Source organism: Rhinolophus sinicus, chromosome 7 (assembly GCF_057876585.1).
Source record: "Rhinolophus sinicus isolate RSI-liver-muscle chromosome 7, RSI-T2T, whole genome shotgun sequence".
In the NCBI taxonomy this organism is placed as follows: domain Eukaryota; kingdom Metazoa; phylum Chordata; class Mammalia; order Chiroptera; family Rhinolophidae; genus Rhinolophus; species Rhinolophus sinicus.
Window position 1 is genome coordinate 28,306,192 of NC_142507.1, and position 1,153,433 is coordinate 29,459,624.

Consider the following 1,153,433-nt stretch of genomic DNA (forward strand, 5'->3'; position numbering starts at 1 on the left):
TGTCCTTCCACAGATGATTGGGTAAAGATGTGGTATATATACAACTGAGTATTACATGGCATTAAGATGAAATACTGTCATTTGCGACATGGATGGATCTTGAGATTATCATGCATAAGTAATTCAGAAAGAAAATTACAGAACCGTATGATTTCACTCATATGTGGGATATAAAACTGAAAGCAACAAATCAATAAGACAAACAAAAACTCATAGATACAGACAACAGTATAGTGGTTACCAGAAGGAAAAGGGTGGCGTGGAAGGTAGAATATGCTGATCGAAGATTTGACTTTGGGTGGTGAACAACAATGCAATATAGAGATGATTTAATACAGAACAGTACACTTGAAACCTATGTAATTTTATTAACCAGTGTCACCCTAATAAATTTAATAAAATAAAATTTTAATGCTATTTAAACATTCAATTAAATCTATCATTTTCTATGAATGTTACCAGTGAATGTTGACTCTAAGTTATAAAAAAGGTTTAACTCATACGACTTAAATGTTTCAGGGATTATTTATTATAGTAGTATTTCCATATAAGATTTCAGCTTATAGTTTTATAAGAATGACTACTAGGATTGAAATAATTTTTGAATAAAATAGAATTCATCATATACTTTCTTTGATGATTTACCAAGTATTTACAATCATGAACTTCCATGAATATAGTATTTATTAAACCTTTTTACTTAATTAAAAATAATGCCTGATAAACAAGTATTTATTACTTAGTCTGTCATTTATTTATGAAAAAGTTTAACACATTAGGATAAAGTAGTAAAAGTTAACCTAGAATGTAATCCTTTCCAACCATCCATTTTTGATCTTATAGTAGCCATGAGAACTAGCCTCTAGAGGTAATTACACTTGAGAGGTGTAACAGGGAGAAAGGCTCTGTCTGGTCTTTCATTACCTCACTCTGAATGATATGCCCTGGCTAAGTCTTATTTCATATTATAATAACCTAAAGCATATGATTGCCATTAGAAAGTCTAGCACAAAATGTATGGCTCAGACTTCATCTTCAAAAAAGACTGACATCCTACTATCTGCATATAAATACACATTAAAATTCTGGTGAAGAAATGGCAAGAAAATAATCTCTACTGTATGTTTGTAAATTGGCATGGTATTTTTACTTAAAATGTTTTAGAAAACGACTATACACACTTCACTACAAAAATTGTACCCAGGTTAGAAAATTTTTATGGAGCAAAATAATGACTTCAAGAATCTATTTCCAGTAATGGCAGCAGTGGAAGCTGATTGGCTCATATGCCACACATGTACGCAAGGAAGTGCAGACGAGCAAAACACACAGCACTGCTCACAACAGCTTCAGAGCAAGCGAACAGTTTTCCCAGTTACTGTCAAGAAGTCATCATCAGCCAAGGCACGCAATGCTTCTTCAAACATATCTTTGGTTATTGCCTTTGGGGAAGAGGAGGAAAACAAATATTTTACACACCAAGTACTCCCTCATCTGATATACATACAATGATTTCAGTTTAAAGAACCTGAAATCATCACAGTTATATATATATTTCTTATATTCTAACTCAGGAGTGGCAAACATTTCCTGTAAAGGGCCTGATGATAAATTCCACAGGCTTGGCAAATACTCAACTCTGCCCCTACTGTGCCAACACAGCTGCAGACAATACGTAAGTGAAGGAGCATTGTGATAGCAGGCAAAGGGCTGGTTTTGGCCACTGGAGTTCTTTTCACTGAACAACTCAATTTTACTTATTCACAAAAGGGCACCTGAGTATTTTATCCCCCAAATTTATATAATAAATTTGATAGTTATTAAGATGTGTGATCGCAACACTATAATAGCAAAAAACTGCAAACATCCTAAATATCCAAAACCCGGTTAAGTAAATGATGGAACATGCATACAACAGACTGTTACCCAACCATTATGAATGTTATGAAACAGTATTAATTGTTAATTTAAGAAACAGCAAGTTACAACACGGTATAAACGTAATTGATTTATGTCCATTTTTCAAAGAAAAGACTACACGTGTACATTTACACATAGAAAAATTACGAAAGGAGTATTAACAAAATTTTAATTGTGATTATTTCTTGATGATGGTTTTATGGGTGATCTTACTTTTCTTCTTTATATTTATGTACATTTATTACTTAATAAATGAAAGAAAAAATAAGAAAAACCTTGAAAGCAGTATTAAAGGAAAAAACTCTATTACACAAAAAATACATATAAACACTTACTATGTCAGATTGTCCTCGAATATCTTCAAAAAGTTGCTGGTATTTTAGAGCTGGTGTTTTGCCTTTAGATAAAATAAGTTTTTTCAATGCTTCCACTAACTCTTCTTTCCGTTTACGAGAGGTGGCACTCATTCCTGATTTAAAAGATATTAATGAAAATATTTCTGCTACAAGGAAGTGAAATGTTTCAAATTTATATAAACGTTACGGGACAGTGGCTGAATGCCAAAACACATTCAAAATCATGAGTTCTGAATTGTTTCCAATTTTCTATTAGCCAATAGCTGCTACTTTCCACTGAAACATAGTCCACATAGTCTGAATAGCAGTCAGTACTCATTAAGAAACGAATCACTTCTTAAAAATGGGATAACACGGGTGCTTAGAGACAGAATACCTTTGAAATTAGATACAACACTGTACATGCACTAGCGTATATTTTTCTCATAAGTTAGTATGTGTTTTTCTCACAACTTTTATCAGATTCTCAAAGATGATTTGATCCAAAAAAGGTTAAGAACCTCTGCTTCAAATGACTGAATTGTTAGCTTAAATGTGAAATATCAATTATTTACATATTAAATAATTTCCGTATGTTTTTGTTTAATGCAAATAACAAACCTGTAGTAAGAATAGATATGTCCACAATGCCAGTCCGGGGGTCAGTGGCAGATTGCTTTAGAGCCTCCCGATGCAGGCGTTTTGCCTCTTCGACATCAATTGCTTCAACTTTGCTTGAAAATCGGACTTTAGCATGGGCTTCTGCTAAGCGAATCAATGATTCCAGCTGTCGCGGGTATGCGGAAACCATTCCTCGGCTACTACCAATCTTTCTCATGTCTACATAAGCCTAGTGTAGATAGGAAAAAAAACAAAATTCTTTGGTAATAACCTTAGTTTCATGGTTGAACTTTTAACATTTAGGATTAACAGACTCCTGCGTGGCTGCCATGTGTAGATACAGAGCAGAATTAGTAAGATCAAGCTTTGTGCCTTGAAACTCATCAAGGCAATATCTGACGTAGCTTTGAAGAATGAAGAATGGGAATGGGCAGTGAAGTGCATGAGGCCTGGCCCTCAAGAGGATATGGTGTGTTGGAAACAGTGCAGGCTACAATTAGAGCAGAGGACTAATCAGGGTGCCCTTCTGAAAAAGGTCCTCAGGTACTGACTCTGGTTTTTATCTCTGCTGGGGATCCATTTAACAAGGTACCATACACAAAAAGGATTACTGGGACGTTACAAAAGTAAGTTTTATTAAACATATATAGGTAATATAATTTTATTTTGAGCAATCCTCAAAAATCATACAATGGAAAATCAAAACCAAAAATTAAAAATGTTATCATCTAACTTTCATCTGAGCAATTTTTGGGAGCTTCATTATGTATGATGCAAAGCCCATCAAAACACCAGGAAACCTTCCTATCACAAGGTTTGAATAACCTAATTATGAGTCATCATGCACTGCTGCCCATGTAAAAGGATGCCGAAAAGTGAACATAAAATACTTTAATTCATTTTATTATTTAGAAACAAGCAAATGGAAGCTCAAGAGAGATTGGATGACTTTATCTAGAGTTAGAGTTACTAAGTAATATCACCAATATTTCAACTCCTAATTCTGATCTTAAATTCACTATGCTTGTAAGGATTTAATATAAAATGTGTACAACCTATAGAAATGAATCCTTTACCCATTTTTACATTCAGAAAAGTTAATTTTGCAATAGAGGAGGAAAAGTAGTTATACAAAATAGTATTAACAAAATAATTATTGTTTTAAGAGGATGACTGGCTAGTTACATTAAGACTTTTGGCTCTAGGCTCAGCAAAACATTTTCTCAGGCTTTAAACATGGATGTGTGTTACCTCAATGAGAGCTTGGCTGGCTTCCTGGCTCAACCGAGGCATGACCATGCTATGAGCATAAGCAATGTAGTCCTTCAGTACGGCCATGTCCATGAACTCCTCCTCCATTTGCTCCTCGCTCTGGTAGTACAGAGCGACAAGGTGGTGTGCAAGACGCCTGTCGTAGGCTTCGTCCTGAGGGTCCAGCATGAGGAAGATCAAATCAAACCTGAGAAAATATTGTAAAAACACTGTTTTCCTAGTTGGGACACCAACGTACCGACAAACATAATTTATGTCTCTTGGACCTAGGCATGTACAGTGAACATGTGTTCAGTCAGGGCTGCTGAGGAAGAATAAGTGTCTTCTGTCAGGTTGCCTACAGATCAATGCAATTCACCCTGCTCTGTCCCTAGCAGGCAACCGCTCTCCTGGCCCTTAGGTCTGCCCAGAAAACAGCTGGTCATTGAACAGCTGAGTCAAAGAATTAAAATTCCCCTGTAGGAAATGTTAATATAATTTTGAAGCCTAGATGATACAAATGAAAATATGTTCAACTGTTTGGGGAAAAAAACTACCAGGGGTGCCAAAAAAATGTATACAAGTGGACACTTTGGTCAACGTTGCTCAAGCAGTTTGCCGTAATCAGAAGTGTATGGACACTGATAGTAACCACTTTGAGCACCACTTGTCATTGCAGAAGTCAAACGTGACTTGTATTCATTTTTTTGCTATCAGTATATATTGAATATTACAATTTTAATAGTTTTTCTTTCTTAAAATGTGTACACATTTTTTTTAGCACCTCTGTATTTGGTTAAAAAGAAGTAATTAAAATCTAAAATAATTTTATGAAATACATCAGTATTTGGGCAGTGGGGTGAGAAACTGTGGATAACATGATTCCACATGAACAAATTTAATTTTTTAAAACCTTATCTACCGTGTGAAGCTATTCTCTGTAGAACAGAGTACAGTGGCTGGTTCTCAATAGTGGCTTTAAGACTGAGATAGAGTAAGTAGTGAGTGACAGGCTTCTGAAAAGAATGTTAAGGTGACTGTCCTAATTGCTTCAAAAAACAAATGAATGTTAAGGTGCTACCCATAGCTGAGAAGAGAAACACACTGTCCCTGCCATGAAAACATTTGACCAACCAAATTTGAAAACTTTTGTATTAAAGTGTATATACTATCAATTGCAAAATATTAGTATTTCCTTTGCTTAATCTCACCCTGAAAACTCTACAAATGAGCAAAGCAAGAACATCTGTTTTATAAAAACGTTTTCATACCTTGATAATAATGTATGCGGTAGCTGGATATTCTCAATAGTAGTTTTTTTAGGATTCCATTGAGACTCGATCGGATTTGCTGCTGCCAGGATAGAGGTGCGAGCATTGAGCTGACAAATAATCCCAGCCTATCAGAGAAAACACTGCAGTTAGAAGCCTCACCTGGATGCTGGCAGGAACTGTGCGAGTCTTCTTTGCCTGGCATGGCCTCTGCCATGTCTCTAGTCACCAAGTTGTACCATGATATTTAGGACAAACTCAAGTTCTATGAAAACCTCACATTAGTGGGTTAGGTCAGCAAAAAAGATAAAAGAGGATCCTGTAGAAAATACTCAGGTTTAGCTGAAATCTAATAGAAAGTATTTGCCAGTTTCCCACAGTTTAGAATTAAGATAACACTGCACAGTTCCACAAATGCTTTATTTCAAGTGTCCACACATTTTAAATGTGTCCATGTTTATGGATGGAGAATGTGACTTACCTTTGCAATGGAAAGAGTCTGCTGTTCCATGACTTCATGCAATACTGATCTTGTACTTTCATTCATCTTGTCAAACTCATCAATACAGCAGATACCATTGTCACTGAGGACAAGGGCACCAGTTTGCAGGACAAGCTGCCTCGTCTCAGGGTCTTTCATTACATATGCAGTGAGGCCGACCGCACTGGAGCCCTTCCCAGATGTGTACTGGCCCCTGGGGACCAGGTTGTACACATACTGAAGCAGCTGGGACTTGCTGGTCCCAGGGTCACCACACAGCAGAATGTTGATCTCAGCACGAAATTTGCCCCTTCCTGTGTGACTAAAATCCTTTCTTGTTCCGCCAAAGAGTTGAAGCAAGATTCCCTAAACAAATAAATATGTTTAAACAGACATTGTTAAAACTCTATTTCTACAGACTGAAATATAATTTAAATATAAAAATCCATTGTTACCTTCTTTATATCTTCATGTTCATAAATGCTTGGAGCCAAGGCTGAAGCAAGTCTCTCATAAATGTCTGGTTTTCTGGAAAGTTCCTTAAGCAATTCCACATGCTTCTCTGAAAAAAGTTTCTGTTCTGCTTCTTCATCAAGGCCATACAGACGTTTTGCATCAGTTTTTCGATAATGAATAACATCAATGTGGGTTTTGTAGACAGACTTCACATTACTCACTCTTGGATTGACTCGAATAGGCACAGCTCTATAGATGCCTGAGGGCACAACCAAGAAACATACTTTTACCTTCCACTAACAGGCTCAGCAAACTAGCACAGAAAACAGGCAGCTTTGCGAGCTGACAGCTGGCATTGGAGGAGGTGAGCTCCACGCATGTTGTCTTCATGGAACTCCTAGAGTGAAGGACTTAGGCTTATACTGTAAGGTTCTCTGCTAAAGGGGGCAGGATCAAGTTGGAAAGAACACAGGTTTCTGAAAAAGACAGCTAAAAATGTGTTCATCTGTGACCAGTTGTTAGCTCTGTGACCTTGCTCACCTATATTAGCATAAATAATCACATTGCACTTAATCATTTTGAGGTTTAAATCAAATTATTTTGCTTCTAGAACAATGCTTGGCTCATGGCTGTGTAGCGTGAATAGTATTTTGAAATAGTATTTTCATTTCCCTTAAGCAGAGTGTACAGAATCTACTTAACAATTATTTGACTGGAACAAAATGCTGTTAAAATACTACCCCAAAAACTATTAAAAAATCACTCACAAATTATTTCACACACAATAAGACAATCTACTGAGTCAAAGGTAAAGAAATGGTAATGGAAAAATGACTATATTTTGTTCATAATAGGAGGTATTCCTAGGTGAATGCTCATGCCCCACTTTGCTTTCCAAATAATGTAAATTAACATTATAAGAAATAGATGAACAATCAACTCTTCAACCAAAACAACTCATCCATTTTCCAAGAACAAAAATTTCCAAAACTGATATGTCTGATGTTTACCTTTTTTGGATTTCAAATTAGAACGCTTGAACTCCAGGACAATTCAGTTTCCTACTGAATTTTGAGGAGAAAATATCCAATCTTTCCCTAACAGCTTTCACAACATGCCACCAGATGTCATTTGTCCTTTGGTTTAACAGGTCAATGTAATTCTTTTTGAAAACATATGTAACAGTCTTAGAATACACACTATTCTTCAAGCCAAGACAGACTGAAGATGGACGACTATGTTTATTATGTTTAAAGCAGCTACCTTTATTGGTGCCTACAAGGATTTATCTTCACAGAACTGCACTAATACTTATTTTACATGTAGACAGCATTTTTCATAGCCCCTTTCCCACAAACACTTTTACATGTATCATCACATTAATTCCACTTTGCAGTTGAGAAGATTAAAATATTGGGTTAAATACTTCATTGAGGCTTTCAGAGCAGTAGGGTGGCAGAATAAGGATTGCATATCTCTTTCTCTAAAGATGACAAATCTTTCAAATTTTCTAGTGACAATTGCTGGATTTCATACTGGGGAAGACACAGGATAAGAAGTCCTGACTCACTGAATGGAACAGATGGACTGTCCCAGAAGCCTTAGCCACTCTGTGGATTCAATTCTCACACTGCCCTCTAACCAATAACTACAATCCTCATAAACTACTCCCACTCCCACGAAACCAAATGCCCACACTGCTACGAAGCATTGAAAGAAACACTGGATATTCATGTGGTGCAGTGGGAAAGATGAGGATGACTACTAGTGCCGCAAACCACCAGAACCTTAGCTACGCCAATAGACACTTCTATGAATCTCAGCTTCCTCATCTCTAAAAGTATCGTCATGTAAACTCCTAGCATGGAAGCAAGGTGCTAGGATACATGCTTTCCTATAATAAAATTTAACCTTTAGCTATGCATTTAGGAAATAAGTAGAAAATTATTTAAAATTCTAGAGTTGTGATACTTCCTGGAGCTGGTGGCATAGCTCAAATGCTGCCAATACCAGCCTTGTCTGAAGCTGTTTTCTCAAGATACCAACACTATCCACTCAAGATACACACATATCTTTGGAATACCGAGATAGCAAGAGACTGCAAAGACAATGCACCGAAACATTGTCTTGATGTTAAAAAGGTGATTAAAGCACTACACCCTATCTTCTCAAGCCCTGAATGATGCTGGAGGCAGGACATTGCCCCATGCCAATGAATTCATGACCAAGTCAAAGAACTGACTAAAAGTTGTCATCAAAAGCAAGATTATGGCATCAATACAACCTACATTCTTACCAGTAACATTCACTCTGTCCCCAGGTTGAACCTTGTCAACAAGATCATTGTGAGCAAAAAGAACGACAGTGTGAGGTGTCTGTCCTGCAGGCATATCTTCAGGAGACTCTTGGAGCTTGATCTGAAAGAAGAGCAGTGAAAAATAGGAACTCAGAAAATGAAGAAAGCGTAACGGATACAAAAGCTGCAAGTTTTTGTACCAATGAGAAATAACTTTTTGATGCTTAGCATCTTTACTTTTCAAAACATTGTTTGTTTTAATCTTGATAGTTTTTTAAAAAGCTTTTAATGTGACATGAACATGCTTTTTATGAGGATGTTATTTAAACATATCCCTATTTGGGGGAGGGGAGGCACACTTTAAGTGACTTTTTAAAAATACCATTTTTAAGGTTGTAGTGGGTTATCTTTGCATAAATGTTTATTTACTTTATAATTATTTTAGAAGTTACTTCTAGTAGATTTCCTAGGTGGGAAGCACACTTTTCAGGTTCATGGTTAAGCATTTCTGTGCATCTCTGCTAGTCACTGCAAGCACCTCACAAATACTTGCCTATTTACCTAATTATATCCACTCATCTGACAGCCTCTTTTGAGTACTGTTCTAGGTGTTGGGGACTCTGCAATGAACAAAGTTTCTTCCGTCAGAGTGGAGGGACAGATAACACACAAGTGAGCATGTAACAGATCTGACAGTAACAAATGCAATACAGAAGAGTAAGCAGTACAGGGAATGGAAGTGCAGGAGATGCTTTTCATAAAGCAAGGTTAGGGAAGGCCTTTCTTAAATCAGGTGACCTCTGGGCACAGGTCTAAGGATGTTGGGAAAGAAGGAAATGTTCCCAATGGAAAGAACGTAAGTACAAAGGTCCTGAGTCAGGCTTGAGCTTGGCTGATGATCCATGAATAAAGAAATAGCTGAGAGAATGCCAGCAAGATCGGTGGGTACAAAGGTGTGCCGTGGGTAATGACGGTCCATGTGGGCTTGGAGACTACTCTAAGACACAGGTTTTATTCTAAGTCAGTATGGGAGTCTTTGGAGCATTCAAAGAATACACACTACAAGCTCCTCGGGAACCTTTTTATGTCCAGCCCGTAGCACCATGCTGGCGTGAATTGAGATACATTTGTTCCAACAATTTGTACCAATATTAAACATTTACATGTTAATTTTATTTGCAATTATTTGGTTAGTATTAACACTGAACATGTGTAGGAATATGTTGAGGAAAATTTGCCTTCATTGGCTGATGTGAGCTTTTGTCTGTTAGTTTTTGTGTTTCCCCACAAGAGAGATTGCACGTAACGTATTGGTTAGCTTTTGTTCCTTTTCCCACATGAGAGATTGCATATGGGGTTCCCACCCGTGACAGACTGCATGTGAGGAATTGGTTAGCTTAGGGCTAAGGAAATTTCTCCCGTGTTTCATTCCCAGCAGGAGAGATATGGGAGGATGCTGCTTTCTGTCTGTTTTGCCCACATCAGCAAATGAGGTGGAGAACTAACTAAGTTATATCAGAATGATGTGACAGGTATGTTGCCAGACTGCAAGGCCTTGGGCCGATGGTCCCAGGCGAGAACAGCAGGTGTTGTTTGTCTGAATGAACTGGCCCTTCAGCCGAATAAGCAATATTCTTATCACAGGAACTGGCCATTCCTGGAGGGGGAGGCAGGAAAAAGGGGCTTGGCTCTAGGGCACATCTGAAAAAATATATAAGACAGATCTCAGGTGGCAGTGTAATTTCGTAATTTCATCATTTGTGATTGGTCAGTCTTCATCATTCTAACATTTTGAAGACTCGTATACAACATGCAGCTTACATCACTCGGAGTCGCCCTGACTTCCAGCTGCGGACCTGGTGAGGTCTGGCTGGTTCCAAACCTCTCCAGTGTTGTTCCCCATGGTTAGCCTTAAGAACTTGTTAGCATTTTGGAAACTTGTATGCAGCTTGCAGCTTGTAGCATCAAGAGATGCCCTAACTTCCAGCAACAACAGCAACATTCTGCGGAACTAGTAAGCAGCAGAGATGCCTGAGTTTCTCTCTGCTGCAGACCTGGCAAGGTTTTGATTCCTGACTGTTTCAGTATTGTTTTTCCTATGGTTTGGTGAGCTTTTGGCATCTACTGTAATAGCTGCTATCCTAAAAAGTTTATTATTGCTTTTGGATATTCTTTATTGATGTTATTTGTGTATTTAGCCAAGTGATTTTTGATCAATAGTAAACATAGTTGAGATCTCTTAAACTTATATGTATACTTCTTTGACATGACATTATCAATATATAGTTCAGTCTTAACCACTTTTACATTCTGTCATTAGCACATTCTCCTAAGTACCTAAGTCTTTTGCTATTGCATATTGCTAAATAAATTGATTAGATACAGCTAAATAAATTCATTAGTCTCATTCTAGCATGTCCCTCCCCTTTTTTTTCCCCACTTGTCATTACAACAGGTTTTCACGTTTGCTAATAATTTTCTTATTAGCCCCCAATAAGGAAAATTACCTTTCGCAGTATTTTGACCACATTCTTGCTACTTAACGTTAAAAAAATTTTTTTAAACATTGCAACAAAAAAAGTGTTCATACTTATGGATACTTTTACACCATTACAATCACAGTAAATAAATGATTTGTCTGCCTTTCCCCACTTGTTATTTTAATAACTTCATCTTAAAAATTTCATGATTAAAGAGGTAAGAGGTCAAAGTTCCTATACAAATAAAATTTGTGAGAAAAATTTCTCAACCCATTCTTTACCAGTGGAACAGTTGCAAAACGACAGAACTTAACTAAATAATTTTTACAGTTCTTAAATGTTTATGTACTCTTAATCTGACATGTTAAAATTTTATAGTCTTACATATTTCCTATAGAAGCATCTCATGTTAAATTTGATTTAATAAATCAGAGGCTAATTTGATCTGTCAACCTATAAACATTAAACTTAAGATGTTTACAGTGGAAGAATGCATTCTGTTTGAGTATATAATGAACTGGTGCTCACTGGCAATAAAACAGGGACACTGCCACTCCAAAGCCGAAGTCTTAGGAGTGATCCAAGTATCCAGCCCACAACCCTCTAACAAAATGTACACTGCCAGAGAAGGAATGAAGTAATTGAATGCCACTTAGGAAGCAAGGTTTTAGGGCCTCAAGAGTGGACAAGTTATATTTAGCTTTTTGAGAGTCCAGGGAGAGGCAGAAAAAGGGCAAAACATACCACAGAGGCAGTCAGTCAGCACACACAGGAAGGTCACATACCATCTGCTTGTCGGAAAACACAGAGCGATTGTGTATCAGTGCCATGCTGTGGGTGGTGTGGCAGCGCTCGCACACACAGGGCTCGGCGATGCGGCCGCGGTCCATCTCTACCCGGGCTGTGTGGGCACACACCTGGCACTGGAAGAAAGCCTCCTGCATCTCTGGAATCAGCTGGGACGTCCTGATTACCATGCCACTGATGGCGATGAGTTGGTCGATGTCTGCGGGGGGAGAGAGGTCGGTTTATCCATTAGCCACTGTCCACAGCCCAGGTAGACACGGTATCGCCCAGAGCTGGATTTGTCAGGGCAGGTCTGGGTCTGCTGTCAAGCCCAGAAAAACCTTATCTGGAGGTACAGAGGTACCTGGGACTGGGTGGGGTCACAGGTAGGTGTTGTGGCCAAGGCATGGACATTTCATTGGGTCTGGACTAGAATGCCCTTCTCGTGTCCAGGTCTGCCTTCCTCTCAAACCCACTGGGCCCCTGACCCACAGGCATCCCACCATCTTCTTTCTCATCTGCTCTTATCTGGCTTCACTTTCTGATTTTGGATTAGAATCTATGCTTTTGCCTATTTTGTCCCATGGCCTTTCGCACCTGACTTATTGTGCCTCATGTAAGTCCTGCTATCTCAGTCTATGTGAAAAGCATGGGCTCTAGAGCCACATAGACTAGACTAAGAACCTCTGTGACCTTGGGGACACTCTTAACTTCTTTGTACCTCATCTATAGAATGGGAGTAACGATAGTACATACCTCATAAATTGTTGAGGATTGAGTCAGCATACGTCAAGCCTAATAACAGTACCTGACAGAGAATGAGCACTATATAGCATAGCCAATCATCACTATCTATGTAAGAAAAGCCCTATATGGACTATTTTGCACTCTTGCTTATGGTTCCTCTATAATTTGGAACTTTCCTGACAACTTTTTCCCCAACTAATTCCCACTGCTGGTTCTAAAGAAGTTACACTGCTATTTATAGTCAACATGCCATGTAGTTAGCTATTGCTGGCCTTGTAGATCATCCCATTTCTTAAGCACTGGTGATTCCCAAGGCCTTTCCTTTGATCTTGTCCTCCCATGAATCTTCTTTGTTCCTCTTTCCACTAATCCTTTAACTTTAAAATGTAACTTTTGTAACAGATTACAAAATAAATGTAAAAGCTAAAAAATTTTGCAATTAGTTGAGTACGTGGCAATTAGTAATTTCTCATCTTACTCTGGAATTCTCTGTGTAACAAAGCTGTCTCTGAAAACTTAGATGCAACACTCTTACCCAAACAGCTCTACCTCTTCCAGTGTCCCCACCAGAAATCCCTGTCAGAGATAATGTCTGGAGCCAGTTTCACAAGAGAAAAACAAAAATTACACTTCTTTAATAAATACTTTAATACGACTTGCTCGTTTATTGCCTATCTTATTTTTACTGAAATTTGTGTCTTTTACACACTTACCTAGAGCAATATTCACTCTATAGCTTTTATACCTCAATCTTCATATAAGGCAAACATCATGTTTGTTCTATACTTTTACTCATATGGCTGCTATCAAGCTTAGGACTCTGCTGCCCCATATTTGAGCTGTTCAAGTCTCCTAGCTGAACCTCAACATAGTTTGCACACTAGACCCACCATGAACTTCTCAAGAGTGGCAAATCTTTTTCCAGTGTGGCTCCCTACTGACTTTGAAAAAAAAAAAATCTAGATTAAGTTGGAATTTAAAGCTCTTTAGATTCCTTCAGTCTGCTGTCTGGAGATAATTCCTTCATGTTTCTAAATCCTTACTGTAACCCCAATTTCTATTTCACCATGAACTCTTCCCATTTGGGCCCAGTGCTTTCTTTCCCTCCCTGGGCTGAGATATCTCCTGCAGTGGTCTTCAGTTATTTTACCTCTTCTTTTTTTTACACTCCCAACTAGATTTCTTTCTTGATTAAGCTCTAGAGCAAGGATCATATTTGTATTTGTCTCCTACAGTGGTTCTGAGAAAGCACCTACTTAATAACTGTAAAATTATATTTGAATAAATTCACCTTAAGATAGAGAATTGTCAATAATTACATATTTATGCAAGTATATATAAGGTCTGACAATTAAGTTCATAAACTGGTTGCAATGATATCGCTAACCTTTTTTGATATGAGAAGGATTATTCATTATGAATTTTTACCAACTGGACAGTTAACCAAGTTTACTATTTGAAAGTGCTGAAAAGGTTGCGTGAAAGTTACCTGAAAATGACCTAAACTTTGCACCAACAATTCCTGGTTCTTGCATCACAACAATGCACTAGCTCACATGGCACTCTGTGAGGGAGTTTTTAGCCAGTAAACAAATAACTGTATTGGAATACCTTCCCTACTTGCCTGATCTGGCCCCCAATACCTGAAGATAAAGGAAATAGTGAAAGGAAGACATTTTGATGACATTCAGGACATCAAGGGTAATAAGACCACAGCTCTGATGGCCACTCCAGAAAAAGTTGCTTTTAAGGGTGGACTAGGCGCTGGCGTTAGTGCCTAGCTTCCCAAGGGGAGTACTTCAAAGGTGACCATAGTGATATTCAACAATGAGGTATGTAGCACATTTTCTAGGGTAAGTTCGAGAACTTAACTGTCTGACTTTATAGTTACATAGTAATAATTTCAGTTAAGTTAAAAAAAAGTATGGTGGGTTCATAATCATATAGTGTAACTGAATCTGCTATTATTGTCAATTTCTAATCCATCACCACTAATTCTTTCAAGTTTCTTAATGAAATAAAGTCTTGTTTGTTTTTATGTAAGGTATTTTCCTGTTATTAAGAATATTACCTTCTGGATTCAGGTTTCTCATATTCTTAGTCTTCAATGCATTGAATGGTCTTACTTGAATCTGATGTTCCAAGATTGAGTCAGGGTAACGGTCAAAGAAGATCTCATTGACAGCCATATCAAAAGTTGGGATAACCTCCTATAGAAATGAATGAGGATTCCAACCTGTGTTTGTATTCCCCTCTTAGGGTTAAATACAAATAAAGCATTTCATACTAGCAAAGTGTAAAAGCTAAAACACATGGTATAATCCAAAAGCATTACCCTATACAATTGCACACATGCCATTTACAAACCTTGGGCACAGTGAACTATCTTATCTTACCTCTGTATGCTCTCACTGGGGTTAAATGTGATTATATATATGAAAGTGCCTTTACTATGTACTGGCATATTTTAGGTTTTTATTAATAATTTGTAACAAACGATTTTGAGTACATACTTTCATGTCTTACTTTTTCTCCACAATGAAATACCAAAATAGATTAAATCGTAATTATTTTATTCAAATTTGTTAACACTTGTTCCCCATTTTTGCAGGTGAGGAAACAGTCTCTGGAAGGGCTAAGCAACTTGACCCAGGTTCCATAGCTATTAAACAGAAAAGTCAAGATTTAAAACCAAATTAGCTTGCCTCCAAAGCCTATAGCTAGAATTAACATAGCTGATACATCATCAATAAAACTTCAAGCCATTCCCCACCCCCCAAAAAAAGACCATAGTATGGTTATGGTCTAACAGCATTCTGTTAGAGATGGCACAAGTACGTGATGCAGTTACAAAATATTTCCACTTACGATGCATTTCATCATCAAACCCAAAAAGCTGTCAATGGAAAGATTCACCATTACTTTTTATACTATTAAGAAACACTGCCAATTAAACTAGGATGTATTACTGACAGTAGCACACATCTCAATTTCAGAAATTTTAAAGTGTGAAAAAATGCTTACCTTAAAGGAGAATACACGTGATTTTCTAAAGAAGTTCTTTTGCTTTGGAGGCAAATTCCGTTACCACCAAGGAATTTTGCTATCCAAAAACTCTTCAGATGTTCTAGAGGTTTACTCTAACTCATCAAAGCCAAATTCTTACCTGTGGGTAGCAGATGAGCTGTCTGTACAGATTTTTGTTAAATGATTTTATGTGTTCACAGTTTACATTTAAAAATGGTTCCCCAATAACATTAATCTGTAAGATAAAATGAACAAGTTATATTCTAATTGTTTTGAAATGCATAATTTGAATTTATAAGAATATACGATTACCTCCCCAAGTCGCTGCATGTACAGAGGTTCAGTAATATCTATGCCAACATTTTCTTCTTTAGCCAGAGGGTCAGTAAAACACTGAAGAAATCTCTTGATGAGAGAAAAATATTAAGTTTAATGCATTTAGGAATAAGCAACTATTCAAAATATATTATGAATATGTCACTATTTGAAGACAGTATGTCACTATTAAAAACTAGAAAAACATCAACAATTCTAAGCCACCTAAAAACCTACTCTTAAGTATTATGGCTACTTAAACATAGATTATAAACACTTTCTCCCAGTATTTTCAGCCAGAAGCATATGAATTTAAACATATATAGCTCACCTGAAAATTTTCTTTGCATGTTGCCACATTTACATCTGTTCCCCAAATCACAAGTTTTTGGCCCAGAGACTGTTCACTCGCCACTATATCTTCTGCTGCTGGCTATACAGAAAAAATATGACAGAACCATGTTAATGGGGAATTACCAATTTTATGTTCCCAAAATAATGCTATCAGAAGACTGTACTGTATACTCACTCACCCCTTCGGACTGCAAATCCACCTGCAGGCCCTTCCGTGCAGATCCCAGATCAGGCCTCTGCCTCACAGGTGTGCCCCTGACCCCACTTCTTGGGGTTCCCTCTACTCGAGAGCTGGGAGTGCCATATGTCAGTGGTGAACTAGCATCAAAGTCAAGAGGAATAGCTATAAAAACAAAAATTTAAAGTTTACAATGAAATTCTGGTAGCACATCAATCTTGAAACTATAGCATGTTCTCTGATGATTTACATCAACTAAACACAATAGCAAATTGAATGTTTATTGTAACTTCTGGAGGTTAAGATTCTGAGGACTATTAAACATTGTTTAAAAAAAAGGCACCAAGTTTCTTTCTCTGCTCACTAAGTCCTAACATGTACTATCACTGTTCTACTGGTGAACATACTAGCTCATGTAGTTACATCAACTACCCATTAACAAACCAGCAATCTGACCAGCTGAAGCATCATCTGTTATTAGGAACAGTATATTAGGAACAGTATACTGATGTTCAGAAACACACTTGAAGAATGTATCTGAGGAGGGCTGGAAAACAATGTGTCCTGTGCGACAGGTGTCTGCAAGTCAGCTCCAGGCGAGGTAGGCATGGGCTGTAGCTCTCCTGTGGAGGTAGAATCCTCGCCTCTACGTCTCAGAGTTGGAGATGACCTGGCATCCGCACTTCGAGCTTGTGACACACAAAACAGAAAAAGATGGTCATCAATTCCCATTGTTCATCATCCTGGATTTGTCTTTCTCTTTGGACGGTTTGATTCAGTACTGAACAAATACAAATCAAACAAAACCGATGCAAATGAGGACAGACATGTTTAATCAATCAAAATTTACGAAGTGCCTGGCAAGGGTGGAAATGGGCGTCCAGCGACGTCTGCCTCACAAGAAAGTCTCTGCACACTAGAACGGGCAGGGCATGGGCAGGGCATGGGCAGGGCACGAACAAATGCTCGCAGTCCGCAAGAGGGCGGGACCTAGAGAGTGGGTCTGGAGACCTTGCGCATTGGACGAGGTCTCTCAGCGATGGCGGGAAATGACCAGAGGAGAAGACGGAAACTTGAGGGAGGGGGGCTGAGTGGCGGGGCGGACATGCCAGATAAGACTTACGTGTTTGCGCTGGCGTGGCCCTACCGCGCCGACTGCCACCGCGGCTCGGGGTCGACGCTGGGGACGACATGGTGCTCTGGGTACCTGCACGACAAAGAGTACAGGCTCGTGCCGCGTCGGCTTCCGGCTTCCTCCTCTCCGCAGCACAGACATTCTTGCAAGGCACGGCGCTGCGCCCTCCCCACCCGCGCGCAGTTACCCGAGAAAGGCCGCAGCTTCCGACGCACGTGGAGCTCCGGGATGCACTCGATAGGTCCCACTCCTAGACTGCACCAGTGAAGCCCAAGGTTTCGCGCCGGCGGCACCTTCTTCACCGCCCTCGGCGGTGCTCCACCAATCACAGCGACGTTCTCGCATGGCTCCGCCTTCGGAAGGTGCCACAGCCCACCGACCGGGGGGGGGACGGAACAGCAGGGGCTTTAGGCGTCCAGTAGAAAGAAGACTCCTACGTTGCTGGTTGCCCACCTCCGTTCAGTTGGTTTGATCCCCTACTGGACCGCAGTTTCGCGGGAAATCTGGGGAGTCTACCGAGACCATTTTCACGGAGGCGTTGTTTTTAACTGTAGTGTTGGCCAAGGAAAATATAGTTGTTTACGCCTTAAGTATTATTTCTAAAGACATTCCAAGTGCATTTTTCACTCTTTATTAAGGAAGAAACTGTAGATCTCGACCCAAGACCCTAACTTGTCTTTTTCTGCCTTTAGTAAAGCAACTCCAACTCCTTTCCATCTATTTCCGGTGATCAAACCGTCGGATTGCTTTCACTAAGCTTCACTTTATGCATGCTAAGTGTATATGTACAACATATTCATAAACCTGCTAGTAATTCACTTCTAAGCTGCTGTTCGTACCGGGAGGACACTCCCCCCCCACCGTGATGGTGTCATGGAGGGTTCCCGCCCCCGCAAGCCCGGCCCGGCCCCGCCCCCGGAAACCTGTCCCTGTTCCCGCGAGCCCTACCTCCGCTATTTCCGGGCCAAAGCCGAGTTTGCGCTCGCTTAGTGCCGCGCGTCATGGCTGGATTAAGGTCAGGCGTGCAGGGCTCCCTGCTGCAGCTACTGGAGTCCTTGTCTGCCGCCGACCGTGGCAGCGCTGCAATGGCCAGTTGTCGGCTGATCCGAGATGTGGGGCAGGAGTGTGTGCTGAACACCGACCCCGCGGTACTGGGTGGGTATCGGGCCGGGCCGGGCCGCGCCGAGGAGGATCCGGAGGCGTGTGGCGATTGGGCCGCGCCAAGGAGTGTCCCGAGGCGTGTGCGCCTTTCGGGGTTTCTGAGTTTGCTGGAGCTTAACAGGCCAGTGTTTCTCTAACAGTGGATATATTTAACAACATTTTGAAGTCCAATCATTTGATTCTGGGTCATCATAATTTCTGTGGCTGTGTATAAAAAGTGGTTTGTTATACTGCCTTTTTTAACAGCACAGGAAAGATTTTAAAACAAAAGTTGGTGAAAATACCCTAAATTCGTCAACCATTGCTATCCCAAGCGGGGAGACAGAACAAGAGGAAAGTATTCTTTCACCTTAATCTTGTCTAAACCCACCAGTACCTTTTCCAAACCCTTATTTTTGCTGTTCCTACTTTTGAGAAGCATTGCAGAAATGTAACTGGCAAGACATGCTGTTCTTTTAACTTTTTAGCAATGCCTAGAAGAGAAGTATTTTCCCTCTCTAGTAAAAGTGCCTGTTTTCAGCACTTTTAACTCCGATATTCCTTTTTAAAAGCACAAATATGCAAACCTCCTCCATGGTATGTCTTGTCCTCATAAAGATGAGAGAGGTTGTCTTGGTAAGAGGTCTTTGCTGAATATGTGGAGATATAATGTAAACAACACCTCCAACAATATGCTATATATGGTACATATCTATTGTCAAGGACATATTAATGGGGAAAAAATTTAAAAACTAACATCGAAATGCTTTCTAGCCTCAAGGTTTCTAAGTTGGCATTCCTTATTGTTTTAGTAACTTGTTTGTAAAGCTGTTCCAAGTTTACTCTGAATATTCAATATGTCCTTTCACTTGAGAGATTATAGAGGAAGGGATTAGATTTCTAATGCTGCTGCAACAAATACCATAAATTTAGTGGTTTAAAACATCACAGCTTTGTTAATCTTAAAATTCTATAGTCAGAAGCCAACACTGGTCTCACCAAACTAAAACGAAGATATCAGGCAGGGCCACTTTGCTTTCTGAAGACTTTGAGGGAGAGTTCATTTTCTTTTTCCTTCAGGTTTTTAGTAGAATTCATGTCCTTGCTTTTGTAGGACTGAGGGTCCCTTTTTCCTTGCTGATGTTCCTTCTAGAAGCCACCCACATTTCTTGTATCACAGCCCCCTTCCTCCATCTTCAAGCCAGCAGTAGGGAGTCATGGAAACTTCTGCTTGGAATCTCTCCTCTCTTTTCTTCCCATATCTCTTCCTCCCTCCAGTGGTAAGGGCCCCCTGTGATTATATTGGGCCCACCTGATAATATCCCCATTTTAAGGTTAGCTGATTTAACAATCTTAATTCCATTTACAACTTTAATTTCCTTTGCCATGTAAAGTTAGCAAATTTACAGTTGTGATATACCCATGCATCTCTGTGGACCATCTAGAATTTCCCCCTTTTCCTTGTGCAATTGAGAAACATGCAATCCCTTTAGGGTGGGTTTATGGAGTGCTTTTTGGCAGCTCTCTTACCTTTTTTTTTTTTTTTTTTTTTTGTCTAGCATTACAGACTTCCTTAGTTTTTTCCAAAGATTTTGGTTTGCTTGAATTTGTTCGGAAATCACTAGGCATTGATGAAGTAAGTTGAACAGTTTCATTTTGCTTTTCTTGTATATTCCTTTTTGTTGGAGTGACTTATTCTTACCCATATTTACTACAATGTATATTTCTTTTATTATAGTTTCGTGATTGTAGAGAAGAAGTCTTAAAATTTTTATGTATTTTCTTAGAAAAAATTGGCCAGAGGATTATACCTTATTCTCTCGATATTAAGGTAAGAAAAAACACCTCATTATATACCAATATCCACTTTAACTTATGGTGTAAGTTAAACTTAGATTTTTATTTTATTTCTGCCTTTCTCACTGGGGAGTTTATTTCTGCTTGATGGTGTTAGAAATGAAGTGGGCTTTTTTTTTGGCCCTTGTCAAACTATTTTGATAACTTTTATATAACTGTTTTGATAACTTTTTGCACATGGGATAAATAAGACCTTTTATTAAAAGTCATAATAAATTGGAATTTTGAATTGTGGGGAGATTTCAGAACACTTTAAAAAAGTTTTATTTTTTAATTTTATTGTGATAATTTTTAAATTTTTAAATTATAGTTGACATTCAATATTTTATTAATTTCAGGTGTATATTGTATTAATTAGATATTTATATAATTTATGAAGTGATTCCCACCATAAGTCTAGTACCGACCTGGTATTATACCTAGTTATTACAATATTATTGATTATGTTTCTTGTGTTATACTTTACATCCCTGTGACTATTTTGTAACTATCAATTTTTACTTTGTAATCCCTTCAACTTTTTCACCCTACCCCCCGCCCCATCTGGTAATTAAAAAACAATCTTAAAGAATTCCCGTCTGGGTAAGATTCAGATTTCCTGTAGTTCATGTGTTCTCTTTGATAACAGTCTGAAAAGTTTGCCTCTCCTGTACCTCCCATTTTCTTTCAACCTCCCCGCCACTGGTTTCCTCATAACTTACTATAGAACTAGTAATCATAAATTAAGTTGTTCTTTCTCAGACTTATTTTTACTTTCAACAAGTGCCATATCTCAAGGTAAGTTGTGTTTATTGGTCCTAAATTTGCTTCCAGTTCTTGGATGCTAAGAGTTGAAGAAGAATACATATGTATTCAATTTGAGGTAATTTAATAGGAAGTTATTTTATAAATTAGCTCTAACATATTGGTTAAGTAGCTCTAACATATAAAGTATTTTAATTATTATCAGTGTTTTTAAATAGGTTTGATTTTATTCTCTTTTGACTTCTGATCTTTTTTTATTGGAATTTTAATATTTGATAACATTATCTTACTGGTAGAGTCACATTTGTAGAGTATTTCATAGTTTACAAAGTTCTTTAATGTACCATTTGTCATTTAATTTTTACCAAGTCTCTGTTAAGTGTTTTTAATCTCTCTAGTTTACAAATGAGACTTAGAAGTTAAGAAACGCACCTCAGTCTTGGAGCCAGGTTGCCTCCTTCCAAAGCTCCTGCTTTTGATTACACTGTTTTCTTATAAAGTCCCAGACATTCTTCTCCGAATTGCTTTAGTACCTTTTTTATTCTTCATTCTTTCTTTCTTGGTATATGGCAAAAAATGCTATGGGAAGTATATAAGGAGGAGTAACTTTTACTTTTTTTTTATCCTGCTGAAGTGTCCGTCTATGTTTGTGTGATTATTGTTGATATTATTATCATTGCATATTGCATCAATGTTTTCAGTAATTTTTAATCTGTATGTTTATATACTCGAAAGTTATACTTTTAACAGCTAGATATTTTGTCGTGTCATATATTGGTATTGCTCCTCTCAGAGATGTAGTTTTAGCTATTGTTAAGTCTTAGTTATAAGAACTAAAATCTCATTGATGATTTTGGTATGTTTTCTTTTAAAATCTAGAATACTTGTACCAGTGTTTACACAAAAGATAAAACTGCTAAATGTAAAATTCCGGCCCTAGACCTTCTTATTAAGGTAATTTAATATTTCTAAGTACATATATTAAACATAACTTAAAAAAACAAAATGGGAATTTTGGGTTGAGAGATATTGGATGATAGGCTCTAATCACATGAATGTGTGGATAAGACGCACATTTTCCAATCATCACCTAACAATACTTTGGTATTTTGCTTTCAGAGTCTTCTGGGTAGCAAATGAAGAATTTTGGGTTGTAAAGGGAATGAAGGGGAAAAATAACTAAGAAATTTACTGCTCCTCCTTAGTCTCATTACCCTTACTCTTAAAATTACTGAGAATTGCCAAAATTCACCTCATTATGTCTCTGAGATTTTTTTTTAAAACCTTACTACGGGCATGGCTCTGTATGTTTTATTTAAGTGGTCACTGGGATTCACTCTTACCTGTATCTCTCTCTTAGCTGCATCTCTGTTTTAGAATTCCTTTGGGTCTTGTTGGTCCTTATCTTAAGCGCATCCAAGAGAATTGTTCTACTCATGTTATTGGTTTCTTGGGAAAGTAAAATTAAGTTTACAACCTCTTCCCCTTCATAACCCCTGTTTTCTCCCACCACCCACCTTACCGTCTACCTCCCAAATAATTGGGCTAGATAAGAGTCCTGAAACACCAAGCATAAATCCCCTAGAGACACATGATTCTGGAATATTGCTATATACAGAATCACTTAGGTAGATAATGCCTTTTCATTATTTTTCTCTTTAGACAATGATAATTTGTATTCTTTTAGTTACTTCAACTTTTGAGAAGTTCTAGACTCATGGATGAATTTAGAGTTGGAGAATTATTTAGCAAATTCTATGAAGAGCTTGCATTGAAAACAAGAATACCAGATACAGGTGAGATGCATTTAAATGTTATTTTAAAATATTTTAACAAATTAACGTTAAACAAATTACCAATGTGAAACATGTTTTTCTTTACCAAGGTATTTATGTTTTACAGATGAATCCTTTTTGCTGAAAATAAGCCAAAATGAAACCAAACAAAAACAATGTGTGATGACTTCTGCTTCCAAAAATTTTAATGTTTACAAAATAATTTCTTTAAATATAAATCTCATACCACATGTCAAGTATAATTTAGTTTATAATACTAGATTTTCATAAAAGTTATCAAGAAAGGTTACAGTGTATAAAACTAGATATTTTGTATGTTTTATTGTGAAATTACTTTTGAACTAAACATCCTCTCCTTTTCTTTGTTTTTAATTTTAATTTTATTTTTATATTAGTTTCATGTGTTCATTTTCCTATTTATGCATTTTTTTGTTTATTTAATTTATTTAAATGTAATTTTAGGCCTTTATTTATTTAACACTTATTTTTCAGTTTTAGAAAAAATATATGAGCTCCTAGGAGTATTAGGGGAAGTTCATCCTACTGAGATGATAGATAATTCGGAAAAACTGTTCCGGGCTTTTCTGGGTGAACTTAAGACCCAGGTATGATATACTTTATGATACTATGTTTCCATAGATTTGGTTGTATTTTTCTTTTTTAATGGTAACTTCATAAAACTTACCTTTTAGATGACATCAACAGTAAGAGAGCCCAAACTACCTGTTGTGGCAGGATGTCTAAAGGGATTGTCATCACTTATGTGTAACTTTACTAAATCCATGGAAGAAGGTATTGCTTGATTCCACTTGATTTTCTTTTTTTATTCAAAAACTATAGCTCTAAATGAATTGCATGTTTATTGTTCGAACTATTAAGCCAATTTTGGACTCATATACAGTTGTGAGACATAATATAGAGAGATTACATATGTCCTTTATCCATTTTCTGCTGGTGATATAGCACAACCAGGATATTGACATTGATAAAATCTACCGATCTGATTCAGATTTTGCTAGGTTTTTATGCATACATTTATGTGTGTGTATTTAGTTCTGTGCAGTTTTATCATGTGTAGATCTCTGTATGCACCACCACAGTCAAGATAGTGAATAGTCCATCACCACAAGGATCCTTCCTGCTAACCTTTTATAGCCACATTCACCTCTCTTTCTCCCGCTCCTCCTGCAGTTACTACCAATCTATTTCTATCTCGAATTTTGTCATTTCAAGGTTATAAAAACAGACTCATAACATGTAATTTTCTATGTAATTTCACTTAGCATAATGTTTTAAGGTTCATCTATGTTGTAATGTGTGTCAGAATTTCTTTCCGTTTTTAGGCTGAATAATATTCCATTGTATGACCATACTACATTTTGTTTATCCATTCATACATCAGTGGACACTTGGGTTGCTTCTTTTTGACTGTTGTGAATAATGCTGCTGGAAATTGGGCGTGCAGATATCTGTTGCAGTCCCTACTTTCTTTTTGGGGGGAGTATATATGCAGAAGTTGGATTGCTTAATCATTTGGTAATTCTATATTGAATTTTTTGAGGAGTTGCCTGTTTTCCACAGGAGCTATACTGTTTTGCATTCCCACCAGCAATGCACGAGGGTTCTAATTTCTCCACATCCTCACCAGTACAGGTTATTTTCTGTTTTTTTATTTTTTTATTTTTTATTTAGTTAGTTTCAGTTATAGTTATACAAAACAACATAAGTGATTAGATATTTACACACCCCACAGGGTGATAACACCAACTAGTCTACTACCCATTTGACACCTTAAGTAATTAAAGTACTAGTTACTATACTCCCTATGCTGGACTTTACATCCCGTGACTGTATGGGTATATGTGTGTATGTATGTGTGTGTGAGTATATATATGTATGTATGTATGTGTGTGTGAGTATATATATGTGTATATATATATATATATATATATATATATATATATATATATATTTTTTTTTTTTTTTAAGTTAACATTCAATATTCTTTTATAGGTTTCAGGTATACGGCACAGTAGTTGTATAAATTATATAAATTACAAATTTATATAATTTTTAAGTGATTCCTGCGATAAGTCTAGTACACATCTGACACCATACATAGTTTTTACAACATTGTTGACTATGTTTCCCATACTGGATTTCACATCCCTGTGACTATTTTGTGAATACACATTTATACTGTCTAATCCCTTCAACTTTCTCACCCATCCCTGAAATCCCTCCTATTTAGCAACCATCAGTTGTCTGTATCTATGAGTCTATGTCTGTTTTTTCATTTGTTTATAATGTTCTTTATATTACACATATAAGTGACATGGTATTTGTCTTTCTCAGTCTGACTTATTTCACTTAGCATAAAATTCTCTTTGTCCATCCCAGTTGTTGCAAATGGTAAGATTTCATTCTGTTTTATAGCAGAGTAATACTCCATTTTGTAAATGTACCAGTATTTCTTTATCCAGTCATCTATTGGTGGGAATTTTGGTTGTTTCTATATATTGGCTATTGTGAACAGCGCTGCAGTAAACATAGGGGTGCATATATTTTTTTCAATTACTATTTTGGATTTCTTTGCATAAAGAAGTGGAATTGCTGGGTCATTAGGTAGCTGTATTTTCAATTTTTTGAGGCCCTCTATATTGTTTTCCATAGTGGCTGCACCAATTTGCATTCCCACCAAAGGTGCACAGGGGTTCCCTTTTTCCCACATCCTCACCAACACTTGTTTATTGATTTATTGATGGTAGGCATCCTGACAGGTGGGAGGTAATATCTCATTATGGTTTTTATTTGTATTTCTCTAATGATTAGTGACATTGAGCATCTTTTCAGGTGTCCATTGACCATCTGTGTGTCAGGAGAAAAATGTCTAGTTAGGTCATCTGCCGATTTTTTAATTGGATAGTTTGTGATTTTTGTTATGTTTTTGTTTTTTTTAACATTGATTTTGGATATTAAACCCTTATCAGATGTATCATTGGCAAATATGTTCTCCCATTCAGTAGGATGTCTTTTTGTTTTGTTGATGGTTTCCTTTCCTGTGAAAAAGGTTTGTAGTCCGATTTATTTATTTTTTATTTTACTTCCCTTGCCCAAGGAGATATATTGGTAAAAACACTACTCAGAGAAATGTCTGAGAGTTTATTTTCTATGTTTTCTTCTAGGAGTTTTATGTTTTCAGCGCTTAAGTTTAAGTTTTTAATCCATTTTGAGTTTATTCTCGTATATGACGTAAGAATGTTGTCTAGTTTCATTTATATTTTTATGTGTCTGTCCAGTTTTCCCAGCACCATTTATTGAATAGACTGTTGTCTTTACCCCAGTGTAAACTTTTGCTTCCTTTGTCATAGATTAGGTGACCATATATACATGGATTTATTTCTGGGCTTTGTTTTCTGTACCGTTGATCTATGTGTCTGTTTTTATGACAATACTATCCTGTTTTGATTACTATGGCCTTGTAGTGTAATTTCATATCAGGTAGCGTGATAACTCCAACTTCTTCTTTTGCAGAATTGCCATGGCTGTTTGGGGTCTTTCACAGTTTCATATAAATTTTAGGATTATTTGTTCTAGTTCTGTGAAAAATGTCATTGGCATTTTGTAGGGATAGCATTGAGTCTATAGATTGCATTGGGAAGTATGGATATTTTAACTATATTGTCTTCCTATCCATGATCATAGTATATATTTCCATTTATTTCTGTCTTTAATTTCTTATTCAGTGTCTTATAATTTTCTAAGTATGGTTCTTTTACTTCCTTGATTAAATTTATTATTTTTTTGATGCAATTGTAAATGGGATTTTTTTAAAATTTCTTTTTCTGTTTTTGTTATTGGTGTATAAAACTGCAACAAATTTCTGGATATTAATTTTGTATCTTGCTACTTTATTAAATTCATTTATCAGTTCTAATAGTGTTTTGGTGGAATCTTTGGTGTTCTCTCTATATAGTATGTCATCTGCAAATAATGACAATTTTACTTCTTTTTTTCCCCCATTTGGATGCCTTTCATTTATTTATGTTTTTCTTGTCTGATTTTGTGGCTGGGACTTCCAGTACTATATTGAATAAAAGTGGTGAAAGTGGGCATCTTTGTCTTGTTACTGATCTAAAGGAAAATGCTTTTAGCTTTTCCCCATTGAGTATGATATTAACTGTGGGTTTGTCATATATGGCCTTTATTATGTTGAGATATGTCCCCTCTATTCCCTCTTTGGTAAGAGTTTTTAATATATTATTTCTTCAAATAGGTTCTTGATCCCTTGCTCTCTCTCTTCTCCTTCTGGTACTCCTACAATATAAATGTTGTCACTCTTACAATATAAATCGTGTTGTCCTAAAGATCCTTTAAACTATTTTCGTTTTGTTTTTGTTTTTTTTGTTTATTCTTTTTTGTTGTTCCAATTGGGTGTTTTCTGCTGTGTTGTCTTCTAATTCACTGATTTGATCCTCTGCTTAATCAAATCAGCTATTGGTTCCTTCTAGTGTAGTCTTCATTTCAGATATTCTTTTTCCCCCCCTGCTTACTTTGGGTTTCATTTGCTCTGTTTTTAGTTTTTTTTTCTAAATGGAATCTTAGATTACTGATTTTGAAAATTTCCTTTTTTTTTTTTTTAGATTAAATTTATCAGGGTGACAATGGTTAGTAAAATTACATAGATTTCAAGTGTACAATTCTATAATACATCGTCTATATATCACATTGTGTGCTCACCACCCAGAGTAAGTTCTTCTTTCATAACCATATATTTGACCCCCTTTACCCTCTTTTACCATCCCTCTTCCCCTTGCCCTCTGGTAACCACTAAACAGTTGTCTGTGTCTATGAATTTTTGTTTCTTTGTCTTGTTCCTTTGTTGCTTTCAGTTTTATATCCCACATATGAGTGAAGTCATATGGTTCTCAATTTTTTCTATCTGACTTATTTTGCTTAGCATAGTAATCTCAAGATCCATCTATGTTGTTGCAAATGGCAGTATTTCATCTTAGAGCAGAGTAATATTCCATTGTGTATATATACCACATCTTTATCCAATCTTCTATCAAAGGACACTTTGGTTGTTTCCATGTCTTGGCCTCTGTCAATAATGCTGCAATGAACATCAGAGTACATTCATCTTTATGGATCAGTGTTTTCAGATTTTTTGGGTAGACACCAAGGAAGGATTGCTGAGTCATATGGTAATTCTATTCTTAATTTTTTGTCGAACCTACATACTGTGTTCCATAGCGGCCGTACCAGTTTACATTCCCACCAATAGTATATGAGGGTTCTTTTTTTCCTTAGTCTCTACAACACTTGCCATTATTTGTCTTGTTGATGATAGCCATTCTAACAGGTGTGAGGTGATAGCTCATTGTGGTTTTGATTTGCATTTACATAATAGCTAGTGAAGTTAAGCATTTTTCATATATCTGTTGGTCATTTGTATGTCTTCTTGGGAGAAGTGTGTGTTCGGACCTCTACCCATTTTTTAATTGGATTATTTGTCTTTGCTGTTGAGTCAGGTATTGTTTGTTTCTGACCTTTTTTAAATGGTTTCTCTGTCCTTCTTTATGCTTGATCTTTGTTGAATTCTCTCTAAATTCCTTAAGCATTCTTATAACCAGTGTTTTAAAGTGTCTTTGGTAGGTAGGTTGCCTCCATTTTATTAAGATCTATACCTCGAGTTTTTTCCTGTTCTTTTATTTGGGACATGATGATTCTTTGTTCCCTCATTCTGGCTGCCTCTTTGTGTTTGCTTCTGTATATTAGGTTGATCTCCTATGTCTCTCAGTCTTTGCTGTGTTGTCTTACGTAGTATGTGTTCTGTGTGGTCTGATGGTGCAATCTTCCTGTCTATTGTGCGTGTGTTCCAGGAGTGTCTCTTGAGTGTGCTATGTGTGTTCTCTTGTTGTAGTGGAGCATTGATTGCTTTAGGCGTGTCAGTGGGTGGGATTGACTCCCATATTGACTGATTGTGATGATTGGCTACTCCCACAATATATGAGCTGCTGTGTGTGGGCTGATCCATCAGAAGTGGATTCTCCCCTGCAGGCTCTTTTGCCTGTTGAGACCACCTTTTGGATGTGCCGCTTGTTGGGCTCACCAGGTAGTGCTCTGATGTGGTCTGAAGCTGGCCTATGGATGTGTTGTTCTGGTGTCTCAGGAGGGACTCCCGTGCAGGCCAATTTCAGCCTTGCCTGTTACTGACCTGCAGCTACCTGGTAGAAGTCACAAAGCAATATGTGGTTGGCTGCGGCCTGTGCTGGGCCTGGAGGTCTTTGGGGTGGACCCGCTGTGAGCCGAGGCCAGCTGCCACCAGTGTTGGGCCTGGGGCAGCTTAGCAAAAGGCCCATGGCCTTCTAGGCTTACTGCTATCTGGGGGCTGCCTGTAAGAAGCAGCCATTGAAAGAGCTTCCTTAGGTGTGCAGGCCAGATTGGTTGATCTGGTGTTGAGAGTGCCTTTGGTGATACATCACTAACTGGGCTGGGTCTCAGGGAGTCACGATGTGTGGCCTGTGCTTTTTACAAGTTTAATGCAGATTCACTTGCCACTGCTTATTTTGGGGCAGTGCCTGACCTGTGACTACTCAAAACATTCTGAGGACACCTCAGCGAGCCACTGCTTGCCTCGGGCTCACAGGTCTCTGAGAGTTTCCCAGGAGAGGCTGTGAAGCAGGTTGTTGCTCACTCTCCACCACCAAAAGTTCCCTGGTCTGGTGTGGGCTGTCCACTGCTGTAAAAGGCTTCCACAGCTTGTGGCATGGGGCCATTCACTCTAGCTGAGTGCACTGGGTGATGCAGTACTGGTTCTGTGGGTTGGGTACCTGGGGTATAACCAAGGTGATGTGCATGCATGGATTTTACCAGACCAGTGTGGTCTCCTATTTTGCCCTTTGGGGAAGTGTTCAACATAGGAAAGATGGCGCCTTTCTGTAGGCTACACGTGTGTCTGGCTCCACACAAAGATAATGGCTGCTGTCTCTCCAGCTTTCCCTCTGAATCCACACAACTCAGCCTTTCCCCATATGTCTCTGGTGCCTCTCGAGGTGCCACCCCTTTACCGGAGACCAGGTAAATGTTTGTAAGCAAATGAATCTGTGTGCAGACCCTTCAAGAAGGTGTCCTTCTCACTGGCATGTGCAGACAGAATCCTCGCTGATTTTCATTGCCAGATGTTATGGGAACTCCTCTTCTTGGCACAGGTACCCTGGGCTGGGGATTGCGGTGTGGGGATGGGACCCCTCTGCCTTACAGGGGGATCTCTGCCACTGAGGTGTCCCTCCAGTGTTCAACCACTGTCTGTCTATTTGGGTCAACCCATTTCATGTTTCTGCCCCTTCTACCAGTCTCAGTGTGGCCTCTTTATATCCTTAGTTATAGGTGTTCTGTTCAGCTAGTCTTCAGATGATTTTTGAAGTTGATTCTTTAACTTATTTGTAATTTTGGTGTGAACCTGGGATGCAGTAGGCATAGCGTTTACCTAATCCGCCATTTTGGACCCTCTTTGTCCTATTTTCTGTTTTTTGATAATAACCATAGTAGTGGGAATGAAGTGGAATCTAAACTTTTGTTTTGATTTGCTTTTCCTTTATGACTAGTAATTTTGAGTGTCATTTCATGGATTATTGGTTATTTATATATTTTTGTTGGAGAAATATCTTTTCAATCCCTTTGCCTATGTTTTAATCGGAATGTTTGACTTTTTGTTGTAGGAGTTTTTTGTATATTCTGATATAAATTCCTTATTAGATGCATCATTTGCAATTAGTTTCTCCCATTGCATGGGTTGCCTTTTCACTCTGTTTATTGTGTCCTTTGATATGCAAAAGTTGTTCATTTTGATGAAGTCTAGTATATATATTTTTTTCTCTTGTTGCTTGTGCTTTTGGTGTCATATCTATGAAATTATTGCCAAGTCACTGCTGAATTGTTTTTGTGCCTTTGCGTGGACCTGTTTCTGAGTTCTCTGTTCTATTCCTTTGGTGTATGTAGCTATGCCCCTGCCAACACCATTGTCTTTGTGCTGTTAACTATGTAGTAAGCATTAATGCTGAATAAAGTCCTCCCATTGTTGTCTTGTTTTTAGAATCATTTTAGTATTATAAGACCTGTGCTTATCTGTATAAATTTTAGAATAAATTTGCATCTACGAAAAATCACTTTTTTTTTTTAACATTTCTTTTATTAGTTTCAGGTGCACAAATGGACAAAGCAATGTGATAGAGATTTATCGTTTATATCCCTTATATGGTGACAACCCCCTGCCCCCATCCACTACCCCTCTGATCGCACGCAACCATTACATTTCCACTGTTTCTATTCCTAATGCTGTAATCCGCTTCTTGTAACTGTATGTATGTATATATATATATATATATATATACACACACACACACACACACACACACACACACACACAGACGTGCACACACGCACACATAAATATATATATATATATATATATATATACATGTACATATACATATGTATAAATTGTAGTTGACATTCATTATTATTCAGCTTCAGCTTCAGGTGTACAGTGCAGTGATCAGGCATCTACATCATCCCTGAGGTGGTCTCCCTAATGAGACAAGTGTCCATCGGATACCCTACAAAATCTATACAACATTATTGATTTCATTCCCCAAATTGACTTTTGTATCCCCATAGCAATCTTGTGGTTAACGACTGTGCTTTCTAATACCCTCACCTTCCCCTGTATCCCCACCCCTCCTCCCATCTAGCAACCCTCAGTTTTTCCTCTATGTCTCTGAGACTGTTTCTGATTAGTTCATTCATTTATTCTTTTCTTTACATTCCACCTATATGTGAAATCATATGGTGTTTGTTTTTCTCTGTCTGACTTATTTTACGTAACATAGTGTTTTCTAGATCCATCCATATTGTTGCAAATGGTAAGATTTCTTTTTTCTCTATGGCTGCTTAATACTCCATTGTATAAATGTACCACAGTTTCTTAATCTATTCATCTACCTATGGGCATTTCAGTTGTTTCCATGTCTTGGCTATTGTGTATAGTGCTGCAGAAACATAGGGGTGCATACATTTTTTTGAATTAGAGTTTTGGATTTCTCCAGATAGAACCTAGGAATGGAATTGCTGGGTCATAACGTAGTTTCATTTTCAGGTTTTTGAGATACCTCCATACTGTTTTCCATAGTGGCTGCATGAATCTGCAATCCCACCAACAGTGCACAAGGGTTCTCTTTTCTCCGCATCCTTGCCAGCACTTGTAGTTTGTTGATTTATTGTTGATTTATTCACTGGGGTGAGGTAGTATCTCACTGTGGTTTTTATTTACATTTCTCTAATGATTAGTGAGGTTGCGCATTTTTTCATGTCTGCCATCTGTATGTCCTTTTTAGAAAAATGTCTCTTCATGTCCTCTGCCCATTTTTTAATTGCGTTATTTGTTTTTTTGTAGTTGAGTTGCGTGAATTTTTTATAAATTTGGGATATTAACCCCTTGTTGGATATATCCTTGGCAAATATCTTCTCCCATTAGGTAGGATCCCTTTTTGTTTTATTGATGGTTTCCTTCACTGTGAAAAAGGTTTGTAGTCCCTTTTATTTATGTATATGGTGTAAGGAGGTGGTCCATTTCATTTTTTTGCATGTGTCTATTCAGGTTTTCCAGCACCATTTATTGAATAGACTGTCATTACCCCACCGTAAATTCTTGCTTCCATTGTCGTAGATTAAATGACAATATAGGCAAGGATTTATTTCTGGACTCTCTATTCTGCTCCATTAATCTATGTGTCTGTTTTTATGGCGGTACCATGCTGTTTTGATTACTGTAGCCTTGTAGTACAATTTGATGTCAGGTATCGTTATAACTGCCACTTTGTTCTTATTTCTCTTGATTGCCGAGGCTACCCAGGGTCTTTTATGGTTCCATATGAATTTTAGGATTATATGTTCTATTTCTGTGAAAAATGTCCGTGATAGTTTGATAGGAATTGTGTTAAATCTGTATATTACTTTAGGCAGTATGGACAGTTTAGCTATATTAATTGTTCCTATCCATGAGCCTAGTATGTGTTTCCATCTATTTGTATCTTCTTTCGTTTCTCTCTTCAGTGTCTTATAATTTTCTGAGTACAGATCTTTTACTTCTTTGGTTAAATTTATTCCCAGATATTTTATAGTCTTTGAAGCAATTGTAAATGGGATTGTTTTCTTAATTTCTCCTTCTGATATTTTATTGTTATATACAAATGCAAGTGATTTTTTAATATTACTTCTGTATCCTGCTACTTTACTAAATTCATTTATCAGTTCTAATAGTTTTTTGGTGGAGTCTTCAGGGTTCTCTATATATAGTATGTCATCTGCATATAATGACAATTTTACTTCTTCCTTACCAATTTGGATGCCTTTTATTTCTTTTTCTTGTCTGATTGCTATGGCTAGAACTTCCAGCACTATGTTGAATAGAAGTGGAGAAAGTAGGCAAGCTTGCCTTGTTCCTGATCTTAAGGGGAATGGTTTTAGCTTTTCCCCATTGAGTATGATGTTAGCTGTGGGCTTATCATATATGGCCTTTATTATGTTGAGATATGGTCCCTATATTCCCACTTTCTTAAGAGTTTTTATCATAAATGGCTGCTGGATTGTATCAAATGCTTTTTCTCCATCTATTGATATGCTCATATGATTTTTATTTTTCATGTTGTAAATGTGGTATATCACATTAATTGATTTGCGGATGTTGAACCACCCTTGCATACCAGGAATGAATCCCACTTGATCATGGTGTATGATCTTTTTAATGTATTGCTGAATTCTGTTCACTAATATTTTGTTGAGGACTTTTGCATCTATGTTCATTAGAGATATCAGCCTGTAGTTTTCTTTTATTGTAGTGTCTTTGTCTGATATTGGGATCAGGGTTATAGTGGCCTCCTAAAAAGTGTTTGGGAGCCTTCCCTCCTTCTGAATTTTTTGGAGGAGCTTGAAGAGAATAGGTGATAATTCTTCTTTGAATGTTTTGTAAAATCCACCTGGAAAGCCATCTGGTCCAGGGCTTTTTTTGTTGGGAGCTTGTTGATTACTGATTCAGTTTCCCTGGTGGTAATCAGTCTATTCAGGTTTTCCGTTTCTTCTTGAGTTAGCCTTGGAAGGTTGTGTGCTTCTAGAATATTGTCCATTTCTTCCAGATTGTCTAATTCGTTGGCATAAAGTTGTTCGTAGTAATTTCTTACATTTTTTTGTATTTCTGTGGTGTCTGTTGTCACTTTTCCTCTTTCATTTCTGATTTTATTAATTTGGTTCTCTTTCTCTTTTTTTTAATGAGTCTGGCTTAAGGTTTGTCTATTTTGTTTATCTTCTCTAAAAACCAACTCTTGGATTCATTGATCTTTTGTATTGTTTTTTGGTTTCTATTTCATTTATTTCTGCTCTGATCTTTATTATCTCCTTCCTTGTACTCCCTTTGGGCTTATTTTGCTGTTCTTTTTCCAGATCCTTTAAGTGTGAAGATAAACTGTTGATTAGTGATTTTTCTTCTGTCTTCAGGTAGGCCTGCAATGCTATGAATTTCTGTCTTTAGACTGCTTTCTGCATCCTATAGATTTTGGGTCATCGTGTTTTCATTTTCGTTTGTCTCGAGATATCTTTTGATTTCTTCCTTGATCTCCTGCTTGACCCATTCATTATTTAGTAACATGTTATTCAGCCTCCATGAATTTGTCTATATTACAGTTTTTTTCCTGTAGTTGATTTCTAATTTCATAGCACTGTGGTCAGAGAAGACAATTGGTATGATTTCAATTTTCTTAAATGTATCAAGGCTTGTTTTGTGGCCTAACATGTGGTCTGTCTTGGAACATGTCCCATGTGCACTTGAGAAGAACATGTATTCTGCAGCTTTGGGGTGAAATGCTCTGAAAATATCGATTAAATCCAAGTGGTCCAATGTATCATTTAAGGCCATTGTTTCCATATTGATTTTCTGTCTAGAAGACCTGTCCCTGGTTGTTAGAGGTGTGTTGAGGTCCCTACTATGATAGTATTACTGTTGATCTCTGTCTTTATGTCAGTCAATATCTGTTTTATATATTTAGGTGCTCCTATGTTGGGTGCATAGATGTGTTTACTAAGGTTATGTCTTCTTGTTGGATCGATCCCTTTATTATTATATAGTGCCCGTCTTTGTCTTTTAATGTATTCTTCATTTTAAAATCTATTTTGTCAGATATAAGTATTGCAACTCCAGCTTTTTTCTCATTTCTATTTGTATGAAATATCTTACTCCAACCCTTCACTTTCAGCCTGTGTGTGTCTTTTGATCTGAGGCGAGTCTCTTGTATACAAGGGTCTTGCTTTCTTATCCACTCAGCCACCCTGTGTCTTTAGATTGGAGCACTTAATCTGTTTACATTTAAAGTGAGTATTGATAGGTACATAGTTATTCCAATTTTTTAAAGTTTGTTGTTCGATTGTTTTCATCTTCTGTTTCCAGAAGCCCTTTTAATATTTCCTGCAATGCTGGCTTGGTAGTAATAAATATCTTTAGCTTATTCTTTTATGGGAAGCTCTGTATCTCTCCTTCAATTTTAAAAGATAGACCTGATGGATAAAGCAACCTGGGTTGTAGGGCCTTTGTTTTCCATCATTTTAAGTACCTCCTGCCACTCCCTTCTGGCCTGCAAAGTTTCTGTAGAAAAGTCATTTGATAGTCTTATAAGAGTTCCCTTTTATGTAAACCACTGTCTTTCTCTTCCTGCTTTTAGGATTCTCTCTGTGTCTTTAACTGTTGCCATTTTAACACTTTGTAAGTGGGCATTTTCCCGCCAAATCGCGTCGTAACACAGGGCTTTTTTGACATTTTCTCGCCAAAATTAGACTTTCCGTAAAATATTCATATCTTTCGATCTATTTGATATTTTTCTATGAAACTTTCAGTGTTTTAGTTTAAAAAGAGGTCTCTATTTATTTACTTTGCAAAATTTTTGCCGGTTCCAACTAGAGGCGATGTGATGAGTTTACTCGTTTCCCACAAACAATGTAACTGTTATGTGTCTTGCTGTGGACCTGTTTGGGTTTATCCTGCTTGGAACTCTCTGCACTTCCTGGGCTTGTATGTCGGTTTTATTCACCAGGCTAGGGAAGTTTTCAGACATTATCACTTCAAATATGTTCTCAATCCCTTGCTTCCTCTCTTCCCCTTCTGGTATTCCTATGATGCACATGTTGTTGCGCTTGATGTTATCCCACAGGTCTCTTAAACCATCTTCATTGTTTTTTATTCTTTTTTCTTTCTGTTGTTCTGTTTGGGTGATCTCTGCTAACTTGTCTTCTAAGTCGCTGATTCGATCCTCTGCTTCATCTAACCTGCTGTTAATTCCTTCAAGTGAGTTCTTTATTTCTGTAACTGTGTTCTTTAGTTCTAACAGGTTATTCATTATGATTTCTCTATCCTACTTTATGTCGTCACTAAGTTCCATAAACATTCTTATCATCAGTGTTTGGAACTCTGTCTCTGACAGTTCGTTTATCTCTGTTTTATTTGGGTCCAGTTCTGGAGGTTTCTTTTGTTGTTTTATTTGGGACATGTTTCTTTGTTTCCCCATTCTGGTTGACTCTCTGTGTTTGCTTCGATGTATTAGGTAGATCCCTAGGGTTCATGGTTTTTGCTGGGTTATCTTATGTAGTATGTGTCTTTTATATTTGACTTGCACCAGTTCCTTCTTCTCCTGTGAATGTGCTCTGCTCCAAAGGTGACTTTTGTGTTGTGTATTTTGTCCTGTTAAAGTTGATCTTTAGTTGCTTTTGGCTTGTCAGTAGCTGGGATTGACTCCTAGGCTGACTAGTGGTGAGACTTGGCTTTGCCCACAGTGGATGATCTGCTATGTGAGGGTTGACTGCTCAAATGAGGCTTGGCCCCTGTTAGCTCTTGTGCCTGTAGAGAATTCCCTCTGGGTGTGTCACATGTAGGTCAAATCCAGTAATACTCTGGTTTGTTCTGGAGTTGGCCTCTTGGTGTGTTGAATCTTGTGCCTCTTGAACTGGGCCCTGGTGTAGGGCAATTTCAGAACAAAGCAACTCACCATGCACAACAACAAGAACAACAAAGAATAAACCAAATATACTCACATGTAAAACAACCGATAACCGACACTCCACACAGGCAAAAATATGAGAAATGCAAAAACAAAATAAAAGAAGCAGCGCTAGTCTTGGCTTAAGCCCACCAAGTAATCTCCAGGTTGTTCTCTGCTGTACCAAAGAGTCCTCTGCGTGTTGTGCAGGCAGAGCCGGTCACCTGGTGCCCAGAGTGACCCTGGGACTGCAGTTCTAGATGAGTGGGGCTGTGGGGTCTGGATGGTAGTTTTTACAAAGTCAGTGCAGTTTCTGCTCTTGCATGTACAGAATGTTCTCTGAGAGTAACACAGCCAGCCCTGTGCCCAGGTGTCCTGAATCTTATGGCACTTTTTCCATGTGTGTGTGTGTGTTTTGAGGGCAGGAGATTTCTGAGCTGCTGAAAGCCCCTGTGTGTGTGTGTGTGTGTGTGTGTGTGTGTGTGTGTGTGTGTTTTGAGGGCAGGAGATTTCTGAGCTGCTGAAAGCCCCAGGGTGTGTGTGTGTTTGTGTGTGTGTGTGTGTGTGTGTGTGTTTTGAGGGTAGGCGATTTCTGAGCTGCTGAAAGCCCAAATCTAAGTCTGCTGCGTACTGCTGACCCCTAGGAGTGTCGCTGCAGTTGTAATTGCCCTGCCTTAGGCCAGAAAAGGTGGGGGCTGGGGATGGAGGGGTCTTCTCTCTCTCAATCCAGCAGTGTCATACTTTTCCCAGCCTCTTCTTTGGGAGCTGCAAGCCGGGTCTTCCCAGATCCTGAGCCCTACTGCTGCTCTGTAATCTGACACTTCTCCTCAGTTCAGAGACCAACTTGAGTCTCTAGAAGGATGGGGGTAGGATTGGGAGAGTGGGGGGAGGGGCCCAGGTATGGTGTTTAGGTCCTTTGTCTGATCTAGTGCTCAGCTGGAGGTCTCAGCTGAGGTTACTGCCTCAAATGCTGGATATGCTTCTCTCTTGGCAGGAGAGATCAGCTGTAGGCAGGAGAGATCAGCTGTGGGACGCAGGGAAAGAGCCCCCACCTCCTGGCTCTTGTGGTCTCTGTGTGTCCTGGGATCCCCTGCGTTTCTGCAGCTGCCCATGCGGGCAGCGTCTCCACTCTGCTCCCTTCCCTCTTCCCCTGCTAGCCCAATTTGCCCACCTTCAAGTAATCCTCATAGGAGTCTCTTAGCTGTTCTGTGTGATGAGCAGAGAGTTCTTTGATGGGTTATAGATGTTCAATTTGTGGTAAGTTCCGGAGGAGATCTCAAGAAGACCACCTGGCTGTCGCCATTCCTATGACGTCACTCTACGCAAAATCTTGCTTTGATTTTGATGATAATTGCATTAAACTTGTATTTCAGTTTGGGGACAATTGACATCTTTACTATGTTGAGTTTTCCAATCTGTGAACAGAGTATATCTATTTGTTTAGGTGTTTTTTTTCATCAGTGTTTTGTAATTCTTAGGATGCAGATTCTTGCCTGTCAATTTACAATTCTGTTTAATATACTTTTCTTCATAGCTATCAATAATGTTTTACTGAAGTATCTCAAAATTTAAGGTTTTTAGGATAATTTAACTATGATAGCATTATAAGTATTATGAATTCATTTCTTTTTAAAAGCCAAATGAAGCTTGTAATCCTAAAACATTCTTTTTAAAAAAAAGCATTATCTGTAGTTGCTCTTCCTTACCAATTTTGTTCAAACAGTTGCCAAATTTTTCTTCCTCCAGTGTGCTTGCTTTCATAAGGTTCAAACTTATGAAACTGCCTATATCCAGTGACTTTTGACCTGCAAAAACAGCAATTTCATGTTTTAACTTAATATTTCTACTCACCCTTCTTTATTGCTGCCTACCAAGAATATTGACTTGTTCCTATGTGATTTCCTTTCCTTTGTCCTCTCTCTTATTTCTCCCATATCCTGTTGCCAGCGTCCCACTCCATCAGGTTATTGCTCAAAGATCATCCATTTTATAACGCCTTTATGTTTCCCCTGAGTTGACTCACTTCCTATGGTTTCTGTATTCTCTGTTACAGCACTTACTATGACATATTTTTAATTTACCTGGCAGGTAATGTTGCTTATTTGTCTGTATTTGCTTGGCGTATTAATTGACATTTGGTGAACATAGACAGCTTAAGGAAAATAATAGCATTTATTGCTCAATAACCATGTGCTAATGATTATTCAAGACATTTTGCAAGAAACCTTTAAGACAGGTAATAATATTTCTGTTTTATATATTAAAAACTAGACTTAAAGCAAGTTAACTAACGTGCCCAAAGTAACACAGTTAGTGTTGTAGGCAGAATAATGGCTCCCAAAGATGTCCTCATTCTAATCCCCAGAACCTGTGAATATGTTAGGCTACATGGCAAATGGAAATCAAGGTTGCAGATGGAATTAAGGTTGCTAATCAGCTGACTCTGAGATGCGGAAATTATCCAAGTGGGCCCAATATGATCACAAGGGTCCTTAAATATGGAAGAGGGAGGCAGAAGAAGCAATGTTAAGGGTGATGCAATATGAGAAAGAGTCACCCAGCCATTGCCGGCTTTGAAGATGGACGGGGTCCATGAGCCAAGGAATGTGAGCAGCCTCCAGAAGCAGGAAAATAGAGCCCTAAAGCCTCTAGAAAGGAATACAGCTCTGTTGACAGCTTGATTTTAGCTCAGTGACACCCATTTCAGATTTCTCACCTCCAGAACTGTATGGTAATAAATTTATGTTGTTCTAAGCCACTACGTTTCTGATAGTTTGTTACAGCCGCAATAGGAAACTAATATAACCAATAAATGGCACGAGTGAGATTTAAGCCTTGGTCTGAAGCTAAAATTTATAGTTTTTCTGTTATTTCATGATAATGTGGCTTCAAGCATTAAATACTAATACACTCACATAATAAGTGTTTCCTGGGTGCCTTCTATCTAAAGAGGGATGGATTAGGTATTGGATTCAGTGATCAGACTCACCAAGTTTCTACCATCATGAACTCAGTCTAATAGAGGAGACATACAATAAACAAATGAACAAGCTATTACAGATACAGGGTTCAATTATGCAAACAAGTTTGGTACAGTGAATAGGAATATTGGGGTATGGAGAGATGGAGAATGCACACAGCCCGGAGCCAGCTGGAAAGAGCATCCCAGGCAGAGGTACTAGCAAGTACCCAGGCCTCAAGCCTGGCCAGCATGCAGTGGTTGGGGGGTTTCAAGAGAACTGGTGTATCTGGAGCTTAGCAGAGCACAGAGAGGGCCTGGTGACATTGGATAGGATGTGGAGTCGGTGTGTGAGTAGCTTCTGAACTGGGATTTCATTCCAAATGGAATGGAGAATGATGTTTTTTTCTGTAAGGAATAGGTGTGGGCCAATTGATATTTTATAAAAGTCTACTCAACTGCTAATGGATGTGAAAGATTAGTGTAGGATTGAGAGAGTTTGGTCTTGAGTGGGGGAGTGAGCAACTGAAGTCCGTGCACTGATTATTAAGCTGGGGGGATGGGAGAGGACCAGGTTTCAGGGAGAAACCTGAAACCTGTGGAACATCCAAGCTTAGATGGTAAGTGTGCAGTTGCATATGTAAAGACTGGTTCTCGCAGTAGAAATCAGACTTCAAGATACAAATTTGGAAGTCTTCAGCATAGAAATAGTATGTAAAGCTGTGAGTGTGAGCAAGATGAACTAGAGAGCAAGTGCAGAGAGACTAGGGCAAGGATATAAGGAGAGAGACTGGAAGAGGGAGTGTGATACTTCCTTGCTCTGGGAGGGGTCTGAATGAGAAGAGACCAGAGTGGCAGAGTGGGTCCAGTTCATCAAGGGCAACTTCAAGTTGAGTGTCATGGGACAAGCCAGAGCAGTTTAACGTTAGTAGGATGAAGACAAGGTGAATGGAAGGTAGGAAGTAGAGGCCCTCTGCAGAAAACCCTTTAGAGAAATCTTAAAATAGTAAAGCAAAGAAATGTGGTATAACCAATAGGAGATGTTGTAGGCATAAGAAAGGGGTTTAAAAAATAGAAGAAGGTTAGCTCTTTTCTTTGGCCACGTTTTGTTGGAATTGGGGTTTACTTGCTATTTCTGTGCTGTACGATTCTTTCCAGGTTACTTTATAGCAATTTGAGAGTTTTGAGTATCACTTTCTGCTTGAACCCTTTGGGGGATCTTAGAGAAGCTTCAAACTGTGACTAGACTTCCAATGGACTCACCAAAAAAGCTTAATCCAACATTGACTCTGGAGTCTTCTCAGATGACCTATGAAGAAGATTCATCTGACTCTTAAGCTGTCTCAGAAATACTAACAAAGATCCTTAGTAATTTGATTCTGAACACTAGTACCAAATTCCCTTCTCGTTTACCACAATAGCGGGACAAAGAAAGGAACTTACAGGAGCTTGGACTGGGGCTGGGTCAAAGCATACTCTACAGGAGGAGATGTGGAGTAAGAACATTGGCAATTGCTTGGAAAGAAAGGATGCAAAGGATGTTACACGCTATTAGATACTGCACCCTGTCTCTGCTTTGAAAATATCCATAGGAGGGGAAAATTGAGATTGAATCAAGATTCAGAAGATTTAGATGTAGCTGTCATTTGCCTGTGTTATAGAGATCCTTCTGATAACATTAGCATGGAGAATAATGACATGGAGTTGATTTAGTCATAAACCTTATTTTTGTACTTTTTTTCTTGCTACTAATTTTAGAGTCATTATGCAGCAGCTGGGGAAAGCTATTTATGCTAGGACATACTATATGCCAATATTTTGATAACCTATGGTAGAAGTTCTGTGATGTCTTTTTTCTTGCATCTCTTTTTTTATCTACCTTGAAGCCAGTAACTTACAAGGAATCTATGTGGTTCACATTTGAATGACTTCAACATACTTCAGTTCCATTTTCATTTTGACCCAAAAGAGTACTTATAATAGGTCTTGAGTATTGCCAGTGTGTCTTGGAAGCCTGTAAGATGAAACCCAACATCAAGAATTAGAAGCAAATAACTTGTGTGAAAGGAATGTAAAAAAGAAAATATTGGGTGGTTTGGCTAGAGCATAATTTAAGGCAGGGTGCATTAACTACTAGATTCTCTGGTTTTTAAAAAATTTAAATTGTAACAAACTTTTTGATGTGCTATTTCAGTTTTTAGTAGCAAATAAATGTGTGTATAGGGGATTGTATTAAAATTTGAAGTGTATTGAGTTCGTTTAAAAAAATAGAAACAAGAACTTGTGTTCCTAACTTGCACTATCCACAATAGTGAGGACAGAAAAGGGGCCACAGGTTAAACCTGACAAGGTCGAGACCGAAAATAACCACATAAGATAGCGTGAACATAAAAAAATTCATAACTAAGGTGGGCCATGGTGGAAAGTCATATCTTTAGCCTGAAGCTTCTATCATAAGGTCAATCTTTACCGTTAGTGGGCCTATTGTCTTTTTGCTCCTAAGATGACATCCTTGGAATGTCAGTAATCCCTTTTTCTGGACCAGAGCAGGAACGTACAGAATCCTTCATTATTATTCTTGTCCCTTGGTTAACATCTCTATGTGAACTATTAACTGTCCTGTACCCACCTATGTGAAAGAAGTACCAATCTCTCCAATTTACTTTTATCCAATCCCAGAGATTTCCTCACTTTGCTTTCTCTCACCCCCTTAATCTACCACCAATGGATTTCATGTAACCCTCCTCCTTTGATTCTATGTATAAAATAAGCTGCAAACTGCCATTTTTGTGGAACGTTTTCTCAGTCCATAGAGATTTTGCTTCCCGGCAATTGTCATCAGTTTGGCTCAAATTCTTATAAGCTTTCTCTTAGGCTGGATGTTTTTCAACGACAATAACTAAGAGGTAGAAATAACCCAAGTATCCATCAACAGATGAATGGGTAAACAATGTGGTATATACATACCTGTGGTATAATGGCATATTATTCAGCCTTAAAGAAGGAAATACTGTTACATGCTACAACGTGGATGAACCTTGAGGCCATTATGCTAAGTGAGATTTTTTAAAAAGTCTGAAGTACAATATGATTCCACTTACGATGAGGTAGCAAGAATAGGCAAACTCATAGAGACAGAAAGTAGAATAGAGGTTACCAAGGGCTGGGGGAAAGTGTGGAGGCGAGTTAGTGTTTAATGGGGACAGCCTTTCTGTTGAAGATAATGAAAATGTTTTGGGTATAGGTAGTGGCGCACAATAATGTGACTATGTTTAATGGTACTGAATTATGCACATAGTTAAAATTATAAATGTTGTTACATGTATTTTACCACAGTGAAAAAATAGATACAAGAGCATGCGTGTCGGGGAGCTCTCCATTGGAAAGGAGAGGTGGACACAGGAGAGTGGACTGTGGGTGGCCAGAGCCTGGGAAAAGGCATGAAGCTGGGATGTTGTACATTCCCTCTACTGAGAGCTCAGGCCTTTGAATCACTGGGCTTCACTGGGTCCACCAAGTCCACTCATTTCAGGCCAACTATGCACTGACAAGTGCCTGGTATCTTTGTGTCTGCACACCTATATTTACATTGTCACTTTATATTAGAATGACCTTTTCCCCAATTAATACTTATCCTTTTAGGCCCAGCTCAGGTGTTACCTTGTCTGTAAAGCCTGTCTGGAACACTGACAGCCAGAAGAAATCTTTCTGTGTACTGAATGCCAGAGTAGCTTTCTTGTATCTCTTTTGTGGCACTAACCTCCAAACATGCTGTTTCTCTAATCTTAAACTCTCTCTGACCCCTTCTGCCTCTGTGTCCTGTTTTTTCAAATATATTGATCCTTGCAATCAAGCAAATAATTCTTTAACCTCTGCTGTTTGCAAGTCACTGTTACAAGGAAGGGCAGAGAACTCAGTGATGAATAAAGCATAATTTCTGGACAGCTGCAGTAAATACTGATGGGAGACATTTGTGTAAGTAATTGTGATGTCATTCAGGCCAGGATAAGAGCCTCAGATTATAGTTGGTTTCCTGTTTTATCTTCCTTTTTAGGTAGTAAGTTTACTAAGGTCAAAGATCATATTTTATTCATATTTGTAATTCCCATAATGTGGCATATACTATGTGTTGAAAAAATGCTTCGGAGTATTGAAAGATTAATAATGTGTTTGGCCTTGTTTAATCCTCCAAACAACTCTAAAAGAAAGTATATATGCCTCTTTTTTACAGATAAGAAAACTGAGACTGAGAGAATCTAACAGAGCTTTTAAGTGATGAGTTGAATATAAATTTGTATCTTTATTATTCCAGACTTTCTTCCTATTTTACTGCAGCAATAATTGTGTGGCAGTAATACCTTAGAGCTCTCTAGCTGAACTGAATGATAGACGACGTTACTCCTGAATTCACAAGAGACTGTTGGGGTTAAATATAGATGTTGAGCTGTCTGAAATAAAGCTATTGTAAGTCACGTGATATTGTTATGATTTGTAACAGGCTTCTTTTTGGGTTTTTTTCTTTCTCAGATCCCCAGACTTCAAGGGAGATTTTTGGTTTTGCATTAAAGGCCATTCGTCCTCAGGTGGGATTAGTATTATTCTAATTCTTTTGCAGCTGAGACTTGTGATTGTCAAACATTAATGGTATGTTTTCTTTTTAAACAGATTGATCTGAAGAGATATGCAGTGCCCTTAGGTAAGATTCTCTATTTATTGAGGTAGAATATTTCAGATTAAATCAATGTCGTCAGTAAATTTGCTTAAACTACAAATGAAAGTTACATAAGTGTGGCTCACATGCCCTGAGCCAGAGGCGAAGAGGCAATAAAGCTGTTTGTCTAACTAAAAAACAAAAAAAAGTAAGTGATAACATCTGTGATGTGTCACACGCAGCTATTTTTAGGGAGGCTTTTGGAGACTTTGTAGCACAAAAATTTTGGTCGAGATGCTCACACTTAGATTACATGATTTAAAAAAAAATTGCTTTAGAGCATCTTTAGGGGATCCGGAAGATTTGATTCCGACTTTATCTAAACAAACTCTGGTCCTGTTTCTGAACTTTGCGGATTCATTCGCCAAATCACGGGTCTGTTGATTTAAATGGGGGATGGTGGCATTAGAGCTCTAATTAGGATCCCTAGGTCATTACAGTGTAATGATACTGGATCTTCATGAACAGTTTTATTTTTGACATATGCCTGAAGCTTTCTTAGTTCTTTGTTGTGCCTTTTGTGTTCCTAGTTTAAATATAATGGTTTTTGCAATTGCAGCTGGCTTGTGCTTATTTACCCTGCATGCAGCTCAGTTTAGCACCTGCCTTTTGGAAAACTACGTTTCTCTATTTGAAGTACTGTCAAAATGGTGTAACCATACAAACATAGAATTGAAAAGAGGTGCAAATTCAGCTCTGGAATCTTTTCTGAAACAGGTACTAAAATTTCACTTACATTTAAAAATATTTTTTCCATGCGAAATATTAAATTCTAATCTTGTGCTTGCACATTTGAAAAATAAATAAAAGTTGACCCATTAGCTTCTGTAGTATTTAAAGAAAAAAGCTTGGTTATTGATCAACTGCATGGTAACAGCAGGACTGAAAGAAAGCTATGAAGATACTACTAGATCTGATTAGGGCCTCAGATCCAAGATTCGACAGACGTGACACTGAGGAGATGGAAGGAAGGAAGGCCTGGGAGATCAGGGTTTCTTTGGGCCAGTGGCAGCCAGGTGGGGGTAAGAAAACATATCTCTGAGAGGTGAGGGTCGGCTGTCATGTTAAGATAAGATGCTTGTGTTTCATATTACTTCAAGAACAAGGAGAGTCCATTTGCTTTTGTGTATTTTCCATCTAGATAGGATGTGGTTGCAGATTTTGAGCCTGCAAATGTGGAAACGTTTCACAGTTGGCTAATGAGAATGTGTTCGTGATTATGATTCTGAGCATCCAAAGGTATCTGGAAATACCTGCTGTTCAGGATAGGTGTTATGGAATTAAACTGCTTGGGTTGTCTGAAGGAAAACATTGAAGATTCACAATATAAATTATGTTTGGAGCAATGTTATAAATGGTAGTTAAATTCACAAGCTAGTCCATGAAAACCAATTTGAGGTGTGGCACAGATAGTGTTCCATTCTAGGGACATGTCATTGTTTGTTTTTGGATGTTTGGTGGTTTCCAGTTTTGGGCTATTTTAAATTAAGAACATTAATGACCAAGTATTTTTGTGGACATATGTTTTCATTTCTCTTGAGTAAAAACCTAGAAGTGGAATTGCTGTGTCACATCTTAGGTATATATTACACTTTATAAGAAACCGCTAAACTCTTTTCCAAGTTGGTTGCATATTTTAATTTCCACCAGTAATGCATGAGAGTTCCATTCACCCCAAATCCTTATCAACCCGTGGTATTGTTTGTCTTTTTTAGACCTTTTAATGGGTGTATGATGTTATCCTACTGTGGTTTTAATTTGAATTTTCATGCTGACAGTTGATGATTATCTTTTTCCCCTGTGATGACTAGCCATACTTATATCTTATTTTGTGAAGTATTCATTCATATATTTTGCTCATCTTAAAATTATTTGTATTTCTTTTTTATTAATGAGTTGTAAGAGTTCTCTACGTAATTTGGATACAAGTCCTGTTCTAAAAATACTGCAAATAGTTTTTCTTCTGTGGGTTGCCTTTTCATTTTGTTTTTTTTCCATTGGGGTAACATTGGTTAAGAGCATTATATTAATTTCACCTAATACAACATTATAATTTGATACATGTGTGCTCTTTTGCGAGCTTACCACCAAAAGTCTACTTTCCATCTGTTAGCATATATTTCACCCCCTTTACCCATTTCACTGTCCCACTTATGGTAATCCTCATTGTGTTGTCAGTATCTCTGACTTTTTGTTTTGTTTGTTACTTTTTGTTTTTTATTCCACATGAGTTGTAATTACCTTATTTTTGTCCTTTTACATTTGACTTATTTCATTTAGCATAATACCATCAAGATCCATCCATGTTGTCACAAATGGCAATATTTTATCTTTTTGATGGTAGAATAGTATTCCATTTTGTGTATATATAGCACATTTTTATCTATTCATCCGTCAGTGGACACTTAGGTTGTTTCCATAACTTGGCTGTTGTGAATAATGCTATAATGAACATATAGAGGTGCATATATCTTTTCAAATTAGTGTTTTCATAGTCTTTAGATAAATACCCAGAAGAGAAATTGATAGATCATTTGGTAGTTCTATTCTTAATATTTGAGGAACCTCCATGCTGTTTTCCATAGCGGCTGTACCAATTTACATTCCCACCAGCAGTATACAAGAGTTCCTTTTTCTCCACATCCTCTCCAACACTTGTTATTTCTTGTCTTTTTTATAATAGCCATCTAACAGGTGTAAGATGGTATCTCATTGTGGTTTTGATTTGCAGTTCCCTGGTAACTGCTGATGTTGAGCATTTTTTCATATGTCTGTATGTGGCTTCCTTAAAAAAATGTGTATTCCAATTCTCTGCCCATTTTTTATTTGGGTTGCTTGGGGTGTTTTTTCATTGTTGAGTTGTATGAGTTCCTTGTATACTTGTATTTTGGATATTAACTCCTTATCAGAAATACCATATGCAAAATCTTCTATTCAGTTGGTTGCATTTTTCTTTTGTTGATGGTTTCTTTTGCTGGGCAAAAGCTTTTTAGTTTGATGTAGTCCTATTTGTTTACTTTTTGTTTCCCTTGCCTTTGGAGTCAAATTTACAAAAAGCCCACTGAGACTGATGTCCAGAAGCTTAGTGCCAATGTTTCCTTCTATGTATTTTGTTGTTTCAGGCATTACATGCAAGCCTTTAATTCATTTGAGTTAAGTTTTGTGTACGGTGAAGAGACTATCCTTTGTTGTAGAGTAGTTGCCCATATATGTGTGGGTTTTTTTCTGGGCTCTCAATTCTGTTCCATTGGTCTATTTGTCTGTTTTTGTGCTGCTTTGTAGTATTATTTGAAATCATGGAGTGTCGTACACCCAGCTTTGTTCTTTTTTCTCTGGATTTCTTTGGCTATTTGGCGTCCTTTGTGGTTTTATACAGATTTTAGTATTTTTTGTTCTACATCTTTGAAAAATACTGTTGGGATTTTGATAGGGATTGTATTGAATCTGTAGATTGCTTTGGGTAATGTAGCCATTTTAAACAATGTTAATTTTTCTAGTCTGTGAACACGACATATCTTTATATTTATGTGTGTCTTTTTCCATTTTTTTCAACAGTATTTTGTAGTTTTCAGTGTACAGGTCTTTCACCTTCGTTTATTCCTAAGTATTCTTTTGTTGAGATTATAAATGGAATGTGTTCTTCATTTCTTCTTCTGGTAGTTCATTGTTAGATAGTTCATTGTCTGTCATATAGAAATGACAATTTTTGTATATTGGTATTGTATTCTGCAAATTTACTGTATTGGTTTATTGTTTCTAATATTTTTTTGGTGGAGTCTTTAGGGTTTTCTATGTGTAAAATTTTGTCATCTGCAAATAGTGACAGTTTTATTTCTTCCTTTCAAATTTGGATCCTTTTTATTTATTTTTCTTGCCTAATTGCTCTGGCTAAAACTTCAGGTACTATGTTGAATAAAAGTGCCAAAGATTGGTATCCTTGTCTTTTTCCTCATTTTAGAGGAAAAACTTTCAAATTTTCACTGTTGAGTATGATTAGGTGTGGGTTTGTTAATATGGCCTTTGTTATGTTGAGGTACTTTTCTTCCATACCCATTAATTGAGAGCTCTTTTTAAAAAAAAATCACAAATGGATGTTGTATCTTGTCAAATGTTTTTTTTGCATGTATTGAGATGATGATATGCTTTTTTTATTCTTCATTCTGTTAATGTGGTTTATTACAATTGATTTGTAGATGATGAACCATCCTTGCATCCCTGGAATAAATCCCTCTTCATTGTGGCATATGATTATTTTAATGTATTGTTGTATTTGATTTACTAGTATTTTATCGAGGATTTTTGCATCTATGTTCATCAGAGATGTTGGCCTGTAATTTGATTTTTGTGTTGTCCTTGTCTGGTTTTGTTATCAGGGTAATGTTGGCCTTGCAGAAAGAATTAAAAAGCATTCCCTTCTCTTCAGTTTCTTGGAAGGGTTTAAGAAAGATAGGTATTAAATCTTCTTTGAATGTTTAGTAGAATTCACCACGGAAGCAGTCTGGTTCTGGACTTATGCTTTTTTGGGAAGTTTTTAATTACTATTTCAATTTCCTTACTAGTGATCAGTATCCTCAAGATATTTATTTCTTCATAATTCAGTCTAGGAAGATTGTATTATTCTAATAACTTGTATATTTCTCCTAGGTTGTTTAATTTGGTAACAGCCTTTCATACTATTCTTTTATGGTCCTTTATATTTTTGTGGTATCTTGTAACTTCTCATTTCTGATTTAATTTATTTGTGTCTTGTCTCTTTGTTCCTTTGTGAGTCTTTGTTCCTTTGTGAGTCTAGCTAAGGATTTGTCAATTTTGTTTCTCAAAGAACCAGCTCTTCATTTTATTAATCTTTTCTATTTTTATTCTCTCATTTATTTCCACTCTGAATTTTATTATTTCTTTTATCGACATTTTTCCAGTTTTTTAAGGTGCAGTGTTACATTGTTTGAGATTTTTCTTGTTTCTCGAGGTAGCCTATATTGCTGTAAATTTTCCTCTTTGCATTTTTGCTTCATCCCAAAGATTTTGGTATATCCTGTTTTCGTTTTCATTTATCTCTTGATTTCTTTTATTTCTTCATTGACCCAATAGTTTAGTAGGATGTTGTTTAATCACATATTTGTGATTTTTTCCCCATCTTTCTTCTTGTAATTGATTTCTAATTTCATACCATTATGGTCAGAAAACATGCTTGATATGATTTCATTCTTAAATTTATTGAGACTTGTTTTGAGTCTCAACATATGGTCTATACTTGAATGTTCCATGTGAACTTGTGAAGAATATGTATTCTTTTGCTTTGGGATAGAAAGTTCTGTAAATATATATTAAGTCCATCTTAAGTGTCACTTAAGGCTGGTGTTTCCTTGTGGACTGTTTGGATGATGTATCCATTGGCGTAAGTGGGATCTTAAAGTCTTCTACTCATATTGTGTTGCTGTTTTTTCTCCCTTTAGGTCTGTTAGTAATTACTTATATATTTTGGTGCTCCTATGTTGGGTGCATGTATTTTAATAAACGTTATGTCTTGGTGGATTGTCTCCTTTATCATTTTAAAATGTCCATTTTTTTCTCTTTTTACCATTTTAGTCTTGAAATCGATTTTGTCTGATATAAGAACGGTATACCCACTTTTCTCTGGATGCCATTTGCTTGGAGTATCATCTTTCACCCCTTTACTCTGAGCCTGTGTTTGTCTTTGGTGCTGCCATGGGTCTCTTGAAGGCAGAATATAGTTGGGTCTTGTTTTTCAGTCCATCTAGCTATTTTTTATCTTTTGATTGGTGAGTTCAGCCCATTTACATTTAGGGTGATTACTCATATATGAGGACTTACTACTGCCATTTTATATTTTGTTTTCTGATTGCTTTGTATCTCCACTGTTTCTTTCCTGTTGTGTGGGAGACCCATTATCCTTATGTTGCCCTTTCTAATGGAGTCAATTCTCGTAGAGGACTTTCATTTAAAAAAACACAAAACAAACTTAGTTCTCTCTTCTCTTCCACCTTCTTTCTGTCTTCAAGCTCACAGATTCTCTCTTCCATATAGTCTGCTGTATTTCCAGTGCTTTCTAATACATTCTTCATATATTGAGTTCTTCAGCTCTAGAATTTTTGTTTGGTTCTATTTTAGTTTCAAGCTCTTTGGTAAAGTACCACTTCTGTTCATTTATTTTCTTTCTGAGCTCATTGAACTGCCTTTCTGAGTGTTCTTGTATGTCATTGAGTTTCTTCATGACTCTTATTTTGAATTCTATCAAAAGAATAGTTCACAGTCTTCCATGACTTTGAGTTTGGTTTCTGGAGAATTTCATTTCCTTTCTGTGTTACCTTGTTACCTTGGTTGTTCATGGTACTTGATTGTTTGTTCCTCTGCCGGCACATTAGAAGTAGTAAACACTTATTTAGGTACCATTTTGATTTTAACAATTTAATATGTCTATAATTAGAGGGGTTTTTTTTCTCCAGTATATGGTGCAATAGTGCACATTTTTGTTGTATCTAACCTGTGCTTGTGCCTTCGGGATCATGGTGAGAGGGGCATCGCTGTGGTCCTGGGAGTTGCTGCCTGGCGACCACTGTGGTGGGTGCCTTTGTTGTGTTTGGGTCGCCTGGGTCTTGGGGTACCACCATTTTGGTGGGGGGATGTAGCAGGTGAGGGGGGAGCCCAGTTCACAAGCTAATCATGCTGCTACCTGGTTCCTTATGGCCATTGGAACTGCACTGTGTGTCTCCACTGCTGCTACCAATCTTTCTGGTGATGTGAGCACTGCCATGATTGGGTTGGGAGCCAGATTGACAGGTGCCAACAAAGTTGCTGCCCCCTTAATGTCCTCCATAGTTCATGTTGTGGGGACCACACCCTTTCTCCTCCACCACTGCTCTGTTCACTGGGGCCACGGGCTCAGCCATGGTGGCCAGAGGAGCACATATACAGGCACTGTCCCTGTCCTTCCCTCATCCTGACTCCCCTATGTGTTCCAATATTCCCCTCTTTCAATGTACCAATGTGTGGGTCTCCTAGGTGTCCTAGTATGTTGAGCAGAGTGATGTTTCTTGGATTCTAGATGTTTGACTAGTTACAGCTTTAACGGAAATTGAAAGCAGTGGTCTCACTCTCATGATGCTCATTTTTTCATTTTCTTAACAGCATCTTTCAAAGAGTGAAGTTTTAGAGTTTGCTTAAGTCCAGATTACCAATTTTCCAACTAATTCCTCCTTTCTATGCCCTAAGAAATATTTGTCTATCCCATGGGTGCAGAAATTTAAAAAATTTTTTTCTTCTAGACGTTTTGTAGTTCATAGTTTTCAGCATTTACACTTAGGTCTGGAATCTATTTTGAATTTTTTTGTGTGTATGGTGTAAAGTAAGGTTTGAAGTTGAGTTTTCCCCCGTTTTGTTGGTTTGAGTACCACATGTTCGAAAGCTTCTTCTTTTCCCATCGACTTATCTTGGTACCTTTGTTAAAAGTCAATAGACCACATATGTGGGGGTTTATTTATGCACTCTTATTTTTGTCCTATTTATCTTTTTGTCTATCTTTAACTCATACCTCATTATAGTGATTATTCTACCTTTATATTAAATCCTGAAATTAGGTAGTGGATGTTCTCCAACCATTTTTTCTTTTCCATTATTGTTTTGACTATGTACATGTGCTGCATTTTAAAATTGAAACCTTATTCCTATGGGAAAGACATTTTTACTTTTTCATTCAATAGCTTTATATAAAATTCTTATGAAGAACATCATAGCTTAGTTGCATACTGTGTTTCCCGAAAATACATAAGGGCTAGGTCTTATTTTCGGAGAAACACTATATAATTCAAACATAGAAGAGTACAAAGAAGACTATTAAAATCTTCTGAAATCCTACCACCAAGACAAAAATCATCATTTTTTGTGGTCATGCTTTTAGGCCCACCTCCCTTTCTCTGTCCCTCCCTCTTGTCTCCCTTTTGCTTTCTCCTTACTCGGAAGGAATGAAGAGGTAGGAAGAGTGATATCTTGACATAAAGGAGTATTATTTATAATTTTTGTAGCCTTAAGATTTTCCACTGTGTTGAATATGTTTTCCTGATGTCACATGGAGATCTACAAGATTAATTTTCAATAGCAACATAGTTGATATATATCATGTTCATGAGCCAGAGTGTTTTAACTTATTCTCTACTGTTGGTAATTATATTTCTAAGTTTTTGCTGTTATAAGCAAAAAAAACATTTAGATAAAAATACATAAAAAGGATGCTTGTTGAAAGTACAATGATGAAAAATTAGAAACAGTTTAAATTCATAAATATAGTGTATTCATAAAGTGAAAAACTGTTCTTTGATTAAATAAGATCGTTACTTTTTGAGTAACATTGTTTATGATATGTTTGTGGAAAAAAGAAATTATGGGGAAATGATCAAAGATGGTGGCGTAGATAAACACTGTGCTTTGCTCATCTTGTGAACACATCAAAATTACAACTAAATTATAGAACAATTAACCAGGTGAATTATCTGAAATCTAGCTGAACAGAAGTTTTAAAACTAAGGATATAAAGACGAAGCCATGTTAAGACTGGTATGAGAGGTGGAGGTACAAAACAGGTTGGCCCGAAATCTTATGTGGCAAGTAAAAATTGGAAGAGATATCTTGGCCACAGAGGTTCCCTACGGAGGAGCAAGGGGACCCCAGCCCTGCTCGAGGTTCTGCAGCCTGAAGTACTTGTGCCGGGAAGAGGAGCCGCTACAACATCTGGCTATGAAAAACGCTAGCGATTCTTACTATCAAGGTGGAATGGAAGGCCGTGGGAAACCCAGATATCCATGTAAAGGGTGTGCACTGACTCACTCACAGGCACTCACCCTGGGCTCCAGCGGAGGGACAGTGACTGGGAGGGATGGTGCGTCGGAGACATATGGGCGGCAGACTGAAGTGTGTGGCTTCCAGCAAAGGCTGGAAGATAGTTGCCACTTTCCCTGCGTGGGGATCTACTGCTGTGCAGCTGGGAGGGCTCTGTGTTTAGCCCTCCCCCACACAGATGGCCAAATCTGAAACTGAATTGGTCTGTTGTGTTCTACTTGCTCCACCCTGGTGACTCACTGAGACCTTGCCACTCTCAACTGTATATCAGAGTCTGAATCTTACGGGAGCCAGCAACCTGCAGGAGGCCTCGGTGTGTCCTGGCTTTTTGCAGAGCTACTCCAGACCCAGTACCGGTGGCAGCAATCCTCGGTTCACATCGTGGCCTCTCCCACGCGCCTCCAGGTCCAGCACAGGCAGCAGCCAACTGTGGATCTCTTTGTAACTTTTATCAGGTAGTCCCCTGCCGGTCACAGGTAGTGGCTGACCTGGGCATACACCACAGTCCTTCCTAAGAAACCCCAGAACCAACATACTTTGAGGTTGGCTTCATCCACTGATAGTCCACCCAGTTAGCCCAAAAAGTGGCACACCCAAAGGGCGGTCTCAACAGGCACCAGAGCCCACTGGGGCGAATCCTGCTCCATGTGGTTAAGCACCCCCTCCCAGCAGCTGGTAAGCTCTAGACATGGCCAAACCCTACACCAGTCAGCCTGAGGGTCAGTCCCACCCACTGACATGCCACTAGCAATCAAGGCTCAGATATAACAGGAAAGCACACATAACCCACACAAGAAATAAAATCTGAAAACTTCCCTAACCTGGCGAAGGAAATAGACATATAGGCCCAGGAGGTCCAGCGAGTCCCAAACAAGATGAACCCAAGCAGGCCCACACCAAGACACATCATAATTAGCATGGCAAAGGTTAAAGACAAAGACAGAGTCCTAAAAGTAGCAAGAGAAAGGCAACTAGTAACTTATAAGGGAGCTTCCATAAAATTGTCAGATGATTTCGCAAAGAAACTGCAGGCCAGAAAGGATTGGCAGGAAATAGTCAATGTGATGAAAAGCAAGGACTTACAACCAAGAATCCTCTACCCGGCAAGGCTATTATTTAAAATCAAAGGGCAGATAAAAAGCTTCCCAGAGAAGAAAAAGCTAAAAGAGTTCACCACCAGCAAACCAGTACTACAAGGATTGTTAGAGGGAATTTTTTAAAATGGGGAAAAAAAAATTATATATGAATAATAAAATGGCAATAACTACATATCTATCAACAATTACTTTAAATGTAAATGGATTAAATGCTCCATTCAAAAACAGGGTTGCTGAATTGATAAGAAAACAAAACCCTCACATATGTATGCTGCCTACAAGAAACTCACTTTAGATTGAAAGACATACACGGACTAAAACGGAAATGGAAATGGAAAATAAAAAGCTGGGGTAATGATATTTATACCTGACCAAATAGACTTTAAAACAAACACTATAAGAAGAGACAAAGAAGGATCTAGTAATTCTACTGGTTATTTATCCAAAGAAACCCAAAATGCTACTTTGAAGGGATGTGTGTGTCTATATGTTCATTGCAGCATTGTTTACAATAGTCAAGATATGGAAGCAGCCTGGGTGTCCATTCTTGGATGAATGATAAAGAGGTGGTGGTACATACCGGAGGTGCCAAAAAAATGTATTTAAGTGGACCCTTTAGTCTTCGTTGCTCAAGCAGCAGTTTGCCGTAATCAGAAGTGTCTGGACGCTGATGGTAACCACTTTGTGCAACAATTGTAATTGCAGAAGTCAAACGTGACTTGTATTCATCTTTTGTTATCAGTATATATTGTGTATTACAATTTTAATACAGTTTTCCTTTCTTACAATGTGTATACATTTTTTTGGCACCCTTTGTACATAACAATGGAATGTTGCTTGGCTATGGAAGGAAATGGGTTCTTGCCATCTAGCGGTGGTAAGGATGGACCTGGAGGGTTTTGTGCTTAGTGGAGTATGTCAGACACAGAAAGACAGATGAAATGTGATTTCACTTATATGTGGAATCTAAAGAACAAACTAACTCACAAACAAGAGAAACACACTCAAATAAAGAGAAAACTTTGACGTTTGGCCGATGGGAGAAGGTTTGAGGTGGTCGGTGAAAAATGGGAAGGTATTAAGAAGTCCAAATTGGTTGTTACAAAGTAGTCATGGGGATGTAGGGTATAGTACAAGGAATATAGTTAATAATATTGTAATACCCATGTATAGTGTCAGATGGGTACTACATTCACCGGGGTAATAGATGGGATGGGGGTTGGGGGACAGGGTGAAAAAAGTGAAGGGATTAAGAAATACAAATTGGTATTTACAAAATAGTGATGTAAAGTAAACCATAAGGAATATAGTTAATAATACGGTAATAACTGTATAGAGCCAGGTGGGTACTAGACTAGTCAGTGGGATGACTTCTTAAATCGTACAAATATCTAACCACTATGTTGTACACCTAACATTAATACAAAATAATATTGAATGTTAACTCTAATTGAAAAATTTTAAAAGTGGGTAAAAAGGTAAAGGGGGAATAAGAGGTTCCGGTTTCCAGGTATAAAACAATAAGTCATGGAGATGTGATGTACAGCATAGGGAATATAGTCGTAGTCAATAATATTATGATAGCATGGTATGGTGTCAGATTGCAGGACTTATGGTGATCACTTCTTTAGCTATATAAATGTTGAACAACTATGGTGTACACCTGAAATTGATAGAATTTGTATGTTAGCTATATTTTTTAGTAAAAATCGTTTTAAAAAACTATGAAGGAGTATGTATCCTATCCTTCTAAAATAAATGGGAGTAATATATTCTAAGACATGTGGGGCTTTGTGTGGGATTAGGGTATGTATTGCTAGGTTGGTAATGAAAGGTAGATACCTTTTTTCTGCCTTTGATAGTTATCTGGATCCTTTTCATTCTTATCTTGGAAGTCTTTGTGCTGAAATTAGGGATGCTTTTTTGAATACTTGTGTTCTCGCATTTAGGCTCTTATCAGTTTGGTAAATAGTGATCTACTTGCTTGTCAAAGTACTTTTTCCCTTGCTTCACCTAATTTAAGCCTTACCGTTTATGGCCTATTTTTTTGAAAAATGAGATGATTTGTCTTCCTGATTATTAGTTCTGAACTGTATTTTGTGTCGCCTTAATGAGGCTCTCAGTCTGTTAATGACTTCTGAACTTGCTGGCCTCTGGGCCTGCACAACTCTATATCACCTTATGAGTCACTGGATGAGCTCTAAAGAGGAAGGCTTAATTCAAAATCTGTTTGTCTTTCTGCATTTCTCTGGTCATTTTCAGTCCCTTTTCTCTAAGAAAAATATGTCACATATATTATAAAGCCTTATTTAAGAGAATGTGTTTTTTGAACTTGATAGAGACTAAGCAATTGAATCAGTGGTTCTTTAGGAAAGAAAGAGATTGTAATGAACTATAAAACACAATAATATCTAATTAAATAATTCTAGCCTTTTTGCATTTGTATAGACCACTTGGTTTTGTCATTAAAATACTTTTAAAAAGTATATGTACAATTGCAGGTTTCTGTTTTGGTGGCAAAAGATGCAGAAACGCATAAGAGTAAGCTGCAGTACTTTATGGAGCAATTCTATGGAATCATCAGGAACATGGATTCAAACAGCAAGGATTTATCCATTGCAATTCGTGGATATGGACTTTTTGCGGGAGTATGGCTCATTAATTTTCTCTTTTTAGTTTTATTTGAATGTTTAAAGGAATATAATTTATTGCATTTTTAAGCATCTCACACTTGTGTCAGTATTTTGTTATTTGCATATTGTTAACTTTTTTTTTTCAGTGTCTACTGTGTACCATGTTTCCCCGAAAATGAGACCTAGCCAGACAATCAGCTCTACTGCGTCTTTTGGAGCAAACATTAATATAAGACCCAGTCGTATAGTATAGTATAGTATAGTATAGTATAGTATAGTATAGTATAGTATAGTATAGTATAGTATAGTACCCGGTCTTATAGTAAAATAAGACCTGGTCTTATATTAATTTTGCTCCAAAAGACGCAGTAGAGCTGATTGTCCGGCTAGGTCTTATTTTCGGGGAAACACGGTACTAGGATTCTGTATATGTATTATCTCAAATCCTCATAACTCTCATACAAGCTTTTAGGAATAGTATTCCACTTTACAGATGAGAAAACTGAGACCCAGAAAAATTGAGTAACTTGTTAAAGGACACACAGTTAATAATTGACAGAACCAAGACATAAATTCAAGTGTGAAGAATGAAAACACTATTTTTTTCCCCACTGTGCTTTACTGCCTCTTATTTATGAAGTAAAATTCTAGTTGATATCACTCAACATTTTAGAAAAAGAAATTCTAATGACAGAAAGGTATGTTTAAGAGTAATGAGAATAACTATAGTTATTTCCCTCTTAGTGGATCTCTGTGACTTCCCCTTTACAGAGAAAATCATTTGCTACCTCTGTTTCCACAAATGTATCCATCAATGCTGCTCTCTTGTTTCAGAGAAGAGTTCCTCTTTCCAGCTTTTCAGTATCATCCCATCCCTGATATTTCCTCCTTTACTTCCAAATGATCCCTTCCCCCTTTCTTTTTAAAAAAATCTTCATCTCCATTTGTCTCTGTTGGCTCCTTTAAAAATACTTAGGGCAGAAGAAACAGTATGTAAGAAGGCTCACAGGTAAATGAGAGCAAGGAATTTTTAACTTCATACACTATGATCTGACTAACTTCAATTTGTTCACTATGGTTGTTCACAGTGTGGCTAGAGCATGATAGACAAGGAAAAGGGGAGAGGACTCTAAAAAGAGAAACTAGTCAGATCCTCAAGGAGGCTAGACTAGACCTAAAGTCTAAAGGAGCCTTTGGAAAACCTGAAGCTGGTTACTAGCATTATTAGGTTGTGAGTTATAAATGTGGCTCTGGGCATAGTGTTCAGTGTGGTATAGTAGTGTATTCCAACTTTGAATTTAGTTCTCAGTCTTTTAATGAATAGCCTCATGGAGTCAGGGATTGCATCTTATTTGTCTTTGATACCTACCATCTAAACAGAGCCTAGAATGTAGTTGAAAAATCTGTAGATGTTTTGTGTATGAATAAATATTTAGAATGTGTTTACAGATTGTTTTAAAAAGCATCTTACAAGATATACTGTATGTCTGTATTTCTTCATTAAAAAGCTTGTTAATATTCAGTTTGTAATCACATGGCTTGACAATAAGATTGATAAAGATTTACATTTTACCTTTCTAAAGCCTTGCAAGGTTATAAATGCAAAAGATGTTGACTTCATGTATGTAGAGCTCATTCAGCGCTGCAAGCAGCTGTTCCTCAGCCAGATGGACACTGCTGATGACCATATTTACCAGATGCCAAGTTTTCTTCAGTCTATTGCAAGTGTCTTGCTTTACCTTGATTCAGTAAGTGGAATAATTAACTAAACTAAGCACAATTTTATTTAGTCTCAGTTCTTCAAATAACTTGATGGAGTTGTGTGCACTCAGTATAGGCCCCATTATGATCAAGGTGACATTTTTAATTAGTATTTTGTGTGAATAAAATTAGAGCCGTGAAACTTGACTTTTTATTACCCAAAGCAGGAAAAATTATTTGTTATTTTTTTCTGTCTTTCTAAAAGGTTAAGACTCCTACTTGGAATAGAATTGCACCTTAAGTATCATTCGGATAGTTTTACTCTAATATTTTTTTTTATGCAATCATAATAGTAATATATGTTAAGTTTTTAGATTGAGGTAACAAACCAGGTTTTTCATTTATCTAATATGTGTCTAATTGAGTTGTATTTACTTTGAATATTTGTATTTCCAATTTATTTATTTGCTTCCCCTAACTTTTAATTTGCTCTCCATTTCTGGTAGGTTCCTGAGGTGTATACTTCAGTTCTGGAACATCTCATGGTGGTACAGATAGACAGTTTCCCACAGTATAGTCCAAAAATGCAGTTGGTATGCTGTAGATCCATAGTGAAAGTTTTCCTAGCCTTAGCAGAAAAAGGACCAGTTCTCTGGAATTGCATTAGTGCTGTGGGTAAGTTTGGAATTCACTCTTGTTTTTATGATAAAGAATAATGAATGCTTAACATGTTATATGATACAGACAAAGAACATCTGGTTGCCAAATTCTTTTGTAGTTTTTGATGCCTCTTGGAGAACTCCTAATATTTTGGTGGACCAAAACCTCCTTTTTCTATCCTTTTTATGAATCTTGTTTTTCTTTTCCTTGTGCTTCTGAATCTTAATAGTCCAAAATTTAAAACTAAAGATTTTAACAAACTTAGGGAAAGAAAATGAGAGGTTATGTTAAATAAAAAATAATGGCTATCATTTTTGTTGAGTTATGGTAATTTTTAGTGTTTCCTTCCTTTTTTCATTTTCTTTTTTCAGTGCATCAGAGTTTAATCAGAATATGTTCTAAACCAGTGATACTTCAAAAGGTAAATTCTGAAGCTAATGTTCTGAAAATAAGTCCTTCGTCACTGAAAGTTAGAATTGTTGCTGAGGTTTGTAGTCTGTAAATATATAAAGGTGGCCTTTTTAGTTATTAGCCCTGACTTACATTTTGAAAAATGTAGGATGTAATACCTCTATATTTTTTTCCGGTGAATAGACTTCTAAGTTATGAAATATCCTTAAACATACATTTAATATTATATATACCTGTTTATAAAAAGGGAATGTTTTCTCTTGAAACTCTAGGACAAAATAGGTGTATTATGGGAGGCATATCTTAGTTACTTAAAATTACAGGAAATGGGATGAGATGAGAGAGTTGATCTGTGTAAGAAAGTGAGATAAATACTTTACAACACAGTCCATGGATATTGTTTTTGAAATAATTTTTAGCATATCACTGTTTTAGTTCTAGTTAGAAGAATCATGACTTTTTCAGCTTTTTTTGTTATACTTTCATAATATACTGTCTTCCTCAATCAAATTGTAGTCTCCTACTAGTAGTTTTTTTAGCTTAGAAAATTCTGAAAATCAGAAAGTTATGACAGCAGTACATATTTTGTGATGAATCCATCAGTAAGTTTTGGCATGTTGTTTTCCTGCCCAGGTAACTCTGTCTGAATCTGAAGACTATCATGCATCAGGAGAAGTTAGAACTGGCAAATGGAAAATTCCCACATACAAAGACTATTTGGATCTTTTTAGAAATCTTCTGAACTGTGACCAAATGATGGTAAAGATGACAATTTTAAAGCCATAAAATACTCTGGTTTTTCTTTATTAGTCTGCATAATTTTACACTTTAGGCTTATTTCAGAACTATATTTTACTGACTTTCAATAGTTTCTTTAAAAAGTACTTCAACTAATAAAAAAATCAAAAGTGTAAATTAATATAGTTAAAGTGAAACTAGAAAAAGGTCAATTAAAAGGAGCAGAATCCTAGAACTCATTTAAAATTAATTACTGCAGTTGAGTCCACATTTTAGCTTCAAGTAGCAGTATAGTATAGTTGAAGCTAAGTTGTTCTTTCTAACAGATCCAACCTCTTCGGTAACAAAAATATAACAGTATTATCACCATGAAAGAGCTATTCTCTTCTTATTTGTTAAAGATGAAGATAAATCCAATTGATTTAATAGGTATGAAGGAGATTGATGCATAGCTATTATTTACATTATTTATGATTAGAATAATGTCTTCTGCCTAATATGTTTCTAGCGGATGTTTCTTTCTTTAAAAAAAAAAAAAACAACTTACTTTTTAAGTGTCTTTTTCCAGGACCAATCAGCTACAAGTCAAATAGTTGTTTCAAACTCGTTGTAGAGGGTGCAGCTCACAGTGGCCCATGTGGAGCTTGAACCGGCAACCTTGTTAAGAGCACGGTGGTCTAACCAACTGAGCTAACCGGCCACCCCTCTAGCAGATATTTTTTTAATGTCTGCTTTTTAAGCCAGGTTCTGGCCACCATTTTTTTTTTTTTTTTTTTTTTAGTAAGTTCAATCCAAATTCCAGGAGTTCCTATCATCGTTTTTTGTTTTTGTTTTCTTTTTTTATTTTATTGGGGAATATCAGGAATAGTTTATTTCTCCAGGCCGCATCAGCTCCAAGTTGTTGTCCGTCAGTCTAATTGTGGAGGGCGCAGCTCAGCTCCAAGTCCAGTTGCTGTTTTCAATCTTTAGTTACAGGGGGTGCAGCTCACCATCTCATGAGGGAATTGAACCAGCCACCTTGTTGTTGAGAGCTCGCGCTCTAACCAACTGAGCCATCCAGCCGCTCCTCCGGAAGCTCAGCAGCAATCCGTTGTCTTCAATCTAGTTGTGGAGGGTGCAGCTCACTGGCCCATGTGGGAATCAAACTGGCAACTCTGTTGTTCAGAGCTCGCACTCTAACCAACTGAGCCATTCAACCCCCCGGGGCCACCATTTTAACATAGACTTTGACAAAGCATTAATTGCCTAGGAAAAGCAATTTTTATCAATAGATGATTCCTATCCTGTGAAAAATCTTAGAAGCTTTTAGTTTTCTTGTTGAGTCAAATAGCAATGTTAATAATTTTACCTAAAATATTTGTTCCTTAGGTATGTGATGTTAGATATCCCTATATTTTCGGGCTAAATCCTGTAGAATATTTAACTGAGTAAAGGCAATATAATTGGCCTATATTTTTGAAATGGTAGAATAGTTTCACTTTTAAAGAAATGATAGATTATACTTTTAAATAGATATACATTTATCCAGATGTATGTATATGTGTATGTATAATGTGCATGTGTATATGTACATGTATATGTACATGTATGTGTGTTTGCACATATGTAGTAGACGTATATAGAATGTGTATATAGTCTGCAACACAGACACACAAATTAATTGGGTAAATGTTTTGACAGGGATTGGCCTAAATATTATTCAATACTATTTATTTAGTGTTTGCTACATGGCTAGATAAGTCATACCATCAGACTGAAATGATAATTTAGGATGGTGTCTACAATTTTATCTTGACATCTTCCAGGTAAACTTACTATAGATTACACAGCAGCTTTCATAATTCCTAAATATTCATGTACACTTATGTACATTTTAATACTTATTTAATACTCATTCTGGTACTTATTTGTACAAATTTTTAAGTTTATGATTTTTCTTTATTTAAAGGATTCTCTTTTAGCGGATGAAGCATTCTTTGTGAATTCCACCCTTCAAACTCTGAATCGTTTGCTATATGATGAATTTGTAAAATCTATTTTGAAGATTGTTGAGAAATTGGATCTTACACTGGAAAAACAGAACGTTGGGGAACAAGAGGTTATAATTTTCATTATTATTTTGCATCATTTTTATACCATTCTCTTTGTAGGTGAATATTCAGGGGAAAATAGCACATTTGTAGAGAATTGCAGGAAATTGGTTTCTTCAGCATTAATATGTGTTGTTGATACTTTTCTATTGGAAGAGCCTAATGTGCATAAAATGTTATCACTAGATTTTTCAAAAAATAATTTATATGCTTAATATGTTAAGACCATTTTTTGTGTAAAACTTGTTTCCTAGGCTTGTTTTGTTATTTATTACTTAGCAATAGTAAAGAGTCAAATCTTATATTGTGCAGAGGTGACTTTGTATTAGGGTAGGGGAAGCTGGGATTCCTATTGTTTATAGCTAAGGAATTCCAAATTCTGGGTGCAAAATATTAAATGTGTTCTTCAGATAGTAGAATATAGACAATAGGCAGAAAAGGAGGAATGCACCCTCCATTTTTCCCATACCCAGTTTTTATGGCTTTAGGCTGCCCGCTGGGAGTTGCTCTCTTCTCATCTGAGGAGTGTTAGTAAAACACTGTAGTAATGAGACTAGTCCGTGTTAAAGGGCTCGAATCCCAGTGGAGAACATCTCGTTTTCCAGAGGTTAAAAACAGGACAAAATAGCAAAGGCCGTTTGTCACATTGACGTTATTGCTTTGGGAACACCAATGTGTATTTTAATGCCTTTTATGCTTTGTGTATGTCTAAAATAATTTCATTTAAAAACTTGCCAAAAGGGACTTAACTGGAACTGTGTCAGCCAAAAAACTTGTTTTTTAGAACACATGTCTATCGTTGTTGTCTTCAGTGGCTTTCGTGGCGCTTTCTCTTGTTTTCTGCTCTCTCCTGTTTCCTGCCCTTTCTTGCTTCATTCCAGCTAGTCCTTTGTCACCTCTGTTAGCACTTCCCAAATAAAGCTAGTCTCCAACCTTATCCTCCTTCACAGCTTCCAGCTCTGCATTTCTACTTGTTTAAACTGTCCCCCTGAATTTGATAACACAAACTTAATATGTTAATGTTAAGTTAATGTTAATATTACTTAATACTATTCATTATTCCTCTGTTTCTTAGTTTGAAACCTCCGAGTCTTTGTTCTTTCTATAAACTTTAAGTTTTGAAATTCTACCTCTGTCAAGTCATCGTTGCTACCTCTTTTAGGAAATGATCCCCCTCCCTTTGTATTTTTGTATTTGTATTTTTGTATCACTTTATCACTTCCCATGTATCCTTATATTTAATGTTTTCTGCAAATCCCATCATTTTTATCTAACTGTAAGCTCTTCAGGACCCACTTGTACTTTTTCCACTTTTGCATTCCTTCCTCATAGCATCGGGCCTCGGCTATGAAGACATTTGGTCACTTGTTTCTTAAATAAATGTGTGATTGAATGGTACAATGTTTGTTATGATGCGATTAATTTTTAAGGATGAAAATGGAGCTACTGGTGTTTGGGTGATCCCGACTTCAGATCCAGCTGCTAATTTACATCCTGTTAAACCCAAAGATTTTTCAGCCTTCATTAACCTGGTGGAATTTTGCAGGTATTTTTTTAAAAATTTTAATTATTTAAGAGTGAAAATGGTCAGTTAGTTGCTATAATACAGGAAAAACACTTATAAAGATGTAAGAAATGAAATAGCGATAGACTTATAATCTAAAATCTCTTACATGAAACTTTAAAATATATCTGAATGTACCGGTTTAGAGTTATTATTTTTTCATATTACAGATCATCAGATAGGGAATAAAAAGAATATACATATATGCCGCGTCCCGCACGATGCGAGTTGTGGGGAGCGAGGAGGGCTGCGCAGGGTTAAGAAAAGACAGTAGCCATGAATAGAATTTAAATGTGGAGGTCAAGGGATGGCAGGCAGCCTCAAGGTCTAGGCTGTGGCACCTGGGTGGACCTGCGCAATAACTTTTATTAGTTAGGTGGGGAAGCAAAGGAAATAAAGCTTGTCAATCTCAAGATCTGTGAATTCTGTATATCATATTAGAAAACCGATTCAAGTCAATCACCCTTGCCTGCAGACAGCTGGACCTCAAGTCTCAACTTCCCCAAGGGACAAAACCTATATGCATATGAATAGATGGAGAGCACCTCATTGAATTAAGTCCCTTGCAGGTTTCCTGAAGGAATGCAGCCACAGAGGCTGACACTTTCCTTAGCCTGAGGAAGGTGGGGCGCTGTGCCCACCTCTGTGAACCCCATGGGTTCTCCTCTTGGTCCCCATGACTGCTTCTGGCTTGAGTTGTTCCTTCTGTGAGGAATCTTACTCGTCATTGACTGTCCAGTCATCTTTCTGGGACCAAACAGGGAGGCATAAGGTTCAAACACAAAGGTTTAGCAAAGTCCCGGAAAGGATCCCTCTTGTAGACTCCTTTCTTTTATGGGCAGGTAGAAGGAAACAAAAGGTTAAGCTGTTACGTGGCGACACATATATTTTAAAATGTTATATAATGGAATCATGGACCTTTAAATTATGTCCCTTAAAATTTCAAAGCTGAGTAAAAATAGTATGATAAAAATTTCTACATTGAGCTTTTAATTTGTTTTTACAGAGAAATTCTTCCTGAGAAACATGTAGAATTTTTTGAGCCCTGGGTGTACTCATTTGCATATGAATTAATTTTGCAGTGTACAAGGTTGCCACTCATTAGTGGTTTCTACAAATTGCTTTCTATAGTTGTGAGTAATGCCAAGAAAATAAAATATTTTGAGGTAAGTGTTTTTTGGAAGATGTTGAATATTCCTTTGTTTTTTAGATTGCATGAATATGTATAAATGCATTTTAAAGTATGAGATTATAGCATGTTGCAGTTCTGAAAATCTAATTTTATTGTCTGTATTTTTAAAAACTGACAATGTGAGTGGCAATTGGGTGATACTCTTAACAAAGTTAATAGTATTTCCTGTTCTGATTTACAGGCACCTGGCTAATTATGTTAGATTAACAGAGGTTCTCAAAGTGTGGTACTAGAACCATCAGCACCAGCATTACTTGGGAAATCTCAGGCCCACTCTAGACTTATTAGAAACACTTGGGGCAGGGCTCAGCCATCTGGTGGCTGGTGAAGTTTGAAAATAACTCGATTAGTGTACCTAAGACTCCAGTCAGTCATAAGCAGTCTGACTGGTTAATTACAGGGTGAGCAGTTCTCAGTGCTCCTAAGTGGATATATTGGAAGACGAGGAAGGGGGAATGGACTTAGCCAGGCCTATGGCTCTTGATCAGCCATCTGTTTTCCACCTCACGCTCTGTTTCTCAGTGGTCTCCGCCTGAAATCTTATCAGAGCCAAGTTTTACCCTGCACAGGACCTTCGCAAAGTGAAAATGGATTTATCCCTCAGAAGAAAAGTTGGGAACTGCTGGTTTAGGATACAGAATTACCTGATTATTGTTCATTGTCCTAATTAACTATTTTATTTGACAGGGAGTTTGTTCGAAGAGTCAGAAACAGTCTCCTGAGGACCCAGAAAAGTATACTTGCTTTGCTTTATTTGCAAAATTTGGTAAAGAGGTAATTTTAACATGATGTATTCAGTGTTATCACAGGCTATTTAAAAATGAACATATGTTGGGAAAAAATCCTAGCGATAGTAAATGGCCTAATTACTTAAAAATTGGTTTGCTTAATTCTGTTCAGGATTAAAGGAGTGAAAAATACTAACAGGAAACCATTATGTTATAAAAGTCCCTTGAATTTTCCTAAAGTAATTTGTGTGATGAAAACTCAAAACTAGTAGATTCTTTGGCTTTTCCATATAATGGGAATTAAGTACTTCAACAAATGAACTTTTCCCAGAGGTTAGTGTTTAATTTAAAAATAAACATGGTCATGTCAAATAAAGGGTACATGATCATTTTTTTGTATTTAAGAATTGGGTATTTTTTTAGTTGATTTTCAATGAATAGGCTCTATTCAGATACACAGCACTGTCTTTTTCTTCTTTCCTGTTATAAGGTATCAGTTAAAATGAAGCAGTACAAGGATGAACTTTTGGCCTCCTGTTTGACCTTTATTCTGTCCCTGCCACATGACATCATTGAACTTGATGTTAGAGCTTATGTTCCGGCATTGCAGGTAGATGAGCAAATCCATTTCTTCATACAATCTTTTGTTTACTAGAAAATATGGTAATATCAGGGTCTTGCCATGGCAGTCACAGTAGGTGCTTGGGACACTTGGTTTGGCCTCTCTGAACTTCCCTTACTGGTGGATGTGAGGGTTAAACCTTTGATATGTTGAAAGTCTACAGTGTATCACCAACCATATTGAGTAGTGGTGCTTGTTTTTCTAATAATGACCTGGGATATACCCATTTCTCTATAGCAATGTCTGGCATTCTGGCAGTAGAAAGGCTTATTCATGAGAAACCATGATTAATTGGTGGTTTTTTTTTCTTAACTCTTTAATTCCATGTATTTCAATTAACCTTGTTTGTATTAACATATAGATGGCCTTTCAACTGGGCCTGAGCTATACTCCTTTGGCGGAAATAGGCCTGAATGCCCTAGAGGAATGGTCAGCTTACATAAGCAAACAAGTAATTCAGCCCTATTATAAGGACATTCTACCCAGACTTGATGGATATCTGAAAACTCCAGCCTTATCCGGTAAGGTTTAAAAGAATTGTGATGTATATCTTAAATACAATGGCAATGTAGTAACTATAATAGGACTACTGTTTGTATGTTTGTAACTTTTGAAGTTTTATGTTTGTTTGTTTGTTTGGATTTTTTTCCTTGAATCAAGACAATTTTATTATCTTACTATTTTACTTTAATACCTTATATTATTATGATTTTTTATCTGCATTCTAGAAGTTTGATATAGGTTTGTTTTTTAATTAAAGTTTATTGGGGAGAGAATTGTTACCAAAGTTACATAGATTTCAGGTGTACAACACTGTAATACATCATCTGTATATCACATTGTGTGTTCACCACCCAGAGTTAGTTCTCTTTCCATCACCATATTTTATCCCCTTTACCCTCAACTACCATCTCCCTCTTCCTTTACCCTCTGGTAACCACTAAACTGTTGTCTGTCTATGTTTCAGTTTTTTCATTTGTTTTTCTTGTTCTTTTGTTGTTTTCAGCTTTATATACCACATATCAGTGAAATCATGGTTCACTTCTTTTTCAGTCTGACTTATTTCCCTTAGCATTATAATCTCAACATCTGTTCATGTTGTCGCAAATGGCAATATTTCATCTTTTCTTAGGGAAGAATAGTGTTCCATTGTGTATATATACCACAACTTCTTTATCCAATCATCTACTGAATGACATTTTGGTTTCCATGTCTTGGCTACCGTAAATGAAGCTGCAGTGAACATTGGAGCACATATATATTTATGGATAAATGTTTTCAGGTTTTTTGGGTAGATACCGAAGAGAACTATTGCTGGGTCATATGGTAATTCAAGTTTTAATTTTTCGAGGAATATCCACACTGCCTTCCATACTGGCTGCACCGCTCTGCATTCCCACCAACAGTGTATGAGGGTTCCTTTTTCTCCACAGCCTCTCCAATACTTGCTATTATTTGTCTTGATGATAGCCATTCTGACTGGGGTGAGGTGATATCTCATTGTGGTTTTTATTTGCATTTCTCTGATGATTAGTGATGTTGAGCATTTTCTCATATGTCTATAGGCCATTTGTATATCCTCTTCGGAGAAATGTCTCTTCAGGTCCTCTGCCCATTTTTTAATTGGATTGTTTGGGGTTTTTTTTGTTGAGTTGTATGAGTTCCTTACATATTTTGGATATTAGCCCCTTATCAGAGGCGTTGTTTGCAAAAATTGTTTCCCATTGGGTTGGTTGCCTTTTTGTTTTGCGATGGTATCTTTTGCTGTGGAGAAGCTTTTTAGTTTTATATAGTGCATTCATTTATTTTAGCTTTTACTTCCCTTGTCTTTGGAGTCAAATTCATAAAATGCTCTTTGAATCCAAGGTCCATAAGTTTATTACCTATGTTTTCTTCTATGCATTTTATTGTTTCAGGTCTTATGTTTAGGTCTTTGATCCATTTTGAGTTTATTTTGGTAGATGGTGACAGAAAGCAGACTCGTTTCATTCTTTTGCACGTGGCTTTCCAATTCTCCCAGCACCACTTATTGAAGAGGCTGTGTTTTCTCCATTGTATGTTTTTGGATTCTTTGTTGAAAATTATCTGTCTATATTTATATTTCTTTCTGTGTTCTTGATTCTGTTCCATTGGTCTGTGTTTTTCTGCCAGTACCATACTGTTTTGATTATTGTTGTCCTGTAGTACAGGCTGAAGTCAGGGAGTGTGATACCTCCAGCATTGCTCTTTTTCCTTACTATTGTTTTGGCTATTTGGGGTCTTTTCTGGTTTCATACAAATCTGATGATTTTTTGTTCCATTTCTTTAAAAAATGCCATTGGGATTTGGTGGGGATTGCATTAAATCTGGATATTGCTTTGGGTAATATGGACATTTTAACTATGCTGATTCTTCCAATCCATGAAAATAGAATGTCTTTCCATTTCTTTGTGTCTTCTTCAGTTTCTTTTAAAAATGTCTTACAGTTTTCAGTGTACATTTCTTTCACATTCTTGGTTAAGTTTATTTCTATGTATTTTATTCTTTTTGCTGCAATTGCAAAAGGAATTGTTTTTTTATATTGTTTTTCCGAGGATTCATTCTTAGTATGTAGGAATGCAATGGACATTTGCTTGTTGATTTTGTAGCCAGAAACTTTACTGTATTCGTTTGTTGTTTCTAATAGCTCTGTGGTGGAGTCTTTAGAAATGTTTTCTACATATAGCATCATGTCCTCTGCAAAAAGTGACAATTTAACATCTTCATTTCCAATTTGGATGCCTTTTATTTCTTTCTCTCGCCTGATTGCTCTGTCTAGGACTTCCAATACTACTATGTTGAAAAGCAGAGATGATAGGGGACAGCCCTGTATTTTTACTGATTGTAGAGTATATGGCTTCATTTTTTGTCCATTAATTATGGTATTAGTTGAGGGTTTGTCGTATATGGCCTTTATTTTGTTAAGGTATTTTATTAAGTGTTTTAATCATAAATAGATGTTGTGTCTTCTCAAACGCTTTTTTTGCATCTATTGATATAATCATATGATTTTTTTCCTTTATTTTGTTTATGTGATGTAACATTGGATAGATTTGTGTATGTTGAACCATCCTTGTGCCCCTGGGATGAAACCCACTTGGTAGTGTTGAATAATCTTTTTAATGCATTGTTGTATTCGATTTGCTAGAATTTTGTTTAGGATTTTAGCATAGGTATTCATCAGAGATATTGGTCTGTAGTTTTCTTTTTTTTTTTTTTGTCCTTACTAGGTTTTGGTGTCGGGGTAATGTTGACCTCATAAAATGAGTTAGGGACCATTGTCTCTTCTTCAATTTTTTTGGAAGAGTCAGAGTAGCACAGTTATTAGATCCTCTTTGAATGTTTGGTAGAATTCACTAGTGAAGACATCTGGTCCCGGAATTTTGCTTTTGGGAAGGTTTCAGATGACTGATTCAATTTCCTTACTGTTTATCGGTCTAATTAGATTTTCCAATTTTTCGTGACTCAGCCTAGTAAGGCTATATGTTTCTAAGACCTTGTCCATTTCTTCTAGGTTATTCAATTTGGTGGCATATAGCCCTTCATAGTATTGTTGGATAGTCCTTTGTATTTCTGTAACATCCATGGTAACTTCCCCTCTTTCATTTCTGATTTAGTTTTTTAGTGTCTTTTCTCTTTTTATCTTAGTGACTCTAGCCAATGGTTTGTCAATTTTATTATTGTTTTCAAAGAACTAGCTCGTTCTTGCATTCATTTTTTTCTATTGTCGTCTTGTTCTCGTTTCATTTAGTTCTGCTCTGATTTTTATAATTTCCTTCCTTTACCTGACTTTCGGTTTCCTTTGTTCTTTTGCTAGTTCTTTAAGGTGTAACGTGAGGTTTTTTTATGTGGGATTTTTCTTCTTTCTTGACGTAGGCCTGTAATGATATAAATTTCCCTCTTAGAACTGCTTTTGCTGCATCCTGAAAGTTTTGGTAGGACATATTTTCATTCTTACTTGTTTCTATGTATCTTTTGACATCTTTTTTAAAAAGTATATTGTTTAATCTCCACATATTTGTGTTGTTTTCCTGCTTTCTTTTTGCTGTTGAGATCCAATTTCATAGTGTTGTGATTAGAGAATATACTTAGTATGATTTCAATCTTCATTAATTTGCTGAGGCTAGGTTTATGTCCCTATATAGGGTCTATTCTTAGAATGTTCCATGTACAGTAGAAAACATTGTATAGTGTGATGTTCTAGAATGAAGTTTTCTATAATGTCAATTGTGTCCATTTCATCTAATGTGTCATTTAGGGCTGGTATGTCTTTATTTATTTTCTGTTTGGATAATCTGTCCTTAGCTGTCAATGATGTATTTAGGTACCCCACTATAATTGTGTTTTGGTTAATTTCTCCCTTTAGTTCTGTTAGTAGTTGCTTGGTATATTTCGGTGCTCCCTGATTGGGGGTATAAATATTGATGACTGTTATGTCTTCTTTTTGTATATAGTCCCCTTTATCATTATGAAATATCTATCTTTGTCTGTTGTTACTATTTTTATCCTGAAGTCTGTTTTATCTGGTATCGATATGAGTACACCTGCTTTTCTGTGTATACCATTTGCTTAGAGTATCAATTTCTACTCTTACGCTTTGAGTCTATATTTGTCCTTATAGCTGAGAGGTGGAGTCAGCATATGGTTGGGTTTAGTTTTTTTGATCCAATCTGCTACTCTGTGCATTTATATTGGTGAGTTCAGTCCATTTACATTTAGGGCGATTATCCATATATGAGGATTTCCTGTCATTCTATATTGGTTTTCTGGTAAGTCTGTTTCTCCATTGTTTCTTTGCCTTTTTGTTACTGTCTATTATTTCAGTGTGGCGGTATTCTATGATTTTTCCCTCTGTTTCTTTTTTTATGTTATATATTTCAGTTACGGATTTTTTTTTTGAGTGGTTACCATTAAGTTTATGTAAAGGAAAGTTTCATATTTACAGTATTCCTTTTTCTTCAGCATGCGTCCTTTCTCCATTTCTTTGTGCCAGTTCAGACCGTTCCTTTCTCCCCTTTTATGTTTTTGTAGCTTAAAATTATCCTTATTCATGCTGTGAATTGACTTCTGCACTGCAGTACCTAGTTGTTGTTTTCCCCCGTTTTCTTTAAGAGGTTTTTTTTTCTTCTTCTTCTTTTCTCTGCATGTTAAATGTATAGTGTCTTATTTGGTGTAGGCTTGCCATTTCCTGGGTCTATCTGTTTATTTGTAATACTACTCGTAGTTTTGTATTATTTTGCCTTTTTGTTTCAAGTTGAATAGCCTCCTTCAGTTTTTCTTGTAGTTCATGTAGTGTGTTCGACAATTCCTCAACTTCTTTATGTCTGGAATGGTCTTTATTCTTCCTTCATAACTAAAGGCTATTTTTGCTGGATGTATTATTTTTGGCTCATAATTTCTCTCTTTCAGTAGTTTGAATATTTGAGTCCACTCCCTCGTGGCTTGTAGAATTTCTGTTGAAAAATCTGATGATAATCTAATTGGCCTTCCTTTATAGGTACCGTCTTCTTTTCCCTGGCTGCCTTGAGGATTCTTTCTTTGCCATTAATTATTGACAACTTCAATACAATGTGCCTTGGAGAAGGACTGTTGGGATTGAGATAATTAGGTGTTCTATTTGCTTCCTGGATTCGACGATCTAGTTCTTTCCACACATTGGGGAAATTCTCATAGACTATATTTTTGGATATACTCTCTGTTCCCTTCTGCCTTTCTTTTCCTTCTGATATGCCCATTATTCTTAAGTTGCTCTTTGTGATGGAGTTAGAAAGTTCTTATAGAGTTCTTTCATTTCTTGTAACTTTCAAGTCTCTCCCTTCTTTCATCCATGTCATTTCTGGATTTCTGTCTCTGGCGTCACTGATTCTTTCCTCCATCTGGCCAACTCTACTACCTAAGCTGGCTATTTCATTCTAAATTTCTTTTGTTGAGTTCTTAACTCCAGAAATTCTGTTTGGTTCTTTTTTCAAATTTCAATCTCTTTGGTAAAATGTTCATTTTGTTCATTGATTGTGTTTCTGAGTTCATTAAACTGACTGTCTATGTTTCCTTGCATCTCGTTGAGTTTTTTCAGAACTGCAATCTTGAATTCCCTGTCATATAAGTCCCAGTTCCATGTCTTTAAGTTAAGTTCATTTTCTGGAGACTTTTCATTTTCTTTCTGAGCTGCCTTTTATCTTGGTTATTCATGACAATTAATGAATTACTATTTCTTTTCCTAGGCATCTATAACAGTGGGTTCTGCAACAGGTTAGTAGGAAGAGGTCTTTCTTTTTCTTTTCAGGAGGTGTTGGTAGAATGCTTTATTTTCTCTCTGATTACAGTCTTGTATTCTCTCTTATGCTGTAGTGTTGTATTTTTCTCTGCACTGTTTTAGCTTCTCACACAGTGGGGGGGCTTCCTGGAAGGTGGGCCTCTCCTCTGTGTGCACGTGGCCTTGGTCTCAGGGCACCGTTTCCGAGGGGGATGTGGATAGCTTCTGAAGTTCCGAATCTCTTCCTGCACCAGATTCAAGGCTTGTGTGTTTCAGTGGCTCTGTTTACCCTGCAGGTATTTTCCCAGATAGGTGGTGACAGGGGCGGGTTGGGTTGTGAGAGGTGGCTCTGAGCAATGGCAGTGACGACTGGCACAGCCAGTCCTGCACCCAAGATTCGCCCCTTTGCCAGAACAAGGTGGACTAGGAGTCGGTGGCCGCAGGCCACTGTTCTCAGAACTATGAATAAGCTGTTCTTTTGATCTGACACTGCTACTGGGCTGGTTTGGATTGGGTGAGCTCTGAAAGGGTGACGGGGGCATGGGTGGGCTCCGTGCTTATGCCTTCCATCCTCTGCTTTGCAGTGAGGGCTTACACTGCTGTTTTAACCCTTCTTCCCTCAGTCTTTGCGCTGAGGTCTCAGCCATGAGGGGGCTGTCAGCCGTGTTATATACTGTTCCCTCAGGCAGGACTGTAGGCCATAAGAGGAATCCTAACAGTCCGAATTCTTTTCTCTCCTGTGACTGCGGTAGCACTGGAATGCAGGAAGCTCATAGCTTCGGTCTATGTCCTGGGCTTGCGCCTTCCTTGTCTCTGCACTTCCCCCTTCCCTTCTCCGATTGCCCTATTTGCCCACCTTTAGATGATTCCAGTTGTGTGTCTCATAGTCTTGCCTGTCTGCTGCACAGTGAGTCCTTTGTGGAATTATAGTTGTGCTATTTGTTGTAAATTCTAGGGAAGATTTCAACGGGGTCACCTCAGGCTGCCATCTTATGACGTCATCACTTCTGAAATTTGAATCCAACGTATTCAAAATATGTTTGATTGATTTTTTTTGTAATCTTTCCAATTCAATTCAGTATAATTGGTACATAAGAAACATGAGACATTAAACCTGTTTTTTCATTTTACTCATTTTCATTCTACCAAGCTTTATGAAATCTTTAAGGGTAAGAACTTAACACGTTGCGTACGGATCACGAGAATCTTCACGAGGGATTTAAACCCCGCCGTACGCAACGTGTTAACTATCTGGAACTCCTTATATTTCCTAATATTTATAGCCTACTTAGGCTTTTAAAGTTCACAAATAAAAAAATAATAATTTGGAAAAAAAATTCACTTTCTGTAAGGAATGGTGCTTATTGAGTAGTTCATTAAAATTACATGGACTTAGTTTTAGAAAAATAATGTATCTAGTAGCAAATATCTTTGTTATACTTTTAGTTGCTGTTTAGAAGTTAGTTTGGTCAGTTAGCTCATTGAGGTGATTTTTTTAAATTAATAAGGGAAAGTACTGTGAGTCTTATAAGGAAAAGATTCATTTGTTGATAAATATGTGTAACTATAGATGATTAGAAGATAGGGAAAAGCAGAGAGTAAGTAAAATTAAGTAAAAGAGTCCATAATTATAAAGACAATCACTTTTTTTAGTTAGTATTTTATTTGCCATATCCGATTTCCAGAACAGTGCATTCGTAGTAAAAATAATTCCTGTATACTCTTACCCAGATTCAGTGGTTAAGATTTTGTCCATGTGCTATATCATTGCATGTACTTTCTCTATATATATATTGTGTGAGAGTGTGTATGATTGTGTTTGTGTCAGTATGTGTACACACACATGATGTTTTTATCCAAGCCATTTGTAAGGTGCAGGCATCATGGATATTTATGCCTAAATACTACAGTGTGTATTTCTTAAGAGCAAGGATATTTTACATAACCATAGTATCATTATCAAAATCAGGAGAAATAACATGGATACATTAATCTAGAGTCCATATGCAAATTTTTCAGTTGTGTAGTTAATTTGGTTTACATCTATATTTTTTCTTGTCTAGAATTCAATCTAGGACCATGCATTACATCCAATTGTCATAACTCTTCAGCCTCTTATAATGTGGGATAATTCTTCAACCTTTCTTAGTTCTCACAACATTCACATTTTTAAAGATTACAGGTCAGTTATTTTATAGAAAGTCTTTCAGTGTGGACTCATCTGATGTTTTCTCATGATGAAATTCACATTAAGTCTTTTGGCAGAAGCACCAGCACTCATGTTTTGTCCTCCTCACAGCATTGTGATGGCAGTTGGTGCCATTACCAGTCATATTCATTTTGACCATTTCGTTAGGGAATGTCTACTCCATCTTTTTGTAGTTGTAAAATGACTTTCTCTTTGTGTGAATTAGTCATTTGAGATCCTTTCTTTGTCTTCTTCTTGAAGTGTTTAGTCCTAAGGCCTTTAGGTGGTGCATAGGAAGGTGGGTGTTGGGGTAGCTGTGGTGCTCCCTAGGAGCACGAGGAGGGCAACTCTGAGGGGTGGCCTGGTTTTGGGGTCAGAGCTGGAGCAAAGTGGGAGTCACCAACATGGGGCAGCCTTGTGGGATATGCGGGTCCAGGCAGGGTGACAATGGTAAAAGTTTTATACACACACACACATATGGATAAATAAATGTAGAAATAGAGATGAAAGCATGGGTGTATATGTATATGTAACACATATATATATTCTAGTTCTGTCCATTTAAAGGGCCTGCTTTGGAGTAGTGATAGCTTAATAGTAGTGATCAAACATAGCACCCAGACCGTGGCTTCTAAATGGCAGTTTTCCATTAAAAGGAACCAGAAATCCTTGGAGAAATGACTAATTGTAACCTGGGACAGGGGAAAGAGAAGATGAACCTAAAGTATTATATTATCTGAATCATCCAGAAAGCAAAGAAGTGTTCAGAGAATAATGGGAAAATGTCAGGCAAACTTGGGATTATTTCAGCATCAAAATAAATCATTCTAGAAAGAGATTTTAATCCAGTGAATGAAATTGGAAAAATTGACTGTGTACAGATATAAATAAAATGAGTAAATGAAAAGTTTCATAGTGTTTTTTCTGTTGCCGTGAAACAAATTACCCCAGATTTAGCAGTTTAAAACAATAGCTATCTATTAATGCATGCTTCTGTAGGTCAGAAGTACAGGTGGGGCTCAGCTGGTTTTGTATTCAGTCTCACAATTTCTTTGTGGTCTTGGCCGGGCTGGGCTCTGACCTAGAAACTCTTGGTAAGTCTTTTCTTTGAGGCTCATTCACGTTGTTGAGCTCCAAAAAAATAATTAACAAAAACCCTAAAAACCAGATCCTCTTTTCATCTCCGGCCCATCAGAGAATAGATCTCTAACCATCTACCCACAGAAGGTCACCAAATGGTCAGGAGACCATAAATCCAAATTATCAGTCATTGCTCCCATCCACGGGACCAGCTTATTGGGTATAAGCAAACAAAAACGTGAAATTAAATAAAGGACAGGAACTAGAGTAACAGAAAGCTAGGTAAGGTTCTGTTGTCAATTGGGATTCATTACTGGGAGCTAAGAAAGGAAGGACTGGGATTAAACCACCTGTAATGTGTTCTCCAGCATTGCACCTTACCTGGCTCTGTCAGCAGAACCACTGGGCACCTCCAGAACTAGTGAAAAATGACTGTTAGCTGTATTATGACTCTATTCTGCTATATGAACATGTGTTAAAGATTTTATTCAACTCAATAGTTAATAAAGGAACTAGTAGAATGTTACAACTGGTTCGTGTAACCTAAATCTAATCATGAAAAAACAGACAAGTTCAAATAGGGGGTCAGTGTACAGAATTACTGGCGTATAATTTTTAAAATGTTCAAATCATAAAATTCAAGGAAAGATTGAAGAACTTTCAGTTTAAAGGAGACTAAAAAGACAGAGACCTAATGTAATGTGAATCTGAACAAAACAAAGTACATTGCTGGGATCAATGCTGGAACCTGAATGGGGCTGAGGATTAAACGTGGGTAAATGTCTCCAGGTCAGTGTCCTGACTTGGATAGTTGTGTAGCTCTTAAATAGGAGAAAATTTATTTTTTGAATAATCATAAACTAATAGACTATTTGGAAATAGAGTACAAAACTTTTCTCTCCTGTTGCCTTACCACCTCTGATTATTACTTTTAGTAATGTGTTGCCTGCCCAGTCTCTGTAATTAGCTACTTCTCCAAGGAAACATATTTCTATTTATCGACAATGATATTTAAAACCAAGACAACTACTATTAATACATTTTTGTTCTAAAAAGTTAATTTTTAATCACAATTAAAATTACGATTTTACTGTCTTTATTTGGTAATATAGTGTGTTCACCCTAGTAGTCATCAAGTAAATGAATGAATGCTATTTAAAATTAATTTTTGTTTCCTGTTCACAGATGAGAACAAGAATAACTGGGAAGTGTCAGCACTTTCTCGGGCTGCCCAAAAAGGATTTAGTAAAGTTGTGTTAAAGCATTTGAAAAAGACAAAGACAATTTCATCAGTAAGAAATCCTTTGTATGTTCTTTACCTTAAATAATGCAAAGATCAGATTCTAATGTTTGTGAAAAGTAAAAGTCTTCATTAAATATGTTAGTCTTAAAATATAAATTAAGAGTACAATGTAGAATATATTTTTAGCAATATATTTGTAGCTAAATTAACTATTTAGTTTATTGTCTTGATCTTATTTTCCTGTTTATCTCTACCTTCAAATATATTTAGTGGATAATTAAAAATAAGCTGGTTCATATTTAATAAGCAGTAGGAATACTGACATTATGGATATGTAAGATTGAGTCATTTACTGATTGGATTTTAAGTATTATCATTTTCTCAAGTTCAATTCAGGCCAGCTTTTGTGGTTTTTTTTTTTTTTTAGATGTTAACTGCTTGAGACAATTTTTTTCAGATATGGCATCTAATTTATGTAAATAGAGAAAACTGAATTGGTATAGGGAAAATAACTTTTAGGTATAAAGTGAAAATTAAAATTTGAAAAACTTGTGATGTCTAGAACTGATAATATGAACTTTAGATAAATTCTTCCCACTTCATTATTTTTGACAGCATTTGATTGAGAGACTTGAATGAAACTAGAAATGGTTGTCTATAAAACTTTAAAAATTTTATCACATGTAAATAATGCAAGATAAAATTACTTGAGTGTATCTCCAGTTTTACAAATAAAATTGCTTTACAGATGTAACACCCTATTCCCTAGCACAGTGGTTCTCAAAGTGTGGACCCCTGGAGCGTCACTGTACAAGGCCAAAACTATTTTTAATTGTTGACATTTGCACTGTGGTGTAATGATGGGTAACACTGTTCGTTCCTTAGCACTTTATTAAGTCTTGACCCTTTCGCACACATATTTTTAATATTCTGTGATGCAGTCTGCTGCATAGTGAAGGACGACAGTTGTCCTCAGGAAAAGCACATATGTCATGCTTTGAGCTATGAACTAATGTATCTGTTTTTTTCTTGAACACCGTATTTACTTGAAAAATAAATGGCAGACAAATTAGCTATTCAATATTTGGCAAACATTTTCTGTAAAATAAACAGTGAGCCTGTCACTTCTAATAAAACATCTGAGAGTATTTGTTGCCCATGACAAAACTCAAACATTTAAGTGAAAATTAAAATTTTGAAAAGCTTGTTAACCATCACCATGAACTTGACAGCTCCTCAATACTTAGATTTTTTTTCTGATGACATTTAGTATTAACAAATGTTTTTTTGCATGTATAATGAAATGAGTCAATATTTGGTAGGTCTGTATAACACAGTGAGCCAATACTTTCAGATGAGCAATATATTACCAAATCATGCATGGGTTAAAAAAGTTAACATTCAGGATAAACCAATGGATTTTAATGTAACAGAGTATATAAAATTAATTAAAACTTCAGATTGCACATAACTAATCTTTAAGAAACTATCACTTGTTCAGTTTTGGTGTAGTATCAAAGAATAATCACAATTATCTAAAAAAAGACTATCAAAATACTCCTCCCGCCTTCTACGGATTCCAACTACAGCCCAAACAAGATCACAAGAGCTGTCTTCTAGTGATCCAGACAATAAAGAAATTGCACAGATATGAAACAATGCTACTTTTTGAGGCTTTTCATTTATTTGGAAAATATAGTTACTTTTCCTAAAAATATCTCACTTGTTAACGTGTAATGGGTTTAGTATTTTTAAATAAAGTAACTATTTAAATAATTTCTAAGTTTTAACTTCTAATATGGTAAATATTGATAAATACAACCCACACAAAATCTTTAGGGATCTTTAGTATCTTTTAAGGACCTTAAGTGTCCTAGTAAAATTTTGGAATTGTTGGCCTAGGAAATGGACATCTAATTGAAATTGGAAGAGATGTGACTTCTTTTCATGAATTTGCAATAAAATTTACAGCAGCATTGTGTGGGATATAATGAACCATTGGGAGACATCAACATTAGAGAGGGTTGTAAAATAGTTTTTCTTTCCTTTCATAATTCTTTTTAATTTTTAACTTAGTTATTTATCATCATATATAATACAGTTGTTCTCATTTGCAGAATGAAGCACTGTCCTTAGAAGAAATAAGGATTAGAGTGGTACAAATGCTTGGTACTCTAGGAGGACAAGTAAACAAAAATCTTGTAACAGGTAAATAAACTTTCCTTTAAAATAAATTAACCTCTATACATAATATTTATACTTTAATTTGGATGTATACAAATCATGACATAGTTAGATATTCGCTCTTATATGTGATTTATATATTTTCAAATAAGATTACAAAGAATAATTGCCTAGTGAAGTGCTTTGACTATACCCATTCAATCTGAATAATTCAGTACACTAGCAGGCAAAATGTTCTGGTTTGGTTTCTTAAGCATGTTTTCCATCTTGAAACAGAATCCAGTTTGACTTTCTTTTCTATATTAAATGTGTCAAGAATTCAAAGTCAATCTTTTTTGAACCTTATATTGTTAATATGTGGATATTTTTACATTGTTTTTGTTGATAATTAACATTATTGAAATTCATCTTTATTTTTACTTTTGAAATTTCATATTAAATAACTTAAGTAACTTTGGGTTATTTAGGAAGTTACAGACTATATTGGGAAAATAATTGTTATAAAGAGATTTTTTTTATTTAATTTTATTAGTTTCAGGTGCACAAGACAAAGCAAAACTTAGATGTTTATCATTTATATCCCTCACCCTGTGTGAGCCCCCCTCCCCCTATCCACTATCCCTCTGACCTCGTACAGAGCCAATACATTTCCACTGTCTCTATTCCTAATGCTGTACTCCGCTTCCTGTAACAATATACATACAAATATATAAATATACATACATATATATATTTATATAAAATTATAGTTGGCATTCAGTATTGTTCAGCTTCAGGTGTATTGTGCAGCGATCAGGCATCTACATCATCCCTGAGGTGGTCTCCCAAATGGGACACATGCCCATCAGATACCCTACAACATCTTTACATTATTGATTACGTTCCCCAAATTAATTTTCAAAACCCCGTGGCCATCTTGTGGTTACTGACTATTTTCTAAACCTCTCACCTTCCCCTTATCCCCACCCCGCCCCGCCCCTCTAGCAACCCTCAGTTTTTCCTCTATGTCGCCAAAACTGTTTCTGATTAGTTCATTCACTTATTCTTTTCTTTAGATTCCGCATATAAGTGAGATCATATGGTATTTGTCTTTCTCTGTCTGACTTATTTCACTTAACATAATGTTCTAAAGAGATTTTTTAATAAAAGTGTTTATCATTTTTCCACAGAATACCTTAGTAAATAACTCTTTGGTGAAATTGGAAATTATCCCAGACTGTTAGACTTGTTTAAAAATAATTTTACTTTAAATTAAATTAAGAAATAGTGTCAGTGGTTTCTAATGTTGTAGTTATATGTCTGAAATAAAACAAAAAAGGAAAGATGAATAAAGTGCTTAACTTAAAAGTATAATAAAGTACCCTGGTTTCACTAAGTGAATTGTAAAGCAATTAGATTTGAATGGGAAAAAAAAGACATTCTTCTTAATCTTTTTAACAGCTGCATCCTTGGATGAAATGATGAAGAAATGTGTAGCATGGGACACAGAAAAAAGACTCAGTTTTGCAGTACCATTTATAGATATGAAGCCTGTTGTTTACCTGGATATCTTCTTACCTCGGGTCACAGAATTAGCTGTTTCAGCTAGTGACAGACAAACTAAAGTATTTTATTTTTCATTTCACTCATTATTTAGAGTCTGCTTTTTTAAGACATAATATTTATTAGGAAATAGATAATGTATTTCAGCCATTTGAGTATCAGTAATTTTTTATTTTCTGTAATATAGTAATTAGAGAACTAATTAGCCAAAGTAGATGTCATTGATAAATAAAAGTTAAACATAAATCATCTTAACAGATAATAACCTAGCAAAACATTAATATACCAAAAGCTCTTCATAAAAGAAAATGCTGTAAAAGGGCATTTAAAAATGATTTTCAATCTGTGCTTGACTAACTCCTCAATCTGGGAGATTAGAAACAGATAACCTCAAGTTTTTATATTAATTTGTAAATTTTCAGAGTGCTTCAAATGTTCACTAAAGTAGAGATAGTTGAAAATGTACTAACAAATCAAGCAAAGTTCTATAATATGGCAGCATTCAAATATATTTCTTATGAATGTGTTAGTCCAATGTCTAAAGCTTTTAAGTTTCAGTTCTTAACTTGGTTAAAGATCAAAGTGAACAGAAGCACTAATTTTATAGAAGAAGTGCCACTTCCAGTTAATTTACATTTGCGTACGATTGTTTTTAAAGGACTAAATTAAATATGATTTCAAAATATTCTTCTCTTGTAAACATGAAAAATGTAAACTTTGTTGAACTTTTGGCCTATTTCAGGTCGCAGCTTGTGAACTTTTACATAGCATGGTTATGTTTATGTTGGGAAAAGCCACTCAAATGCCTGAAAGTGGTCAGGGTTCCCCACCCATGTACCAACTCTATAAGCGAACTTTTCCTGTGCTACTTCGACTTGCATGTGATGTAGATCAGGTAAGTGAATGATTTTGAATCTGAAACAATTGCAAAAATTTTTTTTTTGAAGTTTTGTCTAGTTCAGTGATCATCAAAGCCTGCTTCATATTGGAATCACCTGGGGAGGCTTTAAAAAAATACTGCTGCCTGGCTACTGTCCCCAGACTTGGATTTAATCCCACAGACATATGATCTGGGGATGGTGACTTTTAAAAGCTGTCCTAGTGATTTTTAATTTGCCACAAAATTTGGGAATCACTGTTCTAGTTAAGGGTTACTGGGAGTCTAGGCTAGTCATCTAAAGCTGAGTTAGCTAACGCCCCACACATGTAGGGACTCAGTCTTTCATGGGGTGAAGAAGAGATGTAAGCATGGCCAGTAGTCATGGAAGAGATTGGAAATGTTGGCAAGTGGCCTATTACTGATGACTTTATGGACAAATTCTTATGGCTGTCATGAAGCAGAAAAAAATAGAATTCTCAGTTGATTTTATGAAGGTAGCATAACCCTTATATCAGGTTGCATGCACAAAAACGAAAAAGAAATGAAAAACATAAGTATAGATGAAAAATTCTTCAATATATACGAATGAATACAATTCAGCAGTCTATTGAGATACATCATTATTAGATAGGATTTTTTTATAAAACTGGAAATTGACCACAGAAATGGATTTCAGAAGCAGTGAGCCTAAAGGGCATTTGTTAGCTCCTGGTAAACTAGGATTAGTTTAATATTATCTGAATATGATAAAGAATGTCTATCTGAATGTCAGAGCCAAGTCATCCCTAGTCATGAAGTACTAATTCTGCCTTGTGCTTTAGACAGGACAGAAGCCTTTGATGAGAAGCAGTTAGACCTGTTCATAGTGGCTCCAGTACCTACCAGGAGTAGTGCCTGTGGCTTGGAGTAGTTGGTTGCTCAGTATAGCTGCACCTGTATTTAGTTAGTTATTTACAGTGATTAGTATCTGAGCTCACCAAGCTGTCAGTTTTATGAGGGCAGGGACACTAGAAAGGAAGGTGAAAGGATTATTATTTTGACTATAGTTTTTTTTTAAATCTGGAAAGCCAAAGAGTATCAACTGATAAACCATAGCATTCATAAAGGGAGAAGCTGGTGAATTGTCGTGTTTCCGTATTCTCATGTATGTCATGTATTAGTATTGACCACTTGGAAAATGTGTGCTAACATCCCATTCATGATAGCATCAAATATGTATATATAATGCCTAGAATAAACTTCAATATGCCAGGCAAACGTATTTTATGAATATAAAATGAATATGTTGTATAACTGAGTTAGAAGAATCAATATTGAAAAAATGCCAGCTCTTCCCAAATCAGTCAGCGTTTGGTAGCATCCCAGCAAAAAGCCCAGAATTAATTACATTTTAAACCTAAAAAGTAATCTGAAAGAATAATTGCTTGAGCTTAACCATGAAAAATTTTGAAAGGGTAGAGTGCTAAAGGGAGTCTTGCCATAACATGTTAAAAAGAAGCCATGTTAATTATAATTGTTATACAAGGTTGAACTAGTGCACAGATATATCAGTGGGGAGTGTCTAGTAGTTAGGAAGTGGACCCCTGTGTACGTAAAAATTGTATATTTGGTAGAAAGGACATTAAGTTAGTAAGAAATGGATCATTTAATAAATCATATCAGGTAATAGACTAACATGAAAAATTGATTTCAAATTTAAAAGATTTAGAAGGAAAAACAAACTATAAATACACTACAGAAAAATGTGATGAATTTTAGCATTTGTGTCTCTGGATTGGAGTGGTCTTTTTCATTGATAAAGTACATAAATTAATATAGAAGCCTGAAGCTTAAAGTGAACATCCATATCATCACCTCTTTCCCACGCTTATTCCCTAGGAAAAGCCACTTTATCCTCTGCAAATAATATACCCTCAGATCTTTGCAAAACACATTTTTACAAACATGCATATTTATTTTGTTTTATTTGTGTAAAGTAGGATCATAGCATTCAAAAATGCTTTCTTTTGTATACAACATTCAAGTTCTGCTACTTGGATGGATTTTGTTACTGTTACATTAAAGGCATCCATAAAATTGTTTTTCTGTAAAGTTAGCATAGGAAGGGACATTTTCCTACAAGATATTGAAGACAGACATATAGAATATGCTAATATAGTAATAGGTTTAACCTTACAAATATTTAAAACTACCGAATGATACAAGACAGAATTTTAAAATTCATAATGTGGGAAAATTACTTTTGCAACATTCTGAAGATATAAAATCTAAAAATGGGCAAATGGATAAAGAACAAAAATAGGCAGCTCGTAAAGAAGTGTATATGGTCAATTAACTTAAAATATTCATCCTTTTTGGTAAAAAAAAGAAATTAAAATTAAAATATTGTTTGCAGCTTTTGTCAAATATTTAGAAAACTGATAGTATTGGTATTGTCAAGCATGTGGAGACGGGCCCTATATGTCCTGGCTCGTGGGAGTGTGGATTCGCACAGGCTCTCTGCGTGCAGAGCAAAACGCTTGGTGACCTGTGCCATTGTCTCGCAGTTTTATTATTAGTGATGTACTCGGAGTAATGTATATTACTTTTTCACTGTGATTTCACACTTTTCACTGTGATTTCTTTAAATTAGTTATATATTAGAAATACCGGCAATTCTAACAACAGGATTTGAGTTACTGGATCATGGTATATGCATATACTTGTATGTCCCTGAAAATAAGACCTAGCTGGACAATCAGCTCTACAGCGTCTTTTGGAGCAAAAATTAATATAAGACCCGGTATATTTTATATTATAGTATAGTATAGTATACTATACTATACTATTATATAATATTATACCTGGTCTTATAGTAAAATAAGACCTGGTCTTATATTAATTTTTGCTCCAAAAGACGCATTAGAGCTGATTTTCCAGCTGGGTCTTTTTTGGGGGGGACACACGGCATGAGATACCAGGCAGCTCATAAAAATATTGATACAGCTTATGTATTTATGTGGAAAATATTTAAAATTAAGAGGAAAATGGTTTAAAAAAGTCTGTTTATTTTTACACATGTATATATACTTAAATGTGTATAAAAATATTTTGAAAGTTAGCACTTTTGAAATACAGGATTATAGATGGATGGTTTTCTACATTTTACACAATTCTTGTAAGGTGTGTGTGTATATACACACATAACTTATGTACTAAGATTAAAACAGTATAATTCCTTTGAAGAAAAAAATTATGCTTTAAGACCAGTTTAAATTTTTAGACTGAAAGGTAAGACTCTTATTTTGTTTAATCCTGAAAATCACTTCAAAGGTTAGAAAGATACTTTTTTTTATCGAAAAATACCTAGGTGCAAGAGGACTCTGTGTTGTTTGGTCGGAGTCCTGAGACATTTTACATGATTTTTGAGGTGGTGGAATTCATATCAAGGTGCTTTATTCTTGAGCTCGGTATCATTTGGGAAATAAAACTCTCCTGTATTTCTCAGTGCTCCAGTAGGAGCCCTAGCCTTGTGAGACACAGAAATGTATAAGATGTAAAGATAGGGTATGTTTCCCATCACTTTCACTTCAAAGATTTCACTCTTCATATATAATGATTACATCTGTAAACATTTGCCTGGGTAATTGCTCTGATCCAAAAGGATAATAAAACTTCCCTTATTTCTTCAAGATGATCACATGGCCACACCAGGCTAGGGCCCTAGGTTAAGCTCCCGAGGTTCCAGAACGGTGAGCTCTGTTTCCCTGCGTATTTCCTTTCAGAAGGAAGGAGCCCTGGCCTGGAAGATACCCTGGTTTGTAAACGTCAGAGATCCACAGTACTATCTGGCCCCTGAAGAGACTTTATTTACATTCTGGAAGGTTAGATTGAGAACTCAGGATCCTTTCCATCCCATCTCCAAGTTGTAAAGTTTGTCCTTTTGGCAGGGGTGGGAGAAGCAGTTGCCTCTTTGTCCTGAATGTCTTCTTTTTTATTACACAGGCTTTGAAGTTCATGTGCGTAGGACATTGGTCTGGCTTTCTTTTTGTCAGTGCAAGGGTGTAAATCAGTGTGTAGGGAACCATGAAGTTATTATTTACTTTTTAGTTGAGTAATAGTAATGTCTCTATCCAGAACACCTCGTGCACATTCAGGAACAAATTAAAGAGGGATACTAGAAAACCAAACAGTATCCTAATTGCCCTCCTAATTAGAGGAATAATGAGTTTTAGTATGTGTATTTTCCTTTTCTGGACTTTTAGGAAGGAGAAAATAGAAAGAACATGTTCATCATAGAATTTAATTAGGAAAGGAAACTGATATAACCGTGGTAGTATTGTCCTTAATTTTGCCCCTGCCATTTAAATGGAACTCTTTTCCAGTATAAACTTGCTTTAATATGAGGAAAAACGCTAGATGTATTTTTTTCCTCAGGTGACAAGGCAACTATACGCGCCACTAGTTATGCAACTGATTCACTGGTTCACTAACAATAAGAAATTTGAAAGTCAGGATACTGTTGCTTTACTCGAAACGATATTGGTGAGTAATGGTTGAATCTTTTCCTGCTATTCCCATTGACTAGTTACATTTGATTTATATTTAGTTCTTTAAGAAAAGTTACCTGTCAAAATAATCAAAATGTAATATTTAGCTAGATCGTACTGTGTTTTTTCTTTTGTTTTAAGAGAATTGGTGAAATGGTATTTTAATGGTCAGAATGCCATATTTATTTACGTAAGAGATACTTTTAAGTATCTGTAAGCAAATATTCATATTTTTGTTTCTTTTCTGTTTTTTGGGAGAATGATTATAAATTTGACAGACTTTGTCTGTATTAAGGGTGTGTGTGTGTATGTGTGTGTGTGTGTGTGTGTGTGTGTTGAGGGTGGAAGAAGTGAATAAGAATGTTCTTGGACTTTTATCAAAGTTGTAGTATCCTTCTTTTTAAAATATCTATAGTATAATAAGAGTAGAAGAAATTTTTTGAGCTTATCCAGGTTTCTCCTGCAATTAGATTGAACTAAAGGACCCTAGAAACAGTAGCTCACCATTTATGTAGAAGTATCCTAGACTGTAGAGGTAGAATTGTTAGGATTTGGTCACAGGTTCACTAAGGGCAGAAAAAAATGAGGTCAGCTAAAGCCTTAGTGTCTTTTGACATTTATTTTATTGTAATTTTCTGAATCTGTGCAAGTAACTTTAAATTTGATCCCTTTAAATAACATTTGACTTTACCTATTATTTCATCCTATAATTTTGTTTTGCTGCATATTGACTTTGGAATCAAAAGCCCCAGTTAAACACTTATCAGGTTTGTCCAAAGTCCTTGTATGGATTTGCAAATTGATTCCAATTCAAATCTGTGTGTCACTTTCTGTTAAGTTTGAGATGAGCCAGAGGAAATAGGGAATTTGACAGGGACATCCACATAGAGGAAATAAAGGCATTAAGTGCTTGGTGTGTTTGTGAGGAATAGGTCTGTTTTGAGTTTTGCTTGCATTGGAACACTGTGCGAGGCTGGGAAAGGTGTATTGGGACAGAATAGCAGAACATTGTATACAGGGTAACCATACATTCCAATTTGACCAGGAGAGTCCAGATTATGCCTGGTGTGTATGTAATTATTAACAGTACTCCTTTCACTCTTAGATTGACCCTAATTGGATATCATGTTGTGGGGCAGTGAGGAGTTACTAAACATTTTTAATTAGAATGGTGACATAATTATATCTGTGGTTTAATTCTCTGCAGTGTCTACACATGAATCCTACCTATAATACACACATTTAAGTTGTGGCTTATTTGAATTCAGATTGACTTATTCAATCTGAATAAATCAAGAAAACAAACATTATATAATGTTTGTATTCTGAAGTTTCTGTCTTCACTATTTCTTTTCCCCTTTTAAACCTTGAAAGTAGCTTAAGTGACAGCTTAAGAAAGAAATCAGATAAGATAATGGTATCATAAAATGAGATAGTTGAGACAAGAAAAGGTGAAGAAGAAAATTTGAAATTGGTAGTACAGCACTCTGAAGTGAAAGAGCATCTGTCAATCTCCTAATAAGAATTGCTAATTCCCTAATGTCAACACATACATTATATACCTCTGCTCTGAGAAGCAGTAAGGTAAGCATTAAGCACTATTTTTTTGAATAGTGTTCTATTCAAAACCTCTTTGCATTTCCATGATTTTTAACCTTTTTGAATTCTAATTAACACTGTAATGAAAGATTTTGCATTACAGAAATAACAAATAACTAGGGATGTTAGGCAGAGAGAACCCCTAGTTCAGTATTCAGTGCACTTTTCATGTTACTTTTCCATTATAGCTCTGAGAGGAAATAATGCCTAGAGGGAAACAAACACGTTCAGATGTCCTTAGCTGTTTGTTTTTTCCCCAGGAATTTAGAGATTGTACCTTTGTGCAGACTGCTCTTATAGAAAGTTATATTTTCAAAACCACATCTCTATATGATTTGTCTTTATGTAGCAGTACAATTTCTTTGGAACTTGCAAGGATCTTATTCTCTTTAACATCAGTTAAGTAAAGCATCTCAGATACTGTTATGAGGTCAAATAAACGACAAAAATTCTTATGATTTAGCCATTGTGTTTCTTCAGAGAAAGGCAAGACTACTTTGTTACATAATTATTCTCTTTTTTAAATAGATTTCTCTATTTCTTGATTTCTTTAAAAGAGTGTTTTTAATATGTCAAAAAGAATTTATTAGTCTAGATTCTAGGTGATCCGATTAGTATTACTAGTGTTTATTTTTTTGAATAGTGTTCTAAATAAATTTTTATAACATATTCTAGTTATGCTCCGAGACAGGCCAGCATATTCAGTTGTCATTTAATGTTTTGTTTTAGGATGGAATTGTGGACCCCGATGACAGTACTTTGAGAGATTTTTGTGGTCGATGCATTCGAGAATTCCTCAAATGGTCCATTAAGCAGACAACACCGCAACAGCAGGAAAGAAGTTCTGTAAACACCAAATCGCTTTTCAAGCGACTATACAGCTTTGCACTTCATCCTAATGCTTTCAAGAGGCTAGGAGCATCACTTGCTTTTAATAGTATCTACAGGGAATTCAGGTAAGTAAACCACAAAGCAGGAGAGTGTAAAACAAGTTCTTTAAATTAGTAGTGATTTGGAAAAGTGGTTTGGTGTTTATATGTCCATATGTTTATATATCAAGCATTTAGTAAGTATGTGCTGGATGCTGTGCTATTTTGGGGGGGTGAAAAATGAGTTAAAATTCAGTTTTCAGTCAAGAACCTCAGAAACTGCTGAGAAATACATAAAAGCATCACAGAAGAGAAGTATGTAACTGTCATGCGGGGTGGCCTGCGGGGTCTCTGCTCCCGCTCCCCATACAAGAACGCAGGATATGGTGAGGCCAAAAAGGAACACCCACGGAGCCATAGGTAGGGGAGTCATACCACTATATTCTCTCCGGCGGCACTACACTTTCAATGGAGGCTGGATTCACACTGTCCGCAAACCACCATCCACACCCGCCAGCCCAGCCACCATCCTCTTGCCAGCCCCCATCCTCTCTTCTCTCTTCCTCTCTCTCCTCCGTAGCCGCAGCAGTTATATTAGCGGCTAATTGGCTAACTGGCTACAGCTGATGGCCAATCAGCCACAGCTGACGGCCATCTACTACCCGAGCCAGCACTCCTCCACGTGAGGCCGAGAGCCTGTAAACTACTTACTGGGGCTCTGCCCCCTCACTCCACCCCTACAGGCTCTCGCCTAACAATCCACGCGACAAGCATCCTCCGCGAGGGCCCCCGCGCGAGGAGCCTGGGGGTGAATGCAACATCCTGGACACAGCCAGGCTCTCTGGGCACAGCTAGGGCTTCTCAGGGCACCACCAGCACTTCTGGGCACAGCCAGACTTCCTGGACCTCCCAGGGCACCACCTGTCCTCCCGGACACAGCCAGGGCCTCTCAGGGCACCACCAGTGCTTCTGGGCACAGCCAGACCTCCTGGACTTCTTAGGGTACCACCTGTCTTCCCGGACACAGCCAGGGTTTCTCAGGGCACCACCAGTGCTTCTGGGCACGGCCAGACTTCCTGGACCTCCTAGGGTACCACCTGTCCTCCCGGACACAGCCAGGGCTTCTCAGGGCACTGCCACTCTCTGTGGGCACAGCCACACTTCCTGGACACAGCCATGGCTCTCAGGGCACTGCCACTCTCTCTGGGAACAGCCCAACTTCCTGGGCACAGCCAGGGTATCTTCAGGGCTCAGCCAGACCTCCTGGACTCAGCCAGGGCTCCCAGGGCACTGCCACTCTCTCTGGGAACAGCCCGACCTCCTGGGCACAGCCAGGGCATCTTCAGCGCTCAGCCAGACTTCCTGGACTCAGCCAGGGCTCTCAGGGCACTGCCACTCTCCCTGTGCCTCTCAGGGCACCCTGCTGGAACAACAGCAACTCACAATCAAGGCGCTTACACATTCTCAATGGCGGCCAGTCAAGACACAAAAGCAAATATCCCCCAGTTCCACTAACGACAGTTCCCAAACAAACAGTCAAGCGGTCCATTAAATTAGGGATGGAAGGCAATTCCCCATAGTCCATAGTCATTCGCCAGGGCTGTCCTGGGGGTGAGGGACGACCTGGACCTCACCCTCATCTCCCACGGAGGACTCAGCCAGTGTTACCTCCTGGGACTATAAGTCCTGCATCCGGGCTGCCTGAGCAGGAACTTCCCCGGCCCACAGGGCTGCAATAACCTTCGCTTCCTCCGGCCTGTGCTGGTTGGGGAACCATCCACATCTTTCCACCTCTCCACGGGGCTCCATCTCTCCAGCAGCTGCACGGCTTTTCCTGTGCTGGTGGGAGAACCGTCCACATCCTCCCACCCCTCCATGGGGGTCCAGCTCTCCGGCAGCTGCTCCTCCTGGTCTTCCTCAGACTGGGTGTTCATACACACAAACTGCTCCACCGCCCTTCGGGGAGCTTTGGCCGGCACCATACCCTGCTCGCTGCGCCATTTGTCATGCCGGAGACCATGCTCGCTGCGCCACTTGTCATGCGGGGGACCCTGCTCACTGCGCCATTTGTCGTGCTGGGCGACCTGCGGGGTCTCTGCTCCCGCTCCCCATATAAGAATGCAGGATATGGTGAGGCCAAAAAGGAACACCCACGGAGCCATAGGTAGGGGAGTCATACCACTATATTCTGTCCGGCGGCACTACACCCTCAATGGAGGCTGGATTCACACTGTCCGCAAACCGCCATCCACACCCGCCAGCCCAGCCACCATCCTCTTGCCAGCCCCCGTCCTCTCTTCTCTCTTCCTCTCTCTCCTCCGTAGCCGCAGCAGTTATATTAGCTGCTAATTGGCTAACTGGCTACAGCTGATGGCCAATCAGCCACAGCTGACGGCCATCTACTACCCGAGCCAGCACTCCTCCACGTGAGGCCGAGAGCCTGTAAACTACTTTCTGGGGCTCTGCCCCCACAGTAACCAAGTGTGAGTAGGTTAGGGAAGGCTTCCAATAGTATGTATACTTGAGATGAGATTTCAGTGACTAATGGAAATCAGCCAAAGCTTTTCAGATGAGAGGGATGGGGTAGAGATAAGAAATAGGATGGTACATAAGGAGATAAAGACGTTTTATATTTGTATAGATCTTGGAGTTTGATGCTTGGAAGGGAACATAGTGAGGCCAGCCAGGAGCCTTTGTCAACTTAAGAAACATAGATCACCTCTACTGATGAAAAGTCCCTGGAGTAGTAGGAGCAGGGAGCGGCATGGTTAGATTTCCTCCTCAAATTCAACAGCTGATGGCTATATAGAGTGTGTATTTGAGTGGAATAAGACTTATAGCTAGGACAACAATGAAAGAACTCTCAAAATTTCAAGAAAAGAGGGGCGGCCAATTAGTTCAATTGGTTAGAGTGCCATGCTCTTAACAACAAGGTTACTGGTTCTATCCCCACATGAGCTACTGTGAGCTGCGTCCTCCACAACTAGATTGAAACAACTATTTGACTTGTAGCTGATGGGTCATGAAAAAACACACTTAAATAAATAAAAGTTAAAAAAAAAAAAGTTCAAGAAAAGATAATTAGTCTTTGACCTAAGGTGATAGTGGTGTTTGTTCAACCGTTTTTTCATACACTTAGCATTACTTATTAAAAATGTTATATGCCATATAATACCATGCTCAGTTGGCAAAGACTGAAAATGTTTTGTCTAAGGTCAAGCACAAAACAAGGATGACCATTCTCACCACTGTTATTCAGCATAGTGTTGGAAGTCCTTGCCAGAACAATCAGGCAAGAGAAAGAAGTATAAGGCATCCAAATTGGAAATGAAGAAGTCAAATTATCATTTTTTCAGATGACATGATTCTTTATATAGAAAACCCTAAAGATTCACCAAAAAACTATTAGAAACAATAAATAAGTACAGTCAAGTTGCAGAATAAATAGTCAGTGTACAAAAATCTGATGCATTCCTGTATACTAACAAGGAAATTTCAGAAAAGGAAATGAAAAAAACATTTCCATTTGCAATGGCAACAAAAAGAATAAAATACCTAGGGAGAAACTTAGCAAGGATGCGAAGAACCTATACACAAAAAACTATAAGATATTATTAAAAGGAATTAAAGAAGATACGAAGAAATGGAAAGATATTCCGTGTTCGTGGATTGGAAGAATCAACAGTTAAAATGGCCATATTACCAAGAGCAATATACAGATTTAATGCAATCCACATTAAACCCCAAAGATGTACCATACAAGTACAATGGAATACTACTCAGCCATGAAAAAGGTGTGATAATGTCATTTTCCACAACCTGCATAGATCTTGAGACTGTCATGCTAAACGAAATAAGTCAGACGAAAAAGGACAAGAACCATATTGTTTCACTTATGTGTGGGATATAAAACAGAAAGCAGCAAGCAAAACAAACAAATTCATAGACACAGACAACATTATGGTCGTTACCGTACAGGGGGTCAAATATATGGTGACGGAAGGAGACTAGACTTTGGGTAGTGAGCACACAATGCAGTATACATATGATATAGTATAGAATTGTACACTTCAGACATGTTATTAACCAATGTCACCCCAATAAATTTAATTTAAAAAAATTTTAAGAAAAAGATTATGTGCCAGACATTGTGCCAAATGCTGGAGATAGAAATATACAGCCATTCTTTAGGGTTCCATTTAAGAATGAGAGAGATAATAATCACAGAGGTAAATGTAAAATTTATACCTGAAATTAGGGCTTTTAAGTAGTGGTACATGATTACTAAGTAATTTTATAATGACGAACCTGACTTTGGTCACTATTGCTTCTCTCACGAAGTGGAAGTTGTGATAGAGATGATGGGAGTAATTATAAAATAAGATATAGATAGATAGATAGATAGATAGATAGATAGATAGATAGATAGATAGATAGATAGATAGATAGACTCTATTTCGCTTTGAGTATGTACGTGCACATTTGTATTAAGTGATGAATTTGAAGTCACTTCGTTATTTTTTAAATCTTTTGAAATTGTGACACCTATATGTACAGAAGATGATTTAAAACATAGTAAAGCTGTCACTATTTGCAGATGACATGATGTTATACAGAGAGTGCCAAAAAAATGTATGCACATCTTAAAGGAAAAACCTTTATTAAAATTATGTTGATGGTAACCACTTTGCGCACCTCTTGTAGTTGCAGAAGTCAAATGTGACTTGTATTCATCTTTTGTTATTGGTATATACTGAGTATTACAATTTTAATACAGTTTTTTCCTTTCTTAAAATGTGTATACAAGTTTTTGGCATCCTCTGTGTATAGAAAACCGTAAAGATTCCACCAAAAAACTGTTGGAACTAATAACCAGACTCAGTAAAGTTGCAGGATACAACATCAATGTACAAAAATCTATTGCGTTTCTATACACTAATAATTATCTATCAGAAAAAGAAGTTAAGAAAACAATCTTATTTACAATTGCATCAAAAACAAACTACCTAGGAATAAATTTAACCAAGGAGGTGAAAGATATATATGTGAAAACTACAAGACGTTAATAAAAAGACATTGAAGAAGACACAAATGATTGGAAAAATACTCCATGATCATGGATTCAAAGATTTGATATTCTTAAAATGGTCATACTTCACAAAGCAATCTACAGATTAAATTCAGTTCCTATCAAAATTCTAATAGCATTTTTCTTTTTTTTAATTTATTTTAAAATTATAGTTGACATACAATGTTATATTAATTTTAGATGTACAATATAGTGTTTAGACATTTATAGAACTTATGACAGAATCACCTAGTTATTATAATGTTATTGACTGTATATTCCCTATGCTCTACTTTACATTCCCATGCCTATTTTAATAACTGGCCATTTGTGCCTGTTAATCCTGTTCACCTTTTTCACACACCCCACAAGCACCCCTGCCATCTGACGACTAGCAGTTGGTTCTGTGTCTACAAATTTGTTTCTGTTTTCTTTGCTCATTTATTTTCTTTTTTAGGTTCCACGTATCAGTGAAATTATATGGTATTTCTCTTTTTCTGTCTGACTTATTTCACTAAGCATAATACCCTCTGGGTCCATGCATGTTGTCACAAATGGTAAGATTTCATGATTATTTTATGACTATGTAATATTCCATTGTATATATGTACCACATTTTTTTATCCATTCGTCTATCAATGGACTTTTAGGTTGCTTCCATTTCTTGGCTATTGTAAATAATGCTACAGTGAATATAGTGTTAAGTTTTCGGATTTCTTTGGATAAATACCCAGAAGTGGAATTGCTGGGTCTTGTGGTAGTTCTATTATTAGTTTTTGAGGAACCTCTGTACTATTTTCCATAGTGGCTATACCAGTTTGCAATCCCACCAACAGTGTACAAAGGTTCCCTGTTCTCCACATTCTTGCCAAATTTGTTGCTTTATTGATGGTGCGAGGTGATATTTCATGGTGGTTTTTATTTGCATTTCCCTGATGGTTAGTGATATTGAGCATCTTTTTATATATCTATTCAGCCAACTGTATTTCCTCGTTGGAGAAATGTCTATTCACGTCCTCTGCCCATTTATAAATCAGATTGTTAGAATTTTTAGTGTTATATTATATGAGTTTCTTATGCTTTTTGTATATTAACCCCTTATCAGACATATAAGTGGCAAGTATCTTCTTTCATTCAGTAGGTAGTGTTTTCATTTTGTTGATGGTTTCCCTAACTGTTGAAAAAATTTTTTTGTTTGGTTTAGTCCCTTGCCTGGGAAGACATAGTCAAAAAAACACGGTTTATAGCAATGACAAAGAGTTTGCTGCCTTTTTTTTTTTTCTTAAATATTTTTTGAGTTTGTTTTTCATACAGTGTAAGAAACTAATCTAGTTTCACTTTTTTGCATGTATCTGTCTGATAAGTCTAGTATGAATATGACATCATAGGTATTACAATGTTATTGACTATAGCCTATAACAATACTTTACATCTTCATGACACTTTTAGTTACAATTTGTATTTCTCATCTCCATAACACTTTTAGTTACAATTTGTATTTCTAAAAACCTTTAAACTTTCTTACCTGTCCCCTCAAATGCCTTCCCATCAAACGACCACCAAGTGGTTCTAGTATCTATGAGTTTCTTCGTTTGTTTTTTCATGTAGTTTTTTCAGATTCCACATATAAGTGAAATAACATAGCATTTATCTTTCTCTGTCTGACTTATTTCATTATGCCTAATACCTTCTAAGTCCATCCATGTTGTAACAGATGGTAACATTTCTCTATTTTATGGGTGAGTAATATTCCATTGTTGTATATATGTATCACATCTTTATTCCTTTATCTACCGATGAATACTCAGGTTACTTCTTTGTTTCCAATTCACATGCTTTGTATTACTTGATTTTGTCTAATTGCTCTGGCTAGGACTTCTTATACTACGTTCTATAAAAGTGGTGAATGTGGAAGTTCTTGTCTTGTTCCTTAGGTCAAAGAAAAAATTTTCAGCTTTTCACAATTGAGTATGTCCTTAATTATGGATTTGTCATATGTGGCTTTTATTATGCTGAGGTATGATTCCTCTAAGCCTACTTTGCTGACAGTTTTTATCATAAATGGATGTTGGATTTTGTCAAATGATTTTTCTGCACCTATTGATAGGATCATATGATTTTTGTCTTCCCTTTTTTTTATGTGGTGAGTCCTATTGTTTTTACAGATAGTGAACCAACCTTGCATCCCTGGAATAAGTCCCACTTGATCATGGTGTATGATCTTTTTCAAAATATTGCTGAATTCTGTGTACTAATATTTTGTTGATGATATTTGCATCTGTGTTCCTCAGGGATACTGGCATATATACCGGGGGTATCAAAAAAATGTATACACGTGTCTTGTATTCATCCTTTCTTATTGGTGTATATTGAGCATTACAATTTAAATACAGTTGTTTCCCTTCGTAAAATGTGCATACATTTTTTTGGCACCCTCTACACACACACACACACACACACACACACACACACACACACACACACGATGTATGACAATTAAGTTCGAGAACTTCTGGCAACAATGTTGGTAACCTTTTTTGATATCAGAAGGATTATTCATTATGAATTTGTACCAACGGGAAAAAAGTTAACCAAGTTTAATATTTGCAACTGCTGAAAAGGCTTCGTGAAAACGTTAGATGAAAAAGACCTCAAATATTTGCCAGCAATACATAGCTCTTGCATCACAATGCACCAGCTCACACGGCACTGTCTAAGGGAGTTTTTAGCCAGTAAACAAATAACTGTTTTAGAACACTCTCCCTACTACCTGATCTGGCCCCCGAGTGACTTTTTTCTTTACCCGAAAATAAAGGAAATATTGAAAGTAAGACATTTTGATGACATTCAGGACAAGGGCAATACAATGACAGCTCTGATGGCCATTCCAGAAAGAGTTCCAAAATTGCTTTGAAGGGTGGACTAAGCACTGGCATCAGTGCATAGCTTCCCAAGGGGAGTACTTCGAAGGTGGCCATAGTGATATGCAGCAATGAGGTATGTAGTACTTTCTGTAGGATGACTTCACGAACTTAATTGACGGACTTTTGTATTATATTTTTTATATTAATATGTATATATTAAATGTCTTGGTATTGTTTGATATCAGGGTAATGCTAGCCTTGTAAAATGAGTTTGGGAGTCTCTGTCCTCATCAACCTTTTTGGAGTAGTTAGAGAAAAACAGGTATTATTTCTTTTTTGAGTGTTTGGTAAAATTCACCGTTGGAGCCCTCTCTGGTCTAGGAGTTTTGTACTTTGGGTGTTTTAGATTACTGATTTGATTTCACTAGTAGTTAGCTGTCTGTTCAGATTTTGTTTCTTCCTGATTCAGTCTTGGAAGGTTGTATGTTTCTATCGATTTCTTCCAGGTTGTCCAGTTTGTTGGCATTTAACTGTTTGTAGTATTTTCCTGTAGGCCTTTTGTATTTCTGTGGTGTCAGTTGTCAGTTCTTTCTTGTCTGATTTTATTTCTTTGGGCCCTCTGTTTGTTCCTCAATGAAACTGGATGAAGGAGTATCAATTTTGTTTATCTTTTCAAAGACCCAGCTCTTGGTTTCATTGAGCTTTTGTATTTTTATTTTTTTGACTCTATTTCATTTCTTTCTGCTCTGATCTTTATTATTTCCTTCCTCCTACTCACTTTAGGCTTGCTTTGTTCTTTTTCTATTTCCTTTAGGTGTCAGGTTAGACTTCTTATTTGAGATTTTTCCTGTTTCTTGAGGTAGACCTGAATTGCTATGAATTTTCTTAATAGAACTGGTGTGGCTCTGTCCCATAGTTTTGGAGTTGTTACGTTTTCATTTACATTTGTCTCAATGTATCTGTTGATGTCCTCCATGATCTCATTGTTAGCACACTCATTGTTTAGTCACTTGTTACCTAGCCTCCACGGGTTTGTATGTTTTTCATTTTCGACTTGTAATTTATTTCCAGTTTCACACCATTGTGATCAGAGAAGTTGCTTGACGTGATTTCGTTCTTAAATTCATTGATACCTTTTTCTGTGGCCTCACATATACCCTATGGAAAATATTTCATGTGCCCACGAAAAGAATGTATATTCTGCTGCTTTTGGGTGAAATATCAATTAAGTCCATTTGGTCTAATGTGTCATTTAAGGCCACTGTTTCCTTGCTGATTTTCTGTCTGGATGATCTATCCACTGATGTCAGTGGGGTGTTAAATAAAGCCCCCTACCATTATTGCCTTACCGTCAATCTCTCCCTGTATGTCCATCAATATTTGCTCTATATGTTTAGGTGTTCCTTAGCTGGGTCCATAGATGTTTACAAGAGTTATATCCTCTTGCTGGATCATTATGCAAGGCCCTTTGTCTCCTGTTACAGCCTTTGTCTAAGTATTGCTACCCCAGCTTATTTTTCGTTTCCATTTGCATAAAATGTCTTTTTCCATTACTTTAATTTCAGTCTGTGTATTCTGACCTGACGCGGGTCTCTTGTAGGCAGGATATGTACGGATTTTGATTTTTTGATCCATTTAGCCACCCTACATCTTTTGACTGGCCCTTTAGTCCATTTATATTTAAAATAACTGTTGATAGGTATGTAGTTCTTGCCATTTTATTGTTTTCTGATTATTTTTGTAGTTCATCTCTGTTCCTTTCTTATTCTCTTGCTCTTTCCTCTTGTGTGTTGATGACTTCCTATCGTGTTATGTTTGAATACCTTTCTCTTAATTCTTCTGTATTTCTTACAGATTTTTCATTTGTGGTTACCATGTGCTTCATACATACCAAGGTATGTTTATAGCAGTCTATTTTAAGTTCATGGTTGCTTAAGTTTGAACACATTGTAAGATCACTATAATTTTTACTCACCCCCTCCCAGTTTGTTTTTTTCATTTGGATTTACCTTTTTTGTGTGTGTTTGTGTGTATCCCTAAGTTCACTGATATAATTACACATGGTCTTCCTAATTTGGTCTTTTAACCTTTGTGCTGGCTTTATAGTTGGATGCGCTACTGCTTTTACTACGTTTTTGCCTTTGTCAGTGAGAATGTTTTTCTTTCCTAGATTTCTTATTCACGTTTTTTATCTTTCCTTTTCCTCTTAAAGAAGTCCCTTTAACGTTTCTTGTAATACTGGTTTAGTATACTGATGAACTTCTTTGACTTTTTCTTGTCTGGGAAACTATCTCTCCTTCGATTCCGAATGATAGCCTTGCTGGGTAGACCCATCTTGGTTGTAGTTCCTGGCTTTTCGTCATTTTGACTATTTCGTGCCAATCTCTTCTGACCTGCAAAGTTTCTGTTGAGAAATCGTCTGATAGTCTTATGGCAGCTCCCTTGTAGGTAAATAACTGCTTTTCTCTTGCTGCTTTTAAGGTGATCTCTTTGTCTTTAACTTTCGGCGTTTTAATTATGGTGTGTCCTGGAGTGGGTTATGGTATGCCTCTTTGGGTTCGTCTTGTTTGGGACTCTTTGCACTTCTTGGACTTGTATGTCTATTTCCTTTGCCAGGTTAGGGAAGTTTTCAGTCATTAATTCTTCAAGTAGGTTTTCAATCCCTTACTCTCTCTCGTCTCCTTCTGGTACCCCTATGATGCGAATGTTGGTATGATTGATGTTGTCCCAGAGATTCCTTAAACTATCCTCATTTTCTGGGATTCTTTTTCCTTTTTGCTGTTCCAATTGGGTGTTTTCTGCTACTCTGTCTTCCAGATTGCTGATTCGATCTTTTGCTTCATCTAAACTACTGCTGAATCCCTCTAACGTATTCTGCATTTCAGTTACTGTATTCTTCATTTCTGACTTTGAAAAAATGTTTCAATCTCCATTTTTATGTTTCCTATCTCTATGTTGAAGTTCTCACTGAGTTCACTTATTCTTCTAAGTTCATTACGCGTTCTTAAACCATATTTTGAACTCTACATCTGGTGATTGTTCTCCCTTTCATTTAGTTCTTTTTGGAGTTTTGTCCTGCTCTTTCATTTGGGACAATTTGCTTGTCTCCTCATTTTCAATGACTCCCTGTATCTGTTTCTATTTATTTGGTAGATCTGCTACGTCTCCCAATGTTGACAAAGGGGCCTTATGTAGAAGGTGTCCTGTGGAGCCCAGTGGTGCCGTCTCCCTGGTCATCTGAGCCTGGTGCTCCAGGGGTGTCCACCTTGTAGGTTTGTGTTCCCTCCTGTTGCAGTTGAGTCTTAATTACCGTTGGCATGTCAGTCGGTCGCGTTGACCCTCAGGCTGTCTGGCTGGGGACTGGTTGTGACTACAGCGGACAAGCTCTTATGCGAGGACTGACCCCAGAGAGGGAGTCCCTTTAGCCATCGAGTCCCTGGTCCCATCGAGTCCACCTTTTGGGTGTGTCGTTTGTGAAGCTGCCTAGGTGGTGCTCTGGTGTGAGCTGAAGCCTGCCACTGTGTGTGTTGGTTCTGGAGCCTCTTGGGAATTGCTCTGGTGCAGGTCAAGGTCAGCCACTGCTTGTGCCAGAGTTGGAGCCTGTTGGTAGAAGCTACAAAATGATCTGCGGTTGGTTGCCGCTTGTGCTGTTCTTGGAGGTGCCTGGCAGAGGCTATTCCGCAAACCAAAGCCGGCTGTCACTTATGCTGGGCATGGGCCCCTTTGGTAGGCACTGCGATGTGAGCTGAGGGCAGCTGCTACTTGTGCCAGGCTTGTGGCTGCTTCATTGAAGCTATGTTCCAGACCTAGACTGCCCGATGCTTATGCTTGGGGCCTCCTGCTGGGAATTACAGTGTAAGTTTAGAGTGGTGGCCACTTGTGCTGGGCTTGGGTCACTTAGTAAGAGCTACAGGCATGCCAAAGCCAGCCACTGCCCGTTTGGCGTTTTGGACCTTGAGAGATTTCGGGAAAGTCTGCAGCCCAAATTGAGGCAGGCCACTTATGTGGAGGAGCCCCTAGAAGAGGCTCCGGCTGGGTGAGCTAGTTTAGTGGGGTGGGGTCTCAGGGAACCACCAGGGCAGGGCAAATGATGTTAACCAGGTTGTTGGAGAGCTCCGATTTGATGTCCGCCTGGGTGGGAGGAGAACTCCACCGAGGAGCAATGGTGCCTGATAGTGCTTCTGTCCTCAGAAAGAGCTGCTCCTATCCCTGCCCCTCCAGCACTGACCCTGAAGTTAGTGAATTTAGTTCTTCCTCGTATATCCCTGGCACTTTCGGAGCTGCTGTCCCTGCGCTGGAGCTTAGAGTGTGTGAGTTCGTGATGGTGTGAGTCTGTGTGCAGTCCCTTTAAGGTCTGTGCCTCAGTCTCCCGCCGTCCTTAGTTTTCTCGGATGAAATCCCGTCTGGTTTTCAAAGCCTCATGTTATGGGCAGTGCCTCTGGTTGTGGAGCTCAGTGTGGGGCTGGAACCCCTCACTCCTAAGGTGGTACTTCTGCACCTGAGAAATTACTTCTGTTTCCTAATACCACACCACGAGTGTGAGTCCTATCTGTTCAGCGTGTCTGACCTTCCTCCAAGTGTCAGTGTGGCTTCTTGTTTATGCCTTCAGCTATAGGAATTGTGTTTATCTAGTCTTCAGGTAGTTCTCAGTGATAGTTGTTCCATAATTTACTTGTAATTCTGATTGGGTCTTTTGAGGAGGCTAGCACCTAGTTGACCTACTCTGCCATTTTGACTGCAAGTGATTTCTGCAGTACAATTTTCAATTAATAGAAAAAAGAGTCCTAATATATGTATGGAACTGCAAAATATCTCGAATAGTCGGATCATTTTGAGAACAAAGAATAAATCTGGAGGTATCACTTTCCTAATTTCAAACTACAGTGGTACCTCTGTTTTCGAACGTTATCCATTCCGGAATACTGTTCGATTTCTGAAACATTCATAAACAGCCAACAGCTAGGCCTCAGGATCTTGCACTTAGCAGAAGCCCTGTGACATGTTCGACTTGTCTTTTGAAAACCAAAGCATTTATTTCCAGGTTTACGGCGTTCATAAACTGAAATGTTCATCAACGGAGTCGTTAGAAAACTGAGGTACTACTATATAGTACAAAGGTATATTAATTTAAAATGTATGATATTGTCATAAAAACTGATACATAGATCCATGGAAGAGTACAGAGAGCCCAAAAAGAAATCCATCCATATATGGTCAATTAAATTAGGACAAAGTAGCCAAGAATATACAATAGAGAATGGACAATGTCTTCAATAAATGGTATTGTGAGAACTGGACTGCCACATGCAAAAGAATGAAACAGGATCACTCTCATACAATTACACAAAAGTTGTATCAAAATTAAAGAGTTGAATGCAAAATATGAAGTAAAAGTCTTTGAGGAAAATACACTAGGTGGTAAGCTGGGTGACATCAGTCGTGGCAATGATTTTTTTATTTGGCTTCAAAATTAAAACTGAACATGGGGGGCCGGCCCGGTGGCTCAGGCGGTTAGAGCTCCGTGCTCCTAACTCCGAAGGCTGCCGGTTCGATTCCCACATGGGCCAGTGGGCTCTCAACCACAAGGTTGCCGGTTCAATTCCTCGAGTCCCGCAAGGGATGGTGGGCTCTGCCCCCTGCAACTAAGATTGAACACGGCACCTTGAGCTGAGCTGCCTCCCGGATGGCTCAGTTGTTGGTTGGAGCGCGGGGCTCTCAACCACAAGGTTGCCAGTTCAATTCCTCGAGTCCCGCAAGGGATGGTGGGCTCTGCCCCCTGCAACTAAAATTGAACATGGCACCTTGAGCTGAGCTGCCGCTGAGCTCCCGGATGGCTCAGTTGGTTGGAGCGCGTCCTCTCAACCACAAGGTTGCCGGTTCGACTCCCGCAAGGGATGGTGGGCTGTGCCCCCTGCAACTAGCAACGGCAACTGGACCTGGAGCTGAGCTGCGCCCTCCACAACTAAGACTGAAAGAACAACAACTTGAAGCCGAACAGAACCCTCCACAACTAAGATTGAAAGGACAACAATTTGACCATTGTTCCCCAATAAAAGTCCTGTTCCCCTTCCCCAATAAAATCTTTAAAAAAAAAAAACTGAACATGGGGTATTACATCAAACCATAAGCTGTATAGGAAAGGAACCATTCAACAAAATGCAAAAACAACCTAAAGAAAATATTTGGAATTTATATATCTAATGAGCGGTTAATATCCAAAATATGTAGAACTCATACAATTAAATAGTAATTACAGAAGGAACCCAATTTTAAAAGGTCAGAATATCTGTATAGACATGTTTCCAAAGAAGATAGATGACCAGTAGGTACATGGAAAGATGTTCAACATCATTAGTCATCAGGGAAATGCAAATCAAAACCGCACTGAGATATCACTTTATGTATGTTAAAGTGACTGCTATCAAAAAAGACTAGAAATAATAAGTGATAGCAAGATTGTTGAGAAATGGAACCCTTGTGCACTTTTGGTGGTGTTGTAAATCTGTGCATCCACTATGGAAAACAGTATTGTGGTTCCTCAAAGAATGAAAAATAGATGTACCATAGGATTCAGCAATCCCACTTCTGGGTGTTTAGCGAACGGAATCAAAAGCACTAGCTCAAAAAGATATTTGCACCCCCATGTTTACTGCAGCATTATTTTCAGTAGCCAAGACTTAGAAGCCACGTCTATTGATGGATGAATGGATAAAGATGTGTTTTATACATACACACACACACACACACACACACATATCAGAATATTACTCAGCTATAAAGAAGGAAATCTTTCCATTTGTGACAACATGGACGGATCTTGAGGGCATTATGCTAAGTAAAATATGTCAGACAGAAAGATAAGTAATGTATGATATCATTTGTATGTGGAATCTAAAAAAAAAGAAAGTGGCGGTCATAGATACAGAGATCAGATACAGAGAACACCAACGTTGCCACAGGTAGGGAGTGGGGGTGTGTGTTAAACGAATAAAGGAGGTCAAAAGGTACAAACTTCTATTTATAAAACAAATTTACGACAGTGGTAATAAGCAACATGGTGACTATAGTTAATACTGTATTGCATATTTGAAAGTTGCTAAGAGAGTAGATCTTAAAAGTTCTCATCAGAAGGAACAGAATTTTTGTAACTATGGTGATGGATGTTAACTAGACTTATTGTGGTGATCATTTTGTTATTTTATACATAACCGAATTAGTGTGTAGGACACCTGAAACGAATATAATGTCATATGTCAATTATACCTCTATTTAAAACGTGTTAATTTTATAGAAAACGGTAAAAGAAGTGTTTGCATACTTACCACTTAGGTTAAGAAATAGAATATTTTCTATATTTTAGAACCTACCCTGCCCTGAGTTAATCATTCTCCTGAGTTTTAAATTACTTGTTCCCTTCCCCTTCTTTTTTATTTTATTATTTTAAAATGTACCCTATATGGAATAATTCTGAGTTTGGAAAGTAGAGAGTAAGCATAGAGGAGACTGAAAAGGATGTGGCCGTGTTTTCACTGTTCGTTGAAAGAACCTGGGAGACTCTCTGCTGAATGGAGACTGGCTTCAGCTTTCCTGAAGGATTACAGGAGCCCGTTCCAAGGAATTACAGTACTTTGACCAGGTCTATCATTAGTCCCAGGAAGCAGAGCTGTCCAGAAATGGTGTGAAGTAGACCAGCAGCTAATAGTGGAGAAATATCAGAGGGTGTGGACTGCTCTTTAATTTCTGCTTCTCAGTTCTCAGTGGCCTTCCCTTGCCTATTAGGAACAGGTCAGAGCACTGTTTCTTGTGGGATAAATGAGCACTGTCAGCTGACCCAGGCTTAACATGAACAGTAGAAAAACTTCAAGCACATGATCATGGTAAGCCTGGTACATAGGCTAAATTCCTAAACAGAGGAATTTGGGTCAGGCTTACCTGGATCTTCTGTCTAGGTTGAAAACCTATATTGTGTATCCTGGTGGAGACAGCTGTCAATAAGTCTCTTTCTTGGGTCCTTGCTTGCCTTCCATAATTGAATCTCCTTGACATTCTTCTTGGGTGTCCTGTTTACTTCTTTCCTTTTTTGGGCTTCGATTTCTCTTTCTCCTGTTGTTTCTTTCTTGGGTACTCTCATTTGTTGGACCACTTTCTAAGTGGCTCTTCGACAAAAATTTCATGAGAGATAAATCTTTTGAGATCTTACATGTTGGATAATATAAAAACAAGTTCTTATGTTTCCTTTCTGCATGCTAAAGAACTGTTTTTGCACACCTTTCTTTGGAGAGCACAGTTTAAGAGTATCATTTTGTCATGTCATTTCTCTACCTGCCTACATTAACTGGTTTTGGTATCTAAGATAAAAACACTTGTACTTTGACCTTTGAAGACCTCTACATTTCAACTCTAACATTTGTAGTCTTATTGTAAATTGCTCTTCCAAACAAACCTTCCAGCTTTGCTGGTTTGCTTGCTGTGTTTTTCATCTTGCTTCCATCTTTATTGGTAATAGCCTTTATTATCAGTGTCAGATTTGGGTATGCAACATTGTGGTAGATGTGGACTTTGTGGAACTCTGAGAGGCCTTGCTCCTCCTGGAATTCAAATTAAAAAACAAATTGGGATAATATTCCTGCCAAACCCAATACCAGTTTGCAATTCCTGTTCTAAGTCCTCCAACACCATGCTCTAGTTTTATTTTTTACAGAGAAGTGCTCCTTCCCAGTGGGTGATACAGTGACCTAGCCCTTCAAAACACAAATAGAACATTTAACTCTTAGTTTTCTCTGAACTCCTGTGAGACTTAGTGCCTACACCTGTTATTTTGTCATTTTGTACTTAATCGTTTACTGTCTTATGTTATTAAGGAACACATTTTTCAGTGAGAGATCTTAACCTCTCTCCTTGGCCTACCCATGAGTTTACACATCCACTCTGTATAAGTGGGTGGTCCACAGACGTTGTTAATTGAATTATTTACATGTACTGGATATGCTTGTAAAAGCCTTCAAGTTTACTGTTGGTGTTGACTTATTTTTGGATAGGTTGAGAGCTTTTAAAATTCCTTTTATTTTAAAAGAATATGGATGCAGTATCAGATCTTCTTTTCTATACATTTAATTTGAATGAATTGTGTGAAGTATGGTCAGAATAGCAGTTCTAAGGTTATGTGCTATGAGCAATTGCACAGATGTAGGAGGAAGAGGGAGGGATACTTATGTACAGAAAAAAAGCCAGTGCTGCCTCTTTTGATTTACATTGTCTGGTCTACTCTTAAGTTTTCTTTGAGAAAACTTATTTTTGGTTGTTTTGTGTTTTAAAGCATTTGAACCATTTTACAAAACAAAATTAATTAATGTATTTAATAACGTTACTTTTTTTTCTTGTTATTTCTGCTTTATTGTTTTCTTATGTGAGGATCAGTATTCTTTATTTTACAGGGAAGAAGAGTCTCTGGTAGAACAGTTTGTATTTGAAGCCTTGGTTACATATATGGAAAGTCTGGCCTTAGCACATACAGATGAGAAATCCTTAGGTAGGTTTTATGTGATCTTCGGTGTGCATGCCAATTTTGTTTGCCTCACAAGTCTTTTTCACTCAGGGTTTAAGCCTGTTGTCTTCCAAGATGGTGTACTCAGGTCTCGCACTCAGGATGATACATTCCTCAGGTCTTCCATTCAGGGTGATACATGTAAAGGGGAGATATGCCCCTGTAGTGCCTCAAATCCAGTTTGCAAAAGAGTCTGCCGTGCTCTCCTCTTCTAAGACCATATATCCCTGATGGCCACTGAGGTTGGACCCCTGCTTAGTCAGTGATCCCACCCAGGGCAGGTGGGACAATTTTATTGTCAGTTCCAATGAAGCCAGCCAGTTGCTGTATTAACACATGTGAAAATGTACACATATTGTACAACATAAATATATAATTTCCTAATTATGGTCAAAATAGCTATATCATAATCTTGTAATGAATATATATATACATATATATATATATATATATATATATATATATATACACACATATATATATATATATATGTGTATATATATATATATATAGTCAGAAATAGGCTAAAATAACCAAGAAAATAATAAATGATGATCTTTACAATTAAATTTTGTCCAGAAGCTCTTAGGAACATCATGGAGTTTTTGAGCTGGAAGGCTTCTTAGAGCTCTTCCCATTCAGTCTCCACACTAGTCAAGGCTCGGAGGCCCACACCATGTAAGCAACTGGTCTAGGTCACATAGCTGTGTGCTGGCAGAACTTCTCTTTCACTTACCAGATTTTGGTTTCTGTTTATTTTTTTTAAATACAAGTTGAGCTCCATTGTCTTTCTTGTTGATAGCCTACTATGGGTAAAAATGCTTAAAATTTAGTTCATCAAATAAATTAATATTGCTTTGTTTATCTAGATATCTTATATAGGTGAATTTTCTCAACAAGTGAAAATTTACTCTTTTAAAAATCACTGCCATACTTAAAAAACATAGAAAGGAAACTTCTGTTAACAGAGGTTAAAATAAGTTGTGTGAGGCTCTTTTCCTAAATAACCCTAGACATCTGTAGATGGTTTTACTATTTTATTTCTGTTCTCTTTCTATAGTAGCTTTGTTATTAAGCTGTAGAGTTTAACCTACATGAGAAGAAGGGGAGGTCCTTTCCTATTATTTACACCCCTTAAATAATAGCCTTAAATTCAAGTACACAGGCTCTTGCCTGGTATGTGGGTTTTGTAATACCTGCAAAGTCTCTTCCATTGCAAATCTATTACATGAGGCTGTGCTTTGGTGGGCTGGGGGCGCTGGTGGAGCAGGTTTTCATTAGTTGTGGTATTTGCTGTATGTGTGAGTGTTCCCTATGCTATCCTGTAGTCTTAAATGTGTGCTTTGTTTGGGTTTGGACATGCAATGTAAATCATTTATTTAAATTTTATATTCTGAGGGATGAAAAGGTATTAACTCATTGTAAAATTACCTGTAATTAAAAAAACTAGATCAAAAACCTATGATACTAATTTAGTAATAATCTGTTATATATCTTCTTTGGAAATAATATTTTTGCACTTGATAACAGGTACAATTCAACAGTGTTGTGATACCATTGATCACCTAAGGCGTATCATTGAGAAAAAGCACGTTTCTTTAAATGAAGCGAAAAAACGACGTTGCCCACGGTAGGTGATATTGCTTCAGTTCTCTTTTATTTTCCCCCAATGTAAAACTAGTTCTCAGTTAATAAAGGAGAATCTGGGAGGAATGTGTAAGAATTAATTTTCTGAACAAGGAATGTGTGGAAGTATGAAGAGTAAGTTTTCTAAAGATGTTAAAAAAAAGCTTTATTTTTGAAAAATCTTGACATAAGATATGAATTTGTTTCAGTTGGGATAGTAGATACAATTTGAAAATTAGTTTTGTATCTGAGAATTTATTTTACCTGAAGTAATTCGAATACAAATTTGACATGGAATTATTTAACTACAATATGCATGAACTATTATGGAGTAAATTTGAAATATAAGAACTGAAATATTGAAATAGTAGGATTTTGACAGACATGGAATTATAGAATTATGAAATGAAGCTGCTCAAAACCAAGGCTATGTTATTGACCAGTGGTTTCCAGTCTTTGCTCTCATTTCCATCCCAGCAAGTTCTCATTCTCAGACATGATGGAAGTGTGCCATGCATCAGCCCCTCCAGATCTGAGCGGGGAACTCTGGTGTCTGTTGGTGGCAGCCACTCTGCAAAAGTATTATCCCATGTGGACTGGATATTAATATGACCTCTTTTAAAATTGCTTCTTCCAGATTCTAACGTTAATTTATGACATCTCTTTAAATCATTGGTTTTCAGACTTCAGCATGCATCAGAATTACCTGGAGGTCTAGTTAAAACACAGGTTGCTGGGCCCTGCCCTCAGAATCTGTTTCATTAGGTCTGAGGTGGAGCTGAATTTGCATTTCTGCCAAGTTTACAGATAATACTGATGCAGGTGGTCTAGAGACCACAATTTGAGAAGCACTGCTTTAGATCTTAAACCTCCTTTTGTTTGAAGTACAATGAAAAGTAAACATGAAAATACTTGGTGCTGTTCTTTTAAGAAATGCTTGTAAATTTTTCCCTCCAAAAAAAATAAAAATAAAGGTAAGCAGCATTTAGAACCTATTTAACCTGTGACATTTTGGTTGTATTCTAATGATAATACATTTAAAAAGATATTAAATGCTTTTTAATAGGGTTTCCACGTATATCAGTGTGACAATATTGAATTTATGTTTTATAGACTCTTGGGTCACTTAAATATGAAATGTTGGGGGGCACATTATATACTGTGTGTTATCTCCATACAGAGGATTTCCACCTGCGGCATCATTGTGTTTACTGGATGTGGTCCAGTGGCTTTTAGCCCATTGTGGGAGGCCCCAGACAGAATGTCGACACAAATCCATAGAACTCTTTTATAAATTTGTTCCTTTATTGCCAGGTATGGTGATCTTTATGTCCTATAAATAATGGGTTTTGCTTTACCAGTAGTTTAGAGATGCATAATTAATTTAAAATGTGATCTTTCCATCTTTTAGATGAATGTAACAAATAATATGTTTTTAATAAATGCAAAAAATACGTTCATTAACCATTACAGATCGTTTGTATGACAGTGATAAGTTATGGCTATAAATTTTTGAAAGATTTACAGAAGGAAAGAAAAAAATGCTATTTTGATATTAGTCAAATGGTATAGAAGAAGTAAATGTGGAATTTCCCAGCATCTTTTTTTATTTCACTATATTTTTATTTTTCTAGACCATTTAAAAGAAATAAAGAAGAGTTGTATGACCACTGTTGTTGTTAACATGATATTCAATTAGGAGTTAGAAATCTTAATAATATTTAATGAAATAATGCAGTTGTTTTATTTCAGTATATAACTAATAAGAAATTGCTGGTCTCCTAAGTCTGAATGATCTCAGATCATTGTGATATTAAAGGAAAGAAGTGAACCTAGGCTTTTCAATAATCTGTATCTGTAGGCTAGAGATAATTACTAAATTTCTTAGGAATAAGTGTATTGTTTTGTTTTTTCCAGCAAGTTCAACCCCAGGTTCTGTAGCGTAGGCATGGGAAGCTGTGCTTCAGGACAGACCCATGAACTGGCTTGCCCTCTTCAAGTGCACTGTGCTCTAGTCCAGAACCAGTGCACACTCTGGCATATGTGTCTGGGTGAGAAAGGTGATAGTGCACTCCCTACAAATCATGACAGAGAACTAGTGCTCTTTGGAAAATGGGGTGGAGTACTATTTTGGGGCTTTTTCTTCATGGAAAAAGAGTAAAACTTATTTCATGTAATTCTAAACTTAGAATGAATTCTATATTTTGTTATACTATGGAATTTATTATAATGTTATGTACTATATATTTTATATACTACAGAGGGTGCCAAAAAAATGTATACACATTTTAAGAAAGGAAAAAAACTGTATTAAAATTGTAATAATATATACAGATAACAAAAGATGAATACAAGTCATGTGTATACATTTTTTTGGCACCCCCGGTACATTATATTCATAGTATGTATCATATATGGTGTGTAAATATATGAAATACATTTATCTACTATTCTATAATTGTATTTATATAGTGGAAATATATAGCTGTATTTTTAACTTTGAGAATTGCTTAAAAAGCATGATTAGTATTTTATATTTGGTTAACAACTTTTAAAGTTTGTTTTTTGTGTTAAATCATGCTTCCACCAGTCCTGTAAAGTCAGTGTGGGGTGGAGGGGTGGGACATGTTTTCATTATTTTAAAAGGAAAATAAGGCCCATTTATTTTACATAGGTAGAACTACTTGTTGGCAAACTCTACCTCACATTTGGGTCTTTGGCTGTCTCTTGCCCACATAATATCTAGTGATGTCAACTTGACTGACCCAAGACATTTCTATTGCCCTTCCTCTCAATTGCCTCTAATTGAGACCTCATATATTTTCAATGAAGTAAATGAGCTCTACTTCTCAGAATTGTTTTTGTTTTACTAAGGATGCTAAGTAGTAGATGAACTTGCCCTGCTACCAACGTAAAATTTTTATAAAATTAATGAGCATTCCTTGACTTACCTTTTCAGTGTCCTCCAGTGGTGCATCTACATTTCCTGTCTCTTTTCCTCTAATGGTTTTTAATGGTTTTTAAGAGATATGATAGGCATCTCTTTAGATCAGAAGTCCTATGTCCTGAGGTCCTGCACCATAAGTGGGGGTGCTGGGCACATCAACACCCAAGTGCAGGTATGTCCTTATGACATGTTTCAAGATCTTCTGAGATCAGTGAATGGGAACATGTTGCACAAAAAGCCAGAGTGACAGATAACCACACTCGTGAGGAGGAGAGTGAGAAAGACCTAGAAAGCTGGGAAGATTCCAAGCTCTCCAAATGTACTTTCCTATTTCTCTTAGGCTTAGGTTCTTACTCATGTTCCCTTGTCGTGTTCTTTGTCTAGATCTGTCTTTTTTTTTTTTTTAAATAATGCTGCAATGAACATGGAGATGCACATCTTTTTTTTTTTTTTTTTTTTTTTTTATTGTATTGGGGAATATTGGGGAACAATCCATTTCTCCAGGGCGCAGCTCAGCTCCAAGTCCAGTCACCATTTTCAGTCTTTAGTTGCAGGGGGCACACAGCTCACCATCCCATGTGGGAATTGAACCTGCAACCTTGTTGTTGAGAGCTCATGCTCTAATCAACTAAGCCATCGGCCGCCCCTCCAGAAGCTCAGTGGCAGCTCATTGTCTTCAGTCTAGTTGTGGAGGGTACAGCTCACTGGCCCATGCAGGAATCGAACCGGCAACCCTGTTGTCCAGAGCTCGTGCTCTAACCAGCTGAGCCATCCAGCCACCTCTAGATCTGTCTTTTTGTGTCCTTTATTTCCTTACTTTCTATTCTGTCACTCTTAGCTAGTACTTGATATAGAATTTAAATATGTTATTATTTTCACTCATTGTTAGAGTTTTATTTTCTTTGTTTATTCTTAGTGAAAATAATGGAATATTTAATATTTCTTTCTAAAGCAAACCCTAAAAACATGATGTTAATCTTTCACTTATAGAGCTTCTCATAAGTATTTTTGACACAATAGAAAAACTGTTTCTTCTTAAGACGTCAAAGTTACATTACTATTTTGGATTATTCACTAACTTCATTAGACTCAAAATGATTTGGCATTTTCAGAGCCTCTCATTTCAGAGAATGCGAAATAAAATTTTGTGATTTTTTTTTTTCTTTAATTTAGAAAATGATGACTACCTAAAAGAAAAGTACCTTTTAACAAGCAGATCATTTGACTCTTTTATTTAATAAACACTACACTTACTGTGTGGTAGATGCTATTCTAAGCACTTTCATATATAAACTAATTAATTTTTGTAATAACCTCAGAGGTAGATACTGTTATGATTCTCATTTACGGATGAGGAAACTGGGATATGAGAGGCCAGGTCACCACAGCTGGGAGGTAGCACAGCCAGGATAGGAACTTAAGATTCACAGTGCTCTTTTTGTGTTTATCTCTTCAATTATTCCTTTAAAAAAAGAATAATAGTATTTAAGATAAAAGGCAGAAAAAAGGGCAGGAAGTTTACAGTTATTTAACTGATACCCAACTATTTTTATAATGTTTAAAGAAACTGAAGAGAATGGCTTTTGATAGAAATACCTTCTTGGCAGTAATTATAGTGAAACAAGTTGTGAGTACTATGGTTAAAAAAAAGATTGTCCTGTATCATTTTGAAATTTTACTACTCTAGTAGATAGTTTATGTGGGACTTTTATTGAAAACTATATTTGAAATATTGTGTAGTGCCAGTCTTGTTCTGGCCTGGTTACATTTTTTAACTTACCAGACTTTTAATTTTTATCATTTTATTATTGGGGGATGCTGTTTTTAATTAGGCACAGTGATTCGATGAAATAATTTTAATTACGTGTAAGTTATTTATATGTATGTTTTAATCTTGTTTCTTTTTTAAGGCAACAAATGCCCTTCTTTATGGCTGAAGGATATTATCAAGAAAGAAGATACTTCCTTTCTCATAAACACATTTGAAGGTGGGGGAGGATATTGTGATCCACCATCAGGCATCCTTGCTCAGCCAACCCTCTGCCATATGCAAGGGCCGTTCAGTCTAAGAGCTGCTCTGCAGTGGATGGACTTGCTTCTGGCAGCTCTGGAGTGTTACAACACATTCATTGAAGAGAAAACCTTTGAAGCACCTGAGGTCTTGGGTAAGTAACACTTACCCGTAAGTTAGTGGTGTTCAGTTCTGCCTGTAGTCATTGTGGGGAAAATATCAGTGGGGTTTTGATGAGATGGTTTGCTGCTGTCCCAAAATAACAATAACAATGGTGACAACATCATTTAGTATTGTGCAAGTGCTTTACCTGCATTCTTACTTAATCTCAAAATGAGGATGTTAGTATGATTTAGATGATACAATTAAGGCTTCAAAAACAAAGTCTATACTTCCTTTTTGCCCTGTCCACAGGTTCTTGACCCTTTTATGAAAATAACCTTTTAAAGTTTTCATTTGTACGTAGTAAATTAAAGAGAGTCTTTCTTGACCTAAAGCTTTATGATCTTATTCCGTGTTTCTGTGTAGCATGTCTTTGTTTTTCTCACATTTTTCTATTAAGCATTTTTATTATAATATGGTAATAACAGTGTTGTTTGCAGAGAGGCAGAACATAAGGTAGAATGTTTGTTTGTTCTTTGGCCCATGCTGGGAAGAAGAAGGTAGGCAGTCTCCATCCTTTTTGTGACCTAAATGGGACTGTGAGGATAGGAGATGGCTTTTGGGAGGTGCATCTCTCCAAGGGTAGAGCATCTGAAGCTGACAGATGTGCTCTCTGCTTTGCAATTCTCTGAGCAGGCATATGTTAATTTTCTGGAGTTCCACTTAAATCTTCTCTCATGAGCTGAACCTCAGACTTGCCACTCAGAACATGTTCTCTTATTTGAATGTTTTTTTAATACAGATGGGAAATCCATACTAGTGGTGGTGGTGGCTGACTAAAGGAACTACCATGCTCTCTCTTTAATTCCATCAGAGATAAGGTCCATGTTATGGAAATTTTGGAGAAAGGAACAAGGCTATTTTCCTTTTAGCTTAAGGATGGTAAAGCCAGGCATAGTGTATAATGTGTGCGCGTGTACACAAGCTAAAGTTCAGGAAAACAAATTTTATACTGTTCTGAGAAAATCTGACTCCATTGTGATTCTAGCATGAGATTATCAGAAGGCTAGGTCAAAAAGTTGTGAAACCTTAAAAACAGCAATAGTAGCTCTTCAGTTTCAAATAGTACCTTAAATTTATTGTTTTAAGAAGCTCTCATATCCTCATTTTGAAAATCTAAACAAGGAAAAAAGCATAGAAAATATGCAAAACCTCTCCCCTAATCACATTCCCTAGTGATAAACACTATAATAATTTAGTGTTTACTTTTCTAAACTTTGTTATACATATTGTATATTTTTTCTGATTTTCATTTTTTAGTTAATGGGATCATTATGTGTGCTTTACTGTAATTTACTTTTTAAAAAGAAACAACATATTAGACATCTTTTTATGTTGGTATATATAGCTTGATCTAGTTTAAATATACATATATTACTAAATCATGTGTCTGTATTACATTAAGTAGTTTTAAACCAGTTTTATTTATTTACCCTGTGAGGGGAGGGAGACATTAAAAACAGTGTACCTTCATTCAAACTTTAAAGTTGACCCCCAAAATTTGTTTTCCGTATAGCTTTCTGGTGTGTTATAAATGTTGGCATTTTAATATAAAACTGTTAACATTACTTGAAAAAAAAGTATTCATTGGAACCTAAATACTATAGTAGTTTTATATTTAACATCATCAGCTTTAAAATACACTTTCTTTTATGGAGAATTTTGCACAGTCCCTCATTATTACCATTCCATCACCCGTACATTTTTTTAACCTAAGGTGTCATGCTTTTATGCTTATGTTTTTACTTATAACTCTACCTATGTCTTTGTAATAAAGGGTCTGTGTTTAAAGGTTTCTTCTGTGTTATTGCATTCATTATTAGGGCACATTATATTCATTACTACTACAAAATAGTATAATAAACATTTTTATAATTGTTACATATTAAAGGAAAATCATATGGTTAGAATTTTATTGTTTGTTTGTTTAGATGTTAGTACTAAAAAAAACTTGTTCATATATACAAGTGCTATGTTTGAATAATTCTAAAAGGCACAGTTTTTTTTTTCACGCAGTTAACATTTTTCGCACAGTTAACATATTTGTGGTTAGAATGAGTCATGCAGCCCATGGTCTGTTGTATTCAAGGATATTTGGTGTTTGAGGATTAATTTTTAATGTATTTTCTCTCAGTTCTTTGAATACATGGTGACTTGTCATCAAAATTATTTTTAGTGATCCATCAGTTGACAGTTTAACTTTCCTTAAATTTTATGAAAACAAAGACTTGGAAACCATCAGACTTGTGAAAGGATTTCTTAGTCATTACGTTTATTCATTCTTTCAACATCTATGTCACTATTTTAAATTGTTGCTTTGGGGCTCCAAAGGTCTTTAACTTTAATTATACCCTGAGATAATAAACTGCAGTAAGATTGAGCAGAAGAGAAAGGTGTATCTGTCTTTCTTTTGTTAAACAGGAGAAAGGTAATCATGAAAGAGGTGGAGATGGGAAAGGAGCACCAGCACAATCATGTTTTCAGATTGATGACTTTTATGAAAAAGTCCATGAGAGTTGATCTGAAATTGATTCTATAAAATGACCAGTGCCCATACACACCTGTTTGAAAACAACTGCCATAATTGGTTTCTCTGTTGCCCCTTTAAAGGACATTTAAGTTGTTTCTACTTTTTTATTGTTAAGAACAATGTTAAAATGAACATCCTTACAAACACATCTTTGCAGTTCTGCCATTTCACTAGGATAAAATTTCAGTGCTAGGTCAAAGCATAAGACCTTTTTAACATTTTATATAAATTAGCATACGTTTTAAAGCTTTTGGTATGATTTGCCAAATTGCCCTTCAAAAAGATCATATTAATTTATATTCCCACAAGTAGTGTTTGAGAAGCAAGACCTAACTGTCCATAGATGTGTTCTTATTACATGAGTTTAAAGGTGAATTCTATTTGAGTGGTATTAATTCTGAAATTTTGAAATGAGAAGAAATTACTGCCATTTTATTCCGTTTTTATTGAACTTCTTTTTTTGAAAAATTTTGAACTTTTGACTAAAAGTATATCATGCCTATATTTAAAGAAGAAATTTTACATTAACCTTGGTGAAGTTAGAAGGAAGCATATGTTAATATTTTAATGTAATTTTTTTCTAGGTACTGACACACAGTCTTTACTTTGGAAAGCGGTGGCTTTCTTTTTAGAACGCATTGCGATGCATGATATTATAGCAGCAGCAAAGTGCTTTGGCACTGGGGCAACAAGTAACAAACCCAGCCCACAAGAGGAAGAAAGATATAATTATAGCAAATGCACAATTGTTGTTCGGATAATGGAGTTTACCACAACACTGCTCAGCATCTATCCAGAAGGCTGGAAGGTACGGTCACTCCTGCTGCTTTATTAATTTGAGGTCAGTATTTGGCACTGGAAAAACACATATAAAGTACTTATTAGAAGTGGTTTTAGCTGTCTTAGAACTTCCCATTGCTGTAGGAATTATCTGTTCTTGAAAATAATAAAACTGTTCATTGTGTGAAGAAAATGCAAAATAGTTTTTCTAAATTTTCGTTTGATATTGCATTTTATACTATGATCCACTTTAGGAAACATGCATTAGTAAATATTTATAAATGTATCTGTGAGGCTTATTATATAAACAACCTCCAGTCAATACATCCAGTTAATATATACTAAGCACCTACTACATGCCCTGTCCTGCGGGCAGATACAGCATTGCTCTAATAAACCAGGGGCTGGAAAACTGGTCCACAGGCCAAATCCCACCTGCTGCCTGCTTTTGTAAAGGTTTTCTTGGAATATATCCAGGTTCATTTGTTCATATATTGTCCATGGCCACTTACCCGCTATAATGGCAGTTAAGTAGTTGCAGCAGAGACTTTATGGCCCACAAAGCCAAAAACATTTATTGTCTGATCCTTTACAGAGAAAGTTTGCCAATCCTCACCCGAGCCAAGCAAAAATTTCCAGCTTCATGGACCTTATACTCTAGTGAAAATCCAAATCTTCACTAATAGATGTGTTTTTATTCCAATCCATCTTTTACAGCATCTTGAGAAGTATTTATGTAACACAAACCTTATGATACTCTTGGTGAAAACCCTTTGTGAGCCCTCGAGCATAGGTTTCAATATTGGTGATGTCCCCGTTATGGATCATCTTCCCGATGTTTGTGTGAACCTGATGAGAGCACTGAAGAAGTCCCCATACAAAGACATCCTAGAGGTGCACCTCAAGGAAAAAATAACAGCACAGAGGTGGGCATTCGGATCATGCTCAGGGTCACTGTTGTAGTGGAATTAAGGTTGCAACATGCTCTGGCAGCCGTGTGTGTTGCTTCTGTAGTCCCATTTGTTCAAGTAAATGATCTCATCAGTGGGAGTTTGCTGCAGAGGATTTCATCAGTTGTTTGAAAATTATATATTTAGCAACTGCCTTCACTGCACCTTAAGAGTACACAAGCCTTGGATGGGCTTAGCCTCATGTTGATTTCCACAGCTGGATTAGTGCATGGGCCCCTTGTTTGGTGGTGTTAGCCTGTGTTTGCTTTCTAGGCTATGTCATGAATTTGAGTGCCAGGTAGTTAGTAAATACATTTATAATAGAACACACGTATTTTCAGTGTGTCCTGATAATTTGATAAGATCAGCACTTATCTAAGTTTTCCTTTTGCTTTTTTCACATGGCCAGCATTGAGGAGCTCTGTGCTGTTAACCTGTGTGTCCCTGATGCTTACGTGGACAGGGCCGAGCTGGCTTCTCTCGTGTCTGCTTGTAAACAACTTCATAAAGCTGGTCTTCTTCATGTTGTATTACCATCTCAGGTAACCGCAGCCAGTTTGTTTTTACATTTCTTTTAGCTTCATTACGCTAATTATTTATGTTAGTCTATTTATAGTCTTTTTAAAACATCCTTTATGTACAGAGTATGCTGAAATGGGAATTACAGAAATCCTTGCTCCAGACATGTAGGTATTACCAGGAATATAAATATGAAAGTAAATATAAAACATTTATAAATAAATGAAAATAAAATAAAGGACATTTGAGTATTTCCAGCAGCCTTCTGAAGAACTTTAGGGACTAACTGCTATTGTGTCTTTGTGGCTAGGTGACATGAATTAAAAATAGAGCACAGAAAGCAAAGTTCAATGAAAAATTTCCTAGCAATTGAAAGGCAGTTGTCAGTGTTAGCTCACATGGATTTTTAATTAATGAAGGGTGTGAAATTGTTTTTCTATAAAATATCTTATTGCTGGATATTTCAGTGTTGACTTTATTTTAGTCTGTAGATCAGCGTGATTCTATTGGCACAAAACTTCTTTCCCTGGTTTATAAAAGCATTGCACCTGGACATGAACGACAGTGCCTTCCTTCACTAGACCCCAGTTGTAAGCGATTGGCCAGTGGACTTCTGGAGTTGGCCTTTGCTTTTGGAGGACTGGTAGGAAAAACAGCTACATGCTATGCTATCTTAATGATGTAAATATACAACTCACTTGCATTGTGTCTTTAAAAACGTGAATTTAGTTGGGTAAGTTCTCAGATGCACGAGTACTTTAATTAATTTACGTAAGCTGACTTTCTAAGAGGTTGTTTTTTTTACTGTTGTTGTCTTTTTAATAGAATAAAACAGCATTCCTTTAAGTTGGGGTTTTGTCAATCCCTTTTTTTATTTCAAAAGTACTTTAGGCAGAGAACAGCTGAACTGTGTTGACACAGTGGTCTCTTCTTCCCCTATCCTTAGTGATTCTTCAGATGGTTGATTAGGGAGAGCGAGAGCCCCTGCAGGATAATTCCAGAGGCACCACAAAAAAATGTCTTCATTGTTTGAACTCTGCAGAGCTGGCCTCAAACAGTCTGCTATAGCAGAGACCTGCCAGCCAGTACTGTGTGTTCACTCCATTTTACCCATCTTTTCTCTTGTTGCAGAAACCTCTTTGCCCCCATGTCCACTTAAGGTAAACAAGTTACATACTTAAATTTCTAAAAAGACACCCTTACTAGACTCTCCCTTCAAAACAACAAGATGTCTGGAAATTTGGGAGAAACGTGTGTCAGAGAACATTTCTTTCCCAAAATGCAACGTAGAAAATGGAGGCTCATTGAAATGTATACAGCTCAAACGTGAACCCAGGCCTTTAAATATCAGGCTCTGTATGATTTTCCACTTTCAAAATTAATAGCAACCCAAAGAGTCTTTCTGTAACCCTTAAGATATATACTTCTTTTATCACACTTTTCTTTCTTCTTAGTGTGAGTGCCTTGTGAGTCTTCTTCTGGACACAGCAGTGTTGTTCATGCCATCCACAGGAGGCTCCCAGAGAAACATTGTCAGCTTCTGTCATGGAGAGTATTTTTATAGCTTGTTCTCAGAAACAATCAACACTGAATTGTTGAAAGATTTAGATCTTGCTGTGTTGGAGCTCATGAAATCATCTGTGGATAATCCCAAAATGGTAATGAAATTTTACTTTAAGTAAAGTATATTTTTTTATATAATGCTTATATTCCTGAAATATATCATTAAAACAAATCAAGATCGCTTCCTGGAAGGTTTAAAGCTCTTGCCAGTGTTTAAAAATAAGATCAAAGGAAACAAAACAAAGCCTTTGTGAATATTTAATAATGGATGTTGAAACTTTGTTTTTTCTAATCTCTCAGATGCCCCCGACACCCCCCACCTCGCAAAAAAAAAAAATCTCTAAGCCTAGTATTACAAGACACAGCTGTGTAGGATATTGAAGCTCATAAACCTGTCCTGGGGCCCAAGCCTGCCTTTGCTTTTCCACCAGCCATGAGTTGGTCCTGTACATTCCGGTATCACTTCGTGCATGTTCCTGCTATAGCCTACTTTTCCCCCTTACATTGAACCTTTGGAGATCAATATTTAATTTACAGTTGATTTTATGAAAACTTACAGATTTAACCTGGTCTATGTAGACAATCAGAAACTTTACTGTTAGAATGACCATTTTAAGTGAAGATTGTGTAATTTCCTATTGAGTTAAGGTTTTATTCCAAACAGTGCTTGTCATTGTATGGGAATATTTTGTGTTAGCTTCACTAGGAATTTGTATTTTTTAAAGTTACAAATAAAATTGTATTAGACCCATTAACATTCAGGAAATGTAACAATTTGAACTTCAAAACTGTTCAGACTTCTAGTGAAGATGATGCATAAAAGCCATGTGCATTTACCTCTACCTCCTCAAATCCCTCTACAATGACAGAAACAGTTTTTTTTAAAAAAAGCACATCTTAAAGGACACAGGAGAAAAGACAAGAGTGACAACACTTTGAAAGCTGGAAAGCAAAAGGACAAATGGTAACAGACTTCAGAGTCCAAGAAAGCTGCAGTGTGACCTTAGCAGTGGGAAGATGGGCATCTAATTTGTGCTGCAGAACTCAGGAGTCAGGCCATGGAGACCCTGGGCTTCTGGAGTACAAAGAGAGTAGGGTGTGGAGGATTAGTTGAACATTAGCCATCCTCTGTGGTTAGGGGAACTCATCCTTCCCCACTTGAGACTGGAGGTGGCTGATTCCCTGGACAGGAGAAACATCTCTGGACTGAGGGACCCTAGGCGTAGTTGAGTGCAAGGATACTCTTTTTCCTTTAGTGAAGATTAGAATCCCATTTATTACACAATACAAGTATCTCTTTTTAAGCAATGTAGTAAAGTTTGTAATACTTTGCACCATAACAAAAAATTGTGTTATTATACTAGTGACAGTTTTATTTTGTACTTTTATCTCTCAAGTTTCATATTCTCCAACTTTACTGATTGCAGTCTCCCACTAATTTTTTTTTAAAAACCAAAGTATTTCTGGTGTATGCTATATTTTTTTATTTAATCCATTTTTCTGTTGGGATGTACATTCTTATTAATTTGTTAGAGATTTATGTATATAAGGATAGTAGATCTCTCTCTATTATGTGTAAAGAAAGTACTTTTTCCTATTGACATTTATCTTTTAGTCTCACTTGGGGTGTTTCTTTTATAATACAGAAGTAATTAAACTTTTATAGTTAAACTTATCTTCTTTTTCATTGTTTCCATCTTTTATGACATACTTACAAAAGTGTTCCCTACCCCAATATTGTCTTTTAAATCTGCTCATATTTTCTTTTGTTACTTTTACAATTTCTTTTAGTAACAAATATAAATCATGCAAAGAACACTATAGAAAAGACATTTTTTCCCCAAATGGTTAATATTGGACAAACATTTATTTTCTAATGCATATTTTCCTCACCAATTCAAGATTCTAACTTTTTCAAATGCTAATTCTCTAAGATTGGGCATTTTAATTTGTTACATAATCATCTACTTCTCAGCCAGTAACCACATTGTTTTAATTTCAGCAATTCTAAGATACATTTTAACATCTAGTAAGACAGTGTTCCTTCTTCATATTTTTGTTTATCAGAATTCTTCCAGGTATACTTGCAAGTTTATTCTTCAAAGTGAAACTTAGAATCATTTTCTCAATTCTCTCACCACCCTTCCCACAACATACAGGGATTTTGATTGATAATATACTACGTAACGAGTAAATTTAAACTAAATTGACCTCTTAAAAAAATTAAGCCCACTTTTTCTATGATACGTCTTTCCATTTATTCAAATCATACACATTCTAAAATGCTTTTGTCATACTATTATGTAGAATGTTATAATTTTATTCACCTCTTGCCTGTACATTGTTAAGACTATTTTAGATATTAGATACTATTTAGTTATACGTAAATGTAAGTAATATTTTCCCTTAATATTTTCTTTATAAGATGAGGTATATCAGAAAGCTATTGATTTTATTTATTTTGTAACCATTCATATTAATGAATAATACCCCTTCCTTTTTCCAGTTTTATTGAGACACAATTGACAAGTAACATAATTTTCAGTGTACAACATGCTGATTTAATATATATAGTGAATTAATTACCACAATAAGTTTAACATCTATTACTTCACATAGTTACATTTTTTTCTTTTCTTGGCTATTGTAAATAATGCTGCAGTGAACAATGGGGTACAAATACCTTTTCTAGATAATGATCTTGGTTTCTTGAGGTATACGAGTATACCCAAAAGTGGAATTGCTGGATCATATGATCATTCCGTTTTTAATTTTTTGAGGAACCACCACAATGTATTCTATAGCAGTTGCACCAATTTACATTCCCACCAACAGTACACAATGGTTCCCTTTACTTCACATTCCTCACCAACATTTGTTATTTGTTGTCTCTGATAATAACCATTCTCACAGGTGTGAGGTGGTATCTCATTGTGGTTTTGATTTGCATTTCTGTGATGATTAGTGATGTTCAGCACTTTTTCGTGAACTTGTTGGTCAACTATATGTCTTCTTTAGGAAAAGATTTATTCATTTCTTCTGCCTATTTTTTAATTGGTTTGTTTGGTATTTTGCTGTTCAGTTTGAGTTCTTCATATAATTTTGGTATTACCTCATCAGATATATATTTGCAAGTATTTCCTCTCATTCTGTAACTTACCTTTTCATTTTGTTGCTGATTTTCTTTGCTGTGCAGAAGCTTTTTTAGTTTGATGTAGGCCCACTTGTTTATTTTTGTTTTTATTGCCTTTGCTTTTGATGTGAAACCCAAAAACTCAATGTTAAAGAGCCTACCCCCTAAGTTTTCTTTTAGGAGTTTTGTAGCTTCAGGTCTTACGTTCAAGTCTTCAATACATTTTGAGTTGATTTTTGTTTAAGATAGGGGTTGAGTTTTATTCTTTTATATGTGGCTGTCCATTTTTCCGAACATTTATTGAAGAGATTATCCTTTCACCATTGTATATTCTTTAATACATTGTCCATTTTTGTGTGGGTATATTTTTGGACTCTGTTCTGTTTTTTTGATCTATGTATCTGTTTTTATGCCAATACCATACTGTCTTGATTATTTCAGCATTGTAACAGTGTGAAGTTAGAAAGTGTGATGCCTCCAGCTTTGTTCTTCTTCCTCAAGATTCCTTTGGTGTCTGTTCTGGTTCCATGCAAATTTTAGGATTTTATTTTTTCTGTGAAAAATGACATTGGAATTGTGATAAGGATTGCATTGAGTCTGTAGATTTGTTTGGGTAATATGTACATTTTAGCAATATTAATTCTTCTATTCCATGAGTATGGAATGTGTGTCTTCTTCAATTTTGTTTTGTCAGTGTCTTCCGGTTTTGGGGGTACAGGTCATTCACCTCCTTGATTACATTTATTCCTGAGTATTTTCCTTTTGATGCAATTGTAAATGGGATTGTTTTCTTACTTTCTTTTTTAGATAGTTTGTTCTTGGTGTATAGAAACACAATGTATTTTTGAATATTGATTTTGTATCCTGTACTGAATTCATAGATTAATTTTAATATGTTTTGGTTCAGTCTTTATATAATATATAATATGTCAACTGCCAATAGATACAGTTTTATTTCTTCCTTTCTGATTTGATACCTTTTATTTTTCTTGTCTGATTGCTCTGGCAAGACTTGAGTACCATGTTGAATAAAAGTGGTGAGAGTGAGTATCCTTATATTGTTCCTGTTTTATAGGAAAACTTTGAGCTTTTCGCCATTGAACATGATGTTAATTGTGGACTTGAGATATATGATTTTTGTTATGTTGTGGTTTGTTCCCTCTGTACCCAATTTGTTGAGACTTTTTATCATGAATGGATGTTAATTTTTATCAAATGCTTTTTCTGCATCTATTGAGATGATCATGTGATTTTTATTTTATTAATGTGTGTCTCATTTTATACTTTAATTTCTAGAACCTTCCTTGGGTCCCTGAAATAAATCACACTTCGTAATGGTGTGTGACTCTTTTAATGTATTGCTGAATTTACTTTGCTAATATTTTGTTGAAGATTTTTGCATCTGTGTTTATTAGGGATATTTCCCTGTAATTCTCTTTTTTTTTGTTTTTTTTTAATCTCGTTTTAGTATCAGGGTAATGCTGACCTCATGAAATGAGTTAGAAAGCATTTCCTTCTCTTCTGAGTTTTGGAAGAGTTTGAGAAGATATTGGTATTCTTTGTTTTTTAAGATTTTTTATTAAAATATAGCTAACATACAATATTATATTACATTTATATACCTAAAGAAGTGAGTCCAGCAATCATCGGACACCATACCGCACTATCACATAGTTATTCACATATTCTTTATGGTGTACATTACATCCCCATGGCTTATTATTTTATACCTGCAGATATGGGCCTCTTATTCACCTTTCCTCCCCTTTTTAACTTTTCAATTACGATTGACATTCAATATTATTTTATATTAATTTCAGGTGTACAACATAGGGATTAGACATTCATATAATTTTGTAACAGGTTGATAGGAAGCGGTCTTTTTGTTTTCCAGTACTTGTTGGTAGAATGTTTTATTTTTTCTCCAACTGCAGCTTATTTTTCTTCTCCCACACGGTAGTGCTATATTTTCTCTGGACTATTCCAGCTTCTCACACAATGGGGGGATTCGCTGGGAAACGGGCTTCTCCTCTGTTCATAGTTCGTCTAGGTCACAGGGCGCAGTGTCCCAGTGGGTATGCGGAGAGCTTTTGATGTTCCAAAGCTCTTCCAGCTCCTGATTCAGAGCCCGTATATTTCAGCAGTTCTGTTTACTCCTGCAGTGATCCGCCCTGATAGGTGGGGTCAGGGGCGGGGTGAGTTGTGAGAGGTGGCCCAGAGCAATGGCGGCGACCACCACCACAGCCGGTCCTGCTTCCACAGGTATCTCCCCTTTGCTGGAACTAGTTGGGCTGTGAATTTGTGTCTGTGGCCCACAGTTCTCAGAACAGCAAATATTCTGTTCTTTTGCTCTGACACTGCTACTGTTCCGTTTCTAGCACCGGGCATGTGGGGGTGGGGCGATCTCTGGGAGGGGAGGGAGGGGGCGGCTAGTCTCAGTGCCTAAGGCTCCGTTCTCTGCTCGGCAGTGAGGGCTTAAACCACTGTTTTCAGCCTTTTTCCCTCAGTCTTTTCTCCGAGGTCTCTGCCGTGAGCGTTGGGTACAGCCGTGTTATATGCTGTCCCCTCAGCTCTGTGGAGCCCTGGCGGAGCCCTAGCAGTCCGATCTCCCGCAGCTGCGGTAGTTTCGGGAAGCAGCGAGCTCAGAGCACTGAGCTAGGTCTGCGTCCTGCGCCCGCACGGCTCCGTCTCCACACTTCTCCCTTCCCTCCTCCCCCCACTCGCGCGAATCTCCCACCTTTAGGTGATTTTAGTTGGTAGTGGGCCTCTTCGTCTTGCCTGTCTGCTGTGCAGGGAGTCCTTTGTGGAGTGTTTGTTGTTCGATTCGTTGTAAATTTCAGGGGAGCTTTACAGAGGCTCACCTCACGCCGCCATCTTTCCGGAAACCTCTGACATTCATATAATTTAAGAAGTGATCCTCCTGACTGGTCTAGTATTCATTCACTTGGCACCATACATAGTTACTACCATATTATTGACTATTCCCAATGCTTTACTTTACATTCCCATGACTATTTTATAAGTACCAGTTTGCACTTTTAAATCACTTCACCTTTTTCACCCTAGCCCCTCAACCCACCTCCCATCTATCACCCTGATAAATCTAGTACCCGTATGATACCATATATAGTTATTACAGTATTTTTGATTATGTTCCTTATGTTAGACCCTATATTCCCATGAGTACTTTGTAACAACCAGTACTTTTTCATACCTTCACCTTTTTCACCACCCCCTAACCACCCTCCCATCTGGCAACCATCTAATTGCTCTCTGTATCTATGAGTTTGTTTCTGTTTTGTTGTTTTATTTTGTTCTTTATATTCCACATATAAGCAAAATCACATTGTATCGGTCTTTCTCTGTCTGACATACTCCACTCAGCACAGCATCCTCCACGTCTACCTCCTCTCTATCCATTCATCTATCGACGGACACCCAGCTTGCCTCCACATCTTGGCCATTGTAAACAGTGCTGCAGTGAACATATGGTTGCACATGTCCCCTTGCTGCAGCATTTTTGGGTTTCTTCTAATAAATAGAAGTGGGATTACTGGCTCCTTCTTTGTGTCTTCTTATAGCTTTTGTTTTAAAGTCTATTTTATCGGGTATAAGTGTTGCTACCCCGGCTTTCTTTGTTTATTTTGATTTTCATGAACTATCTTCCATACCTTTACTTTCGCTCTGTGTGTGTCCCTCAGTCTGAAGTGAGTTTTAGGCAGCATGCTCATATAAGGGTTTTGTTTTCTTATCAGTTCAGCCACCATATATCTTTTCACTGGACAATTTATGAGTAGTTCATATACATGTAAAGTAATTGTTGATCGATAGGTAGTTACTGCCATTTTATTTATGTTTTTGATCTTTTTTTTTCCATCTTAAAGACGTCTGTCTATTGGTGATGAACTCCTTTAGTTTTTTTCTTGTTGAGGAAGTTCTTTATCTTTCAATTTAAAAAGACAGTGTTGCTGTGTGCAGTACTCTTGTTTGTAGGTCATTGCTTTTCATCACTTTGAATATTTCATGCCAATCCCTTCTGGCCTACAAGGTTTCTGTTCAGAAATCAGCTGATCTTACGGGAGCTCCCTTATGAGTAACTAGTTGCCTCTCTCTTGCCGCTTTTAGGATTCTCTCTTTATCTTTAACCTTTGCCATTTTAATTATAATGTGTCTTGGTGTGGGCCTGTTTGGGTTCATCTTGTTTGGAATTCTGTGCACTTCCTGGGCTTGTATGTCTATTTCCTTCACCAAGTTAAGAAAGTTTTCAGTCGTTATTTCTTCAAATACGTTCTCAATCCCTCGCCTTTTCTCTTCTCCTGGTACCCCTATGATGTGAATGTTGTAATGCTTGATGTCCCAGAGGTCTCTTAAACTATCCTCATTATTTTTTCTTGATCCTTTTTTTCCCCCTATTCCAATTGGGCGTTTTCTGCTACCTTGTCTTCCACTTCGCTGATTTGATCCTCTTCTACATCAAGTCTGCTGTGATTCCTTCTAGTACATTCTTTATTTCAGTTATCATAGTCTCTACTTCTGAGTGGTTCTTTTTACGGTTTCTATGTCCTTTTTTTTTAATGATTGCTATCTCTTCGTTGAAATTTTCACTGAATTCCTTGAGCATCCTTGTATCTGTTGTTTTGAACTGTATATCTGGTAGATTTCTTGCCTCTGTTTTGGTTAGTTCTTTTTCTGGAGTTTTCTCCTATTCTTTCATTTGGGATGTATTTCTTTGTTTCCTCATTTTGACTGTTTCTTGAGTTTGTTTCTATTTATTAGGTAGATCTGCTATCTCTCCCAGTCTCGATGGGGTAGCCTTATATAGTAGGTGCCCTATGGGGCCCCCGCTGTACAGTCTCCCTGGTCTCCTGTGCTGGGTGCTTCAGGAGTGGCTCCTTGTGTGGGTTGTGTATACCCTCCTGCTATAGTTGAGCCTTTATTCCTATTGGCACATCAGTTGGTGGAATTGATGCTCAGGCTGACTTGCTGTGGTTTTTCACCACGTCCACAGCTTATGGGCTGCTGTACATGGTGCTTACCCCATGGAGCAGGATTTACCCCAGTGGGCTGTGGTGCCTATTGTGATTGCCCTTTAGATGTGCTGCTTGTGGGCTAATTGTGTGGTGCTATGTCGTGATCTGAGGGTATGTTGGTTCTTGGGCCTCCTGAGAGGGGCTCTGATGTAGGCCCAGGGCAGCCACTGCCTACGATCAGCTGGGGCCTACCTGGTAGGAGCTACAAAGCTATCTGCGGTTAGTCCTACATGTGATGGACGTGGAGGTGCATGGGAGAAGCTACACTGCGAACTGAGGCTGACTGCCACCAGTCCTGCGCTTGTGGTAGCTCCACGAAAGCCAGGACACCCCAAGGCCTGCTGTCACCTGCTAGCTTCCTTAAGGTTCAGCTGCTGATAAACCCTTGCGCGTTAGGTGAGTTCTCTGAGGCAGAATCTCACGTTACCGGGGTGGATGAGTTTTGTTCACCACGTTAATGTAAATTTTGGTTTGGTGCCAGTACTGATCCTAGAGCTACTCAACCAAAGTCTCAGAGCACACTGAAGCCAGTCGCCATTTACTATGGGCTCACGGACCCCTGAGAGTTGTCTAAGAAAGAGTGCAGTACCAATAGGGCTGGCTGCTCCTTAATAAAGTGCCTGCAGCATTGAACAAGTATGGTTGGGCCTCATCCCAAGGAGCTCACCAGACCAATGCAGATTCAGATTTGGCCTTGGGCTTGGGAGTTGGGAGGTTTAACACAGGAAGATGGCTCCTGCTTGCAGGCTGCATGGCAGGAAGATTCTCCACAGGGAAAATGGTGACTGTCACTCTAACTCTTGCCCTATAGCTACACAAGTCAGTCTCTCCCTGTATGTCTGTGACTCCCCCTGAGTCACCGCCCCTCCACTGGAGCTTAGGGTGAGTGCCTGGGAGCGAGTCTTGAATGGGCCTTTAAGAGGATGTCTGGATTTCCCATAGCTTTGTGTCTCACCTAGATGGTCGGAATCCCTACGGTTTTTCACAGCCAAATGTAGGGGCTCCTCTTTCTGGCACTACTAGTACTACAGGATGGGGATCCTAACTCTCCCAAGCGGAACCTTCACAGGTGAAATACTCAATTATCATCTGCCACTGAGAGGTTTGGGGCCGGCCCGTTCCAAATCTCTGCTCCTCCTACCAGTCTCAGTGTGGTTTCTTTGTATCCTTAGTTATGAAACTTCTGTTCAGATAGACTTCAGATGGTTCTCCAGGTTGATTGTTCTATAATTTAGTTGTAATTTTAATGTGTTCATGGGAGGAGGCAAGCACAGCATTTTTCTACTCCGCCATCTTGGATCTCCCTGTTACCATCATCAGTTCCTCTTTAAATTGTTGGTGGAATTTACCTGTGAAGCCATCTTGTCCTGGACTTTTGTGTATAGGGAGGTTTTTGATGACTGATTCAATCTCCTTAGTGGTAATTGGTCTATTTAGATATCTGCTGCTTTCTGATTCAATCTTGGTAGGTTGTATGTTTCTAAGTATTTATACATTTCTTTTAAGTTGTCATATTTGTTGGTGTATAATTGTTCACAATAGTCTCTTATGATCCTTTGTGTTTCTGTGCTGTAAGGATAACTTCTTGAATACAGGGAACTTAAATGAAAGCCTGCCTAAATTCTGATCTTTAAGGCTTAGTTCTTTTCCCCCAATTTTGCTTCCAGAAGATTATTATAGGTATATACTCTCAGGCAGGATATTGGAATATGTTAACAAGCCTATGAGGACATAAAAATATTGTCATCACTGCCCAATCAGATCAGTTTACAATGATCATTGCAGCCCGTGTGCCCTGCCCATTGCACAGTGATTCTAGTCAGTTCCTTAATATGTACCAACAGCCAAGGAGTACCAAGAACTTGAGGAAAGAAGTTTAAAAATGGACAGGCAGGGAAAAAGCCACTTGAAGCAGAGACTAATTCAGTGAAATGGAAATGTAGAAAGAAAAACGTCAGAAAGATGAGAGAAGATACTGTATCCATGAAGCAAGAATTGCTACTGAAAAATAACATCAGAAAACGAAAAAGAATTCCTGGGATTTGATTATAGGCATCAGAAATTTTAAATGAAATGGGTTTAGAAGAAAAATTCAGGAACTCTCACAGAAATAGAAGAAAAAGATAAAACAGGAAAGAAAGATGAGGAATCTTGGAATCAATCTACAAGGTCCAGCACCAGGGCCACTGCCCCAGAGGTAAGGCAGGCCTTTCTGAGTAACACAGCTGAAGACAGTTTCAAAGAAATGAAGGCCTTGAGTTTCCAGATGGAAGAGGGCTTTTGAGTGTCCAGCATAGTGTTTGAAAACAGCTCCACATGGAGCATATTTCTTGAAAATTGAAAACCCTGGGGGTTTGGGTTTTACATTAGAAAAGGTTTTGAAAAGTTTCTATAGGAGAAAACCTGATTACATTAAAAAGATCAAAAAATTGGATTGCTTTTGTCTTTGTGGTAGCAAAGTGGATACTGGAGGAATGTGAGCCAAATTTTCTTCATAATTCAGGAAAGACTTCCAACCTGGAGTTCTGAATCTGGCCAAATTATCACTTATGTGTTAATGTTGAATGCAAATGTTTCAGTTGTGGCAGATCTCAAAGGAATGTATTTCCTGCTTCTTACCAGGAAGCTACTGGAGGAAATACTTCACTGAAATAAGGCAGTGAGCCAAGAAAGGGAATGATGTTGGATCTGGGAAGTTGGCCTGAACACAAAGAAATGGATGAATCTCCTGGAGGATGTTAAATAGAGAACCAGAGGGTAGAGGTCACCAACATTCCAGAGTAGGAGATATGTTGCTACCGAGATGGAGCTGATAGATTTCTTGATACATTTAGATGTCTTGAGGAGATCAATTTGGGAGAATCTGATGACGAATAATGATGGACACATTGAAAACAGCGAAGGAAGCAAACAAGTATTAACCTCAGGGAGATCAAAATGCAAGAAAATAAAAGTATGGGTAGTAAAACTTGGATGATCTGTGAAAAATGTTTACATTGTCGTAATGATAGGAATATTGAATATTAATCCAACCAAATAGAAAGCACTATTGAAAAGGTGATGGGACAGGAAATGTGTGTATGTACATGTGCACAGGCACATGTACCGGTGATGAGGACAAAAGAGAGCCAATTCCTCTTCCCATCGAGAATGCCCCCAACTAAGAAAGCAAGAAATAACAATATGCACATGATTTCATAAATGAGACCACGGTATGCTTTTATGGGAAAATTTACATGTTCTCACATTTGAGGAGTTGTGAAGTTATCTTATAGAAATAATATCTTCATTTTTTCGAGAATAGCCTTGAAATGAAAGTAAATTATATATGTCATTCGATATTAAGACTTTTTCCTCAGTCACCACACAATTGTTTCAGGTGAGCACCGTTTTGAATGGTATGCTAGATCAGAGCTTCAGAGATCGGGCCAATCAGAAACACCAAGGACTGAAACTTGCGACTACAATTCTGCAAAACTGGAGGAAGTGTGATGGGTGGTGGGCCAGAGATTCTGCTCCTGAAAGTAAAATGGCAGTGCTGACCTTACTAGGAAAAGTTTTGCAGGTATTTTGAGAGACCTTAAAAAAAAAATTGTGTTTGTTGGTTTGTACTCTGTAACTTGTATCTGTCAAATTCGATGGAGGTTTTATAAATAAAAAATATTTTTACTGAACAATTGCTGATTATCTTACACTTGATACTTTTTCTATTATTTTACTTCATTATTTATACTCATCATTTCTTATACTTTATTTTTTTAGTGTACCTTTGCATGCATTGTCTTCCCCAGATAGGTTTAAAATATTTTAGAAAAATATTTGTTGAAACATTGTTGAAGCCCAAGAACAAATTTGTAGATAATTTCGTAATTTAAAAATTTGAAAACTGTTAAAGGAAATTAGATGCGTAATATAGAAATGTATCATGTTTTTATTTCCCCTCCAGATTGAGTCATCTGTGTCTTTTAATATAAATCACAGTGCATTCCCTGAAGTCTTTACAACATATGCTACTCTACTTGCTGATTCAAAATTGGGTCTACATTTCAAGGTAAGTATTAAACACATGCATTTTCAGATCACATTCTTCATTATTTTCGCATTTTATAGTTTTGCATATTTATGTTTTCTATTTTTTATAATGAAAAATTTGAAACATTCAAAAGCAGAGAGACTAGCACAGTAAACTCTCATGTACTTACTATCCAACCTCAGTAGCTATCTGTAGTGGGCATATTTGTTTGAACTATACAGTCACTCCCACCCATCACATTGAAGGAAACCCCCGGTGTCATGTTATCTGATCTGCACATACTTTAGTATGTCTCTCCAAAAGTTAAGTATAACCACAATGAGATTACCATACTTTAATATAAAATATCTTGGTAATTTTTAGGGTCAGGAACATAATTAAAAAAATACTTTAATTTTAAAGTCCTTTAATAAGTAGATTGTACATTGTAATAAAATGTGACCTTACTGAAAACTGTCTTTTACTGGATTTTCATGAGGATTTTCTTTGCAATGTTCCACTCTATGTTATTTATCAAGTTTCTTATATATCAGTATGAGGGAATCTGGGAACTTACCTGCCACTCAGGGGAGATAGGAAACAACACCTAGTTTCTGTTAAGCTCTGTATGAAGTTCTGAGTTAGTTCTGCAAGGAATATTTGTGAATTACCGCATAGGTTATTCAGTATGTTTTTTCCACTCAAAACTTATCTACTATATTTCTACTAGAGTATTTGTTTAGGAAAATAACGTACAGAACCATCATACAATGTCCTTTTTATTTACATGTATATAGCCCTAACTGGGCCCCCTTACCTCTAGAGTAAAAGCCATGATACACCTTTGCGTTTAGGTTGTTTTTTGATGTAATTTAGAAAATATTCTAAAGTCTTTCATTGAATCTACACAGTTCTTTGTTTGCAAAGTCTTTAGAAACAATTTTATTTATTCTGTAGGATCTGTAAGTCATGACTAGTGCAATTTCATACATGTGCATTGCTCCACAGGGTCAAGCTGTAATTCTTCTTCCATTCTTCACCAATCTTACTGGAGGCAGTCTTGAGAACCTTAAGCAGGTTCTTGATAAGCTCATCGTTTCTAATTTCCCTATGAAGTCTGAAGAATTTCCCCCAGGAACTCTGCGGTATAATAATTACGTGGACTGCATGAAAAAAGTTAGTTTTTAGTAGTACCAAGTAAAATTAAAGCTTTGGTGTTGTTTTTATGTTACATTTCTTAATGAAGAGAACTAAGTGAAATATTCAAAATCAGAATTGTTCTAAATTTAAGAATTCAGTTTAATTCATTTTGAAAGCTGAATGTCTGTGAAGGTAAATGCATACCTAAATCCTTTGGATTTCATTTTTCCCCAATTTTAAATTGTTAAATATTTCATGTATAATATATAAGTCTTACAGAATAATATCAAAAAGAGCTAAGAAATAGAATATTACCAATATGTTTCAGTTTCTAAAATTTGAGTACTGGTTGTTTGAGATACATTCAGTGTATATCACCCATTTTATTTAATACACAGTTGAAGTTTCCTGAAATACCAGTGGCTTAAATAAAGTGGTAGATTATTTCTCTCTTCTATATAGTTCTAGATTGGCAACTTAAGGTAGCTCCACAGTAAACAGAACTTAGTCTGCTTTTACCTTTTTCTCTATCATTTTTCATACATAGCTTCTGTCTTGTACAGAATGGCTGCTGTAGCTCCTACTATCTTGTTTTCCCTTCCAACCAACAAGAGTTAGGGAAGTGTAGTAGGCAGTACATTCCTTCCTTTTAAGGGCTTAATCCAGAATTTACACATATCAATCCTACTAATTTGATATGTGAATTTATCAAATGGGAATTTGCCACATACATCTGTAAGCATGGCTGTAAATGTTGTCATTTAGGACAACTGTATGCTCAGCTAAAATTCAGGGATTCACCCAGCAAAGAAAAACTAAGACAGTGACCATTGTAGGGGAAATAGTGGCCTATCATTCAGCCCTCGGCCAATGTCTGAATACATAAAAATAATGAAGATATTATCTTTGTTTTCAAAGAGATTATAGTAAAGCAAGGAAGAAACAGAAAAAAACTGATGATTAAAACACACTTTACTAAATGCTACAATAGAGATAAACATATGGTATGGGTGTGGCAGTTTGTGTTTTCCAAAGATGGCTATACCAATATATCTCATCTCACATGTTTTTCATACACTGTAACTTTTCCTTTGAGAAACAAAGTCCGATTTTCCTCCTGTTCTGTGTGGATTGGACGTCAACAAAAAGGATGCAGTAGAAGTCATGTTATATGTCTTCCAAGACTAGTTTTAAAAGCCTTACAGCTTCTTTCTGACTTGCTTTCCCAGGTCTCTTGTTTGTAAGACCCACTGAGGAAGCCAAGCAGCCACATGGAAAGACCAGTTTACAAACACCACCCTCCACACAGATTTCCTCTGTATTCTTTTCATATAATTTGCAAACATGCAGAAAAATTGAAAGAATAGTACAACAAGCATCCATGTTACCAACTCCTACAGACAACAGTTAACATCTTGTTATATTTGTTTTGGGGTGCATGTGTGTGTGTTTTGCCTGAAACATTTGCAAGTTAGTTTCAGACATCGTGATACTTCACCCCTAAATATTTCAGCATGCATGTCCTAAGAATAAGCTACAATACTATTATCATATCTGAGTAAATTAATGCTCCTCTAATATCTTATGTAGTCCATGTTCACATTTCTCCATTTGCCACCATGTTCAGCTATTCTTTTTTTCAAACCAGGGTCTAATTAACGATTGCATTGGATTGTCATGTCTCTAGTATCTTTTAATCTAGAACTACTTAACGCTTTCCCCTTTATTTTCCATGACATTGAATTTTGGAAGAAACCAGAGTACTACTCTTGGCTGTTGTCCCCTATTTGTCTGATTATTTCCTTGGGATGTTTTTTAACTTGTCCCTAAACCTCTGCATTTCCTCTAAACTGGAAGTGAAGCTTAAGGCTTAGTCATGAGTTTCAGGAAAATCTTTTTGACAACAATAGCACATCAGGAGGCACTCAGTGTCACTGTCCTATTGTTAGTGACATCAAAGTGGTTAAGATGGTCATTACCCCATCTCTGTTGAATGGTGTGTTCTTTCTGCAATTACCAAGTAATGGATGGGGTGAAACCATCATGTTGGTACCATCTAAGTATCATGTTCCCCAATAATCGGTCACTTAATGGTTGAAGCATCCACAAAGTTTCTAAATCTTTAGTACTTTTTCTTAATATAAATGCCTTTATATCTGTGTACGTACAGTCACCGAACATTTGCAAAAAGTTTCCAGCCTAAGAAAGATACAAAAAACAGGAAAAGGAAGTGAGTAAACAAAGGACGATTAGAACACATCAAAGAAACTATACAGAGTAACTTCAAAGATGAGAGAAGGTATTATGTTCAAGAACTAGAACAAATAAGTGCTCTTTGGAATTAAATATATAAAAGCAAAATTTAAAAAGCAAATTCAAAGAAGATAAAATTGCGTGTATCTCCTAGAAAGTGGAACAAACAGACATTGAAATGAAAAATGGGAGAGTAGTGATGAGAATGTTAGATGAGCAGCCTAGATATTTGTTGAGCAGTGAAGATCATGTAGAAAAGACAGAAATATCCAGAAGAAAAGAACCAGAAATGGTGAATGAAAATGACCTCACTGAAGGCACATAAAAATGACAGAAGAATTAACATTAGTTAATTATTGGAGAAATTTGTTATAATTTTCTATTTTTTATTCAAACTATTAAAAACAAAACGAAAATGGAAATCCAACAAAATTATAATTATTATTATTATTTTTCTTTTATATATAGTTTCTAGATGCATTGGAATTATCTCAAAGTCCCGTATTGTTGCAGTTGATGACAGAAATTCTTTGTCGGGAACAGCAACATATTATGGAAGAATTATTTCAATCCACTTTCAAAAAGATTGCCAGAAAGTAAGTAATTCTGTTCTAATTTGGGATGCCAGGAACAATACTCTTTTTACTTATGTGGGAAATTGTCTTCTCTGTATCAAAAAAGGTTGAGTGGCAATTATACTCGACTCTTACATCTCTGTCTTCTTTTTGTAAGAAAAAAAGACTTTCATATTGAAAGTTTCAAACATTTTCAAATCTAAGACTATAAATGAAACTCCAGAATAAATAAGCATTAGCACTTTCCAATTCATCATCCCTTTTGCATTTGGCTGCTGCTTCACCATGTTTTTGAGGTTCACCCATGATGTAGCACAACTTTAGTAGTTTCTTCCTTTTTTGCCATTTTCAAAAAATGTCACAACCAACTATAGAGCATTCCATATAACTACAGGAAATACACATTCTTTCTGAGTACATATGGAACATACTTCAGGACAGACCATATCATAGGTAATTGAACATGTATTAATAAATTTAAAAGTGAAATCTGACTAAGCATTTTCTCTCATCATAGTAAAGTTAAATTAGCAATCAACAACAGAAGGAAGATTAGGAATCCGAAATATTTCTAAATCAGCAACTAACTTAACATTTCTGAGTAACCCTTGTGTCAAATAAGAAATAAAGGAAATCAGTAGTACTTTAATCTGAATAATATAAGAATAAAGCATATCCAAATCTGTGATGTGCAGCTAAAGCAATGCTAAGGAGAATTTGTATCTTTTAATGCCTATATTAAAAAATAAGAAAGATTCTGTATCAGTAGTCTATACCTTCACCTTAAGATCTAGAAAAGACTAAACCAAAAGCAAGCAGAAGGAAGGAAAGAATAGAGTGAACATTTGTAAAATAAAAATTAGAAAAATGGCGGACAGAAATCAATAAAATGAACAATTGGTTCTTTGGAAAAGTGAAATGAAACTAAGAAACTGTTAGCTAGATAATCACAAATAAAAGGAGATAGCATAGTTCATAAGAGAGTACCAATCAAGAACTGCGGGATAAGTAAATTCTGTGCTAGTAACCTCCTACCACACCAGAATTATAACTAAATTAGGGAACAACAAGTAACTGAGGCTAGAACAAAGAAGGCACCTCTACACTTGGAGGAGGGCCAGACACGCTGAACAGATAGGACTCACACTCGTGGTGTGGTATTAGGAAACAGAAGTAATTTCTCAGGTGCAGAAGTACCACCTTAGGAGTGAGGGGTTCCAGCCCCACACTGAGCTCCACAACCAGAGGCACTGCCCATAACATGAGGCTTTGAAAACCAGACGGGATTTCATCCGAGAAAACTAAGGACGGCGGGAGACTGAGGCACAGACCTTAAAGGGACTGCACACAGACTCACACCATCACGAACTCACACACTCTAAGCTCCAGCGCAGGGACAGCAGCTCCGAAAGTGCCAGGGATATACGAGGAAGAACTAAATTCACTAACTTCAGGGTCAGTGCTGGAGGGGCAGGGATAGGAGCAGCTCTTTCTGAGGACAGAAGCACTATCAGGCACCATTGCTCCTCGGTGGAGTTCTCCTCCCACCCAGGCGGACATCAAATCGGAGCTCTCCAACAACCTGGTTAACATCATTTGCCCTGCCCTGGTGGTTCCCTGAGACCCCACCCCACTAAACTAGCTCACCCAGCCGGAGCCTCTTCTAGGGGCTCCTCCACATAAGTGGCCTGCCTCAATTTGGGCTGCAGACTTTCCCGAAATCTCTCAAGGTCCAAAACGCCAAACGGGCAGTGGCTGGCTTTGGCATGCCTGTAGCTCTTACTAAGTGACCCAAGCCCAGCACAAGTGGCCACCACTCTAAACTTACACTGTAATTCCCAGCAGGAGGCCCCAAGCATAAGCATCGGGCAGTCTAGGTCTGGAACATAGCTTCAATGAAGCAGCCACAAGCCTGGCACAAGTAGCAGCTGCCCTCAGCTCACATCGCAGTGCCTACCAAAGGGGCCCATGCCCAGCATAAGTGACAGCCGGCTTTGGTTTGCGGAATAGCCTCTGCCAGGCACCTCCAAGAACAGCACAAGCGGCAACCAACCGCAGATCATTTTGTAGCTTCTACCAACAGGCTCCAACTCTGGCACAAGCAGTGGCTGACCTTGACCTGCACCAGAGCAATTCCCAAGAGGCTCCAGAACCAACACACACAGTGGCAGGCTTCAGCTCACACCAGAGCACCACCTAGGCAGCTTCACAAACGACACACCCAAAAGGTGGACTCGATGGGACCAGGGACTCGATGGCTAAAGGGACTCCCTCTCTGGGGTCAGTCCTCGCATAAGAGCTTGTCCGCTGTAGTCACAACCAGTCCCCAGCCAGACAGCCTGAGGGTCAACGCGACCGACTGACATGCCAACGGTAATTAAGACTCAACTGCAACAGGAGGGAACACAAACCTACAAGGTGGACACCCCTGGAGCACCAGGCTCAGATGACCAGGGAGACGGCACCACTGGGCTCCACAGGACACCTTCTACATAAGGCCCCTTTGTCAACATTGGGAGACGTAGCAGATCTACCAAATAAATAGAAACAGATACAGGGAGTCATTGAAAATGAGGAGACAAGCAAATTGTCCCAAATGAAAGAGCAGGACAAAACTCCAAAAAGAACTAAATGAAAGGGAGAACAATCACCAGATGTAGAGTTCAAAATATGGTTTAAGAACGCGTAATGAACTTAGAAGAATAAGTGAACTCAGTGAGAACTTCAACATAGAGATAGGAAACATAAAAATGGAGATTGAAACATTTTTTCAAAGTCAGAAATGAAGAATACAGTAACTGAAATGCAGAATACGTTAGAGGGATTCAGCAGTAGTTTAGATGAAGCAAAAGATCGAATCAGCAATCTGGAAGACAGAGTAGCAGAAAACACCCAATTGGAACAGCAAAAAGGAAAAAGAATCCCAGAAAATGAGGATAGTTTAAGGAATCTCTGGGACAACATCAATCATACCAACATTCGCATCATAGGGGTACCAGAAGGAGACGAGAGAGAGTAAGGGATTGAAAACCTACTTGAAGAATTAATGACTGAAAACTTCCCTAACCTGGCAAAGGAAATAGACATACAAGTCCAAGAAGTGCAAAGAGTCCCAAACAAGACGAACCCAAAGAGGCATACCATAACCCACTCCAGGACACACCATAATTAAAACACCGAAAGTTAAAGACAAAGAGATCACCTTAAAAGCAGCAAGAGAAAAGCAGTTATTTACCTACAAGGGAGCTGCCATAAGACTATCAGACGATTTCTCAACAGAAACTTTGCAGGTCAGAAGAGATTGGCACGAAATAGTCAAAATGACGAAAAGCCAGGAACTACAACCAAGATGGGTCTACCCAGCAAGGCTATCATTCGGAATCGAAGGAGAGATAGTTTCCCAGACAAGAAAAAGTCAAAGAAGTTCATCAGTATACTAAACCAGTATTACAAGAAACGTTAAAGGGACTTCTTTAAGAGGAAAAGGAAAGATAAAAAACGTGAATAAGAAATCTAGGAAAGAAAAACATTCTCACTGACAAAGGCAAAAACGTAGTAAAAGCAGTAGCGCATCCAACTATAAAGCCAGCACAAAGGTTAAAAGACCAAATTAGGAAGACCATGTGTAATTATATCAGTGAACTTAGGGATACACACAAACACACACAAAAAAGGTAAATCCAAATGAAAAAAACAAACTGGGAGGGGGTGAGTAAAAATTATAGTGATCTTACAATGTGTTCAAACTTAAGCAACCATGAACTTAAAATAGACTGCTATAAACATACCTTGGTATGTATGAAGCACATGGTAACCACAAATGAAAAATCTGTAAGAAATACAGAAGAATTAAGAGAAAGGTATTCAAACATAACACGATAGGAAGTCATCAACACACAAGAGGAAAGAGCAAGAGAATAAGAAAGGAACAGAGATGAACTACAAAAATAATCAGAAAACAATAAAATGGCAAGAACTACATACCTATCAACAGTTATTTTAAATATAAATGGACTAAAGGGCCAGTCAAAAGATGTAGGGTGGCTAAATGGATCAAAAAATCAAAATCCGTACATATCCTGCCTACAAGAGACCCGCGTCAGGTCAGAATACACAGACTGAAATTAAAGTAATGGAAAAAGACATTTTATGCAAATGGAAACGAAAAATAAGCTGGGGTAGCAATACTTAGACAAAGGCTGTAACAGGAGACAAAGGGCCTTGCATAATGATCCAGCAAGAGGATATAACTCTTGTAAACATCTATGGACCCAGCTAAGGAACACCTAAACATATAGAGCAAATATTGATGGACATACAGGGAGAGATTGACGGTAAGGCAATAATGGTAGGGGGCTTTATTTAACACCCCACTGACATCAGTGGATAGATCATCCAGACAGAAAATCAGCAAGGAAACAGTGGCCTTAAATGACACATTAGACCAAATGGACTTAATTGATATTTCACCCAAAAGCAGCAGAATATACATTCTTTTCGTGGGCACATGAAATATTTTCCATAGGGTATATGTGAGGCCACAGAAAAAGGTATCAATGAATTTAAGAACGAAATCACGTCAAGCAACTTCTCTGATCACAATGGTGTGAAACTGGAAATAAATTACAAGTCGAAAATGAAAAACATACAAACCCGTGGAGGCTAGGTAACAAGTGACTAAACAATGAGTGTGCTAACAATGAGATCATGGAGGACATCAACAGATACATTGAGACAAATGTAAATGAAAACGTAACAACTCCAAAACTATGGGACAGAGCCACACCAGTTCTATTAAGAAAATTCATAGCAATTCAGGTCTACCTCAAGAAACAGGAAAAATCTCAAATAAGAAGTCTAACCTGACACCTAAAGGAAATAGAAAAAGAACAAAGCAAGCCTAAAGTGAGTAGGAGGAAGGAAATAATAAAGATCAGAGCAGAAAGAAATGAAATAGAGTCAAAAAAATAAAAATACAAAAGCTCAATGAAACCAAGAGCTGGGTCTTTGAAAAGATAAACAAAATTGATACTCCTTCATCCAGTTTCATTGAGGAACAAACAGAGGGCCCAAAGAAATAAAATCAGACAAGAAAGAACTGACAACTGACACCACAGAAATACAAAAGGCCTACAGGAAAATACTACAAACAGTTAAATGCCAACAAACTGGACAACCTGGAAGAAATCGATAGAAACATACAACCTTCCAAGACTGAATCAGGAAGAAACAAAATCTGAACAGACAGCTAACTACTAGTGAAATCAAATCAGTAATCTAAAACACCCAAAGTACAAAACTCCTAGACCAGAGAGGGCTCCAACGGTGAATTTTACCAAACACTCAAAAAAGAAATAATACCTGTTTTTCTCTAACTACTCCAAAAAGGTTGATGAGGACAGAGACTCCCAAACTCATTTTACAAGGCTAGCATTACCCTGATATCAAACAATACCAAGACATTTAATATATACATATTAATATAAAAAATATAATACAAAAGTCCGTCAATTAAGTTCGTGAAGTCATCCTACAGAAAGTACTACATACCTCATTGCTGCATATCACTATGGCCACCTTCGAAGTACTCCCCTTGGGAAGCTATGCACTGATGCCAGTGCTTAGTCCACCCTTCAAAGCAATTTTGGAACTCTTTCTGGAATGGCCATCAGAGCTGTCATTGTATTGCCCTTGTCCTGAATGTCATCAAAATGTCTTACTTTCAATATTTCCTTTATCTTCGGATAAAGAAAGAAGTCACTCGGGGGCCAGATCAGGTGAGTAGGGAGGGTGTTCCAATACAGTTATTTGTTTACTGGCTAAAAACTCCCTCACAGACAGTGCTGTGTGAGCTGGTGCATTGTCATGATGCAAGTGTCATGAATTGGTGGAGAAAAGTTCAGGTGTTTAATTTTTTCACGCATCCTTTTCAGCAGTTCCAAATAGTAAACTTGGTTAACTGTCCAGTTGGTACAAATTCATAATGAAGAATCCCTCTGATATCAGTAAAGGTAGCTGCATTTTTGCAACAAGTTCCCAAACCTAATTGCCCTACATTATATGTATGTGCACAGGCGCACCAGTATCCTGATGAACATGGATGCAGAAATCATCAGCAAAACGTTAGCAAATCGAATTCAGCAATATATTGACAATATCATATACCATGGTCAACTGGGATTTATTCCAGGGATGCAAGGTTGGTTCACTATCTATAAAATGAACAAGATTCACACACAGACACAAAAAAAATTAAATGTAAAAATCATATGATCATATCAATAGGTGCAGAAAAATCATTTGACAAATTCAACATCCACTTATGGTAAAAATTCTCAACAAAGTGGATTTAGAGGGAACATATTTCAACATAATAAAAGCTACATATGATACACCCATAGCTAACACACTGAATTGTGAAAAGCGGAAAGGTTTTTCTTTGACATAAGGAACAAGACAAGAACATCCACATTAACCACTTGTATAGAACATATTATAAGAAGTCCTAGCCAGAGCATTCTGACAAAATGAAGTAATAAGAGGCATTTGAATTGGAAACGAAGAAGTAACCTCAGTGTTCTTTGTAGATGAATGAAGTAAGAATATGTGGTACATATATACAACGGAATATTACTCAGCGATAAAATAGTTAAATGTTACCATCTGTGACAGCATGGATGGACCTAGAAGATAAGTTGAATGAAATAAGTCAGACAGAGAAAGATAAATACAGTGTGATTACACTTACAGGAGCGTATGTGGATTCTAAAACACATGAACGAATAAACAAAACTAACTCATAGATACTAAGAAACACCTGGTGGTCACCTGATGGGAGGGCGTTTGTAGGGATGGGGGAGAAAGTTTAAAGGTTTTTAGAAATAAAAATTGCCAGTTACTAAACGTATCATGGGGATGTAAAGTACAGCATAGTGTATATAGTCAATAACATTGTAATGCCTATGGTTTGTCATGCCTATTCGTACTGAACTTAACTGTTTGTCAACTCTAATTTTTAAAAAAAGGAAAGTACAAGTCATGAAAATTAGGAACAAAAGAGAACATTACTACTGACCTTTCAGAAATTAAAAAAGTGTAATGAAATGTTAGGACCTGCATTTTGCCAACAAATTTAGCAATTTAAAGTGGAGAAATTCGTGAAAAGTCACATTACCAAAACTGATTCAAGAAATAATAAAATATGTGAATTTACTTTTAACAAGCTAATAAGTTGAATGAATAATTTAAAATCTTCACACAGTGGAAGACTGAGATAAGCTTTATTTGTGAATTTTTATCAAATATTTAAAAAAGAAATAACATCTTATGAAGTCTTAAGAAAATAGAGGAAGAAGGAACTCTTCCCAACTATCTTTGAAGCCAGTACCTCCCTGATAACAAAAGCTAGATAAAAACGTGAGAAGAAAAGTATAGATGGATATCTTTTATGAATATGGACACAAAAGTTTTCAGAAACCCACCTACATACAAGTATTACACACTGTATTCAATTGGGATTTGTCCTATGTCATACTAGTTTAACATCCTGAAATCAATTGCTATATGCCATATTAATAGAATAATGGACCAAAACCACATTTTCATACCCGTGTATGAAGATAAACTTATCATGCAGATAAATTTATTTCTAAATCCAACACCCATTTATAATAAAACTGACACAAAGTCATGTGTACAAACCAATGACCTACTAAATATTTAATTGTGAAATACTGAATGCTTTTATCCTGTGTTTGTGAGCAAGGCAAGGAGTTCTATTGTTTTTTATTCACCATAGCATTGGAGGTTCTTGCCAGTCCAGTCAGGCTAAATAAAGAAATAAAAGGCAACCAACTGGGTAAGAAAGATGTCTGTTCACAGATAGCATGATGTAGAAAGTCTTAAAGATCAACAGAAAACTATTAGAACGAATTAACAGTTAAGAATACAATTTCCATTCACAATAGCAACAAAAAAGAATAAAATACTTAGGAATAGATTTAACGAGAAGTGCAAGATTTGCACACTAAAAATTACAACCCATTGCTGAAGGAAACTAAACAAGTAAAGATTAAATAAATGGAGAGCCATTCCATACTAATGAATTGTTTGATTAAATACTGTTAAATTTGTTGTATATATTTAATGCAATCTCTATCAAAATTCCAGCAACACTTTGTGTTTGACAAGCAGTTGCTAATATTTATATGGAAATGTAAAACACGCTTGAAAGCTGAAACAATTTTGAAAAAGGGAAGAAAAGTATGCGTAGGATATTTTACACCCTAATTTGAAAACTTAACTGAAAAGCTGCTTTTGTCTCTGAAAATGGGTTCAATTTTTTTTCTATTTTTTTTAATTTTCAGAACTTTTAAAAATAAAAATATAATAAGTTTCAATCAGTTGCCGTTATTATTTTTGATGTTCAAATTATTTCATCTTTGGCCAGTGGGTGTTCCTGCATACTGGCTCCCATGTTCTTTGACATTAATCCATTAATTTTTGGTATCTTCTCTTTGCTTTTTGGCTCAACAGATTACCTCAGGCTCACCTTGACCTAGAATCATCCATTTTTGCAAAGAGCCTTGGTTCTTTTTTAATGGGTATTTAGAGGCCACAGTCTGGGTCCTAGGTGAACTTAATGCTGCTGGGTCGTACTGCTCTTACAACCAGTTTACACAACTGAAGAGTAGGGGTTTTTTGTTTGTTTGTTTGGTTGGTTGGTTTTAAGGAAGAAAAACATACTGATACTTCCCTTTCAATCTTAACATTATGGGGATTTATTATTTAACTTATTCTTTTTTAAAAACTGTAGTTCTCGTTTTCTTTTCCTTTATAGTGTTTCCAGTAACATTCCTTCAAACTTGATTGCTTTATCCTATGATATATATAAAATAGTTTCAAAAATAATACTAGTTTTACTACCAACAATAATGACAGCTGGATGAAGTTTAAATTTTCATTTTAGTTATAATTTACTTAGAAAACACATACCATGAAATTTTGTGTTCCTAATTTACTTGATATAGTCTTCTCAATGTGTGATTATTAAACCAATTAGATACGCTCATTTTAATTAATTTTCGAATTTTAGAAATTGTTTCTTTCGACTTAATTTTTTTGAATATGTACAATAGTTATGACTCAAAGTTGTTAAGTATATAATGTAATAATTAAGCTCTATTCAAGATTCTTGCTTCTCTCTCTGTCCCCTCTCCTATTCTTTTTCTGCCTCTTCACCTTCCTTATGTTCCACTTCATATCGTCATAGATCACTCCATATCAGTTCATAGAGATCCTCCTCATTCCTATTTTTTAAACAGCTGTATCATTATTGCATGGAAGTATCATAGTGTTTTGAAGTAGTCCCCTACTGATGAACTTTTGGGTTCAATCTTTTGCTTTGAGTCATAACTATTGTACATATTCAAAAAAATTAAGTCGAAAGAAACAATTTATAAAATAATGACATAGTGAATATCCCTGTGTATATGTGATTTTGTATTTTGTCAGTATATCTTTGGAGTGGATTTCTAAATGTAAGTCAGCAGTTAAATGAATTTGTAATTTTGGTCACAATCTTGACAGTATATTGTCAAATATTTGGAGTTTTTCCAATTTTGTAGGTAAGGAAGGATTTCTCAACGTTGCTTTAATTTGTGTTTCTTTTGTTATGAGTTAAACAGAGCATATATTCATATATTTAATGCTTATTTACATTTACGTTTCAGTAAACCATTTCTTGGCCCATATTAAAAATCAGATTTTTTAAATCTTTTTTTCTCCTCCTTTTAGCTTTCTGTATTAGTTGGATGTTTCAGGGCTGTGCATCTCTACTGTGCTCAGTAGCAGGAAGCTGCTCAAGAAAACTTAAATCTAAGTACCCAAATGAATATTATAAAAGCCCATGTAGCATCTAATAGTGTCCTGCAATCTTAAAATTTTATGATTAAATTGCCTTCTGAATCTAATATGTTTGCCCTAATTCATATCTAACTTCTGGGCATCAGGATTTCAGAACTGGGAAGGATTTTAATGATCATTTAGTCTTAACCTCTTAATTTTTATAGGTGGGAAAACTAATTCTGTGGTCTTGATTTATAGATTTGTAGATAAATTCTTATATGTCCTCATTCAAATATCTTATTTCCCAGATGAGAAAATAAAAGGCCAAATGAATATATCTCTGTATAGGAAATAGGAGTGGTAATTCACTACTAGGAAGCGACTAGAATTTTTAAGTCATATTTCATGAGTTTCAGATTCTGTGAATGTGACAGTCTTTAGGCCTGAGACTCTTCTAAAACCTTCCAGATGTTCTCTAAATAAGATCAGATTTGGAAGTAATGAAAAAAAATTCTTCCTAATGCCTAAATTTGTCATGAAGATTTCTGGGCATGACTAAAGTAATATGGTTTGTGTACAAATGTCTCTTATATTTCATGATTTATTTATTTATATACATATATATGCATATATATATATATATATATATATGTGCATATGTGTGTGTGTGTGTGTGTGTGTAGATAGATACATAGAAACCTGTCAAGTTTTTTTGAATTCATAATCATTGGTGTTTACTTTGCTTGTTATGGAGTAGGCACTCAAAGTATTTGTTCAGAGCATGAATGAATCATATACTTTTCTTTTTTTCTCAGGAGCTCTTGTGCCACACAATTCAGTCTTCTGGAAAGTGTATACAGAATGTTCAGGAGGGATGACCTACTTTCAAATATCACTCGCCAAGCATTTGTAGACCGTTCCCTCCTCACTCTGCTGTGGCACTGTAGCCTAGATGCCTTAAGAGAATTTTTTAGTAAAATTGTGGTTGATGCCATTGATGTATTGAAGTCCAGATTTATAAAGGTATTAGGCAACTATTCTAAGTTAAATACTAATAAGAATTGACAGATCTCCTTGATCAGTGCTATTAGAAACTGCCATGTGTTTAGTCAAAGGGTTTCTATTACGTGAGAAGCATTACCTCTACATTTAGATAACAACCTGTAGTTAAATCTCATAAATATGTGATTGCAGTTAGGACCCACATGGATAATCTCCCCATCTCAGGATCCTTTACTTCATTTCATCTGTCTATTCCTTTTTGTCATATAAAGTAACATTGACAGGTTCCAGCGGTTAGAACATGTTCCAGCCTAACACAATTCACCTGCCCAAATGTTTCTGCTTGCAAACTAGAATTATCCCATCACAATATCCTTCAAAGTCTAAACTCACTACAACATCAACTTTTAAGTTCACAATCTCATTTAAATATCATCAGCTCAAAGACCCAAATCTCATCATCCAGATCTTATAAATCAGGTGTGGGTGGGATTCTGGGTATGATCCATCTTGGGACAAAATTCTCTCCATTTGTGGACATGTGAAACTAGAAAATGAATTATTTGCTTTCATTATATAATGGTGGGACTGGCATAGGATGACAATTATACACATTCCTGTTCCAAAAAGGAGAAAATGGAAGTAAGAAAAGAGTTAGTGTTCCCAAACAATCTCAAAATTCAGCCAGGCAAATTCTGTTAGGTTTCAAGACCAGGGAAAAATGCTCTGTGGACTGATGCTCTGCTCTCTGGACCAACGGTTTCATCCTTGGAGTCATCCTTTTTTTTTTCTATAAGGGTAGCATATGTTTACAGTTGAATAGTTTTATCAATGTGTTTCTTGCCTTTAGAATTTGGGGAGTACAGCAGCCTTTTTTCATTTCATCTGGCAGTGTTTCCTCTGGTATAACATTCTCAAAAACCTTATGGCTCCCTTAGATATGTCTGGAGATTTATTCCATTGGACAAGAGAGTCATCCACGGGTATATGGTGGATAATTTCATCTCTAGTCCTGGCTTCTGCTGAAACAGTTGAGGGCATCCATGAGTCACATGCTTAATTTTTTCAGCACAAGCTAAAGATTGTTCAGCCATACCCTGGGTCTTCTCTCTAGAGCACTCTTTCCTAACGGTGAATCTCCTATTGTTAGCATCTTTTACAGCTGGATAGGCTGAGAATTTCCCAAATTGTCAAGTTCTGGTTCTTTTTGCTTAACAGTTTTTACCTCAGTTTATCTCTGGCACCTCACATTCTTTTATAAGCAGCACAGAAGGAACCAGGCAGCACCTCCGACAAATTTGTTTGTAAATCTTCTCAGCTAAATATTGAATTGTATAGTTTATAAGTTCTGCTTTCTGCACAACTATAGGACACTCTTCAGATAAGTTTTCTACCACTATATAACAAGCATCCCTTTTCCTTCAGTTTGCAAAACTACGTTTATTTCCTGAGAACTCACCAACTACTTTAATGTCCGTATTGCTACCAGAAAGATATTTTTGATGATTGAGCTATTCTGTAAGGCACTATTTGCTTTTTTTCCTGTGCTCTTCACGTCTTCTGAGCCCTTACTACCAGTGCCTTTTATGTTGATATTTCTATAGTCTCTACAAGGCAATCAATGCTTTCCTGTCATGTATCCAAAATTCTTTTGTCCTCTACCCATCATCCAATTCCAAAGCCCCTTCATATTTTTGGCATTTGTTACAGCAGCCTCCAACTTTTGGTACCAAAATGTGTATTACTTTCCTGAATCTGCTGTAACAAATTACTGTATACTTTGTTGCTTAGAACAATGGAATTTATTGTCTAACAGTTTTGGAAACCAGAAGTCCAAAATCAGTTATATTGAGCCAAAATCAAGGTCTTGCAAGGGCCTCATTGCCCCACTAGCTCTGAGTATCCATTCCTTGCCTCTTCAGGCTTCTGGTGGCTGCTGGCATTTCTTGACTTGTGGCTGTATCATCACTCCAGACTCTGCCTCCATTATTATTTTGCCTGTTTCTATTTATCTGATCTCCCTCTTTATTCCTCTTACAAGGTTATATTTAATTAGGGTCCAGATAGATCTCCCCATTAATCACATTTACAAAGTCCCTTTTTGCCTTATGAACTTATATTCATAGATTCCAGGTATTGAGACATGGGTATCTTTTGTGGGTGGGGGCATCATTCAACCTTCTAGAGAATGTCGTTGGGAATATTGTAAATACTGAAATGGCACATTATTAATATGGATTTATTAATATACTTGAAAATTTTTGTTTTTTAAACATTGAATTTTCACCTGCTGTTATCATACCCTCATTCTTTGAACGTTGTGCATTATTTCCTGCCACACTCAGTATAACACATCAATGCTTATTTCCATGTTTTAAACCCTGGTTTGTCTCTTATTGAAGTGATTTAACGTCTTTGCTAAAATTACTTCCTATGTGAAGGGCATTGAGTATTAAATTTGATATATTCAATAAAATATTTTTTATGTTTGATAAGAGCAAAGATAATCATTTGTTACATCTTTTCTTAGCTAAATGAATGTACCTTTGATACTCAAATCACCAAGAAGATGGGCTATTATAAGATGATAGATGTGATGTATTCTCGTCTTCCAAAAGATGATGTTCACTCTAAGGAATCCAAAATTAATCAAGTTTTCCATGGCTCATGTATTACAGAAGGAAGTGAACTTACAAAAACACTTATTAAGTAAGGTTTTGGTTAATTTTGGAGGGTATTTGATTTAAAATTTTTGATACATACATTCTTATGCTTGTATATAATGTGAATAAATGTTTAAATGTAATGTAATTTTCTTGTTTTTTCTTATGTGCAAACTATTTAAATAAGCTTTAATTTAGCATGTTATTGGGTAACACTTTATCTTGTACACATCTTTCATAAAGAATGAAAATCCTTTTTTTCTTTCACCGTTTCCCACCATTTTTCCCTCTCTATAGTTTTATATGTTTTTAGTATGATTTACAGTAAGAAGGGATTGAGTGTATTTTATTTTTCTATCATTTGAGAGTAAAGGAGTTTTAAAATATTTTTAAGCAGACATTCTATAAAACACAAAGTAATCAAATATATTTTCTCTAAAACCAGCCTTCTAATGAAGTTCCTTCTTAGTAAATAAATACTGAACACAGACATTGCTATGTATCATTTTGGATATCCAGAACAAATGTATCATTACTTTCCTCCTACCCTAATCATTACTTTATCTCCTCAATGAATGACATCACTATCTGCTCATTTGCATAAATAAGAGACTTGGGCATTATATTTTATTCTTCCTTCATCTTCACCTCTCCAACCTCCATACACATCCTATTAGTCACCAGATCAGGTGTACTTTATCTCCTCAGTATTCCTGAAACCAATGCCATTATTTCATTCCCCTTCATCAGCTTTGTAGCATCTGGTGCTCTTTGGTGAACCACTGCAGTACTCTCCTTCATAATTATTCTCCCTGCTGCTAGGCTTGTCGCTCTCAGTTGTCATACTGCTGCCAGAATGATTATACATCTGTAATACCTGATTGTTTAACTTCCCTCATGTACAGTACCAGAATGGGCAAATTTTTTCTGCAAAGGGCCTGATAGTAACTATTTTTGGCTTTGCGGGCCATCTGGTCTCAGTGGCAACTACCACACTATACTGAGAAATCAGCCATAAACAGTATGTAAACTTATGGTCATGGCTGTGTTCCAAGAAAACTATTTTAAAAAATAGTTGTTCACCAAAGGCATGGTTTGGTGACCTTGTCCTACATAATGAAGTCCAAGCTCCTAGTATGGCAGGCGAACTCTTTCAGGAATGCATCTCTCTGCACCATTCACTCACTGCTAACCACTGCTTCTTCCCACTTCATCCTCTGGACACACCATGTGGCTTATCCTTTTTTATAAATGACATTCTTCTCTCTGCTTATAACACCTGTGTACGTTTTCCCTTTGGCTAACTTATAATTCGAAACTCAGTATTTTCTCTTAAAACCTTTCTTGGCTCCTTAGGCTGGACTATTTTGTGTCTTCTTGCTTCCATCTCTTACCTTACTGTGATTGTTGCAATCACTATGCTTACTGCACTATGGTGAAATCCATGGACATGGCCTTTGTCTTGATATGTGCATGGATATAGTGACTTGCTAGTCTTTTATTCCCAGTGCCTAGTACTATGTTGGGCACCAACCTGGCACTCAAAAACTGAATTGAATTGAGGTCCTGTTGTCTGGCATTGTTGAACTTGAGCAATGATTTTACTGTTACATGAATTAATTTTTAACCTGGATCTACACTGCAGATTGTGCTATGATGCGTTTACAGAGAACATGGCTGGTGAGAATCAGTTGCTGGAGAGGAGAAGACTTTACCACTGTGCTGCATACAATTGTGCCATTTCTGTTATCTGCTGTGTTTTCAACGAATTAAAATTTTACCAAGGTTTTCTGTTTAGTGAAAAACCAGAAAAGGTAGGCCTTTCCTAAGGTGTTCACTGTTGCTACCATAGGACTTCAAAAGTTAGATTACATCAATTAAAGTTATGTCATACTGTGTATCTTCTTATAATATTGTAGTTCTTTTAGTTCCTCATTTATACCTAAAGCTGAAATGCTTCTCCATGAGTTATTAAGTACCGTTATTTTTGTAGTAGCGTCAGTAATGATCTTCACCATTCAGATATTTATGTGATTCTTTGGATTCACAGAACTTGCTTATCTTTGAAAATCTGATAGACCTGAAGCGCTGCTATACGTTTCCTGTAGAAGTTGAGGTGAGTGAAATTTTTCAATGATGTTTCTAAGTTATAATAAAAAAGAAAAAACATACCAAGTTCTTAATAGAGAAAAATATGTATATATTATGCTGACCATACTAAATTTCCAGTATTCAAGTCTGCTTTGAACTACAAAAACCGGTAGTTTCAAGTAGTTTAACCTGGGATATAATCTCAGGCAACTACAACAAAATTCATCAAACTTGATTTTTCCCTTGACTAGTAGAGGAAAGAAAATACCAATAAAAGAAGCTCTTAGGACATATCCCAGAAGTTGTTTTCTGAGTAAATTCTTCTGGTCAATGAAATTGAGATCCATCTGGACACAGAATTATGACCTTGTGGCTCTGGTTGGGTTGTTTGGCAGGATAATGGGGGTGCCATCCACAAAAGTCATGGGGATAATTACAAAACTTGCTCTGGCAAATGTGACGAGCTGGATTTTAGCCAAACTAAGTTTGATCTGCCAACCTAAGCTATTGGTAGAAAGATTGTGGCTGTAGTCTTTCACAGCCCATTGGAAATGTGAAGTTGGGCAGCGTGCCAGAGCTCATATGCCATGGCTTGCAGAGCAGGGCTGGACCAGGAGCTGTCATTCACGTACCTCTGTACACCTGCTGACCTTGACATGCCTTAGTGGTTCATGAGTTCACATAAATGGTTGCTTCCTGCCTTATGCCCTTTTGGCACAAGATTGGAGACTTTTTTCTAGGTGTATGTGCAAAGAACTAACAAAAAATAATATCACTAGTTTCTTAAGCATTCAGACACTTGCTGTATGTTACTTCTAAGCTTTATAATAGCACTGTAAGGTGCTATGATACATCATAACCATATAGTTGGGGAAACAGGCTCACAGGTTAAACACAAACTATTGATAACTGAGGCATGTGGCTGCAAGATCTTAGCATACACACACTCTGTGTCCCAGAGCCCAGACGGGGAGATATGTGCCTCTCTGGAGTTCTGTGGGAATCTATAGGAAAAGCTTTCCTGAAGGGGGACTCACCTGTCTTTCATTGTGGATATTGTTGAATACTTTTAAATTCGATAAAATTTTGTTTAAAAATTAATAATTAATTGGTGTGTGTGTGTTTTTTTGGCCAGATAGCTACTAAAATAAAAAACGTGTGACATAATTCTAAAAAGTTTTAAATTATGTATTGTTTTACTTAATAGGTTCCTATGGAAAGAAAGAAAAAATATATTGAAATTAGGAAAGAAGCCAGGGAAGCAGCAAATGGAGATTCAGGTAGGATGTTTTCAACATTGTAAGTAAGATTCTAATGGTGGTATTTGTTACATAATAGACAATACTTTAAGTACCCCAAAACATTGAAATAGAGTTTAAAAAATATTTAAATGGTGAATGGAATTGTATCTTGAAAGAAATGCAATTAGCTAAACTTTAATTGCATGGGAAGATCTGTTAAGTGGCCAAGGGGAGGCTCAGATATGGTACACTTTTGTTTTTTAAGTGCAAGATTGGCTTGATATTTATTTGTTTGCATATGGATTATGTTTGTATGTTATTTAGATATATTTAGCAATCTGTATTAAAATATAGTTCCCATCCTGCCACTTCCTCTGCTACAAACCTCCCATCAGCTCCCACCTCCCTCAGGACAGAGCTGCCCAAGGCCCCTAAACTCTTCCCTGCCACTACTTCCTGCTCACTCCTCTCTAGCAGCCAGGCCCCCTGGCAGTTCCTGTGGGCACCACCCAGGCTAACTTTTGCCACAGGGCATTTGCATGGGATATTCCCTCAGCTTGGAATAATCTTGGCCCTGGATATCAGCGTGACTCATGACATTTTGTCTTATGCCATTCCTAAAGGAATTTCTCCTTGGCCTTCCTATTTAAATCTAACCATCTTTTTCTTCACATACACTTTGTTTCAATTTTCTGCTTAATTTTTCTGGATAACTTTGTTTTCTTGATTTGAGGATAAAATTTGGACCAGTTTTCTCAATTTCTTACATTGTAGGTTTATTTATTTTTCAGTTATATCTTCCCACATTTATGGTCAAAATGTACATCATCAAAATTTTAAATGCAAAGAAGTTCTGTTAATATATCCAAAAATTGGATCTAGTTAAACTTAATTTCTTTGTCCATGACAATAAATTGACAATAAATAACTGCTCAATAATGAGAAAAGTAAAAGGAGGTTAACAGTATCCTTTAATTTTATTATCATTTGAGCTTAGAGAAATACATTTCTTACTATACTTAAATAAAGGTATTTTCTTTTTATTTGTATTTCAGGTGGTCCTCATTATATATCTTCCTTGTCATATTTGGCAGATAGTAGCCTGAGCGAGGAAATGAGTCAATTTGATTTCTCAACTGGAGTTCAGAGCTATTCGTACCAAGACCCTAAATCTGCCACTGGTCGACTTCGAAGACAGGTTATCATACTTTATGTATTAAAGAATATTGTTAGCATTTATACAGGCGGAGGGGCTTCCTTGTTACAGAGGAAGCCAGTTCTCTGTTTGTCAGTAGTCCTCAGCAAATAGTGTTAGTTTGGAGAATATTCCAAGATCTAAGCCCTAGCCTTTTTTATAGTAGAATCAGCAATCTGATTTCATCAATACAGGAAGGAAGGATCTCTCCAAGGGCTGACTCACATTAGCCAGTCTCCCTGAGATTAGTGTTTTAAATTTGAGCCACATTTAAATATTTCCAATGAGAAAGATAACAGATGTTCATGCTGATGTGACTATTGTAGTCTCTGGAGAGAATGAAGGAGCTATTCAGATATTTGATGTTACCAAACAAAGACAACTGAATGCATCAACGTTCACAAATGATAGCTTAATTCTTTTTTTTTTTTTTCCTTAATTGTTAAAGAGTAAATTCTTGGTGACCAAGGGTGTAGAGTATGGAATGGTTTTGATTATTATTTTTAGAAGTAAAATTCAGTCTTTTTCTTTTTGGGTCCCAGCAGCTTATAATAGTCTCCTTCACTTCCTCATTTACTAAGTTTTACCTGCACCTCACACTATTTTTTTTTTTTAAGCTGGGATTTATCTCACTCTTGTCCATTCATTCAAAGAGAAGGCCCACCATGTGTTTGCATTCCCTCCCCTCCCCCTACCCATTTCTTTCTCTCTCCGTCTCTGTAGTCTCATCTTTTTATTCTTTCTTTACCAGATTTCCAGAGTCTGTGTATGTTCTAAAGTTGTTTTTTATCATCTAAGGCCTATCAGCATCCCAATAGGAACTCGTTCTCCAACATTTCTTTATGACTTTTCTAGCTTTCTTTGAAATGACCTGTTTTGATATTGCAGGTAGGTAGAACTATTTCACCTATGTGTGCCCTTTGTCCATCTTTCTTATTATTCTTTATTTTGTAAAGTGTGTGTGTGTGATACCGTGCTAATGTTACCAGTAAAAACTGCAAGGGAGTTTCAAATTGAATTCCTGTGCCTAAGGATTAAAAAATTGTTCTTTTCAGGTTAGGATTCTGTTGATTAAATAGATTAACAAGGGTAGCCTTGAGAAAGGGAACGAAACAGTTCTTCAGTTAATCAGTGAGGGGAGAAACAAAGAGGAAACAGCTGAGTATCAGGATCGATCTTACTGCAAACTAAGTCTAACTACAAGTGGCTAGATAGCGAGCAACATAGTGAGTCAAACTGTAAACTAGCTATGTCTAATTACATTATTGATTCCCTAATTCCACTCTTACATTCCCCCCATCATATGTTCATTTTATTTCTATAAAATTAGTAAGGATAGAAAGGAAACAAAACAACTATATTACTTAAGACAATTTTTAAATCCAGGTATACAGGCGGCAACTGATCTCACTACTTCCTGCTGATAGTAGGCACAGTCCCTGCCTGTGGGCACCAGAGTTCTTTCCTATTCCGTTACAGCGGGGAGAGGGCTATGGGAGAACTTCAAGTCCGTTTTAAAGTTTGATTTAAACTTGGTCAAATGGCTGCTGGTATTGCTTGTTATCAGTCCTCAGGAGGGACAAGTTGAAACCCTGGTGGATAACCATCTGTAGATGAGAATTGCTGTGTTCCAGATGACATAAACTTCTTTGTTTGAAGAGGAGCTTAAGGTCTTCATTTGGCTCATGGGAACAGGGGTGAGAGTCTTTGCCGTGTCCACGTCCAGCACAGGCAGGAGGGGGAAAGGTGGGAGATTAAGAAAAACAGAGACAGGAAAGTTGGGATCAGGAGGTCCACTGTCCACGGATGGCAGAGCAGTGGCGCAGTTTTTATTTCTCACACGGTTTTTATACTGTCTTAGAACAATTGCCTGTACAAGCTAGTAATAGTAGAACAAGCAAGTGTTAGAAGAACATACTGTTCTGTGAATATGCGAGTTTGTATATCTGTGGCTATAATTGTGTCATCTTGTTCTTTCTGGGAGAAGATGTTGAGGCAAGCCCTCACTTGAATGACATTGCAGGCTGTAAGGTCCTTGTCAGCGCAAATCCTGCTCTCCACAAGTCTTCCTTTGTGGGGAGTCTTGTGGAGATTCAAATGAAACAGGTTTGATTCGAGGGAGGGAGACCTAGCCACAGGCTCTCTGAAGCCTGGCAACCATTGGGGTGCTCGGAAAAACTGTAAAGGGTCCCTTCCATTTAGGAGTTAACTGGTCTGTTAGAGACCCCTCCCCCTCTAGACCTTGAAATGTACTTGGTCCCCTGACTCTCCGGGACTACATATATAGAGGGGTTGGCCTGGGGGAGGTGCCGGTTCTCTATATTTTCTTAGTGCCTGCTGAACCTCTTCCAAGTTAATAACAGGAAATAACAGAATTGAGGTCATAATCCAAAGCACTGGGCAGCAATGAGAGCCAGGGCTTAGAGGTCTCCTGACAAAACTTTTCCAGAGTCCTTTTTAAAGTTTGATTTGCTCGTTCTACATTTCCTCTAAGGTATAGAACAATGGTAAGGAACAGGCTGAGTAAAATGAGCCCAAATCTACTGGCTCTATTTATCTTTACAACCGAGCAGGTTTTAGAGGAAACAGGTCCAGAGTGAGTGGTCAAAACAGAATGAATGGCTCCCATATCAAGCAGGAAGTTTAACAGGCTAAACGCCATGGCAAGGGGCACCGCAGTTCCTCCCCTGTGATGAGATTGGTCTCTTTCTCCTGGGGGGCTGCTGGGACACTCAGGCCTGTCTCGGTCACAGCCATTTACAGGGAAGGAGTTGGTCCCTGCTCCCTTCAGAAAAAGAGACAATCCATCTTCCGATGCCCTTTTAGTTTGCATGGGTGTTACGACTGTTTTGGAGGACCTCTTCTGGGGCGCCCGGCGTAGCCCTGAGGTGGCCCTAGCCTTGGCCTTACTATTAACTGCAGCCAAAAATCTGGCCTGTCTCTGACCTTGTCTCTAGTTTCACTGTACCTTTCTTTTTTCACTTTCCCTGTCTCGGTTGTTAAAGACATTTAAACAAATTCCCTGGCCTTCTCTAGGATCTGACCTTCTCTATCAAGGGTATAACAGTGGGCCAGAACCATTATAATACCCTGTGAGGTAAGGGAAAACATTAGACTAACCTTCCTTACACTGGTCTATTCTCTGATGCCAGGAGGGCACATGAACTCTAACAGTCCTGAAGTACAGAAGTTTATATAACTATTAGCAAAACTTAGTTCTTAAATTTAGGGGTTTTTTTTTGTTGTTTTTTTAGTAACCAAGGACTTAACTAAGACAATATAAAACAGAAATTTATTTTGATGATACATATAATCTTTGCTTTTCAGGAAGAAAACTTTTTCATAATATCAGTAACGGACCAATAGTCTAACAACCTTGTCTTATTTAGCAGAGAGGGAAAACTAATTTTGTACCAGCTTATTTTTGATATTTAAACCTAATTAATCACATTTAGCTTAGACATACATAAAATTCTTTCAAGATTTTCCTTTACAAACCTTCTCTAACTTCCCAGTCCTTCTTTGTCTCCTCTCACTCATTGACAAATAACCATCCTTAGGACAAACTTCTTTCAATTCCTTCAAAAATATATTTCCATACCTTACATCTTCATTGAAAACATACCTCATTTTCTTTCATATCAATTAGACTCCATAACCTTCAGAACCTTAATTTTTACTGACAACTGAAAGCAAGCAATTAGCATTTCCTTTGGCACATCCAAGAACATATTTTGTAACCTTAGAAACAAGGCTTTTGTAATAAAATACAAGGTATACTTATTAATGGATCTTAATCTATCTTTTAGGTTTCCTGTGACAAAGCCAAAAATAGATGAACTCAGACCTATCTTATAATTAATATTTCAGCATTTCATTATATTCAAATACCTAGATATTCAATAATTTTTGACATTTAACACAACTTAGTAAAACTGAAATCTTAAGTTACCAACAGATGCTGAGAAACCACATCTAAGCATCTATATCATATAATTATTGCTGAATAGTTTTTTTTTTGTTTTTTTTTGTTTTTTTTTGTTTTTTTTTTAAAGATTGTTTTTTTAAGGGGAACAGGACTTTATTGGGGAACAGTGTGCACTTCCAGGCCTTTTTTTTTTTCCACGTCAAGTTGTTGTCCTTTCAATCTTAGTTGTGGAGGGTGCCGTTTAGCTTCAAGTTGTTTCTTAGTTGTGGAGGGCGCAGCTCAGCTCCAGGTCCAGTTGCCGTTTTCTAGTTGCAGGGGGTGCAGCCCACCATCCCTTGGGGGAGTCGAGGAATTGAACTGGCAACCTTGTGGTTGAGAGGACGCATTCCAACCAACTGAGACATCCGAGAGCTCAGCAGCAGCTCAGCTCAAGGTGCCGTGTTCAATCTTAGTTGCAGGGGGCGGAGCCCACCATCCCTTACGGGACTCAAGGAGTTGAACTGGCAACCTTGTGGTTGAGAGCCCACTGGCCCATGTGGGAATCGAACCGGCAGCCTTCGGAGTTAGCAGCATGGAGCTCCAACCGCCTGAGCCACCGGGCCGGCCCTTGCTGAATAGTTTTATCTAAACCTCATTTCAGTTAACATTTTATTAGTTCTTAACTCTATGAGATTTTAAAGTTAATTATTACCCAAACTATTATCTTGGCAAATTCTGTAACAAAGATAACAAATTTATTTTGGTAAACTCAGGTGAAACAAAAGATACCATATTTAATGTTAATAACCTTAAAAGACATGTCTATTTAACCAAAATTAAACCAAATATTTTCTTAGTGTCAAATATTTTCTTAATTCAAAGACCTATTGAGAGGCTACCTTACCTCGTAATCCAGAACATACATGGGCCAACCAGTGTTATAGTAAAACACTATGCTTTGTCATTGGCTTATAACCATAGGTTGACCAGTTTGGCGATATACGACCCAGGGGACTTGCAGAAGGTTCAGATACAGAGCTTCCCATCAGCTTGGTGTTTAAAACACAAATAGAAAACGAAAAGAAAAAAGGGAAAACACAAGCTAAAAGAAAACAAACAAGTCATAAATAAACCAGAACCAGAACCAGATGAGTACTCACAGGACCGAATCGTCCTGAAAGGAGGAGCTGGGGGTCAAAACCCAGTCTCTAACCAACCTGGCACCACAGATTGGCCTCAGAGAGAGAGACCCAGTTTGGCACGAAGCCCAGACGGCATATAAGCCCAGAACTGGTGCTGGTAATAAGCCTTAGAGAGACTCCGATGGGAGAGACAGAGGTAAAACCCGTCTCTAACCAACCCAGCACCGCGGATTTGTCTCAGAGAGGCCCAGGTTGGCACGAAGCCCAACCTGGGCCTCTCTGAGACAAATCCCAGAACCAATATGGGTGATTAGCCTCAGAGAGGCTCTGACAGTAGAGACCAGGGAGTTCCATTGTGCTCTCCGATTTGACAATTCCCAGAATTACTGACCCGCAGTTTCCAGAACCAGACAACCATTTTCTGTCCACCAGCTTAAACGTTTATAGGCAGCCAATATCAGGAAGGGAGTCGGGAAAATCCCGAAGACCAGCGAAGTCTTGGCAGCTACTAGGAGGTCCCAGTATTCCCCTCCCCAGAGCCAGCCTGCCACAAGCTGCTGTGGATCAGACTGGCTGCAGTGCTCCATCCCCGCACCTTCCCTGGGGAGAGAGGGACTGAACTCACCAGTTCTGGGTCCAGTCCGATCCCATCCCTTTGTAGTTAACCTGCTTTTCTTTCCACCAAACTTGTCTCTAGATTTTTTAACTTTTCAAGCGGCAGTCAGCTGGACCTTAGTACCATATCATGTGGATAGAAAAGAGGCCACATTTTAAACCTGACAATCTCAGGAGACTGAAAATAACCACATAGGAAGGCGTGAACATAAAAATTCCTAACTAAGGGGGGCCATGGTGGGAAGTCACATCTTTGGCCTGTAGCTTCCTTGACAAAGGTAAATTTAAGTGAGCCTGTCTATTCTCATTCGGCACCTAAGACGATATCCTTGGAATGTTAGTAATCCCTTTTTCAGGACCAGAGTAGGAAACTACAGCTACCCACATTGATATTTTTGTCCCCTGACTAGCATCTCTATGTGCTATAAAAAGCAAACTATTAACTATCCTCCACCTACCTATGTAAAATAAGTACCCTGTTTCCCCAAAAATAAGATCTAGCCAGACAGTCAGTTCTAATGTGTCTTTTGGAGCAAAAATAAGACCCAGTATTATATTGTATTGTATTATATTTTATATTATATTATATTATTATTATTATTATTATTATTATTATTATTATATTATATTATACCCCATCTTATAGTAAAATAAGACCTGGTCTTATATTAATTTTTGCTCCAAAAGATGCATTAGAGCTGATTTTCCGGCTAGGTCTTATTTTCGGGGAAACACGTACCTGTCTCTCCAATTTACTTTTATCCAATCCCAGAGACTTCCCAGCTTTGGTTTCTCCCATCCCCTTAATCAACCACCAGTGGATTTCCACCTCCTTTGATTACGTATAAAGTAAGCTGCAAACCACCATTTTGCAGAGCATTTTCTCAATCTGTTGAGATTTTGCTTCCCTGCAATTGTCAGTTTGGCGCAAATAAACTCTCATAAGCTTTCTCTTAGACTGGGTGATTTTTCATCGCCATTACTTGGAGTAGTGGGCAGCATTCCAAAGAAGCCCACCCACGACCACACTGTGGACCTGGATTCAGTGCTAGGTACCAGCAGGGGCCCATTGTGCCCCAGTGGCTCCCTGCTTTGCATCAGGTGAACTTGGGTGAGTTTTTCTTGGAATTCCAGACCTCCCTTTTTTAAGGTAGGAGGCCCTGACTTTATTTTTGTTTGTTTCTTTTGTTTTTTTTAATCCTAGAGGTGGCATTAAAGTTTAAGGGTTGAGATAACCCAGATTAAAGGCAAGATTGAGATAACTCAGCAACAGGAGAAAGAATGGGTGGCTGGTTTTTAATTTTGGCTTTTCAAATGAAATTGCTTACTGCAAGTCTGAACAAAACCTTTTGGTGGATAAATGAGAGTCTGAACTTTTTCAACTCCGAAGATAAGGGGCATTTACTACTCCCTCTAGCCTGAATGTGGGATATTCTTAGATGACTAAGAATCTATGTGGAGGTGTTTGAGGGTACTCCTCAAAACGTGCGGTGGCCCCATAGGGAATTCTAACACAACTGTAATTAAATATTTGACTTGTCTGGGGACACGTACATAAAGACTGGTTATCTAGCGCTCTAAGCCCTCAGGGTTGTACTAGATAGCCTGGGAGAGAAACCAAGGCATGTCAGGGTTGAAGCAACGAGGGAGGTGACAGCACCTTGGACCTCAGCCCAAAAGCAGCACACTTCAACCCACTTCACAATATCAGTAGATATTTATTGAGACTGCTGGTCTCAAAAGAAAATTGAAAATTAACATGTGAAAGCCAAGCTTCCAGACTCTGGCCACATTAATAGTCCTGCATGTATACAGTTCCTAGGCAGTCTTTACTTGCAAGTACTTACAGAAATGGAAAGATTTAACTGTAAGTGTTATCAACTTAGGATAGCCAAACTGGAACTCTTTTGACATCTAAATTAATATTTGTGTGCACAATTAGGAAAAAATGACGTAAAAATAAAATTGAACAAAATGGGAGTATTACCTCAGTTGGCAAATAGAAGCCTCTGAAATGGTACAGAGAAAGACGTTCTTCTCTCCAGGAACTTACTAAGAAAATTTAGAGGCTGTCTCTGAACTAAAGGTTTTCAAAGCTGCTCAATGCCTACACTCTACTTTTCCCTCTTCTCCAGCTATCCAACTATATACTTTACTTTGTTGTCCGGACTTAGTCTCCCTCCCACGTCCTCTTCTACACCTCCATTGCAGCTCCCTTTAGAGAAAAGCCGCTCTCAGACAGAGAGGAATAAGCAGTTGTATACAAACAGAACTAAGCAATCTACTAAAGATTCCCCAGCGCTCTCTATGACCCTGAGGAGTTTGCAAAGGAATTTGAATTAACTGTTAGACCATATGATCCTGGCTTTCTTAATTTATTCCAATTAACGCACCTTTTGGTTTCTGAGAGCAAAGCCACAGAATTATTAAATAAGGTTTCCTAGGGAAACTCCTGTAGATGAGTCTGCTTTTATTGTAAAAAGTCAGGTCACCTTAAGGATTGTACAAAACTGAAATGGGATTTATAAAAAGAAAAGAAACAGAAGCAAGTATAGGGCTGCTCCAAGACTATGAGGGCATTTCCCCTTTCTTACTAATACTTTAGGAGAAATTGAAATCACCATAAAAGGACCTTGTAGATACTGGGGCTATACTTTATCTGTTTTTAACACTACCCAACTAAATTACACTCTGCCTTGGAATAAAGCTTCTGTACAAATGGTAGGGATATCTAATCAACCAATGTCTGTTTAAATCAGAACCTGTTCCCCTCCAGCTAGGAGTGTTAAGGGGCGACATATATTTTTACTAGTTAAATCTGCCCAACTTACCTGATAGTGTGAGACTTTCTAACCAATGATGCTCATGTATCCTCCCAAAAGGGTGAAATGTATTTAGAATTAAATGAATCAGATTAGGAAAATAATGACTTTAAAAGGAACAACATGAGAGAAAACCAGTCTTGAGACTGACTGAATGTTTGTTGCAGGATGTTCCAGTACAGATATTGGCAAGATTAGTCAGCCATTCCTATTAAAATAACTATTGATAATACTTTTCCTCTACCTAATAATTGCTAGTATCCTTTAAGGCCTGATGCACTAGCTGGAATTAGCCCATTATACAAGATTGCTTTTTAAAACAGGGGTTTATTATTCCATGTATCAATGCATGTAGTTTTCCTATTCTTCCAGTAAAGAAACACATTGGAAAAAGATGGAGATTTGCACAGGATCTCAAAGCTATAAAGATATCCTGTAGTTCCAAATCCACATACCCTATTATCAGCTATTCCTGTGTATATTGCCAATACTTTTCAGTAATGTATTTATCTAGTGACCGGTCACGTCCAGCGCAACACGGGCAGTGAGGGTGCGAGAAGGGGCAGCTTTGAGTTAAGTTTTTAAGAAAGAAACATACAGAGACTTAATGCAGTTTAAATTTCAGAAGGACATTGGTCTCACAGTCATGAAAGACTGGAGCCCAGATTTGAGCCGACTGGAGGTTTTTATTGATAAGTATACAAGGGAGTAGCAGTGTTTTTGGCACGGTCTGTGGGACTCATTTATCACGTTATAGAAACAACCCAAACCAATTATGTTGATCTTCAAACAGCGGAAGCAGAAAGTCCTTGAGGTGAGGTATGCAACTCTTTTAAGGGACATATATCACATGTTGAAATTGTTTTACAGAGCTGAGCAGAGAGAGATAAGATAAGCTTGATCTTGTCACTCTCAAGACTTTTCTCCCAATTAGGTGAGAGGGGAAAGCCAGAGCCAGCAGCAGCTTTTCCCAGGCAGGGGGAAGGGGAGACAAAGCCCCTTCCCAAATCTTTCTAAGGCAGCTCATGGGGGTCTCCATGGGGTTCCTCCTGGCTTGAGTTGTCTGCCCTCCCCCACCCCCCGCCCCGTGGGGAGTCTTACTTGTCATTGGCTGCAAACCCTCTTTTGGAGACTAAATAGAGAGAAATATACAGTCCCAGAGATGCACAGTCACAGACTCTTCTTTCCTTAAGGAAAGACATGGGGGACAATCGGCTAGGCTGTTGTGTGACAACAATGACCTTTTTTAGCATTGCTGTAAAGAAAAAAGAAACAGGAAATAACCTCTTTGCTTTTCCACCTGGGAAGATCAAAGTTCACTTGGATAGTATATAGAGAGTCCCACCTATTTCTCTCAGATACTACAACCTAATTTGAATGATCTTGAATTTCCAAGAAATTCTATTCTAATATTTGGATGATTTACTCTTATGTTCTAGGATATATTAGATTCCCAAGAGGACACAACTTACCTGCTACAATAGCTAGTCATAAAAGACATAGGGTCTCAACGGACAAGCTTTGATTCTGTTTACACCAAGTAAAATATCTTGGCTATCTAATATCTACTACAGATAGGCTACTAATTAACCTGAAAGACTTAGAGGAATAACATCCTTCAGTCTTCCAAGAACTAAAACATAAATAGCTTAGAGGATACCTGGGTCTGACTAAATGCTGTCTCAATTAGCTTCCAAATTTTTCGTTAATGGCCCTCTATAATGGCTCCGAAGGCACAGAAAATTTATTTATGAAACTATTACTGTCCTTCTGGCCTTTAAAAATTTTTAGGTAGTAATTGTAATTTACACCATTGTATTCGTACAGCCTAGTAAGGTACACTTCCCAGTTACACAACTAGCAGAAATCAGATTAATAAATGGTGCTTGAGTGCTTCCACTGTAAAGTAGATAGGCCATATTAAATCGAAAAGGTGAATGCTTATGTCTCCAATCTATACGGAATTCTGAATTCACCCAATCCTGGCCTGTCGTATCCACCCCAACAATAACAATATATTATATGGGAAGGAGACATTTTTGTTGGGAAGGGTTAAAAAATTCTTCTGTCATACTGATTTCTATTATAATAACACCAGATTTACAGTAAATGCAATGGGAATATGATGTAATACTGAAATCATAGGGAAATTAACTTTGAGTTTAATATTATATACTGAAATATATATTAATATTAATAATATATTAATATTAATACTGAAAATGCAATGTATTAGTAAATTGAACTAATCCTCCCCATGAATCATTTCTATGGTAATTAATTGGCCCGAAGAAAAATTAGAACTTCTAGATCATGAAATAATAGAACCTTCTTTTATCTGTTCCAACTTATCATAAGGTACAAATAGCAGTAGATGAGGGAAGGAGACATTATTAGCTTAACAGAAAATTATGGTAATGCATGTAAAGGGTTCTTTAGTTGGCTAGGATGTTTGCTCCCTTCAGACTCTTACGTATCTAATATTGGGCGTTTTCTGCTCCTAATATGTGTTACTGCTTTAATGTTACTTCTCTTGGTCCTAATTTGTAAGTGTTTATACTAGATGCAAAAAAACAAAAGACAGACAGAAAAACTCGGATCATGATAGGTCAAAGATTAGAAATGATCCAGGATATATTTAATAAAGACATAGAGGAGCTGACTGCCTCTCATTTGCTTACCTTTTCTTATAAATTAATTAATCATTTGGCCTCGGCTGCCATCTAAGGTTATGGTCTTACCCATCCGCAGTGGTTCCAACATTCAGCAAGACAAATGCTGACACTAAGACTTCCTAGGGGGGCGGCTGGTTAGCTCAGTTGGTTAAAGTGTGGTGCTCTTAACAATAAGGTTGCTGGTTTGATCCCCTCATAAGCCACTGTGAGTTATGCCTTCTAGAACTCGATTGAAACAACTACTTGACTTGGATCCGGTGGGTCCTGGAAAAACACACTTAAAAAATAAAATAAATAAAAAAATAAAAAGACTTCCTACACATGAGACTTCCTAGCACCTTGAGACCACACTACCCAAACAAGATTGGTCATCAATGCATTCTTCAACTTGATTTATGACCAAAAGGAGAACCTGTGGACAGAAAAGGGCCACAGGTTAAATCTGACAAGTTCAGGATATTGAAAAATAACCACATAGGGTGGCGTGAACATAAAAATTCCTAACTAAGGTGGGCCACGACAGAAAGCGACATCTTTAGCCTAAGGCTTTCTTTCTTTTTTTTAAATTAAAGTTTATTGGGGTGACAATTGTTAGTAAAGTTACACAGATTTCAGATATACAATTCTGTAATACATCATCTATATATCACATTATGTATTTTCACCCCCCAGAGTGACTTTTCCTTATATCACCATGCAGTTACCCTCTTCTAGACACCCCTTCTCCCCTTACCCACTGGTCACCACTAAACTATTGTCTGTGTCTATGAGTTTTTGTTTCTTCATTTCTTTATCTCGTTCTTTTGTTGTTTTCAGTTTTATATACCACATATCACTGAAATCCTATGGTTCTCTGTCTGACTTACTTCACTTAACATTATAAACTCAAGATCCATCCATGTTGTCCCAATGGTACTATTTCATCTTTTCTTATGGCCAAATAGTATTCCATTGTGTATATATACGACGACTTCTTTACCCATTCATTTATGGAAGGACACTTTGGTTGTTTCCATGTCTTGCCCACTGTAAATAAAGCTACAGTGACATTGGAGCACATATGTCTTTATGCATAAATGTTTTCAGATTTTTTGGGTACATACCAAGGAGAGGGATTGCTGGGTCATACGGTAATTCTGTTACTTTTTTGAGGAACCTCCACACTGCCTTCCATAACGGCTGCACCAGTCTGTATTCCCACCAACAGTGTATGAGGGTTCCTTTTTCTCTACAGCCTCTCCAACACTTGTTACTATTTGTCTTGTTGATGATAGCCATTCTGACTGGGGTGAGGTGATATCTCATTGTGGTTTTTATTTGCATTTCTCTGATGATTAGTGATGTTGAGCATTTTTTCATATGTCTATTTGTCATTTGTATGTCCTCTTTGGAGAAATGTCTCTTCAGGTCCTCTGCCCATTTTTTAATTGGATTGTTTGTTTTCTTGTTGTTGAGTTGTATGAGTTCCTTATACATTTTGGATATTACCCTTTATCAGAGGCGTTTGCAAAAATCCTCTACCATTTGGTTGGTTGCCTCTTTATTTTGTCGATGGTTTCTTTTGCAGTTCAGAAGCTTTTTAGTTTGATATACTCCCATTCATTTATTTTAATTTTACTTACCTTTGGAGTCACATTCATAAAATGCTGTTTGAACCCCAAGTCCATAAATTTACTACCTATGTTTTCTTCTATGCAGTTTATTTTTTGAGATCTTGTGTTTAGGTCTTCGATGCATTTTGAATTAATTTTGGTACGTGGTGACAGATAGCAGTCTAGTTACATTCTTTTGCGTGTGGCTTTCCAGCTCTCCCAGCACCATTTATTAAAGAGGTTGTCTTTTCTCCATTATATGTTTTTGGCTTCTTTGTCAAAAATTATCTGTCCATATTTATGTGGGTTCATTTCTGGGTTCTCAGTTCTATTCTATTGGTCTGTGTGTCTGTTTTTCTGCCAACACCACACTATTTTGATTATTATTGCCCTCTACTACAAGCTGAAGTCAGAGAGTGTGATACCTCCAGCATTGTTCTTTTTGTTAGGATTGTTTAGCTATTTGGGGTCTTTTGTGATTCCATACAAATCTGATGATGTTTTCTTCTTTCTTTAAAAAATGCCATTGTGATTTTCATGGGGATTGCATTAAATCTGTTTTGGGTAATGTGACCATTTGAACTATGTTGATTCTTTCAATCCATGAACACGGAATGTCTTATTATTTCTTTTTTCCTTCTTCAATTTCTTTTAAAAATGTCTTGTAGTTTTCAATATATACCTCTTTCACATCCTTGGTTAAGTTTATTCCTAGGTATTTATTCTTTTTGTTGTAATTACAAAAGGAATTGTTTTTTGTTTTTTGTTTTCTGTGATTTCATTGTTAGTATGTAGGAATGCAATGGACTTTTGTACATTGATTTTGTAGCTGGCAACTTGACTGTATTCGTATATTGTTTCTAATAGTTTTTTTGGTTTTTCTATATATAGCATCATGTAATCTGCAAAGAGTGACAATTTAACTTCTTCATTCCCAATTTGGATGCCTTTTATAACTTTCTCTTGCCTGATTGCTCTGGCTAGGACTTCCAATCACATGTTGAAAAGCAGAGGTGATATGTGACATCTCTGTCGTATTGAACGTTGAGCAACGGGCTTCAGTTTTTCACTGTTAATTATGATATTAGCTGAAGGTTTGTCATATATGGCCTTTATTATGTTAAGGTATTTTCCTTCTATACCTATTTTATTAAGTGTTTTAACCATAAATGGATGTTGTATGTTGTAAAACGCTTTTTCTGCATCTATTGATATGATCATATGATTTTCGTCGTTTATGTTGTTTATGTGGTGTATCACATTGATGGGTTTGCATATGTTGAATTGTCCTTGTGCCTGTGGGTTGAACCCGACTTGGTCGTGATGAATAATCTTTTGAATGCATTGCTATATTCAATTTTTTTAGAATTTTGTTTAGGGTTTTCGCATCTCTATTCATCAGAGATATCGGTGTGTAATTTTCTCTTTTTGTGTTAACCTTACCTTAGGTTTTGGTGTGAGGGTAGTTGGCCTCATAAAATGAATTAGGGAGTATTGTTTCTTCTTCAATTTTTGGGAAGAATTTGAGTAGAACAGGTATTATATCCTCTTTGAATCTTTGGTAGAATTCACTAGTGAAGCCATCTGGTCCCGGACTTTTGCTTTTGGGAAGGTTTTGGATGACTGATTCAATTTCCTTACTGGTGATTGTTCTATTTAGATTTTCCAGTTCTTCATGGTTCAGCCTAGGGAGGCTATATGTTTCTAAGAATTTGTCTGTATCTTCTAGGTTATTCAATTTGGTGGCATATAGTCCTTCATAGTATTCTTGGATGACCCTTTGTATTTCTGTGGTGTCCCTGATAACTTCCCCTCTTTCATTTCTGATTTTGTTTATTTGTGTCTTCGCTTTTTATGTTAGTGAGTCTAACCAAGGGTTTAGTGAGTCTAACCAACTCTTTGTCGCATCAGTTTTTTCTTTTGTCTTTTTGTGCTCTATTTCATTTAGCTCTGCTCTGATTTTTATTATTTCTTTCCTTTTGCTGACTTTGGGTTTTACTTGTTCTTCCTTTTCTAATTCTTTAAGGTGTAACATGAGGTTATTTATCTGGGATTTTTCTTCTTTCTTGACATAGGCCTGTAATGATATAAATTTCCCTCTTAAAACTGCTTTCGCTGCATCCCAAAAAATTTGGTAGGATGTATTTTCATTGTCATTTGTTTCTATGTGTCTGTTGATCTCTCCTCTTATTTCTTCTTGACCCAGTCCTTCTTTAAAAGTATGTTGTTTAATCTCCATGTATTTGTGTTTTTTCCCGCTTTCTTTTTACGGTTAATATCCACTTTCAAAGCCTTGTGATCAGAGAATATGCATGGTATGATTTCAATCTTCTTAAATTCGTTGAGACTGATTTTATGTCCCAATATATGGTCTATCCCTGAGAATGTTCCGTGTACACTAGAAAAAAATGTATAGTCTGATGTTTTAGGATGAAGTGCTCTATAAATGTCAATTATGTCCATTTAATCTAATGTGTCATTTAGGGCTAATATTTCTTTATTTATTTTTTGTTTGGATGATCTACCTATAGCTGTCAGTGATGTATTTAGGTCTCCTACTATAATTGTATTTTCGTCAATTTCTCCCTTTAGTTCTGTTAGTAATTGCTTGGAATATATATGTGCTTTCTGACTGGGGCATAAGTATTGTATGACTATTATGTCTTCTTGTTGTATAGTCCCTTTTATCATTATGAAATGTCTATCTTTGTCTCTTATTAACTTTTTCATCCTGAAGTCTGTTTCATCTTGTATCAGTATGGATACACTTGATTTTCTCTGGATACCATTTGCACGGGGTGTCAATTTCCACCCTTTCACTTTGAGTGTGTGCTTGTCCTTGTAGCTGAGATGTGTCTCTTGGAGACAGCATATGGTTGGGTTGAGTTTTTTGATCCAATCTCCTACTCTGTGCCTTTTTATTGGTGGGTTCAGTCCATTTACATTTAGAGTGATTATTGATACGTGAGGATTTCATATCATTCGGTCTTTTGTTTTTTGGTACGGTTGTGTCTCCATTGTTCCTTTGCCTTTTTGTTGCTGTCTGTTGTTTCAATGTGGTGGTATTCTATGATTTTTTTCCTCTGTTTCTTCTTTTATTGTTATATATTTCGGTTCTGGATTTTTTTTTGAGTCGTTACCATTAGGTTTATGTAGAAGAAAGTTTGACATTTACAGTATTCCATTTTCGTCAACATGCTTACTTTCTCCATTCCTGTATTCCGGTTCAGACCTTTACTGTTTCCGCCTTTTCTGTTTTGGTTGTCACAAATTATCCCTATTTATGCTGGTGGAGTAGGCACCTTCAGTATTTCTTGTAGTGCAGGTCATGTGTTAGAAAATTCCCTCAGCTTCTGTATGTCTGGAAAGGTCTTTATTCCTCCTTCATATCTAAAGGGTATCTTTGCTGGTTATATTATTCTTGGCTCTTACTTTCTCTCTTTCAATAGTTTTACTATTTGATTCCACTCCCTCCTGGCTTGTAGAGTTTCTGCTGAAAAATCTGATGATAATCTAATGGTCTTTCCATTGTACGTTACTGTCTTCTTTTCCCTGAATGCCTTGAGAGTTTTATCCTTGGTTGTTAGTTTTTGACAGCTTCAATACAATGTGCCTTGGAGAAGGCCTGTTGGGGTTGAGGTAATTAGGTGTTCTATTTGCTTCTTGGATTCATGGATCCAGTTCTTTCCACCTGTTTGGGAAGTTCTGGTCAACTGTTTTGAATATACTCTCTTTTCCCTCTTTCCTTTCTTCTCTGTCTGGTATTTCCATTATTCTTATATTGCTCTTTCTGATGGAGTGAGAAAGTTCTTGTGGAGTTCTTTCATTTCTTTGTTAAGTCACAAGTCTCTCTCTTCTTACATCTGTGTCATTCCAGATTTCTATCTTTGATTCCACTGATTCTTTCCTCCATTGTCAACTCTACTACCTAAGCTGGTTTTTTCATTCTTCATTTCTTTTATTGAGTTCTTAATCTCCAGAAATTCAATGTCGTGTTTTTTTTCCGGATTTTCAATCTCTTGGGCAAAATGTTCATTTTGTTCTTTTCTTGTGTTTCTGAGTTCATTAAACTGCCTTTCTGTGTTTTCTTGCATCTCGTTGAGTTTTTTAAGAACTGCAGTCCTGAATTCTCTGTCATTTAAGTCACATATTTCCACGTGTTTAAGTTCATTATCTGGAGACTTCTCATTTTCTTTCTGAGCTGTCTTGTTACCTTGGCAATTACTGAATTATTATTTCTCTTCCTAGGCATCTACTGGAGTGGGTTCTACAACAGGTTGAAAGAAAGTGGTCTTTCTTTTGTTTTTCTGTAGGTGTTGGTGGAGTGTTTTATTTTCTCTCCGGCTGCAACCTTTTATTCTCTTTCATGCTGTATTGTTTTATTTTCTCTGCACTGTTCCGGCTTTTCACACAATGGCAGGATTCCCTGGAAGCTGGGCTTCGATCTCTTCTGTGAACAGTTTGCCTGGGTCACAGGACACCGCCTCCATGGGGGGATGTGGAGAACTTCTGAAGTTCCAAAGTTCTTACTGCACCAGACTCAGAGCCTGTGTGTTTCAGTGGCTGTTTACTCCTGCAGGGATCCACTCAGATAGATTGGGGGCAGGGGTGTGTTGGGTTGTGAGAGGTGGACCAGAGCAATCTGTGCAACCACAACCACAGCCAGTCCTACACCCAAGGCTCCCTCCCCTTTGCTGGAAGTAGTTGGGCTGGGAGTTTGTGGCTCTAGCACCTATTCTCAGAACTGCGAATTTTCTGTTCTTTTGATCTGACACTGCTACCATTATGTTTCTAGCACTGGGAGGGTGAGGAGGGGGCGGCTAGGCTCAGTGCCTAAGCCTTCCATTTTCTGCTTAGCAGTGGGGGCTTAAACTGCCAGTTTCACACTTCTTCCACCAGTCTTTTCCCTAAGGTCTCTGCCGTGAGCCACCGTGAGCGTCGGTTTCAGTCGTGTATGCTGATCCCTCAGTCGGGACTTGGAGCCATAAGTGGAGCACTAGCAGTCCCAGTTCTTCCTTCTCCCGCGGCTGTGGTAGTTCCAGAATGCAGTGAGCTCAGAGCCCCAAGCTAGGTCTGTGTTCTTTGTCCGTGTGACCTGCTTCTCAGTACTTCCCCTTTCCCAACTCCCACGTTCGCCCAATTTTCCCACCTTTTGGTAATTTCAGTTGCGTGTCTCTTAGTCTTGCCTGTCTGCTGTGCAGTGAGTCTTTTGTGGAATTACAGTTGTTCAATTTTTTGTAAATTCCAGGGGAGATTTCAAGAGCTCACCTCATGCAGCCGTTTTTATGTGGTAATGTGATGCTTTCTTGATAAAGTCTATCCTTACCTTAAGTTAGCCTGTCTATTGTCTTTTTGCACCTAAGATAACATCTTTGGAATTTCAGTAATCCCTTTTAAGGACCAGAGCAGGAAACTACAGAATCCCTCATGATTATTCTTGTCCTCTGATTACCATCTCTATTTGCTGTAAAAAATGAACCTTTGTCCTGTACTCACCTATATAAAATAAGTACCTGTCTCTCCAATTTACTTTTATTCAATCCCAGAGATTTCCACGTTTTGCTTTCTTCCACCCCCTTAAGCTACCAGGTATGAATTTCTTGTAACCCTGTTCCTTTGATTCTACATGTAATACAAGCTGCGAACTGCCATTTTGTGGAGTATTTTCTCAATCCATTGAGATTTTGCTTCCCAGCAACTATTGTCAGTTTGGCACAAATAAACTCTTAGGAGCTTTTGGTTAGGCTGAATGTTTTTTCATTGACAAGTGACATGCTGTTTTTGAATTTTGGGACAATTTCCAATAGAAACGATTTACAGGAGTAGTACAAAGAATTCTTGTGCGTCCTTCACCCAGAGATGTCACTCAGGGTTTGCCTGTTATCTGATAAGGTCTTCTCTAGTGGGAAGATTCCACAACATGCACCCAGTTGCCATCGCCTTGTAGTACAATGGTGATTATCCAACGCTTCCTTAGTAATAGTAGACTAGGAATTTGAGCAGGAGTATGACAAAGCGATGCTGTGTTCTTGTGAGAGAGATGTTGACCTCCTTTTGGTGGGAGATGTCATTCTTCATCCCACTGTCACCCCCTAGTTTTTAACGTTCATTGGTGTCTTTTCTCTAAATTAGTTATTACTATGCTAGTTGTAAAATGGTTAACTTTTAATTCCATCTCTACTTCTTTATTTATTAGGTGGCCTTCTACCATACTGAAGAGCTTTCTCTTCTTCCCATTTATTTTGTTTTAATTTTTATCAGTGTGATCTGGATTCTTATTTTATTCAGTGAGTTATCATTTATTTTGATGCTCAGATTGTGCCAGGTTTGGCCTGTGAGATTCCCTTCATGCTTGCTTCTTTGTTCTTTTGACATATTCTTGTCATTCTTTGTGCAATTCCTAATTGCTGACACAAGGTAATGTTCATAGGTCGTCTAATTCTTCCCTGCCCCAGCCTTGGAATGGGCTGACTCTCTAAGGGGCCTTGGTTCCTGTGGGTAGAGAATAGCAGAAAGCTGCTTGCAAGCCTTCTCATGGACATAGATAGGAATTATATTACACACCTGTGCACTCATGTAGTCCCTACATGCACATCACAAGGTCTCAGAGATACATTTGATTCCCATCCAGGGTTCTTTCAAACTTGAGCCCTTTCCAGTTTCTCTGATATATACTGACTCACTCCCTGTTCGCCTTGACCCTTTTGCCCGCCTCCATATACTAATGCATTCCTGGAGTGAGCCCTCAAATACATGGTGGGTACCCCACTCTGTTCCTCCTCTGCTCCCAGACATTGCCAGATATCTTTCTCCCCACTGCAGTCTGCCCAGTGGTTTTTTGCCTGAGAAGGATGGAGGGAGGAGTCATGTGTTTTTAAAGTTGAGTTTGATGTGCTTTATGTTGCTCCTAAGGTTGGTTTCTCATTTTTAATGAATGCTTCGAAGGGAGCCCATTCATTAGTTTCACCAAAATTATGTCATGCATCTGTGCTGGTTAATAAAAATGTGTGACGTTGTTCTATTATGGTTGCATTGTCCAGTGAGACTTCAGTAATAGGCCATTTACATCACCACATCTTGGGTTCACTCCTCATGCCTTCTATCTGATTGCATGACCTGAGTCTCCAGTTTAAAATTTATCCGGTTGTGAGCAGCAACTTGAGATACAATGATTCTGAGTAAAAATGTTGAGTACATCTAAATACAGTTAAATATCATGATTAACTTCTTTGACACTTTACCAGTTGTAAGGAAAAAGGGACATTAAAGTTGCTGTGATTGATTTTATGTCTCACTGAGTATGTTGTAACCCTGATTGTATATAAAATTTGCTATTTCAATGTTACTTAGTTTTTCTTTTATTAAAATATGACACCATTTCCTATCATTTCTAAAGTCCCTGATTTATAGAAAGTATCCATTATATTTCAGAGGATAGACCATGGCCATAATGGTTGTGAGAGGAGTTTACATTTTCAAATACTGTTTATCTTGGGAAGTGACGTTCTGGAATAGTTCCTACTACCACAGCAGATAGAATTACAAAATTTATCTAGGGCTATTTTTATTCCTTTTTCTATTAAATCTCTGCAATCTCTTAGTAGCTCCAAGCTAACTTTTAACTTAACAAAAATTTCCTCTTAGGATTTCTCAAGTCGTTTTTTTCCTGGGAGTGATCTGTGCTAGAAAATACCAGACAGATTTCATTCAACCCTAGGGTGTGTGTGTGTGTGTGTTAATATACTGTATATGTATGGCAAACCTCAGTTCATCATTACCTTTATAAAATGATTATCACTGCTGTATTTTCTGAGAATTTGAGGATCAAGAATGATTTAAGAGATTTGTTCTATTAATTAAAATTTTGAGGCAAACTAAGGACTTTACAAAGATTTTCAGAGAAAACTTTTTTTCAGTTTGCTGAGGAAAAAATAAAAGATAAACATTTATAATTATACTTCAGTAGCTCTACTTTCTCTATAAAGTGTCAACTCAGAATCGTGAGACTATTGCTTTCAAGGTATTAAGGGTTCTGGGAACTCCAAGACACGCACATTTGAAAAGATCTTGGTGTTTATACAAAGCAGCACATGTGTGCATGGATGCTATGACTTCAGTATAACCCCAAGGGAGTGACCACATGGACAAGGTCAGGTGGGAAATATGTTCCTAGAATATAAAGAAGATATGAGGTCCTGTTTGTTTTCAGTTGTTCAGTAAGAAAACATTCCAAGTGTATTTGATAGTATTACCAAATTATCATTGTTACCTAAGTGTGTGTTTAATGATATTGCCCCAAAAATCAGAATGTCATGTACACTGAAATTTTAACAATGTACTCTGCATAATCGGATTCTTCCCTTTTCCTAGGAGCATAAAGACCCTGTGATTCAAGATGATATCCTGGAGTTAGAGATGGATGAACTCAATCAACACGAATGTATGGCAACCATGACAGCCCTTATTAAGCACATGCAGAGAAATCAGATTCTACCTAAAGGAGAAGAGGTCTTTCTTCTGCTAATCTTTTATGGTCTCAAAACTATTCATTGGTATCATATTAAGAATGAATATTTAATATCAAAGACTAAATCAAATTCCATGTCAAATAAGCATGATTTTGTTGTTCTTGTTTTACTTTGTCATTATTGTCTCATCAAAATATGGAGTTATTTTATGAGTCTTTTAAAGGTAATTTTGAGTGTATCATTTCAGGGTTCAGTGCCAAGAAATCTTCCTCCATGGATGAAATTTCTTCATGACAAACTAGGAAATTCATCGGTATCATTAAATATTCGTCTCTTCTTAGCAAAACTTGTCATTAATACAGAAGAAGTAAGTAATTTATTATTTCTTTAAATATTCTTTGCAATTATATGTATCTACTTAACTCCACAACAAAGAAAGACGTAAAGGAACAGAGCATGGCATTTTTTTTCTCTAAGTAAATTAGCCAACCATATTTATTTATTTGTTCAGCATCATTCTTTTATCATTTTCTTTTAAAATATGTGAATTAACGTCTATTGTGTTAGAAGTGATCTTTTTCTAAGTGCATGTGTTAGCAACTTCATTATGGCTGCCAAGTCTCTTGGTTCATAGTAACAAAGAAGGTGGTAAAATTATTCCTGTTGACTCTATATGAAAAATAGCTGAATATCTTAGATAGTTGCTGAATTTATATGTTGGCCTACATGTAGCACTGTGATGGGAAGGAGCCTCTTCCACTGGTGGGAGTTAGGATAGACTTTCTAGAAAGCCCATGAGCCAAGTGTTGTAAAGTAGCAGTGTGAGTTTACGTTCTACATGGAAGCAGCAGTGTGAACAGAGACTGCCCCTGACACAGCCAAACACATCTGCACTGACTGCACAGACCATGGACACAGGTCCAAAGGAAAAGTGTGAGTGTCATGGCTACATGTATGAGGGGCAGGTAAGCTGAACCAGGCCTTCAGGGTCCAGCTCATTCATTGAGTGTTAGGGAACCACTGAAGGGTGCTAGGAAGAGTGACGTGATCCACTTGGCTCCACAGAGAGTCCTTCTAGGCAGCACTGCAGACATGAAGTGAAGGCCACAAGCTATTGAGAAGTGGTTGAGAGTGCTGACCTGAAGCCGCAGTAGAGCCTCTGTTCCTCAGGGTCATGCTTGATTTCTAACTTCTGGGGCTGCCATAACAGGTACCACAAAAACAGATGGCTTAAACAACAGAAACTGAAAGCCAGAAGTTTGAAATCAAGGTGTTGGTAGGGTTGGTTCTTTCTGAAAGCTGTAAGGGAGAATCTGTTTCAGGCTTCTCTCCCAGCTTATAGTGGCCTTGGGTATTTCTCAGCATGTAGAACGTGTTCTCCATGAGTCTTCACATTGTCTTCCCTCTCTGCATCTGTCTTCATATGTACAAATTTACCCTTTTGATAAAGACACTCATTGAATTAAGGCCCTCACTGACTATTCTTGATAACCTTCAAAGATCCCATTTCTAAATAAGGTCACACTTACAGGTACTGGGAGTTAGGACTTCAGCATTTTTTGGGGGGACTCAGTTCAACCCATCACTCTCAGCGTCACATGTGATTTCTAGCTCACATTCTTTTAAGTGCTTACTTGATGGCTAGCAAAAAAGGAATTGGTGTCTTTGTTTTTTGGATGATTTCTTGGTAGCTGGGTTTGACAAGTAAGCCTGCTGAATGTATTCATACATGTGGATACGAGGTGCGTCTCAGACATCACACAGTTGTCCCTGGAGTTTCGTGTATATCTGGAGCTTGGAAATGATCAGGGCAGTGGTTTCCAGAAGGGAATGTTCAAAACATTCTGTTGTCTTGTGAAGAAAGATTAGAACTTGGGTTTACATTTATTTTTGAAATTTCAACCTTTAAATTTATCTATTTGTTATTTTTTAATAAAATAGTAAAGAGGTTTGTATTTATAATTTATAGATAAATCAATACACACACATTGGAAGTGTTCAAACGTTTTTACTTATGGGGTGATAAACAAAAGACTTGAGACAACACCGATTTAAGCTGTGAAAGTAGATGAGCAATCCCTGAGAAAACATATTTTTAAAAAACAAAGGTGGCAAAGGTTAAGAAAGTAAATAGCTTGATTTATACTTTAGTCTGTTCTTTTGCATCAGAATAGCAATTTCTAAAATAAATTAAATGGAATCTAGTATATAGATGCATTTCATTTAGATTTTAGAGTCTTGGGTATAAGAAGTCTATAAGAGAATGATTTCCATAATACAGGAAGAAATGAAAAAATAGCCACATGTATCTACCGAATTTGCATATTCTCATTTTTCATATATTTGATGCATTGACATAAAATAAAATTAGAATTCTCTAGAGCTGCATGTTATTCAGATAGGACAAAGTTGATATAGGATACTTTGATTTTGATTTCTATGAGCATAGTTATATCAGAAAGGTTTTAAGAAAAGAAAACAGCAATAATGAATTAATTTCCATTGAATTGTGGTTTCCAGAGACCATGAGAAGAGAATTCAACAGAACATCTGATCTGATTAAGCAGGGTAGTTGTTGAAATTTACATCTGTTTTGGATTTAGGTCAAGTCATAATATAAAATTTTAGCTGATGGAGGATATGTTTCTGGATTAATATTTTGGTTATTCAAAACAGTTCTTTTATATTTGCCTTTTAAATTCTCTTCTAGGTCTTTCGTCCTTATGCGAAGTACTGGCTTAGCCCCTTGCTACAGCTGATTGTTTCTGAAAACAATGGAGGAGAAGGAATTCACTATATGGTGGTTGAGATAGTGGTTACTGTTCTTTCATGGACAGGATTAGCTACTCCTATAGTAAGAATGGATACATCTTTTATGTAGTAATCTATCAGTTCTTTGCTGATATCCTAAGTAGAGCATATAATAAATAATTCAAGCTCCTCTTAATGACTTAGAGTCATCATTTTTAGCATTAATTGTTATGTTGCTTGTTGCTTTGGTACTGCTGTACTAAATGGCCTCATACTGCTTTAGTTCTCTTTTGTCTGCTTTTAATAATTCCTCTGAGCTTTTTTTTAAACTATTGAGTATTTGTTTTGTTTGTTGCTCTTACCTGCTAGGAGCTTGAATCCTAGATAATTGGTTTATTAAAAGTGTGTCGAATAAATGTCAGTAGACCCTGAATGTGAGGTTCTGAAAACTGCTGTGAGCAAAGTCCCTGGATTTTTTGGAATTTGTTTTGCCAGCCTATCTACTTACACAGTATTGACTGATCTATAATGGTTGAGATTGCTGTGATACTTGTTTAGATGAATGACACTGTTCTACTTAAGTAAGCTTGTGACATTCACCAGTATAGGTTTGTGTGTGTTGAAATTTTGCCTATTCATTTGAAAACATTAACATTAATGTGTAAAAGTTTTCATGTAAGGATATGCTGGGATCGGTCCTTATTAAACATAATGTATGTACACAGAGCTTTTATATGTGTTTGTGTCAGGGTGTGCCTCTCATTTCACAGTAAACTAAATTTAGATTTAGCTTTAATGTGATAAAATAATTTGTAGGCTGCTTAATAACCTGAAAAATTAAGGACTGTTTAGTTTAACTTAGGAACCATTGGAAAAGATTCATTTAGATGTCAGGAGCGCAGTTAAGCTTGAGAAAGCTGAACTAGTTAGGTGTCAGAATAGCTGATTAAAGCCAAAATGAAAGTCACAGTGAAGACTTTAATCAAAAAACTCATTGTAATAGTGTAAGCAAGAGGCTAAAACCAGAGGAAGTACTGACTCCAGTGTTCCATTTCCCCCCATGAAATAGCATACTGATCGAGGGTCAAGTGAATCAGCACAGATCTGGGGGTCATCTTCCTGTTGAGGGAACCACACACTAAAGGCTCCAGCAGTTTTATAGGACCCTGCTGTTAGAAGGAGTGTGAGGGACAAGGGCTAGGAGTCAAAAAGCACTGAGTACTGAGTCAGAGTGGGGAAGAGTGTTTTCAAGGTTGCCCTTACCCCCATTAAGGGGTTTTCAGCAGAGGTACCCAGGAGTGAAGGTGCCTGGGCTAGGAATGCACATATGTGCAAGAGCATGACCAAATAGGGGGCCTGAGTGTCTGATTGCAACTACCCTTTGAGACTGCAGTATCCTGGCTGTGTTCCAAGTCTGGTGTAAGGAGACCAGCTTTCCCCTATGAGACCTATCAGGTAACACCTTTGTAATTGCCTATGGTTAAACCTGAAAAATCACACATAGGTTTTTAACCAGGAGGCAGCCTCCTCAGTAGAATGCCACATTTTTTTTATAATGAACTTTTGGATTAAACAATGCTTTTTCAGAATGAAATGCTACGTATTAATGTAGAATTTCTGTACCATTTCAGGGGATTCCTAAAGATGAAGTGTTAGCAAATCGATTGCTTCATTTCCTAATGAAGCATGTTTTTCATCAAAGAAGAGCTGTGTTTAGTCACAACCTTGAAATTATAAAAACCCTTGTTGAATGCTGGAAGGATTGTTTATCCATCCCTTACAGGTATAAATTTACTAGATTTTACAGTATTATTTAGAAAACTTTAAAATGTAAAATGTTGTAAATAACGATTACAATGAAATTTAATTACTTGAAATGACAAAAGGAATAATATAATTTGAAATAGGATTCATTTATAAGGGTATAATATTGCTACTCATAAAATCATAACCTCCAGAGTTTGACACTAGAAGCATTTCTGAGCAGGTCATTGTCTCCAGGTAGCCCCTGCCCTGTCTCTAGGTTCACCTCTGACTTTTCCCCAACTGGGCATGTGGGACACACTCCGCTCTTCACTGTACTAGCCCAGGAGTGGACTGTAGAACTTTTCTCTGATCCCTTTTAGTACTGCCTGAGGCAAACTAAAACTTTCAAAAGATTTTACTACCAACTAGGGGAATTTGGTCAAATAATTATAGGAAGATAGAAAACTGCCTATGTTCCAAAGCTACAATAACCTGAATGTGAACAGAGAATATTAGCAAGAAGAGTGTTAGGTTTGGGAAAACAAAAAGTATTTCTTACCCTGATAATTAGCTGTAGAAATTTTTATATTTGTGTTCCTGCTTCTTATTTTATTATACGATAATCTATACATTTATTCTTATGTTTCAGATTAATATTCGAAAAGTTTTCCAGTAAAGATCCTAATTCTAAAGACAATTCAGTAGGAATTCAATTATTAGGCATTGTAATGGCCAATAACTTGCCTCCCTATGACCCGAAATGTGGCATAGAGAGTATAAAGTAAGTATCAGTTTTTGCTTTGATTTCTTTTTAGGTTAAAGTATTCCTGAATTGGAAACAGACTGGAGTATGGTTTAATTCTGTACATTTAAGGGCCAGAACCCATGTTAAAAATATTTTTACCTAATTTAATAGGTAGTGGAGTGAATGAGGTAGGTAAGTTTTTTTTAATTAGTGTAATTTTTTCATGTACATTTTGGCAAATAAGAGGTGTTAAATATTTTCTTATTTTCTAAACTGACATATTCAACATTTATCTCTTAAAAACAACATGAGCTCTTTGAGACCATTCATTATAGGATCATGACCATGAACAGGATGCCCTTGGGATTCGTCCTGTCTGCCCCTGTTACTGTGCTCTTTGGCATAGCTGCAGTCACCTTGCTCCCCTCCATCAGGACCCTTCAGAGGCAGGAGTGGATACAGACATGACGTGTGAAAGGGAGGAGATTTAGTGAGATAATTTTGTAACATCACTAAAAGGTGTCCTACTATTCATTTTCCTACTGTTTTAGGATTTTTGAAAAGTCTGTGTTCACATCATGGTTACTTACAGATTTTAGCATGTCCCCTCCATGCTTTTCCCATTTCTTTGAAAGCGTCCCACGCTGTCTGGTTGGTCCTCCCCACTAGTCACCTAGTATCATAGACAAATGTGTTGCTCAACCCGAATTCACTGAGAAATAACTTACTTTTACACAAGTTATGTTTTTGAGCTTTGGTTTTCTCCAGGGTAAACATTATAGAGCCACTGTGGGGCTGAAAGTTAGAAATCTCTCTGTCTGTAAAGTCTGTGAGTACTGCACTCATGTTCCTCTCTTTCTCTTTATTTTATCGTCTTCTGTTATAGTAGATGGCTTTGAGAGGGAGTCAGTAAGTCATAATCTTAGATAATAGCTCCTTTTTCACGATAGTTTTAATAGTATTCAGCATGTGTTTTTCTTTGACTACAGCAGGTCCTGTATGATTCAACCATCATGTGCCTTTCTGATCATGACATCAGAGCCTTAAATACATCTTCATGTATACATTCACACAAATAATTCAAACACGTTTTAAGTTTCATATTTTCTCAGTTTGTGCTATTAATATGTCACAAGGAGTAAAATTTTTATAATTTGATGTCAAACAACAGAGTGGATTTTCTGCATATTTTCTATATTTGTTATAGATACTTTCAAGCTTTGGTCAATAATATGTCCTTTGTAAAGTATAAAGAGGTATATGCAGCAGCGGCAGAAGTTCTGGGACTTATTCTTCGATACATTACTGAGAAAAAAAATGTGAGTATGTTGTGCAATTTTAAATAAATGCTTTTTCAATTTTGATTTGTCATGACACTTGACACTTATATCTTCTATACTGTAAGAAACTAAAGTGGGCATTCTGCATTAGTATTTTATTCTCTTTTCTACTGTACAGTGTTCAGTTGTTTTAGAGAATATATGATTTTTTTAAACACTTCGAAATTTTGTAAACATTTAAAGTTTGGTAACTTATTGTTTATGTACAAGTCAGGATATGAGTATTTAACCAGCTTTTATTCCTCTCAACTTGTCTCTGCATTTCCTTTCTGGAGAAAATTATCCAGGTAGATACCTGCTACTGTTAGGGCTATGTTAAACTAGTGAAATTTTCTACTTCCAGTTTTTGACCTAATACAGCTATTAAACAGGAGAGTGTGCTTCAAAGAGAACCGTTCTCCTTCTTCTGTTCCCTGTCCATTTTATAGGATTGTGAGAAGAACCTAATTGAATTATTAAGCATAGTACACATTCAGAATACTATAGTTTTCAATAAAATATAATTATTAAAGATGTATATATAACTGCATGGAAATAACATGTTATGCCACTTGAAAATAGTGTGACAGAATGATGCTTACTGCTACATTGCTCTCCTCTCACATGTTAATAGAATGCTATATATTTTGGAGCCTCCAAAAACAATGTCACTCATTGTAGAAGATGCTTATGCTAGGTCTCTCTGTTGCAGTTCAGTTACAATAACTCAGTTGATAACTCCTCCTTGATTCCCTTTTGTCACATTTATAAGGACACTCTCAGCTTTCTTCCTACTTCCATGACAGTTTCTTCTCCCTTAGCTCTGTGTTTCCCAGGCCACCTCCAAAGCTCTGATTTTGGTGGTCTATTTCACTGTTCCCCTGATGATCATACAGCATCATGGCCTTAAAAACTGCTGTAGGAGGTCTAGAATGGAATAGGTAAATGCTACCCCTGCAACCTCCCAGGATCACATTAAAATTACACCTAAATTAGGACAATCAACTTCAAGAAACATATGAAGACTAGCTGAACAGAACACCTATAACTAGGAGATATAAAGAAGAGGCCACATCGAGACTGGAGGGGGGTGGGGGGCGGAGACATGAAACCGGCTGACCTCAAACCCACAGGTAGTGGTTGAGCACTGGGAGGGACAGCTTGGTGGCAGTGGTCCACCCTGAAGAGGGCAGTGTCACAGCCCCACACCGGGCTCCCCAGCCAAGACATCCTGTGCCAGGAAGAGGAGTCCCTATAGTATCTGGCAGTGAAAATTAGCGAGGACTCTTGTCTGTGTGTCCAGGTGAGACAGAAGGTGGCTGAAAACCCAGACATCCTCTTTAAGGACCCATATACACACTCGTTTGCAAACAGTCACCTGGGCTCTGGTGGAGGGGTAGCAACTCAAGAGGCGTCAGATACTTACGGGGAAAGTGTGTTTGAAGTGAGGGGGAGTATTTTGAGGGGGATTAATGGCAATGTGTCTTTTGCTGTAATAAATGTTTTTAAATTTAAACATTCACTGTATTTTTTTTTATCATCTCATGCATTCTTTTCCAAGTGCATATGGAACATTTCCAAAATAGACCACATGTTATGCCACAAAACAAGTCTCAGTAAATTTAAGAAGATTGCAATCATATCAAGCATCTTCTCTGACCACAGTGGTATGAAACTAGAAATCAATTACAAGAAAAAAACTGAAAAACACACAAACCCATGGAAGCTAAATAACCTGCTGTTAAGTAATGAATGGATCAACAGTGATATCAAGGAAGAAATGAAAAGATGCCTTGAGACAAACAAAAATAAAAACACAATGACCAAAAATCTATGGGACATAGCAAAAGCAGTCCTAAGAAGGAAATTCATAACAATGCAGACCTACCTCAAAGAAACGAAAAAAATCTCAAGTAAACAGCCTAACTTTACATGGAAGGAAAGTAGAAAAGGAACTGCAAACAGCACAAAGTGAATACAAGAAGGACATAATAAAGATAATAGGAGAAATAAAACAATACAAAAAATCAGAGAAACGAAAAACTGGTTCTTTGAAAAGATAAAGAAAATTGACAAATCTTTAACCAGATTCATCAAAATTAAGAGAGGATCCAAATAAATAAAATCAGAAATGAGAAAGAAGTGATAATGCACACCATAGAACTACAAAAACTTTTAAGAAAATGCTTTGAGCAGCTATATACGCCAACAGATTGGACATGCTGGACAAAATGGATTAATTCCTAGAACTAAATATATTCCAAGGCTGAATCAGGAAAAAACGGAAAATCAGACTGAACAATTACTACTAATGAAATAAAATCAGTAATCAACAAGCTCCCAACATAAAAAAGTACTGAACCAGACAGTTTTTGGGTGTATTTTACCAAACATACAAAAGAAGGAATTTATACCTATTCTCAAACTGTTCCAAAATATTAAAGAAGAGGGAGCACTCCCAAGTTCATTTTACGAGGCCACTGTTACCCTGATTCCAAACCAGACAAAGACATTACAAAAAAAATAAAGGCTGATATCCCTAATAAACATAGATGAACATAGGTGCAAAAATCCTCAACAAAATATTAGCAATGTGAATTCAGCAATACATTAAAAAGATGATACACCACTATTAAGTGAGATTCATTCCTGGTATGCAGGGTTCGTTTAGTAACCACAAATCAATTAATGTGATACACCAAATTAACAAAATGAAAAAGATCATATGGATGGGGGCCGGCCCGGTGGCTCAGGAACTGAGAGCTCCATTCTCTTAATTCCGAAGGCTGCTGGTTCGATTCCCACATAGGCCAGTGGGCTCTCAACCACAAGGTTACCAGTTCGACTCCTCGACTCCTACAAGGGATGGTGGACTGCGCCCCTTACAACTAAGATTGAACACGGCACCGTGAGCTGAGCTACCACTGAGCTCCCACTTGGCTCAGTTGGTTTGAGCGTATCCTCTCAACCACAGGATTGTCGGTTCAATTCCTGCAAAGGATGGTGGGCTGTGTGCCCTGCAACTAACAACAGCAACTGGACCTGGAGCTGAGCTGCGCCCTCCTCAACTAAGATTGAAAGGACAACAACTTGACTTGGAAAAGACCTGAAAATACACACAGTTCCCCAGTAAAGTCCTGTTCCCCTTCCCCAGTAAAATCTTTTAAAAAAAATCTTATGATCATATCAATAGATGCAGAAAAAGCATTTGAGAAAGCCCAACATCCATTTATGATAAAAACTCTTAGCAAAGTGGGACTCAAGGGATCAAATCTCAACGTAATAAATGTCATGTACAATAAACCCACAGCTAACATCATACTCAATGGGGAAAAGCCAAAAGCATTCCCCTTAAGATCAGGAACAAGACAAGTATGCCCACTTTCACCACTTTTAGTCAACATAGTACTGGAAGTTCTACCCATAGCAGTCAGACAAGAAAAAGAAATAAAAGGTATCCAGATGGGTCAGGAGAAAGTAAAATTGCCATTATTTGCAGACAACATGATAATAGATGGAAACGCTTAGATTCCACCAAAAAACTATTAGAACTGATAAATGAATTTAGTTAAGGAGCAGGGTACAAAACTTATATTTAGAAATTAGTCATTTTTATGCATTAAAAAGAAGTTACCAGAAGGAGAAATTAAGAAAACAATCCCATTCACAATTGCTTCAAAACCAGTAAAATACTTAGGAATAAATTTAACCAAGGAAGTAAGAGTCCCATACTCAGAAAATTATGACATTGAAGAGAGATATTAAAGAACATACAAATAAATGGAAACATGTACCGTGCTCATGGATAGGAAGAATGAATATAACTAAAATGTCCGTAATACCTAACGCATATATACATTCAATGCAATTCCTATCAAATTATCAATGACATTTTTTACAGACATTTTCACAACAATGCACCAGCTCACATGGCACTGTCTGTGAGGGAGTTTTTAGCCAGTAAACAAATAACTGTATTGGAATACCTTCCCTACTCACCCGATCTGGCCCCCACTGAATTCTTTCTTTACCCGAAGATAAAGGAAATACTGAAAGGAAGACATTTTGATGACATTCAGGACATCAAGGGTAATATGACAACAGCTCTGATGGCCATTCCAGAAAAAGAGTTCCAAAATTGCTTTGAAGGGTGGACTAGGTTCTGGCATCAGTGCACAGCTTCCCAAGGGGTGTACTTCGAAGGTGACCGTAGTGATATTCAGCAAGGAGATACAGAGCACTTTTTCTAGGATGAGTTTGCGAACTTAATTGTCCGATCTCATAAGCGTATAGTCACAGGATGTGAAGTACAGCATAAGGAATATAGTCAATCGTATTATAACAGCTATATTCGATGTTAGAAGCCTGGTAGGTTGGGGGTGTAATACTTTGTGAGGGGTGTAAATGTCTCATGTTGCTTTATGTATCTAAAACTAATAACAAAAAAACATAAAAAAGGAAAAGTCGAGGCTGATATCCTTAGTTAACATAGATGCAAAAATCCTCAACAAAATATTAGCAAACCAAATTCAGCCATCTATTAACAAAGATCACATACCATGATAAGTGGCATTCCTGGGATGTAAGGTTGCTTTAATACTCACAAATCAGTGAATGTGGTACACCACATAAACAGTATGAAAGATAAAAAACATATGATCATATCAATAGATGCCGAAAAAGTTTTTGACAAAATCCAGCATCCATTTATGATTAAAAACAAAAAAATACTCAGTAAAGTGGGAATAAAGGGAACATATCTAACATAATAAATGTTGTATACGACAAACCCACAGCTAACATCAAACTCAATAGGGAAGAACTAAAATGTTCTTTTTAAGATCAGGATCATGAGAAAGATGCCCAGTTTCACCACCTTTATTCAACATAGTAGCATACTTTTGTCAGTCTTAGCCACAGCAATCAGACAAGAAAAAGAAGCAGGCATTTAAATTAGAAAGGAGGAAGTAGAACTTACTATTTGCAGATGACGGGATACTACCATGTTTCCCCGAAAATATGACCTAGCCAGACAATCAGCTCTAATGTGTCTTTAGAGCAAAAATTAATATAAGACCTGGTCTTGTTTTACTATAAGACCGGGTATAATATAATATAATACAATACAATATAATTAATGTAATATAATTAATATATAATATAATATCGGTCTTATATTAATTTTTGCTCCAAAAGACACATTAGAGCTGATTGTCCGGCTAGGTCTAATTTTCGGGGTAACAGTTTATGAGAACCCCAAAATTCCACCAGAAAACTGTTAGAACTGATAAATGAATTTACTAAAGTAGCAGGATACAAAATTAAAATTCAGAAATTGGTTGAATCTTCATGCATTATTAAGAAACTATCAGAAAGCAAAATTAAGAAAACTATCCTATTTACAATGGCATAAAAAAACAACAACCTGGGAACACATTTAACCAAGGAAGTAAAAGACCTGTACTCCGAAAATTATGAGATGTTGAAGAGAGAAATTAGAAAAGATACAAACAACTGGAAACATATACCATACTCATGGATAGGAAGAATTAATATAGTTAAAATGTCCATATTACTCAAAGCAATACATAGATTCAGTGCATCCCTGTCAAAATACCAATGGCATTTTTCACAGACCTAGAACACTCCTAAAATTTATATGGAACCATAAAATACCTCGAATAGCTACAGCAACCTGGAGAAATAAGAACAAAGTGGGAGGTATCACGATACCTGACAATAAATCATACTACAAAGCTATAGTAATCAAAACAGCGTGGTATTAGCATAAAAACAGTCACATAATAGTGTAAAGATAGTATATTCAATAAATGGTGCTGAGGAAACTACAGATACGTGCAATAAAATGAAACTGGACAACCTTATTTCATATACAAGAATAAACTCAAAATACATTGAAGACTTAAATGTAAGACCTGTAACCATAAAACTCCTCAAAGAAAATACAGGAAGTAAACTCTCAGACATTTCTCTTAGTAAGATTTTTACTGATACATCCCCTCAGTCAAGCGAAAGAAAAGAAAAAATAATAAGACTACATCAAACTGTAAAGTTTTTGACAGCAAAGGAAACCATCAAAACAAAAAGACACCCTACTGAATGGAAGAAGATATTTGCCAATGATACATCTGATAAGGGATTAATATTCAACATTTAGTGAAAACTCATACAGTTCAACACCAAAAAAACAGATTAAAAAATTGCGGAGGACATGAATAGACATTTCTCCAAAGGACATAAAGATCGCCAATAGACATAAGAAAAGGTATCATCACTAGTCATCAGAAATATGCAAATTAAAACCACAATGAGGTATTACCTCACTCCTGTCAGAATGGCCATCATCAATAAGTCAACAAACAACAAGTGTTGGTGAGGATGTGCAGAAAAGAGCATTTGTTCACTCTTGGTGGGATTGTGAGTTGATGGAGTCACTATGGACAACAGTATGGAGGTTCCACAAAAAATTAAAAACAGAACTACCTTGTGACCCAGCAATTCCACTTGTGGGTATTTATCCAAAGAAATCCAAAACACTAATTTGGAAGATATATGCACCCCTTTATGTTCACTGCAGCACTATTTACAATAGCCAAGAAATCAAAGTAACATACATGCCCATCAACAGACGATTGGATAAAGAAGAGTTGGTACATATATACAATGGAATATTACTTGGCCATAAAAAGAAATGAAATCTTACCATTTGTAATAACATGGATAGACCTAAGGAGTATTATGCTAAGTGAAATAAGTCAGACTGAAAATCAAGTCAAATACCATATGATCTCACTTATTTGTGGAAACTAAAGAACAGAATAAATGAACAAACAAAACAAATAGACTTGTACATACAGAGAACAAACAGATAGTTATTAGATTGGAGGGGGGTTGTGTTGCTGGGTAAGAAAGTTGAAATGTACATAAGTAAAAATTGGTACCGTGTTTCCCTGAAAATAATACCTAGCCATACAGTCAGCTCTAATGTGTCTTTTGGAGCAAAAATTAAGATAAGACCAGGTCTTATTTTACTATAAGACCGGTCTTATAGTATAATATAATGTAATGTAATATAATATATTATAATACAGGGTGTTATATTAAATTTTGCTCCAAAAGACACATTAAAGCTGATTGTCTGGCTAGGTCTTATTTTCGAAAACAGGGTAGTTACAAAATTGTCGTAGGAATGTAAAGAACAGTATGGGGAATATAGTCAATAATATTGTAAAAACTGTGTATAGTGTCAGGTGGGTACTAGACTTACTGGGCTCACTTCATAAATAAATAATACAAATGTATAACCACTGTACTGTTCACCTAAAACTAATGTAAAATAACATTGAATGTCAACACTAATTTGAAAAGTCATGGGATGTAAAGTACAGCATAGGGAATATAGTCAGTAATATTGTAATTACTATGTACAGTGTCAGATGGGTAATAGTCTTATTGGGGATTAACCCTTTGTGAGGTATATGAATGTCTAATCACTGTGTTATTTTGTACACCTGAACCTAATAAAAAAACACACACAACTGCCTATAGGTTCATTATCCCCAAGTTTTGTATCTCCAGTCTACTTCCTCGTCTGAAAGAAAAGAAAGTGAAGTTTGGGCTACATTCACTATCAGGCTGGATGAGGAGAACTTAGGGGAAGTCAGGAGGTCCTGAGGGTACTGCAACACAGCGTATTGGACTGCCACTCATTTCACCAGTTAGGCATTTATTTGGATTTGAAGGAAAATAAAGCTAAAAGGAAACAGACCCTTTTGAGAAGATCAAGCTTTGCTTGTTTGTTTTAGAGATTACCAGCTATTTTTGTAAAATAAACCATTGTAAAAATTCACAATAACCTTGTTATGACATAATTCTAATCTCCATAAATGTTGGGTATCAGTTTATATAATATGCTGAATTTCCACCACAGATGGAGCAAATTACAACAGATCACAGGTTTAACCTCTCTTCACTTAAATTCCAGTGTAATAGGAATGAGAAACACTTTTGCTTTACATAATTCTTTTCTGAATATCTAATGGTGTTGATTTTGTGTAGAAATTTGGGAAACAATAAAAAATAGGAAGAAATAACAGTCACTTATATTCTAACCACTGATCTCCTTTTGGCAGCTGAGACGGACTCCAGTAATCAGTTTGTGTGTGCATACATTTGTCTTTATTCTTTTATCCATATTGTTAGTTTTACTTTGTTTTACGCGTATAACTTTGACACTTAAGTATGTTGGTCACTTATGTATGCTGGGTACTCACTGGTTGGCTCTTTGCTCTCATACAGCTGGGAACAGGGAGCTGGCTTTTGGTGAGGGGAGACAAACAAATCTATCACAATAGGTAGTAATACGTGATCAAGAGAAAGTAGGGTATAGGGCGATTGACAGTGATAGGGACTGCTAACATAAAATTGCTTGAAAATTCTGGTTTGTGTGAATATTTGACCAGAGACGTGAACACTGGCATCATAAAATGTGTCTTGAACACTATTTAATCACTAATTTTGGTTCAAATTCTCAAATGACCTGTTGGCAGTGTTTCAGTGTCAGAAGGAAGCACTAATCTTCTTTTTTGATCTGATATCTGATGTGAGCCAGATACTTCCAGTGCTAGCAGCACAATGCATACACGGCCATGGCCTGACTCATAGGAACTCACAGTTCCAGAACTTCTGGTGGTGCTCAGTGGCTAATGCAAATCCATGGCTCCTGGCGCTTCACCTTGTGAACATTGTTGTGGATGATAGCACTGAACACTTCTCTGAATTTACTTAAATATTCAAGATAAACCAATTCCCAAAAACTTAACGTAAGTTTCTACCTTTGTGTATTTTAAAAGAAACTTAATTTTTCAGGTACTGGAGGAATCTGTATGTGAACTGATTGTAAAACAGCTAAAGCAACATCAGAATACAATGGAGGACAAATTTATCGTGTGCTTGAATAAAGTTGTGAAGAACTTCCCTCCTCTTGCCGATAGGTAAGGTGTTGATTCTGGTGAACATCATATGGTGGGAGATGGTCGAGACTGCCCTCCTACTCACTGGCCGTGTCCACTGGTTAGGTTTATGAACACTGTGTTCTTCCTGCTGCCAAAATTTCATGGTGTGATGAAGACACTCTGTCTGGAAGTGGTGCTGTGTCGTTCAGAGGAAATAACAGATCTGTATTTACAGTTAAAGAGTAAGGATTTCATTCAAATCATGAAACACAGGTGAGTAGGAAACCAGCCTCATCTTCTCAGATGAAGCAGGCTCATAAAACATTGATTTGTTCAGCTGTCTCCTTCAACTCAGAAAGAACTTAACAAGTTTTCATGAAATATGTATTTGTTAAATTTGAACCTGAGAGGAAAGAGTGGTGGGGTAGAGCCTGGTCATCCTGCCTCCTCTAACCTGGTACCTTGAAAGACTACATCTGAGGGATTATCTAAGGATCAAATGTAAAATGCATGGTTTTGAGTCTTGTACCTATTTTGCCAGGTAAGAGGCTTCATTACTTTGTTGTTATTAAAATTGTTCATTTATTTTCAAAATTACAATCTTTTAGTAAATGTTAAAAGAGAATGCTGTTGATCACTTACAATATTTTTATTTTTCTGTACTCTTTTCCAGTTTTGTCTACATACGTATTTTTTACATAGTGATAATTTACTGATAAATGTGTGATGTGACAGTAAGAAAGAATATGTGTCATTGTGTTCTGATAACCTTCTTTAAACATTAACTGAGTACCTACTTTGTGTAAAGTGCTTTAAGGAAGAAAAGATATAAAATAAGAAAATAGGTTGTGTGTCTTACCTGGGACCCAGACTACATTTAGTCCCCCTATATGACATGCCAGATGGCCTAAAACTTGAAATCATTTTTTTAATCATGAAATTTTTTATATTTAGCTATTTTGTTTAACATTTTCAGGGTTTTTTTAAAAGTGAACTTTTAATTTTGGAATGATCTTATATTTATAGAAAAGTTAAAAGATACTACACATAGTTTCTGCATACTTTTTACCCAACTCCCCCTCTCACATAATCAGGATACATTTGTCAAAACTAAGAAATTAACATTAGTACGTTACTATTAACTAAATTAGACTTTATTTGGATTTCCAGTTTTCCAGCTAATGTTCTTTTCCTATGCTAGGATCCAATCCAGGATACCACGTTGAATTTGTTTATTTTTAATAATGTAACCCATGATAATTACTTTCAAGAATATAATTTTTATGTAAGTGTAGTATTAACTATTACAACAAATTATGAATTACAGAATAGCACAAATACGAAAAAGTTAACCTGTTCATATCTGAAAGTATAATGATAAAAATTGTTAAATTTGTATGTTTTTTCAAAATCTCCCTTATTATAGAGATGATGAAAGACAGAAAGTGTGTTTGGACATAATTTATAAGATGGTGGCAAAATTGAAACCAGTAGAACTCCTAGAACTTCTGAATCCTGTTATAGAATTCATTTCTCATCCTTCTCCAGTGTGTAGGGAACAAATGTATAATATTCTTATGTGGATTCATGATAATTACCGGTAAGCTCTACAATGACATTTTGTATTACATTTTTTAAGGGAGAATTTGGGTGCCTTTAACAATCTGGAACAGATTATAATAAATAATAAAATATTTGTAACATGTGATTAACAGTTAAAACAAGTGTATTTTACTATGTTGAAATGTTTCCTTATTTTAACTCATATGTGGGGGAAATATTCAGAGCATGAAATTATTGGTTCAGTTAAAAGTGTAATTTGTTTTCATAGTTATCCCTTTAAGATCTGACAAGTTTAAGGAAATGAACTCTGTTGAGATATAGTCATACTTCAGGACCACCGTTAAACCACTTCTCATGGTGCCTGGGCCCATCCTAGGACCTCTTGGCATTCCCAGGGAGCCATCTGAAGCCCTGCTCTCACCACCTACTCCTCCTGTCCCACACTTGAGCCCCTTCATAGTGTCGGTGAGGAAGGGGTGGTGATGGGCTCACAGAGGCACTAAAGGAGGGTTTCAGAGGGTATATACTATGAGAGTGGGTTCTGCTGTGATTTTGGAAGTTAAAGGTCCGTGGGTAAAGCCAGACTTTTTTACTTTAAGTCTGGACAGTGTCCCTGGGTTTGAAAAAAAGTAATACAAGAGAGTATTAATGTTTTGTTCTTTTGTTACTTTTTCCAGAGATCCTGAAAGTCAAGCAGATCATGACTCCCAGGAAATATTTAAGTTGGCGAAAGATGTGTTGATTCAAGGACTGATTGATGAGAACCTTGGGCTTCAGTATGTACTCCTCCTTTTATAATTAGGCCAAGACAAATAAATTTAGGGGTACTTTTTTTTCTAGACTAGCATAGTGTAGTTTTCAGCAGTTTTAGAAATTCATTTGTGGCATTAGCATTTTCTCTGCCTATTGCATTCATAATGTTTAACAAAATATGTTTTAAATCACATGAGCCTTACAAATCCTGACAAGTTACATTAACATAAAAGTCTTGAAAAGTGATATGGCTAAAACTGTCACAGCTAATGCAGTGAATTAAAGCATTTCAAAATAAAAAGAAAATCTGTAATGATAATTATTATGTTTCCCATTTAACTCAAATAATTGAGATATCACACAATACATATTAATATTGGATGAAATGTTGAAACCTTAGAAATAGAAGGAAACAATATTAATTATACATGGAAATATGAAGGATAATTGTTCTCCTCTAAAATGCCTACCCTAAGTCAGTTATATGAGTGTTTTACCAAGTACTATTTACTTAAGGACCATAAACTTTTTGTATGATAATCTATAACAATTTTCCATGCTGATGAATTTTAAATTCATTGAGCCTTTAAAAATTGTATTTGGATTTTATAAGCATGTATAAATTATAAAGCATAAACTGATTCTTAACTGGTGTAAATTTTGAATAATTCATGGCACTCATTTCTAGAGTCAGTTGTTTCAGCAATGCAGTAAAGAATCATACATAATTTCTTAAGATGTTTTCTCAGTTTCAGAATATTTAATATTACATAATCATCATTGAAAACTTCCCAGGTAATAGAGATGAGAGTAAAATCACCCAGTTCCCACCTCCTGTTAAATATGCTAACGTTTTAAAGTATTTCCTTCATTTAATACATATTGTTATTCATAACTCAGATTATACTGCTTATAAAATTTTGAATGTGGGTTCCGTCTATGTTAAGCTTTACATAAATGGAAAACTGTGCCTTCTCCACATAACACTATGTGTAGGTTTGTCGTTTGCCAATATTTAAACAATATGTTTCTTTCTTTGCTTTTCAGATTAATTATTCGGAATTTCTGGAGCCATGAAACTAGGTTACCTTCAAATACTTTGGACCGATTGTTGGCACTAAATTCCTTATATTCTCCTAAGATAGAAATGCACTTTTTAAGTCTAGCAACAGATTTTCTACTTGAAATGACCAGCATGAGTCCAGATTATCTAAACCCTGTGTTTGAGCATCCTCTGTCAGAATGTGAATTTCAGGTAAAGTACTTGTCTCTATAATAATAAATATTCTAAGCTTTCCCTGTCTGTTAGTCTACAGACATTTTCTAATAGTATTAAAATGGCTTTTTTTAAGTTGAGATGTAATTGATGTGACATATTCAGGGGTACAAAATAACGATTTGATATTTGTATATATTGTGAAATGATCAATGCAATAAGTCTAGTGAACATCCATCATAATTACAAATTATTTTCCTTGCAATGAGAATTTTTAAGATCTACTCTCAGCAGCTTTCAAATATATATTATTACCGTGTTTCCCCGAAAATAGGACCTAGCCGGACAATCAGTTCTAATGCATCTTTTGGAGCAAAAATTAAGACCCAATCATATATCATATCATATATCATATATCATATCATATCATATCATATCATATCATCATCATATCATATCCAGTCTTCTATTATAGTAAAATAAAACCGGGTCTTATATAATATAAGACTGGGTCTTACATTAATTTTTTTCGGGGTCTTATTTTCAGGGCAAACATGGTAATAATGTATATTTGAAAACTGCTGAGAGTAGATCTTAAAAGTTCTCATTGCAAGGAAAAAAATTATGTTCTTGTATTATGGTAAAATAAGATCAGGTCTTATATTAATTTTTGCTCCAAAAGACGCATTAGAGCTGATTGTCCGGCTAGGTCTTATTTTAGGGGAAACACAGTATTAACTATAGTCAACCATGTTATACATTACATCCCTATGTCTTATTTCTTATATAACTGGAGGTTCATGTCTTTTGTTCCTTGATCCATTTTGCCCATTCCCCACTCCCACCCCTGGCAACCACCAATCTGTTCTCTGTATCTATGACGTTGAATTTTTGTTTTGTCTGGATTTTTTTGGGTTTTTTTTGTCAGACTCCACGTGTGAGATATGGTGGTATGTGTCTTTCTGTGTCTGATTTACTTCACTTTCCTAATGCCTTCCAAGATCCATACATGTTGTCGCAAATGGAAAGATTTCTCTTTTATGGCTGAATAATATTCCTTTGTATACATAAATGCCACATTTTCTTTATCAGTGGACAGTTAGATTGCTTCCATGTCTTGCCTATTGTAGATAATACTGCATTGAAAATGGTGTACAGGTATCTTTTCGACTTAGTATTTTTGTTTCCTTCAGAAAAATACCTAGAAGTGGGATTGCTAGATACTATGGTGGTTCTATTTTTAATTTTCTGAGGATCTTTTATAGGGTTTTCCATAGTGGGGCTGCACCAATTTACATTCCCACCAACAGCGCACAAGTATTCCCTTTTCTCCACAACCTCACCAACACTTATAATTTCTTGTCTTCCTGATAATAGCCATTCTGACTATTGTGAGGTGACATCTCATTGTGGTTTTTTGATTTGCATTTCACTGATGATTAGTGAGGTTGGCTTTTTTATTTTACTTGGAATACTCACATGTTCCTTTCTGAAACATTCACATTTGCTATACCCTCCTCTGCTCACACTCCCTTCACATGGCTCACACTTCTCATTTTCTCACCCTCCATTTAAATTTCCCTTCTCCATAATGTCTTTTCCCCCTTCTGTCACTCCTTCTACCCACTCAGTACATGCCCAGTTTGTGCCTTCTCCTGGTAGCCTTAATAACTGATTTACAAATGAGTTCACTTTATCTCGGTCCAAGTTGCTGGGCAGCACAGCCTGACTCTGTTCTGCTTGCACTTGTTTTCCTAGTATCTTTCACACAGCTGGGCACATGGTGAGTACTTAGGAAAGAGTTGAGTCATTTAACTGGTTGCAGTTGTATTGTGGTGCTATTATTGAGAATGTCATTAAGCCATTTGTAATGCACAATGTTAAGGAGTAAAAAAGTGATTTTTCGCCCCTAGTACCAGTTAGTTTTCTAGTTGGCAAATAATTATTTAGTTAAAACTTTTAAATTCGAAAAGGTTCTTCAGCTGCCTCCCACAAAGATATATGAAATTATGGTACATACTTGCTGATAGTACCATTGGATTTTAAGTTACAATATTTCCATGTTGCTAAAGAAGGACCATTATTTCATTTGAAACTCTTACATGCAGGAATATACTATTGATTCTGACTGGCGTTTGCGAAGCACTGTTCTCACGCCAATGTTTATTGAGACTCAGGCTTCCCAAGGTGCTCTCCAGACCTGGACCCAGGAAGGATTCTTCTCAGCTCGAGGGACAATGGTGAAGCAAATACGGGCCACCCAACAGCAATATGATTTCACACCTACACAAAACACAGGTAACAGTTCATCCAAATGTGGAAGCACCGGGTGTGGAAGCAGCCTCTACTGTAAGATCATTGACTGTTTGAATGAGAAGTGAAATGCTAATAGGAAAAAGTGATAAGAACCACAAAAACGATATGTCAGTCAAAGGAGAAAAGGATTTTGGTCCCTAGAGTAGTCGAAATTCTTTTTCTTTTTTTTAATTTTTATTGGGGAATATTGGGGAACAGTGTGCCTTTCTAGGACCCATCAGCTCCATGTCAAGTCGTTGTTTTGAATCCAGTTGTGGGGTGCAGCTCAGCTCCAAGTCAAGTTGTCGATTTTCAATCTAGTTGTGGAGGGCGCAGCTCACTGGCCCATGTGGTAATCGAACCGGTGACCTTGGTGTTATGAGCACTGTGCTCTAACCACTGAGCCAACCAGCCACCCAAGTAGTCAGATTCTTAGAGACAGAAAGTAGAAGGGTGGTTTCCAGGGTCTGGGGAAGGGGGCAATGGGGAATTTATGTTTAATGGGTATGTAGTCAGTTGTGAGAAGATGAAAACATTATGGAGGTGAATAGTAGTGATGGTTGCACCACTATGTAAATGTACTTGATGCCACAGAACTATACACTTAAAAATGGTTAAAATACTCGATTTGATGTTACGTATATTTTACCACAATTTTAAAAACAGTAGAAAAGGGTTATTTCTGACTCGGAAAAACAGGAAAATTTCAGTACATGTATATTCTGTTTTGGTTTTGTTCAGAAAAATCCGTTTAGTGCATCAAATTTAAAACCCCATGTCTCAGAAGCCAAGTAGAGCTAAACCAAAAATATTACTATGTTTATAGTTTATTAAACTTCTCTTTCTGAAATGGTTCAACTGTTTCCTTTGATCATCAAAGTACCAAATTGTAGAGTAAAATATCTAAATCATTTTATAGAAGCACTTCAGCGTGTTTCCTTTATATTATGTTGGTGCAAAAGTAATTGTGGTTTTAAAGGTTAAAAATAATTGCAAAAACCGCAATTACTTTTGTACCTGCCTAATATAAAATTTTTCACATTCTATTGGTTCTAGAAGTAGGACTAATTTGAACAATTACAATGGAAATTTTAAGACACTAATATTAGAAATCATGGATCTTAGTACTTTATAGTAGGTATAAAACTGTCCTGTAATGATCACAGCTGCTTAAAGGAGCAGGTGATGTGTTTTCTACTTTATAAATGAGGACACTAAGGCTTGGACGCCTGAGCTGCCTCAGGTCGCCCACTGGTAACCTCATGGAGCCTCCACCCAGTATCTTTCTGCTGTGACATGACTGTGTCCTTGGAGGAACTGTCCCCAGTCACTTATTGCAGGTGAACATGTGGACACCCCAGGTGCTGCCAGGATGATGAGCCCCCTTCTCTCTCACTGTGTGTTCATTTGGTACTGCCCCAGTGTGGGGTGGACTTGGCAGGGCTGTGCAGTGCTGAGTATGCTCTGACATGCCGTGCTCATGCCTGTTTTCAGATGGAAGAAACTCCTTTAATTGGCTCACTGGGAGCAGTATTGACCCACTGGTGGATTATATGGTCTCCTCATCATCTGATTCCTTATCTTCCTCCTTACTGTTTGCCCACAAGAGGAGTGAAACATCACAGAGAGCACCCTTGAAGTCAGTGGGACCTGATTTTGGGAGAAAAAGCCTGGGCCTACCAGGGGACAAGGTGGATAACACAGCAAAAGGTAAAGTAAGGTTGCTGAAACATGTTTAAAATGACCTACTGCCTAAATTAGTGCAGAGGCTTAGGTAAAGAAAGCACATTTCTGACTGTATTCACATTTCCTTATAACCTAAAATTAAACCCATTAAAATTTAGTTCAGTAGATATTGTTTTTGTGCTTACCATGTTGAAATCATAGTTTTATGTGTTCCAGAAAAGTCGTTGAATAAATTGCTCTTAGTCCATTTATTTTAGTGACTTTCCGGAATAATAAGGGTGAGTAAGACAATAAGTAGGTGATCACGTGATGAGGCAGAATGTGTAAGCTAAATCTCAGAGAGTTGAAATCCTGGAATGAAGAGAGAGCCTCAGGAAAAACCTGGTAAGAGGAGTGGCCTTGAGACTAGCCTTGGAGGTTTGGCATGTGGGAAGGGAGAAGATTAACAAGGACAGAGATAGAGAAGTATGGAATGTATTGGGAGGGGTAAGGGACTCAGAGCAGCTCAGTGAACATTTATTGAGAGCTAACTCTAGTGGTGCCTTGTAGCAGTCCAATTAAACAGATGCTGAGGACATACTGGTAGGAAAGATTAAGAACGCTGAGAATACAGACTTGAGGTTGTGGGGTATAGCTTTAGGAATGAACCATAGCTTTAGGTAATTAACCGAGCAGAGACAAGCACAAGGTCTCTGAATGATCTTCTGTTGGGGAGGTTTGTGTGGAACAGCATGTGAAGTGCCTGAGGAGGACTGCTGGTGGAGGTCAAAGGCAACTACACCTTGACCTGGGATCAAGGCAGGAAGAAGATGGGATGGGAAAGGTGAGGGGAGATGCCAAGAGGACTGAGTGAGAAGTGCTGGCAGAGCTCGAAGATCCAGTGCAGAGAGGGCTGGGGTATAGGTCAGTTTGAAAGTTACCTCCTTATGAGAATTGCAGCTCTGGGAGTGAGTGAAAGCCCAGAGGAAGGAAATGCGAAATTAGGAAAGGTCCCAAGACAGAATCTTGGGTAAATGCCAACATGAATTTAGATAGAAGTAAAATTAGGAACAGGGTATATTCCTTTTTATTTAATTGTAGGAACTAAAAAAACACACACAAAATAGTTTTCTTACTCCCAGCCACTTTTTTCATACTTTTATGTTGCAAACCTGTGGCCATGCACAATTTTCTGAATTTAATATAGAGAGGTAAATGTATCTAGCCTTCTTTTTTGCTCATAACTCTTGAGTTTGACGGAGGACTAATGAATCCTCTCCTTCTCTGTCTTTTCCTCCACATTTGATTGCTTCTCACCAGTCTTCTTATTTACGTTCTTTACTATTTTTCATCAAACTGATGTATGATCCACCAAGAGTGCATGGTTGTGTCCTTCATGTAACTTTGATTATGGAAGTCCCAAAGTTAAAATGAAGTCCCAAAGTGACTGTCACCTTCCCATTGCTTATAAATTGTCTCTCTGACCTTTACACCTGCTCATCTGAAACCCATGGGCATGTGCAGCTTTCTGTAGAATGTTAAAAACTGGTGTGCATTTGGGGCAGTCTACAGTCAACTAACTTAATGGTGATTGCTAGTGACTGACTCTGGGCTAGTCTATTTTTTATTGAATGAGATGAGACTCAGAAACAAATTATATTGCTGAGGATGACAGCAGTTATTGTCCACAGCACAAATTGTTGCACAGTTTTACCCTGTCTACATTTTTATAATTAAAAAAAAAAGTCACAGATGATGTAGGTAGAATTGGGGGACCATGTATAGAAATTAAGAGGTGAAACCTAATTTTCAAATCATTTTCCTTGAAAGTTCTAATAAGGATTTGAAAAATCTCAGTCATCAAACTGAGTAGGGAAAATAAGTGGTAATAGCAATTCAATTAATATGTTTAAATCTCCCTGTGTACCTTTGTAGATTTAAAATATTTCACATCCTGTCTTCTTTGAAGTTTGTGTATTTATTTTCTTGCCTAAAGAAGAACATTTGGAGGTTCATAAAATATGGTGAATTAATACTTACTATGATAACTATTTATTATCATTGAAAGGGAATACAGTTTTAAAACTTGAAGTTATAACCTAATTAAAATACCACTTTTCAACCATTATTTTACTTAATTCTTTATTTCAATTCTTTATTTCAGTTTCCTTTAGTTATTTCAATCAGAGTGATACATGAATACAGTTTAAAGAGTCAAATACTTTTCCAAAGCTTGCTAGAAGAAATAGCAACCCTCTGTACCTGTTTCCCAAATCCTAGGGACAACCACTTACACCCTTTTAGCCAGTGTTTGATATTTACTTCCGTCTCTCCAAAGAGTCTTTATATTATGACCTTTTTTTTCTTTCAGTCATTCTGTTTTGGCTTCGCATTACGGACATTGAAGATTTGGCTCCCTCTCTTGTTCTTTACTCCCATCTATCATACACACACTCACAATGAATTCTTCCTGTGCCTCATCCTCTGATAAAATTATGTCTTAGTCTTCATTTTATCAGTTCTCAGTTTCCTTTTATTTTTAATACATAATTACTATTTGTGGTTGAACCATGAATGATTCTATCATTATTTTTCCTTTTTGTATAATTTTTCCAGGGCATTAATTATTTTGGTTAGATGCTTACATTTCTACACGTTTATCACCAAATTTCCTGTGAGTTGTACAGTTGTGTTTTATTGTATCCCAACATATAAATGTTTCAGGTTCTTAAAGAAATCTCTCCTGGAGCCTCTGAGCTGCCTCATTCTAGGCTACTTAGTCTTGAGATGTCTGTTTAGCTATCATCTAGAGACCACCTCCACATCCTGAGGGTCTGTTTACCTTTCCTGGGTCTTATTCTTCTTCCTTGATTTAGTTCATTTTTGGTAGAACACCTCCTCAAATAGCTTCCTAAGAAAAGGGGTCAAAAGCAGTAAGCTTTTTTTGATACTTTGATACCAAACCTTGCTTTTTGGTGGCACTCACACCTAATAGGTAGTTTAGCTGTAGAATTCTGAGTGTGAACTCATCAAAGTTTCCTACTCCACAGGGTTGCAGTTGAGAAACCTGATGTCATTCTCTTTGTTGATCCTTTGTAAGAATTGGATCTTTTCTCTGTGGACACTCTTAGGATCTTCTCTTTAAACCAGTTTTAGGAAATTTCACAAAAGTGTTCTTTGGTTCAGGTCTATTTTAGTCCGTTTTTCTAGGGCCATTTCAAACTGCTAACTCATATTTTCCAGTCCTGGAATATGTTTTCTTGGGTGATTTTGTTGATGATTTCCTCATTTCAGTTTTCTCTTTTTGGAATCTTATTGCTTGGAGGTCAGTTCTTCTGGATTATCCTCCTAATTTTCTATTTGTTTTCTGGATTATCCTCCTAATTTTCTATTTGTTTTCCTTTTTGCTCTGTATTCTGAGAAATAACTTCAACCTTATATTCTAACCCTTGCTTTTATGTTATGATATTATATTTTTACATTTCATGCACTTTTTTTGTTCTCTGAACATCCTTTCAGTACTTGATCCACAGTTGCAATGTCTACTCTTATCTTCCTGATAAATGATAACTTAAAAAACAATTTTCCCTACATGGCCTGATTTCAACAGTTGCTCTTGTCCTATTTATTTTGGTTTGTGTTTTTTAATTTGGAAGCTTTCTTCAAACTATGTGGTTATTTTTGGCTTTTTGCATGTGTTCCCAGGTGGCGCACTAAGAAGGTATTAGGAATAGCTACAAATTGGGAGTTTGTACTGACTGTGGTCTTCACCGAGCTGAACCGAGACATTGAAACTCCTGATATGTCTATATCTCTGTCTGCTCTTTTGTGCTGGTTGATTATCCAGCAGCAAAATCTCCAGTCTCCTGCCTGCAGGCTAATGGCCTGGGTACCAGCACTCAGGAGGCCAAGTGGGAGGAGGCAGCTCCAGATTCCAAATGTTTTCATGGTCCCTGTAGTTCCTCTGCCTCCAGCCATGCTAGCCTTTTCCTCTCACATGCCCTGTGTCCACTCCCCAGACTCTGTACTGGCAGTATCAGGGCCTGTTCTTTCAAACCACCCCACCTATGTTCGCCTCACTTTCCTCCCCTTCTCTGGAGGTGCCTACTGCTTCCAGGCTCTGAGCACTTCAAGTCTCCGCTGTCACTGTTCTGGCCCCATTGTCTCCATCACAGCACTGGGATTGGATTGAGTTAGTTATAACTTTCTGTTCTCTAGCTTCCAAAAGTAGTTATCATCTCTGCTGTTCTCAGTTCTTTATAGGCTTGTGTTATTTAAAACGAAAAAAGAAAAACTTAAGAAGTAAAAAATGATGATACGCAAACAATCTCACTTGTTTTAGGGGATTCTGGGAAAGAGGCAAAGTCAACTGCAATTGTCAAGCTGGCCAACTGTAACAAACCTGCTTTGTATTCTTCAGGTACAGACAATCGGACGGACATATTAAGATTACGTAGACGATTTTTAAAGGACCAAGAAAAGCTCAGTTTGATTTATGCGAAAAAAAGTGTTGTTGAACAAAAACGAGAGAAGGTTTGTATCTTTTTAAAAAATTTGGTCAGAAATATCTATTATATACTAAGGAAATAAGCTTCCTGCCAGATACTGGTTCCAATATTAGTCTACAAACCAAAATCACAGAAGCAGCACTAACACTATGTAAGTTAAAGTTATTAATGAACCAAAGTCTCCTCCAACTAACATAGATGTAAGGGGCATTCGTGACTCGCTGATGAGGTCGTGGGATCTTGGAGTAAAACGTGTGGGGCATCCTCTGAATCTGTGGTGTGTCCTGGCTCACAGGTACTCGCAGGACCCCATCTCGGCCCCTTCTTTTAGCCTCTCACAGCAGCTTGGCTTTGTTCTTCTTTCTGAACAGACTACCTTTATCCAGGTGGTGGAACCATGACCACCAATTATTCTTGAATTTTACATCTTACAACTTTAGCTGCTGGGAAGGGATTGCCCCACTCTCTACCTCAAGGCCAGAGCCTTGACCCTCCTCAGGTCAGGGGCCACTGTGAGACCAATAAGCTATGGTCGAAGCAGTGAGGACACATTATAACCAGCCACTCTATTGGAGGTACCTGGATGGGAAGGGAATGTTCGTCCCAGAAGAAAAGGTGGGCAGAGTAGGCAAATAGTCCAGAACTAACTGCTAAAAGCAGTGATTTGAGGCACAAGCGTGCTATGAATTAATAGGCACATTTCTCAAAATGTGGCAACAGTGAAATACTTTGTTTAGACACAGCTTCAATCTTAGTTACAAATCAGTAGTTAACAACAAAATTTTCAAGGAAGAAAGACTAGATTGTGAGTAAAAAACCCTATCTTTGTTCTAATTCAGTTTAAATCCTTAACCACTTAATTAACTTCCAACTCTGAGTATGAAGTTATTGAATGGTTTCACTTTATCTTCTGCGGAAGGAAAATGTACTTTTCATCTTCCTGTTGTCTCTGTAACTACAACTATTCTTTTGAGGACTAGGGTCCAAAATCAGTGTCCCAAGATTATCTCACACTCCTTCTCACTGGCCCCACCACACCTGGAGGACCTTCTGTTTTGCCCATTCACAAAAGTAGCTCCTAATTAAACCCTAAAAACTAAATAGGCATACCTGAAGGAAATAACAATAACTAAGCAGCAGAAGGAAGAGATAAAACCAGTATTGTTGGATAGAAATTGCAGGGAGATATTTTGGCCTGATATGAAGGTTTTTTAGTCATTAGGAAATGTAGAATGGCTTACTGCGTGAGTCTGTGCATTCCCTCTGACATAGATGTTCTAATCTGAAGTGGCTGACCACTCATTAAGAATGGCATGGAAATGATCGGGCATCCAAAGGCCATGTACTTGTGGTCATTTATTTGTTAAGAGCATTGTGCTCAATGTCTGGCACTAAATGCTACTGGTATAGAGGTGAGTGTAATAGAAGCACTGATGAGGCTACAGTAGAGTGTGTACAACAGACAAAAAAAGAGGTGAGTTAAGATAGTAACATGTAGTGTCGGAAATTCACCAAGTGATGAGCACATCTGGAGAGAACTGTTAAAAGAGGTAGTGAGGGAAACCTTTTTGAAGAGATGATATCTGAGATGGGAACCAAATGATAAGTGTAAAGCTGTAGGAAGACATTCTAGGCAAAGAGATGAGCAGGTACCCATGGCCTTGCATGGGGGAGAGTCATGGGTTGGGTGCTGATTAAGGAGCAGGTAGAATGCCCAGACTGGCCTGAGTAGATGAGCAAAGGCCTGGAGGACCGGGACGTTGAAGGGCTGTAGTGATCACGCTGGGCCTTATAGCCAAAGTTTATTCTAAGGGTAATTACAAGGAAATGTAGCTCTCAGATTTATGGCTTTAAAAAGTTTTAATCAAGTTCTCTTAATTTTACAGATACACAGATTACTTTGTAATAAATGTTTAAATAATCTTTTCAGTGCTCATCTGCCATAGTGATTATTCTTTTGGATTTATCATTTACCATAGACTGGTGAAGCATAGTGACTAAACCATTTTGGATAAAAATTGTCATTGATTCATCTTTATGTTAAAAATGGGTACTGACAGTTTCATAACTCATGTACTGCTGATTTTCTTAAGTAAGAATTTAAATCTTCCTTCTTTGGTTCTAATAATTATAGGAGATCAAGAGTGAGTTAAAAATGAAGCACGATGCCCAAGTCATTTTGTACAGAAGTTACCGTCAAGGAGACCTTCCCGACATTCAGATTAAATACAGCAATCTGATCACCCCCTTGCAAGCTGTGGCCCAGGTAGGTCCTTGAACACTGCATTTTCTATTGACAATGATAAAAACTGTTTTAACGGGTTTTAAATGTTTTAACAGGGGTCTACTATGTGCAAGGAAAAGTGCACATAGTTGAGGCTATACTATATCATAAATGAGGTGTTGTTTTGTCCTGAAACAATGGACTTGGTTAAAAGATCTAATACTCAGAGCCACAGTGTTTTCATCTATAAAGTCAGAGAGTGAAATCTGTTTTTCTTACCAATGTTAGAATAAAAGAATGTGTAAAACAATCATTGTAAACTTGAAGGTACTAAGCCAGTTAAATCATTGCTTATATAAAATCCTTTTGGGAAAGCATGGAATCAGATTATCAGTTTATCAGCGGGATCACTATACTTCTCTATTAATTCTCTTAATAGCAGAAGATTGGAAATATCTTTCTGTCATTAGTATGTAAAAGTATTGAGAGTGAATGAAGTTTTCTAGCTGAATTCTTTGTCAAACACAGGATACTTATCCCCCAAAAGCCTGATTGAGATTCCTTTGACTTTATTGAAATAGTTTTTTAAATTAAAGAGTATTGTAATATGTAGTACATAGCATTATGCTAGGTACTGAAATACAATGCCTTATATTTTATTGTACTTAAGTTTTCAATACTTACATTGATTGTGATGATAGGTTATATCTTCATAGCCCTTTCTGTTTTTTAACCTTTTTGTTGAATATAAATAATTATAGATTGACAGGAATAAAGAATTATAGAAAAATAGTACAGTGTCCCATGTACCCTTCATCTAGCTTTCCCCAATAGTGATATCTTTAACAATTGTAGTACATTATTAAGGCCTATAATAATTGGTACAACAGTATTAACTAGACTGCAGATGTTGATTTTCTGCTGCATTTGTGTGTGTGTGCGTGTGTGTGTATGTGTGTGTGTGTGTGTGATTTTCATGCAGTTTTATTCAATGTATAGTTTCACGGAACTACCATCACAGTACAGCCCTTGGTTATTATGGAGTGCTTTCACATTCTCTTATTGGAATCTCCCAATAATTTTGTGACATTAATGCAGTTATGAGACACATTTACAGATGAAGAATTGAAAGATAGCAAAGAATGGATAATATGGCCACAGCCATATGTCTCACCGGTTGTGGAGCAAGGATAATGCCCTCTGTGTTTTGATGCCTGGTCCAGTGCTTTTTCTGTTTCCACTATTTCCCAGTTTTTATGATGCTTTGCATACATGTGCTCACACCACTGCCTCATAAATAATAAATCTCCTAAGCGTGATTTACTTCTGTCCACACTAGAGAGAGATATGGTACATAATGATAGTAGTAGGTTAGCAAGCCTGAGACTGTTGAGAAACCCATGTCCAAGTCAGTTGATCTCATTTGTACTTGGAAAAAATAAGATGGTGAATATTGTTTTGAAAAAACATGACTACATTTTTTTCTATTCTTTAAGGAGGAATGTGTTTATTTAAATTTTTGTTAATTCTTCAAATTCCAATGCTTTATTTACTCAACAAATGTTAATATCTGGAGTAACTCCTCCTGTATGCCAGGGATTATTTTAAGCAGTGGGATGCAATTGTAAATACAACGGATGAGGCCTCCTCTGCTCTCCTGGGACTGCCATTAAGAATTAAAGAAGGGCCGGCCCGGTGGCTCAGGTGGTTAGAGCTCCGTGCTCCTAACTCCGAAGGCTTCCGGTTCGATTCCCACATGGGCCAGTGGGCTGTCACACAAGGTTGCCAGTTCAATTCCTCGAGTCCCGCAAGGGATGGTGGGCAGTGCCCCCTGCAACTAAAATTGAATACGGCACCTTGAGCTGAGCTGCCACTGAGCTCCCAGATGGCTCAGTTGGTTGGAGCGCGTCCTCTCAACCACAAGGTTGCCGGTTTCGACTCCCGCAAGTGATGGTGGGCTGTGCCCTCTGCAACTAGCAACTGGCAACTGGACCTGGAGTTGAGCTGCACCCTCCACAACTAAGACTGAAAGGACAACAACTTGAAGCTGAATGGCACCCTCCACAACTAAGATTGACAGGACAACAACTTAACTTGGAAAAAAGTCCTGGAAGTACACACTGTTCCCCAATAAAGTCCTGTTCCCGTTCCCCAATAAAAAAAAAATCTTTAAAAAAAAAAAAGAATTAAAGAAGAGCGTGTAAACTAGCCGTTACAGGATATGTCCAACAGCAGCATCTTATTGCTCTGAAGACATTATTTATCTTGATTACTGCAGTTATTGTAACAGAATGAGCATTTGGAGCTCCTTCGAAAATGAAGGAATTTGTACATAAGTCTAAAAAAATCAGGGGGTTGTAGACATGAAGACCTGTCTGCCCCATGTTAAGTGAAAAAAACAGGTTACCAAACACTAGACACCATATAACAAAGTGTGAATGTCAGTAAGAGACCAACCATGACAGTGACTATCATCATGTAGTATAATTATGGGTGATATTTAGTTTTGCTTTTTCTAATCCGTATTTTCTAAAATTTTATGTAGCAACTAGTATAACTTTTTATAAGCCAAATCCATTACTTATTAAACAAAGAACAAGTCAGATTCCACTTTTTATTCAGTTATATCTTTTTTTCAAAGTAATTTTTAAATTTTACTTATTCATGTACTCATGCCTTCATTAAAAAAATATCGATATTATATTCCAGAAATTGTTCTTAATACCGGTGTTACAGACACAAATAAAGGGCAATGTTCCTGTGGTCATGGAATGTGAGGGTTAAATCATAAAAGATCAGGTAGTGTGCTGTTAGAGATGAATACCCCAAACATGAAAAACACAAAAATGGCTACTGATGGTTTTAACAGTTTAAATTGTCATAATAATGGGACTTTGAAAATTACAACTGGTGTTTTATTGAAACTCATCACTTTTCTTTTTTCTTTTTTGTTTTTTATTTTTATTGGGGAACAGTGTGTTTTTCCAGGACCCATCAGCTCCATGTCAAGTTGTTGTTTTCAATCTAGTTATGGCGGGCACAGGTCACTGGCCCATGTGGGAATTGAAGTAGTGACCTTGTGTTATGAGCACTGTGCTTCAACCACTGAGCAAACCGGCCACCCTCATCAGTTATTAAGCTTTACAATGATGCTATTGTAAGGGTAATACCTAAAAATCTAATCTTTCTCCAAGATTTTTTCAGTTACTTCACTGAACACTTGGCATTCATTATCTTGGCTAATCCTTACCACAACCCTATGAGATGTGTTCTGTTTTTCCCATTTTAAAGATGAAGAATCTGAAGGCCCAGCCTCATTCAGGAGTTAAGATACGTGGTCACATATGTGATTAAGCCAGCTTTTGAGTTCATATCTCTGGATCCCAAATCCATGCTATCAAGCCTTTTTAACAAGACATGTCAAGCAGATGTATTTGGTTAAATTCCAAATACTCTCCTTGTTAATACTCTAACCTGTTAAAACTTTCTAAATAAGATTGAAATGTTTAGTAGATATGTTTGCAACAGTTTGGCTTTTCAATTAAAGCTCTGGTAGTTGGTATATTACAGCATTTTTACTTCAGATCCTGATTTGTCTTTGTTTTGATTGTTTTACAGAGAGACCCAATAATTGCAAAGCAGCTTTTTGGCAGCTTATTTTCTGGAATTATAAAAGAGATGGATAAATATAAGACTATGTCTGAAAAAAACAACATTGTTCAAAAGTTGCTCCAGGACTTCAATCATTTTCTTAACACCACTGTCTCTTTCTTTCCACCTTTTATCTCTTGTATCCAGGTAAAAGTCTACACATACTTCATAATATATGCATTGTTGACTTTGCCTTCCTGTGACTATATCAAAACAACTTCATTTGTTTCACAAGTTCAAACACAAGGTATTTAACAGAGTAGACACACTCTGTTTTGATCACCTTTTCCCAATGGGTAGATGTAATTTATTTATACTTTAAAAAAATCTTATATATGACAGAATAATCAGAAATCAAACTTGGTATTAAAGTGTTCTGAGTTTTAATAACCAATCCCTTCAGTGTTTTGGTTAAACCCTGCAGGTTGTTTAGTTGTATTTCCTTATGTAGTATTTCACCAAATTCTTTCCTTCCTCCTAACTGCCTTCAATAGATGTTGATTGAGCACATGCCTGACTTTGTTCTAAGTGGTGGGGACACAGTGATGAAGAGGCACAGATCTCTGCCCTCCCAAAAACATTCTAGATGACTGACAGATAATAAATACAGAATATAACATGAGGTAGTAGTAGTAGATGTCATAGAGCTTGAGTGACATAGAAGTACTAACGTAATGTAGGGTAGTAATGAAGCAGGTAAGACAGCCTTTTGGTCAGGGTGAGGTATGTGGACCATTATAGATACTGCTTAGATGGAGTGTCAGAAAAGACCTTTCTAAGACTATGGCTTGAGCAGAGCACTTAATGTAGGCATACTTTCAGTTACTACTGAAACATACTTACCGGAAGACTACCTTTTCACGTAAGAAATGTTTATTTTCTTTGCCACTCAAAATGTGGATCATTACTAAGTTCTCAGTCAAAATCTTTTCGGTTCATTTTAGTATTTTTGTAACTAGTAATCTCCCTGAAGTAATTGAAAAATTATTTTTTAAATGTTATTAGTAGCTTTAGTTTACAAACTAATTGGTTAATGATTCCCTGAGATGAAGTACTTGGCTTTTCTGTTTTATTGTTTTTGATGTAGCATGAAACTATAAATATAGTAATTTTTTTAATAGTTCTGTTTTTATTGGTTTATAATTTACAAGTAGAATTCCCTTATTGTTTTTCTCCTGGCCACACTAAAGGTAAGGTTTGAGTGACTGTATTGAATCAGCCAGTATTAAAAAGTTTCTCTCTACATTGTATTCTGAAGTGATTTTTAAAATCTCAATTCCTAGTTTTGTTTCTATATTTGTTTAAAAAAACAAGTTTTTCCATTGTTGTTTAGGAGACTCATTATCTGTCACCAACTAAATAAATAACGTCTTGTACTCACCATAGAGCTTGCTTTTGACATTGACCATGGAAAAAGCAACATGAATGCAAGTCAGTGCCTGCAATTTGCAGCATTTGCTGTTATGACTTTCTGTTTGTGGTTCATATCTGAAACAATGATTTGTTTTCTCTCTCCATGGAATCATAGTACATTTGGCATAACATTCACGTTAGTTATTTTTCTAGCAAGGATGGCTATCTCTTTGAGATGCCAACGCTGTACCAGAACTTGCCACAGTGCATTTCTTTTGTGTGACATATCCTGTATTTGACAGACTATCTTAACTACATCCTTCAAACTGGAAGAAAAATTCATTCAGCCATTTTCCCATGACACAGTCAGTGACTGGCAAACAGACGTGAATTTGATGCCCTACATTTATGCTATTCATTGCTTGTTTGAACTTTATAGAAAATTTTGAATTGTTTTACAAAAACACTTGTAGAGCGTATTCTATCTGCAAATCTCTATTTAAGAACTATGGAATATTTGAAACAAAGAGATGGCCCCTACGTTCACCTAATACAATAAGATAAAGGTTAAAATAAGAAGTATTGTTATTAATTCCAGTAGACAGTCAACATTTTCAAAATTAGGCTTCATTACTTTGTTTTGGAATTTATAAGAAGTGAAATTGGTTGGTTGGTTCAAGTTTTTTGCTTAGTAAATCATTCTTTGTAAAGTGAAATGATTACCTCAACAATGTCATACAGAATAGTCAATCTTGAAAATGGATTTACCAGATTCATTTAAATTAGGAGTACACATTTAAATACAAAGGAATGATAATCCCAATAATAGTTGTTTATTCATTAAAGCCACTTCATGAAAAAGTTCTCATGGGCAAATAGGAATAGATCTTAAGATACATGCAGTCAGAAACAACATTGTTCACCATAGTGTCTGGAATGTAGAAGGCACTCAATAAATATTTGCAGAATGAGGGGATTGATTGAAAATTAAAAATATATTAATTTTAGAGTCCATCTGGTGGGAGAATGAGGAGGCGGCAGTGAATCCCTATAAATGGCGCTGAAGCAGACCTGAAGCCCAAATTCCAGGAGGGTGAGCGAGTGCTGTGCTTTCATGGGCCTCTTCTTTATGAAGTAAAGTGTGTAAAGGTTGCCATAAGGGGCAAACAACTGAAATACTGTATACATTACAGTGGTTGGAATAAAAATTGGGATGAATGGTTTCCAAAAGCAAAGGACTCAAATATGTAGACACCAATCTGCAGAAACAGCGAGAACTTCAAAAGGCTAATCAGGAGCAATATGCAGAGGGGAAGATGAGAGGGGCTGCTCCAGGAAAGGACATCTGGTCTGCAACAGAAAAATGGTAAAGTGAAAGCGAAAAAGAACAAACACAACACACCTGGAAGTGGAGATGGTGACCGTACCAGTGAGAAACCTCAGCCACCTAGCAAGAAGAGCCTGTTGAAAATGAGGAAACATTCATGAACAGAGTTGAAGTTAAAGAAGACTGGGACTTGATTACCCAACACAAACAGCTCTTTTATCTTCCTGCCAAGAAAAATGTGGATTCCATTCTATAGGATTATGCAAATTAACAAGAAATCTCCAGGACACAGACAAGGAGTATGCTATTAATGAATTTTGGCAGGGATAAAGGAATACTTCAGTGTGACGATGAGCACCCAGCTGATCTACCAACGAGATGCCGCAGTGTGCTGGAATTCTTACAGATCACCCCAGTGCACCCATATCCCAGGTGTAGGGAGCACTACAACTGCTAAGGTTATGTGTGTGCATTGGAGCGATGTTGGCCTATGTACCTCTGGATTGGAAGAGCCTTGCTTTGTTACTGAATTATCTTCATGATTTCCTAAAATACCTGCTAAAGAATTTTGTTACTTTGTTTAGAGCCAGCGATTATGAAGTGGCCCCTCCTGAGTAAAGCTTTGTGAGGCACTTAACTTACCCTTGTTCTTGGATCTCTATAAACATGCTGTTCTTAGTCCTTCTCTTGTACAAATGCTATACTTTGAAAATGTTTTGTGTATAACAGAATTGCTGTTTGTTTTCTGTTTGATTTTAAACAGAGTAAATAAAAGTGGTCACAGCTCAAAATACATTCTATGTATATATAGACACACACAGTCTGACAATTAAGTTCACGAACTTGTTGCAACACTATTGCTAACCTCTTTCGATATCAGAGGGATTATTCATTATGATTTCGTACCAACTGGACAGTTAACCAAGTTTATTATTTGAAAGTGCTGAAAAGGCTTCGTGAAAAAATTAGACGACCTGAACTTTTTGCCAACAATTCATGACTCTTGCATCACAGCAGTGCACCAGCTCACACAGCACTGTCTGTGAGGGAGTTTTTAGCCAGTAAACAAATAACTGTATTGGAACACCCTCCCTACTCACCTGATCTGGCCCCCAATGACTTCTTTCTTTACCTGAAGATAAAGGAAATAGTGAAAGGAAGACATTTTGATGATATTCAAGACCTTTGATGATATTTAAGGGTAATATGACAACAGCACTGATGGCCATTCAAGAAAAAGAGTTCCAGAATTGCTTTGAAGGGTGGACTAGGCACTGGCGTCAGTGCATAGCTTCCCAAGGGAGCACTTCGAAGGTGACTGTAGTTATAATTCAGCATTGAGGTATGGAGCACATTTTCTAGGATGAGTTCGCGAACTTAATTGTGTGACCTCCTATGTATATTTTTAAATAGTACTTATTCTGGGCTTCCCTGTCCAAATTAGAATGGTGTTATCTCAAAATCTGACACTTAGGATCATTTGCTATGTTATTAATTAAAATAGAATTTTATTTGGATTTCTTTCCTGTACCACTGGTTCCTTCTAAGTGTCAAATGTTTTTGTTTGCTTGCTTGCTTTGGACAATATGTATTCTTCCAAGACCCCTCATGTAGAACTGAAGTTGCTTTGGTGATAACTTGGTCAGGCTTAGTATGTGGCCCATGCATGGCACAGCTGTGAGGGGGTTGGCAAGAGGCTGATGTGGATGTGGGTTGCTTGAGGAGGAATTATTCATATTCTCTATATTGATTTGGGGTTTATTCCTCATTATTTTGGTGTATGTAGGACTCTCAAACTGAGAGTTACAAAGTAAAGGTCTATGTAATAATTCCTGAAATCCTCTACTCAGTATTATCGAATAAGTTAGCCAATGGGTGGAAAGAGATGGAAAAAAAGGTGTTGAATAGAGTAACGGAAATGAGTGTACATACTTTATGGTAATGGAACATGAAATCTTTGTGTTTCAGCTGCTTTTCTCATCTGTTAAAGATCAGTATTCCTGGAAACTGCAATTGTTGTTTGAATATATAGCGTATAGATAAAGATCTTCTTATTTTGCTAATGGTTTTTGTTTGTTTTAAATTAATCCCTGAATTGGAAGTGTGAAAATAAAAGGTCATTTCCTCCTCTGAGCCAATTGAATGTTGAGGAACATTTAATAGAATTACACAGAGAAACTTTTGGTTATATCACTACTTACATTTAAACTTTCTTTTATGTGTAGTGAAATTAATTATTCACTTGTAAAGATATGGTCAGAGTACCAGAGGCTAAATAGCTACATGTGTTTATGCTTTCACAGGAAATCAGTTGCCAGCACACAGATTTGCTTAGCCTTGAGCCAGCCTCTGTCAGTGCTGGCTGCCTGGCCAGTCTGCAGCAGCCCATAGGTATCCACCTTCTTGAGGAGGCCCTGCTCCACCTGGTGCCTCAAGAACCATCTGCCAAACGAGTTCGGGGGAGACCCTGCCTCCCTCCTGATGTCCTCAGATGGATGGAACTTGCTAAGTAAGCTCTGTCATCACATACTGTTGGGAGAAAGCAGAATTTCACCAAAGTAACAGCATAATCTTGGCTTCATTTTAGCAGAAAATGAACAAATAAAGTTAATAATAACACTTACAAAATTTTTTGAAAAACCGTTCAGGTTGTGTACCACTCCATGAGTCAAGAATAGTTGCCATGATACGGAATGTCTTGTCAAGGAAAGAGATTTCTTAACACCCCTTAATTTTTTTCAATATACAGTCTTTTTGGGTTAAGGGTATTAGCCACTAAGTTTAGTTTCCTGTTAAGTGTAGCTGTAACTTACAGTTCCTACTGTTTTGTATGTTTTTGCTGGTTTGCTAAACTGAATAGAGGAGATTTATTTTCAACAGGATTCAAACTTTTAGGAACAGTTTGTCCAATTACTGTATTTATTTGGGAAAAACAAATTCTGTTTTATAGTTATGCCATTTTGCATTATATCTGCTTCTTCCCTTACCTGAGGTTTTATCATAAGAAAGCCAGTACCTGGTTCTAAGAAGCCTATTGGATTCAGTTGGATAAAGCCAGTAGCCAGTCTGAAATTTAATTCGGTTGAAATTTCATTTAACCTACTTTATAGTGCTGATTTTTAGATCATCAGATTCTAGGGGATAGAAGTAAAAGGGTCGGAAAACATTGCACTTTTCTCTGTTTTATAGTAATTTGTATCTTTCTTTCTTAATTGAGCAATATGAGTGAGTAAGGCATTGTGATAGGTGCTGAGAAGAATTAAAATATGAATTAGACATTTCTCACAGACTCACAAAACTTAGCCAACCAGAAGGAAATGTATTTACTTATATGCATGACTAACCATCATATGAAGTAGGAGCAAGATAAATTTTAGGGCAGTTCAGAGAGTGCCTCTTGGCTTTTATATCTTATTGTTTCAGATGTATGTGAACACTAAGTAACACTTTGTATACAGTATTTATTATTTTCAGGGAGTGAGAACTCTTGTGTATTTATTGGGTAAATGAAGCACACACTTTTAAGCACCTAAAATTTAAACATTGTTTTCAAACGTTAATACTTCCTCATACTTTTGTGTATATTATTTTTGCAAAATTTCAAACAGTTTTGAGAACATAATTTACCCTTTTCTTGATGTCACAGTCATTGTTTTGCCCACGTTATAAGATACATAGTCCAGGGAATTTGGGCCAGTATAGGGTGGGTGTGAGGCTGGTTTCTATTCTGAGTTCCTAAAAAATGTTTGTAGCTATCTTCTCTTGGGCTCTCAGCTGTGAGCTGTTATCCTACAACCTACTTCCCCACCTCTGCCTCTAATTTGTTTCCTCTATCTCTCAATGTATTGGGGCAATAAAAGAGCCATATGTGTTAGATTTTTATCCAAATTTGGAACAGTAGTCTCTGAGAGAGAGCTGATGTAGTTCTTTTGATATAAATACATGAGATTTCATATCTGGGAAGGGACCAAACTGCAGAAAAACCAAAGAAGCAGCAATTCTCGTCTGGCTGGTCAGGTGACTACAGGTTCAGGAAGAGATGACATTTGTGTTGAGACTTAAAAGGTATAAAAAATTTTACAACGAATAGGAACCAAATTTATTAAACACTTACTTTAGAATATTCTAAAGAGGAAAGCTGGATTGATGGGGTCAAGCAGATTTGTGTTAATGTGAAAGGATGAAAGAATGCTCTAGCAAATACTAAGGCTGTAAGAAAATTACTTGTCAATAGAATTGGGATTGTCCATAGAACAAGGATTAAAACATGGCATCAGTTAAGTACTGGATTAATTTTTACTCACTTCTGGGTTCTTGACTACCTTCCAAATTTTAGAGCTAGACAAAGATTCCAAATAGGTCACCCACAGGTATGTGCAGTGTTACTCTAATGGTACCATTAACAGGGAAGAATTTTATTTAATGACAAAATTTATACATTGTGAACCTGTCATTTCAGATTACACTTTAAATGCACCTTAGAATAATTTCTGCCTTGCTGTATGACTAAAGTAGTAAAACCTAATGGTAATTTCAAAATTGTTAAGATTCTGTATTTTTATTTAAAAAAACCATTATATCTTTTAAATAATGTGAGATATCTTGATTAAGTATTATTTCATTATAATAAATACTTTAAAAATATTGGGTGTTCGTTAATTTGGACTTTTTTTCCCTTTGGTTTGTTTTATAGACTATATAGATCAATTGGAGAATATGATGTCCTCCGCGGCATTTTTAGCAGTGAGATAGGAACAAAGCAATTCACCCAGAATGCATTATTAGAAGAAGCCAGAGGTGATTATTCTGAAGCTGCTAAGCAGTATAATGAGGTAAAATTGATCTCTAGCAAATGTCAGTTGCTTAAACACTTTTGTTCTCTGGATGGAAATACTTAGCTTTAAAATTTAGAGCTTCATAATGTTTCAGCTCTATTCCTTAGATTTTACACAAATAGCAGAGGATGGTTTCTGGTTTCATAATAACCAAAATTTGAAATAAATAATTATTGTTGTATCTCTTACTCTTTTTAAGAAAACATCATTTAATAAAAGGAAGCATTTCATAAATTACCAAGTACTGTAAAACTAAGATAATATCAGTATCTGCTTGTATTGTATAATTTCTATTTGAGTAGATTGTTTTCCTTTAACAAGTTAAAAATTTATAAAGAGGTATGCAAAAATTTGTTTGGAGAAGTTAACTATAAATTCAATTTTGTACATTTTGTGTTTTGAGTTGTCAGTAGCTATCCAAGTGTAAATGTATAGCAAGTAGTTGCAGTTCAGGTTGTAAAATTCTCTGCAATTTTCTGTAAATGTCCTATTTTCTCATTTTCATTCTAAGAACTTTTTAAGTAGTAAATAACTCATAGTATTGATTTAAATCAAATTGTGTGTCATTTAAAGTCTTCATTTTGTTAACTGGCTTTCATCGGTAAGTTTCTCAGTAGGAGAACGGGGAGGAAACTTGGTTAGGGTTTTTATATTTATTTGTTACTATAATATTCCTTTCATTTTTTCTTTTCCATTCAGTGTTAATTCTATTTTCCTTTCTCTCTCCTCTTGTCATAAACCTAAAAATGTTTGTCCTTAGTATGAATACTATACTACCTACATTATTTCAAATGTATTTCATTTGTATTCTTTCTAACTTTGTAAAATAATCTTAGGAACTTTTCTTTGCCAGGCTCTCAATAAACAAGTGTGGGTGGATGGTGCGCCTACAGAAGCCGAGAAGGGTTTTTGGGGGCTTGCATCCCTTGACTGTTACAACCAACTTGCTGAGTGGAAATCCCTGGCATACTGTTCTACAGTCAATGTTGATAGTAATAACCCTCCAGACCTAAATAAAATGTGGAGTGAACCATTTTATCAGGTGGGTAGAATTATTTTTGAGGACCCTGACATAAATATTTTAGATAGTCAGGTGTTTTCTAATTAACGAAGTTGTTTAATAAAACTTTTCAAAAATGAGGTAGTAGTTCTGAATTATTCGGATGCTTATGCAACCTGACTCCTCACAAACTCCATAGTTTTGTTAAATCTCTTACCACTTTTATCTAACCCTTTCAAAATAAATGGCATGCAGGACAGCTTCCCCACTCACAGGGTCACCCAAATTTCTGAACAAGGCTGCTCTCCTTGTCCCTCTAATATTGCTGTGCTTAAAGATTCCTTACTTTGTAACATCCAGTTGTCTTTCAGCTAAAAGTACATAGTTCCTATTTTCTGTATAACATGTTTCTATATGTTTTGTGGTTACAAAATGAGCAATTTCAGGTGAACATGTTTAAAAATCATAGTTTTAAGTTTGGAGTATCAAACATAATCACTTTGTCTCTAAGTCCTTATCTATAAAATTATACCAAAGAGTATTACACCGTGTTTCCCCGAAAATAAGACCCAGCTGGACCATCAGCTCTAATGTGTCTTTTGGAGCAAAAATTAATATAAGACCTGGTCTTATTTTAATATAAAACCGGGTATTGTATAATATGATACGATATGATATAATATGGTATAATATATTACCGGATCTTATATTAATTTTTGCTCCAAAAGACGCATTAGAGCTTATGGTCCAGCTACATCTTATTTTCGGGAAACACGGTAGTAATAAAGTAATTAGGCATAGTAAAACTGGCTTTCTGAAGTTACAAGTCGATTCTCATGTTCCTTAGGAGACCTATCTACCTTACATGATCCGCAGCAAGCTGAAGTTACTGCTTCAAGGAGAGGATGACCAGTCCCTTCTGACATTTATTGATGAGGCGGTGAACAAGGAGCTCCAGAAGGCTATTATAGAGCTTCATTACAGTCAGGAATTGAGCCTTCTTTACATCTTACAAAATGATGTTGAGAGAGCCAAATATTATATCGAAAATTGCATTCAGATTTTTATACAGGTAATACAGATATAGCAATCTGAAATGTACCATTTCTGTGATATTTTTAGAGTCAGTAAACTCTTGAGTAAAAAAGTCAACAGGAAAAAGTTTTATTTCTTATTTGATACCACCCATTTCCTTCATTCTGTTTTCCAGTGTCTTCTGATATCTCTCTTTACTGTTTTTTATCTTAATGCTTTTTTTTTTCACGTCAATGTGTTGTTGTACAGAATATATTAACATTTATTATTGGCATATGTTGATCATAGATGCATACTCATTTATTGTCCTTCATTATTTTTAAACTTTTCGGAAGTTGGTTAGTACACTCAAAAGAATGTTTATAGAGCAAAGAATTGACTTCTATACTTTGCAATTTACATTGTAAGATGTTGTGATTTTTTTTAAAGTGTTGGCAAATAGAGGCAATGATAGCCCATTTGTATTGATTTTATTGATTTTGATGAACTAAAATGCACTTGAAAACCTAAATTAGTTAAAAAATATAAACCATTTATTAATTGTTTCTATGACCTACTTATTAACCACTCTGAGCCACATTGTGTAACTGATGTGTTTGTATGGTGGTGGTTGTATTTCACCTTTTAGAAAACTGTATTAAAATTTAAAGTAGTAAGTTGATTTATAAACAATGCTAAATACCTTTTTTCTAGAACTATTCTAGTATTGATGTGCTTTTACACAGAAGTAGACTCACCAAATTGCAGTCTGTACAAACTTTAATAGAAATTCAGGAGTTCATCAGCTTTATAAGTAAACAAGGTAACTTTTTTAATCTACCATTTTTTATATATATTTATAGAAGAGTTTTAGCATCTTTTTTTGCTTAGTGAAAGTATATGTTTCTTAATGTATGGGTTAGAAACTGCCTTTAGTTCTGCCTTGAGTATTCTACAAATACATCTTTTGAGATTATTGGAATAAATGTAAATGGTCGAGTACTATTCTAGGCATTGGGGTTGGAAAGCCAAATAAGACATATTGCCCAGCTTGAAGAAGCTTTAAAAATAGTGGACTAATTCCAACACAATATGATACTTGCTTAAATAGAAGCATGCACAGGATCCCACGTGAAACACATGATAGAACCTGCCCTGGACAGAGGGGTACACAAGGCTCCTGGAGGAGGGGCCTGAGTTGATTGTGTACTAGGGAAAGGGGCTTGCAGAGTGCCTGCCTGACAGAAAGCTGCAGCATCCCCTGAGGTGTCAAAAGTTCTATGACTGGCTGCCAGGTGTCCTGGCCTGAGGGGTGGTGAGGCTGCAGGCGGTAGTGCTTAGATTATGAAAGTCTTTCTGCAACCAAGGAGTGGATTTTATCCTGTGCTTATAAGGAGCCACCCAAAGTCAGAGGGAGAACACATCTTTGTAACAGTAACAAATCGTAGTTGTAAATCTGAATTTTAATTTTTGTCCCAAATAATTAACACACAATATGAAAGACACTTTTCAGAGTGCTAATGAAAGTTGGTTTTCATATCTAATTGTTCTCCATTTTAAATTTGGTGAATTATTTTTCAAGTACACATTATGTTAATGACCTATCATTCATTAAATGCTTTCTACCTTCCAGGAGCTCTTTTTTCTATACTACCTAGTTTTTATAACAGCCTTATGAGATGTAGATTCTTTCTCCTCATTTTATAGAGGCTTGGAGAATAAATAATTTTCCCACACTACTAAGTGAAAGATCCAGATTTTGCACCTAGAACTGTGATTTAAGCTTCTGTTCTTAACCACTGCTTTCCACCAGCAGAAAGAGAAAACTATAGCTTTAAACATTAGCAATGTGAAATTTAAATTTCATGAGAATTATTATTATAAAATCCTTGTGGTCAGATAGTTTTGGATATTATGATGATAATAATGGTGATGTAACCTAGTGCATACACCAGGGCCTGGGGCAGTATTCCATAATTAAATACAATGAATGTATCTCTAGCTTAAGTGGTGAATATTCATATGAATTGCACAAACTGAGACTTTGCCCTGGGCCGACTCAGGTCAGATTTTGCCAAGAAAATTGGCTGCAATCCCATGAAACCCTTTTCAGTTTTCAGTGCTTTTTTGATTTTGGAATTGTACATACATAAAGTGAATATTTACTAAACGTAAAAATTATATGTTTATTTTCCCATATTTATATCCTTAAGAAACTGAGTTTTAATGTCAGAATGTATGTATTACATTTAATATGGTAGCTTTGTGTGCCTGTTGTGAAAGAACAGAGGAAGTTTTTTAATTTTACAAGAAATTTGAATTAAATTTCTGTTTACTAATGACAGCCCTACTAAGTTGGGCTTGTCATTGAGTTGTGCATATAGTCAGCCTCTAATATTATTTTTAGGTAATTTATCTTCTGAAGTTCTCCTTAAGCGACTTCTGAAAACCTGGACAAACAGATATCCGGATGCTAAAATGGACCCAATGAACATCTGGGATGACATCATCACAAATCGGTAAGATGTGATCCTTTTGAGTTGAATATGGATTAATTTCTGAAATTGCCAGAATGATTTTTCTCTCAAACTGTGGTTTAGAAAAATGTGGCGTTTAAGTCTGGTTTAGCTCTCTCTCATCTTGCCAATTTCTGAGTTAAGTTGTTCTAACAATACTCTCCATGTTAACAGTGTGTCCTTTGTCCCCACTTGGCCCCCCCTTGTCTCCTGTGTAGCTTTTACCCAGATTCACTGTTTTAACATATTGCCACATTAGCTTTTTGATTCTCTCTCCACATATACATATTTATTTTCTGAATTATTTGAGGATACATTGCATACATATGTCATCTCCTCACCTCTTAATTTATCAATGTACAGTACAGTAATAACTTCACTGTTTTCATTTTTAATCTACAGTCCCAATTTCAGTTTTGTCAGTTGTCCCGTTAATGTCCTTTAAAGTGTTTTCTCCCCTTCTAAGACAGGATCCAGTCCAGAATTATACACTGCATTTAGTTGATACGTCTTTTTAGTCTCCTTTAATTTGGAACAGTTCCTCATCCATCTTGCATGATGTTGACACTTCTGAGGATGGTTCCTCAGTTTGGATTTGTCTATGTATCCTCACTATTAGATTCAGATAATACATCCCTAGCCAGAATACTACTTAAGTGAAATATTCTTCTCAGGATATCACATCCTGAAGCACAATGTCCATCTTCCTTTTACTGGTGACAGTAATTTTGATTGCCTAGGTAAAATACTGTCTGGTCTCTCCAGTGGAAATTCCTGTTTTTTTCCTTTGCAACTAATAAACAGTGTGGGAGATGCTTTGAGACATGCATGTATATCTTGCTTGTCATAAGACTTAGCTCTCTGTATTTTCATATCTGTGGATGAGTCTTTGCTCAAACCAGTGTTGACAATGATGGTTGCAAGATGATGAATTTCCCACTTGTTCCATGTTTATCAGTCTAATAAGGAAGAGCCCTTCCTACTCCCCCATCTATTTATTTATTCACTTATTTCAATTTTAATTAATAATATAGAATCATGGATTCCAATGTTATTTAATGGAATGTAATCCATTACTGTCCTAATTTATTTCATGTTCAAATTGTCTCAGATTTGGTTAACAGGGTCCCCTTCGAACTGATAATTCCAGACTCATCTTGTAAAATTATTCGCATATGTTTTCTTCTAGAAATGTTTTAGTTCTTAACATTTAGGTCTATGATCCAGTGGAAGATAATTTTTGTAGATGGTGTAAGGTAGATAGATACTAGTTGTTTAGTTCCATTTATTCAAAAGCCTTTTCATAATGAAATTGCCTTGGCACCTTTTTTGAAAATCAATGACAGTTTGTGTGTAGGGTCTGTTTTTGAATAGTCTGGTCTGTTCCTTCATTTATACCGTGCTTCCCTGAACATAAGACCTAACCGGACCACCAACTCTAATGCGTCTTTTGGAGCAAAAATTAATATAAGACCTGGTCTTATTTTACTATAATATAAGAACCAATCTTATATAATATAATATAATATAATACCCCGTCTTATGTAATACAAGATGGGTATTATATTAATTTTTGCTCCAAAAGACGCATTACAGCTGATGGTCTGGCTAGGTCTTATTTTCGGGGAAACACGGTATGTATATCTTTTCACAATAACGAACTGTCTTCATTACTATTGCTTTATAGTAAAACTTGAATGAGATAGGGTGAATTCTCCAACTTCGTTTTTCTTATGAAAATTACTTTATTTTTAGGTTATTTACATTTATATATACATTGTAGATTCTGCTTGTCAATTTTTACCAACAAAAACTGAGAATTTGCTTGGGATTTTATTGACTGTAGATCAACTTCAGGAATTGCCACTTTAACAATATAGAGTTCTCCAAATCATGAATGTAATTATGTCTTTATTTATTTAAGTCCTTTTTAATTTCAATGATTTGTACTTTTTCGATATGGATATCTTGGATTTCTTTGGTTAGATTTGTTCCTAAATATTTTATCATTTTCGGCACTGTTGTGTATGGAGGGTTTTTTTTCAATTGTATTTTTTCTAATTATTTGCTGCATGTATACTGGTTTTCTGCGAATGTTTTTTGTTTTGTCATGAATGGGTGTTGAATTTTGTCAAATGCTTTTTTTGTATCTATTTAATTGATCATATTGTTTTCCTCCTTTATTGTGTATATGTGTGTTAGGTCCATTTGGTCTACAGTGTCATTCAAATCTTCTGTTTCCTTACTGATTCTCTGTCTGGATGATCTATCCACTGTTGAGAGTTGGGATATTAAAGTCCTCAATTATTATTGTATTGTTGTTCATTTTTTTTCTTTCTCTTTTTTTTTTTTTTTTTTTGTAATTCTGTTAGTGTTTGCTTTATATAGGTGCTCTGATGTTGGGTACATAAATGTTTATAAATGTTATATCTTCTTGATAGATTGACCCCTTTATTAGTATATAGTACCGTTCTTTATGTCCACTGACTAGTCTCTCTGCTTTAGGGCTGCTGGGCTAAGCAGCTCCCAAGGTGCTCCAGGTTTGTGGGTCAGTTGGGGGCCAGGAGCTACAATCAGCAATAGGTGGAACTATAAATTAGCTTCCCTGCCTGGACAGAGCGGTAAAACACACTCCAAGGCTAGCAAGTCTCATTGTTTGGGGTCTCAAATCAGGCAGATCTACACCCTGCCAAGTTCCCTGGTCAGAATAGGCCACCATCCTGGCTATGCAGATGAATAGAGCTATTGCTTAGGATTTCTACTTGGGCAATCCGTCTGCCAAGATCCAAGCCCTAGATCCAAGTGGGCCTACCAGATAGTGACCCACACCACTGAGGTATAGCTGGATGTTTACCTTTGGCTCTCTTTTTTTCACTTAAGAAACTGTAGGCTTGGAGTGGGTTGAGGGGCTCTGAGTGCAGTTCTTTGCCTGCCTGGGGCATAGGCCATCTCAATCTCTGTGGTACAGCAGTGTGCTTAAGCCTTACCCCCTGTGTTCTAGGACTTTTGACAATGGTGTCTTGTTCATGAGTAGTTAGTTGTTAGTTGGTTTTCTTGTGGGGGGAATTGAATGCGAGAACAGTCCGTGTCTCTCCATTTTGATGTCATTTCTTTATTGTGTTTATGGTGGATTACATTAATTGCTTTTTGAATATGAAACAAATGTCTCATTCTTGGGGTGAACTATGGGTGGTGATAATGATCCCTTATATGCATTCTTGGATTTGCTAACATTTGTTAAGAATTTTAAAATCTGTGTTCAAGTGGGATGTTGGTCTGTAATTTCCTTTTCTGTAGTGTCTTTGTCGGGTTTTGGTATGTATTAGGATTATGCCATTCTCATAAAATGAGTTCAGTCATATTCCCTTCTGTCTTTTTTTAAAAAAGTTTATGTAAGATCCTTCTTATTTCTTACTTGAATATTTGAAAGAATTCACCAGTGGAACTATATGGGCTTGGAGTTTTTCCTTTGGGGAATATTTTTGGTAATACATGTAATTTCTTCAATAAATATAGAGCTATTAAATTTTCTATATTTTGTTTGTCAGTTTTGTAAAATTGTATTTTTCATTACATTTTTCCATTTCGTCTAAGTTGTCAAATTGTTGGCATAATGTTGCTCATATCTTATTATTTGTAATATCTATGGTGGGAACCCCTTTTTCATTCCTGCTAGTGTTGATTTCTGGGTTTTTTTCTCGATCAGTCTAGCTATAGAGGTTTGTCGATTTTATTGATCTTCTCAAAGGACCATCTTTTGCCTTTGCTCGTTTTCTTTATTATCTATCTGTTTTCTATTTCATCCATTTCCATTTTCTTCCTTCTACTTTGTTTAGACTTATGTTGCTCTTATTTTTTAATTTCTTAAGGTGGAAACTTTAATCATTTATTTTATACTGTTTCCCCTAGTATAAACATTAAAGTCATATATATCTCTCTGAGCACCACTTTAGCTACATACTGTAAATTTGGATATGTTTTGTTTTCACTCATTTAGTTCAAAATACTTTCTAATTTTCATGTGATTTCTTTTTGATCCATGTAAACATTAGAACTGTTTTAATTTCCAAGTAGGGGAATTTTCTGTCCCTCTTATTGTTATTGATTTCCAAATTAATTACATTGTGGTCACAAACCACATTCTGTATGGTTTCAATCTTTTTAAGTTTATTGAGACTTGTTTTATGGCCCAGTGTATGGTCTGTTTTAGTAAATGTAGAATGTGCACTTGAATATACTGTATATTCTGCAGTTCTTAGAAGTAATGTCTATAAGTTTAATTAGATTGAATTGGTCTGGTGTTTTTCAGATCTTCTATATTTTTACTGATTTTTTTTGCCTACTTCCATCAACTGCTGAGATAGGGATTTCAAAAGCTCCTACGATTATGCATTTTGTTTTTCTCTAATTCTGTCTATTTTTTCCTTACTGTATTTTGAACTCTATTATTAAGCAGATATACATTGATAATTGCTGTATCTTCATGATGAAATGTTCTTTTTATCATTTGGTCAAAGTAATGATATAGTGATATACAGGCAAACCTCAGAGATACTGCAATTCAGTTCCAGAACACTGCAGTAAAGCGAATATTGCAATAAAGTAAGTCACATGAATGCTTTGGTTACTTAGTTCATATAAAAGTTACATTAACACTATACTATAGTTTATTAAGTGTACAATAGCATTATGTCTAAACAAACAATGTATGTTCCTTAATTTAAAAACACTTCATTGCTAAAAATGCTAGCCATCATCTGAGCCTTTCTCAGGTTGTAATTTTTTTGCTGATGGAGGGTCTTCCCTCAATGCTGAGGCCCGCTAACTGATAAAGGTGCTGGTTGTTGCAGGTTGGGCAGGCTGTGGCAATTCCTTAAAATAAGACAACAATGAAGTTTGCCACATCAATTGACTCTTCCTTTCATGAACGATTTCTCTGTAACATGTCATGCTGTTTGATAGCATTTTACCCATAGTAGAACTTTTTTCAAAATTGGAGTTAAATCTCTGAAACCCTGCCACTGCTTTCTCAACTAAGTTTATGTAATATTCTAAGTCATTTTTGTCACTTCAACAGTCTTCACAGCATCTTCACTAGAAGTAGATTCCATCTCATGAAACCACTTTCTTTACTCATCCATAAGAAGCACCTCCTCATCCATTAAAATTTTATGATGAGATTTGAGCAACTTAATCACATCTTCAGGCTCCACTTCTAATTCTAGTTCTCTTGCTATTTCCACCACATCTGCAGTTACTTCCTCCACTGAAGTCTGGAATCCCTCAAAGTGACTCATCGGGGTTGGAATCAGTCTCTTTCAAAGTCTTCTTAATGTTGATATTTTAACCTCTTTCCGTGAATGTTCTTAATGGCATCTAGAGTGATGAGTCCTTTCCGGAAGGTTTCAGTTTGGTTTGCCCAGATCCGTCAGAGAAATCAGTATATCAATTATAGCTTATGAAATATAGTTCTTCAATAATAAGTATTGAAAATCGACATTACTCCTTGAAACATCAACTGCAGAATGGATGTTGTGTTAGCCGGCATGAAAACAACATTAATCTCATGGCACAACTCCATCAGAGCTCTTGGGTGACCAGGTACACAGTCAATAAGTAGTAATATTTTGAAAGGCATCTCTTTTCCTCAGCAGTAGGTTTCAATAGTGGGCTTAAAATAGTCAGTAAATCATGTTATAAACAGATGTGCTGTCATCTAGACTTTGTTCCATTTATAAGCAGAACAGATTTAGCATAATTCCTAAGGGCCCTAGGAATGGAAAATGAGCATTGGCTTCAACTTAAAGTCACCAGTTCCATTAGCCCCTAAGAAGAGAGTCAGCCTTGTCCTTTGAAGCTTTGAAGCCAAGCACTGACTTTTCCTCTGTAGCTATAAAAGTCCTAGATGGCACCTTCTTCCAATATAAGGCTGTTCTGTCTACCTTGAAAGTATACTGTACCCACCTACGTTAATTATCTAAGCTAGATCTTCTGGATAACTTGCTGCAGCTTCTACATCAGCACTTGGTGCTTCACCTTGCACTTTTATGTTAAGGAGGTCGCTTCTTTCCTTAAACCTCACAAACCAGCCTCTGTTAGCTTCAAACTTTTCATGTGCACCTTCCTTACCTCTTTCAGCCTTCATAGAATTGAACAGAAGTTTGTGCCTTGTTCTGGATCAGACTTTGGTTTAAGGGTATGTTGAAGCCAGTTTGATCTTCCCAGACTACTGAAACTTTCTCCCTATCAGCAATAAGGTTGTTTTGCTTTGTCATCATTCTCGTGTTCATGGAGTAGCATTTTAATTTCCTTCAAGAATTTTTCCTTTCTGTTCACAATTTGGCTAACTGGCGCAAAAGGCCTAGCTTTTGACCTGTCTTGGATTTTTTACATGCCTTCTTTACTAAGCTTAATTATTTCCAGCTTTTGATTTCAAGTGAGAGATGTACAACTCTTTTTTCCACTTTAACACTTAGAAGCCATTGCAGGGTTATAAATTGGTCTAATTTCAATATGGTTGTGTCTCAGTGAATAGGGAGGCCTGAGGAGAGGAAGAAAGATGGGGGAAAGCAGTCAGAACACATATTTATTAAGTTGCCACTTATTATATAGGCATGGTTCATGGCTCCCCAAAACAATTAAAATAGTAATATCAGAGATCAGTGATCACAGATCCCATAACAAATATGATAATAATGAAAAGGTTTGAAATATTAGGAGAATTACCAAAATGTGACACGGAGACACGAAGTGAGCAAGTGCTGTTGGAAAAATGGCACTGATAGATAGACTTGCTTGAGGCACGATTGCCACAAACCTTCAATATGTAAAAGAACAAACTGATGTTTGCCAGAGGGGAGGTGGGTGCAGAGATGAGCTGAAATAGGGCAAGGGCTTAAGAAGTACCAACTTGCAGTGATAAAATAAGTCGCAGGGATGTAATTTACAGCGTAGGGAATATAGTCAATAAATATGATAACTGTGTACAATGACAGATGTGTACTAGACTTCTTGTGGTCATCACTTAGTGAGGCATATAAATGTTGTATCATTGTTGTACCATTGAAATTAATAAAATATTGTAATCTTCAATTTGTACAAAGCACAGTAAAGCAAAGCACAATAAAATGACGTATGCCTATGTGTGAGTGTGGAATACGTGTGTGTATAAGAAGTAACATGTATATAACATATATATAACGTGTGTGTGTGTGTGTGTGTGTGTGAAGTAACATAGTGAAAATACTAATAGATAATATTACATTTTTGCTTTAAATAGTTTTTTACATATGGGGGTGCCCAAAAAATGTATACACATTTTAAGAAAGAAAAACTATTAAAATTGTAATATTTAATATATACCAATAAAAAAAGATGAATACAAGTCACTTTTGACTACTGCAATTACAAGAGATGCTCAAAGTGGTTACCATTAGCGTCCAGACATTTCTGATTATGGGGAACTACTCTTGTGCAACGTTGACCAAAGTGTCCACTTGAATCGCTGCGCATGCCATTTCAGTAAGGTCCCCCATACGTAGAAGTCAAGGGAGGTTAAGTCAGGAGAATGTGGGGAAAACTCAGCTGCACCTCCTTGTCCTGCGCATTGTCCTGGCAAAACCTCATCGAGGCAAGCTATTCGTGGAAGTGCGAAAGACAGCTGTGCTTCCATCATTTTCTTTGACTGTCTTGCCTGTCGCATGGTGATGCTAGCATTCAATTAATTAATGCCATCTTTTGAACGAACGTCATACTGCACATTGCTACCGTAATTCAATTCAACTTCAAATAGTAATACATAGATAACATCTGTTAAAATTTGTATACATTTTTTTGGTACCTGCGGTATTTGAAAGAATTTGTGAAGAAAAAAGTCTTATTTTTTTAATTTCATTTTTTATTTTTGTATTAGTTTCAGGTGTACAAACCAACGTAATAGTTAGACATTTAAACCCCTCATAAAGTGATAACCCACCCCCAAGCTGGAAGACATCTTATATAGCTGTTACAATACCATCAACTATCTTCCCTATGTTGTACTCCACATCCGGTGACTATATATACCTATATATTTAGTTATAGTTGACATTCGATATTATTCTACTTCAACTCTTCAGGTGTATAGCACGTTGGTCAAGCATCTACGCAGTCTATGGCATGACCCCCCTGATAAGTCCAGTGCCCATCTGGCACCTTACATGATCTTTACAACATTGTTGATTATATTCCTCATACTGTATTAACTATCAATTTATATTTCTTAATGCCTTCACCTTTTTCACCCTGACCCCAACCCCGTTCCCATCTATCACCCTGATAGATCTAGTACCTATCTGGCACCATCCCTAGTTATTACAATATTGTTGACTATATTCCTTATGCTGTAACCTACATCCCCATGACTACTGCATAACACCCAATTTTTTCTTCTTAATCCCTTTACCTTTCACCCATCCTTAACCCCTCCCATCTTAAAGAAGTCCCTCTAAGAGTCTTCGTAACACAGGTTTGGTGATGATGAACTCCAGCTTTTCCTTGTCTGGGAAGCTCCTTATCTGTCCTTCAATTCTAAATGACAGCCTTGCTGGGTAGAGCAGTCTTGGTTGTATGTCATTGCTTTTCATCACTTGGAATATTTCCTGTAACTCCCTTCCTGCCTGCAAAGTTTCCGTTGAGAAATCAGCTGACAGTCTTACGGGGGCTCCCTTGTAGGTAACTAACTACTTTTCTCTTGCTGCTTTTAATATTCTCTCCTTGTATTTAACCTTTGGCATTTTAATTATGATGTGTCTTGGTGTTGGCCTCTTTGGGTTTATCTTGTTTGGGACTCTCAGTGCTTCCTGGGCTTGTATATCCAGTTCTTTTACCAGGTTAGGGAAGTTTTCTGTCATTATTTCTTCAAATAGGTTTTCAATTCCTTGCTCTCTCTCTTCTCCTTCTGGTACCCATATAATGTGAATGTAGGTACGCTTGATATTGTCCTGGAGGCCCCTGAAACTCTCCTCAATTTTCTGGATTCTTTTTTCTTTTTGCTGTTCTGGTTGGGTGTTTTCTGCTACATTATCTTCTACATCGCTGGTTAGATCCTCTGCTTCATCTAATCTACTGTTGATTCCTTGTAATATATTCTTCGTTTTCATTATTGTATACTTTATTTCTGACTGGTTCTTTTTTATGTTTTCAATCTCCATTGTTATATGATCATTGAGCATTCTTATAACCAGTGTTTGGAACTCTACGTCTGATAGATTGCTTATCTCCGTTTCACTTAGTTCTTTTTCTCGAGCTTTGTTCTATTCTTTCATTTGGGACATGTTTCTTTGTCTCCCCATTTTGGCTGTATTGTTTCTATGTATAAGTAGGGCTGCTATGTCTTCCAGTCTTAGTAGAGTGGCCCTATGTACTAGTTGTGCTGTGGGGTTCAGTGGCACAGTCTTTCTGGTCACCTGGGCCATGCTCTCCAGGTGCGTCCCTTGTGTGGGTTGTGTGTGCCCTCCTCTTGTAGTTGGGCCTTGGTTGATAACTGTACATCAGTGGGAGGGACTGACCTTTGGACTCACTGGTTGTGAGGACTGGCCTTGACTACAGTGGAACAGTTGTTGTGCAGGGTCTGATCCTACAGAGCAGGATCTGCGTCAGCAGGGCTCTATGCCTGCCCAATCCTCCCCTTGGGTGTGTTAGAATTGGAGATGGCTAGGTGATGCTCCAGCTCGTTTTGAAGCTGGCCACTGGGGGCACCAACCCCAGGACCACCTTGGACGGGATCTGCTGTCGGTCTACTTCAGCCACAGCCTGTGCCCTACCCGGGGCCACCTAGCAGGAGCCAGAAAGAAATCTGCAGATGTCTGCTGCCCATGTTGTGCCTGGAAACGCCTTGAGAAGCCAAGTCACTAACCAAGGCCAGATGCCACTAGTGCCAGCTTAGAGCTGCTCAGCCAGAGATATAGGACACGCTCAAGCCAGGTGCTGCTTGTCTGGGTTCCGCAAACCTTTGAGAGACCCTAGGAAACAGCTTGAGCCAAGGCAAACGGTCTGCATGAAAAAGCCACTGAACGCAATCTGAGTGTGCCCAAAAGTTGGGCAGAGACGGGTCTCAAATTGCCAGGACAGGACAAATGAATGGCGGAGACTCAGAAATGGCGGCCACCTGTGTTCGCATGCTGGGAAGGGGGAGGGCGCAACAAAGAAACAATCGCCTTCGCCAGCTGCTCTGTCCAGGAGAAAGCTGCCTCTCCAGGCCCCATCCCCAGCCAGACAACTCAGTTCCCCACCATATGTACCTGCTGCCTTTCTAGCTGCCCCAGCGCTGGAGCTCAGAGTGAGTGATTCCGTTGGTGGGTAAGTCTGTGTGCAGTCCCTTTAAGAGGAGTGCCTGTGAGTGCAGCCACACTGTCTCACTCAGTCACAATCTGCTGTTTTTCACAACCAAAAACTATGGGGACTTCTCTCCCCGGCACTGGAACCCTGGGCTGGGGTAGGGCTGGGATCTCTCACGCCTTTAGGGGATGGGGGGGACCCCCACAGCCGAAATAGCCCTCCCGATCTTTAATGGTCACACGTGGGTGTGAGACCAGCCTGTGCCACGTCTCTGACCTTTCCACCAGTCTGGAGGTGGCTTTTACTGCAAGTCCTTAGTTGAAAGCCTTCAGTTCAGCTTGATTTTAAGAAATTCTCAATAATGGTTGTTTTGTAGATTAGTTGTAATATTTTCTTTTTTAAGATTTTTATTGGGGAGGGGGAATAGGACTTTATTGGGGAACAGTGTGTATTTCTAGGACTTTTTTGGGGAACAGTGTGTTTTTTCCCAGGACCCATCAGCTCCAAGTCAAGTTGTGCTTTCAGTCTTAGTTGTGGTGGGCGCAGCTCAGCTCCAATCCAGTTGCCATGTTCAATCCTAGTTGCAGGGTCACAGCCCACCATCCCCTGCGGGAGTTGAACCATCATCCTTGTTGAGAGCACGCTCTCCAACCAACTGAGTCATTCAGCCACCCCTCAGCAGCTCAGCTCAAGGTGCCATCTTCTATCTTAATGCAGGGGGGAGCAGCCCACCATCCGTTGCAGAAATCGAACCATTAATCTTGTTGAGAGCACGGCGCTCTAACCAACTGAGCCACCTGGCTGCCCCTCGGCAGCTCAGCAGCAACTCAGCTCAAGGTGCCTTGTTCAATCTTAGTTGCTGGGGGGGAATCACTCTGGGAGTCAAACCATCAGCCTTATTGCCGAGCACGCACTCCAACCAACTGAGCTATCTGGCACCCCTCAGAGTAATTTTGATGTGGTTGTGAGAGAAGGTAAACAGCATTTACTTACTGCACAATCTTGGTTGTCCTTGAAAAAATTCTTCTTATACGTATCATTTCTGATGCTCATGTTTCTAAATATCCAGGATTTCCTCTGATAGTTCCCTTAAGCTGAAAATTTTCCTGTAGCTATTGTTGTAGTGCAGGTCTGTGTGTGATGAATTCTCTTAGTTTTCCTTTGTCTGACAATATCTTTATTTTACTGTCATTCCTGGATATAGAATGTTTTCTCTGGATATAGAATTCTGGGTGGATCCCCTTTCCTCCTCAGCAGTATATTTGGCCTTCAAGTCTCTGAAGAGAAAGTCATGATTATTCAAATTGTATGTGATGTATTATATTTTTTATCTGGTTTCAAGATGTTTTTTTCTTTATCATTGGTTATCAGTGTTTAGATTATGATATGTCTAGGTATGGTTTTCTTTGGATTTGTCCTGTCTGAGATTCACTGAGCTTCTTGAATCTGTACATTTATGTCACCAGATTTGGGACAAATCTGTCATTGTTTCTTCAAAAAACTTTTTTGCCACAATTTTTCTCTTTTTCTGTGTGGGATGCCAATTACATGTATGTTAGACCTTTTGACTTTGTCCCCTGGATCCCTTAAGCTCTGTTCATTTCTTTTTTTAAGATTTTTTTTAACTTTATTTTTTTAAGTGTGTTTTTCCAGGACCTATCAGCTCCAAGGCAAGTAGTTGTTTCAATCTAGTTGTGGAGGGCACAGCTCACAGTGGCCCATGTGGGGATTGAAGTGGCAACCTTGTTGTTAAAAGCACCATGCTCTAACCAGCTGAGCTAACCAGCCACCCCAAGCTCTGTTCATTTCTATTCAGTCTTTTTTCTCTTTATTTGTCAGGTTAATTTGTTCCTATTGATCTGTATTCAAATTCACTGTCATTTTTCTCTGTTGTCTTCATTCCTCTTTAAATTTACCTAGTGAATTTTTTATTTCAGGTATTGTGTTTTTTAGTTGTAAAATTTCCATCTTGCTCTTTTTATACTTTTTACTGAGATACCTACCTTTTCATTTATCATGTGTATTTGTCTTGACCTCTTGTAGTATAGTTAAAATAACCGCTTTAAGGTCCTTATATGATCATTTCATTTCAACATCTGGGTTATTTTCGAGTCGGCATGCGTTGACTGTCTTCCATTGACAATGGATACGATTTCCTCATTCTTTGTATATCAGTTAATTTTGGGTTGTGTCTTTAAAATTGTGAATATTATCTCGTGTAGACTCTGAGTTCTTTTCTAATTCTCAGGAGAATGTAGATTATTTTACTTTAGTAAGCAATGATCCCACTTAGATTTGCATAGTAGACTCTGTCTTGCTTTTGTTGGTTCAAATTTCAGTTCCATTTTCAACCCTTTCCTTTAACTGTTTTGATCAGTCCTGCATATGCATACTTCCAGGTAAACTGAAAACTGTGGCTTCATATACAGAATAAAAGGATCCCTTCTATGGCTTTTTCCCCCTCCAGGATTCCCATTATAATCTTTGGTCTGCCTAAGCTTTCCAGGTTTCTCTAGACACAATGCAATAGGGTTTCTATCCAGAATCTTAGTTACTCAGGTTGCCACACCACTCTCCAAGTGTTGTTACTCTCATGGAAAAACTGGAAAAAGAAAGAAAATATAGGAAACTCATCCCAATAGCAATACTTTCTCCCAGTTTTGACTTCCCTGCACATAAAGTCTGCTTTTTTATTTACTCTCAGAGTTCTTCGGTGGTTGTATTTTGTGTTTTATCCAGAGTTTCTAATTTTTATCAGCAGAAAGGTGGGCTGTAGGGGACTCACACTAGAACCAGAACTCTGTTATTTTTTTAGAAAGATGATTCTTTTCCTGACTCCATTCTCCCCAATCTGATACAAGAACATGTTATGTACTATAAGACTTCTCTACCTTTGTTTAATTTGTTCCTTCTATCTGAAACTTTCTTAACCTCCTCTACCACTGGAAATTGAATACATTCTTCAAAGCCCAGGAAAAAGTCCACCTCGTTTTGTGAAAGCTTATCCACATCCCCTTGTTGTCCCACCTCCCCTTTCTTTGAGCGTAGGCACTTAATTCATACTGGTGGTATAACGTGTTTCATTCATTAATTATTTCTTCAAATATTTATTAAGTACTGATTTTATACCACTTTTGCTTGTTTATTCTTACAATTAAAAACAGAAAGGTTAAAAAATAGTAGCAGCTATTGGGAGGGAGGGGGCCCTTGTGTGTTGCATAGGGGTGAGGATCACAGAACCAGATAGATCATTAGTGAGGCTTGTATCTTTGGAATGACCTAAGAAACAAAAGAAAAAGATATATGAGACATGCTAGCTTGAAATTAGTTCCTGGATGAACAGAAAGTAAGTTGATTTTTGATCAAGGGTGAATTTTGTGTGTTAAGGTCCTTTGCTCATGTTACTGACAATGGAACTAATTAAAATAAAAGCACTACAACAAAGTCATATGTAAATTATTATATAAATAAAAATAATTTCGTAGCAATGTAGTCTTATCTTTTAATATTTTCAGTGACTATAACCTATTTGCTGCTTTATATTTTTCACCTTTGAGAATAGGTCTTTAGATTGGGAGATATAAGGAGGAAAATGGTTTTTGACCCAACACAGAGTGTATTACCCATTCATGACGAGAGAAAATTGTGAGTTTAAAGGCTTTATTTTGTGGAGGTGAAGGCAATAAATGATATCTGGAAAATTCCATTGAAATATCCTTGGTGATATTTAAAGAATTAGTTAATTAAAATGGAGATTAAATCCAGTGCCTACAGTGTACATTTACAGTCCAAAAAATGAGCAAAACTCTAAGTCTGTGAATGCTATTCCGTAGTTTCCTGTATGTCAGAGATTTCTTTCATGAGGTGTTAATTCTCATTCTTCTTTGTTTTGTGTAGATGTTTCTTTCTTAGTAAAATAGAGGAGAAACTTACTCTTCTTCCAGATGATTATAGTATGAACATGGATGGAGATGGAGATTCCAACGACAGGATGGAGGTACAGGAGCAGGAAGAAAATATTTGTTCTCTGGTTAAGAGCTGTAAATTTTCCATGAAAATGAAGATGGTAGAGAGTGCAAGAAAGCAGGTAGGTACTCATATTTATGTTTCTCTATTGTATCACAGACGTTTCTTAAATTAGCTTTTTTTAAATTTAGCTTTTCTTTAAAATCTGAATCTTTAGGATAATTGAGTTGTTAGTATTTTTCCTCTGTATCAGAAAGTAAACTAAGGAAACACTTACTTAAAATTATCCAGATAGCCTTTAAAGTTTTTATATACTTGTTAATCATTTCAAAATGGTTATTTTTCTCTTATTGAAAAAGAAAATAAACCTAATATGTTTGATATTCTTTAACAAAAATGAATGCTTGCCAGCTGATTACAAATTATATTGAGGTTTAGTTTGTGGAAAAGTATCATTTGATAATAAGATTCTTTATTAATATAATTATTCTTTGCTTAAAAGCTGCATATAACTATTTAAATTTATCAAATCATATTTGAATATTTTAGGGGAGCTTGCTCTTTTAATGACCCTATATTGATTGCTGTTATAAAGCAAAGAATGTTATTCTAGTAGAAATAATTAATATTTCGTCCTTGTAAGTTTAAATGCTCATTTATAAATCTGTCTTTGAGATGGGTGTTGTATCAGTTATGAATCTTTATATTACAAATAATAGAAAATCCAACCCAAAGCAACCTAAATGAATAAAGGCTATTTATCAGTACCCATAAATGTGAAGTCTAAAGCAGCCAGCTTTCAAGGACCTTCTTTCTCTCCTTTGGTTCTCTCTTCCACCGTATTGGTTCAAGTCCTCAGATTCTACATAGCGGCATTCTCTGGCAGCTCCATGCTCAGCCTCCATTGTTGGAAATGGATGTGGATGTTTTATATCTTCTTCCACACCACATCTTCCAGGAATTATATATAGTTTCTCTCTGACTAATTCCTAATAAAAAAATTTTTTTTCTTTTCCCCCAGAAGGCACCAGCCATTGTCTCCCACTGTCTCATAAGTTCTGATTGCAGCAGGAGAGGCCATCTAAGGCACACAGCTAAGGAGGGGTACATGTGACTTTTCAGCAGGAAGTCAGGGTGTTCATTTTACTAGGTGGACTTATGTAGTGTGTGTCCTTTATATCTGAATTGCACAGCCTCCCTATTTTCCTGTGCATGTGTTCTAGAGGTGTCCCTTGTGCTGTGTGTATTTTCCTGTTGAAGTTGAACTTTAATTGCTTTTGGCTTGTCAGTGGGTGGGATTGACTCCCAGGCTGACTAACTGTGAGAATTGGCTATGCCCACAGTTTATGAGCTGCTGCGTGAGGGTGGGCCCCTCATATGAGGTTTGGCCCCTATGGGCTCTTGTGCCTGTAGAGAAATCCCTTTGGGTCTGTCACTTGTAGGTCAAACCTAGCAATGCTGTGGAGTTGGCCTCTGGGTGTGTTGATTCTCTTGACGCTTGGGCTGGGCCCTCATGCAGGGCAATTTCAGAACAAAACAAACCAACAAGCACAACAATACCAACAACAACAAAAATACACTCACATATGAAAACAACCAACACTTAACACACTCAAAAATACGAAAAACAACCCCCCCAAAAAAAAAAAATCAATACAGAAAAATAGAAAGAAGGAGGAAAAGTAGAGCAAGGAAAAGAAAAAAGAAAAGAGAGATAAAGGGGGGAATATATATATATATATACATATATATATATATATATATATATATATACATATATATATATATATATACACACACGCACACACACACACACACACACACACACACACACATACATATGACTAAAAAGAAATTATACTAATTAAAAAATTTAAAAAACAGCACCAGTCTTGGCTTAAGTCCACCAAGCTATCTCCAGGTTATCCTCTGCTGTACAAAAACTCCTCTGCATCTTGTAGAGGCAGAGCTGGCTGCCTGGTACCCAGAGTGACACTGGCAATGCAGTTCTTGATGGGTATGGTTGGTAGTTTTTACAAAGTCAGTGCAGTTTCTGCTTTCGCCTGCACAAAACGCGTGCTGAAAGCACCACAGCCAGCCACCGGGAGGTGCACTTCTTCCCTGTGTGCAGGTCTCCTAGGGCACCTTTTCCCTCAGGGGTTGTGAAGGGCGAGAGATTTTTAAGCTTCTGAAAGCCCAGGGCTGCCTCTGCCAGATGCTGCTGACATCTGCATGTGTCTCAGCCGCCAGCTCTAATTGTCCTGCCGGGGAGCCGCCCAGAGAAGGTGTGGGCTGGGTAGGCAGTCAGTGGCTTTTGTCTCTCTGGCTAGCCCACCACCAGTGTCACATTCATCCCAGCCTCTTCCCTAGGTCACAGCTGCAAACCAGCTCCTTTCAGTTCTTGAGGGCTGCAGCTCCTCTGTAATCTGACTCTACTCCTTCCAGATCTGGGACCAGCTTAAAGCTCTGGAAGGGTGAGGGTAGGAGAGCTGTGGGAGAGTGCGGGGAGGGGGTCTAGGTATGTTGTTTTCTTTGCTTTCTGTCTGACTGAGAGAGCACCGCTGCAGTTCTCAGCTGAGGTTTCTACCTTGAACCCTGGGCACCGCTGTCCTATATGCTGACCTCTCGGCAGGACTGTGGAGTGCAGGGAGGGAGCGCACACCTGGCTGCTGCGATCTGCTGTCTGTGTCCTGGGGCCCCGCCTCTCCACAGCCAGGGATGGGGGCCAGTCTCCACACTTCTCCCTTCTCTCTTCTCCCAATAGCCCTGTTTGCCCACCTTCAGGTAATCCTCATAGGAGTCTCTTAGCTGTTCTGTGTGATGAGCAGAGAGTCCTGTGATGGGTTATAGGTGTTCAATTTGTGGTAAGTTCCAGAGGAGAACTCAAGAAGACCACCTCACTGGTGCCGTTTCTATGAGGGTATTCATTTTCAATGGAGAGACAAAGGTTGCTCCCTACTGCTGCTCAAAGTTCTCCAAACTGGGGTTCAGGGGGAGCATGATGAGAGAGGAGAAGGGTAGAAATGGATTACGAGTACATTACTTAGAAATATGTGAAAATCATCAGGATAGCCAAAAGTCTTCCGTATAGCACATTGGCTTTTCAGAAATTTTCAACAATATATTCACATATAAATATGGGCTAAATGGCTATCAATACCAGTAGTATTGGAGGTGGAGAGAAGAAGAATAATTCAAGTCTGAAAATGACATAAAACTTAGTTTATTTTAATTTACTGCCCATACTCTTCAAAACTTCAAAAGTAGCAGAACTGAAATTTGAGTTTTGCCTCTTTTTGTTACCAAGCACTTCATTAGGTGCTGGAGATACCATATTGAACAAAATAGAGACAAATAGACAATTATAATACATAATGTTAAAAGACAATCACATGGGATGGACACCTGACCCAGCCTTATGGGAAGAGAGAAAGTTTCTTGCAGTAGGAGGTAATGTGTAAGTTGGGAACTGAAAGGTGAATTAGGGTAGAGGGAATAACATACAAAACCCAGCAATGACCTAGAGTACTTAATTTCCTAAGTGGAGTGAAGGTTGAATTTTAGCCCCTACTAAAGGGCTGTGCACCTTTGTGCAAGAAAACCCTGCGATCAAGGTGATCAGATGGCAATTTTAAAACGTATTCTGGTTGTAATAAGAAGAAAGGATCTGAGAAAGAGCAAAGGATTAGCAAGCTTTTATATAATCCTTGTGAGACATGACGGTGGCCATATCTAGGTTAAAGGTCAAGGAAATGGAGATAAGTGGACAGATTTAAGGAAAAGGAGGAGGATTGCTCAGATGAGACATGGTGACTAGTTCTGTTTGGGAGGAAAAAGTGTGATACACAGCACAGGTTTTGACCTGAGTATCTGGGTGGACGAGAATGCAGGAGGAAGAGTAGTTTGTGGGGGAGGTGATACATTCAGTTCAGGACATGTTGATTTTGCAAGGCCTTTAAGACACGCAAGTTGTGATTTCCATCAGATAATTTGTACAGAAAAAATTTGAAGCTCTGAATAAAAAGAGTTATGCTAGTAGTAGAGATCTCAATGTGATCAGCATGTAGATAGTCATTGAAACCACGGGAGTGGATAAGGTAACCAGGGACGGTTCCCAAAACAGACCAACAGTTATGGGGTGAGCACAGGAGGAGGGACTGCAAAGGAACTGACACTGAATGACAAGATTAGAGGATGATCAAGGGACTGTGAGACCACAAGGGAGGGGCCAGAAATCATCAGTGTCAGTTACCAAAGAGAGTGAAGGTGTGAAAAGATTGAAAAGTGTTTTTACATTTAAAAGGAGGTTGGTATTGACTTTTGGTAAAAACCATTTCAATGGAGTAAAAGAAGTCAGATTATAGTGGATGGAGGAATGGATGAAAGTAAGGATATGGGGACAGTGAGCACAGGGCACTCCTAAAAAAGCCATGACAAGGAGGAGCAAGTGGGGTTCAGGGAAGAATTTTATTGTTTTAGAATAGAAGAGACAGGAGATGTTTAAATCCTAGTGGAAGGAACTAATAGATGAGAAGAGATTGGACATACAGAGGAGGAATCATTGGTGAAATGAGATTCCTTGTGGAGGATGGCAGGGACAGGACTCGGGGCAAAGGTGAATCTTCTATCATAATAGAGGTCAGGAAGGAAAAATGGGCTTCAATGTGAGGAAGAGTAGGAAATCTCATCTGTTTTCTCTGAGAAGTGGGAAGTGAAGTCAACTGCAGAGACTGAGCAGGAAGGAGAATTGAGGAACGTGAGAAGGCTAGAGATTATTCTGGACTGTGGTGGGAAAAGCTGACCAACACACTAAAATTGGATTGTCAGACAGCACTGAACCTGGTTGGTGTTGTCTCCAGTGAATCTCTAAGTGTAGGAGCAGAGAAGGCATGCACTATGATTAACCCAGAGTGTCATTTTTCCAGGTAAATGTGACACCTGACAAATGATACCTAAAGGCTAATGATTTAAGAATATTGCTAAGAGAATGGTGGGAATGATTGGCTTGCTTGTTTGGACATGGAAGGAAGCGAAAGCACAAAGAAGGCAGCTAAAGTTACCAGAGATCTTAAATAGGTTATAAAGCAAGCATAGCAGGAATTTGGTGAGTAAAAGAGCAAGTTTGTGGTCAGAATGGGATGATTTGAGTTTAAGAATTTGGTGGTGAGGGAATTCTGGATAATGATGAGGATCGTGGTGTAGCTAAGAAACTGCACCCACCATTCTAAGGGTGAAAGATATTGTGCCTGCCCTCATAATCACTGTCCAGTGACAGAGCAAGAACTACACTTGTAACCAAAAACAGCATGAGATGGGTGAAGAAGAGATGTTAACAATTCTAGGAAAGCACAAGGGAAAGAGAAATTCTGCCTGCAATAGAAAGGCTTCATGGAGAAGGAGGCGTCTGGACTGGACTTGCTGGGAATGGTAGGATTTGGACTTAGAGAGGGTTACAAGGGTATTAGAGGTGTAAGATATATTCAAACAAAATCATAAAAGTGACAAACTGGGCATTGCAGAGTCTGCTCTCAGTAGAGAGATTGTGGGGATCTCATGATAGCTGGTTGGACATAGATCATAAAGCATTTCAATGTTGAAGTAATAACTGAAGACTTTATCCTGTAGGACTTGGAAAATCATTGAAGGTTTTTCAAGCATGCTAGTGAAGTTTAAAGCTATGTGGAACATTAACTGCTAAGGAAAAAAGACAGACAGACTATGAAGTCTCAAATTAGAAAAGTGGTGAGAATGAAACCAATAAGAGATGTTCTGTAAAAGTAGATACAAGAAGACCTGTGATGATAGGAAATGATGGAGAGGGTGCAGTGCAGTTGAAGATTACTCAGATTTTTAGCCTGGATGGCTGAAAGGGTAATAATGAGGAAGGCACAGGTCTAATGAAAATGTCTTTTGAAGCTTGGGAGAGAATTAGAGGTGTAGATTTAAAAGGTATTCACATAACAAGCAACCAAATTAAAAAGATAAATTGTACATCAAAATTAAAAACTTCTGTACCTCAAATGACACTCAAGAAAGTATGGGAAAAAAATAGGAGAAAATATTTGGAAGTCATATATCTGATTAGGATCTACTGTACAGAATACATAAAGAACTCCTTACAAATGAACAACAGGAAGTCAAACAACCCAAATGAAAAATGGGCAAAGGATCTGAATAGACATTTCTCCAAAGAAGACATACAAATGAACAAAAAACACATGAAAAGATGATCAACACTATTAGTTACTGGGAAAATACAAGTCAAAACCACAGTGAGCTACCACTTCACACCCAATAGGATGGCTGTAATCAAAGAAACAATAGCTAGTGTTGGTGACAAGATGGAAAAATTTGAAACTTCATACATTGCTGGTGGGAATGTAAAATGGTAAAATCAATGTGGAAAAAAGTCTGACAGTTCCTCAAAAAGTTAAACATAGAATTACCATTTGACCTAGCAATTCCACTCCTAGATATAAACCCAAGAGTAATGAAAGCATCCGTGCATGAAGAAATTTGTACACAAATATTCATGTAGTAGCATTATTCAAAATTACCAAACAGTAGAAACAATCTGAAAGTCTATCAGTAGATGAATGGATAAATGAAATGTGGTATTTCCATGTAATCATTATTCAGCCATAAAAAAGGAATGAAGTGCTGATACATACTATATATGGATGAATCTAGAAAATACTATGCTAAGTGAAAGAATCCAGACAAAATCACCACATAGTTTCTGACTCCATTGATATGAAATGTCCAGAATAGGCAAATCCATGGAAACAGAAAGTGGTTTCCAATGGCTAGGGGGAATGGAGAATTAATGCTAATGAACAGAGTTTCTTTTTGGATTGATGACAATGTCCTCAAATTAGACAGTGGTGATGGTTGCCCAACTTTTGAATATACTGAAAGACACTGAGTTGTACACTTTATGTGAATTATAGCCCCATGATAAATAAAAAGACATCCACATAATTTAAACTAGGGACATGGATTAGCTGCTTTAAGGTGAATTGTGTCATGCACAAAGGGAAGCAGACCAATTTAAAAAAAACACTTCTTTTGTAAAATAATTATATTTTTAGAATTATCTCTTTTATGTCATCGTGCATTTTCTCTCTCCTATTATACAGAATAGTTTCTCACTTGCCATGAAACTACTGAAGGAGCTGCATAAAGAGTCAAAAACAAGAGATGATTGGCAGGTAAAATGGATGCAGAGCTACTGTCGACTCAGCCACAGCCGGTGCCAGACCCAGAATCGTCCTGAGCAGATTCTTACTGTGTTGAAAACAGTCTCTTTATTGGGTATTAGACTGTTCTTGTCTATATAAAGTTTAAGAATGCTATTTAATATTGTATCTGTCTGTCTTCTAAAGCTATGCTTTGTGCTTCTTTAACATTTGGGAATTAAATCTTTACATTATTATAATTACATTAAATATTTGGAGCCAAGTTACTTTGTATCCTAGTATTGCTATTGAATATGACATTTGGAGCTTTTATTTCTTTATAAAATTGAAAAAAATTTAATACTTAGCCAAATTATGAATCTAATAGTTTAATTATTTTGAAAACTTTGTTTACGTACAGAACTACCTTGTAAAAAATTAAACATGAAGAACCTCTTTCCTTCTCAGTTCTTTTCTTTTTATAATGATGCAGCCTTTACCACTGAGGGGAGAAAAACATTTTTTGTGTGGGTTTTGGAGCTGGTACACCTGCTCTGTTGCCGTGTCCACGGGTACATAGTAGAACCATTATTGAACATGCTCCCATCCATATCCCCAAATTTGATTCCTCAGCAGGACAAGACATCATATCAGAGTATTAGCCTCAGCAAAGAAGCAGTCTTTCCATATTCAACCTAGAATCAGAAAATCACTGTTACAACTCCTTAAATTATTTTACAGGAGTATGCTGATATTAACATAACAAAACTCATAAAAACAATTCTACTGTTACAGTAGTTATAACAGTTATAGTATGTTTGTTGTTCGTAACAGCCTGTGAAATAAGCAGAGCCAGTAGTTATGGTCATGTATCTCAGAGAAATCTGGCAGAGAATTGTTATCCTATGGATGAGCAGGGTGGTGTGGTTGATGGGACTTGCTAGGAGACTGCTCTTTCTTTTTTATAACCCCTTCTCGCACCTCTGCAAGCTAAGATTCAGACTTGACCAGAGCTGGGCGATCTCTGTCCCCAGAGCCACACAGTAAGATGTAAAACCAGACACTTTTTTAAATTTTATTTTTTCCATTACAGTTGATACTCAATATTATATTAGTTTCAGGTGTACAGCATAGTGGTTAGACATTTCTATAACTTATGAAGTAATCGCCCCCCATAAGTCTTGTACCCACCTGACACCATATACAATTACAATATTATTGACTATATTCCCTAAACTGTACTTAACATCCTCATGACTATCTTGTAACTGCCAATTTGTACTTCTTATCTCTTCACCTTTTTCACCCAGCCTCCCAACCCTGCTCCCATCTGGCAACCACCAGTTTATTTCCTATCTGTGAGTTTGTTTCTGTTTTGTTTTTTGTTTGTTTTGGTTTTTAGATTCCACATATAAGAGAAATCTTACAGTATTTGTATTTCTCTATCACTTATTTCACTTAGCATAATACCATCCATCCATGTTGTTACAAATGGTAAGATTTCATTTTTTATACCTAGTAATAGTCCATTGTGTATACATACCACATCTTTATCCATTCATCTTTTGATGGGAGCATTTAATCATTGACATTTAAAGTAGTTAGTGATAGGTATGTACTTCTAGCCATTTTATTGTTTTCTGATTGTTTTTGTAGTCCTCTGTTCTTTTCTTCTCTTGCTTTCCTCTATGTTGATGATTTTCTGTAGTGTTGTGTTTGGATTCCTTCTCTTTATTTCTTGTGTATCTTACAGATTTTTGGTTTGTAGTTACCATGTGCTATATATCTATATCTATATACATATATAGATATAGATGTCTATAGTGTGTGTGTATATATATATATATATATATATATATATATATATATATACCAAGCTATGTTTATAACAGTCTATTTTAAGTTAATGGTCACTGAAGTTCAACTGCATTCTAAAAAGCACTTCCATTTTTACTCATCCCTTGTTTATGTTTTTTTCATTACTTTCTACTTCGTATGTGTGTGTGTGTGTATCCCTTAATTTACTGTTGTAATTACTTTGTGATTCTCCTATGTTTGCCTTTTAACCTTTATACTAGCTTTAGTGTTTGTCAGTGCCCTGCTTTTATTACATGTTTGCCTTTGTCAGGGAGAGTTTTTTTTCTTTGTGATATTTTCTTTTTCATATTTTTAGGGTTTTCTTTTTCTTCTACTTCTTAAAGAAATCCCTTTAAAATTTCTCATAATACTGGTTCAGTAATTATGAACTCCTTCAGCTTTTTTTGTCTGGGAAGAACCAAACCTTTAAAGGGACAAGTCTCTGTTGCTTTATCAGTAACAGGTAACAGTATCAATTTAAAAATCGTCTCTGGGTTATTAATGTGTTAAAAATGCATTAAAAAGAGCCATTTTCAATTCTTAGTAACAGTTAGAATTAGGTGGTTTGACAAAATGCAGAATGATGATCGAATAAAAATTAATCAGTGTTTTAATTGCTTAGCCTCTGTGGATTTTGATATGGTCACTGCTAACAAAGAACATTTTTCATTAATGTGAGTTCAAGAAATTCCCTAACCAATGTTTGAAGTCAGTTTCTTCTACCTTCAAGATTTACTTTAGTTAATTTCTTAATAGAAAACAACTTTCGAATACTAAGGATTTCTTTTTTTTCATTTACGATATTACTTTATTTCTGAAAAAATCTTGTGTGTGTGTGTTTTTTAATCCAGCAGGTGAGAACACATCAAGCTACTTAAGCAAAAATATTCTGTCTTTCCGTGACCAGAACATTCTTTTGGGTACAACTTACAAGATCATAGCTAATGCTCTCAACAGTCAGCCAACCTGCCTTGCTGAAATCGAGGAAAGCAAAGCTAGAAGAATCTTGGAGCTTTCTGGAGCCACTTCAGAGAATACAGAAAAAGTATGTATACCAGAAGAATGAGCTTTTTATGTTTGTATTTTATATGTCTTTAATGTGCAAACTTCTGGCCACATGAGAGAAATAATGGATAGAAGGTGGAGTAAAGTTAATGGAGTAGGTAAAATGAGCTTGCCTCCTCCCTTGATCACATCAAAATTATAACGGAATTACAGAGCAATTATCACTGAGGACCACCGGAAGACTAGCTGAACAGAATTTCTATAACTAAGGATATAAAGAAAAAGCCACATCAAGACAGGTAGGAGGGACGGAAAGGAGGCAGGTCCTATACTTAATGGTATGGCCATTAATAAATGGGAGGGAGGGATAGATTGGCTTCAGAGGTCTCCCCTGAGGAGCAAGGAGTCCCAGTCCCACACCAGGCTCCCCAACCTGGGGCAACTGTGCCAGAAAGAGGAGTACCCATAACAATTAGCTTTGAAAACCAGAGGGGATTATATTGAGAGAGACAAATGGCTATGGGAGACTAAGATGCTGCTTTTTTTTTAAGGGCTCATGCACAAACTTGCTGTAAGCTCCAGCGCAGGGGCAGCAGCTCAAAAAGTGCCAGAATTACATGGGGAGGGACTACACTGATTAACTTCAGAGCGAGAACTGGAAGGGTGGGGAATGGGGAACTCTCTCAGGGGACAGAAGCACTGGTAGGCATGCCATCGTTCTTTTGTTGAACTCTCCTCCCATCTAATTGGCCCAGTACAGGCGGATGCCAAATCTGTACTGTCCATTCACACGGCTAAGAACATTCTCCCTATCCTAGTGTTTCCCTGAGACCCCAGGACCCACCCAACTCGTTTACCAGACCAAGATTCTTCCAACAGCTCCTCTACACCAACAGCCGGCCTAGTTCACACTGCAGTCTCCCAAAATTCTGCAAATCTCACAAGAGTGTTGGCAGCCTCAGCTCATGCAGAAGACTCTCAAAAGTCCACATGCTGCTGCACACTGGCAGCGGCCAGCCTCCAAGTGTATTGTAGCTCCTGCCAAGCAGCCCCAAGCCCAGCACAAGTGGCGACCAGCTTCAGCTTACATTGTATCTCCCAGGTGGCCCCGAGCTTGACATAAGCAGTGGCAAGTCTTTGGCTGCAGCATAGCTTCAACTAGGCCACAAGCCTAACACAAGCAGCAGCCATCTCAGCTTGCTTCATAGTGCCCAACAAAAGTTCCCAAGTCCAGCACAAGAAACAGCGGGCTCAGCTCTCCAAAGCACCTCCAAGCCTAGCACAATCAGTAGCCAACTGCAGACCAATTCTTAGCTCCTACCAAGCAGCCCAAGACCAGCACAAGCTGTGGTTGACCTTTTCCCACACCAGAGGCTTTCCCAAAAGGCTCCAAACCTGACACACCCAGTGACCAGCCTCAGACTTCGCCAGAGCCCAGCCAACTTGCTCAGCAACCAACATACATTATGGGCACTCTCAGCTGGCACTAGTCACTACAGTGACTCCTGCTTCATGGGCTCAGCCCCTGCACAATAGCTTGTCCACTGGAGTCACTGATGACCCTCACAGCCAGTCAGCCTGAGGGTCAGTCCACTCATTAACATGCCAGCAGCAATTGAGGCACACCTGCAACAGGAGGGCACACCCAACCTACACAGTGGACACCCCTGGAGTCAGGGAGACTGCACTGGGCCTCACAGGACACCTTCTACATAAGACCACTCTTTTTAGAATGGGAGATGTAGCAGACCTACCTAATACATAGAAACAAACAGAGTCAGCCAAAATGAGACAAGTATGTCCCAAATTAAAGAACAGGACAAAACTCCAGAAAAAGAACTAAAATGGAGACAGTATACTAGGTAAAGAGTTCAAAACACTGGTTATAAAGATGCTCAGTGAACTTGGAGGAAGAATAGATGAATTCAGTGAGAACTTCAACAAAGATATAGAAGAGAAAACAGAACCAATGAGAACTCAGAACTGAAGACTACAATAACTAAAATGAAGAATACACTAGAGGGAATCAACAGCAGATTAGATGAAGCAGAGAATCATATCAGTTATATGGAAGAGAAAGTAGCAGAAAATACCCATTTGGAACAGTGAAAAAGAAAAAAGAATTTTAAAAAATGAGGATAGTTTAAGTGACCTCTGGGACAACGTTAAGGGAACCAACATTCATATCATAGGGGTCTTAGAAGGACGAGAGAGAGAAAGAATGAAAACCTATTTGAAGAAATAGTGACTGAAAACTTCCCTAACCTGGCAAAGGAAATAGACATATAAGTTGAGGAAGTGCAGATAGTTCCAAACAAGATGAACCCATAGAGCTCCACACCAAGACACATCATAATTAAAATGCAAAAAATAAAGACGGAGAGAATCATAAAGTAGCAAGAGAAAAGCAGCTATTTATATACAAGGGAGTACCCATAAAAACCATCAGGTGATTTTTTTGACAAACTTTGCAGCCCAAAAGGGAATTACCAGATTTTGCTGTGTATAATCCTCACCCATGTTTTTGGCTAAAACTTTCAGGGAAAAAAGCTTTCATTTTAATTTTTTAATTCAAACTTTTATTTATTTACATTTGGGTACTTGTTTTTTGTATTATAAAGGAATTTTAGCATTTATTTTTTAACATATTGTGGTGCGAGAAATTTTATGTAACAAATAATTACAAAACATAAGACCAGATACAAGGTACAAGAAATTTTATGTACGGGTAACAGATTTACAATACTTACACATCATAGAAGGCCAAGAATTCTTCGTCATTGCAAGTTCATCGTAAGTTCAACAAAACCGATTATCATATCCCAGGGTATTATTTTGCATACAGATATCACTATTGATTTCTAGAGTTACACTTTTAACTCATAAACATAAACAAAAGAATTAAAAACATTTATATAGATACAGATTAGTACTACCCATGTATAATGCACATCCTTATTTTTCCCTCACAAATTTGGGCAAAAAAAAGCGCATTATACATGGCAAAATACAGTACACGAAGTATTCAAAGTGATGAAAAGTCAAAACCTAAACCAAGATTGTTCTACTCAGCTCTTTCCCAACCGGTTTGCCTCCAGAACACAGGTACAATGAAAACCACCACTAAATCTAACCAAAATGGGAAAAGTAAACACACACTTCAATATCGTCATCATTAGACATGTAGATTCTGGCAAGGCTACCACTACTGGTCATCTGAACTACACGTGGTGGGATTGACAAAAGAACCGTTGAAAAATTTGAGAAGGAGGCTGCTGAGATAGGAAAAGCCTCCTTCCGGTATGTCTGGGTCTGGGATAAATTGAAAGCTGGACGTAAGTGTGGTATCACCATTGGTACCACACTGATTTCTGTGGAAATTCAAGACCAGCAAGTGTTATGTGACCATCACTGATGTCCCAGGATACAGAGACTTTATCAAAAACATGATTACTGGCACATCTCAGGCTGTGCTGTCCTGATTGTTGCTGCTGGTGTTGGTAAATTTGAAGCAGGTATCTCTAAGAATGGGCAGACCTGTGAGCATGCCCTTCTGGTTTACATACTGGGTGTGAAACAACTAATTGTTGGTGTTAACAAAATGGATTCCACTAAGCCGCCTTATAGCCAGAAGAGATACGAGGAAATCGTTAAGGAAGTCAGCATCTACTTTAAGAAAATTGGCTATAACCATGACGTAGTAGCATTTGTGCCAATTTCTGGTTGGAATAGTGACAACATGCTGGAACCAAGTGCTAACATGTTCAAGGGACAGAAAGTCACCTGTAAAGATGGCAATGCCAGTGGAACCATGTTGCTTGAAGCTCTGGATTGCATCCTGCTACCAACTCATCCAACTGTCTGCCCCTTCAGGATATCCACAAAATTGGTGGTATTCGTATTGTCCCTGTGGGCCGAGTGGAGAATGGTGTTCTCAAAGCTAGCATGGTGGTCACCTTTGCCACAGTCAACATTACAACTGAAGTAAAGTCTGTTGGAGTACACCATGAAGCTTTGAGTGAAGTTCTTCTTGGGGACAGTGTGGGCTTGAATGTCAAGAATGTGTCTGTCAAAGATGTTCATCATGGCGAATTTGTCAAGAATGTATCTGTCAAAGATGTTCGTGGCTGGTGACAGCAAAAATCACTCACCAATAGAAGCAGCTAGCTTCATGGCTCAGGTGATCATCCTGAACCATCTAGGCAAAATCAGTGTCAGATATGCACTGGTGCTCAATTGGCATACACCTCACATTGCTTGTAAATTTGCTGAGCTGAAGAAGGTTGATCATTAGCCTGGAAAAAAAAACTGGAATGTGACCCAAATTTTTTGAAATCTGGTGATGCTGCCGTCATTGATATGGTTCCTGGCAAGCCCATGTGTGTTGAGAGCTTCTCTGACTACCCTCCTCTGGATCATTTTGTTGTCCATGACATGAAACGGACAGTTGCTATGGGTGTCATCAAAATAGTGGACAAGAAGGCAACTGGATCTGGTAAGGTCACAAAGTCTGCCCAGAAAGCTCAGAAGGCTAAATGAGTATTATCCCCAATACCTGCCATGCCAGTCTTAGTGGTGGAAAAACAGTTTCAGAACTGTTTATTTCAATTGGCCATTTAAGTTTGATAGTAAAAGACTGGTTAATGATTACAGTGCATCGTAAAACCTTCGAAGGAAAGGAGAATGTTTTGTGGGCCATTTGTTTTTTGTGTGTGACTGTTTTGAAATTATTAGTTTTTAAAATTAGTACTTTTTAATGGAAACGTGACCAAAATTCTGTCACAGAATTTTGAGACCCATTAAAACAAAGTTTAATGAGCAAACAAAACAAAATTACCCAGCAAGGTTATCTTTTAGAATAGAAGGAGAGATAATTTTCCAGGTAAGCAAAAGCTAAATAAATTCATCACTACTAAGCCAGCATTCCTAGAAATGATAAAGGGACTTCTTTAAGTAGAAAAGATAAAAAATAAATATAAAATATAGGACAGAAAAAATCTCACTGACAAAGGCAAGCGCTTAGTAAAAACTCCGGATCAACCAATTATAAAGCTAGTACAAAGGTAGGAAGACTGTGTAAATATAACAATAAATTATTGTTAAGGATACACACACACACACACACACACACACACACAAAGGTAAAATATAATGACAAAAACGTAGGGGTTGAGTAAAAACGTAGTGATTTTAGAATGTGTTCGAACTTGAGTAACTATCAACTTAAAGTAGACTGTTATAAGCATAGTTTGTTATATATGAAGTATATGGTAACCACAAACCAATAATCTATAACAGATATACAAGGAATGAAAAGAAAGGTATCCAAAAATAACACTATAAAAAGTAATCAACACACAAGAGAAAAGAGTGAAAGAACAAGAAAGACAGAAATATAATAATAATCAGAATAATTACTAAAATGACAGTAACTACATACCTATCACTAATTAAAGGTAAGTGGACTAAATGTGCCAATCAAAATACATAGGATGGCTGAATGGATACAAAAATAAGATCCATATACATGCTGTGTAAAAGAGACTCAATACAAATCAAAAGACATACACTGACTACAAGTAAAGGTGATGGGAAAAGATTTCATGCAAATGAAAACAAACAAAAAAGCTAATGTTCCAATACTTATGTCCAACAATATAGATTTAAAGGCTATGCCAAGAGACAAAGAAGGGCATTACATAATGTTAAAGGTGTCAATCCAACAAGAGGCTATAACATCTATGCACCCAATGTAGGGGCAAATATTGACAGATGTAATGGGAGAGATTGACAGTAATACAGTAACTCCCTACTGACTCCAATGGATAGATTACCCAGACAGAAAATGAACACCAAAAGAGTGGTCTTAAGTGACACATTGCACCAGATGGATTAATAACAAAACATTTCACCCTAAAACAGCAGAATGTACACTTTCTTTTCAAGTGTACATAGAACATTTTCCAGGATAGACTATATGTTAAGCCACAAAACAAGTCTCAATAAATTTAAGAAGATGAAATATCAAGCATCTTCTATGATCACAATAGTATGAAACAGGAAATCAGATACAAGAAGAAAACTGAAAAACACACAATGTGTAGTCTAAACAACGTGCTGCCAAATAATGGGTTAACAACAGGGAGGAAATCAAGATACCTTGAGACAAAAGAAAATGAAAACACAGTGACCCAAACTAGGGGACACAACAAAAAAGAGTTCTAAGGGAAAAATTGATAGCAATACAACCCTGTATTGCTAGTAATATTTCATGAGTATAGCTCATGAAACAAGTAAAACCTTAAATGAACAAGCTAAACTTACACCTAAAGGAAGTAGTAAAAGAACAAATAAAGCCAAAGTGAGTAGAAGGAAGGAAATAATAAAGATCAGAGCAGAAGTAAACAGAATCAAAAACAATAGAAAAGGCCAATGAAACCAAAAGCTAGTTCTTTGAAAACATGAACAAAATTGATAAATCTTTAGCCAGACTCATCAAGAATAAAGAGAGGACCCAAATAAATAAAATAAGAAATGAAAGAGGAGTGACAACTAACACCACAGAAATGCATAAGTTTATAAGAAAATTCTGCAAGCAATTATGTGCCAACAAATTGGACAACGTGGGAGAAATGGATAAATTTTAAAAGCATACACCTTCTGAGACTGAATCAGGAAGAGACAATCTGAGCAGATTGATAACTAGTAATGAAATTGAATCAGTAATGAAAAGACTTCCAACCAACAAAAGTCCTAGACCATGGGCCGGCCCGATGGCTCAGGCGGTTAGAGCTCCATGCTCCTAACTCCGAAGGCTACTGGTTCGATTCCCACATGGGCCAGTGGGCTCTCAACCACAAGGTTGCCAGTTCGATTCCTTGAATCCCTCAAGGGATGGTGGGCAGTGCCCCCTGCAACTAAGATTGAACACGGCACCTTGAGCTGAGATGCCACTGAGCTCCTGGATGGCTCAGTTGGTTGGAGTGCGTCCTTTCAACCACAAGGGATGGTGAGCTGCGCCCTATGCAACTAAGACTGAAACGACAACAACTTGACTTGGAAAAAAGTCCTGGAAGTACACACTGTTCCCCAATAAAGTCCTTTTCCCTTTCCCCAATAAAATCTTTAAAAAAAAAGAAAAGGAAAAGTCCTAGACCAAATTGCTTCATGTTGGTGAATTCTACCAACATCCAGAAAATTAAAACCTATTCTTCTCTAACTATTCCAAAAAAAATTTAAGAAAAAGGAAAGCTTCCAAACTCATTTTACAAAGCCAGTATTACCCTAATACCAACATCAAAGATACTACAAAAAAAGAAAATTACAGGTCAATATCCCGGATTAACATAGATGCAGAAATTGGCAACAAAATATTAGCAAATACATTAATGTATTCAGCAATACATGAAAAAGATCATACACCATGATCAAGTGGGATTTTCTTCCCCAGAAATGCAACATTTGTTGACTATTTGTAAATTAAGGTGGTACACCACATAAACAGAATAAAAATCATATTGTATTGATAGATACAGAAAAAGCATTTGACAAAATCCAACATTTCTTTATGATAAAAACTCTCAGCAAAGTGGGGCTAGAGGAAACATACCTCAACATAATAAAGGCCATATATAACAAACCCACAAGTAACATACTCAACAGTGAAAAGCTGAAAGATTTTTCCTTAAGATCAGGAATAAGACAAGGATGTCCACTCTCACCAGTGTTTTTTTTTTTTAAACGGGGACTTTTTTTTAAAAATTATATTAGTTTCAGGTGCACAAGCAAAGCAATACTTAGACGTTTGTCATTTATATCACTCACACTGTGTGAGCCCCCCTCCCCCCATCCACCATCCTTCTGACATCACACACAGCCATTACATTTCCACTGTCTCTATTCCTAATGATGTACTCCGCTTCCTGTAACCATATACATACATATATATACATATTTATATATATAAAAAATTATAGTTGGCATTCATTATTGTTCAGCTTCAGGTGTACAGTGCAGAGATCAGGGATCTACATCACCCCTGAGGTGGTCTCCCAAATGGGACACGTGTCCATCGGACACCCTACAAAATCTTTACATTGTTGATTACATTCCCCAAATGGAACACGTGTCCATCGAATACCCTACAAAATCTTTACATTGTTGATTACGTTCCCCAAATTAATTTTCAAAACCCCGTGGCCATCTTGTGGTTACCGACTATTTTCTAGACCTCTCCCCTTCCCCCTTATCCCCACACCCCTGCCCATCTAGCAACACTCAGCTTTTCCTCCACGTCTCCAAAACTGTTTCTGATTAGTTCATTCACTTATTCTTTTCTTTAGATTCCGCATATAAGTGAGATCATAGGGTATTTGTCTTTCTCTGTCTGACTTATTTCACTTAACATAATGTTCTCTAGGTCCACCCATGTTGTTGCAAATGGTAAGATTTCTTTCTTTAGGGCTGCGTAATACTCCATTGTATAAATGTACCACAGCTTCTTAATCCAGTCATCTACCGATGGGCATTTCGGTTGCTTCCATGTCTTGGCTATTGTGTATAGTGCTGCAATAAACATAGGAGTGCATAAAGATTTTTGAATTGGAGTTTTGGATTTCTCCGGATAGATACCTAGGAGTGGGATTGCTGGACCATAAGGTAGTTCCATTTTCAGATTTTTGAGATACCTCCATACTGTTTTCCATAGTGGCTGCACCAATCTGCATTCCCACCAACAGTGCACAAGCGTTCCCTTTTCTCCACATCCACGCCAGCACTTGTTGTTTGTTGATTTATTGATGACAGCCATTTTGACTGGGGTGAGGTTGTATCTCATTGTGGTTTTTATTTGCATTTCTCTGATGGTTAGTGAGGTTGAGCATTCCTTCATATGTCTGTTTGCCATCTGTATGTCCTTTTTAGAAAAATGTCTCTTCATGTCCTCTGCCCATTTTTTAATTGGGTTGTTTGTTTTTTGGAGTTGAGTTGAGTGAGTTTTTTATAAATATGTGATATTAACCCCTTATCAAATATATCATTGGCAAATATCTTTTCCCATTCAGTGGGACCCCTTTTTGTTTTATTGATGGTTTCCTTTGCCGTGAAAAAACTTTTTAGTTTGATGTAATCCCACATGTTGATTTTTTCTCTTCCCTCGCGCGAGGGGATATATCAGTAAAAATCTTACTCCGGGTAATGTCTGTGCAGTTTCTTCCTGTATTTTCTTCTAGGAATTTTATGGTTTCAGATCTTACATTTAAGTCTTTAAGCCATTTTGAATTTATTTTTGTATATGGTGTAAGGAAGTGGTCCAGCTTCAGTTTTTTGCATGTGTCTGTCCAGGTTTCCCAGCACCATTTATTGAATAGACTGTCTTTACCCCACCGTTCATTCTTGCTTCCATTGTTGTAGATTAAATGGCCACATAGACATGGATTTATTTCTGGACTCTCTATTCTGTTCCATTGATCTATGTGTCTGTTTATGCCAATACCATGCTGTTTTGATTACTGTAGCCTTGTAGTATAATTTGATGTCAGGTATCGTTATACCTCCCACTTTGTTCTTATTTCTCAAGATTGCTGAGGCTATCCCGGGTCTTTTATGGTCCCATATAAATTTTAGGATTATATGTTCTATTTCTGTGAAAAACGTTGTTGGTAGTTTGATAGGAATTGCGTTGAATATGTATATTGCCTTAGGCAATATGGACATTTTAAATATATTAATTCTTTCTATCCATGAACATGGTATGTGTTTCCATGTATTTGTATCTTCTTTCATTTCTCTCTTCAGTGTCTTATAATTTTCTGAGTACAGATCTTTTACTTCTTTGGTTAAATTTATTCCCAGGTATTTTATAGTCTTTGGAGCAATTGTAAATGGAATTGCTTTTTTAATTTCTCCTTCTGATGTTTTATTATTGGTATATACAAATGCAACTGATTTCTGAATATTAATTTTGTATCCTGCTACTTTACTAAATTCATCTATCAGCTCTAATAGTTTCTTGGTGGAGTCTTTAGGGTTCTCTAAATATAGTATCATATCATCTGCATATAATGACAGTTTTACTTCCTCCTTACCGATTTGGATGCCTTTTATTTCTTTTTCTTGTCTGATTGCTGTGGCTAGAACTTCCAGCACTATGTTGAATAGAAGTGGAGAAAGTAGGCAACCTTGTCTTGTTCCTGATCTTAAGGGGAATGGTTTTACCTTTTCCTTATTGAGTATGATGTTAGCAGTGGGTTTATCATATATGGCCTTATTTAATTGATTATTATGTTGCGATATGATCCCTTTATTTCCACATTCTGAAGGGTTTTTATCATAAATGGCTGCTGGATTTTATCAAATGCTTTTTCTACATCTATTGATATGATCATGTGATTTTTATTTTTCATTTTATTAATGTGGTGAATCACATTAATTGATTTGCGGATGTTGAACCACTCTTGCATACCAGGGATGAATCCCACTTGATCATGGTGTATGATCTTTTTAATGATTGCTGAATTCTGTTCGCTAATATTTTGTTGAGGATTTTTGCATCTGTGTTCATTAGAAATATCAGCCTGTAGTTTCCTTTTTTTGTGGTGTCGTCGTCTGGGATCAGGGTGATAGTGGCTTCGTAAAAATTGTTTGGGAGTCTTCCATACTTCTGGATTTTTTGGAAGAGCTTGAGGAGAATAGGTGATAATTCTTTTTTGAACGTTTTGTAAAATTCACCTGTAAAGCCATCTGGTCCAGGGCTGTTGTTTGTTGGGAGATTGGTGATTACTGATTCAATTTCCCTTGATTGCTGATTCTATTTCCCTGGTGGTAATCAGTGTATTCAGGTTTTCTGTTTCTTCTTGAGTTAGCCTTGGAAGGTTGTATGCCTCTAGAAAATTCTCCATTTCTTCCAGATTGTCAAATTTGTTGGCATGTAGTTGCTCTTAGTAATTTCTTAAAATTTTTGTATTTCTGCGGTGTCTGTTGTCATGTCTCCTCTTTAATATCTGATTTTATTAATTTGTGTCCTCTCTTTTTTTTAATGAGTCTGGCTAAAGGTTTGTCAATTTTGTTTATCTTCTCTAAGAACCAACTCTTGGATTCATTGATCTTTTGTATTGTTTTTCTGGTTTCTATTTCATGTATTTCCGCTCTGATCTTTATTATCTCCTTCCTTGTACTCCCTTTGGGTTTATTTTGCTGTTCTTTCTCCAGATCACTTAAGTGTGACGATAAACTGTTGATTAGTGATATTTCTTGTTTCTTTAGGTAGGCCTGCAATGTTGTGAACTTCCCTCTTAGGACTCCTTTCGTGGCATCCCATAGATTTTGGGTCGTCGTGTTTTCATTTTCGTTTTTCTCGAGATATCTTTTGATTTTCCTTGATCTCCTGCTTGACCCATTCATTATTTAGTAACATGTTATTCAGCCTCCATGAATTTGTGTGTCTTCCAGTTTTTTTCCTGTAGTTCATTTCTAATTTCATAGCACTGTGGTCAGAGAAGACAATGGTATGATTTCAATTTTCTTAAATTTATCAAGACTTGCTTTGTGGCCTAACATATAGTCTATCTTGGAAAATGTTCCATGTGCGCTTCAGAAGAACGTGTATTCTGCAGCATTGGGGTGAAATGTTCTGAAAATATCGATTAAATCCAAGTGGTCCAATGTATCATTTAAGGCCGTTGTTTCCATATTGATTTTCTGTCTAGAAGACCTGTCCCTGGTTGTTAGAGGTGTGTTGAGGTCCCCTACTATGATAGTATTACTGTTGATCTCTGTCTTTATGTCAGTCAATATCTGTTTTATATATTTAGGTGCTCCTATGTTGGGTGCATAGATGTTTACTAAGGTTATGTCCTCTTGTCGGATCGATCACTTTATTATTATATAGTGCCCATCATTTTCTTTTAATATGTTCTTCATTTTAAAGTCTATTTTGTCAGATGTAAGTATTGCAACTCCAGCTTTTTTCTCATTTCCGTTTGCATGAAATATCTTACTCCAACCCTTCACTTTCAGCCTGTGTGTGTCTTTTGATCTGAGGTGAGTCTCTTGTATACAGCATATACAAGGGTCTTGCTTTCTTATCCACTCAGCCACCCTATGTCTCTTGATTGGAGCATTTAATCCATTTACATTTAAAGTGATTATTGATAGGAACATAGTGATTACCATTTTTAAATTTGTAGTTAGATTGTTTTCATCTTCTATTTACAGAAGTCCTTTTAGTATTTCTTGCAATGCTGGCTTGGTGGTAATAAATTCCTTTAGCTTTTTCTTTACTGGGAAGCTCTTTATCTCTCCATCAACTTTAAACGATAGCCTTGCTGGATAAAGCAACCTAGGTTGTAGACTTTTGTTATCCATCACCTTGAGTATCTCCTGCCACTCCCTCCTGGCCTTCAATGTTTCTGCAGAAGAGTCATTTGATAGTCTTATGGGAGTTCCCTTGTATGTAACCCTCTGTCTTTCTCTTGCTGCTCTTAGGATTCTATTTGTCTTTAACCTTTGCCATTTTAACTATAATATGTCTTGGTGTGGACCTGTTTGAGTTTATCCTGGTTGGAACTCTCTGCACTTCCTGGGCTTGTATGTTGGTTTCCTTCATCAGGTTAGGGAAGTTTTTGGACTTTATTACTTCAAATATGTTCTCAATCCCTTGCTTCCTCTCTTCACCTTCTGGTATTCCTATGATGCGCATGTTGTTGTGCTTGATGTTATCCCAGAGGTCTCTTAAACCCTCTTCATTGTTTTTTATTCTTTTTTCTTTCCGTTGTTCTGTTTGGGTGATCTCTGCTAACTTGTCTTCTAAGTCGCTGATTCAATCCTCTGCTTCATCTAGCCTGCTGTTAATTCCTGTAAGTGAGTTCTTTATTTCGGTAATTGTGTTCTTTAGTTCTAACTGGTTGTTCGTTATGATTTCTACATCCTTCTTGATGTCTCTAAGCTCCTTAAACATTCTTATCATCAGTGTTCGGAACTCTGTCTGATAGGTTGGTTACCTCTGTTTCATTTGGTTCCATTTCTGGAGGTTTCTTCTGCTCTTTTATTTGGGATATGTTTCTTTGTTTCCCCATTCTGGCTGACTCTCTGTGTTTGCTTCGATGTATTAGGTAGATCCCCTAGAGTTCTTAGTTCTTGCTGGGTTGTCTTATGTAGTATGTGTCCTTTATATTTGACTTGCACTACTTCGTTCTTCTCCTCTGCGTGTGCTCCAAAGGTGACTCTTGTGTTGTGTATGTTGTCCTGTTAAAGAAGATCTTTAATTGCTTTTCTCTTGTGAGTAGGTGGGGTTAACTCCTAGGCTGACTAGTTGTTGACACTTGGCTCTGCCCAATGCAGGGTGTTCTGCTGTGTAAGGGCCACTCTCACCACGTTTATTCAACATAGTATTGGAAGTCCTAGCCACAGAAAACACAAGGAAAAGAAATAAAAGGCATCTGAGTTGGAGAGGAAGAAGTAAAACTGTCATTATTTGCAAATGACATGATACTATATAGAGAGAGAATGCTAAAGATTTCACACACAAAAAGTATTACAGCACATAAATGAATTCAGTAAAGTAGTAGGATACATAATATTTAGTCACAAATCAATTGCATTTTTATACACCAGTAAACTATCAGAGAAATTAAGAAAACAACCCCATTTATAACTGTATTGAAAAGAATGAAATACCTAGGGATAAATTGAACCAAGGCAGTAAAAGACCTGTACTCAGAAAAGTCTAAGACATTGAAGAAAGAAACTGAAGATACAAATAAATGGAAGGCTATCCCATGCTCATAGATAGGAAGAATACCATTGTTAAATATCCGTACTACTCAAAGCAATCTATAGATTCAATGAAATCCCTATCAAAATAATACCAATGGCACTTTTCCCAAACTAGAACAAGTAATCCTAAAATTTATATGGAGCTACAAAAGACCCTGATTAGCCAAAACAATCTTGAGAAAGAACAAAGTTGGAGGTATCATGTTACCTGATGCCAGACTATAGTACAAGGCTGTAGTAATCACAAGAACGTGGTACTGGCATAAAAACAGACACATTGATCAGTGAAACAGAATAGAGTCCAGAAATCCGCACCTGTATGTTCAGTTAATGTACGACAAGGGAGACAAGAATATACAGTGGAGTAACAATAGTCTTCAATAAATGTTGTTGGGACATTGGTCTTAGCAATATTTTTTTGCATATGTCTCCTAGGGCAAATACAACAAAAGCAAAAATGGGACTATATCAAGCTAAAAAGCTTTGCACTGCAAAGGAAACCATCAACAAAATGAAAGAGTCTACTGAATGGGAGAAGGTATTTTTGCCAATGATACATCCAATAAGGGCTTAATATCCAAAATATATAAGGAACTCACTCATACAACTTGACACTAATATACAAACAATTTGATTTAAAAATGGGCAGAGGATATGAATAGCCATTTCTCCAAAGAGGACATACAGATGGCCAATTTACTTAATGAAAAGGTGCCCAACATCATTAATCATCAGGGAAGTGTAAATTAAAACCACAATGAGATATCACCTCACACTTGTCAGAAGGCTCAAACAAGTGTCGGTGAGGATGTGGAGAAAAGGGAACCCTTGTGCACTGTTGGTTAGATTGTACATTGGTCAGCCACTGTGGAAAACTATTTAAAAGGCACATGCACCCTTATGTTCGTTGCACCATTATTTACAATAGCCAAGACACGGAAACAACCTAAGTGTCCATTGATAGATGATTGGATAAAGAAGATGTAGTACATATACAGAATGGAACATTACTCAGCCATAAGTAAGAATGAAATCTTTCCATTTGTACACGTGGATGGAGCTAGTGGGCATTATGCTAAGTGAAGTAAGTCAGAGAAAGACAAAAACCCTATGATTTCACTTATATGAGAAATCCAAAAAAAAATAAAAATGAGCAAACAAAATAGAAACAAACTCAGATACAGAGAACAACCTGGTACTGGCCAGATTTGACGGGTTGAGAGGCTGGACATAAAAGGTGAAAGGGGTTAAGAGGTACAAATTGCCAGTTACAAAAGAGTCATGGGGATGTAAAGTACAGTATAGAGAATCTAGTTGATAACATTGTAATAACTGTGCATGGTGTCAGATGGGCAGTAGACATATCAGGGCAATCCCTTTGAAAGGTATATAAATGTCTAATCACTGTGTTATACACCTGAAACTCATAATACTGTATGTCAATTGTAATTGAAAATAAATTTTAGGGGGCAGCTGGTTAGCTCAGTTGGTTAGAGCACAGTGCTCTTAACAAGGTTGCCCGTTCAATCCCCGCATGGGCCACTGTGAGCTGCTCCCTCCACAACTAGATTGAAACAGCTACTTGACTTGGAGCTGATGGGTCCTGGAAAAACACACTTGGAAAAAAAAAAGATAGGACCGGCCCAGTGGCTCAGGCGGTTGGAGCTCCGTTCTCCTAACTCCAAAGGCTGCCGGTTAGATTTCCGCATGGGCCAGTGGGCTCTCAACCACAAGGTTGCCTGTTCAACTCCTTGACTCCCGCAGGGGATGGTGGGCTCCACCACCTGCAATTAACAACGGCAACTGGACTGGGAGCTGAGCTATGCCCTCCACAACTGAGATTTAAAGGACAACTTGATTTGGAAAAAGTCCTGGAAATACACACTGTTCCCCAATAAAGTCCTGTTCCCCTTCCCCAATAAAACTTTTTTTTAAAAAGTAGGAAAATAAAATTTTAAAAATCAGAGTACAGAAAAATCATTGAATCAACTGCAGAAAAATATTTGCAAAGGGAAAGGCTTACATTCTTTAAGATGAACATTTGCATATATTCATCTTAACCTAAATCTTTAAGGTTTTGTGATACACTCCAGTTTGTTGGAATTCTCAATAATTGTCCCTTTTGCTTGATTACAAATGAGAATCTCTGATTGCCAATGGGTATTCTCAAGCTGTTAAGTGAAGCACCAAACAAGAAAGATAGTAACAGTTTTGGGGGAAAGTATAGAGCTCTGAAATTCCTTTATTCTACTTTGTTCCACTGTATCACTTTTCAACTATTACTTAAAATGAAGATTTAGTCAACGGTTTATAATACAGTATGTTATATGAATAAACAGTTTACAAAAGAATACATTGTGGAAATTTACTCCCAATCTGAAAATAGTTGTTGATGACTTCACTCACTACATGTAAGGAATTAGGCTAAATACTCGAGGACAGCGAAGATGAGAGAGCCATCATTTTGGATCCTAGGCAGGGTCAATTTTAACCTGGACCTTGAAGACTAAAAAAGGATAATTAAAGAAAATAATGGGCATTACTTTGTGTTTTTAAAATATGTTTGACAAGTATGCACAGTCAAGTTTATTCTTTGGAAAACACATCCTCTATGTGTTTCCTGTTTATTTGAATGATACAAATGTTTTTAGTATCAAAAATGAGAAATTTTTATTGGAATGATGTGGACAGTTCTTCAATGAATTTTATTAATGGAATTTCACCAGCGGTCACCATTCAGACATCCCACTAGTTTGTGAGACAAATCAGCCTTTTTCACTTTTCTGTTTAGCGCCTGCTTTGCCTACCTTTTAAAAATGATTTTGTAGTTTTCATAGTTACCAGCTTCTCATCTGACTATGGCCCGCCTCACTTTAGTTATGTAGCCTTGCCTTCTTCCTCCACAATGTTACCAACATCTCTGCAGGATGTTGTGCATAAGGTGCCAACTTCAACTCTAAATTCCTTACAGGGCTGCATGATCTTCAGTGACTATTGGTGCCAGCTCTGTGTGACTAAGTGGACTGTTTGCTCCACAGTTGGTTTGTTCTTTTTTGTTTGGTTGTATTTTACGTGCTCAGGATCCTACTGGAATTGCTTACTATTTCACAATCAGGGCAGACTCCCTTTTCCAATTAGCCAGCTTTCTGTGTTATTTTATGGCTAACAAATCACAAGTATTCTTCCTTTATCATCACAAGTAGAAAATAGAGTTCTTACAGAAAGCTTCAGTCATACTGACAGGTTTTCTGAGATCTCTGTGAATTCCAGGTTATCACTGGGCTGAACCAGAGAGCATTCCATTACTTTACTGAAGCCGTGCGGACAGCTGAGGAGGAGGTTTGGCCTTCCACCGGGGGCCAGCAGTCTGCAACTGGAGTAATAAATGCTTATATGACTCTGGTGGATTTCTGTGACCAACAGCTCCGCAAGGAAGAAGAGACTTCATCAGGTGAATCACAAAAGAAAAAAATTAGTTTGTCACACTATGTTAGCATAAAGTGTTATGAATTTTGTACACATTTTGGTTTCCTACTTGTGTGTTTGTTTTAAATGACAAATTCTGGGAAACGTCTTTTTAAGAAGGGGATGACTTCTACAAGCAACATGACTTGCTGTCTCTTCTATCCAAGAGTCAAGCTATCTTCAGTCTTTCCATTTGCTTAATTTATACTTTCATGTTTTGCTTGTAGCTTTGGTATTATTAACTTACGTGTTGTGCCTCCTGCCTTGGAATAAATTCAATAACCAGCATTTGCCCCTTTTGTTACCAGCCCAGGGAACAAACTACTTCATGCAGAATGGATAATCTAATAGAAAAGTTCAGCTTCAAGATAGAAACCTTTACGTATAGTCCAAGATTGTGTCTGATGTTGATCTAAAGAAAACAATGATATACTCAGGATACAAGCAAAAATATAATCATTTGTTAAATTTATAATTTATGTCTTAGTGTATATATTGACCATTTTCATTTTTCCTGTCCTTGTTAGTTATCGAGTCCTTAGAACTACAGACATACGCAGTCCTTGTGGTGGACAAAATGTTGAAAGCTTTAAAATTACATTCCAATGAAGCCAGGATGAAGTTTCCCAGACTACTGCAGATTATAGAGCAGTATCCAGAGGAGACCCTGAGCCTAATGACAAAAGAGGTTAGTATTTTTATTGTAGTGAAAGGGAACTTTACAGAACTTAAAGACATATTACTATTTATATCCACATTAATGTGTGTAATGCATATATTATAGCTTTTCCTAACCAGCAATGAATTTTGCTATATTCCGAGAACATATGTAATTTAAAACATGTATAAAGGAGTTTTCATATTTACCCATTTTCCTCAATGAGTGTTGATAATGCTATGTCTGAATAAGGACCCCAAGAAATAGAAGAGGAGATATATTTGGGAATTTCCTGTAGCAGTTTGCTGCCACCCATAAAGACTAAGCTGTATTCTGTAGCATGTGTTAGTACCTGTGTATGCTCAGTGTATTATTTAACCCAGGGAGAAAGGGGTATGTTTCAGCTGGTATCCTATCCCCAGTGACTCTAATGCCTGCAAGCAGCACCATGTCCACAGGGAACCTGAGGCCTCCAAATTCACCGTGAGCAGCTAGTGTGTGGGGGCACTCAGGAGCAGCCCGCAGTCTCCCACATGTTCTGCCCACCCCGTGTATATCCCTGCTGTCCTCACCCCACACAGGACTGCCTCCCCCTGCTGCCTTCCTTTCACTTAGGCCACGTCTATAAAAGTGGCCTTCCTGTCATAAATGCCATCTGAAAGGCTCCTTAATGACTCTTACAGATGTTTAACTGGAAAATAGGGCCAAGCTTTGACTTAGTAATGTAATATTTCAAAAAGGGTGACATAGTACTCTATTAGCCTTATAGAATACGTTTTTAAACAATGCTGATCTCCGTGCTGTGGAGATTCAGTGCCTGTCAGGCCTTTACCACAACTCTGACCCTCTTGTGGATTTGGAATGGTGGGAATTTTTTCAGTAGCTCTTAGAAGATTAAAGTAAATTCAGAAATGCAATATATATATATGTGTTTTTCTTAAAGATAAGTAAAGAAATAAGTTACATTTGTTTTTTCTGAATATTTTATGTATACATAAAAAGATAGCATTTTAAACTTGTGAAAAAAATTAGAGTATTCGGTCAATGTTATTATGACACTGGGTGAGACACTTGCAATGGGGCAGCTAACGTTTATTGAGGCCCCTGATTAGCTATGTGGAATGATGCATTTTATCCTCACATACCCTGCTCTTTCCTCATTTTACAGATGAAGTTAGGAAGCTTGCTCAAGTTCACTCCTTATACCAATATTCCAAGTAAATCAGATTTTATCTTAAAATTAACACTTTAAAAAGCATTAGAGGAGAATATGAACAAATATTGAAGTTGTTCTAGGAGAAAGAGACAAAAACCAGAGCCATAAAGGAAAATAATTTGACACTTCTGTTCAGAAAAAAATATATACCATATACAAAGCTAAAAAAAAAAACACTAGCAGAAAAATATTTTCAATACATATTAGAGACAGAGTTGATACTTCTACTCTACAAAATAAATAGACCAGTAGAAATGGTCAAAGAAATTCATACATGATTAACATATGTAAGGCAAATACACAGACTGTTGAGCCTCACTAATAATGAAATATGAAAATTTAAAATTAGATATTTTTCACTCCTCAGATTGACAATGAATTTTTTTAAAAATTGATGGTGTTCAGTGTTGGAAAGGATTTTGGAAAGTAGTTAGTCCGATTCACTTTTAGAAGTGAAAATTTAAAGAAGGGGATCAAAATAGCACGTGAGGTGAACCTCTGTAAAGCTCCCCTGGAATTTACAACGAATCGAACAACAATAACTCCACAAAGGATTCCCTGCACAGCAGAGAGGCAAGACGAAGAGGCCCACTACTGAACTCATCTACAGGTGGGCGAATCGCGTGAGCGGGGGAGGAGGGAAGGGAGAGTGCGGAGACGGAGCCGGTGCAGGACGCAGACCTAGCTCAGTGCTCCCAGCTCGCTGCATCCTGGAACTACCGCAGCTGCGGACTGCTAGGGCTCCGGTTATGGCCCACAAGGCTGAGGGGGCAGCATATAACACCGCTGAACTCAACGCTCATGGCAGGGACCTCGGAGCAAAGACTGAGGGAAGAAGGCTGAAAACGGTGGTTTAAGCCCTCACTGCCAAGCAGAGAACGAAGCCTCAGGCACTGAGGCTAGCCGCCCCCTCCCTACCCTCCCAAAACTCGCCCCGCCCCCACCTGCCCGGTGCTAGAAACGGAACAGTAGCAGTGTCAGATCAAAAGAACAGAATATTTGCTGTTCTGAGAACTGTAGACCTCAGACACAGATTCGCAGCCCAACTAGTTCTGGCAAAGGGGAGGGAGCTGTGGAAGCAGGACTGGCTGTGGTGGTGGACGCCACAATTGCTCTGGGCCACCTCTGACGACTCACCCTGCACCTGGCCCCACCTATCTGGGCAGATCCCTGCAGAAGTAAACAGAACTGCTGAAACATACGGGCTCTGAATCTGGGGCAGGAAGAGCTTTGGAACTTCAAAAGCACTCCGCATACCCACCGGGACCCTGCATCCTGTGACCCAGGCGAATTATTAACAGAGGAGAAGCCCGTCTCCCACGGAATCCCCCCATTGTGTGAGAAGCTGGAATAGTGCAGAGAAAACATAGCACTACCGTGTGAGAGAGAGAAAAAGACTGCAGTCGGAGAAAAAATAAAATATTCTACCAACAAGTACTGCAAAACAAAAGAAAGACCTCTTCCTATCAACCTGTTGTAGAAGCCACTCCTGTAGATGTCTAGGAAGAGAAATAATAAATCAGTAATTGCCATGAATAACCAAGGCAAGAAAACAGCTCAGAAAGAAAGTGAAAAGTCTCCAGAAAAGGAACTTAAAGATATGGAAATATGTGACTTAAATGACAAGGATTCAAGATTGCAGTTCTGAAAAACTCAACGAGATGCAAGAAAACACAGAAAGACAGTTTAATGAACTCAGAAACACAGTCAAAGAACAACATGAGCATTTTAGGAAAGAGATTGAAACTTTAAAAAAGAACCAAATAGAATTTCTGGAGATTAAGAACTCATTAGAAGAAATTAAGAATGAAATAACCAGCTTAGGTAGTAGAGTTGACCAGATGGAGGAAAGAATCAGTGACATCGAAGATAGAAACCTGGAAATTATACAGATGGAAGAAGAAAGAGACTTGAGACTTTAAAGAAATGAAAGAACTCTACAAGAACTTTCTGACTCCATCAGAAAGAGCAATATAAGAATAATGGGCATACCAGAAGGAGAAGAAAGAGAGAAGGGAACAGAAAATATACTCAAAGAAATTGTTGATGAGAACTTTGCAAACTTGTGGACAGAACTGGATCCTCGAATCCAAGAAGCAAATAGAGCACCTAATTACCTCAATTCCAACAGGCCTTCTCCAAGGAACGTTGTATTGAACCTGTCTAAAATCAACGACAAAGAAAGAATCCTCAAAGCAACTAGGGAAAACAAGACGGTAGCCTACAAAGGAAAGCCCATTAGATTATCAGCAGATTTTTTCAGCAGAAACTCTCCAAGTCAGGAGGGAGTGGAACTAAATATTCAAACTATACAAACAGAGAAATTATGAGCCAAGAATAATATATCCAGCAAAGATATCCTTTAGATATGAAGGTGGAATAAAAACCTTTCCAGACATACAAAAGCTGAGCGAATTTTCTAATACACGACCTGCACTACAAGAAATACTAAAGGAGGCTACTCGACCACCATCAACAGGGACAATTTGTGGCAACCAAAACATAAAAAGGGGGAGAGTAAAGGCCTGAACTGGAATATGGGAATGGAGAAAGTAAGTGTGCTGAAGAAAATAGAATACTCTAAATATCAAACTTTCTTTTACATAAACTTAAGGGTAACAACTCAAAAAAAATCAAGAACTGAAATATATACTGTAATAACAGAAGAAACAGAGGGAAACATCCTAGAATACCACCACACAGAAATAATAGACAACAACAAAAAGGCAAAGAAACAATGGAGACACAGCCTTACCAGAAAACTAAAGATAGAATGACAGGAAATCCTCACATATCAATAATCACCCTAAATGTAAATGGACTAAACTCACCATTAAAAAGGCACAGAGTAGCAGATTGGATCAAAAAAGTAAACCCAACCATATGCTGTCTCCAAAACACACATCTCAGCTACAAGGACTAGCATAGACTCAAAGTGAAAGGGTGAAAATTGACACTCCAAGCAAATGGTACCAGAGAAAATCAGGTGTAGCCATAATGATATCAGATGAAACAGACTTCAGGGTGAAAAAGACAACAAGAGACAAAGAAGGACATTTCATAATGGTGAAGGGGACTATACAACAAGAAGACATAACAGTCATCAATATTTATGCCCCCAATCAGGGAGCACCGAAATACACCAAGCAACTACTAACAGAACTAAAGGGAGAAATTGACCAAAACACAATTATACTAGGATACTTAAATACATCATTGACAACTATGGATAGATCATCCAAACAGAAAATAACGAAATAGCAGCCCTAAGTGACACATTAGACGAAATGGACATAATTGACATATATAGAGCATTTCATCCTAAAACATCAGACTGTACATTCTTTTCTAGTGTACCTGGAACATTCTCAAGGATAGACCATATACTGGGACATAAAATCAGCCTCAGCAAATTTAAGAAGATTGAAATCATACCAAGCATATTCTCTGATCACAAGGGCTTGAAATTGGATATCAACTGCAGAAAGAAAGCAGGAAAAAACACAAAAACATGGGTATTAAACAACATACTTTTAAAGAACGACTGGGTCAAAGAAGAAGTTAGAGGAGAGATCAAAAGATACATAGAAACAAATGACAATGAAAATACATCCTACCAAAATTTTTGGGATGCAGCAAAAGCAGTTTTAAGAGGGAAATTTATCTCATTACAGGCCTATCTCAAGAAACAAGAAAACTCCCAAATAAATAACCTCATGTTACACCTTAAAGAACTAGAAAAAGAAGAACAAGTAAAACCCAAGGTCAGCAGAAGAAAGGAAATAACAAAAATTAGAGCAGAACTAAATGAAATAGAGAACAAAAAGACAATAGAAAAAATTAATGTGACAAAGAGCTGGTTCTTTGAAAAGATTAACAAAATTGACAAACCCTTGGCTAGACTTACTAAGATAAAAAGAGAGAAGACACTAATTAACAAAATCAGAAACGTAAAAGGGGAAGGTATCACGGACACCACAGAAATACAAAGGATCATCCAAGAATACTATGAAGGACTATATGCCACCAAATTCAACAACCTAGAAGAAATGGACAAGTTCTTAGAAACATATAGCCTTCCAAGGCTGAACCATGAAGAACTGGAAAATCTAAACAGACCGATCACCAGTAACGAAATTGAATCAGTCATCCAAAACATTCCCAAAAGCAAAAGTCCAGGACCAGAGTGCTTCACTAGTGAATTCTACCAAACCTTCAAAGAGGATCTAATACCAATCCTGCTCAAACTCTTCCAAAAAATTGAAGAAGAGGCAGTACTCCCTAACTCATTTTATGAGTCCATCATTACCCTGATACCAAAACCTGGTAAGGACAGCACAAAAAAAGAAAACTACAGAACAATATCTCTGATGAATACTGATGCAAAACTCCTAAATAAAATTCTAGCAAATCGAAGACAACAATGCATTAAAAAGATTATTCATCATGACCAAGTGGGTTCATCCCCGGGGCACAAGGATGGTCCAACATCTGCAAATCCATCAATGTGATACATCACATAAACAAAATAAAGGACAAAAATCATATGATTATATCAATTGATGCAGAAAAAGCATTTGACAAGATACAACATCCATTTATGATTAAAAACTTAATAAAATAGGTATGAAGGAAAATACTTTTACATAATAAAGGCCATATATGACAAGCCCTCTGCTAATCTCATAATTAATGGAGAAAAACTGAAGCCCTTTGCTCTACGTTCAGGAACACGACAGGGCTGTCCCCTATCACCTCTGCTTTTCAACATAGTGTTGGAAGTCCTTGCCAGAGCAGTCAGGCAAGAGAAAGAAATAAAAGGCATCCAAATTGGAAATGAAGAAGTTAAATTATCACTCTTTGCAGATGACATGATGCTATATATAGAAAACCCTAAAGACTCCGCTAAAAAGGTCTTAGACACAATGAACGAATACAGTAAAGTTGCTGGCTACAAAATCAACATACAAAAGTCCATTGCATTCCTATATACTAACAATGAAATCTCAGAAAAAGAAATACAAAAAACAATTCCTGTTGCAATTGCAGCAAAAAGAATAAAATACCTAGGAATAAACTTAACCACGGATGTGAGGGACCTAATGCTGAAAACTATAAGACATTTTTGAAAGAAATTGAAGAAGACACAAAGAAATGGAATGACATTCCGTGCTCATGGATTGAAAGAATCAGCATAGTTAAAATGGCCATATTACCCTAAGCAATATACAGATTTAATGCAATCCCCATCAAAATCCCAATGACATTTTTTAAAGAAATAGAACAAAGAATCATCAGATTTGTTTGAAACCACAAAAGACCCCGAATAGCCAAAGCAATCTTAAGAAAAAAGAACAATGCTGGAGGTATCGCACTCCCTCACTTTAGCTTGTACTGCAGGACTACAACCATCAGAACAGCATGGTATTGGCAGAAAAAACAGACACATAGACCAATGGAATGGAATGGAGAACCCAGAAATAAAACCACATAAATATGGACAGATAATTTTTGACAAAGAAGCTAAAAAACATACGATGGAGGAAAGACACCTCTTCAATAAATGGTGCTGGGAGAATTGGATAGCCACATGCAAAAGAATGAAACTGGACTGCTGTCTGTCACCATGTACCAAAATTAATTCAAAATGGATGAAAGACTTAAGCATAAGACGTGACACAATAAACTGCATAGAAGAAAACATAGGTACTAACTTATGAACCTTGGGTTCAAAGACCATTTTATGAATTTGACTCCCAAGGCAATGGAAGTAAAAGCTGAAATAAACAAATGGGACTATATGAAACTTAACAGCTTCTGCACAGCAAAAAAAACCACCGACAAAATAAAGAGGCAACCAACTGAATGGGAGAAGGCGTTTGCTAACAGTGCCTCGAATAAGGGGCTAATATCCAAAATATACAAGGAACTCATGAAACTCAACAACGAAAAAACAAACAACCCAATTGAAAAATGGGCAGAAGACCTGAAGAGACATTTCTCCAAAGAGTACATACAAATGGCAAATAGACATATGAAAAAATGCTCAACATCACTAATCATCAGAGAAATGCAAATAAAAACCGCAATGAGATATCACCTCACCCCAGTCAGAATGGCTATCATCAACAAGACAAATAGTAACAAGTGTTGGAGAGGCTGTGGAGAAAAAGGAACCCTCATACACTGTTGGTGGGAATGCAGACTGGTGCAGCCGTTATGGAAGGCAGTGTGGAGGTTCCTCAAAAAATTACACATAGAATTACCATATGACCCAGCAATCCCTCTCCTGGGTATCTACCCAAAAAATCTGAAAACATTTATACATAAAGACAACGTGTGCTCCAATGTTCATTGCAGCTTTGTTTACGGTGGCCAAGACATGGAAACAACCAAAATGTCCTTCTTTAATGAATGGGTAAAGAAGTTGTGGTATATATACACCATGGAATACTATTCAGCAGTAAGAAAAGATGAAATAGTACCATTTGTGACAACATGTATGAATCTTGAGAGTATGATGCTAAGCGAAATAAGTCAGAAAAAGCAGAGAACCATATGATTTCACTGATATGTGGTATATAAACCAAAAACAACAAAAGAACAAGACAAATAAATGAGAAACAGAAACTCATAGACACAGACAATAGTTTAGTGGTTACCAGAGGGTAAGGGGCGGGAGATGAGGGTAAGGGGGATCAAATATATGGTGATGGAAGGAGAACTGACTCTGGGTGGTGAACACACGATGGGATTTATAGATGATGTAATACAGAATTGTACACCTGAAAACTATGTAATTTTACTAACAATTGTGACCCCAATAAATTAAAAATAGTAATAATGGAAAAGAAAAAAAAGAAGTGAAAATTTGAGAAATCTTTTTGGAGGGAAACCTAGCAATGTTTTTTATAGTTGTTAATGTTGAAACAGTAATTTTACTTCTAAGAATTTACCCTATGTGTATATAGCACAAGTACAAAGAGATAAACATATAGGGATGTCCACTGTAGCATTAGCTGAAATAGCAAAAATTGGAAAATACCCTAAAATTTTCATTGTGAAGCAGTAGTTAAATAAAATGGAATACTAAACAGCTGTTAAAAGGAATGAGGTAAATCTAAGAAAAACCAGCAATAGTATGTCTATTCTGATTCCATTCTTATAAAGAAAGGATATGTGTGCACATGCATAGAAAACATCTGGAAGAGTTGAATGGTTCTCAGTGGAATAGGAACTGAGGAAGCTGAGGGAGAAAAGACTATTTTATACCTCTGTCTGTTTTCATACTTCTGATTTTATATATATATATATATATATATATATATATATATATATATATATATATACATACACACACACACACTTTTATATTGGACACATTACTTTTATAATAAAACAATGTTAAATGTTTTGCTCGTTATTAAGTTACAGCTCTCTGTGTTTTAGATGTTTTCCATTCCTTGCTGGCAGTTCATTGGCTGGATCAGCCACCTGGTGGCCTTACTGGACAAAGATGAAGCTGTTGCCATCCAGCACACTGTGGAAGAGATTGCTGATAACTATCCACAGGCGATTGTCTACCCATTCATAATAAGCAGTGAAAGCTATTCCTTCAAAGATACTTCTGCTGGTCATAAGAATAAGGAGTTTGTGGCAAGGTGATATTAGAAAGAAATTAGGTTGATAAAATACTACAGGTTATAAAAAATGTGTATGGTAAAAGCAAACTCATGGAAGCTTATATGTGTCTGCAAATTAATTAGAGTTGTCACTGTAGGATAAAAAATTGTAGACATCTGTCTGCTGAATCTGTCGAGCCTGGGTATGTTATTGTAGAATTTCTTTTTTAAATATATTTCATCAGAGAATATTCATGAAACCTTCTACCCTCATGCTAGTAGTAATTTGTTGGTTGAAACAGACTAGATGAGATGCTTTTCAAAATGAGTTCCTGATATTTTTCTTTAATTGAAAATATATGGGAAGCACCTCTTTTTAATTAGAATTCAGTAGACTGCCTGAAGTGTCATCCTTTTCACTTCTTCAATTGATTTAGAAACAGAGATAGTTGACACACCTAGCGATGGTGTATTACTTTTACAAGAATACTTTGTAAACGCACGGTATTTTAGTTGACATTCTCTGACAAGAGCTTTTTTTGTCATGAGCTGATTAGCCTTATTATTTAGTGTTTTGTTTCTGAGAAGATAACAGAGTAAGGCATAGCTTTTGTCACAGTTTTATCGATGGGTTGGCTGGGCACACACCATCTGCCAATGCTGGTGTCCTGCCTACCCCATGGTCTCTCAAAAGAGTCAACTGCAACGTGTTTGATTTTTTTTTTTTTTTTAAAGAAAAACATTTGAAAGTGTGTCAAGAAAGTGGCCTTTTCTTTCAGAATGTAACTTCAGGAACTGTATGTATCAAATTATGTACGTCAAAATGTTGACATTATTTGTAAGGTTTATTTTTTATCTTTATAGAATATATAGTAGTCCCTCTTTATCAATGAGGGAAATATTCCAAGACCATCAGTGGATGCCTGAAACTGCACATAGTACCCAACCCTATAGATACTACAGGTAACCCCTGTATAACAGTTACTAGGTTCCTAAAAATTGCCGTGTTATGTGAATCCGCGTTATACGAAACAAAGAACTAGTACAAAAAAGGGGGCTAGGTTCCAAAAATTTAAAAAACATACTATCATGTTTTTATAATTAAGAGAAATTACTAAAGCAATTTTCACCAAAAGTATAACAGTATTTATTAATGTTTTCTTCATCATCACTACTAAGCACCATTAACTGAGGGTGTTTTCTTTTTGACAAGATATCTTCATCCTCTGAATTTAATACTCCACGAACAAAATGGGTTTAAAATTCTAATGAATTTTGGGGCCTGCCCGGTGGCTCAGGCATTTGGAGCTCTATGCTCCTAACGCCAAAGGCTGCCGGTTCAATTCCCACATGGGCCAGTGCCAGATGGCTCAGTTGGTTGGAGCGCAGGCTGTCAACCATCAGGTTGCTGGTTCGACTCCCGCAAGGGATCATGGGCTGTGCCGCCTGCTGCTAACAGTGGCAAATGGACCTGGAACTGAGCTGCTCCCCCCACAGCTAAGATTGAAAGGACAACAACTTGACTTGGAAAAAGTCCTGGAAGTACACACTGTTACCCAATAAAGTCCTGTTCCCCTTCCCAAAATAAAGAAATAAAAAAATTAAAGAAAATAAAATTCTAATAATTTAAAAATTCTGCACTCAAATCTGATACGACATCGACCCTCGAATGAAAAATTTCAAATGAGATATCTTTTGCTCTTAAAAGCTTTTATTACATTCCGTGTTATTAGAGGATTTCCCTAATTTCAAATGAGATATTTTTTGCTCTTAAAAGCTCTTATTATAGTCCATGTTGTTCGGGAATTTCTCTTAATTCTCAAGCCATGTTAGAGTGAAACCGTGTTGTAGGATGCTGTGTTGTACGAGGGTTTTCCCCAATTCTTGAATCGTATTAGAGTAAAACCATGTTGTAGAAGTGCTGTGTTATACGGGGGTTACCTGTATTTTTTTTACCCTGTACAGAAATATCTGTGATAAAGTTTAATTTATAAATTAGGCACAGTAAGCGGTTGACAACAATAACAAAATAATAGTTACAGCATTATACTGTAATAAAGGTTATGTGAATATGGTCTCAAAATATTTTATTGTACTATACTCACCCTTCTTCTAGTGATAATGTGAGATGATGCTCATATAATGCCTAAGTGATGAGATGTAGTGGGGAGGATATGCTGGAGACAAATGATTCATGTCCCGGCAGGACGGCACGAGATTTCATCACACTATACTAGAATGGCACACAATTTGAAACTTACAAATTGTTTATTTCTGGAATTTTGCATTTAATATTTTCAGACTGCAGTTAACCATGGGTAATTGATGCCACAGAAACTGCAGATAAGAGGGAATACTACTGTACATACTTTGTCCTTATAATTACAAATTATAGGCTTTGATCTATGGAAGATACTTGATGACCTAAACTTGGTAATTTTTTATAGGATTAAAATTAAGTTGGATCAAGGAGGAGTGATTCAAGATTTTATTAATGCCCTAGAACAACTCTCAAATCCTGAAATGCTCTTTAAGGTAATATTATACCTTCTAGCAAATAAAACATAGAACTTGGATAAAACCTTCTTACAGTGTAGCTTGATTTCTTTTTTTTTCTTTTTTTTTTTGTCATAGGACTGGACTGATGACATCAAGATTGAATTAGGAAAAAAACCTGTAAATAAAAAAAACATTGAAAAGATGTATGAAAGAATGTATGCAGCCTTGGGAGACCCAAAGGCTCCAGGCCTTGGGACTTTTAGAAGGAAGTTTATTCAGGTATGGGTGAATAGCAGCCTGCCATTATGATAACAGAATCATTGTGAAGATCAGTATGTATATTTGCTGGTTTGTTAACAATTCTGCTTTTAAAATGTTGGATTTGTAAACTTCCTTTAGATCTGATGATTTCTATGAGATACTAATGGCATATTTTTAGGTCAAATAGTGGTAAGTGGGGCAATAGGTAAAACTTTGGGGGTTTTATTACATTCCTTCATGCTCAGATTCTTAGATATGAAGGTTACATATAATTCAATGTTTTTAATTCTCAGTGATTTGAATATTGGATCAAGAAAATATGTGTATTTTATATAAGTTAACTATTTATACTATGAGCACTTCTCTGTTCAAGACACACTCCTGGTTGCTACAGGAAATACAAAGAGAAGACAGACCCAGTTCCTGAGTTCAAAGGGATTTCTGACAAATACTATATAAAGAACTGTGGCCTAAGGAAAAATGTAATAAATGTGAGATCTATTTTTAAAGTTGCTCTCGAGTGGGAAGAAAGAGAATACACCTCAGTTTGGAAGGAATCAGGAAAAGCCTCTTGGAGCAAGTGGAGATCTAAATGAGCCTGCAAATGTCCAGGCTTTACCCCGCCATTCCTTATCCCTGTTGCTCCCTCTGTACGAGTTTATCTTCTCTCCCTTGTCCATCTGGAGAACTGAACCTTAGAGATGTGGCTTATGCGTCATTTCTCCTTTACATCCTTCTCTGAACCTCCTCCTTAACTGTCGCCAAGAAGAATTAGGAGCTCCTTCCTCTCTGTTGCCTAAGCACCGATGCACCTCTCTTAGCATCCATCACACTGATTGCTTTTTTCCAGTTTTGGTCAAACGACCTGTGTTCATTAAAGCTCAGGAAGTTTAAGAGCATAAAGAAATCCTGGCACTCATGTTGCTAGAGTTCTCAAGTTCCACAGTCTCTAGTGCAAAGGAGGATCTTTGTCCCTTCTGTTGTTTTTTTTTTTTTTTTTAATAACTGTTTTATTAGGATATAATTCACATACCCTACATGTAAAATGTACACTGCTGTGCTTTTTATTATATTCACAGAGTTGTGCAAACAGCTCAACACATCAATTTTTGAACATTTTCATCACTCCTAAAAAGAAAGCCCACACCTGTTAGCAGTTACTCCTCATTCCCCTCTCCTGCCATCCCCAGGCAACCGCTAAACTACTTCTGTCTCTATAGATTTGCCTGTTCTGGACATTTCCTTTAAATGAAATCATACAATATGTGACCTGGCTTTTTTCACTCAGCATAATGTTTTCAGAGTTCATCTGTTGTAACGTGTCAGTACTTCATCCTGTTTATTGCTGAATATTATTCCACTGTGTGGATATGCCACATTTTGTTTATCCTTTCATCAACTGATGGACATTTCAGGTGTTTCTACTTCTTAGCTCTTATAATTAGTGCTGCTGTGAATATCAGTGTACAAGTGTTTGTGGGGGAATCCTCAGGAGTGGAAAACCATGTTTATAACTTTCCCTTTAAGTTATGCCTTTCAAATCAGACTTGTGAACAGGGATTTTGTCTTCCTCATCTTTTCTTTCCACCTAGCATACTGCCTAGTGTGAAACAGGCATCTTTAATTAGATGAATGAATGGTATAGTTTTGATAAGTACAGGTAGATTTTGTTGGATCATACCTACTTATGGTAGTTTTAGAGGTATGAATGAATGTAGGAATGTATAGGACTATCGTTACCTAAATGTGACCAACAATGTATCCTAAAAGAGAAAGTAAAACCATAAGCCTCTGTATTTCATTTTATGACATGTGTTAGGCTTCACATCATATCAAATCTGTTTCATAGTACTACTACACATTAGGTATGCAAGAGTCTCAGAACAGGAAATACACATACTTTAAATGTACTAGCATTAATAAAATTTATAAAATTTTAGAATACTATATTTGGAAAGGTGTTTATGGTTTTTTTCCCTAAACCAGTGGTTTAAGAAACTTTTAGGCACACTTTTTCTGTAAAGGCCCAGATTTTCAGCTTTGCAGGCCATATCAGTCTCTTGTCACAAGTCTCTTGTCACAGTCACATCTGCCATTATAGTGAAAAAGCAACCCTAGAGAGTATTAAGTGAAAGTCATGGTTGGCAGCATTCCAATAAAATTTTATTTATAAAAATGGGCGGTAGGCTGTATTTTACTTCTGGGCTATAGTTTGCCAAACCTTGTTCTAAACAAAGAAGCTAGAGATGAAAAACAAGTGAGTTGCCCAGTGTCAAACAGAGAGTGGCAGATTGGAAACTAGAACCAAGTCTCCCAGTTTAGTAGGACCAATCCATCATCTGTGAAAAGATTTTATTTCAGTAGTACCTCTTTGCTGCAGCCTTCCCTAATCTACCCTGCTCTCCAGTGGGATCTGGACCCTACCCCAGAGTGAGGGTGTTTCACTATGCCATGTTTCCCTGAAAATAAGAACTAGCCAGACCATCAGCTCTAATGCGTGTTTTGGAGCACAAATTAATATAAGACCCGGCATTATATTACATTACATTACAGTACATTACATTAATCTTATTGTAAGACCCAGTCTTATAATAAAATAAGGCTGGGTCTCATATTAATTTTTGCTCCAAAACACACATTAGAGCTGATGGTCCGGCTAGGTCTTATTTTCGGGGAAACAGGGTAGTTTGCTACCTGTCTGTCTTCTCAACCAATGTGAGAATGTCTGCAGCAATCCTTTTCATTGTCTCATGTTGAACAATTATGCATAGCCCCCAGAAAAGACTGCATGTTGTCCCTTTGAATTCATGGCCACTTCCTTTCCCTGCATGCTGATACCATAAGGCTCTGGGCTGAAAATCTATTATAGACCACTATTCTTCCCAGCTGTTGCTGAGCACAGCTGCATCCAACCCTAATCAAGGGACAGTGTCCGAGAGGTGGAAACCTACCTCCATTATTCCTACCAGGCATGATACTTATCTTTAGGTTACTTTCTAGTACCTTGGAAAATCAATCCAGGACTTTCTGCTTTGTACCAAATCAACGCATAATTTGCATTAATTAAAATAATCTACCAAAACAGAATTGCCCCAAATTTCACTTTCGAGAATCTTTAAGGGCATTATGCCATTCAGATATGTTGTTTGTGCTGGTTATGTTTGGGAAATAGCCAATCTTTCCACGTATTCTAAAAATTTCAGATTGTTTTTGTACTTTCAATTCATTTATAGACTAAAGAAGAAATTTGTTTTATATATGTCAGTTTTCCTGTAGTAGATTGTCTTAACATAGAGCATATGTTTCATTTATACCAGATTTATGTTGTGGGGTTAGTTCTAAATTTGGTAAACATTTCTAATTAAAGATGATTGGATAATTATTGATAACTATTTAAGTCACTGTTAATACTCTTGAGTTTTATTTTTTGTTTATTATTTTTATATCAGGATTATAATTTAAATATTTGAGTAGAGACTAATACAAAGAAATATTTGCTATGTTCCAAGATAAAGTACTTCTAATAATTGCTTTTAGAAATATAAATTATCTAATGTTTGTACTGGATTATGATCCAAATAATGGCTTGCTAAGGAAAGTAGCATTCTAATATTTTTCTCTTCAGCTGTGATAAATAATTATGGACTCTTCTTATTAATTGAATTACTCCATTTTTGTGTGTGCTTTGTTCCTGATTACTCCTGTTATCACAGTGATGTAGATCAGTAACTAGACAGTGGACACAAAAAGGTTAAATGACTTTTCCAGGTTTTTACAGCCCTTATTAGAATTTATGGCTAGAAGTCACTACCAACTATATGCTTTCTATCTTTTAAAAGAAACACAAACAAACAGAAGACAGGCTTCAGGTGTTTTATAGAGTACTGAAACATTCAAGGAAAGCAAAACTATAAATCGTGAAAGCACAAGAAAAAACTTACATAATTGGATACTTATTTATTATAAACATTCATAAGCCTAGAAACTTTTCCAAAGTTCAAATTTCCCTTAAACACTATTACTAAGGTAAATTATTATTAATTTCAGGCTTTTGGAAAAGAATTCGATAAACACTTTGGGAGAGGGGGTTCTAAGCTACCTGGAATGAAGCTCTGTGACTTCAACGACATTGCCAACTCACTACTTTTAAAAATGTGCAAAGACTCAAAGCCACCTGGGAATCTGAAAGAATGCTCACCCTGGATGAGTGACTTCAGAATAGAATTCTTGAGAAATGAGCTGGAGATTCCTGGTAAGTGAACCTTTAGGAGTGACAAAACTAAGGAGAATACTGCGAGACTTTTGATTTCTAAAATAATTTCAGGATCTTGACAGTTACTGGTTTTTTTAAAAAAGATTAAAAGTTTCACTATATTTTTTATCATTACTGTGAATTAGTATACTTTACTCAATGTCTAATTAGATTATAGTTTTCTTAATTATTCCTGATTCCATATTTCTGATTATGACAACAAGTATTCAGATTTCTAATAATAATGGTAACTTGTAATTTCCTCTAAACATACTCATGCTTTGCTCCTGAATAACTTTTCCTCGGAAATATAATATAGGTATAGATGCAAATCATTTCCTGGGATGTACATGTTGGTCCCATTTAAAGTGACAAGGTAATGATAAATGACTTATCTTCATGAAAAAGAATTGTGACATTAAGAATGGAGACACACAGCAAGTTGTCAGATGTGAACACAGCATGACTTTTCAAAGGCATTCTTTCTGTATTCCATGTTCATCGCCCTGGAATTTGCCAGACAGAAAAAATGTTTCAATGTCATTACTCATATTCTCATTCCAGTGGATATAAAGAAACATATTTGGAAAAACACTTTCCTTTGTTATTATTAACAGCTGTGCATTGCATACACAGGTCATTTCAATAAAAACATTGAAAACGTAAGGAGCATTTTCTCAGTCTGTTGAGACTTTGCTTCCCGGCAATTGTGAATTTGGCTCAAATAAACTCTTATTAAAAAAAAAATTGAAAATGTAAGCCTCCCAATATGTAGCTTGATTCTCTGAAATAATACAGTGTTCTAGCTCAATGCATTATTTTTCCTGTTTGGAATTTGTCTGCTCCATTAGAATAAGAAGATAACTTCCATTAGTCAAATTGAGAAATAATAGCACTTTTTTTAAAGTCCATTTTCTTTAAATGAAAACTTTTAGGGAAAAACATTTTATCATGTTAGGTTAGCTTTTTTTAATTAGGTCAGCACATATGTTTTAAAATACAGGGTTCTGTAACAAACTATACCTAAGTAAGGCTTCTTTGTTTTGTCTTAGGTCAGTATGATGGCAAAGGAAAGCCAGTGCCAGAATACCATGCACGAATCGCTGGATTTGATGAGCGGGTAGGTGCTGGTGTTTGTGACCCCAGTCACCATAGTTAGGATTCTTAGTATGTGGCATTTATTTCTTATGAGAATATTTGTCTTTACTAAAGAAAAGGCAGTTAACTTCCCCTGTTGGTCTCAAATCTACGAGGTGTGAGAATTATGTTTGCAAACTTTCCACCATGCACTCATTGGCAGCACTGTACAAACAGCTCGGTAAGGTTTCATGACCTTGGTATTTCAGTGTCTCACAGCTGTGTTCATGTTGACATGTGGCGGTGTCTTCCTGAGTGGCATTTATAATTGTTGTTGCGTGGTTTTCTGTGCCATGATGAGAACATCTGAGATTGAATAGAGCAACAAACAAACATCATATTTCTTGCTAAACTTGACAAGAGTGGAAATGAAATCAGGGACATGTTAGTCCAAGTTCATGGGGATAATGCTATGAAGAAAACAGCGGTGTACAAATGGATTAAATGTTTTTCTGAGGGGAGAGAACGTGTCACTGATGAAGAGAGGTCAGGGCAGCCAGTAACAAGCAGAACTGATGAAAACATTGCAAAAATTCATCGCATTGTGTGTCAAAATCATGAGCTGACTGAGAAGCATAGTAGACCAAGTAAACATCAACAGAGAAACAGGAAAATCATAACTGAAACTCTTGGCAAGAGAAAGGTGTGTGCAAAAATGGTCCTGCAGGAGCTCAGTGATGAACAAAAGCAAAGGCGAGTCGAAGTTTGCCAAGACCTTTTGGAGAGGCAAGACAATGTTTTGGGCCATGTTATCACTGGTGATGAAACATGGGTGTACCAATACAACCCTGAAACAGCGTCAAAGTGCACAGTGGAAGTTAGCCAATTCTCCACGACCAAAATCAAGAGTCAAAACAATGTTGCTAACCATTTTTGATACCAGAGGGATTATTCATTATGAATTTGGACAAACTGGACAAACCGTTCATCAAGTTTACTATTTGCAAGTGCTGAAAAGGCTGCATGAAAAAGTTAGATGAAAACGACCTGAACTTTTCACCAACAATTCATGGCTCTTGTATCACAACAATGTACCATCTCACACGGCACTGTCTGTGAGGGAGTTTTTAGCCAGTAAACAAATAACTGTAATGGAACACCCTCCCTGCTCACCTGATCTGGCCACCAATGATTTCTTTCTTTACCGGAAAATAAAGGAAATATTGAAAGGAAGACATTTTGGTGACATTCAGGACATCAATGGTAATACGACGACAGCTCTGATGGCCATTCCAGAAAAAGAGTTCCAAAATTGCTTTGAAGGGTGGACTAGGCACTAGCATTGGTGCATAGTTTCTCAAGGGGAGTACTTTGAAGGTGACCGTAGTGATATTCAGCAATGAGGTATGCAGCACTTTTTTTAGAATGTGTTCGTGAACCTAATTGTCAAACCTCATGTGTAGTTTTCTGATCCTGTTGTTTATTGAATTTCTTAGTATGTTTCCAGTATTTTAACATCAATCATTTTTAAGGATATAATAAACTCGAAGAGTAGACTATATGTGTGTGTATCTATTATAAGATTTGTGTAAAATTAAGTAGAAAGTTAATGTTGTATGTTGCTTGTTGCTAAGGATATCTACATTTATAAGGAATTATTTGTAACCAGGGGTGTGAAATTCTGTGGGCACAACATTACAGGCATGAACAGGTAACAGAAATATTTCACTGACTAGGTTCTCTATTTTTTTCTGTCACCTGACAGTCTTCAAAGAGAGGTCTCTTTGAGGAATGTGTGCCAACCAGCCTTACTTTTTTGATGATGATATGATGGGCTATTCTCTTAATTTCTCAGGCTGCACCTAAAAAAATTTTATTTTTAATTTTTAAAGATAAAAATAATGGCTTCTATCCGAAAACCAAAGCGTATCATCATCCGAGGCCATGATGAGAGAGAATATCCTTTCCTTGTGAAGGGAGGTGAAGATTTGCGGCAGGACCAACGCATTGAGCAGCTCTTCGAGGTCATGAATGTCCTTCTTTCCCGAGATGCCGCCTGTAGTCAGAGAAACATGCAGTTAAAGACATACCACGTAATACCCATGACCTCCAGGTATGACCACATGGGCATTGTCATTTTAGAGTAGATTTATATGAATGGGAATTTTACGCTGGGCCAAATCCTTTGTTTCATTTTGCCAAGATGAGGTTGGAGGTTACTTGACAATTCAGTGGTTTAGATTTCACAATAACAGAGACTAAAAAGAACTAATAAACACTTCTAAACTTACAGTTTTTATCTTAAAGAAAGCAGTTTAAGTTTGTATTCATATACCTTTTATTCTCCTTTTCAGATTAGGATTAATTGAATGGATTGAAAATACTCTTACCTTAAAGGAACTTCTTTTGAGTAACATGTCACAAGAGGAGAAAGCAGCTTACCTAAGGTAATGTGGAGTCCAAATATTTTCTCTAGCTCTGCCCAAGTCCATTCCAGCCAGCCTGCTGCTGCCTAGTTTTAACATTCTGAGAAGAGTTGTTGGAAATTCAATTTCCTCCACCTCATGTTTCCGGTGACATCTTAGAACCCCTTTTAATTGGTGCTCTCAGCCAAATCCTGGCCTAGTCTTTAATGTGCCTCTGGTTAGGTGAATAGACTAAATGGAGTAGAAGGTTCTAAACAGCAGTTGCATATATTTTACCACAATGTTAAAAAAAAGTATTAACTTTGGTGGGAAAAAAAAAACCTTGAAGAAAATAAAACAAATATGAATAAATAATAAGATAATAAGATTAACAGCTAACATTTCATTAAACATTTTCTGTGTGCTAGACACTAGTCTCAGTTCTTAATATGTATGAAGTCATTTATTTCTTAGAAAAATCTACAAGGTAAGATCACCTTTGTACAGATGAGAAAGCTGAGGCCCAGAAAAGTTAAGTAACTTGCTTTAAGTCACCCAGCATCTAAGTGGTATAACTAGGATTATTAGTGATTAACTTAAGTCACAATATAGGTGCTTTTTATTTTTCTTTATCCTTTTATATTTTCAAACTTTTCTTCAGTGAACATGTATTTTTTAATCAGAAGGGGTTTTTGTTTCTGTAAAGAAAAAAGTACAAGATTGAAAGACATTTTGAAGGACGAGTTGACATGTTTTGATGACAAGCTATAGAAGGAGTCGACAAGTTTTAATGACAAGCTGTAGAATAAAGGAAGGGGAAATATTAACAAATAGCTTTAAGGCCTATTTCTTTTCATTGTACTCATTCTTTCCTGAAAGTATTTACACGATATTGTCATCAGTCAGGAATGATGTCTGTAAAATTAATCGTATTCTTTTCAAACTCTTATTTGTAGAGTTTGCTCAATAGGACAGTGTTTACCAACTTTTAATTCCAGTCATTTGAGTCCTTTGCCTAGAATTGTTTCTGCCTTCTCTGGAAGACAGGGAAACTGATAAACAGTACTTCCCGGAGTCAGAAAATCCAGAGCTTGGTCTGGTGCTAACTCACAGTGTTCGTAATTCACAAGGGGAATCTTGGACAAGTGACTTGCCTTTCCCTTGTTCTCATGCCTCTGTTTGCAACATGGGATAGTAATGTAAAATGCATAAGATAAACAGTATCAATAGAGTTTTAGGTGCTTTTCAAATACAAAATTGTATAAATTACTTCCCCACTACCTTTTTAAAACAAAGCACTTCTAACCTCCATTACTAAAAAACATTGCTATTTTTTTCTTAATTTACATGTAGTTCTCCAAACTAAAGATTTTCATCCCAGTTGAAAGTAGAGAGTTTAGGTGAAAATCAAGTGGCCTATTTATGAAATTAACATAGTAGGACCTCAGAAAAGGTTCACCTTAAGTGATTGAACTCCTAAGTAATATGTTGTGAAATTGTTCTATCTTTAGATTTTAAGAAAAATTTGTTAAAGCTTTTTATATAAACTCAAAAGTGGCTAAACAAATATCACATTGTTTCTAACTGCCCAGTTACTGCCTTTTGCCTATGAATCATTATTAAGAACAGCTTTTTAAATTCAGTTCAAATCCATTGTAATCTAAGAAAATATTCTTAATATAGATTTTATAGGTATCTGCATACTGGAAATGGTTAAAAAGAGTATGGCAATGTTTTAAGTAATGACAAGAGCAGACTTAATCTGTCTGCTATATAATTTGTGGTCTTTTTGTTTGTAATAGTAATATGGCTTAACATTTCTTGCCTACTTTAAAGAAGTTGCATGTAGTATTGTCATCCTGTTATGGTTCTTTTCTAGGATCAAATTTTTAGAACCATATGCCTAAGTCTCAACACTTACGTTCAGGTCATCTTGTTCCTCTCTGTATGAAGTGGGAAAATTATTGTATCTAATTGTTTTGTACCTGGATTTTTACATAGGAAATAGCTTTGGTTTCTTTAGTAATTAAGAATGCATAATGATATATTGATATTCTAGATCCAGAGTAACATGGGTTCAGCATTAATACTAAATACAATTAAAAGTCATATTTATTTTTCCCTGCCTCTTAACTATTTTTCTTGGTTCTCTATGCTTCTGAAATCATCATGCTAAATATCTTCCTAATGCTTATTCCGTTTTTCCTATTGGTTAGTGATCCCAAAGCACCACCGTTTGAATATAGAGACTGGCTGACAAAGATGTCTGGAAAGTATGGTGTTGGTGCTTACATGCTAATGTATAAGTAAGTTTGTTTTGATTTTTTTCTTTTTACTGATTAGTTCATGCTCCTCAAAGTTGCGTATATCCTTTTGTTTCTTAGAAAGTTTTGCCTCAGAGAGATCATCAAAATCTAGTTATTTTTTATTTGAGTTTCAGTGTAAACAAAGAATTTTAAATTTCCAGTCATGAGAAGTTTGTTCTAATCAGATGTTTCCTGTAATTAAATCATAGGGGAGCTAGTCGTACTGAAACAGTCACATCTTTCAGAAAAAGAGAAAGTAAAGTGCCTGCTGGTCTCTTAAAGTAAGTATACTTCTGACTTTATCAGCCAGCTGGTGGCGTAGCAGAGACCCCAGAGTTTTGTCTTCCTCTCCCAGGCGGGCCTTTCTGAAGATGAGCATGGGCCCTGAAGCCTTTCTGGCACTCCGCACCCACTTTGCTAGCTCTCATGCTCTGATGTGCATTAGCCACTGGATTCTGGGTATCGGAGACAGACATCTGAACAACTTCATGATAAGCATGGAGACAGGCGCAATGATTGGAATTGACTTTGGACATGCATTTGGATCAGCTACTCAGGTATGCTCTTCTTGCTCTCATTGTTCTTGGCTAGTTTGGAATTGTCCTAGGACTTTGTAACACCCTCTGGAAATGGATAGTTTTAAAGAAGAAATGACATGTCAGTTAGGTCAGTTTTGTCATGGTCATTAAATTTGAAATCCTCTCAGAAAGGGATATTCTCAACTTCAACTTCATTTTTTCAGTCGGCTTATGGAAGGTGTGATAAGTTATTTAATCAAAGCTAAGAATAAAATGTGTTCCTGTTCCTATAAGGAGAACTATGTGGAAGTTTTTATGAAACCCCGTAAGCAAATTGTTTTGTACAAGATATAATACAAATGTTTTCTCTGACATTAAACTCTGAGTGTTTTAAATTGTACTTCTAAATCTCTGCAGGCTGTGTGGTCCTGTGCACATTTTTTGCATTGAAAGGTTTTTGCATTGCAAGGATGATTGTGTGATTACTCTTGCACATAGTAAATTTATATCTGTATAGCTGATTTCAAGAAAAGAGGAGTTCATATTCTCACTAAACGTGAATTATAACTATGGGAGGATGTTTTGTTTGTGCCTGTTACTTTGAGATTTTTACTTCACATATTCTATTTCTTGCATGAATTTTTTTCTGTTTAGTTTCTGCCAGTCCCTGAGTTGATGCCTTTTCGTCTAACTCGCCAATTTATCAGTCTGATGTTACCAATGAAAGAAACAGGTGTTATTTACAGTGTCATGGTGCATGCACTGAGAGCCTTCCGCTCATACCCTGACCTGCTTACTACTACCATGGACGTCTTTGTAAAGGACCCTTCCTTCGACTGGAAAGTAGGGTGATTTATATGTACTTCTTTACTTTCATTACAGTGTACCAGGAATTGATCTGGCATCTACTTTTATATGATGGAAATGCATCAAATTGTGTTTCCTAAAATATTTACTTTTTTTTTAAAGCATTTATTGAAATTAACATTTGGGGGTCATTTGGCCTAAAAACCAGATAAGGAATATACTTTTATTTGGAGAAAACTTGTTTCAATTGAATGTGTTTCTAACTAGGAGAGGAAATATGGACCCATTGGTGATGGTGGGTTCCATTTCTCATGGAGACAACTTTTATTTTTAAATCTGTTCTGCATGAGGTTTTCCTTGATCATAAAGACAGTGTTGTCTTAAATCTCAAAGAGTTTTTCATAATACAGCCCAAAAGAATGAAGCCTAGCAGTGGTGTCCTTTACATAGGGAGTGATATTTTAAGCTTAACTGCAGTCCCTCGAGATCATGGTCACTGTTGTATGTATTATCTTTAGAATTTGTATAAAAAGCTATTGAGTTCTCCGTAGTTATAGAGATAGTTGTTTAAGATCATTACTTGTTTAATCTGTTTGAATGTGATCATATATACTGTTACAGTAAGCAGAAATAATCATGTTCTTTTCCTTTAGAATTTTGAACAGAAAATGCTGAAAAAAGGGGGATCATGGATTCAAGAAATAAATGTAACTGAAAAAAATTGGTATCCTCGGCAGAAAATATGTTATGCTAAGAGAAAGTTAGCAGGTGCCAATCCAGCAGTTATTACTTGGTAAGATTATTATTTGTGGAAAAAACAATCAGAACACTAGATGGTACCATTTACTGAAGAATTACTAAATGCTGTATAAAGTGCTGAGAACTTCACATTTAGTCTATGATGTTAGCACTATTATTCTCATTTTACAAATGAATGCTTAACATCATTAATCATCAGAGAAATGCAAATGAGGTACCACTTCACACCCATTAATAAAAAAATATAACAAGTGTTGGTGAGGATGTGGAGTAGTTGGAGCCCTTATATGTTCCTGGTAGGAATGTAAAATCATGCAGCTGCTGTGAAAAAACAGTGACAGTTCCTCAAAAAGTTAAACATAGAATTATCATTTGACCTAGCAGTTGGCCTCCTCAGTATACATCTAAGAGAAATGAAAACATATGCCTGCACAAAAACTTGTAGATAAACATTAATAGCAGCATTATTCATGTTCTGTTTTTCTATAAATTGAATCTCTTGACTTCAAGGTTATGTGCAGCAGAAAATATTCTATAAGTGATGAGAGGGAATGTTTGATAACTAGAAATGCAGGAAGGAAGGAAAAATAATGCATGATTTATGTTTTTGTTCTTGTTTAATTTTTTTTCCAGTGATGAGTTATTTCTGGGCCATGAGAAGGTACTTGCCTTTGAAGATTATATGGCTGTAGCACGAGGAAACAAAGATCACAACATTCGTGCCCAAGAACCAGAGAGTGGACTTTCAGAAGAGGCTCAAGTAAAGTGCTTGATTGACCAGGCAACAGACCCTAATATCCTTGGCAGGACTTGGGAAGGATGGGAGCCCTGGATGTGAGATCCGTGGAAGTCAGAAGATAAAAAACGTGAAAGTGTTCAAAGAATCTGTTAAATTTTCAATGAGTTGATTTTCCTGAAGCTTTAAAGAGAGTCTATTTAGTGATACAGTCTTCTAGCAGAAGTTTAATCAACATCGTGATAAATAAGTGTATATTGATATGAATGAATGATTAGGTTATAATCAAAGATTAGGTTAGGGTTATAATAGAATTTTAATAGAAAAATATATATCCAGGCTTATACAGCTATAAAGATTAGGTAAACCAGCTATCTTAATTTATGTTATAAATGTGAACATTCCACTCAGTGTCCTCATTGGTAATCATGGCACATTGGAAATAACACCCAGACTTCATCACTAAGACTTTGTGAGAATAAAGCCAATAGCCTAACTGATATGTTGTTACATTATATTAGTACAGGAATAATAACAGGTAAAGCTATGATTATGGATTATTATATTTAGAAATGATTGCATTTGATATTTGAGGATATTTTTGTAGGTTTTTTTCTTTCATTTTATTCTCTTCTAGTATTAACATTTTATGATAGAATTGTTCTCCAGAAGAAAAACTATTTAGAAGAGATTTAAAAAAAACTTGGTCTTAGCACTCACTTTTGCCACTCTGATCCACAACAAGAAGATAGATAGAGTCAGGATAACTTCACAAATTCCAGGTATAATATAGGGATAATACTAAGCATTTCAATTCTAGGAAAATCAAATAAATCCCTGTTTTGAAATGAATCCCTCATTTGAAGAAAAAAGATGCATTCTAAAACAGCAAGATCAAATTACAAAGTGTAAATACGCCCTTCTTTTAATTCTCCACACACCTGGAACGTTTTTCAGGTTGGCTTTGAACTTTATGTTATTGTTTTCTTCAAACATTTATATTTGGAAACTTGTGTGATTTTTGAGAAATAATAATCTTAAGAATATGGAACATTAAAGTTTTTTTTCACAAAATAGTGTATAGCTCTTACGCAGTTTCAAAAGCAAAATGTTCATCTTATATTTTGTTATATTACTTGGCAAATTTATTCTGATAATTATAGGTTGAATGCATTATGACATTAAAAATAAACCTTGATGTTCTCAACAAATGGTATCTATTCAACCAAAGTAATTTCATCTTTACGGAAAAATAAGTGATCATGTATGTGAAAACCAATATACACAAGTTTTGTGTTTTTTTTCTACAGCATAAAAACAGCCAAACAAGTCTACTTTGCAGTTGACTTCATTGTAATATATCATTTTCTGTAACAACTGATTAACCATAATTTTCACTTGAATCCTGATAATGTGGGAGATATTCATTAATTAGATTCCCATATTATGGGAAACCCTGTTTTTTAACAACTACTTTTCATGTCAGTAAAAGTTCATTATTACCATATGACTGTGTATGAGTCCAATTTCAAAGCTGTTGGCTTGAAAAGTCCATCAGAACCTATGAGAGTGCAATAAAAAGAAAGTTACAGTATACAGCATTCATAAGATATTTGCACAATTAATCAGGATGGTAAATGTCCTTATTACACGCTTAGGGACTGCATGTCTGAATCATACCTGTAGTCCAAACTTCAATCCTGTGATTCTTGCTGAAAAAAGATATTTGATTTGGCTCATAGAGGACAGAAGGATGGTTACCAGAGGGGAAGGGTTGAGGTGAGGATGAAGAGGGCAAGGGGGGTCAAATATATGGTGACAGATTAGAGTTTGGGTGGTAAGCACACAATGCAGTATACAGATGATGTATAATAGAATTGCACATTTGAAGCTTATTTTATTAACCAGTGTCACCCCAAATAAATTTAATTGTTAAAAAAAATATTTGGTTTGAAAACCAAAAAATAAAAGAAGACATCTCTACTGATTATAAGTAAATATGAATAATATTAATATTTTATTAGGTATTTTATTAAATTATTAAGCATTTTTTAAAGGTAGGAGCCACATACTTTATCAGAAATGTAAGAGTTCAAAGGCAAGCAGCGAGTTTTTTCCCAGAGGTGGACAGATTGATTGATTTTCTTCACCTCACACCACATCTTACAGAAATAGAGTAATGTGGCTCAAGAACATTATTAGTGCTATATCCCAAGGAGTCAAGACAGGCCTGAAAGAGAGAGCAGAGTTTTATTAAAACATAACAAGTAAATTTAAAATGCACTGTGTAATATTGGACTTATATGTGTGCTTATATTCAGTACAGCTATTAAGTTTTGCAAATATATTGAATGGTAATATTTACACTGTAAACATATTTTGACATATTCAGGTTGCATATAAAACAAACATTTCTTTTTCAAACCCAAAATAATCCAGGAAGGTTCATATTTAAACTCAATGAAGAAGACTTGAATAAATCCATGCTTACAAATATTAATTTGAATACTTTTTCAAACTAAAAGCAACTCTGTCATGATTTCCTTTAGGACAGGGCAATGTCATAATCACTGTGTCTGACTATCTAATAGTGCCTGCACACAGCACACAACACAATAAAATCATGGGGAAAGAATAAAGACTTAAAACTTTAAAAACTATTCCTAAGAGATGTAAAAATTATTTAATCAAGCTACAAGAATTTTTGAAATACTGTTTTTTAACAACTTGTAACTTCTGCTAAAATGTATATTTTTCAACATCTGAATATTGCCTATATTGAAATAAAAGCAAAGCTATGGAAGATGTACTTTTCTCTGAACATTATGAAATTGAAGTATTTAAGGATTGGCTTTTTGAAAAGCAAAAGCCATTGGAATTTTGACAGGGATTGCATTGAATCTGTAGAATCTGTGAAATTTGATAGGGATTGTTTTGGGTAGTATTGACATTTTAACAATATTAAGTCTTCCTATCTGTGAACACAGTGTCTTTCCTTTTATTTATGTCTTTGAATTCTTTCAGCAATGTTTGGTCATTTTTCCTGGTTTTTGATGTTTATACTTTTCGGTTTTCTTGATTAAATTTACTACAATGTATTTTATTCTTTTGGATTTTACTGTAAGTAGAATTGTTTTACATAATTTTCTTTTTGTATTCATTGCTGGAATACAGTAGACTTTGTGTGTTGATCTTTTCTCCCGAGATTTTGCTAAATTAATGTATTTGTTCTAGTTCTTTTGTGTACTCTAGGATCTTTTACATATAGTATTGTGTCTTCTGTGAATAGATAGTATTCTTCCCAATTTGAAGGCCTTTTTTTTCCTTGCCTAATTGCTTTGGCTACAACATCCAGAACAATATTGAATAGCAACAGCAGTGGAAGGAAGCACACTTGTTCTGTTCCTGATCTTAAGTGGAACGTTTTCATCTTTCATCATTGAGTATGATGTTAGTTGTGGAGTTTCATAAATGCATGTTATCATGTTGAAGAACTTCTTAGTTTGCAGAGTATTTTTATCACGAAATGGTATTGAATTTTGTCAATATTTTTTTTTGCATCAATTGAGATGAACCTGTTGTTTTTCTCCTTTGTTAATGTTATGATGACACTGATTGATATTTAGATTTTGAATCATCCCTGCATTGCTAGGATAAATCCCACTTGGCCATGGTGAATAATCCTTAAAATATGCTGTTGAATTATGTTTTCTAGTATTTTGTTGAGAATTTTTGAATCAGTATTATAAGGGATATTGGTCTCTATGGGTTTTTTTGTTTTGCTTTTTTTTTTTTGGCCAGGGTATTGCTGGTCTCATAGAATGAATCAGGAAGTTTTCCGTTCTCTGATTTTTTTTTTTCTTTTTTTTCTTTTTTTCTTTTTTTTTTTTTTTTGATGGGGGAGGGAGAAGTTGGGGCAGAAAGAAGATTGTTAATTCTTTAAATATTTGGTAGAATTCACCAGTGAAGCCATCTGGTGCTGGCTTTTTCTTTGTTGGGAGTTTTTTCATTACTGATTAAGTCTCTTTACTTACTTTATATCTGTTCAGATTTATTTCTTCCTGAGTCAGTTTTGGTAACATGTTTCTAAGAATTTTGCCATTTCAATTAGATTATCTAATGTGTTGGCATTTTTATTTCTGAAAGGTTGATAAGGTCCCCACCTTTGTTTCTGATAGTTATTTGAGTTTTTTGTTTGTTTTGTTTTGTTTTGTTTTGTTTTTTCTTAATCTGTCTCGAAGGTATGTCAATTTTGTTGACCTCTTCAAAGAACCAACTTTTGGTTTCATCAATTCTATCATTTTTCTATATTTTGTCCATGCTCTGATCTTTATTAGCTCCTTAGTTTGCTAGCTTTGTAAACTAAGTTTAGTTTGTTCTTTTTCTAGCCCTTAAGGTATAGAGTTAGGTTATTCATTTGCAATTTTGTTTTTTTCATTTTTAATGTAGGTGTTAATGTATGATCATTGCTTTTGCTACATTCCTTAAGTTTTGGTAGTGTTTTTGTTTTCATTTGTTTCAAAGTATTTTCTAATTTCCCTTGTGATTTCATTTTTAACTTGGTTCTAAGAGTGTTTAATTTCCACATTTTCACTTTTTTTTAATTGATTTCTAGCTTTATTACAGTTTGGTCAGAGAAGATACTTTGTAAGATTTCAGTCTTTTTCAATTTATTGAGACTTGTTTGGTGGCCTAATATATGGTCAATCCTGGAGAATGTTCCATGCATACTTAGAAGAATGTTAGTTCTACTTTTGTTGGATGAAATGTTCTGTATATGAGGTATGATTTAAGAAATTGGTGAATGTTTAAAATGTATTACCGTAAAAGACACATTGCCAGTAATCTCCCTCAAAATATGCCCCCCTCGCTTCTAACACACTTATCCCATCGTTCTTGCCACTTTCTGAAGCAGTTCTGGAAGTCCTCTTTTGTCTTTAGTTGTGCTGTTGTGGCTGCCTGGATGTCCTGAATCAATTCAAAACTGTTTCCTTTCATGGTCACTTTGACTTTGCAAAAGAGCTAGAAGTGGCTTGGTGCCAGATCCAGTGAATAAGGTGGATGAGGACACACCGTAATTTTTCATTTGACAGAAATTGCCATACCGGAAGCTATGTGTGACATAGAGCCTTTCCGTTGTGATCAAAAAATCCGGTGAATGCTGTTGCCCAGTACCATCCAACAGAAAGGCAGGAGTCTTCAATACAGAAAGTGGCATGTCAAACCTTAGTATGCGACAAGTTTCAACTTCTTCAGTGCAGTGGGTATGAGTTACAGTTGAGAGAAGGTGTGCTTTAAAGTATACCTTAAATTATCCTCCATCCTCCATCATGACAACGCTCTTGTCACACATCACTTCTGGTATATGGCAATTTCTGTCACATAAAAACATTGCGGTGTGTCCTCATCCACCTTATTCACCAGATCTGGCACAGTGAGATTTCTGGCTCTTCCCCAAAGTCAAATAGATTCAGGACATCGAGGCAGCTACCATAACGCAACTAAAGACACTCACGGAAGAGGACTTCCAGAACTGCTTCAGAAAGGAGCAAGAACAATGGGATAAGTGTGTTCAAAGTGAGGGGGAGTATTTTATGGGCAATTAATGGCATTGTGTCTTACTGTAATAATTTTTTTTATTTAAACATTCACCATATTATTTGACAACACCTCGTATGTTTGTTAGATCTAGTTCATTTGTAGTGTTCAAGTCCTCTATTTCCTTATTCTTCATTGTAGATGTTCCGTCTATCCATTATTAGAAGTGGGGTTTTGAGGTCTGCAACTCATTGCGGTTCAATTCTATCAATGTTTGCTTCATACATTTAGAAGCTTTGCTGTTTGGTGTATGTTTATAAGTGTTACATCTTTTTGATGGGTTGACCTTTTTATCTATATGTAATGTCTTTTTGTTTTAAAGTCTGTTCTTATGTTAGCTTTTTGTTGGTTATTAACACATGAAATATATTTTCCCTTTCACTTTTAATCTGTTTTTACTTTGGCTCTAAAATGAGTCACTTGCAGATCGTGTATCATTGGATCATGTTTTTATGATCTATTCTGCCAGTACCTTTCTTTAATTGGTGAGTTTAATCCATTTAGATTTAAAATGATTTCTGATTAGGAGAGAATTCTATCATTTTTCTATAAGTTTTATCTTTTTTCCTTAAATGCTTCCAACACCATTTTCTTTTTTCTTAGTCGTTATCCTGGCAGTTATAATTAACATCCTAAATTTATAACAGTATAGTTTGAGTTGATACCGTGTTACTCCGAAAATAAGACCTAGCCGAACCATCAGCTCTAATGCGTCTTTTGGAGCAAAAATTAATATAAGACCTAGTCTTATTTTACTATAATATAAGACTGGGTGTAACGTAATGTAATGTAATATAATACCCGGTCTTACTTTACTATAATATAAGAGTGGGTCTTATATTAATTTTTGCTCCAAAAACCGCATTAGACGTGTTAGAGCTGATGGTCTGGCTAGGACTTATTTTCAGGGAAACATGGTACTATATTAGTTTCAATAGCATGCAAAAACTGCTCCTGTAAACTTCCATCCTCTCTCCCACTTTATGTAATTGTCACAAGTTACATCTTTGTTTATTATATCCCCATTAACACATATATAATTACTGTTTTATGCATTTGTCTTTCAAATCATATAAACAAAAACAGGTGCAAACCAATATTTATATATTTACCTTTACTGGTGTTTCTTGGTAAGCATTGTAATCTTTTGTTGAAAACTGGACATTTAGAATATTATAATGCAGTAACTCTGGAAATCACTTTTTCCTCTCTCCCTACAGTTTACTGTTGTTTTTTGAGGGCTGCAATTGTCCATTTTTAATTGGCTTTTCCAAACTTTTTTTTTTTTAAAGACTGTTCCTTATCATATGTAATCACCAAAATCCCTGTTCCACTTTTTTCAGTGGTGAACCAATGACATTTCCTTAAACCCCTGACATTCAAAAAAGAATAACAAAAAACCTCTTCTGCACTTTGCAGGTGGGTTTTGAGCTGGGCACTCTGAATGCTTTGCCAAGCTGTCTGCAACTCCACATTAGCCTTCGCCTCCTGCTTGTGTGGAGCCCAAGGACTGGCTAGAGGTGTAGTCTTAGGGTCCTGTCAGGTCTTTTCTGAGTGTGTGTCAGGGCTTGGCATGTACATTGCACATGAGAAGCCTCAAAGCCCTTATTCTAAGCTCAAGGATCCTCCTCAGCCTCCTATCCAGACTTGGCTCCATCTGCTCCTTCCCCACTATGCTCATGGGTCGTATAGGTCTTTAAATGCTGCTGCCACTTGGATCTTGGAAAGCTGCTTTGAGCTGAGCGGCAAAACAAAAGGAAGCCTCTGTGCTAGTCCCTCAGGTCACTGCCAGACAGGTAAAATGCACAACCACAGGGTTTTTTTAGAACAAGGTCCATATTGGCATCCCTCGCCACCCCTCTCCACTGGCACCAGTGAGCCACACCAAGAACATGGTCTCCTGTCCCTATGGTCACTGCGGAAAGCTGGGAAGTGAAGGATGGTAGGTGGGTAAACAAGAACACTACAACATTTGTCAAAATTTCACAGCCTCTGTTCAGCGCTACCCTGGTTTCTGTAAGTATTAGATGAGAATCCAGAGTTCCAAAAACGCTGATTATGCCTTTTTTTTTTTTCTGCCAGCTTATTGGTTGGTTCTCCATTCTTGGAGAGTCCTACTAAGCCATTTTCCATGACATCATTCAGATTAACTTTTTATTCATGGTTGCCAAGAACTTGATACAGTTGAGTTCCTGTATGCGTCTACTATTTGCAGATCACTGGACAAGGTACAAAGATGCACTGTATGAGAGGCCAACTGCCAAAGAGTTTACAACTAAGGGAGGTAGTACTTGTTCAGTGAGAAGGTCACTGGTACTAGGAGAGAGTGCCTGTAATCAGGCCTTCAGGATCAGGAGTTATTCTCTAGATTAACTCTTTAAAACAATACTTTATGAGTGACATCAGAATCAGCAGAATGAGGTGCTCCCTTTTTCCTTTTCAAAGAGTGGGACATCTACAACTCGACAAAGATTGCTCTGCTCATCACAATAGGGTGCCTGAGCTACCCACACATCTGTGCATCTGAAGGTGGGTGGATTGGAATGCATACAGGAGGCGAAATTGGGGAAATGGTAGGGATGGTGTCTGTAAACCCAGTGCCTTGGTGGCTGTGGCAGATGAGCCTGAAGCCCTAGTGAGTGCCGTAGCAGTGTTGGAGATGGGGCTTCAGTCCCCACACCATGGACCCAGTGAAGGCAAAGGACAGCAGTGGCATTGGCTCCTGTACCTGGGTCCCTACCTCTGCTGCAGCAGTGCCACACCACAAGAGAGCTTGGTAACTACAGTAGAGGTCTTCCATGTGACTCCAGCCTCCTGGCCACAGCAGTGCCAGCAGCCACAGGGAACCAGGCAGCAACAGTGTTAGGGCTCAGGACATCAGCTTCCCCCCACCCACCCACCCCATCCTCCTGCCACAAGAGTTTCCTAAGTCTCACACCCATCCCTGTAACCCTGACAGAATGCAACGATACCTGCAATGCCAGCAATATGCATCAGCAAGGCACCAGCAACCCCAGAGGCAAAAATAGCAATGAAGAGGGCACCTGCAAAACCTCTGGCAGAGATAGTGGAAAGTGGTGGATGACTCTCAAACATAACTAGAGTTAGCTCCAGTAAGAGAAACTAAAAATTTCTGCCAGAAACCAAACTCAAAGTCACAAGATTTTCATCTAAATGATAGAGAATTCAAAATCCCTATCATGAAGAAACCCAGTGAGATACAAGGAAACTCATAAAGACAGTTTAATCTCAGGAACAAAATTAATGAACAGGAGTACTATACCAAAGAGGTTAAAACCAAAAAAAAAAAAAAAAATCTGGAGCTGAAGAACTCAATGAATGAGATGAAGAGTGCATCAGAAAGCACTGGAAATAGAGCAGATTATATGGAAGAGAGAATTAGCAAATGTAAAGATAGAAATCCAGACATGGTTTAAGTAGAAGAGGAGAGAGAACTAAGATTCAAAGAAAAAAAAAAAACACTCTACTAAAACTATCCAGCTCATTAGATAGGACATTATAAAGATAATATGTATCCCAGAGGAGAAGAGAAGAAGGGAAAAGAGAGCCTATTTAAAGAACTAATAGATGAGAAATTCCCAAATCAGGGGAAGAAGGTGGACATACAAGTACAAGATGCTAATAGAACACCTAGTTACCTCAATGCAAAAAGACCTTCTCCAAGACAAACTATTTTAAAAGTGTCAAAAGTCAATAATAAAGAATTCTAGAAGGCGCTGGAGTTGGGATGGGGATTAGCAACCTGTAAAGCAACTGCCCCATCAGGCTATCATCAGATTTCTCATCAGAAACTCTACAGGCCGGAAGAGAATGAAATGACATATTCAAAATATTAAAAGACACATTTTCCAGCCAAGAATAATCTATCCAGAGAAGTTGTCCTTTAGATATGAGGGAATAATAAAGACTTTTCTAGACAAAAGCTGAAGGAGATCACTACCAGAAGACCTACCTTGCATGTAATGTTGAAATGAACTCTTCTACCAGAAATGAAAAGGCAAAAAGTACACAAAACTCTTAGTAAGGTGATAGAATCAGACAGCTGCAACTCTTTTACAAAATAGACTGTTAAACAATTATAGCATAAAGGGTAAAGGGGAAAAAATCATTAAAAATAACTATAGCTACTTCAATTTGTTAACAAATACAGTAAAAGGGATAATTTATGACAATGAAAACATAAAAGGGAAGGAGGAAAAAAATCCACAGCTTGTAGGCAAGTGAAGATAGGATGCTATCAGAAGAAAAGATTATCTGTGAGACATTTTATATAAACTTTATGGTAACCACAAAACAAAAATCTACATCAGACAAGAAACAAAAAAGGAGGAAACAGGAAAACATCAGAAAACTACCAAACTAAAATAGTACAGGAAACACAAGGGAAAAGAAACAATGGCGATATAGAGCAAATAAAACAAAAGACAAAATGGCAGTAGTCAATTCACATATATCAATAATCTAAATGTAAGTGGACTGAACTCACCAATCAAAAGGCACACAATAGCTGAATGGATTAAAAAACAAAGCCCAAATATATGCTGTCTTCAGGAGACCCATTTCAGTTCCAAAGACAAATATAGGTTCATAGTGAAGGGGTGGAAGATGATACTCCAAGCACATGATATCCGAAAGAAAGTGGGTATATCCGTACTTATAGCAGACAAAATAGACATAAAGCCAGAGACAAAGATGGACATACAATGATAAAAGTCATAATCCATCAAGAAGACCATATGTGACCATATGGTCACAAATTAAGTTCCTGAACTCATCCTAGAAAAAGTGCTACATACCTCATTGCCTTATTGAATAACATCATGGTCACCTTCGAAGTACTCCCCTTGGGAAGCTATGCACCGATGCCTGTGCCTAGTCCACCCTTTAAAGCAATTTTGGAACTCTTTTTCTGGAATGGCCATCAGAGCTGTCATCGTATTACCATTGAAGTCCTGAATGTCAACAAAATGTCTTCCTTTCAATATTTCCTTTATCTTTGGGTAAAGAAAGAAGTCATTGGGGGCCAGATCAAGTGAGTAGGAAGGGTGTTCCAATACAGTTATTTGTTTACTGGCTAAAAGCTCCCTCACAGACAATGCTGTGTGAGCTGGTGCATTGTCTGGATGCAAGGGCCATGAATTGTTAGCGAAAGGTTCAGGTCACTTTCATCTTTTTCATGCAGACTTTTCAGGACTTGCAAATAGTAAACTTGGTTAACTGCTTGTGCAATTGGTACAAATTCATAGGGAATAATCTCTCTGAGGTAAAAAAAACATTAGCAGCATCGTTTTGACTCTTGATTTGGACTGACGGAACTTTTTGGGTCATGGAGAATCAGCTGACTTCCATTGTGCATTTTGATGCTTTGTTTCAGGATCGTATTGGTACACCCATGCTTCATCACCAGTGATAAAATGGCCCAAAACATCGTCTTGCCTCTCCCAAAGTTCTTGGCAAACTTCAACTCTCCTTTGCTTTTGTTCATCGCTGAGCTCCTTCGGGACCATTTTTGCACACACCTTTCTCATGCCAAGAGTTTCAGTTAAGATTTTCCTACCTGTTTCTCTATCAATGTTTCCTTGGTCTGCTATGCTTGTCACCATCAGCCCATGATTTTGACGCGCAATTTGACGAATTTTTGCAATGTTTTTGTCAGTTCTGCTCGTGACTGTCCACCCTGACCTCTCTTCATCAGTGATGCATTCTCTCCCCTCAGAAAAACATTTAATCCATTTGTACACTGCCATTTTCTTCATGGCATTATCCCCATGAACTTGGACTAACATGTCCCTGATTTCACTTCCACTCTTTCCAAGTTTAACAAGAAATTTAATGTTTGTTCATTGCTCTAATTCAAGCTCAGACATTCTTGTGACAGCACACAAAAACACACAACAACAATAATGAATGCCACTCATCAAGACACTGCCACACATCAACATGAACACAGCTGTGAGACACTGATATACCAAGTTTATGAAATCTTACCAAGCTGTTTGTACAGTACTGCGAATATAAGTGCACGGTGGAAAGTTCGTAAACAATTGTCATATCTCATACATTGGGGGTGCCAAAAAAATGTATACAAGTGGGCACTTTGTTCAACGTTGCTCAAGCAGTAGTTCGCCATAATCAGAAGTGTCTGGACGTTCATGGTAACCACTTTGAGCACCTCTTGTAATTGCAGAAGTCAAACATGACTTATCATCTTTTGTTATTGGTATATATTGAGTATTACAATAGTAATAGTTTTTTGTGTCTTAAATATGTATGCATTTTTGGCACCCTTTGTGTGTGTGTGTGTGTGTGTGTGTATTTATATATTTACAGACCTAAGGGAGAAATAAACAGCAACACAATGATCACAGTGATAGTGTGAAATTATAACACCTCACACCAATTGATAATCATCCAGATAGAAAGGAAACATTGGCCTTAAATGACACATTAGACCAGATGGACTTAATAAACCTTTACAGAAAATTCCTTACCAGTAACTGGCCTATTCAGGTTTTCTATTTCTTCCTGATTCAGTCTTGGTAAGTTATATGTTTGTAGGAATTTATTCATTTCTTTTAGGTAGTCCAATTTGTTGGCATATAATTGTTTATAGTGGTCTATTATCCTTTATATTTCTGTGGTATCAGTTATAACCTCTCCTTTTCATATCTGATTTTATTTATTTGAGGCATCTTTTTTCTTGATGAGTCTTCCTAAAGGGTTGTCAATTTTGTTTATCTTCTCAAATAGCCAGCCTGCTCTGATAAAAAAAAAATATATATATATACATATATATATTTATATATATATGTGTACATATATATACATATATATATATATATATATATATATATATATATATATATGTATACACACACACACACACACACACACACCTGGGGTACCAAAAAAATGTATACAAGTGGACACTTTGGTCAACGTTGCACAAGAGTAGTTCACTATAATCAGAAGCGTCTGGATGTTGATGGTAACCACTTTGAGCACCTCTTGTCATTGCAGAAGTCAAATGTGACTTGTATTCATCTGTTGTTATTGGTATATATTGAGTATTACAATTTTAGTAAAGTTTTCTTTTCTTAAAATGTGTGTACATTTTTTGGCACCATTATATATATACTATATATATATATATATATATATATATATATATATATATATATATATATATAAAATGTGTATAATATATGTATAAAATGTGTATAATATATAAATATATTAAATATGTATTTATATATATACAATATTTACCTAGAACTCATGGCCAAAAACATTGTTACTGTGCTTAAACAGAACTTATCTAACACATGCATTTTCTTCTTCCTGTGCTTAGGAACACTAGAGAGCATTTCAGCACTATGCTTGGGGGCCATTTTAAACAGTGAAATCACCAACAAAAGTGCTAACAGGCTGCAAAAAAAGACACTTTTTCACAGTATAAGAGCTGAAAAAATAAGGCAGAGCTTCGCCTTGTTCGACCTCTACTGGGAACATGTGCATATCAAATTTTTTGCTGCTCTGTGTATGTCAATGAATGACCACAAAAGCACTGTATTAATTTGTGGGTTATAAATACATTTTAGTAAGTGAATTTTTGAATTTTTACAAAATCTTCAAATAATGAGGATCAACTATAGTTAATTTTACTATTCACATGAGGCTAGTGGTTACCATACTAGACAGCAGAGCTCAAACAAATTCTCTACAATAACTCCTTTAACAGCTTTCTCACCTCCTTGTACTTGTATCCATTTTGACTGCAATTCTGAAAAAATTTGTCTTTGGTCACAGGTAGATAATAATATGATGGACACTTAATGGTTGACTGGTTCTCTAAGGTTGAAAACGATGTAGGTCAACAAGGCTCTCACCTCATTGATTTACTGAACCAAGGCATGAGTTTAACTTTGCCTTTGAGACCTTTTCTATGGTACAGTCACAATACACGATTGTTAACCCTCTGGGACCACACAGGTGTTTGCTATTACAGTTTGTCAAGCATTTGAGAATCACAAGGAAAAGGGAGAGTTAGGTGCAAAATATGATGTTCTCTCTGCTTCCTTGTTTTCACCAATTTGGGTTTCTTTTCTGTATTTTGGGGGTTACTTACTCAATTGCATTTAGTTTTCTTATATTGTGTTATATTATAATCTGTTGACAGATTAACAGAATTTAATATGTCTGTTTCATTTAGGGTTCTTGGGAATGAACGTATTTTATTTATTAAGAAAATGATGTAGAATAACCTTTGAAATTCTGATAGTAAAACTAAGATTTATACTAGTTTCATGGTACTCCAACCTCTTACTGTGACATAAAAAAGTTATTAGATGTAAAATTCATCTCTGACTATGACTTAAAAGAACTTATTGGATTAATTCTGTTCTACACCCCCAATTTTTAATCTGTTACTGTTGTCCCCCTGCTACTCAGTTAAAGGAAATTGAGAGTTCTGCTTCAAGTGCTAACACATTTCTCTTTCTAGTGGGTAAAATGGCTCACAAAATGCTTTAGGAAATGATGTAGATAGAAACTTCTAAAAGCACAATGCTGACAGTTTGGGGGAATCTTGATTTTCATTCCTCCATATTCTTCTAATAAACTCCTTTGACTCCATGACAACAGCTGTGTAAATGAATCACTTTTATTTGTGTCAAAGTCGCATTGTCAGAAATCCACATTAATATGAGCCTACTGTTTCTCAGGCTACAGGCAGCTACCTCCATATTTGCATTAAAAAAACAAAACAAAACAAAACAAAAAAACAAGAAGGCTTTTTTAAAAGACCAGACATAGTAAAGTATCTTAACACGGTTATTTAGTTTTTCTTTTTCTTTTTTTTTTTTTTTTGGATGCCAGGTTGAAAGTTTCCTGAAAAGAGGTACTATACTATAGAGGTTTTCAGCATCAGTACAAGGAGTGGTGAACTAGTTTCTGGTCATTAGTATAAACAAAGCCAGTGGTGGGGAAGAGCAAAGAGTAAGGCAAGGATGGATGGTGTGTTTTAGGATAAAGGTAACACCCAGTCGAAATTAAATGACTTTTTTTTAACTGCCTTTTAGGATACTAAAAGCCTATAATTTGCTTTTTTTTTTTTTTAAAGATTTTTTTATGTATAGTCCTTTTAATATATTGTTGAATATGGTTTGCTAATATTTTGTTGAAGTTTTTGCATCTATGTTCATCAGGGGTATTAGCTTGTAACTTTCTTTTCTTGTGGTGTCCTTGTCTGGTCTGGTTTTGGTTATCAGGGTAATTCTAGCTTTGTAAAACGAGTTTGGACGTATCCTCTCTTCTATTTTTTGGAATAGTTTGAGAATGATTGGCATTAATTCTCATTTAAATGTTTTGTAGAATTCACTAGTGAATCATCTGGTCCTGGACTTTATTTGTTGGGAGATTTTTTATTAATACAGGTAACCCCATATAACACGGCATTTCTATAACACCATTTGAGAATTGTGGAAAACCCTAGAACAACACGGCATCCTAGGACACGGTTTCACTCTAACACGGTTTGAGAATTAGAGAAATCCCTGAACAACACTGAGCATAATAAGAGCTTTTCTTTTCTTTCTTTCTTTTTTTTTTTTTTAAAGATTTTATTGGGGAAGGGGAACAGCATTTTATTGGGGAACAGTGTGTACTTCCAGGACTTTTTTCAAAGTCAAGTTGTTGTCCTTTCAATCTTAGTTGTGGAGGGCGCAGCTCAGCTCCAGACCCAGTTGCCGTTTTCTAGTTGCAGGGGACACAGCCCACCATCCCTTGCGGGAGTCCAACTGGCAACCTTGTGGTTGAGAGCGCACTGGCTGGTGTGGGAATCGACCCGGTAGCCTTTGGAGTTAGGAGCATGGAGCTCTAACCGCCTGAGCCACTGGGCCAGCCCCTAATAAGAGCTTTTAAGAGCAAAAAATATCTCATTTGAAATTAGGGAAATCCCCGAATAACACGGAACATAATAAAAGCTTTTAAGAGCAAAAGATATCTCATTTGAAATTTTTCATTCAAGCGTGGATGTTGTATCAGATTCGACTGCAGAATTTTAAAATGTATTAGAATTTTAAATCCATTTTGTTCATGGAGTATTAAGATCAGAGGATGAAGATATCTTGTCAAAAAGAAAGTAACCTCGAGTAATGGTGCTTAGTAGTTGATGATGAAGAAAACATTATTTAATACATATTAACATTATACTTTTGATGAAAATTGCTTTAATAAAGATATTTATTTTAATTATAAAAATATAATAGTATGTTTTTAAAAATTCTGGAACCTAATCCCCTTTTTTGTACTAGTTCTTTGTTTTGTATAACACGAATCCGATAACACAGCATTTTAGGAAACTAACAGCCGTGTTATATGGGGGTTACCTGTAATTCAGTCTCCTTGCTGGTCTATTCAAATTTTCTATTTCTTCCTGATTCAGTCTTGGTAGGTTGTATGTTTCCGGAATTTATTAATTTCTTCCAGTTTATCCAATTTGTTGGTGTACAATTGTTCATAATGGTCTCTTATGATCCTTTGTATATCTGTGATATCAGGTGTAATGTCTCTTCTTTCTTTTTTGATTTAATGTTTTTGAGTCCTCTTTTTTTCTTGGTGAGTCTAGCTCACAATATGTCAATTTTATCTTTTTAAAAAAAACCTTCAGCTTATTGATCTTTTCTATTGACGTTTTAGTCTCTTTTTCATTTTTTTGGACTCTGATCTGTACTTCCTTCCTTCTGCTAAATTTAGACTTACTTTGTTCTTTTTCTAGTATTTTGAGATGTAAAGTTTGGTTACTTGTGAACCTATAGGCTTTTGACTTGTAATTAATATGAGGCTTACATAAATATAGTAGTCTATTTTAAGCTCATAATAACTTAACTTCAAAGACATACAAGAGCTCCCTTTCCCCAAAATTTTGTTTTTGATGTCACCACTTGCATCTCTTTACGTTGTTATCCATTAACAAATTATTATATTTACAGCTATTTTTTAATACTTTTGTTTTTTAACCTTTATACTAGAGTTATAAATCCCTATTACATTAGAGAATTCTGAATTTAACTATATATTTACTTTTACCAATGAGTTTTATACTTTATATGTTTTCCTGTTACTAATTAGTGTCCTTTTGTTTCAGTTTGAAGAACACCCTTTAACAAGGCTTGTCTAGAGGTGATAAATTCATTCAGCTTTTGTTTGAGTGGAAAATTCTTTATCTCTCCTTCAATTCTGAAGGATAACTTTGCTGCACTTAATATTCTTGATTGGCAGTATTTTTATTGCAGCACTTTGCATATACTGAACTACTCCCTTCAGATTTCAGCTGAAAAATCTGCAGATAATATTATTGGGATTCTCTTTTATGTAACAAGTTGCTTTTCATTTGTTGCTTTTAAGATTCTCTCCTTGTCTTTAACTTTTGACATTTTAATTATAACGTATCTTGGTGTGGGTCTCTTTGGGTTCACACTATTTGGAAACAGCTGGGCTTTCTGGATTGCGGGTCTGTTTCTTTCCTCAGTTTAGTGAAGTTTTCAATCATTATTTCTTTCAATAATCTTTCTGCCCTTTTCTCTTTTCTCCTTCTGGAACCCCTATAATACATATATTACTTTGTGTGATGGTGTCCCATAGGTCCCTTATTGACTCTTTTTCATTTTGTTCTTTTTGCTCTTCTGTTTGCATAACTTCTACTGTCCTATGTTCAAGTTAGTTGATCACTGTTTCTGCTTGATCTAGTTTTTTGAACACCTCTATTGAACTTTTTAAGTTTAGTTCTTACATTCTAATTTGTGATTTTCATTTCATACTTTAATTTTTTTCTGTTGAAATTCTCACTTTGTTCATACATTGCTCTCCTGACCTCAGTGAGCCTCTTTATAATTGTTCCTAAGAATTCTCTATCAGGTAAGGGACTTATTTCCATTTCATTAATATCTACGGATATTTATCTTGTTCTTTTGTTTGGAATATACTCCTTTGTTTCTTCATTTTTCTCGACTTTGTGTTGGTTTCTGTGCATTAGACAAAACAGCCACCTCTCATTGTTTTTACAGAATGGTTTCATGAAGGAGATGAACCTCAGTAGTCAGCTCAGCCCAAGCTTATAGTTGTCTCTCAAAGTTTTGTTACTGTCCATGCCTCCTTTTTTTCTTAGTGACTCCTAATATTTGAGAGTATACCAAGACCAGTCAGTGTCCCAAACAGAAGGATGCAGTCAGCACCTAGATGCAGGCACATTAGAAACTAGACACCCAGGCTAGGCTGGAAAAGTATGCAGCTTAGCACCTTCCAGGAAGAACTGGGATACAGGCATTATTGCATACTCCTTCTGTGGAATCTGTGGTATTTTTCTACTCCCTCTGTACTGAGCTGGGAGAGGTAGTGTCTATAGTGTTTACAAGCCCAAGCTCCTACCTCCATTCTGCCCTAGTTGGGTAGACTTTGTCAGATGCTTCAGAGCTTCAAGACTGGGGAGACAAATGCTATTTCTTTAGGATGCATCAGAGAATTTGGGGTACTGGATGCTTTCCCTCCCCAAGAGGTGAGCTGAGAGCTAGAAATTTTTATTTGCTCACTCTGTGCTTAGCGTGGGGAGGATCAATGGTGTCTATCAACCCAAATCACCACCACTTTTCTACTCCTAGACTGTTCCTGACTCTTCAGTATTTCAAGATAGGCACTACAGAAGCCAATCTTCTTAAGAGTCTATTCAGAAAAGTTGGGGCATTGAATACATGAATCAAATTTTCCCTTAACTGGATAAATCTGGGAGCCAGAGATCTCTTTCTAAGCATACGGTGCTGTGCCAAGGGCAGGATCTCCAGCAAAGGATTGTCTTCAATCTCCATACCGAGTTTGTTTTTTTATTCTCCTGGGGTACAGGGGTCTTTCTTCACATAGGGAATTTGTCCATGGATTATTGCTGAATCGGTATATTTATGGAGGGAAAGAAGATCCAAGTTTTCATACTCTGACATCTTGGTAATGTCCAAAACCTTCCCACTTTCTTACTGATTTTAGTAATTTGAGTCTTTTATTTTTTCCTGGTCAGTCTAACTAAATGTTTGTCATTTTTGGTTAATCTTTTTAAGCAAACAAATTTTGGCCTTGTTGATTTTCTCTGTTTTATTTTTTCCTGTATTTTTTATTTTATTTTGGCTCTAATTTTACTATTCCCTTTCTTTCCCTACTTTTGGGTTTACCTTGCTCTTCTTTTCTTTTTTCATTAATTTTTACACCTTATGAAAAAAGATCCAATTCTGGATCTTTCTTCTTCATTTTTTTAATGTACACATTTACAACTATAAATTTCCCTCTGAACACCACTTTCACTGTAACCCATAAGCTTGGACAAATTGTGCTTTGTGTTGATTCATCAAAAGTGTTTTTTAAATTTCAACTACAATTTCTTTTATCCATTGTTTCTCTAACAAAAGTTGTTTAATTTCCACATCTTTGTGTTTTCTTGATGTTATGATTTCTAGCTTCAATCCACTATGCTCACAGAAGATACTTTGTATGATTTCAATGTTTTAAAGTTATTTAGACTTTTTTATGGCTTTATATATTGTTCTGGAGAATGTTTCATTTGCACTTAAGAAGAATGTGTATTCTGCTGTTGTTGGGTGGAGTGTTCTGTAAATGTCCATTAGCGTATTATATGTGTAGTGTTCTTTAAGTATTGTTATTGAACTTCATTCTACATTTCTATTTATTATTAAAAATTAGGTATTTAATGTCCAATTATTATTGTGGCACTATTTCTCCCCTCATTTCCGTCAATTTTTTGCTTGATATATTTTTGTGGCCCTGTTGCTTAGTGCATATATCTTTAAAAATCGTTATATCTTCCTGATGGATTGACCTTTTTATCAACGCATGTCTTTTGTGTCTCATAACAAGTTTGAGAGTCCGTTTTGTTTGATATTAGTATAACCACCTCATATTTGGTTACTATTTGCATGATTACTGATTAGAAAGCACTTCTGCTATTTTGCCATTCTTTTGTAAGTTTCATATCTTTTTTTCTTTTTGTTATGGAATTCTTACAGTTCTACCTTCATTTGATTGATTGATCTTTTTCTAGTGGACCATTTCTCCACATTTTTATTCGTTACATAAAAAGTATAAGGTACAAAAGGTGAAATGACTTGCCAAAGGTCACACAAAATTCTCTTCTTTTTGAAAATCTTGAGTTCAAAATCTGTACCTCGAAGAGTTAGAGATACTGGAGGGAAAATAGTGTCACAGCCCTTAACCTTACAATGTTTACATTATATTATGGAGCTCATGTTTTCTTTTCTATTTACATCTCCTGCCTACTCACGCATACACAGCCTCTCCACCAACAGTCTGCACCAGTGTGGTATATATTTTACAACGTACAAACCAATATTGACATATCATTATCAACCAAAGACTATACTTTACATTAGGGTTTGCTCTTCGTGTTCTACCTTCTATGGATTTAGACAAATGTATAATGACATGTATCCACCATTATAGTATCTTACAGAATAGTTTTACTGCCCCCTAAATTGCCTACGCTCCTTCTATTCATCATTCTCTCCTTTCCACTGTTCCCTGGCAACCGCTGAGCTCTTTATTGTCTCCACAGTTTTACCTTTTCCAGAATGTCATAGTGTTAGAATCATACAATATGTAGCCTTTTCAGATTGGTTTCTTTAGCTTAGTAATGTGCACTTAAGGTATCTCCATATCTTTTCATAGCTTGATAGCTTATTTCTTTTTAGTGCTGAATGATATTCTGTTGTAGGTATGTACCAGTTTATTCATTATCTACTAAAGGACATCTTCTAGTATACCATTTTGATTCCCTTCTTATTTCTATTTCTGTATATTTTTCGGTTTTTCTTAGTGGTAATCCTGGGGATTATTATTAATATATTAACTTTAAAACAATCAGTTTGAATTAATACCAATTGAGTTTCAGTAGTATACAAAACTCTACTGTCATAATTCTGTTGCCCCCCTTTATGTTGTATCACAAATTGCATCTTTATGCATTTTGTGTTCATTAACACAGATTTATATTTATTGTTTTATGCATTTGCCTCTTATTTACTTAGACAATTTTTGTAATATATAAACATTTTAAATTGAGGTATAAGTGACATAACATGTAAATTTAAGGTTTACAGCATATCGATTTGGTACATTTATATTGCAATATGATTTGCTTTGTAGTGTTGGCTAACACATCTATCACATCATATAATTATAATTTCTTCTAGTGCTGAAAACAATTAAGATCTAGTATCTTAGCAAATTTAAAATACAGTTTTGTTGTTTGTAATCCCTGTACTGTGTATTTGACCTCCAGGACCTATTTATCTACTAGTTGCAAGTATGTTCCCTTAAACAACCTCTCTCCTATTTCCCCACCACAGCCCATGATAACCACCATTCCACTCTCTTTTTTGTGTGTGTTCAATTTTTGTTTATATTCCACATACAAGAGATATCATACAATATTTATCTTTCTCTGTCTGACTTATCACATTCAGCATAATGTCCTCAAGATCGTTGTTGTAAATAGTAAGATTTCCTTTCTCTTATGGCTGAATAGTGTTCCATTGTATATATAGTCAATATCTTTATCCATTTATCCACTGATGGACATTTAGGTTGCTTTCATGTGCATTAGACAAAATAGCCACCTGCAATAAACATGGGAGTGCATATATGAGGTGTGATCAAACAATATGGTGAGTGTTTAAATAAAAATATATTACAGTAAAAGACACATTGCCATTAATCCCCCTCACTTCAAACACACTAATCCCATCTTCTTGCCACTTTCTGAAACAGTTCTGGAAATCCTCTTTTGTGAGTGTCTTTAATTGCACTGTTGTGGCTGCCTCACTGTCCTGAATCATTTTAACTTTGGGGGAAGTCGCACAGTGCCAGATTCAGTGAATAAGGTGGATGAGGACAAACTGTAATGTCTTTGTTTGACAGAAATGGCAGTATACCAGAAGCGATGTGTGACATGGAGCATTGTCACAATGGAGGATGATTTACGGCATGCTTTAAAACACACTTTCTCTCAACTGTAGCTCACACCCGACTGACTGCACTGAACAAGTTGAAACTTGTCACACATTGTTATGAAGTTTCGACACGCTGCTTCCCATATTGAAGATCCCTACCTTTCCATTAGACGGCACTTAGCAGCAGCATTCACCGGATTTTGTGATCACAATAGAAAGGCTCCATGTTACACATCACTTCTGGTACAGCAATTTCTGTCAAATAAAAACATTATGGGGTGACTGGATGGCTCAGTTGATTAAAGCATGAGCTCTGAACAACAAGGTTGCCAGTTTGATTCCCACATTGGCCAGTGAGCTGCACCCTCCACAACTAAATTGAAGACAATGAGCTGCCGCTGAGCTTCCGGAGGGGTGGCCGGATGGCTCAGTTGGTTAGAGCGCGAGCTCTCAACAACAAGGTTGTTGGTTCAATTTCAGCGTGGATTGGTGGGCTGCACCCCCTACAACTAAAGATTGAAAATGGCGACTTGACTTGGAGCTGAGCTGCACCCTCCACAACTAGATTGAAGAACAACTACTTGGAGCTGATGGGCCCTGGAGAAACACACTGTCCCCCAATATTCCCCAATAAAATTTATTTAAAAAACAAACAAAACTAAAATCCACTATGGTGTGTCCTCCTCCACCTTATTTACTGTATCTGGCATGGTGTGACTTCTGGCTCTTCCTCAAAGTCAAAATGACCATGAAAGGAAAACGTTTTGAATAGATTTAGGACACAGAGGCAGTCACGGCAGTCACAACAAAGACACAAAAGAGGACTTCCAGAACTGCTTCAGAAAGTGGCTAGAACAATGGGATAAGTGTGTTAGAAGCAAGGAAGAGTTTTTTGAGGGGGATCAATGACAATGTGTCTTTTACTGTAACATTTTTTTATTTAAACATTTACCATAGTTTTTGATCAATATGGAGGTTCCTCAAAAAATTAAAACTAGGGAGCCGCCTGGTGGCTCAGGTGGTTGGAGCGCTGGGTTCCTAAATGCTGAGGTCGCGGGTTCAATTCCCACATGGGCCAGTGAGCTGTGTCCTCTACAGCTAAGATTGTGAACAACAGCTCTCTCTGGAGCTGGGCTGCCGTGAGAAGCTGGAAGTTGGCGTGAGCTGCCACGGGCTGTTGTGTGCTGCCATGGGCTACTGTGTGCCACCAGTGCTGCCATGAGTGGCCAGTGGCCAGCGCGTGAGTGGCCGGCAGCCATCATGAGCTGCTGTGGGCTGCTGTGGATACTGTGTGCTGCCATGAAAGGCTGGCAGTCATCGTGAGCAGCTGGCAGCCGGTGAGAGCTGCCGTGAGCTGCTGTTCATGGCCAACTGATGACTGGCGACCGACTGCCTCAGGTGGGGGAGTGCAAGTCTCATAATACCAGCATGGGCCAGGGAACTGTGTCCCACACAACTAGACTGAGAAACAATGGCTTGAACCAGAGTGGCAGGGAGAGGCGGAAGAAAGGGGAAAAAATAAAACTAGAACTACCACATGATCCAGCACTCTCAGACATATAAGGTGTGATCAAAACCCATAGGTTTTGGTATGTTGTACATGGTTCTTTTTTTATAATTTCAATCTTTTTGGAAAAGAACTGATTTTGTTCATATATTTTATTCCTGATTTCATTGAGTTACTTCTGAATTTTCTTGTAACTTGTTGAGTTTGTTCATACCACTATTCTGAATCCTTCATCAGTTAGATCATAATATTCTATGCCTTTGAACTCAGTTGCTGGACAACTGTCATTTTTTTATGCTGTATTCCCTTGATTTTTCATATTCCTGTGGTTATGCATCAGAGCTTTCACATTTGAAGTAGCAGACACCTCCTACACTCTGTGCTTACTGACTTCAGCAGATGGCGTGTTATGATCTATGGTATTGTTATTTTATGAGTTTTTCATCTGTGTTTGTAAAGGTGAATCTGTTCCACACTACTTGCTCTCTTATAGCTGAATTATTATGTTTTCTCTGGTTTTTTACCATTCACCAAGCTGGCTACTGGGAACCTCTCTTTTGTTCTCCAGAAGGTGGCACTTTAGCTCAAATTTGTAGTTTCTTTCTAGCAAACTGTGACCTATTTTCTGCCTATGCTCCCTGTCTACCAGACTCCATCTTGCAATCACACTCAGGAGTGTGCACAAAGAGCCAACGTAGTGGGGCAAGGTATGGGTTTAGCATTCGACATATCGAGGTGTCCTCGGAAATGGTAGGACATCCCCAAGAGTGTTACTCTTAGAGGCTTGTGGGTGGACTTCCCTATGAGTACAATCCCATTAATGCCTTTTGAAATTCTTATGTGCCTGTTTCCCACTAGCCTCCCTCCACCCAGTGGTAGAGCTCCAACTTTATTTATTTTTTTATTTACTGTTGACATTCAGTATATTTTGTAATAGTTTTAGGTGTATAGCATAATGGTTAGACGTTTATAAACTTTATGAAGTGATCTCCCAATAAGTCTAGTACCCACAGTGAGGACAGAGTCCCAGAGAGCAGTTTCCAGGCTCTTGGCCTTGCATGGGGAGGTGCTGGCTCGGGTAGTGAAAGACCATCGACTGTGATTGGTTGGCCGTCAGCTGTGACCAGTTGGCCAATTGGCTACTGATGTAACTGCGGGGCTGCGTTGATTGGTTGGTTGGTTCGCAGGCAGAGAAGTGAATGGCAGACTACGGATCGTGTGTATACTACTGTGTGTGTCTTGCCGGGCTGCCAGAGAGAATGTGACTCCCCTATCTATGGCTCTGTGGGTGTTCCTTTTTGGCCTAGCCATATCCTGCATTCTTATGTGGGGAGCGGGACCAGAGGACCCGCAGGCCACCCTGCAGGACACCCACCTAGCACCATAGATAGTACCAAAAAATTAACTTTACTTATTTCACCCACTGCCACCTCCCACCCCCTATGGAAACAACGAATCTGTTCTCTGTATCTCTGAGCTTAGTTTTGTTGTTGTGGTTGTATTAGATTCCATGTATCTTTACCCCAATGTATATTCTTCTTTCCTTTGTCATAGATTAAATGACCATATAAACATGGATTTATTTCTGGGCTCTCTATTCTGTTCCATTGATCTACTTGTGTGTGTGTCTGTTTTTATTCCAGTGCCATGCTCTTTTGATTACTATACGCTTGTAGTATAGTTTGATATCAGGTAGTGTAATACCTCCAACTTTGTTTTTCTTTCTCAAGATTGCTGTAGCTATTCAAAGTCTTTTGTGGTTCCATATAAATTTTATGATTATTTGTTCTAGGTCTGTGAAAAATGTCACTGGTATTTTGATAGGGGTTTTATTGAATCTATAGGTTGCTTTGGATAATATGGACATTTTGACAATGTTAATTCTTCCTATCCATGAGCACAGTATATGCTTCCAGTGATTTGTACCTTCTTCAGTTTCTTTCTTCAGTGTCTTATAATTTTCTGAGTACTGGTATTTTACCACCTTGGTTAAATTTATTCCTAGTGTTGTTGTTTTTTAATTCAACTGTAAATGGGATTGTTTTCTTAATTTCTCTTTCTGATAGTTTGTTATTGGTGTATAAAAATGCAACCAATTTCTGAATTTTAAAGTTGTATCCTGATACTTTACTGAATTCATTTACAAGTTCTAATAGTATTTTGGTGGAATATTTAGGATTCACTATATGTAGTATCATGACATCTACAAACAATGACAGTTTTGCTTCTTCCGTTCCAATATGGATGCCTTTTATTTCTTTTTCTTGTCTCACTGCTGTGGCTAGCATCTGTATTAATATGTTCAATAAAAGTTGTGAAAGTGGACATCATTGTCTTGTTCCTGATCTTAAAGAAAACACTTTTAGCTTTTCTCCATTGAGTATGATGTTAGCTGTCGGTTTGTTTTATATGACCTTTATTATTTTGAGTTCTGTTCTGTCTATTCCCACTTTGCTGAGAGTTTTTATCATACTCGTAAGTTGATGCTGGATTTTGTCAAATGCTTTTTCTTGAAATTATCTTATGATTTTTATCCTTTATTTTGTTTATATGAGGTATCACATTAATTGATTTGCAGATAGTGAACCAACTTTACATGCCACGTGTCATGGTGTATAATCTTTTTACTATATTGCTGAATTTGGTTTGCTTATTTTTTTTATTTTTTTTATTTTTAGTTTTTAATTTTATTTTATTAAATTTATTGGGGTGACAATTGTAAAATTACATAGATTTCAGGTGTACAATTCTGTATTACATCATCTATAAATCCCATTGTGTGTTCATCACCCAGAGTCAGTTCTCCTTCCATCACCATATATTTGATCCCCCTTACCCTCATCTCCCACCCCCCAACCCCCGCCCCCTTACCCTCTGGCAACCACTAAACTATTGTCTGTGTCTATGAGTTTCTGTTTCTCATTTGTTTGTCTTGTTCTTTTGTTGTTTTTGGTTTATAAACTACATATCAGTGAAATCACATGGTTCTCTGCTTTTTCTGTCTGACTTGTTTCGCTCAGCATTACTCTCTCAAGATCCATCCATGTTGTCACAAATGTTCCTATATCATCTTTTCTTACCGCCGAATAGTATTCCATTGCGTATATATACCACAACTTCTTTATCCATTCATCTATCGAAGGACATTTTGGTTGTTTCCATGTCTTGGCCACCGTAAACAAAGCTGCAATGAACATTGGAGCACACGTGTCTTTATCTCTAAATGTTTTCAGATTTTTTTGGTAGATACCCAGGAGAGGGATTGCTGGGTCATATGGCAATTCTATTCGTAATTCTTTGAGGAACCTCCACACTGCCTTCCATAACGGCTGTACCAGTCTGCATTCCCACCAACAGTGTATGAGGGTTCCTTTTTCTCCACAGCCTCTCCAACATTTGTTACTATTTGTCTTGTTGATGATAGCCATTCTGACTGGGGTGAGGTGATATCTCATTGTGGTTTTGATTTGCATTTCTCTGATGATTAGTGATGTTGAGCATTTTTTCATATGTCTATTTGCCATTTGTATGTCCTCTTTGGAGAAATGTCTCTTCAAGTTCTCTGCCCATTTTTCAATTGGGTTGTTTGTTTTTTTGTTGTTGAGTTGCACGAGTTCCTTGTATATTCTGGATACTAGCCCCTTATCGCAGGTACTGTTTGCAAAAATCTTCTCCCATTCAGTTGGTGTCCTCTTTATTTTGTCAATGGTTTCTTTTGCTGTGCAGAAGCTTTTAAGTTTCATATAGTCCCATTCGTTTATTTTAGCTTTTACTTCCATTGCCTTTGGAGTCAAGTTCATAAAATGCTCTTTGAACCCAAGGTACATAAGTTTAGTACCTATGTTTTCTTCTATGCAGTTTATTGTGTCAGGTCTTATGCTTAAGTCTTTGATCCATTTTGAATTAACTTTGGTACATGGTGACAATAGCAGTCCAGTTTCATTCTTTTGCACTTGGCTATCCAATTCTCCCAGCACCATTTATTGAAGAGGCTGTCTTTGCTCCACTGTATATTTTTAGCTTCTTTGTCAAAAATTATCTGTCCATATTTATGTGGTTTTATTTCTGGGTTCTCAATTCTATTCCATTGGTCTATGTGTCTCTTTTTCTGCCAATACCATGCTGTTTTGATTATTGTAGCCCTGTAATACAAGCCAAAGTCAGGAAGTGTGATACCTCCATTATTGTTCTTTTTTCTTAAGATTGCTTTGGCTATTCGGGGTCTTTTGTGGTTCCAAACAAATCTGATGATTTTTTGTTCTATTTCTTTAAAATATGCCATTGGGATTTTGATGGGGATTGCATTGAATCTGTATATTGCTTTGGGTAATATGGCCATTTTAACTATGTTGATTCTTCCAATCCATGAGCACGGAATGTCTTTCCATTTCTTTGTGTCTTCTTCAATTTCTTTCAAAAATGTCTTATAGTTTTCAGCATATAGGTCTTTCACATCCTTGGTTAAGTTTATTCCTAGGTATTTTATTCTTTTTGCTGCAATTGCAAAAGGAATTGCTTTTGTATTTCTTTTTCTGAGATTTCATTGTTAGTATATAGGAAGGCAATGGACTTTTGTGCGTTGATTTTGTAGCCAGCAACTTTACTGTATTCGTTGATTGTTTCTAATAGCTTTTTGGTGGAGTCTTTAGGGTTTTCTATATATAGCATCATGTCATCTGCAAAGAGTGATAATTTAACTTCTTCATTCCCAATTTGGATGCCTTTTATTTCTTTCTCTTGCCTGATTGCTCTGGCAAGGACTTCCAACACTATGTTGAAAAGCAGAGGTGATAGGGGACAGCCCTGTCGTGTTCCTGAACGTAGAGCAAAGGGCTTCAGTTTTTCTCCATTAATTATGAGATTTGCAGAGGGCTTGTCATATATGGCCTTTATTATGTTAAGGTATTTTCCTTCTATACCCATTTTATTAAGTGTTTTAATCATAAATGGATGTTGTATCTTGTCAAATGCTTTTTCTGCATCAATTGATATAATCGTATGATTTTTGTCCTTTATTTTGTTTATGTGATGTATCACATTGATGGATTTGCGTATGTTGAACCATCCTTGTGCCCCGGGGATGAACCCCACTTGGTCGTGATGAATAATCTTTTTAATGCATTGTTGTATTCGATTTGCTAGAATTTTATTTAGGATTTTTGCATCGGTATTCATTAGACATATTGGTCTGTAGTTTTCTTTTTTTGTGCTGTCCTTACCAGATTTTGGTATCAGGGTGATGTTGGCCTCATAGAATGAGTTAGGGAGTACATTCTCTTCTTCAATTTTTTGGAAGAGTTTGTGCAGGATTGGTATTAGATCCTCTTTGAAGGTTTGGTAGAATTCACTAGTGAAGCCATTGGGGGCATAAATATTGATGACTGTTATGTCTTCTTGTTGTACAGTCCCCTTCACCATTATGAAATGTCCATCATTGTCTCTTGTTATCTTTTTCACCTTGAAGTCTGTTTCATCTGATATCATTATGGCTACACCTGATTTTCTCTGGGCACCATTTGCTTGGAGTGTCAATTTCCACCCTTTCACTTTGAGTCTATGCTTGTCCTTGTAGCTGAGATGTGTCTCTTGGAGACAGCATATGGTTGGGTTTAGTTTTTTGATCGAATCTGCTACTCCGTGCCTTTTTATTGGTGAGTTCAGTCCATTTACATTTAGGGTGATTATTGATATGTGAGGATTTCCTGTCATTCTATCTTTAGTTTTCTGGTAAGGCTGTGTCTCCATTGTTTCTTTGCCTTTTTGTTGTTGTCTATTATTTCTGTGTGGTGGTATTCTATGATGTTTCCCTCTGTTTCTTCTTTTATTTCAGTATGTATTTCAATTCTGGATTTTTTTTGAGTGGTTACCCTTAAGTTTATGTAAAAGAAAGTTTGATATTTAGAGTATTCCATTATCTTCAGCACGCTTACTTTCTCCATTCCCATATTCCGGTTCAGGCCTTTACTCTCCCCCTTTTTGAGTTTTGGTTGCCACAAATTGTCCCTGTTGATGGTGGTCGAACAGCCTCCTTTAGTATTTCTCGTAGTGCAGGTCGTGTATTAGAAAATTCCCTCAGCTTCTGTATGTCTGGAAAGGTCTTGATTCCTCCTTCATATCTAAAGGATATCTTTGCTGGATATATTATTCTTGGCTCATGGTTTCTCTCTTTCAATAGTTTGAATATTTGGTTCCACTCCCTCCTGGCTTGTAGAGTTTCTGCTGAAAAATCTGATGATAATCTAATGGGCTTTCCTTTGTAAGTTACCGTCTTCTTTTCCCTGGCTGCCTTGAGGATTCTTTCTTTGTCGTTGATTTTAGACAGCTTCAATACAATGTGCCTTGGAGAAGGCCTGTTGGGATTGAGGTAACTAGGTGTTCTATTTGCTTCTTGGATTCGAGGGTCCAGTTCTGTCCACAAATTTGGGAAGTTCTCATCGACAATTTGTTTGAATATATTCTCTGTTCCCTTCTCTCTTTCTTCTCCTTCTGGTATGCCCATTATTCTTATATTGCTCTTTCTGATGGAGTCAGAAAGTTCTTGTAGAGTTCTTTCATTTCTTTTAAGTCTCAAGTCTCTTTCTTCTTCTATTTGTGTCATTTCCAGGTTTCTATCTTCGATGTCACTGATTCTTTGCTCCATCTGGTCAACTCTACTACCTAAGCTGGTTATTCATTCTTAATTTCTTCTATTGAGTTCTTAATCTCCAGAAATTCTATTTGGTTCTTTTTTAAGATTTCAATCTCTTTCGTAAAATGCTCATCATGTTCTTTGATTGAGTTTCTGAGTTCCTTTAACTGCCTATCTGTGTGTTCTTGTATCTCGTTGAGTTTTTTCAGAACTGCAATCTTGAATTCTCTGTCATTTAAGTCACATATTTCTGTATCTTTAAGTGCCTTCTCTGGAGATTTTTCACTTTCTTTCTGAGCTATCTTGTTGCCTTGGTTATTCATGGCGATTACCGGTTTACTATTTCTCTTCCTAGACATCTACAGGAGTGGCTTCTGCAACAGGTTGATAGAAAGCGGTCTTTCTTTTGTTTGCCAGTACTTGTTGGTAGAATGTTTTATTATTTCTCCAACTGCAGCTTATTTTTCTTCTCCCACACAATAGTGCTATGTTTTCTCTGCACTATTCCAACTTCTCACACAATGGGGGGATTCCCTGGGAGACGAGCTCCTCCTCTGTTAATAGTTCGTCTAGGTCACAGGGCGCAGTGTCCCAGTGAGTATGTGGAGAGCTTTTGATGTTCCAAAGCTCTTCCAGCTCCTGATTCAGAGCCCGTATATTTCAGCAGTTCTGTTTACTCCTGCAGTGATCCGCCCTGATAGGTGGGGTCAGGGGCGCGGTGAGTTGTGAGAGGTGGCCCAGAGCAATGGCAGCGACCACCACCACAACCGGTCCTGCTTCCACAGCTCTCTCCCCTTTGCTGGAACTAGTTGGGCTGTGAATTTGTGTCTGCGGTCCACAGTTCTCAAAACAGCAAATTTTCTGTTGTTTTGATCTGACACTGCTACTGTTTCGCTTCTAGCACCGGGCAGGTGGGGGCGGGGCGAGCTCTGGGAGGGGAGGGAGGGGGCGGCCAGTGTCAGTGCCCAAGGCTCCGTTCTCTGCTCGGCACTGCGGGCTTAAACCACCGTTTTCAGCCTGTTTCCCTCAGTCTTTTCTCCGAGGTCTCTGCCGTGAGCGTTGGGTTCAGCCGTGTTATATGCTGTCCCCTCAGCCCTGTGGACCATAAGCGGAGCCCTAGCAGTCCGAGTTCTTCCCTCTCCCGCAGCTGCGGTAGTTCCGGGAAGCAGCGAGCTCGGCGCACTGAGCTAGGTCTGCATCCTGCGCCCGCGGGGCTCCGTCTCCGCGCGCCTCTCCCTTTCCTCCTCCCTCCACTCGCGCGAATCTCCCACCTGTAGGTGATTCAGTCGGTAGTGGGCCTCTTCGTGTCGCCTGTCTGCTGTGCAGGGAGTCCTTTGTGGAGTTTTTGTTGTTCGATTCTTTGTAAATTCCAGGGGAGCTTTACAGAGGCTCACCTCACACCGCCATTTTTCCGGAACAGTCCTGCTTATTTTTTGTTGAGGACTTTTGCATCTATATTCATCAAGGATATTCGTCTGTAATATTTTTGTAATGTCTTTGTCTGGTTTGGAATCAGGATAATGCTGGCCTCGTAAAATGTGCTTCCCTCCTTTTGAAATTTTTGGAATAGTTTGATAAGGATAGTGTTAATTCTTCTTTGAATGGTGAAATTCACCTGTGAAGCTCTCTGGTATAGGACTTTTGTTTGTTGGGAGTTTTTTTTGTGTGTGTGTTTTTTTTTTTACTGCCTCCATTTCATTAGTAGTAATTGGTTGGTTCAGATTTTCTGTTTCTTCTTAACTCAGTCTTGGAAGATTGTATGTTTCTTAGAATATATCCATTTCTTCCAGTTTGTCCAATTCATTGGCATATAATAATTCACAGTATTTTCTTATATTCATTTGTATTTTTGGTGTCAGTTGTCATTCTTCCTCTTTCATTTCTGATTTTATATTTGGGTCCTCTCTCTCTCTCTCTCTCTCTTTCTCTTTCTCTTTGATAAGTCTGGTTAAGAGTTTATCAATTTTGTTTATCTTTGCAAAAAACCAGCTCTTGATATCATTTATCTTTTTTTTAAGACTGTTTTTTTCATTTCCATTCTGATCTTTATTATTTCTTTCCTCTGCTCCCTTTGGGCTTTGTTGTTCTTTTTCTAGTTCCTTTAGGTGTAGGGTTAGATTGTTTATTTAAGATTTTTCTTATTTCTTGAGGTAGACACGTATTACTGTGAATTTCCCTTTTAGAATTACTTTTACTGTGTTCCATAGATTTGGGGTTATTTTGTTTTCATTATCATTTGTCTCAAGGTATCTTTTGATATCTTCCTTGATCCTGTTTACCTATTAATTGTTTAGTAGCATGTTATTTAGCCTCTGTGTTTTTGTGTTTTTCAGTTTTCTTGCAATGGATTTCTAGTTTCATACCATTGTGGTCGGAGAAGATCATTGGTATGATTTCAATCTCTTAAATTTATTGAGACTTTTGTTGTGGCCTAATATGTGGTCTATCCTGGAAAATGTTTCATGTGTGCTTGAAAAGAATGTACTCATATATCCTGCTGCTCTGAGGTAAAATGCTCTAAAAATATCAATTAATTTCAGCTGGTGTATTATGTCATTTAAGGCTGCTGTTTCCTCCCTGATTTTCTGTCTGTGTGATTTATCCATCAATGTCAATGGATGCTAAAGTCCCCTACAATTACTGTATTACAGTCAACCTCTCCCATTGTGTATGTCAATATTTGCTTGTGAATTTAGGTGCTCGTGCATAAGTGTTTACAGGTTTATGTCCTCTTGTTAGATTGATTCCTTTATTATTATGCAGACATCCTTCTTTGTCTCTTGCTATATATCCTTTTTTTTTTTTTTTTAATTATTGGGGAAGGGGAATAGGACTTCATTGGGGAACAGTGTGTACTTCCAGGACTTTTTTCAAAGTCAAGTTGTTGTCCTTTCAGTTTTAGTTGTGGAGGGCGCAGCTCAGCTCCAGGTCCAGTTGCCATTTTCTAGTTGCAGGGGGCACAGCCCACATCCCTTGCGGGAGTCGAACCGGCAACCTTGTGGTTGAGAGGACACATTCCAACCAACTGAGCCATTCGGGAGGCAGCTCAGATCAAGGTGCCGTGTTCAATCTTAGTTGCAGGGGGTGGAGCCCACCATCCCTTGCGGGATTCGAGGAGTTGAATCGGTAACCTTGTGGTTGAGAGCCCACTGGCCCATGTGGGAATCAAACTGGCAGCCTTCGGAGTTAGGAGCATGGAGCTCTAACCGCCTGAGCCACCGGGCCAGCCCTATAGCCTTTGTTTGAAAGTCTATGTTATCTGATATAAGTATTACTGCCCCAGCTTTTTGTTATTGTTTCCATTTGCATGAAATACTTTTTTCCATCCCTTACTTTTAGTCTCTGAGTATCTTTTGATCTGAAATGAGACTTTTTTAGACAGCATATATATAGGTCTTCTTTTTCTTTATCCATTCAGCCATCCTATGTCTTTTGATTAGAGCATTTAATCCATTTACATTTAAAGTGATTATGGATAGGTATGTAGTTATTGCTAGTTTTTTATTCATATTTATGATCTTTCCCCACCCCTCTTTCTTCTTCTTAAAGAAGTCCCTTTAAATTTTTTTCATACTGGTTTGGTGGTGATGACTTCCTTTAGCTTTTTCTTCTCTGGGAAGCTCTTTATCTCTCCTTTGTTTCTAAATGATAGTCTTACTTGGCAGAGTATTTAGTCTTGATTGTAGGTCCTTGCTTTTCATCACTTTGAATATTTTGTTCCAATTTCTTCTGGACTGCAAAGTGTATGAAGAAATCGACTGACAGTCTTATGGGAGCTTCTTGTAGGTAACTAACTGCTTTTCTCATGCTGCTTTTCAGATTCTTTGTCTTTAACCTTTGGCATTTTCATTATGATGTGTCTTGGTGTGGGTTTGTTTGGGTTTATCTTGTTTGGGACTCTCTGTGCTTCCTGGACTTGTATGTCTAGTTCCTTCACCAGTTTTCCATTATTATTTCTTCAAAAAGGTTTCAATCCCTTTTTCTCTCACTTCTCCTGGTACTTTTATGATGAAATGTTGGTATGCTTGATGTTTTCCGAGAGGTCTCTTATTCTTATTTTTTAAATTCTTTTTTCTTTTTGCTGTTCTGATTGGGTGTTTTCTGTTACCATGTCATCCAAATCCCTGTTTTGATCCTCTGCTTCATTTTATCTGCTGTTAATTCTTGTTATTGTGTTCTTCATTTCCAACTGGTTCTTTTTTTTCCTGTCTCCTTTTTTTATGCGTACTATCTCTTTGTTAAAGTGCTCACTTAGTTGATCTATTCTTCCCCTAAGTTCATTGAGCATCCTTATAACTAGAGTTTCAAACTCTGTATCTGGTAGATTGCTTGCCTCCATTTCATTTAGTACTTTTTCTGGAGTTTTGTCCTGTACTTTCATTTGGGACATCTTTCTTTGTCTCCTGATTTTGGCTGACTCCCTATGTTTATTTCTATGTATTATGTAGATCTGCTACATCTCCTAATCTTGGCAGGGTGGCCTTATGTAGTAGCTGTTTTATGGGGCCCAGTGGCACAGTCTCTCTGGTCACCTGTGTCAGGTTCTCCAGAAGTGTTCCTTATGTGGATTGTTTATGCTATCCTGTTGCAGTGGAACCATAATTGCTGTTGGCTCATCAGTAGATTGTGTTGACATTCAGGCTGACTGGCCATGAGGACTGGTCATGACCACAGTGGAAGCTGTCCTCAGAGCAGGATTTGCCCCAGTGGGGCTCTGGTGCTGGCTACTTTTTGGGTGTGCCATTTGTGGAGCTAATTGGGTGATCCTCTGTTGTGTTCTGAAGCTGGCCACCAGGTGTGTTGTGTTTAGGTCCTTTTGGGAGGGGCTCAGATGCAGGCTGCTATTTCCAGGCTTAGGTCACTTGGTAGGAATTAGAAAACTATTACGTGTGGTTGGTAGCTGCATGTGCTGTTCTTGGAGGCATGTAGAAGAAACGAACCTTCAACCTGAGGGCAGCTGCCACCTGTGCTGGGCTTGGGGCTACTCAGTAAAAGGCACAGGGAACATTTAGGCAGCCACTTGCCTGGGACTTTTATACCATAGAGAATTTTTAAGAAAGCTTGCAGCCACTGAAAGAGCCAAGGGCAGTCCATGAGTTGGGTGGAATGGGGTCTCAGGGAATCATGTGTGGTGGAAACAATGTTCACCAAGTTAATGCAGATTCAGATTTGACTCCTGCCAGCCCCTCCAGACTGTGTGGGGAGGGTTCAACTCAAGGACAATGGTGGCCCTCACCTTGGAGCCACACAATTCAGTTTCTCCCCATATGTATCTGGAGCCTTTTAAGCTACTGTGACTTTGCTGGAGCTTATGGTGAGTGCTTATGAGTGAGTGAACTGTGTGCAACCCTTTAAAAGGATGCCTAAGTTTCTAGCAGCCCCTGTCTCACCAGGATGGGATGGGATCCCCATTTATTTTCTTACCCAGCTGTTGTAGGGACTCTTCTTTCTGGCATTGGCGTCCTGGGCTGGGTACCCAGTGTGGGGGTGGGACCCCTCGCTCCTCAGCAGACAGCTCTTCAGCTGAAATGGCCCTACAGATTCTCAAACACCACACATGGATGTAGAACCAGCCTGTTTCACTTTTCCGCCCCTTGTACCAGTCTCAACATGGCTTCCTTTTTATATCCTTTGTTATAGGAGTTTTGTTCAGCTTGTCTTCAGATAGTTCTCCAGGTTGATTGTTCTATAATTTAGTTGTAATTTTGATGCGGTCATAGGAGGAGGTGAGCATAGCATTTACCTACTCCACCTAGATCTCCCACTTATTACTCTTGGTGTTGGTAGAGACATGGGTTTTTCCAGCTGTTTCCTGCATGATTGGGGTATCCAGGCATTCACTCACTGCTTTCTTTTTCTCTGCAAGAGAGGTTTTTTTCTGCCAGGCAAATCACCTACTTCAATGTTTCTTTGGTGGTGATGGAGGGAGGCAATACTGGGAAAGTTTCTTTTAGTGCCTCCACTGCAACCAAATTTTTATCTTTATTTCCTTTTTTCCTCCAGTGGTGTCTCCCTGTGGGATGGCTGTCTTCTGCAAGTTCACTTTCATGCATGACTGCCTAGGTCAGCACTCACCCAATTTTTGCCTGACAGTATTGAAAGGGGTTTAGGTTGTTTCCCTGGCTTTGCTTCTTCTGTAGCCTGTTTGAGAGATTTGTCTGTCTCATACCAGCTGCACTGGTGGGTGAGACTCTTCCTTAGTCCCGCGGATTAAGGTGCTAGGTCCTAAAAGACCCACCAATGGGTTTTTGTTGGTGTGATTGATTAAAAAGGGAGATAAAAAGGAAAAATGTCTTATGTCATCATTTTGCTGATGTTACTCCTATGCATTTTATCTTTTAAAACCAAAACTAAAGAAAGGTTTACAAACCAAAAATACAACACTGTCTTTTATATTTACCTCTGTAGTTACTTTTACCTGTCTTTATTTCTTCATATGTCTTTGAGTTACTGTAGTGTCCTTTCATTTTTTTTTTTTTTTAATTAAATTTATTGGGGTGACAATTGTTAGTAAAATTACATAGATTTCAGGTGTACAATTCTGTATTACATCATCTATAAATCCCATTGTATGTTCATCACCCAGAGTCAGTTCTTCCATCACCATATATTCGATCCCCCTTACCCTCACCTCCCCCCCCACCCCCCTTACCCTCTGGCAACCACTAAACTATTGTCCGTGTCTATGAGTTTCTGTTTCTCATTTGTTTGTCTTGTTCTTTTGTTGTTTTTGGTTTATATACCACATATCAGTGAAATCACATGGTTCTCTGCTTTTTCTGTCTGACTTGTTTCGCTCAGCATTACACTCTCAAGATCCATCCATGTTGTCACAAATGTTCCTATATCATCTTTTCTCACTGCCGAATAGTATTCCATTGTGTATATATACCACAACTTCTTTATCCATTCATCTATCGAAGGACATTTTGGTTGTTTCCATGTCTTGGCCACCGTAAACAAAGCTGCAATGAACATTGGAGCACACGTGTCTTTATCTCTAAATGTTTTCAGATTTTTTGGGTAGATACCCAGGAGAGGGATTGCTGGGTCATACGGCAATTCTATTCGTAATTCTTTGAGGAACCTCCACACTGCCTTCCATAACGGCTGCACCAGTCTGCATTCCCACCAACAGTGTATGAGGGTTCCTTTTTCTCCACAACCTCTCCAACATTTGTTACTATTTGTCTTGTTGATGATAGCCATTCTGACTGGGGTGAGGTGATATCTCATTGTGGTTTTGATTTGCATTTCTCTGATGATTAGTGATGTTGAGCATTTTTTCATATGTCTATTTGCCATTTGTATGTCCTCTTTGGAGAAATGTCTCTTCAAGTCCTCTGCCCATTTTTCAATTGGGTTGTTTGTTTTTTTGTTGTTGAGTTGCATGAGTTCCTTGTATATTCTGGATACTAGCCCCTTATCGGAGGCACTGTTTGCAAAAATCTTCTCCCATTCAGTTGGTGGCCTCTTTATTTTGTCAATGGTTTCTTTTGCTGTGCAGAAGCTTTTAAGTTTCATATAGTCCCATTCGTTTATTTTAGCTTTTACTTCCATTGCCTTTGGAGTCAAGTTCATAAAATGCTCTTTGAACCCAAGTTCCATAAGTTTAGTACCTATGTTTTCTTCTATGCAGTTTATTGTGTCAGGTCTTATGCTTAAGTCTTTGATCCATTTTGAATTAACTTTGGTACATGGTGACAAATAGCAGTCCAGTTTCATTCTTTTGCACGTGGCTATCCAATTCTCCCAGCACCATTTATTGAAGAGGCTGTCTTTGCTCCATTGTATGTTTTTAGCTTCTTTGTCAAAAGTTATCTGTCCATATTTGTGTGGTTTTATTTCTGGGTTCTCAGTTCTATTCCATTGGTCTATGTGTCTGTTTTTCTGCCAATACCATGCTGTTTTGATTATTGTGGCCCTGTAGTACAGGCCAAAGTCAGGAAGTGTGATACCTCCATTATAGTTCTTTTTTCTTAAGATTGCTTTAGCTATTCGGGGTCTTTTGTGGTTCCAAACAAATCTGATGATTTTTTGTTCTATTTCTTTAAAATATGCCATTGGGATTTTGATGGGGATTGCATTGAATCTGTATATTGCTTTGGGTAATATGGCCATTTTAACTATGTTGATTCTTCCAATCCATGAGCACGGAATGTCTTTCCATTTCTTTGTGTCTTCTTCAATTTCTTTCAAAAATGTCTTATAGTTTTCAGCATATAGGTCTTTCACATCCTTGGTTAAGTTTATTCCTAGGTATTTTATTCTTTTTGCTGCAATTGCAAAAGGAATTGTTTTTTGTATTTCTTTTTCTGAGATTTCATTGTTAGTATATAGGAAGGCAATGGACTTTTGTGCGTTGATTTTGTAGCCAGCAACTTTACTGTATTCGTTGATTGTTTCTAATAGCTTTTTGGTGGAGTCTTTAGGGTTTTCTATATATAGCATCATGTCATCTGCAAAGAGTGATAATTTAACTTCTTCATTCCCAATTTGGATGCCTTTTATTTCTTTCTCTTGCCTGATTGCTCTGGCAAGGACTTCCAACACTATGTTGAAAAGCAGAGGTGATAGGGGACAGCCCTGTCGTGTTCCTGAACGTAGAGCAAAGGGCTTCAGCTTTTCTCCATTAATTATGAGATTAGCAGAGGGCTTGTCATATATGGCCTTTATTATGTTAAGGTATTTTCCTTCTATACCCATTTTATTAAGTGTTTTAATCATAAATGGATGTTGTATCTTGTCAAATGCTTTTTCTGCATCAATTGATATAATCCTATGATTTTTGTCCTTTATTTTGTTTATGTGATGTATCACATTGATGGATTTGCGTATGTTGAAACATCCTTGTGCCCCGGGGATGAACCCCACTTGGTCGTGATGAATAATCTTTTTAATGCATTGTTGTATTCGATTTGCTAGAATTTTATTTAGGATTTTTGCATCGGTATTCATTAGAGATATTGGTCTGTAGTGTTCTTTTTTTGTGCTGTCCTTACCCGGTTTTGGTATCAGGGTAATGTTGGCCTCATAAAATGAGTTAGGGAGTACTGTCTCTTCTTCAATTTTTTGGAAGAGTTTGTGCAGAATTGGTATTAGATCCTCTTTGAAGGTTTGGTAGAATTCACTAGTGAAGCCATCTGGTCCCGGACTTTTGCTTTTGGGAAGGTTTTGGATGACTGATTCAATTTCGTTACTGGTGATCGGTCTGTTTAGATTGTCCAGTTCTTCATGGTTCAGCCTTGGAAGGCTATATGTTTCTAAGAACTTGTCCATTTCTTCTAGGTTGTTGAATTTGGTGGCATATAGTCCTTCATAGTATTCTTGGATGATCCTTTGTATTTCTGTGGTGTCCGTGATAACTTCCCCTTTTACGTTTCTGATTTTGTTAATCAGTGTCTTCTCTCTTTTTATCTTAGTAAGTCTAGCCAAGGGTTTGTCAATTTTGTTAATCTTTTCAAAGAACCAGCTCTTTGTCACATTAATTTTTTCTATTGTCTTTTTGTTCTCTATTTCATTTATTTCTGCTTTAATTTTTATTATTTCCTTTCTTCTGCTGACCTTGGGTTTTGCTTGTTCTTCTTTTTCTAGTTCTTTAAGGTGTAACATGAGGTTATTTATTTGGGAGTTTTCTTGTTTCTTGAGATAGGCCTGTAATGAGATAAATTTCCCTCTTAAAACTGCTTTTGCTGCATCCCAGAAATTTTGGTAGGATGTATTTTCATTGTCATTTGTTTCTATGTATCTTTTGATCTCTCCTCTAATTTCTTCTTTGACCCAGTCCTTCTTTAAAAGTATGTTGTTTAATCTCCATGTATTTGTGTTTTTTCCCGCTTTCTTTTTACAGTTGATATCCAATTTCAAAGCCTTGTGATCAGAGAATATGTATGGTATGATTTCAATCTTCTTAAATTTGTTGAGACTGATTTTATGTCCCAATATATGGTCTATCCTTGAGAATGTTCCGTGTACACCAGAAAAGAATGTATAGTCTGATGTTTTAGGATGAAGTGCTCTATAAATGTCAATTATGTCCATTTCATCTAATGTGTCATTTAGGGCTACTATTTCGTTATTTATTTTCTGTTTGGATGATCTATCCATAGCTGTCAATGATGTATTTAAGTCCCCTAGTATAATTGTGTTTTGGTCAATTTCTCCCTTTAGTTCTGTTAGTAGTTGCTTGGTGTATTTCGGTGCTCCCTGATTGGGGGCATAAATATTGATGACTGTTATATCTTCTTGTTGTACAGTCCCTTTCACCATTATGAAATGTCCATCTTTGTCTCTTGTTATCTTTTTCACCTTGAAGTCTGTTTCATCTGATATCATTATGGCTACACCTGATTTTCTCTGGGTACCATTTGCTTGGAGTGTCAATTTCCACCCTTTCACTTTGAGTCTATGCTTGTCCTTGTAGCTGAGATGTGTCTCTTGGAGACAGCATATGGTTGGGTTTAGTTTTTTGATCCAATCTGCTACTCTGTGCCTTTTTATTGGTGAGTTCAGTCCATTTACATTTAGGGAGATTATTGATATGTGAGGATTTCCTGTCATTCTATCTTTAGTTTTCTGGTAAGGCTGTGTCTCCATTGTTTCTTTGCCTTTTTGTTGTTGTCTATTATTTCTGTGTGGTGGTATTCTATGATGTTTCCCTCTGTTTCTTCTTTTATTTCAGTATATATTTCAATTCTGGATTTATTTTGAGTGGTTACCCTTAAGTTTATGTAAAAGAAAGTTTGATATTTAGAGTATTCCATTTTCTTCAGCACGCTTACTTTCTCCATTCCCATATTCCGGTTCAGGCCTTTACTCTCCCCCTTTTTGAGTTTTGGTTGCCACAAATTGTCCCTGTTGATGGTGGTCGAATAGCCTCCTTTAGTATTTCTCGTAGTGCAGGTCGTGTATTAGAAAATTCCCTCAGCTTCTGTATGTCTGGAAAGGTCTTTATTCCTCCTTCATATCTAAAGGATATCTTTGCTGGATATATTATTCTTGGCTCATGATTTCTCTCTTTCAATAGTTTGAATATTTGGTTCCACTCCCTCCTGGCTTGTAGAGTTTCTGCTGAAAAATCTGATGATAATCTAATGGGCTTTCCTTTGTATGTTACCGTCTTCTTTTCCCTGGCTGCCTTGAGGATTCTTTCTTTGTCGTTGATTTTAGCTTCAATACAATGTGCCTTGGAGAAGGCCTGTTGGGATTGAGGTAACTAGGTGTTCTATTTGCTTCTTGGATTCGAGGGTCCAGTTCTGTCCACAAATTTGGGAAGTTCTCATCGACAATTTGTTTGAATATATTCTCTGTTCCCTTCTGTTTTTCTTCTCCTTCTGGTATGCCCATTATTCTTATATTGCTCTTTCTGATGGAGTCAGAAAGTTCTTGTAGAGTTCTTTCATTTCTTTTAAGTCTCAAGTCTCTTTCTTCTTCTCTCTGTGTCATTTCCAGGTTTCTATCTTCGATGTCACTCTCTCTTTCCTCCATCTGGTCAACTCTACTACCTAAGCTGGTTATTTCATTCTTAATTTCTTCTATTGAGTTCTTAATCTCCAGAAATTCTATTTGGTTCTTTTTTAAGATTTCAATCTCTTTCGTAAAATGCTCATGCTGTTCTTTGATTGAGTTTCTGAGTTCCTTTAACTGCCTATCTGTGTTTTCTTTTATCTCGTTGAGTTTTTTCAGAACTGCAATCTTGAATTCTCTGTCATTTAAGTCACATATTTCTGTATCTTTAAGTGCCTTCTCTGGAGATTTTTCACTTTCTTTCTGAGCTATCTTGTTGCCTTGGTTATTCATGGCGATTACTGGTTTACTATTTCTCTTCCTAGACATCTACAGGAGTGACTTCTGCAACAGGTTGATAGAAAGCAGTCTTTCTTTTGTTTGCCAGTACTTGTTGGTAGAATGTTTTATTATTTCTCCAACTGCAACTTATTTTTCTTCTCCCACACGGTAGTGCTATGTTTTCTCTGCACTATTCCAACTTCTCACACAATGGGGGGATTCCCTGGGAGACGGGCTTCTCCTCTATTAATAGTTTGTCTAGGTCACAGGGCGCAGTGTCCCGGTGGGTATGCGGAGAGCTTTTGATGTTCGAAAGCTCTTCCAGCTGCTGATTGAGAGCCCGTATATTTCAGCAGTTCTGTTTACTCCTGCAGGGATCCGCCCAGATAGGTGGGGTCAGGGGCGGGGTGAGTTGTGAGAGGTGGCCCAGAGCAATGGCGGCGACCACCACCACAGCCGATCCTGCTTCCACAGCTCTCTCCCCTTTGCTGGAACTAGTTGGGCTGTGAATTTGTGTCTGCGGTACACAGTTCTCAAAATAGCAAATTTTCTGTTGTTTTGATCTGACACTGCTACTGTTTCACTTCTAGCACCGGGCAGGTGGGGGCGGGGCGAGCTCTGGGAGGGGTGGGAGGGGGCGGCTAGTCTCAGTGCCTAAGGCTCCGTTCTCTGCTCGGCAGTGTGGGCTTAAACCACCGTTTTCAGCCTTTTTCCCTCAGTCTTTTCTCCGAGGTCTCTGCCGTGAGCGTTGGGTTCAGCCGTGTTATATGCTGTCCCCTCAGCCCTGTGGGCCACAAGCGGAGCCCTAGCAGTCCGATCTCCCGCAGCTGCAGTAGTTCCGGGGAGCAGCGAGCTCAGCGCACTGAGCTAGGTCTGCGTCCTCCGTCCGCGCGGCTCCGTCTCCGCGCACTTCTCCCTTTCCTCCTCCCTCCACTCGCGCGAATCTCCCACCTGTAGGTGATTTCAGTCGGTAGTGGGCCTCTTCGTGTTGCCTGTGTGCTGTGCAGGGAGTCCTTTGTGGAGTTTTTGTTGTTTGATTCGTTGTAAATTTCAGGGGAGCTTTACAGAGGCTCACCTCACGCCGCCATTTTTTCCTCCTGTCCTTTCATTTTAGCCTGAAGGACTCCCTTTGAGGATTCTTGTAGAGTGGACCTACAAAATACTTCTTCAGTTTTTGTTTATCTGGGAATCTCTTAATTTCCCCTTCATCTTTGTAGGATATAAATTCTTTGTTGACATATTTTTCTTTAATCACACTACTCCTGGCTTCCATAGTGTCTGAGGTGAAATTGGCTGTTGATCTTATTGAAGATCTCTTGCTTGTGATGAGCTTCTTCACTCTTGATGCTTTCAAGATTCTCTCTTGGTGTTTGGCTTTTCACAATTTGACTATGATCTTTCTTGGGGACCTCTTTGACTTTATTCTTCTTGGTAATTGTTGGGCTTCTTGGCTGTGTAGATTCATGTCTGTCATAAAATTTGGGGAAGTTTTGGTCATTATTTCTTCAGATATTCTTTTGCCAATTTCTCTCTCTCCCTCCCCCTCCCTTTCTGGGACTCTCATTATGCTATGCATATGTTAGTATGTTTGGTGGTGTGTCACAAGTCCCTTAGATTCTGTTCACTTTTCTTTATTCTTTTCTTTTTATGCTTCTCTGATTGGATAATTTGAATTGTCCTATAGTCAAGTTTGCTGAGTCTTTCTTCTGCTGTTCAGTTCTGCTGTTGTAAGCCTTTAGTGAAGGTTTAATTTAATTTCAGCTTTAGAATTTGGTTCCTACTGATAATATCTAAACCTGTATTGCCATTCTCTATTTGACGATACATCATTTTCCTGGTTTCCTTTAATTCTTTGTCCATAGTTTGAGCACATTTAAAACAGGTGATTTAGTTTTTGCCTAGTTAAGTGCAATATCTGGACTTCCTCAGGGACACTATTTTCTTTCTTTCCTGTGAATGAGTCATACTTTCTTATTGTTTGCTTGCCTCATAAATTTTTTTTGTTGCATTTTGAATATTATAATGTGGCAATTCTGGAAATCAGATTTTCTCCTCTCCTCATGGTTTTATATTGATGTTTGCTTTGGACTGTTATTGTTTGTTTAGTGACTTTTCAAAACCGTTTTTAAAATGTATGTATTCTTTGTTGTGTGTAGCCATTAAAATCTGTGTCTCATTAGCTTGGTGGTCAGCTAGTGTCATAATAGAGTTACCTTAAAAGCCTGAAGCAAAAATATATATACACAGAGGGTACCAAAAAAATGTATGCACATTTTAAGAAAGGAAAAAACTATTAAAATTACACTGATGGTAACCACTTTGAGCACCTCTTGTAATTGCAGAAGTCGAATATGACTTGTAGTCATCTTCTGTTATAGATATATATCGAGCATTACAATTTTAATCATTTTTTACTTTCCTAAAATGCATATACATTTGCTTAGCCATATAGATATGTGGAGAAAAAAAAGACTACTCTTCCAGTTTTTGCAGACTGGTTTTCCTTTAAAGCCAAGCTGTTTATAATTCTGCATTAGCTTTCATTTGATGAGTGGAGGCTTAAGGTCAGCCAGAAGTGAAAGATCAAGGTCTCTTGGTCCTTTTCTAAGCATGCAATCCAACTTGGGCATGCATGTGGACTTCATGACTCCTCAGTATATGCAGTAGCTTTTCAAAGCCCTCATTCTCCACATACTACCTTTTCCAAACACTTCCTTCCCAGGTTTTTTGGTCTTTCTATTGCTTGCCCTAGGTTTCTACAGCCAGTAGTTTTTCCCATTAGTGCTTTCAGCAAATGCTCAAATGCCACCCCTTGCTCTGGTCCTTCAGGGAGCCACCGGACAGGTCCAAACATGTAACCTGTTTGCTGAGACTAGAGTCTGCATTGCTCCCTCTGGCACTAGTAACCTGCACCATGATTTCACTGCTATATTCATGACTGTCAGTAATCTAGAAAATGGGGAACAGCAAGCAGGCAAATTAAAATGCCACAGAACTTTTATTACAATACAGCAGCTTCTTTCTTCATTATGCTTTCTTCTGGTTGTTGTAAGTTTTTGGCCAGTTTCCAGAGTACTATGAAAGTTGATTCTGACAGTTTTTGTCAGTTGTTATTGAGAAGGGACAGAGCCCTCCTCCACCATTTTGGTGACTTTGCTCCTTTCATTTTCTTAAAATCACTCTTTTGTAATCACGTAAAGAAAAAATCCTTTAGACATTGATTTTAATATATCATTCTTATGCATATGTAAACAAGAAAATATAAGCCAGGTATATTGCTTAAGATATTCCTAGACTTCTTCATGTTCACTTCTCTGAATTACTTTTAAACTCAGAATTGTTCATGTTTGGGTTTTATACGCAATGCTGCTCTCTGTTGTCAGAGAGTTGGTGGTAATGTAGAATTTCTTAAGAGAGTTCTCCACTATCATCCCCAGACAATGACATCTATATACAGGCAATGCCAAACATCATAACTTAGCCAAAGCGATTATCATATGTATCCTAATTTTAACAAAATATGAAAAAAAAATGTGCATTTAAAAATTGGTACTATATGGGATGTATTTTTTTCTGCGAAACCAGATGAGGAAATGATTCATTTGGCTAAAGTAAGTAATGGAAAGCAACAGAGAGGTGCCATTCGATCAGTGCTTTAGCAGATGGAAGGTTACTGCCAGCCAAGTAGCAGAGGGGAGGAAGAGTGCTCTAAGCAGGACCATCACCGTCACACACAAGGGCCAAGTAGGGCTGTTAGTGGGGGTATTCAGAGTTAAGTTGGGCATCAGTTGTTTGTGGTAGGAAATGGATTTAAAGAAGTGGGCTGTGGAGGGCTCATACTTAAAAACTGAAACTCCATTCTCTTGGCAAAGAATCGTTCAAATATTTTACACAACAGAGTAATGTGATGGCGCCTTCCTCTTCAGAGCTCTCTTGGCAACCACCTGAGGAAAGGATTGGATGGAGAGAACAGACTGTGACAGTGCAAACCTGCTGTTCCCTTCCTGGATGAGCAAGCATAATTGAAGTGCCACCTAGGAGGTGCCTGGGCTGTGGCAGGGAGGCAGTAAGCAGGGATGATAGGTGTGGGCTAAGGGAAGAATTAATCCACTTGACAAAAATATAGGCTGGAAAGACAAATTGCTTCTCCTTTGTATTTTTATTACTGGGAAGGTTAGCAAGTATTTGGACACCTGACCCACAAAATCACCTGTTCTCAGCTCTGGCTGCTTTGTAATCTGGGGGCTTGGCCTCTTAAATTCCAGAGGCTGAAGCTAATGCAGAAATGTTTACCCATTTGGTAGGTTTTTAATAAAATATACAGGCTTTAACAGTACGAGGGATGGGTGACTCCCGACACCCATTGGGTTTCTTTTGGCCCTTGTCCTCCCTTTTTCAAACTCATACATTGGGAAAAAGGTGTATCCAAAAATCTGTATTTGTAACCTTATTATTCTCTGACAAAGAACACATGAAAAGACACCATAGTTAAAACTAGCCCTAAGGCAGACAGTTAACAAAAGTATTAATCTGATAATTGAGAATAATAATCTGAAAAGAGCGTTAAAGTCAACAAAGTTTTCCTCCTCTTAAAACTCCATTTTTAAATTTTAGGAAGCACTGCTCAAAAAACATTTTCATTATTTTAGATTTTAATTTGGAGATCTGTTCTCGCACCACATGAAGATCCAAAAATGACCCCACATTAGAACTGAGTTATGAATGAGTAGGAAAAAACCAAAATTGACTTTCTAATCCTGATAGCACTGAACAATACTAGAACACATTTTAAGCATTTTGAACCTCCTTAATTTTTAAAGACTGATGTGTTTAGAAAGTCCCCATGTACAACTCACCTGTCCTCAACATTGGAATGTCCATGTAAACATGGAGGAATCACAAGGTTCCAACTGGAATGCTGAAGAAGTCTCAAACTGAAACAGATCTCTAACAATGAGAAATGTTTAAGAACAACTTTGTATTTACCTTGAATAAATTATTAGTAGAGTTAGGAAAGGATAGTAAGGGGTGACATTCAAGAAATGCCTATGAACAACTACTGTCACACAAATGAAACTTTGAATCATTTTATTATTTTTTAAAAAAGACTTTAATTTGCCCTCACAGCAAACCCACTTTTACGGATCTATGACGGCTCCTCTCCCTCTTTCTGGAAAAAGGAAGAAAATTCTTAAATCTAAAAGTGATTTTCAGGGCTGGCCCGGTGGCTCAGGCGGTTGGAGCTCCATTCTCCTAACACCGAAGGCTGCTGGTTAGTTTCCCACATGGGCCAGTGGGCTCTCAACCACAAGGTTGCCAGTTCAACTCAAGGTTGCCAGTTTGACTCCTGCAAGGGATGGTGGGCTGCGCCCCCTGCAACTAACAACGGAAACTAGACCTGGAGCTGAGCTGCGCCCTCCACAACTAAGATTGAAAGGACAACAACTTGACTTGGAAAAAAAGTCCTGGAAGTACACACTGTTCCCCAATAAAGTCCTGTTCCTTTTCCCCAACAAAATCTTAAAAAAAAGAAAAGTGATGTTTAATTACTGGCTAACATATTATAAAAATGTAGGCCTAGCATCTTTTCAAGCTCAATCCCAAAATATCAAAGGACATTCTCATGTTTTTCTTCAATAGCATTACCTTGTAACCTCAACTTCGTCTTAGTAAATATGTTTACTCTGATTATTCTGAATGTACTAATCATCTCACTGAATTATTTTTGAGAATATGGTTCTTCCGCATAAATATGTATATTTCCTTTTCTAATTAATTGGGAAAGGCTTTAATAGTGTTTTTATGGTTTCCTAAATAAACAATAACTACGAAATTTGTCCTAGGCCTTTTCTCTAAGTGTGTACAGACCCACACTATATGTTCCTGAGTTTTATCTTTAATAGATAATTAATAGTATAACATCAACATCGTGTATCCTGAGTAATTCTAAAGCAATATGATTGTCCTAGAAAACCTATTAAATATCCCATAGAGCATCATTAGAAATTACCTCTGGAATTGACTGCAGAAACTCCAGCAGCAGTTTGTGAGCATTTGGTGTTTGGATCCAGTCTGGTGAATGAAAGGCCTAAGCCAAGAACAGATGTGAGATGGAGGCCAGGTCTGAATAGCGACAGTGATTTAATAAATGAGTTGACCAGAAATGCCTGTCCCAAATTTCAGGGAACTTAAGGAACAAAACCAATCCATACTGTCTTTTCATGCATTTTTACAACGTGAAGAGCTTAACACCCCGTCTGATCTACTAGTATAAATCTTATCTTTCTCCTAACGAGGACCTGACTGCTTTAAAGCATTTCTTTTTGGAATGTTGAACAAAAAAAAAAAGAGCCTGGAACTAAAAATAGGAATGAAGCAAGGTACCGCCACAAGATGGCAGGACGCTGGGAGCTGCTGAGGGTTCCTCTGGCCCTTGGGGCTTGCGGGGTTCGGAAACAGCCGCCGAACCTGACCCATCATCCGCGCACTGGAACCGAGTGCATTTCGGGTGGCCGGCGGCTTGGACACTGCGACGCGACACCTCTTCCCCCTTCGCTCTGTCCTGCCATCCCCTCTATCAGGAAGCACCAGCCGCGAGGCCGAGTCTCGACCCCCAGGGCCGGGTGGACCACAGAAACTCCGAGGAGGATGTCTAAATAAGCCCCCGAATTCCCTGAAATGTGCGAGGCTCGCGAGCGAGTGGGTGGAGGCAGATCCCATTGCGCCCTCCCAGCCGAACGGACCGGGTTCCCTACGACGACATCTGCCACATTCTCCCGTGCGCTGTTCTCCCCCTCAATCGCCCTCCCCCGGCCTCCTTCCTATCCTCTGATTATGGGAACCGGCCCGGGACACGCGCGCCGCGGCCAAGTTCTGGTTTTGATTTCACTCCCCACTCCGAAAGGCGAAGAGGTTCCAAATCCCACCAATAGGACGGAGAAAAGGACCCGCAGTGCGGGTAGAGGGAGGGTCATTCCCAGCAGATCTTCTCCAGCCGAGGGCGGGGAAGGAAGCACGCGCCCCTTCTCTCACGCCCCGGCTTGGGGGGAGCTCCGGGGTGTACCAAGGAGGGCGGTGGGGGAAGATTCTAGGGGCGGCTCCAAGACCGGGTGGAGGTAGGGCGCCGCGCCCGCCGCTACCCCTCCCGGCGGCCCCGGCGCGCCCCCGCAGCTCTGGTGCCGGGGCGGGGCCTGCACGTCGGCCTGGGCTAGAAAAAGCGGCGGGCCAGGCCTCGCGCTGTGACAGCCGCGTTGGAACACGGAGCGCGGGCGCACGCCGCCATGAGTGCCGCCCTCTTCAGTTTGGACTGCTCGGCGCGCGTCGCGCCCTGGCCTGCGGAGCCCGTGCCCTTCTACGAGCCGGGCCGGGCGGCCAAGCCGGGCCGCGTGACCGAGCCGGGGGGCCTGGCCGAGCTGGGCGCCTCTGCCCCGGCGATGTACGACGACGAGAGCGCCATCGACTTCAGCGCCTACATCGATTCCATGGCCGCCGTGCCCACCTTGGAGCTGTGCCACGACGAGCTCTTCGCCGACCTCTTCAACAGCAATCACAAGGCGGGTGCGGCGGGCACCGGCTCGGGCGCCCTGGAGCTGCTGCCTGGCGGCCTCGCGCGACCCCCAGGTTCCGGCCCCGCCGCTACGCGACCGCTCAAACGCGAGCCCGACTGGGGAGACAGCGACGCGCCCGGCTCGCTGCTGCCCGCGCAGGTGGCCGCCTGCGCGCAGACAGTGGTGAGCCTGGCGGCTGCCGCGCAACCCACACCACCCACGTCGCCGGAGCCGCCGCGCTGCAGCCCGGGGACGAGCCCCGCGCCGGGCCTGGCCCGGGAGAAGGGCGCCGGCAAGAGGGGCCCAGACCGCGGCAGTACGGAGTACCGGCAGCGGCGCGAGCGCAACAACATTGCCGTGCGCAAGAGCCGCGACAAGGCCAAACGGCGCAACCAGGAGATGCAGCAGAAGCTGGTGGAGCTGTCGGCGGAGAACGAGAAGCTGCACCAGCGCGTGGAGCAGCTTACGCGAGACCTGGCCGGCCTCCGGCAGTTCTTCAAGCAGCTTCCCAGCCCGCCTTTCCTGCCGGCCTCCGGGACAGCAGACTGCCGGTAACGCGCGGCCGAAGGGGGGGACGGAGGGGAGACTCACCAACCACCTATACCTCAGACCCGACGGGCCCAGACCGAAGCCCTGCCCGGATGCCACGAAAGCCGCAGGGCGCCGGCTGCAGTTTCTTAGGGACGTGAGTGAAAGGAAGCTACAGCATGGACTTAACTGCCACTGAACTTCGACAGAAGCTATACGTGTTTATTTTCCCTTAAATTATTTTTATAATGGTAGCCTTTTCTACATTTTACTCCTATCGATGAAGCTAAGGTACATTTGTGTGTTTTTTTAAAAAGACTTTTCATACAACTCTTTGTATTGTAGATAAGAGGAAAACACTGAGCATGCTCACTTTTTTATAATAATTTTTACAGTATTTGTAAGAATAAAGAAGCATTTAAAACCTCCCGATTCCGGTATTTACAGTGATTCCTGCACACTGGGGGCTCCAGGACCCCGCTGGGGAAAGGGCGCATTCCAATACCAGGAGTTTAACTTGGCACCTGGGGGTCCGCGCGGGACACAGGTGTGGTTCTCCCCTCCCCAGGGAAAACCAAGCATCTTAGAAGAGAGGGTCTGCTTTGCTTTTGAAGCATGTCAAAGTCTATCTCCAAAGGTTTTATTTAACTTGCCTAAGATCAGCGAAGCACGGCTACGTTCACGTTAAGCTGGCAGCCTTCCGGTGGAAGGTGCTCCCAAATAAGTACTTACACTTAGGGAGGGGACTGGGCCTGTAGCTGATCTGAGGGGCCTTATGGAGAACAGCTGTAATGCACCTAACTTTTGTTGGCTGCTACCAGGGTGAGGGGGTAGAGGAGGGTTCACGTTATCTTAAAAGTCTGAATCATCTTTGGCTTTCGCGGGACTTTGCTTTCACTTTCCTCGGTCTCATGGACAACTTCGAGTAGATTTTCAAAGTGCGTATGAATGCAAAATAGTCATGTAGTAGATGAAAAGGACAGTCACAAAGCTACTTAAAACCGAATATCTCCCCAGTAATTTAAATTTAATGTTTCAAAGCTTAATCTGGACAAATAAAGTCCTTTGTCTTCCCCAGTGAAAGTGGGTACGAGGCACCCTTTCTTGATCTCAGCCAGTACTTTATATTATGTAATTAATTAACAAGAGCCTGTCATTAAATCATTATATGGGAGGAGACAAAATCTTTAGTGTCCAAAGATCATTAATTCATGGTTTTACGTTTAAATCCCTGCCAACAACGCGAATGTTAACAATCCACTCCTTTTCAGTCTGTAATCTTGGCTCTTCCTGCACAGTGTGATTAAACAGGCTTATCTAGAGTGAGCTAACTGTATCTCTGTTCAGTATAGCGATAATCACACTGGTTAACTTATCCACACTATATGAATAACTAAATTTTACCTCTGACATATTCCCTAGAATATTTTCCCAAAAATATTGAACTGCAGAATGCTTAGGTTGGACATTTATTGTAGGAGAACAGTAATATCACAATATAGGACAAAGGTTTAAGCTTTGCAGAGTATTCAAACACTTTAAAATTACAACTGAAATTTTTTTTTCTGCTACATTAATATTATTGCCTAAGATAAATACAAAATGAAGACCTCAATGTAAGCTTTATTAACAGTTATGTTCCTAAGTTTGTTAAAAGGTAATAAAAATATATGTAACCATAGAAAAAAATATTTTGATTTATAATTTACAAAACCATTTATTAACATTTGCCCCAGAAAAATCTTAAATTCCATTTCAAGATCATAAAATACATTCACTTTGCCCATAGTTAAAAAATAACTACCCAAAACCACCACCACCACCCTTGCAGCCACAATGCAAAGTTCACAGATTCCTATGGCAACTGATGGTGATCTGAAGAGGCTCTTCCTGCACTCAGAAGCTCAATTTCCTCCAATCCAATGCAGCTAGTCGGGTAGGTGGTTATAGACTGGACAAAACAAGTCAACAACCCCACCTCATTTCCGAGGACACTCTTCACTTCATAACTCTGCAGTGATAAAAGGCATGCTGGTTAAAGCAAACACAGCCCTGCACATTCTGTTCCCAACACCACCAAAAAGCAGAGTAGAAAGCCCTTTCCCCAGTCGGTGACCTTTCATTCTTCAAATGGTTGAGAACATGGTAAGGAGGAAAAAAAAGGGGAGGGCCTCTTTATTATGGCCCTCTTTATTATGGCAAATGAAAGAACTTTTTTTCTGATAACAGAATCCGGTTTTTACACAAAAACATTTAAAATATGTCTTATTGATGTTAGTCAGTGGATGCAATGATAAGCATCTCCCAGCTGGCTGTCCTAGGAGAGGAACTGAGGGAAGAGGGAAGACCTACAGGGGGATATGCCCAGTTTATTAGCTGAGATCCTGGGGGCTGCATTATGCTTGCTGCTGTCTCCTACTTCCTTTGGGACACTTCCCCAATCTAGCAACACTTGATCAAAGGATTTCCTGGTACTTGGCTCTGAACTTCCTTAATATGATACTATTTCTTCTAGAGCTACACTGAGCTAAACACCCCTTTCTATCCTGTTTCCCCGAAAATAAGACCTAGCCAGACAATCAGCCCTAAAGAGTCTTTTGGAGCAAAAATTAATATAAGACCCAGGATTATTAAATTATATTACATTATATTTTATATTGTGTATATTATATTTTACATTATATTGTAATGTATTATACCCAGTCTTACAGTATAGTAGAATAAGACCGGGTCTTATATTAATTTTTGCTCCAAAAGACGCATTAGAGCTGATTGTCTGGCTGGGTCTTATTTTCGGGGAAACAAGGTACGTTGTAGAAAACTTTTTCTTCACATTCTGTTTGATGAATATCTTATGGTGATTAATCTCAGGGAAGTTTCATCTTTAGATGAGAACACAGGGCACTGGGCAGCTGGGTACTAGGCTGGGAAAGTGTGACTAGGCTGGCAAGGTGTGGTGTGCCCTCCTGAGTCTATAGATCAAATCTCCGAACATTTTCTTCCTGGGGTGAGGGTGGGGCTGAAAATAAAGAGAGGCTAAAACTCATTGGGGTAAATTATATCTCTGGCCTTACTGGAGACTGAAGTCCTAAAAGGTAATGTGTTCTTTTAGAAACTCCTTTGCTGCCACCTGCAAAGTAATATCAGTGGTATCTCACATCCCTCCTCTGTGCAAGACCATTGACAAATCTACAATAGTTCTGTTCAGTATGTATTAATTCACCCCTTCCATCTTTAATATATCATGGCAAAGGAGATTGAGGCTGGAGGAGTCAGACAACATGGCCAAAGCAGGCACATGTCTGTAACTCCTTGGTATCTCCCATTAAAGGTGGGCACTTCACTGCCCTCATCCTGGGGCAGGACTGGGCTCAGTAACTGGCTTCTCATGAACAGAGTGCAATGGACAGGACACTAAGTTACATCCCAAGCACGATCAGGAAAGGTGCCCAGCTTCTTCTGCCTGCCTCTCTTGGGACCCAGACAGGTGCTGTGAGGGAGTCCAGGCTATGTGGGTGTCTGGCCAGAGCCTGGGAAGGTCCCAGTCAATAGGACATAATTGCAGGTTGGGGACCAAGGGGCCTTCTGTGACTCCAGCCCAGCTTTTGGGGCACCAGCTGATGCCTATTGGAGCAGAGAGGAGCTGTCCTGGTAGAGCCCTGTCCAAACTGCAGGTCTGTGTACAGACAGAGTAAGTGTGGAAGCCACTGAGCTTTGAGATGGTTTGTTTTGAAGCAATAAGTACCGTGTTTTTCTGAAAATAAGAACCTAGCTGGACAATCAGCTCTAATGTGTCTTTTGGGGCAAAAATTAATATAAGACCCGGTCTTTAATGTAATACAAATACCGGGTCTTATTAATTTTTGCTCCAAAAGATGCATTAGAGCTGATTGTCCAGCTAGGTCTTATTTTTGGGGAAACAGGGTATCAGGATCAATCTGGGATGTGAATACCACTCTAATGTCAATTCACTGTGATACTCTAATTTTCCAGTCTATAAAACAGGCATCGTGCGGAATACCTAGCCTATTGTGATTTGTAAAATGTGATTTGTAAAAAATTAGTAAAAAGTTAGTGTAAGGTCAACAGAATGGTTTAATGGAGTGAAGAGGGAGTAAGAGAAGAGTTGCTGGTCAAGACAGATAGAGATGAGCTAAAAGTATCTGACATGACAATAGTGGCTAAAGCCTTCTTACGGCTTGGGTTCATATGTGACATAGACGTCGATTTTATGGCTCACTCATTCATTGACTCATCATTCACTGATGGTTTATTATGAGCCCACGAAGGGCCTGACACTGAAAAGATGGCAGTGAACAAGACAGCTGCAAGGTTGCCAGTCTGAAGGGAGAGCACAGGGTGGTACAGAGTGACAGGTCACCATACAGGGCTGGGAAGATTGGGGTAGGACAGCTAGATACCTCTTTGTTTTCTCTTACCATTTTAGTTAGCCTTGAGTGTGCACGTGTGTGTGTGTGTGTGTGTGTGTGTGTGTGTGTGCAATAGATGGCCCAGGTATTCCTTCAATACTTGGGGTAAAAGCACAGAATTCTGACTTGAAAAAAACATTAAAGAAAAATCAAAGTCAGGTTTGGATGCTATAGTCTTGAATAATAACTATAATTTATAAATTGAGATTAAATTATAAATTTTATATTTGGCAGAAATTAACAGATATTAAACAATTACATTCACTAGCAAACTCATATGCACTGTTCATATGAATATATATGTGCAGAGGTGTAAAATGTGTCTCTATTTTTTAAAGGCACAATATATTTTCCTTTAACTTTTCCTTTTCTGAAAGCTGAGGAAACAAACTCCAAATTTCACCTAACTATAAAGTTACCTTTGAGAACTGACATACATAACAGCCAATTCCATTGTTTTACATCTGTAGCTTGACCACATTAACGTGAAGGCATAAAATTTAACACTCATGTATCCTAACCAGAAGCAGTACCTTTGTTCTAGGGAACGGAGTTATGGTTCTCATAGAGAGTCTTAATGTGATTTTTTTTTGGATTTTGGCAAATGGGCATTCTTACCTAGAAAACTGATAAAATCCAGACTGGAAAACTCATGGCTGATATCTACACACAGGTCCTTTATATACCCCTCTTCCATTAACTCCTTTCCAGGTCAGATGTAAAGTTCTGATTATCCACTGTGAGTAAAGCTGGGGCTAGGGGTAAGGAGCTTACTAAAATGGACCTCAGGCTTGGAATTTACCCTAATTTTACTAGTGTAAGCTCTGATAACAGAGCATTCACAAAGTTGGCACCTGAAGCTATCAAATAATGCACATGTGCACACAAGCCCATGCTTAAGTACACACATGTTCACACACATGCCCTTTTGAGCTCTTTATAAGTAGGGTTTTACCTACGGTAGCATCGTAGTTGAGAAGTTTAATGTGTGAGAGGTACAAGCCAGCCTCAGCCAGAAGGAAATCAGATGAATGAGGGAGAATTTCTGCCAGGGCTTCCTCCTGGTCTCTGGTTTCCTAAGGTAGGGTGACCAAAGGCTGTCTATCACTGGAGGCTTCTTAGAGGAAGCACCAGGCTACTCTCCTGGGGAGCCTGTAGGAACTCAGTGGGAGGTAGGGCCCTGCCAAGGCCACCTGGTGAACTTCAGGGAAGGCACTGTTCCTTCATGCTGCATGGAGTAACAGGTAAGTTGAGCATCATCCTCAAAAGTTGCTGGTTTTAGTTTGGTTAGTTGGGGCTGGGGGAGGGGTTTGCTTCATTTTTATATGTGTTCTTCTTAAGCAGGAGTTTTACCAACATTTACTCCCAACATTTTCCACAGAAATGTTTCCTGATAACCCAGATCTGTTATCTTAAGCATCTGTTGAAAGTCCCGTCTTGGAAATCTCCAATCCACCAGACTTACCCAGCACTATGCCCTTCTTTCCTCCTCCCTTCTTCCCCCAAGGACCAAGAGATGAGGCAACAAGGAATCGGTCTACAGGTACGATTAACTTGTCACCCATTAAACATATAAACTTCAATAAGAACAGAAACACACACACAAGGGTCCCTGTCACCCACACCACCACCCTGCAATCTGGGCTGGCTCTACTCTGCTAGGTGGTCACTTGTGGGGATGACAATGACTTTCCCTCTGTGGGGTGTCTCTGTATCCAACAAAAACAGTGGCCATAAGTCCTGCACTCTGTTTTCTCAGCAGTAAGATGTGGATTCTGCCCCACTGGGATGTTAGGGAGATTAAATGAGGCAACATGTGAGAAAAGTAGTGAGCACAGTTCTTGTTAATTATTTACTTACATTTTACTTTTAAACAATCAGGGAATACTTGTTTATAAACCCTCCTGCAGTTTGGTCTAAACATCAATCCCTGTTGGCAGCAGCAGCACTTGTTCAGCACTGGGGTGAGGGGAAGGGAGATGGTGTCATTAAGTTACTTTAAAGAGACATGCTCAGGCTTTATCTCAGGGAGGGAACCAGAAACTCTTTTTAGAGCTCCACAGGTGGTTCTACCCTGAAATCAGAGCTGGGAACTGCACTCAGACCAGTGATCCTTAAAGATTCTGTTCAATGGATTTATTCACATTCCAATTTAAACCAAACTTTGATAGCCATGGTTTAGAGTGTAAATAGCTGCTCCATATCCTGGTGCTGCCAGCCCCTCCTGAGATGCAGGAGGGGCTGGAAAAGGAGATGCCAAGGGGCTGGAGAGAGTAGCCTCCATAGGATGGATCAAATCAGCCTCAAATTCTGGCTGGAATCAGATCTGGAATTTGGCCGTGGGAACCCACCAGAAAGTTTTGCAGATGACCAGCCTACCCTTTCACAACCTCATGAGCTGGCCCAAGTCTGTTAACTGAATGTGGACCCCAACAGTGGTCACAGACACCTTCTGTGACTTGAGGTGGCTATGTCCTGGCAACCACTCAGTGGTCAGTCCCTAGTGCTCTTCTTGGGTTTAGCAATTTGTGGTGCTTATAAATGGTTTTGAGAAGACAGAGGTGGCATCTCAAGGACAGGCCACTCTCGTTTATGAGGGCCAAATTTCACGAACAAGAAAACTATCTTTGGCCTATAAGTTATATATATGTAGGTAGCAGTTTTCTTGGAGGAGCACACCATTTTACTAAGCCTCACTGTAGTAACTCTCAGAGCAGATAAACCAGATCTAAGAAATAATCAGAAAGTTTCCAGATACTCAGACTCTGAAATACCTAGAATTAAAAAAAAAAAAAAGTGTGTCTCTCAGATAATTCTGTTCTACTAATGTGAAGCTGTGAAACCATGGAAGTAGAATTTGAAATCTCAAGACTATCTTACCATAATTCAAAACTAGGGGGACAGATTCACGTATCTACCATAAAACTGATCAGGAAATAACCTCAATTGCAAAAAGGAAAGATCCTACTAGCAGACACAGGCATTTGTCAGTGAATGAATCGGTAAGTCTTATCCATGTCTCAGTGTAGTCTAAACATTCAGCATGTACACAATTATATTGTGGGGTTTTGTTTGTAATTGAAAGTACATGGGACACGGGTCTTCATCTGGGGGATGACCCGCTACCTTCGGGCTTAAGAGTATAAGGACACACACCTGGGCTGGGCATCCCTAAACTTACCGCGTCCTCACAGGCAGCAAACCTCAGGAGTGAAGAGATACTGTTCTGCAGCAGCTGCAATAACAGTGAAATGGGCTGGGTTAAAGTAAGTGCTCCTGCTAAAAGCACATGTCCTGAAAATTAATGCTAAATCTAAACAACCTCTTCTCTTTAGTAGCTTCAATCTCAAAATCCTAAGTCAAATGTGACTTTTTAAGTCACAGACATGGAAAGACTGTGTTCCTGAGAGTGAGTCCTTCCCCCTTTTTCCAGGGAAAGAGCAATACATGCAACTCTCTCCCAGCCAGTGAGTCAAAGGGGCTCCACGAGGTAAAATGGGATGCACATGGGCTCCTGTACCAGTTCCTACCTTGACCCTCACTGTGCACTGGGGTCGAGAGGGGCAGTCTAAGAAGACCTGCAGGTGCCTTCTGAGACGAGGAGAGGTGACCACACGGGAGCAGTCTCCACAGGAAAAAACGCCTCTGTTGTTTGGAAAGGGAAGACAAGACTTGAAAAGGCACAAATCAAAAGAGTTTAACAGTAGAAAGACATTTTTCTAAACATGAATGATTGCTGGGATAGAAAAGGGGGATTTTCTTTTAGAAACCAAGTTCCTGAAATGGGCCAGAAGAAGCCATGGGCTCAGCCTGTCCTGAGGGATAAATGTCAGCTTCCTCAGCTTCCAGCTAATGGCTTTATAATGGAAGGGACACTTCGGCAGGCAGGGAAGCCTCCTTCAAGCTGGGCATCGAGGATGACAGCAAAGCCCCAGGAAGCACAGTGAAGGCCTTCTGCCCGACGAGGGGAAGTCGGGGCTTCTCATCTGCCTGAACAGCAAAACTTGCTTTTAATCCTCAGTATCTATGTTCCTTATAGCTACCAGGTAAACCTGTGATTCACACTCTTCTTGACTCTTAAATATGATCCAGTGGTGACTTGTTTAATACATAAGGCCACCAACACAGGAGGCATCAAGGAGGCATCTGCCCTTTGCTTTTTAAGAAGCAGAAAATTAATAAGCCCCTTTCTATCTGTCATGTGACAAAGTCAATTTGGGACGCCAGAGAACTCAGTCAGAGAACTGCATCTATACCCAGCCTCAGACCCTGGGCCCTCGGGAGTGGGTGCAGTAACCCCGGCAGGGGAAGGAATGTCTATTTACGTAGTTATTCATTGGTCTCTGGAAAAAATTTGAGCCCCTCAAAGGACAAGCTATACAGTTACCAACTGTGTCTTATTTATTCACGTTTACCCTGAGTTTTTCTCTTTTCTCCTGACTAATAATAAATGAGGTGAGGACAAAACCCGGCTCTTTTCTCTTTTAAAATAGGAGGAGATGCAAAGAACACCTAAAATCCCTGTCATGAAGAAAAAAAGACACCGTGCACCAAGGCCTCTTCCCTGCAGCTCAGCAGACTCGGTTTCCCACTTGGAGCACATGCCTGGCTCCTGGTGCAGGGGATGCTGGCCTGAGACAATAAGGCAGTGGGGATCCTGGGACTGGGTTGCTGATGCTTTTTCAGGCCAGTCACTGCCCCTTACCTGTCTTCTGGGCTCTGTTCCAATCTCTCATTGCCACACAGGTCACACGTAGGCCACGAGAAAGCAGTGCTCTCATCCACGCCTATCACAGTGCCTAGGCCCAAGCAAAAGAAAAACCAAGGTCTCAGAGGCAGTGTCTGCACTCCCAACTTTTCTTTGCTCCTGAGGACCCAGATGATAACATGAAGTACCTTAGATTTTTTTTCTCACTTGTGAGTTTATATACATGTTCCTAAGATTTTTATAATTTCCATTTATTGAAAAAAAAATTACAACAAAAAGTTTTAAAACTTGCCCACATTATTAACAAGTGTATTCATTTTTCCTGATCTTTTCTAGTCTTTTTCCAGATGCACACATGTTAAAGTCACTACAAGCAAACCATCAGTGCAATGTCTCATTCTACCTTTTAGGTTGCTGTATCGTTACTGTAAAGATTGTTTTGTCTATCTTATTCATATTCCATTTAGGTGATATGTCACAGTTCCCTCAGCCATTCTCCATATTGGACATTTAGATCTCCAAATTCCTTTAGCGGTTAGGCAGCAGATATCTTTCTATATGAGACCTTTTCTGTACTGAGACCCTTTCCTTAAGATAGATTCCTGGAGGTAGAATTACTGTGTCAAAGAGTATGAGTATTACAGACATAGAAACCCTTTCAGAAGGTGTTTCCCACAAGGTCTTTCTGATTCACACTGTCACCATCCATTCAGAGTGCCAGTTTCACTGCACTGCCTGCTGACATCACTTTAAGAACCGTATTTTGCCGTGTATAATGCATACTTATTTGCCCAAGTTTGTGAGGGAAAAATAAGGATGCGAATTATACGTGGGTAGTACTAATTCGTATCTATATAAATGTTTTTAATTATCTTATTTATGCTTATGATTTAAAAGTGTAACTCTAGAAATTAATAACAATATCGGTATGCAAAATAATACACGGGAATATGATAATCAGTTTTGTTGAAGTTACAACGAACTTGCAAAGACAAAAACTTCTTGGCCTTCTATGATGCGGAAATATCGTAAATTTGTTACTGGTACATAAAATTTCTTGTACCATGTATCTGTTTTTGTGTTTTGTAATTATTTGTTATATAAAATTTCTTGTACCATAATATGTTAAAAAAAAAAAAAAAGCTAAAATTCCTTTATAATACAAAAAACAAGTACTTAAATGTAAACAAATAAAAATTTGAATTAAAAAATTGAAACGAAAGATTTCTTCTTGAAAGTTTGGGCCGAAAATATAGGTGTGCATTATACATGGGAGCACATTATACACGGCAAAATAAGGTATTTGTCTCCTTAATAGGCATAATGGGATTCCTTATCTTTATTTCTATTGTTTTGATAAGGAGAGAGAAAAAAATACAAGGTCTGACAATTAAGTTTGCAAACTCATCCTAGAAAAAGTGCTATATACTTCATTGCTAAATATCATTATGGTCACCTTCAAAGTACTCCCCTTGGGAAGCTATGCACCGAAGCCAGCGCCTAGTTACCCTTCAAAGCAATTTTGGAACTCTTTTTCTGGAATGGCCATTAGAACTGTCATTGTATTACCCTTAATGTCCTGAATGTCATCCAAATGTCTTCCTTTTAATATTTCTTTTATTTTCATTCAGGTAAAGAAAGAAGTCATTGGGGGCCAGATCAGGTGATTAGGGAGGGTGTTCCAATACAGTTATTTGTTTACTGGCTAAACACTCCCTCACAGACAGCGCCATGTGAGCTGGTGCATTGTCATGATGCAAGAGCCATGAATTGTTGGTGAAAAGTTCAGGTCATTTTCGTCTAACCTTTTCACGCAGACTTTTCAGCACTTGCAAATAGTAAACTTGGTTAACTGTATGTCCAGTTGGTACAAATTCATAATGAATAATTCCTCTGATATCAAAAAAGGTTAGCAACATTGTTATGACTCTTGATTTGGACTGATGGAACTTTTTTGGTTGCGGAGAATCGGCTGACTTCCATTGTGCACTTTGACGCTTTGCTTCAGGGTCGTATTGGTACACCCATGTTTCATCACCAGTGATAACACGGCCCAAAACATCGTCTTGCCTCTCCAAAAGGACTTGGCAAACGTCGACTCTCCTTTGCTTTTGTTCATCAGTGAGCTCCTTTGGGACCATTTTTGCATACACCTTTCACATGCCAAGATTTTCAGTTAAGATTTTCCTGTTTCTCTATCGATGTTCACTTGGTCTGCTATGCTTCTCACAGTCAGCCAATGATTTTAATGCACAATTCGACGAATTTTTGCAATGTTTTTATCAGTTCTGCTTGTTACTGGCCGCCCTGACCTCTGTTTATCAGTGACGCATTCTTTCCCCTCAGAAAAACGTTTAATCCATTTGTACACTGCTGTTTTCTTCATGGCCATTATCCCCATAATCTTGGACTAACATGTCCCTGCTTTCACTTCCACTCTTGTCGAGTTTAACAAGAAATTTAATGTTTGTTCATTGCTCTAATTCAAGCTCAGACATTCTCGCAATGGCATACAAAAACACGCAACAACAATAATGAATCACTCAGCAAGACACCGCCACATGTTGACATGAACACAGCTGTGAGACACTGATATATCAAGATTCTGAAACCTTATCGAGCTGTTTGTACAGTGCTGCTAATATAAGCACACGGTGGTGAGTTCGCAAACTTAATTGTCAGACCTCGTATTCTTTTTTTTTTTTTTTAAAAGATTTTATTGGGGAAGGGGAACAGGACTTTATTGGGGTACAGTGTGTGCTTCCAGGACTTTTTTCAAAAAACCAAGTTGTTGTCCTTTCAATCTTAGTTGTGGAGGGCGCAGCGCAGCTCCAGGTCCAGTTGCCGTTGTTAGTTGCAGGGGGCGCAGCCCACCATTTCTTGTGGGAGTCTAACCGGCAACCTTGTGGTAGAGAGGACACACTCCAACCAACTGAGCCAACCAGCAGCTCAGCGGCAGCTCAGCCAAAGGTGCCGTGTTCAATCTTAGTTGCAGGGAGCAGAGCCCACCATCCCTTGCGGGACTCGAGGAATTGAACTGGCAACCTTGTGGTTGAGAGCCCACTGGCCCATGTGGGAATCAAACCGGCAGCCTTTGGAGTTAGGAGCACGGAGCTCCAACTGCCTGAGCCACCAGGCCAGTACTGTGTAGCAGTAAAAACATAAAGATAAATGCTACAATCCCTACTGTCATGGACATTACCACCTGATTGGAAAAGCAGATAAACAAATAATGAGTAAAAATATCATGAAATAGGGGAGAAAATATTTGCAAAATACATGTCTGATAGAGGACATATCTGTTATCCAAAATATACCAAGAATTCTTAAAATCCAACAATAAGAATACAAACAACCTGGGGCGGCCAGATGGCTCAGTTTGTTAGCGCGCGTGGTCTCAACAACAAGGTTGCCAGCTCAATTCCCGCATGGGATGGTGGGCTGTGACCCCTGCAACTAAAGATTGAAAATGACAACTGGACTTGGAACTGAGGTGCACCTTCTGCAACTAGATTGAAGGACAATGACTTGGAGCTGATGGGCCCTGGAGAAACAAACTGTTCCCCAATATTCCCCAATAAAATAAAATAAAAAGAATATAAACAACCTGATTAAGATATGAGCCAAAGACCTTAACAGACACCTCACCAAACATGATATAATGATGCCAAATAAACAAATGAAAACATGTCTAACATCATGTATCATCAAGGAAATGCAAATTAAAACAACAATGGCCACTACACATCTGTTAGAATCGCCAAAATATAGAACACTGACAACACCAAGTGCTAGTGAGGATGTGAAGCAATAGGACCTCTCATTCAATACTAGTGGGAATGCAGAAATGGGACAGATTTTTGGAAGGTAGATTGGTGGTTTCTTATAAAACTAAACATAGTCTGAATATATGGTCCAGCAATCACACTCCTTGTTGTTTACCCAAATGAGTTGAAAATTTAGGTCCACACAAACACTTGTATACAGATGTTTACAGGAGCTTTATTCATAATTGGCAAAATATGAAAGTAACCAAGATGTCTTTCAGTAGGTGGATGGATAAACTGCAGTGCATCCAGACAATGGAATATTATTCAGCACTAGAAATGAGCTATCAAGCGATGAAAAGTCATGGCCGAAACTTAAATGCATATTGCTTAGTTAAAGAAGCCAGTTTGAAAAAAGCTATGATTCCAACTATATCACATTCTGGAAAAAGCAAAACTATACAAACAGTAAAAAGATGAGTTGTTGTCAGGTGTTAAAGGAGAGGGAGGGATGAATAAGTGGAGCACAGAGGATTTTTTAGGTCAGTAAAATTATTCTGTATGATACTATAATGATGGATACATGTCATACATTTGTCTAAACTCAAAGAAAGTAGAATACCAACAGTGAATCTTAATGTACATTACAGACTTTGGGCGATTATGATGTGTAAAAATAGGTTCATCTGTTGTAACAAATGCACCCCTCTGGTGGGGATGTTGATAATGGGGGAGGCTGTGCATGTGAGGTGGCAGGAGGCATATAGGAAATCTCCGCACTTTCTGCTCAATTTTGCTGTGAACCTAAAACTATGCTGAAAACAGTCTGTTAAAAATTACCACGAAATAAATGCTAAATTGAGAAATGGAAAAGAACCCTCAGAGGTGCAGAACAGAGGCCCTCTAGGCTGGCTTGAGGGTCAGGGAAGGCTTCCTAAAAGAAGGGACCTGACAATTGTTAGTAAAAAAAGAAAATGCCTTCTTTGGAAAGGCAGTGAAAAAAAAAAAAGAAAAAAAAAAGAAGGGACCTGAGGTGAGGCAGGGAAGGGAGCACAGGCCAATTCTGTACCCTGCGGTGGGGGTGGAGACCAAACGCATAAAGGAAAGGCAGGTGAAATGTCTGTGAAGTTGACAGACTAGGATTATCCAGGATATTGCTAGGGATTTTAGGCTTGATCTTGGAAGGGATGAGAAGCTAGTGATGAATTTTTAACAGGTGACTGAGATGGTCTAATTTCCTTGCAATGTGAAACATAGGTATCATCTAGATATCATTTAGATATACTGTCAAATCAGACCATCTTTGTTGAAAAGTGATGAAATTAGACATTTTTTTAAAAGTAAGATATGACCTAAATTTCCAGAAAAATAGAAGAGTCATCTTTCTCACTCTTGGCAGTGAGGAAGAATTTAATTGCCCACTAGAATAAGCATTAGAAAAAAATTTATTTGTAGAGGATAAAACAAAATTATGAGAACTAAGTTGGTTTGATTTATTAAAATGCATTCATGTAATGCACACTTGAATGATTTTCTAAAAATGAAAATAATAGATCTTGATTTTGAAAAGGCTGCCCCAGCTAATTTAATTATCCTTGCAAATCTAATCAAGATCGAGTCAAAGTGATGAAAAGTCAATAAGTGCTTCTAATACAGCCAGAAAGGAGTGTTGACTAATTCAAAATAGGCAGAGGCATAAATAAGGCCAAGGGGGAGAAATGAGTGGCTCCCATCCCATGGGCATCCATGCCTAGCACAGAGCCCGGCTCATAGCAGTACTTGGTAAGTGCCTGCTAATTGAATTAATAAAAAGAAGACTGCCATCAAGCAAAGTTCCCTTTTACCCTAAAGTACCTGAGTGTTAATAGCATTTACATTTATATGGGATTAAGCAATTTCCTTCCAATTAGTGTACGTGTTGAGGAAATATATTTCATCTGGGATCTACACATCATTGGAAATCCCTCCTGGTAATCCAAATGAATTCCAAGGGATGATTGGCTAGTGTACTATTAAACTGTTAGTAACTAGAAGATTCACTTAAATGAGCATCAGAAGGAAAAAAACAAAAACAATTTTTGTTAAAAGTTTGATGAGTGTGACGCCATCGCTTGACTTGATTTGCTATTAAAACCCTTTACTTTCCTTGTCTTATTTATAGAAATCTCTTAAAATTAGGTTTGGGAAAGGTATAGCACATATTAACACACGTTCTAAGAAGTTTCTTTCAAAGGTGCTATGGGAAGTGCTTCAGCCTTTCCGTCCTTTCCGGCAGGGGCACTCAGCGGCTACGTGCTCTGATCAGTCTGGGGTTTCTTGGCCCTGTAAGCCTGGTTTAAAACTTTCTGCAGTGACTGTGAGCTCTGCCACACCCTTCCCCCTACCCTTTTTGCTAACTGAAAGAAATTTTTCCTTTTAGCTAGAGGCTGAAACCTGGTTTGAAGACAGGACTTTGCCACTGCTTCCCAAGGAGTGTATTTGCGGGACCACCATCCACTAGCAAGCGACATATAAAAAAGTGGTGAACAATGCAAAGAAGATAAAATCAATGCTGCAAAACTTTTTCACCCCAGAAAATAAACTGGAAATAATCCCTACATACTCTGGAAGCTGGTGTTGGGGAGTGAGGAGCAGGCCTGTTAACTCAGATGAAGGGAAGAGAAGGGAAGGGAAATGAAGTGGAGGGAGTGCCATCCTTCATCGAGGATCCATTTCCTAGGATCGCTTAAAGCATTCCACTAGGGCAGATAGACAGATGTTAGTCTCAGTGAGTGAGTTATGCTATGAATTTGTTCAAGCGCTGCTCAGGGAAAATGATCAATATTCTGCAAAGTCCAGGCCACTACTAGAGACCCTGATGCCCAGCTAATTTAGCTGCTGCTGAGTGCTACACAATTCCCAGTGCTGATTTACTGCAGATGGTGAAAAGCACCTGCTTGGGCTATACTTTGGACAAGCTATTACTGGGCTTTCTGGGACAGGGACAGGCAAAGCAGGGAAAGGCTGATGGGCTGAGAAGGGGGTGTCTGTCATTGTTACTTCACAAGGTAGAGAAGACACTAGTCTCACTAGCCCACAGGTGGCAGGAGAGCAGAAAAGGGAATCTCTGTCCCTCTCCATCAATGGGAACTGGTCACCACCGAGCCTCTGTCATAGCTGGGGTGGTCCTGCATGGGAGGCTGGGCCAAACTTTGATATTTTGCATCTGGGGCTTTGTTTTCTCTTAATCCCTAGTTAAATGGCTCTGTGATAACAGTCTATTTACCTGATTCACCCATGGGACAGCTTTAGAGAGAGACCCATAGGGAACTCTACTTTAAAATGATTATGTGAAGGAAAATGATTCAGGTCAGAAAGTGGATCTACATAAAGTAAAGGAAGAGTATTAGAGAATAAATAAATGAAGGTAATACAAAATGTTTTACATTTGTTACTCTAAATTGAACTAAAAGACAATTGCTTAAATAATAATAACAACAAAGTATTCGTATTTAGTGATTATACCTATGGGTAAGTGAAATGAATGACAGCAATGTTATAACAGATGGTAGAGAGGAATTGAGAATACTGTTATAAGGTACCTGCACTAACATTGAGGCAGGATAGTGTTATTTGAAAGCGGACTTGATTGGTTGTACATGCATACTACAAATTCTTGGGCAACCACTAAAATTTTTAAAAAATAAGTATAACTGATATACTGAAAAAGAGGGGGAATTGGAATGATATAAAATGCTCAATTAAAATGAGAAAAGACAGAGAGTGAAAGACAAAAAAGAAATGAGCAGTGAATAGAAAACAATTGCAAATATGATAGATATTAGTCCAATTATATAAATATTTACTTTAAATGTAAATGGTCTAAATACACAAGTTAAAAGAGACTATCAGAGTGGGTAAATAAAAATAAAAAAAGACAGCCAACTCTATGTTGTCTACAAGAAACCCACTTCAAATATAAAGACACACAGAAATTTAAAGTATAAAGAATGAGGTAGACTTTTTGGGGTAATCACTTTGTGAGTTGAGTAAATGTCTAATCATTATGTTGTTTTGTACACCTGAGACTAAAAACAAAAACAATTTTTTTTTTAAAGTATAGGGAATGAAAAAGATATACTCTGCTAACACTAATGAGAGAAAGCAGGAGAAACTATATTAGTTTCAGATAAAGCAGACTTCAGAGCAAGGAAAATCATCAGGGATAGAGAAGGGCATTAAATAATGTTAAAGGGGTCAACTCACTAAGAAGATGTACAATCCTTAATGTGTATGATGAGCCTAACAACAGACTGTTAAAATATATGAAGCAAAATGATAGAACAGCAACGAGGGATTAAAAAACAAAACAAAACATAACAAACAAAAACCTACTATTACAGTAAGATGGCAGAATAGGTAAACACCATGCTTGTTTCCTCCCTTCACCACATCAAAATTATTACTAAATTATAGAACCACCCTTGAGAACCATCTGAATGCTAGCTGAACAGAACTCCTATAACTAAGGATATAATGAAGAAGCCACATGGAGACTGGTAGGAAGGGTGGAGATGAGGAACAGGCTAGCCCCACATCCACATGTGATGATTAAGAATTGGGAGGGATGGATTATGTCACAGAAATTGCAGTGTGAGGAGTGCTTCTTGAAATCTCCCCTGGAAACTACAACAAATTGAACAGCTATAATTCAACAATGGATAACTTAAGCAAAACACAAGCACGTCTGAGAGATCCAGGCATCAAATCACCTGAAAGTGAGCAAATTGGGTGAGAAGGGGAGGATGGAAGGGAGAAGTGTAGAAATTTGGGTTGCGGGCTGCAAGACACAGTCCAGAGCTCATTGCAGTCTTGGGAGAGGGAAGAATTCAGGCTGCAGGCACACTCCCAGTGGCTCATAGTCCTGCCTGAGGGATTAGCATATAATATGGCTGAACCCACTGTTCAGGCAGAGACCTTGGATGAGAATTGTGGTTTATGCCCTTACTGCTAGGCAGAAAACAGAAAACAAAGAAACAGAGCCTGGCTGACTCACCCCCTACCCTCCCAGGTATCACCCCACCCTCACCCTCTCGGTGTTAGAAGTGGGCTCCAGAAGAAACTGGAGCAGTGTCAGATTAAAGAACAGAATATCTACAGCCTGACTAATTCCAGCGAGAGGGAAAGAGCTTTCAAGGTGAGACAGCTGTGGGCTGGTAGTCGCCATTGCTTGGAGCCAAAAATGCACCAACCATCTCTCACAGCCTACCCTGCCCCCACCTTTCTGGGTGGATCGCTATAGGCACAACCAGCGCCCCTGAGCCACACAGGTATTACGCTGCAGGGGCAGCAAGAGGATTCCAGAAGCTCGGAAATCTATCACACTCCACACTCTCCCATGGACGCAGTGCTCTGAGACCCAGGTGATCTGCACACAGGAGAGAAGCCCACCTTCCATAGCTTGAGAAGCGGAAACAGCATAAGAGAAAACAAAATGCTACAGCGTGAGAGAAGATAAAAAGCAGCAGCAGGAGAGAAAATAAAACATTCCAGCAACATCTACTGGAAAGCAAAAGAAAGACCTCGTCATATTGACCCGTTACAGAACCCTCTTCTGTAGATGCCCAGGAAGACAAATAAGAATTCATTAGAAAGAAAATGAAAACTCTCCAGAAAGTGAACTTAAAAATATAGAAATATATGATTTAAATGACAGAGAATTCAAGATTGCAGTTCTGAAAAAACTCAACAAGATGCAAGAAAACACAGGTAGATTAATGAACTCAGAAACACAATCAAAGAACAAAATGAATATTTCACCAAAGAGGGTGAAATTAAAGAAAAGATCCAAATAGAAATTCTGGAGATGAGGAACTCAATAAAAGAAATGAAGAATGAAAATAGCCAGCTTAGGTAATAGAGCTGACCAGAGGGAGGAAAAAATGAGTGATATCAAAGCTAGAAATCTGGAAATGACACAAATGGAAGAAGAGAGAGATTTGAGAATTACAAGAAATGAAAGAACTCTACAAGAACTTTCTGACTCCATCACAAAGAGCAATATAAGAATAATGGGCATACCAGAAGAAGAGAACAGAGAGTCTATTCAAACAAATAGTCGATGAGAACTTCCCAGACCTTTGGAAAGAGCTGGATCCTCAAACCCAAGAAGCAAATAGAACTCCTAATTACCTCAATCCCAACAGGCCTTCTCCAAGGCACATTGTATTGAAGCTGTCAAAAATTAATGACAAAGAAAGAATTCTTAAGGCAGTCAGGGAAATAAATAGCAGTAACCTATAAGGGAAAGCCCATTAGATTGTCATTAGACTTTTCCAGCAGAAACTCCACAAGCCAGGAGGGAGTGAAATCAAATATTCAAACTATTGAAAGAGAGAAATTATGAGCCAAGAATAATATATTCAGCAAAGATATCCTTTAGATAAGAAGGAGGCACAAATACCTTTCCAGACATACAGAAGCTGAGGGAATTTTCTAACACATGACCTGCATTACATAAAATACTGTAGGCTATTTGACCTGAAACAAAAAATCAAAAGAATACAAAACCATGAGCAATATTATTAATGGACAGACAGAAGCAGGAAATGGCAACCCATACACAAAATAGGGCTCTATATACACATAAACATAACATAAAAGGTAAAGAAGATAAAAACATTTTAAAAAGGGGAAAGAAAAGAAGACAACTTGCTACTACAACACAGAAATCAATTCACAGTATAAGTAGGGATAAAGTGACAACAAAAACATAAAAATGGAGAGAGCAAACGTGTGAACATGCAAGGGGGAATGAAGATAAGAAGTATGCTGAAGAAAAAGAACTACTGTATATATGAAACTTTCTTTTACATAAACTTAATGGTTACCACTCAAAAAAATCCAGAACTGAGATATATAACATACAAAAAGAAAACAGAAGGAAAAATCATAGAATATCATCACACTAAAATAACAGCAAAAAAAGGGGCAAAGAAACAATGGAGACACCAAGATATCAGAAAATAAAAGACAAAATGGATATAGGAAATCCTTATATATTAATAATCACTCTACATGTAAATGGACTGATCTCACCAATAAAAAGGCACAGAGTAGCAGATTGGATCAAAAAACAAAACCCAACCATATGCTGCCTCTAAAAGATGCATCTCAGCTACATGGACAAACATAGACTCAAAGTGAAATGGTGGAAATTGATACTCCAAGAAAATGGTATCCAGAGAAAAGTGGGTGTTTCCATAATTATAGCAGATGAAACAAACTACAGGATAAAAAAGTTAACAAGAGACAAAGATGGACATTTCATAATGATAAAGGGGACAGTACAACAACAAGACATAACATTATCTATCTATCTATCTATCTATCTATCTATCTATCTATCTATCTATCTATCTATCTATCTAATTATCAATATATATGCCACCAAAATATACAAACCAACTACTAACATAACTATAGGGAGAAATTGACCAAAACACAATTATAGTAGGGGACCTAAATACATCATTGATAGCTATGGATAGATCATCCAAACAGAAAATAAGTAAGGAACTATCAGCCCTGACTCACACATTAGATCAAATGGACATAATTGACATTTATAGAGCATTTCACCCTAGAATACCAGACTACACAATCTTTTCTAGTGTACACGGAATATTCTCAAGGATAGACTATATGTTGGGACATAAAACTTGCCTCAGCAAATTTAAGAAGATTGAAATACCCAGCATATTCTTTGATCACAAGACTTTGACATTGGATATCAATTGCAAAAGGAAAACACGAAAAAACCCACAAATACGTGGAGATTAAACAACATACTTTTAAAGAACAACTGGGTCAAAGAAGAAATAAGAGGAGCGATCAAAAGATACATAGAAACAAATGACAATGAAAATACATCCTATCAAAGTGATTGGGATGCAGTGAAAGCAGTAATAAGAGGGAAATTTATATTTACAGGACTATCTCAACAAACAAGAAAAATCCCAGGTAAATAACCTAACATTACACCTTAAAGAACTAGAAAAAGAACAAATGGAACTCAAAGTCAGCAGAAGGAATGAAATAATAAAAATCAGAACAGAACTAAATGAAATAGCGAAAAAAAGACAATACAAAAAATTAATGCAACAAAGAGCTGGTTCTTTGAAAAGATTAATAAAATTGACAAACCCTTGGCTAGACTCACTAAGACAAAAAGAGAAGAGACAGAAATAAATGAAATAAGAAATAAAAGACAAGAAATTACCACACGTACCATAGAAATACAAAGGATCATACAATACTGTGAAGGACTATATGCCACCAAATTCAATAACCTAGAAGAAATGGACAAGTTCTTAGAAACATACAGCTTTCTTAGACTGAATCACAAAGAATTGGAAAATCTAAATAGGACCGATCAACAGTAAGGAAATTGAATCAGTCATCCAAAACCTACCCAAAAGTAAAACTCCGGGACCAGATGGCTCCGCTAGTGAATTCTACCAAACATTCAAAGAGTATCTAACACCTGTCCCCCTCAAACTCTTTCAAAAAACTGAAGAAGAGGTAATACTCCCTAACTCATTTTTTTGAGGCCAACCTTACCCTGATACCAAAACCTGGTAAGAATAACACAATCAAAAGAAAATGACAGACCGATATCTCTGATGAATACAGATGCAAAAATCCTAAACAAAATTCTAGGAAATCGAATGCAACAATGCATTAAAAAGATTATACATCATGATCAAGTGGGGTCCATGCCAGAGGCATAAGGATACTTGAACATATGCAAATCAATCAATGTGATACACCACATAACAAAATGAAAGATAAAAATCATATGATTATATCAATAGATGCAGAAATAGCATTTGACAAGACACAACATCCATTTATGAATAAAACAATTAATAAAATGGGTATAGAAGGAAAATACCTTAATATTATGAAGACCATATATCACAATCCCTCAGCTAATATCATAATTAATGGTGAAAAACTGAAACCTTTGCTCTATGTTCAGGAAGACAGGGTTGTCCTCTATAACTACTGTCATTCAATGTAGTATTGGAAGTCCTCGCCAGAGCAATCAGGCAGAGGAAAGAAATTAAAGACATCCGAATTGGGAATGAAGTGAAATTGTCACTTTTTGCAGATGCCATGATTTTTTTTAAAAAATTTATTGGGGTGACAATTATTAGTAAAATTACATAGATTTCAGGTGTACAGACATGATTCTTTCTATAGGAAACCCTGAAGACACCACCAAAAAGTTATTAGAAACAATAAACAAATACAGTAAAGTTGCTGGCTATAAAACAAACATACAAAAACCCATTGCATTCCTATATACTAACAATAAATTTTAGAAAAAGAAATGAAAAATAAAAAACAGATAACAATTCCTCTTGCAATTGCAACTAAAAGAACGAAATACCTAGGAATAAACTTAACAGAGAATGTGAAGGACCTATACACTGAAAACTATAAGACATTTTTAGAAGAAACTAAAGAAGACACAAAGACATTCCGTGTTCATGGATTGGAAGAATCAACACAGTTAACATGGCCATATTACCCAAAGAAATATACAGATTTAATGCAATCTCCATCAAAGTCCCAATGGCATTTTTTTTTTCTGATTAGTTCATTCATTTATTCTATTCTCTAGAGTCCACATATAAATGAGATCATATGGTATTTGTCTGTCTCTGTCTGACTTATTTCACTTAGCATAATGTTCTCTAGGTCCATCCATATCGTTGCAAATGGTATGATTTCATTCTTCTTTATGGCTAAGTAATACTCCACTGTATAAATGTTCTTTGTTGATTTATTGATGATAGCCCCCAATGGCATTTATTAAAGAAATAGAACAAAAATAATCTTCAGATTTGTATGGAATCACAAAAAACCCCGAACAGCCAAAGCAATCCTAAGAAAAAAGAATAAGGCTGGAGGTAGCACACTCCCTGACTTCAGCTTTTGCTACAGAGCAACAATAATCAAAACATCATGGTACTAGCAGAAAAACAGGCACACAGATCAATGGAATAGAATTGAAAACTCAAAATAAACCCACATACATATGGACAGATAATTTTTGACTAAGGATCCAAAACATACAATGGAGAAAAGAAAGCCTCATCAATAAATGGTGCTGGAAAAATTGGCAAGCCATGTGCAAAAGAATGAAACTAGACTTCTGTTACCGTATACCAAAATTAACTCAAAATGTATCAAAGACCTAAACATAAGACCTGAAACGATAAACTGTACAGAAGAAAGCATAGCTACTAAACTTATGGACCTTGGGTCAAAGAGAATTTTATGAATTTGACCTCAAAAGCAAGCGAAGTAAAAGTTAGAATAAATAAATGGGACTATATCAAATTAAAAAGCTTCTGCACAGCAAAAGAAACCATAAACAAAACAAAGAGACAACCAACCAAATGGGAGAAGATATTTGCAAACAGCACCTCCGATAAGGGACTAATATCCAAAATATTTAAGGAATTTATACAACTCAACAACACAAAGACAAACAGTCCAGTTAAAAAATGGGCAGAGGACATGAACAGACACTTCTCCCAAGAAAACATACAAATAGCCAACAGATATATGAAAAAAAATGTTCAACTTTACTAGCTATTAGAGAAGTAGAAATCAAAACCACAATGAGATATCACCATGAGGAGATATCACTGTCAGAATGGCTATCATCAACAAGACAAATAATAACAAATGTTTGAGAGACTGTGGAGAAAAAAGAACCCTCAAACACTGTTGGTGGGAATGTAGAGTGGTGCAGCAGCTATGGAAAGCAGTGTGGAGGTTCCTAAAAAAACTCAGAATAGAATTACCATATGACCCAGCAATCCCTCTCTGGATATCCACCCATAAATCTGAAAATATTTATTCTTAAGGATGTATGTACTTGATGTTCATTGTAGTATATTTACGGTGACCAAGACATAGAAACAACCAAAGTGTCCTTCAAAAGATGATTGAATCAAGAACATGTGGAAAATATATATATATATACTTAATTATTGTGTAAAATAATATATATATATATATACTTAATTATTGTGTATATAAAATACACAATGGAATATTACTCTACCATAAGAAAAGGTGAAATATTGCCGTCTGAGACAACATGGATGGATCTTGAGATTATTATGCAAAGCGAAATAAGTCAGAAAAAGTCAAGAACCATATGACTCCACTCATATGTGGGATATAAAACTGAAAGCAAGAAAGGAACAAGACAAGGAAATAAAGAAACAAAAACTCATAGACACAGACACTTAAACAAAATACTCCTAAATAACATTTGGATCAAAAAAGAAACCTCAAGAGAAATTAAAAAAATATTGTAATCTAAATGAAAATAAAAACACACAAAAAAGCAAAAGTAGTGCTTAGAGAGAAATTGATATCAGTGACTGCATGTATTAGAAAATATCTAAAATCAGTAATCTATAATGTTCCCTCTTAGGAAACAAGAAAAAGAGAAGCAAATTAAAACCAAAAGAATATAAACAATCACAAAAATTAGAAGGCTGCAGGAGGGAAATCACAAAGGAAAAAGATAAATCCAGTGATCTGTCACCACTTTTAAGGATGTGGGAAAAAAAATTATGGTACAGTGCAGGCAATGCCAAGAAAATAAAGATCAACATGAAACTCCATGAAAAAATCATACAAGAAAGCAAATCAACGTGTGGTATACTATTTTCCTGTTGTCCATGTAAGAACATCCAAGCCTATAGACAATTTTATAAGACTTTATTTGAGCCAAACTGAGGACATGCCCAGAAGCCAGCTCTCAATGAATTGAGAAAATGCTCTAGAGAATGGCTATTTTGCAGTTCTTTTTATGTATTTAGAATCAAATGAAGGATCAAGGAAGATTACACGAAATCCATAGGTGGTAGATTAAGGCATTTCAAAGCTGTGTTACTCTAGATGTACAAGAACAATGGACAGGGCTGGCTAAGGCAAAGATAAACCTTTTACTAAGGAAGTTATAAACCTGGGTGTGACTACCTACCATAACCTACTTAGTTAGGAATTTATGATCAGATCACCCTATGTGGTTACTTTCCTTCACTGACCTTGTCAGATTTATTACACAATCCCTTTTTTATTCACACCATTCAGTGAAAAATATTTATGTGATCATCATAATAAAAATATTCTTTATTGATTTGCATCTTTGAGAATCAACCTGTAGACAAAGTGTGCAAGGCTTAATTATGTTTATTGAATAGAATATTATTACTAACCAATATAGAGTACAGAAATAACTGTACGGTGGTGGAAAGAAAGAATGCAGTAAAAGAAGGGCAGGAGAGCTAATATTCTTTTCTTTCAAAGTGTAGAATAGAGAGACACTATCTTTAGCAGATAAAACAACAAACAAACAAATGAACAAAACCCCTAAAGCTAACACCGTACTTAATGGTAAGAAAGTAGATGTTTTCCCCTTAAGATCAGGAACAGAGGAAGGAAGTCCCTTATCACTACTTCTATTCAACATGGTACTGGAAGTCCCAGCTAATGCAGGATGGTTAAGAAAATAAAATAAAAGGTATACAGATTGGGAAGGAAAAAAAGTTGTCCTTGTTCACAGATGGCATAGTTTTCTATGTTGAATATTCCAAAGAATCAACAAAAAAACTAAAACTATGAAATAACTGTAGCAAGGCTGTAGGATACAAAGTAAAATACCAAAGTCAATTGCTTTTCTGTACACTAACAATGAACAAATGGACTTTGAAATTCAAAACACAACACCATTTACATTAGCAGTAAAATAAATTAAATACTTAGGTATAAATGTAACAAAATACCTACAAGATCTATACTACAAAAAGTACAAAAGTCTGCTAAAAGAAATCAAGAATTTAAATTAATAGATAGATATTCTATGTTCAGCGATAGAAAGACTCAACAGTATTAACCTCTAAATTTTTCTTAAGTTGATCTACACATTCAAGACCATCCCAATCAAAATCCCAGCAAGTTATTTTGTGGATATAAACAAACTGATTTTAAAGTTTATATGGAAAGCAAAAAGATCTAGAATAGCAAAGACAATACTGAAGAAAAATAACAAAGTTGGAAGACTGACAATACTGAACTTCAAGACATACAATAGAGCCACCGTAATCAAGACAGTGTGGTACTGTTCAAAGAAATAAATCAGTGGAACATAACAGAGAGCCTAGAAATAGACTCACATAAATATAGTCTTTGACAAGAAACAAAGACATTTCAATGGAGAAAGGACAGTCTTTACAATAGTATTGGAAGAACTGGATATACATGCACACAAAATGAATCTTGAAAAAGACCTTACATCAAATATAACTCAAAATGAACCACAGACTTAAATGTAAAATGCAAAACCAAAAATCTCCTAGAAGAAATAAGCAGAAAGTCTGGATGGTCTTGGTTTGACAATGAGTTTTCAGATACAAAACCAGAAGCACAACTCATGAAAAAATAAATTGATGTGTGACTTCACTAAAGTGAAAACTTCTGATGTGCAAAAGATACTGGTAAAAGAATGAAAAGACAAGTCACAGATTAGGAGAAAATATTTGCAAAAGACATCTGATAAAGGACCAAAACATACAAAGAACTCTTAAAACTCAACAATAAGAAAATAAACAACCTGATTAAAAATGGGCCAAAGAGACTTCCGGAAAAATGGCGGCGTGAGGTGAGCCTCTGTAAAGCTCCCCTGGAATTTACAACGAATCGAACAACAAAAACTCCACAAAGGACTCCCTGCACAGGACACAGGCAACACGAAGAGGCCCACTACCGAAGTCACCTACAGGTGGGAGATTCGCGCGAGTGGAGGGAGGAGGGAAGGAAGAAGGGAGCGGTGACGGAGACGCGCGGGCGGAGGACGCAGACCTAGCTCAGTGCGCCGAGCTCGCTACTTCCCGGAACTACCGCAGCTGCGGGAGAGGGAAGAACTCGGACTGCTAGGGCTCCGCCAGGGCTCCACAGGGCTGAGGGGACAGCATATAACACGGCTGAACCCAACACTCACGGCAGAGACCTCGGAGAAAAGACTGAGGGAAAAAGGCTGAAAACGGTGGTTTAAGCCCGCACTGCCGAGCAGAGAACGGAGCCTTAGGCACTGAGACTAGCCGCCCCCTCCCTCCCCTTCCAGAGCTCGCCCCGCCCCCACCTGCCCGGTGCTAAAAGCGAAACAGTAGCAGTGTCAGATCAAAACAACAGAAAATTTGCTGTTTTGAGAACTGTGGACTGCAAACACAATTTCACAGCCCAACTAGTTCCAGCAAAGGGGAGAGAGCTGTGGAAGCAGGACCGGCTGTGGTGGTGGTTGCCGCCATTGCTCTGGGCCACCTCTCACAACTCACCCCGCCTCTGACCCCACCTATCTGGGCGGATCCCTGCAGGAGTAAACAGAACTGCTGAAACCTACGGGCTCTGAATCAGGAGCTGGAAGAGCTTTGGAACATCAAAAGCTCTCCGCATACCCACCGGGACACTGCGCCCTGTGACCTAGACGAACTATTAACAGAGGAGAAGCCCGTCTCCCAGGGAATCCCCCCATTGTGTGAGAAGTTGGAATAGTGCAGAGAAAACATAGCACTACTGTGTGGGAGAAGGAAAATAAGTTGCAGTTGGAGAAATAATAAAACATTCTACCAACAAGTACTGGCAAACAAAAGAAAGACCGCTTTCTATCAACCTGTTGCAGAAGCCACTCCTGTAGATGTCTAGGAAGAGAAATAGTAAACCAGTAATCGCCATGAATAACCAAGGCAACAAGATAACTCAGAAAGAAAGTGAAAAATCTCCAGAGAAGGCACTTAAAGATACAGAAATATGTGACTTAAATGACAGAGAATTCAAGATTGCAGTTCTGAAAAAACTCAACGAGATACAAGAAAACACAGATAGGCAGTTAAAGGAACTCAGAAACTCAATCAAAGAACAGCATGAGCATTTTACGAAAGAGATTGAAATCTTAAAAAAGAACCAAATAGAATTTCTGGAGATTAAGAACTCAATAGAAGAAATTAAGAATGAAATAACCAGCTTAGGTAGTAGAGTTGACCAGATGGAGGAAAGAGTCAGTGACGTCGAAGATAGAAACCTGGAAATGACACAGAGAGAAGAAGAAAGAGACTTGAGACTTAAAAGAAATGAAAGAACTCTACAAGAACTTTCTGACTCCATCAGAAAGAGCAATATAAGAATAATGGGCATACCAGAAGGAGAAGAAAGAGAGAAGGGAACAGAGAATATATTCAAACAAATTGTTGATGAGAACTTCCCAAATTTGTGGACAGAACTGGACCCTCGAATCCAAGAAGCAAATAGAACACCTAGTTACCTCAATCCCAACAGGCCTTCTTCAAGGCACATTGTATTGAAGCTCTCTAAAATCAACGACAAAGAAAGAATCCTCAAGGCAGCCAGGGAAAAGAAGATGGTAACTTACAAAGGAAAGCCCATTAGATTATCATCAGATTTTTCAGCAGAAACTCTACAAGCCAGGAGGGAGTGGAACCAAATATTCAAACTATTGAAAGAGAGAAATCATGAGCCAAGAATAATATATCCAGCAAAGATATCCTTTAGATATGAAGGAGGAATAAAGACCTTTCCAGACATACAGAAGCTGAGGGAATTTTCTAATACACGACCTGCACTACAAGAAATACTAAAGGAGGCTATTCGACCACCATCAACAGGGACAATTTGTGGCAACCAAAACTCAAAAAGGGGGAGAGTAAAGGCCTGAACCGGAATATGGGAATGGAGAAAGTAAGCGTGCTGAAGATAATGGAATACTCTAAATATCAAACTTTCTTTTACATAAACTTAAGGGTAACCACTCAAAAAAAATCCAGAACTGAAATATATACTGAAATAAGAGAAGAAACAGAGGGAAACATCATAGAATACCACCACACAGAAATAATAGACAACAACAAAAAGGCAAAGAAACAATGGAGACACAGCCTTACCAGAAAACTAAAGATAGAATGACAGGAAATCCTCACATATCAATAATCACCCTAAATGTAAATGGACTGAACTCACCAATAAAAAGGCACGGAGTAGCAGATTGGATCAAAAAACTAAACCCAACCATATGCTGTCTCCAAGAGACACATCTCAGCTATAAGGACAAGCATAGACTCAAAGTGAAAGGGTGGAAATTGACACTCCAAGCAAATGGTACCCAGAGAAAATCAGGTGTAGCCATAATGATATCAGATAAAACAGACTTCAAGGTGAAAAAGATAACAAGAGATAAAGATGGACATTTCATAATGGTGAAGGGGACTGTACAACAAGAAGACATAACAGTCATCAATATTTATGCCCCCAATCAGGGAGCACCGAAATACACCAAGCAACTACTAACAGAACTAAAGGGAGAAATTGACCAAAACACAATTATACTAGGGGACTTAAATACATCATTGACAGCTATGAATAGATCATCCAAACAGAAAATAAATAACGAAATAGTAGCCCTAAATGACACATTAGATGAAATGGACATAATTGACATTTATAGAGCACTTCATCCTAAAACATCAGACTATACATTCTTTTCTGGTGTACACGGAACATTCTCAAGGATAGACCATATATTGGGACATAAAATCAGTCTCAACAAATTTAAGAAGATTGAAATCATACCATGCATATTCTCTGATCACAAGGCTTTGAAATTGGATATCAACTGTAAAAAGAAAGCGGGAAAAAACACAAATACATGGAGATTAAACAACATACTTTTAAAGAAGGACTGGGTCAAAGAAGAAATTAGAGGAGAGATCAAAAGATACATAGAAACAAATGACAATGAAAATACATCCTACCAAAATTTCTGGGATGCAGCGAAAGCAGTTTTAAGAGGGAAATTTATCTCATTACAGGCCTATCTCAAGAAACAAGAAAACTCCCAAATAAATAACCTCATGTTACACCTTAAAGAACTAGAAAAAGAAGAACAAGTAAAACCCAAGGTCAGCAGAAGAAAGGAAATAATAAAAATTAAAGCAGAAATAAATGAAATAGAGAACAAAAAGACATAGAAAAAATTAATGTGACAAAGAGCTGGTTCTTTGAAAAGATTAACAAAATTGACAAACCCTTGGCTAGACTTACTAAGATAAAAAGAGAGAAGACACTGATTAACAAAATCAGAAACGTAAAAGGGGAAGTTATCACGGACACCACAGAAATACAAAGGATCATCCAAGAATACTATGAAGGACTATATGCCACCAAATTCAACAACCTAGAAGAAATGGACAAGTTCTTAGAAACATATAGCCTTCCAAGGCTGAACCATGAAGAACTGGACAATCTAAACAGACCGATCACCAGTAACGAAATTGAATCAGTCATCCAAAACCTTCCCAAAAGCAAAAGTCCGGGACCAGATGGCTTCACTAGTGAATTCTACCAAACCTTCAAAGAGGATCTAATACCAATCCTGCACAAACTCTTCCAAAAAATTGAAGAAGAGAATGTACTCCCTAACTCATTTTATGAGGCCAACATTACCCTGATACCAAAACCTGGTAAGGACAGCACAAAAAAAGAAAACTACAGACCAATATGTCTAATGAATACCGATGCAAAAATCCTAAATAAAATTCTAGCAAATCGAATACAACAATGCATTAAAAAGATTATTCATCACGACCAAGTGGGGTTCATCCCCGGGGAACAAGGATGGTTCAACATACGCAAATCCATCAATGTGATACATCACATAAACAAAATAAAGGACAAAAATCATAGGATTATATCAATTGATGCAGAAAAAGCATTTGACAAGATACAACATCCATTTATGATTAAAACACTTAATAAAATGGGTATAGAAGGAAAATACCTTAACATAATAAAGGCCATATATGACAAGCCCTCTGCTAATCTCATAATTAATGGAGAAAAGCTGAAGCCCTTTGCTCTACGTTCAGGAACACGACAGGGATGTCCCCTATCACCTCTGCTTTTCAACATAGTGTTGGAAGTCCTTGCCAGAGCAATCAGGCAAGAGAAAGAAATAAAAGGCATCCAAATTGGGAATGAAGAAGTTAAATTATCACTCTTTGCAGATGACATGATGCTATATATAGAAAACCCTAAAGACTCCACCAAAAAGCTATTAGAAACAATCAACGAATACAGTAAAGTTGCCGGCTACAAAATCAACGCACAAAAGTCCATTGCCTTCCTATATACTAACAATGAAATCTCAGAAAAAGAAATACAAAAAACAATTCCTTTTGCAATTGCAGCAAAAAGAATAAAATATCTAGGAATAAACTTAACCAAGGATGTGAAAGACCTATATGCTGAAAACTATAAGACATTTTTGAAATAATTGAAGAAGACACAAAGAAATGGAAAGACATTCCATGCTCATGAATTGGAAGAATCAACATAGTTAAAATGGCCATATTACCCAAAGCAATATACAGATTCAATGCAATCCCCATCAAAATCCCAATGGCATATTTTAAAGAAATAGAACAAAAAATCATCAGATTTGTTTGGAACCACAAAAGACCCCGAATAGCCAAAGCAATCTTAAGAAAAAAGAACTATAATGGAGGTATCACACTTCCTGACTTTGGCCTGTACTACAGGGCCACAATAATCAAAACAGCATGGTATTGGCAGAAAAACAGACACATAGACCAATGGAATAGAACTGAGAACCCAGAAATAAAACCACATAAATATGGACAGATAACTTTTGACAAAGAAGCTAAAAACATACAATGGAGCAAAGACAGCCTCTTCAATAAATGGTGCTGGGAGAATTGGATAGCCACGTGCAAAAGAATGAAACTGGACTGCTATTTGTCACCATGTACCAAAGTTAATTCAAAATGGATCAAAGACTTAAGCATAAGACCTGACACAATAAACTGCATAGAAGAAAACATAGGTACTAAACTTATGGACCTTGGGTTCAAAGAGCATTTTATGAACTTGACTCCAAAGGCAATGGAAGTAAAAGCTAAAATAAACGAATGGGACTATATGAAACTTAAAAGCTTCTGCACAGCAAAAGAAACCATTGACAAAATAAAGAGGCCACCAACTGAATGGGAGAAGATTTTTGCTAACAGTGCCTCCGATAAGGGGCTAGTATCCAGAATATACAAGGAACTCATGCAACTCAACAACAAAAAAACAACCCAATTGAAAAATGGGCAGAGGACTTGAAGAGACATTTCTCCAAAGAGGACATACAAATGGCAAATAAACATATGAAAAAATGCTCAACATCACTAATCATCAGAGAAATGCAAATCAAAACCACAATGAGATATCACCTCACCCCAGTCAGAATGGCTATCATCAACAAGACAAATAGTAACAAATGTTGGAGAGGTTGTGGAGAAAAAGGAACCCTCATACACTGTTGGTGGGAATGCAGACTGGTGCAGCCGTTATGGAAGGCAGTGTGGAGGTTCCTCAAAGAATTACGAATAGAATTGCCGTATGACCCAGCAATCCCTCTCCTGGGTATCTACCCAAAAAATCTGAAAACATTTAGAGATAAAGACACGTGTGCTCCAATGTTCATTGCAGCTTTGTTTACAGTGGCCAAGACATGGAAACAACCAAAATGTCCTTCGATAGATGAATGGATAAAGAAGTTGTGGTACATATACACAATGGAATACTATTCGGCAGTGAGAAAAGATGATATAGGAACATTTGTGACAACATGGATGGATCTTGAGAGAGTAATGCTGAGCGAAACAAGTCAGACAGAAAAAGCAGAGAACCATGTGATTTCACTGATATGTGGTATATAAACCAAAAACAACAAAAGAACAAGACAAACAAATGAGAAACGGAAACTCATAGACACGGACAATAGTTTAGTGGTTGCCAGAGGGTAAGGGGGGTGGGGGGGGGAGGTGAGGGTAAGGGGGATCGAATATATGGTGATGGAAGAACTGACTCTGGGTGATGAACATACAATGGGATTTATAGATGATGTAATACAGAATTGTACACCTGAAATCTATGTAATTTTACTAACAATTGTCACCCCAATAAATTTAATTTAAAAAAAAAAAAAAAAAAATGGGCCAAAGACACCAAATGCTGGTGAGGATGTGGAGCAATAGGAACTCTCATTCATTGCTGGTAGGAATGCAAAATGGAATACTTACCTTACCTTGGAAGATAAGGCTGGCAACTTTTTTCAAAGCTAAACATAGTCTTACCATATGATCCAGCAATTGCATTCATTGATATTTACCTAAATGAGTTGAAAATATGTCCACAAAAACACATACACACAAATGTTTATAATAGCTTTATTCATAATTGCTAAAGCATGGAAGCTACCAAGATATCCTTCAGTAGGTGAATGGAGAAATAAACTGTGGTACATCTAAACAATGGAATATTATTATTCAGCACTGAAAAGAAATGCACTATCAAGCTAAGAAAAAACATGGAGGAACCAGTCTTAAATGCATATTACTAATGAAAGATAGCCAATCTGAAAAGGCTTGTGTGATTCCAACTATATCACATTCTGGAAAAGGTAAAACTATGGAGACAGTAAAAAGATTGTAGTTGCCAGAGGTTTGAGGTGGGGGAATAGGGAAGGAAGCATTATAGGTGGTGCACAGTGGATTTTTAAGGCACTGAAACTATCTTGTATGATAGTTGTGGTTACATGATAGTATACAACTGTCAAAACCAACAGAACTATAAAACATAAGGCGTGAACCCTGGCTTCACTGGGTTTAAGGGCCCTGGCTCCCTTGGGTAAGGGGGCCGTAACCCTGGTCATTCTAGCTTGTTCCCAGAGCAATTCCCCCTGGTCAACCCAGTGCCCTGGCTGGCTGTGGCTGCTTAGAGAAGACGATTTCTCTGATACTGGCCTTGATGGCCATGGTTGGACTAGCTGGACACAACTGACACTTAAAGCCCTTCCACAATACTTAGGCCACTGGAGCAACCTGTGTTTCCTAGAACATTTATTAACTGAGTTGTTGCAAGCGGCTGAGAACTTCCGATTGACAAACCAGTGGTGCAGTGTTCAGTACCATGTGCTCTGCAGGCTGCCTCCCCTCCTGGAACTCACCTCCTCCCTGCTCACCACCCTCAATCTTCACACAGAACTTTCATAGCAAGGAGCTATGAGGTACTCCAACGATTCTCTATTTAAAAATATCTAAAGCTAAATAAAATGCTCTAAATATATTTATTAAGTGATTGAGAAAGGAAAAAGTACCTAACAGAACTGGCTTAATTAGAAATGGTGATCCCACCAATTTATAAGAAAATAACTTTTCATCTTAATACAAGGGAAATACATAAGCCTACCGGAAACTGTTTGCTCTACTGTTTAGAAATGCCATTCTCTTTCTCCACTAATAACACCTTAGGAAATTCTAGCCACAGGAAAAGAACATTCTATTTACTGAATTCTTGGCTTTAAGTTGGGATGAGAGCAGAATGAGCAATGGACAGATGGGGAAGGTCATTTATAATTGATATGCCCTTTTTACTGCATAATGGAAGCAAGAACCATGGTATCAGTAATGCACACACACTGATAAAGCCCTAGAATAATAAAAGCACAGACCCAGAGAGCAACACTTTGGTGTTTGTGATGTAGCCAGGTGGAATGGGCATGGGGAGCTGCAGCTGCTCTGCTTCTTCAGTGTGTCAGGCATGCGGGCACCACACCAGTACCCATGCGGATGTTTTCCATTAAGGCTGATGACAGCAGCCCCTGTCCCCAGGGCATCCCTCACTTTATGGAAGTGATACATTTAGTCAAGTCCACAAAGAATTGGAGATAGGATATAATTTCCATTATACAGCCTATGTACAGGATCCTAGGCAGCTCTCCTTCATATGCTTAGGTGCTTACGGGGCTGAAAAACTGTTATCCCTGGGCCATTTAAGTTTGTCTCATGCTACCAGAAATAGAGCGTTGTGATGGATCAAATTGCCTATTGTTTACTTAACAAATATTTAGTCCTCGTCCTCTACATGAAGGTTCTGTTTGGAGTGAAGTGAACCCTGAGCCTCATCAGTGTTCCAGCAGCTGCCACCAGGCATGGTCCACTGTGCAATGACATGCAAACTGTGACTGTCCACCTAGAATAAAGCTCCTTCAGTATTCCAATAGCTAAGCCCAGGCACACCTTCGTGAGAGAGGGTAAAGGGAATGATGTGTGAAATGCAAACAATGGGTCTCAGTAGCACTGTTTAAGTGCAAAACAGCAGCCTCTCTTGATGGTGCTTTCTACCTGATGACCAAGATGCTTGAGACTAAGGAGTCAGCTGTGCCATCTGGAGAGTGAGAGAATAGGGGAGGATAGGAAATTTTTGAATGTGCCATGTTGTGAAACCAGAAAGCTGAGGGCTTTCTGTCTCCCCAACTCAGAGTACTTGGCAGTTGGAGAAGCCCAGGTGTTCCCTCAAAGGCACTGCTGGCAAAATAGCCAAACTCTTGTTTGTGAGTTCCCCTTTTCGAGGTTCCATGAAGATCCTCTACTAATGGTGGCCCTCTCCAGAGAGCTTACAATGGACAATGGATTTCTCTACCGTGGTTATATTTTCCTGAAATTGCCCTTTGGTCATCTTGTTTGGACTCAGAATGCCTAAACCTCTTTAGTTTCAGTTCTGTTTGGATGTGTTTTCTTTCTGTAGATGCCTTTCCTCAAGCATGGAGGTGTTACATATTCTTCCTAATTTTACTTTTATACCATTTTCTATGTATGATGATGGTCAATATGAAAACTATATAAAAACAATAGAAATATACCCCAAAGAATAGAAAATATATGTCCAATCAGAAGCCTTACATAAATATTCACCGTTAATAACATATCAAAAAAATGGATATTGACTGATGAATGGATAAACAAAATGTGGTATGTCCATATGATGGAATATTCAACCATAAAAAGAATGGTGTACTGATTGAAAAATGCTACAATGTGGATGAATCTTGAAAATGTTCTGCTCAGTGAAAGCAGCCAGAAACAGAAGAACTCATATTACATGATTCCATTCACACGAAATGTCCAGAATAGGCAAATCCATAGAGACAGAACATAGATTTAGTAGTTGCCATAGACTAGGCAGAGTGGGGAGTGACTGCTAATGGACACAGGGTTTCCTTTTGGGGTGATGAAAATATTCTGGAACTAGTAAGTTGGGATAGTTGCACAACTGTGTAAATACACTACAAATCACTGAGTTACATATTTTAAAAGAATGAATTTCATGATACGTGAATTATATCTCAATTAAGCTGTTATTAAAAACTAGAATGCCACTTTGTTTTCAAAGCCATTAAGATGTCAAAGACAGAATATAAAATAGGAAATGGTTGCACAACATTGTGAACGGACTAAATGCCACCTAATTGCTCACTTTAAAATGGTTAATTTTATGTTTTGTAAATCCCACCTCTAAATTATTTTTTTAAAATATGAAGTTCTGCAGAAACTAGAAAAATCAGGTCTTCTCTCCCCACAAATATCTACACATTTTCTTCTTTTGGCATCTCTGCAGTACTCACTGGGTATAATTAAGAACAGGTTAGGTACCAAACTCTCCTTTGAAAGCTAGCTCTTCAGGTACATACCGTTTCCCTGAAAATAAGACCCAGCTGTACCATCAGTTCTAATGCATCTTTTGGAGCAAAAATTAATATAAGACCCGGTATTATTTTAATATAAGAACGGGTTTTTCATAATATGATATGATATGATACATGATATAATATAATATAGTACCGGATCTTATATTAATTTTTGCTCCAAAAGATGCATTAGAGCTGATAGTCCGGGTAGGTCTTATTTTCAGGGAAACATGGTATTTTCTCATAAAACGGTCCTATAGCTGGTGGTGATTCTCACAATTAGCAGGCTCCCATACAGCCTAAGTGGTGAGGCACATGGCAGTGACTTTCATATGTGGATCACAGAACACCACTGGGGTGCTGTTTCCTCATCGTTTTCTCTCCTCTGAGCCCTTGAACAAACCTGGGCTGAGAAAGGTGAGGGGGATGGGAGGAGAACAGGTAGCAACCAACTAGGAGAATGAAGGTGGAAGGGAAGTCTCTATGGTAGCAGGCTGTGGGCAAGCTCTTGAGGACCATGCACAGTGCATCAACTCTGGGGCACGGGGCAACTGGGCTCAGAGAAGTGGCCACATACAGTCTGGATGTTCAGCCTCCATAGACTCTTGGTCTGAGCACTTCATCTTCCTGCCAACAACCAAACCCTGCTTTGCACCATAGCCTATCTATGGTACTGAAAGAATTGCTTCATTTAAGACAAAAATCTGATCATATAGCCTCCTTAGCATGGATGGGGAAAGCAGAACAAGACAGAACCAGCCCTGTCCCATGATGGCTCTACGTTTCCTCCAGCACATGAAGCTTTTACAACTGCTCTGGGCACCTTTATGGTTTTCTCATAGGCCCTCCCACCTGTTCTGAAGGCTTTTACCAACTCTGCCTGAAAAGCCTGATTGTCCCAAGGCCACACACCCACTGTCACTGGCTGTAGCCTTCACCCAGCTATCCCTATCTGTGGCACTGGAAGCATTGAGATGTTTATCTTCTCCACTAACACTAGTGGAGTGCTTCAAACCCCAAAAAAGTCATCTACATTATCTTATTTAATCCTCAACAATGCTTGATACTATTATTCCTGTTTTACAGATGAAAAGATGGAGGCCCAGATGACAGGTGACTTGTTGAGTCTGCTTTCTTCATGACCTCCAGGCTATACTGCTCTCACTTCTTCGCATCAAATCACAACCTTATGGTTTGGTACTAACCTTAAAAGGAGATGCACAGAAGGAAAAAATCCAAATGACCTCAACACAATAAACAAATGCTAAATCTCACAAGTACACAGTGAAATGTGAATTAAAGCAACAATAGGGTCACAGTTTTTGCTGTTCATAAAAATCACAAAAGATTCAGAAATGTCGTGGTGGGCAAGGGTGGAGGAAACAAGTCCTCTTAGACGTTACTTTTGGAAGTGTAAATTTTTACACGTTTTGGAAATTAATTTAATAATATCTTTTAATATTAAGGATACAAAAACCAATAGCATTTCATCAAAAAGGTTGAACATAGCAATTCCATTCCTGGATACATACCCAAAATTTGAAAACAGGTGTTCAAACAACTGGTCCACAAATATTCCTAGCCGCATTGTTTAGCAAAAAAGTAGAAACAACCCAATATCCATCAACTGATGAATGAATAAACAAATTATGGTACACCATAAAATGAAACACTCAGCCATAAAAAAAATATGAAGTGCTGATACATGCTACATCATGGATGACTTTGAAAGCATTATGCCAAGTGAAAGAAGCCAATCATGAAAGACCATATAATGTATGATTTCATGTATGTGAAATATCCATAAAAGGCAAATCTATAGAGACAGAAAGTAGATCTGCGCTTTCGTAAGACCATGGTGTAGAGGGGTAAAGAAGGGGAGAGCATAGTGGGGGGTGACTGACAATGGTCATGGGATTGAGTTTTGGAATGATGACAATGTTGTAAAATTAGATTGTAGTGATGGTTGCACAACTCTGTGACTATACCAAAACATTTCAAATGAGTGAACTGTAGCATAAATTATATCTCAATAAAGTTGGTTAAAAAAATACATGAGCCCTATGACCCTGAAATCCTCCTGCACAGAAATCAATAAGGACTGATATAAGGAAAGATGTTTTTTCAACCTTGCTTATAATTGCAAAACAGAGGAACACCTTGGATGTCCATTACCGGAGGGACAGTTTATTCATATGAGGGAATATTATGTGACTATTAATATCTTGAGTTAGATCTCTCTTTACTACCTGGATGGTCATCCCTGCTAAGAGTATTGAGGAAAGCAAGTGACAGAATAACCATCCCGTTTTGCAAAGTCATAGAAGTTCCCATTGAAGGGGGCAGACCTGTGTCCTCCTGTGCTTAGGGTGTAACATGGTAGGTGCGTGGTGGTAGATTGTTACCTTCTTTTTTATTCATATTTCACTAGTTCGAATGGACGTGTATTATTTTTATTACTAAAAGATTTATAAAGTTAAAAAATAAAGTATTAATGCTATTTTCAGCTTCAGACTCTATATCCAACCAGCTATTGAAACATCTCCCTCTCAAACTCTCCTCGACAGAACTAAGGTTGTCCCCTCAAAGCTGGTCTCTTCCACCATGTCCCACTTCACTGAACAGCACTACCATTACCTGTTCATCTAAGCCAGAATCTTAGAGGTCGTCATGTACATTCTCACCCTATGTGTATGCCTTGTTCCCTCTTACCAAATTCATTACCCAACCTGTCAAACGCCCTCTTACCTAAGTCTACTCTTGGATTTACTTGTCAACCTCCCTTTTCTCACTCCTTAGACTGGTGCTCTCCCTCCCATTGGCTACTACCCAAGGCCCCAGCCCCTCCACTCTGCTCTGCAGAGACTTAAATTAGACTATGCTGTCTCCCTGTCAAGATGACAGAGCACACTCCTGACAATGCTGCCCACTCCACTGCATGAGCTGGCCCCTCCAGCCTCTTCTCAGGTCACTCTCTCCATCCAGATGACTTTCTTGCCTCTTTCCAAACTCTAGTGCTTACCTACTCTATCCTGTTAGCAGCCTTTATGAGTCCTTTTTTTTTCCCCACCAGACATTCTTTCTGCCCCCACCCATTCACCTAATTAGCTGCCTCTTACCCTTCAGATCAGGCCCAAGGCTCCTGTCATTAGGGAGACTTCAGTGACCTCCCAGACAAATTGAGGTGCTGTTAATCAGCATCTGGAGTACTTTTTTTATTTATTTTATTTTATTGAAGAGCATAGTTTTATTTTATTTTATTTTAAATTAGAGCATTTTTTTTTTATTAGTTTCAGGTGCACAAGACAAAGCAAAACTTAGACGTTTATCATTTATATCCCTCACACTGTGTGGACGCCCCTACCCCCATCCACTATCCCTCTGTACGTTCCCCAAATTAATTTTCAAAACCCTGTGGCCATCTTGTGGTTACCGACTATTTTTCAAAACCTCTCACCTTCCCCTTATCCACACCCCCCCGCCCCTCTAGCAACCCTCAGTTTTTCCTCCATGTTTCCAAAACTGTCTCTGATTAGTTCATTCACTTATTCTTTTCTTTAGATTCCGCATATAAGTAAGATCATATGGTATTTGTCTTTCTCTGTCTGACTTATTTCACTTAACATAATGTTCTCTAGGTCCATCCATGTTGTTGCAAATGGTAAGATTTCTTTCTTCTTTATGGCTGGAGTACTTTGAATGCTATAGTTCTATATGTGGCCTTGTGCGTAACTGACTGATGAATATAGACTATAAATCCCAGAGGCCAGAACCTCTTCTGATTTTGTTCCTTATATATCCAATGTCTGGAACATGTCAGGCATTCAACAAATACTTGTTGAATAAATGAGTAAATTAATATAAAATAAGTGTGCTATTTAAAAATATATAAATACCATTTCCAAGAAGATTAACTACCCACCTTGAACGTTGCAAATGGAGTTGACCTGAGTGACAGAATCCAGTTCATCAAGCGTCACAGGGCCAGGTAGCTCACAGGAGTGAGCACCAGAGGTCACATCCAGAATGGGCTTTGGAAGCAGGACAGTTCGTTCAACACAAACAATCTGACCTGCCAACAGAGATACTTCAGATTATTGAAGCACTGAAGACAAAAGCAAGTTCTCCTGCCAGTAAACAGTATCCTTTGCCAGCCTCCTATGAGTCATGTGGGCAAAGGGGCATAGCTGTAGGGTCCATCTGTTGTGTGCAGAGACACACCCACTGTGTAGAAAGGAAGCCCCAAAGCCGCCAATGTGCTGAGCTGAAAAAAACTCATACATGCAAGATAAAAATTCAATTCAGAAAGGTGACTCTTGTGGTATACAAATTATGCCTCAATAAAATAAAACACATAAACACACACACACACACACACACACACACACACACACACACAGAGTTGAGGCAGGATCCTAGTTTGATTCCTGGAAAAAAAGGACTGACTTATCTAAGTGTATATGTTTACAATTTGTAGCTTTTTTTTTCTTTTAAAAAGTGATGTTTCAGGCAATGGCTTTAAGTTGTTTCTGTACCTTTGTGTTACCAAAAGACAGCCCTTGAGTAACTAATGAAATCTCTCACAGGGTGTGTCAACACTTTAAGGGGTTCTAGTTCTGTCCAGGTGGCCATGACAAGTTAGTGAAAGCCTGAGGCTGGTACCATGGGCTATTCCACTCCATATGCCAGTCTGCAGTGGGCTTAGAGAAGGGGCCAGCAGTTTCAGAGCAAGACAGAGCTATCTAGAAGCCACAATGCCATTTTTATGGCATCTATCAGCTGCCACTGGATCAAAGCTGTCAAGAAGAAAGTATACCACTGTGTCGGAGAGCATCTCTGAAGAAGAAGCTGTGAACGGCAGCCTCGGCTAGTACATCCAACACTTCTTGGCCCAGCACACATGAGGAGGTCACACAGACCGGCACAGTTTTCGGGAGGCCAGAGTTATTTTCATCTTGCATTTGTAGGGTGACGTCAGTCACTGTCAGCCAAATCTGCCTTCGCTCCAGAAGAAGCAAACTGTTTAGCTACACAACACAGTCAAGACTATTAACTTAATAGTTATTCCTATAGCCAAAATTATTTTTTAAAAGCAATAATCTTATATGACTATTATTAATAGTAACATTATTAGATACCATTTCAACAAATATTTTAAAACATACAATAGACTTTGCACGTCTTGGTCACTAGGTCCCACTTACGTGGCTGTGCCCTGTGAGCTCCAACCTTGCATCTGTTTAAAGGGCTCTTTTGCTGCGATACAATCTGACCTCCCCTGGCACTACTGTACATGTCCTCTAACCTACTCAAGACGAATTCATTGTTCTTTGCCTCCTGGTCCCATGTTTGTAAACCTACAATACTAATTACCAAATTGTTTTATACAAGGCCAATTAAGTTCACGAACTTGTTGCAACAATGTTGCTAACCTTCTTTTGGTATCAGAGGGATTATTCATTATGAATTTGTACCAACTGGACAAACAGTTAACCAAGTTTACTATATGCAAGTGCTGAAAAGGCTGCGTGAAAAAGTTAGATGACTTGAAATTTTCGCCAACAATTCATGGCTCTTGCATCATGACAATGCACCAGCTCACACGGCACTGTCTGTGAGGGAGTTTTTAGCCAGTAAACAAATAACTGTATTGGAACACGCTCCCTACTCACCTCATCTGACCCCCAATGACTTCTTTCTTTACCTGAAGATAAAGGAAATATTGAAAGGAAGATATTTTTTCGACATTCAGGACATCAAGGGTAATACGACAACAGCTCTCATGGCCATTACAGAAAAAGAGTTCCAAAACTGCTCTGAAGGGTGGACTAGGCGCTGGCATTGGTGCAGAGCTTGCCAAGGAAAGTACTTCGAAGGTGACCATAGAGATATTCAGCAATGAGGTATGGAGCACTTTTTACTACAATAAGTTTGAGAACTTAATTGTCTGACTTCGTATTTAGTACATACACATTTTTTTTCTCTCCTGCTAGATGTAAATTTCCTAAGGGCTAGGAATTGTTATAAACTGAATGTTTATAAGTGTTCCCTCCCCCAAATTCATATGTTGAAGTCCTAACCTGCAATGTAATGGTAATGGGAGGTGGGACCTTTGGAAGATAATTAACCAACTTGAATCTGGGAAAATTTGAGCATCAAAATAAACAGTAACAAATTATAACTCACTGAATAAAAACTGAATCCACTCGTCCATATTGATATAAATAAGTGAATACATAGATAAATCAGGGAAAGGAAAAGATCCTAGTTATAAAAGATCCAAATGCCAACTACTTAATGTAAAAGGAATTAGGAAGTTACCATTTGGCCACTATCAGAGTAATAATTCAGGCAAGAATCATATGAATGTTAAAAACGAGTACGTAAAAGTTTGATAATAGGATATTTATATAGTCTCAATGAACCTTCCAAAAAATATTTGTTAGTTATTAATTAATAATTATGAAATACTATTAGTTAACTTTAGAGCAGAGAAACCTGAAAAATACCATCTTCATCAATTGATAAAATATCACAGCACTGGGATAAATCAACTCTGTGCCTCCTGATATGAACATAGTATTTTTATGTGTTGTTCCTGTTGAAAACACATAACCTGAACCTATTCATGATATAACATCAGGCAAATCTAAATGGAGGGACACTCAATTAGATAACTCATCTGTCCTTCAAAAATGTCAAGGTCATAAAAGATAAGTAAAGATGAAGAAATGTTCCATTTGAAGGAGATGAAAGAGACATGACAACTAAGTGTAATATATGATCCTGCATTGGACTGTAGAGTTATAAAGGATTTTTTGGGAACAAGTGGCAAAATCACATTTTAAAAAATGGTAGATAGAAAGGGCAAAGTTTTACGAGTATTTCCACAAGATTATCTGAAGTAGAGAGTTCTTCTGAAGTCTAAAGGTTTTAGATATTCTTTATAAATACCCTGGAATTAACTACTGTCCCTTTTTTAATCTCTTTATGAAACCAAAATGGTCTAATTTCCTTTGAAATTAACTATCAAATTATCTTTACCATTGGGTTATGAACAAAGTCAGTGACAATAATATCCCCTGTAAAAAGACACAAATAACCAATTAATTCAAAGCAGTACTATCAATCTTACTGTTAAAATTTTATTAAAAGCAGATGTCTTCTACAGAAAAATACCCAATTAATTTCTGACAAAGTTGCAAAAACAATTCAATGGAGGAAGAATAGCCTATCAACAAATAGTGCTGGAACAAGTGGACATGCACTGGAAAAAAAAATGGACCTTGACCTAAACCACACGCCTTACACAAAAATCAACTTGAAATGCATCATGGGTTCAACATAAAATTCTAAATCTTGTAGAAAAGAACATAAAAGATAAACTTTGAACCTAGAACTGACTTGACTTGGCTCCGTAAGAGGAAAAGTTGATAAATTTGACCACACAAAAATTAAAAACGTTTGCTCTGTAAAAACCTGTTGAAAGGATAAAAAGACAAATTACAGACCCTGATATATATTTATAAATTATGTATCTGACAAAGGCTTTTTATATAGAATATATAAAGAACTTTAAAAATTCAACAGTAAACAAACGATCCAGTCAGAAAATGGGTAAGACACACACAGACATTTCACTAAAGAGGATATACAGATGGCTAACAAACACCTGAAAAGATGTTCAACATTATTCATTCTCTAGATGAATCTGTAGAGAATTATGTTAAACGAAAAAAGCTAATCTCAGAAGAAGCTGTTATGTGTTGAACTGTGACCTTCCAAAAAGATCTATTGAAGCATTAACTCCCGTACCTCAGAATATTACCTTATTTGGAAATAGGATCTTTACAAATTTAACCAGTTAAGACATCATTACAGTGGGCCCTAATCTAATATGACTGATGTCCTTATAAAAAGGGGAAATTTGAACATGGAGGGAAGACCATATCATATGATCACACATAGGGTGAAGATGGCTATGTGGTTGGAGTGATGTATCTAAAAGCCAAGGAAGGCCAAGATTGCCAGTAAACACCACAAGGTGGAAGAGGAAAGAAAGAGAAATCCCCTAGAGCTGTCAGAGGAAGTATGGTCTTGCTGACACCTTGATTTCAGACTTCTAGTCTCCAGAAGAGTGAGACAATAAATGTTGTGTTTTTTTTAAATTTATTGGGTGACATTGTTTAGTAAAATTATATAAGTTTCAAGTGTACATTTCGATAATACATCACCTATATATTGCATTGTGTGGTCACCACCCAGAGTCAGTTCTCTTCCATCACCACATATTTGACCCCGTTTACCCTCTTCTACCACCACCCTCCCCTCTTACCCTCTGGTAACCACTAAACTGTTGTCTGTGTCTATGAGTTTTTGTTTGTTTGTCTTGCTCGTTTGTTGTTTTCAGTTTTATATCTCACATATGAGTGAAGTCATAAGCCATCTCATTTTTGGTGCTTTGCACAGCAGGCCTAATAAACTAATACTGCATAGTTCTATTTATGTAACCATCGGAAATAAACATAATTATAATGAGAACAGATTAGTAATTGCTAGGGGTCAGGAATGGGGAAAGGGATGGGTGTGGCGATAAGGGGAACATGAGGGAATCTGTGGTATGGTCAAGTATACTGATTGTGGTGGAGGTTATACAAGGCTACACATGTGACAAAATTGCATAAAGGTACATATACCTGTAGACACCCACACACGTGCATGTATGTATGACTGCTGAGATCTGACACAGCTCCATAGATTGTGCTGTTTCTTGGTTTTGATATTGCACTATGGTTACGGTGGGTATGGGATATTGGGTGCATATTACCAGGGGTGCCAATAAAAAAATGTATACAAGTGGACACTTTGGTCAACATTGATGAAGCAGTAGTTCACTGTAATCAGAAGTGTCTGGATGCTGATGGTAACCACTTTGAGCACCTCTTATAATTGCAGAAGTCAAATGTGACTTGTATATTCATCTTTTGTTTTTGGTATATATTGAGTATTATAATTTTAATACAGTTTTCCTTTCTTAAAATGTGTATACAGTTTTTTGGCACCCTCTGTGTATTTCTTTCCAATTTGCTGTGAATCTATAATTACTGTGAATCTAAGAATTTTGAATAATCAAAATAAAAGTTAAATACAAAAACATATCTTTTACTTTCATGACTTAGTCATTAGTATAAAGGAAAGACAACTGAATCTTTTTTGGTAACTCAGGTTCTTTCAGTTACTCTTCAGTAAATAGGGTTCAGTTACTATTCTAAAAGTCAACTGTCAGTATAGAATGTGTAGGCTTAACCATATAGTGAAACCAGGACTTAGCCTATTTCAATTCCCTCCCTGAGGAAGTTGGTTTTTGGTGATTCTCTTTCCCACAAAAGCAGAATACAGGAGGTATAAAGAATTTTAGTGAATCGAGGAATCTGTTTGGTTGGGTTCTGAGTCCTTGACTGTTTCTAAGTGTCACTAATCCCTTGGCACACACACGCACTGACAGCTATGTTTGCAGGCAGGCTGTACCTGAGCTGATGGGAGCCTATTTTTTGGCAGAAAACTTGGGACAGGAGAGACCCATGTTCTCAGCCCCAAGGCAGCGCTCCTTCACCAAGTACGGCTGATGGCCTGCAGTTTGTCTCTTCTGCCTTAGGGTTCCCCTCCATTGGTGTGGGAAGCTGAAATCTGGCTATGGTATGAGCATTTGACACCCACTTTCTTTACTCTCCGCCTCTGGTCTCAACTGCAAAGCTGTGGGCATATTAGGCTCTGTGGGCAGGAGCATATGGCATAGTAGCCATGAGATTGCTGTTCATGACCCTGAGGACAGCATTTTATCTGTAGGGTAAATGGCACCTGCACAGTGAACCACTACTTGATGTCACATCCCCACAACCTGGAATGCACTTCAGAATAACAGTTATGTACCAGGTGCTAGGTGTGTCTTAACACACTGAGCGCCCTGCAGATGATGGGCAGCCTTCAGTTTGCCTCAGACTTGGGAAGTAAGAGACACATCAGGTGCCTAGATCTTGTCCTTACTGGGGGCCTGTCCCCTACCTGTTGAGCCAGATGCTGGGATGGCTCACAAGGACCACTGTTGAGTGAGTAATGTTAACCACTTTGTTATTCCTTAGGAGAGGCATGAATTTGCTGTTAAATGACCAAAAGGTGAACAGAGGAAAGGAAAACAAGGACTGAACAAATGGGATGTTCTATATACCTCTCAGGTGACTGAGACATGGATGTTACTCTCTAAGATAATGTCCAGCAGAGGCTTCTTGCAGAGCTTACATCATATGTTGAACTTGCCAATAACATCTCTTGCCCTTGTCCACTTTTAGCTGATCTATTGAGAGGCAAGGAAGCAAACAACAAGCTCCTCTAGCCCATGGCCTCACAGGAACCACAGGGTTTCCTTCAACTGTTGAAGGATCCCAGAACTGTTGAAGAGTTAGTTCTGAGAAGTGGCTGAGCTCAATCCTGAGGTTCCTACATTTACCCCACAAATGAGGCTTCAGCTTCTCTTTCCTTTCTACATAACCTGCATATGTGTCAGACAGGAACTAGCATTACTGAACTGAGAATCTTTTGGGACAAAGTTACGCTTGGGTTGTTCTATACCCTAGTAGTTAACACAGTGGCTGGCAGTCCACACTTGCTCAAGGAATGGATTTATTACCTCTTTAGCACAAAGCAGGCATAACTGGATATTAAAAATGCTTTTCTAATGTGGTACTCCATTAATTTCTAAGAGGGATGATCCTTTAATAAATTTTATAACATCTTATTTATTATGACATCTTTAACGAGTGAGCAAGAGAGAGAGAGACAGAGACAGAGAGAGACAGAGAGAGAGACAGAGAGAGAGAGAGAGAGAGAGAGAGAGAGAGAGAGAGAGAGATTACCTGTGGTCTTTGATAAATCACTCTGGCATAGAAACTGCAACGGATACCAATATCATCAGTCTGGAAAGGTATTGAAAAAGATTGATAACATCACACAAAGTATACAAATACAGAAAAATGGAAGGCCTTGTTAGAAACAAAGATGTTACCTGGAGAATTTCTCTTAAGAAGCGGGGAATTGGAGGCTGATAAAGCTTAGAAATGGGGTCTTCTTCAATTATGTTAATTTGTCCCAGATTTGGATGAGCAGTAAGGATGTAACAGAATCCAGGAGGAGGCAGTTGAGTTTTTACCTATTTGAAATGAAAGAAAAGGTAGAAAGTGAATGTAGTGTTAAAAAACTCAAATATAAAATATATTCTTTAATATATGTGTAGGTGTGTACTATCTGTGGAAATCTTATAAGAAATATTGGTGTAAGAAATAGATTATGTTGTTTATCTCTGGGACCAAGTATAAAAGCTTGTATTTTTAAGTTTATTACCAATTCAAGATTTCATTCTAGAAATTTATTCTTCAGAGCACACTGAAAGTACCATTTAGAAACTTCCTCTTACATAATCTTGAAATAGGCATTTTTGACAACAATTTTGCTGATCTAGCCTAGCAGTCCTAGTCTTATTCAGCATTCTGCTAAGAAGTCAGCTACTACACAAACAAGACAACTCCCAGTTTTCAGCTTTGGGAACTATGGCCCAAAGCAGCACTGGCCAGCCTAGTGGACAAGGCTCCAGATGGAGAATAGGGGACGTATTTTAACCAGTTAATTTTGCTACTTGTGAGCAACTACCATAAATAAGTTGATGAGGTAGGAAAATGAAAATTTCTGGCTGCACTGGTAGCTGTACAAATATCCATGGATTTTATGTATTAGGTTATGTGAGTTTCTGCTCTAACTGGTAACTGAGTGTTGATTCTACTAGTGACTGAAAGGTGGTGGGGAAAACATCTTGATCAATATGAGACTAAGACACTAACTAGTGACCCTGGAGATTGTAGTTTAAAAACACCATCATAAATTAACCTCAAGAAGAACACACTGTAGCACATCAGGTAAAGCAACCAGAGCTTAGGCTCTGGAATGAGATGAGCGGGTCTGTGTCATGCAGGCCGGCCTGCGGGGTCTCTGGTCCTGCTCCCCAGATAGGAACGCAGGACATGGTGAGGCCAAAAATGAACACCCACGGAGCCATAGATAAGGGGTTCATACCACTACATTCTTGCTAGCAGCTGGGTTGGAGACATAGGAAGCAGAAGCCACATGATCCGCAACCTGCCGTCCGCTTCTCTGCCAACCAACCAACCCCTTGCTAACTGCACTCTGCCATCCTAACAGCAATACGTGCTCGCTAGCTCAGCCACCATCTTCTTGCCAGCCCCCATTTCCTGCTAGCATAGCCACAGCAAATATATTCATGGCCAATGGCTCACTGGTTACAGCTGACGGCCAACTAGCCACAGCTGATGGCCATCCAATCACAGTTGATGGCCCTTTACTACCTGAGCCAGCACCTTTCCATGTGAGGCTGAGAGCCTGGAAACTGCACTCCTGGCTCTGTCCCCACAGTCTGAATCCCTGTCTTGGCTCATATTTACTGCACCTGGGTTTCTTGGGGATGTGGATTGTGTAGGTGGTGTTTGTCTTGGCGCCTGGCACAGACCAGGTGTCAACCAGGGGGGAGCTCTTCAGATGCTGGGCTTACCTCTTCACAGGCCTCGCTGCAGCCAGGTGCTTTCAGAGGCATCACTGGAGGCCACATGGTATCAATCAAACTGAAAAGCCCTGCCTCCCTGGAGAAAGAAAAGATGCTATCAAGAGTATTCAGCATCAAACATCACTTATTAAGCACCTGTCAATGAGCTGGTCATATATAGATCTACTTAACAGACAACATCCCTAATGCCAAGGAGTCACCATTCAGGATAAGTGGCAATTCAGATGGAAAAGACAGAGGCACACACACAGACAAACAGACCTTTGAACCTAACTCTACAAGAACAGGAAGGAGATTGTTCATTCAATTATAATACATATGTACAATGAAATATTATACAGCCATTAAAATGGTTATATAGAAAATATTTCAGGATGGAAAGATGCTTACTCATGAAAGAGGACTTCCAGAACTACTTCAGAAAGTGGCAAGAATGATGGGATAAGTGTTGAAACGAGGGGGAGTATTCTGAGGGGGATTAATGGCAATGTGTCTTTTACTGTAATACATTTTTAAAAAATTTAAATATTTACTGTATTATTTGATCACACCTTGTACATGTGTGTTCAAAATCACCCTAGAAAAGCAAGAAATCCTCTTTTCTAGGAAGGTATTAACTCTTGAAAATCCAGGTATAAGCATAATAATACTTGCTAATGATTAGTTCATACTTTTTTATGGGTCAAAGACTGTTTTACGCATTTTACATGTATTAAATTTTATGATAACCTTATTTGTATAGATAAAAATCACAGCAAGTTAAATGACTTGCTCAAGGTTATACTTTCTAGCAACACAGAGTAGTTTAGACTCAGAGAGATACAAAGGATTTCTTCAGAGGCCTTATATAGGCACCATACACCCTCCACTGCCCACAGACAGCTAGCTCCATTTACTGCAGTGTCACTGCCTTCCTTACAAAACATCCATGCCATGCACACACTGTCATGCGGGGCGGCCTGCGGGGTCTCTGGTCCCGCCCCCCACACAAGAATGCAGGACATGGTGAGGCCAAAGGTAGGGGAGTCATAGGTAGGGGAGTTATACCACTATACTCTCGCTGGAGGCTGGATCCACACTGTCCGCAACCCACCATCCTAACCGCCATCCGCGCTTGCCAGCCACCATCTTCTTGCCAGCCCCCCATTTGTTGCTAGCGTAGCCACAGCAGTTATATTAGTGGCCAATGGCTCACTGGTTACAGCTGACCGCCAACTAGCCACAGCTGATGGCCATCCAATCACAGTTGATGGCCCTTTACTACCTGAGCCAGCACCTGTCTATGTGAGGCCGAGAGCCTGGAAACTGCTCTCTGGGGCTCTGCCCCCACACACACCACACCGTGGGAGAGCACAGATGTTCCAGGGGCTACTACCAGGAACGAAAGGCTGAAGCCAACTCCAGATCAAACCACCCCACCAGAACCTGGTGATATTTTAAAACTTTCTCACAACAGGTATCACCTGGGTCTAAGTTACTTTTTATTTGCTATAGCATGGGGCATCACAGCATTCTTGGAGATCCTGAAAGAATAGTAATAAGAGTCACCCGGGAGAGCTGTGCTGGAGAGCATCTGGGCACATCCTCACTGACAGAGCTCCTTGGTCTGTCCTGGGAAGGTGATGCTGAAAAGGCTGGTGTGTGGTGGGGGAGGGGGTGGCACGGGTGTGTGCAGACATGCTGCAGGACACTAGGCTCATCCCCAAGGTGCTTGTCATCTAGGCATAGGGGAGGCTACAGTTGAATGGGGGTCTGGAAATTAAAAAAAAAAAAAGTGAAACTAGAGAATCAAAGAAGTCATAGAAAGAAAAATGTGAAAGTAACTGAACAAGAGAGAACAGTCAGCAGCAATAGGATTGGTTATTAATGTTACAGGTGATAGGTCACAGAAAACTGGAACAGTATATCCCCTCTCTTTAGAGAAAGGCAAGAGTGTAAGTCACGTTGCACAGTTCACTTTCTAAGCATGACTACTTTTATTTGGTACAGGTGAGAATGCTCAAAAAGAAGAATGAAATGTTAAACCATCACTACACATGTCCTAGACCCAAAATGAATGTATAAAAAAAAGATTCACAACCTCCCTTTCCCAGGCTTTTCTCTTCTGTGGGATTGTCAAGTATCTTTGGGGTTAGATATGTGTTTTCATCATTTAATAGGCTGTTTACTCATGAGGATTCCCTGTTGTTGGGGTAAGACTTGTGGAGGCTCACATTACTGACCTGGGTGTCCAAGCAGGGCCCAACAACCTATCGTGTGTCAGTATCCACTTGGAACCATGAGTCTTGCATGTGTGGTATCACATCCCTGCAGGGCCACAGGCTACGTACGGGGGTGGAAGGATCTTTACTGTCAGTCTGAGGTGGTTCCTGCCTACCTAGAAACCCATCTCATCCTCTCTTCCCAGGGCCTGTTGCCGTCTGAAATCAGGTTGCTTGGTTACTGTTGCTTGTATTCTCACAAGAATGCCAGCCTCTTGAGAGCAAGCTATGTGTGGCTGTTCTCTGTGGAATCCTTAGCATCCAGGTGAAGGTCTGCCACAAAAGAGGTGCTTAACCCTTGGATAAATGAGTGAAGGTACGTGGGTCTGGGTAGGTTGTGCTAAAAGGGCCACCTACTCCTCTCCCAGTTCTCACTTTGCACTGCACAGTATGCAGTGAAGTCGTACACAACACTGGCACCTGTCACACAGTAAGTTAACTCCCAATGCTTCCATTTGAGAATTTTTCATAAGGCTTTATTTTTCTTTGAAGGAACCCATGGCTTCTAACAAGTTTTCTTTTGCCTAATCTCACTTGTTCATTTAATTAATTTAGAATCAGATTCTATGCTAGTTGGAAAAACAGTTTAGATATAATTTAAGAGGAAACATAAGTGTCTTCCAGAAGGTAGTTTATATCACCTTGTATCCTTTATGTCACCTCATACAAGCAAAATACAGCTTTGAATTAATCAAACTCTTGCCTTGATACCGAAATGCATTTCTTTCAAAGAGGTTTGGTCTACTAGAGTAAACATTACCAAATGGCCCAGGAGATGATTAACAAATTGGTAGGAGGCATGGAAACCTTGAGAACCTAACAATATTAGATAATCAATGATTAAAATGTATCATTATGCTGGTGAGATGGTAAATGCGGCAGTCACTTTGGAAAAGTTTGGCAGTGATACAGCAATCCCACTCAAGGGAACTGAAAACTTATGTTCATGCAAAAATTGCATATGAGATCTGACAATTAAATTCGTGGACCCATCCCAGAAAAAGTGCTCCATACCTCATTGCTGAGTATCACTATGGTCACCTTCAAAGAACTCCCCTTGGGAAGCTCTGCACTGACGCCAGCGCCTAGTCCACCCTTCAAAGCAGTTTTGGAACTCTTTTTCTAGAATGGTCATCAGAACTGTCGTCGTATGACCCTTGATGTCCTGAATGTCATCTGAATGTCTTCCTTTCAATATTTCCTTTATCTTCAGGTAAAGAAAGAAGTCATTGGAGGCCAGATCAAGTGAGTAGGGAGGGTTTTGCAATACAGTTATTTGTTTACTGGCTAAAGACTCCCTCATAGACAGTGCCATGTGAGCTGGTACATTGTCGTGATACAAGAGCCATGAATTGTTGGTGAAAAGTTCAGGTTGTTTTCATCTAACTTTTTCATGCATCCTTTTCAGCACTTGCAAATAGTAAACTTGGTTAATGGTTTGTCCAGTTGGTACAAATTCATTACAAATAATCTCTCTGATACCAAAAAAGGTTAGCAACATAGTTTTGACTCTTTTCTTTCTTTTTTTTTAAATTTTATTGGGGAAGGGGAACAGGACTTTATTGGGGAACAGTGTGTACTTCCAGGCCTTTTTTCCAAGTCAAGTTGTTGTCCTTTCAATCTTAGTTGTGGAGGGCGCAGCTCAGCTCCAGGTCCAGTTGCCATTTCTAGTTGCAGGGGGCACAGCCCACCATCCCTTGTGGGACTCGAGTAATTGAACTGGCAACCTTGTGGTTGAGAGCCCACTGGTCCATGTGGGAATTGAACCGGCAGCCTTTGGAGTTAGGAGCACGGAGCTCTAACCACCTGAGCCACCGGGCCGGCCCAGTTTTGGCTTTTGATTTGGACTGATGGAACTTTTTTGGTCGTGGAGAATCAGCTGACTTCCACTGTGCACTTTTGCTTCCACTGTGCACGTCTTGTTTCAGGGTCGTATTAGTACACCCATACATCATCACCAGTGATAACACGGCCCAAAACATCATCTCACCTCTCCAAAAGGTCTTGGCAAACTTTGACTCTCCTTTACTTTTGTTCATTGCTGAGCTCCTTTGGGACCATTTTTTCAGACACCTTTCTCATACCAAGAGTTTCAGTTAAGATTTTCCTAACTGTTTCTCTATCGATGTTTACTTAGTCTGCTATGCTTCTCACAATCAGCCGACGTTTTGATGCACAATTTGACAAATTTTTGCAATGTTTTCATCAGTTCTGCTCATTACTGGTTTACCTGACCTCTCTTCATCACTGACACGTTCTCTCCCCTCAGAAAAACATTTAATCCATTTGAACACTGCTGTTTTCTTCATGGCACTATCCCCATAAACTTGGACTAACATGTCCCTGATTTCGCTTCTACTCTTGCCAAGTTTAACAAGAAATTTAATGTTTGTTTGTTGCTCTAATTCAAGCTCAGACATTCTCGCGACGGCACACAAAAACACTCAACAACAATAATGAACACCACTCAGCAAGACACTGCCACACGTCCACATGAACACAGCTATGAGACACTGATATATGAAGGTTATGAAACCTTACCGAGCTTTGTAAAGTGCTGCCAATGTAAGCGCAGGATGGAAAGTTCATGAAGTTAATTGTCAGACCTTGTATATTCATAGCAGTACTACAGAAAGTGGAAACAATGCAAATGTCCATCAAGTGATGAATGGATAAACAAATCTGGTATAATGGATTATCAGGCAGCCATAGAAAGGAATGAAGTACTGAAACATGGATGAACCTTGAAAATATTATGCTAATTGAAAGAAGTCAAGCACAAAAGGCCCCAGGTTGTATGTTGCCATTTATTATGAAGTGCTCAGCATATGCAAATGCATAGAGACAGACAGCATATTAGTGTCTGTCAGGGACTAATGGATACGGAGTTTCACTATGGGGTTATAAATGTGTTCTGGAATTAGATGGTGATGATGGTTGCACAACTTTGTGAATATGAAAAGCAATGAATAGTATACTTTTAAAAGGGTAAATTTTATGATATATAAATTACATCTCAGTAAAGCTGTTATTTTAAAAAGTATAATTAAGACAGTGGTCTCTAGCAAGGAGAACTCTAACCCTGACTTGAAATACCTCCAGTGTTATACCTTCCTCAGCTCTGCTTAATGATTTTGCTACAACAAACATTATCTTTATGCCCTTTCCTAGCAGGTCTTACTCAGTTGAATCTCCAAGCTGCCAGGAAACAAGACTGGGGACTTCTGCAATCAAATAGTAATGCTATCATCTTTACTGGAAAGCTTACACAGGACCCAATAAGCAGTATGAAGGCTGGAAGAAAGGAGGAAAGAGACGCCAGGGGAAAGCTAGACAATGCTCAGTACTCTTCTTTTGGTATGCCTGCTCTTCCTTTTCCTGAGTCATGATAGGCAGGATGTGGGACACTAGTTCCAGGTTTCCTCCATGCCTGGTTGAGTCACGCATGCTGCTGCTTGGACAAACTCTGCTGACCCACTGGAGTAGGTGTATGGCCCTGGGTAGACCGTCCCTACATAGGAGCTCTTCAGAGACAAAGAGTGTGTGCCGACACCCCATGTTTATGGAAGCTAAAGAGAACATAGTTTAGAAACCCAAGAAAAATACGTCACTTTTACCTGAGTTTGGATAAACATCTGTATGAAGATGTGGACAGCTTTCAGAACAGGCTGTCCTTATTGATGGCTGAATTTTGAGAAACAATTTCAGATTTAAACCTTTTATTGTGATGATGCAAGACATTACAAAACAACAGCACACATATGGTAAAACAGCTTTTCAATAATACTGCTGGGATGATTATATTCACTGAGAATGTACCACTTGCTGGCTCCACATCTCAGCACTTGTAAGCATGTCCCCAAGAAGCTTTCTAATAACCTTTGTGGAGACGTACCTTGCCCAAGGTCATGTAGCCAAAGTGGGCATAAAAGCAGTCATTCTAATCCCAGAGACCATTCTCTGCTAAGACTCCACACTACCTTATAGGTGTGGAAAACTACTAAACATTTCCCAAGGTTAGTTCACTGAATTTCAGGAAAACACTTTTCAAATTGTAGATAGTTGGAAAAACTAAAAAAAGGAAATAAACACACATCTGAAATAAAGCCTTTTGCACTACTCCTTTGAATTACTGTTTAAATTTACATAATTGTGTAAGATAAATTTGTAACTCTGGAATGCCTCACATTTTATAGGATACCTCCTACGTATATATATATTTTAAAAGTCTTTCCTAATCTCAACTCTGTTCTCAAGATTTGGAATATAAAAATATTTCCTAGCACAACTTTCTATAAATTACTTCTTTGCACATTTCTGTGCTGCCTTATCAGGAAATTACACATACACACGCAGTTGCATTGGAAATAAGGAACTTCTGCAACATGTTGCTATCTGGAACTTTGCAAACAGTTCTTGGTCTTTTCTCACGTCCCAGGTAATATCTATTATTTCAAAAGTATCACATGATCTACTCACTCACCAGTGTAGAGGTAGGAACACTCACATTTCCACACAAAATCTGTCACCCCATATATATATATAGTTTTTTAAACTGTGTTCTTCCAGGACCCATCAGCTCCAAGTCAAGTATATGTTTCAATCTAGTTGTGGAGGGCGCAGCTCACAGTGGCCCCTGCGGGGATCGAACCAGCAACCTTGTTGTTAAGAGCACTGAGCTCTAACCAACTGAGCTAACCAGCCACCCCATCCCATATTTCTTGATATATACAATTTTGTTTTAACCAAACATTATTACAAGTGTGCTCTGATACTTGAAAAAAAAAAGCTTGCCTCCTTACAATCTATTCTATTATCACAACTTCATATATCAAGTAGCCTCCCTTTATACATATTTTTTCAAAGACTGAACCTGTTAGTTATATCAAAATAATTTACATTGGCATGTCAAATAATAAAGAAGAAAACACAAACTACCCTTTACCAAGTGACTAGGCTCCAACTTAATTAATAAACCAACCTGTACCTGCTGCATTAATGGCTTCAGGAAGAAAACAATGATGATAGAAAGACAGCAGCACAGGACTTTTTCCACCTACTACTTGGGCAGGAAGCAAGGCTAGCACCCAGTTCTAAAACTCATTTCTTAGTATACGAGGTCTTTCTGAGCATACGCGAACTTGCCACCATGTGTTTACATTGGCAGCACTACTAACAGCTCGGTAAGGTTTCATGACCTTGGTATACCAGTGTCTCACAGCTGTGTTCATGTGGACATGTGGCGGTGTCTTGCTGAATGGCGTTCATTATTGTTGTGTGTTTTTGAGTGCCATAGCAAGAATGTCTGAGCTTGAATTAGAGCAACAAACAAACATTAAATTTCTCGTTAAACTTGGCAAAAGTGGAAACGAAATCAGGGACATGTTAGTCAAGTTTATGGGGATAATGCCATGAAGAGTAACAGCAGTGTTTAAGTGGATTAAATGTTTTTCTGAGGGGAGAGAACGTGTCACTGATGAACAGAGGTCAGGGAGGCCAGTAATGTGCAGAACTGACGAAAACATTGCAAAACTTGTCAAATTGCGCATCAAAATCGTTGGCTTATTGTGAGAAGCATAGCAGACTAACTAAACATCAATAGCGAAAGTTAGGAAAATCTTAACTGAAGCTCTTGGCATGAGAACAGTATGTGCAAAAATGGTCCCGAAGGAGCTCAGCGATGAAAAAAAAGCAGAGTCAAAGTTTGCCAAGTCCTTTTGGAGAGGCAAGATGATGTTTTGTGCTGTGTTATCACTGGTGATGAAGCATGGGAGTACGAATATGACCCTGAAACAAGACGTCAAAGTGCAAAATGGAAGTCAGCTGATTCTCCACAACCAAAAAAGTTCCGTCAGTCCAAATCAATAGTCAAAACTATGTTGCTAACCTTTTCTGATATCAGAAAGATGATTCATAATGAATTTGTACCAACTGGACAAACTGTTAACCAAGTTTACGATTTGCAAGTGCTGAAAAGGCTGCATGAAAAAGTTAGATGAAAACGACCTGAACTTTTCGCCAACAATTCATGACTCTTGCATCATGACAATGTACCAGCTCACATAACACTGTTTGTGTGGGAGTTTTCAGCCAGTAAACAAATAACTGTATTGCAACACCCTCCCTGCTCACTTGATCTGACCCCCCAGTGACTTCTTTCTTTACCTGAAGATAAAGGTGTCGCATCCAGCACAACACAGGCAGTGAGAGAACGAGAAAGGGTGGCGAAGGGTTAAGAAAGAAACAGAAATCAAGAAAGTTATGAAACAGGGGCCAAGGGTCTCCCAGCCTCAAAGGACTGAGAGCCCCGAATCAAGCCACCTTGTGGCTTTTATCAATGTTCACACAAGGAAGTAGCATTGTTTTCTCCACAGTCTGTGAGTCTCATACATCATACCAGAAAACTGATTCAAACCAATCACCCTTGACTGCAAACAGCTGGAATTGAAAGTCCCGTGATGTCTTAACAATTATGGTATGTGCCTCCCCAGGGTCAAATCCTTTATGCTGAAACTTATTGATAAGAATGGAAGGAAAACTGATGTTATCACATCATTGACTCCCCAAGCAGGTTGCGGGAAGGAATATAGCCACAGAGGCAGAAGCTCTCCTTAGCCGGGGGAAGGTGGTGGGGGCTGTGCCCCCTTTTATTGACCTTGTGAATTCTTATGGTGGTCCCCACATGGTTCTGCCTGGCTTAGGTTGTTCCTTCCATAAGGAATCTTACCTGTCATTGGTTGATCTTTTGGGGGCCAAACAGAGAGACATGAGGTGTAAGCACAAAGGTGAAGCAAAGTCCCTGAAAAGCATCAGTCTCACAGACTCTCCTTTCTTTAGGGGTAGGTACGAGGGGACAGATGGTTAGGCTGCTGCGTGACAACATAAAGGAAATATTGAAAGGAAGACATTCGGATGACATTCTGGATATAAAGGGTAACACGATGACAGCTCTGATGGCCATTCCAGAAAGAATTCCAAAACTGCTCTGAAAGTTGGACCAGGCGCTGGCTTTGGTGCATAGCTTCCCAAGGGGAGTTCTTTGAAGGTGACCATAGTGATATTCAACAATGAGGTATGGAACACTTTTTCTAGGGTGAGTTCACAAATTTAATTGTCACACCTCATATGTCTCATCGGAGCAGCGACCTGCAGTGGGGAGGTTCTCATGCCTTCCCCCAACCTCCATCCCACCTCAGTCAAAGAGAGTAACAGAAGGGAAGGGATAATGGTTTATTTCTCAATCAAGCACTGGGCACCACATCCCATAACCCCCAACCACACCCTATATACCATCAAGGTAGACTATGTATGCTTCAAGATGTTGTAATACAAGCAGAATTTGCTGTAGAGCCATTTCAAAGTGGGTACAGAGTAAAATATTTACTGTTCATGAGCTTTATTTCCTCCTCTAATTTAAATGGATAAAATATTTGCTCTGAGAAGTTATTTTGAGGATTACACATATACACAGCATGGTGTATGGCATATGAAAAATGGTAGCTCCACCCAAGTGACTCCTTTTACATTTTCCTGTTTCCCTTGGTGCCCCAGTGAATGTCATTTACCATCAAGCAGATTTGAAGCAAAGCAACTAAATATATAAGGAAATGAATAAGTAGTTGAAGTCTTAGAGTATAAATCCTGGTCATAATTTGTATGCTTGGGACTAAGATCTCAAATTTCAGAAAATACTTCCTCTAAAATAAAAATAAAGGTCATGATCTCTATCTTCAATTAGAATCACTAATAAAATTAGTTGACAGTTCACAGTAACAAAGACACTCTGGAACAAAGTGATTAAGGAAACAATAATTAGGAAAATAGATTTTATCTTCTTAAAATGTAACTATTCCAAAGTTTTTTTTTTTTACAGTTTATTTTACCTTACAAAATACTCTGTTAAAAAGATCACAATCTAGATTATTAGAACCCATGTTATTAGAAGAACTTACAAGGAGATACTTCAATTGTGGTGTGGATGAAAAAACGGGGTTCTATGGAAAGAAATCTCACAGGTGATGAGATCATAAATTCCTCACTGGGCAGGGTATGGTGGGTACTCACACCGCAGGCATATAACTTCTTTAGTGAAAGGCTTATCTTTGCCTTAAGCAACTCTGTCCATTGTTTCTGTGGTCTAGGTTAACACACCTTTGAATAAGCCATAACTACCCTCAAGAGAGAATACAATCTTGTTAACTATCCTGTAATCCAATCCCTGCCTTGCCTACTCCCACCTCCATGTAACCTCCCTTACATTCCCTCTTTAATTTCAAATGTATAAAAGAAGCTGCAAAACTGCTTCTCCAGAGCATTTGAGATCTTGCTCCCCAGCACTGTCATTAGTTTTGCTCAAATAAACTCGTATAAAAATTATCAGGGTGGCTGGTTAGCTCAGTTGGTTAGAGAGTGGTGAACTTGGGTTGTTAGAAAAGAAAAAGCGTTATATTAAATAGCTACATTGTAAACATTTACCAATTCCTTCTTTTTTAAACTTTTATTTGTTTTAAGTGTGTTTTTCCAGGACCCATCAGCTCCAAGGCAAGTAGTTGTTTCAATCTAGTTGTGGAGGGCGCAGCTCACAGTGGCCCATGTTGGGATGGAATTGGCCACCTTGTTGTTAAGAGCACCACGCTCTAACCAACTGAGCTACCTGGCCGCCTCTACCAATTCCTACTTGATGAAATAAGGTTGAAAGGTTCCTCTCCATTTCCAATGCTACTACCAAAAATCTGTGCATTTATCTCTACTGGAATTTAGGAAAGAACTGTGAACTTGATCTCTGCTTTGAGATTTTTCTTTCCAATGTATTCTATGCACTGTACTAAATTAATCTTCCACTGTGGAAGACTGATAGAATAGGGTTGGAGCTCCTTCAGAGCCTCATTCCAAGGTAACTGCCATCACGTGACCTATCTGGCAGTTCCCTGGAAAATGCTATTCACGAGGATTTTCTTTATCTGACCTCAGAACTCACCCACTGGGTACTGCCTGTGCTCCACCATAACAGCCACCCCCATCCCTGGCATTTATATCAGTGTCAACTATTTAAACATCTCTGCTGCCTAGGGAGGCAATAACAGGATAAAGTTCTAAAACATATAGACCTGTGAATCTAGGAGACCACACATGTACAGGGCTATGCACAGGCTCATGAAAGACCTGAGAAGCCCATAAACTCTCACCTATGGGTGACCTTGAGCAACATACAAAAAAGATCATGCACCATAACCAAATGGGATTTATCACAGAAATGCAAGGTTGGTTGAATATTTTAAGTCAATCAATGTAATACACCATATTAATAAAATACAGAACAAAAACCATGATTATCTCAACAGACACAATCCAACTACCTTTCATAATAAAAACACTCAAACTAGGAACAGGAGGGAACTGATGCAACCTAATAAAGGGCATCTATAAAAAATATGGATCTTTGCCAAGCTCATGTCAAAAAAAGTAATTGCGACTTCCGGAAAAATGGCGGTGTGAGGTGAGCCTCTGTAAAGCTCCCCTGGAATTTACAAAGAATCGAACAACAAAAACTCCACAAAGGACTCCCTGCACAGCAGACAGGCGACACGAAGAGGCCCACTACCGACTGAAATCACCTACAGGTGGGAGATTCGCGCGAGTGAAGGGAGGAGGAAAGGGAGAGGCACGCGGAGACGGAGCCGCGCGAGCGCAGGATGCAGACCTAGCTTAGTGCGCCGAGCTCGCTGCTTCCCGGAACTACCGCAGCTGCGGGAGAGGGAAGAACTCGGATTGCTAGGGCTCCGCTTATGGCCCACAGGGCTGAGGGGACAGCATATAACACGGCTGAACCCAACGCTCACGGCAGAGACCTCGGAGAAAAGACTGAGGGAAAAAGGCTGAAAACGGTGGTTTAAGCCCGCACTGCCGAGCAGAGAACAGAGCCTTGGGCACTGACACTGGCCGCCCCCTCCCTCCCCTCCCAGAGGTCGCCCCGCCCCCACCTGCCCGGTGCTAGAAGCGAAACAGTAGCAGTGTCAGATCAAAACAACAGAAAATTTGCTGTTTTGAGAACTGTGGACCGCAGACACAAATTCACAGCCCAACTAGTTCCAGCAAAGGGGAGAGAGCTGTGGAAGCAGGACCGGTTGTGGTGGTGGTCGCCGCCATTGCTCTGGGCCACCTCTCACAACTCACCGCGCCCCTGACCCCACCTATCAGGGCGGATCACTGCAGGAGTAAACAGAACTGCTGAAATATACGGGCTCTGAATCAGGAGCTGGAAGAGCTTTGGAACATCAAAAGCTCTCCACATACCCACCGGGACACTGCGCCCTGTGACCCAGATGAACTATTAACAGAGGAGAAGCTCGTCTCCAAGGGAATCCCCCCATTGTGTGAGAAGTTGGAATAGTGCAGAGAAAACATAGCACTATTGTGTGGGGGAAGAAAAATAAGCTGCAGTTGGAGAAATAATAAAACATTCTACCAACAAGTACTGGCAAACAAAAGAAAGACCGCTTTCTATCAACCTGTTGCAGAAGTCACTCCTGTAGATGTCTAGGAAGAGAAATAGTAAACCGGTAATCGCCATGAATAACCAAGGCAACAAGATAGCTCAGAAAGAAAGTGAAAAATCTCCAGAGAAGGCACTTAAAGATACAGAAATATGTGACTTAAATGACAGAGAATTCAAGATTGCAGTTCTGAAAAAACTCAACGAGATACAAGAACACACAGATAGGCAGTTAAATGAACTCAGAAACTCAATCAAAGAACAGCATGAGCATTTTACGAAAGAGATTGAAATCTTAAAAAAGAACCAAATAGAATTTCTGGAGATTAAGAACTCAATAGAAGAAATTAAGAATGAAATAACCAGCTTAGGTAGTAGAGTTGACCAGATGGAGCAAAGAATCAGTGACATCGAAGATAGAAACCTGGAAATGACACAAATAGAAGAAGAAAGAGACTTGAGACTTAAAAGAAATGAAAGAACTCTACAAGAACTTTCTGACTCCATCAGAAAGAGCAATATAAGAATGATGGGCATACCAGAAGGAGAAGAAAGAGAGAAGGGAACAGAGAATATATTCAAACAAATTGTCGATGAGAACTTCCCAAATTTGTGGACAGAACTGGACCCTCGAATCCAAGAAGCAAATAGAACACCTAGTTACCTCAATCCCAACAGACCTTCTCCAAGGCACATTGTATTGAAGCTGTCAACGACAAAGAAACAATCCTCAAGGCAGCCAGGTAAAAGAAGACGGTAAATTACAAAGCAAAGCCCATTAGATTATCATCAGATTTTTCAGCAGAAACTCTACAAGTCAGGAGGGAGTGGAACCAAATATTCAAACTATTGAAAGAGAGAAACCATGAGCCAAGAATAATATATCCAGCAAAGATATCCTTTAGATATGAAGGAGGAATAAAGACCTTTCCAGACATACAGAAGCTGAGGGAATTTTCTAATACACGACCTGCACTACAAGAAATACTAAAGGAGGCTATTCGACCACCATCAACAGGGACAATTTGTGGCAACCAAAACTCAAAAAGGGGGAGAGTAAAGGCCTGAACCGGAATATGGGAATGGAGAAAGTAAGCGTGCTGAAGAAAATGGAATACTCTAAATATCAAACTTTCTTTTACATAAACTTAAGGGTAACCACTCAAAATAAATCCAGAATTGAAATATATACTGAAATAAAAGAAGAAACAGAGGGAAACATCATAGAATACCACCACACAGAAATAATAGACAACAACAAAAAGGCAAAGAAACAATGGAGACACAACCTTACCAGGAAACTAAGGATAGAATGACAGGAAATCCTCACATATCAATAATCACCCTAAATGTAAATGGACTGAACTCACCAATAAAAAGGCACGGAGTAGCAGATTGGATCAAAAAACTAAACCCAACCATATGCTGTCTCCAAGAGACACATCTCAGCTATAAGGACAAGCATAGACTCAAAGTGAAAGGGTGGAAATTGACACTCCAAGCAAATGGTACCCAGAGAAAATCAGGTGTAGCCATAATGATATCAGATGAAACAGACTTCAAGGTGAAAAAGATAACAAGAGACAAAGATGGACATTTCATAATGGTGAAGGGGACTGTACAACAAGAAGACATAACAGTCATCAATATTTATGCCCCCAATCAGGGAGCACCGAAATACACCAAGCAACTACTAACAGAACTAAAGGGAGAAATTGACCAAAACACAATTATACTAGGGGACTTAAATACATCATTGACAGCTATGGATAGATCATCCAAACAGAAAATAAATAACGAAATAGTAGCCCTAAATGACACATTAGATGAAATGGACATAATTGACATTTATAGAGCACTTCATCCTAAAACATCAGACTATACATTCTTTTCTAGTGTACATGGAACATTCTCAAGGATAGACCATATATTGGGACATAAAGTCAGTCTCAACAAATTTAAGAAGATTGAAATCATACCATGCATATTCTCTGATCACAAGGCTTTGAAATTGGATATTAACTGTAAAAAGAAAGCGGGAAAACACACAAATACATGGAGAGTAAACAACATACTTTTAAAGAAGGACTGGGTCAAAGAAGAAATTAGAGGAGAGATCAAAAGATACATAGAAACAAATGACAATGAAAATACATCCTACCAAAATTTTTGGGATGCAGCGAAAGCAGTTTTAAGAGGGAAATTTATCTCATTACAGGCCTATCTCAAGAAACAAGAAAACTCCCAAATAAATAACCTCATGTTACACCTTAAAGAACTAGAAAAAGAAGAACAATTAAAACCCAAGGTCAGCAGAAGAAAGGAAATAACAAAAATTAGAGCAGAACTAAATGAAATAGAGAACAAAAAGACAATAGAAAAAATTAATATGACAAAGAGCTGGTTCTTTGAAAAGATTAACAAAATTGACAAACCCTTGGCTAGACTTACTAAGATAAAAAGAGAGAAGACACTGATTAACAAAATCAGAAACCTAAAAGGGGAAGTTATTACGGACACCACAGAAATACAAAGGATCATCCAAGAATACTATGAAGGACTATATGCCACCAAATTCAACAACCTAGAAGAAATGGACAAGTTCTTAGAAACATACAGCCTTCCAAGGCTGAACCATGAAGAACTGGAAAATCTAAACAGACCGATCACCAGTAACGAAATTGAATCAGTCATCCAAAACCTTCCCAAAAGCAAAAGTCCGGGACCAGATGGCTTCACTAGTGAATTCTACCAAACCTTCAAAGAGGATCTAATACCAATTCTGCACAAACTCTTCCAAAAAATTGAAGAAGAGACAGTACTCCCTAACTCATTTTATGAGGCCAACATTACCCTGATACCAAAACCTGGTAAGGACAGCACAAAAAAAGAAAACTACAGACCAATATGTCTAATGAATACCGATGCAAAAATCCTAAATAAAATTCTAGCAAATCGAATACAACAATGCATTAAAAAGATTATTCATCACGACCAAGTGGGGTTCATCCCCGGGGAACAAGGATGGTTCAACATACGCAAATCCATCAATGTGATACATCACATAAACAAAATAAAGGACAAAAATCATACGATTATATCAATTGATGCAGAAAAAGCATTTGACAAGATACAACATCCATTTATGATTAAAACACTTAATAAAATGGGTATAGAAGGAAAATACCTGAACATAATAAAGGCCATATATGACAAACCCTCTGCTAATCTCATAATTAATGGAGAAAAACTGAAACCCTTTGCTCTACGTTCAGGAACACGACAGGGCTGTCCCCTATCACCTCTGCTTTTCAACATAGTGTTGGAAGTCCTTGCCAGAGCAATCAGGCAAGAGAAAGAAATAAAAGGCATCCAAATTGGGAATGAAGAAGTTAAATTATCACTCTTTGCAGATGACATGATGCTATATATAGAAAACCCTAAAGACTCCACCAAAAAGCTATTAGAAATAATCAACGAATACAGTAAAGTTGCCGGCTACAAAATGAACGCACAAAAGTCCATTGCCTTCCTATATACTAACAATGAAATCTCAGAAAAAGAAATACAAAAAAACAATTCCTTTTGCAATTGCAGCAAAAAGAATAAAATACCTAGGAATAAACTTAACCAAGGATGTAAAAGACCTATATGCTGAAAACTATAAGACATTTTTGAAAGAAATTGAAGAAGACACAAAGAAATGGAAAGACATTCCGTGCTCATGGATTGGAAGAATCAACATAGTTAAAATGGCCATATTACCTAAAGCAATATACAGATTCAATGCAATCCCCATCAAAATCCCAATGGCATATTTTAAAGAAATAGAACAAAAAATCATCAGATTTGTTTGGAACCACAAAAGACCCCGAATAGCCAAAGCAATCTTAAGAAAAAAGAACAATAATGGAGGTATCAGACTTCCTGACTTTGGCTTCTACTACAGAGCTACAATAATCAAAACAGCATGGTATTGGCAGAAAAACAGACACATAGACCAATGGAATAGAATTGAGAACCCAGAAATAAAACCACATAAATATGGACAGATAATTTTTGACAAAGAAGCTAAAAATATACAATGGAGCAAAGACAGCCTCTTCAATAAATGGTGCTGGGAGAATTGGATAGCCACGTGCAAAAGAATGAAACTGGACTGCTATTGTCACCATGTACCAAAGTTAATTCAAAATGGATCAAAGACTTAAGCATAAGACCTGACACAATAAACTGCATAGAAGAAAACATAGGTACTAAACTTATGGACCTTGGGTTCAAAGAGCATTTTATGAACTTGACTCCAAAGGCAATGGAAGTAAAAGCTAAAATAAACGAATGGGACTATATGAAACTTAAAAGCTTCTGCACAGCAAAAGAAACCATTGACAAAGTAAAGAGGCCACCAACTGAATGGGAGAAGATTTTTGCAAACAGTGCCTCTGATAAGGGGCTAGTATCCAGAATATACAAGAAACTCATGCAACTCAACAACAAAAAAACAAACAACCCAATTGAAAAATGGGCAGAGGACTTGAAGAGACATTTCTCCAAAGAGGACATACAAATGGCAAATAGACATATGAAAAAATGCTCAACATCACTAATCATCAGAGAAATGCAAATCAAAACCACAATGAGATATCACCTCACCCCAGTCAGAATGGCTATCATCAACAAGACAAATAATAACAAATGTTGGAGAGGCTGTGGAGAAAAAGGAACCCTCATACACTGTTGGTGGGAATGCAGAGTGGTACAGCCGTTATGGAAGGAAGTGTGGACGTTTCTCAAAGAATTACGAATAGAATTGCCATATGACCCAGCAATCCCTCTTCTGGGTATCTACCCAAAAAATCTGAAAACATTTAGAAATAAAGACACGTGTGCTCCAATGTTCATTGCAGCTTTGTTTACGGTGGCCAAGACATGGAAACAACCAAAATGTCCTTCGATAGATGAATGAATAAAGAAGTTGTGGTATATATACACAATGGAATACTATTCGGCGGTAAGAAAAGATGATATAGGAACATTTGTGACAACATGGATGGATCTTGAGAGAGTAATGCTGAGCAAAACAAGTCAGACAGAAAAAGCAGAGAACCATGTGATTTCACTGATATGTGGTATATAAACCAAAAACAACAAAAGAACAAGACAAACAAATGAGAAACAGAAACTCATAGACACAGACAATAGTTTAGTGGTTGCCAGAGGGTAACGGGGGCGGGGGGTGGGGGGTGGGAGATGAGGGTAAGGGGGATAGAATATATGGTGATGGAAGGAGAACTGACTCTGGGTGATGAACACACAATGGGATTTATAGATGATGTAATACAGAATTGTACACCTGAAATCTATGTAATTTTACTAACAATTGTCACCCCAATAAATTTAATAAAATAAAATTAAAAAAAAAATGTAGCTAACATCATACTTAATGGTGAAAGACTAAATACTTTCTTTCTTATCAGGAACAAGGCAAGTATTTCTACTCTCTTCGCTGCTATTCAAGATTGTACTAGAGGTTCTAAACAGGCAATAAGGCAAGAAAACGAAATAAAGACCACCCAGATTAAAAAAAAAAAAAAAAAAGAAGTAAAACTATTGTTATTTGCAGTTGACATGGGCTTGTATACTGAAAATCCTATGGTATCCACTCAAGAAACTATTGGAGCTAATAAACAAGTACAGCAAGGCTGCAGGATATAGGATCAACATACAAAAACCAATTGTTGTCTGTACATTTGCAAAGAACAATCTGAAAATAAAAGTAAAACAATGCTAGTTACAATAGGATAAAAGAATAAACTACATAAGTATAAATTTAACAAAACTGTAGGACTTGTACAGTGAAAATTATAAAAAATTGTTGACAGAAATTAAAGACCTAAATAAATGGAAAGATCCCATGTACATAGATTAGATGTCTTAATATTGATTGTTAGAATGACAGTATTCCTCAAATTGATCTACAAATTCAATACCACCCCTTTCAAAATTTTAATGCCTTATTTTTTTGAAGAAATGGACAAGCTGATCCTAAAATTCATACGAAAATGCAAGGAACCCAGAATAGCCAGAACAATACGAAAAAGAAGAACCAAATTCTTTTAATTTCAAAACTTACAGCAACGCTACAGTAATCAAGGTTTTGCTTACATAAGGATGGACATACCTATCAATGGAATACAATTGAGAGCCCCAAAATAAATCCATGCATCACGCATACACAGTGAACTGATGTTTGACAAGAACACACAATAAGGATAGTATCTTCAATAATAGAGTAGGGACAACCAGATATCCATATGCAAAGGAATGAAGTTGGACCCTTAACTCTCACCATACACAAAATTAACTCAAAATGGATCACAGACCTAAATTAAGAGTGAAAGCTATAGGGCGACCAGTTAGCTCAGTTGGTTAGAGCGCTGTGCTCTTAACAACAAGGTTGCCGGTTTGATCCACACATGGGCCACTGTGAGCTGCGCCCTCCACAATTAGACTGAAACAACTACTTGGAGCTGATGGGTCCTGGAAAAATACAGTTAAATAAATAAAAGTTAAAAAAAAATTCTGTACAGGTTTGGGCGTTCTTATGTTCCCAATGTTTATTATGCTTACATACTGAGTATGTAGATCGCAAGTTTGCAAGTTTATCTGTAAGAAAATTATTTAATTAACAGGTTCAATATTCCTTTAAAGGAAAAATGTTCAGATGGAAAAAATACATATGTGTACAAAGCTAAAAATAAAAGCCTACCATCCTAACTCTGAAAGGGAAAGGAATAACCTCAAACCTGAAGCGTCTTAAAGGTTATTTAGTCTAGTCCTTTCATTTTCAGACAAATCAGGGCAACTGGTATTGGCAGCATAGCCAGTAGTATAATCCAGGTCTATTGATTACAAGTTAAGACTACTTCCACTATATACAGAGTGTTCATTTGGGTGCCCTCAAATTAAATTAGAGAACACCATAGCAGCAAAATAAGGGTGTGTGTGTGTATGTGGGAAGTATAAATACATAAAAAATTCTGTAAAAAGTAATGTCAAAAGAAAGATACATCAGAACACAAAAACAACACATACGCAATATTAACAGCCAAGAAAAATTGATGTTCAAGTACTGATTACCAGATGAGGGGATACAATCTTGAAAAAAGAGTTGCTTATTTAAACTTCATTTACTGTTTTACATGCTTCCCTGTACAATTGTTGAAAAGACAATAAAGAACCCTCCTGTTAAAAGACAATAGAAAGATTTAATTTTAAATTAAAATACTAATGGTAAGAAACGCTGGCAGAAAGAAAATAAAACCCATAGGGAAACATAAAATGTACTTCTAAACTGATTAAGGGCTTGAATTAATAACATGCGCTTCTTTAGGAGCAGCTTCCTTTTGCTTCTTTGAGCATCCTTGGTTTAAAGAGTTAGTACATTCTCTTTCAGTGACATTTTATTCTCCTTGCAGAAACTTTGGTGAACCCACCAGGAACAATTTTTTTCAAAATCATGGAGTGATCCTTAAGAATGTCCCCTGTAAAAGAAGGTTTTCAACCACAGCAATTAGCAAAGAGATTCTGGACATATGAAATGGTGACCTTTTAAATTTTTTCCTAAATAGATTAATTTAGTTTGCATATATCCATATAGAACTTTTAAATCACAAATATATGGCATGAATACATGCACATTGAAAAAGAAATCAAACTGATATGGGAGAGCTCCGTCTCTACAAAAGTTTTAAACCTCCCTCACTATAACTAAAGATTGCTCCTTAGCCTGAATCACAGAATGTCTCTCAGGTAACTACTTAAAAGCCTGTGACTTCCCAACATCGCCCAAGCCATTCCGGACCCTCCAGGCCAGTATAGTTGTTAATTGTAATAATTGAAGCCTAATGTTCCTTCCAACCCATTCTGGGCCCACTCCTGGACAACTGATACCACTTAAATGACTAGTTGAATGGCCACACGCTCTATAGAGCTAACAATTTTATTAATTAAAATATATTTTTCCTCATTCAGGGGCTTTGGGGATGCAGAGGATACCCCAGCAAAATTGCCAGTCTCAGCCAAGGAAGCCAATGCGGTCCTCCAGGCAGATCTCAGGACCCCTTCCTCTTATCTGAGGTCAGATAGGGTGAGAGTTCAATGAATCCCCCAATAGGTAGGGACAGCTCTATGTCCCTGCCCAGCAGGAAGCAGATACAGAAGAACAGACCTCCTGTCCTCAACTTCCCATAGAAATTTCATGGGGATCACGTCTCTCAAGGGGAAAACAAGACAGGCAGAGATAGACATCAGGTCTCTGCACTGCTGCCCAAAAGACCTCCCTTCACTGTCCAAAACTTCCCCTTTTCATTTTAAACAAATGGGTACAAGACACCCAACTAGATCAAATGGGCTACTCACACCTGCACAGTTTAAAAAAGATGAGGTAATGATACAGGAGAGTTAGCATGTCCCTAGATAGACAGGGAGGTCCCTGGTGGAATAAACAAAAGACCGCCATATCCTAAAACTTCAGGTTTTGAAATCATTCCTTTGCTTCAAGATATAATGTAACAAGCCCCTGAGATTAATCATAAAATTCCTTTTGGCCTGACAAACGGAGCTGATCTGATAGATAAGAGTGGGTTACTTTGCTAATTCCTTTAGGATGGACAAGCAGAACAAACCTGGTAAATGAATTTCATTAGAAGGTGTCAGTTCCCTTCTTCAAACAAGTCCCTTCTTCAAACAGCTCCTCTTCCCCAAGCAGGCAAGGGAAGGTATAAAAGTAAGAGTTTTTGCCTCAATCATGGGGCACCCCCCATTCGGGACCCCCTCCCGCTCGGGAGCTGCAACCTCTTGTCAATAACCTATCCTCTTTTTAAAAACTTTTTGCCTCTCCCTGGTCCATGTTTCCATTCTTCAGCTTCACGAGACATGATCCTGGCCCACACTCATAAACTGCCAGCAGATCCAACATCACCTACATCAGTAATAGCTTCTTGTCAATCACAGGTATCAATCAGGTGGTCCCACACCCAGAAAGGAACCACCCATTCTAGAGAAAAAGGGACAAATCTACAAGTCTTCACCAGTCAGCCCTGTTTTGAGCCCGGGCTTTTGACCCTTTAGGCCTTTTTGTCTTTTGAGCCTCTTCTTTTGCTCGGCCTGCTCCAACTCTAAACTCTTTGGAGTGTACTTTTTCTCCTAACAAAGCCACCCTGGGCCCCTGAGCCATTCTCTATTGCTCGGGACTGCTTCTATTTCTTTGAAGTGTACTATCTCTCCTAATAAACAAGTCTTTCGGCTCTTTATTTCTGTATCTCATTTAATTCTTTGCTCCAGACGCCAAGAACCTGGACATCGCGCTGAGAAGGCCTCACTCTCTGGTAACAAACAATATAGGGGCCTATAGGATAATACATAATGATCTCTCCTTCCTACCTCTTTTTATCCCAGCATCACTGTAACCATGCTTAACAGTTTGGTGTGTGTCCTCCCATACGCCTCCGCCCCCTTTTTTTTTTTTTATTAGTTTCAGGTGTACAAAACAATGTTAGACATTTACACCCCTCACAAAGTGATAACTACCTCCCCCATCTATTACCCCTCTGGTATCGTATACAGCTGTTACAATTCCATTCACTCTATTCCCTGTGCTGTACTCCACATCCTGTGAATATCTATCTATCTATCTATCTATCTATCTATCTATCTATCTATCTATCTATCTATCTATATAATTATAGTTGGATATTCCATATTATTCAGCTTCAGCTTCAGGTGTACAGCACAATAGCAGACATCTACACAGTCTATGAAGTGGTCTCCCTAATAAGATAAGTGTCCATCTGACCCCATACAAAATCTTTACAACATTATTGATTATATTCCCCCAAATGGTGACTTTTTTGAAAAGGGAAAATCAAAGGAAGGAAATTACCTACTGAAATTTCTTACCCAAGGAGAGCTCTTACCACCATATATTTCCTGTTAAAGGAGTATCTGAAATGACTCCTCAGTGATAACCCTAATACAGCCCAGTCAACATGTGTTGAACAATTCCTAATGATTCCCTCTACTGCACTTCTGTACACTCTGGGTCATACTCAGCTGGAAGGAATGCAAGGGTCTCCATGGGCGACTGAACACCCTGGTGCCCACTGCCCAGTCACACTGGACGGTGAACCTGGGCCAATACCTTCACCTCTGTTTCAGCCCTCCTCCATAAGATGGGGGTGAGAGCAGAGTCTATACACAAGAAATACGATGGTGAGCAAGACACAGCTCCTGCCTTCCAGAGCCTAATGATCACAAGCTAGTCTGAAATCCTGGCCACTAGTCTTCCCATCGACGTCAACCTTTACTGATTGTCCATACCATGCAAAGGGGTGCAACAATGACCAAAACAAGGTCTGTATGTCTATTAGTGTGACTCAGAGCTAGGCAATGGGGCATATGGTGCAGGCCAGTGTGGGGGACCCATCCCAAGGCTCCTCATGCAAGTGCTGATGTTTGCATAATTACAAAAATAACTGGATCTATTCAAATTTAAGCCTGTGGTGTCACTCTTATTTACAATAAAATATACCTCTTTGGTGGCAATCCCACACAGCCTTGGGCACAGGCACTGAAGTGAGCAGCACTATGATCACTGGGCACACTGGTGGAGAAGGGGAGGACAAACCAGCAGTGACTGCTGCAGGAGACAAAGGAGACAGTGCCAATTGAAGGTAGAAGCCCTAATGAAGGAGTACTGAAGACTGGTCTGTGATGGAAAGGTGGGGCTTAAATACGGCCCAAGAGAAAATAAAAGTGTTCTAGGCCTAGGGAATGGTGCATACTCCAGTGGTGGGTCCAAAGGCCACAAGTACAGTGGCTAGGGATTGGGCTGAGGTCTTCTAAGGGACTTTCTTTTCTTGACCATTAGGTTAGTTTTTGAGCCCGTTGACCAAGCTTGGCTTATAGTATAAAATTTATCAGTATTTTCTGTTACCATGGAAACAAAAGCTGATATTTAAACAATAACTATTTATTGGATCATTCTTTGAAATGGGCACCTCCCTCCCCAAGTGCCCAACCACTTATTCTATCCTTAAAGCTGGCCAGACAGCAGTGCTCTCCTCATCTTCATACCTTCTCCCAAGGGAGGATTTTAGACAATGGAGCCTGTCCTCTGTCCCTTCCTCATTGTAGTCTTTAGCCCCAGGCCTTTCCTGTTCTCTCCAGGGTTCCTAAATGTTAATCCACTCTCTGAGGCTCTCTCAAAGATGGCTGCTATCAGCCCATAGCACTTGCCCACTGGTGCCTTTTTGGGTCTCCTCCTGGGCTCTCCTGCTGGTCTATGAACTCTTGGAGGAAGTGGTCTATTTTACACTCTTGGCATCTGCCACGGCTCTCACTAGAGCTGTCTGTAGGTATCAGAAATTCAAAATCAATTGGTTCTTCCCTCAGTGCTGCGAAAGTTTCCAAACTTGTAGCCCTGTTCCAATCTCTCTCTTTTCTTTATGTCAAATCTATTACAAGTTCAACAGTAGGATAATCTTAACTTCACTTTCATTTTTATTACCTCTTCTCTCAAAAACTCATAGTGGCCCTAATTTTCTCTTGGAGAAATATAGAATCCCTAATAATAGGATTTCAGGCTTTATCTAGCTGACTTTATATCTCAATATACTTTGGTCTAGGTTAAATCCCCAAAATCCAGCACATAGTTCAATTCTCCAGCAACTAGCCAGGGGCATAGCACAAAGAGGTACAAAATATTTATAGATTAAATAAGTGAATTATCTTTTCTTTCTTTATTTTTTATAAACTTAAGCTATTTATTTATTTATTTATTTATTTATTTATTTATTTATTTATTTTATTTTATTTTATTGGGGAAGAGGAACAGGACTTTATTGGGGAACAGTGTGTACTTCCAGGACTTTTTTTTCCAAGTAAAGTTGTTGAACTTTCAATCTTAGTTGTGGAGGGCGCAGCTCAGCTCCAGGTCCAGTTGCTAGTTGCTAGTTGCAGGGGGTGCAGCCCACCATCCTTTGTGGGAGTCGAACTGGTAACCTTGTGGTTGAAAGGACACGCTCCAACCAACTGAGCCATCCGGGAGCTCAGCGGCAGCTCAGCTCAAGGTGCCGTGTTCAATCTTAGTTGCAGGGGGCGCTGCCCACCATCCCTTGTGGGACTCGAGGAATTGAACTGGCAACCTTGTGGTTGAGAGCCCACTGGCCCATGTGGGAATCGAACCGGCAGCCTTCGGAGTTAGGAGCAAGGAGCTCTAACTGCCTGAGCCACCAGGCCGGCCCCTCTTTTTTTTTAAAAAGATTTTATCGGGGAAGGGGAACAGGACTTTATTGGGGAACAGTGTGTACTTCCAGGACTTTTTCCAAGTCAAGTTGTTGTCCTTTCAATCTTAGTTGTGGAGGGTGCAGCTTGGCTCCAGGTCCAGTTGCCATTGTTAGTTGCAGGGCAACTAACAGCCCACCATCCCTTGCATGAGTCGAGGAATCGAACCGGCAACCTTGTGGTTGAGAGCCCATTGGCCCATGTGGGAATCGAACCAGCAGCCTTCGGCGTTAGGAGCATGGAGCTCCAACCGCCTCAGCCACAGGGCCGGCCCCTTGAATTATCTTTTCAATAAACCCTCTTTCTTCCTCTTTTGCATACATCTTTCCTAATCCTACTTTTATGTCTTCACAGATAACGTTTTACCAATTTGAGGAGAACTTTTCATTCTGCCAGATCAAGATATTTAAAGCATTTGTTTTCACTCACTTCTTTCATGAAACCTTCTGAGATCAGTCAGTTAAGATCTAGTCACTTAAAGCATCAACTGCTCTAGTACTTGTGCCTACCTAGAGCTAACGGATTTATTAATTAAAATCTATTTTTCCTCATTCAGAGGCATTGGGGATGCGGAAGATGCCCCAGCAAGGTTGCCAGTTGCAACCAAAGAAGCCAACGCACTCTTCCAGGTGGATCTCGAGACCTCTTCCTCTATCTGAGATAATAATTTGTTTTGAAGGAATATAGCTTCCAAAAGAACAAAAATTTTAAATATTTATTTGGATGATTACATGCCAAATAAAGTTAAATATATAAGATAAAGAAATTAATCCAAATCTCAAAAAAAAAAGCATCAGATATTAAGTCACAACTTAAAAAAGGAGTGGCTTCCAAAAGTTTGTAAATGAATGAATTTGAATACTCAGTACATTTCCCATGGGAAAAAAAATGTCCTATTCAGTGTAACCCACAAAAACTAGATTAAATATTAGGTACACATATAGATGTAAAGCACAGTGATAAAAGAAGATGAACTTTATAGAGCAAAAGATTCCTGGATTCCAGATCTGGCTCAGTCATTCACCAGTAGTATTTCCATAATAAATTATGTCCCACAATCTCCAGCAAGAAATGTCTTCCAGAGTGGAGCAGTATCCCTTTGGCTTGAGGCACACCAGGAAACCTGACAGTCCAAGCAATACTGTCGCCACATGGCAAGGCTCTCCTGAGACGGGGAGCCTACTTGTATCCTGGTGTGCTCAGGTGGGAGGATCATGTGTAGAGTTCATGTGAAGGAAGACAAATGCTGTCAGGTCAAGGCCAGGGTAGTGATATCTGTAACATAACTATACTTCGTCTTTTCAGATGTTCGTGATTCTGAGGACTAAAATGAGATGCAGCCTAGTAAGGATAAGGTTCATTAGACCCAGTGAAGCTTTTCGCCTGGGTAGGTATGCTTTCCAAATATCTGGGTGATACCCCCATCCAGCCCCAGTCTATAAAGCAATTACAACATAGCCACCTTTTTATGAACAACATAGCCACCTTTTTATAAAAGCATTTGTTACAAGACAAATCTATATGGGTTAATAATATATTCTTGTATCTACCCAGTGCTGACACGGGATCGGTCTATGAGATATACATCTTATAGACAAGCAAGCTTTTGGGCAGAGTCATAACTCATCTCAGAGACATATGAAAGAAACATGAAACACAGAGTTGAGGCCCATGGAAAAGCTGACAGTCTATAGAAGTCAGTCAGGAGGAATGCTCAGTAAATGTTCACAATTTAGAATAATGACTAGAACGGTCATTATTGAAAGATGCTATCAATAACAGATTCAAAATCAGAATACCATATAGTCATAATGGGTTTTTTCTCCCTTGAATACTGTTATAAACTCACATATTACTATAATTAAACAAAACATTAACATAAAGAGAGTGAAAACAACACACTATTTGAGGAAAGAGGTTATAATAAGATTCAGAAAATCCCAAATTCACGGTTTACATTAATTGTCTATATGACTGGATAGTTCCATTAAAAATGTTTCTTCTTTCCTTAATTCATGGATGATTATTGTAACAGCCACAGTTTGGGCCAGATTTATGCACTATTCTATCTCTGTCTATCCAAAACATTTTAGGGTGAGTGCCGTGAAACTTGACAGAGAACAAATCTTTCTTACTATGGAAAGCAAAATTATGTCAACGTAACAGAGTTTTGCTTACACTTATAAGATGCCTTTTCACTAAAGTATATTTTCAGTTACATAAGCTAACTCATACAAGCTGTCTTATTGTTAGAGTTAAGAAAACATACAGAAAACACATTTTTTAGAATTAAAGCACACGTAACATTTTAAAGTATTAATTTTAATACAATTATGAATCAGTAAACATGTATAATTGTTTTTCTTGTCAATTATCATTTTTCCTCCAGAGGTACCTTATGGGTTCCACTTAACGCCTGACCTTGTTTTGCAGGCAAACTCTAAGATCCTAGTTTATCATCTTTAAAAATAAAATTAGAGATAAAAGACTAATAAAAGAACTAGCCATTGTAACAAACTGGATGCTATTGCAGTGTGTCCTCACCTTCCTCTGGTGGCCTTGCATAGAATCTTCATTCCCGTCAGGCTGCAGGACTTCCCTTCCAACTCTCTGTCCTTCAAGATGGTGCCCTCTGAGTGCACTTCACTGAACATTCCATAGGCATCTTGCACAAGAAAAGAGACTCTACAAAAAAATATTCACATTTCTTCTTTTAGGAAGCAGTTTTTGATTTAATACAGAGATCAGGATTTCTTTCTCCTTCACTAGAAATCCATTGAAATCACCTTTCTAAGTGAATGAATCAGGGTAAATGAAGTTGAATTCAAACATGCACTTTTTAGATTTGTTCATGCAGGTGTTTGATCACTATTCAGAAAATACAGGAGACAGAATTCTCTTTTGGCGTAAAACTAAACCCTAAGCCAAATGAGGTTTAAAATCACACGAAGAAGACCATCCTTTCAAGTTAAATATATTACCATTGCCCAGAAACATTCTCTTATCCTGTCTGGCATAATAGGTAACATATTTTGTATGAATGCTCAACACTGAGGAAAGCTTCGGTGTAACATTACGGTGAGAATAACAATCAGAGGCTTTATCTGAGAAGGTACATATTTACAGACATGCATATCCCAGCAGGATGAAAACCAGTGTCCCAGCTAGCAGCAACCTAGAGACTTATGGATATCCAGTGTCACGATGGGATGCCTCCCAATTTTTAAGTTCAAAGGGTAGTACTTATAAAAACCTATTTATGTTTGAATTCCCAATCTTCTCACTTCAGAATTCAGGTAAATGTCTTATTTATCACAAAATGACACATTCTCAGAAAACATTTCCTGGAGCCTAAAAAATATTTAGTAAATACCACCAAATAGACTATGAAGAACAAAACTATTTTAAAGATGGGGATATAAAAGAAAGTGCATGTTGGAAAAGAACACATAACAAACAAATAAACAATGAACAAAGGAAAGGTATATCTGAAGGTATGAACCTTATACACTGCCTTGGCAAAAGGGAGTAGATTACTAGTCTAGATTTCCTGATTAAGTCTCCCAGATCCACATGTCCCCCCCGGTTTGCAAGAGAATCATAAGAAGTGAAAAAAGTCAGACGGAAAAGGACAAGAATCATACGATTTCACTCATATGTGGGATATAAAACAAAGTAACAAACAGACAAAACAAACAAACAAACAAACAAACTCACAGACACAGACAACAATATGGTGGTTACTAGAGAGGAAAGGGTTGGGGGGAGGATGAAGTGGGTGAAAGGGGTTAAAGATACAATGACCGAAGGAGACTAGATTTTGGGTGGTGAGTATACAGTGCAATATACAGATGATGTGTTATAGAATTATACACTTGAAACTTATATAATGTTATTAACCAATGTTACTCCAATATATTACATTAAAAAAATAAAAGTGAAGGTAAATCTTGTTTGAAGAAAAGCACCTTTAATTAGATCATTAATTTGCCATGGAGTAAGATCTAATAAGATATACTCAAATAAAAATCACCAAGTACAAAAGAAACAAACCATTATGTGGGAAGGGTCAGAAAAAATAACAATAGACCTGCTGAGGACTTGAGATATTAGAATTAAAACATATGAAATATAGAATAACTGTTTTAAAAAGGTAAAAATCACAAAAATATAGACAAAAAGCGATACAAAATGACTTGGCAGATATGAAAAAGAATGAAATAGAACTTTCAAAAAGGAAAGCTACACTTATTGAAATAAAAAAATTATTAACATTATTGATTATATTCCCCAAACTGTCTTTCGTATCCCCCTGGGTATCCGATGGACACTTGTCTTATTAGGGAGACCACTTCATGGACAGTGTAGATGCCTGACCACTATAGTGTACACCTGAAGCTGAATAATAATGAATGTCAACTATAATTTAATATATATAGTCACAGGACGTGGAGTACAGCACAGGGAAGAGTCAGTGGAATTGTAATAGCTATATACGATGTCAGAGGGGTAGATTGGGGGAAGGAGATATTACTTTGTGAGGGGTGTAAATGTCTAACTATTACATTGTTTTGTACACGTGAAACTATTAAAAAATAAAAATTCAAAAAAATTATTAAAAAGGGTGACAAATGGTTATATGTATCTGGACAGTGTGTATATGCAAACTGGGTTATAAATTTGAATAAATTACCGAATGCATCCTGAGAGCTGAAATTAAAAAACATGAGAGAAGAGAGAAACACACAGGACAAAATAAGAAAATCTAACATATGTCTAATAGGAATCCCAGAGGAATAAAATAGAAGAAGTAGAAGCAGTAATTTGTAGATCTAGTAACTGAGAATTTCTCTTAATTGATATAAGAAATGAATCCATAGATATACGAAAGCAAATACCAAGCAGGGCAACTAAAAAGAAATCACCCTAATATTCACACTGTAATGAAACTAGAGAACATCAAAGACAAATAAAAAGCTTAATTTACCACAAAGACATGCAATTCTAAACCTTTATGCTGTTAGCTTCAAAATACATAAAGCATAAACTGATAAAACTTCAGAGAGAAATAAACAAATCCAACATCACTGTGGGAGATTTTAACATACCTCTGACAATTATTAAGTTGACAAGAGGAAAAAAATAGTAAGATTTAGAAAAGTTGCATACACCAAAAAGTTTAATTTGTTGGATATGCAATTAGAAAAACTGCCCACAACTAAATGAAGTGTATTCTCAAGCACACATGGGACATTTATAAAAAGTGTCCAGATACTTGTCCATAAGGCAGGTCTGAATGAATTTCAAAGAACCAGTATTGCATAGGGTACTTTCTTTGCCTACAATATAATTAAATGAGAAATCAAGCAAAAAAAAATGTACTTAAAAGAACCTTCCTCTATTTGCAAATTACATTCTTTTCAACTCTTAGGTCAAATATGAAATGATAGTGGAAAAGACAGTATATTGAACTCGATGAAGAAATGTCATAGATTAAAATTTACTAACAACAATGATACTATAGGAAATTTATGACCTTTAATAAAACATGATTATTTTTCCTTTCCTATATACATCTTAAAATTATTTACCTACTTACCATGAATTCTATTCCAAATCTGTCAATTATTAAAATCTTTCTGTAGGATGCAGAACCTCACAGGTATTCTACCTGAAGAGGCTCCTGGAGCCTTCTGCTCTGCTCAAGTCTGAACTGATTAGCATATACCTGTGGCATAGTAGTCATTGTGAGATCTCATCAGAAAACCTGGGGTAGTCCCTTTGCTGCTCTATTATGTTGGAGCTCCTATTTCCCATATCCTGTATCTTTCTTAATTGACTTTTTCAAGTTAGTAGCTCACGTCTTCTAGCTTACCAAAAAGGAGTGAGTGGAAAATAAAATTTTGAAACAATTCATGAAATTGTCAATAACTTACCCTCAAACTTTATGGGCAGTTTGGCTGGCTATGGATTTTTAGATTGGAAATAATTTTTCCATTCTCAGTCCAATTCTCATTTTTCCCCCTCCCTTCTCTCCAGGAGCTGAGGTTTGTTGTAATTCCCGGGACACTGACATTGCATGGTGATGTACATAGGTACTGATCTGTTTCCATGCACTAAGTGAGTGAAAGGGTAGGCCCTTTCACAGTGGAATCATGTATACTTCTGAGTCATTTGTTTGATATTCCTTTCCCTTCATTTTTTCTTCTTCTTTCATTGTTGTTATTGGACATCCTGGACTAGTCCTCTAACTTTCTTAACTTATCTTTCCTCTTTTCCATTTATTTCTGGGAGTTTCCTCAGCTTTGTTTTCCAATACTTCTAATTAGGTATTTAATAATTTCTAGTTTTCATATTTTTAACTTCTAAGACTTCTCTTTTAAGCTTTGAAAGATGCTTTTCTGCCCCTTGATAGTGTCTTCATTTGTTTCATGGTTGTAATATCTGTACCTTTATTTAAGAAGTTTTCTTCAGGCCCCAGTGATCCTACTGTATGTTCCTACTTAAATATAAGGCTCTAATAAGCTTCCTGGAATCTCTGAAAGAGCAGGAGGACGTTGTTAGCCATGAACAACACATGGGTGATCAGGTTCTCAGATGTATCTAGATATCTTTCCTCTTGATGAGAAAATTCCTCAGAAAAGACCTGTTTTTACCACAGTGTGCAAGGGTAACAGAGGGGCGACCACAAACAATGTACAGTGAAAAACAGGACAAGATCACTTCCAGGACAGATGCCCAACCAATTGTTTTTCTTATTTTAGCCTGTTTAATTTGCTACCAGAGGTAGTGAAAAAAATGGATATCAATATACAAAAAAACAAAACAAAACCTTAACTATTTTCTCAAATTTTACACAAAAATTAAGTCAAAATGTATCATAGACCGAAACATAAACACTAAAACTTTTAGAAGTAAACAAAGGAGAAAAATCTTTGTTAACTTTTGGGTAGGTGATTGTAATTGCGGGGTCTCTGGTCCCGCTCCCTGCAAAAGATCGCAAGATATGGCGAGGCCAAAAAGGAACACCAAAGGAGCAATAGATAGGGGAGCCATACCACTATACTCTCGCTGGCGGCTGGGTTGGAGACACAGGAAGCAGGCTCCACACGATGCACAATCTGCCGTCCGCTTCTCTGCCAACCAACCAAACCCCTTTCCAGCATAGTCATGGCAGTTATATTAGTGGCTAATAGCTAACCAGTAACAGCTGATGGCCACCCAGCCACAGCGGATGGCCATCTGATTACAGCTGATGGCCAATCTAATAACCGAGCCAGCACCTTTCCATGTGAGGCCGAGAGTTTGGAAACTGCTCTCTGGGACTCTGTCCCCACACTTCACCCCTCCAGAGTCTCGCCTCACAATCAACGTGACAAGCGTCATCCACAAGGGGCCCTGTGTCAGAAACCCAGCTCATAAGAAAAAGTTTCAGTCCAGTTCAAGTAATGTCTCAGGGGGTGACCTTCCATGTACACCTACTATCTGGGCACAGCCAAGGTTTTTTAGGGTACCGCCAGTCTTTCTGGGCATAGCCAGACTTTCTGGGCACAGCCAGGGTTTCTCAGGGTACACTGCTGGAACAATAATGGCTCACAGCCATGGTGCTTACATATTCTCGATGGCGGCAGGTCGAGACACAGGAAGTAAACATCCGCCTGTACCCCAACAAGTCTCGCTGCACCACAGTCTCGCTGGTGGCCTGATGAGACACAGGAAGCAAATACCAGCCGGTTCCACTACATGGTGGTAAGGTCCCAAGCAAACAGTGAAGCGGTCCATCAAATCAGGCTGGAAGGCACTGCAGCATGCACAGGCGGCGTCATCTTATTCAGCTCCCCACAGTCCACAGTCATTTGCCAGGGTTGTGCAATGGCCTCAAAATGTGTGCCCGCTCCACTGGGTGAGGGCTCCAAGGCCTTTCCAAACTGGGGGTGAGGGACGACCTCGACCTCACCTGCATCTTCCACCAAGGACTCAGCAAGCTTGTAGTCCTCCTGGGACTACAAGTCCCGCATCTGGGCCACCCCAGCAAGCACTTCCCAGCCTGCATGGCTGCAACAACCTTCGCTTTCTCCGGCCTATGCTGGTTGGGGACCAGCCACGTTTTCCCACCTCTCCACGGGGTTCCAGCTCTCCGGCAGCTGCACAGCTTTTTCTATGCTGGTCAGAGTCATCCATGTCCCCCCACCCATCCACAAGGGTTCAGCTCATGAGAACAGCAGCCACTGGGCACCACAGTCTGTGTGGGGGCCACATGTCCTGCCCAGAGTCAGACACCATTCCCACTTGGCCAGAATCCCGCTTACCGAGCCAGGTATCCAAGTGGGTAGTGGCCCCGGTGGAAGACATCCACAACTCCAGAAGCCTACGGCAGCAGCAGCCTACCAAAAGGCAGACGACGCTTGCTTTGGCCAATAGTGCAGCGGGCCATCCGGAGGCTTGAGAGGACCACCAGTTCACCGAGGGGTCACGCCTCTCCCAAGCAGATCGCGTTTCCTGTTCCCAGGTGTGCACTCCTCACAGGCTTCCTGAGACTAAGTGTTCATATGCACAAACTATTCTACCATCCTTCGGGGAGTTCTGGCCGGCACCATACCCTGCTTGTGAAACTGAACTTTCATATGTTTAAACTGCTCCATTACCCCTTTGGGGATTTGGGCCAGCACCATAGCCTTCTCGCTGCACCATGTGTAATGCGGGGTTTCGGGTCCCGCTCCCCACATAAGAACGCAGGACATGGTGAGGCCAAAAAGGAACACCCACAGAGCCATAGATAGGGGAGTCATACCACTATATTCTCGGTGGTGGCAGGGTTGGAGATACAGGAAGCAGGCTCCACACGATGCGCAATCCACCATCTGCTTCTCTGCCAACCAACCAAACCCCTTTCCAGCATAGTCATGGCAGTTATATTAGTGGCTAATGGCTAACCAGTAACAGCTGATGGCCACCCACCACAGAGGATGCCATCTGATTAGAGCTGATGGCCATCTGATAACCTAGCCAGCACCTTTCCATGTGAGGCCGAGAGCCTGGAAACTGTTCTTTGGGACTCTGTCCCCACAGTGATATTTCTTAATTAAGACACAAAAAACACAAACTATTTTTAAAAAATTGATTATCTTGACATTATCAAAATTAAAACTTCTCTTCAGAAGACACCATTAAGAAAACAAACGGGGCATCAGCCTGGTGGCCCAGGTGGTTGGAGTGCCATGCTCCTAACACTGAAGTCGCCAGTTCGATTTCCACATGGGCCAGTGAGCTGCACGCTCTATAGCAAAGATTGTGAACAACAGCTCTCCCTGGAGCTGGGCTGCTGTGAGCAGTCGGATGTCGGTGTGAACTGCCGTGGGCTGCTGTGTGCTGCTGTGGGCTACCATGTGCTGCTGTGAGCGGCTGGCGGCCAGCATGAGTGGCTGGCAGCCCGCGTGAGTGGCCGGCAGCTGGTGAGAGCTGCCGTGAACTGCTGTGAGCGGCCAACCGACTGCCTCAGCTGGCGAGAGTGCAAGGCTCATAACACCAGCATGGACCAGGGAGCTGCGTCCTACACAACTAGGCTGAGAAATAATGGCTTGAACTGGAGTTTCGAGGGGGCAGAGGCAGAAGAAAGGGGTAAAAACAAAACAAAAATGGACAAACCACAAGCGAGTAGAACATATTTGCTAAACAAATATCTGACAAAGGAACTTGTATCCAGAATACAAAAAGAACTCTTAGGATTCAATAATAAGAAGACAAATAATCCAGCAAAACATGGGTTAAACAAGAAAAATCTCAAATCAACCGTCTATGCTTACATCTAAGGGAACTGGAAAAAGAACAGCAAAATAAGCCCAAAGGGAGTACAAGGAAGGAAATAATAAAGATCAGAGCAGATATAAATGAAATAGAGACCAAAACAAACAAACAAACAAACAAACAAACAAGCAAGCAAACAAGAGATCAATGAAACCAAGAGCTGGTTTTTGGAAAAGACAAACAAACAAAATCAACAAACCTTTAGCTAGACTTACTAAGAAAAAGAGAGAGATGACCCAAATTAATAAAATTAGAAATCAAAGAGAAGTGACAACAGACACCACAGAAATACAAAAAATGTTAAGAAAATACTATGAGCCAGCTATACATCAACAAATTAGACAATCTGGAAGAAATAGACAACCTTCTAGAAATATACAAACTTCCCAGGGTGAATAAAGAAGAAACAGAAAATCTAAATAAACTGATTACTACCAGTGAAATTTAATCAGTAATCAACAAGCTCCCAACAAACAAAAGCCCTGGACCAGGTGGCTTTACAGGTGATTTTACCAAACACTCAAAAAAGAATTATCACCTATTCTCCTCAAATTATTCCAAAAAATCCAGAAGGAGGGAAGCCTCCCAAACATTTTTTATGAGGCCTGATCCTAAAACCAGACAAAGACGTTACAAAAAAAGAAAACTATAGGCTGATATCCCTAATGAACATAGATGCAAAAATCCGCAACAAAATATTAGCAAACCAAATTGAGCAATACGTTAAAAAGATCAGACACCACGATCAAATGGGATTCATTCCTGGTCTGCAAGTTTGGTTCAATATCCACAAGTCAATAACGTGATACAGCACATTAATAAAATGAAAAATAAAAATCATATGGTCCTATCAATAGATACAGAAATAGCATTTGACAAAATTCAGCAGTCATTCATGATAAAAACTCTTAGCAAAGTGGGAATAGAGGGATTATATCTCAACATGATAAAGGCCATGTATAATAAACGCACGGTTAACATCATACTCAATGGGAAAAGCTAACACATTCCCATTATGATCAGGAACAAGGCAAGGATGCCCACTTTCACCACTTTTTTTTTTTTCCAAAGAAGGGCACAGCTCACAGTGGCCCATGCGGGGATTGAACCAGCAACCTTGGTGTTATCAGCACCATACTCTAACCAGCTGAGCTAACTGGCCACCTCCCCTTCCACCACTTTTATTCAACAAGAAAGCTCTGGAAATTCTAGCCACAGCAATCAGACAAGAAAAAAGAAATAAAAGGCATCCAAATTGGAAAGGAGGAGGTAAAATTGTTATTATATGCAGATGACATGATACTATATATAGAGAACCCCAAAGACTCCACTAAAAAACTACTAGAACTGATAAATGAATTTAGTAAATTAGCAGGATACACAATTAATATTCAGAAATCAGTTGCATTTGTATACACCAATAATAAACTATCAGAAGGAGAAATTAAGAAATCAATCCCATTTACAATTGTTTAAAAAACAATAAAATACTTAGGAATAAATTTAACCAAGGAAGTAAAAAACCTGTACTCAGAAAATTATAAGACACTGAAGAAAGAAATTAAAGAAGATACAAATGAATGGAAACACATACCATGCTCACGGATAGGAATAATTAATATAGTTAAAATGTCCATACTACCTAAGGCAATACACGTATTCAACGCAATTCCTATCAAACTACCAATGACATTTTTCACAGAAATAAAACATATAACCTAAAATTTATATGGAACTATAAAAGACCCCGGATGGCCACAGCAATCTTGACAAATAAGAACAAAGTGAGAGATATCATGCTACCTGACATCAAATCATACTACAAGACTATAGTAATCAAAACAGCAAGGTACTGAAATAAAAACAAACACTTAGATCCACGGAACAGTCTAAAGAGCCCAGAAATAAATCCATACCTATATGGTCATTTAATCTATGACAACAGAAGCAAGAATTTATATTGGGGTAAGGACAGTCTATCTAATAAATGGTGCTTGGAAAACTGGACAAATACATGCAAAAAAATGAAGCTGGACCACCTCCTTGTGCCATATACAAGAATAAATTCAAAATGGACTAAAGATTTAAATGTAAGATCTGAAACCACAAAACTCCTAGAAGAAAAGAAAGGAAATAAATTTGCAGACATTACCATTAGTAATATTTTTTACTGATATATCCCCTCAAGTGAGGGAAGTAACAGAAAAAAATAAACATATGGGATTACATCAAACTAAAAAACTTTTTAACAGCACAGGAAATCAATAAAACAAAAAGGCATCTTACTGCATGGGCGAAGATATTTGCCAATGATACATCTGATAAGGGGTTAATATCCAAAACCTATAACAAACTCATTCAACTCAATACCAAAAAACAAAACAACTCAATTAAAAAATAGGCAGAGGACATGAAGGGACATTTCTCTAAAAAGGACATGTGTAGCGGGCCAACAGATATATGAAAAAATGCTCTACCTCACTAATCATTAGAGAAATGCAAATAAAAACCACAATGAGATACCACCTCATTCCGGTCAGAATGGCTATCATCAATAAATCAACAAACAACAAGTGCTGGTGAGGATGTGGAAAAAGGGAACCCTTGTGCACTGTTGGTGGGATTGCAGATTGGTGCAGCCACTAAGGAAATTAGTATGGAGGTATCTCAAAAAATTGAAAATGGAACTACCTTATGACCCAGCAATTCCACTCTTAGGCATCTATCCAGAGAAATCCAAAATGCTAATTTGAAAAGCTATATGCACCCTATGTTTATTGCAGCACTATTCACAATAGCCAAGACATGGAAACAACCGAAATGCCCATTGATGGATACTGTAAGTAACTGTGGTACATTTATACAATGGAGTATTACTCGGCCATAAAGAAGAATGAAATCTTATCATTTGCAGGAATAAGGATGGACCGAGAGAACATTATGCTAAGTGAAATAAGTCAGACAGAGAAAGACAAATACCATATGATCTCACTTATATGTGGAATCTAAAGAACAGAAGAAATGAGCAAACTAAACAGAAACTGTCTCTGGATATAGAGGAAAAATAGATGGTTGCTAGATGGGAGGGCGGTGGGGATGGAAAAGAAGGTAAAGGGATTAGAAAGTACATATTAGTAGCCACAATATTGCCATGGGGATATGAAAGACAGTTTGTAGGGTGTCAGATGGGCACTTGTCTTATTAGGGAGACCACTTCAGGGACTGTGTATATGCCTGAGCACTACAGTGTACCCCTGAAGCTGAAACTGAATAATATTGAATGTCAACTATAATTTAATATATATATATAGTCACGGGATGTGGAGCACAAAATAGGGAATAGAGTCCATGGAATTTTAATAGCTATATGCAATGTCAGAAGGGTAGCAGATTGGGCGAAGGGGTTATCACTTTGTGAGGCGTGTAAATTACATTGTTTTGTATACCTGAAACTAATAAAAAACAAAAAAAAAACAAATCCAGCAACTATGTGACAACTTAAAAAAAATGTGTTAAAGACACAAAACGTCACATACTGCATGATTCCACTTCTATGAAACATACAGAATAAATCCGGAGACAGAACACAGAATGGTGGTTGCCAGGTGTTTGGTGGAGGGAGAAATAGGTCATACAGGCCTAGCTAGTTTTACTGCACTTCACTTTGCTATGCAGATATTCCATTTTTTATAAATTGAAGGTTTGTGGCAACCCTGTCATGAGCCAGTCTACTGGCACTATATTTCCAACAGCACTTGCTCATTTTGTTTGTCTCTGCATGAAATTTGGTAATTCTCTCAATATATCAAACTTCTTCATTATTAGTATATTTGTTATGGTGTTCTGTGATCAGTGATCTTTGATGTCACTATTGTAATTGTTTTGGGGAGCTACGCACTGTGCCCATAGAAGACAGAAAATTTAAACCATAAATGTGTATGTTCTGACTACTCCACTGACCAGCTGTTCCCACATCTCTCTCCCTCTCCTCAGGCCTTCCTATTCCCTGACACACAAGAATATTGAAATCAGGACAATTAATAACCCTACAGTGGCCTGTAAGTATTCAAGGGAAGGAAGAATGGCATATCTCTCACTTTAAATCAAAAGCTATAAATAATTAACCTTAGTGAGAAAAGCATGTCAAAAGCCAAAACAGGCTGAAAGCTAGGCCTCTTGCACCAAACAGTTACCCAAGTTGTGAATGCAAAGGAACAATCCCTCTTCTGGGTATCTACCAGGAAAAATTTAAAAAACATTTAATTGTAAAGATATATATACCCCTATGTTCACTGCAGCATTATTCATGGTGGCCAAGATAAGGAAACAACTTAAGCGTCCTTCGCTAGATGATTGCATACAGATGTGGTACAATGCACAATGGAATATTACTCAGCCAAAAGAAAGTATGAAACATTGTCATTTGCAATAACATGGGTGGATCTTGAGAGTATAATGCTACGCAAAATAAGTCAGACAGAAAAGCACAAAAACCATATGACTTCACTCACATGTGGAATATAAAACAGAAAGCAACAGCAGCCCCAGACATGGGCTTCTTGAAGTAGCACCGGCAGCCCCCATAGGCAGCGGCCTTCCCTGCCCCCACTGGAGCAGGGGCAAGGAAGGGGCAGCGTGGAAGGAACATTGCTCCTCTTCCATTACATAGAGAAGTGAGACTGCCCAATCCTCCCATTGGCCCTCCTTTTCTCTCACAAGGGTCCACGCACCACTCTGCCAGAGAGACAGTCAGCCCAACATACCACGGCCTCTGACCACTAGATCTGCATCTCCACAGAGCAACCAAGGCATTTCTCCCCCAGCAGAACACACAAAATCTAGTGTGCCAGTCCACACTGATGTGGGAAGCCACATGCTACATGACCAGCAGCCGGGTCACCCTCACGCAACACCCTGAATCAAGAATTGGAAGACTTTTTGATGGTACATTGTTTTGGACAGTCTCCAACAGCACTATTTCACTGACAGAGATGGACAGATGTCAGATATATCATGAATTTTCTACAGAACATCAAAACTCCTCATTCCCAATGATTTTAAGGACAACCCTTTGCTCTATGAAGATGCAAAATATTTGCAGCTTCAGCCCACGTTGTTGGAAATGGCAAGATGGAAGCCCGATAGAGAAACTGTTTGCTTTCCAAGGCCCTGTTAGTGCCTAGTGGTGTGCATGGCCCCAGATCTTGGAGAAAGGATCACTTTCAGAGATGACAAATACTTGACAGAATTGTTTCCGGAGATTGGGGATGTGATGTGTAACTCTCAGCGCAGGCTGGAATCACGACTTGATGAACGTAATTAGGTTTCCACTGAATGGTTGCTGTCACTTCAACTCAGTCTAGGTCCTCAAGGGGTTGCAACAAAGAGGATTTAAAATCATGGATCTTGTAGGGGAGAAATGGACTCATCTCAGTTCAGCAAATATGTCCTGCAGCGGGAACTGAGGTGGATGCCATGGGACTGGACCCTCCATCATCCGGATAAAACAAGAGCCTCGGACTCCACAGACATATTTGTCATGCAAAAATAAAAACACGTATACAACAAATAACACAAACAAAAATGGGACATTTATGTGCAGTCAAGTCCTGCACCTAAAATTGAATAAAAGATACATTTATCCAATAGAGACCACACCTCTTGTATTAATATGGGAACAAATGGGATAGTGATATCTTCGAGTTGTAAAACACACACACACACACACACACACACACACACACACACACACACACAGACACACACATCTGTATCAAAAGGTAGGAAATGCAAAAAAAAATAAAAAAAAATGTGGTAGCTACAGTTGGTGCTGTCATGGCTGTGAAGTGTCCTGGACCTCCCAAGGGCTTTGACCAGCAAACAAGCCATGAGCAGGGAGGATACAGCTCCTTACAGTCTCCATTGCCAACAGCCATCCGTTGTTTATTTTTCTTTTAAAAAAAAACAAACATTGTGGTTTTTATTTGCATTTCTCTGATGATTAGTGATGTTGAACATTTTTTCATATGTCTATTTGCCATTTGTATGTCCTCTTTGGAGAAATGTCTCTTCAGGTCCTCTGCCCACAATGAGATATCACCTCACCCCAGTCAGAATGGCTATCATCAACAAGACAAATAGTGACAAGTGTTGGAGAGGCTGTGGAGAAAAAGGAACCCTCATACACTGTTGGTGGGAATGCAGACTGGTGTAGCTGCTATGGAAGGCAGAGTGGAGGTTCCTCAAAAAATTACGAATAGAATTACCATGTGACCCAGCAATCCCTCTCCTGGGTATCTACCCAAAAAATCTGAAAACATTTATACATAAAGACACGTGTGCTCCAATATTCATTGCAGCTTTGTTTACGGTGGCCAAGACATGGAAACAACCAAAATGTCCTTCGATAGATGAATGAATAAAGAAGTTGTGGTATATATACACAATGGAATACTATTCGGCAGTAAGAAAAGATGATATAGGAACATTTGTGACAACATGGATGGATCTTGAGAGTGTAATGCTGAGCGAAGTAAGTCAGACAGAAAAAGCAGAGAACCATGTGATTTCACTGATATGTGGTATATAAACCCAAAACAACAAAAGAACAAGACAAACAAATGAGAAACAGAAACTCATAGACACAGACAATAGTTTAGTGGTTACCAGAGGGTAAGGGGGGTGGGGGGTGGGAGATGAGGGTAAGGGGGATCAGATATATGGTGATGGAAGGAGAACTGACTCTGGGTGGTGAACACACAATGGGATTTATAGATGACGTAATACAGAATTGTACACCTGAAATCTATGTAATTTTACTAACAATTGTCACCCCAATAAATTAAAAAAACAAAACAAAACAAAACAAAACACAAACAAACAACCCACCTTGAAACGACTTTCTTTGCATATGGAGGTTTCATGTCTCTCTTTAGGCTGCACTGGGCAGGACTTCAGAAAAACTCTTATGAGCACACTGCATTCCAAGGACGTTAACCATGAAATTTTAAATATAGTTTGTACAGAAGTCACACTTTTTTGTCTGCCTCATAGATGTGAACATTACTTTCTTTTTGAACTGATTGGTTTTGCAAAGGGGTCAGAATTATTATCTGTTAGGGTTGCTGCAGTTTGAGTCTGCTGCTTTCCTACAATTTTTTTCAAAGTTTACAATGTATTTAATATAATAAACTCTTGTTTTAAAAAAAACAAAACAGAAAGCAACAAACAAACAAACTCATAGACACAAACAGAATGGTGGTTATCAGCGGGGAATGGGGTGGAGGGAGATAAAGAGGGTAAAGGGGGTCAAATATATGGTGACAGAAGACTAGACTTTGGGTGGTGAGCACACAATGCAATATACAGATGATGTATTACAGAATTGTACACTTGAAACGTATATATTATTAACCAATGTCACCCCAATAAATACAATAAAAAAGTGCTACTCCTGTGAACAAATGAACGATAAGGAAGCAAAACAGCCTCAGTGCTGATAATGGAGAAAGTTTTAGTGGTCTGGATAGATTAAACCAGCCACAGTATTCCCTTAGGACAAAGCCTAATCCAGAGCAAGGTCCTAACTCTCCTCAATTTTGTGAAGGCTGAGAGAGGTGAGGAAACTGCAGAAGAAAAGTTTGAACCAAAGTGTCCTTCCATAGATGACTGGATAAAGAAGATGTGGTTCATATGAGTACACACAATGGAATACTACTCTGCCATAAGAAAAGATGAAATACCGCCATTTGTGACAACATGGATGGATCTTGAGATTATTATGTTAAGTGAGCAACAAAGGGACAAGACAAACAAATAAAGAAATAAAAACTCTTGTAGCCACAGACAACAGTTTAGTGGTTACCAGAAGGAAAGGGAGAGGATGGTAGAAGAGAGTAAAGGGGGTCAAACATATGATGATAAAAGGGGAATTGACTCTGGGTGGTGAGCACACAACGTGATATATAGATATGTATTACAGAATTGTACACTTGAAACCTATGTAATTTTACTAACCATTGTCACCCCAATAAATTTAATTAAAAAAAGTTTGAAGCTAGCAGAGACTGGTTCATGAGGATTAAGGAAAGAAGCTGTTTCCATAACATTTTAAAAGTGCAAGGTGAAGCAGCAACTGTTGATGTAGAAACTACAGCAAGTTATTCAGATCTAGTTAAGATAATTAATGAAGGTGGCTACATTAAACAACAGATTTTTTTAAAGAAATAAGTTTATTAAATTTATTGGGGTGACATTGGTTAATAAAACTATATACTTTTCAAATGTACCATTCTATAATACATCATCTGGATATTGCATTGTGTGTTCACCACCCAAAGTCTAGTCTCCTGTCACCATACATTTGACTCCATTTATCCTCTTCTACCTCCCCGCTTTCCCTCTGGTAATCACCGTACTGTTGCCTGCATCTGAGTTTCTGTTTATTTATCTTGTGTGTTCATTATTTTCAGTTTTATATCCCACATGAGTGAAATCATGTGATTCTTGACTTTTTCCATCTGACTTATTTCGCTTATAATGATATTCTTAAGATCCATTCATGTTGTTGCAAATAGCAGTAATCTTTTCTTATTGCTGAGTAGTATTCTGTTGTATATATGTACATCTTCTTTATCCAATCATCTATTGAGAACATTTCAGCTGTTTCCATGTCTTGGCCACAGTGAATAGTGAATAAACCTTTACGAACCAATGTTTTCAAACTTTTCAGGCAGATTCACAGAAAGGGGATTCCTGGGTCTAATGGTAACTTTATTCTTCATGTTTTGAGGAACCTACATAATGTTTTCCATAGTGGCTGTACCAGTTTACATCCACACCAGCAGTGTATGAGGGTTCCTTTTTCTCCACAACCTCTCTAAAACCGGTTATTTCTTGCCTTGTTGATTATAGCCAATCTAACAGGTGTGAGGTGGTATCTCATTGTGGTTTTAATTTGCATTTCCCTAATAACTAGTGAAGTTGAGCATCTTTTCATATATCTGTTTTTATCTTCTTGGGAGATTTTCAATGTAGACAGAACAGCCTTACATTGGAAGCAGATACCATCTAGGACTTTTATAGCTACAGAAAGAAGTCAGTGCTTGGCTTCAAAGCTTCAAAGGACAGGTTGACTCTCTTATACGGGGCTAATGCAGCTGGTGACTTGAAGTTGAAGCCAATGCTCATTTACCATAAAGAGGGCCTTTAAGAATTATGCTAAATCTTGCTGTGCTCATAAATGGAACAAGAAAGCCTGGATGACAGCACATCTGTTTACAACATGGTTTAATAAATGTTTTAAGCCCACTGTTGAAATATACTACTCAGAAAAAAAAATTCCTTTCAAAATATTACTACTCATTGACAGGGCACTTGGTCACCAAGAGCTCTGATGGAGCTGTGCCATGAGATTAACGTTGTTTTCACACCTGCTAACACAATGTCTATTCTGCAGCCAATGTTTCAAGGAGTAATTTTGACTTTCAATACTTATTATTGAAGAAATACACTTCATAAGTCTTTAGCTGCCATAGAAAGTGATTCCTCTGTTGGATCTGGGCAAACAAAATTGAAAACCTTGTGGAAAGGACTCACCATTCCAGATGCCATTAACGACATGAATTACACTTATGATTCATGGGAAGAGGTAAAAATATCAACGTTAAGAGGAGTTTGGAAGAAGTTGATTCCATCCCTCATGGGATGACTTTGAGAGGCTCAAGACTTCAGTGGAGGAAGTAACTGCAGATGTAGTGCAAAAAGCAAAAGAACTAGAATTAGAAGTGGAGCCTAAAGATGTGACTGAATTGCTCAAATCTCATGATAAAACTTTAACGGATGAGGAGGTACTTCTTACGGATGAGTAAAGAAAGTGGTTTCATGAGATGGAATCTACTCCTTGTGAAGATGAGAAGATTGTCGAAATGACAAAAAAGGACTTAGAATATTACATAAACTTAGTTGATAAAGCAGCAGCAAGGTTTCAAAGATTTTATTCCAATTTTGGAAGAACTTCTTCTGCGGGTGAAATACTATCAAACAGCAACACATGCTACAGAGAAGTCGTCCGTAAAAGAGTCAATTGATATGGCAAACTTTACTGTTGTCTTATTTTAAGAAGTTGCCACAGGCACCCCAACATTCAGCAAACACCACCCGGATCAGTCAGCAGGCATGAACATCGAGGCAAGAACCTCCACCAGCAAAAAGGTTATGATTTTAGCTAAAGGATCAGATGATGGTTAGCATATTTTTAGCAATAAAGTATTTTCAAATTAAGGTTGTACACTTTTAGATATAATGCTATTGCACACTTAGTAGACTACAGAATAGTATAAACATAACTTTTCTATATACTGGGAAACCAAAAAATTCGAGTGATTCACTTTATTGTGATATTTGCTATTGCAATATTTGCTTTGCTGTAGTGGTCTGGAACCAAACTGGCAATATGTCAGAGGTATGCCTATAACTTTTTTATGGGTATTTGGAGTGACTAAAATGTTTTGGAACTAGATGGTAGTGGTGGTTGCATAACACTGTGAATGTACTAAATGCACTGAATTGTTGACATTAAAAAGGATAGTATCAAAAAAAAAAAAAAGGATAGTATCATATCACTTCAATATAAATGAAATGTCCAAAAATTTGAGTAAATACTTCATCAAAGAAGACGCACATATACCCAATAAACACACAAAATGATGCATAATACTATTAGGCATCAGGAAAACACAAGTTGAAACTACAATGAGATACCACTACACACTCACTGGAAAGTCTAAAATGAAACAGATTTATGAGTACAGTATCAAGTTTTATGAGTACAGTATCAAGTTTGTTGAGGATATGGAACTATCATGCATTTTAGGTGAGAATATATGTTATAGCCACTTTAGAATACACTTCGGAAGTTTCTTTAAATTTATTTTTAAATTTAAATACAGTTGGCATATAATCTTATGTTGGTTATATTAGTTTCAGGTATACAATATAGTGATTTGACATTTTTATGCCTTACAATGTGATCACCCCACTAATTCTAATACTCATCTGTCACAATGTAAACTTATCATGATATTATTGACTATATGCCTCCTTTCTGCTTTTCACCCCTCCCCCACCTTCTCCCTTCTGGTAACCATGCCTTTGGTCTCTGTTTTTACGAGTCTGTTTAAAAATATGGAATGCTCCATGAAAGTTACCTGTCATCCTTGTGCAGGGGCCATGCTAATCTTCTTTGTATTGTTCTAATTTTAGTATATATGTTGCAGAAGCAAGCAGCACTTTGGCAGTTTCTTATAAAGTTAAACATACACTTACCACATAGCTAGTTGTTTCCCTCTGTATTTTCTCAAAATAAATAAAATCATATGTACACACAAATATTAACAGACAGATATTCATAGCAAGTTTATAAATAATTAGTCCCAAAGTGGAAGCAGGATGAATATTAAAAAATATTTGAATGGATAAACTGTGGTATACCCTTACAATGGACTCAGCAACAAAAAGGAACAAAGCACTGACAATGCAACAACAGGAATATATTTTGAAAAAAATTTTGCTGAGTGGGAACAAAACCCATCAAAAGCAGTTTACATTTATATCAAATTACAGAAAAAGCTAAATGAATACATAGTGACAGCAAGCAGATCTGTAGTTGCCTAGGACTGGGGCTAGGAGGGATTTACAGCAGAGGATATAAGGGAACTTTTTGTAGTAACGGAAATAGTCTATGTCTTCATTGTGGTGGGTACTATATGGTAGAAACATTTGTCAAAACCCACTAAAATCTATGCTTAAATGGTACATTTATTTTATGTATGTAAACTGTATTGTGTATGTATATATAATACCTTTGAAAAGTTGCTTAAAGGAAAAAAGAACAATATAGGATACAACTTGAAAGAGATCCCACTAAATAAATGGAGGACAATTGTGGAGAAAAGATGGGAAAGCTTATTGGTACTTTTGAAAGTTGGTAGGGTTTCAAACATTGTGCTAAAAATTGGCAAACAATGGGAAAGAATCAAACCCTTAAAAATCTATTAGAAAAATAGGCTTTGCAAAAGGACATTTCAACTTGTCATTATACATGAACTTTCAAAGAAAAATTGTGATATAATGTTAAGTGCATAATTTTTTGTGCATCTTTAACAATTGCTGAAAACCACTTACTTTTAGAGTTATCTCTGAGAGTTTGAAATATAGAGAGATTGATTTTTCTAAAAAAGGAAACAAATATATTATTGATGTTCAATATAATGAAATTTAGAATCTTACCCTATCCTTACAATCTTCTCCATTATAAGGAAACCTTAAGCAATAGTATTCACATGCAAACTAACTATGAATTCCACTCTGAAAACATGAGGGTTGAAATTGCTCCCATATTTTCTATCTGAGCTATGGGAGGCTCTCAATAAATACTCCTACCATGCATGAGGGACTGCATGAGTTTCTGTGGGGAACACATATACAGCAAACTCACATAGTACCTACTTGCATACAGACAGTGCTCACTCACAGAAATATTCATTCACATACTCACTCGCTAATGCATTCATCTGAGGCTTATTGGGGCTTATAATTTGTAGGACATATAAGAGGAGTGGATCAAATAAAAATAATACAAATTGAGAATCAAATAAAAGATAGCAGGGCAACATTAACACCTAAAACCAATATAATGTATTATGGCCAATTAGAATATTCTCATATATTATCTATTTAATCCTTCAACTGAGGAACGTAGGCATTATTACCTCCATTTGATAGATGAGGAAAGTGAGGCTCAGAGTGTTATAAAAACTAGCCAAGATAGGAAAGAGGTAGCAAAATCAGGTCTTAAACCCAAGGCCCTTGATTTTGATATTTTTGTCCCATACCATCATATTACTGTAACAAGTGATAAGAATGTAGAAGAAGAGTGATCAATTTTGCATAGTGAAACTGGAAAGAGCATCTCAGTGTATGGAGCATTCTAATATGCAGGGGAAGCACAAAGAAGGCAACAAGGAATGAATTCATAGCAAACTGCATGATGACCGTAAAATCTGGAATATCTAAATCTAATCTTTATAGAGAGGCAATAATTTGTTCTACTACATTAAACTATTTAAAATATAGTTACATATAAATTGTAACTAGTCAATAATGAGGCTACTTATCCAGAAGAACTTTCCAACTCAATAACTTTCTTATTTTAAGTTTTTTATTAAATCCATCACCATATATTTGATCCCCTTTACCCTCTTCCCTATCTCCCTTCCCCCATTATGCTCTGGTAACCACTAAACTGTTGTCTGTGTCTATGAGTTTTTGACTGTCTTGTTTATTGCTTTCAGTTTTATATCCCACATGAGTGAAATCATATGGTTCTTGACTTTTTCTACTCACTTAGCATGATAATCTCAAGTTCCATCCATGTTGTCACAAATAGCAATATTTCATCTTTTAAATTTTTATTTTTTTAAGATTTTACTGGGGGAAAGGGAACAGGACTTTATTGGGGAACAGTGTGTACACTTTCAGGATTTTTTCCAAGGCAAGTTGTTGTCCTTTCAATCGTAGTTGTGAAGGGTGTAGTTCAGCTCCAGGTCCAGTTGCCATTGTTAGTTGCAGGGGGCAGAGCCCCCCATCTCTTGCATGAGTCGAACCAGCAACCTTGTGGTTGAGAGCCCATGCTCCAACCAATTGAGCCATCCAGGAGCTCAGCGGCAGCTCAGTTCAAGGTGCCCTGTTCAATCTTAGTTGTAGAGGCAGAGCCCACCATCCCTTGTGGGAGTCAAGGAGTCAAACTGGCAACCTTGTGGTTGAGAGCCCACTGGCCCATGTGGGAATCGAACCAGCAGCCTTCGGTGTTAGGCGCAGGGAGCTCCAACCGCCTGAGCCACTGTGCCGGCCCCCAATATTTCATCTTTTATGACTAATATCCCATTGTATATATGTACCACATCTTTCTAATCTAATCATCCATCAAAGAACATTTCAGTGGTTTCCATGTCTTGGCCACCGTGACTAATACTGCAATGAACACAGGGGTACATATATCTTTACATATAAGTGTTTTCAGATTTTTGGGTGGATACCTAGAAGAAGGACTGCTGGGTTGTATGGTAATTCTAAAGTTTTTTTGAGTAACCTCTGTACGGTTTTCCATAGTGGCTGTACCAATTTACATTTCCATCAGAAGTGCATGAGGGTTCCTTTTTCTCCATAATCTCTCCAACACTTGTTATTACTTGCCTTGTTGATAATAGCCATTTTAACAGGTGTGAGGTGATATCTTATTGTGGTTTTGATTTGCATTTCCCTAATAGCTAGTGACGTTGAGCATTTTTTCATATATGTATTGGCCGTTTGTATGTCTTCTTGGGAGAAGTTCAGGTCATCTGCCCATTTTTAATTGGATTATTTGTTTCTTTGTTGTTGAGTTGTATGCGTATGAATTCTTTATATATTTTGGAGATTAGCCCGTTATTGGAGGCGGTGTTTACCAATATCTTCTCCCATTTGGTTGGATCGTTCTTTGTTTTGTTGATGGCTTCTTTTGCTCAGCGGAAGCTTTTTACTTTGATATAGTCCCATTCATCTATTTTTGCTTTTACTTCCCTTGCCTTTGAGATCAAATTCATAAAATCCCCTCAGAAACTAAGGTCCACATGAGTTTAGTGTCTATGTTTTCTTCTATGCAATGTATTTTTTCAGGTCTTATGTTTAGGTCTTTGATTCACTTTGAGTTATTTTTGATTTATGGTGACAGATAGCAGGCTAGTTTCATTCTTTGGCAGGTAGCTTTCTAATTTTCCCAGTACCATATATTGAAGAGGTTTTCTTTTCTCCATTGTATGTTTTTGGCTCCTTTGTTGAAAATTATCTGCTTATATGTGGATTTCTGGGTTCTCAATTCTGTTCCATTGGTCTTTGTGTCTGTTTTTCTGCCAATACCACAATGTTTTTATTAGTTACCTTGTAGTATAATTTGAAGTCAGGGAGTGCAATACCTCCGGCCTTGTTCTTTTTTCTCAGGATTGCTTTGGCTATTTGGGGTCTTTTGTAATTCCATACAAATCTGATGAGTTTTTGGTTCTATTTCTTTAAAAAATGCCATTGGGATTTTGATGGGGACTGCATTAAGTCTGCATATTCCTTTAGGTAATATGACCATTTTTAATTCTTCCAACCCATGAACACGGAATGTATTTCCATTTCTTTGTGTCTTTCTTAATTTCTTTCAATAGGTCCTTCACATTCTTTGTTAAGTTTATTCCTAGGTATTTTATTCTTTTTGTTGCAATTGCAAAAGACATTTTTTTTTTTTTAAATTCTTATTGGGGAATATTAGGGAACAGCTTGTTTTTCCAGGACCCATCAGCTCCAAGTCAAGTCATTGTCTTTCAATGTAATTGTGGAGGGCACAGCTAAACTCCAAGTCCAGTCACCATTTTGGATCTATAGTTGCAGGGGTTGCAGCCCGCCATTCCATGCGGGAATTGAACTGGCAACCTTGTTGTTAAAGAGCTCAAGCTCTAACCAACTGAGCCACCCAGCTGCCCACTGGCAGCTCAGCGGCAGCTTGTTGTCTTCAATCTAGTTTTGGAGGGTGCAGCTCACTGGCCCATGTGAGAATCGAACCGGCAACCTTGTTAAGAGCTCACGCTGTAACCAACTGAGACAGCTGGCCGCTCCAAGAAATTGTTTTTTGTTTTTCATTTCTTTTTCTGAAATTTCATTGTTAGTATACAGCAATGCAATGGATTTTTCTACATTGATTTTCATATCCTGCAACTTTATTTGTTTATTGTTTCTATTTGTCTATTGTTTTTTGATGGAGTCATTAGTGTTTCTATATAGAGAAAACTGACAATTTGACTTCTTCAATCCCAAACTGAATGCCTTTTATTTCTTTCTCTTGCCTGATTGTTCTGGTTAGCACTTCTAAAACTATGTTGAGTAACAGTGGGGAGAGGGGGCATGCTTGTCTTGATCCTGATCATAGAGGAAAAGCTTTTAGTTTTTCACTGGTAAATATATTAGCTGGGTGTTGTATATGGCCTTTATCATGTTGAGGTATTTTCCATCTAAAACCGTTTTTTTGTTTTAATCATAGATGGATGTTGTATCTTGTCAGATGCTTTTCTGCATCTACTGATATGATCATATGATTTTTATCCTTTATTTTGTTTATGTGGTGCATCATATCGATTGATTTGCATATGATGAACTATTCTTGTGCCCCTGGAATGAACCCCACTTGATCATGGTGTATAATATTTTTAATGTATTGTTGTATTCGATTTGCTAGTATTGTGTTCAGAATTTTTACATTTGTATTCATGAGAGATATTGATCTATAGTTTTCTTTTCTTGTTATCCTTTCTAGGTTTTGGTACCAGGGTAATGTTGGCCTCATAAAATGAGTTAGGAAGTATTGCCTCTTTTTCAATTTTTTGGAAGAGTTTAAGAAGGACAGGTATTAAATCATTTTTGAATGTTTGGTGGAATTCACTAGTGGAGCCATCTGGTCCTGGAGTTTTACTTTTGGGTAGGTTTTGGATGATTGTTTCTATTTCCTTACTGTTGATCGGTCTACTTAGATTTTCCAGTTCTTCATGATTCAGTGTAGGGAGCTTTTATATTTCTAAGAACTTGTCATTTATTCTAGTTTATTAAAATTGGGGGCATATAGTGTTTCACAGTATTTTTGTATGATCCTTTGTATTTCTGTGGTATCCATCATAACTTCTTTCAGTTCTAATTTTGCTATTTCTGTCTTTTCTCTTTATTCCTTAGTTGTCAATGTTATTAGTCTTTTCAAGAATCAGCTCTTTGTTGCATTATTTTTTTCTATTGTCTTTTGTTCTCGATTTCATTTAATTCTGCTCTGATTTTTATTATTTCCTTCCTTCTGCTGATTTTGGGTTTCATTTGTTCTTCTTTTTCTGGTTGATTGAGATGTAATGTTAGGTTGTTTATTTGGGATTTCTTGTTTGTTGAGATAGGCCTGTAATTATATAAATTTCCCCTCTTATTACTGCTTTTGCTGTACCCCAATAATTTTGACAGGATGTATTTTCATTCTCATTTGTTTCTATGTATTTTTGATCTCTCCTATTTCTTTTTTGATCCAGTTGTTCTTTCAAAGCATGTTGTTTAATTTCCACATATTTGTGGTTTTTCCTGCTTTGTTTTTGCAGTTGATATCCAATTTCAAAGCCTTGTGATCAGAGAATATGCTTGGTATGATTTCAATCTTCTTAATTTTGTTGAAACTAGTTTTGGATCTCAGTGTATGGTCTATCCTTGAGAATGTTCCATGTGCAGTAGAAAAGAATGTATTAAGTTGGTGCAAAAGTAATTGCGGTTTTTGCTATTATTTTTAACGTTTTAAACCGCAATTACTTTTGGACCAACCTAATATAATCTGGTGTTCTGGGATGAAAAGCTCTGTAAATGTCTATTATGTCCATTTAGCTAATGTGTCATTTAAGGCTGGTATTTCCTTATTGAGTTTATGTTTGTATGATGTATCCACAGTTGTCAATTGGTTATTTGGGTCCCCTACTATAATTGTATTTTTGTCAATTTCTCCCTTTAGTTCTGTTAGTAGTTGCTTTATATATTTTGGTGCTCCCTGATTGGGAGCATATATGAAGTGTGACAAAAGATATGGTGAATGTTTAAATAAATTTATTACAGTAAAAGACACATTGCGATTAATCCTCCTCAAAATACTCCCCCTCACTTCGAACACACTTATCCCATCGTTCTTGCCACTTTCTGAAGCAGTTCTGGAAGTCCTCTTTCGTGAGTGTCTTTACTTCATCCTCCATCATGACAACACTCCATGTCATACATAGCTTTTGGTACAGCAATTTCTGTCAAAAATATTAGGGTATGTCCTCAGCCACCTTATTCACCGGATCTGGCACCATGTGGCTTCTGGTTCTTCTCTAAAGTCAAAATGACCATGAAAAGTAAACGTTTTGAATCGATTCAGGACACTGAGGCAGCCATGATAGTGTAAGTAAAGACACTCATGAAAGAGGACTTCCAGAAGTGGACAGAATGATGGGATAAGTGTGTTCGAAGTGAGGGAGAGTATTTTGAGGGGGATTAATGGCAATGTGTCTTTCACTGTAATAATTTTTTTTACTTAATACATGTATTTAATACATTTTTATTTAATACACTCACTGTATTTTTGGATAACACCTCGTATATTGATTAATGTTATGTCTTCTTGATGTATTGTCCCATTTATAATTTTTGAAAGATAATTTTGAATGTTTGACAAGAATCATATCAGAATAGTAAAGTAAAAATGCAAGTAATTTATGCTAGATTATCCAAAAAAGAAAAAATAGGCTAATATAATATAATGAAGGAAAAATGCTCTTAAACTAAGTCCCTTGGAAACAATTTATTAACTGGCTAATATAACTTAACCTTTCATTCAAAATAAGCACTGTATGATTTAATCGGAGACTCAAGTGGGAAAGAACAAAAGGTTACTCTTTCATAATATTGCCATGTTAGAACAATATGCTATGTCAAAGCAGGGATGAAAGTATAAGTTTTTATGCTGAATTCATAAAGTATTTTTTTGCCCATAGACCATTCCATATCGTATCTTTCTGCAGGAAAGAGCTTTAATGTTTATTTTTCCCCAAAGACCTACTCACCCCCTAGCTACCCTCTCACATGACTTGCCTCTCTGTTCCATGTGTAGTTAGGCTGAGGCAGAACCTTGGGGACTAGGTTCCATTTCCTAACAAGGAAGCTTCAAGCTTTCTTGTAATAGGGCAGAACCAGGTCCTCTTCCCACTCCCACCCAATTAATTCAATGCCTGATTGACTATACTACTGCATCCCACATTGTTTTGTAAGCATTATTTGGGAATATATACAAAAGTCAAGGTAAATACAAAATCTCTGTGAACGTGCTTTATAAAACCGGGGAGAATTTTTGATTGCTTGTGTTGAGAAGAGAGAGGTGGGGAATTGGCTAATACCTTTGCTTTATATTTGCTCTGACATTCGCTTCTATCTCAAATGACCAAACTAGGGTGCTCTTATTTATTATTTTGACCTAGAGATGAGTTATTACAATTTTCCTTCTGCTTTTGTTCATGCTCAGTCATACATGCTTGCCCACCTTGTTCTGCTCACATAGCTGAGGTTCAGGAGTACACTGGATCAGGCCTGAGGTGGAGTCACTGTCCCCACTGGTTCAACTGGATTGGAACTGTTGCATTCAACAGTCCAAACCAGAGTTTGGACTGTTATCAGCAGCACTCACAGAATTCCATCCACTTGTCACTGCTTCCTGCTTGGTGAAATACTATCTCCTAAAATAAGTGCTAGTGTGACAGGTCTGAGCAGAAAAGGGCCACATGATCAACTTATTTTTCCCGAATCACCAGAGATGTTTCCCATAAATTATATCACATTCAAGGCAACATAAATGGCTTCCCAGGGAGGAAACACCATGTTAGGAACTCTGGGACTTTAAAAAAGTTGCTAACTACAGTTAGCTTGAATTTACTCATCGTAACACAGGAATAAGGGAACCTAACTTAGAGGGCTATTATGAGTACTAAAGTGATATAGGGCTCTGCACAGTGACTGGCACAAGTAGATTAATCTTTCCTTCCTTTTCAGGGTACTTAGACCAATTATAATAACGTTTTCCGTTGGTGCTACTTAAGTCAACTTTTATAATATAATTTTCTCCATACAGTTCTTGAATATTTTTGTTAGATCTATGCCTAGATTGTTTATGGTTCTATTCCCTATTTTAAATGGTATTTTTCTGTGTTGCTGTGTGTTGCTGGTGTAGAGAAGTACAAATGACTTTTGTATATTGTACTTTTGTAATCCATCAGTCTTAATAAAATTTATTATTTGTAATACTTTTTATGAAGTTTTATTATTTTATGCATGCATATTAACAATTTTGCTTCTGCTTTCCTAATCCTTATGCTTTATATTAACTTATCTTTTCTGACTGCCTTTTAGAACCTTCAGCACAATCCTGAAGAGAAGCCAGTGATATTTGTCATCCTTATCTTGTTCTTGATTTTGAAAAAAATGTCTTCAATGTTTTACAATTAAGAGTGATGCTTGTATAGTTTTCTTTTCTTTTTTTTTTGGTAGACATCATTCATCAGGTTAAGGATTCCTAGTTTGCTGAGAACTTTTTTGTTTTTTTAATCATGAATGGGTACTGGATTTTATCAAATGCATTTTCTGTATTAATTGAAGTGATTATATGTTTTTATCTCCTTTGCTAATGTGGTAAATGAGAATTATAGCCTTTCAAATTTTTTTTTAAAGATCTGAGTCTTTTGTTTCTTTTTCTTTTTTCTTTTTTTTTAAGATTTTTTTAATTGGGGAAGGGGAACAGGACTTTATTGGGGAAAAGTGTGTACTTTCAGGACTTTTTTCCAAGTCAAGTTGTTGTCCTTTCAGTCTTAGTTGTGGAGGGCGCAGCTCAGCTCCAGGTCGAGTTGCCATTGCTAGTTGCAGGGGGCACAGCCCACCATCCCTTGCGGGAGTCAAACCAGCAACCTTGTGGATGAGAGGACGCGCTCCAACCATCTGAGCCATCTGGGAGCTCAGCGGCAGCTCAGCTCAAGGTGCCGTGTTCAATCTTAGTTGCAGGGGGCAGAGCCCACCATCCCTTGCGGGACTCGAGGGATTGAAATGGCAACCTTGTGGTTGAGAGCCCACTGGACCATGTGGGAATCGAATCAGCAGCCTTCGGAGTTAGGAGCATGGAGCTTTAACCACCTGAGCCACCGGGCGGGCCCTAGCTTTTCAATTTTTAAAGCAATATTGTACTCCTGAGATAAAGCCAAGATCCTATTTGCTATGTTTTATTTACAATTTTTGTATCTATGTCCATGAGTGATATTGACCTTTATTTTCCATGTTATATTTAGTATCAAGGTTATTTATATCAGCTTCACATAATGACTTGACAGGCATTCATTTTTTGTTTTCAATTTGAAAAATTTGTAAAAGGTTTGAATGATCTGTTTTTTGATAGTTTGAAAGAATTTGGTAATAAGATCATTTGGCTTTAGTGCTTTTTTATTCCCCTGGGAAGATTTTTAGCTATCAACTCAACTTCTCTAATGATAATTGAATTATTTGGGCTTTCTAATTTTCTCTTGAGATATTTTGGTAAGTTATATTTTTCTAGGTATTTTCCCATTTTGTCAATGTTTTCAAATTTATTAGCATAAAGATGGAATAATATCCTCTATGTTTCTAATCCCTGATGAAGTTGATGCCCCTATTTTTCCTTTTTACTATTATTTATTTCTTCTAAATATCAAATTAATGACATTACAATTTTTGATATCCCATAAATTTTGATATTTAGTATTTTTATCAATTCTAGTTACTGATTATTATTTCTTCTTTGATCCATGAATTATTTGGAAATATTTAACATTATTTTCTATTAGCATTTGAAATACATTTTTGTTATTAACTCTAATTTGATTGCATTAAGGCGAGATAATGTATTCTCTGATTCTTCTAAATGTATAGAGACTTGTTTTATGGTCTAGTACATAATCAATTTTTAAGAAAGTTTCAGATGAGAAGAAAGTATACTCTGGTTGTTAAGTAGAGGGTTTTGTACATGATCTAAAGTCAAGGTACTCAAGTGTGTTTTTCAGATCTTCTATATCTTTACTAACTTTTTGTATGCTTCACTGATCATTTATTGCATTGATTATCTATTGCTGCATACTGATATGTGAATTTTTTTTCACAGTGTATATGGATTACAAATTCATTTTCTTGATAGCAGTTGGTCAGTGCCAGGCCCTGTTCTATTTTCATTGTTTTATCCTCAAAATGCCTTTAAGAGCTAGGCTATTATTATTCTTACTTAGCACATAGAAGAGAGAAGATCAAAAAGGTTTAGTATCTTGTCTAAGACCATACAATATTAAATAAGAAAACTCTAAAAATAAAATTAAATAAATATATGAACATATTTGACATAAATATGATTTTAAATGTATAAAAGTGGGGAATTAGCAGACTAATTTCTGGAGCATTATTTCTCCAGCATATTTCAAGCGCAGGTATGACTAATCTACACACTGTTGTAGTAAGCAATAAGGAATAGACCTTCAGTCTAAAGCAGTGTGTGGCTAAGAGAACTCTCTGTGCTGATGAAATGTTCTAAACGTGTAGTCTAATGTGGTAGCCACTAGCCATATGGGGCAATCGAGTGCTTCCAATGTAGCTAATGTGAGTGAGGAACTGAACTTTAAATTTATTTAATTTTAATTATTTTAAATTTAAATTGTCTCGTGGCTAGTGGCTATCCTATTGGACAGCACAGTCTGAAGGCATAAGAATTAGAGGAATAAAAAAACTATAAATACTTAATAATCAGTTAACCTTTCAAAAAGCAGTAAATAAAAAATGATAGCATAAGTGAACAAGAGGCAACCTTATATTTAAAACATTTCCAAATTATGTTTTATCAAACATTAATACTCAAAGATGTTAACAGGTATTCCTTGAAAATCATCACTATTACCAAAAAATTGCTAGCAATATATGTTTCTGAAATGTAGTTTATTAGATCTATGGAGAAAAATGTAATGAAATCACATATAATTATTACTGTGTTCAATTCTCCTTGCAAGTACGATATTTTACACCCATGAACACCAGGAAATCCATGACTGGTCATCTGATGAACATGTAATTTTAGGTTTGTGCATTGTGCATAAGCAATATTTAGCAGGTGATACCCATAAGAATGTACCATTTATCTTAAGATAAGCAATTTTTAACATTTTCACACATGAGGCATGATAAAAAAATACGGTGAATGTTTAAATTAAAAGAAATTTATCATAGTAAAAGACACATTGCCTCTAATCTCCTTCAAAGTATTCCCCCTCACTTGGAACACACTTCCCCATTGTTTTTGCCCCTTTCTGAAGCAGTTCTGGAAGTCCTCTTTTGTGAGTGTCTTTAGTTGCACTGTCGTGGCTGCTTCAATGTCCTGAATCATTTTGACTTTGGGGAACAGCCAGAAGTCGCACGGTGCCAGATCCGGTGAATAAGGTGGATGAGGACATACTGTAATGTTTTTATTTGACAGAAATTGCTGTATACCAGAAGTGATGTGTGACACAGATTCTTTCCATTGTGATCAAGAAATACAGTGAATGTTGCTGCCAAGTGCTATCCAACGGAAAGGCAGGGATCTTCAAAACAGGAAGCAGCATGTCGAACCTTAGTAACAGTGTGTGACAAATTTCAACTTGTTTGGTGCAGTCAGTCAGGTGTGAGCTACAGCTGAGAAAAGGTGTGTTTTAAAGTGTGCCGTAAGTCATCCTCCTTCATGACAATGCTTCGTGTTACGCAACTTTTTATTAATATTCTCCATTTGATTAGACACTGTCATCATACCACCCTTTAATTCTTTAGACATGGTTTCCTTTAGTTCTTTGAAATATTTATAATTATTGTTTTGAAATTTTTGTCTAAGTCCAACATCTGGGTCCCTTCAAAATCAGTTTCTATTGTCTGCTTTTTTCCCTGTGTATGGGTCACACTGTCCTGTTTATTTGCACATCTTGTAATTTTTTTGTTGACAACTGGGCATTTTGGATAATATATTGTGGCAGCTCTGGATACTGCCAAATTCCTCCCTTCGCCCCAGGGGTTGATGATGTTATTTGCATTGTAGTTTATTCACTTGTTTAGTGACTTGTCTGAACTACTTTCCCCTGCAGGCAGCAGTTTCTCATGTTCCTGCTCAGATTTTGTTGGTCTTTTTATCTTTTCACGTGGCCACCTAGGGGTTGCCCCTATGTCAAAATAAGTCACTTATTGGTGAGAAGATGTGCTTTAGCCATCTTAGTCAGTTAGACTTTTGCTCTTTACCATTGGATGCGTGTGTCTTGAAGGAGTACAGTTCAAGGAGTACAGGTTTTTGTCCTCACCCTCTCCTTCTGCCAGGGCTTTTATTTCTCCTCTCTAATCACTCCTGTGAGGGTGTGGCCTTGTGCGTGCCAGACTGCTAGGATGAATGTGATTTAATTTTAAAGCTTGGCTTCCTAGGTGTTGCCCTGGGTTAGAGCAACTTGTTGTTCTTCCACTGTGGTTGGAGGTGGTGCTGCCACCCAAATCTTCCCTGTGGGCTGCTCTGATTGTTACTGAGTGGGTGTAGCCAAGCACATGTCCATACTCTGAAGTTTGTCTGTGGTTCTAGAGAGCTCTTCTTAGCTGTCTCTTTTTCCTGATTTGCTCGTTGATCAGCGAGGTACAAGTACTCTCTGAATTGCTCTTTACCAAGATCCCCATTATTTTCAACAATGTCCTAGGGCATGGAATTCTCTGGCGCTGTTCCAAATAAACTTAGCCCTCTCAGGCAGCACTACAGAGCTTTTCTTCCTTATAACCTGTCTCCCTCTGGGCAGAATCTCTGTGCCACTTCATAGAACTGGGGGTAGGGACAATGCCCCTTCTCCTGGAGTGACACTTCTGCTCTAGAGTGGGTGTCGGTGTTGCTGCTGCCGGTGGTTTTCTGTACTTGCCTTTCTGGTGCTTTTTCTGGGCTCACCCTGTGGTGAGCTGGAACACAATTATGCCAGTATTCTTGGCCTGCCACACTTGGCCTGCCAACATGGGCTAGGAAAGAAGAGATCCTGTTGGATCTCTCAGAGTGAAACTGTACCCTGGACTGGGAGCTGAAGGGAGAGGGCAATCCTTAGTGTAGAGCCCAGAGCAGCCTCCAAAAGATGAATTTGGTTGACGGGGGAGTGAGTCATGGCTCAAAGCCCACAAACTTGTTGTTTTTACTGATATTTAGTAGATTTTCTTGATTCCATTGATGGAATGTTTCTCCATTTGCTGTATGCCCTTAGGACAATTTCCAGAGACTTTTTAAAAAAGATTTTTATTAAAAAATATGGCTAACATACATTATATCAGTTTCAGGTGTCCACCATAGTTGTTCAACATTTATATACGTAAAGAAGTGATCACCATAAATCCAGCAACCATCTGACACCCTACTATGCTATCACAATATTATTGTCTATATTACCTATGCTGTACGTTACATCCCCATGATTTATTTGTTTTATATCTGGAAATTTGAACCTCTTATGCCCCTTTACCTTCCCCCCTTTTTCAATTACAGTTAACAGTCAATAATATTTTGTATTAATTTCACGTGTACAGTATAGTGGTTAGACATTTTTATAATTTAAGAAGTGATCCCCCTGACTAGTCTAGTACCCACCTGGCACTACACATAGTTATTACCTATATATAGTTACTGACTATATTACCTATGCTTTACTTTACATCCCCATGACTATTTTGTAACTACCAATTTGTTCTTCTTAATCCCTTCATCTTTTCACCCTGTCCCCCAAATCCCCTCCCATCTATCACCCCGATAAATCTAGCACCCATCTGACACCATACATAGTTATTTAAATATTACTGACTGCATTCCTTGGGCTATATCCTACAACTCCATGACTACTTTGTAATAACCAATTTGGACTTCCTAATCCCATCTCATTTTTCATCCATCCCCAAACCCCCTCCCGTCTGGCAGCCATCAAATTGTTCTGTTTATCTATGAGTGTGTTTCTGTTTTATTTTGTTTTTTAGATTCCACATGTAAGTGAAATTACATTACATCTGTCTTCTCTGTCTGGCATACTCCACCCAACCGACTCAGCACAATACCCTCCAGGTCCATCCATACCACCAAAGGTGGCAAGAACCCATTCCCTTCCATGGCTGAGCAATATTCTATTGTATATATGTACCACCTCTTTATCCATTCATCTATCGATGGACATCCAGGTTGCCTCCACATCTTGGTCATTGTAAACAATGCTGCAATGAACATATGGATGCACACAGTCCCTCATTTTGGGTTTCTTTAGATAAATACCCATAAGTGGGATTACTAGGTTCTTCTTCTTCTCCTTTTCCTTCTTCTTCTTTTTTAAACTTTTATTTATTTTAAGTGTGTTTTTTCCAGGACCCATCAGCTCCAAGGCAAGTAGCTGTTTCAATCTAGTTGTGGAGGGTGCAGCTCACAGTGGCCCATGTGGGGACTGAACCAGCAACCTTGTTGTTAAGAGCACAGCGCTCTAACCAACTGAGTTACCTGTCTGCCCCACTGGATTCTTCTTTGTCTCTTTGCTTTGAAGTGTATTTTGTCTGGTATTTTGCTACTCCAACTTTTTTTTTTCCATTCCTGTTATCATGAATCAACTTTTTCTATCCCTTTACTTTCAGTCTGTGTGCATCTTTCAATCTGAAGTGAGTCTCTTGTAGCCAGCATATGTAAGGGTTTTGTTTTCTTATCCATTCAGCCATCCTGTTTTTTCTATCAGAGCATTTAATCCATCTACATTGAAAGTAATTGTTGATAGATATGTAATTATTGTCATTTTACTCACATATTTGATCTTTTCTTTTTGTCTGAAGAAGTTCCTCTAACATTCCCTGTAATAGTGGTTTGATGGTGATGAACTCCTTTAGCTTTTTCTTGTCTGAGCATCTCTTTATCTGTCCTTTGATTTTAAATGATAGCCTTGCTGTGTAATGTTGTAATCTTGGTTGTAGGTCCTTGCTTTTCATCACTTTGAATATTTCCTGACAATCTCTTCTGGCCTGAAAAGTTTCTGTTGAGAAATCAGCTGACTATCTTATGGGAGCTCACCTATAATTTACTAGATGCCTTTCTCTTGCTGCTTTTAGGACTCTCTCTTTGTCTTTAACCTTTGTCATTTTAATTATAATGTGTGTTAGTGTGGGTCTGTGTGGGTTCATCTTGTTTGGGACTCTCTGCAATTCCTGGACTTGTATATCTATTTACTTCACCAGGTTAAGGAAGTTTTCTGTTACCATTTCTTCAAATAGGTTATCAATTCCTTGCTTTTTCTCTTCTCATTCTGGTACCCCTATGATGTGAATGTCGTTATACTTGATGTTGTCCTAGAGGTCTCTTAAACTTCCTCATTTTTTAAAATTCTTTTTTTCTTTTTGCATTCTGATTGGGTTTTTCTACTACCTTGTCTTCCAAATAATTGACTTGATCCTCTGCTTCTTCTAGTCAGCTGGTGATTCCTTCTAGTGCATTCTTCATTTCGGTTATTGTATACTTCACTTCTGACTGATTCTTTTTTAATGGTTTCTATGTCTTTTTTATGCTTCCTATCTTTGTTGAAGTTTTCTCACTAAGTTTCTTGAACATCCTTATAACCAATGTTTTGAACTCTGTCTCCGGTGTGTGGCTTGCCTCCATTTCATTAGTTCTTTTTCTGGAGTTTTCTCCTGTTCTTTTATTTGGGATGTATTTCTTTGTTTTGTCATTTTGGTTGATGGCCTCTTTGTTTCTATGTATCAGGTGGAACTGCTACATCTTCCAGTCTTGCCGGGTGGCCTTATATAGTAGATGTTCTTTGTGGCCCAGTAGCAAAGTCTCCCTCGTCACCTGCGCGTGGTGCTCCAGGAGTGTCCCATGAGTGTGCCCTACTGTTATAGTTGAGCCTTGATTGCTATTGGCTCGTTAGTGGGTGGGACTGACCCTCAGGCTGACTGGCTGTGGGGTTTGGCCACGTCCACATCTTATGGAGTCCTGTGCAAGGGGGGCTTACCACACGGAGGGGGATTCATCCCAGCAGGCTCGGTGCCTGTTGAGATTACCCTTTGGGTGTGCCTCTTGTTGGAGTAGGTGGTGCTCTGCTGTGGTCTGAAGCCAACCTCCAAGTATATTGATTCTGGGGCCCATTAGGAGGGACCTCGATGCAGGCTCAGGTCAGCCACTGCCTGTAACCAGCCCAGGACTACCTGATAGGAGCTACAAAGTGATCCATGGTTGGTTGCTCCCTGTGCTGGACCAGGTGTGTGGGAGAGGCCACACTGTAAACTGAGGATGGCTGCCACCAATACCAGGTCTGGGGTGTTCACATGCTTCTGGGTGCTGGCTCCCATAAGGTTCAGCAGGCAATAAAGCCTCATGCAGTATGCAATTGGGTGTGGTGGGGTCTCAGTGAGTTACCAGGGTGCTCACTCACCAGACCAATTCAGATTCAATTTGGCCATGGGTATAGGGGAGGGCTCAACACAGGAAAGATGGCACCTGCCTCCTGGCTGCATGGGAGAAGGATCCCATACAGGGAAAGTGGCGACTATCTTCCCGTTCTTGCCGAAAGGCACACACCTCAGTCTACCCAACCCCTCACCCCATATGTCTCCAACACCTCCCGAGTGACTGTCCCTCCGCCAGAGCCCAGAGTGAGTGCCACAAGACAGTCTGTGCAGCCCCTTTAAGAGGACATCTGGGTTTTCCGCTGCCTTCCATCCCATCTGGACAGTTAGAATCCCCACTGTTTGTCACACCCAGATGTTGTGGGGGCTCTTCTTCCCAAAACTGATATTCTGGGTTGGGGAATCGATACTCTGGGTGTATGGCTGGGGTCCCTTGCTCCTCCGTGGGAAACCTCTGTGGCTGATATATCCCTCCCAATTTTCATCTGCCACCTGGAGATTTGGGGCCAGCTCGTTTCACTTCTCCACCCCTCCTATCAGTCTGGACATGTCTTCTTTATATCCTTAGTTATAAAACTTCTGTTCAGCTACACTTCAGATGGTTCTCCAGGTTGGTTGTTGTACAAGTTAGTTGTAATTTTGATGTGTTCACAGGATGAGGCAAGAACAGCATTTATCTATTCTGCCATCTTGGATTGTTCTCCTAATTTCCAGAGTCTTTAAATGATTGTTTTTCATAGTTTTCTCCAGTTAAAATGTTTTGCTTTTAGGGAGATAATCCACTGTGTCCTCACTCTGGTATTCCAGAAGTAAATCTTTATATTTGTTTCTTCAATTTACTTCCATTAGAAATAAAGATCCTCTGGATATTTAGCATGTGTTGTGTAAGAAAACATAACGGTTCTTTAGCCATTATTTGTAAATCTTGATACTATTTGGAAACTACATTCTGAATTTGTAGACTTAAGTGTGAGTTGTTCTTTTTTCCTAAAAGACATCTTAATTTGCTTGAACACAATAAATGAGACAAGTATAAAATTACCAAGTCAGACAATAAAAAGTGCAATAGATGTAGTAAGGCACAGAGGGCTACATAGCCATGAAATAAGTTTCACAAGTTCTTAATAACAATGGCACTTATGAGTTTGTCATGGTGCTCTAAAACAGTGCCTTGGCCTTTTGGAGGTGTCTAATGAATCTATGATCCATCTATTTATATGCAAAATACAGCAGAACTGCCATTTACCAAAGCCCTCTGTGAGGTGCTAGGTATGTGGTAATGAGCAATTCTGCTTCTATACTTTCTTAGGGAAAGACAGAACACACAGATAAACATAAAATCACAATTACTGGTAGTGCTAGGAAGGAAATAAGCAGAATGTCTTGAGAAACAACACTGGGGTGGGATGGTCTAGCCAAGGTGGTCAGGTTTCTTAAAAGAGGTGATCTTTAAGCTGAGTCCTGAAGATTTCAATGCATTAATCCCAATTTAAAATCAAAGTTATATTTCTGAAAAAAAGGAAAAGTTTAACAAGCATTGTAAATGGGGAAAAGGAAGATGAGCAGGGAAAGGACTGGGTGGGGAGAGCAATAGAGCAAGAGGGTGTCATCTTGGTGGAGCAAGTCTCATGGCTGGGTGTGGCTGGTACCTAGTGATGCTCAACTGTGGAGAGGCAGGCAGGTAAAAGCCATGTGGTAAAGGGCCTGTGTAAGGAGGATGACCTGACTAGGTGACTGAGAATGGTGAATAACTGGTATATGTGACAGCTCGCACAGTTACCTTCTGTTGTCAATGAATCAACAATGGGGTGACACAAAAAGTGTTAGATAAACTTTTTCTTTCAGAAATATAACTCTTAGGATAAGGTGGAGGATGACTTGAACAGAGAACTTTTAGAGAGCATCTCCTTAGACCCAGTATGAGTTTATTGCTCTAATGTAGGGGTGTCCAAACTTTTTTCAACGTTTTTTACCAAGGGCCATATGCAGTAAAATACAGAAACAGCCGGGCCACTTACTCGAGGTAAAGTATGTATTGCCTCACCTGGTTTATTTAAGTAAACTGTATATATTTTTGGAATTTGCTGTGGGCCAATTAATAATGGATTGTGGCCGCAATTGGCCCGTGGGCCGCAGTTTGGACACCCCTGCTCTAATCAATGACAATGTCTTTTAGGAAATAGTGAAGCTAAAAAGTGGTGTTCACAGGCCAAGTTCGGCTGGCTGATATGTTTTCTTTGGTTTATACAGTGTTAATTTTTTTTAATTAGTAACAAACATGAAAAATTGGGATATTGAATATAAAATTCTAATTTCCCATTGTGTTGAGAAACTTGTGGCTCTGGCAGCACTAGGTCCACAGCCGTGGATGAAGCACCAGCTTGTCAGTTTATCCCACGGGCCTCGGCCCCACCTCTTGATCCCAACCCTCACACAACTGCAGTTGTGTGGCCTCACACTCTTGGCCTCTTTGGCCTCTGTCAGCATGTAGGCATGTGTTAGAGAAACATTTCTGTAGAGACAGAACATGGTCATGGATGATGGATGAGGGACAGGGAAGAATTTACACTGGCCTAAGATTTCCAAGGAGATAAGTGGTAGTGAAGAATAAAGAATAGCTTCAGAGTCAGGCAGCTCAGATGTAGGTCTCATTTGAGAGAACAGAGAAGCTGTGGAATCCAAAGGCTGGTCAAGCAACTTGAGCCAGGAAGCAGGCAAAGACAGAACTGATTGACACAGAACACGGAAGTCCAAACTGATCAGTGGAGGAACAGAACTCAAAGCAGGGGGAAGAAACAACACAGGTGTGGAGTGGCTGGGGTCCTGGCCCTGCTGCGACCACTAACAAACTGTGGCAGCTCTCTGGCTTACATTCCTTTCTCTTGCAAGACAGGGGGTTACTCTCTAGCGGCCTTTTCAATTACTTTAGTCTGAGGAAGATTAGATAATTATATATCTATATAGGATGCTGTAGCTCAGGCACCTGAGTTCCCTAAACAGACACTGTAATAGCATGTAGACATGCTCAGCAGACAACCAGTTGAAACAAGTACTGTCCTTAAAAAGCTCTGAAATACTGTGAACTTAGCTGCTAGCTAAGCTACGTGGAGATTAGAATTGGCATTTTAAAGTTATGTGATGGGTCAGTGTTCATAAAATTGAGTTCTCACTTTGGGCAGCAGGTTGAGTACACCCTTTTGCTCTCCTGCCACAGAATATCCATTGGACAAGACAAACATGCATATTCAGTTAATATCAAACTCTCTGCTATCAGTGATGGGCAAGCTGGGGCTTAGGTTGCAGGTCGACTTTCCACATTCTACTCAGCACTGAGCACTGTTGGTTGTACCCTATTCCTCAAGTGAGAGGGGCACTGCTGTTTTTAGAAGTGATTACCTTACATAAATACTAGAACAGCAATGAGAAAATGTCTCACAGGGAGGAAGTAGGATATTAGTGGTTAGAATAAGAGCTTCAGAACTGCATTTATTCCATGAGACAGTGTTTGCTATTTGAAATTCTTGGAATAACAGTCTGGCCAGTGAATTCCACTTATTTTAAGATCGATGTTCCACCCATACCTAAAACATACACCCTCATCCAAATAAAATACCTTCACCCATTTTCATGATTTTAAGCATATCTGGGGAAGGGACGCTCCGTTCTGGTCTTTGCTGCTTGCTGATGGATATGGGACCCTGGGCTAAGTGCCTGTACCTAACCTGTGCTCCATATCTTAGCTTCCTTTACCCACCAGCAAAATTCACTTTGTTACAAATGCAGTTAATTGACCAGACGATTTTTCTCTTATCGTGTTCCAGCTCTCATAAGTCTGTAAGCAGGTGTGTACACCTTTATGAAAAGGGTGATCTTGTGTGAAGGGACTTACAGAAAGGTGTTTAATAGCAGCATAAGATGCACCATCCCACACAGAAATGATACTGTCACACACGAGACCAATTTGTGAATGGCCTTGAATGTTGCCCTCATAATCCAGCTACTGCAGTTTTATTTGTAAGGTAAATTTCCAATCTAAGTGAAGCAATAATCATTAAAATATCCAGTGTCTTCAGCTTGCCCCTGCCCCCAGCCAGGCATGCTCTACCCATCGCAGATGGGAAAATAAGAGAGCAGTGAAAAAGTAGTTCAAGGGTACAGTGTTGTAGCAGAACCTGCTTTGTTTTAGCCATTAGGAGCCATTCAGTAGGACTTTGATTCTATGTATTTCTGAGGTATGAGGGTGAGGCTTAGACCACGTTGGAAGAACCAACTAAAATTGGTGCCAAATGAAACTATATTCCACAACACATTCCCAGCAACATAAAAATAATACAGATAAGAGGTTCACTGTTCAGTCACAGTCATCATGTTGGAAGTATAAAAGTCCATTAAGGAGTTAATATTTGTCTTTAAGAATGTCTTTTTCCTTCCCTTACCAGCTTAATATCACATCATGCTAATCAGAGAATCCTTTGAAAATTCTAAAAATACATGTATTGTTAATCTATAAAAGCAGCAGGACAAAGCACAGGAATACAGAAAGCAATACTGTTAATTTGTAGAGGGAGTTTTAGTGAGACTGTAATTTAACTCCTTTGAAGTTTTAAATGCTCCTCCCCAATAGTTAGAAAATATTCGTTTTACCCTTTTAATCACTGACTCAATTTCATAGATACACAAGTGAAGAAAAGAAACAGCTAATGTGTGTGTGTGTGTGTGTGTGTCTGTATGCGTGTGTACTGAAAAAGAAGGTGATTAAATGAATACGTGGGATGTTTACATAAGTTATGAGAGCAGTTCTTAGCAGTCCACCAAGAATTCCCAGAATCAGTCAGTCCTATTTTATTCTAGGTCAGTATCAACTTAAGCAGCCTCTAAAGATCAACAAGGATCTTTCTTTCCATGTTATAATCTCTTACTAAGCCTCAATTTAAGGAAGAAATAGAAGAAATTAGATGAAGTGAGAAAGCAAAGCAAGAGAGAGAAAGAGAAAGGGAGAATGGGGAGAAGAGAAGAGAGTTTGAACATGGACACAAGAGAGGAAAGATTCACTGAAAAGAGGGAGGGAAGAGACAGAAAGGGAGGAGAGAGGGAGACAGCAGAGTTGAGTGGGTGGAGGGCCTTTCCTCAGCTCCACCAACCCACACGCAGACAGGAAACCGATACAGCAGGACATTATGTTCTTCTCCTGAAAAACAACCCGACTGGCTCCTAAAGTAAACAGTTAATCCTGCTGTTTATCTTTTTAACATGGTGAGATATTGACAGGACAGTTTCTATTGCACAGAAATGTGGTTTTTATTCATTTAAAAAATCCTATTTTCCCTTTGCTAAAATAAAAGTGTGACACATAAACTCTGTAATATCAGATAACAGGAAGGAATAAAAATCTTTCTTTGCTTAAACTGACTTAACTAAAGGATGCCCAAAAGCCTGAGACTGGCCTTTTCTACACTCACACATCCTCTCTATTTTTGGAAAATACTACATTGATGAAAGAAACCAAACCGAACCAAACCGAACAGAACCGAACCAAACCACCTGCTGCAAGCTTGATCTTGAAGGAAGACACAAATAAAAGTGCTGACATAACTGTTGTCATCCTGGACTTTGATTCTGATTACTGCACATGAAAATAAGACCATGGCTCAGCCAAGACGAGAGTAGGAAGGGTACATTTTATATTACTAGAAGTTTGCCTACAGAACAAGTTTTCAAAGATATATAGCTATTCTTATACATTTTTATTAATTGAAATCTTTTGAGATAATAGATAACTGAAATATCTATTGAGATTCACATGCAACTGTAAGATATAGTACAGAGAGAACCATGTACACTTTGCCCATTTCCCCCAATTCTGTACTACATGCTAGCAAACAACAGTACAGTATCACAAGGATACTGATATTCATACAATCCACTACTCTTGTTCAGATTTTACCCGTTTTACTTGTTGTACGTGTGTGTATATGTGTGTATTTAATGCTATAAAGTTTTATCACCTATGTACAATCCTGTATGTACCATGTGAGGACAGAGTCCCGGAGAGCAGTTTCCAGGCTCTCGGCCTGGCGTGGGGAGGTGCTAGCTCAGGTGGTGAATGGCTGTCGACTGTGATTGGTTGGCCATCAGCTGTAACCGTTAGCCAATTGGCTACTGTTTAACTGTGGGGCTGCATCGATTGGTTGGTTGGTTGGCAGGCAGAGAAGTGAACGGAGGACTGTGGATGGTGTGGCTACTACTGCGTGTGTCTCGCCCTGCCACCAGTGAGAATATAATGGTATGACTCCCCTATCTATGGCTCCGTGGGTGTTCCTTTTTGGCCTCACCATAGCCTGCATTCTTATGTGGGGAGCGGGACCAGAGGCCCCGCAGGCCGCTCCGCACAACATACCACCGCAGTCAAGATACTGAACAGTTCCATCAACCACAAGGATCCCTCCTGTTGCTTTTTTATAACCCACTTCCCTCCATCTCCGCACCCCGCCACCCTGGACATTTAGAATCCACTAATCTGTCCTCCATTTCTAAATGTTGTAAAAATGGGTTTAGCCAGTACGTAATCTTTGGAATTGGATTTTTTCCCTCAGAGCAGTCCACTGGTAATTAACCCATGCTATTATGGCTTTTATTTTTATAAAAGCTTTATTGAGACATAATTTACATACCATAAAATTGATCATTTTTTATTGTGGCAAAATACACGACATAAAATTTACCATTTAAATCATTTTTTTAAAAAGATTTTATTGGGTAAAGGGAACAGGACTTTAGTGGGGAACTGTGTACTTCCAGGACTTTTTTCCAAGTCAAGTTGTTGTCCTTTCAATCTTAGTTGTGGAGGGTGCTGTTCAGCTTCAAGTTGTTGTCCTTTTGGTATTAGTTGTGGAGAGCGCAGCTTAGCTCCAGGTCCAGTTGCCGTTGCTAGTAGCAGGGGGCGCAGCCCACCATCCCTTGCGGGACTCGAGTTGAACCGGCAACCTTGTGGTTGAGAGCCCACTGGCCCATGTGGGAATCTAACCGGCAGCCTTCGGAGTTAGGAGCATGGAGCTCTAACCGCCTGAGCCACCGGGCCGGCCCCCCATTTAAATCATTTTAAGGTATATAGTTCAGTGGCATTAAATGCATTCACAATGTTGTGCAACCTCCAGCACTATCTAGTTCCAGAATATTTTCATCACCTCAAAAGAAAACCTCAATCTATTAAGCAGCCTCCTCAATCTCCCCTCCCCCCAGTACCTGGCAACAACTAATCTACTTTCTGTCTCTATGGATTTGCCTATTCTGGATATTTCACATAAATGGAATCTACAATGTGTGGCCTTTTGTGTACAGCTTCTTTCACTTAGCATAGTGTTTTCAAGAGTCATCCATGTTGTAGCATGTGTCTGTACTTCATTCCTTTTTGTTGCTGAATAATATTCCATTACATGAATATATCACATTTTGGTTATCCATCCATTAGCTGAAGAACATTTGGGTTGTTTCCACTTTTTTTTTTTTTGCATTTACAAGGAATAATGCTGCTATGAGCATCTGTGTAGATGTTATGTGGACATATGTTTTCAATTATCATGAGTATATTTCTAGGACAGCAAATGTTAGGTTATATGGTAATTCTATGTTTAATGTTTTGAGAGACTGCCAAACTGTTTTCCAAAGTGGCTGCACCATTTTACATTCCCACCAGCTGAGTATGAGGATTCATTTCTCCACATCCGTGCCAACACTTATTATTTTCTGCCTTTTTTATAATAGCTATCCAATTGGGTGTGAAGTGGTATACCATTGTTGTTTTGTTCACATTTCCCCAATGACTAATATTGACCATCATGTGCTTCATGGTCATTTGTATATCTTCTTCGGAGAAATGTCTATTCAAATACATTTTTTATTTATGTTATCTTTTTTATGTTGAGTTGTATGAATTCTTTATATATTCTGGATACAAGTCTCCCATCAGATATGTGATTTGTAAATAAATTTTCCCCCTTCTTGGGGTTGTCTTTTTACTTTTTTTGATGATGTCCTTTGAAGCACAAAAGTTTTTAATTTTGATGAAGTCCCATTTATGTATTTTTCTTTTGTTGTGTATGCTTTTGTTGTTATATATATGGAACCATGCCCAATATATAAGATTACGAAGATATATTCCTAGATTTTCTTCTGAGAGTTTTACAGTTTTAGTTCTTATGTTTAAGGTCTATAATCTGTTTTAATTCTTGTATATGGTGTGAGGCAGGGGTCAACTTAATTCTTTTGCATGTGGATATCCAGTTGTCTCAGTGCAATTTGCTGGGATTACTATTCTTTTCCTATTGAATTGCTTGTCATCCTTGTAAAAAATCAGTTGACCATAAATGTAAGGTATGATACCTTTTAAAGAACATGTACATCATGCCAAGAATATCTTTTTAAAAATGTGTTATGTGAGTGCAGGTCTTTAAGAAAAAAAGAGCCTGAACACTCTAGAGGAAAGGATTTGGTCAGAGTTTTAGTCTATCACTGGCAAAGAGTGGTATGAATGCATCTATACTCCCTAGGATACACTGCCGAAAATAGCTGCTGTGATTGTTTAGGTCCAGTGACTACAAAGCAAATGTAATTGGTCAATCTTTCATTTCACCTAGTTCTATTACTTGCCCATCATTATGCAAGACTCTCAAAGCTCTATGTCTTCTACCATGTTTCCTTGAAAATAAGACCTAGCCGGACAATGAGCTCTAATGAGTCTTTTGGAGCAAAATTAATATAAGACCCGGTATTATATTATATTATTATATTTAAAGACCCAGTCTTATGTTATAGTAAAATAAGACCAGGTCTTATATTAATTTTTGCTCCAAAAGATGCATTAGAGATGACTGTAAAAAATTTTCGGGGAAACACAGTATGGACAAAGCTCTATGTCCAAACCTGTTCCTCCTCCTGGACGTTTCCTCTTTGTGTAATGTGGACACATCAATCTCTCAGCCACCCTTTCAAAACTTGAGAGTATTCATTATTTCCTGTTTTCATATCCAGTTGCACAGCTTATCCATTTTACCTCCATATTCTAATATCATTCTTCTTCTCATTCCTGTTATCACTGTCTTGTTCTGCTTGTGATCTTTGTTGCCTACTAGATGGTTTAGGCAAATGCTTCCCAACTGGTCTCCTAACTTCATTCTTCCTTTTCTTTTACCCCCTCCTACAGGTTGCTGCTAAAGTAAACTTTCTTCTTTTTTTTAAATTAAATTAAAGTTTATTGGGGTGACAACTGTTAGTAAAGTTACATAGATTTCAGGTATACAATTCTGTAATACATTATCTCACATTGTGTGTTCAACACCCAGAGTCAGTTCTCTTTCCATCACCATATATTAGACCCCTTTACCCTCTTCTAGAGCCTCACTCCCCCCTCCACCCTTACCCTCTGGTAACCCCTAAACCATTATCTATGTCTATGAGTTTTTGTTCTTTTCAGTTGTTTGTCTTGTTCTTTTGTTGTTTTCGGTTTATATATCACATATCAGTGAAATCATATGGTTCTCTACTTTTTCTGTCTGACTTATTTCACTTAGCATTATAATCTCAAGATCCATCCATGTTGTCACAATGGTCCTATTTCATCTTTTCTTAATGCTGAATAGTATTCCATTGTGTATATATACCACAACTTCTTTATTCATTCATCTATCGAAGGACATTTTGGTTGTTTCCTAAAGTAAGCTTTCTTAAAAGACAGTTAATCATGTTACTCAACTAGTCATGGACCTTCAAAGGTATTCCAATGACTACCACTTGTCTCTTGATGTATGTGTGAGTCTAAGAAGATCAAACTCCTGCAATCACTTCCCCATCTGAGTTGTGGCTCCCATTAGTTCCTCTAAACTAATATGGTATTCCCTGCCACCTCTACCTATCTAAGAACACTCACTTTCCAAAGTCAGACTCAAATTCCATGTCTTTCATGAAGACTTCTCGCATTCTAATAGTGCAAACAATTCTTCCTTTTCCTTTGTACTCAAAGTGATTTATTTTTTGCCTTTTAGCTCTTGTCACATTCTACTGTGTATCGCAAAAACTTAAGTAGATCTTTTCTCTCTTCTTTTTGCCTGGAAGTTTCTTAAGGGTGAGGATCATATTTCTTTTTTTTTTTCTCTCTCCCCTTTCTTTCCTTCCTTCATTCCTTTTTTTAATTAGTTTCATGTGTACAAAGCAACATGGGATTATATTTCTTATTCCCTATGTACCCATTACAGCCCTTAGCTCCAAGTCCTATGTATTATAGATGATCAATATATACTTGGTGCACCAAGTTGAAATAATTGATAAGTATTTATTCAGGCCTTGTAGGGATAGAAGGTATATGATGTAGTTCATGTCCTCAGGGACAATAACAGGTATTAAAATGCTTTATATAGGGAATTCATAAAGTGAGATCTTTACATTGCTACAAAGTGTAGGAGTAGGAATGGAAATATTAGTGTCCTAGTGAAGTTCCAAATTAGAACAAGATAAAAGAAGTAAAGGAGGAGAGCGGGAGGGAAGGAAGGATCTTAGTTAAGAAAGTTTATTACTCAAAATGTGCCAAATCAACTCAGCAGCCCTGGGTAGAATGTGGTCTTATTTTCTCTCATTTGTTCCCCACCTCACTCTCAAATGAGGTGTTACTTGGTATTCCCACTTTTCCATGCCTATTCATCAACAAAACCTGAAGAGACAAGGGTCTAGAATGGAGTGCAGAGTAACACAGCACCAACCATGGGGCACATGTTTTGGTAGTGCCATAAGTAAGTTGTAATGTACTATAGCTTCCTCTAAATAGTATGTCGGCCAAACAGCCTTTCTCAACCAGGGCTTCCAGAGGGAATTAAGCCCTAAAATTCTAAGGCTGCACCACTGTAATGAATGGATAACGACCCTCCTATGCATTTAGAATGGCACTAGTTATGTGCAGTCTTGGGAGAAATGAGAAGACAGTCACTCAAACAATCTTCAAGGTTCTGTAGTTAGGGGCAATCTTCAAGGTTCTTTACCTAGGGGTAAAGGCACTAGTGTATTTGGCATACTGACACAATAAGAAAGAGTGTTTAGTCATTCTTCGATGATTTGCTTCTGAATCAGGGTTTCACACTCTAAGCTGACTAACTGGCCTAGAAACCAGTCCTGTCTGATGCAATGGCTTATAAATCATCTGTGTTTGTTAAGTACAGGTGCATGTTCTACCTGCTCTGACCCTACCAAATAAAACACAAATTACCTAAGCAAAGGCTTTTTTCTTTTTCAAGTTATTGATGGTAATTTTGTAAATTCTTCTGCAATCATAATAATACCTGTTCTAGGAACAGTATCACTAATAAATATTAAATTGTTTTACGGTATTTTACAATGTAGTAATTTCACTTTTAAAGATTAAACCATGCTCAGTTTATTATACTCAAGAGAACAGACAAGAGATCACTTTTGAAGACAACTCTATTTCTCAGAGAAAAGGTTCTCAGGTATGAATTTGCTGTTTCTAGCCCACCTAACTTAGTTGATAGGACTGCATGCCACACCAGCTGACAATCCTCCCAGCTTCTTACCCAGCCTTATTTTCCCACCTGGTCTGGGCACCCAGGATACCCACTGCCTACAGATCTTTGTCTTGCAATTATTACCATCTATCAAACATCTGTTCACTCTCCACACACCAGCTGTTGCATACATACTAATGGACACACAAACTGAAAGTTCAAAGCAGTCTCCTCTCCTCTGGCAGCCTGCATAGCCCTCCGTCCAGCCAACCTTCTAGAAAGTATGGGCCTCACTTACTTCCTTTTACTCACCTATTCACTTTTGTGATAATTTAGAAATTTGGGGGGGGGGGGAATCTCAAAGTTACTAAAAGTTCTAAATACAGTACAAAGCATGTTTTTCCCCTGAATCATTGAAAGAAAGTTCATAATAAACAAGGACTTTCTCCTACATAACTGCTTTACAACCATCAAATGAACATTGATATATCCTTCCACCTAATTCTCAGACCCTATTCATACTTCATCCATTGTTCCAGCCATGTCCTTTGTATCAAAATGAGATAATTCAGAATCACATGTTGCATTTAGCTGTCATATCTCTCAAATGCTCTGCAATATGGAAGGGTTCCTCAGTCTTTCCTTAACTTTCATGACCTTGACAGTTTCGAAGCATACAGGCCAGTAATTTTGTAGTATACAAACACTCAATTTGGGTTTGTCTGTTGTTTTCTAATGGTGAGATCCAGCTTATATATCATTGGTAAGAATAACACAGAAGTGATGCTATGTTCTTCTAAATAGTTGGCACAATATTTCAATTTGTCCCATTACTGACGATGTTCACTTTAACTACTTGATTAAGGTGATGTGTGCCAGGCTTCTCAACTATAAGTTACTTTTCCTTCTGAAATTAAAAGAATATTTTGTGTGGGAGATACTTTCAAATTATGTATTAAATTTTCAATTCATTCTTTTTTTTAATATCAGTGTGGACTCATGGATTCTTATACAATGGGTTGTAATCCGTAACTATCATTTATTCTGATGTTCAGATTGTTCCAGATTTGGCTAATGGCAGTCCCTTTTAAACTAGCTCCTGTGTCCTTTTGTTATATCCCCATCATTCTTTGAAAATATTCTTACTTTCTGACATATCAAAATGTTCAAGGCTCATTTTGTATTTTCTCTCATCCAAACCGGAAATCAGCCATTTTACCAAAAAGCCCTGGTTTCTTTTAGATATTTAAAAGGTACTATCTGGGTGCTGAATGTGCTCATTGTTACCGGAGTACCGCTACTTCAGGACCTCTTAGTAGACAGAGCTAGGGATTGTATACACACACACCCTCTAAAACACATTAGTACACATATGCTTCTGTTTATTCATCCATTCATCCATCTTGAAAACCATAACTTTACACCACCACAGGGTTCATTTTAGTTTTCTCCCTTTCTATGGTTGTAACTCACAGGTACCTCAAACTTAACATGTTTAAAACTGAACCCATCATTTTCCTTGCTCTCTCCAAATCTGTTTGCCTTCTTGAATGTCCTAATTTAATGGTACCACCACCATTTATCTTATTGCCCAGCTTTAGAATCCTTCTATATTCCTTCTTTTCTTTCATCCTTCACATCCAATCATTCATGGAATACTGTCTTCCCTTTCTACCTCTTGACTATCTCCTTGTATGCACCATCTCTTTATTCACTAGCTTGCCTTAGCAAAAGATGTAGACCTCTTGCTTATCACATAGGCATTTACAGTTACTTCCTCTTCCATTCAAAAACCTCCAATGGCTTTGTACCCCATGTAGAATAGAATGCAAAGGTCTTGCCATAGCTTTCCAGACCTTCTCATGACTAGAACCCTTACCCTAACCTTTCTACTTCTCTGACCTTCATTTACAGTGTGATGAAAAGCCAAACTAGCCTCCTTTCTGTTTTGCAAACATGCCAAAGCACATCCCTGCTTCATAACCTTTTGTATACACCCTGTCCACTTGGGATACTCTTCCCCCAAACACAAGTATAGTTTGTTATCTCATCTCCTTTGGGATTTTTATGCAAATATTATCTTCTCAGTGAGGCTTCTTTGATTCTTATGTAAACATAGCAACCCCTCAATCTTCACTATCTCCTTATCCAACTTTATTTGTAGTCATAACCATCATTACTTTCTTATAATGTATGTCTGCTGCTAATCTTTTCCAATATAATGTTAAGTTTCATTAGTGTACAGATTTTATCTTTTTTGGGTCCTATTTATTGCTGTATCCCTAACAACCAGAACAATGAATGTCACACAGTAGGCACACAATAAATATTTTTTAAATGAATGGATGCTTCCACATGGTCCTCTTAGTATAATGTTACGCAGTGGTTTAATATTGTATCAGTAGCATGTCATAATTAAACAATCCTCCTCATACTGAATATTTAGGTTGCCTCTATTCACTTTCATTATTATAGGCTTTACTACCACAAAGAATAGTTTGTCTGTATATTTTTTGTTTCTCATGAATTACATTTCTAGGAATCATTGGGTCAAAGAGTATATCTCTATTGCTGTATGTTAGGTACTACTTTGTTATGTACTACTTTCTAAAATACTTGTAATGTTTAAAAATTCCAAGAGCAATACCTTTGTATAAAAAACTCCTACAATTTTTCTAAATAAGTAATATATATAATTCAAAATTTAAAAGTTTGCAGAGGCATATGATGAAGTTTCCCTACCATTCTTGCCCTTTATTCTCCTAGTTCCCATATGCCCTTCACAGATAACCACTGTTACTTGTTTTTTACTTATCCTTCCAGAGTTCCTTTATATACATCTGAGGAATATAGAACATTTGAAACACCGCTCTGCTCCCTGCTTTTGGTATTTAACCAATGTCATGAATTTTTCTACATCAATTCATGGAGTGCTTCCTCATTTTTTTTTTTTTATAGCTGCATAGATGGCTGCACAGTAGTCCATTATATGGATATACTATAATTTAATTTTAATCTTCTAATGCTGACCATTTAGGCTATTTCCACTCATTATCACAAACAATGGGGCAAAGAATAATCTTATACTTCATACATATATAGGTATATCTGTGGAAAAAATTTACAGTGGAAGTGCTAGGTCATAGAGTTAACGTGTTTAAAATTTACACATACACACAGGCATGTGCGCGCGCGCACACACACACACACACACACACATTTATATATACATACTACCAGAGCCCTCTCTAAGGGGTAGTAACAATTTATTCTCCTTCTATCAATGTAAGAGTGCTTATTTCCTCTCAGCCTTGCCAAACAAATTTTACTAAACTTTGGATTTCTGAAAATTTGATGACAGTGTTATTTTAATTTGCATTTCTTTATTATGAGACACTGAACATCTTTTCATGTGTTTCTTTTTTTCTATAAATTGTGTTCATATTCTTTGCTCATTTTGGTTCTTTGTAATATACATTGCAAACATATATTCCCAGTTTGCCATTTAACTTTTGACTTTATCATGGAGGTTTAATAGAATTTATTAATTTTTTTTCCAATTGTTGGATGTTTAGTCACAGTTAGAAAAAAAAATTAAACTTCAAGATCATTTTCCCATGGCTTCTTCTAAATCTTATAGTTTCTATATTTTAATCTTTGATCCATTTGGAATTTATCCTGGTATAGGATGAGAGCTACAGATCCAATTTTATGTTTTTTTCCCAGATGGGTCACCTGTTGTCCTTAAACTATTTACTGATTAGTTATTATTTCCCCACTGCTTTGAAATATGTTCACTATTTACTAAGTTCCTGTATATATTTGGGACTTTCTCTTCTGCTCCACTGGTTTATCTATTACAATAAGGGGGAAAAACCCTTTAATTTTAAAAAGTGGTTTTCATTAATTTCTGCTTCTAATAGCTAGATGTTGCTTATCTTATTGTGTTTTTCTGTAGAATAAACAATATAACTCCTATCTGGGCATAATGCCTGGCTTTTATGTTCTGATCTTTTTCCCCCACTGTAAGTTCATATCCAATCTGATTTCTCCAGCTGTTTAATGGGCACCTATACCGTAACAAGGACATACTGGAATTCTAAACTTCTATTGCCAAGTTACCGACACCTCATAACTGACACTGCATCAAACCAAGTACCACATAGTTATCCTTGATTCCCTACATTCTGTCAATCCACATCCAATCATCAGCAAGTACTGTGAACTCTAAGAGATCCTGAATCTTCCTACTTTTCACCACCTCCTCACTAGCACTCTAATCCAGGTCACCAGTCTTACCTGTCTGGATTTCTGGAATAGCCTCCTAACTCATTTTCGTTCCTACTTTTGTGCCTCCACATTCAATTTGATCTACAGCAGCCTGAGTGATCTTTTCAAAGTACAGATCAGATCACATCCATCCATACTTAAAACCTAGAAGTTTTCTCATCATACTTGGAACGAAGCTGCCTGCCTCCTCTGTGTTCTCATCTTCTATCATGGCCCCTAGGTTCACTAAATCCCAGCCACACTTGCCTCCTTATTACTCCTGAAAAACACCAAGTTCATCCTTTTCTTTGCAACAGTTGATCTCTTTGCCTGGAAAGTGTGTCTCCAAGAGCTTTTTATGGCTGGCACCATCTCTTCATTCAGGTCCTACCTCAAAGGACTTCATTCAGGTCCTTCCTAGGCTTTCCCTTACTGGTCAGTCCAAGGTAACCTTGATACTCCCACCCAGGTTATACCATATCACAGAATATTATTTGCTACGATAGCAAATGTTTTTGAGCACTTAACTAAGAGGCAAGACAACTTCAGCCTCTATTTGGATTTATGATGTACTTGGCTGTCCTACTTACTTCTCCTTACCAGGTGTGAAAGTTAGGGGGTGGCTAGGGTGCTCAACAAAGGAGGCTGTAATCCGCAGGGTCCTTTCTCATTGGTAATCCCCACAGTACTCGCTTGGTCATGTGGCTCAGTTTTTGTGTGAGCGGGAGTCATTGCTAAGGACCAGCTATGGCATTCTGCCTTCAGTGCAGCCAGGACAGACTGAGGGTGGAGTACACAGGTTCTGGAATGTGAACATTGTATCTTCAGCCTCTTAAATAGTACAATTATTTAAGTTGTTTGTACTTAAATAGTGCAATTAACAAGCATCTACATGTCACTATGATGACTGACCTCAAAAAGTTTATATAGTTGAATAAAACATACCATGGAAAAACCCCAACTTTTAATAAATTGAAAGGATGTGTTAGATATTGCTATACAAGGTCATAATAGCATAGAGCTGTATTACTATTTCACTTGGGGCAGGAAGGAAAGTCTTTCCATTTTGAATAACACTTTTCATATTAATGCTTTTGAATATACAGTTCAAAGTTTTTCATGGCAAATGCTTCATTTTGTATATGAGTATAACACGTAGGAAATATTTCATTAATTACTGAATTGCAGCTGTCTCTAAAATAGAGGACCACAGTTATAGAAGTATGGGGAAGAGCCCTACCTAATGCAGAACAGAAAATAAGTATTGTATCTATTAACCAATGTAATATTAGTATTTCCTATCACAAATAAGTAGATGTGCTGAGTTTGCCTTAAAATACACTGAATTTAAGAGAAGTATCCCACAGTTTGTGTATGTAGTATTCAAGAAATTTTAAAATTAAATTTATTGGGGTGACAGTGGTTAGTAAAATTACATAGGTTTCAAGTGAACAATTATATAATATACCATCTATGTACCACACTGTGTGCTCACGACCCAGAGTCAGTTCTCCTTCCATCACCATATATTTCACCACCCTTACCCTCTGGTAAACACTAAACTATTGGCTGTGTCTATGAGTTTCTGTTTGTTTGTCTTGTTCATTTGCTGCTTTCAGTTTTACATCCCACATATGAGTGAAGTCATACACGGTTCTTGAGTCTTTCTGTCTTACTCATTTTGCTTAGCATGATAATCTCAAGATCTATCCATGTTGTCAAATGGCAGTATTTAATCTTTTCTTATGGCTGAGTAATATTTCATTGTATATATGCACCACATCTTCTTTATCTAATCATCTATTGGAGGACATTTTGGTTGTTTCCATGTCTTGGGCACGGTAAATGATACTGCAATGAACACCGGACTACGTATCTTTATGGATAAAAGTTTTCAGATACTTTGGGGTAGATACCCAGGAGAAGGATTGCTGGGTCATATGGTAATTCTATTTTAATTTTTTGAGGAACCTCCACACTGCCTTCCATAAGGGCTGCACTAGTCTGCATTCCCACCAACAGTGTATGAGGGTTCCTTTTTCTCCACAGCCTCTCCAACACTTGTCACTATTTGTCTTGTTGATGATAGCCATTCTGACTGGGGTGAGGTGATATCTCATTGTGGTTTTCATTTGCATTTCCCTAACAGCTAGTGAAGATGAGTATTTTGTCATATAGCTGTTGGCCATTTGTATGTCTTATTGGGAGAAGTTTCTGATCATGTCCTCTGCCCATTTTTTAATTGGACTGTTTGTCTTTTTGTTGTTGAGTTGTACAAGTTCTTTATATATTTTTGATATTAGCCCCTTATCAGAGGTGTTGTTTGCAAATATCTTCTTCCATTTGGTTGGTTGCCTCTATTTTGTCAAAGGTTTCTTTTGCTGTGCAGAAGCTTTTTAGTTTGATATAGTCCCATTCAATTATTTTAGCTTTTACTTCCCTTGCCTTTGAGGTCAAATTCATAAAATCCTTTTTTAACCCAAGATGCATAGGTTTAGTACCTATGCTTTCTTTTATGCAGTTTATTGTTTCAGGTGTTTTTTTTTAAACAATTTTTTTAAAAAAAGTTTTATTGGGGAATATTGGGGAACAGTGTGTTTCTCCAGGGCTCATCAGCTCCAAGGCGTTGTCTTCAATCTAACTGTGGAGGGCGCAGCTCACTGGCCCATGTGGGAATTGAACCGGCAACCCTGTTGTTCAGAGCTAGTGCTCTAACCAACTGAGCCATTTGGCCACCCTGTTTCAGGTCTTATGTTTAGGTCTTTGATACATTTTGAGTTAACTTTGGTTTATGATGACAGATAGCAGTCTAGTTTCATTCTTTTGCATGTGGCTTCAAATTTTAAGGACTTTATAAACCTCGACATGCACAAGATGTTGGCTGAGAAGGGCAATACACTAGCAATGGTTTTCATTGCAATAGAACAAAGTAGAATAAATGAGAGTGTTCTATATTTAATATGCAAGATTCAATATGCCAGAATCCTCATGTATGAATAAGATCCATTCTAAGACCTTTATACTTTCCAAAATTTACAAAGATTGGTAATATTTGTACATGTCCTTGCCTTCCACCAAATTACATTTCTGTTGAGAGTTTTCCATGAACAGACTCACATAATTCAAAGCTGCTTTTTCAATCTTCACTGAAATTTCCTCTATTAATGACCTTTTAAAAATATAATATAAACATTGACATTGTTGAGAGTTACTGTTTATGGGAGGTCTCAGAGAAAATGATGAAGCTGCCTTGACGTGGTGAGCAGTGGTGGTGTGGGGTCACTCGCTCAGCTGCATACAGAGAGCACAAGACAACATCTTAGTCCCTCTGAGTCACCGTTTACCATACACTGTATAAGGCCTTCAGGGCCATTCTCAGCCAAGGTTATGAATGCTAATTCTTGCACACCAGGGACCACTCTGGCACATGCACAGGTACCAGTTAGGCCAGAACACCACACCAAGGACTGTCACTGCCATACAAATCTGCCATTGCTCTTAGGCTCCAGCAGTTTGTGGCTACGTCAGACGGGATCTTCCCAAAAGTGCTGGTTTCTTGCTCTGCCCATCCTGCAAGTATTCCATTTCAGTTCACCACTGAGCAAGAAGCCATTTTGAAAATTGGTTAACTTCTAATCCTGCTCTTAAATGTGCTGGGTTGGGTAAAGCTGAGACAGTAGCAGGGCTTTTGTGCTGGGTGGTTGTCAAGTTCCCAGACTTCATTTGGTCCATCCTGTTTTGAGAGTTTGTCCTTATCCTCTTAGAGGCTAAACTGTGAACAGCAGCTCTTAACCACATGTAGCATCCATTTGTGCTTGCTTTAGAACCACCACTTTTATTTAAAAGTTTCAGGAACTATTAAGCCTTTAGTACTATTACTCTTAAACACTTACTATTTAACAATCCCACTATCATTGAGCACTTATTTGTACTCTTTAAAAATGTCCACTCAAGTAAATTTGTTGAATTGAATCTTGCTTCACATATAAAGCAGACATGAATCTATGACAAACTTTGTAACATCACAGAAATAAAAAACACTTCAGAAATTACACAAGTTTATGCACTGAAGTGGCAACTAGCACAAAAAAAGCCAAAATTGGTTACTTTCATTTATCTAATTACTTAATGTATGGAATGCCTATTTGCACTAACATTTGCTTATTTCAAAAAAATTTTATAGTGAATCTCAACGATACATAACCACTTTTTCAGCATTTACTAATTAAATTCCAGTTTAAATCGCAGCTCAATAGTTGTAGTCTATGGCATAAAATTTTAGTTTTAATACTTATTATCAAGTAATGTATCCAGAAATTTTGGGATTTTGAATTCTTTTAAAAAGATAGAACATTAAGTTAAAAGACAAACATATATTTTTCCACATCCTGCATTCCATAGCTATGGCATTTTAAAATTAAATTTTAGGACTGTGGGGCTTTACTGTTATCCTCTACTTCTTTCATACATTTTTTACTTCTCTCTTCCCATTGAGTTTTTTCTGACTCTTTCAGTGGATATTAAGCACTCCAATTGGTTTCTATGGTCCTTCCTAAATTCTAGAAGCTGGGAAGTAAACTCATCTCGGGTTTCCTTGCAGCTAGAATCCCTGATGTGACGTAGGATCTGTCAATCAAACGCAGAAGTGATGCCAATGCAGAGGGCCTGATTTTGCTACTTCTAGTAAGCGTAACAGCAACAAAGATCTCAGGGTCTGACCAGTTGCTTTCAAGGGTCAAAAGGCAGAGATGAGGCATCTAGTTTGTTGATTCAGCTTGTAATCCACACAGAGTGGTTCTAGAGCTGGAAATAGTAGCAAAAGCTACCTGATTACACAGTTCCCTACTGTTAGCTGTGGCTCTGGAGTTGGTGAAGAGCTGAAGTGCTAGACATCTGGTTGTAGACGGGGGAGCAGCTCCCATGGTGACCTGCCTCTTCAGTGTTGCTTTGAGAGTCTTCCTTAAAAGTTTAACACAGAGGCTGTTTCTTCAGTTTTCCCAATGATTTTAAAAGCATTTCAAATCCTTTAATAAATCTCTTCCTGCTTACATTGGGTGGTTTAGATTTCTTTTTCACCGAACTTTCGATATACAGATTTTAAAGAGAAGTGGAATTGTAGGGTAAGGGAACTCTATATATTCGTCTCTGGATAGCTCAACAACTAAAATGGCAAAAACAAAATCATGAACAAAACAAACTTTGTGTTCAATTTTGTAGAAATGTTATACCTCTTTGAGAGACAGGTGAAATCAGAAATTTTGCTTATCTAGCCTAAAAGTCCCTTGAGATCAGAGACCTAATACTTTTCTTGAACAGGGCCTTTTACTCTGTAATTGTTGTGCTGACTAAAAAACTCTTCAGCTAAGGATCCCAAATTTTCATAAAGACAGAATTTGTGATGCTAAAAACACTCTTACTATTTGACAACCAGTAGTTAAAATACTTAGTTCCTATCTGGCCAAACAATATTTTAAGAAATATTTGAGAATGCACATTCTTTCAATACCATAGTCATAGATCATAGAAACCATAACATCTATGTACCAGAGACTCATAAAACGAATGGTAAACCATTCAGAAGACTTATTCTGAATAGGAACCTTTCATTCAGATGATATCCTGAAATGATTTAGAGTAGACAATAATGCTGGCATGTAGTTAAGAACCCCAGTAGAGGAGATGAAGGAGGACAGAGGCCCACCCTGAGGATCTGGAATGGCACAGAGAGTCACTGAGGCTGACAGACAGAAGAAATTTACTTACACTAGCTCCTCCACAAATGCTTCATGATAGTAAATGATAAAAGTGTCATCCGAGGAAAGAGAGTTAGGTCATGGGTTATACTGAAAATTGTCTGAATGACAGGAAAGAAATACTAAATGAGTACAGTAGCTAAAAAAGCTCTACCTTTGGAACAATTTCGGGAGAAGGATCTTTTCCTTGGGCTGTAGATAATCACTCCCAGTGGTCAGGGCTGCATATCAAACATTCCGAAACAGAGCATTCTTACTTCTAAAGTCTCTATCTGGCCATGATTACTGAAGTTGGTATCTATCTATATGCTTTAAAATGAACTCATATTTTCTTAATCTTCTTTTATTTCTTGGTATCCAAAACCATTCTCCAACAAAAAGAACTTGAGCTCCTTGCAGAAATGGTTGATTCTAGGAATGGGGCAGTAAATATACAAAATGAGCCTCGTATATCTTCTACTGTCAGAAAGTAAGAAGGTACTCAAAACAAAACAAAACCCAAAATGACGGGACTATGTCAAAGAGCTTCAGTGGCAAAAGCTGGAAGAGTTTGAGCAACAAAATAAATAAAATAGCATTGGATTATAACCCAAAGTATAAAATAAAAACTCATGAATTCATAGTGATACAGATTGAATAAATAAGTTGGGGAGAAGATACAATCTCCCATGCAATAGAATTCCAAATAATTACTTCACTGTTATGGAGGGGAATCAGAACTCATTCCTTAGGTGTGGGCTATAAACATAGTGACTTCCTTCCAAAGAGTTCAGGATGGAAAGAGGGAAAAAAAACATAACTTCACAGTGGAAAAACCTGACAAAAACTACCTCAGCCAGATGATCAAGGTCAATATCAACACTGATAAGTCATGTTGACACGATGTGACAAAAACTGCACTTTACCTCTGTGATCTTCCTCCCAAGAACCCATAACCCCAGTCTAATCATGAGTAATCAGATCAATTCAAAAGAAAGATTCTACAAAACACCTGACCAGTGCTTGTCAAAACTGTCAAGGTTATCAAAAACACGGGAAATCTCAGAAACTGTCATAGCCAAGAGGAGCCTAAGACTACAAAATGTAATGTGGTATCCTGGATGGGATCCTGGAACAGAATAATTACATTAGGTAAAAATCTAAGGAAATGTGAATAAAGTAAGAACTTTAGTTAATTTTTAAAAAATCACATCTACATACTTTCAGAAAGTAGTACATATCTGTTTCAGACATTATTTCAGGTGATGTAGAAAATGATGAATGTATGTATATTCCAGGACTCCTCACTCTAAACCTGAGGCCCCCAGTAGAGATTTGGCAATCAGTACACTGGGAAGGAATAATACTTTTCTATTTTATTTATTTTACTTTATTGTTTTCAGTTTTACTGAAATATGACTGACATACAGCACTGTATAAAGTGTACAGCATATGAGATAATACTTTTCTTGACTAGCATGATGATTTTACTATTTTGTCTCTAGTACATTTCAAAATTCCAACAATTTTAGATTTAATCTCATTTCTTAGTATTGCATTCACCAGTTGCTTAGAAAGCTTTTCTGACTAAATTTCTCTACCCATAGGGAAATAGCTCCCTTTGTGAGTGGGATTTCTTGCCCAAGACTGCACAGAAAGGCAACACGTATGTCTGCCCAATTTTCACCCACTGGGAAGTGGGTGAGCATATTGGCTTCCTATTCCCTCTCAAAGATCAGAGGTACCTTCACCCAAACAACTTCTTCTTAGGGTAATCTGATTTTTTAGTATTTGATGGTTAATTATAGTTCTTCCACACTTCTTTTAACTGGTAACAGAGAAAACTTTAGGTTCCCATTCTCAGGTAAAGGGTTACCTGATGATATATATGCTTTCCTGGGGCAAAGTGTTTAATGTTTATAGACAGAAATATAAAAGACTCACTAGAAAGTTTAGTTAGTTATCCACATGGATGGTGAAAATTTTCCTCCAGCTATTTAATTTTCCATTATTTCATTTCTCTGGGGCTAAGAAACTGGGAAGTAAAAAACAGAGGCAATGATCTTATTGTCAAATGTTTCTGAAAGGTAAGTCAGCAAATGTTTCATGGACTAAGAGGCAGATGGTGGTGCCAACACAGGTCTGAAGCTTGGCAGTTAAGCTATCCTTTGGCTCAGGCAGCGGCATGAAGCTCAAAGAGAAATAGTGACTATAATGAACATCTGTGCTGATTTCAGAGTATATAATGAACGGAGGTTTTCTTTGGGAGGGATACAGTGAGTCAGAATATGAAGAGTTTTCTCTCTCCCTTTCGTATTTGGAAAAGTTCTTTTGTTAGTTTCTAAAGCTGCATCTAGGATGTACCTGAGAATCTAGACTAGACTTGAGATTATTTTTAACTTAAGTTCACCATGGTTTTTTTCAAGTCATAATATTGCCATGTACCTCGAATATGTCTAATAAATATCAACTGATGGTGATGATAAATGTATTTAGTAAAAAGCACTCTCTCTGTCCCCTCCCTTCTCTCTTCAACCATATTTAGAGAGTATCTGCCCTGTGCAAGCCAGGGCCTGCTTTTTATGCTAGAGATGCAAACTGGAATAAAACAAATTTTTTATATTGATGACGTTTATAGTCCAGTGAGATCTAGAAGAAAGATAAACTCAGATTTTTTTTAAAAACTAGCTTGTGGATGAAAAAGGGGTGCTGCAGTAAATCATAAATTCAAAATGGATTAAAGACTTAAATGTAAAACCTGATACCATAAGACTCCTAGAACAAAATATAGGCAGTAAACTCTTTGACATCAGTCTTAGCAATATTTTATTTGGATATGTCTCCTTGTGCAAAGGAAAGAAAAAAACTTTACCAAACTAAAAATCTTTGATACAGTGAAGGAAACCATCAACAAGACAAAAAGCCAACCTACTGAATGGGAAAAGATATTTGTGAGTGATATACATGATTTGGGGTTAATATCCAAAATATTTTTAAACTCATACAACTCAACATTAACCCACTCCCGCGCCAAACATCCAATTAAAAAATGAGCAGAGGACATAAATAGATACTTCTCCAAGGAAGCCATAGAGATGGTCAACATGTACACAAAAAGGACCCTAACATCACTAATCATCAGACAAATGCAAATCAAAACCACAATGAGATGTCACTTCACATTTGTCAGAATGGCTATTATTAAAATGACAACGAATACCAAGTGTTGGCAAGGATGTGGAGAAAAGGGAACCTTTGTGCACTGTTTAGTGCAGGCAGTATGGAAAACAGTATGAAGATTTCTCATACTGAATGACCTAGAAATTCCACATCTGGGTATTTGTCCCAAGAAAATAAAAACACTAACTCAGAGATATATGCACCCCTATATTCATTGCAGAATTGTTTACAATAGCAAAGATATGCAACCTAGGTATCCATTTACAGATGAATGGATAAAGAATAAGTGGTACATACAGAGGATGCCAAAAAAAGCACACACATTTTAAGAAAGAAAAAAACTATTAAAATTGTAATAATATATGCCAATAACAAAAGATGAATACAAGTCATGTTTGACTTCTGCAATTAGAAGAGGTGCTCAAAGGGGTTACCATCAGTCTCCAGACTCTTCTTATTATGGCAAACTACTGCTTGAGCAACGTTGACCAAAGTATCCACTTGTATACATTATTTTTGGAATCCCCAGTATATACAATAGAATATTACTCAGCCATAAAAATAAAATTTTGTTGTTTGCGACAACATGGATGGACCTAGAGGGTATTATGCTAAATAAAATGTCAGACATAGAAAGTCAAATGCTATATAATTTCACTTAAATGTGGAATCTAAAGAACAAAATAAATCAACAAATAAAACAGAAACTGTGGCCATGCAGCAGCCTACCTGTCTGTCTCCTTGTACCTGCCCCCAAAGAAAGGAGAGTCTGTGAGACAGATCCTTTCAGGGACTTTGCTTCACTTTTGTGTTTGCACCTTATGTCTCCCTGTTTGGTTCCAGATGGCTGGTCAGCCAACAACGAGTAAGATTTCCCACGGGGGCGGGGGGACAACTCAAGCCAGGCACAGTCGAGTGGGGACCAACAGGAGAACCCATGGGGTTTGTATAGGTGAGCACAGCCCCCCACCTTCCCCAGGCTAAGGAAAGTGTCTGCCTCTGTGCCTGTATTCCTTCCCAAAACCTGCAAGGGAAGAGAGTCAATGATGTGCTCTCCATCTATTCATATGCATGTAGGTTTTGTCCCTTGGGGAAGTACAAACATCCTGAGATTTACGGTTCTGCTGCCTGCAGGCAAAGGTGATTGGCTTGAATCAGTTTCCTATTATAGTGTATGGAATTCACAGATCTTGAGATTGACAAGCTTTATCTCCTTTACTTCCCTACCTAACTATAAAAGCTAATGCATAGGCCTGATTCAGGGCATCTAGTCCTTGAGACTGGGGGTCCCTTGGCCCTGTTTATAATCTATTATTGACTACTGTCTTTTCTTAACCCTGCGCCACCCTCCTCGCTCCCCACAACTCTCGTCACGTGGGACGTGACAAGAAACAAAGTCATAAATACAGAGAACAAAGAGGTTGTTGCTAACGGGGAAGGGATTGGGGATTGTGATCAAGAAATATGATGAATGCTGTTGGTAAGTGCAATCCAACGAAATGCAGGGATCTTCAAAATGGGAAGTGGCACTGCGAACCTTAGTAACAGTGTGTGACAAGTTTCAACTTGTTTGGTGCAGTCAGTTGGGTGTGAGCTACGGTTGAGAGATGGTGTGTTTTAAAGTGTGCTGCAAATCATCATCCATAATGACAACACTCCGTGTCAAACATCGCTTCTGGTATATGGCCATTTCGGTCAGATCAAAACATTACAGTGTGTCCTCATCCAACTTATTCACTGGATTTGGCACAGTGTGACTTCTGGCTCTTCCCCAAAGTCAAAATGATTCAGGACATGGAGGCAGCCACGACAGTGCAACTAAAGACACTCATGAAAGAAGACTTTCAGAACTGCTTCAGAAAGTGGCAAGAGTGATGGGAAAAGTGTGTTTGAAGCAAGGGGGAGTATTTTGAGGGGGATTAATGGCAATGTGTCTTTTACTGTAATAATTTTTTTTTATTTGAAGATTCACTGTAATGTTTGATCACATCTCGTAGGTTAACACACCTTTGAAATACCAGGAGTAATACCCCTTGAAGGTGTAACCACCCTCAAGAAAGCACATAATCTTGTCATCCAGTACCCACCTTGCTTACTCCCACCCTCCTGTAACCTTCCTTACATTCCATCTTTAATTACAAATCACAAAAGAGGCTGCAAAGTGATATTTTCTGGAGCATTTTAGATCTTGCTCCCCAGCAACTGTCGTCAGTTGGCTCAAATAACCTTCTAAGTTTGGACATTTCTTACATTGACAAGCTCATAAGATATGTTCCAAAGTGGGAAAAAGTAAAAAATATTAAGAATCCAAAACTGTTAGTTTAAAACTCAACATTTAGACACCAAACAATGGCTAAATAAAAAATACTGAAGACACCAAATACTGTTGAGGAAGTAGAGAAACTGGGTCACTCATACATTGGTAGTGGGAGTGTAAAATGGTATAGCTACTGTGGAAACAGGCACTTTCTTATTTAACTGAACATTTTTCCTAGAGACATGAAAACGTGTTCACGCAAAAATCTGTACACAAATGTTAATAGCTTTACTCATAATAGCAAAAAACTGGAGTCAGCACAGATATTTCCCAATAGTGAAATGTTAAGTGAAACTGTGGTATACCTGTACCATGGAATATGGTATTTACTGACTCGGCAGTAAAAAGGAACAGATTATGTATTATATATTTATACATTTCACATAATATTCTTGAAAAGGAGAAAATTAGAAAAATGGAAAACAGACTAATGGTTGCTAGGGCTAGGACAGAAAGTGGGCAGGGGTAAATACTTTGGAAAGGAGGTGAGGAGGGAGGAAGCGGGTGTGGTTATAAAAGGGAAACAGGACAGATCATTGTGGTGTTGCAACTGTTCAGTATTTTGCCTGCGGTGGTCCGCACATATACCTATACATGTAATAAAACTGTATAAAACTAAAGATACACACACACAAGTAAAACTGTGGAGATCTGAACAAGACAGATCAATTATATTGGTGTAATATAGTGATTGTAATATTGTACTATAGTTTTACAAAATGTTACCACTGGGGAAAACTAGGTGAAAGATACATGGGGGTCTGTCTGTGTTATTTCTTACAATTACATGTGACTCTACAATGGTATCAATACAATTTTTAATTAACAAAAGACAAAAAAAAAAAGCACCACCAAAAATAATACATCATCTAAAACTTTACTAAATACAATTATAGCATTCACTACCAAATATGCCTGTGGGCTTCTGTGCTGGACAGTAATTAAAATTACTTCTATTTCCACCATAAATATACCTACTAACAAGGCACAAGAAATAGTGAGATTCAAAGTGAGCATCTGTCTAATTAGCACCTTTTGATCACAATTTGATTTGGTAATAAAGTAAGTATAAACATCTATAACACTAATGGAGACTTAGAACCAAAAGACGCTTGTTCACAAAGGACAGAGATGGGACCTTCCCAGTCATCCCTCCTTAGCACTATGTGAACTGCTTTCACTCACTGCTGAGGAAGGTCAAGGTGGTGTGTTCACATGTCTGAGGTAGAAATGGACACTCATGGACGCAATCCAAGGACTACACTTTCTCTGTTCTGGGTTTGAAGTAAGTGGCAACACCTAACTATTAAAATATATGAATAATAGTTCCACACAGTGATGTCTGACTATATGAGATCTTTTGTCCCTCTCATTTTTACTTTCCTTCCTTCATGTTTGAGATCTACTTGTCTACATGTTTATACCTATTTTTCAAAAATTATCTTTATGTCTAGTCTTAAAAAGGAACAGAAAATTCTTTCTACATCATCTTATACACATCAGGTAGTATGGCATGGAGGTGTAGCACAGATAAAAACATTCTTCTCATTTACATGGCCCTGTTGGTTGTGTTATTATCCCTTTCATTAAAAAACAAAATAGAACAAAACAAAACATTGTAATCCTTTCATGGCTACCCATACTGCCAGGAAAAGCAAGAGGTGACACTGAAATGCTCAGTAATGTTTATTCTCTTCATCAAAGAATCTAAGCAATTTTTTCATTATTGGATAGATGACTTTTAGGTTAAAAATATGTTTCAGACAGCAAGAAGTAATATGTTATTAATGTTAACTTTCCAAACACCTGATTATAGACACCTGTTTCCATAGCTGGGTTCCTTATAGGTGAAACTGACAATAATTGCTCATACTTCAAATGAAAATAATGCTTGTATCTTTTCTACTATATATACCAGTGTAGGTTTCCATTAGAGTGAATGGGAATAACCATTGTTATAATACTATGTCGTGCGGAGAGGCCTGCGTTCTTATCTGGGCCCCACATAAGAACGCAGGATATGGCTAGGCCAAAAAGGAACACCCACAGGGCCATAGATAGGGGAGTCATACCACTATATTCTCTCTGGTGGCTGAGTGAGACACATGCAGTAGTAGCCACACGATCCACAGTCTGCCATTCATTTCTCTGCCTGCCAACCAACCAACCAACCAATCAACGCAGCCCCGCAGTTACATCAGTAGCCAATTGGCTAATGGTTACAGCTGATGGCCAACCAATCACAGTCCTCCACGGTCATTCACCACCTGAGCCAGCACCTCCCCCACGCAAGGCTGAGAACCTGCAAACTTCTCTCTGGGACTCTGTCCCCATACTCCACCCCTCCAGGGTCTCGCCTCATAATCTACGAGACAAGCAGCTTCTGCGAGGGTCCCTGTGCCATATTAGCCTACAGGCACCTACGGACAGAAAGAAACAGTAGTTTTAGGAACCAACAATGGCAAATCCCTTCCATCTGGGAGGATACATGCTAGCTTTTTGTCCTGGGAACGGAGGGCTGTTGCCACTGGCACCTTTCCCGGTTTGTGGTACCAGACCTTTATGGCAGTGCTTGGGGTCCCTTGCATAGTTTCAACATGTAACAGAACAGGGGACCCCATAACAGGCCATAGTGAAAGCACATAGGTTCCTCGCAAAATCATCCCGGTATCGGGACCTCCGTATACCACAGTCACCTGCGGTGGCCACTCAGCCACCACCCCTGATCAAGCTGAAAGGAGTCGGCCTCAAGCAGCTGCATGAAGTTCTGGAGGGACACGGATTGCACTTTCCCAGACTTCTCCTATAGGCTTCTTCGGAATTGCTGTTCCGGACGCAACTGTTTCCAAAGTTTCAAACAGGAGTGCATTGGGTTGTTGGTCTATTTTTCCCCGATCGACCCCTGCTGCCACGAGATCACGCCACATCTGTGTGCTTGTTACTCTCTGAGGCCCGCGACCTCGTCCCTTTACTTTTGATTTGGGCTTCCAGGTCTCAACTGTTTGGACCTCCTGTCTTAACTTCCTTCGCCTCCAGCTTTCACCATCCCCTAGGGCGGCCAGGGCAGTTGTAATTTCATGGATCCGCCGCCCCACATAGGGCGTAAGAATGGTCATAGAATAAGCTATAGAATGTGAAATAACTTGGCTGCTACATTTATAAAAGCAATGCCTTGTGCCCTTGTTGGCTTTAAATGTTCAGAGTCAGACAAAACTGGTTTTGAGTTCTAGCTCAGCCTGAGATGAGTCTTTAGCCTCCTGCCCTTTCAGCAGCAGACTGTTCTGAGCAATGGGAAAACTCACACCACCATTTAGAGGTGCTGGCCATTTCTGTTAATACTCTGCAGCGTGCCACCAGCAGGTACTACATGGATACTTTATGTACTTTAATTCATTAATTCCTCAAAAAAACCAATGAACAAACAAAAACACAAGCACTTGGCATATCGTAGGTTCCCAACCAAGGTCCCTTCTTCCACAGAGCACACAGTCAAATTGAAACGTTGCACAGAGGGAGTAAAGAGTATTATAGTTTGCTGACATTTCTAAGAACAAAATGTTTTGTGATTTCAACTTTAAAGAATGATTATAAAAAAGACTGGAAGATAATATATAAAGTGATTATACATGGAGTGTAATTAGAATATTTTTTCTACTTGTGCAAATTTTGAAACTTTCTATAGATGTCACTATATTGCTTTTATCATTTAAAATTATACTAAAAATATTAACGGATCAGGCTGTCACTTAAATAGCTACATTATTTCATGCACAAGCTGGGCTGTGAGCACAAACAGTGAAAGAGTGCAATGTTGAGCAATGTTGCTTGTATTTTGAGTTTTGCCAAGCCTAGCCCATGTGTGGGTACCATCTGTTAACTCTCAAATTTCAGAGTAAGCAAAACTTGGCTGTTTGTTTGAAAAAGATGGGATGGTTGGTTGTTCAACTTGGTATTTCACTATCAGTAGAGTCAATCATAGTACAGGACATGTCACAACTGAATTAAAATGTAAAGATTTTTATGGTATGTAATGAAAAAAGTCGCAAAAAAAGTTTCCCACCCCCCTGTTATTTTAAAAAAATAGTCCATTCCAAAGGGTTTAACTCAAAATATGTTCCATTTGGGTGTTGTGGAGGAGATGTGTGTGCAGAATTCTCTTTTACATCTGTGACTCCTGCAAAAATATCTGGCAGTACATTCAGTTCTGTGTCTTAAAACCTCACAGGGCCAATTTAAAAATAATATTGTAAATGCTCGTGGTTATCATCACTTAACTAATCTAAAACAACAAAACAGCTGGCCCTTCAATTTTTTCAGATCATCCTGAGGTAATGGTTGAATTTTGGACTCTGTAATTAGAGAGACTTGGTTTGTCATGGTGTAAATTTGAGGAGGTGTATTTCGCTGGCCTTCCAGAACATAAACTACAATTATAAATGAAAACTGTATGTTGATTCTCTGAATATTTGGCGAACTATGAACTCTGAAAAGTCAAATAAGGATTCTTTATCAACTCTTTACTCCTTTTTTTAATATGTTCTGAAAAAATAAATTCTAAATCTGTTTTGAGATAAAAATTTGCTCTTTCACCATTTGTCTTGATATAGTTATTGTGATGATTCATGAATCCAGTACTTTTATTTTTGGTTTAAAAATATGCAGTAATTTCTGTGTGGTTTTTAAAATTAATTAATACATTAATTATTGTATTACATAATTAATGTATTTTATGTATGTAATACATAAAATTCATTAATTAATACACCAGGAAGTAAGACCCATGTGATGGTAAACAAAAGCTTAAATTTTTATTTTCAAGAACTGTTTGTAAATTGACCCTAATACAGATTTTTCTTAAAATACATTGTTATAACTAAGTTCAAAGCCTTAAGCCATTGTTATAAGGCTTTAGGACATTCAAGGACTAGATCCAGGGAGCCCTGATCCAGCCAGAGTAAGAGGGCTGCCCCAGAGAAGGGCAGAGACTTGGAAGAATAGGGCTCACATTCCCTCTCTACCATCCAGTGCCTACATGACCTTCAGCAGTTTGTGAGTTATTGGAAATTTGGGCTTCCTCCTTGGGGTGCGCCTTGCTCTCTTTACTGTTCTCTCCCTTCCTATTGAGTCCCTCATTCCTTCTCTACTGTCCCCTTGCATTAGATTGCCCGGGAATTGATTACATCCTTGCTCTAACAGTCTGTATGTCTCCCTTTAAGAAAGCCTCTGATTCAGTATGACTGGCACTGTGACTTGCTTTCAGTGGTTGTAGCTTTTTTACATTTTTTGAGCATAAAAAATGGATTTGAGGGCCGGCCTGGTGGCTCAGGTGGTTAGAGCTCCGTGCTCCTAACTCCGAAGGCTGCCGGTTCGATTCCCACATGGGCCAGTGGGCTCTCAACCACAAGGTTGCCAGTTCAATTCCTCGAGTCCCACAAGGGATGATGGGCTCTGCCCCCTGCAACTAAGATTGAACACGGCACCTTGAGCTGAGCTGCCGCTGAGCTCCCGGATCGCTCAGTTGGTTGGAGTGTGTTCTCTCAACCACAAGGTTGTCGGTTTGACTCCCGCAAGGGATGGTGGGCTGTGCCCACTGCAACTAGCAACGGCAACTGGACCTGGAGCTGAGCTGCGCCCTCCACAACTAAGACTGAAAGAACAACAACTTGAAGCTTAATGGCACCCTCCACAACTAAGATTGAAAGGACAACAACTTGACTTGGAGAAAAGTCCTGAAAGTGCACACTGTTCCCCAATAAAGTCCTGTTCCCCTTCCCCAATAAAATCTTTAAAAAAAAAAAAAGGATTTGATCTACATATCATGTGAATAAGGACCAGTCATGTCCGATCAGCCACACAGGAGTTCACCCAAAGTAGAGGGAGTTACAGATTACGTGACATTTGCTGAATAAGTAGTTAGTAATTTCTTTTCTAAAATATTTAGCCTATATGCACCTCTAAAGGCTGAATATGTAAGCCAAGATGAATGTGTAGGTAACTAAGAGAAGCTTCACGTCCTCTTAAGTTCTACTGTCTTAGAAAAGGTCAGCTCATCAGAAGGCAGGGAACTCCAAATTGCCCTTGGATCAATGTAAATATGTCTGTCATATGTACAATCAATAATAGTATTTCATAGCAACCTAAAACTCTCAAAGCATTTTACACGTCTCTTTAACAGTATAAAACAATGTGCAGAGTATATTATTCTCTCTACATATACTGAGGAAACTAAAGCTCAGAGCAGTTAATTAAGTTGCCCAAGGTCTTAAGACTATGTGGAGTACCAGGCTGGCACTAGAATTTAGAGACTTTAATTACAAACTCTTGATTATTTCCCATACCCTTCTAATGCTTTTCTCAGAATTTACAATAAACATTGCTTTCATCCATATTTTTATGCTATTTATATGTTTTCATCATGTGCTTTCTATTTTCCCCAGTGTTCATTGTCTCACTTGTGAACCATAAATCCTAGCATAAAAGTTTTCATTTGAACCTTACTTTGGTTCATAAATTTGTTATGCTACCTGTATCATTTTGTAATTCAATGTATTTGAGAGACAAAGTATGTAGAGATATCCCAATACTTCTAAATGTCACATCACTTTACCACGTGACAGAAGCTCTTTTATCTGAAAATTAAAATATTAAACATTAAGCTCTATAATTTTACACATTCTTTTCTGCATATAGTTTAAAAATGTGTAAGATATACCTTCAGTGTTATTTTGATGTGCAATACGGGAAGTTGGAACTGTAGCAAACAGTAGTTGAAATTCTCTTCTATCGTTCAAAGGAAATAAAAGACATAAAGTAACTTACCTATTTGTATAGATCCTAGGTTGGCAAACTGGCCCTTGTGCCAAATTTTGCCTGCTACCTGCCTTTGTAAACAAAGTTTTATTGGAACAGAGCCACACTCATCTACGAATATTTATGTGCTATTGTCTATGGCTACTTTCATATTACAATAGCTGAGTTGAATAACTGTGACAGAAATTGTGGTATGGCCTATTAAGTCTAAAATACCGTGTTTGCCTACTCCTGGTCTATAAAAATGAAAAAAAAAAATTAAGACATACTGTGTGCCAAGAATCTCATCTTTGTTACCTTACTTAATTCCCCAAACAATCCTGTGAGATGGATGACAGTTGAGGCCCTATTGCCATCCTAATACATGTAATTACTAAATCTCTAATATTATCACATCTTATTCTGGGGAAAAAGAAAATGTCAGTAAGAATCAAGGACAATTTTTCCTCAAGGGACTTACCAAGGCTGGGATAATCTAAGAGGTAGCTGTTAAAGGAAGAAGCTTAGCCCTTGTATTTTCATGACTTGATCATTTAGCATGTTTTAAAGGCTTATTGAAAATAAATTAAGTTTAAAAGGATACATTCTCTAATTTCTGATAAGACTAATCCATGAAATAGCTAAACCCTACAGATTCTTGGTTACTTCAGAATACTAGATAAATTGGCTTATTCCTTAAGCTCCAAACAAGCCACACCAGAATCCAATCAACATTCTCCACTCAAAGTGTTTTTCACTTCTTACTTTCATTTCTCTAATATATACATTCACTTCTATCTAGCTATTAATGATTCTAAAAAAGTTAAATTTTGCATTTAGTCAGAGTTCAAACCCATAAAATACTACAGCAATATGAATAGTTCTGTTTAACTTATTCAGAAATGGTTGGGTGAATTATTTTCTATGCCCTATAAGATGATTCCTTGCTGTGACTATAAGAAAAAAATCTTTCTCCACCCAATTTTTAAAACACAGATGGGAAAATATCATAGCTCTCTTTAAAGAAGTCATCCAAGGAAGCACGATCTGTGAAAGATGGCTAGTTTAAGGATGGCTAGGGAAAGCTATCTGTATTTTTGAGTCCCTTGTTTATTTTCAAGGACTGATCTGAATAGCACCCAGGGACTTCCTCTGTTTTAACAGAACCATTCTAAATCACATCCCATGACAGACTGAGTTCATGTAAACATAGTGGTATCATGAGTAACAAAATCTGTTTCCATCAGAAGCCCTTTATCCTGCATAAGTGACCTGTACACTAATAGGCGGCCCAGGCTAATGTTAACCAGCTACAGCTGGTTCAATGCTATAAAAAGAACTAAGGAAAACACAAACACTAATTCTCCATTCTACTTCAGCCAGTAAGTCAAAGCTACACAAAAACAGCCCTTTCCAAATACTCTGTGAATGAAACAGCAGGCCTGGTTCTCTGAAGTTGTTTACTGAACAGTGTGTGCAGGGACTCCCTGAGCACTGAGGTGGAGGAAGGGCAGGAATCACATGACCTATTAGTGCACAAAGCCAATTTTCCAGATGATCTTGGATTTAGTTCTCTAACAAATAGGGGGCGGAGAAAAATTTCAAAAGCAGAGCTAGAGTACTTTCAGCAATTTCTTAAGCAAATACACACTTTGAGTACTTAGATTTTTATTATGAAAATGGATCATTAAATCTAAAATAAATTAATGCCTTATCAGATGTTCTAAATTCTTAAGTAAATGTAAATAATTTTTTATTAAGTGACTTACTTTTCAAGAGGAAGCAATCTTCTGATAAAGAAATGATCACTACTTCAATTCTTTACATAGCTAAAAAAAAAAAAAATCCAGACTTTTAGTTAGTGCTAGAAGGAACTGTGGTGATTTTCCCCTAGGTTTTCATCTCACAGATGAATCGTTTGAAGCTCAGAGGATTCTTAGCCTGCCTCAGACCACACTTTTTGGTGGCATCAAGAACCTGTGTTTCCTGGTGCTCACAACTCTGTACTCCATCTTGTGCTAGACATGGCTAAATAAACATGGCCAAGAATAAAATGAACAGTCTGCCTGGATTATTTCATAATATCATGGGTTTTGACCTAACTCAATGTATGAGGTTACTTGCAACAACAACCAAAAATTTAGGGACTTACCCTGGTATTTTTTCATGTTCTTGCATAGATTGAAAGTGTTATTCCACAAGCTATTCTGCTAGATGCAAGTTTTTTGCTTTGGACATGCAGGGCTAGCACTCAGTGCCTGCAGCATTTGATTTGCAGTGCAGATACTTATTAGTACGTCATTACCACCCTTCCCCGGACTCTAGTCTTGTACTTCGATCTGCCTGTGCAACAATCCACCAGGGTCTCCTGTAATCACCTCCATCTCCACATTCAGCCGAGGCACTCAACATTCAAATTAATGTCAAACACCAAACCACAGATCCAGGAAGTTCAGAGAACACTAAGCAGGATAGATGCCAAAAGAACTACAATTAGCCAAACATTTTCAAATTACAAAAAATGAAAGATAAAGAAAAAATACTGAAAGAAGCCAGAGGAAAATAAACACCTTACCTGTAAAGGAACACAGCTATGAATTACATCTGACTTCTCCTCAGAAACCATGTAAACAAGAAGAGAATGGAGTGAAATGTTTAAAGTGTTGAGAGAAAAAACCCACCAACCTACTATACTGTACTCAGTGAAATTATCCTTTAAAAGTGAAGGAGAAATAAGACTTTCTCAAACAAACAAACAAACAAACATTAGGGGAATGTGCTGCCAGTAGAACTGCGTTGCAAGAAATGGTAAAAGAAGTTCTTTAGAGAGAAGTAAAATAATATGGGTCAGAAACTCAGATCAATGTAAAGAAAGGGAGACTAAAGAAAGAATAAGTAAAGGTAAAATGAAAACTTTTATTTTAATTCTTAATTGATCTAACATAACAATTTGTTCAAAATAATAATAGCAACAATGCATTAGATTATGTATGCTTATGTATATATCTTACATATGTGTATATGTGTTTATATACCGTGTTTCCCCGAAAATAAGTCAATTTTTGGAGCAAAAATTAATATAAGACTGGGTTTTATTTTACTATAAGACTGGGTATAATATAATATATTACAATATAATAATATAATATAATACAATACAATATAATATAATAAAGTAGTACCTCGGTTTTAGAACGTCTCCATTGACGAACATTTCGGTTTACGAATGCCGTAAACCCAGAAGTAAATGCTTTTGTTTTCGAACACGCCTCGGAAGTTGAACATGTCACATGGCTTTCGCTGAGTGCAAGATCCTGAGGCCTAGCTGTCGGCTGTTTTCAAACATTTCAGAACTCGAGTGGTCTTCTGGAACGGATTACGTTAGAAAACCAAGGTACCACGGTATGGTATGGTATGGAATGGAATATAATATAAAACCAGGTCTTATATTAATATTTGTTCCAAAAGACAGATTAGAGCTGATTGTCCAGCTAGGTCGTATTATCGGGGAAACACGGTATATACAGAGGGCGCCAAAAAAATGTATACACATTTTAAGAAAGGAAGAAACTGTATTAAAATTGTAATACTCAATATATACCAATAACAAAAGATGAATACAAGTCATGTGTAAACATTTTTTGGCACCCCTGGTGTATGTGTATGATATATATATATACACATATACATATATATATACATACATACACACACATATATATATATATAAACATATATATATATATATATATATATATATATATATATATATAAACATATACATATACTTAGATATAAGTGAAGTGAATGACCGTAGTGATACAAGGGATGGAAAAAGAATTAGAATTATTATAAGGTACTCACACTACCTGTGAAATCAGTGTTAACTGAAAGTGGACTTGGATTAGTTATAACTCTATATTGCAAACTCTCACTAGAAAAAGATTAAAAAGTACAACTGATATGTTAAGAGAGAAAATTGAATTATACAAAATGCTCAATTAAAACCACAGAAGGCAGAAAAGGAGTGGAGGACAACAAAGAAACAAAAAACAAAGGCAACAACAGAAAACAGTAATGAATGTGGTCAATATTAATCTAACTATTGCTAATCACTTTGAATGCCAATGGTCTAAATGCACCATTTAAAAGACAGATTGTTTGAGTGGATCAAAAAAGATGACCCAACTATATGTTGTCTACTTTAAATATAAAGACACATATAGATTAAAAGTAAAAGCATAGAGAAAAACATACAATAGTCTCCCCTTAACCACAATTTCACTTTCCATGGTTTCAGTTACCTATGGTCAACTTGGTCCAAAAATATTAAATGGATAATTCCAGAAATAAATAATGCATAAGTATCAAATTGTGCATCATTCTGAGCAGACTGATAATCTTGTGCTACCTTGCTCCATTCCTGCCTAGGACATGAATCATCCCTTTGTCCAGCACATCCACCCTGCGAGTATACGCTACATACCCATTAATCACTTAGTAGCCATCTTGGCTATCAGATTGACTGTCACAGTATCACCATGCTTGTGTTCAAGTAACCCTTATTTTACTCAGTAATAGCTCCAAAGCACAAGAATAGTGATGCTGACAATTTGATGCCAAAGAAAAGTACTTCATTTAGGTGAAAAGGTGAGAGTTCTCAACTAAATAAGAAAAAAAAAAAAAAAATCATATGGTGAGATTGCTAAGATCCACAGTAAGAATGAATTTGCTCTTTCCCTGCCGCCACTGAGTAGCGTGGAGGCAGAGGCTTGGGTGCATTCAAGATTCGGCTCTATCCGCCATAATCCACCTCCATGGCTGAGGAAGGCATTGCTGCTGGAGGTGTAATGGACTTCAATACTGCTTTACCAGAGGTGCTGAAGACCGCCCTCATCCACGATGGCCTAGCACGTGGAATACGCGAAGCTGCCAAAGCCTTAGACAAGCGCCAAGCCCATCTTTGTGTACTTGCATCCAACTGCGATGAACCTATGTACGGCAAGTTGGTGGAGGACCTCTGTGCTGAACACCAAATCAATCTAATTAAGGTTGATGACAACAAGAAACTAGGGGAATGGGGAGGCCTCTGTAAAATCGACAGAGAGGGAAAGCCCCGTAAAGTGGTTGCTTGCAGTTGTGTGGTGGTTAAGGATTATGGCAAAGAGTCTCAGGCCAAGGATGTCATTGAGGAGTACTTCAAATGCAAGAAATGAACAAATAAACTTGGCTTTTGTTTTTCAAAAAATTAAAAAAAAAAGAATGAATCTGCTAGCTGTGAAGAAAAAAGAAATCTGTATTAGTTTTGCTGCTACACCTCAAACTGCAGAAGTTACAGCCACAGTGCATGATTAGGTAAGATGGAAAAGGCAGAAAGGCATTAAAATTGTGAGTGGAAGATATGAACAGAAAACATATATATATATATATATATATATATATATATATATACACATACATACATATATATTTATACACACACACACACACACACACATATGGTTCGGTACTGTCTGTGGCTGTAGCTTCAGGGATCCACTGAAGGTCTTGGGATGTATCCTCTGTAGATGAGGGGGGGAGGCTACTGTATCATGCTAAACTAACAACATCATTATGGTATTATGGTAACATGATACTGTAAAATACCTTGCTAACACGAATCAAAAGAAAGCAGGAGAAGTTATTTTAATTCTAGACAGAGCAAACTTCAAAGTAAGGGAAGTTATCAGGAATAAAGAAGAACATTATATACTGGTAAAGGGTCAATTCTCCAAGAAGACATAACGATTCTTAATGTGTATGTATCTAACAACAAAGCATCAAACTACATGCGACAAAAACAGAACTGTAAATCTACTATCATAGTCGGAGACTTCAACACCCCTTTTCTCAGAAATGAATATATCCAGCTGGCAGAAAATCAGCAGGGACATAGTTGAACACAACTACACTATCAATCAACTGAATGTAACTGATATCTATAGACTACTTCATCCAACAATGGCTGACTACACATTCTCAAGCTTACATGGAACATTCACCAAGACAGACCACAGTCTGGGCCATAATACACATCTTAACAAATTTAAAAGAATAAAAACTACGAGGTCGGACAATTAAGTCCATGAACTCATCCTACAAAAAATGCTACATACCTCATCGTTGAATATCACTACAGTCACTTTCAAAGTACTCCCCTTGGGAAGCTATGCTCTGACACTAGCGCCTAGTCCACCCTTCAAAGCAATTTTGGAACTCTTTTTCTGGAATGGCTATCAGAGCTGTTGTCTTATTACGTTTGATGTAATGAATGTCATCCAAATGTCTTCCTTTCAATATATCCTTTATCTTCACATGAGGAAGAAAGTCATTGGGCTCCAGATCAGGTGAGTAGGGAGGGTGTTCCAATACAGTTACTTGTTTACTGGCTAAAAACTCCGTCACAGACAGTGCCCTGTGAGGTGGTGCATTGTCATGATGCAAGAGCCATGAATTGTTGGCGAAAAATTCAGGTCGTCTAACTTTTTACTTGCAAATACTAAACTTGGTTAACTGTCCAATTGGTACAAATTCATAATGAATAATCCCCCTGATATCAGAAAAAGGTTAGCAACATTGTTGCAACAAATTTTCGAATTTAATTGTCAGACTTCGTATACAGTGTTTGCTTCCAGTGGAATTAAACTAGAATTTAATAACTGGGAAAGACAACTGGAAAATCCCACAATACATGGAGATTAAAGAATAAACTTCAAAATAATACATGGATCATAGAAGAAATTTATGCGTAGGATGTAGCAACAATAGTGCTTAGAGAGAAATTTATACTACTGAATACATATGTTAGAAATAAATAACCTAAAATCAGTAATTTAAGTTTCCACCTTAATAGAGTAGAAAAAGAACAAACTAAATCCAAAGTAAGCAGAAGAAAAGAAATAATAAGGGTTAGAGGAGAAATCAGTTAAATTGAAAATAGGAAATCAACAGAGAAAATCAATGAAATCAAAAGCTGCTCCTTTGAAAAGATCAACCAAATCTATAAGCCTCTAGATAGGCTAACCAAGAAAAAAAGAGAGAGGACACAAATTATTAATATCAGAAATGAAGAGAGAGCACCACTACAAATCCCATGGACATCAGAAGGATACTAAAGAATACTACGAACACTCTATTCCCACCAATTTGATAACCTAGATAAAACGGACCAATTTCTTAAAAGAATCTGCCAAAGTCACACTAGAAAAGGATGATCTCAATAGGCCTATTTCCATTAAGAGAAATTGAATCAATAATTAAAAATCTTCCAAAACAGAAGGCACCAGGTTCAGATGGGTTCATTGGCAAGTTGGACCAAACATTTAAGGAAGAAATTATGCCAATTCTCTACAATCTCTTTCAGAGAATAGAAGCAGAGGGCATACTTCCTATTTTATTATATGAGGTATTAACCTAATACCAAAACCAGACAAAATATTACAAGAAAGGAAAAATACAAACCAATTTGACTCTTCAACATGTATGCAAAGATCCACAAAATATTAGCAAAAACTTGCACGTGAATGTTTATGGCAGTTTTATTCATAATTACCAAAACTTGGAAATAACCAAGATGCCCTCAGAAGGTGAATAGATAAATGAACTGTGCTACATGCAGACAATGGGATGTTACTCAACACCAAAAATAAATGAGCAATCAAGCCATGAACAGACATAGAGGAACTTTAAATGCATATGACTAAGTGAAAGAAGTAGCTCTGAAAAGGGTACATATTGTTTGATTCCAACTATAAGACATTCTGGAAAATGCAAAACTATGGAGACAAAAAAAGAGTTCAGTGGTTGTCAGGGTGTGGCAGAGGCCATGAATAGGCATTTTTTCTTTCATTTTTTTTTAGCAGAGTTTGAAAGTAGTAAAAATATGTATGATATCATAATGATGGATATATGTAATAATATTTTTGTTAAAATCATAGAATGTACAATGCAAAGAACGAAACCTAATGTAATCTGTCGACTTGAATGATTATGATGTGTCAATGCAGGTTCATCCTTGGCAAAAATGTACCATTCTGGTGAATGATGTTGATAATGGGGAAGGCTTGCATGTGTGAGGAAGAAGGTATATGGGAAATCTCTGTGCCTTCCTCAATTTTGTTGTAAACCTAAAACTGCTGTAAAAAATAAAGTCGGGGTGACAGCATCAAAAATGGCGGCGTGAGGTGATCCTAGGGAAATCTCCCCTGGAATTTACAACAAATTGAAAAATTATAACTCCACAAAGGACGCCCTGCACAGCAGACAGGCAAGACGAAGAGGCTCACTACTGAATTCACGTAAAGGTGGGCAAACTATTGCGTGAGCAGGGAAGGAGGGAAGGGAGAAGTGCGGTGATGGGGCCGCGCGGGCGCAGGATGCAGACCGAGCTCAGTGCTTCAAGCTCGTTGCATCCTGGAACTACCGCAGCTGCAAGAGACGGAAGAACTCGGACTACTAGGGCTCCGTTTATGGCCCACAGGGCTGAGGGGACAACAAACAACATGGTTGAACCCAACTCTAACGGCAGAGACCTGAGTAAAGACTGAGGAAAGAAGGCTGAAAACAATGGTTTAAGCCCTCACTGCCGCAGAGAACAGAAGCCTTAGGCATTGAGACTAGCCGACCCCTCCCTACCCTCCCACAGCTCACACAACCCCTACCTGTCCAGTGCTAGAAGTGGAACAGTAGCAGTGTCAGATTTAAGAACAGAATATTTGCAGTTCTGAGAACTGTGGTCCGTAGACACAGATTCGCAGCCCAACTAGTTCCAGCAAAGGGGCGTGTTGTGCGGGAGACACTGCTTGCTGCGCCATTTGTCGAGCGAGAGACCCTGCTCGCTGCGCCATTTTTCAGGCGGGGCGGCCTGCGGGGTCTCTGCTCCCGCTCCCCACACAAGAAGGCAGGATATGGTGAGGCCAAAAAGAAACACCCATGGAGCCATAGGTAGGGGAGTCATACCACTATAGTCTCACTGGAGGCTGGGCCCACCGGACGCACGACCTGCCGTCCGCTCCTCCGCCAACCGACCGACGACTCTCCTCCACTCTCCTCGACTCTGTTTCTCTACTCTCTTCTGCTCTCTTCGGCTCCTCGGCAATCCTTGGCTCTCCTCCGTAGCCGCAGCAGTTATACTAGCGGCCAATCGGCTAACTGGCCACAGCTGATGGCCAATCAGCCACAGCTGACGGCCATCCACTACCCAAGCCAGCACCTTTCCACGTGAGGCCGAGAGCCTGTAAACTACTCTCTGTGGCTCTATCCCCACACTCCACCCCTACAGGGTCTCGCCTCACAATCTACGCGACAAGCATCTTCCGTGAGGGTCCCTGTGCCATATTAGCCTACTGACACCTACGGATGAAAAGAAACAGTAGTCTTAAGAACCAACAATGGCAAATCCCTTCCATCAGGGAGGATACATGCTAGCTTTTTGTCCTGGGAAAGGAGGGTCGCTGCCACTGGACCTTTCCCGGTTTGTGGTACCAGACCTTTATGGCAGTACTTGGGGTCCCTTGCATAGTTTCAACATGTAACAGAACAGGGGACCCCATAATAGGCCATAGTGAGAACACATAGTTTCCTCGCAAAATCATCTCGGTATCGGGACCTCTGTATACTACAGTCACTTGCGGTGGCCACTCAGCCACCACCCCTGGCATCACTTGCAAATCATGAGTCAAACCGGCCCTCCATGGGGCTATCAGGCCCAACCACCGACAGTGGGGGCTTTTGACCTGCCAGGGCCAAGTCCACTACATAGTGATATTTCCCCAGGCGGACACTCAGACGATCCATTAAATCATGAATTGAAGGCACTGCAGCATGCAAGGGTGGCGTCACCTTATTTAACTCCCTATAGTCCACAGTCATTCGTCAGGTCCCATCTGGCTTCTTGACAGGCCATACTGGGGAGTTAAAGGGACTGTGCGTTGGCCTCACAATATGTGCCTTTTCCAATTCCAATATTGTACGACCAATCTCCTCCTGTCCTCCTGGCAGGCGGTACTGTCGCACTGTAACCACATGCCAGGGCTGTGGCAACACTTGAGGACGGGTAGTGAGCATGCCCGCGTGTCACCGCTTTCACCACCCGATCCGGAGACGGAACTCTCCTACCGACGTCTGTAAGCTGAGGCCATGTAGCACGTCCACCCCTAGAATATACTCTGGAACGGGAGAGACATAAACCTTGTAGGTGCGAGGAGGAAGCCTTCCTATACCCAGTGGTAAGGAAACGGCATTCACAGTCAGTTTTTCCCCCGTAGCCATCAATGCAGATTGCTGGTCCAGGGAACAGTTCTGGATTCCCATAAACGAGACTGCAGTCGGCGCCAGTGTCAACTAGAGCCAGAACCCTCTGCACATTAGAAGGGGACCAATGTATGGACAGTTCCACGTGGGGCCTCCGGTCCCTGCTCGTCCCCTCTGACCGGGTACCTTGGCCCCACCCCTACTCAAGCTGAAAGGAGTCAGCTTCAAGTGGCTGCATGAAGTCCTGGAGGGACACGGGTCGCACTTTGCCAGACTCCTCCTTTATGCTTCTCCGGAATTGTTCCGGACACAACTGTTTCCAAAGTTCAAGCAGGAGTGCATTGGGTTGTCGGTCTATTTTCTTCCTATCGACCCCTGCTGCCATGAGATCATGCGACATCTGTGCGCGTGTTACTCTCTGAGGCCCGCGACCTCGTCCCTTTACCTTTGGTTTGGGCTTCCAGGTCTCAACTGTGCGGACCTCCTGTCTTAACTTCCTTCGCCTCCGGCTTTCAACATCCCCTAGGGTGGCCATGGCAGTTGTAACTTCATGGATCCGTCGCCCTACATACGGTGTAAGAATAGCAACCAAGGATCCAAAAGCACTCGCAGGTGCAGTATCCAAAACCAGATCTCTCATGCTGGCAGTTAAAAGCTCGTCATCTGGGCCCTGCATGTTGAGGTTAAAAATAGCATGTCTCATACCCATTTCATGGATTATTTGCGTAAGTTCTGTATATGACTGCCATTGACTCACAGTGTCTGGCAGCTTGCCAGCCTGTCCCCATACTGTGCGTACCGCAGCAGTGAGCCATGCCATTAGAGAATGGTTGCCCTGGTTGTTGGCCAATCTATGGCAGTTTTGTAACCTTTGTAGCAGGGACGGATGCGCTGTCACGAAGGCTAGCTTTTCCATCTCGCCTGGGGAGCAGAGAATGCTGTCTGCTCCCTCATCCCATAAACGTAATAGCCAAGCAGAGACTGGCTCTCCAGGGCGCTGTCTGTACTGCCTCCCTAGCTCCTGCAGCTCAGTGGGAGTGTATGGGGTGTAGGTCGTGAACTCAGTCACAGCTGGGTTGCTGCAGCAACGCCCACGGGGCCCAAAGGTTGCTCACGTTTTACCCTTTGCTTCAAGATTGGCCAGGCTTGGGGGTTGGGAGCTACATTATCTCCACTCACTTCCTCCACCTCTGCCTCAGAGTCTCCACCTTGGGGACCCTGTTCTAACAGGCGGACCCGGGCTTCCAGCGCTTCCAACCGGGACACCTGGTCAGGCACCTGGGCCATTTCATTAAGTGCATTTTCCGTGTTGAGACTCAAGGCCGTGAGGAACATCCAGCCCACGCGGCCGGCTGTAGCCTTCTCCTCCTCCGGCAACCGCTCAGCGAGAGCCTGCAGGGCCCTCTCCACACTGGTCGGAGAGCCGTCCATGTCCTCCAACCTTTCCTTGGGGGTCCAACTCCTGAGAACAGTGGCCACCGAACACCATACACTGTGTGGGGGCCACACGTCCTCCTGCCCAGAGTCAGACTCCATTCCTACCTGGTCGGAATCTTGCTCGCCACGCCAGGTGTCTGAGTGGGTGGAGGCCTCAGTGTAAGATGCCCACCACCCTCGGAGCTTAAGGCCGCAGCAGATCAACAAAAGGACAATGCCTTCCATGGCCAAGAGGGTGGTGTGCCAGCTGGAGGCTTGAGTCTCCCAGGCAGACCATGCTTCCCGTTCCTGGTGTCGCTCCTCACGGGCATTCCAAAGCTGGGCTCACACACGCACAAACCGCTCTACCACGCTTCGGTAGGTGTTGGCCGGCACCGTACTCTGCTTACGAAGCTGAGCTTTTATACGTGTAAACTGCTCCAGTATATTCCAGAGAGTTTCAGCCGACACCATACCCTGCTCGCTGCACCATTTGTTGGGCGGGGCGGCCGGCGGGGTCTCTGCTCCCGCTCCCCACACAAGAACGCAGGATATGGTGAGGCCAAAAAGGAACACCCACGGAGCCATAGGTAGGGGAGTCATAGCACTGTAGTCTCACTGGAGGCTGGGCCCACCGGACGCGCGACCTGCCGTCCGCTCCTCCGCCAACCGACCTACGACTCTCCTCCACGCTCCTCGACTCTGTTTCTCTACTCTCTTCCGCTCTTCTTGGCTCCTTGGGAATCCTCGGCTCTCCTCTGTAGCCGCAGCAGTTATACTAGCGGCCAATCGGCTAACCGGCCACAGCTGATGGCCAATCAGCCACAGCTGACGGCCATCCACTACCCGAGCCAGTACCTTTCCACGTGAGGCCGAGAGCCTGTAAACTACTCTCTGGGGCTCTGTCCCCACAGGGCGTGAGCTGTGGAAGCAGGACTGGCTGTGATGGTGGCTGCCGCCATTGCCTAGGCCACCTCTCACAACTCACCCCGCCCCTGTCCCCACCTATCTGGGCGGATCCCTGCAGGAGTCAACAGAAGCGCTGGAACACACAGGCTCTGAATCTGGTGAGGAAGAGCTTTGGAACGTCAAAAGCTCTCCACATCCTCACATGGACGTGACGCCCTATTACCCAGGCAAACAGGTCACAAGGAGAAGCCGCCTTCCAGGGAATTCCCCCATTGTGTGAGAGCTGGAATAGTGCAGAGAAAACAATAAGTTAGAGTGAGAGAGAAAAAAAGGCTGCAGTCGAAGAGAAAATAAAACATTCTACAAAAACATACTGGAAAACAAAAGAAAGACATTTTCTTATCAACCTGTTGCAGAACAAACATCTGTAGATGTCTAGGAAGAGAAATAATAAATCATTAATTGCCATGAATAACCAAGGCAACAACAAAGCTCAGAAAGAAAGTGAAAAGTCTCCAGAAAATTAACTTAAAAGATATGGCAATATGTGATTTAAATGACAGAGAATTCAAGATTGCAGTTCTGAAAAAAATCAACGAGATGCAAGAAAACACAGAAAGGCCATTTAATGAATTCAGAAACACAATCAAAGAACAACATGAATATTTTACCAAAGAGATTGAAATTTCAAAAAAGAACCAAATAGAATTTCTGGAGATTAAGAACTCAATAGAGAAAAATGAATGAAACAGCCAGCTTAAGAAGTAGAGTTGACCAGATGGAGGAAAGAATCAGTGACATTGAAGATAGAAACTTGGAAATTACATGCATGGAAGAAGAAATAGACTTGAGACTTAAAAGAAATGAAAGAATCTACAAGAACTTTCTCACTCCATCAGAAAGAGCAATATAAGAATAATGGGCATACCAGATGGAGAAGAAAGAGAGAAGGGAACAGAGAGTATATTCAAACAAATAGTCGATGAGAACTTCCCAAACTTGTGGAAACTGGATCATCGAATCCAAGAAACAAATAGAACACCTAATTACCTCAACCCCAACAGGCCTTCTCCAAGGCACATTGTATTGAAGCTGTCAAAAATCAACGACAAAGAAAGAATCCTCAAGGCAGCCAGGGAAAAGAAAACAGTAACCTACAAAGGAAAGCCAATTAGATTATCATCAAATTTTTTAGCAGAAACTGTACAAGCCAGGAGAGAGTGGAACCAAACATTCAAACTATTGAAAGAGAGAAATTATGAGCCAAGAATAATATATCCAGCAAAAATACCCTTTAGATATGAAGGAGGATAAAGACCTTTCCAGACATACAGAAGCTGAGGGAATTTTCTAATACACGACCTGCACTACAGGAAATACTAAAGGAGGCTATTCGACCACCATCAATAGGGACAATTTGTGTCAACCAAAATATAAAAAGGGGGAGAGTAAAGGCCTGAACCAGAATATGGAAATGGAGAAAGTAGGCATGCTGAAGAAAATGGAATACTCTAAATATCAAACTTTGTTTTAAATAAACTTAATGGTAACCACTGAAAAAGAAATCCAGAACTGAAACATACACTGTAATAAAAGAAGAAACAGAGGGAAACATCATAGAATACAACCGCACAGATATAATAGAAAACAACAGAAAGGCAAAGAAACAATGGAGAAACAGTCTTACCAGAAAACTAAAGATAGAATGATAGGAAATCCTCACATATCAATAATCACCCTAAATGTAAATGGACTGAACTCACCATTAAAAAGGCACAGAGTAGCAGATTGGATAAAAAAACTGAATCAAACCATTCCTGTTTCCAAGAGACACATCTCAGCTACAAGGACAAGCATAGACTCAAAGTGAAAGGGTGGAAATTGACACTCTAACTAAATGGTATCAAGAGAAAATCAGGTGTAGTCATACTGATACCAGATGAAACAGACTTCAGGGTGAAAAAGATAACAAGAGACAAAGATGGACATTTCATAATGGTAAAGGGGACTACAGAACAAGCAGATATAACAGTCATCAATGTTTATGCCCCCAATCAGGGAGCACCGAAATATACCAAGCAACTACTAACAGAACTAAAGGGAGAAATTGACAAAAACATAATTATACTAGGGGATCTAAATACATCATTGACAGCTACGGATATATCATTCAAACAGAAAATAAATAGTGAAATAGCAGCCCTAAATGACACATTAGATGAAATGGACATAATTGAAGTTTATAGAGCACTTCATCTTAGAACATCAGAGTACACATTTTTTTCTAGTGCACATGGAACATTCTCAAGGAAAGACTATATTGGGACATAAAACCAGCCTCAGCAAATTTAAGAAGATTGAAATCATACCAAACATATTCTCTGATCACAAGGCTTTGAAACTGGATATCAACTGCAAAAAGAAAGCAGGAAAAACCCCAAATACATGGAGATTAAACAGCACAGCTTTAGAGAATGACCAGGTCAAAGAAGAAATTAGAGGAGAGATCAAAATATACATAGAAACAAATGAGAATGAAAATACATCCTACCAAAATTTCTGGGATGCAGCGAAAGCAGTTTTAAGAGGGAAATTTATCTCATTACAGGCCTATCTCAAGAAACAAGAAAACTCCCAAATAAATAACCTCATGTTACACCTTAAAGAACTAGAAAAAGAAGAACAAGTAAAACCCAAGGTCAGCAGAAGAAAGGAAATAATAAAAATTAAAGCAGAAATAAATGAAATAGAGAACAAAAAGACATAGAAAAAATTAATGTGACAAAGAGCTGGTTCTTTGAAAAGATTAACAAAATTGACAAACCCTTGGCTAGACTTACTAAGATAAAAAGAGAGAAGACACTGATTAACAAAATCAGAAACGTAAAAGGGGAAGTTATCACGGACACCACAGAAATACAAAGGATCATCCAAGAATACTATGAAGGACTATATGCCACCAAATTCAACAACCTAGAAGAAATGGACAAGTTCTTAGAAACATATAGCCTTCCAAGGCTGAACCATGAAGAACTGGACAATCTAAACAGACCGATCACCAGTAATGAAATTGAATCAGTCATCCAAAACCTTCCCAAAAGCAAAAGTCCGGGACCAGATGGCTTCACTAGTGAATTCTACCAAACCTTCAAAGAGGATCTAATACCAATCCTGCTCAAACTCTTCCAAAAAACTGAAGAGACAGTACTCCCTAACTCATTTTATGAGGCCAACATTACCCTGATACCAAAACCTGGTAAGGACAGCACAAAAAAAGAAAACTACAGACCAATATCTCTAATGAATACCGATGCAAAAATCCTAAATAAAATTCTAGCAAATCGAATACAACAATGCATTAAAAAGATTATTCATCATGACCAAGTGGGGTTCATCCCCGGGGCACAAGGATGGTTCAACATACGCAAATCCATCAATGTGATACATCACATAAAATAAAGGACAAAAATCATATGATTATATCAATTGATGCAGAAAAAGCATTTGACAAGATACAACATCCATTTATGATTAAAACACTTAATAAAATAGGTATAGAAGGAAAATACCTTAACATAATAAAGGGAATATATGACAAGTCCTCTGCTAATCTCATAATTAATGGAGAAAAACTGAAGCCCTTTGCTCTATGTTCAGGAACACGACAGGGCTGTCCCCTATCACCTCTGCTTTTCAACATAGTCTTGGAAGTCCTTGCCAGAGCAATCAGGGAAGAGAAAGAAATAAAAGGCATCCAAATTGGGAATGAAGAAGTTAAATTATCACTCTTTGCAGATGACATGATGTTATATATAGAAAACCCTAAAGACTCCACCAAAAAGCTATTAGAAACTATCAATGAATACAGTAAAGTTGCTGGCTACAAAATCAACGTACCAAAGTCCATTGCTTTCCTATATACTAACAATGAAATCTCAGAAAAAGAAATACAAAAAAAAAAAAAAAAAAAATTCCTTTTGCAATTGCAGCAAAAAGAATAAAATACCTAGGCATAAACTTAACCAAGGATGTGAAAGACCTATATGCTGAAAACTATAAGACACTTTTGAAAGAAATTGAAGAAGACACAAAGAAATGGAAAGACATTCCGTGCTCATGGATTGGAAGAATCAACATAGTTAAAATGGCCATATTACCCAAAGCAATATACAGATTCAATGCAATCCCCATTAATATCCCAATGACATTTTTTAAAGAAATAGAACAAAAAATCATCAGATTTGTTTGGAATCACAAAAGACCACGAGTAGCCAAAGTAATCTTAAGAAAAAAGAACAATAATGGAGGTATCACACTTCCTGACTTTGGCTTGTACTACAGGGCTACAATAATCAAAACAGCATGGTATTGGCAGAAAAACAGACACATGGACCAATGGAATAGAATTGAGAACCCAGAAATAATACCACATAAATATGGACAGATAATTTTTGACAAAGAAGCTAAAAACATATAATGGAGCAAAGAAACCCTCTTCAATAAATGGTGCTGGGAGAATTGGATAACCACGTGCAAAAGAATGAAACTGGACTGCTATTTGTCACCATGTACCAAAATTAATTCAAAATGGATCAAAGACTTAAGCATAAGACCTGACACAATAAACTGCATAGAAGAAAACATAGGTACTAAACTTAAGGACTTTGGGTTCAAAGAGCATTTTATGAATTTGACTCCAAAGGCAAGGGAAGTAAAAGGTAAAATAAATGAAGGGGACTATATGAAACTTAAAAGCTTCTGCACAGCAAAAGAAACCATCGACAAAATAAAGATGCAAGCAACTGAATGGGAATGTTTGCAAACAGTGCCTCCGATAAGGGGCTAATATCCAAAATGTACAAGGAACTCATGCAACTCAATAACCAGAAAACAAACAACTCAATTGAAAAATGGGCAGAGGACCTGAAGAGACATTTCTCCAAAGAGGACATACTAATGGCAAATAGACATATGAAAAAATGCTCAACATCACTAATCATCAGAGAAATGCAAATCAAAACCACAATGAGATATCACCTCACCCCAGTCAGAATGGCTATCATCAACAGGACAAATAGTAACAAGTGTTGGAGAAGCTGTGGAGAAAAAGGAACCTTCATATACTGTTGGTGGGAATGCAGACTTGTGAAGCCGCTATGGAAAGCAGTGTGGAGGTTACTCAAAAAATTACAAATAGAATTACCATATTACCCAGCAAGTCCTCTCTTTAGTATCTACCCCAAAAATCTGAAAACATTTATACATAAAGACACATGTGCTCCAATGTTCATTGCAGCTTTGTTTACGGTGGCCAAGACATGGAAACAACCAAAATGTCCTTCAATAGATGAATAGAGAGAAGCTGTGGTATATATACACAATGGAATACTATTCAGCGGTAAGAAAAGATGAAATAGGACGATTTGTGACAACATGGATGGATCTTGAGATTATAATGTTAAGCGAAATAAGTCAGAAAGAAAACGCAGAGAACCGTATGATTTCACTGATATGTGGTATATAAACCAAAAATGAGAAAAGAACAAGACAAATGAGAAACAAAAACTCATAGGCACAGACAATACTTTAGTGGTTACCAGAGGGTAAGGGGGGAGGGGGATGGTAGGTGAGGTTAAAGGGTATCAAATATATGGTGATGGAAGGAGAACTGACTCTGGGTGATGAACACACAATGGGATTTATAGATGATGTAATACAGAATTGTACACCTGAAATCTATGTAACTTTACTAACAGTTGTCACCTCAGTGAACTTTAATTAAAATAAATAAAGAAATAAACTGTAAAAAAAATAAAAAAGAATAAAATAAAATAAAGTCTTAAAAAAGAAAGTGGGGAGAAATAACAGAATTTTTAGATGACAGAATCAGGATTAAAACAATGAATTAGTTCATGGTCTGAACGTGAAAACATAAAATTTAACAGAGATAAATATAAGGTGCTTCATTTAAGTCCCCCCAGTACCCCCCCCCCCAAAAAAAAAAGAAATCAGCTCCAAAGCAAAGACAGAGAAGCTCACCAACAACTTGAAAGGTGTTAATGTAGAAGAGCAACTACTACTATGATTAGAACCATGCCATCAGGTGTGTAATATGCATATCCAGGACTGTCATGCATTAAAGCAAACACCAATTACACATGACCGTGAGAGGAAGCATCAGCTCCAAGGGTTAGAAGACCCAGGAAGGTCTAGTTAGGCTCAAGGTAGGAGATAACTTTCTTGGAGTGAGAACTGCTCATAATAGGAATGGGCTGGGGCAGAGCAGAGTGTCTGCCACCAGGTAAGTTCAAACCTGATGGAGCTGAGACTACATTAGCAAGTCATTAACTTGCAAGTGGTATTTCAGGGCCAATCCAACTCTAAAATTCCATGATTCTGTAACATTTTTATTAAATGACATTTAAACCAAATAACAAATTAACCAAAACAAAACTGAATACGAGACATACCTCGTTGTATTATGCTTCACTTTATTGCACTTCACAGATGTTGCGTTTTTTTACAAATTAAAGGCAAGGCCCTCCACTAGCAAAAAGATTAGGACCTGCTTTATTAAGATACTAGCCTTATTGCAGTGGTCTGGAATAACACCCACAGTATCTCTGAGATATGCCTGTAACCCTACTACCTGAAAGAAATATTCAGATTCATTTTGTAGAATTGTATCTTAGAGCACATGAAGTTGACTCCATGATCAAGAATAACTGAATGTGAAGTTAAACTATTAACATAACTTAAAGCTGGCCCTCGCTTCTGTTTTAAATAATTTATTACAAAATATTTTTTAAAAATACGTAATTCATTCACCTGGTTTAAATTCAAACTTCTCCCTCCTTCCCCAACTGCCCAGTTCTCCTCCCATTGGACAACTAAGTTACCAGCTTCTGATATATTCTTTCAGAGATATTTTATGCGTATAAAGCACTTAAGTGCATGTTGCCCCGGAACCTTAGTTTCAACCAAATGGTAGTATACTTTGTATCTTGTTTTAGATTTCAGTTGTTTTAATAGTACATTCTGAAGATCATTCCATATTAACACCAACTTTTCACATTCCTTCAGCATAGTATTCCATTTTTGACATTGATATGGCTCCTAAACTAAGGTGTAAGTCATCATGAATGAGGCTAAAGACCAATGGAATTAAATAATAACCATTATTTTTAAAGTCAGTTGTTTAGTTGTTTTTATCTCAAAGTACACAGACCCTATCTAAAAAAATTCTCATACAAAACAATATGTGTGAATTTTTTTTAAACTAAGGCCTTGTATATAGTAATAAATTGCTTCCCGGGAAATTATGGGAAAATAACACATTTGTTTGTCTTCTTTTTGTGTAATATGTACTAATATGTTTTGAGAGTTCATATTTGCAAAATTAAATTATAGCTATATAAATATTAACTCTTGTTAAAATTCAGAATATGTTCACTGTGGAGCTTATCATCATTGGCAGTGTTTTATTACACTTTGAGTTAATGTATACACCTGAAAGGGAAAAAAACTTGAAATGATTCAGATTTTGAATAAATTCAGTTATTCGAGATTGAATAAAAGTAGCTAAACTGTTTTGAATGAATTCGATGATACGAAATGCCTTACACTGATAGATATACCTCTCTTGCAAAAGATAAAAGAAAGGAAGATATTTTATTAATAATAATAATAATAATAAAAAAAAAACAAACCAGAGGACAAATCAACTAGAAATTACACATGGGAGGGGTTGTGATTCAAATACAAACCACAAGTAAAGGTTAAACCCTGTTAACTCTGCAGTGATCTCTTGACTTCAGAGATTTTCAACCAACACTCTAAACCTTTACAGCTTACTTGGTAATGTTAAAGGTACACTGTGGTGTAAAGGAAATCTTTTATGACATCATGTAACCTGAAGATGTCACAGTTCACGACAAGACAATTACAGCTGCCCTGAAGACCTTGGCATTACCTCTGAAGTACTTCAGCAACTAAGAGCAGCATCCTCGCAACAATGGTATGTACACATGCTCCAATAGAGAAATGAGATTTATTCTAACTTATTTCCTATCTTCAAAATGGCACGAAGTAATCTAAGGTCAAAATATCATCCAGAGCAAGTGTTGTTGGCAAGCTACTCATATAGCTATTTTAGGACAGGAGCTCTATTGTCTCTTTCTTGTAAATGACATATTTGGCATTGCAGGGTGATGTGCCGCAACAGGCACTAGATAAAAGTCTGCTAAATGAATACCTCTTATCTATTAAGCTATTTAACCCTTGCAACAATGGGTCTTATTACATCCACCTGACATTATTAAAGGGTAATGGGTCCTTTGACAATTACACAATTATGTTGTAAATCCCAACTCTATACTTTCACTACAGAAATGAAGATGAATAATTCATGGCTTCCAAGACTATTCAGAAATTTGACTTGTATGTTACCTCACTTCTGATCTTGTAAAAGTCATATATGCTCTTGCTTCGGACTCCCTTAAGTACCAAGGGAGATAATAGTGTATACTCTAGCTATGCCCTCAGGATATTATGTGAGGGGAGTTAAACATGAATTTTTTAAAAAGTAACTTTACAGTAAGAAACTGGATAAGCACTACCCCAGCCAATAACAATGGCAACAACAACAGAGATAAGTCATGTTGATAGTATGTAAATGTTAATGTAGGAAATGTCTAAACCTGTAAAGATTTTTATAAGATTTTATTTGAATCAAAGTGACTACTATGCTGGGAAACAAGATCTCAAATGCTTTGGAGAATGACAGTTTTGCTGTCTTTTATGCATTTGGAATTAAGGAGGAAAGTAAGGAAGATTACTGGAGGGTGGTAGAATGCAAGACGGGAATTAGATTACAGGATAGTTAACAAGATTAAGTGCTCTCTTTTTAAAGAGTCCCAAAAAGGCATTTCAAAGATGTGTTAACCTAGGTGCACAGAAACAATGGACAGAACTTGCTTAAGGCAAAGATAAACCTTTTACTAAGAAGTTATTTATATATCTGGAGGGTGACTACCCACCATGAACTGCCAGTTAGGAATTTATGATCAGATCACCTTGTGAGGTTAGGTTCAGTTTTATTCATTATACCCTGGTTTTGTTCACATACCCTTGATATGATGTAATGAAAACGTCTCTTTAATCCTCTGATCTTCCCCCCCAAACCCATACCAGTTTAAATATCAGAAAAATACAAATTAAAGAATATTCTACAAAGTATCTGGCTACTAATCCTCAAAACTGTCAAAGTCATCAAAACCAGAAAGCATCTATGAAACTGACAGTCTAGAGAAGTCTAAGAAGACATGACAGCTAAATGTCATGTGGTATCCTGGGTGGAATCCTGGAACAGAAAAAAGATATTATAGAAAATTTGAGGAAATCTGAATAAAGTATGGATTTCAGTTAAACATACAGTCATCAATATTGGTTCAATAATAGTGATACCAAGTCATACTAATATAAGATGTTAACAATAGGAAAAACTGGTTATGGGGTATGTGGGAACTCACTGTACAGTGTATTATCTTTGTAAACCTAAAGCTATTCTAAAATAAAAAGTTTATTACAATGAATTAAACTAAAAGCAAAGATAAATACATGTTTGTAAATTACCATAACAAAATATTATAGCAAAGAAGGATCAAGAAGAATAGAATTAGTTCTATAACCTGATGACTCAAAGCAATTGTTTTAATAATTTGGTTATAACACATTCTCTGCTAAAAATCATCATATGTAATTTCTCTGATTCCTATCCACATAAAATATAATACAAAAAGTGTTAAATTAGGATACGCAGAAAAAGCATTTGATGAAATCCAATAACCTTTTATGTTAAAAACACTCAACAAACTAGGAAAAAAAGGGGAACTTCCTCAATCTAACATAGGGCATTTATGAAAAAAACAACAAAAACCGCAGTTAACATCGTACTCAATGGTGAAAGACAGAAAGTTTCCCCCCTAAGAACAGGAACGAGATAGAGATGCCTGCTTTGGCTATGTATTAGGTTGGTGCAAAAGTAATTGCGGTTTTAAAGGTTAAAAACAATTGCAAAAAACACAATTACTTTTGCACCAACCTAATACTTCCATTCAACGGTGTACTGGAAATTCTACCCAGAGCAATGAGGTAAAAAAAAGAAACAAATGACAAATAAATTGGACAGGAGGAAGTAAAAGTATTTCTCATACCCATTACTTGTTATTTAAAAAAGAAAAGAAAATAAGTGTTGGTGAGGATGTGGAGAAATTGGAACCTTTATACATAGCTGGTGGGAATATAAAATGGTGTATCTGCCTTAGAAAATATTCTAGAATTTTTAAAAAAGTTAAACATATAAATTACCATATGACTCTGAAAAATTCTTCTTCTAGGGATTGTGGACGAAAAAAAGGGGTTCTATGGAAAGTAACCTCAAAGGGTAATCTAATCATAAATTCCTAACTGGGCAGGTCAAGGTAAGGCAGTCATGCTCCAGGTGTATAACTTTTTAGTAAAAGGTTTATCTTTGCCTTAAGCAAGTTCTAGCCATTATTTCTCTGTTTCTATGTTAACACACCTTTGAAATACCATAAGGAATACCCCTGGATATTAACCCTCAAGAGGGTACATAATCTTGTTAACTACACTGTAATCCAATCTTTCTCCTGCTTTCTCCCATCTTTCTTTAGTTCTCTCCTTAATTTCAAATGCATAAAAGAAGCTGCAAAAGTTATTCTCTGGAGTATTTGAGATCTTGCTCCCTGGCATGTGCTGTCAGTTTGGCTCAAATACTCTTATAAAAATTCTGTACAGGTTTGGACATTTCTTACATTGACAGAATATACCCAAGAAAAATGAAAACGTGTCCACAGAAAATATTCTAGACAGATGTTCATAGCAGCATCATTCATAATTGCCAAAAAGTGGAAACAACCCAAATGTACATTAACTGATTAATAACTAAAATGTGAAACAGTGGTACCTCGGTTTTCGAATGTCTCCGTTGATGAACATTTTGGTTTATGAATGCCGTAAAATTTATGGATCTCTGGTATCACTAAATAGTAACATTCATGCTAAATTTGCGGTTTTAGGGGTTGATTTTAAAGGTCTGGAACGGATAAATCCATTTTGCATTATTTCCTATGCGGAAACCGTGCCTTGGTTTTCAAATGTTTCAGAACTCGATCGGTCTTCCGGAATGCATTACGTTAGAAACCCGAGGTACCACTGTATATCCATATAATGGAATTATTCAGCAAGGAATGAAGTGCTTGCTGACACATGTTACCACATGGATGAACCTTGAAAACATTACAAATAAAAGACACTAGACACAAAAAGCCACATATTGTATGATTTCCATTTATATGAAGTGCTAAGAATAGGCAAATCCATAGAGACAGAAAGCCTATTTACCAGGGACTGGGAAAAGGGTTCATAGGGAGGGAATGTTTAACAGGTACAGGATTTCCATTAGCATGATGTAAATGTGTTGGAACTAAATAGAAGTGGTTGTTGCACAACACTGTGAATGTACTAATACTTAAAAATGGTTAAATTTACATTATGTGAATTTCATCTCAAAAAAAGTTTTAAAAAGAAAAGGTAATACGTGCACACACAAAATTTACATGTTTTAACAGGCATTCAGGGAGCCTGTCCCACAGGCTTTTCCAGAGGCAGTGACTGGAAGCAGTCTCTTCTTCTAGGTAGCCTATTCATATGGGGACATCTATGAATGTCTATATGGAAATGTGCATACTTTGTGTTGAACTTAACCAACTGAGTTAATTTAGTTTTACTAAATTTTACTAAGTTAACTGGACATATGTATCCAAGCAGAGGAGATAGGCGATTCACAGCTACCACAGGGCAAGCAAGTCAGAGAGCCCTCAGGGACTGGGCTTTATTGCTGCATCTCAGCTCTTTGGGCTGTACTCTCCCCTGCTTCTACCCACCCTAAAAAACAGACATCAGATACTCTTCTTTATGAAGCACCTGAAAGAAATTCAAAATTTAAACATAAAACAAAAATTGGAGAGGAGACGATGTATTAATGAGTAGTATAAAAATTGGAATTACTTACATTCAAAAGTTTTAAAGATAAGATTTACCGTCCTTGCTGTCATTGTAGTTTTCCATTTTTCTATAGCTCATGGGAAGACAGGCCCTCAAAGACCTTCAGTTTTTCCCTATGCAATATCTGTGGTTTTCTTAGATAGCCAGTGTTCTATTATAATTTATCTGTGTGCAAAGATTCAAGGTACAAACCTGAATAAGCTACCTCTAAGTTTCCCAAGTCTATTTAAGTGGTATTTTGACATTTATTTCATTCTTCTTCTTCCCACTCCCAAACATACCAATACAGTCTGGTCCTCTCTTCGTGTCTCCTACTGTAGGAGCCTCTGACACCTGCATTCAGATTCCACACCAGAGAGAGGAAGAATAGTCATGCATTTAAGGGAAATAAAATGGCATGCCAGGACACATAGCTGAGGACTGCACATAGCAAGTGTGCCATAGAGTTTGAAGACCTGGAAAACCTCTTCTTACCAGCTTCCTCTGGATGACTCAGTTCTTTTGTTTTATTTACATCATGGGTTCCTTCCTCCTCAGGTAATTAAGTTCCATTTAATGTTAAATGTTACGTTTTTATCCTTTTATCGTTTACTTGTTGCTAAATTTTACTAATCTTGACCTCTTGTAGTTCTACATTAATTGTAACAAATGCCTTAATTGCCTTAAATCATTATCAACTGGATTCTTTTTCTTTTTTCTTTATAAATATCCTTACTCAGGAGCTGATCTTATTTCTCCCTACCACCTCTCTAAATGCTGCTCCTCTTTGCCCATTTCCTGCTGGTTTACACTGACTGAACACTCTTCAAGGAGCTCAAGTCCCAGTGTTTCATTTTCTGAAACTGGTGCAGATTAAACTTCATCTCTTTACTAAAGCAGAGTATTCCTGGCAATTCCTACCTCACTAACTTCTTTGTCAGTCTCCTTAGAAAAATGATGTATGTGTAGTACATCCTCATGGACTGGTTAGTCCTGAGCAAAAAGGGGAATATACAACCTCACACCACGTCTTCAGCTATTTACTTGGCCTCTACTTTCCCCCATCTACACATATTTGTTAAGTGTTGATTATATTCATAGTCCTGCACCAAAATCAGGTAAGTCACAGTCCTTGACCACCGAGTAATAAATGACAGAAGTGAAATTTAAAAAAAAAAATGTATGGGCTTATTTTGAATAATGAACAGGTATATAGCAGTGCAATGTATAATACCTGTTCATTATTCTCACTATATAATCAAGCATGTCTAGATGCTTTTGTATCTGTTACTCTCTTTTTGTATCTGTGCAAATAAATGTGAAAGTTCAGAACATTTAGGTCACTGCAAGGCCAACTGGTCCAGAAGAAACAAGGGTATCTGTTCATGTGTCACAGTGCGTCTCTCCTATGAAGAAGGATACTCTTCCAAAGAATTGTTTTGGAGGTTCTGTTTGCTCAAGTTTTCTGTGGAGCATGGGGCTGATTTGCTCACATTAATTAGAACTGTAGAGCAAAGAAATGAGCACAATAATGGTCTGCACCCCTGCCTGCCAAAGGTGAGTCTACCAAGACTGCTAGCTGGCTGCCCCAAGTGCTCTGGGTCTAGCAACGGCTAGAAGACAGGGCAGAATAGGTCACTTGGCAGAGTCAAACAGGGAGAAAAGGGGCAGCAAGGTGTATAGACTAGCTAGAGCAGGAAGTTGAGTCAGGTCTCACTTGACCTCACCTCATCTATGCTTCTTTGTCTATTGAGGTATGAGGTGCTGTGTGCTTTCATTTGGCTGCCCTTGCAGACTTTGCCAGGCTGTGTGCTCTGCCTCTTATGGCTCTTCTCTGTACTGTCACCTCAGAAAAGCACATTCCAGAGCTGCAATGTGGTTTATAGAAACGTTCTAGTGTAACCACAGTACCGCTCCAGATCTGAGCTATAGGCACAGCAGGGCAGGGGTGCAGACCATTAGAACAAGTTTCTAGGGAAAGTAGGTCAGGAACAGGCAGAAAATTCCATGCCTTTTATACAGGGCCACCTTGAAATCATTCTTGCTCTTGATGGATAACAGATGCTGGAACATAATCAAGGCCAGATTAACACGCAAAGTTAGAACTATGGATTCACATACCATCTCTGGCTACGAATCTGGAAAATTACTCTTGTTATCTTCATTCTGTTGTAAAAATTTTATTTTCATAATGTCTGTATTCACATAAGTAGGTTGTTGTCATTCCTTTTGATCTTTTTCCCTTCAATTCTGTCACTGGTTTAATACATATAAAAATAGGAACATTTATTGCTATTTCATATTATCAATAGCTCATTAAGGATATATATTCAAGGTATGTTAGAGGTAGATGTGAAGATGAATCAAAAGACATGGATTGGTAATACAGAGTATTTAAGAACATGAACATACTGCTTTCAAATTAAATTATACACAGCTCTGATTCTACTCTGATTTAATATTTCAATCAGCTAACTGTAACCTGATACTAGACTAATAAAGTGATAAAAAATTAAAAAAGAGATAAAGGATAGAAAAAAGGATCCATTTTCTGCCATCTAGAAGGGAGAAATTACACATGGACACAATACTGCCAGCTGTCATAATGCCAAAAAAAAAGATACAGTTAACTGATATATTTAGGGACATATAGAGTAGGTACAGTATTTGCAGAAGATGCAATAATAAACACTACTACTATTACTACTACTAGTACACACAATTTTTACCTGATTGGAGTTCACAACCTTATAGTAAAGACTGACACATCTATAACTATAATACAAATAGATATAACAGTTATAAAACAAATAATGTTAAGAGTGTCTATTTGGGGTTCAGCATTTTATAAATGTTATCTCATTAAATCTTCAAAATAACCATCCAAGGTTGGTACTAATGGTACTAACTTCATGGGGCTATTGTGAAAATGAAAAGAGTTAAGATTGTCTGTCTGTCTGTCTGTCTGTCTGTCTGTCTGTCTCTATCTATCTATCTATCTATCTATCTATCTATCTATCTATCTATCTATCTTCTCCAAGAAAATATAGTTGGTAGGTGGAAGAGCTCAGGATTCACACCCAGGCTTTTCTGTTTCCAAAATTTGTTTGTTTTATTCTACCCTACTAAATATGAGACTAATTTCATAGGGGAAATCGAGAGATTCCACAGGGCAGGTGGCATAAGACTGGGTAGAGAAGGATGCATTAGGACTTTAAGATTAGAGAATGGAAGGAGACTGAGGAAAACGACTTAGAAAATGAGCTACTGTGACAGTATCACAGCCTCGAATAACCACTTCTCCTTCTCTGCCTTAAGATAATTAAATGAATTGCCAGGGCACTTAAGAAAGAAAAAGCACATCCTGATTGGAAATGAAGAAGTAAAACTATCTTTATTCAATGATTACATGATTGTATATATGAAAAATTCTAAGGAATCCACTAAAAAAACTATTAGAGCTAATAAGCAAGTTCAGTAAGACTTCAGAATATAGGTCAACATACAAAATTACTTGCATACCTATACATTAGCAAGAAACAATCTGAAATGAAACTAAGGAAATAATTCCATTTATGATAGCACACAAAAAGGAAATACTTAGGTATAAACTTAACAAAAGTACAAGACTTGTAGACTGAAAATTATAAAGCACTGCTGAAAGAAATTAAAAATCTAATTAAATGAGAGGACATCCCATGTTTATAGATACGAAGATTAAACATTGCTAAGATGGAAACTCTCTTCAAATTGATCTACAGATTCAACGTAATCCCTATCAAAAATCCAGTGGGTTTATTGCAAAATTGACAAGCTGATTCTATATTTATATGTAAATATAAGAGATTCAAAGTTCCCAACATAATCTTGAAAAATAAAGTTAGAGGACTCTCACTCCCAGATTTCCAAATGTCCTATAAAGTTATAGTAATTAAGATCATTGTGGTACTGACATAAAGACAGACATACAGATTAATGCAGCAGAACTGAGAGTCCAGCAAAAAACACTTATTTTTATGGTCAATTGATTTTTGACAAGGGTGCCAAGAAATTCCATAGAGAAAGAATAGTCTCTTTAGCAAATAGTGCTGGAACAACTGGATATATACATGCAAAAGAATGAAGTTGGGCCCCTGCCTCACACCATATACAAATATTAACTCAAATGAGTCATAGACATAAATGTAAGTGTAAAAACTATAAAATTCTTAGACGAAAACCATCATAATGTTGGATTAGGCAACAGTTTCTCAGATGTGATACCAAAACACCGAAAGCATAAGTGACCAAAAAAAGAAACGATAAATTGAACAGCATCAAAATTGTAAACTTTTGTGTTTCAAAGGCTACTATTGGAAAAGTGGGGGGAAAAAAAAGGTTAAACAGGAAAAAGTATTTGCAAATCATATGTTGGTTAGGATGTGGAGAAATTAGAGCTCTTATACATTGCAGGTGAGCATGTTAAATGGTGCAGTTTCTTTGGAAAAGAGTTTAATTCCTCAAATAATTAAACACAGAGCTACCATTATGACCCAGCAATTCCACTCATAGATATACACTCAAGAGACATACATCCACAGAAAAACTTGTACACAGATGTTCACAGCAGCACTATTCATAGCAGTGAAAAGTAGAATCAACCTAGATGTTCATCAACTAATAAATAAACTATGGTATATCCATCCAATGGAATATCCTTTGGCCATAAAAAGGAATGAAATACTGATACATGTCACAACACGGATGAACCTCGAAAATATTATAAATTAAGGAAGCCAGTCACAAAAGACCCATATTGTATGGTTCCATTTATATGAGATGTCTAAAACAGGAAAATCCATAGAGACAAATAGTAGATTAATGGTTGTCACAAGCTGAGGGAAGGAGGAGCTAGCAGTCACAAAAATGTTTTAATATTAGACTATGGTTATGATTGCACAACTCTGTAAATATAATAAAAACTGTTGAATTGTATACTTTAAATGGGTGAATTTTATGGCATGTGAGTTATATATCAATAAAGCTCTTTTGGAAAGGGGGGGAAGAAATGAGATAGATTCTCTTAGTATCTCTTCAGTCAAGCTCCAATGTCTAGATCAGAGTACTCATTAAAGAATGATGAGTATTTGATCTGTAATTCCATGGGCTCTGATACTATTTTACCCTTCACAGTAAGTCAGAATATGAACAGGTGGAATGGCAAAGAATATAAAAGATCTGGATGTCAATTAGTAAGATTATCGGTAGTATGACAGGACTAAGCAGAAAATAGGCCAAATGACCTTGGGATATCATAAGGACCACCAAGAGCTGTTTTATAATAAAAAAGAAATAAGGAAAAGCTAAGAGGTAGACAATTTAGATTAAAGGGTTTATTTAAGACTCATGAACACAGCTAATGATTAAAACGTGATTTGAATTTAATGAGGGAGCACAGTTAAGAAAATCCTAAAGAATGGGCAATGGCATCATTTATGAGGATACATTTAAAAAAGGATGTCCTCCTGTCATATTTTTTGCATCACTATAAGTATATTCAAATCATTGAAAAAGAGTAATTCCAACTTCTGTAGAACATGAAGAAGGAAAGAAACTTCAAAAACTTCAAAACGAGTAACAATAATGACCCAATGAAAATGTCATGCTAAGTAGGTCAATCAATAAACCCATTTCACAGACTGTTAGTATGTTGTGGTATATAAAAGAAGAGCAGGGGAAATAGTCCCATGTGCTGTTGATGAAAAGGAGTTGTAGTCTTCCCTTTGGGCTCTAACATCATTGACACATATGTACCACTCTTCTGGAGAAAGAATGCCATGACACTCCATGTTTGTACACAGAAAAAGAGATGTGAATCCCGTATACCATTCAACCATTTAATTGGAAGAAAAGTGCAAGTTTACAAGCAGGGAGAAGGGCTGCACACACCCAGGGAGACCAGGTTAGTGAGCACAGAGCTGGGGAATCAATGTGTCACTGCTGATGGCTTTCTTTTCAAAAGGAATCTAGCAAGCTTAATACAAGAGTCTTTCTCTACTGTCCCAACAAAAAAAAAAAAGGCTAATAATCATCACAAAGACCTCTAATCATCCTATTCACTATCTGCTAGTTCATGGTCCTCATTCTGATTTAATACTGGGCATTTTCAACATTAGGAGTCTGGGATGTCTTCAATGCTCTAGACCAGTGGTGTCCAAAGTTTTTTCAACATTTTTCACCAAGGGCCATATGCGGTAAAATACACAAACAGCCGGGCCACTCACTCAAGGTGAAGTACGTATTGCCTCACCTGGTTTATTTAAGTAAACTAAATATATTTTTGGAATTTGCTGTGGGCCAATTAAAAATGGATTGCGGGCCGCAATTGGCCCGTGGGCCGCAGTTTGGACACCCCTGCTCTAGACAAAGATAAAAATCGTATGCCAGCCGTAATTACCAGTACCATCCAATACTGGACCCAGGAATAGGGTAGTTTTATGCAACATGTTTATTGCAGAGGAACTTCTATACATGCATCATTTAGAAGGCAGTGGTCACATTTCACACATGAATTTACATAAATGTTTGTTTTTTAAAGTATATAAGCATCAACTCCTTGTTGATAAGTGGGATGAGGGCCAGGGTGGCCAAAAGCATAGAAGTAAAAACCAACATGAATCAAGCTTCTCCCACAACCAGACAATTAAACTCAATACTAACACAGAATGCTGATTTATAATTTGATGTCTTTGCTTATTTTAGGTTTCTATTAATTCAACAATGTTGTTTATCAGTATTTTACAATTTTTAAGTATTCGTGCTTGCTTTCTTAGAGTTAGTGAGCCATCCTCTATTGAGTGCTTATTATATGGGAAGTATCATGCTAAACTCCACATACATAACCTCATTTAATCCTCCCATGTATTATGGGAAGTATTATAATTTCAATTTCACAAATAAAGAAATATTATTTGCCCTAAGTTTCCCTGCTAAGTGGTGAAGTCAGCATTTGAATCCAGACCAGTCCGATTCTAGACAATTTGCTCTTTCAATTAGCAGGTGACTCTACCTCTGCATTTTTAAAAGAAAAATGTCTCTTGAAAACAAGAGAGAGAAATGTCCTCACTGTAGTTTTGTTTAACGTTGGACATTCTCATTCCCTTATGTAGCAACAAAACCCTTGCTATCAAAACCTGTTCCTTCTGCGTGCTTCCCACTGACTCTTCAGCTCCTTGTGAGCTGGCTTCCACCCTCACCACTTGCCTGTACCTTCTGTTCATAAAATGACCAAGGAATTCCTCGGCAATCCACTGCATCTGTTTTCAGTCCTCATTTTTTAAGCTTCTTTGCAACACTATACTTAGCTGCCCACTCCCACACATGGAAAATCCCCTATCCTGAGTGCCTACCACAGCGCACTTGGGTGTTCCTCTTGTATCACTAGACCTTCCTCTTCAATCTCCTTGGATGGCCCATTTTTTCTACCAGTTCTCCAATGCTAGAGGACCACAGATCTCGATGCCAGCATTTCTTCTACTGTTTATGTCTACTATTTCCCTAATGTGACCTCGTCCATTCTCTGGCTTTAGATAGTTACTAGCCGTGACAGAACACCTCTGGAAGGGGGTAGGGAGAAGAGGAGTAGGAGATACCCCCTATGACAAGGAGAGATGAGGGGATCTGCCTTTCATTGTATGCCCTCTAGTGCCTTCGGAGCTTAGCACCATGGACAAATATAACCTATTCAAGTTAGCTAACAAAATGAATGTACATACAAATATACACATTGACCAGTTGTAGGCTGAAAACCCCCAAATATTTGCCTCCCACCCAAAATCCTTCTCTGAATTTGAGATTTGGATATCCAACTTTTTCATTTCACATCTATTCTTGGATGTCTCATAGGAATCTCAAACTAAACAGCCCCCAAACTGAATTCTCAAGCTTCCCTCCAATCCTGTTCTCATTCCAGTTTTTCTCATCTCAGTAAATGGCCCATTATTCTACCAAATAAGGAAACTGAGGTTTATTCTTAATATTTCCTTCTACTGTACTCTCCCCACACACTCAATCTGTTACCAAGTCATCACACACATGTAGAATATGAACCTTTTTCTACATTTCCCAGTGGTGCCATATGAGACTCAGGAGCCTGGACTGACTTAGATTACTGTAGCAGCCTCTTCCTGGGTTGCTCTGCTTCCACTAGGACCCTGCTCCATGTTCCCCCTCTTCCCAAACGATTTTTTATCCAACAGCTAACGCTGTCTTTCAAACAGGTAAATCTTATTTTGGGTCAGAGAGCAACCACAGCAAACACTATAGTCCCCTCATGTGGCCTACAAGACAGTGGCAGACCTGCCTCTTTGGGCTCTCCTGCTGGCCTATTCATCTTGGACACACTGGCTTTTCCCTCCTGTCTAGGAGCTTTGAGAGGTAATCTTTCTTTTGCATGTAATTCTCTTTCATCTGCCTTTTACCTGACTAACATCCACTTATTTTTTACATTTTTATTTTTTTATCAGTTTCATGTGTACAAAACAGTCATAGTTAGACATTTATCATTTATACCCCTCACAAAGTGATTACCCCTTTCCCTCAATCTACTACCCCTTTGACATTGCACACAGCCATTACATTTCCACTGTCTCTATTCCTAATGCTGTACTCCGCTTCCATTCTTGTGACTATCTCTCTCCATATATATATATACACACACACATATATATGTATATATATAAAATTATAGTTGACATATATTTATATATATAATATACACATATACATATATGTATACAAAATTATAGTTGACATTCATTATTATTCAGCTTCAGGTGTACAGTGCAGTGATCAGGCATCTACAGCATCCCTGAGGTGGTCTCCCTAATATGACAAGTGTCCATCGGTTACCTGGATAGAACATCCACTTATTTTTGAAGTGTCATTTAAAATAGTATTGCCTTAGAACACCCATCCTTGAATCCTCTAAACTAAATTCTGTCCCTTTTCCATTGGTCTCTCTCATGGTGTTCTACTTTTTCTTACCAGAGCATCTATCACAACTTATAATCATAAATGTATTTTTTTTATTATTTTGTGTGGGACTCCATGAATGGCAAGAATAATGTCTGGTTTTATTTTATATATTTTTAAAATTTCTACTGGGGAATATTGGGGAACAGTGTGTTTCTCCAGGGCCCATCAGCTCCAAGTCATTGTCCTTCAGTCTAATCGTGGAGAGCGCAGCTCAGCTCCAAGTCCAGTAGCCGTGTCATGCAGGGACTCATGCAAGGTCTCTGGTCCTGCTCCCCACATAAGAACGCAGGACATGGTGAGGCCAAAAAGGAACACCCACGGAGCCATAGATAGGGGAGTCATACCACTATAATGTCGCTGGCGCCCAGCGAGACACACACAGTAGTACACACACGATCCGCAGTCCGCCATTCACTTCTCTGCCTGCCAACCAACCAACCAATCAACGCAGTCCCGGCAGTTATATCAGTAGCCAATTGGCTCACCGGTTACAGCTGACAGCCAACCAATCACAGTCGATGGTCATTCACCACCCAAGCCAGCCCCTCCCCACACGAGGCAGAGAGACTGGAAACTGCTCTCTGGGACTCTGTCCCCACAGCCGTTTTCAATCTTTAGTTGTAGAGGGTGAAGCCCATCATCCCATGTGGGAATTGAATCGGTAACCTTGTTGAGAGCTCATGCTCTAACCAACTGAGCCATCCGGCTGCCCCATAATGTCTGGTTTTATTTTTGTAAGCGGGCATTTTCCCCGCCAAATCGCGTCGTAACGCGGGGCTTTTTTGACATTTTCTTGCCAAAATTAGACTTTCCGTAAAATATTCATATCTTTCGATCTATTTGATATTTTTCTATGAAACTTTCAGTGTTTTAGTTTAAAAAGAGGTGCAAAATATGTGTTATTCTCGTCTCCCGCGCTTTGGTATAAAAAGCGATATGACGAGTTTACTCGTTTCCCACAAAAAATGTGTTAACCACTGCAGACCCAGAACCTGGCCGAGGACAATGGTGGATGTTTTTTTCTTATGGAAAAGTTGGAAAAAATATAAGAGACTAAAGGAAGTCAAAAGATAAAATGAGACTAAAACATCAAGGTATAGAAAAAGGAAACTGTGCTTCCTGAGTTCAGCCCAATGAATTTCTATGAAACTATAAGGCAAGATAACTATTAAAAACTGTTAAACTCGAAGGTTCTGTCCGTCAGCTTTTTGTCCAAACGCATGACCTTTGAGCAAGTTCTGTGTTCTCAAAAAAGATGAATTCTCCCATTATAAATATTTCTGCAGTGACAGGCAAGAAAAATCATGCATCCCTAAGGGAAAAAATTAAGTTATTTGTCTCTAAGTTAAATATCTCAAGGAGAAAGGAAGTGAATGCTACAGAAAGGGAAAAAAAAAGGCAATATTTAATGGCAATTACCATGGACTGGGAGCAAGGTAATATGGTCTAGATTCTGCTCTGCCATGAGGTAGGAACTCACTAGGGTATTCATTTTTTCTTGCCTCAGTTTCCTCCACTATAAATTATCTCCAAGACCAGTGTTTCCTTTCTGCTAAAGAAGCCTATGGTTTTATTAGTCATGCATTTATTTAACATCCATTCAACATAGAGTGGATCTAGCTAAAGGTGTTTTTGAGCTCTGAATAGACCACCTAGATTAACGGTTAGGGAGTGTCTTCTAGAATGGTTTTTCATTACTTTTGATTTTAGTGATTTACAAAACGTAAAAGTTTGTGTTGGTTACTCTGACTTACAACACCTTGAGAAACCTAGTAGAAATGTTTTCTTTAATAACTTGAGTTAAAGGAAGTCATCCAGAAGAACAGTGGACAGGTGACTTACATATTATATTTCTGAAATCTAAAGTATATTTTTGATAATGTTTCATAGTTCAGAGGACATGAGCCTTTTGATTGAATTTATCTGACCCTGTTCAGGACCAGTTGGCTTCAAATAAATTTCCTTTAATTTCAAAGCTGGCAAAAATTGGGCTGTCTGTCATTAGAAGATAAGCTCTTACTAAACTCAGAAAAGTAATATTGCTAGAACACTGGGAACAGACTGAGACTGACACCTATGATCGAGGTGCTAAATAAAGTGTTTCATGAAAAATCAGCTGACCTGCTTTGGGCAGGGAAGAGAGACTTACTGTGGCAAAGTTTATGCCTTAAGACAGAGTTGTTTCTTTATTTTTTCCCCATAGGCCTTACTTTCTTCTGATACGGTAATTTTTGGTACTTTATAGAAAACATATAGTGATCAAAACTTTCAGTTTACTGATAGTTAGAAAGATATTTGGGGTAAATTATGACAAAAGAGAAGACCTAAAGCTGTCTTCAGTAGTAAGGGGTCATTGTGCAATTTCCCTTCTGTGTCTGCTGCACTCATGCCTCTGGACAAGAATAACTCAAATGTGTTGCACACGGTGTCACTCAAATTTATCTATGGTCAATAAGTTGTGGGTAGAAACTGCAAGCAGAAAAGAAAGGGATCTTCTAAGCTATATACTTAAGACTTCTCTTATATACACATTACATGTGTATGTATAAAAAAGGTCTACATTAGAAAATATATTGTTACATGATTCTCCAAGGCGTATACTTTATTATGTTTTTCTTTATAGATACATTAACAAAGAATTAGTAGAGGGTTAAGTATAATTTTACTTCTGTATTATTAATAATTTGATTTGTAAACTGGATCATTAGAGCAAATGAATCCAGAAAATATTAATAATTAGTTATACAATAAGACCTTTTTGTACCCAAAAGATGTCTCAGAAGCCTTGTCCTCAAACCCAATGACAAATGCAGGGTCCTCTGTCCAAAAATTAATTTTTCTACATAGTCCAATTAATTCTCCCCATAGCTGGGCACTTTTACTTCTCCCGCTGCCCCAGGATTACTTGACTCTTGAGTCAGCCTTAATCTAAACACATCTTGGTTCTAACTCAATTTTTTCCCTTTTCAGCATCAATACTCTCTACAACCCTGTAATTTTAGGATTCTATATCTCATTATATTTTTCTTTTTGTCCACCCATATAACTGTCAGTTTCCTCATCTGTGAAATGGTACTCTAGCATCAGCATCATACAATCTCGTGTGTAGTACAAGAAACATACCACACACAATGCATTTCATTATATCTGAATAAATGAATGTTGTTTTCTTGCTTCTGAGGTTTATGACCGGCCTTCTTTCAATCCACCACAAGCATAGTCTCATTTGATATGTCTTAGTGTGTGTTCTAAGGTACAAATCCAAAGCATTCATAATACTAACCACTGGCAGCAATTCACCAGACTTTAGCTTCCAATTTCTTCTCTTTGTTCAACAAGTAAAACAAGTACCACTGAAGGAGCTGGAGTGACAACCTTCAAAGTGCATGTTGTGATTACTCATAAGGAAGCAATCTTACTGTCAGTTTCATCTTGCCTTCTCATGATTGTGACTCAGTCTCCACAGTCCCCATCTCCTCAGAGTTTGTGTACTAGGCTGGGAGAGCTTTACCAAGATCCTTACTGCCTAGCATATTCAGTATTTCCTTCTCCAAAACCTAACACTGGATACATACCATAAAAAAAGCAAAGCAAAATGAAAATTTGTCTAATCTGTAACTGTCCCAGTTAATTCTATTTAGATTTACCATAGATTTAAATCAAAGAGTACAAGACTGGTCTATAGCACAAGTCATGGTAAAAACCTTAAAACTGATGTAATGGATTGTATACACATACACATTCCAAACAAAATGAAAAATTTCTATAATCCAAAAGAAATATTGTCTAACTCCATACCTAAAGCAGACTTTTTGAAATTCAGAGTACTTTCAAATCAAGTGCCATCCACTTGAAGATTTGTAATTAACACAGAAGTGTTTCCTGTTGCTCCTTCCGAATAGCATCAGAAGGCACCATTAAAATAGAATGATTATTAATTATTATTTCTACAATATGTATTTTCTTATTAAGAGTACATAGAAAAAATTACTGATAAACCAACATCAATATTTTTAATTTCTATTCTGTTGTAAAACCTTGAGGGCAACTTAACACAGAAAGAAAGACAAACTCCAATGGTTACACCAAGGCTGACATAAATAAACTCTTCAGTCAACTATGTGTCTACAGATATTTGAAAAAAACGTAACATCAGGCCTATACCTGAGTAGAAAAGAAAACATCATCCCCATAGTTCATATGAGCAAAGTACACTGAATCATGTGTTTGGCCCTGGTTCATTATCCATCTAGCTGTTCTGTCCAATAAGGTAGCCACTAGCCACATGGGGCTACTTAAAATAAGTTAATAAAAATTAAATAAAATTTAGTTCCTCAGTCTCACGAGCCATATTTCAACTGTTCAATAACCATATGTATTCAGTGGCTACATCACTGGATAGTACAGATATACAACATTTAAATCATTGCTGAAAGCTCTATCAGGTAGTACTGATGTAGATTAAGACAGTACTCTGTGAAAGGCTAATTTACAGATTTATTAATTGACATTTACCAATTCAGGTTTTTGTTTTTTTTATGTGTTTTTCCAAGACCCATCAGCTCCAAGTCAAGTAGTTGTTTCACTCTAGTTGTGGATGGCGCAGCTCACAGTGGCCACACAGGGATCAAACCGGCAACCTTGTTGTTAAGAGCACTGTGCTCTAACCAATTGAGCTAGCGGCCACCAGGTTTTAAGAGATATAAAACATGACAGTGATCTTTTTAGGTGTGGTAAGCACATGTCTTGGCTTTTCTACAACAATGCCAATATTTCTTATATTTGTATTAGGTATTTGTAATAACATGAACCAGTAAGGTAAAAGTACATGCAACAAATTAAATTATTTTAGTAGGACTTTTTACATAAATACAACAGATAGACTCCTTTGTCACACCATGGTCCTGAATTTTGATGCAAGAAAGAAAGAAACAAACAAAAACAACCCATGTATATGGGGAATGCAGCCAAGAAATTGCTCCCAGAAGAGCCTCTGCTTTCTCTAAGTGATTCTCGGCACCCATGCCTGTATCTTGTCACTCACCGAAATCTAGGTGGGTCTGAGCTGGGTGGAGCAGCTGAGCCACTTCCTAGGTCACACCTCCATGGAAGAGAGTAAACTCTCTGCACCACCACTGGGACTCCAACTCCCAACCATGTGGCAGCTCCTTGGCTTTCTATTGCATCCAGGAGAGAATCCCTCAGAGGAGATTGGGCTGAGAAGTGCTGTTTTGCTTCTTCTTCATGTCTGTGGGTCCAGTTTGTCTCCATGGTGGTAAGACCACTATACAAAACCTGGCCAAGACATGCAACGGGAACCGTTTTAGTTTTGACTCATGATGGCACACTTACATACCAAATAATGACATTCTTAGGTAATCCTCTGATGGAACAGCAGAACACTAAAGGAAAAACAAAACATAATATAAATTAAAGAAACATAAATACAAAAAACAAACCTATGTCAAGGACCTCTGTCTGCCAGGTAACCAGTGTTGCTGAGGAGGGCAAGGTGAGCAAGAGTAACATGGAAACAGCAAAGAGTGTTTCCTATCAGTGAAGCACAGACCATCTTGGGACTTTGAAAACATGTAGAAAATCCTGCTATTAAAATACCTCATAGTAATTTAGAAAATTTTTCTTTTATGAGGCAACAATCCCAACAGGACAAACTAAGAAACAAAACAGAAGAATGACTTGGGTTTAATAAAACTAATCATATGATTAAGTGCATGTTATGTGCAGTCTATTAGGCTAGGCACTTTACATGCTCATGTAGTCTCCCAGCAATCCTTTACAATAATATTAAATATCATAATTAGAAAACAACACTTCTAGAGTACTTCCTATGTTCCAAGTACTTTCCTTTACATATTGTGCTTATGTAACATTTGTATTTAACGTTAACAACAAACCAAAGAGGTAGATCATGTCATTATCACCATTTACAGATAAGAATACTGAGACACAGAGAAATTAAATATCTTGCCCAAGGTCACTTACAAGAAGGTGGCTGAGGCAGGACTGAACCAGAACATGTGGTTCCAAAGCCTATACTCTTAACCACTATGCTATACTGCAGCTTAATCATCAATATTGATGAAAACATAGCTCATGAATTTAAAGTAGTATTGTATTTTGTGCCACATTTTAAATCTGGTACAATTAAATTGATTAGAGAGCCCTCCTTTTTGCGTAATTCTCTTCAGACAGTTCTTTTGACAGTCAAAGGGAGATTCTACTTGATTAAACATGTACAAAACAGGAAGAAAGTTTGTCTACCTTTCTATCTTTCTTAGTTTTCCTCATGCTATCTGTCAGTCTCAGCATTTTTCTTCATGCTATGTGTCAGTTTCAGCATTCCATTCAATACTGATTCAGGTAAGTTGGTGACTCTGAGGGAGATGCACTGGGAGCCACACACCTTGGAGTGGTCCTAGGAGTGCCCTTCATGCCCACTGCAAATGGAGTTTAGTGGTTCCCTAAATTCATCTTGGCAGACGATCATGGCTCAGGGCCAATAAAATCCCCCTCAAAATCTCCCATTTATAATCTCAAGTTTATGCAGCTCTTTTTATCGCAAAGGAGACAGATATTGTGAAAAAGAAAACTATGATTTTTTAAATAAATAAAAGAGGGCTTAAACAAAAATCTTAGACAATTATAAGATGAGAACAGAAAAAAACAAACACTCATATTTCAATAAATTAGAAGATTAAAAATACATAATTAAAAAGATGAAATACTATAAAAAGACCTCAAGTAAATACTGGACTGCAATTTTTTAAAGTATAACAATAACAAGATGCTCTAGCATACATATTTCCTGAATATCTAGAGGAAGACCAAAGGTAAACATCTTCACTTACCCTAAAACCCTTTCAAATCCAACAAAGCACAAAACATCTAAGCCAATGAGAGTTTACCTGGCTTTCTGGTGAACTATTTGTTAGACTTTTAAATCTAAACATCTGGGCCAAAGTGATGCTTCTTCTTGGAAGGGATGTGTCCCAATATTGTGCTTCATGTGTTATTCTTGAATCTTCTTTGGCAACAACTTTCTGACAAAAATAAGTGTTCAGAATAACAGGGCAGGCTCCATTTGGTACAACAAGCATTTGCCTGGAAAAGGGAAAGACATATAACAGTTTATTTGCAAAGCTGGATTCCCCTCATGTTCTTGCTAAATCAGGAATACAAAGAACAATGACTTGCCTACTCTGGACAGATAAAACCTAGCCTGAGTGACAGCTACCCTCACATGCTCAGAAGTGACTGTCAATGGATCTGATTTTACTTTTCCAGTGAAAGTCCTGTGTCAGGAGAAGGGATAATGAAAGAAGGCCATCCATCTAAGTGCTTAGGCTTGAGCTCCCTCAGGTCCTCCTGTTCTGGTAGATGATGGTGTTAGGATGCCTCAGGGAGAAACGCAAGGAGTGAGCAAAGACTGTCAACAGGCTCAAAGAATTACCCTGACATTGAAATAAATGCTATTTACAAATAAAACCTTCAGACATTCTGACACTCTAATCTTTCAAATAACATGACATCAAATGCCAAAGGAATGCTTTCAAATGGACTATAGTCACTGAAATGCCTCACATTTAAGAAGAAAAGAAGTCTGGGAATGTAACAAACAAATTTTTCTGGTTCCTCTCAGACAGATTCAGAAGATTTCAGAAGACTAACACTCATGTCTCAAAGACAGGTAGTGCTCCTTAACATTAAGGAAAAAATTACGGCTTCCACTCCTAGAAAGATGGAGGAGACATACTTTCCTCTATTTCTTTCATTAAGGACAACTAAATGCTTGACATATGAAACTAAATATAAGTAGATACTGAAAGGTGGAGAGAAGAAGGCAGACCCGCTAGGACCTAGGGTCCTTGGAATCTAAGGAACAGCATAGTAATGAGTTCCTAGATTTTCTTTTTGCTTCTTATATCCCAGACTTGGCACTGAAGAACCTGGCAACCTGGAAGCAGTAAAAGGTACAGACAAAGAAAGTCCCATATAAAACCTTACTTTCTTTAACCAAAGGAGTAGGGAAGGAGCAGCCGAGTGAGACAAAAACTTCAAAAAAATAACTGGTCTACTTTAGGCCAACATCACATAAAAACTGTGACTCACCACCATGCACACTGGCAAAGGGTAAGTGGGGAGCCCAGATTTCCAACTTCATCAGGTAGTAATGAAGAGCATGTATAGCCCAGCTAGGGTGGTGTGATACAAGGTAAGATAGGGTGTTGGGACTTTCATCATTGCAACAAAGAGTTGTTTTTTTATATGATCAATAAAATTGACTGACAAAGGAAAAGACAAAGAAGACATAAATTGCCAGTAGCAAGAATGAAACAGAGGACTTTACTACAGACTATCATAAAGCTAGTAAGGGACTACTATGAACAACTCTACACACAAAAATTTTAACTACTTAGCTGAAATGGACCAATTCCTCAGAGGAATTGGAGAAGCTTGTGATGAACCCTCTCCCCCCATATGCAAATCAAGACCGTGGGGACTACCTGGGGGGCCCTGGACTTCCACCCCCCACCTAACATTAGTAACCAAACATCCTTCCTCACTACTCTGGCATACAGTAAGAATAGGCCTAGCAGAGAGTCCAGACTTTTACCACTGCCCAGTGGTACTGAGGCCACCTTCTGCTCCACCCCATGACCTTCTTCCAGTATTGTCAGTGGAAGCCATGTGGAGAGCAGTAACAAGGCACCCTCCCAGCCAGGGTGACGTCTATTGAAGTCCAGCAGGAAGCTGAAACTCACATATGCTAAGCAATAAAAAGGAGTCATTTCCCTCTCAGGTATCATTGGAGGACAAGTGGGAAATCTGAACTTCTACTTCCACCTGGCAGTAACAAGCCCTCTGCTCCCCTCCATTTCTGAGAGCAGTGTCAGACAAAGACACCTAAAATAGGTCTAAGTAAGATTCATAGTCTCATATAATAATATCCAAAATGCACAGGTTGTCAGATGACACAGATGTTAGAATTACCTGACAAAGATTCTAAAGCAGCCATTATAAACATGTTTCAATTAGAATTACAAATGCACACAAGACAAACAAAAAAATGGAAAGTCTCAGTAAAGAAATATAAAGTCTTGGTAAAGAAATATTTTTTAAATGGAAATTTTAGAACTAAGAAATACAATAATAAAAACAAAAAACTCAATGGATGGGTTCAACAGCAGAATGGAAGGGACAGAGAAAAGAATCAGTGAACCTGAAGATAAAATAATAGAAATTAACCAATATGAACAACAAAGAAAACAGACTGTAAAAACAATGAACAGAAACTCAAGATCTGTGGAAAGAAAGAAATAAAAACGGAAAAAATACTGGCAAATGCAAGGGGCTTTTCTACTCCTTGGAGTTTTCAAATTTTATTTGGATTGAAGCAAAATTATAACACTGTGTGATACGGTTCTAAATGTATGCACAGAAAATATTTAAGACAATCATATTATAAATGGGGAGAGTGAAGGGATGTAAGAAGTAGTTTCTACACTTCACACAAACTGGCAAAATGTTGACCCAGTGGACTGTGATAAGTTATGTATATAAAATGTAGTGCCTAGAGCAACCAATAGCTACAGAAACAGATATGCACAAAAATATTATAAATTAAAATAAAATTCTAAAAAAACGTTCCCATTACCCAAGTGAATCCAGGAAAAAGAAAACAGAGAAAAGGAAAACACAGTGAACAAAGAATAAACAAAAAATAAAAAGGTAGAGTTAAGTCCTAACATATCGATAATGGCATTAAGTGTAAATGGTCAAAATAAACCAATTAAAAGACAGATTAGCAGCGTGGAATATCAAACAGGATGCATCTACATTGCTGTCTAAAAAAATCTGCTTCAAATATAAAGATATAAATAGGATGAAAGTAAAAGGATGGAAAAATATTTATCATATAAACATTAATACAAATATAGTGGAGGAGGAGTACTAACATCAAATGAATCAGGCTTCAGAGCAAAGAAATTACCAGAGACAGTGAAGGATATTAAATAATCATGAAAGGTTCAATCTACCAAGAAAACATAGCAATCTTAAATGTGTATGCACCAAACAACATAGATTCAAAATACATGAAACAAAAATTAACAAAACTGGAAGGAAAAGTCAGCAAATCCACAATTAAAGTTGGAGACTAAAATAGCCCTCTCTCAATATTTGATAGAACAAACTAGACAGAATATCAGCAGGGATACAGAGGAGTGCAACAACAATCAATCAATCAACAGGATCTAAATGACATTTGTAGAACACTCAACCAAACAAACATAGGATATATATTCTATTCAGGAGCCCACAAAACATATTCCAAGAGAGACCACATTATGGGCCATAAGACAATACTCAACAAATTTAAAAGAACTGAAATTATATAGTGTGTTCTTTGATCAGTGGAATCAAGAAAAAGATAACAGGAAAATCTCCAAACACTTGGAAACAAAAGAATACACTTCTAAGTCATCCATGGGTCAAAGAGGAAGTGTCAAGGAAAATTAAAAAACAGCGGCAGCCGGTTAGCTTAGTTGGTTAGAGCATGGTGCTCATAACACCAAGGTTGCCGGTTGGATCCCCGCAAAGGGCCACTGTGAGCTGCGCCCTCCACAACTATAGTGAAACAACTCCTTGACTTGGAGCTGATGGGTCCTGGAAAAACACACTTGAAATAAAAATTTAAAAAACTAAAGAAGAAATTAAAAAACAAAACAAAACAAACAACCCCAAAGCATTGAATTCAGTTAAAATGAAAATTTAATATATCAAAATTTGTGGGAAAGAGTTAAAACAATACAGATAGGAAATTTTATAACACTTAAAGCTTAGATTAGAAAAGAGGAAAAGTCCAAAATCAGCTCCTAATTTAAACACCTAGGAAAAAAAGAGCAAAGTATACCGAGAGCAAATAGAAGAAAATAATAACAGAAATCAATGAAACTGAAAATAGGTGAACAACAGAGGGAAAAAAAATGCAGCAAAGAGTTGGTTTTTTATATGATCAATAAAATTGACTGACAAAGGAAAAGACAAAGAAGACACAAAATACCAGTATCAAGAATGAAACAGAGGACATTACTACAGACTATCACAAAACTAGTAAGGGACTACTATGAACAACTCTACATACAAAAATTTTAACTACTTAGATGAAATGGACCAATTCCTCAAAAGCACAAACTACCACAACTTGGACAATAAGAAACAGATTAGTCAACCAGACCTATAACTAGTAAGGAATATGACTATGTAATTTAAAAATTCCCAAAAAGATATCTCCAGGTCCAGAAAGTTTTACTGGAGAATTCTACCAAATATACCCAGTTTTATACAATCTCTTTCAAAAAACAGAAGAGGAGAAAACCCTTCCCAATTCATTTTATAAAGCTAGTATTACCCTGATACAAAAATCAGACAAAGACAGAACAAAAAATTTTAAAAATTTAAAAAAGAAAGGAAAGAAAAGAAAAAACCCCAGAAAACTACAAAGCAACATATCTCAGGAATATAGATGCAAAAATCCTTAGCAAAATATTAGCAAAGAGAATTCAAATACATAAAAGGAATTATATAACATGACAAAGTGAGATTAATTCCAGTGATGCAAGACTTGTTTGATACTTGAAAATCACCTCCATCACTTTAAAGACGAAAGAAGAAAAGTTGTATGAGCTCAACAATGCAGAAAAAACATTTTTTAACATTCAACACTCATTCATAATAACAAACTCAGAAAACTATAGAGAACTTGCTCAGCTTCATAAAGAACATCTACCAAAATCCTACAGCAAATATAATTAATGGTGAAAGAATAAATGCTTTCCACCTAAGATAGGAAACAAAGTATGTGTGCTCTCACCACTTTTGTCCAACATAGGACTGGAAGTTCTTGCCAGTATAATAAGGTAAGAAGAGCAAAGAAAAGAAAAGAAAAAGACATATATCAATAAGGAAGAAATAAAATTATCCCTATTTGCAGATGACATGATTGCTCATGTAGAAAATTACAAAGAAGCAACAAAATAACTCCTAAAATTAATAAGTAAATTCAGCAAGGTCACAGCACACACAAAATCAAATGTATTTCTATATACTATCAATGAACATTTGGGCACCAAAATTAAAGATCTAAATCATTTATAATTTCAAAAATAAACAAAAAAACAAAAAAATTTTTGATGTAAATCTAACACATGTACATGACTTGTATGCTGAAGCTATAAAACACTGAAGAAATAAATCAAAGATCTCAACAAATGGAGAGACAGACCATATTTATTGATTGAAAGACTCAATGCTATAAAGATACCTATTCTCCCTAAATGGATAGAGTTAAAGTAATTCCCATCAAAATCCCAGCAAGATTTTTTTGCAGATATACATAAGCTTATATAGAACATCACCAAGATAGCAGAATAGGAGGACCTCACTCACATCCCCCCACACCAACAATAATTTGGCAGCCATCCATAAATAAAAATGCGTTTGTGGGAGCACTGGGATTCAGATAGGAGGTTGCAAAACCCCGGTGGAGCACAAGACTGAGGAGGGCCGTTTTGAGAAGGCAGGCGGCCTATGACTAGGCGGCAGACATGCCAATTGTGGTCCTGGCTACAGACCTGGAAACCAACCTCATTCCCTTTGAATTGGGCCACAAGCCCCATTTGTCCTTGGCCCTGCCACCAGCACCATCTTCCAAGGGACCTGGCAGGAGCTATGCCCCCTTGAGCTTCAGGTAACAGGCCTGCCAACCTCAGTCCCAGCTGTGGACCCTAAATCAGTCCATGACCCAGCTCCAGCCAGGTTTGCAAACCATGTATCTGATAAAGGATTAATATCCAAAATACATAAGGACCCATGCAACTCAATAGTAAAAAACAAATAACCTGATTAAAAATGGGCAGAGGATCTGAAAAGACATGTTTCCAAAGAAGACATACAAGTAGCATATACATGAAAAGATGCTTGACATCACTAATCATCAGGGAAATGTAAATCAAAACCATAATGAGATACCACTCACACCTATTACAATGGCTATCATCAACAAAACAAGAAATAAATGTTGTTGAGGGTGTGGAGAAAAAGGAAGCCTGTACATTTGATGCGAATGCAAACTGGTACAGTACGGAGATTCATAAAAAAATTTACAACAGAACTACTAGGTATATGATCCAGCAATCCCACTTCTGGGTATTTATCCAAAGGAAATGAAATCAGGATCTTGAAGAGATCTGCAATCCCACGTTCCTTGCAACATTATTCACCACAACCAAGATATGGGAAAAACCTTTGTTGTTGACAGATGCATGCATAAAGAAAATGTGACACACACACACACACACACACACACACACACACACACACACACACTCACAAAATGGAATATTATTTAGCCATAAAAAGAAGGAAATCCTGCCATTTGCAACAGCATGGATATGGATGAACCTGGAGGACATTATGCTAAGTAAAATAAACCAGACACAGAAAGATAAATACTATACAATCTTGTTTATATGTGGAACCTAAAAAAGTCGAACTCCTAGAGGCAGAGATTAGAACTGTGGTTGCCAGGGGCGGTGGGGTGGGGGAATGGGGAGATGCTGGTCAAATGGTAAAAATTTTCAGTTATTAGATGAATAAATTCTGAAGATCCAATGTATGGCATTGTGACGAGAGTCAATAACATTATATTTTATAGTTGAACTTTGCTAAGAGAGTACATCTTAAGTGTTTTCACCACACATACATAAAAGGTAACTATGTATGATGAGGGATACGTTAAGTAGTTTGATTGTGGTAATCATTTCACAATGTATACGTATATCAAATCATCACCTTGTATACTTTAAATACATACAATTTTTATTTGCCACTTATACTTAATAAAGCTGGGAAAAAGTAAATAAAATTTACATGAGAAAGCAAAGGAACTAGAATATCTAAAAAAATTCTGAAAAAGAATAGAGTGGGTAGAATGACTACACGATTTTAACACTTACTATCTATGAATAGTTACAATAATTAATACTATGTGATATTGGTGGAGAAATAGACATGTAGATCAATAAAACAGAATTAAAAAAACCCCAGAAACAGATTCCACAGGTATTGCCAACTGATTTTTGACAAAAGTGCCAAAGCAATTCTATAACGGAAGTAGCCTTTAGATATCCATGGGCAGAAATTTAACTCAGAATGGATCATAAATATAAACTATAAAGCCATAAAACTTTTAGGAAAAAATATATAGGAGAAAACCATCATTATCTAGTGAAGCTTGGCAAAGAATACTTAAACTTGAGATAAAACAATTTTATTCATAAAAGAAAAAAAATTGATAAAAGTGGGCTTCAACAAAACTAAAAAAATAAAAATTGCTATGAGAAAAACCCCGTTAAGAGGATAAAAAGACAAGCTACAGAGGGAAAATATTTGTAAACCACATATCCAAGAAAGAAGTGGGATCTACAATATATAAAGAATTCTGAAAACTGCAAAAAAAAAATAAAAAATGAACAATTCAAATCAGAACATGGAAAAGTTATGAACAGACAATTCACCGAAGATATATACAAATGGCAAATTAACACACAAAAAGATGTTCAATATCATTAGCCATTAAGAAAATGTCCATTAAAACTACAATGAGCTTTCCATCCCCAGCCCCCACCCTTTCTGGCCTGCCTAGGGCGGGGCAATTACATCGGCGGAGGCACTCCCAGGGATCAGCAGTAAGTGGCAGATGCAGCTCTCAGCTTTCAGCAGCTGAGGAATCCCCTGCCCGCCACACACACACAGAGGGAAGAGGTGCCCTAAGACTCAGGAGAACTGGACACAGGGCTGGTGGTGCTACTCTCAGTGTGCATATGTGCCGGCAAGGGCAGAAACTGCACTGGCTTTGTAAAACCTACTGTCCAGACCCCTCAGCCCCACGCATCTAAAGCTGCAGCCCCAGCGTCACTCTGGGCACCAGGTGACCGGCTCTACCTGCAAAATACGCAGGGGACTCTGTGCTACAGCAGAGAACAACCTGGAGATTACTTGGTGGGCTTAAGCCACAACTGGTGCTGTTTTTTTTTGTTCTGTTTTGATTTGTCTTTATATTTTTGACATCTTTGCCTGTGTCGAGTGGGGGATGTCGATTGTTTTTTTACATGTGAATGTATTTGACTTTTTCCTTGTTGTTGTTGTTGTGCTTGGTGATTTGCTTTGTTCTGTAATTGCCCTACCAGTGCCCAGCTTAAGAGGCACAAGATTCAACATACCCAGCGGCCAACTCCAGACCAAGCCAGAGTACTACCGGTTTGACCTACAAGTGACACACCCATAGGGGATTCTTTACAGGCACATAGAGGCCAAAGGGCAAACCACATCTAAGCGGTCAACCCTCACGCAGCAGAATACCCTGCGTGGGCAAAGCCAAGTCTCACAACTAGTCAGCCTAGGAGTTAACTCCACCTACTCACAGGCAAAAAGCAATTAAGGATCTTCTTTAACAGGACAATATACACAACACAAGAGTCACTTTTAGAGCACACGCAGGGGAGAAGAATGAAGTAGTGCAAGTCAAATATAAAGGACATTTATTATATACTAATCCAGCAAGAACTAAGAACTCCAGGGCATCTACCTAATACATCGAAGCAAACACAGAGAGTCAGCCAGAATGAGGAAACAAAGAAACATATCCCAAATAAAAGAACAGAAGAAACCTCCAGAAATGGAACTAAATGAAGCAGAGGTAACCAAACTATCAGAGACAGAGTTCAGAATACTGATGATAAGAATGTTTAAGGAACTTAGAGAGGACATCAAGAAGGATGTAGAAATCATAACGAACAACCAGTTAGAACTAAAGAACACAGTTACAGAAATAAAGAACTCACTTGAAGGAATTAACAGCAGGTTAGATGAAGCAGAGGATCGAATCAGCGACTTAGAAGACAAGTTAGCAGAGATCACCCAAACAGAACAACAGAAAGAAAAAAGAATAAAAAACAATGAAGATGGTTTAAGAGACCTATGGGATAACATCAAGCGCAACAACATGCGCATCATAGGAATACCAGAAGGTGAAGAGAAGAAACAAGGGATTGAGAACATATTTGAAGTAATAATGTCTGAAAATTTCCCTAACCTGATGAAGGAAACCTACATACAAGTCCAGGAAGTGCAGAGAGTTCCAACCAGGATAAACCCAAACAGGTCCACTCCAAGACACATTATAGTTAAAATGGCAAAGATTAAAGACAAAGAGAGAATCCTAAAAGCAGCAAGAGAAAGACAGAGGGTTACATACAAGGGAACTCCCATAAGACTATCAAATGACTTTTCTGCAGAAACATTGAAGGCCAGGAGGGAGTGGTAGGAGATACTCAAAGTGATGGAAAACAAAGGCCTACAACCTAGGTTGCTTTATCTAGCAAGGCTATCATTTAAAATTGACGGGGAGATAAAGAGCTTCCCAGAAAAGAATAAGCTAAAGGAATTCATTACCACCAGGCCAGCATTGCAAGAAATACTAAAAGGACTTCTGTAAATAGAAGAAAGATGAAAACAATCTAACCACAAATTTAAAAATGGCAATAACTATGTACTTATCAATAATCACTTTAAATGTAAATGGTTTAAATGCTCCAATCAAGAGACATAGGGTGGCTGAGTGGATAAGAAAGCAAGACCCTTGTGTATGCTGTATACAAGAGACTCACCTCAGATCAAAAGACACACACAGGCTGAAAGTGAAGGGTTGGAGTAAGATATTCCATGCAAATGGAAATGAGAAAAAAGCTGGAGTTGCAATACTTATCTCTGACAAAATAGACTTTAAAATGAAGAAAATATTAAAAGACAAAGATGGACACTATATAATAATAAAGGGATCAATTCGACAAGAGGACATAACCCTAGTAAACATCTATGCACCCAACATAGGAGCACCTAAATATATAAAACAGATATTGACTGACATAAAGACGGAGATCAACAGTAACACTATCATAGTAGGGGACTTCAACACACCTCTGACAACAAGGGACAGGTCTTCCAGACAGAAAATCAATACGGAAACAACAGCCTTAAATGACACATTGGACCACTTGGATTTAACCGATATTTTCAGAGCATTCCACCCCAATGCTGCAGAATACACATTCTTCTCAAGCGCACATGGAACATTCTCCAAGATAGACCGTATGTTAGGCCACAAAGCAAGTCTGGATAAATTTAAGAAAATTGAAATCATACCAATTGTCTTCTCTGACCACAGTGCTATGAAATTAGAAATGAACTACAGGAAAAAAACTGGAAGACACACAAATTCATGGAGGCTGAATAATATGTTACTAAATAATGAATGGGTCAAACAGGAGATCAAGGAAGAAATCAAAAGATACCTCGAGACAAACGAAAATGAAAATACAACGACCCAAAATCTATGGGCTGCCGCGAAAGCAGTCCTAAGAGGGAAGTTCATAGCACTGCAGGCCTACCTAAAGAAACAAGAAACATCACTAATCAACAGTTTATCTTCACACTTAAGGGATCTGGAAAAAGAACAACAAAATAAGCCCAAAGGGAGTATAAGGAAGGAGATAATAAAGATCAGAGCGGAAATAAATGAAATAGAAACCAGAAAAACAATACAAAAGATCAATGAATCCAAGAGTTGGTTCTTAGAGAAGATAAACAAAATTGACAAACTTTTAGCCAGACTCATTAAAAAAAAGAGAGAGAGGACCCAAATTAATAAAATCAGTAATGAAAGAGGAGAAGTGACAACAGACACCGCAGAGATACAAAAAATCCTAAGAAATTACTATGAGCAACTGTATGCCAACAAATTTGACAACCTGGAAGAAATGGACAATTTCCTAGATGCATACAACCTTCCAAGGCTAACTCAAGAGGAGACACAAAACCTGAATAGACTGATTACCACCAAGGAAATTGAATCAGTAATCAACAATCTCCCAACAAACAAAAGCCCTGGACCAGATGGCATTACAGGTGAATTTTACAAAGCGTTCAAAAAAGAATTGCCACCTATTCTCCTCAAACTCTTCGAAGAAATCCAGAGGGAGGGAAGATTCCCAAACACTTTTTACGGAGCCACTATCACCCTGATCCCAAAATCGGACAAAGACACCACAAAAAAAGAAAACTGCAGGCCGATATCGCTAATGAACATAGATGCAAAAATCCTCAACAAAATATCAGCGAACAGAATTCATCAATACATTAAAAAGATCATACACCATGATCAAGTGGGATTCATCCCTGTATGCAATGGTGGTTCAACATCTGCAAATCAATTAATGTGATACACCACATTAACAAAATGAAAAATAAAAATCACATGATCATATCAATAGATGCAGAAAAAGCATTTGATAAAATCCAGCAGCCATTCATGATAAAAACCCTTAAGAAAATGGGAATAGAGGGATCATATCTCAACATAATAAAGGCCATATATGATAAACCCACAGCTAACATCATACTCAATGGGGAAAAACTAAAACCATTCCCCTTAAGATCAGGAACAAGGCAAGGTTGCCCACTTTCTCCACTTCTATTCAACATAATGCTGGAAGTTCTAGCCACAGCAATCAGACAAGAAAAAGAAATAAAAGGCATCCAAATCGGTAAGGAGGAAGTAAAACTGTCATTATATGCAGATGATATGATACTATATTTAGAGAACCCTAAAGACTCCACCAAGAAACTATTAGAGCTGATAGATGAATTTAGTAAAGTAGCAGGATACAAAATTAATATTCAGAAATCAGTTGCATTTGTATATACCAATAATAAAACATCAGAAGGAGAAATTAAAAAAGCAATTCCATTTACAATTGCTCCAAAGACTATAAAATACCTGGGAATAAATTTAACCAAAGAAGTAAAAGATCTGTACTCAGAAAATTATAAGACACTGAAGAAAGAAATGAAAGAAGATACAAATAGATGGAAACACATACCATGTTCATGGATAGGAAGAATTAATATAGTTAAAATGTCCATACTGCCTAAGGCAATATATATATTCAACACAATTCCTATCAAACTACCAATGACATTTTTCACAGAAATAGAACATATAATCCTAAAATTTATATGGGATAACAAAAGACCCCGGATATCTTCAACAATCTTGAGAAATAAGAACAAAGTGGGAGGTATAACAATACCTGACTTCAAATTATACTACAAGGCTACAGTAATCAAAACAGCATGGTACTGGCATAAAAACAGACCCATAGATCAATGGAACAGAATAGAGAGTCCAGAAATAAATCCATGCCTATATGGCCATTTAATCTATGACAATGGAAGCAAGAATGTATGGTGGGGTAAAGACAGTCTATTCAATAAATGGTGCTGGGAAACTTGGACAGACACATGCAAAAGATGAAGCTGGATCACCTCCTTACACCACATACAAAAATAAATTCAAAATGGCTTAAAGATTTAAATGTAAGACCTGAAACCATAAAATTCCTAGAAGAAAATATAGGAAGAAACTTCACAGACATTACCCGGAGTAAGATTTTTACTGATATATCCCCTCGCGCGAGGGAAGTAAGAGAAAAAATAAACATGTGGGATTACATCAAACTAAAAAGCTTTTTCACAGCAAAGGAAACCATCAATAAAACAAAAAGGGATCCTATTGATTGGGAAAAGATATTTGCCAACGATATATCTGATAAGGGGTTAATATCACAAATTTATAAAAAACTCACTCAACTCAACTCCAAAAAAAAACAAACAACCCAATTAAAAAATGGGCAGAGGACATGAAGAGACATTTTTCTAAAAAGGACACACAGATGGCAAACAGACATATGAAGAAATGTTCAACCTCACTAACCATTAGAGAAATGCAAATAAAAACCACAATGAGATACCACCTCACCCCAGTCAGGATGGCTATCATCAATAAATCAACAAACAACAAGTGCTGGCGTGGATGTGGAGAAAAGGGAACGCTGGTGCACTGTTGGTGGGAATGCAGATTGGTGCAGCCACTATGGAAAACAGTTTGGAGGTATCTCAAAAATCTGAAAATGGAACTACCTTATGGTCCAGCAATCCCATTCCTAGGTATCTATCCGGAGAAATCCAAAACTCCAATTCAAAAAACTTTATGCACTCCTATGTTTATTGCAGCACTATACACAATAGCCAAGACATGGAAACAACCGAAATGCCCATCAGTAGATGACTGGATTAAGAAACTGTGGTACATTTATACAATGGAGTATTACGCAGCCATAAAGAAGAAAGAAATCTTACCATTTGCAACAACATGGATGGACCTAGAGAACATTATGTTAAATGAAATAAGTCAGAAAGAGAAAGACAAATACCATATGATCTCACTTATACGTGGAATCTAAAGAAAAGAATAAGTGAATGAACTAATCAGAGACAGTTTTGGAAACATGGAGGAAAAACAGAGGGTTGCTAGAGGGGCGGGGGGGTGGGGATATGGGGAAGGTGAGAGATTTTGAAAAATAGTCGGTAACCACAAGATGGTCATGGGGGTTTGAAAATTAATTTGGGAACGTACAGAGGGATAGTGGATGTGGGGAGGGGGGTTCACACAGTGTGAGGGATATAAAAGATAAACGTCTAAGTTTTGCTTTGTCTTGTGCACCTGAAACTAATTAAAAAATAAATAAATAAATTTGAAAAAAAACCCACAACTACAATAAGGTACTTCTACACTATCAAAACGGCTAAAAAAGAACATAGTGACACCACTAAATACTGGTGAGAATGTAGAGAAACTAGATTGCTCATACATTGCTGGTGGGGATGTAAAATTATACAGCTACTCTGGACAAGTTTGGCAGTTAAAAAACAAAACAAAAACATGCACCTACTGTACAATCTATTGCTTTCCTGGGCATTAATTCCAGAAAGATGAAAACATATGTTTATACAAAAACCTATATAGGAATGGTCACAGCAGCTTTATTCATAATAGCCCCAAAATGGAAAGAACCTAAATGTCATCAATAAGTGAATGGTTAAACAACTGTTAATTAAATTCAAACTACAGAATAACCATTCATCAATAAAAAGGAACGAACTATTTATACACACAACAAAAATTCCTAAAGAAATGAACATATTAGCAGTTGCCAGAGTTTAAGGATAGGAGGGAAAAGGGGAAGGGAAGTTGATACAGTTACAAAAGGGCAATCTGAGTGATCCCTGTGGTGATGGAATTATTTTGTATCTTGACTGTATCAATGTTGATACCCTGGTTTTAATATTGTACTACAATTTTACAAGATGTTAACACTGGGGGAAACTGGGTACAAAGGATACAAATGATCTCTCTATGTTGTAACTACATGCAAATGTACAATTATCTCAAAATAAAAAGTTTAATTAAAAATGTACTTGTTCTGAGTATTACTCATTCTAAAAAAAAATCACCCTGGTTGATTTAAACGTGTGAGGGTTCTAGTCTCTAAGAATTTCCTTTATTAAGGAAAAACAAGTATATTAACAATAATTATCAATATTTAATTTCTGTCCAAGTATCAGTCCTAACTATGCAAACATAATTTGCGCTTTATGCAAAATTTTTGTTATTCAAATTTCCCTGCTCAAAGATAAAATGTTTAATATGACCTCATGTAATATGTTCTAGGCTCAGCTTACCTCTTTAACGTGAACAGCACGTAATTATATGTAAAGCTTGTAATCCTATATGATTTTTGTTCAAGAACTAACCACATGTTTTCTATAAGATTGTAGTTTATCCTAATCTAGATAAATTTCTTAGTGTCTAGCATAGTTCCATACAATCTATTCAAATACAAATTTGCAATAGTAATATTTTTAAGCCCATAGACTATAGGTATGATAATCCAAAAATAAGAAAAATATTGTGAGAAATACAGAAAGACAGAGACAAAGGTAGAAACAAAGAGAATGTGGGTGAGCAAGAAGAGGTTACAAGAAAACAAGGGAGCAGGGGTGGGGCACAGTGTCTAGCCCTGTCTGGGTACAACTGCAAATATGCTGCACACAGCCAGAGGTATGAAAGGTGTCATAAACTTTTCCCTTAAAGTTAATTTAGAAAATATAATAAAGCAGTATTAACAACTAAATTAAGAAGAAGCAAGCACTAGGTAAAAGTTTTTTGCACTTTCAATTTACAGATAAACAAAGCAATATTATAATAGAACTATGGTCTGCCCAATACAAAGTCTTCTTTAAGGCCACTGACGTTAAACTAAAACAGAGAATAAGTCCAACTAAATGAAAGCTTAATTTAGCCTTTTTTCTCTGCTATAAAAAAATTACTGTAACTTTCAAAGCTATTTTATGAGTTCAACCTATTTATTCTATTTAGCTCAAGTCCCCCCAAAATGTCTTCTGTACTTAATATAACCCTCAAAAGAGGGTTACTTCACTGATTTTGATAACTAACTATTCTTTGCCTCCCTAGCAGGGCCACATGGCTAATTATAAGCAATTTATCTGTAAAGGAGGTTAATTTACACACACATATGCATACCCAAAAGGGGCCAATTTTTCGGATCTCTTTTTGACAAAGTGAACAAACCCATGCTAGATGCAGGATTATTACATCAAAATAAATAAAAACCATTAATATACTTGGCCTGCTCTAGTTGCAATTATATTAGATAAATGTATAAATGTACCCACAATCTCAAGCATTACAACTCTTGGCATTTTTGCTCACTTTCCTCCATTTCCCTCTTACTAAGCAGACTTGAAGGGCTTCTACATGTATTTCAAATTTCTTGTTAATCTTTATTGTGATGCTAGTATTTTTATTAGCTAATAAAGTTTAACACTCCATATTTTAATATATGCCTACTAGAAATGTAGGTCTCTTTAGTGCTAATAACTCCCTTATTTTCTTGTTTTTTTCAATATTGAATATGCAATTTTATATAAAAATCTTTAAAACAGGGGCCGGCCCGGTGGCTCAGGCAGTTAGAACTCCATACTCCTAACTCCGAGACTGCCCGCTCGATTCCCATATGGGCCTGTCGGCTCTCAACCACAAGGTTGCCAGTTCAATTCCTCGAGTCCTGCAAGAGATGGTGGGCAGTGCCCCCTGCAACTAAGATTGAACACGGCACCTTGAGCTAAGCTGCCTCCCAGATGGCTCAGTTGTTTGGAGCATGGGTTCTCAACCACAAAGGTTGCCGGTTCGACTCCCGCAAAGGATGGTGGGCTGCGCCCCCTGCAACTAGCAACAGCAACTGAACCTGGAGCTGAGCTGCGCCCTCCACAACTAAGACTGAAAGGGCAACAACTTGAAGCTGAACGGCACCCTCCACAACTAAGATTGAAAGGACAACTTGACTTGGAAAAAAAAAAAAAGTCCTGGAAGTACCCACTGTTCCCCAATAAAGTCCTGTTCCCCTTCCCCAATAAAATCTTTAAAAAAAATATTCAAAACATTCTTGATAAGAAATTAACTTTGAAATTCTAGAATTCATAGTAATCTGACAAAGAAGGCTGACCTGGCAGGGGACCATTTTAGCAATAAATACGTAACTCTTTTAGTTTTAAATGGGGAAAAAATGAATTTAGCTGACAAAAAAAACATTAAATGAATATTCTAGGCTTCTCCAAAAGATAGGAAACTAAGTGATTCAGTTGAAGAGAATAATGTCTTTAATTATAATAAATGCTTATTATTTTATAACATCACAGGCATTTCTGTTTACTCATCCAGCCCTCTGCTTTGGTAACAAAGTTAAAGTTGACCCAAGTTCCCAGATTCCTGGAGATTATAGAGATGATACATAGTTTCATCCCAAACAGGCAGATTTAAAAAAGTCATTGATTTACCTGGAAACTATTAATGTGGATCTCTTTTATAATTAAACAAATATAGCAAAAAAAAAAATAAAAAAAAATTTCAACTCTATTTTGAAATGTGGCTGAATAATTTTCTATTTTGAAAAATAGCACTTTCATATGTATGTTAGTGTTGTCAACTTTGCTTAAACAAAGGGAAACCTAAGGTAGAAATAATGGTCCTTAGGCTCAGCTCTGGGGATCTGACAGAGAGAAGAACTAAGGCCATGCTATTGAAGCACATGGCCTGCTCATCCAGCCTTATATCTTCTGCAGGAAACCAAAGTGAAACTTCCAGGGAACATTTATAAATGACATTTATTTAATTATACATAAAACAAAATATATGGATATATATATTTAGTAAAATTCTTCGTGATTCAAGTTTCTCAAACTGAATTAGTCTAGAATAGAAATTATTTGTAAGGAAATTTAGTTTATTACTTTAAACCACATACAAAGTAACAAAATTACAGTCCTTAGGAAAGAAAGTCTGGCAAAGCTTCTTAAACAGATACAACTAATTTTTTTTAAAATTGAGATATAACTGACATACAGTAGTCCCTCCTTATTAACAGAGGGATATGTTCCCAGATGCCCAGTGGATGCCAGAAACCTTGGATAGTACTGAACCCTATATATAATGTATTTTGGTCTTACACATACATACCTATAATAAAATTTAATTTATAAATTATGCACAATAAAATATTAACAGCAATAATAAAATAGAACAATTATAATATACTGTAATAAAAGTTATGTGAATGTGGTCTTTCCCTCTCTCTCTAAATGTCTTATTGTACTATATTTACCTTTTCGCTTAAAAAAAGCACTTTTTGGTTTCTCTTTGGCAAATCTGAATTGTCAGTATCACTACTCTTGCCCTTTGGGGCTATTATTAAGTAAAATAAGGGTTATCTGAACACAAGCATTGAAAACCTAGATAGTTCATCTGATAACCCAGACCACTACTAAATGACTAACAGGTCATCTACAGCATGGTTGCACTGGATAAAGACTCCCGTTCCAGGTAGGATGGAGCAGGATGGTGCAAAATTTCATCATACTACTCAGAAAGGTACACAATTTAAAATTTATGAATTGTTTATTTCTCAAATTTTCAATTTAATATTTTCAGACTGCCATTGACCATGGGAAAGTAAAAAATCACCGAAAGTGAAACTGTAGGTGAGGGGAACTACTGTATAACATTATATTCATTTCAGGTATACAACTTAATTCTTCAATATTTGTATAATGAATTTATTGCAAAATGAATTTAGTTAATATCCATCACCATACAAAGTTTTTCTTGAGAAGACTTTTAAGATCTAGTCTCTTAGCAACTTTCAAATATGCAATACATTGTTGATAACTATAGTCACCATGTCGTACATTCCATTCCATGACTTACTTATTTTATAACTGGAAGTTTGTACCTTTTGACTCCCTTCACCAATTTTGCCCATCCCCCAACCCCACCTCTGGCAACCAACAATCTATTCTCTGTATCTATGAGTAGACACAACTAATTTTTTTTTCAGGTGTACACCATAGTTGTTCAACATTTATATACCTAAAGAACTGATCGCTGTAAGTCCAGCAACCACCGGAGACCATATGATGCTATCAATATTATTGACTATATTCCCCATGCTGTACATTACATCCCCATGACTTGTTTTATACCTGTAAATTTGAACTTTTCCCCCCCTTTCTCCTGCCTACCCCCCCACTCCAGTTCAAGCCATTGTTTCTCAGTCTCGTTCTGTAGGACACAGCTCCCTGGCCTATACTGGTATTATGAGCCTTGCAACCCCCCCCCTCCCCCCCAGCAGTCAGTTGGCAGTCAGCAGCTCACAGCAGCTCTCGCTCGCTGCCGGTCATTCACGCTGGCTGCCGGCCACTCATGGCAGCCTACAGCAGCTCACGATGGTTGCCGGCCACTCACGCTGTGGGTCACTCACGCTGGCCGCTCACGGCATCAGGCAGCAGTCAGCAGCCCCCAGCAGCTCACACCAACCTCCGGCTGCTCCCGGCAGCCCAGCTCAGAGCTGTTGTTCACAATCTTAGCTGTAGAGGGCACAGCTCACTGGCCCATGTGGGAATCTAACCCGCGACCTTGGCGTTAGGAGCACGGCGCTCCAACCCCATGAACCACAGGGCTGGCCCTAAATTTGAACCTTTTATTCCCCTTCACTTTCCCCCTCCCCTTTTAAATTTTTCAATTAGTTAATATTCAAAGTTATTTTGTATTAATTTCAGGTGTACAGCACAGTGGTTAGACGTTTGTATAATTTAAGTGCTCCCCCAACTAGTCTTGTACTCACCTGGCACTATACATAGCTATTACCATATTACTGACTATATTACCTATGCTTGGGTGCATTGTGTGTGCCCTCCTGTTATATTTGAGCCCTCCTGTTATATTTACATCCCCATGACTATTTTGTAACTGGCAATATCTACTTCTTAATCCTTTCACCTTTTCACCCTGTCCCTCAACTCCTCTCCCATCTATCACTCTGATATATCTAGTACCCATCTGGACACCATACATAGTTATTACAAAATTGACTATATTCCTTGTGCTATATCTTACATCCCCATAACTACTTTGTAATAACCAATTTGTACTTCTTAATCCCTTCCCGTTTTCCACCCATCCCCCAACCCCCTCCCATCTAGCAACCATCAAATTGTTCTCTGTATCTATGAGTCTGTTTCTGTTGTTTATTTTGTTTAGATTCCACATATAAGTGAATTCACATTGCATCTGTCTTTCTCTGTCTGACATACTCCGCTTAACACAATACTTTTCAAGTACACCCATGTTGCTGCACATGGCAAGAACCCATTCCCTTCATTGTACTCGTATATATGTACCACCTCTTTATCCATTCATCCATCAATGGACATTCAGGCTGCCTCCACATCTTGGCCATTGTGAACAATGCTGCAATGAACATATGGATGCACACATCATCTTTAAGTAACGTTTTGGTCTTCTTCAGATAAATAAATACCCAGAAGTGGGATTACTGGGTCCTTCTTTGTCTCTTATTATAGACTTTAAGCCACACACCTTAAAGTCCACTTTGTCTGGTATAAGTATTGCTACCCCAGCTTTTTTTTTTTTCTCCATTTTCAGGAAATAACTTTTTCCATCCTTTTACTTTCAGTCTGTGTGTGTCTCTCAATCTGAAGTGAGTCTCTTGTAGTCAGCACACGTAAGGGTTTGGTTTTCTTACCCACTCATCTACCTTATGTTTTTGATCATTGCATTTAATCCATGTACGTTGAAAGTAATTGTTGATAGATATGTAGTCATTGTCACTTTATTATTCATATTTTTGATCACTTTTTTTTTTCGTCTTTAAAGAAGTCCTTCTAACATTCCCGGTAATACTGGTTTGGTGGTGATGAACTCCTTTAGCTTCTCTTGACTGGAAAGCTCTTTATCTATCCTTCGATTTTAAATGATGGCCTTGCTGGGTAGAGTAGTCTTGGTTGTAGATCCTTGGTTTTCATCACTTTGAGTATTTCCTGCCATTCCCTCTGACCTGCAATGTTTCTGTTCAGAAATCAGCTGAAAGTGTTATGGGAGCTCCCTTGTGAATAACTAGTTGCCTTTCTCTTGCTGCTTTTAGTATTCTCTCATGTCTTTAACCTTTGCCAATTCAATTACAATGTGTCTTTGTGTGGGCCTATTTGGGTTCATCTGTTTGGGACTCTCTGTGCTTCCTGAACTAGTATGTCTATTTCGTTCACTGGGTCAGGAAAGTTTTCAGTCATTATTTCTTCAAATAGGTTCTCAATCCCTTGCTTTCTCTCTTTCCGTTTTGGTACCCCCCATGATGCGAATTTTGTTATGCTTGATATTGTCCCAGAGGTCTCTTAAACCATCCTCATTTCTTAAAAATTCTTTTTTCCTTTTGCATTCTTATTGGGTATTTTCAACTACCTTGTCTTCCAAGTTATTGATTGAATCCTCTACTTCACGTAGTCTGGTGATTCCTTCTAGTACATTCTTCACTTCAATTATTGTAACCTTCACTTCTGACTGGTTCTTTTTTATGACTTCTATGTCTTTTTTTTATGCTTCCGATCTCTTTGTTGAAGTTCTAAGTTCCTTGAGCATCCTTGTAACCAATATTTTGAACTCTGTCTCTAATGGATAGCTTACCTTCATTTCATTTCGTTCTTCTTCTGGAGTTTTCCCGTTCTTTGATTTGGGACGTATTTCTTTGTTGTCTCATTTTAGTTGATGGTCTGTGTTTGTTTCTATGTACTAGGTAGACCTACTTTGTCTCCCAAGCTTGCCGGGTGGCCTTATATAGTAGCTGTCCTGTGGGGTCCAGTGGCACAGTCTCCTTGGTCACCTGCACTGGGTGCTACAGGAAGTGTCCCTTGTGTGTGTTGTGTGTGCCCTCCTGTTATATTTGAGCCTTGATTGCTACTGGCTTGTCAGTGGGTGGGATCGACCCTCAGGCTGACTGGCTGTGGGGTTTGGCCATGTTCACATCTTATGGGCTGCTGTGTGGGGTGGGGCTTACCACTCAGAGCGGGATTCGCCCCAGCAGGTTCTGGTGCCTATTGAGACTGTTCTTTTGAGTGTGCCTCTTGTGGGGCTAGGTGGTGCTCTGCTGTGGTCTGAAATCAACCACCAAGTATGCTGGTTCTGAGGCCTCTTGGGAGGGGCCCTGGTGCAGGCTCAGGTCAGCCCCTGCCTGTAACCAGCTGGGACTACCTGGTAGAAAAGACAAAGCAATTCACGGGTTGGTCACTGCCTGTGCTAGGCCTGGAGGCATGTGGGAGAGGCCTCGCTATGAACTGAGGATGGGTGTCACCAGTACCTGGTCTGGGGTAAGTTAAAAAAAGCCAGGACACACTGAGGCCTGCTGCTGGTTGTCAGCTCCTGTAAGGTTCAGCTGCTGATAAAGCCTCATGCAGTACGGAGGTGAGTGTGGGGGGTCTCAGTGAGTCATGAGGGTGAAAGAAGCAGAGCTCACCAGGCCAATTCAGATTTAGATTTGGTCATGGATGTTGTGGAGGGCTCAACATAGGAAAGATGGTGCCTATCTGCCAGCTGCATGGAAACAGGACCCCACACAGAGAAAATGGTGACTATCTTCCAGCCATTACCTGAAGCTATACACCTTAGTCTGGCCCTGTATGTCTCTGATGTCCCCTGAGTCACTGTCCCTCTACTGGAGCTGAGGGCGAATGCCTACAAGCGAGTCTGTGTGGGTCTTTTAAGAGGATGTCTGGGTTTACCACAGCCTCTGTCCCACCCAGACAGTCAGAATCCCCAGTGTTTTTCACAGCTGGATGTTGTGGGGCTCCTCTTGCTGGTACCAGTATTCTGGGCTCGGGAGTATGGTTTGGGGATGGGGTCCCTCGCTCCTCCATGGGGAACCTTTGAGGCAGAGATGTCCTTCCCAATTTTCATCCACCACACAAAGACTGGGGTCAGCCTGTTTCACATCTCTTCCCCTCCTACCAGTTTCGACATGGCTTCTTCTTTACATACTTAGTCATAAAACTTCTGTTCAGATACACTTCACATGGTTCTCCAAGTTGATTGTTCTACAATTTAGTTGTAATTTTGATGTGGTCATGGGAGGAGGCAAGCACAGCATGTATCTACTGCTTCATCTTGGATCCACGTACAACTAATTTTTGATTAGCACATTACTTATTTCTGTAAAAACCGTACTAGGATTTGAAAATAATTGATTTCTGTAATTTAAGGTAAACACACTTTTGAAATCTTGTTTAAATTTCTCAGGTATTCACAAGTTCCCTTTATCTTCAAATGTAACTACACAGGTAAGCATTAGTAGAACTAGATAGAATCATAATTTCTGAATTACGGAATCTCAATGAGATTTAAAATATGATTCAGTATAATATGGGAAGACTGAAATTTTAGTCACAGATATAAATTTTTATGCTCATATGATTTGGGAAAATAATTCAAATAACAACATATCTACATAAAATGTTCGCAAGGCTGGTGGATATGGGAAAGACCTTAAAACCCAGATCTAAGTCCATTTGGTTAATTTTACTCTCTTTTTACTGATCACCTATGACGTGCCAAGCACTGGGCCAGGGAACTGGGAATCCACTCGTAGACAAGAAGGCCAGTGGACAGACTTACTGCAAAAGGAAAGGGTGTTACCTGGATATGTTACTCAGAGGGAGGACTGTGTGGGAGTAACCTATTGGGGTTAGAAAAGGCTTCCCAGGAGAGGTAGGCAGATAAGGGGTCCCAAGATCAGGATGTGCACAAGGAAGGAAATGCATGGAGCACTCAAGAGGCTGCCTGGTGGCAACGATCATAATTTAGATTTAATGTGATGCGCAAATGTTTCACTATCACATCACAGAGTCTCTGCAGGAAATATTCACATGTTCAATTTCCTCTATTAACAGGCAAAGGAAATTATAGCTTTTAAACATTGATATCCATGGTGCCAGCATTATTTCTCTAGATAGTATTACCTCTCAATTTCTTTTTATGCTACAGTCAAGTATTAATTGGTGTGGACGTTACAATCATATCTCTACCTTATTGCCACAAATGTTATGTGATGACCAAAGAGTAAGTTTACAGAGCATGTATCCATTAAGATTAATATTATAACATGTTTAAATAGCTTTTCTGTAGATCCAATTGAAAATAAAAACAAACTTAAGGTGTTAAACCTCACTTGATAAATTGCATACACAACCATTTAACACCAGTGAACACGATCATGACACTGCTCTCACACTGATTTTTCTGTTTAAGGAATCTGAGGAATATGCATTTACTTTCTATTAAATACTCAGAGCATCCTTGAGAAGTTGGCAGCCATGGTGGCAGGATGAGCTAAAATATGGGAGAGTTACACACATGAATGAAATACACAAAAAACTAGACAGTAGCAGTCATTAGTGGAGTTCAAGTACTAAAATTTCTCGTGGAAATCTTTTTTATATATAGATAATACTGCATATTTAATAAAAATGATAATTTGTCAATTATGACTGCTCAAACACTTATGTTTTGTATGAAAAACCCTTTCTACTAACCTGAGAATGTTATATAGAGAACTCAGGAAACAATAGACTTTGTAAAAATTTCATTGAGTCCAGAGAAGGAAAACCAAGTGAGGTATCTTTTCATTTTCTATCATTGTCATAGGTTGCCAGTTCTATCACTATTAACACTGTCAAAGTGTGAAATACCCTGTTAGCAAGTTGTTTTCAGGAAGTCTGAGGTTTGTGAGAGATGGTCATTTTCCTTTTCCTACTAGTTATGCATTCTGAAATTTTTTCTATGCCTAGCAACTAATTAAACCAATAATATATTTTGCACTGGATATGTTGATAGGAACAATTGTGACTGACATGTAGATCACCATAACCTCCTTTTAAAAAAAAAAATCTGTATTTATTCCAAATCACAAAATAAGATTAATTTTGTTGTTTACTGTCTGGGAAGAAGTGTGCAAATCTGTGATGGCTGATCAAGAATATTAATGGATCAGTGTACAGTGTCCAAAGAAAACAAAGAATAGGATTAATTTGATAAAGAGTTTAGTTTATTAGGAGTCGGAAAGCATAATAATACTGCATACAGTTATTATGTATTATAATAATAATGTTCAGTAATCGTGTTTATTATTATGACGCTTGTATTTAATACATTAATTAAATGAGAACTTTATAAATACTTTTCCTTAAATTATCTCGTCTGATTCTTGTAACTACTCTGCGAGGAAAGTAGTATATATAGAATTATTTCCATTTTAGAGGTGAAGACTGTGTCATTTGCATAGCAAATGAGTGAAAAGGCGAGGACTGGAACCAAGGCCCTGAATTCCTAAACTGGTAGTGATATACCATGATGTGACTGAGTTTATAATTACGACTAAAAGAGAGCCAACCACAGCGAACACTTTTTCGTGCTTCCAATGTACCTGACACCTTCCAAATCATTAACTCCTTTATACCTCATAGAAGACACTCTGAGGCACACAGAAGTACAGTAATGGCCTGAGCGTCCACAGCTAATAAGTGGTGGATAAGATTCAATAGAGGCAGTCTGACTTGAAAACCCATGACCTCAATTATTACTCTCATTGGCATTTCTAAGTCTTCTTTGGAGAAATGTCTATTCACATTCTTTTCCTATTTTAGAAATTGGGTTGTCTTTTTATCATTTAGTTGTAAGAGTTCTTTACATATTCTATGTATGACTCACTTATTAGATACATAATTTGCAAATATTTCCTCCCATTCTATAGGTTCACTTTCCTTTCCCTCACCACCTTTACTGAGGTATAATTGACAAATAAAAAATGTACATATTTAAGGTGAAAAAAGTGATGAGTGTGTGTGTGTGCGTGCACGCACACACAACCCTCCTCCCCCAGCCCCACATACTGGGGTTGCCAAAAAAATGTATACAAGTGGACACTTTGGTCAACACTGCTCAAGCAGTAGTTTGCCGTTATTAGAAGTGTCTGGATGCTGATGGTAACCACTTTGAGCACCTCTTGTAATTGGAGAAGTCAAACGTGACTTGTATTCATCTTATGTTATCTGTATATACTGAGTATTACAATCTTAATAGCTTTTTCCTTTCTTAAAATGTGTATACATATTTTTGGCACCCTCTGTACATACATTATGAAATGGTTACCACAATCAAGTTAATTAACATTTATCACCTCACATAATTATCTTTTTGTGTGTATGTGTATGTGATGAGAACATGTAAGACCTACTCTTAGCAAATTCCAAACATACAATACGTTATTAATTATAGTCACCATGATGTACATTAGGTCTCCAGAACTATTTGTAACAGACAGTTTGTACCTTTTTACCATCTCTGAATTTCCCCCAACCCCAGCCCCTGGTAACCACTCTTCTACTCTGTTTTTATGAAATCGGATTTTAATAGATTCCACATATAAACGAGATCATTCAGTATTTGTCTTTCTGTGTCTGGCTTATTTCACTTAGCATAATGTATTTCTCACTGTATTGATAGTGTCTTTTGAAGCATAAAAGTTCTTAATTTCGATGATGTGCGATTTATCATTTTTTTTCTTTTGTTGCTCATACTTTTATTGTTTTATCTAACAATCCATCCCCAAAACCAAGGTTATGAAGATTTACTTCTATGTTTTCTTCTAAGAGTTTTATACTTGGGCTCTTATATTTAGGTCTTTGATTAATTTTGAGTTATTTCTTATATATGGTGTCAGGTAAGAGTCCAACTTCATTATTTTGCATGTGGATATCCAGTACTACCTGAACAATTTGTTGAAAAGATTAGTCTTTCATCATTGAATGATCTTGTCACCCTTGTTAAAAATCAACTGACCACAGATACATGTATTTATTGCTGGGATTTCTAATCTACTTCATTGGTCTATATGTCCATCCTTATGGCAGTAACACATTGTCTTGATTACTATAGCTTTGTAGTAAGTTTTTAAATTAAGAAGTGAGTCTTCTAACTTTGTTCTTCTTTTTCCCAAAAAGATTGCTTTGGGTATTCTGGGTCCCATGGGTGTGCATACAAATTTCAGGATTAACTTGTTAATTCCTATAAATGTAACTGGGATTCTGATAGGGACTGTGTCGAATCTAAACATCAATTTGATGAGTATTGCCATCTTAACAATATTAATTTCTGTAAACATTGTTTTTGTAGTTTGCAGGGTATAAGTATTACACTTCCTTTGTAAAATTCATTCTGAATTTTAAAATTCTTTTTGATCCTATTGTAAACATATTTTTTTCTTAATTTTCCGGTTTTTCACTTCCAGTGTAAAATACAATTGATTTTTATATATTGATCTTGTATTCTGCAACATTGCTGAACTCATTTATTACTTTTAATGATTTTTAAAATGAATTCTTGATTACTTTCTACATTTGGGATCATGTCATCTGTGAATAAAAATAGTTTTATTTCTTCCTTTCCAATGTTGATGCATTTTGTTTCCTTTTACCGCTGAATTGCACTGGGTAGAAACTCCAGGAAAATGTTCATTAGAAATGGTAAAAAGTGGATATCCTTTTCTTGTTCCTGATTTCAAAGGAAAAACATTCAGTCTTTCACCATTAAATATAACGTTAGCTGTGGGTATTTTGTATATGCCCTGTATGCCCTGTACTGGGAAAGTTCCCTCCAATTTCCAGTTTGTTGAATGTTTTTATTGTTAAAAGGTGTTGGATTTTGTCAAATGCGTTTCCAGCATTTATTGAGATGATCATGTGATCATGATTCGCATACTGTCTCTACTAGAAATACATATCACACCAGGTAGAAACTGATTTATTGAGAGACCCCAAATAGCCAAAGTAATCTTAAGAAAAAAGTACAAGGCTGGAGTATCACACTCCCTGACTTCAATTTATATTACAAAGTGACAATAATCAAAATAGCATGGTATTGACAGAAAAACAGACACAAAGACCAATGGAATAGAAGTGAAAACACAAAAATAAACCCACATACGAGGTCGGACAATTAAGTTTGCGAACTCATCCTAGAACAATTGCTACATACTTTATTGCTGAATATCACTATGGTCACCTTCAAAGTACTCCCGTTGGGAAGCTATGCACTGATGCCAGTGCCTACTCCACCCTTCAAAGAAATTTTGGAACTCTTTTTCTGGAATGGCCATCAGAGCTGTCATCATATTATACTTGATGTTCTGAATGTCATCAAAATGTCTTCCTTTCAATATTTCCTTTATCTTCAGGTAAAGAAAGAAGTCATTGGGGGCCAGATCAGGTGAGTAGGGAGAGTGTCCCAATACAGTTATTTGTTTACTGGCTAAAAACTCCCTCACAGACAGTGCTGTGTGAGCTGGTGCATTGTTGTGATGCAAGAGCCATGAATTGTTGGTGAAAAGTTCAGGTCGTGTAACTTTTTCATGCAGGCTTTTCAGCACTTCCAAACAGTAAACTTGGTTAACTGTCCAGTTGGTACAAATTCATAATGAATAATCCTTTCGATATCAAAAAAAGGTTAGCAACATCATTGCAACAAGTTCGTGAACTTAATTGTCTGACCTCATGTATATGGGCAGATAGTTTTCGACAAAGGAGCCCAACACATATAATGGAGAAAGACAGCCTCTTCAATAAAGGATGCTGGGAACATTGTAAAACCAGGTGCATAAGAATGAAGCTATACTGCTACCTGTCACCATGTACCAAAATTAACTCAAAATGGATCAAACACCTAAACATAAGACCTGAAAAAAATAAGTTGCATAGAAGCAAGCATAGGTACTAAACTTAAGAACTGTATGTTCAAAGAGGATTGTATGAATTTGACCTCAAAGTAAATTAAGTATTAATAAAAGCTGAAATAAATGAATGGGACTATATCAAACTAAAAAGCTTCTGCACAGCAAAAGAAACCATCGACAAAACAAAGAGGCAACCAACAGACTCTTCCAATAAGGGCTAGTCTCCAAAATATATAAAGAACTCATAACAACTCAACAACAAAAAAATCTAATTAAAAAATGGGCAGAGGACCTGAACAGACACTTCTCCCAAGAAAACGTACAAATGGCCAAAGGATATATGAAAAAATGCTCAACTTCACTAGCTATTAAGAAAACGCAAATCAAAACCACAATGAGATACCACCTCACACCTGTCAGGATGGCTATTATCAACAAAACAAACAATAACAGGTGTTGAAGAGGTTGTGGAGAAAAAGGAATCCTCACACACTGCAGGTGGGAATGTAAATTGATACAGCCACTGTGGAAAATAGTGTGGAGGTTCCTCAAAAAGTGAAGAATAGATTTACCATATGATCCAGGAACCCCTCTTCCGGGTATCTACCCAAAAAAACTGAAAACATCCATAAAGAAATATGTACCCCTATGTTCACCACACCATTATTCATGGTGGCCAACACATGGAAACAACCAAATTGTTTTTCGATAGATGAATGCATAAAGAAGATGTGGTATACATATGTAATGGAATATTACTCGCCCATAAGAAAAGATGAAATACTGCCATTTGCGACATGGACAGATCTTGAAATTATCATGCTAAGCGAAAAAAGTCAGACAGAAAAAGTTGAAAACCGTATGACTTCACTCATATGTGGGATATAAAACCGAAAGCAACAAACGAACAAGACAAACAAACAGAAACAGAAACTTATAGACACAGACAACAGTTTGGTAGTCATCAGAGGATAAGTGGGGAGGAGAGCTAGTAGAAGAGGGAAAAGGGGATCAAATATATGGTGATGGAAGGAGAACTGACTCTGGGTGGACACACAATGCAATATATATAGGTGATGTGTTATAGAAATGTACACTTAAACCTATATACTTTTACTAACAAAGTCACCCAAATATATTTAATAAAATTTCAAAAAAAAGAGAAATATAAATAAACTTACATGCAAATTGGTCATTTTCAGCTGAAGCGACCAGGAAAATATTAAAACCATAATTTTAAAACTGTTTGAGATTTGTTATTTTCATTAGTAATCGTATCTGCAATATTAGTAACATAATTTTTTAAAAACAACTTTATTAAGATATAACTCACATAATTCACCCATTTAAAGTATCCAGTTGTTTTTAGGATACATTATTAATTTTAAAATTGTGAATAAAATATATAACATAAAACATGTCACTTTAACCATTTTTAAGTATAAATTCACTGGCATTTATCATATTCACAATGTTGTACATACATCACTACTACCTATTTCCAAACTTTTTTTTATCACCCCAAACAGAAACTGTAATCATTAAGCAATAACTCCTCATTCTCCTTACTCCTGACCCCTGTTAACCTCTAAACTAGTATCTGTCTCTGAAATTTCTTATTCCAGACATCTCATGGAATCATACAATATTTGTTCTTTTGTTTCTGACTTATTTCACTTAGCATAATGTTTCCAAGGTTCATCCATTTTACATCATGCATCATATTTCATTCCTTTTTATTGCTGAATAATATTCCATGGTATGTATATACTATTTTTATTAATCCCATTATCTGTTAATGGACACTTGGGTTTTTCCATCTTTTGGCTATAGCAAATAATGCTATGAACATTGGTGTACATGAATCTGTTTGAGGCCTTGTTTTCAATTCCTTCAAGTATATACCTAGGAGAGGAACAGCTGAGTCATATGGTAATTCTATGATTAGCTTTTTGAAGAAATGTCAGAATGTTCTGCATAGCAGCTGCCCACCAACAGCGCATAAATGTTCCACTTTCTCAACATTCTTACCAACACTTGTTATTTTCTGTTCCATTTTAAAGGGAATAAAGTAGTAACTCATTGTGGTTTTGATTTGCATTTCTCTAATGATTAAGGTTGTAAAGCACCTTTTCATGTGCTTAATGGTTATTTGTCTATCTTGAGTTTTTGTTGTTGTTGATGTTAACTTGTAGGTTAACATATTCTAGATAGTAACCCCTTAGTGTGTGTGTGTGTGTGTGTGTGTGTGTATATATATATATATATATATATATATATATATATATATATATATATATATATGTGATTAGCAAATAAATATTTTCTTCTATTTTGTAGGCTGTCTTCTCATTCTCTTGAGAGGATCTTTTGATGTACAAAAGTTTTAATTTTGATGAAGTCCAATTCACTCATAATTTTCCTTTGTTGCCTGTGATTTTAATGTCACATCCAAGAAATTGTTGCTAAATCCAATGTCATAAAGATTTTCTGCTTTTTTCTACTAAGAGTTGTATAGTTTTAGCTCTTAAGTTTAGTTCTACTTGCATAGGATTTTGAAATCAGCTGAAAGCTGATAATAAATTATTTCCTGCGTAAAAAAAAAAAAAAAAAGTTTAGTTCTTCAATCCATTTTGAGCTACTTTTCATATATTGGGTAAGGCATGGGTCCAATTCATTCCTTTGCATGTTGATCTCCATGAAGCATCATTTGTTGAAAAAACTATCCTTTCCACATTATTGGTTTTGGCACCTTTGTCAAAAATCAATTGGCCATATGTATGAGAGTTTATCCTGGGTTTTCTATGTTTTTCTCATTGGTCTATCTTCATACAAGTATGTGCTGTTTTAATTACTGTTAGCTTTGCAGTAAGCTTTGAAATCAGGAAGTGTGAGTTCTTCAACTTTATTCTTCTTTTTTAAGATTATTTTGGCTATTTAGGGTCCCTTGAGAGACCATATGAATTTTAGCATGGGCTTTTCTATTTCTGTAAAAAAAGCACCAAAGGGATTTTGATAGGGATTGTATTGAATCCATGGATCACTATGGGTAGTATTGTCATGTTAACAATATTAAGTCTTCTAATCCATGAACACTTTTGATAGGTGAACATGTGTTTATAATTGTTCTCTTTTCTTGATGTATCACTTGTAACTTCTTTTGATTTAAAGATCATATTTTGGTCAATAATATAGCCACTCCTGCTCTCTTTTGGTTATTTTCACATCTTCTTGCATCCTTTTATTTTCAATACCTTTCTGTCCTTATACCTAAATTGCATCTCTTGTATACAGTACATAGATGGATCCTATTTTTTTAATCCAATCTGCCAATTGCTACCTTTTAATAGTTGAGTTTCATTCATTTTATACTTAATGTGATAAAGAGTGATTTGATTCTTGCATTTATCTATTGTTTTCCCTATATTGTGTATGTCTGTCTGTTCTTCAATTCTTCCATTACTGATTTTTAAATATTTAATTGATTTTTTTGGTAGTGTGCCATTTTAATTCTTCTTTCCTTTTCAGTTTCTTTTTCTTAGTGATTACACCTTGAGGATTACAATTAACATCTTAAACTTATAATAAACTAGTTTGAATAATACCAATTTAGCTTAATATTATAGAAACACTCTGCTCCTATACATCTCCATCTCTTCCTTTTTATATTGTTATTGTCACAGATTACATCTTTATACATTATATGCTCATTAACAAAGAAGTATAATTATTGGTGTATGCATTTACCTATTATATAGGAAAAAGAAATTACAAACAATATCAAAAATACAGTAACACTAGCTTTTATATTTACTTATATGGTTATATTTACTGGTGTTCTTCATTTTTCTTATGGTTTCAAATTGTTGTTTATTATCCTTTTATTTCAGCCTGAAGGAGTCTCCCTTTAGCATTTCTTGTGGGGCAAATCCATTTATCTGGAACTATCTCAGCCTCCTTCATTCTTAAAAGACAGTTTTGATGGATATACAATGTTGGGTCAAAGCTTTTTCTTTCAGGACTTTTAATGTGGCATCCCATTCCCTTCTGTTCCAATGATTTCTCATGAGAAATCAGCTCTCAATCTTATTGGGGATACCACGTGCATAAGTCACTTCTCTTTTGGTGCTTTAAAAATTCTTTGTCTTTAGGTTTTGGCAATTTGACTATAATGTGTTTTAGTGTTAATCTCTTTGTATTTATCCTGCTTCGAATACACTGAGCTCTTGGATATGTGTGTTTCCCCAGATTTGGGAAGTTTTGGGTCATTATTGTTTCAAATATTTTTTCCCCCTTTCTTTCACTCTTCTCCAGACTTTCTACAATGTATGTGTTGGCATACTTGATGGTTTCCCACAGATCCCTTAGGCTCTGTTCATTATTCTTCATTATTTTTTTCTTTCTGTGCCTTAAACTGGATAAGTTCAATGGTCATATTTTCAAGTTTGCTGATCTTTTGTCCTGCCAACTCAAATCTATTGTTTAATTCCTTTGTTGCTTTTTCAGTTTTAGTTTTATACTTCTCAGCTTCAGAATTTCTGCTTGGTTGTTTTCTACAATTCCTATCTGCTTACTGATATTCTCATTTTGTTCAAACATTGTTAGCCTGACTCCCCCCCTCCCCTTTTTTAAATTAGTTTCAGGTGTACAAAACAATGTAATAGACATTTCACCCTTCACAAAGTGATAACCCTCTCCCAATCTATTGCCCCTCTGACATCATAAATATCTATTATTATTCCATTGACTCTATTCCCCATGCTGTACTCCATATCCCGTGACTATATATATATTAAGTTATAGTTGACATGCAATATTATTCAGCTTCAGCTTCAGGTGTACAACACAGTGGTTAGGCATCTACACCGTCCATGAAGTGGTCTCCCTAATAAGACATGTGCCCATCTGATACCCTACAAAAACCTTTACAACATTATTGATTACATTTCCAAAATCACCCTTCACATCCCCGTGGCAACACTGTAGTCACCAATCTGCGCCTTCCAATTTCCTCTTTTCTCCCATCCCCACCCCCCTCCCATCTAGTTTTTTCTCTATATCTCTGAGACTATTTACTTTGCTCATTTATTCAGTTCTTTAGATTCCACATATATGTGAGATCATGTGGTATTTGTCTTTCTCCATCTGACTTATTTTACTTAGCATGATGTTCTCTAGGGCCATCCATATCACTGCAAATGGTAAGATTTCATTCTTTTTTATAGTCAAGTAATACTCCATTGTATAAATGTACCACAGTTCCTTAATCCCGTCATCTACCGATGGGCACTTCAGTTGTTTCCATGTCTTGGCTATTGTGAAAAGCGCTGCAATAAACATAGGGGTGCATATATTTTTTCGCATTAACATCTTGGATTTCAATGGACAGATATCTAAGAGTGAAATTTCTCGTTCATAATGTAGAAATGCAAATAAACACCACAGTGAGATACCAACTCACTCTGGTCAGAATGGCTATCATCAATAAATCAACAAACAACAAGTGCTGGCGAGGTTGTGGAGAAAACAGAATCCTCGTGCACTGTTGGTGGGATTGCAGATTGGTGCAGACACTATGGAAATCAGTATGCAGATATCTCAAAAAACTGGAACTGTAACTACCTTATGATCCTGACTCCCTTTAATTCTTTGTTCATGGTCTCCTTTAACTCACTGAACATATTTAAGACAACTGATTTAATGAATTTAGTTGAGTTCCAATGTATACGTTTCCTCAGAGATGATTTCTGTCAAATTCTTATTTCCTGTAAATAGGAATACTTTCCTGTTTCTTTTTGTGTTTTTATTTTTTAATTGAGAACTGGATATTGTGAGTATTAGGTCGTGGCAACTGTGGAAATCTAATTTTCCCATTCTTCAGGAATGATTTTTGCTTGTTAAGGGCTAGAACTGTCCTTTTGTAATTCTTTCAAACTATTTTGCAAAGTGTGTATTCCTTGTTGTGGGTGAACAACTGAAGTTTCTCTTCGTCTCTGCAGTCAGCCACTGACTTGACAAAGGTTTCTTTAAATGTCTGACTCCTAACTCCTCTCACTTCAGCTCCTAGGGTGGAGTGAAATAATGGCTGAACTTTCTTCCATGTATTCAGTGACCAAAGCAGTAATCAGCAATCAAATCTCACAACCCTCCTTTTTGGAGGACAAAATGCTCACTGTCCTCCTTGGCTCCAGCAAACTGCACTAGGAATGCTTACTACTTGACAGCTGCTTCTTACAGGGTGGGGAATAGAAGATGATAGCTGATACAATGTGAAAGCTGAACCTGACCAAAATTTATGAAATTTATCAGCATTCTCATCAAGCTCTCTCCTGTATGCTGTAAGTGTTCTGTTCTGTTAAACTCAGAGTTCCAAAATAGTTGCTTCAGATAGTTCTGCCAGTTCAGTGTTTTGGTGGAGGTACAGATTCCTGGAGCTTCCTGCTCTGCCACTTCCCTGATATCACTTCAAAATTAGCTAATATTTATTGAGCACTTAGTTTGTGCCAAGTACTGCTCTAAGCACTTTTTGTCCACACATCAACCCATTGAGGGAGTTTATTATTATGATCCCCATTTACAGATGAGGAAACAGAAGCAGAGTAATGAGACTAATCGAAGAAATGGGAAATGGTTGATTTGGGACACATAGCAGTTTACTCTTAGCCACTATACTCTGCATACAGAATTCAACAGAGCTCGAAAATGTCTTAAAAATCATCAAGTCCAGGGGTGTCCAGATGGTTCAGTTGGTTAGAGTGCAAGCTCTTAACAACAGGGTTGTTGATTAGATTCCCATATGGGCCAGTTAGCTGTGCCCTACACACTTAGACTGAAGAAAACGAGCTGCAAGCTGAGCTGCCAGTGGGCAGTTGGATGGCTCAGCTGGTTAGAGCACGAGCTCTTAACAACAAGGTTGCTGGTTCAGTTCCCACGTGAGATGGTGGATTGTGACCCCTTCCCCGCAACTAGATTGAAAACGGCGACTGGACTTGGAGCTGAGCTACGCCCTCCACAACTAGAATGAAGGACAACTTGACTTGGAGCTGATGGGTACTGGAGAAAACACTGTTACCCAATAAAAATTTAAAAATCAATCAATCAATCAATCAATCAATCAATCAATCAAGTCTAGAGTATTCATTTTGCAAATAAGAAAACAAAAATTCAAGGATGTTAGTGAATTCTCCAAGTCACACAGAGTCTAGTCTACTAATGGCAAAACAATTATTGCAACTTAAGTTTATACCTTTCTATCCCCTTTCTATCATACATCCTCGCTTCTCTAAGAATCTGGGTATTTTGGAGTCCAAACAAAAATATTTTTCTAGGTAGAAGGATCTTCATAAGCAATGGCAGAGATAGAAATCACATTCTTTAGAAATACTGCCTATCCTCCAAAACCAGCTGAATCCCCACTTTCTCTAAGAAGCCTGCCTTCATGAGTTAAGTGCAAGCAGAAAAACTGCACTCCTCCTCTTGTCTATTACCTGCATTAAGTTATAGTTGACATATAGTATTATTCAGCTTCAGCTTCAGGTGTACAACACAGTGGTTAGGCATCTACACCGTCCATTTACTGCCTTATACAATTATTTAAAGAGAGAAGAAGTTGTGTTTTCTATTTATCTGTCCCATGTATATACTAATAAAATATAGTCTGAAGAATTGCTGAGTGAGGGATAAATAAAATCTTTCTGCCCAGAACCACAGATTAAATCTCCTTAAAATAACACTTCCATAGTGTTACATCTACTCTAAGATATCCTTGATGACGCCAATATATAGAATAAAATCCATAGCCCTTACTATGATATTTGAACCCATTCAATCTCCAAAAATGGCTTACATGGTCTGCAAGGGTGAAACTTCATATACCTTTTCAATACCTAATATCATGTCTTGCATGTAGCAGGTGCTCAGTGAATACTGACCAAGTGACAGAGGCTTAAACTACAGTGAATGTGATTTAAGATAAAACTAAAAAGAGGCAGAATGATTTAAAATATGTAACAATGTCTCCAGAGAGCTTGAAATCTTTTTTTCAGGAGAACTTCAGGACAAAAAAGATATCCATCTATGTCAAGTGACTGACTATCACCCTGTCTGGAGGCAAGAAGCTGGACTCTACAAGTCCTTTCTAGTCCTACGATTCTATGACCACCCACTTAAAATTATGTATTAACCATCAGGAAGGAAAAGTAAGTAGATTTCCACCTGTAACTGGATATGGAAACTCAGAGAAGGAAATCATTTAATATTGGGAGGAAAAAAAAGTTTCCAGCTTGAGAAAGAAAAAAATGAGTATAAATAGATTCTTACTTATATATGGTATATTCTGATTACATAATTTTCAGCCAAATAGGAAGAATATTCCATTTGTAATTTTATTCTTTTTAAAAACTTTAATACCAAAATTTTGTTATTAAAAATTAAACAATAATTCATGAGACAGCAATATTAAGGAATATTATGAGAGTATTAAAACTGTTTATAAAGATTTTAGAATCATACATAAAATGTTTAATAAAAAGTAAAAATATAATGTAATATGGCATGGTTAATTTAACAGAAACAATAACAAAGATAAATGAATACTAGAAGAAAAAGAAAGATAACCCGAATAGTTTTATTATAATGATGGAATAATTAGGTATCTCTTTTAATTTTAAAAGTTATAAAACCACCGGATGGTCGGTTGGCTCAGTTGGTTAGAGAGCAGTGCTCATAACACCCATGTGACAGGTTCGATTCCCACGTGGGCCAGTGAACAGCGCCCTCCACAACTAGACTGAAAACAATGACTTGACTTGGAACTGGGCTGCGCCCTCCACAGCTAGGCTGGAAACAACGGCTTGACTAGCACCTGATGGGTCCTAGAAAAACACACTGTTCCCCAATAAAAATTAAAAAAAAAATTAAAAAAAGAAGTTATAAAATCATTTTTTGTTATTATATCAAAAATATTAAAAATTCAACACAGTGGTAAATTAATCATTTATAAAGCTTGTATGAAGTTTAAAACAAAAGTCCTAAATATAACTATAACTATAATAATTAAGGGATACACAAGTTAAAAAAATATTAAATATAACATCAAAAACATAAAACATATGCCAGGTAGAGTAAAAATGTAGTGCTTTACAATGCAATTGGACTTAAGTAGTTACCAACTTTCAACAGCATGTTATGGATATAAGTTATTATATGTAAGCTTGATGGTAACTACAAAGTAAGATCTATTGTAGTTACACAAAAGAGAAAGAGAAATGAATCTAAGCATACTACTAAAGAAAGTCAACAAACCACAAAGTAAAGAGCAAAAGAAGAAAGGAACAGCGCAATTACAAAACAGCCAGAAAGCAATAAAAAGGCAGTAAGTATAAGTACATACCTACCATTAATCACTTTAAAAGTAAATGGACTAGTCTCCAACTGAAAGACAGAGTAGCCAAATGGATTAAAAAACAAACAAACAAGACTTAAATATCTATATGCTGCCTACAAGAGACTCATTTTAGATGTAAGGACACACACTGACTGAAAGTGGAGATGGAAATATATATTCCATGCAAATGGAAACCATAAGAAAGCTGTGGTAGCTATACTTATATTAGACAAAATAGCCTTTAAAAGAAAGACTGTAATAATAGACAAACAAGGCCATTATATAAGGCTAAAGGAATCAATCCAACAAAAGGAAATAACATCTGTAAATATTTATGCACGCAAATTAGGAATGCCTAAATATATAAAGCAAATTTTGACATACCTAAAGAAAGAAATAGACAGCAAAACAATCATAGTAAGGGACCTTAATATGCCACTTTCATCACTGTATAGATCATCCAGGCAGAAAAATCAGTAAGGAAACAATGGCCTTAAAAAACACATTATACCAGATGGACTTAACAGATAGATAGATATACAGAACATACATCCTAGGCTAACAGAATATACGTTCTTCTCAAATGCACATGGAGCATTTCCCACAATGAATTATGTTAGGCCACACAAAAAAAATCTTAATAAATTTAAGAAGATTAAAATCATATCAAGCATCTTTTCTAAGAACAATGGTATGAAATTATAACTCAATTTACAAGAAGAATACTGGAAAATTCACAAATTTGTAGAGCTTAAACAACATGCCATTGAATAACCAAAGGGTCAAATAAAATAAAAAAAGAAATAAAAAATACTTCAGCACATTAAACAGGAAATAGAACATACCAAAATCCATGGGATGCAGCAAAAGCAATTCTAGAGAAAAGTTTATAGCAATAAATGCCTACATTAAGAAATAAGAAATCCCAAGCAACCTAACTTTATAGCTCAGGAAACTAGAAAAAAAAAAGAAAAAAGAATGAAGCACAAAGTTAGAAGGAACTAAAAATTAGAGCAGAGATAAATAAATAAAATAGAGACTAGAAAGACAATAAAAAAGATCAATGAAACTCAGAGCTGGTTCTTTATAAAGATAAACACTGACAAACCGTTATGTAGATTCATCAAGAAAAAGAGAGAGGACTAAAAATCAAAATGAAAGAGACACTACAACTGATACCACAGACATTACCACAGAAATACAAAGAATCATAAAATACTACTATGAACAATTATACATAAAAAAAATTAGACAATCTAGAAGAAATGGATAAATTCCTAGAAACATACAAACTATCAAGATCAAATCAAGAAGAAATAGAAAATCTGAACAGAGCCATAAGGAGATTGAATCAGTAATCAAAAACTTCCCCAAAATCAAAAGACCAGGACCAGACAGCTTCACTAGTGAATTCTACGAAACATTCAAAGAAGAATTAATACCAGTCCTCAAACTTCCAAAAAACAGAAGAGGACACTTCCAAACTCATTTTAAGAGACCAGCATTACTCTCATACCAAAACCAGAAATGGATGCCACAAGAAAACAAAATGACAATGAACCCAATGAACATAAATGCAAAAGTCCTCAATAAATGTTAGCAAAGAGAATTCAAAACACTTTAAAAGGATCATAAATCATGATCAAGTGGGATTTATTCCTGGAATGCAAGGAGCATTCAACATCTGCAAATCAATCAACACGATATACCATAAACAATATGAAGGATACAAATCACAGTCATCTCAATAGATGCAGAAAAAGTATTAGAAAAAATTCAACATCTACATATGCTAAAAATTCTCAACAAAGTATGTAGAAAGGAAACATTCCTTAACATAATAAAGGCCATACATGGCAATCCCATAGTGAACATCATACTCAATGGTGAAAAACTGAAAGCTTTTCCTCAGGAACAAGACAAGGATGCCAACTCTCGCTATTTTTATTCAACATAGTAATATTGGAAGTCCTAGTCAGAGCAATTAGGCAAGAAAATATAAAATAAAAAAATATCCACACTGGAAAGGCAGAAATAAAACTATCACTATTTGTAGATAGCATCATATTATAAACCCTAAAGCTTCCACCAAAGAACTGTTAGAACTAGTAAAAAAATGCAGTAAAGTTGCAATATACAAAATCAATATATAAAAATTTGTTGTTTCTACACACTAATAAGGAATTATTAGAAAGAGAAATTTTAAAAAGTGTCAATTAAAATTGCCTCAAAAATTATAAAATAGGAGACGTGGCATCCTGGAGTGACGGGGAGGGCGGAGTAAAACGAGACGCAGCATCCTCAAGCGGCCGGACAAGAGTAATGAGACCCTGAACCCCTGAACAACCGGAATTGTCTCCCCTGGTACCTGGGTAAACTGGCTGTGTCTTCCCTGTGAGTTATTGTTCCAGCCAACACGCTGTTTCGGACTGCAGACGGTAGCCTGCAGATACAGACAAGAAGTCCTCTCTAAAGAGACAATGCCTCTGGGAGAATCGAGACTTCACTCCCAGCCTGAGGAGCTCCAGCTCACCCGTGACACTCTCTGGAGACCCACCCTATTAGAGAGATAGCTGTTACGTGTCTAAATACCATACAGAAGAAACGAAAGGAACAGCATGGCTGAAGGCTTCAAATGGAAAATAAAACTGTCACATTTGTACTCCACTTGGGTCAGACTTGGAGCTGAGCTGTGCCCTCCACAACTAAACTGAAGGACAACAACTTGACTTGGAGCTGATGGGTCCTGGAAAAACACAATGTTCCTTAATAAAAATAAAAAAAATAAAAAAATAAACCAGCAAAACAACAACAAAAATTATAAAATACCTAGGAATAAATTTAACAAAGGAGGTAAAAGACCTGCACACTGAAAACTAGTACACACTGATGATAGAAATTAAACAAACGCAGATAAATAGAAAGATATTCCATGTTCATGGATTAGAATAATTAACACTGTTCAAGCATTCTTAGTACCCAAAGTAATGTATAGATTTAGTGCAATCCCTGTCAAAATTCTGATGGCATTTTTCACAGAACTAGAATAAACAATCCTAAAATTTGTATGGAAATACTAAAGAACCCAAATAGCCAAAGCAGTGTTGAGAATGAAGAACAAAGGTGGAGGCATCACACTTCCTGGCTTCAAAGTGTATTAGACATATAAAGTAATCAAAACATCATGGTACTGCCATAAAAACAGACACATTAATGAATGAAACAGAATAGAGCCCAGAAATTAACCGATAGAAATATGATCAATTACCATATGGCAAAGAAGCCAAGAATACACAATGGGGAAAGGAATGTCTCTTCAAAAAGTGGTAGTGGGAAAACTGGAAAGCCACATGCAAAATAATGGAACAGAACCACTATCTTATACTGCACACAAAGATTAATTCAAGATGGATTAAAGATTTGAAAATAAGACCTGAAACCATAAAACTGAAGAAAACATAGACGGTAAGCTCCTTGACATCAATCAGTCTTGGTGATGAATTTTTGAATTTGACACCAAAAGCAAAGACAACGAAAACAAAAATACACAAATGGTATTACATTAAACTAAAAAGTGTTTGCACAAGGGAAATAATCAACAAAATGAAGAGAAGAAAATATTTGCAAATCACATATTTTATAAAGGGTTAATATCCAAAATGTATAAAGAACTCATACAATTCAATAGCAAAAAAACCACAAACAATTGAATTAAAAAAGGCAGAGGATATGAATAGACATTTTTCCAAAGAAGACATACAGATGGCCAACAAGTACATGAAAAAGTGCTCAACATCACTAATCATAAGGAAAGTGCAAATCAAAACCATAATGAGGGGTTTTGACTGGGTGGTTCAGAACTGTTAAACTGGCTATTATCGAAAAGACAAGAAATTAGAAGTGTTGGCATGAAGATACAAATAATTGGAAGTATACACTATGCTCATGGATAGGAAGAATTAATATCGTTAAAATGTCTATATTACCCAAAGCAATCTATAAATTTAGTTCAATCCCTATAGAAATATCAATGGCATTTCACAGAACTAGAACAAAAAATCCTAAAATTTATATGGAACCACAAAAGACCTTGCACTTCCACAGCAATTTTGAGAAAGAAGAACAAAGTCGGAGGTATCACATTACTTGATATCAAACTATACTACAAGGCTATAGCAACCAAAACAGCATGATACTGGCATAAAAAAAGACCGCTATATCGATGGAACAGAATATAGAGCCAGAATAAACCCATGCCTATGGTCAAATAATCTACGATAAGGAGACAAGAATATACAATGGTGTAAGGACAGTCTCTTCAATAAATGGTGCTGGGAAAACTGGACAGATAAATGCAAAAAAATTAAAACAGACAACTTTCTTACACCACATACAAGAATAAACTCAAAATGGATTAAAAACTTAAAAGTAAGACCTGAAATCATAAAACTCCTAGAAGAAAACACAGGCAATAAACCTTTTGACATTGTTGTTATATATATATATCAACTCAGGCAAGGGAAACAAACCAAAAGGGACTACATCAAACTAAAAAGGTTATGCACAGCAAAGGAAATCATCAACAAAATGAAAAGACAACCTACTAAGTAGTAGAAGATATTTGCCAATGATACATCTGATAAGGGGTCAACATCCAAAATTTATAAAGAACTCATACAAGAATACCAAAATACCCCAAAATAAACAAAAAATCAAATAATCCAATTGAAACATGGGCAGAGGACCTGAATAGACATTTCCCTAAGAGGATATGTAGACAGCCAATAGACATATGAAAAGATATTCAACATCAGTAATCATCGGAGAAATGCAAATTAAGACCTCACTGAGATATCCCTCATACCTGTCAAAATCGCTATTACCAATAAATCAACAAACAACAAGTGTTGGTGAGGATGTGGAGAAAAGGGAACCCTTGTGCACTCCTGGTTGGATTGCAAACTGGTGCTGCCACTATGGAAAACAGTATGGGCGTTCCTTTAGATAATTAAAACTAGAACTATCTTATGACTCAGCAATTCCACTTCTGGGTATTTAACCACAGAAATACAAAACACTGATTCGAAAAGATATATGCACTCCTATGTTCACTGCAGCATTATTTACAATAGTCAGGATATGAAAGCAACCTAAGTGTCCATCAATAAAGTGTCCATTGGAAAAAGATGTGGAATATTACTCAGTCTAAAAAGAGTGAAATCTTACCATTTGAGACACCATGGATAGATCTAGAGGGTATCATGCTAAGTGAAATAAGTCAGACAGAGAAAGACAAATATCATATGATTTCACTCATGCAGAATCTAAAAAACAAAATAAATGAACAAACAAAACAGAAATAGACTCACAGATAAAGTGGCCAGATTGGTGGTGGTGGTGAGGGGAGGTGTTGAGGGGCTGGGTGTAAAAGGTGAAAGGATTAAGAAGTACAAATTGGTGGTTACAAAAGTCATGGGGATGTATTATTCAGAATATTATTCAGACAAAAAGGAGAATAAATATTGCCATTTGTGACACGGATGGAACTTGAGGACATTATGCTAAGTGAAATAAGTCAGATAAAAGTAACACATGAGTTAACTTATATGTGGAATCTACAAAAACAAAACAACACCTCACAAAAAACAATTGAACTCAGATACAGAGAACAGATTGTCTGTTGCTAGAGAGGGAGGGGGTTAGGGGTGGATGAAATAGGTGAACGGGGTCAAAAGATACAAACTTCCAGTTATAAAATAAATAAGTCATGGGGATGTAATATACAGCATGATGACTATATTTAATAAAACTGTGTTGCATATTTGAAAGTTGCTAAGACAGTAGATCTTAAAATTCCTCATCACAAGAAAACAAGTTTTAACTATGCATGATGAGGAATGGTAGCAAGACTTATTGAAGGGATCATTTCATAATATGTACAAATATCAAATCATTATGTTTTACACCTGAAACTAGTATATGTCAATTATATATCCATTTTAAAAATTCAATAAAATTTTTAATAGTAGCACATTTAAATGTTACACACTTAAATGTTTCTAAAAGACTAGAATGACGAAACAAAGATCTTTATTTCCACTTTTAAAAAGTAAAAACAAACAGTATTTCCTTAGATTTACCTTAGGAACTTAGTGTAAACATTACTGTATATTCTAACTTAATGTAGTTTCACTTTACTGCATAAAGTAGGCAAGCTACCCAAAGAGCAAATCAGACTTGATCATTCAATTTCTTTTACACAAAGGTAACAAACTTAAAATAAAAGAAATACATATCCAATTTTACTTAATATTCCAAGTACTTAAAAGAAGTGCAGGGGAGGCCAGATGGCTCAGTTGGTGAGAGCACGAGCTCTAAACAACAAGGTTGCTGGTTCGATTCCCACATGGGATGGTGGGCTGTGCCCCCTGCAACTAAAGATTGAAAACTGCGACAGGACATGGAGCTGAGCTGTGCACTTCACAACTAGACTGAAGCTAACTGAAGCTGATGGGCCCTGGAGAAACATACTGTTCCCCATTAAAATTTAAAAAAAATAAAAAATAAATAAAAAGAAGTGCAAAAAACCCAGAGGAATGAACAGCTTAAGTAGAGCAAGGAAATAGTTTCAGTAACTTTATTTGAGAAATAATGAAATAATATAATCATTATATTATACAATGTATGATAAAAAATATGGTGAATGTTCAAAAAATGTATTACAGTAAAAGGCACTTTGCCATTAATCCCCTTCAAAATACTCCCCCTTGCTTCGAATACACTTATTCCATCATTCTGGCCACTTTCTGAAGCAGTTCTGGAAGTCCTTTCCTCTGAGTGTCTTTAGCTGTGCTGTCGTGGCTGCCTCGATGTCCTGAATCATTCTGACTTTAGGGAAGAGCCAGAAGTTGCATGGTACCAGATCTGGTGAATAAGGTGGATGAGGACACACAGTAATGTTTTTATTTGACAGAAATTGCCATGTACCAGAAGCGATGTGTGACACAGAGCCTTTCCATTGTGATCAATAAATACAGTGAATGTCAAATGCCATTCAATGGAAAGGCAGGGATTTTCAATACAGAAAGTGGTGTGTCAAACCTTAATAACAATGTGTGACAAGTTTCAACTTGTTTGGTGCAGTCAGTTGGGTGTGAGCTACGGTTGAGAGAAAGTGTTTTAAAGTGTGTGGTAAATCATCCTCCATCATGACAACGCTCCTTGTCACACATCGCTTCTGATATACAGCGATTTCTGTCAAATAAAAACATTACGGTGTGTCGTCATCCACCTTATTCACTGGATCTAGCAGCGTGCAACTTCTGGCTCTTCCTCAAAGTCAAAATGATTCAGGACTCAAGGCAGCCACGACAGGCAGTAAACTAAATACACTCAGGACTTCCAGAACTGCTTCAGAAAGTGGCGAGATTGATAGGATAAGTATGTTCTAAGTGAGGAGGAGTAGTTTGAGGGGGATTAATGGCAATGTGTCTTTTACTGTAACAATTTTTTTATTTATATATTCACCATATTGTTTGATCACACCTGTATATATCAAACTTTTTTATTTTTAAAAATAGTATTTGTATTTAAGAAAAGCACATGTACACAATGAATTACAAAAATATACTTAACTACCAAACTATAAAAAGTTAATATCTGAATGTGATTTCCTAAAGGGACAAAATAGTGGTTATATATTAAAGGAATTAGACTTAAGCTATTTTTCACAGTTTGAAGATTTTATTACACAAAAAGGTATCGACCTTAGACTGAATAGGAAAATAATCAGGTAGATGAAGGATCAAGTTAAATAGGTATTTTCTTCCTTATTTCCAACAAGAGCAACTAAAAATGTATTAAAAGACAGTAATCACACAAAAATGTCCTCTTATAGAAATACCTGACTGAAAAACTTTTGGAAACTTGCTGATTCTCTTAAAGAATGAGAAAAAAAGTTAGATCAGCTTAGAGACAATGAGCTTCTCTGCCTTTAGGAGTGTTCTCCTGAACTCGATAGCATGCTAGATAAAGATTTGGGTCTTTGCAGCCTACCACCTACATAGGCTACACCTGAGAATGTGACAATCCTTATTTACTTTGGACAAACAGAAGCCCAAAGGTCACATGGTACCTGGAGGCAGAATGACAAAGGACAAGAGAATATGGGCATTGGAATCAGATAAACTTGGGCTTCAGGAAGGCCTCTGTGACACTGGCATTCATCTCTTCCTATGCTTTGGTAATATTTAACGTAATCATGTGTATAAAAGAACAAAACATATAGTCATCCTTGATGAGTATTAGCTTGTTGCTTTCATTCACTGGTAAAGAATACCAGAAAAGTATTGTTTCTAATTAGCACAATGATTCCAAATACCAGGAAGCGTATTTGCTGAAAAGAATTGTCATAAATCAAAATAGAGATAAATTCTTTCTAGACTGCAGTCAGAAACTTTCCTAATAAAGTGGACGAAGACTAGACCTGAATTGCATATGGAATGGATGATAAGAGGAAAGCTAGACAGGTAAGGTTTGGAAGATGGGACTATAATAAAGAGTATGAATAAATATTCATATTAAATCCTAAAAACAGGTGTGTCTTGTAATAAAAACAAAAGATTAAACGAAAAACCTTATCTTATAACTTCTTTTTCTTTAAACAAATCTTTATAAATTCACGAATGGAAAAACAGATCCTTTTTCCCTTCAAGATTAAAAAGTAGCAACCACAATGTCGTCAGTTCCAGACTACATGCCATCTGCAGTCTTCTGACACCCCAGCAGTCACCTCAGGTGACAATGACATTTGTTACCTTTTTCTTTACTGACCATGGGCTTTCTCCTGAGATGGAGAGCCCTGTATATTTGGCCCTAACCAGTTAACCTTGTCTCAATTGGGGGTGAGGGCCAAGAGTAGAGAAAAATCCTTCCCCCAAAGACTATTCTCCAGTCACTGCCACATTTTCAGATCGTGTCACTTGTTTTCATTTTACCCCTTAAGAAAATTAATTATAAGATGCCCTTAGTGTTGAAACTGAGAATTCAACTTATCTACCATCATCGGTTATATAGGTAGTATTAATACATACAACTTATTTAAAATTGGGTATCTTTTAAACCAATGTAATACTATTATATTAATAAGATGATTACAGATACCACTCAGAAAAATGGGGAACTCTATAATATATAATGCCAAATAGAAAGAGAAGAAAATATGCCTAAAACTACTACAGTTATAATTAGGTGAGATCATTCTTTAATGGATGTGATAATTCCATGATACAAATTAAGGGAGGACAGAAGAATGAAAAAAAAACCACACCTTTTTCTGGTTATAAAAGTAATACATGACGATTATATAAAACTTAGATATCAGTGTCTAACTATTACATTGTTTTGTACACCTGAAACTAATAAAAGAAAAAAAAGAACCTTGAAAAAAATCAGAAAAAAAAATTCATTACGCAGACTAAAATGAAAACTTTGGTGTAATTCCTTTACCTCTTTCTTTAAATATATGTCAGTTATAATCATGCTTCAGAAAGAAAATTCAGTATTGCACTCCTTGATGTTATTACATAAGCATTTACTTATATCAATATAATTAATTTAAAATAATAAAAGAAATGTAATGTGTTAACTTTTTTTTTTTAATTGGGGAATATTGGGGAACAGTGTATTTCTCCAGGGCCCATCAGCTCCAAGTCGTTGTCCTTCAATCTAGTTGTGGAGGGCGCAGCTCACTGACCCATGTGGGAATTGAACTGTCAACCTGTTGTTCAGAGCTCGCACTCTAACCAACTGAGCCACCTGGCAGCCCTGTCAACCACTGTTCTTAAGACTATGCTAAACCGTAGAAATTCTAACACATAGAATGGGCAGGAGACAAGCAGCCATTGAGAGAGATAATATGAGGAATCCACTGAAGAGAGATGTGTGAGGGACCTACAGGATAGGCAGAAAAGGGGTGAAGCAAGAGCAGAAGCAGTGGTGAGGCAGGGAAAATGCAGGGGTGAGGCAGGGGAGAGGTGGGAGAAAGGCAAAGATGAACACTGTAACCAGGCCAGTCAGATCCCAGATGAAGAATAGCAGAGATGCAGAGAAGTCAAACAGGAAAAAGCCAATGGATTTTAAAATTAGTTGGTCAGGAATTTACTATTGAGTGGCCAATTTCAGAAGAGTAGTGCAGCTGAAGATCAACATCAATGGGCTGAAAAAAGAACGTAAAATCTGCAAAGAACTGCTGACTGATTTTTCAAGTTGCTGAGGGAAGTTGAGTTATGGGACAGAGCTTGAGGAGGCCATGGCTCAGAAGGAAGGACTGAGGGAAGGGCTCAAAGTAAGTGATGAAGCAAGGTACTGAGGAGGTTTTGGGATTAAATGTCAGGATGCTAGAGTAATTGTGCTTGGATGTTCCATGTTGAAACTCCAAAATAAATACAATACTTGAGTTGAGAAACACTTATATTTGATATGCTGTCACACAGATACGACCAACACTTCACAGGCCCTAGTACAGTCATGCACAGCTTAAGGACATTTGGTCACATATACAATGGTGATCCCATAAGATTATAATGGAGCAGAAAAACTACTGCTTAGTGACTTTGTAGCTATGTAATATAGTGACATCTCCTCAAGAAGAGCCTCAGGCAGGACCTTCAGGCGATATTCCAAAAGAAGGCATTGCTACCATAGAAGATGACAGCTCCATGTGCGTTATTGCCCCTAAAGATCTTCTAGTGGGACAAAATGTGGAGATGGAAGACAGTGATATTGATGATCCTGGTACTGTGTAGGCCTGGGCTAATGTGTGTGTTTGTGTCTTAGTTTTTAACAAAAATTTTAAATAGGAAAAGAAAAAAATTTTAAACAGGAAAACAGTTTATAGAATAAGGATCTAAAGAAAGAAAACATTTTTGTATAGGTATACAATGTATTTGTGTTTTAAGCTAAGTGCTATTATAAAATAATTGAAAGTTAAAAAATAAAGTTTATAAAATAAAAAAGTTACAGTGAGCTAAGATTAACTTATTACTGAAGAAATGTTTTTTTAATAAATTTAGTGTAGCCTAAGTGTACAGTGTTTTCAAAGTCTACATTAGTGTACAATAACGTCCTACGCCTTCACATTCACTCACCACTCACTCACTGACTCACTCAGAGCAATTTCGAGTCCTACGAGCTCCATTCAAGCACCACTTCTTTTCTTTTATACCATATTGTCACTGTACCTTTTCTATGTTTGGATACACACTTACCATTGTGTTACAGTTGCCTACAGTATTCAGTACATTAACAGCTGTACAGGCTTGTAGCCTAGGAACAGTAAGCTATACCATATAGCCTAGGTGTGTAGTAGGCTATAGCATCTAGGTTTGTGTAAGTGCACTGTATGATGTCCTCCCAATGACAAAATCATCTAACAATTCATTTCTCAGACCATGTCCCATCCTTAAGATACCATGATTATAGTGCAACCTGGGGACAGGCCTCGAGTTTGATTTGAATGCATGTACTGTTCAAGTCATCATTAAAATCAACAAAGATTTTATGAAGCACTTGTTCCATGACAGGCATCCTGCCATATACTCCACATGCTTTACCTCAATAAACCATTATGCCCATCCTACCAAGTAGGTGCTGTTAGTTTCACTAAAGTTGAGGAAAATGAAGTGGAGACACATTCCAAGATTACAAAACCAGGAATAGAGAAGCTGGGTTTGATCTAACTCTGCCTTAAGCAACCTAACACAATACCTAGAAAGGACACCCTCTGGGCACAAAAGAATTGACTCAGTTTCATTTTATAGCAAGGAGTCTAGAGGGACTGTTTAAAGTGAAATGCTTATTTCTTTGGAGGAAAACACACAAAGATATTAACTCTTAAGTGGTAAAGCTTTTTCTGCTTAGGAAAGTTATAAACAGCCATTATGGACAACGGGGGGAAAATCAGAAAAGTAGTAAAAAGACAAAAGATCAGTAGGTAGGCAAATAGTCATAATGAACATGTTGGTGGTAAGTCTGTAATTCTGGTGTAATACATAAAAGCAATTCCATTGAGGTTCTTGGACTTTGGTCCCTGAACAACCAGGAGATTTTTGGCAAACTGCCTATATAGTTTAAACTTCTTACCTGAAACTGGGAGGCTTTTCAGGAAACTGAGAAACCCAAGGGAACTGCTAGATGCAAGAGGACAGCTGCATGTTGGAGAGAAAAAGAATAAGCTGGTTGCCTGGCACCTAAAGACACAGATTGGAACTTTAAGTGGCTAATTTGAGGACTTCTAGAAAAAATGCTGGGCTCCAAGAATCTGTACAACCAGTGGAAAGAATTCTTCTCCTTGGCCCACCAGTACCATGTATGAAAATATATATTTGGAAAGGACAGTCAAGATTGTATAAATATCCCACAAGGTAAAAGAACAGCAATTTTTATCAGAAGAGTTGGGCAAATGTCAAGTTTCACACTGACATTTGTATTTTATAGTCTAAGAAAGTTTGTTAATACCAGGGAAAATTATGAAATGCTCTTTATTTCAGCCACCAAGAATGACCACTTTTGTAAGATTACCTGAAATTTTATTAGTTGTGGCCTATCAAAATAACATAAGCAAGGAAATTTTACCACTTTAAGAGTTAGTATCTATGTCTATTTTCCCCAAAAGGCATAAGCATTTCATGTTAAACAGATAAAATTATGTGAACTGTTATTCTTATCAGAAGGTAGTCATTCACAGGTTACATAAAAGCAAAATCAACAATCTGTTTCTGTTTGTATTTGGTAAAATCAACCTGATCTGAAAGAGAAAACTTGGACTTGGGCCATAGAAGATACAAGATGCTACCATATAGAGCTTTTCCTACCAAGACCTCTTTTTATAATTTATTTCATTTCATTTCCTTCACAAGGGAAACAAAAGCCCATGAATATGGCACCATATGCTGCTGCCCCTTATCCTCATATTTACACCCACTCTAAACAAGCACAGGGATGTTTCTGTGTCAACCTGTACTGAGATGCCTGTCTTAACAACCACTGCATAAAAATTAAAGATCTTACTACTTATCAGGACCGCCCCTCCTTAGGAGAATGGACAATTGCTTCTTTATGGTGTCATGGACATTTTATAAATGGAGAAACAGAGGCATAGGATGGATGTCCAGGTGACTGGGCTCAGGTCGACTGGAATGTATAAGTTACGTTAGACAGTCATATCCAGGCAGGGTGAAATTGCTTTTTAAAAATATAATATGCATCTTTAGTCAGATGGAACACTAGAATACATTTAACAGGTAGTTAAATGAAACAAATTTGTTCAGTACTGAATTGTGGTTATTCGAAAAACTATGCAACTTAAAAATGTCCATGATTCATACAAGTGACTTTTTTCATCTCTTTAAGCCCAAACTGCTTTATTTTCCTTTTGTTTTACACAGCTAATTATTTAAAGGAATACGACACGTTAAACAAGAGACAAACTAGATAAATAAACAAATAAATATTTATCTAGTTTGAGCAAACATTCCTCAAAGACTCAAACAAATCACATCACCAGCAACCACAAAAGATATTAAAATCTACAGATGAGGGTCAGATTGTGCACAAGATACACAGTACACTTATAATAAGGTTAATGTGGAATTCAGACTGGGTTTCTAAAGACAATCATCCACAAGTTCTAAGTGTGACCTGAATTTGCCCATTATCTACTGGTATCTTACTGGAATTAAGATATTGCAGGACCTTTCCTTTCTTGGAGGGAAATAATTTGTGTTTAATTGCAGCTGGGTAAAAGGTTGTGATATACAATTTATATTTGCATGATATAAACATTTGTATCAAAGTTGTAGAAAAGAGCTCTGTTCTTAAGATTAGAACAGCACCCAGAATAGCACTTTTTCTGCAAGAGAAGCATCAAAGTAAAGTATAAAACTGGCTTCCTTAAACCAATTAAAGAACTCAAAAGTTTGATACACATCCAAAGAGATCTTAGATGTCTTTAATAATACACCAAAGGTTCATCAACTTCAAATTGAAATGAATCTATACACAATGTTGGCTAAAAACATAAATTGAGAATTTAATTTATGCCGTGTAGTGTGGCATTTAGGCTATATAGGAAGAGTTAAGCTAACACTAGTTTCCATCCATTGGTTATTTATAATTTAACATAGTAACAATGATGCAGCTTAACATGCTTTGAAAAATGAGAAATATATGCATCAAATATTGTACAACCAGTTTCCAACTTGCCTCCAATTTAGGAAATAACCAAATGTGTACAGATTAGCATGAAAGAAATTGTCCTGTACTGTCTGCCATTCATAATCTCCCTGGGAATGCCTTTTGTTGCCAGTTTAGAACTGATAGGCAGTGGCTGGCCTGTACAGGTATCTTGTCTAAGAAGGCATACAGACTTATAGCTCGGTGTTCAGGAATGTTTTTCTAAATTATTAAGACATGCTTGTCCCCAAATACCCAGAGTTCTCTCCTTTCCCCTAATCCCTCTCATTCTCCCCATTCCAAGGGGACAAATATGTCCACAGCATCTGGACTTGGATTCAAAATTCCTTTTCTCAGAGAAATGCTATAAATGTGGTTAAGGGGAGCTGAAGTTCCACTATCAGTGAGCTGTTAGAATGCATCGGTGTGACACAGACTTTTGGGAGAGAGCCTGGCAATGGAGCCATGATTTCTATTACTTTCTTAGGACAAATATAGTTTAAGTTCTAAGAAAGGAACTTTTGGGAAATAACCAATTCAAACTTTACGGGTGTTGAATTTGGGGTCAGAAAGTAAAAAGTAGCTAAGTCAGGGACATGCAAACAATCTAATTCAAACTTACTAAGCTTTACGACAACTTCTAGTCCTAAACAGTCAGCTATAGGTTTAAATTACAACATGTAGTTTGGGTATTACTTGTTTATGTCTAACCACAGGACTTCATTCTTCAACTAATAAAAGGGCCGGTTATGTTACTATAATACACGTGTCTAGAAAACAAAAAGTGGTAATTTTCCAGCTGAAATATCTTGGTTTTAGATGACATTTCTGGCCTGGCAGGTGCTGTTCACTCTGCAGTTAGAGCACAAGTTCATATCCAGCATCTCCCTGGAAGAATGAGGCCAGTGAGTGGGCAGAGTGGGTGGTGGCAGGATGAGAATCAGTGTGGGACAATCGACATAGCAAGCTAAACCAGTGACTCAGAAAAACACACACCCGTCCAGCCCCCACTCAGAACCCATCTGAGGTCAGCCTGCCTTCAGATCACATTGCTCTGTGTTTGAGGTCACTAGGCTTACAGGTTAGTTTGCATTAGCTGTCTTCCTTTTGGCCTAGCAGAGATAGAAAGTTGTCCCTAGCTGACAAAAGATAATGTAACAGGAGTTACATTAGGGAGCTTTAAGAAGTGGGCACCTGTGTGGGGCCACACAAAAACTCATTATAATGCCTAAGCCATCTCCACTTGTCTAAGAATTTTGCTTCTATTATTTTATTCAGCTTTCATAACAACCCCATCAGGTGGATAGAGTACTGTTAACATTCTTACTAGATAGATGAGAACTGTCCACAATTGCTTTGCTGTGACATTGTAATGTTCTTTCCATGCTACTGTGATTTTTACCAAATGTAGTAAAACTTCACATACACTGAGTGACTTGATACCCACTGTCCACTGAGAGGAGCAAGGTTTATATACAGAAAATCACAGGTCTCCCTTCATGGGGGAAGCCACATCAGATAGCCCAAAGAAAAAATATGTCCTGACTTCAAATCCCAATTATTATCATGTCCATTAAAATGCAGTGTATGCAGTAGGGAATCTGAGTCTCATTATACTCTAGCTGTCAATAGTACAGATTTTTAAAAATTCTTATCATGCCACTAAATTGTTGAAAGACCAAATGAAAAGTTTAGACCACATTATTATAAGCAAGTATCTATGACCCCAGGTCCTTCTGTAGAATGTGCCTATTTCCTCAAAGAGATTTTAGTGCTATGAGGGATTGGAATTACACCCTCTATTGTTTTCACCTCACATAGCATGCAATAAGTGCTAGGCACATGATAGGCACAAACAGGTATATGTTGGAATGACTTTTTCTTAGTTCTTTCAGAAAGTCATTTCTATCTTGGAATGGTTATTTTACGTAATGGAATGTTATGGCTAGATTCATTTCTAACATATTTTGAATTTTCTCCCCTAAGAGTAAATACACAACATCTTCTGAAATCTGTGCTTTAGGACAATAAAATAATGATCCTGCGTGCAGAGTGGGAGAAAGTTAAAGTAATACAGAGATAAAAGCTATAAAATGGAAATGAGTATACCACTTGTTTACTTTAGATTAGATCATGACCATCTAAGATTTGGGGGTGGGGAGTAGGCTCTCCACTGTTTTCTAGACCAAGAACTGGAAGACAAGAGGAGGAGCTAAGATGGCGAGATAGACGGGCGCTGTGCCAACAGTCTCCCAGGATCACACCAAAATTGCTAATAATTTGTACAACATTCAATGTCGGAATTCATCTGAACACTAGCTGAACAGAACCTCTAAACTAAGGATTTAAAGAAGAGGCCACTACGCGGAGACTGGTAGGAGGGGAGGAGATGTGAAGCAGGCTGACTCCAGGCCCTCGGAGAGAATGCGAACCCCGTGAGGGGCAGGACAGTGGTGGAGGCTTCCTCTGTTGGGGAAGTTTAGCTCCACATCAGGCTCCCCAGCCCAGAGTCCCTTTGCCAGGAAGGGGAGTTCCATGATAGCTGGCAGTAGAAATCAGTGAGGACTCTCTTTGTTAAACTCGGTGGGGTGGATGGTGACTAGAGACCCAGTCACCCTCCTGTGGAGCCGGCACAAGGACTCGCTGGGAAGCACTCACCCGGTCCCTAGCGGAGGGAGTGGCTCTGCTGGTGGGGGCTCAGGAGCCTGCAGGAAAAAACTGAACTAAGCGCCTGTGGTGTGGGACCTGGAGATTAGGGGACCATTGTTCTCCCTGTGTGGAGCTTACCCCCAAGTGGTGCACAGGAGGGCACCATTTTTTCAGGGGTAAGCCCTCCCATAGAGAGTCAGGCTCAGGACTGCATTGGTCTGGTGTAATCAGCGCAGGTGTGCGTGTGTTCGCACGTGCTGCCTTGGGTCCCTGCTCTCTACACATGGCTTGTACCGCGGTGCCAGGGTGGTGACTGAGTGTGGGGCTGCTCTGCCTGACCCACGGGGCTGCTGATTGGGACAGGCAGAGACTGAGAGTTTTCCTGAGTGCTGGGCCAGGAGCTTCTACCGGTTGGTTGCCAGTAAAAGAACGCTTGCTGCTTGGACTTGAAGGGGGCCACTGACCACACCCCATGGTGCCCTGGGAGCCTGCCCCACCTACCTACAGTTGCGTTGCTGGGGGCACCCTGAGACCCTGGTGCCTGGCCCCACCTCCACAGGCCATAAAGGGTTTTTGCAGCAGCAGACAGCCTACAACAACCTGTGGGGATTTTTGGTGATGAACACGGCCCAGAGTCCATTGTAGCCAATTGCAGGCAGCTTGCTGCCAGTCTGAGAGGGAGGCCAGCACACATGTGCTGGACCCTTTCCCTCAACACAGCTGGTGCTGAGTCGTGCAGAGACTATTGCTGAGCAAGTGGCCTGCAGATTAAAGCAGGAGGAGAGCCTTTTTTTTCCTCTTTTCTTTTAGTCCTCTTTTTTTCCCCCTTCCTTTTTTTAATTATTACCGTTTTCCCTTTTTATTTTTATCCTCTTTTTTTCTTTTCTTTCTCTTTCATCTTTTTGTTCTCTTTTTTCTTTTTCTTTTGTCTGTTTTCTTTTTGTTGTTGTTGTTTCCCGGGTTTGTCTTGTTATTGCTTTGGTTTTTGTTTTTCTGTTTTGTTCTGCTGTTTTTCTCTCTTTTATATATTTTTGTTTCTCCTGCCTGATCATTGTTTATTGAGTTTTTATGGGGGTGTATTTGTTTTTTGGTGTTGTTAGTTTGCCCTGCTTTGTTTTTGTTTTGCAAAGTGGACATGGGCCTAGCATTGGTTCAGGAGCTCAGACTACACGGAATTTGTAGAAACCAGTGACCACAGCCTTTACCCACCTGTAACACCATCTTGCCTACCTATAGCTACATTGCCAGGGGCACTCTGGGTGCCTGGGTGATTGGTCCCACTCCCACAAACTGTGGAAAAGGTTTTTTTTTTACAACAGCAGACAGTTAGCAGAGCCCAGGGCTCATCTTCGTGGTGTTCAGTGACGCCAAACCTGCATCACAGCCACTTGGGAGCAGCTCTTGGGAATTTGTGAACTTGAGGTGGAGGCTGGCTGTAGTGCCCTTGGGACGTTGTATATGGGGGTCACAGGCCAGGTATTGGCATAACGAATCTGCATTAACGTCTTAAAAACCACCAATCACGTCCTGTAACTCACTTGAACTCCATCCTGCCCAGCTAGTGTCGCACTGCCGAGGGCCCCCTCAAAACTGGGTCAAATAGCCAGACACACGCTCCTAAGGAGTCTCTTTTAATAGCTGGCAACTGTCAGGTGGCAATAGGCCTAGGGGGCTCTGGGTATTTTACTAAACTGCCTCAGGACAAATACTGGTGGCAGCCAGCCTCAATTCACTGAGACCACCCCCACATGACTCCAGGTCCAGCACAGGCAGCAGTCAACCGGATACAGCTTTGAGGCACCTACCAGGTAGCCATGGCCCAGTAACAGACAGGGCTGAAACAGCTCTGAGTGGGAGCCCCACCCAAGAAACACCAGACCAATACACCCAGAGGCTGGTGACAGATGAAACCAGAGCACCACTTGGCTGAACCTACAAGCAGCACTCTCAAAGGAAATTTTCCACAGGCACAAGAGTCCATAAGGGTCAAGCCTCCTCTGAAGGGGCCAACCTCCACACAGCAGCTCATACACTGTAAGCAGAGCTAATTCTCCCAGTAATCAGCCTGAGGATCGATCCCACCCTCACACAAGCCAAAAGCAATTAAAGACCAACTACAACAGCAACACCTCTGGAACACGTGGTATAGGAGAATAGGGAGACCGTGCAATCCGAATGTAAAGGACACATACTACATAAGACCACCCAGCAACTACGGAGAGACATAGGTGATCTACCTAATACATCGAAGCAATCACAGAGTGACAGCCAGAATGAGGAAACAAAGAAATATATGTCCCAAATAAAAGATCAGAAGAAACCTCTTGAAATGGAACGAAATTAAACAGAGGCATCCAACCTATCAGAGACAAAGTTTAGAACACTGATGATAAGGATGTTAAAGAAACTTAGTGAGAACATAAAGAATAGAGAAATCATAAAAAAAGAGTTAGGAAAAAAAAGAGTTAGAATTAAAGAATACAATAACTGAAATGAAGAACACACTTGAAGGAGTCACCAGTAGATTAGATGAAGCATAAGATCGGATCAGCAATTTAGAACACAAGATAGCAGAAATCTCCTAATTGGAAAAACGAAAAGAAAAAAGAATAAAAAACAATGAAAATAGTTTAAGAGACCCATGGGACAACATCAAGCACAACATTTGCATCACAGGAATGCCCGAAGGAGAAGAGAAGGAGCACAGGATCGAGAACATATTTGAAGAAATAATGACCAAAAACTTCCCCACCCTGTTGAAGGAAATGGATACAAGTCCAGAAAGTGCAGACAATTCCAAACAAAATGAACCCAAACAGGCCCACACCAAGACACATTATAGTTAAAATGGCAAAGGTTAAAGACAAAGAGAGAATCCTAAAAGCAGCAAGAGAAAGACAGTGGGTTATATACAAGGGGAACTTCTACAAGACTATCAGCTGACTTTTCTACATAAACTCTGCAGGCCAGAAGGGAGTGGCCGGAAATATTCAAAGTGATGAAAAACAAAGGCTTACAACCAAGATCACTCTACTCAGCAATGCTATCACTTAAAATTGAAGGCAAGATAAAGAGCTTCTCAGAAAAGAATAAGCTAAGGGAATTCATTACCACCAAACCAGCATTGCAGGAAATGTTAAAAGGGCTTTTCTAAACAGAAGAAAAGGGGCAAACAAACTGACAAAGGAAGACCAGAAATACGAATAACAAAACAGCAATAAATATGTACCTATCAATAATCACTTTAAATGTGAATGGGCTAAATGCTGCAATCAAAAGACATAGAGTGACTGAGTGGATACAAAAACGGGACCCATGCATATACTGTTTCTAAGAGACTCATCTCAGATCAAAAGACACACACAGACTGAAAGTACAGGGATGGAATAAGGTATTTCACACAAATGGAAATGAGAAAAAGGCTGGGGTAGGAATACTCATGTGGGATAAGATAGACTTTAAAGTGAAGACTACAATAAAAGAAAAGGAAGGGCACTACATAATTATAAAGGGATCGATCCAACAAGAGGACATAACACTAGTAATCATCTGTGCACCCAACATAGAAGCTCCTATATAAAACAGTTTATGACCAACATAACATCAGATCAACAGTAGCACTATCGTAGGAGGGGACTTCAACACCCCATTGTCACCAATGGACAGATCCTCCAGACAGAAAATCAACACGGAAACAGTGGCCTTAATTGACACCTTATACCAGTTGGCGTTAACCGATATTTTTAGAGCATTTCACCCCAAAGCAGCAGAATATACATTCCTCTCAAGTGCACATGGAACATTTTCCAAGAAAGACCACATGCTAGGCCATAAAACAAGTCTCAATAAATTTAAGAAGACTGAAATCATATCAAGCGTCTTCTCTGACCACAATGCTATGAAACTACAAATCAATTATAATAAGAAATCCAGAAAAAACAAATACATGGAGGCTGAATAACATGTTATTAAATAGCGAGTGGGTTAATAATGAGATCAAGAAATCAAAAGATACCTTAAGACAAATGAAAATTAAAACGCCACTACCCAAAATCTGTGGGATGCAGCAAAAGCAGTCCTAAGAGGGAAATTCACAGCAATGCAGAAAGAAACAAGAAAAATCTCAAGTCAACAAGCCATTTTTACACCTAAGAGAACTGGAAAAAGTATAGTAAAACAAGCCCAAAGGCAGTACAAGGAAGAAAATAATAAAGATCAGGGCAGAGATAAATGAAATAGAAACCAAAAAAGAAAGAAAAAAAAAATACAAAAGGTCAATGAAACCAAGAGCTGGTTTTTTTAAAAAAGATAAACGAAATTGACAAACCCTTAGCCAGACTCACCAAGAAAACGAAAGAGGACCCAAATTATAAAATCAGAAATGACAGAGAAGAAGTGACAACAGATATCACAGAAATACAGAAAATTTTAAGAAAATACGACAAGCAACTACATGCCAACAAATCAGACAATCTGGAAGAAATGGATAAATTTCTAGAAGCATACTGTGTTTCCCCGAAAATTAGACCTAGCCAGTCTATCAGCTTTAATGTGTCTTTTGGAGCAAAATTTAATATAAGACTTGGTATATATTATGCTGTGCTGTGCTGTGCTGTGCTGTGCTGTGCTGTGCTGTGCTATGCTATGCTATACTATATTATACCCGGTCTTATATTATGTCATATAAGACCGGGTCTTATATTAAAATAAGGCCAGGTCTTTTATTAATTTTTGCTCCAAAAGACAACGCATTAAAGCTGATGGTATGGCTAGGTCTTATTTTCGGGGACACACAGTACAATCTTGTAAGACCGAATCAAGAAGAAACAGAAACTCTGAACAGACCTATTACTACCAAAGAAATTGAATCAGTAATCAACAAGCTCCCAACAAGCAAAAGTCCTGGACCAGATGGCTTCACAGGTGAACTTTATAAAACATTCAAAAAAGAATTAACACCTATTCTCCTCAAACTATTCCGAAAAATCCAGAAAGAGGGAAGGTTCCCAAAATCAAACAAAGACATTAAAACAAAAATGAAAACTACAGGCCACTATCCCTAATGAACATAGATGCAAAAATCCTCAACAAAGTACTAGTAAACCAGATTCAGCAACACATTAAAAAGATCATACACCATGATCAAGTGGGATTCATTCCTGGTATGCAAGGTTGGTTGAATATCCGCAAATTAATGACGTCATACACCACATTAACAAAATGAAAAATCAAAATCATATGGTCATATCAGTAGATGCAGAAAAAGCATTTGACAAAATCCAGCATCAATTTACGATAAAAACTCTTAGCAAATTGGGAATAGAAGGATCATATCTCAACATAATAAAGGCCATATATGATAAACCCACTGCTAACATGTTACTCAACGGGGAAAAGCTAAAATCTTTCCCTTAAGATCAGGAACAAGACAAGGTTGATCACTTTCACCACTTTTATTCAACATAGTTCTGGAAGTTCTAGCCACAGCAATCAGAAAAGAAAAAGAAATAAAAGGCATCCAAATTGGAAAGGAGGAAGTTGTCTTTATATGCAGATGACATGACTGTATATAGAGAGAACCCCAAAGACTCCACCAAAAAACCATTAGAACTGATATGAAGAAATTTTCTACCTCACTAATCATTAGAGAAATGCAAATAAAAACCACAGTGAGATTCCACTTCACTGCAGTCAAAATGGCTATCATCAATAAATCAACAAACACCAAGTGCTGACGAGGTTGTGGAGAAAAGGGAACCCTGGTGCACTGTTGGTGGGATTGCAGATTGGTGCAGCCACTATGGAAATCAGTATGGTGGTACCTCAAAAACCTGGAAATGGAACTACCTTATGACCCAGCAGTTCCACTCTTAGATATCTATCCAGAGAAATCCAAGACACTAATTTGAAAAAAAAAAAGTACTTCTATGTTTATAGCAGTGCTATTTACAAAAGCCAAGACATGGAAACAACCGAAATGCCCATGGGTAGATGACTGGAATAAGAAATTGTGGTATACTGATACAATGGAGTATTACTCGGCTATAAAGAATGAAATCTACTATTTGCAACAATATGGATGGCCCTAGTGAACATTATGCTAAGTGAAATAAGTCAGATGGAGAAAGACAAATATCATATCATCTCACTTATATGTGGAATGTAAAGAACTGAATAAATGAGTAAAGTAAACAGAAATAGAGTCAGAGATATACAGGAAAAACTGATGGTTGCTAGAAGGGAGGGGGGTGGGGATGAGGGACAAGGGGAAAGGATTAGACAGCATAAATTGGTAACTACCATACTGCCATGGGGATATGAAAGACAGTTTGGGGAATATAACCAATAATGTAAAGATTTTGTAGGGTGTAAGATGGGCACATGTCTTATTAGGCAGACCACTTCATGGACGGTGTAGATGCTTGACCATGGCACTGTACACCTGAAGCTGAATAATACTGTATGTCAACTATAATTTTATATATATATATATTTTTTTCCCACGGGATATGGAGTATAGCATAGGGAATAGAGTCAATGGAATTGTAATAGATATATACGATGTCAGAGGGGCAATAGATTGGGGGAAGGTGGGTTATCACTTTGTGAGGGGTCAAATGTCTAATTATTATACTGTTTTGTACACCTGAAACTGAAAAAAAAAGAAAGAAAGAAAAAGAACTGGAAGATAGGAGAGCCTGGTATTTCTGAATGATCAAAATTATAGAACACATGCATTTGAAATTTAACCTGGGTAATGTTTAAACACAAAGGGTAGTTAGGGTATTTAAATACACAGGATAGAATATTTCCAGATGTTTCTTAAAATAATTTTAATCAGGTCTTTAATCATTTTTACATTTTTACTAAAACTGATAGTGTAAAACATCAACTATTTATATCACTGTTTTCTTCCCCTTTTTGTTAATGTGCACAGCAGATCTAAGCAATGTATACTTAATTATCAATTTTAATTAATCTGTGTATTTCATGCGCCACAAGTTTGTACTTTACCATATTAAATATTCAATTTTAAGGTAAAAACCACTACTTCTTAGCTTTTGATTAACAGAAAATTAATAGAAACATCTCCACACATTTGGAAACTAACATACTTCTAAATAATCCATGAGTCAAAGAGGAAGTCTCAAGGGAAATTGAAAAATGCACTCTTCTGAATGAAAATGAAAATGCTAAACATCAAAACTGGTGTGATATACCTAAAGCAGTAATGAGAGGGAATTTTATAGCAGTAAATGCATGCATGGGAAAAGTTTCAACTCGATAATGACTTACAAAAACAGCAAAATAAACTCAAATAAGCAGAGGGAAGGAAGTAATAAAGACAAGAACAGAAATCAATAAAGTTATAAGTTTGGCTTTTCTTTTTTCTTTTTTAAGATTCCACATATAAGTGAGATCATATAGTATTTGTCTTTCTCTGTCTGACTTACTTCACTTACCATAATGCCTTCAAGGTCCATCCATGTTGTTGCAAATGTCAGGATTTCATTTTTTTAAAATGGCTGAATAGTATTCCATTGTGTGTGTGTGAGTGTGTGTGTGTGTGTGTGTGTGTGTGTGTGTGTGTGAATGTGTATATACACCTCTTTTTCTATCCATTCACCTATCAATGGATACTTAGATCGTTTTCCATATCTTGGATATTGTAAAAATGCTGCAATGAATATGGGGGTACAGATATCTTTTCAAATTAGTGTTTTCATTTTCTTTGGATAAATACCCAGAAGTGGGACTGCTGGATCATATGGTAGTTCTATTTTTAATTGTTTGAGGAACCTCGATACTGTTTTCCATAGTGGTGACTGAACCAATTTACATTCTACCAACATTGCCATCCCTTTATTTTTAATGTGTCTCTTTATTTAAAGTGGGTTTCTTATGGACAATATATCGTTGGGTGTTAATTTTTTTTTCACTGTCAGTTTCTGTCTTTTAATTGGTGAATTCAGATCACTGTTTAAAGTGATTATTGATATAGTAGGATTAATATCTACCACTTTATTGTTTTTTATTTGTTGCTCTTGTTCTTGGTTTCTATTAGTGTCTTACACCATTTCTGTCTTCTGTGGTGTTAACTGGGTATTTTATTTTTTCTCTTCTCTATCAGTTATACTTCTTTTTAAAACTTTTTTTAGGGGTTGTTCTTGAGTTTACAATATACATTTCCAACTAATTCAATACACTTTCAAATAACACCGTATCACTTCGAGGGTAGTGCACATTACTTATTGCAAAATATTCCTAATTGGTCCCTCCCGTCCTTTATAACACTGCTGTCATTCATTTCACTTATATATAAGCTAAAATCACGGAATGCATTGTTGCTATTATTATTTTGAACAAACTGCTATCTGTTAAACCATTAAGAAATACTATTTTTTAAAGAAGAAACATATTTTCTTCAGCCTTCGTTTATTCCTTCTCTAATGTTCTTCCTTTCTTTATGTGGATCCTAGTTTCTGACCTACATCATTTTCCTTCTTTCTGAAGAATTTAACATTTTTTGCAAGGCAGTTCTGCTGTTGAGAAATTCCCTATGATATTGTTTGTCTGAGCTAGTGTTTATTTCTCTTTTACTTTTGAAGGAATAAAAGTATACCCTCTTTTTGCTTGCATAGTTTCCAAAGAGTCTGATACAATTCTTATCCTTGCTTCTCTATAGGTATCGTGTTTTCCTCATCTCTGGCTTCTTTCAAGATGTTTGTCTCCGTCTTTGATATTCTGCATTTGAATATGATATGCCTAGGTATACAGAATTTTGTTGTATTCTGCTTGATATTCTCTGAGAATTCCTGACTTGTAGTTTGTTGCCTATCACTAATTTTTGAAAATTTTCAGTAATTATATTGCTTCAAATATTCTTTTACTTTCTTTCTTCTGTGGTATTCGCATTACATGTACGTTACGCCTTTTGTAATTGTCCCAGTTAGTGGATATTATGTTCACTTTTTTTTTTCTCTTTGTATTTCAATTTTGGTGTTTCTATTAACATTTCTGCAAGCTCACTGATTCTTTCCTTGTCCATGTCTGTTCCACGGATGAGCCCATAAAAGGCATTCGTTTCTTTTATTTTAATCTTTTTAATTTCTAGCACTCCTTTTGATCCTTTTTAAAGAATTTCCTTCTCTCTGCTTATATTACCCATCTGTTTTGCATGTCGTCCACTTTTTCCTTTAGAGTCCCTAGCATATTAATCATAGTTGTTTTAATAGTTTCTAAAACTTCTAATACTTAGACTGTTTTTTCTTCAAACTATAATTTTTCGCTTTTATAATGTCCTGTAATTTTTTGCTGAAAGCCAGACATGATACAATGGGTCAAAGGAACTAATGTATATAGGCTTTTAGCTTGAGGTTTTGTTTATCAGGCTAGGAGTTACTCTATCTTTACTATTTGCTGTCACTGTAGTTGTCAGAGCAAAAATTTTCACTGGTGTCTGTGTTTTTGTCTCCTGTTTTCATTTCCCGAGAGACTTTTTCTTAAATAAGGTCTGAGACAGATGGTTCTTTCAATTTTATTCCTCTGCTATTACACAGTTCTACTGATGTGGTGGTAAGGTTGTGGGAAGAGGGGAAATGTTCTTAAGCCCTATGATTAGGTTTCAGTCCTTCAGTGAGCCTATGCCTCCAGACTTTGACCTTCACAACTGTTTCTGAGCCTTTCCCATTATTAGGTGAGACAGGAAGACTAGAGCCATGGAGAGTTGGGTATTTCCCTTCCCCTCAGTTCAGCTGTATACAGATAAAAACCCAATTAAGTTAAGCTCTGCTTAAATAGTTTCTCTCAAGGGCAGGCCTTGTTAAGAAGAACAGAATGCTGCTTTTCTGTTCAAAATGGCTACTTTTCCCTTCCCCCTGCTGGAAGCATGAGTTTTTTTCTCTGATCTTCACTGTGAGAATTGATAGGGCTCCTGGAGGTTAAGCTCACAGAAGTACCCTCCACCACCACCTCCCAAGACTGGGGGTCCCTTGGAGTTTTTAACTCTCAAGCTTGTCCACAGTGAGTCTCCAGGAATTTGTCTATTACAGTTGAAATTTTTCTGACTTGGTATTGGTTCCAGTTGATGTTCTTGCGCCTCCGCTTCTGCTTTGGGAAGCCACGATTCTCTGCATCCTCTTGTCTGTCTCTCCAATTTGGGGGGACCTCAAAGTTCTGTTGGATCTAAAGGATTTGATTTTTTTGTTGTTGTTGTTCAGCTTTTTCTCTTGCTGTGAAAATAGGAGGGATGACTTCCAAGTTCCTTACATGTCATACCAGAAACTGGAAGTCAGAACTTCTGTTTCTGATTGTTTCATTTTGGCTTCTTTAAGCTCTGTCTTGTTAGCATTCCTGGATGTTCAGTTAACCTGCAGCACTCTATGGTTAGCTTTGGGAATCTTGTCAACCATTTCTTCATTCCTGCACATCTGACTCCTCTGAACACCAGGAAGCTGAATGTATCATCTCCATAAAACATGAAAGCAGGAACTCAATTTTTTTCTTTTTGTTCATGTTCTGCTGCTATATGACAATTTACTGGTTTTGAAGACTTCTATCCAAAAGAAGACTAATTTCCTTGTGACCAAAATCTGTATCTTAAATGTTCTTCTTTTTCTCTTAGCACCTAGCAAAGTAGTAGGTAGTAGGACTCTTTGTTAGTAAACTGAAAATTTATTGGTATTTATTCAACTAAATATTCAAAGTTCTTCTAATTATATCAAACTAAGTCTGAAGAAAAGGTAATCTGGCTCTAGTTCAATGGACTAGACCAGAGTTAAATAATAAAACCAGGGTGGCAAGAGATACACATGCTGCAATGTCACCAGACCAAGATGGTGCCACTCAGCCTCAGGCATCATTTCCACACTCCTTATTTCAGTACTGTGTGGCATCACCTCAGTGTGAGGAAACAAACCCTACATACAGCTACCAAATGGGCCATCCTCCCTTTCTGTCTTTTCTCCAAATTAAGAGGCTCTAAGTTTAACTCTGGGCAGTGACTCTAAATAAAGTATTCCTAAGGACACCCAGGGTGGTGCCATTGTATCCTTCTGGATCCCCTTATATTTAATGAAGAAACAATCCTTTCTAATGCACACTCTGTCAAGTTTTGTCAAGTGTCATCATGAGGGTGCTTGGAGTTAAATGAGCATACTGAATCATGTTTCCTATCACTCCAGGGAGAAAGGTGAGCCCTGCAAATCTTATCCATAAATCTAGGAGTTAGCCTGTACGACCTAGGGCTCCAGGGCAACTCAGTAGGCACAGTCAGGTTAGACCACCCTGCAGTGCCACATTCCTGCCTAGTGACCGCTCTTTACATAAGTTCTTTCTTTATACACAAAACTTTGAAAAGAGGGAGAAACATAAATCTGTTTTTCCCCTGTATTTGTTAGAAAAGTAGAAGTGGGTTTATTGAGCAGCTAATGCTACAGTAGAATCATAAAGAGAGAGATCAGACTTTTTTTTTTTTTTTTTTTTTTTTTTTTTTTTTAAGGCTGTCTCCTATTCTGGTAACTGGAATATCAGGATTATCCACAGAATCATGTGATGAGAAGGCAGCACATAGCTGCCCTCTGGCATGGTAAGTAAATGAACTCAGTCACCCATTGGGTTTTCCCCTCTCCTTTCCCTGCTCTTTATGGAGGACATAGAATCATACAGAGAAACTAGATGAAGTTTGCTCTGTACTTTAATACCAGGCAGGAAGCCAACTGCAAATACAATGACTGGATTCAGTTTTACAAGCAAACACTGGAAATGAATTTACCCTAGTCCGGGAAGAATGCCTCCGATCAGAACTAGCAGGAAATGCAATTCAAAACAGTGTGTCATCCTTAATTCATAGCATGGCCTTACACCTTTAATGAAGTCCTTTGGAAATAGAAGCATCCTTCTGTAAAAGGTCCACACAAGACTAAATTTTATTTTATTTTTAAATTATTTATTTATTTCAGTTATAGTTGACATTCGATATTATTTTATATCAGATTCAGAAAAGACTAATTTTTATTACCAAACGATATTAACAATGCTGTAGAGAAAATGTCTGAATTCCCACAATCAGAACCCTTAGCAGGGACTGTTAGCTCTGCTCTTTCTCCTTTGGATACTGATTATTAAATTGTCAGAAGATACTAAAAATACTTAATTCTCCCAACTCCCTTCTAATCTTTGACCCCTCTCTTACATCACGCACTATCAACTCCCATTTTGTTCTCTGAGTCACTTCAACAACTTAATATGAGAACTCTTTGAGATCCTGAGAGAATGAAGATAGTCACATGCTTTGGCCCAAGCACCCCCCTGAAATGTGCCAGAAGGTTTACGTGCCTGTAGCTGGCCAGGACATCACTCTGAGAAGGGACAAATGTGAATGCTGAGTCTGCGGTTCTAGTGGAGGTGAGGGTATGGGGAGTAAAAAGAGTGATGGACAGGAAGGTAGGGGAGGGGAAGGATATCAGGAGAAGTTAGGACCTCAGCCCCTTGCTGCTCAGCTGCCGATGGCTGAGCCTTACCAAAATGATACTGATTACAGAAGCCCACAGGGATTGCTGTCAGGCATGTGAAAAAATGAGCTAAATGTTAGTTACAAGCATTTCAGTTTTGATTATGGGAGGAAATCATAGAAGAAATAATTATGAAGTAAAGGCTTTGAAACCTTAAAGGTGTAGGTGAGAAATAAGAAAGGAGAAATATTTCTCATCCACACCAATGACATTATTTTATATGAAATCTTAGATGTAGAGTTGCCAGATTTACCAAATAAAATACGGGACAGTCAGTTAAATGTGAATTTCAGATGAATGAATATTTTTTAGTGTAAATATACCTTGTAGTTCACCTGAAATTCACATTTACTTGAGTGCTCTCTTTTTTATTTGGTAATGCTAGTCAGGTGTCCATTCCAATGAAACATTCCCTAAAACAATTTTCAGTGCTGGGAGTTCAGGATTATGGATCAAACCAACACCAGTGAGCCGTGCCTGAGACATCATGATCCTCAGTCCAGCTGTCAGTGTGTTTTCTCATGGGGATGTGGACAAAGATGCCATCTCTTTACCCAAAGACAGGAAAACAGAGGGGCCCACAGTTCTGTACAAAGACTTCACAATAGCTCTCCAATACTAACATTTTAACACCAGAGAAACTAGGTTATGTAACAATGCATACCAAACTTCTGTTTTCCTGAGGAAGTTAGCACTTCTTACTGAAAAGACTATGGCCTGCTGGTGCTGTTATTAGTATTAAAAAGAAAAATCGGAGAGGGACCCTCAGGCTGCACAGCACTATGCAGTAAAGAGAGTGGCAAACCTAGATGCAATCTGATTTACATCTGGGGATCACAGGTAATCTGTATCACTAACCAACATGGAAAATTAGCGCTGAAATCAAAAGGACAATAGCCCCCTGGGACTGCAACCAGTATTGATATAAACTCAAGGTAATTTCTTTAAACTGGTGGCCCTACTGAATAATTTCTAAATAGTTCAAGTGTTAAAGCTATAGCTTTTCAACTTCTGTATTCAGTTGGTCTTTTCCCTGAAAGCACACACAGTCTGCAAACCTCTGTGAACAGTGGGAATGTGCCTTGCTCTCAAGTCAGGTTCTCAGTCCACACTGGTCTTTATTTGGTCCCAGAACTGACATTTGTGGCCACAGTCCTACTAAAGACCATCTGTGCAATGCCTCAATCTTACTGATCTGGATGGGGTCAAATAAGACAAAACCAGTTTTCAATAAAATACCAGGAAACTCACAAAATGGAATTCAGGTGAAAATATACCAAAGTAGTAGTAACGCTTAAATTCTGAACGTAAAACTTGTTTTAAAAACCTCTAAATCTTTATTTTAAATGTTCTTTTTAAAACAATGTGGCAGAAAAATCATTAGGTTATTGTAGATTTCACAAATAATACATTATAGAAAGCTTTCTCAGAAACAGAATATTGCTGCCTGGAGACAAAAAAACAAACAAAAAATATCCAAAACAAGGACATCCAGTAAATAAAACACTTTTAAAGATTAAAATATATAGATTTTAAAACCAGATTTAAAAAACTCAACACTTTATCCTTGCAATTGTCTTTTTTTTAAAAAGCAAGAAATAGAATACTGTGCATACAATACAGTGATATTTGGTGATTTTTAATATTGAACACATCACTCTGGCAGCCCGGGACAGCAGAAACTTTCTCTTTCCCTTTAAGTTTACAGGCCCTCACATTTCCATGCTGGCTCTGACCATGCCTTTAGCAGCTTTTCATGCTGCTGACAACCAAATGGGGAAAATAAAAGGGCTTTAAAATATTTTCTTCACAAATCTGGAGAAAGAGACCATGCAAGGGGAAGCACATGTACATAAATACAGTCATATATTACGGATGCTGCAGAAACCAGAGAGCCAAAGTACACCCTTAATCTAAAACGATGGAGCACAGCAAGCACAGGAAGATCCTTTTAATACTAAAATTCTTATTCTGCTCATACATGTCTAAGAACGAGGAACATCCTTCATTAACACAAAATAGTGCCCTATCTTGCTGATTTAATTAGATTTCCATCTATAAAAACTGGAATGCTTCCAAATACGAAATGGATCTCTCTTCTACAAGAACAACAAAAACATCTGGGTATTTTTCTAAAATCCTCTTTGCAGGTTTTGTATTTTCTTCGTTTACAGCAACATGCATACCCAAGAAAGAAATTTCTAGTTTTAATTATTTGTTCTTAAGGAGAAAGTAGTAAGGAAAGGAAGATATGTGAAACATAGGTATTACTGATTTATTATTTCAGTCAAAGCAACTTCAGTCAAATCTCTACAGTAAAACAATGTTATCCTCAACTTTTCCTTGGAGCCATCCTTCTACAAACAAGTAAGGTTTCTAATGCATAAGTGGATTCTATCCGGTTTGATTCTGATTTGACACCCCACACTTTTAGGGGCCTCTCTCCTGGCAGATGACTTGGATCCAATATTCATTCTTGAAATGCTACACATGCATTTTCCTCTGAAGAAGAAAGCCGTTTTTACTTTTCTTCAGAGCAAGACTATTTCCACATTTATATGGAAGCTGTATTGCACTGCAGGACAAGGTAAAGCTGCAACCACACAAGGAAGGCCACCATTCTGCTGCCATGTCCCTAGAAAATTCTTTGAGCCTCATCCAGTTTTTTAACATTTCCTCAGGGTCATCAACAGGCTACTGGAGACTCAAGAAAACTAGACATTCCTAGGTCACCTGTATGCTAAACACTAAAGCAAGTCTATGACAAAGACTTTTCTGAAGCCAGTTAACTAGAACACCATTCTGGAGTCAGATATGCCCAGTGTCACACAGCTTTGTGACCGCCACTAGTGGTGGGACATTTAACAAATTATTTAATCCCCCTGACTTTAGTTTCCCTATCTAAATTTAAGACAAAAACTCCTCCCTTATGCTTCTGTTAGGGATTAAAGGAAATAATCTACACAAAGCATTAAATATGATTAGCTTCTTTTTAAAGGAACAAGTTAAGAATTTTCAAGCCATGTTTAACACACTGTGTTGGGCTACCAAAGGTTAGACTGACATAGGAGGGAATCGGCTAAGACTCTAAGAGTAAAACATCCAGGGTACAAATATTCTCAAGGTTAAATTTTAAAATGAACAAACCGATCACTTTTGAGCCAGACTTCTTGGAGCTTGCAAGATACAAGCATAAAATTCAACAGTTCAAGTTTTGTTCAATTCACATCAAACACTCAGAATGTGTACCAGTTTCAATAGGAAGTAAAAAGATGAACTAAATGGGTCCCTGCCATTCCTGGGGCTTATACATGTTAAATTGATCATTAACAAGCTAGGAGATCATCAATTAGCTAGTTGATCAATCCAGTCTCTGTGTGATATAAGAGGCATAAATATTACTCTAAAATTTCTTTTTAGAGTTTCTCAGGAAAACTGAGAAATAAAGAAAACTAACAGAATTAAGTAACAGACACTCCATATTCAAAATCCATGACACAAGACTATATTATCTGTAATCAAGTTCAGGTTATATTTTGGTAGCTAGGATGAATTTGGGCTGTATTGAGGAGTACAGGGTCTAATATTATTATAGACATAAAGAAGTAAAATTTAAAAATCTGTCAAACTTTGTGTTTATTGACTAGTTTTGTTCTCTCTGAAACTAATCTTGTACCTTGTTTTTAAAATTTTTTAAGATTATGTCCCACAATCAAGCATTTATTTATAAATTATTCATACACACAAGAAGTAAAGCACTACTTTACTGTCAACACAATGAAAGAGAATACAGAGCAGAGAAATAAATCCTATATACTGCATAATATAGTATGTGGTAAAATCAGTGGGAGAGAATAACTTAGGAAGTCAAGCTGATAAAATTATTTGGAAAAACATTAAAGTTGACCCCTACCTCATATTATACACCAAAACACATTTCAGATGTATTAAATAATTAAATATAAATAATGAAAACATAAAATTACTAGTAGAGAAATAAACATTTCATCAATTTCATGATTTTAAGATGTTCTCACTGTAAAGCATAGTGAGTAGTAGTAATAGTAATAGTAATTTCAAAATCTTTTCTTTTCCAATTATGTAATGCCTACATGTTACAGCTTTAGGTTAAAAGCTTGGTTTTTCCAAGAAAACTAAAATCAGTGTAAATGAACATAGTCATTTTGGATACCTTATGTATTTGATACAAATATAGCAAAAGAATGTTGTAGAAGAATTAGCTAATTAAAGAAAAATCCACTGTCTTCCTCTGAGCCCTAAGAGCAGCGGTCCTCTGAGGGTAGCCTGCGATCACAGACTTGCAAGTCACATCCAGCAACCAATGTTTGTGGGCCGCGGAGGAATGGTATTGGAGTGAAGCAGGGATGATGGGGAGCAACTCTGCATCTTTGTGGCCAACTTCTATTTTGCAGGTAACAGTGACTACTTACGGGGGGTATTTTGGCATTTAAAAGTGTATCATATGCTCATCACTAGTCATTAGGAAATGCAAATCAAAACCATGATGAAATACCACTTCACACCCATTAGGATGGCTATTTAAAAAAGGGGGAAATAACAAGTCGAGAAGAAGTCGAGAAATTGGAACCTTAGAAATTGGAACCCTCATGCATTTCTGGTGGGAATATAAAATGATACAGCTGGTATAGAAAACAGCATGGCAGGTCCTCAAAAAAATTAAACATGGAATTACTATATGATTTAGCATTTTCACTCCTAGGTATGTACCCAAAAGAATTGAAAGCAGGGACTCGTATACTTGTACACTAATGTTCATAGCAGCATTATTCACAATAGTCAGAAGGTGGAAACAACTCAGATGTCCACCAACAGAGGAAGGGATAAACAAAATGTAGTATACACATACAATGGCATATTAATTCAGCATTAAAAAGGAGTGAAATTCTGATATATGCTGTAACATGGATGAAACTTGAGACATTATGCCAAATTAAACAAGCCAGACACTAAAAGACAAATAATATATGACTCCACTTATGCAGCTTTATATAGAGAGAGATGACCAGGAGCCAGGGGAAGGGGTGTGGGGTGAGAATGTGGAGTTATTGTTTTATGGGTACAAAGTTTCTGTTTGGGGATGATGAAAAAAATTCTGGAAATGGATAGTGGTGATGCTTGCACCACTTTTTCAATGTACTTAATGCCAATGAATACACTTAGAAGTATTAAAATGGTAAATTTTGTTATGGTTATTCTCAGTTTATAAAGCCTATCATGACTCTGTGTGTGTGTGTGTGTGTGTGTGTGTGTGTGTGTGTGTGTTCTGTATATTTAGAGTAAAGACTGTATTTTTGCCTCAAAGTAAAGTAACTTTAGCCAGCGAACATTAAATAGACTTATGAGATATGCATAAACAAAAGTTTAGACAACTTAATATCTAGAATTTCAGAGTAATTGCGAAAAAAGACAAAAAGCACATAAATATATATAAATCCCTGTATTATTATAGAAACATGTATGTGATTATTCTGGCCCCGAGCTGTGTAGATTACCCACCCAAAAGGATTATGACCCTTCCCAAGGATCCTTTGGGGACAGTATGACAGACCCTACGTGCCCCTTCATCACTTTCAGTCTTCCTTATATAGACATCAGAGCTGATGGCTACCACCCATTGGTACTCATTTGGTTCTCATACAGAATATCAGCAGATGTTGACATGATTCTTCTTTGACAGTGTTTAGAGAACACACGGTTAAGAAGGTAGAGAATGATACCTCACATTTTCAGAAAAGAGTTGTGGACATGTTAAACCTGACAAACTCAGGAGACTGAAAATAACCCCATCCTAACTAAGGTGGGCCATGGCGGGAAGTCATATCTTTGGCCTGTAGCTTCCTTGACAAAGGTCAGTCTTTACCTTAAGTGAGCCTGTCTATTGTCTTTTTGCATCTAAGGTAACATACCCTTGGAATGTGGGAGTAATCCCTTTTTCCGGATCCCCCAGGGGGTATAACCCACTACATCAGAGCAGGAAACCACAAAATCCTTCGTTGTTATCTTGTTGCCCAAATACCATCTCTATGTGCTGTAAAATGCTATTACCTATCCTGTACCCACCAATGTAAACGAAGTGTGTGTCTCTCCATTTTGTTTTTTATCCAATCCCAGAGATTTCCCCGCTTTGCTTTCTCCCACCCTCTTAATCTACAACCAATGGATTTCATGTAACCTTCCTCCTTTGATTCTAATGAAATAAAGTAAGTTGTAAAACGGCCATTTTCCGGAGCATTTTCTCAATCCATTGAGACTTTGCTTCCCGGCAACTGTCATCAGTTTGGCTCAAATAAACTCTTAAAAGCTTTCTCTTAGGCTGGATTTATTTTTGTTGACAGAGTTTCATTCTTTTAATAATTCTTCATGAGTACCCCCACAAAATTGGTCAATGATTTCTTCTTCATCTTTTACCAGAGGAAAACACTGATAGACATGTAAGTTAAATGATGTTGTCCTTAATTGTTGGAGAGCACACTAGAGAACTACAGCTAGTGGCTTTCTAAGGTGCAGGTGAAGCCTCTGTATCAGTGTGCTACTTTCCACTGCATGGGGTTGTGTTCAAAAGGACATATATTCTTCCTTTTGTCAACCTTCAAAAAAAAAACAACAGGAAATAGTTTAAAATAGTATTCTGTGCTTCTATGATACTTGTTAACAAATAAGTATCAGGAGTATTTGAGAAAGGTAGACCTCATAAATGAAGATAATAATGACACCTTTGAAAGGCAGTCGTAAATGCCAGTGAAACTCAGCATGCTATTTTATGAGCCGTTATATGTGTAGATGAGGATCTAATTTAGAGTATGTCATTTATATTTGTTTATTAAATTTCCCTTTTGAGCAGTCAGAATGTCACTGGCACACATTTCCCTCATCAGATTGTTTTCTTCGCATTACCCACTCAAATTACTTTCAATCAACTCTGACAGCCTTGGAATCATATCCAAAGAAACCAATCTCACAGAATTTAGCACCAACTTGAGTATCTCCCTCCTTTATGCTTCACTGTACCCTAAGATTTTTACCATGGCAACTGTAAAGGAACACTATACATATTTATGGGCACGTTTCCTGCTTGGGTCTTCCAGCCCCTCCCTCCCTTCAAATAGAGACCAAGAAGCACATCTTCTTCATGTTCTCGGCACCCAGCACTGCCCTGACACAGAGCAGTTATTCATTAAGTGTTTGTAGAATTGATACATTTGGAATATATTAACTTTATGAGACCAGAGATGTATTTAGAAGGTGAATTTTTGTTATAGAAAATTTTGTTATAGAAAGCTCCTCTATCCCAAATCTAGTAGTCATTTCCATACATGAATGAAAAAGAGATCTCAATCAGTTATTTCAGATTTAGAGAATTTAACAAATGTAAACTATCCAGAATAGAACCAGGCAAGAAAAAGGCAACAAATACTATTTTTCTCTTAATTACTATCAGCTAATATTTAAAGTTTTTAGTAAATTGTTACTATTAGATTCAGGGACTTCTAATCATAGACATAAGAGATGCAATACCATAGACCTTTTCCTGGAACAATCCCCCTAAATGCAAGCACAACCACGACTGACACAGGGCCCACAGTTAGTCACCATCCCAGACTGAGTGGCCATGGGGTTCACCTGTGGGGCAACAGGCAGAAGAGAACAACAGTAGGTGACTATGAAAAGTCAACCTGTTTCTCAAATTCCAATACTATATTAGCCTATAGAAACACACATAAGTAGATACACACCTAATTTTGGAAATTTTACTAATTTTAAATCTATTAGTAAGGATCTTATTCTAAGCACCAGTCTGTCCTCCACCCCTACTCCTAAGTTTAAAAATAAAACAGTACATTACAGTGGCATATTTTGCTTGCTGCAGCCAAAAGCTCAGAAAACCCCCTTAAGTCCTACTCTAGCTGATCAGTCCATTGTATACTATGAGTCAGCACTTCTCCACATTTCTGGAAATTCCTTACCAGCAACATGTCCTACAACAGGAAGCCAACTTTCCATTTCAATGTGTAACAGGAAGTATTCAAACATATTTCACTTAAAGTGGAGAACTGTTGTTAATGTAACTGCTGTTACATCAAAATAAGTGAAAAATCTACTGAAAGGCATCCATGAAAAAATGGATATTAATATTTTATTTTAAAACACACACACACACACACACACACACACACACAAATTGTGTTTGCTAAACAAATATACTGAATTTAAACAAAGGTCCTTCAGTGGCGAGAAGAAAGCAAAACACAAATTAAGTTTAAAATTTAACTCAATTACTGTCCAATTTTCTGTTACACACATTATTGCAGAGTTGCATGACTTTGGCAAAACCTGTTTATTATATTAAGAGTCTGCTAAGTTTTGTTTTGAATATTTGGCTTGGCCAGTGATGTAATATAGAGAAATAACAATGGAAATGCAAGTATTTTGAGAAAAAGGACTTCTGCAGCAGATATTTTAATAGAATATACCTTTTAACTTAATTAACGGATTGAAGTTATTTGATTAGCACAAAATATATTAACAGGTTACAGATTTTTAGGTTATGGAAGCGACGTTTTAGAAAATTAACAGACCTTAAAACAGCCTGCACTTTAACTACAGGATCCATGTACCAGTGTGTCTTTTCCTCGCTTTACACTCAGAAAGCTGCTTTTCATAGTTAAAATGTCAGCTACAAGAAGTTATTTTTTCATAATTCATAAAGAGTTTCAAGTGTAAGTTCAGTAAAAAGTCAAACAGCTCTGCTATTACAGTCATTAATAAATGTATTTAACATTTGGGCAGCATCAGAATGCAACACATCTGGTTCTAATTTCAATTTGGCTCAGAATAAAAGTGCCTCCTCCACAATAGTCTGATTATAAATTGTTCTTTTCCTGCTGTCTTTTTTTCTTCTTTGGAAGCTTGTTGTCCTTCATTCTTGCTGGAAGCCACCTGACCACTGCCAGGAAGAGGAATGCAAAACATTCCCAGGAGCAGCGGTGATGTCAGCACCACATTCCACCTCGCCGTGGTCAGGGCTGTGGGGAAACTCCAGCCTCCAGCAAAACCCCTCAAAAAAGATAACAGCTGAATCCTGCACTAAAGCATACTAAGAACTCCCTTATGTTTATGCTTTAAAGATGGATAATAAAAGAAAGGGAGGGAGGAGAAGGAACAGAGCTGGCTTTTTAAGGCATGTTTACTGTTAATCTTCAAAACTGCTTTTTGTTTGTTTCTTTGGGGAAAAAACAAGGAAAAAATGATTTAACAGCAATCAGCAGACCAATAACCTTAACAGTTTGAGCTTCAACCAGCAGAACTTTTCCAATTAAACAACTCCAACAACCCAGTCTCCAAACCCGCTTACAGGAGAAAGAGACAAAAGTCCCATTCAAGGAGGTTTAGAAATGCATTTTCTTTAATGGGAAAAATTGTACAGAGATAGAAACTGAAAGATGTAAATATTACAAAAAATACAAACATACACATGATCCTGCAACATGCAATATTCATTTGTAACTTCCTAGTCTGTCAACAAGTCATTGTCAACATATTTGCTAACATATATCTTCTACTGTTTTTTATATACACTATATTAAATATTTTCCCATGCTATACTACAATCTTCTATACTTTATAAAACTCTAAAACTGTAAAATGTTTCTTGGGGAAGATGGGGGGAAGGCCTATTACAAAAAAATATTTTATGCACAAGATTTTTTTTATTTCTGCTAAATAATATCCTCGGAATAAATTTGCAGGCATGGATAACTAAATTGAGTACTAAATTTCTTATAACTGCCAAATTTGCTACTGTGTTTACCCGAAAATAAGACCTATCCGGACCATCAGCTCTAATGCATCTTTTGGAACAAAAATTAATGTATTATATTAAAATAAGACCGGCTCTTTAAGATATAATGTAATGTAATGTAATATAATATAAGACTGGATCTTATATTAATTTTTGCTCCAAAAGACGCATTAGAGCTGATGGTCTAGCTAGGACTTACTTTTGGGGAAACACATTATATACTGCCATAATGAGTTCCAAAAAATTTTAGTCATTTATAAGACAATAATAAGTTTCCATGTATTTATTATACTGTAATTTTGTCACCATTCATATGGACATGCACAAATAACTATGTACGTAGTTGGCATATAGTAATTTGCCAAAGATAATTTATATTTTTCAGACTAATAATGAGACTGACAATCCCTTCATGAGCTGGGTTTTGGCCAATTTTTGTGGTGAGAGTTTTTAGGAAAAAATATCACAACCATAACTAACAATTATAAAAATAGGTATTATCAAAAAAAATTTTACATTGACCCAAACAAAAAAACCATTGTCATATTTGAGATTCTTAATAATATATGCTGGATTAGGAACAATCAACATCTAACATGACTAAATTGCAGTTTCTGAATACAGGTATGGCGTGTGTGTGTGCATGCTCAATATTATATGTGTGCACAAATATATGTGCATAATCCACATACCACTAAAGTGATGTGTGGTAAAGAAGGAGGACAAGGTAAGTCAAGGGATTACGTTCTAGTCCTAGTTTTGCCTCCAGAAAAGTTAATTACCTTTCCTGAATCTGTTTCCTTATATGCAAGAATCTAGTCCTACTTATACAACAAGGTTATCTAACAGGAAATAAGAAAATAGACATGAAAGTACTATGAGAAGTTACCTTACTAGCTTTTGTTCTATAGGTATTGTAATATGTTAACATGTTGCGTACGGCAGGGTTTAAATCCCTCATACCCCTCTGTTCCGGCAGGTTTTTAAAAGAAACTACTTTAAAATGCACTCTTCTCTTTAAAGTGTAAATGCTTCTATGTCATTCATTATTTTTCTATGGAGTTTTTTAGGATTTACTCACCTATGATGTTAGTAATCCCTCCTGGTGTGATACTGCAGAAAGCAGCTTCCTTTGTTATTAACGAAACACAAATAATTCAATAAAATGTGCAAAGTAAAAAGAGTCAACAGTAAAAACGAGAATTCTCGTTATCCGTCCTTAACGCATGGCTCAGAAAAAAACGAAGATTCTCGTGATCCGTACGCAACGTGTTAATAACAAATGTATTCAAAGTATAAGGGATTTATCACATTTGCCAAAATGTTTGTAAATGGCACTTTCTAGCCCCTAAAACAAAATAACTCAGACTTTCTTCTTTCTGCATGGTATAATACTGCCTTAGAATAGAAATCAGAGTACCTAGATGACAGAAATGTCTCAGTAAAATACAGAGTGGAAATATAAAGACTTAGGGAGATTTACCTTGTATCCTGCTTATCCACCTCTTAACTATACTCCTGAGGAAGCCATGGAGAGAAAGCTGAGTACTGCAGATGTTGCCCTTGAAATGGGCTGATTTCAATGAGGATAACTAAAAGCTGAGGCAGCAAAGCTAGTGTCCAGAGGCAAGATGGGCATAGGGAACACAGTCAGGAAGACCAAAGTACGAGGTTAGACAGCTAAGCTCGTGAACTTGCTGCACTGATGTTGCTAACCTTTTTTTTTTTTTATATCAGAGGGATTATTCATTATGAATTTGTACCAACTGGACAGTTAACCTACTATTTGTAAGCGCTGAAAAGGCTGCATGAAAAAGTGAGACAATCTGAACTTTTCGCCAACAATTCACGGCTCTTGCATCATGACAATGCACCAACTCACACAGTACTGTCAGTGAGGGAGTTTTTAGCCAGTAAACAAGTAACTGTATTGGAACACCCTCCCTATTCACCTAATCTGGAGCCCAATGACTTTCTTCCTCATGTGAAGATAAAGGAAATATTTAAAGGAAGACATTTGGATGACATTCAGGACATCAAGGATAATATGATGACAGCTCTCATGGCCATTCCAGAAAAAGAGTTCCAAAATTGCTTTGAAGGGTAGACTAGGGGCTGGTGTCAGTGCGTAGCTTTCCAAGGGGAATACTTTGAAGGTGACGTAGTGATATTCAGCAATGAGGTATGTAGCACTTTTTCTAGGATGAGTTCGCAAACTTAATTGTCCTACCTCGCATTTGTTTGACTATAGGAATACTTGGTGGTGGACAGTTAATAAGGGGGTTTCTAGAACTAGAGCAGCTGAAAAGCCAAAGCAACTCCCATCTGATCTGCCGGTCAAGTGACAAGAGGCCTCGTCTGATGAAGCATAATGTGCCCATGGCCTCTCTTCTAGGACCAGCCTAAGACAGTCAGCAGTCCTAGATCCCCAAACTGAAGGAGAGGTTGGGTCCTTTAAAGTCCTTCAACAATGTCACAATCGTGTAATTTAACTCCTCCTCTACCCTTCCCCAAAGGACCTGTAGCTACTCCTGAGGACAACAGTGCATTGGAGAAAGGGAAATGAGCAAACCTTTCAGGACTTATTGGACATTGCCCCTGAGCTAATGTTGATACCTAAGGACTCAATACCTCTGTGTTCTACTGGTCAAGTTGAAGGCTTTATGGGTGACAAACATAAATGGAGTTTGTCATATGATTATTTGCCCAGATTCTGAGTTTATAAATGGAATATATTCTCAGAAATGGGCATAATTTCCACATTTGCACCTTGATCCATGTAATGATCTGCTGTGATGAAAAGAGCTAAAAAGAAACTCCTAAGCTTTTCTTCTCTGCCAAAATAGCAAATCAAAAGAAATCCTGCATCTTTGGGGGTAATCACAAAAATTAATGCCACCATCAGAAACTTGGAAAATGCAGGGTGGTGATTCCTATCACATTTTCTTTTGTGTGTGGCAAGTCTATGCAGAAGACAGATCTTTAAGAATGACAGTGGACTATCACAGACTTAATCAGGGAGCAAGTCCAGTTGTAGTTGCTGATCCAGATGTAGATTCTACTATAGCAAATCAATGCATTCCCTGATCTGGTGTGCAGCTACTGATTTGACGTGTGTGTGTGTGTGTGTGTGTGTGTGTGTGTGTGTATTTCTATCCCAATAGCAGAAAAAACAGAAAGCTACTTGGCAGGACAGCAGGATGCTTTCACCATGTTGCTTTAGTGCTATGTCAACTCTGGTTCTGTGCCATAACTCAGTCTGCAGGAACTTATATCATCTTACCATCCCACATGACAAATGGTATCATACTGATAGGATTCGTTAGCATGAAGTAACAGGTACCCTGGTAAGACAGCATGTGCCAGAGGGTAGAAGGCAAAAACTGGAAAAAACCAGTAACCTGTTCCCTGAGTAAAATTTTTGTTGGTGCAATGAGCAGGGGCATGCTGAGATATTTCCTCCAAAGTGAAAAATATTGCACTTTTCACCCACTACCACCAAATAAAGACGCACAGATGCTTAGTAGATCTCATTGGACTTTGGAGGCAACACATGCCACCTTTCTGTGTACTATTCCAACATATTTACTAAGTGACTTATAAAGTTGCCAGTATTAAGTTAGGCTGAGAGAAAGCTCTCCATATGGTCCAGGATACAATGCAAGCAACTCTGCCCGTGGCCCTGTAACCAATGGAAATACTGGGATACTTGGAGGCAAAATAGAATAGTGGAAGAACCTAAAGTTTGGGGGCTAAGCCATGCTCTATTCAGCAAGTAACTGTTTTCCTTTTGATAAACAAATCTTGGCTTGCCACTGGCTCCTAGTGAAGACTTAACATCTGATAATTTTAGATAACCATGACCTCGACCTTGGGATATTAGGTGGCCATGGGACCCATCATGAACTGAGCATTGACTGATTCAACGGGCTACAAAGATGGACCTGTCCAGGAATACTGTGTCCTCAAGTGGAACTTGCATATATAGCATATTCAGGTGTGAACAGCACCTGAAACTAAGTAAATTTCACCAACGGGAAGCTTACATACTTGCTTTGCCTACTCCTGCCGCACTTGCCATCCTTCCCTCAATTTACATTTATGGTCTCATGGGAAAGTCTGTATAATAAGTAATTGGAAAGTCTGTATAAGTAATCTAAAGAGAAAAAGGTCAAGCCTGGTTTTCAGATGGACTGATATAATATACGATACTTGGCTGGAAACAGACTATTATAGCTTTACAGCTCCCTTCAGAGAAGGCCCTGATATGTAAGCAGAGCGTAATATGGTGCATCATAGGTTCAATTTGCCCAGGAGCAATGGCACGAGGTATGGCTCACACTGACTCACAGACCCCAACAACTGCTTCACTAGATGGTTGGGACTACTCTTTGAGGGCACATCTCATAGTGCACTTGACAGAGGAGTAAACACAACTTGCAGTGTGAGCCAAACTGATTCATGAAGAACCAAACTTTAGATGGTTGGTCACATGTGTAGAAGGAAGATGACTGAAGAACTGACAACAAGATGGTCGGGCAAGAGGTGTGTAGATGGATCTTTTGAATAAAGAATGGAGAAGATAGGAATTATATGAAATATTTTAAGGGAATGATATGAATGATATGCCAACAAATTAGACAAAGGAAATAAAATGGACAAATTCCGAGAAAGATACAAACAACCTAAACTGACAGGTAGAAACAGAAATTTTGGATAGACCTATAACAAAGATTGAGTCAGTAAATTAAAAAATTCTCACAAACTAAAGGGCCCAGATAGCCTCATTGGTAGATTCTACCAAATATTTGAAGAAGAATTAATAACAACTTTTCATAAACTCTGCCACAAAGAAGAGTAGAGAACATTTCCTAATTCATTCTACAAGGTCCGTAGATACCTATCTACCACCTAAGTATGACTTGACAGAAATTCAGACTCAATCAGAGAATGAAGAAAATTGTACTCTCTATTTCACTTCAAAATTTCATTTTTCTTTATATGAAGTAGGATTAGAAATTTAAAATCTGTTTGCCCAGTTGCTCTACTGTAAAATATTAAAAGATTAATTTATGTATGTCATAGAATTCTTAAATAAATGAAATGCCTTAAAGGAATTTACAACATTGCCCAACATATAGTAAATTTTGAAATATTATATTATTTACTAACAACTATAATTTTATAATTTTGTATTGCTTACTAGCAGGCTTGCCAGACTACGACCTGTATATATCCACTTTCTGATTTGTTTTATGTCAAATTTGTTATTTTGAATTTAAAAGTTCTGAAAGTAAATGCTGATATTTACAAAAGTCAGAAACGATATCAATAAATAATAGGCATTCTACATTTATTAATATATTTTTGAGATCACGTTTGTTATATTCTGCTGCTTTGGGGTGAAATGTACTGAAAATACTATTAAGTTCATCTGGTCTAATGTGTCATTGAAAGTCAGTGTTTCATTATTGATTTCCTGTCTGCATAATCTATCCATTGATGTCAACGGGGTGTTTAAGTCCCCTACAATGACCATATTACTGTCAATTTCTCTCTTTATGTCTGTCAATATTTGCTTTATATATTTAGGTCTTCTTACACTGAGTACATAAATGTTTACAATTGTGATAGTCCCTTGATGGGCTTATCCCTTTATCATTATGAAATGTCCTTCTTTGTCTCGTTACAGACTTTTTTTTTTTTTTTTAAGATTTTACTGGGGAAGGGGAACAGGACTTTTATTGGGGAACAGTGTGTACTTCCATGACTTTTTTCCAAGTCAAGTTGTTGTCCTTTTAATCTTAGTTGTGGAGGGTGCCATTCAGCTTCAAGTTGTTGTCCTTTCAGTCTTAGTTGTGGAGGGCGCAGCTCAGCTCAGGTCCAGTTGCCGTTGTTAGTTGCAAGGGGAGCAGCCCACCATCCCTTGCGGGACTCGAGGAGTTGAACCGGCAACCTTGTGGTTGACAGGACACGCTCCCACCAACTGAGCCATCCAGGAGCTCAGTAGCAGCTCAGCTCAAGGTGCCGTGTTCAATCTTAGTTGCAGGGGGTGGAGCCCACCATCCCTTGCAGGACTCGAGGAGTTGAACTGGCAACCTTGTGGTTGAGAGCCCACTGGCCCATGTGGGAACCAAACCGGCAGCCTTCGGAGTTAGGAGCACGGAGCTCCAACCACCTGAGCCACCAGGCCGGGCCTAGACTTTGTTTTAAAGTCTATTTTGTTTGATGTAAGTGTTGAACACAAATTTTTAAAATGGTGATATCCTCTTGTTGGAATGATCCCTTTATCACTATGAAATGGCCTTCACTGTCTCATTATAGACTTTGCTTTAACATCTGTTTCATCTGATGTAAGGTTTGTAAGCTTTATTTTTCATTTCAATTTAAATGAAATATCCTTTTCCATCTCTTTACTTTCAGTCTCTGTGTGTCTTTTGATCTGAAATGGGTCTCTTGTAGACAGGATATGTGTGGGTCTTGTTTTCTTATCCATTCAGCTACCCTATATCTTTTGATGAGAGCACTTAATCCATTTACATTTAAAGTGATTGGTGATAGGTACATATTTATTGCCATTTAATTATTCATATTTATGATATCTGCCCTGCACCCCCCCCCCCCCCTTTTGCTTAAAGAAATCCCTTTAGTATTTCTTGTAATACTGGTTTGGTGGTGATGAACTATTTAGCTTTTTCTTGTCTAGGAAGCTCTTATCTCTCCTTTGATTCTAAATGATAGCCTTTCTGGGTAGAGTAATCTTGGCTGTGGGTGCTTGCTGTCATCACTTAGAACACTTCATGCCCATCCCTTCTGGCCTGCAAAGTTCTGTTGAGAAATCAGATGACAGTCTTATGGGAGTATCCTTGTAGGTAACTAATTGCTTTTCTCGTGCTGCTTTTAAGATTCTTTCTTTGTTTTTAACCTGTGTCATTTTAATTATATGTCTTGGTGTGGACCTGTTTGGGTTTAACTTGTTTGGGACTGTCTGCACTACCTGGACTTGTATGTCAAGTTCCTTCACCAAAATTAGGGCAGTTTTCAGTCACTATTTCTTTTAATAGATTTTTAATCCCTTGCTCTCTCTCTTCTCCTTCTAGTAGCCCTAAGATGCAAATGTTGGTATGTTTGATATTGTCCCAGAGGTACCTTAAACTCTCATTTTTAAAAAATTCTTTTTTTTTTTTTAAATTTTATTTTATTAAATTTATTGGGATGACAATTGTTAGTAAAATTACATAGATTTCAGGTGTACAATTCTGTATTACATCATCTATAAATCCCATTGTGTGTCCATCACCCAGAGTCAGTTCTCCTTCCATCACCATATATTCGATCTCCCTTACCCTCATCTCCCACCCCCCACCCCCCACCCCCGTTTCCCTCTGGCAACCACTAAACTATTATCTGTGTCTATGAGTTTCTGTTTCACATTTGTTTGTCTTGTTCTTTTGTTGTTTTTGGTTTATATACCACATATCAGTGAAATCACATGGTTCTCTGCTTTTTCTGTCTGACTTATTTCGCTCAGCATTACTCTCTCAAGATCCATCCATGTTGTCACAAACGTTCCTATATCATCTTTTCTTACCGCCGAATAGTATTCCATTGTGTATATATACCACAACTTCTTTATCCATTCATCTATCGAAGGACATTTTGGTTGTTTCCATGTCTTGGCCACCGTAAACATAGCTGCAATGAACATTGGAGCACATGTGTCTTTATCTCTAAATGTTTTCAGATTTTTTTGGTACATACCCAGGAGAGGGACTGCTGGGTCATATGGCAATTCTATTAGTAATTTTTTGAGGAACCTCCACACTGCCTTCCATAACGGCTGCACCAGTCTGCATTCCCACCAACAGTGTATGAGGGTTCCTTTTCCTCTACAGCCTCTCCAACACTTGTTACTATTTGTCTTGTTGATGATAGCCATTCTGACTGGGGTGAGGTGGTATCTGATTGTGGTTTTGATTTGCATTTCTCTGATGATTAGTGATGTTGAGCATTTTTTCATATGTCTATTTGCCATTTGTATGTCCTCTTTGGAGAAATGTCTCTTCAAGTCCTCTGCCCATTTTTCAATTGGATTGTTTGTTTTGTTGTTATTGAGTTGCATGAGTTCCTTGTATATTCTGCATACTAGCCCCTTATTGGAGGCACTGTTTGCAAAAATCTTCTCCCATTCAGTTGGTGGCCTCTTTATTTTGTCAATGGTTTCTTTTGCTGTGCAGAAGCTTTTAAGTTTCATATAGTCCCATTCGTTTATTTTAGCTTTTACTTCCATTGCCTTTGGAGTCAAGTTCATAAAATGCTCTTTGAACCCAAGGTCCATAAGTTTAGTACCTATGTTTTCTTCTATGCAGTTTATTGTGTAAAGTCTCATGCTTAAGTCTTTGATCCATTTTGAATTAACTTTGGTACATGGTGACAAATAGCAGTCCAGTTTCATTCTTTTGCACGTGGCTATCCAATTCTCCCAGCACCATTTATTGAAGAGGCTGTCTTTGCTCCATTGTATGTTTTTAGCTTCTTTGTCAAAAATTATCTGTCCATATTTATGTGGTTTTATTTCTGGGTTCTCAATTCTATTCCATTGGTCGATGTGTCTGTTTTTCTGCCAATACCATGCTGTTTTGATTATTGTAGCCCTGTAGTACAAGCCAAAGTCAGGAAGTGTGATACCTCCATTATTGTTCTTTTTTCTTAAGATTGCTTTGGCTATTCGGGGTCTTTTGTGGTTCCAAACAAATCTGATGATTTTTTGTTCTATTTCTTTAAAATATGCCATTGGGATTTTGATGGGGATTGCATTGAATCTGTATATTGCTTGGGGTAATATGCCCATTTTAATTATGTTGATTCTTCCAATCCATGAGCACGGAATGTCTTTCCATTTCTTTGTGTCTTCTTCAATTTCTTTCAAAAATGTCTTATAGTTTTCAGCATATAGGTCTTTCACATCCTTGGTTAAGTTTATTCCTAGGTATTTTATTCTTTTTGCTGCAATTGCAAAAGGAATTGTTTTTTGTATTTCTTTTTCTGAGATTTCATTGTTAGTATATAGGAAGGCAATGGACTTTTGTACGTTGATTTTGTAGCTGGCAACTTTACTGTATTCGTTGATTGTTTCTAATAGCTTTTTGGTGGAGTCTTTAGGGTTTTCTATATATAACATCATGTCATCTGCAAAGAGTGATAATTTAACTTCTGCATTCCCAATTTGGATGCCTTTTATTTCTTTCTCTTGCCTGATTGCTCTGGCAAGGACTTCCAACACGATGTTGAAAAGCAGAGGTGATAGGGGACAGCCCTGTCGTGTTCCTGAACGTAGAGCAAAGGGCTTCAGTTTTTCACCATTATTTATGAGATTAGCAGAGGGCTTGTCATATATGGCCTTTATTATGTTAAGGTATTTTCCTTCTATACCCATTTTATTAAGTGTTTTAATCATAAATGGATGTTGTATCTTGTCAAATGCTTTTTCTGTATCAATTGATATAATCATATGATTTTTGTCCTTTATTTTGTTTATGTGATGTATCACATTGATGGATTTGCGTATGTTGAACCATCCTTGTGCCCCAGGGATGAACCCCACTTGGTCGTGATGCATAATTTTTTTAATGCATTGTTGTATTCGATTTGCTAGAATTTTATTTAGGATTTTTGCATCAGTATTCATTAGAGATATTGGTCTGTAGTTTTCTTTTTTTGTGCTGTCCTTACCAGCTTTTGGTATCAGGGTAACGTTGGCCTCATAAAATGAGTTAGGGAGTACTGTCTCTTCTTCAATTTTGTGGAAGAGTTTGTGCAGAATTGGTATTAGATCCTCTTTGAAGGTTTGGTAGAATTCACTAGTGAAGCCATCTGGTCCCGGACTTTTGCTTTTGGGAAGGTTTTGGATGACTGATTCAATTTCGTTACTGGTGATCGGTCTGTTTAGATTTTCCAGGTCTTCATGGTTCAGCCTTGGAAGGCTATATGTTTCTAAGAACTTGTCCATTTCTTCTAGGTTGTTGAATTTGGTGGCATATAGTCCTTCATAGTATTCTTGGATGATCCTTTGTATTTCTGTGGTGTCCATGATAACTTCACCTTTTACGTTTCTGATTTTGTTAATCAGTGTCTTCTCTCTTTTTATCTTAGTAAGTCTAGCGAAGGGTTTGTCAATTTTGTTAATCTTTTCAAAGAACCAGCTCTTTGTCACATTAATTTTCTCTATTGTCTTTTTGTTCTCTATTTCATTTAGTTCTGCTCTACTTTTTGTTATTTCCTTTCTTCTGTTGACCTTGGGTTTTACTTGTTCTTCTTTTTCTAGTTCTTTAAGGTGTAACATGAGGTTATTTATTTGGGAATTTTCTTGTTTCTTGAGATAGGCCTGTAATGAGATAAATTTCCCTCTTAAAACTGCTTTCGCTGCATCCCAAAAATTTTGGTAGGATGTATTTTCATTGTCATTTGTTTCTATGTATCTTTTGATCTCTCCTCTAATTTCTTCTTTGACCCAGTCCTTCTTTAAAAGTATGTTGTTTAATCTCCATATATTTGTGTTTCTTCCCGCTTTCCTTTTACAGCTGATATCCAATTTCAAACCCTTGTGATCAGAGAATATGCATGGTATGATTTCAATCTTCTTAAATTTGTTGAGACTGATTTTATGTCCCAATATATGGTCTATCCTTGAGAATGTTCCATGTACACTAGAAAAGAATGTATAGTCTGATGTTTTAGGATGAAGTGCTCTATAAATGTCAATTATGTCCATTTCATCTAATGTGTCATTTAGGGCTACTATTTCGTTATTTATTTTCTGTTTGGATGATCTATCCATAGCTGTCAATGATGTATTTAAGTCCCCTAGTATAATTGTGTTTTGGTCAATTTCTCCCTTTAGTTCTGTTAGTAGTTGCTTGGTGTATTTCGGTGCTCCCTGATTGGGGGCATAAATATTGATGACTGTTATGTCTTCTTGTTGTATAGTCCCCTTTACCATTATGAAATGTCCATCTTTGTCTCTTGTTATCTTTTTCACCTTGAAGTCTGTTTCATCTGATATCATTATGGCTACACCTGATTTTCTCTGGGTACCATTTACTTGGAGTGTCAATTTCCACCCTTTCGCTTTGAGTCTATGTTTGTCCTTGTACCTGAGATGTGTCTCTTGGAGACAGCATATGGTTGGGTTTAGTTTTTTAATCCAATCTGCTACTCCGTGCCTTTTTATTGGTGAGTTCAGTCCATTTACATTTAGGGTGATTATTGATATGCGAGGATTTCCTGTCATTCTATCTTTAGTTTTCTGGTAAGGCTGTGTCTCCATTGTTTCTTTGCCTTTTTGTTGTTGTCTATTATTTCTGTGTGGTGGTATTCTATGATGTTTCCCTCTGTTTCTTCTTTTATTTCAGTATATATTTCAATTCTGGATTTATTTTGAGTGGTTACCCTTAAGTTTATGTAAAAGAAAGTTTGATATTTAGAGTATTCCATTTTCTTCAGCACGCTTACTTTCTCCATTCCCCTATTCTGGTTCAGGCCTTTACTCTCCCCCTTTTTGAGTTTTGGTTGCCACAAATTGTCCCTGTTGATGGTGGTCGAATAACCTTTAGTATTTCTTGTAGTGCAGGTCGTGTATTAGAAAATTCCCTCAGCTTCTGTATGTCTGGAAAGGTCTTTATTCCTCCTTCATATCTAAAGGATATCTTTGCTGGATATATTATTCTTGGCTCATGGTTTCTCTCTTTCAATAGTTTGAATATTTGGTTCCACTCCCTCCTGGCTTGTAGAGTTTCTGCTGAAAAATCTGATGATAATCTAATGGGCTTTCCTTTGTAAGTTACCGTCTTCTTTTCCCTGGCTGCCTTGAGGATTCTTTCTTTGTCGTTGATTTTAGACAGCTTCAATACAATGTGCCTTGGAGAAGGCCTGTTGGGATTGAGGTAACTAGGTGTTCTATTTGCTTCTTGGATTCGAGGGTCCAGTTCTGTCCACAAATTTGAGAAGTTCTCATCGACAATTTGTTTGAATATATTCTCTGTTCCCTTCTCTCTTTCTTCTCCTTCTGGTATGCCCATTATTCTTATATTGCTCTTTCTGATGGAGTCAGAAAGTTCTTGTAGAGTTCTTTCATTTCTTTTAAGTCTCAAGTCTCTTTCTTCTTCTATCTGTGTCATTTCCAGGTTTCTATCTTCGATGTCACTGATTCTTTCCTCCATCTGGTCAACTCTACTACCTAAGCTGGTTATTTCTTTCTTAATTTCTTCTATTGAGTTCTTAATCTCCAGAAATTCTATTTGGTTCTTTTTTAAAATTTCAATCTCTTTCGTAAAATGCTCATGCTCTTCTTTGATTGAGTTTCTGAGTTCATTTAACTGCCTATCTGTGTTTTCTTGTATCTCGTTGAGTTTTTTCAGAACTGCAATCTTGAATTCTCTGTCACTTAAGTCACATATTTCTGTATCTTTAAGTACCTTCTCTGGAGATTTTTCACTTTCTTTCTGAGCTATCTTGGTTCCTTGGTTATTCATGGCGATTACTGGTTTACTATTTCTCTTCCTAGACATCTACAGGAGTGACTTCTGCAACAGGTTGATAGGAAGAGGTCTTTCTTTTGTTTTCCAGTACTTGTTGTTAGAATGTCTTATTATTTCTCCAACTGCAATTTATTTTTCTTCTCCCACACGGTAGTGCTATTTTCTCTGCACTATTCCTGCTTCTCACACAATGGGGGGATTCCCTGGGAGACGGGCTTCTCCTCTGTTAATAGTTCGTCTAGGTCACAGGGCGCAGTGTCCCGGTGGGTATGCGGAGAGCTTTTGATGTTCCAAAGGTCTTCCAGCTCCTGATTCAGAGCCCGTATGTTTCAGCAGTTCTGTTTACTCCTGCAGGGATCCGCCCAGATAGGTGGGGTCAGTTGTGAGAGGTTGCCCAGAGCAATGGCAGCAACCACCACCACAGCCGGTCCTGCTTCCACGGCTCCCTCCCCTTTGCCGGAACTAGTTGGGCTGTGAATTTGTGTCTGCGGCCCACAGTTCTCAAAACAGCAAATTTTCTGTTGTTTTGATCTGACACTGCTACTGTTTCGCTTCTAGCACCGGGCAGGTGGGGGCGAGGCGAGCTCTGGGAGGGGTGGGAGGGGGCGGCTAGTCTCAGTGCCTAAGGCTCCGTTCTCTGCTCGGCAGTGAGGGCTTAAACCACCGTTTTCAGCCTTTTTCCCTCAGTCTTTTCTCCGAGGTCTCTGCCGTGAGCGTTGGGTTCACCGTGGTATATGCTGTCCCCTCAGCCCTGTGGGCCATAAGCGGAGCCCTAGCAGTCCGAGTTCTTCCCTCACTCGCAGCTGCAGTAGTTTCGGGAAGCAGCGAGCTCGGAGCACTGAGCTAGGTCTGCGTCCTGCGCCCGCGCGTCTCCATCTCCGGGTACTTCTCCCTTTCCTCCTCCCTCCACTCGTGCGAATCTCCACCTGTAGGTGATTTCAGTCGGTAGTGGGCCTCTTCGTCTTGCCTGTCTGCTGTGCAGGGAGTCCATTGTGGAGTTTTTGTTGTTCGATTCTTTGTAAATTCCAGGGGAGCTTTACAGAGGCTCACCTCACGCCGCCATTTTTCCGGAAGTCCAAAAAATTCTTTTTTCATTTTGCTGTTCTGATTGGGTGTTTTCTGCTACGTTGTCTTCCAAATCACTGACATGATCTTCTGCTTCATCTGATCTGCTGTTGATTCCTTCTAATGTATTCTTCATTTCAGTTATTGTACTCTTCATTTCTGACTCATTCATTTTTGTGGTTATGTCCATTTTTATGCTTACTGTCTTTTTGTGGAAGTTCTCATTGAGTTATTCTATTCTTCCCCCAAGTTCATTGAGCATCCTCACAGCCTTTATCTGGTAAACATCTTGCCACCATTTTCTTTAGTCTTTTTCCTGGAGTTTTGTCCTGTTCCTTCCTTTGGGATACATTTGTCTCCTCCTTTTGGCTTCCTCTATGTGTTTGTTTCTATGTATTAGGTAGATCTGCTATGTCTCCCAGTCTTGGCAGGGTGGCATTATGTAGTAGCTGTCCTGTGGGGCCCAGTGGCACAGTCTCTTTGGTCACCTGAGCCAGATGATCTAGGTGTTTCCCTTGTATGCATTGTGTGCCCTCTTGTAATTGAGCCTTCACTGCTGTTGGCTCCACAGTGGGGAAGAGGGTGGATTAGCCCCGTAGGCTGATTTGCTATGAAGATGGGCACAACCACACTGGATGAGCTTCTGGGTAGGAGTTGATCCCACAGAGGAGGATTTTCCCCAGCAGGGCTGTGGTGCCTGCTGAGACCATCCCTTAAGTGTGCCATTGGTGGATCTAATTAGGTGGTGCTCTGTTGTGGTCTGAAGCCAGTCGCTGGGTTTGTTAGTTCTTGGGCCTCTTAGGTGGGGCTCTGGTGCAGACCAAGATCAGCCACTGCCTATGCCTGGCCTAGGGCCCCACAGTTATCTGCCTGCCAGACCTTGGAGAGTTTTTTTAAAGGTCTGTAGCTAGGGTGAAGTTCAGCTGCTCATGAGGCACAGCTGCTGAAAGAGCCTCAGTGGTACTTGAGTTGGGTTGGGCAAGGTCTCAGATAGTAACCAGGGTGGAGTGAGTGGTGTCCACCAGTTTACTGCACATTCGGATTTTGAGCCCACCTGAGTAGTATTTTCTTATAATCCTTTATATTTCTATGGTGTGAGTTGTCATTTTTCTTTCACTTTTGATTATATTTATTTGGGTCCTCTCTTTTTCTTGATGACTCTGGTTAAAGATTTATCCATTTTTGTTTATCTTTTCAAAGAACCAGCTCTTGGTTTCACTGATGTTTTGTATTTTTTTTTAGACACGATTTCATTTATTTCCTCTCTGATCTTTATTATTTCCTTCCTTCTACTCTGGGCTTTGCTGTTCTTTTTCTAATTTATTTTGGAACCATGGCAGCTGTCCCTGCTGCAGCCCTTTCCCTGCAGCCACACTAATCAGTTTCTTTGTTTATGTCTCTGGTGCCTTTTGAGCTTCTTTACTGGAGCTGCGGATGAATGTTTGTGAGTAAGTCTGTGTGAGGGTTCTTTAAAAAGACACCTGGGACTCTAGCACCACTCCGTCTCATCCTGGATGGAATTCCTACTGATTTTCATAGCTAAATGTTGTGCTCTTCCTGGCACTGAAGCCCTGGGTTGGGGAGCCTAGTGTCTGGCCAGGACCCTTGTTCTTCATGGAGGACATCTGCAGCCAAGATGCCACTCCCCATCATCAACCACCACATGAGGGTGTGGGACCAGCCTATTTTGAGTTTCTGCCCCTCCTACCAGTCTAGATATGGCTTCTTCTTTATATTGTTTGTTATAGGAGTTCTATTCAGTTAGTCTCCAGATTGATTGTTTTCATAATTTAGATGTGGTCATGATAGGAGGCGAGCACAGCATTTACCTACTTAGACAGCTGAAGATGCTGATAGGTAAGAATTACTTAAAAGCTGACTGTAAGACACATATGTATATCACACGCATGACAATTTTCCATTTTTTAATTATTTGGTTCCAAAATGAAGTTTTAAAGAATGCTTCTGTAATTTACTCCTCCCTCTTCTGCTTCTTGAAGGGAATATTAAGTTATTTAAAAAGATGTTCTATTTAAATATGAATGAAGCTTTATGTTAACTTGAAAAAGAAGTTTTTGTTTTTAATTCCAGATAGTAAACATCTAGCTACTAAAGGACTAAAATCTTATCATAATAATAAGGTAAAAAGACCAAAACTCTTAAAATATCAACTCTTGGATGGAAAGGTATTCTTAAGGAGTTGTCACTAGACGGACCATTTTTAAATTCAATGATACAATGAAGCAAAAACAATAGTATTTCTTCACCATCTGAGCACAGTAAGTGGATCTTCTGTCACTCCTACACTGACTGGACAGGCTTCTGGGCCTGCTGGTTTCTACCAGGTTCCAGACTTCTGCTCCCAGGACCAGTATAATAGTTTTACATTTTATTTCACAGTAAGAAAGACAAGCCCTCTTAAAATTACTATTAAGAATAGGCCTATATTTAACATTCTCCTATTTGATCCTGAAATATTAAAAATAAAGTTTAATACTTAAAAGGACAACCTATATTTGGACTCCCATAGCATTAATATTCTTTCTTAAATGTTTTCCAGTAAATACATTTTTAAAATTGTTTAAACAGTGTCTTCAAATAGCTAATAGTGGTATTTGTGGCATTAACTCTGGTTTCCTTATTTGTTATAGGTTTAAAGGTAATAAACAACTTTAAACCTTTATGGAATAATGCGTCTTTCTAGAATGTCATTCCAAATTATAGCAAATTTTATAATTTAAGATCTCTTCTGTGTATGACACTACACCATATCCACAGTTACTGCTCTTAAAGAACTAGCAATCTGTAAAGTAGGAAGATAGAAACAAACCTATCTTACATTAAGGAGAATATTTTAAGTACTATACGAAAGGCACTAGTTTTAATAAACAAAGAATTACAAGCGTTCGAACACTAGAAAAAGTCCATAGAACTGGAAAGAAGCAGGACGGCCTTCATGATAAAGTGGAATTTGAGATGTTTTAAATGAAGAGTTAGGACATTCCATGCAGAGAGAGGGGGGAAATACCAGGAATATTAAGTTGGTTCATTAAATGGGCCACAGAATAAGTAGCAGAACAATAGAAAATGTACTTGGAAAAGTTGCATGAGGAAATCATAACTTGTGCACTGAGAAACAGGCTCTATTGTACACTACAAGGAACTACCTAATATTTCTGAGCAGATGAGCAGCAAGGCCAAAACTATGCTTCCAAAATTTATGTCAGGACTGTGTCAACATCAACAGTAGGACGCAAAATGGCTTGAAGAATTAAGGACCCAGAAGTGGGGATGTAACCAGCTGTAAGTCACTGTAATGGTTCAGGCAAGGAGTAAAAGGTATAGCAGTGAAAATGGAAAAGGGAATTAAAGAGTCATTCTGGAGGGACAGTTTATGAAGACTTAGGCACTTATTTGTCCCTCATAATTTGGTATTCCATGCTAACCACTGATTTACCCAACCACCAAGTGCAAGAAGTGAATTTATTAGGGCTAAAATACACGATGGCTGACCTATTTCTCAGCAATGAGAGAGCTGACAGAATTTCAAAGTCAAACACTTGGTAGAGGAAAGAACCTTGGTGAGAAGCCTGTCTAATATGCAAGATATTGGTTTTATACCTTGGGAAGAATAAAATTAGGTGTGTGGGCAGTATAAGCCACTCTCACCACATCATGTCCTATTTATTCACATGTGGCGTGGGGAAGGGCTAACTCTGATGCACGGGGGTTTAGTTATCCAGGCATATGTTTCAGCTTAGGGAGCAAAGGCTCCTCAGCTTGAAGGATCCTTGGAACTATTCAGGGGTGGTGTCACACTGGTTAAAGGTGGAGGCCTTATCCCCCCCTCCCCACCCCTTATACTGCTTGGCCTTCTGCAGCCTGGTTTCTTTCCACCTCTTTGCAGGTTGTTGTGTGCTGAGACTTGGTATGGAATTACTTTAAAAATAAAAGGCTCAGTAGTGGGCTACTTTAAATCTCTACATGCCGTTTCAGAACACTGAGCTGCTCTGAGCAGTTGCTCCTGGGCCTACATGCTTCCATTTAGGTCATATTCTTTGCTTTCTGGAACTAGGTTTTGTGGCTTCCTAAGATAGAGTCTCTGCTTAAGTATTTCGAAATATTTTCAGACTTACAGAAAACAGGAAACAATGCTCTTGTATTCCTGACTTGGATTTGTAAATGGTGAACCTTTCCTTACATTTGCTTTGCCACCCGCTCCAAATACATATGTATACACATATGACTGTTGTTGAGATTGTTGGCTACTATTATTTTGCTGAACCACAGAGAGTAATCCATAGGCATCATGGTCACTTAATTTTCTTTTTAATTAAGACTATTTTTTTCAGAGCAGTTTTAAATCATAGCAAAATTGATCAGAAAGTACAGAGGTTTTCCATATACTCCCTGCATAGTATCCTCCCCCATTGAATCCATATCCATCCATCCCAATGAAGTGGTTCATTTATTATAATCGATGAATCTACATGAACACATCATAATCACCCAAAGTACATAGTTTACAATATGGTTCACTCTTGGTGTTGCATATTCTATGGGTTTAGACAAATATATAATGAATGATACGTATATCATTATAGTATCATACAGTTTTCATTGACCTAAAAATTCTCTGTGTTCCTCCTACTTATCCCTCCCCTCCCTTCAATCCCTGGCAACCAGTGATCTTTTCACTGTCTCCATAGTTTTGACTTTTCCAGAATGTCATGTAGTTGGAATTATACAGATGTGTAGCCTTTTCAAATTGGCTTCTTTCACTTAGTAATATACATTTAAGGTTCTTCCATGTCTTTTCATGTCTTGATAGCTGACTTTCTTTTAGTGTGGAAAAATAGTCAATTTTCTAGATGTATCCATTCACATACTGAAAGACATTTAAACTGCTTCCATGTTTTGGCAATTATGAATAAGGCTGCTATAAACATCTGTGTGCTGGTGTATGTGTGAACCTAAGTTTTCAACTATTTCAGATAAATATTAATACTAAGGAGCATGACTGCTAGATTGTATAGTTAGAGTATGTTTGGTTTGTAAGAAACTGCCAAAGTGTCCATAGTAGCTATACCATTTTGCATTTGCACCAACAATGAATGAGAATTCCAGTTGTTCCATATCCTTGTCAGCAGTTGGTGTTGTCAGTGTTCTTGATTTTGGCCATGCTAATTTGTAAGTAGTAGCATCTCCTTGCTGTTTTAATTTACATTTACCTAAACATATGATGTGAGGTATCTTTTCATATGCTTTTTTGCCATCTACATATGTTCGCTGGTGAGGTGTCTGTTAAAAGTTTTGGCCTATTTTTGATTACGTTGTTTGTTTTCTTATTGTCAAGTTTTAATTGTATATTTTAAATAATAGTCCTTTATCAGATGTGTATTTTGCAAATATTTTCTCCCAGTCTGTGGCTTGTCTTCTCATTTTCTTCATATTGTTTATCACAGAGCTGAAGTTTTTAATTTTAATTAAGTCCAGTTGATCAATTATTTCTTTCACAGACTGTGCCCTGGATGTTGTATCTATAAAGTCGTTGCCATAACCAAGGTCATCTAGGTTTTCCCCTATTATCTTCTAGTTTTATAGTTTTGCATTTTACATTTAAGTTTATAATCCATTTTGAGTTAATTTTTATAGAGGATGAAAAGTATGTATCTAGATATATTTATATCCTTTGCATGTGGCTGTCAAGTTACTCTAGCAGCATTTGTTGAAGAGACCATCTTTGCCCATTGCACTGCCTTTACTCCTCTGTCAAAGGTTACGACTATTTCTGGGCTTTCTATTCCATTCCACTGATCTATTTATTTATCTTTCACCTATGTATGTCACACTGTCTTAATTATTCTAGCTTTTTTTTTTTTTTTTTTTTACTTCCAATAAGTCTTATAGTATTGAAGTATTGTAGTATTAGTCCTCCAATTTCATTCTTCTCCTTCAATATTGTGTTGGCTATTCTGGGTCTCTATATAAACCTAGAACCAGTTTGTTGAATAAAATAATTTAATTTTAAATGCTTCTGGATGTATTCCCAAGAACAAGGTCATTCCTTTGGAAAAACATAGCAAAATGAACATATTTAGGAAACTTGACATTGCTACAATATTATTATCTAACATGCAGTCCATATTCAAATTTCACCAACTGTTCCAATGCTTTCCTTTAAAGCAATTCTTTTCTAATCCAGGATCACAACTGTGATTAGTACCAGCTTTTTGATACCAGATTTCAACTATAAGACTATCTCATAGCCACACCTATCAGGGGCAAATGAGCCTTGGGTGATGCAACAACAGGAGGCACTGCACAAGAACAAAGAGCCAGTGTCACAGCCCCCCTTCTACTACTCTGCCCTGATGGAAGGGCAATGCTGGTGATGATCTGCATGCCTTAAAGGGGAAACTGAACCCAGTACTATGAGGTTCACCCAACGCAGCCAGGAAAAGTTTAGCCCATCACAGGTGAGCTGGGCCACCCTGTTTAGCCTTACCAACAAATTCAGAGCCACTCCAAGGAGCAGTAAGTAAATAGCCTCCCCAGCTATAGGTGGACCAACTTATTTGACCTCAAAGTGTTAATGTATATACGCAGTCTGACAATTAAGTTCGTGAACTTGCCACGGTATGCTTACATTGGCAGCACTGTGAGGTTTCATAGTGCTCGTGAGGTTTCATAACCTTGGTATAGCAATGTCTCACAGCTGTGTACATGTCAACATATGGCGGTATCTTGCTGAATGGGGTTCATTATTATTGTTGCATGTTTTTGTGTACCATCGCGAGAATGTCTGAACTTGAATTAGAGCAACGAATAAACATTAAATGTCTTGTTAAACTTGGATGGAAGTGAAATCAGGGACATATTAGTTCAAATTTATGGGTATAATACCATGAAGAAAACGGCAGTATACAAACGGATTAAACGTTTTTCTGAGGGGACAGAAAGCATCACTGATGAAGAGAGGTCAGGGTGGCCAGTAACGAGCACAACTGACAAAAACATTGCAAAAATTTGTCAAATAGTGCATCCAAATAGTCGCCTGTCTGTGAGAAGCATAGCAGACCAAATAAACATTGATAGAGAAACAGTTAGGAAAATCTTGGCATGAGAAAGGTGTGTGCAAAAATGTTCCCAAAGGAGCTGACCGATGAACAAAAGCAAAAGAGAGTTGAAGTTTGCCAAGAACTTTTGGAGAGGCAAGACGATGTTTTTGGCCATGTTATCACTGGTGATGAAACATGGATGTAACAATACGACCCTGAAACAAAGCGTCAAAGTGCACAGAAGTCAGTCAATTTTCCACAACCAAAAAAGTTCCGTCAGTCCAAATCAACAGTCAAAACGATGTTGCTAACCTTTTTTTGATATCAGAGGGATTATTTATTATGAATTTGTACCAACTAGACAGCAGTTAACCAAGTTTACTATTTGTAAGTACTGAAAAGGATGCATGAAAAAGTTAGACGAAACGACCTGAACTTTTTGCCAACAATTCACGGCTCTTGTATCACGACAATGCACCAGCTGACACTGCACTGTTTGGGAGGGACTTTTTAGCCAGTAAACAAATAACTATATTGGTACACCCTCCATTCTCACCTGATATGGTCCCCAATGACTTCTTTCTTTATCAGAAGATAAAGGAAACATTGAAAGGAAGCCATTTTGATGATATTCAGGACATCAAGGGTAATATGACGACAGCTCTGATGGCCATTCCAGAAAAAGAGTTCCAAAATTGCTTTGAAGGGCAGACTAGGCACTGTTGTCAGTGCATAGCTTCCCAACGGGAGTACTTCGAAGGTGACCATAGTGATATTCAGCAATGAGATATGCAGCACCTTTTCTAGGATGAGTTCACGAACTTAATTGTCCAACCTCAGATGTTAGGATATGAAGAATCACCCCCAAATGTTTATCTACTCTTAGTAAGGTAACATATGACAAATGTTGGCTTTGGCTTATATGAAGTGATATCATTTATTTGTAATTACTATTCAGAGGAAGGTACATCTCTACCATATCGAACATGTAACTGAACACATTAAGAATAAAGAACAGTTTGATGTAGTCCCACTTCTTGACTTTTGCATTTTCTGTTTATGCTTTTGGTGTCATATCCAAAAATATCATTGCCAAGACTAATGTCCAGGAGCTTCTTCCCTATGCTTTCTTCTAGGAATATTATAGTATCAGGTCTTATACTTAAGTTTGATCCATTTTGAATTAAGTTTTGTGAGTAGTGTAAGACTGGGGTCCAATTTCATTTTCCTGCTTGTATTTATCAGTTTTCCCAAAACCATTTGCTGAAGAGACTATCCAAACTTAAAGCTCTTCACCGCAAAAGAAGCCATTAACAAAATGAAAAGGCAACCTACAGAATGGGCAGAAATTTCTGCAAACCATGTATCAGATAAGGGGTTAATAACTAAAATATATTAAGATGCTAACAACTCAACAACCAAAAAATAAACAATTTGATTTGAAAATGGCAGGGGAAGTAAATAAAAATTTTTCCAAAGAAGACATCCAAATTGCCATCAGGTACACGAAAATATGCTCAACATCACTACTCATTAGGGAAATGCAAATCATAATGAAATCACCTCGCATCTATTAGAATGGCTATCAAGAAGATAAAAGATAACAAGTGTTGGCAAAATGTGGAGAAAAGGAAGCCCTTGTACACTGGGCTTTGGAATTAGTTCAGCCACTATGGAAAACAATATGGAGGTTCCTCAAAAAATCAAAAATAGATCTATCATATGACCCAGCAATCCCATTTCTGGGTATATACCCAAAGGAAATGAAAACAGTATATTGAAGATATATATGCACTACCACTTCAATGTTTATTGCAGCATTATTCACAACAGCTAAGATATGGAAGCAACTTATATGCCCATCAATTAACGAATGGATTAAGATGTGGTATATGTATATGTATAGTGGAATATTATTCAGCTATGAGAAAGGAAACCTTATTTGCAACAACATTATATTAAGTGAGATAAGTCAGACAAAGAAAGACATATGTTGTTACCAGAGTTTGGGGATAGAGAAATAGGAAAGATGTTGTTTAAGAGTACAGATGTTCAATGAGCACTAAGTAAGTTCTAGAGATGCAATGCACAGTCAGTGAATATAGACAATAATGTATTATAATCATCAAACTTGTTAAGAGAGTAGATCTTAATTATTCCCACCACAAAAAGAAATCACAGTTATGTGAGGTGATATAGGTGCTAACAATAGCTACAATGGATGGTAATCACATCACAATATATAAATGTACATCATAAAATTATACAACGTTATATGTTAAATATATTTCAATTAAAAAAACGAAGATAGGGACTAAGAACTCTATCTCCAGAGACTTCCTCTTAACCAACCTCAAATCTTTTAGATTTTTAAAACTCAGTTATGTATAGTCATCTTGTGGATCATTCGGCCAAGTCATTCTCACGTGCTGGTCTCCCAAAATTGCTTTTCTATACTCCACTGGTTCCTTTTTTTCTTTGTATTAATTCTATTAACAGTCACTCAATATAGATTGGGCACAAACAATAAAGCAGGTACTATGTTAGAGGTCAGAAATTGAGTGGTAACCAGAACAGGTAGTGCCCTAAAGGAGCTTACTGTCTAGTGACTACCAGCTTTTAGTGTTCCTTAGTGCTGAGATGTTAGCCACATAGATGATCTTCACTGCCTTCTGGGATGTTTTGGCTTCAAATTTCATCTGTAGATAAAACCATCTCGCATGAATTACTTACTAGCTACAGGTTTATGACCATAAAACATCTCTAGTCTTCCTGTTTTCTGAACACCATAAGTTAAAAAAAAAGAACTATTTCAGTACTATCATTTTAATCAGAAAAATTTTCAAACATAGAGCAAAGCTGAAATAATGTTATAGGAAATAATTGTATACCCACTGCTTAGATTCTACTATTAATATTTTACTCTACTTGTATAAATATAATCAATCTAATTTATGTGTGATACATTTCAGAGGAAATTAGACATCAGTACACATCTCCCTTGATACTTTAGCTTGCATAACATTAACTGATGTTAAAATTGTGTTTGTTTGTAAAAAACTGTAGTTGACATACAATGTTGTATCAGTTTGGTGTAGAACATAGTGATTCGACATTTACATATCTTACGATGTGCTCATTACAGTAAGTCTAGTAACCATCTGTCAAACTCATCACACTATTATTGTCTATATTCCCCTTCATATTTTTTGATCCATCCCTCTAACCCTCTCCCTTCGGGCAACCATCTGTATGTTCTGTTTCTATGAGTCTATTTTGTTTGTTCATGTGTCTTGATTTTTTAAAAAAACTTCCACATGTAACTTAAAACGTGGTCTGACTTATTTCACTTAGCATAATACTCTCTAGGTCCATCCATGTTGTTGCAAATGGGAGGATTTCATTCTTTTTTATTGGTAATATTCCATTATACATAAAATATATATCACACCTCTTTGTCCATTCATCCATCAATGGACACCTCAGTTACTTCCATATCTTCGCTACTATAAACAGTGCTTCAATGAATACAGGGGTACATATATCTTTTGAATTAGTGTTTCCATTTTCTTTGGATAAATACCTAGAAGTGGAATTGCTGGGTCATATGGTAATTCTATTTTCAGTTTTGTAAGGAATCTCTATAGTGTTACTCATAGTGGCTGTACCAATTTGTCATCCCACCAAAAGGACACACGGTTTACACTTTTTCCTTCCTCTACATCTGAGCCAGGACTTGTTATTTTTGGACATTTTGATATCAAGTATTCTGACTAGAGTGAGGTAGAATCTCATTGTAGTTTTGATTTGCATTTCTCTGATGATTAGTAATGTTCAACATCTTTTCCCATGTCTGTCGGCTATCTCTATGTCTTTTTTGATGAAATGTCTATTGAGGTTATCTGCCCACTTTTCAATCAGATGGTTTATTTTTTGGTTGTTGAGTTGTAAGCGTCCCTAATATATCTTGGATATCAAACCCTTATCAGATAAATCATTTGTGAACATCTCGCATTCAGTAGTTGCCTTTCATTTTGTTGATGGTTTCCTCCCCTGTGCAGCAGGTTTTAGATTGATGAAAACCTTTTTCTTTACTTTAGCTTTTGTTTCCCTTGACCCAGAGGACATATCCAAAAATATATCACTAAGACTGATGTCAAATAGTTTACAACCTATCTTTTCTTCTAGGAGTTTTATGGTTTCAGGTACCATATTCCAGTTTATTTTGAAGATGCTGTAAGAGAGTGGTCTAGTTTCATCTCTTTGTATGTATCTGCTCAGTTTTCCCAACATCACTTGTTGAAGAGACTGTCATTTCTCCATTGTATATGCTTGCCTCCTTTGTCATAGATCAATTGACAATATGAGTGACAGTTTATTTCTGGGCACACTATTCTGTTCCACTAATCTCTCTGTTTTTGTGCCAGAATCTATTGTCTCAATTATTACAGCTTTGTAGTATAGTTTCAGATCAGGGAGCGAAACACATCTAACGTTTTCTTTCTCCACATCGCTTTGGCTAAAAGTGCTCTTCCGTGGATCCAAATAAATTTTCCGATTATTTGTTCTATTTCTATGAACAATGCCACTGACATTTTGATAGGGATTTCACTGAATCTCCAGAATGCTTTGGGTGGTATGGTCATTTTGACAATACTAATCCTTCTAATCCATGACCACAGTATACCCGCCCATTTACTGGTGTCCTCTTCAATTTATTTCTTCAATGTGTTATAGTTTTCACAGTACAGGTCTTTTACCTCCTTGGGTAAATTTATTCCTCGTTATGTTATTCTTTTACATGCAATTGTTAATGGGATTTTTTTAAGTTAAATTTATTGGGGTGACAATGGTTAGTAAAATTACACAGGTTTCAAGTGTACAATACTGTAATACATCATCTATATATCACATTGTGTGTTCACCACCCAGAGTCAGTACTCCTTCCTTCACCATATATTTGACCCCTTTATCCTCTTCTACAATACCCCCTCCCCCATTACCCTCTGGGAACCACTAAACTGTTGCCTGTGTCTATGAATTTTTGTTACTTTGTTTCCTTGTCTTGTTCCTTTGCGGCTTTCAGTTTTATATCCCACATATGAGTGAAGTCATATGGTTCTCAATTTTTTTTGTCTGACTTATTTTGCTTAGCATGATAATCTCAAGATCAATCCATGTTGTCACAAATGGCAGCATTTCATCTTTTCTTATGGCCGAGTAGTATTCTATTCTGCACACAGACCACATCTTCTTTATCCAGTCACCTATCGAAGGAGACTTTGGTTGTTTCCACATTTTGGCCACCCTAAATAATGCTGCAGTGAACATCGTAGTACATATACTTTTAGGGATAAATGTTCCAGGTTTTTGGGGGTAGATACTGAGGAGCAGGATTGCAGGATCATATGGTAATTCCCTTAATTTTTTTTTTGAGGGACCTCCATACTGTTTTCCATAACAGGTAGACCAATTTACATTCCCACCAGCAGTGTATGATGGTTCCTTTCCTCCACAGCCTCTCCAACATTTGTTATTATTTGCCTTGTTGATGATAGCCATGCTAACAAGTGTTAGGTGAAATCTCATTGTGATTTTGACTTCTATTTCCCTAATAGCTAGTGAAGTTGAACATTTTTTCATATATATGTTGGTCATTTGTATGTCTTTTTGGGAATAGTGTCTGTTCTGGTCCTCTGCCCATTTTTTTTAATGGGATTGTTTGGTGTTTTTCTTATAGAATTTTAAGAGTTCTTAATATATTTTGGATATTAGCCCCTTATCAGAGGCATTCTTTGCAAATATCTTCTCCCATTTGGTAGGTAACCTCTTTGTTTTGTTGATGGTTTCTTTTGCTGTGCAGAAGCTTTTTAGTTTGACGTAGTCCCATTCATTTATTTCACCTTTTACTTCCCTTCCTTTTGAGGTAAAATTCATAAAATCCGCTTTGAACTCATGGTCCGCAAGTTTTGTACCTATGCTTTCTTCAATGCAGTTTGTTGTTTCAGGTTTCACATTTAGGTCTTTGATCCATTTTGAGTTAATTTTGGTACATGGTGACACATAGCAGTCTAGTTTCATTCTTTTGCACATGGCTTTCCAATTTTCCCATCACCATATATTGAAGAGGCTTTATTTTCTCCATGCATGTTTTTGGCCTTTGTGAAAAATTTAAAAAATTATCTGCATAAATACACACACACACACACACACACACACACACACACACACACATTAGTTTATTTCTGGGTTTCAATTCTATTTATTGGTTTGTGTGTCAGTTTCTGTGTCAGTTTCTGTGCCAATGCCATGTTGTTTCATTATTGTCACTTTGTAGTACAAGCTGAAGTCAGTGAGTGTGATATTTCGAGCCTTGTTCTTTTTTTTCTTAGGACTATTTTGGCTATTTGGGGTCCTTTGTGATTCCATACAAATCTGATGACATTTTTTTTCTATTTCATTTCAAAATGTCATTGGGACAAAATGAACATCTATAACTCATCAAAGGACTCTCTGCTGATCACACAGAACAGCTAAGAGACTCCCACGAGGGTTACTTGAAGGTGGGCAAATTGGGCGAGGAGGGGAAGAGGGAAGGGAGCACAGTGGAGAGAAGGCCTGAATCCATAGCTGCGGAGACACACGGGGTCCCAGGACAGAACAGACACCACAAAAGCCAGGAAGTGGGCTCTTTCCCTGTGTCCCACAGCTGATCTCTCCTGCCCAGAGAGCAGCATATCCAGCATTTGAGGCAGTAACCTCAGCTGAGACCTCCAGCTGGGCCCTAGGTCAGACAAAGGGCATAAACCCCATGCCTGGGCCCCTCCCCCCACTCTCCCAGTCCTACTCCTGCCCTTCCAGAGACTCAAGCTGGACCCTGAACTGAGGAGTAGTGTCAGATTACAAAGGAGGAATAGTGCTCAGGATCTGGGAGGACCCCATTTATAGCTGCTGTGACCCAGGAAATGCTGGGAAGTGTGTGACACTGCTGGGCTGAGACAGAGAAAACTCCTCCATCCCCAGCCCCCACCTTTTCTGGCCTGTCTAAGGCAGGGCAATTACAAATGTGGAGACACTCCCAGTGGTCAGCAGTAGGCTCAGACTCACCTCTGGGCTTTCAGCAGCTCAGAAATCTTGCTCCCTCAACACACACACACACACACACACACACACACACACACACACACACGGAAGAAATTCCCTAAGACTCAGGAGACCTGGGAACAGGGAGGACTGTGTTACTCTCAGTGTGCATATGTGCAGGCAAGAGCAGAGACTTCACTGACTTTGTAAAAACTGCCATCCAGACCCCATAGTCCCACTCATCTAAAACTGCAGTCCCAGGGTGACTCTAGGCACCAGTTAACCAGCTCTGTCTGCACAATATGCAGAGGACTCTTTGGTACAGCAGAGGACAACCTGGAGATTACTTGGTGGGCTTAAGCCAAGACTGGCGCTGCTTTTTTGGTTTTGTTTTGTTTTTGTATTTTTGATACTTTTGCCTGTGTTGGGTGTGAGTTATCGGTTGTTTTTACATGTGAGTGTATTTGGTTTTTTTCTTTGTTGTTGTTGTTGTCCTTGTTGATTTGCTTTGTTCTGAAATTGCCCTACATTAGGGCCCAGCTTAAGAGGCACAACATTCAAAACACCCAGAGCACAACTCCAGACCAAACCAGAGTACTACCGGGTTTGACCGACAAGAGACACACCCAGAGGGAATTCTCTACAGGCACAGGAGCCCATAGGGGCCAAGCCTCATTTAAGCTATCAACCCTCAGGCAGCAGGACATCCACTGTGGGCAGAGCCAAGTCTCAAGACTAGTCAGCCTAGGAGTCAATCCCACCGACTGACAAGCCAAAAGCAATTAAAGACCTTCTTTAACAGTACAATATACATAACACAAGAGTCACCTTTGGAGCACACAAATAGGAGAAGAAGCAAGTGGTGCAAGTCAAATATAAAGGACACATAATACATAAGATAACCCAGCAAGAACTAAGAACCCTAGGGAATCTACCGAATGCATCGAAGCAAACACAGAGTCAACCAGAATGGGGAAACAAAGAAACATGTCCCAAACAAAACAACACAAGAAACCTCCAAAATTGGAACAAAATGAAATAGAGGTAACCAACCTATCAGAGACAGAGTTCAGAACACTGATGATAAGAATGTTTAAGGAGCTTAGTGACGACATATAGAAGGACAGAGAAATCATAATGAACAACCAATTAGAACTAAAGAATACAATAACTGAAATAAAGAACACATTTGAAGGAATTACCAGCAGGTTAGATGAAGCAGAGGATCGATTCAGCAACTTAGAAAACAAGTTAGCAGAGGTCACCTAAATGGAACAACAAAAAGAAAAAGGAATAATAAACAATGAAAATGGTTTAAGAGACCTGTGGGATAACATCAAGCTCAACAACATGCGCATCATAGGAATACCAGAAGATGAAGAGAGGGAGCAAGGGATTGAGAACATATTTGAAGTAATAATGTCCGAAAACTTCCCTAACCTGGTGAAGAAAACCGACACACAAGCCCAGGAAGTGCAGAGAGTTCCAACCAGGATAAACCCAAACAGGTCCAAACCAAGACATATTATAGTTAAAATGGCAAAGGTTAAAGACAAAGAAAGAATCCTAAAAGCAGCAAGAGAAAGACAGCAGGTTACATACAAGGGAACTACTGTAAGACTATCAAATAACTTTTCTACAGAAACTTTGCAGGCCAGGAGGGAACGGCAGGAGGTACTCAAAGTGATGGAAAACAAAGGCCGACAACCTAGATTGCTTTATCCAGCAAGGCTATCATTTAAAATTGAAGGAGAGATAAAAAGCTTCCCAGAAAAGAATAAGCTAAAGGAATTTATTACCACCAAGCCAGCATTGCAGGAAATATTAAAAGGGCTTCTGGAAACAGAAGAAAGATGAAAACAATCTAACTACAAATTTAAAAAATGGCAATAACTATGTACCTATCAATAATCACTTTAAATGTAAATGGATTAAATGCTCCAATCAAGAGACATAGGGTGGCTGAGTGGATAAGAAAGCAAGACCCTTGTATATGCTGTATATAAGAGACTCACCTCGGATCAAAAGACACACACAGGCTGAAAGTGAAGGATTGGAGTAAGATATCTCATGCAAATGGAAATGAGAAAAAAGCTGGAGTTGCAATACTTCTATCTGACAAAACAGATTTTAAAATGAAGACTATTTAAAAGACAAAGATGGGCATCACATAATAATAAAAGGATCAATACGTCAAGAGGACATAACCCCAGTAAACATCTATGGACCCAACATGGAAGCACCTAAATATATAAAACAGATATTGACTGACATAAAGACAGAGATCGAAGAATAGGGAAAAATGGCGGCGTGAGGTGAGCCTCTGTAAAGCTCCCTTGGAATTAACAACGAATTGAACAACAAAAACTCCACAAAGTACTCCCTGCACAGCAGACAGCAAGATGAAGAGGCCAACTACCGAAATCACCTACAGGTGGGCAAATCGCGCGAGCAGGGGGAGGAAGGAAGGGAGAAGTGCAGAGACAGAGCCACGAGGGCGCAGGACGCAGACCTAGCTCAGTGCTCCGAGCTCGCTGCTTCCCGAAACTACCGCAGCAGTGGGAGAGGGAGGAACTCGGACTGCTAGGGCTTCGCTTATGGCCCACAGGGCTGAGGAGGCAGCATATAGCACAGCTGAACCCAACGCTCACGGCAGAGACCTCGGAGAAAAGACTGAGGGAAGAAGGCTGAAAACGGTGGTTTAAGCCCTCACTGCCGAGCAGAGACCGGAGCCTTAGGCACTGAGACTAGCCGCCCCCTCCCTACCCTCCCAGAGCTCGCCCCGCCCCCACCTGCCCGGTGCTAGAAATGGAACAGTAGCAGTGTCAGAGTAAAAAAACCAGAATATTTGCTGTTCAGAGAACTGTGGAACGCAGACACAAATTTGCAACCCAAATAGTTCCGGCAAAGGGGAGGGAGCTGTGGAAGCAGGACCGGATGTGGTGGTGGTCGCTGCCATTGCTCTGGGCAACCTCTCACAACTCACCCCACCCCTGAACCCACCTATCTGGGCAGATCCCTGCAGGAGTAAACAGAACTGCTGAAACATTCGGGCTCTGAATCAGGAGCTGGAAGAGCTTTGGAACATCAAAAGCTCTCCGCATACCCACCGGGACACTGCACCCTGTGACCTAGACGAACTATTAACAGAGGAGAAGCCCGTCTCCCAGGGAATCCCCCCATTGTGTGAGAAGCTGGAATAGTGCAGAGACAACATAGCACTACCGTGTGGGAGAAGAAAAATAAGCTGCAGTGGGAGAAAAAATAGAACATTCTACAAAAAAGTACTGGAAAACAAAAAGACCGCTTCCTATCAACCTGTTGCAGAAGCCACTCCTGTAGATGTCTAGGAAGAGAAATAGTAAACCAGTAATCGCCATGAATAACCAAGGCAACAAGATAGCTCAGAAACAAAGTGAAAAATCTCCAGAAAAGGCACTTACCGATACAGAAATATGTGACTTAAATGACAGAGAATTCAAGATTGCAGTTCTGAAAAAACTCAACGAGATAGAAGAAAACACAAAAGGCCTGCACCAGATGGCTTTACAGTTGAATTCTATAAAACATTCAAATAGAATTATCACCCATTCTCCTCAAGCTCTTCCAAAAAATCCAGAGGAGGAAAGGCTCCCAAACACTTTTTACAAGGCCACTATCACCCTGATCCCAAAATCAGACAAAGAGACTACAAAAAAAGAAAACTGCAGGCCGATATCTCTAATGAACACAGATACAAAAATCCTCAACAAAATATCAGCGAACAGAATTCAGCAATATATTAAAAAATCATACACCATGATCAAGTGGGATTCACTCCTGGTATGCAAGTGTGGTCCAACACCCGCAAATCAATTAGCGTGATACACCACATTAAAAAAATGAAAAATAAAAATCATATAATCATATCAATAGATGCAGAACAAGCATTTGACAAAATCCAGCAGCCATTTATGATAAAAATTCTTAAGAAAGTGGGAATAGAGGGACCATATCTCAACATAATAAAGGCCATATATAAGCCCACAGCTAACATCATATTCAATGGGGAAAAGCTAAAACGATTCCCCTTAAGATCAGGAACAAGGCAAAGTTGTCCACTTTCTCCACTTCTAATTCAACATAGTGCTGGAAGTTCTAGCCACAGCAATCAGACAAGAAAAAGAAATAAAAGGGATCCAAATTGGTAAGGAGGAAGTAAAATTGTCATTATATGCAGATGACATGATACTATATATAGAGAACCCTAAAGACTCCACCAAAATGCTATTAGATCTGATACATGAATTTAGTAAAGTAGCAGGATACAAAATTAACATTCAGAAATCAGGTGCACTTGTATAAACCAATAATAAAATATCAGAAGGAGAAATTAAGAAAAGAACCCCATTTACAATTGCTTCAAAGACTATAAAATACCTGGGAATAAATTTAACCAAATAAATAAAAGATCTGTACTCAGAAAATTATAAGACACTGAAGAAAGAAATGAAAGAAGATACAAGTAGATGTAAACACATACCATGCTCATGGATAGGAAAAATTAATATAGTTAAAATGTCCATACTGCCTAAGGCAATACAGATTCAACACAATTCCTATCAAACTACCAAGAATGTTTTTCACAGAAATAGAACATATAATCCTAAAATTTATATGGGACCATAAAAGACCCCAGATAGTCTCGGTAATCTTGAGAAATAAGAACAAAGTGGAAGGTATAACGATACCTGACATCAAATTATGCTGCAAGGCTACATTAATCAAAACAGCATGGTACTGGCATAAAAACAGACACATACATCAAGGGAACAGAATAGAGAGCCCAGAAATAAATCCATGCCTATATGGTCATTTAATCTATGACATTGGAAGCAAGAATTTACAATGGGGTAAAAACAGTCTATTCAATAAATGGTGCTGGAAAATTTGGACAGACACATGCAAAAAAATGAAGCTGGACCACCTCCTTACACCATGTACAAGAATAAATTCAAAATGGATTAAAGACTTAAATTTAAGATCTGGAACCATAAAATTCCTAGGAGAAAATACATGAAGAAACTTTACAGACATTACCCGGAGTAAGATTTTTACTGATATATCCCCTTGGGCAAGGGAAGGAAGAGAAAAAATGAATATGTGGGATTACATCAAACTAAAAAATTTTTTCACAACAAAGGAAACCATCAATAAAACACAAAGGGATCCTACTGTATGGGAGAAGATATTTGCCAATGATATATCTGATAAGGGGTCAATATCCAAAATTTATAAAAACCTCACTCAACTCAACTCCAAAAAACCAAACAACCCAATTAAAAAATGGGAGGAGGACATGAAGAGCCATTTTTCTAAAGAGGACATACATATGGCAAACAGACATATGAAAAAATGCTCAACCTCATTAATCATTAGAGAAATGCAAGTAAAAACCACAATGAGATACCACCTCACCCCAGTCAAAATGGCTATCATTTTGCTAAACAACAAGTGCTGGAGAGGATGTGGAGAAAAGGGAACCATTGTGCACTGTTGGTGGGATTGCAGATTGGTACAGCCACTATGGAAAACAGTGTGGAGGCATCTCAAAAATCTGAAAATGGAACTACCTTATGATCCAGCAATTCCACTCCTAGGTATCTATCTGGAGAAATCCAAAACTCTAATTCAAAAAAATTTATGCACCCCTATGGTACTGCAGTACTATACACAATAGCCAAGATGTGGAAACAACTGAAATGCCTATTGGTAGACTACTGGATTAAGAAACTGTGGTACATTTACACAATGGAGTACTACGTAGCCATAAAGAAGAAAGAAATCTTACCATTTGCAACAACATGGATGGACTCAGAGAACATTACGTTAAGTGAAATAAGTCAGACAGAGAGAGACAAATACCATATAATCTCACTTATGTGTGGAATCTAAAGAAAATAATAAATGAATGAACCAATCAGAAACAGTGTCAGAGACATAGAGGAACAACTGAGGGTTCCTAGATAGGGCATGTGGGTATAAGGGGGAAGGTAAGGGGATTAGAAAGCACAGTCGGTAACCACAAGATTGCCATGGGGTTACGAAAGTCAATTTGGCGAATGTAATCAATAATGTTGTAAAGATTTTGTAGGGTATCCAATGGACACTTGTATCATTAGGGAGACCACCTCAGGGATGATGTAGATGCTTGATCACTGCACTGTGCACCTGAAGCTGAAGCGGATGAATAATGAATGTCAACTACAATTTTATATATATGGTTACAAGAAGCGGAGTGAAGCATTAGGAATAGAGACAGTGGTAATGTAATAGCTGTGTGTGATGTCAGAGGGATATTGGATGGGGGGAGGGGAATTGTCACTGTGTGAGGGATATAAACAAATGTCTAACTATTACATTGTTTTGTGCACCTGAAACTAATTTAAAAAAATTTTAAAAACCTAAAAAAAAGTTGTAGGTATAAAACACGTCTTGGGGATGTAAGATACAACATAGAAAATATTGTGAATAATATTGTGATCGTGTGATAGTATGTCTGATGGTTGCTGGACTTATCAAGGTGATCACTTCTCTAGCATTGGGAATGTAGTCAATAATATGATACTGACTATGTATAGTGCCAGCTGGGTATTGTTGAATAACTTTGATGTACACCTGAAACCAATATAACATTGTATGTTGGCTATATTGTAATAAATATCTTTGAAAAAAAATTGTCATTGGGATTTTGATGGGGATTGCATTAAATCTGATAATTGCTTTGGGTAATATGGCTATTTTAACTGTTGAATTTTCCAGTCTGTAAACTCTGAATGTATTTCCATTTGTTTGTGTCTTCTTCAATGTCTTTTTAAAATGTAGTATAGTTTTCACTGTATAGGTCCTTCACACCCTTGATTAAGTTTATTCCTAGATATTTGATTCCTATTGTTGCAATTGCAACAATAGGAATCAAATAAAATTTCTTTTTCTGAAATTTCATTGCTACTATATAGGAATGCAATGGATTTTTGTACATTTGTTTTTTAGCCAGCAACTTTACTGTAGTCATTTATTGTTTCTAATAGTTTTTTGGTGGAGTCTTTAGGATTTTCTATATAAAGAACATTGTCAACTGCAGGACTGTGGGCTATAGGGAGTACTCCTGCAGCCTGAATTCTTCCCTCTCCCGAGACTGCATACTTGCATAGAATACGTTTTCCCATCCCTTTACTTTCAATCTCTGTGTGGCTTTCAATCTAATGTCTCTTGTAGGCAGCATATAGATGGTCTTGGTTTTTTAAAATCCATTCAGCCACCCTATATCTTTTGATTCCATCGTTTTGCTCATTTACATTTAAAGTAATTATTGATAGGTATGTGCTTACTGCCATTTTGTTAACTGTTTTTGGTTGTTCTCTATTATTTTCTTTTTTCTCTTGATCTGTTTCTTTTGATTTCCTGGTTTTCTTTAAGGTTTGTTTGGGTTCTTTCTTATTTTGGTTATTTTTTGTAGGTTTTTGGTTTGTGTTTATGATGAGGGTCATAGCTATCCATTTGTATCTACAGCAGTCTGTTTTAAGATGCTAGGCATTTAAGTTCAAACACATTCTAGAAGCATTGTATTTTTAATCCCCTCCATGCTTTATGCTTTTGACATCATATTTTACATCTTTTTATTGTTCTGTGTATCCCCTGACTATTTATTGTAGTTATAGTTAATTTTGTTACTTTCGTCTTTTAGCCTTCATATGAGCTTTTTGAGTGGTTGATTCACTGTGTTTAGTATACATTTTCCTTTATAAGTGAAATATTTTTCTGTCCTATATTTTCTTATTTCTGGTTATGGCCATTCTTTTCTGCATAAAAAAGATTCTTTAACATTTCTTGTTAAAAGTGGTTTAGTGGGGGTGAACTCATTTTGTTTTTTGTTGTCTGGGAAACTATCGCTCCTTCAATTCTGAATGATAACCTTGCCAGGTATAGTATTCTAGGTTCCGTTTTTTCAGTACTTTGAATATTTCCTGCCGCTCGCTTCTGGCCTGTAATGTTGCTGATGAGAAACCCCTTATGGGGTTTCCCATATATGTGACTTGTTGTTTCCTTCTTGCCACTTCAAGACTGTCTTTTTATTCTTAACTTTTGACATTTTAATTACAATGGTTCTTGGTGTGGACTTCTTTGTGTTCATCTTGTTTGGAACTCTCTGTGATTCTTGGACCCAAATATCTGTTTCCTCCACTAGATTAGGAAAGTTTTCGGCCATTATATTTTCAAAATATGCTTTCTGTCCTTTTTTCTCTTTTTTCTCCTTCCAAAGCGCATGGCTCAGGTGACCAGAAAGAGTGTGCCACTGAACCCCACAGCACACCTACTACATAAGGCCACACTGCAGCCCTACCCAACACATAGAGACAAATACAGGGTGGCAGCCATAATGGGCAGACAAAGAAACATGTCCCAAATAAAAGAACAGAGCAATGCTCCAGAAAAATAACTAAGCGAAACAGAGTATAAGCAATCTAACAGAAGCAACGTTCCAAACACTGGTTGAAAGAATGCTCAATGATCTCAGGGAGAACTTCAACAGAGAGACAGTAAGCATAAAAATGGAGATGGAAACCGTAAAAAAGAACCAGTAAGAAATAAAGGGTACAATAATGGAAATGAAGAACATACTATAGGGACAGTATCAAGCGTACCAACATTCTCATTATAGGGGTACTAGAAGGAGAAGAAAGAGAGCAAGGAAGGAACTGAAAACCTATTTGAAGAAATAATGACAAAAAACTTCCCTAACCTGGTGAAGGAAACAGACATACAAGCCCAAGAAGTGCAGAGAGTCCCAAACAAGATAAACTGAAAGAGGCCAACACCAAGACACATCATAATTAAAATGCCAAAGGTTAAATACAAAGAGAAAATCTTAAAAGCAGCAAGAGAAAAGCAGTTAGTTATCTACAAGAGAGCCCTCTTAAGACTGGCAGCTGATTTCTCAATAGAAACCTTGCAGGCAAGAAGGGAGTGGCAGGAAATATTCCAAGTGATGAAAAGCAATGACATACAACCAAGATTGCTCTATCCAGCAAGGCCGTCATCTAGAATTGAAGGACAAATAAGGAGCTTTCCAGACAAGAAAAAGCTGAAGGAGTTCATCACCACTTAACCCACCTCAAGGGGGGTTAAGGATAAGTGAAAGGGGAAGGTATTAAGAAGTACAAATTGGTTGTTACACAGTAGTCATGGGGATGTAGGTTACAGCATAAGGAATATAGTTAACAATATTGTAATAACTAGGTATGGTACCAGATAGGTACTAGATCTATCAGGGTGACAGATGGGAATGGGATTGGAGGCAGGGTGAAAAAGGTGAAGGCATTAAGAAATACAAGCAGGTAGTTAATACACTATGGGGAATATAATCAACAATGTTGTAAAGATCATTTAAGGTGCCAGATGGGCAGTGGACTTATCAGGGGGATCATATCATAGACTGTGTGGATGCCTCACCAATGCTCCTGAAGCTGAAGCAGAATATTATTGAATGTCAACTATAACTAAGATATATATAGTCACGGGATGTGAAGTACAACATAGGGAAGATAGTCGGTGGTACTGTAACAGCTATATAAGATGTCAGAAGGGTAGTAGCTTGGGGGATGGGTTATCACTTTACTAGGGGTTTAAATGTCTAACTTTTACATTGCTTTGTACACCTGAAACTAATGAAACAAAAAATAAGAACCATGTCACGTCAAAAAGATGGCTCCAGTCCAGGTGATTCTTATGCTGTCCTTCAATAAAGAGCCTTTACCTTCTCTGCAATTACCATCCACACTGTTCAATAATCCCATGTTGGCAGCTGGCCTCAGATCTCTCACTGCCAATTTGAATTAACTTTTCAGCATCCCTAACTTTTGCTTTTATATAAAGAATGGTTGTATTTATCTACATTTCATCAGAAAAATACTGACAAGTTTAATAAAATTAGTATTAAATTTTCTAAAGTTTAAACATCAAATGATCTTGTGAACATGGTGAGTACTGTAATTTTCCTCTGGCAAACCAGCAACATTCCCAATGACAAGATTAATTACTAAAAAGGAATGAAAAAGAATCCTCTCAAACAACTGCAGGAATCTGATACTTGGACTGTTTCTGTTGACTTGGCTGACATGGATAAGATAGACCCAGAAATCCAATCTAGGCCACATGCAGAAGCACACACAGGCTTTCTGCAGATCACTGAGAGCAGCAAGGACATCAATCCAAGATTGCACATTTTCAGTTTACATGAATGGAGATGTTCACCAATTCAATATTTGACAGCATCCACCCACTAACACTGCCCATCACAAAAAATGCTTGGAATTTCCTCTTTGTAAGAGCTGGAGAGTTTCAAATACAAACCTTACATTTTAATAAAATGACACATGCTATCATTACATCAGGGATTTAAGACATTTCCCTCTTGGATTATTAAATTAGGACATACTCATCTAATCAAATAGTTAACCCACACACTGAGAGACAAACATGTTTGTGTCTAAAATACAACACTTAAACAATTCTATGAACACTGTTTTATAACATTTTAAATAAAATAAGTACTTAAGTCACTTTCTTCCTAATCTTCTATTTTGGTTAGTAAACCCATCTTGCCTTTTCTTTATATTCATGTCCAAATTTTCAGTGCCTAGCACAGTATGACAGCAAACAGCTCTTACTAATAGTGAATGAATGTATTTTGATTCATTAGGTAGATTCAAAATAGGCAAATATTGGTAAAACAAGGAGAGAAATTCTCAAAGATACTATTTTACTTTCTTCCATCCTAAGCCTCAAATGAAATGAATTCACCTTGTAAGCTGGTGGCCACTCCTTTTTTTACTATTATTCACTTTAAAGTTCAAAGCACAGTGAGACACAATGCTTTGGAATTTGAAATACCTTAAGATGTCTTACAGTAAAGCCAGGTATTTTAAAGATGCATCACTTTTAAAACAAATGGAGGGAAAATGGGCGGTAAATATCACAATCCTCTGAAGTATGAACTTAAACTATTTTACTAAATGCTGCTCAGTTCTTGAACACAAGCTGTTTTATTATTTTAAATTGGTAAACTTTACTTCCCCTAAATTACATTTCTGTTTATTAGCTTATTAAAATTTTCATCTACAATTTGTACTGAATTCCTTCTTGGCAAGTTGCCCTAGATTCCTCACATCCTGTTCTGGGAAGAGCAGGTCAGCTTCAGGCCATTTTCTGGTCACTGCTCAGCACTAGAATTGTATCCCTGGACAAGAAATCTTAGTAACAGCATCAGTTGCAGCTCTTATTACTTTTTTTCATTTTATGAGGTGAGCAGAAATCAGTTGTGTGCTGTTCTGCAGAGCTCATTATAAACACCTCTTTATGACATTGTGTCAAGCTCATTAAAAACACCTGTTTATGACACTATGCTAGAAGCTGCATCCATTGTGGCAGTCAGAGCCAGGAGAAAATGGTCTCCTAATGGATCAGATAATTCCTAGCAAAGGAAAACAGAATTGGGTTCCACATCCCTTTTAAAATTTTACCTCAGTGATTTTATATCACGTGTGATAAGATGAATGCCCCCTAACCAAAATAAAGAGAAAAAATTATTCAAAAGCTAATTATGTATTATATTGTTACCATAAGCTAGGAGTGACCTTGATAAGCTCAATTAATCAAAAAACAATGTTTTCTTGTTTGGTAAACCATCCCCTACACTTAACAGGTTTATAGCTGATATCCTTAGGTAAATCATTCAGTTATACATCTTATAGCTAGTGTATTTTGTAGGGTATAGCTGGTGTCAAACTGCAATCACACTATGTGCATTTTGCTATGATTTCCTTCTTAACAGAGAAATGAGTTCTTACTAATACTCAGAAATGTTACTACTTGGTGAGATAAAACCATAGGGACGTCACTCACAGGGACCATGTGTCCGGAGTGAACCCAAAATGTCTTTTCTGGGGCAATCATGATTCTGCTGCAGGTATGCCCTGGGTGCCTGCTATTGGCTGAATATCTGTGTGCCCCCCCATATTTACGTGTTACATCCTAATGCCCAATGTGATAGTATTTGGAGGTGAGCTCTTTGGGGAATAATTAGTTCATGAGGTTAGACCCCTCTTGAATGGGATTAGTGCCCTTATAAAAGGGCTCCTAAAGAGCTCCCCTGCTCCTTCCATTATATGAAGCTGCTATCTATGAACCTCAAATGTATGCTTGTTTCCAGACTCAGTGCCCCACCCCACCCCCAACTCATTCTTCAAATTATTTCTGGCAAATTTTCTGAAACACAGACCTAATTACATGCTTTACTCTAATTTCTAGACTGCATCTACATCTAGCACATAGTACAAGCCTTTCAGGCCCTTGAGGCTGCTAGCTCTCCAGCTTCAGCCATGGCCACACCCTTTCTCTCTATAATCAGCTTCCTTCACTCTCCTCAAATGAGTTATTTTGACCCCAAATCTTTTCATCCGCTGTCTCCATCTTAGGTAGAGCCTCCAGCTCAACCTTCAGATTTCAGCACAGCTCTACATTTCTGAGGCTGCCTGGCTCAGGGGCTCTCTCTGTGTTCTAATGCTCCCTGTTTGTATCTTTGTCACTACCAGGCTGTAGCTGGCTGCTTATAGGACTGTCACCACTACTGGACTAGTAACTCCATTAAGTTATCGACATGATCGTATCTCCAGCACTTGGTACTCTAAAAATATCTGTTGAATGAAACGAAGAATGAAAGTATGTCAGCAGCATAACATTAAACTCATTGCTACCTAACACTTATCAAAAGAAATAATATCTATCTAGATATCCTAAAAAGTACTCCTGGATTAAGTATATCAGGACCACATTAAAAAAAAAAAAAGTATACTGCATTTACCAATTAATGTGAATAAGTACCTAAAATTCAATGAGCATCTGCTACACTCACACTAAGTAGTAGACACTGTATGATTAAGATTAACATACAACTTTAAGTATTTTTATCTCCATTTCACTCATTTAGGAACTAGGCTCAGAGATGCTTCAAACATTCCCATAAGAGAGCCAATAAATACTATAAAATCCACAATCTCACTGAATAGCCCTGAGTTCTTATACTAGCAGCATTTGCACCAACAGACATTAAGAGAAATAATCCCCATTAAACTGGTTATTATATTTGCTATACTATTTTGTTTTATTTCTCTGTTATTGCTTTGTCCTTATAAGAAAAATTTTCTCAGGTATCACTACTAGATATAGCAGTTCTTTTCCTCTGTACTGGATCTATTTGCATGTAGAATCTTGTGCCTTGGCATTGACTGTGTCTCTTCCTTTACCACTGCTTGCTTGCTTCTATTGCATGTAGATTTCCACACTCATTGAAACTTTGTTATTTTTAACATTATTTAAAATCCATTTTGGAACAAGATAGGATATATAATGGAACAAATGTGAATTGCTGAGCTAAGTACAGGAAGAATTAGAAACACCAGGGTAGAGGTGGTGGTCCAGGGGTAATGAATCTCTGGGCAGGTAAGACAAGCAAGGGGTGAGGTGCCTGCTAGGAAGGAGAAACAGAAGCAACAAATGGGGAACTGAATAAACCAGAATGCCACTGGCTGAGCTTCCAACTTAATATTTACACTTCAACTTTAGATATGATTTATTCAGCTGCTACTACTTACTGTCTGGGTGCTCACATAGGGCATTTTCATAATCTCCTTGAACAAGCCAATTAGGTTGCTATTTATTTTTAAAATTCTATGTGGTATATTACTTTATTTATTTATTTATTTTTTAATTAGTTTCAGGTGCACAAGACAAAGCAAAACTTAGACGTTTATCATTTATATCCCTCACACTGTGTGAACCCATCTCCCCCCATCCACTATCCCTCTGTACGTTCCCAAAACCTCTCACCTTCCCCTTATCCCCACCCCCCCGCCCCTCTAGCAACCCTCTGTTTTTCCTCCATGTTTCCAAAACTGTCTCTGATTAGTTCATTCACTTATTCTTTTCTTTAGATTCCGCATATAAGTGAGATCATATGGTATTTGTCTTTCTCTTTCTGACTTATTTCACTTAACATAATGTTCTCTAGGTCCATCCATGTTGTTGCAAATGGTAAGATTTCTTTCTTCTTTATGGCTGCGTAATACTCCATTGTATAAATGTACCACAGTTTCTTAATCCAGTCATCTACTGATGGGCATTTCGGTTGTTTCCAGGTCTTGGCTACTGTGTATAGTGCTGCAATAAACATAGGAGTGCATAAAGATTTTTGAATTGGAGTTTTGGATTTCTCCGGATAGATACCTAGGAGTGGGATTGCTGGATCATAAGGTAGTTCCATTCTCAGATTTTTGAGATACCTCCAAACTGTTTTCCATAGTGGCTGCACCAATCTGCATTCCCACCAACAGTGCACCAGCGTTCCCTTTTCTCCGCATCCACGCCAGCACTTGTTGTTTGTTGATTTATTGATGATAGCCATCCTGACTGGGGTGAGGTGGTATCTCATTGTGGTTTTTATTTGCATTTCTCTAATGGTTAGTGAGGTTGAACATTTCTTCATATGTCTGTTTGCCATCTGTGTGTCCTTTTTAGAAAAATGTCTCTTCATGACCTCTGCCCATTTTTTAATTGGGTTGTTTGTTTTTTTGAAGTTGAGCTGAGTGAGTTTTTTTATAAATTTGTGATATTAACCCCTTATCAGATATATCGTTGGCAAATATCTTTTCCCAATCAGTAGGATCCCTTTTTGTTTTATTGATGGTTTCCTTTGCTGTGAAAAAGATTTTTAGTTTGATGTAATCCCACATGTTTATTTTTTCTCTTACTTCCGTCGCGCGAGGGGATGTATCAGTAAAAATCTTACTCTGGGTAATGTCTGTGAAGTTTCTTCCTATATTTTCTTCTAGGAATTTTATGGTTTCAGGTCTTACATTTAAATCTTTAAGCCATTTTGAATTTATTTTTGTATGTGGTGTAAGGAGGTGATCCAGCTTCATCTTTTTGCATGTGTCTGTCCAAGTTTCCCAGCACCATTTATTGAATAGACTGTCTTTACCCCACCGTACATTCTTGCTTCCATTGTCATAGATTAAATGGCCATATAGGCATGGATTTATTTCTGGACTCTCTATTCTGTTCCATTGATCTATGGGTCTGTTTTTATGCCAGTACCATGCTGTTTTGATTACTGTAGCCTTGTAGTATAATTTGAAGTCAGGTATTGTTATACCTCCCACTTTGTTCTTATTTCTCAAGATTGTTGAAGATATCCGGGGTCTTTTGTTATCCCATATAAATTTTAGGATTATATGTTCTATTTCTGTGAAAAATGTCGTTGGTAGTTTGATAGGAATTGCGTTGAATATATATATTGCCTTAGGCAGTATGGACATTTTAACTATATTAATTCTTCCTATCCATGAACATGGTATGTGTTTCCATCTATTTGTATCTTCTTTCATTTCTTTCTTCAGTGTCTTCTAATTTTCTGAGTACAGATCTTTTACTTCTTTGGTTAAATTTATTCCCAGGTATTTTATAGTCTTTGGAGCAACTGTAAGTGGAATTGCTTTTTTAATTTCTCCTTCTGATGTTTTATTATTGGTATATACAAATGCAACTGATTTCTGAATATTAATTTTGTATCCTGCTACTTTACTAAATTCATCTATCAGCTCTAATAGTTTCTTGGTGGAGTCTTTAGGGTTCTCTAAATATAGTATCATATCATCTGCATATAATGACAGTTTTACTTCCTCCTTACCGATTTGGATGCCTTTTATTTCTTTTTCTTGTCTGATTGCTGTGGCTAGAACTTCCAGCACTATGTTGAATAGAAGTGGAGAAAGTGGGCAGCCTTGCCTTGTTCCTGATTTTAAGGGGAATGGTTTTAGTTTTTCCCCATTGAGTATGATGTTAGCTGTGGGTCTATCATATATGGCCTTTATTATGTTGAGATATGATCCCTCTATTCCCACTTTCTTAAGGGTTTTTATCATGAATGGCTGCTGAATTTTATCAAATGCTTTTTCTGCGTCAATTGATATGATCATATGATTTTTATTTTTCATTTTGTTAATGTGGTGTATCACATTAATTGATTTACGGATGTTGAACCACGCTTGCATCCTTGCATACCAGGGATGAATCCCACTTGATCATGGTGTATAATCTTTTTAATATATTGCTGAATTCTGTTTGCTAGTATTTTGTTGAGGATTTTTGCATCTATGTTCATTAGCGATATCGGCCTGTAGTTTTCTTTTTTTGTGGTGTCTTTGTCTGATTTTGGGATCAGGGTGATAGTGGCTTCGTAAAAAGTGTTTGGGAGTCTTCCCTTCCTCTGGATTTTTTGGAAGAGTTTGAGAATAGGTGACAATTCTTTTTTGAACGTTCTGTAAAATTCACCTGTAAAGCCACCTGGTCCAGGGCTTTTGTTTGTTGGGAGATTGTTGAATTACTGCTTCAATTTCCTTGGTGGTAATCAGTCTATTCAGGTTTTCTGTCTCCTCTTGAGTTAGCCTTGGAAGGTTGTATGCATCTAGGAAATTGTCCATTTCTTCCAGGTTGTCAAATTTGTTGGCATACAGTTGCTCATAGTAATTTCTTAGGATTTTTTGTATCTCTGCGGTGTCTGTTGTCACTTCTCCTCTTTCATTACTGATTTTATTAATTTGGGTCCTCTCTCTCTTTTTTTTAATGAGTCTGGCTAAAGGTTTGTCAATTTTGTTTATCTTCTCTAAGAACCAACTCTTAGATTCATTGATCTTTTGTATTGTTTTTCTGGTTTCTATTTCATTTATTTCCGCTCTGATCTTTATTATCTCCTTCCTTGTACTCCCTTTGGGCTTATTTTGTTGTTCTTTTTCCAGATCCCTTAAGTGTGAAGATAAACTGTTGATTAGTGATGTTTCTTGTTTCTTTAGGTAGGCCTGCAGAGCTATGAACTTCCCTCTTAGGACTGCTTTCGCGGCATCCCATAGATTTTGGGTCGTTGTATTTTCATTTTCGTTTGTCTCGAGGTATCTTTTGATTTCTTCCTTGATCTCCTGCTTGACCCATTCATTATTTAGTAACATATTATTCAGCCTCCATAAATTTGTGTGTCTTCCTGTCTTTTTCCTGTAGTTCATTTCTAATTTCATAGCACTGTGGTCAGAGAAGACAGTTGGTATGATTCCAATTTTCTTAAATTTATCCAGACTTGCTTCGTGGCCTAACATATGGCCTATCTTGGAGAATGTTCCATGTGCGCTTGAGAAGAACGTGTATTCTGCAGCATTGGGGTGGAATGCTCTGAAAATATCGGTTAAATCCACGTGGTCCAATATGTCATTTAAGGCTGTTGTTTCCGTATTGATTTTCCGTCTGGAAAACCTGTCCCTTGTTGTCAGAGGTGTGTTGAAGTCCCCTACTATGATAGTGTTACTGTTGATCTCCGTCTTTATGTCAGTCAATATCTGTTTTATATATTTAGGTGCTCCTATGCTGGGTGCATAGATGTTTACTAGGGTTATACCCTCTTGTCGAACTGATGCCTTTATTATTATATAGTGTCCATCTTTGTCTTTTAATATTTTCTTCATTTTAAAGTCTATTTTGTCAGAGATAAGTATTGCAACTCCAGCTTTTTTCTCATTTCCATTTGCATGGAATATCTTACTCCAACCCTTCACTTTCAGCCTGTGTGTGTCTTTTGATCTGAGGTGAGTCTCTTGTATACAGCATATACAAGGGTCTTGCTTTCTTATCCACTCAGCCACCCTATGTCTCTTGATTGGAGCATTTAAACCATTTACATTTAAAGTGATTATTGATAAGTACATAGTTATTGCCATTTTTAAATTTGTGGTTAGATTGTTTTCATCTTTCTTCTATTTACAGAAGTCCTTTTAGTATTTCTTGCAATGCTGGCCTGGTGGTAATGAATTCCTTTAGCTTATTCTTTTCTGGGAAGCTCTTTATCTCCCCGCCAATTTTAAATGATAGCCTTGCTGGATAAAGCAACCTAGGTTGTAGGCCTTTGTTTTCCATCACTTTGAGTATCTCCTGCCACTCCCTCCTGGCCTTCAATGTTTCTGCAGAAAAGTCATTTGATAGTCTTATGGGAGTTCCCTTGTATGTAACCCTCTGTCTTTCTCTTGCTGCTTTTAGGATTCTCTCTGTCTTTAATCTTTGCCATTTCAGCTATAATGTGTCTTGGAGTGGACCTGTTTGGGTTTATCCTGGTTGGAACTCTCTGCAGTTCCTGGACTTGTATGTTGGTTTCCTTCATCAGGTTAGGGAAATTTTCAGACATTATCACTTCAAATATGTTCTCAAACCTTTGTTTCTTCTCTTCACCTTCTGGTATTCCTATGATGCGCATGTTGTTGCGCTTGATGTTATCCCATAGGTCTCTTAAACCATCTTCATTGTTTTTTATTCTTTTTTCTTTCTGTTGTTCTGTTTGGGTGATCTCTGCTAACTTGTCTTCTAAGTCGCTGATTCGATCCTCTGCTTCATCTAACCTGCTGTTAATTCCTTCAAGTGAGTTCTTTATTTCGGTAACTGTGTTCTTTAGTTCTAGCTGGTTGTTCATTATCATTTCTACATCCTTCTTGATGTCCTCTCTAAGTTCCTTAAACATTCTTATTATCAGTATTCTGAACTCTGTCTCTGACAGTTTGGTTACCTCTGCTTCATTTAGTTCCATTTCTGAAGGTTGCTTCTGTTCTTTTATTTGGGATATGTTTCTTTGTTTCCTCATTCTGGCTGACTCTCTGTGTTTGCTTCGATGTATTAGGTAGATGCCCTGGAGTTCTTAGTTCTTGCTGGATTAGTATATAATAAATGTCCTTTATATTTGACTTGCACTACTTCGTTCTTCTCCCCTGCGTGTGCTCTAAAAGTGACTCTTGTGTTGTGTATATTGTCCTGTTAAAGAAGATCCTTAATTGCTTTTTGCCTGTGAGTAGGTGGAGTTAACTCCTAGGCTGACTAGTTGTGAGACTTGGCTTTGCCCACGCAGGGTATTCTGCTGCGTGAGGGTTGACCGCTTAGATGTGGTTTGCCCTTTGGCCTCTATGTGCCTGTAAAGAATCCCCTCTGGGTGTGTCACTTGTAGGTCAAACCCAGTAGTACTCTGGCTTGGTCTGGAGTTGGCCGCTGGGTATGTTGAATCTTGTGCCACTTAAGCTGGGCACTGGTAGGGCAATTACAGAACAAAGCAAATCACCAAGCACAACAATAACAACAAGGAAAAAGTCAAATACATTCACATGTAAAAAAACAATCGACAACCCCCACTCGACACAGGCAAAGATGTCAGAAATATAAAGACAAATCAAAACAGAACAAAAAAAACAGCGCCAGTTGTAGCTTAAGCCCACCAAGTAATCTCCAGGTTGTTCTCTGCTGTAGCACAGAGTCCCCACTCGACACAGGCAAAGATGTCAAAAATATAAAGACAAATCAAAACAGAACAAAAAAAAAACAGCGCCAGTTGTGGCTTAAGCCCACCAAGTAATCTCCAGGTTGTTCTCTGCTGTAGCACAGAGTCCCCTGCGTATTGTGCAGGTAGAGCCGGTCACCTGGTGCCCAGAATGACTCTGAGGCTGCAGCTTTAGATGCGTGGGGCTGAGGGGTCTGGACAGTAGGTTTTACAAAGTCAGTGCAGTTTCTGCCGTTGCCGGCACATATGCACACCGAGAATAGCACCACCAGCCCTGTGTCCAGCTCTCCTGAGTCTTAGGGCACCTCTTCCCTGTGTGTGTGTGTGGCCGGCAGGGGATTCCTCAGCTGCTGAAAGCTGAGTGCTGCATCTGCCACTTACTGCTGATCTCTGGGAGTGCCTCCGCCGATGTAATTGCCCCTCCCTAGGCAGCCCAGAAAGGGTGGGGGCTGGGGATGGAAAGAGGGGTCTTCTCTTTCCCAGCCCAGCTGTGTCACACCCCACCCACAGGCCAGAAACGGTGGTATCTGGGGGTGGATGAGTCTCCTGTCTCCTAGGCCAGGGCAAACCACACTCTTCTCAGCCTCTTCCCTGGGCCAGAGCCAGCGGCCAGTCTTCCCATAGCCCAAACCCCAAGGCTCCTCTGTAATCTGACACTGCTCTTCAGATCAGGAGCCAGTTCAAGTCTCTGGAAGGGTGGGGGTAGGATTGGAAGAGCGGGGGGAGGGGCCCAGGTATGGAGTTAATAGTCTCAAATGCTAGATAGCCTGCCTCTGCGGTGGGGAGAGGTCTGCTGTGGGACGCAAAGTAGAGTCCGCCACCTGGCTTTTGTGTTCTCTCGTTTGTCCTGGGAACCCCTGCGTCTCTGCAGCTGGGGATGTGGTTGCCCCACTCTAGGCTGGCTAGAAAGGGTGGGGGCTGGGGATGGAAGGAGGGGTCTTCTCTTTCCCAGCCCCGCTGTCTTCACACTCTTCCCGCAGGCCAGAAAAGGTGGTGGCTGGGGACGGAAGATTCCCAGCTCCTAGCCTTCTCCCTGGGCCAGAGCCACCCGCCTGTCTTCCCGGAGCCCGGGCTCCAAGGCGCCTCTGTAATCTGCCGCTGCTCCTTAGTGCAGGGGCTAGATCAAGTCTCTAGAAAGGCGGGGGTAGGGTCGGAAGAGCGGGGGGAGGTGCCCAGGCACGGAGTCTGTGTTCCTTGTCCGGCCCAAGGACCAACTGAGGTTATTAGCTGAAGTTAATGCTGGATATGCTGCCCCTGCAGCGGGAGAGGTCCGCTGTGGGACGCAGGGCAAAACGCCCACCTCCTGGCTTCCGGGCTCTCCTCCGTCCTGGGATATACTGCGTATCTGTAGCCGTGGGTGTGGGCTGGAATTTCACAGGCACAGGTGCGGAGCAGATTTCCACAACCCAAGGGTGGGGGCCGAATTTCTACTGCCACAGGTGTGGACCGCGATTCCAACCCGCGTCCCCACCGCCGCCGCAGGTGCGGCGTGTCTCCGCTCCGCTCCCTTCCTTCTTCCCCTGCTCGCCCAATTTTTCCCCACCTGCAAGAAATCCCTGCGCGAGTCTCTTCGCTGTTCTGCGTGATGAGCAGAGAGTCCTTTGATGGGTTATAAGCTACCCGTTTCTGATAAGATCGGACGGAGAACTCAAAAAGTGCGCCCAGCTGCCGCCATTCATTCCTATGACGTCACCCTCTAGGTTGCTATTAATGCTCTTTGTCACAACTGTGGAAAAGGGACTGTCCATGCATATCTAACATCTTGACTTTTCCAGCTGCTGCCTGAAGATTAGGCTTCAAGTTAGTCTGCATCGGGGAGGTAAAGGGGCAGGCAGTTAATAAAGTTGACCCTTGAAGAACTGAGGGGTTAAGGGCGCTAACCTCCTCTGTAGTCAAAAATCTTCACCTAACTATGGTCAGCCCTCCATATATGCGGATTCCCAAATGCTGAGCTGACTGTTGAACAGCACAGGTTTCAACTGAGTGAGTCAATTGAACTGTATAGGTCATCTGTAAAAACATCCACATGTAAGAGAACTCGCACAGTTCAAACCCATGTTGTTTGAGAGTCAACTGCAGTGCTCTATGAGAATTTTCCCATGCCTATAGGGCACTGATAGGTTTTGGCACACCCACAAATACTGTAATCACTAATAGATAATCACAAAGGTTTGAGAGATAACCAAAAACTCACACTGAGCAGACTGACAAGGTACATCTCCTACAAGAAGCCAGTTTGTTAAGACTGGGAGAAGTGGCTGTTTTATCTAATGCACAGAAAGCAACAGAGAGAATCAATAAAAATGAAGAAGCAAGGGATATGTTCTAAACAAAAGAAAAAGACAAATCTCTAGAAACCGACCTTAATGAAATGGAGATAAGTGATTTATCCAACAGCGACTTAACAGTTGCTCACCAAAGTCAAGAGAACAATGCATGATAAAAGTGAGAATTTTAACTAGAGATAGAAAATATAAGTGCCAAACAGAGCCAAAGAACAGAATAACTGAACAGAAAAATTAATTAGAAGGGTTCAAAAGCAGTCTAGATCAAGAAGCAAAAATGATCAAATGATCAGTGAATCTGAATATACTCATACGGTAATGGAATTCATTCAGAGGAATAAAAACGAAAAAGTGAAGATAGCTTATGGGACTTACGTTTTTTCTTTTTAATTTTTATTGGGGAACAGTGTGCTTTTCCAGGACCCATCAGCTCTAAGTCACGTCATTGTCCTTCAATCTAGTTGTGGAGGGCACCACTCAGCTCCAAGTCCAGTCACCGTTTTCATTCTAGTTGCGGGGGGTGCAGCCTATTATCCCATGCAAGAATTGAACCAGCAACCCTGCCAAGAGCTCGCGCTCTAACCAACTGAGCCATCTGGCCGCCCCACCAGCAGCTCAGCGGCAGCTCGTTGTCTTCAATCTAGTTGTGGAGGGCACAGCTCACTGGCCCATGTGGGAATCAAACTGGCAACCCTGTTGTTAAGAGCTCACGCTCTAACAAACTGAGTCATCCGACCGCCCCCCTAGCAGCTCAGAGGCAACTCGTCTTCAATCTAGTTGTGGAGGGCGCAGCTCACTGGCCCATGTGAGACTCGAACTGGCAACCCTGTTAAGAGCTCATGCTCTAAGCAACGGAGCCATCCGGCCACCCCGCTTATGGGGCTTATAGGACACTAAGTAGGCTAATAGATGCATAAGAGGTGCCACAATGGGAGAAAAGAAAAAGAAAGGAAAATAAATTCAAAGAAATATTGGCTGAAAACTTCCTTAACCCGGGGAAAGAAATAAACGTCCAGATGTGCTAAGCCAAGGAGATCCAAATGAGAGAAAGCCAAAGACACACACACTGCGACACTTTACAATTAAATGGTCAAAATTTGAAGACGTAGGGAGAATCTTTAAAGCAGCAAGATAAAACCAACTTGTTATGACAAGGGAAGCCCTACAACTCAACACCAAAAAAATAAACAACCCAACTGAAAAATGGGCAGAGGACATGAAGAGACATTTCTCTAAAGAGGACATATAGATGGCCAATAGACATATGAAAAGATTCTCAACGTCATTGATCATTAGAGAAATGCAAATAAAAACCACAATGAGATACCACCTCACTCCTGTCAGAATGGCTATCATCAATAAATCAAAGTGTTGGCGAGGATATAGAGAAAAGGAAACCTTTATGCACTGTTGGTGGGATTGTAAATTGATGCAGCCACTATGGAAAATAGTATGGAGGTTCCTCAAAAAATTAAAAATAGAACTACCTATGACCCAGCAATTCCACTTCTGGGTATTTATACAAAGAAATCCAAAACACTAATTCGAAAAAATATGTGCACCCCTATGTTTATTGCAGCAATATTCACAATAGCCAAGATATGAAAACCGAAACGCCCATAAATAAATGACTGGCTAAAGAAATTATGGTACATTTATACAATGGCATATTACTGTGCTATAAAAAAGACTGAAATCTTGCCATTTGCAACATGGATGGACCTAGAGAATATTATGCTAAGTGAAATAAGTCAGGCTGAGAAAGACAAATACCATATGACCTCTCTTTATGTGGAATCTAAAGAATAGAATAAACGAGCAAACAAAACAGAAATAGACTAGAGATACAGAGAAAAAAACTGATGACTGTTAGGTGGGAGGGGTTTGGGGGAAAGGGGAGAATGTGAAGAGATTAGAAAGTACGAATTTGTAGTCACAAAATAGTCATGGGGATGTGAAATGCAGTAGGTGGAATATAATCAATAATGTAAAGATCATGTAGAGTACCAGATGGGTACTGAACTTATCAGGGAGATCACTTCATAGATTGTGTAGATGCCTGACCACTGTGCTGTACACCTGGAGCTCAAGTAGAATAATACTGAATGTCAATTATAATTAAATATATAGTCACAGAATGTAAAATACATCATAGGAAATATAATTGATGGTATTGTAATGGCTATATACGATATCAGAAGGTAGTAGACTTAGGGTTGGTTATCACTTTGTGAGGGGTGTAAATGTTTAATCATTATGCTGTTTTGTAAACCTGAAATTAATATAATAAAAGAATATATACACAAAAGATAAAAAGGAATCAAAACATACCACTATAGAAAATCATTAGATCATGAAGCGAGGTGGAAAGGAAAAAAGAAAATACAAAATAGTCTGAAAAAAAATTTTTTAAATGAAATAGTAATCTACACTTATCAATAACTTTAAATGTAAATGTTCTAAATTCTCTAATGAAAAGACATGGAATGGCTGATTGATTAACAAAAGACCCGACATTATGCTGCCTACACGAGACTCACTTCGGCTTTAAGGACATATGCAGACTAAGTGAAGGGATGGAAAAAATATTCCATGAAAACAGACACCAAAAGAAAGCAGAGGAAACCATACTTATATCAGACAAAGTAGACTTTAAGACAAAAAGTGTAACAAAAAACAAAGATGGTCATTATATAATGATAAAGGGATCGATTTATCAGGAGGATATAAAAATTGTAAATACTTATGCATCCAACATAGGAGCACCTAAATATATAAAACAAATGTAACATAGCTGAAAGGAGATAGTAATACAATATTAGAAGGGGACTTCAATACCCCACTTTCAATAATGGAGAGGTCATCCAGGCAGAAAATCAATACGAATACATGGGACATAACACGTCACATTTACAGGACATTCAAGAATAGCAGAATGCACATTCTTTTCAACAGCACATGGAACACTATCCAGGATAGGTCATATTAGGAAACAAAACAGTTCATACTAAGTTTAAGAAGACTGAAATCATATCAATCATCTGTTCTGATCTCAATGGTTTGAAACTAGAAATCAATCACGGGAAGAAAATTGGACAATTCACAAATGTATGGAGATTAAAAAACATGCTCCTGAACAATCAATGGACCAAAGAAGAAATCAAAAGAGAAAAGAAATACCTGAGAAAAATGAAAATGGAAATAATAACATACAAAAACAAAACAAATGGAACGAAGCAAAAGCAGTTCTAAGAGGGAAATTCATAATGATAAATGCCAACATTAAGAAAAAAACAAAGATCTCAACAAACAACCTAACTTTACACCTTAATCAACCATGAAAAAGAACAAAGTAAGCCCAAAATTAGTAGATGAAAGGAAATAATAAAAATTAGAGCTAAGATATATAATATAGAGACTAAAAAACCATTAGAACAGATCAATGAAATTAAGAGCTGTTCTTTCAAAAAAAAATAAATAAAGCCGTCAGATCTCTAGCTAAACTTAGAAAGAAAAAAGAGGACTCAAATAAATAAAATCGGAGACAAAAACTGACACCACACAAATACAAAAATAATCATGAGATAACTATAAATAATTATATGCCAACAAATTAGACAACCTGAAAGAAATGAACAAATTCTAGAAATGTATAACCTACTAAGATAGAATCATGAAGAAACCGAAAATCTGAACAGATTAATTACTAGTAAGGAGATTGATTTAGTAATCAAAAACCTCCCAGCAAACAAAAGTCCAGGACCAAAAGGCTTCAATAGTGAATTCTACCAAACTTTTAAAGAACAAATCTTCAAACACTCTTCCAAAAAATAGGAACCCCTTCCAAACCCATTTTACAAGGCCAGCATTACCCTCTTATGAAAACCAGACAAGGATAATACAAGAAAAGATTATAGGCTAATACCCTGATAAGCATAAGACATAAAAATCATTGACACAATATTAGCAAAACAAACACAATACATGTAAAGGATCATACACCATGATCAAGTGGGGCTAATTCCAGGAAAGAAAGGATGGTTCAACATCTGCAAATCAATCAAAGTGACACACCAAATTAACAAAATGAAGGTGAAAACTCACATGATCAATCCAATAGATGCAGAAAATGCACTTGACAAAATTCAGTATCTACTCATAGTAAAAACTTAAACTGGGTATTGAAGGAACATACCTCAACATACCAAAGACCACATATGACAAGCCCAAAGTGACATCATACTCCATAGTGAAAAGGTGCAAGCCTTTTCTCTAGGATCAGGAACAACACAGGATGACCAACCTCACCAGTACTGCACTTTAACTTTCATAATTTGACAACGCATTCATGAAACAATCTGCAGACGACTAGTTTTAACAAATTAAAAAACTCTTTTAAACACATGTGACTGTCCCAAATTGTTCATTAGGTAAGAATTTTACAAACATTATTTATATTAGCAGTAATGGTGGAGCTACAGAGTACTGTGCCTTCTCCAAGCTGCACGGTGAGAACTACCAATAGTATGATGGAACTTGTGGCCCTTTCCAAGGCCACAGCTCTTGTGGCCTGCAAATGACAGCCCACACATATCCCTGTGCTTGTGGAATGGTTTGGCGATCTACTGGCTGTCAGGATTCAGCCTGATCGCTTAATGGAATGGATCAATGAGGATCACATCAAATAATTTGTACTTGGAATTTTCACCAACCCAGTAAGAATTCAGGACTCTCAGAGCCCCACAGTGGCATCCAGTTCGCTCCTCAGCAAAAGACTGAAGGGTTCTAGCAAATTTTACTTGGTTAACACATGATGGACTGACTTGCCCTAGGTCGCACACTTAGGAACCGGGCATTTGCAGCCACCATGGTGCACACAAATTCATTATATAACATAACCTTGCTTGGCCTTTTATCCAAGCCTGCATGCTTTATCAGTCCTTGTGGGGCAAAGGGGTCCTGTAGAGCATGTACACCATGAAAAGAAAGCTTATTACATTGGACTGCTTCTTCCTCTATAGCTTCTGGATGTAATTGTAAGTGTCCATCTTAGCTTACGTGATAGCTGTGGACAAACAGGAAGGGTCTCACCACTTTTATTCAATATAGTGCTGCAAATCCTAGCAAGAACAATTAGACAAGAAAAATAAAAGACATCCAAATTAAAAAGAAAATGGTAAAATGGTATCTATTACAGATAACATGATTTTATACATAGAAAACACAAGACTCCACAAAAAAACTGTTAGAATTAATGAACAAATTCAGCAAAGTTGTAGAATACAAAAATCAACATACACGGGGCCGCCTGGTGGCTCAGGCGGTTGGAGCTCCATGCTCCTAATGCCGAAGGCTGCCTGTTTAATTCCCACATGGGTCAGTGTCACATGGCTGTTGGTTGGAGCATGGGCTCTCAACCACAAGGTTGGAAGTTCGACTCCCTCAAGGGATGGTGGGCTGCACCCCCTGCAACTAACAACGGCAACTGGACCTGGAGCTGAGCTGAGCTGCGCCCTCCACAACTAAGATTGAAAGGACAACAAGTTGACTTGGTAAAAAGTCCTGGAAGTACACACTGTTCCCCAATAAAGTCCTGTTCCCCTTCCCCAAATAATAATAATTAAAAAAATCAACATACACAATTTTATATTATCCAACAACAACAAAAATAAATGTACAAAAATCAGTTATGTTTTTATAACTATCAGTGATCATTCCAAAAGTGTAATTAGAAAAACGATCCTATTTAAAATTGCATCACAAAGAATAAAATACATAGAATTAATTTAACCAAGGAGGTGAAAGATCTCTACACTGAATACTATAAGACATTATGAAAGAAATTAAAGAAGATCAGAATAAATAAAAAGATATTCCATTCTCATGGAGTTTTTTTGAATTACAATTGTTAAAATGTACATACTATCAGCAATCTACAGATTCAATGCAATCTCTGTCAAAATTCCATGGTATTATACATAAAAATGGAAAAAACAAATTTGTATGGAACTACAAAAAAACTCCAAATAAACAAAACAATCTGGAGAAAGAAGTACAAACCTGGATTTCAAACTATTGGCATAAGAATAGACAAACAGACCAATGGAACATAATATATAGTCCAGAAATAAACCATATATATATATACACATATACATATGTATGTATGTATATATATACGTATATATATACACACACACGTATATTTAATTAATTTATGGCAAAGGAGTTGCTAATATACATTGGATAAAGGATAGTCTCTTTAATAAATGTTTTTGGGGAAACTGGACAGCCAGGTACAAAAGAATAAAACTGGACCCCTATATTACACCATATACGAAAATTAAGTCAAAATGGATTAAAGACTTGAATGTAAGTCCTAAAACCATAAAACTCCTAGAAGAAAACATAGGCGGTAATTTCCTTGACATAAGTCTTGGTGATGGGTTTTTGGATTTGACACCAAAAGCAAAAATAAGGAAGTAGGACTATATCAAACTGAAAAAGTTTCTGCACAGCAAAGAAAACCAACAAAATGAAAAGGCAACCTACTGAATGGGTGAAAATATTTGCAAATCATTTATCTGATAAGGGGTTAATTTCCAAAATACATAACAAATTTATACAACTCATTAGCAAAAAAAAAAAATAATAATAATAATAGGATTAAAAAATGGGCAAAGGAAATAGACATTTTTACAAACATGATATCCAAATGGCCAAGGGACACATGAAAAAGTGCTCAACATCACCAATCATTAAAACCACAATGAGCTATCACCTCACACTTGTTAGAATGGCTATCATGAAAAAGAAAAGAGATAACAAGCGTTGACAAAGATGTGGAGAAAGGGAACCCTTATGAACTGCTGGAACGAATATAAATTTTCATAGTGGTGCAGCCACTATGGAAAACAGTTTGGAGGCTCCTCAAAAAAAAAAAAAAAATTAAATATAGAACTACTATATAATCCAGTAATCCCAATGCTGGGTATACAGCCAACGGTATTGATAATAGGATATATGTACACCCATGTTCATTACATCATGATTCACAATAGGTAACCTACGGAAACAACCTAAGTGTCAATCAACGCATGAGTAAAGAACTGTGTGTGTGTGTGTGTGTGTGTGTGTGTGTGTGTGTCTGTATATATTTACACATTATATACAAACATACATGTACACACATACATATACAAACATACATGTATATACACAATGGAGTATTATTCACCACTGAGAAGGAAGAATATCCTGCCATTTCTGAAAACATGGATAGAACTGGAGGGCATTATGCTCAGAGAAATAAGCCAGACAGAGAAAGAAAATACTGCATATTATCATGTGTATGTAGAACCTAATAACAACAATAACAGTAAGTCAATCTCATAGAAACAGAGTAGAAAATTTGTTGCAAGGGCTTTGGGGGCTGAAGGAGATATGGAGAGATTATGAAAAGCATACAAATTTTCAGCTATAAGATAAATAAGTTCTGAGGAGCTAATGTAAAATATGATGACTATAGTTGATAAAACTGTATAAAAAAATTGAAATTTGTTGAGTAGGACTTAAGTGTTCTCACATCACCCACCACCAAGATAAATATGTGAGGTTGTGTGGTGATGGATGTGTTAATTAACTAGATGGGAGGAAACTTGCATAATGCATGTGTATATCAATCACAATGATGTACACTTTAAATATCTTTCAAATTTCATTTGTCAATTATACCTTAATAAAGCTGAAAAGGGGCGACTGGATGGCTCAGTTGGTTAGAATGCGAGTTCTTAACAACAAGGTTGCCAGTTCAATTCCCACATGGACCAGTGAACTACGCCCTCCACAACTAGACTGAAAACACAAGGGCTTGACATCCTGGAAAAACACACTGTTCCCCAATATACCCCAATTAAAAAAAAAAAAAATCAAAGGAGAAAATGCTAACTCTCCTAGGAGATATGCATCAGTACCACTTAGGTTTTTTTTGTAACAGTTAGACATTGACACCCCTCACAAAGTGATAATATAATCCCCCTTCCCCAATCTACTACACCTCTGACATTATATATAGCTGTACAGTTCCAGTTAACTCTATTCCTTATGCTGTACTCTGCATCCTGCGATCATATATATATAATTATAATTGACATTCATTATTATTCAGCTTCAGGTGTACACTGCAGTGGTCAGGCATCGTAGCAGTTAGTTTTGATTTAAGCATTTTCCTATAAATTTTACCTAGTTCCTCTGTTCCAGAGAGTGAGTAAAATTGGAATGTGGTGTGAGTTTCATAGATCAAACCCAATTTACAATCTTTACACCCATCAGATTTGAGATGTAGACAGAATTTTTCTTACAGGATGCAAAGCTATGGGAAAATCACAGCCTTGTCCCTTGGCACAAACATACATTATTTTTCACTTTAGTTTAAAATACTAATGCATTTTTTTTACTTGAGATTTTGAGATAGCTTAATGTTTTTAAAAGGTTTTAAGCAAATTTTGTTACTGTTTTAAAAAGTGCTTCTGTGGTTACTTTAATACATGTGTTTATTTTTAGGCTGTCCTTTTCACCCTAAAATCAATATATTTCAAGATATTGATGGTGTCATATTATTTATGTAGCCTGGTTTATGTAGTTTAAAATAAAGTAGAAGCAATTAAAACAAAACAGGAATTATCCTCAGCAAAATTGAATGTTAAAAAAAAAAAAATCTGAGACATACTGAGGTGAATTTATTTTAAATCAAGTATTCCATACCTTGACAAAGAACATTCAAATGGAAGAGCAATGATATGAAAGTATCTGAAGATATGCACGGACTCAGGAACAGACCTTCCCTAGAGGTCTGTTTCAAAATAGATTTGTTACGATTTGTTTAAGGATGATTTACAGAAAATAAACATTTGACCCAAGAAAGAATCTACATAAAATATAGGTTAAGCAGTAGTAAGTAAAGTATCCAGTAAAACTTATAGCTAAGTTGAAATATATAGTAATTAATAAAGTTTTTAAAAATCTAAAACTAAATTCTTAAATGACTAAACGTAAAAAGTAATGAGAGAGAAGGGGGGAAACAATAGTGTGCTAAGATTTTGCCTTTTTGATAAGGCAGGATATAGAAATTAATTAATTTTAGAAGTTCATAGATTAATACATGTTTAAGTGGGCATGCTAAAAATATAAGAATAACAACTTAAGCAACAGAATACATGAAATAATTTCTAAACCCACTACAGGAAAATATATGGGACAAAAAATGACCCATCTAATAATAATACAAGGAGGAAATACAACATCGTAAACTTGTAACAATGTAGTTTGAACAATACCAACTAAGTTTCAATACTATATACTCTGCTCTTGTACATCTCCATCTCTTCCCCTTTATATTGTCATTGTCACAGATTACATCTTTATACACTGTATGCCCATTAACAAAGACATAATTAGTGGTCCATGCATTTGCTTATTACATAAAAGAAAAAGAGTTAAATTACAAATAATACCAAAAGTACAACAACACAAGTAAAGACCACCAGTGGTAATTCCTTGGAGTTTAGATATGAGACCTGGCCATCTGCCTGTGAATCAACACTTTAGCTTTTCAATGTCTACAGTCTACAATCACATTTCTGACTGCTCTACCAAGTCTGTCATATCTTGATATGGTATCTATCAGTAGACCCAAACATATGAAGTGAAAGCAGTAGTTTCACTGTGGTTTTTCGACGGGCCACTACTGAAAATATATATCCTTTTGCCATTTTTCAAGTTACCACATTTCCTCAAAAATAAGACCTAGCCAGACAATCAGTTCTAATGAGTCTTTTGGAAGAAAAATCAATGTAAGACCCAGTCTTATTTTAAATAAGACCAGGAATATAATATAATACAATATAATATAATAAATGTAATATAAAATATAATATAAAATATAATTAAAATAAAATAAAATAAAAAATAAAATAAAATAAAATAAAATAAAATAAAATAAAATAAAATAAAATAAAATAAAATAAAATAAAATAAAATAAAATAAAATAAAATAAAATAAAATATAATATAATATAATATAATATAATATAATAGGGGCCGGCCTGGTGGCTCAGGCGGTTGGAGCTCCATGCTCCTAACTCTGAAGGCTGCCGGTTTGATTCACACACAGGCCAGTGGGCTCTCAACCACAAGGTTGCCGGTTCAACTCCTCGAGTCCCGCAAGGGATGGTGGGCTCCACCCCCTGCAACTAAGATTGAACACGGCACCTTGAACTGAGCTGCCTCCAGGATGGCTCAGTTGGTTGGAACGCGGGCGCTCAACCACAAGGTTGCCAGTTCGATTCCTCGAGTGCCCCAAGGGATGGTGGGCAGTGCCCCCTGCAACTAAAGATTGAACACGATACCTTGAGCTGAGCTGCCGCTGAGCTCCCGGATGGCTCAGTCGGTTGGAGCATGTCCTCTCAACCACAAAGTTGCCAGTTCAACTCCTCGAGTCCCGCAAGGGATGATGGGCTGCACCCCCTGCAACTAGCAACGGCAACTGGACCTGGGGCTGACCTGCACCCTCCACAACTAAGACTGAAAGGACAACAACTTGAAGCTGAACGGCACCCTCCACAACTAAGATTGAAAGAACAACAACTTGACTTGGAAAAAAGTCCTGGAAGTACACACTGTTCCCCAATAAAGTCCTGTTCCCCTTCCCCAATAAAATCTTTAAAAAATATATATGTATAATATACAATACTGGGTCTTATATTAATTTTTGCTCCAAAAGGCACATTAGAGCTGATTGTCTGGCTAGGTTTTATTTTCAGAGAAATACGATAATACTTTCTTGTTACAGTGGCTACCTTTAAGCTGGTATTATCTGACATTCATAGATCATTGAGAGCTATGGACAACTTCTGAAAGAAAAAACTCAAAGAGGTATTCCTAACAGCCTATACTTTCTCTTAAGTGATCTGTAATTTTTAAAAGCTAAGATACATAACTTTTTGTTAAAATGACACCAATAACCAAGAAAATTGACCTTTTTTCCCCCTCATTAGAATACTATGTCAGTTTAGATATAGCAATCCTAATCATTTATTTCTTATCTTTTTGGATCATTTTATATGTCTTCTTGGCTCTGGTACCAACATGCTTATTTTCTCTCTTTTCCATGTTTAAAACTGGACATAATGTCAGCATTACATTCCCCAAGAGATATGTAACCTTTTACATATTTTACAAGGAAAATGTAACCTTTTACATAATTTTTGCTTCACAGGAAAGAATTACATTGAAATGCTCAGATACTTAAGAGGTCAACACATACCTAAAAATGATCATTTTAAAGAACATTGCATGATCTTTAGATTATTTTAATTATGAAATACCAGTCTAACAAACACAAGTCTATTTCTCAATCTTTGGTTTGATTTTTACACGAAAGGTGGATAAGAAGTTAAAACAATGTGAGACAACGGAACAATAGAATTCACTATCCTTCATGAGTACATTCTAATCAAATATGGGCAAATGGTGAACTGAGTTTGGTTGCCTTTGCTGGGCCACCAGTCTACCTTCCCTAATAGTTTTCCCTAAACTAATGGGGAAGGGGCTAAAGGTGACACTACATTTTTCTTCAGAGAAACATTTCAAGACAATATTGCTGTTTTCAGGTGATCCAAATAAAAACTTTCCTTTCCAGAAAGAGTGCTCTCCTATTTCCCATTGTCACTTAGTAGTTGAAGAGAATCTATGAAACACTTACTTCCCAGAACATTAAGTTGTTTCCCTTAGAGATCTAAAGTAACTTCAGAAATATTAAAGAATTTGTTTTAAGTGTCCATGACATTACTGGTAAAAATAATGACAGACACAACCCAAGCAAATCTGAAAGCCAACAATTCTGAATGTTAATTATGACACAGCCACATACTGGCTTTAATCAAACAAGTATACTTAAATTGTATAAAATCTGTATTCTATTCTGTAAAAGGGAAATGACAAATTTACTGACATCCCACAAAAGAGAGCAGGTAACAAATTAATTCTCTATTGGACTGGATTATCATTTAAATTAAATCAATTATTTCTAAAATCCTTAGTATTCTAGATGACATAATAAAATCAAACAGGCATTTATGCTTTCTGTTGCCAGGATAAAAGGTCTGAGGTCAACTTTCAAAAGGGAATCGAGATTAAGAACTCTGTTTTCACTTTATTGACTTGTCTAAAAGAGAAAATATGCAAATGGCAACCTGACCTGTTCACAGATCTCCCCAAAGGCAAAGAGCTGACCTTCAGTTCCATCAGAAAGTGGCCCAATCTTCAGAACCAACACTAAGAAAGTGATGCTATGACTGGGGTTGAAATAATATTTTAGGCATTGGCATTCCCCAATTTTACTCTTTGGATTATTCTTACAAGATTATATCCTTAAACCAGCTATGGATGACATTTTTACTAAGCAAAATTATTGAGTAAGTTCATAATTAATAGATATTCCTTTTCAAATATTATTTTTAAACTTCCTCAAACATCCATGAATATTCTACACAACATTAAGAGAAGCCCTATATATTTTTTAAAAATTTACTCTATAATATGCCTAGGATTTGTGGTCAATCATATAGAAAACAAAACCTCAACTTAGCAGTCATTAATCTAATTAGTTTGATTTTTTTTTTTTTCCTTTCTGGTCATTTTTCTTCACCCAATAAGGAACACTGAAGGGACTCTACAGCATCACCACGCCAGGCTATGAGAGAGAAGAATATGTCTCATGTGAAAACAACTGGAAGCCCAATGATTATGCCTGCTCATAAGTATTTTCTTTGCTTGGCACTAACTTATTAGCAAGAGAGCACTACTAAGTGAACACTACCTATCTCTGCTAATGTAAGCCTTCTGTCTTGTAAGGACGTGGACAGAGAATGAAAACGTCCCTAGCATTTTTATCTTAGCCAAGGTAGGAAGAACTAGTAAACCATGTTCTTTCATAGTTTCAAATACTAGAATACATATTCCTACCTCCATTTCTGATTCTTCAAAAATGAGCTGGTTATCTGAGCTGGTTATCTTCCTGGAAAATATGAAGACCATATGATCACACTGGTCTTACAAAGTCAATTTTCACTTATGCCACAAATCATACTAGCACTGTACTCAACAAGCTCACAATGTAGGAGGGAAGAACAGAAGTATAACTGTAGGTGATTTTCTGTTGGATGTGCTATAATGGAGGCACGTGGAAGGCACCATTGTGGCACACATAAGAGAGCAATCAAGTTGGCCTTCAGTTAGGAGGAAGATGGTAAGGAAGTTACAAAGAGAAGGAGCAAGAGAAGTACAAGTTTTGTCATGTGGACCAGTGGCATGTGAAAAGACACTCCAGGAAGAAAGAACAGTGTCCACAAAGAAGGGAGAACACAATGTGGACCCTCAGCGACCATAATAAGCCGTTATCATTTTGAGAACAAGACCAGCCAAAGTCCATCTCTATTCTGACCTTTGCCTTTATCTTTTGGATTATCATTATGTTGAAAACAATAAAAGAAAAAAATCTTAGAAAAATTAGAAAACCTTTATTCTAGCTGGGACCTGTGCAAGTAGAGCATGTTATGCTTCTATGATGTGAACTCCCAGAAGATGGAGAACATGATTGCTTATAAGATCTTTTAAGCAAGAATAAATCTGTATTAAATTATGAAACATAATATTTTTGTTCACAACTATTATTTAACCTGATGGCTCATAATGTGCTTATGTATCTGAAAAATTCAGTGTGCTAAGTAGAGGGTCCTTAGGGAGGGGCAGACTGGGAGAGCAATGAAGTGAGGCCCACAATATTTTCTCTGTCCATGAGCTCACATGCCAGCACCTTATGGCCAGAAACTCAGGGGGCTGTGTTCACTAATACCCCACCCCTGGAAGACCATGGCTAGAAACCAGAAAATTTTTAAACAGTGAAACTTTGTTTACTTTTCCAATCCTTACTTGTGATAAAAAAGTACACATGGGCCAATAGGGAGGCTGCGTTAGATATGAAACATTCTATTCATTCAATAACGTTTAATATTTAACCATAAGTTTATTGCTTTAACTGTTATCTTTTTAACTGGGCTTCAAAATTAGATTACAAGTGGCTTGTCGGTGGGTGGCCAGTTTGCTCAGTGGTTGGAGCGCAGTGCTCATAACACCAAGGGCCAGTGAGCTGAGCCCTCCACACCTAGGTTGAAAACAACTTGACTTGGAACTGAGCTGCGCACCCCACAACTAGATTGAAAAACAATGACTTGACTTCCTGGGAAAACACACTGTTTCCCAATTAAAAAAAAAAAAAAAAGTGGCTTGTAGCTCTACAAGCAGCCGCGTGTGTTGCTGCATTATTAAAATTACTTATTTTGAAATCATTAATGTCTGGCTTCTCTGAAGTAAATAAACCTTGCTCTAGATCTCATCTTGAGGACTTTACTTAGTTTACCCTGCATTTTAATCTGAGGAAGCAGTGTTGTACTTGATCCATTGAAACCTTAACATACTGTAACATTCCTTCACAATTATCTGCAGAATTTTCTCTTGACTTTTACATGACTTTCATATTCAATAACTATGTGAAGGTGAAGCCTCTGAACCACAGTTATAATTATGTCTTTATGTCACAGAGAAATATAGTATGTACAAAGAGTTGGGTTCATAACAGACTCTTTTATACATTATTATTTATCTTTAGTCACTTTGTGAAAAGGCATAGCAGATATCTGCCATATTACAAATGAACATAATAAAGCTCAAAAAAATAACTTGAAATGCAGTGTTTGGCCTTGAATTCTGGCAAATACAAGCTCAGTACTCTTTCTACCAAGGTCTTTCAAGTCTAAGAAATCAATTTTTCTCCTTGGTTCTATGATTTACAAACATTTTCTCATATTCTGTGGGTTGTCTTTTCACTCTCGTGATACTGTCTTTTGATGCACAAATGTTTTTGGGCTTTGGTGAAGTTCAATTTATCTATTTTTTAATTGCCTGTGCTTCTGCTGTCATATCCAAGAAATCATTGCCAAGTCATTGGCTTGAAATATTATGAAGATATTCCCCTATATTTTCATTTATTTTATAGTTTTAGCTCTTAAGTTTAGATCTTCAATTGTTAATTTTTGTATATGACCCAATTTTATTCTTTTGCATAAGCCTATCCAGTTTCCCATCATCATTTGCCAAAAAGCTATCCTTCCCCATTTGGTCTTGGCATCCTTGTCGAAAATCATTTAATCATATGTTCAAGAGTTTATTTTTGGGCTCTGTATTCTATTCCATTGTTCTATTTATCTGCCCTCATGCCAGTACCATACTGTTTTAATTACTGTAGCTACTGTAGCTTTGTATAAAGTTTAGAAATCAGGAAGTATGAGTCCTCCAACTTTGTTCTTCTTTTTCCAACTTGTTTTGGCTAGTTGGGATTCCTTGACATAACATATGATTTTTCAGGATGGGTTTCTCCTTCTACAAAAAAAAAAAAAAAGTGTTGAAATTTTATAGGGATTGCAGTGACTCTGTAGATTGCTTTGGGAAGTATTGTTATCTGAAAAATATTAAGGCTTCCAATTCATGAACATGAAAAAAATTTTTGCCATTTATTTATGTCATCCTTAATGTCTTTCAGCAAAGTTTTATAGTTTTCACTGTGTAAGTCTTGCATATGATTGGTTAAATTTATTCCCAAGTATTTTATTCTTCCTGATGGTATTATAAATTGAATTGTTTCCATAATTTTCTTCTTTATATTGTTCATTGCTAGTATACACAAATACAACTGATTTTTGCATATTGATTTGTATCCAGCAACTTTGTTGAATTTGTTTATTAGCTCAAACCGTATGTGATTTTGGGGGTTTTCGCCATACAAGATCATGTCATCTATATGCAGAAATAATTTTATTTTTTTCTTTTCCAAACTGAATGTATTTATGTATGTATGCATCTTTGTGCCTAACTACTGTTTAGAACTTCCACTACTGCGTTGAGTGGAAGAGTGGTGAAAGATGGGAATGTCTTGTTTCTGAGCTTACAGAAAAAGCTTTCAGTTTGTTACCATTAAGTGTGATGTTAAGGCTGTTGGTTTTTCATGAATGTCCTATATCAAGTTGAGGAAGTTGTTTTCTGTTCCTAGTTTGTTGATTGGTGTTAGTCATGAAAGGGTATTGGATTTTGTCAAATGCTTTTTCTCCATCAATTGAGATGATCGCATGGTTTCCTTCTTCATTCCATTAATGTGGTGTATTACATACATTGATTTATTTTTAAATGGTGAACCATCCCTGCATTCTGGGAATAAATCCCACTTGGATATGGTGTATAATTCTTTTTAATATGCTGCTAAATTCAGTTTCTTGGGGATTTTTGCATCAATATTTATAAGGGATATTGGTCCCTATTTTTTGTTTTGTTTTTGTATGGTCTATGTCTAGCTTTAAAATCAGAGTGATACCGGCCACATAGAATGAGTTTAGGAAGTGTTCCCTTCTCTTCAACTATTGGGAAGAATTTGAGAAAAGTTGGTATCAATTCTTCTTCACATGTTTGGGAGAATTCACTGAGCATGGCTTTTTCTTTGTTTGAAGATTTTTTTTTCTTTTTTCTTAAAATGTATTGGGGTAACAATGGTCAGCAAAACTACATAGATTTCAAGTGTACAATTCTATAATACATCATCTGTATATTGCATTATGTGTTCACCACCCCACAGTCAGTTGTCCTTCCACATATTTGACCCCCCTCTACCTTCTTCTACATCCCCCTCCTCCCTTACCCTCTGCCAATCACTAAACTGTTGTCTGTGTCTATCAGTTTTTCTTTATTTGTTTGTCTTGTTCCTTTGATGCCTTCAGTTCTGGATCCCACATATGAGTGAAGTCACATGGTTCTCGACTTTTTCTGTCTGACTTATTTCCCTTAGCATAATAATGTCAAGGTCTATCCATGTTGTCACAAATGGCAATATTTCATCTTTTCTTATGGCAGAATAGTATTGTTGGAAGACTTTTGCTTACTGATTTAATCTCCTTACTAGTTATAGGTCTTGTCAGAGGTTCTATTTCTTCATGAGTCAGTTTTGGCAGATTGTGTGTTTCTAAGAAATTGTCTATTTCATCTAAGTTATCCAAATTCTTGGCATTCAACTGTTTATACTATTTTCTTATAATGCTTTTGATTTCTGTAAAATCAATGTCTCCTTTTTCATTTCCGATTATAATTTGAATCTTCTTACTTTTTCTCTTGGTCAGTCTCGCTAAATGTTTATCAAATTTGTTGCTCTTTTTAAGGGACCAACATTTAGTTTAGTTGACTTTCTCCACTGTTTTGCTAGGCTCTATTTATCTCCAATCTAATCTTTATTATTTCCATCCTTCTACTGGCATTGGATTTAGTTTGCCTTTCTTTTTTCTAGTACGTTTAAAGTGCACAGATAGATTATTGATTTCTGGTCTTTCTTCTTTCTTAAATATATATGTTTACATCTATAAATTTCCAATATTACACTGCTTTTGTATCATAAATTTAGGAGTGTTCTGTCTTCATTTTCACTTCTCTCAAGGTATTTTCCAATTTCTCTTATAATTTCCTCTTCAACCCATTATTCTTAATTTCCACAGTATATATTTTACAGCTTCCCTTCCATTTTTAATTTCCAGTTTTATTCCACTGAGTATACAAAAGACACTTTAAATTTAAGTCTTTTTAAATTTAAGATTTCTGCATTAGTTTCCTAGCACTACCATAATGAAACGTCACAGACTGTGTGGATTAAATAATAAAAATTAATTTTCTTACAGTTCTGGGGCCTGGAAGTCAAATATCAAAATGTCAGCAAGTTTGGTTTCTCCTAAGACCTCTCTCCTTGGCTTGCAGATTGCCACCTTTTCACTGCGTCATCAAATGGCACTTTCTCTGTGCACATGTATCCCTAGTGTCTGTCCGTTTTATAAAGACAGACACTTATAAACACATCAGTCATATTGGACTAGGGCCCAACCATATAACTTCATTCAACATTACTAATTACCTCTTAAAGGCCCTATCTCTAAATATAATCACAATGTGATGTGCACTGGGGATTAAAACTCCAATATATAAATTTTGGGGTAACATAATTTAGTCCATAAAACAACTTGTTTTATGGCCTAACATATGGTTTGAGTTAAAGAATTTTCACATGTGCACTTACAAAAAATGTGTATTCACCTGTTTTGGGGTAGAGTGCTCTATACACATTTGTTAGGTCTAATTTGTTTATTGTGTTGTTCACGTCCTCTGTTTTTGCACTGATCTACTGTCTGTTTGTTCTATTACTGAAAGTGGGATTTTAATAGTCTCCAACTATTTATTGTAGATCTATTTTTCCCTTCAATTCTCTCAATTTTTGCTTCATATGTTTTGGGGATCCTTTGTTAAGTATGTATACACTTAAAATTGTTACACTTTCTTAATGTATCAAAACTTATCAATATATAATATCCTTTTTTGTCTCATAACCTTTTTTTAATTTAAAGTCTCTTTTGTCTGACAATAATATTTCCACCTGGTTCTCTTTTAGTTACTATTTGTATGGAATATATATTTTTTTGTCCTTTTGCTTTCAACCACTTTGTGATCTTATATCTAAATTGAGTCTCTTGAAGACAACATACAGATGGATCCTTTTTTTTTTTTTTAAATCCCACCTGCCAATCTCTATCTTTCAATGGTTTTGTTTCGTTCCTTTACATTTAATGTGATTACTGATAAGAAGATTTTATTTATGTCATTTATTTATTGTTTCATATATGCCTTATGTTCTTCTTTCAGTTCTTTAGTTCCTTTGCTGCTGCTTCATTTTTGGTATGTAGTTGATTTTTTTGTAGTGTACCATTTTGATTTCCCTCTTTTCCTTTGTCTACATTTTTAAAAGTTATTTTCTTAACATTTACCTTGGGAATTAGAATTAGTATCTTAAAGTTATAACAACTTACTTTAGATACTATCAAATAAGTTTCAAGCATATAAACACTTTGTTCCTAGACTAGAACACCTCCTTCCCGCCCCCTTTATATTGTTATTGTCACAGATTACATCTTCACATATCATATTCCCATTAACATAGACTTATAATTATTGGTGTATGAATTTTCCTATTAAACCATATAGGAGGAAGAGAACATTACAAAGAATACCAAAAGTAAATAATACTGGTTTTTATATTTACCTATATAGTTACTGGTACTACTGGGCTTTATTTTTTCTTAAGTTCAAGTTGCTGCTTAGCATCCTTTCATTTCAACCTGAAGGACTCCCTTTAGCATTTCTTATAGGTTTACTAGTAATGAACACCTTTTATCTTGAAATATCTTAATTTCTCTTTCAGTCTTGAAAGATAATTTTGCCAGACAAATAACTCCTTCTTGACAGTTTTTGTGTGTGTGTGTGTGTTGTTGTTCTTTTGCGGGGAGCGGGGGTGAAGATGGAAGGGGTGGGACTTCAAATCTGACTGGTTTCTGACCACATAGTCTTAGATGAGAAATCTGCTCTTAATATTACTGAGGATCTTGTGTACATAACAAGTTCCCTTTCTCTTTTGCTTTCAAAAGTCTCTCCTTGTCTTTGGATTTGACAATTTTACTATAATATGTCTTGGTTTTGGTCTCTTTTGAATTTATGGTGTTTGGAGATCATTTACCTTCTTGGCTTTGTGTATTTGTCTTTCCTTGTATTTGGGAGATGGTAAGACATTATTTCTTCAAACATTTTTCTGCTGTTTACTTTCTTCTATTTATGATGCTCCTATAATACATATATTATATGTACATATGATGCTCCTATAATATATATATTTATATTTATATTTGATGGAGTCTCACAGGTCCTTCAGGCTCTGTTCATTTTCTTCATTTTTTTCTTTCAGTTCCTCAGAACTATACAAGTTCAATTGTTTTAGCTTCAAGTTTACCAATCTTTTGTTCCACTTAATTTAAATCTGCTATGTAACCTCTTTAGTGAGTTTTAAATTTTAAATTATTGTACTTTTTAACTCCACAATTCCCTTTTTAATGATTTCTATATCTATATTTATATTTCCATTTTGCTCATATATTTTTTCCTGATTTTTCTTTTTTTTATGTATACCGTGTTTCCCTGAAAATAAGAACTAGCCAGACAATCAGCTCCAATGTGTCTTTTGAAGCAAAAATTAATATAAGACCCGGTATTTATTATATATTATATTATATTATATTATATTATATTATATTATATTATATTATATTATATTAATTACATATACTAGGTCTTATATTATACTAAAATAAGACTGGGTCTTATATTAACTTTTGTTCCAAAAGATGCATTACAGCTGATTGTCCAGCTAGGTCTTATTTTCTGGAAAACACAGCAGTTTCCTTTAACTCATTGTACATATTTAAGACAGCTGATTTTATATCTTTAATGAATAATTCCAAAGTCTGGGCTTCGTCCATGATCATTTCTGTCAAATTACCTTTTTTTTTTTCCGGTGAATAGGTCATTGTTTCCTTGTAAATTTGTATATTTTATAATTTTTGTTGAGGACTGGATATTTGAGTATTATTTTGTGGTAACTCTGGAAATTTAATTCCTCCACTCCTCAGGGACAGCTGAATCTAACTTTTTTGAGGGCTGAATTAATCGATTTATGACTTTTCCATACTATTTTCTCAAGCTGTGTCTTCCTTGTCATATGCAGTGATTGATATTTCTGTTCCATTGTCTCTGTGGTCAACCAGGAATCTGATAAAGATTTCCTTAAATGTTTGCCTCCCCAAAGGGGGAAGCTAGACAAGTACTGTCTCCTGAAGTCACCAGGAAACCACTTCAGCCTGCAGTAGTTGAAAAAATGTCTACTAGCCTCTGTGCCAGTCCCCTCAGTGATGAAAGGCAGCATTCAGCAATCAACACACACTGATATATTGCCCACCCTGGCTTCAGCATTTTACACTAGGATTGTGGGCCTGCGGGATGTGGGATGATAGCTGCTACTACTCAAAAGGCTGAAATTCCCCCAAATGTACTCTTTGTCAAGGTCTTCCCAGACTTGAGTGTTCAACTAGACTTTAGAGTTCTAAAATAATTACTTCAGGCAGTTCCTGCCAGTACAACGGTGTTTAGATTGAAGTATAGATTCCTGGAGCTTCTTTCCCCACCTTCTTTTGAGACAACACTCCCCTTAGTTGCTTTCGCTTTCTTGACCCAAACTCTTAGTTTGGGAAGAGTGTGGTCATTTGTTTGTTAATGTTTGTTTACATGTTCCCCTTTCCTCTCCCTCTATCGAAAATCAATGCACATTCACTTATTAGAGACTCTGAGAACTCCTACAGTGCAGTAACTGGTCCACATTTAACCAGGCTGTCCCAAAGTTATTTGACCGCAGAACCTTTTGGTTGTATTCCTATGAAGACCTCCTGGAAACAGTGTTCTGTGGAACATCAGCTGAAGTGCGCTTTTCTTCTTTTCTCATGTAAGCATGAATGATTGATTCCCTTTGCTCCCCTTTTCCAGTTTTTTAAATTGTCCAGATTACCATCATAGTGTATTTTGTCCTTTTACCCTGCATTAGTTTTCTTTATTATTTATTTCCTATCAAGACACCCTGTAATTCTGGGGGAAAAAGATTAGCTTTATGGCTGTCACAACAGAAAGATAATCCCACAGTAAACAAACCTCTATCTTTAGCATACCTTTACTCCTGGAAATAAGAGCCAGCACTTTCTTCATTTCAAAGAATCCCAGATGGCAAATATAAATAAAGCAGCAAGAAACAAAGCTGTGAATAAGCCAATGGGCTCTACTTTGGTCCTCTGGAAATGACCACAGATGGGTTATACTGAAAACCCAGACAAGACTTTCTCTTGTGGCATCACCACTTCTTTTGTGTATGCTCTAGGCTCTATTACTGGTATCAAGAAGGTACTATTGACTATGCCCTCAAAATCTGCCCTATGTCTCCTGTTTTACTACTTGGCATCATAACTCAAGTTGAAACTTGGAGGAGTCTTCCTTGTTTCTTGCCTTTCTTTCACATACCGTATCAAACCCATCAGCAAATCCTGTTTCCTCTAACACTTAAAAATCCTCTGAATCCACTGTTTTCCATCCTAATCTAAGTCATCATCTTCCCTCACACTTAACCTATTCCTAAAGCTTCCAAGATGCCTTTACTCTAGTCTTCTACACACATACTCCACAAACCTCACACTGTGAATCAGATCACATCTCTACTTTCCTGGACAACAGGAGTATTTAATACCAAGTCTTTAATATTGTACACAGGTTCACCATCCTCACTTGCTGCCACTCCTGCCTCAGAATTTCCACTTCATCCATATAGCAGTACATATGAAGGTTGGACAATTTAGTTCGTGAACTCATCCTAGAAAAAGTGCTACATACTTCATTGCTGAATATCACTATGGTCACCTTTGAAGTACTCCCCTTGGGAAGCTATGCATCAACGCCAGTCTACCCTTCAAAGCAATTTTGGAACTCTTTCTGGAGTGGCCATCAGAGCTGTCGTCGTATTACCCTTGATGTCCTAAATGTCATCCAAATGTCTTCCTTTCAATATATCCTTTATCTTCACATGAGGAAGAAAGTCATTGGGTTCCAGATCAGGTGAATAGAGAGGGTGTTCCAATACATTTGTTTGTTTACTGGCTAAAAACTCCCTCACAGACAGTGCTGTATGAGCTGGTGCATTGTCGTGATAAAAGGCTTCAGATTTGGTAGTGGGTCGTACTCGGTCAGCCAGATGAGTTCTACCTCCCTCTGTTCAACTACAATTATGGAAAAATCCTTCCTTCACATAAAAAAAAAAAAAATCTGTATTCAATTTGCTAAAATGTTTCTTTGGAATCATTATATTTAAAGCTTTCAGCTTCCTTAGTAGTTAAAGCTGTTTATTCATTTGTTGATAAATATTAAAACTACGTGATGGGGAGATGGGATTCATTATACTATTTTTTTTATATATGTTTGAAATTTTACAGATTCATGACATTTTTTTCCCCCCTTCTTCCACCTCCCCCACCCCACTCTGTTTCAAGACATTGTTTCTCAGTCTAGTTATGCAGGACCCAGCTCCCTGGCCCATGCTGGTATTATGAGCCTTGCTTCCCCCCACCCAGGCTGAGGCAGCCGGTTGGCCAGTCATGGGTGGTCGCTTGGCCGCCCACAGCAGCTCATGGCAGCTCTCACCAGCTGCCAACGCTCACGATGGCTGCCGGCCGCTCATGGTGCACATAGTAGCCTGCAGTAGCTCACAACGACCTCCGGCTACTCACAGCTGCCCAGCTCCAGGGAGAGCCCTTCTCACAATCTTAGCTGTAAAGGGCGCAACTCACTGGCCCATATGGGAATGGTGCCGGTGACCTCGGCGTTAGGAGCACGGTGCTCCAACCATTTGAGCCACCCAGCCAGCCCATCATGACATTTTTATAAGTTGCTTATTGTTACATAATTCTATGACTGTTTCATAATATAATTAATTCTATGCAAGACATTTTAATTTTACACTTATTCCCAGATTGGCTGAGTCAAGATAATATTACATCTTCCAGGAATTCAATGGGAATTTATTAGGGGATATAGAGAGAGGACTCTAAACTCCTCTGGGTAAGTAGCCATTGTACCTAAACCCACATTTATTACTAAAGGACAAACATAAGGGTCTGAAGTCTATGATACTTTTAAAAACTGTTTCCATGTTGAAAACAGTTTAAATAAACACAAAAGGCTTTTAGTGGGAAAAGAATAGACAGCCAACAAGGAAAAAAATTCATTATAACTTGCCAAGTTTCCATTGAAAAAAAAAGAAGACTAATCATTTTTATTATCTTGGCTTTTTTTCTTTAACTATGAACTATTTTTAAGTGCCATCTACACTGACTTCAGTTAACATTTGGATAAAGCAAAATAATTCTTTATTAAAAAAACAGAAGCTTGACAGAACCTCCCAGGCCAGCGTCCGCCACAGCAAATCCACCGTGTGGTGTGGTGGTGTTCTAGGATGGCAAAGCCACACAGCGGTGGGGAGCTTCTGTATTACACAGAGCAATGGTAGGAGGATTAACATAGGACCCCTGAAAGAGGCTGGAGGTGGGCCCTGAGATCAGTAATCACCAGAAGTTGCAGCTCCCATAGGCTGCCTGGACCCAGTTAGTGAAGGTTCCAGAAGCAAAGCAACCAGCAATAGTAGTGGCTCCAGTGGCAGCAACAAACAACGAACAACGAACAACTGGCCAGTCTTCCTAAAGGATATGATGCTGATATCATCTGGGTTTTCAATGGCAACAACGGCGTGAGCTACCAGTAGAAGATTCTCCAAGGTTCTCTCCAGAATTAAGCAAAAGGGCCATTTCATTGCTCGTCTGTTTTCATGATCTGTGACGCCTGGAGTACCATCCTACTATCTCATCAGTCTATGCGTTTTGAAAAACTCTGAATCAGAAGTTGAACTTAACACAGACAGAGTAGGAGCAGAAGCAGCAACCGCCAGCATTTCCAGTGTGATGGCTTGTTATATCACAATTGAAATGACAATCTCACCACCAGTCCATTCTTGTTTACATGACTGCATCCAAAGAAAAGAAGGTTGAAACGTTAATGGGCATACAGATCATCTGGGGAGCCTGATAAAATGCAAGTTCTTAATCAGAAGGTCTGATGTGGGGCCTGAAGTCCATCATCTCTAACAACTGCTAGCTGATATTGATACTGCTAGTATAGAACCACACTTTGATTAACAAGATTAGTGTGCTATGCTACTTCTGTCTCCTAATTACTGTCTTTATCAGTATTCTCAATTTAAGATAGCCAAATTTATTCTGGCTTGTTTAAATAAAATATAATTCATGATTGAAGCACACTCCCCAGATAAGGAGAACTGAAACAATATACAGAAGTCTGATGCTCCAAGAAAAGAAATACCCAAACCACCCATCGGACTTGGCCATTGAAAGAGTTGCTGCCTTTACCAAGACAGGCAGAATATTGAATTTGCCACCATAAACACTGCTCCCAAACCTTGTACTCTCCAAAGTCATGAAGCTGCTACCTGAGCCCATGGCTTCTAAACGACATTACCTCTGCCATAATCCACAACAGAAGTATGAATTTTCCATTCCCTATGCCTCTCACAGCATAACTAATAATGAATCCAAGTTTCTTGAGAGTGCATCTGATTATCAAAACCTAAATATAATAGCTCGTCCTCCTAACTAGCCACAGCCCTGATTGGAAAGAAAGTATGAAACATAGTTTTAACCTTTCACCTTTCTTCCCATCAGGACATTGGCATGAAAGTGTGATATACAGTCCACAGTATTCATCTACCACAGTCAAGTTTTCCAAGACATGGGTCATGTTCACAACTGTCTGAATGGCTAAGATAAAAAATAAAGAAATGAGAAAAAAATTCAAGTAGATTGATGTGCAGATATTTATCAGTTATTATAATACAAAATAATAGATACTTTTAAAGTCAAACTGAGACACCAATAGTCAATAAAAAAAAGAACAATGAAATCATTTAAACACATGAAAGTATTTAATCCAAAAGGAGTACTACATAGATTTCTTATTTAAGTATATCAGATAAAGAATTTTTCCTCTATGATACGACAGCATATTGCCAGTTAAAGCTTTATAATTATATTTTACTAATTCAATCTCTAGATTTATAATTTTTATACTCTTGGATTAAATAAATGATCTATTTTCCAAACTTCTGCACTCTAAAAATATTAAATTGATTTATTTTTCATACTACATATTAACAACCAAAATTTGCATGGCTTTACCCAGAAGAGGGGAGCTATGAAAAGCCAATAGTTTGTTTTACGATAGTTATTCATGGGCATATGCCATTAGGTTTGTTGCCCAAAAAGATTATGTACATAGAACAGAAATATATCCTGAAATTCAACATTTTAGAGTGTTTTATTCTCAGTTTTCTTTTTTTTTTTCTGTTTTGGTCTTTGATTTTAGAAATATGCATTGCTTAATTTGATAAAGGAGATGTCATTGAAACTGAATGTAGTAAAACCCAACTGTTAATTGCTCTGATTTGCTACTGATTAACATATTTATCAAATAATGCAGTTGATGAAAATTTGGACAGCAGTTTTGAGATTTAAACATTTTGAAATTCCCTTTATGTCATACTCATATTTTATTTTTATAGAACCAGCTGCATACTGTTTACTACATAAGCTGAATACTTCAACTGCTAGGTTTCTGCACACTTTACTGATTGAAATGAATACATTAGTAGTTATATTTGCATACTCTGATTGCCCTGAATATTGTACAAGTGCGTATGTTGTTAAGTACAAGAAATGTCTAAATAGCTACTACTATTAAAGATATTTAAAACCCCATTACATATAAGTCACTAGCTATGAAGATTAGGTGAGATTTCCTTGTGTTTGCTCTCTTAATCTGTTATTAATATGAAAAATTGCTCTGTCAAGTCTTTGAGTGAGATCATTGGTCTCTTTGAAATGAAACTGTTGTGCTGATTATCTGGTGTTTTTATTTTGTGATATGTGCCTGATTGCTTAAGATAAAAATAAATAAATAAATAAATAAATAAATAAATAAATAAATAAATAAAATAAAATAAAAACAGAAGCTTCCAAACTATTAAGACAGATGGCCTAAATCACCTATACAAGCATAGTAATACACACTTATCTCTCAAAACACTCCATCCATCTCTCTTCATAAAGTACCTAAAAAATACTATTATTGTTTCTTATTTAAAAAGTATTTTTTTGACAAAAGTCTAAATTTATATATGACAAGACATAATACAATTCAGGAAGATACTTAGAAAGTTGTCAAGTAAGTTTCTATGGGAGACATGGGAACAGGGAAATCAACTGATTGCCTAATTTACAAAATTGAAATATTAAGCAGAAAACTGTTAATTATTATGATGGTATTATGAGCTAAACTGTGTCCCTCCCAAATTCATACATGAAGCCCTAACCTCCACTACCTCAGAATATGACTATATTTATAGACAGAGCCTTTAAAGAGGTGATTATGTTAAAATGAGACCATTTAGGAAGGGCTCTAATCTAATCTAAATAGTAGAATAATTTTGTAATCTCACCGTAAGAAAGGTCTTACTTCTTTACCATCTATGACATAAAACCCAGAAGAGTAGATATAAATCACTAAGAAAAGGAACAAGAATCTAAGAGAAGAAAGGTCAAAAGTCATCAACAGACATTTCATAGAAAATAAAATACAAATGGCTCTTAAACACAGAGAATGATGCCTAAACCCACATTATAGTAAGAAAATTGCAAATTAAAATGATAAATACCATTTTCTAGCCTTTAATTTGGTCAAGATCAATACAGTAGGTTGATAAAGAAACAAAATAGGCACTTTATGCACTGTTAGTGGAAATGTAAAATGGTGCCATTTGGAAATATTTGCTAAAATTAAAGAGGCACATATCCTCTGATCTAGCAATAATATTTATAGAAATTTATCTTACAGCTCTTCCTCACACATGTTGAAAATTATGCATACACTGCAGTATTATCTGAAGTTACCAAAGAGAAGGAGCATCCTAATCCATCCAAAGGGACTGACTGAATAATAATGGTATCTCTAAATTAGAAGTCAGGGAAAACAATGTAGCAACTATTTATATACTGCTATACTGTTACTGAATGAGCTCCAAGATACATTTCTAAAACAGAAAAATATGGTACAAAAGAGTATTGTTTGACACCATTTTTGTAAAAAAAAAAAAAAAAGAAAAGAAAAATAATAATGATGGCAGGAAATCCATGTACAGGGGGTGCCAAAAAAATATATATACATGACTTATATTCATCTTTTGTTATTGGTATATATTGAGTATTACAATTTTAATACAGTTTTTTCCTTTCTTAAAATGTGTATACATTTTTTTGGCATCCTCTGTATATAAGTATGTGACTTTATACACACATGCAGGCATGCACAAGGTCTGACAATTAAGTTCGCCAACTTGTTGCAAGATGTTGCTAACCTTTTTTGATATCATTACGAATTTGTACCAACTGGACAAACAGTTAACCAAGTTTATTATTTGCAAGTGCTGAAAAGGCTGCGTGAAAAAGTTAGATGACGTGAACTTTGCACCAACAATTCCTGGCTCTTGCATCACAACAATGCACCAGCTCACACGGCACTCTCTGTGAGGGAGTTTTCAGCCAGTAAACAAATAACTATATTGGAACATCCTCCCTACTCACCTGATCTGGCTCCCAGTGACTTCTTTCTTTACCCGAAGAGAAAGGAAAATATTGAAAGGAAGACATTTTCATGATATTCAGGACATCAGAGTAATACGAGAACAACTCTAATGGCCATTCCGGAAAAGAGTCCCAGAATTGCTTTGAAGGGTGGACTAGGTGCTGGTGTCGGTGCATAGCTTCCCAAGGGGAGTACTTCAAAGGTGATCGTAGTGATATTCAGCAATGAGATGTGTAGCATGTTTTTTAGGTTGAGTTCATGAACTTAATTGTCTGACCTCACTATATAGTGAGATTTTACACACACACACACACACACACACACACACACACACGCACACACACACACATACATCTCTGGAAGGTGGCTACTTCAGCAAATGGGAATTGAGCAGCTGGGGATCAAGTATGGGAAGAAGACTCACTTTCCAATGTATATCCTTTGATACTTTTTTAATTCTATATCATATGTATTAAATACTAAAAAAAAAATTTAAGTAGTTTTAGAATTAAATGGGGGAAACCCATTAAAGGTATGGAAATCTAGAGGAATTAAAATGCTATAGGGACTACATAATGATTCTAAGAGTTTAACTTTGCTTTCTTAAAGAAAAGAAATAGGCCAAGAGCCAGGGATAATGAGCCCATTAATGTTTCTAAAGGTAGTTTCCAAAGATCACCATGCTTGAGTTTTCTGGGGTTCACTGTAAAAAACTCAATGTATGGATGGATCTTGAGAGTGTAATGCTGAGCGAAATAAGTCAGACAGAAAAAGCAGAGAACCATGCGATTTCACTGATATGTGGTATATAAACCAAAAGCAACAAAAGAACAAGACAAACAAATGAGAAACAGAAACTCATAGACACAGACAATGGTTTGGTGGTTGCCAGAGGGTAAGGGGGGGTGGGGGGTGGGAGATGAGGGTAAGGGGGATCAAATATATGGTGATGGAAGGAGAACTGACTCTGGGTGGTGAACACACAATGGGATTTATAGATGATGTAATACAGAATTGCACACCTGAAATCTATGTAATTTTACTAACAATTGTCACCCCAATAAATTTAATAAAATTAAATTTTAAAAAAAAAAGAGAATGCAAGCAACTAACAATGAAACAAAAAAAATATGTCACTAGATTTGCTTTGAATAAGAATTTCCAATTATTGGTTTAGGCACAGGCTTGAACAATGGTTATCAACTGTGAACCCCAAGAAGGAGTAAACCTGCTAAAAAGGACTCCTTGTGGTTACTCAGTCCAAATTCAAAATCAGAGTCCAGCAGCCATTGTTTACTGGGATCCTCTCATGCACACTGCATATTAGGGGAAAAGCACAAAATGAGCTGCCAAGCCTCCTACACTTCACTCCTGCCTACTGAGCCAAAACTTACAAAGGAGTTCCTGGAATCATATTCTGACCAATGGGCTAAGACCTCCCCCATGTGAAACTATATCTTCATTTGCATCTTTACCAACCAATCAGAGTGGCTCCATACTGATCAATCAAGATGCATGATTCGTGGGAGATGAGGGTAAGGGGGGTCAAATATATGGTGATGGAAGGAGAACTGACTCTGGGTGGTGAACACACAATGGGATTTATAGATGATGTAATACAGAATTGTACACCTGAAATCTATGTAATTTTACTAATAATTGTCACCCCAATAAATTTAAAAAAATAAATTTTAAAAAAACAACAACAAAAATACTCAATGTAGTTTGAATACACATTTTTGTTGAAGTACAATAAACTACAATATAAACTGCTGTTGTGTATTGACAAAGAAGATGAAACTAGGACACTGGAAAAAAACAAATACTGGCAAAATTATTGGGTTTTACCATAGGTTTTCAGACAGGACTTCCGATAATTTTAAACAGGAATAAAACAGCTGAAAGAACATAAGGAATTACAGTATCAAGATCCTAGACAGGAGCAGCACTGTTCGGAGAAGAAGGAAATTGCTCATACATTCCATATCAAAGTTCTACTGAGTGCCCCCAAGCCCTAAGTGGTAAAAGACACAGTTCAAAATCTAGCACCAGGAGACACACAATAAGCAAATGAACAAATGAAAAGTGATAAACTTGAATATGACTGATAATGAAAAACAAAGTAGGAAAGAAGAATAAAGGGGTAGTTTCCAACTTTAGATATGGGACCCAGGGAAGTCCTCTTTAGAAAGTGACAGATGAGTAAATTCCTAGAGATAAGAAAACAGCATTACTATGCAGACAAGGAGAGAGTGTGGACAGAGCATCCAGCACAGAAAGCAGCAAGGACCCAGGCCCCAAGGAGAGAGTAGTGAGTGGCATGGAATTTGAGGACCAGGGTGTAGTCCAGAGTGTCCAAAATGGAACAGGGAAATGTGAGACGAGTAGGAGATGAGGTTCCAGAACTCAGGAGGGGTTTTGACTCTACATGAGATGAGCAGCTAATGGGGAATGTGTAGCCAAGAAGCAGTATGATGACTGATGACTTACACATTTTGTGAGTCTCTCTCTCTCTCTCTCTCTCTAGGGCACGTGCGTGCGCATGCACACACACACATTGCTCCCCTAGTAATCTTGAGAACAGACAGAAGGAGAGCAAGGAAAGAAGCAATGGGATGATTTGAGAAGCTATTGCAATAATCCAAAAGACAGACAGCGATTACATGGAAAGATCATGACACTAGAGGAGGCAAGACATGCTGGACTGTGTGGATTTGGAAGTGGAACTGTCAGGAGGTTACCATGGGTAGAAGGGAGATTATGAATAAAAGAGGAGTTGAGGCTATCTGGAGAAACTACAAGAAAGTTGTTTCCATTTTCTGAAATGGGAAAGAGTGGGGGAAAGGGAGAAAGGTCAGGAGCTTGATCCTGCCATGCCATCAGCATCCAGGTAGAGCCGTGGGGTGGCAATAAGGCACCTGGCTCTGGTGATGTGGCAGAGGTGTGGGCTGCAGATACAGTTTGGGAGTCATCAGTATGTAGTGGGTATTTAGAGCTACAAGATGAAATGAAATAAAAAAGGAGGTGAGGTAGATAGAGTAGACTAGAGGTGTAGGACTGAGCCCGGAAGGAGTTCAGTACTGAGAAGCCAGGAAAGGTGATGAGGAAGAGTGCAGGAGAGACAGGAAAGCAAACCAGGATCGAGCACTGCAAAGGGAAACATGGCTCTTGCACAAATAAGTACTGAAGAAGGAATATGGAGATCACTGCTGACACTGGGAAGTGATACGTAGGGAGAGTGTGGACCAAAAGCCTGAATGAAATGGGCACAGGAAAGAATAGAGGGGACAATTTGGACACAGTAGTTCAACAACCCTTCAAGGTATCTTGTTGTAAATAAGAAAAATGAACTAATAGGAAGAGGACGACATACGGTCAAGATGAATTAAAAACCTTTTTTTAATATGATAGAAAAATAATGCATGAATGTAGGATAATGGGAAATTTTGGAAAAAAAATTAATGCTGTTGTATTCTTGAGTAAGCTACACAGAATACAGCATTATTCACAATATCTTCAAACTGAAGACACCTAATTATCTATCAATAGAACAACAGATGAATTAATTGCATAAATGAATACAATGAGATACTATATAGCAATGAAAATGAACAAACTGCTACCGTGTTTCCTGGAAAATAAGACCTAGCCAGACAATCAGCTCTAATGCATCTTTTGGAGCAAAAATTAACATAAGACCCGGTCTTATTTTACTATAATATAAGACCGAGTATAATATAAAATTTAATATAATATAATATAATATAATATAATATAATATAATATAATATAATATAATATAATACAATATAATGTAATAATACCTGGTCTTGTATTAATTTTTGCTCCAAAAGCGCATTAGAGTTGATTGTCCAGCTAGGTCTTATTTTCTTGGGAAACAGGGTAAATGCAAGAAAACTGATGAATCTCACAGCATAATATTAAGTGAAAGTAGTCAGGTGAAAGAGAATGAGTACTGTATGATGACTATATGATTCTATTTGTATAAAATTCTCAAACATCTGAAGGAGTCTACAGTATCAGAAGTCAGGATCATGGTCACCTGGGGCAGGAGGGAGAGGGAGGAAATAAGAGGGGCATAGGGTGGTCCCAGGTACAAACTGCATTCTATTTCTTGGACTGGATAGGAATTACTTACTCACTTTGTAATTATTCATTGAAATGTATATTTATGCTCTATGTATGATCCTATGTCTTATAATGTTCAATAAAAATGTGTTAAAAATTAAATAAAATACATGAAATTAAATTAAAAATAAAGTAAGTTATCCTTGATATCCTCAGCCTGTCAATGGAAGAACGTAAGTAGACACTCATGATCACTGGCTACAGACACAATAAGAAGATCCCTCCTCTGGGAGGGAAGTTTAACTTAAAGAATTATAAGTCAACCTCAAACCTAAGAACTTAACAGATGAAAGAAACTTTTAAAACCTGCCAATAAAGTCAATAGTTAGCTTTTAAAACAAGGCCACTGAAACTTTCCCTCAAAAGTAAGAAGATTTTCTTCTTTTTGTGGTAAAAATTAGTGTCCTATGCAGAAGACAGCAAACATGGTATCCCAAAAATAATTTTTATAATCCATTAATGATCATTTATGGTCCTTAAGATCAAATCTTACAAACAAGCCATCAGAGGCAAATCAGTGCTTCTGTTACATAAAATCTATGTTAAATCCTGGCTTCCTTCCTTGGCATTTCTCTATAATAAAATGCAAAAAATGTTTGTGATAAAAATGTCTTTTGAGACAAACTCACTGTTGGTCACTTTTAGAATCAGTGCTTTGTACTCACCAGGGAGGGTAGATATGGATGACGTCTTGAGGTTGTCCCCTGAGGTAGTGTGCAGTTTCCTTGGTGAAGAGAACCTTTAGGCCAGTCCCAGGGCCCTTATTTGGAGAAGGGCTGTCAGCCTGTGGTCCCGCTAACTGCTCACACATGGCAATCTGCATGGTGCACTCTTCATGCACCTCTAAAATTTTCACAATTAATATACCAGATCTTCTACCTAGAAGGTAAAGAAAAGAACAAAAGAAAAAAGAGTCTAAAAGACATATGGTTCAAAGTGTCACGAACAAAAGAATCACGTTCAGATAGCTTTCCTCACCTGGAGAAAATGTCGGTACACTTTGCAGAGTAAATACAGATTATAACAAGCTCCCTGTAACATCTTTTTTTTAAAACCAAAATAGGCTGCATGTTACATTTAATATATTTTAAGCAACATAAAATATAATCTTCTATCATAAAGAAATAGTCTTGCGCATATGGAAAACTCAGACCTACCATTTCATATAACATGATTTTACTGCCAAACTTGAAATTTTTGATAACCACAACAAAGGGAGTATAGCCACCTGTTGATCCTTCTTCTTTCTTATATGCCCCCTTTACCTCATTACCTGTTTTGATTCTCTACTTTGAAATGATGCAGTGTGACTAACTGGTTGGCTGCAACTGTTCTAATGATCATAAAGGTTAAAAATTGAGGATTTATGTGTAATGCTGGATGTTAGGGCTCTAGATTTAAATGGGTAGAATTCAATCTGGAAGTACTGGCTCTCTTATCCAGTTGACCAAGTTACATAGCACTTGAACACCTCAGTTTTCTCATGCCACCTGGTGGAATTAACATTTCTAAGAATTAAATCAGATAAATGAAGTTGACAGTGAGCATAGCCTCTAACCCAGAAATACTAGATAAGTACCCAGAAATTCTTGCCACATGCACCAGGAGACCTAAACAAGGAAGCCTATCTCAGTATTGTTTGTAAGAGCAGAAAACTGGACCCAGCACAAATCAGTTAGGAGGGTGGATAAACTGTGGTGTATTCATACAGCTGAACACTATACAGAAGTTGTTAACATGAGTGAACCAGGTCTGTATGTATCAGTATGGAGAAATATCAAAAAAAATAAAAAAAGAGGGGATACACAATATATAGAGAGTATGACACTTATAGTGTTATTTTTAAAACACAGTAACCCATAAAATATTGTTATAAATACATACATAATAAAAGTATATACCGGGGGTGCCAAAAACATGTATACTCATTTTAAGTGATGTTAACACTTTGGCCAACGTTGCTCAAGCAATAGTTCGCCATAATCAGGAGTGTCTGGATGCTGATGGTAACCACTTTGAGCACCTCTTGTAACTGCAGAAGTCACATGTGACTTGTATTTATCTTTTGTTATCAGTACATATTAATAGTTTTCCTTTCTTAAAATGTGTATACATTTGTTTTTGGTACCCTCTGTATATACTAGCAGGATATATAGAAAACTCACAACCGCTGTACCTAAGGAGAGAGAAAGGAGTGTGACTCGGGAAGGGAACTCAAGGGGATTTTCAACTTATCCATCATATTTTTTTCTGTTATATAAAGTATGTGAATTAAAATAGACAAAAGATTAAAATTTGTTATTAAAGCAAGGCGGTGAGTACACTTATAATTTTCTATTACTGGTTTTTAATTTAAAATCGAATTAAATAAGATTACAAATGTTGTGTCTAGCATAGCGCTTTGCAATAATAGACAACTAATATGAGTTTCTTTACCACTTTAGCGAACTGGTTAAACAGTGAATAATGAAAATTAATATTTAAATAGTGTTAAGGTTTTAGTTACAGTTTAATTTTGTTTCCATTTCTTTCTTCCTTTCATTCTCTTCTGTCATTTTCCACTCAATTTTTCCATCCTAATTTTCTATCCCTTCCTATCTCTAAGTGCCAATAGCACGCATACACATATTAATAAGAAAGGCTACAACACCTCCCCAGAGCACTATCTTGAACAACCATATGTATCTATCTTTCCTAAGGTATGTATCTACCTTTCTACATTTCTTAAAGCAAGGAAGGAAACAGAATGGGGGAAGGATATGAACAAGCACGATGTCAAGCTACTCACGATGGGGGAAGGAGATGGGGGCGTAAAAGCAAGTATTAAAGAAAGGCACTGACTAGAAAGTGAACACTGAGTCTGCTCTGCCACAACAGGTGTTTGTTTAATAAAAAGTAGCTCATATTCAATTGATGAATAGAAAAAGAAGGCAGGACAACATGGAGGTCACTTTGGTGCACACACCATTTATCCTGGGCAAGGCAGCCAGAGCAGTGGTGAAAAATTAGAGTCTTTAGCAACAAAGGGAAAAGCCCTACATTTAGGGGCTGCACTAGCCACGGGAGCATTTTTGGACATATTTTAAGAATTTTTAAAACTTGTACCTGTACTCAGGGCTCACTCTCAACAATGTGTAGCAGGCTTGCCAGCTCACCCATCAACCACTGACAGCAGCTACTGTCCAGAGCTACAGAGCCACCTGTGCTCACTAGCACCTGCTGTCTTGCTCAAGGGCAAGTGGGCCAGCTGAGCATATGCTCTTGGTTCTGTGTGGCTATAACACTTGCTGTGGCAGCCGTCGGCCATGCTTAGCTGCCTGCCTAAGTAGCACAAGTTCTCTCTTCAGATACTAATTATCGCCTTGTGCAGCTCTGATTAAACATGTTTTCAGTGGTCTGCCCCAATCCTACAATTCCCATAGGTCCTGACAGATTTTATAAAGAAACATATAGAATATTACAGCAGAAAAACCTATATTACTAAGATGAATCATAGTGCTAGTGACCACAGTTTCTCTGAAGATTTTTATGATAAATCCTGACAATACTCCAATAACTATAAATTATGCTGAAGAGTAACAGCACCAAGTAACTTTCAGAATAAACACTGTTTATGATATTGACTATAACTGCAGCCCTGGTATACACTGCAGCGTGCGTGTGACTAAACGGGTTGGGAAGGAATGATGAGTGGCACTATCTTGACCTCCCCACAGCGGTGAGAACAACACTATGCCTCTCTGCGAAGCACTTTAAAATGTCCCCTAAAGAACCTCTGACACAGCTTTAGGGAGAAACCAGTGGCCTGCCTTCCTTGAAAAAAATAAGGCAGTGTAATTTCCCATTTGAGGAAGAAAAAAGCATGGGGCAACCTAAGACAAATTAGTATTTGAGGTAAGCTTTCAATCTCAACACAAGAAATACTGGTTTTACAAATGAAGAAGACTATTTCGCAATTAGGTGCATGGTACAAATAAGGTCATTTATATACCAGCAGAGCAACATTTTCCGTTAATGCTGTAAGACAGCCAAAATATCACCTCATCCAGGAAGTGTTTCCAGAACCAGCTAGAAGCAACTATTCCTTCCCTTTGAAATCCTCAAATACCTTATCTATACTTATGTTTCTTATAACAGTATCCTCATTTTTAAATAGAGGTAGTATTAGCCATCCTCAAGAACACTGCAAATATCAAGAGAGAGAACATAGAAAGCTCATAGTGCAGGGCCTGGTCCATCACACATATAATAAATGGCACTGTCACCATACCATGGTCACTGTTATTATTAACTTTTCAAGGCATTTTCAAGTCTATTGTCATACTTGATCCACAATAACCCTATGAAATAGGTAAGAAGATATTAACCTCCCTTTTTGACAGGTAAGAAAACTGAAACAGTTAGTTGCTTCAAGACGTTTTTAAGGTCTGAAAGAATTACTGGAAGGTCTAATCCTAGAAACTGAGTATCCTTTCAGTTGAGAACCAAAATGTTTTTGGGTAAATGCCAGTTAAAGATAGGAAATCGTGAATGATGCTTTTTTTCTTATTTTATTATGCTAAAATATAGGATTTGTTTAAAATGTAAAGAAAGCACATCAGGTTGAAAAATTAACTCCAGTGAGGATCTTGCTGTCGCTAGCTGGACATGATGAGGATTTCAACACTGGTTACTACACTGAAAAAAAAAGAGGATAACTTGCCATAGTACTAAACACTAAAGAGAAAGTGCTGCAAAGATCAAATGGAGAACACAAATATCAATATGTAACACTAAAAACTTTAAATGATTAAGACACAGGAATAGAAATATTCATACAGAAAATATACCACAAGATCTAGTAATTTCTATCCATACATCTACCTAGCACATGAAACAGTTCTCAGTTAAGAACGGAAAATATTTAACTTAAAGGCTAACATTTACTGAATGAATGTATAAATGAGTGATTTATTTTATCAGCTAACTGCTCTTTAAAGTCTTTGGTTTTAAATGACCAAGAGGCCACAAAAGAATTGAATAAATAATATAAGAATAAAACATATTTGTGACTACTGGGTTAAATGACTTATTTAAAATATACAAGTATCTAAAGTCCATTTATATGCATGTCAACTCAAATCCTCCTCAATGGGTTATATTGATGAATTAATATATATTATGAGGATAACTTTCATGAATACTTATACAAGAAATACAATACAAGAAACTAACAAAAACTATACAAGAAAGTACCAAATGAAGCAGTGATAGTATTGTGGGGAAAGATACTGAAACCATCCTTCTTTCTATAGAGGAGAGAAACATCTGTAAGTTTTTCTAACAGAAAACTTTTCATAGTGTAATTGTTGCACTAACTTTAAGTTGCTCCCTTTAATCATCAAAACATTGTCCACATAGTAACTTGTATTTCCTCCCTATATTACTACTCTGTCTCTCTTTATCTTCACAGATATCCTAACAAGCTAATCCATTGTCTTGCTTTAAAATGTATGTCCTACTATCTCTGAAACTGGTACTATTTTCTCTCATTCAGGACGAATCATCAATAAGTACCCACCATTCCTTTTTTTCCTCAGTCCTCATGTACATGCAAGCAGAGAGGCACAGACACATACACACAGATGGGGAGAAAGGTGGCTAGACAGCACAGAAAGGGTCAAGGATAGACATCAGGTGATTTTTAAGTTCATCAGTTTCGCATGCAAATAGGATTTTACTCCTTTTAAAAATGTATTTTATAGACTTTTATCCCCAAAATAATACACACATCCAATACCAAATAGTCTAATTTGGGGTGCTTCTGTTAGTTACGTGTGAAATTTTAAATATCTTTAACCAACTCTATGTTCTATTCTATTAATTTCTGATAGTTATCTAGGAACTCCTAACTTTGTAAAATGAAAAAGAGCTTATGCAGCTGTCTACATTCTCCTCTCGCATATGCAACACAATTTTAATTCCACATAATTCCTTTTTCACTGTCAAGGTTAACGTTCACAGTATGTCCTACAACCTACGTCAAATCTCTGTTCTGGCCATAGTCTGACTCTAAGAGTTAAAAATAATTAACAAGTTTATATTTGCAGTTACATAAACAGAATCCAATGCATGACTAGTCCTAGGAATACTTTTGAATGAGACTACCTAGCCTCAAGGCCAAATGATTTGACTGTAATAATTCTTATTTATGCTCAACTGGGCCCTCCAAATGCCAAAATAAAATAGGATTGTACTCTGGTGGCCTCAACATTCCCATTAGAAGTCTTAGCTTGCCCCAAAAGTTCATTCCATCTTTTTATAGAAGAGTCCAGTCTTGTTCTGGTTAGCACTAAATGCAGTCTGCCTTAATTCTCTGCCTGGGTGGCAGAGAATAGGAGATCAGATCAGAACAGTCAAGCAGGGCGAAATCAGTCTTATAACTGTGTGGACTTAGGGTATTTCCTCTGAGTGTGATGAGAAGCCAATGGAGAAGGTGTATGACTTGCTTTGTTCAGAACAGACTGAAGACACAGGAAAGAAGGAGACCAGGTAGAAAACTACTATAGCCATCCAGAACAGATAATGGTAGCCTGGACCTGGGAAGTGGACATACAGGTGGTGAGAAATGTTGGAAACTAGATATACTTTGAAGATAGAGCCAGTAGTACTTGTTGATGGACTGGAAGTAGAACATGACAGAAAGTAGTCAAGAATGACTCCGATATTTTTGACCTGCCCAAGCAGAATCCAGTTAATATTTACTGAGACAGGGAAGATTTCTAGATGAGCTTCCTCTCTCTCTGCCACCTGCCCCCCGACCCAGGGTGTGTGTGTGTGTGTGTGTGTGTGTGTATGTGTGTGTGTAGGGGGGCTGGTGGCGGGGAAAAATACTGGTATCAAAATATCAGTTTTAGTTATATTAAGATGCTTCGTAGTTATTGTAATAGCCTGGACCTAACTTACCTCTCTAGTCTAATACCTCACCATTTTGACTTACTGTTCATAAAACCTACCAGAGTTCTCTTCTTAAGCGTAAATTTAATGATAGCCACCCTGTACCTGAACCCTTCAATGGCCATCCACTGTATAAAATCCAAACTACTCTGCACTGTATAGAAATGCCTTTGTTACCTATTACTCCTTAGCGTTCTAGCCTCAAATTCCATAGCTCTACTCAAGTATCTTTAAATTATTTCTAACATGAGGGGAAAAATAGACCATACTTTAAGAAAGAGTTTCATCACCATCTCCCTGGTGAACTCTCTGAACACAATTCTCCTTTTCCATCTAAAATAATTACTCTCCTTTACAAGGTGTGATAACAAAACTACGGTGAATGTTTAAATACAAAAAAAGTTTATTACAGTGAAAGACACATTGCCATTAAAACCGTTCAAAATAGTCCCCCTCATTTCGAACATACTCACCCCATCATTCTTGCCACTTTCTGAAGCAGTTCTGGAAGTCCTTTTTCGTGAGTGTCTTAGTTGTACTGTCATGGCTGCCTCGATGTCCTTAATCATTTTGACTTTGGGGAACAGTCAGAAGTAGCACAGTACCAGATCCAGTGAATAAAGTGGATGAGGACACACCATAATGTTTTTATTAATGTTTTTATTTGACAGAAATTGCCATGCCAGAAGCGATGTGTGACATGGAGCCTTTCCGTTGTGATAAAAAAAAAAATACAGTGAATGCTGCTGCTGAGTGCCATACAACAGAAAGACAAGGATCTTTAAGACAGGAAGCAGCGTGTTGAAACTTAGTAACAGTGTGTGACAAGTTTCAACTTGTTCAGTGCAATCGGTCAGGTGTGAGCTACGGTTGAGAGAAAGTGTATTTTACAGTGTGCCGTAAATTATCCTCCATCATGACAACGCTTCGTGTCACACATCGCTTCTGCTGTATGGCAATTTCTGTCAAATAAAAACATTATGGTGTGTCCTCCTCCACCTTATTCACCAGATCTGGCACCATGTGACTTCTGGATCTTCCCCAAAGTCAAAATGATTCAGGGCATCGAGGCAGCCATGACAGCACAACTATAGACACTCACGAAAGAGGACTTTCAGAACTGCTTCAGAAAAGTGGCAAGAATGATGGAACAAGCGTGTTTAAAGAGAGGGGGAGTATTTTGAGGGCGATTAATTGCAGTGTCTTTTACTGCAATAAATTTTTTGAATTTAAACATTCACCATGTTGTCTGATTATACCTTGAATATCATCACTGTACCTTTTACTTACCAAATTTTAACACGTAGAATTAATAATTTTGTCTATTAAACCATGAACTCTGCTGTACTTGGATAGGTAACTATAAATATGTATGAGCTGAATGAACCCTAATATAAATTGATACAAAGAACTTTGGGGACTATTTTTCTAGTTTTCATTTCATTGCCAAACCAAGGTGGTTTTGACCTACCTCCCTTTGCCTCAACTGGACTTGATATGTACCCAGAGAATGCAAATTAAATGTGATTTAAGTGAGGCTCCAAAAGAAAATAAATAAACAATACTTGTTCTGCAGGGGTGGCCTTACTGTTCTATAGAGGGTGAATGGGCAATTTAGAAGATCTCATTTTTTAAGAACTCCAAGTAGGGAAACAGAATACAAAACTTCCAAAATAAAATCCAAATGATGTTTTATCTATTTGCTGTATTGTACCACTGGTTTTTTTTCATTAACATACACTGAAAGGCGAATTGTATTTATTTGTATGTAATTATACTGTCTTTTCTCTCAAGAGGTTACAATTATGCCTAACTTTACCAATGATTACCAAAAACCTTGCAATATTATGCTCCTGTAAGTATTCAGTAAGTTAAACTCTTATTAATTGCATTATTGCATTATTATTGATAAATCAAAATTTTAATTTCTGAGTAAATGTTTTAAACATTCATCCGATTCATTTCAGATAGTTTCACAATAAAACTCATAAAGCAATAACCAGAGTTCTAAATTTTAATACCAAAAAGAAAATTCTGAAGAATCTACATCTTTACCCAGTAAAGAGCACAATTACTTTTTGTTTAAAATTCATGCTCTCCCATAAAATTTTAAGTCATCTGGCAATGATGAACAAACACATTTCTTGACCACAACTGCTTAGTGAACTGTAAACAATTGTGCTTTCACTTCTTGATTCCACATTTTTTTCTTTCCTTTCACCCAGTTTAAAATATTCTTTGCCAAAAGCCACAATAATTCTAAGAATGAAACAGAAATCTGAAACCCAACCCTTAAAAATAAAAAAAGACTAGACAATACTGACCAGGCAACTGGCATGTTCATCACAGTCCATAGCAATGAGAACAATCATAAATTAGCACAGAACAACAGTTACATTGGATCACAATGTCACAGTGCTACTACCAAGCATGTCACTATGACTTGTTCTGCAGGGGTGGCCTTACTGTTCTATAGAGGGTAAATGAGAATTTAGAAGATCTCATTTTTTAAGAACTCCAAATAAGGAAAAAGAATACAAAGGAGCCAAAAAGGCAAAGTTTATATAAAACCAGAAAAGAGGGGGTACTCTGGACTAAATGTTCATGTCCTTCCAAAATTCATGTGTTCAAACTCTAACCCCCAGTGTAACTGTATTTGGAGATAGGTGTGGGGAGCCATGGTTGCAGTTAACTTTAAAGCCTTAACAGAATGGCTCGGTTTATACTTAACCTATTTCCTCCCACTGAAGCAATTGTCTCTGCCTGCATCTGGAGAGTGCTTGCATGCTGCTCAGGAATGTGGTGGGAGTGGCCAGTTCCCAGAACAGAAGGCTGATGCCTATCAGGGCTATTGATAAGATAATTACATTTGGGAGTTTCAGTAAATTTTGTGTCTCCTGTGTTAAAGTTAAAGATTCACTGTTAACTAGGTAATGCATTTTTGTACTTGTTAAACTGCACGTCCACAGAAGGTATAAATTCTGGGGACAAAATAAACTCAGGGTCTCCAGGAACACTGGGGTCCGCGATCGCCATCATCAAAGTGTGAGTGCCTTCTTTCATTCCCACTCCCCTTGTCAGGAACCGTTCGACTCGTGGCGGCTGGCCCGCTACAGATAGGGTCTCTAAAAAAGTAATTAAGGCTGAATGAGATCATAAGGGTGGGGCCCTGATTTGATAGAATTAGTGTCTTTATAAGAGACACCAGAGAGTCTTCTCTATCTGCTGAGCATAGAGGAGAGGCCATGTGAGCACACAGCCAGATGACTGCTGCCTACAAGCCAAAAGGAGAGCTTTCACTAGAAACTATAATCACAGTAGCACCCTCATCTTAGAATTCCAGCTTCTAGAAATGGGAGAAAATAAACTTGTTTAAGCCACCCAGTCTATGGTATTTTGTTATTGCAGCTTGAGCTAAGACAGATGTTGGTATCTTAAAGTGGCGTGCTATTATAACAAATACATAAAAATATGGAAGCAGCTTTGAAACTGGGTAATGGGTACAGGATGGAGTTTTAAGGTGCGTTCCAGAAATATGGGAGTTAGGGTAATTCTGGTGAGGTATCAAATTGAAATGAAGAACAGGTTATTGAAAACTGGTGGAAACGCAATTGCTATGGACTGAATGTTTGTGTCCCCTCAAATTCAAATGTTGTCTTAATCGCTAAGGTGATGGTATATGGAGGTGGGCTTTTGGGAGGTAATTATGTCATGAGGGTGGAACCCTTGTGAATGCGATTAGTATTCTTATAAGAAGAGACACAAGAGAGATTATCTCTCTTCTCCATGTGAGGATATAGTTGAGAAGGCAGCTGTCTACAAATCAGAAAACTGTCTCATTGGTAACTGAATCTACTGGCCCATGAATTTGGACTTCCCAGCCTCCAGAACCATGAGAAATAAACACCTGTTGTTTAAGCCTCTCAGTCTACGATATTTTGTTATAGCAGCCCAAACTAACAGCAATTTTTCTTATGAGGTGTTAAAGAACTTAGCTGAATTGTGTTCTATGTTTTGTAGACAATAGAACTTGTGAGCCATGAGACTAGATATTCAGCAAAGATTTCCAAGCAAAATGTTAAAGGTACAGCCTGGGTCCTCCTAACTTCTTATAGTAAAATATGAGAGGAGAGAGATGAATTGAAAGAAGGGAGCAGAACGTCAAGATTTGGAAAATTCTCAGCCTATCCATATTGTAAAAAAATGAGAAAGCATGCTGGGAAGAGAACACTAAGGGTATAGCTAGACTATCACTCGATAAAAGAGATTATAGGATTACATAAGCAGAAACACTGCCAGTTTGAATTGAAGGAGTCTGAGGTCAGAGGAAATGAAGGAAGGTTGTTGGACTTCTTACATCCCACAGGACAGGGTAATAAAGCTCTTCTGTGAATGTGCATCATCCTTCAATAAAGAGAAGAATGACCCAAAGGCAATTCAGAGATCATCAGGGCTGCCACTCTCACCACAGGCCCAGGGGGCACGACTGAATATTTCTCCTGGGTTTTAAAGGGTGGGGCCACCTCATTGTTTAGGTGGTCCAGATGCTCCTTCCCTGCCTAGGGGGTGGCTCGCAGAGGGCCACAAGGGTAAGAGGTCCAACAGAGCCGTTATGGGGTGACTGAAGGGCAGAGAATTGAACCCAAGAGGAATTTTCTTCAGCCTTAAAATCCAATGGAATTTGCCTCAGTAGTCTGGACTTGCTTGGGACTTATCACCCCTTTTTTCTGCCTATTTTTTCTTTTTGTAATGTCTATTCTATTATCTGTCCCAGCATTGTAGTTGGAAGCAAATAACTTGTCTGGTTTCAGAGGCTCACAGCTGTTGAGGAATTCTGCCACAGGATGAATTGTACCTAGAGTTTCACTGGTATCTGAATGATGATACTGAGGTAAAACTTGGACTTTTGTCTTTAGGGTTGATGCTGAAGTGAGTTAAGACTGTGGGGATTGGTGGGATGGAATGAATGTAGTTTGAATGTGAGAAGGACTTAAATTTTGGACAAGGGGTGGAATGTTATGGATTGAATGTTTGTGTCCCAAAAAATTCATATGTTGAAGCCCTAACCCTTAGTTTAGCTGTATTTAGAAACTGGGCTTCTACAGAAGGAACCAAGGTTAAATGAGATCATAAGGATGGTGCCCCTGATTCAAAGATAGGATTAATGTCCTTATAAGAATAAACATCAGAGATCTCTCCTTCCTTATGCACACAAATAGGTCATGTGAGCACACAGCCAAACGGCAGCGGCCTACAACCCAGGAAGAGTCCTCACCAGAATTGGATCATGCTGGCACCCTAATCTAAGAATTCCAGTTTCTAGAGCTGTGAGAAATAAATGGCTGCTGTTCATGGCACTTAGTCTGTGGTGCTTTGTTATCGCAGCCCAGGCTGACTGAGACAGGGGGCTACTACAGGTCAAACTTTCCAAAGTGTGATAGATATATAGATCTAGCTAGTGTGCATACTGACCCCTTCTACTCTGAAGGAAGGTCTTCTTTATCGAAAAATTTCCTCATTTAAAACCTTACTTCATAGCACTGTAGGTAAGGTAATATTTTGGGCTCGAAAAATAGGATTAAAATGGTGGCCAAAAATCACACTGAAAACAACTTTTGAAAGGTCATATGGCTAAAGAGAAATTACAGAACTAGGTATTTAAATATGTCTATTTTTATAAATGTAACATCAACTGAAAAATAAATAAATATGGTGAGAAAAATTTCAGGAACCCAATTATAAAATAAAAAATTACTAATTGTGGATGGTTAGTACAGTCCTCTCTAGAGTTTACAATCTCACACCCACCCTTCTCTAAACAATCATGAAGAAGGCCAGAATTGCAATGTGCCTCTGTATAGAACAGCAGGCCCACCGAAAGGCCAAAACACTGTAAACCTGTGTGGCAAAAAGAGCTAAAAATATACTTACTGGTGTTCTAACAGAATCCAGGGTTCCCTACTGCCATGCAATTCTTGATACTTCAATGTCAACCCTTAACCCCTTTCCTTTGTAATAACAACTACTAATATAGTCTAACGAAAACTTCTAACTCATCAGTTAAGTCACTTTAAATTGGGTCCAAATAGGCAAAATCTACAATTAGCCAGAGCAACGTATGTCAGACTTGCTAAACAAAAGTGGATACTTTAGTCTTGGTTATCTCCTTCCAACAACATTGTAATAAACACTAATAGGGAAGAGGGAAAAGGATACGAGAAACAAGGTTAAGGATTAAAATGAGATGATGTCATAAACGTGCCTCTCTTGAAAGTCATGCAGTGAATGATCAGGGAATGCCAATCATGGAAAAAAAGGTTCAGTAAAACACAGGGACTAAGAAGCAAAAAATGCTCTGCGAATGATTTTACAATCAACAATATACAAGGCAAGGTAATACATCAACACAGAATTTTAAAAGTAGAAAAGCTTAACAAAGTCCACTTTTCTCAGTAAAGAAACTGAAGCACAGATCAAGTGACCAGATAAGCCTTTAGCTCCAACAGAATTGAGACCAGAACAGATTATTTCCTAATTAGGACTATTTTTGCACTCTAGTGTCATGAAATATTTTTAAATTCACCACTGACATTCACTTATTTACTTCATAAATACTTCCTGAGATACCAGGCACTGCTCAGGGTTGCTGGGTAAGCCCTATACATCTTTGCACTTATTATTTACTTATATTTTGTGTAATTACAACAAGATACTGGAAGAATAATTATAGACAAAGAGAGAAAACTGCATTAGGCCTAGTGGTCAAACTTTGTATTATGAAATTCCACAGGAAGGAGGTATTTAGTGTTGTGCACATTTAGTAAGGTGGCATAGAAAGGTGGCAGTGGGAAATGGGCTGTATGATAGGCTGGGAGCACGACCAAAAATGTCACACTGGATAGTTTAAAAGTGATGAACATTTATTCCAAGGACAAGAGTCAGTCAACGGAAATTTTTTTTTAAGTAAAAAATGGTATTATCAGATTTGCCTCTCGGGATGAGGAAAGGTCAGTGGCAGGGAAACCACATGGAGACTGATATAACAATTTAGACACGTAAGAGTATGGGCCTGAAGTAGTAGCAGAAGGGATAAATAAAGAGATCTTGCTTGAGAGACAGTTTTGAAGTAGAATCATCAGAATCGAAGGAACAGATGAATTGAAAAAATATTCAAGAAAGTGCAATTAATGGACCAAGGAAGGCAAATGCCAGGGCATGCTGAGTATGAGGGGCCTGTAGGATGCTTGGGTGCAGGTGTGGCTGGCAATGCCAGCAGGACACAGTTACCAGACTGCCCGGCAGTCCTAGGGGAGGCAACATGGAGAGCCCCAATCACCCAGGAAGCGCACAGAGAACAAGAAGAGAGCAAAGACAAAAGCCTGAGGAACACCTATTGAAGCTGTACACAAGGAGGAAACAGCAAAGAATCAAAAGGAAATGAACATGGGAGGAGGTAAACCAAGAGGGTGCACTGTCCTTGAAAAAAGGGCAGCCAGCTGTGTGAGTGCTGCATGAAGACAGAAATTAGGAATGATGATTTCTGTACACTGGTGGAAATGACGCCGCATCAAACTGGGATGGAAGGGGGGGAGGTGAGAGTAGATCTCAGACTATTCTTTTAAATCACTATAACAACACAAAAGCAGTTTCCATTTTTTTCCACTTTACAAGCTATTCTATTAATGCAGGAACTTGTTTATTCTGTTTGCAAGCTGAAAAGTTTCCTATTTTGTAACAGAAAAATTTACCACTGCATCTGTTGAGAAAGACAAGTCATACTGTATGATAAGCAGCAACACATTCCTGGATGACCTTCTTAGATCAATAAGATTTGTGCTGCATAGGCTATCAGAGCAGGGTCAACTCACTGTCCCTTGTAGATCTCTCCTGAAAGATGAGGAAAAGATTGGACTTGTACTTTCAAACAGGTTCTTCCAGGCCATAGAATCCCAAATGGAAAACCTATAACTTTTTTGAAAATAAAAGTGAGCTGAACAAGTTTAGAAAACGAGACTGATGGAAAGGTTGTTAGGCAGAAGGAGGCATGAGCAACAGGAGGGGTGGGTGATAATATAACAAGTGCTTTGCACTGCTCAGATCTACTCTCCACGGACCACCCAGGTCCTCCAACCCCTGGGGACTAATATTGTGGTTAGAACATCCTGAAAAAAGGGAAGTAAAATCCATCTAGAATTATATTGTTTTTGATGCCTGCGCAGAATATTAAAGCTTACCCTTGGTTTAACCTTTGCCTCATTATAATATAGTTACAATAAAATAGCATTGCACTTTTAACTCCTCCCCCAGCCCTGCCCCCACCTCAACCCCACTGTGGGTTCTTCTGTGTACCTTATGGGTAAGGGCATACGCACAATGGAATGGGTTATATAAGCTACACATGAAAATCAACTGACCCAAGTCTGCACGTCACATGCAGAGCTGGTCCAGAGCCAACAATACAAAGCTCAAGCCCCAAACCCTTCAGGGCCATTGTCTCTCTTGACTTGGCCTGTTCTTCCCTTAGAAGGTATCCTAATAAACTTTCCTTAATCTATACTTTCATATTTGCTTGTTGTCATGCAGCAGCTTAACATCTGTCCCCTCGTGCCTATCCCTAAAGAAAGGAGAGTCTGTGAGACGGATCCTTTCAGGGACTTTGCTTCACCTTTGTGTTACACTTCATGTCTCTCTGTTTGGCCCCCAAAAGATGGTTGGTCAGCCAATGACAGGTAAGATTCCTCATGGGAGGAACAACCCAAGCCAGGTGGAACCGTGTGGGGACCACCAGGAGAACTCACGGGGTCGAGAGAGGTGGGCACAGCCCCCACCTTCCCCCGGCTAAGGAGAGCGTCCGCCTCTGTGGCTATATTCCTTCCCACAACCTGCTTGGGAAGTGAGCCAATGATATGATAACATCAGTTTTCCTTCCATTCTTAACAATAAGTTTTAGCATAAAGGATTTGTTCCTGGGGAGGCACACATCATAATTGTTAAGACATCACGGGACTTTTGATTCCGACTGTTTGTAGGCAAGGGTGATTGATTTGAACCAGTTTTCTGGTATGATGTATGATCATGACTCACAGACCGTGGAGAAAACAATGCTACTTCTTTGTGTGTTCATTAATAACAGCCAGAAGGCGGCCCGATTCGGGGCTCTCAGTCCTTTGAGGCTGGGAGACCCTTGGCCCCGTTTCATAACTTTCTTGATTTCTGTTTCTTTCTTAACCCTTCGTCGCTCCTTCTTGTTCTCTCAGTGCCCGTGTTGTGCTGGTCGCGACATTTGCTGAACTGTAATTCTTTACTGCATTGGCAAAAGGACCAAACCGCTACTCCAGTAACAAGCTTAAGATGACATACACAAGATTTCACAGCATGACAAATGCCAGTGTGATACTGAAATAGGCTAAGGACAAAAATGACAATTGGTTGAACAAGCCAAAGAAAATGTTTCCTTGTCAATATCAATACTTTCCTAAAGGTTAAAAACACGGTTTTTAATATATAGATTTTTTTTTGGTCATTAATGAGGTCCTAATTTAACACTATGAATGAATTTTTACTTATCAAGCTGCATATGGAATTCAACAGGAAACATATTTTACCCACTATACAATTCACTCAGAATGGGCTACTTTTGTAGTCTTACTTTGGGATCATTTACAATGGAAAACAAATAAAAATTCTTTTAAATCTCAGGCCTATGTGAAAACAATCTTAAAACTGTAGTAGAGCTATTTTTCTTTTCATATAAGAAGAAATGGAGAAAGCATAAATTAAATAAATCTACTGGGAACCTGAAAGCATCATTTAATTCTGATATATTACCAAGCCTCATTTCATAGATTTTTAGGTAGAAAACTTCACAAGAAATAATTTATTTATAGGAATGAAGGTAAAAAAGATGTGGCAGAAGCAGCTAAGATGTGACAGATACGTTATCCAGAATCGAGTTTGGTATTATGTATCCCTTCCTCTGTCTCGGGCCCATCATTATTTTCAATCAAATTAAGAAATGACTTGATGTTAAGAAACTCAAACATGAACTCTTTACTCTTCTGTTAACTTCCACTTAAAATGATCATTATAAATTACAGGCACTTGGGACATGAAACCACAGCTCCAACAGCAGACAAAGTAACATCATAGTTTGCTTCCTGACTTGAATAACTCAGCTAAGAGTATTCATGTGAATTTTCCTCACCCGTGACTACAAAGAACCATATTAAATACCACCGCGGCACTGGAATGTGGCTATGGATATAAAAGGAAGGAAAAAATAAAGCTTAAACACTGTAATTGGCTTTCTGGTTTTATTGGCCAGAGGGAAGCTGGAGATAATCCAGAGACAGCTCCCTTAACCCCAGAGGAACGAGGAAGTTAAGAAAAAGAACTGCAGCAACACTTCTTCAGCCATATCAGAGCTACCCTACACAGACCAGGTCACAAGCAGTGTCCCTTCAATTGAAACAAAGGGAGTAAATAAGGCTAACCAAGGAGTTAAAAACATTTTTTAAATGATTTTTAAAGACTTTGAACTATAACACCAACAAACCTTCAATCCACGTCATTCTTATTTGTAAATCTAAATAACAATACATTTTTTAAAAACTTGTCATTATACCAAAACTCCCCTGTCCCAAAAGAAACTAAAGAATTTAAAAGGCACAAAACAGTGTCAAACATCAGCCAAATTAAATAAACAGCTCACCACACATCTCTCTTTCCTAGCTTTAAATACACATCATTATGAGACTTAGATTAATCATATGTATTTTCTAACAATTATTTTTCAAATAAATTAAGGGATCTTACTTTCCCAAACAACTTGCTTTGGTAGAAATAATCAGTCTAACACTTTCTACCTCAAGTTACCCTTTAATTATAAGAAAATAGTGAATCAAGGAAATTAGATAAAGCTTTAAGATGCATACTTATCTACAGAGAATTCTTGGCTCTTCTTTCTGCTCACACCAATGTTTCTATATAGAAAATGCTGGCCCTGACATTCCTTCTTCTTCTCTCAACCACTCAAATGATGAGTCTGGAACATGAACCCATTTCAGGGGCTCCCCAGCCTCAAAGGAGCCCCTTAAAAGTGGTGAGAAAGAGGCAGGTGCCAGATTTCTGGCTGACTGTTCACAACAAGGTTGAGGGGGCCCCATTGCAATGGGTGCCATGGCCACTTCCCCTAAAGTGAGCCAAAGAGACACTATGGCAGTGTTCTCACAGTCTCAGCTACCCTTTCCATCAGGAGCACAGACACACTCATGTAAGGTTCACACAGGTAATAAGAAGAGCTTCAGGAAGAGTGCCTAATAGGAACCTGTGGTGGTATAGGAGATTACAAAACCAAGTCTCTGAGTGTGTCCACAGCTAATCATGCTTAATGATGAAGAACAACTATTTTCTGCATTTTGAAAAACTGCCTCACTGGAAAAACCAGTCTCATTATTGAAATTTTCACTTCCTGACATAAACGTATACATTTTAGTACTTCATAAGTAAAATTCAGGGTGGAACACTTCAGTTTCCTCCCCCCACCCTGTTTTTTTTTTTTTGATAACAAAACCTTTCTCTAACAGTTTCCTTTTTTTTTTCTTAATTAGAGTTGACATTCAATATTATTTTATATTACTTTCAGGTGTACAGCATAGTGGCTTGACATTTATATAATTTATGAAGTGATCCCACAATAAGTCTAGTACCCACACGGCACCAAACATAGTTATCACCATATTATTGACTGTGTTCTTACGTTGACAAAAGAAATAAGAGACACAGTAAAACAAATGAAAATGAAACACAAATTAAAATATTATGGCCACCTACTATGAAAAAATAAAAAGAGATATGGTGCCAATTTTCTGTATTTGTCTAGTGAGTAAAAAAACACAAACCTTAATAGAAAACCATCTATTTCTATTATTTGCAGTAGTGGTTATAGGGGTACTTGCTTTACAAATACTTGTCAAGTTGCATACCTATGTTTTCTGTACCTTCTTCATGATTTATTTTGAAACAAAACAGTCATTTAAGAAAAACAAATGTTAACACAGTAAAGACACTGCAAATTAAAATTCTGTACACCTTAAATTTACATAGTGCTGTATTTTAATTATACCTCAAGCTGGAAAAATACAGAAGGAAAGAAAATATGGGCTATTCAAAAATCTCACTTAAACAAAATATAACTTTTCTTGTAAAAATTAATAAATACCTAAAACTCCACTGTTGCATAATTCTTTAGCCTTCTTCCTTTGATATTCTGGCCTGGAAACCAGACAGGTGCTGTAGGTATCCACTGTAAATCTGAAGCTCCCCTCCACAGCCTGTTCAGCATAGCACCCATCCCAACCCCTCACAGATCCTTCATTGTGCCAACCTGTGCCTATATTCTTTCTTTGCTTGTCGTCTATCTAAGGTGCTATAATACAAGTTGCATGAGTGCCAAGGACCAGATCTTGCTTATTCAGGGTGAATAGTGCATGGTACGTAGGAAGCCCTCAATAAGCACTTGTTGAATAAATAAATGAACAACTTGTCCAGCTCTTTATCTGTGGACCCTTTCCTGCCACCATCCCATCTCCACCACCAGATTCTAAGCACCAGTAAAATAGCAGAATGGGAAAAGAACATTTATTTCATGTAACTAGAATTTGAACAGAAATATGGGCACACAAAAATAATATCCTCTGCCTAAGTGATGTACGTGACAATTCTACACACACACACACACACACACACACACACACACACAAAACATATTCAACAATACAATTTAAAGGACACTTCAGGGGAATCAGAGTTTGCCAACCCAAAAGATGTCTTTTGAGATATTATTTTAAGCTGGTTATTTGCAAGATTCAGAGAAAACCTTTGACCTTCTCCCCAACTGCGTAGAAGAATTTTGAAAGAGGACATGCTCCAGGAAGGGAGCTATTATCATAAATAACTATAGTTTAATATGAACCAGTGTGTGATAGAAAAAGAGAGGAACCCAGTAAGGCCCTTTGGATCAAAATCTTCTCTGTGTCCCACTGTTAAAGATAAACCAGCAAACATTTATTTATCAAATACTTGCTTTTCTATCTCCATATGAATTGCCTTCCTGCCCTTTAAGTCCCAAACCACATAATCCCCTTTTCCTTAGCTCAAGATGGCATATAAGCCAAAACTGCCCAATGTGTCTTTGAGTCTCATTTCTTATGGAACCCCCATATATACATAATTAATTTAGTCATTTTCTCCTGTTAATCTGTCTCATGTTAATTTGATTATTAATCTAGCCAGAAAAATTTAAGAGCATAAGTAAATTTGATTTTCCTACCCCAACAGAGTCAAAGTTTTTTAACTAGCTAATTGAAGTAACAACAAACATTCTAAAAGCCTTTTGTTTAACAAGAATAGGCAGTAATAAACTTCATATTTAAAAGAGTAGAGGCCCTATCTCCCACACCAAACCACTGTTCTACATTTAACAAATAATCCCTGACTCTACTGAGTAGACAACAGAGCATCTGGATATTTTTATGATCTAGAAGGACAGCACAACTCTCCAGGGTCAATGTGAGGAGTGAGCAACAGGAAGACCTGTTTGTGCTAATACCTCCTCAAGTGCCTGGCAGGGAGGAGCAGTCAGTGAGCACCATCCGTCATGTGCATTATCAGCATCAATATGAACTCCATTGTCCTACTTATTTTATCATCTCTGAAAAACTTTCAGGTCTGGCATCCAAAAACTGAAGGAAAAAGAATAAATAGAAGATTACCACCCTCCCCCTCCCAAATTTAGAGACTATTCTCCAGAGGAGAAAAACACAACAACAAAAATACCCCCAAAAAAACAACAAAAACTTTGAAGAGGACATGTGTAATAAAATGTGACATTGGAAAAATAACGAAGGCAGTGAATATAATTCTTCAAAAATCACTGTGGGGAAAATGAAAAATAACACACAAAGAGTAGGAAATTAAAATTATAAAACAGAAAAAAGAGAAAATAAAAACTCTTGAAATCTGAACTTATTTTAATCAGATGCACTAATAGCTAGTGTATGGTTAAGTAACCTAATAAAGTCTGACAGTTGGATAGCTTTGTGTGAATTTATTTTAAGGAGACTCAGCAACTGATCTAGGTGAACCTATGTGACCTGCCTACCAACTAGATGGGGAGAGACACATACTAGGAGCCAGCTAGTGGTGTTAAATGAAAAGCAAAGTTTCCAAGGTGGCAGTATCAAGATGCTGTTGAGCAGTGCTGGAAAAGGCACTGACAGAAGTTATAGTATTTTGTGGCCTACACTTTACAAAGTTTCAGCTGATGATGACCCAGTGGCAAAAAGGTGAATAAAATAAAAATCCTAACACAAAAGCTATTAAGTGCTAATACCAATAGGAATAACTAAGTTCATTCTTTGCTCTTATTATACTAATCTAAATTCAAGACAGCATATTTATTACTTTTGAACACATACACACGCATATACACGCACAGAAAACCTACAGTATTTCTACCTTCACAGGCATAGCAAAGGATGTTCTGAAGTGAGGACACACACAAACATACACACATACTCACTGACCACTCTCAATATATCTGATAACAGCAAGTTGAGGGGAAAAAATAATTCAGAGAGAATTCTGCTTTGGACAACAGTAAATGCTACTGCACTTTATTAATTTTGCTTGTGTCTTCATTTTCCCCCCTACAATCTTCTATATTATGTTTAGAGGGAAATTTAGGAACAAAAATCTCATAAAAAATAATTTATCTGAAGTGCATCATTTTTTTTGGCTTTACTTTTTTTTCTCTTTAATCTCTTCCTGAACAATACAAGAAGTTCACTGTGTTTTTTTCCTCTCAGAATATCTGTAACTATTTTAAGTTTTAGAAATTTAGATATCAAACGTATTGTAAAAATATATTTTGTACTATTACTAGACAGAAGTCTAATAAGGGAATTGGTGTACAGCCTTCACTACACTCACATTTACAGAACTCAGTCACATCACAGGCTCATGCTCTCAGTGCCTGTGTGAATCTGCCACCCAAACAATCTACCTAGAATTAGATGGGCTATGATCACAGGCCACTGAGGCAGACGGTCTGATGTAAATGTGGGTCCACCATCCACTAGACAGGCACACAGGACCACACCTATCCACATTTTCTTTGCCTCTAAAATAGAACCTAACTGAAATGGCTGCTGTGAGGATAAAACAAGTTAATAAGCACGTGAAACGTTTTAAATATTATTAAATAACTACTGGTCAATACCATCCAGGTAAATGACAAAGCAGTGTTGAAATACTGTTTCCCCTCAAAAACAAAGAATAAAGTAGTTCCTGAAGAGAAATCTAGGAAATATTTTTTTCTCGCCTCTACAATCATCCATTCTCTATTCAACAGTCACATTTTAAAATACATATTTCTAAGGCATCACATGGGAAATAAAATCTAATCATAGCCTTCAGGTGCCTGGTCTCTGCCTCCCTCTCTCTCTGTCATCTAACATATGCTTATACTTGTATACTGGCCTTTATGTACAACACATATGCTTATCTCTGTTCTTTAAACGGCCAAGTTCAATCTCTCCTTATTGTATCACAAACAAACAGCCAAGAAAATAGGAATATTTTAAATTTTATTCACGTTGGAAGAACCTTGAGATACATGTCTTTTAAACTAAAATGTACTAGAAGGTACAAACAAGGAAAACAAAATGTATTATTAAATGGTACAAGTGGGAGTTATGAAACAGTCCAGAAAAGTAAGCTATTCATCAGGAAGGAAAAGAAAAATTTAAATCCACAAATCAAAGGTGTTAAAAAAAAACTTTTTTAAGCCAGAAAGAATACTAGAGATATTCACTGCAATATTTCATATTAATATGCAATGTCTTACTAGACATGCACTTACCATTAACACCTGGCAACTGCACCCTTGATCGATTATACCAGAAAAATAAAAAACCTCTGTTTACTCAAAAACATGTACACAAATGTTCATAGCACCATTATTTGTAATAGCCAAGCGATCCAAATATCCTTCAATGGATGAGCAATTAAACAAACTGTGGTACAGCAATATCATGGAATACTACTCACAAATAAGAGGAAGCTAACTATTGATACATACAATGCTGGATGAATCTTAAAGAAATTATGCCAAGTGAAAAAAGCCAATCCCAAAAAGTTACATACCATATTCCATTTACATAACATTTTTGAGATCACAAAACTAGGGAAAAGATGAACAGATTAGTGGTCGGAAAGTATTAGAGAGGAGGGTGGAAAAGAAGTAGCAATGGCTATAAAAAGTATGACAGATCCTTGTGGAGATGGAACTTTTCTGTATCCAGCCTGTGGTGACGGGCACATGAATCTACATAAGGAGTAAAATTACATAAACAAACTACACACACATACATGAGTGCATGGGTGAATTGTATCCAGGATCAATATCCTGTTTGTGCTATCAACTATAGTTAGGAAAGATGTCATCATTGGGAGAAACTAGGTGTATGGCACAAGGTATCACTCTACTATTTCTTACAATTGCATTAGTTACATGTGAATCTACAGTTATCTCAAATTAAAATTATTTTTAAAAGGTAGAAAGATATGTTGGAGACATTCATTCAAACATTTCAAGTTAATAACTAGGCACCACATCCCTCTCAACTTATGGAGTAATTAAATAATATCCTTCAAATAGAAGAAATGTGAAAGAAAGGCCCCAAAGCTAAAAAGTAACAATATAAGGATTACATTTATAAAACATACTTTCCTATATATAAAGGAGATTAATAAAGATAGACTCAGTGAGATATGCTATACTTAATATTGAGAACAAAAAGCAAGACACAGTTCATAAAATTACTACTAAGTTCTAGATTTCTCACTAAACCTATTAGAAGAAAAGGAAAGCCAAGCTTGATGTCTTCACTTGTTCAGTCAAAATTAACCTAAAATGAATAATCCACTTGAGTGTATAAAAAATAAAATGGGATTCTGATTGTGGTATCATGTAAACCGAAAGGTACAACCAAACCATAAGGGAAAAGAGAAGATGCTGCCTTTGGTTGCTTTTCAACTACCAGATCTGGTAGTAATGAAACTGACCTCAAAATAATTCAGTGCTTCTTTATTTTCACCATCTACTCAATGATGACTTTGTGTAAGGGCTTGCAATAATCACATTTATTGATAGTACAAACTCTTAAGGCAAGGCACTATTACACTCATTCTGGATAGGGAAATTGAGAATGTTCGAGAGTTTAAATTAATAATATAGATATTTTAATAAATCCATCATAAATTTCAGCTGGGGGGAGAGGAGTAACTTCTATTTAAGATTTTCTTTTACTTTCTCAATTACTACAAATTATACAGACATGAGAAAATATAATCTTATATTCAAAGAGAAAACATTCTTCTGTCAGGGCACAAAGTAAACAAAACACTAAATAGTGCAATTTTCTTCCTAATATGTTTATAATAAGTTATATCAAAAGTAAATTAAAAAAATAACACGACTTATTACCTATACCAAAGGAAGGACCTAATAGACCAGAAAAATAAATTCATCTAACTGAAAAAAACCACAAACATGTAGAGGCTAAACAACATACTACTCTTAGTTCTTCAATCAATAAATGAAGAAATCAAGGAAAAGTTTTTTAAATATACACTGAGACAAATAAAAATAGAAACACAACAATCCAAAGTCTTTGGGACACAGCAACAGCAGTTCTAGGAGGGATATTTATAGTGATTAAAGGCCTAACTCAAGAAATAAGAAAAATCTCAAATAAACAATCTAAATGTACACCTAAAGGAACTACTAAAAGAAGAACAATGCCCAAAGTGAGTACCGTGTTTCCCCGAAAATAAGACCTAACAAGAATATAAGCCCTAGCATGATTTTTCAGGATGGTATCCCCTGAACATACGCCCTAATGCATCTTTTGGAGCAAAAATTAATGTAAGACCTGGTCTTATTTTCAGGGAAACACAGTAGAAGGGAAATATTAGAGATCAGAGCAGAAACAAATAAAATACTTAAAAACAAAAAATACACTAGAAAAGATCAACAAAATTAACGGCTGGTTCTTTGAAAAGATAAACAAAATAGATACACCTTTCATCAGATTCATGAAGAAAGAGAGAGAGCCCAAATATATAAAATCAGAAATGAAAAAGAAGTGACAAGCGAGACCACAGAAATACAAAGGATTTTAAGAGAATACTATGAATAATTATATGCCGATTTATTGGACTTCCTAAGAGAATAAATTCCTAGAAACATAACATTCCAAGACTGAATCTGGAAAAAAAAGAAAATCTGAACAGACTGATTACTAGTAACAAAATTTAATCAGTAATCAAAAAACTCCCAAGAAAAAGAAGTCCAGGACCAGATGGTTTCACAGGACCAGGTGAATTCTACCAAATATTAAAAGGATCATACACCATTAACAAGTTTTATCCCAGGGATACAAGGATGGTTCAATATCTGCAAATCAATCACTGTGATACACTATATAAACAAAATGAAGGATGAAAATCACACGATCATCTCAATAGATGTAGAAAAAGTATTTGACAAAATTCAACATCCATTTATAATAAAAACTCTCAACAAAGTTTTTAGAAACATACCTTAACACAATAAAGGTCATATACGACAGACCCACAGCTAGCATCATACTCAACAGTGAAAAGCTGAAAGCTTCTTTTCTCTAAGATCAGGTGTAAGACAAGGATGCCCACTTTCTCTGCTCTTATTCAACATAGTATTGGAAGTCCTAGCCATACCAATCAGACAAGAAAATAAAAGGTAACCAAATTGGAAAGGAAGAAGTAAATTGTCAGTATATGCAGATGACATGATACTATATATAGAAAACACTAAAGATTCCACCAACAAACTATTACAACTAATAAATGAATTCAGGCAAGTTGCAGTATACAAATTTAATATTCAGAAATACGTTGCAATTCTATACACTAATGACAAATTAACACAAAGAAATTAAGAAAAAACATCCCATTTCCAAAAAGAATAATCCCATGCATGAAAAAAATATAAAATACCAAGGAAAAAATTTAACCAAGGAGGTGAAAAACCTGTACTCAATAAAATACACGACACTGATGAAAGAAATTGAAGAGGATACAAACAAACTGAAGGATATACTGTGGTCATGGATTGGAAGAATTAACATCGTTAAAATGTCCATAATACCCAAAGTAATCTATAGATTCAATGCAATATCTATCAAAATACCAATGGCATTTTTCAAGGAATTAGAATAATCCTAAAACTTATATGAAACCAAATATGACCCCAAATAGACACAGAAATCCTAAGAAAGAAGAACAAAGTTGGATGTATCACGCTATCTGGTATTACACTATGTTACAAGGCCATAGTAATCAAAACAGTAAGGTGCTGGCATAAAACACAGAACAGAGCAGAGAGCCAAGAAATAATCGCACACTTTTGTGATCAATTAATTTAAGGCAAAGGAGTCAATAATAAACAATGTGGAAAAGATAGTTTCTTTAATAAATGGCAATTAATAATTGGAAAACTGGACAGATACATGCTAGAAATTGAAACAAAACCACTTTCTTATACCACATACAAAAATAAATTCAAAATGAATTAAAGACTTAAATGTAAAACCTTACAACATAAAACTCCTTGAAGAAAACATAGGCAGTAAGCTCTTTGACATAGGTCTTAACAATATTTTATTTGGATATGTATGGCTCCTTGGGTGAAAGCAAGGAAAAAACTCCATCAAACTAAAAATCTTTTGTACAGTGAAAGAAACCATTAACAAGACGAAAAGGCAATCTACTGAATATGAGTGATAGATACGATTTAGGGTTAATATCCAAAATACACGTATTTTAAAAACTCATACAACTCAACACTAAAAAAAATCCAATTAAAAATGAGCAGAGAACATAAATAGACATTTCTCCAAGGAAAACATAGAGATGGCCAATAGGTACACTAGAAGGTCCCTAACATCACTGATCATCAGTGAAAAGAAAATCAAAACCACAATGAGATATCATTTCACACCTGCCAGAATGGTTATTTTCAAAATGACAACAAATAACAAGTGTTGGGAAGGATGTGGAGAAAAGGGAACCTTTGTGCACTAAGTTAGTGCACGTACTATGGAAAACAGTATGAAGATTTCTGACAAAATGAAAAATAGAACTGCTGAATGATGTAGAAATTCCTCATCTGGATATTTGTCCTAAGAAAATAAAAACACTAACTCGAAAAGATACAAGCACACCTATATTCATTGTAGAATTGTTTACAATAGCAAAGGTACGGAAGCAACCTAGGTATCCATTTATTGATGAATAGATAAAGAAGTAGTACATATATAAAATTGAATATTACTCAGCCATAAAAAGAAATTTTGCTGTTTGCAACAACATGGATGGACCTAGAGGATATTACGATAAATGAAGTAAGTCAAACACAGAAAGTCACATACCATATGATTTCACTTACATGTGAAGTCTAGAGAACAAAACAAATGAACAAATAAAAGAAAACAGAAATAAACTCAAATATAGAGACCAAATTGATGGTTGCTAAAGGCAAAGGCAAGGGGTTCAGAAAAGGGGAAGGGGATTATGAGGTACCAACTTCCAGAATTCAAATGTTGATTCATTATGTGGTACACCTGAAACTAATATAATATTGTATGTGAACTATAAAAATAAATTTTAAAATAAAATTTAAAAAAGAAATTCATTTAAAATAAAGAATAAAAAACTAAAATCTAAATTCCAAAAATCTTCAGACTTCTAAGAGGAAAATCTATGGGAAATGGTCACATTCATATATCAAATTAATAGATTAATTTTTGGTTCCGGTGTTTTATTTTGCTTTTGTCATTTATTAAATACCCTCCCTCCTCAAATTTAAGAAGGGAAATTATAAGGAACATTTGGTGCTATTTGGTGCTTATGAGTCAAACAAAACATCTTTTCCCTCATCTTTCCAGGCACCCAGTCATACTTGGTATTTTTCTTTCAACCTCTAGAAAATACTCTCACAACTCTGTGCTTGAGTAGTTGGTCAATTCACTGTAAGGAGAAGCTAGAAAAACAACATACAGTGATTTCTAGTATGTATAAATATGAATAATTAAAAAAACAATCTGCCATCTTCCTATCAAAATCATAAGCTTTTAGGGCACCCTACACAAATCCACAAATAACACAGTCTACGCAACCTTTAAACTTATGTCATATGCAACTTGAATTAGTGCTGTCTAAAGTATGCAGTACAGACCTACACATTGGAAGACTACCTTTTCCCAAAGAAAAATCACATTTATATTAATATTTCTAATTTTGCTGATTCCTTAATTCCCTGCCTACTTAATTCTTTCTCCAGCCCAAACAGATAATCTAAAGAAGGCCTGCATGGATTAGTCAATAACATTGATTTGAGAGATACTTCAAATCTGCGCTTACTCATCTATATCATATATTCAACCTATAATTTCTTCATCTGGAAATTAAGGAAAGAAAACTCTATCTTAGAAGGTTATTTTAGATACTAAATGATTTAATACGTAGCAAGCCCTCTGCATTACACCTGGCAGAGAATAAACCTCCAAATATGATACAACTATAAGGGTAATGTTGAAGGAGGAAAGAGGACAAATGAAGCTATTTTTCCTATTTCTTAGGAATTTATGCTCCAAATAAAGTTTGTCCAAGTCTTGCTCTCACCTTGAGGATATCTACAATATTTCGAAACTATAAAGTCCACAAAATTCAAGAGAAGATACCTACTGGATACATAAAGTCCAATTTGGAGTATTTGGTTATTTCTCAATAGCACTATCAGGAGGAAATTGATAAAGAACTAACAAAATCATTTTCATGAGGTAGATTGTGGCATCATTGAAAGAGCATGGCATTGGGATTCAGAAGGCTGAATTTTTCCTTTAACTGGATGAATGACCTGAGGAAGTCATTTTCCTCCTCCAGGCAACATACTCTCAATCCCCCAACAAGGAGTTTAGAATAGAAGATCTCCAAGAACTCTTAAGAATTAGCATTCTACCTTTTTGGAGGGAAAGGAAAAAAGGGTGTGGCATGAACACCATCGTATGGCTCATAACCCCACCTCAACCTCTCAATACAAAGCTGATCTCTATCACAAAGAAATAAAAGTGACCTCACTGAAATCCAATAATTCAAATATTTATATCCACTCTCAAAGACATCCAAGCTTACCATTCTCTTAATATAATTACTTCAAAAGAAGGGAGGCAAAAGCAGAACAGGAGAGGAGCACATTTGAGACTTTTAGTGGCAAGGCAATATTTTCCTGGTTCAAGCAGAACAAAATAAATTTATGTTCGTAGTACCCCAAATTAAATTCAAAATGATGAGTGACACAAAAAACAAATACAAACTATTTGAGAGATGGAGGTGAACAGATTATGGGAGAAAGCGATCACTCCAGATCAAGGTCATTCACATTTGATAGGTTAAGTATGCACATATATATCAATAAATAGAAGAACCTGAAAAGGTCATGAAAAATTAAAATTATCTTATATTGTAAGATGACAATGGTTCTTGTTAATTTTTATTACATGTCTAAAAAAATGATCATGAGTTAAGCATAGGACTGGCATAGTGCTATTGATTATATTCCACCCACAAGTGATTAGTTCAAGGACCAATATGTGTCTTAGTCAGATAAGTGAAAATCATTTCAGGATTTCTGGTAAAGTATTAGAAAAGAAAACCTTTTTTTCTTAAATTGGACTTGAAGCTGGAATTTACCACAGGGAGAGACCTGCCAACCTTTTCAAAACCAGTATGCTTGAAGCATGCTCTTCTCCCTCTGGCTTTCAATGATGAGTACTACATACCAGGTGTGATAAAAAAAATACGGTGAATGTTTAAACAAAAAAAAAATTATTACAGAATAAGACACATTGCCATTAATCCCCCTCAAAATACTCTCCCTACTTCAAACACACTTATCCCATTGTTTTAGTCACTTTCTGAAGCAGTTCTGCAAGTCCTCTTTTGGGAGTGTCTTTAGTTGCACTGTCATGGCTGCCTCGATGTCCTGAATCATTTCGACTTTGGGAAACAGCCTGAAGTCTCAACATGCCAAATCCAGTGAATAAGGTGGATGATGACACACCGTAATGTTTTTATTTGACAGAAATCACCATACAAAAGCGATGTGTGACGTGGAGCCTTCCATTGTGATCAAGAAATATGGTGAACGCTGCTGCTGAGTGAGTGCCATCCACTGGAAAAGCAAGGATCTTCTAAATGGGAAGCGGCACGTTGAACTTTAGTAATAGTGTGTGACAAGTTTCAACTTGTTCAGTGCAGTCAGTTGGGTGTGAGCTGCGGTTGAGCGAAGGCATGTTTTAAAGTGTACTGTAAATCATCCTCCATCAAGACAACGCTCTGTGGCACACATCACTTCTGGTACAGTGTTTTCTGTCAAATAAAAACATTACGGTGTGTCCTCATCCACCTTATTTACCGGATGTGGCACCATGTGACTTCTGGCTCTTCCCCAAAGTCAAAACGACTCAGGACATCGAGGCAGTCACGACAGTGCAACTAAAGACATTCATAAAAGAGGACTTCCAGAACTGCTTCAGAAAGTGGAAAGATTGATGGGGTAAGTGTTCAAAGTAAGGTGGAGTACTGTGAGGGGAATTAATGGCAATGTGTCTTTTACTGTAATAAATTTTATTTAAACATTCACCATATTGTTTGATCATACCTCGTAATATTCTAATACAAGAATGTGAGAGAAGACAGTTGCTAAACAATAGCTGGGAAAGACTTTAAGTTAATAAATTAATTCAGACAAGAATTGAAAAGTCTTCCAAAGATTGAAAATATTAATTCAGTGTTCCATCCAGCATTCTAGTTCTTACACTCTAACATTCTAGGATTACACTCCAACATGTGCAAGATAACCTATGTGTCTATTAAACTACATATACCAAGTATCACCCTGGACCGGCTACATTAAAAAATTTTTTTTTTAATTTTTCAATTACAGTTGACATTCAAATCTTATGTTACTTTTAGACGTACAGCATAGCAGTTACACATTTATATAACTTACAATGTGATCCACCAGTAAGTCTAGTACCTACCTGGCACCAAACATAGTTATTACACTATTACTGACCACATTTCCCTATACTGTATTTTTCATCCCCATGACAATTTTCAACTGATGATTTGTACCTCTTAATCCCTTCACCCCTTTCACCCAGACATGCCAAGCCCACTCCCTTCTAGCAATCATCAGTATGTTCTGTACATATACATAAGTGTGTTTCTTTTGTTTATTTTGCTTTATAGATTCCGCAAATAAGTGAAATCATACAGCATTTGTCTTTCTTTATCTATTCTTATTTCACTTAGCATAATAGTTCCTAGGTTCATCTACGTTGTTGAAAATGGCAAGATTTAATTCACCTTTATGGTCAAGTAATAGATATAGACAGATCACATCTCCTTTTCTTTTTTTTTTTATATGGGAGAGGGCGAATGCAGTCCCCCACTACCACAAATTATGCAGTCGAGTTTTCCACATTTGGAGAAAATCGCAGGGGTCAGCACATCCGGAGTGCAATGGATTAAGCCTCACCCTGGGAAAACCACCTTCGTGATCATGGTATCTCCCCTGCCAGGTAAGTATTTTTTTTTTTTTAAATTATGCAACTAGTCATTTTATTGAATGTAGGCAAGGAAAAAAATGCTGCAAGACTGCTCTTTTAACATTCTATCCCTTACAGACCCTTTCCGGCCCAATACTTTTCAGAGACCAGCCGATCCCTCTTCTCTCTTCCCCAGTACTTCCCCTCTGTGAACATATATTCCCAAGCCCTAATGAAACTCAATATGAATCACTAACCGGAGCAAGCTAAACTAGAGGCAGTTCTGTGTAGCAGAGAAACATCTTTGGCTTACAAACTCAGATTCATCACCTACCACGATAGTCCAGAGTCCTGGCCACTTGGGCGGCACCTCCACTTGCCGCTTTCAACACTACTAGCCACCCTGATTCTTAACCACAGACTAAATGGCTCCGCTCATCTTCTTTATCCAATCTTCCATCGACGGACACTCAGATTGTTTCCATGTCTTGGCTACTATATATAAAAATGTCTTTCTTTGGAAAGATGATTATTAATAGATTTAGAATAGATGACCTTGTCCACCCACCTCTGGACCCACTCCAGATGGAGAGACAACCAGGAAGAAATCATGGAAAAAAACAATTCTTTGAAGAGCATTTTATGAATTTGACTCCAAAGCCAAGGGAAGTAAAAGCTAAAATCAATGAATGGGACTATATTACACTTAAAAGCTTCTGCACAGCAAAAGAAACCATCGACAAAATAAAGAGGCAACCAACTGAATGGGAGAAGATTTTTGTAAACAGTGCTGCGGATAAGCGGCTAATATCCAAAATACACAAGGAACCCATGCAACTCAACAACAGAAAAACAAACAACCTAATTGAAAATTGGGAAAAACTGAAGAGACATTTCTCCAAAGAGGACATAAGAATGGCAAATAGACATGAAAAAATGTTCAACATCACTAATCATCAGAAAAACGCAAATAAAAACCATAATGAGATATTACCTCACCCCAGTTAGAATGCCTATCATAAACAAGACAAATAGGGACAACATAGGAATGGAGGCACTGAGGCGGACTTGAGTTCTCCTCCAGATGTTACGACAAAGCGAACTTCTATAACCCATCAAACGACTCTCTGCTCATCACACAGAACAGCTAAGAGACTCGTACGAGGATTACTTGAAGGTGGGCAAATTAGAGGAGCAGGGGAAGAGAGAAGGGAGAGGAGTGGACACGCGACCGACATCCGCAGCTGCCGAGACAGAGGGGATCCCAGGATGGAACTGAGACCACGAAAGCCAGGAGGTGGACTCCTTCCACGCGACCCACAGCTGATCTCTCCTGCCGAGAGAGCAGCAATTCCAGCATTTGAGGCAGTAACCTCAGCTGAGACCTCCAGTCGGGCCCTAGGTCTCACAAAGGATGTAAACTCCATACCTGGGCCCCTCCCCCACTCTACCAATCCTACTCCCACCCTTCCAGAGATTTAATCTGGTCCCTGAATTGAGGAGTAGTGTCAGATTACAGAGGAGCCCTATTGCTCAGTATCTGAGAAGACCAGTGTGCAGTTCTGACCCAGGGAAGAGGCTGGGAAGAGTGTGTCACTGCTGGGCTGGGAGAGAGAAGACCTCTCCCTCCCCAGCCCCAACCCTTTCTGGCCTGTTTAGGGCAGGGCACTTACAAATGAGCCTAGTCTTACAATTAATCAGCATAGGAGACAATCCCACCTACTCACAAGCTAAAAGTAATTAAAGATCAACTTTAACAGGACAATATACACAACACAAGACTCACCTTTGGAGCACACGCCCAGAAGAAGAGGGAAGTGGTGCAAGTCAAATATAAAGGACACATAATACATAAGATAACCCAGCAAAAACTAAGAACCCTAGGGTATCTACCTAATACATTGAAGCAAACACAGGGAGTCAGCCAGAATGGGGAAACAAAGAAACATGTCCCAAATAAAAGAACAGAAGAAACCTCCTGAATTGGAACCACACAAAATAGAGGTAATCAACCTATCAGAGACAGAGTTCAGAACACTGATGATAAGAATATTTAAGGAACTTAGTGATGACATAAAGCTAGAGAAATCATAATGAACAACCAGTTAGAACTAAAGAATATAATAACTGAAATAAAGAACATACTTGAAGGAATTACCAACAAGTTAGATGAAGCAGAGGATCGTATCAGCGACTTAGAAGAAAGTTAGCAGAGATCACCCCAACAGAACAACAAAAAGGATAGAATACAAAACAGTGAAGATGGTTTAAGAGACCTCTGGGATAACATCAAGCGCAACAACATGCACATCGTAGGAATACCAGAAGGTGAAGAGAGGGAGCAAGGGATCGAGAACATACCTGAAGTAATAATGTCCGAAAAATTCCCTAATCTGGGGAAGGAAACCAACATAAAAGCCCAGGAAGTGCACAGAGTTCCTACCAGGATAAACCCAAACAGGTCCACAGCAAGTTAAAATAGCAAAGGTTAAAGACAAAGAGAATCCTAAAAGCAGCAAGAGAAAGATAAAGGGTTACACACAAGGGAACTCCTGTAAGACTATCAAACAAAACATTGAAGGCCAAGAAGGAGTGGCAAGAGATACTCAAAGTGATGGAAAACAAAGGCCTACAACCTAGATTGCTTTATCCAGCAAGGCTATCATTTAAAATTGAAGGAGAGATAAAGAGCTTCCCAGAAAAGAATAAGCTAAAGGAATTTATTACCACCAAGCCAGCATTGCAGGAAATATTAAAAGGGCTTCTGGAAACAGAAGAAAGATGAAAACAATCTAACTACAAATTTAAAAAATGGCAATAACCATGTACCTATCAATAATCACTTTGAATGTAAATGGATTATATGTTCCAATCAAAAGACATAGGGTGGCTGAGTGGATAAGAAAACAAGACCCTTGTATATGCTGTATACAAGAGACTCACCTCAGATCAAAAGACACACATAGGCTGAAAGTGAAGGGTTGGAGTAAGATATTTCATGCAAATGGAAATGAGAAAAAAGCTAGAGTTGCAATACTTATAACTGACAAAATAGACTTTAAAATAAAGAATATATTAAAAGACAAACATGGACACTATATAATAATAAAGGGATAGATCCGACAAGAGGACATAACCCTAGGAAACATCTATGCCCAACATAGGAGCACCTGAATATATAAAACAGATATTGACTGACATAAAGACAGAGATCAACAGTAACACTATCATAGTAGGGGACTTCAACATACCTCTGACAACAAGGGACAGGTCCTCCAGACAGAAAATCAATATGGAAACAACGTCCTTCAATGGCACATTGGACCACTTAGATTTAATCAATATTTTCAGAACATTTTACCCCAAAACTGCAGAATACACGTTCTTCTCAAGCGCACATGGAACATTTTCCAAGACAGACCACGTGTTAGGCCGCAAAACAAGTCTTGATAAATTTAAGAAAATTGAAATCATACCTATTGTCTTCTCTGACCACAGTGCTATGAAATTAGAAATGAACTACAGGAAACAAACTGGAAGACACACCAATTCATAGAGACTGAATAACATGTTGCTAAATAATGAATGGGACAACCATGATATCAAGAAAGAAATCAAAAGGTATCTCGAGACAAACGAAAACACAGTGACCCAAAATCTAAGGGATGCAGCAAAAGCAGTCCTAAGAGGGAAATTCATAGTATTGCAGGCCTACCTAAAGAAACAAGAAAAATCACCAATCAACAGTTTATCTTCACACGTAAGGGATCTGGAACAAGAACAACAAAATAAGCCCAAGGCAGTACAAGTAAGGAGACAATAAAGATCAGAGCAGAAATAAATGAAATAAAACCAGAAAAAAAACACAAAAGATCAATGAATCAAAGAGTTGGTTTTTAGAGAAGATAAACAAAATCGACAAACCTTTAGCCAGACTCATTTAAAAAAAGAGAAAGAGGACCCAAATTAATAAAATCAGCAATGAAAAAGAAGTGACAACAGGTACCACAGAAATACAAGAAATTTAAGAAATTACTATGAACAACTATATGCCAACAAATTTGACAATCTGGAAGAAATGGACAATTTTCTAGAAGCATACTGAAGGCTAACTCAAGAAGAAACAGAAAACCTGCATAGACTGATTACCACCAGGGAAACTGAATCAGTAATCAACAAGCTCACAACAAACAAAAGGCCTGGACCAGATGGCTTTACAGTTGAATTCTATAAAACATTCAAAAAAGAATTATCACCTATTCTCCTCAAGCTCATCCAAAAGATCCAGAAGGAGGAAAGGCTCTGTGTTTTACGAGGCCACTATCACCCTGACCCCAAAATCAGACAAAGACACTACAAAAAAAGAAAACTACAGGCCAATATCGCTAATGACATAGACGTAAAAATCCTCAACAAAATATCAGCGAACAGAATTCAGCAATACATTAAAAAGATCATACACCATGATCAAGTGGGATTCATCCCTGGTATGCAAGGCTGGTTCAACATCCGCAAATCAATTAATGTGATACACCACATTAACAAAATGAAAAACAAAAATCGTGTGATCATATGAATAGATGCAGAAAAAGCATTTGACAAAATCCAGCAGCCATTTATGATAAAAACCCTTAAGAAAGGGGGAATAGGGGGATCATATCTCAACATAATAAAGGCCATATATGATAAGCCCACAGCTAAAATCATACTCAATGGGAAAAAGAAAAAACCATTCCCCTTAAGATAAGGAACAAGGCAAGGTTGCCCATTTTCTCCACTTCTATTCAACATAGTGCTGGAAGTTCTAGCCACAACAATCAGACAAGAAAAAGAAACAAAAGGCATCCAAATTGGTAAGGAGAAAGTAAAATTGTCATTATATACAGATGACATGATAGTGTATACAGAGAACCCTAAAGACTCCACCAAAACACTATTAGAGCTGATAAAGGAATTTAGTAAAGTAGCAGGATACAAAATTAATATTCAGAAATCAGTTGCATTTGTATGTACCAATAATAAAACATCAGAAGGAGAAATTAAAAAAAAAACAATCCCATTTACAATTGTTCCAAAGACTATAAGATACCTGGGAATATATTTAACCAAAGAAGTAAAAGATCTGTACTCAGAAAATTATAAGACACTGAAGAAAGAAATGAAAGAAGATACAAATAGATGGAAACACATACCATGTTCATGGATAGGAAGAATTAATATACTTAAAATGTCCATACTGCCTAAGGCAATATACGTATTCAACACAATTCCTATTAAACTACCAATGACGTTTTTCACAGAAATAGAACATATAATCCTAAAATTTATATGGAACCATAAAGGACCCCAGATAGCCTCGGCAATCTTGAGAAATAAGAACAAAGTGGGAGGCACAACGATACCTGACATCAAATTATACTACAAGTCTACAGTAATCAAAACAGCATGGTACTGGCATAAAAACAGACACATAGATCAATGGAACAGAATAGAGCCCAGAAATAAATCCATGCCTATATGGTCATTTAATCTACAACAATGGAAGCAAGAATCTACAGTGGGGTAAGGACAGTGTATTCAATAAATGGTACTGGGAAACCTGGACAGACTTATGCAAAAAAATGAAGCTGGACCACCTCCTTACACCATATACAAAAATAAATTCAAAATGGCTTAAAGACTTAAATGTAAGACCTGAAACCATAAAATTCCTAGGAGAAAATACATGAAGAAACTTTACAGACATTATCCGGAGTAAGATTTTTATTGATATATCCCCTTGGGCAAGGGAAGTAAGAGAAAAAATAAACATGTGGGATTACATCAAACTAAAAAGTTTTTTTACAGCAAACAAAAACATCAATAAAACAAAAAGGGATCCTACTGAATGGGAAAAGATATTTGCCAATGATGTATCTGATAAGGAGTCAATATCCCAAATTTATAAAAAAATTACTCAACTCCAAAAAACCAAACAACCTAATTAAAAAATGGGCAGAGGACACAAAGAGACATTTTTCTAAAAAGGACATACAGATGGCAAATAGACATGAAAAAATGCTCAAGCTCACTAACCATCAGAGACATGCAAATAAAAACCACAATGAGATACCACCTCACCCCAGCCAAAATGGCTATCATCAATAAATCAACAAACAACAAGTGCTGGCGAGGATGTGGAGAAAAGGGAACCCTCATGCACTGTTGGTGGGATTGCAGATTGGTGCAGCCACTATGGAAAACAGTATGGAGGTATCTCAAAAATCTGAAAATGGAACTACCTTGTGATCCAGCAATTCCACTCCTAGGTATCTATGTGGAGAAATCCAAAACTCTAATTCAAAAAAATTTATGCACTCCTATGTTTATTGCAGCACTATACACAATAGCCAAGACATGGAAACAACCGAAATGCCCATCGGTAGATGACTGGATTAAGAAACTGTGGTATATTTATACAATGGAGTATTATGCAGCCATAAAGAAGAATGGAATCTTCCCATTTGCAACAACATAGATGGACCTAGAGAATATAATGTTAAGTGAAATAAGTCAGACAGAGAAAGACATATACCATATGATCTCACTTATATGTGGAATCTAACGAAAAGAATAAATGAATGAACTAATCAGAAACAGTCTCAGAGACTTAGAGGAAAAACTGAGGGTTGCTAGATGGGAAGGGGGTGGAGATAAGGGGGAAATTGAGGGGATTAGAAAGCACAGTCAGTAACCATAAGATTGCCATGGGACCACGAAAGTTAATTTGGGGAGTGTAATCAATAATGTTGTTAAGATTTTGTAGGGCATCCAATGGACATTTGTTGCATTAGAGAGACCACCTCAGGGAAGATGTAGATGCTTGATCACTACACAGTACACCTAAAGCTGAAGCTGAATAATAATGAAAGTCAACTATAAGTTTGTTTATATATATATATAACATATATATATATATATATATATATATATATATATATGTATATGTGTGTGTGTGTGTGTGTGTATATGTGTGTATATATATGCATATATATATACACACACACATATATATATATGGTTACAAGAGGCAGAGTACAGCATTAGGAATAGAGGCAGTGGAAATGTAATGGCTGTATGTGATGTCAGAGGGATACTGGATGGGGGGAGGGTGGTTGACATAGTGTGAGGGATATAAATGATAAACGTCTAACTATTACATTGTTTTCTGCACCGGAAACTAATTTAAAATAAATAAATTAAATAAAATAAAGGGAAAAAAAAGACAAATAGTAACAGGTGTTGGACAGGCTGTGGAGAAAAGGAACCCTCATACACTGTTGGTGGGAATGTAGATTGGTGTAGTCACTATGGATGTCAAAGTGGAGGTTCCTCAAAAAATTATGCATAGAATTACCGTATGACCCAGCAATCCCTCTCCTGGGTATCTACCCAAAAAATCTGAAAACAGTTATGCATAAAGACAAGTGTGCTCCAATGTTCATTGCTGCTTTATTTATGGTGGCCAAGACATGGAAACAATCAAAATGTTCTTCGACAGATGAATGGATAAAAAAGTTGTGGTCTGTATACACAATGTAATACTATTCGGCAGAAAAGAAGAAATAGGACCATTTGTGACAACATGGATAGATCTTGAGATTATAATGCTAAGCGAAATAAATCAGACAGAAAAAGTAGAGAAGCATATGATTTCTCTGATACGTGGTATATAAAACTGAAAACAACAAAAGAACAAGACAAAGGAAGAAACAAAAACTCATAGACATAGACAATAGTTTAGGGGACACTAGAGGGTAAGGGGGGAGGGGAGTTCTAGAAGAGGGTAAACGGGGTCAAACATATAGTGAGAGAAAGAGAATTGACTCTGGGTGGTGAACACACAATGTGAAATATAGATAATGTATTACAGAATTATACATCTGAAATCTATGTAACTTTACTAACAATTGTCACTCCAATAAACTTTAATTAAAAAAAAAAAAAAAACACTGCCTCACAGGAGAGGGAACTTTAAGAAAAGTTTTTAATATGAAATATTTTACATATCAAAAAATTTGTTAAAAAACAAGAGTTTCTGTCACTTGCTTGTAGTAGCAATTTTTGAAATGCATGTTACAACTCATTAGAAAGGTCCTGCATGAATTTAATGAAACTGGGATTATGGTAAAAATAAAAGAGAATGCAAAGTGTATCACACATACTAATGTTAACGTTGTTTATGAAATATTAGATTCTGGTATGTGTGTGTGAAGGTCATGTGTGTATCAGAAGATGATGTAAGACGTATTTCTTACTCTGTGTTTGCAGTCACAAAAATCTGAAAACCACTAGCTTAGGTATAGCGAGAAAAAGTTCTAATAGAGAATGCTCTAAGTCAGATCTTCAAGACTAAGTCTTCTATTGAACTATGGGGAGGGATCATTATACTTATAAGAATGGACTCATCTTTTAGAACAATTTCTGAGACCTATAGCACACCTGGAGAAAACTAAAATCATGAAAATAGTAATGATCAACTTCATATATTTTAATGTAAAAATATTTTTAAGTGGTATGTTCTTTTTCCCAGAGTTTCAGATGTCAGTGCAAGCCTTACCTGAAAGTGTCTTTTCGTAAGAAACACATTGATGTCTCCACAAAGAAATGGCAGATCTCTCTCGATTCTGCAGTCCAGTTAGTCTTTCTGCTAGCCCACCTCTGTTTAATGAATTATATAATAAATTAAGTTTAGTTGAAAGTTTTAGAATAGTTGCAACATTTATATTTTATACCTACCAACCAGAGACAAATAGATAAAACATGCAAATTTTAACTTATTTCACATTACATTCTCTTCCTAGAATCTCAATCCTCCTAGATGAGCAATCTACATTTTTTTTAAAGATTGTATTGGGGAAGGGGAACAGGACCTTATTGGGGAACAGTGTGTAAGTACTTCCAGAACTTTCTCAAGTCAAGTTGTTGTCCTTTCAATCTTAGTTGTGGAGGGTGAAGCTCAGCTTGGCAATGGCCAAGTCCAGTTGCCATTGTTAGTTGCAGGCAGGTGGGGGGGGGGGGGGACCGAAGCCTACCATCCCTCGCGGGAGTCGAACCGGCAACCTTGTCGTTGAGAGGATACGTTCCAACCAACTGAGCCATCCAGGAGCTGAATGGCAGCTCACTGACTTCATTCTAGTTGCGGAAGGCAGAAGGCGCAGCTCACTGACCCATGCGGGAAGTGAACCAGCAGCCCCGTTGTGCAGAGCTCGAGCTCTAACCAACGGAGCCACCCATCCGCCCCAGCAATCTACTTTTTAAAGATTTCTTGGAAGCCCAGTTTTCTGATTCTTTCAAATATGGGCTATTCTCAGATCAATCTGACTTCCTTCCTATTCTTTCTTAGTTTACTGTATTCCACAAACATGTACTGATCATTTTCTGTTCTACCTACCACAATGCTAGGTGCCAGGGATTCAAAAAAGGCAATGAGCTATGCCATTGGGGGTAGAGCTCAAAATCTGCTCTGCAGACAGTGGGCAAACAGTTAAATGTAAAGTGGGTTCAGAGTTGTAGTCAATAATAAAACTTGCATACAGCTCATAGGTAAAACAGTTCTATAAGAGGACTAAAGTATGAGCTCATTATTAGGACCACAGCGATAATTGAGTATTAATCACAAACACACAGCAAGGATACCAATATCACAAAAACAGGAAAATCTCCATTTATGGCAGGAAGATGATTCATAACAACGCACATATAGGCACTTCACAAAAGCCCACTGAATATATAGTCATTGATATATATTATAAATGCATATAAACATGTAATATACAATTATTTTTTTTCATTCAGTAAACTACCTGGGGTCAGAGAAGTCAGCAGTTCCTAACAGAGCTATGATCTCAAGAGAAATCAAGATTAGTTAATTACCAGAATGAGTACATGCTACGTAATTTATCAATATATTACCTCATATAATTATGAACCAGTTCATTGATCATCTCATTACATTAGCTCATTTTATTCTAGTTATATTCCTTTAAGTTAAAAAAAAAACAGGTATCAATACACACCTCCTAGATGATAAAATCAGAGCTTAGAGAGAGGTTTAGGAAGTTCTCCAATATTACATAAATAGTCAAATGAGGAAATAGTTGTTGAAACCAGGAGACACAGCATAGTGCCTAGCATTCAAAAAATGTTAGTCACTGGTGTTACTGATTTTTTTCATTTTTACTTGCACCCTATAATCTTTCCACAATTATTGAAATATCTTATTTTAATACATATTATATAACTACCAGTACTACCTACTTTGTTTTCTAACGGGCACTTGTTTTCCTATAAGCACTAATTATTTCTGAGTGTGTGTGTGTGTGTGTGTGTGTGTGTGTGTGCGCGCGCGCACGCACGAGCTCATACACACATTGCATGCACACAAAATGTGTGCAATATATATATATATAACAGCAAATTTTTTTAAATTCTCATATTTACAAATATACCAAAGAACCTCTACTTTACATGTATGTCTACCTCTACTTAATAGGTCTGACAATTAAGTTCACAAACTTGTTGCAACAATGTTGCTAACCTTTTTTGATATCAGAGAGATTATTCATTATGAATTTGTACCAACTGGACAAACAGTTAACCAAGTTTACTATTTGGAAGTGCTGAAAAGGATGCATAAAAAAGTTAGACCTGAAATTTTCTCCAACAATTAATGGCTCTTACATCACAACAATGCACCAGCTCAAATGGCACCGTCTCTGAGGGAGTTTTTAGCCAGTAAACAAATAAATGCATTGCAACACCCTCCCTACTTACCTGATCTGGTCCCCAGTGACTTCTTTCTTTACCCGAAGATAAAGGAAATATTGAAAAGAAAACAGTTTGATGACATTCAGGACATCAAGGATAATATGATGACAGCTTTGATGGTCATTCCAGAAAAAGAGTTACAAAATTGCTTTGAAGGGTGAACTAGGCGCTGGAGTCAGTGCATAGCTTCCCAAAGGGAGTACTTCGAAAGTGGACCGTAGTGATGTTCAGCAATGAGGTATGTAGCACTTTTTCTAGGATGAGTTCACGAACTCTATGTCCGACCTTATATGTAAATTCTATAATTCTCTGTTTACGTGAGTTAACTCATTTATACTCACCCTCTGAACAACACTATGAAAGTAGGTAGTACTATCATCCTCACTTCACAGATGATAAACTGAGGCCCTGAGACATTAAACACCTGCACAAGGTGAGACATCTGATGAGGAACATAGCTGGATGCACACCCAGGTAGTCTGGCTCCACATTTCATAAGCTTAGACTCAATGATATCCCTACTGTCTGTTAAAGAGCACTACTTAAAAAGATATTTATGATCAAGAAAAAGCAAAACATTGTAATATTTGCATAATGTTCTAGATAATTATCTGTCAAATGTTGGTTTTTCAATCCTATGACTTTAGAGAGCAGAAAAAAAGACAAAATGCAATCTAAAAAGATATGGTTAAAGTCAAATCCTAGATTCTCACAAGTAAACTGTAGGAACTATAGGACGAAAGGTAAAAAGCAAGAGTGAAAATGAATAAAGAACAGTTCTCTACATGTGGGAGTATCTGGTGCCTTAAGATAGAATCAGCATTTTGACACTTGTTTTTATTATTAGTAAATACACTGATGCCTCACACAATACCTCTGCTCCAATTTGATCAGAGAATCAGGGAATTCTGATCAGATTCACCAGAACTTAGGAATGTAAAGAATATGATCTCTAATCAATGACCATAATTCTTATGAAAATCTATCTGCATTTAAAAAAAAATTATACAGAGGTTCAGGAAGGCCCTGCTTGCATACATACAAATTAACATTTTTCTTTTTTGTCTTTTTTGGGGTCACGTTTATTGAGGTATAGCTGACTAATAAAATAGTAAGATATTTGAAATTTCCACCATGATGATTTATATACGTATACACTGTAAAAGGATTTTCCCATCTAGTTATTTAACATATCTATCACCTTACACATTTATCCATTTCTTCTTGTGTAAGAACATTTCAATTCCACCTCCTTAGCAAATTTCCATAACATAACATAGTGTTATCAAAAATAGTACTATGTTTTATATTAGATCTTCAGAACTTATTCATCTTATAGCTGAAAGTTTGTACCTTTTTATCAAACTTTCCATATATATAATTAAGTTCACGAACTCATCCTAGAAAAAGTGCTACATACCTCATTGCTGAACATCACTATGGTCACTTTCAAAGTACTCCCTTTGGGAAGCTATGCACCTACACCAGTGCCTAGTCCACCCTTCAAAGCAATTTTGGAACTCTTTTTCTGGAATGGCCATCAGAGCTGTCACCATACCACCCTTGATGTCCTGAATGTCATCAAAATGTCTTCTTTTCAGTATTTCCTTTATCTTCAGGTAAAGAAACAAGTCACTGGGGGCCACATCAAGTGAGTAGGGAGGGTGTTCCAATGCAGTTCTTTGTTTACTGGCTAAAAACTCCCTCACAGACAGTGCTCTGTGAACTGGTGCATTGTCGTGATACAAGAGCCATGTATTGTTGACGAAAATTTCAGGTCGCTTTCGTCTAACTTTTTTCTTCTTTTCAAATTTTATTTTAAGTGTGTTTTTCAAGGACCCGTCAGCTCCAAGTCAAGTAGCTGTTTCAATCTAGTTGTGTGTGGGCAGGGGGGATAGGGCGAGAGGCGGGCGCAGCTCACAGTGGCCCATGTTGGGATAGAACCGAAAACCCTGTTTAAGAGCACAGAGCTATAACCAACTGGTCTGCCCCTCTTGTAACTTTTTCACGCATCCTTTCTAACACTTCCAAATAGTAAGCTTGGTTAACTGTTTGTCCAGTTGGTACAAATTCGTAACGAATAATCCCTCTGATATAAAAAAAAAAAGGTTAGCAATATCGTTGCAACAAGTTTGCAAACTTAATTTTCAGACCTATGCAACTCCCCCACCTCCACCCCAGCAACCACTTTTCTCCTCTCTGCTCCCATGTGTTAGACTTTTTTGTTTGTTTTTAAATTCCACTTAGAAGTCATATCATGCAGTTCCTGTCTTTCTGTCTCGTTTATTTCCCTTAGCATAATGCCTTCAAGGTCTACTCACGTTGTCAAAAATGGTAGAATATCCGTTTTGCATCGCTAAATAATATTCCATTGTATGTGTATATAATTTTCCATATATATATCACATGTTCTTTATCCATTCATCCATTGTCTAAGATGTAGATTGTTTTCATATCTTGACTATTGTAATAATTCCGCAGTGAATATGGTAGTACAAATCTCTCTCCAATACCCTGTTTTAATTTCCCATGGATGTAGTCCCAGAACTGAGATTGCTATAGCATATGGTAGTTCTATTTTTAATTTTTTTGAAACTTCTATACTGTTTTGCTACTGGCTATACCAATTTACATTACCACCAACATTGTACATGGTTTCTTATTTTCCACATCCTCACCAACACTCATTATCTTTTGTCTTCTTGATGATAACCATTCTAACAGGTGTGAGTTCATATATCAGGCATGAGTTTATATAGGGTACTTGCATTACCCTAATGATTAGTGATGCTGAACACCTGTTCATGTACCTGCTGGCCACTTAGATGTCTTCCACAGAATAGGGTGTATTCCGTTCCTCTGCCCATTTTGAATATGATAAATTTGGTTTCTGCTATGGAGTTGTATGAGTTCGTTATGTATTTTGGATATTAACCTCTTATCAAATATGTGATTTGTAAATACTTTCAACCATTCAGTAGGTTGCCTTTTTCATATTGTTGATGGTTTTCTTTGCTGTGCAGAAACTTTTTAATTTGATGTAGTCTCACTTACTTTTGCTTCCGTTGTCTTCCCTTTTGTTGTCGAATCCAAAAAATCATTGCTAAGACCCCATGTCAAGGAGCTTGACCCCTATACTTTTACCTAAAACATTTATGGTATCAGGTCTTACGTTCAAGTCTTTAATACATTTGAAGTTGATGGTGTAAGGTGGGGGTCCAGTTTCATTCTTTTGCATATGGCTGTCCAGTTTTCCCACACCATTTATCAATAAGACTACACTTTCTCCGTCGTATATTCTTGGCACATTTCTTGCAAAGTTATTGACCATATGTTCAGGGGTTTATTTTCAGATTTTCTATATGTTCCATTGAAATAGGTGTCTGTTTCTATACCATACTGTTTTTATTACTTTCGCTTTGTAATTCAGTTTGAAATCAGAAAATGCGGTGCCTCCAGATTTGTTCTTTATGCCCCAAGACTGCTTTAGCTATTTGGGGCTTTTTGTGCTTCCATGAATTTTAGAATTCATTACAATTTTGATAGAGATTGCACTGTATCTATAGATTACTTTAAATAGTATGGATATTTTAACAATATTAATTCTTCAAATCCACAAGCATGAAATAAATATCTTTCCATTTATTTTTGTCTTCCTCAATTTTTTTCTTCAATGTCTTATACTTTTCAGTGTACAGGTCTTACACTTCCTTGGTTAAATTCATCCCTAGGTATTTTATTCTTTTTGATGCAATTATAAATGAGATTATTTTCTTAATTTCTCTTTTGGAAAGTTTGCTGTTAGTGTCAGAGACATTACTGATTTTGCATCCTGCAATTTTACTGAATTCATTTATTAGTTCTAACAGTTTTTTAGTAGAGTCTTTATGGTTTTCTCTATATAATATCATGTCATTAGTAAACAGAAACAGTTTTACTTCTTCCTCTCTGGTTTGAATGCCTTTTATTTTTCTTGCCTAATTGCTCTGGATAGGATTTCAAGTTCTATGTTGAACAAAGTGATAAGAGTTGGTATCCTTGTCTTGTTCCTGATCGTAGATAAAAGGCTTTCAGCTTTTTACCACTACATATGATGTCAGCTGTGGGCTTGTCGTATGTGACCTTTCGATGTTGAGGTACATTCTTTCTGTACATAGTTTGTTGAAATCTTTTATCACGATGGATGTTGATATTTGTCAAAAGCATTTTCTGCATCTAGTGAATGTCCATATGATCATCTTCATGTTGTTAATCAGGTATATTATGTTGATTGATTTGTATATTTTGAACCATCTTGCATCAATGGAACCAATTCCAATCAATCACGGTGTAGCATTGTTTTAATATATTGTTGAATTTGGTTTGCTAATATTTTACTGAGAATTTTTGCATCTATGTTCATCAGGAATATTACATCATAATTTTCTTTTCTCGTAGTGTCCTTGTCTGGCTTTGGTATCAGGATAATGCTAGCCTTGTAAAATGTGTTTGGAAGTATTTCCTCCTCTTTTAAATTTGAAAGTGTTTGAGAAGGACTGGTATTAATTTTTCTTCAATGATTAGGTAGAATTCACCAGTGAAGCCATCTATTTTTGCACTTTCCTTGGATGTGACTTGTTTTGAGTACTGATTCAATCTCCTTACAAGTAACCAGTTTGTTCAGAATTTTGTTTTCTTCCTGATTCAGTCTTACTAAATTATGTGTTTCTAGGAATTTATCCTTTTCTTCTAGATTATCCAACTATTTGGTATATAATTGTTCATAGTAGACTCTTATGATCCTTTATATTTGTATAGTATCAGTTGTAATCACTTCTCTTTCATATCTAATTTTATTTATTTGAGTCTTTTCTTCTTTTCTCCCCTTGGTATGTCAAGCTCCAGTTTTGTCTATTCTGTTTATCTTTTCAAAAAAAACCCAGCTCTTAATTTGAGTGATCATTTCTGTCGTCTTTTTGGTTTCTATATCAAATATTTATGCTCTGATTTTTATTATTTCCATTCTTCTACTAACTTTGGGCTTACTTTGTTCTTGTTTTTATGATTCTGTGAGGTACAAAGAATTATGTTGTTTATTCAAGGTCGTTCTTTTTCTTAATGTAGGCATTTATGGCTATGAATTTCAGTCTTAGAACTTAGAGTTTTTGCTGCATCCCATTAGTTTTGGTATGTTGTATTTCCATTTTCATTTCAATCAAGGTTTTTTTGTTGTTGTTATTGTTGTTATCTGTCTTTGGATTTCTTCTTTGACTCATTGGTTGTCCAGGAGCATGTTTTTTTAATCTTCACATAGTTGTGAATTCTCCATTTTTCTTCCCGTTATTAATTTTCTAGTTGCAAGCCAAAGTGATCAGGAAAGATGGCTGATATGATTACAATCTTCTTAAATTTAGTAAGACTTGTTTTGTGGCCTAACTTATGGGGTCTATCCAGAAAAAATGTTCTTTGTGTTCTTGAGAAGAATATGTAATCTGCTGTTATTGGATGGAATGTTCTGTAAATGTCTGTTAAGTCCATCTGATGTAATGTGTCTAAGTCCCTGCATTATGTTCCTGCCTCATCTCCGGAAATGTCAACTCCATTTTTCCATCTGCTCAATAAGTCACTTTATAAGAGGCTTACCTGATTCCCTGTTTAATACTGAAATGCCTTTCCCTACCTCTGGGCCATTCTCTATTCCTCTTCTGCTTTTTTCCCATTAAGTTTATCTACTTTTGACAATATTTCTACCTTACTTCTTGGCTCCTTGTCAGCTATCCCCCTAACACAGACAGGGCTTTAGTTGCCTCTGTTCACTGCTATGTCTCCAAGACGTGAAATGGGCATGTAGTAGACCATTAATAGAGTTGGGGACATGACTTGCTGTAACTGCATGGAATTGACTTCAACAAGAACTTTCAAATCACTTTAATTGGCTCCCTTTGCTGTTATCTTCAGAGAATACTACAAACTACCACCATTCTCTTCTGATGCTATAACATCTTCATTCTGAGCATAGGGCCGTCTGTTAATATCTTATACACACACACACACACACACACACACACACACACACGGTGAACAGATATGAATTGACTTCACCATACTATGTTCATCCCACCAGATTCAGTCACATTCTTACACACTTCCCTCCATTCCTATGCTTAAGATAGGCCTCTCGTCCCCAGCCCTTCTCCCCAACTTCCTTTCTTGGGCACTAACAGAGCAATTATCCCTAACTTCTGTCTCTGCTGGGTTCTCCCCATTATTCTTTAAATCTGTCTTACATTTTCTCTGAAATCTTTTTAGACACTGGATCCCTTTCAAGCCACTAGCAACTAAGCTTCCCACCCTCCTTCCTGCCTCAAACCCCACCTCCTAGTAGAGGAGTCACAACACTGTCCCCACTCCTTGAGTATTGGGCACTACTTGTCCCCTGGTTTCCTTCCATACAAGTCCACTAACATTGCCACTGGAGTCTTCTCAGTGTGCATCATACTTGTCATCTTGATGTAGACATATCCTAAACAGATCCAGAAATTGTGCTCTCCATTGCCACATTTACTTTTTCTACTGAAACCCCTTTCTCCTTGAAACACTGTACTAGGTTTACTTTTTGTGGCACTGCTTCCCACAAACTCTCCTCACTTTCATTGGGCTTTTGGTTTCATGGTTTTGTTCTAATTTAACACACAAAGAGACCATAAATTACACAGGTTTGGAATATGCCACCCCCCTCCCCCAATATGGCACACCCTAGGCTCCTTCACACATCCTGGTGGGCCCGACATGTACTGGCCCTTGTGGTTCTTACACATACACCAGCCGGTTTCTGGTCTGTGAGTCTTCGCTCTCATACATCTTTGTGTTTGCAAGTGTTTCCCTGGTAACCAAACTCATAAAAGTAATCTCACTAGTCTATATTTATTTCTATTTCCCTCTTTAGACTATAAATTACTTGAAAAGAAGAAGAGTCATTTACTTCTCTTAATCGTCTAAGACAGCACCTGAAACACTGACGCTCAATAAAACTTGATAAACCCAAATAGCTAATCTGCATTAACTGGATTAAGGAAGCAATCATGTAAGCTGGTTATGACAGAGATAGTGAATGTTCAACTTGGATGAACAATTCTATAAATTGTCTCCAGAAACCTAGGACTTACATAATTGCTTACAGGAATTACAAGTCTATTCTCTCAATTTTCTTTCCCAAGTAAATAAGTAATCATTTTTAAATTAACATTTTTGGTATTTGTGTTTTTAAAGAAAAACTAAAATAAAGTACTTAAAAAAGTGTAATGTAACCTTAAAAGCTTCGTCTTCTTTGCTGAATTTTCAGGAGTCCTGAGAAACTTGTTTTGTTTCTGGGATGTATACAAAATGTTCTCTGTAGATTTCATCCTTGTGTTTATCAGTCTCTCCATAACCTGTCTTCCATCTGATCCAAAATCCATGTGGTATTTGTGAGAGAATTCTGAATCCATGAACAAGCCATTCTCCAAGTCATCTTTGTTTTCATTGTCTGATGAATACTCCAAAATTTCTATAGAACTTGTCTGAAAAAAATTAAGAGAAATACAATTAAATCTGAAGGACTCTTTACTCGTCTATATTTACATATGACTATTATTCTTTTCCCTTATGAATATAGTCATTGAAATAACTTCGCACATATAGTATCTATAGCTTGAACTTCTATTTTGGCACAAAATCCAAAGTCATATACTCAAAGACAAGAAGAGATTAAACCAATTATAAGCCAGAAATTATCTCATAGAAGCCACCAAATTCAGTACAAATATCTCAGTTTTCCTTCAGCAAACTAAAAGAAGTGTGCCATACAATCAGTTTTGAAAACAATTAATAACACCAACCTGAATGGCTGATGATAGTAGTCACTGGTGATAGTACTCTAACACTTACTGGAAAAAATATGTATCTTTTGGATTTTGAAATTTAATGTGAGATAAATAATATTTACTACTTGTGGTAAACCAAACACAAAGAAAATTGTTTCCTCAGGTATAAACCACTTAATTTACCAAAGGAATATCCAAAGATAGAGATGAAAACTTGACTTTCCAGCACAATTTCAATATAATATTTTCCAGAGACTAGTTTTAAATTGCTAATATCAGGAACTATATAAGAAAATGAGTCACTGCCTCTTACTCCTAACATTTCCTAAAATGTTTCTTCTTTCTCCTACTCAAATTTCCAAACTACCAAAATACAAATTTTTTTGAAAACTGATTATAAATAAGATCTCATATCACATAGACTAACTATGGAGAGACGATCAAAACTTTCTTCTGTTTTTTGTCTTTGCCCACACTCACACTAAAACTCTTAAGTGTGGTAGGTATTTTATTTTCCCATTACTTGGTTTCGCAAGTCAGTGCCATGTTGTTCCAATGTCAGCAACAATTGTTCCTTCAACATTTTTAGCTGAATGCTAAGTGTAAGTTAATTAGGCAGAGAGGAGAAAATACACTCCAGGGGAAAAGAACAGGAGGACCACAAATATGAAATCTGAGAGAACAGAGCACATGCAGGAAAATCTACAAGCAGCAGCAAGAGAGAAGGCTGGAGATGGGCCTTGCAGACTATCGCAGAGCATTTGGGTTTATTCTGAAGCAGTGAGGGAGTCACTGACATTTTTAACAGGGGCTAAGAAAATCAGGTGTTAATATGGAATGATTACCTAAACAACATTCTGAATAGACTCTAATATAGAAGAAGGTACTCAAGCCTGCATTTAGGGAAAGCAGATAGCTAGAAGGATCTTCCATAATCAAAGCAAAACATAATGAGGACTGTGAGTAGTAGTGGGAATAGAGACGTGAACTTGAAAGAAAACGAGGAAAGAGATGTAACAACACTTGAGGACTCTCAGATGTTAGAAATGAAAGTGAAGGCAGACTCAAAGAAGATGCCAAGCATCTGGTTTGGGCAACAAGAGAGGTGCATTTAACTAGAAAGGGAATTCAGGAAATACATCTGGAGAGGAGTAGTTGCTAATACTAAATTTGATTTTCATTTGTTAATGTTGTAATACCTATAGAATAACTGAGGTAAAGCTGACAATAAGTAGTAGCTCAATAGGTTTAGAGTTTTAAGAAAGTGATACGGGACGGAAATATAACTTCAGGAATCAAAGAACAGAAACAATGCATGAAACTATGAGTGTTGGGCAAGACTGTTCATGGAAATTATGTAAAAATAAGAAGAGATGGTTAGGTTGAAATCTTAGGAATACTATCAACATTTAAGCTGTATTCAGGTGAGAAGAGACAAAAGTGTTCTGGATTTGAGAAAAAAGATATTGCACAGATATAAGAAATCCATGGAACCTTGAATATAATGTGCTTTGAAGAATAAATGGTGCAAAATGTTACAGCAACTTTGGAAGACAGTTTGGCACTTTCCTACAAAACTGAACATATTCCTACCAGCCAATCCAGCAATCACACTCAAAGGTATTTACCCAAAGGAAATGAATACTTATGGCCACATAAACACTTGCACGAGCCTGTTTATAGCAGCTTTATTCATAATTGCCAAAACTTGCAAGCAACCAAGATGTTCTTCAGTAAGTCAATGGATAAATAAACTGTGGTACATTCAGACAATGGACTATTACTCTGCACTAAAAAGAAAAGAGCTACCAAGCCATGAAAAAACATGAAGGAATCTTAAATGCATATCACTAAGTGAAAGAAGCCAATTCAAAAAGGCTATATACTGTATGATTAAAACTATATGACATTATTTTTAAAAAGGCAAAACTATGGAGACAGTAAAAAGATCAGTAGTTGCCAGGGGTGGTGGTGGTGTGGGAAGGTAGGATAAATTAGAACACAGAAAACTTTTAGGGCAGTGAAAATACTATGTATGATGGATATACTTGTATATTATACATGTGTCCAAATGCAAGGAATGTATAACACCAAGACTTAACTGTAAACTATGGACTTTGGGTGATTATGATATGTCAACATCAGTTTAGCCTTGGTAAAAAAAAAAAAAAAAAAGGAAAGTACTATTCTGGTGAGAGATGTTGATAATGAGAGAGGCTATGCATATGTGGGGCAGGGCATTTATGGCAAATCTCAATACCTTCTTCTCAATTTTATTGTAAATCTAAAACTGCTCTTAAACAAAAAAAAAGTTTTCTGTTTTTTAAAGGAATCAATGGAAGGTGAAGTGAAAATAGAGACCTGAATAATTATTTTAGGAAACTTGGATATATGTGTTTTATTTTCTTTCAAAGATAGAAAGGACAGCGTAAAAAGACACATTTGCTCTGCTACACACAACTGTCAAAATAGGTGAATGGCAGTCAATGGTATGATAAACTTGAAGTTAAAATCATGAAAAAATAAGTACACTCCAGACTCTAGTGTGTCCTACAACAATGACAAAAATCCAAATTAATTTCCTCAGTGAATAACTGAATAGCAGTAAGACTGGTAAGATTTTATAGAAGCATTAGGTAGTAATCTGGAATTTCTTACTATCAATCCATGACAATCAATTTTAGGTAGTGTTGGTTTAGGTAGTCACATTTTAAATGAGTACTAGCTAATATATAAGATTATACTGAATGCCTACTACCCACATGGTGTCTAAGCTGCTATAGTTGATACAAAGAAATTTTCAAGTCTATCCTTCCTCTTGTATACTTACGATCTTTCAAAACTGAAAAAGTAAAAACTAAACTAAAAATAAAAGGGCAATTTATGGATAATTCCAGATACACTGTCCATGCAGCAGATATAGGAATTGAGAAGATCACTTGGTGCAGTAGTAGCCTAGAAAGTCTTTAGCCAAGAAAGGCAGAGTTTCACCCTAATATTCTTTCAGGCTCAGCCCTGCCCCTCACTAGCAGTTTACCTTAGACAATTAACTTCCCTATGCCTTTGCTTCCTCTTCTTCAAATTGAAGATATAATAATACACATTAAGCATTTAGTAAATGTTACCTATCATTTTTACCCCTATAGTAGTTAATACATGTATCTTGGTTTTAAATTTTATATTTTTTAATTTTGTATTTATTTTCTAGTAAGTTTTTTTTTTTTAATTTCTAAGAGGATCTTCTCTATAAAGGACAATGAAGAACACAACAATGTCTTCAGCAGTCAATCAAAAAGAAAACTAATGCCTTAATCAGCAGAGCAAATCATGTGTTCTGCACATAGGCATTTCTAACAGGAAACAAAAGACGTAACAAACACTTTTAGGGAAGGAGAACTAGAAGCCATCACTTTAGCATATTATATTTTAGAACTCCCCCCAAGCCCATAATCACTGATGAATGTAGAGGAAGTCCCCTCAGATGGACACACAGAAGAACTACAGCTGACCACACACAAGTTCTTTTGGTCCAGGCCTGACAGTAAAGAACTCATATTCTTTGAAAAAGAATGGTGTGTGCATGTGCACACGTGTGCACAGATGCATGTGCCTGGGACGTGGAGAAGGGGAAAAAATCAAAGACAGGTCAGAGGTAGGTTCACAAGCTTAAGTTTATATTTTATCTTTATATTATTGAATCAGATTAATAAGAAAGAAGAGCCATGAGGGTTTGTTTGTTTGTTTGTTTGTTTGTTTATTAAAGATTTTATTGGGGAAGGGGAACAGGACTTTATTGGGGAACAGTGTGTACTTCCAGGACTTTTTTCCAAGTGAAGTTGTTGTCCTTTAAATCTAAGTTGTGGAGGGTGCCACAACTAAGCTCAGCTTAGTTCAACTTCAAGTTGTTGTCCTTTCAGTCTTAGTTGTGGAGGGTGCAGCTCAGCTCAGCTCCAGGTCCAGTTGCTTTTCTAGTTGCAGGGGGCACAGCACACCATCCCTTGCGGGAGTTGAACCGGCAACCTTGTGGTTGAGAGGATGCACTCCAACCAAGTGAGCCATCAGGGAGCTCAGCGGCAGGTCAGCTCAAGGTGCCCTGTTCAATCTTAGTTGCAGGGGGCGCTGCCCACCATCCCTTGCGGGACTCGAGGAATTGGAACTGGCAACCTTCTGGTTGAGAGCTCGCGCTCCACCAACTGAGCCATAGGGAGCTCAGCAGCAGCTCAGCTCAAGGTGCCATGTTCAATCTTAGTTGCAGGGGGCAAAGCCCACCATCCCTTGCAGGACTCGAGGAGTTGAACCAGCAACCTTGTGGTTGAGAGCCCACTGGCCCATGTGGGAATCGAACCAGCAGCCTTCGGAGTTAGGAGCACGGAGCTCTAACTGCCTGAGCCATCGGGCCAGCCCAATAACACCGTTTTTATTCTCGTTTTATCACACACACACACACACACACGTATTTGCAAGCTTTTAAACTTATATAAAATTATAAAATGGTGTCCTCTCAACACAACTCAATGACCTACTTTATTACCAATTCTTTTATATTTATCCAAGTTCATACATCTACTTCTATTTCAGTACTGTCCAATGCAAGAAGTATGTAATTTTAAATTTTCTAGTACCAACATTAAAATAGAGGTGATGAATTATAAGAAAATATTTTATTTAACCAAATATGTCAAAATATTATCATTTCTTTTATTTCCGAGCTCTCACTAGAGTCGCCTTTAGCAGGCCCTTCATGGCAATCTCAGCTTTTGCTACCATGCATCTCAAAACTCTTCCAGGTTCTACCCATTACCCAGTTACAAAGCCAATTAATTCCTCATTTTCAGATATTTGTTACAGCAGTACCCCATTTCTCAGTACCAATTTCTCTATTTGTCTGCTTGTGTTGCCATAACAAAAAACCATACATTAGGTGGCTTAAACAACAGACTTTTATCTCTGTGGAGGTTGGAAAGTGCAAGATCCAGGTGCCAGTCAATTCAGTTTCCTAGCCTGTAGATGAACACTTTTTTGTTGTATCCTCATAATGGGAGGGGGAGAGCAAGAGCGAGAGAGCGAGAGAGCGAGAGAGCGAGAGAGTGCGCGCGCGAGAGAGAGAGAGAGAGAGAGAGAGAGAGAGAGAGAGAGAGAGAGAGAGAGAGCTCCCCCTCACGTCTCTTCTTCTAAGGGCACTGATCCCATCATGAGGGCCCCAACCTCACCTAATGACTTCCCAAGGGCCCCATCTCCAAATACTATCACATTGAGAGTCAGGGCTTCAACATGTGGATTTGGTGGGGGGGGGGGGGGGTGGTATAATTCAGTCCATAGCAGTCTTCACACACTCTTTAATGTTTATCTGACAGATATGAAATGGTACTTCACTCTTGTTTAAATTTGTATTTCTTTGATTACTCTTAGGGTTGATGATCTTTGCACTTGTTTATTGGCTCTTCATATTTCTTCTTCAGTGAACTACTTGTTCGTGTATGTTCCCCATATTTCTAGTAGTAGAGACAATTACTTCTTAATCACTTGGATCTATGTGTTACATAGAAAGCAGAGAAGGTTATCAGAAAATGTATTACAATTTAAAAGTGGCAGAGGAAGAACTAGTACATAAAATTGACATACTTTCCATTACTATAATGAAATTTTCTAATCCAAACATTTTTTAACAATTATTACTGGCAGGTTGCCTACTGCTACACAATAACCCAATATACTTGGGCAAAATTACTGTTCCTTGAAACTTTTCATTCTTTACCAAATCATCTTATTAGGAAATGGATTACTTTACTTAAATGCTGGATTTCAAGTACTACAATATTTAATTTTTTTTCTTTTAAAACACTTACATTTTCCCATATTTTCTCCACCTTCCTTTGGAAAGCTAAACAAGCGATGCCCTCTTACAACTTTCATACAAGATTACTTCCTCCAGGATTCCCTTACATAAAAACTGTCTACTAACAAATTGAAAAAGAAGGTAGAGTCTAATTGCAAGATTAAGCAGTGCCTCCTGTGGTAAAGCTACCTCAATGACAAATGAAACAAATCAACCAGATGAAACACTGTTCTCTCAGAAACAAAAACTTTTAATTCTAAAATTTATAGAAAGGTCACATGAAGAGCAACAGGGGAATATCAGTAATAAATGACCACCTCCTTATTTTTAAATGACATCTTTGTAGCTAAATACTAAACCTAATTAGTAAAACAAAAGGAAGATAGTAATAAGCTAAAATCATTCCTTGAAATAACCAACTATAAGACAAAAAGCAACTCATTTGACTCATATGTCATGAAAAAACAAAATTTTGTCTCAAGCCCTTGGTTTTAGCCCAGGCGAGAAGGCATGGGTAGGTGGTTCAGGGAAGACACCTTGTGCAGCCACTGCTGTGGGGGCAGGTGCTGGCTTTGCCCTGACTCGCAGCGCCAAGCGTGCTTCCCCAGGCCACATCCTGCAGCGCACTAGTTTCTGCTCTCCGAAGCATCCCACCCAATTATTGAATAGGCCCAGACCTGCCCTTGAAGGATCTTATGAGATCACTGAGAGCCAGGCTATGCTAAATTCACCATGTTTATTCTGGGTTTAGCCTCCTTTTCTTCAAGTGACACCACAAATGAGAATAGTCAGTGGCATTTTAAGGAAAGAACAAGAGAATTATAAGGTCCTGCCTGCTTAGAAGCTTTTAAATCCAGTAACAACTGCTAAATGTTTTTAAAGAGGTTACAAGTGGGGGCAACAGCAAAAATCCTACAGAAGATATGCCATGGCAGCTGTGGCAAGTCAACTCATCAAAACCAAGACAGCTCTTAAAAATTAAGAGGAATGAAAGAGTACTGGTGGCTGATAAACCAGCAAATTTACTTGGCAAATGCCTTCATTTTCATTCCTAATTCTAAAATGGAATTTATTTATTTAACAAATTAATTGAGGGCCTGTTATGTATCAAGAATCATTCTGGCCACAATGGATATAGTGAGAGGGACACCAAAATACTTACTCAAGTGGTCTTCAAATTCTAGTGCAATCATCACACACACACACCCCTTAAATATAATAACATAGGCTATTTTCTGGCTGTTTATCAAGAACTATACTGGTTGTATGAAAAAGGACAGCAAACCCACAAAAAATGAAAAGAACGTATTAGACTCCCAACTGCTAACAGAACTTTATTTTCTATTGGGAATAAAATTCAATAAAAGCAACATAATTCTAGACAATAGAGACTCTAAACTACTAATAAGAGATCTACTTTCACTGTTTATTTGGTGTGCTTTTATGATAAACTTTATTCATGAAATCAGAGACAACTGGTGAGACTGAAAACAAAAGCTATAGATTTTCTCACACATTGAAAAAACGAAACAAAACACCCCATCTTCTCTGAGGTAAACAGGTTTAACAAGCTACACCCATGGTTACACCTCTGTAAACCACTTGGCTTGCCTTCTCCAAACCAAATATGTTTCCAACCTCAAATTCCAGCCCAATGAAAACAACAGAACTCAAGTTCTATCAGCGTGTGTTCACAAAAGCACCGGTCCACCGCATCTTAATGTTTAAAGCCCCGGTTCTGAGGCGCCCAAGGAGAAAATGAGAAACAGCCAGGGCAAAGGCATATCTTAACAGAAAGGGAAGGAGAGAGAAATTACAATGCTCAAGAAGGCAACTGCTGGGTCAAAGTTCAACAAGCAGAAGCTGAGCATGGAAAAGGGCAGGGCATGCCCCAGGTCAGGAGGACTCCACACAACAGAGGGAGTAGGAACTTGCCCAGAACCTGGTCCATGTGGGCTGGCTACCGTGATTACAGAGGACAAGAAAGAAAAGCACCCCTTTCTCCAAGGAAGACAGTATATGACTGTGGAATATGGATACAGTCAGTGATAAAACCTATCTGACCACTGTCTCTGTTTTAAAACATGTTCAGAGAAAAGACAAGCCGTCTTTCTTTCTGCAACACCGACTTCTGGCAGACACAGGCAGGAGCAGTATACCTGTCCCAGGTTTGCTGGAGGCTGAAGGGTCATCCAACTCAAACCTACTCTCAAAACTGAGGCCTCAAAATTAAGAGAACAAAAAAATGACAACATGTTCTAAAAATTAATCTGTTTGTTTATGCAAATAGAACCAGACACAAGACACAGGTTGCTTCTGATTATGAGCCAGGCTTTGCTTCTATTCAAAGCAAACAATTAAAATCCTACACAACAGAAGACTAGGGAGGGAAAAATATGGAAGAAATTGAGAGAGGAGCCTGGAGAAGGTAGAAGCCTTCAAAGGAAACAAGCCAGGTAAGTGTCCTAAGAGAACAATGGCAATAAACAAAAGCAAAGATAGTAAAAGCACATATATATAGCCCTGCACAGTGTACCTATGATGTGCCTCTCCAAACATGAGTTCCATGAGATGTTAATCAATATTAAAAGAAATTGAGCTCTAAAGTTAAATCAGTTTGAATAAACTACGCTGAATAAAATGAAACAGTAAGATTTCTTAGGAGCCTTTAATATGCCTACCTGCATTGTGACCTCTAAGAGAAGGCTGTAATATGTAGTGTTTCCTAAATTTATTCACCACAATTTGACCAGTTTTTAACTGAGCATGTCATGGAACTGAAACTTCTAAAAAGTTTTTATATTTCAATCATTTTAATGGTAATCCTTCAGAAGTGAAATTTTCCATAATTTCATCTACTTCTATCTTAACTATCATATGCTGATACAGTTTAACATTTTCTTTACAACTCATAATTATTCTTGTGGATAACCATTATTTTGAACTTTGAGTTAATACCATTTTGCATATGCCACATGCCTTTCCCTCCATCTACAAGGTTACTGGCTGGCTCCAATCCTACAATGCCCACGTCTGCTCCTAACAGCCTTTCTGATTGACTATCAAAGTGAAAGACTCTTTTTTTGCCTTGGGTTTAGAAACCAGGAAACAGCAAGGTTCAATTTTGGACATAAGGAAGACTATAAAGACTAAGAAAATATAGATTCTGCTCTTCAAAGATTTATATCTAACTACTTGGTCATAATTGAGTTGCACCACTAACAACCCAAAACACTCACTGTAGAGCAAATCTAACAGCAATTATTTCCGAGACACAAGGCTTCCTTCCAGATCGAAGGTAAACTGAAAAGGCCCTAATTGGATTTCTGGCAGGTGGCATTTGACCGTGTCGTATAGATACACGAAGATACTTCTTCAAAATCATCAAACCCCATCAAAATAATCCTCACAAGATTCCTTTTAGGAGAAAAAAGGCAAACTAGGTAAACTGATACAGAGGAAGATTAAGTGATTTATATGTAGTTGTCCAGAATCACACAACAAGTTAGGAAAATAATCTCAGGAATCCAGTCTAGTCACACAGTATTCTATGTATGTAGGATATACGTAGTGTATCCTACATACACTATATCAGGCTCTGTCTAGAAAATGCCAGCAAAAAAAATGGGGGAAAATCAATTTCTCTCTCTCTCTCTCTCTCTCTCTCTCTCTCTCTCTCTCACACACACACACACACACACACACACTTCAAGAGTGCAGAAAAGCAAAATGAATTAACAAATTTGCATATTTTTCCAGAACCATGAGGTTCAAAAACCTGACCTACCAAGGACATTTATATTAAGGAATTTAAAAGGTATGTTACATAATGATTATTTCAATAACTAAAAGATAATGTTTAATATACTACTAGGAATTTTATTGGCCACACTGAGCTAAAGCAACATTATAGCGATAAGTCATTTTTGAAAACAATTACTCTTTGACATTCATTCAAGAATATGAACTATGAAAAGAAGTGCCAGACTGTTTCAGTCTCTATAAAAACTAGAAACAGTAAAGTAGTCCTGGAAATCTCACTCTTGAGAACATACTTGGTTTAAACTGTGAATTCAAACAAAACAATGTTTCTCTTTATGAAAATATAAAGACTCACCCATGATACTATAGCTGTTATCCTGGACTTGAAGTCCTACAGGCATTTTTCACTTGAAAATAAGATAATGCTGACTAAAAATAATCAAATCACTAAAAGAACATAAAACTGTATATATAACTGGCAAACATTTTGTGTTTGTTTCTCAAGACAAACTGCGTGTTTCTGAATACACTTATCATTATGGGTGTTCTGGAAAAATGTTAACTCAGTAAATGGAATTAATAGAACCATATGCAGTCTCAGGACGTTTTCCTGAATGGCCCTTGAATGGCACTTGGGAATTGATCTGGAATATTCTAACTCATACAAATATTTTGCATGCTTGGTACCTTGGTCACAGTGTACTATTTTGTCTAGATTGTCTATGCAAACAGTGTAATTCTTGGTGAACATATGATTTCTTTCTGGGGTACTAGAGTTTTGGTCACTGCAGTCAGTCATGCAAACACTGTTACCTACATGACTGAACCCCAATAGAAACCAAGTGACCATCCCTGGTGGACGACACTTTGCACGTGCTGCTAAGATTCGTTGCTAGAGGAATTAAGAGTCTTCTGTGCAACTCTCCTGATAAGTCTAGTACCCATCTGGGAGGGAACCCTTGAAAGCCTGTGCCTGGTTTCCTCCAGATTGCTCATGATGTACCTTTTTCCTTTGCCGATTTTGCTTTGTGTCTTTTGCTGTAATAAACCATAACATTGAATATAATGACTTCCGAGTCCAATGTCTTCTAGGAAATCACTAAACCTGGCCATAGTTTTGGGTATCCTAGATGCATAGAGTTTATAGGATTCTATTAACACATGTCCTATCATTTGGATAGAGTGAGCGGTACAAACTAGTTCACATTATCCTGGCAATCAGGTATAGCTGGATATATTTCTTTTAATAGCAAACATTCAAGACTTAGAGAAATATCAGTCCCCATCCACAGAACCCATGTAAGGTTAAATATGGTTTTAAAGCAAATCACCAACTAGAACAGGGGTTGGCAAATTATTCTGTAAAGGACCGTACAGTAAGTATGTCCAGTTTGGTGTGCCATACAGTGTTTCAGAAATACTCAACTCTGCCACTGTAGCATGAGAGCAATCACAGGCAACAAATAAACTAGTAAGGGTGGCTGGGTTCCAACAAAACTGTATTTGCAAAGGCAGGTAAGGGGCTTGATTTGGCCTGCAAGCTATAGTTTGACAACCTCGTTTCAGAACAACTGAGCTTCAACAAAAACTATTTTTCTAAATTTCTTTTCTAGGTAAAGAAAACTACAGATTTAAAAAATAATAAATCAAAACAAAGGAAAATACCAAGATCTATTTCCGTGTCACCACTCAATGTACCTTAATATGCTACAAAAATAAAATTCAAATCACCTAAATTAGAAGTGTAAATAAATTTTAAAATTCAACTTAATATTTATTGATACCACTATGATCTCAGTACAATGCAGAAGTTATGAAGAGAAAACCCAAGTGTAAAACTGCTCACTGGGACTGGCACCTATACTGGTTGTCTTTCCCCTACACTGGCTTTCTATTGCTTCAGAACAAATTACCACAAACTCAGAAGCTAAAAACAATACCTATTTATTAGCTCATAGTTCTGTTATTCAAAGTTTATCTGGGCAAACAGAAATCCAGGCATGGCATGATGGAATCTCTATTGAGGGTATCCCAAAGCTGAAATCAAAGTGCTGGCTGGTTGCCTTCTCATCTGGAGTTTAGGTGGCTGTGGCAGTATTCAGTTTCTCACAGTTGACGGACTGATATCCCTGCTTTCATTTCTTCTTTTTTTGTTTATTTTATTGTTCAGTTACAGTTGCCATACAATATTATGTTAGTTTCAAGTGTAAAATACTGATGAGACATTTTCATAACTTACAAAGTGATCACACTGATAAGTCTAGTACCCATCTGACACCACACATAGTTATTACATTATTGACTATGCACTATACTTTACATCTCCCGAGACTGTTGTTATAACTGGTAATTTATATTTCTTAATCCCTTCACCTTTTTCACCCAGCATCCCAACCCCCTCCCATCTGGCAACCATCAGTTTGTTCTCTGTATCTATTTCTGTTTCTGTTTTGTTTATTTTGTTTTTTAGATTTCACATATAAGTGAAATCATATGGTATTTGTCTTTCCATGTCTGACTTATTTCACTTAGCATAATACTCTCTAGGTCCATCCATGTTGTTGCAAAAGACAAGATTTCATTTCTTATGGCTAATATGCCACTGTTCTTTATCCATTCATCTATCGATGGATACTAAGGTTGCTCCCATACCTTGGCTATTATAAACAATGTTGCCACGAACATGGGGGTGCATATATCTTTTCAAATTAGTGTTTTGGATTTCCTCAGATAAATACCCACTCATGGAATTACTGGGTCATATGGCACTTCTATTTTTAATTTTTGGAGGAACCTCCATACTGTTTTCCATGGTGGCTACACCAATCTAAAATCCCACCAACAAGGCACAAGGTTTCTCTTTTCTCAACATTCTTTCCAACACTTGCTGTTTGGTGATTTATTGGTGATAGCCATTCTGACAGGTGTGAGGTAATACCTCATTGTAGTTTTAATTTGCATTTCTCTGATGATTAGTGATGTTGGGCATCATTTCATTAAGTCTATTGACTATCTCTACCATGTTTCCCCGAAAATAAGACCTAGCCTAACAATCAGCTCTAATGCGTCTTTTGGAGCAAAAATTAATATAAGACCCAGTATTATATTATATTTATTATACTATATTATATTATACTATATTATACTATATTATACCTGGTCTTATATTATATTAAAATAAGACCAGGTCTTATATTAATTTTTGCTCCAAAAGACGCAGTAGAGCTGATGGTCCGGCTAGGGCTTATTTTCGGGGACACATGGTATGTCCTCTTTAGAGAAACAGCTATTCATGTCCTCTACCCATTTTGTAATCAAATTTTGGGGTGGGTTTTGGTGTTAAGTTGTATGAGTTCCTTGTATATTTTGGATAGTAGAGCTTTATTGGCTATATTATTGGCAAATATCGCCTCCCATTCAGTAAGTTGTCTTTTGAGTTTGTTGATGGCTTCCTTTGCAGTGCAAAAACTTTTTAGTTTGATGTAGTCCCATTTGTTTATTTTCTCTTTTGTTTCCCCTAAGTGGGGAAACATATCCAAAAAAATATTACTAAGAGCAATGTCAAAGGATTTACTACCTATGTTTTCTTACAGGAGTTTTATAGATTTGGGTCTCATATTTAAGTCTTTAATCCATTTTAAGTTTATTCTTGTATATGGTGTTAAGAAAATGACCCTGTTTCAATCTTCTGCATGTAACTGTCCAGTTTTCCCAACACCATTTAAGAGACTGTCTTTACCCTGTTTATACTCTTTCCTCCTTTCTCATAGATTAAATGACTATACAAGTGTGGTTTTATATATGAGTTCTCTATTCTGTTCCATTGATCTATGGGTCTGTTTTTATGTCACTACCATGCTGTTTTGATTACTACAGTCTTGCAGTATAGTTTGGTATCAGGTAACATGATACCTCCAACTTTGTCTTTTTATCAAGATTGCTTTGAGTATTCTGGGTATTTTGTGGTTCTATGCAAATTTCAGGATTATTTGTTGTAGTTTGTGAAAAAATGCCATTGCTAATCTCATAGGGACTGCACTGACTCTGTAGATTGCTTTGAATAGAATGGATATTTTAACTATGTTCATTCTTCCTACCCATAAGCATGCTACAGGCTTCCAATTATTTGTATCTTCTTCAATTTCTTTCTTCAATGGCTTATACTTTTCTGAGGTTAGGTATTTTACCTCCTTGGTTAAGTTTATTCCTAGGTAATTTTTACACAGTTGTAAATGGGATCGTTTTCTTAATGTCTCTTTCTGATAGTTCCTAATGAACTATCAGAATAGTGTATAAAATAGTGCATTTTATAGTGTATAAAAATGCAACCAATTTCTAAACATTAATTTTCTACCCTGCTCCATTACTGAATTCATTGATTAGTTGTAATAGTTTTTTGGTGGACTCTTTAGAGTTTTCTATATATAGTATCATGTTATCTGCAAATAATGACAGTTTTACGACTTCCTTTCCAATTAAAATGCCCTTTATTCCTTTTCTTGTCAGAACTGCTGTCGCTACAATTTCCAATACTATGTTGAATAAAAGTGGTGAAAGTGGACATCCTTGTCTTGCTCCTGATCTTTAAAAAAAAGAAAAAATCTTTCAGCTTTTCACTGTTAGCTGTATGCTAGCTGTGGGTTTCTCATATATGGCCTTTATTTTGTTGAGGTATGTTCCCTCTATTACCACTTTGCTTAGCTTTTGTGATAAAGAGATGCTGGATTTTGTCAAATGCTTGTTCTGCATCTATTGATATGACTGTATGATTTTTATCCTTCATTTTGTTTATGTGGTATATCAAGTTACCTGATTTGCAGATATTGAACCAACCTTGCATACCGGGAATAAATCCTACTTGATCATGGTGTATGATCTTTTTAACGTGTTGAATTTAGTAATATTTTGTTAAAGATTTATATATATATATGTTCATCGGGAATGTTAGCCTATAATTTTCCCTTTTGTAGTGTCATTGTCTGATTTTGGTATCTGGGTGATGCTGGCTTCCTAAAATGAGTTTGGAAGCCTTCCTGTCCCTTCAACTTTTTGGAACAGTTTGAAAAAGATATGTATTAATTCTTCTTTGAATGTTCAATAAAATTCATCTGTGAAGCCAGCTGGTTCAGTGATTTTGTTTGTTGAGTTTTTTTATTACTGATTCGATTTCCTTAGTAGTTATCCATCTGTTCAGATTTTGTTTCATACTGATTCAGCCTTGGAATATTGGGTGTTTACAGAAATTTATCTATTTCTTCCAAGTTGCCCAATTTGTTGGCATATCATAGTTCCTAGTGCTTCCTTATAGTCCTTTGTATTTCTGTGTTGTCAACTGTCACTTCTTTTTCATTTCTGATTTAATTTATTTGGACTCTTTCTCTTATTTTCTTGGAGTCTGTCTCAAGGTTTATCTTTAAAAAAAAAAGAACTTTTACAAAGAACCAACTCTTGGTTTCATTTATCCTTTCTATTGTGGGTATTTTTTCAGACTCTTTTTTTTTTTCCACTCTGATCTTTATTATTTCCTTCCTTCTGCTCACCTTGGGCTTTGTTTGTTGTCCTTTTTTTTAGTGCCCTTAGGTGTAAGGTTAAATTGTTTATTTGAGATTTTTCTTGTTATTGAAGTAGGTCTGCATTCTGTGCATTTCCCTCTTAGAACTGCGTTGGCTATGTCCCACAGATTTTTGGATTGTTGTGTTTCATTTTCATATGTCTCAAGGTATCTTTTAATATCTTCCTAAATCTTGTTGTTAACCCATTCATTGTTTAGTAACATATTATTTAGTTTCCAAATTTGTTTTTCAGTATTAGTCTTGTAATTTTTTTTTACAGATTTTATTGGGGAAGGGGAACAGGACTTTATTGGTGAACAGTGTGTACTTCCAGGCCTTTTCTCCAAGTCAAGTTGTTGTCCTTTCAATCTTAGTTGTAGAGGGTGTAGCTCAGCTCCAGGTCCAGTTGCCGTTTTCTAGTTGCAGGGGGCACAGCCCACCATCCATTCCAGGACTCGAGGAATTGAACTGGCAACCTTGTGGTTGAGAGCCCGTGCTCCAACCAACTGAGCTATCCGGGAGGCAGCTCAGCTCAAGGTGCCATGTTCAATCTTAGTTGCAGGTGGTGGAGCCCACCATCCCTTGAGGGACTCAAGAAGTTGAACCGGCAACCTTGTGGTTGAGAGCCCACTGGCCCATGTGGGAATCGAACCGGCAGCCTTCGGAGTTAGGAGCATGGAGCTCTAATCGCCTGAGCCACCAGGCCGGCCCAGTTTTATTCTTATAATTGATTTCTAGTTTCATACTATTCAGAAATGATGCTTGATATGATTCAATCTTCTTAAATTTATTGAGACTTGTTTTTGTAGCCTAACATGTGGTCTATCCTGTAAAATGCTCCACATGACACTTGAGAAGAATGTACATTCTGCTGCTTTTGGGTGAAATCCTCTAAAAATATTAATTAAATCCATCTGGTCTAACGTGTCATTTAAGGTTGTTTCTTTCTTGGTTTTCTGTCTGGATGACCTATCCATTGATGTGAGTGGGGTATTAAGATTCTGAACTATGGCTTTATTACTGTCGATTTCTCCCTTTATGTCAGTTAACATTTGCTTTATATACTTAGGTGTTCCTACACTGAGTTAGCAGATGTTTACAAGCGTTATATCCTCTTGTTGGATTGATCTCTTTATCATTATCAAACGTCCTACTTTGTTTCTTGTTACAGCCCTTATGGTTTATTTTGTCTAAAAATTGCTACCCCAGCTCTTTTTGTTTATTTCCATTTTGCACAAAATATCTTTTTTCATCCCTTTGCTTTCAGTATGTGTGTGTCTTTAAATCTGAAGTGGTCTCTTACAGGTGGCATATGTATGGGTCTTATTTTTTTTATTTATTCAGCTACTCTATGTCTTTTGATTGGAGTATTTAGTCCATTTACATTTACAGTATTATTAACAGGTATGTAGTTATTACCATGCTACTTTTTGTTTTCTGATTGTTTTTGTACTTCTTCTCTGTTCATATCTTATTCTCTTGCTCTCTTGTATGTTGATAACTATAGTGCTGTGGTTGGATTCCTTTCTCTTTATTTCTTGTATATTTCTTATAGACTTTTGGTCAGTGGTTAATTGTATTTCATATATGCCAAGCTATGCTTAAAGCAGTCAATTTTAATTTGACTGTTGCTTAAGTTCGAACACATTGTAAGATCAGTACAATTTTTACTCACCCTCTTCATATTTATGATATTGTCATTATTTTTTTACTCTCTTATGTGCATATATCCCTTCAATTTACTGTTGTAATTACACGATATTTCTACTTGTCCCTTTAACTTCTGTACTAGCTTTAGAGTTGGTTGAGCCACTGCTTTTACTAAGTATTTGGCTTTGTTGGTGAGAATATTTTTCTTCCCTATATTTGCTTATTAATATTTTTCATCTTTTCTTTTCTACTTAGAGAAGTCCCTTTAACATTTCTTGCAATACGGTTTTAGTGGTAATGAATTCCTTTAGCTTTTTCTTGTCTTTCAATCTGAAGTGGTCTCTTGTAGATGGCATATGTATGGGTCTTGGTTTTGTGTGTGTGTGTGTTATTTTTTTAATCCATTCAGCCACCCAACGTCTTTTGGAAGCTCTTTATCTCTCCTTCAATTCTAAATGATAGCCTTGCTAGCTAGAATAATCTTTGCTGCATATCATTGCTTTTCATCACTTTGAACATTTTGTGCCAGTCTCTCTGGCCTGCGAAGTTGCTGTTGAGAAATCAGCTCATAGTCATAGTCATATTTTTTTACATCACTAACTTTTTTTCTATTAGTAATTTTATGATTCTTTGTCTTTAACCTTTGGTATTTTAATTGTGATGTTTCTCGGTGAGGGCCTCTTTGGGTTCATCTCGTTTGGGACTCTGCACTTCCTGGGCTTGTATGTCAATTTCCTTCACCTGGTTAGGTGGTTTCAGTCATTATTTCTTTAAATAGATTTTCAATTCCTCCCTCTCTCTCTTCACCTTCTGGTACTCCTATGACTTGAAAGTTGGTATGCTTTATACTGTCTCAGAGGTCCCTTAAACTCTACTCATTTTTTAAAATTCTTTTTTCTTTTTGCTGTTCTCCGCTATCTTGTCTTCCATATCACTGACTTGATCTTCTGCTTCATCTAATGTTTTTGATTTCCTCTAAAATACTCATTTCAGTTATTATATTCCTCATTTCTTCTTTATTTTTATTTCTTTTTAATGATTTCTATTCCTTTGTGTAAGTTCTCACTGAGTTCATCGAGCATCCTTATAACCAGTGTTTTGAACTCTATATCTGGTAGATTGCTTGTTTCAATTTCATTTAGTTTTTTTCTGGACTTTTGTCCTGGTTCTTAATTTGGGGTCATGTTTCTTTTCCTCCCCATTTTGGTTGACACCCCGTGTTTGTTTCTATGTATTAGGTAGATATGCTTTATCCCCCAGTCTTGGCACAATGGCCTTAGGTAGTAGGGGTCCTGTAAGGCCCAGTGGCACAGTCTCCCTGTTCACCTGAGCCAATTTCCCTTGTTTGAGTTGTGTGTGTGACCTCCTGTTGTAGTTTAGCCTTGGTTGCTGTTGGCATATCAGTGGGTGGGATTGACCTTCAGGCTGTCAGGCTGTGAGGTATGGCTGTGACTACAGTGGACAAAGTGTAGTACTGGGGCTGACTCCACAAAGCGGGAGTCACTTTAGTGGGGTTCTGGTGCCAGCTGAGTCCACCCTTCAGGTGTGTCATTTGTGGAGGTGGTTGGGTGATGCTCTGTAGTATTCAGAAGCTGCTTACCTAGTGTGTTGGTTCTGAAGCCTCTTGGGAGTGGCTCAAGTGCAGGCCCAGGTCAGTCACTGTTTGTGCCCAGCTTGGGGCCACCTGGTAGGAACTACAAAGTGATCTGCAATTGGTTCCAATTTGTGCTAGACTTGGAGACATTTGGAAGACGCTACACTGTGAACCAAGGCCAGCTGCCACTAGTACCGGTTCGGGACACTTTGGTGGGCACCATAATGTGAGCAGAGGCCAGAAGTTACTTATTCCAGCCCTATGGCCACTTAGTTGGAGGTACATTTCCAGGCACCACTGGCCATAAGTTATGCCAGGTTTGAAGCCACCTGATGTGAATTATAATGCAAGTTGAGAATGGTTACTGTTTGCTGCCAGGCTTGGCGTTACTTAGCACCAAATCTGTTGCTGCTTGTACAGGGTTTGTGGATCTTTGAGAGATTTTAGGAAAGTCTGCAGTGTGAGCTGAGACAGGCCACTTTTGTGGAAAAGTCACTGGAAGCAGTTTGGTTCACGTACGCTAGTTGGCTGCAACAAAGTCTCAGGGTATCATCAGAGCAGGGAGAACAGTTAGGTTAATGAACAGCTCAAAAATGGCACCTGCCTGAGCCTGCTAGGTAGGTGGGGGAAAGCTTCAACAAAGAAGCAATATCTCCTGCTAGTGCTTCTGTCCCCAGAGAGAGCCACCCCGATGCCTGCCCTTCCAGCCCTCTCCCTAAAGCTAGTCAATTCAGTTCCTCCCCATATGTCCCTTACGCTTCTCAAGCTGCTGCCCCTGCACTGGAACCCAGAACAAAGGAGTCTGTAAACAAGCGAGTCCAAGCATGGACCCCTCAAGAGAACATCCAGGCCTACAACAGCCCTCCGTCTCACCCAGACAGAATCCCTGTTGCAGAAAAATGTTGCAGGGAGTTCTCTTCCTGACACTGGTGTTCAGGCTGGGGAGCTCACTGTGGGGCCGGGACCCCTTGATCCTCAGGGGGGAACTCTGCAGCTTATTTATCCCTTCAAATTCTAAATTGCAAAACAATGAGTGTAGGACCTGCATGTTTCACATCTCTGCCCCAATCAGTCTGGCTTCTTGTTTATATCTTTAGTTATAGGATTTCTGTTTAGCTAATCTGCAGGTGGTTCTCAATGATGGCTGTTTTATAATTTAGTTGTGATTTTGATGTGGTGATGGAAGGAGGCGAGAATAGCGTTTACCAACTCTGCCATTTGAACTGGAAGACTGAGGTCTCAGCTTTCTCTCCGGAAGTCAGCTATGGGCTTCTCTCAGCTCACATTACTTTCCACATGGCCTCCTCCATCTTCAAAGCCAGCAATAGATATTGTTTTTCCTGAGGAATCCCCATATAACTTCCTGCAACTTGTTCTTACAATCAAATTTTAAGTATTTAATTTAGCCAATAACTGGATTCAATATTGCTCATCAAATATCTCAAAGTATGCCTAACAAAATTAAAGTCCCCAAAATTAATGATAGAGATTCTGAAATGCACTTTTTCTTAGAAAGGATCATATCTTAAGATCATTCAAAATGATAGATTTCCCAGGACTGATACAAACTTCCTGGGAACATTGGACCAGCATTAAATTTATATAAATCTTAAGCATTTAGTTATGCATAACTTTGAATAAAGTCTAACTGAAAAAGCTTTCCTATTGTGCTAGGTTCTTAATAATACTTGTAAGAGCCCCCAAATCTATACAAATTCCTTCCTTCATTATCTATAATTTATTGACGTAATGACAATTATCCTAAATGAAACTGAAAACAAGAAATTTCTAATAGCTTGAGAATGTAAATCAATTCCAGCTATTGAGTTAAAGACCATCCTAGCCTTAAACAACAACAACAAAACAGATTTGTTTTCTTAAAAGCTATGAACTTTTGATTTATTTTACCAAAACCAAAAAAGAAAGATAAAATAAATGAATAAACCTTCTGAATTGGACAAAACAAAATAAGAAAATCACATGCCTTGAGAACTGTCTACCAGTTTGGGTTAAAAATCCACCTGGCTACATGTATTAAAATCAAACATTGTTTATTTTTCAAATGGCCACTCTTGAAACAGAATGCTTTGTCTCCTTGATTAAATTAGGTATAATTGAAAGTCGAGTTGTCCAGAACAAATAAGATTAAAATGCAGCTAAAAATGAGGACAGCATCTAAAACTAAATTGTCACATAGAGGCCAAGATTAGAGATAAACAGGAAGACATTCTTTTTTGTTGGACAGGCATAAAAAGAAGGAAAACAAAAGTCAACCTAGATAAATATTTAGACTTCAAAACTACATAAACAAGGCAAAGTTATTAAATCCAAACAATTTGGAAATATATCCAAAATGGGGCAATTTATGTTTTAATTTTTATTTCTAGAAAACAAAGATTAATTGTTTTTGAATGATAGAGTCTTTATTTTAGAAGTTCATATGGACAATTAAGGCTATATATAAAGTAAAATAAGGCAACTGTGTTAGTAAACTGGTTTCTATTACCCTGTTTTAAGTTTAACATTAGAGCAATGTTAGGTTTATCTATTTTACTTTCTTCCTCTGAAATCCCTTTTGACTTTCTTCACATCTGTCCTTAATACTATTTTTGAAATTTCCCAGATGAACAACAGAAAAAAGATGGCTCAGTAGAAACCAGTACCACACCTAGAATCAATAAGACAAATTAACCTAAAAGAGTACATGGTAACAGGTCAAGGACAGCTCAACATTTTTTAAAGGAAAAAAAAAGTAACACATGATTATCAGGGTAGACAGTAGTAATTCAAAAGTAAACATGAGAGGTAAGCACTTTACAATTTATGTCTCCTAGGCCTGTGTCCCTGGACATTTATTAACACCTGAAGATCATTATCTTTCATACTTTCTCTTTTTAATTTTAAATTTTAAAAAATGTAACTTAAGCCAGATACCACATTTCAATACAATCAATATCAATGTGAGTTCAGTAGAACTTTTAAACAATAGTAATACCACTAAACTCCTCCTTGATTTGCAAATCAGTGAAATGATTGACTTATTTTGGATCTGGATAGAGCACATACTTGATAAGCCTACATAATCAAAAGCATTAACCTTTTTCTTAAAAAAGAAAAATTTCAACTAGACTATTGCCACATTTTAAACCTGGAAATCTCAAATGTTTGTATTTCCCCTTTAAATTATCAAAGTTAAGCTAATCAATCATATGTTCAATTTTCTCCATACTATATAGGGTGAGACTTTTCTTGGATTGGAAATGTTTAAAGTACTCTAAATAAGAGTTATACAATAGTAGTTTCCATGTCCTTTGAAATAAGACTGGTAATTTGGAGTATTAGTCTACGGAATTTTTAACAAACATGATATTTTTTATAAGCCTTTCAGTAAGAGAAAGTGTGGTCTTCATCATTTACCTTTAAAAACAGCAGCACCATTTGAAATATTACTTCCCTGATGAAATGGAGATTTTTAATCAAGTTTTATAATACCATTTCAGGAATATGCTGCATAGCAGCGATCTGGATATTTTCACATTTACTTCTATTTTCCATAATTACATCACTAGCTTGATAATTAAGTAATAAGTTCTTAAAGACTCTTATTCTAATTCTAGTCCTTGTACCTCTTTCCTTCCATTTCTTTTGTGCCTAACACAGTATCTGGTCCCAGCTAAGAATTTTATACATTATGTTAATTCTTTCAAATCACATATTTGGAAGATTATTGTTCCTGGCAAAAAAATGACTCACTTTTGATACTAATTCAGTTAAAATAAATTTTTAACTCACTGTCACGGACATACAAAGAAATTGTCTATGCAATACAGGAAATACAAAGGTGAACAAGAAATCTTCACATAATGATGCGGTAGAAAAAGAACTAGCACTTGACTCAGAGAGACCTAGTTGTAAATTTTAGCTTCACTATCTAATACGGTACTAGTGATGTAACCTGGATAAGTTTCTTAACCATCCTGAGTTTCAATGTCTCCAAATATAAAAGAAGAAAAATAAGAGCTACTTCACAAAGTCATCATGAGGATTAAATGAAAGAGTACAAAACTATAAGGTTCTTAAGAACAGGGATAGTATCTTGTCTTACTTATCCCTAATGCCCTGCAAAGGCTATCCAAATGTAAGCCTCCCTATCCTTACTCATCAAACATTGATTACCTGTTTGCTCTGTACCAGCCCTTGTTCTAGGCTGGAGACAAAAAAATAAATAAGACATTTTTCTTGACCTCAAGAAATTTACAAAACAAAAGAAGGAATAGGTGTAGGATATGGAAGGATTCACAGGGAGCAAGGGCTCAAGTTTATGGGCAAGGAAAATTGATGGGAAAGTCTTCCCAGCAGAGTTGACTGGAAAATAAGTAGGTATTTCAGAGTTGAGGAAGAGGTTGGGAAGAAGAGGGCGCTCTAAGCAAAGAAAACAAGAGCAGAAAAATGGAGGAATAAAGAGCTCACCATGTTAAGGAGTTGTGATGTGGTCAGTATGGAGGAGCCAGAGGGCAAATGATACAAGCATTTAGGATAAAAAGGTGATTACACAGCCCAGAAGAGTTCCAGGCAGAGGATTTCTAACCACCCAGTAGAACTTGGCCATCTATTTATGAGTTCTCCCTAAAAAAAATTTTTAAGCAACTTACTGTGTACCAGAGGCTCTATTTTCACAATCTCTTTTGAACGCTACTACAGCCCTACAAGACAGGTATTTTTATACTCATTTTATAGAGAAGGCCCAAAAAGGTTAAGTAATTTACTCCCAAGTAGAGTAATGACAGCTGGGACTCCAGCGTGGCCATCTGATCCCATGCTGTCCATGATCTTAATTCCTATGTTGTCAGTTTTCAAATGTTTTCAAACTTCTTTTGACCACAACACACATTTCACCTGGCAAGACATACACATCTACAATTGAAACAACAGTTCCATGCATGGTTTTTATTTCTCTTCCCTTTAAAAAAATTTTTAAAAAATATATATATGTATATATGTGTATATATATATGTGTATGTATATATATCTAGCACTACCTGTGTCCCTCCAGGACTTCATGCGGCCACTTGAGGCCAACTCCTTTCAGCTTGATTAGGGGTGGGGCCAAGGTACCTGGTCAGAGGAGACAAACGGGGACTGGAGGCCCCATGTGGAACTGTCCATATATTGTCCATATATATATATATATATACACACACACACACAATATATATATAAACACATACATATATATACATATTATATATATATATATATATATATATATATATATATATATATATACACATATATATATGTAGCTGATTGTAGTTTTTAAGGAAGAGCAAGTGGTCAGTAGTACCATTGCTGCTGCTAAGCCATGTAGAATGAGGATGGAGAGTTTGCCTTTGTATTAAACCTTGTGTAGGTTCTTGGTAGCCTTGGGGAGCAGTACCATGGGAGGGGGGTGGCAGAAGTTGGACTAGAGATGGAGGAGAAACATTAGAGACAGCAAACTTAGAGATCTGTCTCAAGGAATTTTGCTTCACACCAGCTAGGTAGTAAAGCAGAAGCTGCAGAGGAAGCGTAGTCAAGAAAGATGTGAGTTTTATTTTCTTTCATATTTGGTTTTGTTTTGTTTTGTTAAATAGGGGAAAGAATTATCCCCATCTTTTGCAAGCATAAATAAAAAGCAAATAGTTTGATATTCAAGTCCCTCATGATCTTAATTATCTAATCTTACTTCCTACTATACCAAATTACTTAATTTTCCCCAGAATACTGGGTTTTTTTCTTTCATTTCTTTTTATGTGCTATTTGTTTTCCTAAAATGCCCTTCCTTCTTCTTGCCTACCTGCCAAACTCATACTAAATGTTGAAGAATTTGTTCAAGCATCCTTCATATATGAAGCCTTTCTTCCCACACCCAACATTCTATCATGAGTATATTTTACAACGAGCACCCATATATCCATCAGCTAGATTCCACCATTAATATCTTCCCATGCTTCCTTTAGCATATATCTACTATAGACTCTTTACCCACAGAGGGCTTTTCTTTTTGTCACCACCACATACTGTACCTTTATCTATTACTGAATATCTATGTACTACAAATATGTATATACAATATGTGTCCCTTCTTTGAGACTGAGCTCTGTAGACATTATGTTAATTCTCACTCGGTTTATGTATGCATGGCTCCAAAAACACAGATTGGCATAGAGAAATTGACTGTGAGAGAATATGAAATAAATAAATTCGGATCACATCACTTACTAAAAACTTCTCTTTGATCTCTAAATAACAATAAGAGAAAAAAAATTTTTTTGCTCCGATATACCTTTGGGAGCCCCCGGGGCAACTGTTCCAGATAAAACAGCAACAAAGGAGAAATAAACTTTGCACCTTTCTACAGTTAATACATAAGGAAACTAAGTTCCTTCTGTTTTGAGAGGAGAGGAGACAGATTTCTTTCTACATTAGATGTCATACACATGAAAAGACCCTCCTGGAGACCACAATCAAATTTATAGATTCATTTGATAGGTTAACAACTTCTATTCTGACCTATTGTTTTCTCTAGGGAACCATCTTTTCAGGAGATAATCATGATATCAGTTCCTGCACAGAAAAGATTAAATTAATAGCACACAACAGACTTGCAGTGCACAACACAGGAGAGAACAGAAAATAAAATAAATGGAGATTTCTTTCCATGCTGTTAAAGGAAATGATTCTTATACAGTGGGCCCAGGAGTGAGCAGGTGGAGGTAACAGGACACTAAACATCTTAAAAAGTAAAAATAGATAAACCCACCCCTGAAGAAAAAAATCACTGTAAAAATTAGTGAATTTAATATGACCATAAGGGAAAACAGCACTGAACGATAGGATCTTTTTTAGACTATGGTGAAAATATTTTATTTCCAGATGATTAGACTCTTAAATATATCCCTAGAAGTTTTTTCTACAAAGTGTCCTCTTCATAACTGCCATTCAGAACACCAACTGCCTATCATGACACAGCAACCAAGAAGAATGAGGCTTGTGTTGGGGACAGTCAACATGATTTCCTGCTATACTTTCTCAATGCATAGGATGATGAAATGGCCTAGTGTTGCAATGCATTTATGGCTTTAGGTAAAAACACAGGGCATCTAAGACAGAAGTAGCCAGAGAGAGTAGCACCCAACAGGAAGTTGTTCCTACAAAGGAAATTACAGTTTCTAAGATGAAGAGGAAGTCAAGAAAGAGAATTAAGTGTCTTAAGAACTTGAGAAAATATTGAAGAAATTACTTGTAGTCTCAAATATAGTTAAAACATTAAGTAGTATAGTCAGGTTATCATTAATTATAAATTTGAAACTTTACCAATGCAGTCTGGGGTAAAGCTCACACACAAAAGTCAAAGCATGTCTACATTAATGATCTTTCTGTTAGAAACTGCCTCTTCTCTAGTCCTTGCAGAAAACATTTCTGGAAAATATGTGACAATGACTATCAACTGAAAGGAACAGAGGAAAAACACTCTCATTCATTTGCACGTACACCTTGTAGAATCTTAGTCACGTTTCTCTTCCTTTTATGAAGTCCTGCAATGTCCTCTTCATATCCCCCAATAAGCTTCTAGTCTCTATATAATAAATGGCTAACTTCTAAAGTTTATTTCCACTTGCCCATGAAATGCATTCTAGTTACAGAGAACACATTACAATCAGTTATTTGCCATTATATGAAATCGCCCAAGCTATCATTTTTAGTTTAATACAATTTTCATAAGGCCTAAGGAACCTCTGGGAGAAGTTGTATCTATCCCCTTTATCTGTTGACATTAGAAACTTAATATCCCACCTACTTATCTACCTTTAAAATTTTTTTCATCATGCCCAGAATTCTTTTCCTGATGCTTAGAAATATTTACAGAACAGATCTTACCACCATTAAACAGAAAACTGAGTACAGCGGTACCTCGGTTTTTTAACATCTCCGTTGACAAACATTTCTGTTTACGAACGCCACAAATTTAATGAATCTATAGTATCATTAGACAGTAAAATGTATGCTAAATTTGCAGTTTTAAGGGTTGATTTTAAAGGTCTGGACAGATTAATCTATTTTGCATTACTTTCTATGGGAAAACTGTGACTCGGTTTTCGAAATGTCTCAGAACTCAAACGGTCTTCCGGAACAGATTATGTTCAAAAACCAAGGTACCACTGTATTGCATATATGTTTTTAAATCAATAATAGGCTTTATAAATACTTAACAATGGTATTAACAAAAAGAAGACTACTGATTCTTCATAAAAGACCACACATGACTTTGTTTCCAGTGTATGGAAAGTAAGTGTGAAGTACATGCCAATTTTCTCTTTATATTAAGACCCCCACCATATTCACCTCAAGACAATGTGAGGGACTAAGGATCTGCTTTTTTATTACAATTACTGAAATCTTGTTTTAGTATTCACTATTTTACTCTAAATAGTCTGCACTCAGGAGTGGGATATCCCTAGCAAAATCATCTTTTTTACTTCTGTCTCTGTTAGCAACCACTGATATCCATCATCCAGCATTTCTAATTTGGCTTATCATCCAGCATTTCTAATTTGGCTTATGAGTCATTGTGTTCTTATAACCTGCATCTTCCTTCCTCCCCTGTTTCTCTTCAGCTGCCTTTTTCTCCCACTAGCATTTCATAATTCCTTACCTTCATTGAACAAGTACTTGCTGAATACCAAGTACTCTGATAGATGATGCCACTATAACACTAAGTCTCAGGCTAGTTACAAACCGGGAATAATCTACTACAACATAGCATACTAAATATTACAGTATGAGAGGAGCAAGAACTAAGTGTTATAAGCCATGTTAAGAAGGGCACAAAGCCAGACCCAGCCAAAACCCTCAAAGAGGGTTCACAGAGAGAGGGACAGGAAGGAGACTTTTCGGGGTGAAGACAAACCTGTGAACCTGTAGGACAATTAAGTTCGCGAATTTGTTTGTTGCAACAATGTTGCTAAACTTTTTTGATATCAGAGGGATTATTTATTAGGAATTTGTACCAACTGGACAGTTAACAAAGTTTACTATTTGGAAGTGCTGCAAAGGCTGCGTGAAAGTTAGATGACCTCAACTTTTCACCCACAAGTCATGGCTCTTGCATCATGACAATGCACCAGCTTACACGGCACTGTCTGTGAGGGAGTTTTTAGCCAGTAAACAAATAATTGTATTGGAACACGCTCCCTACTCACCTGATCTGGCCCCCAATGACTTCTTTCTTTACCCGAAGATAAAGGAAATAGTGAAAGGAAGACATTTTGATGACATTCAGGACATCAAGGGTAATACGACGACAGCTCTGATAGCCATTCCAGAAAAGGAGTTCCAAAATTGCTTTGAAGGGTGGACTAGGTGCTGGTGTCGGTGCATAGCTTCCCAAGGGGAGTACTTCAAAGGTGACCATAGTGATATTCAGCAGTGAGGTAAGGAGCACTTTTTCTAAGATGAGTTTGCAAACTTTATTGTCAGACCTTGTATGCCAGGGGGCCAGCGGTAGAACTTCCTGCCAGCTATTTAACTTTATATTCCCATATTCCCACTGACTTAAATGTGTGGGTTTTTATAACAATGTATACTACTATAACCTTCAACTGCTATTGACAAACTTTGTATTAGTTTCCTATTGCTGCGTAACAAGTTACCACAAACTCAGTGGCTCATAGCCACACTCATTTAATAACTCATAGTTCTGTAAGACAGAAGTCTCACACATTTTAACTGAGTCCTCTGCTCAGGGTATCACAAAGCTGAAATCAAGGTGTTCACTGGGATGAGTTCTCTGGAGGCTCTGGTGAAAAATCTTGATTCTAAGCTCATTCTTTTCCCTGGCAGAATTCAGCTCCTGAGGTTTGCATTTCCTTGCTGGCTGTTGCCTGGGGTCTACTGTGAGCTCCTACCGTGTTTCCCTGAAAATAAAACCTAGGTGGACCATCCATTCTAATGCGTCTTTTGGAGCAAAAATTAGTATTAGACCCGGTATTATATTATATTATTATATTGTATTATATATTATATTATGTTATATTATACCCGGTCTTATATTATATTAAAATAAGACTGGGTCCTCTATTAATTTTTGTTCCAAAAGACACATTACAGCTGATGGTCCAGCTAGGTCTTATTTTCAGGGAAACATGGTAAATGCTGCCATATTCCTTGCCCTGTGGCCCCTTCCAACTTTAAACCAGAAATTGTACATAAGTCTCTCTCCTGTTTCCAATCTCTGACTTCCTGAGTCTCTGACCTCTAGACACAGATGTAAAGGGCTCATGGGATTAGGTCAGGCCCACTGAGGATCAACTCTCTGCTGGAAGTCCACTGTGCTATATAACAAAACCTAATCATGGGAGTAAACTCCATCAGTCGCAGTTCCAGCGATTATGCAGGGCACAGCAGGGAGTGGGGATGTTGCAAGGCATTTTAGAATTCTAACTGCCACAATTGATAAAGAAAACACAAAAACTTGGCACCAAAATAGTACTTGGCATCAAGGAAGAATTTAATGGCACTAATTATAAATAGGGTACTTGGGTATCCTCTACATAAGAATTTAATTGTTCAATTCTGACATGCAATAACCAAAAAATTATAGAAAACTCTCATCTTTACAAATGACAAAGACATATTTATATTTGAATATCTTACTCAACTTCACATGATAAAACTGAACTAACAACCTTCACCTTCAGAGGTACCCCCTTTTTAGGTCACCAGGCAGCCAATACTCCAGGGTTTCAGTCTTAGCATGATTATTTATTTTTCACTCTCTGTTCTCTTTGACATCAAACTGAACTGAAACTAAAGCATCAATAAATGTTAACTAACCCTCCTCTTCATTCTCAAGCATACTTTATACTTTGTATCTAGAACAAAATCATTAGAAACAACTAGTGTCCTAATCTGACCTCCCTGCTACTTTCTTCTCTTTCTGTCCACACCCACACTGGCCCCATCCTACACATGCCTACGAATAAATACCCAACACTGAACTCAGTGTTCTTCACTCAGGAATCACAGCAGTCCCTTATTCCAGTCAACAATATCAGAACTCCTCATCCCAGCACTCAAGGCCAACACTCAGCTGTTCCCTGGGCCTCAAACGCACACTTCAAACGCCATCATCCAATTCCACACCACACTGTCAGCCTCTTAAAATACCTCACTTTTCTAATCCCAGCCTCAGACCTCTGCTCAGCTGCTCTCTCATTCAGACCGCCCTAGCCTTGGAGAGTCAATATCCACAAAGACTTTTCCAATCACTCTCATCCCACAAGCTGCTTCCAGGGCCTCTTTACCCATACCACCTGGTGTAATCCTTACCTCGCTCTGGCTCCTCCCACTTTTTAATAGGTGCACTGTACCTTTCCCACTACATCAAGAACTGTGTGTGTGCATGTGTGGACGTTCATCTGTATAGTACACATACAAATATATCCTTTTCCATATTCCTCAGCCTCTTATGCAGCACACACAAAAAAACTAAACAAATAGTTATTTTTTATGGCAATCGTATCTACATCTCCAGTCCCAACCTTTCACTCATTTTTATAATCTCTTTATCTTTCCTTGCCTGGAAGAACAATGTCTTTAAAGAGAAGTTAATAAAATAGGCCACCCCTTTGGTCTCTACAGGAATGAGGTAATAGCATAAATAAAAGTCCAGAGTTGCATATAAGTCAATTAATTTAATGTTTAAATTAAATAATCTTTAAGACTCTTAAAATGGGAGTAAATAGAAAACAGATTCTAGAAAAATTAACTACTTCTTCCAGACATTAAAGACACAGCAGAAGAAGCTTTAAAGGAGGAAGAATAGAACTTAGAACACACGCAGTTTCATGTGCAAATCGTATGTACATGGCTTTGTTTCACAAGTAAAAGATGAGAAACAATTGGAAAAGTCCACTGACACAGGAACAGCTAAATGGATGAGGTTATCACCACGCTTTGAAACACAGCACTATCGTGGTAAAAATCAGACCTCCTGACTCGCCATGAAAAGATTTGGACACACTATAAACATATACTTTAAGTGCAGATCTATGTGTCAAGTATACTGTCATTTGTCTAAAAAGAGTGGGGCCTAGATCTTCATGTATATGCATTTAAATCTCTAGAAGAATTTTGTAACAGTAAGGAAGCTTCCATGTTTTTTGATGGTGTGTGGACTATGTGAAACTGGTGCCTAAGGAAGCTGGGCAGAGCTACCTCTGCAAGTACAGGAAAGCACAGATTTGTCCATGACTTCTTATAAAGCTCGATGCCTCAGAAGAAGCTTGATGCTTCCAGAATTATGCATATATGACTTCACTTTATCCAGGCTCTCTGGAAGAAGAAAACAAGTTATGTTGGTAATATTCCCCAAACATTTATGGACTCCTACTCCTGTATACAGCACAGACACCAGGAAAACAAGCCACAGGGCTTGCTATGAGAGCAGCTGAGGAGGTGTTCAAGGCGATCTGCTTAGGTGGCATCTGCACCAGGAGGATATGCACCCCAATAAAGACTGTCCAATCCTGCCATTTGGGCCAACATGGATGGAGCACATTGTACTAAGTGAGATAAGTCAGACAAAGAAAGACAAATAATGTATGATATCACTTACATGTAGAATCTAAAATAGCCAAGCTCATAAAAACACAGAAAGTAAAATGGTGTATACCAGGGGATAAGAATGGGAGGGGCAGGACAGATGTTGTTTAAGGATACAAACTTACAGTGAGCAGTAAATAAGTTCTAGATATCAAAGGCAGTTTAGTGAATATAAACAAAAATGATGTATTTTAATCATCAAACTTCCTGAGACTGTAACTTAATTATTCCCACCACTAAGAAGAAATAATTGTATAACATGAGAGAAGCACCAATTATCACTATAATGGCATTCATATTACGATATATAAATGGATTAAATTAACATTGTACACCTTAAATTTATACAGTTATTTCATTAAAAATAAATAATAATAAAGATAATCCATCTTAATCCATCTACTACCTGCCTACATGCATTCAGGGAAAGCCTGGAAACTCACCTGTGACTCTGAAATATTTATGGATCCAAGACAAGCTCTTACAACAAACAGAGAAAAAAAATTAGTTATTAAAGATGAAGCTGCATTTTAATAAATGTTTTTGAATTATGAGGGCTGCTTTACCAGAAATGCCACTGAGAGGACTTCCTGAGAAGCAAGGTATTTAGAAATTAAAATCATAATCTATAAGATTTCTTACAACTGAAAGAAAAAACTCAAATGAACATTATATATTTTCCAAATGAGAATTCTACTTGTGAACTGAAGAGAAACTGAGGTCTGCCAACTGGTAATTGAACAATTTTTCACACCTAAAGAACAGTAAAGTTAGTCCCGCTATATCTTATATGTAAGAAATAAAATTTGCTTTGCAGTTGTAAGATCAAAAATGCTGCTTGGCAGATGTTAACTAGACTTACAATATTGATCATTTTGCAATATATACGAAGAAAAAATGATTATGTTGTACACCTGAAACTAATATGTCAATTATACCTCAATAAAAACAAACAAACAAACAAACAAACAAATAAATAAACCCGAAAACACTGCTTGGAATAATAGCCAGGTTCTTATGATAGCTTTAGGCCCAGATTAGGCTATCATAAAGGCAATGGCTTTTCAAGTCAGTTGTGTGGACCTTCCTGATATAGTTGAGCCTCGATTGTTATTGGCACTTCAGTGGCTGGGATTGACCCTCAGGTTGATTGGCTGTGGGGTTTCCCTGTGTTCACAGCTGATGGGCTGCTGTGCGTGGGCTTACCATATGGAGCAAGATTTGCCCCAACATGCTCTGGTGCCTGTTTAGAATGCCTTTGTGTATTCCTCCTGTGGGGTTAATTGGGCATTCCTCTACTGTGGTCTGAAGCCAACCTCCAATTACGTTGGTTCTGGGGCCTCTTGTGAGAGCCACTGGTGCAGGCCCAGGTCACTCACTGCCTGTGACCAGCCAGGGACTACCTGGTAGGAGCTATAAAGTGATGTGCAGTTGTTCGCTGCCTGTGGTAAACCTGCAGGCACATGGGAGAGGCCAAACTGTGAACTGGGGATATCTGCCACCAGTACTATGGCTGGGGTCGCTCCTCAAAAAGCCAGGACACCCCAAGGCCTGCTGCCACCTGTTGGCTCGTGTAAGATATAACCTCGTGCCATATGCAAGTTGGATGAGGCTGGGTCTCAGGGAGTAACTGGAGTGGGGAGAGTTATCATCACCAGGCTAATGTAGATTCTAGTTTGGTGCCAGTTCTGAGCCTGGAGCTACTTAGCAAAAGTCTCAGAGCACATCAAAGCCAGTCACCATCTGCCTCGGACCTGCAGATTCAGACAGTTTTCCAAGAAACAGTGCAATGCAGACAGAGCTGGCTACTTCCTTAGAAAGTGCCTCCAGCGTCAGCAGAGTTAGGTGAGGTGGGTCCTGGGAGTAAGCAGTGTGAAGCAGTGGATCTTACCAGACCAATTCAGATTCAGATTTGGCTCAGGCATGGGAGAGGGCTCAACACAGGAAAGACAGCACCTGGCAGCTGACTTCATGGGAAGAACACCCCACACCGGAAAACTAGTGACTGTCCTCCAGCCTTAGCTTCGAAGCCACACACCTCAGTCTGTCCACCATATGCCTCGAAAGCCCTCAACATCACTGTCCTTCCACCGGAGCCCAGGAGTGACCCTTATGTCAGTTGTGTACAAATTCGTAGTACAAAATAGTCATGGGGATGTAAAGTATAAGAAATATTGTGGAGATTAAACAACATGCATTTGAAGAACAACTGGGTCAAAGAAGAAATAAGAAGAAAGATCAAAAGATACATAGAAACAAATGAGAATGAAAATACATCCTAAGAAAATTATTGGAATGCAGTGAAAGCAGTAATAAGAGGGAAATTTATATCATTACAGGCCTATCTAAACAAACAAGATAAACAACCTAATGTTACACCCTAAAGAACTAGAAAAAGAAGAAATAAAACCCAAGGTCAGCAAAGGAAAAAATAAAAATCAGAGCAGAACAAAATGAAATAGAGAACAAAAAGACAATAAAAAACATTAACGCAACAAAGAGCTGGTTCTTTGAAAAGATTAATAAAATTGACAAACCCTTAGCTAGACTCACTAAGGTAAAAAGAGAAAAGACACAAACAAACAAAATCACAAATAAAAGAGAGGTTGCCATGGATATACACAGAAATACAAAGGATCATACAAGAATAGAATGAAGGACTATATGCCACTAAATTTAATAATCTAGAAGAAATAGACAAGTTCTTGGAAACATACAGCCTTCCTAGATTGAATCAGAGAAAAACTGGAAAATCTACATAGATTGCTCAACAGTAAGGAAATTGAATCAATCATCCAAAACCATTCCAAAAGTAAAAGTCCAAGACCAGATGGCTTCACTAATGAACTCTACCAAATATTCAAAAAGGATTCAACACTTCTCCTCCCAAACTATTGCAAAAATTCAGAGGCAATACTTCCTAAATCATTTTATGAGGCCAAAACCTGATACCAAAACCTGGTAAGGATGACATAAAAAAAGAAAACAGACCAATATATCTGACGAATATAAATTCAACAATCCTAAACAAAATTCTAGTAAATCAATACAACAATATATTCAAAAGATTATATATCACGATCCAGTGGAATAAATCCCAGGCGCACAAGGATGGTTCAACATACGCAACTCAATCTATGTGATACAACCCATAAATAAAGGATAAAAATCATATGATTATATCAGTAGACACACAGAAAGCATTTAAAAAGACACAACATGGGCCGGCCTGGTGGCTCACGCGGTTTGAGCTCCATGCTCCTAACTCCGAAGGCTGCCAGTTCGATTCCCACATGGACCAGTGGGCTCTCAATCACAAGATTGCCAGTTCAATTCCTCAACTCCCACAAGGGATGGTGGGCAGTGCCCCCTGCAACTAAGATTGAACATGGCACCTTGAGCTAAGCTGTCGCTGAGCTCCTGGATGGCTCAGTTGGTTGGAACACATCCTCTCTACCACAAGGTTACTGGTTTGACTTCCGCAAGGGATGGTGGGCTGCACCCCCTGCAACTAACAATGGCAACTGGACCTGGAGCTGAGCTGTGCCCTTCATAACTAAGATTGAAAAGACAACAACTTGACTTGGAAAAAGTCCCAGAAGTACACCTTGTTCCCCCAGTAAAGTCCTATTCCCCTTCCCCAAAAAATAAAAATAAATAAAAAGATACAACATCCATTTATGATTAAAACACTTTCTAAAATAGGTATACAAGAAAATACCTTGACATAATAACGGCCATTTATGACAAACCCTCAGCTAATACTACAATTCACAGTGAAAAACTGAAACCTTTTGCTCTACATTCAGGAACAAGTCAGGGATGCCCCCTTTCACCACTGTTATTCAACATTGTATTGGAAGTCTTAGCCAGAGGTATCAGGCAAGAGAAAGAAATTAAAGGCATCCAAGTTGGGAATGAAAAAGTTAAATTGTCTCTTTTTACAGGTGACATGATTCTTTATATAGAAAACCCTAAACACGCAAAAAAAACCACAAAACAATTAGAAACAAAAAAAACGAATACAGTAAAGTTGTTGGCTACAAAAGCAATGTAAAAATGTACACTGCATTCCAATATAGTACAATGAAATTTCACAAAAAGAAATGAAAAGAGCAATTCCTTTTGCAATTGCAACAAAAAGAAAATACTGAGGAATGAACTTAACAAAGGATGTGAAGGAGTGAAATTGAAGAAGACACAAACAAGTGGAAAGATATTCTGTGTTCATGGATTGGAAGAATCAACATAGCTAAAATACCCATATCACCTAAAGCAATATACAGATTTAATGCAATCCCCGTCAAAACCTTAATGGCACTTTTTAAAGAAATAGAACCAAGAAATCATCAGATTTATATGAAATCACAAAAGACGCCCCCAATAACCAAAGCACTGCAAGGAAAAAAGAACAAGGCTGCAGACACAGCACTCCTTGCTCTTCTGCTTATATGACAAAGCAGCAATAACCAAAACAGGGTAGTACTGGCAGAAAAACAGACACCCAGACTAATGGAATTCAACTGAAAACCCAGAAATAAACCCACATGTAGGAGGTCTGACAATTAAGTTCACAAACTTATTGCAACAATGTTCCTAACCTTTTTTGATATCAAAGAGATTATTCATTATGAATTTGTACCACCTGGATAAACAGTTAACCAACTTTACTATTTAGAAGTACTGAAAAGGGTGCGTGAAAAAGTTAGACAACCTGAACTTTTCGCCAACAATTCATGGCTCTTGCATCATGACAATGCTCCAGCTCACATGACACTGTTTGTGAGGAGTTTTTAGCCAGTAAACAAATAAGTATTGGAACACTCTCCCTACTCACCTGATCTGGCCCCCAATGACATCTGTCTTTATCCGAAGATAAAGAAGATACAGAAAGGAAGACATTTTGATGACATTGCGGACATCAAGGGTAATAGACGACAGCTCTGATGGCCATTCCAGAAAATGACTTCTAAAATTGCTTTGAAGGGTGGACTAGGCAGTCATTGATGCATAGCTTCCCAAGAGGAGTATTTCGAAGGTGACCATAGTGATACTCAGCAATGAGGTAATATAGCACTTTTTCTAGCATGAGTTCACGAACTTAATTGTCTGACCAGGCAGATAATTTTCGACAAAGAAGTCAAAAACATACTCGTAGAACGGAGAAAAGCAAGCCTCTTCAATAAATGGTGCTGCGAAAACTGGAAGGCCATGTGCATCAGAATGAAGCTAGACTGCTGACTGTCACCAGGTACCAAAATTAACTCAAAATGGATCAAAGACCTAAACAGAAGACCTGAAAACAATAAGCTGCATAGAAGAAAGCATAAGTACTTACCTTATGGACCTTGGGTTCAAAGAGGATTTTATGAATTTGACCTCTAAGACAACAGAAGTAAAAGCAAAAATAAGTGAACAGGAGTACATTAAACTAAAAAGCTTCTGCACAGCAAAAGAAACCATCAATAAAATAAAGAAGCAACCAACCAAATAGGAGAAGATATTTACAAACAGCATCTCTGAAAAGGGGCTAATATCCAAAATATATAAAGATGTACAAGTCAACAAAAATAGACACAATAATAAGAAAATGGGCAGAGGATATGAACAGAAACTTCTCCCAATAAGACATGCAAATGGCTAACAGCTATTTGAAAAAATGCTCAACTTCACTAGCTATTAAGAAAATGCAAATCAAAACAAAATGAGGTATCACCTCACACTTGTTAGAATGTCTATCATCAACAAGACAAATAATAACAAATGTTGGAGTAGCTGTGAAGAAAAGAATCCCTCATACACTGCTGGTGGGAATGTAAATTGGTATAGCCACTATGGAAAACAGTATGGAGGTTCCTCTAAAAGAATTAAAAATAGAATTACTAGTGTATGATCCAGCAATCCCTCTCCAGCAATCCTGTTTTATCTACCCCCCCCCAAAAAAAAATCTGAAAACATTTATCTGTAAAGATTTATTTATGATATTCACTGAAGCATTATCTACAGCAGCCAAGACATGGAAACAACCAAAGTGTCCTTCAGTATATGACTGGATAAGAAGTGGTATATATACACAATGGACTACTACTCAGCCATAAGAAAAGATGAAATACTGCCATTTGCGACAACATGGATGGATCTTGAGATAATCATGCTAAGCAAAACAAGTCAGAAAAAGTCAAGAACCGGGGGCAGCCAGATTGCTCAGTTGGTTAGAGTGTGAGCTCTGAACAACGGGGTTGCCGGTTTGATTCCCACATGGGCCAGTGAGCTCCACAACTAGACTGAAGACAACGAGTTACCGCTTCCAGAGGGGCAGCCAGATGGCTCAGTTGGGTAGAGCATGAGCTCTCAACAACAAGGTTGCTAGTTCAGTTCCCACATGGGATGGTGGGCTGCACCCCCTGCAACTAAAAATTGAAAAAGGCAACTGGATTTGGAGCTGAGCTAAGCCCTCCACAACTAGATTGAAAAACAATGACTTGGAGCTGATGGGCCCTAGAGAAACACACTGTTCCCCAATATGCCCCAATAAAATTAAAAAAAAAAAAAAAAAGAACAAGAATGCTAACTGTAATTAAGCCTTGTCTTGAGAAATAATTTAAGAAAGAAAAAGAAAAAGTCAAGAACCATATGACTTTGCTCATGTATGAGATATAAAACTGAAAACAACAAAAGAACAAGACACACAAAGAAACAGACACACACACAACACTTTAGTGGTTACAGTGGGGGAGGGGATGGTAGGAGGGAAAATAGGTCAAATATATGGTAACAGAAGGAGACTGACTCTGGGTGGTGAATACACAATGTTGCTATATAGATGTAGTATAGAAATGTCCTCTTGAAACCTATATAACTTCACTAACCAATGTCACCCCAATAAATTTAAAAAATTTTTTATTGGTCAAGGGAAACAGGACTTTATTGGGGAACAAGGTGTACTTCTGGGACTTTTTCCAAGTCAAGTTGTTGTTTTTCAATCGTAGTTGTGGAGGGCGCAGCTCAGCTCCAGGTCCAGTTCCCGTTGTTAGTTGCAGGGGCACAGCCCACCATCCCTTGTGGGAGTTGAACTTACAACCTTGTGGTTGAGAGGATGCACTCCAACCAACTGAGGCATCCTGGAGCTCAGCGGCAGCTCAGCTCAAGGTGCCGTGTTCAATCTTACTTGTAAGGGGTGGAGCCCACCATCCCTTGCGGAAGTTGAGGAGTCGAACTGGCAACCTTGTGGTTGAGAGCCCACTGGCCCATGTGGGAATCAAACCAGCAGCCTTTCGGCTTTAGGAGCACGTATAAGACCTGAAACAATAAAATACGTAAGAGAAAACACAGACACTAAATTTATCAATCTTGGTCTTACAAAGGATTTTATGAATTTAACCTCATCACGTATTTTCAATATTAAAAAGAACAACAGAATTTAAGCAAGGTGTGAAATAATATGTGAATGATCAAAATAAACACTAAATAAATGTTGGCTGAATCAGTGTCTTGTTCTACCATGAATGCGAAGAGCACCAAAGTTATGTCTATGATCTGGCAATTCCAAGAACAAGTCTGATAGGCACCACAAGATACTTCAAAATACACACAGTATTAAAACTCACAACCATTGGACAAGTATTTCTTTTCATTTTTTGCCCTAAGTTTTTCACTTTCATTTTTATTTTTCATTTGAACTAGTTGTTTACATGTTAGAAACTGAAAAATTTCACATACAGATCTGGACTGATAACTTCTCTTGAATTTGAGACCATATGGCAAGTGGAATCACAGTCTTCCAAGGCAACACCTGGTTGGAACTTACTAATAGTCCTGTGGTCAGCCAGGGTGGCCTTTCTAGTCAGGTAGGGCTCTCTGGGCCCTACTGGTTTACACCACCTGTCTGGGTCCACAGGCATTCATCAGCTTGTTCTTATATATTTCATAGGTCACTGACAAATATGGTGAGCAGAATAAATTTCTCTAGTCTCACTGAATTGCAGTTTGACAGTGAAATAGTTCAGCTGCTTAGGGACTACTGAGAAATAACTAGCCACAAAGAAATAAAACTGAGAGCCTGCTCCTTGTTCCTGTCTTCTCATAAAGTTAGTCTCTTCACTTCTGTAAAATAGAGAAATAAACTCTCCGGGCTCTTTCAGCTTTACATGCACATATACATACAATAAATAAAGTAAATTTTGATCACAATGTTATGACTTGTTTTTATTGAGGATCCATTTTTCGGAGCAGGAAGAGTAACTGTGATGAGAAGGTTAGTCGTACATTCAGAATGAGAACTACCATTCATGACACATTCTTGCGACACAAAAAATACAAGCAACACATACAAACAATGACTACACTTTCTTCAGGGATGAGATGTTCTCTACCCTAAATTGTAAAACACTTACAAAACCCATAGCGCATAATGTCGAGTGATCAAAATCTCAACTTCATCTGCAGGGTTTAAGTTCATTTTCAAAGAAAATGGGGAAAGTAATTAAAACAAATTTATACTCCACCTTCATCCCCGAAGAAAAGACATAAAATCACTACTCTAAAATTTGGGGAGGTGACATCATAAAAATGGCGGCATGAGGTGAGCCTGTTGAAATCTTCCCTGGAATTTACAACAAATTGAACAACTATAACTCCACAAAGGACTCCCCGTGCAGCAGACTGCCAAGACAAAGAGGCGCACTACTGAATTCACCTAAAAATGGGCAAATTGGGCGAGCAGGGGAGAACTGAAGGGACAAGTGTGGAGACAGAGCCACGAGAGCACAGGACGCAGACCTAACTCAGTGACCCAACTCGCTGCATCCCGGAACTATCACAGTTGCGGGAGAGGGAAGAACTTGGACTACTAGGGCTCCGCTTATGGCCCACAGGGCTAAGGGGGCAGCATATAACACGGCTGAACCCAATGCTCACAGCAGAAACCTCGGAGCAAAGACTGAGGGAAGAAGGTTGAAATCGGTTGTTTAAGCCTCCACTGCCAAGCAGAGAATGGAAGCCTTAGGCAATGAGACTAGTCGCCCCATCTTTACCCTCTCCGAGCTCAACTGCCCCCATCTGGTAGAACGGAAAACTAACAGTGTCAGATTAAAACAGCAGAATATTTGGAGTTCTGAGAACTATGGTACGCAGACACAGATTCGCAGCCCAACTAGCTCCGGCAAAGGGGAGGGAGCTGTGGAAGCAGGACCGGCTGTGGTGGTGGTGGTCACCGCCAGTGCTCTGGGCCACTTCTCACAACCCACCCCGCCCCTGTCCCCAGCTATCTAGGCGATTCTTGCAAGAGTAAACAGAACTGCTGAAACACACAGGCTCTGAATCTGGTGCAAGAAGACCTTTGAACTTCAAAATCTCTCTGCATCTCCACACGGACACGGGGCCCTATGATCCATGAGAACTGTTAACAGAGGAGAGGCCCACATTCCAGGGAATCCTCCCCACTGTGAGAGAAGCTGCAATACTATAGACAAAACATAACACTACAGTGTGTGAGAGAAAAAAAGGTTGCAGTTGAAGAGAAAATAAAACATTCTACCAACACGTACTGGAAAACAAAAGAAAGAACTCTTCCTATCAACCTGTTGCAGAACAAACTCCTGTAGATGTCTAGGAAGAGAAATAATAAACCATTAATTGCCATGAATAACCAAGGCAACAAGAAAATTCAAAAAGAAAGTGAACAGTCTCCAGAAAATTAACTTAAAGATATGGAAATATGTGACTTAAATGAAAGAGCATTCAAGAATGCAGTTCTGAAAAAACTCAACGAGATGCAAGAAAACACAGAATGGCAGTTTAATGAACTCAGAAAGACAACCAAAGAACAACATGAACATTTTACTAAAGAAATTGAAATTTTTAAAAAGAACCAAATAGAATTTCTGGAGATTAAGAACTCAATAGAAGAAATGAAGAATGAAATAGCCAGCTTAGGTAGCAGAGTTGGCCAGATAGAGGAAAGAATCAGTGACATCAAAGATAGAAACCTGGAAATGACACGGATGGAAAAAGAGACATGAGACTTAAAAGAAATTAAAGAACTCTACAAGAACCTTCTGACTCTATCAGAAAGAGCAATAGAAGAATAATGGGCATACCAGAAGGAGAAGAAAGAGAGAAGGAACAGAGCGTATATTCAAACAAATAGTTCATGACAACTTCCCAAACTTGTGGAAAGAATTGGATCTTCGAATCCAAGAAGCATATAGAACACCTAATTACCTCAACCCCAACAAGGCTTCTCCAAGGTATATTGTACTGAAGCTTTCTAAAAACAACGACTAAGATAGAATCCTCAAGGCGGTCAGGGAAAAGAGACGGTAAACTACAAAGCAATGCCCATTAGAATATCATCAGATTTTTCAGCAGAAATTCTATAAGCCAGAAGGGAGTGGAACCAAATATTCAAACTATTGAAAGAGAAATTATGAGCCAATAATAATATATCCAGCAAAGATATACTTTATATACGAAGGAGGAATCAAAACCTTTCCAGACATAACAGAAGCTGAGGGAATTTTCTAATACACGACCTGCACTACAAGAAACACTAAAGGAGGCTATTCGACCACCATCAACAGGGACAATTTCTGGCAACCAAAACATAAAAAGGGGGAGAGTAAAGGCCGGAACCTGAATATGGGAATGAAAAAAGTAAGCGTACTGAAGAAAATGGAATACTCTAAATATCAAACTTTCTTTTACATAAACTTAATGGAAACCACTCAAAAAAAAAAAAAAATACAGAACTGAAATATATACTGTAATGAAAAGAAGAAACAGGGGGAAACATCATAGAATACCACCACACTGAAATAATAGACAACAACAGAAAGGCAAAGAAACAATGGAGACACAGTCTTAACAGACAAATAAAGATAGAATGATAGGAAATCCTCATATATCAATAATCACCCTAAATGTAAATGGACTGAACTCACCAATAAAATCACACAGAGTAGCAGATTGGATGAAAAAACTACACCTAACCATATCCTGTTTCCAAGAGACACATCTCAGCTACAAGGACAAGCACAAACTCAAAGTGAAAGGGTGGAAATTGACACTCCAAGCAAATGGTATCCAGAGAAAATCAGATGTAGCCCTAATGATATCAGATGAAACAGACTTCAGAGTGAAAAAGGTAGTAAGAGACAAAGATGGACATTTCATAAAGGTAAAGGGGACTACACAACAAGAAGACATAACAGTCATCAATATTTATACCCCCAATCAGGGAGCACTGAAATATACCAAGGAACTACTAATAGAACTAAAGGAAGAAATTGACAAAACCATAATTATACTAGAGGACCTATATACATCACTGACAGCTATGGATAGATCATCCAAACAGAAAATAAATAACGAAACAGCAGCCCTAAATGACACATTAGATGAAATGGACATAATTGACATTTATAGAGCACTTCATCCTAAAACATCAGACTATACATTTTTTTCTAGTGTACATGGAACATTCTCAAGGTTAGACCGTATATTGGGACACAAAACTACCCTCAGCAAATTTAAGAAGCCTGAAATCATACCAAGCATATTCTCTGATCACAGGGCTTTGAAATTGGATATCAACTGCAAAAAGAAAGCAGGAAAAAACACAAATACATGGAGATTGAACACCATACTTTTAAAGAATGACCAGGTCAAAGAAGAAATTAGAGGAGAGATCAAAAGATACACAGAAACAAATGACAATGAAAATACATGCTACCAAAATTTTTGGGATACAGCGAAAGCAGTTTTAAGAGGGAAATTTATCTCATTACAGGCCTATCTCAAGAAACAAGAAAAATCCCAAATAAATAACCTCATGTTACACCTTGAAGAACTAGAAAAAGAAGAACAAGTGAAACCTAAGGTCAGCAGAAAAAAGGAAATAACAAGAATCAGAGCAGAACAAAATGAAATAGAGAACAAAAAGACAATAGAAAAAAATTAATCTGACAAAGAACCTGATTCTTTGAAAAGATTAAAAAATTGACAAACGCTTGGCTAGATTCACTAAGATAAAAAGAGAAAAGACACTAATAAACAAAATCAGAACTGAAATAGGGGAAGTTATCACGGATGCCACAGAAATAGAAAGCATCATCCAGAATACTATGAAGGACTATATGCCACCAAATTCAATAACCTAGAAGAAATGGACAAGTTCTTAGAAACATAATGCCTTCCTAGGCTGAACCATGAAGAATGGGAATATCTAAATAGATCGATCACCAGTAACGAAATTGAATCAGTCATCAAAATCTTCCCAAAAGCAAAAGTCTGGGACCAGATGGCCTCACTAGTGAATTCTACCAAACTTTCAAAGAGGATCTAATACCAATCCTGCTCAAACTATTCCAAAAAACTCAAGAAAAGACAGAACTCCCTAACTCATTTTTATGAGGCCAACATTACCCTGATACTAAAACCTAGTAAGGATAACACAAAAAAAGAAAACTGCAGGCCAGTACCTCTGATGAATACACATGCAAAAATCCTAAACAAAAATCTACAAATCGAATGCAGCAAAACATTAAAAAGATTATTCATCACGACCAAGTGGGGTTTATCCCAGGGGCACAAGGTTGGTTCAACATATGCAAATCCATCAATGTGATACATCACTTGAAATAAAGGACAAAAATCATATGATTATATCAATAGATGCAGAAAAAGCATTTGGCAAGATACAACATCCATTTATGATTAAAACACTTACTAAAACAGGTATAGAAGGAAAATACCTTAACATAATAAAGGCCATATATGACAAACCCTCAGCAAATCTCATAATTAATGGTGAAAGACTAAAGCCCTTGCTCTACGTTCAGGAACACGGCAGGGCTGTCCCCTATCACCTCTGCTTTTCAACATAGTGTTGGAAGTCCTCGCCAGAGCAATCAGGAAAGAGAAAGAAACAAAAGGCATCGAATTTGGGAATGAAGAAGTTAAATTGTCACTATTTGCAGATGACGTGATGCGATATATAGAAAACCATAAAGACTCCGCCAAAGAGCTATTAGAAACAATCAACGAATACAATAAATTTGCCAAATACAAAATCAACATACAAAAGTCCATTGCATTCCTATATACTAACAATGAAATCTCAGAAAAAGAAATTAAAAAAAAAAACAATTCCTTTTGAAATTGCAGCAAGAATTTACAGGAAAAATACCTTATTCCTAGGTATTTTATTCAAAAAAGAATACAATACCTAGGAATTAACTTAACCAAGGTTGTGAAACACCTATAGGCTGAAAACTGTAAGACATTTTTGAAAGAAATTGAAGAAGACACAAAGAAATGGAAAGACATTATGTGCTCATGGTTTGGAAGAATAAACATAGTTAAAATGGCCATATTACCCAAAGCAATATACAGATTTAATGCAATCGCCATTAAAATTCCAGCAGCATTTTTTAAAGAAATAGAACAAAAAATATCAGATTTGTTTGGAACAACAAAAAACCCTGAATAGCCAAAGCAATCCTAAAAAAAAAGAACAATCACACTTCCTGACTTTAGCTTGTACTACAGGGCAACAATAATCAAAACAGCATGGTATTGGCAGAAACACAGATACATAGAACAATGGAATAGAATTGAGAACCCAGAAATAAAACCACATAAATATGGACAGATAATTTTCGACAAGAAAGCAAAAAACATACAATGGAGAAAAGACAGCCTCTTCAATAAATGGTGCTGGGAGAAGTGGAAAGCCACGTGCAAAAGAATGAAACTGGACTGCTACCTTTCACCATGTACCAATACTAATTCATAATGGATCAAAGACTTAAGCATACGACCTGAATCAATAAACTGCACAGAACGAAACATAGGTACTAAACTTATGGACCTTGGGTTCAAATCCATTTTATGAATTTGACTCCAAAGGCAAGGGACGTAAAAGCTAAAATAAATGAATGGGACTATATCAAACTTAAAAGCTTCTGCACAGCAAAAGAAACCATCGACAAAATAAAGAGGCCACCAACTGAATGGGAGAAGATTTTTGCAAACAGCACCTCAGATAAGGGGCTAACATCCAAAATATACAAGGCACTCATACAACTCAACAACAACAAAAAAACAAACAACCCAACTGAAAAATGGGCAGAGGACCTGAAGAGACATTTCTCCAAAGAGGACATACAAATGGCAACTAGACATACAAAAAAATGCTCAACATCACTATCATCAGAGAAATGCAAATAAAACCGCAATGAGATATCACCTCACCCCAGTCAGAATGGCTATCATCAACAAGACAAATAGTAACAAGTGTTGGAGAGGCTGTGGTGAAAATCGAACCCTCATACACTGTTGGTGGGAATGCAGACTGGTGCAGCTGCTATTGAAGGCAGTGTGGAGGTTCCTCAAAAAATTAAGAATATAATTACCATATGACCCAGCAATCCCTCTCCTGGGTATCTACCCAAAAATCTGAAAGCATTTATACATAGACATGTGTGCTCCAATGGTCATTGCAGCTCTATTTACGGTGGCCACGACATGGAAACAATCAAAATGTCCTTTGACAAATGAATGGATAAAGAAGTTGTGGTATATATACACAATGGAATACTATTCGGCGGTAAGAAAAGATGAAATAGGGCCATTTGTGACAACATGGATGGATCTTGAGATTGTAATGCTAAGAGAAGTCAGACTGAAAAAGCAGAGAACCCTATGATTTCTCTGATATGTGGTATATAAACCCAAAACAACAAAAGAACACCACAAACAAATGAGAAACAAAAACTCATAGACATAGACAATAGTTTATGGTTACCAGAGGGTAAGTGGGGTGAGGGGTGGGAGATGAGGGTAAAGGGGATCAAATATATGGTGATGGAAGGAGAACTGACTCTGGGTGGTGAACACACAATGGGATTTATAGATGATGTAATACAGAATTGTACACCTGAATTCTATGCAACTTTACTAACAATTGTCACCCCAATAAACTTTAATTAAAAAAATAATAATAATACTAATGCAGAGAAAATGTGGATGTGTGTGCATTGTACATTTTACCTTTTTTTTTTTTTGAAGACACAAAACTTAATAGCAATTTTGTTTATAGTTCCTACATTCTCACTGTGAGCTAAGCTGTAAGCTGGAACCCACTGCCTCACAGAACCAGCCCAGTCCTGGAGGCAGGGGAGAAAAACAGGGGGTAGGGGTAGGGCGCTGGAGCTCAGGCCCTAGGAGTCCCATTCCTCCTTAGTGCTGGGGGGTTGGAGCACACCCTGTTCTCCTGCCCCCCACTAGGATCCAGGAAGAAGAGCAGATAGAATATCTGGCCTGGAGATTCTCTTCCACACTCACAAGTTGGAGAGGAACTAAAGGATCTGGGGAGAGAAGGGGACAAAGGTAGGAAAAATGTCAAGAAAGATGAGGGCCAGAGATGAGGGCTGAAAGTGAATCAGGGACAAAATACACTTCGTTTTACAAAAAAAAGGAAGGGTTAACAAAACCAAAATCCACCCCAAATTTGAGCCCTCCTGGAAAAAAAAGAAAGTTCTCCATTCTCATAGAGACTTTATTTGGCACAGCTGGCTCTGTAGCAGGAGGGCTCAGGCCTTCGTTCAGCCCTGGAAATGGCAGTGTGGCCCCTATTACAGCTCATTCTTGGCCTGGGCAGCGGCAGCATTTTCCTCCTCCTCCCAATTGTCCTCGTCCTCATCTTCGTCCTTGTCCTCCTCCTCTTCCTCCTTGCACTTCTTGTCCTTCTTCTCCTCCTTCAGCCTCTGCTCTTCATTCTACTTTTCCTTAATTTGCTTTTCTGCCAACTTTGTGATACCCCACATCTCAGTGCCGAACTCTTCAATATATGGCTCCTCATTGGTGATGAGGAAGTTGTCAAAGATGGCTCCAGAATTGACCTGCCCAGCACACAGGCGTAGATGCTGCTATCAGAATACTCGGGGTTGTAGATCTCTTGGTAGATCCAAGTGCCCTTGTAATCTGGGCTGTCAATCTGCGGGGACTTCCACCTACCCTTGTATTCTCAGTTCTGAATCACCGGTGGTTCCCAATCTCCATCCATCGCTTCATCCCAGTCCTTGGGCTTCTTATCATCAGGGTCAGGGATGTGTTCAGGCTTATCCCATTCCTTAGGTTTGGAGTCCATGGGGTCATCAATCTTGGCCTGCTCATCCAAGTCTTCAGGCTTCGAAGTACCAGAATCCTTTATCTTCTTGGGTGGTATGAAGTCCCAGTCATCCTCCAGGGAGCCTGGCTCCACCTGGCTGTTGCCAATCTTCACCATGTAGGTGTTATTGGGCCACACGATCAGTGCATACGTGTGTGTGAATTCATCACCCTTGCAACGGATGTCCTTATTGATTAGCATGGTCTTGCCTTTATAGTTGAAGATGACATGAACCTTCTTGATGCCAGAGCCACAGACATCAGGGCCAAACATAATGTTGTATTCGGAGTCTGCATGCATGTCTGCCTTGTCCAAACCATCTGAAAATAGCTTCACATAGCCAGCCCCACAGTCGATGTTCTACTCCCGTTTCACAGTGAACTGCACCACCAAAGTCTGACACTTGTTGCTGAAGGGCTCAAATCCAGGTGACAATGTGGCATAAAAGTGGGCAATGTGGTTCGTCTGCAGCCCTTATCTTTGTCCAGGTCACCATAGAACTTGGGGCACTGAGGACAAATTTGCCAAAATCCAATTTATGTTTGGGTTCAATACAGTGATCAGTTCACACGTCTCTGTCCAGAAACTGCTCCTTGAAGTAGGCGAGAGGTTCAGTGGCAGCCAGGCCCAGAAGGCAGAGCAGCTGGGCATAGAGGAGAAGCATGGCAGGCCAAGGGGACGGAGGTGCACAGGCCCTTTAAGTTGTTCCTGTGACAGCAGCTCTGCAGCACAGACCTCTAACTTCTTAAATATAAATATCTATTGGCAGGACTAAAACCCATAAAAAGGAACACATTCCATGAAAACAAAATCTTTAAAATGTTTCCACTGGATTAATAGTCAGTTAGTTGTCTTGAACTGAGAAACAAATTCTCATTAAATAGTCTAAGCTAATTCCATATTTAGAACCAACTACAAAGAGAAAAGATGTCAATTTATTTAATCACTTTTTTCTTCACAAGACTGAGGTAGGTATAGGGAGATCTTAGCCTTAATTCTTAACCTTAAATTAAGAAAATCTGTGTTGGGATGTCCCGGACTCCAAGATGGTGGCAGTCATACCAATGAAGGACAAGAAACTCACGGATGTCAAAATAGGGGAGCTGTCAAAGTGGATACCGATGCGGGATTTCACCCCTAAAGGCATTGCTGAAGCATTTCAAAGATGTTATTACCGGTATTACAACAAGTATGTCAATGTGAAGAAAGGGAGTGTCGTTGGGGTTTCTATGGTGCTGGCAGCTTATGTGCTTTTCAACTACTGCCGTTCTTACAAGGAACTCAAGCATGAGCGGCGATGCAAGTACCACTGAAGAGTGCTCAGTGTGGAGGGCACAGTTTGCATTCCTGACCATGGCCTTTGTCCAGCACCCCTGAATCCTTTCGTATCCTAATTGACACCTAATAAAAGATGACCTGACTGCTAAAGAAAAAAAAGAAAGAAAGAAAATATGTGTTAAGTAATGTTTCCTGCCACCACACGAAAATGGGCCAAATTCAGGAGTGAGTAAACATTATAAACCTATAATTTCCGACATACTGTTATTTGGGGGGAAATGAGATTCTCAACATGTGTTTCTTTAAAATTAAAAAAAATAAAATGGTCTGCCAAAATCCAATTTACTGTTACCAGATTTGATAAGTAAAGATGACAACTCTTACCAGGTTAGAGAACAAAGACTGTCAGAATAAAATACATGTAAGCCACAGGTATTTTAGTGACTAAACACTCACAAATCTGCTGAAACTACAGATAAGCATATTTATATTTAATGCTAATATCATTTACTGACCTTATACAGCTTTAAAATACTACATGCTCAACACACAAAAGATCTCCTTTCCTTTCTTTTTCCTTATTTTTCCCCTTTCCTGCCCCAATATTTTTCAGAACTCTAAATTCCAGACTTCAAATTTCTTTTTTACAAGTGAAAAACAAAACAAAAGTACATATGTATGGAAATAAGTTTGAGTCTCATTGTGTTGTCCTTAGTTCAGCTCAATAAAACAAAAGAACCAGAAATCATACAGTAAGGAAAATATATGTTATCTTTTTCCATCATACCACATAATAATGTAACCCATATACAAACTGAAATGAGAGAGTAAAAATAAAATAAAATAAGTCTGACTTAAGCAAATTTTCTCCTTCTCTTGACCTTCCTACACCCCTCCACTTGGTCTTTTTTTTCAGGTATATATTCTAGGGTCTAGTGGGATATCCTGAAAAACTACAAGATATATATACACTGAGCAGAACAGAGCGCTGACAGTCTCCCACACAGGCAAGATAAGCACATCAAGTTCTAACAAGTAGCTAGGGAATGGGTGTTGGGACATGGAAATATGGGGAAATGATTTTCCCTCCCTCAGATCCAAATACTAAAGTGCTCCAGGCCCAGAAATTTGTATGGAAGACTCTAAGATGAAATAGAAGCAAGCTAGTATAGAAAGTTGTGTTGTTGTTCCCTTATAAGCCTAGTTGATAAATTAACACTCTTTCTCTATTCTTTAATTTCCTACTTATTTAAGAATCAAAACCTTGTACATGAGCACTCAACTTAAACTGACAGAGCCGAATACAAGGCTATTCTTCTTCTCTCATGACCTAATTCAAAGATTCCATTGGTTGTCCTTATCTGCCCTTTACCAGCAGAGTAATGCTGGGTGGGTTTTTAAATTGAGAAATAGCCAAGTTATCTCACAGGCAAAATAAAGATAGTAATACCCACCTCAACAGGATCACTGTGGGAAGTGGATTAAGAAAACATACGTAATATAGATTATTCAGTACCCCTACATATTAGGTAGGAACCCAAAAATAGCAGCTGTCATTACCGTACAAGTTTTAAAAACAGAAGCTCAGCATCAGTCATCCAAAACCTTCCCAAAAGCAAAAGTCCGGGACCAGATGGCTTCACTAGTGAATTCTACCAAACCTTCAAAGAGGATCTAATACCAATTCTGCACAAACTCTTCCACAAACTTGAAGAAGAGACAGTACTCCCTAACTCATTTTATGAGGCCAACATTACCCTGATACCAAAACCTGGTAAGGACAGCACAAAAAAAGAAAACTACAGACCAATATCTCTAATGAATACCGATGCAAAAATCCTAAATAAAATTCTAGCAAATCGAATACAACAATGCATTAAAAAGATTATTCATCACGACCAAGTGGGGTTCATCCCCGGGGCACAAGGATGGTTCAACACACGAAAATCCATCAATGTGATACATCACATAAACAAAATAAAGGACAAAAATCATATGATTATATCAATTGATGCAGAAAAAGCATTTGACAAGATACAACATCCATTTATGATTAAAACACTTAATAAAATGGGTATAGAAGGAAAATACCTTAACATAATAAAGGCCATATATGACAAGCCCTCTGCTACTCTCATAATTAATGGAGAAAAACTGAAGCCCTTTGCTCTACGTTCAGGAACACGACAGGGATGTCCCCTATCACCTCTGCTTTTCAACATAGTGTTGGAAGTCCTTGCCAGAGCAGTCAGGCAAGAGAAAGAAATAAAAGGCATCCAAATTGGGAATGCAGAAGTTAAATTATCACTCTTTGCAGATGACATGATGCTATATATAGAAAACCCTAAAGACTCCACCAAAAAGCTATTAGAAACAATCAACGAATACAGTAAAGTTGCTGGCTACAAAATCAACGCACAAAAGTCCATTGCTTTCCTATATACTAACAATGAAATCTCAGAAAAAGAAATACAAAAAACAATTCCTTTTGCAATTGCAGCAAAAAGAATAAAATATCTAGGAATAAACTTAACCAAGGATGTGAAAGACCTATATGCTGAAAACTATAAGACATTTTTGAAAGAAATTGAAGAAGACACAAAGAAATGGAAAGACATTCCGTGCTCATGGACTGGAAGAATCAACATAGTTAAAATGGCCATATTACCCAAAGCAATATACAGATTCAATGCAATCCCCATCAAAATCCCAATGGCATATTTTAAAGAAATAGAACAAAAAAATCATCAGATTTGTTTGGAACCACAAAAGACCCCGAATAGCCAAAGCAATCTTAAGAAAAAAGAACAATAATGGAGGTATCACACTTCCTGACTTTGGCTTGTACTACAGGGCTACAATAATCAAAACAGCATGGTATTGGCAGAAAAACAGACACATAGACCAATGGAATAGAATTGAGAACCGAGAAATAAAACCACATAAATATGGACAGATAATTTTTGACAAAGAAGCTGAAAACATACAATGGAGCAAAGACAGCCTCTTCAATAAATGGTGCTGGGAGAAATGGATAGCCACGTGCAAAACAATGAAACTGGACTGCTATTTGTCACCATGCACCAAAATTAATTCAAAATGAATGAAAGACTTAAGCATAAGACCTGACACAATAAACTGCACAGAAGAAAACATAGGTACTAAACTTATGGACCTTGGGTTCAAAGAGCATTTTATGAACTTGACTCCAAAGGCAATGGAAGTAAAAGCTAAAATAAACGAATGGGACTATATGAAACTTAAAAGCTTCTGCACAGCAAAAGAAACCATTGACAAAATAAAGAGGCCACCAACTGAATGGGAGAAGATTTTTGCAAACAGTGCCTCCGATAAGGGGCTAGTATCCAGAATATACAAGGAACTCATGCAACTCAACAACAAAAAAACAAACAACCCAATTGAAAAATGGGCAGAGGACTTGAAGAGACATTTCTCCAAAGAGGACATACAAATGGCAAATAGACATATGAAAAAATGCTCAACATCACTAATCATCAGAGAAATGCAAATCCAAACCACAATGAGATATCACCTCACCCCAGTCAGAACGGCTATCATCAACAAGACAAATAGTAACAAATGTTGGAGAGGCTGTGGAGAAAAAGGAACTCTCATACACTGTTGTTGGGAATGCAGACTGGTGCAGCCATTATGGAAGGCAGTGTGGAGGTTCCTCAAAAAATTACGAATAGAATTGCCATATGACCCAGCAATCCCTCTCCTGGGTATCACCCAAAAAATCTGAAAACATTTAGAGATAAAGACACGTGTGCTCCAATGTTCATAGCAGCTTTGTTTACGGTGGCCAAGACATGGAAACAACTAAAATGTCCTTCGATAGATGAATGGATAAAGAAGTTGTGGTATATATACACAATGGAATACTATTCGGCGGTAAGAAAAGATGATATAGGAACATTTGTGACAACATGGATGGATCTTGAGAGAGTAATGCTGAGCGAAATAAGTCAGACAGAAAAAGCAGAGAACCATGTGATTTCACTGATATGTGGTATATAAACCAAAAACAACAAAAGAACAAGACAAACAAATGAGAAACAGAAACTTATAGACACAGATAATAGTTTAGTGGTTGCCAGAGGGTAAGGGGGTGGGGGGTGGGGGGTGGGAGATGAGGGTAAGGGAGATCGAATATATGGTGATGGAAGAACTGACTCTGGGTGATGAACACACAATGGGATTTATAGATGATGTAATACAGAATTGTACACCTGAAATCTATGTAATTTTACTAACAATTGTCACCCCAATAAATTTAATAAAATAAAATTTAAAAAAAAAAAAGAAAGAAGCTCAGCATCAAAATTTTCTAGGGTTTTATGTATATATTGGTCTTATTTTACGTTATCAGAAATAACCTGTCTCTGTCTCTGCATACTACAAATGTGCTGTCTGTTCAATAATGTTTCTCATTAAAATTTCTTCTGTAACTATGAATTATAAAGATCACAACCACATATTCAACCCATGGGACTCATTTAACTTTGTTAATGAGCAGTTTACTTAAAATTGCATTGTATAAAATCCTGCTCATAGGTTTTCAAATGACCAATCCATGTGATTATGAAAGATCTTTATAAGTGGTGGCCTGTTTGCTCAGTTGGTTAGAGCATGGTGCTGGTAGCTCCAAGGTTGCTGGTTCAATCCCTGCATGGGCCACTGTAAGCTGTTCCCTCCTTAAGAAAAATTTAAAAATTAAAAAAAAAAAAGCTCATTACAACTTACTTCTTTAACTATTTTTCCTAACTAAGTACAAAATCTTTCTCTACTTAATTTTGCTCAAAGTTGAAAATTTTGATTATATCATGACGCATATTTTGTTAAGTGTTTCCAACTATGATATAAAAACCTTCAATAGTGATGGATAGTCTGAGGTAGCGGTCACTTAAGGAGAAATTATGATTCCACGACAGCAATTCCGATCCTTTAACTCTGTCCTGTCACCCTTATTATAGGTTTAAAACTGTCTGATGTAGGGAAATTTCAGGAAATGAATACAGAATCAAAAAATATAATATCACTGATTTTGTTTTCATGAGAACTGAATGTTTAAATAGTTACATTTCGTTATGCTTTCACCATAGATATAGTTATTTAACTCATGAGTATTCGAGTTTTTGCCACTAGTTTTGTTTTGTTTGTAATCCCTGTCACTATCCATCTTGCCTCTGTTTCATTCATTTCATTCATTCATGATAATCCTGGCCCTCAAGAAACTTGCAGTCTTGTTGGAGACAAAGGCATATAAGGCAATGATTATTGGGAGCTATGACAAAGGGCACTATGGAAGCAGAGAGTGCTACGGTGATATAATACCCAAAACACAACTTTCAATTAACAACTACAACATGCCTCTTTTGGAAAGAGAAAAAGAAATAGTACACTCCTTCTAGCAGTTAACATTCTAAGGTTTTCTGAGAAATTCATGCATAGTGACACTATGAGGTCTGACAATTAAGTTCGCAAACTCATCCTAGAAAAAGTGCTACATACCTCCCTGCTGAATATCACTACAATCACCTTCAAAGTACTCTCCTTGGGAAGCTCTGCAACAACACCAGTACTTAGTCCACCCTTTAAAGCAATTCTGGAACTCTTTTTCTAATATGTCCGTCAGAGCTATCATCGTTTTTATTACCCTTGATGACCTGAATGTCATCAAAATGTCTTCCTTTCAGTATTTCCTTTATCTTTGGGTAAAGAAAAAAGTCATTGGGGACCCGATCAGGTGAGGAGGGAGGGTGTTTCAATACAGTTATTTGTTTACTGGCTAAAAACTCCCTCACAGACAGTGCCGTGTGAGCTACCACATTGTCACAAGAGCCATGAATTGTTGGCGAAAAGTTTAGGTCATCTAACTTTTTCATGCAGCCTTTTCAGGACTTCCAAATAGTAAATTTAGTTAACTGTTTGTCCAGTTGGTACAAAATCATAATCCCTCTGATACCGAAAAAGGTTAGCAACATTGTTGCAACAAGTTCGCGAACTTAATTTTCACATCTCAAAAAATATTTAATATTGTTCAGAGGTCGCTGGCAGTTCAATAAATGAGTATTTTTGCCAAAGGAAGATTTAATTGGAAAGAAGTTTATCCATTCAAGTTTCCTCAGAAGCTGAGGTAATGGAATCTATGCAGAAAAAAGCCCTAAAGAAATGTTTATATTATAGCCTTTTGATAATATGTTTGGTTTTAAATACTTAATAAATGTCTATAAAAGCATATATTTGTGATTTATTTGCTTCATTTATTTTTTTATGATATAAAATAGGTTCCAAGACCTAAATGCTCCGTCGGTAAAAGTCTGATCTATGACTATCCTTTAACTAACTCTGAGTACATGTTGAACAGCTGAGGAAAAGGCACCCTGCCAGATTCTAGAAAGGCATTAATGAATAAGAAAGACAGTAATCAATCACAAAAAAAAGAAACTCCACCAGACATGAAACAAAAAAAATCACATTCCAACAGACCTTTATGAGTATCAACACAAACATAATCACCTTGGTTAAATACTACACTGAATAAGAAAACGAGTTATTTCTTGTGGTCTAGTGAGCTAGTTATAAGGCAAGATACATTTGTTCATTCACTCACACACATGCAAATTAAATATTTTTAGAAAAATGTGTCCAAATATGTATAATTTGCAGGCAAAACTGTTAGCTTTCTGTATAGTTATTGCACTTTGAATACAACAGAATCAAAGCATTTCTATGACTGGAAAACAAAGATAATAAACGAGAAAAAAAGATTGAGAAAGACCATTCATCCCAATAAATGAAGGAATGAATATAATATTTAAAGATGGACATACAATCACATCCTTATCAAACACTGTATTTTTCTTACTTCTAATACACCTTTTCCAATTTTTAATTCACATACCTGACTGAGAAAAGCACTTTCTGGATATGTGTTTTCTTTTGTGGTATGGAGTAATACCTTAAATGACACAGCAGAGTCCATGTGGTGCATACTATATACTCATCTGGTATGGTTAGGAGCTGTGATAGTTCACCAATTCAGGCATGAAATGTCAATAGACAAGAAATTGATATCAGTATTAAAGCACAGTTTATGAAGCCTTAGACCCACCTAACACTCAGAGACAAGAGGAGTACTTATTCCTCATTCAGTTCAGAAACTACACTGAAACTTAGATCTGAATGAACTTGACTCTGGTTGGCAGCAAGCCAGCAATCTTCCTCACTGAATGACTTAACAGAACATTGTGTTCTTGGCACAAGCACAAAAAAAGTGTTGAAATCTACACTAAAAAGAATCTCAGCTTACATTTTAAATCAATGTTTAAATATAATGATAAGAGATACTTAAATATAATAAGCGACTTTTAGTGTTTGGTACATATTTATTTCAGGTAATTTTTATTTATTCTTACTCCAAATTGAGTACTAATACTCCATTTGGGTCCATTTCAATGCTTCCCTAAACAATCACTGGAACCCTTCCCCACGCACAAGGAACCCACGCTCTGGCCCTCCTCCTGTGCCTCCTCCTCTAACAATGTACCTGGAAAATTCCAAAGCACTCTGAGTTGGCATATTAGGGAGACAGCAAGTAAAGCCAGAAACAATGTATTGACTCACTTCCCTGGAAAGTCCTGGAGAAAAATATGGGCCACAATTCAGTTCTCTCACGCAATGTAGTCAGAACAGGTAAGAGGCAGTAGAGGTAGTAAAGTTATGCCATTCCCAAACAGGTTATGTTAACTCATTCCCAAGGTAAGATGCAAATGCAAGTAAAAGGGAATTTGGCGGGGAGTCTATATACTTTCGGAAAAAAACACTAGTCTTTTCCTTTAGTTTTTGCCATTCTCCTTTTTCCCTACTCCAAAATTCAGGTCTCCAAAAATGCCCTCCTTGATATAACATTAGCTCTTTCTCACCATTAGTTAAGTGGTTTTTGTCTTCGGCCTTATAGTATTCAGCCTTAAGTAATCTCTTTTTTCCTCAAACCCTTATACCATTTACCACATTCTGTACTCCAACATGGGTTCCTCTGACAACCTGATTTATTTATTTAAATGTGCACAGAGTAAGATTCACTCTTTGGGGAGTTCAGTTCTGTATGTTGTGACAAATGCATAGAGTTGTGTATCCAATGCCATAGTACATGAAAGACAGTTCCCTTTCCCTAAAAACTCACATTGCCTCTTCGTACTCAATCCCTCAGCCCAACCATTGTCAACCACTGATCTGTTTTCCATCCTGATGAAATTGTAATATACTTGGTTCTGGCTTCTTTCACTGAGCAAAAGGCATTTAAGATTTATCCACATTGTTGCATGGATCAATAGTTTGTTTCTTTGTGTTAGGTACTGAGAGTATTCCATTGTGTGGGTACATCCACTCACCTGCTAAGGGACATCTGGGTTAATTCCAGTTTGGGGAAGCAATGAGCAAGGCTGCTATGAACTTTCATGCTCAAGTTTTTGTGAGAACCTAAGTTTTCAGTTCACTTGGTTAAGTTTCTAAAATTGAGATTGTTGGGTTGTATCGTAAGTATATTCTCAACATTTGTGTGTGTTTAATTATTTATTTTATTGAAATATATTTTACATATAACTGCATAAATTTATGCATTTCAACATTTGTTTTGGTTGAATCTTTGGGATTTTCTATATACAAAACCATATCATCTGCAAATAATGACAATTCTACTTCTTCCTTTTCAATTTGAATACCTGTTATTTTCTTGTCTTGCCTAACTGCTGTAGCTAGGACTTCAAATATTACATTGACTAACACTGGTAAGAGTGGACATATCTTCTTTCTGGTCTTAAGGGGAAAGCTTTCCATTGTTCAACCTTGGCTATAATACTAGCTGTAGGTTTGTCATATACAGGCTTTACTATGCTGAGGTATGTTCCTTCTACACCCAATCAGTTGAGGGTTTTTATCATTAAAGTGTGTATGCATCAGATGATTTCTCTAAATCTATTGAGATGGCCAAGTAATTTTCATCACTCATCATATTAATGTGGTATATCATCACATTTAATGAATTGCCTATGTCAAACCATCCTTCAATCCCAGGGATAAATCCCAATTGATCATGGTGTATAACCTTTTTAATGTGTCCTTGAATTTGGTTTGCTAATATTTTGTTGAGAATTTTTGCATCTTATGTTCATCAGGGATATTGGTTTATAATTTTCTTTTCTTTAATGTCCTTATCTGGCTGGGTATCACAATAATGCTGGTCTCATGAGTTTGGAAGTATTCCCTCCTCATCAATTTTTAGGAAGAGTCTGAGAAGGTTTGGCATTAATGCTTCTTTAAATGTTTGGTAGAAATCACCAATGAAGCCATCAGTCCTGGGGTTGGGGGACTTGGGAAGTTTTTAATTATTGATTCAATCTCTGTACTTGTTATTGCTCTGTTCAGATTTTCGGTTCCTTCCTGAGTCAGTCTTCGTAGGTTCTGTGTTTCTAGTAATTCAAAACATTTCTTGTAGGATATCTAATTTTGTTCATATGATTGTCCTGTTTTGTTTGATATGACTACTCCACTTCTTTTGATTTCTCTTGCATAGAATATCTTCTTCCATCCCTTCACTTTGAGCCTATGTGTGTCTTTAGAGCTGAAATGCATCTCTTATAGGCAGCAAATATAGTTATCTTGTTTTCTTTTGGGCTTTTGGTACGTCCAGGCACTCTGTTTCATTTATATGGTAAATTCCATCTACTTGCATTTAGAGTAATTATTGATATGTAAGGACTTAATATTGCCATCTTAATTGTTTGCTTTCTCATTGTTTTGTATTGCCATTTCCCCCTCTATTTCTGCCTACCTTTGTAAATTGGTGATTTTCCATGTCCGTATGTTATGTTTCCCCTTTTTTATGTTTCGTGAACCCACTCTAGATTTTTGCTTTGTGGTTACCATAAGGCTTACATAAAACATCTCATAGATAAGACAGTCCATTTCATGCTAATAGCAACTTATCTTAACTCACCTATAGAGGGTCCACCCTTTTACTCCTCCCCTTTTATATTTCTGATATCACAATTTACCTCTTTTTATGCTGTGTATTTATTAACAGATTATAGTAGCTATAATTACTTTTAATAGTTTTCCTTTAACCTTTATACTATATTTAGGTGGTTAATACACTATCCTATTATAAAATTGGAGTTTCCAAAATCTTACTATATTTTTCATCTTTACCATTGGGTTGTATACTTTTGTATGTTTTCATGTTTTTAATTAGCATCTTTTTTATTCTGCTTAAAGAATATTCAGTATTTCTTGCAAGGCAGATCTCAGCTATAGTTTGTCTGGGAAAGTGTTTATTTCTCCTTCATATCTAAGAGATAACTTTGATGCATACAGTATTGTTGGCTGTCAATATTTACCTTTCAGCACTTTTAATATGTCATTCCTCTCTCCCCTGGACTGTAGGGTTTTTGCTGAGATATCCGCTGATAGCCTAATAGGGGTTCCAAAGGGGTTCCATTGTAGGTCACATTCTGTCTTTCCTCTGGTTGCCTTTAGTATTCCTTCTTTTTCGTTTTTTTGTTTTTGGGTGTTTTTTTTTAATTTACATTTACTTGTTTTCTGCAGTAAAGAAGCTAATTTTTTCATACATTGGGCTACCTTGCTTGCTGTTGTCATTTTTTTTTTTTTTTTTTTACTTTTTTAATTGGGGAATATTGGGGAACAGTGTGCTCCTCCAGGGCCCATAAGCTCCAAGTCGCCGTCCCTCAATCCAGCTGTGGAGGGCGCAGCCCAGCTCCAAGTCCAGTCGCCACCTTCAGTCTTCAGTTGCAGGGGGCGCAGCCCACCAATCCATGTAGAAACTGAACAGGCAAGCCTGCTGTTGAGAGCTCGCACTCTATCCAACTGAGCCATACAGCCGTGCCTCCGGAAGCTCAGCGACAGCTCGTTGTCTTCAATCTAGTTGTGGAGGGCGCAGCTACTGGCCCATGTGGGAATCGAACTGGCAACCCTGTTGTTCAGAGCTTGTGCTCCAACAGAGCCATCTGTCTGTCCCTAGTATTCCTTTTTTGTATTTGATTTTTTTTTTAATTTATTGGGGTGACAATTGTTAGTAAAATAACATAGATTTCAGGTGTACAATTCTGTATTACATTATCTATAAATCCCATTGTGTGTTCACCACGCAGAGTCAGTTCTCCTTTCATCACCATATATTTGATCCCCCTTATCCTCATCTCCCACCCCGCACCCCCTTTACCCTCTGGTAACCACTAAACTATTGTCTGTGTCTATGAGTTTCTGTTTCTCATTTGTTTGTCTTGTCCTTTTGTTGTTTTTGGTTTATATACCACATATCAGTGAAATCATATGGTTCTCTGCTTTTTCTGTCTGACTTATTTCGCTTAGCATTGTACTCTCAAGATCCATCCATGTTGTCACAAACGTTCCTATATCATCTTTTTTGATAGTTTCATTATGATAAGTCTTAGAGAAGATCTTCCGGCACTGAGATATTGGGGGGGAGGGGGAACTTTTAGCTTCTTAAACTTCAATGTCTTAAGTTTTCCCATAGGCTTGGGAAGTTTTCAGCTACTGTTTCTTTAACTTTCTGCATCTTTCTGCCCTCTTCTTCTCCTTCTGGAACCCTGATTATTCAGATGTTTTCCCTTTTGAAGGAGTCCCATGGCCATACAGGCTTTCTTCACTCATTTTTATTTTCTCTTTGTTCTATTCTGTGTTATTACCAAATTCTTACACTATAACTCAATTTATTCTGCCTCTCATCTGCACTACTCTACTGCAGATGCTCTCAACTGTATTCTTCATCTCATGCATTGAATTCTTTACCTCTAGAATTTCTATTTGGTTCTTTTTTATGGTGTCTGTGTATTTTGTAGTTTGTTTTGTTCATGTATCTTTCTCTTAATCTCACTGAACTGCTTTCCTGAGTTTACTTGTAGCTCACTAAATTTCTTCAAGACAGCTATTTTGAATTCTTTATCAGCTAGATCCTAAGTATTGTGTATATCTGAGCTCAGTTGGAGAATCACTGACATCTTTTCATGTTCGCATATTTCCTTGATTTTTTTTAAGTTGCTTGTATTTTTGTGTTGCTGCTTTCACATTTGAATTATCTTTACTGGTTATCTTTAGATGTGGTCCAGTTCCTTGGTGTTGCTTTGCTTGAGTTTCCTACGTTTACCATGGATAATGGATTACCACGGATCTTGCTCCACTCATCTTGCTCCCTCTTGTGGCAGAAGTCTTAACCTTTGTGTTTTCTATTACTCTTGTAACTCACCATACTTGCTTTAGGAAACCTTCTGTATTTCCAGAAGGCAGTGCTATAGCTCCAGTTTGTGGTTTCTTCCTTTCCCACAGACCCTTGTCTGTTTTTCTGATACCTTATCTCAGCACCACACTTCGGAGCATACAAATCTGCCAGCCACAGTGTAGGAGGGAGATGTAGGTTTACCACTTGGGGCACTGGAGGTGTCTGTGACTTGGTTGGGACATCTTCATGTGGAGTATTCACAGACACTTGTGGACAGAATCCCTACTGAAGTGCTGAAGCAGACAGCAAGAGCCACGTACCTTTAATGCTCTGTGATACTCTTACCTGCTTCCTTCCCTTTCTCTTCCCTCCCCTAGCAAGAGAAAAATAAAGGTCCCACCTAAGAAATCAGGGTAATGATGTAGAGAAATAGGTTTCTCCAGTCACAACATGCACAACTGGAATAGTCAGACACTCATGCATCATATTCCACCTTCTCGTGGAAGAGGTCGCCCTCTGTTGCTGCCAGACAGCAGCAATGTCACCTTGTGGAGGGGTGGGCAGCTCTGGCAGAGTCCCTACCTCTCCTCTGAATCCAAACACATCTTTACTGGCTCCGATGCTCTGCTGGGCTGTTTTCTCCATCAGAGGGGACTTCTACAAATTCTTTCTCATCTGTGAGTATCTGCCCAAGTTAGCACTCACCAGGTATTTTTCCTAAGCAGGGTGCATGTGGATGGGGCAGATTCACTGACTCCCTTGGATCCACAGCCTTTACCAAGGTCTTGTTTATTTATTTTCAGATACACAGGTGGGCTATAAACTTACCAGGTCTCTTGGTAGTGTGTTGGAAGCACTTTTGTTCACAAATGGATGTCTAACTACTTATTAAATAAAGGCAAGACAAAGGAGGAATGACTTACACGGTCATGATGCTGACACTATTCATTAGTGTATCCTTAACATTATAAGAAACTGCCAAATTGTTTTCCAAAGAACCTGCTCCATTTTGCATTCCCAAATTATCTATACCAGCCGGTTTCACACATTCAATTTACCTGCTTGATCTATACAGCAACCTGAGTTTGAGAACCACATATATACAAAGGTCCAACAATTAAGTTCGCGAACTCATTCTAGAAAAAGTGCTACATACTTCACTGATGAATATCACTATGGTCACCTTCAAAGTATTCCCCTTGGGAAGCTATGCAATGACGCCAGCACCTAGTCCACCATTCAAAGCAATTTTGGAACTCTTTTTCTCAAATGGCCATCAGAGCTGTTATAGTCTTACCCATGATGTCCTGAATGTCATCAAAATGTCTTCCTTTCAATATTTCCTTTCTCTTCGGGTAAAGAGAAAAGTCATTAGAGACCAGGTCAGGTGAGTAGAGAGGGTGTTCCAATACTGTTATTTGTTTACTGGCTAAAAACTCCCTCACAGACAGTGTCGTGTGAGCTGGTGCATTTTCGTGATGCAAGAGCTATGAACTGGTGAAAAGTTCAGGTTGTCTAACTTTTTCACGCAGCCTTTTCAGCACTTCCAAATAGTAAACTTGGTTAAGTCTTTGTCCAGTTGGTATAAATTCATGTGAATAATCCTTCTGATATCAAAAAAGATTAGCAACCTTGTTGAACCAAGTTCACGAACTTAATTGTCACACCTCATACTGGGGATGCCAAAAAAATGTATACAAGTGACACTTTAGTCAACGTTGCTCAAGCAGTAGTTCGCCGTAATCAGGAGTATCTGGACGCTGATGGTAAACACTTTGAGCACCTCTTACAACTGCAGAAGTCAAACATGACTTGTATTCATCTTATGTTATCAGCATATATTGAGTATTACAATTTTAATACAGTTTTCCTATTGACACCTTCTGTATATTGTGGGAGCCCAGTGTGCCACACCAAGCCCTATTCCCAAAAACATAATTTCACATCCTCAGGTCCCTTCACATCTTGCCCCAAGCGATCTTTAATAATTTCATCTCATATATTCTCCACCCTGGAGTCCTCTACGCCAGCATCAATGACACTTAAATATTCCTGTTTTACCCTAACTCTTTACCTACCGCCTTTCGTACTTTATGAAATATTGCTCCGCTTTCAAAATCCAACTCAATTACCTCTCTGAAGTCATCTAGTTCCTGTGCATTGCTTTTAATACCTGGGACCTTAAAATAAGAATCACTGATGGGAGGAGGAAAAAGTGCAACGTGAGGTGAGCCTCTGTAAAGCTCCCCTGGAATTTACAACGATTCGAACAACAAAAACTCCACAAAGGACTCCCTGCACAGCAGACAGGCAACACGAAGAGGCCCACTACCGACTGAAATCAAATACAGGTGGGAGATTCGCGCGAGTGGAAGGAGGAGGAAAGGGAGAAGTGCGGAGACGGAGCCACGCGGGCGCAGGACGCAGACCTAGCTCAGTGCTCCGAGCTTGCTGCTTCCCGGAACTACCGCAGCTGCGGGAGAGGGAAGAACTCGGGACTTCGAAGGCTCCGCATGTGGCCCACAGGGCTGAGGGGGGAGCATATAACATGGCTGAACCCAACACTCACGGCAGAGACCTCGGAGAAAAGACTGAGGGAAGAAGGCTGAAAACGGTGGTTTAAGCCCTCACTGCCGAGCAGAGAACGGAAGACTTAGGCACTGAGACTAGCCGCCCCCTCCCTACCCTCCCAGAGCTCGCCCCGCCCCCACATGCCCGGTGCTAGAAACAGAACAGTAGCAGTGTCAGATCAAAACAACAGAATATTTGCTGTTCTGAGAACTGTGGACCGCAAACACAATATCGCATCCCAACTAGTACCGGCAAAGGGGAGGGAGCTGTGGAAGCAAGACCAGCTGTGTTGGTGGTCGCCGTCATTGCTCTAGGCCACTTCTCACAACTCACCCCGCCTCTGACCCCACTTATCTGGGAGGATCCCTGCAGGAATAAACAGAACTGCTGAAACATACGGGCTATGAATCTGGGGCTGGAAGACCTTTGAAACATCAAAAGCTCTCCGCATACCCACCGGGACACTGTGCCATGTGACCCAGGTGAAGTATTTACAGAAGAGAAGCCCATCTCACAGGGAATCCCCCCGTTGTGCGAAAAGCAGGAATAGTGCAGAGAAAACATAGCACTACCGTGTGGGAGAAGAAAAATAAGCTGCAGTGGAGAAAAAATAAAACATTCTACCAACAAGTACTGGAAAACAAAAGAAAGACCGCTTCATATCAACCTGATGCAGAAGCCACTCCTGTATATGTCTAGGAAGAGAAAAGTAAATCAGTAATTGCTATGAATAACCAAGGCAACAAGACACCTCAGAAAGAAAGTGAAAAATCTCCAGAGAAGGCACTTAAAGATACAGAAATATGTGACTTAAATGACAGAGAATTCAAGATTGCAGTTCTGAAAATACTCAACGAGATGCAAGAAAACACAGATAGGCAGTTAAATGAACTCAGAAACTCAATCAAAGAACAGCATGAGCATTTTATGAAAGAGATTGAAATTTTAAAAAGGAACCAAATAGATTTTCTGGAGATTAGGAACTCAATAGAAAAAATTAAGAACGAAACAACAAGCTTAGGTGGTAGAGTTGACCAGATGGAGGAAAGAATCAGTGACATCGAAGATAGAAACCTGGAAATTACACAGATGGAAGAAGAAAGAGACTTGAGACTTCAGGAAATGAAAGAACTCTACAAGAACTTTCTGACTCCATCATAAAAGAGCAATATAAGAATAATGGGCATACCAGAAGAAGAAGAAAAAGAAGTAAACAGAGAATATATTCAAACAAATGGTTGATGAGAACTTCCCAAACTTGTGGACAGAACTGGACCCTCAAATCCAAGAAGCAAATAGAACACCTAATTAGCTCAATCCCATCAGGCCTTCTCCAAGGCACCTTGTATTGAAGCTGTCTAAAATCAACGACAAAGGAAGAATCTTCAAAGCAGCCAGGAAAAAGAAGACGGTAAATTACAAAGGAAAGCCCATTAGCTTATCATCAGATTTTTCAGCAGAAACTCTACAAGCCAGGAGGGAGTGGAACCAAATATTCAAACTATTGAAAGAGAGAAATTATGAGCCAATAATGACATATCCAGCAAAGATACACTTTAGATATGAAGGAGGAATAAAGACCTTTCCAGACATACAGAAGCTGAGGGAATTTTCTAATACACGACCTGCACTACAAGAAATACTAAAGGAGGCTATTCGACCACCATCAACAGGGACAATTTGTGGCAACCAAAACATAAAAAAGGGGAGAGTAAAGGCCTGAATCGGAATACGGGAATGGAGAAAGTAAGTATGCTTAAGAAAACGGAATACTCTAAATATCAAACTTTCTTTCACATAAACTTAAGGGTAACCACTCAAAAAAAATCCAGAACTGAAATACATACTGTAATAAAAGAAGAAACAGAGGGAAACATCATATAATACCACCACACAGAAATAACACACAACAACAAAAAGGCAAAGAAACAATGGAGACGCAGCCTTACCAGAAAACTAAAGATAGAATGACAGGAAATCCTCACATATCAATAATCACCCAAAATGTAAATGGACTGAACTCACCAATGAAAAGGCACAGAGTAGCAGATTGGATCAGAAAATTAAACGCAACCATATGTTGTCTCCAAGAGACACATCTCAGCTACAAGGACAAGCATAGACTCAAAGTGAAAGGGTGGAAATTGACATTCCAAACAAACGGTACCCAGAAAAAATCAGGTGTAGCCATGATGGTATCAGATGAAACAGACTTCAAGGTGAAAAAGATAACAATAGACAAAGATGGACACTTCATAATGGTTAAAGGGACTATACAACAAGAAGACATAACAGTCATCAATATTTATGCCCCCAACCTGGGAACACCGAAATAAACCAAGCAACTACTAACAGAACTAAAGGGAGAAATTGACCAAAACACAATTATACTAGGGGACTTAAATACATCATTGACAGCTATGGATAGATCATCCAAACAGAAAATAAATAACAAAATAGCAGCCCTAAATGACACATTAGATGAAATGGACATAATTGACATTTATAGAGCACTTCATCCTAAAACATCAGACTATACATTCTTTTCTAGTGTACACGGAACATTCTCAAGGATTGACCATATATTGGGACATAAAATCAGCCTCAGCAAAGTTAAGACGACTGAAATCATACCAAGCATATTCTCTGATCACAAGGCTTTGAAATTGGATATCAACTGCAAAAAGAAAGCAGGAAAAAACACAAATACATGGAGATTAAACAACACGCTTTTAAAGAATGACTGGGTCAAAGAATAAGTTAGAGGAGAGATCAAAAGATACACAGAAACAAATAACAATGAAAATAGATCCTACGAAAATTTTTGGGATGCAGCTAAAGCAGTTTTAAGAGGGAAATTTATATAATTACAGGCCGATCTCAAGAAACAAGAAAACTCCCAAATAAATAGTCTCATGTTACACCTTAAAGAACTAGAAAAAGAAGAACAAGCAAAACCCAAGGTCAGCACAAGAAACAAAATGACAAAAATTAGAGCAGAAATAAATGAAATAGAGAACGAAAAGACAATAGAAAAAATTAATGTGACAAAGAGCTGGTTCTTTGAAAAGATTAACAAAACTGACAAACGCTTGGCTAGACTTACTAAGATAAAAAGAGAGAAGGAACTGATTAACAAAATCAGAAACGAAAAAGGGGAAGTTATCACGGACACCACAGAAATACAAAGGATCATCCAAGAATACTATGAAGGACTATATGCCACCAAATTCAATAACCTAGACGAAATGGACAAGTTCTTAGAAACATATAGCCTTCCAAGGCTGAACCATGAAGAACTGGAAAATCTAAACAGACCGATCACCAGTAACGAAATTGAATCAGTCATCCAAAACCTTCCCAGAAGCAAAAGTCCGGGACCAGATGGCTTCACTAGTGCATTCTACCAAACCTTCAAAGAGGATTTAATACCAATCCTGCTCAAACTCTTCCAAAAAATTGAAGAAGAGACAGTACTCCCTAACTCATTTTATGAGGCCAACATTACCCTGATACCAAAAGCTGGTAAGGACAGCACACAAAAAGAAAACTACAGACCAATATCTCTAATGAATACCGATGCAAAAATCCTAAATAAAATTCTAGCAAATCGAATACAACAATGCATTAAAAAGATTATTCATCACGACCAAGTGGGGTTCATCCCTGGGGCACAAGGATGGTTCAACATACGCAAATCCATCAATGTGATACATCATATAAACAAAACAAAGGACAAAAATCATATGATTATATTTATTGATGCAGAAAAAGCATTTGACAAGATACAACACACTTTTATGATTAAAACACTTAATAAAATAGGTATAGAAGGAAAATACCTTCACATAATAAAGGCCATATATGACAAACCCTCTGCTAATCTCATAATTAATGGTGAAAAACTGAAGCCCTTTGCTCCACGTTCAGGAGCACGACTGGGCTGTCCCCTATCACCTCTGCTTTTCAACATAGTGTTGGAAATCCTTGCCAGAGCAATCAGGCAAGAGAAATAAATAAAAGGCATCCAAATTGGGAATGAAGAAGTTAAATTATCACTCTTTGCAGATGACATGATGCTATATATAGAAAACCCTAAAGACTCCACCAAAAAGCTATTAGAAACAATCAACGAATACAGTAAAGTTGCTGGCTACATAATCAACGTACAAAAGTCCATTGCTTTCCTATATACTAACAATGAAATCTCAGGAAAAGAAATGTAAAAAAGAACTCCTTTTGCAATTGCAGCAAAAAGAATAAAATATCTAGGAATAAACTTAACCAAAGATGAGAAAGACCTATATGCTGAAAACTATAAGACATTTTTGAAAGAAACTGAAGAAGACACAAAGAAATGGAAAGACATTCCGTGCTCATGGATTGGAAGAATCAACATAGTTAAAATGGCCATATTACCCAAAGCAATATACAGATTCAATGCAATGCCCATCAAAATCCCAATGGCATTTTTTAAAGAAACAGAACAAAAATCATCAGATTTGTTTGGAACCACAAAAGACCCCGAATAGCCAAAGCAATCTTAAGAAAAAAGAACAATAATGGAGGTATTACACTTCGTGATTTGGCTTGTACTATAGGGCAATAATAATCAAAACAGCATGGTATTGGCAGAAAAACAGACACATAGACCAATGGAATAGAATTGAGAACCCAGAAATAAAACCACATAAATATGGACAGATAATTTTTGACAAAGAAGCTAAAAACATACAATGGAGCAAAGACAGCCTCTTCAATAAATGGTGCTGGGAGAATTGGATAGCCACGTGCAAAAGAATGAAACTGGACTGCTATTTGTCACCATGTACCAAAGTTAATTCAAAATGGATCAAAGACTTAAGCATAAGACCTGACACAATAAACTGCATAGAAGAAAACATAGGTACTAAACTTATGGACCTTGGGTTCAAAGAGCATTTTATGAACTTGACTCCAAAGGCAATGGAAGTAAAAGCTAAAATAAACGAATGGGACTATATGAAACGTAAAAGCTTCTGCACAGCAAAAGAAACCATCAATAAAATAAAGAGAGCACCAACAGAATGGGAGAAGATTTTTGCAAACAGTGCCTCAGATAAGGGGCTAATATCCAGAATATACAAGGAACTCATGCAACTCAACAACAAAAAAACAAACAACCCAATTGAAAAATGGGCAGATGACCTGAAGAGACATTTCTCCAAAGAGAACATACAAATGGCAAATAGACATATGAAAAAATGCTCAACATCACTAATCATCAGAGAAATGCAAATAAAAACCACAATGAGATATCATCTCACCCTAGTCAGAATGACTATCATCAACAAGACCAATAGTAACAAGTGTTGGAGAGGCTGTGGAGAAAAAGGAACTCTCATACACTGTTGTTGGGAATGCAGACTGGTGCAGCCGTTATGGAAGGCAGAGTGGAGGTTCCTCAAAAAATTACCAATAGAATTACCATATGACCCAGCAATCCCTCTCCTGGGTATCTACCCAAAAAATCTGAAAACATTTATACATAAAGACACGTGTGCTCCAATGTTCAATGCAGCTTTGTTTACAGTGGCCAAGACATGGAAACAACCAAAATGTCCTTCGATAGATGAATGGATAAAGAAGTTGTGGTATATATACACAATGGAATACTATTCGGCGGTAAGAAAAGATGATATAGGAACATTTGTGACAACATGGATGGATCTTGACAGTGTAATGCTGAGCGAAATAAGTAAGACAGAAAAAGCAGAGAACCATGCGATTTCACTGATATGTGGTATATAAACCAAAAACAACAAAAGAACAAGACAAACAAATGGAAACAGAAACTTATAGACACAGACAATAGTTTAGTGGTTACCAGAGGGTAAGGGGGTTGGGGGGTGGGAGATGAGGGTAAGGGGGATCAAATATATGCTGATGGAGGGAGAACTGACTCTGGGTGGTGAACACACAATGAGATTTATAGATGATGTAATACAGAATTGTACACCTGAAATCTATGTAATTTTACTAACAATTGTCACCCCAATAAATTTTAAAAATAAGTTAAAAAAAAAAGAAATGAAAAAAAAAAAATAAGAATCACTGTATCACACAAAAGTTGTCTCTCAAATGTTACAGTACTTCTTTCAAATTTAAACTTTCTTTTAAGCCAGCTACCCTCAACCATATGACGTGGGATGTGGTTAACAGCAGTGAAGAAATATAAGATATGGCCATTAATAGTACAGTTTCAAGGTTTATATTTACCCCGTTATTGAAACAAATTAGAGAAGATTCACATCACACTTTATTCCTATTCCCAGTAAGTTTCCTTGAGTAACCAAATCAGGCACGAATAATCAGCTAGTACCAGAATGCACATAACTATGAGAGTATGATACATAAATTATATTAAATGTCATCCTTCATATGTGTCAAATGAAAAAATAAAGGTTTAGAACCACCACTCTTAGGCATCAAACTGTGAAACACTCCCACGAGTAATCCCTATCTATTCAGAGTTTCTTCTTGGGAATCTGTAAATTCTGTTTGTTATAATTTACTCAATACCTCTTCATACAAATATTATTCTTTAAGATGGGGATGATAATAATAACAGCAAAGTTACTGAACTGTCTGCTATAGACAGGTTAAATAAATACAGAAGAAATATCCAACAAGCATATTCTTTTTCCCTCTACTTGATTCATTGATTCAGTCCACATTTGGTGAGTATAATTTACCACATGCCAACCTCTGTAATAAGTACTGTGAATAATAAATCAAAGCTCAGACTATGACAATCCACCTCTGGAGCCAAAAATAGTACCAATAATAAGACAACCCTTATTTTTCTATTTCCTTCTTAATTTTAATACCATCATCAAGTTTTTATATAACAAATAAATTTTGGGGGAAACCAGCTCAGAAAACGTACTCTGTATCCTAAAATACTAGTATTTGTATAAGGTAATTTTTAAAAGGGGGCCAGTTAGCTCAGTTGGTTAGTGCGTGGTGCTCTTAACAAGATTGCCAGTTCGATCCCCACATGGGCCACTGTGAGCTGCACCCTCCACAACTACATAGAAACAACTACTTGAATTGGAGATGATGGGTCCTGGACAAACACACTTAAATGAGTAAGTTTTTTTTTGAAAAGGTGGGGAGAGTGACGATCAAACTAAATAATAAAGAAAACAAGGCTACAATCTTCAAAACTTTTCCTAGGTGAAAAATTAACAAGGATCATATAACACCACTTAATTACACATAATATCAGTCTACTAGTACAATAAAGTTAGGACAGCTAGACGATAATCTTGAGTGTGTATATCTTACCAATTTCCAATCCAATGGAACTGAGAAATACATTTTGTTTTGTTTTGTTTTACATATTACTTATATGACTAACGGCAGGAAGAAAGGGCAGCCAAAATAGATATCTGCACTAAAGATAAGTAAATATTGAAACACCAGTGGGCATAAGAAACTTAGACAACAAAAAAACCAAAGATGAAGATTCAGGAGTAGAAAAATAAAATCCTGCTTTGCATAAAAATTACCTTCAATTATATAAAACTATTGTTTTAGATTTTTAAAATTTTTTTATTTCAGATGTACAAAGCAACATCATTCAATATTTAACCTCTCGTAAAGTGATAACATTCCCTAAGGTCTACTGCCCCGCTGACATTGTACATAGCTATTATATTACCATTGACTATATTCCCTAGGCTGCACACTACACTCCACGCCAAAAAAATGTATACACATTTTAAGAAGGAAAAAACCATTAAAATTGTAATATTCAATATATACATATATCGATAACAAAAGATGCATACAAGTCGCATTTGAATTCGCAATTACAAGAGGTGCTCAAAGTGGTTACCATCAGCATAATTTTAACACAGTTTTCTCCTCACTAAAAAGGTATATACGTACCTTTTTTTTTGGCACCCTCCATATATACCACAGGAGCCAGTATACAAGTGGACATTTTGGTTAATGTTGCTAAAGCAGTAGTTTGCCGTAATCAGAAATGTCTGGACACTGACGGCAACCACTTTGGGACCTCTTATAATTGCAGAAGTCAAACGTGACTTCTATTCCTCTTTTGTTATCGGTATATATTGACTATTACAATTTTAATACAACTTTCCTTTCTTAAAATGTGTATACACTGTTTTGGCACTGTGTGTGGGTGTGTGCGCGCGCACATGTGTGTTTCCTTAATTATAGTCGACATTCAATATTATATGATATTAGTTTCAGGTGTACAGCGCAGTGGTTAGGAATTTATATAATCTATGAAGTGATCCCCTCCGATACTTCCAGTACCCACCTGACACCTGACATAGTCTTTACAACATTATTAATTATATTCCCTTACTGTGTTTCACATCACCAGGAAGATTTTGTAACTACCAATTTGTACTTTCTAATTCCTTTACCTCCCCCATCCCCCAACCGACTCATATCTTGCAACCATCAGTTTTTTCTCTGTATCTATCAGTCTATTTCTGTTTTGTTTACTTGTGTATTCTGCTCTTTAGATTCCACATAAGTGATATCATAGAGTATTTGTCTTTCTTAGGGTATTTATCTGACTTATTTCACTTGGCATAGTATCCTTTAGGTCCATCCATGCTGTTGCAACTGGTAAGATATCATTCTCTTTTATGGCAGGCAGAATAATACTCCATTGTATAAATGTACCACAATTTCTGTATCAAATCGTCTACTGATGGGCATTTCAGTTATTTCCATATCTTGGCTATTGTGAATAGTGCTACAATAAACATAGAGGACCATACATTTTTTTCAAGTTAGTGTTCTAGATTTCTTTGGATAAAACGCAGAAGTGGAAATGCTAGGTTATAAGGTAGTCTTTTTAATTTTTTGAGGAACCTCCAAAATGTTTTACATAGTAGCTGCACCAACCTCAATACCACCACCAACAGCGCATGAGGGTTCCCCTTTCTCCATATCTTCGCCAGTACGTGCTGTTTGTTGATTTACTGATGATAGCCATTCTGAAAGGAGTGAGGTGGTATCTCACTGTGGTTTTTATTTGCATTTCTCTGATGATTAGTGATGTGGAGAATCTTTTCATATGTCTTTTGGCCACCTGCATGTCCTCTTAAAACAAATGTCTATTCATGTCCTCTGACCAATTTTTTAATTGGATTGTTTGTTTGGTGTTGTGTTGTATGAGTTTTTTATAAATGTTGGATATTAACACCTTATCAGATGTATCATTGGCAAATACCTTCACCCATTTGGTAGGATGTCTTTTTGTTTTGGTGATGGTTTCCTTTCCTATGAAAAAGCTTTTTAGTTTGATGTAGTTCCATTTGTTTATTTCTTCTTGTTTCTCTTGCCTGAGGAGATAGATCAGTAAGAATATTTCTAAGGGTAATGTCTGAGAGTTTACTTTGTATATTTTCTTCAAGGAGTTTTATTGTTTTGGGTCTTACACTTAAGTCTTTAATCCACTTTTAGTTTATTCTTGTATATGGCATAAGAAGGTTGTCAGGTTTCATTCTTTTGTATGTATCTGTCCAGTTTTCCCATCACCATTTATTAAATAGACTTTCTTTACCACAATATAAATTCTTCCTTCCTTTGTCATAAATGACCATATAGGCATGGATTTATTTCGGGGCTCTCTAGTCTGTCCCATTGATCTATGTGTCTGTTTTTATGCCAATACCATGCTGTTTTGATTACTACAGTCTTGTAGTACAATTTATCAGGTAGCACGGTACCTCCAGCTTTCTTCTTCTTTCTCAGGATTGCAGGGGCAACCCCCAAATACGGGTCTTTTATAGTTCCATATAAATTTTAGGATTATTTGTTCTACTTCTGTTAAAAATTTCATTGGTATTTTGATAGGGATTACATTGAATCTATAGATTGCTTTGGGTAGTATGGACATTTTAACCATAATTCTTTCTATCCATGAGCATGATATATGTTTCCACTTATTTGTATCTTCTTTAATTTCTCTCTTCAATGTCATAATTTTCTGAGTACAAGTCTTTTACTTCCTTGGCTAATTTTATTCCTAAGTATTTTTTTTTTTTTTGATGCATTTGTAAATGTAATTGTTTTCTTAATTTCTCTTCCTGATACTTCGTTATTGGTATATAAAAATGCATCAATTTCTGAATATTAATGTTGTATTCTGCTACTTTCCTAAATTCATTTATCAGTTCTAATAGTTTTTTGGTGGCAACTTCGGTGTTCTCAATATGTAATATTATGACATCTGCAAATAATGACAATTTTACTTGTTTCTTTCCTATTTGGATGTCTTTTATTTCTTTTTCTTGTCTGATTGCTATACCTAGGACTTCCAGCACTATGTTGAATAAGTGGTGAAAATAAACACCCTTATCTTGTTCCTGGTCTTAAGGGGAATGCTTTTAGCGTTTCCCCATTGAAATTGAAACCCCGTTGTGAATTTGTCATACAAGGTCTGTCAATTAAGTTCGTGAACTCATCCTAGAAAAAGTGGTACATACCTCATTGCTCAATATCACCACAGTCACCTCTGAAGTACTCCCCTTGGGAAGCTATGCACCAACACCAGCGCCTAGTCCATCCTTCAAAGCAATTCTGGAACTCTTTTTCTGGAATGGCCTTCAAAGCTATCTAGCCACTATTAATTTAATGGGATGTTCCTTCAAAGTGCTTTCTTTAGTTAACTTTTCTACCTCTCTCATTTCACTATAAGCTCCCTAATAATATTCTGTGCATTATTCATCCCTAAATGACAACACTTATTAGCACAGTCAAGATTCCAAATAAAATATGAGAGACATAGATGAATCAGAGAAAAAAAAAAGAGGTTACAGAAAAATATTTATGAGTTTAATGTTTTAAGGCATAATTTCATTCACAGTCCTGTATTTATTTTCAATGGTTTTAATCTAAGGAAGTAATGAAAAAGAAAAGAGATAAGCACATACTATATGTCTATATGAATCTACCTATATGCAGACATTTTTAATAGCAAATAAACCTGGATAATTCAATCCAACAAATGTTTATTATGTACCTGTACTTGGGGCTAGAAATAAAGTATTTAATAAAAAAGGACACTTCCTCACTGCTATGAAACTTACACTCTAGGTGGAAAAACATATAAATAACTTCCTAATTATAATGAGAGCAGTGGTTAAGTACAAAAGAAATGCTTTATTAATGCACAATACGCATGTTTAGAAAAAGCCAAAAACTATACTTCTTTGAGAAATCTGGTTATACCTCCCCTTCAGAATTTCCAGCCATTTGGACAATGCCCCAAATGTGTGCATTTGCTAATCAAGCCCCATGGTCCTTGTGTTAGAAACTGTTTATCCAGTTGGAAAGTAAAAAAATGCAGCATAATATAAAATATAACAGCCACTAAAATTAATAAACATAAAAAACCCATATAATTATATCACAAATTATATAATTACACAAATACTACATTTACTGATGGATAAAAATTAAGGCAGCAATAGAATGATGTAAATAGTTATATTACTCAAGAGCTATTGAATTAAAACTTTTTGTTTGTTTTAAATACAAACCACGGGTTGTTTATTACATCAATCTAAATAAATCCTTTCAACAGGCCCCAGTGCTAGATCTACCGATCTTCCTTAGATAAACAAGAAAAATGTGGAAATTAAGAAAAATATAGGTTAACCTTATAAAAAGTATGATAGATAACTTTTGACCCTCAAATACTTGTCTTTATCTGTTTACAATCATGGAAACACGGTAAGTTAGTTCTCAATTGGAATATGGTGAATTAACTCTCAAGAGCATGATAGATTCATTTTTGATAGAAACATGATAGGTTGATTCAAAATAGGATCATGGTAAATTAGATATAAGGAGTAATCTTATCAAAGCACAATCTTCAATATCTTTATTTTTTATTTTTAAATAAAAGTCCCAACAAAATCTGAAAAGTTTCACAACTGTAATCCCATGACTTTCTGTCAAATATTAACTATGAGTGGTGAATCACTTCTTACAGATATTTAAAATAGAAATGAAAAGCGAATATTATGTTTGAAATTACTACATTTGAAATTATTTTAATGTTTATTTGTCTTAAATCTGCAAGTCCTACCTATTTAAGGTTATAATTATTAATATCCTAACATCGTAGTTCTTTTTCCCTACATATTCTATGACCCATCATAGACAGTCATACAAGGTTCAAAGATATAGTTAAGGAAATTGTTTTACTTCCTCATAGTGCCCATTCACCCATGAAGACTCACTCTAAATAATGCTTTTATCTAAAGTAGAACTATGCATGCTGGACTTATTTTTCTCATTCTGTTCTTTACTCCTGAAAAGATTCCCTATTTTCTTCATTTAGGGTAAAAGAATGCCACGGCTAACACCCCACCAACAATTAAGGCAGCAATACAATGATGTCTACTAATGATGATATCTATAATAGATGATATCTAATAATGTAATTCTGAGCATGGTCACTCCTAGGACACGTACAGGTCCTGAGTAATTAATTTTTGTGAAGCATCTGTCTGAATAAATCATTTGATTTTATAAAATTCATAGGCCCATGAGAGAGCTACAGTGATTTACCAAGTAAGTTTTAGAATACTGAGTGAAAAACAAATACTTAGCATTTATTTATTGTCTAACTGTACAGTTGAACATTCTTCATAGTGTCTATACATCATCTGTGTTCTTCATTGTCATACATACTGTCTCCTGGCTAATTACATAACTCCACCCAAGGAAAAAAGAAACAAGACTTTTATTACTCACAATGCTATGGTTTTTAAGACATGTTGGTATTTAAACAATATACATCTGCTGCAGTTCCGTAATGCCATTTATTTAGTAGTGGTTACATCACTACTAAGGACACTGTATCTTCCAGTATAATAGCTGTGAACACTAACCTCCAGTGACTGTTTCTGTTTTGCTTTGTTTTGCTTTTGTTTTTGTTTTTTTGGTTTGAAGATCTCAAGCCTTACCCAGAGTACACAGGAATGTATTAATAATAATTTGCTTTGTGGTCATGTTAAACTTACTGTTTGGAATTTCATAGCAAAAAAGTAGAACAACATTATCTCCTAATCATGTCCCCTCTTGAACTCTTCAGGACATGATCACTACTACAGTATTACTAGACTGTGATCTCATACAATGTGGAATGCACCTCCACTTCCAAACTGTCACCAGGAGGAGGACATGCACATGAATCTTCACACCCATGAGAAGGGTGTGGGACAAGAGTACAGAAACAGAAAAGCTCATTCTAAAATATATATATATATGGAGACACAAGAGACCAAAAATAGTCAAAACAATCTTGGGAAAAAATGTTTTTGAATTATTAGAAAACTGTAACTTCCCATCTACAAAACCTACTATAGGGGTGGCTGGTTAGCTCAGTTGGTTAGAGCGTGGTGCTATTAACACCAGGGTTGCCAGTTCAACCCCCGCATCGGTCACTGTGAGTGTGTCTTCCTTAAAAACAAACACAAAAAAAGCCTACTATAAAACTACACTAATCAAGATAGGGTGGATTTGGCAACAAGGATAAACATACAGACTGATTTAACAGAATTCAGAATCTAGAAATAAACCTATATGCTTATGGTCAGCTGATTTTGGATAAGCATACCATGATCTTTCAATGGAGAAAAATAGCCTTTTTAATACATGGTGCTGAAATAACTAAATATTCACACGCAAAAGAATAAATTTGGACCTACCTAACACCACCTAAAAAATTAACTCAAAAAGGACCATACATCTGAATTTAAGAGCTAAACCTACAAGACCTCTTAGAAGAAAATACAGCTGTAAATCTTCATGATCATATATTACACAATGGTTCATTACGTATGACACAAAAAGTACAAGTAACTGAAGGAAAACAGATGAAATGAACTTTTTCAAAATAAAGTTTGGTGCAACAAAGGACAATATCAAGAAAGGAAAAAGGCAACTCACTTATGGGAGGAAATACTTCCAAATCATATATCTGATAAAACTTATATCAACAATATATACAGAATGCTTACAAACTCAACAATGAAAACATAAATTACCCAAGTGAAAAATGGGTGAGGGATTTGAATACACAGTTCTCCACAGAAGATATAAAAGTGGCCTATAAGCACATGAAAAGAGGCTCAACATCATTGGAGTCATTTGAGAACTTTGAATCAAAACCAAAATAAGATCCCACTTCATACCCACTAGGATGGCTATAAAGAAAAAAGTGATAGGAATGCCTGTGTTGGGAAGGATGTGGACAAACTGGAACCCTCATTAATTGCTGGTGGGAATGTATAATGGTGCAGCCACTTTGGAAAATAGTCTGACAGTTCCCTCTAAAAGTTCAACACAGACTACCATATGATACAGCAATTCCATTTCTAGGTATATACACCACAAAACTGAAAACATAACTAAAATACCAAAGGTTAAAGACAAAGAGAGAATCTTAAAAGCAGGAAGAGAAAAATAGTTAGTTACCTACAAGGGAGCCCCCGTAAGACTAGCAGCTGATTCCTTAACAGAAACTTTGCAGGCAAGAAGAGAGTGGCAGGAAATATTCCAAGTGATGAAAAGCAACGACATACAACCAAGATTACTCTATCCAGCAAAGCTATCATTTAGAATTGAAAGACAAATAGGGAGCCTCCCAGACAAGAAAAAGCTGAAGGAGTTCATCACCACAAAACCAGTATTACAAAGAATCTCAGAGGGACTTCCTTAAAATGGGAGAGGGGTTAAGGATGTATGAAAGGGGAAGGTATTAAGAAGTACAAATTGGTTGTTACACAGTAGTCATGGGGCTGTAGTGCATAGTATAAGAAATATAGTCAATAATATTGTAATAACTAGGTATGGTGCCAGGTAGCTCTAGATCTATCAGGGTGATAGGTGGGAATAGGATTGGGGGCAGGGTGAAAACGGTGAAGGTATTAAGAAATACAAATTGATAGTTAACATGGTATGGGGGATATAATCAACAATGTTGTAAAGATCATGTAAGGTGCCAGATAGGCTTATCAGGGGGATCACTTCATAGACTGTGTCCAATGCGCTATACACCTGAAGCTGAAGTAGAATAATACTGAATGTCAACTATAACTGAATATAGAGGTATATATAGTCACGGGATGTGGAGTACAACATACGGTAGATAGTCAAAAGTATTGTAACAGCTATATAAGATGTCAGAGGGGTAAGAACCTGGGGGTGTGGGTTATCACTTTATGAGGGGTTTAAATGTCTAATACATTGCTTTGTACACCTGAAACTAATAAAAAAAATTAAGGCAAAATAAAATACTTCCGTATTACCAAAAGCCTACCAATGGTAGCAAACATACCTTCCCAAATATACTAATGAAAGTTCTTAAGGGCAAAAGCACATGACTTCACAATCCATATAAATCCACATGAAAAATCAGTAGCAATGAAAGTTATTACATAATTTTTAAAAAGTATAATGTGTATTCTTTCTGATTTAAAAACCAGCATATAACAATATGGGTATAACGGTATTGTCAGACCAATAACATATATAAATGTAACATAACATGTAATATAACATATAAATAGGTCAATAATACAAAGGAGACCGATGGGAACAAAGATATAGTGAACCAAGGAAATGTCACCAGATGGTAGCATGATTCCATGGGAACAAATGAAAATAAGAAATGCTAAGTAAGAAAGATCATACAGTATTCTAAAAATATATATTTGCTCCCCTTCTTACTCTCTACTTCTATAAAAGACATAAGTGTATTATTATAACAATGAGTGAATGGATTTGTAACATATGCAAATATAATATGTATAACAATAACAGCACAAAGAGGAGTAAGACGAAACAGCTATATAGTAGCAGTGTTTCTAAATCTAACTGAACTGAAACTAGTATAAATCTGACAAAGGTGCAGCGAAAACAGGATATATGTAGTAAGCATTAGAGCAATTTTTGAGAACTTAACCAATAACAGGTAGTGAAAATAATCATTAAAAGAAATGTTACAAACGAGAATATGACTTTAATGGAGAAAAATCAGGAATGGACAAACAGAAAAAAGACCTCAAACATATAAAATATGAAAACTAAGATGGTGTATGTATATTTAACAATAGCAATAATAACACTGAATGTGAATAAACAGTCTGATCAAGAGAGGGAGATTGTTATACTGAATTTTAGAAATTCAAGATTCTACTTTATGCTCTGAATACAGGATACAACTTGATTCAAAATGGAAATAAGTTTAAAATAAAAGGTTAGGAAAAGATGTAACAACACGCAAACAGCAACCATAAGAAAGCTGGAATGACAATAGTAATAGCAAACAAAACAGACTTTATAAAATATTACTAGAAATAAAGAGAAATTTTGCATTGATAAAAAAGTTAACTCATCAAGGAAGGTATAACAATTATAAACATATACGCACCAAAAAGCAAAAACTCAAAATGTATGAAGCAAAAACTGACAAATGAGAGGGAAAACAGTCCAACAATAATGGTTGGAAACTTAAATACCCCAGTTTCAATAATGGATAGGAAAACTTAGCACAAGATAACAAGAAAACAGAAGAATTTAATAACATTATAAACCAATTAAAACAGACATCTATACAACACCACACTCAAAAGCAGCAGACTACACATTCTTTTCTCATGCCCATGGAACATTCTCACAGACCATATATTAGGCCATAAAACAAGCCTTGACAAAGTTAAAAGGACTGAAATCTAAGTACGCTATTCAAACAGAATAGAATAAAATTGAAACAAGTTAACCGCTAGAATTTACAAATGTATGAAAAATAAACAACACTGCTCAAATAACAAACAGGTTAGAAAAAAGAAAGTAGAAAATACTTCGAAATCAATGAAAATAAAAACACAACATACCAAAACTTATAGGAATGCAGCCAAAGCAATGCTTAAAGGAATTACCTAACCCTAACAAACCAATAGTAATTATAGTTTCTAGCTGTAAATGACTATATTAAGAAAGAAGAAAGTTCTCAAATCAATAACCTAACCTTTGACCTTAAGAAAATGGGAAAACAAGAGCACACTAAACCTAAACTAAGTAGAGAAAGGAGAATAATAAAGATTGAAGCAACAATTCATAAAATACTAAACAAATCCACAAACACAAAGGTTGATTCTTAGAAAGATGAATACGATTGACAAATGTTTCACTGGATTGATCAAGAAAAAAAGGGCAAAGGCTCTAATTGCTAAAATCTGGAATAAAAGATGAGTTATCACTGCTGATCTTAGGGTCATAAATTTAAAAACAACAACACTGTGGACAAATGTATGAAAACAAATTATATAACTTAGAAAACAAAGAAATTCCTAGGAAGGCATAAAAATGGACTCAAGTAGAAATAAAATATTGGAATAGAACAAGACATTGAATTCATAATTTTAAACTTCCCCAAAAGAAAACCCTAGTACATCTGTCTTCACAGGTGAATTCTACCAAACATTTAGAGAAAATTAATAATAATTTTCACAAACTTTTTATAAAATTTACAAGAAAAAGGAAAATTTCCTATAAGGGACTGAATTTTGTCCTGCAAAAATCCACATATTGAAATCCGAACCCCCAATACCTCAAAATGTGACCTTAACTGGAAATAGAATCATTGCAGATATAGTCAAGTTAATATGAGGTCATACTGGAGTAGAATAGGTTCCTAACCTAATATGACTAATATCCTTATAGAATGGGAGAATTTGGAGACATACCCACAGGGAGGACATCATGTGAAGATTGGAATTTTCTGCCACAAGCCAATGAACTACCAGAGCATAGAGAGAAGACAAAAACAAAAAACAAAATCTTTCCTACTATCTTCAGAGTAACTACAGGAAACTGACAGCATCTTCATCTTGGACTAACGCCATATTTAGGGTGACAAAACAAATCTCTACACTTTTATAAAGATCAAAAGCATACCACAACGAAATTACTAGAAGTCAGTAACAGAAGGGAAAGTGTACAATTCACATATATATATAGAAATCACTACACACTTTTAAATGACTAATGTGTCAAAGAAGAAATCACAAAATAATCAGAACATATATCAAGACAAATGAAAAAATTAACACAACATACCAAAACTGAAAAGATTCACCAAAAGCTGTGCTCAAAGGGAAATTTAGCACCGCAATATCAACATTAAAAAAAAAAAAAAAAAGAGGATGGCCAGTTGCTTAAGAGCACAGAGCTCATAACACCAAGGTCGCGGGTTCGATTCCCACATGGGCCAGTGAGCTGCGCCCTTCACAACTAGATTTAAAACAATGACTTGACCTAGAGCTGAGTTGCACCTCCCACAACTAGATTAAAAACAACGACTTGACATGGAGCTGATGGGTCCTGGAAAAACACACTCTCCCCCAATATTCCCCAATAAACATTTTAAAAATATATATACATTTTAAGTCTATAACCTAATGCTTTACCATAAGTAACTAGAAACAGAAGAGCACATTAAATCAAAGGCTAGCAGAAGGAAACATAATAACAGATCAAACATAATTGAAACAGAAAAGACAAAAAATAGAATAAATGAGAACAAAAGTTGGTTTTTTAAAATATTAACAAAATTGATAAAAATTTAGGTAGACTGACGAAGGAAAAGGGAAGACTGCAAATGAATCATAAATGAAAATGGGGCTATTACTACCAATCTTACAGGAAAAAAAACGAATTATAAAATAATTTGTACACTAACAAAATAACCTATTTGAGATGGACAAATTCCTAGAAACATACACACAACCAAAACTGACTCAAGAAGATGGGAAATCTAAACAGAAAGAATTATAACAAATAGAGAGATTATGTCATAATCACAAGTCTCCCAACTAAGAAAATCCCAGAAGCAGAAGGCTTCACTGGTTATTTCTACCAAACATTTAAAGAATGAACACCAATCCTTCTGAAACTCTTCAAAAAATAGAAAAGGAGGAAGCGCTTCCCAATGCACTCTATGAGGCCAGCAGTACCAAGTCAACAACACCATACAGAGACATCACAAGAAAAGAAAACTACAGATTAATATCCCTTATGAATACAAATATAAAATCCTTTAACAAAATACTTGCATACTGAAAGGATATACACCATGATTAAGGGAGATTTACCCCAGCAATCCAAGGGTGGTTCCATATATGAAACCCAGTCAATGTAACACACCTCATAATGGAATGAAGGGCAATAAATAATATGATTATCTCAACTAATGCAGAAAATGTATTTGACAAAATCCAACACTCTTTCACAATGCAAACTACTCAACAATCTAGGAATAGAAGGGAAATTCCTCACCAGATAACGAAAGGTAACATCATTCAATTTAAAACAAATGAACAACAACATCCGAAAAAAACAAAAACACCTGAAAGCTTTCCCCTAAGATGAAGATTAGGGCAAAGATGTCCATTTTTGTTACTTCTATTCAGAATTGTAGATTTAGCCCCCCCCCAAAAAAAGAAAGAAAAATAAATAAATGACAAATTGCAAAAGAAAAAGTAAAATTATCTTCTTTGCATGTTCCATAATATTATACAGAAAAATTTCTAAAAATCTACCAAAACAAAACCTATTAGAGCTAATAAATAAATTCAGCAAAGGTGCACAATGCAAGAAAACCATACAACAACCACTTATTTTTCTATATACTAGCAATGAAAAATCCGAAAGGAAAATTAAGAACACAAGTGATTTATAGTGGCATCATAACAAACAAAATACAAATAAATGTAGCCAAGAGGGGGAAAAACTTGCACACTCAAAACTATAAAAATTAAGGAGATCTAAATAAATGTTAAAGCACTCCATGTTCAGGGATTAGAAAACGAATACTGTTAAAATGACAGTTACCCAAAACAATATATAATTCAATGCAATCCCTAAAAGTTCCAACAGCTTTTTTTGCAGAAATAGAAAAGTCAGATCTCAAACTCATATGTAATTGCTAGTAGCCCAAAATAACCAAAATAAATTTGAAAAGAAGAACAAATTGGAGGCCACATACTTCTTGGTTTCAAAATTTAGGTACAGTTATCTAAACAGTTTGGTACAGGCATAACAACATATACTCATAGACTTATGAATTGAATTGAGAGCCCCAAAACAAAACAACACATCTATGCCAAATAATTTTCAACAAAGATATTGCAAAGATATTCACTACGAGAAAGAATAGACTTTTCAACAAATGGTGCTGGGGATACAGAATTTCCACAAGCAAAAGAATGAAGGTGGACGCTGTCAAACAATACACATTTATTAACTAAAAATGGACACGAAAATCTTGAGGACATCTGTTCCAGACGGCATAGTAGGTAAATACTGTGCTCACCTCCTCCCATGACCCCATCAAAATTACAACTAAGTTATAGAATAACCACCCTTGAGAACCACGTAAACACAAGCTGAACAGAACTACAACTAACAATACAAAGAAGGCATGTAAAGACTGGCAGGAAGGGTGGATTCGCGAAACGGGCTGGTCCTACATGGTGTGATGGTTAAGTTCAGAAGGGATAGCTCAGCTGTGGAAGTACCCCTTGAGAAGCAAGAGGTCCTATCCCCACACCAGACTCCCCAGCTTGAAGCACTAGTGCTAGGAAGAGAAATTCCCACATCATCAGGCTATGAAAATCAGCTAGGACTCAGTAAAGATGAGACAGAGGGTTGCTGTAGAACCAGGCATCCAGTTAAAGGGCCCAAGCACAGACTCACTCACTCATAAACACTAGCCCTAAGCTACAGCAAAGGGACAACAGCACAAAAAGCCCAGGGATATACAGAGAGGAACTGAATTGTCTGGCTTCAGGGCAAGGGCTAGAGGGGCCTCTCTCTCCAGGACCGAAGGGCTGGCAGAAGCCATTTCTCCTTTGTTGAGCCCTGCCCCCATAGAGATGGCAGATTCAGGCCGAAGTGCTGGAAAATGCAATTATTCCTTTGTTGAGTCCTTCCCTCATATAGCTGGCAGGTGCAGGCAGGCTCTATATCAGTCTCCATCAACCTGATAACACTCCTCACCCTTCCCTGGTGCTTTCCTGACACCCTGCCCCACCCTTCTCACATACCCAACCCAAAATGCTTGCAACGGCTGTTCCACACAAGCAGTCAGACTGAGCCAAGCTGTAGACTTTCCTAAAAACCTCTCAAACCTAAAAAGGTCCACAAACCCCAAACAAGCAGCAGCTGGCCTCAGATTGCCCTGTACCTCTTGCTAAGCGTCAACAAAACCAGCTAGTGACAGTCGGTCTCACTTAGGAGCATAGCCAGCTTGTGCCTCCAAAGCCAGCACAAGCAGAAGCAGACTTGAGCCTCTACCAGAGCCCCTCCCAAGAGACCCCAGAACCAACACACCCAGTGGCTAGCTTCAAACTACAACAGAGAACCACCCAATTAGCTCCATAAATGGCACACCCAGGGTGGTCTCGGAAGACACCAAAGCCCTGCTGGGGGAAATCCAGCTCGGGGGAGTCAACCCCACAAAGCAGTTTGTCTGCTGTAGTCTTCGCCGCCCTCACAGCCAGTCAGCCTGAGTTGCAATCCCACCTAATGACGTGCCAACAGCAATCAAGGCTCAACTGAAAGAGAAGGGCACATACACCACACACAAGGAACACCACTGGCACACCTGGCTAAGATAAACAGGGAGACTACACTACTGGGCCCCAGAGGACATATACTACATAGGCCAATCTGCCAAGACTGGGAAACATAGCATACCGACCTATTACACAGAAACAAACAGGGAAGCAGCCAAAATGAGGAGACAAAGAAATCTGTCCTGAAAGAACAGAACAAAACTCCAGAAAAACAACTAAACTAAATGGAGGCAAGCAATCTACCAGATACAGAGTTCAAAGCACTGGTTATAAGGATGCTTGATAAACTTAGTGGAAAAATAGCTGATCTCAATGGGAACCTACACAAAGAGACAGAAACCATAAAAAAGAACCAGTAAGCAAATGAGGAATACAATAACTGAAATGAAGATTACATTAGAGGGATTCGACAGCAGATTACATGAAGCAGAGGATGGAACCAGCAATTTGGAAAATAAGACAGAGGAAAATAATCAGAAAAGCAAAAAGAAAATAAATAAATAAATAAAATGATGATACTTTTTAAGAAATCTCTTAAACAACATCAAGCATAACAACATTTGCATTATAGGGTTACCACAAGCAGAAGGGATAGAGCAAGGGATTGAAAACCTATTTAAGGAAATAATGACTGAAAACTTCCCTAACCTGCTGAAGGACATAGACATACAAATCCAGGAAGCAGAGTCCCAAACAAGATGAACCCAAACAGGTCCACACCAAGACACATAATTAAAATGCCAAAGGTTAAAGACAAACAGAATCTTCAAGGCAACAAAAGAAATGCAGTTAGTTACCTACAAAGGCACTCCCATAAGACTATCAGCTGATTTCTCAACAGAGAAAAGCAAGAACCTACAACCAAGATTACTCTACCCAACAGAGCTATCATTTAGAATGAAGGACAAAGAGCTTCCCAGATAAGAAAAAATTTAAAGGAGTTTATCAGCACTAACACAGTATTACAAGAAATGTTAGAGGGACTTCTTTAAGAAGGAAAAAAAAAGATAGAAAATATGAATAATAAAATGGCAGTAACTACATATCTATCAACAATTACTTTCAATATAAATGGATTAAATGCTCCAATCAAAAGACATGGGAGGGCTGAATGGATTAAAAAAAACAAGACCCTTATATACGCTGCCTGCAAGCGATTCACTTGCTGTGTGAAGGACACAAACAGACTGAAAGTAAAGGGATGGAAACATTACTTCATGAAAATGGAAACAAAAAAACAAAAAAACAAAAAAGCTGGGGTAGCAATGTTTATACCAGACAAAACAGACTTTAAAACAAAGGCTATAACAGACAAAGAAGACCCCAGTGATCCCACTTCCGGGTATTTATCTGAATGCTACTTCGAGGGAACGTGTGCATCCACGTGTTCATTGCTGCATTATTTACAATAGCCAAGACATGGAGGCAACCTGGGTGTACATCAATGGATGAATGGGGAAAGAAGAAGTGATATATATATATATATATATATATATATATATACAATGGAATATTACACTCAGCCATAAAAAGGAATGAAATCTTGCCATCTGCAACAACATGAATGGACCTAGAGGGTACTATGCTGAGTGAAGTAAGTCAGAAAGATAAATGCCACGTGATTTCACTTATATGTGGAACCTAAACAAAATAAATTAACAAACAAAACAGAAACAAACTCATAGATATAGAGAACATTTTGAGGGTTGCTAGATGGAAGGGCGGTTGGGGGCGGGGGAAATGGGTGAAAAGGGGGAAGAGATTAAGTACAAATTGGTACTTACAAAAACGTTATGGGGATGTAAAGTATAGCATAAAGAATATCATCAATAATATTCTAATAATTATGTATGGTGTTAGATGAGTACTAGATCATCTTGTAAGTTATATAAATGTCTAATCACTATGTTGTACACCTGAAACTAATATTGTATGTCAACTCTAATTGAAAAATAAAAAATTATTAAAAATAAATAAAATGTATAATCCAAAAAGACAATTTAAAAATATAATAAAAAAGGAATAGATAATTTCTCAAACTAGTCTTCTTCCTTAACTGACTGCTACTTATGGCTAGTACCCTGTACTCCTTGGTGAGATAAGCAACTTTAATAATTAAAGTACTACTATAATTTTGTATATTTATGTATCATTTTGGTATGTTAAATAACATACTTTTACTTGACACAAATGTAAGCATCTCATTGACCCCAGTATTATTTTAGTTATCTTTTAAAGAAAATGAGTAGCAATTGGAGTGCTAGCCACTGAAAGTGGAAGATTATAAAAGAACAGTTTTCAGTTATATGGTTTCAGTACCAGTTATATGGTTTAAGTGCAAAACATTAGAAATAAAACTATTGCCTTGTAGTTCAGACTAAGGGATATGACATCAGAGGACTTTCTGAATGAATGGGGCACACCTAGGTTTCTTGAAAAGACTTGAAAAAATAGAATAATAATTTCAAATTTAGAAAGTGGCATTAGCCATATTTTACTAATGATCACTTCTACTCCTTCTGCCCTGACTTTCTTTAACTCTGTAACTTCTTGTCAGCTCCTGCTTAAACTCTCCTCAGCAATCAGTTTCTCCAGTTCTCTCTGGAAGGGACTAGTTTTAAAGTATAGTCTTGGTAACAGAACACTAGGAGGCAATGCCTGAAAATTCTAGAATATTTAGGAAAAGAAAATCCATAATGTGATTGTCCTTAAGATAAACTGTCAGCTATATTAGTCTTTCTTAGACTATAAGTGGTGAACCTAGGACCAGTTCTTAAATGTGTATTTAAATGCTGACCACTGGAAAAAAGGTATATTCATTCAATCATATGGAAAGCTCACAGTCGCACTTTTTGCTATTATATAAAAGAAACTGCGGATACAGGTTTGATTCTTTCGTGAGAAGATACAGAAACAGTAAAAAAAAAAAAAAAAAAAGAGAGAGAGATTATAAAGTTGTCTGACCATCATCTTATTATCAACTTTAATTCTATTAGGTGCCCATTTTTCTTCTCCTTGGATAACTTATGAAATAGAGGTGAAAGCCATGAAAAGTTCAACAACCCAGATGTCTCAGAGGCATTTGGGAAAATACAGAAAGAGGACACAGTTTTCTGACATCATGATATCAGGGGACCCAAGACTAGAAGAGTCCTCCACTTTTAAGGAAAAGAGCACAAATCCCAGATGCCTACCTATGTCACAGCTGTTGTACCTACCTACAGCAGCCAGGGAAGAAAAAAAAGGAAAGCTTTTCTGGAGCACCATAAGATGTCTCTATGGCTTTGGAACTCAAAAAGTTGGATCAGCAGTCTATTTGAGGTAAAATGTCTCCAAAATATTTATAATCTGAAACTATTTTCATTATAATTAATGTTTTAAACGATTTGGGGGCATTTAAAAAGAATAAATAAACTGTGACCAAACTTTGAAATAAATTCATGAGAAATAAATTTTATTCTTTTAATTTCTCCTGTGGGCTTGTTTCTTCATACTTCCTAGGAATTTTCACAATATTTATACTTTTTCTTCTTCCCAAGAAATGTAGATTCAGATTAAAGAGAAAACATAATCCTTTTGTTACTTTAATTTCCATATAGCACTTCTAAACAACTGCTCTCCAAATCAGCATCCAACCCTATGTTCTCTCCCAAATTCCAAGTGACATCAATTATGCACTGTGTATTTTCTATTTAATACTCTAAAAGAAAACTCATTTTCTTCCTAAAGAAAATCAGTTCTCCATTTAATTTTTGAATTTTTCTTTATACTACTGTTATCAGTTGAAATGTATTCTCCCAAAATTCATATGTTGAAGTAAAATGTGCTCACTGGCCATTCGTATAGCATCATTTATGAAGTGTCTGTTCTAATCCTTCTCCAATTAATTGAATTGTCCTTTTATTGTCATAGGGGTTCTCTATAGAGTCTGGATACAAGTCCTTAACAGATATATGTTTTGCTATTATTTTCTCTATCTTGTAATGGTGTCTTTTGATGAGAAGTTATTTTTATTCTGATGAAATTTAATTTACAGTATTTATGTACACTTACTGCTTTTTGTATCTTGTCAAAGAACGCTTTGCCTATTCTCTACTTTTTTATTCTAGAAGCTTTATGGTTTTACTATACCCAGTTCCAGTACTATTTGGTTAAAAGCTTTTCATTTCCCCCATTGGATTGCTTTCTTTGTCAAAAAGAATTTCTCAGCTCTCTCTTCTACTCCATTGAACTACCTGTACATCTTTAAGTCAAAATCACAAATTTAGTTACTATAGTATTAGAGTAAATCTTGAAGTCAGGTAGTGTAAGTATTCACTCTGTAATTCTTCAAGATTGCTTTATAAAACCTAGATCCTTTGTATTTCCATATGAATTATATAATTAGCTTGTTAACTTCTACCAAGAGAGAAAAAGCCTGCGAACACAATGATCTCACCACATTGAGGCACGAAGGAGAGGCTGAGACACAATCTCTCCATAAACTTCACCCCCTGGGTGTAGCAGCAACCTACAGTCGGAAGGGAACTCACAAACTTGGAGCTTTTCCTTTAGGAATGAAGGGTATGTATCCAATACAAAGCACCGCAACTTTAAACACATTGCGTACGGCGGGGTTTAAATCCCTCATACCCCTCTGTTCCGGCAGGTTTTTAAAAGAAACTACTTTAAAATGCACTCTTCTCTTTAAAGCGTAAATGCTTCTATGTCATTTATTATTTTTCTATGGAATTTTTTAGGATTTACTCACCTACAATGTTAGTAATCCCTTCTGGTGTGATACTGCAGAAAGCAGCTTCCTTTGTGCAATGGGACACGGCAAAAATTGCATATGTACCGAGTTTCACTTCTCACTTTTTTTGATGCGCACACTTTACACACCCGTGTGTGATATTTTTTTCTTTCCTCTTCCCACTATGGGCTCCAGATGATGCATGGCCAAATCTCCCGAGAGCCTGGCCGGATTGTCTTCCTTGGGGGCCCGCTGCGTAGGCACTTTCACAGCTGGTTCCCTATCGCCACTCGTCTCACCTCCCTGTCTTGGCCTCTCACTGCTCTCTGCCCAATCTTTTGAAATTCTTGTCATCCGTCCTTAACGCATGGCTCAGAAAAAACGAAGATTCTCGTGATCCGTACGCAACGTGTTAAGACCTGCATCTGCGAGACGAGTCCCCAAAATATCTGGCTTTGAAAACTCACATGGCATACATACACAAGACCCAAAGGTCAGTAGCAAAATGAGAAACACGTCTTAAAGGGCTCATGTGCAAACTCACTCACCCCAAGGCCCAGCACAGAAGAAGCTGTTTGAAAAACACCCAGATTTTGTCTCAAAGAGATTCATATGCTAATCTTAAAGCATAAGTCTGAGGGGAATAGGCCTCTTGAGATACTCTCCGGGGATGGAGACATTGGTGGGTGCCATTTTTGCACTCCCCCTCTACCTTACTAAAGCCAGCAGGAGAGTTTCTTTTTTTGAACTCTAGACAGTGCCATCTTTACCCTTCAATTGTCAGGCGCCATTTTTGTACTCTCCCTCTGCCTTGCTAAAGCCAGGAGGCACAGTGGTTTTTCTTGTTCCTCAGAGGGTGCCATATTTGCCTTCTCCCTCTGCCACACTGTACAGCACCAGTTCTCCCAGAGGGGAGTTTTTACACACATCTGGTGTCCTAGTTTTTGTGGCGGTGACCCAAGGAAAGTACATTGACCTCCTGGCTCTGGCAGCCAGGGGGGCTTGAGTTCCTGGGTCCACGGGACTGTAACAATTAGAGAGACAATTACTAGCAGACTACCACCCCCAGAGCACTGCACAGACAACAGACTGACACACCTTCAGCCTCTGTGAAAGAGGCCTATTTGCTCCAGCCTGATAAGTAGACTTCAGGTTTGGCAAACATCTAAAGGCTATGGAACTACTCTCAGGGAACACATGCAGGCAGATGCCATTATTGCACCCTCTCTGACTTGCTACAGCTTGCCAGCATCTCCCAGAATCAAGCTTATAAACTAGTCTAGAGTCCTGATTTTTGCAACTGTCACCCAACGGACACCTCCAGACAGCTGTATATATTTCCATATTTTTGAAGCTACTAAGAATGTGGCTTCCAATCAGCCTGAACGCAGGTACTGAGCTCTCCAAATTTGGGACAATGACAGGTCATGGCACACCCTCAACAACTGGGAACTACTGCAAATAAAAGAGGCTGCTAGGACAGTCATAAAGGTTCGAGGGACAACCACAAATTAGGTCACAGTTCAACAAAAAGATTCATCTCCTACACGAGGCCACTTTTTCAAGCCTTGAGAGGTGGCTGTTTCATTTAATACATAGAAGTACAGTCAAGAAAATGAGGAAATATACTAATATGTTCCAAACGAAAGAACAAAATAACACCTCAGAAAAAAAGCCTAATGAAACAGAGATGAGTAATTTACCTGACAAAGAGTTCAAAGAAATGGTCATAAAGATGCTCACCAAACTTGGGAGAAGAATGAACCAACACAATGAGAACTTCAAAAAAGAGTTGGAAAATACAATAAAGTACAAATAGAAGACACAGATCCAAAGAATACAATAACTGAAATGAAAAATACACCAGAGGCGTTCAACATCAGACTAGATAAAGCAGCAGAAAGGGTCAGTGAACTTGAAGACAGGACATTGGAACTCTCCTAATCAGAGCAGCAAAAGAAAAAAAGGATGACAAAAATAAAAGATAGCCTTAAGGGACAACATCAAGCAGACTAACATCCACAATATAGGAGTCCCAGAAGTAGAAGAGAGAAAAAGAAAGGGGCATAACACTTATGAAGAAATAATGGATGAATACTACCCTAAAATCTGGGGAAGGAAACAGACATCCAGATTCAGGAAGCCCAGAGAGTTACAAATAGGACAAAACCAGAGACCCACGCCAAGACACATTATAACTAAAATGTCAAAAGTTAAAGACAACGAATATTAAAAGCATCCAGAGAAAAACAAATTGTTACATATAAGGTAACCCCCATAAGATAATCAGTATATTTTTCAGCAGAAACTTTGCAGGCAAGAAGGGAGTAGCAAAATATATTTGAAGTGCTGAAAGAAAAAAGTTCCAACCAAGTATACTCTACCCAGCAAAGTTATTCAGACATGAAGTAGAGACAACAAGTTTTCCAAACAAACAAAAGCTAAAGAAATTTATCACCACTAAACCAGTCTCACAAGAAACATTAATGGGATTTCTTTAAGCTGAAAAGAAAGTGATTAGTAACAAGAAAACACATGAAAGTATAAATCTCACCAGTAAAAAGGTAAATATGTAATAAAGGTGGTGGATTAATCAAATCTACAGTTAATATAAAGGTTAAAAGACAACAGTAAAAATATCTTTAACTATAATAATTAGTCAAGGGATACATAAAATAAGATGTAAAATGTGACATCAAAAACATAAAACAGCCCTTTTGAGTCTCTTGAGCCTTGCCTTTACTCGGGGCCTGCTCCAAACCCTTTGGAGTGTACTTTCTCTTCTAATAATAGCTCTTGAGCCATTCTCTGTTGCTCAAGTCCGCTTCTATTTCTTTGGAGTGTAATATGTCTTCTAATAGACTATTCTATCACCACTTTAAAAAATAATGATTAAAAATTAAAAAGAAAACAAGAAATGGCAGGAGTCAGATTAAAATTGTAGCACTTCAGAATATGTTCAAACTTAGGTTGCTGTCAACTTAAACCACTCTTTTATGATAAGAGGTTTTTATGTGTAAGCCTCACGGTAACCACAAACAGAAATCTATAGTAAACACACAAAAGATAATGAGAAAGGAATCTAAGCATACCACTAGAAAAAGTCATCAAACCATAAAGGAAGACAGCAAGAGAAGAAAGGTACAAAGGAACTACAAAACAGCCTGAAAACAATTTAAAAAATGGCAGTAAGTACGTATCTATCAATAATTACTTTAATGTAAATAAACAGATTAAATGATTCAATCAAAAAAGACATAGATGATAAAACTAAATGGATTAAGAAAGTTAAATGGATAAAAAAACACCCATCTATACGCTATCTACAAGACACTCACGTTAGATAAAAGATATGCACAGACTGAAAGTGAAGGGATAGAAAAGGATATTCCATATAAATGAAGACCCAAAGAAAGCTAAAGTAGCTATATTTATACCAGACAAAACAGACTTTTAAACAAAGACTGTAATAAGAGACAAAAAAGCATTACATAATGATAAAAAACAGATCAATCCACATGACGATGTAACATTTATAAATATTTATACACCCAACAGGAGTACCTAAATATATAAAGGAAATATTAACAGAGCTAAAAGGAGAAACAGACAGCAATACCCCATTTTCATCATGGATAGATCAATCAGACAGAAAATCAGTAAGGAAACATTGGTCTCAAATGACATGTGAGATCACATAAACGAAACAGATACCTACAGAACATTCCATCCAACAGCAGCAGAACATACATTCTTTTCAAGTGTTCATGGAATATTCTCCAGGACAAATTATATGTTACAAGGCCACAAAGCAAGTCTTACTAAATTTAAGAACACGGAAATAGTATCAACCATCTTTTCCAACCACAATGATATGAAACTAGAAATAAATTACAAGTACAAAACTGGAAAATTCACAAATATCTGGACATTAAACAACATGCCACTGAGCAACCAATGGGTCAATGAACAAATCGAAAGCAAAATCAAAAAATTACCTTTTCACAAATGAAAATGGATATACAACATTTATGTGATGCAACAAAAGCAGTTCTAAGATAAAGTTCATAATGATAAATTCCTACCTCAAGAAATAAGAAAAATCTCAAATGAACAACTTAACTTTACCCCCACGGGGGGAAAAGAAGCCCAAAGTTAGTTGAAGAAAGGAAATAACAAACATCAAAGTGGCAAGAAATGAATAAAAGAAAATAAGTGAAATCTCAGTTATGCATGTATCAAAAAAAATAAAATATCTAGGAATAAATTTAACCTTGTGCACTGAAAACTATAACAAGACATTGATGAAAGAAATGAAGAAGAAACAAATAAATGGAAAGATATTCCATTCTAATGGATTGGTTGAATTAATAGTCTACAAATTCAATGCAATCCCTATCAGAACTACAATGGCATTTTTCACAGAAGTAGAACAAATGATCCTAAAATTTGTAGAGAACCACAAAATACCCCAAATAGCCAAAGCAATCTTGAGAAAGAGGAACAAAGCTGTACGCATCACGCTGCCTAATTTCATACATTACAAAGCTATAGTAATCAAAACAGTATGGTATTAGCTTAAAAATAGACACATACATCAATAAAATGGAATAGAGCCCAGAAATAAACCCCTACATATGTATATGGTCAATTAATTTATGACAAAGGAGCCAAGAATACAAAATGAAGACAGGACACTCTCTTCAATAAACGGTGTTGGGAAAACTTGACAGCCACATGCCCAAGAATGAAACTAGCCTATCTTACACTATGCACAAAAATCAACTCAAAATGGATTAACTTGAATGTAAGACCTGAAACCATAAAATCCCTAGAAGAAAGCTTAGGTGATAAGCTGCTTACTTCAGTCTTGGCTATAGATTTTGGATCTAAATGCAAAAGTAAAGGCAATAAACGTGAAAATTAAACAAGTGAAACAATATCAAACTAAAAATGTATATGTCAATTAATTGTACCTCAATTTTTTAAAAAAGCTGTATCAAGTGGAGTTCCTATCACTTGAAATAGAAATATCCTTATTACAAATTTGAATCTGTTCTTTTGCAATTAATGGAAGCTTAGAATTACTTAAGTTAATAAAACAAGGATTGTCATACCTTTTTTTTTAATGCCTGTAAAAAACACATAATGATTTCAACTGCATTAAATCTACAGATCAAGTAGAAAGAATTATTTAATTGCTTAATTTCCAAATGTTTGGATTTTTCCTGGATATCTTATTACTGATTTTACTTTGAACTCCATCGTGGTTAGAGAATATACTCTTTAGGATTTCAATCTTTTGAAGTTTATTGAGACATGTTTTATGGTCAAAAATATGATTCATCTTGGTATGCATATCATGTGCACTTAAATAAAATGTGCCTTCTATTGTATCCTAGTTGCATGTGATGTTCTACAAATGTCAATTAAATTAAGGTGGTTGATAAGTGTTTTTCAGATCTTCTATGGTCGAAATGATTTTTTTGTCTAGATTTGCTAAGTTATAGACAGAATGGTGTTAAAATGTCTACCTATGACTGTAGATCTAAATACATACAAACTCACAAGGTCTGACAATTAAGTTCACGAACCTGTTGCAATGATGTTGCTAACTTTCTTTTTGATAGCAGAGGGATTATTCATTAGGAATTTGTACCAACTGGACAGTTAACCAAGTTTACTATTTGGAAGTGCTGAAAAAGCTGCGTGAAAAAGTTAGACGTCCTGAACTTTTTGCCAACAATTCATGGCTCTTGCAATGTATCAGCTCACACAGCCCTGTCTGTGAGGAAATTTTTTAGCCAGTAAACAAATAACTGTATTAGAACAGCCTCCCTACTCACCTGATCTAGCCCCCAATGACTTCCTTCTTTACCCAAAGATAAAGGAAATATTGAAAGGAAGACATTTTGAAGACATTCAGGACATCAAGGGTAATACAACGACAGCTCTGATGGCCATTCCAGAAAAAGAATTCTAAAATTGCTTTGAAGAATGGACTAGGCACTGGCGTCAGTGCATAGTTTCCTTAGGGGAGTATTTAGAAGGTGACCATAGTGATACTCAGCAATGAGGTATGTAGCACTTTTTCTAGGATGAGTTCACAAACTTAACTGTCCAAACTCCTACCGTGTTTCCCAAAAAATAAGACCTAGCCGAACAATCAGCTCTAATGCGTCTTTTGGAGCAAAAATTAATATAACTCCCGGTATATTACATTATACTATATTATATATTATATTATATTATATTATATTATGTTATATATTATAATTATATTATACCCGGTCTTATAGTAAAGTAAGACCAGGTCTTATATTAATTTTTGCTCCAAAAAAACGCATTAAAGCTGATTGTTTGGCTAGGTCTTATTTTTGGGGAAACACGATATATGATACATGGCTTCCTGATTAGTTTTATCACTATGAAATGTCCTTATCTCCAATACTGTTGGAAATCTATTTTATCTAATATAAATATAACCATTCCAGCTGTAATACTATTTGTATGCTATATTTTTTCCCATGCACTTACTTTCAATTTATCTGTGTCATTATATTTAAAACGCATCTCTGGTGCTGATAGGGAGGTCTTGCATTTTACCAATGTATCAATCTCTTTTAAATAAACATTTAATCTATTTTCACTTAATGTAATTGTTGATACGGTTAATCTAGGTCTGTAATTTTGACATTTAATTTCTTTGCATTCCATCTGTTTATATACCTGTTCATCCCTTTACACCTTCTGTTAAGTTCTCTGAATATAGTTTAAAATTCTGTTTTACTTTTTTAGCTATACCTCTTTGTATTTTCTTTGTTAGTATTTGCTCTAAGAATTATAATACACATCTTTAACTTTTCATAGTGGACTTAGAGCTAATATTATACCACTTCACATAACATGAGAACCTAGTAAAACACATAATTTCATCTACCTAGCCCCATCCCTTATTCTGCAGCTGCCATATTACATCTATATATACTATAAATGCCACATCATGTTATAATTTTTCCTTTAAACTGCCAGGATTCATTTTTTTTAATAGGGGGACTTTTTTATTTATCCATATATTTACCAATTACAGTGCTCTTCATTTCATTTCTGAAGATCTTAATTTTCATCACTTCCCTTCAGCCTAAAGAACTTCCTTTTGCATTTGTTGTAGTACAGATCTGCTGCATTAGTATCTTACAATTTTTGTTTATCTGAAAATGTCTTTATATTGCCTTCATTCTTAAAGGACATTTTCACCAACTTGAATTTGGGTTGACTTTTGTTTCTACAGCACTTTAAAGGGGTTCTAAAGCCTGCTGGCCTGCAGTTGCTAATAAATAGTCAGCTATCATTTGTTATTGTTGTATCATTTTTAAGGGTTTAAGGGTGCTTTCAAGATTTTTTTCTTTAACTATCATTTTCAACAGCTTGACTATGACGTGCCTGAGTGTGACTTTCTTGTATTTATCGTGTTTGGAGTTCACTGAGCTTGTTAAATGTGTAAATTTACACATTTTACCAATTTGGGGGAAATTTCAGCCACTCCTCTCATATACTTCTAGGACTCCATTAAACATGTGGTGCTGGACCTTTTGATATTCTACCAGTCATTGAGGCTAGCTTCATTTTCTTAAAATCTCTTTTACTTTCTCAGATTGAATAATTTCTACTGATCTATCCAGTTCACTGACTCTTATCTTTTCCATATCTTCTATAATCCCATCTAATGCATTTTTATTTCATGTATTATAGATTTAATTACAGAATTATTTGGTTTTGTTTTCTAGCATCTATTTTTCTGTTGAGTTTTTTGTCTCTGCATTCATTGTGTACATATTTTCCTTTATGTCCCTGAACAGAGTTACAAACACCTGCTAATTCTAGTATAAGTCATATCAGGCCCCGTCTCAATTAATTGCTTTTTCACTTAAGTATCGGTCACTTTTTTCTGTGTGTGTGTGTGTGTGTGTGTGTGTGTGTGTGTGTAATAAATGTGGATTGTAACCTGAACACTGTGAATGATATATTTTAAACTCTGGATTCTATTATGCTCTTCTGAAAAGTATTTACTTTTGCTTAATAGGCAGTTAATTTGGCTATACTCACTCTCCAAATTCTTTTCCTGTGGTGAACAGCAATTGCAATCTGTTTAGTTTTTTTCAGCCTGTAAGATTTATATGCAAAATTTGGGGCACCTTCTTCTGTGAGGCTCTACTTTATACTCTCTAGCTTTCCAGCACCTACAGCTACCCCAAACTCTGTGCTGTGATTACTACCCAAGTTTTAGTCACCTTATGCAACATTGATGGGGGCCTGCCCTGAGTCGAAAGCTGTAAAAAATTAAAAACTCACCTTGTGGCGTTCTCATCTTCCAAATGTCAACATCCTTCCAATTTCTTCCTGCTATTTGTCCTTCTATATATTTTTATATAAATACATTTAATATATTATATATTGTCCAAATTTGTCATTGTTATTTGTAAGAAAGGTAGTCTGACACATGTGATTGTCATTACTGAAAGATCTCTGAAGAATCATTTTTAAAATTAGAAAATTAGAGGACTATAAAAGTCTTGTAATGACTTCTATCATTACTTTTTAATATTACATAGTTGTAACAATACTTTCTACAGTAAACCTTTTCCTGTTTTACTCCTTCTTATATCAGAAAACAAGTATTTGGGAAATGAAAAAAAGGAGAAGAAAGAGGGGAATAAAGGGGAAGTGGATGACAGGGTGACAGTGAAGTAAGTGGAGGATTTATACTAAGAAAAATTGACAAAGCCTCTGTACTGGTATCTCAAGTTATAAAGTTTAGTCAATTAAGGGAGATGTTAAAAAAATAAGAATGTAAAATCTGAAATAGATATGGCAAATGACATCAATACATACTCAATTTCATATAGAATAAAAGCCAAAATAGCTAATGTGTTGTAAAAGTAGGGGATCAAGAACACAGATCATATATATGTATATATACACAAATTATAATATAAAATGACAAAACATACATACTCCTCAAAACAACCTCTAAGAGCCTTTCTTTTTTTACCATAGGAACACACTGAAATATGGATTTTTTCTAGAATGCAACATTTCTATAATAAAATCTTTAAAATATAATCAAACACAAAGCAGGACTAAAAACTCAGGTCTTCCCTATACAAGCATTAAATTGTGTCAGTTTTTTATATAAACATAATTACATTTGGAGAGCATTTGTAAAATGTGCGCTTTTGATTATCATAAATTCCTTCAAATATATATATATATATATATATATATATATATATATATATATGCATTATAGATTTAATTACAGAATTATTTGGCTTTGTTTTCTAGCATCTATTTTTCTGTTGAGTTTTTTGTCTCTGCATTCATTGTGTACATATTTTCCTTTATGTCCCTGAACAGAGTTACAAACACCTGCTAATTCTAGTATAAGTCATATCAGGCCCCGTCTCAATTAATTGCTTTTTCACTTAAGTATCGGTCACTTTTTCCTGTGTGTGTGTGTGTGTGTGTGTGTGTGTGTGTGTGTGTGTAATAAATGTGGATTGTAACCTGAACACTGTGAATGATATATTTTAAACTCTGGATTCTATTATGCTTTTCTGAAAAGTATTTACTTTTGCTTAACAGGCAGTTAATTTGGCTATACTCACTCTCCAAATTCTTTTCATGGACATTCTTTTAAACAACATGGACAGTTGTTTTGTTTGTTTTTATTTGTTTTTAGTTTCAGGTATATGAAACAACATAATGATTAGACATTTACACATTTCACAAAGTGATAATGCCAACAAATCTATTATCTACCTGACACCATACAGAGCTATTACAATAACATTGACTATATTCCCTGTGTTGTACTTTACATCCCATGACTATATATATATTTTTGTAATTATAGTTCACATTCAGTACTATATTAGTTTCAAGTGTACAGTGCAATGGTTAGGCATTTATATAATTTATGAAGTGATCCCCTGTATAAGTCTAGTATCCATCTAACACCATACATAGTTTTTACAACATTGACTATATTCCCCATACTGTATTTCACATCCCATGACTATTTTGTGACTACTAATTTGTACTTCGAATCCCTTCACCTTTCTCATCCATCTCTCCAAACCCTCTCCCATCTAGCAACCATCAGTTTTTTTTAATATATGAGTCTATTTCTATTTTGTTTGTTAATTTATTCTGTTCTTTAGATTCCATATATAAGTGAGGTCATATGGTATCTCTTTCTCAGTCTGACTTATTTCATTTAGCATAATATCCTCTAGGTCCATACATGTTGTTGCAAATTTCATTGTTTTTCATGGTGGAGTAATAGTCCATTATATAAATGTACCACAATTTCTTTATCCAATTGTCTATTGATGGGCATTTCAGTTGTTTCCATATCTTGACTACACAATGGGCAGTTCTTAGATATTAACAACTAGTACATATTTAGTTACATAATTTTTTTCTAATTCACCATTAAAAGTGAAACACAAATTTATAAACAAATAAAAATAAACAAAGACAGAACTACACATATGCTCATTACATTTAGAATTACTTGCAAAGGTTGCCAGATCACTTTCTAAAGACTTATATCATCTTCCCATGTAAGAATACAAAATTATATTTATTCTTATTTTGTTAAAACTTTTTTTTATTCCATCTTCTATGAGATACTGAGTCATTTATTCTGCCCCTATTGTTAAGAGTGCAAAGAAAACATTTATTTTATAACAATGGATCCATATTTCAAATTTGAAAACTACATTTGCTTTTTCTTTAAAACTACATGAACTACTTTCAGATCTTTAATTTGTGCCAACCAGCTTTATTTGCACACTTTCAACAAAAGCCTGAACCTCACTAGGTTATCTGATATTTATTACATCTTACATCTATTTCCCTGTATATGCATAGCAGTCACTACATAAAGTACATGAAAATTACGTAACAAAGCTCACCTAAATCTAATTTCCTTCGCACTTCCTGAAAAATGAAGGTTATACAGGGAACTCACTGCTGTGTCTCTGCTGCCCTCTACAGAAATAGATTTTGGAAGACACTGATAAAATAAATTGTGAAAACCCAGGCAGCAATACCAAACAATATGGAAAATCACATCAGTAATCAACTACATTTGTTAAATGTCCTAAAAGACAACATTACAAAGACAATTTATTGCTATGGTCTTTGATTTCTATCATGGTTTTCTTCCAAGTAGTTGAGTATGTAGTTAAGCTATATTCCAAGGAATACAACATAAGTAATTAAGAGACTATGGGATCAGACAGACAACATGAGTTAGAATCAAATGTCATTTACTAGCTGTGTCTCCATTTCCTCATCTGTAAAATGGGGTTAAATAATAACATCTACTTCATATGATCAGCACTTAGCAAAGTATCTGACAAAATAAGAACTCAGGGTTACTGTGTTATTAATGTTATTATAGCTATCACTATTATAGGCACTAGAACAAAATGGCCAGGACCACAGATCAGAAGCCAGAGCATCTGAGTTAGAATCCTGGCTCAGTCACTTACTATTTTATAAGCATAAGCAAATACTTAATCGTTCTGTGCCTCAGAATCCTCACCTGGAAATTAAGGATGATAATAATAGGTCCCACCTCACAGAGTTCTTGTGAGATTTAAATAAGCTAATGTATGTAGCAAAGCTCTTAAAAGAATGTCCCACAACAAGGAACACTCATAATGTTAGCTGCTACTGTTATGAGTTCAGTTGCTTTTACATAGCACGAGTAGAACTCTACTCCAGAGAACTACTCCAGGAATCATGTGTAATGCAGGGTCTCTGGTCCCGCTCCCCGCACAAGAATGCAGGATATGGTGAGGCCAAAAAGGAACAACAACGGAGCCATAGATAGGGGAGTCATACCACTATTATTTTCGATGGAGGCTGGTAGAGACACAAAAGCAAACATCTGCCTGTACCCCAATCTGGGGGTCTTCCTGCACCCCCGTCTCGCTGGCAACCGGGTGAGACACAGGAAGTAGGATCAACATGATCCGCAATCCACCGTCCACTTCTCTCCCAACCAACCAACCCCCTTGCCAGTGTAGTCATGGCAGTTATATTAGTGCCTAATGGCTAACTGGTAACAGCTGATGGCCACCCAGCCACAGCGGATGGCCATCTGATTACAGCTGATGGCCAATCTAATAACCAAGCCAGCACCTTTCCACGTGAGGCCGAGAGCCTGGAAACTGCTCTCTGGGACTCTGTCCCCACACGTTTACAGGCAAAACTGTTTCCTACATAAATAACATGCCTCCCTCCACCCTGGGCAAGGGATTCAAGATAAACCTGACTTATAATCAATGCTTCCCAGTGAATTCAAGTACAGCTCTCCAGTAGAGGACATATCCACCCACTATGTAGGTTCCATTTCTACAAACATGCATGAAAGGCAAAAAGTAATAGCTTCACTAGCTATATAAGGGAGGTTTTGTTCCTAGAGAGCCAAGTACTGGTACAAAACTCCTAATTATGGTATAAAACTTTCCCTTCCAGTGTTATTCAATGTATATGGCTCACTTAGACATTGCAGCTGACACTGTCGACACCCTATCACATCTCCTCCCATATGCCTTCAGTGATGCTAGCCCTATTGACAACTTTCAGCACCTCCAGTTCTTTGACTCAGAGCTTTTTCTGGCCGCTGGGACCCATTTTCCCCCCTGTGCGTAGTCTGTAAGAACTAGGAAACACTCCCATCTGTCAACTTCACCAAGAAGCAGCCCTCAACAAATGAATGAAGAGATCTGTGTATAAATATCCCTGCTTCCTTGCCCCTTTAGTGGGATAATTCTGAGGCTCAGAGTGTCCCAGCAGTACTAAGCTCCAGGGGCCCACAATGGTAACTTGCTTGATAATAAACCCTTGACAGGCTGCTATTCCTTCCCAAGCTCACTTGTCTACTTCACTACCAGATGTTCGCAGGGCATGCTATGGAAATTCCAAAGCAAACAATAAACTATGAAATGAGGCAGTCTATAAAAACTGCACATCACATATTTTACTTCTTTCAACCAACTTGAAATATTAAATAAACAGAAAAGAATGGTTTTAGGTATAAGTATTAGGAAGTGCTGATGTGACTACAAGATCCTGGGAGGAGGGTATGCAGGTGTATGAGTTAGAGTTTCCTGAGAAGGAGATGTCAAGACAATTATATTATACATTTGTTGGAGGAAGCACCTGCAAAGGATAAAGGGGAGAAAGGAGGTGTCAAAGAGAGCTTTAAGACAATGCAGGTCTGATGACTATGAAAGCAGAAGGAAAGAGGATTGGGCAGGAAGAGTCTCAGATTGCAGTGCAAATCTACCATTAGCCAGGCTGATAGTAAGTCTTTGATTTAAAGTCACCCACCCCGAAGCAGTTCTGCGTGATTGTGTCTCACATCTTGGCATATGCAGTCAGTGGTTGGCACCAGTCCACGCAAAGCATGGCCCCAGTACAAACACAATGGTGGACCCTGATGCATGGCAGATAGGGCAATCAATCAACTATGTTCCTTGCAACAGGTCTGAACGCACATTTCCACAACTGCACCACAGGGAATGATAATGCAAACTGGCATTATGTAAGCAATTTGAAAAATGTGTGTAGAGAAAACCTTCCTCTTTTCCAAAGCTGTCCATTATCAATATGTACTACTGATTTGCACGTTTATAAACTTCATGTAATGCAATATCAAACAGTACATATCCTTCGGCCAACTGGTTTACTTCTTTAATATTATCCATGATTGAAACTTATAGCTCTCTAATATATAAATATGCAATTTGTGTGTGTTCACATAAGATTAAGTTACTTTCCAAAGTTTTTTCTCTTGTAAAAAAATGCTACAATGAATATTCTTGTATATATACTCTGAGCAGTGGCTTCAAAATTTTTCAGTCAAAATCTACAGTAAAAAAATGCATTGCATGTGATCCAACACACCTATAAATCTAACTTTAGATTACATTTCACAAAAAATTGCTCCTTATAACTGCTATACATTCTAATGTAGTCTATTTTATTTCACTACTGTTTCTAAAGTCATTGAATCAATTATAACACCCACTAAAAAGGGCCATAAGCCACATTTGAAAAAATCTCAAGGATATTTATCTAAGAGCAGAACTGTGGGGTCAGAAAGTATGAACACAGGCCGGCCCGGTGGCTCAGGTGGTTGAAGAGCTGTTATCCTAACGCCCAGGTCACGGGTTCGATTGCAACATGGTCAGTGAGCTGCACCCTCTGTAGCTAAAATTGTGAACAACGGCAGCCGGATGTCAACCTGAGCTGCCGCAGGCTGCAGTGGGCTGCCAGGAGCAGCCGGTGGCCAGCATGAGTGGCTGTCAGCCAGCGTGAGTGGCCGTGTGCTGCCGTGTGCTGCCATGGGCTGCTGTGTGCTGCCGTGGTTGGCAGCCATCTAAACCGAGAAACAACAGCTTGAACCGGAGTGGCGGGCAGTGGGGGGGGAGGGGGGGCGGAAGAACGGGGGGAAAAAAAAGTATGAACACTCAACTTTACTAGAACTTACCAAATTATAAAATTGCTATATCAAGCTACATTCCAACAGCAACTATTCCTACTGATCCACATCCCCACATTAGGCATTGTCAGACTTACAATTTTTCTTTTGGGGTTATCAGATAATTATGTGATATCTCATTTTTTATTTTATTTTTTTAAGGAGGGCACAGCTCACAGTGACCCATGCGAGGATGGAACCGGCAACCTTGGTGCTACCAGCACCATGCTCTAACCAACTGAGATAACTGGCCACCCCCTGTGATACCTCATTTTTAATTTGCAGCTCCCATACTACTAGTGAGACTGAGCATCTTTCACATGCTTATTAGCCATTTGGGTTTCCTTCTCCTATTCTTCACCTGATTTTCAACTGGGCTATTTGTCTTTTCCTTACTGGTTTGTAGAAGTTCTCAATGTATTCTGGATTTTAGTGCAAGTGTCCTTTTAAAAAACATTTGTAACGCAAGCATTGTACTTGGTTCAAAATAGCATACAAAGTTATACAGTAAAAGCAGTTACCTACCATTCCAGAGCTAGTCCATATAAGTACATATTCTTTCCGTTTTTCTACACAATTATTCTATATCCTTTTTCATCCTTTAACAAGGATTATTTCACAAACATGTAGACCAACATCTTTCTTATACTCAAAAAAATTTATCAATTTTATTGAAGTATAATTTAAGCACACTAAACTGCATATTTATTCAATTTGACCAGTTTTGACATGTGTACACTCCTGTGAAACGATTACCATAATCAAGATACTAAATATTTCTCTCACCCCCCAGAATTTTCCTAATGTGCCACTGTAATCTATGCCCCCCTCCATCCTCATCCCCCGTGAACCACTGACATGCTTCCTGTCACGACAGAATCATTTGCATTTTCAAGATTTTTCTATAAATAGAATTGTACAGTGTATACTCTGCCTCATTCATTTAAGGGCCTAAGACTAAACTGTGAAAGTCATGTGGACCTTGACTTTCACGCAAAGGGGAACCATCAAAAGTGTTTCAAGAAGTGATAAAGTCATAATCTTTATTACGATAAGCCTTATAAAAAGTATTAAGCTAAGAAATCAGTTATGAAACAATGGAGATAACACAGAAAATAGGTGAAAGCGCCCAATTTAGAACAGAAGTAGTGGGGATGTTGTAGTTTAGAGACCAAAACTGCATGACCTGATAATGAAATAGGTTTAGGCAGTAGGGGGAAAAAAGCCATTAACTAAGATCAAAAACACACCAAGAGGATGAGCTTGGGTTAGAAGAAAACAAAAAGATATGGCTTGGGACCCTTTAGATTTGCAGTAATTTTAGGATATCCACAAAAAAACGTCCTTAGGCAGCTGGACACCAACTAGGTTAGCAAAAGATTTAACAGTATCTGGAAGAGAATGTAGCTTGAGAAGAAAATAAGGAAAATTGAATCTTTGTTCACACATTAGGAAAAGAAAGAAAAGAAGGTAGTAGTTAAACCCATAGAGAACACCATGTAATTAGACAGACCACATGTTCAAAAGAATCTTTCCTTTATTATAGGAATGCTTTTCAATGTCTGCCTGGAGAAATCAAACAGGTGTACTTGATGAAGAACTAGAATGGAAGAAGTCTTGAATTTTTTTAAATAATAAATTAAGCAAATGTTTTCTCTTTTCTATGACCTAGCTGTCAAAGTTCTGCCCATTTGTATGCTTCTAATATAAGAAAGCAATCAATGTAGATTCTGAGGCATTTAAGCAACACCTGAATACTTTTACGGCAAGGTTTCAATCATAGCTGCCTTGTTTACTACATAACTAACTTGCTCACAGTAATATATCTTTTCTAACTGTCTACTTGTCTTAACATTGTGCATAACGACATCTACTTCACAAAAATTGTTTTAAGGTTCAAATGGAAAACGTACTGCTCTCAACTGAATGTTGAAACTAATCATATGTTGAAAACTAATTACCCCAAATTTCATATGTGAAAACCTAACATATGATAGTATTTGGAGGTTGGGTCTTTGAAGGGAGACCTCATGAGTGGGATTACTGCCCTTATGAAAAGGCTCCAGCGAGATCCCTCACCCTTTGCATCACATGAGGACACAGTGAAAAGAGGGCCTCCTATGAACCAGCAAAGCAGGCCCTCACCTCACACCATATCTGCTGGCTCCTGGATTGTGGGACTTCCTAACCTCCAGAACTGTGAGAAATAAATTTATGTTGCTTAAGCCACCCAGTCTAAGGCATTTTGTTAAAGCAGGTCAAATATACTAATACATTCATATAAAGCAATATAAAGCCCAGTATATGTTCAATGTGATTTGTTCTTTTTTTCTCCTTTGAGGTAAAAGCTATTGACTACTATGCTTTTCTTTGTTTTATTTTAAAATTATGAAATATAACAAATAAAAAAGTAACCTTCTCCAATAATCCTACTACCCAGCGATACATTATTTACATTTTAAAGAACTACGGATACTTGCCATTGCCTTTTTTATGTTTTAAGATTTTATTAGCGAAGAGGAGCAGGGCTTTATTGGGGAACAGTGTGTACTTCCAGGACTTTTTTCTAAGTCAAGTTGTTGTCCTTTCAGTCTTAGTTGTGGAGGGAGCAGCTCAGCTCCAGGTCCAGTTGCCACTGCTAGTTGCAGGGGACGCAGCCCACTCCACCATCCCTTGTGGGAGTCGAACCGGCAACCTTGTGGTTGAGAGCCCACTCTCCAACCAACTGAGCCATTCGGGAGCTCAGCGGCAGCTCAGCTCAAGGTGCCGTATTCAATCTTAGTTGCAGGGGGCGGAGCCCACCATCCCTTGCAGGACTCGAGGAGTTGAACCAGCAACCTTGTGGTTGACAGCCCACTGGCCCATGTGGGAATTGAACCCGCAGCCTTTGGAGTTAGGAGCATGGAGCTCTAACCGCCTGAACCACCGGGCCAGCCTGCCATCCACTTTTTACAACTCTATTTTTTTATTCAAGAGCTACCCTGAAAAGTCTGTCATACTATAATTTGTAATTTTAACAAGGCATGGATTTGAATTGTAAGCACTACAAAACCTGTGTGTAAGAATTTCTCAGCTAGTGAACCCAGGCAACCACGCAACATCTCCACCCAATGCAGCATTAGTCTTTCTTCCGGTTGTGATTATTTATAGCAGCTTTCATGTATCCTTGGTTCACAGACTATTTCCCCCAAAATTAAGCCAAGAAACAAATTAAAAGTCCTTAGAAACTGATATTTCCTAGTGAGAAAATTAAAGTTTCTGACAATTAGGAATAAAATACCAAATTTTTAATACAGTGATGGCAATAATCAATGATAAGGACAAATCCATTATTTTTTCTATTGAAAACAAGAAAAGGGAATTCCTGAAGCTAACTTTATTGAATGCTTTATTATCTTATCAATATAGTAGCTGCTCATGAAATACCGGATAAAACTTGAAAATTATAAGGACAAAAAAACAGTGATATGAAGCTAAGCACAAGAATCCCACCTTTCTCAATAGAAATAAAGTGCTTTAAAAAGCCAGAAACATAAAGTAACAGGTAGTTCAGCCACTGAAGCAACTACCACAATAAGTAAATATTGAGAAAAATTTTAAGAAGCATGTTTTTAGTACAATGTAACAACAAGAAATTAAGACCATGCTATCATAGAAGCCTTTTCCTCCACACTGAAAAGTTTATAGAGGTAAAGGTCTGCTAGTCCAGTTCATATAATGAAAGATCAACAGAAACTTCTAGGTTAAGACACAACACTTCCTGCTCTGGTTAGACATGATTGTTCCATGGGTGTTTTGGTAGCACTCTCAGGACTCAGAATGGTCCTTTGGGACCCGAGTTGAGATTTTAGTACATGTACAGGTTGGTATTTTGCCTTTTTCATTTAGTATCCTCTCATAAACATTTTTACCTTATCAACAATAAGAAGTCCTCAAAAACATAAATTTTAATAACAAAAATATTCTATAATATATATATTATAGCTTTTTAAATTTTTTATTGCGGAGAAATACACATAAAAATTTTACCATGTTAACCATTTTTAGGTGTACACCTCAGTGGAATTAAATGCATTCGTAATGTTGTACAACCACCACCACTATCCATTTCTGTAACTTTTTTATCATCCCAAACAGAAACTCTATACACTTTTTAGCAATAACTCTCCTTACTCTTCAGCCCCTGGTAACCTTTATTCTACTTACTGGCTCTATAAATTTACCTGTTCTAGGTATTGCATATGAATGGAATGATAGAGCATTTGTCCTTTTGTGTCTCGCTTATTTTAGTTAGCATAATGTTTTCAAGGTTCATCCATTATAGTACCATGTATCAGAATTTCCATTGCTTTTTAAGGCTGAGTAAAAATCCATTTTGTGTGTGTGTGTGCACATGTGCACATACATGTATATACACACAAAAAATATTTTGTTTATCCATTCATCTGTTGGACATTTGGGTTGTTTCCACCATCTGGCCGTTGTGAATAAAGCTGCTATGAACATAGATGTACAAATATCTGCTTGAGTCCCTGCTTTCAATTCTTTTGAGTATATCCAGAAGTACAATTGCTGAATCATATGGTAATTCTACGTTTAATTTTTGAAGCTCAACTGCCAAACTGTTTTCCATAGTGGCTGCACCATTTCACATTCCCACCAGCAACACACAAGGATTCCAATTTATGCACATTCTCAACAAATTTTTATTTCCATCTATGGATCATAGCTATCCTAATGTGAACGAGGTGGTATCTAATTATAGTTTTGATATGCATCTCCCTAATGACTAATGATAGTGAGCTTTTCATGTGCTAGATTGCATGGCAAGATCAGGAAGGTGGCCAAGAAGGAATAACAGGGAGTGGATTAATCCTTCCATACGAAACAACAACAAAAAAAGAAATCAGACAAAACACATGAAACAATGGTTGTCAAGACACTGGATATCAGGCTAATTCCTGAAAGTCAGGAAACAAAGAATTTAGCTCTACAATTGCCCCAGGTTACTTTCTTGAGAAAATTTCCAAACCACACAGTAGAGGTGGGGAACTGAGGTAAAGTCCAGTGGGCTCCCTGAGTTGAAGAGACATAACTGAGAGTCCAGGGAGACTAGAGTTCATAGGACAGAGTACCAGAAAAGCCAACGCTGCATAGAGAACCCCAGCAATTCCCCTCAAGTATTCAGCAGAGTACTAACCAACATGTGCATGTAAAGAAACTACCCAGAAAAAAAACATCCAGAAGCACTAGACAGTGCCCAATGCTTACACAGTGTCAGAAAACAATAGCTGTCCCTGAAAACCAGATTGGGAAAACCCATAATTCAAAGTATTACATAGAATATTCTGGAAGGTCTTGCTTCACTAGTGGAACATAAAACTGAGCATTTCCCCAGACCCACCTAATAATAAAGAATAAAGCAACATCCAAAGGGATAAAACTGTTTTCAAGTATCCGCACCTCAGAACAAAGCTCCAAATTATTTAAAGAATTTTTTTTTTTAATCCAGCACCCAACAACATAAAATTCACAATGTTTGTATCCACGCAAAAATTTCCCAGCATGCAAAGCAGAAAAATACAACCTATAATGAAGAGAAGTATCAATCAAACCAAAATGACACAGATGATAGATTTACAGAAAAAGCCATTCAAACAACTATTATAAATACACTCTAAGATCAAAACATAAAGAAAATATGATCATGTTAAGTAGAGACATGGAATATAAAAAGATTCATATCAAACTTTTACAAATGACAAATAGACTACACAGTATCAACCGCGCATTAGACACCACAGGGGGAAAAAAAGGTTATTAAACTTGAAGATGTAGCAGTAGAACCCATTCAAAATAAAACGGAGGGGGGAAAAAATGAACACAGCACCAATGATCTATAACACAACTTCAAGCAGCCTAATTAACATACATATAATTGGAGTCCCCAAAGGAAAGGAAAAAGGGAGTCAGAAAAAAAAAAAAAAGAGTGCTGAATAAAAATAAAAACTTCCCCAATGTGATGAAATGAAAACTTTAATCCCATATGGGAAGAACAGAGTTAAGATAGCAGAGATCTGTTAACATAGCAGAGATACCTGAAACAGGTATCCTTAGGAAGCCCTCTTTGCAATGTTGGTCCTTGCCTACCTTTGGAATCTAGATTTCAGGAGGGTTACCACCATTCCCTAAATGATACAGAGTGGCTCCCCGAGCCAAAACTGTGCAAACCACATGGCTTGTGCCGAATAGCAGTTTTCCTTCTTGAAATCTGAAATGTTTCACACACTAGGCAGAGAGTGCCTACATTACCCCCAATAAAAACCCTGGGCACTGAGTGACTAATAAGCTCCCCGGCAGACAACACATGTGTTGTCAAAACTCACTGCTGGAGCAGTTAAGCATATCCTGTATAACTCCACTGGAAAAAGACTCTTGGAAGATTGCTCATTTTGCTTTGTTATCTTTTCATTGTAATAAATCATAGTCACGAATATGACTGTATGCTAAGTTCTGAGTGTCTTCCTAGCGAATTACTGAACTTAGGAGTGGGCTTGGGGGGCCCTGACACACAACAGATGCAAGAAGCTTAACAAACTCCAAGCAGAAAATCACACCTAGGCATATCACAACCAAACTGCTTAAAACAAGTGATAAAGATAAAATCTTAAAAGATCAAGAGTAAAACTACCTTCAGGCTTCTTGACAGCTTACTCTGTAACTAAAAGACAATAAAGCCTTCAAAAATCTGGAGAAAATTTCCAACCAAAATTCTATACAAATTTTCAATCACATATGAAAAGTGATAAATGCATCTTCTGACATCCCAAGTTTCAAAAAATTACCTTTCACGAACCCTTTCTTGGAAGCTCTTGGAAGATGTGCTCAATCAAAATGAGACAGAAAACCAAGAAAAAGGAAGACATGGAATCCAGGATAAAGTTGCACCACATAGGAGAGGTAAAGGGAATTTCCAAAAAGAGAGTAAAGGGAGACCTAAGGCTCACAACATCCACAAAGCAAAGGACACCACTAGGAGGTTGTGGGAAAGAGTTCTCTAAGAAAAAAAAACTGATAGAATGCCTGCTGTGTCTGAAAAATCTTTCAAAGGAGAGCTAAACAATGGTGAAAAATTAAAGTTTTATTAATGATAAGTAAAACTAGACAAACAAAACCCCAAAATAATTAACCCCAAGGAAAATTTTGAAAAGTAGTGAAGGAAAAGTAATCATAATTAATATTTGACTTGGTTACAAACATTATTTATTCACAATTACGTAATGCTGAATACTAATCTAACCAAACCATGACACAACTGTCCTAGGAGAATGGAGGGATGGAAAAAGGTCAAAGTGTAGCAGGTGGTGAGGAATGGTGAGAATATAATTCATTATTTACCCATGTTTAGAAGTACATTACAAACATGTTATTTAGAGATAAGGAGATGAAGAAAAAAAAGAATCCACTAAGAGTCAAAGTGGTTATCCCTGCGAAAGGGGTAAAAAACAAAACACCAAAAGGCTATGATTAACAAATGTCCTAAACAGAATAAAAACCTTGAAACAATTCATTCTTACCTTAGGAAGCTCAGATGCCCTTTCTTCATTTGTCAAAGAATGACTGCTTGCACAAGAAGCACAGTCTGATATTTCCACAGCCCTCTCACTGTCTTCAAATTCATTGTATTCACTACTATCTTCCCTGTCACTGTCACTCTCCCACTCAACAAACTGTGGTTCATCTAGAAAACACAATTTTAAACTTAATTTTAATTTTGTTATTTAAATACAATTTTAAACTTAATTTTATTTTTTAAATATTTTTTTCTATTCTCAGTAGTTAAAAAGATCCATTGTGCTCAATAATTTTTTAAAAATATATTAAAAGACAGTGAAAAGTATATCCCTACTCTTCTCTCTAGCCATCCTGTTTCTCCTAAGTCTTACCCCCACCCCAATTCTCAGGTAACTACTTTTATTAGTTGTTTTTATATACTTCTAGTTTCTCCAGCAAGTTAATGCAAATAAAATATACCGTTAATTTTTTCCCTTCTAATACACTTTTTTATTTTAACATAACTGAAAGGTTTTTTCACATCAGTAAAAACAGGGATCATCCTCATTCTTTTCTACAATATAGTATTCCAATTACACAGTTGACCCATAGTTTATTTAATTAGTCTTCTACTAACAAAAACTTTGTCAAGGATTTTTACCCCAAAATTTTTTTTTTCAGGTTTCTATCATCAGTGAGGAAACAAGTTAATTTACTTTTTAATTTACTTCACAAGCTTTATGATGCTACTTTTGCAAATTTTTAATTTGAAAGCAAAATTATTTTCATATATTAAATAACAAAATGTACTTACTCTAATCTGATACGCTTACAAAGATGAAAGCAGTTATTAACGATAAATTAATCTTGAGGTATGGCATATAACGTAAACCTTTCCTACAACACAAAGCACCAGTACTCCCTCACAGCTACTTCAGCAACTTAGAGGGCTAATAACATCTTGGCCCTATTACAGAAGTCTGACAGCAACAATCTCACTTCCAGATAGAAGGAATATTAAAAAGTTAAAAACTTACTAGCTCTAATATCTGAAGGAATTTCAAAATAAAAACAAAAAAAGGAAAAATTTAAGTTAAGTTAAAAAAGTATGAGATAAAGTAAATAAAAATAGTCTTCTTTACTCTGATACTGTTGTTTCCAGAAGATGAGGTAAAAGTCTACTATAATAATTACAAAAGACTGGGCAGACCAGTCTGAGAGAAGTAGATGCATGATGACAATTATTTCCCATATCTAACATCACATTTACTCATGGAAGCTAGGCAAGAGAATGCATAAGAAATTCTCCAGGTTGCTGAACCATCACATCGGAAAGCCATTAAAAGCCAGAGAAGCACAAGTGTCCTCAGACCTACTGCCACTACCACCAGTATCGTACATTTCTATAATATTCTTCATGCATTCCTCATTCAGTCAATAAAACCAGTGCTTACTAAGGGCCTATGGAGCCATTCTATACACTCACAATACAAATACACACACACACACACACACACACACACACACAGGAGAGAATACAGAACACTGTTCCTAAGCTGGATACGACCACAGATAAACACTTTTACTAAAATGTAATGAGTGCTTGAGTGCTATAAAATGGTATCTCATAACCAAGACTAGACCTTTCATTTGGTCACAATAATTTTATGAAGCAGAGAAGACAATTACTGTTAAACTAAAATTTGCATTTTACAAGTGAGAAATTTGAGTCTCCAAAAAGTTAAGAAATTTTCCCAAAGTTACATAAAAGACAAATCGAAAGGGAAAAAAATTTTAAGAGAAAAATATTTTGACAATTTTAAGTCAGGATTCTTCCCTTTCAATCCCAATTTTGGGCCTTAAAGCCCAGAGATGAACTCAATAAAGCTGGAAGAAGGTCTGGTAATATTGTTTTTAAAGCTCACCTATTAATTCTGATAAGAAGCCAGGTCTAGTAACCACCAGAACAGTGTTGAAGAATACAGCACTGCAGTTAGACATTGCTGGCTCTTAATATCAGTTGGCACACTTAATTATGTGACTCTGGGCAAGTGACTTGACTTCTCTAAGTCCCAATTTCTTCTATAAAATGAGGGTACTTAGTTCAAAGGATCGAACAGATATCCAAGGAAATAACATATGTAATATCCAGCCAAGTGTCTGGGGATAAAACGATAACTTAATAAATGGTAATTAAAAGTAAAAAGGAGAGATGGAGGAGGAGACAGAAGAGGGAAGGGAAAAAGAGAGGAAAAGATAAAGATAAACCAGCAGTTGTACACATGACTAGATATTCCAAGGGATCATTTACTCGTTACCGAATAGTCAACTTATTTAAGAGAAGTCAGCAATTTGTTAACTCATTTTAAAGTAATTAGCTCAAAGCATCTTTCCATTCTTAAGAGTTTTGGAAACTACCAAGTATCTCTTTCACTACAAGAGGACATACACAGTTTTTCAATAACAGCTTTACTGAGATGTAATTCACATACCACACTACTCACCCATAAAAAGCATATAGTTTTTAATAATGAAATTATGTTCTGAGATGTGTGAAGACAAACCAAGAGCTGCATAACAATGAATTTCATTTATTATGGTTCAAATAACAATAAAAGCGCTATGAACTTATATATAACCTTACAATATCACTTCACCTGGCTATTACTGCAATGTCAACTGGCACTTACCAAGATGGCATACAAAGTGGCCAAAATAATGTAATTATCTTCCACAGGGGCTATCTGCACAAACTTAACCTTGACTAACGAAGTAACTAACATGAACTCTCAAAGTCAGATTTAAAAGTCAAAGCCTTAGGACTTTTATGTATTCTTAGATGAGCTATGTATTTTTAAATTTGTAAAAGAACATGATTTCCATAATTCTAAGTCTGTGATTCGCAACTGGGGGTGATTTTGTCCTATAGGGGACATCTGACATCTGGAGACATTTTTGGTTGTCACAACGGGGGCTGGGAATGCCACTGTCACCTAATGGATAGAGCTGCTGCTAAACACCCTACAATGAGGGGAGAAAAGGTCCCCCAAAGAATTTGGCCCTAGCTGGCAATAGCGCCAAGGTTGAGAAACTCTGTTTTCAACAGTCAAAACATGATATAATATAAAATGCCATCAGAACAGAAACTTTTAAATTATACTTCTACCACACAATGGTTGTCATAGTATTTACCCAAAACAAGTTCGCAAGGAGGAAATATGGGTGTAACATTAAGTAGTCAGTTGAGAGAACTGGCTTTGTCATCAAAGAAACCCAAAATGGAATCCGAACCAATTCTAACATGTTCAAGATTAAGTTGCTAACAGTAAAAATACTACTGCTAATGTCTATTTCTTAGAGCTGCTGTGAGAAATATTAAATGAGAAAACGTTTCTGAAGTTAACCTAAAGGCTGGAACTCAGTAAGATCATAATCAATGCTAAGTATTAGAAAAGGAATGTAAGTTTTTTCCAATATTGAACCCAATATACAATAAAAACTGAATTTCTTATAAAATTATCAATTTACTTTCAGTGGGCCCATCTTTTGTACATAAAATATTCCTGTTACAAAACCTGTCTATTCTAGAACCACATGTCCATTATCTCTCAGTGATTTAAAAAGTGTTCTACCTTCATCTGACAGATCACTTTCACTGGAACTCCATGTTATATCCGTAAGTCCACTGGTACTCTTAGATGTGGTAGTTTCTGTTAAAGAAAAAGAAAATATATTTAAAAAGATCAACTATATTGTTACCAAAATGAGATTTTATTCACGTTACTTTGCCAAAGTCACAAATACACAAAATTCTGATGATAGTGGAGGCAATGTCTGTTGTCAAATCTTCCCGCTTAAAATTCTATGTGCAACCTGGCTAAGATTCTTTAAATTAAAGCCAAATTATAAGAAGAAAAAGGAGTAGAACTGATTCAGACAAGTTATAAGAGACTAGGAAAATGAATGGAGCACAAATAAAAACTCAAAAAAATTACCTTGAAATAACTAGAGAGCTATATAAGTTCCTAGAATATTTGATGAAACGCAAAGGAAAAACAAAACACAAAACAAAACTTATGTGTAATAAAAATGCTTCTGTGTGCCTCTTTTGCCATAGTAAGGCCCTGGTGCAGCAGTGTGTTTAAAACACTTAATAGCAAACATTTTGTTTAATTAAACTTGTTAGTTTGAGATGTTAGAGTCACATACAGAAGCATCTATTAGCAATAATAGATGCTTCACCCAGTTCCTCATTGGTAACATTCTACAAAACTACAGTATAACATCACAACCAGAATGTTAACACTGACACCATCAAGATACAGAAAAATGCCCATCACTAGGGAGATGTACTGTATTACTGTCATGCGGGGAGGCCTGCGGGGTCTCTGCTCCCACTCCCCACACAAGAATGCAGGATATGGTGAGGCCAAAAAGGAACACCCACGGAGCCATAGGTAGGGGAGTCATACCACTATATTCTCTCTGGCGGCACTATACTCTCACTGGAGGCTGAATCCACACTGTCCGCAAACCGCCATCCACGCTTGCCAGCCCAGCCACCATCTCCTTGCTAGCCCCCATTCTTCCTGCTAGCCTAGCCACAGCAGTTATATTAGTGGCCAATGGCTCACTGGTTACAGCTGACGGCCAACTAGCCACAGCTGATGGCCATCCAATCACAGTTGATGGCCATTTACTACCTGAGCCAACACCTTTCTATGTGAGGCTGAGAGCCTGGAAACTGCTTTTTGGGGTTCTGTCCCCACAATTACCTTTTTAAACCACATCATAACCCCCTCCCCACCACAACTCCTAATCACTGGAAACCACTAATCAGTTGTGCCACTTCTATAACGTTGTCATTTTAAGAATGATATACAAATGGAATCATACTATGTAATGTTTTAGGATTGGCTTTTATCATTCAGCATAATTACCTGGACATTCATTCAAGTTCTTGTGTGTATATGTTATGTGTATCAATAGTTACATTCTATCTATTACAGAGTAGTATTCCATGGTATGGACGTACCACAGTTTGTTAAATCATTCATCCACTAAAGGATATCCATGTTACTTCCAGTTTGGGGTTATTATGAATGAAACTGCTATGAACATTCTCTACAGGACTTTAGAAAGATACAATTTTTATTCTCTAGGATAAATGTCTAAGGTTATGACTACTGGGGTGTATAGTAATTGCATGTTTAGTCTTATAAGAAACTGCCGGGGGCAGCCGGTTAGCTTAGTTGGTTAGAGCGCAAGCTGTTAACAACAAGGTTGCCAGTTCAATTCCCACATGGGCCAGTGAGCTGCGCCCTCCACAACTACATTGAGGACAACGACTTGAGCTGAGCTGCCGGTGGGCGGCCGGATGGCTCAGTTGCTTAGAGTGCGTGCTCTTTAGCAAGGCTGCCGGTTTGATTCCTGTATGGGATAGGGGGCTGCACCCTCTGCAACTAGACTGAAAATGGCATCTGGTTGAAAATGGCAACTGGACTTGGAGCTGAGCTGCGCCCTTCACAACAACTAGATTGAAGGACAACTTGATTTAGAACTGATGGGTCCTGGAGAAAACACACTGTACAAAACAAAATAAAACACAACACAAAATTTAATTTAATTAAAAAAAAAAAAAAAAAGGAAATTGCCAAACTTTTCCAGAGAGTCTGTACCATTTTACAGTCCCACCAGCCATGTGTGAGTGGTCCAGTTTCTCCACATGATCAACAGCATTTAGTTCTATCACTATTTTTTTTTTTTTTTAGTGATTCTGATAAGCAGGAAACCAAAAAGGAATGGGGCTACTACTCTGTCTTAGTGGAATTGGTGGTCAAGAGGAAACTTTTCTGACATTGATCGGAAAAAAAATACATACCTAATAAAAATCTATTTTTCTACTCATATTCATAACTGAGCAAAAATAAAACTTAAAAAAACAAAAAGCCTCTTAGCCACATTTCAATATACTATGAGGTTAAGAGACTGGATATTATAATTCAGTTTAACAGAAGAAGAAACAGGTTCAGAAGTTAAATAGCTTCATTCAATACATACTTATAAAACACCTCTGATACATTAAACCTTGATGAAACGAAGAAAAATAAGAAAACTCCTGCAGGAGGGTCCAAGATGGCAGATTAGGTAAACGCTATGCCTACTGCATCCCAGGATCACACCAAGATTACAAATAAATTAGACAATAATCAACCTCAAGAATCATCTGAAGACTAGTGGAACAGAAATCCTGTAACAAACAATATAAAAAAAGAGGCCACATCGAGACGGGTAGCAGCAGCTGAGACGCAAAACAAGCTGACCCCAAACCCACAGATAGTGGATGAACGCTGGGAGGAACACCTCAGTGGCGGAAGCCCCAGTGAAGAGGGAAGGGTCCCAGCCCCACACCAGGCTCCCCAGCCCAGGGGTCCTTCCCAGGGTGCTGGGAAGAGGACTTCTCACATCTGGCAGTGAAAACCAGCAAGGATTCTGTCTGCCCATCCTGGTGAGATGGAAAATAGCTGGAACCCAGAGCCCGTACACAGACTCACTTGCTTGCAAACACTCAACAAGTCTCCAGTTGCTTGGGAGGCCAAGAGATATGAGGGGAAAGACTGAGTTGTGTGGCTTTGAGGCGAGGGCTGGAAGGACAGGAGCCATGATTGTGCATGTGTACAGCCTAACACACATGTAGCCTACACGAGGATGACATCTTTTCTGTGTTGAGCCCTCCCCCAAAGGGCCAAGTCTGGGACTGCATGGGTCTGGTGGAATCCATGTGTACACACAGCCTTGGTGACGCCCTGGGTCCCAGCCCTCTGCACAGCAGGTGCTACATTGCCTGGGACACTCTTAAATGCTGGCCTGCCAGCCCTGCCCCACAAGCTGTGGAAGCCTTTTTGCAGATGCAGATGGCCTGTGGTGGCGAAGGAAATGTCAGCTGCTGAGCAGAGACTCAAGACATGCACAAAAGCATCTTTCAGGCAGCTCTCAAAACCTGCAGGTCTGAGGTGGGTGGTGCCTGGCCACAGTATTCTCCGAACATTTTTGCAGGGTAGACCCAGATCCAGCACGGGTACAGGAGCAAAGACTAGACTGACTTTGTAGAAACCACCACCCACAACCCTTAGCTCCCTGGAACCCCACCCCATCCACTTGCATTGTCAGCTGCATTGTCAGAGGCACTTTCTGCACTTGGGAGGCCAGCTTCCCCCCTCTCCCCCACAAGCCATGGAAGCCTTTTACAGCAGTGGAAGTCCCTCAATAGCCCACAGCGCTTCTGGTGGTGGACAGTGACCTAAAACCTGCTCCAAAGTTACTCTTATGCAGCTCTAGGGGATTTGCAAGCCAGAGGCAATCAGTGGCTGCCTGCGGTGTTCTAAGGACATTTCACGAAATGGTCATAGGTCAACCCCAGGGGAACGGTGGCTGGCTGTGATGTTCTCAAGGCACAGTATGAAGTAGTCACAGGCCGGGCACTGGTGCAATAACTCAATCTGCATTAACAATGTAAAAATCATCAGCCATCATCTCATGATTCTCTTGGATTCCACCCGACCCAGGTAGTGCTGCGTCACAGAGGGAACTCTCAAAACTGGGTCAACGAGCCTGGCCCACACACCTACCATGGGTCTTTCAACAGCTGGGCCTTACGGGCACCCGGTAGGTGGCAACAGGCCTAGGGAACCCTCAGCCTCTTGCTAAGCTGCCTCAGGCCCAAAACTGGTGGCAGCCATGGTTCACAGCAAGGCAACCCCCCACATGCCTCCAGATCCAGCACACCAGCACAGACAGCAGCCAAACACATATAGCTTTGTGGCTCCTACCAGAAATTCATAGGCGGTAACAGGCAAGAGCAAAATTCCCCTGCAGAGAAGCCCCTCCTAAGAGACACAAGAAACAACACACCCAGAGGCCAGCTTCAGAACACATTAGAGTACTACCTGGTTAGACCCACAAGCAGAACACCCAAAGGGGGGTCTCAACAGGCACAAGAGCCCACAGGGACAAATCCTCCTCTGAGGGGTCAGCCCCCACACAGCAGCTCATAGAATATGGCCATAGACAATCATCACAGTCAGTCTGAGAGTCCATCCCACCCACCGACACGCCAAAAGCAATCAAGGCTCAACTACAACATGAGAACACATACAACACACTCAAGGGACACTCCTGGAAGACACTCAGAGAAGATCAGGGAGACTGCACCACTGGACCACACAGAACACATACTACATATGGCCACAGAGCAAAGACTGAGAGACATAGGAGATCTACCTAATACACAGAAGCAAACACAGAAAGTCAGCCCCAATGAGGAAACAAAGAAACATGTCTCAAATAAAAGAACAGGAGAAACCTCCAGAAATGGAACTAAATAAAATTACCAGAGACAGAGTTTAAAACATTGATTATAAGAATGCTTAAGGAACTTGGTGAGAATTTCAACAAAGAGATAGCCAGCATAAAGCAGGACACAGAAACCATAAAAAAGAACCAGTCAGAAATAAAGAATACAATAACTGAAATGAAGAACATACTAGAAGGAATAACCAGAAGATTAGATGAAACAAAGGATAGAATCAGTGATTTAGAAGACAAGATAGCACAATACACCCAATCGGAACAACAAAAATAAAAAATAAAAATCAATGAAGATAGTTTAAGAGACCTGTGGGACAACCGCAAGCATAACAACAATCGCATCATAAGAGTACCAGAAGAAAAAGAGAGGAAGCAAGGGATCGGGAACGTATTTGAGGAATAATGACCGAAAACTTCCCTAACTTGGTGAAGGAAATTGACATACAAACCCAGAAAGCACAGAGAGTCCCAAACAAGGTGAACCCAGACAGGCCCACACCAAGACACATCATAGTTAAAATGGCAAAGGTTACAGACAAAGAGAGAATCCTAAATGTAGCAAGAGAAAGACAACTAGTTATTCACAAGGGAGCTCCCATAACACTATCAGCAGATTTCTCAACAGAAACTTTGCAGGCCAGAGGGAGTGGCAGGAAATATTCAAAGTGATGAAAAACGAAGGCCTAAAACCAAGACTACTCTACCCAGCAAGGCTATCATTTAAACTTGAAGGAGAGATAAAGAGCTTCCCAGATAAGAAAAACTAAAGGGATTCATTACCACCAATTCAGTATTACAAGAAATGTTAAAAGTACTTCTTTAAGCAGAAGAAAGGAGAAAACAAAAAACAAACTAACAAAGATCGGAAATATGAATAACATGGAAATAACCATGTACCTATCAACAATTACTTTAAAGGTAAGTGGATTAAATGCCTCGATCAAAAGACATAAGGTAGCTGAGTGGATAAGAAAACAAGACCTATGTATATGCTGTCTACAGGAGACCCACCTCAGATTCGAAAGACACACACACTGAAAGTAAAGGGACGGAGAAAGATACGTATTTCAGGCAAATGAAAATGAGAAAAAACTGGGTAGCAATACTTAGTTTGGACAAAATAGACTTGAAAATGAAGACTATAATAAGAGACAAAGGAGGACATTACATAATAATAAAAGGAGCAAAATCCAACAAGAAGACATAACCCTAGTAAACATCTATGCACCCAACACAGGAGCACCTAAATATATAAAACAAATATTGATGACCAACATAAAGGCAGAGATCAACAGTAACACAATCACAATAGGGGACTTTAACACCCCACTGACACCAATGAACAGATCCTCCAAACAGAAAATCAACATGGGGACAGCGGCCTTTAATGACACACTAGACCAGATGGATATTTTTAGAGCACTTCACCCCAAAGCAGTAGAATATACATTCTTTTCAAGTGCACATGGAACACTTTCCAAGATAGACCACATGTTAGGCAAAATAAGTCTCAATAAATTTGAGAAGACTGAAATGATATGATGTGTCTTCACTAAGCACAGTGGTATGAAACTAGAAATCAATTACAAGAAAAAAAGACTGAAAAACACACAAACACATGGAGAATAAACAACATGCTATTAAATAATTAATGGGTCAACAATGAGAATAAAGGAAGAAATCAAAAGATACCTTAAGACCAACGAAAATGAAAACAGAACAGTGCAAAGTCTATGGGACATGGTGTAAGGAGTCCTGAAAGGGAAATTCATAGCAGTGCAGACCTACCTACCTAAAGAAACAAGAAAAACTGCAAACCAACAGTCTGTCTTTACACGTAAGAGAATTGGACAAAGAACAGCAAAATAAGCCCAAAGTGAGTACAAGGAGGAAATAATAAAGATCAGAGCAGAAATAAACAAAATAGAGACCAAAAAAATAAAAATACAGAAGATCAATGAAACCAAGAGCTGGTTTGTTGAAAATATAAAAAAATTGACAAACCTATAACCAGACTCACCAAGAAAAACAGAGAGAGGATCCAAATAAGTAAAATCAGAAAAGAAAGAGAAGTGACAACTGACACCACAAAAATGCAAAGAATTTTAAGAAAATCCTCCGAGCAGCTACACACAAAAAAATTAGATGGTCCGGAAGAAATAAATAAATTTCTAGAAGCATACAATCTTCCAAAGGTGTCTCAAGAAGAACCAGAAAATCTGAAGAGACCAATTACTATCAATGAAACTGAATCAGTATGAACAATCTCCCACCAAACAAAGTCCAGGACCAGACTGCTTCACAGGTGTATCTTACAAAACATTCAAAAGGGAATTAAAACCTATTCTCCTCAAACTATTCCAAAAAGTCCAGGGGGAGAGAAGGCTCCCAAGCTCATTTTACGGGGCCACCATTACCCTGATCCCAAAACCAGACAAAGACATTACAAAGAAAGAAACTATACACCGATATTCCTAATGAACATAGACATAGAAATCCTGAACAAAATATTAGCAAATCGAATTCAGCAATACATTAAAATCTCTTACATCACGATCAAGTGGGATTCATTCCTATGCAAGACTGGTTCAGTATCTGCAAATCAATTAATGTGATATACCACGTAAACAAAATACAAAATAAAAATCATATGGTCATATCACTAGATACAGAAAAAGCATACGATAAAATCCAGCATCCATTTAAGATAAAAACTCAGCAAAGTGGGAATACAGAAAACAAATCTCAACATAATAAACGCCATATACAAGGCCTGACAATTAGGTTCACAAATTTGCCACCAAGCGCTTACATTGGCAGCACTGTACAAACAGCACGATAAGGTATCATAAACTTGTATATCTGTGTCTCACAGCTGTGTTCCTGCCGACCTGTGGCAGTGTCTTGCAGAGTGGCGTCATTATTGTTGTTGCGTGTTTTTTGTGTACCGTCACGAGAATGACTAAGCTTGAATTAGAGCAACGAACAAACATTCAATTTCTTGTTAAACTTGTCAAGAGTGGAAGCGAAATCAATCCAAATTTATGGGGATAATGCCATGAAGAAAACGACAGTGTTCAAATAGATTAAACATTTTTCTGAGAAAAGAGAATGTGTCACTGATGAAAAGAGGTCAGGGAGGCCAGTAACGAGCAGAACTGACGAAAACATTGCAAAAATTTGTCAAATTGTGCATCGAAATCATTGGCTGACTGAGCAGCACAGCAGACCAACCAAGTAAACATCGACAGAGAAACAGGAAAATCTTAACTCAAAATCTTGTCATGAGAATGGTGTGTGCAAAAATAGTCCCAAAGAGGGTGGCCGGATGGCTCAGTTGGTTAGAGCACAAGTTCTCAACAACAAAGATGCCGGTTCAATTCCCGTGTGGGATGGTGGGCAGCACAGCCTGCAACTAAATAGAAAACGGCAACTGGACTTGGAGCTGAGCTGCACCCTCCATAACTAGACTGAAGGACAACTCGGAGTTCATGGGCCCTGGAGAAACACACTGTTCCCCAATATCCCCCATTTAAAATAAAAAAATAAAAAATAAAAAGTCCCAAAGGAGCTCACCAATGAACAAAAGCAAAGGAGAGTTGAAGTTTGCCAAGACATTTTGGAGTGGCAAGATGATGTTTTAGGCCATGTTATCACTGGTGATGAAACAAAAGTGTACCAATACGACTCTGAAATAAAGCATCAAACTACACAATGGAAGTCAGCCAATTCTCCACAACCAAAAAAGTTCCATCAGTCCAACTCAAGAGTCAAAATGATGTTGCTAACCTTTCTGGTTATTAGATGGATTATTTATTATGAATTTGTACCACAGTTAACCAAGTTTACTATTTAGAAGTACTGAAAAGGCTGCATGAAAAGTTAGACGACCTGAAATTTTCGCCAACAATTCACGGCTCTTGCATCACAACAATGCACCAGCTCACACAGCACTGTCTGTGAGAGAATTTTTAGCCAATAAACAAATAACTATATTGGGACACCCTCCCTACTCACCTGATCTGGCCCCCAATGACTTCTTTCTTTACCCAAAGATAAAGGAAATAGTGAAAGGAAGACATTTGGATGACATTCAGGACATCAAGGATAATATGATGACAGCTCTGATGGCCATTCCAGAAAAGGAGTTACAAAACTGCTTTGAAGGGTGGACTAGGCACTGGCGTCGGCGCATAGCTTCCCAAGGGGAGTACTTCAAAGGTGACCATGGTGATATTCAGCAATGAGGTATGTACTACTTTTTCTCGGATGAGTTCACAAACTTAATTGACAGACCTCGTATGACAAATCCACAACGGGGTTTCATATTCAATGGGGAAAAGCGAAAAGCATTCCCCTTAAGACCAGGAACTAGACAAGGATGTCTATTTTCACCACTTTTATTCAACACAGTACTGGAAGTCCTAGGTACAGCAATTAGACAAGAAAAGTAACAGGCATCCAAATGGGGAAAAAACATGTAAAATTGTCATTATTTGCAGATGACATAATACTACATATCGAGAACACCAAAGATTCCACCAAAAAACTATTAGAACTGATAAATGAATTTAGTAAAGTAGCAGAATACAAAATTAATATTTTTATATACCAATAATGAAGCATCAGAGAAATTAAGAAAACAATCCCATTTACAAATGCATCAAAAAAATAAAATACTTAGGAATAAATTTAGCCAAGGAAGTAAAAGACTTACACTCAGAAAATTATAAGACATTGAAGAGAGAAATTAAAGAAGATACAAATGTATGCAAACATATATCATGATCATGGATAGAAAGAATTATTATAGTAAAAATTTCCATACTACCCAAAGCAATCTATAGATTCAATACAATCCCTATCAAAACATCAAAATTTTTTACATGAGTAGAACAAATAATCCTAAAATTTACATGGAACCATAAAAGACCCCTATTTGGGGGTTGCCCCCACAATCTTGAGAAAGAAGAACAAAGCTGGAGGTATCCCACTACCTGTTATCAAATTATACAAGGCTATAGTATTCAAAATATCATGGTACTGGCATAAAAACAGAAAGAAAAAAAAAGATCAATGGGACAGAATGGAGAACCCCAAAATAAATCCATGCCTATATGGTCATTTAATCTATGACAAAGGAAGGAAGAATTTACATTAGGGTAAAGACAGTCTTAAATAAATGGTGTTCAGAAAACTGGATAGATAGATGCAAAACAATGAAAAGATGCTCAATATCACTAATCAGAGAAATGCAAAGAAACTCCACAATGAGATACCACTTCCCTCTTGTCAGAATGGCTATCATCAATAAACCAACAAACAACAAGTGTTGGCAAGGATATGAGGAAAGGAGAACCCTCATGCATTGTTGGTGGGATTGCAAATTGGTGCAGGCACAATGGAAAACAGTCTGAAAGTTCCTCAAAAAATTAAAACTATAACTACCTTATGATCCAGCAATTCTACTTCTGGGTATTTATTTGGATCAAATAAATCCAAAACACTAATTTGAAAAAACATATGCACTCCTATGTTTATTGCAGCGCTAGTCACAATAGTGAAGATATGGAAACTGAAATGCCCATCAATAGACAAGTGTATAAAGAAGAATTAGTGCGTATATACAATGGAGTATTACTCTACCATGAAAAATGAAACCTTAGCATTTGCAACATGGGTGGACCTAGAATATATTATGCTAAGTGAAATAAGTCAGACTGAGAAAGACAAATACCATATGATCTCACTTATATGTGGATTCTTTAGATTCTACATATACTACATGAGCAAACGGAACAAAAATAGACTGATAGACACAGAAAATAAAACTGATGGTTGCTAGATGGGAGGGGGACTGGGGAATGGGTGAGAAAGTTGAAGGGATTAGAAAGAACAAATTGGTAGTTACAAAATCATCATAGGGATATGAAATGCATTGTGGGAAATATGGTCAATAACGCTGAAAAGACTATATAGGGTGTCCAATGGGTACTGGATTTATCAGGGGGATTACTTCATAGATTATATGAATGCCTAACCACTGCACTGTACACCTGAAACTAATATAAAATAATATTGAATGTCAACTATAATAAAACACACACACACACACACACACACACACACACACGTACATACAGAGGGTGCCCCAAAAATGTATACACATTTTAAGAAAGGAAAACTGTATTAAAATTGTAATACTCAATATATACCAGTAACAAAAGATGAATACAAGTCACGTTTGACTTCTGCAATTACAAGAGGTACTCAAAGTGGTTACCATCAGTGTCCAGACACTTCTGATTACAGCAAACTACTGGTTGAGCAATGTTGACCAAAGTGTCCACTTGTATCACTGTGCATGCCATTTCAATTTCTTCCCGAAGTACCACCAGTGTAGCCAGTTTTCTACAGTATACCAATACCTTTAAGGTCCTCCACAGGTAGAAGTCAAGGGGTGTTAAGTCAGGAGAACGTTCTCAAATTTCAAATACCACTTCAAAATGGTCTTGCATTCTTCCAAGACAATCATGCTTCCACCATTTTCTTTGACTGTCCTGCCTGTCACATGGTGACACTAGCATTCATTTGACTATCGCCATCTTTTGAGCAAACACCATACTACACATTGCTACCATAATTCAACTTTGAAAAGTAATACACAGATAACATCTCTTAGTGTGTGTACATTTTTTTGGCACCCCCAGTATATAGTCATGGAATATAAAGTACAGCATACAGAATATAGTTGATTGGATTGTAATAGCTATATACAGTGTCAGATGGATAGTAGACTTCTCGGGGTTATCACTTTGTTAAGAATGTAAATGTCTAATTATTATGTTGTTTTGTATACCTGAACCTAATAAGAAACAAAGGAGGGGTGGGGAGGGGAAAGGAGGGGAGGGGCGGGGAGGAAAGGAAACTCCTGACCTCAAGAAATACATGATCTGAAAGGCAACACTAATCATGAAATACTATATTAAAGGTAGCATAAAAAAGTGAATATTCCACCTTGTGTTGATCCAGAAGGGAGGAGTCACTGACAAAATGGTATCTGAAAAAACAGCACTTACAAATGCACAAAAACATGAAATAATAAACATATACTGAACACTTACTTTGATCCGTAAATATCTAGAATTACTAAAATTGTCTACCCTTCAAAATATAAAATTAAAAATAAACTATTTAGAATAACCTAAGAATTCATACTGATTTAAATAGCTAATAAAACTAAGCTGTGTACTTACTTGCTAAAGACATTATCAATCTCTCAGTATTATGCATCTGGAAAAGTAAATCAAAAAGAGGCAGAATGCTAGAGACTGAATGTGTCTCCCTAAAATTCACATGTTGAAACCTAATCCCCAGTGTGATGGTGTTAAGAGGTGAGACCTTTGAGGGATCCACCCTCATGAATGGGATTACTGCCCTATAAAAGAAGCCCCAGAGAGATCCCTGGAGCCTTCCACCATGTGAGGACACAGCAAGGAGATGCTCTCTATAAACCAGGAAGCAAGTCCTCCCCAGACACCGAACGTACTAGACTTTCAACCTTCAGAACTATGAGAAATTAATTTCTGTTGTTTATAAAACACCCAGTCTATGGTATTTTTGTTAGCCTGAACGGACTAAGACAGCAAGTAAAGTTATCCCAATTCTTGGGATTATAATTCATGGAATTCATAAGCCCAAGAATAATAGGCACTTAAATATACAATTTATATAAGTAAAACCACTATCAGCAATTTATTAGTCAATAAGTCATTTTATTTGCTGAAAAGGGGTGCCCTTGAAATCAAGGACCCATACCAGTGAAATTCTAGGAAGGATATTAGCCAGACTACAGGAATAGTTACCATGCATTTGTAAACATTTCTGGTTGTCCATTGTGTGCCAGGTATGTGTAAGAACCTGGTGTTACAGGTTGAACTATGTCTCCCCGAAATTCATTCATATGTTTAAGTTCTAATCCTCAGCATCTTAGAATGTGACCTTATTTGGAGATAGGGTCTTCACAGAATTAAGTTAAAGTGAGGTCTTTAAGGTGGCCCCTAATACAGTATGACAGATATCCCCATAAAAAGGAAAAATCTGGACACAGAAACAGACATTCAGAGAGGGATGATAGTGTAAAGAGACACATGAAGAAGACAGCCATCTGTAAACTAAGAGAGAAGCCATGAGCAAATCCTAAAAGGAACCAACGCTACCAATACCTTCATTTTGGACTTCTAGCCTCCAGAACTGTGAAAGAGTAAGTTTCTGCTGTTCAAACCACCTACTTTGTGGTACTTTATTACAGCAGCCATAGCAAACTAATACACCTAGGATTTAAAGATGAGCAAATAAGGAGGGTCTGACCTTAAGAAACCCATGGGGCAACAGGGAGAAAACCAAGTCTGCATACAATTTTTAAAAATTCGTAATGCCTCACAAGGAACAGGAGATTTCTGATCCCAACAACAAAAATTTTGAAAAGAAAATTTTTTCAGGGTATTTAAAAATATACACTATTTCCTTTTTATTTCATAGTATCCTTTTGTTTGGTAAATACATTTTTTAAAGTTCTGCGTTTTTAAGAATATCACTATCTACAAAGGTTCCAGCCTCTTTTAATTTCAAGTTTTTATCTTCTTTCATCTTCCTTGAACTTTCCACCCAGATCCCTTCCCTAACATTCATATGCTATCTGCTCTCACCCCTTTCCACCTCCTCTATTATCTCCCCTTTTCAGTCTTCTCTGATTCCCAGTGCCTAACAGATGAGGACAGAGAGACATGTCTGCCTTTTTTGCACACTTTTCAAAAGTATGTTGCCCCACTTCTGCTTCTTAGCTCTGATAAAAATATTACTTCCAAACCCTAAAATTTCTGTTAATAGCCTGTCTTTAATACTTTAGAAACTACTATTTTAAAAATGAACCAGTCTAAGAAATGCCTTGAATATCTTTTGCTAACAATTTCTATTTGTAAGCTTTTGTTAAATTATTAACAATACTGTCTTGCCTTAACAAGTTTCTGATTCTGTAAATAAAGCAACTTTCACTGCTATAAGCTCTTTCAGTCTTTCAGAATATATTGACCATTCCACAGAATGGAAAGTATAGCAGAGTGGATAAAATATATATTAGCATGGGTAAATCATTCCAAAACTAACTTTTGTAATTAAATAAATTAACTTTTATTTTAATATTATTTAATATTTCTTTTTCTCTCCAAGTTGAATTTGACTACATTTAAAATATCTAAAGAAAGATATAAGCCACATCTGTAAGAGAAAATACTATTTTCTCTATACAATATGATAGTTTAGAAATGACAATTAAATTGATCTTCGAAAATCACAGCATTTGGGACTAATAATAATAAATGTTAAATTTTGCAGAACCATTAGAAGATTATGGTATTACAATAGGATGTGTGCCAGGTTATTTTATAATATAGTGTTTTATGCATTTTTAAAAATTGGACAAATTTTACTTTCATTTGCATAAAGAACCTCACTTAAATGTTAGTGATATAATAATATGGCTTAAAGTGTTTGTCTCTTATTTATAGGAAGTTTTCCCATTCTGCAGAACTTTGAGTAGGCTTTCACACAGCTATTTTTCCCATCAGACATAATAGCAATTGTCATCAATTAAGTATCTACTACGTGTAAGCCTTTGAACTAAGCATTTTTATTACTTTTTTTAGCTTGCAATAATCCAGTGAGGCACATATTCTTATGCCCATTTTCTAGATGCAGAAACTGAGGCTCAGCATGTTTAATTTGCTTTCCCAACATCACACAGCCAGGACACAGATGAGATCCCTGAAGTCTCAAGTCCCCATTCTTCCTGTGCACCCACAGGGCAACTGACTGTGGCAGCAGAGCCCGTGGCCTACCTGATACCCAACCCCTCTTCTTCCTTATTAATAAAACCCCAATTTTATTTAAGCAGCAACATATGAGGTGTGATCAAACAATATGGTGAATGTTTAAATCAAAAAAATTCATTACAGTAAGACACACTGCCATTAACTCCCCTCAAAATATACCCCCTCGCTTCAAACACACATCCCATCGTTCTTGCCACTTTCTGAAGCAGTTTTGGAAGTCCTCTTTCATGAGTATCTTTAGTTGTGCTGTCGTGGCCGCCTTGATGTCCTGAATTGATTCAAAACGTTTACCTTTCATGGTCATTTTTACTTTGGGGGAGAGCCAGAAGTTGCATGGTGCCAGATCCGGTGAAGAAGGTGGATGAGGACACACGGTAATGTTTTTATTTAACAAAAATAGCCATACCAGAAGTGATGTGTGACATGGAGCCTTTGCAATGTGATCAAGATATACAGTGAATGCAACTGCCCAGTGCCATCCAGTGGAAAGGCAGGGATCTTAAATATGGGAAGTAGAACCATCAAACCTTAGTAACAGTGTGTGACAAGTTTCAATTTGTTCGGTGCAGTCAGTCAGGTGTGAACCATGATTGAGAGAAGGTGCATTTTAAAATATGCCATAAATCACCCTCCATCAGGTCAATGCTTAATGGTCACCCATCGCTTCTGGTATATGACAATTTCTGTCAAATAAAAACGTTGTGGTGTGTCCTCATTCACCTTATTTATCAGATCTGGCATCATGCAACTTCTGGCTCTTACCCAAAGTAAAAATGACCATGAAACGTAAACATTTTGAATTGATTCAGGACATCAAGGCAGCCATGACAACACAACTAAATACACTCACGAAAGAGGACTTCCAGAACTGCTTCAGAAAGTGGCAAGAATGATGGGATAAGTGTGTTCGAAGCAAGGGGGAGTATTCTGAGGGGGAGTATTTTGAGGGGGATTAATGGCAATGTGTCTTTCACTGTAAAAAAAAAATTTTATTTAAACATTTACTATATTGTTTGATTACACCTCATACATGTTTAAGAATCCTTAATTTCACTAAAGTATCTTTAGTGGAGGTGACCCTATATAACAGGCTCTAGCCAAAACTAGAGGTCCTGGAGAGGGAATTCCTTCCCAAAGGAAAAGTTCACATAGAGAAAATCCTCAGACCCTACACTCTTCCCAAGAATTGGGCCTAGAGAATTCAGCTTCCATCTTAGAACCACAAGAAAACACCCCACACTAAGTCTACAGAACTTATAACAAGCCTGGTTCCTAGACTTCTTGTTTCAGGAGATACATTCAATCTCGTTTCTTCAAACACTCTAATATGGTTTCCTACTATTTGTAACTGAAAGCCTCCCCTAACTAATTCCCTAGGTTAGAATTTCATTGCCTGAAGTAGTACAGCCCTTATATCATAGGTCATAACTTTATTTCTCAAATCATGTATTCTTTAAAACCCTGGAGTTATGAGCCTGAGCCAACCTACTGGGCTGTTGATAACAGTGAACCCAGGGAGAACACACACAAAAAAAACTTTAGTAATTACCAACAGGAAGCAGGAAAAATGGAGTAGATGGTGATAAAGATGAGAGATTTCTCAAAAAATACCTTTTTACATTGTTTCGATGTTTTTTAACCATGTATAGTCTATCCAAATTATGTAAATAACTTTTTAAAAGAAAGCAAATAAACCATAGAAGGATATATTAGCCTTATACATTTGCTGTCAAGAAATCAACAAAATATTACCTTTCTTGGGTCTAGCAAGTAATTCAACGTCCTTTTCTGTAAAAGTCTTCTTTTCAGCTGTTAATAACTGTAGGCAGATAATAACAATAACATAGTAATTTATGTGACAAGGGCTAAAAACCAACAATATTTTGTAAAATATTCAAAACTGTAAACTACACCCTCCTTAATATATTCATCTGTTTTCCTTTATTTATATTTACCAATAATTATTCCCCAAGCATGTTCTCCTCCTATACTTACAATTGTATTTTCCTGAATCTAAACAGAATGCTGTCCAACATTCAGTTTATAATAGCATTCCTTTGTATTGTAAGTATTTCAAAGTTACCATATACAAAAATTAACCAGACTATCTCATTGTCAAAAGATTCTGAATATATAAGCATTTTATAAATACACTTCTTGTAAAGAACAGAAGGCTCAACGCTCTTCTGAGAATGCTCCAATATGTATCCTTCATTTACAAACAAAGAAGTATAAAGGTTCTGCATGGCATAAAGAGGTGAATACTAGCGTGCCACAATTATTAAAGAAATTCAAGGATGAGGAAAAAAAGGCAAAGTGCCAATGACAGTGTCCTGAAAGACAATAAGAAAGGAAATTCCAAAAAATTATAATTACAGTGGCCTGAACATTCAGGAATCTAGGATTTGTCCTTTAGCACTAAGGGAAAATAATTTTACAACTAGTTTTACCGGAGTCCCAGAAGTATCCTGAAATCCTTCTTCACACCTGAGCCATGATTCAGAGAGAGAAGCAGCTGTCCCCACTGTCCTGAGACCTGCTCTTCTGAACTGCCGTGGACGTTCTCCTGGAAAGGATGAGTATCCTATATCCCAATTTCTTTTTCTCTGTAGAGACGATTTTCAAAGGGAAAAAAAAAAGAAATCAACTTAATTGAAAACACATTAAGTTGACAACAATATGGAAACCCACGTAATGATAAAGGCATAGGTTTTTAATGTCTCTGAATCCCCACGTAAAGAAAGAGTAACAAGGGCCGGCCAAGTGGCTCAGGCGGTTAGAGCTCCATGCTCCTAACTCCGAAGGCTGCCAGTTCGATTCCCACATGGGCCAGTGGGCTCTCAAACACAAGGTTGCCGATTCAATTCCTCGAGTCCTGCAAGGGATGGTGGGTTCCGCCCCCTGCAACTAAGATTGAACACGGCACCTTGAGCTGAGCTGCCACTGAGCTCCTGGATGGCTCAGTTGGTTGGAGCACATCCTCTCAACCACAAGGTTGCCAGTTCGATTCCTCGACTCCCGTAAGGGATGGTGGGCTGTGCCCCCTGCAACTAGAAAACAGCAACTGGACCTGGAGCGCAGCTGCACCCTCCACAACTAAGACTAAAAGGACAACTTGAAGCTGAACAGTACCCTCCACAACTAAGATTGAAAAGACAACTTGAAGCTGAACAGCACCCTCCACAACTAAGATTGAAAGGACAATAACTTGACTTGGAAAAAAGGCCTGGAAGTACATACTGTTCCCCAATAAAGTCCTGGAAATACACACTGTTCCCCCAATAAAGTCCTGGAAATACACCCTGTTCCCCCAATAAAGTCCTGGAAATACACACTATTCCCCCAATAAAGTCCCGTTCCCCTTCCCCAATAAAATCTTAAAAAAAAAAAAAAAGAAAGAAAGAGTAATGAGATAGCAAAACATAAAGTGCACAGGCAACACTTACAGCTAGTCAAAGTCCAAAATACAAATGGGTGAGGATAAACAATCAACCCTCCAAACTCATTCATGGTGTCATATCTGAAAGGCAAGAAGCTGAGAAGAGCAAGGGAGCAAAGGAGGACCTGAGCACACAGACATCTGGTGGTCAGTAGGAAGTGGAGTAGGCGATCAGAGAATAGTATCTGAAAAGGGGTGAGAAAAAGGGCTCCATCCAAGAACCAAAGGAGTGTGGGCAGTCTAGGACACTCAAAAACCAGTCAGCCAGGACTACCTTCCCAGACAAGTCCCAACACTGAGGAGAGACAATAGGGATTGGAATCTGCTCTGCAACACAGAGTTGATAGAGGCGAAACAAAGAGAAGTCCAAATGGAGTGGTAGACAGGTGCATAACAAATAAATAAGTGGCCATACTTTTGCAAACTACAAGGAAACAACACAAGTTATAAAAGCTATCTTCAATTCTGCCTTCTAAAATTTCAGAAAAACTGTAACATAAAAATAAGCAACAGAAAGGGATGAAAGCCAAATTTCATACAAAGTTATTATTAGGGGTAAAAAAAGGAACAGGATAACATCCTAATACGCAAAGAAAGCACACAAAAGACATGCCCATAAAACTGAAAAAACTGTAACCTACTACAATAGGTCTTTGAATAACATCATTGGGTTCAAATGTCATTTCGTTATAATATTGATGAGAGAATAAAAACTGATTCCTAGACAGGGCAATTGTCGCATGTTCTCCCCATGTCTGTGTGGGTTTTCTTGGGATGCTCCAGTATCCTCCCACATCCCAAAGATATACAAATGAGGTGACTGGCATGTCTCAATTGCCCCAGTGTGGATGAGTGTAGGTGGGTGTGAGTTTGCCCTGTAACGGAAGGGTGTGCTACGGAAGGGTGGTGGATTCCTGCCTGGTGTCCTGAGCTTCAAGAATAGACTCTGGCCACCCTGAACAGAAATAAGTGAGTTCAAAAATAATTATCCCACTTCTTTTTATTAACCTTTTTTAAATGTTATGTATAGCTCATATTATTTCAATATTTAATATTAGAAGTGCTTTCAGTCATTATTTATAAGTTTGGTGATGTTTTTGTGACCAGAAATATGCTACCTACTTAACTTTTGTTTATATAACTCCTGTTAGCCTATGGTCAAAATGGTTTCATTATACGTCATTTTGCTTAAAGTTTCACTTTTTAAAAACATATTGACAATGTTAAGTGAGGACTTACTATATTTAAAACAAGGCAAGACATTCAGATTATCAAAACTCAGAAATGATCTGACAAAACCTAAAAAGTAGAATAAAATGAACAATCACTATGTACTTCCCTACACACTTTAATAATCTGTATATTGGAGTGTATTTAACTTGCTTAATGGCTTAGTGCCTATCTTTGAATATTTGTTAATTACAATAATAATGATTTTGCATTTGAATAGAACACTCACATTTTTTACAGCTTCCTTAGTGTAATCCTAAAACAGGATAAAAATGAATGAAACCTGAGATGCCTTGACATTTAGCAACTTGTCGAGGCTTCATTATATTAAGTTACTTGCTAGTTAGTGGTAAAGCAGGATGACTATTTTAATCCTAGCCTTGTGGTCAATACTCCTAATGTCAATAAAATCATGAGCAGAAATCATCCATTAAAAAAATTACCTCAGAAAAAAAGGACTAAATTAGAAGGAACACAAGAACAAGTACATATCACAAATAATTACCTCAAGAGAAACAGAGGCAATGAGCAAAAAATTTTAAAGTTTACCCTCCAATGACAAAAAAGTAGAAGGATTCAAGAGAAATATAGTCATCCATTCAGTCTCATAATCCAACATACAGATAATAGGAATCCCTAAAGAAGAAAACCAAGGCAATGAGATTGAAAGAATACTAAAAAACACAATTCCAAAAACACTTTCCTGAAATTAAAACGATACATTGAAGCACACCACATACGTGAGTATATCAACCCAGAAGTAATCAAAACAAGATATATCTTAGGGAATAGACTTTTTAAAAAATTCTTTGAACTTCTACAAAACAACAAAAATGACAAGTGAATAAAAATTACATTATCAAATGTTGATAACAATGCTTTATGCCAGAAGGACATAGAACAACACATTTAAGATACTCAAATGAAAAAAATGTGAGCCATGGAGTTTGTACCCAGCAACAGTGATAACTGACATATTTTCTCCAAGCTTTCTTTGTTTTGTTTTGTTTTGACAAATGTCTACAACAGACACGTACTCATTTCATAGGTTTTTTGTTTTGTTTTGTTTTCTCCCTTCTTCCACCTCTCCCCCCACCACTCTGGTTCAAGCTGATGTTTCTCAGTCTAGTTGTGTAGGACACAGCTCCCTGGCCCATGCTGGTGTTATGAGCCTTGCACTCCCCCGGCTGAGCCACTCGGTCGCCAGTCAGCCGCTCACAGCAGCTCACGGCAGCTCATGGCAGCTCTCGCTGCTGGCCACTGGCTGTTCCTGGCAGCACACAGCAGCTGGCGGAAGCACACGGCAGCACACGCCAACCTCCGGCTGATCACGGCAGCCCAGGTCCAGGGAGAGCCGTTGTTCACAATCTTAGCTGTAGAGGGTGCAGCTCACTGGCCCATGTGGGAATTGAACTAGCAACCTTGGCATTAGGAGCATGGCATTCCAACCACCTGAGCTACCGAGCCGGCCCCATTTCATAACTTTTTGAATTTGGATTTTATTTTAAGGAATATTTTAGATGTACACTTGGAATCAAATTAAAGTCAACTACTGCAAGTTTATCACCGAATCAAAAGTAAAACCCAGGGATGTCAGAAATATGGCAGCATTGAACTCTTCCCTTGAAGTTACAAGTTGAACAGCTATAATTCAACATAGGACTCCCGATTCCCTACACAACACACAAACACATGAAAGATCCGTGCATCTAACTATCTGAAGGTAGGTGAATCAGGGCAAACAGAGGAGGGGAAGACAGAGAAGTGTAGAGACAGAGGCACAGACACAGCCCAGAGCTCACTGTGGTCCCCGGAGAGGGGAGGAATCAAACTGTAGGTGCCACTCTCTGTGGCCCCAGCAATTCTACCTGAGGGATCAGCATATAATAGGGCCAAACCCACAGATCGGGGCAGAGACCTCAGAGCAAACCGAATACAGAAGTGAGACAACTGCAACCTAAGAGCCCTCACTGCCAGGCAGAAAACAGTGTAACAGAGCCTGGCCATCCCCCCACATTCTCCCAGAGCTCTCCTCCCCTACATTCTTGCAGTGTTAGCAGCAGGCCCCAGAAAGGAACAAAGAACAGTGGCAGTGTTGATTGGAGAGCAGAATATCTACAGCCCTGAGAGCTGGACTATTCCTGAGCTGCAGACGCACCCTGTGGCTAATTCCAGTCACAAGGCAGAAGCTATAGGGGCGAGGAAGCTATGGTCTGACAGTAGCCATTACTCGGAGGAGAACAAAGCTACAAACACACCAGCAGTCTCTCCCAGTCTACCCTGCCCCCATCTATCCGAGCTAATCCAAATGGACAAGCCCAGAGTGATGTTGAGGGGCACAGCTCTACATTGGGCTGCAGGGGCAGTACTGTGATTTCATGGGCTCTGAACCCAAACACCCACCACATCCTCCATAGGGGTGGTGCCCTAAGACCAAACTGACCTGGTCACAGAGGAGACGCCCATCTCCCCAGGAAATCTCTCATTGCGCGAGAAGTGGGAAGAGCTCAAAAGAAATTAAAACACTCCAATGAAAGAGAAAATGCACTGCTCCAACACTACCTACTGGAAAGCAAAAAAAAAAACAACAAAACTCTTCATATCAACTGCTGAAGCATTCACTTCCACAGATGCCCAGAAAAAAAAAACATAGTGCAGTAATTGCTATAACAAAAGTAACAAGGCAGCTCAGAAAGAAATATCTCCACAAAATAAACTTAAAAACGTGGAATCATGTGACTTAAATGACAGAGAATTCAAGATTACAGATCTAAAAAAACTTAACAAGACACAAGAAAACTCAGATAGGCAGTTTAATGAACTCAGAAATAAAAATCAATGAACAAAATAAATATTTTACCAAAGAAGCTTAAGTTTTAAAAAAGAACCAAGTAGAAATTATGGAGATGAAAAACTCAACATAAGAAATGAAGAATGAAATAGCCAGCTTAGGAAACAGAGCTGACCAGATGGAGGAAAGAATCAGTGACATCGAAGACAGAAACTTGTAAATGACACACATGGAAGAAGAGTGAGACCTGACAGTTCAAAGAAATAAAAGAACTCTACAGAAACTACCTGACTCCATCAGAAAAAAACAACATAAGAACAATAGGTATACCAGATGGAGAAGAGAGGAAGAAGGGCACAGAGAGTCTATTCAAACAAATAGTTCATAAGAACTTCCCAAACCTATGGAAAGAACTGGATCCTCAAATCCAAGAAGCAAATAGAACACCTAATTACCTCAATCATAACAGAGCTTCTCCAAGGCACATTATAGTGAAGCTGTCAAAAATGAATAACAAAGAATTCTCAAGGCAGCCAAGGAAAAGAAGATGGTAACCTACAAAGGAAAGCCCATTAGATTATCATCAAACTTTTCAGTAGAAACTCTACAATCCAGGAGGGAGTGGAATCAAATATTCAAACTATTGGAAGAGTGAAATTACCAGCCAAAACTAATATATCCTGCAAAGCTATCCTTTAGATATAAAGGAGGAATAAAGACCTTTCCAATATAAAGAAGCTGAGGGAATTTTCCACTACAAGTCCTGCATTACAAGAAATACTAAAGGAGGTTATTCTACCTGAAACAAAAAGACAAAAGGATACAAAAGTATGAGTAAGATTACTAACAGATAGACAGAAGCAGGAAATGGGCACAGAATAGGGCACTATACACTTAAACATAACAAAGGGTAAAGAAGATAGAAACATTTAAAAAAAAGAGAAGAAAACACTTTGTTACTGTAACTCAGAAATCAACTCACAGCATAAATACAGATAGTTTGTAACCACAAAAACATAAAAGGGGAGGAAGTAAAGGTCTGAATTTGCAAAGAAGAATAGAGATAACATGCATGCTGAAGAAAAAGGTCTACTGTATATATGAAACCTTCTTTTACATAAACTTAATTATAACCACTTAAAAAAAGAAATACCCAGAACTGAGGCACATAACAACAACAACAAAAAAGAAACATAAGGAAAAAACCTGTAATACCACCAAAATAAAATAAGACAGAAACACAAAAGCAGAGAAAAATGGAGACACTGAGCTACCAGAAAACAAAAGATAAAACGGCTATAGGGAATCCTCATGTATCAATAATCACCCTAACTGTAAATGGACTAAACTCACCAATTAAAAGACAGAGTAGCAGATTGGATCAAAAAGCAAAACCCAGCCACATGCTGCTTCCAAGACACACATCTCAGCTACAAGGACAAATATAGACTCAAAGTGAAAGAGTGGAAAACAATACTCTAAGCAAATAGCATCCAGAACAAGGTGGGTATAACCATACTTATATTTGACAAAACAGACCTCAGGATAAAAAAGGTAACAAGAGACAAAGATGGATATTTCATAATAATAAAGAGAACAATACAACAGGAAGACATAACACTTATCACTATATATGCCCCCAATCAGGGAGCATCGAAACATATAAAGCAACTATTAACAGAACTAAATGGAGAAACTGACCAGGACACAATTATAGTAGGGGACCTAAATGTGCCATTTACAGCTATGGATACATCATCCTAACAAAAAACCAATAAGGAAATATCACGTTAAATTACGCATTACACCAAATGGACATAATTGACATTTAAGAGCCATTCATCCTAGAACATCAGACTATACATTCTTTTCTAGTGTACATGGAATATTCTCAAAGATAGACTACATGTTGGCACATAAAACTAGCCTCAGCAAATTTAAGAAGACTGAAACCATACAAAGCATATTTTCCGACCACAATGCTATGAAATTACAGATCAACTGCAAAAAGAAAGCAGGAAAAACCTCAACTACATGGAGCTTAAATAGCATGCTACTAAAAAATGACTGGGTAAAAGAAAACATAAAAGACAGCACAAAAGACACATAGAGACAAATGACAATGAAAATACATCATATCAAAATCACTGGGACGCAGCAAAAGCAGTAATAAGAGGGAAATTTATACCATTACAGGCCTAGCTCAAGAAAAAAGAAAAGTCCCAAATAAACAACCTAACATTACATCTTAAAGAACTGAAAAAGAAGAACAAATGAAACCCAAAGTTAGGAGAGGAAGGAAATAATACAAATTAGAGAACTAAATAACAACAACAACCAAAAAAAGCCAGTAGAAAAATTTAATGCAACAAAGAGCTGGTTCTTTGAAAAGATTAATAAAATTGATAAACCCCTGGCTAGACTCACTAAGGAAAAAAGAAAAAAATAAACCAAATCAGAAATGAAAGATGAGAAGTTACAACAGATATCCACAGAAAAAGAATCATACAAGAATACTATGAAGGACTATATGTCACCAAATTCAATAATCTAGAACAAATGGACAACTTCTTAGAAATACAAAACCTTCTTAGATTGAATCACAAATAAGGAAAATCTAAATAGACATGTCAACAATAAAGAAATTGCACCAGTCATCCAAAACCACCACAAAAGCAAAAGTCTAGGACCAGATGACTTCACTGGTGAATTCTACCAAACATTCAAAGATGATTTCATACCTGTCCTCCTCAACCTCTTCCAGAAAGTTAAACAAGAGGCAATACTTCCTAACTCATCTTATGAGGCCATCCTGGTTTACATTACCCTGATACCAAAACATGGTAAGAATAACACAAAAAAAGAAAACTACAGAGCAGTATCTCTGATAAACACAGATGCAAAAATCATGAACAAAACACAAGACAAGCAAATCGAATACAACACATTAAAAAGATCATATATCACGATCAAATGGAGTTCATACCAGGGGTGCAAGTTCATACCACAAATCAATCAATATGATGCACCACATAAAACAAAGGATAAAAATCATATGATCACATCAATAGATGAAAAAAATCTGATAAGATACTACATCCATTTGTGATTAAAACAATAAAATGGGTATAGAAGTACTTCAACATGATAAAGGCCATATATGACACTCAGATAATATCATATTTAATGGTGAAAAACTCAAAGCTGTTTCTCTAAGATCAAGAACAAGACATGGATGCCCCATCACTATGTTATTCAACATAGTATTGGAAGTCCTAGCCAGAGGAATCAGGCAAGAGAAAGAAAAAAAGGCATTCAAATTGGGAATGAAAGTTAAATTGTCACGTTTTTGCAGATGACATGATTTTTTTTACATAGAATACCCTAAAGATTCCACCAAAACAATTTAGAAACAATAAACAAATACAGTAAAGTTGCAGGATACAAAATCTATATACAAAAATCCATTACACTTCTATATACTAACAATGAAACTTCAGGGGGAAAAAAATGAAAAAATTCCCTTTGCAATTGCAACAGAAAGACTAAAATACCTAGGAATAAACTTAACAAAGGACATATACACTGAAAACTGTAAGACATTTTTAAAAGAAATTGAAGACACAAGGAAATGGAGAGATATCCCATATCTGTGTATTACAAAAATCAACATAGTTAGTTAAAATGGCCATATTACCCAAAGCAATATACAGATTTAATGCAATTCCCATCAAAATCCCAATCACATTTTTTAAAGAAATAGAACAAAAAACCATCCTATTTGTATGGAATCACAAAAGACTCCAAATAGCCAAAGCTAAGAAAAACATACAAGGCTGGAGGTATTAAACTCCCTGATTTCAATTTACACTACAGAGTGACAATAATCAAAATAGTATGGTGCTGGCAGAAAAACATACACACAGACCAATGAAAAAGAATTGAGAACGCAGAAATAAACACACATATATGAGGTATGATAAAAAAAAATGCCGTGAATTCCACTGCTGAGTGCCATCCAATAGAAAGGCAGGGAAATTCAATACTGGAAGCAGCGTGTTGAATCTTAGTAACAGTATGTGACAAGTTCCAACTTGTTTGGTGCAGTCAGGTGTTAGCTACAGTTGTGACAAGGTGTGTTTCAAACTGTGCTGTAAATCATGGATCACCAAGCATTAACAAGAAATTTTGTTTCAAACTGCAAAAAAGTGCTAAAGAAATACACAAAATATTAAAATTAGTTTATGGTGATGCTGCAGTGCCATGAAGATGGTTTACAAGTGGTTTGAGAGATTTTGTAATGGTTGTGAATTGACTGAAGATGAGGGGAGATTGGGACGTCCTTCAAAATCAAGAGAATGTTGAAAAAGCGAGCCAAATGATTTGATCAAAGAGGTGATTCACTATCAGGGAAATTTCTGAGGATTGGAACATCTCTTGTGGTTCCGTTCAAAGCATTTTAACAACAGATATGAACATGAGGTGAGTGAGCGTGAAATTTGTTCCATGGATTTTGACTGCTGAAAAAAAGGAACAGCGTTTGCCAATTTCATTGGAGTTCAGCGATGGTGCCACTTCAGATCCCAGCTTTTCAAGACATGTCATCACGGGAGATGAAACTTGGGTCTAGGGTTATGATTTTGTGACTAAAGTTCACAGTTCTCAATGGAATCACCCACTTCTCCTTGTGCAAAAAAAGTGCATTAATCAAGATTTAACATCCAGGAGGTGTTAATTCGTGTTTTTTTATCTTGATGGAATTGTGCGAGCTGAGTTTGTACCCAGGAACATTGTGGGAACTTGGAATACTGTAAGGGCTTACTAGAGCATTTAAGAAATGATGTGCATAGAAAACAGCCTGAGAAAAGGGATAAGTTTAACCTCCATCATGACAATGTTCCATGTCACACATCACTTTTGGCAGAGCAATTTCAAATAAAAACATTACAGTGTGTCCTCATCCACCTTATTCACCAGATCTGGCATCATGTGACTTCTGGCTCTTCCCCAAAGTCAAAATGACCATGAAAAGTAAACGTTTTGAATCGATTCAGGACATCGAAGCAGCCACAACAGCGCAACTAAAGACATGAAAAAGGACTTCCAGAACTGCTTCAGAAAGTGGCAAGAACAATGGGACAAATGTGTTGGAAGCGAGGGGAAGTATTTTGAGGGGGATTAATGGCAGTGTGTCTTTTACTGTTACAAAGTTTTTTATTTAAACATTCACCATATTTTCTGATCACACGTTGTATACAGACAGATAATTTTCAACAAAAGAGATAAAAAAACATAAAATGAAGAAAAGAAAACCTCTTCAATAAATGTTGCTGGGAAAATTGGAAAGCCACATGCATAAGAATGACGCTAGACTGCTATCTGTCACCAACTCACCATGGATCAAAGATCTAAACATAAGACCAAAAAAAAAAAATTTCATAGAAGAAAGCATAGGTACTAAACTTACGGACCTTGGGTTCAGAGAGGATTTTATTAATTTGACCTGAAAGGCAAGGGAAGTAAAAGCAAAAATAAATGAATAAGACAATCTCAAAATAAAAAGCTTCTGCACAGCAAAAGAAACCATCAACAAAACAAAGAGGCAACCAACCGAATGGGAGATGATATTTGCAAACCACACCTCCAATAAGGGCTAATATCCAAAATATATAAAGAACTTATACAACTCAACAACAACAACAACAACAAAACCCAATTGAAAAATGGGCAGAGGACCTGAACAAACATTTCTCCCAAGAAGACATACAAACGGCCAACAGATATACGAAAAAATGCTCAACTTCACTAGCTATTAAGAAAATACAAATCAAAACCACAATGAGATACCACCTCACACCTGCTAGAATGGCTATCATCAACAGGAGAAGTAATAAAAAGTATTGGAGAAGCTGTGGAGAAAAAGGAACCCTCACACACTGCTGGTGGGACTGTAAATTGGTAGAACCGCTATGGAAAACAGTATGAAGGTTCCTCAAAAAAGTAAGACTAGAAGTACCACACGATCCAGCAATCCCTCTTCTGGATAACTACCCAAAAAATCTGAAAACATTTATCCATAAAGATATATGTACCCCTATGCTCACTGCAGCATAATTCATGGTGGCCAACACATGGAAACAACTGAAGTGTCCTTCAATAGCCAACTGGATAAAGAAGATGTGGTACACATATACAATGGAATATTATTCAGCCATAAGAAAAGATGAAATACTGCCATTTGCGACATCATGAATGGATCTTGAAATTATCATACTAAATGAAATAAGCCAAACAGAAAAAGTCAAGAACCATATGATTTCACTCATGTGTGCAATATAAAACTGAAAGCAATAAATGAACAAGACAAAGAAAGACAAAAACTCAATAGACACAGACAAGAGCTTAGTGATTACCAGAAGCAAGGGGGGAGGAGGGATGGTAGAAGAAGGTAAAGGGAGTTAAATACATGGTGATGGAAGGAGAACTGACTCTGGGTGGTGAACAAACAATGCAATATACAGATGATATATTACAGAAATGTACGCCTGAAACCTATATAAGTTTACAAACCAATGTCACCCCAATAAATTTAATAAAACCCTTCATCAATACCACTATAGTTTAAAAAAATAAAACATTGTTTAAAACATACCATTAAAACTTCCTTAACTAGGAAGAAGGGAACAGATTCATAAAAACAAATTCAGTCATAATATAGAGAGTATTTTAACATGTAACAGCTCTAAGTATGTTCCTCCTACCATGTTTTCCCGAAAATAAGACCAGGTCTTATATTAATTTTTCCTCCAAAAGACACATTAGGGCTTATATTCAGGGGATGTCATCCTGAAAAATCATGCTAAGGCTTATTTTCCGGTTAGGTCTTATTTTCAGGGAAACACGGTATGTAGAAATTCCTATTACTGGGGCAGGACTACAAGAAGCATCAATCCTCGAGAGTGTGTATACCCTCCATTAGTGTACAGTTTCCCCTGAGAACTCTGAAGAAGCTCAGTGGAACAGTAGCTACCGTGTTTCTCCGAAAATAAGACCCAGCCGGACCATCAGCTCTAATGCATCTTTTGGAGCAAAAATTAATATTAATATAAGACCCGGTATTATATTATGTTATATTATATTACATTACCTTATACTATACCGGGTATTATATTATATACCTGGTCTTATTTAAATATAATTTAATTTAATATAATTTAAAATAAGACCGGGTCTTATATATTAATTTTTGCTCCAAAAAACGCATTAGATCTGATGGTCCAGCTAGGTCTTATTTTTGGGGAAACACGGTATCTGGAACAGTAAAGAAAGTGGAAAATATCATTTGGTCTCTTTATAGCTATATACCACTTTAACACATTAAATGAGCCTACGTGGGCTCTTCAAAGAAATGGGTGATACCAAAGATGGGATAGAGAAGTACAAGATGAGCCTGAAATATTTTGAACCAGAAAGTAAGAAAGTGCTCAAGGAATAATGAGAACGTATCTAAAAGACACATGCGTCTGCATAAAGGGGCTTCTCATTGGCCAAATGTGGGACATTCCAGTATCAAATAAATAAAGACAGTGAAAGGTTATAACTTACTGAAAAAAGAACATGAGTCTATATTGATATAAACAAACAAGTGATGGATTTAGAAAATCATCAATGAGTGCTCAAATTAGTGGGTGAAAATTTGATAATGAAGAGGATATTTACATGGTCACAAAGCATCTCTCCACAAATTACTTATCAACTTCAAAGGGCAAAATAGTAACTTTATAGTGGAGAAACCTCTCAGACATCATCTTAATTGAACGATCAGTGTTGAGGTAAACCAACATCTAGTGCCTCTTGATATGGGGCACTGAGAAGAATAAAAGACAACTCTGGTATTTCTACTGAAAACACATAACCTAAACCTAAACCTAAACAGGAGAAAATAATCAGACAAGGCCAAAATAATTGGCAGGCACATCTCAACAATGACATGGTCAAGAAACACAAAAAACATCTGAGTAACTGTTCCCAGATTAACAGAAGACCAAAGGCATGAAAAGGAAATAACATGTATAAAGCTGGCTTAGAACTTGGACGAGGAAAAACAGGTCATTTTTAGGCAGCTGATAAAATTTGAATATGAACTATTGATTAAATAATAGTATTGTATCAATTTTTAATTTCCTATTTTGTAATTATGCTTATGTAAGAAAATGTCTTATTCTAGGAAATAAGTATTTAGGGGTAAAGGTACACTATCTCCCAATTATTCTAAACCAGTTCAGAAAAAAATAAGATACACATGCAGAAGGAAGGAGAGAGGAAAAAAACGGGAAAGAGAGACAAAGACAGACGCAAATAATAATAAATTGGTGAACAGAAATAAAGGGTTGTATTAGTGTCCTAAGGTTGCCGTAACAATTACCACAAACTCAGTGGTAAATATTCTCACAGTTCTGGAGGCTACAAGTACAAAATGAAGCTGTATCCCCTCTGGAGGATCTAGGAAAGAACCTTTCCTTATCTCTTTCTCCCAGCAGCCCTTGGCATTCCTTGGTTTGTAGCTGTATCACTCCAATCTCTAGCCCCATCTTCATGTGGCATTCTCTCCTGTATCTCTGTGTATCCTCTCATCTTCCAGTAAGGATAACAGTCATTGGCCCACCCTAATGCACTATGACTTCATCTTAACTAATTACATCTACAAAGACCCTATTTCCAAATAAGATCACATTCTGAAGTTCCTGGGAAACATGAATTGTTTTATTTCAGAGCATGGGGGCCACACTATTCCACCCACTTATAGTTCTACTGTAAGGAACTTCATTATACAATTCTTGCAACTTTACTGCAATTTTGAAATTTTGTTAAAATAAAAGTTACCCCATAAAAGAAAGAAACCCGCAAAATAACTAAGAGGTGTGATCAAATAATACGGTGAATGTTTAAACAAAACAAAAAAATATATTTTACAATAAAAGACACATTGCTATTAATCCCCCTCAAAATACTCTCCGTCACTTCGAACACACTTATTCCACCGCTCTTGCCACTTTCTGAAGCAGTTCTAGAAGTCCTCTTTCAGGAGTCTTTAGTTGCACTGTTGTGGCTGCCTCAATGTCCTGAATCATTCTGACTTGTGGGAAGAGCCAAAAGTCGCATGGTGCCAGATCCAGTGAATGAGGTGGATGAGGACACACCATAATGATTGTATTTGACAGAAATTGCCATATACCAAAAGCGATGTGTGACCATCAAGCATTGTCATGATGGAGGGCAATTTACCGCACACTTTAAAACACACTTTCTCTCAACTGTAGCTCACACTGGACTGACAGCACTGAACAAGCTGAAACTTGTCACACACTGTTACTAAAGTTCAACGCACCTGCCTTTCCTTTGGATGGCACTCGGCAGCAGCATTCATCGAACTTTGTGATCAAAACGGAAAGACGCCATGTCCCACACCGCTTCTGGCATGGCAATTTCTGTCAAATCAAAACATTACAGTGTGTCCTCATCCACCTTATTAACCGGATCTAACACCATGCAATTTCTGGCTCTACCCCAAAGTCAAAATAATTCAGGACATCGAGGCAGGCACAGCAGCACAACTAAAGACACTCCCAAAAGAAGACTTGCATAACTGCTTCAGAAAGTAGCAAGAATGACGGGATAACAGTGTTCGAAACGAGGGAGAGTATTTTGAGGGGGATTACCGGCAATGTGTCTTTTACTGTTAAATTTTTTTTTTATTTAAACATTCACCGTATTTTTAGACCACGCCTCATAAATAAGCCCAACTTGACCCCAGGAAGAAGAAAAGCAGAGAAATAATCAATTGTTATTACATTACTCCTCACTATTGTCAGCAGTTAATGTTCTGTAAACTCCCTACAAACAATGAACTAGCAAATACTGAACCAGTGTTCCTAAGGAAAATACAGTTGGTTCTAGTCAATATATAATCTAATTTTATGTGTGCTTCTGTTTAAAGACACCTTATTTAATATATACATAGGGTGCAAAAAATTAATACACATTTTAAGAAAGGAAAAAACTGTATTAAAATTGTAATACTCAATATATACCGATAACAAAAGATGAATACAAGTCATGTGTATACATTTTTTGGCACCCCTGGTTTCCTTAACATTGGAACTCATGGCCAACAGCATTCTAACTCATGCCTGAACGAAGCTTATCTAACACAGGTGCTATTTCCTTAAAGCACATCACAGCTGTCCCACACTTAGGGACACTAGATAGTACTTCAGCACTGTGCTTGGGGCGATTTTAAACAGTGTAATCACCAACATAAAGCACAAAAATGTGAAAAACATGGCTCTAAATAGACCAAGAAAAGGACACTTGTTTACAGTAATAAGAGCAGGAATAAGCAAGCAGACAGTCACCTTGTTCAACCTCAGCTGGAAATATGCACGCCGGGCAACTCGATTTTTTTTCCTGCTCTACAATTCATGCAAAGGACTGTAAAAGCACCACGAGTATTCATTTGGAAATTAGAAATAAATTTGAGCAAGTAGGAAAATGTGTAAATACAGAATCTGTGAATAATGATTGACTATACTTTGAATGAAGCAAAATTTAGAATGAAGCAATCGAAGTAGTTGCAACACAAAAAAAATTAAACTCAGAGTCGGTTCTCCTTCCATCACCATATATTTGATCCCCCTTACCCTCATCACACAATGGGATTTATAGATGATGTAATACAGAATTGTACACCTGAAATCTATGTAATTTTACTAACAATTGTCACCCCAATAAATTTCAAAAATAAATTTAAAAAATAAATTAAAAATAAATAAATTAAACTCTGCTTCATTGCTTTACTATCCACATTAGCACCTTACTGACCATTTTTCTTTCTTATTGCTGCTCTGCTCAATTTTTTCTTTTCTTTAGGTATACCATGCTTACGTATTTTGTTCATTCATTTTTAAACTTTACTCTCTATAAAACTAAATGCATGCCACTATACTGCTTTGGGCCACTCCCCTTGGAAAGAAGTAAAAATTTCTCAATATTGTTTTGTGTATAATTTAATACATTTGGAGGACAAATCAGATGTCTCACTGAATGCAAAAGAAAAGTTTTGGGGGATATCTGAAGAAATCCTAATGACTCAAATCATATGCTTGAAGAATGTGAACACTTTACCATCCAAGAATGTATCTATTATACATTAAGGAGAGATGATGACTGAGTGGCCCTCAAGTCTAAGGAACAGAGATTTTAACTAAGTCAGTTAGTTAGCAAGCACTGTGAGGCTCAGAGCCTCTGCTATCAAGTATCTACCCACTTGTATTTTCACTGCCCTTTCCTTCTCTCCGGCAATAAACTTTTCTCAAGCCTGTCACTCACTGCTTTGGTTATATTTGGGTTGCCTTTTGCTTCTCTGTCTTTCATTCATGCTCAGATTCTTTAGGAATTAGATTCTCTAATTTAATATAAATGACAGAATTCTAATGTTTTCATCTTCAGTCAGTCAGTAAACATATATTGAGTGTTCGCTACATGAAGACACTCTGCCAGGCCACAGGGATACAAGATGAGTAATAAAGATCCTGCCCTCTAGAAGCTTAGGCAATGGTGACAGAGACCCACAAATCTGACGACATGGGAGCCTGAGCCAAAGTTCACACACCTGCTAGCCTTGCCTTCAACCTCACTTTTCAGTCTTCCCCTGTGTTCCCCCAGCTCATCTGCTCCACTCCATACTTGCCACTGCCGCCACAGCCTGTATATATTTCCATCACCACACCTGCGCTCATGACACTCTGCCAGATATCACCTCTCCACTCCCTTTGGTCTCTCCAACTCTGCCACAGACAAATGCTCATCTCTTTCATGAAATATTCCTCAATGCCTTCACTTAATCCCCTCCTTCCGTAAAGCGATCCTGTTTCCTTCCCATTCTATTCCTTCTACCACGTAAGAGCTCCTGAATAAGAGATCTCCCACTAAAATAAGACCTTACACAAGAATAAGAACAGGGGGAGTCATATGATTAATTTATCTCATCCCCTAAGTGCATAATACTCCCCACATACTAGGTACTCATTAAATGACTGTTTAATGAATATGTAAGTTACCTGAATATTACCACACCTGTCACAAAATTTTAAATTAGTTCAGATGCTGATGACATCTAAAGTCAATTAGTAAGCATAAGCATACAGGGAAATTCTGCATACCTCATTTCCATTTTATCCATTTATTGTGATAAACAATACCTCCATCACAGCTCTTTACACTCCTAGAAATCATGTATATTTCTCCCTCCATAGTGTTTACTCAGGCGCTTATGGTGATAGCTTCACTGCAGACCCAGCCTTCTCACCCCTCTACCTTTCTTTTTCTAGTGACAAAACACACCCCCACCCCCAGTTTTAGGCACCCAAACTAGCCAAGTTCAGTCACAGGACATCAGTTTGGCCACAGCGACTGGTCCAGAGATGACGTAGGATCCAACCTGCATTAGTCAGAGACCTTCTCCAGTTTTCTAACTGGAGCTACTAGAAAAGATTCTCTTTTTCCCAACTTCATCAAGAATGTGACCCCAAAGCAGCCAGCAGCCTTGTCCCATACCATACCATATGGAGAAACTTGAGAAAGTGAGAAGAGGCATGAGTTACAAGGTTACAAGGCAGGTGCCTGAGTAATCCAGGTGCCCAGCTGCTGTGCACTGCTTGTCTACCCATCAATCCTTGCCTACCCATCAATCTTCTGTGTCTGTCCAGGTTAAGTTAGGCTTCAATCACCTGCTACTGAAAGAGCTAAACTACAGCATTCAGCAAATGTTTGTCCCAAACTGAAGTGATTCACTGAGCACTCTAAAGGTATACAGCAAAAGATGGTTTCCATCTCTGATGACCTTGGGTTCTAAAGATATATGCATTAGAGTAGAGAAAGAAGTAGGCCAAGATTGGGCTAATGGGATCCAAAAGAGATATGAACGAGGGAATGTTTCTTGGAGAAAGCTGGCTTTGATCCGCACAAAGAAATGTACATTGGCAACAGCTACCCGTAGGTCCTGGATTTTTCAGAATAGTCCTACTTCCAGATATCTTGATTTATTATCCTCCAAGAGCATGAACACATCAAGAAATTTCACAAGCAGCACAAAATCCTTTCAGACCACATCTTCAGGTTGTGTTGTCAGGCTGACCTGGTCTAAGTCACAGCTATTGTACTGGTAGGCCACATTAACACTGGCCAAGTTATTTACCTTATCAAGACCCAGTTTCTGTATCTGTAAAATGGGGATAATAAATATATGTACCTAAAGATCACTGTCAAGATTAAATCGATACTAATAACAATACTATGTAATAATAGTATCATAAACCACAATTATGGAAGGCAAAAGAAAAGTTGATTAATATGCAGGAGAATGTGAATGTAAATGGGAATGTACTTTAGACATATTTTATAAAGATGCTTACATTTTCATATTCTGTGTAATTCATAAAAATGTTGTTTTAATCTAATGACCTATTTTAATTATCTCAAATCTGAAAAGAAAAACAAGCTTAATGATTACAACTCTATGTCTTCTCAGAGAGTTTAGGGAATAGAAGGGAATTAAATGAAAGACTAAGTGAAAAAGGAGAGTTTATTTCAAAGGCACTATTCCATGAGCTGCAGCCCATGACTAGTGTACTTGCCTTCTTATCTTTCGCCCAGGTTGGTCAGGTAATTCTTGGTCTCCAATACCAATTTAAAAAGTCCCACCTTCCTGATATGGGGATCGTAGAAGTAAATAAATAGGAAATAAAGGGTAGAACAAATTGAGATGAAAGAGTATATAAGTAAATTGAATTTTCAGAAGATATAATGAAATTTTGAAAACTACCTATAAAGTTCATGACAACTTTGCCCATATCTTGTTTTCTGCCAGGCTGCCTTTTTAACTTGCTTCAATCTAACCCGATGGACCCCTCAGAATTCAGCTAAAGGATTACCTTTTTCATGAACACCTCTGTACTATTATAGCCCTCAGTGATGCTCCTTGAACTATTCTTTTAGAAATTAGTCACATACTACCTTCCAATGTTACTTCCACTGTTACGATACAGAATGTTATTTTCATGTATATGTCTTCTATCCCTCAAAATCCAGGACTTCTTTATAACTTATTTTCTACATGTGACATGTTCTAAAAGTACCAGCTTCTAGAACTTGCTGGTTTATCTATTAACTGCTAAATAAATAATTTCAATATATGCTAAATAGGTTTAGAGGCAACCTAAATCACTGCTCCATTTAAGGAGGTCTGTGTCTATACTATCTCAATTATCTTTTCCATTCATTGAAGAGTTTCAGGAAAGAACCAGTAACCAGAATATAAATGTTCAGTCAAAAAGGTCTTGAATCATGAATCAATATAAATTCATTTCTCTGTCATCAGAAAAAAAAAGGTTGCTATATTTTGTACAACCATCATATATTTTCAAATTGAAGATGACTACAGTCTAAGTAGTAAATGCCTGAAATATGAAATTATACTTCAACTTACAGTCAAATAATTACCTGATTTTGGTATTATTCAAACACCTAAACTGTTCAAACAACCTAGACTAATTTCCTACAGCTATTCTAAAAAGCTGTGATGCTAGAATCCTAACATTTTGCTACTGCCTCTTGTTTTCATTCTTCTCAACAACAGGAACTTCTAAATGTAATAGAAGGATGTGTTTTGTTTTCAACATTTAAAAAGAAAAGCAGAACTATTTTCCATGAGCCCTGTGTACATATCAGAATACCATTAGTCTAAAAATTTTTTTCTGAAATGGAAAATTCCTGTGCTAGAAAACAATTTTGTATGCTAGACTGGCTATAAGCACCCTCCCTCACCTCTATCTGATATCATTCTAAATCCAAGGATTTAAAACACAAAAATAATGACAACTGCTAACATTTGCGTAGGGAATCATTAAAATAAAACCAATCCAAAGAAGACCCCAACAGGCTCTGCGGCTGGTGAGTCCACAGAGTCCACAGAGCTCACTGCTTCCTTGCTGATCCTGGAGTTTGAGGGTAAGTCTTTCTCTAGGAGCCAAGCTTCTGCTCTCTTTCCATTTTGAAGCTCTCCAGGCTATATTCCGGATGTAATGTAAGCCTTCATCCTTTTCTGGTTTAGGCCTTGTTTTGTCCACCCAGTACTCATGTGGCACTGAGGCTTAACTCTTTTGAAATCAGGCTGTTCCACCAGAACTATGCTGGCCTTCATTCTGATTCCTTTTGGAATCAGCTGTTCTGCTGGAACTGTGCCATTCAGCCTTCGGTCCAATTTTTTAAAATCGAACTTTTCCTAATGGAACTTTGCTGGTATTTGGCCCTCAGGCTGTTCAGGCTTTTGTTCTAAAGAAAAACAACCTCTGAAAAATGGGATCCCAGTTGTCTAAGTACTTTAAAGATACCCCCACAGTTCAGAGACCCCAGCCGATTTTACATTTAGAAACTGTGGTCCCTCTTCATGCATTTATAACCAAATGGACCAAACTGACTAAAAGTAATTTAGATATCAATGGCCATTATGGGAAACTTTTGAATTCCCCAAACTTACTTTTCTAAAAACCAAATGGGACAACCATCGCTCTGAAACTGCCAAAACTGAATGGAACATCTATTTTGATTAGTATTTTGAGGCTTCCAAATGTTAACAAGCATCTGAAATTGCCTCTTTGCAAAATAAAATATTAAAATTAACTGAAGTAAACAATTAAAGAAAGACAAAATGGTTCCTAAAGCTTCATGCTTCTTACCCCCAGTTTGTTGGTCTCAGGCTCCCCCGTCTAAAACCTTCACCTCCTCTCCCCTGGCTCCTTTGCCTCCTCCAATGCTGTCTTCCTCCTCCCCTGAACCTATCAGAACTTGTCCCTTTAAAATTAAGCCTTCCGAGGATGGAAAGGCTAATAAAACCCATATATCTTACATTCTCTGGACTAAAGCTGAACTGTTAGCCATAGTCAAATATTTTCCCAAAGTAGCTGAGGATCACCACAGATTTGCTGAGAAATTTAAGATAGTCATTCAAACATATCAACCTGGTTTCTCTAACTTGTATCAGCTAGTTCATATGTTTGTCGGTGAAGGCCAGGCTCAGCATTGAATGAACACTGCTGACTGGGAAAAACCTAAAAGGTCTCTAAGATTACAACCAGGAGTACAACCCACTGACTTATGATGATCTGGCTCAGGCAATTGCTAAGAGACTTCATCAGGTAATTCCTAGGGCCTTCCCAAAGCCTGTTGACTGGAACAAAATTCAGACTTGCTCACAAAAGTCTGATGAACCTGCTCACGAATATTATAATCAACTTCAAATTGTTCTCAAAGTCTCGTCTTCCTTCAGATGTTGATTCTATTCAGGTAGCTTTTAACTCAATGTTTATTAACGGCCCAGACCAAAACCATTTTCTGGCAGTTACAAGTACCAAGAGAGAATGGGAGACCATGTCCACTCTAGACTTAGGCAATTTGACAAATCAGCTTGCTCACACCCTAGATGAGTCACCTGAAAGAAAAATCACTAAGTCTGTTAATTTTCAACTCTGGGGGGAAAAAGCTCTGGTTTGGGCAAATGAAGGTCCCTACATGAAACCAAAAACCTCCTCATCTCTGCTATTATTGCAAAGACCCAGGACATTAGAAAAGAGACTGCCACAAACTTAAGTATTTCAGGTACCTTCAGCCTTCCAACCAGCTCTTCCAATGTCCTCCTACTTCCCAATGATGGGGCTCCAAGGAACTACAGGGGCTGTTCCCAATCCAGCCTCCTAAATGGCTGAGAGAAACTACTCTCCAGGTTGGGAATGAATCTCTCTGCCCTTATTGATACTGAAGCCACAATCTTGGTGCTCAACACAACTATTATAAAGCAGCCCCTGCCTTGGAGTACTAACACAGTTCAAATGGTGGGGATATCTAATAAACCTCAACAGGTTACTGTCTGAACCTATCCCTTTTGGTTTGGGCTTTTTGAGAGATACTCAGCATCTTCTCTTTAGTTCCTCTGCCCCTATTCATTTATTAGAAAAGCATCATGTGCTTTTCTGCCCACTCTCCCCTCTTTTATCCCCCCTCCCCCCAGCGCCACTCTGGCTGCATCGAGCTTGCGCCGGGTTCCTGCTCGGCCAGCGCCGCCATCGTCGTCTTCCAGCCACCATCACAACCTCATCAGCCGTGATGAGATGTTTTCTAACATCTATAAGATCTGGGAGATGGAGGGCGGGTTGTGCCTGGAGCTGGAGGGGAAGATGGTCAGTAGGACACAGGGTAACACTGATGACTCGCTCATTGGTGGAAATGCCTCCACTGAAGGCCCTGAGGGCAGAAGTACCTAAAGCACAGTAGTCACTGGTGTTGATACTGTCATGAACCATCATTTGCAGGAAACCAGCTTCACAAAAGAAGCCTACAAGAAGTGCATCAGGGATTACATGATATCAATCAAAGGGAAACCTGAAGAACAGAGCCCAGAAAGAATAAAACTATTTATGACAGGAGATGCAGAACAAATCAAGCACATCCTTGCTAACTTCAAAAACTACCAGTTCTTTACTGGTGAAAACATGAATCCAGATGGCATGGTTGCTCTGCTGGACTACTGTGAGGATTGTTGTGACCCCATATAATTTTTCTTAAGGATGGTTTAGAAATGGAAAAATGTTAACGCAGTTGGTGGTTGGGATCCATCCCCTGTCATCATCATAACTGGCTGCTGCTTTTCATCCACACACCAGGACAGATGGACTGATGTTATCTTGAACTCTTCATTTATCTTGACCTTCATTTATTTGGAGCAGTGGCATTGTTTTTTAAGAAAAACATAGCATGCAGGTCATCTAAAAATAAAATGCATTTAAACTCATTTGAGAGAATGCCTCTTAGTTTAATACATATTTAAACCCATCCTGTGTAGAGTTCCTGGAGAAGCTACAGCCTGGTAGACCACTACTATAAAGCGTGAGACTGTCTTCAGATAACTTCTACAGAGAAAACTACTTCTGGGGCTGGAATATAAAATACAGGATCAAAAGTCTTAATTCGGAGTTGAAGTGAAGGGAAAGACCATGCTCACAGCCAACATCTGAAGTGGATTCCTTAGACATTTCATCACCTACAAACGGAAGTAGCTAACTCTGGAAGAGATTACCAAAAGAATAAAAAGAGACTAATACAATTGGAAGAAAGAAAAAAGAAAAAAAGAGAAGTATCATGCTGAAATTTCTTTCTCCCAAAAGAGGGAAATAATTCTAGAATTTGACAGTAGCTATCAAAATAGCCAATCAGAATAACTAAATCACCCTTCAACGTCTTTTGTTTGCTGCATTTCCAACACTATAACTGAACTTGGGAGCACTGATCATTTGTCCCTATTGGATCAGATACTATCTTTTTTATGGGCAATATCTTCAACTAATATTGGCAGAATCCACAGTGCACCTCCTATCAAGATTCAAAGAGAGCCCTCAAAACTCCTCCCCAAAACTAATCAATATCCCATTAGTAAAGAAGCCCTTCAAGGTATAAAGCCCTTAATAGAAGGTTACAAGACTCAAGGCCTCATTATCCCTTCCACTAGTCCCTGTAATACTCCTATTTTACCTGTGAGAAAACCCAAGTGTGGAGGGTGTAAATTTGTCTTAAGATCTCCAAGCAAAAACAACATTATTATCGCTGACACTGTTGTTCCTAACTCTCATGCTATTAACATCCATCCCAGCTGAAAGTAAGTTCTTTTACTGAAACTGATTTATGCAGTGCATGCTTTAGCATTCCAGTTTAGGAAGCTAACCAATACTTTTTTGCCTTTGATTGGGAAGGAAAACAATTCACCTGGACAGTAATGCCTTAGGCTTTTACTGAGAGCCCTTCTTATTTCTCACAAATCCTAACGGTTGATATGGATGATACAAAGATTCCTAAGGGTTCTACCCTGTTACAATATGTGAAAGACTCACTTCTTTGCTCTTCCTCCCAAGTCTCCTCACGGCAGACAGCATCTATTACTTGCTAAAGCTTTTGGCGCTTAAAGGACACAAAGTCGCCAAGGAAAAATTGCAGTTTGCCCAACACAAATTCAATATTTAGGGCATCTGATATCAGAACAAGAGCTGTACCTAGATCCAAAGAGGCTTTATGGTGTCCTAAGTTTCCCCAAACCCAAAACTAAGCATCAACTGCAAGGTTTTCTCATGCTAGTTGGTTATTGCCGAATTGGATCCCAAATCTTTTTCTCCTTTATGGCCAAAACTCTGCACATTTTACTAAAGAACAATAACCACAACTCAATTTTATGGGTAGAACACAGCAGCATAGCCTTTAAGCCTTAAATAAGAGTTTAATGAACCTACCTGCCCTTGAGCACCCCAATTATCACATATCCTTTTTCCTTTTTGAAAAGGAAGGAAATGCCTTTGGGGTACTCACCCAAAAACATGGAGACCATCATTAACCAATGGTCTATCATTCCCAACAACTGAACCCTGTGGCCTCCTTGTCTTAGAGCCATTACTGCCACTGCTCTTTTGCTTAAGAAAAAGCAAAGAACCCTTTAACCATCTTTCTACCTCGTACAGTAGAAGCCCTTATGAAGTCTCATCACACTCAACATTTTTCAGTGAGCTGCCTCACCTCCTATGATATTCTTTTGTTAACTGCTCCTCACATAACCTTTCATGTTGTTATAAACTTAACCCTGTGTGGGGACAGAGCCAGGAGTGCATTTTCCAGGCTCTCGGCCTCACATAGAAAGGTGCTGGCTCAGGTAGTAAATGGCCATCAACTGTGATAGGATGGCCATCAGCTGTGGCTAGTTGGCCATCAGCTATAGCCAGTGAGCCTTTGGCCACTAATATAACTGCCGTAGCTACGCTAATGGGGCCTAGCAAGAAGATGGTGGCTGAGCCTGCAAGCGGCGCAATGAGGGTTGAGAATTGTGTGGCTCCTGTTTCGTTTCTCCAACCCAGCCGCCAGCAAGAATATAGTGGTATGACTCCCCTACCTATGGCTCTGTGGGTGTTCCTTTTTGGCCTCACCATATCCTGCGTTCTTGTATGGGGAGCGGGAGCAGAGACCCCGCAGGCCGCCCCACACGACAAATGGCACAGCGAGCAGGGTATGGTGCCGGCCAAAGCTCTCCGAAGGACGGTGGAGCAGTTGGTGCGTGTGAACACTCAGTCTCAGGAAGACCAGGAGGAGCAGCTGCCGGAGAGCTGGACCCCCGTGGAGGGGTGGGAAGACGTGGACGGTTCTCCAACCAGCATAGGCCAGAGAAAGCGAAGGTTGTTGTGGCCCTGTGGGCTGGGAAGTGCTTGCTGAGGCCCTCACCCTCAGGTTGGGGAGGACTTGGAGCCCTCGCCCTGCGGAGAGTACACACATTGTGAGGCCAACACACAGCCCTGGCGAATGACTGTGGACTATGGGGAATGGGCTCCATCCCTAATTTAATGGACAGCTTGACTGTTTGCTTGGGAACGTACCACCATGTAGTGGAACTGGCAGATGCTTGCTTTTGTGTCTCGACCAGCCGCCATGGAGAATATGTGAGAAAGACTGACTGTGCTCAGAAAGTCTGGCTGTGCCCAGAAAGACTGGCTGTGCCCAGAGAGAGAGTGGCAGTCCCCTGAGAAACCCTGGCTATGTCCAGGACGTATGTAAGCACCTTAACTGTGAGTCGCTGTTATTCCAGCACAGTACCCTGAGAGGCCCAGAGAGAATGGCAGTGCCGTGAGAGCCCTGGCTGAGTCCAGGAAGTCTGGCTGTGCCCAGAAGGACTGGTGGTGCCCTGAGAAACCCTGGCTGTGTCCGGGGAGACTGGTGGTACCCTAAGAAGCCCAGTAAGTCTGGCTGTGCCTAGAAGCACTGGTGGTGCCCTGAGAAACCCTGGCTGTGTCCAGAGAGGTTGGTTGTGTCCAGGATATTGCATTCACCTCAAGGCTCCTCGCACAGGGCCCCTCGCACTTGTCACGTAGATTGTGAGGCGAGAACCTGTAGGGGTGGAGTGTGGGGACAGAGCCAGGAGTGCAGTTTCCAGGCTCTCGCCCTCACATGGAAAGGTGCTGGCTCAGGTAGTAAATGGCCATCAACTGTGATTGGATGGCCATCAGCTGTGGCTAGCTGGCCGTCAGCTGTAGCCAGTGAGCCATTGGCCACTAATATAACTGCCGTGGCTACGGTAGCAGAAAATGGGGCCTAGCAAGAAGATGGTGGATGAGCCTGCAAGCGGTGCAATGAGGGTTGAGAATTGTGTGGCTCCTGTTTTGTTTCTCCAACCCAGCCGCCAGCGAGAATATAGTGGTATGACTCCCCTACCTATGGCTCCGTGGGTGTTCCTTTTCGGCCTCACCATATCCTGCGTTCTTATGTGGGGAGCAGGAGCAGAGATCCCGCAGGCTGCCCCGCACGACACCCTGCTATTCTGCTCCCCTCCATTACTGACGAAGCCCGTCACAATTGCTTATTAACATCCAGACCTTTCCTGATTATCTGCAGGAAATGCCTTTGAGTAACACCGAATTCTCATGGTTCACCAGTGGTTCTTTCTTCAAAGGTGACAATAGCAAATACTCCTGGATATGTAATATCAACACCCTGTGATGTAACTAAAGTAGTACCTTTGCCTTTGACTACTACAGCCCAGAAAGTCGAATAATACATGCTCACATGGGCCTGCACCCTAACCAAGGGCAAAACTTCCAACATATACTGACAATAGACATGTTTTCAGAATAGCTCATTTTGGAATGTTATGGAAGCAACATGGCTTCTCTACTTCCAGTGGAAATAAAATCATTGAAGATGTTCGATGAATGAAATATCTCAATATCCATTACCTTACATGTGCTTAGACAAGGCTTAAAAACACCCTAAGCTTTTACTTCTGGCTGACTATCAGAATACATGCAATGAGGAAGTGCTCGTGAAAGCAGACTTGTACAGAAATGGCAGTGTGAGGAGTGTTTCTTGAAATATGTCCTGAAAGTTGCAACCAACTGAACAGCTATAATTCAAAAGAGGATTCTCTGCACAATACACAAGTATGTCTGAGAGACCTGGACATCAAATCACCTAAAGGTGGGCAAATCAGAGGAGTAGGAGAGGAGGGAAGGGAAAAGTGCAGAGACGCAGATCACGGGGCTGCAATACACAGAACGAAGCTCACTGCAGTCGAGGAAGAGGGAAGAATTCAGGCTGCAGGCACACCCCCTGGGGCCCACAATCCTGCCTCTGTGATTCAGCATATAAAACAGCTGAACCCAGCACTCGCGACAGAGACCTCAGGTCAGAACTGTGGTTTAAGCCCTCAATGCCAGGTAGAAAACAAAAACATGGAGCCTGGCCAACTTGCTCCCACCCTCGCAGTGTTAGAAGCAGACTCCAGAAGAAATGATTAAAGAACAGCGTCAGATTAAAGAACAGAATATAGACAGCCCTGAGAACAGCAGCCATGCAGGAACAGATTCAGAATCACAATGCAACTAATTCTGGCAAAAGAGAAGGAACTGTAGGGCCAAGGCAACTGTGGGCTGATAGTTGCCACTGCACAGAGCCACAATCGCACCAGCTACCTCTCACAGTCCACCCCACTCCCACCTTTCTGGGGGGGGTTCCCTGAGGGGGCAATCATAGTCACTGAGACACATAGGCTCTGCACCAGGCTGCAGGAACAGCACCGGGATTTCAGAAATGCAGAACTCTATCACCCTCCACATCCTCCCATAGTGACAGTGCCCTGAGACCCAGGCAACCTGCTCACAAAGAAGCCTACCTTCCAGGGCACGCCCCCACCCCCCCAACCCCATCACTTGAGAAGCTGGAACAGTGCAAGAAAAAATATAACACTAACAGCGTGAAGTAAAATAAAAGGCTGCAGCAGGAGAGGAAAAAAAATATCCTAGCAACACGTACTGGAAAGCAGAAAAAAAAAAAGACCTCTTCATATTAACCTGCTGCAAAACCCACTCTTGTAGATGCCCAGGAAAAGAAAGAATACTTCATTAATTGCCATGAATAATCAAGGTAATGTAGCAGCTCTCAAAATGAAAACTCTCCAGAAATGAACTTAAAGACATGGAAATATGTGACTTAAAAGACAGAGAATTCAAGAGGTGGCTGGTTAGCTCAGCTAATTAGGAATGTGGTGCTGGTAACACCAAGGTTGACGGTTCAATCCCTGCATGTGAGCTGTGCCCTCCTTTAAAATAAATAAATAAGTAAATAATAAAACAAAGACATGGGAATTTAGGCTAGGAGTGAATGTTTAAATAAAAACAACGATAAATTTTTTTTTAAAAAAAAAGACTGCATTTCTGAAAAGACTCAATGAGATGCAAGAACACAGAGATTAAGAACACAGGCAGTTTAATGAACTCAAAAACACAAAGAACAAAATGAACATTTTACCAAAGAGATTGAAATTTTAAAAAAAGAACTAAACAAAAATTCTATAGATGAAAAACTCAATAAAAGAAATGAAAATGAAATAGCCAGCTTAGGTAGTAGAGCTGACCAGATGGAGAAAAGAATTAGTAATATCAAACATAGAAATCTCAAAATGACACAGATGGAAGAAGACAGAGACTTAAGAGTTAAAAGAAATGAAAGAATTGTACATGAACTTTCAGACTCCATCAGAAAGAGCAACATAAGAATAATGCGCATACCAGAAGACGAAAAGGAGAAGGGAACAGAGTATATTCAAACAAATAGTCGACGAGAACCTCCCAAACTTGTGGAAAGAACTAGATCCTCGAATCCAAGAAGCAAATAGAACACCTAATTACCTCAATCCCAACAGGCCTTCTCTAAGGCGCAATACATTGAAGCTGTCAAGACTTAATGACAAAGAAAGAATTCTCAAGGCAGCCAAAAAAGAAGACAGTAACCTACATTAGATTATAATCCGATTTTTCAGCAGAAACTCTACAAGACACGAGGGAGTGGAATCAAACATTCAAACTATTGAAAGAGAAATTATGAGCCAAGAATAATATATCCAGCAAAGATATCTGTTCGATATTAAGGAGGAATAAAGACTTTTCCAGACATGCAGAAATTGAGGAATTTTCTAACACACGACCTGCACTACAAGAAATGCTGAAGGAGGCTATTCAACCTGAAACAAAATATCAAAAGAATACAAAACCATGAGCCCTATTACCAACAGACAGACAAAAGCAGGAAATGGCAACCCCTACATACACAAAATAAGGAACTACACACTTAAACATAACATAAAGAGTAAAGAAAAAAACTTTTTTAAAAAATGAAAAAGAAAAAGACAACTTGCTACTGCAACTCACAGGATAAGCAGAGATAACTTGTAAAAACAAAAACATAAAAGGGGAGCAAGCAAAGGCCTGAACCTGCAAAGGGTAATGGAGACAAGAAGCATGCTCAAGAAAAAGAAACACTGAATATATGAAACTTTCTTCTAAATAAAATTAATGGTAACAACTCAAAAAAATCCAGAACTGTGACATACAACATAAAAAAAAAAAAGAAACAGTGAAAAAATCGTAGAATACCACCACACTGAAATAACAAACAGCACAAAAAAGGCAAAGAAATAATGGAGACGCTGAGTCACCAGAAAATAAAAGATAGAGCTATAGGAAATCCTCATATATCAATAATCACCCTAAAAAATTGAACTGAACTCACGAATAAAAAGGCACAGGGAGCAGATAGGATCAAAAAACAAAATTCAATCATATGCTGCCTCCAAGAGTCACAACTCAGCTACAAAGACAAATATAGACCCAAAGTGAAAGAGTGGAAATTGATACTCCAAGCAAATAGTATTCAGAGAAAAGCAGGAGTAGCTACACTTACATAAGATAAAACAGACCTCAGGATAAAAAGGTAACAAGAGACAAAGATGGAAATTTCATAATGATAAGGAGGACATTACTACAAGAAGACATAACACTTATCAATATATATGCCCCCAATCAGGGAGCACTGAAATATACAAAGCAACTACTAACAGAACTAAAAGGAAAAATTGACCATAACATAATTATAGTAGGGGACCTAAATACATCATTGTCAGCTATGGACAGATTATTCAAACAGAAAAGATATAGGAAATCTCAGCCCTAAACAACGGTAATGACGAGCAGGTAAGAGAAGGAGGAGGAGCACACTAGAGAGGAGCTAACTGATTATATATTTAGCAATATCTAAATGAATTTATTTAGCAATCTTTACTCAATCTAGTTAGCAGTATACAAAAGTAAAAGTCAAAGGCAATTAAGGCGCTCAAAGAACATAATCACATGAATGTGTAATAACAAAAAGTAAAATGTACTTAAGATGAAATTATACACACATTAATAACAATGTTATGCCAAAGAAGCTCACCAAACCATGGGAAATAACTCTGGAAAAGGTCGGGAACCAGCCAAACCTCACAGGACTTCCGGCCTCCAGCGCGGGAAGCCGCGGCCAGGAGCTCACAAGGTCCGTGGTTAGAAAACTGGAGCATCTCCCAATGTCGTTTTCAAGTTCCCAAGAATGTCAGAATGATGATGAACCAAAGAATCTCTCTCCCCTGTTGTAAAAATCTCTTCTTACTCACCTGAAGTTGGTTTTATATATATCTTTCTCAAAAATATACCTTAGAGGGCCGGCCCGGTGGCTCAGGTGGTTGGAGCTCCGTGCTCCTAACGCCAAAGGCTGCCAGTTCGATTTCCCACATGGGCCAGTGGGCTCTCAACCACAAGATTGCCAGTTCGATTCCTCGACTACCGCAAGGGATAGTGGGCAGCACCCCCTGCAACTAAGATTGAACATGGCACCTTGAGCTGAGCTGCCGCTGAGCTCCCAGATGGCTCAGTCGGTTGGAGCTCGTCCTCTCAACCACAAGGTTGCTGGTTCAAGTCCCACAAGGGATGGTGGGCTGTGCCCCTGCAACTAACAATGGCAACTGGACCTGGAGCTGAGCTGCGCCCTCCACAACTAAGAAATACACACTGTTCCCCAATAAAGTCCTGTTTCCCTTCCCCCAATAAAATCTTTAAAAAAAAAAAAAGATTTTTTATATATATATATATATATATATATATATATATATATATATACACACACACACACACACACACACACACACACACACACAAACACACACACACACACCTTAGAGCCAGGCTCTTTGTTCCTAACTCCTTCTCCAGGAATAGCCAATTCCGGAAGGGTCCAGCAGTCAATGATAACAAAAGAAAATATATTACGTATCCAGGTGAAGGGCTAGTTCTTCTGGACAAACAACATCTACTGTTCTTGCTTGGGACCGTCAATCAGCCCAAGGTCTTCCAAAGCCTGGCAACGTGCCTGTCACGTCATCTTGATATAACTTAGCTACTTTTTCACTTCATCTGCTGATGTGGGTGAAACAGACAGAACAAAGAGGGAATTCTCTCAACTCCTAATTAAGAATTCTTTTAACCCTAAGCTAACCATCACCTCACAGCTAACCATCACCTCACAACACAGACAGAACAAACATCATCTCATATCTCCCCTGCTCAGGAGAATGAGACCAAAGGGGGAATTTACTCAACCCCTGATTACAACACAGAAATCACCTCACATCAAATCACCTCACATTAGATAAAAGCTAATAGACAAAAGCTCACATCAACCAATGAAGGCAAATTTTCTTCAACATCTTCCCTACAATGACACATTAGACCAAATAGATATAACTGACATTTATAGAGCACTTCATCCTTGAACATCAGACTATACATTCTTTCCTAGTGTACATGGAACATTCTCCATTCAACATTAAGGATAGACCATAAATTGAAACATAAAACTAGCCTCAGCAAATTTAAGAAGATTTAAACCATACCAAGCATACTCTCTGATCACAAGGCTTTGAAATTGGATAACTACTGCAAAAACAAAGCAGAAAAACAAACAAATATGTGGAGATTTCACAACATACTTTTTTTTAGTTTTTTTATTGGGGAATATTGGGGAACAGTGTGTTTTTCCAGGGCCCATCAGCTCCAGTCAAGTTGTTGTTTTCAATCTAGTTTGGAGGGCGTAGCTCAGCTCCAAGTCAAGTCGTCATTTTGTTTTTCAATCTAGTTGTGGAGGGCACAGCTCACTGGCCCATGTGGGAATTGAACCAGCGACCTGGGTGTTATGAGCACTGCACTCTAGCCAACTGAGCCAACCGACTACCCCACAACATACTTTTAAAGAATGACTGGGTCAAAGAAGAAATCAGAGGAGAGATCAAAACATACGTCAAATCAGAATGAAAATACATCCTAACAAAATTATTGGGATGCAGTGAAAGCAGTAATTAGAGAGAAATTTATATGATTACAGGCCTATCTCAAGAAAGGAGAAAAGGGGCAGCCAGTTGGCTTAGTTGGTTAGAGTGCAGTACTCATAACACCCAGGCCGTCGGTTCGATTCCCACACGGGACAGTGAGCTGCGCCCTCTACAACTAGAGGGAAAAACAACGGCTTGACTTGGAGCTGAGCTGCCGGTGGGCCCTCCACAACTAGATTGACAACAACAACTGGACTTGGAGCTGAGCTGCAACCACCACAACTAGATTGAAAATGACTCCACAACTAAACTGAAAACAACAACTTGACTTGGAGGTGATGGGTCCTGGAAAAACACACTGTTCCCCAATATTCCCCAATGGAAAAAAAAAAAAAAGAAAAGAAAAGAAAGAAAGAAGAAAAATCCCAGATAAACAACCTCACGTTATACCTTAAAAAAATTAGAAAAAGAAGAAATGAAACCCAAAATCAGCAGAAGGAAGAAAATAATAAAAATCAGAGCAAATGAAATATACAACAAAAAGACAGCAGAAAAAAATAATGCAACAAAGAGCTGGTTCTTTAAAAAGATTAATAAAATTGACAAACCCGTGGCTAGACTAAGATAAAAAGAGAAAAAAAGACAAATAAACAAATCAGAAATAAAACAGAAGTCACCATGGATATCCACAGAAATACAAAGGATAATCCAAGAATACTATGAAGGACTACATGCCACCAAATTCAATAACCCAGAAGAAATGGACAAGTTCTTAGAAACATATAGCCTTCCTAGACTGAATCACGAAGAACTGGAAAATCTAAATAGAACAACCAAAAGTAAAGAAATTGAATCAGTCATCCAAAGCCTTCCCAAAAGGAAAAGTCAAGGACCAGATGGCTTCACTAGTGAATTCTACCAAACATTCAAAGAGGATCTAACAACTGTCCTCTTCAAACTCTTCCATAAAATTGAAGAACAGGTAATATGAACGATGTCTGACAAATAAGCTTGCGAACTCATCCTAGAGAAAGTGCTACATATCTCATTGCTGGATATCACTATGGTCACCTTTGAAGTACTCCCCTTGGGAAGCTATACACCAACTCCAGCACCTAATCCATCCTTCAAAGCAATTTTGGAACTCCTTTTCTGGAATGGCCATCAGAGCTGTCGTCGTATTACCCTTTATGTCCTGAATGTCATCAAAATGGCTTTCTTTCAATATTTCCTTTATCTTCGAGTAAAGAAAGAAGTCATTGGGCGCCAGATCAGATGAGTAGGGAGGGTCTTCCAATACAGTTATTTGTTTACTAGCTAAAAACCCCCTCATAGACAGTTCCGAGTGAGCTGGTGTATTGCCGTGATGCAAGAGCCATGAATTGTTGGAGAAAAGTTCAGATCGTCTAACTTTTTCTCTTTCACGCAGCCTTTCAGTACTTTCAAATAGTAAACTTAGTTAACTGTTTATCCAATTGGTACAAATTCATAATAAATAATCCCTCTGATGTCAAAAAAGGTTAGCAACATTGCTGCACCAAGCTTGCGAACTTAATTGTCAGAATTTTGTACTTCCTAACTCATTTTATGAGGTCAACATTACCCTGATACCAAAACCTGGTAAGGATAACACAATCAATAGAAAATTACTGACTAATCTCTCTGACGAATACAGATGCAAAAATCCTAAACAAAATTCTAGCAAATCAAATACAACAATGCATTCAAAAGATTGTACTTCACAATCAAGTAGCGTTCATCCCAGGGGCACAAGGATGGTTCAACATATGCAAATCAATCAATGTGATACACCACACCACATAAACAAAAGACAAAAATCATACGATTATATCAATAGATGCAGAAAAAGCATTTAACAAGACACAACATCCATTTATGATTAAAACACTTAATAAAATGGGTATAGAAGGAAAATACCTTAACATGATAAAGGTCATACATGACAAACCATCAGCTAATATCATAATTAACGGTGAAAAACTGAAGCCCTTTGCTCTATGTTCAGGAACAAGACAGGGCTGTCCCCTATCACCAAGGTTATTCAACATAGAACTGGGAGTCCTAGCCAGAGTAATCAGGCAACAGAAAGAAATAAAAGGCATCTGAATTGCGAATGAAAAAGTTAAATTGTCACTTTTTGCACATGACATGATTCTTTACACAGAAAATCCTAAATGCACCACCAAAAGGCCATCAGAAACAATACGCAAAGACAGTAAAGTTGCCGGCTACAAAATTAATATAGAAAAATCCTTTGCATTCCTATATATTAACAATAAAATTTCAAAAAAAGAAATGGAAAAACAATTCCTTTTGCAATTGCAACAAAAAGAATAAAATATCTAGGAATAAACTTAACAAAGGATGTGAAGGACCTATACACTGAAAACTATATGACATTTTTAAAAGAAATTGAAGAACAGAAAAAGAAATGGAAAGACATTCTGTGTTCCCGTATTGGAAGAATCAACATAGTTAAAATGGCCATATTACCCAAAGCAATATACAGATTGAATGCAATCCCCATCAAAATCCTTATGGCATTTTTTAAAGAAATAGAACAAAATAATCATCAGATTTGTAGGGAATCACAAAAGACCCTGAATAGCCAAAGCACTCCTAAAAAAAAAAGAAGGCTGGAGGTATCACACTCCCTGACTTTAGCTTGTACTACAGAGCAACAATAATCAAAACACCATGATACTGGCAGAAAAAAGACTCACAGACCAATGGAATAGAATTGAAAACGCAGAAATAAACTCACATAAATACAGACAGATAATTTTCTAAAAGGAGCCAAAAACATACAATGGAGAAAAGACAGCCTCTTCAATAAATGGTGCTGGGAAAACAGGAAAACCACGTGCAAAAGAATGAAACTGTAGATTGGTATCTATCACCATATACCAAAATTAACTCAAAATGGATGAAAGACCTAAACAGAAGACGTGAAACAATAAACTGCATAGAAGAAAGCGTACATACTAACCTTATGGACCATGGGTTCAAAGAGGATTTTATAAATTTGACCTTAAAGTCAAGGGAAGTAAAAGCTAAAATAAATTAATGGGATATATCAAACCAAAAAGCTTCTGCACAGCAAAAGAAACCATCAACAAAACAAAGAGGCAACCAACCGAATGGGAGAAGATATTTGCAAACAACGCCTCCGATAAAGGGCTAATGTCCAAAATATATAAGGAACTCATACAACTCAACAACAAAAAGACAAACGACCCAATTAAAAACTGGGCAGAAGACATGGACAGAAACTTCTCCCAACAAGACATACAAACGGCCAACTGATATATTAAAAAACGTTCAACTTCACTAGCTATTAAGGAAATGCAAATCAAAACCACAATGAGATATCACCTCACACCTGTTAGAATGGCTATTGTCAACAAGACAAATAGTAACAAGTGTTGGAGAGGCTGTGGAGAAAAATGAATTCTCATACACTGTTGGTGGGAATGTAGATTGGTACAGCCCCTATGAAAAACAGTGTGAGGTTCTCAAAAAATTAAGAATACATAGAATCACCATATGACCCAGCTATCCATCTCTTGGGTATCTACCCAAAAAAAATCTAAAAACATTTACCATAAAGATATATGTACTCCAATGTTCACTGCAGCATTATTTACAGTGGCCAAGACATGGAAACCAAACTGTCCTTTGATAGACGATTGGATAAAGACGTGGTTTATATACACGATGTAATACTACTCTGTCATAAGATAAGATGAAATACTGCCATCTGTGACAACATGGATGGATCTTGAGATTATTAAACTAAGTGAAATAAATAAAACAGAAAAAGTCGAGAACCCATATGACTTCACTCATATGTGGTATATAAAACTGAACGCGACAAAGGAACAAGACAAACAAAGAAACAAAAACTCATAGACACAGACAACAGTTTAGTGGTTACCAGAGGGTAAGGGGGGGGCAGGATGGTACAAGACTGTAAAGGGGGTTAAATATATGGTGATGCAAGGAGAACTGACTCTGAGTGGTGAACACATAATGCAATATATAGATGATGTATTGTAGCCTCAGTGACCCTTAATTTGATTGAAACTTGTGGGAGACTCAGAAGTAGAACTACCCAGTTGAGCCATTCCCAGATTCTTGACCCTCAGAAATTGATGAGAAATAACATTTGCTTTAAGCTGCTGCTTCAGTTTTGAGACAATCAGTTACAAAGCAATAGACAACTAATACAACTACTGACAAGAAAAATTGATAACGTCTTTAAAACTGATAGAATGAAGAGGGCAGAAGTGAGTATCAAGTCAAAAACACTAAGATCTAAGTCAGGATCTAGAGTAAGTACCTAGCATTAAGCTTTTTGATTGTGGTTTAAGTACCTGACATTAAGTTTTTGATTGCCAAGGCATCCATTTCAGAAGACATCCTCTTGAATAAACATATGGCCAGTTACATGACACAGCTACTAGCAAAACAAGATAAGGAATTAGGCCACTCCTACACATGAAGGCCCCTCTTTCAGAAAGCCCTGGGTAACCTAGATAACTGACCATTTAAGTGAACCCACTTATCCCTTCTGGTGCCCAAATTCCCACTCTTAGGCTTTAAATTAGTCAATGAAGAGTGAACCCAGGAAACCCTAGACACACCACCCTCCAACCGTAATAAAGGCAGATCCCAGGTCTGACTGCCCTTCTCCCGTACCTCTTTTTCTCCCCCATCCCCCACTTTGACTTCACTGTGTGGACCTTGGGTGTGCAATGTACCCTCCAGGACCAGTGAGTAACAAATCTTGTTCCTCAAAGTTCCTTGATGGTTTTTGCTAAAGTGCATCCTGCAATCATAAGAATCACAAGGTCTAGTCCAGCCACAACATTGGTTCCAGGGGAGGAAAATGTCTGTGGGAGCCTGCTACAAGTAATATGGGGGTAGGGAAGTGCCTTAGGCAGTCCCAGCCAAGAGTATCACTATCAATAGGCAGAGACCAACAAGACACAGTAGGAACTGTTAGGACCTAGTGGACTAAGGCTAAGAATGATAACTTCATGATACACTGAATTTAAACTGATCTCTCGGGAAAGGTCAAATACAGATCTGAAAGTCATCTATATAACAGTGACAGCTAACATCAATGTACAAGATTGCCCAGAACAAACTTGTAACAAAAGAAAATGCGCAAGGTCAAAAATTAGAACATGTTAGGAAGACAGTAGAGAGAAGTAAATGAGGGGGCGGCCCCTTAGCTCAGTTGATTAGAGCAAGGTGCTCTTAACAATGAGATTGCTGGTTCCATCCCCACATGGACCACTGTGAGCTGTGCCTTCCACAACTAGATTGAAACAACTACTTGACTTAGAGCTGATGAGTCCTGGAAAAACACACTTAATATAAATAAAAGTTTAAAAATATATATATTTTTAAAACAATTTTTTAAAAGAGAAAGAAGTAAATGACCAGTTGCAAGACAGAGAATCAGTACAGTAACATTCAGGGATGCTCCAAAAAAATAAATAAGTAAAAGCAGGTGGTAAATGTGTCAAATGCTACAGTGATCCGGTAAATAACTTATATTGGATTTAATATCATGTATTTCCTTGACTTCTTCCACATTTTAATATTTCTGAAATCAGGATGTGTCTTACAGTAAATAAGTATATTTGACATAGATTCCTTTTATTCTCTTAAATCAGTTACAAAACTGACAGTGTGTCTGACAGTAAATATTTCCGAAGCAAGGAAACAGTGGTGATAAGGAAGTTGAATCAGTAGATGTGGACTATTTTTTCAGAACGCTTCTTAGTAAAAGGAAGGAATGACAAGAAAGTAAGCACTGTTTTTGCTTCTTTAAACTTTTAGTATGATGAGACATGTATATTTGTAAGCAAGAAACTTAGAAATAGCTTTAGAAAGGTAAAGGTCACATGCCAGGAAAAACAATTTACGGAACAAAAAAGCACCAGGTTCAATATTTTAAATAACACTCACGCAATATTTCCTACAAAAGTACTCCGTACCCAGACACTGTGGCAAATATTGGTGTAACAGACTGGCAGCAGTTAGATTCAGATTCCTCTCCTACTGAAGCAGGAAGAGAAAGATTCAGAAAAAGTTTAGGGTAGAAAGGAAAGTGTGACAACAGGTATCTGGAGGGAAAAACAGCAGTAGTGCCATTCCAGTATCCACCGACGTCTCGGTGTATTATACGACAAGAGTCAAAAACAGACAAATGAAGTGCCCAACACCAGCAAGTGCAAATATATCTCACATGCTTGTTCCAGATTCAATTCCAGTCGCTCACTTCCGTCACCCGTATGGCTGCGACCCCACGCCTTTCCCACGGAAGTGGGTGTTCCCTCCGCACCTCCAGAGAGCTTTCCTTCCAGATCTCCGCATCGACCCTGCGACCCTACAGGCTCCCGACGGCCGGCGGAGAGCTCGGTCAGCACACCTGGGCAGGGACCAACCTCAGGAGCCTCACTCCGCGACGCGGGCTCTGTCCACTCACAGACGGAACCGGCCGCAGACTCGCCAGGGATCCCTGCCAGCATAGCGCCCACCTCTCGCTCCTGCCAGCCCAGGGCCAGCCACGCGCGCCCAGCGCCCTGGGGGCCAGGCGGACGCGGTAAAAGACCGAGCCGGACGAGCTACCCCGCGGAGCTCCCGAACGACCGTAGTAGACAGCGCGGCGTCCACTCCCAGCCCACAGCATACCTTCTGTCCGCGAGAGTTACCGTCGTGGGACATATCCAGAAGCACCTCCCGCCACAACGAAGCCTCTTCAGCAGCTTGCCTTCTCAAGGCGCGGGAAGCTGAGCGCGACCGAACACCGGGGGCACTCGGGCGAAGGGCGGTGCTTCTCCGAACGCACCGCCCCCTAGCCACTGCGCGTCCTAGCGCGCGCTGCGATTGGATGGCGCTCGGGCGTGGGGCAGGGCTTCTCTGCACTCCGCGCTCGCCGCGCACAAATGCGCTGCTTTGCTGGGTTGAGAGACTAGTGGGTAGGTTGCTCATCACCGCTTTGAGTTGGTAGGGGTGCAGCACTGCTCGTCCAGCTTCTTCGCTGGGGCTCGGGATCCTGCAGAGCGCTCTCTGAGAAGGCCGCACTGTTGGACTTCTGGCTCCTGGTCGGGGAATTTCTGGAATGGTGCCTCAGGCGGAAGGTCAGCCTCCAAGTGTTGTTTTTCAAATAAAGCTCGAATGTGGCCTGTTTTGTCAGGCATCAACTGACCTTAAATAAAAATAAAATGAAAACCCGAAGTAGGTTATGAATTCAACAAACAATACTTAAGGAATGTGTTTAAAAAGTGAATTTCCCCTGCTGAAAGTGTTTAAGAAAGATTTCATTGAGTCAAAAATGGTAACCAAAAAGCAGGCCGATCTTGGGACATGAAGTCCAAACCATCAGCAGCATGGCCGGTGTCTATGTAAGGAAAGTCCAAACTAGTAGAGAATTTTTATGACTGAAACTGACAATTACCTGGAGGCAAAAGCTCAATGGATTAAGAAAATGCTCCAGAGAACGGCAGTTTCGTAGCCTATTTTATACATTTGAATCAAAGGACACGTAAAGAGGGTTGCATGAAATCCATGTGGTAGGTTAAGAGGTGGGAGAAAGCAAAGTGGGGGGGGGATCTCTTATTGAATAAAAAGTAAAACGGAAAGAAACATACTTATTTTACATTGATGAGTACCTGATAGTTAATAATATTTACAGCGCATAGAGATGGTATTTGGGGAACACAATAACAGTGAGGGGTTCTGTGTGGTGAGTATGCCCTTAGGGGGTCTGGAAAGGGAGATTACTCTGACATTTCAAAGGTATGTTATCTTAGATTCAGAAAGACAATAGACTCACTTAAGGTAAAGATTGACTTTTGTCAAGGAATACAGGCTAAAGATATGATTTCCCATCATGACTCACCTTAATTAGGAATGTTTATGTTCACGCAGTCCTATGTGGTTATTTTCAGTTTTAACATGCCGTCACTTTTCCATCCACAGTTTCCCATTTTGGTCATAAATCAATCCAAAAGATGCATTGATGACCAAACTTTTCATTGGATAGTGTGGTCCCACAGTGCTAAGAAGGCTCATTCCTAGGAAGTCGTAATGTCATCATTTGTCTTGCTAAATGTTGGACAATTGAGGTGGGGCAAGACCATAACATCACATGGCAGTCAACGCCGAATTTTTTTTTTTTTAAAGAAAAAGCAAGCAAATGAGAGACAATCATAGCCTACATGTCTTCATTAAATACAGAGGGTACACAAAACAACTTTATACACATTTTAAGGAAGGAAAACTTTATTAAAATTGTAATATTCGGGCCAGCCCAGTGGCTCAGGTGGTTGGAGCTCTGTGCTCCTAACACCTGAGGTCGCCGGTTCAATTCCCACGTGGGCCAGTGACCTGCTCCCTCTGCAGCTAAGACTGTGAACAACAGCTCTCCCTGGAGGTGGGCTACCTTGAGCAGCCAAAGGTTGGCGTGAGCTGCCGAGGGCCGATGTGTGCTGCCCAGGGCTAACGTGTGCTGCCATGAGTGGCCAGCGTGAGTGGCCAGCAGCCAGTGTGAGTGGCTGGCAGCTGGGGAGAACTTCCCTGAGTTGCTGTGAGTGGCCTAACCACAACTGACGACCGATTGCCTCAGCCAGGCAGGGAGGGAGGGAGCCGCAAGGCACATAATACCAGCATGGGAAAGGGAATTGTGTCCTACACAACTGATGGACAAACTGACCTAAAATGGTGGCCCAAGCAGAGAGAAAAGTCCCCAGCCTAAGCCCCAGCCCACTTCCGCATAACCTCCTCCAAGCCACACCCCGAGCCAATCACCAGAGGACACCTACCTCTTCCTCGACTCAAGGAAGTCCCCAACCCATAAAAACCTGCTCAAAATCTTGCTAGTGGCTGTCTTTGAGAAAGATCCTGCTGAGACCTCCAGCATAATAAAGCTGAACTTCCAAACTCTCTGAGTGCCGCTTGGTTCTTTCCAGTCCTGGTATCCGTAACATTCTTGGTTCCCTGACCATGAAACCCAACCGCGCTGGCCCCTTGAGCCACCAGTTTGGGCAAGAGCAGGCCGTAGGGTGGCGGGAGAGCTGAGACGAGGCTAGGCACGCACTGCTGATTTCGGCAGGCCCAGGAACAGCGACCTCCCGCCGGCTCTAGCCTGTGACTCCTGCTGGACCCCCAGTAGAGAGAAAGGATGGACAGTCAACCAGGACATTGGACACGGTAAGACCACGGGGCCTGGACCCAGTTAGGCCTGCCTAAGGGCAGAAGGGGAGCCTGCTCACCTCCCGCAGAGTCCCACTTTGGACTCTAGTTAGGGCCATTCCGGGGGAAGGGCGTCTTTCCTCTCTGAATGAATGTGTGTGCTTGGTCCCGAACGGGATTCTGTGTGGTTCACGGCCTGTCAGCTACGGAGCCCGAGTGAGCCCCAACCTGCGTTCTGTGGTAGTGTCGTACGGCATAACGGTGATTCGCACTCTCAGTGTGCGACCGAGCCTGGGGCTTATACGGGCACACCTTAGCCAAGACGTTCCCAAAGCTCCTGCTTTGGGGGCCATGTCCCTCACATGGCCAGGCAGGCGCCTGATTGAGACTCTTCCCTTGTCAACACGACACCAAACATCATAGGAGGGAGTCACGGGAAGCCCACGGTTCTAGACTGCATGTTAAAGAATTTCAGGGAAGGTTTCGGAGGTGACTAGGGGGTCAAGATGACCCCCAGACATCTCCGCACTTTATGAGAACTGGAGTGGCCAAGTTTTGACGTGGGATGGCCCCGAGAAGGCACTCTTGACCTCCCACGATTCGCCAAGTCTACATAGTTGTCACCGGGACCCCAGGACATCCAGACCAGTTCCCTTACATTAAGCTCATGGTTGGAAATAGCCCGTACCCTTCCTCCTTCAGTACAATTCTGCTCCAATAGTAAGGGACAGTCCAGGATCCTCATTGCATGGAACCCACGAGGCCGCGCCCAGAAAGACATGACTAAGACCATTTACCAGGGAGACCCCCACGAAGAGCCGCCACCACCTCCCTACGCACCATGGCCAACGCTGGCGTGGCCCCACCGCTTCCAGACACTCCACCTCCATCTGACTACCCCCCCGGGCCGACACCTGACCTCCCAAGCCCTACCCAGGTAGCCCCTGATCCTACACACCAAATCCTCACCGGGGCCTACTAGTCGACTTCGGTCCAAAGACCTGCCTCCGCTTTAGCTGCCCCTCTGGGAGACCAGAGGGCCAGACCAAGTTGGAGATGACGGGACCCTCCAGCCAGGACACCCTGTCATCTACTACCAGCCCTTCTCCACCACTGACCTGTTGAATTGGAAACGTCATACCCCAGCTTACTCGAAGAAACCGCAAGCCACGATAGATCTTATAGATCTTCCACATCATCGCCCCACCAGGGGACCTGTCAACAGCTCCTCCGAATGCTCTTCAACACCGAAGAACACCGGCGGATCATACAGGGGGCTAGGCAGTGGCTAGAAGAAGTGGGCCCTGGAGAAGTCCTGGATGCTGCCACCAGGGTGACCGAGGCTGCTCCAGATGCACGGCCTGATTGGGACTTTAATACTGAAGCAGGGAGAGGAGCAATCCACTGATACCAAGATGCACTCCTACGAGGGTTGCGGGCAGGGGCCCAAAACCCCACCAATATGTTCAAAAGAGCCAATGTAAGAGCCAAAACAGGGAAGAAACTCCTGGCGACTTCTATGAACATCTCTGTGAGGCGTTCCGAGTCCACACCCCATTTGATCCAGAAGCCCCCAAGAATCAGAGGATGATAAAGCCAGCCTTTGTCGCTCAGGCAGCTCCTGATATCTGTCCAAAACTACAAAAACTCGAGGGGTTCGCAGGAATGAATATCACCCAGCTCTTGGAGGTGGCTAACAAGGTTTATTGGAATCGTGAGTTTGTAGCTAAATGAGAGGCCAATAAGAGGATGAGAGAAAAAGTAACCCTCCTCACGGCCGCTCTCCAATAAGGAGGGGATAGGCCCGGAAGAAAAGGGCCTCCACGTCGGCAGGCAGACCCCCAACCTCACGCCCTGCTAAAAGAAGACCAATGCGCGTATTGTAAGGAACTGGGCTATTGGAGGAATGAGTGCCCCAACCGTCGGAAAGGAAAGCCCCGGCCTCCCCGTGGTCCCAACACAACCAGCCTGTAGCCCAACTTCATAGGATTAGCGGGAATCGACTCGGACTGAGGAGGACCGGGCTCCTTCGAACTCGGTCCCCACAAGCCCATGGTTGACTTAGGTGTAGGGGGCCAAACAGTGACTTTTATGGCATATACTGGAGCAGAACACTCGGTAGTCACCACACTGGTGGCACTGCTTGGGGACCGCAGAATCACCATAATGGGAGCCACCGGGGATCAAGCTAAGAGCCGACCATTCTGCCAGCCCGGACTTGTAAATTAGGAGGACACACCGTGTCACACAAGTTCCTCTACTTACCAGACTGCCCAATCCCGCTCCTGGGACGTGACCTCCTTACCAAGTTAGGAGCACAAATTTCCTTCGAACCATCAGGCCAAGCCACCATGTCACTGCAGCCCCTGTCAGAAGGACTTGTTCTGTCTATCACCACCCCAAGGGAAGAAGAATGGAGGCTCTACGGGACCGGCAGTGTAGAACAGAACCCAGAAGCCTACAGGGCCGATTTCCTGGAGGTTTGGGCTGAAGATAACCTGCCGGGGCTACCAAAACATAAGGCCCCAGTTTTGATGAAACTGAGACCTGGAGCGCAACCCCAACGGCTACGCCAACACCCCATCTCCAGAGAAGCTTGGGCAGGGATTCAAAAACACCTCGCCCGTCTAAGTACAACAGGGATACTGGTAGAGTGCCAGTCACATGGAATACACCCCTCCTGCCGGTAAGGAAGCCCAATGGAGAATACTGGCCAGTAGAAGATTTAAGAGCGGTAAACCAAGCCAGTTTCCCTACACCCCGTAGTCCCAAATCCGTATACTCTCCTCAGTCAGCTGCCCCCAGAGGCCGGATGGTTCACCTGCCTGGACCTGAAAGATGCATTCTTCTGCATTCGGTTGGCGCCCCAGAGCCAATCACTGTTCACCTTTGAATGAACTGAACCTGATACTGACCGGCAGCTCCAGCTGACATGGACTCAGCTCCCACAGGGCTTCAAAAACTCCTCAACCCTCTTTGTGGAAGCGCTAGCCTCAGATTTAGCCACCATCCCTCAAGAAGAATACTGCTGCACTCTATTGCAATATGTGGATGATCTGCTCCTAGCCTGTGCCACCAAAACCGAGTGCCAAACTGCAACATGGGCACTCCTGTCCCATTTATCCGAGACAGGGTATAGAGTCTCCTGGAAGAAAGCCCAGCTCTGCAGAAACAAGTACAGTACTTGGGCTTTGTCATCTCTAAAGACAGCGGGCCCTCAGAATCGAGCGGAAGAAAGTCATCACTTCCCTTCCTCGGCCCACCAACTGGAGAGCGCTCAGTAAGTTCCTCACAGCCGCTGGCTTCTGCTGGATCTGGATCCCTGGCTTTTCGGCAATAGCCCGGCCCTTATATGAGGCTCTAACTGGTCAAGAAAAAGTGCCCATGCTATGGACAGAAGATCAAGAACACGCCTTCCAGCAGCTCAAGAGCTCACTTGGACAGGCCCCACTCCTCAGGTTACCTGATGCTGTGAGGCTATTCCACTTATTCGTCTATGAAAAAGACAAAAGAGCCTTAGGACCGCTGGCCCAAACGGTTAGACTGTGGCTCTGTCCCATCACCTACCTCTCAAAGAAACTAGACCCTGTAGCAGCGGGTTGACCACCATGCCTGCAGGCCCTAGCAGCCACTGTAATTCTCATCAAAGAGGCAGATAAGGTTACCTTAGGCCAGAGACTCATAGTTAAGGTAACCCACTCAGTCAGCACCTTAATGAACAGTCAAGGACTGCGATGGCTGTTGAATGCATGGCTGACTCAGTACCAAGGGCTACTCCTGGAAAACCCTCGGATCTCTATAGAAACTGTGCGCACCCTGAACCCAGCCACTTTCCTGCCAACCAAGGAAAGGGATCTAGAATGTGACTGTATAGAAGTTATCAACAAGGTCTACGCCACCAGACCTGACCTCCGGGACAGCCCACATCCTAACCCTGACCTTACTCTGGATACTGATGGCAGCAGCTTCCTGAGGGATAGAAAACGTCATGCGGGGTATGCGGTAACTACTACAGATGAGGTACTCGAGGCAGGGGCACTTCCATCGGGATGGTCAGCCCAACGGGCAGAGGTATGGGCACTAATAAGAGCCCTTACTCTATCCGAAGGCCGAAAAGTCAACATCTACACCGACTCTCGGTATGCTTTTGCAACCGTCTGTGTCCATGGGGCTACTTAGAAAGAAAGAGGCCTTCTGACCAAGGAGGGAAAAAATATTAAAAATAAACAAGAAATCCTTAAGATCCTATAAGCCATTTGGTTTCCCCAATAGGTTGTAGTTGTCCATTGTTGGGGCCACCAGAGGGGCAATGAGCCCTCAGCAGTCAGGAACAGGCTCTCCGACACCATGGGCAAATCAGCGGTGATGGGAAGTCCTAGTGAACTACTCTTGGTCACTGACACCACCATGTCACTCCTGCAGTACACAAAAGAAGAACTCAGATGGGCAAAGTCAGAAGGGGCCCCCAGATTGCCACAAGCATGGTGGCAACTGCCCGATGGAAGACTCTTCATCCCAGCCCTGCTAGGTCCTCAAGTAACTGCTGAATATCACAAGTTAACCCACTTAGGAAAAACTGCTCTCGAAGGCCTCCAAGCCAAAAACTTCTACATTAGCCGGCTGTCAGCTCTTTGCAAGTCCATCAGAGAACGCTGCCTCACTTGTGCAAAGAACAATCCCAAGTCTGGCCCTAGCCCCATCCCCGGGATTCAGAGAAGCGGTACCACACCTTTTGAGGACCTTGAAGTCGAATTCACTGACATGACAAACTGCCACGGTACTAAGTACTTGCTGGTCCTGGTCTGTACCTACTCCAGGTGGGTCGAAGCTTTCCCCACTCGGACTGAGAAGAGCCGCGAAGTAGCCAATGTCCTCCTCAGGGAGATTATCCCCCGCTACGGGATTCCACTTTCTATCCACAGTGAGAACAGACCAGCTTTCATAGCAGAACTCCTCCAGACGGTAACCAGAGTCATGGGCAACAACTGGAGACTCCATACAGCATACCAACCACAAAGCTCAGGGAAAGTTGAATGCATGAACCGTACCCTCAAGGAGACATTAGCTAAACTCCACCAGGAGACCTCCCTAGGGTGGGTGGACTTCCTACCGCTAGCCATCCTTCGGGCGCACTGCACTCCTGGCAAATATGGATTCTCTCCCTTTGAAATTATGTTTGGGAGGCCTCCTCCCCTGCTAACCAGCCTCCCTGGTAACATTCGCCAGCTGGGGTTCTCCAGCCTCCAAAACCAGATGGCCGCGCTAGGCAAGGTCCTCACAGATGTACATGCTTACATTCTGGAAAGGGCCTTCATTTTCCTTGGGGCCCTGGTACACCCCTTTACCCCAGGAGATCAAGTCTGGGTCAAAGATTGGAAGCACGAGCCCCTCCAACTCCAGTGGACAGGCCCTTACACTGTCATGCTTGTTACTCCCACTGCTCTTAAAGTTTCAGGCATCGCTCCGTGGATCCATCACACTTGGGTTAAAAGAGCCCAGCCGGAGGACGACACCTGGATCGCCCAACCTGACCCGGCCCGTCCACTCCGCCTGACCCTCAAGAAATAGCCCGGATGAGTCTCGCCGTTGTCTGCCTGGCCTCCGTCTCCGCTGTCATTGGACTCCTACTATTTCTAGACTTTGCTGGTCCTCTTGGCTCCTACCCCTAACCAGCCCACTCCTCACGATCCTCCCCCTTGCTACCATTGAGCCATGCATAATTAACGCTGTCATATATTTCATAGAGACCTCCGTTACCGTCGGGCTACAGCTCATATCCTTGCCCGACAGGGTTATCATCCTCTTAGCCCATATGATGATCTCCAAGTTGTTACCACTTATGATCATCAACAGGGGGGACATGATGGAGAAACTGACCTAAAATTGTGGCATGAGCGGATAGAGAAGTCCCAGCCCACTTCCGCATAACCCCCTCCAAGCCACACCCCGAGCCAATCACCAGAGGACACCTACCTCTTCCCTGACTCAAGGAAGTCCCCAACCCATAAAAACCTGCTCAAAACCTTGCTAGTGGCTCAGTCTTCGGGAACGATTCTGCTGAGCCCGCCAGCGTAATAAAGCTGGTCTTCCTAACTCTCTGAGTGCCACTTGGGTTCTTTCCGGTCCTGGTATCTGTAACACAACTACACTGAGAAACAATGGCTTGAACTGGAGAGGGGGCGGGGGGGAAGTTGGAAGAAAGGTAGAAAAAAAAATTGTGATACTCAGTATATGCCAAAAACAAAACAAGTCATGTTTGACTTTTGCAATTACAAGAGGTGCTCAAAGTGGTTACCAGAAACATCCAGACAATATTTTTTAAATTAAAGTTTATTGGGGTGACAATGGTTAGTAAAGTTACATAAATTTCAGGTGTATAGTTCTGTAATACATCATCTATATATATCATCGTGTGTTCACCATCCAAATCAGTTCTCTTTCCATCACCATATATTGGGTCCCCTTTACCCTCATACACCATCCCTCTCCCTCTTGCCCCCTGGTAACCACTAAACCATTGTCTGTGTCTATGAGTTTTTGTTTCTTCATTTGTTTTAGTTCTTTTGTTAATTTCAGTTTTTATATACCGCATATCAGTGATATCATATGGTTCTCGACTTTTTCTGCCTGACTTGTTTCGCTCAGCATAATAATCTCGAGATCCATCCATGTTGTCACAAATGATACTATTTCATCTTTTCTTATGGCAGTGTCAATGAAAAAAAATCTAGCCTAAGAGAAAGCTTTTAAGAGTTTATTTGAGCCAAACTGACGACAATTGCCGGAAAGCAAAATCTCAATAGATTGAGAAAATGCTCCGGAAAATGTCCATTTTGCAGCTTATTTTATACATTAGAATGAAAGGAGGAAGCTTGCATGAAATCCATAGGTCGATTAAGTGGGTGGGAGAAAGCAAAGTGGCGAAATCTCTGGGCTTGGATAAAAAGCAAAATGGAGAGACACACACTTGTTTTACATGGGTGGATACAGGATAGTTAATAGCATTTTACAGCACATAGAGATGGTATCTGGAGAACAAGATAATAATGATGGATTTTATAGTTTCCTGCTCTAGTGTGGTGGCTTGTGCCCCCTGGGGGTCCTGAAAAAGGGATTAGTCTGGTATTCCAAGGTTATGCTATCTTAGATGCAAAAAGACAACTGATAGGCTCACTTAAGGTAAAGATTGACCTTTGTCAAGGAAGATACAGGCCAAGAATGTGACTTCCCGACATGGCCCACCTTATAAAGTTTTATGTTCATGCCATCCTATATGGTTATTTTCAGACTCCTGAGCTTGTCAGGTTTAACATGTGGCCCGTTTTCTGTCAGCAGAGTAGTATTCCATTGTGTATATATACCACAACTTCTTTATCCAATCATCTATTGAAGGACACTTTGTTTGTATCCATGTCTTGGCCACCGTAAATAATGCTGCAATGAACATTGGAGCACGTGTCTTTATGGATAAATGTTTTCAGATTTTTTTGGTAGATTCCTAGGAGTGGGATTGCTGGGTTATAAGGTAATTCTATTCTTAATTTTTTGAGGAACCTCCACACTGCCTTCCATAGCACCTGCACCAATACTGCATTCCACCAACAGTGTATGAGGGTTCCTTTTTCTCCACAGCCTCTCCAACACTTGTTATTATTTGTCTTGTTGATGATAGCCATTCTGACTAGTGTGAGGTGATATTTCATTGTGGTTTTGATTTCAATTTCTCTGATGATTAGTGATGTTCAACATTTTTTCGTATGTCTATTGGCCATGTATATGTCCTCTTTGGAGAATGTCTGTTCAGGTCCTTTGCCCATTTTTTAATTGTATTGTTTGTTTTTGTTGTTGTTGTTGAGTTGTATGAGTTCCTTATATATTTTGGACATTAGCCCCTTATCAGAGGCATTGTTTGCAAAAATCTTCACCCACTCCATTGGTTGACTCTTAATTTGTCGATGGTTTCCTTTGCTGTGCAGAAGCTTTTTACTTTGATATAGTCACATCCATTTATTTTAGCTTTTACTTCCCTTGCCTTTGAGGTCAAATTCATAAAATCCTCTTTGAACCCAAAGTTCATAAGTTCAGTACCTATGTTTTCTTCTATGCAGTTTATTGTTTCAGGTCTTATGCTTAGGTCTTTCATCCATTTTGAGTTAATTTTGATACATGGTGACAGATAGCAGTCTAGTTTCACTCTTTTGCTCGTGGCTTTCCAATTCTCCCAGCACCCTTTATTGATGAGGTTGTCTTTTCTCCGTTGTACGGTTTTGGCTCCTTCGTCAACAATTTAATTCCGTACTTATGTGGGTTTATTTCTGGGTTTTCAATTCTATTCCAATGGTCAGTGTGTCTGTTTTTCTGCCAATACCGTACTGTTTTGAATATTGTTGCTCTGTAGTATAGGCTGAAGTCAGGGAGTGTGATACCTTCAGCATTGTTCTTTTTTCTTAGGATTGCTTTGGCTACCCCGGGTCTTTTGTGGCTCCATACAAATCTGATGATTTTTTGTTTTATTTCTTTAAAAACTGCCGTAGGGATTTTGATGGGGATTGCATTAAATCTGTGTATTGATTTGGGTAATATGGCCATTTTAACTATGTTGATTCTTCCAAATCATGAAAATGGAATGCCTTTCCATTTCTTTGTGTCTTCAATTTTTTTCAAAAACATTGGGTTGGCGGGTTAGCTGAATGGTTAGAGCACAGTGCTCAAAACACCAAGGCCACCAGGTTCTATCCCCACATGGGTCACTGTGAGCTGAGTCCTCCACAACTAGATTTAAACAACTACTTGACTTGGAGCTGATGGGTCCTGGAAAAACACACTTAAATAAAAAAGTTTAGGGCCGGCCAATTGGCTCAATGGTTAGAGCACGATGCTCATAACACCAAGGTCGCAGGTTCGATTCCCACATGGACCAGTGAGCTGCCCTCTCCACAACTAGATCGAAAACAATGGCTTGTGCTTGGAGCTGAGCCAGTGGGCAGCCAGTTTGCTCAGTGATTAGAGCGCAGTGCTCATAACATCAAGGTTGCCAGTTCAAATCCCACATGAGCCAGTGAGCTGCACCCTCCACAACTAGATTGAGGACAACAACTTGACCTGTAGCTGAGCTGCATCCTCCACAACTAGACTGAAAAGAATGACTTGACATGGGGCTGATGGGTCTTGAAAAACATACTGTTCCCCAATATATCCCAATAAAAATTTTATGAAAAATAAATAAAAGGTTTTTTTTTAAAGTCTTACAGTTCTCAGTGTATAGATCTTTCACATTCTTGGTTGTTTATTCATAGGTATTTTATTCTTTTTGTTGCAATTGCAAAAGGAATTGAGCTTTTTAATTCTTTTTTTGAGATTTCATAGTTAGTTTATAGGAATGCAATAGATTTGTACATGTTGATTTTATAGCCAGCAACATTAATGTATTTGCCTATGGTTTCTAATAGCTTTTTTGGTGGACTCTTTAGGGTTTTCTATATATAGCATCGTGTCATCGGCAAAAAGTGACAATTTAACTTCTTCGTTCCCAATTTGGATGCCTTTTATTTCTTTCTCTTGCCTTATTGCTCTGGCTAGGACTTCCAATTCTATGTTAAAAAACAACGGTGATCAGAGACAAACTTGTCTTGTTCCTGAATGCAGAGTGAAGGGCTGCAGTTTTTCACTGTTAATTATGATATTAGCATTTATTATGTTAAAGTATTTTCCTTCTATGCCCATTTTATTAAGTTTTTTAATCATAAATGTATGCTTTAACTGCATCTGTTGGTATAATCATATGATTTTTGTCTTTTTTTTTTTTAATACTTTTTAATGGGGAAAGGGAACAGGACTTTATTGGGGAACAGTGTGTACTTCCGGGACTTTTCCAAGTCAAGTTGTTGTCCTTTCAATCTTAGTTGTGGAGGGTGCAGCTCAGCTCCAGGTCCAGTTGTGGTTGTTAGTTGCAGGGAGCACAGCCCACCATCTCTTGTGGGAGTTGAGGAGTCAAACCAGAAATCTGTGGTTGAGAACCCGCGCTCCAACCAACTAGGCATCTGGCACTGGCCCATGTGGGAACCAAACCCGCAGCCTTCTGCGTTAGGAGCACAGAGCTCCAACCGCCTAAGCCACCAGGCTGACCCTTTTATTCTGTTTATGTGGGGTATCACAATTTGCATGTGTTGAACCATCCTTGTACGCCTGGGATGAACCCCACTTGGTTGTGACGTATAATCTTTTTAATACATTGTTGTATTCCATTTGCTGGAAATTTGTTTAGGATTTTTGCATCTGTATTCATCAGAGATATTGGCCTGTCATTTTCTTTTTTTTGTGTTATCCTTAACAGGTTTTGGTATCAGGGTAACGTTAGTCTCATGAAATGAGTTAGGAAGTATTGTCTCTTCTTCAATTTTCCAGAACAGTTTGAGGTATTAGACCCTCTTTGAATGTTTGGTACAATTCACTAGTGAAGCCATCTGGTCCCGGAGTTTTGCTTTTAGACAGATTTGAGATGGCTGATTCAATTTCCTTACTGTCGATCGGTCTATTTAGATTTTCTAATTCTTCATGATTCAGCCTAGGAAGGATATGTGTTTCTAAGAACTTGTCCATTTCTTCTAGGTTATTGAATTTTGTGGCATATAGTCCTTCATCGTATTTTTGGATGATTCTTTGTATTTCTATGGCATCTGTTGTAACTTCCCCTCTTTCATTTCTGATTTTGTTTATTTGTGTCTTTTCTCTTTTTATCTTAGTGATTTTGTCACTAAGATTGACAAGTGTTTGTCAATTTTATTAATCTTTTCAAAGAACCAGCTCTTTGTTGCATTAATTTTTTTCTATTATCTTTTTGTTCTATTTCATTTAGTTCTGCTCTGATTTTTATTATTTTAGCCTTCTACTGACTTTGGGTTTTATTTGTTCTTTTTCTACCATGTTTCCTTGAAAATAAGACATAGCTGGACGATCAGCTTTAATGCATCTTTTGGAGCTAAAATTAATATAAGACCTGGTATTATATTATATCATATCATATCATATCATATCATATCATATCATATTATATTACATTATAAGACTGGGTCTTATACTATAGTAAAATAAGACCAGGTCTTATATTAATACTTGCTCCAAAAGATACATTAGAGCTGATTGGCTGGCTAGGTCTTGTTTTTGGGGAAACACGGTAGTTCTTTAAGGTATAACATGTGGGTGTTCATCTGGGATTTTTCTTTCCTGAGATAGGCCTGTAATGATATAAATTTCCCTCTATTACTGCTTTCATTGCATCCCAATAATTTCAGAGGATGTACTTTCATTCTCATTTGTTTCTATATATCTTTTGATCTCTCCTCTTATTTCTTCTTTGACTCAGTCATTCTTTAAAAGTATGTTGTTTAATCTCTACAGATTTCTCTTCTGCAGTTGACATCCAATTTCAAAGCCTTGTGATCAGAGAATATGCTTGGTAAGATTTCAATCTTCTTAAATTTTCTGAGGCTAGTTTTACGTCCCAATGTATTGTTTATCCTTGGGAATGTTCCATGAATACTAGAAAAGAATGTATAGTCAGATGTTCTAGGATGAAGAGCGATATAAATTTCATTTATGTCCACTTCATCTAATGTGTCATTTAGTGCTGATATTTATTTATTTATTTATTTTCTGTTTGGATGATCTATCCATAGCTGTCAATGCTGTATTTAGGTCCCCTACTATAATTGTGCTTTGGTCAATTTCTCCCTTCAGCTCTGTTAGTAGTTGCTTGGTATATTTTGGTGCTCCCTGATTGGGGGCATAAATATCAATGACTGTTATGTCTTCTTGTTGTATAATCCTGTTTATCATTATGAAACGTCCATCTTTGTCTCTTGTTACCTTTTTTATCTTGAAGTCTGTTTCACCTGATGTCAGTATAACTAAACCTGCTTTTCTCTGACTACCATATCAATTTCCACCCTTTCACTTTGAGTCTATATTTGTCCTTGTAGCTGAGATGTGTCCCTTGGAGGCAGCATATGGTTGGCTTTAGTTTTTTTTTTTAAGATTTTTTTCTTATTGGGGAAAGGGAACAGGACTTTATTGGGGAACAGTGTATACTTCCAGGCCTTTTTTCCAAGTCAAGTTATTGTCCTTTCAATCTTAGTTGTGGAGGGTGCCATTTAACTTCAAGTTGTCCTTTCAGTCTTAGTTGTGGAGGGCGCAGCTCAGCTCCAGGTCCTGTTGCTGTTTTCTAGTTGCAGGGGGCACAGCCCACCATCCCTTGGGGGAGTCAAACCAGCAACCTTGTGGTTGAGAGGACGCATTCCAGCCAACTGAGCCATCCGGGAGCTCGGCGTTAGCCCAGGTCAAGGTATCGTGTTCAATTTTAGTTGCAGGGGGCGCTGCCCACCATCCCTTGTGGGACTCGAGTTGTTGAACTGGCAACCTTGTGGTTGGGAGCCCACTGGCCCATTTGGGAATCCAACCAGCAGCCTTCAGAGTTAGGAGCATGGAGCTCTAACTGCCTGAGCCACCGGGCCGGTGTCTGGCTTTAGTTTTTTGATCCAATCTGCTACTCTATGCCTTTTTATTGATGAATTTAGTCCATTTATATTTAGCGTGATTATTGATATTGAACATTTCCTATCATTCTATCTTCGGTTTTCTGGTGGCTAGTTGTCTCCACTGTTTCTTTGCCTTTTTCTTGCTGTCTATTATTTCAGTGTGGCAGAGTTCTGTGATCTCTCCACTCTGTTTCTTGTTTTTTTATGTTACATATTTCAGCTCTAGATTTTTTTTGAGTGGTTAACGTTAAATTTATGTAAAAGAAAGTTTCATATTTAGAGTATTCCATTTTCTTCAGCATGCTTTCTCCATTCCCTTTTGCCGGTTCAGACCTTTACTCTCTCCCCTTTTATGTTTTTGTTGTACCAAATTATCCGTATTTATGCTTTGATTTGTGTGCTGCATTCCAGAAGCAAGTTGTCATTTTCCTCCTTTTTTTTAAATGTTTTTTTCTTCTTACCCTGTTGTTATGTTTAAGTGCATAGGGTCCTGTTTGGTGTAGGGGTTTTTATTTCCTGCTTCTCTGTGTCTGTTCATAATACTACTCATAGTTTTGTATTCTTTTGCTTTTTAGTTTCAGGTTGAATGTCCTTCAGTACAAGTCATGTTTTAGAAAATTCCCTCAGCTCCTGTATGTCTGGAAAGGTCTTATTCCTCCTTTGTATCTAAAGGGTATCTTTGATGGATATATTATTCTTGGCTTATAATTTCTCTCTTTCAGTAGTTTGAATATTTGATTCCACTCCCTCCTGTCTTGTAGAGTTTCTGCTGAAAAATCTGATGATAAACTAATGGGCTTTCCTTGGTAGGTTACTGTCTTCTTTTCCCTGAATGCCTTGAGAGTTTTTCCTTTGTTGTTAATTTTTGACAGCTTCAATACAATGTGCCTTGGAGAAGGCCTGTTGGGATTGAGGTAATTTGGTGTTTTATTTGCTTCTTGGATTCGAGGATCTAGTTCTTTCCACAAGTTTGGGAAGTTCTCAGCAACTATTTGTTTGAATATATTGTCTATTCCCTTCTCTCTTTCTTCTCCTTCTGGTATGCCCATTATTCTTATGATGTTCCTTATGATGAAGTCAGAAAGTTCTTGTAGAGTTCTTTCATTTCTTTTAACTCTCAAGTCTCTTCTTCAGTCTGTGTCATTTCCAGATTTCTATCTTCGAAGTCACTTATTCTTTCCTCCATCTGATCAGCTCTATTACCTAAGCTGGTTATTTCATTCTTCATTTCTTTTATTGAGTTCTTAATCTCCAGGATTTTTATATGGTTCCTTTTTAAAATTTCAATCTCTTTAGTAAAATGTTCATTTTGTTCTTTGATTGCGTTTCTGATTTCATTAAACTGTCTCTCTTTGTTTTCTTACATCTCATTGAGTTTTTTTAGAACTGCAACCTTGAATTCTGTCATTTACATCCCATATATCCATGTCTTTAAGTTCATTTTCTGGATGCTTTGCATTTACTTTCTGAGGTGCCTTGTTACCTGGGTTATTCATGACAATTAATGAATTACAATTTCTCCTCCTAGGCATCTACAGGAGTGGATTCTGCGATAGGTTGATAGGAACAGGTCTTTCCTTTGCTTTCTAGTAGGCGTTGGTGGAATATTATATTTTCTCTTCTGCTTCAGCCTTTTATTCTCTGTCATGCTGTAGCATTATATTTTCTCTTGCACTGTTCCAGCTTCTCACATGATGGGGGGCTTCCCTTGAAGGTGGGCTTCTCATCTGTGAGCAGGTCACCTGAGTCTCAGGGCACCACATCTGTGTGGGGATGTGGACAGCTTCTGAATCCCAAAGCTCTTTCTCAACCAGATTCAGAGCCTGTGTGTTTCTGAGGCTATGTTTACCCATGCAGGGATCTACCCAGATAGGTGGGGGCAGGGATGGGGTTGGTTCTGAGAGGTGGCTTTGAGCAATGGTGGTGACTGCCAGCACAGTTGTCTTGCCCCTTTTGCCCAAATTAGTTGCACTGTGAGTCTGTGGCTGTGGGGCTGCAGTTCTCAGAGCTGCAAATATTCTGTTCTTTTGATCTGACACTGCTACCATTCAGCTTTGAGCACTGGGAGGATGGGGGTGGGTTGAGCTCTGGGAGGAGAGGGAGGGGGTTGGCCATGCTCTGTGCCTATGTCTTCATCCTGTGCTTGGCAGTGAGGGCTTAAACTACCATTTTCATCCTTCTTGCCTCAGTCTTTGCCCTGAGATCTCTGCTGTGAGCGTTGGGATCAGCTGTGTTATATGCTGATCACTCTGGCAGCACTGTGGGCCATAAGGGGAGTGCTAGAACCAGAATTTTTCCCTCTCCCACAACTGCAGTAACTCCGGAATGCAGGGAGCTCCGAGCTCCAGTTTGTGTCCTTCGGACTGTGGGCCACATCTCCTCACTCCCCCCTTCCCTCCTCCCCTGCTCTCCCAATTTGCCCAACTTTAGATGATTTCAATTGCGTGTCTCTTGAGTGTGCCTGTGTGCCACGCAGGGAGTCCTTTGTGGAATTATAGCTGTTCAGTTTGTTGTAAACTCCAGAGGAGATTCCAAGAAGCTCACTTCACGCCACCATTTCTCTGACATAATCCCACATACCCATTTTTTTTATACATTCACTTCCACTTTTTCTGAATTAATACAGTTAAGTTGTCTTTGTTGAGTTAGGGGGTAAGCATAATTGGACTTATATATATATGTATAATTTATATTTTATATATATTGTATATATACACATTATATGTAAATATATATTATATTATATAAATATATATGTTTTATATATAATATGTATATTAAAATATATATATATATTTTATATATATATATAAAATTCCTTTCTCAATATATATTTTCCACTAACCTACAACTTCACTTGTCTTTCTCCGTTTGTCTCCTTTTCCTCACTCAGAAATAATCAACTTACTAGGACAAACTACTTCCTTTTCACTTTTTTCAAAAAATACACACACCCCTTTTCTTCCTTCTACAATAACAGTCCTTCTAAATTTAAAACCATAAAACTAGTATTATTGATAACATAAAAATTATCTTATATACCTTCAGCAATTATTAACAGTTGGTCTATATAAGTACAGGGTTTGAGAAAAGCCTAAAAAACAAGTATAATCATCATTATTACTAATATTATTAGCAGACCAATTAAGACAATCAAACAAATGGTTATTTTGAGTTCATATCAATTATGTAGGTCTACAAGCTTTCTCGATGTCTTGTATAGCTGTCTAACCCTGATGTCGGTGGCTTCTCATCCTCGACAAGTCTTTGATATCCACTGATAGGTCCCTTCCAACAATGTTGGAGTCTTTAACTGATGTCTTGTGTAGTGGACAAAATCTCCTGGTTGTGACTCGTGGTTTTTGAAGTGAATCAGTTACTAATTTATTAATTTCTTTAAGATAATTGGTAAGTCCTTGATAATAATGTAGAATGTCTCCTTTTAGTAACGTTGGATCATATGTCCCTTCACATAGGGTAAACAATGATTAATGAGGAGAAAGCCTGTGTCTACTAAAAGGAGTATATTTCAGGTTGAGAAACACTCTGAGGAGAGCTTTTGTCAAAGGATGATTAAAAGCTTCTGAAAATTTATCTAGTTGAGTTTCATTTGTACCGTTGAGTTTCATTCCACCAATCCGGAGAACTGGGGTGATAAGCACAATAAAAGTGTTGTAAAATTAGCCAAATATTATAAATAGATTATACTATTGGCCCAGTGAATTGAGTCCCTCCGTTACTATTTAACTCACAGGGAATTCTCTAATTGGGATTACTTTAAAAAAAAAAAAAAAGCTTACCTAACATTAAGGCTGCTACTCTTCTTCAAGGAATGTCTCAACACAGTGAGACAACATACAAATCATGACTAACACATATTTGTATCCTTGAGATGGTGGCATTTGGATAAAATCCAATTACCATACCTTAAATGGACCTAATGGAAATGGGAAATATCCTTAGGACCCATGGAATGATTTTCCAGGGTTATGTTTTAGACAGATAGAACATCTGCTACACACTTTATTTGCTACAGTAGGGGGTTTACAATAATCTTTACTCCATGAAATCATCATTCTAAGACCCCAATGTGTTAGATCATGTACATGTTAAGCTATATCTGTTTGGGTCAAAGCTTCCCCCTTTTTGTTGCCATATTTTCTTTTCTTTTTCAGAGCTCTCTGTTGGAACTGTAAAAGAGTCTTTTATTGATTTAACAGGGAGAAGAAACATTCTCAAGTCTGGATAATTTGGCTGTTTATTGCTGCTGGTCTGGCTGCAGTATCAGCTAAATTATTTTCTTTTACTTCCATAGCGGCGACCTTAGAATGTCCTGGAATTTTGATAATTACCAATTGTTTTGGTTGCTGTATGACATCTAATTTAAATGCTACAACCTGTTTTCCATTCTTTATGGGCTGCCTTGAGAAAGTCAAGAAGCCTCACTTCTACATCATTTTGAAGTTGTGAGCTACACCAAAGATATAGTAACTATCACTGTAAATATTAGCTATTTGATCTTTGTCTCATTTATAGGCTCCCATTAGAACAATTAATTCAGCTTGTTGGGCAGATTTTATTCAGGTAGATGAGAAACTTTAATTTCTGTTTACCATGGAAGTTATTACATATCCAGCTTGGTAATGTCCTTGTTCATCTTTCAGATAAGAGTCAGCATTATCAATAAGAGTTTCCTGTAAATCATTCCTAGGAACAAGGAGGTGGTCAGTATGGAAAACACAACTGTGGATGTCTTCATCCTGTAAAGAGGGTAATAAACTTCCTGGGTTAAGACTGTTACATTGACTTAAAGTAATATTAGGGGCAGAAAGCAAGAGTGCTTTATAAGAAGCCAATAGACTCTTGAATGTGATGAGAGTTCAGTGGAGAATCAGCAGAATGAGTGGCATAAATAAAGAAGTGCCTATAACTACCTCTTCTGTTTGCATAACACAACTGTAGCAGAGATCACTATCATGCAGGGAGAGAGCCCTTTAATTCCTGAGTTTGTCTGGAGCTTCTTCAGCTTGTTTCCCTTTGGAGTTCCACTGGATTGATAAGATTGATCTGATTTTAATAAGATATATAGATTCTGGGCCTTAATGAAAAGTTTGGAACCTAGTTGTGATAGCATCTAGTCAGACCCAGGAATCCTCTAAGCTATTCTGATTTTGTTCTTGGAAGAGGAAAGGGTAGTGTTTCTCTAAGTTTTTCAGGGTTCATTAGTAGCCTATCTTTAGATATTAGATAACCAAGGTATTTTACTTGGTGCAAAGAGAATTAAAGCTTGTCCTTTGAGACCCTGTCTTTTGTGACTAGCTATTGTAATAGGTAAGTTGTGTCCTCTTAGGGATCTAATATGTCCTAGAGCATAAGAGTAAATCATCCATATTGGACTAGAGTAGAATTTCTGGGAAATTCAACATCATTCAAATCAGCTTTTAGTATCTGGGAGAAATAGGTGGGACTCCCTGTATATCCCTGGGGCATTACTGTCCAAGTAAACTCTGATCTTCCCAGGTAGAAAAGCAAAGAGGTATTTCCTATCTTTTTTTTTTTTTTTTTTACAGGAATGCTGAAAAAGTCACTACATAAATCTATCACTGAAAAATATTGACAATATACACAGAAATAGCTGATAACAGGGCATGTGTATTTGGAACCATAGGATGTCTTTATAGCTCTGAGATCCTGTGCAAATCTCCATCCTTTCCCATTGAGTTTCTTTACCGGAAGGATAGGAGAATTATGGACATTCATACATGGAAGTATAAACCATAATGAGTTAATTCCAGCTAGAGCATCAGGCCTCAAAGGATATTGGCAAATATTGGGTAGAGGCAAAGTATTATCAATAGTAGTAGGAATGGCTGCTAATAGGAATGCAATACAACTTAATAGGAATGGCTGACTTAATCCTGCCAATGTCTGTACTGGAAAAAGCCTAAAGTTGTATTGGAACATCCTGTAACAAACATCCTATCAGTATAAAGACTTGTTTCCTCTCATGTAGTTTCTTTTAAAATAATTATTTTCCCAATCTTGTTCACTTAGTTCTAAGTACATTTCACCCTCTGGAAGAAGGATATGTGAGCATCACTGGTTAGGAAATCTCACACTGTTAGGTGAGTTGGGGCAGATTTGACTAGTAAAAATATATGTTGCCCTTAACTTTTCCTAGCTGGAGGGGAATAGTTTCTGATTAAAACAGACATTGGTTGATTAGATGTTTCTACCATTTGTACAGAAGCTTTACTCCAAGGGAGAGGGCAACTTACTTGGGTAATGTTAACAGATAAAGTAACCCCAATGTTAGTCAGAAGGGGAAATACCCTCACAGTCCTGGGAGCAGCCCTATACTTGCTTCTATTTCTTTTCTTTTTCCAAATCCCATTTTAGTTTTCTACAATTATGTTGTTGTTGTTTTTTAAGATTTCTTTTTATTGGGGAAGGGAAACAGGACTTTATTGGGGAACAGTGTGTACTTTCAAGCCTTTTTTCCAAGTCAAGTTGTTGTCCTTTCAATCTTAGTTGTGGAGGGTGCCATTCAGCTCCAAGTTGTTGTCCTTTCAGTCTTAGTTGTGAAGGGCGCAGCTCAGCTCCAGGTCCAGTTGCCATTTTCTAGTTGCAGGGGGCACAGCCCACTATCAACCTTGTGGTTGACAGGATGCATTCCAACCAACTGAGCCATCCAGGAGCTCAGCGGCAGCTCAGCTCAAGGTGCCATGTTCAATCTTAGTTGCAAGGGGCACTGCCCACCATCCCTTGCGGGACTCGAGGAATTGAACTGGCAACCTTGTGATTGAGAGCCCACTGGCCCGTGTGGGAATCCAACTGGCAGCCTTTGGAGTTAGGAGCATGGAGCTCTAACCGCCTGAGCCACCAGACTGGCCCCATTTTTTTTTTTTTTTTAATTAAGGAAATCCCTTTTTTTAAAAAGATTTTTATTGGGGAAGGGGAACAGGACTTTATTGGGGAACAGTGTGTACTTACAGGACTTTTTCCAAGTCAAGTTGTTGTCCTTTCAATCTTAGTTGTGGAGGCGCAGCTCAGCTCCAGGTCCAGTTGCCGTTGCTAGTTGCAGGGGGCGCAGCCCACCAGACTCCAGCAACCTTGTGGTTGAGAGCCCACTGGCCCATGTGGGAATCGAACAGGCAGCCTTCACCGTTGGGAGCATGGAGCTTCAACCACCTGAGCCACTGGGCCCGCCCAGTTTTCTACAATTCTTAGGGTGACTTGTCTTTTTACAATAAAAGCAGATTCCTCTACAGGAGTTTCCCTAGCAAACCTTATTTAGTAATTCTGTTGTTTTGCTCTCAAAAACCAGTACATGCATTAATTAGAATAAATCAGAAAAGCCAGGATCATATGTGTTCATTCTAATAGTTAATTCAAATCCCTTTGCGAACTCATCAGGGTCCAAGAGATGGTTGGGGAAATCTTTAGTAGATTCCTTAGTTCTGTTTGTATTCAATTGCTGATTCCCCTCTGCCTGAGACAAGCTTTTCTCTACAGGGAGCTGCAATAGAGGTGTAGAAGAGGAAGAGGCAGAGGAAAAAGGATAGTTAGTCCAGATAGCAAACTCTACAGCGTGACAGTCAGAGAAGAGAGAAAAGTGGGGTGCGGGCATTGAGCAGCTTCTGAAACCTTCTTTAGTTCAGAGATAATCTCTAATATTTTCTTCCTAACTTCCTGGAGAGAAGAATGTCTCTCTGTGTACCATTTCAGGGGCTTCTGTTTGCCTATTGAGGTAAGGGCTCCCATTTTGTTCAGTTTGATTTTTTTTAAGCCAGCTGTTTCTCACTGTGCACGCGTGCGCGCGCGCACACACACACACACACACGACAAAAAAAAAGTCAAAAGAGCTCCATTTTGGCCATCTTAAGTTAATATCACTTCTAGTTAAATCTTTCCATTTCTGTAAGTACGTGCAAGTAAAGACTCCCTTGGAACTGTGTGTCTGCAGGAGTATTAATGGGGTTGGAGTCTGGGAGCTTGCCGGCCTTTGAGATATGATTTTCCACGTTAATTTTAGTTTTCTTTTGAGATCCGCAGAGTCTGAACAAATTTCTAGTGATATTGTGTAGTGGGTTGAAGTGTGCTGCTTGAGTTGAACACCCCAATTGTTACCGGACAGCAGACCTTCTTCGGTGTGGTGTCTAGTCTCCGTGTCTAGTCTCACCAAAAGGCAGTGGTGAAAGAGCAATTTATTAGAAGTGAAAGGACACTCCAAAGGGATAGGAGCATGCCTGAGTAACAGCGTGGCTCTAAAGGCACTGAATGGTAAGGACTCGGAGTTTTTATTTCCTTCTCTTCTAGAATGGGCTATTCCTCTCTGGATATGGGGTGTCTTGATTGGCACTTATGATTAACAAGAGACCATTACATCATCTTTTCAGACTGCGCATGTTCCTTCCGAGAATTCAGTCTGTTATAATGATATTAATGAACTTCTGGGCATATGTATGATATTAAAATGATGGTATAATGAGGCTAAGATGAAATGAAGGTTGTTGTAGCCTTTACTGTGCAGGTGTGAGTGACCAGTCTAATCTAGTTAGGTATTTTGTATCCTTTAGGTTCCTCACAGTGGTTGATGGTTACAGTAAATAAGGGAAGGGTTTGGGCGTGGACGGGAGGATTCTGGGCAGTTGAATTCCATAGGCTATGTCAAACATGCAGGAATGTTTGGAGACCCAATTCCTGTTTCTAACTGCCTGCCCTATTTCCCCCTGAGAGGTGTGATCCCCATAAATCTCTATGGGAGGTTGAGGGACAGGAGGTCTCTTCTTCTGTATCTGCTTCCTGCTGAATGTGGTTGTTTCTACCTATTGGGGATTCACGGAACTCTTGCCCTTTCTGATCTTAAATAAGAGGAAGGGGTCTCAAGATCTACCTGGAAGACCATTTTGACCTCTATGGTCAGGATGTACTGGAAGCCTTGCTGGGGTATCATTTGTATCCCAATGGCACCTAGATGAGGAGACAGAGATTTTGGTTAATTTAAAAGTGTTGGCCTCAAGAAACAGGACTCAAAGCTACTGATGCGGGTGACTACGTGATGGAAAGTCTGTTTAACTTCATGGAGCCTGTGGCTTTTTACTCTAGTTTAACTGGTCATTCAGGTGGCATTATTCACCCAGGAACTGGGCCCCGAATGGATTGGAAAGAGCACAGGGCCACAATGATTACAATCCACAAGCATAAATAACAGTTTTCAGGGTAATTATCTGAAGCAGGGGGTAGGAGACTTCCTATAATTCAGGCTAGGAACAATCTTCTACTTAAGATTAAAAGGCTGATTTGAAAGGTGATTAAGATCAGGGACTAGGGAAGTAAGAAACTAGGGAAAAGAATTTAAAATTTCTATAGTGTGGGGCTCTTTTGTTTAGCCCATATCACAAGGGATTGTCACCTCCCAAGTCATTTCAACCTTGTCATGTGCCTCGGTTTCTCTCCCAGGCTCTCTAGTCCATCTGTGAGGACTCAGAATGTTAGGTAACTGTGAGTCTCTGGAGGAGTCAAATATTTAAATACAGTTGTTTTGGAATTCCCTATGGGGCCAGTGCACGTTTTGAAGAGTACCCTCAAACACCTCCACATATTCTTAGTTACCTAAGAATTCCGATATTCGAGCTGGAGGGAGTAAATGCCCCTTATCTTCAGAGCTGAACAAGTTCAAACTCTCATTTATCCAGCAAAATGTTCTGTTCATACTTACAGTAAACTATTCCAATTGAAAAGCTAAAATAAAAAAACAGCCACCCATTTTTTTCTCTTGTTCCTGTTATCTCAACTCTTATCCTTAGCCTGGGTTATCTCAATCCTTAATCTTTAATGCCACCTTGAGGATTTTTTTTTTTTTTTTTAAAAGCTCAAACAAAGTCAGGGCCTCTGAGGACAGAAAAGGGGCCACAGGTTAAACCTGACAAGCTCAGGAGATGGAAATAACCACATAAGATGGCATGAGTATAAAGAATTTTATAACTAAGTGGGGCCTTGGCTGGAAGTCACATCTTTAGCTTCCTTCATAAAGTTAATCTGTGCCTTTAAGTGGGCCTGTCTATTGTCTTTCTGCACCTAAAATGACATCCTTAGAATGTCAGTAATCCCTTTTTCCAGACCAGAGCAGGAAAGTACAGAATCCCACATTATTTTTGTCCCTTGATTAACATCTCTATGTGAACTATTAACTATCCCGTACCAAGCTATGTGAAAGAAGTACCTGTCTCTCCAATTTGCTTTTATCCAATCCAAGAGATTTCCCCGCTTTGCTTTCTTGCACCCTCTTAATCTATCACCAACGGATTTTATCTAATTCTCCTCTTCTGATGCTACTGTCAATGTCGACTGGCAAAAAATAACTGTCCAGAAAATCCACCAAAATAATGGTTTATTTGGGAAAAGGAAACAGAAACAAAGCCACCAAGGAGTGTGTACATGTACACCTGCCAGACGGTGTCCAAACCGGCCGCACATATGGTCCCGAGACCAACATGGCTTCCCCCTTTATTCACATCCCTCCCCTGGAAGTTACCTTAAAGTTCAACAAGAAGTCAAGACTAGAGAGTCAACACGGGGCCCAGCTCCACAGGTAAGCATCTTTTTTTTTTTCTTTTTTAATTTTATTTTATTAAATTTATTGGGGTGACAATTGTTAGTAAAATTACATAGATTTCAGGTGTACAATTCTGTATTACATCATCTATAAATCCCATTGTGTGTTCATCACCCAGAGTCAGTTCTCCTTCCATCACCATATATTCGATCCCCCTTACCCTCATCTCCCACCCCCCCACCCCCGCCCCCCTTACCCTCTGGCAACCACTAAACTATTGTCTGTGTCTATGAGTTTCTGTTTCTCATTTGTTTGTCTTGTTCTTTTGTTGCTTTTGGTTTATATACCACATATCAGTGAAATCACATGGTTCTCTGCTTTTTCTGTCTGACTTGTTTCGCTCAGCATTACTCTCTCAAAATCCATCCATGTTGTCACAAATGTTCCTGTATCATCTTTTCTTACTGCCGAATAGTATTCCATTGTGTATATATACCACAACTTCTTCATCCATTCATCTATCGAAGGACATTTTGGTTGTTTCCATGTCTTGGCCATCGTAAACAAAGCTGCAATGAACATTGGAGCACAAGTGTCTTTATCTCTAAATGTTTTCAGATTTTTTGGGTAGATACCCAGGAGAGGGATTGCTGGGTCATATGGCAATTCTATTCGTAATTTTTTGAGGAACCTCCACACCGCCTTCCATAACGGCTGCACCAGTCTGCATTCCCACCAGCAGTGTATGAGGGTTCCTTTTTCTCCACAGCCTCTCCAACATTTGTTACTATTTGTCTTGTTGATGATAGCCATTCTGACTGGGGTGAGGTGATATCTCATTGTGGTTTTGATTTGCATTTCTCTGATGATTAGTGATGTTGAGCATTTTTTCATATGTCTATTTACCATTTGTATGTCCTCTTTGGAGAAATGTCTCTTCAAGTCCTCTGCCCATTTTTCAATTGGGTTGTTTGTTTTTTTGTTGTTGAGTTGCATGAGTTCCTTGTATATTCTGGATACTAGCCCCTTATCGGAGGCACTGTTTGCAAAAATCTTCTCCCATTCAGTTGGTGGCCTCTTTATTTTGGCAATGGTTTCTTTTGCTGTGCAGAAGCTTTTAAGTTTCATATAGTCCCATTCATTTTAGCTTTTACTTCCATTGTCTTTGGAGTCAAATTCATAAAATGCTCTTTGAACCCAAGATCTGTAAGTTTAGTACCTATGTTTTCTTCTATGCAGTTTATTGTGTCAGGTCTTATACTTAAGTCTTTGATCCATTTTGAATTAACTTTGGTATATGGTGACAAATAGCAGTCCAGTTTCATTCTTTTGCACGTGGCTATCCAATTCTCCCAGCACCATTTATTGAAGAGGCTGTCTTTGCTCCATTGTATGTTTTTAGCTTCTTTGTCAAAAATTATCTGTCCATATTTATGTGGTTTTATTTCTGGGTTCTCAATTCTATTCCATTGGTCTATGTGTCTGTTTTTCTGCCAATACCATGCTGTTTTCATTATTGTGGCCCTGTAGTACAAGCCAAAGTCAGGAAGTGTGATACCTCCATTATAGTTCTTTTTTCTTAAGATTGCTTTGGCTATTCGGGGTCTTTTGTGGTTCCAAACAAATCTGATGATTTTTTGTTCTATTTCTTTAAAATATGCCATTGGGATTTTGATGGAGATTGCATTGAATCTGTATATTGCTTTGGGTAATATGGCCATTTTAACTATGTTGATTCTTCCAATCCATGAGCACGGAATGTCTTTCCATTTCTTTGTGTCTTCTTCAATTTCTTTCAAAAAAGTCTTATAGTTTTCAGCATATAGGTCTTTCACATCCTTGGTTAAGTTTATTCCTAGGTATTTTATTCTTTTTGCTGCAATTGCAACAGGAATTGTTTTTTGTATTTCTTTTTCTGAGATTTCATTGTTGGTATATAGGAAGGCAATGGACTTTTGTGCGTTGATTTTGTAGCCGGCAACTTTACTGTATTTGTTGATTGTTTCTAATAGCTTTTTGGTGGAGTCTTTAGGGTTTTCTATATATAGCATCATGTCATCTGCAAAGAGTGATAATTTAACTTCTGCATTCCCAATTTGGATGCCTTTTATTTCTTTCTCTTGCCTGATTGCTCTGGCAAGGACTTCCAACACGATGTTGAAAAGCAGAGGTGATAGGGGACATCCCTGTCGTGTTCCTGAACGTAGAGCAAAGGGCTTCAGTTTTTCTCCATTAATTATGAGATTAGCAGAGGGCTTGTCATATATGGCCTTTATTATGTTAAGGTATTTTCCTTCTATACCTATTTTATTAAGTGTTTTAATCATAAATGGATGTTGTATCTTATCAAATGCTTTTTCTGCATCAATCGATATAATCATATGATTTTTGTCCTTTATTTTGTTTATATGATGTATCACATTGATGGATTTGCGTATGTTGAACCATCCTTGTGCCCCGGGGATGAACCCCACTTGGTCGTGATGAATAATCTTTTTAATGCATTGTTGTATTCGATTTGCTAGAATTTTATTTAGGATTTTTGCATCGGTATTCATCAGAGATATTGGTCTGTAGTTTTCTTTTTTTGTGCTGTCCTTACCAGGTTTTGGTATCAGGGTAATGTTGGCCTCATAAAATGAGTTGGGGAGTACTGTTTCTTCTTCAATTTTGTGGAAGAGTTTGTGCAGAATTGGTATTAGATCCTCTTTGAAGGTTTGGTAGAATTCACTAGTGAAGCCATCTGGTCCCGGACTTTTGCTTTTGGGAAGGTTTTGGATGACTGATTCAATTTCGTTACTGGTGATCGGTCTGTTTAGATTTTCCAGTTCTTCATGTTTCAGCCTTGGAAGGCTATATGTTTCTAAGTACTTATCCATTTCTTCTAAGTTCTTGAATTTGGTGGCATATAGTCCTTCATAGTATTCTTGGATGATCCTTTGTATTTCTGTGGTGTCCGTGATAACTTCCCCTTTTACGTTTCTGATTTTGTTAATCAGTGTCTTCTCTCTTTTTATCTTAGTAAGTCTAGCCAAGGGTTTGTCAATTTTGTTAATCTTCTCAAAGAACCAGCTCTTTGTCACATTAATTTTTTCTATTGTCTTTTTGTTCTCTATTTCATTTAGTTCTGCTCTAATTTTTGTTATTTCCTTTCTTCTGCTGACCTTGGGTTTTACTTGTTCTTCTTTTTCTAGTTCTTTAAGGTGTAACATGAGGTTATTTATTTGGGAGTTTTCTTGTTTCTTGAGATAGGCCTGTAATGAGAAATTTCCCTCTTAAAACTGCTTTCGCTGTATCCCAAAAATTTTGGTAGGATGTATTTTCATTGTCATTTGTTTCTATGTATCTTTTGATCTCTCCTCTAATTTCTTCTTTGACCCAGTCCTTCTTTAAAAGTATGTTGTTTACTCTCCATGTATTTGTGTTTTTTCCCTCTTTCTTTTTACAGTTGATATCCAATTTCAAAGCCTTGTGATCAGAGAATATGCATGGTATGATTTCAATCTTCTTAAATTTGTTGAGACTGATTTTATGTCCCAATATATGGTCTATCCTTGAGAATGTTCCATGTACACTAGAAAAGAATGTATAGTCTGATGTTTTAGGATGAAGTGCTCTATAAATGTCGTTATGTGCATTTCATCTAATGTGTCATTTAGGGCTACTATTTCGTTTTTTATTTTCTGTTTGGATGATCTATCCATAGCTGTCAATGATGTATTTAAGTCCCCTAGTATAATCGTGTTTTGGTCAATTTCTCCCTTTAGTTCTGTTAGTAGTTGCTTGGTGTATTTCGGTGCTCCCTGATTGGGGGCATAAATATTGATGACTGTTATGTCTTCTTGCTGTACAGTCCCCTTCACCATTATGAAATGTCCATCTTTGTCTCTTGTTATCTTTTTCACCTTGAAGTCTGTTTCATCTGATATCATTATGGCTACACCTGATTTTCTCTGGGCACCATTTGCTTGGAGTGTCAATTTCCACCCTTTCACTTTGAGTCTATGCTTGTCCTTGTAGCTGAGATGTGTCTCTTGGAGACAGCATATGGTTGGGTTTAGTTTTTGGATCCAATCTGCTACTCTGTGCCTTTTTATTGGTGAGTTCAGTCCATTTACATTTAGGGTGATTATTGATATGTGAGGATTTCCTGTCATTCTATCTTTAGTTTTCTGTTAAGGCTGTGTCTCCATTGTTTCTTTGCCTTTTTGTTGTTGTCTATTATTTCTGTGTGGTGGTATTCTATGATGTTTCCCTCTGTTTCTTCTTTTATTTCAGTATATATTTCAGTTCTGGATTTTTTTTGAGTGGTTACCCTTAAGTTTAGGTAAAAGAAAGTTTGATATTTAGAGTATTCCATTATCTTCAGCACGCTTACTTTCTCCATTCCCCTATTCCGGTTCAGGCCTTTACTCTCCCCCTTTTTGAGTTTTGGTTGCCACAAATTGTCCCTGTTGATGGTGGTCGAACAGCCTCCTTTAGTATTTCTCGTAGTGCAGGTCGTGTATTAGAAAATTCCCTCAGCTTCTGTATGTCTGGAAAGGTCTTGATTCCTCCTTCATATCTAAAGGATATCTTTGCTGGATATATTATTCTTGGCTCATGGTTTCTCTCTTTCAATAGTTTGAATATTTGGTTCCACTCCCTCCTGGCTTGTAGAGTTTCTGACGAAAAATCTGATGATATTCTAATGGGCTTTCCTTTGTAAGTTACCGTCTTCTTTTCCCTGGCTGCCTTGAGGATTCTTTCTTTGTCGTTGATTTTAGACAGCTTCAATACAATGTGCCTTGGAGAAGGCCTTTTGGGGTTGAGGTAATTAGGTGTTCTATTTGCTTCTTAGATTCGAGGATCCAGTTTTTTCCAAAAGTTTTGGAAGTTCTCATCAATGATTTATTTGAATATATTCTCTGTTCCCTTCTCTCTTTCGTCTCCTTCTGGTATGCCCATTATTCTTATATTGCTCTTTCTAATGGAGTCAGAAAGTTCTTGTAGAGTTCTTTCATTTCTTTTAAGTCTCAAGTCTCTTTCTTCTTCTATCTGTGTCATTTCCAGGTTTCTATCTTCGATGTCACTGATTCTTTCCTCCATCTGGTCAACTCTACTACCTAAGCTGGCTATTTCATTGTTAATTTCCTCGATTGAGTTCTTAATCTCCAGAAATTCTATTTGGTTCTTTTTTAAAATTTCAATCTCTTTCGTAAAATGATCATGTTGTTCTTAGAGTGTGTTTCCGAGTTCATTAACCTGTCTTTCTGTGTTTTCTTGCATCTCGTTGAGTTTTTTCAGAACTGCAATCTTGAATTCCATGTCATTTAAGTCACATATTTCTGTATCTTTAAGTGCCTTTTCTGGAGATTTTTCACTTTCTTTCTGAGCTGTCTTGTTGCCTTGGTTATTCATGGCAATTAATGATTTATTATTTCTCTTCCTAGACATCTACAGGAGTGGGTTCTGCAACAGGTTGATAGGAAGAGGTCTTTCTTTTGTTTCCCAGTACTTGTCAGTAGAATGTTTTATTTTCTCTCTGACTGTAGCCATTTTTTCTCTCTCACACTGTAGTGTTATGCTTTGTCTGCACTATTCTAGTTCTCACGCAATGGGTGGATTCCCTGGAAGGCGTGCTTCTCCTCTGTTAACAGTTCACCTGGTTCATAGGGCACCTGGTTCATAGGGCATCCCCTGTGGGGATGCAGAGAGCTTTTGAAGTACCAAAGCTCTTCCTGCACCAAATTCAGAGCCTGTCTGTTTCAGCAGTTCTGTTTACTCCTGCAGGGATCCACCCAGATAGGTGGGGATGGGGGTGGGATGAGTTGTGAGAATTGGCCCAGAGCAATGGTGGTGACCACCACCACAGCCCGTCCTGCTTCCACAGCTCCCTTCTCTCTGCTGGAACTAGTTCCGCTCTGAATCTATGTTTGCGGACCAGAATTCTCAGAACTGCAAATACTCTGTTCTTTTGATATGACACTGCTACTCTTCCGCTTCTAGCGGGTTGGGGTGGGGTGAGCTCTGGGAGGGGAAGGAGGGGGGCAGCTAGTCTCAGTGCCTAAGGCTTCAGTTCTCTGCAGCAGTGAGGGCTTAAACCACTGTTTTCAGCCTTCTTTCCTCAGTCTTTACTCCGAGGTCTGTTGTGAGCCTTGGGTTCAGCTGTGTTATATGCTGTCTCCTCAGCCCTGTGTTACATAAATGGAGCCCTAGCAGTCAAAGTTCTTCCCTCTCCTGCAGCTGTGGTAGTTCCAGAATGCAGCAAGCTCGGAGCACCCAGCTAGGTCTGCATCCTGCATCCACGCAGCTCCGTCTCCACACTTCTCCCTTCCCTCCTTCCCTGCTTGCATGATTTTGCCCACCCTTAGGTGAATTCAGTAGTGAGACTCTTCATCTTGCCTGTCTGCTGTGCAGGGAGTCCTTTGTGGAGTTATTGTTTTTCAATTTGTTGTAAATTCCAGGGGAGATTTCCAGAGGGCTATTTTGATCCCAACTGTTATTAGATCTTTAATCATGTCATTTAAAGTCTTTGTCATTTACAGATTCATTGTTTTACTCTAATAGTTTTTTTGTAAATATATTTCATCTTCAGAGAGATTCATGGAGAGGACTCTCATACTTACAGTCAAATACAAGTTTCTGATAAATTTTTAGATAATATCATTAAATGTTGAAGTGGGTGAGGATTTGCAGAATTCTAAGGGAAAACTGGATTCATAAAACTGCTAACAAAAATATCAAGATCAATAAGAATTAATAACATGGGAGTGAATTTTTACAACCCCATTGGAAAAGTCCTTTCCAGATACTTCTCGTGAATACTTGTGCAGCCAAGCTTGAGGGGATTGACTCTTTGAGTAACATTTCCTACTTTAAAAAAAGGCCAATACACCTGAATGGCCCAGCACACCCATTTCTGACCCCAATTTTCATCCATCCAGGAGAAGCCATTCACATTTTGAAGTAAACTGCTTCTTCCTAAGAGTCTGGACCAGACCTGGAAAAATCTTAAATATTGAAACTTGCTATGCATAATTCTTATGATTAGTTTACAGTTACCATAGTAATCTTCTTGGAGTAGTGATAATTCGCTGGTCAATTCCGTTGTATTCTCGATTGATTATTTTATGTCATTTTTGTCACTGGAAGGTATATATTTTCATTTTAGCAGTTACCCTATCAGGCATGGAAATAATTCCTTAATTAGAATTTCATAATCCCTTGAAACTGCTGGAGATCTATCTGGAAACCAAGAGGGTGCTGCAATCCACTCTTGTATGAGAACTTTTGTTTTATGGTGGGGTGTTGCATCTCATGAACACATGATTAGGAAACTATCCATTACATTAGGTAATATCACTCATGTTTACAACTCCATTGCAGCACAATAAAAGGCTGCTGACTTTTAGCTAAGGTCATATTAGATAACCTAATTGTTCTGGAATATATATTAGCAGAACAAGGAGTACTATGTGTGGTAATTAATATATCTTGTAGTATATACATAAACACCTCTCCTGAAGTATAAACCCATTTAGAAGTTATCAGAAAAGAAGCCATTTGGCTCCAACAAATCTCTACTGAGAAACCGGGATTTAATCTGTACAACAACCTTTTTAGTTGGGGATAGGCTCATTATTTAGGAAAAAATATTACAAGTTGGTTTAATAATTCTACTTTTTTATTGTTATACACATTAAATATTATACATGTTGCTTCTCCTAATTATGTAAATCCATGAACCAAACTCCAGCTAATATTATGCTTGCTCAACAGGTTGAACTAGCTACCTATACCTTTCCAGAAGAAGCTACACGTAAAAAAAAAAAAAAAAAAAATCCTTGTTGGTGGTTGACTAACAACACTCTTGCTCTCACTCTCGCTCTTGCAGTTTACTAATGACGCTCTCGCTCTTGCTCTAGCTCCTTATTGCCCACAATTGGCCTAAAATACCTTATCACCTGATGTGGACTTCCTTCCTCCGTGAGACATGACATTCTAGGAATAAGCCTTCTTAGCAACATGGGGCAATGCCTTGAATATAAAAGTGTCCTTTAAGCATAATTAAAATCATGCGGCTATTCATCAGTGATGCTTTCTATTGAAGATATTAATGAAAAGAAGAAAATGACGAGGAAAAATTCTAAGGTATCTTAAATTAAATTACAGCAGGCTGGAGGGAGGATGGGAGAGACAACAGAAGTTAATCAGTTAACAGAGCCATGGGCAAAACCAACAAAAGACTGTTCATATTCCTAAATATGTGTTGAATCTTTGAATCAACTTCCAGGCAGCTATTTTGGCTCATATCTATAAGGAACCGCCAATCACCAGATGCCACTGCATCTTGCTCATGCATGAGCTTTCCAGGCTGTTGTCCACAATCAACCCAATACTTCTTCCTTACGGACTGTGCACATATCCCAGAACTGTCCCTACTTTACCCTTCCCCCCCACCATCTATAGCCAATGTATATTCTTTCAAAACAACTTACATCTTTCTTTTCCAAACTCATTGTATAAGAGTCCCATCTATCCCAGGACGGCAGACATGTTTGTCTTCTCCACCTAGTCCTACTTCTGGTGGTTTAGTTTGCATGCTCCAAGACCTGGCTATTTTTCTGACTAGCGTATGCCTCAATAAACACTTTCTTTCAGAAAAACTTTTGTCCTCAAAGCCTTCATTTAACAAATGCAAATGAAATATTAAAGTAATGTATATTATATACACACACCTACCTCTTAACTATTTAACTATTCCTTAACTATCTCAACTTTTCATTTACTTGGCTTATTAAAAACAGTAAGTGTTGCTCTGCTTGGCTTCCTGTCGACGGAAAGGTGTTACGATTCAGTGAAAATGCACTGGACTAGGAATTAACAGAATTGGGTTCCAGACCCTATACATCCTGGATAGCTGGGGGCCTTTGGCCTGTACGGAGAACAGTTACCACACTCATGGTGGGGATTTTACGCTCAATAGTTCAGAGGCCCCCAGGCAGACTACAAACTGTGACAAAAGGTGTGGAGTCTCTCATTTGTACAGATTGGATTCGTCACAAATTTACCAAGTCAAGAATTCCAGATAAAGTGTTTCAGCCGTCACCTGCAGATCATGAAAAATATGGTGGGGATCCACAACACCCTCATAAACTGCATATTGTCACCAGGATAAAAAGTACAAAAAGACGTCCATATTGGGAAAAAGATATAATAAAGATGCTTGGATTAGAAAAAGCACATACTCCCCAAGTTCACAAGAACATCCCTTCAGTGAATGCCAAACTGAAAGTGGTGAAACATTTGATAAGAATCAAGCCCCTGAGGCTGCTGCAAGGACTTCCGGCAGAGGAGGACATGGCACACACGTGCCTGAAGAGCACGGGGGAGTTAGTCATGCGGTGGTGTCTAAGCCCCGTGGACCAGGACACAACGAGTCGTAATGCCAGAGTGGTTTCAGATTAACACGTGCAAACCCTTTTTATGTAAAGATGGTGAGAAAGTGTTCTCATTAAAATATATTATAGATGCCAGTCAAAATAAAACAAAACAAAAACAAACAAACAAACAAAAAACAGTAAGTGTTGAAGTCAGAGTCCAACACAGTTTTTGCTGTATGTATTCTCTTTAAGGATGACTTTTTAAAGTACAGAAAACATACTAATTTTAAATGTACAACTTTTTAACATATGTATACATCAGTAAACCTACTGCTAACATAAAAGTATCATTTATTTTATATATGAATGCCATGTTATTTACATCTTAATGTTACATCCTGTACTGTATGTTTTATAAATATAATTTGTTACAGCTTGAATTCTGTCTAGTAAAAATGTTGCTCCCTCTGTCTATGACTTGTGGTTTCTATTACCTTTAAACTCTTTTATCCTTTGTACAAATGTAAGTATCTAGGGTTAGAGACAGATTTTTGACCCAATTTGAATATTTTTAATAGGGATATTTAACCAGTTTGTGAGAGTGATAACTTATCTGTATTTCTGTCAAACTATTTTATGCTAATTGTAATGCTTCCTTGCTGTGTTACTGGTTTTCATACTTTTTTAAATACAAAAAAATGAAATATATTTTATATTTTAATCTGTATCATCTCAATGTTAAATTTACTTATAAGGAACTACTACATGAAGCAATGACTATTCATTTTCCATAGGCAAGATGTAAAACAAGGTTTCAATCCATCACCTCTCCAATCAGTGATTTGGAAATTTTCTTTTTACGCTAACAGTACTAATATTGCAGACAAGCTTGCTGCTTTCCTTGCTCTATAATTAAAAATAGGGAAAATAAAATTGTCCCATTTTGTCAGATTAACATTTGAAATGCCCTTATTCTATGTGTCCTCTTGACAATGATAAAGCCCTTTTATTTTACTTAGGTTTAGATTAAGAACAGGCATATTTTTATCTACACTAAATGCTAAAAATGAGAGTATTTATTTGCTCTATATATCGAACATTTAACTTGACTTTTCAGTTTAACAATCGCATAAACTTGAATTTTATACTCAACTTACAAATCTAATTTTGCATTTAATTTTATAGCCCTACATGTAACAATTTAATCTTAATGCTATTTAACTCTGTTTTCATACTTTTGAGTTATTTTAATTCTTGTTCTTTATTGGCTACAATAAATTATTTAGTAAATTTTTCTGTATGATACTTGGGTTATATACTTTTAACCCCTCTATATCTGTGAATGTCTCCCATATAACATAGCTTCTGTGTTATATGATACTCAATTATTACTATCTCTTCTGTTTCCACTGCTATATCCTTTTTAAGAGAAGGCATTTTCATCAATTACTTAGTTGTTTCTTTCTTCCGAACTGTGGTGTTATGGCCTTTGTTAACCTAAAACTTAAAAGACAAAGTGAGAGGCAACAAGCATTTAAGAGCCAAAAGAATTATTTTGGAAGCAATGATTTAGGCAGAAACCCAAAAAGTATTCCTTTAGGAGTGTCAACTGACGGTTGTTGGTTGCCAATTTCATGCAAACAGGAATTCCCAATTTGGGGTACAGTAAAGAAGGAAACTATTCAGTGCAAACAGCTCAATTGGGATACAGAATGGCTGTGAGAAGAGAATGGCTGTGGAATAGTCTGACAGTGTTGATGTAGGATTCTGATGTTATGTTATGTGCACCAGGATCGTAGTCTCGTGAAAACAAAGAATGGAAGCATGGACTGGAGAGGCTGCAGCAGAGGATAGTTTATTAAAGCAAAGAATCTTAGCTCCTGATTGGGAGGGGGTACCTGAAGCTGGGATGCCCACAGCTAAAGCAAAAGACTTCTGTTTTCATACTTTTTCTTATGTATCTAAGGAGAAAAGCTTACGCCTACTGGTACTATTTATCAAATTCTCAGCCTTGAGGAGGCTTCTGAGAAGGATATTTAAAACAAACCAGGACTTTTTGAAGCAAACCAGCTGTCCTGTGCTAATGATGTTTCTCAGGGCTATGGCCTTGAAGATATGACTATGCTTGTTCATTCTACCAGGGATTTCCTGACTGCCTGAAGTCAATGTGAACTAACCTGCCTCAGTTCCCCCTTTGAAGACGAAACCCTAACTGCCGTTAAGGAGTGGGGGTGATAACCGCTCTGGCTACTTCAGGCTGAGGAGGGGTGTAGAGAGACCAGGCTTGTCCAGAGGTCTTCCTAGAGGTCCCCGTTAGATGAACGAGTCCAGGTGAGAATGTTGTTGTCATGTAGGCCATCGTAGCTAACCATTAGGTGGTGTGTAAGCTGAGATGCATTGTAGGCAACAGTATGAGGTAATCCCTATAATAATGAACAAAAGAAACATGAGAAAAGTTTCTTTTAGTCCTGCTAAACTAGGAAGCCAAGAAGTAAGGAAGGACAAATCCAAGCTGAAGAATCCTGTTTTTCATTTAATGTTGGGAACTATATCATGAATTTGTTAAACTTTATTTTCAATTAACTGTGAATTATCAGAAAGATTGAAACAGCATAATCCTTTAAAATTTTCATATCCTTGATTGTGTTTGAGGAGTAGGTAATCTATGGTAACTCTGTTTTTGAGAAGTGCTTCTCTGAACTGTCCTAAACCATGTCCCATGGCATGGATAGCCTGTGAAGTGATGTTTAGGGCCTTTGCCATTGAGCAAGCTATATGACTAATCTCTACATTTAAGGCAATGGTCATAGTAGGTACTACAAAAAGAGATAAGGATACATATTTAGCTGAGCTAAATAAATGCATGTTACTGTTGCAGCTGGGATTCAAAGAAAGTTCTCTGCAATGTTTAACCTGATGAGACTTTTGGGGTAAAAAGACAGTTAATCTTCTGAGAGAGCAGGGCCTCCCAGTCCTCTAAGCTGGGACATAAGAGTAGTCAATCTTCTCACAAATGACAAACCATCCAGCCAGCAATTTGACATGTCATCAAACTCATAGAAGTGGTAGAGCTACAGTTTAAGCTGATATTGGTTGAAAAATTAAAACACTGGTTGGAGCAGCCAATGAAATTGACACATTGGTCAGCCAGAATTACAGCTCTCATCTGCAGGGAAAACATGCATGTCCTTTTGGGTACTGATGGGACCTTATTGTAGATATCAGAATAAGATATGGGTTTATCAATAAACTGAAAGATGGTATAATTTTTTATATGATTTAAGAGTGTGCAGACCCCCACCAGACAGGAGGTGAAAGTTTGCTCTACATAGGTTCCTCCAGTGAGACAAAAGTCTGACATATTTATTATATGTTTGGCTAAATAAACCATATATTTTCATCTTTTTGGAGGGGTATAGAGCTATCTTGAACTATACATAAAACTCTCAAGATTTTTTACAAACCTTCTACGACTTTTCCAGTCCCTCTTAGATTGTCTCTTCTCACTTATTTAGGAAATAATCATCTTTAGGACAAACTGCTTTTTTTTTAGTTCCTTCAAAAATGTATTTCTATACCTTATATCTTTCTTGAAAACACATACTATTTCCTGTGACAAGAAGCTAGAAATAGATAAACTCAGACTTATCCAATAATTGATATTATAGTATTTTGTTATTTTGAAACACCTAGATAGTTAATAACTTTCATATTCAATACAACTTAACAAAACCAAAATCTTAAGTTACCACGTATGTTATTTTCTATAAAAGAGCTCCCATCAGTGAAAAGCAACCAATCTGTGTTGTCTAGGGGTACTTCTTGTAAATCTGCTCTAGCAGCATAGGTTTGCATTAAGACTTATTGGCAGTTATGAGTTAATTCTTCCTGTCTCAGGGAGGAATGTAGCCAGGTTGAGGGTGGGGCAGGTCTGTATTTGGATTACAGCACCTTCTAATAAGCGGGCTTGATACAGCAGGAGGTGGCCATCCGTTAGCCAGTAACTATTATCAGCATTTAAAAGCCCTTGAATGTGGTGTGCGGTGAAAATGGTTAAGTCTTGCCCCAATGTGAGCTTGGTAGCTTCAGGAACTAGAAGAGCAGCCGCAGCTACGGCCTGGAGGCGAGTTGGACAGCCTTGTGCTACATGATCCAGTTCCTTACTTACATAGCCCACTGGCTGCTGTGAGGGTCCCCTGGCTGCGTTAGGACTCCTAAAGCCATTCCTTTTTTTCTCTGTTACATATAAGCGAAAGGATTTTCCAGTGGGAAGGCTTAAGACTGGGACACTTAGTAGTGCTTGTTTTAAAAGGCTGAAAGTCTGTTCTGCCTCTGGGTTCGAAAGTAACAGGTGGGTATTTGCAATCTGGGTGTCTTTGATCAATTGATAGAGAGGGCGGGCAATTTCTCTATATGCTGGGATCCATAGGCAGCAGTGATGCCTAGGAAGGCCCTTAGTTGTTTAAGGGCTTTAGGAAGGCATATAAAGAGATGGGAAGAATCCTGTCTTCTCCCAGGGCCCTAGTGCCTCCAGAGATAATTAGCCCAAGGTATTTGACAGAAGTCTGACACACTGGGGCCTTGGCCTTGGAAACCTTGTAGCCCTTAGAGGCTAGACACTTTAGAAGAGCAGTGGTGCCTTGGCTGATAAGGTCTTCAGATGGATCATACAATAGGAGATTATCAACATATTGTAAGAGAGTACAACTCTCATGAGAGAATTCTGATAGGTCTTTAGAGAGAGCCTGTCTAAAGAGGTGGGGACTATTTCTAAACCCCTGGGGGAGGACTATCCAGGTGAGCTATGAAGTCTGGCTTTCAGGGTCCTCAAAGGCAAAGAGATATTGTGCGTCAGGGTGCATGGGTATGCAGATAAAGGCATCTTTTAGATCTAACATCATGAACTAGCTGGCAGTTTCAGATATTTGGGCTAAGAGCGTGTAAGGATTTGGAACTATAGGGTGTATAGGAATAACTGCCTCACTGATGACTCGGAGGTCTTGAATTAGTCTCTATTCCCTACTCGGTTTGGGAATTCCTAAGATGGGAAGATGGGGGGTATTGCAAGGACTACTGCATTCTCTAAGAAGTCCTTGTCGTTGAGATTGTTAATGATTGATATTAGTCCTTTCCGTGCCTTGGGTTTTAGAGGGTATTGTTTCCGGCAAGGAAATAGAGTGAGGTCCTTAAGATGAAGCCAGAGTAGCCATTAAGGCACGACCAATTACCCACTGTGAGGCCCAAACATCAGGGTTGATATTGCCTTCCATTACTGGGAGGCAGCTAGGAATACTTCCAGGGGCTAAGAGAATAATAGTCTCCATCTCAGTCATGATGTCTCTTCCCAATAGTGGGGTAGGGCTTTCTGGCATGATTAAGAAAGACTGTGAGAACATTAGGTCACCCCATATGCAGCCTAAAGGCTGGGAAAAATACTTAGTAATTGGCTTGCCCATTACTCTGCGGACAGTAATGTGTTGGCTGGAGAGGGTCCCTGGGTTGGAGAGGAGGATGGAGAAGGTGGCTCGCTCCTGTGTCTAGAAGGAAATCAATAGATTTTCCTTCCATTTCCAGGGTTACCTAGGGCTCGGGAGTCCCAATGGTTAGATGGGACAAAGGAGTTGCTGTTAGAAGCCCCAGACCCCATCAGTACCGAGTGGGAGTCTGGCTGGACGAGGCTGGCCTCGGGGGTGGGGCCTCTGGGGGTAGTCTGACTTCCAGTGATCCCCTTCACAGATGGGACATGGCTGTGGAGGTTTCCAGGTCGGCTCTAGTCGCAGTGGGCATTCCCTTCGCCAGTGACTGGACTGTCTGCAATGGTGGCAGTCAGATTTTCCCTGGGTACCCTGTTAGAGAGTAGCCTGTAAGGCAGCCACCAATATTTCTGCCTTTTTTCTTATTTTCCTCTCCTTGCCCTGGGCTTCCTCCTGGTCCTGATTGTAAAAGACAGTATTGGCCACTTTGAGTAGTTGGTCCAAGGTGACTTCAGGACCAATAGCCAAGTTTTGTAATTTCCTGCGGCTATCTGAGGCAGCCTGAGTTATAACTTTGTATTTTAGAGAATTTCCCTTTGAGGGTGTTTGGCCTGACAGGAGTGTATTTAATCAAGGCCTCCCTGAGCCTTTCTAAAAAGGCTGAGGGGTTTTCTCCTGAATTTTGGCTAATAGCAGACAGTTTTGAATAATTGATGGGTTTGATCCTAGTTCTCCTCAGTCCTTCTAGAATGCATGCCAGAAAATGCTTCCTCTGCTAATTTCCCATGTTTGTATCAGGATACCATGTGGATCTATAGCAGGTACTGCTTGCCTGTGGGGAAAGGCTCCTGAATGGGGTCTTGTTCTGCCTGTTCATCACAATATGCTAGGAACTGATTATCTTTAAAGTTTTTGGCAGCTTGTAAGGCTGCTTGCTTCTCAGAATTAGTGAGAGTCTGATTTAAGAATAACGACATCTTTCTAAGAGAGGTCAAAGACCTGGGTTAAGTTCTGGAAAGCTACTATATATTTATCAGAGTCATCTGAAAACTTCCCTAGATCTCCCTTTATTTGTCTGAAATCCTGCAGGAAGAAAGGGACTTGAACCCTGACAGGTCCAAATTCTCCTGGCATCTCCTGTCAGGGAAGGAGATTTGCTCCTAGCTGGGGGCACTTTTGTGCAGGAAGTCCTGGATATGGAGGGCAACAAGAGGGAGCCAGGGTAGGAACTGGCTCAGGAGGAAGGGCAGGGTACAAAGTTTTGGGGCGGTCCTCTGACTGGGTATCTACTGAGGGGGCCTCTTCTGGAGAGGAGGGTCCCATTGGAAGTTCCTTTGCATGGGTCTCCTTTAGAGGAGGGAGAAAAGAAATCACAGCCAAAAGAGCTGGATCAACCTTAAACTTTTGGCAGAGGTGTGGGATGTCCCTTAAAGCAAATAAAAGCCTGCATATGTGGGACACACATGGATTTGGGTAGGGCCGGGCAGCCCACGTAAGCAGAACTAACCGTGGTGCTCCCTGTCTCCCCACATGCCTCGGAACCAGTTGTACAGTCTCCTTGGTCCAGGATTCTGGGGGAGACTCTAGAAAAGGTTGTTGGGAAATGAATTGCAAAGGGACGCCTTTCTTTTCTCCCTCCCTTTCAGATGGCCACTCAGCCCTCACGCGCCTTCACCCGCCTGAATTACATCTTGAAACTTTGGGACAAATGACCCTCAGACTCTGAAGAAGTGGTGTCTGGTCTTCTTTTGTTCTGAGGTTTGGCCTCAATACAAATTAGAAGATGGGGAAACTTGGCCTTCGGAGGGAAGTATTAACTACAATACTATCATACAGCTAGATCTGTTTTGCAGACGGGAGGGCAAATGGTCAGAAGTTCCATATGTGCAAGAAGTTTAAGAGCTGAGGAGAGATGGTGACAGGATGAAAAAGAGCAGGATAGATGGAGGAGTTATACAAGCTTTATGGGCGGTCGGGCTAGGAAGAGACCAAGGAGACCTTTGGGATCCACTGCAGAGTAGCCGTGACCAGAGCCCCTCAGTTGTCTGTAAAGGCCCATAATCCTGGCCACGTGCCAGTATTCAGCCTCCTTACAGAAAGGAAAAAAAGGCAGCAGAGGAATAAGAGAAAGTAACAGAGAGAGGGAGGGAGAGCCTCCAAACGGCACCCTACTGGGCAATTGGGCTAGGGGAGAACCCAGGGAGCCTTCTGGACGCACTGCAGAGTAGTTGTGGACAGAGCCCTTCAATTGCTGCCAAGAGTTATTCACCCGTGCCGTCTTTGTCCCCCCCCCCCCCCCCCCAAGAGAGAAGGCAAGAGGAAAAGCATCTGGACTAAGGCCAAAATTCCTCTGGCTCATTGCCAGAGGGGATTGACCAGGGCCCTCCTGAAAAGCCTGTCCTCCGTGTCTTGTAGATTGGCAGCTGCATTATTTGTTTTCAAGTAGCTGATGGAGGCCCAATTTTGTTGAAAGAGAGTCATTAAAATGGAGGCCTGAAGCCAGGCAAGTGGTAGCAGAAGCAGTGTGCTTACATCTCCTTCAATCCCAAGCGAGCCCCCAATAAATGATGTAGGATTCTGATGTTATGTTATGTGCACCAGAACTGCAGTCTCGTGAAACCGAAGAATGGAAGCATGGACTGGAGAGTTTGCAGCAGAGGATAGTTTATTAAAGCAAAGAGTTACAGTTCCCAAGCAGGAGGGGGTACCTGAAGCTGGGATGCCCACAGCTAAAGCAAAAGACTTCTGTTTTTATACTTTTTCTTATTTATCTAAGGAGAAAAGCTGACGTCTACTGGTACATTTTTATCAAATTCTCTCAGCCTTGAGGAGGCTTTTGGGAAGGTTTTTTGAAACAAACCAGGTGTCCTGTGCTTATGATGTTTCTCAGGGCTATGGCCTTGAAGATATGACTGACTGTGCTTGTTCATTCTACCAGGGAATTCCTAACTGCCTAAAGACATGCTAACTAACCTGACTCAGTGTTACAAATCAATTATGAAATAGCATGCCTGTGAAGCGGCTCTGAGGCGAGTACCCTCTCTGGCTAGAGAGCTCTGCTCTGGTGAGACATCTTCCATGTTTCAGCTAAAGCTGGGGAAATATAATCTTCAGCCTTATAACATTTGCAAACTAGGACCGAAAGCAATAGTATTAAACCAGTAACACCGATTAGGAGAAAAAATGTCCAATATTAGATAAGTATGAGTCTGAGGGGAGCAAACATCCTAGCCAACCAAAGAACCCTTTACATGCATTAGCATAAGTTTATTAAGCTAAAATATGTTTTCCTCGTCTACTGCTATTTGTACCTTATGATAAGTTTGGCCAGATGAATGATCTAGATGTTCTAATTTTTCTTCTAGACAATTAGTTTCCATCGAAATGACTTCATGGGGAGGATTAAGTTCAATTTTCTAATACATTGGATTTTTAGTATCAATATTATCATAGCTTTCATTAACCTTAGGCAAAGTTAATTTGCCTGTGATTTCAGTATTACACCATATTCCTATAGCATTTACTGTAAACCTTGTGTCATTATAATAGAAATCAATTAGTATGACAAGAATTTTCTAACCCTTCCCAACAAAAATGTCCCCTCCACATATACCAGATATTGTTGTTTGTTGGGGTAGATATGATAGACCAGAATTAGGTGAATTCAGAATTCCATATAGATTGGGGACATAACCATTCACCTTTTTGATTTAATATGGCCTATCTACTTTATATTGGAAGCACTCAAGTATCATTCATTAATCTAATTTCTGCTAGTTGTATAACTCAGAACTGTAACTGTAAGGTTGAATATGGGCCAAGAATGTAAGAACACAATGGTGTAAATTACAGTTATTACCTAAAAATTTCTAGAGGCCAGGAGGACAGTAAGAGTTTCATAAATAAATTTTCTGTGCCTCAGAATCCATTATAGAGGGCCATTAAAATATATATATATATATATATATATATATATATATATATATATATACACACACACACACACACACACACACACACACACACACACACACACACACACACATACATCCAGTTCAGCTTCTATCTGAATTAATATAGTTAGCAGCCTTTGTTGAGTTAGGGGTAAGAATAATTGGGTTCTAATATTTATATATATAAAATTCCTTTCTCAGTATTTCTTTTCCACTAACCTTCTACAAGTTTACTTGTCCTCAATTTGTCTCCTTTTCCTCATTCAGAAATAATCAACTTACTAGGACAAACTGCTTCCTTTTAACTTCTCTCAAAAATACACATCCCTTTTCTTCCTTCTACAATAATATTCCTTCTAAATTTCAACACCATAAAAATAGCATTATTGATAATATAAAAGTTATCATTATATACCTTCAGCAATTATTAATATTTGGGCTATGTAAGTACAGGGTTTGAGAAAAGCCTAAAGAACAAGTATAACTATCATTATTACTAATATTATTAGCGGACATGTAAAGACAAGCAAATGGTTATTTTAAGTTCAATATCAATTATGTAGGTATACAGGCCTACTCAATGTCTTATATAGCTGTCTAACCCTGATGTCTACGCCTTCACATCCTCCACAAGTCTTTGATATCCACTGATTGGTCCCTTCCAACAATGTTAGAGCCTTTTTTAAAAAAATTAAAGTTTATTGGGGTGACAATTGTTAGTAAAGTTACATAGATTTCGCATGTACAATTCTGTAATACATTATCTATATCTCACATTGTGTGTTCACCACCCAGAGTCAGTTCTCCTTCCATCACCATATGTTTGATCCCTTTTACCTTCATCTACCACGCTCCCCCCTTACCCTCTGGAAACCACTAAACTATTGTCTCTGTCTGTGAGTTTTTGTTTCATTTGTTTGTCTTGTTCTTTTGTTGTTTTTGGTTCATATACCACACATCAGTGAAATCATATGGTTCTTTGCTTTTTCTGTTTGACTTATTTCACTTAGCATTATAGTCTCAAGATCCATCCATGTTGTCAAAAATGGTCCTATTTCATCATTTCTTACCGCCGAATAGTGTTCCATTGTGTATATATACCACAACTTCTTTATCCATTCATCTATTGAAGGACATTTTGGTTGTTTCCATGTCTTGGAAATAAAGCTGCAATGAACATTGGAGCACATGTGTCTTTATCTCTAAATGTTTTCAGATTTTTTGGGTAGATACCCAGGAGAGGGATTGCTGGGTCATATGGCAATTCTTTTGTAATTTTTTGAGGAACCTCCACACTGCTTTCCACAGCGGCTACACCAGTCTGCATTCCCACCAACAGTGTATGAGGGTTCCTTTTTCTCCACTGCCTCTCCAACACTTGTTACTATTTGTCTTGATGATAGCCATTCTAACTGTGGTGAGGTGATACCTCATTTTGGTTTTTATTTGTATTTCTCTGATGATTAGTGATGTTGAGCATTTTTTCATATGTCTGTTTGCCATTTGTATGTCCTCTTTGGAGAAATGTCTCTTCAGGTCCTCTGCCCATTTTTCTTTTTTTCTTTTTTTTAACATTTATTTTTTAAATTTATTGGGGTGACAATTGTTAGTAAAATTACGTAGATTTCAGGTGTACAATTCTGTATTACATCATCTATAAATCCCATTGTGTGGTCACCACCCAGAGTCAGTTCTCCTTCTATCACCATATATTTGATCCCCCTTACCCTCATCTCCCACCCCCCAACCCCGTAACCATCTGGTAACCACTAAACTATTGTCTGTGTCTATGAGTTTCTGTTTCTCATTTGTTTGGCTTGTTCTTTTGTTGTTTTTGGTTTATATACCACATATCAGTGAAATCACATGGTTCTCTGCTTTTTCTGTCTGACTTATTTCGCTCAGCATTACACTCTCAAGATCCATCCATGTTGTCACAAATGTTCCTATATCATCTTTTCTTACCACCGAATAGTATTCCATTATGTATATATACCACAACTTCTTTATCCATTCATCTATTGAAGGACATTTTGGTTGTTTCCATGTCTTGGCCACCGTAAACAAAGCTGCAATGAACATTGGAGCACACGTGTCTTTATGTACAAATGTTTTCAGATTTTTTGGGTAGATACCCAGGAGAGGGATTGCTGGGTTATATGGCAATTCTATTCGTAATTTTTTGAGGAACCTCCACACTGCCTTCCATAACGGCTGCACCAGTCTGCATTCCCAACAACAGTGTATGAGGGTTGCTTTTTCTCCACAGCCTCTCCAACACTTGTTACTATTTGTCTTGTTGATGATAGCCATTCTGACTGGGGTGAGGTGATATCTCATTGTGGTTTTGATTTGCATTTCTCTGATGATTAGTGATGTTGAGCATTTTTTCATATGTCTATTTGCCATTTGTATGTCCTCTTTGGAGAAATGTCTCTTCAAGTCCTCTGCCCATTTTTCAATTGGGTTGTTTGTTTTTTTTGTTGTTGAATTGCATGAGTTCCTAGTATATTTTGGATATTAGCCTTTTATCGGAGGCACTGTTTGCAAAAATCTTTTCCCATTCAATTGGTTGCCTCTTTATTGTGTCGATGGTTTCTTTTGCTGTGCAGAAGCTTTTAAGTTTGATATAGTCCCATTCATTTAATTTAGCTTTTACTTCCCTTGCCTTTGGAGTCAAATTCATGAAATGTTCTTTGAACCCAAGGTCCATAAGTTTAGTACCTATGTTTTCTTCTATGCAGTTTATTGTTTCGGGTCTTATGCTTAAGTCTTTGATCCATTTTGAATTAATTTTGGTAAATGGTGACAGATAGCAGTCCAGTTTCATTCTTTTGCATGTGGCTTTCCAATTCAATGTTGGAGTCTTTAATTGACGTCTTGCTTAGTGGACACAATTTCCTGGTAGTGAGTCATGGTCTTTGAACTTTTCATCTCTCAGAGCACACTGAAGAGAATCAGTTTCTAATTTTTTAATTTCTTTAGGATAATTGATGTTTTTGAAAATGATGTAGAATGTCTCCTTTTAGTAACGTTGGTTCATATGTCCCTTCACATGGGGTGAACAATGACTAATGAGGTGAAAGCCTGTGTTTACCAAAAGGAGTATATTTTAGGTTGAGAAGCACTATGAGAAGAGCTTTTGGCCAAGGATGATTAAAAGCTTCTGAAATTTTACCTAGTTGAGTTTAATTGTACTGTTTGTACATTCCACCAATCCAGAGGACTGGGATGATAAGCACAATGAAAATGCTGTCAAATAAGCCAAATATTACAAATAGATTGTATTATTGGCCCAGTGAAATGAGTCCCTCAGTTACTATGTAACTCATAGGGAATTCTTCAATTGGGGATTTTTTTTTCTTAATAGTTTAGCTACTATCAAGGCTGTTGCTCTCCTGCAAGAGAATATCTCAACCCAGTGAGACAATATACAAATCATGACTAACACAATTTGTATCCTTGAGTTGGTGGCATTTGGATAAAATCCAATTATCATGCCTCAAATGGACCTAAAGGAATTGGGAAAAGTCGTTAGGACACATGGAGTGATTTTCCAGAGTTATATTTTAGACAGCTAAAACATCTGTTATACACGTTATGAGCTACAGTAGGAGGTTTCTAATAATATTCTTTATTCCATGAAATCATCTTTCCAAGACCCCAATGCATTAGCTTATGTACATGCTAAACTATATCTGTTTGGGTCGAAGCTTCCTCCTTGTGCTGCCATATTTTCTTTTATTCTTCTGCAGTTGTCCATTGGAACTGTAAAAGAGTCGTTTATTGATTTAATAGGGAGAATAAACATTCTCAAGTCTGGATAATTTGGCTGTTTATTGCTGCTGGTCTGGCTGCAGCAGCAGCTAAATTATTTTACTTTGCTTCCATAGTGGCGACCTTAGAATGTCCTGGAATTTTGGTAATTGCCAATTGTTTTGGTTGCTGTATGACATCTAATTTAAATTCTGTAACCTGTTTTCCATTCTTTATGGGCTGCCTTGAGAAAGTCAAGAAGCCTCACTTCTACAACATTTTGAAGTTGTGAGCTACACCAAAGCAATTATCAGTGTAAATATTGGCTATTTGATCTTTGGCTCATTTATAGGCTCCTATTAGAACAATTAATTCAGCTTGTTGGCAGATCTTATTCAGTTAAGTAAGAAACTTTAATTTATGTTTACCATGGAATTTATTGCATATCCAGCTTAGTAATGTCCCTGTTCATCTTTCAGATAAGAGTCAGCATTATCAATAAGGGTTTCCTATGAACCATTCCTAAGAACAAGAAGGTGGTCAGTAAGCAAAACCCAATCGTGAATGTCTTCATCCTGTAAAGAGGGTAATAAAGTTGCTGGGTTAAGACTGTTACATTGACTTAAAGTAATTTAGGCGCAGAAAGCAAGAGTGCTTTATAAGAAGCCAATCAATTGACAGAAAAGTGTTGAGTGTGATGAGAGTTCAGTAAGGATTCAACAGAATGAATAACATAAATAAAGGAGTGCCTATAACTATTTCTCTGCTTGTTTGCATAACACAACTGTAGCAAAGATGGCTGTCACGCAGGGAGAGATCCCTTTAACTACTGAGTTTAATTGTCTAGAGCTTCTTCAGCTTGTTTCCCTTTAGGGTTCCATTGAAATAGATCAGATTGATCTGATTTTAATGACATATATAGAGGCTGGATCTTAATGAAAAATTTAGAACCTAATTGAGACAGCATCTAGTCAGATCCAGAAATCCTTTCAGCTGTTTGTTTTTGTTCTTGGAAGAGGAAAGCATATTATTCCTCTAAGTCTTTCAGGGTTTATTAGTAGCCTATCTTTAGATATTAGAAAACCAAGGTATTATACTTGGTGTAAACAGAATCAAAGCTTGTCCTTTTAGATGCTGCTATGTCTTTTATGACTAGCTATTGTAATAAGTAAGTTGTGTCCTCTTAGGTATCTAATATATCTTACAGCATAAGAGTAAATCATCCACCAACTCTAATATTGTATTACAGTTGAATTTCTGGGAAATTCAACATCATTCAAATCAGCTTTTAGTATCTGAGAGAAATAGGTGGGACTCTGTATAACTCTGGAGCATTGTTGTCCAAGTAAACTTTGATCTTCCCAGGTGGAAAAGCCAAGGGGTAGTTTCTGGGTATTTTTTTTTCTTTCTTTCTTTTTTTTTTTTTTTACAGGAATGCTGAAAAAGGCGCTGTACAAATCTATCACTGAAATATATTGTCAGTACACACAGGAATAGCTAATAATATGGTATGTGGATTTGGAACTATAGGATATCTATTTATAGCTCTGAGATCCTGTGCAAATCTCCATTCTTTCCCACTAGGTTTTTTTTTTTTTACTGGAAGGATAGGAGAATTATAGGCACTCACACATGAAATTATCTTATAACCCCTCCTTTGAAACGTAATCTTGTATAATGGGTTAGTTCCAGCTAGTGCATCAGGCCTTAAAATATATTGGCAAATATTAGGTAGAGGTAAAGTATTATCAATAGATATTTAAATAGGAGTGGCTGACTTAATTTTGCCAACATCTGTACTGGAAAATGCCTAAAGTTGTATTGGAACTTCCTGCAACAAACTATCACTCTCAAGATTAGTTTCCTCTCATGTAGTTTCTTTTAAAATCATTATTTTCCCAATCTGATTCATTTAGTCCTAAATACATTTCACCCTTCTGGGAGCATCATTGGTTAGAAAGTCTCACATTATCAGGTGAGTTCCGGTAGATCTGAATAGTAAAAATATATGTTGCCCCTTAACATTTCCTAGCTAGAGAGGAACAGGTTCTGATTTAAACAGACATTGGTTGATTAGATGTCCCTACCATTTGTACAGAAGCTTTACTCCAAGGGAGAGGACAACTTAGCCTGGTGGTGTTAACAGATAAAGTAGCCCCAGTGTTAGTAAGAAAGGGAAATGCCCTCATAGTCCTTGGAATAGCTGTATGCTTGCTTCTATTTCCTTTCTTTTTCTAAATCCTATTTTAGTTTTCCACAATCCTTGCGATAACTTGTCTTTTTACAATAAAAGCAGATTCTTCTACAGGAGCTTCCGTAGCAAACCTTATTTAGTAATTCTGTTGCTTTGCTCTCAAAAACCAGTAGGTGCATTAATTGGAATAAATCAGAAAAGCCAGGATCATAAGTTCATTCTAACACTTAATTCAAATTCCTTTGCAAAGTCATCAGGGTCCTAGAGAGATCTGGGGAATCTTTAGTAGATTCCTCAGTTCAGTTTTTATACAATTGCTGATTCCCTTCTACCCGAGACCAGCTTTTCTCTAAAGGGAGCTACAATACAAGGTAGGAGAGAGAGAGGCGGAGTAAAGGAGAGTAAGTCCAGACAACAAAGTAAAGCGTACAGTAGGACAGTTGGAGAAGAGGAAAAAGTGGGGTGGTGGCATTGAGCAACTTCAGAACCTTTTTTAGTTCAGAGATAGTTTCTAAAATTTTCTTACTAAGTTCCTGAAGAAAAGAACGTCTGTTTGTACCATTTCAGAGGCTTCTATTTGCCAATTGAGGCAACCCTCCCATTTTGTTCAATTTGATGTTAAGCCGGGTTTTTCTAATTGTGCACATACAAAAAAATAATTTAGATGTCAAAAGAGCCCCATTTTGGCCATCTTAAGTTGATATCACTTCTAGTTAAATCTTTCCACGTCTGTAAGTACTTCCAAGTAAAGAGTCCCTAGTACATCTTGCAGGGGTATTAATGGGATTGAGTCTGGGAGCTTGTCAGCCTTTGAGGCATGACTTTCCATGTTAATTTTAGTTTTCTTTTGAGATCCGCAGTCTCGACAAATATCTACTGATATTGTGTAGTGGGTTGAAGTGTGATGCTTATGGGCTGAGGTCCAAGGTACTGTTACCTCCTGAGTTGCTTCAACCCTCTTACATGCCTCAGTTTCTCTCCCGGGCTATCTAGTACAACTGTGAGGGCTTAGAGCGCTAGATAACCAGCCTCTATGTGCGTCTCCCCGGACAAGTCAAATATTTAATCATAGTTGTGTTGGAATTCCCTATGGGGCCACTGCAGGTTTTGAAGAGTACCCTCAAACCCTTCCACATAGATTTTTAGTCACCTAAGAATACCCCGTATTCAGGCTAGAGGGAGTATATGCACCTTATCTTCGGAGTTGAACAAGTTCAGACTCTCATTGATGCAGCAAAAGGTTTTGTTCCAACTTGCAATACGCAATTCCAATTCAACAGCCCAAATTAAAATCCATTCACCCATTTTTTTCCTCCTGTTAGAGTTAACTCTTGTCCTTAATCTGGGTTATTTCAACCCTTCACCTTTAATGTTACCTCGATGATTAAAAAACAAAAACAAACAAACAAAACCAGCTCAGATAAAGTCAGGGCCTCCTACTTTAAAACAATTCCAAGAAAAATTCACCCAAGTTCACCCAATGAGAAGCAGAGAGCTGGTGGGGCACAACAACGCCCTGCTAGGACTTAGTACAGAATCTGGGTCTGCAGAGTGGTCCTGGGTGGGCTTTGGGATCCTGCCCACTATGCCAACTAATGTTGATGAAAAAACATCCAGCCTAAGCAAAAACTTGTAAGAGTTTATTTGAGCCAAATTGAGGATAATTGCTGGGAAAGCAAAATCTCAAGGGATTGAGAAAATGCTCCGAGAAATGGCAGTTTGCAGCTTATTTGATACATAGAATCAAAGGAGGGTTACATGAAATCCATTGGTGAAGGGGGTGGGAGAAAGCATAGTGGGGAAATCTCTAGGATTGGATAAAAGTAAATTGGAGAGACAGGTATACTTCTTTCACTGTAGGTGGATACAGGATAGTTAATAGTTCACTTTTTACAGCATATAGAGATGGTAATCAGGGACAAGAATAATAATGAGGGATTTTGTAGTTTCCTGCTCTGGTCCAGAAAAAGGGATTACTGACATTCCAAGGGCATGTTATCATAGATGCAAAAGACAACAGACAGGCTTACTTAAGGTAAAGATTGAACTTTGTCAAGGAAGCTACAGGCTGTGACTTCCAGCCATGGCCCACGTTAGGAATTATGTTCATGCCATCCTATATGTTTATTTTCAGTCTCCTGAGCTTGTCAGGTTTAATGTAGCCCCTTTTCCGTCCACATAAAGAATGTGTTTAATTTTCAGTCTGGTAGTCACATCTGCTTTCTTATTTTCTTTGTAAACAAATGTTTGAGATACAATGTTGCTTTAGCCCCAGTCCAAAGGTTATCCTGCCCAGTTTTAATATTCCGAAGGTTTGAACAGTAAAACCTGCAAGGCAGTTCCCCTGGGATGGCAGCTTAAAGTCCATTAAAAAATTTAATTACCTACTGTTTGATTGATTCAGCCCAAAGATTCCCATTGATAATTATCAACGGTTTTATTAAAATGTTTCATTTTTCTTTCTTACCTTTTCAATAGCTGTTAGCAATGGGACCAACAGTACGGATTAAAGGGGCAATGGAGCAAAACAAGAACTTCCAAAATGGTTCTGTGTCATCTCTGCGCCCCTTACCTCAGAAGAGCAGCCCAGCTTACAGCTTTATTGCTCTAGGTGCTCTAGCCAGTTAGCCAATCACCAGGCCACAAACTCCAGCTGGCCAAGCCACACTCCCTCGCCTTTCGGCTGTACCCCTCCCCCGCCTCTCCCCTATAGTAAGGGCGATTGTCAAGGGAGTGCGCAGGCGCGCAGTTTGCCCTCTTTTTTACTTCTACCAATGACTAGGCCTAAATCCGGGACCGCCTAGAAGGCGGGGCTGTGCCCCAGTCTGGCCAATGGCGCCCCGGGTCAGGGTTGAGGGGTGGGAGGTGCCTGCCAGCGGGTGGTGCAGGATTGTTCTGTCGTGAGTGGTGGGTTACCTTGTGATTATGGAGGCAGTGTTGGTGGAGGGGCTGGATGAGGAGGAGGAGCAGCTGGTGAGAAGGCATCGCAAAGAGAAAAAGGAGTTGCAAGGTGAGGGGCAAGCGGGTACCTAGAAGTCGCCGGACCCAGGGAAGGGCGCTTAGCAGGCCGGTTCTGGGGAATCTTGAGAGGCTTCTAATGTGCGTCGTCCTGGACTTCCCTAAAGTAGCAAGTGGCCTCTTCCCTTCCGCCTGCCCTTCCCCGGCGGTCCCTTAATCTCCTAAGCCTTCAGTGGCTTCCTTTTCTCAGCTCCGCCGCTTTCCCCCTGCCCTGCGCGGCAGCTCCGGTGCTGGTGTCTGAACAGCGTGCGGACCCAGGCTGTTGCACCTCCCTCCCCGGTCTCCCTTTCTTATTTCTGCCCAGTTACCGACGCTTGGCCGTAATGGGTGCTTTTGAAAATGCCTTACCTCAATTTTGAGGACTCAGAAGGGGTACTTGAAAGATTTAGACTTTAGTCATTTTTTTTTTTTTCCTTCCACAGCAAACTCACCGTTCTGTTAAGGAGATTTTTTTTGGGGGGGGGGAGGGGAGTCTCAGCTTCATCTGGGCTCTTCTCCGTAATTGTCTGATTGTTAATGTAATTACTCTTCTTCTTAATTACTTTTTGTATACCATGTCCTCTTACTCATCCCCTTATTGTTCCTATTTCTCATTTGTTCTTAACATGTGAGTTTTTGAGTTAAAAATTTTGGTGGCTTTTCAGCCAAAATTCAAGGTATGAAGAATGCTGTTCCCAAGAATGACAAAAAGAGGAGGAAGCAACTCACTGATGATGTTGCTAAGTTGGAAGCAGAAATGGAAAAGAAACAGAGAGAGGAACTGGAGCAATTGAAGCTGACTTCTAAGCAGAGTAAAGTATGGGAAATAATGTTTTTCTTTGCCTACAGTATTTGAAAGCAATTGACCAATTCTGTTATACTGTTTACTATATAAAATTATAAAATTGGAGGGAAATGAAGTCAACCATGTTCATGGGTCACCTTTTGTGACCAGGTTTACATGGTAGTGTATTTTTTGTAAAGGAGGTCAGCAAAGAATGTACACTTTAACTATTTACTTGCCCCAAGGATGAACAGATTGATAAAAGTGGACTAGAGGAAGTTTCACCAAATGAAAGTTGAAAGACCAGACTTTTAGTCCCCAGAATTGCCATTAAATATAATTGTAACCTGGGTAACGTTATTTACACTTCCTGAGCATAAATTTCTCTGCATAATATGATACAAATACTTCTGCTGTTTAAGGAAAGATTTTGTGAGAATCAAATGGGACAATGAATGTGAAATCATTTTTAAGTTATAAAAGTGCTTTATGAACAAGTTGTAATGAATGAAAATTTACTGGTGTTTATTGGGTAAATTGGAGCATACTGTCATAATTTTAACTTATTTTATCATTATAGCTAATATGTATTGTGTGCCAAGCACTATGTTTAACATATTATAAGCATTATCTCATATAATTCTCATAATAACACTCTATGAGGTGTTACCTATGAAGTAAGTGTAGGTAATTTTATTTTTTCAAGTGGGAAACAGACTCCGAGACATCTAGAACATTGTCCTGAATTCATAGTATCTATTAAGTGTCAAAGCCAGAGTTGTCTTAATTCCAGGATGTGAATGTTGAATTCTGTTATAACTTTGTATAGTGTGGTGGTTTATTGCTTCAGGTTTGGATGTCAAGGATCAGAGTTCATAACCTTACTCCATTTTGGTAGTTAGAAAAGTTCTTATGTCTATGCACATTTTTTTCTACCATAATTAAATTTTATTTTATTTGGTTCATCTTCAGTCTGCTGTTGGCAGGAAAAACAGCTTGTCTGTACTGATTTACAATGGTTGTTATTTAATTTTATTAGCCAGTCATCAAGATCCTGACCTTCTGTTCCCTTAACATTTTATTTCCAAGTTACAAGGCTTGATGCTCCAGGTGTTTAATTGTATTGTCACAATCATGGTATTCCTGATTGACTCCCCGTCTTTTCTGTTAGTTAAGATAGTTTTGTTTGTTCTCTCAGGCCTTTCAGTTTTGAGATTTCTTTCCTAGGTTTCCAAGACAAAACTGTTTGATTCTTAAGCTACATATTGTCTAACTGCTAAAATACAAACTCCCATTCTGCTTTGAACTATTATCTTTTTCATTAACTTAAGTTAGGTTTCTTTCTGAACACTGCCTGAATTCTTATGTCATTGTATTCTCTTTTTTTCTCAGATACTTCTCTCTTATCTTGCCTGTTGTCAGTATGGCAGTTTGTAAAAACAGATTCCTCTGAAAAATATAAGTATACTAATTTCCCTAAAGTTGATACCCACTCTTTGAAATCCTAATCTTATTTTGATATTTTAATCATTTGAGCCATAGCCTTGCTGAGTGCTGACTGAGTCTGTTATTAGAGGCCTCAATCTGTTTTATGTATGTATCATACATACTAAAAAATAGTTTATGTTTGCAGTAATAAAATACTAGTTAATAATCCTGATAGTTACAGGTCTAGCCTAGCATCTTGTTTTTCTTCAGCAAACATAATCTTTGTTTAATGATTAAGATTGATTGTAATATCTCAATGATAATTGTAAGTTAAATTTTACTTATACTTATCAGTTTGTAGATGGGAAAGGATAGAAAAACCTCAACTTGTTACTAGGGTCCAGAAGTAGTGCTCATCAGGTTCTGGCTAATTGTGTTGGAGAAAGACCTCTGCTGCCACATTTGGAGAATGGAAGTGTGAAGTGCTGACTGAATTGGCACTTAAAAGAAGTGTTTAGATTAATGGAGTAGGCATGCTAAGAAGGAAGGAAAGTTTGCAATGATGAGCACTATCTTTGAAGAGATATAAGGAAACTTCTTGGGAATCTGACAAATTCTCCCTTATAAATAGAGAAAGGAGACAAAACCATGCTATCTAATATTTATCTAGTGCTGTTACTCAAATTTGAATTATGGGATTACACATGTTTGTGATTTTCAATAATGTAATTATCTGATACTTTGAATAATAACAAAGTATTTTTCATTAACTAGTTAATGCTTTCTGTTTTCTTCAGATAGAGTCTGTTGCTGTTAACATTTCAAACTTGGTTCTTGAGAATCAGCTGCCTCGGATATCAAAAGCACAAAAGAGACGGGTATGAAAATCATGTCACCAAATATTTAAGTTGTGTTGTGTGCTCAGTACTACCTTAGGTATTATATAGGGGGTAGTAGAAAAAAAATTAATGGACCTCAACCAACATTGTCAAAGGACCTGAACTAACATTTATGAAGCACTTGCAATGTGCCAGATACTAGGCTAGGCTTATATATTACATGAAATCTCATTTAGTCCTGACAATAATCCTATGAAGTAGGATTTCTTGTCCCTATTTTATTTTATTTTATTTCATTTTATTTTTTAAGACAGGGAATACTTTATTCAAACCCATCAGAGAAATGGACAGGTTGGGTCTGTAACAAAGCGTCATGTTTTAAAGCATAGGCCAGTAATTGTATATGAGAGTATGTACTACTACATACAAATTAACTGATCAGACCACAGCTTTTCAATGTTTAAAACAGAATAAGCTTCCCTATAAAAGCAACACCTTTGTGACATGTTAACTTTAGTATTCCTCTCCTTCTTCCTCACCCTCTCCTTCAACAGAATCCTCACCAACCTCCTCATAATCTTTCTCAAAGGCAGCCATGTCCTCACGGGCCTCAGAAAACTCTCCTTCCTCCATGCCCTCACCCACGTACCAGTGAACAAAGGCACGCTTGGCATTCATAATGTCAAACTTGTGGTCCAGGCATGCCCAGGCCTCAGCAATAGCTGTGGTGTTGCTCAGCATGCACACAGCTTGCTGTACTTTGGCCAGGTCTCTACCAGGTACCACAGTGGGAGGCTGGTAATTAATGCCAACGTTGAAGCCAGGGGGGCACCAGTCCACAACTAGATGGTATGCTTGGTCTTGATGGTAGCAGTGGTGGCATTGACATCTTTGGGAACCACATTACAATAGGCAGCAGTGGTCACATTTCCCATCTGGTTGGCTGGCTCTAAGCACGCATTGGTGATCTCTGCTATAGAAAGCTGCTCATGGTAGGCTTTCTCAGCAGAGATGACAGGGGCATATGTGGCCAGAGGGAAGTGGATGTCGGGGATAGGGCATCCATGTTGGTCTGGAATTCAGTCAGGTCAACATTCAGGGCTCCATGAAATCTGAGGGTAGCAGTGATAGAGGACACAATTTGACCTATCCGCCTGTTCAGGTTAGTGTAGGTTGGGTGGGTGCTCAATATCAAGATTTCTGCAACAAATGTCATAGATGGCCTCATTGTCAAGCATAAAGGCACAATCAGAGTGCTCCAGGGTGGTGTGGGTGGTGAAGATGGACTTGTAGGGCTCAACTACAGTTGTGGAAACCTGTAAATGGGTAAATGGAGAACTCCAGCTTGGATTTCTTGCCATAATCAACAGAGAGACGTTCCATCAGCAGGGAGGTGAACCCAGAAACAGTTCCTCTGCCAAAGCTGCGGAAAACTAGGAAGTCCTAAAGACCTGTGCACTGGTCGGCCAGTATCCGAATTTGGTCCACGACAAGGTCAATAATCTCCTTGCCAATAGTGTAATGCCCCCAGGCATAGTTATTGGCAGCATCATCCTCGCCTGTGGTGAGCTGCTTGGGGTAGAAGAGCTGGTGGTAGGTGCCAGTGTGAATTTCATCAATGACTGTGGGTTCCAGGTCTAAAACATTGCCCTGGGCACATGCTTGCCAGCACCTGTCTCACTGAGGAAGTCATCTCCTCCAGTGGTCTTGTCACCTGGCATCTGGACATTGGGTTGGATGCCATGTTCCAGGCAGTAGAGCTCCCAGCAGGCATTGCCGATCTGGACACCAGCCTGGCCAAAGTGGATGGAGATGCACTCAAGCATGGTTGTTGCTACTTTGCAGCTGCCAGGCGGATGGCTGAGAGGAAGAGGTTGTTGCTTCTTATAGCGTGACTCTTACGTGGTCTATGTAAGGGAACCTGCCTCTTAGCCCCGTTTTATAGAGAAGAAAATAGGCCTAAGGCAATATGAAATAGCATATTCAATTTTCTGTTCACGTAGAAGGGTGGGGCTAGGTAAGGGGTGTGCGTAGGATATTTTTTTTACAAATATATTATCCCAGACTTAATCACAATCTTCAGAGTGTGGGCCAAGATGATTCTGATGCACAACTTTGGTTTAAAACTATAGTAGTAAGTGGTGAAACAAGGATTTGAACCTAGAAGTTGAGCAAGATATATAGCTATCTAAAATTCTCAGAGAATTATGTAGATACCTATGTAATGGTTAATAATGAAGAAAATTCAGAGAATTTTTTTTTTTTTTTAAATCGGAACTGTTGATGAAAGAAATTTCAAACGTAAAGAAAGTTTTAAAGAGTTTATTTTGAGCCAAGGGTTTGGGGCTAGTGTCGCAAGCAAAAATAATCAGAGGATTGAGGTAGTGCCCCTGGGAATAACAGTTTTGCAGTTTATAGATTAGAATGAAAGGAGAAGACATAAAGTTACATGAAATCAATTGGTGGCAGATTAAGGAGGTGGGAGAAAGTAAAGCGGAAAATCTCTAGGACTGGATAGAAAGTGAAATGGAGAGAGAACGTTTCTTTTATAGTGATGGGTGCAGGATAGTTAACAGGATAGTTTACAGAGGTATGGGGGTAAAAGGTAAAAATGAGGAATGTTGGTGTTGTCTCGCCCATACCGTGGTGTTTATCTTTGGAGGTCTATAGATCGATTTTAAGTATATTATTCTAGATCCACAAAAACAGTGGATAGGGCTTACTCAAGGTAGACATTAATCTATCATATAGGCCTTAGGTCATGAGTTCCCACCATTACTTGCTCAGTTAGGAATTTCTTAAGATGAAAATGTCCCATGTGGTTATTTTCAGTTTTCGAGTGTATCAGGCTTGTCAAGATAGCCTCTGTTTGTTTATAGATGGAAAGGTTAATTGGGCTAAGTGTTAAATACTTTGTTGGAAAATTAAGGAAATATAGTTTTTTAGGTAGGATATTTGAAGTAGGAGAAATTCTATGGACAAAAATGTGGGAATGAAATTTTGCATTATCAAAGAACTGTAAGGAACTGACTTATTGGAATTAGTGAGTTCATGATATCAAGTAAGGCTTTTTCACTTTAAAAAAAAAAAAGATGTTTAAATCCAATCTTTTTAGTTCCAAATACTGTTTTACTAACATTTGATGTTTTCTAGGATTTAAGTTTATTTCTAAGCTAGCTTTGAATCTGATAATTTAGTATGTGATTTAATAGAGCATGGACTTTGGCATCAGACAGATGGGGTTTTAATCCCACTTACTTTGTGACTTTAGGTAAAATTCTTAACCTTTTAAAGCCTTGTTTTCACATGTATAAATGGGGGGAAATAATACTTCATAGAGTTATTGTGAATACTAAGTAATATACTGTTTCCAAAGCTCTAATTCAAGGCCTGGAGAACTCCTGGGTTAACAGGTAATGGTATCATTTATCATATTAACTACTGCATAATATACTTCTTAAAAAAATTCAGCCTAAAACCAGTATCTTTGTTTGTTTGAAAGTTGATTAAATTCAAATTAGCAAACATTTTTCACACGTAGGTAAAATTTTATTCTTGAGCAAATATGATTGTGAATTTCATAGAATCGTGAAATTAGATTTCGTGACATCTTGAAAGTTATCTAGTTCAGCTTCCTACTTATGATATGTATTTTTATGATAGCCTTATGATTTTCATCTTGCTTCTATAGATCAAAAACAAAGGGCAGAATTTTTGCTTGGCATTAGCATGACACAATATTGGAATTTCCGCTACTTAGTAATTGTATTTTAGAGTAGCCTATTTAATTCTGGGAAACATGAGGCTACAACTTCTTCCTGTCTTTATAAAAACTTTTTCATCCCACCCAGACCCTTAGGCAACAAAACAAACAAAAACAAATTAAACTTCCTTATCTTTCTCAAACATTTTGTAGTTTTTTTCCTAAAATACTACATAGCTGAAATATGCAGGGTATAGCTTTTTTGGCTATACCCTCGACACATCATTTTTTATAATTAGCTTCTTTAGCACTTGGCAGAGAAAATACCCTAAAAGTAATGCCCTAAGTTTCTTTTGCTTTCTTATATTAGTAGGATTGTGAAACAGAAAACATAAAAGCTTATGATACATAAGAAAATGGAACCTGAGAACAGGGTGGGTAATTGGGTATTAGACTTATTTCAAACCTCTTTTTTTTTTGGCCAAAGGCATCAATGATTGAAAAGCTAATTAACTAATGGTGTTTATCTTTGGGAGAGCTACAACTCTGGTAGAAAAACATGATAAAACTTTATGAAGATTTATTATTGGAATGTTATAGAGCAAATCTCTTATTTTTAATCTAGAAAAGCATAGAGAGTATTTATTCAATTCAAAGAACTTCAATAAAAGATCTAAGTTCCATTAATACGAAATTTGAGAGCTGGAATGAGATCTAGTTCAGTTGCTTTTTTCTGTAAATGAGAAAACTGAGGCCCAAGTTGTCTCAATGGCATGCTGAAAGTTTGATACAAACCCAGGACTAGTAAGTACCCAGTTCTTAATGTTCCTCTTCAGAGTTTTTTTTGCTGTCTTACTATATTAACACGAGTCTAGTTTTACTGATGATATATTTATGAGTTACATACTATTTTTATCTTTTATACGTTTTCTTTAGATTTTATTGGTCTCATTCTGGCTCCAGTACTAGGGCTATGGAAACCAAAGTGCCTAGTGCCATTAGGAAACTATACTGTTGACATAAGAAATTTCCATATCTGTAGAGAATTTTTATAAGAATTTATTTGAGCTAAACTGAGGACATATGCCAGGGAGTAAGATCTCAAATGCTTCAGAGAATAACAGTTTGCACTTTCTATTATGCGTTTGAGATTAAGGAGGGAAGGAACATGAAGAAAAATTACGTGAAGGTGGGAGAAAGCAAGGCGGGGAATCAAGATTACAGGATAGTAGGATTATTTGCTCTCTTGAGGGTAGTCATTGCATTTGCTGGAGGGCTATGAAAGGGGACATTTCAAAGTGTGTTAACCTAGGTGCACAGAAACAATCGATAAGTCTTCTAAAGCAGTTTATGCTTGGGGCTTGAGTACTCACCAAGACCTGCCCAGTTAGGAACTTAGGATCAGATCACCCTATGAGGTTATATTCCATAGAATTGCTTTTTCATTTACAATACGTTGTTGGGAAAACAATCCAGTGGATATCCCACCTAGTGCCCTGGAAAAGAAATTGCTTTGTAATATTGAAGCAGAGCATAAGGAGAAAAAAATGAAGTGACTGGATTAGTATTTTAGAGGCTTCACAATGGTTTTGCAGGTAGTATAAAGTTCTACTCTTCCAGTAAATAGTACATGACATCGTTAAGACCAGCTCCCATCTGCTCCCACTTTTATTCTGATTCAGGTGCCTGGATAGAAATAGCTCTGTAGTGTTGTCTTTGGCACCTGCTGTGCTCTGCCCAGCTATATTGCCTTTGGAAATCTTTCTGTGTGCAGTTTCCTCAGAAGAGGATGAGGGGTTTTGGATTAGATGATATCTAAAGTGCTTATTTTCCCTCTCCCTTCTCAAAATGGTTTTTAGTCTTTTATAAAGTAATAGCATCACCATGTGTTTTAAGGTTTTATGCTGCTGTGATCTACAGTTGTAGGTATTCAGTGAGATAAATTTATGCATGTTACTTCTGGAATGGTTGGAATTTGGAGACAAAACTTAAATAGGTTTATGTTTTATTAGGGAGAAAATAGTTTTTGGTTCAGGTAATTCAGTTTTTGGTTTAGGTCATTTTAGGTTAATCTAGCATGGCACTTAACAGGCATTAAGTTAAATTGGAATTTGCCTTTCCATTTGCTGCTTCTTCCCCAAAGAGTTAGAGATAAGGATATGCAAATTTTTACGTTTTCCTAGGTGTACCCTGTAATTTGCTATCAATATAAAAATTTGTAGAATTCAGTTTAATTATTTTTATTCTCTTAAAAAGCATTTCCCCGTGTGAGTATACAAGTAAAACATACAGTGGAAAATTAGACAGATGCAGAAAAGTACAATGTACACACACAGCCAAATAAAACTTATTTTGTAATCCTACCATCCAGAGAAAAGTACTATAAATATTTTGTGTATGTTCTAGTGTTGTTTTTTTTTAATTAAAAAAACTATGTATGCTTAGACTTAATGTATATCAACTACAGATACTCCTCAATTTATGATAGGGTTAAGTTCTGATACACCCATCATAAGTTGCAAATATCATTTAAGTTGAAAATGCATTTAATTCACCTAATCTTTTGAACATAGTAGCTTAGCCTAACTTACCTGAAACGTGCTCAGATCACTTACATTTACCTACAGTTGGGCAAAATCATCTAACACAGTGAATGCACTATAGAATATTAGTTGTTTACCTTTGGTCACATGGCTGACTGGGAGCTGTGGCTCACTGCCGCTGCCCAGCATCATGAGAGCTGTATCCTACTGCATATTGCTAACCTGAGAAAAGATCAAAATAGAAAATTCAAAGGTTTCCATTGAATGTATGACGTATATGTTTTCACACTATTGTAAAGTCGAAAAATTATAAGTCGTACCATCGAAAGTTGGGGACCGTTTTTATGTACCTGTCTTTTTTGCCCCCAAACTCATCTCTTGACAGTTTTCTCTGGTAATGTGTTCATTTATAAAACAGTGCTTCTGGCTTTTGATCCTTGCTAGTCCAACTGTCAGGATTTATCTTCTCTTCTCCAGCCTTCTCACTCTACCTCCTATCCATTCTTCATGTCACAGATCTTATTGACCTCTCCCTGCCTCATCCTTGTATATGTTTTATGGGAAGATTTCTTACAACATTTGAATAAGGAAAGCAAGTTGCAGAATGTAATGTATACTATTTTTGTTAAAAACTTTTTATACATTTTCTATGAGTGCATCTATATTTATTAAAATGTATAGAGAAAAAATTGAGAAGGATATACAGCAGACCTCCAGAGCAGGCACTGGTCCTTAAGGAGAACTTTATCTGTAATATTTTAATTTTTATGAAGAATATTTTTCTGTTACGTTAATAAAATGTGTATGCTTGTGTTTACACATATATTTTTTAAAAGCCAGATAAATAGAGTTCCTGTACCCGTCTAAATGCTTTAGCATGTTAATGCCTCACTGATTGAGTGGTAAGTTAAAAAGCTTGCTGTAGCATGGACTTAAATATAATGATATGCTTTAAGTCCTAGGACAAGTCAGTCTTAATACAGTACATTGAAATCAGTAAGTAAAGCTTTAGGAAACTTGGCAAGTAGTTTTTAAATTTTTCAAAGAAAAATTTGAGAGCTTTTGTCTAGGTGCAGAGCTAGGTGCTGGGAACATACAGATGAGAAAGATAGTTTGCCTCTAAAGGATTTCAGAGTACAGAACATTCTTCAAGTGATGAGATCATCAATATGATCTTGTGGGAGAAGGGAGAAAAATGGCAACAATGTTTTGAGGATCTTACATTTCTATCTCCTTAATAAATGTGAATTAGTCCTAATTATTATGAATTAACTTTCCTACATTCTCTTAGGACAAAAAAGCTGCATTAGAAAAGGAGCGGAAAGAAAGGATAGCTGAAGCTGAAATTGAGAACCTATCTGGAGCTAGACATGTAGAAAGTGAAAAACTTGCTGAAATACTGGCAGCTAGACAGTTGGAAATTAAACAGATTCCATCTGATGGCCACTGTATGTATAGAGCCATTGAAGATCAACTGAAAGAACAGGAATGCCCTCTGACTGTGGCTGCCTTAAGAAGTCAGACTGCTGAATATATGCAAAGCCATGTGGAAGAATTTCTGCCATTTTTAACAAACCCTAATACAGGAGATATGTATACTCCAGGTAATTTAGTTTTCTTTACTATGTCTTGTTGCAGTTGTGGTTGTTATTATTAAATAAAGTGCTTCTTGGGACTGAGAATAAAAACTCGATAGTCCTTATGGCGAAAAATATCTCAAAATTTAGGCAGAATTATTTTCTATAATTTTAATAGATACTAGTACATTTTGCTTTATTAAGATCTTTTAAGTACTCAACCATTTTATAGTTAAACTATATTAGTCATTTTATATAAGATACTGATGCAAATAACGTGAATGCTTCCAAAATAACATGTGGAAGCACTACATATCTGATGCTATCTCTGGGAAAGGAGTTTCAACTCATTTGTACTTCCCCCTGATTCTTTTTTCACATTTTTTTTTTTTTAAGTATTTTACTGGGGCAGGGGAACAGGACTTTATTGGGGAACAATATGTACTTCCAGGCCTTTTTTCCAAGTCAAATTGTTGTCCTTTCAATCTTAGTTGTAGAGGGTGCCGTTCAGTTTCAAGTTGTTTGTTGTTCTTTCAGTCTTAGTTGTGGAGGGCGCGGTTCAGCTCCAGGTCCAGTTGCCGTTTCTAGTTGCAGGGCGCACAGCCCACCATCCTTTGTGGGAGTCGAACCGGCAACCTTGTGGTTTAGAGGACGCACTCCAACCAACTGAGCCATCCAGGAGCTCAGCGGCAGCTCAGCTGAAGGTGCCGTGTTCAATTTAATTGCAGGGGACACTGCCCACCCTCCCTGGCGGGAGTCGAGGAATCGAACTGGTAACCTTGTGGTTGAGAGGATGCGCTCCAACCAACTGAGCCATCCGGGAGCTCAGCGGCAGCTCAGCTCAAGGTGCCGTGTTCAGTCTTAGTTGCAGGGGGTGCTGCCCTTGCGGGACTTGAGGAATTAACTGGCAACCTTGTGGTTGAGAGCCCACTGGCCCATGTGGAAATCAAACCGGCAGCCTTCGGAGTTAGGAGCATGGAGCTCTAACCACCTGAGCCACTGGGCCGGCCCTCACATTTCTTATGTTATAGGGGACCTGATTTTATAGAGGCTACGTTTTTCTTTTTTTGGTATACTCTTTTGGGTGCAGATTTAGGCTTTAAAATACATGTCAAAATAGTGAATAAGGTGACAGTTTTGGCGGTGGACATTACTTGGGATAAAAAGAAGGAAGTAGGCTTGTTATGTAGTTAGGTCTGTGGGCCTCAGGCTGAGGGAGGGAAGCAGAAATGTATTGTTTTGCTCTTGGATGGTAAGATGGTAGAAAATTAGAATGTGTTAAGTTTGGATCTAGGAATTGGATTAAATTCTGGAGAGTACAGGTAAAGAAGGAGAAAATTCGTATCTTGACCAGTTTCATCAGGAACGTGGGAGCAATAGAGGGATCTTATAACATGAGTTATGGAAATTATTAAGTGCTATATTTTGTTTATTTTTTACAGAAGAGTTTGGAAAGTACTGTGATGATATTATAAACACAGCTGCATGGGGAGGTCAGCTTGAGGTAAGTTTGTAGTTATTCATAGTGATTGTGGATTGTTAAATTATTTCTAAATCCCATCTGTAGTATTCAGATGATCCCAATTTCTCTTTGAAGATTCCTTTTCTTTGTATATTTGCTAGCTTTTTACTGACAAAGCATTGAAGTAGTAGGGGGTTAACATTCTTAGGCCTTTAGGTATGTACCTTCAGGAAGTGAAACACTATTTCATTTTAAATTGCCCAGTGTTTGATCTGTGGGTTGGTGAGGATAGTTTTGGATCTGCGTAAGTGTTTCCATTTGTGATGCTGGTATTGGCAATATATTTGTTCTTTTTGGACTTAATGAATGTTAACGATTTTACTCAAGCAAAGTTAATATTGACCTTAGTAGCTCAGCTGATGAAAGTCAGTATTGGAAAAATAACATTCATTACATCAGAAATAGAAAACAATATTTTTATGTTAAATTACAGATCAAATCTGCCATACACATCTTTTAGAATTGTGTCTTGAATTCCTAGTTGATAATGACTGACTGACTTGAAAGCAGTATTGGTGCATTAAAATTCATATGTAAGAAAACTGTGTTTAGTCACTTGTAGAGAGTTAATCAGGATTTTTTTTTTAGCTCTAATTATTTGATGTGCTTTGTTAACTTTGTTTCATTAAAATAAAATAAACAAAACATTTAAGAGGTCCAAGTGGTGATGAGGCAGCTTGGGTTATTAGAAACTCAGGAGATAAGAGGGAAAGTCTTGGATTTGGGTCCTGGCTTTTCCTTTCACTTCTCAGTTTTGTGACCTTGCTTCCTGCAAGGAGGCAACCTCCTGAGCTCGAATTTCCTAATTATAGAATAGGAATATTAAAACCCCTGTGTGTACTGGGTAGGTCGTTTGTGGACACTAAATAAGGCAGAGTATATGCATAAAAGTTTGTAAGCTAAAGTACCAGATGGATGAATCTAGCACTCTTAATATTGTATAACGATTAGTCATCTTGAATAGTTTGTGGATTTGAGTATTTTACTTTAAGAACTGTTGTTTGAAGATATGACATGAGTGCTTCTTCAAAATTTTTCTGAGCAGTGCTATATTTGTACCTCTTCCGAGCCACTGGAGGGAACTGCCTATTCGTTTTGTGTGCCTCTCCTGGGTCTCTGAAACTCAGGAAGTTTTCATAGTAGCTTTATGACTACATTTGGAGTAAAGATGCTTGAACTTTGTTATGAGGATCACAAGTTAATATGAGTATTAGAGACCTAAGTGACTCTTTAAGTAAAAAAAAAAAAAAAAAAAAAAAAAAGCTTTAGAAAAATCCCTTGAAGGACATTTCTTTTAAGTTGTTCATCTCTGAATCCATACGAAACAAGAGTTGCTGTTTTCACAACGGGGTAAATTTAAATTATTAAAGAGAAAAATCTTTAAATGATTTCTGAAGACTTAGAAGGAATGTTAAGATTTCCAGAATTTCCTTCGCACCCTCCATTCCAAGGTAGCTTTTAAAAAATGTTTTTTGTAGGTATGAGAAAAAAGTGCCTCAAAGGTATATTTTTATGAGATAGAGTATGAGATTAAATTTGCCGCCGCAAAACATGGAACCTTTTTCATATTCCTGAAGTAATTTCTTACATTCTTTAAAAAGACCATGCTTCCTAAAGGGACCATGCTTTAAGACAGAATGGTCTTCTAATGGGGTCAATACATAGATCTGGGCACTATGATTAAAGACTGTTAAATGATTCATTTGTTTAGGAACTTCCTCCGTTCACTCATTTTATTTCTTTGTGCTTGACTTTAGGGAGGCCTCTTAACCTTTCCCTGCCTCAGATTCTAGATCTTTAAAATAAGTGTAACAGTAGTACCTATCCCATCAGGTTATGTGAGGATTGCATGCATTAATAACTATTATTCATCTGGCTTTAAGCTCTAATTTTATGTTGTATGGTGTGAAACTTGTATGTTAATCGGATGGAAATTACATGAAAGGATAGTGCAGTTCATATGCATAACTCATTCTATTTGTGCCTTGAAAATTACAGAGTAGTGGCTGTCAATATTAGTTGTACATTAGAATCATCTGAAAAGCTTAAAAAAATGAAAAAATAAGCCTCCTATTCTGCCTTGTTCCCTCTCTTTACCCCTCTCCCGCCAAAATTGTAATTGATTTGGTCTGATGCCTGAACAGTGGTTTTTTTTTTTTAGATTTTTTTTTTTTTTTTTATTGGGGAAGGAGAACAGGACTTTATTGGGGAACAGTATGTACTTCCAGGACTTTTTTCCAAGTCAAGTTGTTGTCCTTTCAATCTTAGTTGTGGAGGGTGCCATTCAGCTTCAAATTGTTGTCCTTTCAGTCTTAGCTGTGGAGGGCACAGCTCAGCTCCAGGTCCAGTTGCCATTGCTAGTTGCAGGGGGCACAGTCTACCATCCTTTGTGGGAGTCGAACCAGCAACCTTGTGGTTGAGAGGATGCGCTCCAACCAACTGAGCCATCTGGGAGCTCAGCGGCAGCTCAGATCAAGGTGCCGTGTTCAATCTTAGTTGCAGGGGCAGAGCCCGTCATCCCTCGTGGGACTCAAGGAATTGAACTGGAAACTTTGTGGTTGAGAGTCCGTACTCCAACCAACTGAACCATCCGGGACACAGCTCAGCTTAAGGTGCCGTGTTCAATCTTAGTTGCAGGGGGCAGAGCCCACCATCCCTTGCGGGTCTCAAGGAGTTGAACTGGCAACCTTGTGGTTGAGAGCCCGCTGGCCCATGTGGGAATCGAACCGGCAGCCTTCGGAGTTAGGAGCATGGAGCTCTTAACCACCTGAGCCACTGGGCCGGCCCCCCAAACAGTAGTTTTTAAAAACTTTTTATTATGGAAATTTTCACTTATATTCAAAAGTGCAGAGACTAGTATAATGAACCCAATATTCATCCCCTCACTTTATTAACTATTGACATTTCTAAGAAGCTGTTGTGTAGCTAGGGCTTGAAATTTCTGCATTTGATTTAATAAATATTTATTTGTTAATTCAACAAATATGTATTAAGTGCCTACTATGTGCCAGGCTCTCAGTGTACAGTGAAGAATAGAGCGGATCCCTGCTCTGACTGATTGCACTATTCATGCATGCGTATCTTAGTAGTTTATTATTTCAATAAGATTTACATTTTTTTTTTTAATAATGCATTTTCTTTTCTATAGCTAAGAGCCCTGTCTCATATTTTACAAACACCGATAGAGATAATACAGGCAGATTCTCCTCCTATTGTAGTTGGCGAAGAATATCCCCAAAAACCATTAATACTTGTGTAAGTACCTAGAAATGTCTACTGTTATATTTTTCATAATTAAGACAAAAAGGATTATTAAAAGATTTTAGGTTGTGTTGTTGATTAATCAAAAAAAAATATTGTCAGTGGAATTAATTATGCTTATTTTATGTTAAAGGCAATTATAAAATCAGAAACAATTGTCAAAATACGTGATTTAGATACTTGTTTAAATCTCTGGTGATTTATTCTTGTGTATGTTAAGAATAGAGTCATTTCTAAAGGTTAGAAATTTTAGCATTAGTTTGCATATTGACATTAATAATTATAAAAGTTTCAACAAGTGAAAAGGCTGAAATATATTCATATGCCTGATTATTCCTTAGAGATTTTTTTTCTTCATATTGTAAAAGTATTTTATGTGATTGAGAAATCTCTGAAACACAGCATGGAGAGTTTGCTACTGGTTTTAGTGTTCATTAGCTAAACCTACTAAGGTGGTCATTAATGGCTTGGATTTAGGTAAAAATTTAAGCTTATTGAGCACTCAGTATTTCAATCTTTTTTTCCCTACAGTGATTGTGTTTTACCTAAACTCAACAGACAGGTTTACAGATCTTACTGACTGCTACTGCTTTTCACATGGTGTTGAACTTTTAAGTAAAATGCTTATGTAGTTTATTGAATGATACCTCTGTGGAGTGATTCATTCAGAGTTCTTGGTTTTATATACATAATAAGTGTTTATAAACATTCTTCAAAACTACTCATTTCTTTTTTTTTATTTCAGATATATGAGACATGCATATGGTTTAGGAGAACATTACAATTCTGTTACATGGTTGGTGAACAGAGCTACTGAAAATTGCAGCTAGTTTACAAAATGTTGCACAACTATGTTTTAGTAAAGAATGCCGATACGAGTATTCGTACCAAGTGCTGGATTGTTCTAAATGTGACTGAAAAACACAGCTATTTTAATCAGGTTTTATAGCAAAGCTGCTAACAGGTTTTTAAAAAAAAATGTCAGAGATAAACTTTAACCAGTGTCCCCTACGTGATATTTTAAAAACACAAGTCCATTATGGAGAACATCATTTATAGACCAAGATGCAACCCTATTTGCTGATGTTTTTATTAATGTAGGATTTCCTGAACATCCTGTTGAAATAAATCTTAAGTGTTTTACTAAAAGCTTTCAGTAACCATTTTAATGTAATTTTTCTTGAAGAATTGAAATGACTCAATCTCTTTGTCATTGCCATAATATGGTGTTGGTGATAATCACATTTAATGCTTATGAATGAACTTTATTGCAGTAACTTTGGTATTGATGGGATTAATTCTGTGAAGCTTTTATAACTCCATCAAAGTGCAGCTAAGAAGCTTGCTTTAATGATTAAGAATTTTAAAATATTTTTTCCGACGGGAATCAGTTGTTAAGTTTTAAGAAATGAGACAAATTTAAAGGTAAATAGAAGATGTTCCGTGTCAGATTTAAACTTCTAAAAAATTATAGATTATCCTTTTATTTGTGTGTAACTTAAAAAGACCCAACAAATTACTGTCTAATTCATTTGTTACTACTTGTTGTTTCTTAAACTTCAGAAAGGAATTAGTACCATAATTTCTTGATTATCTTCATAACTACAAATTTTTATATCCTTTGTTGTGTTTTCTTCATCACTACTAAGCTGCTTTTCTTTTCTTGCAGCTTTTTCCACTAAGAAAGAGTTTGTGGCCTCTTTTACTCTTTAATTTGTATAAGTTGAAGGAATAGCAATGCAAAAAGATTCCAGGCCAAATTTACTTCAAATTCTTCCTTTTTCCAATGTGTCTTACAAATTTTTCTCTCTTTGTTTCATTTTCCAGGATTAAAAGAAAACCTTTATTACTTGTTATTTTGTTAGCCTTATTTATTAATGTAACCTTTCTTTAGCCTCAAGTATTTGAGAATTTTTGTATTACATGTGTGGATAAAGTTGAAAGCCGCTCTTTGAGAGTCAAGACTGTATAGTGAAATCAGTATACAGTACTTTTTGGTGTGAATGATTTATCTAACTCAGAGTTCAGGTTTCACACAATAGTATTCTTTCTAAGAAGATGGCACCCATATATACAAATGTGTCAAATAATTTATATGTAAGGGAGTATTGTGAAAAACAAGATCTTTTTGGTTGGGTCTATTTTCTCCCAGTTAGAAATAACTAGTAACATTTAGCATGAAGTTTACAATATTTGATTTTTGCTCCATGAATGCAACTAATTTTTGCAATTAAATATGGAGTTTATAATTCTAAAAATGGGTTGTCAATCTCATGTGCCTAGCAGGTGACAATGTGGGAAGCTGGTCAACTACAGCAAGAGTATGACATGAAGGTATTCCAGTTCAAGAGATTAAAAACCATTCTGCCTGTCAAAATGTATTCTGAAGATTGCCTTTTTTGTAAGCCATGATCTGAGCTTTTTTTTGGGGTCTGAAATTTATAAAATAATGAAATTATAAAATACTAAACACCTTGGTTTTATTTTAAAGTAATGTTACTTTAAAATTAAAAGATAAGCATTAATAAAATCAGATACCATAAAACCTAGTAATTATAAATTCCATCTATATTTAAAGTATTCTAAAATAACTTATTGGTAGCTTTTTTTTTTCCTAAAAGATTAATAGAGTTTTCTTGATTATAGGTTTATTTTTTATTTTTATTATTTTTTATTTTTAAAGGGCCAATATGGTCATGAACTAGATTTATATGGTTAGCTTCTGTTCTTTCATAAAAGTGCAGATAAAAATTGAAGTCTTTAAAAAATGGCAGATGTTAATTTAAAAGCAGATATACTAATTTAGTTTGCTGTATGATGATAATCTAATGGAAGTTTCATAAGCTTTTTTTTGTCCTAACTTGAAAAGTACGTTAGAGTTCTAAAATCGTGTTAAGCCAAGAATTTTATTCACTTAAATATGTTTACAACTTCTGTAAAGCAAAAAAGAGTGTGTATAACTATAGTGAGCAATATAGTTTTGTTCATATCTGTGCCAGAAGAAGAATAAAATGAATTAAAATAAACATTTGTTCAAATTGTTATTCTTTAACAATTTTAGAATATAGAAATAGAGGAACTCATTTCTTTTTAGAATTTTATCCAGCCTTTATTTTGTCCTTGCACATAGTTGAAAATAATAAAATAACAGATTGTTATATTTAAAAGATTTGGAATAAGTATATGAACACAGCATTATGCCCAAACAGAATAGAGGGAGATAATAAAATATAGCCATTTAAGGCATGGCGCTTAGAAATCAGATTGAAGTTTAGAACCTTTTAGAATAATGAAGGTTTGTTTAGGGCAAGTGAATTAGAAGAATATTTTCAGAGTGGTGGGTGTTAAAGGAGAAAAGAAAAACATTTGTATTTGTGTATAAAAATGTGAAGGAAGCTTATGCAAGTTATTATGCTGGTACACATTTGTTAATATATTGTCTTGGTACATGTCATGAACTAGCTAAAGGAGTAGATCAATTGTTTTTCTGATAATTTAATTAGTAATTTCATACTGTTTCTACTTTTATTGAACAAACGAGAGTGTTTTTTCTTCCTGTCAAGTATATTTTCATATACATCAATTCTTCTACTTATTTATGTGTTTTATATTACATAATATAATACCCGGTCTTCTATTATGTAAGACCCAGTCTTACATAAGACCCAGTATTATATTTATTATATTATATTGTGTTATATTATAAAAGACCCGGTGTTATGTTATGTTATGTTATGTTATGTTATGTTATGTTATGTTATGTTATGTTATGTTATATTATATTCCTGATCTTATATTAAAATAAGACCGGGTCTTATATTAATTTTTGCTCCAAAAGACGCGTTAGAACTGATGGTCTGGCTAGGTCTTATTTTCGGGGAAACATGGTAAAACAGACTCTATGTTGTAGAAAAACTAGAACTCATGGGGTTTCTAAGTAAGTTTTTCAAAGTAAATTTTAGGAAGCAATCAGTTCTTGTTCTTTACCCCCCACCATTGTTCCCTTCTACTTGAAGACCTTTGAACTGACATTTGAGTTGAATATTTCACCCAACCTGCTTCACCCAGCTAACTAATCTAGCCTCGGTTTAAATAGAACCTACCTTGGCTAGCCCCCCAGATTTATAAAGCTTGTTTTAATTATTGTTGAAGAGTGACACGATTTGCACATGGAGCTATTTATTTAAACGTCTTTTTGAAATATATGTATATATTCTTCAATCAACAACAGTATTGAAGGCTCCACCACTCCAATGAAACTGCTTCTAAGAGTAGTACCAGTGACCACTTAACCTGTTTTTATCTTACTGGAAATTTCTGCTGCATTTAATACTAGACCTTTCGTTCCTTGAGAAATTCTCTCTTTTCATAACACTACTCTTTGCTAGCTCCTCCTCCTTAGTCTCTGTTCTGGGCTGTGCCTCTTCCACTGACTTGTTTTTCAGGTTGTTACTCTTGACCATCTTGTTCTCATGCTATACCAGAGCTCCATCTGGGTTAACATTGAATTTAAGGTTCTTAGTACTGTGCTGAGTTCACAAGATGATGCTGTCTCAGTCAATCAATCAGTCAACAATTAATCAGTCAATTGGTGTGATTTTTCAATTTTCCTGCCAAATAGATTGATTTCTGATTGCTGACAAAGCTGTGGATGCTGACCTTCCACGAGGTTATCCCATACAGCAGAGAGCTCAACAATCCTTTCAGCTGGGAGTCCATAGTGAGTACATTTAAGAACCAGGTGATAATTCAAAAGTTTGAAATAGTAAACCCCATCTCCTTTTCTACATTTCTCTTCCTAGTTTTTTTATGTCTTCATAAATCTGAGCTTGTGCTACAGCCTTACCCTGCCAAATATTATCCAATTCCTGTTCCCCTATTTCACATCTTAAGTTGTGGTTACCCCATCTGATGTACCTATGAGATCAGGTTCTAGTCACAGTCTTAACCCACATTCTACCCTCTCATTTCCTTTCTATCCCTTTTTCTGTCTCAGAATAGTACAGAAGACTCAAAATAGTATAGAAGTCTCTAGTCTTACTCCATTAAACTCTCCTTTCCTTCATACTGCTAAAGTGAACTGCCAGAAATGCAAATCTGACTATTATCTTCCTAACCTAAACTTTCCAGTGGCTCCTTAATACTATAGGATGAAGTACAATCTCCTAATGGCATTTAAGCAAGGTCCTTCATGACTGGTCCTATGTACCTCTCCAGCATCAGCTCTCGTCACTACTTTTCTTAAACTTATGTGCTAGAATTATTTATATTCCCCGTGGCCTGATGTATTTCATGCCTGTGAATAATTTTTTTCATGCTCCTTTTATTACATGCTTTCCTCTTCACATTTTTTATTTCATTAACTGGTTAATTCTTTTGAACTCATTATGAGTGTATTTCAGTCAACAGCAGGAAGTCTTCCTTGAACCAGCAAAGTGGGTTATTTGCCACTTTGTGTGCTTATTTAAATTAGCATTTATTGCATTGAAATGTAGGCTTCATGAGAGACGTGACCTAATTTGTCTTCATTATTACGTTCCCAGTGCATCAGTGCCCAGCATGTAATTGCCACTTATTATATCTGATTATTATGGTAATCATTTCACAACATATGCTTGTACATATATCAAATCAGGTTGTACACCTTAAACAAATACAATCTTATTATATGTCACCTATATCTCAGTAAAACTGGAAAATAAACTGATGAATAAATGACCTGTTTACATTTCTTTTTTTTTTTCTTTCTAACCTCTCTAGCCTTAGCTCTTTGAGGGCAATTACTATGACTTACTCATTGTATACTAGACATCTTGGACAGTGCCTGAGAAATGGACACTCAATGTTTTTAACTTCTGTGAGCCTCATGTTTCTTTTTTTCCATATTTGTATGACTCAATTTATGCTCAATTTTATGACTCAATTTTCCTATATTTATATGACTCAATTGTATGACTCAATTATGGACTTTATGTTAGGTGCTCTTTTAGACAACACCAAAGTTTAAATTACCAGTTTAATATACATTTACCGAATGCCTGTTCTATGCCAAGCGTGCTATAGAGATTGCAGTTCAAATATGTAGCAAGGGAGAAATAGGAAAAGAACAATGATGCAAAGCATTAAATGCTAAACTAGAGTTTGTATGAAGTCCTCTTTCAACAGAAGTATGGAAGCAGTTCTGCTTGGAGAGAAGGTCATGGTTCAAGAAAAATGATAGAGGAAATACTTGAGCAGATTCTGCAAAGGATTAGGAACAGCTAGGCTGGTAGTTAGGTGGAAAAGGCACATAGGCAAAATCAACAGCATAGCAAATGAATAAATGTACTCGATGCTGTGGAATAGCAAGTGGTCTAAAGTTACAAGGTTTGTGACAGGAGATAAAGCTGGAGCTAGACTGATGAGTTTTGAGTCCCAACTCAATAGTTGGGATTATAACTTACAAGCAATGTAAGTTAAAAGGTTTTATTTAGTTATAGATTTATTGTTGGAAGATGACTGATGACAGTGACAATATATGTAATGGTAGAGAGGCAGAGTACATAATTGAAGCAGGCAGTACAGGTAGAGATGATGAGACTTGGAACTATATGATAGTAGCAGTGGAAAGAAGTAGATGGATGTGAAGGGTGGTGGTAGATTTGTATAGGATTTAGTAGCTAAGCTCAGATAATATTTCAGTTCCTTTCCATGTATAGTTTCAGGCCAGTCCTAGACACAAGACCTTGTGCACAAAATTTGGAAGGCCCAGGTAGCTCAGAAAGTGTGGAGGCATCAAGTGTTAATACCATGCAACTTGCTGATCTGCTGGCTCACATCATTGACATGAATTAAGAGTTAAGTCCGCAGCTTATCCCACTTTTGCCAGATCTTCTCTTTCAGCGTCTCAATCCTGTGGCACACGTAGTACTAGACACAAAAGCAACACCCCTACGTAGATGGTTTAACGAGCTCCCACAGTTACCTAAGGTCAAAGTCTATATGATTCCTACTTGGTCTTTTTTTTCTGATTGAACCATGATGCAGAATTTGCTGCTATGACAAAATATTTAAACTGTATAGCAGGGTTTTTGGGGCTGGGCCTTGGTTATAAGTTAGAAGGGCCTTGAAGAGACTGTTTAGCAGGAGCCTGATGTCACTCTGGGAGGCTGTTGGTGAAGGTTTAAAGGAATGTGAGGAAAATGTTATTGCAACCTAGAAGGAAGGTGGTTCCTGTTAATAGTAACAGAAAGTTTAGCAATGTTGCCAGCAGCATTAACATGGAACATAAAAAGTATATTTGTCATGTGGGGTCTCTGGTCATGGTCCCTCATAAGAACGCAGGATATGGTGAGACCAAAAAGGAACACCAACGGAGCCATAAATAAGGGAGTCATACCACTATATTCTCGATGACGGCTGGTTAAGCCGCAAAAGCAAACATCTGCCAACCCCAACGAGGGGTCTTCCTGCACCCCAGTCTCGCTGGCAGCTGGGCGAGACAGGAAGTAGGATCTACACAATCCGCAATCCGCTGCTCACTTCTCTGCCAACCAACCAAGCAACCAACCAACCCCTCAACACCCCAACATAGCCGCGGCAGTTATATTAGTGGCTAATAGCTAACCAGTAACAGCTGATGGCCATCTGATTACAGCTGATGGCCATCTACTAACCAAGCCAGCAACTTTCCATGTGAGGCTGAGAGCCTGGAAACTGTTCATTGGGATTCTGTCCCCACAATAGCTTATCAACTGGATGATCTAGATAAGGAGATTTCTAGACTGTTGAAAGTGCTAACTGGATTCTTTTTGCTGCCTATAGTAAAAGAGGAGAAAGACAAGCAAGAGTAAGAATTGTTAACTATAAATGAGCTACAAATTTGGGGCTTGAAAAATAAAACTTTCATACCTATCTTCTCCAGACAGTAAATGATGCTAAAATTAAGAAACGAGTTCCAGAGAGCACATCAGGGAACTGTCAAGAAAATGAAGTCTAAAGATGAAGCCAAGGGTATGACTATAAAACCCTTTCTTAAGATTTAAGGAAGATTACAGATTTTTTCTTTTTTTTAAATAGTACAATTATTATTTTTTTTAACTTTTTATTTAAAAATTTTTTTTTATTGGGGAATGTTGGGGAATCGTGTGTTTTTCCAGGGCCCATCAACTCCAAGTCAAGTCGTCCTTCAGTCCAGTTGTGGAGGGCACAGCTCAGCTCCAAGTCCAGTCACTCTTCAGTCTTTAGTTGCAGGTGACGCAGCCCACCATTTCATGCAGGAATTGAACCTGCAACCTTGTTAAGAGCTCACACTCTAACGAACATGAGCCATCAGGCTGCCCCTCCGGTAGCTCAGCAGCAGCTCATTGTCTTCAATTTAGTTGTGGAGAGTGCAGCTCACTGGCCCATGTGGGAATCTTAACCCTGTTAAGAGCTTGCACTCCAACTGAGCCATCTGGCCACCCCTGTTTTTTTTCCAATCAACAGATGAGAGAGCTAAAATTCTTAAGTCTATTGTCCCACAGTGCTTTCACATAGGAACCCAAAATAGAAAAGGGATATGCAAAGAGATTTTGGGTGTGGATTTTGTCTGATGGAATGAATTATAAACTGACGACAAACAAAGTTTTTAAAGGGATTGTATCAGTTCGGGATTAAAAATGAAAAGATGAGCCCATATAAATTGCTGGTAGGAATGTAAACTGATGCAACCACCATAGGAAACAGTCTGGCAGTTCCTCCAAAGTTCCCATATGACCCAGCAATTTCTCCCTAGGTATACACTCAAGAAAATTGTACACAAATGTTCATAGCATTATTTGTAAGAGCAAAAAGGTAGAAACAAAATGTCCGTCAGCTCATAAGTAAAATGTAGGATAGCCATACAACGGAATATTTTTAGGCAATAAAAAAGAATGATGTATATGCTATAACATGGATGAACCTTGAAAGCATTATGTAAGTGAAAGATAGTAACGAAACACATATTGTATAATACCATCTATATAAAATGTCTAGAATAGGCAAATTTATAGAGATAGAAAGGAGGTTAGTGATTGCCCAGGGCTGGAGTAGATGGGAAGAATGGGAGTGATTGCTAAAGGATACAGGGTTTCTTTTTGGGATGATAGAGTGTTATAAAATCGATTGTGGAGATGGTTGTACAACCTGGTGAACATACATACGTAAACCATTGGATTGTACACTTTAAGTGGGTGAATTGTATGTTATAATTCAAAGTTGTTAACCAAAAAAGAAAAAAAGAAAACAGGCCTTTGGACCCTTGAAGTTCTATGGACAGGAAGCAGCTTGAGAAAACTCAATAAACATGGGCTATGTGTTATGGAAAATAAAATAAAATTCAAGAGCCCAGAGAGGGGAAAAGAGCCAGTCCTAGGCAGTAGGAATGAATACTAATCAAGGGACTGACAACATGTACCTAATTGAGTTCCAGAATTGCTATGAACCAGTGGTTGCTTTGTGCCTCTTCATCATTTTTCGAGTGGTACTATTTCCTGTTCTGTGTTTCACCCATTATTAAATTCTGGGTATGTGGGGACAGATACGTCTCTTTAAATTCAGAGGTCTTCAGATCAACATGAACTGTAGTTGAGTAGGACTCAGGGAACTGTCCCTGAGGAGTTCTATCCACCTTTGTACCTGATTTAGATGACAAGATCTTGGGATCTGATGCTCTAAATAGATGAAACTTTTGGGGAAGGGGATGCTCTTGGGAGAAAGTGTCTCTATTTTGTGTATTGGAGAAATGACTCATGGCCAGAGGATGAATTGTAGTGCGTTTTAAGACATGTCCACTTAGTATCAAGAAGTGGGGTCTAATTCTTCTTCCTTTGAATATGGGCTGGATTCAGTGTCTTGCTTCTAATAAATGGAATACGGCAAAAGTGATGTTGCATGACTAAGTCATGAAAGTGACATAGCTTCCACTCTTTCTCTTTTGGGATGCTAATCCTTTGAACCAAGACACCATGTTGGGAGGAAGCTCAGCTACATTGGAGAGGCTACATATCGGTGTGGCTGACTGTCCTAAAGTCCCAGCCAATAACCAGCACCTACCACCAGATGTGGGTAAATGAGCGTTTAGACGATTTCTGCCCCAGCCATGAGCCACCCCAGCTGTTGCCAAGAGGAACATTGACAAGCCGTCCCCACTGAACTTTGTCTAAATTGCAGATTTGTGAATAAAATAAATGTTTTAAGCCACCAAGTTTTACAGTGGTTATCCAGCAATAGATAACTGGAACAGGCGGTATTAATAGGACTGATAGCACGTTGGAAGTAAGGAGGAATGAATATTTACCAGATTTTCTAGTTTAAGCAAATTAATAAAAAGCAGTATCAGATTGTAGTGTCCTGTTTATCCATTTAAAACAGTAACATAGTGTCAGTTGGGGTTCTGGCCACACAGATTTACTTTAGAGATGAGTGTCCATGAGATTTTTTAAAAACCAAAGCCTGTGATCACTTTGTTTAGATAGCAACATCATGATTGTTCTTAGGAAACTAAAATAATATCAGAGTATAGAAGTTAGAAGATAGGATTGGAAGAGATAAGACAACAATGATTTAGTAGCTGAAAAATGATCTTATCATTTCAGTAACTGGAGGTCACTGTTAATCATCACCTCTTGTTTTACTGATAATGATATTGATGTTCATTATAATTCCCTTTATAAATTTAATGATTCTTCTCTAGGACTTTGACACTTGCGTTACCCTCTTACTGGAAAAACTCTTGTCTTTAATAGCACTCTCTTAGCTAGGCCTTCTCTGGTCATCCTATCTAAAATTGCAAACTCCTTATTCCCACACTCCCTATTTTCTTTACCTGCTTTATTAGTATCTTTTTCTTAGCACTTAATACCATCTAACACTAGTTTTGTTTGTTTTTCTTGATTGTTTTTCTCTCTCCACTAGAATATAATTTCATTGAGAGAGGGATTTTTGTCTTTTTAAATATCACTCCCTATACCCAGTGCTTGGAACAGTGTCGAGCACATAACGGGTGCTCCTAAATATTTTTTGAGTAAATGAAGTTATTTTTGAATAAATAAATAAGGTTGTTTTTTAATTTAAAAAGGAGGATTGAATTGTGTTCTGGTTTCTTTCAATATACAATGTATTTTATAGTGCTCAAGTTTTTGGAACTCAGCAATCCAAATGTGAGATATACATGTATATATGTAACCCAAAACTTCATAACTGGCCCAAATGAGGTCCTGATAGTAATTAAATATTACTGACTTCAGCTTCTCCCACTTACTCTTTTTCATGTCTTTGCCTTAATATTTTATTTGGAAATTTTCAAATATACAAACAAAAAATTCATGAAAGTAGTACAATGAACCCCTGTGACCCATTACTGAACATCAATAATTACCAATGTTTGGTCAATCTTATTTCATCCATTTCTTCCTCCCACTTTTATCCTGATTAATTTTTTAAAAGATTTTTATTAAAATATAGATAACATATAATATATTAGTTTCAGGAATACATCATAGTTATTTAACTATCGCCCACCTAGTACTATACAGACTTATTACCACATTGATTATATTCCCTATGCTAAAGAAGTGACCGCCATGGTAAGTCCAGCAACCATTTGAAACTGTACCATGCTATCACAATATTATTGACTATATTTCTATGCTGTATATTACAACCCCAAAACTTGTTTTATATCCCAAACTTTGAACCTCTTACTCTTCTTTATCTTCCCCCCCTTTTTAATTTTCCAATTAAAGTTGACATTCAATATTATTTTATATTAGTTTCAGGTGTATAGCATAGTGGTTAGACATTTATATAATTTAGGAAGTGATTCCCCCCGACTAATACCCACCTGGCACTATACATAGTTATTACCATATTATTGATTATATTCCCTATACTTTATATCCTCATGACCATTTTGTAACCACCAATTTGTATTTCTTAATCCCTTCACCTTTTTTACCCTGCCCCCAACCCCCCTCCCATCTAGCACCCCACCCTGATAGATCTAGCACCCATCTGACACCATACACAGTTATTACAATATTATTGGCTATATTCCTTATGCTATGCCCTACATCCCTATGACTGCTGTGTAACAACAAATGTGTACTTCTTAATCTCTTCCACTTTTTCACCTCCCCCAATTGCCCCCCACCCCAATCTGGCAACCATTAAAATAGTCTCTGTATCTATGAGTTTGTTTCTGTTATGTTTGTTTATTTTGTTCTTTAGATTCACTTATAACTGAAATCATATGACATTTGTCTTTCACTGTCTGACGTACTAAAGCATAATATCCTCTAGGTCCATCCATGTTGTCGCAGATGGCAAGATTTTATTTTTTTTTTTACGCCTGAGTAATATTCCATTGTATATACCATGTTTCCCCAAAAATAAGACTTAGCCAGACAATCAGCTCTAATGCGTCTTTTGGAGCAAAAATTAATATAAGACCCAGTCTTATTTTACTATAATATAAGACTGGGTATAATATAATATAATACCAGGTCTTATATTAATTTTTGCTCCAAAAGCCATATTACAGCTGATTGTCCAGCTAGGTCTTATTTCTTATTTTCGGGGAAACACAGTATGTACCATCTCTTCTTTATTCATTCATCCATTCAGAGGTACCCAGGTTGCCTTTATATTTTGGCTATTATAAATAATACAGCGATGAACACATGGATGAGCATGTCCCATCAAAGTAGCATTTAGGGTTTCTTCAAATAAATACCCAGAAGTGGGATTACTAGGTCCTTTTTTGTCTCTTGTTATAGTCTTTGTTTTAAAGTCTATTTTGTCTGGTATAAGTATTGCTACTCCAGCTTTTTTGTTTCTTTCCATTTTCATGAAATATCTTTTTCCATCTGTTTTCTTTCAGTCTGTATCTTTCTTTCTGAAGTGAATCTCTTGTAAGTGGCATATATAAGGGTCTTGTTTTCTTACTGTATAGCCCCCCATGTTTTGATTGGAGCATTTAATTCATTTCCATTGACAGTAATTGTGTAATTATTGCCATTCTATTCATAGTTTTGATTTTTTTTTTCATCTTAAAGAAGCCCCTCTAAGATTCCTTGTAATACTGGCTTGGTGGTGATGGAACTCCTTTAGCTTTTTCTTGCCTTGGGAGCTCTTTATCTGTCCTTCGATTGTAACTGATAGCTTTGCTGGGTAGAGTAATCTTGGTTATAGGTCCTTGCTTTTTATTATTTTGAATATTTCCTGTCAATCTCTTCTGGCCTGTAAAGTTTCTGTTGAGAAATCAGCTGATACTCTTATGGGAGCTCCCTTGTAGGTAACTAATTTCTTTTCTCTTGCTGCTTTTAAGATTCTCTCTTTGTTTTTAAGCTTAGGCATTTTAATTATGATGTGTCTTGGTGTTGGCCTGTTTGGGTTCATCTTGTTTGGGACTCTGTGCTTCCTGGGCTTATATATCTATTTCCTTCACCAGGTTAGGTAAGCTTTCTGTCATTATTTCTTCAAATAGCTTTTCAGTTCCTTTCTGTCTCTCTTCTCCTTCTGGTACATGTATAATGTGAATGTTGGTATGCTTGAGGTTGTCCCAGAGGCCCCTTAAACTCGCCTTAATTTTTTCTTTTTGCTCTTCTGATTGGGTATTTTCTGCTACCTTATCTTCTAAATCACTGATTTGATGCTCTGCTCTATCTAACTCTTGGTTCCCTGTAATGTGTTCTTCATTTCTGTAATTGTATTCTTCATTTCTAACTGGTTCTTAATTGTTTCTGTCACCATTTTTATGTTTCCTCTCTCTTTGTTGAAGTTCTCCCTGAGATCACTGAGCACCCTTATAACAAGTGTTTGGAGCTCTGTGCCTGATAGATTACTTGTCTCCATTTTGTTTAGTACTTTTTCTGGAGCTTTGTTCTGTTCTTTTATTTGGGATATGTTTCTTTGTCTCCCCATTTTGGCTGCCTCCCTGTGTTTGCTTATGTATATTAGGTAGGACTGCTATGTCTCCCGGTCTTAGTACAGTAGTCTTATGTAGTAGGTGTGCTGTGGGGCTCAGTAGCGCAATCAACTGGTCTCTTGAGCACTGCACTCCAGGTGTGTCCCTTGTGTGGGTTGTGTGTGCCCTCCTCTTGTAGTTGAGCCTTGCTTGCTATTTGCACATTAGTGAGAGGGATTGACCCTCTGGCTCATTGGTTGTGAGTACTAGCCTTGACTACAGTGGAGGAGTTGTGCAGGGGCTGACCCTACAGACCAGGATCTGCCTCAGTAGGGCTCTGGTGCCTAGCCAATCTGCCCCTTGGGTGTGTTATCATTGGAGGTGGCTGAGTGGTGCTCCAACTCGTTTGGAAGCTGGCTACTGGGGTACCAGCTGCAGGTCAAGTTCAGCCAAAGCCTGTGCCCCAGCAGGAGCCACAAAGAAATCCGCAAATGGTCACTGCCCCTGCTGTGCTTGGAAGTGTCTTGAAAGACCAAGGGGTGAACCAAGGCTGGCTTAGGGCTGCTCATCCAGTGGTACAGGACACGCTCAAGCCAGATGCTGCTTCATCTGGGTTCTGCGAAACTTTGAGAGGCCCTAGGAAAGTCTTCAGCATGAGTTGAGACAGTGTTTTGTATGAAAAAGCCACTGGAAAAGGCTTGGGTGTGCCCAAAAGTTGGGTGGGGTAGGGTTTCAAAGCACCATGGCATGGCAAATGAAATGGGGTTCGCCTGCTTGATGGGGACTCACAGATGGTGGTTCCCTGCTTTGCAAACCGGAAGGGGAGCAAAGAAACAATAGCTTCTGCCAGCTCCTCCATCTGGGAGAAAGCTGCCCTTCTTGCCCCTGTCCTAAATCCAGACAACTCAGTTCCACACCATATGGCCCTGCTGCCTCTCCAGCTGCTGCTCCAGTGCTGGAGCTCAGAGCCAGTGGTTCCATCAATGAGCAAGTCCATGCCTGGTCCATTTAAGAGGAGCACCGGGGAGTGCAGCAGACCTCTGTCTCAGTCACAATCTTCGCTGTTTTTCACAGTCAGAAATTATGGGGATTTCCCCCAGCACTGGAACCTTGGGCTGGGGAGGGGCTGGGACCCTGTACTCTTCTGGGGACACCTCTGCTGCCGAGATACCCCTTCTGATTTTTAATGGTCCAACGCGGTTATGGGACCAGCCAGTCCTGCATCTCTGCCCATCCTACGACTCTCGAGGTGGCTTTTTCTCCATGTCCTTAGTTGTAGGGCTTCAGTTGAATGAGATTTCAGGCGATTCTCAATGATGTTTTTTTGCAGTTTAGTTATAATTTTGATGTGGTTGTGAAAGAAGGTAAGCACAGTGTTTACCTACTGTGCCATCTTGACTGGAAATCTCTCTCCCCTGATTATTAAAAAAAAAAAAAAAGACATCATGACATTTCACCTGAAAATCTCAGATGCGTTTCTAAATATTAAATATTAAGTATAATTTTAAAAAACAACAACACTACCACTATGCCATTAGTACACATAGCATAATTAGAAATTCCTATTACATAACCTAGTTTATGATCAGATTTCCCCAATTGACTCTGTGACATTTTTGTTCAATTCAGGATCCAAACAAGGTCCACACACTAAATTTGCTATTATTTCTATTACGTCTCATTTATTTCATAACTGCTTCCCCTCATTTTTATTAATGCCGTTTAATAAAATGCCATTTGTTAGTTGAATGTGTCATTTGCTATATATATCCTGTGTTCCAGATTTGGCTGATAGCTTCCCTGATAAGAATTTAGTTTGTTCTCTAGTCCTTATACCTTCTATAAATGGTAGTTATATCCACGATTAGATTCAGATTCAACTTCCAGTGCAAGAATATTTCATAGGTGGTGCTGTGTACTTTTTATTGCATCACATCATGAGACTTATATTGTGATTGTCTCAATTTAAATGTTGCTAAAATTGATTAGTGGGTTATTAGCCTGATTTCTTATTTATAAAGTTGCTCATTCAACCTCTCACCTAATACTTGTAGTATCCAATTATGATCTTTGAGTAAATCCATTATTTCATTAGGATTTGCAAAAATGGTGATTTTTCTCAATCTGTTTTTCCTCCTTATTTATTAGCTTCAATTTTTTTTTAACAACTTCTTTGAATGATTAGATTATCCTAAAATGCACTGTGGATTAAAAAAATGGCGGTGTGAGGTGAGCCTCTGTAAAGCTCCCCTGGAATTTACAAAGAATCGAACAACAAAAACTCCACAAAGGACTCCCTGCACAGCAGACAGGCAAGACGAAGAGGCCCACTACCAACTGAAATCACCTACAGGTGGGAGATTCGCGCGAGTGGAGGGAGGAGGAAAGGGAGAAGTGCGCGGAGACGGAGCCGCGCGGGCGCAGGACGCAGACCCAGCTCAGTGCGCCGAGCTCGCTGCTTCCTGAAACTGCTGCAGCTGCGAGTGAGGGAAGAACTCGGACTGCTAGGGCTCCGCCAGGGCTCCACAGGGCTGAGGGGACAGCATATAACACGGCTGAACCCAACGCTCACGGCAGAGACCTCAGAGAAAAGACTGAGGAAAAAAGGCGGTTTAAGCCCGCACTGCCGAGCAGAGAACGGAGCCTTAGGCACTGAGACTAGCTGCCCCCCCCTCCCCTCCCAGAGCTCACCCCGCCCCCACCTGCCCGGTTCTAGAAGCGAAACAGTAGCAGTGTCAGATCAAAACAACAGAAAATTTGCTGTTTTGAGAACTGTGGGCCGCAAACACAAATTCACAGCTCAACTAGTTCCAGCAAAGGGGAGAGAGCTGTGGAAGCAGGACCGGCTATGGTGGTGGTCGACGCCATTGCTCTGGGCCACCTCTCACAACTCACCCCGCCCCTGACCCCACCTATCTGGGCGGATCCCTGCAGGAGTAAACAGAACTGCTGAAATATACGGGCTCTGAATCAGCAGCTGGAAGAGCTTTGGAACAGCAAAAGCTCTCTGCATACCCACCGGGACTGCGCCCTGTGACCTAGACGAACTATTAACAGGAGAAGCCCGTCTCCCAGGTAATCCCCCCATTGTGTGAGAAGTTGGAATAGTGCAGAGAAAACATAGCACTACCGTGTGGGAGAAGAAAAATAAGTTGCAGTTGGAGAAATAATAAAACATTCTACCAACAAGTACTGGCAAACAAAAGACAGACCGCTTTCTATCACCCTGTTGCAGAAGTCACTCCTGTAGATGTCTAGGAAGAGAAATAGTAAACCAGTAATCGCCATGAATAACCAAGGCAACAAGATAGCTCAGAAAGAAAGTGAAAAATCTCCAGAGAAGGCACTTAAAGATACAGAAATATGTGACTTAAATGACAGAGAATTCAAGATTGCAGTTCTGAAAAAACTCAACGAGATACAAGAAAACACAGGCAGTTAAATGAACTCAGAAACTCAATCAAAGAACAGCATGAGCATTTTACGAAAGAGATTGAAATCTTAAAAAAGAACCAAATAGAATTTCTGGAGATTAAGAACTCAATAGAAGAAATTAAGAATGAAATAACCAGCTTAGGTAGTAGAGTTGACCAGATGGAGGAAAGAATCAGTGACATCGAAGATAGAAACCTGGAAATGACACAAATAGAAGAAGAAAGAGACTTGAGACTTCAAAGAAATGAAAGAACTCTACAAGAACTTTCTGACTCCATCAGAAAGAGCAATATAAGAATAATGGGCATACCAGAAGGCGAAGAAAGAGAGAAGGGAACAGAGAATATATTCAAACAAATTGTCGATGAGAACTTCCCAAATTTGTGGACAGAACTGGACCCTCGAATCCAAGAAGCAAATAGAACACCTAGTTACCTCAATCCCAACAAACCTTCTCCAAGGCACATTGTATTGAAGCTGTCTAAAATCAACGACAAAGAAAGAATCCTCAAGGCAGCCAGAGAAAAGAAGACGGTAACTAACAAGGAAAGCCCATTAGAATATCATCAGATTTTTCAGCAGAAACTCTACAAGCCAGGAGGGAGTGGAACCAAATATTCAAACTATTGAAAGAGAGAAACCATGAGCCAAGAATAATATATCCAGCAAAGATATCCTTTAGATATGAAGGAGGAATAAAGACCTTTCCAGACATACAGAAGCTGAGGGAATTTTCTAATACACGACCTGCACTACAAGAAATACTAAGGGAGGCTATTCAACCACCATCAACAGGGACAATTTGTGGCAACCACAACTCAAAAAGGGGGAGAGTAAAGGCCTGAACAGGAATATGGGAATGGAGAAAGTAAGCGTGCTGAAGAAAATGGAATACTCTAAATATCAAACTTTCTTTTACATAAACTTAAGGGTAACCACTCAAAATAAATCCAGAATTGAAATATATACTGAAATAAAAGAAGAAACAGAGGGAAACATCATAGAATACCACCACTCAGAAATAATAGACAACAACAAAAAGGCAAAGAAACAATGGAGACACAGCCTTACCAGAAGACTAAAGATAGAATGACAGGAAATCCTCACATATCAATAATCACCCAAAATGTAAATGGACTGAACTCACCAATAAAAAGGCACAGAGTAGCAGATTGGATCCAAAAACTAAACCCAACCATATGCTGTCTCCAGGAGACACATCTCAGCTACAAGGACAAGCATAGACTCAAAGTGAAAGGGTGGAAATTGACACTCCAAGCAAATGGTGCCCAGAGAAAATCAGGTGTAGCCATAATGATATCAGATGAAACAGACTTCAAGGTGAAAAAGATAACAAGAGACAAAGATGGACATTTAATAATGGTGAAGGGGACTGTACAGCAAGAAGACATAACAGTCATCAATATTTATGCCCCCAATCAGGGAGCACCGAAATACACCAAGCAACTACTAACAGAACTAAAGGGAGAAATTGACCAAAACACGATTATACTAGGGGACTTAAATACATCATTGACAGCTATGGATAGATCATCCAAACAGAAAATAAATAACGAAATAGTAGCCCTAAATGACACATTAGATGAAATAGACATAATGACATTTATAGAGCACTTCATCCTAAAACATCAGACTATACATTCTTTTCTAGTGTACACAGAACATTCTCAAGGGTAGACCATATATTGGGACATAAAATCAGTCTCAACAAATTTAAGAAGATTGAAATCATACCATGCATATTCTCTGATCACAAGGCTTTGAAATTGGATATCAACTGTAAAAAGAAAGCGGGAAAAAACACAAATACATGGAGATTAAATAACATACTTTTAAAGAAGGACTGGGTCAAAGAAGAAATTAGAGGAGAGATCAAAAGATACATAGAAACAAATGACAATGAAAATACATCCTACCAAAATTTTTGGGATACAGCGAAAGCAGTTTTAAGAGGGAAATTTATCTCATTACAGGCCTATCTCAAGAAACAAGAAAACTCCCAAATAAATAACCTCATATTACACCTTAAAGAACTAGAAAAAGAAGAACAAGTAAAACCCAAGGTCAGCAGAAGAAAGGAAATAACAAAAATTAGAGCAGAACTAAATGAAAAGGAGAACAAGAAGACAATAGAAAAAATTAATATGAAAAAGAGCTGGTTCTTTGAAAAGATTAACAAAATTGACAAACCCTTGGCTAGACTTACTAAGATAAAAAGAGAGAAGACACTGATTAACAAAATCAGAAACGTAAAAGGGGAAGTTATCACGGACACCACAGAAATACAAAGGATCATCCAAGAATACTATGAAGGACTATATGCCACCAAATTCAACAACCTAGAAGAAATGGACAAGTTCTTAGAAACATATAGCCTTCCAAGGCTGAACCATGAAGAACTGGAAAATCTAAACAGACCGATCACCAGTAACGAAATTGAATCAGTCATCCAAAACCTTCCCAAAAGCAAAAGTCCGGGACCAGATGGCTTCACTATGAATTCTACCAAACCTTCAAAGAGGATCTAATACCAATTCTGCACAAACTCTTCCACAAAATTGAAGAAGAGACAGTACTCCCTAACTCATTTTATGAGGCCAACATTACCCTGATACCAAAACCTGGTAAGGACAGCACAAAAAAGAAAACTACAGACCAATATCTCTGATGAATACCGATGCAAAAATCGTAAATAAAATTCTAGCAAATCGAATACAACAATGCATTAAAAAGATTATTCATCACAACCAAGTGGGGTTCATCCCCGGGGCACAAGGATGGTTCAACATACGCAAATCCATCAATGTGATACATCACATAAACAAAATAAAGGACAAAAATCATATGATTATATCAATTGATGCAGAAATAGCATTTGACAAGATACAACATCCATTTATGATTAAAACACTTAATAAAATGGGTATAGAAGAAAAATACCTTAACATAATAAAGGCCATATATGACAAGCCCTCTGCTAATCTCATAATTAATGGAGAAAAACTGAAGCCCTTTGCTCTACGTTCTGGAACACGACAGGGCTGTCCCCTATCACCTCTGCTTTTCAACATCGTGTTGGAAGTCCTTGCCAGAGCAATCAGGCAAGAGAAAGAAATAAAAGGCATCCAAATTGGGAATGAAGAAGTTAAATTATCACTCTTTGCAGATGACATGATGCTATATATAGAAAACACTAAAGACTCCACCAAAAAGCTATTAGAAACAATCAACGAATACAGTAAAGTTGCCGGCTACAAAATCAACGCACAAAAGTCCATTGCCTTCCTATATACCAACAATGAAATCTCAGAAAAAGAAATACAAAAAACAATTCCTTTTGCAATTGCAGCAAAAAGAATAATATACCTAGGAATAAACTTAACCAAGGATGTGAAAGACCTATATGCTGAAAACTATAAGACATTTTTGAAAGAAATTGAAGAAGACACAAAGAAATGGAAAGACATTCCGTGCTCATGGATTGGAAGAATCAACATAGTTAAAATGGCCATATTACCCAAAGCAATATACAGATTCAATGCAATCCCCATCAAAATCCCAATGGCATATTTTAAAGAAATAGAACAAAAAATCATCAGATTTGTTTGGAACCACAAAAGACCCCGAATAGCCAAAGCAATCTTAAGGAAAAAGAACAATAATGGAGGTATCACACTTCCTGACTTTGGCTTGTACTACAGGGCCACAATAATGAAAACAGCATGGTATTGGCAGAAAAACAGACACATAGACCAATGGAATAGAATTGAGAACCCAGAAATAAAACCACAAAAATATGGACAGATAATTTTTGACAAAGAAGCTAAAAATATACAATGGAGCAAAGACAGCCTCTTCAATAAATAGTGCTGGGAGAATTGGATAGCCACGTGCAAAAGAATGAAACTGGACTGCTATTTGTCACCATGTACCAAAGTTAATTCAAAGTGGATCAAAGACTTAAGCATAAGACCTGACACAATAAACTGCATAGAAGAAAACATAGGTACTAAACTTATGGACCTTGGGTTCAAAGAGCATTTTATGAACTTGATTCCAAAGGCAATGGAAGTAAAAGCTAAAATAAACGAATGGGACTATATGAAACTTAAAAGCTTCTGCACAGCAAAAGAAACCATTGACAAAATAAAGAGGCCACCAACTGAATGGGAGAAGATTTTTGCAAACAGTGCCTCCGATAAGGGGCTAGTATCCAGAATATACAAGGAACTCATGCAACTCAACAACAAAAAAACAAACAACCCAATTGAAAAATGGGCAGAGGACTTGAAGAGACATTTCTCCAAAGAGGACATACAAATGGCAAATAGACACATGAAAAAATGCTCAACATCACTAATCATCAGAGAAATGCAAATCAAAACCACAATGAGATATCACCTCACCCCAGTCAGAATGGCTATCATCAACAAGACAAATAGTAACAAATGTTGGAGAGGCTGTGGAGAAAAAGGAACCCTCATACACTGTTGGTGGGAATGCAGACTGGTGCAGCCGTTATGGAAGGCAGTGTGGAGGTTCCTCAAAGAATTACGAATAGAATTGCCATATGACCCAGGAATCCCTCTCCTGGGTATCAACCCAAAAAATCTGAAAACATTTAGAGATAAAGACACGTGTGCTCCAATGTTCATTGCAGCTTTGTTTACGGTGGCCAAGACATGGAAACAACCAAAATGTCCTTCGATAGATGAATGGATAAAGAAGTTGTGGTATATACACACAGTGGAATACTATTCGGCGGTAAGAAAAGATGAAATAGGACCATTTGGGACAACATGGATGGATCTTGAGATTATAATGCTAAGTGAAATAAGTTTGAAAAAGTAGACAACCATATGATTTCACTGATATGTGGCATATAAACCAAAACCAACAAAAGAACAAGACAAACAAATAAGAAACAAAAACTCATAGACACAGACAATACTTTAGTGGTTACCAGAGGGTAAGGGCGGAGAGGGGTGGTAGATGAGAGTAAAGAGGATCAAATATATGGTGATGGAAGGAGAACTGACTCTGGGTGATCAACACACAATGGGATTTATAGATGATGTAATACAGAATTGTACACCTGAAATCTATGTAATTTTACTAACAATTGTCACCCCAATAAATTTAATAAAATAAAAATTAAAAATAAATAAATGCACTGTGTACTGGAAAAGCAGAATAAATGCTTCATTTTCTTCCTTTTTTCCCCCCTTCTGCCTCACTCCTCCCTCCCAACCCCCACTTTGGTTCAAGCCATTGTTTCTCAGTCTAGTTGTGTAGGACACAGCTCCGTGGTCCATGCTGGTGTTATGAGCCTTGTGCTTCCCCCCCCCCCCCCGCCCTGGCTGAGGCAGAGTTGGTTGCTGATCATCAGCCAGCCACGGCCACTCATGCTGGCCGCTGGCTGCTGGCTCACGGCAGCACACAGCAGCACATGGCAGTACACAGCAGCCTGCGGCAGCACTCAGTAGCCCACGGCAGGTCACGCCAATTCTGGCTGCTCACGGCAGCCCAGCTCCAGAGAGAGCGGTTGTTGACAATCTTAGCTGTAGAGGGTGCAGCTCACTGGCCCATGTGGGAATCAAACCCGTGACTTTGGCGTTAGGAACACAGCACTCCAACCACCTGAGCCACAGGCCAGCCCCTCATTTTCTTCCTTTATCAATGTTCAGACTTATCAGTTGGTTCACTAGCAAGTTCCAATATAATCAGTGAGTTTGTTTTATTTTTAAAGTACCAATATGAAATCTTAGATTTTAATACATTTTGATGTATTTCATTCCATTCTAGATTATTCTTTCTAATCCTCAAATTTTCCCATGTCGGAGCTGTGGGAGTCCTTAGAAGTTGCTTTCTGAGTCCTTTTGATGTGATCTCATTGGTCTTAGATAACTTCCAAGTCTCTGGCATAAGGTATCCCAGGCTCATTTTGAACGTTTCCTGCCCCTAACCTGGAATAAGCTATTTCCCCTCCATACTTTTTGCTCAGGAAACTATCTGATGACTCCCACCTTCAACCTGGTAGATCTCAGAATGTTTTTGTTTCCATGACACACCAATTCTGCAACTAGAGGTTCTAAAGATGCATAATAAGGAACTTAATGATTATATTCTCCCTTTTCTATTTCTCTCCCAAGCCCATGGCTGAAAGGTTGTTAGTAAGAGCATTGAAAGGTGGTAAAAGCACTAAGATCCTTACCTTGAATGGGAAGAAGATAACAAAGATGCCTTCAACATTAGAAAAACTGCCTGGACTGAAGACTCTAGACCTTCAAAATAACCTAATCCCCAAAGTGAGCCCAGAGATAAGCACCTTGACCCAGGTGAGATATAGCATATCTTTCTAGATTGAGGATGGAAAGTAGGAAAGAAAAGAGGTGAGAGAACAATAAGTCTTCGATCTCTGGAGATTTATAATAACCTTCTGGAGACTTACTGTATAGAGAGGCATCAGGAGGCTTTCCCCTTAGGGAATTACAAATGGTAGGGGAAGAAGATGTTTTAACTTATTCATGTGCTCTTTGGCCCACACCTGGAATCAGAGGATTAGGACTGTGCCATTCTCATCTTTCTGATCGCTGCCATCTGGAAAAGGTTGGGAGCCTGGATCTGCTTGTCTACCTTGAAGACTCCATCTGGAAGTGGGTTTGAGGATCCCTGAGATACTGTTCACCCTGGGGACTATCCTGAAGCTTTTGCATATGGAGTGAAGAAACCTTGTGGCTATAGGAAGGGGGGTCCATTTCAATTTCCTAGAGTAGGTTAAACTTTGAAATGGAATGTTGTCAGGGAATGGGAAGGAGGAGACATTCATTTATTCTGAATTAGTCTTTATTATATATTTTTTATTTGTATTAGTTTCAGGTGTACAAAAAAATTAATAGTTAGACATTTACACCCCTCACAAAGTGATGACACCCCCACCCCCCCGTGGCTATACACTATATATAGTTATAGTTATAGTTATAGTTGACATTCAATATGATTCAGCTTCAGCTTCAGGTGTTTATAAGAAAGTTGGTATTTTAAATAAAGAATACCTTTCTTAAAGTGCAACAGTTGACATGAATGAATCCCAGATGCTTCTGTTAAACATTTCTGCCAAACAATGTGAAACTCCAGCTACTAAAAGTCTTGAGGTTGGGAGAAGGCAAGGAATATTAACTTGGAATTTTTCTTTTGTTCACTTGCAAACTGTCATTATCATGGAAAGAACCTATAACCTCGTAAGTCATTGTAGTTCATTGGTTTTGAGTACAGTGTTACAAAGGACAAAACCAAACAAAACAAACTTTATTTTGTTATGTTCACCTACCTCATTTCCTTTTCGGTTTATAAAATTATTTGATATTGTAATCTGTGTGGCCAAGTTTTTGCAAGAAATAAGGTTCTACTAAAAAACACCCCCTTTAATAGTACCTTCTAAAAATGCGTTTGTAGTTTCAGAACGACAAGGATTTCGACTTTTCTAATAGGAGAGAAGAGTTTCCATGAAAAAGAATTTAGGATTTCATTGAGCCATGGAACAATTCTCTTGTGCTTGAACTTTTTTCCGTTAAAGTAACACAGTGCATTGTTTTAAGAAAATAAAATACTCTAAAAGGTTTATAATGAAAAGCAACTGTCTTCTGTCCCATTTGCTCTCACTCTCAATCCTGATCTCGATATACGAAGTGTGACAAGGTTGTGAACTTGTTGCAACGATGTTGGTAACCTTTTTTTGATATCAGAAGCGTTGTTTATTATGAATTTGTACCAACTGGACAAACAGTTCACCAAGTTTACTATTTGGAAGTGCTGAAAAGGCTGCGTGGAAAAGATACATGGAAATCACCTGAACTTTCCACCAACAATTCATGGCTCTTGCATCACGACAAGGCATCAGCTCACATGGCACTTTCTGTGAGGGAGTTTTTAGCCAGTAAACAAATAACTGTATTGGAACACCCGCCCTGCTCACCTGATCTGGCCCCAATGACTTATTCCTTTATCTGAAGATACAGGTAATATTGACAGGAAGACATTTTGATGACATTCAGGACATCAAGGGTAATACAACGACAGCTCTGAAAGAGTTCCAAATTTGCTTTGAAGGGTGGAATAGGCACTGGCGTTGCTGCATAGCTTCCCAAGGGGAGTACTTTGAAGGTGACCTTAGTGCTATTCAGCAGTGAGGTATGTAGCACTTTTTCTAGGATGACTTTGTGAACTTAGTTGTCTAACCTTTGTGTAATCACTTTTAACTCATCTTTTTTTTCTTGATTTATCCATTTTAGACATCACTCTTCTTTATCTTCCAAACATAATTATTAATACGTTTAGTTTCTCCATAGCTATCTTTTAAACTTAATGTTATTCCACCTGTATTTATTCTTTCATCAATTACAGTCTGTTTTTAACTCCCAATTTGTAAGATTATGTGAGCATCGGTAACTCACTTTCAGCCGTACTTCACCTCTTCTACTTCATTAATTCTAAACTTACTTTTACGAGATGTATAATATTTACATATTCAGTTATAACCATGATTCAATCGTTTTTTTAATTAAAGTTTATTGGGGTGACAATTGTTAGTAAAATTACATAGATTTCAGGTGTACAATTCTGTATTGCATCCTCTATAAATCCCATTGTGTGTTCACCACCCAGAGTCAGTTCTCCTTCCATCACCATATATTTGATCCTCTTTACTCTCATCTACCACCCCTCTCCCCCCTTACTCTCTGGTAACCACTAAAGTATTGTCTGTGTCTATGAGTTTTTGTTTCTTATTTGTTTGTCTTGTTCTTTTGTTGGTTTTGGTTTATATGCCACATATCAGTGAAATCATATGGTTGTCTACTTTTTCAAACTTATTTCACTTAGCATTATAATCTCAAGATCCATCCATGTTGTCCCAAATGGTCCTATTTCATCTTTTCTTACCGCCGAATAGTATTCCACTGTGTGTATATACCACAACTGTGGCGGGCCAGCCGCCACAAGTCGATCAGAACCTAAATGGGGGAGTGGCAATGAAATAAAAGACACTCATACAAATGCTAATGCGGCCGGTCTTCAGTGATGCTGAAGCCCTGAGTTTATTTTCCTTCACCAATTTATACAGTTTGAGTACGTGCAACTTAACAATCACAAAAATGCATTACCTCACTGAATGTAAATCTTTAACCTTTTTTCACAGAAACTACAAAATCACTGAAACTCCCAAAAGTAATTATCCCATGACAGAATCTACCAATTATCCTGATAGGCATCAGTCTTCTGTGTCCGGGAACTGGCCATTCCCACCTCATACCTTAGCAGCTTGTAAGCACCCCCCAGGTGCAGGCAGAGATAATGCCTCAGGAGAGGAAACAGGTTAAGCATAAACCAAGCCATTCTGTAAGGCTCAGAGTTAGCTGTAACCATGGCTCCCCACACACAACTTCTTTATCCATTCATCTGTCGAAGGACATTTTGGTTGTTTGCATGTCTAGGCCACTGTAAATAAAGCTGCAGTGAATATTGGGGTACACTTGTCTTTATGGATAAATGTTTTCAGATTTTTGGGGTAGATATCCAGGAGAGGGATTGCTGGGTCATATGGTAATTCTACTCTTTAATTTTTTGAGGGACCTCCACACTGCCTTCCATAGTGGCTACACTAGTCTGCATTCCCACCAACAGTGTATGAAGGTCCCTTTTTCTTCACAGCCTCTCCAACACTTGTTACCATTTGTCTTCTTGATGATAGCCATTCTAATTGGGGTGAGGTGATATTTCATTGCGGTTTTTATTTGCGTTTCTCTGATAATTAGTGATGTTGAGCATTTTTTCATGTCTATTTGCCATTTGTATGTCCTCTTTGGAGAACATTTCAAGTACTCTGCCCATTTTTCAATTGGGCTGTTTGTTTTTGGTTGTTGAGTTCTATGAGTTCCTTATATATTTTGGATATTAGCCCCTTATCGGAGGCACATTTTGTAAAAATCTTCTCCCATTCAGTTGGTTATCTCTTTATTTTGCCGATGGTTTCTTTTGCTGTGCAGAAGCTTTTAAGTTTGATATAGTCCCATTCATTGATTTTAGCTTTTACTTCCCTTGCCTTTGGAATCAAATTCATAAAATGCTCTTTGAAACCAAGGTCCACAAGTTTAGTACGTATGTTTTCTTCTATGCAGTTTATTGTTTCAGGTCTTATGCTTAAGTCTTTGATCCATTTTGAATTAATTTTGGTACATGGTGACAGATAGCAGTCCAGTTTCATTCTTTTGCACGTGGCTTTCCTATTCTCCCAGCACCATTTATTGAAAAGGCTGTCTTTTCTCCATTGTATGTTTTTGTCTTCTTTGTCGAAAATTATCTGTCCCTATTTACGTGGGTTTATTTCTGGGTTTTCAATGCTATTCCATTGGTCTATGTGTCTGTTTTTCTGCGAATACCATACAGTTTTGATTATTGTTGCCTTGTAGTACAAGCTGAAGTCAGGGAGTGTGATACCTCCAGTATTGTTCTTTTTTCTTAGGATTGCTTTGGCTATTTGGGGTCTTTTGTGATTCCATGCAAATCTGATGTTTTTTGATCTCTTTCTTTAAAAATGCCTTTGCGATTTTGATGGGTATTGCATTCAATCCATATATTGCTTTGGTAATATGGCCATTTTAACTGTGTTGATTCTTCCATCCGTGAACATGGAATGTCTTTCCATTTCTTTGTGTCTTCTTCAATTTGTTTTAAAAATGTTTTATAATTTTCAGTATATAGGTCTTTCACATCCTTGGTTAAGTTTATTCCTAGGTATTTTATTCTTTTTGTTAAATTGCAAAAGGAATTTTTTATTTTATTTCTTTTTCTGAGATTTCATTGTTAGTATGTAGGAATGCAATGGACTTTTGTACGTTGATTTCGTAGTTGGCAACTTTACTGTATTCATTTATTGTTTCTAATAGCTTTTTAATGGAGTCTTTAAGGTTTTCTATGTATAACATCATGTCACCTGCAAAAAGTGACAATTTAACTTCTTCATTCCCAATTTGGATGCCTTTTATTTCTTTCTCTTGCCTGATTGCTCTGGCTAGGACTTTAATACTATGTTGAAGAGCAAAGGTGATTGGGGACAGTCCTGTCGTGTTCCTGAACATATGGCAAAGGACATCAGTTTTTCACTGTTAATTCTGATAGTATAGCTGAGGGTTTTTCATAAATGACCTGTATTATGTTGAGGTATTTTCTTGTATACCCATTTTATTAAGTGTTTTAATCATAAGTGGATGTTGTATCTTGTCTTTTTCTGCATCTATTGATATAATCACATGATTTTTATCCTTTATTTTGTTTATGTGGTGTGTCACATTAATAGATTTGCATATGTTGAACCATCCTCATGCCCCTGAGATGAACCCCACTTGGTCATGGTGTATAATCTTTTTAATGCATTGTTGCATTTGATTTGCTAGAATTTTATTTAGGATTTTTGTATCTGTATTCATCAGAGGGATTGGTGTGTAATTTTCATTTTTTTATGTTAAACTTACCAGGTTTTGGTATCAGGGTACTGTTGGACTCATAAAATGAGTTAGGGAGTACTCTCTCCTCTCTCTTCTTCAATTTTATTGGAAGAGTTTGAGTAGGAGGGGTATTAGATCCTCTTAGAATGTTTGGTAGAATTCACTAGTGAAGCCATCTGGTCCTGGACTTTTGCTTTTGGGAAGGATTTAGATGACTGATTCAATTTCCTTACTGTTTATTGGTCTATTTAGATTTGTAGTTTGTGATTATTCGGCCTAGGAAGGCTATGTGTTTCTAAGAACATGTCCATTTCTTCTAGGTTATTGAATTTGGTGGCATATAATCCTTCATAGTATTCTTGAATGAGTCTTTGTATTTCTGTGGCATCCATGATAACTTCCCCTCTTTCATTTCTGATTTTTTCATTTTGTCTTTTTTTTATCTTAGTGAGTGTAGCCAAGGGTTTGTCAATTTTATTAATCTTCTCAAAGAACCAGCTTTTTGTTGCATTAATTCTTTCTAATGTCTTTTTGTTTTCTATTTCATTTAGTTATGCTCTGATTTTTATTATTTCCTTCCTTTTGCTGACTTTCGGTTTCATTGTTCTTCTTTTTCTAATTCTTTGTGGTGTAACATGAGGTTATTTATCTGGGATTTTTCTTCTTTCGTGAGATCTGTAATGATATAAATTTCTCTCTTAAAACGGCTTTCACTGTGTCCCAAAAATTTTGGTAGGATGTATTTTCATTCTCATTTGTTTCTATGTATCTTTTGATCTCTCCTCTTATTTCTTCTTTGACCCAGTTGTTCTTTAAAAGTATGTTGTTTGATTTCCATATATTTGTTGTTTTTTCTGCTTTCTTTTTGCAATTGATATCCAATTTCAAATGCTTGTGATCAGAGAATATGCTTGGTATGATTTCAATCTTCTTAAATTTGATGAAGCAAGTTTTATGTCCCAATATATGGTCTATCCTTGAGAATGTTTAATGTACATTTGAAAAGATTGTATAGTCTGATGTTCTAGAATGAAGTGCTCTATAAAAGTCAATTATGTCCATTTCATCTAATGTGTTATTTAGAGCTGTTATTTCATTGATCTATCCATAGCTGTCGATGTATTTAGGTTCCCTACTATAATTGTGTTTTGGACAATTTCTTCTTTCAGGTCTATTAGTAGTTGCTTACTATATTTCAGTGCTTCCTGATTGGGGACATAAATATTGATGGCTATTATGTCTTCTTGTTGTATAGTCCCCTTTATCATTATGAAATGTCCATTTTTGTCTCTTGTTACCTTTTTATACCGAAGTCTGTTTCATCTGATATCAGTATGGGTACACCTGCTGTTCTCTGGATACCATTTGTTTGGAGTATCAGTTTCCACCCTTTCACTTGAGTCTGTATTTGTCTTTGTAGTTGAGACGTGTATCTTGGAGGCAGCATACGATTGGGTTTAGTTTTCTGATCCAAACTGGTACATTGTGCCTTTTAATTGGTGAGTTCAATCCACTTACATTTAGGGTGATTATTGATATATGAGAATTTCCTATCATTCAATGTCTGGTTTTTTGGTAGGATGGTGTGTGTCTCCATAGTTTCTTTGCCTTTTTATTGCTGTCTATTATTCGTGTGGTGGTATTCTATGATTTTTCCATCTATTTCTTTTTTTTTCGTTATATGTTTCAGTTCTGAATTGTTTTTTGAACTTGGTTACCACTAAGTTTATTTAAAAGAAAGTTTGATATTTAGAGTATTCAATTTTCTTCATTATGCTTTGTTTCTCCTTTCCCTTGTGCCAGTTCAGACTTTTATACTCTCCCCTTTCATGTTTTTGTTGTCACAAATTATCTCTATTTCTTATGTGAGTTGAGTTCTGCGCTGCAGTAGCAAGATGTCTTTTTCCTCTTTTCTTAAGTGTTTTTTTTTTTTTTTCCTTCTGTACTCTGTATGTTATGTGTAAGTGTATAGTGTTCTATTTGATTTAGGGCTTCCCATTTTCTGCTTCTGTCTATTCATAATACTACTCATGGTTTTGTATTCTTTTGCCTTTTTATTTCAGGTCGAATAGCCTCCTTCAGTATTTCTTGTAGTTCAGGTCGTATGTTAGAAAATTTCCTCACTTCTGTATGTCTGGAAAGGTCTTTATTCCTCCTTCATATCTAAAGGATATCTTTGCTGGATATATTATTCTTGGCTCATAATTTCTCTCTTTAAATAGTTTGAATATTTGATTCCACTCCCTCCTGGCTCGTAAAGTTTCTGCTGAAAAATCTGATGATAGTCTAATGGGCTTTCCTTTGTAGGTTACCGTCTTCTTTTCCCTGGCTGACTTGTGGATTCTTTCTTTGTCGTTAAATTTTGTGCTTTGGAGAAGACCTATTCGGATTGATGTAATTAGGTGTTCTGTTGCTTCTTGGATTCGAGGATCCAGTTCTTTCCATAAGTTTGGGAAGTTGTCATCAACTACTTCGACTTGTTTGCGTATACCCTCTTTTTTTTTTTTTTTTAAGATTTTATTGGGGAAGGGGAACAGGACTTTATTGGGGAACAGTATGCACGTCCAGGATTTTTTCCAAGTCAAGTTGTTGTCCTTTCAATTGTAGTTGTAGAGGGCGCAGTTCAGCTCCAGGTCCAGTTGCCGTTGTTAGTTGCAGGGGGACACAGCCCACCATCCCTTGCAGGAGTTGAACCGGTAACCTTGTGGTTGTGAGGATGTGCTCCAACCAACGGAGTCATCCGGGAGCTCAGTGGTAGCTCAGCTTAAGGTGCCGTGTTCAATCTTAGTTGCAGGGGGCAGAGCCCACCATCGCTTGTGGGACCCAAGGAATCGAACTGGCAACCTTGTGGTTGAGAGCCCACTGGCCCATGTGGGAAACAAACCAGCAGCCTTCAGCGTTAGGAGCATGGAGCTCCAACAGCCTGAGCCACCGGGCCGGCCTTGAATATACCCTCTTTTCCCTTCTTCCTTTCTTCTCCTTCTTGTATGCCCATTATTCTTATATTGGTCTTTCTGATGGTGTCAGAAAGTTCTTGTAGAGTTCCTTCATTTCATTTAATGCTCAAGTTTCTCTCTTTTTCCATCTGTGTCTTTTCCAGATTTCTGTCTTCGATGTCATTGATTCTTTCCTCCATCTGGTCAGCAATATTACATAAGCTGGGTATTTCCTTCTTCATTTCTTTTATTGAGTTCTTAATCTCCAAAAATTCTATTTGGTTCTTTTTTTAAAAATTTCACTCTTTGGTAAAATGTTCATTTTGTTCTTTGATTGTGTTTCTGAGTTCATTGAACTGTTCATTGCCTGTTTGTGTTTTCTTGCATCTTGTTGAGATTTTTAAGAACTGCAATCTTGAATTCTCTGTCATTTAAGTGCCGTATTTCCATATCTTTAAGTTAATTTTCTGGAGACTTTTCCTTTCCTTTCTGAGGTGCCTTTTTACCTTGGTTATTCATGGCATTTAATGAAGTATTATTTCTCTTCCTAGGCATCTACAGGGGTAGATTCTGCGACAGATTGATAGGAAGAGGTGTTTCTTTTGTTTTCCAGTAGGTGTTTGTAGAATGTTTTATTTTCTCTCTGGCTGCAGCCTTTTATTCTCTCTCATGCTGTAGTGTTATATTTTCTTTGCAATATTTTCTCACACAGTTATATTTTCTCACACAATGAGGGGATTCCCTGGAAGGTGGGCTTCTCCTATGTGAGTTGGTCACCTGGGTCAGAGGGCACTGCCTCTGTGTGGGTATTTGGAGAGCTGAAGTTCCAAAGCTCTTCCTGCGGCAGTTTCAGAGCCTGTGTGTTTCATCGGCTCTCTTTACTTCTGTAGGGGTCCACCCAGATAGGTGGGGACAGAGGCATGCTGGGTTGTGAGAGGTGGTCCAGAGCAATGGTGGTGACCACCAGCCTCGCCAGTCCTGCACCCAAAGCTCTCTCCCCTTAACCAGAACTAGTTGGGCTCTGAATCCGTGGCTGCAGGCTGCCGTTTTCAGAACTGTAAATATTCTGTTCTTTTGATCTGACATTGCTACCTTTCTACTTCTAGCATTGGGCGGGTGGGGGTGAGGTGAGTTCTGGGAGGGTGGGAAGGGGTCGGCTAGGCTCTATGCCTAAGCCTTCAGTCCTCTGCTTGGCAGTGAAAACAGCCATTTTCACCCTTCTTCCATCAGTCTTTACTCTGAGGTCTCTGCCATGATCGTTGGGTTCAGCTGTGTTATATGCTGATCCCTGAGGCAGGACTGTGAGTTGTAAGCAGAGCACTAGCAGTTCAAATTCTTCCCTCTCCGCCGACTGCGGTAGCTTTGGAACAAAGCTCGGGCTCTGGTCTGCTCCTGTGCCTGCACGGTCCACGTCTCCACACTTTCCCCTTGCCACCTCCCCCGCTTGCCCAAGTTGCCCATGTTTAGATGATTTCAGTTGCGGGGCTTCTTAGTCTTGCCTATCTGTTGTGCAGGGAGTCCTTTGTGGAATTATAGTTGTTCAATTTGTAGTTAATTTATGGGAAGATTTCAAGAAGCTCACCTCATGCCACCATTTTTATGCTGTAATCCTCTATATTTTCTTATATACCATTTTTGTTCCCTTGAGTTTTTAATTGCCTTTCTTTTATTCTTGTATCTTTTGCCTTTGTCATGGCCTTATTTTATTTAAAACTTGATCATATCACATATTCTATCAAGTGTGTGTTTTTCCTTGAATGAGTCTCCCAGGAGTTTCCATCCTGTAGCTCAATCTAAGCTATGTAGGTTTGCTGGACACTGTCCACCAAGGACAATCTCTTTGTAGCTCTCCTGAATTGAACCCAGGGTATCTCTTACATTTCTCTTTCTTGGCTTACTCTCTTGTTTTGTAGGAGTAAGTCTCTAGACACCATCCTAATCTGCATATGTGATTAAGTTTTTGAACTCTTGCATATCTGAAATGTAGGTTCTCCCTTCACATTTAATATTTGTTTAGTTAAAAATTACAGATTGTAAAATGTACTTCCTCAGGAAAAAAGGACTGAGAGTCTCATTATCACTCCTTTGTTTTCTTGTGGTGTTCCAGTTACTTTCCTCATCATCTTTTTACTGTTTAGAAGAGATCCTAAAATTCGACTTGTTTGCTCACTTTTAATTTTCTTAAGTAGGGAGCTGGCTTAGTTCAGCCCTTGCTTTTAAGAATACACCTTTAAAAAAAGAATTTAACTGATTGGAACTAGACTTCTTGTTGTCTACCCTTCAAGTGCTTTGTAAGGCAGATTCAGGCTGATGACATTATTGTTTAGCTACTCATGAACCAGCAATTTTTCTCATAGAGTCTCCAAGGTTGTGGAATTTTGAAAAAAATCTATTTTCCCATTACAATGGAAGTTCTAAAACAGCTTGAATAAAATGTGCTAGAAACAGTAAAAAGATGGATATAGATTACATAGTTCAGAAATACTATTCAGTCATTTTCACAGATGGTAATAGAAAGGGCAGACTAAAGTTTAAGAAAAGAGAAAGTGTAGAGAGCTGCAGAGCTTTGGATGTGAGTTTGGAGTCCTGGATACCTTAGCTGGTTCAGCCACTTACCAGCTAAATATCAGGCACTTAATCTCACTGGATCTCAATTCTGCCTTCATTCATTCAATCCAGACATTAACAAGTATGGAGCACCATTTGTGACTCTGGCATTAGGAATTGGTGATTCAGCAAGTAACAGAACAGATGAAAATCCCTGCCTTCATGGAGTGTAGCTTCTTTCAGAAGAGATATAAGAAACAAATAAGAAAAACAAATAGAATGTGAGGTAATGATTAGTGCTAAAGAGAAAAATATAGCAGAGAAAGTGGGCAGGGCATGTTGGGGTATTTAACTGAAATATTGATGAATGACCTATGCATATACCATAAAATATCCTTGGGGCCTTTTATAACTTGGTGATTTATATGTCATATTTCAAAAATTATATTCTTATTCTAAAAGTTTTCTATAAAATCCCTAAATGGATTCTTTTTCTCCCCCCTTTCTTCCACCTCCCCCCCCGTCCCACTCATGTTTAAGACCTGGCCTGTGCTGGTATTATGAGCCTTGCGCTCCCCCGGCTGGGGCAATCGGTCACCAGTTGCACACTGGTAGCCCACGGCACCCCGTGGCAGCTCAAGCTCACTGGCCCATGTGTGAATCGAACTGGGTGGGTGGCCTTCGGTGTTAGGAGCATGGCGTTCCAACCACCTGAGCCATGGGGCCAGCCCCTTAAATGGATTCTTGAAAAGTTAGTTGGAACTCTTTCTTGTGTTGCTTCAGATACTTTATTAATAACAATTGAAACTATCCCCGTACCACTTTTTTTGGTTTATACTGTGCTTACATTTTGGACTAATGTTTCTTTTATCATCATAGGTAGTCCAATTTGCCCCAATATACTGACCTTTGGGCCATATTTTCCACAGAATGCACTGCATTAATATAGTCTTGATATTTTTTAAGTTCCTAAAACAAAAATGATACTTTTAAATTTCTCACAAAATGGTATCAAATAGAATAAAAACACCAATCATTTAGTGAGAGCCAGGCACAATGCTAGGAACTCTGTTCATTTTCAAGGAACTTATAACCCTCATATTGTTAAAATTTATGGTTCAGGAATAGGTTAAGTCACTTTCAAGGTCTCTCAACTAGTGAATACCAGTGAATAAAATGAGGTCTCTTTTGAGGTTGCTTTCAGCTTTATTGTTTTATTACTCTAAACAATTTGTGTGAAATTTGCTAGGGTGTGGTGTTCAATTTATAGTGTCAAAAAACAAAAACTGGGTTGCCTAAAGATGGCAGGTTTGAACACTACATACGTTATCCCCACCTTCTGTTTGTTTACATATCATTCCTTTTAAGAAATTCATCTTCTTGTGTCTATGTTGATCCTGAAGGATAATGGTGTGAAGAAAACACAGTCCCTGTCTTCATGTTTGGGGATTAAATTAAATGTTAATATATGTAAAGGCATATAAGAACTTTGCAATAAATTATTATTGCTATTATGATTAATATTACCGTCATGGTGTAACTAACAACAATCGTAAAATTAGAGGAGGTTCTTTAGAGCACATAGATCCTACTGCTTCTTTATTTGCTAATTTGACTAATGCGACTCTAGAAAAGTTCACTGACTTCTAATAACATGAAAAGAAAATGAGTTAATGTCCTATAATTTATGGTGAATGCATTTGGCCTGTGATTGATGAAGTGCTGGAATATAAAAAATTTTCAAAGAAGTGCTCTTGAGGGTGGAGACATTATCTTGTTCCTAGTGCCTGGCATCTACTAAACCATAGAATGTCAACTTGAGTGGAGTGGAATGGAAGCTATTTTCAAAATCTAGCTTAACTAAACACAGTGCTGTCATGATTATGGCATCATCTAGGAACAAAGGCCCCTCATTAGGTAAATCAGCCATTGTTTTAAAATCCCCAAAGAAACAACTAGCCATCATCTATAATTGTGTGCAGCATTATTGACATGCATCATAAGGAACAATGTATAACAGTGTTCCCACATGTGTGGCTGACCAGGACAAAGATATGGTCAGCCATAGCTTTTTTAATTGATCATAAACAATAAGTAGAGTTGGGTAGTCTATAAAGTTGTTGTGTCCCTAGTTTCTCCTTTTCATATTTTTACTCTTCTTCTTGATGACCCCCTAACCCAATCAACTTCATTCATTCATTCATATGTCCAACAAATAGTTATTTGTGCTTGCAATGGACTAGGCACTCTGCTAGATGCTGAGAATACAAAAAGGAACAAAAACATTCATGTGTCCCTATTCTCAGGTTTAGTGGAGAAAGGTAATCAGATATACAAATACATGTATAATACAATTGTGAAACATGCCATGAAGGAGGATTATATTATGCCGTGAGTGTCTCTAGTGAGAGAAGTCACGGAAGGTGGTCCTGAGGAACTGCAGCTGAACTAAGATCTGAAGGATAAGTGTTATACAGAGGAACACAAGAGGGATGTACGTATGCAAAGACTTTCCCTATCAGTTCTTCCTTGGGCATTCTGAGTCTCACTTTCTAAGCCTAGCAGAAAAGAAAGGATCTGATGCCATTTGTACTGTTTGTCAGTGTCAGGCCTGTCCTTTCTCCTGTCTTACCCACTATAAATCTCTTCTTCCTTCATCAAGTAAGTAATGCTTGTTTTCTAAGCTTGGATTTTCTATCAAAACGGGGATTTATTATCCTGGTTTATTATATCCTGTCCTGGTATAGAGACACCTCATGAGTTCCTTCCTTCCACACTCCTTTCATTCATCTTTTGCCTCTACTTCTATGCCCAAGCTTTTATTAAGCCTCTTGCACCCCTACCAGGACTTCAGCTTCTTCCTGTAATGGGCATTCAGGTTTCTAGAAGAGGCCCAACCCTTCTCTCTTACTTGCTATCTGGGTGATGTGGAAAAACACACATAATCTCTCTGTGCCTCCTTTGACTCATCTGTGCAATGGGCCTCATCTTTCTCAGCTTCTAAAGTTGCTGTCAACATTACCTACCTCATATAGAATGCTTTAACCATATTGGTTATTCAGAAAATTTTAACCCCTACCCTCACTCAAACATCCAAATGCTTAGTTCTTCCAAATACATAAGTTTTTACATTTTATTTTTATTTTTTAAAGATTTTCATTGAAATGTAGCTAACATACAATATTATATTAGTTTCAGGTATACATCATAGTTATTCAACATTACCCACCTGACACTATACATAGCCATTACCATATTATTGATTATATTCTCTATACTTTATATCCCCATGACTATTTTATAACTACCGATTTGTGTATTTCTTAATCCCTTCACCTTTTCACCCTGTCCCTCACCCTCCTTTTATCTATCACCCAGATAGATCTAGCACCCATTTGACACCATACATAGTTATTACAGTATTATCAACTATATTCCTTATGCTATATCCTATATCCCCATGACTACTGTGTAACAACCAACTTGTAGCTCTTTTTTTTTTTTTTTTTAAAGATTTTATTGGAGAAGGGGAACAGGACTTTATTGGGGAACAGTGTGCACTTTCAGGACTTTTCTCCAAGTCAAGTTGTTGTTTCAATCTTAGTTGTGGAGGGTTCTGTTCAGCTTCAAGTTGTTGTTCTTTCAGTCTTAGTTGTGGAGGGCGCAGCTCAGCTCCAGGTCCAGTTGCCGTTGCTAGTTGCAGGGGGCACAGCCCACCATCCCTGCGGGAGTCGAACCGGCAACCTTGTGGTTGAGAGGATGCGCTCCAACCAACTGAGCCATCTGGGAGATCAGCGGCATCTCAGCTCAAGGTGCCGTGTTCAATTTTAGTTGCAGGGGGCGCTGCCCACCATCCCTTGCAGGAGTCGAGGAATTGAACTGGCAACCTTGTGGTTGAGAGCCCACGCTCCAACCAACTGAGCCATCCGGGAGGCAGCTCAGCTCAAGGCGCCGTGTTCAACCTTAGTTGCAGGGGGCAGAGCCCACCATCCCTTGCGGGACTCGAGGAATTGAACTGGCAACCTTGTGTTGGGAGCCCACTGGCCCATGTGGGAATGGAACCGGCAGCCTTTGGAGTTAGGAGCATGGAGCTCTAACCGCCTGAGCCACCGGGCCGGCCCCCAATTTGTACTTCTTAATCCCTTCCCCTTTTTCACCTCCCCCAACTTGCCCCCTCTAATATGGCAATCATTAAAATATTCTCTGTATCTATGAGTTTGTTTCTGTTTTGTTTAGTTTGTTCTTTAGATCCACTTACATAATCTAGGCTGGAAATCTGACATATTTGCCACAGTGACAAAATATCACCTGGTCTTTAAGATACCTTTATGAATTTGAAGGCCATCAATGGATCTTTTAGTTATCCTATTCTATCAAGAAAAATCCCAGTCTCGCTCACTTCATCTTAGTTTTAACTTTGAAATCCTTTAAATTTTGAGGGTTTTAGTTGAACACTTTTCATCTTTTACATGTCATATTTTTTATTGTGGATCTCAGAATTTCACATGGTAGCCTTTTCTAGCCAAAGGGCCATGTAGTTAATGTGTCACCCAGAGAAAGTGTCTTTTCTCAGGTCATATATTCATTTTATATCCTCTCGGGAGATAAGTTGAATCAGAAAACCAACTGCGGCTAAGTTGAATCAGAAAGCCAACAATGGAAATGTAGTCAACCTACTACATTTCCCTAGACTGCTCTTCAAAATTACCTTTCATCAAACCTCTTGCATCTCCTCTCAGCTTTGTTTCATATTTCATTGAAAAAACAGACACTGTCAGTCAGGAATTCCCTCATCTTTCCATCACCAAGTTGATCCAGTGCTCTGATCTGCACACATCTTCTCTACCTTCTTTCTTATTACCCCAATGAAGAGTCCCTACTTTTATCTACGGCAAGTACTCATTTGTACTTTGCAGCCTATCCTCTCTCATCTTCTAAAGGATTTTGATTAAGTATCCTTCTCCTTATATCATTAGTTACTCATTCTCTACAGGATTATTTCCATCAGAATGTAATAAGCTGTAATATATTTTATTTCAGGGGGAAATGAACTCTCCATCTCCCTATGAAGTGTCCCTTCATAGCAAAACTTTGAAAACATATTGTCTTTTAGTCATTGTCTTCACTTTCTCACATTTTCTCCACAGCACACTTCAGAGTTTCTTTTCCAATACTTCATCCCTATTGTCAAGGTCACTAATGATTTTCACATTGCTAACTCCAGTGGTTATTTCTATGCTTTTATTTTACTTAACCTTCCTCTGGGATTTGACTTACAGCTTCCTTCTTAAAATAGCTTTTCCTTTTCCCCCCTCATGCTTCTGTGGTACTATGTAGGAGGTATGATTAAAAAATACAGTGAATGTTTAAATTTTAAATTATTACAGTAAAAGACACATTGCCATTAACCCCTCCCCCCAAAAAAAATACTCCCCCTCACTTCAAACACACTTATACCATCGTCTTGACACTTTCTGAAGCAGTTCTGGAAGTCCTCTTTCATGAGTGTCTTTAGTTGTGCTGTCATGGCTGCCTTGATGTCTTGAATCGATTAAAAACGTTTACCTTTCGTGGTCATTTTGACTTTGGGGAAGAGTCAGAAGTTGCACTGTGCCAGATCTAGTGAATAAGGTGGATGAGAACACACAGTAATGTTTTTATTTGACAGAAATTGTCCTATACCAGAAGCAATGTAGCCTTCCAGTTGTGATCACAAAATACGGTGAATGCTGCTGGCCGAGTGCTATCCAACGGAAAGGCAGGGATCTTCAACACGGGAAGTGGCACATTGAACCTTAGTAACAGTGTATGACAAGTTTCAACTTTTTCGGTGCATTCAGTCAGGTGTGAGCTACAGTTGAGAGAAGATGTGTGTTAAAGTATGCCATAAATCCTCCTCCTCATGACAATGCTCTGAGTCACACATCACTTCTGGTATACAATAATTTCTGTCAAATAAAAACATTGTGGTGTGTCTTCATCCACCTTATTCACCGAACCTGGCACAGCGTGACTTCTGGCTCTTCCCTAAAGTCAAAATTATTCAGGACATTGAGGCAGCTACAAAGAGTAACTGAAGACAGTCATGAAAGAGGACTTCCAGAACTGCTTCAGAAAGCGGCAAGAATGATGGGATGTGTTTGAAGGGAGGGGGAATATTTTGAGGGGGATTAATGGCATTGTGTCTTTTACTGTAATAAGTTTTATTTAAACTTTCACTGTATTGTTTGATCACACCTCATATCTTCGAGAGCCTGAGTCAGAGATTTTTACATTTAATTGAAGTTGTGCTATCTAGGACAAACCTGTAAGGGTGTAAAGGAAGCAGAAGAGAGCAGAGAAAGAATCTAGGCAAAGATTCAAGCCCAAGCCATCGTCATCTCTCATCTTGACCACTGCAGTGATGGCGTCTGTGTTATCTTTGTGCTTCACCTCTTGCTCCACCTGTAGAATATTCTTTATACACCTTTCAGAGTACTCCTGTTAAGACACAAATCAAATAATGCTATACAATTGCTCAAAATCCTATAGTCATTTCTCATCGCACTGAGAGTAAAATCCCTACTCCTTACCCGGGTTTACAAAACAATACATAATCTGGCCCCAGTATATTTTTCCAACCTCATTTTTTGCTGAATTTCCCTTTACCCTTTATGCTCAGCCACATCAGCTGCGTCTCTTGGCTCCTCAATCACACCAATAATGTTCCTGTTTGGGGGTCTTTATTTTGGCTGTTTTTCCTTTTTTACTGTCACTCAGATCTCAGTTTAAATATCAACTTCTAAGACAGGCTTCCTTGATCAATCAATCACTAATTTTAAAAGTCATCTATACAGCACTTAGTACTGTCTGTTATTTTTCTTATTAATTTGTTTAGCCATTCAATCATTCATTCATTCATTCATTCATTCATTCATCCAATTGTTGCTTTCTCACTGTTACTGTGTAAATGCTTTTAGGGTAAATATATCTTACATGTCTTATTCATCTCTCTATATTCAGCACCTAGAACTAGTGGTTCATAGTAGGCATACAATGCATATTTTTATTTTTATTATTTATTTATTTTATAAATGAAAGTTTATTGGGGGTGACAATTGTTAGTAAAGTTACATAGATTTCAGGTATATAATTCTGTATTACATCATCTATAAATCACATTGTGTGTTCACCACCCAGAGTCAGTTCTCCTTCCATCACCATATATTTGATCTTCTTTACCTTCATCTACCACCCCTTACCCTCCGGTAATTACTAAACTATTGTCTGGTAACCACTAAAATATTGCATATTTTTAAATGAATGTTGACCCACCTATTTCCTTAGAAATGGTTATATGGGCAACTTAGCCTGCACATTTTTCATGATGTTTTTGTGGATATATTTCTAAGCATCAAATAATAAATAAAACAAACCCCTTTATTGTCAACCTTGATTATATTTTGCGGTGTCCTTTGACATACCATGATATCAAATTACTGTATTATCTTCATATATTTGGGCCATACCTTTAGTAAAACACAGCGACAAAAATAAAACTCATGCATGAGAATTTAGGACATAGCATGAATAGTTGGTGCCCTCAAAAATACCTACAAAGCACTGATGGTGTGGAAAATCACAAGCTCTATTCCTTGTTACGTATTTGCTTTAAAAATATATATTGCCATTAACAAAATTTACAAAAATAAAAAATTGGCAACAATTTAAAAAATACATATTGCCATCTCCTCGTTGAAGACAATCTTCATGAGTCTCTCATGCTTTTGCACATCTTGTAAGCAGAGGTACTGACTGCCTTTGTTCTAGACTAACTTTTCAAGGATGTTTATATAGCAGAAGCCATGGAAACTAGAGATAGTGTCTCTGGAGCAAAGGACAGGCATAGAAAATTACTGCTCATTTTAAAAGATTTAGGTTCCCTAAACTCATGGTTCCTTTGCTGTAACACCAACCACTGCACATCCAGATACTCTGCATTGCTGGTGCAAAAATAGCAATATTCTGGGCACTGCTATTGCTGTGGGTAATAAACTTTCCTTTGTCTCTTTCTCAGGGGTCATGAGCTTTCTACCAGCATCTATGAAATGGTGGCAGATTAACTGTTATTTTGCAAGTTGCATGAAATCTCAGACCTTTAACAGTTCCCCACATTCTTGTATTCCTCATCAATATCGCAGAGATTTTGTTGGGCTTTCAGCTTTGGCCAGCTGCTATGTTTTTCTTGTTTTGTTTTTACTAAATTTAGGCAAAAGAATGAAATCTACCTTCTTTTGGGAAAACAAACAAACAAACAAACAAACACAAAAAAACTTCAAATAGTCACTGTGGTAGGCAAATAATGTTCCCCAAATGCCCATATCCTAATCTCCATAATCTGTGAATATGTTAGGTTACATAGGGGAATCAAGGATGCAGAGGAATTTGAGTTGTTAGCTGACCTTGAGATGGGGAGATTGTCCTGGATTATCTGCGTGAGCCCAGTGTAATTATGAGGGTATTTGAGTGTAAAAGAGAACGTCAGAGTGATGTGATTTGAGAAAGACCACCAATCATTGCTGGCTTTTAAGATGAAAGGGCAGACTAGAAGCCAAGGAATGTGGGAAGCCTCTGGAAACTGGACAAGGCAAGAAAACAGATTTTCCCCTAGAGTCTCCAGAAAGGAACAAAACCCTACTGACGCCTTGATTTTGGGTCAATGAAACCCGTTTCTGACAGCTGATTTCCAGAACTGAAGATAATGCATTGTGTTGTTTTAAGGTACTAAATTTGTGGTAATTTGTTACAGTGGCAATAGGAAACTAATACAGTCACAGACTCTGGATTAAGTTTTTTCATGAGAATGGCTGCACGAATACAGACATATCTTGGAGTTATTGCTGGTTTGGTTTCAGCTCACATAATGAAAATCACAGTAAAGCAAGTTGTGATCTTTTTGCTAGTGGAGGGTCTTGCCTTCAATTTGTAAAAAACGCAACATCTGTGAAGTACAACAAAACAAGGCATGCCTGGATATTTTAATTTCACCTTTATATAGAGCTGGTAGTGAAATATGAATGGTGTGGGGACAGAGCCCCGGAGAGCAGTTTACAGGCTCTCGGCCTCACGTGAAGGGGTGCTGGCTCGGGTGGTGAATGGCCGTCGGCTGTGGCTGATTGGCCGTCGGCTGTGGCCGGTTAGCCAATTGGCTGCTGGTATAACTGCTGCGGCTACGAAGGATTGCCGAGGAGCCGAGCAGAGCCAAGAGAGCGGAAGAGGAGAGCCGAGAGAGAGGAACAGAGGAGAGAGTGGAGAAGAGTCGTCGGTCGGTCAGTTGGCGGAAAAGCGGATGGCAGGTCGGCGTCCGGTGGGCCCAGCCTCCAGTGAGACCGTGGTGGTATGGCTCCCCTACCTATGGCTCCGTGGGTGTTCCTTGTTGGCCTCACCGTATCCTGCGTTCTTACGTGGGGAGCGGGACCAGAGACCCTGCAGGCCGCCCCGCACGACAAATGGCGCAGCGAGCAGGGTCTCCCGCACGACAAATGGCGCAGCGAGCAGGGTCTCCTGCCCGACAATTGGTAAATTATGTTTGGGTGTGAAAGGAAAGACTTTTTGTATCTTAGAAGGCACTATTTGATTTTAAATCAAAGAAAAAATATATTTTAGGGACAATCTTATATCACTGATTTATTGGATTAAAGGATCAAGGAGAATCTTTCTAACTCCTCTTCTGTGCAGTACTTCCTAGGTCTAACTACTCTGTCATTAGGAAGACAGGTGCACACAGGGCAGATCTTCCCTACCCTACCATACTGTGTCAGTAGTTTCTCTTATGAAATTTGTGATCACACAGAGTGGTGGTAAAGCCCTCCCCTTAACCTTGGCTGTATCCACGTAATAAAGAAGTCTTATTGGTCTTAATGAAAAAGTTCATTTGGGAATAGTATGACAGGAGGACCTCAGATCTTTGGCTATATTTCTGATTTCAGGAAAATAGCTCCTTTGCTGAGTTTTTAATTGTTTTGAGTCTATGGATCACAATGTTAGGATATTCTTAGTACCTCGAGTGAGTTATGAATTAATTATGTTATTAAATACCCTTGGAATGGTTTGTAATACAATTTTAATGAAGTGGTTTAATTTAAAATGAAATTGTGTTTTAATTATCATAAAGTGTTTGAGCATAAGCTCAAATGAATTTTACAAAGATAATTTTTGGTATATGTGAAATAATTGTTTAGGATCATGCTGGAGTTTTTTTAGGTTACATGGATCTCAGTGAAGGGGCTTATTTTTTTTTTTTTTTCATTTGAAGGTGGATAATATATGAGTCCATTAAATCTCTATATGTTTGCAGTTGACAGCACTAAATCTGGGAAACAACCTTTTAGAAGAAGTTCCAGAAGAGGTGAAATACCTTTCATCCTTGAAGACGCTCCATTTATTTGGAAATAGGATTCGTAGATTTGCATCTGGAGCATGTGGTAAGTTAACCAACAAAAATAACGTTTATAGTATCAAACTTAGTCCCCTTATTATTTTTAATAATTTGGAACTAAAGTGAAAAAGGAATTTCACATATTTTAATCTTTTTTATTAGAGATATTTACACACTGCTCTTGAAATTAAGGTGTTTTGGGTTTTCTTTTTTCAATGTTGTATTATATATTTCTTTACACATAGACCTAAGAAAATAAGTAAGCATTAGTGTTAGGGAATTTTCCCCTTTTCAGAATCAGTGTACATTTAGATTCTTGCATCTGTGTGCCCTTTCTCTGTGCCAAAGTGAAAACTAGTGGAAATCAAATCGAGAAGAGTTTTCTACAGCTTTCCTTGTTCTTCACACTTTTTATTCTCCCTCAGATACTAAGTCACGATCTTTGATCAAGATGCTAAGTTTAAATCAATTTGAGGAGAATTTTAAAGAAATGATAGGGGATCCAATAATTGACATTCTTATTTATTTTTCTTTTTGTTTCCTTTAAACCTATAATTTTTCCATTCAGTATGAAACTCTACCTATTTAATGTAGGTAGAGTGGGCTTAAGGACAGAATGCATGACAAAGAAATCCATGTGATTTTTATAGCTCCATTATTCCAGTAAGGCTCTTCATCACTCTATGTCTTTGTCCCCAATAGAAAAACTAGAGATATATTATAGAATTTATAAGGTTCTGTGAACTTTTGAGGTGTGGGTACTATATATAATCCCTGTCATCATCAAGTAGCCTTTATTAAGGGTATTATTGCATGGGACAGTAAATTAGGGATATATTTGGCAAATAGCACAAATAGACTCTGGTAGATCTCTTTAAAGTACTTTAAAATCTTAGATCACATATCTTGGAGGAATATTTTCCCTTGAGATAAAAACTGTAACAAACACTTATCGATCTTTATGCACATTATATATACAAAACCATAGATTCAGCATTCAATTACAGTTTACTCAGGAAGAAAATAATTTACATAAGAAAAAATTAAGGGCATGAAAACAAATAGTCAATATTATCTTATGAACTATACTGATGGGACAAGCTTAAGTAAAACCTGATGTATACAAATGGTATTAAACAACCTAATTAAGGTTAATTTAGGTTTCTAGAAAGAAATTTTTTTCTTATGTCGCCCTTAAATTTGAGGTTTATAAAATATACATAATCTGTGTACAATGCCCTGAATGTCTTTGGTTTCTATATCTCTTAATTTGGGGCTCTTGAACTTTGAAAAAGCCCATGTGATTGACATAAATTATGTTCTATGACAAGTCCTGATTATCCAAGTGCAGAAACAATTTGGTGTCATGAAGTTGAGCAGTGTCCAGCATGTATTACATGACCCTGTCCCCCTGTTCAGAGCAGATTGGATTAGGGCTAGATATGTGTCCTAAACTGGGTCAGTCATAAATCCTTTGTTGGGGATTGTGATAGAATCTGAAACAGTTTAGTTGGTTTGAACTAATCACCTGAACGAAGACAGAGGTTGCAAACTGGTGGCCGATGGGCCGAATCTGGTTCACAAATAGGTTGGTTCTGTTTTGTCTGCCTTTTAAAATTTTGAATTTAATGTCACCATTTGTAGATCAAGAAAATTCATAAAAGAGCCTGGATTTCTGCTCTTTTTGTCTGTTTTTAAAAAAGAAAGATTAGGCAACATTGGAATCACATTGCTGTGACAGCAAGTGCTAGGAGCTGGCTCTGTTGCTGTGTCAGATAAGGCACGTGCTCTCCAATTCAGCACACTTTGGCCAGGTACACTTCCATCCAGGCCCCCTGCTGTGCTGAGTTAGGTTCTTGTAGGCATTTCAGTTTGAGAACTCTGTCTGTCCTGTCTGTGAACATTCAAACGCAGGAGTCGTGGGATGGCTATGAATACATGGAAAATTAGAGAAAATCTGTTCAAAAGAGAAAGAATTAGGTAGGGAGAAAGAATATGAGTATGAAGCTGAGAAAAGCTATAATGACAAATGAAACTATATTCTGCACTCTGTGTTCTGCAGAGATTCCCAGATCGTGTATAATCTACCAGACTTTAAGAAGCTAGAAGTGGGGAAGACTGTTACCTTGGAGTAGGTCTTGGGTCTCCTTGGACATCACAACCTGATTCAGTGGTTCAGAAGAAGCATCTGAAGCCCAGGAGACCTAAACATGAGCTTTTTTATGACTACCAAGACAAAGGACTGAAGGAGTGTATGTGTGTGTGTGTGTGTGTGTGTGTGTATCTCCAATACATATAGTATATGACTTTATAATTGTATAACATCATGTATATATTATTTGTATATATATAAATATATTTATATTAATATGACTTCCCACTCTCACCACTGCTGTGGTCTGAGGGCTGAGCATGTGGGGCAGCAGGGTGACGGACCTGCGCAGCCATGAACTGGCTCGTGAGGAAGTCTAAAGAGAAGCCCAATGGAAGAACTGTACCTGAAGGGGGAGTACACCAAGTACGGAATCAACAACTTCGAGTTCAAGCATCTAGTGGTACCGCCCTAGAAAATTGACCTTTCAATAAGCCACAGTGTTTCTTTGTATCATCCTGCCTGGATAGCACCATATCAGAGCTCTGCACAAGATAGGTGTGCCAGATGATGGCCGAGTGCGACACCCAGTGCTACTGGTATGAAGAGCTGGGTAAGACGATCAAGTGCACAGTCTGTGCCCCTCTCTCCCCCGCAAGTACATCTACTTAGTCTGGAGGTCCATGCAGAAGCTGGTGACCAACATCGACGACAATGTATCATGAAATACAGCAGAGAATTTTCCAGCTCCTTCAAATCTCTGGTAAAGATCTGCAAGTACCTGTTCCATGTGCTAGCGCACATCTACTCATCCCAGTTCAGGGAGACCCTGGCCCTGCAGCTGCACAGACACTTGAACACACTCTACATCTGCTTCATCCTCTTCACCAGGGAGTTCAAGCTGCTCGGCCCCCAAGAGATTCCCATCATGGACAATCTCAAGGAGGTACTGTGCAGTGGCGAGACACAGGACACAGAACCATGTGCAGGACACACACACACAAACACATGGCTGGATAGCTGTGCACACGTGCAGAGAGAATTTGTTACATGTGCCTGCATTGGTCTGTTTGGGTGTGCACACGTGGCTGAGCTGAATGTGGGCTTCACAGACAAATGTAGGCATTGGGTGTTTGACTGATTTCCTTTGGCAGTTTCTTGTTGGATGGATGAATGTTTCTAGTAAAGAAGAACCTTTGGACTTCATTCGCTCAACAAACATTTATGGTACTGTTGTTCTAAGTTAAAAAAAAAAAAAGCTTGGGTTCTGGTGCCTTTCAGTTTCCGGTTCCAGTTCGCAGTAGCCTGGCTGTAACTTTTGTCTTCAGGAACCTAATTTAGCATTGTAATTTTGTGATAAATTCACCTTTTTTGTTTAAGCTAGTTTAAGAAGTCATCTGTTACCAGCATTACAAAGAACCTTAGCCAAGGCAAGAAATCAGAAGGAAAACAAAGGTATATAGAAAAGTGGCTAAAAATTATTTTCTAAAATATAGCTAAAGTGACTAAAATAATTTTCTAAATTTTCTAACAGATGGTTTACAAAATTTGATCCTGCTTAATCTGAACAACAATCAGCTCTCCTGGATTCCTGAAGAAGTCAGGAGGTAATTTTGTTTGTATTAACCACCTATTCCCACCCCTCCAACCCATCCTGGCCATATGCACATGTTATGCCTAGCCTCAAGTCCTTTTGGGATTTGTACATAGTAGCAAAGACGTATCTGAAGGACTGAGGCAAGCCACTAATTTTAACCAAGTGATTTCTTAAACATTTCAGAGAAATGAGAAATAGCATGGTTTGGTAGGCAAAGTGTAAAAGTGGGGGTTTGAAACAAAGTTCTAAAGTGGATTGTGTTATTTATCTCCCAACTCTGGGGTCCTTGGAGCTTATTCCACTACAGAATTCGTGATATTAAATTTTATTTCATATGAGTATTGTAAATAATTTCCAGCTTGATAGAAAAGGTATTATAAAAGCAAAGGATTTAAAACAAAGATGTTGTCTTTCCTTTTTAAAAAAGCCCCCACATCGAATTATCATTAACAGCAGCAACAACAAAAATAAAATGTTGTTTCTTCCTGCACAGATAGGCTGCTATTACAGTGCCTTTCTGGAGCTAGCTGAGGGCCTTGTCCTTCTGTAGGCAAACCACCTTCTGGGGCTTTTTTTCTCACAGATGGAGAGAGCTCTATTTGCTTTGGAGACTCTCTTTATTTCCTGGTGAGCAGAAACAGAGGTATTACAATGTAATGTAAGAGCATCCAGATTTTTAAAAGAGGACACAAAACTAGGAATAGCCCTTAACAAAAAGTTTTCTGCAGCACCTAAAGTCTATTCCAATTCCCTTGTCTATACCTCTAGCCAATTTATTACGTTTCCCAGATAGATTTTTACAGAAAAGGTAATGTTTTAAAGACAGACCAGAGGCAAATAAACAAGTAAGTTACATAAACCAGAGTACTCACAGAACTAAATCCTCCTGAAATGAGGAGCTGGAGTTCCGGGGAGAAGGTTTAGGCTGAGGTTATGGTAGGGTATGGGGTGGAGGAAGAGGGGCCCAGTTGTCAGCTGGGTCAAAGGAAGGAGTTTTATCTGGAGGAGGAGAAGGCTTAGAGTGGGCTAGGAGAATTTGGAAAGTGTTGTAGGTTTCGCCGATGGAGGGTAGAGCTCGAAGAGTAAAGAAAATCTGGACATAGGCAATTTCTGACCACTTTCTGTCGCAGTGACAGAAATTATATTGGGGTCAGGCACTGCTATAGTAAAAGATAAGTCATATGGGCCGGATCTCCTGTAAGTTGAACCCAAGGGTGTGTAAGTTGTGGAGGAGACAACCGAGAGGGGTAGATTTGGCAGGGACCGAATGTGAGGTCCTCAAGGTTTGAATGATGGAGTGAGCAGAGTGAGGAGAGAGCCTCCTATTAAGGGGAGAGCAAGGGGATGTATCTATACCCTCTGTGAGCCCCCTAAGTCATGTATTTAAAATTGTTTGGTACACCGACTCTATATTCAGGAACTTGACAAAAGTAAGTCTTAAAAGGTTTCTCTAACTCTCAGTAACGTTCAAGGTCTTGCAGATAACTTCAAATGTAAACAAAAGGCTGCTGCAGCCTCTGCTTGAGGCCGAGGTAACTGAAGAGAAAAAAAAGAGACACTTTTAAACCCAGGCAGCAAGCCCCCCCACTCCTTATCATAGCCTCCTGCAGTTATAAGAGCAACTGTAATATCTTAGGTCCTCGCTACAATTGTTGGTAGTTCTGTTTATGTATATAGTCTGTAAGGTTTATACTTGTCTATGTTTTATATATATTCTAATGGTTTTGCCTCTAGGTGGTATTGCCAGTTTATAATATTTAATTGGCTAAAAATAAGAGATTAAGTGGTTATATTAATTAAGATAATAAAAACTAACAACCACTTCTCAGGATCACGTGATCTAAGGAAATGTTTGATACTAAGGCTGGTTTCTTGGTTTCACTAAGTTGTGTTAAATGATAAAAGTTATTAACTGTCTAAGTATTTCAAAATAACAAAATACTTAAGCACCAGTTATTGGACAGGTCTGAGTTTATCTAGTTCTTAAGATGTAACAATGGATCACAGGCTTCTTGTCACAGGAACATAAAGAGATAAATTAAGATCTGTTAATATATCATGTATTTCATTACAAAAGCCTATGCTTTTGAAGGTTACAAAATATATTCCTCAATTTACCAGGGAAAGTGCTAATTACTTGCTTTTGGTTATCAGTAAAAATTAAGGTTGTAAAGCTAGTACAAAATTTGAGTTTTCGCTCTCTGCTAAGTAAGACAAAGTTTGTTAGACTAATGGTCTACTACTAATATAAAAAAGTTTTCTACCTAAAAAACAAAGGTTCTATATGGCATCACAATAATTTCTATATTCTAGGACTACTGGTGTTCATGTACCTTTCTCATGTCAGATATAAGCCAATATAAACAATAATTTAAATGTTTTTAACTAGATAAGTTAGGGTAAATTCATTAAGCTTGGCCTAATATTTTCCCTCACCTAACAGCAAATTATAGTAATTCTGATCCATTGTTACATCTTAATAAAAAGCCACAGAATCTGGAGAAGGACAGGAAATTTGTGTAAATATCTATAACAACTGAGACAGTAAAAACAAGTGATAAAGGAACAGTGGGACAAGACCAGAGACAGGCCAGATTTTTGGCCGCAATTATAGACAACCCAGGGCTGAAGCCATCTCAGGGCACCTCAGAAACCCCAGAAGAGGAAACGCCAGACCACTGAAGTAAGGAATGCCCTAATCCTCCAACCCAGCCATGCCCCCAATGCAAACTAAAAGGGTACTGGGGGAGGGATTGCTCCCTGTTCTGAAGGGAATAGGGACCAACTCTCTCACCACAAATGGCTGTTACCACTGTTGGGCCTTAAGTTCCCGCTGGCTCCCAAGCTGTTGTAATCGCAGGGGTGGAACTGTGGGTGACCCTTGATGTGACAGATAAGCCTGTTAATTTTGTGATTAATATAGAAGCCATTTATTCTTTCTTGACCACTTACTCTGGACCTATATATTTCCTCTAAACCCTACTCAGTTGTAAAGATAAAAGCCCTAAATTTGGGATCATTTTACTGAGCCTGTTCCCTACCATTGGCCTATGCCTCAGGAAAAATATAAAACAAACAAATCAGTCTTAAAAAGGACTCTAGAAAAAGTTTTGTCAGGAGACCTCTAAGCCCTAGCTCTAATTGCTGCCCATTGCTTTGGATTCTGACCTCAATTCTGTTATTTTCTATATTATTAACTTGGGAAAAGTCCAGCAGGCACTCAAAATGTAAGGACTGGCACCTTCCCCAGTCCAACTCCTCTACCCGTTGCATCCCTTAAAGTTGTAAAGTTGTACAGTGGGAACCAAGTAATGTTAAAAGCCTGGAGGTGGAAGGGTCTTTAACAGCCCAGTTAACTCCTAAATGGAAGGGACTCTTTACAGTTCCCCCAAACACCCCAACTACTATCAAGCTACAGAGAGTCAGTAGCTGGGTCCCCTTCCCTTCAAATCAAACCTGTTTTATTAAAGTCTCCACAGGACTCCCCCGAAAAAAGACTGTTGCTCCTGTTCCTGTGAGCCAACTGAAGACCTTAAGCTCCTCTTCGAACAGATAGACAAGTCACTCTCCGAGGACTGATCACTACTAATGACTAACCCCAGACTCCTGGAGCTGCTCATGTTACCTTTATCTTAAGAGCTCCAGTTTTCCTCTTTACTTACACCCCTCTGGGATGCCCGTCTCACTCTTACGGACCCTAGTTATGGTTCCTTCTTTCACCTTTACTGTTCCTCTTCTCATTATCCTTGGGCTACTCCTATTTGGACCTTACCTTTTTAACATTCTTGTCAAGTTTATCTCTTCCAGAATCAAGTCTATTAAGCTACAGATGACTCTTGTACAAGGCTTCCAGCCCATTCCCATGAGGGACTCTGTAACCACCTTCAGCCCCTTAGATAAGAACTTTAACTTCCAGGTCAATGCCCCTAACATAGTTCAGTCCATGGACGAGGCTGCCCAATTTTTTGGGACCTAGTCGTTCCACCATCCCCCATTCCTCAGGAGGATCCAACCTCAATCTTCCTAGCCTTCTTGGCTTAGCCATGGAAGACTGATGGAGCCCAGGGCTCCCGGCTCCCTCCTCCATCACAACAGCAGAGCCCAGGGTAATTCTTCTCGTGCCAAGTAAGCCAATCTTCTTCTTAATAGACACATGGGCCACCTACTCCGTCCTCCCCGAATTTTCAGGGCCTATTCATCCCTCCCATATCTCCATTGTTGGAATTGACGGCCTTATCTCACAATCTCTAATTACTACAGCCCTAACTTGATCACTTCATAAATTGGTTTTTACCACTCATTTCTAGTACTCCCCAGGTGTCCCACTCTCCAAATTCAGGGCCTCCTTTCAATTTTGTCCGCCCGACCCTGAACCCATCCTTCTCCTCATGCTCTCCCACTCTGACACTCCAATACAGATCCTCTTACCTCCGTCCCTCATCGATCCTGTTGTTTGGGACACGTCCACCCCTTCTATCGCTTCACACCACTGTCCTGTCAAGATCAAGCTGTGCCATCCGTCCTCGTTTCCAAACCAACCCCAATACCCCATCCCTCTCATTCGTCAAAAGGTCCTATAGCTCCTGGCTAGGGGTCTTCTCAGGCCTACCCTCTTCCCAGTCTGTATCACACCTGGTTTGTCAATGATAGCTCCACCCTTTCTGATGGTTTCTGCATAGCTGGCTATGCCATTGTCACCCCACCACTACTATCAACACACAACCCCCCCCACCCCCGTTAGAGACGACCTCACAAAAGGCAGAACTCATTGTGCTCATCTGGGCCCTAACATCCTCCTCACACAAATCATTCCTCAACTTGGCCTCCCTATCTCCATTCAATCTCATAACGGCCCAGCCTACATCTCTCAGATCACACAACAGGTCTCGCAAGCCCTCGATGTATACTAAAACTCCATATCCCCTACAGACCCCAATCCTCGAGTAAAGTAAAAAAGCCAACTCCATCATTAAATCTCACCTCACCAAACTCTCCCAGAGGTCCAACAACCTTGGACGACCATCCTACCCCTCTCCCTCTGCCCAATGTGTGCCTCCCCTTGGGCCCCCATCTTCAGTCCTTTCAAGCTCATGTATAGCAGCCCTTTCCTACTAGTCAACCTCCCTCCTAATAGCTCCCAGCCCTTAGCTTCATTCGGCAGATCCTTAGGGAACACACAGACTGCATTCTTCCCTGACCTCAAGACACTTCCTCTCTTTGTCTTTCCCTAGTCCCAGGAGACTGGGTCCTTCTCAAAGACCTCAGCTCCTCAGACTTATGAAAATGGGGGAAAGGGCCCTTCCGGATCCTTCTCAATACCCCCACTATGGCCATGCTGCTGGGTTACCCCTCCCAGTTTCACTTCTCTAGGCTATAAAAACGGCTGAACCGCCTGTCCTGCTGCTCCACACGAACATCCAGGCTCCACGATATTGCTGCTCAGTCCTGAGCCCCATCTGGCTTCAACTTCACAAGCTTCCTAAAGAAAAACCGGAAAACTCTTGAACAGTGACCTCTGCCCCTGCCCCGTCCTTGCTGCACAAGCCAAAGAACCCCAACCTCACTCCCGGCTCTTTCGCTCCCCCTCAAAATCCTCTCAGTTATCTCCACCTTTCCCCTTAACCTCTGCAGGTCCATTTTAGAGCTCCTTTTCAATGCTTACCTCCAAGAACACTTTACCCATGGGATTCCATCACCATCTTCTCAACCCTAGAGGGGACATAAGCCCCCCCACCTCCCATAGCTGTCTTCATAATGTTACTCTTCCCTCTCATAACAGTTTCCCTACCATTACACCCCTTATCTCTTGGAACCTCAGTCTAACTCATCGTCTTCTAAATTAGTCATTCCCCTTACTCCTTTAAGACTGCTGGCTCTGCCTATCCACCTCTACTCAACTCTTTGCTGCCATCCTGTAACAGCTCAGATATAGACTAATACTTCTACTTTCCTCTTCTACAAAGTCCAACACAGACCTGCCTTCCACTCTAAATCCACCACTTGCTATATATAACTCCTTCCCGAGCCAATACCAGCTCAAAACAACACAATACCTGAAAACCTTCACCGATGCTCTAGACAAGGCCCATGACAAATTTAGGCCCATTGTGGGCCCCTTAAGTGTCTTAACTCACATCTGCCACCGCAGCCCCCCCTACATCTCCCACTCACAGGCCACCAGCAGCCCTGTGGGCACCTTAGACCCCAATCTCTGTAATACCACCATCACTATCTCACCCTCTCTTACTTATTCCACCTCCTCTACAGGTTCCTTCTTCCAACAACCACTCCCCTTCTCCTCCCGTCCCAGCCTCAATGCCACTGGAACAACTAACATATACTGTCAGGGGAGGCCTCAGACCCTAATTAGACTTCCCCCATGGTTCCCCCATACCGGCTAAAAGGGATCCAAGTGTCCTAAGCTACCTATTCCATTTGACCCATCTGACTTTTACTTCGATACACTCAAACTCCACCTCTTTAGACATCAGAATTGTACACCCGGCATTCATGTACAGCCCCTCATGGGAGCCACAGTGTTGGACACATTTGATATTTGGGACAAGAAAAGCTCCCCCGAGAAATACACAAAAACCCTAACCTCTTTCTTCTACCTCAACATGTTCACCTGCCTTGGTCCCTCAGGCCTCTTCTTCCTCTGTGGAACCTCCATATACACCTGCCTCCCCACCAACTGGACAGGCACCTGCACCCTAGTTTTACTTTCTCCAGATATTCAGATCACCCCTAATAATCAGTCTCTACCTGTCCCCATATACACTCTTATGTGCCAAAAAAGGGCTGTCTCCCTTATTCCACTCCTAGTGTCACTGAGCATCTCTGTGAGGGTAGCGATAGGAACAGCAGGGCTAGAAGTCTCCTCACACCACTTTCAAAGCCTATCACAGGACCTCACCCAGGCCCAGAAAAACAGAGACCGCCACAAAAAGCAGTGGTTTATGGGTAACTGGGGCCCTTGGCTTCTTCCCCTCATAGGGCCTCTAATCATTATCTCTTTTGGTCCTAGCCTTTGGTCCCAGCCTCCTCTGCCTTTTTCCCCAATTCCTGCAGAGCCTACTCCAGGTGTTCGCAAATGGAGCTATCTGTAAAATGCTTCTCTTACAACAATATTACCAACCCCTTCCACAATGTCCCCATCCTTTGCTATCCCCGTTCAGCCTGAAGCATCTACGGAAGAGAGACATGACAGCCCCCTCTCCTTTTTAATAACAAACAGGGCTGGAATGTTAGGTCTCTGAATGTTAGAGACCTGGACTTAATGTTAGGTCTCTGAATGTTAGGTCTCAGAGACCTTGACTTACAGAGTCAGGTCTACAAGAAAACAACAAGATGTCTGTTGACCTGCACCTGCAGACAGAGCCAAACTTGCAATAATGGAAAACGCCACAAAACAGCTACTGGCTGTCAGGCAGTCAGCATTTTCTGTTCAAACAATGCTACCCTGTCAGCACAGTCCCTATAATATCCTCCTCACCCCCTCCTTCAGGGCTGTAAGTCTTCTTTAGACATGCAGCCTGGGCTGTAGCCATCTTTTGCTTGATAAACTTTTGTCTCTTACAATAAAAACTTTCTTAACTTGCCTGACCATGCATGTTCCTCCCCTGCCCCCTCCCCCCTGCCCCCTCCCCCCTGCCCTCCTCCCTCCTCCCCCTCCCTTATTTCTGAATCCCATGCGTTATTTCTCAATTTGTTCAGAACCTGGGAGAGGGACAGAGGAGTTCTGTTTATTGGTTTACTTAAAATATAGAGTATCGGTTCAAGGACTTGGAGTCAAATCTGGGCAGGCAAAAGTTTTGCTTCTAAACAAATCTGTCATAGACAGAGCTTCAAAACCACATGAAGAGAAAGAGAACAGGGGTATCCTGGGGACATAATCTATCTGAAAGAAGGAGGGGGAAAAGGGAAGGACTAAACCAAAAGGCTCAGTCATTTCTCCACGTTTGTGAATCAGTGAAGTTATTATTCAACCCGCTGGACAGGAAGAAGAGCAGGGGAAGCTGCAAGTGTACCTTCTGTAGTTTTTTCTTGGAAGAGTAGAAGTTCTCCCTGCTCTGTGGAAGTGGAAACAATGGCAGGTTACTTGTTTCTCCCCTTTGCTCTTTATTCAACCAAATGAATGATGGACACATTTACAATAGCCTCTGAGCTCAGTTTAGTGCCTTGAAATAACAACAACAAAAGCCAAGTGCCTTGATAGTAATTCAGAGTAGAATCAATTAAAATAATGATTATAACAATTATTAGTGAAGAAAATTCCCCACAGGAATTCTACATATTTTTACTGTCTTTCACACTGGGTTGTTCTTTGACCCTGTATGCTCTCTGCAAATGACTTTATTCCCTATTTTACTGAAAAATTTGGGCTCCCTTAAAAATCCTTTTCAGCCTCTTAATGTTGTGTTAAGTAGACCTTAAGGCAAAGTCTACTTTTTGCCTTTTCCCTCCTGCTCCCTCATTTTCCTTCCTTTCCTTTATAACCTGACTTCCCTAAAACTTATACAGTTGTTCTAGCACCATTTTTTAAAAGACTGTCTTTTCTTAACTGAATTGCCCTGACAACACCTTTGTCAATGATCAGTGACCCTTTATGGGTCTATTTGGACTCTCCGTTCTGTTTTATTGATCCATTTTTTTTTATCATGCTTTCCAAAACATACTATCTTGATTACTGTAGCTGTATTTTAAGCTTTAATATCAGTTAATACAAATCCTTTGACTTTGCCTTCTTTATAATAGTTTTGGCTATTTTAGGTACTTTAATTTCCACATATGTTTTCAAATTGATTTGTCAATTTTTACACAAAGAAATTTTCAAGATTTTTATTTGAATTGAGTTGAATGTATAGATCAATTTGATGGGAATTGGCATCTTAGCAAATATTGTTTCTTTCTACATGTGAACAAGACATATCATCTCTATTTTTATTTAGAACCTCTTTATATTTTCTCAGTCATGATTTATAGTTTTCAATGTAGAGGTCACTGATGTTTTTTTAAAAGTGTACTCGTAATTATTTTATGGTTTCTGATGATACTATAAAGGGAGTTTTTAAAGCTTATTTTCCAATTGTTTGTGGCTACCATATAAAAATACAATAGATCTTTTTCCCTTTCTTCCACCCCCCCCCCCCACTCCAGTTCAAGCCATTGTTTCTCAGTGTAGTTGTGTAGGATACAGTTCCCTGGCCCATGCTGGTGCTAGGAGCCTTGCATCCCGTGCCTCCCCTCCCCCTCCATTTTGAGTACCTCTTTTAAAAATTAATTAATTTTAATATTTGTTTGCTTTTTAAAAATTAAATTTATTGGGGTGACATTGGTTAGTAAGATTATATGAGTTTCAAGTTTACAGAATTGTAATACATCATTTGTATATTGCATTGTGTGCTCATCATCCAAAGCTTTTAGCCTCTTTCCATAGCTATATATTTGACCCCCTTTCCTCTCTTCAACCTCCCCACACCCCGTTTCCCCTCTGGAATCACTAAAGTTGTCTGTGTCTGTGAGTTTTTGCTTGTTTGTTTTGTTTGTTCATTTGTTTCTATTTTATATTCCACATATGAGTGAAATCATATGGTTCTTGTTTTTCTCCATCTGACTTATTTCGCTGAGCATGATATTTTCAAGATTCATCCATGTTGTCAAAAATTGCAATATTTTAAAGTCTTTTCTTACAGCTGAGTAGTATTCTATTATATATATATATATATATATATATATATATATATATATATATATATATATACTACATCTTTATCCAATCACCCATGAAAGGACACCCAGGTTGTTTCCATGTCTTGGCTACTCTGAATAATGTTTCAATAAACATAGGGGTACATATATTTTTACGAATAAATGTTTTCAAAATTTTTGGGTAGATACCCAGAAGAGGGATTGCTGGGTAATATGGTAGCTCTATTGTTAATTGTTTGAGGAAACTCCATACTGTTTTCCGTAGTGGCTGTCCCAATTTACATTCCCACCAGCATTGTTATGAGGGTTTCTTTTTCTCCGCAATCTCTCGAACACTTGTTATTTCTTGCTTTATTGATAATAGCCATTCTAACAAGTGTGAGGTGGTTTTGATTTGCATTTCCATTGCTAGTGAAGTTGAGTGTTTGCATTTTTTTTAAACAAATTGTTTTATTTTATTATTTATTTATTTATTTATTTTTTAGATTTTATTGGGGAAGGGGAACAGGACTTTATTGGGGAACAGTGTGTATTTCCAGGACTTTTTTCCAAGTTAAGTTGCTGTCCTTTCAATCTTAGTTGTGGAGGCGCAGCTCAGCTCCAGGTCCAGTTGCCGTTGCTAGTTGCAGGGGGCGCAGCCCACCATCCCTTGTGGGAGTCGAACCGGCAACCTTGTGGTTGAGAGGACACACTCCAACCAACTGAGCCATCCAGGAGCTCAGCAGCAGCTCAGCTCAAGGTGCCGTGTTCAGTCTTAGTTGCAGGGGGTGCTGCACACCAGCCCTTGAGGGACTCGAGGAATTGAACTGGCAACCTTGTGGTTGAGAGCCCACTGGCCTAATGTGGGAATCAAACTGGCAGCCTTTGGAGTTAGGAGTATGGAGCTCTAACCACCTGAGCCACCGGGCCAGCCCTGCATTTTTTTTTTTGTTGAGTTGTGTCAGTTCTTTACATATTTTGGATATAAGCCCTGTTGACTGGCAAAAATAACTTTCCAGAAAGTCCACCAAAAGAGTGGTTTGTTTGGGAAAAGAAAAATAAACAAAAAACCACCATTGCAGTATAGATCCATGCTGCACACCTCCACCTGGGGCTCCAGCCAGCTACCCATGTGAAGAAGAATAACCTCGGTTCCAAGATGGGTATTCTATTTATTAGCATCCCTCCCCTAGTAGTTACCATAAAGTCCAACAGGAATTCAGGACCAAAGAGCCAACAAGGGGCCCAGCTCCACCCATAGTCCTCCCAGCTCTATGGGTAAGCATTTTAAGATGCCAGTTCACTTTTATCAGCCCCTTATTAGTGGTATTGTTTGCAAATATCTTCTTATATTTGCTTGGTTGCCTCTTTCTTTTGTTGGTGGTTCCTTTTGCTATAAAGAAGTTTTTTAGTTTGATGTAGTCCCATTCATTGATTTTTGCTTTTACATCCTTTGACTTTGGGGTCAAATTCATAAAATGCTCTCTGAGATCCAGGTCCATAAGTTTAGTATCATTCCTTGCACAGGGGCCATGTGAATCTTCTCTGTATCGTTCCAATTTTAGTATATGTGCTGCTGAAGCGAGCCATAAGTTTAGTATCTATGCATTCTTCTACGTAATTTATTGTTTCAGGTCTTATACTTAGGTCTTTGGTCCATTTTGAGTTAATTTTTGTGTATGGTGACAGATAGCAGTCTGGTTTCATTCTTTTTTTCCCCAGCACCACCTATTGAAGAGGCTTTTTTCTTTTTTCCCCCTCCATTTTATGTTTTTGGCTCCTTTGTCAAAAATTAATTGCCCGTATATATGTGGGTTTATTTCTGGGATCTCAATTTTGCTTCCATTGGTCTGTGTGTATGTTTTTCCGCAAATGCTATATTGTTTTGATTATTGTCACTTTGTAGTATAATTTGAAGTTAGGAACTGTCATACTTCTGGCTTTGTTCTTTTTCCTCAGGATTGCTTTGGTTATTTGGGGTCTTTTGTAATTCCATAGAAATTTGATAATTTTTTTGTTCTATTTCTTTAAAAAAATGCCATTGGGATTTTGATGGAGATTGCATTGGATCTGTGTATTGTTTTGGGTAATATGTGCATTTTAGCTATGTTGATTCTTCCAATTCATGAACACAGAATATATTTCCATTTCTTGGCGTCTTTTTCAATTTCTTTTAATAATGTAGTTTTCAGTGTATTGGTCCTTCACATCCTTTGTTCGGTTTATTCCTAGGCATTTTAATCTTTTTGTTGCTTTTGCAAATGGAATTTTTTTTCATTTCTTTTTTTGAAATATCATTGTTAGTATATAGGGAGGCAGTGGATTTTTGTGCACTGATTTTGTATCCTGCAACTTTACTGTATTTGTTTATTGTTCCTAATAGACTTTGGTATGGTCTTTAGGTGTTTTTCTTTGTAATATAAAGAATTCTATCATCTGCAAAGAGAGACAATTTGACTTCTTCATTCCCAATTTGGATACTCTTTGTTTCTTTCTCTTGCCTGACTGCTCTGGCTCGGACTTCCAACACTATGTTGAATAACTGGTGAGAGTAGGCATCATTGTCTTGTTTCTGATCCTAGAGGTAAAGCTTTTTATTTTATCATTAATTATAATATTAGCTGAGGGTCTCCCATATATGTCCTTTATTATTTTGAGGTGCTTTCCTTGTACACCCATTTTATTGAGTGTTTTAATCATAAATGGATGTTGTGTCTTGTGAAATGCTTTTTCTGCATCTATTGATGTGATCATATGAATTTTTTTTTAAGGAGGGCACTGCTCAAAGTGGCAACCTTGGTGTTAGTAGCAACATGCTCTATAACCAACTGAGCTAACCGGCTACCTGATCATATGAATTTTGTCCTCTATTTTGTTAATGTGATGTATCATATTGATTGTTTTGTGCATGTTGAGCCATCCTTGCACCTTGAATGAACTCTACTTGATCGTGATGTAAACTCTTTTTAAAGCATTGTATTCATTTTGCTAGTGTTTTGTTTAGGATTTTTGCATCTATATTTATCAGAGATATTGGTCTGTAATTTTCTTTTTTTTTTTTTGCCTTGTCTTTGCCAGATTTTGGTATAAGAATAACGTTGGCCTCATAAAATGAGTTAGGAAGTATAACCTCTTCTTTAGTTTTTTTGGAAGATATTGATAAGGATAGGTATTAAATCTTTGAATGTTTGGTAGAATTCACTAGTGAAGCCATCTGTTCTTGGACTTTTATATTTTGGAAGATTTTCTTTTTTTAAACTTTTATTTATTTTAAGTGTGTTTTTCCAGGACCCATCAACTCCAAGTCAAGCAGTGGTTTCAATCTAGTTGTGGAGGGCACAGCTCACAGTGGCCCATGTGGGGATTGACCCGGCAACCTTGTTGTGAAGAGCACTGTGCTCTAACCAACTGAGCTAACTGGCCGCCCCACATTTTGGAAGATTTTTGATAATTGCTTGAATTTTCTTACCGTTGTTCTGTCTTTGTACACAGGGTGCCAAAATAAAGAAAAAACATATGCATATTTTAAGACAGGGAAAAAAACTGTATAAAAATTACACTGATGGTAACCACTTTGAGCACCTCTTGTGATTGCATAAGTCAAATGTGACTTATATTGATCTTTCATTTTTGGTATATATTGAGTATTACAATTTTAATACAATTTTTTCCTTTCTTAAAAATGTGTATACATGTTTTGTATACACCCTCTGTATTTATCAGTTTTTCGTGATTTAGTCTAGGAAGGTTATATATTTCTAAGAACTTGTCCATTTCATCTAGGTTATTGAATTTGGTCTATAGTCTTTCACCATATTCTTGTATAGTCCTTTGTATTTCCTTGGTCTCCATTGTAACTTTTTCTCTTTCCTTTCTGTTTTTATTTTTGAGTCTTATTTTTTTAAAGTTTATTGGGGTTACAATTGTTAGTAAAGTTACATCGATTTCAGGTGTACAATTCTGTAATATATCATCTATATATCACATTGTGTATTCAACACCCAGAGTCCATTCTCTTTCCCTCACCATATATTTAATCCCCTTTACCCTTATCTATTAACCCACTATTCCCTTACCCTCTGGTAACCACTGAACTATTGTGTGTATATGAGCTTTTGTTTCTTCATTTGTTTGTCTTGTTCTTTTGTTGTTTTATATACCACATATCAGTGAAATCATATGGTTCTTGACTTTCTCTCTCTGATTTATTTCACTTGGCATAATAATCTCAAGATCCATCTATGTTGTTGCAAATGGTATGATTCCATCTTTTCTTATGACAGAATAGTATTCCAGAAGACGTGTATGTATACCACATCTTTATCCAATCATCTGTCGAAGGACACTTTGTTTCCATGTCTTGGCCACTGTAAAAAATGCTGCAAAAACATTGGAACCCATAAAGTTTTATGGATAAATGTTTTCAGATTTTTTGTATATATACCCAGGAGAGGGATTGTGGGTCGTATGGTAATTCTATTCTTAATTTTTTGAGGAACCTCCACACTGCCTTTCATAGCAGCAGCACTAATATGCATTCTCACCAACAGTGTATGAGGGTTCCTTTTTCTCCACAGCCTTTCCATCACTCATTATTATTTGTCTTTTTGATGATAACCATTTTCACTGGTGTGAGGTGTTATCTCATTGTGGTTTTTATTTGCATTTTCTGGTGATTAGTGATGTTAAACATTTTTTCATATGTCTATATGACATTTGTATGTCTTCTTTGGAGAAATGTCTATTTCAGGTGTTCTGCCCATGTTTGTTTGTTTTTGTTGTTGAGTTGTATGAGTTCTTTATATATTTTGAATATTAGCCCCTTATCAGAGATGTTATTTGCAAAATTTTTCTCCCATTCGTTTGATTGCCTCTTATTTTGTCAATGGTCTCTTTCTATGTTTTTTTTATTAGTCGATGGTTTCTTTTGCTGGACAGAAGCTTTTAAGTTTGATATAGTCCCATTCATTTATTTTAGGTTTTACTTCCCTTGCCTTTGAAGTCAAATTCATAAAATCCTCTTTGAACCCAAGGTCCATAAGTTTAGTACCTATGTTTTCTTCTATGCAGTTGATTGTTTCAGGTCTTATGTTTAGGTCTTTGATGCATTTTGAGTTAATTTTGGTACATGGTGACAGGCAGCAGTGTAGTTTTATTCTTTTGCGCATGGCTTTCCAATTCTCCCAGCACCATTTATTAAACAGGCTGCTCTTCTCCATTATATATTTTTGGCTTCTGTGTCGAAAACTGTCTGTCCATATTTATGTAGGTTTATTTCTGGGTTCTCAATTCTATTCCATTGGTTTGGGTGTCTGTTTTTCTGCCAGTACCATACTGTTTTGATTATTGTTGCTTCGTAATACAAGTTGAAGTCAGGGAGTGTGATACCTCCAGCATTGTTCTTTTTTTTTTAGGATTGCTTGGGCTATTCGGGTTTTTGTGTGGTTCCATACAAATCTTACGATTTTTCTATTCTACTTCTTTAAAAAATGCCATTGGAATTTTGATGGGAAATGCATTAAACCTGTATATTGCTATGGGTAATAAGGCCGTTTGAACTATGTTGATTCTTCCATCAATGAATACGGAATCTCTTTCCATTTTTTTGTGTCTTCTTCAATTTGTTTTAAAAATGTTTTATAGTTTTCAGTATATAGGTCTTTCACATCCTTGGTTAAGTTTATTCCTAGGTATTTTATTCTTTTTGTTGCAATTGCAATAGGAATTTTTCTCTTATTCTTTTTCTGAGATTTCATTGTTCGTACATAGAATGCAGTGGACTTTTGTATATTGATTTTGTATCCGGCAACTTTACTGTAGTCGTTTGTTTCTAATAGCTTTTTGGTGGAGTCCTTAGAGTTTTCTATATATAGCATCATTCATCTGCAAAAACTGACAATTTTACTTCTTCATTTCCAATTCAGATGCATTTTATTTCTTTCTCTTGCCTCATTGCTCTGGCTAGGACTTCCGATACTATGGCTAGGACTTCTGATACTAATAACAGTGGTGATAAGGGACAGCCTTGTCTTCTTCCTGAATGTTGAGTGAAGGCCTTCAGTTTTTCACCATTTATTATGATATTAGCTGAATGTTTGTCATATATGGCCTTTATTGTGTTAAAGTGTTTTGTTCTATACTCATTTTCTTTTTTTTTAACTTGCATTTATTTTATGTGTGGTTTTCAGGACCCATCAGTTACAGGTCAAGTAGTTGTTTCAGTCTAGTCATGGAGGGCACAGCTCGCACTGGCCTATTCGCAGATCCAACTGTCAAACTTGTTGTTATGAGCACTGCGCTCTAACTAACTGAGCTAACTGCTGCCCCCAATACCCATTTTATTAAGTGTTTTAATCATAAATCTATTTCGTATCTTGTCAAACACTTTTTTCTGCATCTATTGATATAATCATATGATATTTCTGATTTATTTTGTTTATGTGGAGTATCACATTGATTGACTGGCATATGTTGAATCATCTTTATGCCCCTGTGATGAACCATACTTGGTCATGATGTATAATATTTTTAATGCATTGTTGCATTTGATTTGCTAGAATTTTGTTTAGGATTATTCCGTCTGTATTCATAAGAGATATTGGTCTGTATTTTCTTTTTTTGTGTGTTCTCCTTACCAGGTTTTGGTATCAGGGTAATGCTGACCTAATAAAATATATTAGGGAATATTGTCTCTTCTTCAATTTTTTTTTTAAATTAAAGTTTATTGGGGTGACAATTGTTAGTAAAGTTACATAGATTTCAGGTGTACAATTCTGTATTTCATCAACTTTAAATTACATGCTGTGTTCATCACCCAGTCAGTTCTCCTTCCATCACCATATATTTGATCCCCTTTACCTTCATCTACCATCCCCCTCCCCCTTATCATCTGGTAACCACTATAGTATTGTCTGTGTCTATGACTTTTTGTTTCTCATTTGTTTGTCTTGCTCTTTTGTTGTTTTTGGTTTATATACCACATATCAGTGAAATCATATGGTTCTCTGCTTTTTCTGTCTGACTTATTTCACTTAGCATTACAGTCTCAAGATCCATCCATGTTGTCACAAATGGTCCTATTTCATCTTTTCTTACCGCTGAATAGTATTCCATTATGGATATATACCACAACTTCTTTATCCATTCATCTATCGAAGGACATTTTGGTTGTTTCCATATCTTGGCCACCGTAAATAAAGCTGCAATGAACATTGGAGCACACTTGTCTTTATGAATAAATGGTTTCATATTTTTTGGGTAGATACCCAGGAGAGGGATTGCTGGGTCATATGGCGATTCTATTCGTAATTTTTTGAGGAAACTCCACACTGCCGTCCATAGTGGCTGCACCAGTCTGCATTCCCACCAACAGTGTATGAGGGTTCCTTTTTCTCCACGGCCTCTCCAACACTTGTTACTATTTGTCTTGTTGATGATAGCCATTCTCACTGGGGTGAGGTGATATTTAATTGTGGTTTTTATTTGCATTTCTCTGATGATTAGTGATGTTGAGCATTTTTTCATGTCTATTTGCCATTTGTATGTCCTCTTTGGAGAAATGCCTCTTCAGGTCCTCTGCCCAGTTTTCAATAGGGTTGTTTGTTTTGTTTATTTGTTGTTGAATTGCATGAGTTCCTTGTATGTTTTGGACATTAGCCCCTCATTGGAGGCACTGTTTGCCAAAATCTTCTCTCATTCAGTTGGTTGCCTCTTTATTTTGTCAATGGTTTCTATTGCTCTGCAGAAGCTTTTAAGTTTCATATAGTCTTATTCATTTATTTTAGCTTTTACATCCCTTGCCTTTGGAGTCAAATTCATAAAATGCTCTTTGAACCCAAGGTCCACAAGTTTAGTACCTATGTTTTCTTCTATGCAGTTCATTGTTTCAGGTCTTACGCTTAAGTCTTTGATCCATTTTGAATTGATTTTGGGAAATGGTAAAGATAGCAAGTCCACTTTCATTCTTTTGCATGTGGCTATCCAATTCTGCCAGCATCATTAATTGAAGAGGCTGTCTTTTCTCCATTGTACATATTTTGCTTCCTTGTCAAAAATTATCTGTCCATATTTATGTGGGTTTATTTCTGGGTTCTCATTCTATTCCATTGGTCTATGTGTCTGTTTTTCTGCCAATACCATGCTGTTTTGATTATTGTTGCCCAGTAGTACAAGTTAAAGTCAGGGAGTGTGATACCTCCAGCATTGTTCTTTATTATTAAGATGCGTTGGCTTTTCAGGGTCTTTTGTGGTTCCAAACAAATCTGATGATTTTTTGCTGTATTTCTTTAAAAAATGCCATTGGGATTTTGAAGAGGATTGTATTAAATCTGCATATTGCTTTGGGTAATATGGCCATTTTAACTATGTTGTTTCTTCCAGTCCATGAGCACGGAATGTCTTTCCATTTCTTTGTGTCTTCTTCAATATCTTTTAAAAATGTCATATAGTTTTCAGCATATAGGTCTTTCACATCCTTGGTTAAGTTTATTCTTATGTATTGTATTCTTTTTGCTGAAATTGCAAAAGGAATTGTTTTTCATTTCTTTTTTTGAGATATTATTGTTAGCATATAGGAAAGCAATGGACTTTGGTATATTGATTTTGTAGCCGGCAACATTACTGTATTCATTGATTGTTTCTGATAGCTTTTTGGTGGAGTCTTTTGGGTTTTCCATATATAGCATCATGTCATCTGCAAAGAGTGACAATTTAACTTCTTCATTCCCTATTTGGATGCCTTTTATTTCTTCTCTTGCCTGATTGCTCTGGCGAGGACTTCCTACACTACGTCGGAAAGCAGAGGTGGTAGGGGAGAGCCCTGTTGTGTTCCTGAACGTAGAGCAAAGGGCTGCAGTTTTTCACCGTTAATTATGAGATTAAGTGAGGGTTTGCATATATGGCCTTTATTATGTTAAGGTATTTTCCTTGTGGCCCTGGGATAAACCCCACTTGCTGATCATGAATAATCTTCTTAATGTAGTATTGCATTCAATTTGCTAGAATTTCTTTAAGATTTTTGCATCTGTGCTCATCAGAGATATTGGTCTGTAGTTTTTTGTTTGTTTGTTTGTTTTTTTTGTTATCCTTACCAGGTTTTCGCATCATTGTAATGTTGACCTCATAAAATGAGTTAGGGAGTACTGTGTCTTCTTCAATTTTTTGGAAGAGTTTGAGTAGGACTGGTATTAGATCCTCTTTGAAGGTTTGACAGAATTCACTAGTGAAGCCATCTGGTCCTGGACTCTTGCTTTTAGGAAGGTTCCTGATGACTGATTCAATTTCCTTACTGGTGATTGGTTTAGTTAGATTTTCCAATACTTCATGGTTCAGCCTAGGAAGAATATATGTTTGTAAGAACTTGTCCATTTCTTCTAGATTATTGAACTTGGTGGCATACAGTCCTTCATAGTATTCTGGGATGATCCTTTGTATTTCTGTGGCATGCGTTATAAATTCCCCTTTTTCATTTCTGATTTTGTTTATTAGTGTCTTCTCTCTTTTTATCTTAGAGAGTCTAGCCAAGGGTTTGTCAATTTTGTTAATGTTTTCAAAGAACCAGCTCTTTGGCACATTAATTTTTCCTATTGTCTTTTTGTTCTCTATTTCATTTAGTTCTGCTCTGATTTTTATTATTTCCTTTCTTCTGCTGACCTTGGGTTTCACTTGTTCTTCTTTTCCTAGTTCTTTAAGGTATAACATGAGGTTATTTACTTGGGATTTTTCATGTTTCTTGAGATAGGCCTGTAATGATACAAATTTCCCTCTTAAAACTGCTTTCACTGCATCCCCAAAATTTTGGTAGGATGTATTTTCATTGTCATTTGTTTCTATGTATCTTTTGATCTCTCTTCTAATTTCTTCTTTGACCTGGTCATTCTTAAAAGTATGTTGTTTAATCTCCACGTATTTGTGGGTTTTCCTGTTTTCTTTTTGCAGTAGATGTCCAATTTCAAATCCTTGTGATCAGAGAATATGCTTGGTATGATTTCAATCTTCTTAAATTTGCTGAGGCTAGTTTTATGTCCCAATATATAGTCTATCCTTGAGAATGTTCCTTGTACACTAGAAGAAAATGTATAGTCTGATGTTTTAGGATGAAGTGCTCTATAAATATCAGTTATTTCCATTTCGTCTAATATGTCATTTGGACTGCTATTTCTTTGTGTGTTTTCTGTTTGGATGATCTATCCATAGCTGTCAATGATGTATTTTGGTCCCCTAGTAAAATTGTGTTTTGGTCAATTTCTCCCTTTAGTTTTGTTAGTAGTTGCTTGGTATAATTTGGTGCTCCCTGATTGGGGACATAAATTTTGATGACTGTTATGTCTTCTTGTTCAATAGTCCCCTGTACCATTATGAAATGTCCATCTTTGTCTTTTGTTGCCTTTTTTTTCGTGAAGTCTGTTTCATCTGATACCAGTATGGCTATACCTGATTTTCTCTGGATACCATTTGTTTGGAGTGTCAATTTCTACCCTTTCACTTTGAGTCTATGCTTGTCCTTGTAGCTGAGATGTGTCTCTTGGAGACAGCATGTGGTTAGGTTTAGTTTTTTGATCCAATCTGCTACTCTGTGGCTTTTTATTGGTGAGTTCAGTCCATTTACATTTAGGGTACCTATTGATATGTGAGGATTTCCTATCGTTCTATCTTTAGTTTTCTGGTAAGACTGTATCTCCATCATTTCTTCGCTTTTTTGTTGTCTATTTTTTATGTGTGGTGGTATTCTATGATTTTTCCCTCTGTTTCTTTTATTACAATATATATTTCAGTTCTGGATTTTCTTTTTGAGTGGTTACCATTAAGTTTATGTAAAAGAAAGTTTGAGAGTTATAGTATTCCAATTTCTTCAGCATGCTTACTTTCTCCATTCCCATATTCCGGGTCAGGCCTTTCCTCTCCCCCTTTTTATGTTTTGGTTGCCACAAATTGTCCCTGTTGATGGTGGTCGAATAGCTTCCTGTACTGTTTCTTGTAGTGCAGGTTGTGTATTAGAAAATAGCCTCAGCTCATGTATGTCTGGAAAGGTCTTTATTCCTCCTTCATATCTAAAGGATATCTTTGCTGGGTATATTATTCTTGGCTCATAATTTCTTTCTTTCAATAGTTTGAATATCTGCTGAAAAATCTGATAATATTCTAATGGGCTTTCCTTTGTAGGTACTGTCTTCTTTTCCCTGGCTGTCTTGAGGATTCTTTCTTTGTCGTTGATTTTTGACAGCTTCAATACAATGCGTCTTGGAGAAGGAAGGCCTGTTGGGGTTGAGGTAATTAGGTGTTCTATTTGCTTCTTGGATTCGAGGATCCAGTTCTTTCCATAAGTTTGGGATGTTCTCATATACTATTTGTTTGAATATACTCTCTGTTCCCTTCTCTCTTTCTTCTCTTTCTGGTATACCATTGATCTTATATTGGTCTTCCTGATGGAGTCAGGAAGTTCTTGTGGAGTTCTTTCATTTCTTTTAAGTCTCAAGTCTCTGTCTTCTTCCGGCTGTTCATTTCCAGATTTTTGACTTCAATGTCACTGATTTTTTCCTCCATCTGGTCAACTATACTACCAAAGCTGGCTATTTCATTCTTCATTTCTTCTATTGAGTTCTTAATCTCAGAAATTCTATTTGGTTCTTTTTTAAAATATCAATCTCTTAAGTAAAATATACATTTTTTCTTTGATTGTGTTTCTGAGTTCATTAAACTGCCTGTCTGTGTTTTCTTGCATCTTGTTGATTTTTTCAGAAGTGCAATCTCTAATTCTCTGTCATTTAAGGCACATATTTCCATATCTTTAAGTTCATTTTCTGGAAACTTTTCCCTTTCTTTCTGAGCTGTCTTGTTGAATTATTATTCATGACAATTAATGTTTTATTATTTCTCTTCCTGGATATCTACAGGTGTGGGTTCTTCAACAGGTGATAGGAAGAGGTCTTTCTTTTGTTATCCAGTACATGTTGGTAGAATGTTTTATTTTCTCTCCGACTGCAGCCTATTATTCCCTCTCACACTGTGACATTATGTTTTGTCTGCACTATTCTGGCTTCTCACACAATGGGGGGATTTCCTGGAAGGCGGGCTTCTCCTGTGTGAAAAGTCCGCCTGGGACATAGGGCGCCGTGTCCGTGTGGGGATGCAGAGAGTAGGTTGCCTGGGTTAGGGCACCACCTCCATAGCGGGATGTGGAGAGCTTCTGATGTTCCAAAACTCTTCCCGCACCAGTGTCAGGGCCTGTTTGTTTCAGCTGCTGTTTACCCCTGCAGGGATCTCCCCAGATAGATAGAGGCAGTGGTGGGTTGGGTTGTGAGAGGTGGCTCCGAGCAGTGGCAGCGACCACCAGAACAGCCAGTCCTGTACCCAAGGCACCCTCCCATTCACCAGAACTAGTTGGGCTGGGGGTCTGTGGCTGCAGGCCACAGTTCTCATAGTTGCAAATATTCTGTTCTTTTGATCTGACACTGCTACCATTCCGCTCCAGCACTGGGCACTTGGGGGTGGGGTGAGCTCTGGGAGGGTAGGGAGTGGTCAGCTATGCTCAGTACCTATGCCTTCTGTCCTCTGCTTGACAGTGAGGGCTTTAACTGGTGTTTTCACCCTTCTTCCATCATTATTTTTTTGAGGTCTCTGCCATGAGCGTTGGGTTTAGCCATGTCACATGGTCATCCCTCCGGCTGGATTGTGGGCCATAAGGGGTGTGCTAGCAGCTTTAATTCTTCCTTCTCCCAAGACTGCTGTAAGTCTGAAATATAGGGATCTTGGATCTCTGAGCTCGGTCTGTGTTCTGAGTCCATGTGCTGCCCACGTCTCTGCACTTCCCCCTTCATGCTTCTCCTGCTTGCCCAATTTGCCCACCTTTAGATGATTTCAATTGTGCATCTTTTAGTCTTGCCCATCTGCTTAGCAGGGAGTCCTTTGTGGAATTGTAGCTGTTCAGTTTGTTGTAAATTTCAGAGATTTCAAGAGGCTCACCTCATGCCGACCTTTGTATGATGTAATCTCTTTTCTTTTTTATCCTTGTTGAGTCTAGTCAGAGGTATGTCAATTTTTTACATCTTTTAAAAGAACCAGCCTTTTATCACATTAACACGCTGCATACGGCGGGGTTTAAATCTCTCATACCCCTCTGTTCCGACAGGTTTTTAAAAGAAACTACTTTAAAATGCACTCTTCTCTTTAAAGCGTAAATGCTTCTAAGTCATTTATTATTTTTCTATGGAATTTTTTTAGGATTTACTCACCTATGATGTTAGTAATCCCTCCTGGTGTGATACTGCAGAACGCAGCTTCCTTTGTGCAGTGGGACACGGAAAAAACGAAGATTCTCGTGATCCGTACGCAACGTGTTAATTTTACCTATTGCCGTTTTGTTTTTTGTTTAACTTTTACTAATTTTTAATATTTCTTCTCATTTTGGGCTACATTTACTCCTTTTTTTCTAGTTCTTTGAAGTGAAACGTTAGGTCATTTATTTGAGATTATTCTTGTTTTTTTTTTTGTTTTTTTTTTTTTGAGGTAGGCCTGTAATTATATAAACTTCCCTCTTATTACCACTTTTGCTGCATTCCCAAAATTTTGATATGTCGTGTTTTCATTCTCTCTTGTCTCTATGTAGTTTTTGATCTCTCCTTTTATTTCTTCATTGACCCAGTCATTTCTTTAGTAGAATGTTGTTTAATTTCCAAAAATTTGGGATTGTTCTGCTTGGTTTTGCAGTTCATCTCCAATTTCAAAGCCTTATGGTCAGAGAATATGCTTGGTATGATTTAAATTTTCTTAAATTTGTTGAGGCTTGTTTTGTATCCAAACACAGGGTTTATTTTTGAGAATGTTTCATGTGCACTAGAGAAGAATGTATAATCTGGTGTTCTGGGATGAATCGTTCTGTAAATGTTAATTATGTTCAGTTGGTCTAATGTGTCACTTAAGGCCTTCATTTCCTTATTGATTTTCTGTTAGGATGATCAATCCAGAGCTCTCAATGAGTTATTTAGGTTTGCTATTATAATTGTTTTTTTGTTTGTTTGTTTTTACCTTCAGTTCTGTTCGTAGTTTCTTTATATGTATTTTCATGCTCTGAGGTTGGGGACATATAATACATTAGTAACTGTTACATGTTTTTGATGTATTGTCCCTTTATCATTGTAAATGTCCATCTTTGTGCTTTGTTACTTTTTTTATATTGAAATCTATTTTGTCCGATATAAGTACAGCTCTATCTGATTTTCTCTGGATGTAATTTGCTTGGAGTATCATTTCCCACGCCTTCACTTTGAGCCTCTGTTTGTCCTTGCAGCTGAGATGTGTCTCCTGAAGGCAGCATACGGTTGAGTTTTGTTTTTTAATCCAACCTGCTACTCTGTGCCTTTTTATTGATGAGTTCAGTCCATTTGCATTTAGTGTGATTATTGATATGTGAGGATTTCCTGTAGCCTTTTTCTCTTTTGTTTTCTGGTAGTTCTGTTTCCATTGCTTCTTTTCCCGCGTGTTTCTTTTGTAATTTGAGTTTGGTGTTATTCTTTGATTATTTCCTGTGTTTCCTCTTTTTCAATGTTATGTATCTTAGTTCTAAATATATATATATATATAATATCTTTATATATATCTTTATATATATATATATATATATTTGTGGTTATCATTAAGCTTATGTAAAAGAAAGTTTCATATTTACAGCAATCCTTTTTTCTTCTAATTGCATCTTATCTCCATTTTCCTGTGCAACTGAAGTCCTCTACCTCTCCCCTTTTATGTTTTGTTCTCAGTAATTATCTCTTCTTATTCTGTGAGATCATCTCCAACTTGCAGTAGCTGTTGTCTTCTCTTTTAAACAATGTGTTTACCTCCTTTAACTTTCATGTTATATTTAAGTGTTTAATACCCTATTGTGGCCAAGGCTTGCAATTTCCAGCTTGTCTGTCTGTTAGTCATCTTACTCTTAATTTGTATCCCTTTATCTTTTTGTTTTAGGTAGAAGAACACCCCTCAAACTTTCCTATAATGCAGGCATTGTGATGGTAAATTCCATCAGCTTTTGTATCTATGGAAAAGTCTTATTTCTTCTTCATATCTAAAGGATAACTTTACTCAATAAGTTCTTCTTGGCTGGTGATTTCTCTTTCAATAATTTATTTGATTCCACTCTCTCCTAGCTTGTACAGTTTCTCCTGTGTAATCTGATGATAATCTAATGGGATTTTATTTGTAGGTTACTATCATCTTTTCCCTGGCTGCCTTTGGAAATGTTTCTTTGTCATTAATTTTTGATAGTATTAATATAATGTGGTTTGGAGAAAGCCTTTTTGGACTGAGATAATTAGGGATTCTGTTAGCTTCTTGGATTCGAGTATCCAGTTCTTTTCATAGATTTGGGAAGTTCTTGTTGATTGTTTGAATAACGTCTTTGTTCCCTTCTCCCTCTCTTCTCCTTCTGGTGTAGCCATTATTCTTATATTGCTCTTTCTGATGGAGTCAGATGATTCTCGTAGAGTTTTTCATTTATTTTACTCTCATATTTCTCTCATATTTGAGTTGTTTTTAGATTTCTGTCTTCAATATTACTAATTCTTCCTCCATCTGGTCTGTTCTATTTCCTAAACTTGCTAGTTCATTCTTCATATCTTTTATTGAGTTCTTCAGCTCCAGAATTTCTGTTTGGTTCTTTTTTTATAGCTTCAACCTCTTTGGTAAACTACTCCATTGATTTTATTTCTGAGTCTGTTGAATTGCCCATCTGAGTTTTCTTGTATCTCGTTGAGTTTCTTCAGAACTGCAATCCTGAATTGTCTGTCATTTAAACCACACATTAGCATGTCTTTAAGTTATTTTCTGGAGACATCTCTTTTTCTTTCTGAATTCCCTTGTTATCTTGGTTATTTATTCTGCTTGATGGATTATTTCTATGCCTGTGCATTTGTGGAAATGAAAGCTGCTTTTGTACAGAATTTGTTTATAAGTAGAAGTCTTTCTTGGGTTTTCCAGTAGGTGGCACTAAAGTGCAAGTTTTCATTTTCTCTTATAATGTTGGGGCTTTGGAATCTCTATGGGGTGGTGTGGCCTGCGCTGTGTCTCCTGGGCTGTGGAAAGTATGTGGTGTTCCCTCCATGACTGAATTCCTGTTTCAGGGCACCACTCCTGTGGACTTGACGGGCTATGAATCACCCGTGTACTCCTGGTGCTGCCCACTTGTAGCTAGAAGTGGCTGCAGGGCTGCTCCAAGTTGATCCAGCTGCTTCCACTATGCTGCAGCTGCAATAGATGGAGGATGGGTGGGCCAAGGTTGGGGGTGGGTAGCAAGTTTGAGTGTGTGAAGTACTGTTCTTCCTCGTGGGTTTAGCTGCAATGAGTTCAGACTACTTAGGTTGGAAAGTTTCTTTTTTCCCCCACCCATTTTCAGTCTGCCAAGAGAGGATCTTGCTGCAAGGTGGGCCACAGCAGGATGGGATGGGCAGATTCCCTGTTTGTAGAATCCTTTGTTTGATGCTGGTGGGCTTTGGAGCATTGTGATTTTTTGCATTGTTTCCCTGCCCCTGACTCTAGGTCCAACGTCAGTGTTTGCCAGCCACCCAGACCTGATTGCTGTTTCTGTCTCTATGGTCTGGTCTACCCAGTGAGGGCTGCACCCTAGCCCTTCACTACTATCATGTCCACTGGGGCTTTGGTGAGTGCTGGGTTGCGTGTGGCTTCTGTCTGTGTCCTTTTCCCTCCCCATCCAGTCTCTATTGTTTACTCAGATACTCTTACCTTCAGATGTCTCGCGTGATGTCTCAAATGTGTTTGTGTTGAGCAGGAAATCTGTTGTTGAATTATAGCTGTCCAACTTGTAATTTCAAGGGGAGAGACTTGGATATCTTCTCATTCCTTCATGCTACTGATGTCCTTGACTACCTCTTTAATTTTGAAATACTCTTTTATTACCTTTAGAAATTTTTAGAAATTATCATCTTGTATTTCTCTACTCATGCCTTCTCTTGTGCCAGTTTTTTTTTTTTTTTTTTTTACTTATCAGATGTTCACATTTCTCAAGAATCATTCCATTGGCTTCCTTTTCTTCTCCTAGCCTTTTTGTTCTTGTTCTTCTTCTTCCTGTCAGTCTTATCTAGTCACATGGCTTCCACTATCATGTTTGTAGTCTTCCTCCAAATCCCTTCCACTATCATTGAAGTAAATGATGTTGAATCTGCCGGCAGTTTCTGGGTGTGGGCCAGGATCGTGTCTTGTGAGACCAAAGAAGGGAAACATGGACCCAGCAGAGGCAAGAGTTTTAAAAAGAGTCAGAGCTCCCAAGCGGGAGGGAGTCCAGAAAAGGGGTGCCCAGTGACTGAGTCAAAAGCTCTTTCCTTTATATGTATATATGCATTTCTCTACCCATGCCTTCTCTTATGCCTTTTTTTGTTTTTAAGTTATCAGATGTTCACATTTCTCAAGAATCATTCCATTGGCTTCTTTCTCTTCTCCTAGCCTTTTTGTTCCTGTTCTTCTTCCTGTCAGTCTTATCTAGTCACATGGCTTCCACTATCATGTTTATAGTCTTCCTCTAACTCCCTTTTGCTAGCACTGACTACTCCCCTAACCTCCAGTCCCCCATTCGTAACTGTCTAAAAATGTCACCCCATTCTGTTATTACTTTCATCTGAACACATTCAACCTTGAGATCAGTATGAAAATTTTATGCAATATTATATGCACATATATGCATATTTATGTGTGTGTGTATATATATACATATACATACGTATATATATGTATATATACATATATATACATACACACACACACACACACACACACACACACATATATATGCATGTATATGTCCTTAGTTCTCTGGCTTCCTCTTCAGTATAGTGAATGCATACGATGTCTGACAATTAAGTTTGTGAACTTGTTGCAATGATGTTGCTAACCTTTTTTTGATATCAGAGGGATTATTCATTATGAATTTATACCAACTGGACAAACAGTTAACCAAATTTACTATTTGGAAGTGCTGAAAAGGCAGCATGAAAAGGTTAGATAACCTGAACTTTTCACCAACAATTCATGGCTCTTGCATCATGAGAATGCACCAGCTCACATGGCACTGTCTGTGAGGGAGTTTTTAGCCAGTAAACAAATAAGTATTGGAACACTCTCCCTACTCACCTGACTGGCCCCAATGACTTCTTTCTTTACCTGAAGATAAAGAAAATATTGAAAGGAAGACATTTTGATGACATTCAGGACATCAAGCATAACATGACAACATCTGTGAAGGCCATTCCAGGAAAAGAGTTCCAAAATTGCTTTGACGCATGGACTAGGTACTGGCATAGGTGTATAGCTTCCCAAGGGAAGTACTTTGAAGGTGACAGTAGTGCTATTCAGCAGTGAGATATGTAGCACGTTTTCTAGGATGAGTTCATGAATTGAATTGTCCGACTTCTTACATACAAAGAATGAAATAGGCTTTTCTTTCTTTTAAATCTTAGTTTTGAATACAGAAAATACTTTTAACGTAAGCCATCTGATTATAAAATATCTTCAAAAGTTAAATTACAGCAAATATTTTTTTATGCTCAAATGATTCAAAGTAGTTGTGAACACTTATCTGAAATAAGGCTCAGATGAGCTACAAAGAAGTGAATTGACACATGGCTTCTGATAAGCTGTGTCTGTACAATGGACTTTCTTATTCTTGTGAGTTTCATTAGTATATTTTGTTTATTTTTTAGACTAAAAAGCCTCACATATTTGAGTATAAATCATAACCAGCTAGCCAGCATTCCTAGAGAACTTTGTTTCCTTGAGAATCTTTCTGAACTTCAGCTTAACTATAATCAGCTCATTTGCATACCTGAAGAGATTAAGTTCTTGAAGATGCTCCAGAAGCTTCTTCTGGTTAGGAACAACATTGACGTTTTGCCAGAGGTAAGAAAAACCTGGAAACAATTTTTGTTGTTGTTGGAGAAGAACTTATTACAACACGATTGGGAGGGGTTATCAAATAGATTTGAGCGTCTGAGTGCAAACCATTATTTGCTTTCTCTCTGATTAGATGTAGTGAGTTCCCAATTTCCCATGACAAAGAAGGGTTATAACTTGGATTATTTCACATAACTAGGGTTGCCAGATTTGGTAAATAACAATACAGGATGCTCACTTAAGTTTGAATTTCAGGGAAGCAATGAATATTTTTTTAGTATATGTATGACATATGGGACATACTTATACTAAAACAAATTCATTGTTTGAAATTTAAATTTAAGTGAGCTTCCTATATGTTATCTGGCAACCCTATATACAGCACAAAATATAGTACATTTTAGTTTTGGTATATGTGCTAGATATCTTCCATTTTTTCCTTCATATCTACTACCCATCCTTTTCCAACCTATTCTGCACCTGGGAGACTCACCTGTATCGGTATCAGTGAGCTCCTTTGTCTTCCGGCTTCCTCTTGGATATGGCCAATGAGAGGCACTAGCAGGAGGTGAAAGGACAGGAGGAGAATGAATATCAGATGGTATTCCCCCCAATGCTCTTCCTGGTGGGGTGCTATGAGTTTCCCGCATGCCTTTCTGGAAGGCCATAGAGAATGTCAGGTGGTCCTCATATGGACCATTACAACCTCCCCTTGGCTTTTCAGGCTTATGGTGGTAAAGAACTTCCTGCTGTTGCTAGGTTTTGGGAACTTTGTGGGTTTAGGGAACTATCTTTCATGGTTTAGGTTTCCCTAAACCCTGTCCAACTTTTATAAATACTGACTTTATTAAATTCTCCTCAAATTTCTCAGTTTGTGAGTACTCTTTCTTGCCAGGAACCTGTCAATGGGTTTACATTCTTTCCTTATGCAAATTAGAATTAATTTGATTGGAGGGAATGCATGTCATACAGTAAATTGAGAGATAAAAAAGCAGATCAATTCCTGCTGTTTAATTTTTCTCTTAAGGGGATATTCCCTTTAAAAATTCTGTGCATACTGTAATGTGATGTGGGAAAATATACCAAGGTGTAGGCTGTAAATAAGTATATTGCAAAATTTTGTTGTTCAGGTCTTTAAGAATCCTACTGTCTATGAACAAGTAAGAAAATATTTTTAAATTACACAATAAATCTATTAAAAGTATAACTCCTTTATTTGTGGGAAAAGCTTTAACAGAAGCAATATGATCATCATCATGAAGCATTATATTATATAGTGTTCATAACAAATCTATGATGTAGCTATTATTATACCCATTTTAGAATAAGGAACAGAAAGATTATATGACTTGAACACAATTTGCAAAGGTCAGAGAAGGTGCTCAAATCTATTTCTGTCTAACTTAAATGTCTATTGCAGATCATAATTTTATAAAACCCAAGGAGTTTAGATGTAAAAAAATTTAAAAGCTATTAAATTCTATCCTGAATTATCATGTAAAGAATGCCTATGATCATTATGTTCTTGTACATTTAATATGATTCAGTTGATCACTGTTATTTTTGTTCTGCATTATAAAAGATAAGGCATTATAGGAAATACTCATTTGTTTTGATAATGAACAAATTATAAATCATTTTCTAGTACATTATAAATTGTGTGTATGTCTGCACATGTATATGAATGTGTATGTCCATCCAGTCACATTGGCATGTAAATAGAGATACTAGGATATTTCTTTTAAGGAAAGGGTACTGTTAACACAGTGCTAAGCCAAAGGGAGATGATAAATAAATGACAGTGAAACTGTCGATAGAGACAACTTTCTAAGATTACATCTGTTTTCTGTTTTAAAAGATTCTATTTTAATGATAGTAATGTCTACTGAGTACTCATTATGTATTAGGCCCTTTAGTAAGCACTTAGTAACTTATTTAATCCATTCAACAATCACATTGAAGTGTAGGGGCTTCCATTAGCAATACAAATGGAGAAATTTACAAATGGAGAAATTGAAGAACCAAAAGGTTAAGAAATTTACCCGTAGTTACATAGTAAGTGTCAGGTGAGATTTGAACCTGCAAATGGTCTAACTATTCGCCACCATGTTATGTTGCCCTGGAGTGGTCAGAGGAAATGGAGAACTCAAAGAATCTGGTACATCCTTGGAGAGGATGTACTGATGAATGTATCAGGCAATTAGGAAAGATGGTCAACACCATCAAGCTAAACTTAGAAGAAGTATTTATGATTCTACGTATTACGTATTAGGTTTTTAAAAATCTCTCTCTTTCTTTTGTTTTCTCACACAGGGATTTTGTGATCTTATAAATCTAAGAATCCTAGATATAGCTGGAAATATTATTCAGATATTTCCACCAGGAGTAAGTAAAGTCAACTTTTATGACATTGAAAAATAATTTTGCAGTGAGGTTATCAAAATGGTGGAGTGAGATGAGCCTCTAGAAATCTCCCCTGGAATTTACAACAAATTGAACAACTATAACTCCACAAAGGACTCCCTGGACTCCCAGACAGGCAAGACAAAGAGGCTTACAACTGAATTCATCTAAAGGTGGGCAAATTGCATGAGAAGGGGAAGAGGGAAGGGAGAAGTGGAGACGGGGCCGCGTGGGCGCAGGACGCAGACCTAGCTCAGTACTCTGAGCTCACTGCATCCTGGAACTACTGCAGCTGCAGGAGAGGGAAGAGCTCGGACTGCTAGGGCTCCATTGATGGCCCACAGGGCTGAGGGGACAGCACATAACATGACTGAACCCAATGCTCACGGCAGAGACCTCAGAACAAAGACTGATGGAAGAAGGCTGAAAACGGTGGTTTAAGCCCTCACTACTGCAGGGAATGGAAGCCTTAGGCACTGATACTAGCTGTCCCTTCCCTACCCTCCCAGAGCTCGCCCCACCCCCACCTGCTAGTGTGGAACAGTAGCAGTGTCAGATCAAAAGAACAGAATATCTGCAGTTCTGAGAACTGTGGTCCACAGACAACAGATTCGCAACCCGGCAACTAGTACTGGCAAATGGGAAAGAACTGTGCAAGAAGGACTGGCTATGGTGGTGGTCAATGCCATTGCTCTGGGCCACCTGTCACAACTCACCCTGCCCCTGTCCCCACCTATCTGGTGGATCCCTGCAGGAGTAAACAGAACTGCTGACACACACGGGCTGTGAATCTAGTGCAGGAAGAGCTTTCCAACTTCAAAAGCTCTCCGCATCCCCACAAGGACATGGCATCCTATGACCCAGGCAAACTGTTAACAGAGGAGAAACCCATCTTCCAGGGAATACCCCACGGTGTGAGAAGCTGGAATAGTGCAGAGAAAACATAACACTACAGTGTGAGAGAGAAAAAAAGATTGCGGTCAGAGAGAAAATAAAACATTCTACCAATATGTACTGGATAACAAAAGAAAGACCTCTTCCTATCAACCTGTTGCAGAACCCACACCTGTAGATATCCAGGAAGAGAAACAATAAGTCATTAATTGCCATGAATAACCAAGGCAACAAGACAGCTCAGAAAGAAAGTGAAAAGTCTCCAGAAAATGAACTTAAAGATATGGAAATATGTGACTTAAATGACAGAGAATTAGAGATTGCACTTCTGAAAAACTCAACGAGATGCAGGAAAACACAGAAAGGCAGTTTATTTTTTTATTTATTTTTATTTTTATTTATTTTTAATTTTTTAATTGTCGGAGCCTGCCGACGAGACGAACGGTTCCTGAAGTGGGGAGTGAGGATTGAGAAAAAAATAGACAAGAGACAAAGATGGGATCGGGAGGGTGAGCAGTTCTAATTAGACTGCAGCGCCTGCTTTATTTTCCAGCTTTCTTTTATACACACAGAAACAAGAAGGTTACATAGAGCAGCTGAGGCAGGGAGTACAGATTTATTATGTTTTTACAAAGTTTTGCCCTGACTGTCTTTATCTCTTTGGTAATTCCTCATCCCCAGTACAGCTGGCGTCTGTTCTTATCTTATCGGAGATCTCCTTAGCGATCCTCCCAAACTCTGCTTGAAGTTACATTTTCTTAACCCTTAATGCTCCAGCTCCCATTTAATGCAAACAAAGATTTATTTATATGAACAATGAGAATTAGGACACTAGATAAGAAGCAAAGCAATCTTCTGTCAAATGGAGAAGATCAAATTTTTAAGTAACTGACTTTGGGACATACAACAATGGGAAGACTTGCTGTGTTGCCTTCAGATGTTAAGTCTGTTTACCTGACACTTCAGCAGGCTTTTTAAATGTGTCTTCCTCCTGCTCTTGCTTTTCTACTTTCCTATGATATAAAAGCTGGTGTTCCAGATAGCCTATGTTCCTCTTCTGTTTATCTAGGTACTTTCCCATGAAACGTAAGTGATCAGTTTCACTGTTTGCAGAAGCCAAGGTCTTCAGGTCTTGCAGGAGCTTGGTTAACTTGTTCTCCAACTCCAGAGCAGACATTAGGGCTTGTACGTCAGTTCCCCAGTTATCTAGATCCGGCCTCTGAATGACTGGAAGGCAGATTTTACCCTCATGTCTTCTTAGGAATCTTAAGAACTGCTTTGCGTGTTCCCTCTTCACTTTGGCTTGGTCTTCGAAGAATGCAGCAAGAAAAGGTGCGCCCGTGTCTACATTGTAATAACAGGCCATAGATAAGTAAGCATCACTGACGTGAAGCTGAAAAGATGCCACTTGATTAATAGCAACCCTACAGTCTTCAGAGATGACACTCTGGAGCTGGGCTGCTGTTGTCACACAGCATCCTAACCATTTGTCCCTACCATCATTTCCTTAGGGATAGAGGGTTGCGGGGTTGTCCCTCTTAGGGGTTGAGTTTATAGGTTTCCTCTCTTGGTCCCAGTATGCTGGGTCTGCAGTCAAAGACGAGTAGGTTTCCTCAAGGGAGGGACGACTTAAGCCAGACGGGACCCCGAAGACCCCTATGAGTTAGCCTCTGAAACTAGGAGGGATGCCCCTCTTCCAATGTTTTCTGGAAGCTGCTGACGCATGCTGCAAATGCCCAGCACCCTATTGTGCTAAGGAACGTTAATTGAGCGAAACTACCTCGCTCCCGCTTAGCTCATGGGATAATTGCCTTGAGAGACCTGCTCCCCCAGGGGTTGTACACACCGCACCTTGGTCATGCGGGGACAGCATGCACAGGTTGCTTTGGGACAATATGATTGGGTATTGGGAATATGCAAATTGTATTAGTGGTGTAAGAGTTTTACAGACCCTGCCCAGAATCATGTGATGCCTATTGTAAAAAAGCAATAAATACCCACAACGACCCGATTCGGGGCTCCAGTCTCTTGAGGCTGTGAGTCCCTTGGTCCTCTGTGGTTTCTCTGCATTCTGAGTCTCTGGTCTCTTTATTTCTATAATAGACTTTAGCCCTTGCCGCCTCCCTCGCTTTCCCCACTGCTTGTGTTGTTCAGGTCGCTACATTCGGCTGCCATCTCAGCTTTAGAGAAAACCAGGCATAAGAAGTGCTCAGAAAGGCAGTTTAATGAACTCAGAAACACAATCAAAGAACACATGAACATTTTACCTAAGAGATTGGAATTTTAAAAAGAACCAAATAGAATTTCTGGAGATGAAGAACTCAATAGAAGAAATTAAGAATGAACTAGGCAGCATTGGTAGTAGAGTTGACCAGATGGAGGAAAGAATCAGTGACATCAAAGACACAAACCTGGAAATGACAAAGATGGAAGAAGAAAGAGACATGAGACTTCAAAGAAATGAAAGAACTCTACAAGAACTTTCTGACTCCATCAGAAAGAGCAATATAAGAATAATGGGTATACCAGAAGGAGAAGAAAGAGAGAAGGGAACAGAAAGTATATTCAAACAAATAGTCGATGACAACTTCCCAAACTTGTGGAAAGAACTGGATCCTCGAATCCAAGAAGCAAATAGAACACCTAATTACCTCAATCCCAACAGGCCTTCTCCAAGGCACATTGTATTGAAACTGTCAAAAATCAACAACAAAGAAAGAATCCTCAAGGTGGCCAGGGAAAAGAAGATGGTAACCTACAAAGGAAAGACCATTAGATAATCATCAGCGTTTTCAACAGAAACTCTACAAGCTAGGATGGAGAGGAACCAAATATTCAAACTATTGAAAGAGAGAAATTATGAGCCAAGAATAATATACCCAGCAAAGACATCCTTTAGATATGAAGGAGGAATAAAGACCTTTCCAGACATACAGAAGCTGAGGGAATTTTTTTGGGGGAATTTTCTAATACACGACCTGCACTACAAGAAATACTAAAGGAAGCTATTCGACCACCATCAGTAGGGACAATTTGTGGCACCCAAAACATAAAAAGGGGGACAGTAAAGGCCTGAACCGGAATATGGGAATGGAGAAAGTATGCATGCTGAAGAAAATGGAATGCTCTAAATATCAAACTTTCTTTTACATAAACTTAATGGTAACCACTCAAAAAAAATCCAGAACTAAAAGATATACTGTAATAAAAGAAGAAACAGAGGGAAACATCATAGAATACCGCCACACAGAAATAATAGACAACAACAAAAAGGCAAAGAAACAATGGAGAAACAGCCTTATCAGAAAACTAAAGATAGAATGATAGGAAATCCTCACATATCAATAAGCACCCTAAATGTAAATGGACTGAACTCACCAATAAAAGGCACAGAATAGCAGATTGGATCCAGAAACTAAACCCAACCACATGCTGTCTCCAAGAGACACATCTCAGCTACAAGGACAAGCATAGACTCAATGTGAAAGGGTGGAAATTGACACTCCAAGCAATTGGTATCCATGAAAATCAGGGGTAGCCATATTGGTATCAGATGAAATAGACTTCAGGGTTAAAAGGTAACAAGAGACAAAGATGGAAATTTCATAATGGTAAAAGAGACTATACAACAAGAAGACATAACAGTCATCAATATTTACGCCCCCAATCAGGGAGCACCGAAATACACCAAGCAACTACTAACAGAACTGAAGGGAGGAATTGATCAAAACACAATTATAGTAAAGGACCCAAATACATCATTGACAGCTATGGATAGATCATCCAAACAGAAAATAAATAATGAAATAGCAGCCCTAAATGACACAATAGATGAAATGGACATAATTGACATATATAGAATACTACATCCTAAAACGTCAGACTACACATTTTTTTCTAGTGTACATGGAACATTCTCAAGGACAGACCATATATTGGGACATAACACGACGCTCAGCAAATTTAAGAAGATTGAAATCATACCAAGCATATTCTCTGATCACAAGGCTTTGAAATTGGATATCAACTGCAAAAAGAAAGCAGGAAAAACCCCAAATACGTGGAGATTAAACAACACACTTTTAAAGAACGACCAGTCAGAGAAGAAATAAGACGAGAGATCAAAAGATACAAATGAGAATGAAAATACATCCGACCAAAATTTTTGGGATGCAGCGAAAGCAGTTTTAAGAGGAAAATTTATATCATTACAGGATTATCTCAAGAAACAAGAAAAATCCCAAATGAATAACCTCATGGTACTCCTTAAAGAACTAGAGAAAGAAGAACAAGTGAGACCCAAGGTCAGCAGAGAAAGGAAATAATAAAAATCAGAGCAAAACTAAATGAAATGGAGAACAAAAAGACAATAGACAAAATTAATGTGACAAAGAGCTGGTTCTTTGAAAAGATTAACAAAATTGACAAACCCTTGGCTAGCCTCACTAAGATAAAACGAGAGAAGACACTAATAAACAAAATCAGAAATGAAAAAGGGGAATTTATAACAGATGCCACAGAAATGCAAAGGATCATCCAAGAATACTATGAAGGTCTATATGCCACCAAGTTCAATAATCTAGAAGAAATGGACAAGTTCTTACAAACATATAGACTTCCTAGGCTGAACCATGAAGTAGTGGAAAATCTAAATAGACCGATCACCAGTAAGGAAATTGAATCAGTCATCTAAAACCTTCCCGAAAACAAAAGTCCTGGCCAGATTGCTTCACTAGTGAAATGTATCAAACCTTCAAAGAGGATCTAATACAAGTCCTGCTCAAACTCTTCAAAAATATTGAAGAAGAGACAGTACTCCCTAACTCATTTTATGAGGCCAACATCACCCTGATACCAAAACCTGGTATGGATAACACAAGGAAAGAAAACTAGAGAGCAATATATCTGATGAATACAGATGCAAAATCCTAAACAACCAAGCAAATTGAATGCAACAATGCATTAAAAGATTGTTCATCACAACCAAGTGGGTTTCATCCCAGGGGCACAAGGATGGTTCAACATACGCAAATCCATCAATGTGATACATCACATAAACAAAATAAAGGACAAAAATCGTATGTTTTTAACAATTGATGCAGACAAAGCGTTTGACAAGATGCAACATCCATTTATTTTTAAAACACTTAAAAGGAAGGAAAATACCTTAACATAATAAAGGCCGTATATGACACACCCTCAGCTAATCTCATAATTAATGGTGAAAAACTGAAGCGCTTGGCTCTCCATTCAGAACACGACAAGGCTTTCCCCTATCACCTCTGCTTTTCAACATAGTGTTGGAAGTCCTCACCAGAGCAGTCTGGCAAGAGAAAGAAATAAAAGGCATCCAAATTGGGAATGAAGAAGTTAAATTGTCACTCTTTGCAGACGATATGATGCTATATATAGAAAACCCTGAAGACTCCACCAAAAAGCTATTAGAAACAATCAACGAATACACTAAAGATGCCGGCTACAAATTCAATGTGCAAAAGTCCATTGCCTTCCTATATGCTAACAATGAAATTTCAGAAAAAGAAATTAAAAAAATTCCTTTTACAATTGCAGCAAAAAGAACACAGTACGTAAGAATAAACTAACCAAGACTGTCAAAGACCTATATACTGAAAACTATAAGACACTTTTAAAAGAAATTGAAGAAGACACAAAGAAATGGAAAGACATTCCATGCTCATGGATTGGAAGAATCAACATCGTTAAAATGGCCCTATTACCCAAAGCAATATACAGATTTAATGTAATCCCCATCAAAATCCCAATGGCATTTTTTAAAGAAATAGAACAGAAAAATCATCAGATTTGTCTGGAACCACAGAAGACCCCAAATAGCCAAAGCAATCTTCAGAAAAAAGAACAATAATGGAGGTATCACACTCCCTGACTTTACCTTGTACTACAGGGCAACAATAATCAAAACAGCACGGTATTGGCAAAAAAACAGACACATAGACCAATGGAATAGAAATGAGAATGCAGAAATAAAACCACATAAATATGGAAAGATAATTTTTGACAAAGAAGCAAGAAACATACAGTAGAGAAAAGACAGCCTGTTCAATAAATGGAGCTGACAGAAGTAAAATGCCTCGTGCAAAAGAATGAAACTGGACTGCTATGTACCAAAATTAATTCAAAATGGATCAAAGACTTAAGCATACGACCTGAAACAATAAACTGCATAGAAGAAAACATAGGTACTAAACTGATGGACCTTGGGTTCGAAGAGCATTTCATGAATTTGACTCCAAAGGCAAGGGAAGTAAAAGCTAAAATAAATGAATGGGACTGTATCAAACTTAAAAGCTTCTGTACAGCAAAAGAAATCATCAACAAAATAAAGAGGCAACTGACTGAATGGGAGGAGATTTTTGCAAACAGTGCCTCTGATAAGGAGCTAATACCCAAAGTATACAAGGAACTCATGCAACTCAACACCAAAAACCAAACAACCCTATTGGAAAATGGGCAGAGGAGCTGAAGAGACATTTCTCCAAAGAGGGCATACAAATGGCGAATAGACATATGAAAAAATGTTCAACATCACTAATCATCAGAGAAATGCAAATCAAAACCACAATGAGATATCACCTCACCCCAGTTAAAATGGCTATCATCAACAAGACAAATAGTAACAAGTGTTGGAGAGGCTGTGGAGAAAAAGGAACCCTCATACACTGTTGGTGGGAATGCAGACTGGTGCAGTTGCTATGGAAGGCAGTGTGGAGTTTCCTAAAAAAATTAAGAATAGAATTACCATATGACCCAGCAATCCCTCTCCTGGGTATCTACCCGAAAATCTGAAAACATTTATACATAAAGACAAGTGTGCTCCAATGTTCATTGCAGCTTTATTTACAGTGGCCAAGACATTGAAACAACCAAAATGTCCTTCAATAGATGAATGGATAAAGAAGTTGTGGTATATATACACAATGGAATACTATTTAGCAGTAAGAAAAGATGAAATAGGACCATTTGTGACAACTTGGACGGATCTTGAGATTGTAATGCTAAGCGAAATAAGTCAGACATAAAAAGCAGAAAACCATATAATTTCACTGATATGTCATATATGAACCAAAACAACATAAAGAAGACAAACAAATGAGAAACAAAAACTCATAGACATAGACAATAGTCTAGTGGTTACCAGAGGGTAAGCAGGGAGGGGGATGGTAGATGAGGGTAAAGGGGATCAAATATATGGTGATGGAAGGAGAACTGACTCTGGATGGTGAACACACATTGGGATTTATAGTTGGTGTAATACAGAGTTGTACACCTGAAATCTATGTAACTTTACTAACAATTGTCACCCCAATAAACTTTAATTAAGAAAAAAAAACGGAAAAGAAAAAAAAAATTTGTTTATGTTATTGGAATTAGAAAAATATGGGCGGTCAATAAAACTTGTAGTAATTGCAACCTTGAATTATACAAATGACTCAAAGATTCTCTTTTTTGTAGAATTTCGAAACCTGTTTTCTGTCCTTCCTTTGTGTTCTGTTCTTGTGGAACTTGTTTCAATTCAGTGAACTCTGATCACTGTCATAAATATTTTATAAATATATATTGGTCATGGTTAGTTTTTGTTGTTGTTATTTTATACTACTTTTCGTCACCTCAGATTTTTTGAAAATACTACTTTTTATAGCATACATTTTTATCTCTTGTAATTAATCTAGAGGTGACACTTCTGTTATTTGTTTTTAAGCCAAACAATGAAAAATATACTATTTTCCTTTTGTAAGTGAAGTTTGATTTTGCTTTATTTCAAATAACTGAAAAACAGTTGTCCTTGGAACCTTCTAACTTTTGGGAAAGAAATGGCCGTTTTTCAGATTGCATTTTTTTATCCTAGCAGATATGTTTCTGCATGCAAGGTAATTATTAGAAGCCTATCAATCCAAAAAGTATTCAATAAATAATTGTTGGTTCATTATTTACTTTTTCTGATTGATCAAATCCAAATTGAGGTTTTAGTCTTTTTTATCCACAGAGCAATTTTTACACTGAAGTTAATTCAGGTATGAAAAATGAATGCAATGTCTGTAGTTTAGAAAAACAGTGCAGACTTTTTTTATTGTGATAAACTATACATTATATAAATTTTATCATTTTAACCATTTTTTAGTGTACACTTCTATGACACTAAGTGTATTCATATTGTTGCACAACCATCACCACCATCTGTCTCCAGGAATATTTTGTCTTCTCCAACTGAAACTATTCTCATTAAACACTCTCCATTCCTCCCTCTCAACTCCCGGCAACCACCATTCTACTTTCTGTCTCTACAAATTTGACTACTCAGGATCCTTCGTTTAAGTTAGAATCATACAATATTTATCCTTTTGTGACTGGCTTATTTCACTTAGCATAATGTCTTCAAAGTTCACCTATGTTATAACCTGTGTTAAAATTTTATTCCTTTTTAAGACTGAACAATATTCCATTGTATGCAAATGCCACATTTTGTTTATTTATTCATCAATGGATATTCGTATTGCTTCAACCACTTGGCTGCTGAAAATAATGCTATGAACATGGGTGTACAAATATCTGTTTGAGATCCTGCTTTTACTTCTTTTGGATGTATGCCCAGAAGTAGAATTGCTGGGTCATATGGAAATTGTATGGTTAATTTTTTTTAAGGATTTCCAAACAGTTTTCCAAAAACATACAGTTTTGAATATTTAATAAGAATTGGATGTTGTTGATATTGACCTGGTAAATGCTATAAGATTTTATTCATCCTGCAAATCTCTCTATCTTGTGATGCCTTCTCTGACTCCAAAAGCAGCTATCTGGTGCCATTTTCCACAGTACCATTGCAGTTTGAACCACATAGAGTAATTCTTTTCAACTCTGTCTTTCCATTGGGCTGTAAGCTTCCAAGGAGAAGGAATACTGTTTTTCATCTCTACACTACAGTGTCTTCGATTTTATTTCAATAAATATTAATATTGTTCTTAAGCTACGTCCAGTATTCAATATATTAGTAGTGTCACTGATTCACTGTTTCTTCTGCAAAGTGATTTTCTCCGTACAATTTTGATAAAGAGCCATTAGTTAAATTCCATTAATCCAGAGTGATTTTGGTAGTACCTGAATCGGTTTTGCCTCTGTAGCACCTATTGCTGAAGTTTCTTTGACAACTCTGAAATAAGGTGTTCTGTGCTCATCTGACCTTTGGTTCAGCTGGTCCAAATTAATACATTTTGCAGGATTGATATATGGGCAACTACCATTTCCCCAAAAATAAGACCTAGCCTGACAATCAGTTCTAATGCATCTTTTGGAGCTAAAATTAATATAAGACCCAGTATTATTATATTATATTATATTATATTATATTATATTATATTATATTATATTATATTATATTATATTATATTATATTATATTATAATATTATATGAGACTGAGTCTTATATTATAGTAAAATAAGACCGGGTCTTATATTAATTTTGGCTCCAAAACACGTATTAAAGCTGATTGTCTGGTTAGGTTTTATTTGCGGAGAAACACAGTAATGGAGAAAATGATGAACATAGAGAGTACATGACTGACTCTAGATAATGCTGTGATTATCAGTGAAAATAGAATAAATTTCGAAGTAATGGTACTGAACTTTTAAAACAGTTAATCTATGATTTTCAGGAGGCAGAATAGTATAGAAATGAAGAACATGGACTTTGGAGTCATATACACATAGGTTTGAAGTCCTAATTTCCCGTTTACTAACTTTGTTACTTCAAACATTATGCTTAACTTCTCCAAGTTGCTGTTTCCTCATCTGTAAAATGGGTATGTTAATGCCATTATCCTCATAAGATTGTTAAGTAGTATAATGATTATAAAGCATTCTGTACATAGTGTTCAAGGAATGGAAATTATTATGGTTATGTATTGTACATATAATATATACCAGTAGTGAAATACTACTAATAATATACAGAGGGTGCCAAAAAAGGTATACACATTTTAAAAATGGAAAAAAAAACTATTAAAATAGTAATACTCTCAATGGAAGTAAAAGCTAAAATAAACGAATGGGACTATATGAAACTTAAAAGCTTCTGCACAGCAAAAGAAACCATTGACAAAATAAAGAGGACACCAACTGAATGGGAGAAGATTTTTGCAAACAGTGCCTCCGATAAGGGGCTAGTATCCAGAATATACAAGGAACTCATGCAACTCAACAACAAAAAAACAAACAAGCCAATTGAAAAATGGGCAGAGGACTTGAAGAGACATTTCTCCAAAGAGGACATACAAATGGCAAATAGACATATGAAAAAATGCTCAACATCACTAATCAGAGAAATGCAAATCAAAACCACAATGAGATATCACCTCACCCCAGTCAGAATGGCTATCATCAACAAGACAAATAATAACAAGTGTTGGAGAGGCTGTGGAGAAAAAGGAACCCTCATACACTGTTGGTGGGAATACAGACTGGTACAGCCGTTATGGAAGGCAGTGTGGAGGTTCCTCAAAGAATTACTAATAGAATTGCCATATGACCCAGCAATCCCTCTCCTGGGTATCTACCCAAAAAATCTGAAAACATTTAGAGATAAAGACACGTGTACTCCAATGTTCATTGCAGCTTTGTTTACGGTGGCCAAGACATGGAAACAACCAAAATGTCCTTCGATAGATGAATGGATAAAGAAGTTGTGGTATATATACACAATGGAATACTATTCGGCAGTAAGAAAAGATGCTATAGGAACATTTGTGACAACATGGATGGATCTTGAGAGAGTAATGCTGAGCGAAACAAGTCAGACAGAAAAAGCAGAGAACCATGTGATTTCATTGATATGTGGCATATAAACCAAAAACAACAAAAGAACAAGACAAATAAATGAGAAACAGAAACTCATAGACACAGACAATAGTTTAGTGGTTGCCAGAGGGTAAGGGGGGCGGGGGGTGGGGGGTGGGAGATGAGGGTAAGGGGGATCGAATATATGGTGATGGAAGGAGAACTGACTCTGGGTGATGAACACACAATGGGATTTACAGATGATGTAATACAGAATTGTACACCTGAAATCTATGTAATTTTACTAACAATTGTCACCCCAATAAATTTAATAAAAAAAAATAAAAAAAAAATAGTAATACTCAATGTATACTGATAACAAAAGATAAATACAAGTAAAATTTGATTTCTGCAATTACAAGGGGTCCTCAAAGTGGTTACCATCAGCGTCCAGGCACTTCTGATTACAGCAGACTACTGTTTGAGCAATGTTCACCAAAGTTTCTACTTGTATAAATTTTTTTAGCACCTCTGGTAAAATTAGAGTGACCATCCACTGTCTACTACATTAATAGCCCTGTGAAATACATGTTTCAAAAACTTTTTCTATTATGAAAAATTCCAAACATAGGTAATAACAGAAGAGTAAAAAGAAACTCCGTGTACCCATTACCCTGAAGTATAGTTTTAAATCAAACATTTGAAAATGTATTCTATAGAAATGTTGTTAAGTGGTTTCTTGGCTCTTTTATTGCATCACAGCTATTTTTTTTTAAAATAGGTCATTATTTAAGAGTGTTTTGCTATTTTATAACCTAAAACTTGGTGTGCTGTTTGGAAAATTCAGTTATTTCATAGTTATTCACATGGGTTTTGAATATTTAAAATTAAATTTTCACCAGCATTTTTATATATGAATGTACATTAATTAATATCCCACATGTGAGTGAAGTCATATGGTTCTTAACTTTTTGACTTATTTTGCTTAGCATGATAACCTCAAGATCCATCTTTGTTGTCGCAAATGGCTTCAAACTTACACAAATTATACATTCTTCTTAAGATTCAAACAACAAAGAAATATAGAGTGATAATGAAAGTTTCCATTCCACAACTTCTACATGTGTGTTTTTAGAAAAGTCTATTAAAGCGTTTTTCCCACATTATACTATATCTGGATTGGTTTCATTATATTTAATTTTTCAGTATAATTTTTCTTTTTAGAGAAGTACCATCTAAGTACTCAAAAGGTGTCATTAGTAGTAGAAAGATCTGTAAAGAGAAAATAAAACTCTGGGGCTGGTTTCTTGATCTGAAACCAATCGCACAATTTGAGGAAAATCTCAGTGTCTCAGATGGAATTATTTTATATTCAATTCTTTTCTAAGACATTTCAAAATTATTCACTTAATAGTTTGCAAATGTCCTGTGTTTTTTGTATGAATAAGGATTGTTAAGTTTTATTTTAAGATGACTGTTTTCTTTCCTCCCAGTTAGCACTCTTGTTTTCATATATACTTTTATAAATAACATTTTTCTGGTTATAAAAGTAACTAATTCATTGTAGAAAATCTAGAAAATCAATAAATGTTTTAAAAACAAAATATAAGGTGCCTTTACTTTACTTCCCAGAGACTGTTTACTGTTTTTTTCAAGTACCTCATTTTTTTAAAAAATTAATGTTTATTGGGGTGACAATTGTTAGTAAAGTGGCATAGATTTCAGGTATACTATTCTGTATTACATCATCTATAAATCCCATTTTGTGTTAAGTATCTCATTTTTATATGTTCACTTAAATAATAAAATCAAAAGTACAGTGCATAAAGAAGTATGTATCTGGATTTTTTACTTAACATTATATATTGAACAACTTTAAATGAATATTCTTCATGTTATTTTTATTGATTGGGTCTTCTACCTTTTCTTTATCATATATTCATTTTTTCTTACATTTTAATTTATTGCTGGAATTGGACTTGGGTTTTGAATAACAAGTCTTGGAGGAAAAGGATGATTTGAAATAAAATGTATTTTATTTGCATCTTTTTTTTGTGAGAGTAACTTTTCTGAAGTTGGCCTATGATGGACAGTAGATTATATGGAAACTCTGTCAGTTGTTCAGATAGTGCAGAAAACAGTAATGCTTGGTGTTTGAGTTTTCTAGAATTGCAGTAATGAAGTGCCACAAACTGAACCTTAAAATAACGTCCAGTCCTTGGATTAGGACCCACCCTAATTCATAAGCCCTCATCTTAACTAATTACATATGCAAATACTTTCCAAATAAGGTCACATTCTAAGGTTCCAGATGGACATGAATTTTGGGAGTAAACTATTCAACCCATTATATTTGGGTAGAATAATGAATTTTAGTACTTTATTTAGCCCCTGTCTGTGTAACAGATAATGCTCTCCTATGTGACAATTTAATTCAACAAAAATTTATGAATTTCTTCTTTTCTGGGGCCAAGCTTTCTTCTGTTAGGCATGAAGATTTGAAGAATTCCTATACTTAGGGAACTTGGTAGGCAAGTGAACAAATATGTACCGTGTTTCTCTGAAAATAAGACCTAGCTGGACGATCAGCTCTAATGCGTCTTTTGGAGCAAAAATCAATATAAGATCTGGTCTTGTTTTAGTATACTATAAGACTGGGTCTTATATAATATATAATATAATATAGTATAGTATAGTATAGTATAGTATAGTATAGTATAGTATAGTATAATATAATATATACCAGGTCTTATATTAATTTTTGCTCCAAAAGACGCATTAGAGCTGATTGTCTGGCTAGGTCTTATTTTCGGGGAAACAGGGTATATTGCCCTGTTGGAACTTTGGAATTTGTATTTGAAGAAAGCTCTAGAAATTGAAGTGGTCTCTAGAGAGATTGTCGCATCCCACGCATCCCATGTGACAAGCCTTGTGGGGAGCAAGGAGGGCGGCGCACGGTTAAGAAAAGACAGTAGCCATGAATAGAGTTTAAGTGTAGGGCCAAGGGACCTGCAGCCTCAAGGACTGGATGGCCTAATCGGCCAACACATTAGTTTTTATTAGTTAGGTGAGGATAAAGCTCGTCAATCTCAAGATCTGTGAATCCCATACATCATAATAGGAAACTGATTCAAGCCAATCACCCTTGCCTGCAGGCAGCAGAACCTTAAGTCTCAGGTTGTATGTACTTCCCCAAGGGACAAAACCTATATGCATATGAACAGATGGAGAACACATTGAATCTCTTCCCTTGCAGGTTTTGGGAAGGAATGCAGCCACAGAGGCAGAGGCTTTCCTTAGCCTGAGGAAGGTGGGGGGCTGTGGCTACCTCTATGAACCCCGCGGGTTCACCTGTTGGTCCCCACTTGACTGCGCCTGGCTTGAGTTGTCCCCCTCGTGGGGAATCTTACTCATCATTGGCTGACCAGCTATCTTTTTGGGACCAAACAGGGAGACATAAGGTGCAAACACAAGGGTGAAGCAAAGTCCCTGAAAGGATCCCTATCACAGACTCGCCTTTCTTTGGGGGCAGGTACAAGGAGACAGACGGGTAGGCTCCTGCGTGGCCACAAGAGACCATAAGGAAAAGATATATACAGAAATATAAAATTAGAAAAATTGAAGAAACAGGCATTACTTAGCTTGGAAAGAGAATGGAGTCAGTGGGGTGGTAATTTCATTGTTGAATTAAAAATATGAGAGGGAAAAGTTGCCTTCATAACTTTTGACAATGGGAAAAAATCGTTATTTGGATTAAAATATCACAGTGTGATTTCTGGGAGGAAAGTGTTACTAACCACTCTCTAGATTTCAAAATAAAGAGTAGAATACTCGGCCTCTGAAGTTGTTATGATTCAGCCCTTTCAAAACTGGTAAAAGTAAATTACTGCGTTTTTTAGTTCCCTTGGAATAGTTATTATTTATTTTTTTTTAATCTTTTTTTTTTTTAGGTTTTTGTTTTGTTTTGTTTTATTTTATTAAATTTATTGGGGTGACAATTGTTAGTAAAATTACATAGATTTCAGGTGTACAATTCTGTATTACATCATCTATAAATCCCATTGTGTGTTCATCACCCAGAGTCAGTTCTCCTTCCATCACCATAGTTTTTCATCATTAATTATGAGATTAGCAGAGGGCTTGTCATATATGGCCTTTATTATGTTAAGGTATTTTCCTTCTATACCCATTTTATTAAGTGTTTTAATCATAAATGGATGTTGTATCTTGTCAAATGCTTTTTCTGCATCAATTGATATAATCATATGATTTTTGTCCTTTATTTTGTTTATGTGATGTATCACATTGATGGATTTGCGGATGTTGAACCATCCTTGTGCCCCAGGGATGAACCCCACTTGGTCGTGATGAATAATCTTTTTAATGCATTGTTGTATTCGATTTGCTAGAATTTTATTTAGGATTTTTGCATCGGTATTCATCAGAGATATTGGTCTGTAGTTTTCTTTTTTGTGCTGTCCTTACCAGGTTTTGGTATCAGGGTAATGTTGGCCTCATAAAATGAGTTAGGGAGTACTGTCTCTTCTTCAATTTTTTGGAAGAGTTTGTGCAGAATTGGTATTAGATCCTCTTTGAAGGTTTGGTAGAATTCATTAGTGAAGCCATCTGGTCCCGGACTTTTGCTTTTCGGAAAGTTTTGGATGACTGATTCAATTTCGTCACTGGTGATCGGTCTGTTTAGATTTTCCAGTTCTTCATGGTTCAGCCTTGGAAGGCTATACGTTTCTAAGAACTTGTCCATTTCTTCTAGGTTGTTGAATTTGGTGGCATATAGTCCTTCATTGTATTCTTGGATGATCCTTTGTATTTCTGTGGTGTCTGTGATAACTTCCCCTTTTACGTTTCTGATTTTGTTAATCAGTGTCTTCTCTCTTTTTATCTTAGTAAGTCTAGCGAAGGGTTTGTCAATTTTGTTAATCTTTTCAAAGAACCAGCTCTTTGTCACATTAATTTTGTCTATTGTCTTTTTGTTCTCTATTTCATTCAGTTCTGCTCTAATTTTTATTATTTCCTTTCTTCTGCTGACCTTGGGTTTTACTTGTTCTTCTTTTTCTAGTTCTTTAAGGTGTAACATGAGGTTATTTATTTGGGAGTTTTCTTGTTTCTTGAGATAGGCCTGTAATGAGATAAATTTCCCTCTTAAAACTGCTTTCGCTGCATCCCAAAAATTTTGGTAGGATGTATTTTCATTGTCATTTGTTTCTATGTATCTTTTGATCTCTCCTCTAATTTCTTCTTTGACCCAACACTTCTTTAAAAGTATGTTGTTTAATCTCCATGTATTTGTGTCTTTCCCCGCTTTCTTTTTACAGTTGATATCCAATTTCAAAGCCTTGTGATCAGAGAATATGCATGGTATGATTTCAATCTTCTTAAATTTGTTGAGACTGATTTTATGTCCCAATATATGGTCTACCCTTGAGAATGTTCCGTGTACACTAGAAAAGAATGTATAGTCTGATGTTTTAGGATGAAGTGCTCTGTAAGTGTCAATTATGTCCATTTCATCTAATGTGTCATTTAGGGCTACTATTTCGTTATTTATTTTCTGTTTGGATGATCTATCCATAGCTGTCAATGATGTATTTAAGTCCCCTAGTATAATTGTGTTTTGGTCAATTTCTCCCTTTAGTTCTGTTAGTAGTTGCTTGGTGTATTTCGGTGCTCCCTGATTGGGGGCATAAATATTGATGACTGTTATGTCTTCTTGTTGTACAGTCCCCTTCACCATTATGAAATGTCCATCTTTGTCTCTTGTTATCTTTTTCACCTTGAAGTCTGTTTCATCTGATATCATGATGGCTACACCTGATTTTCTCTGGGTACCATTTGCTTGGAGTGTCAATTTCCACCCTTTCACTTTGAGTCTATGCTTGTCCTTGTAGCTGAGATGTGTCTCTTGGAGACAGCATATGGTTGGGTTTAGTTTTTGGATCCAATCTGCTACTCTGTGCCTTTTTATTGGTGAGTTCAGTCCATTTACATTTAGGGTAATTATTGATATGTGAGGATTTCCTGTCATTCTATCTTTAGTTTTCTGGTAAGGCTGTGTCTCCATTGTTTCTTTGTCTTTTTGTTGTTGTCTATTATTTCTGTGTGGTGGTATTCTATGATGTTTCCCTCTGTTTCTTCTTTTATTACAGTATGTATTTCAGTTCTGGATTTTTTTTGAGTGGTTACCCTTAAATTTATGTAAAAGCAAGTTTGATATTTAGAAAATTCCATTTTCTTCAGCACGTTTACTTTCTCCATTCCCATATTCCGGTTCAGGCCTTTACTCTCCCCCTTTTTATGTTTTGGTTGCCACAAATTGTCCCTGTTGATGGTGGTCGAATAGCCTCCTTTAGTATTTCTTGTAGTGCAGGTCGCGTATTAGAAAATTCCCTCAGCTTCTGTATGTCTGGAAAGGTCTTTATTCCTTCTTCATATCTAAAGGATATCTTTGCTGGGTATATTATTCTTGGCTCATGATTTCTCTCTTTCAATAGTTTGAATATTTGGTTCCACTCCCTCCTGGCTTGTAGAGTTTCTGCTGAAAAATCTGATGATAATCTAATGGGCTTTCCTTTGTAGGTTACCGTCTTCTTTTCCCTGGCTGCCTTGAGGATTCTTTCTTTGTCGTTGATTTTAGACAGTTTCAATACAATGTGCCTTGGAGAAGGCCTGTTGGGATTGAGGTAACTAGGTGTTCTATTTGCTTCTTGGATTCGAGGGTCCAGTTCTGTCCACAAATTTGGGAAGTTCTCATCGACAATTTGTTTGAATATATTCTCTGTTCCCTTCTCTCTTTCTTCTCCTTCTGGTATGCCCATTATTCTTATATTGCTCTTTCTGATGGAGTCAGAAAGTTCTTGTAGAGTTCTTTCATTTCTTTTAAGTCTCAAGTCTCTTTCTTCTTCTATCTGTGTCATTTCCAGGTTTCTATCTTCGATGTCACTGATTCTTACCTCCATCTGGTCAACTCTACTACCTAAACTGGTTATTTCATTCTTAATTTCTTCTATTGAGTTCTTAATCTCTAGAAATTCTATTTGGTTCTTTTTTAAAATTTCAATCTCTTTCGTAAAATGCTCATGCTGTTCTTTGATTGTATTTCTGAGTTCATTTAACTGCCTATCTGTGTTTTCTTGTATCTCGTTGAGTTTTTTCAGAACTGCATTCTTGAATTCTCTGTCATTTAAGGCACATATTTCTGTATCTTTAAGTGCCTTCTCTGGCGATTTTTCACTTTCTTTCTGAGCTATCTTGTTGCCTTGGTTATTCCTGGCGATTACTGGTTTACTATTTCTCTTCCTAGACATCTACAGGAGTGACTTCTGCAACAAGTTCATAGGAAGAGGTCTTTCTTTTGTTTTCCAGTACTTGTTGGTAGAATGTTTTACTTTTTCTCTGACTGCAGGCTTTTTTTTTCTCTCTCACAAGGTAGTGCTATGTTTTCTCTGCACTACTGTAGCTTGTCACACAATGGGGGGATTCCCTGGGAGACAGGCTTCTCCTCTGTTAATAGTTCGTCTAGGTCACAGGGCGCAGTGTCTCCTTGGGTGTGCAGAGAGCTTTTGATGTTGCAAAGCTCTTCCAGCTCCTGATTCAGAGCCTGTATGTTTCAGCAGTTCTGTTTACTCCTGTAGGGATCCACCCAGATAGGTGGGGCCAGGGGCAGGGTGAGCTGTGAGAGGTGGCCCAGAGCAATGGCGGCGACCACCACCACAGCCGGTCCTGCTTCCACAGCTCCCTCCCCTTTGCCCGAATTAGTTGGGCTGTGAATTTGTGTCTTCGGTCCACAGTTCTCAAAACAGCAAATTTTCTGTTGTTTTGATCTGACACTGCTACTGTTTCGCTTCTAGCACCGGGCAGGTGGGGGCGGGGCGAGCTCTGGGAGGGGACGGAGGGGGCGGCTAGTCTCAGTGCCTAAGTCTTCCGTTCTCTGCTTGGCAGTGCGGGCTTAAACCACCGTTTTGAGCCTTTTTTCCTCAGTCGTTTCTCCGAGGTCTGTGCCGTGAGCTTTGGGTTCAGCCGTGTTATATGCTGTCCCCTCAGCCCTGTGGAGCCCTCGCGGAGCCCTAAGCAGTCCAATCTCCCGCAGCTATGGTAGTTCCGGGAAGCAGCGAGCTCGGAGCACTGAGCTAGGTGTGCGTCCTGCGCCCGCGCGGCTCTGTCTCCACGCACCTCTCGGTTTCCTCCTCCCACCACTCTCGCGAATCTCCCACCTGTAGGTGATTTCAGTCGGTAGTGGGCCTCTTCGTCTTGCCTGTCTGCTGTGCAGGGAGTCCTTTGTGGAGTTTTTGTTGTTTGATTCTTTGTAAATTCCAGGGGAGCTTTACAGAGGCTCACCTCACACCGCCATTTTTCCGGACCCAGGTTCCTATTCTAAAACCTATAACATATCTGAATTTTCACTGTTTTCTTTATGACTGTATCCACATTGACACCTTGCTTTGCAACTCAATTGGCAGATATTAATATTCAAAGATCATTTTGTATTCTTCACCTGATCATTGCTTTCAATTATTGCTTCTTTCTCTTCTTCATTAGCCTGTCTATATTGACACTTACCTTCTACATGCTTAAGTCTTCTTCATCTTAAAAAAATAAAAACTCTCATTTGAACTTACATTTCTCTCCAGTTGCCAATCCTCTTTCCAGATAAGATGGGAGAATGTTTACATGTGTCAGTGAATGTTTATGATCTTGTGTCTCCAAACCAGGTTTTTCCAACTTCAACACTATTTTAGGCCTGATAATTCTTTATTGTTGGGGATGTTCTGTACACTGTAGGATGTTTAGCAGCATCCCTGATCTTTAATAAATAGATACCACCCCTGTCCCCCAGTTGTGCCAACCAAAAATATCTGTAGACCACTTTTTTTGGGGGAGGGGCAAAATTATTCCAGTTAAATTAAACTTATAATGGTGGTTGTTTGAATGGTCATGTTCAAAGAGACTCTGAAAAGCTATAACAGCATTTCTTTAGTAGAAGAGAATGTAGCTGATTATGTTACCGGAGTGACAACAATAGCAAAGAGTATAATTCTTTTAAGAAGCTAGGCTGACAGGAAACCAGTAGTGCATTTAGAGAAAAGGTATGAAAAAATGTTGCTCTGGGAAATATTCAGAGTGAACATTGAGAGATTGTATGACTTCAGTTTATTGAAACTTGAAGTCATGCAAAACACATATTAATGAATTTAATTAATTAATTTTTAATTAAGATAAATTCTGTCTGATACTTTATATGTAGTAAGTTAACAAGCTGGGTAACCCATTACCATATTTGATGGAAGAATAGTGCCAGGATTTGGAGGAGAAACATAACCCCTAAAGAGAAATGTTTGCCCTTTGAACCATGATCAAATTTGAGATGAGGTTCATGTATATAAATGTTATTTACATATACCAAGACATTCAGGTTTGTATCAGTTTTGAAAAAAAGTATTGTGAGTTTACGTATAAATTATAGAATGTTATTCTTTATGACAGAAAGGAAAATAATGATGTTTCCATTAAGCATAAGAAGTGAAGTGCCCTCTTCATTTCCGCACACCCAGCACTGACTTTGGGCTACCATTGGATTCAAATCTCTAGGTTGCTCCCTCTTGATGGATAACATAAGGAACTAAATTAAGAAAGTCAGAATGTCTGTTGTGAGAGTATGAGAAAAGGTGATTCCAATGTGGCCTTGAGCTCTGTATTTTATTTTAATATTTTGTACATGTTGTAGAAAATTTCTGAGGCCAATCACATGATGCACTGAAAAGATGTTATAAATAAAAAACAAATTATGTTTTCAAACCCTGGGCTGAAATTAGGGAAATAGCTCTAATTCTCCCATAAATGTGAGTTGCAGTGGTATAATGGTGTCAGCTGGCTCACAAGAGTTAATTTTCCATCTCTCTTCCCAACTCTGTGTTCAGTGACTGGAATCAACCATGGTAGGAATATTTACACCATGGAATCAAAACATGCCACAAATCAGGAATTTTTTCTTTCTTTCCAGAGAACTGTTTCACCTGAAGATAGGTCTTATTTGCCCTACTTCACAGATGAAACTAAGGCTCAGAAAAGTAACTCGCTAAATGAGTTTAACTTTGAAAACTACATGAGTTCTTGGGAGGCAAGGCATAACATTAATGTAAGAGAATTTCTTATTTTTCTACTCAAATGATAGACTCCAGCTGAATTTAGGTTTTCTTCATAGAAGATTCAGTATTCTTGTGAATTGATTTCCTTTTTTTTTTTTTTTTTAATTTTCATTGTGCACAACAGGTTATAATAAGAACATTTTAATGTTTCTTTGTTTTTCTTACCTTCCTCATTGAAAATAGAACGGATCACAAGGCAGTCTTTAAGACCTGGATTTTGGTGTATAGTAGAATGTTATTTTTCCATCATTCTTGATTTTCTAACAAATGTATTATTTGCAAAATATTCCCAACATTTGATTAATTAATCCCTGTTATATTACTAACAAGTTCTATCCTGAATGAAATTTTATCCTGAACAAATTTTTTCAGCTGTCTATTATAGGGTATGCCACTAGTGACCTCTAAGGTCATTACCATTCATACCAGCATGCAGATTCTTAAGCTTCTAACAACTAGAGTATGTCCTGCTGTTAAAATACTAACGTGGGACATAAGTCCTAAATAAAACAATTTTAGACTTATTTTATTGAAGATGTAGCCTCTGGAGCGATTTTTAATTTTGTTGTGAAATGAAGTTTTTATTTTGTTTTGAAAGTTTCAGGATCTGAAGCTGAGGGAATTCTACTGTGAGGGAAACCCACTGTTCTTGAAGCAGCCTGTTAATGCTATAAAACAAGAGGAGGTCTGGAGTCTACAGGTGAAGCTTTATATCATTCCCACAGGTCTTCAAACTAAAGCCATGATTCAAGTTTTAAAAAGTTTTTTTTTTTTTTTTTTAATTAAATTTATTGGGGTGACAATTGTTAGTAAAATTACATAGATTTCAGGTGTACAATTCTGTATTACATCATCTATAAATCCCATTGTGTTTTCATCACCCAGAGTCAGTTCTCCTTCCATCACCATATATTTGATCCCCCTTACCCTCATCTCTCACCCCCCACCCCCTTTACCCTCTGGTAACCACTAAACTATTATCTGTGTCTATGAGTTTTTGTTTCTCATTTGATTTTCTTGTTCTTTCGTTGTTTTTTGTTTATATACCACATATCAGTGAAATCATATGGTCCTCTGCTTTTTCTGTCTGACTTATTTCGCTTAGCATTACACTCTCAAGATCCATCCATGGTGTCACAAATGTTCCTATATCATCTTTTCTTACCGCCGAATAGTATTCCATTGTGTATATATACCACAACTTCTTTATCCATTCATCTATTGAAGGATGTTTTGGTTGTTTCCATGTCTTGGCCACCGTAAACAAAGCTGCAATGAACATTGGAGCACATGAGTCTTTATGTATAAATGTTTTCAGATTTTTTGGGTAGATACCCAGAAGAGGGATTGCTGGGTCATATGGTAATTCTATTCGTAATTTTTTGAGGAACTTCCACACTGCCTTCCATAACGGCTGCACCAGTCTGCATTCCCACCAACAGTGTATGAGGGTTCCTTTTTCTCCACAGCCTCTCCAATACTTGTTATTATTTGTCTTGTTGATGATAGCCATTCTGACTGGGGTGAAGTGATGGCTCGTTGTGGTTTTTATGTGCATTTCTCTGATCATTAGTTATGTTGAGCATTTTTTCATCTGTCGATTGGCCATTTGTATGTCCTCTTTGGAGAAATGTCTCTTCAGGTCCTCTGGCCATTTTCAATTGGGTTGTTTGTTTCTTGTTGTTGAGTTGCATGAGTTCCTTGTATATTTTTGATATTAGCCCCTTATTGAAGGCACTGTTTGCAAAAATCTTCTCCCATTCAGTTGGTTGCCTCTTTATTATGTCGATGGTTTCTTTTGCTGTGCAGAAGCTTTTAAGTTTCATATAGTCCCATTCGTTTATTTTAGCTTTTAATTCCATTGCCTTTGGAGTCAAATTCATAAAATGCTCTTTGAACCCAAGGTCCATACATTTAGTATCTATGTTTTCTTTTATGCAGTTTATTGTGTCACGTCTTATGCTTAAGTCTTTGATCCATTTTGAATTAATTTTCGTACATGGTGACAGATAGCAGTCCAGTTTCATTCTTTTGCACGTGGCTATCCAATTCTTTGAGCACCATTTATTGAAGAGGCTGTCTTTGCTCCATTGCATGTTTTTAGCTTCTTTGTCAAAAATTATCTGTCCATATTTATGTGGTTTTATTTCTGGGTTCTCAATTCGATTACATTGGTCTATGTGTCTGTTTTTCTGCCAATACAATGCTGTTTTGATTATTGTAGCCCTGTAATACAAGCTAAAGTCAGGAAGTGTGATACCTCCAGTATTGTTATTTTTTCTTAAGATTGCTTTGGCTATTTGGGGTCTTTTGTGGTTCCAAACAAATCCGATGATTTTTTGTTCTATTTCTTTAAAAAATGCCATTGGGAGTTTGATGGGGATTGCACTAAATCTGTATATGGCTTTGGGTAATATGGCCATTTTAACTATGTTGATTCTTCCAATCCATGAGCACGGAATGTCTTTCCATTTCTTCCTGTCTTCTTCAATTTCTTTCAAAAATGTCTTAAAGTTTTCAGCATATAGGTCTTTCACATCCTTGGTTAAGTTTATTCCTAGGTATTTTATTCTTTTTGCTGCAATTGCAAAAGGAATTTTTTAAAAATTTCTTTTTCTGAGATTTCATTGTTAGTATATAGGAAAGCAATGGACATTTGTACGTTGATTTTGTAGCCAGCAACTTTACTGTATTCGTTGATTGTTTCTAATAGCTTTTTGGTGGAGTCTTTAGGGTTTTCTATATATAGCATCATGTCATCTGCAAAGAGTGATAATTTAACTTCTTCATTCCCAATTTGGATGCCTTTTATTTCTTTCTCTTGCCTGATTGCTGGCAAGGACTTCCAACACTATGTTGAAAAGCAGAGGTGATAGGGGACAGCCCTGTCGTGTTCCTGGAGATAGAGCAAAGGTCTTCAGTTTTTCACCATTAATTATGAGATTAGTTGAGGGCTTGTCATATATGGCCTTTATTATGTTAAGGTATTTTGCTTCTATTCCTATTTTATTAATTGTTTTAATCATAAATGGATGAGTTATGTTTTCAAATGCTTTTTCTGCATTAATTGATATAATCATATGATTTTTGTCCTTTATTTTGTTTATGTGATGTATCACATTGATGGATTTGCGGATGTTGAACCATCCTTGTGCCTTGGGGATGAACCCCACCCACTTGGCTCTTGATGAATAATCTTTTTAATGCATTGTTGTATTCTATTTGCTAGAATTTTGTTTAGGATTCTTGCATCGATATTCATCAGAGATATTGGTCTGTAGTTTTCTTTTTTTGTGCTGTCCTTACCAGGTTTTGGTATCAGGGTAATGTTGGCCTCATAAAATGAGTTAGGGAGTACTGTCTCTTCTTCAATTTTTTGGAAGAGTTTGAGCAGGATTGGTATTAGATCCCCTTTGAAGGTTTGGTAGAATTCACTAGTGAAGCCATCTGGTCCTGGACTTTTGCTTTTGGGAAGGTTTCAGATTAACTGATTCAATTTCGTTACTGATGATCGGTCTGTTTAGATTTTCCAGTTCTTCATGGTTCAGCCTTGGAAGGCTATATGTTTCTAAGAACTTGTCCGTTTCTTCTAGGTTATTGAATTTGGTGGCATATAGTCCTTCATAATACTCTTGGATGATCATTTGTATTTCTGTGGTGCCTGTGATAACTTCCTCTTTTTTGTTTCTGACTTTGTGAATTAGTGTCTTCTCTCTTTTTATCTTTCTGAGTCTAGCCAAGGGTTTGTCAATTTTGTTAATTTTTTCAAAGAATCAGCTCTTTGTCACATTAATTTTTTCCATTGTCTTTTTGTTTTCTATTTCATTTATTTCTGCTCTGATTTTCGTTATTTCCTTTCTTCTGCTGACCTTGGGGTCACTTGTTCTTCTTTTTCTAGTTCTTTAAGGTGTAATATGAGGTTATTTATTTGGTATTTTTCTTGTTTCTTATGATAGGCCTGTAATGATATACATTTCCCTCTTAAAACTGCTTTCGCTGCATCCCAAAATTTTGGTAGGATGTATTTTCATTGTCATTTGTTTCTATGTATCTTTTGATCTCCCCTCTAATTCCTTCATTGACCCAGTCGTTCTTTAAAAGTATGTTGTTTAATCTCCATGTATTTATGTGTTTTCCTGCTTTCTTTTTGCAGTTGATAGCCAATTTCAAAGCCCTGTGATCAGAGACTATGCTTGGTATGATTTCAATCTTCTTAAATTTGCTGAGGCTGATTTTATGTCCCAATATATGGTCTATCCTTCAAAATGTTCCATGTACACTAGAAAAGAATGTATAGTCTGATGTTTTAGGATGAAGTGCTCTATATATGACAATTACGTCCATTTCATCTAATGTATCATTTAAGGCTGCTATTTCGTTATTTATTTTCTGTTTGGATGACCTATCCATAGTTGTCAATGATGTACTTAAGTCCCCTAGTATAATTGTGTTTTGGTCAATTTCTCCCTTTAATTCTGTTAGTAGTTGCTTGGTATATTTCGGGGCTTCCTGATTGGGAGCATAAATATTGATGACTGTTATGTCTTCTTGTTGTATAGTCCCCTTTACCATTATGATATGTCCATCTTTGTCTCTTGTTATCTTTTTCAACCTGAAGTCTGTTTCATCTGATATCAGTATGGCTACACCTGATTTTCCTCTGGGCACCATTTGCTTGGAGTGTCAATTTCCACCCTTTCGCTTTGAGTCTATGTTTGTCCTTGTAGCTGAGATGTGTCTCTTGGAGACAACATATGGTTGGGTTTAGTTTTTTTGATCCAATCTGCTGCTCTGTGCCTTTTTATTTGTGAGTTCAGTCCATTTGCATCTAGGGTGATTATTGATATGTGAGGATTTCCTGTCATTCTATCTTTAGTTTTCTGGTAAGGCTGTGTCTCCATTGTTTCTTTGCCTTTTTGTTGTTCTCTATTATTTCTGTGTTATGGTATTCTATGACGTTTCCCTCTGTTTCTACTTTTATTACAGTATATATTTCAGTTCTGGATTTTTTTTGAGTGGTTACCCTTAAGTTTATGTAAAAGAAAGTTTGATATTTAGAGTATTCCATTTTCTTCAGCACGCTTACTTTCTCCATTCCCATATTCCGGTTCAGGCCTTTACTCTCCCCCTTTTTGAGTTGTGGTTGCCACAAATTGTCCCTGTTGATGGTGGTCGAACATCCTCCTTTAGTATTTCTTGTAGTGCAGGTCGTGTATTAGAACATTGCCTCAGCTTCCCTATATCTGGAAAGGTCTTTATTTCTCCTTCATATCTAAAGAATATCTTTGCTGGATATATTATTCTTGGCTCATAATTTCTCTCTTTCAATAGTTTGAATATTTGGTTCCACTCCCTCCTGGCTTGTAGAGTTTCTGCTGAAAAATCTGATGATAATCTAATGGGCTTTCCTTTGTAGGTTACCGTCTTTTTTTCCCTGGCTGCCTTGAGGATTCTTTCTTTGTCGTTGATTTTAGACAGCTTCAATACAATGTGCCTTGGAGAAGGCCTGTTGGGATTGAGGTAATTAGGTGTTCTATTTGCTTCTTGGATTCGAGGATCCAGTTCTGTCCATTCTGTCCACAAGTTTGGGAAGTTCTCATCGACAATTTGTTTGAATATATTCTGTGTTCCCTTCTCTCTTTCTTCCTCTTCTGGTATGGCCATTATTCTTATATTGTTCTCTCTGATGGAGTAAGCAGTTCTTGTAGAGTTCTTTCATTTCTTTTAAGTCTTACGTCTCTTTCTTCTTCCATCTATGTAATTTCCAGGTTTCTATCTTTGTTGTCACTGATTCTTTCCTCCATCTGGTCAACTCTACTACCTACGCTGGTTATTTCATTCTTAATTTCTTCTATTGAGTTCTTAATCTCCAGAAATTCCATTTGGTTCTTTTTTAAAATTCCAATCTCTTTCGTAAAATGCTCATGCTGTTCTTTGATTGTGTTTCTGAGTTCATTTAACTGCCTATCTGTGTTTTCTTGCATCCCGTTGAGTTTTTTCAGAGCTTCAATCTTGAATTCTCTGTCATTTAAGTCACATATTTCCAAATATTTATGTTCCTTTTCTGGAGACTTTTCACTTTCTTTCTGAGCTATCTTGTTGCCTTGGTTATTCATGGCAATTACTGATTTATTATTTCTCTTCCTAGACGTCTACAGTAGTGGCTTCTGCAACAGGTTTATACGAAGAAGTCTTTCTTTTGTTTTCCAGTACTTGTTGGTAGAATGTTTTATTTTTTCTCCAACTGCAGCTTATTTTTCTTCTCCCACACTGTAGTGCTATGTTTTCTCTGCACTATTCCAGCTTCTCACACAATGGAGGGATTCCCTGGGAGACGGGCTTCTCCTCTGTTAATAGTTCACCTAGGTCACATGGTGCAATGTGCGTGTGGGTATGCGGAGAGCTTTTGAAGTTCCAAAGCTGTTCCTGCACCAGTTTCAGAGCCGGTATGTTTCAGCAGTTCTGTTTACTCCTGCAGGGATCCGCCCAGATAGGTGGGGCCAGGGGCAGGGTGAGTTGTGAGAGGTGGCCCAGAGCAATGGCAGCGACCACCACCACAGCCGGTCCTGCTTCCACAGCTCCCTCCCCTTTGCGGAACTAGTTGGGCTGCGAATCTGTGTCTGCAGTCCACAGATCTCAGAACAGCAAATATTCTGTTCTTTTGATCTGACACTGCTACTGTTACCTTTCTAGCACTGGGCAGGTGGGGGCAGGGCGAGCTCTGGGAGGGTAGGGAGGGGGCGGCTATTCTCAGTGCCTAAGGCTTCCATTCTCTGCTCCGCAGTGAGGGCTTAAACCACGGTTTTCAGCCTTCTTCCCTCATTCTTTTCTCCGAGGTCTCTGCCGTGAGTGTTGGGTTCAGCCATGTTACATGCTGCCCCCTCAGCCCTGTGGGCCATAAGTGGAGCCTTAGCAGTCTGAGTTCTTCCCTCTCCTGCAGCTGCAGTAGTTCCAGGATGTAGCGAGCTCGGAGCACTGAGCTAGGTCTGCATCCTGCGCCCGCGCAGCTCCATCTCCGCACTTCTCTCTTCCCTCCTCTCCCCGCTCGCGCAATTTGCCCACTTGTAGGTGAGTTCATTGGTGGACCTCTTCATCTTTCCTGTTTGCTGTGCAGGGAGTCCTTTGTGGAGTTATTGTTGTTTGATTAGTTGTAAATTTCAGGGGAGCTTTACAGAGGCTCACCTCACGCCGCCATTTTGATTGTAAATCCTAGGATTTAATTTTAAGTATTATATAATTAAAAAATATTTTTTAACTTTCAGGTGATGATATTGACGGTCCTGGTGAGAGTCAGCTTCACCACCCCTTTTATTGTTTAATATTGTAATATTGTTACCTTACATGAAATTTCTGGACATATCTATGTGGATAGGTTTAATACAGGTTGAATTGAGAGATTTGATGAATAGAAAGCAGTACTCTTTACCATTATGGCTCTATTGAAGTACTCAATGAAGGACTAATGCTTTTCTAACTTTAACATGCAAAGGGATTACATGAGGAACCTTACTAATTGCAGATTCTGATTGAGTATGTCTGGAATGCAGTTGAGAGTCTGAATTTTTAACGAGCTTCCATGTGCTACAAATTCTACTGGTTCATCGTCTGCAATTTCAGTAGTAAGGATCTAGACAGTAGTAAATATGATAGTCAATTTTCAAGTTCAGTCTGAATATCTGTACAGTTCTTGCTTACTGTAATGAGAAGTACAAAATTTAAACTAAACTTTATCTAATAATGTAAATTTATTATAACTTGGAGTTTTGTATGTAACAGACATAGAAATATCACAATGGAAGTAAGTTTCTTTTCTTATATTATTGAAAACTAAATTTATCTACAATACCAGTGAGTCATTGACATTATACTTCATTATATATACTATGGAAATTTAATTTAATAGACTGCAAAAAATAAGCCAAAAATATAAACTAATGAAATGGGAATCCATGTAATATAAAACAGCTAGTTTGAAAATTATCTGAGGAACAATATTCTTTTTTAATCTAGGAAATAACATCAAGATTTATAATGAATCAGCTAGCAGAAAAGAACCCTTTCCTAATGCAAGCCATAGAATGGTACCCAGAGGTCAGGAGCACAATCTCTCAGGGAAGAAAATGTGCAGTATGTGGAAAGTCATTTTTAACCATATGGCTGGAATGTGTTGAATTTGTTCCTCCATCAAAGGTAAGTGGTGCTTTTTGTGTGAATATGAGCATAAGTCCTCCTCTTATTCTTTGTCCTTATCTAAATCAAACAATGCTAACTAGATTTATGTGTAAGAATCCACTTCTATGATAATATAATATTGTCCCAGTTTTACTGAGATATAACTGACACATAATATTATGCAAGTTTAGGTGTATAATGTGTTGATTAATTGTAAGCGGGCATTTTCCTGCCAAATCGCGTCGTAACGCGGGGCTTTTTTGACATTTTCTCGCCAAAATTAGACTTTCCATAAAATATTCATATTTTTCTATCTATTTGATATTTTTCTATGAAACTTTCAGTGTTTTAGTTTAAAAAGAGGTGCAAAATATGTGTTATTCTCGTCTCCCGCGCTTTGGTATAAAAAGCGATATGACGAGTTTACTCGTTTCCTGCAAAAAATGTGTTAAATACATTTATAAATTGCAAAATGATTACCGCCATAGTATTAGTTACCGCCTCCATCCTATCACATAGTTATCACCTCTTTTTTTTTTTGTGGTGAGAGCAATTAAGATCTACTCTTTTAGTGACATTGAAATATATGATACAGTATTAGTAGTTATAATCACCATACTGTACATTAGGTGCCCAAACTTGTTAATCTTGTAACTGGAAATTTGTACCTTTTGACCAATATCTCCCAATTTTTCCTACCCCCACCCTTGGAAACTACGACTTTGCTTTTCCTCTGAGTTTGTCATGTTTTAGATTCCACATGTAAATGATGTCATAAGCATTTGTCCTTCTTTGTCTGATTTACTTCAGTTAGTATAATGCGCTCAAGATCCATCTAAGTTGTCATGAATGGTAGGATTTCCTTCTTTTTCATGGCTGAATAATATTCCATGGCTATTGTGAGTACTGATGCAATGAACATGAGAGTGCAGATATCTCCATGAGATTCTGATTTCAATTTCCTTGGGCATATACTCAGAAGTGGGATTGTTGGAGCATATTTTTAGTTTCAATTTTTTGAGGAGCCTGCATACTGCATACTGTTTTCCACAGTGGTGGTACCAATTTGCATTCCAGTGCATTAGGGTTCAGTCCCTCTGCTTATTTTTTAATTGGGTTGTTAGTTTTTTGGCTGTTGAGTTGTATGAATTCTTTACATATTTTGGATATTAACCCTGGTCAGATATATAATTTGCAAATATTTTCTCCCATTCTGTAGGTTGCCTGTTCATTTTGTTGAATTTCTTTTGCTGTACAAATTTTTTTAGTTTGACGTAGTCCCACTTATTTATTTGTGCTTTTATTGCTTGTACTTTTGCTGTCATATCCAGAAATTACTGCCAAAACCTATGTCAAAGGTTTTTTTTCTCCAACATCATTTGTTGAAGAGACTATCTTTTCCCAATTGAAAAGTATTCTTGGCTTCCTTGTCAAATATTAGTTGACTGTATATGTGGAGGTTTATTTCTGGGCTTTTAATTCCATTCCATTGGTCTATGTGTCAATTTTTATGCCAGTACCATACTGTGTTTTTGATTACTCAAAACAGCTTTGTAGTATAGTTTGAAATCAGGAAATGTGATGAATTTTGCTTTCATCTTTCTTAGGATTGCTTTGGCTATTTGGGGTGTTTTGTGGCTTCATACAAATTTTACGATTGCTTTTCTATTTCTGTAAAAAATGCCATTGGAATTTTAATAAGGATTGCATTAAATCTAGAGATGGCTTTGGGTAATATGGATATTTTGACAATATTAATTCTTGTGATCCATGAACATGGGATTTCTTCCCATTTGTTTGTGTCTTCTTAATATATTTCATCCAAGTCTTAGAGTTTTCAGCATACAGATTTTTCACCTCCTTTTTTAGATATATTCTTAAGAACTTGATTGTTTTTGGTGCGCTGGTGAATGGGATTATTTTATTTATTTCTTTTTCAGATGTGTTTTTGTTAGTGTATAGAAACACAATTGTTTTCTGTATGTTGACTTTGTATCCTGTAACTTTACTGAATTTGTTGATTAGCTCTAGCAGTTTTTTGGAGCAGTCTTTAGGATTTTCTATATATAAAATCATATTGTCTGCAAACAAAGATGATTTTACTTCTTTTTTTCCCATTTGGATGCCTTTTATTTTATTTTCCAACCTGACTGTTCTGGATAGGATTTCCAGTACTGTGTTGTATAGGAGGGGTGAGAATGGGTACTGCATATATAGAGAGAGCCCAGCACAGTGCATGCTACATATTTTATTTCTAAGGATGTCTAGTGAATCCCAACATCTGGATTTGAATACTAGCTCCTCTGTTTTATTAGGTTATTAATATATTATATCAAATGTATCGTAGAGATAAATCTGGCAGAGCTGCTGCCAAAAAGGGATAATGTCAAGGTGAAATAATGGTTGAGGAGAAATTTGAAAGTCAAAACCTGCTGGACATTAAACACCAAAAGAAAAGAGAGGTCATCAGTGGAAAAATAAAAATAGAAATGCATCTTGTTCTCAAGATGGGAGTAAATCTATGATCTTGATTGCTTTCATAACCTATCTGTGAATTGTTCGCATTACCATCTGAAATGCATTGTTATATTTAAGAGACATTTAAAGAGTATAACACATGTCATATTACATACTTGATAAAAGTTGCCAAAACACTCTGTTTTTCACTGACCATGATATGAACACCTTGGATAAGTTGCCATGTTCATTTTTTCCCAATGCTCTGATAGATTTCCTCTCAAAATCGTCTGATGAGCTGCTAGTCTCATTTTAAGTAGAGAAATTGCAGCCTAATTATAATAACCACAGCCAACATTTTTTGGTACTGACTGGGTTTCTGACATTGTGCTAAGCATGTCACCTGGAATACCTCAATTAATATAAAAAATAACCCTGTGACACCAAAGAGAAATCCAAGGTGCAGAGGAGTGAAGTAATTTGACCAAGTTCACGAAGCGGCTAAGTAGAGGCTATGGGCAGTGCATCCACATATGTGATTCCTTGCTCTTAAACAGAGATGCTGGACCATCTTTCTAATGCTTTTCAACCCAGTTATTTCTCATTTGTTTCAACTAAATATAAGGCATTCATGTTAAAAGGCCTTATTTTGTCATAATTTATTTATTCACTTAAATTCATTAATTCTTTCCTACTTTGTGTCAGGTCCTTTACCAAGGGCTGGGAATAAAGATCCCTGGCCCTCTAGGAACTTGCGAGTTCACAGGAGAAGTCGTATAATAAGGTGATGAAAATGACAAATTAGGCTTGATGACAAGCCCTAGCACTTACCACCTGTGTCATCTTAACTTCCTCTTTGAGGCTAAGCTTCCATCTGTGATAATAATTGTACCTATCTCACAGGACTCTGATGAATGATACATGAGTAATGCATAGGCAGTGGTTAGAAAAGCAGGTGCTTAATAAAGGTAGTACATAGTAGGTGCTTAATAAGGATAGATTTTTTAAAATCAAGCCTTCCAGACAAGAAAGAATGATTACATTCTTGTGATAAGTTTTATGATGGAGGGGTGCACAGAGTGATATGAGAAAAAGGCATCTCAATTAAATGGTTACGTTCTCTGGTCTGTTACCGGGCCTACCACAGTGATTGTGTTTGGTACTTGGAGAATGCATAATGCACATCAAAATTATTTAGATAAGCATTGATTGTAAATGTGCTTTAAAAGATGGGGGGCTTTAAGATAAAGACCCAGTGAACAGGCATTTTAAATGAGGGGACTGTCTGAGTAAAGGTAACAGTATAAATAAATTGCACAATGAATACAGGTAACTCATTGAGTATGAGGTGTGGGAATGAGGTTAGAAAGAAGTGGGTGTGAGATGGGGATGGCTCTTGTGCGTTAAATTTAAAATTAATTTCAAAAGCTACTGTATTAGTTTGTTGTGGCTGCCATAACAAATCACCATAGACTGAATAAGTTAAACAACAGAAATTTATTTTCTCATAATTCTAGAGGCTAGAAGTCCGAGACCAAGGTATCAGAATGCTTGGTTTCTTCTGTGGTCTCTCTCCTTGGCTTGTAGATGGCTGTCTTCTCCCTGTGTCTTCACATCATTTTCCTTCTGCTCGTGTCTGTGTCCAAATTTCCTCTTCTTATAAGTACACCAGTCATATTCATTCAAGCCCACCCTTGATGTTATTTTAACTTAATCACCACTTTGCAGATGCTGTCTCCAAATACAGTCACATTTGGAGATACTGGGGGCTAGGACTCTGACATATGAATTTGGGAGGGGGATACGATTCAGCTCATAACAGCTACTTACAGTTTTGAAGCAGTGGAGTAGCAAGATGATATTTGTTTTTGTCAAAGACAGATTGGAATTGGTGATGTGGATTCAAGGATTGTTTATATAAGTATGACACTTGAAGCCATGGGAATGAAAATTGCTGAGAACAGTTTACGGTGAATTGAGATCAGAAGGACAGAATCCTTGAGGATAACAATATTAAATGGTTGGGCAAAACCAGAAGTCAGCAAAGGAGAATGAGAAAATGCACTCATGGAGAGAGGAGTAAAACCAGGTAGAGTAGGGACAAATTTTCTAGCTATAAAACAAAGATATGTAAGAAATAGGATTTTCTTACTTTTTCTTCTGCTGAACTTATCTTCTGTTTGGACCCTCATTCTACTGGAAAACTTATTCTAGTTAATTCCAGTTTTATGTGGTAATTTTTAGGATGATCTTAGTCATTTCAGAATTAATCTTGATCATTTAGGATTTCCTTCTCCTTGCTTTCTTCAAGAGCAATATGTTCTGCCAACATCTTCTGTTCCATGTGAGCATCCCCTGAGGTATATGGTCATCCTATCAAGACCTCAAATATGGTCCTGTTTCCATGATGGTGTCTGCTGAGTTGCCCACTTGCCACCGATCTCTGCTTATCTGTCCATGTGCCCTGTGCCTTCTTGTTCTCACCTTGAAGTCCCTTTGGCTTGCTGGTCCTCTTTCAGCCAATTCCACACTATTCTTTGATTGTGAGAAAACTTGGTTCTTCCCTTATTCCATTATGGACTCTAGAATGAGTTGATTAAAGGTGCCACATTGAGAGATTTAGGGCTGAGGAGAAAAAACTGGACTGGAAAATTTAGAGGAGGAAGATGGTGCCCTTTGTGTCATTAAATGGGTGGGGGGTGGGCTAGAAGCAAGTTGCATCAATCAGGTGGCTAAATGGGAACACAGAAGTGAAGCCAGCAAGTCTTGACTAATCTCCAAAAAATATAGACAGTAAAAGGTGGAAGAACAATAGGATATTCTCTGGAGAGTGAAGAGGGCTTGAGGAAAGATTTTGAGGATGGGGGAATATGTGCATAATTTTAGGTTGTGAAAGGAGCTAGTAGAAGATAAAACTTAAAATTAGTCTATTTTGTATGCCAATTCAGGAAGAGTTTAATGTTTTTATTATCGACTGCCTATTTTAAGGTTAGAATTTGGTTACCACATGGTAATCCTCATCTGTTCCATTACCTTAAAGTATTGAGTAAGCCACAAAGAGAGGTATGAAAGTTTTTAAACAACTAGATAGTGGTAGTGCTTTCCACTTACAAAATTACTTTTACATATATTTTTCCTTTAATACCTTAAAGGTGTTAAAGGGTACTCACTATATGCAAGGTACTGTGCTAGGCTCTCAGGGGCCAAAGATGAATAAGACACAGTCCATACCATCAAGAAGATCACAGACTATTAAAATATAATGTTATAAGATTAAAATAAGGCATTATATACTCATGCTATGGAGTCACAGACAGAGCAAATGGCTACTTAGGAGGTGTTTTAGTTTGCTCAGGCTGCTAAAATGAAATACCACAGACTGGGTAGCTTATAAAAAACAGAAATTTAGCTCTGGAGGCTGGAAGTCCAAAATCAGTGTGCCAGCATGTTGGGTTGGAGGGCCTCTTTGGGTCATGGTCTTCCTGAAGGTAACTGAAGATGCTAGGAAGCTATGGGTCTCTTTTATAAGGGCACTAATCCCAATCATGAGGACTTTGCCCTCATGACCTAATCACCTCTAAAAACTCACCTCCTAATACCATCATATTAATCATGAGGATTTCAACATATGAATTTTTGGGGGGGACACAAACATTCAACCTATAGCAGGAGGCTTAGGGGAAACTTTCCTGAGGAGTTGACCTTTGAGTAACATGAGTTCTCAATCTTCATATTAACTCTGTGACTTTGTTTTCATTGTCCCATTCACAGATGAGGTAACTAAATAAGTTAAGTAGCTGTTCATAAGTTTCACACACACACACACACACACACACACACACACACACACACACGTTAACATTAGTCAGCACTGAAGAAAGAATAGGAGAATAAGGAGAATAAAGAGATTTTGTATCTATGTAATTTCATTTTAAAAACTAAAAAGGAAGTAAGACTACATTTTTATCAATTAACTGTATTGGAATTCATTATAAAAGCATCAACAAAGTGGCATAAGAATATAGCATGGGTTAAAAACATAGTGGTTAAAAAAATTAACAGGAGACCTGGATGTGAATACTTGCTAGTGACAGAAAATGTTCAAATATTGAAGAAAGACATGATCCATCACATTGAAAAAGCACATTGAAGGCCAAGCAAAATAAATAAGACCTAGACGAACCCATACCTAGGCACATTTTTGGTAAAGGTGCATACCACCAAAGAGAAGCTATTAAGAACTAAAGATAATCAAGGGAAAAATGGCGGAGTGAGGTGAGCCTCTGTAAAGCTCCCCTGGAATCTACAAAGAATCGAACAACAAAAACTCCACAAAGGACTCCCTGCACAGCAGACAGGCAAGACGAAGAGGCCCACTACCGACTGAAATCACCTACAGGTGGGAGATTCACGCGAGTGGAGGGAGGAGGAAAGGGAGAAGCACGCGGAGACGGAGCCGCGCGGGCGCAGGACGCAGACCTCGCTCAGTGCACCGAGCTCGCTGCTTCCCGGAACTACCGCAGCTGCGGGAGAGGGAAGAACTCGGACTGCTAGGGCTCCGCTTGTGGCCCACGGGGCTGAGGGGACAGCATATAACACGGCTGAACCCAACGCTCACGGCAGAGACCTCGGAGAAAAGACTGAGGGAAAAAGGCTGAAAACGGTAGTTTAAGCCGCACTGCCGAGCAGAGAACAGAGCCTTAGGCACTGAGACTAGCCGCCCCCTCCCTCCCCTCCCAGAGCTCGCCCCGCCCCCACCTGCCCGGTGCTAAAAGCGAAACAGTAGCAGTGTCAGATCAAAACAACAGAAAATTTGCTATTTTGAGAACTGTGTACCGCAGACACAAATTCACAGCCCAACTAGTTCTGGCAAAGGGGAGAGAGCTGTGGAAGCAGGACCGGCTGTGGTGGTGGTCGCCGCCATTGCTCTGGGGCACCTCTCACAACTCACCCCGCCTCTGACCCCACCTATCTGGGCGGATCCCTGCAGGAGTAAACAGAACTGCTGAAACATACGGGCTCTGAATCAGGAGCTGGAAGAGCTTTGGAACACCAAAAGCTCTCCGCATACCCCCCGGGACACTGCGCCCTGTGACCTAGACGAACTATAAATAGAGGAGAAGCCCGTCTCCCAGGGAATCCCCCCATTGTGTGAGAAGTTGGAATAGTGCAGAGAAAATAGCACTACCGTGTGGGAGAAGAAAAATAAGTTGCAGTTGGAGAAATAATAAAACACTCTACCAACAAGTACTGGCAAACAAAAGAAAGACCGCTTCCTATCAACCTGTTGCAGAAGTCACTCCTGTAGATGTCTAGGAAGAGAAATAGTAAACCAGTAATCGCCATGAATAACCAAGGCAACAAGATAGCTCAGAAAGAAAGTGAAAAATCTCCAGAGAAGGGACTTAAAGATACAGAAATATGTGACTTAAATGACAGAGAATTCAAGATTGCAGTTCTGAAAAAACTCAACGAGATACAAGAAACACAGATAGGCAGTTAAATGAACTCAGAAACTCAATCAAAGAACAGTATGAGCATTTTACGAAAGAGATTGAAATCTTAAAAAAGAACCAAATAGAATTTCTGGAGATTAAGAACTCAATAGAAGAAATTAAGAATGAAATAACCAGCTTAGGTAGTAGAGTTGACCAGATGGAGGAAAGAATCAGTGACATCGAAGATAGAAACCTGGAAATGACACAGATAGAAGAAGAAAGAGACTTGAGACTTAAAAGAAATGAAAGAACTCTACAAGAACTTTCTGACTCCATCAGAAAGAGCAATATAAGAATAATGGGCATACCAGAAGGAGAAGAAAGAGAGAAGGGAACAGAGAATATATTCGAACAAATTGTCGATGAGAACTTCCCAAATTTGTGGACAGAACTGGACCCTCGAATCCAAGAAGCAAATAGAACACCTAGTTACCTCAATCCAAACAGGCCTTCTCCAAGGCACATTGTATTGAAGCTGTCTAAAATCAGCGACAAAGAAAGAATCCTCAAGGCAGCCAGGGAAAAGAAGACGGTAACATACAAAGGAAAGCCCATTAGATTATCATCAGATTTTTCAGCAGAAACTCTACAAGCCAGGAGGGAGTGGAACCAAATATTCAAACTATTGAAAGAGAGAAATCATGAGCCAAGAATAATATATCCAGCAAAGATATCCTTTAGATATGAAGGAGGAATAAAGACCTTTCCAGACATACAGAAGCTGAGGGAATTTTCTAATACACGACCTGCACTACAAGAAATACTAAAGGAGGCTATTCGACCACCATCAACAGGGACAATTTGTGGCAAACAAAACTCAAAAAAGGGGAGAGTAAAGGCCTGAACCGGAATATGGGAATGGAGAAAGTAAGCGTGCTGAAGAAAATGGAATACTCTAAATATCAAACTTTCTTTTACATAAACTTAAGGGTAACCACTCAAAAAAAATCCAGAATTGAAATATATACTGAAATAAAAGAAGAAACAGAGGGAAACATCATAGAATACCACCACACAGAAATAATAGACAACAACAAAAAGGCAAAGAAACAATGGAGACACAGCCTTACCAGAAAACTAAAGATAGAATGACAGGAAATCCTCACATATCAATAATCACCATAAATGTAAATGGACTGAACTCACCAATAAAAAGGCACAGAGTAGCAGATTGGATCAAAAAACTAAACCCAACCATATGCTGTCTCCAAGAGACACATCTCAGCTACAAGGACAAGCATAGACTCAAAGTGAAAGGGTGGAAATTGACACTCCAAGCAAATGGTACCCAGAGAAAATCAGGTGTAGCCATAATGATATCAGATGAAACAGACTTCAAATGAAAAAGATAACAAGAGATAAAGATGGACATTTCATAATGGTGAAGGGGACTGTACAACAAGAAGACATAACAGTCATCAATATTTATGCCCCCAATCAGGGAGCACCGAAATACACCAAGCAACTACTAACAGAACTAAAGGGAGAAATTGACCAAAACACAATTATACTAGGGGACTTAAATACATCATTGACAGCTATGGATAGATCATCCAAACAGAAAATAAATAACGAAATAGTAGCCCTAAATGACACATTAGATGAAATGGACATAATTGACATTTATAGAGCACTTCATCCTAAAACATCAGACTATACATTCTTTTCTAGTGTACACGGAACATTCTCAAGGATAGACCATATATTGGGACATAAAATCAGTCTCAACAAATTTAAGAAGATTGAAATCATACCATGCATATTCTCTGATCACAAGGCTTTGAAATTGGATATCAACTGTAAAAAGAAAGCGGGGAAAGACACAAATACATGGAGATTAAACAACATATTTTTAAAGAAGGACTGGGTCAAAGAAGAAATTAGAGAAGAGATCAAAAAATACATAGAAACAAATGACAATGAAAATACATCCTACCAAAATTTTGGGGATGCAGCGAAAGCAGTTTTAAGAGGGAAATTTATCTCATTACAGGCCTATCTCAAGAAACAAGAAAACTCTCAAATAAATAACCTCATGTTACACCTTAAAGAACTAGAAAAAGAAGAACAAGTAAAACCCAAGGTCAGCAGAAGAAAGGAAATAATAAAAATTAGAGCAGAACTAAATGAAATAGAGAACAAAAAGACAATAGAAAAAATTAATGTGACAAAGAGCTGGTTCTTTGAAAAGATTAACAAAATTGACAAACCCTTGGCTAGACTTACTAAGATAAAAAGAGAGAAGACACTGATTAACAAAATCAGAAACGTAAAAGGGGAAGTTATCACGGACACCACAGAAATACAAAGGATCATCCAAGAATACTATGAAGGACTATATGCCACCAAATTCAACAACCTAGAAGAAATGAACAAGTTCTTAGAAACATATAGCCTTCCAAGGCTGAACCATGAAGAACTGGAAAATCTAAACAGACCGATCACCAGTAACGAAATTGAATCAGTCATCCAAAACCTTCCCAAAAGCAAAAGTCCGGGACCAGATGGCTTCACTAGTGAATTCTACCAAACCTTCAAAGAGGATCTAATACCAATTCTGCACAAACTCTTCCAAAAAATTGAAGAAGAGACAGTACTCCCTAACTCATTTTATGAGGCCAACATTACCCTGATACCAAAACCTGGTAAGGACAGCACAAAAAAAGAAAACTACAGACCAATATCTCTAATGAATACCGATGCAAAAATCCTAAATAAAATTCTAGCAAATCGAATACAACAATGCATTAAAAAGATTATTCATCACGACCAAGTGGGGTTCATCCCCGGGGCACAAGGATGGTTCAACATATGAAAATCCATCAATGTGATACATCACATAAACAAAATAAAGGACAAAAATCATATGATTATATCAATTGATGCAGAAAAAGCATTTGACAAGATACAACATCCATTTATGATTAAAACACTTAATAAAATGGGTATAGAAGGAAAATACCTTAACATAATAAAGGCCATATATGACAAGCCCTCTGCTAATCTCATAATTAATGGAGAAAAACTGAAGCCCTTTGCTCTACGTTCAGGAACACGACAGGGCTGTCCCCTATCACCTCTGCTTTTCAACATAGTGTTGGAAGTCCTTGCCAGAGCAATCAGGCAAGAGAAAGAAATAAAAGGCATCCAAATTGGGAATGAAGAAGTTAAATTATCACTCTTTGCAGATGACATGATGCTATATATAGAAAACCCTAAAGACTCCACCAAAAAGCTATTAGAAACAATCAACGAATACAGTAAAGTTGCTGGCTACAAAATCAACGCACAAAAGTCCATTGCCTTCCTATATACTAACAATGAAATCTCAGAAAAAGAAATACAAAAAACAATTCCTTTTGCAATTGCAGCAAAAAGAATAAAATACCTAGGAATAAACTTAACCAAGGATGTGAAAGACCTATATGCTGAAAACTATAAGACATTTTTGAAAGAAATTGAAGAAGACACAAAGAAATGGAAAGACATTCCATGCTCATGGATTGGAAGAATCAACATAGTTAAAATGGCCATATTACCCAAAGCAATATACAGATTCAATGCAATCCCCATCAAAATCCCAATGGTATATTTTAAAGAAATAGAACAAAAAATCATCAGATTTGTTTGGAACCACAAAAGACCCCGAATAGCCAAAGCAATCTTAAGAAAAAAGAACTATAATGGAGGTATCACACTTCCTGACTTTGGCCTGTACTACAGGGCCACAATAATCAAAACAGCATGGTATTGGCAGAAAAACAGACACATAGACCAATGGAATAGAATTGAGAACCCAGAAATAAAACCACATAAATATGGACAGATAATTTTTGACAAAGAAGCTAAAAACATACAATGGAGCAAAGACAGCCTCTTCAATAAATGGTGCTGGGAGAATTGGATAGCCACGTGCAAAAGAATGAAACTGGACTGCTATTTGTCACCATGTACCAAAGTTAATTCAAAATGGATCAAAGACTTAAGCATAAGACCTGACACAATAAACTGCATAGAAGAAAACATAGGTACTAAACTTATGGACCTTGGGTTCAAAGAGCATTTTATGAACTTGACTCCAAAGGCAATGGAAGTAAAAGCTAAAATAAACGAATGGGACTATATGAAACTTAAAAGCTTCTGCACAGCGAAAGAAACCATTGACAAAATAAAGAGGCCACCAACTGAATGGGAGAAGATTTTTGCAAACAGTGCCTCCGATAAGGGGCTAGTATCCAGAATATACAAGGAACTCATGCAACTCAACAACAAAAAAACAAACAACCCAATTGAAAAATGGGCAGAGGACTTGAAGAGACATTTCTCCAAAGAGGACATACAAATGGCAAATAAACATATGAAAAAATGCTCAACATCACTAATCATCAGAGAAATGCAAATCAAAACCACAATGAGATATCACCTCACCCCAGTCAGAATGGCTATCATCAACAAGACAAATAGAAACAAATGTTGGAGAGGCTGTGGAGAAAAAGGAACCCTCATACACTGTCGGTGGGAATGCAGACTGGTGCAGCCGTTATGGAAGGCAGTGTGGAGGTTCCTCAAAGAATTACGAATAGAATTGCCGTATGACCCAGCAATCCCTCTCCTGGGTATCTACCCAAAAAATCTGAAAACATTTAGAGATAAAGACACGTGTGCGCCAATGTTCATTGCAGCTTTGTTTACGGTGGCCAAGACATGGAAACAACCAAAATGTCCTTCGATAGATGAATGGATAAAGAAGTTGTGGTACATATACACAATGGAATACTATTCGGCAGTGAGAAAAGATGATATAGGAACATTTATGACAACATGGATGGATCTTGAGAGAGTAATGCTGAGCGAAACAAGTCAGACAGAAAAAGCAGAGAACCATGTGATTTCACTGATATGTGGTATAGAAACCAAAAACAACAAAAGAACAAGACAAACAAATGAGAAACAGAAACTCATAGACACGGACAATAGTTTAGTGGTTGCCAGAGGGTAAGGGGGGTGGGGGTGGAGGTGAGGGTAAGGGGGATCGAATATATGGTGATGGAAAGTGACTCTGGGCGATGAACACACAATGGGATTTATAGATGATGTAATACAGAATTGTACACCTGAAATCTATGTAATTTTACTAACAATTGTCACCCCAATAAATTTAATTTAAAAAAAAAAAAAAGAACTAAAGATAAAATTTTAAGAAAATAGATCACCTACAAAAAATAACAATGGACTAAAAGCAAATGTCAGAAAAACAATGATATGATATCATCAAAGCACTAAGAGAAAGTGACTCAAAAATCTAGAATTATATGCCTAGATAAATTCATAAGCAAAAGATATGAGAGTGTCAGAAAATTATGGGAAGAAAATTTTAAAAAAGGAAACTTGTTTTGCTTTGAAATAACCATTGATTCTAAGCATATTAAAATAATTTTAAAAATTAAACAAAAGTAACATTTAGTAAGCATATGACAGTGAAAATTATATGATGTTGGAAGTAGAATTAAGTGTATAGTATGAATTTATAAATTATGCTAAATAAATTTAAGGATATTTAAAAGTGGTTAAAAATTGGATATTCCAACACTTAGATTGGAATATACTATACCAGGTGCTAGGCATTTGAAATGTTATTTTAATGGCATTGTTTAGTTCCCTGTTTCTAGAATGAAAACATGCACAAAATACATTGGGATGGTAATCAACTTAACCATGTTGGTACACCGTTGTTTTATATATTAGATTGGTGCAAAAGTAATTGCCATTTAAAGGTTAAAAACAATTGCAAAAACCACAATTACTTTTGCACCAACCAAATATCTTTAAGGTTTTATGCTGCTTTTCTACTTAGAGATTATACAAAAACTAGTTGCCTAGAAGCCCCACTTTCTATTAAAGAATCAATTTTAAAATTGTCTTTTTATGAACTAAACTTAGAGAATGCTAACCTTTAGAGTAAATACTTTATCATGAAAGGAGAACTTATTTGATAATGCCAGCATCTGGTTATGCTGTTGAGCTTTACAGAATGTTGTGTCTCTGACAGGATTTACCATCTGAAGGCACAGTTGAATGAGGGAGATACCTGATAACAAATGGGTCTTTATTCTTGACATGAAATAACTAGAAATGGCCAAATATCACATTGTAATTGCTTCTATTTAGGCTAATGTGAAATTATGTCCTACTTATTTTAGGAAACAGTGAGATGAGAATTAGAAAATAGTTGATGAAATATTTTACTCAATCTCAAATATTAACCTTTGCTATAATTCATCCAGATGTTTTTCTCTTTTTCCAAATGTTATATCCTTTGCCATTTGAGTTCAGTTAGTCCTTAGCAATTACAGAATCATCAATACTTTTAATGTAATTGATATTTAAGTATTAACTACTAATGATATATAAACATTTGAAACAGCAACAAAAATTAATGCTTTTTGGTTACTACCAACTTGTACCATGACTAGTGACTCAGAAGTAACCTAAATAGTTTCATAAAATTCTTTCCAAACACTTGAGTGATCCCGTGCCCAAGATATGTATTTGATAGTTTTAATTTTGTGTAGTTATGTTAGTTGAACTTAATGTTTCCCAGGAATTCTTTAAAGTTGAAGAGTTTAGGGAGGGAACAGTTCAGAATATGAGCTCTCAACACTGTACTGAATGATGTAATGTAATTAAAACTAACTTCAGAAGAGACTAGAGTAGGCTACAAATGAGTGAAAACGTTGATCTACTTTATGAAAATGAATGAAAACTTGCAACAATTAATTCCTTTTTTATGACAAGCTGCTAGTAATTAAATGTAACAAGATTACATTTAATAATTTTACTCATTACTTGTAGAGAAAAATCTTACTTTGTAGTAAAAAGTTATTACTGTTGAGATACCACTGACATGAAACTGATCATTTCAACCAGTCAATTGTGAAAATGAATGTAGGTTTTAAAACATTTATGCGATGATTAATCAATTTAATGTGCATTAGGCACTAAGAGTTTCAGAAGCCATCACATTTCTAATTCTGAACAGTCATGAAAGTAGTATGTATTTATTATTTAGAAAAATTAAAATGCTATGAATGTTCCTTATTATTTTATTCAGAAAATAACAGAACAATTATAGTATAAATGAACTCATACACTGTATCTTGACTACTTCTACTCCTATGGGAATTCATGAATTCTCTTCTCTTTGGAGAACTCTTTTGTTCTTAAACTGCTGGGTAGAGTCACAGTTGTATTCAGTTATCTATGGTTTTTTTTTTTTTTTATCTTAAATTGATTCAACTTCAGTACATAAATCTAAAGCTGTGCATTACCAAAATGTTTGAACCTTCCATGTGAAATTCAAAGCAAATTGATTACGGAGAGGTGGTGTTGGACAGCAGGATCATTCTGTGTAGGAGAGAATGCTGCTTAGCTGAATGGGTGACCAGAACATGAGCAGGAGTTTTGTTGTGGTCTCTGCCATTATCACAGTCCAAACTGTCTTAGGGGTGGAATGACCACATAATGTGCTATTTAAACCAAGATAATTTTGAGAGTGAAAGTGGACATTCTTGATAGCTGAAAAAAAACAACAACAACACAGCAGGAAACCAGGACTGCCCTGGGCAAATCAAAATGGCTATACTTTCTAAATGGAGCAATTAACTTTAGAGTTGTTCTCATTGATGGTGCTTATCATTGTTGGTATGGAAGAGTTGTCATTCTGAACATTCATTCTGGATTAAAAAAAATTATTTTCAGTCACTCCATAAATAATTTGAGCACCTGCTTTAAGTAGGAAACTGGGTTCAATGTACAATATAAATAAGTAAGGGACTTAGTTTGTCCCAAATGATTTAAGATCAAGAGTTTAAACTCCAAAGATGCAAACAACACTAACAATAAAAACTAAATGTTAAATGGGTAGTAGAGGTCAATTGCTTTAGGGCTTTAAGTGGAAGGTGAAATTACTGTAGGTTTTCTGTCCTGGAAAGTGCCCAGAAAGATGCTGAAACTTGTATGGGGCCTTAATATAGATAGAATTCAGATACATGGAGAAGGAAGCAGAGAGGATATTTTAGGAGAAGAGAATTTTAAGTAGGAGAATGAATCATGCTCATAGGCCAGTGAGTCAATTAAGATGGTTTGTGGATGGGAGTGGGAGGAAGCAATATTATTTTAAAAAAGGGTCGAATTCTATGAGTCTATCATATGATAGAATAAGGAGGGATAAGTCAATGATGGAAAGAAATATGTATTTCAGAAGGAATCATTTGGCAGTACTGTGCTGGATTAATTGGAGGTTCAAGAGAGGAGAAGCTGAAAAAAACAGACCTGTTAGAGTGATTGCCTAGTGTGGGTGTAAGGGATAGCAGTAGAAACGCAAGGAAAGGAAAAACAATGAGGAAGGTAGAACCACAGAACTTGTTGATTGATTGGATATGGGAAAACTCAGAGGGGTGTAAAGGAGAAAATCAGAAAATTCCAGAGGGAGCTGATTTGGGAGGCAAGACCCCAGATTTAATCTTAAATTGAGTTTCAAGTGATATGTGGGTAATTTAAGTGAATATATTTAACCTTCGATTGAAGACAGATCAGAACAGTAAAACAATATACAGCTTCTATGCATTTTTTGAAAACGTGCACTTTCCAACAACTGTTCATTCTTCCAAACAGTTCTGCAAATTGTTAAACTATAATTTAAAAACTACATTCGTGAAAGAATTTGAGAGGCACACTATGACTAACACTGATCTAGGATTTAGTAAAGAGATTCTAGTCCTGTCTCTGCCTTGAACTATGAGACCTAAGGTAAGTCACATTCCTTCTCACCATATCTGGACTAGTTTCCTGATCTGGACAATGAAGGGATTAGATCAAAGTCTCTTTTAGTTTCAAAGTGTCCTGATTTCATAAGGGGGAGAAGGGCTCTAATAGTCATGCTTTTCATGGTCCTGCAAATTTGGAACATAATACCACTGTTAGTTTTCTATTACTGCTATACCAAATTGCCATAAACTTGGTGTCTTAACAACAAAAATTTATTATCTTACAGTTTAATATATCAGAAGTCCAATATGAATCTCACTGAGCTAAAATCAAGGTGTTAGCCATGCTGCATTCCTTTCTGGAAGCTCTAGAGAAGACTCCATTTTCTTCATCTTTCCAGTTTTTAGAGGCCTCCCACATTCCTTGGCTTATGATTCCCTTCCTCCATCCTCAAAGTCAGCGTTGATACAGCTAGTCCTTTTCATATCACATCACTTGGACCTTATCTTCTGCCTCCCTCTTCCATTTTTAACGGTCCTTGTGACTGAATTGGTCCACTTTGATATCATCCCCATCTCAAGGTCCTTATCTTAATCACACTTGCAAAGTCCGTTTGCCATGTAAGGTAATATACATATTCACAGGTTGGTATTAGGACATGGACATCTTTGGGGAGGCCTACCATGATAGCTTTACCTGAGGAAACAGGAAACCATTTTATTCTTTTTTCCTATTCTTTGTGCTTCATGTAATATTAAAACTTTATCCAAAGCTTTACTTTATACTCTGATAATTTTTGATTTCTCGAAATTTAAAACATGACAGTGACTGTCACCAAGGCATTTGTTGAGTGATTAAAAAATACCTTTTAATTCTACCATTCAACAATGGTAAATATAAATATAAAACTTAGTAAGCATGCATATTTAAACTCAAAGTGCAAAACTTTACTTTCCCTAAAATAGTGAGAGATATTATTTGTTTAGAAATTATTTCCTAATTCTTGTATTTCACTGTAAATACTAAAGAGTGAAAAATTAGACTTTAGCAGAGCATTTTACATTTTAAAGCTTTTGGCTAAAATGTATGCTTTCAAAATAAAAGCGTGTCTAATCATAGACCAACTCTTTGACCTTGGCTTGACAAAAAGGATGTTTCAATTTCTGTTTATAAACAATGACCAAAGCAGGAATTATCTTTGACAGAGGCATGAAGTTTTGTTAATTGAGGTTTGTGAAGAGATGTCCTTTATAACAGGGTGTCTCATCATTATTTTGTAACATGCTCATTTCAAATGGACATATGTCATACCAGTAACACTATTGTGATGAAGGCACAAATGGAAATAGAAATTTAATTGATATCAAGAGGTAAGGTATTAGAGACTTCCTTTTTACATGCAAACATTATGAATACAGTAACTATAGATGGAAATACTAGGGTGCCAAAAAATGTATACAAGTGGACACTTTGGTCAATGTTGCTAAAGCAGTAGTTCGCTGTAATCAGAAATGTCTGGCTGCTAATGGTAACCACTTTGAGCATCTCTTATAATTGCAGAAGTCAAATGTGACTTGTATTCATCTTTTGTTATTGGTATATATTGAGTATTACAATTTTAACATTGTTTTCCTTTCTTAAAATGTGTATACTTTTTTTGGCACCCTTTGTATATGTCACCAAGGAACTATGTTGAGTCCATTTTTCTCAGTAAAATTTCCTGGAAACAATTCATAGTCCTTAGAAATATTATATCAGAAATAGTAATTAGAAAGTTAGAGAATAGTCACAAGCAAAGTTACATATTCAATGCAAAACTTTGATAAAATAAGCCCTAAAACATTAAACAAAACATTTTGTTCTAATTAATTAAACCATAATAGCCCCAACAAGGGAAAAGTGGAACAAAGATACTTTGCATTCCTGCTTGCAACAAAATCCAACCCAAACACTGCCCAGACGATTTCTTAATAACAGAAGGGAAATGGCTAAAACCACTGTGGAAACAGAAAATACCCTTAATATTATTAAATTTCTGTTACAAACTTTTCGCCTCATGGAGAAACTGGACAAAGCAAATTAGATAACTGTATGGCTCCACTTGCTTCCTTTGTTTATATTTGTTTTTCTTTCTGTAATGTACTCCTCTTGGTTCATGGCTCTATGCTTTGCCCTAGATTCTTAAATAGGAGCCAAGTGAAGTATATGTAGCATGGTTTATTTTAATAGCCCTTTAGTTCTAGATGAAATTAGGCAGGAATGGCTGGTTGGATGAGAGGTCTGTCTACTGTATAGAAAGGGAAAAGACCATATCTAGCTTGCAATTTTTGTCACTAGTAGTTCTTCAGGGACAATTTCAACACTTAGCTATAGGTAAAACCAAATATTTAATAAAGACAGCAAATCAGACATTTGAAAAGCTACTACAAAGGTCAAAAGAAAAAATATCAAACCCAACTCAAACTACAATAGCTAGTTAGGAGATACATAACACAAAAATATCTAAAATATGACATCAATAATGTAAAGCATGGAGGAAGGGGAAGTAAAAATGTAGTCGTTATAGAACATATTGGAACGTAAATGTCCTTCAGCTTAAAATAGACTGCTAGAGATAGAGAATGATATACATAAACCTCATGGTAATGGTAAACAGAAATAAAAAAACCTACGAAAGATATAAAAACAAAAACAACAACAAAGGAAAACCCAAACAAACACTAAAGAAAAACAGCAAACCACCAGGAAAGAGATTAAGAAGAATAGAGCAGAGAACTATAAAATAACCAAAACAATGAACAAAATGGCAATAAGCACATACCTATCCTTAGTTACCCTAAATGTAAATGAACTAAATGTTCCAATCAAAAGATATAGGATGACAGAATGGATTAAAAAACCATGATCCATTGATATGCTGCTTACAGGAGACTCACTTCAGATTGAAAAACACACAGACTGAAAGGGAAGAGATAGAGAAAGATATTCCATGCAAATAGAAGTGAAAAGAAAGCTGGGGTAGCAATACTCATATCCAACATTAAAGACTTCAAAACAATGTAAAAATAGAAAAAGAAGGAAACTACATATTTTTAAAGGAGTCAATCCAAGAAGAGGATATAACAATCATAAATATGTATGCACTCAACATAGAAACACCTAAATATATAAAATAAGTATTCATAGACATAAAGGGAGAAATCCACTTTATGTAATGCAATGATAATAGAGTATTTTAAAACCCTACTCACATCAATGGATAGATCATCCAGACAGAAAATTAGTAAGGAAGTAATGGTCTTAAATGACACATTAGACCAGATCAACTTATCTGGCATTTATACATTCTTTTTCAAGTGCATATGGAACATTCTTCAAGATAGATCATATTAGGTTGGTGCAAAAGTAATTGTGGTTTAAAAGGTTAAAAATAATTTCAAAAACTGCAGTTACTTTTGCACCAACCTAATATATTAGGCCACAAAACAAACCTTAATAAATGGAAGAAGATTGAAATTATATCCAGCATCTTTTCTGACCACAATTGTATGAAATTAGAAATCAATCACTGTTCTGTACACCTGAAGCTGAAGTAGAATAATATTGAATGTCAACTATAATTAAATATATATACGTGTGTGTGTGTGTATATATATATATATATATATATATATATATATATATATATGGTCATGGGATATAAAGTACAGCATAGGGAATATAGTCAATGGTATTGTAACAGCTATATACAATGTCAGAGGGGTAGTAGACATGGGGGGTATCGCTTTGTGAGGGGTGTGAATGTCTAATCATTATGTTGTTTTGTACACCTGAAACTAATTTAAAAAAATAAAATTAAAAAACAACAACTATAGGAACAAAACTGGAAAAAACACAAATATTTGGAGCTTAATCAACATACTACTAAACATCAATGGATCAAATAATAAATAAAAAAGGGAATAAAAAATTATCTGGAAACAAATGAAAATGCAAGTTTTCAAAAAAGTTTGGGATACAGCTAAAACATTTCCAAGAAGGAAGTTAAATTCATAGCTATATAAGCCTGCCTCAAGAAACAAGAAAAGTCCCAAATAAGCAATCTAACTCTATACCTAAAGGAACTAGAAAAATAACAAACAGAACCCAAAATAAACAGAAGGAAGAAATAGTTAAAATCAGAGTGGAAATAAATGAAATAGAAATTAAAACCATGGAGAAGATCAATAAAAATAAGAGCTGGTTCTTTGAAAAGATAAATAAAATTGATAAAACTTTAGCCAAACTCGTCAAGAAAAAAGAGAGCTCAAATAAATAAAATCATAAAGAAGAGAGAAGTTACAACTGACGCCACAGAAATCCAAAGAATAATTTTAAAATATTATAAACAATTATATGCAACAAATTTGACAATCTGGAAGAAATGGATAAATTTCTAAAAGTGTATAACCTGCCAACATTGAACTAGGAAGACATACAAAATCTAAACAGCCTTGTTACTAGCAATGAAATGGAAGCAATAATCAAAAAACTCTGAACAAATGAAAATTCAGGACCAGATGACTTCACAGGTGAATTCTACCAAACATTCAAAGAAGAATTAAAACCTATCCATCTTAAAATATTTCAAAAAAATTGGAGATGAAAGAATACTTCCAAACTCATTTTATGCAGCCAACATTATCCTCATACAAATACCAGAGAAAGACATTACAAAAAAAAAAAAAAGAAAAAAAAAGAAAAGGTAATTACAGGCCAATACCCTTGATGAACATAGATTCAAAAATTCTCAACAAAATATTAGCAAACTAGATTCAACAATGCATTAAAAGCCTTCTACACCTAAGCAAGTGGGATACATCCAAGGGATGCAAGGTTGATTCAACATTCATAAATCAATAATGTGATACATCACATTAACAAAATGAAGGATGAAAGTCATAATCAATAGATGCAGAAAAAGCATTTGATTTCAGATCTTACATTTAGGTCTTCAATCCATTTTGAATTTATTCTTGTATATGGTGTAAGGAGGTGGTCCAACTAATCAGAAACAGTCTCAGAGACATAGAGGAAAAACTGAGGGTTGCTAGATGGGAGGAGAGGTAGGGATAAGGGGGAAGGTGAGGGGATTGGAAAGCACAATTGGTAACCACAAGATTGCCACGGGGATATGAAAGTCAATTTGGGGAATGTAATCAATAATGTTGTAAAGATTTTGTAGGGTATCCGATGGACACTTGTCCCATTAGGGAGACCACCTCAGGGATGATGTAGACTCCTGATCACTGTACCTGAAGCTGAAGCTGAACAATAATGAATGTCAACTACAATTATACATACATATATATATATATATATATATATATATATATATATATATATATAATTATAAAATTATAATTATATAATTATACACACACACACACACACACACACACACACACACATATATATATATATATATATATATATATATATATATATATATATATATATATATATATATATATTACAAGAAGTGGAGTACAGCATTAGGAATAGAGATAGTGGAAATGTAATGGCTGTACGCGATGTCAGAGGGGTAGTAGATGGGGGAGGGGGGTTATCACTGTGTGAAGGATATAAATGATACATGTCTATTACATTGTTTTGTACACCTGAAACTAATAAAAAAAGAAAAAATAGAAAAAGCATTTGACAAAAGTTAACATTGTTTTATAACAACTCTCAACGAAGTGGGTATAGAAGGTACATATCTCAATATAGTAAAGGCTATATATAACAAATCCACAGCTAATATACTCAAAGTGAAAAGCTGAAAGCCTTTCCTCTAAGATCAGGAACAAGACAAGGATGCCCACTATCACCACTTCTATGTAACATAGTATTGGAACATCTAGTCACAGTAATTAAACAAGAAAAAAAAAAAAAGGCAGATCAGAAAAAGAAGTAAAACTCTCATTATTTGAAGATGACATGATATATATAGAAAACCCTGAAGACACCCCCAAAAATGATTAAAACTAATAAATGAATGCAGTAAAATTACAGAATTCAGAATCTATATATGGAAATTTGTTGTGTTTACATACACCACTAATGAATGAGCAGAAAGATAAATTAAGAGAACCTAAATAGACATTTCTCCAAAGAGGACATACAGATGGCTAACAGACATATGAAAAGATGCTCAATGCCACTCATTATCAGGGAAATGTAAATTAAAGCCACAATGAGATATCACCTCACATCTGTCAGAATGGCTGCCATAAATATATCAACAAACACCAAGATTGGTACGAGGATGTGGAGAAAAGGGAACCCTCACGCATTGTTGGTGGGATTGCAAATTTGTGCAGCCGCTATGGAAAACATTATGGAGGTTCCTCAAAAAAATTAAAACTAGAACTACTTTATGACCAGCAATTCCACTGCTGGGTATTAAGCCAAAGAAATCCAAAGCATTAATTAGAAAAAATATGTGTACCCCTATGTTTATTGCAGTGCTATTCACAATAGTCAAGATACGGAAACAACCAAAATGCCCATCAATAGATTATTGGATAGAGAAACAGTGGTACAATTACACAACAGAGTATCACTCTGCCTTAAAAAAGAATGAAATCTTATCTTTTGCAACATGGATGGATTGTGGGGAGCCATGGTTTCTTGCAACCCTGAACCTTGCAGACTGGCTTGGTTTCTGCCCCCATAACATTGTCTCTGCCTTATCTGAAAAGCGCCTAACGGCTGCTGAGGAATGTGGTGAAAACGGCCAGTTCCCAGACACAAAAAACTAAGGGCTTTCTAGACAAATAGTAGATTCTGTCTCCTTGAAATATTTACTTTTGTGAGTTTCAGTGACCTTGTATCTTCTATGTCAAAGTAAGGTTGAAGCTGGAAAGATTTACTTTCACTGAGATAATGCATATCTTCTTCGTTTAACTGCACGTACTCAAATTGTATATATTGGTTAGAGATAATAAACTCAGGGCTTCAGAATGACTGAAGACCGGCCGCATTAGCATTTGTGTGTGTCTTTTATTTCATTCCCACTCCCCCATTCAGGTACTGATCGACTCGTGGCGGCTGGCCCGTCACACTTGGCGCCCGAACAGGGACCTGAATACGGGGGTAACAGTGAGGAACACCACGTGGCAAGGGCCCAGCTCGTAGAGAGCTTATCAGTGGATGCGTGGTGAGTAAGGCACAATACCCCTCGGTCGAATGAGTGTGTGAGTGAGTGATAGCTCCACGACTTCGTGTTACGGAGCTTGATTGGGCCCTAATCTGCGATTCCGGTTCTGTCATACGGCATAACGGCGACTGGACTTCTGTCTACCTGTCCGGGGAATTATACCGGAGCGCCTTAGCCAAGACAGATTTGGTTCCGCGAGGGGCACGGCCAGACGGGCATCAGAGTGTTTTCTTTGTTTGAAAGAAGGGCCGAGTTAGGGTGAAGGATGGGTCACGCTAGCAGCAAGGACCTGTATGTTAGAGGACTTAAGAAATTGCTTGCCGCCCGTGGCAGTCGGGTGAGCAGAGAACAGTTAGATAAGTTTTTAGAATTTGTAAAAGAAGTTTGTCCATGGTTTCCAGAAGAAGGCACTGTCAGTCTGGAAACTTGGGAGAAAGTGGGAGAGCAGTTACAAGATTATTATGCTGCCCACGGACCTCAGCAGATCCCTGTAGAAACATTCGGGTTGTGGACCTTGATTAGAGATTGTTTAGATCTCAGGCGTAAGAGCTGTAAGCTAGAGAAAGTAAAACAAGCTGGCAATGAAGAAATTCTTTCATCTGCCGCTTCTCTGGCAGAGAGAGAAAAGGGGGAGGAAGCCAAACCCACAGAAAAATTTTTTAAAGATACAGAGCCTATTTATTATGAACCTCCGGTCGAGGACTGGGAAGATTTAGACTCTCAGGATCAGGAAGACTCAGAGGATGAAGCAGCCAAACATAATAGGAACATATACCCTCCTTTGGTGGCTATGGCTCAAGAAGGCAGACAACCTGCAGGCACTACACTTTCTCTTGCAGATCAGATAAAGATGATTCAGGGACAGTTGATTGAACTTAAAGTTGCTGTGGACAAAAGAAATTGTCCTCGGGGTCCCCAGATTCCTTTTAGAGAACAATGGAATCCTCGGGGCAAAGATCCCCCCAGAGTTATTCCTTTTGCACCACCTCCTGAGGAGCTCTGTATGTGGGGTCCTCCGTTGCAGCCCCCAGTTTGGGACATGCCTACTAAGCCTCCGCCGAATTATGTTAAGCCAGGATCAGACTCTAATGTGCGTTCCCCTCTTCAAATGGCTTGTGAGGAAGCTCACAAGCAGGGGGAATCCACAGAACAATTTGGAGTATATCCTCTTTTTGACAGGATTGACCAGGAAGGAAATAGGTTTAGAGAATGGAGGCCAATTCAATGGAAACAATTAAAAGAGTTAAAAGAGGCTTGTGTACAGTACGGCCCTATTGCCCCTTTCACCTTAGCAATTCTGGATGCTTTGTCTAATGAAGCTACTCCTCCAGAGGATTGGAAGCATATTGCTCATGCTTGCCTTTCCGGGGGCGATTATCTTTTGTGGAAATCCGAGTTTTATGAAAATTGCAAGAAGAAAGCTAATCAGAATGCCTCAGGACAAATTCCCATCACTTTTGACATGTTAGCAGGAAAAGGAATATATGCTGAATTAAGGAATCAGATGGACTTTGTGGCAGGAGCTTATGTTCAGACCACTGCTGCAGCAAAAGATGCCTGGCGTATGCTGCCAGATACTTCCCGCAAAGAGGATCATGTTTCTCAGATAAGGCAAGGACCCGATGAGCCCTTTCAAGATTTTGTATCTCGCCTCTGTACAGCTGCAGGGCGGATTTTTGGGTCATCAATGGCCACTCAGTCCTTTATAACACAGCTTGCCTATGAGAATGCTAATTCTGCATGTCAAGCTGTTATTAGACCATTCAGAAAAAAGGGAACCTTATCTGATTATATTCGCTTGTGCTCTGATGTAGGTTCCTCTTTTACACAGGGCATAGCCATAGCGGCTGCTATTCAGGGAAAGCCTATGAAAGAAATACTGTATCAACAAGCAAGATTTAATACAGGAAGTCGCTCTGGAGCTTGTTTTACTTGTGGCAAAAAGGGACATCGAGCTGCTCAATGCCCTCATAAAGGGGAATCTGAGAACTCGGCTGCTCCTGTGAGAAAGCCTCCAGATGTGTGTCCTAAATGCAAGAGAGGAAAACATTGGGCCAATGAATGCAGATCCAAGACAGATAAAGATGGAAAGCCCATCCAGGAAAACTGGGTGAGGGGCCAGCCCCAGGCCCCGAATCAACAATGCTATGGGGCACTGCAGATCCCAGCGCAGATGCAGGGACAAAGAGGGAACGAGCCTCTGAGAGGAAATACATCACAGATTTATTTCAGGCCACCTCAGGTAGCGCAGGATTGGACCTGTGTTCCACCACCAACATTGTACTAACTCCCGAGATGGGAATGCAAGCATTGCCCACAGAAATCTTTGGGCCACTACCACCAGAAACTGTAGGTTTATTATTAGGAAGAAGCAGTGCCACTATGAAAGGGATTCAGGTTTTCCCGGGAGTTATTGATGAGGATTTTACCGGAGAAATTAAAATCATGACTCATTCACCCTTGAATGTTTCAGTCATACCTGCTGGAACTCGCATAGCTCAGCTAATTATTTTGCCTCGTGTAAAAATAAGAAAAAATAGGCAAAATCAGGAACGTGGAGACCGAGGATTCGGTTCCTCTGATGTTTATTGGGTTCAGGAAATAAAAAGAGATCGACCTGTTTTGCAGCTTAAAATTAATGGAAAAGGTTTTCAGGGACTTTTGGATACTGGCGCTGATGTCTCCTGCATATCTGCACAACACTGGCCATCTAACTGGCCGATGCAAAACACTATTACAGATTTGCAGGGCATAGGACAATCTCATTCCCCTAAGCAAAGCAGTAATTTGTTGTCATGGCAGGATGAGGACGGACATCAAGGGACTTTCCAGCCATATATTATTCCCGGCCTGCCTGTTAATTTGTGGGGACGAGATATTATGAGTAATATGGGAGTCTATCTTTATAGCCCAAGCACTCAAGTAACTCAGCAAATGTTTGATCAAGGGCTTCTCCCAGGACAAGGCTTAGGCATTAAGGGACAGGGACGTCAGAAACCTATTTCGCCTAACCCTAATTTACAAAGAACAGGTCTGGGATATTTTCCCCAGGGGTCATAGATTTACCTGTACTCCACCAAAAAACTACAGAAGCAATAACTTGGAAATCTGATACGCCTGTGTGGATAGATCAATGGCCCCTTACTCAAGAAAAAATATTAGCCGCTCAAGCGCTAGTACAGGAGCAGCTTGATAAAGGCCATGTAATTAAATCTACGTCACCCTGGAATTCACCCATTTTTGTAATTAAAAAAAAATCAGGGAAATGGAGATTATTACAAGATTTGAGAAAAGTAAATGAAACTATGGAAGTTATGGGTGCTCTCCAGCCAGGGTTACCTCATCCTTCTGCTATTCCAAAGGATACTTATAAAATAGTGCTAGATTTGAAAGACTGCTTTTATAATATACCACTCCATCCCCAAGATTGTAAGAGATTTGCCTTTAGCATTCCTAGTCCAAACTTCCAGGAACCTGTAAGAAGGTATCAATGGAGAGTCCTTCCCCAGGGTATGGCCAATAGCCCTACCTTGTGTCAGAAGTTTGTTAGTAAAGCAATTGATAACACCAGAAAACAGTTTCCTTCTGTGTATATCATTCATTATATGGATGACATCTTATTGGCTTGTAAAAAAAAAGAAATGTTGTTAGCTTGCTTTACAGATATGAAAAAGAACCTTCTAGCCTCAGGTCTTATTATTGCACCTGAAAAAGTGCAAAGAAGTGAGCCTTATTCTTACTTGGGATGGCACTTATTTGCTCAGTATTTCACTCCCCAAAAAATAGAGCTTAGGAAAGATCATCTTAAATCTCTTAATGATTTTCAAAAGCTGTTGGGAAATATTAATTGGCTACGTCCTTCTTTGGGATTAACTACTGGAGATCTTAAACCACTGTTTGAAATTTTAAAAGGAGATTCTGATCCAACCTCCTCCAGGTCTCTTACTGAGCCTGCAAGGAAGGCTCTTTCTAAGGTTGAGAAAGCCATTCAGCAACAGCATGTTTCCTTTTTAGATTATTCTAAACCTCTATATGTGTATGTTCTGGACACCAAGCATACACCCACAGCAGTGTTGTGGCAAGAAGGGCCACTTAGATGGATACACCTCCATGTGGCTGCACAAAAGAATCTTACTCCTTATTATGAATTTGTGGCCAGTTTAATTCAGGAGAGCCGCCTAGAAGCTCGAAAATATTATGGAAAAGAGCCAGATTTTATTATTATCCCTTTTACAAAAACACAAATTCAAGGCCTGATGCAGTTTACAAACAGTTTTCCTATTGCATTGGCTCATTTTGTGGGAACTTTGGATAATCATTATCCCAAGCATAAATTGCTTCAATTTTTTCAACATCATGATCCAATTTTTCCTTCAATAGTGTCACATACTCCTCTTCCTGCTGTACCTAATATTTTTACTGATGAATCTAGCAATGGTGTAGCTGTTTATGCGCTCGATGAAAAAGTCATTAAAAGAGTACAGACACCTCCTGCCTCAGCTCAGATAGTTGAGCTTCGAGCAGTTCATATGGTATTGCTTGACTTTGCTTCTCAGTCTTTTAATTTATTCTCTGACAGCCATTATGTGGTTCGTGCCATCAGGAATTTAGAAACGGTACCTTTTATTAGCACCAGTAATCCTGTTATTCAGGACCTGTTTCTTCAGATACAACAGGCCATTCAGTTACGCTGTAAGAAATTTTACATTGGCCATATTAGAGCTCATTCTAATCTTCCAGGTCCTTTAGCCTCAGGAAATCAAATTACAGACTCTGCTACTCAGCTCATTGCCTTGACTCAAATAGAAAAGGCACAAAAGGCTCATAGTCTCCATCATCAAAATAGCCAGAGCTTGAGACTACAGTATAAAATAACCAGAAAAACAGCACGTCAGATAGTAAAACAGTGTCCGGATTGTTCACATCTCCAACCTGTGCCTCATTATGGAGTCAACCCTCGAGGCCTGCGTCCTAATGACTTATGGCAAATGGATGTGACTCATATACCTAAATTTGGAAAGTTAAAATATGTTCATGTCTCTATTGATACCTTCTCCGGATTCGTTGTGGCCACGGCTCAGACCGGAGAAGCAACGTCACATGTAATCAGACATTGTCTTGCTGCATTTGCCATGATTGGAACTCCTAAAAAACTTAAAACAGATAATGGCTCAGGTTATACCAGCAAAAAATTTTTTCTATTTTGCCAGCAATTTTCGATCAATCATGTTACTGGCATTCCTTACAATCCCCAAGGACAAGGGATTGTTGAGCGCACTCATGGTACATTGAAAGTTAATTTGCATAAAATAAAAAAAGGAGAGTTATATCCCCTGACGCCTCATAATTATCTGTCTCATTCTCTCTTTATTCAAAATTTCTTGACCTTGGATGCCCATGGTAAAAGTGCTGCAGAACGTTTTTGGCATCCTTCTACTGCCCCTCAGGCTTTAGTCAAATGGAAAGATCCACTTACGGGCTCTTGGCAAGGCCCAGATCCAGTCCTCATATGGGGACGAGGACATGTATGTATTTTTCCACAGGATGCAGAAGGCCCTCGGTGGCTGCCAGAACGATTGGTGCGACATGTGGACCCTCTACCTACTGATGAGGCTGATAGTCTTCAACAATGCAGAAAAAGACCAGACGTATTGGGCCTATGTACCTGATCCACCAATCCTCCACCCCGCAGTGTGGGACGGTCCTGAGATTCCAGTCTATGTTAATGACACCCATGTCTTAGGACTGCCCTCTGATGGACACATGAAACAGCATTTGGAGAAGAAGTTCACTTATAATGGTATAGGAATAGGTTTGCCTATTTGTATTGCAAAAAATAGGTCTACATCTGGGTGCTTGCGCAGTTCTCCTGTCACTATGCACATTAATGACTCTTTAGTTGGATGGACTATTCGTCTTAACATGCTAGGCGATTGGTCAGGAGGACGCAGAATAAATCTGCCCGTCCCTCCATCGCGTCCATCTTGCAATAAAAGATTAAAATTAAATACTGAGACTGTCCCATGGAGAGCCTGTCCTGGCAATGATCCTGTTCGTTATGACATCCCCGGGACAAACAGATATATCATTGACTGGTCAAGAAGTAACCGGTCAGGATGGGCCAGAGAACTGACTTCTGGACTTTGGACTTCTGATACGCAGTATCAGCAAAATTCACTATGGAGGCTTATGGGAACAATGGATAAGGTTGAAACCAGGCTCTCTCTGCCCATGAGGATTTTGAAAGACAAAACTAGAGATTGGACTATTGTTGCTGAGACTGTTAATGTATCTGCTTGTGTTCCTTCTCCTTATGCACTGTTGATTGGAAATGTTAATGTACACTTTGTAGAAAATCAATTTCATGTATCCTGTAGCAATTGTTCTTTAGCAAATTGTATTTCTTGGGTACCATCAGGAACTCATGTTATGATACTTAAACAACCATCTTTTGTTATGCTTCCTGTTAATATTTCTGGACCTTGGTATACTGAAAGAAGTTTGCAGATTTTCAAAGAAATTGAGTATGCTTTGAGTAGACCAAAGCGGTTTATTGGACTTCTAATTACAGGAATTATGGCTTTGGTTACTATTATTGCAACTGCTGCTACAGCAGCTGTGGCTCTTTCTCAGACTATTCAAAATGCTCATTATGTTAATACTCTTTCAAAAAATGTTACTTTAGCTTTAGGGACCCAAAAAGCTATTGATGAGAAATTAGAGCAAAAAGTGAATGCCCTTTATGATACAGTTCAGTATATGGAAAATGTCATTCAAGGTATGAAAGTTAAATCTCATTTAGAATGTCATTCAGAATATCATTGGATATGTGTCACTTCTAAAAAGTATAATAATAGTCAATATGATTGAAATCGGGTTCGTTTACATCTTCAAGGAATTTGGCATAATGCTAATTTGTCTTTAGATATGCTTCAGCTTCATGATAAAGTTCAAAGTATGAGAGAAGCTGAACCCTTGAAATTTGATGCAGCTCAGGCTGCCTCTGAGTTTGTTGATGTTCTTAGGAGTGTTTTGCCCTCTATGCCTTATATTACCCATTCTGTTATAATATTTCTTACATTGGGCATCTGTGTCTGCTTGGTTCTGTGCCTACTCCCTATCCTCATCAGATGTTTCATCAGCAGGATGTTAGACTTACGAGCTGACATCCATCAGCTTGAGCTCAAGGCGAAGCCTTAAGTCTTTCTCCCCCATGCATTTAGAGGGGCGGGTTAGTCAACGACGGGCAAATACTTGGGAGCCGCTTCAACACCTAAGACAGGGCTTGTATTAATAAAATATGAGTACCAAAGACGGGTAAGTTGAGGCTGGCGTCCTGAGATGCCTAAGTCAGGCACCGTCACCTCGCCATCCTGGCTGGATGGACTTTGCTTTTATAAAATAAAAAAGGGGGAGATGTGGGGAGCCATGGTTTCTTGCAACCCTGAACCTTGCAGACTGGCTCGGTTTCTGCCCCCATAACATTGTCTCTGCCTTATCTGAAAAGCGCCTAACGGCTGCTGAGGAATGTGGTGAAAACGGCCAGTTCCCAGACACAAAAAACTAAGGGCTTTCTAGACAAATAGTAGATTCTGTCTCCTTGAAATATTTACTTTTGTGAGTTTCAGTGACCTTGTATCTTCTATGTCAAAGTAAGGTTGAAGCTGGAAAGATTTACTTTCACTGAGATAATGCATATCTTCTTCGTTTAACTGCACGTACTCAAATTGTATATATTGGTTAGAGATAATAAACTCAGGGCTTCAGAATGACTGAAGACCGGCCGCATTAGCATTTGTGTGTGTCTTTTATTTCATTCCCACTCCCCCATTCAGGTACTGATCGACTCGTGGCGGCTGGCCCGTCACAATGGATCTAGAGGATATAATGCTAAGTGAAATAAGTCAGACAGAGAAAAATGAATGCTGTATGATTTCACTTATACATGGAATCTAAAACAAAAAAGAAACTGAATAAACAAAACAAAATAAAAACAAGCCCATAGGTATAGAGAATAAGTTGCTGGTTGCCAAAGGGAAGGGGCGAGGGGTGGATGGGAATAAAAAATAAATGTTAAAAAAAATGACATAGCTATTTGTTATTCAACATCACCCCTTTAAAAAACATATGAATAAACTCTTCTTCAACAGTTAAATATAATCTAATTAATCAGTATGATCTCTTGCAGAGTAGATTTAAAATACTATATGTGTCTATAGTTGGAAGACTACTTATGAATGTTTTCCCCCTAGACTAATGTATTTATTATTGATCTCTCACGAGTCAACATTTTATGATCGATTTATTGTTTATATTGTATTGTTTTCCCAATACATGTGTATATTCTTGGATTTCTGCTCTCATAGTTCACCTTTTCTAAATGTCTTTTCATGTTGCTTCTCTCTAGGAAGCCACATGTTAGTCATCCTTCAAAATTCAGCTCACCATTTTCTTACATCGTGCAATTTGCTTAACATGCAGCCTATGGTGGTGTCTCCCTTCTTTGAACTTATGTAGAAACCATCATTGTGTTGAGCCTTATATTTCTAGTTATTTTTTGTGTTTATGTCTCATTTTTCCAATTAGATGCTAAAAAGAATCTTAGAGGCAGGGATATATATATATATATATATATATATATATATATATATATATATATATATATATATCTTGATATCTTTGGCCCTTTCCCTAATGTGGTGCAGGATTTAGGTTGCTGTAATTTGTCAGAACTCTTCATTGCACTTTAAGAAACCCAACTCATACACTAACTCAAGTAATGAAGAAGGCCCAGAGCTGGGTCTGGCTGAGTATTTAGTCATGCTGGACCAGGTACCCAAATTTATCATCTGTAATCTGTCTTTCTCTATGTATTATTTCTGCTTTTATTTGTCTTGGTTTTGCTGTCAGGTAGGAACTCCCTACATTGTGTTCTCTGACAGTAAAAGGAGAGCTTCCCTCTCTCAATAGATCCAGAGAAAGCCCTGGAGCTGATGCTTTTTGGTTTTATTGGAGTGTCTTGGGTCATGTGCTGGGCCTCAGTTATATGGCTATATCTTGAGCCAGAGAATTGGATCAGTTGCTATCTCTCTCCTATGACATATACACTGAAATCAGAGAAGGAGTGGTTCTCCAAAGAAAAGGAGGGATTTTATTCCAGCAGAATGCAAAATAGATTCTGGACAAGTAAAAATAAGACTCCCATTGAGGATTTCAATCAATGTTTGTTGATTGATAAACTAAACTTCCTTTTGGGAAAAAAGTCAGGTTTGCAGAGATTCTGTACAATTTCTCAACTTTATCCAAAATATTTTATCATTAGAATAGTGCCATGTATCCTTTGAGCACATCATAGTCACATCATAGGTGGATGTAAAGGTGATATGATGTATGACTTTGGCTCCCCACTGATTTATCACCAGGATTGAAAGGCTATTACTCTCTCAAGGGAGGATTAGTAACTGTGCTTAGGTGTTTGAACCTTTAAATGGGCCCTCAAAGATTTTTTGTGGGAGAGTAAACAAAACAGTAATGAAATTTCTGTCATTTCTTCAAATAGGTGTTCAATTCCTTGCTCTCCCTCTTCTTCTGTTACCCCAGTGATGTAAGTGTGGGTACACTTGATGTCTTCCCAAAGACCCCTTAAACCCACTTTTGGGTTCTTTTTTTCTTTTTGCTGTTCTCATTGGGTGTTTTTGCTACCTTTAATTCTAAATTGCTGAGTTGATCCTCTGCTTCATCTAATCTACTGTTGATTCCCTCTAATATATGCTTTATTTCAGTTATTGTATCCTTCATTTCTTACTGGTTCCTTCTAATGCTTTCTATCTCCACTTTTATGTTTCCTATCTCTCTGTGAAAGTTCTCACTGAGTTCATCTACTCTTCCCTTAACTTCATTGAGTATCCTTATAACCAGTGTTTTAAACTTTGTGTCTGGTAGATTGCTTGTCTCCATTTTACTTAGTTCCTTTTCTGGATCTTTATTCTGTTTTTCAGCTGTGACAGGTTTCTTTGTCTCCCCATTTTGACTGCTTCCCTGCATTTATTCCTGTGTATTAGGTAGGGCTGCTATGTCTCCTGGTTTTAGTAGAGTGGCCTTATGTAGTAGATGTCCTGTGGGGCCTGATAGTGCAGTCTCCCTGGTCACCTGATTCAGTTTCTACAGGTGTGTCCCTTGTGTGGGTTGTGTGTGTCCTCCTGGCTGAGGCCAGATGCTGCTTGTTTGGTTTTTGTGAATCTTTGTGAAATTTTAGGAAAGGCAGGCCAATTGTATGGAAAAGTCACTGGAAGTGGCTTGGATGGGCCCGCAAGTTGGGTGGAGCAGAGTCTCAGAATCACCAGGGTGGGGCAAAGGAAGGGTGTTAAACAGGTTAATGGAGACTCAGATTTGACGGCCATGTGTTTCGGCATGCTAGGAGCGGAGAAGGATCATCAATGAAATAATAGGTTCTACTAGCACTTCTGACTGGGTAAAAGCTGTCCCTTCCTGCCTTTGTCCTGAGGCCAGACAATTCATTTCTCCCCCATATGTCCCTGGCACCTTTCAAGCTGCTGCCCCAGTGCTGGAGCTCTGAGCAAGAGAGTCCATCAACGAACAAGTCCATATACAGGCCCTTTAAGACGACACCTGGGGCTCCAGATGGCCTCCGGCTCACTCAGCCATAATCGCCACTGGTTTTCACAGATAGAAGCTGTGGGGACTTCTCTTCCCATCACTGGAACCCTGGGCTGGGGAACCTCAGGTGGGGCTTTGATCCCTTGCTCCTCAGGGGGGATCTCTGCAGTGGAGATATCCCTCCTGCTTTTTAACTGCCACACTTGGATGTGGGACCAGCCTGTGTCATGTCTCTAACCCTCCTACCTGTCTCAAAGTGGTTTCTTCTGTATATTCATAGTTATAGAACTTCTGTTCACTTAGATGTCAGGCAATTCTCAATTATTGTTGTTCTGTGGTTTAGTTGTAATTTTGATGTGGTCCTGAGAGGATGCAAGCACAGCATTTACCTACTCTGCCTTTCTGACAGGAAATTCACTGTAGATTGTGATAATGATGAGGGCCAATGGATTCATGATAAGACTAAGTAGCATTATCAACCAATTAAACTAGTAGTTGTGTGACTGTTTTGGATTCTCTCACTGAGAGCTGTGTTGACTTCAGAAATTGTTTGTAAAGCAAAAAATGGTAAGCTTTTGAGGTTCCATTGTTTCCGATATTAGTGGTCAGGACATGTACACTAAGTTGGATAACAGAGTTTTTGACTACCTAATTTTTACACTGAGAAGTAAGATCAGAGATATGTGAAGTATAAACCTTAAGCCATCTATTTAACAACCTACCTGAAACACAGCCAGCAAAGATCTTAATGAAAATTGCAGACAGTGAACAAAGAGTATTAGGAAGACTAATTTCCATGGGAAATAGATGCTGCACAGGCAAAACCAAGATGGCCATTGGGAGTTCAATAAATGTTTGCTGATTGATCCATTTATCATCCCTATAAGACAGACATTAGTTTTATGTGGATTCTGTACTGTGATTTACCAAACATTTTATGGCTGGGCAATATAATAATATGTTTAGGTAAAAGCATAGATAAGCTTTTATTGTTTGAATTTTATTTAGTGTTGGGTATGCCTTTCATAGCAAGTCAAGTTTATCTGTATGTGGGAAAATAGCAAATCAAGCATAAATAGAATAGTGTGTTCTTTAGAAGTCAGTGGTTGCCAGAGGGTAAGGGGGGTGGGGGGTGGGGGGTGGGAGATGAGGGTAAGGGGGATCGAATATATGGTGATGGAAGGAGAACTGACTCTGGGTGATGAACACACAATGGGATTTATAGATGATGTAATACAGAATTGTACACCTGAAATCTATGTAATTTTACTAACAATTGTCACCCCAATAAATTTAATTAAAAAAAAAATCTCTGAGCAAACTAATATTTTATTCAAAAATATTTATTGAGCACTGACTTAATTTTATTTTTAATCTTTACTTTTTTAGAACTGGAAAATAAGCAGAAATCTACATCTGGTACCTCTTCAGGTATTAATTTGTTCTTACAAATGTTTTAATAAACGTGGCCCAAACCTATTTGGGATTGCTCAAGTGTAGAGCAGGTGACAATCTCATTTAGAGTCTCATATAAGTTTCCCTGTGAGCTCTGCACACCTAGTCAGATAATACCCTAATTATGATACCATGCTGTATCTTTTCTTTTTGTCAATTCATTAAGCAAAAGAAGAAAAATAATTTACTTGTAAAGATCCCACTTTAAGCATTACAATCTACTTTTAGATTGGTTAGACTGTAGGTGTGCTGTTCCTTTGACTTTAAAATAATAAATGGAAAACTAAAGATCTATGTGGCAAATGAGTGTTATTTTTTCCTGTCATTTTATGACCACCCTCCTTTTCTGGTATTAAGAGACTTTGATGGAGACACGTATGTATTTTATGCATGTTTTGCAAATGAAAGAGTATCACTTTTTTAGAAAGTTAGAAAGAATTACTTTTTAGTATCACTAGTATAGAAAATTGTATCACATTTGTATGATTTCAGTTGAGCTCTTATTCTTTAAGAGGCACTAACATCTTATTGACTAAGATAAAATCTTTATTCCACTTAAAAATCAGTAGAAGCCTGGAAACCCAGGTTTGGTTACTCCTAATAACATAATAACATCACTTTATTCTTGCTTTTAAATTTTTAATTATTTTTTTCACAAATGAAACTGACAGACGCCAGGGCAGTAGTGCTGAAATGAACATTTGGCTCTTTTTCTCTAAAGGAGAACAGAAAATTAAGAAAAGTTATAATAATATATGGTATAGCTTGTGTAGAACAGTGGCTTTTAGAAGTGTGTCTCACAGCATCCCAATCACTTGAGTAATTGTTAGAAATGGAAATTATCTGGCCCCATCCCAGACTACTGAATCAGAAATGGGAGAGTGTGTGGCCCAGCAGTCTTTTAAACAAATCCTGAGGTGATTTTGATTCATGCTCTGCTGTGTGTTCAGTAAAACAAGAAATGTAATCATAATTTTATGTTTAAACTCCACTAGAAATAGATTTATTTATATAACTATTTGGTAGTACTTCTGGTGGGAAGCTGAGTGGATACTCATATTCCATATATTTATTGCCCTGTTACCTTCCTATCTAGGTCTTTTATTAGTTCACTTCAGGACATACTCCTTTATGCATCAGAGTTGCCTCTGGCCTCCCTAGGAAGTCAAATCAATGGTGCATAGCTACGAGGCCCTCAATTCCAAAGAATGTAAGAGTCAGGTCCCCCAGAGATGAGGGCCTCAAGGTAACTTTCTAAAGTCTCCGTTAACTAAGAATGATTTTAAACTAAAATAGAAAACAAGGTACAAATGGAAGTCCCAAGAGCTCATTTAAAATGAGTTACAGGAATAAACTGTATGCTTATTGAGGGAAAACTCAGTACATTGATTTTGATTAGGGAAATATTTTTATGCAACTGATGCTATTGAAAAGATTATTTTGTTTGCCATTTTAATCCCATGACTTCAGTCACAATTTATGTGCCATCTTGATTCAGGGGAGAAAATTGTGTCCATTTATTCATCTACGCACTCATTTATTTAACAAACATTTCAGGTATTCTTGGAGCTTAGGTGACACAAAAAGAGAATTTTGACTTTCTACTTCCAACTTTTCACCCTGTCCTCTTCATACTTCAAGGTACTGAGATCTGGTTTCTGTTCCACTATTCCATAACTGGTATTTCAGAGGTCATCAGTGACTGCCTACCAGTCTACCTGCTCCTCATCCGACTAGTCTTCCCTGCAGGTTTGGGCTCAGTTGACCATTTTCTTTTCTTCCTCTTTGAGCTATATGCCTAATGTTCATTTCTTATTTCTCTGACAGTCTATTCCACATAACTTTAATGGAATTCTCTTCTACATCTTTTCTTTTGCTCCCAGAAACTAGGGTTCTATGAGATTCTCTACTCAGTTCAATTTTCTTCTTTCTTAACACTTTTTCTTTACCTGAAGGAATTCACCTACTCCCACCAGTTTCATTTACCTTCATTTATCACACCTGAGTGGGTAGCTTTTAAAGCTTTCTCCATTTTAACCCCATGTTTCCAAGCTCCTCAACTTTAACATATCTAAATTAAGACTGATTCTCCTCCAAACTGTTGTTTTCCCATTATTTATTTATTAAACAAATATTTATTGAGGGGTTACTATCTACTGGACACTGTTCTCTGTTCTAGGGATATAGTAATGAGCAAAACTGACAAGACCCCTGCTCTCCAAAACTTGTAATCTAATGGGTACACAAACAATAAAAAGTAGACAAATAATGTAGTTATACGTACTTTGAAGAGAACTAAAATAGGATTTGGGAGATAGAGACTGATGGGAATACTTTTTGTGTAGGGTGGTCTGGATCTAAGAAAGTAATATTTGATCCAAAGCATGTATGGGAATGAGTTGTATGGCTATAATGAATAGAAACTCATTGAGTGTTTGAAAGGCTGAAAGCCTAGGATGATGGTAGAAAGCAGCGAATAACCGAACATGTGCTAAAAAGTATCTCGACTCTGATACCACGTATTGCTAGGTGCATGGTCATACATCAAGTGTCACCAGGGAACCAGACTGGAGAAGGATGAATCTGCTTCTGCCCTTTAGGACCACCTCATATTCTGAAGCACTGGTTAATTAAATCAGAAACTTAATCTTACTTCACTTACATGTGAGTGTGTACCTGTATGTGAGTGTGATCTCTTCTTGTTGATCCATAATTCATCTGAAATACTATTGTTGGAATTGGAAACTGCAAAATATTTTTATTCTCTAGCAATTGCAACCAACTTTAAAAAGAAATTAGTTTCAGGTGTACAAAGCAATGTAATAGTTAGACATTTACACCCCTCACAAAGTGAAACCCTCCCAATCTACTACCCCTCTTACATTGTATATAGCTGTTACAATACCATTGACTATATTCCCTACACTATACTTTACATCATATATATATATATATATATATATATATATATATATATATATATATATATATATATATTTAATTACAGTTTACATTCAATATTATTCTATTTCAGCTTCAGGTGTATAACGCAGTGGTTAGGCATCTACACAGTCTATGAAGGGATCCCCCTCATAAGTCCAGTATCCATCTGGCACCCTACATAATCTTTACAACATTAATGGCTATATTCTCCATACAGTATTTCATATCCCCGTGATTGTATTGTGACTATTTGTACTTTCTAATCCCTTCACCTTCTCCCCCATCCCCATCCCCTCCCATCTAGCAACTATCAGTTTTTCTCAATATCTCTGATTCTGTTTCTGTTTTGTTTGCTCATTGTAATGGCGAGTGGGGAAAAGAAGGGGGACACATGCTAAAGAGGACCCAATTATTTGGAAATATGTAATAGCAAAAGACAAAGGAATCAGAAAATACGCAATGACAGAAGATAAAGGCAGTTAAGACTAAATGATACACAGTAATAACAATGTTATGCCAAAGAAGCTCACCAAACCATGGGGAGACAACACTGGAAAGGTCAGGAACCAAAAAAGACCAAGTCCGCAGCTAGAGACTGGGGCATCCCCCAGTGCTGCAAGCTGCATGCAAGTTCTAATTCCAAGTTCCAAGTTTTAAGTTCCAATTTTCTGCCAGTTTAAGTCTGTCTTATGTATCTCTTCAAAAGCAGGTTAGAGCCAATTTTCTTGTTCCTGCCTCCCCCTTAGGGAATGGCCAGTTCTGTGAGGGTTCAGCAGCCAATGTGATAAGAATATTGTTTATCTGGCCGAAGGGCCAGTTCATCTGGTCAAACAATCTGTTGTTTCTGCTTGGGACTTTTGGCCCAAGGCTATTTAAGGCTTGGCAATGTGCATGTCATGTCATTCTCATATAACTTGTTACTTACTTCACCTCATCTGCTGATGAGGGAGAAACAGACAAAATGAAACAAACTTCTTCACATTATCTGCTGATGAAGGAGAGTCTTTACCTCTTCTGCTAAAGAATGGCCAGTTCTGTGAGGGTTCAGCAGCCAATGTGATAAGAATATTGTTTATCTGGCCGAAGGGCCAGTTCATCTGGTCAAACAATCTGTTGTTTCTGCTTGGGACTTTTGGCCCAAGGCTATTTAAGGCTTGGCAATGTGCATGTCATGTCATTCTCATATAACTTGTTACTTACTTCACCTCATCTGCTGATGAGGGAGAAACAGACAAAATGAAACAAACTTCTTCACATTATCTGCTGATGAAGGAGAGTCTTTACCTCTTCTGCTAATAAGGGAGAAACAGACAAAATGATACTTCTTCATCTCATCTGCTGATGAGGGAGAAACAGACAAAATGAAACAATGGAGTCACATCAGCCAATGAAGGTGAATTTTCTTAACCTAAACCTAACATCTACCCCACACTCGTTTATTCTGTTCTTTGGATTCCACATGTAAGTGAGATCATATGGTATTTGTCTTTATCAGACTGACTTATTGCACTTAGCATATTCTCTAGCTCCAACCATGTTGTTGTACATGGTAAGATTTCATTATTTTTTATTGCCAAATAATGTTTCATTCGATAAATGTACCACACGAATTGCTGGGTCATAAAGTAGTTCTGTTTTTAATTTTTTGAGTAACCTCCGTACTGTTTTCCATAGTGGCTGCACCAATCTGCAATCTTACCAGCAGTGCACGAGGATTCCCTTTTCTCCACATCCTCACCAACACTTGTTGTTTATTGATTTATTGATGATAGCCATTCTGACAGGAGTGAGGTGATATCTTGTTGTTGTTGTTTTTAACTGGGTAACAGTGTGTTTTTTCCAGGACCTATCGGGTCCAAGTCAAGTCGTTGTCTTTTAGTCTTTGAATCTAGTTGTAGAGGGCGCGGCTCAGCTCCAAGTCCAGTCACCATTTTCAATCTAGTTGTGCGCGGCACAGCTCCCCCATTACATGTGGGAATTGAACCGGCAACCTTGTTGTTAAGAGCTAGTGCTCTAGCCAACTGAGTCATCTGGCCGCCCCTCATTGTGGTTTTTATTCAACCATCTTTTATTTATTCATATGAATTTGAAGCAACTGGGGCATTAACTTTTGTGAATTATATAGATCCAATTTTTCTCCTATTGTGTCTCTTCTGTGAGTGTTCTCTGGAATTTTTGTTGTTCACTCACATTTGCCTCAGGACATAGGAGAGTAAATAAAGAGAAACTCAAGTCTCTTTTACTGTTTATTATAAGCTCTTCATCTGGGAGTGAGGTGAGCCTCTGTAAAGCTCCCCTGGAATTTACAAAGAATCGAACAACAAAAACTCCACAAAGGACTCCCTGCACAGCAGACAGGCAAGACGAAGAGGCCCACTACCGACTGAAATCACCTACAGGTGGGAGATTCGCGCGAGTGGAGGGAGGAGGAAAGGGAGAAGTGCGCGGAGACGGAACCGCGCGGGCGCAGGACGCAGACCTAGCTCAGTGCACCGAGCTCGCTGCTTCCCGGAACTACCGCAGCTGCAGGAGATCGGACTGCTAGGGCTCCGCCAGGGCTCCACAGGGCTGAGGGGACAGCATATAACACGGCTGAACCCAACGCTCACGGCAGAGACCTCGGAGAAAAGACTGAGGGAAAAAGGCTGAAAACGGTGGTTTAAGCCCGCACTGCCAAGCAGAGAACGGAGCCTTAGGCACTGAGACTAGGCGCCCCCTCCCTCCCCTCCCAGAGCTCGCCCCGCCCCCACCTGCCCGGTGCTAGAAGCGAAACAGTAGCAGTGTCAGATCAAAACAACAGAAAATTTGCTGTTTTGAGAACTGTGGGCCGCAAACACAAATTCACAGCCCAACTAGTTCCAGCAAAGGGGAGAGAGCTGTGGAAGCAGGACCGGCTGTGGTGGTGGTCGCCGCCATTGCTCTGGGCCACCTCTCACAACTCACCCCGCCCCTGACCCCACCTATCTGGGTGGATCCCTGCAGGAGTAAACAGAACTGCTGAAATATACGGGCTCTGAATCAGCAGCTGGAAGAGCTTTCGAACATCAAAAGCTCTCCGCATACCCACCGGGACACTGTCCCTGTGACCTAGACGAACTATTAACAGAGGTGAAGCCCGTCTCCCAGGGAATCCCCCCATTGCGTGAGAAGTTGGAATAGTGCAGAGAAAACATAGCACTACTGTGTGGGAAAAGAAAAATAAGTTGCAGTTGGAGAAATAATAAAACATTCTACCAACAAGTTCTGGCAAACAAAAGAAAGACCGCTTTCTATCAACCTGTTGCAGAAGTCACTCCTGTAGATGTCTAGGAAGAGAAATAGTAAACCAGTAATCGCCATGAATAACCAAGGCAACAAGATAGCTCAGAAAGAAAGTGAAAAATCTCCAGAGAAGGCACTTAAAGATACAGAAATATGTAACTTAAATGACAGAGAATTCAAGATTGCAGTTCTGAAAAAACTCAACGAGATACAAGAAAACACAGATAGGCAGTTAAAGGAATTCAGAAACTCAATCAAAGAACAGCATGAGCATTTTACGAAAGAGATTGAAATCTTAAAAAAGAACCAAATAGAATTTCTGGAGATTAAGAACTCAATAGAAGAAATTAAGAATGAAATAACCAGCTTAGGTAGTAGAGTTGACCAGATGGAGCAAAGAATCAGTGACATCGAAGATAGAAACCTGGAAATGACACAAATTGAAGAAGAAAGAGACTTGAGACTTAAAAGAAATGAAAGAACTCTACAAGAACTTTCTGACTCCATCAGAAAGAGCAATATAAGAATAATGGGCATACCAGAAGGAGAAGAAAGAGAGAAGGGAACAGAGAATATATTCAAACAAATTGTCGATGAGAACTTCCCAAATTGGTGGACAGAACTGGACCCTCGATCCAAGAAGCAAATAGAACACCTAGTTACCTCAATCCAAACAGGCCTTCTCCAAGGCACATTGTATTGAAGCTGTCTAAAATCAACGACAAAGAAAGAATCCTCAAGGCAGCCAGGGAAAAGAAGACGGTAACTTACAAAGGAAAGCCCATTAGATTATCATCAGATTTTTCAGCAGAAACTCTACAAGCCAGGAGGGAGTGGAACCAAATATTCAAACTATTGAAAGAGAGAAACCACGAGCCAAGAATAATATATCCAGCAAAGATATCCTTTAGATATGAAGGAGGAATCAAGACCTTTCCAGACATACAGAAGCTGAGGGAATTTTCTAATACACGACCTGCACTACAAGAAATACTAAAGGAGGCTATTCGACCACCATCAACAGGGACAATTTGTGGCAACCAAAACTTAAAAAGGGGGAGAGTAAAGGCCTGAACCGGAATATGGGAATGGAGAAAGTAAGCGTGCTGAAGAAAATGGAATACTCTAAATATCAAACTTTCTTGTACATAAACTTAAGGGTAACCACTCAAAATAAATCCAGAATTGAAATATATACTGAAATAAAAGAAGAAACAGAGGGAAACATCATAGAATACCACCACACAGAAATAATAGACAACAACAAAAAGGCAAAGAAACAATGGAGACACAACCTTACCAGAAAACTAAGGATAGAATGACAGGAAATCCTCACATATCAATAATCACCCTAAATGTAAATGGACTGAACTCACCAATAAAAAGGCACAGAGTAGCAGATTGGATCAAAAAACTAAACCCAACCATATGCTGTCTCCAAGAGACACATCTCAGCTACAAGGACAAGCATAGACTCAAAGTGAAAGGGTGGAAATTGACACTCCAAGCAAATGGTACCCAGAGAAAATAAGGTGTAGCCATCATGATATCAGATGAAACAGACTTCAAGGTGAAAAAGATAACAAGAGATAAAGATGGACATTTCATAATGGTGAAGGGGACTGTACAACAAGAAGACATAACAGTCATCAATATTTATGCCCCCAATCAGGGAGCACCGAAATACACCAAGCAACTACTAACAGAACTAAAGGGAGAAATTGACCAAAACACAATTATACTAGGGGACTTAAATACATCATTGACAGCTATGGATAAATCATCCAAACAGAAAATAAATAACGAAATAGTAGCCCTAAATGACACATTAGATGAAATGGACATAATTGACATTTATAGAGCACTTCATCCTAAAACATCAGACTATACATTCTTTTCTAGTGTACATGGAACATTCTCAAGGATAGACCATATATTGGGACATAAAATCAGTCTCAACAAATTTAAGAAGATTGAAATCATACCATGCATATTCTCTGATCACAAGGCTTTGAAATTGGATATCAACTGTAAAAAGAAAGCGGGGAAAAACACAAATACATGGAGACTAAACAACATACTTTTAAAGAAGGACTGGGTCAAAGAAGAAATTAGAGGAGAGATAAAAAGATACATAGAAACAAATGACAATGAAAATACATCCTACCAAAATTTTTGGGATGCAGCGAAAGCAGTTTTAAGAGGGAAATTTATCTCATTACAGGCCTATCTCAAGAAACAAGAAAACTCCCAAATAAATAACCTCATGTTACACCTTAAAGAACTAGAAAAAGAAGAACAAGTAAAACCCAAGGTCAGCAGAAGAAAGGAAATAACAAAAATTAGAGCAGAACTAAATGCAATAGAGAACAAAAAGACAATAGAAAAAATTAATGTGACAAAGAGCTGGTTCTTTGAAAAGATTAACAAAATTGACAAACCCTTGGCTAGACTTACTAAGATAAAAAGAGAGAAGACACTAATTAACAAAATCAGAAACGTAAAAGGGGAAGTTATCACGGACACCACAGAAATACAAAGGATCATCCAAGAATACTATGAAGGACTATATGCCACCAAATTCAACAACCTAGAAGAAATGGACAAGTTCTTAGAAACATATAGCCTTCCAAGGCTGAACCATGAAGAACTGGAAAATCTAAACAGACCGATCACCAGTAACGAAATTGAATCAGTCATCCAAAACCTTCCCAAAAGCAAAAGTCCGGGACCAGATGGCTTCACTAGTGAATTCTACCAAACCTTCAAAGAGGATCTAATACCAATTCTGCACAAACTCTTCCAAAAAATTGAAGAAGAGACAGTACTCCCTAACTCATTTTATGAGGCCAACATTACCCTGATACCAAAACCTGGTAAGGACAGCACAAAAAAAGAAAACTACAGACCAATATCTCTGATGAATACCGATGCAAAAATCCTAAATAAAATTCTAGCAAATCGAATACAACAATGCATTAAAAAGATTATTCATCACGACCAAGTGGGGTTCATCCCCGGAGCACAAGGATGGTTCAACATACGCAAATCCATCAATGTGATACATCACATAAACAAAATAAAGGACAAAAATCATATGATTATATCAATTGATGCAGAAAAAGCATTTGACAAGATACAACATCCATTTATGATAAAAACACTTAATAAAATGGGTATAGAAGGAAAATACCTTAACATAATAAAGGCCATATATGACAAGCCCTCTGCTAATCTCATAATTAATGGAGAAAAACTGAAGCCCTTTGCTCTACGTTCAGGAACACGACAGGGATGTCCCCTATCACCTCTGCTTTTCAACATAGTGTTGGAAGTCCTTGCCAGAGCAATCAGGCAAGAGAAAGAAATAAAAGGCATCCAAATTGGGAATGAAGAAGTTAAATTATCACTCTTTGCAGATGACATGATGCTATATATAGAAAACCCTAAAGACTCCACCAAAAAGCTATTAGAAACAATCAACGAATATAGTAAAGTTGCCGGCTACAAAATCAACGCACAAAAGTCCATTGCCTTCCTATATACTAACAATGAAATCTCAGAAAAAGAAATACAAAAAACAATTCCTTTTGCAATTGCAGCAAAAAGAATAAAATACCTAGGAATAAACTTAACCAAGGATGTGAAAGACCTATATGCTGAAAACTATAAGACATTTTTGAAAGAAATTGAAGAAGACACAAAGAAATGGAAAGACATTCCATGCTCATGGATTGGAAGAATCAACATAGTTAAAATGGCCATATTACCCAAAGCAATGTACAGATTCAATGCAATCCCCATCAAAATCCCAATGGCATATTTTAAAGAAATAGAACAAAAAATCATCAGATTTGTTTGGAACCACAAAAGACCCCGAATAGCCAAAGCAATCTTAAGGAAAAAGAACAATAATGGAGGTATCACACTTCCTGACTTTGGCTTGTACTACAGGGCTACAATAATCAAAACAGCATGGTATTGGCAGAAAAACAGACACATAGACCAATGGAATAGAATTGAGAACCCAGAAATAAAACCACATAAATATGGACAGATAATTTTTGACAAAGAAGCTAAAAACATACAATGGAGCAAAGACAGCCTCTTCAATAAATGGTGCTGGGAGAATTGGATAGCCACGTGCAAAAGAATGAAACTGGACTGCTATTTGTCACCATGTACCAAAGTTAATTCAAAATGGATCAAAGATTTAAGCATAAGACCTGACACAATAAACTGCATAGAAGAAAACATAGATACTAAACTTATGGACCTTGGGTCCAAAGAGCATTTTATGAACTTGACTCCAAAGGCAATGGAAGTAAAAGCTAAAATAAACGAATGGGACTATATGAAACTTAAAAGCTTCTGCACAGCAAAAGAAACCATTGACAAAATAAAGAGGCCACCAACTGAATGGGAGAAGATTTTTGCAAACAGTGCCTCCGATAAGGGGCTAGTATCCAGAATATACAAGGAACTCATGCAACTCAACAACAAAAAAACAAACAACCCAATTGAAAAATGGGCAGAGGACTTGAAGAGACATTTCTCCAAAGAGGACATACAAATGGCAAATAGACATATGAAAAAATGCTCAACATCACTAATCATCAGAGAAATGCAAATCAAAACCACAATGAGATATCACCTCACCCCAGTCAGAATGGCTATCATCAACAAGACAAATAATAACAAATGTTGGAGAGGCTGTGGAGAAAAAGGAACCCTCATACACTGTTGGTGGGAATGCAGACTGGTGCAGCCGTTATGGAAGGCAGTGTGGAGGTTCCTCAAAGAATTACGAATAGAATTGCCATATGACCCAGCAATCCCTCTCCTGGGTATCTACCCAAAAAATCTGAAAACATTTAGAGATAAAGACACGTGTGCTCCAATGTTCATTGCCGCTTTGTTTACGGTGGCCAAGACATGGAAACAACCAAAATCTCCTTCGATAGATGAATGGATAAAGAAGTTGTGGTATATATACACAATGGAATACTATTCGGCAGTAAGAAAAGATGATATAGGAACATTTGTGACAACATGGATGGATCTTGAGAGAGTAATGCTGAGCAAAACAAGTCAGACAGAAAAAGCAGAGAACCATGTGATTTCACTGATATGTGGTATATAAACCAAAAACAACAAAAGAACAAGACAAACAAATGAGAAACAGAAACTCATAGACACAGACAATAGTTTAGTGGTTGCCAGAGGGTAATGGGGGCGGGGGGTGGGGGGGTGGGAGATGAGGGTAAGGGGGATCGAATATGTGGTGATGGAAGGAGAACTGACTCTGGGTGATGAACACACAATGGGATATATAGATGATGTAATACAGAATTGTACACCTGAAATCTATGTAATTTTACTAACAATTGTCACCCCAATAAATTTAATAAAAAAAAAAAAAGAAAAAAAAAAAAGAATTAAAGGAGTTGATTATAGAAAAAAAAAAAAAAAGAAAAAAAAAAAAGCTCTTCATCTGTGTTTTGGAGAAGTAGTTGCAAATGGAATAAAATCTATTATTTTAGGATTATTAATGAATTCCATTTGTTCCAGTTATTAATTTGTTCCCAGTCATTAATTAATGAATTTCTATATGTCACTATTTACTATGGATAATTCAGGTATAATCTCTGATTATTTATATTTGTGTATTTCCTTTACACAATTCAAGATGGATTTTCTTCATTTAATTACTTAATATTTCTAACAACTTTCAGAATGGTGTTAGTTGAACCCAGTGGATAAAGAATTGACAGATCTTGCTAAAAGTACTGATATTATTTTCTATAGTTAAAGCAATAGGTAATTCAAAATATTTGCTTTCTTTCGACCTTTATGTTAAAAAAAATTGTTTTCTTTACATTAACATTACTGAGAGATTACTGAGATTACTGAGAAGGTAGATTTATTTTTTTTCACCTAATAAAACTAAAAACTCCAAAATGACACTTGGAACTCTTATTGGCATTTCTTCATATAATAGCTCTTTGTGTGTTCATTTTGTCTAGGTTATTTTCTAACTTCAGCAGTGAGAAAATAATGGCTGAAAGTTTTTTTGCACTTGCTAAAAATTTCTTAGCATAGAGAAAGTCCCTGGGTAGCTTAATCTGCAAACCTGCTGCTGGAAATTTGGGAGTCTTCTGCAGGCCACAGGGCTCGAAATTGCATGAAGGCTCCCGACCTGCATTTTGTAAAGGACCTTGAGACTCATAGATTAGCCACAGCACACCTGGATTAATGAGGGGACTTTTAAATAATTTTCATCCTTCTATAGTGGGTGTCATTAGGGACCAGAAAAGTCACTTGAGGTGGAAGTGAGTTCAGGATGCGCGCCCTGTTTCTAGGTACAGGGTTGGAGTGAGTGAAGATGGCTAATAGGGCAACACCATAAGTAAATGGGGTGGGAAGTTGATGGTGGGTGAGTGAACTATAAAAGTTAAAAAGCAAGCTGCTCCCCTTCCATCACCATATATTTGATTCTGTTTACCATCTGGGTGGTGAACACACAATGTGATATATAGATGATGTATTACAGAATTGTACACTTGAAACCTATATAACTTTACTAACCATTGTCACCCCTATAAACTTTAATAAAAAATAAAGAAAGAAATTTTTTTAAAAAGCTGCTTTACAAGGTGGGATGGGGAAAACAGAGGATCTATAATCTTGTCAAGTCAGGCTATCCAAGAGCAGTTGAGAGATCTGGCACCTTCAAGGGCAAGTGTTTGAGTCTTAAGAGGAGAGATGGGGCTAATTAGCATCATTACAGACTGTAGGTGAGGGACCTTGTCAGTATTAGTAACCTTGAGTCATGGCTTGCAGGCAGATAGCATGGGTCAGGGACTGTGTGGGCAGGGCCTTCACAAGGACCATCTTATGGAAAATTTCTGCCTTTTATTTCCTTAAATTGATAAAAAATTGGAGAGGAAAAAGGCAGGTGTATTGAAGAATGAGGAAGCTGGATGCAGGGGGCAAGAGAATCATAAATAATCATCACTCTCCTAGTAAACTTCGCAAAAGCCTCTAGTCAATTGAATCATAACCAAAGCCTTTGATTTCCTTTTGGTGTAAATCAGCAGTTACATGTGATTTATTATTTTATCTTTCAAATAAAAGACAAAACACATTCAAAATATTTTAAAACTTACCATTTAAAATGTCTCAGTCAAATAACTATTATTGGCTTGAAAGAAAAAATAATACTTAAAAGAATAAAATATCCACGTTCCAGTGAAGCAGTTCCATTTTATGTTTATAATTGCTTATCAAACAAATATTTCTTGATACCTCCAATAAGGAAGACATTTTCTAAATTTAGGAATGGACAGGCCTCAAAGTGCTTCTATATGTTCCTAACACAACATGCAGAGAGGAATTCCTTTATAATGAATCAGATCAAGCCCTCCTCTTGCCAATCTCATTCTTTCTTCTCTTTCCGCTATCTGATTGTTCTTCCTTCAGATCTGCCTCCTGCTCATTCTCCCACATCCTGCAAGATGTGCCTCCCTGGCCAAGATATTTAAAATTGTGAATTCCACCCCCAGCACACTAAACCCCTTCCCTTCTGTGTCTCCCTTATCACCTTCTATTTCACTCTGTAAAATACTAATTTTATTTATTGTCTCTCTGCCTCCCCTGTAATGTAAATTCCACGAGAGCAGGGCAGGCATTTTCCCCCTAATATTTTATTATGAAAATTATCAGACATACAGAAAAGTTGGATGAATTTTACAGTGAATACCCGTATGCCCATCACCTAGATTTTACAATTAACATTTTTCTGTATTTATTATGTGTCTATTCATCCCATCCCTTTGTTCAGCCATTAATCCATCTTATTTTTGAAGTTGCAGCCATCAGTTTTTTTCCCTTGTAATATTTCAGCAATTTCTCTTTTTTATTCTTCTGAGGTAAAATTTACATGCACACATTTACACCACTTCAACAAATGCATTCACAAACCTTTCTCAAGATATGGAGCTTTACCACCACCCCAGAAATTTCTCTTATGTCCCTTCCTCACAAGGTTGCCAATTTCATAAATAAAAGTACAGGACACCCAGTTAAATTTGAATTTCAGTGAAACAATGAATACATTTTTAGTATAATGTTTCAAATATCACATAGGACATACTTATACTAAAAAAAAAAAAATCTTTGTTTTTCATCTGAAATTCAAATTTAACTGGGATTCCTGTATTTGATCTGACCACCCTATTTTCCGAGAATTTCCTGTCCCATCTCCCCAGAAGCAACCATTGTTCTGATTTTGTTTCACCAGAGATTTTACCCATTTTTGACCTCGTAATGTACATTTAGAATTTTCTATGCAGCATTTTTTTCACTCAGCATAATACTTTTAAGATTCATTTATATCATTGCATGTATCGTGAGTTTGTTCCTTTTTATTGTGGAATACTATTCCATAATATGACTGTCATACTGCTTGTTCATCTATTCTCCCACATTGGGCTTTTTCCAATTTCTGTCTATTATGAATAAGCTGCTATGAACCAAAGCATGCTTAGAAACATTCAATGGCTACCAGTTAAACTAGTTCTAGACGCAATCCAAACTCTTTAATGTGCCTCGCGGGCACTATATAATTTAGCTTTTCTTACCTCTTCCTTAGTCTTACCTCTTGCCACTATTTTCTTAAGCTCACTACTCTCTAGCTATATTCCTTTCAGTGTCCTGAAGCTTTCATGCTACTCCTACATTGAGCCTTTTATATGCAATTTCCTGCAATTGGGACACTTTCTCCCTACTAGTTGCCTGACACATTTTGCTCACATTCCTCTCCTTACTGCAGTGTAACTCTATGCAAGTTTCCTAACCTTTCTAGGTCTACATCCGTAATCTCTCTATGGCATAGAATAACCATAGTTACTTTTTCAGAGGGTTATTATGAAAATTAATGAATTAACATATGGAAAGCCCCTAGGCTGGCACCACACCAAGTGTTCAGTCAATGTTTGTAATTTATGTTGTAGAGAATCTTGAATTTCTAGAAGCTTGCTATGCTTTATGTATACTTCATACAAAAGAACAGGGAATGCTTGAAGGTAACAGCAGCACAGTAGAAGATGAATTAAGGAGGACCAAGCAAGCAAGAAGGAAAAAGGCCAGATTGGAGTTTATAATAATAGTCCACATGAATACATTCAATGGGAGTTGAGTTAATGGTAGGAACTGAAAATGGGAAGTAGATTCAGAAGGTCTTTATTTTAGAGAGAGAACTGACTGAGCGTCAAAGAGCAAAGGAAAAGGTAGTGACATAGATATCTCTCATCTTTTTGTTTAGATATCTGTAAGAATGTTGGTAGATCAGGAACATTGGTAGACAAGTAGCAAGATAAGAAATTCAGGAAAAGAATCTGGAGATGAGTTTTAATATTTGAAACATTATACTTTTAGATATGGTAAATTAAGGATTCTAACTAGACATTCATGGAATGTCCAGCAGACCATTGGAAAGGAAAATATAATCAAAGGTATGGATATTGATCAGGAATGAATTATATGCTTGTACCATCTGCAAATTACATTTTAATATTTAACTGTAAAGATATATGTGCGCTGATGTCCATTGCAGCTTTGCTTATGGTGGCCAAGACATGGAAACAACCAAAGTGTCCTTTGATAGATGATTGGATAAAGAAAGTATAGTATATATAAACAATGGAATACTATTCTGTCATAAGAAAAGATAAAATAGTGCCATTTGCAACAACATGGATGTATCTTGAGATTATTATGCTAAGTGAAATAAGTCAGAAAAAGTCGAGAACAATATGATTTCACTGATATGTGGGATATAAAACTGAAAGCAACAAAGGAACAAGACAAACAAATGAAGAAACAAAAACTCATAGACACAGACAATAGTTTAGTGTTTACCAGAGGGTAAGGGGAGAGGGGGTGGTAGATAAGGGTAAATGGGGTCAAATATATGGTGATGGAAGGAGAACTAACTCTGGGTGGTGAACAAACAGCATGATATATAGATGATGTATTACAGAATTGTACACTTGAAACCTAGGTAACTTTACTAACAATTGGCACTCTAATAAACTTTAATAAAAAAAAGAAAATTATGTTTTCAAGGAAACAAAAAGGTGATGCTTTTATTGCTGTTCTCCTACAAATCTAAGTCCTCTTCTAAACTCACCTTAGATGGGATTCTGACAAGTATACAACTCTGTGCCTTCTACATTACAGTCTCAGATAACAAAGATACAGGAACATGTGGAGAAGGTTTTATTAGTGGGAGAGGGCCAAAAGCACACGTGAGGACACTTTAAGAAAAAGCACTGTTTGAAGGGAACTACAATAAAATGCCTTTTTTTCTTATTTTTCTTTCTTTCTTTTTTTTTTTGCTGAAAGACTCAGACTGGTGCTTTGAATCACTACATTCCAATTTGCAGTTTAGGGTAGATTATTTTAAATCCTAAAACTGGGAGGAAAAAGATGAAGTCAGTAGGTAGCTGTTATGCTCTTGGTTTCAAGACAAGAGGCAAGTACTACCGTGTTTCCCTGAAAATAAGACCTAGCTGGATAATCAGCTCTAGTGTGTATTTTGGAGCAAAAATTAATATAAGACCCGGTATTATATTATACTATATTATATTATATACCGGGTCTTATAGTAAAATAAGACCCAGTCTTGTATTATATTATAAGGCTGGGTCTTATAGTAAAATAAGACCTGATATTACATTATATTATATTATATTATATTATATTATATTATATTATATTATATTATATTATATTAATTATATTAATTATATTAATTATATTAATTATATTAATTATATTATATTATATTATATATTATATTATATTATATTATATTATATTATATTATATTATATTACATGAGACCGGGTCTTACATTATAGTAAAATAAGACCGGATCCTATATTAATCTTTGCTCCAAAAGATGCATTAGAGCTGATTGTCTGGCTAGGTCTTATTTTCAGGGAAACACGGTATATGACTCTGGAAGTGTGTGTGTGTGTGTGTGCGCGTGCACGTGTGTGTGTGTGTGTGTGTGTGTTGCCTTTCTTGTTTTGATTCTTTTCCACTGCTAGGAAGGAAATGAAGATCAGAGAAGCATCTGGTATTACTGCTGTGGCTCTTCAAACCAGAATGCCAGAATGCTTGAGTAGGTGACAGAAAGGGGGAAATGATGAAGATGTTGCCATTCTAAATTGGGCTATTTTGTGGTGCTGGTGTTTATTGACAGAATATCCATAAGACCTGAAATATTGTAGAAATAATCAGGTACTACCTATACCTAGTAGGCTTAAAATATGCCTATATGAAGTATCAATCTAAACAAAATGTTTCTTTTTCTAGTGAAAAAAACATTTAGATAATATAAATGATTGAACTAGGTGATTGATCTCTTGAGGTACATTCTAACCCTGTAATCCTAAGAAAATATGCATTTCTGAAGCTGGTGATTACTGACAAATTAAGTTTTGACAATTCTAGCCAAGAATGCTGTTTGAGGCTCATTGGGAGAACTAAAATATATCAGGAATATTTCCAAGTTGGTGGAGAATGCCCTAGATTTGCAAGATGTTTCAGTGGTCTTGTCTGCTTGTATTTAAATTGTGCTTTCTTCATATCCTTTTTACACTGATGAGGAAGCAAACCTGAAACAAAGAATAACCTATTTCAGCCTAGTTAAGTTGACTTTTGTATTAATGTAAAGCAGAGTGAGCTCAAAAGTGGAGAAGAGGAAATGTGGAGGAAGAGGAATGAAGAAGTTGGTCAGTGAATAGACAGTGTAGAAAGACAGAAGACAGCTTTTCTCTCAGAAAATGTGGGAGAGGGGATAGAGCCTGACATCTTACTTTTTAGACAAATATGTTCCTGAAAACTGAAAAGGTAACTTGTCCAAAATCACACCGTACATCAGTGGAAAAGCCTAAACTTTTAGCTCCCTGATCAATTCAGTGTGTTTTATTTCAGCTATGCCTATGCCTTGCCCACAGAGTCTTCCAGAGAACCAGAATTCCTACAACATAACATCCTTGTTGCTACACAAGTGCTATTCTTTAAACACTAAAAGCAGTTATTGCCTTCCAGTCCAGTCATTCTCCTTCACTCTGTCCTTTATCTCTTCTCTTCTCCAACAACCTTCAGGGTGATATTCTAAATTTGAGTTTTCAGAAACATCTGCTTATTCCAAATAGATATAGAGAAGTGGGACAATAAGAAGAATGGATTCAATACTTGTCTGCTGTGAATCTGGAATTTATTTTTATATTTAACTTAGTTTACTTTATTTTCAACTAGTATAATTCTCAATTCTCTGAAAATTTCAGTATCTGTATTTTTTTCTTGCTCTTCAAATTGTGACCACCATACCTCTCGGTATGGAATGTTCATCAGGAATACGTTTTGGGTATTACTGGCATTATGACTTATTTGGTTTTAATCAAATCTGTTGGTCACATGACAAACTTTTCTTTTTTAATTCTTGTTCAAAGTGTTAAACCCATTATTTTTCAGAATAGCACCCAAAGAGCTTCATTAGCAGGGTTGTATATTAGGAAACTCTTCTAAGTCTATTAAGAAGTAGATTATAAAGTAGAATAGTTGCTTACCTTTAAGTCATTGCTATAGCAGTCGTACACACACACACACACACACACACACACACACACACACACACACACACACATCATGCGAGGTCTGACAATTAAGTTTGTGAGCTTGTTGCAACGATGTTGCTAACCTTTTTTGACATCCATTATGAATATGTACCAACTGGACAAACAGCTAACCAAGTTTACTATTTGCAAGTGCTGAAAAGGCTGCATGAAAAAGTTAGACGATCTGAACTTTTCACCGACAATTCATGGCTCTTGCATCACGACAATGCACCAGCTCACACGGCACTGTCTATGAGGAGTTTTTAGCCAGTAAATAAATAACTGTATTGGAACATCCTCCCTACTCACCTGATCTGACCCCCAGTGACTTCTTTCTTTACCTGAAGATAAAGGATATATTAAAAGGAAGACATTTTTATGATATTCAGGACATCAAGGGTAATACTACGACAGCTTGGATGGCCATTCCAGAAAAGGAGTTCTAAAATTGCTTTGAAGGGTGAACTAGGCGTTGGTGTCCATGCATAGCTTCCCAAGGGGAGTAGTTCAAAGGTGACCATAGTGATATTTAACAATGAGGTATGTAGCACTTTTTCTAGGATAAGTTCACAAACTTAATTGTCAGACCTCGCGCACGCATGCACGTGCGTGTGTATATATGTGTGTGTGTACAGCTGACCCTTGAACAACACAGGTTTGAACTGTGTGAGTCTACTTATATGTGCATTTTTCCAACAAAGACATACAGAACTGTAAATATATTTTCTCTTCCTTGTAATTTTCTTAATAACATTTTTTTCTCTAGCTTTATTATAAGAATACAGTATATAAAACATATAACATACAAAATATGTTAATTGAATATCGACTACTTATGTCATCAGTAGTCTATTAGTCAGCAGTAGTCTATTAGTAGTTAAGTTTTGGGGGAGTCAAATGTTACACAAGGATTTTCACCTGTATAAGGGGTCACTAACCCTAACCCCCATGTTGTTGAAGGGTCAGCTGTATATGTATGTACACACACACACACACACTCACACACACACACACACACACACGTCATTGTTGCTGCATGGATTAAAATTGAGCTCTTCTTTTGTTTATGAAAATGCTGCAAAGACTTGGCAGTGAAGAGCATACATTTTTGCCTTATTTTCATCTGCATAAAATAACCTGGCCTGTTCTCAATTCTAATGAGAGAATTGAGAAACTAAATTCTGAAATAGTTGATGCTCTTAAATAAGACAGCCAAACCTGAATGAGACCCCCTACATATTTTCAGATGTGAAATGATCATGATTGCAGTCTTCCATTCATTGAATGGACATGTTGTGTTGCTACTGGGTTTTCTCAAGTGTATTCAGATAAGCAGTACACTCAAGGAAGAGCATGTCATTCTTTTCTTCAACTGACCCACATAGATGAGTTCAAAGAGATTGTGCCATATCTCCTGTTACTTCAAACCTAGCTTTTCTTCTAATAGTCATTGATGCCCTGCAAATAGATATGACATGAATTAGTGAACTGGTTTCCCAGGTGTGCAGAAGTTGGAGGTCCTTAGAGGATTGAGTGTTCTGGATCCATTGCTATGCTTGGTAATTTCTGCAGAATTGTGTCTAAGTTGTCTATCTCTAGGCTTAGTCCCTAAGTCCTAAAAATAAGCTTCAGGCGAAGGAGAAACAAAAGGAAATGGAAAGAAATATTGCAGGAAATGTATTCCTCCTCATATTTAGGACTGACTTTAGAGACTCTGGCAGGCACCTTCTATTAAATTATCTATGTGCTTATCCTCACTCATTCCTATCAGGAGAAAAATAGAAAACCAGAATTTCTACCAGTCTAGGTACATTGTGAAACAATGTCGGCTGTAGAAATATTCATGAAAGATTTTGGTTGAAGGAGAGTTTAGGGGAGAAAATTCTGGGATCCACAGCAATATTTTGATAATCATTGTCTGGGAATTTAAAAAATATATCTAAATAAAGATTGGTTCTTTAAAAGAATGTATTCCTAACAGATGTTTAAAATATATATATTTCTCAAACTCAGTAAAAATTTCGAACTGTCATTGATTAATAACTCTCATGTCATATCTGAGTTTTGATATTACCAATTTTAATGCCAAATTTACTTAATTTAACCATCTGCTGGCCACCAGGCCATGGGATTCAGGTTTGGGACTTCTATAATATAGTCATACAAGAAATAGATTAAACAGAGTTGGAGTCAAGGCTCTGACTCCCCCGGAGGCTACTTAGAATTCGTAATTTCTCTTGGTATTTCTGGAAATGAACAAAAACTGTATTATTCATTAGTTTTTAAAAATTTTACTTATGTGCATAACCCTATGAGCTGTAAATCTTTTATGTCTTTGAGAGGCCCTCTGGACAGAAGCTATAGACTATATCTGGAGTAGACACTGGCTCCCAATTAATACAGACAAAAAATTTGTAGTAGAATAGTTTTTTATTACTAAAATAATTTTTTTAAATTTTTTGGGGTGACAATTATTAGTAAAATTACATAGCTTTCAGGTGTACAATTCTGTATTACATCATCTATAAATCCCATTATGTGTTCACCACCCAGAGTCAGTCCTACTTACTTCACCATATATTTGATCCCCCTTACTCTCAACTCCCACCCCCCACCCCCCTTACCTTCTGGTAACCACTAAAGTATTGCCTGTGTCTATGAGTTTCTGTTTCTCATTTGTTTGTCTTGTTCTTTTGTTGTTTCTGGTTTATATACCACATATCAGTGAAATCACATAGTTCTCTGCTTTTTCTGTCTGACTTATTTCACTCAGCATTACACTCTCAAGATCCATCCATGTTGTCACAAATGTTCCTATATCATCTTTTCTTACTGCTGAATAGTATTCCATTGTATATATATATCACAACTTCTTTATCCATTCATCTATCTTAGGACATTTTGGTTGTTTTCATGACTTGGCTACCGTAAACAAAGCAGCAATGAACATTGGAGCACATGTGTCTTTATGTATAAATGTTTTCAGATTTTTTGGGTAGATACCCAGGAGAGGGATTTCTGGGTCATACGGTAATTCTATTCGTAATTTTTTGAGGAACCTCCACACTGCCTTCCATAACGGCTGCACCAGTCTGCATTCCCACCAACAGTGTATGACGGTTCCATTTTCTCCACAGCCTCTCCAACACTTGTTACTATTTATCTTGTTGATGATAGCCATTCTGACTGGGGTGAGGTGATATCTCATTGTGGTTTTGATTTGCATTTCTCTGATGATTAGTGATGTTGAGCATTTTTTCATGTGTCTATTTGCCATTTGTATGTCCTCTTTGGAGAAATGTCTCTTCAAGTCCTCTGCCCATTTTTCAATTGGGTTGTTTGTTTTTTTGTTGTTGAGTTGCATGAGTTCCTTGTATATTCTGGATACTAGCCCCTTATCGAAGGCACTGTTTGCAAAAATCTTCTCCCATTCAGTTGGTGGCCTCTTTATTTTGGCAATGGTTTCTTTTGCTGTGCAGAAGCTTTTAAGTTTCATATAGTCCCATTCGTTTATTTTAGCTTTTACTTCCATTGCCTTTGGAGTCAAGTTCATAAAATGCTCTTTGAACCCAAGGTCCATAAGTTTAGTACCTATGTTTTCTTCTATGCAGTTTATTGTGTCAGGTCTTATGCTTAAGTCTTTGATCCATTTTGAATTAATTTTGGTAGATGGTGACAAATAGCAGTCCAGTTTCATTCTTTTGCATGTGGTTATCCAATTCTCCCAGCACCATTTATTGAAGAGGCTGTCTTTGCTCCATTGTATGTTTTTAGCTTCTTTGTCAAAAATCATCTGTCGATATTTATGTGGTTTTATTTCTGGGTTCTCAATTCTATTCCAATGGTCTATGTGTCTGTTTTTGTGCCAATACTGTGCTGTTTTAATTATTGTAGCCCTGTAGTACAAGCTAAAGTCAGAAAGTGTGACACCTCCATTATTGTTCTTTTTTCTTAAGATTGCTTTGGCTATTTGGGGTGTTTTGTGGTTCCAAACAAATCTGATGCTTTTTTGTTCTATTTCTTTAAAAAATGCCATTGGGATTTTGATGGGGATTGCGTTGAATCTGTATATTGCTTTGGGTACTATGGCCATTTTAACTATGTTGATTCTTCCAATCCATGAGCACGGAATGTCTTTCCATTTCTTTGTGTCTTCTTCAATTTCTTTCAAAAATGTCTTATAGTTTTCAGCATATAGGTCTTTCACATCCTTGGTTAAGTTTATTCCTAGGTATTTTATTCTTTTTGCTGCAATTGCAAAAGGAATTGTTTTTTTGTTTTTCTTTTTCTGAGATTTCATTGTTAGTATATAGGAAAGCAATGGACTTTTGTGCGTTGATTTTGTAGTCGGCAACTTTACTGTATGCGTTGATTGTTTCTAACAGCTTTTTGGTGGAGTCTTTAGGGTTTTCTATATATAGCATCATGTCATCTGCAAAGAGTGATAATTTAACTTCTTCATTCCCAATTTAGATGCCTTTTATTTCTTTCTCTTGCCTGATTGCTCTGGCAAGGACTTCCAACACCATGTTGAAAAGCAGAGGTGATAGGGGACAGCCCTGTCGTGTTCCTGAACGTAGAGCAAAGGCCTCCATTTTTTTACCATTAATTATGAGATTAGCAGAGAGCTTGTCATATATGGCCTTTATTATGTGAAGGTATTTTCCTTCTATACCTATTTTATTAAGTGTTTTAATCATAAATGGATGTTGTATCTTGTCAAATGCTTTTTCTGCATCAATTGATAGAATCATATGATTTTTGTCCTTTATTTTGTGTATGTGATGTATCACATTGATGGATTTGAGGATGTGAACCATCCTTGTGCCCCGGGGATGAACCCCACTTGGTCGTGATGAATAATCTTTTTAATGCATTGTTGTATTTGATTTGCTAGAATTTTGTTTAAGATTTTTGCATCTGTATTCATCAGAGATATTGGTCTGTAGTTTTCTCTTTTTGTGTTGTCCTTACCAGGTTTTGGTATCAGGGTAATGTTGGCCTCATAAAAAGAGTTAGGGAGTACTGTTTCTTCTTCAATTTTGTGGAAGAGTTTGAGCAGGATTGGTATTAGATCCTCTTTGAAGTTTTGTAGAATTCATAGTGAAGCCGTCTGGTCCCGGACTTTTGCAATTGGGAAGGTTTTGGATGACTGATTCAATTTTGTTACTGGTGATTGGTCTGTTTAGATTTTCCAGTTCTTCATGGTCAGCCTAAGAAGGCTATATGCTTCTAAGAACTTGTCCATTACTTCTAGGTTATTGAATTTGGTGGCATATAGTCCTTCATAGTATTCTTGGATGTTCCTTGGAATTTCTGTGGCATCCGTGATAACTTCACCTTTTTCATTTCTGATTTTGTTAATTAGTGTCTTCTCTCCTTTTATCTTAGTGAGTCTAGCCAAGGGTTTGTCAATTTTGTTAATCTTTTCAAAGAACCAGCTCTTTGTCACATTAATTTTTTCCATTGTCTTTTTGTTCTCTACTTAATTTAGTTCTGCTCTGTTTCTTGTTATTTTCTTTCTTCTGCTGACCTTAGGTTTTATTTGTTCTTCTTTTTCTAGTTTTTTAAGGTGTAAATGAGTTAATTTATTTTGGATATGTCTTGTTTCTTGAGATAGGCTTGTAATGAGATAAATTTCCCTCTACAACTGCTTTCGCTGCATCCCAAACATTTTGGTAGGATGTATTTTTATTGTCATTTGTTTCTATGTATCTTTTGATCTCTCCTCTAATTTCTTCTTTGACCCGGTCATTCTTTGAAAGTATGTTGTTTAATCTCCATGTATTTTTGTTTTTTCTTGCTTTCTTTTTGCAGTTGATATCCAATTTCAAAGCCTTGTGATCAGAGAATATGCTTGGTATAATTTCAGTGTTCTTAAATTTGCTGAGGCTGATTTTATGTCCCAACATATGGTCTATCCTTGACAATGTTCCATGTACAATAGAAATAAATGTATAGTCTGATGGTTTAGGATGAAGTGCTATATATATATATGTGTATATATATATGTGTATATATGTGTATATGTGTGTATATATATATATATGTATATATATATATATATATATATATATATATATATACATATATATATATATATATATATATATGTCAATTATGTGCATTTCATCTAATGTATCATTTAGGGCTGGTATTTCATCATTAATTTTCTGTTTGGATGATCTGTCCATAGCTCTGAATGATGTATTTAAGTCCCCTAGTATACTTGTGTTTTGGCCAATTTCTCCCTTTAGTTCTGTTAGTAGTTGCTTGGTATATTTCGATGCTCCCTGATTGGGGGCATAAATATTGATGACTGTTATGTCTTCTTGTTGTATAGTCCCCTTTACCATTATGAAATGTCCATCTTTGTCTCTTGTTACCTTTTTCACCCTGAAGTCTGTTTCATCTGATATCAGTCTGACTACACCTGATTTTCTCTGGATACCATTTGCTTGGAGTGTCGATTTTCACCCTTTCACTTTGAGTCTATGCTTGTCCTTGTAGCTGAGATATGTCTCTTGGAGACAACATATGGTTGGGTTTAGTTTTTTTGATCCAATCTGCTACTCTGTGCCTTTTTATTGGTGAGTTCAGTCCATTTACATTTAGGGTGTTTATTGATATGTGAGGATTTCTTGTCATTCTATCTTTAGTTCTGGTAAGGCTGTGTCTCCATTGTTTCTTTGCCTTTTTGTTGTTGTCTATTATTTCTGAGTGGTGGTATTCTATGATGTTTCCCTCTGTTTCTTCTTTTATTTCAGTATATTTTTCAATTCTGGATTTATTTTGAATGGTTACTGTGGCGAGCCAGCCGCCACGAGTTGAACAGTTCCTGAAAAGGGGAGTGGGAATGAAAAAAGGCACTCACACATATGCTAATGCGGCCGGTCTTCAGTGGTCCTGAAGCACCAGGTTTATTTTCTCTGCTGAATTTATACCTTTTGAGTACGTGTCAGCTCACAATCACAAAAATGCATTACATCATTAACAGATGATTTTTAACTTTTTCCCAGAAACTTACTTAATCATTGAAACTCCCCAAAACGATTGTCCCATGACAGAATCCATCAATTATCCTGATTAGCATCACTATGTCTTGAAACTGGTTGTTCCCACTTCATACCTTAGCAGTTCGTAAGCACCCTCCAGGTGCAGGCAAAGACAATGCCTCAGGAGCACAAACCGGTTATGCATTAACTGAGCCATTAAGGCTTGCAATTAGCTGTAACCATGGCTCCCCACATCTCCCCCTTTTTTATTTATTAAGAACAATTCCCATCCAGCCGGAATGGCGAGGAGACGGCGCCTGTCTTAGGTGCCCCGGGAAGCCAACTTCAGAAGATTTTTCACTTAAGGGCCTAAACGTGGCCCTTCTGAAGTGGTGCCCAAGTACTTACCCGTCTTTGGCTGACCCGTCCCTCGGAATGCTCAGGGGAGGAACTGCTAAGGCTTTGTCTTGAGCTTTAGATGATGAATATCAGTACGCATGTCTAACATGCCATTAACAAAACACTTAACAAGGAGTGGGAACAAGCACAGAGCCAAGCAAATACAAATACCCAAAGTGAGAAATAATGTAATCGAATGGGTGATTGTAGGCAAAGAAGGAAAAGCATTCTTCAAAACAGTAACAAAATTAGAGGCAGCCTGAACAGCATCGAATTTCAAAGGCTCAGCTTCTCTCAAACTCTGAATCTCATCATGAAGTCTAAACATATCCAGAGATAAATTAGCGTTATGCCAAATACCCTGAAGATGCAGACGAACTCGATTCCAATCATACTGACTATTATTATATTCTTTGGAGGTAACACAAATCCAATGATATTCTGGATGACACTCTAGATGAGATTTGACCTTCATAACCTGAATAACATCTCCCATATACTGAACGGTATCATAAAGGGCATTCACCTTTTGTTCCAATTTCTCATCAATAGCCTCTTGGGTTCCCAAGGCTAAAGAAACATTCTTAGAAAGGGTATTTACATACTGAGCATTCTGAATGGTTTGAGAAAGAGCAACAGCCGCTGTAGCTGCAGTGGCAATTATTGTAACCAAAGCCATAATTCCTGCAATTAGAAGTCCAATAAACCGTTTTTGTCTACTCAAGGCATACTCAATTTCTTTAAAAATCTGCAAACTTCTTTCAGCATACCAGGGTCCAGAAATGTTAACAGGAAGCATTACAAACGAGGGCTGCTTTAAAATCATAACTTGGGTTCCCGAGGGTACCCAGGAAACACAATTAGTCAGAATACAATTATTACAAGACACATTAAATTGACCTCCCACAAAATGTACACTAATATTTCCCATCAATAAAGCATAAGGGGAGGGAACACAAGCAGATATATTAACAGTTTTAGTAACAGTATCCCAACTTTCAGTTCCATCTTCCAAAATCTTTATAGGCAGGGAGAGCCAGGTTTCAACTTTATCCATTGCTCCCAAAAGTCTCCATAATGAATTTTGCTGATACTGCGTATCAGAAGTCCATAGTCCAGAAATCAATTCACGGGTCCGTCCGGACCGGTTGTTTCTCGACCAGTCAATGATATATCTGCCTGTTCCAGGGATGTCATAACGGAGAGGATTACTGCCAGGGCAAGCTCTCCATGGAACAGTCTCAACATTTAATTTCAACTGTTTAGCACAAGATGGACGTGATGGAGGGATGGGCAGTTTTACTTTGCGTCCCCCGGACCAGTCGCCTAGCATGTTAAGACGAACAGTCCATCCAATTAAAGAATCATCAATATGCATAGTGACAGGGGAACTACGCAAACACCCAGTCATGGAGCTATTTTTTGCAATACAAATAGGCAATCCCAGACCTATGCCATTGTAAGTGAAATTCTTTTCCAAATGCTGTCTCATATGTCCATTAGAAGGCAATCCTAAGGCATGAGTATCATTGACATATACTGGAATTTCCGGACCTTCCCAAATAGCAGGATGAAGAATAGGTGGATTGGGTACGTAAGCCCAATACGTCTGATCAGGTTCCGCTGTCACTTGGCAAAGCATCATCATCATCATCAATGGGCTGAGGGTCCACATGTCGCACCAATCTTTCTGGCAGCCACCGAGGGCCTTCTGCATCCTGTGGAAAAACACAAACATGTCCTCGGCCCCATACCAGGACTGGGTCTGGGCCATGCCAGGAGCCCATAAGTGGGTCTTTCCATTTAACCAAAGCCTGAGGGGCTGCAGAAGGATGCCAAAAGAGCTCTGCAGCACTCTTACCATGGGCATCCAAAGTCAAAAAATTTTGAATAAAGAGAGAATGAGACAAATAATTATGAGGTGTCAGGGGGTATAACTCCCCCTTTTTTATTTTTTGTAAAGTGAGTTTTATTGTTCCATGAGTACGTTCCACAATCCCTTGTCCTTGGGGATTGTAAGGAATGCCAGTAACATGATCGATCGAAAATTGCTGGCAAAATAGAGCAAATTTTTTGCTGGTATAACATGAGCCATTGTCTGTTTTAAGTTTTTTAGGAGTTCCAATCATGGCAAATGCAGCAAGGCAATGTCTAATTACATGTGATGTGGCTTCTCCCATCTGAACGGAAGCTGCAACGAATCCGGAGAACGTATCGATGGAGACATGAACATATTTTAACTTTCCAAACTCAGGGATATGAGTTACATCCATTTGCCATAGATCATTAGGACGTAAGCCTCGGGGGTTGACTCCATAATGAGGCACAGGCAGAAGATGTGAACAATCTGGACACTGTTTAACTATTTGACGTGCTGCTTCTCTGGTTATTTTATACTGCAATCTTAGGCTCTGACTATTTTGATGGTGGAGGCTATGAGCCTTTTGTGCTTTCTCTACTCGAGTTAAGGCAACAAGCTGAGTAGCAGAGTCTGCAATTTGATTTCCTGAGGCCAAAGGGCCAGGAAGATTAGAATGAGCTCTAATATGATCAATGTAAAATTTTTTACAGCGCAGCTGAATGGCCTGTTGTATCTGAAGAAATAGATCCTGAATAACAGGATTACTGGTACTAATAAAGGGTACTGTTTCTAAATTTTGGATAGCACGAACTACATAATGGCTGTCAGAAAATAAATTAAATGACTGGGAAGCAAAGTCAAGCAATACCATATGAACTGCTCGAAGCTCAACTATTTGAGCTGAGGCTGGAGGTGTCTGCACTCTTTTGATGACCTTATCATTGAGTGCATAGACAGCTACACCATTACTAGATCCATCAGTAAAAATATTAAGTACAGCAGGAAGAGGAGCATGTGACACAACCGAAGGAAAAATAGGAGCAAGATGCTGAAAAAATTCAAGCAATTTATGCTTAGGATAATGATTGTCCAATGTTCCTGTAAAACCAGCCAATGTAACAGGAAAGCTATCAGTAAACTGCATCAAACCTTGAATTTGGATTTTTGTAAAAGGAACAATAATAGAATCTGGCTCTTTTCCATAATATTTTCTAGCTTCTAAGCGACTTTCTTGAATTAAACTAGCCACAAATTCATAATAAGGAGTAAGATTTTTCTGAGCAGTCACAGGAAGATGTATCCATCTAAGTGGCCCTTCTTGCCACAAAACTGTGGTGGGTGTATGCTTAGTACTTAATACATACACATCCAAAGATTTATCATAATCAAGGAAGGAAACATGTTGTTCCTGGATAGCTTTCTCCACTTTAAGGAGCGCTTCTCGTGCAGGCTCAGTAAGAGACCTGGGAGAGGTTGGATCAGAATCCCCTTTTAAAATTTCAAACAACGGTTTAAGATCTCCAGTAGTTAGTCCCAAAGAAGGACGCAGCCAATTAATATCTCCCAACAGCTTTTGAAAATCATTAAGAGACTTAAGATGATCTTTTCTGAGTTCTATCTTTTGAGGGGAAAAATGTTGAGCAAATAACTGAAAACCCAAATAAGAATAAGGCTCACTTCTCTGTACTTTCTCAGGTGCAATAATAAGACCTGAAGCCAGAAGGTTCTTCTTCATATCTACAAAGCAGGCTAACAACATTCCTTCTTTCTTACAAGCCAACAAGATGTCATCCATATAATGAATGATATACACAGAAGGAAATTGTTTTCTGGTGTTATCAATTGCTTCACTAACAAACTTTTGGCACAAGGTGGGGCTGTTTGCCATGCCCTGGGGAAGAACCCGCCACTGATATCTCCTCATTGGCTCTTGAAAATTTGGACTAGGGACACTAAAAGCAAACCTTTTGCAATCTTGCGGATGAAGGGGAATAGTATAAAAACAATCCTTCAAATCCAAGACTATTTTATAAGTATCTTTTGGTATGGCAGAGGGATGAGGTAATCCTGGTTGCAAAGCCCCCATAACTTCCATTGTTTCATTCACTTTTCTTAAATCCTGCAACAACCTCCATTTCCCTGATTTTTTCTTAACTACAAAAATGGGTGAATTCCAAGGAGAGGTTGATTCAGTTATGTTGCCTTGTTCAAGCTGCTCCTGTACTAGCGCTTGAGCGGCCAAGATTTTTTCTTTAGTAAGGGGCCATTGATCTATCCACACAGGCGTATCAGATTTCCAAGTTATTGCCTCTGCTGTTTTCTGGTGGAGTACAGGTAAATCTATGACCCCTGGGGAAAATACCCCAAACCTGTCCTCTGTAAATTGGGGTTGGGCGATATAGGTTCCTGACGTCCTTGTCCTGCGCTCCCTAAGCCTTTCCTGGGAAGAAGCCCCTGATCAAACATCTGCTGAGTTACTTGAACACTCGGGCTGTAAAGATAAACTCCCATATTGCTCATAATATCACGTCCCCACAAATTCACCGGCAAACCGGGAATAATATAAGGCTGAAATGTTCCTTGATGACCATCATCATCCTGCCATGATAACAAATTACTACTTTGCTGCGGGGCGTGAGACTGACCGATACCTTGCAGGCTTGTACTCGTACTTTGCACCGGCCAATTAGATGGCCAATGTTGCGCAGATATGCAAGACACATCGGCTCCAGTATCTAAAAGCCCTTGAAAATCTTTCCCAGCAATCTTAAGCTGTAAAACAGGTCGATCTTTCTTTATTTCTTGAACCCAATATACATCCGAGGAACCAAAGCCTCGATCTCCTCGTTCTTGGTCTTGTCTACTTTTCCCTATTTTCATCCTAGGCAAAATTATTAATTGGGCAATCCGAGCTCCAGAGGGAATATTGGAAATAGTCAGGGGTGAATGAACCATAATCTTAATTTCTCCGGTAAAATCCTCATCAATTACTCCCGGGGAAACTTGAATTCCCTTCATGGTTGTACTACTTCTCCCTAATAGAAGCCCAACGGTTTTTGGTGGCAGCGGCCCAAAAACCCCTGTGGGTAGGGCTTGCATTCCCATTTCAGGAGTTAATACGATGTCGGCGGTGGAACACAAGTCCAATCCTGCGCTGCCTGAGGTGGCCCGGAATAAATCTGTGATGTATTTCCTTTCTGAGGTTCGTTCCCTTTCTGCTCGGGAACCTGCAGAGCCCCATAACATTGCTGATTCGGGGCCTGGGGCTGGCCCCTCACCCAGTTTCCCTGAATCGGTTTTCCATCTTTATCTGTCCTAGATTTACACTCATTAGCCCAATGTTTCCCTCTTCTGCATTTAGGGCAGACATCTGGAGGTTTTCTAGCAGGAGCAGATGCATTCTCAGTTTCTCCCTTGTCTGGGCATTGGGCTGCTCAATGTCCCCTTTTCCCGCAAGTAAAACATGCTCCAGTACGATTCCCTGTATTAAGTCTTGCCTGTTGATTTAGCACTTCCCTCATAGGCTTTCCCTGAAGAGCAGCTGCTATCACTATTCCCTGGGTAAAAGAGGAGCCCACATCAGTGCACAGGCGAATGTAATCAGATAAGTTTCCTTTCTTCCTAATTGGCCTAATAACGGCTTGACATGCCGAATTGGCATTTTCATAGGCAAGCTGCATTATAAAGGACTGGGTAGCTATTGACGTCCCAAAAATCCGTCCAGCCGCAGTGGTAAGGTGGGACACAAAATCTTGGAAGGGCTCGTCAGGTCTCTGTCTTATCTGAGATACATGCTCCTCTTTGCGGGAAGTGTCTGGTAGCATACGCCAGGCTTCCTTTGCAGCGGCAGAAGTCTGAGCATAAGCTCCTGCCGCAAAGCCCATTTGGTTTCTTAGTTCAGTATAAATGCCTTCACCGGCCAACATCTCAAAAGTGATGGGAACTCGCCTTAAATTATTCTGATAAGCTTTCTTTTTGCAGTTTTCATAAAACTCAGATCTCCATAAGAGATAATCGCCTCCCGAAAGGCAAGCATGAGCAAGAAGCTTCCAATCCTCTGGAGGGATGGCTTCAATAGCCAGAACATCCAAAATTGCCAGGGTGAAAGGGGCAATAGGTCCATACTGCACACAAGCCTCTTTCAATTCTTTTATCTGCTTCCACTGGAAAGGTGTCCAATCCCTAACCCTACGTCCTGCCTGATCATATCTTTCAATAATAGGATATACGCCAAACTGCTCTGTAGATTCCCCTCACTTGTGAGTCTCTTCACAAGCTATTTGAAGTGGCGATTTTACATCAAAGGAATCAGATCCCCGTTTAACATAACCCGGTGGAGGCTGTGTGGGCATATCCCAGACAGGAGGCCGTAATGGAGGGTCCCACATTCCAGTCTCATTGGGGGGCGGTGCTGAAGGATCAAAGGGAGGATCCCTTCCCCCCGGATTCCAGGGATCTCTACAAGAGACTTGTGAGCCTCGAGGACCGTTTCCCTCATTTTTTGAAACCTTTAGTTCTATTAATTGTCCCTGAATCTTTTTAATCTGTTCTGACAGTGTAAGAAGAGCATCAGATGTCGGTCCCTCTTCTTGGGCCATAGCCACAACAGGGGAATATTTCTCCCTATCATACTTGGCAGCCTCATCCTCTAATTCTTCCTGATCTTTAGGGCTCAAATCTTCCCATATGTCGTCTGGAAACTCTTGAGCAACCGGCTCTTTGTTAACTTTAAGAACTCCTTCTAAAAACTTTGTGCCCCCTCCCTCCTCATTGCCGGCTTGTTTCACTTTCTCTAATTTACATTCCTCATGTTTAAGGTTCATACAGTCCCGGATCAAAGTCCACAGTCCAAATGTTTCAATCAGAACCTGCTGAAGCCCGTGGACAGTGTAAAAATCCTTTAATTGTTCTCCCACTTTCTGCCAAATTTCCAAGCTGACTGTTCCTTCCTCAGGAAACCACGGACAGACTTCTTTTATAAAGTCTATGAATTTATCTAACTGCTCTCGGCTTATACGACTACCGCGAGCGGCAAGCAACTTCCTAAGTCCTCTAATATACAGGTCCTTGCTGGTTGCGAGACCCATCCCTTTTCCCTGACTCGGTCCTTCTTTCACACAGAAATCACCCAGGTGCCCGTCTGGCCGTGACCGTCGCGGGACTAAATCTGTCTTAGCTAGAGGCGCTCCGGTATAAATCCCCGGACAGGTGGGCTGAAAAGCCCAGTCGCCGTTATGCCGTATGACAGAACCGGAACCGCAGATTGGGGCCCAATCAAGCTCCGTAACACAAAGTCGTGGAGCTATCACTCACTCACACACTCATTCGACCGAGGGGACAGTGCCGTACTCACCACGCATCCACTGATAAGCTCCAATGAGCCGGGCCCTTTCCACATGGTGTTCCTCACTATTACCCCTATATTCAGGTCCCTGTTCGGGCGCCACTTGTGGCGAGCCAGCCGCCACGAGTCGAACAGTTCCTGAAAAGGGGAGTGGGAATGAAAAAAGGCACTCACACATATGCTAATGCGGCCGGTCTTCAGTGGTCCTGAAGCACCAGGTTTATTTTCTCTGCTGAATTTATACCTTTTGAGTACGTGTAAGCTCACAATCACAAAAATGCACTACATCATTAACAGATGATTTTTAACTTTTTCCCAGAAACTTACTTAATCATTGAAACTCCCCAAAACGATTGTCCCATGACAGAATCCATCAATTATCCTGATTAGCATCACTATGTCTTGAAACTGGTTGTTCCCACTTCATACCTTAGCAGTTCGTAAGCACCCTCCAGGTGCAGGCAAAGACAATGCCTCAGGAGCACAAACCGGTTATGCATTAACTGAGCCATTAAGGCTTGCAATTAGCTGTAACCATGGCTCCCCACAGGTTACCCTTAAGTTTATGTAAAAGAAAGTTTGATATTTAGAGTATTCCATTTTCTTCAGCACGCTTACTTTCTCCATTCCCATATTCCGGTTCAGGCCTTTACTCTCCCCCTTTTTGAGTTGTGGTTGCCACAAATTGTCCCTGTTGATGGTGGTTGAATAGCCTCCTTTAGTATTTCTTGTAGTGCAGGTCGTGTATTAGAAAATT

At 37.8% G+C, this 1,153,433-nt stretch overlaps 9 protein-coding genes, 3 non-coding genes and 9 pseudogenes across 23 annotated transcripts; 12 read left to right on the plus strand and 9 right to left on the minus strand.

Annotated features, from left to right (window-relative positions):
- Window positions 1–511: 511 nt before the first annotated feature.
- Window positions 512–17,987, minus strand: MCM4 (minichromosome maintenance complex component 4). Its single transcript, XM_019718435.3, has 17 exons — window positions 17,841–17,987; window positions 17,642–17,725; window positions 17,043–17,207; window positions 16,520–16,683; window positions 16,318–16,419; window positions 15,984–16,076; window positions 15,811–15,906; window positions 14,716–14,854; window positions 11,897–12,117; window positions 8,632–8,752; window positions 6,335–6,594; window positions 5,880–6,245; window positions 5,399–5,526; window positions 4,128–4,335; window positions 2,877–3,105; window positions 2,256–2,389; window positions 512–1,442 (listed from the first exon to the last, which is right to left on the minus strand). Exons 2-17 carry the CDS (start codon window positions 17,709–17,711, stop codon window positions 1,350–1,352), a joined length of 2,589 nt encoding a protein of 862 aa, XP_019573994.2. The 5' UTR covers window positions 17,712–17,725; window positions 17,841–17,987; the 3' UTR covers window positions 512–1,349.
- Window positions 17,988–18,609: 622 nt separating this feature from the next.
- Window positions 18,610–289,215, plus strand: PRKDC (protein kinase, DNA-activated, catalytic subunit). Of its 3 annotated transcripts, none has more exons than XM_074318994.2 (86): window positions 18,610–18,808; window positions 20,353–20,429; window positions 20,532–20,624; window positions 22,274–22,348; window positions 23,082–23,190; window positions 23,683–23,795; window positions 23,883–23,982; window positions 44,755–44,810; window positions 44,893–44,923; window positions 45,498–45,655; window positions 57,387–57,533; window positions 59,102–59,266; window positions 59,726–59,894; window positions 60,251–60,300; window positions 60,924–61,049; window positions 62,977–63,126; window positions 64,549–64,664; window positions 65,689–65,848; window positions 66,562–66,648; window positions 67,093–67,212; window positions 67,586–67,745; window positions 77,949–78,055; window positions 80,124–80,214; window positions 81,631–81,794; window positions 82,475–82,627; window positions 87,029–87,136; window positions 89,470–89,696; window positions 106,976–107,070; window positions 108,616–108,715; window positions 109,892–110,025; window positions 113,569–113,823; window positions 116,946–117,169; window positions 117,859–118,067; window positions 118,501–118,633; window positions 119,095–119,253; window positions 120,065–120,268; window positions 131,716–131,901; window positions 132,283–132,387; window positions 133,357–133,524; window positions 136,210–136,337; window positions 146,978–147,185; window positions 149,695–149,873; window positions 151,473–151,641; window positions 151,878–151,943; window positions 153,126–153,198; window positions 154,215–154,357; window positions 175,478–175,615; window positions 175,823–175,942; window positions 178,286–178,429; window positions 179,958–180,109; window positions 180,722–180,853; window positions 182,025–182,136; window positions 191,026–191,150; window positions 191,235–191,384; window positions 192,538–192,711; window positions 193,352–193,450; window positions 194,475–194,682; window positions 196,752–196,941; window positions 198,433–198,648; window positions 203,024–203,136; window positions 205,246–205,377; window positions 208,954–209,133; window positions 213,970–214,175; window positions 216,360–216,498; window positions 217,355–217,543; window positions 218,349–218,573; window positions 219,230–219,338; window positions 220,923–221,034; window positions 235,246–235,435; window positions 242,454–242,628; window positions 245,201–245,394; window positions 262,398–262,578; window positions 263,120–263,280; window positions 271,916–272,127; window positions 274,536–274,623; window positions 274,723–274,866; window positions 278,896–279,100; window positions 280,153–280,220; window positions 282,070–282,290; window positions 282,532–282,624; window positions 284,799–284,888; window positions 285,098–285,169; window positions 285,244–285,445; window positions 286,061–286,249; window positions 286,867–287,006; window positions 287,606–289,215. In XM_074318994.2, exons 1-86 carry the CDS (start codon window positions 18,655–18,657, stop codon window positions 287,808–287,810), a joined length of 12,399 nt encoding a protein of 4,132 aa, XP_074175095.1. In that variant the 5' UTR covers window positions 18,610–18,654; the 3' UTR covers window positions 287,811–289,215. The 3 variants fall into 3 exon arrangements, with proteins under 3 accessions (XP_074175095.1, XP_074175096.1, XP_074175097.1); XM_074318995.2 differs by having other exon boundaries at window positions 245,204–245,394; XM_074318996.2 differs by lacking the exons at window positions 262,398–262,578; window positions 263,120–263,280; window positions 271,916–272,127; ... (10 more) ...; window positions 286,867–287,006; window positions 287,606–289,215 and adding an exon at window positions 259,563–259,664.
- LOC141568644 (developmental pluripotency-associated protein 3-like) lies at window positions 41,478–42,033 on the plus strand (annotated as a pseudogene).
- Window positions 211,417–212,420, plus strand: LOC109437516 (mortality factor 4-like protein 1 pseudogene; annotated as a pseudogene).
- Window positions 289,216–336,252: 47,037 nt separating the features above from the next.
- Window positions 336,253–337,781, plus strand: CEBPD (CCAAT enhancer binding protein delta). Its single transcript, XM_019716804.3, has one exon. The coding sequence runs from the start codon at window positions 336,555–336,557 to the stop codon at window positions 337,374–337,376; it is 822 nt and encodes a 273-aa protein (XP_019572363.1). The 5' UTR covers window positions 336,253–336,554; the 3' UTR covers window positions 337,377–337,781.
- A 1,024-nt stretch (window positions 337,782–338,805) lies between these two features.
- Window positions 338,806–904,880, minus strand: SPIDR (scaffold protein involved in DNA repair). Of its 7 annotated transcripts, XM_019716799.3 has the most exons (20): window positions 904,727–904,880; window positions 865,660–865,815; window positions 864,962–865,028; window positions 848,585–848,662; window positions 844,976–845,139; window positions 732,522–732,772; window positions 723,025–723,125; window positions 683,439–683,652; window positions 523,949–524,144; window positions 522,067–522,317; window positions 414,196–414,336; window positions 386,542–386,629; window positions 384,988–385,131; window positions 384,839–384,898; window positions 378,745–378,955; window positions 377,851–378,000; window positions 346,485–346,578; window positions 345,310–345,424; window positions 344,961–345,014; window positions 338,806–339,360 (listed from the first exon to the last, which is right to left on the minus strand). In XM_019716799.3, the coding sequence occupies exons 1-20, from the start codon at window positions 904,757–904,759 to the stop codon at window positions 339,205–339,207; spliced, it is 2,724 nt and encodes a 907-aa protein (XP_019572358.3). In that variant the 5' UTR covers window positions 904,760–904,880; the 3' UTR covers window positions 338,806–339,204. The 7 variants fall into 7 exon arrangements, with proteins under 7 accessions (XP_019572358.3, XP_019572360.3, XP_088655561.1 ...); XM_019716801.3 differs by lacking the exon at window positions 414,196–414,336; XM_088799435.1 differs by lacking the exon at window positions 384,839–384,898.
- Window positions 424,276–426,818, plus strand: LOC109437507 (BTB/POZ domain-containing protein KCTD1 pseudogene; annotated as a pseudogene).
- On the minus strand, window positions 432,634–432,737 carry LOC141568706 (U6 spliceosomal RNA). The gene has a single exon (XR_012491931.1). It is a non-coding gene; the product is annotated as a U6 spliceosomal RNA (small nuclear RNA).
- LOC109437512 (small ribosomal subunit protein eS12 pseudogene) lies at window positions 488,121–488,589 on the plus strand (annotated as a pseudogene).
- On the minus strand, window positions 714,301–714,466 carry LOC141568763 (U1 spliceosomal RNA). The gene has a single exon (XR_012491960.1). It is a non-coding gene; the product is annotated as a U1 spliceosomal RNA (small nuclear RNA).
- On the minus strand, window positions 779,645–780,949 carry LOC109437506 (calreticulin pseudogene; annotated as a pseudogene).
- LOC109437513 (ATP synthase F(0) complex subunit f, mitochondrial pseudogene) lies at window positions 781,332–781,629 on the plus strand (annotated as a pseudogene).
- On the plus strand, window positions 887,892–888,373 carry LOC109437511 (translationally-controlled tumor protein-like; annotated as a pseudogene).
- A 34,255-nt stretch (window positions 904,881–939,135) lies between the features above and the next one.
- LOC109437508 (large ribosomal subunit protein uL30m) lies at window positions 939,136–939,843 on the plus strand. The gene has a single exon (XM_019716798.3). The coding sequence runs from the start codon at window positions 939,263–939,265 to the stop codon at window positions 939,767–939,769; it is 507 nt and encodes a 168-aa protein (XP_019572357.1). The 5' UTR covers window positions 939,136–939,262; the 3' UTR covers window positions 939,770–939,843.
- Window positions 939,844–957,913: 18,070 nt separating this feature from the next.
- Window positions 957,914–979,433, plus strand: OTUD6B (OTU deubiquitinase 6B). Of its 2 annotated transcripts, none has more exons than XM_019716808.3 (7): window positions 957,914–958,071; window positions 958,724–958,875; window positions 961,068–961,148; window positions 968,647–968,959; window positions 970,375–970,436; window positions 973,603–973,709; window positions 974,461–979,433. In XM_019716808.3, exons 1-7 carry the CDS (start codon window positions 957,987–957,989, stop codon window positions 974,543–974,545), a joined length of 885 nt encoding a protein of 294 aa, XP_019572367.1. In that variant the 5' UTR covers window positions 957,914–957,986; the 3' UTR covers window positions 974,546–979,433. The 2 variants fall into 2 exon arrangements, with proteins under 2 accessions (XP_019572367.1, XP_074175172.1); XM_074319071.2 differs by having other exon boundaries at window positions 978,337–979,433.
- Window positions 961,600–962,935, minus strand: LOC109437517 (tubulin alpha-1A chain-like; annotated as a pseudogene).
- Window positions 979,434–996,780: 17,347 nt separating the features above from the next.
- On the plus strand, window positions 996,781–1,119,376 carry LRRC69 (leucine rich repeat containing 69). Of its 3 annotated transcripts, none has more exons than XM_074319070.2 (8): window positions 996,781–997,418; window positions 1,018,401–1,018,527; window positions 1,022,108–1,022,180; window positions 1,050,562–1,050,757; window positions 1,053,065–1,053,136; window positions 1,075,614–1,075,715; window positions 1,083,026–1,083,205; window positions 1,119,116–1,119,376. In XM_074319070.2, exons 1-8 carry the CDS (start codon window positions 997,197–997,199, stop codon window positions 1,119,224–1,119,226), a joined length of 1,083 nt encoding a protein of 360 aa, XP_074175171.1. In that variant the 5' UTR covers window positions 996,781–997,196; the 3' UTR covers window positions 1,119,227–1,119,376. The 3 variants fall into 3 exon arrangements, with proteins under 3 accessions (XP_074175171.1, XP_074175170.1, XP_088655563.1); XM_074319069.2 differs by lacking the exons at window positions 996,781–997,418; window positions 1,075,614–1,075,715; window positions 1,119,116–1,119,376 and adding exons at window positions 1,014,291–1,017,440; window positions 1,106,980–1,107,109; window positions 1,112,653–1,112,791; XM_088799437.1 differs by lacking the exons at window positions 996,781–997,418; window positions 1,050,562–1,050,757; window positions 1,053,065–1,053,136; ... (1 more) ...; window positions 1,083,026–1,083,205; window positions 1,119,116–1,119,376 and adding an exon at window positions 1,106,980–1,109,413 and having other exon boundaries at window positions 1,018,488–1,018,527.
- On the plus strand, window positions 1,020,965–1,021,714 carry LOC148757649 (MOB kinase activator 2 pseudogene; annotated as a pseudogene).
- Window positions 1,033,342–1,033,445, minus strand: LOC141568714 (U6 spliceosomal RNA). The gene has a single exon (XR_012491936.2). It is a non-coding gene; the product is annotated as a U6 spliceosomal RNA (small nuclear RNA).
- On the minus strand, window positions 1,054,989–1,055,908 carry LOC141568645 (ferritin, heavy subunit-like). The gene is made up of 2 exons (XM_074319090.1): window positions 1,055,860–1,055,908; window positions 1,054,989–1,055,554 (listed from the first exon to the last, which is right to left on the minus strand). The coding sequence occupies exons 1-2, from the start codon at window positions 1,055,906–1,055,908 to the stop codon at window positions 1,054,989–1,054,991; spliced, it is 615 nt and encodes a 204-aa protein (XP_074175191.1).
- Window positions 1,119,377–1,145,526: 26,150 nt separating the features above from the next.
- Window positions 1,145,527–1,147,122, minus strand: LOC141568491 (endogenous retrovirus group K member 25 Env polyprotein-like). The gene has a single exon (XM_074318625.2). It carries the CDS (start codon window positions 1,147,120–1,147,122, stop codon window positions 1,145,527–1,145,529), a length of 1,596 nt encoding a protein of 531 aa, XP_074174726.2.
- Window positions 1,147,123–1,153,433: the final 6,311 nt, after the last annotated feature.

Bases quoted from the DNA above. Each gene is read 5' to 3' on its own strand.
- MCM4 (XM_019718435.3), bottom strand. From the start codon at position 17,711: ATGTCGTCCCCAGCGTCGACCCCGAGCCGCGGTGGCAGTCGGCGCGGT. The intron at 15,907-15,983 runs GTAATCGTATAT...TTTATCTTACAG, and splicing joins ACATGCAGCGACTTGGGGAG to ATTAATGTTATTGGGGAACC. The intron at 14,855-15,810 runs GTAAGAATTTGG...TCATTTCTATAG, and splicing joins AGCTCATCTGCTACCCACAG to GAGGTTATCCCAACTTTTGA.
- PRKDC (XM_074318994.2), top strand. From the start codon at position 18,655: ATGGCTGGATTAAGGTCAGGCGTGCAGGGCTCCCTGCTGCAGCTACTG. The intron at 23,191-23,682 runs GTGAGATGCATT...CTTATTTTTCAG, and splicing joins AACAAGAATACCAGATACAG to TTTTAGAAAAAATATATGAG. The intron at 119,254-120,064 runs GTAGGAAAAACA...CTTTCTTCTTAG, and splicing joins CCTTTGCTTTTGGAGGACTG to TGTGAGTGCCTTGTGAGTCT.
- CEBPD (XM_019716804.3), top strand. From the start codon at position 336,555: ATGAGTGCCGCCCTCTTCAGTTTGGACTGCTCGGCGCGCGTCGCGCCC.
- SPIDR (XM_019716799.3), bottom strand. From the start codon at position 904,759: ATGTCCCACGACGGTAACTCTCGCGGACAGAAG. The intron at 378,956-384,838 runs GTAATCTCTCTC...TGTGTTGTGTAG, and splicing joins TGATTTATCAAAGACCACAG to CTAAACAGTTTGCTTCTTCT. The intron at 345,015-345,309 runs GTAGGAACTGGT...CTGTTATTGCAG, and splicing joins AGTGCACAGTGAGGGTCAAG to CTGCTGCAGAACAGTATCTC.
- LOC109437508 (XM_019716798.3), top strand. From the start codon at position 939,263: ATGGTGGGGATTTTACGCTCAATAGTTCAGAGGCCCCCAGGCAGACTA.
- OTUD6B (XM_019716808.3), top strand. From the start codon at position 957,987: ATGGAGGCAGTGTTGGTGGAGGGGCTGGATGAGGAGGAGGAGCAGCTG. The intron at 968,960-970,374 runs GTAATTTAGTTT...TATTTTTTACAG, and splicing joins AGGAGATATGTATACTCCAG to AAGAGTTTGGAAAGTACTGT. The intron at 970,437-973,602 runs GTAAGTTTGTAG...TCTTTTCTATAG, and splicing joins CATGGGGAGGTCAGCTTGAG to CTAAGAGCCCTGTCTCATAT.
- LOC141568645 (XM_074319090.1), bottom strand. From the start codon at position 1,055,908: ATGACCAAGGTGCGGTGTGTACAACCCCTGGGGGAGCAGGTCTCTCAA. The intron at 1,055,555-1,055,859 runs GCAATTATCCCA...TCTATCCCTAAG, and splicing joins GGGGGAGCAGGTCTCTCAAG to GAAATGATGGTAGGGACAAA.
- LRRC69 (XM_088799437.1), top strand. From the start codon at position 1,107,375: ATGGGTCACGCTAGCAGCAAGGACCTGTATGTTAGAGGACTTAAGAAA.
- LOC141568491 (XM_074318625.2), bottom strand. From the start codon at position 1,147,122: ATGATGATGATGCTTTGCCAAGTGACAGCGGAACCTGATCAGACGTAT.